This window comes from Macaca nemestrina, chromosome 3, assembly GCF_043159975.1.
Source record: "Macaca nemestrina isolate mMacNem1 chromosome 3, mMacNem.hap1, whole genome shotgun sequence".
In the NCBI taxonomy this organism is placed as follows: Eukaryota; Metazoa; Chordata; class Mammalia; order Primates; family Cercopithecidae; genus Macaca; species Macaca nemestrina.
In genome coordinates this window covers 20,688,558-21,841,990 of record NC_092127.1, presented here as the reverse complement: position 1 = coordinate 21,841,990, position 1,153,433 = coordinate 20,688,558, and the positions used below count along the sequence as shown (strand labels likewise).

The 1,153,433-nt window shown below is 38.6% G+C and overlaps 5 protein-coding genes, 7 long non-coding RNA genes, 4 other non-coding genes and 2 pseudogenes across 48 annotated transcripts; 9 read left to right on the top strand and 9 right to left on the bottom strand.

Annotated features, from left to right (window-relative positions):
* Nucleotides 1-28,436: 28,436 nt before the first annotated feature.
* Nucleotides 28,437-47,817, bottom strand: LOC105466709 (uncharacterized). The gene is made up of 4 exons (XR_978424.2): nt 47,576-47,817; nt 38,868-38,936; nt 38,084-38,190; nt 28,437-28,552 (listed from the first exon to the last, which is right to left on the bottom strand). It is a non-coding gene; the product is annotated as an uncharacterized lncRNA (long non-coding RNA).
* Nucleotides 47,818-194,942: 147,125 nt separating this feature from the next.
* Nucleotides 194,943-273,848, top strand: LOC105466763 (annexin A10). 4 transcript variants are annotated; one of them, XM_071092849.1, is made up of 12 exons: nt 194,946-195,207; nt 211,779-211,860; nt 223,755-223,849; nt 245,520-245,633; nt 247,170-247,260; nt 248,219-248,298; nt 264,149-264,202; nt 264,299-264,392; nt 265,638-265,733; nt 267,822-267,880; nt 270,708-270,830; nt 273,525-273,848. In XM_071092849.1, exons 1-12 carry the CDS (start codon nt 195,142-195,144, stop codon nt 273,591-273,593), a joined length of 1,023 nt encoding a protein of 340 aa, XP_070948950.1. In that variant the 5' UTR covers nt 194,946-195,141; the 3' UTR covers nt 273,594-273,848. The 4 variants fall into 4 exon arrangements, with proteins under 4 accessions (XP_070948954.1, XP_070948950.1, XP_070948953.1 ...); XM_071092852.1 differs by lacking the exon at nt 194,946-195,207 and adding an exon at nt 203,648-203,846; XM_071092850.1 differs by lacking the exon at nt 194,946-195,207 and adding an exon at nt 207,573-207,937.
* LOC139362281 (uncharacterized) lies at nt 239,941-254,328 on the bottom strand. The gene is made up of 3 exons (XR_011620843.1): nt 251,456-254,328; nt 248,196-248,334; nt 239,941-244,865 (listed from the first exon to the last, which is right to left on the bottom strand). It is a non-coding gene; the product is annotated as an uncharacterized lncRNA (long non-coding RNA).
* A 22,486-nt stretch (nt 273,849-296,334) lies between the features above and the next one.
* On the bottom strand, nt 296,335-393,367 carry LOC105466762 (DExD/H-box helicase 60). 2 transcript variants are annotated; one of them, XM_071092847.1, is made up of 37 exons: nt 393,258-393,367; nt 392,998-393,067; nt 389,980-390,169; nt 388,359-388,700; nt 384,282-384,398; nt 375,487-375,645; nt 373,169-373,327; nt 369,623-369,764; nt 368,492-368,647; nt 366,557-366,662; nt 365,982-366,097; nt 364,599-364,759; nt 361,422-361,677; nt 356,839-357,005; nt 356,149-356,307; nt 354,727-354,876; nt 354,072-354,191; nt 352,842-352,937; nt 349,647-349,762; nt 348,629-348,771; nt 348,373-348,482; nt 343,471-343,575; nt 342,805-342,933; nt 341,672-341,796; nt 336,711-336,869; nt 333,387-333,534; nt 331,803-331,955; nt 329,048-329,152; nt 327,286-327,486; nt 318,565-318,669; nt 318,155-318,296; nt 317,121-317,242; nt 306,417-306,564; nt 304,864-305,006; nt 302,281-302,432; nt 301,217-301,279; nt 296,335-296,736 (listed from the first exon to the last, which is right to left on the bottom strand). In XM_071092847.1, the coding sequence occupies exons 1-37, from the start codon at nt 393,259-393,261 to the stop codon at nt 296,694-296,696; spliced, it is 5,082 nt and encodes a 1,693-aa protein (XP_070948948.1). In that variant the 5' UTR covers nt 393,262-393,367; the 3' UTR covers nt 296,335-296,693. The 2 variants fall into 2 exon arrangements, with proteins under 2 accessions (XP_070948948.1, XP_070948946.1); XM_071092845.1 differs by lacking the exon at nt 296,335-296,736 and adding an exon at nt 296,911-297,625.
* On the top strand, nt 347,338-365,060 carry LOC139362280 (uncharacterized). The gene is made up of 4 exons (XR_011620842.1): nt 347,338-347,448; nt 355,849-356,023; nt 364,049-364,098; nt 364,947-365,060. It is a non-coding gene; the product is annotated as an uncharacterized lncRNA (long non-coding RNA).
* On the top strand, nt 374,036-388,411 carry LOC139362283 (uncharacterized). Its single transcript, XR_011620846.1, has 3 exons — nt 374,036-374,170; nt 386,133-386,305; nt 388,276-388,411. It is a non-coding gene; the product is annotated as an uncharacterized lncRNA (long non-coding RNA).
* Nucleotides 392,687-392,790, top strand: LOC112424055 (small nucleolar RNA U13). Its single transcript, XR_003014704.1, has one exon. It is a non-coding gene; the product is annotated as a small nucleolar RNA U13 (small nucleolar RNA).
* LOC105466702 (DExD/H-box 60 like) lies at nt 393,258-606,822 on the bottom strand. Of its 11 annotated transcripts, none has more exons than XM_071092841.1 (40): nt 606,737-606,822; nt 564,916-565,236; nt 562,842-563,049; nt 543,013-543,131; nt 542,765-542,834; nt 542,061-542,250; nt 532,039-532,380; nt 528,236-528,352; nt 526,396-526,509; nt 523,463-523,621; nt 519,732-519,873; nt 518,499-518,654; nt 510,320-510,425; nt 509,792-509,907; nt 508,078-508,238; nt 504,659-504,923; nt 501,185-501,351; nt 500,086-500,235; nt 499,330-499,479; nt 497,834-497,953; nt 496,966-497,061; nt 494,344-494,459; nt 493,311-493,453; nt 493,054-493,163; nt 481,850-481,954; nt 481,210-481,338; nt 479,254-479,378; nt 476,103-476,264; nt 471,257-471,422; nt 469,770-469,922; nt 468,462-468,566; nt 461,551-461,751; nt 456,324-456,428; nt 455,966-456,107; nt 454,960-455,081; nt 452,020-452,167; nt 450,317-450,459; nt 448,234-448,385; nt 436,610-436,672; nt 432,755-433,791 (listed from the first exon to the last, which is right to left on the bottom strand). In XM_071092841.1, the coding sequence occupies exons 4-40, from the start codon at nt 543,014-543,016 to the stop codon at nt 433,662-433,664; spliced, it is 5,145 nt and encodes a 1,714-aa protein (XP_070948942.1). In that variant the 5' UTR covers nt 543,017-543,131; nt 562,842-563,049; nt 564,916-565,236; nt 606,737-606,822; the 3' UTR covers nt 432,755-433,661. The 11 variants fall into 11 exon arrangements, 10 of the variants coding, with proteins under 10 accessions (XP_070948942.1, XP_011714105.2, XP_011714106.2 ...); XM_011715803.2 differs by lacking the exon at nt 606,737-606,822 and adding an exon at nt 605,566-605,658; XR_011620831.1 differs by lacking the exons at nt 432,755-433,791; nt 562,842-563,049; nt 564,916-565,236; nt 606,737-606,822 and adding exons at nt 393,258-393,367; nt 408,154-420,623; nt 550,629-550,792.
* On the top strand, nt 541,726-541,855 carry LOC112424049 (small nucleolar RNA SNORA51). The gene has a single exon (XR_003014697.1). It is a non-coding gene; the product is annotated as a small nucleolar RNA SNORA51 (small nucleolar RNA).
* LOC105466704 (uncharacterized) lies at nt 550,669-561,173 on the top strand. The gene is made up of 4 exons (XR_011620841.1): nt 550,669-550,786; nt 555,906-556,038; nt 559,362-559,399; nt 561,054-561,173. It is a non-coding gene; the product is annotated as an uncharacterized lncRNA (long non-coding RNA).
* LOC105466706 (palladin, cytoskeletal associated protein) lies at nt 566,940-1,000,519 on the top strand. Of its 6 annotated transcripts, XM_011715818.2 has the most exons (23): nt 566,946-567,076; nt 581,112-582,099; nt 737,432-737,610; nt 752,462-752,528; nt 754,124-754,229; nt 756,689-756,763; nt 761,794-761,935; nt 762,462-762,485; nt 782,049-782,168; nt 784,502-784,844; nt 950,269-950,937; nt 963,440-963,575; nt 967,097-967,195; nt 969,072-969,122; nt 970,979-971,200; nt 976,137-976,286; nt 985,991-986,085; nt 987,951-988,083; nt 993,589-993,796; nt 996,381-996,546; nt 997,055-997,188; nt 997,343-997,388; nt 998,332-1,000,519. In XM_011715818.2, the coding sequence occupies exons 2-22, from the start codon at nt 581,189-581,191 to the stop codon at nt 997,354-997,356; spliced, it is 4,044 nt and encodes a 1,347-aa protein (XP_011714120.2). In that variant the 5' UTR covers nt 566,946-567,076; nt 581,112-581,188; the 3' UTR covers nt 997,357-997,388; nt 998,332-1,000,519. The 6 variants fall into 6 exon arrangements, with proteins under 6 accessions (XP_011714119.2, XP_011714120.2, XP_070948949.1 ...); XM_071092848.1 differs by lacking the exon at nt 969,072-969,122 and having other exon boundaries at nt 566,947-567,076; XM_011715816.2 differs by lacking the exon at nt 997,343-997,388 and having other exon boundaries at nt 566,948-567,076.
* On the bottom strand, nt 613,912-622,779 carry LOC139362282 (uncharacterized). Of its 2 annotated transcripts, none has more exons than XR_011620845.1 (3): nt 622,733-622,779; nt 616,039-616,162; nt 613,912-614,047 (listed from the first exon to the last, which is right to left on the bottom strand). It is a non-coding gene; the product is annotated as an uncharacterized lncRNA (long non-coding RNA). The 2 variants fall into 2 exon arrangements; XR_011620844.1 differs by lacking the exon at nt 613,912-614,047 and adding an exon at nt 615,065-615,200.
* On the bottom strand, nt 666,533-678,976 carry LOC112424010 (transcription factor BTF3 homolog 4-like; annotated as a pseudogene).
* On the bottom strand, nt 757,810-757,918 carry LOC112424034 (U6 spliceosomal RNA). The gene has a single exon (XR_003014686.1). It is a non-coding gene; the product is annotated as a U6 spliceosomal RNA (small nuclear RNA).
* On the top strand, nt 809,325-832,876 carry LOC139362279 (large ribosomal subunit protein uL6 pseudogene; annotated as a pseudogene).
* Nucleotides 912,480-1,089,005, bottom strand: LOC105466708 (carbonyl reductase 4). Of its 11 annotated transcripts, none has more exons than XR_011620834.1 (12): nt 1,088,860-1,089,005; nt 1,086,229-1,086,349; nt 1,085,014-1,085,150; nt 1,080,465-1,080,599; nt 1,016,251-1,016,364; nt 1,000,631-1,000,771; nt 982,999-986,238; nt 967,088-976,602; nt 937,885-938,100; nt 937,402-937,494; nt 932,005-937,139; nt 912,480-916,325 (listed from the first exon to the last, which is right to left on the bottom strand). XR_011620834.1 is itself a non-coding variant. In XM_071092854.1 (6 exons), the coding sequence occupies exons 1-6, from the start codon at nt 1,088,999-1,089,001 to the stop codon at nt 1,000,734-1,000,736; spliced, it is 687 nt and encodes a 228-aa protein (XP_070948955.1). In that variant the 5' UTR covers nt 1,089,002-1,089,005; the 3' UTR covers nt 1,000,073-1,000,733. The 11 variants fall into 11 exon arrangements, 2 of the variants coding, with proteins under 2 accessions (XP_070948955.1, XP_011714124.2); XR_011620836.1 differs by having other exon boundaries at nt 932,186-937,139; XR_011620833.1 differs by lacking the exon at nt 912,480-916,325 and having other exon boundaries at nt 931,067-937,139; nt 967,088-967,284; nt 968,102-976,602.
* LOC112424035 (U6 spliceosomal RNA) lies at nt 957,868-957,970 on the top strand. Its single transcript, XR_003014687.1, has one exon. It is a non-coding gene; the product is annotated as a U6 spliceosomal RNA (small nuclear RNA).
* Nucleotides 1,089,006-1,098,556: 9,551 nt separating the features above from the next.
* Nucleotides 1,098,557-1,152,987, bottom strand: LOC105466701 (uncharacterized). 3 transcript variants are annotated; one of them, XR_011620830.1, is made up of 5 exons: nt 1,152,853-1,152,987; nt 1,150,796-1,150,849; nt 1,150,602-1,150,714; nt 1,149,592-1,149,702; nt 1,098,557-1,098,787 (listed from the first exon to the last, which is right to left on the bottom strand). It is a non-coding gene; the product is annotated as an uncharacterized lncRNA (long non-coding RNA). The 3 variants fall into 3 exon arrangements; XR_011620829.1 differs by lacking the exon at nt 1,098,557-1,098,787 and adding an exon at nt 1,124,830-1,126,671; XR_011620828.1 differs by lacking the exons at nt 1,098,557-1,098,787; nt 1,149,592-1,149,702 and having other exon boundaries at nt 1,150,597-1,150,714.
* Between the last annotated feature and the right edge of the window lie 446 nt (nt 1,152,988-1,153,433).

The following is a 1,153,433-nucleotide window of genomic DNA, read 5'->3' as shown; positions in this document are numbered from 1 at the left end:
CTGTCAAAGAGACAAAATTAGGGGAAAGTTAGTAAGGAATTTTGAATTGTTTTCTTAACTAATTTAATTTAATATATGTGTGTGTGTGTATGTGTATATGTGTGTGTGTGTGTGTGTATCCTTTTCTTGAGCTGTTTTTAATTGGCTTTATTGTTGTCATCTGCAACAGTCATGTTGTGTCAGTCATAATAATTAATTTCTAAAATCTCCTTCTAGGGAATATGGTCAGTGACAGGAATAATGCTTTAAGATGAGGGAAAAAGTCTAACTATATTTCCCCTTGGAATTAAACCATATTGATTAAGCAATCTTTACATTTGAAGAGAATGAGGAGAATAACCATTAATTAAATGTGCAAAATATGCTAGCAGTGACGTGCATTGGCAGCATCATCCCCATACATATCTTTAATAATTCCAAAGACAGTTGTCTTATAAATAGGCAGATTTGAACTTCTAGTCTCTGGTCTGTCATGGAAGAAGTTTAGAGCTCTCCAATCCATGCTAACAAGTATAAAACTGAAAAACTTAATCAACAGCTCTTCCTAGATTCCTACGAGGAGTGAGGTCACAAGACAAACCACTGCCCCCAAAACTGGAGACAGCGAAAGGCATATGCAGGGAATCACAGCTCGCAGGAGAAGGAACCCATGAGCAGAAACCTCCATAGGAATTGGATTAGAAAAAACATAACTGGATTAGAAAAACCTAACTCTAATAGATGAGCTGCTGGAGGATCAGTATGGACAAATGTTAAGAGATAAAAAAATCCAGGGGGACCTATTGATGGGATCCCTCACGCTTTTGTGAGTTTGACCTCCAGGAGTTCTACCAGAATCTCACAGTGAATATTGGAGAAAAATTTCCTTATGCTTCTGGCGGACAGAGGGGAAAAGGAACCATTTTGTAAAATGCAAAGCATTCTGTTCTTCTTAGCAAGGTTGCTCTCGTGAGAATCTATTTAAACAGAGTCTGTCATGGTGGATTTTTTTTTCTTCCAACACTGAGTCTCACTCTTGTCGCCCAGGATGGAGTGCAGTAGTGCCATCTCGGCTCACTGCAATCTATGCCTCCCGAATTTAAGCGATTCTCCTGCCTCAGACTCCCGAGTAGCTGGGATTACAGGCGCCTGCCACCACACTGACTAATTTTTGTATTTTTAGTAGAGACAGAGTTTTGCCATGTTGGCCAGGCTGGTCTCGAACTCCTGACCTCGTGATCTGCCCACCTTGGCCTCCCAAGGTGCTGGGATTACAGGCGTGAGCCACAGCGCCTGACCCGTGCTGTGGTTTTATTACAGCCTAACTTACCTGGAAGAGGAAAATATCTAATTTCAGCTGATTCTAGATTTCCACTTGAAGGAAGGAAAATACTCTACTCCAGTCCCCTCTCGCCTGCCATTTGGAAATAGAAAAACACCCAAATTCTACCCACTCTAGTCATCCTTTTCCACCTGGGGGGATGGTGGGAGAAAACTAAGAGACTGTGTGAAGTTCATAGTCCAAAGGCACAGGATATCTAAAAGACTGGAACACATCATGGAATTAAAGAATGTTCTTCTTCCCCCACACATTGCTTCTGCATTACTAAGCACCTATATACAGCCATTTGTTTTAACCAGTACATTGTGTCCTAATATTATGAAAAATTTACAAGTCTTTCTGAAAGGCAGAAAACCATTTGAAAAGACAGAACCAGGATGAAAACCATACTCAGATATGGTGAGGATGTTATCAGAGCAGGAATGTAAAACTACTATGGCCATTATGCTAAGAGTTCTAATGGACAAAGTTGACAAAATGCACAAACAAGGGAGCAATATAAGAATAAACATGGAAATTCTAAGAAAAAGTAAAAGAGAAATGATAAAGATAAAAAAACATTGTAACAGAAATTAAAATGCCTTGATGGAATTATTAATAGACTGCATATGGATGAAAAAAGAATCTCTGAGATTGAGGATAGCTCAGTATAACCCCCAAAACTGAAAAGCAAAGAGAAAAAAAGACTAAAAAAAGTACAGAACCATGAGACAACTATAAAAGATGTACATATAATGGGAAAACCAGAAGAGCAAAAAAATGAAAAAAGGAACAAAAGTAGTATTTGAAAAACTTATGACTGAGAATTCCTCAAATTAATATCAGATATCAAATCACAGATCCAGGAAGCTTAGAGAACATAAAGCAGGATAAATACCAAAAATAAAAAACAAAACAAAACAAAAAACCAAAAATCCTGTATCTAATAAGAGTATCATATTTAAATTATAGAAGATTAGAAAAGCAAGAAAAATTCTAAAAGGAACTAGAAGGGAAAGAAATAACTTACTTATAGAGGATGAATGATAAGATTTATATCTGACTTCTCAGAAAGTAAGAAGAGAGTGGCATCAAATATTTGAAGCTCTGGGAGAAAAAAAAACCTCACCAACCTAGAATTTTGTATCCTGAGGAATTATTCTTCAGAAGTAAAGGAGAAATAAAGATTTTCTCAGACAAACACAATTAAGGGAATTTGTTGCCAGTAGACCCACCTCACAAGAAATATTTTAAAATTTTCTTTCAACTGAAGAAAAATGATATGGGTAAGAAATTCAGATCTACATCGAAAAGGAAGAGTATCAAAGAATAAATATATAAATATAAAATTAAAACTTTTATTTTTCTTTATCTTAATTCATCTAACAAATTAGTTTGTTCAAAATATTAACAACAATGTATTTGTGTATTTTATTATGTGCATATATATATATATATATATATGCTTAAGTGTGCTTATATATAAATGCCAGCAATGAAACAAGTTGTGAGAGAAAGGAATTAGAATTATTTCATTTGCTTGTACTACCTGTGAAGCAGTATAGTGTTATTTGCAAGTAGACTTGGATTCGTTGTAAATGTACGTTGAAAACTCTAGGGTAACCACCAAAAAAGTTAATGAGAAAAAGGAGTACAACTGATATTCTCAGAAAGCAGAGAAAATTAAATCAGTGAAATGCTTAAATACGATCACAAAAGGCATAAAAAAAGAGTAGAAGATAAAATATTAGGAACAATAAACAAGGGCAAAATAGAAAACAATAACAAATATGCTAGATATGAAACTTATTTGTCAATCATTTTAAACACAAATGATCTAAGCAGACCTATTAAAAGACAGAAAGTGTCAGATGGATAAAAAAATAAAACCCAACCATATGTTGTCTGAAAGAAATTCACTTTATTAAAATGAAGATAAACATATTAAAAGTAAATGGATGGTGAAAGACATGTCATACTAACACTAATCAAAATAAAGCAGATGTAGCTATGTTACTTTCAGAGCTAACGTGAGAGCAAGTCAAGTTATCAGGGATACTACACAATAATAAAGGAGTCAATTATTTTTTTAAAACACAACAGTTCTTAGCATTTATGTGCCTAACAACAAAATATCCAACTATGTGAGGCAAAAACTAATAAAACTATAAGGAGAAATAGAATACACTAATGTGGTTGAAGCTTAGACACCTTGCTATCAGAAATGATTAGATCCAAGAGGCAGAAAATAAGTAAGGTTTTAGTTGAACTCAACAATACTATCAACCAAATTAATATAACAAACAGCTATATGCTACTTCTTTAACAACAGCAAATGCACTTTTCTCTCAGGTTCACATGGAACATTCACCAAGATAGATCATATTCTGGGCAACAAAACCTACCTTTACAAAGGTAAAAATATAGAAATCATATGGTGACACATGCCTGTAGCTGTACCTATTCAGGAGGCTGACCCAGGAGGATCACTTGAGCCCAGGAGTTAGACCTTCAGTGAGCTGTGATTGTGCCATTGCACTCCAGCCTGGATGACACAATAAGACCTTATCTCTAAAAAGGAAAAAGAGAGAAATTATAAAAAGTCTGCTCTCTGACTACAGTGGAATTAACTAAAAATTAATAACAGAAAGATAACTGGAAAATCCCCAAATACTTGAACATTACACAGAACATTTCTAAAGAACACGTGAAAATATACAAATGACAAAAAAGTATACAAAAAGATGTCCTACATCATATGTCAGCAGATACATACAAATGGAAACAACAGTGAGATGCTACATTCTTATTAGAATGGCCAAAATCCAGAACATTGACAACACCAAATACTGAAGAGGATGCGAAGCAGCAGAATCTCTCATTCATTGTTGTTGGGAATGCAAAAATGGAACAGCCCTGTCAAAAGATAGCATGATAATTTTTTATAAAACTAACACACATTTACCATAGGATTCTGCAATTGTGCTTCCCAAAGGAATTGAAAGCTTTTGTCCACACAGAAACCAGAATATGAATGTTTACCCCAACTTTATTTATGATTGTCAAAAGCTGGAAACAACCATGATGTCACTGAGTTGGTAAAAGGACAAATAAACTATGGTACATGTAGACAATGGAATATCATTAATCACTCAAAAGAATGAGCTATCAAGCCATGAAAAACATGGAGGCAACTTATGCAAACGTAGTAAGGCATATTTCTAAGTGAAAGAAGCCAATGTGGAATGGCTATATGCTGTATGATTACAACTGTATGACATTCAGGAAAAGTCAAAACTTTGGAGGCAGTAAACAGATTAGTGGTTGCCAAGGGTCAAGGGGGTGGGAGGGATGATGTTTAGGTAATGAAAGTACTCTGGAGGGTACTCTACGGTATAATGGTGGATACATGTAATTATGGATTTCTCCAGACTCATAAAGCACATAACACTAAGAGTGAACCATAATGTAAACTATGGACTCTGGTGATAATTATTTGTTAATGAATATTCATTAATTGTAACAAATGTACCCTCTACTAGGGTATACCAATAATGGAGAAGTCTATGCATGTATGGGGGTAGGGTATATATAGGAAATCTCTCTGTACCTTCCTCTTAATTTTGCTGTGAACCTAAAACTGCTCTAAAAATATAGTCCATTAAAATTAAAAATAGGCAGATTTGTGTAATATTTCTTAGAGATAGAGATGGGTCTAAGAAACAAAATAATAACCACTACCACAATATTTCCCTTAAATTACATTATCTGTTTTAAAGTGCAAATAAATGCAGTATCTTTTAGAAACATCAGAGTGAAGAGATACCTGTCAAGTTACTTGCACAACTAACTAACATATGCTTGAGCCAAATCTCTCTTTTTGCTATCTAGCTTTGACTATTTATTGTACTACTGTATTTATATTATTATCATATTACTTACTATATTATCTTAGCACAACCTGAAGCATACTTGCTGGGGAAGTGGCAACTGGTCATAAAACCCAGGCAACACATTGCAGAGTTTCAGAGGCAGCCCTTTCTTTCTTTCAAAGGCAAAAATAGGCCCTTGACCTGTGAAAGGTAGTGAGAGCGAAAAGGGCTTCTTTTATTATTAAGATCAAATGTGAATGGGATGGGTGTTAGGAAGTACTCCTATATTCCATCAACCTCTGGACATGAAAAACATTGTGTGTGTATATATATATATACATATAATATATATATACACACACGCACACTCTATACTCTATATTCTATCAGAATGAGCAAAAATAGAAATACAGGTGCCCTTCAATGTTCCCCTTTTTCTTACATATAGAGTATTTATTTATATTTATCTGTTTATAGTAATGCTTCATTTATTTTTCCATGTGGGAAATAAGCCATTTCATTTGCAGAATTTGACAGATGAATGGAGTGTATATTGTAAGCAGCAAACGTAAACATGAAAAATATTTTTTTGATGAACATCTTTCTAAAATATACTATACATTTGTCTGCCTTTGAAAAAAGAATATGTGATTTTCTGCATTTCTAAAGAGGTTTCAGATAAATTTTTGAAGCAATGACAGCTTATCCTCCTGAAAATCTCTCTCTTTGTTCATTATATTATTACCCTAGAAAACTAGGCTAGGAAATTGCTGTGAGTTTTCTGTGCTGATCTTCTCTGCCAGTGCCAACCATGTTCTGGTGAGTGCTTGCAGTGATGGTTTGGTTGTGTATAGTGGAGTTGGGCATGAGGGGAGATGGAGCCTTGGCATGAGTAGAGGAGCCACAAAAGAGTCAACATTAGCTAAGGAGAAAACAGAGAACCACCATTCCTCGTAATCAAATCTAATGGAACAGGGTCAGAAGTAGGAGTTTTCAGATTGAAAGGCTAAGGGAGAATTCTGTGGATGAGTGATCATGGGCATTTTCCTGCCTTTCCAACCAAAAGGGCATTGAACTCATTTCTGTGAGAGTATTTCTACTCAACCCAATGAACCCATCAGTGGCATTTAAACAAAGACAAAGAAAGACTAATGAAAAGTTCAGGAAAAGCTGACATGACACTTCCAAAGCTTTCATATTAGTTCCATAGGCAAAGTGATGACAATGTATCACACATCCATGGCGTAGTCCATTCAAAACCACAGAAAAGAAGGAATAATGTCTATGAAGTCTTTTTATTAACTTTAACGTAAAAGGCACATAGATCGTTTTGCTCATTATCATAGAATGATGGACAAATCTAAAAAGGCAGGCCATTGGGAACTGTAATTCAGCTGTATCCATGCCCCTTAACTTGTTCAGCTATATTTGAATGTCTAGCTATATCACACACACAAATATCCTGCCTCCTCATTCCTGGAATATCATGTCTCCCCAGTGAAAAAGTATTATTCAGAGAGAAAATGATTTGTTGAGAGAAAAATATGAGTAACCAGTACTGTTCAAAAAAATGTTAACAAGAAATCTGTGCAATGGATATCAGAAAGATCTCAAATGTCAAAAAAACAAAACAAAACAAAACAAAACAAAAACACAGTCTGTTATCCGTTAAAGAAAACCTCTGACTTTTCATTTATGGATTCTATTTTTAGGAACGAATTCTATTTCCAGGCTCTTGATGAATTCACAAACATTCCTGCCAACAGATTTTGTCCCTTTATTTTATTTGTCTTGAACATTTTATGTTATTTTATAAGTATTAGGAATTACATAAGCCTACTTTCATATGGACAATAACATTTTGTTAAGGATTAATTTGGACACTGATCATTCTTCTCTAAAACTGATGCATGTAAGTCTGTGCAAACAAAAGCTTCCCAATCAAACATATAAACATAGTAACTTAACCTTAGGAGGTAGAATTGAGATATCTTAGGTATTGTCATGCCATGACGGGTAATTAGAAAACAATGTTATAAAAATAGTCTGAATGCAGTGACTCACACCTAAAATCTCAGCACTTTGAGAGGCCAAGGCAGGAGAATCACTTGAGGCAAGGAGTTCGAGATAGCCTGGGCAACATAGCAAAACTGCATCTCTACAAAAAGTAAAAAAAATTAGCCAGACATGGTGGCACACACCTGTAGTCCTAGCTACATGGAAAGCAAAAGGAGGAAGATAGAGCCCAGGAGTTTGAGACTGCAATAAGCTATAACCACACCACTGCACTCCAGCCTGGTAACACAGCGAGACCCTGGCTTAATAATGATAATGACAATAATAATAATAATGACAAGTCATTAGAAAATAATTTGTTTTACTGAAAATAAGTAGTTAGAAACCTATTACATGTTTCTTTCACCCAGTGAGTGACATGTAAAGCAGTAATCTTCCCATTATCTCTTTTGGAAATAAAATATTAAAGAATTGACATCTTCTATCATTCTTATGACACAATGTTGATCGAAAATTTTAATGAAAGTTGAAACTGAAATCCATGAGAACTATTGGGAGCTTTCAAATGATCTGTACAAGTAAGCAATGGCTAGAGATTGTCCTTTGCCCCCTCTATTTTCCCAGCCACAGCCTAGAGCATGTCCTCAATCTTGCATGCCAACTTGCTATAATAGCTTTCAAATTTTTCTTCCCACTTGTATCCCCCTCCTCCCTAAGATTCACCACAGCCTATACAACCCATCAAAATATGTTTCCTAGAAAACATGCTGAAAAATCTCACATGGTTGCTCAAAAGCAAGCAGTGATGCATGATTTATTAAGAGAATTTGTTATTTTCATCATGAGAGTCAATGCAATTTTCCATTATGACAGTTCTCTAACATGGAATATTCTCTCCCCTCTTCTCTGCTAAACCAAGCCCTACATTTTACTCACTCTGCACCTCCTACATTAAACTGTTTCTCTCAAAACCAATCTTATGATTATAATTCCCCTTACTTGCATCCCTAAGCACTTTGTGCTACATGAATCTCACTCCCACAATTTTGAAATAACATTCTGTGAATTTCTGTTTTCTCTACCAGCCTAAATGGGAAATTTCTGTGAATCTGAATCAGAGTCCTCCTCTTTAATTTTGTTTTATGTTTGGCATTTTTTTCTTTAATACAAAGGCATGAGTATAGCAAGGAATATCAATCAAGCAACTAAACAGAGACATAGCTAAAAGTGCACATTAGCTGAACTGTCCTGGGAAAGTTGGTATTTTCATATCAGTGGGATATCTGAAATGTCTCAGAAAAGAGAAAGGTGTAGTGAAAAATCCAAGAGTCTGACCTAAGGTAAGAGCTAACTCTAAGGTTAGAGTTAAGTTTCTGCAGTCAACTACCATTCCAAACTCAATTGTTGCGAAGGCACTGGTGCTTTTCTAATAAAAATTTTTAACACTTTTGTTCTAGCTTTTGATGAAATAAGAGATTAAATAATAGTTTTGTGATACTGCGATATATTTATATATGCTGCCTAGAATATAATATTATTAATAGCATGGTAAGCCACTACATATAGAACTTGTTATTGTTCACCTTGAATTTCAAGACAGTGCTGTATAATATTGGTCTGTTCACCCAGGTGGGGTGGCGAATATTTGTGGTAGCTGAACATTTTTGACAGGCAGAGGCAGCATATTTAGTGAAGCAAATAAATTTAACATAAAAATACTCTTTGTATCTCTGGTAGAATTCTGCTGTGAATCTGTCTGGTCCTGGAATTTTTTTGGTTGGTAGGCTATTAATTATTGCCTCAATTTCAGAGCCTGATATTTGTCTATTCAGGGATTCAACTTCTTTCTGGTTTAGTCTTGGGTGGGTGTATGTGTCCAGGAATTTATCCATTTCTTCTAGATTTTCTAATTTATTTGCATAGAGGTGTTTATAGTATTCTCTGATGGCAGTTTGTATTTCTGTGGGATCAGTGGTGATCTCCTCTTTATCATTTTTTATTATGTCTATTTGATTCTCTCTTTTTTTCTTTATTAGTCTTGCTAGTGGTCTACCAATTTTGTTGATCTTTTCAAAAAACCAGACACAACAAAAAAAGAGAATTTTAGACCAATATCCCTGATGAACATCAATGCAAAAATCCTCAATAAAATACTGGCAAACTGAATCCAGCAGCACATCAAAAAGCTTATTCACCACGATTAAGTGGGTTTCAGCCCTGGGATGCAAGGCTGGTTCAACATATGCAAATCAATAAATGTAATCCATCATATTAAACAGAACCAAAGACAAAAACCACATGATTATCTTATAGATGCAGAAAAGGCCTTCAACAAAATTCAACAGCCCTTCATGCTAGAAACTCTCAATACAAGAGGTATTGATGGGATGCATCTCAAAATAATAAGAGCTATATGGCAAACCCACAGCCGATATCATACTGAATGGACAAAACCTGGAAGCATTCCCTTTGAAAACTGGCACAAGACAGGAATGCCCTCTCTCACCACTCCTATTCAACATATTGTAGGAAGTTCTGGCGAGGGCAATCAGGCAGGAGAAAGAAATAAATGGTATTCAATTAGGAAAAGAGGAAGTCAAATTGTCCCTGATTGCAGATGACATGACTGTATATTTAGAAAACCCCATTGTCTAAGCACAAAGTCTCCTTAAGCTGATAAGCAACTTCAGCAAATTCTCAGGATACAAACTCAATGTGCAAAAATCACAAGCATTCCTATACACCAAAAACAGATAAACAGAAAACCAGATCATAAGTGAACTCCCATTTACAAATGCTTAAAAGAGAATAAAATACCTAGGAATCCAACTTACAAGGGATGAGAAGGACCTCTTCAAGGAGAACTACAAACCACTGCTCAATGAAATAAAGGAAGACACAAACAAATGGAAGAATTCCATGCTCACGGATACGAAGAATCAATATTGTGAAAATGGCCATACTGCCCAAGGTAATTTATAGATTCAGTGCCCATCCCCATCAAGCTACCAATGACTTTCTTCATGGAATTGGAAAAAACCACTTTAAAGTTTACATGGAACCAAAAAAGAGCCAGCATTGCTAAGACAATCCTAAGTCAAAAGAACAAAGCTGTAGGCATCAAGCTACCTGACTTCAAACTGTACTACAAGGCTACAGTAACCAAAACAGCATGGTACTGGTACCAAAACAGAGATATAGACCAATGGAACAGAACAAGCCCTCAGAAATAATACCACACATCTACAACCGTCTGATCTTTGACAAACCTGACAAAAACAAGAAATGGGGAAAGGCTTCCCTTTTTAATAAATGGTGCTGGGACAACTGGCGAGCCATAGGTAGAAAGCTGAAATTGGATCCCTTCCTTACACCTTATATAAAAATTAATTCAAAATGGATTAAAGACTTAAATGTCAGACCTAAAACCATAAAAACCCTAGAAGAAAACCTAGGCAATACCATTCAGGCCATAGGCATGGTCAAGGACTTCATGACTAAAACACCAAAAGCAATGGCAACAAAAGCCAAAATTGACAAATGGGATCTAATTAAACAAAAGAGCTTCTGCACAGCAAAATAAACTACTATCAGAGTGAACAGGCAACTTACAGAATGGGAGAAAATTTTTGCAATCTACCCATCTGAAAAAGGGCTAATATCCAGAAACGACAAAGAACTCAAACAAATTTACAAGAAAAAATCAAACAACCCCATCAAAAAGTGGGCAAAGCATATGAACAGACACTTCTCCAAAGAAGACATTTATGCAGCCAACAGACACATGAAAAAAAATGTTCATCATCACTGGTCATCAGAGAAATGCAAATCAAAACCACAATGAGATACCATCTCACACCAGTTAGAATGGTGATCATTAAAAAGTCAGGAAACAATAGGTGCTAGAGAGGACATGGAGAAATAGGAACATTTTTACACTGTTGGTGGGACTGTAAACTAGTTAAACCATTGTGGAAGAGAGTGTGGTGATTCCTCAAGGATCTAGGACTAGAAATACCATTTGACCCAGCCACCCCATTACTAGGTATATGCCCAAAGGATTATAAATCATGCTGCTATAAAGACACATGCACATGTATGTTTATTGCGGCACTATTCACAACAGCAAAGACTTGGAACCAACCCAAATGTCCATCAATGATAGACTGGATTAAGAAAATGTGGCACATATACACCATGGAATACTACGCAGCCATAAGAAAGGATGAGTTCTTGTCCTTTGTGGGAACATGGATGAAGCTGGAAACCATGATTCTGAGCAAACTATCGCAAGGATAGAAAACCACATGTTCTCACTCATAGGTGGGAATTGAACAATGAGATCACTTAGACACAGGATGGGGAACATCACACACCAGGGCCTGTCGTGGGGTGCAGGGAAGGGGGAGGGATAGCATTAGGAGAAATACCTAATGTAAATGATGAGTTAATGGGTGCAGCACACCAACATGGCACATGTATACATATGTAACAAACCTGTATATGGTGCACATGTACCCTAGAACTTAAAGTATAAAAAAAATGTACTCCAGGACCCAGAGACAAATAGGAAATTACCAAATTCTTAAGAGTCATTTTTGTCCCCTCCGGAGCTGCTCCACTACTTCAAATTCCACTTTTGTAATAAACTTCCCTTTCCCACACCTTCTCCCATTTCATTTTTCGTGTGAAGAAACAAACTTCAGTATCTAATAGCCTAATGTGCTTATTCACCATGGAGAATTTAGCTTGAGGAGAATTCTAAGGCAAGCACTAGTAAGAGAATGATCTCCGCCTTGCTGCCTTCAAAACAAACACATAGCACTACACAGTGAGTTTGTAGATCATACTTATGCTATGGGAAAAAGATTGCCACCAGATGACTGTCACTTAAAGAATATATCCTTTGTGCAAAGGAAAGGAAATGAAATTTGGAGTGTGAGTAAACAAGAGATCATTTGACAATAAAATTTAGATTTGAGTTTTTTCCAAGATATCCTTATCACACTTAAGAGTAATCCAATTAACCCTCTTGAAGTAAAAGCTTCCTTCCACACAAAGGAAAGAAATGTATTCTAAATAAGAGGATTTTCAGACTCTCTGTTATATCCTATTCTTAGAGAGAACTAAGCAACTAGATTAGCACTCCAGATTTGGTTAGTTCAACCCAAAGTACATAAAAAGAGAACAAATAATACAAACAACTTAAATAGACTTCTTAAATAGAAGCAGCGATTTGTATATCGAGTACATTTTTAAAAAACAAACAATAAAAGCAATAGGTAAATGGCACTTACCTTGGTCCTTCAAAAGCACACTTACAAAAACTAAATGAAAGAAAAAGCTCAATAAACTCACCTGAATCCAGATTTCTTTAATCTAGTGGCATTTTACTTCATAAAACTGTATTTTAGAGCAACTTTTTCTTCTCAAATGTAAAGATTTTAAGTCATATAGCCATAGTTTTAGACTGTATAGATTCTCAAATGTCATGTAATCTATGAGAGTAAAGGAAATGTCATCTCTCAATGTTTGAGACACTATTGTTATGCTAATTTTTCAAAATGGTGATGAACTAACAAACACTGAGCATCATCTCTGTACAGACCGCTGATCTAGGTGTTGAAATGTTCTTGTTTGAATTAGTTTTACTTCTACATTTAAAAATAATTACAAGTATAATTAACTATGATTCAAAACCCAACAAATAAGTTACTATGAAAGGACAAAGGAAGGGAAATCATTTAAGATACAATTTTCAAACTAAATTAAACATATTTTCTATGTGTTTCTTTCATTTATTTTTTGTAAGTGTACTTTTGTAGGACCAAGGTAAGTGCCATTTACCTATTTTATTGCTATGTATTTGTTTTGAAGGCAGAAAGATGGTGATTATTTCTCTTGTAGTTATCTAAATTCTAAGTGTGCACAATTTCATGGATACAGCCCAACACTTAATAATATTAGGAATGGCCAATTTATCATGAAAACAACACTGGAGACATGGAGCCACATTTAAGTCTCCCTAGCACAATTTCTTCTGCTAGATCTTACTATTTATTAATCTCTTACCTCAATGTTTGAAAACTTAGCTGAGAAGAATATAACATGATTAATTATAGTAGACAAATCTCAGAAAAGATAGCATAAAATGCCTACGTATACTTTAAGAAATTTGTAATATATTTCTGTTTCAGAAATGGGACAGTAGAAAGTGACAAATTTGCCTTCTCACTCCTGGAAAAACAGTCATTTTTATTTATAATTATACTAAAATCTTTCTTTATTGGAGCTCTATGGGCCCTAAATACTTATTATCAAATGTCTGAGAAAGCTGCAAAGCTGCTTCCATTTGGTGATTTTTTTGGATCCAAGAAAAGAAAAACAAATTTCCATTTTCCTCTCTCTTCCCGTTTTTCCTGCTGCATTTAATCTTTGTTGCCTTTCAAATTCCACAAACATGTTATTGAGAAACCTCTTGTGAAATGCATTTTTTTTTTCATTAAGCGTTTCCTAAGTACCTGCAATTTACTGGTAACAAGTTCTGGACAGAAATGATTGTCAGAAAATTAGGATAATGGATTTCATTAGCTCCCCTTTATTGAACTGGAATAAAACTCAGGCACAGCTTACATAATTTACTGTCATGAAGACAGTAAGCAAAAGACCCAGGGGAACACTCTAGACATTTCTAACACAACTTATTGTGCTCTTTTAACTTTTTATTTAGAGGAAAAAAAAACAAAATAGACCAGCAAACAAACAAACAAAAAAACAAAAAACCACCTCCTGAAACATTTGCTCAGAGACCAAACGCTATGGTACCACATCCTTATTAAGTATGCTATTCAGAAAGAAAAAGTAGTTCTGGAAGGGATCGTGTGGGCCATGCATCTTACTTGGCTTCTTCATTCTAACAAATAGGATTTTGGTTCAAAGAAAAGGAGGAATTAGACATCACAGTGAACACTATTTGGTGTGTGTGAGGGGGAACAGGGTGTGTGTATGTGTGTGTGTGTGTGTTTGATTCAAACGTAACCCAAACAGACCACTCATAAAAACCTGGACCCATGTGAAACACTGCAGATGCAGAGTTGTTTAAAGAAATTCCAGCCTTTCAGGTTCAAACTACAAGTCTGTTTACCTGTGAAAGGCAGTGAATGTAGCCGATGTACACAGCCGTGGCCAACAGACCTGGAAACAAGCCTGGCTCGTTGCAGGTATTAAATGAATATTTTTCAAATTAAATTGACTTGAGTTAAATGTAAAACCATATTTTTCAACAACAGATTTTTTTAACAAGCACCTTATTAAATATTTCATTTTGACTAAAACATCAGAACATCTATTCTATATATGATAGCAGAATAGTCAAAAAGAAAATTATAATTAGTTTACCAGTTGAGCACGTAACCTTTTTTATTTGTAATGCATAAGGAAACACCATTGGTAGGCATGCTCAAAAATATGGCAATAACGAGTAACAAAGTTAGTGGTTGATGTTCTCTCTTCATATTGCAATTATTTCTGTGGCTGAATTTCATTCCACAAGTTTAATATAAAATGTCTCTAATAATGCAAATACTGCCATATGAATTCTCATTTTTGTCTGAGGCTACTATCAGACAGAGGGGTATCATGGCTAGAGCAAAATAAAATTGTTTTTGAAGTTAGAGAGGACAGTATGAGTCCTGTCTATGCTACTTATATCCTAAGTGAGCTTGGGCTAATATTATTTTGGATTGTCATAATTCTATAAATTAGTTTCCATTGCAGGACCTTTATAGAGGCTGGTAAAGTTTGACAGAATTAAGGAATGTGAGGTTTGCATGAAATAAAAAGGGCAAATAGAATTAAACTGAAAAAAAATGCTCCTCTGAATATAGCCTGAGGACTCAATTGTTACAGGACCAACCGGTTTGTATGCCTGCTGCACAGTAACAGAGCAATAAACTGAAACAGCGGGGTTTGCAGCAGAGAAAGAGTTTAATGACTTCAGGGTGCCAAGAGGAGATGGGAGGAGAGTTTTAAATGTATCTCCCTGAGGATTTCCGGGCTGTGGTTTTTAAGGGGATCATGGAGGGTAAAGGGCAGGTAAATTGGGGTCATTGCTTGGTTGGGGCAAGGGGGATGAAATCATCAGGATGTGTAAACTGCATTCCTTGGTGAGTCAGCTCCTCATGGGGTCCTTCAGATCAGCTGACATCAATAGTTTCACTCGTATTCAGGAGCCAAAAGAATATCTCAAAGGGAAACTTAACATTTTATAATGTTCAAGTTGTTATCTATACAGCGGTTAAGAAGAACCATAATCTTGTAGCAAGGCTCTATATGATTCTGAGGCACCCATGAGGAAGGGGTCAGAGATCACTTGCCCTAATAATTAATGCTGAATATGTTGTAAGCTTGGTTTATTTTTATTTCTTCCACTTCCTTCTTCTCTGATTAATTTTATGTTTATAGGGACAATTTCACACTACATTTTGGGTCAGACCTCACTGCCATTCAAGGCAATACTGCTGCCTTGTCATGGAGATGCTACAGAGCTCATCCCAATGTTGACTCACACTGGGATAAGATACATGATGTTCACTGGGTAAAGTATAGTACAATTTCATACTCACAGTTTGATTGCACTAAATATGTGACAAATATACACATGTTCAATGTAGAGCCAATTGAATCCAAATGAGAAAAGGATTATTGTTCTCTCTTACAGAGTACCTGTTTACGTGGTGCCCTCCAATACACATTCTATAAACAAAATTTTAAAACAGCAATATTGTTACTTCTTGTATGTTCTTTACTTCTAAAAGATCATGTATTCCTTTGTAGAGAATAATGTTTTCAAATAAGGATTTATTTCATTTTTCCTCTTTACTACATGGGATGATGTTTGAAAGAACAACCATTCATAAATAAAAGATTCCCAGATAATCACATATCCTTTAAGTCACCAAAATGGATTTGAGTAGCAAAAGTCACATACACTAGATACATTACACAGATTGTCCAGGCTTTTCTTTAAATTTATTTGTCAGCCCTTTTAATGACTAAATTATCATCCTTTGTTTTTCTCTCTGATGTGTGTACTTCTAACACTTTTGTTAGAGTAGCAGATAGTAAAGTCAGTGAAAAAATAAATATTCTTTCTTTGTTTTTTGAATAGCAGAAATCTTTTAGAAAACTCTTTCCAAATAATTAATATCATATTATTCTTATTTTGCAAGCAGATATTTCATGGTTTATTCCAAAAAGACTCATATGGTTCAATATGTAACCATTTTCCCTTGCGTTCTATAAATGTTAAGTGACAGTCTTGAGGGCTAATGTCAATCTGCATCTGATCCAGAAGGTAACAATAACTTAAAATATGTTTTGCATTGTGTCTTGGTGTAATGGCGGTTTGATTAAGGTGAGGGTAAAGCTGGTGTGCTCACTGCTGCCCCTATCTAAGCCTGCTATCTGCTGCCCAGATGGGCAGATTACCTTCAATGACAGACCTAACTCTCCTGAAAGCAAAATGAACTTCCAAAGAGATACAATACACATTTTATTTCATGCTATCACTTATATAATAAATTGATAATATGTGAAAATAATATTTTGTGCAATAAGCAATTGTAGGTATTAAATAGGTTTTTAAAGTGTTTCATGTTTTGCACAAGATAATAATGAGTTAGTAATGAAACTTCCATGCATATTCTTCTGCATACAAGAACACTGAAGTTCATAGAGTTTGAGTAACTAATCCAAAAATCGCATAGTATGAATGATGCTAAAGGGCAATTAGAGTTAAAACTAGACCCTTTGGAAGCCAAGATTGCAATCTTTTTAAATCACCTCACCATCTCCCATTTATCTTCTGGTTAAATTTGGAGAGAAATTATAAAAAGGGAAACACTTTTATAAGTTTTCTCATTGCCATCATTAACAGTGGTGTAATGACAAAATAATTAAAATTTAATTAGTTCTCCCTCTGCTCTCACAGCATTGGAAGCTTATATTCTAATCTTGCATCCTCTCTAACCTAAATCAGTCTTTGAAATGAAGGTTGATTTAACTTGATAGTGGAACTTTGGCTATAGTTACTATTTTGGTTTTTTTTGTTTTTTTTTGTTTTTTTAATTGAGGTGGAGTCTCACTCTGTTGCCCAGGCTGGAGTGCAAGGGTGCGATCTCAGTTCACTGCAACCTCCGTGTGCACCCCCACTTCTGCAGGTTTCAAGTGATTCTCCTGCCTCAGCCTCTCGAGTAGCTGGGATTACAGGCATGTGTCACCATGCCTGGCTAATTTTTGTATTTTTAGAAGGCATGGGGTTTCACTATGTTAGCCAGGCTGGTCTTGAATTCCTGGCCTCAAGTGGTCCACCTGCCACAGCCTCCCAAAGTGCTGGGATTACAAGCATGAGCCATCATGATCAGCCTATATAGTCATTATTTCCTACAGTGAAACAAAATGATGTCCAATCTTAGATCTATGTATTAAATATCCAAAGAGGAGAGGTCCAATGCTAGTATTGGACCCTTTTCCCTATTAGGTACAGGAAAATTGAAGTTTTGTGGGAAAAAATATATATATAGTCTTGCCTATCAGCATATGGCATATGCTCCAAATTTATGGAAATGCACTGACATTAAAGGACTAGAGCTAATTTGGGTATAAAGTCAGGAAACACTTAAGGTCTAACGTCTTTTATTTTAGGAACATGAAGGTTGGAATTAATGAGACAGCTGGAACATTGAGCTCTGTATTTTCCAGAGCTCCATGAGACACTCAAATTTGTTTAACTGTAGAACAAGACTCCAGGTGATGCTCTAACCTGAAAATGAGCCAGGATCAGATGAAAATATTATGTGGTTTCAGCAGAGTAGTCAACCATTGTGAAAGACAGTGTGGTGATTCCTCAAAGACCTAGAGTCAGAAATATTATTTGACCCAACAATCCCATTACTGGATGTATAACCATAGGAATGTAAATGTTTCTGTTATAAAGACACATGCACACATATGTTCACTGAAGCACTGTTCCCAATAGCAAAGACATGTAATCAACCTAAATGCCTATCAATGACAGGCTGGATAAAGAAAATATGGCACATATATACAATGGAATATTATGCAGTCATAAAAAGGAATGAGATCATGTCCTTTGCAGGGGCATGGATGGAACTGACTGCCATTATGCTTAGCAAACTAACGCAGGAACAGAAAACCAAACACCACATGTTCCTATGTATATATGGGAGCTCAATGATGAGAACATGTGGACACGTGGTGGGGAACAACACACACTGGGGCCTGTCCAAGAGTGAGGGGTGGGAGGAGAGAGAAGATCATGAAGAACAGCTAGCACATGCTGGGATTAACACCTGAGTGATGGGATGATCTGTGCAGCAAACCACCGTAGCACATGTTTACCTATGTAACAAACCTGTACATCCTGCACATGTACCCCTGAACTTAAAATAAAAGTTGGAAATTAAAAAAAAGAGAGAGAGCTATTGGTAGCAGAGAATCTACCTTTCAAAACTGAGTTTTTTTTTTTAAAGCCATCTCTCTCTGTGATTGATATACAGAACGTTGCCTTTCCAATTTCTAACTCAACAATTAGGAAAAGACTGGCTTGGAAGAGATTGATTTTTACAGTTTACAGATTTTAAAAAATGAAATTTTAATTTGTCTTGCATCACCACCCTTAAGTAAGCATCATGTGACATTTGTGTATATCAAGTATACAAAAAATGGAAATCACAAAACCAAGATAAAGATATGAGTTCTATTCATCATTTAGAAAAGCAAAATACAAAAAGTAAACTTGTATTTATAGGAAGTGGGAACAGTTCAACATTAGAAAAGAATACTCATCATTATTTTAATATTTAATACTGATCATTATATATGCTTATAAAGGGAGTCAATTGACATTTTTCATATTTTAAAGCAAAAGTATTTTTTGTAAATAAAAGCTCAGACTATAATATGTCTTATAATATAATATGGTCTTATAATTAAGACCATAATTATCTCACAGTATCAAATGAGAAATAAACCAGATTTTAAAACTGACCTTAATATGTAAGCATTTCGTTAATACTGCTGTATTTTATGTCTGAAACTAGAAATAAGGTTATTATATGAGTATGATATAGTTACTTGTATTAGTCAGGGTTTTCTATAGGGATTGAACTAATAGATATATATATATATATATATATATATATATATATATATATATATATATATAAGGGAGTTTATTAAGTATTAACTCACAGGATCACAAGGTCCCACAATAGGCCATATGCAAGCTGAGGAGCAAGGAAAGCCAGTCTGAGTCTCAAAACCAAAGAACTTGTTTGAGGGCAGGAAGCATCCAGCACGGGAGAAAGATGTAGGCTGGAAAGCTAGGCCAGTCTAGTCTTTTCACGTTTTTCTGCCTGCTTTATATTCTAGCCACACTGTTAGCTGATTAGATTTGCCCCCCCAGATTAAGGGCCGGTCTGCCTTTCCCAGCCTGCTGACTCAAATGTTAATCTCCTTTGGCAACACACTCACAGACATACCTAGGATCAATATTTTGCATCCTTCAATTGAATCAAGTTGACACTCAGTATTAATCATCATGGTAACCCCCAGTAGATTATTTTATTTTTACTATATTTGCCATTTTATCTCAGTAGGCAATATTAAGAATATTACTTTATTAAAAATTATGTTCTTAACTCTTTACCCTGAAGTATTGAAATTCCGAAAATTATCAGAAATGATGTCTACAAAATAGTCAGTATGATCATGCAAGAAATAGAAGCTGTATAAAAACTCATTTGAGTGTATTAGAATTTGGTCAAGCAGCTTTAACTAGAGCTCTTTGGGAGAAGAGTTGCTGTGTTTTGAAAATATCTCCCAAAATTTGTGTGTTGCAAATTGAATTCCCAATATGACAGTCTTGGGAGGTGGGGCCTGATGGGAAGTATTTAGATCATAAGGGGCCCTGCCCTCATAAATAGGCTAATGTCTTTATCAAAAGGGCTTGCAGGGGTGGGCTCACCCTCTTACACACTTTGCCCTTACCACTTTCTACTGTGTGAGAACAGAACAGGAGTGCCCTCACCAGATGCTGGACTTCCCAGCCTCCACACCTGTGAGAAGTGTCTGTTTTCAATAAATTACCTAGTCTCAGGTATTCTGTTATAGAAACACAGATCAGTACCAGAAAAACAGGGTGTTTCTATAACAAACATGTAAAAATGTGGAAGTGACTTTAAAACTGGGTAAGAGGTAGAGGATGGAAAGATTTGAATGAGAAGGCTAAAAAAAGCCTAGACGGCCATAAAAAGGGTGTCAAGGGCGATTCTGGTGACGGCATAGAAGAGAGCTGTAGGAAAAATCTGAAATTTCTTAGAGATTACTTAAGTGGTTGTAACCATAATGTTGTAGAAATATGGGCAATAAAGGCAATTCTGATGAGGTCTCAGACGGAAATCAGGAACAAAGTGTTGGCAACTGGGGGGAAAGGGCACCCTTCCTACCAATTGGGAAAGGACTTGACTAAATTGTTTCCATGCCCAAGGGCTTTATGAAAAGCAGAATTTAGGAGTGATAAACTCGGATATCTGGTAGAAGAACTCTCTAAGCAGCCAAGCATTGAGAAGGCTGTATTGCTTCTCTTAACTAACCATAGTAAAATACAAGAAGAGAGAAATGATTTAGAGATGGAATTTATAATCAAAAGGGAAACAGAATATAGAGATTTTGAGAAGTTCAGCCTGGCCATGTAAAGAATTTAAAAGCATGTTTAGGAGGAAAAAAACAAGAGTGTAACCACACAATCCTTACTTTGTTAAGGAGATTAGTATGGCTAGAAGGGAGTGCTATTCATTAAGACAATGGGAGAATGACTGAAAATCCTTGAAGCTGTCACTCCCATCACATGCCTGGAATGCTAGAGCCTGGAAGGCAGAAAAATTTTGAGGAAGGGAACAACACTGATGGAATGTCAGTGCTCCCTTCCCAGGGCAGCCTTGGGATTCTAGTCCCTGCATTCTGGCGTTGCACCCACAGATGTGACTCACAGGCCTATGTGTGACTCTAGCCATTACTGCAGAAGATTCAAATGATAAACCTTGTTGACATTCACATGGTGCTAATTCTGCTGGCATGAGCTGTGGAGGCAGAGCCACCGCAGACAGTCCCCACTAAAGCAATGCCTAGTGGACTCATAGGCGCAGGGCTGCCCCAATACCCCAGAGCTGTAGGGCTAGTGTGGCAGACCAGGTGTCACTAATGCGGGCCTCCATAACAATCGTTTCAGTACGGACTGTGTGGTTAACTTAAATATTAAAAGCCAGTGCCCTTATACAAAGGCTGGGATGTAGCAAAAGCCCACCAAGAGTTTCACCTAGGCCTTTCCTGAACCTTAAAGCGTGATGAAACAAGTTTTATCGGGGGTCTGAAGAAACTCCCCAGCTCTCCACAAACAAGATTATTGAGAGTCTGAAGGAACTCCCCAAACCTCCGTGATTTAGCAGGAGACAAGATAAGGGAAATCTCCCCAGTACCTGGACCCATTTAGATTAGGTAAATTTACTGAGGCTCCAGAGGAAGGTCTTCAAGACCCAGATCTTAGTTACAGAGTAAAATAAGTTAATCACTTATGTCTTTAGATGAATGCACACTTACACATGGACATATAGTTTAGGAGGAATATAAGCTCTGGAAAACTTTGTAATTTTGAGTTTGTCTGGTAATAATTTCCAGGCCTTCTCCCTGTAACCAGTTACAGAAATAAAAACTCTCTTCCTCCCCAGTTCATCTGCATCTTGTTTTTGGGCCATGAGATATAGCAGCCCAACCCTCAGTTTGGTCCAGGAACACTACAAGTGTACAACAGCCTAGTAGAGCTACAAGCATGAGACTTCAACCTGTGAGTGCTGCTGTGTGGACTGAACCCAGCAAAGCCACAGGGATGGGGCTGCCTGAGGCGTTGGGGGCCCACTCTCTGCCCCATTATGTCCAAAAGGCCCAACATGCAGTCAAGGATTATTCCCAAGCCTTAAAATGTAATGTTTCACCTGCTGGACTTTGTGTTGGGACCTGTTACCCTTTATCTCTTGTCTATTTCTGCCTTTTGGAATAAGAATGTCTATCTGACACCTGGCCCACCATGGTGTTTTGGAAGCATGTAATTTGTTTTGATTTTACAGACTGGTGAGGAACTTATCTTAGGATAAATCCTACGTTAAGTCTCGCCCATATGATATGTAGATGAGACTTTGGAATTAGACTTTAAAGTTGATGCTGGAATGACTTGAGAACTTTGGGAATATTGGAACGAAATGGAATTTTTGTGTGCAATGGACAAGAATTTGGGGGGCTGGGGCTGAATGCTGTGGTTCGAATGTGTTCCTCAGAATGTATGTGTTCAAAACTGGATCCCCAGTGCAACAGTGTTGGGAGGTAGGGCCTAATAGGAGGTAGAACCTTCATAAGTAGATGAATGCCATTATCAAAAGGGTTCACAAGAGTGGTTTCACTCTTTTGTGCTCTTTGCCTGTCCTTCTTGACCATGTGAAGACACAGCAAGAAAATCTTCACAAGATGCTACAGACCTAATACTGCACTTTCCAGCCTTCAGAACTATGAAAAATAAATTTCTGGTTTTTATCAATTACCCACTTTTAGGTATTCTGTTTTAGCAGCGCAAAATGGACTCAGACAATAGTCCTCTCCTGTCTCAAAACATCAACATACTAGATGATTTCTTCTTCTATTTTATTTCCATTTCTCAGTGGAATATGTTACTAGACCTAGGATGTGGCTGTTTTGCTAGACACTGTGAAAGCAAAATAAATCTTGGGGCCCAAAAATAAGCTAAAGGGAAAAGTCAAGCTGGGAACTGCTGAGAGCAAACCTGCCTCCCATTCTATTCCAAGTCACTGCTCTGCTCCCTGAAATAAATGTATATCTGATCGCCTCTTTTGGAGAGGCTAATCAGAAACTCAAATGAACGCAACCATTTGTCTCTTATCTTCCTATGACCTGGAAGCTCCTCCCGGCTTCCAGTCATCTTGTCTTTGCTTCCAGTTGTCCCACCTTTCCAGACTGAACCAATGTTCATCTTACATATATTGATTGATGTCTCATGTCTCCCTAAAATGTATAAAACCAAACTGTGCTTTGACCACCTTGGGCACCTGTTGTCAGGACCTCCTGAGGCTGTGTCATGGGTGCATGTCCTCAACCTTAGCAAAATAAACTTTCTAAATTAACTGAGATCTGTCTCAGATTTTGGGGGTTCACAATACAAAATCTTGAACATTTTATTTTTGCAACAGCACCTTATAATTTTGAACAGTTTTCTACTGGTTCATACAAACATTTAGCCCAACAGAATGCCCTCTGCTAATGTAAATTTAAGACTTTGTCATTCAAACTCTTTTGTTTGCAACAAATACTCAATTTATGCAGGCTTAAAGAAAAAGAAAATAGTTGTATGCTAAAATTAAAAATTTAAGAAATAGATCTAAATTAAGCTCCTTGCCGGATTCAAGATTCAATGAAGTTCATCATGAATCTGGTGCTTTCTTGGAACTAGGACGGTAGAGTAAGCCCCATGCATACCCCACAGACAGTGACAGGAGGAGCATTCCTTTAATACAACATGAAGATTCTTTGAGAAGAATAAAGGAAAATGGAGGCAGGACAGACACAATATACTTTTTGTGGATCTAACAGGGTTATGTAAATTTCCAAAACTGCTTCCTGGGCATTGTCTAAATCTGGCTCTGCCAAAAGACCACTGCTGTCCCTAAACAGGAAAATTTCCCATTGAGAGTTCTACAGTATGCATGTGTTTTGTAAAGAAAACATTCATCAACTCCTAATATCATTTCAAATATTTTTCTTCATTTAAATTTTAGCACAGAGGGTTCAGTTCTTCAGTCTATAATACTTCTCTCTAAAAGAAGTTTTCTTGTCAGTCAGTTTTTTCAAAGATCCTCATTCTGCTCCTTCTTCCATTCTCGTCTTTTCTCTTTTCAAATGAGTAAAGGACATGATCAGTTAATTTTTACCTCAAACATGTATTTACTTTGTTAAAATAAACGTTAGTGAATAAATCAAGAAAATTGATTTTTAACTGCAATATGTCGACCTTCAGTGAGCTGGTGGAAGAGGTCCCCTGGGGGATAAATGTATATAAATTGTACTATTATGTAACCAAAAATAGCCCAAAACCTAGTGATTTAAAAAATCTACCATGCATTATTGTTGATGCAATTACAGTTTACTTGGAAAGTTTTGATGTAGGCCAATTTCAACACACTTAAGCTTGGTTGGTTTATGTGTCTACCATCAGTTTGTGGTTAGTGTAACTGAGTACCGCCATTTTTCTAAGAGATGGAGAATGAGTTATTTTTAGTTTTTTTCTCTTGCTTCCTTTTCCCCTGCTTCCCAGTTCATACTCTGCTGTTTAGAAATGCAAGTCTAACCTTTAACTTTCTCTTCACCAGACTATCTACAGACTAGCTTCTCTAACTGGGTGCTTATTTAAAAGTTCCAGAGAGGAACTCTTTTCTACCAGGGGATCGCCTCTAGAGACAACAGTCCATTTACAACCAAAAGTATTCTTGCTACGAAACTCTCTTCCACATGGACAGTATCTGAGACGAGACCTCTTTACAACCTAGATCTGCCCACAATGGCGTCTGCTCAACCACCCGGTAGAAAAGGCACTGACGCAGTCAAGTGGACTTCCACCTGCTTGCTCCTTCCCGTGCATGCCATTCATGCCAAGTCCTCTTTTATAAACCCCTGCCTTATGCTCCAAAATTGAAGCAGTACCCTGAAGGCAGGAAGCCTGCGCTATTTCCCTGAAGCTAGGTTTGGAATAAAAGGTCACTTTCTTTATACCAGACCTCACTCTGGTAATTGAACTCTGCAAGTGGTGAGTGACTGAAACTGTGTCTGAGTTATAGTAGGCTGCAGGTGACTGTCCCAGAGTAACTTCATTCGCAGGTTTTTGGTGGCTGATTCGTCAGTGGGGGTAATGGTCAGTGGAGGTAATGGAGAGACTATACTACATGCCTCAACATCTGGCTGGCAAACCCAAGTTTGTTCACATGGTGATTGCAGCAAGGTTATAAAAAAGATGGCAGAAAGACAGAAGGTCTACTGGGGCCTAGGCTTAGAACTGGCAGCCTCTCATTTCTGCTTTTTTTTTTTTTCCCAGCCAAAACAATTCTGGACTCTATTTTAGAATGGCTAAAAATCCACATTACTTGCAGATATGAAATATATGGTAGATAGTTGGGCCATTTTTATAAACAATCAACCATTCCTTTCTATATTCTCCCTCTGGTTTTGTCTTGATACTCCCACATGAAAAATAAACTAATACACTCCATACTAAGATCTCAGATAGCCCCTAAACCCAAGAGCCCATAATCAACATCTTATCTGGTGGTGACCCCTTAGAAACAATTCCTTGGATCCAAAACTTCTGAGCTAAAAATATAGATTATTGCCCAATTCACTGTGACACAAGAATGGGATAAATAATCCCATTTTAAAAGGGTGAAAATGAAGTGTACACAGTTGTGACTGATCTGCCGTATTTCGAAAACCCACTGGGCAGTGTTGTTAAGTTCCCGTACTCTGAAGGTACAAACTGCTCCTAAATTAGAGTCACTTCGACTTCCAGTACTCTCAGCTCGCGTATCTGAGTTTCTCCTTCTGAGGTATCCGGTTATTGTTTTCATTATACTCGTTGGTTACTTGGTAACAATAGCTCATATTGTTATACTCCTTGGTTACTATGAAGAAATAGCTCATATCATTTCTCTGCCTTCTCCCTGCCTGTACAAATTTGGGACTCAGACTTTTTACAGTTTTCACCATCTCAATCCCTTTTAGTTCAGTCTGCTGGCACTCTTGAGAATATAACCTTCAAACGTTTGTGGTCTCGTAGATATGATTTGCGATCGCTCAATTCAACGACAGCCACACTCAAAATTGGCTTCAAGACATTTTTCTCCCTCTATAGACTTACATTCTGTTACTTTGGAAAGAGACTGCTGTGAGATCTTGCCATTCTGGTTCTTAGAAGTCCTTTTTCTTTGCTAACTGAAATAATCCATAGGCACCGACTTATCTCTTTAAGTCTCAACAAAGCATTTAGAGCCCCCTGATTTGACTTCTGTCCATAGAGCTCAGATTTTACTTTGACATATTTTACCTACCAGATATGAGAAACAGTTTTATTTTCCAACTGAACAAGGCCTGGTCCCACTTTATCTCTTCTAAATTTTACTTGCAAATTTCCCAGCTCTTGAAACAATCTATTCTCTTTCCCCATGCCTTATCATATATGGCAAGTATCAACCAGCTGGTACTTTCAATATTCTTTCTGGAGACTTTTTTGCCCAAAACTGGAGCACATGAGTTATATTTTCCATATTCCTGGTTACTGTATGCAATTGTTTTGCTAACTATTTTGTGATTACATAATATATGAGTTTTCATTTTTCTAGCCTCCAAGAGCAATTTCTTCACCGTGTCCTGTCCAATTTTCCAGCCTCTTCCAGCTCCCTAGTCCAACGATTTTATTATGACTGTTCCTGTTTCGGGTACCAATTTCTGTCATTTATCTATCATTCTGTAGCAAACTATCCAAAGAATGCGACTTAACAGAACTAGTTGTTATTTCTCACATGTTTATACATCAGCTGGATGCTTATATTTACCACATTCTTCTGGTCTCATTTTGGGTCTGTTATATGCCTGTGGTCACTGGGCAGATTGGCTGGAGGCTGGTTGGTCATGAAAAGCCACACTCACATGTCTTTTGGATGGATGGCTGTCAGTTGGGGCAATGGTGGCAAAGGTGCCACATGAGTAATGCCATTCAGAGTTTATTTGTATGGTTGTGGCAGAACTTAATGAAAAAAAGTCAAAGTACGAAGGTCTTTGGAGGCCTAAGCTCAGAACTGACATGTCATCTGTCTGTTATGTTCTATCAGCAAAAGGAAGTTGTGTGTGATGTCAGAACAGATTGAAGGGGTAGACAATTATACTCCACCTACTGATGGGAAAAACTGCAAAGTCATACTGCAGAGGATGCACACTCACAGAGGTATGAAGAATCAGGGCCATTTTTGTAATCAATCTTCACATCCGGTCTCCCATACATATCAGAAAAATGACACAATGAACATAGTTACCTATTGCTAAGACCACCAACATTTAGAACTTGAGTTGACATAAACATTTATTTTGCTGCTGTTTCTCAATTCCGTTTTCTATTTTACTGAACTATTACTTGAAATGTTTTGTAGTTTATGCTCAGCTTGTCATTTAGGTTTTGATAACAAAATATAATGTGTAGGAGATGTTGAGTCTGCCAGTTATTCGGATGTGTTTGTCATACAGCAGAATATGAGTAGTTACGGATTTTGTCAGTCTTCAGAGTCCCTCAGCCCCAACACCAAGATTTTAACAGGTGGTTCTACCCAGAAAAGAATGGCATTGGAAAGTAGAGTTTCTTTTTTATCTGCAGGAAGAAATAATGCAGATCCCTCGCTCTAGCAAACACCTTTGCATCAGACAACCGGTCTCTGCCATCCCCAGAAGTTTCCATATCAGTACCTGTGAAAAAATAAAATAAAAGAAGCTTTCTTTCCAACTAAACAAGGCAGAAAGGAACATCAGTGACCACAGGAGTTATCCTGGGAGGGTTGGAGACCAGTAGCCTTCTGTCAGAGGCCAGTACTTGGACAACTTGAGAAATTACTAGTCTCCCAACAGCAGACAGCATATATATATTTAAAAAAAAAAAAAGAACAAACTGGAGTAATTCATCAAAGTGTTTACTTTTCTTGGGTTCCCAGTAATCATTTGAGAGGGAACCCCAAAGAAGAATCGGTTTGCTGGGGACTCAGAATCATATTGCATATATTTTGAAGATTGAAAGAATAGTAGCCTTTCTCACAGACCCCAAACAGGGGAAACAGATCATATCCATAAAATTAGATAATAAAATACATTAATGCTAAATTTATTGTCTACAATGCTATTATATTAAATAGAAATGACAAATGGAGGAAAAATGCAGTAAATTATATACAATAGTCTGTAGGGAGTGTAAGACAATAGGTACAAATGCCTAAATAACTGAGAATGCTTTGAAATACAAAACATTCACCTCTTTTAATTAGAAATTAATTTATTATTTGCTGTCCAGATAAGTACCCTTTCCATAGTGACACAATAAGCTGCTATAGATTTGTACATCAGAATGCAAGTTGATTTTTCTCTTCCCAGAGCAGGATTTGATCTAAAAAAACTTCATTGTCCAAGATTGCTTACACTGTAAAAATTGAGCAAGAAAATAGAGTTAAACTCTGTGTGCAGCAATTATTCTTTCTGTCAGCAGGAGCAAAATTTATCACCAAAGGAAAATCAAAAGTACTGTCATGTAGAAGTCAAACAGCACTCCTGAGTTCTTTCTTAGATTCCTAGTAAAAATCCTTGGCAAGAACTGCCATGGCTCATAGTTTCACGAATGTGGGTGAAAATAGATTCCAGTAGCAGGTTTTGTATGGACATGCAGTGCATTATTCTTTATAGATATATAGCTAGTGGAGCAGTGAGAAATTGTTTAGTCTGAGTTTAAGAATGGGTATTCTCCTAGGGCATCTACTCCTCTTTTCTATACATTTTGAGAAGATACCGGGCATTCTACCTGATCTAACATGCTGTATGCCAATATATTTTCATATTATAACCTGTATCTATGCCTTTGTCGTTTATCTCCTGGCCAACCAATTAATGGGACGACTACCTTACTTTTGAGAGAAATCCCTTACTGGGTGCATATCCTTGGGATATTCACTCTTCCTTCACAATTTCTATATCCTCGGTAGCTATCCTGCAGGGAACTAGGAAAATGTAAGGAGGAAAAGCTTCTCATCAACAGACAAACTAACTTACAAGCAGTAACTTCCACAGGGAGTGTCCTGCCAGCTCTCTGTGGCTTCCTGCCTTCCACCTCAAGATGGCCACCTGTCAATATGCTCATTAGTTTTGTATCTCACTCATACTGTGGTTCTCACTTTCAGAAGACAAAGGACTCTGATTTTATTTTTTTAAGCAATGAATGTCACAGATTCTCCAAGAAATTCCTTAGTCTTTCAAAAAGCATACAGGTTGTGCTTTTTTAAAGTTTCACTTTTAATTCTCTTGTAAAGAGAGGTATTTGTTTTATTTCCTCAAAATTGATGACTTTGTGTTGACATATTATTTCTTGCTAGTTTAATTCTGCATTTTGCACTTTCTGATTAAGTGCAGGAAACCCTCAGAGATCCTTGGGCACAGGCTACACTCAAACTTAGATATGTTGTATTCAGAGCACAGAAATGATGCTTATCTGCAGACTGTCCCATCGACATTTTAGGACGTTTGGCATTTGCTAAAGAAGGCTGCAGTCAGCAGGGGTGGGAAGTCAACACTACAGAAAGCCCTAGATGAAGCCGTGGTTGTGGGAGAGAAAAGGAGAGAGATGAAGAGACACTAAGTGAGGGGGCTGGGAATGACAGCAGCCTCTCCATCCACGCAGGGAGAGGCGAGACTCCAAGGGCTGTCAAAGACAGATAAGCACGCATGCATGGAATTCAATTTGTGCTGGTCTAGAAGTCAGCGATGCAGTGAATGACACCCCCACCCCAAGAGTTTCCTTGAATAGTTTGGAAATTAAACCTCCTTTTCAGACCTTCTGATAAGTAACAGGCAGGGCAGCCCTGGTGTGGAAAAGAGGGGAGAGACCAGCAAGTACAGGATCTCAAGGGAAACTTCTATTTTGGGGTGAAAAAGTGTGTTTGTTACATAAAATCACTGAATTCAAAGTACTAGAAAACCTGTCCAAGCAAAGGCAATGCCATCAATGTTCTAGTTACTGTCATTTGGGAAGCCAGGAGGCAATGTTCTCGGAGGGAGCAGCCAAGTGCTTATTCATATAAAAGAAGTCTACAGTATTAGAAACGCACAAATGCTGTGAGTACTCTAGTTTCTCGCCAGTAAATATTCCTGAGGGCCCCTCCTAACCTCCTTGCCAAGAGCAGGAACTACTCGCCAAAAACAGTAACATTTTGGCCACTGAGAATACCTCGGCTGCACTCCCTAACTGGTGCGTACATTGAATATTAAAGAGTATAGGAAAAGCCAAATTATAACAATTACATGGCCTCTACCCTGAAAGAACTTGTGTTCTTCTTGGAATAACAATAAACACACAGAGTACAATGAGTCTCATCTCTGGATCCTCCCTACTGAACCACTCCCCAGCCCTGCCAGGCTGGACTAATTTCAGGCTCCTGGCTAAGCTTTCGGTACCTTCTCTTTCCTCTGCCTGAACTTTTCTTCTCCCACCCACGGTCCCTACATCCTCCTTCATTTCAGATCTTCTTCCAGAATCTTTTCCTGATTCTTTAAATTGAATAAGATGTACACACCCCTCCCCCACATACATATATGATCAGGTGAACTGTATTTGTGTGCTGCCCATACACAACGGCCATTGCATCATATTCTGCTTCCGTCAGTGTTTCTCTATACACCATCCTTTAGATTATACATCTGGCAGGTACAGGGATCATATTAATCTTGCTCTCTCCTATATTCATTTTTGTTTTGTTTTGTTTTGTTTTTTAGATGGAGTCTTGCTCTGTTGCCCAGGCTGGAGTGCACTGGCGCGATCTCGGCTCACTACAACCTCCACCTCTCAGGTTCAAGCGATTCTCCTGCCTCAGCCTCCCGAGTAGTTGGGATTACAGGTGCCCGCCACCACGCCCAGCTAATTTTTTGTATTTTTAGTAGAGATGGGGTTTCACTGTGTTAGCCAGGATGGTCTTGATCTCCTGACTTTGTGATCCACCCGCCTCGGCCTCCCAAGTCCTGGGATTACAGACATGAGCCACTGCACTGGGCTGCTCTCTCCTATATTCTTCGGACACAGATTTCTACCTGGACATAGTAGGAATTCAGTAGACAATCTCTGCCTAAGTGAAGTAAAACTGCACTAAAGAGTTTTAAAGAGCTTAAAATTGTTTTACTAAGGTTTTTTTTTTTCTAATTTGAATAATATCAGCATTGATCTGTTTTCAAAAATCTAGGGAACTCCTGAGAAGTCACTCCACTTGTCACAGGAGCTGAAGGAAGGATTTTTATACCAATAAACTGAAACAGGATAGTGTGTCCAGTTTGACAGTGTCTCTTTCCAGTATTCTTGCACTAACCACCTAATAGTCACCTTTCTTCTGCTCTGGAATAGCAACTCCCTACCTCACCTGCCCATGGAACTCATCCTTTATTCTGTAGACAGAGTGCTCTTCTTAAAACAGAAACTCTGGCTGGATGCAAGGGCTCACGATTATAATCCCAGCACTTTGGGAGGCCAAGGCAAGCAGATCACTTGAGCTCAGGGGTTTGAGAACAGCCTGGCCAACATAGCAAAACCCCATCTCTACTAAACACACAAAAATTAGACGGGCATGGTGGTGGGCACCTGTAATCCCAGCTACTCGGGAGGGTGAGGCGTGAGAATTGCTTGAACCCAGGAGGCAGAGGTTGCAGTGAGCCAAGATGGTGCCACTGCACTCCAGCAAGACTCTGTCTCAAAAATAAGTAAATAAACAAGCAAACAAATAAAATGAAACAGAAACCTGAGCATATTATTCCCTAATATCCTTTACTGGCCATCCAACCCATATCTATATTCCATACGTATAGAGTAACTTTCAAGCTACTAAATATAAACCATAAAGCCTTCTGTTGTTTCACCCCTGCCCACCTCCTCAGCTTCAAATTTCATCAATTTATGCTTCAAAATATACACTCTAACAAGATGAAACCATTTGTTTCCATTGCTGTGTCACCTATTTGTGAATAATAAAATTACACAGGTAATATGAAATCACTTACATATTTACCTAAACCATAAACTCTACCTCCAAAGCAAAAGTATGGGAAATTACACCACTTCCTTTCATGCTCTTCCCAATTTACAGGCAATCCTAAGGTTTACCTCCTTCTCTTCTTTAAGGCTATGTATTGTCCATTTTAAACTTAACTCTGCAGAATCTTTTAAATGTATCTCATCTGTATAGAATTATTGCAAAAGGAAGGAGTTCAGTGTTTAAGTATCTCTTCTACAACACGCTACAGTGCAGACGGAATTTAAGGGACAGTGAATCCACAGCATAGTCCTTGCATACAATGAACTGAGTTACTGTGCATGGCCAGAACATCGTAACCTTTCATGGCCAGGAGTTTGTCCTCCTACCTGCACCTGACTGACGTCCTGTATCTCGCAGAGTTTATTGCTTTACCGATCCCTTTTACACTTTGATATCAAATCTACACTTGAGAACACAATAAAGAGCATTATTTTAGACAACTGCTAAATATTTTGATCAAACTTACATTCAAATAAAAAGCTCCTTAGAATTGCCACTTCCCAATGCATTCTTAGAGAATTGCATACATTTTGTGGAATGAGTTGCAATGGAAACAGGCTAGCCATTGGTAATATAGATGTGAATCAAAGGCATGCATTATGTGTAAATGCATAACTTTTAACTACTGAGTATTGCTGGAATAACGCAGATGTGCCCCAGCTGTACTGCTAGAGGATTTCATCACCTTCCACATAAAAGCTATTTATTTCTAAGATTAGTTTACTTGACTTAGGTTTCAGTTATCATGACAATAGCAAATATATCTTGTTAACCAAGATTCTTATTTTCATTTGAATTTGGCTCTCACATTTTAAAAACATACTAAATTATTAACAATTCTAAACATGAATACTCTTTTCCCTTTGATATTCTCTCCTCTAACATATTCAAATGTTTTAAGATTATATTCAAATTTTTAAAAATTATGCATATGAGAATATATTTCAGACCCCTTTCTCAGCTAATTTATATGAAATTGATATCCCTTTGCAAGAAGTCACAAAAGGGGAAGAAATATTTCCATGGTTCAAATTTAAGGCTTATTTTTTTCTCCTTTCTATAAGACCAGATCAAATGTCAGCACATCAGCATATCATTTCATTTTCATTGAGCTGTTTGCCCAGTATTCACAAATCCAATTACTTTTCTGTAGCATAAAACAAGATTCGTACATGATTTTCTTCTGCAACTCTGAATTTCCTTCCTGCTGTTTTCTGCTTTGCTTGCTTAAAAAATCTTCCATTTTTTTGGTGATGTATCAGCAGGTTTCATCCTCATGATGGGTGAAACAAACATTCATCCAAGAATTGAATAGCATCCTTGCTTCACACATTGAATCTAGTTAAAATGAGGTATCACTGTATAGGTATTTTCCTGCCAATGATAAGCTTTAGTTTATGAAATATAAAACACAAGTCCTCACTTTACAGTTTACTTTTACTAAGGACCTGATTCTGGATTTTCTTATAAATTAAGCCTCCTTGACCTTCAAATCACCCCTCTTTACAGCAATATTTTTGTATTTATTATCCTACAGAATGTTTACATGTAAAAATCACCCTTTCTCTCATTCTTAAAGCTGATATAGATCATTCCTTCAATCGGAAAGTGAAATTTGCATTTGTTACTTACCATTGGTCACAAAGATAGCATGATGGGAACAGAGAATAGAGACAGACTAACTCAAGAGTTGGAATAGCAACTCATCAGTGTTTGAGTGACCTCACTGTGAGACACACTGTCTCACTTGTCAACCTCTGTAAGCCTTTCCTACAGTTCAGACCATTATTATTTCAGAAATTGCAAAAATTGAAAACCTTCAAACAAATGAATGTCAATGGGAAATGTTGAGAATTTCACAACATGAATTTCACACTATCTGTCTTAGATTTCCTGAAACTTGAGCCATTTAAATTATGTCACTATTTGGCATTAGTAATGCACTCTGTGGACAAGGAATAAATCAGTAGCAGGAACCTGAAGCTCCTAAATGAAGCTGAAAAATCCTTAAGGCATGTTGCAATGAGGTGCATCATATGTTACTTAATTCTGTGTCACTCATTCTATAAAGCAAATTGACAGAATTTAGAAACTGTATCTGTCTTTCAAGTTGAAATAACAACAAATAACATGGTGAATAGGTTACATTGAGTAAAATCCTTTCACTAACATATCAAGTGATTTCTTAACAACTTTGTAAATGGTAACTATACCTCTTTTACAGCTGTGAAAATGGGATCAGCAAAGACAAAAACAAAACTTTATAACAGTCACAAGATTAACTGTTACAGCTATGACAAGAACTTAGGCCATCCGACTCTGCCACCAGTGTCCCCACCACAAACAAAGTGACGACGGGAGTTCACAGCTCCTTTCTTTGAGAAAATGGTCCTGCCCTTTATCTAATTTTTCTAAGTGTAATTTGCTCTTACAGTAGTGTGCGTTTGGACACTGTAGCTGATTTTGATCTATACATGCTGACTTAGATGTAATCACATTTCTGTATGCTTTCTGGCTTCAGTGATTGATTATTTCTATGCCTGACATCACCATAACAGGCCACCCAGAAATTCTGAATACAGAAAGATGCAGTCTATTTAATACTGGTAGTGAGCTTTAGGTGGCATATTGAAAGGGATTTTAGAATCTTTTCATTTCTTGCTAACTTTAAAATGATAGCAGTTGAAAAAGTGCTATATAACTAGGCTTCTTTCTGCCTCGGGAACAAGTTTTATTGAGATGTCTGAGATAACAGACTGATCATTTGCCTATGGTTCCTAGAGTTACAGAGGCGGAAGAAGCCCGCAGTGCTCTCTCCACAATCACCCACTGACCCTGGTGTCTTGCACCAAATTTCAACCAATAATTTCTTTTTCTGTCATGTGTCTGTATTATGAAAATGTTTGTCCTTCATTTAGATTATAAGCAGAAGTCAGGGATTCTGGTAGATTGCATTGATGATTCTAATTCTCTTACTGCAATATGAAATCGTTTTACTGCCCACTCTTACCCTTTTCCCACACTTGTCCAAGAACAGGAGAAGATGGGTGTCCAAGCTCAAGGAGGGTGGTAATTTGCTTCCCTTTTATGTTTTCATTCTATTTGACCCTCAGTGGGTTGGATGATGCCCACCCACATTGGTCCATTTTTGCACTGCTGTAAAAAAATACCTGTAAGTGGGTAATTTATGAAGAAAAGAGAATTAAGTGGCTCATGGTTCTGCAGGCTGTACAGGAAGCATAGTGGCTTCTACTTCTTGGGAGGTCTCAGGAAACTTACAATCATGGGAGAAGGTGAAGGAGAAGCAGGCATGTCTTACAGGGCCAGAGCAGGAGGAAGAGAGAGGGGGAAGGTGCTGCATACTTTAAGAAAACCAGATCTCATGAGAACTCATTCACTATCATGATGACAGCACCAAGGGGGATGGTGTTAAACCATGAGAAACCAACACCATGATCTAATCACCTCCCACCAGACCCTACCTCCAACATTGAGGATTACAATTAAACATAAAATCTGGGCAGGGACACAGATCCAAACCATATCACTCAGTCTACTGATTCAAATGCTAATCACTTCCAGAAAGACCTCCATAGACATACTCAGGCATGTTTTGCCAGCTATCTGGGTATCTCTTGACTCGCTTGACATATAACATTAACCATCACAATGAACTTTCACAGATGAGTGTATTACTATTACATTTTCCATTTCTACTCCCACAAATCATTACAAACTTAAACATGGCTCAGCAGTGATGTAGTTATGGCTTTCAGTAAGTCATTGCTATTGATATTATGCCTTAAGACTCCAACTGTGAAAACATGTCTATACTAGCCATGTTTGAACCTAGGGATTTGGCAGTATTTTCTTGGTGAATGGTTTTTAACTTCAAAATAGAAATCTGTGTATAAATTAGAACATACACAATTTTATTTTATAACAAAATTGGTAATATAATATTTTTCAATTAACTTTGAAGAAAGAGTAAGACAAGAAGACAAAATAGGCTGAAGACCAAAGTAGCGCCTGAGCAGAAAATATCTTACAGGCCATAAAAAGAAGCTTGGACTTTATCTAGGAGCAATGGGAATCTGAATTCATTCCCTAACGCTGCCATAACAGTCTCACAAAATGGGTGGCATAAGACAACAGAAATCTATTATCTCAAAGTTCCGGACGCTAGAGGTCCACAATCAAAGTGTCAACAGGGTCATATTTCCTCCAAAGTCCCCAGAGTAAAATTCTCCCATGTCTCTTCTAGCTTCTGGTGGTTGCTGTCAGTCGTTGATATTGTTGGCTTGTGGCAGCATCCCTCCAATCTCTGCCTTCATCTTTACATAGCCATCATCCCTCTGTCTGAATCGATGTCCAAATTTCTCTTTTCTTTTAAGAACATCAGTCATTGACCCAGGGCCCACTGTAATCCAGTATGAACTCATCTTAACTTGATAACATCTGCAGAGAAGCTATGTCCAGTTAAGATCACATTTGCACGTTCTGAGTGAACATGACTTTTGGGGGAACATTATTGTAATTAGGAGCCTTCTTCCATTAAATGTTATATATTAACATAGAATCTTCTGTAAATATGGATAGTATTTATTAAACATCGGGCCGGGCGCGGTGGCTCAAGCCTGTAATCCCAGCACTTTGGGAGGCCGAGACGGGTGGATCACGAGGTCAGGAGATCGAGAGCATCCTGGCTAACACGGTGAAACCCCGTCTCTACTAAAAAAATACAAAAAACTAGCCGGGCGAGGTGGCGGGCGCCTGTAGTCCCAGCTACTCGGGAGGCTGAGGCAGGAGAATGGCGGGAACCCGGGAGGCGGAGCTTGCAGTGAGCCGAGATCTGGTCACTGCGCTCCAGCCTGGGCGACAGAGCAAGACTCCGTCTCAAAAAATAAAAAAAAATAAAATAAAATAAAATAAAATAAAAAAGTATTTATTAAACATCTCAAATATTTGAAAATTTTGATACATAGCACAACAAAATGAATTTGTCTAAATTATTTTATTTTTAAGATAGTGTACTTGAAATTTAATTTCCATGTTTCTGATTGGTTTATATTTAATCAAAAATATCTGTTTGCCCAGGTTTAATAGTTGATATTTTACATGTACACACATATACATATATAAGACATATACAGGCAGACAGAAAAAAAGAGAATTATAGTACCAAACACATCAATAACAAACGCAGATTAAGAAGCTTCAAGGAAAAATATAATCTGATAGTAAAAATAATAATTTGCTTAATTTAAATTTTATTTGATATTTTTCATTGCTAAAAGTCTTGCATAGGCAGAGTAAAAATAAACTTCTATTGTATTTTGCAAAATATGTAGAATGTAGAGTTTATTGTCAAGGGCAGTTTCAAAATCCAAATAAATCCCTAGATTGTATAACAACAAATTTCCAACCAATTCAGCCATGTAACCCACGGGAATACATTTTCTCCAGAAATTGTAATGCTTCTTTATTAATCTCTGGAAGAAAAATTCTAGGAATATATATATTTTTCTCTATTCATCTATGTATTTGGTTCATTGTTTTCTCCTCCAAATGATGAGGAAAAAAGTCTTAATGGTGCATTTCTGAAACATGTGAAATGCTTGTACTGAATTGAGTTCCTGAAGCTGATAAAACTGTAAACATGTAGAGACTATGACTTTGAAGGAGTTCATCAGGTTTAGATTTCCAGCAATTAAATGCATATGGATTTTACATTGATGATAGAACAAAGCTTTAGAAATGTCACGGTGGTGTCTTGTCAATACTCAATGCACAGTTGCCTCTACCCCCCTCTCCCAGTGCCACAATTCCTCCTTCTCATGCCCCCAGAGCTATGTTCTGGTGAAACATTCAAGTAAATGAATACTCACAATGAAGTCCTTGTGAAAAGCCTGATAATAGGCAGCCTCCTTATATTCTGGACTAGAGTTTCTGAATTCATGATTCCATGGATGAGTAGCTCAAGTATGTGAACATCCTGAAGTTGTATTCAGCATTGTATGGGGATAGATTATTAAAGTCACCGTTACATATTTGGATGAGAGAACACAGAGAAGAAAGTGTTATGTGATTTGCAAACTTGCGAAATTTATAAGAACCCCAAAAATAATTTCCCAGGTAATATAAAGATATAAACATTTCTTATAGTTTCAAGCAGTCTGTACTTGCATATATAGTTTGTTTATAACTCCTGCGAATTTAAGAAAGTAAAGCATCGCACAAATACCAGGGTGGACTTTTGAACTAAACTTATTCTACTGGCTCTAAGCGTTGAACAGAAGTATCTCCAAAGGAGGTCTGCAATGGAATCTACAATTAGCCTACTTACAAGATCATTAATGTCATGCTACAATGAAATATTTGAACATAAATAGCTATTTTTAAAAAGTCTCTAAAATCATGCTGTTGATGCAGAAAGAGAAGTAAATTGAAATTCAATTAGCTCCTACTTTTAGAACCCTTTTAATTATCAGGTTGGGAAACCATACCAATTGAATTCCCATTAAGTAGGGGCATGAATTTTTAGGACTGTCCTAAATTTCACATACATATATAACCTTTTGTGATGTGAAGCATTTGGAAGTATCGTTCACAAATGGAAAATAATTAGAGCAATGTAAGCAGCACTTTAACACAGATTCTGTACTAACTTACCTTCAGAATCTGGGGTTCTACTTTACTTCATCATGTATACATTGCACATGTTCCAGCTCTCAGAACCTGCTGGAGTTTGGATTAACAGGAAGAAATAGATAAGCAGTAACTATCATAAATATTGCTTATACATTTTGGCCTTGGGTCTACACTTATATAGACCAATAAGTATAAACATTTCTTCATCTTATTCACAGCTTCTTTTCTTCACTGTTTTATTTTTTTCCCTTCCAAAAAGAAGCTACAAAGAACTATTTTCAAAATATGTAAGGAAACTGCACATCAGTTTTAAAATCCCAAGCAACCCAATTTAAGAAAGTGAGCAAAATATTTGAACAGTTACTGCAAAGAAGATGTATCTAGGTGTATCTAGATGTATAATATCTAGAGTATCTAGATGTATAATAAGACAATGAAATCATCTCTAGTCAATGAAAAATGCTCACTAAAACCACAAGTAGACTCTATTGCACTCTCACACAAATGGCAAAAAAAAGCCATACACAAAAAAAACCTCAAGATTTATGAAAGACATGGAGCATCTACATTTTCTCATGTAATCCAGGTTAATAAAACCATTTCAATAACCTTAGCAGCTGCTAATACATTTGAACATAAAGCACATGCATCACCCAGTGACTCTACTCGTAAATATATACCCAACATTAATATATATTAGAGCCAAAAGACATGCATAGGACTGTTTTTAGCAGTATCATTCACAACAACTAGAAACAGAAAACAACCCACACATCCATACGTAAATACAATATCATACAGTGATGAAGAAGAACAAATCATTTAAGGACACCACCACAGCAATTAATTTCACAAATGTGATATGGACTCCCAAAAATTCCAGACCCAAATAGTAAATACTTTACAATTTAATTTAAGCAGTTAAAAGACAGGCAAAAGTAACCTTTGGTGAGAGCTCAAAATAGTGGTTACCATTGGAGTCACTGACTGAAAGAGGACCCAGGAAAGTCTTCCAGGGTCCTGAAGATGTTGTGTATTCGTAACAGTTATAAGGGCATATAAATAGGTAAAATTCATCAGGTTGAACTTTCAAGATTTGTTTTAAATGTATCCATGTATGCAATTTTGCATAAGCACATACACACTCATATTTTACTTCAATAAAAATGCTGTGTACATACATTTCAAGCAAAGTTTTGTATGCATTGTATGGTTCTTAGTAATGTGTCAAGGAATTTTAGGTGACTAGTAGTTGTTACTTTCTTCTCAACCTGTAGTCTGACACAATTAATGTTCTGATATAACTACTAATCACAATAATAGGATATGGAAGAAATTAAAATGTAAGACAGACATACATTTTAATACTTTGCTATTTCTACATACAGGGATATCAATCTTAAAATTTATTACAGAAAGCAGATAAGGTATTGTGATACATTAGCAAACAACAATCAATATTTCAATGACACAAATGGCCACATTTCCTTAGAATGAGTGGACAAAGACTTGTGTGATTCAAAATTTTTGCATTAAGCCAGGATTATTAAGAAGCCTGAAATATTTCCAAGCAGGTTGGTATCATTTTAACTTACAAGCAGCAATTGCAAATCATCCTTGAAAAAAAAATCCAAATTTAGACCCTCAGATTTGATACAAATTAAATTAACCCAAATGTTAGGTCACAATAAAAACCTATCAAATAAACAGACCAAAAAAGAGGGAGGTTTTCTTCAAAACTTCTGATATTAAGTTTATTATGTGTGGATTTTACATTGCTTAATCTGAAATGTTTAAATTTAAAAAAAACCATGAAATCAGGAAAATAAGACAGCAAGATATAGGTATAAAAATGATTTGGCATATTTGAAAATGAACCATATTGCATTTACAGAAATAAAATGTATACTAATTGAAATAAAAACTCAACAGATTTGCTAGAAAACAAGTTAAACACCACAAAACAAGAATCAGTACTCAGAGGATGTATATGAAGAAAGTGCTTCGAATGAGTCTCAGAGGCATCAAAAATACCAAAGAGTAGTTAAGAAACATAGAAGAAAATAAAGAGACTAAGAGGAGATACCAGCTGAGAAGGACATGAATCTGCAGACACAAGAAACACAATCCAGAGGGAAATTTCATATCTAAGTCTGTTGTAGAATATCATGACTACAGAATGATTATGTCAGAACCACAGGATATAAAAAAAAATCTTAAATTCAGTCAGAAAGAAAAGTCAGATTACCTACAATGTACAAAATAAAACCATTAGACTAAGGGTAGAGTTTTTTTTTTCTTTAAATGGAGTCTGGCTGTGTCACCCAGGCTGGAGTGCAGCCTCCCAAGTAGCTGGGACTACAGGCGCCCGCCACCATGCCTGGCTAATTTTTTTTTTTTGTATTTTTAGTAGAGACGGAGTTTCACCATGTTAGCCAGGATGGTCTCGATCTGACTAAGGGTGGAGATCTTAACCACAATAACAACGTTTAGAGGAAAATGGAAGAGTATCTTCAAAGTGCTAGAAGAGAATAACTCTCAATGCAGAATTATATACCCAGAAAAATATTTTTTTCTAAATAAACATGATATAAGAACTTTTTTGTAAATGAAAACTGAGAAAATATATCACCACAGAGATTCACGATAATAATTTCTATGTACTTCAATAAGAGAAAACACACATACACACATACTCACATACAGAGTCTGTAATAGAAGAGGGAAAACTGAGCAAATACATTGGTAAGCCTTGAGGTAAATATAAACAAAATTTACATTTATAAAATAATAATAGCAATTATAATAAAATAATAATGCCTTAGATTATTATTATTCTGGGTAGCTATATTCTTTAATGTCACCATGAACACTAACATACTGGAAACTAAACCATTATTGTAAGGGAAAGTATAGGGTCAGTTTCTTTTTGTATTCCTTCCAAATTTTATTTTAGCATCAAGGGGTACATGTACAGGTTTGTTATGTGGGTAAGCTGTATGTTGCGGGGGTTTGGTGTACAGTGTTGTCACCCAAGTAATCAACATAATACTCAATAGGCAGATTTTCAATATTTATGTTTCTCCCATCCTCCACCCTCAAGTAGGATGTGGTGCTGTTGTTCCATTCTTTGTGTCCATGTGTACTCAATGTTTAGCTCCCACTTATAAGTGAGAAGATGCAGTTTTGGTTTTCTGTTTCTGAATTAATTCACTTAGGATAATGACATTCAGCTCCATTGATGTTCCTACAAAGACCATGATCTCATTCTTTTTTATGGCTGGGTAGTATTTCATGGTGTATATGTACCACATTTGATTTATGCAGCCCAACATTGATGAACATCTAGGTTGATTCTATGTGTTTGCTATTGTGAATAGAGCTGCAATAAACAGAGTCATTCATGTTTCTCTATGGTAGGATTTATATTTCTTTGGGTATATACACAGTATACCCAGTAATGGGTTTGCTGGGTCAAATGATAGTTCTCTTTTGATATGGATTGGCTGCATCTCCACCCAAATATCATCTTGAATTGTAGCTCCCATAATCCCCACGTGTTGTGGGAGGGACCTGGTGGGAGGTAACTGAATCATAGAGGCAAGTTTTTTCCATGCTATTCTCATGATATTGAATAAGTCTTATAAGAGCCAATGGTTTTATAAAGGGCAGTTCCCCTGTACATGTTCTCTTACCTGCTGCCATGTAAGATGTGTCTTTGGTCCTCCACCTTCTGCCATGATTGGGAGGCCTCCCCAGACATGTGGAACTGTGAGTCCATTAAACCACTTTTTCTTTATAAATTACCCACTCTCAGGTATTTCTTCACAGCAGTATGAAAATAGGCTAATATAGTAAATTGGTATTGGTAGAGTGCTGCTGCTTTAAGGATACCCAAAAACGTGGAAGTGACTTTGGAATTGGGTAACAGGCAGAGATTCTAACCAACTTCGGAACAGTTTGGAGGGATCAGAAGAAGATAGGAAAATGTGGAAAAGTTTGGAACTTCATAGAGACTTGTTACGGGCTTTGACCAAAATAGTGATAGTGACATGGACAATAAAGGCCAGTCTGAGGTGGTCTCAGATGAAGATGAGGAAATTTTTGGGAACTGACGCAAAGGTGACACTTGTTATGCTTTAGCAAAGAGACTGGCAGCATTTTTCCCCTGCCCTAGAGATATGTGGAAATTTGAACTTGAGAAAATTGATTTAGGGTGTCTGATGGAAGAAATTTCTAAGCAGCAAAATGTTCAAGAGGAAACAGAGAATAGAAGTTTGGGAAATGTGCAGTCTAATGATGCAATATAAAATAAAAACCTATTTTCTGGGGAGAAATTCAAGCCTGCTGCATAAATTTGCATAAGTAACAAGGAACTGATTGTTTATCACCAAAACAATGAGAAAAATGTCTCCAGGGCATGTCAGAGACCTTCACAGCAGCCCCTCCCATTACAGGCCTGGAGGCCTAGGAGGAAAAATATGATTTTGTGGGCTGTGTGCAGCCTAGGGACTTGGTGCCCTGCATCCCAGCTGCTCAAGCAATGGCTAAGAGGGGCCAGGGTACAGTTCAGACCTTGGCCCCTTTTAGCCAGTGGCCTCAGAGGGTTCAAGTCCCAAACCTTGCCAGCTTCCACATGGTGTTGAACCTACAGGTGCATAGAAGTCAAGAATTGAGGTTTGGAAACCTTTGCCTAGATTTCAGAGGATGTATAAAAACGCCTGAATGTCCAGGCAGAAGTTTGCGTTGGGGTGGAGCCTCATGGAAAACCTCTGCTAAGGCAGTGCAGAAGGGAAATATGGGGTCACAGCCCCACACAGAGTCCCTACTGCCTAGTAGGGCATTGCCTAGTGAAGCTTTGAGAAGAGGGCCACCATCCTCCAGACCTCAGAATGGCAGATCCACCAATAGCTTACACTGTGCACCTGGAACATCTGCAGATGCTCAATGCCAGCCCATGAAAGCAGCTGGGAGGGTGCTGTACCCTGCAAAGCAACAGGGGCAGAGCTTTCCAAGTCCAAAGGAGCCTACCCCTTGCATCAGTGTGACCTGGATGTGAAACATGGAGGATATCATTTTAGAACTTTAAGGTTTAATGACTACTCTACTGGATTTCAGATAAGCAGGGGACCTGTGGTGTCTTTGTTTTGTCTGAGTTCTCTCATTTAGAATGGCTGTATTTACCTAATGCCTGTACCCCCATTGTATCTAGGAAGTAACTAACCTGCTTTTGATTTTAGTCTCATAGGTGAGAAGGACTTGCCTTGTCTCAGATGAGACTCTGGACATGGACTTTTGAGTTAATGCTGGAATTAGTTAAGACTAGGGGACTGTTGGAAGGGCATAATTGTGTTTTGAATTGTGATGACATGAGGTTTGGGAGGAGTCAGGGAAAGAATGATATGGTTTGTCTGTGTCTCCACCAAAATCTTATCTTGAATTATAGTTCCCATAATCCCCACATGTCATAGGAGGGATCCTGTGGGAATTAATTGAATCATGGACTCAGGTTTTTCCCATTCTGTTCTCATGATAGTGAGTAAGTATCACGAGAGATGATGGTTTTATAAAGGGCAGTTTCCCTGCACAATCTGTCATGTTTGCTGTCATATAAGATGTCCTTTTGTTCCTCCTTCACCTTCTGCTATGAATGTGAGGTCTCCCCAGCCATGTGGAACTGTGAGTCCATTAAACCTCTTTTTCTTCATAAATTACCCAGTCTCAAGTATTTGTTCACAGCAGTATGAAAATGGACTACATCTACAATATGAAAATGGAAATACATCTTTTAAGTTTTTTGAGACTTCTCAAATCTTAAAAACCCCAAACTTTCCACACTGGCTGAACTAATTTACATTCCCACCAGCAGTGTATAAGCATTTAGGGTCAGATTCTTGAAAACCTCTGGTCACAATATTTTCACCAACTAATCAATATATAACATTACTTTATACATATTCTTGTTTAAAATGTCTTATTTAATATATTATTTTTACAAATAATTGCATGTAATATGTCTTTTCCACTGCACTGTGATTGTACTATTTTAACTCTTTTACTTGGTAATACACACACATATACAAGCAGTATACATATGCAGTACTCACAATAAATACACACAGTATGCAGGCACTGTATAGTACTCATATGTAGTAAACACACACAGTGCTGTGAACACATATTATACAAAAGGTATAATACAGTCATGCAAATAAAGTCCTGAAGAAAACCTTAAAATAAAAACTAAGCATTTACATTTTAAAAAAACATTAACTAAAATTTTACTTTGAATGGAGCTACAGTATGTCATGGAGAAGCATACTGTGTGGTTAAATCTCTTAAAAATGGCTTGCCCCAAAACCCAAAGACAGATTGGTGGAACTTACTCTGCAGAAGGAGACATTTAATGAGGATGGTATTTGACATCTTAAATTCCAACCTCTGGAGTTTGTTCCTTTCAACTTTTTGAGATCATAGCCCATTTTCCCCTCCTAAACTGGCTTAAAATTGCATCTACTTTGTTTCTTTGGCTTTTGCCTCAAATCTTAAGCACTTCAGTATAAGAGGTGAACACAGTGGAGGCTAGTTTAAACTAGAGGCTGTGTTCTAGCATATGGTCACATTCCTCTTTGACATTGAAAAACTTTTGCCAGGCAAAATTCCATTCTAATATTTTGACTGCTATAAAAGAAACAATTCGTGGAGACTTAGGATTACTTTCATTCCATCATTCTCCTTGCTGATTTATGCCTTGATTTTCCATCGTGTTTAAGTGTTTATTGGTGGGTTTTAAGGCTTTGTTTGCCAAAATTTTCTCCATATATTTTTCCTTTACATCATTGATGTCTTCTACATTTATTTGCTGTGCAATATACATTATATTTTTGGCACGATTTTATTTTCTATAACACCTCCAAAACCTTCCAAAGTTTTTATCCAGTATGCCTTAAAAGCATTTATACTGCCCTGAATGAGAGGTGGAATGACAGAGTTAGAGATTTGCAGTATAAAAATAGCTTCTATGTCAGAGTAGAATTTTTGAGTTCACAGTGATATTCTGGCACATTGTCCAATACAATATTGAAGGCAACGCTTTTGCTTTGGAGATGGCATTCAGCTTCTAGGATGAAGAAGTTGTAGAATATATACCAGAATATCAGAGTGTCATACACAATTTTATTATTCTGATCACCGAGCTATAACACATATATTTTTTCTTTAAATGCTCATGAATTTGGGGCTTTTAACATCATTGGAGGATTACACTTAAAGTCTCTCTTTCTGCACAAAGTCACCCTAGTCTTTGAAATACTTAAAGCTAGAACTTTGGGGCTATTTGTTTTACATAGGCTTGTTTGTCAATGTCCTTGTAAAACACGTCAACCTTGTAGATATTGAAAATCTCCTTTGTCACATAACTACTTCTGTATAACACGTAGTTAGTATTTTTGTTTTGTTTTGTTTTTTGAGACAGAGTCTCACTCTGTCACCAGGCTGGAGTGCAGGGGCACAATCTTGGCCCACTGCAACCTCTGCCTCCCAAGTTCAAGCAATTCTCCTGCCTCAGCCTCCCAAGTAGCTGGAATTATAGGCATGCCCACCACACCCAGCTGATTTTTGTATTTTTAGCAGAGATGGGGTTTCACCATGTTGGCCAGGATGGTCTCGATCTCCTGACCTTATGATCCACCTACCTCGGCCTCCCAAAGTGCTGGGATTACCATGAGCCACCGCACCCGGCCAGCAAGTATTTTTATATTTTTAAATATAAAATTCTATTACCTCTAGATTTTCAGAGCCTGCCTCGCCTTCTAGTTTAACATTTTTCTTGTCATATCACCTTTTGAAATGTGTGAGTTAGCCAGCACTAGCCAAGAAATATTTAAAATTATCCTGACCCTGGGTAACGTCACTAAATTTCTTTGGATTTCAGCCTCAAAACAGTGATGTCAGCTATAGTTATTTATAGGTAGTGATCTCATGAATCCACAAATATAGCTGCATTTACACTCTTTTCCAAAGCACCATCACACAATTTAGATGCTATTTTATCACTTCCTGGAGGGCCTTATGCACAGATCAGTGAATTTTCTTTTCTATTTTCTGTATGTACTTCACTCTTGCTCCGTTAACATTCCACTTACCACCACAGTAACTATAACCTGTACCTGAATAAAACTTAACTAATTTTTTCTCCCTACAACACATCACAGTCTTCTTGCACTTAGAAACATGAGACAGCACTTCAGCACTACACTTGAGAAACATTCTAAGCTGCAAAAGTGCCAACAAAATGCATCAAAATGCCAAACACATGATAGTAAATAAACCATAAGAAAGATACTTGTTTATAGTGTGACAGTTAAACAAGAAGGCAGAGTGTAGTATTGTTCACTCTTAGCTTGGAACGTGCACTTGAGATGACTCAAATTTTTGCCACATTGTGAATGTTATTGAATGACTGCAAAAACATTAGCAATATTGATTTGTGGGTTACAAGTAAATTTAGCAAGTAGACAAGTTTATAAATATATACTCTGAAAATAATGAGGATAGACTGTGCTTCATATAGTTTGTATTTATTTTGTATCATTGCTATAACAAATTACTGTAAGCTTAAAACTTACCATTTTATTGTCTTACATTTCAGTGGATCAGAAACCAATGCACAGAAAGACTCAACCAAGTCCTATACTCAGAGCCTAATAACAATAAAATCAAGGTGTCACCTGGACAAGGTGTCTTGTGGATCTGAGGATCTGAGGAAAATTCTGCTTTCAATTTCACTCAGGTTATTAGGAGAATCCAGTTCTTTTATGTGCTTTCCAAATGGTCATCTCCATCTTCAAGCTACCTGTGGCAGTCAGTCCTTTCGACACTTTGAATTCCACTGCCTATTTCCTCTGTTGCTAGCCTGAGAAAAATATCTGCTTTTAAGAGTTCATGTGAGTAGATTAGGTGCACCTGTATAATTCAGCCATATCTCTTTATGTTAAAGTCAGCTGATTTATAATGTTTGTTAAATCTCCAAAGCCCCCTTTGCCATGTATCATAACATGTTTATGAGGGCAACATGAGGGTCCAAAATTTATGAACATCAAGGTGCTTTTGACCACGCAGTTTTAAAATCACAGAGTTAAAATATCATACAATAGCATGCAGGTTTAAAAGTTTATAAGACTAAAGGCTTAAAGTGTTACAGAGTTGTTAGGGAAATGTTAAAAGTTAACTTTAAACTTCATTAAGTTGGTTATACAATTTCAAGGTTAAACACTAAGAGCAGAAAAAAAAATTAGAAAACCAAAAAAAAATCTATCCTACCATTCAATGAAGTAAAAAGAGACGAAAATAAGAGACAGAGGAAAAAGAAAGAAAAAATAAGTAAAGTACAAAAAACAAAGAGAGAAAAAAATAAAGCACAAATTAAGATTTCAGAGATGAATCCAACATATTCCAAATCAAAGGCTCACCAATTAAAATAAATTTTCAAAATAGATATAAAAAAACAATGCAACTATGTATTATTTTCAGGAGATGAGTTTAAACCTAGGAATACAGAAAGCTTAAAAGTAAAACGATGGAAGAAATTCCAGATAACACTCAAACCATTAGTTTCCAAAGTGGCAGTTTAGAAGCAAGCTGGCTTCATCCATCCTTGCACATGCACACACACACACACACACACACAGAGAGAGAGAGAGAGAGAGAGAGAGAGGTGAGGGTAGGGGAAAGACAAAAACCAAACAAAAACACACATATACAGCACTGAAATTTTCACCAGCAGTATCCTGGAACTCATATATGAGGATGAGCCAATTCCTGAGGCCAAAAAGAAGTGAGAAAACTTCAAGCAGATAATAAGAGAATCAGACTTCTGTAGGTGAGATACTCTTCCCCACAATCTGCCTGACACCAAGCCCATGGAAACTTTCCCCCAATTTATGTTTTCTGCACTAGAAAAATGAGGTCAAGGTTGACAGCCAGCTTCTCCACCATCCTGGGTTCCCTGGCAAGAGATCAGTCCCTGCCTCAACCCACAGAAAGCTTCAGTAATACCTACAGGGAAAAATATCCTTGCAGACAACAAAGATAAAAGGGGGAAGGCAAGACTATGATTCTGAGCCCTGGAAACTCTACAATTTAACACAGCCAAAGGAGACAGCCAATCAGAGTAACTTCAGCAGCATCATGATGTAGAAAGTTTGTTCCACAGGTCCTCTGGGCACTAGCCCCTAGCCAGCTTTCCTACATTACCAAGATATTCCCTTTAGGACTTCCCTCATTCAAAATAGGCAAAACTTGGATGGTTTACTAGACCCAAGGCAAACTTGTGCTAAAGGCACCATATATTAACAAAAAGGAGGCAGCAACATAGCAGAAAAAAAAAGACAGAAAGAAAATCAACAGGTAAACACAAAGAATTTCTAAGTAAATTTATTCAATAAAAAAAGAAAACAAGCCAACAAAGAAGGCTTAAACAAGTAAAGAAAAATTCAATGGAAAGACATAGATATACACTCACAAGAAACAACAGCAAACAGGAAATTATGACCTTCTCAAATGGACAAAGAATGAAACCGATAACCAATCCTAATGAGATGGTGTCATGTAAACTCTCTGGCCAAGAATTCAAAATAATGGCTTTAAGTAAACTCTATGATCTCCCAGATAACAAAGAAAAGCAATTCAGAAATGTATTAGAAAAATTTAGCAAAGAGATGGAAATGAGTTAAAAAAAATCAAACAAAAATATTGAAACAGAAATATACATTTGCTGAACTGAAAACTTAAACAGAGGCTCTCAAAAGCAAAATGGATCAAGCAGAGGGAAAAAAAAAACAGTGAACTTGAAGACAGGCTGTTTGAAACTACACTGAAGAGAAAAAAATGAAACAAAGATCATCTACAAGATATAAAAAAATACTTCATAAGACTAAATCTAAGAAGAATTGGTGTTCAAGAGTTAGTTGAGCAAGAGCAATGGGTAGAAAGCTTATTCAAACAAATTACAGTGGAAAACATTTGAAAACTTGAGACAGAGATAAATATCCAGGTAAAGGAAGGTCAGAGAAAACTCCAACCAGATTAATCCCAAAAAAGACTACAATAAATAATTCTCAAGTACTATAATAATTACAAGTACTACAATAATTAATTCTCAAAAGTCAGTAAGAGATTATACTATGAGCAGCAAGACAAAAGAAGCAAATAACATATAAAGGAGCTCCAATGCATGTAGCAACAGACTTCTCAATCAAAACCATACAGGCCAGGAGGTAGTGAAATGACAGTTTTAACATGTTAAAAGAAAACAAAAAGCCCTGTCATTCAAGAATACCATATCCAGCAAAGCTATCTGTCAAATATGAAGAAGAGATAATGTTTCCCTGATAAACAAAAGCTGAGAAAATTTACCACCATAAGACAAGTCTTATAAGAAATGTTAAAGGAAGTTCTTCAATCTGAAGGGAAAAAACACTGATGTGCCAAAGGAAAACATTTAAAGATATAAAACCCACTGGTAAAATTAAATACACAAGCAAAACTCAAATACTATAGTACTGTAAGTGTGGTGTGCAGTCTCCACATAACTCTGCTATGAAGTCCAAGAGACAAATTTATCAAAATAAGTAATCGCCACAGCAACCTGTAAGAGTTAGGCAAAATAAAAGTATGTAAGTTGAAACAACATAAAGTCAACATGTTGGATAAATGGAGTTAAAGTATAGAATTTTATTTTTATTTTTGTTTCTATTCTTTGTGATCTGAGATAAGTTAGCATCTCTTTAAAATAACTTGTCAAAAAGATGTTTTTATAAGCCTCATGGTAACCACAATGTGAAAATCTATAATATGCTTGCTAAAAATAAAAAGCAACAAATTAAAACATACTACCAGAGAAAATCACTTAAACACAAAGGAAAACAGAAAGACAGAAGTTAATAAACATCCAGAAAACAAGCAACAAAATGGCAGTGGTAGGTCATTACTTATTGATAATAATATTGAATTTAAATAGTCAGTTCTCCAATCAAAAGGCATAGAGTAGCTGAATGGATAAGGAAACAAGACCTCACGACATGCTGCCTACCAGAAACCCACTTTAACTATAAAGACACACAAAAATTAAAAGAGAAGGGGTGGAAAATATATTCCATGTAAAGAAATTTGAGATAACTGAAAACAATAAAAAAGCAGAAACAGCTCTACTTATATTAGGTAAAATAGATTGCAAATTAAAGACTATTAAAAGAGACAAAGAAAGTCATCATATAATGATAAAGGGGTCAAGCCAGCAAGAGAATATAATAATTATAAATGCCTGTGCATCTAACACCAGAGCTTCCAAGTATATAAAGCAAGCATTAATGTATACAAAAGAGAGATATTCTGTAATACAAAATACAATAATAGTAATGGATTTAAACATCTCACTCTCAGTAATGTACCTGCCGATAGAAAATCAGCAAAACACATTGGAGTTCAACTATGCACTACACCAAATAGGCCAAAATATCATTTACAGATAATTTCACGTAACTCTTACAGACTACATATTATTTTAATCTGCACATGGAACCTTCTCCAGAAGAGATAATCTCTTAGGCCACAAAAGAGTCTCAACAAATTCAAAAAAGTAGGAATTATGTCAAGTATCTCCTTGGACCACAATTGAATAACATTAGAAATTAACAACAAGAAGAACCTCAGAAAATACACAAAAATATGGAAATTAAACAATGTGCTCCTGAACAACCATTGGGTCAATGAGCAAATTAAGAAAAACAATGTTTTAAACATTTCTTGAAATAAATAAAAATACAACATACCAAAATCTGTAGGATATAGCAAAAGTAGTACTAAGAGGGAATTTTATAGGAAAAATATGCCTACATCAAAAAAGTGGAAAGATTTAAAATAAAGAATCCAGGGAAGCACCTAAAGGAACTAAAAAAGCCAAAGCAAACCAAACCTAAAATTAGAAGAAAGCAACAAATAATAAAGATCAGAGTAGAAATAAGTGAAATTTAGACTAAAATATACAGAAGATTGATTTTAAAAGTTGCTTTTTTGAAAAGATAAACAAAGTTGATAAACCTTTAGCTAGACTAAGAAAAAAAAAAAAGAAAACCTAAATAGATAAAATCAAAAATGAAAAAGGATACCTTTTCATTAACAACAGAGACCAGAACTATACCAACACTCATTAGAGACTATTGTGAATACATACAAGCCAACAAATGAGAAAATCTAGAGGAAATGGATCAGTTCCCAGAAACATACAGCCTACCAAGATTAAACTATAAGGAAATAGAAAACTTCAACAAATGAATACTGAGCAGCGTGATCAAAGCCATAATAAAATGGCCCCCATCTTATGGCTTCACTGCTCAATTCTACCAAATGCATAAAGAACTAATAACAATTCTACTTATACTCTTCAAAAAATTGAAGAGGGAATACTTCCAAATTCATTCTATGAAGTCACCATTACCTTGATACCAAAACCAGACAAGGACGCAGCAAAGAAAGAAAACTACAAGCTAATAGCACCAGTAAATATAGATGCAAAAAATCCTCAACAAAACACTAGCAAACAAAATTCAACAACACATTAAAAAGGTCCTTTATGATGATTAAATGTGATTCATCCCAGGGATGCAGGGATGGTTCAACATAAACAAAATACACAAAAAATATGCAAATCATACACCTGACTTCCCCAGAATCATGTCCTGGAGTATCTCCTAAGATTTTTTTGTGTGTAAGACCTCGAAAGCACAGGCAACTGAAACAAAAATAGACACATTAAGCTAAAAAGATTCTGCATAGCAAAGGAGAAAACAAAGGTAAGAGACAATTTTCAGAATGGGAGAAAATAGTTGCTTAAATAATCCTAACAAATATTTACATGGATTTACTAATAGATACATACATAATAGGTAAAATGCAATTACCTTAAGTGTTAGAATATTATTTTCCAACAGTAATAGTGAGGTTGAACAGAAATTTGTGCTCTCTCTGTGTTCTCTCTGTCTCTAAACTTTTAAAAGGAAAACATAAGCCACAAAAACAAATGATGATGTAAAATGTTCCAGAATGTTGTGTTCTGAAGGTTCTAGAGGACAGCCTTTCCTCCTCCACCTTTTTCCTAAAACAAACTCATCTTATTTCATGACCTGTATAAACCACTTATGGAAATTTTTCCTTCCACAAATGTGCTGCTCAAAAGAAATATGAACAGGATTGTATGTCACATTTTTCTTGCTACTGGAGCTCTTAATATATTCCCAGTTGTACAGAGGGCTTTATCAGGTATTCCAATGAGTTTCTTTTGGGGATTCCTGATCATTTTTTTTTTCTGTACCTTAAAAGCTTCATGCATGCACTGAATCTCATAGAAATTGGTCCTAACATAGGATCTCTTTCATCCTCACAATATTAAGCTCTCCATTTGTTTATTTCTTTGTTGTTGTTTTTGTTGCTCCTATATACTTTCTGGAATTATACAGAAGTATTATTTTCTTTACATTTTTGACTTTAACAAAGTGTTTTGTGGCTTTCTTTCCAACTGGCTGAACCATTGTGTTTACTTGGCTTCATTGCATATCTTTCACCTTGTTAAGTCATCAGTGGGTATACTCGTGGAGACCATACTATAACTGATCAGAAGATTCATGAGTGGAAAACACTAAGACAATGGTCAACAGAAGTCAGTGTTATTTCAAATGCTAACTAGTGTTCTCTTGCCTACCACTCTGGGTTTGTTTGATCAGTGCATTTGATTAAAATGGTTTCTTTATTTCCTTATTCTCTTAACATGAAAAGAAAGAAAAATTAATCTGAGTGAAGAACAGACATATACACATACACATAAATTCAATGCCAAACATAATTTCACACTAGATATTCACACATAAAGCATTTTCTAAAATCTACCTTGTATTAATTTTCTATTTCTGTGTAACAAATCTAGCAAGTTAAAACAACACACGTTTATTATCTCACAGTTTCTCAGCTTAACTGGGTCCTCTGTTTTGTGTCTCACAAGGCTGCAAACTGTTGGCCGTGATCTGCATTTTCATCTGGATGCTCAGCTAGGAAGATATCCACCTCCAGGAGTGTGTATGTTGTTGGCAGCCACAGGAGTGAGGACCTCAGATTCTGACTGGCTTTTAGCTGGAAGCTGTCTTCAGGTTCTAGAGGCCAACCTCTAGAACCATGTGGCTCTTTCTGGAGGCCAACCTCTAGAACCATGTTGCCGTGTGGCTCTCTCCATAGGCAGTTCACAACGTGGCAATTTGCTTCTTCAAGCCCAGAAGGAGAGTCTCTTACAGACAGTTAAGTTGGAAATTTATAGAATTCAAGGTCATCACAGGAGTGATACCCCATTATCTTCACCACAATCTAATCAGAGTGACATCCCATCACCTTTGCCATATTCTATTCACAAGTGCACTAAAGGAATGGAGTTACACAAGGCTTGAATCCCCAGGAGGCAAGTATTAGTAGGTTATATGTTAGTAGTCACTCTTGGGTCTATTGGCTGCATCAAAAATATTTAATAAAATACTGCCTTTTACCTAGAAGTTATAGTGTGTGTTTTAAAATATTTTGAAGAAAAAAAATGATGTATTCTAAACCATCTAGGTACAAGACAGAAATGTAGTATTTTATCAAAAATATAATATGTGGAATTGTTTTTATGCCTCCTTAAATCACTTATTTCTCCTTTTATTATCTGAAAAAATATGACTATGATTTTATGTTATTTTCTTTGCCTTCCCATAAGATTAATTACAGCAAATGTATTTCTATGTGTCTTATTAAGAATATAATTTTGAAAACATATAATTAAAGGCATAAATCAAATTTTAATTATCTCATTTTAACAAAATATAGAAATAGCATTTTCAGTAAGTAAAATCTAATAAACACAGAGCACTACTCCAGGTGCACTGGCCTTCTATTTCTTTTAACACCCCTATGGCATTTCATTGTATGTCTGATAATATCTCATTTCCAAAAGGTAATCTCAAGGACTCAACCAAAGGTGGATCTACCACATGTATGAAGAATCGAGGATACTTTTAAATTTCCCTGATTCATCTTACAAACTCCAGATATTCATAATGATTCTGTGTTGGATGTGATTCTATTGCAGAAACAAAGGCCATCAGATATCCCATTGGAATATGCCAATCTTTACCATATAGAATCTCCAGGGAAGTGCTTTTGCCTCACACAGAGAAACAGAAGAAATGACGTATTTCTGCTCTCTGTGTCAATTTCACTGTTATAAGTTACTCCCTACTGGCAGATCAGTTAATTTGGAAATGAGATAAAAGTGAGACAGCCACATGAATATGGCCTTCCTGTATAAGCATATTCAATAAAATACCAGTCATGGCTTAGATATTTATGCCAGTGGTTTTACACATTAAAGAACTTGCTAAACTAGTATTTCCAAGGAGTAGGGCTGCTCTATTTCAGCAAGTGAACCTGTGCCATCACTGTGAGATCACTGCCCTTTCTTGTTTGCTCAGTTTAAGCACATTCTTTACACTGATTAAATTCTGGAAAAGAGAGCTGAGAACAGATAGGATTTCAATATAGGCAGAATGGCAGAAGAATATTTTTCCTCTGCTTGTTACTGTTTTTGAGTATGTAAAATGGAATAATAATGTTTCCTTGTGGGGATAATTGTAAGAATGAAATAAAATTTTGCATACATGCAATAAAAATAGTGTCTGTTGAATAATAAGCCCTTAACATTAATGGCTAATGTTATTGTAAATTATGAATTTGGAGATCAAGTATTTCATTTTTATTTTTAAATTTATTATTTCTTTAAATATTTTACTGATACCTAATAATTGCACATACTATAGAGTAAAACGTGATATTTTAGTACATGCATACATTGTAAAATGATCAATTCAGGGTATCCATCACCTTGAACATTTATTGTTTCTTTGTACTGGGAACATTTTACATAGTCTCTTCTAGTTACCTTGAAAAATACATTGCATTATTCTTAACTATGGTAGTCCGACTGTGCTATAGAACACTACAGATTATTCCTTCTATCTAACTGTGTTTGTACTCATTAACCAACCTCCTTTCCTGGACCCCACACACCCTTCTCAGTCTCTAATTACTATCTTTTTACTCCCTAACTCTATGAAATAAATTTTTTAGCTCCCACATATGAGTGAGAACATGCAATATTTGTCTTTCTATTTCTGGCTTATTTAACTTATCATAATAACCTTCAGTTCCATTCATGTTGCAGCAAAAACAGGGTTTCATTCTTTTATGTGGCTGAATAGTATTCCATTGTGTATATATACCACATTTTCTTTATCCTAAGTTGATGGAAATTTAAATTGACTCCATATCTCAGCTATAAAATATGGGAGTAAAGCTATCCTTTTGATATGCTGATTTCCCTTCCTCAGGATAAATACCTAGTGGAGGGATTGCTGAATAAAATGTAGTTCTATTTTAGTCTTTTGAGGAAATTCCATACAGTTTTCTGTAGTGGCGGTATTAATTTGCATTCCCACCAATGGCATACAAGGGTTCCCCTTCTTTACATCCTTGCCAGCATTTGTTATTCCCTGTCTTTGATAAAAGTCATTTTAACTTGGGTGAGATGATATCACATTGTGGTTTTGATTTGCATTTCCCTGATGACTGTGTTAAGCATTTTTCTTGTGAACCTGTTGGCTATTTGTATATCTCCTGAGAAGTAACCATTTAGAACCTTTGCCCACTTTTTAATAGGATTGTTATTTTTTTACTGTAGAGTTGTTTGAGTTTCTTGTATCTTTAGGATATTAGTCCCCTATGAGATGAATACTTTCTCCCATCCAAGAAGTTGTATCCCCATTGGTTGGCTGTTTTGTTTGCTGTGCAGAAACTGTTTAGTTTAATATAGTCCCTTTTTCCTATTTTTGTTTCTGTTGCCTGTGCTTTTGAGGTCTTAGTCATAAAATTATTCCCTAGACTAATGTCTTGAAGAATTTCCCTTATGTTTTCTTCTGTAAGTTTTACCATTTTAAATAGTATGCTCAAGTCTTCAATCAATTTGTAGTTGATTTTTGTATATATGGCAAGAGATATGGATCTATTTCATTCTTGTGAATATGCATGCCCACTTTCCCAGCACCATTTATTGAAGAGAATGTCCTTTCCCCAATGAATATACCAAGTGCTCTTGTCAAAACTCAGTTAGCTGTAAATGGGTAGATTTATTTCTAGGTTTCCTATTATGTTCCAATGGTTTATGTGTCTATTTTTATATCAATACCATGTTGTTTTCATTCCTACAGCTATGTAGTATAATTTGAGGTCAGGTAGTGTGATGCTCCCTGCTTTGTTCTTTTCTCTCAGTATTAAATTGGAATCTTTAGTGGTTCTATACAAATTTTAGAAGTATTTTTTATATTTCTCTGAAGAATGTCACTGGCATTTGATAAGGATTGCACTGAATTGTAGATAGCTTTGAGTAGTACGATCATATTAATTATTCCTATCCATGAGCATGGAATGCCTTTCAATTTTGTGTGTGTGTCTTCTTTAATTTCTTTCATTAGTGTTCTGTACTTTTCCTTGTAAAGATTTTTCGTATCTTTAGTTAAATTTATACTTGTTTATTAATTTATTAATTTTTGTGGCTATTATAAGTGAGATTGCTTTCTTGATTCCTTTTCTACCTATTTCATTGTTGCTGTATATAAATGCTAGTGACTTTTGTATGTGGATTTGTATCCTGCAATTTACTGAATTAGTTTATCCATTCCAATAGTTTTCTTTGGTGCAGTCTGTACATTTATCTACATTTAAGGTTATGTCATCTTCAAAAAGGGACAACTTGACTTGCTCTTTTCCAGTTTGGATGCCTTTTATTTCTTTTTCATCCCTGATATCTCTGGCTAGCACTTTCAGTACTATGTTGAATAGGAGTGATGAGAGTGAGTATCTTTGTCTTGTTCCATGTCTTAAAGGAAAGGCTTAAATTTTATTCATTAAGTATAATGTTAGCTGTGGGTTTATCTTATAAGGCCTCCATTATTTTGAGGTATATTCTTCTATAACTATGTTGGTGAGACTTTTTATTATAAAAGGATATTGAATTTTATCAAATATCCTAGGAGCAAGATGGCAGAATAGAAGGATCCGCCAATCATCGCCCCCTGCAAGGACACCAATTTAACAACTATCTGCAAAGAAAAAACACCTTTGTAAGAGCCAGAAAAAAGGTGAGCTTTCATAATACCTTGTTTTATCATCATATCACTAAAAGAGACACTGAAACTTAAAAAAAAAATAGTCTTGAATCGCCGATGCCACCCCTCCACTATCCCCCACAGTGGTGGTGTGGTGCAGAGAGCATCTCTGGGTGCTGCAAGAGTAAGAGCACAGCAATTTTGAGGCATCAAACCCAGTGCTGTCCTGTTATAGCAAAAAGGAAAACTGGACCAAACTCAGCTGATGCCCACTCACGGAGGAAATAGTTAAACTAGCCCTAGCCAGAGGGGTATAGCTGATGCCAGGGTCAGAAATTAAGTTCCCACAAACCTTGCCACTGTGGGCCAAACCCATCTCTAAGAAATAAAAAAGGTGGTCTAGGCCACAAGGATTGCAACTCTTAGGTAAGCCCTAGTGCTGAAGACACAAGCTGGAGATGTTAAGGGAGTGCTGGTATCACCCCTCCCCCACTCCAGGCTGCACAACTCATCTCTCCAAAAGAGACCGCTTCCTTCCATTTAAGCAGAGAAGGGGGAAGAGTTGGGAGAATTTTGTCCTGTGTCTTGGACACTAGTTCAGCCACAGCAGGATAGGGCACTGGTAAGAATCATGAAGCCCCCATTCCAGGACTTGGCTCCCAGGAGAGATTTCTAGATATACTCTGGGCCAGTAAGGAACCTGCTGCCTTGAAGGGAAAGGCCCAGTTCTGGCAGTATTCATCACCTGCTAACTGAAGAGCCTTTGGGCCCTGAATAACCAGCAGTGATACCCTGGTACTAAATCAAGGGCCTTCGTTGAGCCTCAGACTTGCTGGCTTCAAGTATCAGCATGGCCAAAGGGATGTACAGCACCAAGTGGACTCTTAGGGTCCCTGATTCCAGGAAATGACTCTGAATTGAATTTCTGGACTGCCCTGGAACAGAGGGGATCCCACTGTCCTGAAGGGTGAGTCCTAGGTCAGGCAACATTCACCACAAGCTGTTTTAAGAGCACATGGGCCTTAAGGGAACATCAGTGATATTCTGGCAGTACTCCCCATGGCCTGTGGTGACAGTGGCTATGGAGTGATGCTTCTCTGCCTTTGGAGAGGGGAGGGAAGAGTGGGAAGGACTGTGTCTTGTTGTTTGGGCCAGCTCAGCCACAGTACAACAGAATACCAGGCACACTTCTAAGGTCTTTGACTCTAGTCCTTGACTCTTGGACAGCACCTCTGTACCCACCTGGGACCTGGAGAACTCACTACTCTAAAGAGAAGAACACAGGCCTAGCTGACTTTGCCACCTGCTGATTGTAGAACCTCAGGACCTTGAGCAAACATAGGCAGTAGCTAGTGAGTGGTTACATCAGACCTTGGGTGAAACCCAGTGCTGTGCTCTTTTCAAGTGTGACCCAGCACAACCATAGTGGTAGTGGCCACAGGGGTTCTTGTGTTACTCTACACTTAGGTTTAGGTGTCTTAAGAAACAGAGAGACATACTCTGTTTGGGAGAAATTAAGGAAAAAGAACCAGAGTCTCTCCCTGGTAATCCAGTGAATTATCAGATATTGTGCAAGACCATCAAGGTGGAACCTCTACAAGTCTGTGAGAGTCACAGGGTTACTGGGCTTGGGGTGCTACACAAAAAACATACAGCTTAGATGACAATCCTCATGTTCTTTCAAATGTCTAGAAGCTTTCCTAAGAAGGATATGTACAAGCAAGTTCAGACAGTGAAGACAACAATAAGTACCTAACTCTTTAATGCCCAAATACCAAAGAACATCTACTAACATCAACACCATCCAAGAAAAGATGACCTAACCCAATGAACTAAATAAGGCATCAGGGACCAGTCTTGCAGAAACAGATTTTTCAGACAGAGAATTCTAAATAGCTGTGTTGAGGAAACTCAAAGATATTCAAGATAACACAGAGAAAGAATTCAGAATTATGTCAGATAAATTTAACAAAGAGGTTGAAATGATTTTCAAAAATCAAGCAGAAATACTGGAGATGAAAAACACAATTGGCATACTGAGGAATGCATCAGAGTTCTTTGATAACAGAATTGATCAAGCAGAAGAAAGAATTAATGAGCTTGAAGACAGGCAATTTGGAAATACACAGTTAGAGGATACAAAAGAGAAATGAATAAAAAAGAATGAAACATGATTATAAGATGTAGCAAATAGCCTCAAAAGGGCAAATCTAAGAGTTATTGCCCTTAAAGAGGAGATAGAGAGAGAGAGAACAGGGCAGAAAGTTTATTCAAATGGGATAATAACAAAACTTTGCAAATCTAGAGATATATGTCAATATCCAAGTACAACCAGGTTATAAAACACCAAGAATATTTAACCCAAAGAAGATTACTTCAAGGCATGTAATAACATGTAATAACCAAACTCCCAAAGTTCAAGGATAAAGGAAGAATCCTAAAAGCAGCAAGAGGAAATAAACAAATAATATGCAATAAAGCTCCAATGCATCTGGCAGCCAACTTTCCAGTGGAACCTTACAGGCTAGGGGAGAGTGGTATGATATATTGAAAATGCTGGGAAAAAAAAAAAAAAAACCTTTTACCTTAAAACAGTGTATCTGATGAAAATATCCTTCAATCATGAAGGAGAAATAAAGACTTTTCCAGACCAAAAAATAAAAATGAAAATAAAAAGCTAAGGTATTTCATCATCAACAGACCTGTCCTACAAGAAATGCTAAAGGGAGCACTTCAATCAGAAAGAAAAGCACATTAATGAGCAACAGTAATGCCTTGAAAATATAAAACTCATTGACAACAGTAAGTACAGAGAAAAACACATATAGCACTGTAACTGTGCTGTGTAGACTACTCTTTTCCTACGTGGAAACACTAAACAATAAACCAGTCAAATATAACTACAAAGTTTTCAAGACACAGCGAGTACAATAAGAGATAAATATATACAACAAAAATCTTAAAGCAGGTGGTGGGGGTAAAGTTAAGGCACACAGCTGTTATTTGTTTTCTCGTTGCTAGTTTGATTAGTTATGCAAATAATATTAAGTTGCTATCAAGTTAAAATAATGGGTTATAAATGGTAGTTGCAAGTCTCATGGTAATCTAAAATTGAAACACATACAATGAATACACAAAAAAGGAAAAGAAAATATTAAATCATAACACAAGAGAAAATTACCTTCACTAAAAAAAAGACAAGAAGAAAAAAAAGAAAGAGAAGACCACATAACAACCACAAAACAAATAACAAAATGACAGGAGTAAGTCCTTACTTATCAATAATAACATTGAATGTAAATGGACCAAACTTCCAAGTAAAAGACATAGAGTTGCTAAATGGAAGTAAACACAAGACCCATTGATCTCTTGCTACAAGAAACACACTTCATCTGTAAAGACACACAAAGACTGAAAATAAAGGGATGGAAAAAGATATTTCATGCGAATAAAAACCAAAAAAAGCAGAAGTAGTTATATCATAAAAAGTAGATTTCAAGAAAAAACTATAAAAACAGACAAGTAAGGTCACTATATAATAATAAAAGGGTCAATTTTAAATATGCGTGCACCAAACACTGAAGCACCCAGATATATAAAACAAATATTATTAAAGCTAAAGAGAGAGATGGGCTGCAATACAATAATAGCTGGAGATTTCAACATACCACTTTCAGCATTGGACAGATCTTTCAGAGAGAAAATCAACAATCATTGGACATAATCCATACTATAAACCAAATGGATCTAACAGATAATTACTAAACATTTCATCCAAAGCCTACAGAATTTTTTCCCTCAGTACATGGATCTTCTCAAGGATTGTAAATTGTTCTATTGTAAAGAAACATGCACACATATATTCATTGCTGCACTGTTCACAATAGCAAAGACATGGAATCAACCTAAATGTCCATAAATGGTATAGTGGATAAAGAAGATGTGGTGCATATATACCATGGAATGCTATGCAGCCAAAAAAATGATATCATGTTCTTTGCAGGAACAGGAACAGGTATGGTACTAGAGTCCCTTAACATACTAATGTAGGAACAGGAAATCAAATAACTGCATGTTCTCACTTGTAAATGTGAGCTAGATGGTGAGAACACATGAACACATAGAGGGGAACAACTGACACTGGGGCCTACTTGACTGTAGAAGGTGGGAGGAAGGAGAAGATCAGAAAAAAATATCTAGTGGGCAGTAGGCATAATACCTGGGTTACAAAATAATCTGTACAACAAACCCCCATGATATGAGCTTACCTATGCAATAAACCTGCATATGTACTCTTGAACCTAAAATAAATGTTAAAAAAGAAAATTCAGTGAAGTTGCAGGATACAACATCAATACACAAAAATCAGTACTCCTTCTGTAAGCCAACAGTGAGCAATCTGAAAACAAAATTTAAAAAGTAATCCCATTTACAATAGCCACACAAAATTAAATACCTAGGAATTAACCAAAAAAGTAGAAGATCTGTATAATAAAAACTATAAAGCACTGTTGAAGGAAACTGACGACACCAAAAAAAATGGAAAAATATTGCATGTTCATGGATTGGAAGGATCGATATTGTTAAAAGGTCTCTACTGCCCAAAGCAATCTATCAATTCAATGCAATCCCCATTAAATTCCAATAACATTCTTCACAGAAATAGAAAAAAAATCCTAAAATTTATACAGAATGGCAAAAGTCTCAAAGTACCCAAAGCTATTCTATGCAGAAAGAACATAGTTGGAGAAATCACACTACCTGACTTTAGATTATACTCTAGAGCTCTAATAACCAAAACAGCAGGGTTCTGGTATTTTAAAAACAAACAAATAGACCAGAGGAATAGAATAGAGAACCCAGAAATAAATCCACAAACCTACAGTGAATGCATTTTTGACAAAAGTGCCAGGAACATACACTGGGGAAAAGACATTCTCTTCAATAAATGGTACTGGGGAAACTGGACATCCACATGCAAAAAAAAAAAAAAAAAAAAAAAAAAAAAAAAAAAAAAATGAATCTAGACCCCTATCTCTTGATATATTAAAAAATGAAATCAAAATGTGTTAGACTTAAATCTAAGACTGGAAACTATGAAACTAGTACAAACACCATTGGGGAAAACCCCCAGAATATTGGTCTGGGCAGAAAATTCTTGAGCAATACCCTAGAAGAACAGGCAATCAAAGCAAAAATGGACAAACAGGACTGCATCAAGTTAAAAAGCTTCTGTACAGCAAAGGGAACAATCAATAAAGTGGATATACAGCCCACAGAATGGGAGAAAATATTTGCAAGATGCACATCTGTCAAAGGATTAATAACCAGAATATATATGGAACTCAAACAAGTCTATAGGATAAAAGCTAACAATCTTATCAAAACATGGAACAAATATTTGAATGGAGAATTCTCAAAGAAGACATACAAATTGTGAACAGGCATATGAAAAGGTGCTCGACATCAATGATCATCAGAAATATGCAAGTCAAAACTACAATGAGATATCACCTCACCCCAGTTAAGATGGCAGGCAATAACAGGCAATATTCAAAAGACAGGCAATAACAATGCTGGTGAGGATGTGGAGAAAAGGGAACCCTTGTATGCTGTTGGTGGGAATGAGTGCAACCACTATGGAGAAGAGTTTAGAATTCTGTTTAAAAAAACTAAAAATAGAGCTACCACATGATCCAGCAATTTCACTCCTGGGAATATATCCAAAAGAAAGGAAATTGGTATATCTAAGAGATATCTGCACTCCCATTTTTGCTGCAACACTGTTCACAGTAGCCAAGATTTAGAAGCAACTTGTATCCATCAATATATTAATGGATAAAGAAAATGTGGGACATATAAACAATGGAGTACTATTCAGCTATGAAAAAGAATGTGATTCTGCCATTTGCAACAATGTGGATGGAGATCATTATATTAAGTAAAATAAGCCAGGCACAGAAAGACAAACATTGCATGTTCTCATTAATTTGTGGGATCTAAAAATTAATACAATTGATACCATGTACAGAGAGTAGAAGAATAGTTACCAGAGACTGGGAAGGGTAGTAAGGGGCTGGGGAGAGATAGGAATGGTTAATGAGTACCAACAAAGTAGGTACAAAAAATGAGTAAGACCTACTATTTGACAGCACAACAGGATGACTACAGTCAATAATAATTTTACATTTTAAAATAACTAAAAGAGTATAATTGGATTGTTTCTAACACACACAAAAATACATGCTTGAGAGGATAGATACCCCATTCTTCATGATGTGATTTCTTCGCATTGCATGACTATATCAAAACTTCTCATGTATCCCATAAATATGACACCTATTAAGTACCCACAAAAATTTTAAAAACATTAATTGTATCAAATGCTTTCTTTGCTTCTATTGAGATGATCGTATGGTTTTTGTCCTTCATTCTGTTGAGACATCATGTCTATTTATTTGCATATGTTGGACAATCCTTGCATAGCTGCTACAAATTTCATTTGATTATGGTGTATTATGTTTTCATTGTGCCGTTGGATTCCGTTTGCCAGAAATTTTGTTGAGGATTTTTGCATCTATATTCATCAGAAATATTGACCTATAGTTATTTGTTGTTGTGTCCTAGTTTGGTTTTAGTATTAAGGTAATGCTTGTTTCATAGAATGAGTTAGGGAGAATTCCTTCTTCAAGTTTTTTGAAGAGTTTGAGAAGAATTGGCATTGTTTCTTCTTTACATGTTTGGTGGAATTCAACAATGAAGCTATCTGGTTCTGGGCTTTCTTAAGTTGGGAGACTTTTTATTACTGATTAAATTCCTTTAGTCATTATCAGTCTATGCAAGTTTTCTCTTTCGTTTTGGTTCTATCCTGGTAGGTTGTATGTGTCCAGAAATTTACCATTCCCTTAGGTTTTCCATTTTGGTAATATATAGTTCTTCATAATGCTCTCATTTTATATTTTGTATTTCTCGGTATCAGTTGTAATGTCTCCTCTTTCATTTCTGATTTTGTTTTTTTAGATCCTATTTCTTTTAGGCTACATTGTTTATCTTTTCAAAAACCTACTTTTGGTACATTGATTTTTATATCATTTTTCCAGTCTCTATGTCTTTTAATTCTGCTCTGATCTTTCTTTCCTTCTGCAAATTTGGGTTTTTTGTTGTTCTTGTTCTTGTTTTTCTAGCCCTTTTAGGTGCCTGCTTAGGTTGTTAATCTGAAATCTTTCTCCTTATTTGATATAGGTGTTTATTGCCATAAACTTCCCTTTTAGCGCTGTTTTTGTCTCATTCTGTGAGTTTTGGAATGTGTTTCCATTTTCCCTTATTTCAATATTTTTTATTATCATCTTAACTTCTTTATTGAACCAATGGTCATTTAGGGTCATGTTGTTTAGTTTCTGTGCATTTGCCCAATTTCCAATATTCTTCTTGTTATTAATTTCTCATTTTATTCCACTGTGGTCTGAGAAGATACTTGATGTGATTTTGACTTTTAAAAATTTTGTTGACACTTGTTCTGTGGCCTAACATGTGGTCTATCATGGAGAATGTACCACGGCTTATAAGAAAATGTGTATTCCTCAACTGTTGGATAAAATGTTCTGTCAATGTTAGATCTATTTGGTCTAAAGCATAGTTTAGCTTCAGTGTTTGTTGATTTTCTGTATAGATGATCTATCTAATACTGGCATGGCTATTCAATTCTATATTAATACTATATTGGAGCTCCTCTCTCCCTTTACATCTAATAATATTTGCTTTAAATATTTGGATACTTCAGTGTTGGGTGCACATATGTTTAGGATTATTATGTCCTCTTGATGAATTGATTCCTTTATCTTTATCTAATAACTTTCTATGTCTCTTTTTATAGGTTTTGACTTACAATTTATTTTATATGACATACCTAACTTCTCCATGTGGATAGCTAGTGGTGAAAAAAAACATGTCTACAGATCATTTCACGATAGAGAATATGTCCTAGGCTGTGATAACAGATTGTGGAAACAGAATGATTCAGATTTCTAGTCAATACATTTGTAAATCAAAAGTGAGTATCTTACAATGCCATGTGCATTGTTAGGTGAAAACTCAAACCTGTCAAAGACGGATGTAGTCCCATCTTTCTGATGGTTGTTAAAGGTGACAGGTGAAATGACTTCTGGCAATTTCACTCAGATCCCCAGAGAACAAGAGTCAAATTCAAGATACAAGCAGTAAAAGAATGTTGTATGAAAGCGATACAGGGCTTGACAGATTGAAACACACTCTCAGTGGGATTGGGAGGAGAGAATAAAACAAGTCAAGTCCTATTAAATTGTCCATAGGGCTCAATGATTATACTATTCAGGTAGTTAAAGTTACAGAGCATTCAGTACTGGCTTTCTATATAAAAAATTCAGTCAATTTTTTTGATGTTGGGCAATACATGGTCTCCAATCTTGCAGCAGCTTTGACAATTGCTAACCAGTTGAGCAATATTCTGCGATATTATGAAGCTGAAGACAAAACTCCTTATTTTACTTGCTCATCATTTGTTACTGTGTGGTTGTGTCTATATATCTATTTGTGCAAACTTTAACTCCTGAAAACCAGCTTCCAAACCAGAATGTTCTGAAAGATTAAAAGACAAGCGGTTTTCAATGAAGTGAAGCTCATTTCCTATGTAGATTTGTATTACTATTATTAGTTAAGTAGTACAAATTAAACTGAGGGAAAAGACCACACTCAGTTATTTTATTGTAGGAATTATTGTAACTTTATGTCTATGTGTACAATTATAAGCTTCTCTAGTACTATAATGTCTTCTCACTTTACCAATAGGCTTTTTGTTTTGTTTTGTTTTGTTTTGTTTGTTTAGGAAGGGCAGGATAGGGATCCAGGCTGCTTAAAGACTGCAACAACATTCAGTAGAATTTTCCACAGTAATATAGATGACTTTCTGGAAAATTCCATAAACAATTCCTGCAGAGGAATGTCTATTCTCTCACTTGGAGGTCAATAACAATGCTTTTCTAGTAGGTATAATGGACTATGACTACACTATTTCATAGGAGAAACTGTAGTTCAAGCTTAACATGAGACTCTGCATTTCAACCCATCTTGACTTTGTATAGTTCTCTTTTATAACCATTTTAAAAGCCTTTGGAGAGCAGTAGAGAGGAGTAAGCTATACAGCCTAAAGAGGCATTGACCACAGGTGAACATTTAATTAGTCCCTTGTTCAATAGAATTGACCTTCATTATGGATCTACTATAAAAATTTCCCTATAGTGAAAACTGGACTTAATGGTGTTTTAAGTTTTCTTTCAGGGAATTGCTTCAGAATATACACAGCACAACTTGAAAATCAGAGGAAAGCAATCTACATTGCAATAAATTATTTCTGATACATAGGCATTTATTTGATCAATTGTAGTTTCTGTGTTCTCAATGTATATGATAAGCCTACACATTAAACTACATGAGAGGAAATTTTTGTATGTGTTTAGGCATTTAAAAAGTCATGACTTGGAACAAAATATACAAACAAAAAACGTCATAACATTTACTAGAAATTACAACTTATGATAGGACTAGTTTAAATAATTTTAAAATACCACAATATTATCACCAAATGCTTGGCATATCCCTATTGCAACACTATTCACGATAGCTAAGACTGGAAGCAACCTCAGTGTCCATCAACAGATGAATGGATAAAGAAAATGTGGCACATACACACTATGGAGTACTATTCAGCCATAAAAAGGAATAAGATCCTGCCATTTGTAACAACATGGATGAAACTGGAGGTCGCTATGTTAAGTGAAATAAGCCAGACACAGAAAGACAAATTTCACAAATTCTCATGTATTTGCAGGAGTTAAAACTTAAAACAACTGGACTCATGGAGATCCACTCCCTGAAAGCACAACAGAATGACTATAGTCAATGTAATTGTACATTTAAAAATAACTAAAAGAATGTAATTGGAATGTTCATAACACAAACAACAAATGCGTGAGTTGATGGATGCTTTGTTTACCCAGATGTGATTATTAAACATTGCATGCCTTTACCAAAATATCCCATATAACTCATAAATATATACACTTACTATGTACTCACAAAATTGTTTTAAAAATTTAAAATATTCCATAAGTTGTTATATTTGCACTGGTGCTATCTCTTCCCAATAAATTAATACTTTATCCTACATTTGTATGGTATTTAAGTTTGAGTCTTCTACAATTATAATTTTTTGGTCAATTGGTAAATAGTGTTAACTGCGGACCTTAGGTCAGCACTAGACAGTAATTCTTTCATATAATACAATTATTCTGCTTGCTTCCTGCTCCTTCCATCTCCATTTCCATGTGTAGTTAGAATTATTGGGAAATAATCTTATTAAATTAGCCAAGAGAAGGAGGACTGATGCTTCTACAGTTAAAGTTTCACGCGCAGGGCAGGGCGCGGTGGCTCAAGCCTGTAATCCCAGCACTTTGGGAGGCCGAGACGGGCGGATCACGAGGTCAGGAGATAGAGACCATCCTGGCTAACACGGTGAAATCCCATCTCTACTAAAAAATACAAAAAAAGCTAGCCGGGTGAGGTGGCGGGCGCCTGTAGTCTCAGCTACTCGGGAGGCTGAGGCAGGAGAATGGCGTGAACCCGGGAGGCGGAGCTTGCAGGGAGCTGAGATCCAGCCACTGCACTCCAGCCCCGGCGACAGAGCGAGACTTCGTCTCAAAAAAAAAAAAAAAAAAAAGTTTCACATGCATTATGAGATATGTCTATAAACTACATGTTAGCTTATGTATTATGTATTTGAGACCATATATTCTTATAGACAGGGACTATATTCTCTCTCTCTCTTTTTCTTTTTATAGCTCTCTGTATTGCATGGGCTAAGACAGCGCATTTAGGTTTTTTTTAACAAGTGTTTACTGAACGAACACATTTGGAATTTAAATATAACACTGTTTTTTTAGTTTTCCTTTGTTGATTTTGTTTATTCCAGGTGATGGCAGTAAAGGACCTTAGCTCTATCTATAAGAATGAAAGAACAAAGTTCAAACAGTTAAACTTCTTCCATACGTGAAAAGTAGCTCCCTGTTTGCTGGATGACACACACATCCCTATACATAAACACACCATACTCACTAAAGGAATGTGCAAAGAGAGGGGAATTATTAAAATGGCAATATATTTGTTAATCTTCATAAATAACAAGGTGTGTGTTTTCATTCCATTTATTAACTGTTTTTTGTCTATAACATTTTAGTATAAGTTTCAATTCATTTACATAATTTACAGAACTAGTAGAAATATAGTCCACCTTTGGCATTTTAAAGTGCACCTGAAGAAAAAGAATAAATTATATTCTTTTCAGGGATAGGTGAGACCAGTAAAGCTGTTTAGTTCAAATTTGTCATATAAGGTAGATGGCACTAGAGCTGTGTTATGTCAATGACAGTTTCCAAATGGAAAACATTACAGTAAGCCTTCAGCATGCCATCTGGAATTGCAATAAGTAGAACACTGAAGAAGGAATGTTAGAGAAGAAGCTTAAAATTTAAAAGTTGATGTATAAACACCATAGAAATGAATTTATGTAGTGGTTTTTAATTGCTTACAAATAAGAATGTGGTGATTATTTCTCTAACCAGAAAGGTGGGTGCCCTGAATTTGTGGATTTCCTAGCAAATGCATTTATAATAGTGATGATATTTACAAGAAAGAAAAAAATCATAATATGTCATTACATACTGATATTAATCAGCATAATTGCAATTTTTCTGTTGTGAAAACCTAAGATTCTCTAGGTTAATTTTGTAGTATTCGTTTCCTGTAGAAATCACATGCTGAATAGTCCCACAATAATAGCTCAGAGTTATTGTTATCAGAACTTTTATGCATCGTCTTATTAATTGCATTCAGCTTGTATCATTCTAAATTTGCAATTAAAATGCCCGAGACTCAGAAATCTTCAATAATTTGCTCAAAACCATAGAGCTTGTTAGAAGACCTTGTGATATAATTCAGGACCTTGGAGCTTCTTTTACTAATTGTGTAACCCTATCTGTCTTCTTTTTCACCACTGCACTCTCAGTATTATGCAGACTCAATTCATATAAAGATAGATTTTTCAAATCTAATTTTGAAAACTGGACATTATTTTTTCTTAAGAAAGACCATCTTAAATCAGGGTGGCAAACTTGAAAGTAAACTATTACTTGTAAGACTTTCCCACAGAAAAATTGTAAAATAAAGATATTGTGTGCATTGTATATGTGTGTATAAGATATTTACCTGTATAAATTCACATTTTAAGATAATTTTTGATTTGTTTTGAGGTACGGTCTCACTCTGTCAGCAAGGCTTGAGTGCAGTGCCATGATCTTGGCTCACTGTAGCCTCAACCTCCTGGGATCAAGTGATCTTCCTACCTCAGCCTCCAGAGTAGCTGAGATTGCAGGCATGAGCCACCACACCTGGCTAGTTTTTTTGTAGTTTCTGTAGAGACAGGGTTTCACCATGTTGTCTAGGCTGGTCTTGAACTCCTGAGCTCAAGCCATTCTTCTGCCTCAGCCTCCCAAAGTGCTCACAGGCGTGAAGCCATCATGCCTAACAGTTTCTGAATTTTTAAATACCACCAAAGCAATACAATAAAATCAAGAGAGAGAAAAAAAAGATATTACAGCTTACGTATGAGATGATCTTTTGATCACACAACTGGAAGGGTGAAGTATTTAAACAAAGACTATGAATGCACAATGAGGACAACAACAAAAACCTGAAAATACAAAACAAGATACTAGTAGTGAGCTGAATATTAGTATGGGATGCAACACTTTGCCTGCTGAGAATTATAAAAGCATTTTTCTGAAACTTTGGCAATATTGTATTTATCCAATGTCAATAGCTTTTCATTAGCTCTTCAATTGGAATGTAAATTTCTGTTAAGACTTTTAAATAGATAATTTAAAAAGCAACACTATTGAACTATATAACTTAAAGGAATAGTTTCCATTTTCTCCTAATTGGGATATATGAATTGAACGTTTATTTGCACCCTTTCCCCACATCCACACAAATTATGAACTGTAGACTTCACAGTTTGCTGAGTAGTTGAGAACAACATGGCCGGAAGAGTTATCTATCTACCCACTGTCTTCTGGGCTTGCAAAATTTTTCTTTGCTTTTTCCTAATTGGATATTTTAGAAATTTTTCTGTGCTAACTCTAGTAAAAGAACTTAGGATTTTAGGTAAGAAAGAAATCAAATATATATAAAATAAATTTATATATATAATAAAATATATATATTTGATTTCTTTCTTACCTAAAATCCTGTTATTTTATAAATGTAATATATATAAATTATATATAAATGGAATTTATTTATAATTTAATTTAAAATATTTATATATAAATTATGTATAAATGCAACTTATATATATTTATATATATATAAATTACATTTAGCAGATAACTAATAATTTTCTTATTTTATAAATGAGAAGACCCAGCACAAAAAGCTGTAATTTACTCAAGAACTCATGGGAGACTGGGAGTGCAGTCACCTCCTCATCATACTAATTTCCTTTCTTTGGGTATATACCTAGCAGTGGGACTGCTGGATCATATGGTAGCAATATTTTTAGTTTTTGAGGAATCTCCAAACTGTTTTCCGTGGTGATTGTACTAATACACATTGTCACCAACAGTGAACGAAGATTCCCTTTTCTATACATCTTTGCTAGGATTTGTTATTGTCTGTCTTTTGAATAAAGATCATTTTAACTGGGGTGAGGTAACAGCTTATTGTAGTTTTGATTTGCACTTCTCTAGTGATCAATGATGTTGAGTACCTTTCATATACCTGTTTGTCATTTGTATGTATTGTTTTGAGAAATGTCTCTTCATATCTTTAGTTCATTTTTAATTGGATTATTGGATTTTCTCCTGTAGAGTTGTTTGAGCTCCTTATACATTCTGTTTATTAATCCCTTGTCAGATGAACAGTTTGCAAATATTTTGCCCCTTCTGTGGGTTGTCGCTTCACTTTGTTGGTTGTTTACTTTGCTGTGCAGCTTTTTAACTTGATGTGATCCCACTTTGCTTTGGTTGCCTGTGATTGTAGTATGTTACTCAAAAAATATTTGCCCAGTCCAGTGTCCTGGAGAGTTTCCACAATGTTTTCTTGTTGTATTTTCATAGATTGAGGTCTGAGATTTAAATCTTCAGTACGATTTGGTTTGATATTTTGGAAATAGAGAGAGATAAAAACATAATTTTTCTGCATACTGATATCCAGTTTTCCCAGCACCATTTCTTAAAGAGGATGCCTCTTCCCCAGTGTATATTCTTGACAACTTTGTCAAAAGTGAGTTTACTGTAGAAGTGTGGGTTTGTATCTGGGTTTTCTATTCTGTTTCCTTGATCGATGTGTCTGTTTTTATGCCATAACAGTGCTATTTTGCTTATGATTGCTCTGTAGTAGAAATTGAAGTCAGGTGATGTTTCATTCTTTTTAGTCATGTTAGCTTTGGCTCTTCTGGGTCTTTTGTGGTTCCATACAAATTTTAGGCTTGCTTTTTCCATTTCTGTGAAGAATGTCATTGGTATTTTGATAGGGATTGCATTGAGTACATAGATTGTGTTGGGTAGTATGGACATTTTATCAATATTGATTCTTTCAATCCATGAACACAAAATATTTTTTCATTTTTTTGGAAAAAAAAATTGTGTCCTGTTCAATTTATTTCATCAATTTTAATAGTTTTTATCGTACAGGTATTTAACTCCTTTTGTTAATTTCTAGGTATTTAATTTTATGTCTTGCTATTCTTAATAAGATTACTTTCTTGATTTCTTTTTGACATTGGTCATTTTTGGTATATAGAAATGCTAATGATGTCTGTTTACTGAGTTTGTGCCCTGTAACTATACTGAATTTGTTTATCATTTCTAATATTTTTTTTTGGTGGAGTCTTTAGATTTTTCCAAATATTGGATCACATCATCTGCAATCAAGGATATTTTGACTTCTTTCTTTCCAATTTGGAGGCTCTTTCTCTCTTTCTTTCTTTCATCTGATTGCTCTAGCTAGTACTTCCAGTACTATGCTGAATAACAGCGGTGAAAGTGGGCACCCTTTTCATGTTACAGATCTTAAAGGAAAGGTGTTCAGTTTTTCCCCATTCAGTATTATATTAACTGTGTGTCTGGTATATATGGTTTTTATTACGTTGAGGTATATTCCTTCTATACCCAGTTTTTTTAAGAGCTTTTATTGTGAAGGGACATTAAATTTTGTCAAATGCTATTTTAGTATCAATTGAAATGATCATATGATTTTTGTCTTTTATTCTGTTGATACACTATATCATATTGATTTGTGTATGCTGAATCATCCTTGCATTCCTGCCATAAGTGATCTTTTTAACATGCTATTGACTTCAGTTTGTTATTTTTGCATCAATATGTATCACAGATATTGGCCTGTAGTTTTCTTTTCTTGAAGGTGTCTTTGTCTGGTTTTGTTATCAGGGTAATGTTGGCCTCATAAGTCAGTTAGAAAGTATTCCCTCTGCCTTTATTTTTCAGAATAGTTTGAAAAGGATTGCTGTTAATTCCTCTTTAAAAGTTTGCTAAAATTCAGTAGCGAAGCCTTAGGTTTCAGGTTTTTTCTTGGTGGGTGACTTTTTACTATGACTTTTATCTATCCATTTCTATACACCTAGAATTTGTGCCTAGGAGTTAATCCATTTCTTCTAGATTTTTCAATTTAAGGGCATACAGTAGCTCATACTAGCCTTTAATGTTCTTTTTAATTTCAGTGATATTTTTATGTTTCTTTTTCATCTCTGAAAATTTATTTGAGTCTACTCTCCTTTTTCTTAGTTAATCTGGCTAAAAGATTGCCAGTTCTGTTTATCTTTCAAACAACCAACTTGTTTCATTGATCTTTTGTATTGTTTCCTTTATTTCAATTTCATTTATTTCTGCTGTGATCTTTATTATTACTTTTTTCCTACTTACTTTGAGTTTGGTTTGCTCTTTTATCTAGCTCTTTAAGATGTATTGTTAGGTCGTTTATCTGAAGTTTTCCTTCTCTTTTGATGTAGGCACTTATAGCCGTAAATTTGCCTCTTAGTACTGCTTTCTCTGTCTCTCATAGATGTTGGTATGTTGTTTTCCCTTATCATTTGTTTCAAGAAATGTTGCAATTTTCTTCTTAATTTTTTCATTGATCCATTGGTCATTCAGAAGTATATTGTTTAATTTCCATGTGTTTTTATAATTTCCAAGATTCCTCTTGTTGAATTTTAGTTGTATTCCTTTATGGTCAGAGAAGATGCTTGACATTATTTTAAATTTTTTGAATATTTTAAAACTTGTTTTATGCAGTAACATATGGTTTATCTTTGAGAATGATCCATGTGCTGAGTAGAAAAGTGAGCATTCTGCAGTTGTTGAATGAAATGTTCTGGAAATAGCTATTAGGTCCATTTGGTCTATAGTACAGACTAAGTCTGAGGCTCGTTGATTGAATTTCTGTCTGAGTGATCTGTCCATTGCTGTCCATTGGTGTTGAAGTCTCCATCTAATATTATATTGGAGTCTATATCTCTCTTTAGCTTTAATAACATTCGCTTTATATATCTGGGTACTCCAGTGTTGAGTCCATATTGTTTACAATTGTTATGGCTAGTTGCTGAATTGACTCCTTTATTATTATATAATAACTTTCTTTGTCTCTTTTCATACTTTTTGTCTCAATATCTATTTTGTCTGCCATAAGTATAGCTCCTCCTGCTCTTTTCTGATTTCCATTGGCATGGAATATCTTTTTCCATCCCTTTAAAATATGTTCTTAAAAAATAGATACAAGGGAAAAACTTGTTTTATGGTAAAGGTAACAAATACAAGTTTTTAAATAAAAACTACCAGTAAATTCTCCAGGATGAAATAGTCAGCAGGCCTTAATAAATGAGGAACTGGAAATTAGAATTTATAGCTGAAGGCATGGAATGAGAAAACATCTACAGAGAGGTGACAGTTCAAGTCCTGAAAAAAGGGTGAGATTTTCCCAAGTGACAGAGAAGAAGAAAAGGCAAAAGAAAGTCAAAGGGAGGGTAAGCAAAGGGAAGGAAGACAACAGCATTTACAGAATGCCTCTCTATAGGGTCAAAGAAGAAGAGAAAGCAGAGGATACAGGAAAAATCTTTGCAAGCAGGGATCAAATATGGGGTCATTTCAACAATGGCAAGGGGCAGAAAACTTTAAATGAAGAGAGACTAGTAAGCAAAGTGAAGAAGTTTGAAAAAAATTAAGACTGACCAAAGGCTCTAAGGACTAGGAAAATATTTCCAATCTTCACAAAAATAGTTTGAGAGAATGGTGAAAGTTAAAAAAAAAAAAAAAAAGGAAAGAAAAACAACAACATATCAGATGTGAATGAAAGATAAAAAGTAATACAAAGTATTGGACCATCTTTTTGATAAGTTTCATAATGAAGGGAAGAAGGCAATTAGAACAGTATCTAGAAAACTCAGTTGGATTATGGAAAACATTTTTAGAAGAAGTCACATATTTTTGTAGACATAAATACAAAATTATAATTATAAGAAATTATTAGGACAATAACTGATGGGTGAACATCTAGAAGAACTTCAAAATAAACTTTTTCCCAGACCACCAAAAACTAGGCAGCCTAGGATTGCTCTCTTACTCTCCACCTTGGAATTCTTGAATAATTGAGGAAGTAATCTGATTACAGAAAGCGAGGATGAAATTTTGAAACTTTGGTATTTGAACTACAGCTGAAATTAAAGCAAGAATTGAAATTATACAGGAAGGATATGACCAGACGACTAGTATTTACCATCCATTAAACATTTTTATTTAAAAAATTATATCAGAATTTCTCATTAATTTTCATATGAACTTTTAAGAAAATTTAAGACAAAAAGTATAATTTCCTAATGTTGGGTGATTTTATTGTGTTTGTTTGAGATGGAGTTTTGCTCTTGTTGCTCAAGCTGGGGTGCAATGGCACGATCTTGGCTCATTGTAACCTCCGCCTCCTGGGTTCAAGTGATTCTCCTGCCTCACCCTCCCGAGTAGCTGGGATTACAGGCGCCCGCCACCACCCCCAGCTAATTTTTTGTATGTTTGGTAGAGACAGGGTTTCACCACCTTGGCCAGGCTGGCCTCAAACTCTTGGCCTCAAGTGATCCACCCGCCTTGGCCTCCCAAAGTGCTGGGATTAGAGGCGTGAGCCATGGCGCCCGGCCAATTTTATTGTTTTTTAAATACTCTCTGAAGCAGCAAGAGAATGGTTGAGGAAAAGACTGTAGCACATACTGCCAACAGCCACCCTCACACCCTGAAATAAACTTTAAAACATCACATTGAAATCCTCACAGAGATGTTTTTACTAAACTCATAAGAATTGGCGTTTGTCTGAGGTTAATTACCTCAGCCATGACTATGGGCCATAATCTTACTCAGCAAATCAGTAATAACAATAAATTGTCTTGGAGATCAATCATTATTGTGTGGACATTGAAAATTCGTTCTGAAGTTGATTATCTCTGGCAATTTTAAAAGCCTGAGGAGCAAACATAGTGAAGGTTATGGAACATATTTGACAGCCAGGCAATATTTAACCCTGGCGCACAAGCAAATACACTGCACAGCCACGATTCCTCTAATACAACAGCTTACTGATTCTAGCTTTAAAGAAGCAGAGGAAAGCTGAATGACAGACAATGAGGAGGGCACTGACTTTGAGGGGGCTGATCCTGTGAGAAATAAGCACAGCTAGAAGAGTGAATTTAAGAGACAAAATGAATTTTATATTTTGATTCTGCTTTTAGACAGATTGAAACATGTACTAGGTCACTGTTCAATTCAATTAAAGCTCTGCATTTGAGCACCAATAAAGTATATGTAAAAATGTGATCCTTGAGCACCTTTGGTAGCAGAAAATATAAAGCTCTATTTTCTGGGTAGTAAGAAGAGAAAGAGAAAATTTTGTGTTATCTGATGTGTAGCAAAACCCAGTTATCTACGAAATACTGTGCAAAAAAAAGAAAAAAGTATTTTTGAAGATTTTATTATCATTTGAGTGATTAGTTATTACTTTTTAAAGTAACAATAATGTCTTACAATGTATATTGTTGAGGCTTTCCACTGTAAATTTACATTAATTTATCCCCTTTGAATCCTTACCAGAGACTTATAAATTAATGATAAACAAATTATTTTAGTCTTATGGGATCCAAAATATTTTGACATATAAGCACAAAGATTGCCTAATCTAAGGCAACTAAATTATCAGATATGATATTTATAGAGGCTGACTCCACTTAACTAAAGGGAGGAAACTAATGGGAATGTTCTACTTACATGTACTATGTTAAATAATCAGGAAAAAGCTGAGATCAAATACCCATTTTAGGGCTTGAATTATTCAGCGTAATAAACTAAACGGTGGACAAAAGAGAAAATCTCCTTCAAGTTTAATTAGACACTGCAGGTTACTTTTTATGAACAAAGTACCATTTGGCACCTGATAATGTGTATAGAAATTAGTAAAATGTCAGCTGTCCAACAGGAGCTCTCATACATGCTGGAGACACCTGCATACATCATGAAAGGCAGTAAACAGTATGGTTAATAGAACGAGCTCTGAAGTAAAATTACGTGGGTTCAGACGCTGGCAGACAACAGGTTCATGTTACTTATATGAATGAATTGATTAAATTGTTCGAACTGGAGGACAGGTACACAACAGTTACTGGCTAATGCTTAGAAGCATCGTCTGTCTGTCTCTCTCTCTCTCTATATATATATATAATTTGGTATAAAATTTGACTCATAGTTTTATCTGAAAAATCTTTAGTCTATCTCTTTTAACCAATAGATGTTTTTTCTTTTTTCCCCTTATCTTACACAGACCAAAGAGTTCAATTTCCTCTTGTTTCTCACTTATCTTTCTTTTATACTTTTGATCCTTGAGAGATGAGGAAAGATAATGAAACTGAGACTAAAAGTGACCTTGTGTTTTAGCATACTGTGCTAAACAGTATGGGAAAGAGAAGAGAAAGCAATAAGTTTAAATTTAAAAAGATGAAAATCATCCTGGAATCTAGAGAGAACACTTTAACGTGGACCCTATCATGAAACCCTGAAAATGATTAAAGTCTACAGACTGCGGGGTCAGACTGAAACTAGGAAGATCTGAGTGAACAAATTGTTACTTATGAACAGCATAAACAGAGTTATTTGCAGAAGAGATTTTCATTTCTGTCTGTAAACTACATCTTAGAAGTGCAGGAATATGTTCTATCTTAGGTTAGTAAGTCTTTTTCTTTCCATTAATACCTTTATTCTGTTGAATACCTTTTGTTTCCTTCCTTTTGTTGTCTACCAAATTAGGTACACACATCATCTGCTAGAATGAGGTCTTTTACAGGTTACACAAATGGGGTGCAAATTTTTTTGTCTTTTTTTTAATCCAAGAATCTATCCTGGTCCGTGTGTAAAATCAACAAATATATTATATCTCATCTGAACAGAGATCATTTACCACCTTGAAATGTCAAGGAAATATATTATGTTCCAGAAACCAGGGAGAGGAGAAGTGAACTCTTCAGCATCAGTCATCAGATCATATACACACCTCGCAGATGGTCAGAAGCTTAAGGTAAATACCCTTCAAGGAAGAGAGAGGAGATAAACTAACTTTACTGAGCACAGACCTTGTGTCTGCCATTGCACTAAGTAACTTACCAAATAGGTAAAAATAGATTCCGCATTAAAGTGATGAAAGGGAATATCTTTCTGTGTCACTTAGCTTATTTCTCTTAGCATAACATACTGTACCAGGATGATTTCCACAATGAATTTTTCCTGATATTCATTTGAGAACTATTTTTGAAGGGAAGGACAAGAATTATCTACTGGAAATAATAAGAGAATTTGTGAAAAAATATTTATCGTAATTCCAATTTTACTCCTAAGAAACCAGAGGTAAACCAGAAGGTACCTGATTTGCTCAGTATCTCACTTTCTGCAAGTAACAAAACCTAATAATTGAAATTAAAATTAAAGAAAGAATGATGATAATGGTGTTAGTAGTAGCAGGAATATCCATAATTTATGAAATTCTTACAATGATAAAAGAATGTGTCACCACTTTCCATGTACTATCTATTTAATTATTATATTCTCTAGACAATAGGAGGAAACAATGGTTCAAGTAAATTAAGGCATTAGATATGTAAACAAGGATTTACTTTTATTATTGGAGCTGACGACTGCTGACAACGACTTCTATACCAGCCAATCACATTGTGCTTTCCTTCAAAAATAGTTCTCAAATTAATTTCAGGAAAAATTTATTGTTGGAATCATCCTGGTACAGTACATTTGCTAAGTCAAATAATCCAGGGGACACAGAAAGATAGTGTATTATATCACTTTCATTTTGAATCTTAAAAAGGTCGAACTAATAGAAACAGAGATTAGAATGGTGATTGCCAGGTAATAGAGGTGAGAGGAATAGGTAGAGAGTTAAAGGGTGCAAACTTTCGGTTATAATATGGATAAATTCAAGAGACTTAATGTAACTGTGGTTAACAATAATGGATAAATTCTAGAGATGTAATAGTAACTCTGGTTAACAATAATGTTTACTTAAAATATGCTAAGAGAGTACATCTTAGTGTTTCTCTCTCACACACACACACGCAGAAAAAAACAGTAAAAAATTAAAATATTAACAAGTTTGTAGGTAATGCTGCCATGGTGGTTTGCGGACTCCATTTTGAGAGCAATTGATTTAGGCAATGGTATAATAATTTTCTTCACTCTTATTTGCATATAAATGTAATTTCTGGGGGAGTCATGCACCTGGCCACTTTTAAGGAATCTGTCTTGCATTGACTCCACTGTTCTTCTATGCATGTGTGTAATGCAGAAGAAAAAAAGAAAAAAAAAAAACAGAATAAAAGAGAGAGAGGGAAAAAAAAAGAAAGAAAATGGGCTTTGAAGGCACACAGAGATTAGCTAAAAGCTGAGGCATGCCCATTCCTAAAATTTTTATTCTAGGCAAATTATTTAAATTTTCACAATTCATTTTATATTTCTGCAAATCTAGATAATAACCTCTAATTTTTAGGGTCATTGTGAAGATTAAATTAAAGATTAAATAAAAGAATATGCAATTTATTCCGACATATAATCTGTAATGATCCAGGCAATATAGAGCAGCCACTAGTATCATAGCCGGAAAGAGCAAAGTCACTCACCCTTCTAGTTCCCTATTTGGTAAAAGAAAAAGTGCAAAGCACTAAGTATATGTCATTTTAATGGAGCCTATTAATTCTGAATTGAAGTGAAATGTGCATGAGTTTACAGCTAGTACAGAGTAAAAATAAATAAATATGGGGAATTACAATTTTATAATTGTATTTAATTATTTTAAAACCTCAACAGTTAATACAATGCAAAAACAAGTTACATACTGGGAGAAAATATTTCCAAACACATATGTCACCAAGGACTTGAATCCAAAACATACAAAGAACTCTTAAAACTCAATAATAAGAAAAGAACAACCCAGTTAAAAGGTGGGCAAACATCTGAACGAACACCTCACCAAAGAAAATATATAGATAGAAATAAACATATGAAAATATGTCAGCATCATATGTCATTAAGTATTTGCAAGTTAAAACAATGAGATACCATTACACGCCAATTATTAGAATGGCTAAAATTCCAAACACTGATTATACCGAGTGTTAATAACAATGTAGAGCAACAGAGACTCTCATTCGTTGCTGGTGGAAATGCAAAATCCAATGGATAACTTGGGAAGACAATCTGGTAGTTTCTTACAAAGCTAAACATAGTCTTACCATATGATCTAGCAGTTGTTCTTGTAGGTATTTACCCAAATAAACTAAAACCATAAATCCACACAAAAACCTACACATCAATGTTTAGAGTAGCTTTATTCTTGATAGCCAAAAATTGGAAGCAAACAACATATCCTTCAACAGGAGAATGAATAAGCAAATTGAGGTATATTGATGTGATGGAATATTATTTCAAGATAAAATGAGCTGTCAAGCCAAAAAATACATGGGGGAAATCCTAAATGGATATTTGCTAAGTGAAAGTGTTAATTGTGAAAATGATACACGCTGTATAATTCCACTATAAGACATTCCAGAATTCCAGAAAAGGCAAATGTACAGAGACAGTAAAAATATCAGTGGAAAAATATCAGTTGTTACCAGGGATTGGGAGGAGAGAGGAAAGGATGAGTAGATGTGGGGAAAAGGGATGTTTAACTCAGTACAAGTATTCTGCATACTCTGATGGTGAATACATAATATTGGTCACTTGTCAAAACCCATAGGATTGTACAGCACAGAATGTGAATGTTTACGTAAACTATGGACTTTAGTTAAAACTATTACACCAATACTGCTTCATCCATTGTAATAAATGTACCACACTAATGCAAAGTGTTGATAATAGGCAAAACTGGGTAGGAGATTATATGTAAACTCTGTACTTTATGCTCAGTTATTTTGTAAACCAAAACTGCCCTAAAAATACAGTCTAATAATTAAAAAGCAACCCACAAAAATAAAATAATGGTCTTTTAAATCCAGGTAAAACAATTTAGGAGACTCTATATACTATATTCCTCCGTTAGATATTAAAAATTGCATTTGTCTACTAAAAGTTGAGAGGATCTGAGTAAAGAAATATGTTTAAGGCTGGACGCAGTGGCTCACACCTGTCATCCCAGCACTTTGGGTGACTTGAAGCAGGAGATCACTGGAACCCAGGAGTTTGAGAGCAGACTGGGAAACATGGTGAAACCCCACTGCTACAAAAAGATTAAAAAAATTACCCAGGCCTGGTGGCCCACGTGTGTAGTACCAGCTACTTGGCAGACTGAACTGGGAGGACTACTTGAGCCCAGAAGGTCAAGACTGCAGAAATCCTGTACACTCCAGCCTGGGTAACAGAGCAAGACTCTGCCTCAAAAAAAAAAAAAAAAAAAAAAAAAAGAAATATGTTTTAACTATTTTTAACCCCATGTTTTCCAAACGTTTTTGGTTACTGACTGAAGCCTTTTATCCCCTAATAATCTCCATTAACATTCTGTGGGACACATTTTAGGGAATGTTGCTCTGGACATTTAAGTTTCCCTTAAGCTACCTTCCAATATTCTTTGGACTGCTGGTACGATTATTTTTCCTTTACTTAAGCATATATTTAAATCTAAGCAAATACACATATATTAGCTTATATTTAAATATAAGCATATATACTTATTTATATACTTATATATATTTAAGCAAATATTAAGTATATATACTTATATTTAATATATGATTAAATATAAGCAAATATATGTGTATTTGCTTCGATTTAAGTATATGCTTCAGTAAAGGAAAAATAATCATACCAGCTGTCTCATTACACAGCACTCTCTGCTCAAAAACCCTACGGTTGCCTTCTGTCACCATTTCTCTTTGAAAAAACAGACTAAAATCAGTGTTGACCTTCATATTGATGAATGCAAAGGTCATTTCTCAATTCTAATCAGCACTGTATTAGCCAGGGTTCTCCAAGCGGACAGAACTTATTGGATATATGTACATGTGAAGGGGAGTTTATTAAGGAATATTGACTCAAGCGATCACAAGGTAAAGTCCCACACAGGCCATCTGCAAGCTGAGGAGCAAAGAAGCGAGTATGAGTCCCAAAACCTCAAAAGTAGGGAAGCCAACAGTGTGGCCTTCAGTCTCTGGCCAAAGGCCCTAGAGCCCCCGGCAAATCAATGGTATAAGTCCAAGAGTCCAAAAGCTGAAAAACTTGGAGTCTGATGTTCGAGGACAGGAAGCATCCAGCATGAGAGAAAGATGAAGGCCGGAAGACTCAGCCAGTCTGCTGTTTACAACTTCTGCCTGCTTTATGCTAGCTACGCTGATTGGATGGTGCCTACCCAGATTGAGGGTGGGTCGGCCTCTCCCAGTCCACTGACTCGAATGTTAAACAGGTTCCTACACAGGGTCAGTCCACTAATATGGACATCCTACAGTTTTTCTGCTGCACATCTTAGGCAAAACGATTATTTTGTGATCATTTGACTAATGTCTATTTTCACCGCCATGCTAGAATCCATTGGGCAAAGGTTTATATACCATTCTATGATTTGCTTACCCTGCTTAAAGCAGAATGCCTGGCCCGGTTTTCATCAAATACTTGTTGAATTAATTAATGAAATTGTATGTCATAAATTCAGTACATACAGGTGTGCAGATCACATTAACATGAGAAAAAAGATTGATTCCATGAGAATCCCACATAGTGTAGGCAAAGAGCAGAAAATAATTAGTAGCTTTCCTCTCAGGCTGGAAAGAGCAGGCCAAGAAAGCAAAAATTAGGAAAAACATTAGAATCCAAGTAGAAAAATCTCAGGTGATTAAAAAATAAAAGGCAAAAACAGGCTTTATTCCTTCTTTGCATACAACTCTGGTAGTATAACAACTGATAATACATTGAGCACTATAGTGTTAACACCGGGATGGTAATACTAGTACCTAGCATGAAAGGCTAGGTAAGGCCACTGCAAAATTACATAGATAAGTACAAGTAAAGCAGTTAGAAGAATCCCTGGCAAACAATCAGCTCAGTATAAGTAACAGCAGTCTTAGAAGAGATCAGCGGATAGTAGGTAGTCCCACTAATTTCATTTTATTATATCTTCAGACAGTTGACATTTACTTACTGCAAAAGAAAAAAAATGGGAAGAGATGATAATATGGAAAAATCATTTGTATTTTCAGGGTTCTCTGGAGAAAAAGAATTATATATATAAATATGTATGTGTGTGTATATATATGTATATATAGACATGTGACTGAATATAAAAAACTACCTATCAGGTACTACCTATCAGCTACACATGTATATGATGTACATGTATATGTATATGTATAGCTGTCCATATTTTTCAGATGAGGAAACTGAAGATCAATCAAGAAATTAATTATTCTATTCCAGTTCAGGAAAGCAGAGAGTGGAGGAGCTGAGATTTAACTCAAGAGTAGTTGACAATGTTTTTTGAGCTATTTCTATTATACCACACTATTTTCCTTATAATTTATGAGCTTCTCAAAGGCATAGATTCCTCCAAATTTAAAGATATTATATTCCAATCAACGTTTTCAAAAATTTTCATCTTTGCTCACTTTTTTCCTTCACAAAATATGGCGTGTGTTTCAGCTCCAGAGGTCAGCTTTCTGCTTCCAAAGATGTGAGACCTCCCTTTCAGAGTTCTCTGTGTTCCTACGAGCGTCGTTTTCTGTGACCATGTGCTCAGCCATACATAAAGCAATGACTATTCAGAAATGTTGCAGGTTTGAAAATTATTTAATGACTCTGGAATTTCTGTTTCTGAGTAAGAAAAGGGAAGTTGTGTTGTCAATACTTAATTCACAGGCAACTTATCTGCATTATTATTAAGAAATAAATATTCTTGAAAAAAGAGGCAAGAATTATGAGGTCTCTTAGCACTTAATATAATCTGAGAACTTTTTGTTCTTAGATTTAAAACAAAGACCTTGAAGTACATGGATTCATATCCCAGCTCTGTCCCCGTCTGGGTGAGTGACCCTGGGCACTTAATATGTATGTCCCTGGCAGATAGTAAGCTTTTAATAAATATTAGCAGCTTTTACTGTTATTTTAATTTTTCTCAAATGTAAAATTTGTTCTGACATTGTGGTCTTCTTAAAAAGAGAAAGACTCTGAATGCTGAAGCAAAACCAGAAGCTATCACACAATACCAGGTATTACACAATTTAAAAGCAATGGGTTAAAAGAGACAAATCCATGTAAAATGGTATTTAACTTTGGCTCATGTAGCTCTCTTTATTTTCCCAGTCCCTTTACATACTTACAGGCAGGGACCTCGGTGGAGGGGTAAAGTGGGGCTCTGGTTTCAGCGGAGATTGACAATTAGAACGGCTTATGAAACTAAGCACGGACCTGGGTTGTTTGAGAGGACAGTGGAAACCGAAAGGCGACACACAAAATTGCCTATTACACACTGGAGGTGAGGGACAATTTCATATTTCGTGGAAATAAAGTCAGGGCCAGGAGAAGTGACTCACACCTGTAATTCCAGCACTCTGGGAGGCTGAGGCGGGAGGATAGTTTGAGCCCGGGAGTTCAAGATCAGCCTGGGCAACACAGTGAGACCTCTTCTCTACTAAAAGTAAAAAAATCAGCCAGGTGTGGTGGTGCACACCTGTGGTCCCAGCTACTCGGGGCACTGAGGTGGGAGGATCACTTGAGCCAGGGAGTCTGAGGCTGCAGTGAGCTATGATCTCGCCACCGCACTCCAGCCTGGGTGACAGAGCTAGGCCCTGTCTCAAACAAACAAGCAAATAAATGAGAGGCTTTATTTCTCCTTTGAAAATAAAGAAAAATATTTTTCTTCCTTTTGTCTCTTTTCTCAGGACATTTTCCAACAATCGAAATCGCATATATAATGACTTCATTGTTTAGTCTATGTTTTTAAGTTGCTTTGAGTTTTTAATCTGTGGTTCTCTAATGTATAACTTAATTCAGATTTAGGAAAAATATTAGAAATGTTGGGCTGAATTCTGAAATCAATGTTCACTTTTCAGTGGTCATCTCACATTATACATTAAGTACATGCTGGTTAAATTAATATCCCACTGGGATGAAAATAATTCCTCCTCTGAAACCTGAACATATCATAAAAATTGGATCTACAATAATAAAAGGTTTGTTAAACATTTAAAAACTCAATGTTCATTATTAATTGTCTGCTTTACTTGACTACTGTGGATCCTAATGAAATAAATTGATGTAAAAGTGTGTCATATGCCCTTCAATAATTTTTGTAATTATTTAATTATAATTAATGCATCATTAAAATGTGACTGATAACAATTTGATGTAAATTGCCAGATATTATTAATTAACCTGGTATTCATTATACTTGCATTAATCATGTTATTGTAGATATAAAATATTCTTTTAGAGATATACATTAGTTATTCTGAATGAACTGCAGCACTTTAATAGCTCCATTCTATAAAAGTACATAATTAATAGTTTTTCTTCCCTTGGAATATATGTGCACATCAATGAATGGACATAAATTTTTTATTACATTTGTATCTCTTTAAATAGTCTTAGAGTAGAATTAATGTCATTAGCATTCATGAACTTGCACTGTGTTCTTTATAGTGGTCCTGCTGAGAATGAACTTCGGTTCACACATTTTAGATAGAGTTTTATTGAAAGATTATAATTCTTTCCTAAATTTGCTACAGGCATTTCATTATGATTACAAATAAGCTCAGAGCCATGCTTAAAATGTATTACATGCATGTGGCTTAAATATTTGAATTATCATTGTTTATTTTTTTGAGAATTGTAATTAAAAATGATTTTTTTAATTATACTGTAAGTTCTAGGGTACATGTGTACAATGTGCAGGTTTGTTACATATGTATACATGTGCCATATTGGTGTACTGCACCCATTAACTCGTCATTTACATTAGGTATATCTCCTAATGCTATCGCTCCCCCTACCTCCTCCCCACAATAGGACCCGGTGTGTGATGCTCCCCTTCCTGTGTCCAAGTGTTCTCATTGTTCAATTCCCACCTATGAGTGAGAACATGCGGTATTTAGTTTTTTGTTCTTGCGATAGTTTGCTGAGAATGATGGTTTCCAGCTGCATCCATGTCCCTACAAAGGACACAAACTCATCCTTTTTTATGGCTGCATAGTATTCCATGGGGCATATGTACCACATTTTCTTAATCCAGTCTGTCACTGATGGACATCTGGGTTGATTCCAAGTCTTTGCTATTGTGAATAATGCTGCAATAAACATACGTGTGCATGTGTCTTTATAGCAGCATGACTTATAATCCTTTGGGTATATCCCCAGTAATGGGATGGCTGGGTCAAATGATATTTCTAGTTCTAGATCCTTGAGGAATCGCCACACTGTTTTCCACAATGGCTGAACTAAAAATGATGTTTTACATGTCTATAAGTTGGCAGCTAAACCACCACATAATTTCAACTCCATATATCTGTACATTTTTATCTCAAATATTTTTACATCAAAAACACAGCCACAGCTTACATTACATATTTAAATATTATGGCTGGGCATGGTGGCTCCTGCCTGTAATCCTAGCACTTTGGGAGGCCAAGGAGGGCAGATTGCCTGAGCTCAGGAGTTCGAGACCAGCCTGGGTGACATAGTGAAACCCCATCTCTACTAAATACAAAAAATTAGCTGAGCATGGCAACGTGTGCCTGTAGTCCCAGCTACAGGGTGAGGCAGGAGAATTGCTTGAATCCGGGAGGTGGAGGTTGCAGTGAACCAAGATCACACCATTGCACTCCAGCCTAGGCGACAGGGCGAGACTACATATCCAAAAATAAATAAATTAATTAATTAAACTAAAATATGTGAGTATAGTTTTGCATTTAATATATAGTTACATGGCAGATTAGTTTTCTAGGGATGCTGTAACAAAGTACCACAAACTAGGTGACTTAAAATAACAAATTTATTGTCTCAGAGATCTGGGGACTAGAAATTTGAAATCAAGGTGTTGGTAAGGTTAATCCTTAAGAGAGCTTTGAGGTTCTGCCTTATTCCTTTCTTTCCACAATCCCATGAGAAAAATAATTACCGTCATCTTCATTGTTAGGATAAGGACATTGAAATATAGAGAAGTTAATAGCCTAACTAAGATCTCGTAGCAAAATGAATGACAGAGTCAGGACTTGAACCCACAATTGGGCTCCAGCGTTCCTGCTGGAAGGTCAAAGTATTAAGAGTAGGAAGAGGTGTTAGAATGACATTTAAAGTATGATTATGAATGTTTGATGTTCTATCAATTAACATTTTTCAGACGGAAAAAGTAAATATTATCATCTCAATAGGTCCAAAGGCATTGAGAATATAAATTTAGTTGTACATATATTATGTACATATTGTATATTTTATATAACATTTTATGCATATATAACATCATATGTGTATGATATATGGTATACATACATAATATGTAAAGAGACCTAAATTTATATTCTCAATTTTGTATGATTATATGTATATATAAACAACATAAATATTTATATTGATAAAGAATGCATGGGGGAAAATGAAGTGCACAAGAAAAATATACAAACTACATTTTCTCAAACCAATCAACATGTATCCATCAAGTAGAAATATAATATGTATAGACGATCTTCCAAAAGCAATGCATTTTTATTTTTGTAATATATAGCAAAGTACTGAAGTCGTTACTTTAAAGCAATCAAATGGAGTGATTTGAGCTGATGTTCTAAAGCAATCAAATGTTTTTTACAAATAATCAATGGTCAAATATATTGTTTCCAAATCTCATGTATGCACATTATTAATATTAAAAAGAGTTCTCAATAAAGCCTATTATGATATGTTAGTTAAGCCATGCACAATGGCTCACACTTATAATCCCAGGGCTTTGAGAAGCAGAGACAGGAGGATCTCTTGAGGCTGAGAGTTTGAAACCAGCCTGGACAACATACTGAGACCCTGTCTCTACAAAAAAAATAATAACAAAAAAAAGACTATATTAGTTCAATAAAGTTTTAAGTTTAAGGAATTTTTTTTTCTGGTAATTTGTTTACTAGTACTTTTCCTATTACATCATTAACCCCTTATTAAAGTTTGATAGTCATTCCAACCAACTAACCTTATATAAACAAGAAACCAAATAAAAAGAAATTGAAAAAGTTTGCAATAATATTGATGAACAAACTGTATTCCCCAATCTCCAAGACCTCAATATTTCTATCCTTAATAGTTGTAATGCTCTTTTTCTCGTAAGCATCTCTCTAATATTTTCATATTCATCTCATTGATTTATGTTCTTTCTTTTAACGTACTTTATAAGCTATATTCATCTAAATGCTAATAAAAGCAGTTTTTAAAATTATCCAGGGGTTTCAATACCAACAATACATTGAAACAAATTTTCTAAAAGACTCCTGAATAGAAAGTGTTTTAACATAGGAATTAAAAAAACACACACACACAAATCGCCAAAAATAAACAACCTTTACTTCCTTACAAATGCCCTTTTATTTCTAAACAAAAACACTATTTGCCTTGTTCCTATAAACATGACATCTCAACAGGTCCTGACAGGACAATAATCCATCCTCTCTTATATAGTAGAAAATAATTATTGAACGCTAATTGAAAGAGGGAAAACTAGCATAGGTTATATACAAAAGCTCTCCAACAATATCAATGTAGAAACTTAGTCAAATACTCTATAGTATCAGAAACAAGGATAACCACTATTACAGTTCCTGTGTTGCATAAGACAAGATAATTGTTAATATACTAAGATAAGAAAAACTAAAAATATTAATAAAATGTAAAGATAAAATAAAAGGTCCTTATCACTTGCCTATGGTATGATCATATAATAGAAAATAGACACATTAAGAAATTATTAACATTCAAAATGAAACTTATCAAACATAAAAATCAACTGTATTTCTGAATACCATATATAATCAATCAAATACATAGTAGAAAATAAGATAGTATTTGCAGAAATAACAAAATTATAAAGATCTGTTAGAAAGCATAAAGAATATCAAAAAAAATGGAATTCCACACTTTGGCTTTAAATGGAATAATTCAACATTTTAGTAACTGATTTTTCAAAGTTGATTGATTTGCTCAAAAATTCAGTGCTGACAATGTAAATCTCTAAAGATGTTTTTCTGAAACTTGACAAACCCTAGTTATAAATGTAGTAGGTAAGGATACATTCTATAAGCAGTTAAATCAGCTGTACAGAGAAACTAGAACAGCTTTCCCGCTGCTTCAGGACATTTTTAGACACATATACTTCCTGTGATGATTAATATTGAGTGTCAACTTGATGGGATTGAAGGATGCGAAGTATCATTCCTGGGTGTGTCTGTGAGGGTGCTGCCGAAGGAGATTAACATTTGAGTCAGTGGGCTGGGAGAGGCAGACCCACCCTCAATCTGGGTGGGCACCATCTAATCAGCTGCCAGCGTGGCTAGAATAAAGCAGGGAGAAGAAGTTGGAAAGAGCAGACTGGCTGAGGCTTCTGGTCTTCATATTTCCCCCATGCCAGATGCTTCCTGACCTTGAACACCAGATTTCAAGTTCTTTGGTTTTTAAACTCTTGAACTTAACACCAGTGATTTGCCAGGGACTCTCAGGCCTTTGGCCACAGACTGAAGGCTGCCCTGTTGGCTTTTCTAGTTTTAAGGTTTTGGTTCTCAGACTGTCTTCCTTGTTCTTCAGTTTGCAGACGATCTATTGTGGGACTTCACCTTGTGATTGTGTGAGTCAATACTTCTCAATAAACTCCCCTTCACATATACATCTATCCTGTCAGTTCTGTCCCCCTAGAGAACCCTGACTAATACACTTCCCCATTTCCTGTTGTTATATATAATCGTGTGACTAAGTGTAGCCAACAAAATGAGAACAAAAGAGACATATGCCACTTTGGGGCTCTAGCAACTGATTGCCAGTCCATTTGTCACTGGCATTGTTTTCTCTTGCCATGGTGATGTGGAAGCACCTGTTCAGGTTGAGAGCATTATGAAATCATGGCATATCATCCAGCATTGTCACTTCCAACTGGTAGAATGAAAGAGTCTGTATGAATTGAAGGGTAGGTGTGCCTCATGAACAAAACTAAACCGTTGTCTTTCTGGCACTGAAGGATCAGACAGTTGTTCATTACCACAGTGTAATATTAACCTGCTGAACAAGTTGAGGGACTTTCTTCAAATTTTAAGAGATTTCTTTAAATTTATGGGGAATTTCCAACCAGAGGCCTAGGCATACTATAAAACAATAAGAAACAATAAGACGAGGCAAATCAATTAATGGGAGAAAATAAAACCCTCAGAGAGAGTCCAAGGTACACATAGACATTTGTTATATGGTAAAATTAGCACCAACAATAAATGAGGAAGTGAGGCACTATTTTAGTAGATGTCTCACTTAATTGAGAACATTAAAAATGAAGGCTGTCTTGCACAGTGACTAAAAGTAGATTTTAAGTGCATTATAATATGGATGTGAAAGGTAAAACTATATATTGATTAGGAGAAAATGTAGAGAAGAGGTACTTGCAGCTTGGTGGAGAGAAATTCTAAAAAAAAAAAAGATGCACATAAGCCAAACTTGTGATTTTGATTCTATCAACAAAGGATTTCACTTAAACAAAAGACATCTGAGAAAAGTTAGCAGAGGGATATAAGGTTGAGAAAAAATACTTACAATATCTGAAGTTTCAAGGGATTAATTTTTAGGACAAAAAAGAAGTCTTTTATATCAATTTGCAAAATACAGGAAACTGAAAGAAAAACATGACAGACTATAAATAGGCAATGACATGTTTAATAAGTATATGATAAGATGTGAAAATTTATTTTTGATGAGACAACACAAATTAAATAATCAATAAGAGATCTTCAGGTTGACAAAATTTCAAAAGTTGGACTAAGCCATATATTGGAAAAGAAATTAAGGAAAACAGCAAAACTTGTATACTACTGATAGAAGTATAATGCAAAGATGATCTGGAGAAAATATGATAGTATTTACAAAAATTAAATAATTTTAGACCCAATGACACATCTATATCTGGAGGTGTAGTCAAGGGTCCCTGAGGAAACATGAATGACAGTTTTTCCTGCATGATTATTTGGGGTGGGAGGAATTACAAGACCTCAGTATTCTGGGAACATATGACTGAGGAAAAGGATAAAAAAAAGTAGGCTAAAGAGATAGTATGGAACTCAGTATGTGCCAAGTGACATAATTAGATAATAAAAATCACCGCTCACTGAAAGAAACTAAAGGACGTATCTTGCACAATATTATTATGTAAAATCATAAAGCATAAATACAAATAACACTGTATATTTTATAACAACACCTGAAGTTACAAGGATGGCAGGAGTATTAAGATTGTGAAATAAGGATTAAAATTGAAAAAAAAATTAAAAGGCTTTATAAGACCCAACAATTACATGCCATAAATTACCTTGTGGAATGATAATTCCTAAAATCCATTAATGTTTTATATTTGAACTATTTCTCCATTTAATAATATAAATTTTCATACCAGAAGCAGAAAGCTCGAACATCAGATACGTTTGTATACTTTAAACTTGAGTAGACACAGGCCCGAATTAGATCTAGCACTGGTAGATCAAGCATTGGCTGATGATTTCAAACTATCTTTGTATGTCAGCAAGTTACAAAACCAGGCAACTTGATCAATCTTATAATAGTATAAATCCAAAAGTCCTTGATAAGCAGCCTTCCAAAAGAAAACTTGAATGTACTGTTTATAGGTCTGTGTCTAGTGAAGGTAGACATAGAATAAAAATATACATTCACCAAATAAGAAGAGCCATTAGTGGTTCTAAGGGTCATGGTCGTGAGTAATGAACTTTCACATGACCCCTACTTCAACCATTCTGTGTACTGGCACAAGGCTGTATTTCACCAAAACAATCTTACATACGCAAACAATGCAGTCCAAAATAGTTATCTTCTTGTAGTGACAGCATTCACCATGGATTCCCTCCAATACGAATTCAATACCATTTCCTTTCCATCCACTGGATTACTCAGAGATTAATCTGTAGCACTATATCATGACCAGTGGAAGACGCCAGATTTATGTAACAAAAATCTGTTTTCCCATAGCTTTAAAAAATTCCTTGAGCTAGCCTGACACACACAATTTCCAAAATCAAAGTGGCTCTAACATAAGATGAGTCTGTCTTTTCTTTGCCTTCTGTGCCCACCCCAGGCTGCATTTGTGCTATGGTAACACAGTAGCACAAACTATGTCAATCCTTGATGTCAATCTTTAACACCTACCTCTGCTCTTTGCTGCAGAACCTTAGGTTATTTCCCCATTTCTCTGCATTATGCCAGTAAAATAAAAGTCCCACTGTGTAGCACAAAGGCTGTCCAACCTTCTCCTCCTAAGAGGCTCATATATCACAGCTGTTGTGTTACTTTACATCCTTCAAGAGGCAGACATGAAGCTGGGAATAACTGTGTCAGAGAATTACTGGAGAATAAGAATTGTGTAGGGAAATTGGAAGGGAGTCAATGGAGGCTGAAGAGCTGTCTGACCACTAAGGTCCAGGTCTGAACACCATGAAGGAAAGGTGAAATCATTGAAAGAAGGTCTTATAGAACAGCATTGCAATCTATTGATCAGACATTCCAGACCCCTATATAATGATGTTTGTAGACAGGAATGGCAAACTTATACCCAGAATAGGTATCCATTCTTGTGAGACTGAGCCAAGGGCCCCAGGATGAAAAGGAACCCAACTGAGTCAATCTACCACAGAGTGGATGCTTGGTTTTCCCAAGGAATAGTGCTATATAAGAGGCCCAGTGTTGGTCTCCATGTAGATCAGTTAGACATTCAAAGACAGCAGTATCTATATCAGCCTTGGTAAGTGGGAGTCCATGCCATTGAGTCCACGCGTCGCTCCCATCCTTGCTAGCATGGAAACTCCACTTGTGAATCCACAGCACCAGTTTGGGTGCATCTTATAACAAAGGCTGGCAAAGGCCCACTGGCCAAGTCACATTGCCTGCTTGGTTGCTCAGTAGACATTTGTCTGTAGGCTTGCTCCCACAGTGGACATTTTCTGGCAGGTGATAAACTATGACTACATTAATTTACTAATGCTCCTTTGAAAAATTACCATAAAATGAGTGACTTAAAACAAATTTACTCCCTTACGCTTTAGGGGAGCGTGAGAAGTCTGGCATGAGTCTTAGAAAGCTCTTACAAAGTGTTGCCAGGGCTGGTTACTTCTGGAGGCTCTAAAGGAGAAGCAGTTTCCTTGCCTTTTCCAGCTTCTGGCCACATTCCTTGGATTCCTAGCCCCATGGTCCTTTCCTCCACCTTCAAAGCCACCAACTTGGTCTCTTCCAACATTTCACTGTTTTCACTGTCTTACCACCTTCTCCTCTTCTGTAATCAAATCTCTCTTTGCCCTCCTCTTATAAGGACACTTGTGGTTGCATTTAGGGCCCCCTGGATAATTAACGATAATCTTCCTATTTCAAAATCCTTAATCTGTGAAAGTCACTTTTGTCATATAAAATAACATTCAGAGGTTCCAGGCTTTCAGAACATTGTTATATTTGGCAGCCATTAATCTGTCTAACACAGTGGCACAAAATTCTTTCCACTTTTCAGTGCATTACCATGTTCATTCACATGCCTCTACACCAGACCTTTACATTCCAAGCAGCCAGGCCATTGACCACTGCTCAGGAACCTGCATGCATTCTCATCTCAGGTCACTTTTCCTCCCCCACCAAAAGAGTGAGAAAGTGCACTACTTTGCATCTCCAACATGGAGAAAGTTTTTCTTCTCCACTGTATTTTAACATCGTACCTAAATGTGGCTGTAATACTGACTGTGTTCAGTTTATAGTCATGAATCAAACTGACTCATATATAAACTGAGTTGTTTTTTTTTTTCTTCTTTCAGCTGGTTGTAAAACAACAACAACAACAACAAAAACCTACATATAGACATAAGTACAAGGTGGGGGAAGAGAACTAGTGAAATTTTGGGGAGTGGAATGAAGGTCTGGGCTAGGTACTCATGAGATTTACTCATGCCTACTGCTCCTGCTGAAGCTCCATCTTAGAGACAGTATTTCTTTATCTCTATCCTATGAGGGATGGCTGTGGGGCCAAGGCAACTTTTGAGCAGGTGGGTCAGCCAGAACTCAACACATAATGGGCAGATCCAGACCCACTGTCACTTTGTGATCAGTGACCAAGCATTTTGTGTCTATCAGGGCCCTTTAACATGCCAGGAGCATTTTTTTTTTTTTTTTTAAGACGAATTCTTGCTCTGTCATCCAAGCTGGAGTGCAATGCTGTGGTCTTGGCTCACTGCAACCTCCGCCTGCTGGGTTCAAGTGATTCTCCTGCCTCAGTCTCCCAAGTAGCTGGGACTACACGCACATGCCACCACACCCAGCTAATTTTTGTATTTTTAGTAGAGACAGGGTTTCACTATGTTGGCCAGGATGGTCTCAATCTCTTGACCTCGTGATCTGCCTGCCTCCGCTTCCCAAAGTGCTGGGATTACAGGTGTGAGTCACTGCACCCGGCTGCCAGGAACCATTTTTTAAAAGGTGTACAATACTCTGCTGAAGATGGCACGACCTTTCTCCAGCATTCTTAGGGCTTGGACAGTAATTCCCCCATGAAAGCTTGATGTGAGACTCAAATAGCATCTTTGTCCACCACTGTCACCTCCCACACCATTGGTTCTGCCATGCCAAGGGCCAGGGCTGCTTACACCAAATCCTGGACCTGTTGGAGCCCTTTCCTACTGAAAGCTCCATTCACCACTAGCTGAATTCCATGTCATCTGGTTTCTGTGAAGTAACAGTATCCCTGTGTGTTGAAACATTTTGCCTCCATAACCCAAAAAGGTCTGCCTGGCTCTGTGATTGCACATTTCTATGTGACAGGGAATGCAAGATCCCACCATTTCTTCCTTTTAGAGGTTATATTGCCATGCCCCTGACCATTGAACCTTTACAAACTTCACTGAAAGGATAGGTCCACAAATCTTTATAAGAGGTATCTCCCATCCTCTGGAGCACAAGGACTCCAGGATACTAGCCAATATCCTCAGGGGATGTCTCATCCCACATTTCTGGGTTTCGGGTTTTCTCAATCAGAACCCTGAACTTAGAAAACAGATCTGTCTTGGCCAAGCCTTTAAACATCTCTGCAACTCTTCAACTCCTTCAAATACTGTATTTGTTGCTCAGTTGTTTCCACCATTGCACTGCAGGAGGTACAGACTTAATTGCATGTTACCAAAAAAACCCTCTGCCTTTCACATTTAGTCTTTGACTGCTTTTCAGTGGCTCCCAATATTGTGTTAGTCCTAGGTAGAACATCAATACAACTTAAGCACAACCCAAGCACCTTCACAGTTTCTGTAGGATTTGTTTCTCTGCATCTTTCCTTCATTACACCAGCAAGAGCACTCCTCTCCACTGGGTTATTTCCCCAGGTCACCTCCTGTGGACTTTTTAGCAAATACGTAACAAATAGGCTAGGGATTTCCTTTGTCTCATATGCCACTCAGAACAGAATGTCCTTTTTGTTTTGTTTTGTTTTTCCTACCAGGCAATCAGTGGGTGTGTTGGTCCACTTTGCATTGCTATAAAGGAATACCTGAGGCTGGGTAATTCATGAAGAAGTTTATTTGGCTCACAGTTCTGCAGGCTGTACAAGAATAGCATCTACTCAACCTCAGGAATCTTTTACTCATGGCAGAAGGTGAAAGGGGAACACGTGTGTCGCATGGCAAGTGAGGGAGCAAGAGAGATGTCAGGTTCCTTTAAACAACCAGCTCTCACATGAACTAATAGAGTCAGAACTCACTCATTACCATGTGGATGGGCACCAAGACATTCATGAAGGACCCATCCCTATGGCCAAAACAGCACCCACCAGACTCCACCTCCACCATTGGGGATCAAATTTAAACATGAGATTTGGAAAGGACAATATACCCAAACTGTACAGTGAGCCAGTTCTAGTACCTCCCCATACTGCCTGTGTTCCAAAACCACCCCAATGATTTATCAAGGAAAATGACTGTGAGAAAAAAAATGGAAGGGGAACCAGAAGAGACTAAAGAGCCATTAGAGATGAAAATCTGCTCCCTGTGAAAGAGAGAGGGAAGGAAGAGAAGATTCATATAAAGAAACTTAGACTGCAGTGCATTTCTAAGAAAGTTCAGCGGAGCTCAAAGGAGAGTCCTTGAGCTAAAGTCACTTGTCAGTGGAGTTTATGTCTCACAGGAATGGATCTTCTTTGTACCGAGGCTCTGCTCCGTCGGTGACCGAGAACATTCTGTTGGATGTCTGGCCACCTCATAAGCGTAGTGGTAGATTCAGAGACATCAGTTAATTAAGCCTTAAGTCAATTAAGGAGATCCAAGAAGCCCATATTAATAGTTACCACAACCAGCAACTTCAAAGGAGCACTCAGTGAAGAACATGCAGCAGCTACAGAATTGTTCTGTGTCTCTTTTTCTCTGAACAAAGAAGGATTTTGAAGATGTAGGTTTCTTGCTCATGAGCCCCACAATGTTATATTCTGGTCCTGCAGCTGCACAAACTGCATCCCTCTTACTGTGAAACAATCTTCTTGAAAACAGATGTGTCAAGAAGGAATTAAAACTATCTCCTCTATTCAAAGTTGCATTTGTAAGAGACACACGTTCGGTGTTATCTTAAGAATTCATTTTTCTTCTTTAAAGTTTTAACTTTTAATTACACCATTCCAAGGACAAGTGAAAAGGAATGTCTCATTGAACCACTATTTTCTGTCCACATGCCGTGTTTATTTACCCCTCAATTCCCATCAGTCTGGTTCAATTCTTTTATGCATGTGCACTCACACGTAGCAGTAGAAAAATATAAAGGGATGTGATTATGAAATACATTGTCACAAAGCAGCAATAAATTCTTCCTCCCTCCTCATCACTTTGCCTATGCTTAGCAAAAACTTATGCTTACTACATCTCTGTAATAGAGATGTGGAGTTCTATGCTCTACTAATTTATATAATACCTTGTTTCTATCTTTTCTAATTTTTCCATCTACTTAGTACCCTTTCCTTCTACCTAGCTGTACTGTTTTTAGTAGAAGATTAACAAGAACTTTGTAACTTTTTATGTTAACTTAAAGTGTTTTTATAGACTGTTGATTGAAGAGTCATCATCTGAGTAAAATTTAAAGAATGCAATTGATTTTCCTCCTTACTACTCCTGACAAGTATATACTCACACTCATAGCTGGAGGTGGTCCCTTAAATAACATATACCTATTACCACTCTTTTTTCACTCTTTTCATTACCCCAGATGATAATCAATCCTTCCCAGGTCTTGAGGTGTAGAACAACAACATAGGGCCAAATCTAAAGCAAGTGAAATTGTTCCCCACAATTCCTCCATTTCCTCACCCAGGCACATTCCATTGACTACATGCAGGCTTCCCCAGGCTTCATCTCTTTTCTTATCCCAGCTCTCTGACATCTACATAATGCCCCCCAGACTTATCTGCAGATTTCCAGAACATAACAGTGTTATTCATCCTCATGAAATCACTTCAATTTCCCTTAGCTATTCTCCATCAGAGTCTCATTATTACAAGCTGATGAGGACAAGCCTTTATGTCAAGGTGACTTAAAAACAGAGCCCTGAAGGAAGTTAAGATACCACATGGCTATTATGGCAATTATTTGGAAAGATATCCTAACTCTCCTCCTCTATCCACATTTCTTTGAAATTGACATTCCAAATCTTCCCATAAATAGATAGAGTCTTTTTTCCTATTCTTTGTCACTTACTTTGAAAAATAAAATACTACCAGGTAATATTGTGCAGGTTTTGAGCCTGGGCTTTAAGAGGTCTTCTATAATTTTACTCTCTCTCTCTGTCTCTCTCTCTCTCTGAAATTTTAACAAGGGTCCTTGTGAACAAGCCTCAGATTGCCTGCTGGAGAATGAAAGACCATGTGCATTAAAATTAATAGATCCTAATAATATCTTTCTAGATTATCTATCCCCACCCCCATCCCCAGCACATGGCAGCTGAATGCAGCACATGAGTAAATTTAGCTAATGGAAGAATCACATAGTTTACCCCAGGCCAAATTTTTGATCTGCATAGTTGTGAGTTGATAGACTCATGTTGTTTTTAATACCATGTTTTAGAACGCTGTGTTACACAACAAAGCTAACTGATACACTGTGGGAAGAAACTTTCAGACAAAGGTTATATCAAAGGTCTTAAAATAATAGTGTTTTGGTGAGATAGAACAGAGCTTATGATAAGACTTTTGGATTTTACTCACTATGTCATTGGAGATTTTTGAGCTAAGTAGTGGCTCAATGTGCAAAACTGTAGTTTTAAATCACCATGAAATTGAACTACTGCCATTTGTGAAGAGAAAATGTAAGTATAAGTTTTGCCCCAGAGAATAGAAAACATTTACATGGATATAATAGACAGCACATTAATACATGATGATATCTGTTATATATTCTAATGATTTAATACAAATCCATGTTTTATTCACTTTTTGAGTGTAGTCTTACAAATATTTTTCTCCTTTATGAAGCATATTTATGGGAAAGACAAGCTCTATAAACCAGAGTGGAATTCCACCTCTCATTATTTTTCACATTCTTGCTATTTCAAGAAGCATAATAAAATGGGACATTGACAAATACTTTGAGCAAAACAACTTAGATATACCTTCTAAACACAGGCTTTTTTACATCAACGAAAAGTGCAGTTTTATTTTGAAAATCTTTCAAAGAAAAATTGATGTATAAAAATCATTTCTTACATGATCATGATCATATAAATTGTCCATTATATAAAACAGTAAAATTTTCTGCTCAGTGGAATAAAATAACAATGTATGTGATGTATATAACAGGAACCATAAACACTACCAAAAATAAATATAATAAATGCTAGATAGCAAAATAATAGCCATTTATAAGTAGATTCTTAAACATGTATCATGAAAAAAGCTAAACTTATCTATTTAAAATGTTTTAGAATCAAAAATAAAGTTTATTTTCTGTCAAAAAGCTGACTTTTATTATAATGTTTTGGAAATTTATTATCTTAGCAAGAATACAAGACTTTACCCTCAGTTTGAAGACACAATATTTTAAAACAGGCCAAATTACTAAATATATTTAAATATATTTCATCCCTACAAGATATATTGTATTACAATAATAATTTGTACTTTTTGATAGTGGCAAGTTTATATAGTAAGAAAATAACTATGTGAAAATATAGAATATATTTTCTTTACTCAGAAAGGAGTTTCAAGCCAGTATTCTAATAACACTGTAGCCAATGAATTGGTATGGAAAAGGTCATAGAAAATGACTTTTTATTTCAGTATGAAATGTAAACATGGTCTTTAAATGTTAGAAAAATTTGGTTACCTCATAACATAAAATCAGATACTCATTGAGTGTCTTACATAAAAAGCACTCTCGAATTACTTACTGAATACAATGTACATTATTCAGCTGATGTATGCATGAAACACCCAGACTTCCCCACTATGCAATATATCCATGTAACAAAATTGCACTTGTACCCCTTAAATGTATACAAATAAAAATAAATAAATAAATAAAAACCATTCTCAGACTAAGAGAAACTACTAAGGTTTTAGTATAAAGTAATTTAAATTAATATTAACAAACACCTTTTTTATTACACTTTTGTCAAGTTCAAAGACATTTTAAGAAATAATAAACTATTATATTCTATTATCTTTTTAATGAACTATAAGGTTTAGATGAACTATAGTGTTCATCTTCTCCCTGGGCAGTAAACAAAGCAGAATTTCTAGTTTCCCTGGAATATATAATCACATGGATGGTTTCAGGCCAACAGAATGTGTGTCAATTTGAATTGTATTAGTCCGTTTTCATGCTGTTGATAAAGACATACTTGAGACTTGACAATTTACAAAAGAAAGAGGTTTAATGGACTTACAGTTTCACGTGGCTGGGGTGGCCTCACTATCATGGCAGAAGGTGAAAAGCACATCTCACAGGTGGCATACAAGAGAAGAGAGCTTGTGCAGGGACACTCATCCTTATAAAAACATCAGATTTTGTCCAATTTATTCATTAACATGAGAACAGCATGGGAAAGACCTGCCCCCATGATTCAACTACCCTACATTAGGTCCCTCCCACAATACATGGGAATTCAAGATGAGATTTCAGTAGGAACACAGCCAAACCACATCATTTCACCCCAGCCCCTCTCAAATTTGATGTCCTCGTATTTCAAAATCAATCATGCCTTCCCAACAGTCCCCCAAAGTCTTAATTTATTTTAGCATTAACTCAAAAGTCCATAGTCCAAAGTCTCATCTGAGACAAGGCAAGTTTCTCCCACCTGTGAGCCTTTAAAATAAAAAGCAAGTTAGGTACATCCTAGATACAATTGGGATACAGGCATTGGGTAAATACAGCCATTCCAAATGGGAAAAATTGACCAAAATAAAGGAGCTACAGGCCGTAGGCAAGTCTGAAATCCAGCAGGGCAGTCAAATCTTAAAGCAGCAAAATGATCTCCTTTGACTCCAGATCTTACATCCAGGTCATGCTGATGCAAGAGGTGGGTTCCCATGGTCTTGGGAAGCTCTGTCCCTATGGCTTGCAGGGTACAGCCTCTCTCCTGGCTGCCTTCATGGGCTGGCATTGAGTGTCTGTGGCTTTTCCAGGTGCATGGTGCAAGTTGTCAGTAGATCTACCATTTTGGGGTCTGGAGGACAGTAGCCCTTTTCTCATATATCCACTAGGCAGTGCCCCAGTACAGAAACTGTGGGGGTTCTGACCCCACATTTCCCTTCCACACTGCCCTGGCAGAGGTTCTCCCCGAGGGCCCCATCCCTGCAGCAAACTTCTGCCTGGGCATCCAGGCATTTTCATACATCTTCTGAAATCTAGGTAGAGGTTCTCAAACCTCAATTCTTGACTTTCGTGCACTCACAGGCTCAATACCACATGGAAGCTGCCAAGGCTTGGGGCTTGCACCCTCTGAAGCCATGGCCTGAGCTCTACTTTGGCACCTGTCAGCCATGGCTGGAGCAGCTAGGACATAGAGCACCAAGTCCCTAAGCTGCACACATCACAGGGACCCTGGGCCCGGCCCAATAAACCACGTTTTCCTCCTCTGCCTCCAGGCCTGTGATGGGAGGAGCTGCTGTGAAGACCTCTGACATGCCCTAGAGACGTTTTCCCCATTGTCTCAGGGATTAACATTAAGCTCCTCATTACTTATGCAAATATCTGCAGCCAGCTTGATTTTTTCCTCAGAAAATGGAATTTTGTTTTCTATCACATTGTCAGGCTGCAACTTTTTTGAACTTTTTGCTCTCCTTCTCTTATAAAACAACGCCTTTAACAGCACTCAAGTCCATCTTGAATGCTTTGTTGCTTAGAAATTTCTTCCACCAGATACTCTAAATCATCTCCTCCAAGTTCAAAGTTCCACAAATCTCTAGGGCAGGAGCAAAATGCCTCCAGTCTCTTTGCTAAAACATAACAAGAGTCACCTTTGCTCCAGTTCCCAACAAGGTCCTCATGTTCATCTGAGACCACCTCAGCCTGGATTTTATAGTCTACATCATTATCAGCATTTTGGACAAAGTCATTCAATAAGTCTCTATGAAGTTCCAAACTTTCCCACATTTTCCTATATTCTTCTGAGCCCTCCAAACTGTTCCAACCCCTGCCTGTTACCCAGTCCCAAAGTTACTTCCACATTTTCAGGTATCTTTTCAGCAGCAACCCACTATACTGGTACCAATTTATTGTATTAGTCTGTTTTCATGCTGCTAATAAAGACATACCTGAGACTGGGCAATTTTCAAAAGAAAGAGGTTTAATGGACTTACAGTTCCACATGACTGAGGAGGCCACACAATCATGGCAGAAGGTGAAAGTCATGTCTTACAAGGCAGCAGACAAGAGAAGAGAGCTTGAGCAGGGCATCTCTCCCTTATAAAACCATCAGATCTCATGAGATGTATTCACTGTCACGAGAACAGCATGAGAAAAACCTGCCCCCATGATTCATCTACTCCCCCCACCAACTCCCTCCCAGAACATGTGGGAAGTCAAGATGAGATTTGGGTGAGGGACACAGCCAAACCACATCACCAACATACCCTATGAAAAACTCCCATGGATAACACTCTTTTTGATTTGTCTCCTACTCTTGTCAGATGCCTATGAACACAGTGTTCTTGGTGGCCATAAATTTAAGATGACAGAAACACAGGATAGAAGAATCCTGGAGTCCTATATCTACCACTTGGGGAAGTACTGCCCGCTGATAATGAACACCTACTTGGAGTTCCGTAACAGATAATCATATTTGAATCTTTCCTCATACTTTTCAGGGTGCACTTTTTCCTGGCACTAGCACATGAAATATATTACATTGTTTTATTGAGGAAGAGACATTTGTGATTTATAAGAAGAACTATATCATTACAATGACATCATGCCAACTACATAAATTTAAAATAGGCAAAAGTCATAACAACACAGAATGTATCTCACATGTTTGAGCAGATTAAAATAGCAAATTCAGACAGATTCTTATACATATAAACTTATTTCTTCAAATTTAAAATATAAATATAAATTAATTATCTGACTGAGAACTTTCATAATTTGTTTTAGGAGCCATAAATGTATATATTTGTGTGTATTTGCATATATATGTGTGTATGTGTGTGTGTAAGAGTAGATATAACACGTTAAGATTCTGTGTGTGTGTGTGTGTGTGTGTGTCAGAATAGATATAACTGGGTTATGATTCTTCTGTTGCTTTAAATAAGATTTGGATTTTTTCTATATAAATTAATCATATCCATAATTCCTCACTTTGCCTCATAAAAGCATTTGAGGGAATAACAATTCATCCAGATAAATTTGAAAAATCTTATGTCAATTATACATAATTTCAATTTGTCACTTCACTTTCACTGTCATATATCTGGAGTCCAAATTAGGGAAAGGAGTCAGGCTGGCAAGACCAAGGGAAAGCAAAAATAGAAGGCAAATAAAGTATAGGTTTGGCTTTCTTCATGATCCAGGACATGTAGCCCTCCTGCACATATAATGTTCATAAATCACAATCTTCCCCCACCCAACTTATCATCAAACACTTCAATTTATCATCAACTACTTTGGATGATGAAAAAATGCAAGTTAGCTCCCTGCAACCTTGGCACTGTCAGTACTGCATGTAGCACTCTTCAGCGCAAGTTACAGACTATAAAATGCCCAGCATCCCTTTGTTTCCTGGCAGGCAGCTCCTCTTCTGCTGACCTACCTATTTCCTTCTAGCAATGTGTTTTCATACTTTCTTTAATACATCTGTCTTTCCTTACCTACAACTGTCTTGGTAAATTCTTCTTACTCCCATGCCACCAGACCCAGATTGCTGCTCACTCAGAGAATATACGAAATTATTTTGTTCTAAATCCAATAATAAAAATAGATAGTATGAATACACACACACACTCACACACACACACACACACACACACATAGATATAACACAAAACATACAAACTAGTTCTTTCTTCGCCAATAGATTTATTGAGATGTAAGACCTAGTGAACATAAAAGTTGACTATTTGATGTTAAATGTAAATTTCAAATAGGTTTTTAAACATTATCTAAAAAGCAATAAGAGGAAAGTAGAGGAGGAAAATAGTGACTTTCATATATTCACTGTTGTAGAAAAAGGAAATAAAGAAAAATCAGTTCATACTTTCTCCAAGACTGAAAAGGAAAGAAGCATAAGCATTCTCAGCAGTGGCATTTTTCCCCCTGTGGAATTGTAAGCATGTGAAAACTGTAGGATAGGGCTGCAAGTGCTCTCACCATCATGTCTTTACCATAGCTGCTATTATGACATTGTGTGACAAAAAGATCCTGGAAATTCAGCATATGCCATCATTCACATTCACATTTTTGCTATACATGACTCTTCTCCTCAAAACTTTCATATATTTTACTTAAAAACTAAAGGAAGTCATTTATATTTCATTCTCTACATTTTTCACTGAGTCCAAAGTGAAATTTAGGTCAACATATAGCAACCACCACCAGTTAGGAAATCCTCTGTGTGACCTGACGGACAAGCTTCTTTAATTATTACAAAGTATATGGAATCACATAAGTAGTGATCTAACCACATTTTCTTATTTGCATAGCGCTCTGCCTCCTCATGGGAAAACATTTAAACATGCCTTCAATAGAGGTTAGACTATTTATAGGCAAGTCCGATAGACCATGGAATGGGATGTCTTTTGGATGTCATAGAGTCATTCTCTGAGATAAAAGCAGCATAAATAAGGAATGTGAGTCAAGAAAGACCAAATTCAGCAGGGCAGTCTGAGTGAATGCAGAACATTGTGAGACTATACTTTTCCTGAGATGCCCTTCACGGTTGTGTTTGGGACAAGGAGAGGCCTGGATTGTATATGAGAACAGAGAGACTGGCTCCAGTATCCAGAAGGAGGTCTACTCTCCTTCCTTCAATTTCCAGAATCACTTGGGGCTCCTGGGCAGTAATGGCAGTTTGGGCCACTGGAGTCAGGGAATTGAGCCCTGGGACCTGTCAGTCCTGTTGGATCATTTGTGAGACCAGTTCTGGACACAGTGACCTATGTCTCCAAGGGCAATATGATCCCCAGTGGTTCCTGCCACAGGCTGGACAGGGTTGAGGTGGCTTCTTCTTACTGTCTGGACAGTTCTTCTGAAAGTGTCCTGATTTGCCACACCAGTAGTAATTAGTGGATGTGCCTCGGGGATTCTAGACTTTATAGGCTTCTGTCCATCTCCTGTGTTTCCTCTGTTTTTCCTCAGCTTTCTCCTGATCCTTATTGTAAAAGGCCAAGGTGGGCACCTGCAGGAGGTTCTCCAAAGTACTATCTGGGCCTATAGTCTGTTTCTGTAATTTTCTTCTAATATCAGGGGCTGAGGAATAAACTTGTCCTTTAGGATTAGCTGTCGTTCAACTGAGTCAGGAGACATGGAAGTGTGTTTTATTAAGGCCTCTCTCAGCCTTTCCATGAAAACTGAGGGATTCCCTTCTGGTCTCTGATATATTGTGAACAATTTAGAGCAATTAAGAGGTTTGGCCCTAGTTTTTAGTAGGCCCTCCAATATGTACATTAAAAAGTGTTTCACTTTCCATTCATCTGTGGGGTCACTAGGGTCCCAGTCAGGATTTTCAAGCGGTATTGCCTCTCATCCTATTGGGAATGGTTGTTCCGTAATTTCCTTACCTTCCTTATCTCCTCTTTTCCTTTTTGGCCCGTCATGAGAAACATGTTGTTCATCCCTGAATTTTTCTGTTGCCTCTAGAGCTGTCTGCCTTTCAGTGGCTCTTAGGGTTTGGTAAATATAAGAGTAATATAACATCTTTCCATGTGAGGTCACACAACTGGGCTAAATTTTGGAAAGCCTCTACATACCTGTCAGAGTCATCAGAGAACCTACCCAGGTCTCCTTTTATTGGTCTAAGGTCTTATAATAAGAAGGGAACCTGAACCCTAGTGGCATCACACCCATCAGGCATTTCTTGTAGTGGTAAAAGTGAAACTGGGGAAGTGGGGAGTTTTGAAAGTGTTGAACTGGAGGAGCCAATGGCGTAGTTGGAGGAGGGGGTCCCAGATAAAATGGACAAAAAGACTGAGACACTCAATAGTTGTCTCACAGGATAACCCAGCAACTTGTTTTCTTAGCTTTGGGAAATCATTCCCCATGGTGATATGATTGTTAAAAGAGCTGGGTCAATTGTGGATCACTTGTAGAAGTCTGCGTTGTCCCACAGGGCAAAGAAAGTCTGTACATAGGGGAACTCGGACCATTTGCCCTTCCATCTACAGAAAAGATCTAATTGTTGGATAGTATTCAAATCAAGATTTCCCTCAGAAGGTCAGGTTTGTCCATGTTCAAGCTGGTAAGAAGGCCAAATCCTTGTGCAAAAGAATGTGAGCTGCTTTTTCTTCAGAATTTCAGGGTCAAAGGAGTTCCAGTGCTTCAGAATGCATTTGAGAGGAGTGCAGGCTGAAGATGGTTTGTTAACCATCTAGAAAGGTGCCCATTAGTCTTCTCCCTTTGTTTGGAGTGACCCAGGTGGAGAGGAAGGCAGTGGGGACATCCCCCCATTATCCTTCTTCCTTTGTTGCCTGTACCTCAACATCTATTAAAGATGTCATCCATGGATGTAAGTGTGACCTCCACCCGTGGACCCAGAGGAGTGGGTCAAGCAGGAATGGTCACACTCATCTGTGTGAGACCCTAGTCCTCTGCTGAGAACACCCCTTTGATTCCTTAGATTTGTGTGGTTGGCATGTCCCTACTATAGAAGGATCTCAGGAAAGACTATATAACGTTGTATTTGAGCCAGGCCCTTCAGTGAAGGGAGTATTCTGGGTTGAGTCCTATATTCTGTCATTATGGCCCAAGTTAAAGTATCTATCCTTAGTCTGTTGATTGACTTTTAAACATAGAATCTCTTCTTTATTTAAATGTTATTCTAGTTGGAGGCAGAATAGGTGTCTCAAAAGAATATAAGGATCATGACTGTCTTTCTGTTGATGGAGACAGTATGGAGGCCAAAATCTGTTGATGGAGACAATATAAAGTATTAGAAGAACTGCTCTCTCCTCTGCGTCATAGGCAGTGTTTTCCTGTTCACAGAGAGGACATAAGTTCTGGTCTCTAGTAGAGGGGCTCAATAGGTAAAAGAATTGGGAAAGCAGAGGCTTTTGGCCAACAGCCAAGTTTCCCCGTGGAGAAGATTTCCATTCCACTAGGTGGCATTATAAACCTGGAACTAACAGGCTGTAGTTTTGTTTCCAAATGCTCTCTAGACAATGCATTGAGAGAGAGGTCTGAGGTATGACAGGCCAACCCCACAACTTGCCTCCCAGTAGGAGAAAGTTAGTTTGTCTCATAGAAAGCCTATCTAGTTCAACTGGGCAGTGTTGACTCCTCACATGGAAAAAGAAACAGCCCAAATGAAGAGGGAGCCATCCACTGGCAGGGCAGGGGGGCAGTGTTACGGGAAGTCAGGGACCCCGAACGGAGGGACCGACTGAAGCTGTGGCAGAAGAACATAAATTGTGAAGATTTCATGGACATTTATTAGTTCCCCAAATTAATACTTTCATAATTTCTTATGCCTGTCTTTACTGCAATCTCCGAACATAAATTATGAAGATTCCATGGACACTTATCACTTCCCCAATCAATACGCTTGTGATTTCCTATGCCTATCTTTACTTTAATCTCTTAATCCCATCATCTTTGCAAGCTGAGGAGGATGTGTGTCACTTCAGGATCCTGTGATGATTGCATTAACTGCACATATTGTTTGTAGAGCATGTGCGCTTGAACCATAGAAATCTGAGTACCTTGAAAAAAGAACAGGATAACAGCAAAGTTCAGGGAACAAGAGGGATAACCTTAAACTCTGACTTCCAGTGAGCCGGGCAGAACAGAGCCATATTTCTCTTCTTTAAAAAGCAAATAGGAGAAATATTGCTGAATTCTTTTTCTCAGCAAGGAACATCCTTGAGAAAAAGCATGCGCCCCTGAGTGTAGGCCTATGAATGGCCCCCTTGGGGGCGGCTGTCTTTTACTGTCGAAGTCAAAGGGATGAAATAAGTCCCGGTCTCCTGTAGTGCTCCCAGGCTTATTAGGATGAGGAAAGTCCCACCTAATAAATTTTGGTCAGGCAGGTTGTCTGCTCTCAAACTCTGTCTACTGATAAGGTGTTATCAATAACAATGCGTGCCCAAAACTTCATTAGCAATTTTAATTTCGCCCCATCCTGTGGTCCTGTGATCTCGCCCCTGCCTCTATTTGCTTTGTGATATTGTATTACCTTGTGAAGCATGTGATCTCTGTGACCCACACCCTATTCGTGCACTCCCTCCCCTTTTGAAAATCACTAATAAAATCTTGCTGGTTTTACAGCTGAGGGAGCATCACAGAACCTGCTGACATGTGATGTCTCCCCTGGATGCCCCCCTTTAAAATTTCTCTCTTTTGTACTCTTTCCCTTTATTTCTCAGACCAGCAGACGCTTAGAGAAATAGAAAAGAACCCACATTAAATAGCGGGGGTGGGGTTTCCCCAAACAGGCGGGGGATAGCCCCCTGTCAAACCCTAGGAAGTGTCAACATTGGGAGTTAAATGATCTCTTAGACCCAGATCGTGAAATCCTCCTGTTTCTAAAAAATTGCAAAAACAGTAATCTCTCGGGCTAAATTCTTGATTGCTAAGGCACTTGTTAATCCTTCCTAACAAGTCTATTTCCCCAAGTTGTTAAAAACTGCCACACCATTGTATACAGAGAGGGAACAGGAGACACAGTAGCCATGGAAAGAAAGGGAGAAAACTGTGGTAGGAAAAGTTTGGAGGTTCTGTTGCCAATACCCACAGGGCATTCAGGGACTGCAGTTAGTCCAGAAGCCTTCAGGTAACAACAGGGTGTGGCCCAAGCCAGAAACTTTCAGTTGCCTCAGGACCTTTTCCAGCCCCATGCAAAGGCTAGGCTCTCCATGAAAGAAAACCAGTCTGGAGAAGAGCCAACATTCCCAGCACACTGAGTGTGTTGGGAGATTAGCTAAGTCCTCCCCAGCAAGCCTGTCAGCTGTGTCTTTAGACAGGTGGCCATGCTTGTCATGTTTAAATGGCCAACAGATGCCTGGTGATTTTCTTGATTTGATAAAAATAAGGACCAGAGGGCTCAGAAATGAAAGTAAAGAGTTGGGGTCTGCTCCAAGTCACCCTTTCAGTGAAATCCTGGATGAGCTTCCAAAAGGAAATGGTCTCAGTGTCTGAGGTGTCACCTGAGATTCTTGGTCTCATGGCCCAGGAAATCAAGGATGTGGACACTCAAAAGGTGAGGTTAGAGTAGAATTTTAATAAGTGAATGGAAGAAAGTTATCTGGAGTAGAGAGGGGTCCCAGAAAGATGGGTTGTCATTTTACGGAGAAAAATAAGGGTTTTAATAGATAAGTTGTTCAGGACGGGTGTTTCATTTACATAAGGTGTGAATTTCTGAGTCCCCACTCCACCCTTTCTAGTGTGTATGTGGGCTTCTTAGTTTGAGTTATTCTATATTGTCTCTTCCTGTTGTGTATGTGTAAAAATGGCAGTGGGGTAAAACACTGTAAGGTGGAGGTGTCTGTGTCAGGGTAGTTCTTATCTTATGTTGTTGTAGGTACTCCTTCTGTGTAAATCTCCTTGTCTATTTTTTCTTTTTTCCCTTTTTTTTTTTTTTTTTTTTTTTGTTTTGAGATGTAGTCTCACTCTGTTACCCAGGCTGAGTGCAGTGGCGCGATCTCGACTCGATGCAAGCTCCGCCTCTTGGGTTCATACCATTTTCCTGCCTCAGCCTCCTGAGTAGCTGCGACTACAGGCACTTGCCACCATGCCCGGCTAATTTTTTGTATTTTTTAAGTAGAGACTGGTTTTCACCATGTTAGCCAGGATGGTCTAGATCTCCTGACCTCATGATCTGTCTGCCTTGGCCTCCCAAAGTGCTGGCATTACAGGCATGAGACACGATGCCTGGCCTGAGTATTTCTAAGAAGGGAGAGGACTGTGTTTACTGGGGTCCACTGTATGTCTGTATGTCACATGGGAGGCCCTTTTCTGTGTTAAGAGTTTGTCTCCCTTATCTGTGTTTGTAGCCTGTTCTCTCAGGCTGCTCTTTGTTGAAAGAGAAATGACCTCTTGGGTTGTTTTTTGTTAGAAGGGAATTCTACCGAGGACCCTTGTCTTAATTGTCTGCCTAGTTGATTTCTCTGTCTCTCTTCTCACAGTATTTTTAATTTTACCTCTCTTATGGTATGTAATGGATTTCATTGTGATTTTTATTTTATATTTCCCTGATGAGTACAGATGTTCAGTGTCTTTTGCATTTTGCAGATCTTCAGCTGTGAAATGTTGCTACAAATATTTTGTCTATTTATAATTGTGTTGTACTTTTACTATGTAATATTAAGCATTTTTTGTATGCTCAAAATATACGTTCTTTGATATGTATATGGCAAATATTTTCTACCACTTTTTGGCTTACCTTTTCACTTTTTAAACAATGTCTTTTGTGGGTTAGAAAGTTTTGATTTTGAAAAAGAACAAGGTGTCTGTGTGTAAGTATGATGTATACATACACTATTGTGTCTCACTTAATAATGGGGATACGTTCTGAGAAATGCATCCTTAGGAGATTTTGTTGTGCTACCATCATAGAGTGTACTTACACAAACATAGATGCTATAACCTACTACATACATGGGTAACATATACCTAAACATATCTAAACATAGAAAGGTACCATAAAAATACAGCATAAAAGATTTTTAAATGATAAACCTAGATAGGGTGCTTATCACGAATGGAGCTTACGGGACTGGAAGTTGCTCTGCTTGAGTCAGTGAGTAAGTGGTGAGTGAATGTGAAGGCCTTGGACATCCCTGTATACTACTAGAGACTTAATAAATATGGTACACTTTGTCTCCACTAAATTTCATTAAATTTTTTTTCTTTAATAATAAAGTAACCTTAGCTTACTGTTACTTTATAAGCTTTTTAAAAAATATTTAACTGTTTTGTAATAATTCTTAGCTTAAAACACACACACTGTATGGCTGCACAAAAATATTTTCTTTCTTCCTAATCTTATAAGTATTTATTTACGTATTACTTTTTATTATTATTTTTTTAAATGAAGACAAAACACCCATATTAGCGTAGGTCTACACAGGGTCAGGATCATGAATGTCACTGTCTTCCATCTCCACATCTTGTCCCACTGGAAGGTCTTCAGGGGGAATAACATGCAGGAAGCTGTCATCTCCTGTGATAACAAGACCTTCTTCTGGAATATCTCCTGAAGGACCTGCCTGAGGCCATTTTACAGTTAACTCTTTTTAATAAGTAGGAGGAGTACACTCAAAAATAATGATTAAAGGTATAGTTTAATAAATATGTGTACTAGTAACACAATCATTTATTTACATTATCAAGTATTATATACTGTACACAATTGTATGTGCTATATTTTTATTCAGCTAGCAGTGCAGTAAGTTTGTTCACATTAGCCTCACTACAAACACATAAGTAATGTGCTGCACTATGATGTTATGATGGCTATGTCACCAGGTGGTAGAAATTGTTCAGTTTCATTATAATCTTACAGGATCTTATGTGGTTCATTGTTAATGGAAACACCGTTATGCAGTACATGATGATAATATACAAGTACTTATGGTTTGTGTTTTTTGTGTCCTGAGAAATCTGTGCCCAATCCAAGATCGCGAAGATATTTTACCTTCTTTTTTAGAAGTGTTACAGTTTTAGCTGTCACATTTAGATTTCGGATCTCTTTCCAATTATTTTTCTATGTGTATATGGTGTAAGGAAATGGTTTTTTTTTAATCACTATCACTTTTATCAGCATCATTTTTGAAATTAGAGAAAAATACTTTCCCATTGGGGTGCCTTTGTTGAAAAGCAATTGACAAAATATGTATGGTTCCCTTTCTAGATTATCTCGCCATATGTCTATCTTTTGCAAACATCATGCTGTCTTGATTACTGCAGCTTTATAATATGGTTTGATGTCAAGAAAAGTAAATTAATCCAGTTTAATCCAGCTGTTTTTTTCCCAAAATTGTATTATATTTTTCCTTTACACAGTCTGTTAAATATTTGAAGGAACATGTCAATTTCTACCCCATTCCAAGAACAAGAGCCTGCTGAGATTTCAAATGTACTTGCATTGAATCTATAGATCAATTTAGGAAAAACTGACATTTTAAAATGGTTGAGTCTTCCAATACCTGTACATGCACATTTTAAAACTCGTTTGAGGTTTTATTTTCCTTAACAACGTTTCATAATTTTTAGTAGTAGTTTCAGGTCTTGCACATACTTAGCTAAATTTATCTCTAAGTGTATCATAATTTTGGAAGCTAGTTTAATCTGTATTTTAAAAATATTAATATTCTAATTGTTCATTGCTAGTATACAGGTACTTTTTTTGAATATTACCCATTTAATAAATTGCCTCAAGAAATTCACTTATCCGTTGTTTTAGCTTTTTGTAGATTCCTTTGTTTTTCTAAATATTCAATAAAGCCTTATAAGAATAGAAACAGTTTCACTAATTCATTTTCAATTTTAATGCCTTTATTTTATTTCCTCTATTTGCCTTGATGTACCAGGTAGGCACTCCAGTAAAAACATGTGTAGACTGGGAAGAACAGCATCAGTCTTTTTCCTGATCTTAAGAATGAGATATTCAGTATTTCATCTTTTAGAATATTTCTTCATTTTAATTAGCCCCTTATTCTGTTGAAATCCTCTTCTGCATTAGATAGTTGATAGATTTTATCCTAAAGTGATGCTGAATTATGTCAAAGTTTTTATCTATATGTATTGAGATAATCAAATGCCTTTGCTTCTCAGTTCTTGAAATGTAGATTGGGGCACTTGATTTGATTGATTTTGTAATGCTAAACCAACGATGCATTCATGAAAAAAATTCCACATGGCTAGGGTATATTATTCTTTATGAATATTGCTAGATTGTATTTGCTAACATTTTCAAAAAAATTTTTTGCATCAGTGCTTAAGTGTATTGTTTTGAAGTTGTATTTTCTTCTAAAGCTGTTATTTGGTTTGGCTCTCAAGAAATTGCTAGGTTTTTTTCTCAAGAAGTGAAGCTAAAAATCCCCTTTTTCTCAAGACATGGAGCTGAAAGCCATTTTTTTCTCAAGAAATTGAGCTAAAATATCTTGAGAAAATGGAGCTAAAATGTTAACTCAATTTTCCATTTTCAAGGTTGAAAATGAATGGATATTGTTGAAAAGTCAAAAAAATGACAGATGCTGGGAAGGTTGCAGGGAAAAGGGAACACTTATATACTGTTGGTGGGAGTGTAAATTAGTTTAACCACTGTGGAAAACAGTGTGGCAAAGAGCTAAGAAAAGGAAATATCGTTTGACCCAGCAACCCCATTACTGGGTATATATCCAAAGGAATAGAAATTATTCTATTATAAAAGCACATGCACGTGTATGTTCTTTGCAGCACTATTCACAATAGCAAAGACATGGAATCAACCCAAATGTCCATCAGTGATAGACTGGATAAAGAAAATGTAGTATAATACATGTACACCATGGAATACTATGCAGTTATAAAAAAAATAAAAAAGAATTAGATCATGTCCTTGGCAGGGACATGGATGGAACTAGAGGCCATTACACTGATCTCCTTCCTAAAGTATTTTTGTCCTCTACTTACTACAGTTCTAATTTGTTCTTAATCTATCTTTTCAAGGTGGACACTTACTTGATCTCAGAAATTTCCTATTTTCTAGTATAAGCATTTAAAACCACCAATTTATCTCTAAACATTAACCTAGCTTGTCCCAGAAATTATGATATATTATATTTTTCTTTTGTTTGGTTGGAAACAGATGCTCAAATTATCATTGTAATTCCTTCTTAACTCTGTTTTTACTTAGAATAGTATTTTTTGTTTACAAATTTTCATGATTTTCCAAATACTTGCTCGATTTATTTAAATTCATTGTGATTACAAAACAAACTTATTCTGTATAAATTAAATAGTTGAAATCTAATACTTCTTTTGTGCCCAGCATGTAATATATTTTGGTGATTATTTCATATCTACTTAGAAATCATGGGTATTCTGAAATTGTTTAGTCTAATGTTCAAAACTGTTGATAGATTGTTCAAGTATTTTTTATTCTAAAGTGTTTCAGACTAGTTTACTAGATAAAATTACTGACAGAGGAATGTTGAAGTCTTTATCTGAAACTGTGGATATGTCTATACCTTTTTTAAAATAGTTTTTCTTCATATATTGATCTATAATTAGGCACATTATACTTCCATTATATAAATGCTTTTCTTTATCCTTGATATTATACTTTGACCTAAAGTTCACTCTGGCTGATATAAATATAGTTATTGTAGTTTTCTGAATTTTAGTAGGTTTGTAAAGTATACTCATATTTTACTTTAAACTTACAGCAATTAATTCTCACAGGTTTTATTTTTGCAAAAAGCTTTTATTCAGTGTTTATTTTAAATGATATTTATACTAAATAATTCTACTTCTGTGTATTTTAGTTTTTTCCTATAGTACTTTAAGGATGCTCTTCTGCTATTATTGGGCTACATTGTCTTGATGAGAAATCTGAAGATACTCTGAACTTTGTTCCCTTCTTTGTATTGTTTCATATCTCTTGGGCTTCTTTTCAATTTAACCTTATATTTCATTATTCTTGGATTTCAGAAAATGTATTAAAATGCACCTTGCTATTGTCAAGTGATTATTTGTAGATTATTGGTGTCTATCAAAATTATGCCTTCAAATTGTTTTCTGCACTGACTGACTCACTCCTCTCCTTCTAGAACTACAATTGCACATATGCCAGACTGCGTGATATTGTCCCACAAGTAACTAAGACTGTTCATTTTCTTCATCTTTTTTTAAATCTCTGTACATTGCCCTGAATAGTGTCTGGTCCTATGACTTTAAGTTCAGTGGTATCTTTTTTTGTTTGTTTGTTTTTTCTTCAATGTCACATTATCTCATGCTCACTGATTGAAATTTTCATTTCAGATATTGCATTTTTGGAAACATTATCTTTTTTCATTTCTACATGTTCCATTTCTCTTCTAATTATGTTTTTCCCCTCTCTATTCTTGAGCATATTTATTATATTTATAATAGCTAAATTCTTATCAGTAAATCTATCATCTCCGTCATTCTGTTGTTTATATGTCTTTTCCTATAAATGCATTTTCTTCCTTCCTGGGCTATGGATCTCATTTGATAATTTCCATAGTAATTTTGTATCAGATGCTTGACATTGCATATATAATGTCTAGTATTTAAGGCGGTCACCTACTTGGCTGAAGAGAATGCAAATAATTCCCAACCCTGTGTGAGCACAGGGAATTCTTCAATTTACAACTCTCCAAGAGTTGTTCTTGCTTAGATCCCTGGAGTTCTGCAGGTATAGATCAATAAATAGCAAAAGACTTAACTGGATTCCTATCGTGATTTCTTGAGCTCTTTTTCCTTCACAATTATCTCCACTATCATATTCTTTCCTGCAAATTTTAGCGCCTCAGCTTCACACGGCTCCCTTGTTTGTCTCACCTTGAGAGATTGCCTTGTTCTGCTTCTGTTCTCCTTTCTTCTACTTTGGCCTGAAAAGTATGAGTTAAGAAGCCCAGGGCCACCAGGTGCGGTGGATCACACCTGTAATCCCAGCACTTTGGGAGGCCAAGGCAGGTGGATCACCTGAGGTCAGTAGCTCGAGACCAGCCTGGCCCACATGTGAAACCTCGTCTCTACTAAAAGTACAAAAAATTAGCCGGGCGTGATGGCGGGTGCCTGTAATCCCAACTACCCAGGAGGCTGAGGCAGGAGAATCACGTGAGCCCAGGAGGTGGAGGGAGGTTGCTGTGAGCTGAGATCGTGCCACTGCACTGCAGCCTGGGCAACAGAGCAAGACTTCATAAAAAATAAAATAAAATAAAATAAAAAGCCCCGGGCAATTTTAGGGCTCCACTCATTTATGTCCTTTTTCTCAAGATTTTCAATCCTGTGTTGGCTTTTGTGCCAGTGCATGAAAACAGATGTTTCATTTATTTTATCCAATTTTTTTTTTAGCACAGAATAAGTTCTGCATGAGGAATATTCATGGACAGAAACAAAAGTTTAAGCGTGACATTTCAATTACAAATGTTACCTGGCCAACACTTATCTCATCATCAAAATATAAATGTTTATTTACATTTATTGCCTCTCCTTTTTCATACCATGAGGCAACATTCTGACACAAACGGATACCTGAATCTGCAGGAACAGAAAGACCTTTATAATCTCTCCGGTTTCCAAGCTTCTAAATTGTGTTATATAAGCATCCAGCAAATTAATCTCATTACTTCAATCATGTCCTTCCTGAATCAAACTTGACTGACAGTTAAAGTTCATTACTGGGTCCACGAATCACAAAAATTTTTTTCCTAAGGTTTTTCAACCTAGAATAATACCCCTGATCTCATAAAATTATGAGAAAGCCCTAAAATACGTCACATGCAAAGTTTCTTACTGGTGTAATATAAGGAGTCATTAGGAAAAATGTTAACAATGAGAAGGACAGTGGTATGGGATCCTTAAAATTAGGCGAAGTTCTCTGGAAAATGTAGAAGTCATCAGAAGTAAAAAAAAAATTCCCATAATACAGTAAATTATTCAGGTTCTAGCTATTGTTACAAAACACTTAACACATTATATACCACAGAGATATGAAAATGCATTTCAAAACATTTAAATGATTAGTTTCCTATTAATTTATGAGAGCAATGAAAGAATAAAATGTTCTTTATTTTAAAAATAATGGTAAGGGCTAGGTGCGGAGGCTTACGCCTGTAATCCCAGCACTTTGGGAGGCCGAGGCAGGTGGACAAGGAGGTCGGGAGATCGAGATCATTGTGCTAACACGGTGAAACCCGTCTCTACTAAAAATACAGAAAATTAGCCGGGCGTGGTGGCGGGCGCTTGTAGTTCCAGCTACTCTGGAGGCTGAGGCAGGAGAATGGCGTAAACCCGGGAGGCGGAGCTTGCAGTGAGCAGATATCCCGCCACTGCACTCCAACCTGGGCGACAGAGTAAGACTCCGTCTCAAAAATAAATAAATAAATAAAGTAAGCATTAAAGGGTATTGTCAGAAGAAAAAATCTTCATATTTGACATTACAGTAACAACATATCATTCATGACAATTCTAATTCTGCTACTAACAGACTTTCTCTGCTTTGAGAAAAATCTTGAGTATGAAATTTTGAATGTGTATAAGCAAGTTCGTGGTAAACAGAAGGCTTGCAGAGCACCTCGGAAGGAACATTTTCCCAATGTTGGCAACACAGGACTATGTTTTCCATGCATAGTCTGTTGGAAAAAAAAAAAAAAAGGTTGTTGGAATATGAACACTACTATGTTTTCTTCAGCTGAGTATGTATTTTAAAGAATAAGAGTTGAAATGATGCAAATTTAAAAGACTGTCTTCATTAGCAAACATCTAAGACAAATGTTGAAATGTTTTGTCTTCACTAGCATAACTCCATAAGGATTTACAATCTGGCAATAATTTCACTAAACATTTAAGATTATTCTGTCAGTTTTGCATTAAACTCAAAGAAAAACTGAGTTTTAACAGCTAAAAGATGTGCTCAAGCACAAAATCTGTGATAATGTTAAGAAACTCAAATATGAGTTACAGCTTTCAAAGTAGAGAGAAAGAAAAAAGGTTAACACTGTAAGATGGAAATCTTTTAAGCACAAATATTTCTGAGTACATCTTATCGTCTATTAGTAATATATTAGCACTTATAGTGGGAGAGGTTGGGCAAGTGATTAGCTTTGAGTGAAGTAAGAATCCTGAACCATAGGAATACATTTGTGATATTTTTAAAACCTGGGTAAATAAACCACAAGCCACCTTAAAACCTGAAGTTAAACAAGCTTTAGTCAATTTAGAAAATGAAAGACCGAATCCAGTTCAAACAATTAAAGCTAGATATCATTGATATCTATTAGTGATTTGGTTTTCAAATAGAAAATAGTAAGTGATTATGTTTCATGCTTGTACATGAAAAGGACCTACGTAAAGGCAGACTTGTAGGGGGGAACTGATGTATAAGCCAGCCCATAAGACAACACCTGTATTGCGTTTTGCAGAATCAGTGCAGAATAGTAGAGAAAATAGGCTGCTTACTAATTCTACTTTCAATGGCATTGGGGGAAGAATTTTGCAAACTCAGGCAAGTTAATAGAACTTTTCTCACTTTCAAAATAAAAAATGTTGATCTCATCTAGGTAACCTCTGGGATTTGTTCTAACTCTAAAAATTAAATTACAGTAGCCAGGTGGAGTGGATCACGCCTGTAATCCCAGCACTTTGGGAGGTCGAGGCGGGCTGATCACGAGGTCAGAAGTTTGAGACCAGCCTGGCCAACATGGTGAAACCCCGTCTTTATTAAAAATACAAAAAATTAGCTGAGTCTGGTGGTGCATACCTGTAATCTCAGCTACTTGGGAGGCTAAGACAGGAGAATTGCTTGAAACCAGGAGGCAGAGGTTGCGGTGAGTGGAGATCACACAATTGCACTCCAGCCTGGGTGACAGAGCAAAACTCCATCTCAAAAAAATAAATAAATAAATAAATTATAATTTTTAAATGAAGGAAACATTGACAGAATCAACAGAAGGACCTGTAGTTCATTCCAAACAAAAGTAAAATTTGTTTTGAACTTTTTTTTATTTCAGTAGAAAATCTAAAGTTTTGTGCAGTTATGTTAAATATTATTTATAACTTTGCAAAATGCTGAATTTGGTATTGCCTTATTTCGAGAAGATGTACAAGTGATAAATCTAAAACTTATGATAGTATTTGGGATCACAAATAATTTATTACTATCACCATTCTCTTTAATCTATAGAGGGAGATTACATTTGTTTCCAGGTGAAATTATCTGTATATGTTCTATTTTTCATTAAAATAAATAATTGCAGCAAAAGTTTATTATCCATATCTCTGGCACATATAAAAAAGTCACAATAGGCCGGGCGCGGTGGCTCACGCCTGTAATCCCAGCACTTTGAGAGGCCGAGACGGGCGGATCACGAGGTCAGGAGATCGAGACCATCCTGGCTAACACGGTGAAACCCCGTCTCTACTAAAAAATACAAAAAACTAGCCGGGCGAGGTGGCGGGCGCCTATAGTCCCAGCTACTCGGGAGGCTGAGGCAGGAGAATGGCGTGAACCCGGGGGGCGGAGCTTGCAGTGAGCTGAGATCCGGCCACTGCACTCCAGCCTGGGTGACAGAGCGAGACTCCGTCTCAAAAAAAAAAAAAAAAAAAAAGTCACAATAATAATATATAATCATAGATTCATTGTATCCAGGAAACAAATATCAATAAATTTAGAAGAAAATGATAAGTTCATTCATAGTTGAAGATAGTCTAAACAAAAAAGCAAGGTCAAAGATAAAAACTCCAGTCTGGGCAACATGACAAAACCCAGTCTCTACAAAACACAAAAATTGATCTGGGCGTGGAGGCACACTACTGTGGTTGCAGCTGCTAAGGAAGCTGAAATGGGAGAATTACCTCAGCTCGAGAGGTTGAGGCTACAGTGAGCCGAAATTGTGCCACTGTACTCCAGACTGGGTGACAGAATGATACCCTGTCTCAGAGAAAAGAAAAAATAAGATGCAAATTACTGTACCTTCAAATCGATTTGAATAGAGACTCATTACATTATATTGCTGGGGAATTTTTAGAAAAGCAATTATTTTAATTTTTTAACTTTTCTGAGATATTTTTATCTGTTTCTTATTTAAGCACGCCAACACCAGGAAGCTTATTTCCTTATAATAAAACAATATGAGTTCAATGATTAGGAATATATTCCTGTCTTCCTGTAACCTGTACTGTCATACCTTATGCTGGCTCACAATTCAGAACAAATCTGTTCTTTCAGTCAGTCAAATATACAATATCAAATAACAGATGCCATTTTCTTTATGACACTTCTCTCAATATTGAATGCTATCATTTCTCTTTTTGGCCTACTTCTCTCTGAACGAAGTCTCTCATTATCCTTTAGCAATTCTTGAATTGGTTTGAAGACTTCTTTACATACCATTGGTTTTCCTTTGAATGCACCTTCATCTGTTTTCTGTTCAATATTATCAAGGATTACATATACTCCATAGCCACTATATTAGTCAGGGTTTTCCAGATAAGTGGAACCAATAGAAGATTATATCCCAGGAGAGCCAAAAAAAAAAAAAAAAAAAAAAAAAAATGCACTTCCAGTCCGAATTCTGAAACCACGTGCCTACTGGTACAACACAAAGAAAACAGTATTTCTTTTCTCTGTTCCTCACAAAAGTGATTAACATTGGCATAATCATGACAAACACTCAGACAAAAACATGTTTAAAAAATTTATGAAACAATTGGCCTGTATCTTCAACAGGTCAAGGTCATAAAACAAAACAAAACAAAACTCAACGATTTTTTTTTTCAGATAAAAGGAGAGTGACATTACAGCTGAAATCAATGCATGATTACTGATTAGATTTGAGAACAAAATAGCCATAAATGACACTAGTGGGATAATTGGAAAAATTTTAGTATGGAATGTAGATTATAGAATGTATAATATTAAATTTCCTAATTTATATAGGTGTACTATCATTCAGAAAGAAAATTTTCTTTGTCCTTAGCTAACTAAGAATTAAATATTTAGGGACAAATGGGCATGTTTTGATGAAAGCAATTTACTTTCAATTTATGTAGTCTCAAATGACACAAGTGTATGTGTACATATATTTATGTTTGTTTGAAAAATAGACGACAAGAGAGAGAACATGAGAGAGAGAAACAAGGAAAGAGAATGAAAGTGAGAAAAAGTGAGCAAATGTGAAAGCAAATGGGACAAAATACTGACAAATGATACTGAGCAAAGGTTAGGTGAATATTCTTTATATATCTCTTATAATTTTGCTAAACTATTGAAATTATATTAAAATAAAAATTGTCCCCCACCAAAAATACATATATTTGTCCCAAAAAGAAATTTGCAAGTCTTGTAGACCAAACACATTGCAAGCTTGAAATAATAGATTCGAGTGTGTACATGTGTATTATATATATAAAATACATAATATATTACCTTAATATATAATAGGTGTATGTACATATATATAACCTTAATTATGATGAGAATAACCTTTTTCCTCACACCTAAACTATGATAATAATAAACTCACATGTTCTCAAGAATTGTTTTACTATGAAATTGTAATCACTTCAAAACCAAGCAATTAATTTTAAAAATAATATGTAAAATAAAAGATCTGCCTGTTTTAAAAAATATTTTACATAAATCCTTAAATTACTAAAAGAAACACCTCTATATTACAGATGTAAGCATGTTACGAAAATGTGATTTATACTCACTAATTTTCTACAAGACTGTAAAATTCTAATTTGCAAAGTACATGTCATTGTACAATTTTCATTTTCAAAATGTTCTTTCTTCAATAATTTATAAGCCAGCAGTAAATTTTATGCATCCAATTATCAAAATTGCTTTGAAATATAATGCTAAGCTGACAGTGAAATGTTCAAAATTGCTAATTAAGTATTGCATCACTGTGAAATAAAAGATTTTGAGAATTATTGAATATAAATGTAATGATATACATCTAAGTAAGACAACCATATTAATTAATATTATCTCATTAAAGATGAATATTGAGAATTTTTATAACAGATATGAAAAACATCAGCAGAAACACTAACAAAATATCATGGGAAATAAATATCATGATATAAAATGCATATTACCCAGATAGCATACTCAATGCTTTATTTAAAGATGACGACTCTCATTAGAATTTTAAAATAATTATAGTTATTTTATGGATATTATAAAAAAATGGTAACTTTCAAAACTTAAAGTACTATTACTAACAATATAAATTAGTTTCTTATTTTTCCATAATAAACTAAATCCATTTATTTAAAGATCTTTCTGTGCTAATACTCAACCTACCTCAGAGGAAGAAGCACATTAGCTAAACCTTGAAGAATGAATAAGTGACTACAAAGTGAAAACATTTCAAGGGTATATCCCTGAAGGACCTGGCATGTTTAGACAACGTCTCAGTGCATTACAATACTTAAAAGAGGTAAAACAGAGGTCAAACATATAAGCAAGAAAAAATAATAATTCCATTAAAAAGCAGGCAAAACCATGAATCGAAATTTCTCCAAAAATGTACAAATGGCCAACAAACATATGAAACAGTGCTCAACATCACTAATCATCAGGAAAATACAAATTAATATGACAGTGAGATATCACTTTGCCCCAGCCGGAATAGCCACTATTAAATAGTTACAACACAATAGACGTTGGCATGGATATGCTGGGAAAAGGAATACTTAAACACTGCTGGTAGGAATGTAAATCAGTACAGCCTCTGTGGAAAATAGTATGGAGATTTCTCAAATAACTAAAAGCAAATCTACTATTTCATCCAGAAATCCCACTACTATCTATTCAAAGGAAAAGAAGTCACTGTACAGAAAAGACACTTGCATGTGTATGTTTATTGCATCACAATTCACAATTACAAAGCTATGGAATCAACCTAAGTGCCCATCAACTGGTGAGTGGATAAAGAAAATGTGGTTTTATACACACACGCGCACACGCACGCACACACACACACAAATACACCATGGAATACTGCTCAGCCATCTAAAAAAAGAATAAAATAATGTATTTTGCAGCACTTGGATGGAACTGGAGGCCATTATTCTAAGTGAAATAACTCAGGAATCAAAGCCAGATACTACATGTTCTCACTTATAAGTGGAGCTAAGCTATGGGTACACAAAGGCATGTAAAAACAGTATAATGAATGTTGGAGACTCAATGGGGGATGATGTGAGGGGAGTGAGGAATAAAACTACCTATTGGGTACAATGTATGCTACTTGGGTGACAGGTGCACTAAAATTCTAGATTTCAACACTGTACAATTCATCCATATATCTAAAACTACTTGTAACCTTAAAACTAATGAAATAAAAAAATTTAATTATAAAACATGGGAAATAAAAATTTTTAAAAAAACAATGTGTTCAGAAGGAGAGATTTTTCAATTATGACTACAGATAAGGCTGGAGTGACAAGTTAGTGTTATATTGTAAATGGTCTCACAAAATCAAAAAATAAGAAATTTAGGTTTTATCCCACAGGCAAGAAAAACATTAACTATTATCAAAATTAATTTTGTTTAGGAGAAAAATATATTTGGGAAGAGAACTCTGCAGTAATATGAAAACGGAATGAATGTATTAGCCAAAAGAAGGAACTTAGTGATAAGAACTAGGAGATTGTTCCAATAGATCAAACTGGTAATGTCAAAGACAATAAGTTACATGACAATAATACCAGAGCAGAATTTTAGCTTTGGTAACTTATTAAATGTTGTGTATATAACACTGGTTTCTGGCTTTTGAGATTGTCGATACAGTTTGGACATGATTTGTTCGTCTCCACCAAAACTCATGTTAACATTCAATCTTCAATTTGGTGGTGTTGGGAAGTGGAGCCTAGTAGAAGGTGTTTGGGTCATGGAGGTAGGTCTCTTATGAATGGCTTGGTGCTGTTTTCAAGGTCAGGATGATTTCTTGCTCTTGTGAGACTGGATTAATTTTCTTTGAAATGGATTAGTTCCCACAAGAATGAGTTGCTGTAAAGCCACAAAACTCCTCAGGTTTTTCCTTCTTTGATTGCGTCAGTTTCCCCTTTGACCTTCTCTGCCACATTGTGACGTAGCATGAAAGTCCTCACTAGAAGCCAGGGCCATCCCCTTGGACTTCGCAGTCTGCAAAGTTGTGAAGTTAAATAAACCTCTTTTATTTGTTAATTACCTGTCTGAGGTATTTTTGTAGCACCACAAAGTAGAGTAAGACACTGGGTAAACAGCAGAGCCAACATTTCTTAAATGTGTAGTTTGTAATGTGTGGGGGTTAGACTTGTCACTAGGTACAACAGATACTTGGGAATATAATTCGTCTTAATGCCTTCACCGGCAAAAGCCAAGGCATGAAAATTATGCTAGCTAAATGAACTATGTAGTCCACATGGACAAAACCAAACAGACAAACTCTTAATTTCTGACCTAGACTTGAGAGCTCTGTACATTTGATGCTACACAAAATGCTACAGAAAATACTATGCAGCCAGTGGGGTTACTACATACAGAGGCATACAGCAAGCTGCCCCAGAATCTGAGGAGAAAGTTATGCTCCGAAAATATTACAAGTAACCCGCTCTTAACAAAGCACACTTCAAATGAAATGTATGCCCAGAATTCATGTATAGGAAAGTATTTTTTCACTGTTCTTAGAGAATGAAAATTTAAATTTTACAGCATAATTTTGGACAAACATATATAAACGTTTTATTTATTTAATAGAACTTGTCCCAAAAAAACCTAAATATTATATCTCAATTATTTTTAAAACATAATAAATGGCCAAAAAATCATCTCTGATCTTTTTTTACCTTTCAACCATGTATCATACTAGAACAACCAACAAAAAAAGGAAAATAACTTTAGACTTGTAAATAAACAAACCAATAATTTTATATTAAATTGACAATCACTATCCTATTATTTCCAAAAATTAAAATCTACCACATCCACAAAATGCAAAACTTCCAATGTTTAATACAAATTCCCTAATGGATTGTTTCCTTTAGAAAAATCCATTCGGTTTTTGTGTGTGTGCGTGTGCGTGCGTGTGTGTGTAATTTAGCTTCTAAAACTTTATCGTAAAATCATACATAAAATAGGCCGGGCGTGGTGGCTCACGCCTGTAATCCCAGCACTTTGGGAGGCCGAGGCGGGTGGATCACGAGGTCAGGAGATCGAGACCATCCTGGCCAACACGGTGAAACCCCATCTCTACTAAAAAATACAAAAATTAGCCGGGAACTCAACATTACAATGTTGAGTCAAAAATTATGACACTATCAAATTAAAAAAAAAAACTCTTATTCAAAGTAAAAGTTAGTGCCCTTTTTATAAAACTGAACAATATAGCAATAAAACCTCTAAGTATTCAATTAATTATTTGCTGATTTGGCACCTACCTACATCTTAGTTTCAACTGATGAAGAATTTCTGCAAAAAAATAAATAAATAAATAACATTTCTAACTTCTGCCTCAGTAATGATCAAGGAGAAATCACAGAAGCATTTTTCAAGGTTTTTGCATAATGAGTTTCTGCAAGTTTTCTTAGTGGATTTTTTTTCTCTGATGAGTTCATGCTTCTCACACAAGCAATAATTGAGAAAAATAGTAAAGGAAAATGTACTCAAGAAACCACTTAAGACAAATCTCTTAGGAGGAATTATGTATTGAATTTATTTTCCTCCAGTTCTGCTCTCATGCTCCCTCTCCACCCACCATCCCCTTGTGCCACACACTCACACACACACACACACACACTCGCTCACTATAGTAAGTAGGCTTTTCTTATCAGAGGGTTCAGATGGGAAAAAGAAAACATTTGTTCCTGTAAAACTGATGTTTAGTTTAAATTAGTTTAAAATTATGGCTTTTGTTCATTTATTTATGTTATTAAATGCCAATGTCTTTCTTTAAATCTTTATTGGGGTGGGACACCATGCCCAGTCATGATATCTAATTTATTTGAATATATGAATTCATGTATTATGTACCCACAAGTAATTAAGAGGGCCACATATATCATAAAGAGGTTTCAAGTTCAATGAATTTCTACAGCTAAATAAAATTTATGTCATTCTCATTTAAAGTTATACTGAAAATAAGTATCTTATTTACATTTGAAAGATTCAGTTTATCTCTATTCAGTAGGATGTTTTTGAATTAAATATGGTATGACATAACAAATGTAGTTATCAACCAGCTTTATCCGTTTTACACTTATTATGATGGGAAACTCTTCAAGCTATCTGCATTTACACTTTACATATATGTTTCATTTTTAATATGATTTCATGTGTTACATACACCTACAGAAGTGTTTAATGAAATGTCTTTCCCTTTATGCTTTCAGAAATACTTATATAGTAATAATGCTCACAGAATTCTGTTTTGAGAATGTTTGCCTTTGGAACATAATAAAGGAAAATAAACATCTCTTCTTTCCCTTGATTTTTATTGTCTCTCTGGCTTTGAAGTGCATTTCAGACAAAAATAATGCATACAATTGAATGCTTTTTAATAAATTAATGGAGTTATATAACCATCAACACAATCCAGTTTTTGAGCATTTCTATCACTACAAAAAGCGTCCACCTGCCACTGTGAGATCACTTGCCTTTCCCCTGGTGTCCTACCTAACCCTCTCATCCTCCCTACCCCCACCTTGGACACAAAACCTAATCTTTCAGTCTCTCTATGAAGCAGGATATTTCCCTGACCCCTTCGTGGGACTTGCCCTCGTTTACTCAGCCTGTGGGTGTCAAATCCTTGTGGGAGGGAGTGCATGGGTGAACAAGGTGGTAACTGAGGTGCATGAATGCTGGAACCAGCTGACTGTCTTGGCACTGGCAGGATCAAACTCCACTCACTCAGACCCACTGCATTCCACCCCATGTGGGAGGCAGTGCATAGGTGAGCAGGTGCAGGGGCCATAGGTGAGCAGGTGCAGGAGCCAGAAAGAGCGCCGGCAGGAGTGAACTCTTACAGATCCCACAGCAGCGTCCAGATGGGGTGCCCGTGACTCCCAAAGCCCCAGAGGGGGTGTCTTTTAGCTCTGCCATCCACAGAAAGCTTCAGCGTTAATAGCTCAGTGAGCCCTCTTCCTTTTCACATGAGGCAGCTGCCCTCTGCCAGTGAGGGCAAAGGGCCAGTGTGATAACCTTTTGTATCACCATTTGTGGTTCGCGAGCTCTTGTCTGGTGTCCCTGAAAAATGAGGTCACATGAACCAATTGAAGGATGGTAAATAAGGGGATTTTATTGCTGATGAAAGTGGCTGCCAGTGAGGAGGGGAGCTAAAAAGGGGACAGGAGTGAAGGCAATCTTCCCCTGAAGTCCAGCTGTCTCCAACTGGGTTGTTCTCTGAAGTTACCTTGTCAGGCTGTTCCTCTGAAGTCAAGTCACTTCTCTGACATCCAGCTGTAGTCCTTGCTCCTCTCCAACTGAGTCTGGGGTCTTTACAAGGTACAATTTTGTAGGCAGGGTGGGCCATGGATGGTTTAGGAAAAGTCAACATTCAAGCAGGAAAACAGAGATATAAGTTCTCATTTTGGGCTATGGTTTCAGGCTTTTTGGATTAAGGATGGGGTTTCACCAGGGACCTGCCCTTTTCTGCCTGGAATTTCTCTGCCTGCTGTCCCTATCCTCTATACATAGAATCATGTTGATATGGTTTGGTTGTGCCCCCATCAAAATCTCAACTTGAATTTTATCTCCCAGAATTCCCACATGTTATGGGAGGGACCCAAGGGAAGGTAATTGAATCATGGGGGCTGGTTTTTCCTCTGCTATTCTCACGATAGTAAGTAAGTCTCACAAGATCTGATGGGTTTATCAGGGGTTTCCACTTTTGCTTCTTCCTCATTTTTTCTTGCCACTGCCATGTAAGAAGTGCCTTTTGCCTCCCACCATGATTATGAGGCCTCCCCAGCCATGTGGAACTGTAACTCCAATTAAACCTCTTTTTTTCACAGCCCTGGATATGTCTTTATCAGCAGAGTGAAAACAGACTAATGCAGTAAATTGGTACCAGGAGTGGGGCTTTGCTGGAAAGATACCAGAAAAAGTGGAAGCAACTTTGGAACTAGGTAACAGACAGAGATTGGAACAGTTTGAAGGGCTCAGAAGAAAACAGGAAAATGTGGGAAAGTTTGGAACTTCCTGACATCTTGTTGAATGGCTTTGACCAAAATATTGATAGTGATATAGACAATAAAATCCAGGCTGAGGTGGTCTCAGATGGAGATGAGAAACTTGTTGGGAACTGGAACAAAGGTGACTCTTGTTATGTTTTTTGTTTGTTTGTTTGTTTTTGAGAGAGTCTTGCTCTGTCCACCAGGCTGGAGTGCAGTGGCACAATCTCGGCTGACTGCAGGCTCCACCTCCCAGGTTCACGCCATTCTCCTGCCTCAGCCTCCCGAGTAGCTGGGACTACTCGGTGCCCAAATATGCCCAACTAATTTTTTGTATTTTTTTAGTGGAGACGAGGTTTCATCGTGTTAGCCAGGATGGTCTCCATCTCCTGACCTCGTGATCTATCCGCCTCAGCCCCTCAATGTGCTGGGATTACAGGCGTGAGCAACCGCGCCCAGCCTCTTGTTATGTTATGAGACTGGCAGCATTTTGTTCCCACCCTAGAGATTTGTGGAACTTTGAACTTGAGAGAGATGATTTAAGATATCTGGCAGAAGAAATTTCTAAGCAGCAAAGCATTCAAGAGGTGACTTGGGTACTGTTAAAGGAATTCAGTTTTAAAGGGGAAAAAGGAGCATAAAAATTCAGAAAATTTGCAATAGAAAAGAAAATTCCATTTTCTGGGGAGAAATTCAAGCCAGCTGCAGAAATTTGCATAAGTAGCAAGCAGGTTAATGTTAATCCCCAAGACCAAGGGGAAAATGTCTCTAGGGCATGTCACAGACCTTCATGACGGCCCTTCCCATCACAGGTCTGGAGACTTAAGAGCAAAAAGTGGTTTTGTGGGCTGGGCCCAAGGTACCCATACTGTGTGCAGGCTAGGGACTCGGTGCCCTGTGTCCCCGTTGCTCCAGTCGTGACTGAAATGAACCAATGTACAGCTCGGGCCATGGCTTCAGAGGGTGGAAGCCCCAAGCTTTGGCAGCTTCCACGTGGTGTTGAGCCTGAGGTACACAGATGTTAAGAATTGAGGTTTAGAAACCTCCACTTAGATTTCAGAGAATGTATGGAAACATCTGGATGTCCAGGCAAAAGTTTGCTGCAGAGGCAGGGCCCTCATTGAGAACCTCTGCTAGGGCAGTGTGGAAGGGAAATGTGGAATCAGAGTCCCCACGCAGAGTGTCTACTGAGGCACTGCCAAGTGGAGCTGTGAGAATAGTGCCACCGCCCTCCAGACCCCAGAATGGTAGATCCACTGACAGATTGCACCCTGCAACTGGAAAAGCTACCGACACACAACATCAGCCTAGGAAAGCAGCCAGGAGAGAGACTGTACCCTGCAAGCCACAGCGGCAGAGCTGCCCAAGACCATGGGAACCCACTTCTTGCATCAGTGTGACCTTGATGTGAGACCTGGAGTCAAAGGAGATCATTTTGGAGCTTTAAAATTTGACTGCCCCACTGGATTTTAGACTTCCATGGGGTCTTTAGTCCTTTTGTTTTGGTCAATTTCTCCCATTTGGCACAGCTGTATTTACCCAATACCTGTACTCCCATTGTATCTAGGAAGTAACTAGCTTGCTTTTGATTTTACAGGCTCATAGGTAGAAGGGACTTTCCTTATCTCAGATGAGACTTTGGACTGTGGGCTTTTGGGTTAATGCTGAAATGAGTTAAGACTTTGGGGGACTGTTTGGAAGGCATGATTGGTTTTTAAATGTGAGGACATGAGATCTGGAGGGGCCTGGGGCAGAATGATATGGTTTGGCTGTGTCCCCACCCAAATCTCAACTTGAATTGTGCCTCCCGGAATTCCAGGATGTTGATGGAGGGACCCAGGGAGAGGTAACTGAATCACGGGGGCCATTCTTCCTGTGCTATTCTCGTGATAGTGAGTAAGTCTCATGAGAGCTGATGTGTTTATTAGAGGTTTCTGCTTTTGTTTCTTCCTTATTCTCTCTTGCTGCCACCATGTAAGAAGCATTTTCACCTCCCATCATGATTCTGAGGCCTCTCCAGCCATGTGTAACTGTAAGTCCAATTAAACCTCCTTTTCTTCCCAGTCTTGAGTATGTCTTCATCAGCATGAGAAAACAGACTAACACACATATAATATATAGTTTTTTGAATCTGGCTTCTTAATTTTGAGGGTAATCCATGTAATAGCATGTACAAATAGTTTATTCCTTTTTATTGCTGAACAGCAATCCATTGAATGGATGTACCACATTTTTTTCCAGTCACCAATTTACAGATATTTTGTTTTGTATTTTTTGATTATTGTAAATAATACTACTTATTATTAATTAGTGTGAAAAAGTACACTACTTATTGTGTATACAATGAGTATTCTAACAATACATGTATGCATACATATAGCAAATAAGCACTCAGGTACAAGTCTTTGTGTAGACATATATTTTCATCAATTTTTGGGTTGAGACTGAGGCATAGAATTGCTGGGTTTTAAGGTAAATTTTACATTAATCAATTTTTTTAAACTGCTAAACTCTTCCCAAGTAAGGCTGTACTACTTTACATTCCCACCATCAATGTAAAAGGGTTCTAATGTCTCCACATCCTTGCTATTTTCCTTTTAATAAATTATTACTATGTACATCTTAGTGGCTATAAAGTGGTTCATCATTGTGGTTTTAATCTGCACTGTTCTAATTAATAATAATGATGAACTTTTTTCATTTGCTAATTGGGCACTTTATCTTCTTTGGTGAAGTGTCTATTAAAAGCTTTTGCCCATTTTAAAAATGAGTTGTTCATCTCCTTATCCGATTCTCAGGGTCTTATTTTGTCCTGTACACAAGTCCTTTGTTGCATATTTGATTTTCAAATATTTTCTACACAAGTTTGTGGCTTTCCATTTTCTTAATACCATATTGTGAAGGTCAAATGTCATTTTTAATTTTGATTAAGTTTATTTCATTTATTCTTTCTTCTTGTTTTTAATTATGCTTTTGGTGCCCTAACTTAGAATTCTTGGCTTAACTCAGGTTTTAAAGATTATCTATGTTTTTTAAAATACATATAACTTAAAGTCTTATATTTAGTTCAAAAATGTACAAGCTATTTTTTGTGAGTATGTTATATGAAATAGAGTATAAATTCATCTTCCTGACTATGAATATGCAATTATCCCAGCACTATTTTTGAAATAGATTACCCTTTTTATTGAATTCCCTTGGTTTCTTTGTTGGAAATCATTTGACCTCAAAGATGAAATTTTTACACGTAATTTTATTCCATAGATTCAATATTTATGCTTATGCTAATATCACATTGTCTTGATTCATTTAGCATCATATTACGTTTTGAACTGAGGAAGTATAAGTTCTTCTGTTCTCTTTAAAAATTGTTGACGCTATTCTGGATCCTTTCCATTTCCACATACATTTTAGGATAAGCACATCAATTTCGGCAAAATGCCTGCTGGGGTTTTTATGGAGATCGCCTTTCTAACAATATTGAATCTTCAATCCATTTACATAGGATGTCTCGATTTATTTAGAATTTCATTACTTTCTATCAACGATACTTTTAGTTTTCAGTGTACAAAATCTTACACTTTTATGTTAAATTTATTTTTCTTCATTTTATTCCTTTTGATGCTAACATGAATTGAGTTCTTTAGTATTTCAAGTGCTAGTACATAGAAATGCAACTGATTTTTATAGATTGTTCTTACATCCTGTGAACTTACAGAACTTGTTTATTGGCAATAGAAGTGGTTTTGTGGATTACTTAGGACTGTCTACATACACAATCATGTCACTGCAAATAGAGATAGTTTTACTTTTTCCTTTCCAATTGAGATGAGTTTGGTTTCTTTATCTTTCCTTATTGTGCTGGTAGAACTTTCAGTTCAGTATTGAATTGGAGTGGTGAGAGTGAATATTTCTGTCTTGGTCTCAATCTTAGGGGAAAAACACTTCATCTTTCACCATTAAGTATGATGCTAGCCGTAGTGTTTTCATAGATGCCAATATCAGGTTGAGAATTTGTTCTTAATTTGTTGAGTTTTGTCATGAATAGATGTTGGATATTCTCAAATGATATTTCCATTTTTCTATTTATTCTATTAATATAGCATATGGCATTATTTAATGTTCTGATATTAAACCAATCTTGAATTTCTGGGATAAATCCTACTTGGTTATGATTTATACTCATTTTTATATGTTGTTGAATTTGGTTTACTTATATTTATTTGAGAAGTTTTTGATCTGTACTCATGAATGATATTAGCCCATTACTTTCTTGTAACTATCTGGCTTTGGTATTACCGGTGTTGTAAACTAAGTTGAGAAGTGATCTCTCCCACTTTATTTTCTGGATGATTTTTTTGAAGTACTGGTATTACTTCTTGATGAGATAGAATGGTTTCTCTTTCAATTCCTTTAAAGTATTAGTGTTCCCTTCAAATCTGCTCCAATTGTGTTCTCACACTATTTCATGCACTCTCCTTTAATAATCAAGTCTGCAACTGTAACTGTACTGTCAGCTTGCAGTTTGTAAACTGAGTGCATCCAAATCTGTATCTCCATTTCAAATTTCCCTCTTAAGTTCTATATTTCTCTTTTTAATTGGCCACTGGCTATTTATTTCTAAATGCTCACTGGCATTTCAACTACCCAAATTATTCTATCTTTGTTAATAGAATAAAAGCCATATAGCTACCCACATCTACTTTGAGCCATGAGCTTACCCACATCTACTTTGTGCTACCGTATATTTGATGATTACTAAATCTTGTAAACACTACATCCAGGATGTCTCTTGAATCTTTCTTCTCTTCTCCTCTTACACGATTATTATTTCCCACTTGAATTAAAGTAATCACTCAACAGTTTTTTGTTGTTGTTGCTCCTGTTTGGGGGCTGCTTTTGATCATATGTTTTAACCAGAAGACCTTATTTGAAATATTAGAGGTGGTAACTAGAATATCCTGTAATTTATAGGTGAAACCTTCAATCAATAGAAAGGACAATGTCGTCCAAAGCAGCCTGACTTTATGGCTATGTGTGTCAGTGTGATAAAGAATAATAACAGGTCCCTTCTTGGTATTTACTCTTTCTTTTTCTTGTCTTTTTGTAATGTAAAAACTCTGCCTAAGGTTAATACTGTGCTTTTCTCCATTAAAAAAATGTATCTTGCCCTTAATTATCTCCTGCAAGGGAGTTGTAAAATTTATCAGCTTTTCACCCAAAGCCTTAGATCCAAGGAAAAATGACATGTATATTGTCAAAAACATAAATTGCAAATAACCTTTTTTGTATTGTAATTTTCTTTAATTCTCTCATGTGAATATCTACCAATACTATTTCCCTAAAATATAATCAGCAAAAGTAGAGTTTTTTTAAAAAGTCAAGCACAAATATACACAGATGATAAAACCTGGGAAAAGGGAAAGATGATAAATAAGAAAAAGAAATTATTTTCATACTCCTAACCCTCAGAAAGTTATACATAATACATTTGCTTGATGAATGGATACTGTAGTTCAAATCATGAAAAGCAATTACAGTGACATTTTTAACGATCTGCATGTACAATAACAATGGTTCCAAAATGCCCATGATTATATATTTAACTGCTGTTAATAAAATTTCTTATTTTAAAAAAGTCAGTTAACTTTACAAATGAAATAACAGTTAATACCAATTACCAGTTGTCAAGCTAACCACTGAATATTAAAAGGTAGATATTTTGCTCCTTCGGCTTGTTTAGCCAGCTTCCAAGGTCGGGGAGTAGGGAATAAAGTTAAACATCTATGAGATTAGAATATTAGGGTCCAATATTCTTCCTTCGGCATTTACACACTACCATTACAGTTATATTTCAACACTATTCATTATGCCTGACTGTCTCCTTGTCTAGTTTTGAAAGCAATTACAGAATATTCATATCCTGAAACATGGTTATATTGCTCGTTCAAAAAATGTGCTTTTCAATATAGTGAGATTGTTCTTTCATAAAAAGTCACTTTATTTAAAATTAAATGGAAAGCTCTGTTCAACCATTTCCCTTTCATATAAATCACATACAAAATTTAAAAACCAAAACCAACGGTACATACAAGACCTTAAAAGACTACTTTATGGTCATATTTCCTGATTTCTGATTTTCTGAACTTTAAAAATGTATTTACAAGAGAATTTTTGTGGAATCCACTTTTCTTTGTATGGTGTTTTTTTAAATATAATCGTAAATTTTATTTGTGTAAATACTGCATACCTTGTAACTCTTGCATGGCAAAAAAAATATTTTTTACTCAAATTTTCTCATGATTTAATACAAGTTGAATATATTATATAAATTGGCTTTTAACATCTTGGTGTTTAAAAATCTTAAGTAGATGGAAATGATGTTCATTTATAACAATTTATGCTGTCTGTAATTTGCTTACACTTAGTTGTAGAAGAATTAGCACATTCATAAAAGTCTGTATGGTAAGGATATTAGAAATTATCTAGACATACAGTTCTCAAAGTGTGTTTCTGAACAAGTAGCATCAGCATCATCTGACATACGTTAGAAATGCAAATTCTTAGGCTCCAAGAAGACCTATTTTGTGGATGGGACTCTTAAATCTACTTAAACTAGTCCTACTGGTTATGCTAATGCCTGCAAAGTTTGAGAACCACTGGACTGAACTAGTGCTTCCCAGATACCTGTCTGTAGATGGATGCTGATGCATGGCAAAATCATAATGGTTAGTGTGGGGAAAAAGTTACAGCTAGCAGCAATTTCTTAGAAAATATGAGACTTTACTTTAAAATGATGTCTTATTGGCAATTTCTGCAATTAAATTGCCTTCTCTTTATTAAATGATGGTGATAGTAAGTCCTTTTTTGAGGTCCTCTTTTTTTAAGCAGAATTTAAGGTCTGCAACTCAGTGTTTATTCTTAATATTTCTTTTGTGTTATAGGGTTGGGAGTGGAGGCCACTGTGTGGTGGTGAGCAAACTATCAGTCAGTGTGAATTCCCCTTATTTATAGATGAAAAACTGACCCAGCAAGATTAAGGAAACATCTCTAAGTCACACAACTATCTGTGTGTACAGCTAGACAAAACCCCAAATCTGACCACCAAGGAATCCAGTGATGTTTGATTATATTATGCTTTCTCTATAGAAACATAGGAACAAATTTAATGGTACATGGTTTGACAGAACTACAAACACAAAGGGATCTACAATGAAGCAGAAGTAATGAATAATCTATAAAGTAACAGAAGTCCGAGCACAGTGGCTCACATCTGTAATCCCAGCACTTTGGGAGGTCAAGGTGGGCGGATCACCTGAGGTCAGGAGTTTGAGACCAACCTGGCCAACATGGTGAAACCCCTGTCTCTACCAAAAATGCAAAAATTAGCCAGGCATGGTGGCGAATGTCTGTAGTCCCAGCTACTAGGAGGCTGGGGCCAGAGATTTGTTTGAACCTGGGAGGCAGAGGTTGCAGTGAGCCAAGAACACGCCATTGCACTCCAGCCTGGGCGACAGAGGAACACTTCAACTCAAAAATAAAAATAAAAAATAAAGTAACAGAAGACCTCGATCAGGAAAAGGGATGAAAGAGTTTGGCAAATCCTCAAGGATTAAACAAGGTTGTCCCAGGAATGAGATCACCATGAATGATAAATTGATTGACAAAACTATATGGGAGCCTTCATATACCTGCATCTTAACTTAGTATTTTGCCCTTTCTTTAGAGTGATAGGATCTTTTCCTCTACATTGTGCTAACAAAATACATAGGATTTACATGAAATGATTTTTTTTTTTAATCTTAGAAATGAGCACACCAAATTCCACTCAAAGTTAGATTCATTTTAGCACAGCTAATGATAATTTCCCAAGTTGGGGATACATTTAAAATGTGATTTTGAGTCACGGGATGTGGAGATGGAATGGAGAGAGGGAGGATGAACACAACTTAACTTGCTGGTTGAAAACAACAGATTACTGCCTTGTTTCACAATTTGACTGATTTTGATGTACTTTTGTGAAAGTTAAGAGTGAAGCAGAATAGTAGTAAATAAAGTGAGAAACAGAAAGTGTTATCCATTCAGAGTGTCTTTTGCTTTACAGTCAGTTGTAGTCTAATTTCTTTCCTTTCATGAACTAAGGAGATGTTCTCTCTGTGGTTCTCAAAGTATAATATTGTATATAAGCTAATCAAAATAAGACAAAACAGACTTAAATTGCAACTAACTCATACTGAGGTAAGACATCAGAAAATCTCCCTACTTACAAAAGTTATTACTGATTAAGAGATTACATAACATGGGTATAATTACTTGAGGCTTAGCTAGCCAGCACCTAATACAGTTCTATGTTTTTAAAAAACTATGATTTAGTAAATAGTAGAACGCATCTACCATGTTTATGATAGACTTACTCAAAATCAAAGTGTGCTGAAAGGATGAATCTTTTTTTAATGGAAACTCAAATATATACTGCAAAATTCAAAGATTAGTTGGAAAAGTTTAATAGTCCGTATGTTTTATGGCCGTGGACAGGTTTATATTTTTAAATACATAGTCTATTTTTGTTTACAATCTCTACTAAAGTAAGACTAGCAATAAAATCATACAACTTAGATGCCTCCTTTTCCAGCATCATCAATTTGTCCACTAGCAAGAGTGAAATAGATGTTGCCTACATGGTCTGAATGGAAGAATTCAAGAAATGTTTCCAGCATAAAAATTATTATTTCATTGATTCAAACAATTTTACAAAGAGCATATTCTTTTAGGCATTAACCATTGCCTTTTCCATATATTCCCATTAAAAGTTCAATTTATTGGCCAGGAGTGGTGGCTAATGCCTGTAATCCCAGCACTTTGAGAGGCCAAGTCAGGCGGATCATGAAGTCAGGAGATCAAGACCATCCTGGCCAATATCGTAAAACCCCATCTCTACTGAAAATACAAAAATTATCCGGGCATGGTGGCATGCACCTATAGTCCCAGCTACTTGGGAGGCTGAGTCAGGAGAATTGCTTGAACCCGGGAAACAGAGGCTGCAATTAGCTGAGATTGCACCACTGTACTCCAGCCTGGGCAACAGAGCGAGATTCCATCTCAACAACACCACCAACAACAAAAATTCAACTTATCCTAGACCATAATCTATCACAATAGTAAGACTATTCTTAGCATGTTCCCTTTGCTCTTCCAACCTAACCAAGGGCAGCATAAGAGCACTGTGACCCTGAATGTACAAAAGGTAAAGAGGAGTTCACTGAAGAGATACTGATTGCTACAAAATGTGGTCCTGAGCTTACCTTCTACAATATGTTTCTTGAGTTTTTATAGGATTCGCGATCAACACCAAGCCTTATGGGGCTTAAATCCATTTGAATCAGTCTTTGCGTTTTTGACTCACAAAAGGTGCTTTTATGGAGGTCATCAACTACCTCCACCAAAATCTAATAAGTAGGCTTTGACTTTCTTGTAGCTGTATTGACAGCTTTTAAGAAACAAAACTGATCACTTATTTCAAACACTTTTTCAGTTGACTTTCAAAATATCACATTCTTAATTTCACTATTACTTGCTGACTACTCATTTCTCATTTTCCAGCCCTCTTAAAGCTATTTGTCTCAAGTCTCAATCTTCGGATGTCTATGCTACACACCTGCCCTTGGTGATCTCGTCCAGTCTTGTGGCTTTCAACAAATCCCATAGGCTGAGGCTCCCCAAATATACATCTCCAGTCTTCACTCATACCAGAAACCTGGTCTAGTCAATATGACTGCCTGGATGTCATCTCTACATCAAAGTCTAACAGGATCTAGCTTAACATGTCAAAAAATGCAACTCTCATTCCTCCCAAAAATAAACTCCTCCATTTTTTCCCCTATCAATTATTACAAGGCAAATTTTTCCAGATACTTAAGCCAAAAACAGGGCAGTCATCTTGGACTCATCTTTTTCTCTATATCCCACATTTAATTTATCTGGAAATCAAATTGACTCTACCTTCAAAATCTGAGTATCTCTTACCACCTTTACTTCTACTGCCCTGGCTTATCTGATGATTGTTTCATAGTTTTAGCCTCCTAACTACTTTAATTGATTGTTCCCTACCTTCTTTTGGTCTGTTAGCAACCCAAGAGTGAGGGTCATTCAGTTACAACATAAATCAGATCATGTCACCTCCATGGCCAAAACCCATCTGAACCCTCTTAGAATTAAGTCTCCAGATGTGTCTAGAACTTGCCTCAGCTCTCTGATCCTATTGTCTACTACTTTCTTCTGTCTCCCTTAACTACATATACACTATCTTCTTCAATGTTCCTGGAACACTGTAAGTTTGGAGATTTTGACCTTACTCTCTTTCCTCCATGAAGCGTATTTCCCCCCAATATCATTAGGGCATGCTTCCTCATCTCCCGTCTTTGTCTTAAAAGTCATTTTCTCAGTGAACCTTCCTTTCCACCATGTACTCAATAAGTCTACTCTGTTTAAAATGGAAACTTCCTTCAGCTGTGACAGTAGCTATTTCCCTTTCCTGCTATGTTTTTTCTCTATGGCATTTATACAATTTAATTATTGTGCACCTATCCAACTGATTCATTGTAGGCTCTTTAGCCTTCTTTAAATAATCATATAGCTTCATTTATTTAATCTGTTGTAAATTACATAGCCTATTTAAAATATAAAGCTCCTACATTTTAATATGTTTTTTATTACCTTTTCTGCTGACATATATTTATACAGGACACCGTTATTTCCAAAGTATTTTCCCATGTAGCTTTCTTCACTATGGCTGCAAAGCAGTAGTATCTTAAGCAGAGAGGCATTATCACCAAAATTGCATTGATGAGAGCACAGGGCCAAGTGAATACTGGGAGCTCTCTACTCTTGCTCACTCTGTGCGTGTGGTAAAAATAAAGTCAAAGGTTTAAACATTAGCATCAATATTAAATAAAGGATAATCATTTCAAAAAAGTGTAAAAAGGTTTTTGTATATTTTGAATTCAATTTTACTTGATTTGAGGAAAGAGATAAAATAAAAACAATCTTCCTCTTCTGCATGAAAACAATCTGGGTGCCAGTTTTAGTTCTAATCAATCTAAATTGATTTTTTGCTTATACATTTTGTGTTTTAATTTACTCTTCTGGAAAATCCATGGGCACATGGATTTTTATTATTTAACTACCCACTTAATTTTTTCCCCATCATTGCATTTGTTTAAATGTGGACTTTTAAAACACAAAAATGGCTTTTTAATCTGGTTTAAATTCAGAACCTTGGAGAAAATGTGGGAATACATTAAGCATTCTATATTTACTAATTTAATTGAAATGAAATGGGCTTATCAAGAAAACAGTCTTGCTGAAATGCAGCACATTACTCATACAAACCCTGCATGAAAATGTCTAATGTTGTACTCAAATTACACTCCATCCCGAATATCCCCCATGTTATTTCTTAGTCACAGTAAAATGCTTGCTATTTTAAGTTGATGAATGATTTGCAGTTGTTATAGACTAACTTTGCAAACTGGAAACAACATTTTTGCTGTTCTGCTGATCACTACTTTTTCTAAAGTAAACAAAAAAAGAGACAAATAATAAGAACAACAATTAAGTCATGATATGCTTTCACTGGAAGGCAGAAATTTTCTGTATATATACTTTGCTTTGTTTTCTTGTAGAAATATAGAAGATATTTTGGCTTTTTATCTTCTGGGTCATTTTGGTTTTTTTCAAAATGACTTTGCTGAAATATTTAAGTATACACAGTAAAAATTATATAGTCCAAAATATTTTTACATATAGTAATATACCTATCACTGATTTATCAATTATGATGTCTTGATATTTTCTTTTTTCTTTTTTTTTTTTTTTTTTTTAGAGATGGAGTCTCTGTCACCCATGCTGGAGTGCAATGGCACAATCTCAGCTCACTGCAATCTCCGTCTTCTGGGTTCAAGCAATTCTCCTACCTCAGCCTCTCAAATAGCTGGGATTACAGGTGCCTGCCTCCACACCCAGCTAATTTTTGCATTTTTAGTAGAGACAGCATTTCACCATGTTGGCCAGGCTGGTCTTGAACTCCTGACCTCAGTCCATCCACCCACCTCGGCCTCCCAAGGTGCTGGGATTACAGGTGTGAGCCACTGAGCCTGGCCTTCTTGATATTTTCTATGTGTTTATTTTGCTTGAGGTTTGATGAGAATTTTGCATCTGTTAGTTCATACTTTTCATCTAATTTGAAAAATTTAAATCACTTTTCTTCAAATAATTGTTCTAATCCCTGGCTTCGCTCTCCTCTTTTCTGAAACTTCAATTACATGTTAGTTGGTGAGCTTGATATTGTTCCACAAATTACCCAGTCTTCTTTTTCTTTGTGTGCATCAATATGCATAGTTGATATCACTGTATTCAAAAGTTCACCTATGTTTCCTTTTGAAATGCTTAAATTGTATTTAACCTAAATGAGCATATTTCCATTTTATATTAAATTTCTGAAGTTCTATTTGTTTGTATGCTTGTCTATGTGTTGTTTTGCATGTTTTTCTTATTTTTTCTCCTGATTTTTATTATTACTTTTAAATTCTGAATATTTTTGCAATTCTGTTAAGAAATGTGTCTGCTAATTTCTGTATTTCTACCATTTGTGCTATATTTTTATTAAATAGTTTTTATCCAGTTAATGGATCACATATTACATTGGTGGTTTTTTTTCCTTTTTTGGTACATGATTATGTCATTAGATGCCATCATTGCATTTATTACATTTTTAACTATCTGTATTTTGTTGCCTTTCTCTATAGAATTTTGAACTTTGAGTTTGCAGGGAGTTAAGTTACTTGTTTCTGATTTGTTACTAAGCTTTGATAGGATGTATTTGAAGTGGTTAGAATTTGGAGATAAAATATAGGAAACCCAGTTAAATTTGAAATTCAGATAAACAGAAAAAAACATTTTTTTATGATAAGTATGCCTATATTGTTATTATAAATTAAAAACTTGGGCATTACACTGAAATTTCAATGGTAATATTTGAGACCTGCATATATAAAAATGGTGTTTATCTGAAATTCAAACAAACTAGGCATCCTGTATTTTTATTTTTTCAATTTGGCAACCTTAGGATTTATCTATTGGGGTCTCCATTAAATGATCCAAGTACTCACTAAGATCTCTGTACTTTTGCTGGCTGGAAGTTGATCATCTCCCACTCTATCTGACCTCTAGGAATGTTTTAGCTTACAGCTTCCTGACAGTTTTCTTTGCCTGACCTTGTGAATTTTCACTCCATGCTTCTGTAGCTTAGTCTTCAGACAAGGACTTAAGAGAAACCCTATTTACATATCTTGGATTCTGTATTAGTCTCCTATGGCTGCTGTAATAAATTATCACAGATTTAGTTGTTTAATGCAATAGAAACTAATTATCTCACAGTGTGGAGGCCAGAAGTCTAAAATAAGTATGACTGAACTGAAATCATGGTGTTCAGCAGGGCCACATTCCCTCTAGAAGCCCTAATGGAAAATTCACTCTTTCATCTTCCAGGCTCTGGAGGGCTACAGGAATTCCTTTGTGGTTGAATTTCTCCATTCTCTGCCTCCAGTGTCATGTTCGCTTCTTCACTTCCATTTGTCAAAACTCCCTGTGTTTCTCTATATTATAAAGACACTTGTGTTGATTCCACTTAAGGTTGACTTGTATAATCCAGGATAATCTCCCGTTCTCAAAATTCTTAATCGTATCTGCAAAGACTCTTTTTCATGTAAAGTAGTATTTACAGATTCCAAGGATTAGGACCCAATATTATTAGAAGTCATTCTTAAGCCTACTACAAACTCTTTCTTTGCATAGCTCTGTATACTCCTCTACTTATAAAGAGCTACAAATTCCAGATGCTCCAGCATGTTTAAACTTTGATCTCTGTCTTCTCAGCTCAGAGAGATTCTGCTCAGCTTGGGTTCCCCTTCCCTGTGCAGTAGTTGAGAATATGTCTCCAGGCAGAGACCAGGGTAAAATCATTTTAAAATTCATTTATCTATTAGATAAATTATTGATCAACAGGAAGTCTGTGCTGGGTGATTAAGTTAAAAAGAGTCTGTTTAGGTGTGTCCTAATCCAATATATAATCCAATATGACTGGTATCCTTGTAATTTACAGTTGCTACAAAAAACACCTAGAAATGAATTTAACCAAAGTAAAAAAAAAAAAAAAAACAAAAAAAACCAAACAAACAAACAAAAAAACACTACAAAAACCCTATAAAACACTGATGAAAGAAATTGAAGAGGAAACACAAAATGGAAACATATCCCATGCTCATGAATTGGAAGAATTAATATTGATAAAATGTTCATACTATTCTAAGTGATATACAGATACAACACAATTCTTATCAAAATAGCAATGATATCCTTCACAGAAATAGAAAACAAATCCTAAAATTTGTACGGAACAACAAAAGTCCCCAAATAGCCGAGCAATTCTCAGCAAAAAAAGTTGCAGATCTCACACTACCTGACTTCAAATTATACTATGAGCTATAGTAACCAAAACATCATCTGCTGACATAAAAACAGACACAGTAACCTTTCAAACAGAAAAGAGGCTTAGAAATAAATCCACTTATTATGACCAACTGATTTTGGACAAAGGTTCCTACAAGACACAATGGGAAAAAGACAGTCTATTCAATAAATGGTGTATGAACAATAGGATATCCATGTGCAAAATAATGAAGTTGCACCATTATCTGATACCATATACAAAAATCAAATCAAAATGGATTGAAGACTTACATGTAAAGACCTGATACTGTGAAACTATCAGAAGAAAACATTGGGGCGGGAAATGCATCAGGATATTGGTCTGGGTAAAGATTTTTTGATAAGATCTCCAAAGCACAAGCAACAAAAACAAAGTCAGACAAATGGGATTACATGAAGCTAAAAAGCTTTTTCACAACAAAGGAAGCAATCAACAAAGTGAAGAGATAACCAAGAGAATTGGAGAAAATATTAGCAAGCTATTCCTCTGACAAGCATACATATGATCAATACGCAGAATATATAAGGAACTCAAACAGCTTAATAGCAACAAAGGCAAATAATCCAATCTTAAAATGAGCGAAAACTGAACATATCACAAAAGAAGACATACAATGGCCAGTAGGTATATGAAAAATGTTCAAAATCATTAGTCACTAGGGAAATGCAAATCAAAACCACACTGAGATATTATCTTATCCCAGCTAGAATGGCTTTTATCAAAAAGACAAAAAATAACAGAGGCTGGCAAGGATGTGGAGAAAGTGGAAGGCTCATACACTGTGGGTGGAAATGTGAGTAGTACAGCTTCTATGGAAAAGAGTATGAGGTTTCCTCAAAAACATAAAATAGAACTTCCATATATCCAACCATGCCACCGCTGGGTATATTATACTCAAAACAAAGGAAGTCAGTAGGTTTACGTGATATCTGCACTCCCATGTTTAACCTATCACTATTCAATATAGCCAAAAAATTTTGTGCATCAAAAGTTAAAAGGATAAAGAAAATGTAGTATATAACCATTCTATATACACAATAGAATATTAGTCATCCATTTAAAAAAAATGAATTCCTGTAATTTGCAATGACATGGATAAAACTGGAGGTTAGTATGTTAAATGAAACAAGCCAGGCACAGGAAGACAAATACCACACACTCTCATTCATATGTGGGAGCTAAAAAAGTGGATTTTGTGGAGCTAGAGAGTAGAATGTTGGTGACCAGAGGCCAGGGTAGGGGGAGGGAATGAAAGGAATTTGGTTAATGAATACAAAAAAACATTTAGATAGAAAGAATAGGTTCTAGTATTTGATAGTACTGTAGGGAGATTATAGTTAATAATTACTGTACATTTCAAAATAGTTAGAAGAGAAGAATTGGAATGTACCCAACACAAAGAAAAGATGAGTATCTGAGACAATGGATATCCTGATTACTCTAATTTGATCATTACACTTTGTATACAGGCATCAAAATATTGCATGCACCCCTAAAATAAGTTAACTCATATATCAGTAAAAGAAACCATTACAAAAAAAGAAAGAAGAGGAGATGAGGACACACAGAGAGACACCAGAGGTGAGCATGCACAGACGACAGGCCATGCAAGGACACAGCGAGAAGATGGAGAGCTTCAAGCCAATGAGAGGGGCCTCAGAAGAATTCGAACCTACTGGAATGTCTATCCTGGACTTTCAGCCTCCAGAACTGTGAGGGAATACATTTCTGTTGTAGTCTGTGGGATTTTGTTATGGCAGCCCTAGGAAATACAAGGATTTATTCTGCAAACTCCACAAAAAGCTGTTCATTATGCTTCCTCAAGCAACCCTTGAAGAATCCATTGAAAATGAAATACAACTTAAAGCTCTAACTCTTGATACCTTCTTGAAATGGTTCTTTTTGAATGGCTGACATACTTACCAAATCAAAGCAATGGTAGTACATGAGGAGGGGACTTCAAGAATTCTGGCTCATATCTGAGATACCTGAAAGTCTGCATGCTGTTTGAGACTGCTAGGAGTAGTTTTACATGGGTATAAAATTCTGTCACAGATACCAACCTCTTTAAGTTAAAATACTACAGGACTACCCATAGCAAGAGTCACCACAAGGTAACCTCAAAGGAAGCAGGTCAGGATCAGTGGTGATATAAAGTTGCATATTGGAAGTATCATTGAAAAGATATATTAATATGTGTGTTTAATCTTGTTTTAGTCTTACAAGGTCTGAGGAAGAGAAAGAAAGAGAAGGAAAAGTGGTGAATGTGTACTGTACATGTTATATATTAAAACAAAGAAAACAGTGAATGAACCTATTGCCGAAAAGAGAGGCCTTTCATGCTTTCTCAATAGGGCTAACTAGGTTGATTATTGATGTTACAAGTAGGTGCTCTGTCTTTGCGCAAGTCCCCACTTCACCTCCACAGAATAGAAGAACAAGAATGGCTTCAAACACATGCTGGATAACCTAAAGGCAAAATTAAACACCTTATTTACTAGATTTATTTGGCTTGGCAGTGTATATTAAATTGTATATGTAACTTACATAAAGTATCCCTTCAGATTGGTAAAAGATATATTTTAAAAATGGGTTGACCATATAAACTAATAATTCATGCAAAGGGAAAAACAATTAACATGAAGGCAGAAAATTGCCAAGCACTATAATTTCAAAATGCAAATTAAAAGTGTAATTAGATACAGTTTGACACATATTTAATTAGAAAAACATTAAAAAACTATTCTCTGCTAGTAAGGGTGTCTTGAAAGAAGATGGTCTTTATTTATTTAATGTAAGACAACAAAAAAACTTTTCAAAAATAATATAATAATATCTAAAACAAACAAAAAATTATGCTCTTTAATTCAGTAATACTCTTAAGAATTTAACCTAAGGGAATAATTATTTTTAAAAATTAATATTCAGTAAAACAATACTTAGAAATAAACTAGAGAAAAGACAACAGTCTAGACATAAAGGAGTAATTAAGATTAAGCCATCTGATACAATATGACTCATTCATTACAATAAGAAATATGACATTTCAGAGCATAAAAAGTTAGTATGATACATAAAGTAAAATACAAACTAAATATTTCACCAATTGCCATTATACAAAATAATGTATATTTAGACAAGGACAAAAAAGGAGTAAAATATATTACAGTTTAATTAGGAGGAAGGATGGTAAGTATGTTTTTCCTTTAACATCTGAATGTAAACAAACATTTTGATATGTTATTTAAGTCCATTTTTATACATAAATATAGTTGAGTCATTATATTGTATTACATTGTAAGTTTTCTGCATGTTATTCAACTATTTAAAACACGATAAAGAATTTAACATAACAAAAGCCTAATAAATATTTACACAATTATTAGATATCTCAAATTTCTTTTTTTACTTTTTTTATTATATTTTAAGTTCTGGGTTACATGTGCAGAATGTGCAGATTTGTTACATAGGTACACGTGTGTCCTGGTGGTTTGCTGCACCCATCAATCTGTCACCTACATTAGGTGTTTCTCCTAATGGTATACCTCCCCTAACCCCCCACCACCCATGCAGCCATAAAAAAGGATGAGTACATGTCCTTTGCAGGGACATGGATGAAGCTGGAAACCATCATTCTCAACAAACTGTCAAAAGATCAGAAAACCGTCCATTTCAAGATGGCCTGATAGGAACAGCTCCAGTCTGCAGCTCCCAGGGTGATCAACACAGAAGATGGGTGATTTCTGCATTTCCAACTGAGGTACCAGGTTCATCTCACTGGGACTGGTCAGAAAGTAGTTGCAGCCCATGGAGGGCAAGCCAAAGCAGGGCGGAGCTTTGCCTCACCCAGCAAGCACAAGGGGTCAGGGGATTTCCCTTTCCTAGCAAAGGGAAGTCGTGACAGACTGTACCGGGAAAATTGGTACACTGCCACCTAAACATGGTGCTTTTCCAAAGGTCTTAGCAAACAGCACACCAGGAGATTATATCCTGTGCCTGGCTCAACTGGTCCCACGCCCAGGGAGCCTTGCTCACTGCTAGTCTGAGATCTAACTGTGAGGTGGTAAGCCTGGTTGTGGGAGGGGCGTCTGCCATTGTTGAGGCTTGAATAGGTAAACAAAGCAGCTAGGAAGCTTGAACTGGGTGGAGCCCACCGCAGCTCAACCAGGCCCACCTGCCTTTGTAGACTCCACCTCTGGGGGCAGGGCATAGCTGAATAAAAGGCAGCAGAAACTTCTGCAGACTTAAACATCCCTCTCTGACAGCTCTGAAGAGAGCAGTGGTTCTCCCAGCACAGTGTTTGAGCTCTGAGAACGGACAGACTGTCCCATCAAGTGGGTCCCTGACTCCCGTGTAGCCTAACTTGGAGACACCTCTCAGTAGGGGCCGACTGACATCTCATGCAGTTGGGTGCCCCTCTGAGATGAAGCTTCCAGAGGAAGATTCAGACAGAAATATTTGCCGTTCTGCAGCCTCTGCTGGTGATACCCAGGAAAACAGGGTCTGGAGTAGACCTCCAGCAGACTCCAACAGACCTGTAGCTGAGGGACCTGACTGTTAGAAGGAAAACTAACAAACAGAAAGGAATAGTATCAACATCAACAAAAAGGACATCCACACCAAAACCCCATCTGTAGGTCACCATCATCAAAGACCAAAGGTAGATAAAACCACAAAGATGGGGAGAAACCAAAGCAGAAAAGTTGAAAATTCAAAAAACCAGAGTGCCCTTTCTCCTCTAAAGGATCACAGCTCCTTGCCAGCAATGGAACAAAGCAGGACAGAGAATGACTTTGATGAGTTGACAGAAGTAGGCTTCAGAAGTCGGTAATAACAAACTTCTCCAAGCTAAATGAGGATGTTTGAACCCATCACAAGAAGCTAAAAACCTTGAAAAAACATTAGTTGAATGGCTAACTACAATAAACAGTGTAGAGAAGATCTTAAATGATCTGATGGAGCTGAAAACCATGGCAGGAGAACTATGTGATGCATGCACAGCTTCAGTAGCTGACTCAATCAAATGGAAGAAAGAGTATCAGTGATTGAAGATCAAATTAATGAAATGAAGTGAGAAGAGAAGTTTAAAGAAAAAAGAGTAAAAAGAAATGAACAAAGTCTCCAAGAAATATGGGACTGCATGAAAACACCAAATCTACATTTGATTGATGTACCTGAAAGTGACGGGGAGAATGGAACTAAGCTGGAAAACACTCTTCAGGATAATATCCAGATCTTCCCCAACCTAGCAAGGCAAGCCAACATTCAAATTCAAGAAATACAGAGAATACCACAAAGGAACTCCTCGAGAAGAGCAACCCCAAGACACGTAATTGTCAGATTCACCAAGGTTGAAATGAAGGAAGAAATGTTAAGGGAGGCCAGAGAGAAAGGTCGGGTTACCCACAAAGGGAAGCCCATCAGACTAACAGTGGATCTCTCAGCAGAAACCCTACAAGCCAGAAGAGAGTCGGGGACACTATTCAACATTGCTAAAGAGAAGAGTTTTCAGCCCAGAATTTCATATCCAGCCAAACTAAGCTTCATAGGTGAAGGAGAAATAACAGCCTTTACAGACAAGCAAATGCTTAGAGATTTTGTCACCACCAGGCCTGCCTTACAGGAGCTCCTGAAGGAAGCACTGAACATGGAAAGGAACAACCAGTAGCAGCCACTGCATAAACATGCCAAACTGTAAAGACCATCGATGCTAGGAAGAAACTGCATCAACTAATTAGCAAAATAACCAGCTAACATCATAATGACAGGATCAAATTCACACACAACAATATTAGCATTACATGTAAATGGGCTAAATGCTCCAATTAAAAGACACAGACTGGCAAATTGGATAAAGAGTCAAGACCCATTAGTGTGCTGTATCCAGGAGACCCATCTCACATGCAGAGAGACACATAGGCTCAAAATAAAGGGATGGAGGAAGATCTACCAAGCAAATGGAAAGAAAAAAAAAAAAAAGCAGGGGTTACAATCCTAGTCTCTGATAAAACAGACTTTAAACTAACACAGATCAAAAGAGACAAAGAAGGCCATTACATAATGTAGAGGGATCAATTCAACAAGAAGAACTAACTATCCTAAATATATATGCACCCAATACAGGAGTATCCAGATTCATAAAGCAATCCTGAGAGACCTAAAAAGAGACTTAGACTCCCACACAATAATAATGGGAGACTTTAACACCCCACTGTCAATATTAGACAGAACAATGAGACAGAAGGTTAACAAGCATATCCAGGACTTTAACTCATCTCTGCACCAAGCAGACCTAATAGACATCTACAGAATTCTTCACCCCAAATCAACACAATATACATTCGTCTCAGCACCACAGTGCACTTATTCCAAAATTGACCACATAGTTGGAAGTGAAGCACTCCTCAGCAAATATAAAAGAACAGAAATCATAAAAAAAACTGTCTCTGAGACCACTGTGCAATCAAACTAGAACTCAGGATTAAGAAACTCACTCAAAACCGCGCAACTACATGAAAACTGAACAACCTGCTCCTGAATGACTACTGGGTAAATAACGAAATGAAGGCAGAAATAAAGATATTCTTTGAAACCAATGAAAACAAAGACACAACATACCAGAATCTCTGGGACACATTTAAAGCAGTGTGTAGAGGGAAATTTATAGCACTAAATGCCCACAAGAGAATTCAGGAAAGATCTAAAATCGACACCCTAACATCACAATGAAAAGAACTAGAGAAGCAAAAGCAAACAAATTCAAAAGCTAGCAGCAGATAAGAAATAACTATGATCAGAGCAGAACTGAAGGAGATAGAAACAGAAAAAACCCTTCAAAAAATCAATGAATCTAGGAGCTGGTTTTTTGAAAAGATCAACAAAATTAGTAGACAGTTAACAAGACTAATAAAGAAAAAAAGGGAGAGGAATCAAATAGATGCAATAAAAAATGATAAAGGGGATATCACAACCGATCCCACAGAAATACAAACTACCATCAGAGAATACTATAAATACCTCTATGCAAATAAACTAGAAAATCTAGAAGAAATGGATAAATTCCTGGACACATACACCCCCCCAAGACTGAAACAGGACAGGTTGAATTGCTGAATAGACCAATAACAGGCTCTGAAACTGAGGCAATTATTAATAGCCTACAAAACAAAAAAGTCCAAGACCAGATGGATTCACAGCTGAATTCTACCAGAGGTACAGAGAGAGCTGGTACCACTCCTTCTGAAACTATTCTGATCAATAGATAAAGAGGGACTCCTCCCTAACTCATTTTATGAGGCCAGCATCATCCTGATACCAAAACCTGGCAGAGACACAACAAAAAAAGAATTTTAGACAAATATCCCTGATGAACATCGATGCAAAAATCCTCAATAAAATACTGGCAGACCGAATCCAGCAGCACATCAAAAAGCTTATCCACCATGATCAAGTGGGTTTCATCTTGGGATGCAAGGCTGGTTCAACATACACAACATAAGCAAATCAATAAACATTACATTAATAATAATCCATCATATTAACAGAACCAAAGACAAAAAAGACATGATTATCTCATAGATGCAGAGAAGCCCTTTGACAAAATTCAACAACCTTTCATGCTAAAAACTCTCAATAAACTAGGTATTGACCGAAAGTATCTCAAAATAATAAAAGCTATATGACAACCCCACAGCCAATATCATACTGAATGGGCAAAAACTGGAAGCATTCCCTTTGAAAACTGGCACAAGACAGGGATGCCCTCTCTCACCACTCCTATTCAACATAGTGTTGGAAGTTCTGACCAGGGTAATCAGGCAAGAGAAAGAAATAAAGGGTATTCAGTTAGGAAAAGAGGAAGTCAAATTGTCCCTGTTTGCAGATGACATGATCATATATTTAGAAAACTCCATCATCTCAGCCCAAAATATCCTTAAGCTGATAAGCAACTTCAGCAAAGTCTCAGGATACAAAATCAATGTGCAAAAATCACAAGCATTCTTGTACACCAATAACAGAAAAACGGAGAGCCAAATCATGAGTGAACTCCCATTCACAATTTCTAAAAAGAGAATAAATTAACTAGGACTCCAACTTAAAAGGGATGTGAAAGACCTCTTCAAGGAGAACTACAAACCACTCTTCAATGAAATAAAAGAGGACACAAACAAATGGAAGAACATTCCATGCTCATGGATAGGAAGAATCAATATCATGAAAATGGCCATACTGCCCAAGGTAATTTATAGATTCAATGCCATCCCCATTAAGCTACCAATGACTTTCTTCACAGATTTGTAAAAAAACTACTTTCAAATTCATATTGGACCAAAAAAGAGCCTGCATTGCCAAAACAATCCTAAGCCAAAAGAACAAAGCTGGAGGCATCATGCTACCTGACTTCAAACTATACTACAAGGTTACAGTAACCAAAACAGCATGGTACTGGTACCAAAACAGAGATATAGACCAATGGAACAGAGCAGAGCCCTCAGAAATAACACCATACATCTACAACCATCTGATCTTTGACAAACCTGACAAAAACAAGAAATGGGGAAAGGATTCCCTATTTAATAAATGGTGCTGAGAAAACTGGCTAGCCATATGTAGAAAAAGGATCCCTTCCTTATACCTTATACAAAAATTAATTCAAGATAGATTAAAGACTTAAATGTTAGACCTACAACCATAGAAACTCTAGAGGAAAACCTAGGCAATACCATTCAGGACATAGGCATGGACAAGGACTTCATGACTGAAACACCAAAAGCAATGGCAACAAAACCCAAAATAAACAAAAGGGATCTAATTAAACTAAAGAGCTTCTGCACAGCAAAAGAAACTACTAACAGAGTGAACAGGCAACGTACAGAATGGGGGAATTTTTTTGCAATCTACTCATCTGACAAAGGGCTAATATCCAGAAATGACAAATAACTTAAATTTACAAGAAAAAGACAAATAACCCCATCAAAAAGTGGGCAAAGGATATGAACAGACACTTTTCAAAAGAAGACATTTATGCAGCCAACAGACACATGAAAAAATGCTCATCATAACTGGTCATCAGAGAAATGCAAATCCAAACCACAATGAGATACCATCTCACACCAGTTAGAATGGCGATCATTAAAAGGTCAGGAAACAACAGGTGCTGGAGAGGATGAGGAGAAATAGGAACACTTTTACATTGTTGGTGGGACTGTAAACTAGTTCAACCATTGTGGAAGACAGTGTGGCGATTCCTCAAGGATCTAGAACTAGAAATACCATTTGACCCAGCCATTCCATTACTGGGTAATCCCAAAGGATTACTAAAGGATTATAAGTCATGCTGCTATATAGACACATGCACACATATGTTTATTGTGGCACTATTCACAATAGCAAAGACCTGGAACCTACTTTGCTATTCACAATAGCAAAGACTTGGAACCAACCCAAATGTCCATCAATAATAGACTGAATTCAGAAAATGTGGCACATATACACCACGGAACACTATGCAGCCATAAAATGGATGAGTTCACGTCCTTTGTCACAACATAAATGAAGCTGGAAACCATCATTCTGAGCAAACTATCACAAGGACGGAAAACCAAACACCTCCATGTTCTCACTCACAGGCGGGAATTGAACAATGAGAACATTTGGATACAGGGTGGGAAACATCTCACACTGGGGCCTGTCATGGGGTCGGGGGATGAGGGAAGGATAGCATTAGGAGAAATACCTGATGTAAATGGCAAGTAAATGGGTGCAGCAAACCAACATGGCACATGTATACATATGTAACAAACCTGCACATTGTGCACATGTACCCTAGAACTTAGAGTATAACTTTTTTAAAAAATCAGAAAACCCAACACCACATGTTCTCACTCATAAGTGGGAGTTGAACAATGAGAACACTTGGAAACAGAGAGGGGATCTCTCAAAATTAATGTTTTGTTTACATTTGAAGTATGTTTCCTATCAAATTCTGAAATCAATTAAAAATTATAAACTACTCAAACAAATATTTGCAATGCACATCTGTATTTTTCGTCTGCAAAATGCTGGCGTAATGGATTCTACACCTCAAAACTAGAAATAGTCCTTGTGGCTCATAGGCTGCCTATATAGTAAAGAGAGCCTTCAGGATTCTGCACACACAGCTTTATTTTCTCAAAAGGAATCTGTTAGTTGAATTATTTGAATTATTTCGTGACTCAGATGAATGTTGGGATAAGAATTGACCCCAGAGTCTAAATTAGTTGTATACCTCCTTTCTTTATGCATGATTAGTTAAGTCAGACTGGAGCTCTTCTTTTGAATATGCATGATACAAAGTGGGATATAAAAAGTCAATTTAGCTTTATTTCAATTAATTACAATAAACATTAGTTACCTTGAATACATCAGACACTGTGCTCAGAGTTTAGCATGTGAGGAAGATTAAGTTGTGGTTCTTGCTCCCTGGTACCTGTCAGTTTCATGACTTTGCCTTGTGAAATGCTAGATGACTCTAATGGCAATTACAAAATACTACAGCAATATTAGCAAGGATTTGGAGTTCAGTGGAGGCATTCAGAGCTGGAATGTTTGGATTCACAACACTACCTTACCACCTACTAATTGTGTAAATTATGGCCATGCCTTCTGTGCCTTAGTATGCCTGTGTAAAATAGTTAGAGGCATGCCTTGGAGATATTGAGGATTCGATACCACATCACCACAGAAAACTAAACATTGCAATAAAATGAGTCACACACATTTTTTGGTTTCCCAGTACATGTAAAAATAATGTTGACACTATACTGTATTTTGTGTGCAATAGCATATGCCTAAAGAAAAACAAGGTACATACTTTAATTAAAATTGTTGCTAAAAATGCTAATGATTACCTGAGCCTTCAGTGAGTCATAATCTTTTGACTGGTGGATGGTCTTGCCTCTGTTTTGCTGACTGCTGACTAATCAGGCTGGTGGTTGCTGAAGGTTGAGGTGACCAGGACAATTTCTTAAAATAAGACAATGATAATTTTTGCCACATTGATTGAGTCTTTCTTTCATGAAAGGTTTCTCTTAGCATGTGATGTTTGACAGCATCTTATTCACAGCAGAACTTCTTTAAAAACCAGAGACCATCCTCTCAAATCCTGCTACTGTTTTATCAACTAAGTTGATAAAATATTCTAAGTCTTTGTTTTCATTTAAACAGTTTTCACAACATCTTCACCAGAGGTAGATTCTATTTCAACAAACCACTTTTTTTGCACATCCACAAAAGCAGCTCTCATCCATTCATGTTTTATCATGAGATTCTAGCAATTCAGTCACATCTTCAGGGTCCACTTCTAATTCTAGTTCTCCTGCTATTTCCATGACATCTGCAATTATTAAGTCCACTAACTCTTAAACCCCTCAAAGTCATCTACGAGTGTTGACATCAAACACCATTAATGCTGTATTTTGTAATAATATTGTAATGTTCTAAACTCTCATTTTTGTTGGTATTTTGACCTCCTCCCATAACTCACAAATGTTCTTAATTACATTTAGAATAATGACTTTTTTTCTAGAAGGTTTTTAATTGACTTTGCCCAGATCCATCAAAGGAATCACTATCTATGACAGCTATAGCCTTACAAAGTGCATTTATTAAATAATAAGACTTAAAAGTAAAAATTATTCCTCAATCCATGGACTGAAGAATAGATGTTGTGTTAGCAGGCATAAAAGCAACATTAATCTCCTTGTACATTTTCATCAGAGCTATTTGGTGACTAGGTACCTACCTGGTCAATGGGCTGTAATAGTTTGAAATAAGTCTTTCTCTGAGCAATGGGCTTAAAATATTTAGTAAACCACTCTATAAACAGATGTACTGTCACACAGGCTTTGTTGTTCCATTTATAGAGTACAGGAAGAGTAGATTTAGCATAATCTCAAGGGTCTTAGGATTTTCAGAACAGTAAATTAGCCTTGGCTTCAATTTAAAGTCACCAGCTGCACTAGCTCCTAACAAGAGAGTTAGCCTATCTTTGAAACCTTTAAGGTCGACATTGACTTTTCCTCTCTAGCTATGAAAGTCTTAGATGGCATCTTCTTCCAATACGAGGCTGTTTCATCTAATTGGAAATATGTTGTATATTATAGTCACCTTCATCAATTACTTTAGCCAGACCTTCTAGATCAGTTGCTGCAGCTTCTACATCAGCAGTTGCTACTTCACCTTGCACTTCTATGCTATGGAGACAGCTTCATTTGTTAAACTTCATGAACTAATCTCTGCTACCTTCCAACTTTTCTTCTGCAGCTTTCTCACCTCTCTCAGTCTTCATAGAATTGAAGAGAGTTAGGACCTTGCTCTGGATTAGGGAATGTCATGACCGGTTTGATTTTGTATGCAGACCACTTTAACTCTCCAACTCAGCAAGAAGGCTGTTTCACTTTATCATTTGTGTGTTCGCTGAGGGTAGCACTTCTAATTTTCATTAAGAACTTTTCCTTTGCATTTTCAACTTAGCTAACTGTTCTACATAAGAGTCCTAGCTTTTGGCCTATCTCAGCTTCTAACATGCCTTCCTCACTAAGATTTAACATTTCTAGCTTTAATTTTAAAGCAAAAGATGTATTACTTGTCCTTTCATTAAACACACAGACGCCATTAATTATATGGTTATTAACTGGCCTAATTCCAATATGGTTGTGTCACAGTGAATAGGGAGGCCTGAGGGGAGGGAGAGAGACAGGAAAATGGTCAATTGACCGAGCAGTCAGAACACATACAATATGTATCAACAGAGTGACGCCCAAAGCAATTCAATAGTAACATCAAAGACCACTAGTCACAGATGACTACAACAGGTGAAATAATAATTTAGAAGTTTGGAACATTATGAAAATTAGCAAAATGTGACAGAGACATGAAGACATGAAGGAAGCACATGCTGTTGGAAAGATGATGCCCACAGACTGGCATGATGCAGGGTGGCCACAAACCTTTAACTTGTTAAAAAAAAAAAAAAGCAATACCTGCAAAAGTACAATATAGTGAAGTACAATACAACAAGGTATGCCTATATTTTGCAGCTGGAATAAGACACCTCTCTATCTCCAGGGACGGCTGAAAGTCTGGAACTGGCTTTTAGTCAAGTCAAGAAAAGGGAATGTTACAATTAATAATTTATAATGTGCTATTTAAAATTCAAAATTTCCCCAATAGTAGAAACTGGCAAAATTGGCTTATACCTCATATTAGCAGCGAGGAAGTCTTAATTGAATAAGTGATTGGGAACATAAAAGATCCTCCTGGAAACTTTTAGGGACATCTTCCAAAACCCAACTGTATCGCACAGATATTGGTGTTGCAATTTGGAGCTGACGTGTGTCCTGTGGAAGTGACAGAGACTTTGAGAAGCTGGGCCTGTAAATACCGCCAGGACCGTCACACTTTTCCACATTCTTCTACCACTCTGTTCTTGCCATGATTACAGCCTTCTATGTGTATGTTCTGGGCAATGCTGTGAATCTTGTCAAATGTTAGACTTGTGAGCTGTTGTAATCTGTGCAGTTGGCACCATTTACTCTATAATTTTAAGTAATGGTGAGGTTTCTGTTTGGGAGAATTAAGAATGAGAAAGGGGCCGGGCATGGTGGCTCATGCCTATAATCCCAGCACTCTGGGAGGGCGAGGCAGGCAGATTGCTTGAGCCCAGGAGTTCAAGACCAGCCTGGGCAACATGGCGAAAACCCATCTCTAACAAAAGCACAAAAATTAGCTGGGCATAGTGGCATGTGCCTGTAGTCTCAGCTATTCAGGGGGCCCAGGAGGGAGGATTCCTTGAGCCCAGGAGGCAGGTACTGCAGTGGGCCAAGGTCGTGCTACTGTACTTTAGCCTGGGTGACAGAGAAAGACCACATCTCAAAAAATAAAAGTAGAAATAAAAGAATGAGAAAGGGTGGGGAAGCCAGGAAGTACTGTTGCAGGATGACTTTCTGCCCATCTCTGATGTGAAGTATCACAAATACTGCAATCATTGCTGGGAAGAAATGCCTGTCAGTGGATGCTGGAGAGGAAAATTCCTGGCTTGGAGATTAGGGAGCTAAATGGATTACAAAAAAGAAATCTCAAAAGGAGAAGTCAACCAAGAATACCCTGCTTTTTTCTAGAGAAAATGATAGTAATAGGAAAGCAGCTGATGGTGTTCACAACCACAGATGTACAGCATGTGATCCTGACTGTAATGCCCAAAGGCAGTGGGGAAGATAGCCGTTTCAACCAAAATCTCCCCTCAGCATTGACAAGAATCACAACACATTTACACAGGTCACATGGGGGTGGGAATTAAAAGACCGCAGAAGTGCAAGGTAGTTAGTTAAATGGTTAAGCCACTTGGGAGTTGATCGCCAACTCACTGCTGAACCTCTACTGAAATCAGTGTTGTGTATGAGAAGTCACAGAGCTCTTTCCCTCTATTGGATACTGTCAAATGAACAGGCATGTTAGTGTTTACTCAGCACCCTCACTTATTGTAGCTTTTGCAGAAACGTGGATAGAAGAAAACTCCAAATCCATTAAGTTGTATAAAATCAAAGGTAAATAACATAAACCTTGAAAAGGAAAATTCCCCAAATTCACCCTTAGATTTTAAATGGAATATTTCTGGGACTGCTGAATTGTTGAGAACAAAAGTAACTTTTATTAGTTGCAGTAATTCTAAAAATTTTCCTAACTCTACAGGTTTGGTCAAGATATAATAGATGCTGTAAGGAGCTGCAACTGCTCGGACTCCTTATTTGACTTCATTATTGCAGGGATAAGATGGGAAGAACAAAACTATGGAAGGACTCCTTGTCCAACTACTGCAAATAAGTGTTAATGATGGAAAAATGATTAGGATTAATAAAAAGAAAAGTAAATATGGATAAAAGGGGTAAAAAAAAAGTCCTGAGAAAATTTAAACTGAATACTAGTGTTCAGAAGGTTAATTAAAAATAACATTAATAAGGAAGAGACAGATGTTATAACCACTAAAATTGTAATGAATTGCTGTGTAAAGATTAGGTGGTCTGGCTGCCCCATCAATTTTTCAACCTGTAAAGGAATTGTGACAGTTTTGCTCAATTTATTTTAGTCTCAATAAATTTTTAAGAATCTGATTATTGTACAAAAAGAAATTCATAATCCCCTGAGTGTCAATGCCCATGAAAATTGTATGGTGAAAAAGAGAAGATTCTGACTCTGGATGACAGGAGGGCCAGAGTCCCTTGACTCAACACCCCAGCCAGGGATCCAAGGCTGTTTCCATTGGTGTGAGTAAAATGGCCCGAGGGAGGTAAAGGAACTGTAGTTGGCTTTCTGGACACTGGTGTCCAATATAGCATCATACAAAGCCCATTAAGGAAAAATTAACAGGCAATAGAATTGAGTTAGAGAGATACAGTGAGCAATTCCAAGGAACAGCAGGCAAAAGTATGGCTAAAATGTAGGCATTTATTAACAAAAGTTATGTAAGGTTGTTGCATCGCTCTGTCAGAATGTATGGTTAGAATGGATCTAATGTCTGAATGAAGGACTCTTATCCAGGTTATTAGGAAAAAGGTTGTCTCACACATCTGTTTTTAATCCTCTTTTACTGGAGCATAGCAGATGGGAAATTTCAAAATTATCTAAGCCCACTCAATTGGCCAATTTAAAGCAATTAGAATAGGCTAGGTTTGGATACCTGAGGCACATGAAGAAATTTTGTTTTCAATTAAAAATGTTTTAGATGTAGGTATATTAATATCCACAATTTCCTTGTTTAATAGCCTGTGGAAGAAATGATGAAACCCAGAGATTCACTATAGAGTATAGAAATAATAATAAATAATAACCCTCATTCCATGAGTAGCGCACAGTATCGTATTAACTATTCAAGCTGAACAACAAGCTAAGGGACACTATTATTCTGTGACCAATTTGACTAATGTTTTCTTTTCCGTTTCTACTTATGAAGAAATTTAAAGCCAATTTGCATTCGTGTGAGATGGATGGAAAAATACACATTTACTATGCTCTTGCAAAGATATTTAAATTCTCCTGCTTATTGCTGTACCTGATGAGATGAAACAGATTTGATTCAATTGGAGAGTGCGGCTATTTGTGATAGTAATGATATATTGTTTATGTATCAATCTGAACACTAAGCTAAAATTGCATTATAAATGCTTGTTAATCACATGATTCCAGAAGATGGCTGATTAACTATCGTACAATACAGATGTCAGAAAAATGGTGAAATTCCTTGATATCTCTGGACAGAGGAGACTAGGGCATCGCCCAGAAAACAAAAAGTAAATAATTTTCTCTGTGAACTCCAAAATCAAAGCAAGCCGTATAAAGATTCATTAGGTTTTTTGGTTTCTAGAAAATTCACATACAATATCTGAGAAATGTTATCAACCCCTATTCACCAAATTACCAAGAAAAAAAAACCTGGATTTGAGCAACAGCCGTTATTTTTCTTTTTTTTAGAATTTCAAAGAACCATAGCATAATCAGGTCTCTGTGACCTTACTAAGCACATGGTCACTTTATTATCTCCATGATCAATGATTTTGGAAATGTCCAGTCAAAGCAGCCATGCTAACTTAAGCATTTGGCAAAAGCCCTTGACTGACACCCAGCGGTCATTGCTGGTATTTGGGACTAGAAAGTAGCCTATTTCAACTTCAAGGTAAGCATCATTTGAAAACTATCATTGGCTTGTTATTGTAATAGGGGCTTTAATTGAAATCTTTTTTTTTAAACAAAAGGATATACATTTATTTTGAGATATGAGATACCTATTGTCGTGGGTTATGTCGTATCATCATTCCTACATGGAAGCAAATGAAGGAAATAATTTCCTCATCAAATGAACATGTACATTAAGTCTCCCTGTGGAATCGTGTAAGGACATAACTTGTCCCTATGACAAGTTTCCAAAGGGTGCCAAACAAGTAACTGAAGTTTAGATGGTTCCCAAGGGTGGAAGACCAACACCATAAGAATTAAATCTAGAAAGCAGCCACACTGGTGAAGTGTTGGTGACCTTATTTTAGGTGAAGAGGTAAAAGATAAATCTGTGTAACAGGCAGAAATGAGTCATGTTTCTTCTGGCATCAGAGGAACTGGATAATAACAAAAGTGACTTTTGCCAATTCTTTGGTAGAAACCAATAGAGTTGCTGTATGGTCCCCCAAAAAAGTGAGCCTGAGATAATGGGAAAATAAGGGAACCCCAATGGGGTTCTGTATTCTGAAATTTGATATGGAATTAGAGGTGGGCATGAAAGTGCAGCACTCACAAAGTAAACCCCAAATACCTCCCAAAATAACACAGGTAACTCCTATTACTGATTACTCACCTTGACTTAACTACATAACTTGAGGACATAAAAGATTCCACCAGAATATTTTAAAGAAGGTTTCCCAAAACAAGGCTCATTGCACAAACAGAAGCCCGAACTGGAGATGAAGCACGTTCTGTGCATGTAAGAAGGACTTTGATAAGCAGGCCCCTAATATTTGCCTCAACTCTTTCTCCTACTCAATGGTGTTCTTTACCGTTTTTAAAAGTCTTATACAAGGATGCTCTGTGAAGTCTTGTGATTCCTTTCAGTTATCAGAATCTAATTTTCAATCTATGGAATCACCATCTGTATTATGAAATAATAATAATGCCTACTTTGTAGGGTTGTAGGAATGAATTAAACCATTTAAAGTGCTTAGAACAGAACTGGCACATTCATTGCTTTAAAATCTTATTTTATATCACTGGAACAATTGCATCATTACAGTAATTTAGGTACAATCTTTCATGGTAAATGACAATACACACTTGTATATATAAATTATAATATATTTAAATTTCTTATGAAATCCTATATTTCCATAAAAACCTATTTTTTATTTCAATGAATAAGACTATTATATGTATACATTGAAAACAGAATATTCTTATATTATAATACAAACTTTATTTAGTGATTTCAACAAAAATACAATCAGGTTTAAAGCGCTACTTATTGCCACATTTGCTCCATAAGAACATAGTTTTCCCTACTGCAGGTTAATCATGTTGAAGATAAATAAGATGTACAATAAGTAATTTCAAAACAAAAGTATTCATAAGCCAAAAGGTAAATATGATTCAGAAACACTTGCTACTATTTTAATATACTTTGCTTTTAATTGTAATATTATCTATTAAAAATATTCAGATGAGACCAATTTAGCAGCACATTATATTTTTTCAGTGATAATGATCCTCTGACTACTAATCTCCGTGTGGGATACATGAAAATTACTATTCCAAGGATGTGAACTTTGTTTCAAATTAATACACATGACTAATTGCTAGAATTTAATTTTCAGGGTGATGAAAATGTTTAGAGTAAGTTAGTTTTTCTTTGACTTTTAATTAAATTTCCTCTACAAGGATTAGGACACATAATTTTAAAAATAATAAAAATTGGATTATTTTTATTCATGACTTCTATTGCTACAAATTGGAAAGGGTCAGTGCAAATTTCCAATTAGAATGAATCTTAAATGGACTTTAGAACATCAGAATATGTCCAAAGTACAGAAATGAAGATAATTTTTAAAATCATATTTTGTTCATTTACCTAAAACATGGATATCTAGAGTACATTATATGTGGATATTCAATTCTGAAAAATTGCTTTACATTTCAATATCAATTATCTTGACAAGCCATAAAAAGTAGTGACATTTTGAGAGGGATACATGGTATCTACACTAAAAATCCATTTTTATAAATGATAAGCAATATAATTCGAGAAAGACAGTTTTTGCTATTTTGCTTTACAAAGATTCATGAAGTATACAAAGAAGGAGGTTACAGATATTGCTAGCTAGAATGATCAATGATAACACTTTTAAAGTTATAGAAAAAGAAATTCAAAGAAAAGAGAATCTGGTGACATATAACATTGGTTCTTAAGCTAATAGATGTTCTGTATATACATCAGAGGTTAAGAGACCTGCCACAGAGGATGGTCACCAAGGAAAGTATAATGGCCCCACCAACATAGATGATAGCTTTGCCCTCAGCTCCAGATTCTTAAAAATCAATTCATTCATTCAAAAAATACTTGTTGGATGTCGTTTTAGCTGTTTTATACACTATTTTAAGTGGAATTTACAATAAAGGTGACTAAGAAGATACAATCAATATAGTCAAAGTAAAACCAAGGGAATGTAGGTTCCAGAAGAATGTGTATCATGAAGGAGAAACAATTATGTCGAGATGAGAGCAGAGGATAATCCACTAGACTTGCCAAAATGACCACTATTTATCACAACAGCAGTTTCAGTGTTGCGTGGGAATACTTGATTGACGTGGGATAAAATAAGAATAGACAAGTGGAGAAAGAAGGTGTAGATAGCTGTCTGGAGAAGCTTGCCCTATGAAAAGACCGGAAAAACAAAACTGAAGTTGTACCAGGTAGATAATACAAAACCAGGGGAAATTTCCCATTTGGTTGCCTGCTTGCTTTTGAAAATTACAGGTGCTATCACATAACTTTGGGTTGTTGGAAATAATAAAAGAATAAAATGATGATGTACGAAAATGGGATAATTTCAGGAATGAAATTCTTAGATAAGTGAGAAGAATTCATATAGTCAGCTGGTGGGAAAAGGAGACTAAGTTAGAAGCAATGTGCACTGTGAAAGGTAGAGATGGGAGAAAATACAAAGGTACAAATACACATAGAAGAAGAGTGAAAAATCTCCTATTTGCATTAATGGATGTATCCTCAATAAAAACAACAAGGGAGGGATCAGCTGAAAATTAGTTGAGTGAAAGAGTATAGGGGTTGGAAGGCTGATAAAAATAAAAATGTGAAATAAATCTTCAAGAGAGTGACACAGCCAACAAGGATTTTCAGAAAGAACTGGTTATCACATACTCGATATTTGCTGTCACATAATAAAATTGTAGCCAATCAATATAATGTATTACTGTGTGTGCGTTTCTTATATTTATTGTGACTTGACCATATACCTTTCCCTCCTCACATGTAAGTTTTAAGTATACACTTTAGATTTACATAAACATAACAGAAATGTGAATTTTATAATAAACTATTCACTTAACAGGAATTATAATGTAATTTGTAAGCCCTGCACTTTTACTGGCCTAATAGTTACTCATTTCAATTGTTGTTAATACTCAAAGCAAACAAGCCTGCATTCTAAGAACATCTCAACTTATGTATCGCTATAGAACAAAACGTCCTTTACTGCATTCTGAAACATAATGCCTAATATTTTGGAGTACCAGATTCATTGAATGAGGGTGAATTATTCTCTCTCACAGATGTTGATGTGCTGTGTTAATTCTGCCAGTCAAAATCATAAACTTAATTATGTTCATTAACTTAATTAACATAAACTTAATTATAGTTGACCTTTGAACAGTGTTGGTTTGAACTTCATGGGCCTGATTATTTGTGGATTTTCTTCAGCCTTGGACACTCCTGAGACAGCAACACCAGCCACTCCCTACTGCACATGAAGACCGTGAGGATGAAGAACTTTATGATGCTCCACTTCCACATAATGAATGGTGACTATATTTTCTCTTCCTTAGGAATTTCTTAATAATATGTTTTTCTCTAACTCATGTTACTACTATAAGAATACAGTGTATAATACATATAAAATACAAAATATGTGTGAATTAGTTATTTACATTATTAATAAGGCATCCAGTTAACAGTAGACTATTAGTAGTTATGTTTTGGGGGAGTCAAACATTATATGTAAATTTTTTACTGTTCATAGGGTCAGCACCCCAACGCCTACACAGTTTAAGGGCCAAGTCTATTTTCAAACATGATATGAAATTACTAGTATATCTATATAAGTATTTCTAAAATGTCCACACTTCTTCCCACTTATCCTTTTCAAGGGACTTCAAGATAATTAAGAAAATTAAACATTAATACATTATTATATAGGTTTTGTTACCAGGTGACAGAAACAGTTTGACCAATAGGTTTCCCGTTTATAGGGCTGTTTCTCTGTGTCAATTTTTAATTCTGATGACAAGGTGTATCTAGGAAAAGGATAACAACACAATTAATAGTAATTGAGAAGTCTTCTCTTTTGATGTATTTATTAAAAATTGAGATGATAATTGAATAACATATCCTTCTGGACCAAATTTATGTTGGTGATAAATTGTAACGTTAGTATCACTCAGGACTTCAAAGAATTGAGTCACATTTCTTTAATGAAATTTCTTCTCTTCCTATCAAAAGACTTATTTTAATATGCTTCTCAAGAACATGTACCTATGAAAGAAGTAAAACCAGAATGTATGCTGTAGTTTTTTCTAACTTTAGCCATCCATGGACACATGTACTCATTGAAAAAATACCTTAGCCGCTATCTCATTGTATTATAATTTACCTGGAAATATTATGGGGTTTTTTTTGGCAAATTGTGCACAATTAATCTAAGGGAATCTCCATCAAGAAAAAAATTAACACTAAGAGGCTTATGTTTACAGACTTTTTTAAAATTAAATCCCAACGTATTAAGGAAAGACTTTCAGTAATGGTATTTAAGTAAAGTCGTATGTAAGCCTTCCCTCTCACAGACAGAAACTAGATAACTAAACTTAAAAATTAGCTACATAAAAGCACTTAGAAATTGTCCAAAATCAGACAGAAGCTGTAGCAAATGTTATTCCCTGCCCTCCCCCAACAGAAAAAAAAAAACAAAGCCAGCTCCAGAAAAAGAGTGAGTTTGATGCTTTGAGGCCTGTGTGACTTTTGAATTAAAGACACTCTCAACCCCACAGCTACAGTGATGTAAACAAGCAGTAGAAAACCATTGTCTTACACGGTAAAAGCTCCAGCAATGAGAGTTCAAGATTGAAAGACCAATTCGAAACTTAGAGGTAAAATATTGGCAGCAAGAGGACTGGAAAAGAAAGGAGAACAGGCATTCCAGCCTTTTACGAATCTTAGGGGGATGCATTCAGTTTCTCATCATTATGTATACTATTAGCTATTGGTCGTCAATAGATGTTCTGTTTCAGGCTGAGGAAATTTCTAACCACATCATCAGTTGATACAAAGTACATTTGTACAAAGAAGTCCTGAAATACACAGGTAGGGAATAATAAAAAGGCAGGTAGAAATCGGAGAGACATCTATTCTTGAAAATTTTGTGACTTTTTTTTGTTTGTTTTTCAGGAAGAGTCTCCCTCTATCACCTTCAAGCTGGAGTGCGGTGGCGCGATCTCAGCTCACGGCAACCTACGCCTCCGGGTTCACGTGATTCTCCTGTCTCAGCCTCCTGAGTAGCTAAGATTACAGTTGCCTGTCACCACATTCGGCTAATTTTGTTATATTTTTGGTAGAGTCTCGCTCTGTTCCCCAGGCAGGAGTGCAATGGCGTGATCTCGGCTCACTGCAACCTCCTCCCCCAGGTTCAAGCAATTCTCCTGCCTTGGCCTCCTGAGCAGCTAGGATTGCAGACGCCCGCCGTAGACTAGGCACGGCTAATTTTTGGCATTTTTAGTGGAGATGGGGTTTCACCATACTGGCCCGGCTGGCCTAGAACTCCTGACCTCAAGTACCCCTCCTGCCTCGGCCTCCCAAAGTGCTGGGATTACAGGTGTGAGCCACTGCGCTCAGCCAAAAAAAAAAAAAAAAAATGACTGATGAGTCACTGAGTGCACTCTTTGACCATGCACAGTTTGAGTGGCAAAAGAAGTCTTACTGGTTTAAAGTATGAGAAGAGAGCTTAAAGCCAGAATCATAGTAGAAAATTAGATGTGAATGTCTAGAAACAAGTAGGCCACAGGCATGGAAGGACCACGTACCTAATATAATCTTTGGCCCAAAACTTGGCTAACAATGAATCCATGCAAATGGAAACACCCCCGACAAGGAACAAGATAAGAAAAGCAGTAGCTGGAAGTTGTAAGACCAGAGCAGAAAATTCAGCTGTTGCATAACATAGGGAAGACACAATTTCTGTCTGAGTCTAGGCAACTTGACTACCTGTTAGAACAAAATCAAGCAATCCTCAGAAGAATGCAACAGTATCCAGAGTTCATTACCAGTGGTTGGCTTTAAAACAAAAATTACTAGACATTCCAAGAAACAGCAAAGTGTGGCACATATCCAGGAAAAAAGATAGTTCATTGAAACAGGTTCTAAGTGGGTCCCCGTTTAAATTTACAAGAAAAGCCTTCAAAGTCCATATTAAAAACATGTGAACATAAAATCAAAGAGAAATCTGAACAGCTATAGAAATTGAATCCATAATTTATAAAATAAACCTTTTCACATAGAAATCTGAATAAGATTGGCTTCACTGGTAAAATCTACCACGTATTTTAAAAACAAAAAAAATATCAATATTACACAAATATTTTTTTAAATGGAGGAAAATTAAATACTTTTCAACTTGTTTTCAGAGGCCAGCCTTGCTCTGATTAAAAAAAAAAAAGCTAGTTAAAGTCATTATGAAATTTTATAATATGCTATCGACAAGTATCCCTTGTATATATGCAAATTTTAAAAAAAATAATTTAGCAAATCAAAGTTAACGATATATAAAAAATGTAATGCAGAATGACCAAGTGAAGTTTTTCCCAGAAATATAGGTTAATTTAACATTCAAAATAGATTACAATAACTCACCACATTAATATAATTTTTAAAAAATTTTATCATCTCAGTTTCAGAAAAAGGAATTTTTAAATCCACTAAACTATGAATAAAAGGAAACTTCTCAGCTGTCCTAAAAAAGGACATCTATTCCAAAGCCATAATTAATAACATACATTTTTTTTTTTTTTTTTTTTTTTTTTTTTTGAGACGGAGTCTCGCTCTGTCACCCAGGCTGGAGTGCAGTGGCCGGATCTCAGCTCACTGCAAGCTCCGCCTCCCGGGTTCACGCCATTCTCCGGCCTCAGCCTCCCAAGTAGCTGTGACTACAGGCGCCCACCAACTCGCCCGGCTAGTTTTTTTGTATTTAATAGAGACGGGGTTTCACTGTGTTTGCCAGGATGGTCTCGATCTCCTGACCTCGTGATCCGCCCGTCTCGGCCTCCCAAAGTGCTGGGATTACAGACTTGAGCCACCGCGCCCGGCTAACATACATATTAATAACATACATATTAATGTGATGAAAAATGAAATGCTTCCACCTAAGAGTCATAAAAGGCTATATTGCCTCTACCATGTATTCAGTATTATACTGGAATTCATATTTAATAACACAAGAGAAGAAAAATGAATTTTTTTAAAAGTTCAGATAGGAGAGAAAGAAGTAAAACTATCTTTTAAAAAAAATTGACCCAGTCTTAGTCTGTTTGTGTTGCTATAGCAAAATACCACAGAGTGAGTAATTTACAAACAATAGAAATGTATTTCTCACAGTTCAGGAGGGTGGGGAAACCATGATCAAGGCACTGACAAGTTTGGTGTCTGACTTCCAATCTCTCTGCTTCCAAGATGGTGCCTTGTTATTGCATTCTCTGGAGAGAATGAATACTGTGTTCTCACATGGCAGAAGGGCAGGAAAGCAGAAAAGAAAAAAAAAAAAGAAAAGAAAAATTTTAAAGAAGGTTGAGCTCTATGTGAAGCCTCTTTAATAAGGTCCCTTAAGCCATTCACAAGGAAGGATTCCTTATGACTTAATCATCTTCAAGGCTCCACCTCTTCAAACTACTGTATTGGAGGTTAAATTTCAACATTAATTTTGAGTGAGCTGCAGACATTGGAACAATAATCTGATTGTATAAGTACAAAACTCTAAAAATTCTACAAAACAGCTGTAATAACTAACAATTTAACTTAGCAAAGTCACAGAATACAATGCAATAGTATATTTATTTTTTGACACAAATAATTCAAAAACAAAATAACATATGATTTTCAATGAAATCAGAAAATATGAGGTATTTTAAGATAAAAAGTAAATGCACTAAAAACAACAGATTATTAATGAAAGTGGAGGCTTCAATTAATTGAGAGATACACTATGTTCATGGATCAGAAGACTAGACATTAATGTACTTTTTCTTCTTCCGGATAAGCCTATAGATTTAATGTAATTATAATTAAGTTCCCAGTATGCTTTTTAAGAAATTGACAAGGATATTAATAATTTATAAAATAAAAAACATAACCTACAGGAGCCAAAGCAATTAAAAAAGGAGGAGGAGGAGAAAAATAGTAACAAAGTTGCAGAAATCACATTACTTGATTTTCACAATTATAAATCTACAGTTATGAATTAAGATGATGTGGTAGTGGTGAAAGGAAGGACATCTCGATCAATGAGGCATAAGTTAGAATCCAGAAATAGACCCATACATATATGTTAAAGTGATTTTTTACTAATGTGTAAAAACAAATCAATGAGAAAAAATTATTTTAAATAAATGGTACTTTAACAACTTAGTATCCCTATGAAGAGAAAAAAATGAAACTTGACTATACCATACAAAATATATAACTGAGTATTTATTATATTTCATAAAAGGTGTAACTATAAATTTCTAGAAGAAATATTGTGATCTTGGGGTAGGCAAAAATGTTTTAAATACAAAAAGCTTGAAAAGGAATAATTAATTGGAGTTTATTCAATTATAAATTAAAAGCAAACAAAAACTACTCTATTCATGAGACAACATTTAAAAAATAAAAAGACAAGCCACAAACTGAAAGCAAATATTTATAAATTAAAGCTGATAAAAGGTTATTTGTCCAGAATTTATAAAGATCTCTTGCAAATCAATACTAAATATACCAACTTCATTGAAAATGGAGAAAATATTTGAACACTTTGCATAAGAACATGTAAGGATGGCCATTTAACATATAAAAAGATTACATTATTAGTAATAAGAAAATTGCAAAATACAAGCACACAACAATTTAATGGCTAACACTTAAAAGGGTGAAAATGTCAAGTATTAGCCCCAAATCAACTTTATTAGTAGCAATCAAATGATTATCAACATGTAAATGTATAAATAGCATGTGGTATAACTACTTTATCAAGGTTATTTATGAAAATAACAAAGATTAATGGGAAGAGCCCATGGCTTCCAGTTTGAATAAAGATGGAAATCATTACAAGCAACTTTCTTTAAGTTATAAATATAATGTATAAATATATGATAAGGTGATCCCCTAGAAGATATTCAGGCATAAATTACCTCATAATAAATGACTGTGCAGGAAATAGAATGGAAATAAGAATTAAGAGAAAGAGAGAAATGATGCAAAATATTCAACTGTTAAATAAGAACTTATTTTACATATTTAGATGAATTAAGTGGACATTGAATTGCTATGGTATTGAGATCACATTGGATGCTTTGAGAAGAGTGAAAAATAACTGTGACTATTTAAACTTGAATGAAAGTATTTTATATGACATTTGTAAAAAAGTAGAAGAGGTACATAGATTTACAAATTCTTTGGGGAATATTGAGACAAAACAACTTGAAGATCATTGTCTAATTGGAAAAAAAAATGTTCTGTGTCCAGCCTTCTTCTTATGATTGCTGTGTTAGGCAATTTGCAGTACTTGAAAAAGGCAATGGCAATGTCAACCATATATAAATACATATAAACATACTAAACAACTTTTGTTAATTATATTTTTTCATCATGTATAACATAAAAATTTCAAATCATTAATTAATGTATGTAAGCAACACAGGCAGAGATTTTTGCCTATCTTGTTTCGTGAAGTATCCCAAATACCTATTGCAGTGTCAGAAACCTTTTAGTTGCTTAATAAATATTTGCTAATAAATTTAATGAATGATAAAATGTGACTCCAAGAAGGATTAAATGTTTATTTAATATGGCACATTAGACAGTAATTCAAATTTTACTAGATGCTGACACAAGCAACATGGAAGAATAAGAGGATTCTAACTATCCCTCCTCCCATAGACGCACCAAATTAACACCTACACATGGAACAATTCTCTCCAAGAGAATGACAGAATTTAGTTGAAAGACTCCTAAACACTGGATAATTGAGAAAATATACACATTAAAATGGGTAGGAAAGGCAGATGTAAACTACGAAGCCCACCTTGAGCACTGTGCCTTATGATCAGGAAGAAATCCCCAATTCCTAGCTGCATCTAGAGGGGTGAAGAATTTGTACCACGCATATAGCACCCAACTTTTATAATCTCTACCAGACAGCTTGTCTATTAAAATAATTACCTTGCTTGAGGAGCAGCAGGAAAAGGGTATTAGAGGATTTCCTTCAAGCAAAAAGAACAAAGAGAAGTTTTAATCCACACAACTACTCCTAGTATCTGTAGTCCTTAGGATCAATCCAGCTTTCAACTTCTAGAAAGAGTTCGGATACACAGATTTCCAGAAGCTCCCTGTGATCCTGGCCTCTAACAAGCCTTTAGTTGGGAGCCTACATTGCAAATAAAAAATAAGACTTCTCAACCCCAAATAAGAGAGGCAGCAATTTCTGTGCCTTCGCCCTTACCTTTCTCTAGTGATAAATTCCTGAAATCTTTCATTGGAAGGAGGATGGGTACCTTGCTGTGCTGAACTGGAAGCTCAATGGATACCTAATGAATGAATCCAAGGAGATCCGCATCAACACATCGTAATCAGACTGTCAAATGTTATGGACAAAGAGAGGATACTGAAAGGACAAGGGGAAAGCAAATCATTACATATGAGGGAGACTTAATAAGACTATCAATGGATTTTTCAGCAGAAACCTTGGAGGCCAGAGGGGACTGAGATAATATAGTCAAAAAGCTAGAAGAAAAACAACTGTGAGCCAAGAATATTATACCTAGCAATTCTATTTTCCAAAAGTGAAAAAGAGATAAAACCTTTCTTAAAAAAAAACAGAAGTTGAGGGACTTTATCACTGCTAGCTCTGCCTTATAAGAAATGCTAAAAGGATTCCTTCAAGATAACGGAAACGGTCACTAAATAGCAATAGGAAAATATATAAAAATAAAAAAAAACTCACTAGTAAAAGTATACACTGAAAGAAGTAAAACACACTTATACATGAAAGGAAGAAACAAAATTGTATCTGTATGCTGATGACATCATCTTATACATAGAAAATCCTATCAACTCCACTGAATAACTGTCATAACTGATTTTAAAAATTCAGTAAAGGTGCAGGTTACAAAGTCATTACACAACATCAGTGGTGTTTCTATATGCTAACAAGAAACTATCCATAAAACAGACTAAGAAAACATCTTATTTAAAACTGTATCATGAAAAAATAAAATACTTAGGAGTAAATTTAACCAAGCCAGTAAAATATCTGTGCATTAAAAACTGTGAAACATTGATGAAAGACTGAAGACAACACAAATAACTGAAAATATATTTTATATTCACGGGCTGAAGAATTAATGCTGCCTAAGTAGCCCATACCACTTTAGGCAATCTAGGTTCAGATTTCACTCTCCCACTTCAAGAGTGAGATTTTAGGCAACATTCTTGACTGCAGAGCAACTCCATTTCCTCTCTACTAGCTATCTATGCTGTGGATAAAATATGGGCAATAACAGTATCAAGCTCATAGAGTTGTAAGAATTAATTTATACAAGTATATTGACTTGAAACAATGTTTAGAATAGGGGGAAAAAAGCTTTATTATTGATAACATTTATGACTGTACAGATTGTAGATAATCAAACGATATTTTAGTATAAGTAAATAAGTTACAGCCAAACATTTTTAAATTTTCATCAGGGAAATTTTCATAAACACATAAAACAGAATTACATTAGCTAACTAACTACCATCTTTCCCAATAGTTTTCAAGATTTTGCCACACTGGTATCAAAAGGTGTCTCATGACCCTCTTTTGCATGGAATATTATAAACCAAATACTAGATATCATAATTTCCATTGAGGACATGTTTTTAAAAGCTAAATCACAAAATAATGAGTAACAAAATTATATACTAAGAAACTATTATCTGGGAGAAAATTAGGGAATATTATCAAATCTCTTTTCTCTGAATTATTTAATAATCTTAGGGAAAGGATTTTGTTCTCAAATATTTTGACAATTTTTGTTCATATTCACATATTTAGACTATAATAAAAGCTGTAAGAACTGTAACTTACTAATCATAAAAATAATTGTAGTTGAAAACTCTTCTATTGTTTCTAATTAAAAAATAATTGTAGTTGAAAACTCTTCTTTTGTTTCTAATTCTGAATCCTATAGTTTTAACAAGTATATCTATTATTTTATAATTGCTATATGCTGTCTAAATGTACACGGCAAAAATACAAGACCCTGATTCATACACAGACACATACACACACATAGTAGGACTTACTAGATTTTAATGATTTTGAGCCAAGCTGCATGGTTCCATATATGTCTCATAGTACCAGGTATATTGGTAAGCTAATCAGATTATATTATAAATTGAATGCTGAAGAATATATATATATATAGCTGCTCATTTTATATATATATATATATATTTGTGTTTGTGTGTGTGTCTGTGTGTGTATTACATTAAGACATCCTGTTTCATGGCTTTTATTCACATTTTAACATCAGAATTATTGGGTAGTTCTAGAGCTATGGATGATGATCAATTGACACTTGTCTTGTAGTATTTTGTTCTTTCAATAAAGGATTATTTGCTTCTAATTCTTGTTCAAAGTATTTTAAAATTTTTATAAATGAATACTACATTGTTCAATAAATAGCAAGTAGCAGTAAAATAATATAATACAGATTCATTTTGTTATTTTTGGAATGATATATGAATGTATCTAGATAGTTTCCAAAACTGCATTGAACTTTACAGGTTTTTCTAAAATGTGTTCCCTTAAAATGCAATCGTTAAATATTAAAATTCCATATATATATAATATAGGAAAATTAAGTGCAAAAAATGATGGTGAATATATTTCTCCAAAGACTTTTATTGGTGAATAATGAATTCTTTTCTAAATATATTTAAAATAATTTTTTATTTTGTATATTTTTGGTATAGGCAGAGTTTCGCCATGTTGGCCATGCTGATCTCAAATTCCTGACTTCAAGTGATCTGCCCGCCTTAGCCTCCCAAAGTGTTGGGATTATAGGCATGAGTCACCGTGCCCAGCCCCTAAATACATTATTTTTTAAATATAAGAGCAGATAAACAGTAGTTGAAATTTTTTTTAAAATTGTGTGGATACACGTAGAACCTAGCAATTTAAAATAGGAAACTAAGGCTGGAGCACCTGAAAGAGTTTGCATGTTAACAACAATTAAGCAGAAAATAAATCATTAACTTTGTGGGTAATCAACTAAGCTTTCCATAAGTCATCAGCTTTTTCAAAAGATTACATTTCTTTCATTAGTTGGCTACTTTATGTGTCTTAAATCAACATACAACCGGGGATTAGGTTAATGGTTCTATTTATTTTGTGCAATAATTCTGCCTACTCACCTATGACTGATAACTACGTATAAATACAGTATCTCAAGTCATGCTGTATCCAGATTTGCTTTTACATTTTCTTACCTGAGTCTGAGGTGAACAGTGAACATATTTACATTTGATTTAACAGTGAACCTCAGTTCTTTCTGGCTTCACAGTGAAACAAGTTTATGCAATTGATCAAATATTTTCATCCCTGAAGTTAACGATTATCATCAAAATGTTTTGTGGAGACTATGTGAGTATAATGCTCATTTCTGCAAAGCTTTTCAGTCTTTTGAAAATTGATTTATAAAATTTCATTTGTGTTTTTGATGTTTTTAACAGAAAATATTGTTTTAATTTGTTTTTATTAAATTTTAATTAGTGGGTCTTCAATATAACTATTAAATAGAGTTAGTATTATGAAATCTTAAATCCATGCTAATTTTGAAACAATGTATTATCTCACAGAGGCAAGTTAGTTATCCCTGCTTTCATATGTAATTTGATTGAAAATTCTAACTGAAGTTATCATAAGATTTTTTATCTCTATATTTGTTTCTGTCTATAAAAAATTAAAATAATTTTGACTATTAATTTTATTCTAAATCCATGCTTTCTTTAGAAGATAGCTTATTTTTGAATAATTTTCTGTTGAATAGAAGCAATGTATAACAAGATTTAGTCTTTTTTTCCTTTTTTTGGCCTTGTCTGAATCATTTTAGAGCAACTGCTCTAATAGTCATTAACTTTTTAAAAAGCCAACATAAACATTAAGTTGTCTGAATATGCTTTATATGAAAAGGTCTCCATTTCACATGGTTTTGAAAATTATATACAAATGTGAATCTATGCCTTGTGGTCTTAGAAATTATATACAAGTATATGTGTGTAATGATGATTCTTTACAAATCTATATTATAAAAAATTTCAGGAAGCTGAGGCAAGAGAATGGCGTGAACCCGGGAGGCGGAGCTTGCAGTGAGCCGAGATCACGCCACTGCACTCCAGCCTGGTTCACAGGGCAAGACTCCATCTCAAAGAACAAAAACAAAAAAACTTTCTGGGAACTTTTATGCAAAAAAAAATTATAATTTAAACTTTGGTACACAAAACGTATTGTTTACTCACACAAAATAATCAATGCAGGAAAACTTTACTTTTATATTGTGTTTCTTCGGATGAATACTGAATTAGGACCTAAATGCGGCTATTTTCCATCGCTGTTAGTTTAACAATCTTAATTTCATCTTAAGATTTCAAGATCTCATTTTGCAGTTGAAAGTTACCATTTTTGTTTTATTAATTGTGAGGTAGTTATATTTCACTATAGAGAAAAAAAGGTATCAAGTAATTAGGCCAGCATGGTAAATGATTAAATTGGCAAATGCCTATTGTTTTCGCTTTCTGTTCATTTGAGTATAATTATTTGGGAGTAGCTACTATTATATTATATGCATTGTGTGGTCTAATGTTACCATTTATATGCCAATTTTTCAAAAGAAACATTTATAGAATATTCAAATTATATTTCCGAGATTATTAAACATTACATGGTAACAAGATTTTTTTAAATGCAATTATTTGCTATGCTTCTGAAGCAAATAAACAAAACTGAAGATTAAAGATTTGGACTTGAGCATACCTAAGAATCCATTTTAAGTACTTTTGATTAGCCATTTTAGAGATGAATGTTATGTTTTATGTATAATCTCAGCAAGTGTGGATGGTAAAATGGTTTTACATAGTCAATATCAGTATAGTTTAAAGTAATTTTCTATCTTAAGGTATATGACCCCAGTGGTCAGAATTTAGTGTTAAAAAGGCCAATATTTGAGGCCAAGCTTATCTCTTCAGTCTGATGTTCTCAAGAAAGAGACAGGCTCTTCTGTTGACAAGTAATTTCTTATTTTATAAAGTGGGTAGTAATTGACTGAGTTGTTTGTTGAAGATACGTCCCTAGATCCTCCTTATTTGGCAGTCCTCATGCAGTATATATGACATCTGAACCTATACACTTGATATAAAAGGGTTACCATTTTTGAGAGCCACAGAGATAGGAAGTTTATTACTCTCAGTTACAAAGTATAGAAAATTTAAATATACATCCAGCAAGAGATAAGAATCATGGAAAAATGGTTACATTTCTGTAGGAGATAAACATACATAATAGGTTAAAATTACTTTCTATATTTATGGAGTTAGGTGGGCCTCAGTGATTAAGGTAGTTTAAGTGTGCTTGTTACATGAAGAAGGAAATTTATCTTTGGTGCAATAGTGTATTTTACTTATGTGCTTGACTGTGAGACCATCTTTCAAAAGCAAGATTTAATTAAGAGATTATTGCAAGCCTGAGTTTTGGTATATTCGTCAGATATAAATCACATTGCAGGAAGATATTATTATAATATTATAACAGCTCTCTTAGAATGGAGGAAATTGTACTATACAATGTACTTGCCCAAGTCAGGATCTAAACCCAGGTACCTCTACGTCCCCAGAGCTCAAATTCTTTTTATTAATAATAATGTCTCTTTAGAATACACCTGCCTCTTTAGAATAAAATTTTCCTATAAAAATTGTTCACTGATTTTGTCCTGTTTTGTCATCAACTGATCCCCCTTTTTCATACAGTAGCATTTTATTTAATATAGATTCATTTCTTAGATGATACCCTTCCTTTTGACCTTTAATGGGATTAGAGTTAACTTTAATCCTATTCCCTTTTCTACCCTTTTGACACCTTTTCCTATTTCTATCATATTTATTGATTGACAGAAAATGTTAATCATAGCAGTATGAAAAGTAAGATACATGTTGATATCATATATCTTACCTAAAATAGCACTATGTATTATACAAACATATAGAAATTATTAAAATAATTTACTGAATGTCTATAAACATCATCCATACCTTGTTTAATTTAATCTTCACAGCAAATTGTCCTATAAGAATACCATTTAACATGCAAAGGTTTGAAGTTCTTTTGGAGGTACTGGATATTCTACCCAAATGTTTTACACATATTATTTTTTTGTTTGCAAACTTCTAGGGCAGTATTATCATTATCATCCCCGTTTTCCAGATGAAAATACTGGGGTTCAGAGACATTAAATACTTTTCCCAGGAGTTAAAAGCCAGGAGGTGACAGATACATAGGATCCTGTGTAACTCCAAAATCATTTCTACCACAACGAGAGAGAGAAACAAAATGCCTACGTATGATCATTCTTTGTGACCCCAATTAAACGAGAAAAACTTAGCAGCAGTATCTTTACAAAGATGCTTTGACTCATGAGTTTGCCTCAGAATATCTCAAGAGCACCAAAGTCAGGTAACGGCATGTTAGGCAGTGTCTACTATGGGCAATGAGACTTACAGCATTTTAGCCTAACTAGATAAAATAAATGCATTGGTTTTTAGCAGTGGATTACATGTAGTGAAGGAAAACCACTCCATAAATGAGAAACAAATTCAGGGCATATTACCTAGGAGTGATTGCAGACTGAGAAGACATCTCATGGGAGGAGAAGCTGTTGATAAGGCAAGATTACTTTCAAAACTGTCTTTTCCTATAGAAAGTAATCCCCAGGACAAAAACTTCCATCCAAGAAATCTGACTTTGATTGTTTATCTGCAATATGACTTACTGAGCAAATATTATTAAAAGGTTATTCATACTTTAGATTGCTTTTCACCATCACAAGACTACATTGTCTGAACTTTACACACTTTGATTCAACAAAAGTTATGAATCATGCTCTTATGGCTTCAACTTTTACTGAAGCTTCTGTAGAACTAATAAGAATTGGATTGGAAAAACTAAATGTAATTTTTTCCTTGAAGTGGCATGCACGCATGTTGTTAATTTTTTAAAATATACCATTATAACAACGTAGATTGCTTTTAATCTAGGGGCTGGGCAAACCTGACTATAGCATAGTGGCTAAACATACACCGAAATCTAGCCTTTCTGCATAGGATCTATGTGACCGGGCACAATTTGCTGAATCTTTCTGCATCTCAATTTTTTTTAACCTGTTAAGTGAGTGTGATAATAGCATCTATCTTATAAGGGTCTCTTGAGAATTGTTTGGCAGATAAAGCACCAAGAAGACTATCTGCAGCATAGAAGTATCCCAAAAAGATGAGCTATTATTCACAGTTTTATTTAGCACCAGTGCCAAAGCTTGAATCCAACTGTGTCTAATTCAAAAGCCCTGGCCTTCAGCAGCCCAAATGCACTGCTTCCAGAAGGGAGGTTAAGTTTGTATCCATTACTAATACAAATGCATATATATATGTGTGTGTGTATATATAACACATACATAAGCATATATGTGTGTGTATGTATACAACGGTCCCAAATTTTATGAAGAAATTTGAGAAACATCAAAAGTTTCACAAAGGGAAATATATTTTCTCTTGTACTCAGCATAATGTTTATTTGTAAGTAGATTGTATCATGCAAAAAAATTTCATAAACCCACTTACTTCAATTTCTACTAACTTCTCTTCTTTATTATGGTAAAACTCCGCAAACATGTATTACACCCATTATATACATTTCCTCTCCTTCAATTCTCTCCGTATCCACTCATCGGGTTTCTTTCTCAAATGCCCTGCCTGAACCGCTCTTATTAAGGTAAACAATGACCTTCATATGGTTAAATCCCATGCCTAATGCTCTCCTCTCATATTTCTAGATATATGGGTGTTATTAGACACAATTGCCTTTGCCAGAAATATTCCAGAGCTAAATTCTTGAAACTCCTCCTTTCTCCTTATAGCCTATCCTTTGGTCATAACATCCAATATAATGGTGTTAATTACATTCTATATATAGACTCTTTTCTGAATTTATGTCTCAACCCAGAACCTATGCCTGAACTCCAGATTTCTGCAACCAAGTGTCTACTCAGTGAGTAGAAACTCATCCTTTTATTAGTACAGAGAAAGGAAAGTTAAAAAAAAATTAAGCCTTGCTATTATCCTTGGCTCAGGTTCTCTCATACCTTACATTATCATTGCGTGCCAACTTCCGCAGTGGCTTCCTACCTGGTGCCCCTGGTCCCGCCTCCAGGTACTGGGCAGACAGTAAAAAATATGATTGTCATAAACCCTGCCCTCTTGAAACATGTATTCCATTGATGTACAGGATTCATAATCACTCTGAAATTAGACAAAGTAATGGAATAGGAGGTAAAAGTCATCAAAGAGGAGATTTTGAGAAAGCCATCTCAGTTTGCAAGTTCTTAATTTATCATAATAGCTAGAAAAATAAGAAGACTTCGATTTGTAGAATCACTTGCATTTTTCCAAGTGAGAAGTTAGAACACCTCTCTAGATATGATGGTTTCTCTTGAATGGGCTAGTTTTTGAGATTATTATAAAATTATCTGTTATTTTGACATTATACCTATACCATTAACATTAATACATTGTGCCCATTTAAATAAGTATTACTTTAAATCTAAGGCACTTTTGAAATTAAAAAAAAAATGGTTAACTATATGTTCATTTTTTTTTATTGTTCCTAATTAATCAACTCATTTAACAAACAGTAAAGGAAGCAAGTCATTAGATTATCACAAGTGACAAGCATTAAGAACATACTTCTTTCCTTAACCCTTAAGGTGAAGTCTTCAGAAATTATGTTTGAGCGATATGAATCATAGTGAGTTTAATGAGTCATGTATTTCTGCAATTAGGTGGGGAGGAAAAAGCAGAAAGAAAGGGGCCATTAAAGGTCATTATTTGCCAACTTCTCATTTTTCAATACAGCTTCACACACCAACATCCGACCCTTATCTACCTTAGAGTTCTTCTATTAGTAGAAATTATTTGTAATCAGAAGTAGCTCAGCCTGATCCATCAAAAAGGAAGGAATTGCAATATTTTTTAAAAAGAGATTTCAGAATTTATGCTGTCAATCTCCCAGCATCAGCTTCTTCTAAATAGTCTCCAGCTATTCATAAGACTTTACTCATAGCTTTTGGACATTTGTAATGTAACTCATAGCATTTGTAATCAAAGGCAGAGTAAAACTTTCTTCCTGGGGCCTATTTTTCTTTGCCAGCATCACAGTCTTACAACACACAGTTATGAATATATTCTTCCTCAGTTACACTTTTATTAATGTCCTGTAGACATTCTGGGTAATCATGCTAGAAGGAGCCAGAAAAAAAAAGACTATTACAAGTATAATGTACAAAATATAAAAGTAAATCTACACAAGATAATGTGTTTTATATACTCCTATTATACATACAGTGGGAATCAACTTCACTCACAGCAACTTTGGATTGACTTTTCATCTTCATTTGGTGGCAATTTGTAATAATAAAGCCACAGAATGTCTTCATGTATTTTATCATTCTATCTCTTAATCGAAACATTTCTGCTATTTTATTTTTAAATAAGCCAGAATGGAAGGCATTGTAGTCATGCTTTTTCAGTTATGTAAAAAGAAAGCACTTTAATCCCAGCAAATATAGCATTCTTAGTACTCTGAATTAGCAATTGTTTTAAAATATGTAAATCATATCGTATTTCGTTGGTGGGTTATTCTTTTGTTGTTGCCATTAGTAGAGTAGTAAACTTCTTGAATTATTTTTCAACCCTTTGGAGATACTGAATATATGTACATATTCTTCTAGGCATTCATTTAGTTGCCAGTCTGAAAATATTGTTTGAAAAGGTAAGTAAGAAAACGGTCAAAGGTGCTGAAAGAGAGAGGCGTTAGTACCTGGGGACACATGCACCTTCTGTGTACCTTTCCTCACCTGTGGGCCGACTGCTGTGTGTTTAATCAAGAGTGCGACTCACATATAGAAAAGTAAATATTCACAGCGAATACAGTAGTCCCTTCACAGCAGAAAAGGGTTAGATTCATGAACCCCCAGTGAAAGGTAATTACTGGTTTTGAAATAAGACTTTTTCATGTAACAATGGTTACAACTGAACCCAATACAGCTTAACGACCAGAAGAAACTCTTCAAGATCTCACTCCCTTCTGGTTCTTATTTTGTTTCATTCCAGATATTGTGAATACTAGAATGACTGTGGATGGCTATGCTTGGTTTTCTTTCAAGATATTAAATGACTTCTAATTTGATGACTTAGTGGATTTGGTCTTTTTTTAAATATATGATCCATATGTGGAGTAACCTGAATGCGTCAGAGAAATGTCTTTTATAAAATGTTATTTTAGTCATTTGGCAGAGGGAAATCAGTATCAAATAATACCTCCTCTCAGAATCACGGGATTACATATAACATATAACAAGTGGGTTAGTCCCTTCCAAACATTAGGCTTCCTTCTCTCTCCTACAACATGCAAGTGTTCAGCTTATAATCTAGGTTCATTGCCTTTTTGTTCTTTCTCAACGCTTTTTGCATATTGAGAAAGTTTTCAAATAAAAATTCATGCAATCTAGAATCAGTCATAGAAATTATTAAGATAGGTGCACTAACCTCTGAAAACTAGTCAATGGTGTATTGTAATTAAAGGCATCAGATTAACTTTTCTTACATTTAGTCATGTTTTTAATCTAGATTTTTTAAATCTCTGATTTAGAGACATGTAGACAGGTTGAATTTTACAAAAATACTTAGCTTTGTTGGCAATGTAGCTTATTCATCTGTCATCTGATTTTGAATTACAAGAACATTCTTTCCTTAGACTGGGATATAAAACAGATTCATTATGAAATTGTACTTCCCTGTAAGGCTTTCTGTCACCTCACTATGACAATGTGTGAGGCAGGACATTTCCATATGGTAAGATGATCATCACCCTTCTTTCTATTCACAAACGTGTTGCCTCCTTAAGCCTCTCATATGGGTTCCTTCATCTTTAGCTCTAAGTGCTCTGCTTCTCTCCCTTGTATTGGGTGCTCTTCAAAGTGAAGATAAAAACAACTGGGATCTGTTTCCTGCTACAACTCATTATTATTCTCATATTTGAACGTCCATCTTAATTCTACAGTTGTAATTCTTGTGAAATTATTTTGTCAAAGTATACAGTTTGAAGCCAAATTCAAACCAATGTGGTAATTTCTGATTTAAAAGTTTGCCATATTTGGTTTTATGAGACTAGATGTGCACCTAAAAATACTATGTTTAAACTTTTTGTTTTGGGAACATTTTAGATTTACAAAAATGCAAAAATAATTCACAATTTGAATTACCCTTCCCCAAGCTTTCCCTAATGTTTCCATTTTATATAACCATATTGAAGTTATCAAAACAGGATATTAACATAAGCACAGTGCAACTAACTAAACCACAGATATTGTTTAGATTATACCAGTTTTTCTGCTAATCTTTTGGTTTCCTGTTTGATATGGTTTGGATCTGTGTCCACACCAAATCTCATGTAGAATTGTAATTCCTGGTATTGAAGGTGTGGCCTGTTGGGAGGTGACTGGATAGTGGGGGCTGTTTCCCATGAATGGTTTAGCACTATTCCCTTAGTGCTGTTCTCATGACAGTGAGTGCTTCAAAGATCTGGTTATTTAAAAGTGTGTAGCACCGGCCGGGCGCGATGACTCACGCCTGTAATCCCAGCACTTGTGGAGGCCGAGGCGGGCGGATCACGAGGTCAGGAGATCGAGACCACGGTGAAACCCCATCTCTACTAAAAATACAAAAAATTAGCCGGGTGTGGTGGCGGGCGCCTGTAGTCCCAGCTACTTGGGAGGCTGAGGCAGGAGAATGGCGTGAACCCGGGAGGCAGAGCAGTGGCCGAAATCGCGCTACTGCACTCCAGCCTGGGAGACAGCCAGACTCCGTCTAAAAAAAAAAACAGTGTGTAGCACCTCCCACCTCGCTCTCTCATTTTCCTGCTCTGGCTGTGTGACGTGCTGGCTGCACCTTTGCCTTCCTCCATGACTGTAAGTTTCCTGAGGCCTCTCCAGAAGCTAAGCCCATGCCAGCATCATGCTTCCTGTTCCTGTGGAACTGTGGGCCAGTTAGACCTCTTTTCTTTATAAATAACCCAGCCTCAGATATTTCTTCATAGCAATATGATAATGAACTAATACACTGCTCCCAGGAGCTAATGGCCATTGGGAACACTTTTAGGCTTAATCTTACTTTTGGCATTTCTTTCTTTTCTCTTTTTTTGGGGGGCAGAGGAGGCGGGGGGTAAGCTTTTCCTTACTTACAGCTACAAGATGCATTCATCTAAACTTGTATTTTTTCCTACTCCAGCCCTGGAATTAACCACTTCTCCAAAAAGCTCTGATTCCTTTCATTGAAGACCGATATTTAAAACCAAGATCTGGATACTTGTTATACTCATTGCTACTGGGGTATCACTGCTTACATGCCCTCTTTAGAGTACAGAGCAAAAAATATGTGTGTATACTAACCCATTTATCTGCACACATCTATATTTACTTTTGTACATGTGTATACATATATGTTTGCATGTATGCATGTCTCCATCTGCCTTCCTACTTATTTCTCTGTCTCTATGTATACATCTATCTACCATCTATCTTCATACTAATACCTCCAATCTAATCAACAACACTGTTCTAACCTTCACCATTATTTGTTACTTTTTTCAGACAGTAAAAACTATAAGACTATCAATATCTGAAACATGTTTGCTTATTTGTTTAACCCTACCACACATGTAGTTTAAACTTGCTAAGCCATTATTCTGTGAGAAACAACTTTACCAAGAAGAGTACATTGTTTGAATTATTTTTATTTTTAGCTTTACAGTTCAGTCAAAACACTATTTTCTAAAGTTACTTAAGGCACATCCCCTCTCTCCACTGAGCTTATTGTGGTTATGAGATTCATTTGTTATATAAATAGATAAATTTGCTACAAACTGCATTTTCTGTTGGGTTTCCCATACATCTTTGCTGATTTTGTTAAACTTATATTTCACAAAATGTGCTTTTTGTGGTATACAATTTTATGATTTAAGTCATGTATCCAATGCCACATTTCCTTAGAGAAGACTTCCATTATCCAAAAATCCTTCCACACTGCCTGCCTGTAGTCAGCTACCGACCCCAAACTCTAAACTTTGGCAAATATTGCACTGTTTGCCGCTGCTATAGTTTCACCTTCTCCAGAATGTCATACGAACAGAATCATAAACTATTTAAACTTTTAGACATGGCTTCCTCCACTTACTAGAACACATTTAACCCTTATTCATATTGTGTTAATCAATAGTTCTGCCATTTTATTGCTGAGTTGCTGTCTGTTGTATGGACATACCACAGTTTGTTTATTCACAGTTTGAATGGATAAACTGTGAATGGATAAACTGTGGGTTGTTTCAGGTTTTAGTGATTATAAACAAAGCTGCTATAAACATTCAAGTTAAAGTTTTGAGTGAAGTTATGTTTCCATTTATTTTGGGTAAACACTTAGTAGCGAGATTGCTAGGTCATATGGTAACACTATGTTTAGCTTTAGAAAAAACTGGCAAACTGTTTTCCCAGAGTGGCTATACAATTTTGCATTCTCACCAGCAATATATTACAGTAGAATATCATTGTGGTTTTACTTTGCATTTCTTTATGGGTAATGATATTGATCATATCTTCATGTACTCATTTACTATACCTTCATTGTGAATGTGTTTGTTTAAAATACTTCCCTATTTTTATTCCATTTTCTTTGTTTATTTATATTGTCCTATACATATTCTGGAATAAAAGTTTTATGAAAATGTAACTTACACACATTTCCTTTCATTCTATGGATTGTCTTTTCAGTCGTTTGACAGTGCTTTTCACCAAGCAAAAGTTTTCAGTTTTGACAAAGTCTAATTTATTTTTTCATTATGGATCATATTTTTGTTGTCATTTCTAAAAATTCTTTCACTAACCCAAGTCATGTAGATTTTTTCCTATATTTTTCTTCTAGAAGTTTTATAGACTTACATTTCTACTTAGGTCTATGACAAATTTTGAGTCAATTTTTGTATAAGGCATGAAGTATAGGTCAAGCTTAATTTTGTATATGAATCTCCAATTTTTATAGTACTATTTCTTGGGAACACTATTTTTTCTCTATCAAATTGTTTTCACTACTTTGTTAAAAGCTACTTGTCTGCATTTAAGTGGGTCTAGATTCTTTATTCTGTTCAATCGAGCTATACTTCAAGATTGTTACCTAAGAGCACAGTTGCATTAGTAATATGACTCAATAATAATTCTTAAAATCAATTAGCATTACTCCTACAATCTTGGAGTTTCTTTTCAAATTTGTTTCAGCTATTCTAGGTATTTTGCATTTCCACAAAAAATTGTGAATAAAATTGTCAACATCAACACAAAATTCTGCTAGGATTTCGACTGGGATTTTGTTGAAAATGTAGGCCAATTTAAGGAGAACTGATATCTTAATAATATTAAGTTTTTTACCCATGAAAATGATACATATCTTTATTTATATAAGTCTTCTTTAATAACTGTCAGGAGTATTCTGTTTCTTCTATTCCAATATGTATACTACTTATTTCTTTTAATTTTCTTATTGCATTGCCTAAGATTTTTCAGTATGGTATTGAAAATGAAAAATAACATTCTTGCTTTCTTCCTAATCTGGAGCAGACTGGGGCAGTGGAAAGGGAGGTGAAGCATTCAATATTTCACCTTTAAGTAAATTTTAGATGTAGGGATTTTGTAGGTGTCTTTTACCAAATTAATGAAGTTGCTTTGTCTTTTAAGTTTGCTGAGTTTTTAACATGCATAGATGCTATACTTGTCAAGTGCTTTTTCTGCATCATGTTTTGATGACCATATAAGTTTTATTTTTTAAATTGTTAATAAGGTGAACTAAACTGATTGATTTTTGAATGTTATGCCAGTTTTGCATTATTGGGATAAACACAACTAAGTTGTACGACATCCTCCTTTTTACATATTACTGCAATGAATTTTCTTGTATTATGTTGGGCATACTTGCATTTATGTTCATAAGGGTTACTATCCTACAGTTTTCTTTTCTTGTAATGTTGATTTGGTTTTGGTATTAGTATAATCTAGAGTCACAAAATGAGTCAGAAAGTGTTCTACTCTATTTTCTAGAATAAATTTGGTAGAATTGGTATTATTTCTTCCTTAAATGGTTGGCAGAAATATCCAGTAAAACCATGTAGGCTGGAGGTTTTCTTGCCGAAAGGTTTCTAAATACAAATTCAATTTTCTCAATAGATATGAGGCAATTTAAGTTAACTGCTTTTCTTGAATGAGTTTGGGTAATTTTAGTCTGCCAAGAAATTTAAATTGAATATATATGGACATTGAATCATTCATAGCATTCCTTTTGATAGGAATGTCCTCACCAATTTTTATGTTTATAGTTTGTATCTTAGTTTTTCTTTGTAAATTGGCTACAGTTCTATCAATTTTGCTGTTGTTCAAATAATAAGCTTACTTCATTTTATTTCCTTATTTTTCTGTTTTTAATTTTATTGATTTTACTCTTGTCTTTACTACCTCCTACCTCCTGCTTGCATTGCATGTAAATTTCTATTATTTCTCTAATTTCTTATGGTGAAAACTTAAATTTTTGATTTGAAAATTTTAGTTTGTTCTAATATATATATTTAATGTTATAAATTTTCCTTTAAGCACTGAAACAAATGAGTATTAAAAGTGGCAGACTTGTGTGATAAATGTAGATGACTGAATTTGTTTCTTCTCTTGTTTGTTTGTTTGTTTTTGTTTTTTGAGGCGGAGTCTCGCTCTGCCGCCCAAGCTGGAGTGCAGTGGCCGGATCTCAGCTCACTACAAGCTCCACCTCCCGGGTTGACGCCATTCTCCTGCCTCGGCCTCCCGAATAGCTAGGAACACAGGCGCCCGCCACGTCGCCCGGCTAGTTTTTTTGTATTTTTTTTAGTAGAGACGGGGTTTCACCGTGTTAGCCAGGATGGTCTCGATCTCCTGACCTCGTGATCCGCCCGTCTTGGCCTCCCAAAGTGCTGGGATTACAGGCTTGAGCCACCGTGCCCGGCCTTCTTCTCTTGTTTTGATCAGCAAAGGTCCATGCAGTCTTGAAAGCTTTTGGGATCTGTAGATTTGGGCACTTTTTTTTTTAACTTTTATTTTAAGTTAAGGAGTACATGTGCAGGTTTATTATACAGGTAAATTCATGTCATGGGAGTTCGTGGCACAGATTACTTTGTGACTCAGGTATTAAGCCTATTACCCCTGCGTTATTTTTCCTGACTCTCTCCATTCTCTCACCCACCTCCCTCCAGTAGGCCCCAGTTTCTGTTGTTCCCTTCTATGTGTCTGTGTGTTCTCATTATTTAGCTCCCACTTATAAATGACAACATGTAATATTTGTTTTTCCCTTCCTGTGGTAGTTTACTAAGGATAATGGCCTCCAGCTCCATCCATGTTTCTGCGAAGCACACAATCTCATTCTTGTTTATGGCTGTGTAGTATTCCATGTTGTATATGGGCCACATTTTCTTTATCCAGTCTACCATTGATAAGCATTTAGGTTGATTCCATGTCTTTGCTATCGTGAATAGTGCTATAGTGAACATACACATGCATTTGTCTTTATGATAGAATGGTTTATATTCCTTTGGATATATACCCAGTAGTGGGATTGCTGGGTCAAATAATAGTTCTGTTTTCGGCTCCTTCAGGAATCACCACATTGTTTTCCACAATGGTTGAACTAATTTACACTCCCACCAACGGTATATAAGCATTCCTTTTTCTCTAGAAGCTCACCAGCATTTGTTAGTTTTTGACTTGTTATTAGTAGCCATTCCGTCTAGTCTGAGCTGATACCTTATTGTGGTTTTGATTTGCATTTGTCTAATAATCAGCGATGAGCTTTTTTTTCATATGCTTCTTAGCCACATGTATGTCTTCTTTTGAAAAGTATCTGTTCATGTCCTTTGCCCACTTTTTGGAGTGTTTCACACACACTCCAAACATGGAGTTGTTTGCTTTTTCTTTGTAGATTTAAGTTGCTTATGAATGCTGGATGTTAGACCTTTGTCAGCTGCATAGTTTGCAAAAGTTTCTCCCATTCTGCAGGTTGTTTACTATGTTGACAGCTTCTTTTGTTGTAATTTATTGGATCCCATTTGTCAATTTTTGCCTTTGTTGCAATTGTTTTTGGTATCTTTGTCATGAAATCTTTGTCCATTCCTATTACTTGGGTACTTTTTAATGCAAACAATTTTAGGTCAACAATAAGTACAAACAAGTTTGGGTCAATGATATTTTAAAATCATTTGTTATGAATTTTTATAGTATAATGTATGAGAAATGGATAAAATATAGATTGTGGACCTGTAAAAATCTTAAAGTTTTAATTTTACAACTCAGTTAAGCTAGGCATGTCTAATTTTATATCAGTGTGATTCTTGAAAACAATATAGTGTTCCATGGAACTCTTGGAAGAACAACCAAAACCCGTGTGATATTACAGGCAGGTGCTAATTATAAGAAGAAGAAAGAAGAGAAACAGAATGAATGATAATTACTATTACTTGAAATACATATCTCATTAATCTTCATAGTAACTGAAACTTACAAAACATCTACAACTTTTATTTTACAAGGTGTGAAGTAGGGGAGTTAAAGTAATTTACTACTTTGTCCAGCAAGGAACAAAGATCATTTAAAATCAAGTCTGCTTTACTGACTTACTTTAGTGAGATATCTATGTCTGTTATCACAAGAAAAATGAAGGGGAGGTTCTAACATTTTCTGGCAATGCTTTATTTTTTACAATGCCCAGAGAAGGTAAAATTATCAGATGTTTGGATACATGACACATTATTTTTGCTCCAGTTTGTCACTTACTTGATAGATGTATGCTTCTTTTTATGCCCTTCTCTTCCCAATCAGAAAAAAAAAAGTTAAATCATATAAGATAAAATACATTACATATAAAAGTTCCTGCTATTTTTAGATGTGTTTCCTATGAGATGCCTCAAAGATGGAGGCATTTAAATTAGTGGCAAAAAGTATGGAAAGCCTCATGGAGTTCTTAGGAATACTATCCCCCACGTTGCAGGTTAGTTTAGAGCCTCTTCAAAAGACCAAAATACTGTAAAATTATCACATTAGAATTCCTTTTATATGGATTCTATTGGCAGTAATATAAGCAGACCAATCAAAAAGAGAAAATATGAATTTACTTGATTACAAAACTTAAATAGTTCTTTGGGGATAAAATAGATTTAGACCAAGAATGTCAATAAAAAGGGGCAACAGAATGAAGGAAACAAAGAGCTTCAGTGGAGAATAGGAGCAATTTAAGTGTTTAGAGATTTTTTAGTGAATATCTCTCTGACATTGTTAATTTCACTTTCCAATTATTTAAAATGATGAGAAATTATTGTATTTATCCTTTACCCAAAATATATTTTTGAACAACACTAAAATGTTTTTTCAGACAGTTTAATTAATTAAACTCAGGATAATTACTGGAGGCAAAAACCATGGCCTTTATTTCATTCTTAAATTGTTCATTTAAACTCAGTAGGACTAGTTTTCCATAGGTCCTATATTAGTAAGTTTAGGCTACTATAACAAAATACCATAGACTGGGTGGCTGAAATAACAGAAATTTATTTATCACAGCTCTGGAGGCTGGAAAGTCCAAGATCAAGGTGTCAGCAAATTCGGTGTCTGTGGAGGGCCCTCTTCCTGGCTTACAGATGGCCACCTTCTTGCTGTGTCTTCACATAGGAGACAGAGACTCAGCTCTTTCTCATAAAGATACTTATCTCATCATAGGGTCCCCATTCTCATGACCTCATTTACATCTAATTATTTCCCAAAGGCCTCATCTCCAAACACCATTATATTGGGGGTTAGAGCTTGAACATATGAATTTTGGGGGATATGAACATCCAGTCCATTTAAGTACCATTACTTTTCTGTTACTCTTAGATAATTAAATGTTCGTAAGTCACCTGCACTCACAAAAATTTATAGAAATTTAAAATGTCTAATTTTGTGTCAAGGTAAAAATTCTTCCCCTTTTTAGACCATATAGGGTTACTTCCTGAAATTGCCATGGCATTTGTAAACTGTGATGGCACTGGTGGGAGTGTCTTTTAGCATGTTAATGTATTATAACTAGAGTATAATGAGCAGTGAGGACGACCAGAGGTCACTCTCATTGCCATCTTAATGTTGGTGGGTTTTAGACGGCTTCTTTACTGCAACCCGTTGTATCAGCAAGGTCTTTATGACCTGTATCTTGTGCTGACCTCCTATCTCATCCTGTGACTTAGAATGCCTGTCTGGGAATGCAGCCCAGTAGGTCTCAGCCTTATTTTACCCAGCCCCTACTCAAGATGGAGTTGCTCTTTTTGAAACACCTCTGACATCTAGTATCATTTAGCTGGTATTATAATCATTTCGCACTGATACACTATGGCCTTCAAAGATGTTTCTTTGGGTCCATTGTAGGTTTTTAGGATATTTCTCATGGCAAACAATCTTCTCTTGCCATCTTCTTATCAATCTGCTCCCTCTTAGAGTTCCTGTCATTCCTTCTAAAGGAAAATTTGGAGCCAGATCCCTTTAAAATGGCTTATGGCCAACTCCTCCCACTTTGTAGCACTTATGTAATCTGTGGCAAAGTCTCACATCTTTTGTCTCAATAAACTCTGGGAGTGCAACAAATTATTGGAATTCAGACATCCGTGGTGAAGCCACCCTCTCGTTTAAAATAGCTACATAGCCATGCACTCTGAGCTTTAGACATTTCTCAATGTGTACCTACTGTGTTCCCCAAACACGTTACACATTTCAAGTTCTCTGGGTGGTCTCCTTGATGCTGACATCACCACCCTTCATCTCATTCCCCATGGCAGGACAAGGCGGTCTCAGAGAACACTATCACCTCTACCCAAGTAAATCCCCTTTCTAACCTCATCTAGGTTGGTAAGTGGCTATGAATAACAACACTGATTTTTAGAATGTTCTTTGCAAATCTGTTCTAGGGAATCTATTCACTTTGGAATGTGAATGCTCTTGGCAGCTATTATTTTGCCATCAGGTTACAGCCTCAGCAAAAACTGAATTACAAAGGGACCAATTTTAAAATCTTGTTAAGGTGGTACATGAACATTTTGACTGTTTCCCACATTTTTTCTACTATGCACCCATCAAATGAGAATTTCTACCAGCCCTCACTTTCCAGAAAGAAGATCAATATATGTTTGGTGCAGAGCAACCCATAACTGATTTCTGCTCAACATACCGTATTTATTCAGCAAAAATTTTCATTTTGATATAAAACACAGTATGAATTTTAAAGGATTTTAGTCTCCTAGGCATATGTGCTCAAGGTTTTTTTTTTTTTTAATTATCAAAATTCTCTTACTTCTTCTATCTTTGTAGCTATTACATTTCTTAAATGAAGGAAAATGATACCAAATACTCCAAATGCAATTTATATCAGAAAATTGATTTGGACTTAAGTACATGTTAGGAAAATGTTAGGTACATTACCAATAATTAAAAGTATAAAATAAATCACCAAGTTAGTATTATTTTTTAAAATAAAATGATAAAATTTCATTCCCCCTTTAGGCAAGTGACTTTAGCATTTCCTAAATCTGTCATTGAGTGGTTTGGCAAAGAGCTGACAGATGAATTTGAAGATCTTTTTAAAAAATAACTGCAGACTCCTTACCATATAATTTCATGATAATCAATATTTGCTGAATCATCTTTTTCTTACCTACACAAAATCATAACAAAAATATACATTTAATGTCTTTATAAAACTAGGTACTCCTGAGAAATTAAAAAATTATCTTTAAATATATTTTAAAAGCATTTTAGCTATATTCAGCTAAGTTATCTAAGTTATCTCACTCAGTTTATACTCCTTACTATAACGCATCAATAAACTCCATGTTAGGCCAGGCGCGGTGGCTCACGCTTGTAATCCCAGCACTTTGGGAGGCCGAGGCGGACGGATCACGAGGTCAGGAGATGGAGACCACCCTGGCTAACACGGTGAAACCCTGTCTCTACTAAAAATACAAAAAATTGGCCTGGTGTGGTGGCGGCGCCTGTAGTCCCAGCTACTCGGGAGGCTGAGGCAGGAGAATGATGTGAACCCGGCAGGCGGAGCTTGCAGTGAGCCGAGGCCACTGCACTCCAGCCTGGGCAACAGAGTAAGAATCCGTCTCAAAAAAATAAAAAATAAAAATAAATAAATAAATAAAAAACAAACTCCATGTTAGAAGTAGAAACTGTTAACCAACTGATAGAAAACCAATCAAGATAAAATGCGCTCCTTTTGTCTCCTTTATTCCCTGGTTTAGTTATAGCTAGATGTATAGTTAATGTTTATAAAGAAAACTTCTAGTAACGAAATGCCTTCCACCCATATTAATGAGGCCACAACATTTTTATTTAGTGTTAATTCTCTTTTTTTTTTTTTTTTTTTTTGAGATTTGTACATCTTATTTCACTGAATAGAATAGAAATGCTGTGTAGGACATTCATTTAAAATAGTTTAACGTAAAAATTACCTTAAACAAACCGACTCTTATTTCTAACTCTGTAATATATATTATTTGTCTATCAAGGTTAATTTCAAAATTCTAAAACTTTTGTTTCCATTGAAATTCTTTCATATAGAAGTCTACAAGTTCTTCACTATATAGTTAAACAACTCATTTATGGATTGCCCAGCCAGGTTTTATTTAGCTGCAAACTGGCTTTACTTTAAAATCACATACTCTTGCTTAAAAAAGTATTAAGGAAAGGAAAAAAACAACAACAACATAAAACCAACCACAGCCAAGCATTATTATAAAGGTAAAAATCTGCTGCGAGTAGAATTTCATGATACTTTCGAGAATAGTCTATCAGTGTCCAAAAAGGAGGAAAGTAAAAGGTAATCTAAAGGACCATTCTTTTTCTCATTAACATCTCAAGAACATACAGTTCTCTAGATAACAATATCACTGGTCTCTGCTACTGAAAGCCAAATAACTTTTAATCTCCAGGAATCTGTTGCTGTTTGTGAAATAGATGATTGTGCTTTGTGAGTGCTGATTACTAACCTATCTAAAAACATCAAATGAGATTAAAGTTGCTGAAATTTTAGAATCACCATTCATCTAAGGTTTGTAATACCATTTTGTAGAAATTGTTCTAATACTTCAACAGAATTCAGTCCTTCACACATTAAATGTCAGCATAATCTCTGTTTTAAGTGTGAGGTTCAGGAGTGCATACGTTCCTTGAGGATGAGCAAACACTTCGAACCCATGTTAAATTTGCTTTATGTTTAACCCTTCAAAATTACTATGTTTTATCCTTTCTAGATTAATTTATGTGTACTAGGCCTTTTAACCACTTTATGCAACATTAAAAACATAAAATAAGCCTTAATTTTTCAAAATGTGAGAATAATAATCAAAAAGAGTAGAAAAGCATAAAATTAACAGGTAAGATACACTATAAAAGCGCTAGTTTAAATCCACAACACTTTAGAGAGGACACAATGCTCAAGGCACCTATTCTAGGCTGCCAATTAGTAAGCCACTGGCTTTGTATAAATATTGTCACTTTTTCATATATAATATAGAAATAGGAACACTTACCTTGCTTAATACACTCTTGTTAACATCAAATAAGATAAAGAATATGGAGGTGCTGTTTAAACTGCACAGTAGCTATACACATAGTATAATGCCTCCTTCACTTCTAGAATGTCGTGATTTGCAAAATATACTTATCACTATTTTATTTGGGGCACAGGTATGTTCACTGAATTTAAACATTATTTCAGTTCTTTTTAAATAATATAGTACTGATGAATAAAAAGCATGTAATGACATCTTATTATTAAACTATTTATAGGGAGAACTGAATAGTATTTTCAGATCTGCTCCATGACATTTATCTTCAAGATAAGCACAATAGACTTCAAGAAATATCCTATTAGTGGTATATTATGAAAAGAAAAGCCAGGCTGGGTGCAGTGGCTCATGCCTGTAACCCTAACACTTTGGGAGGCTGAGGCAGGTAGATCACTTGAGGCCAGCAGTTCAAGACCAGCCTGGCCAACATGGAGAAACCCCATCTCTACTAAGAAAAAACACGAAAATTAGCCAGCCACAGTGGCATGCACTTGTAGTCCCCGTTACTCAGGAGGCTGAGGCAGGAAAATTCCTTAAACCTGGGAGGCAGAGGCTGCAGTGAGCTAAGATTGTACCACTGCATTCCAGAGTCTATGCAACAGAGCAAGACTCTGTCTGGAAAAAAAAAAAAAAAAGGCAACAAAAGAAAAGTCAGATTACAAAAAAAAAAATGTAAATGTGACTTCATTGTTTCATTTAGAAAAAATACCTTATCACTATATGTAAAGATGTGAAAAGCACAAGAAGAGCACTTAGTGGACTATTTTCTCTTTTGACAGCTATTAAAATATTTAACAATAATTTGTAGACAATGAGATCATAAATGACTTTTCTTAAACTTTTTATGTCAGAGGTTTTTTAATTTGCCAAATTTAATACATTAAGCATATATTAATTTTCTAATGACTAAAAAATATTCCCATCTGTATTTCTCCTTCATGTGGAAGACTAGTCTAGCAATCAAGAGCATAGCCTTTGGAATCAGACAGATTGGGGTTTCAGTGTAGGCTCCATACTTTACTAGCCATATGACCTAGCAACAGAAATGAATCTGCCTGCCGACATGGTGGCTCATGCCTGTAATCCCAGCATTTTGCGAAGCCAGGGTGGGCAGATCATTTGAGGTCAGGAGTTTGAGATCAGCCTGACCAACATGGTGAAATTCCATCTCTACTAAAAATCCAAAAAAAAAATATATAGCCAGGTGTGGTGCTACATGCCGGTAGTCCCAGCGAGTCAGGAGTCTGAAGCAGGAGAATCGCTTTAATTTGGGAGGCGAAGGTTGCAGTGAGCCAAGATCATGCCACTGTAGTCCAGCCTGGGCGACAGAGGGAGACTCCATCGAAAAAAAGAAAGAAATCAGTCTCTCTAAATCTATTTCTTCAACTTTAGTAATAGGACCAATCCCATTTGCTTGTATATTTGATGGCTTAATGCCTGAGAGTGAAATATGCTGTCTTAGTTCATTGTGTGCTGCTATAACACAATATTTAAAACTGTGTAATTTATAAAGAGTAGGAATTTATTTTCTCACAGTTCTGGAGGCTGGAAAGTTCAGGATCAACCCGCTCTCACTTGGTCTGGTGAGAGCCCAGTCTCTGCTTTCATCTCACTTGATCTGGGGAGAGCCCAGTCTCTGCTTTCATCTCCCTTGGTCTGGGGAGAGCCCAGTCTCTGCTTTCATCTCCCTTGGTCTGGGGAGAGCCCAGTCTCTGCTTTCATCTGCCTTGGTCTAGGGAGAGCCCAGTCTCTGCTTTCATCTGCCTTGGTCTGGTGAGAGCCCAGTCTCTGCTTTCATCTCCCTTGGTCTGGTGAGAGCCCAGTCTCTGCTTTCATCTCCCTTGGTCTGGTGAGAGCCCAGTCTCTGCTTTCATCTCCCTTGGTCTGGTGAGAGCCCAGTCTCTGCTTCCACAATGGTGCCTTGAACGTGTGTCCTCTCTAAAGGAAAAATGCTGTGTTCTCAAGTAACAGAAGGTGGAGGAACTCGTTTTATCAAGCCCTTGTATGAAAGTACATAATCCCATTCATGAGGACAGAGCCGTTATGGCCTCATCACCTCCCAGAGGCTCCATCTTCTGATTCCATCAACTTGGTAATTAGGTTTTATTGTAGATATTGGAAAAGACACCACATTCAAACCATAGCGCAGGGTAATATAAATTATTTAGCACTATTCTTGATATATATTGAAAACTCAGTGTGTTGACTATGACTTTTAAACACTTACTTACTATGAATACTATTATTCGTGATATTGAACTACTTTTCTTCCCTTTACTTTTTTACATTTATTCGACTTTCATTTCAGTTTGAAACCTTTCCCTCTGGATTCTGGGAATGCTGATCAAATGCCTTCTCATATTTAATTTTGCAGAAGAGAATGCTAATGGCAGTTTGGTTATTTCTTTTGTAAATAACCTAAATAGGTCTAAATATTATGTTTCAAATGTTAATCATGTTTTTTTTTTTTATTAACATTCTCCAACATGAGGTAATCTCTTTTAATTTAAGGATGTGATTCTTTCATTACTTAAATTTATGTTTTATTTATTCTTGTTTTTTCTTTCATTGCTCTGCTATCTTCCGGGTGTGTGTGTGTGTGTGTGTGTGTGTGTGTGTGTGTGTGTGTATATTTTTTTTTTATAGACAGTCTCACTCTGTCACCCAGGCTGGAGTGCAGTGGTGTGGTCTTGGCTCACTGCCACCTCCGCCTCCCAGGTTCAAGTGATTCTCCTGCCTCAGCCTCCCAAGTAGCTGGGATTATAGGCACCTGCCAGCACACCTGGCTAATTTTTTGTATTTTTAGTAGAGATGGGATTTCACCATGTTGGTCAGGCTGATCTTGAACTCCTGACCTCGTGATCTGCATGAGCCACTGTGCCCGGCCTAAAAATCTTTTGATGGGAATCGAGAGGGCTCGATGAGGATTGGGCAAATTTGTGGCATAAGAGTTTAGGATTGGTGGACATATAAGATACTTGGCTTTCAAAGTAAATGTATTAGTTCCCTGTTGCTACTATAACAAATCAGCACAAACTTAATGGCTTGAAATAACAGATTTATTCACTTACAGTTCTAGAGGTCATAAATTTTGAAATCAATTTCACTGAGCTAAAGTTAAGGTAGCAGCAGAGATGATTCCTTCTGGAGACTCTAGGGAAGAAACAGCGTCCTTGACTTTTCTAGCTTCTAAAGGTCACCTACATTCCTTGGGCTGTGTTTCCTTCCTTCATCTTCAAATCTGGTAACACAGCATCTTGCTTTCATTATCATGCTGCCTTCTTCTATAGTCAAATCTTCCTCTGCCTCCCTCTTATGACAAGACATTTGGAAAGGTATTTATGGCCCACCCAGATAATCCAGGATAATCTCAAGAATCTTAATTAAACACATCTGCAAATTCCCTTTTTCCATACAAGGCAACATTGATAGGGTTCAGGGATTGGAGATAGGATATCTTGAGCCTTGAATAGTAACTAGCCATATGATACTCTCTCTTTTAAGTTTAGTAGTCTTCTATTGAAGTAATTTTCAATGACATCTTCCTAGAAAATTGTTTTTTAAAATAGTAAAAGCATGTTAGTTGAAGATACTCTTAGATCTTAATTGTAAGAGGATGGGTGAGTGAAATCAGTTCCCCTCTATCTCTTTTTTAACTCCAGACATCTACCTACTTAATTGTAATGACTGTATGGCAACTGATTTATCATAAATTTGGTCATGTAGCAAATTTCTTGGCAATTGGCTGTGATAGCACACCAGGAATTATCCAAACGATTGCAGATGTCCATGACTCATAAGGCTGATTTTCATTTAGCGCACCCTCTCATATACAGGTAGAGTGAAGCAATCAATTGTCATAGAATCACAGAATTTTTAATTTTCAATTGAGTTCTGAGTTTTTCTAAAGCAGTCACCATACAATGGGACCATGTTTATGCTACGTGGTTTATAGGTACCTGGATTTAACAGCTTGCACTGAGCTTTGCAATTCAACTGTATCTGTTTCGAAAAGTTTAGAACTATATTAATATGTTTATCTTTGGTTAATAGATTTTTGAAATATTGTTATACACTGCAAACAATTGATTAGTTATAAGCCCAGCCAAAGTGTTAGGCCTTGAACTGTGAGAAATAGAAAGTACTGCACAAAGCATAATTCCTAATTATGGGGGCATAAAATGAGCTTTGTCCCCCAAACAAATTATTTCAATGATTTGAAAGTACTGCAATAATGTGTACACACACCAAACTAAGTGGTACAAAAATGAGGGAAAGAATTTAAGATTTTTGGCCATAATACTTTGGCATAAAATTTGAAAAAATAATATTACTAAGCCTGTTTTAATGTCACTGACTGTACTAGTGCTAATGAACTATCCATCAGTTCATTAAATTTTAGATTGATTAGATAATATATTCATATTTTCTTTACAATCATAACACTGCTAGAAGCTGAAGTAAGCCTTAAGATTTAAATCAGGTTCTCAGAATTTCTATTCCAGTGACTGTCTCCCTAAAGATTTTTTCCTGAGGCTAGAAGAACACAGGAAATAAAGATTAACAATTATCTTACTCATTTGAAGCTCTATGTTTTCATGTTATTTGACTAATTAGTTTAAGGACCATCCAGCAAACACATGCATACTGCTCCTCTTTTTTTTTTTTTTTTTTTTTTTTTTTTTTAAGCAATGATTTAAACTTTTATTTTAATTTCATGGATCTAAGTGCAGGGTTTGTTACATTGGTAAACTTGTGTCATGAAAGTTTGTTGTACCTAATAGTTATTTTTCCTGATCATCTCCCTCCTCCCAAAATCCACCCTCTGAAAAGATCCAGTGTGTGCTGTTCCCCCTCTATGTGCCCATGTGTTCTTATCATTTAGCTTCCACTTATAAGTGAGAACATCTGATATTTGGTTTTCTGTTCCTGTGTTAATTTGCTAAGGATAATGGCCTCAGGCTCCAACCATGTGCCTGCAGAGGACATGGTCTCGTTTGTTTTTATGGCTGCATAGTATTCCATGGTATACATGTACCACATTTCCTTTTTTTTTTTTTTTTTTTTTTTTTGAGACAGGGTCTTACTTTGTAGCCTAGGCTGGAGTGCAATGATACAATCTCAGCTCACCACAACCTCCACCTCCAGGGCTCAAGCAATCCTCCCATCTCAGCCTCCCAAGTAACTGGGACCACAAGCATATACTACCATGCCCAGCTAATTTTGTATAGAGATAGTGTTTTGCCATGTTGCCTGCTTTGGCTGGTCTGGAACTCCTGGGCTCAAGCAATCTACCCGCCTCAGATTCCCAAAGTGCTGGGATTTCAGACATGAGTCACCACGCCCAGCCTCTGTACCTCATTTTATTTATCCAGTCTATCACTGGTGGGCATTTAGGCTGATTTCCTCTTGATGCTGAATAACCCTATCATGGGGAAAACCCTGATAGCTTCACTCCCCCAAAATACCACCAACTAAAATGTATTCCAACTAACCTCTGTTGAAAGTTCATGGCCGGGCGCGGTGGCTCAAGCCTGTAATCCCAGCACTTTGGGAGGCCGAGACGGGCGGATCACGACGTCAGGAGATCGAGACCATCCTGGCTAACACGGTGAAACCCCGTCTCTACTAAAAAAATACAAAAAACTAGCCGGGCGAGGTGGCGGGCGCCTGTAGTCCCAGCTACTCAGGAGGCTGAGGCAGGAGAATGGCGTGAACCCGGGAGGCGGAGCTTGCAGTGAGCTGAGATCCGGCCACTGCACTCCAGCCTGGGCGACAGAGCGAGACTCCGTCTCAAAAAAAAAAAAAAAAAAAAAAAAAAAAAAAGAAAGTTCATGACCACAGATGGGTTTACACAGTGGTTGTGCAAATAACTTAAAATCAAATATTAGACATTCTGTTCGTAAAAAATTTCAGCAAGGCAGACAATGGGAATTTCTTTTTGAGTGTCTTACCGTCTTTCCATCCCTCCCTACAATACACACACAGACACACACACACACGCACACACACACACACACACTCCCCTCTTTCTTCTTTCTTTTTGAACTGACATAAAAATAAGAGCTCATCCTTTTAGAATTTTGTGTTTACTTGTAGGGTCCTTTGAAAATGGAAATGTTTTTATTCACATAAGTGAAAAAAAAGTCTTAATAGCGTATGTTATTTTATTTTACACAAATTACAGCTATAATGGGAAGGGCACTAACCGCGAAGTTAAATTTGGATTTGAATGTTGGCTTCATGAGTCAATACCTGTGTGGCTTTAAACAACTTACTCAGCCTCATAGTCTTCTCGTGTGTGAAATAAGATTAATATTATCAGTCTCACAAGACTGCTGAGGTGATTACCAAGGAAATGCAGGTGTAGATGCCTAGAGCATAGCCTGCTTATATGAATAATGAATTTTTAAAACCACCAGGTAAACAGAAGATGTCACTGTGGTACATGGATTTTTTTATACTTTATGAACATTCTCTGAGCTCACATTACATGTAAGGCACTGCCCTAGATGCTTTGAAAAGCAAAAAAAGAAAGGTACCTGCCCTCCAGAAGTTTTAAATTTAGAGACAAAGACAAATGCAAAAAAAAAAAAAAATAAGGGAAGGCCATGTGTAATAGAGATGCAAAGAGAATAATAATACTTGGTAAAATCTGTAAAGACTTCACATAATATAGTTTGAGTGTGAGCTAGGTCTCAAATTTTGGGTGGAATATAATCCATATAGATAAAACATGTGCAGAAAAAAAATAATTTGGCTTTTGAACCTAAGAAATCACTATTAAACAGTCTATTGACAAGCACGAGTAAAACCCAAAGACTGAGCCTACAGATGTGACCAGCTTGGAGATTTTAGACAAAATCACTATATTCCATTTGTCTTCTTCTGAATCTATGCATCTTTGTGTAAATTATATGTGCAGTATTCCTTTGAGCCAATTTTGTTTTGCATGAGCCAGTAATGGGCCGGTGACCATTTACTTCAAGAATAACAGAAGTATGGTGTTTATTATGGCATCCTCTATAGCCAGAATAACAAAATAAAATAAATAAATAAAAGAATGAGCATCTCCAGGTATCTCCCCACCCCCCAAAATATAACTAGAACTTTCAGTAAGCTACTGAATCAGAGAGGCAAAAAGGCACCATTTTAACTTTTCATATTTTATTTATTATTATGGAAGAAATCCAATTAATATGCAATGTGTTTTAATAACTAAGAAACACATCCAATTATGGAATAAAGGTGGTATTATAAACTGGTGTCATTTTTCATATAGGATGACTACCAACCAGAGCTCAGTAAGGCAAACTTTTTTCCAGAAGTGGGGATGTGTTTGAGCCAAATCCACTCATTTTTTAAATCCATGTTCTTTGTGACCTAACAATGAAGTTTGATTCATCAAAGTCACTAAGTGATGAAATACTATGAAATTTACTAGCAATTATTTCTCCATTTAATTTTATAAATTTCCTCCAGTTTCACTAATATCATCAGCAAATTTTACACACAGAGACACACACACACACACTGTGGTGTTATTAACAGCTTTACTACTCTGTATCTCATTAGTCTTAGCCTTGGCTAATTGTAAACATCAAATCCATCATAAAATAGTAAGTACTCAGCCAGGCACATGTGGTCCCAGCTACTCAGGAGGCTGAGGTGGGAAGATCACTTGAGCCTGGTTGGTTGAGGATGCAGTGAGCCATGATTGCACCACTGCACTCCAGCCTGGGCAACAGAACAACATCCTGTCTCAAAAATACTAATAAGAAGAAGTATTCAAATATCTCTGAAAGCAATTCTGAAATACTTATCCCAAAGTGATATTTGAACAATTGGAAAAAGTGTGTGTTCTCCAAAATGATTCCCTTTAAAAATACAACCTTAAGATTAAATACATAAATATATGCTGTAATTTGTCTAATCTTTGGCAGGAACACATCACATCACTTAATTGTTTCTTATAACACTCTTTGTATTACCAGCTGCATATACCAACTCTTTGTGAATAGGTACTGAATCTCCCATGTAGAGCTCTGCCATTGTACGGTGAGTCCTCACCTAATGTCGTGGATAGGTTCTTGGAATCTGCACCTTTAAGGAAAACAATGTATAACAAAATCAGTTTTACCCACAGGCTAATTGATACACGCAACAGTTACGTCCCTACATCTCTCATCACAAAAACATCACCGAAGTTCTAAACAGACCAAAGACTTCCAATATCAAAATTGAAATAAATGTGAGCTATACATACATTGAAGAAAGATTAGTAAAAACAAGATAAGTGTTTACCAACTTATTCCAGTTCAGGATTACGGGTGGCGCCAGAGCCTATCCCAGCAGCTCAGGCACAAGGCGGCAACTGACTTGGCCGGGATGCCTGTCCACCACAGCGTGCATTCAGACAATACTCACTCATTCACTCACTCACTCACTCACTTACTGACACTGGGACCATGGGGACAAGCGGATGAACCTAATGTGCACATCAGTGGAATGTGGGAGAATACAGGGGCACTCGGAGAAAACCCACACAGACATAAAGAAAACATGCAAACTCCACACTGTCACTGCCGGGGATTCTTTTTTCCCCCTCATCAATTTATAACCAAATAATGTGGATCAAAATGACGTTACTAGAGGACCTGCTGTGTGAAAGGATTGAGGACTGTTGTAAAACTCTAAAGAAACAAGGGGGGAAACAATAGGCTCTTGGCCTAATTAGCATGGGATAGCAAAGAACTGAGCTTTCAAAAGATTAGATATACACATAAGCATTTCCTCTTTCAGCTGAAATGAGTATGGTGAATATTGTGTGATGATCAGTGTCCCAGCAGTTCCAGCTATGTCCCAGCCATGGATTTTCTATTTCAGGGAGGAAGCTATTGTCATTCTGCAGGTTCTCACTCACTTGGATTTATGCTGTGCTCTCAGCTCCTGAAAAGTTCTTCAGAACAACCTGAGAAGTGACTGTAATCTGATTGCTCTCTCGGAGCAGTAGGGATTCTACAATGGCACTAGTAGTGTTCTGTCTTCTGTAATGAGCTCTAGTAACGAATGGGGAGTTGGTACCCAAACTATAGAGAACCTGACTGGTATTTTGCTCAAAAAGGGTGTACTCTCCTTAGAAAATATAATCTGTACTCTAGAGGATTTCTCCTTCAGAGACATTTCATGATGGGGAAGCAGACTTCTAGAGATTTGCTTTTAAAAAATGTGTGTGTATATATATTTTTTTAACCAAGAAGAAAACAATTCTGCAAATGTTGCTGAAATGTGTAAAAACACCTTCATGGTATATCCTATGTTTTACTTGGAGAAAGAAAGAATATCAAGAAGCAAAAATTATTAATCATGTTTTTCTGCATTTTTGTATTAATTTATAACTAATTCTAAAGTGTCTGGCTAACAGAGAACAATATTTGTGCAAATAATCAAAGATGATAAAAACTAGCTGAAAATATTTCATATCTGTGCTTGTTTTTATATTTACTCATTAACTACATGATTTTTATTTAGTGTCCCTTGATACATACTTTTCTCCCACAATGTGTAAGATTCTATCTCATAAGTCTTGTTCTCGGCCGGGCGCGGTGGCTCAAGCCTGTAATCCCAGCACTTTGGGAGGCCGAGGCGGGCGGATCACAAGGTCAGGAGATCGAGACCACTGTGAAACCCCGTCTCTACTAAAAATACAAAAAATTAGCCGGGCGCGGTGGCGGGCGCCTGTAGTCCCAGCTACTCAGGAGGCTGAGGCAGGAGAATGGCGTGAACCCGGGAGGCGGAGCTTGCAGTGAGCCGAGATCGCGCCACTGCACTCCAGCCTGGGCAACAGCGTGAGACTCCGTCTCAAAAAAAAAAAAAAGAAAAAAAAAAAAAAAAAAAAAATCTTGTTCTCTTCTTAGTTCTAAGCATTTACTACTATTTCGATTTGTGATGAGGAAATAAGGCTGGAAATAATATGACATAGTGAAAAAGGAACTAATAGTGTCAGCCCATAAAACTATCTCAGGAAATGAGGTGGAACCTCATAGAGATAACCTCGTTAAGAGGAGTCAGAAAAATGTACATTACACATCCACATAATTGGAAATAGGCCATGATAGCAAACTAGGAATTACCAAAATGATTGCAGATGTCCTTGACTCATAAGGCTGATTTGCATTTAGCACACCTTCTCATATACAGGTGGAGCGAAGCAAGCAATTGTCATAGAATCACAGAATTGTTGATTTTCAATTGAGTTCTGAGTTCTTCCAAAGCAGCCACCATACAATGGGACCATGTTTATGCTACATGATTTATAGGTACCTGGATTTAATAGCTTAGACTGAGCTTTGCAGTTCAGCTGTATATGTTTCAAAAAGTTTAGAACCATATTAATATGTATCTCTTTGGTTAATATATGAGATATTTTGAAATATTGTTATACACGGCAAACAATTGATTAGTTACAAGCCCAGCCAAAGTGCGAGGCCTTGAACTTTGAGAAATAGAAAGTACTGCACAAAGCATGATTTCTAATTATGGGGTGCATGAAATTTGGTTGCGTCCCCCAAACAAATTATTTCCGTGATAAGATAGCACTGGAAAATAAGTATATACACACCAGATGAACTGGTACAAGAAATTAGGAGAGGATTTTAAGTTTTTTGGCTCAGCACCAGATAAATTCGGATTCAAGCCTCTTCTTTGCCACTCGGTAGCTGTATTGCCACAGTAAGTTCCTTACCTTTGCTGTGTCTCACTTTTTTCATTTACAAAATGGGGAATAATATAGCTGTAATAGCATAGGGTAGCTTTAAGGATGAAATACAATACCGAGAAATAGAGCTTTGCAATACTTAACACTCTGTAAATGGCAGCTATTATAGCAACTCATGAGAGATTATTTATAAGTTTGGTGACCAGAAAACACTAATGGAGACGGGGTTTTACTGGAACATTGAAATATATTATGAACTTCATAAATGTGAAACTCATTGGAAAAAAGTCAAAATAGGAAGCCTCGAACCTAGAAATATTACCAGATGTGAAAACTTGTTAAATAATTTTTATTTAAAGCTGGTTTCCTAGAAATATAAAATTTCCAAGCAATGTCTTTCCACCTGTTGCAATCTAATCAAGCGTCAAATTTTCACCTCAAGTAAAACATCACTCATAAGCACATCTTGGGGGAAAAATACTTGTTGGCAAAATTCATTTAAGAAAATATTAACACTTCAGGAACAAAAAAGCCTGGGTAAATAACTGGTTATAAGACTTAACTTTATTAATATATTTCTAGAAATTTATTGGAATATTGTTGGACAATTGTGGTCATTTTGATAATGGTACAGAATGTACACGTAATAAATTTTGATGACATCATAATGTTAATAAACTACCTAAAATATTAACAAGGAGAAGAGGGAAATTAGAAAGCAATGTGAAAGTATCAATATCCTCATCTTTTACATAATGTTTGTATTTGAATCCATCTAAAATTGAAAAATTGTTTATAAAATATAATGACTTAATGTTTTTATCTCTTCTCTTAACCTGAAAGTGACACTTTAAAATGTCAGTACTAATAGTGCTTATGGTGGATTTGTTACAAATCAGTACATTTTTTCAATATCACTTCATTAGATTTTTTTTCATTTAATCTAAGTAGTATTTATCCCAAATTGCATTTAGTAAAAGGTATTTCTTGCTTTATATCCAGATCTAGGACACAGCTACTTTGGCCCATAAGGAAAATATCATTTAGCTGTCTGCCTAAGTTTTTGGCACTTCATTCAGTGTATTTCTGTTTCTTTAATATAAAAGTTTTTAAAAAGCCATTTTATCTTTTAAAAATGTTTACTCTCCTAATCATGTTTTCATTTGATGCTTATAATTTTTAATTCTGAGTAGTAATACTGAGGGTTTTTAAAATTGTTTGTAGTTTTCTTCATTGTTTACATTCTTTGAGTAAACACATGTCTTTTACACACACCAAAAAAAACCACACACACACATTCTAACAAGACATTAACTGTTTTCTATTTTTCACTTGAAGATTAGTCATTTTTCTTCAAATTCCATGGAATTTTGTTAGGCTTTTGTGATACAATGTATCATCTTCCTTGAATCCATTGTGTATATGCATTTAATTTACAACAGGAAAACTATATTACACATGTTAGCCATTTAACCTTCTTCAAAAAGTAACATGACATTTAGTTATTTGAATCTAGGAAAGTTAAATTCTATAAAATTACAATAAGTGTGGGCTACAATTTTAATCAAAATGCACATAACTTTCAACGTGAATAGTTTAATTCTCTTTTAATAATATCAGTTAATCTCAAAAATTTGATTAAAAGCATTATCAAATAATTAAATGCTTAGAGTTAAAAATTGAGAGTAGTCTGTTCTTATTCAACAAAGATTCAAGTTTCATTGTTTTAGAATATTAAAAATCATGTTTTCATATGTTATAGTATACACTAAAAATATTTATTTCCCATATACCCTCAATTTTTTTTCATTGAACATGTTCTTTTCACAGGGAAACATTCCCTTTAGTATTTCAGCTTTTTTGTTTGTTTTGTTTTTGTTTTTCTGAGAAGGAGTCTTGCTCTGTCTCCCAGGCTGGAGTGCAGTGGTGCAATCTCCACTCACTGCAACCTCCACCTCCCGGGTTCAAGCAGTTCTCTGCCTCAGCCTCCCGAGTAGCTGGGACTACAGGCGCCCACCACCACGCCCTGCTACTTTTGGTATTTTTCGTAGAGATGGGGTTTCACCGTCTTGGCCGGGCATGTCTTGAGCTCCTGACCTTGGATCCACCCACCTGGCCTCCCAAAGTGCTGGGATTACCGGCATGAGCCACCGTGCCAGGCCAGTTTTTCAGCGTTTTAATTCTCCATTTTGACCTTCTGTGAATGAGACTCATTCTCTCAAATCCATATCCATTGAAGTCTCTTCAGATCCGTGGTGTTTTGATATTGTTTCTAAACCTCCTAATCTCATTAGAAATATAAGGGTAATAAGAGGATGGAGAGGAAGTTTCTGACTGAGATCAGGTGATCAAAAAATAGTTACCTCTTACTGGATTGTCTAGAAAGTAATTTACCTTGAAATTTGCACATACATTTTAAGCCCAATATAATACTATGTACTATAGAACTAAATTCCACTTGTGTGAATTACAACTACTGAGGCAATCCCTAGAACTGAGGTCAATATATCATATTGTATTAGGCCATTCTTACATTGCTTTAAAGAAATACCTGAGACTGAGTAATTTATAAGGAAAAGAGGTTGTGAGGACAGCATCAAGCCATGAGGGATCTGCCCCTGTGACCCCAACGCCTCCCATTAGGCCCCACCTCCAACACTGGAGACACATTTCAACAGGAGATTTGGAGGGGACACATATTCAAATCATATCACATACTTAGCTTCATTTCAACTTAATTTTGTGAAGGAATTTGTGTAATCAAAATTCTTCCAGTCTATTGAAAACTTTGAAAAGGCGAAATCAGAAATTATTTCAAATCAAATACAGTACTATTAATAAAATTACACTGCACAAAATCTATGGTCTTGAGAGCTTACGGTCTAGAATAAGCAGGAAACCATGTAGGTTTTTATGGGGTTCTACACATAAGATTGCTCAAATACCCTGAGTATGCAATGTGGAGTCCAAAGCCTTCCCAGATTTCTTCGGACTCCTAGCATCTTATGCTGCCTTGATTCTTTCGCTGTGTGAGCTCTATAGCTGTGCATTGTTGAAGAAACCAGAGCTGAGTAGCAGTTAAAATGGTAAAAAAAAAAAAAAAAAAAAAAAAAAAAAAAAAAAAGGCTTTATTTAGGAACTATTGCAATAGGGGAAAAGAGACTTCAGTAATTGAATAGAACTGAGCTCAATTCCAAATATATCATGGATAAGTGGGGATTTATATTCAAGGGAGGCAGTCTGGAATGAAAAATTACTGAGATTAAGCATCAAAAGTAGAAGGTTGATTCTGGTTTAACATACCTAACAGGAATCTTGCTGAAGGCAGGCCAGAGTGACCAGCCATCACTTGGGGGATGAGGAATTTGATCAGACATTGAGGTTCATCAGATATCACAGTTGGGACATTTTCTTTAAACCGACTTAGCAAGATTCTCATTACAATTGAGTGACGCCAAGACTAACAGAGACCCCCAAGTGTAGATGTCTAGTTGGGAACAGGATTCAAAGGTGCCCAACTAAAGTTTGACTAACTAAAGTTTAAACCGAAGAGAGACTTTGTCAGCATGTTATTTTTTTTTTCACCCAGATGAACCCAAATAACTCATTCTTTTCCCCAACTTCTATTTTAAAAAATCACTTATAACAACCTTTTAACAAATGTTAATGAAAAGTTGTTACTAATAAGGGAGGTCACAGAGAGGAATTTTGCCTCATTTTCCATTCTTGTTCCTTGTTAGGTATCTTCCCAAATTATTTCCTGAAGATCCAAATTCTTCTTCATTTACTTGCAAGAACAGTTCTATCTCCATATTTGCACAGCCACTCACCTTCAGGTTTACTCTCAAGAAAACTGAGGAAGCCTTGCTAAAGGACCGTTATTCTCAGAAAGCCAGTAGAATTAGAAATGGAAAATTTCTGCTGAAGTGCAATTGATGCTCTAGTAGCGCGTGCTACAGTTCCATGCCCAGGATAAAAGAGAGGGCACCAGGATGGGAGTGGACAGTTCTACTACAGGCATCATGAATGGCTCCATGTACAAGATGACTCTGGATCCAAAGCTTGAAAGATAACATCTTGTATAGACGTTCGCCATGATCATAAGGTGAAATCAAGAGATGGGAGTTGGGGAGGAAATATTCACACGGATGGAACACAATGAACAATGACACAGAAGTTCCTTTTAGCTGGAGTGTGTGACTGTGAGTCACGGTGTGGGAACAGAGGGGCTCAGGAGAGAGAAAATAAAATATGAAACTATCCAGGGAGTAAAGAATCAGGTCATGAAGCATGTTGTATACTCTGTTAAAATATTTGAAGTGAATCCCATGAGTCATCTATTCTGAGTCACAGGAATATGTTATGGCATATGCATTGAAAATGTTTAACTCTGAAGAACCAAAGTTTGACTTTTTCTATCCTATGTGATTCCTACATTGCTTATATGATACTGTCACTCAGTTGGATGGCAATATACTTTCTTGAGTGGGCAAGAATGGAATGTACTTAAAGCTATAGCGTACTGGGACATGTTCATAAGCCTAGATGCTCCCAAGGATGTTTCTTTCTTCTGAAAACCATGTATCACGTGGGCCAGAGTACAAAACAAATATTGAGAAGCATTGTTTTGGGCATTAAAGATTTTAAGCATGGAAAGGCAAATAATATTTGATCTTTTAGAAGGATCATTTTGGTAGACAAATAGAATCTACTTGGCAGCTTATCAGATATAAAAAGAAAGAAATAAAAATGAAAGAAAAATTGGCAAAGGTCTGTATTAAGTAGTAGTAACAGAAATTAAAAGAAGGCAAATTACATGAAAAGTATTGTAAGGCTAGGAATGAGGGAATGGGACTGAAGGGCTCATTAGCTGTGGAAGGGTAAGGAAGAGAAACAATGTGTTCAGTAATCCACCCTTTAGTGTTGGCTGTGTTTAAAGCCATTGAAACCACTTTGGAAGAACTCCTGGGAGACATGAGGCAGAGGGTGATAAATGGCTGAAGACCTTTAGGAGAGTTTAGAGCATTTAGTTCTGTCCAAAGTAAAATCCCAAGGAGCAATGCTCCAAAGCTAAGTCGATGCCATGTTCAGGGTAAATGCCCCATGAAAGGAAATCCTAAGATTCCTGTACAATTTCCTCTTAGGACTCTTAAAGTCTTTAATTAACTAGAGATCTAGTATCAACTGCACTAAAATTAAGCTACTTCAAACACACAGAATTATCCATTGAAACCCACACTCTAGCATGTGTCTTGTTAGTCAAACTGTCACTTTGCCTAGCTGACATTTCAAACTCAAAAAGTCTTGAGGCACTCAGATTGTCAAGGTGCATGTGACTCAAAAGCCACATGAGAAAAAGTATTCAAATGTGGAAAGCCTAGGGATGTTGGAGCTGGAGGGATGTGGTTTTATGAATCCTGGCCACCTAATTGGCTATAAGTGAAATATGATCCATATGTTGATGTACCTATTGATATGAGATAGTAAAAATATTTTTATCAACTTCATGTGCAAAACAAGTGTTTTTTTTTTTTTTTCCAGTCTGTACTGAGTCTCAGGAAATAATAAATTTGAAATTTTTCTGTCATTTAATATATTCATGGAGGTGGAAAGATAGTTTCTAGAACCAAATTTTAAACATACAAATTACTCATACTCTTCTGTATAGTAAGTTTATGTGGCTGTTTATTCTGTCTTCTAAAAGGAGCACATTCTTTATTCCTTTTTCAAAACCCAAATTCATATGTAACTAGAAGCAAATATTATATTTTGATTACCTTGTGGTAAAACTTAAATAGAGATGACAGGGATTATAATTTATTTTGCCTTAGACAAGTTATATATACTATTTCTAAATCTGACCATTTTCAAAGAAATGAAAAAATCTTAATGCATACAGATACACATTATTTCTCACTGTCACATTGAAAAATGTACATTTTTTCAAAATTTCCAATTTACTCTAAGGCCAGAATAAAAAAAAAAAATCATGCATATAAAAAGGGCATTGTTCGAAAGGTATAAATTCTGGAAAACTCCTAAAACAGTCTCTGACTGTTCAAGGTAACTTTTCATAGTAAACTGCCATTATTAGGTTAAGTTAAAAATGTGTCTCAAAAAAAATTAGTAGGTTAAATTACAGTTAGTTAACCAAGAAATCTGTATTTATTGAAAACATGCTATTTGCCTCAGTTCAGGTTTACATTATAGCTCAACTGGAATTCTAAGTTAGCCACTCTTGCAACTTGTATTGCTTCTTTTTGTTTCATTCTTTGCATTGTTATAAAGTGTTACCACTGGAACTCAAATCAAATTGTATCACTCTTTTACTTAGTAACCTTGTGGGTGCCACCTCCAACTATCTTTTGCAACTCATATACAATCAGCTGTGGAAACGCTGCAGTCTGACTTCCCAGATCACTTATTCATTCATACATGTGGTTGGGGGAAATTTACACCCTCTCATCTAGGACCAGCTCTTTCCCCCACATCTTCTTCTCCAGGGTAATTCTTATGAGTCTGTCTGATATGTGTATTTCTGTTTTGTTTTCCTGATGCAAAACATTAAACACGATAAGTATAATGATTGAAAGAATCTGCATAATTCACAGAATAAGAATTCCACTAATTTGTACTTCTAAGAATGGAAATATAGACATATCACAATCATGTTTTTTGGTCTACTTCAAATAGACAACTTCATATTTATTAATATCAGTGAGGTAGAATCCAAACTGAATTCAATTCTTAGTTTTGAGTTCTTAGTCCTTCAAATTCCTTTTACAAATACTTTGGTATCAGTATATGTATATTCATTTAGCTCGAAATTATGGTCTAGTCTTGTTCTCATTAGTTAATTAACTTAATTAATAGGAATGTCTGAGTTCATCTCAGGGCCTGGAAGACTCATTTGCTGTGGGAAGGCATAAATTCCCCAATGTGTCTGGGCATACTGACAATAAACAGGGAGAGCTGCCCTTCTTAATAAATTTTGATTGACAGCTGTATTGTGCTGAGTGTGATTGTATGGTGGCTAGTCCTGGCAGGTTCATTCTAAAATAATGCACCATGTGGATCACAAGCCTGCTTTAAATGTTCTACCATTTTATGATTGTCAAGAGAGAGAATTTAAATAGAATGTCTGTCAAGTTTTTATGTTTACAAGTTTTTATGTTTACCTTTGCAGTCACGAGCTTTGGCTAGATAATCTCTGCCTTATCTATATCACCTGGATTTCTATGAAGCTCATAATCCAAATTCAATTATTTTTATTTTTTTCTAATATAATTTTAAGGTCCCTTATATAGAAAAACGCTGTGGTAGCAAGTACCATTTCTAATTCATATGAATGAAATTAATCCCACCAATACAGTACTCTTTTTCAGTTTCTATAAAATAAGCTCCATTCCTTAAAAAAACCTTACTATTAGTCAAGAAGATATATATTATTAATTTGATTCTTATATTTTTTTACAATTGGTTTTGGTATCATGGTCTCTTATTTGAATGATAGATGCCAACAGATAGTAGTAGAGACCAACGGATAAAATGAACTCAACCAAATTTTCTCTCTGCAGTTGACACACAAGTAAGGCATTTGTTTAACAGGCCTTGTGTGTATGTCTTGTAGTAATGTAAACATACAGAATATACTTTCATTTTCGTTTGTCTGGAAAACAATGTTGAATTTTTTTTTTTTTTTTTTTTTGCCTCCTGAGTAGCTGGGATTACAGGCGCCACCACTCCCAGTTAATTTGTTGCATTTTTAGTAGAGACTGGGTTTCATCATGTTGGCCAGGTTGGTCTTGAACTCCTGACCTCAGGTGATCGCCTGCCTCTGCCTCCCAAAGTGCAGGGATTACAGGTGTGAGTCATCGCGCCCAGCCACAATGTTGAAACATTAATGTGAATCATTACAATCACTTTCTCATTGATTTTCCCACCAGGTGCAAGGAACCATCTTCCCAGCTCCCAATTTCAATCCCATAATGGATGCCCAAATGCTAGGAGGAGCACTCCAAGGATTTTGTAAGTCTGATTATTTCTACCATCTTTTATTGTAATTATTTTTTGCTTCACCTTGTTTTAAAACTCTACTGTGGGTATAAAATAGCTAATGTCTTGCAAAATACAGATACAGATTAGACAAAAACTGAGCAAAGAAGTAGAATGAGAAGAAAAATAATATAAAAAAGACAATAATGATGAACAAATTTGCGTTTAGAAATTGCTACTCTAATCTTAAAATGTTTGCCTTAAATCCCTAAGTGCCTCATCACTAACTACTAAATGAAATCTCAACTGAAACACCTTAATCTAGGATAGAGCATTCTTTTTAACCTTTGCTTTAGTTTTCTAGCTTGCTTCATTTGCTATTTGCTATTTCCACTTCCATTCAGATCAGACTTTTTGCTATTCCCCCAAATGACTCTGCTTTTCACATCTCTGTAAATTGGCCCAATCACTTCACCTGGAACGCCATTTTCTTCTCTTGCCTACTTTTCATCTAAATTCTCTTTCTTCAAGAATCTGTTCAGCTAAGCCTTCCTCTTTGAATCCTTCTCTGGGCACTGCAAGCTCAACCAGCTATGCCAGCCCCCAGGCGCCTTGCTTCCTACCTCTCACTCCCCTAATCTCATTTGCACTGTGCTTGTGTTTGTCTCACCTGCTGACTGGACTGTGAACTCCCAGAGCTTGGAGTTTGACATAGAGGTGATTAGTAACGAATGAGACTAGAGTTTAGAAAAAAGAATACAGAGAGAGAAGAAGGGAGGAAAATTTTGGGATTCTCTTACATATATATATAAAATATATATATATATATAAATAAATATAAAATATTTAAGGTATCATATGGAGGTATTAAACTTTCATATAGTTTCCTAGAATAAAACCTGTTTTAAGAAGACTCCTGATGAGCACAAAGATAAACATAGACAACATAAAAGAAATCTTTGCATAAGCATGCAAAACCTTTCCTAAGAAAGCAAGCTCTTAACTTTAAAGACAAGGTCGCCTTTACAGGAGCTTGACTGTGTGTGTGTGTGTGTATGCATGAATGTACATCTGTGTGTTTTATTCACTAGCAGCATCCCACAGGAAAACAATAGAGGACTTAAAATATGCTTGCTAAAGCTGACTTTAGGAGTTTGCATTGCTTTCATGCCTTTTAAAATATCAATCATCACTAGAAAAATAAAAAGACAAGTTAACACAAAGTTATGAATTACCTTTTTATTGAGGAGTGCAATTTTTGCTTTAAAACTATGGATCACACAATCTGTTCACCAAAAAGTTGGTTTGTGTGTTTTGTTTTGTTTTGTTTTTTGCTCCAGTTTCAATGTTCCTGTCATTGCAATTTTAGGGTCAGAATAACAATTCCTTTTGACCATCATAATTTGCTGCTTGTCAGTGTGTTAGTCTGAAGTACATTAAGAGGTTTTGGCTTTTATTGCACGGTGTCCACTGTAGCATGCCAGAGCATGAACACAGCTCAGATTGCTTTAAAGGTCTATCCATCCCCATGACTCTGGCAAAGTGTTATTGAAAAAGACAATTACTAATGTTTTTCTAAGTTACTGTGTTTTATTTAGAAAAATCTGAAAGCAAAAATGTATTCTGAAACAAATGAAAATGAGTAGCTTTGATATAAATTGCTTTAAGTTGTATAAAAATTTACTCGTCATCTACAAAAAGAAACACTTCTTAGTTAACATTCCCTAATAGTGCAGTCTACTTTCCAATTTCTCACCATTTGAAGATACTTTCCAGCTCATGAATTCTTACAACTATTATTATTTTGTATCTATTAACATGTGTAATTGCTAGGTCAGCCCTGTGAGATCCTGGACAACCGAAATCATTTTTAACCTACATTCCTAAATCTTGACGAAGGAGAACACAAGTCAAAATTAATCTTTTTTGAAACTCTCAGTGCTATTCAGAGTGGACATTCTCAGCTTGTTCCTGATCTTTCTGATCATTAAGTACAATGCTAGCTATAGGAGTTTTGAAAATATTCATTATGAAGTTAAGGAAGTTCCCCTCTATTCTTAGTTTGCTAACACTTCTTATCTTGAATAGGTATTGGATTTTGTCAAGTGAGTTTTCTTCATCCGTTGATATAATCACATGATTTTTCTCCTTTTTCCTGTTGATGCAATGGATGACATTAACTGATTTTTAAACGGTGAACCTGCCTTGCATATCTGGAATAAATCCACTTAATCATGAATTATAATGCTTTGTATGCATTCTTATATTTGATTTTCAAACTTTTTGAGGATTTTTGCATCTATCTATGCTCATGAGAAATGTTGGTCAGTAATTTTCTTTTCTTGTTGTGCCTTTCTCTGATTTTGGTATTAAGATAATGCTGACCTAGTAGAATGAGTTATGAAACATTCTCTATGCATCTAATTTCTGAAAGAGATTGTAGAAAATTGATATTTCTTTCTTAAAAGTTCGGTAGAATTCATAAGTGAAGCCATATGGACCTCGTGCTTTCTATTTTGTGGGTTATAAATTACTGACTTAAGTTTTTGATAGATATGGGCCCATTCAGATTGTCTATGAGTTTGGATAGCTTGTGTCTTTGAAGAAATTGATCCATTTCATCTAGACTATCAAATTTGTGGCCTTAGAGTTGTTAATAATATTTTATTAGGATTTTAATGTCCATTGATATTGGTAGTAACGCTTCCTGTTTCACTTCTGATATTAGTAAGGTTTTTTTTTTCTCTCTGTCTCTCTCTCTCTCTCCTCTCTTGCGTTCTCTCTCTTTCCTTATCCTAGCTAAAGGCCTATAAATTTTATTGATGTTTTCCCCCAAAAAACCAGCTTTTGGTGCCATTGATGTTTTCTCTCAATTTTCCAATTTCAAATTCATTGATTATTTCTGTAATCTTTCTTTTCTTCTGTTCACATTAGGTTTAATTTGCTCCTCTTTTCCCAGTTTCCTAAGATGCAAGCTTAGATTCCTGATTTCAGATTTCTTTTTGTTTCTCTAAATGCAATGTTATACATTTTTCTCTAAGCATTGCTTTTGCTGTATCTCATAAATTTTGAGTCATATTTTTACTTTCAATTTGTTTGAAATTTTTAAAAATTCTCTTGTTACTTCTTCTTTGTCCCACGTGTATTCAGAAGTGTGCTGTTTAATCTATGTGTATTTGGGGATTTTTCCAGCCGTCTTTCTGTTACTGATTTCTAGTTTAATTTTATTGTGGCCTCAGAGCATATTTTGTATGTTTTTTATTATTTTCAATTGTTAAGATGTATTTTGTGGTCCAGAATGTGGTCTATTTTGGTTAATACTCCATGTAACTAGAGAAGAATGTGTATTCTGCTTTTGTGGTAATAAGCGTTCTATAGATGTTAATTAGTAATTGACAAATTACTCTAGAGGTGTTAAATTGCTCAGGTATAACAGTGGATTCTTCTATTTCTCTTTGCAATTCTATTATTTTTTTTCCTCATCTCTTTTGGCACTCTGTTGTTTGGCACATACATATTAAAGTTTGTTATATCTTCTTGGAAAACTGACCCTTTTATCATTTTGTAATAACCCTTTTATTCCTGATAATTTTCTTTGCTTTGAAGTATTCTTTGTCTAAAATTAATATAGCTACTCCAACTTTCTTTTGATTGCATTAGCATGTTATATAATTCTTCATTCTTTATTCTTAATCTCTCTGTGTCTTTAGTGTTGATTTCTTGTAGATCACTTAGTGCTAACAAGAAATAGTTTCCCTCACCTCAGTTAAAATGAGTTTTATCCTAAAGACAGGCAGCAACAAATGTTGGCACGAATGCGGAGAAGAGAGTACCCTTGTACGTTGTTGCTGGGAATGTACATTAGTACCACCACTATGTGGAACAGTTTAAAGGTTCCTCAAAAAGAATTAAAAAGTGAGTTATACCATGTGATCCAGAAAATCCACTGCTAGGTATGTACCTAAAAGAAAGGAAATCAGTATGTCAAAGACATATCTGCATTCCTGTGCTTGTTCCAGCACTATTTACAATAGCTCAGACTTGGAAGCAACCTGTGCATCAACAGATAAATGGATAAAGAAAATGTAGTACGAATACTCAACAGAGTACAATTCAACCACAAAAAAGAATGAGATCCTGTCGTTTGCAACAACATAGATGCAAGTGGAGATCATATGTTAAGTGAAATAAGCGAGGCACAGGAAGATAAACATTGCATGTTCTCATTTATGAGATCTAAAATTCAAAACAATTGAACACATGGACATAGAAAGGTAGAAGGATGATTACCAGAGGCTGTGAAGGGTAGTGGAGGGCTGTTGGGGACTTGGGGATGGTTCAGGGGTGCAAAACATAGTTGGAAAGAATGAACAAAACATACTATTTGATAGCACAACAGGGTGACTATAGTCAATAATAACTATGTATTTTAAAATATCTAAAACTGTGTCATTGGATTGTTTGCAACTCAATGGATAAATGCTTAAGGGGATGGATAACCCATTTTTCATGATGTGTTTATTTCATATTGCATGCCTGTATCAAAACATCTTGTGTACTCCATAAATATATATACCTATTATGTAACCACAAAAATTAAAAATTAAGGAATAATTTTAAATTTTAGTAATAATTATTTTCTTGCCTAGGAGACCACTTTTACCTATTTGACCATACAGTCAATTCTCATTATTCACAAATGCTATATTTACAAATTTATCTACTCACTAAAATTGTTTTATAATCCCCAAATCAATATTCACAGATATTTCATGGTCATTTGCAGACAAGTGCAGAGAGGTGAAAAATTTTAGTCACTAGAATGCATATTCTCAGTTGAAATCAAACAAGGTGACCTCTGCCGTCTTCTTTCAGCTTTCATGCTGTAAATAAATCCTTTATGCAGTCTATGTAGTGACACAATTTTGCATTTGTATGCTTTGCTTGGTGATTGTGCTGTTTAAAATGGCCCTAAGCATAGTGTTAAAGTACTGCCTACTGTATTCCTATGCACAAAAAGAAGTATTCAAGAAAAAATGTGTGTTACATAAACTAAGTTCAAGAATTAGCTATAGTACTGTTGGCCATGAGTTTAATGTTAATGAATTAATAAAACAGTACATCCATAAAAAAGAATAGAAAATGTATTGATATATGCATGGTGCTGTTTGGAAAATGCTGAAGTAACATCTATTCTACATTATGAAGTATGGAAAAGATGAAAAAATAGCTGAATTTGTGGGTTTGTGAGATGCTAACTGATAACAAAATTAATAATTTATAAAAATTATCAAAGCGGTCAGCTTTCTTTTGAAAGTAGTGTCGCGTGGCAGGTTAGAAAAAGTCTGTAGATCAGAAGGCTATAGAAGAGCTTTAAAAATATCTCTTAAATGTTCATACAGGAGAAGGATATGTGGAAGGGTAGTTTTCAATGCTAACAAGACGCTTGTTTCATAAGGACGTTTGCAAACAAACATAATGCAAACAACATTTCAGTTGACAAAAGTATTGTAACCATAGGGTTGCAGAAACCTAACCCTGCATTTTCCCTGGGAACAATAGTTCAGTATTTACTAATTCAGTGTTCATGACAAATTTGTAGAATATATATACCACACACAACAAGAGTCAATTGTACAAAATAAAATTTGATAAAATTGTGATAGTTCATTATGCCCAAATTTTCCATTAAAAATCAGCAAAAGATGAATTATTTAGAAATCCCTGACCTAAAGCAGTAGAAGAAAGAGAAAAACATACAATGATTACAAAGAAGAAATCAAAACTTTGATTATATGAAGAAGAAATTATGTATCTAGAAATTCAAGATTAATAAAAAGTTACTTTAATATTATAAGAGAGTTCAATAACTTTTCAGGATACAAAGTTAACATAAAAATCAGTATCACTTCTTCAATTAAGCAATTATGTGTTAGGAAATAAAACAAAAATAACATAAATGAGAATATCAATAGAAGTGCAAATATAAATAACTTTAGCAAGATAAAGCTTCTTGTCATTAGCAAAAAGCTCCACAAATCTTTACTAAGTCATTTAGAAAAGAAATAACCTTAAATAATAAGTTGGCAGAAATATCATGTAAGTGACAGACAACACTTACAAAATTTATTCCTAAATTTACAGTTATTTTAATTTAAAAATTATAATACAATTATTGAGATTCATATAAAATATCTCTGGAAGAATAAATAAACAAGAATTGCCATGAAAACTTAAAAAGAGAGAAATTCAGAGGGCTAGATTGTGGATAATCTCAACAGAACAAGAACAAAAAACAAGACTATAATAATTTCATAAATGTGATAATAGTAAGAATAAGACATAGAAAGTAATTTTAAAATCTTCTATTTATTATTAAATATATGTCCACTTTAGAATGTCCATCATGCCATTAACAGATTCCTCTACAGCTATTTTTTTTTTTTTTTTTTTTGCCTTTTAGTTCAGAGTCTTAACCAGGCTTGAGGCAGACATCACCTTTCTCTATGCCTTTTCAGTGGAGGCTGCCTTTTCTCTCAGTAGCCATTAATTTCTATCTTTGAAGCCAGTTCTAGGCCTTCCTCCCTTCCTGTTACAGCTTTCAGACCATTTGTCTGTGCATAAAATACCCTGAGGCTCCCCCTGCTTTTCAGTGGTACAAGCATCTTTGTGAATTCTTTTTTTTTTTTTTTTTTTTTTTTGAGACGGAGTCTCGCTCTGTCCCCGGGCTGGAGTGCAGTGGCCGGATCTCAGCTCACTGCAAGCTCCGCCTCCCGGGTTCACGCCATTCTCCTGCCTCAGCCTCCCGAGTAGCTGGGACTACAGGCGCCCGCCACGTCGCCCGGCTAGCTTTTTGTATTTTTTAGTAGAGACGGGGTTTCACCCTGTTAGCCAGGATGGTCTCGATCTCCTGACCTAGTGATCCGCCCGTCTCGGCCTCCCAAAGTGCTGGGATTACAGGCTTGAGCCACCGCGCCCGGCCAGTGAATTCTTAACACTTGTTCTCATTCACTGGATATTTCAGCACCTTATTCATAGCCTTCCTGTGATCCTAAGCCCATCCAGGATGGACTTAATTTCAAAAAAGATGATTTGGTTAACATTCTAGCTTTTCAATTCATTTTTCTCTCCATCTCCATTATATATCTCCCCTTGTCAAAGAAAAATTATACCCGATGGAATTAAACAGCAAGGAAGTTTCTGCAGTAGGGATCAAGACCATTGCAAGAAGGGAGAGAGAGTGAACTCAAATCCTATGAAACAAAGGCAAGAGAGTTTTTAAGCAGTATGGTGAGATAGTAGGAAAGAACTGAAGGATGTTGGGGAGGGAGGGCATTGGTTCATGTGATTAGACTATCTGTGGTTGCTAATTGGCACTTAACAAAGTCAGGTTCCTGTCCTCACACAGACACTGGGAAATAGGAAACACAGTTTCTATCTTCCCAGTGATTACATTTAAAAAGGATGGCTCCCATATTCCTGAGAAAGACAATTTTGGGTTGTCAAACTGCAAGAGGCTGGGAGGAGATTTACGTCTCTTAAGACGCAGAGAAAGAATTTAAAATTGCATGTTTTCTAAAATAAATGCTCTAATAAAAGGGAGGTTAGGAACCTGTAGTTGGGAAGAAACCTGTCTAAATTTTAGTCAAGCTGAGGGAAAGGTAAATGTCATATTGCTGACTCTACTATGACTACAATTACACCTAAATTTATCCAAACTAGTTGTGCACTAAACCGGTCTATTAGCTTGGTGTGTTGGTACATGAGGACGTGAAGGATACACAGACCAGAAACAGTCTATATTAGGGAGGAGATAGACAGGGTGGCCGGTGTTCCATGAAAAGCATGACAGGTTCACTCTATCCCTCAGAGGCACACAGATGCCTTGTACTTTCATGATTTCCTTCTCCATTATCCTCTCTCCTTAATATATGTTCATTATAAGCCATATCTCTCTATTCAACAAGAAAGATGCAATATTAGTCAATTCTCAGACTACAATAGAGAACTACCTGAGACTGCGTAAATTATAAAGAAAAGACATTTAATTGGTTCATGGCTTTGCAGACCATACAGGAAGTATGGCTGGGGAGACCTCAGGAAACTTACAATCATGGCAGAAGGCAAAGGGGAAGCAGGCATATCCTACATGGCCTTCCTACAAGGAGGAAGAGAGGAAAGGGGAGGTGTGACATACACTTTTAAACAACCAGATCTCATGAGAACTCACTCACTATCACAAGACCAGCAAGAGGGAAATCTGCCCCCATGATCCATTCACCCCCCCACCAGACCCCTTCTCCAACCCTGGGGATTATAATCCTGCGTGAGATTTGCAAAGAGACACGAATCCAAACCATATCATTCTGCTCCTGTCCCCCCACAAACCTCACGTTCTTCTCACATTGCAAAATATAATTACCCATTTTCAACAGTCTCCTAAGCCTTAACTCATTTCAGCATTAACTCAAAAGTCCACAGTCCAAAGTCTCATCTGAGACAAGGCAAGTCCTTTCTGCCTATGAGCCTGTAAAATCAAAAACAAGTTAGTTACTTCCAATGTATAATTGGGGTACAGGTATTGGCTAAATACTCTCTTTCCAAAGGGAAAAAATCAGCCAAAACAGAGTAACTAAAGGCCCCGTGCAAGCCTGAAACTTAGCAGGGCAGTAATTGAATCTTAAAGTTTCAAAATAATATCCTTTGACTCCATGTCTCATATCCAAGCCACACTGATGCAAAAGGTGGACCAAGGCCTTGGGAAGCTCTGCCCCCATGACTCTGCAGAGCTCAGCTCCCACGGCTACTCTCAGGGGCTGGTGTTGAGTCCCTGTGCTTTTCCAGGTGCATGGTGCAAGATGTCAGTGCATCTACCATTCTAGGGTCTGAAGGATGGCAGCCCTCTCCTCACAGCTCCACTAGGCAGTGCCCCAGTGTGGGGGCTCCAACCCCACATTTTCCCTCGACACTACCTCAGTAGAGGTTCCCCATGAAGGCTCTGCTTCTGCAACAGACTTCTGCTTGGACATCCATGTGTTTCCATACATCCTTTGAAATCTAGGCAAAGGCTCCAAAACCTCAGCTCTTGCTGTCCGTGCACCCATAGACTTAACACCACATGGAAGCCTTGGCAGTTTCCAGCTTGCACCCTCTGGAGCAGCAGCCTGGGATGTATCTTGGGTCCTTTTAACCAAGGCTGGAGCTGGAGCAGCTGGGATGCAGAGAGCAGTGTCCCAAAGTTATGCAGGGCAGCCAGGTGGGGACATAAATCCAGATATCAGATGTTGCTCCCATTTAAACACTAATCAGCTTAAAGGTCAAGGAAGCCATTTTTGGTGGAATAAGAGCTAATTGAAGAGACAGTATATTCTCTTCAGTCCCCTGTGCTTTTGACTGGAGTTTTCCTTTCAAAATTTTCTTATAGATTTACGGTGTACGAGTGCAGATTTGTTGCATGCATACATTATATACTGGTGGAGTCTGTGCTTTTAGTGTACCCATCACCTGAATACTGAACAACATACCCAACTGGTGATTTTTTAACCCTTGCCCGTCTTCCACCCTCTCACTGTTTGGAGTCTCTAATATCTTTTATCCTACTCAATATGTCCATGTGTAGCCTTTGTTTAGCTCCCACCCATCAGTGAGAACATATGGTAATTAACAGTTTCTGAGTTATTTCACTTAGGATAATGGCCTCTGATTCCATCTATGTTGCTGCAAAAGACAAGATTTCATTCTTTTCTATAGCTGAGTAGTATTCCATGGTATGTATATGTCACATTTTCTTTATCCAATCATCTGTTGATAGATACTTAGGTTGATTACATATCTTGGCTATTATAAATGCTAATGCAATAAACATATAAATGCAAATATCTTTGTATATAATGATTACTTTCCCTTTGAGTATGTACACACAGTAGTGAAATTTCTGAGTCAAATGGTAGTTCTATTTTTAGTTCTTTGAGAAATCTCCATACTGTTTCCCATAAAGATCATACTAATTTACATTTCCACCAACAGTCTTTCAGCATGCCTTTTTTTGCACATCCTCTCTAACATCTATTGTTTTGCCTTATTTTATTTTATTTATTTATTTATTTATTTTTGAGACAGAGTCTCGCTCTGTCGCCCAGGCTGGAGTGCAGGAGTGTAATCTCGGCTCACTGCAAGCTCCACCTCCCAGGTTCAAGCAATTCTCTTGCCTCAGCCTCCTGACGGGCTGGGACTAAAGGCGTCTGCCACCACGCCCGGATAATTTTTTGTATTTTTAGTAGAGACGGGGTTTCACCATGTTAACCAGGATGGTCTTGATCTCCTGACCTCATGATCCACCCTCCTCAGCCTCCCAAAGTGCTGGGATTACAGGCATGAGCCATCGTGCCCGGACATTAACTTTTTAATAATAGTCATTCTGACTGATGTAAGATGGTATCTCATTATGGTTTTAACCTGCATTTATCTGCTGATTCATGATGTTGAGCACTTTTTATATGTTTGCTGGCTTCTTGTATGTCTTCTTTTGGAAACAAAAAAGTCTGTTCATATCCTTTGCCCACTTTTTAATGGAGTTGTTTTCTCTTGTTCTTATAGCAGTACCATGCTTGTTTTGATTACAGTAGCCTTGTAGTATAGTGTGAAATCAGGTAATGTGATGACTTTGGCTTTGTTCTCTTTGTGTAAGATTGTGTTGGCTATTAAGGCTCTTTTTTTTTTTTTTTTTTTTTTTTTGAGACGGAGTCTCGCTCTGTCGCCCAGGCTGGAGTGCAGTGGCGTGATCTCGGCTCACTGCAAGCTCCGCTTCCCGGGTTCACGCCATTCTCCTGCCTCAGCCTCCTGAGTAGCTGGGACTACAGGTGCCCTTCATCACGTCCAGCTAATTTTTTGTATTTTTCGTAGAGATGGGGTTTCACCGTTTTAGCCAGGATGGTCTCGATCTCCTGACCTCGTGATCTGCCCGTCTCGGCCTCCCAAAGTGCTGGGATTACAGGCTTGAGCCACCGCGTCCGGCCTCAGGCTCTTTTTTGACTCCACATGAACTTTAGAATTGTTTGTCATAATTCTATGAAAAATGACATGATAAGCTGATAGTGATTGCACTGAACCTGTAAATTGCTTTGGACAGTATAATAATTTTAGTGATATTTATTCTTCCAATTCATGAGCAGGAAATAATTTTCCATTTGTTTGTGCTATCTATGATTTCTTTCAACAGTGTTTTGTAGTTACCCTTATAGAGCTCTTTCACTTCCTTGGTTAAATGTATTCCTAGATATTTTATTTATTTTTGGTAGCTATTATAAATGGAACTGAGTTCTTGATTTGGTTCTCAGCTTGATTGTTGTTGGTGTATAGAAATGCTGCTGATTTTCATATGTTGATTTTGTATCCTGAAACTTTACTGAAGTCATTTATCAAATCTGGGAGTCTTTTGGAGGAGTCTTTAGTTTTCTATAAGATGGTGAGATCATATCATCAGCAAACTGAGATAGTTTGGCCTCCTCTTTTCCAATTTGGGTGTTTTTTATTTTTTTCTCTTGCCTGATTGCTCCAGCTAGGACTCCCAGTACTATGTTAAATAGGAGTGGATAAGGAAATATCCTTGTCTTGTTTCTGTTCTCAGGCGGAAAGTTTTCCCTGTTCAGTATGATGTTGGTTGTGAGTTTGTCATATATGGCTTTTATTATTTTGAGGAATGTTCCTTCAATGCCTAGTTTGTAGTAATAGCACTAAACTAGGAGATAGGAAGGATCCAGGCTTCATCAAGCATCATTACATGATTTCCAATTTTAGTTAAAATTGTTCCCTGCTGTAAAATACCATCAGGGATAATGTTTGCACACTGGTTATGATCGTTAGATAATGGATTCTTCCCAACTACAAAGTAGCAACTTTACTAATCTTCAAATATTATTCTTTTCCAGACTGTGACAAAGACATGCTGATCAACATTCTGACTCAGCGCTGCAATGCACAAAGGCTGATGATTGCAGAGGCATACCAGAGCATGTACGGCCGGGTAAGGTCACTTTATCTTGACCTATTTCTAGGGCAATCGCCTGAGAACTAACCACACTTGTGGATAATAGGTATTATTTTTTTTCAATCTCACAGATTGCTGATATCTCAGACATCATTATATGTCAGAAACAGTTCATATTCCTCTAGCACGTTTCGAGGAATAAAATCTATATTATGAAACAAATATACGTGTGAGATATGTTCACAATCACACTGATCAGTGACCACAAGTTCTTTCCCCAAAATCATTCAGTGTCCCCAAATGAAAAGTTTTGATAACCTGACATTGCCAGTGGGTCCAATTGGGCTTAAAGTGTTGTGCTGGAAATGCGCCTGTGTAGAGCTTTAGGGAAGGCATATAAAATACTAATGATCACCAGGTCAAAATATAACAGCTTTTCCTACAGTTCCTGCAAGTCCTCACCTAACTCTCAACCAAAGTGAATTCTCTACTAGCTTTTCCTTTCACCAGCATGCAGCTATGGAGACCATTAAAAAAGAATGGCAGTTTAACAATAGTTTAAGGCAATAAAACTATCCATAGTGTTTTAAAGTAATCACACTCTAATTTCAAAGAAAGTACCATTAAAGATTCCTTGCTTTTGTTGTGCCTTTAAAGCACAAATTCAGAACAAAAGCTCTTCAGGCCAAAAGTGCCTGAAACAACAATTTGTTCTTCAGCTGAGCTTCATCCATGAAACACTCGCCTAAAAATTTCTCTATAGAGTTAGTCCATGTAAATTTACTCCACCTCTAAACCCCAGTCTTTGCACAACTATAATAGATGAAATAAAAGATATCCCTCAGCTTTAGGTTGACTTAATAATCCAAAAGCTACTACCAGTAGTGACCTTAGTTGAATTAAGCCAAAGTAGAAGACCAGTTATACCTTCTTTTCCACATAAACTGTTACCTCAGCCTATGTTCCACTGACACCAGTACTAGCTTTCTTCTGAAAGAGAATATAAAAACTATAAAAGTTGTATCATTGGTAATCTAACATTGTTTTAATATGCATAGTGCTGTAAGAAATGTTTTTTTTTTTTTTTTGAGATGGAGTTTCACTCCTGTTGCCCAAGCTGTAGTGCAATGGCATGATCTCGACTCACTGCAACCTCCATCTCCTGGGTTCAAGCGATGCTCCTGCCTCAGCCTCCTGAGTATCTGGGATTACAGGCATGGATCACCATGCCCAGCTAATGTTTTGTATTTTTAGTAGAAATGGGGTTTCACCATTTAGCCAGGCTGGTCTCGAACTCCTGACCTCAGGTGATCTGCCCATCTCGGGCTCCCAAAATGTTGGGATTACAGGCGTGAGCCACCATGCCCAGACAAGAAATGTCATTTTTAAATAACTTTTCTTTTAACCCAAAGTTTACATACCTTTTTGCTTTTTACATATCAGGTTAAATTTAGCCTGAAAACATTACTTTATCAAGCTCTACAAAACTATGCTAAAGCAGATTAAAATAATTTTAAAATGAAGTACTTACACTCAAGGAATTTAAAATCTACTAAAGAATTTATACTCTAGTGAAGAACTTTTCACTGTACATATAAAGTCTCAGAGTTTGTTAAACCCTCAGTTTTGCTGAATAATTCATACCTCCTGGAAAACCTTGGCTGATACACTAAATTGCACTGCCTGGAAAACTGGAAGTCACGTTTGCCTCTTTCCTCTGAAATACCCTTGTCATTTGCAGTCAATTAGCAAGTTCTGTAAATTATTTCTCTTCACACATTTCTCTCTTTAAACTCACTTACACAGTCTTGATTTAGATCTTCATCATTTTGTGCCCAGGCTAATGCTGAAACTCCTAAATGGTCCTGTCTACCCCTAGTCCCTTCCCACTCCAGTCTATCCCCAAACTGTGGCCAGAATGACTCAAAATCTAAATTTTCACACATCACTTTGTCACTTTAATCCTTGAATATTTATCTTGTTTCTCCCTACAAATATCCGTGTTTCCATGCGTTACTCAAAAGTATGGGGAATCCTCAGTCCTTAGTCATCTTGGGAGTAAGATAATGGCCAAGTGACAATTCAAAGACAGCAGAAATCTTTACTTGAAGGGAAAGAGGGAGCAGAGAGTTTATTCAAAGGGATGGGACACTCTGAAAGATGAGGCAGAGCAGGCTGCTGAAAGAGAATGGGCCAGCAGAGTCCTGGGTTGGGTTTTTACAACGTTGGATTTTTCTTCATGTTTCCCGCTCTGTCTCCGCTCTGTCTCAAGTCTCTGCCTTTTTTCTTCATCTAGTTTTTCTCCTTCTGCCATAAGCCCTTGCCTTTTACCTGCCTAGTTTCCACCCCAGGTCGGTGCGCATGCGTGGGCCAGGTGTTGGCTACGAATTCTATCTAATGGCTGCGTTGCTCATTACCGCCACCCCAGGAAGGTCTTACAGCAGTCAAATTTGTACTTGTGCCTGTATATCTCTTAAGAATTTCTTCTTTGCCCTTTTTCTTTCTTTCTGCTCTCAGTTGACTAATTGTCCACCCATTCCAACATTAGAGACGCTATTAATATGTAAATGGTGGGTGGTCCCTTGGACCTGAGACTTCCCAAGCTTTTCCTTTCTCAAAGGCTCCCAACCTGCTCATGTCTAGCCATCTGCCTACACGTATTCCTACACATGGAATAAACCTAATGCCTTCCCAGGGCTCACAAAGCCTTCCTTCCTTTGTTCCTGCTCTCCATCTTCACCCCTCTCCCCTTCCCTAACACAGCGTTCACCAGCAGCCAGATGGAACTGCTCTACTTGTAGTCCTTCAAATTCACCATGGCTGCCCCTCACCTCCAGTCACGGTGTTTTATCTATCTACAATAACCTGATTTCAATACCACATGCTGGACACCTATCATCCTTCCAGGTACTGGACACAAGACCTCACAGCCCCCCACCAGATGAAGTGGAACAGACTTGGGCTGCTAATACATCCTTTTTCAAACTTCCTCACAGTAACTAATGACAACTCTGTGAGTTTGTTTGTATCTGTTTCACTTTACCACAGTCTAAAGCCTTGAAAGCTGGGATGGTTCTTGTTCATCCTAGAGCTTACCACAAATGTCTGTCTAGCATACCAAGATTGCTTAATTAATGTTTATTGAATGACATTGTAAAGGTGCATCTAACTGCAGTTCCTCCGATAAGACACAGGCAGGCTTTGACTGCTCCTGGAAACCTTCGCAGTCCGTCAGGCTCACCCTCTGCTCTGTGTTTCCTGCTTGGTTCTAAGAGGTCTTTGTGCATAATGCCAGTGGGTTGTGCTGGTTCACTTTTACACCTTGCCAAGAACACTGTCATCTCCTGGAAAAGCAGGGATTGTAATATTTGCTGCTCTCCCTCCAGAGCTCAGCCTAGGTCTGGCGTAGAAAAGGCATTTCGTTTACAGAATCAGTGCATCTAAGGCATTATGTTCTGCCTATTTACTTTTTTTTTTAAAGAAAAGGAAAAACATCCTTTCATTATCCACTCTGTAGTTAAAATGAATCTACGCCAATTGCCTAGATTTCTCTTTTCCCTCACTCCTTGCCCTGGCTGCCACCAGGTTAATGTCCCTGACCATCAGTAAGGTCTTCCTGACATCTACCAATGCTCACATTTAGGACTTCTTCTTCCAGCTGGTCCAGGTATATCTCCTGCTACTTTTCCCTTTCTGTGGTGAGAATGTATACATTAGCCCCTATGTTAAACAATGATATTTTAAATTTTCATTAACAAGAATAATCAAGAGTTGACAGAATCATTTTCTTAGCTGCTGAGTGAAGTACAATTCTCAGCAGGCTCCATAAACACTTCTTACTTGACAGTTTACATTGGTGCAGAGTGGCTGAATTTCATCAGCTTTGCCTCACCTATTGCAGAAATTAATCCCTAGACTCAATTGAAAATCCACTTGGAATTCTACTGATTGACATATTTATCAAAGTAATTCATGAGGTCACTTCTGATCTTCCCCACCAAAGCAAGCGCTAGTTAAAAACAATGCAGTGACACCAAGGCAACAATGAAATGCCCTTGTGAATGGGAAGAAGAACAAACAGACAATGATTCTTGAAGGAGTTCAAATTCAGCATTGATGCAATTCATTTTCTCATTTTTCATCTAAAACAGGGACTATCCGGTCTAAAATATGCTGGTTTCTGTCATTCATTTAACCCACTTTGTTGGTTAAGCAATTTAGTGCCCGGGCTGACTTGCCCAAAAGTAAAACTTGAACCAAGGTTATCTGACTATTAAATTGTTTCTTCCACAAGTTCTCAGTAATGCCCACTGTTCTCAATGGAGCAAACACTCAGGCTTACAAGGACAGACATCTATACTGCGAATTCCCTCACATCCTTCAAGGTTTTGCTTAAGTGTCAACTACTCAAGAGGGCCTAATCTAAAGTTGTCACTCACTCCAAGCGCTATGCTAGAGCTCCAGGTACCCCTCACCTGACCCACAGGAGGAAGTTCAGGGCAAGCCTATCATGTAACAGTCTTAGCCAGTAAGTTAAGGCAATCCCGAATGCCCTCGAAGGCCAAAATGGTGTGTGTAATTACGTATTCTCTCTCCAGGTGCCAAGATTGTTGTTCTTTTTTTTTTTTTTTTTTTCCTTTTCTTTCTTTGAGACAAAGTCTCGCTCTGTCACCCAGGCTGGAGTGCGCTGGCGCGATCTCAGCTCACTGCAACCTCCGCCTCCTGGGTTCAAGCAATTCTCCTGCATCAGCCTCCCCAAGTAGCTGGGATTACAGGAGCGTGCCACCACACCCAGCTAATTTTTTGTATTTTTAGTAGAGATGGGGATTTGCCATGTTGGCCAGGCTGGTCTCGCACTCCTGACCTCAGGTGATCCACCCGCCTTGGCCTCCCAAAGTGCTGGGATTACAGGCATGAGCCACTGTGTCCAGTTGTTGTTCTTACTCTACCACTAGAAAATTGACCTGTTCCATTCCAGTAGGTGTAACTTCAGTTTTTTTCTATCATTTCCAACTTACACCTAGAACCTTAATATGGAATGGTCAGGTACAAGAGGGACAAAGCCATTTGTATACAGCTTCCAGAAAGCTATTATGTCCCACACATAGTGTACCCAAAACAATGATCCTTATCCTTATGATCTGGGGTGATGAGATTCCAGAGAGAATCCAAGTGACTGATCCAGAATTGAGTTTGAATTCCTATGTCCACTTTTGATTAGGCTGCCACCCAGAGAATAGGCCAACCAGGACACCCTGAGGTTGGTATTGTAACTGCCCAATGGTTTCTCCTTGCCCACTGACAAGACAGAGCTGATTTATCAAGACAGGGGAATATAAATAGAGAGAGTTTAATTCACACAGAGACAGCTGTACAGGAGACGGGAGTTCTATTATTACTCAAACCAGTCTCTCCAAAAACTGGGGGATTGGGGTTTTTAAGGATAATTTAGTGGGTAGGGGTCAGAAAGTGTGGAGTGCTGATTGGCTGGTTCAGAAATGAAATCATAGGGAGTCAAAGCTGTCCTCCACTGAGTCAGGTGCTGGGTGGGGGCCACAAGACCAGATGAACCAGCTGATCAACCTGGGTGTTGACAGCTAATCCACTGAGTACAGGGTCTGCAAAATATCTCAAGCACTCAGCCTAGGTTTTATAATACTGATGTGGTATTGCTTCCCAGCCCTTTGGCTAAGATCAAGTGTATAATACTGATGTTTTCCTGAGGAACAATTTAGGGAGGTTCAGAATGTCACAGCCTCCAGCTGCAAGACTCCTAAACCATAATTTCTCATCTTGTAGCTAATTTGTTAGTCTTGCAAAGGCAGCCTAGGGGGTTTGTTTTAGAAAAGAGCTGTTACTGTCTTTGTTTCAAAGTTAAACTATAACCTAACTTCCTCCCAAAGTTAGTTTGACCTATGACCAGGAATAAACAAGTACTGCTTGGACGTTAGAAGCAAGATGGAGTCAGGCCAGCTCTCTTTCCCTGTAATTGCCTCAGTTGTAAGTTTTGCAAAGGCAGTTTCAGTATTAAGAGAAAGAAAGAAGCATCATGCTTAGAAAAGATCAGAGTGAAATCCCAAATTTTAAAAATAGGCTTATATGACCCTCTTCCTCCATCATGGTCGTTTTCCAAGAAACTGAAAGGAGGTTAATATTTTCCAGGAACTATTGAATTCCAGAACCAAACTTCCCTGCTAAGCTAAGTAGGCCAGACGAAGGTCAAGAAGATAGAGTCAGAAGTCTTACTGAGCTGGTCAATTTGCAGCAATACCAGAAGCCTAGGGGTGGTGGAGAGCATCAAATACCTTGACTCTTAGTCTATTGTTGAGTGGCTTTTATTTTTCTTTGAGACAGAGTCCTGCTCTGTCACCCACGCTGGAGTGCAGTGGCATGATCTTGGCTCACGGCAACCTCTACCTCCCAGGTTCAAGCAGCCTCCTGTGTAGCTGGGATTACAGATGCATGCCACCACGCCTGCCTAATTTTTTGTATTTTTAGTAGGGATGAGGTTTCACCATGTTGGCCAGGCTGGTCTTGAACTCCTGACCTCAGATGATCCACCCGCCTCGGCTTCCCAAAGTGCTGGGATTGCAGGCATGAGCCGTGCCCAGCCTTGAGTGGCATTTTTAATAAAACTGCATGATGGTCAGACTTCAAGTAATCTAGAAAGCCAAAAACATGGCACAGATTATTTTCATGGGCCACAGTGATGGGCGGAGTCAGCTGATTGAACTGAAACAGCAAATATTGTAACCTGACAAAGTGTTATCATTTCTGAGGACCTGCAGGAGCCTATGAGCTGCTCAAAGTCTGAAGCAATCCATCTGCCAGAACTGCAGGGGCGATATCCTATGAATTGTGATTTCCTTTGCCAGGAAAAATGCAAGTCAACCTTTGACGAAAGTGACAAGATTGGCAAGTGGTGGTAACCTTGGCATCAGAAACATAGAATGCTTTACCACATGCCCAGTCTGATGATTAATCCAGGTAGCAATTGTGGATCTGAGCAATGCAGGCTGGATCAGCACCTGGATTCCAGTGGGTCTCATCAGAGAATCAGCCCTTACTGTGGACAGCTGCAAGAAGGACACAAAAGTTATCAGCACCTGCAATTTTTCCCCACAGACTACAGAAGGAAACTCCTGTTTAATATGCAGTTTGTGTTTTTCCAAGAGTTAACCCAAAGAAAAGCTAACAGCCCAAGAATGAATAAAAAGATTGAGTTTATCAAGGGGAACGCTGTTCAGAGCTATGATAGCCTTGATTTCTGCCCATGGGGCAATAGTCATTCATTTTTGGTTCTGCACAGGTGTTTCTGAGTTGAGCAGCCACAGCAGCCCAGTGGACACTATCTGGTTTCAGCTCATCTGAATCGCCAGTGAACCAGGCCATGGCATTTAGGGCAACAGATTGAGGTCCCCATTGAATCAGCAGCTTGCTGATTTCCCCAACAGTTTCCCCCGAAGGAATAGCTACCTTTTTTTTTTTTCATGTAAATGCAAGACACTGCAGGGTCCAGGTCTACTGGATTCTTCGATGTACCACTTCTATTTGACAGGTGAGACTGGCTGGTTTCCTTCCACCTTGCCACTCATTGAGTCCCAGTTGACCTACTCCAATATGGGAATGTCAGGCATCAGGGTCACAAGGCCTGCATGGATCAGGCATTCAGTTTCTCTAAAAGTCCAGTAGAGGCCAGTAGCTGCTTTTCAAAAGGGATATACCCAGAATTGTATCAGGAAGGCAACAAGTTTAAAACAGCGAGAGGCATCTTTGAGAGACTGCTCTCCCTTGCCAGAGGCTCCAATCAGCAAACGATCTATCATAGAAACTTGTACCTGAAAGTGATCATCAGGCTTATGGGGCTTCATAGGTAGTAGCACTTCTTACATCTGCTGTTTTCCCATGGAAAGCATGCCCTCCAGTATTTAGGAGCATTCACAGAAGAAACAAATAAACATGAATACCAAGTACCTTCAACAGTGGAAGTTATACTAGTCTAAAGGTCTCCATTCATAAGGTTTTTTGAGTTTCCTTCTCCATTTCAAACCTTGCTCAAACCCATCCTTTGAATTTGGGTGTACTTTCACCGTGGGTGTACTTTCACCGATGATGGGCCCAGGTAGAATGGTGACATGGACACCCGCATCCAACAAATTCACATATCCTTCAGTCCTCCAGCTCCACAAAGGCAAACGTGCATGGCCCTAATCCACAATGGGAACAGGAAGATCTCTGTCCCACCTTCACTCACTTTTTTCCTGAAAGCAGTAGAAGTTGGGGTAGAGGGAAGGAAAAGATCAGGGGACGTGAGGGAGACAGTGGCTCTGCATCAGTCAGCATGGCACGTTGATTTCCTGTACAGTGGCTGTGCACACCTCAATCAAATGAATTTCCAATGGTTTTGGCCTGCGCAACATTCTCCATCGGGGGCAACTTCATCATTATTGACCCTATGTGTTTCAGCTTTGTGGGCCCTTGAGTCAGAGGTCAGAACCACAGTTATTTGTGTCACAGTCAAGGGGTTTGAGCCCTTTGACTGACTTGGGTTTGACCCGTATGTGACTTTTTTTTTTTTTTTTTTTTTTTTTTTGAGAGGAGTCTTGCTGTATTACCTGGAGTGCAGTGGCACAATCTCAGCTCACCGCAACCTCTGTCTCCTGGGTTCAAGCAATTCTCTGCCTCAACCTCCTGAGTAGCTGGGATTACAGGTGCCCACCACCACATCCAGCTAATTTTTGTATTTTTAGTAGAGACAGGGTTTCACCATCTTGGCCAGGCTGGTCTTGAACTCCTGACCTTGTGATCCACCTGCTTTGGTCTCCCAAAGTGCTGGGATTACAGGCATGAGCCACTGTGCCTGGCCATAACAATTTTTTTTTAATGAGTCAGTCTTTGAAATGGACTCTATCTTACTTGCTAACCTATGTTCACAATAACATCTCTTATCTCAAGTTTTTTCCTGTAATTGACATAAAAGCTGGGGAAATTTTCTAGGTGCATATAATTTTTGCCCAGTATTTTTATTCCACCTTGTTTTATACTCCCCCAAATTAGTCATTATTATGCCATTGTATAAGTTAGTGTTTCTTTAGTTTTATTTGTGATTGTTTATTTGTATAGTTTTCTTCTAATGCCCAATTCTATGTTTCTGATTTCAATGTGATTTTTTTCAAAAGGACATTCATTAACAGTTCCTTTTTTTCTGGAAATAACAAATGAATGTTAAATTATTTCAGTCTTTTCCTGAGAATATTTTTATTATTTTCTCATTGTTAAATATTAGTTTAGATAGCTATAGAATTCTGGGATCAATTCTAGTTATTTTTCCCCAAACCTTTGCAAATAAAACTTCAGTGTTTTTTTGTTTGTTTGTTTGTTTTTCTGGCCCTTATCGAAACTTCTGAGAAAACTCTTCTGACATTGAGAGGTATTATTTTGTTTGTTTTGGTCCTTTTTTCTATAGATTCTCTGTTATTCTCTGGATGCTTTTAAGATAGATTTCTTTATTTTTGGTATTCTGTAGTTTCACTGTGGTAGTCAACAGGCTTGTATATTTTTTGTCTAAATAACTGAGGATTTACATATTCTGGAAGACTGGAAATAATGTTTCTCCAACATTGTTCACATTCTCTCCTACTGTAAATCCTATTAGACCAAAGTCTGTCCTTCTAATTCACTCTTTGAAGTCTGCTAACTTTATGTTACCATATAAATACCATATATTTCTTATCTGCATATGTGGAATATTTTTGTCATTTTAAAATGTATTTTCCCAATGTACTGATTCATTTTTAGTTTTTTATTAGCTACTCTTTTTAGTTTTTAATTTCTAGAATTTTATTTGCTTTCTTTAAAAAGTCTGTTAACTTTTTTCATAGTATTCCCTTAGATTGTTATTAATGATCTCAAATTCATGGGGTTTCAATTCTGATTGTTACAGAGTCCACTATATCATCTGGGAGATGGGTCTGGTTTTTTGTTTCTTTAGGGAGAATCTTTTTCTGTTCTGGAGTGTCCGAGAATTTCTAAAGATTGGTTTTGCATTTGCTTCTTCTGTTCCACGAGAACCACCAGTTTAAGATCAGCTTTCATGATGATTTTTCTAAATGGAGGTCTCAGTTCATATGAGTTAAATAAATTCGAGCTTCAAGCCCAAGGAAAGCACAGATCTATTGTTTCAGATTATCAGGGAAAATGTTCTCCTACTCAAAGCCCAGGCAATGAGTGGTAAGCATGAGCTTTCTGCCAATCTTTCAATGCTGAATGATATTTTCTTCTAGTTCACTCTGCTCCTGAGGATACAACCCTTTGGGGATAGCAACCTCATATGGGAGGTTTCACATTTAATTCCCTGTGTTGCGTTGCCCAGTAAATGTTCTTTTCTCTTCATAGAGTGCCGTAAATTAGGCATTAAAGCTCAAACCAAATAGTTCTCAAAACCAACCTCTACTTTCCCCAGTCACCTGCAGGATCATCTCCAAGGTCAGCTCACTTGCTTATCTTCTGGTTTTCATTTTTTCCCTGATTTTTACATCAAGCTGTTTCTCTTTCTTCTGAAATCATGTATACTGTTAAAAGTATTTTTGTTACTTTTTATCAGGTATTTGAAAGGGGAGAGTTTTAGCTTTAATATACTATATGTGTCTAGAAGACCAAAGTATTATCATTATTATGAGACCAAAAAAAAAATAACCCAAATTTCATTGAAAATTAAATCATAATGTAAACTGCAAAAATATCTGTAAAATGAAGTTATTCAAAAGAATATTCTCTTACCACTGCAAAGTGACGAAGCAACTTGCACAAACATTTTTATAATACTGTCAATTGAAGAATAACAAGGTTCATGAATTTGGAAAGGGAAGCTTTATTTTTTACGAAAGGTTGTAGCCTGCAGGGTGGCCATTCTGACAGGCTGGAAAGCATGATCTCCTGCCCAAAACTGGAAACAGACACTTTGATAGCCAGAAATAAGACAGGAATGTATGCGGAACAGGGTGGTTGAATATACATATTCAGTGAGTTCTAGGAGTCATGAATATTTATGAACGGAGAAACATGCACATGCGCAGTTAAGCTTCACACCTCTGCACAGGACCCGTGTTCAAAACATGGTGGTGTTAGCATGTTGCAAGGGTGGACTGTTCAGCCCTCTGACACTGAAGGTGTCAGAAAACCCTCACTGCACATCCTCCGTAGACTGGCCAGAACCACTCAGTGGTCGGTGGTCTCTAGCCAGGAAAGAACGCTGGCTGGTTGTTTTGTCTAAATCACAAAAAGGAGAGGCAGTGTAAGAGGGTTGGTTGATATCAGGGGTGGAGTCAGTCTTTCCAAAGGGCTGGTTTCTGGTTAACTCTTAGGAAAGAAAAGGCAGTGAGCTAGAGAGGGGGTATCATAAGGTGTATTCTACCTTCCATCCCATCTTTGCTAGGAACTCAGTTTTCAAGATTGCTCTGGGGCCCCCTTGGCCAGGAAGTTGAGGGACTTAGGATTTCATTTTAATTTTTCAATATAATATAAAATTATGCAAGTATTTACATAGTGACCACTGGGGGAGGGAGATAGAATTAAGACAAATTGTAAATTTCACTTTATACAGCATGCATCATTGATATTTAAACAGCAAATAACATTTTAAATAATCATAGAAAAAGCCATATAAGTGAAAAGCATATGAAACTATTCCCCTGAGCATATTCAGACAAGAAAAACGCTAGTCTTACTTCTATTTCTTGCCCCTGTTTATCCATAATAAAATAAAGGTAAGATGAATAAGAAATAAGAAAATGCCATTTTATTTTTAATTTAAATGGAGTGGTTAGAGTAGCTGCAGCAGGGGTAGTCTGCAGTTTCATTGGCAACACAACAGCTCAATTTGCAAAGCAAGTACTCATTAGCTTAATGTAAGGCCAAGCTGTGATTCCAGCAGAGTCTGCTTTAGGGCAAGTCTTCAGAAAACAGGAAAGCAGAGGCAGGCAGGCTGGGGAAAGTCACGCTCCAAAGGTTGCATTTGAAAAGCAGTGTATGTATATAAGTCCAAGTGAGAATGTAATACTCTAATTAGAGAACCTATTTGAAGGCTCCACTCTGAACTTGCAATGTTTAGTTATTTAAACATATTATTCAATATTTATCTTCCCAACTGAAAGTAACACTTTCTTCCAGTGTCCTGATAATAGCCTGCTATTCCCATTACTATAGCACTTACCAAATTTTGTATTGTAATTTAATTGTAATCCTTGTATTTCTCTCCACTGAAGAAAACTGCTTGATGATAAGGACCTTCACTTATTTATGTCCAAATTGCCAAGAATGACTCCAAACAAATAATTGTTGAACCACAAGTAGTCCTCATTCACTCATTCATTTTGTACCTATATTGTAAGTGATTACCATGTCGCAGGCACAGTTCTATGGGCTGGGGAAATAGCCGTGAAGAAAACAGACCAACAGCTCTGCATGGTGGAGCTTGCATTCTGCCTGCTCTACCTGGGTGGGAGAGATCATGCATAGAAGGCAATAAATGCTTTGGAAAAAAGCAGAAGCCAAGTGAGAAATACAGGAAGTGTTGGGAGATGGGGTATAATTTGAAATAGGATAAATAGGGCAGGCTTCACTAAGAAAGCAGAGGGGGTGGGCCCTGTGAATACCTAGGGGAAGAACATTAAGGCACAGTGAAGGGCAAAAGTAAAGGCCCTGACTCCAGCAGGTCTGCTGTTCCAGGTTCAAGAAGCAGCCCACTGTAGCCAGAGCAGAGAAATCAGGAGCAAGGAGAATTGTAGGTGATGAAGTCACAAAAGTTACCAAGAAGAGATCATGTATCTTGCTGACCATGTAAGGACTTTGTCATTTACATGGGAATAAAACACTCTGAGTGTTCATTTTCTTCTAAGATCAACTGTATAAAACAATGGTATAGTTCACTTTGGAGTGTGGAGTGAGAGAAAACATTTTGAGCAGAGGAGTAACTAATCTGATTTTTATTTTCCCAGGATCACACTTTCAGGGGTGTTGACGGAGACTGCAAGGTACAAGGACAGAGGAGAAACTCACTTGGAGGCTATTTTATATATATAATAAATAGTAAATTATATATATATATAGCCACCCAGCAATTCTGTTTATATAAAATATATTTTATGTAAATCAACTATAACTCATAGGGCTTATTTAATATTTTATATATACTTTTTGAGACAAGGTCTCACAGTCAGTCACCAGGCTAGAGTGCCATGGCACATTCGCAGCTCACTGCAGCCTCACCCTTGAGGGCTCAGGCCATCCTCCCACGTAGCTAGGACTAGAGGTGCATGCCACCACACTCAGCAAGTTTTTGGCATTTTTTGTGGAGACAGGGCTTCTCCATGCTGTCCAGTCTGGTCTTGAACTCCTGGGCTCCAGCAATCCGCCGGCCTCAGCCTCCCAAAACACAGGCACACACCCCTGTGCCCACCCAGAGGCTATTATCTTAACAAAGGAGAGTGATAATGGTGAGCTGGGTAAGGATTGTAACAGTAAAAGCAGTAACAATTCATCAGTTTCTAGATAGATTTGTAAGTTGGAGACAATAGAATCCATGGACAATCGGACATAGCAGGGGTATCTAGGGAGAAAAATACAGTTACAGGTTCTCAGTTTCTGTTTCTGGTTGGGCCAGTAAAGGCCCTTCCCCATTCCTCTTTTCTGCTTATCACTAGAGAGAGAAACTAAAAAGCATGGCTTCAAGCTGCGAAAAGCTAAAGAAAAAAAAAATCCACAATAACAACAAAATAAGATAGGTTGGACAAGCTTGGGATATAGAAAAAGTTGCAAGAAATACAGGAAACTGTGAGGTGAAGAGAGACAGACAAAGATGGGGGACGGGAGAGAGGTAAACAACCTAGTGTTGGCATTGACACTAATTAACCATGTTTTATTTGCAACAAGTTACTTGAGGTTTTGTGGGGTTGGAAAGACATATATTGATGCCTATAATATGCCATAAAATATTTTCAGAATTTTACCTGAATTAAATCTTTTAACATTTTATATCAACCCTGTGAGGCAGATGCTGTGATTATTTTCACTTTGCAGACTGGGAAACAGACACAAACAAGTTAAGGAACATATTTGGAATCTCACAGCTGGTATTTTGCACTGTGAGGATTCAAGCCTAAACATCCTACCTCCAGAACCTGTACATTCTAACATTAGATGATATCTGATATTGTTTATTTTCCTAAAATTATATATATATACTTTTTAAAAAATTAGTTCACTGTAAGTATAGCTATGTACACACACACACACAGACACACACAGACACACACACACACACACACACACGCACGCGCGCCTGAGATAAAAACAAAGATACAGGCGCCATCTAGTGGCACTACTAATCTCAGTCTACAGTTCAGTATTACTATAAAAATATAATATGTAAAGGGAAGAAATATGTTGTGATACACGTGTGGGGTGGGAGTAGTGATCAAAGAAATGTGACTAAAGGTTAAATAACAAACTTTTGCAATGTTTGCATCATCTTCAGCTTGAACATTGCCTTTTTTATCCTTTACTAAGTTTTTCTTTATCCACATTCATCCATTATTCTTTCATTTGCTTATACATTCATTTATGTATTATTTATACACTGTACTGTACATATTTTGTGCACTCAGTACTTTGCTAGAGCTAGATGCTGAATTTTGAAGAATTTGTGAGAAAGTCCATGCCCTGATAGACTTTTGGGGGAAATATGCACATATATTTATCATATAATGTGGTCTTCGAAATATAATAAATGCAAAGATAAAGCAGTGGTGACGAAGAAATAATCAACTTCACTTAGGGATAGAAGAAGGTTCACGGAAGAGATGATCATTTTAATGTTTCTACCTTTCTATCAACTGTCAAGTGCCACTATCCTGTAGAGATAAAAGTATATTGAATTGATCCACTTGCATTCAAACCTTCAACGCACTGCCACCAGATTTATTAAAGAATGCCTAAAACATGCCACAGGTACCACCTATTTGCTGTGTTCATCACTTTGGTGGCATGTAATTAGTGGCTTCCTATGGTGCTAGCTATGTCACCGTTGTGTGCCTGATTTTCTTGTCTACATAGTGGAATGAATACAGTTCCTAACTCACAGAGTTCTTGTAATAAATTATTACGGTTATTCTAATATTCAGAATACTGTCTGGCAAATATTAAGTCTTCAGTAAATGCTGGTTGTTATGATAATCATCACACTCTTCTGCCTGGCCTACTCAACTTTCCATTATTGGGGCCTCAGGATATACCCTTTGCACTACAAGGACATCCAAAGTCTCTTTGGAAATATTCGGATTTCAAATCAACCCAACATGTATTGGAAGCTAGCTGTATACTTCACATGCACGTTTTACTCTCCCCAGAACAGTACCTTCTCTGTAGCGAAACATTATTTATTGTTGGTACCTCCTATGCCTTTGCCTGACCAAATCCCACTTCATCGTTCAAGGCTTACCTCACAACTAGGCTTTCCATGAACCTTCATTTTATGAATAATATCTCTCATTTATACATTCATACAATTCTGTAAGTTGCCTTGCCCTTAAGGGTCTCTCTCAAGTTGGCCCTTAGTTTATATACAGTAGGTGACCACCTTGCTTTTAAGTACGTATTTCTCGTTTTTATCCATCCTGGTGATGTTTAGCTGGAGTAAAGGGAAAAACACCTGGCCTCCAAACAGGAGACTCTATTAATTTTGAATAATTTTTACAAACTCTTCCTCTTGCCTAGGATTCTCATGTCATCTCTATCCCCAGTCCTATTAAAGAATCATTCCCCTAGGGCACCAATATTAATGATGAAGTTCATATTTTTTCTAAGGTACACTAGCGTGGAAAAAATGCTAAAACTACTAAATTACCTGATAAATAACTTGAAACCAGTGATCAAGTGGTATGGCATATACATTTGAAAGAAGTGAATAAACTGAAGATTAAAAAAACACATTATAAATACCAAAATAACATTTTAAAATTAAAAATTCAGAATATTGAATACAATTTCTATAAAATAAAATTCATTTATGTTGATGCAGTTTGAACACAGCACAATCAAGGTATAGAGCATTTCTTTCTTTCTTTTTTTTTTTTTTTTTTTTGAGACGGTGTCTTTCTCTGTCACCCAGGCTAGAGTGCAGTGGTGCAATCTTGGCTCACTGCAACCTCTGCTGCCTGAGTTCAAGCGATTCTCCTGCCTCAGCCTCCCAAGTAGCTGGGATTACAGGCACCTGCCACCACGCCAGGCTAATTTTTGTATTTGTAGTAGAGACGGGCTTTCGGCATCTTGGCCAGGCTGGTCATGAACTCCTGACCTCATGATCCACCTATCTCAGCCTCCCAAAGTGCTGATATTACAGGCATGAGCAACTGCGCCTGGCCAGTATAGAGCATTTCTAATACCTCCAGACTTTGTGCCTGTTCCTTTGCAGCCCATCTCCTGACATCCTCCTGCTGAAAGAAACCATTGATCTGCTTTCTACTTGTCTTTACAGATGAAATTTTGATATTTCTAGAATTTAATATAAATATAGTCATGTCATATGTGCTCTTTTGTGTCTAGATTCATTTTCTCAGAATAATGTTTTTAAGATTCACTTGTGAAGCTATGTGTGTACTTTTATTGCTGAGTATTTTTCTATCCCATATATATACCAATATTTGTTTATTCATTCACCTGTTGATGGACATTCCTTTTCAATTTGGGGTTATTATGAATAAATGTGCTATAAATATTCATGTTCTTTGGGTTTATCAATGTTTGTTTTTGTTGGTTAATACTGAGGAGTGGATTTGATGGATTGTTTTTAAATATATGTTTAAACTCATGAGAAACTACAAAAGAGTTTGCTAAGGTGGTTGCAATATATTACATTCTCATCAGTGATGACAGTTCCAAATGATCCACATCCTTACCAACACCTGGTAATATCAGTCTTTTAACTGTAGCCACTCTAGAGAATATGTGGTGGTATCTCATGATGGTTTTAATTTCCATTAGTCTAATGACTAATGTTTTAAGCATGAAAACATTTAAACATTCCACAGGCTTATTCCCAATTTGTATGTTTTATTTGGTGAAGTTCTAGTTGAAAGGTCTTGTCCATGTTTTCATCAGAATGTCTTATTGGGTTTTAAGAGTTTCTTATATCTTCTGGGCACAAGTGTTTTGTCAAATATGTGAAGTGACAGCTGTGGTTCGCTTTTACTTTCTTAAAAGTTTCTTTCAAAAATTTAAGGTTTTTATTTCAAAGAAGTTAAATTCATCATTGTTTCATATATTGTTTATTCTTTTATGTATCACGTAAGATTTTTTTGTCTACACCAAGTTGCAAAGATTTGTTCCTATACTTTCTTCTAGAAGATTTAGAGTTTTGGCTTTTCTTTTTAAGTATATAGCTCTAGTACAAATTCAAATAGAATATATCAGTAAGAGCAGACATCCTTGCCTTGTTCTCCATCTTACAGGATAAGCATTTAGTTTTTCACTGGTGTCCTCTTCCCTGTAGAAATTTTGTAAATGCCCTTTATCAGTTTGAGAAAGATTCCTTCTTTCTTTGCTAAGAATTTTTTTTATGATTGTGTGCTAAACATTCTCAAACTCTTTTGCTACATTATTTGGTTTAGATATGTGTCCTCTCCAAATCTCATGTTGAAATGTGACCTCCACTGCTGGAGGTGGGCCCCAAGGGAGGTGTTTGGGTCATGGGAGCGGATTCCTCATGAAGAACTCTTTCCATCAGTAATGAATTCTCCTTAAAGAGCCTGGCAGCTCCTCCCTCCAGCTCTTGCTCCCCCTTTGCCTTCTGCCATGATTGTAAGCTTCTTGAGGCCTCACCAGAAGCAGATACTGTTGCCCTGCTTCTTGTACAGCTTGCAAAACCATGAGACAATTTTTTTTTTTTTTTTTTTTTTTGAGACAGGGTCTCGCTCTGTCCCCCAGGCTGAAGTGCAGTGGCCGGATCTCAGCTCACTGCAAACTCCCCCTCCCGGGTTCATGCCATTCTCCTGCCTCAGCCTCCCGAGTAGCTGGGACTATAGGCGCCCGCCACCTCGCCCGGCTAGTTTTTTTTATTTTTTAGTAGAGACGGGGTTTCACCGTGTTAGCCAGGATGGTCTCAATCTCCTGACCTCATGATCCGCCCGTCTCAGCCTCCCAAAGTGCTGGGATTACAGGCTTGAGCCACTACACCTGGCCTACCATGAGACAATTAAACCTCTTTGTAAATTACCCAGCCACAGGTTTTTCTTTATGGCAACACAAAGTGGACTAACACACTACTTCTATTGATATCATCATGTACCTTTTCTCCTTATACTGCTAAAATGGAAATTTACATTGATTAATATTCAAATGCAAACCAATCTTGCATTCCTGGAATAAACCCTACTTGCTCATTACGTGTCATTATTTTTATGTAGTACTAGATGTGCTTTATAAATATTTGAATACATATGTTTGTGTCTAGGTTTATAAGGGATATCAGTCTGCAACTTTCTTATGAAGTTTTTATTTTAATTTTTGTATTATGGCAATGCTGGCCAGATAAAGTAAATTGAGAAATCTATCATCCACTAATTTCTTCAAGATTTTGTGTAGGATTTACTTTTCTCCTTCCATAAGGGCTTGATAGATTACATCAGTGGTTCCACCTGGGTCTAGGGATAGGCGGGAGCATTAGCTACAAATTCAATTTATTTAATTAACATTGGGCAATCTAAATTTTCTTTTTATGCTTCAGCTATTTTGATAATTTGTATTTGTCATGGAATTTGTCTATTTCAACTAAATTTTAAAATACAGTGGCATAAATTTGTTTATAATATTTTCATTTTAACCTTTAGTGTCTGTAGTATACATACACACAACTCTTACACTTTCAATATTGGTACTTTGTATTTTCTCTCTTCTTATAATGCTTTCATCTACTAAAAAAGAAAATCCACAGTATATGAAAGGTGTTGTTGGATTATGCCAAATAAAACGAAAATTAGGACTATTTTGTTGTTATTTCAATGTGGAATCTTTTACTTGAATTCTAGTATTGAACCACCTCAGAACTGAAGTATTGCATGATTTTAATAAAACTGAATATGCTTTACACACTTTAGTGAGAGATTATTTTAAACATCATTCAGATATCTTGGTAACTCTACAGAAAATGAATTGAGCATATATATATATTTTTTCCCTCAAATGTTATTTTAATTCAGGGATACATGTGCAGGATGTGCAGGTTTATTTCATAGGTAAACATATGCCACGATGGTTTGTTGCACCTGTCAACCTATAACCTAGATATTAAGCCCAGCATCCATTAGCTATTCTTCCTGATGCTCTCCTTCCCACCTTACCCCTGCTCCTGACAGGCCCCAGTGTGTGTTGTTCCCATCCATGTGTCCATGTGTTCTCATCATTCAGCTCCTACTTGTAAGTGAGAACACGCAGTGTTTGGTTTTCTGTTCCTGTGTTACTTTGCAGAGGATACTGGCTTCCAACGATCCATGTCCCTGCAAAGGACATAATCTCATGCCTTTTTAATGGCTGCATAGTATTCCATGGCATATATTTACCACATTTTCTTTATCCAGTCTATGATTGATGGGCATTTAGGCTGATTATATATTTTTGCTATTGTGAATAGTGCTGTAATGAACATATGCATGCGTGTATCTTTATAATATTAATATAATGGTTTTTATTCCTTTGGGCATATACCCAGTAATGGGATTGCTGGGTCAAATAGTATTTCAGCCTCTAGGTCTTTGAGGAATTGCCACACTGTCTTCCACAATGGTTGAACTGATGTACATGCCCAAAAAGAGTTTGAAAGTGTTCCATTTTCTCCACAACCTCACCAACATCTGTTGTTTCTTGACTTTTTAGTAATCACCATTCTGACTGGGGTGGGATATCTCACTGTGGTTTTGATTTGTTTTTCTCTAATAATCAGTGATGTTGAGCTTCTTTCCATGTATTTGTTGGCTGCATGTCTGTCTTCTTTTGAGAAGTGTCTGTTTATGTCTTTTGCCCACTTTTTAATGGGGTTGTTTGTTTCTTGTAAATTTGCTTAAGTTCTTTGCAGACTCACTCTGGTTATTAGACCTTTGTCAGATGGATAGATTACAAAAACTTCCCCCATTCTGTAGGCTGTCTGTTCACTCTGATGATAGTTTCTTTTGCTGTGCAGAAGCTCTTTAGTTTAATTATATTCCGTTTGTCAATTTTTTGCTTTTGTTGCAATTGATTTTGGAGTTTTCATCATGAAATATTTGCCTGTGCCTATGTCCTCAATGGTATTGCCTAGATTTTCTTCTAGGTTTTTTATAGTTTTGGGTTTTACATTTCAGTCTTTAATTCATCCTGAGTTAATTTTTGTATGCAGCATAAGGAAGGTAGGTGTCCAGTTTCAGTTTTCTGCATATAGCTAGACAGTTCTCCCAGCACCATTTATTAAATAGAGAATATTTTCCCCATTGTTTATTTTTGTCAGGTTTGTCAAAGATCAGATGGTTGTAGGTGTGTGGTCTTATTTCTAAGTTTTCTCTTCTCTTCCATTTGTCTGTGTGTCTGTTCTTATACCAATATCATGCTGTTTTGATTACTGTAGCCTTGTATTATAGTTTGAAGTTGGGTAGTGTGATGCCTCCAGCTTTGTTCTTTTTGCTTAGGATTGACTTGGCTATTCAGGCTCTTTTTTTGGTCCCATACGAATTTTAAAATACTTGTTTTTTCTAATTCTGTGAAGAATGTTAATGGGAGTTTAATGGGGATAGCATTGAATCTATAAATTACTTTGAACAGTATGGCCATTTTCATGATATTGATTCTTCCTGTCCATGAACATGGAATGTTCTTCCATGTGTTTGTGTCATCTCTGATTTCTTTGAGCAGTGGTTTGTAGCTCTCCTTGAAAAGATCCTCCAATTCCTTTGTTAGCTGTATTCTGAGGTATTTTATTCCTTTTGTAGCAATTCTGAATTGGAGTTCATTCATGATTTGGCTCTTGGCTTGCCTGTTGTTGGTGTATAGGAAGAGCATATGTATTTTTAAATTCTGCTTTACATTTTTGAAATAAAATGCAAAATATTTTTGTCAGTTTTCATAGCACAAGCATTTAGCATGCATGTATTTCTCTTTAGTGTTTGACTTTCAATATTTAAAATTATATTGCTTGTTATTTGAAGAAAGTTCTCAGACTACTTAATGAATTTACATAAGCTGTTTGGCAATAGTATAACCAGGGACTTCTGCTAAAAGAGACTATTGCAATGATAAAATAAAGTGCATATTTTCTTTAAGGACTAATGTTTCAGTAATTCCACAAGAAAACTAAAGACCCCAATTAAATGTTTTTAAGTTTAACTTTTACATATTTTCATAATGAGATCAAAAGAGGAGCTGGAGTTTGGGGTTGGAAAAAGAAAATCATTCTATGTTCAAATGACTGCAATGTGCATAAGCTATGTCATGCAGGGGTGAAATTAAATCAATAATTTTCAAGTTCATCATCTCATGTAATGCATACATATACATGAGAATCAGACTTGTTATTCTGCTATTATTAAATGACATGGAAAAGAAAATATTTAAAAACTTTCTGCCATTATCTCATTTCTCTTGCAAATTTGGTGACATACAATAAAAATATGTACTTTTTCCTCCACAGGACCTGATTGGGGATCTGAAGGAGCAGCTTTCAGATCACTTCAAAGATGTGATGGTTGGCCTCATGTACCCACCACCACTGTATGATGCTCATGAGCTCTGGCATGCCATGAAGGTAGTGATCTGATCCAAAAATATACCTGTAGCAAGTACAGGCCAGTATTTCAATTGTGATGCTCCTACATACTTATATGATCAAGGAGAGGGGAGGGAATATCTAAGCAACGATGTAACAATGGAAATGTTGTGGTCAAGGGAAGTGGCCTTGTTAGGAAGCTGGAGCCTCCCAGGCTCAGTGGCTGGGATCAACCTGTTCTTTTGTTGTACAGAGTCACAAACTTACTGAACCAGCCCCAAGGCTGACCTCCAACAAGGAAAAGGGAACAAGCCTCCAGGGCTATTCAGATTGGTCCCTGAGTATATATTCCTATATTGAGGAGAATGTATTAAAAATGATGTGACTCTTGTTACATTATTTGTAAAAGTTTGATTAAGTCAAAAGAAGATATTGAATCAGGGACAATATATAGATGACGTCTTTATATTTTCTTCATATGACCTGAAGCTCATTCTTTATAGAAACAGTTTTTTTTTTTTCTTAAATGTATAAAAATTTTAATTCGGAAGAATTAGAATCAGTGTTTCTTAAAGGAAAGTCATTTCCATGAAATAAGTTGACTGTGGATTTTTTACAGATTTTGTTGGCTAGGGACAGGGAACAAAGAGGGCCTTGGCTTTACTTCTTTCCAAATGCAGATATTAAACACCTGCAGAACTGTTGAAATCATTCCAGTGTGATGCTTGCCAATGACCAGATTACCACAATCTGTGAACAATGTGTGACAGAAAAGAGGCAACAGGAAAAAATTAAAGGACATGGATTTTGGCCATCATATTTACTGATCCAAATAGGCATTGTACAAAAAGTATATGAATTTTAACTAATCGCTTTTAACAAACGTTGCATGTCAATTCCTACCTCTTGCAAAATTACATATCTAAAAATTATTTTAAAAATAAAGTTATATGTTGCTGTTTGATTAAACAAGTGTATTTTATCAATATTTCATAGAATGCTAAGGATTTCTGAGGCTTTCCTAAAAAAGGTGTGTTGTCTTTAGATCACTTTCACAGACCAATATGTGCATATGTCTGCAAGAGACCACAGAAAGCGTCCTTCGAAATATTTACGCAAATTGTACAAAATTCCACATCTAGAGAGGCAGCCACAGGTCCTTAAAATATTCTTGGCAAATTAGAAAACCTGTATGCTAATGTCAGCCTGCTAAAGAATTAATATTGCAGCAGCAAATGGAATATCAAATATCATTTCAACAGCAAATGGAAATGCTCAGTGCCATGAGCATTGCTTGAACATGTCTTCCTCTGCATTGTTTAGAAATGCTCATACTGTTGTATTCTAAATGAAGAAACAGAGTTTCCTTCAGATAATATTAATTCTTCAGGATGAAATAGGTAGTAAATGGCAAAGTTGGAACTAAGATTGTGCCTACCTTCATCCCAAACAACTTCCTTTCCCCTGCCACCTCTCAAAACACTGGAAATGCTGTATCCCTTTCATGTACAAAAGGTGCGCTATTACTCCCAATAAGAATATCCTTACATTTATCTCTTTTTTTCCTTTCTCTAGGGAGTAGGCACTGATGAGAACTGCCTCATTGAAATACTAGCTTCAAGAACAAATGGAGAACTTTTCCAGATGCGAGAAGCCTACTGCTTGCGTAAGGAAATATACATATGTGAATGTATTTTACACATATATGAACTTTATAACACGTTGAATATTCCAGTTTCTGTATTTTGAAGAATTATCTAAGACATTCTTACATTTAACATAGGATTCACTGAGGACCAATTAACTCATGAGGTAAAATTGATTATTAGTGCACTAAAAATGAAACAGTTCCCTAGACAATCAAGCTAAGCAAATTTTCCAGGAAAATCATTACAAATCTCTATAAGGTGAATGTTTTCATTAAGACAGGAAAGTGCCCCACACTTGAATTCAGGGCGTATTTCATCTCTTACCCAGGAAAGACCCAGCATATAGAAAAAATAAAGTACAATAATGGCTCAGTGAATTCTACAAATACATCTGCTTCGCTTTACATAAATTTCACGTTCCTGTAATCTACCGCAAAAGCAGATTTTTATACGTTTCAAAAGTAGAAAGGGTAACTCTTTTCACTTTCAAAAAGGTATAATGCCTTAAGTTCCATTGCATTATGTACTCTGTGACACTGTGTGTCAAAAAAATGTTGCGGACAGTCATCTTTATTGCATTCAAACAAAAACAAGACTTTTCTGAAGGGAATAAAGTCAGAACTTTCATTAAAATGTTAAAATGAGATGAAGCACTTAGAAAATGTGTTGGGCTGGGCAGCAGTCTATGGAAATAGAATGCATAACACTGTATTTTGAGAATCAGAGAATGTGAAATGACTCTCGATCCTGTTTTTCAATTTTGGAATAAAGATTTTTAAAAAACAGTCCTATGCTTATGTTACCATTAGGTGACAGAATTCTTTGGCAGACAGTTTATTAACAAAGAAATGTCAACAGGTGGACTACATTTCCTGGACTTTGTACTCACAACTGGGAAATAACATTAACTTATTCAAAACACATTGATATATAGTTCCATAATAAATCATACCTTTAATGTGTTTCCTTATGCAGAATACAGCAATAACCTCCAAGAGGACATTTATTCAGAGACCTCGGGACACTTCAGAGATACTCTCATGAACTTGGTCCAGGTATAGCATTCCAAAATTTACACCACTTTGCACTCTCTAAGAAAACAGGTATATGTCATTGCAAAAAGAAAAGAACAGAAAACTCCAGTATATTACAGTTCAACAGTAAATTCTGTGTAGTAACAGTTACTGAAGCCATGTTCAAAGTACTCAACTAGAAATTTAAGTTGTTAAAGACAAGTATGGATAATGCATCAGCTCTATTTTCAAAAAATTAAAAATATATTCTAAAGACATTATAAATATACATGTATGTATAACATATGTATAATTAATTATATATTCTGAGAAAATTGAAAGATTAAAAATATTACAGTTAAAATTAATAATTCTAATTAGAAATAATGTCTTTCTTTTTTTTTTTTGAGATAGTCTCGCTCTGTCGCCCAGGCTGGAGTGCAGTGGCATGATCTCAGCTTGCTGCAACCTCCCCCTCCTGAGTTCAAGTGATTCTCCTGCCTCAGCCTCCCACGTAGCTGGGAGTCCAGGCACGTGCCACCACACCCAGATAATTTTTGTAGTTTTAGTAGAGATGGGGTTTTGCCATGTTGGCAAGGCTGGTCTCGAACTCCTGACTTCAGGTGATCTGCCTGCCTTAGCCTCCCAAGGTGCTACGATTACAGGTGTGAGCCACCATGCCCAGCCTTAGAAATAATTTCATTATTAAAACTGCTACATGAGTTTAGGGCACACTAACATTTCTGAGCTCCTACAATGTGCCTAGTACTGTGTGAGGAGAGAAACAATTTTCTCATTTAATAACAAAACACTAAAAATATTCTCATAAGTACTTCAGAAAAGAATAATCAAAATGTATAAAGTTCTAGCTCTATGATTGTCTAAAGAGCTAATAAGTAGAAATCCAGAATTTGGTTGAATGGTAGAGACTCTGAAAGCCAGCATATGATCTTCAATGCAGCCTATAAAAATTCTATGGTATTATACATTACCAAAAAGAAACATTAAGTTAAAAATAGATTTTATCATTTATGTTTCTGTACTGACTAAATGATATATATTTCCATTTAATGACTATTTCTTGAAAATATTCCACATATTAGCATTGTAATACAAACAATATTTTTAAAGATATAATTATCTCCTGTTTTATACATATTCTCCAATATACCTGCTATCCTATTTAACAAAGGCACTCAGGAATGCAAAGAGAGAGAATCAGTGTTCAGCTCTTAATTTCTAAAAGAGAAACTCGAAGGCCACAGTTGAGGAAAATGTCTTAAAAGCTGGAATTTTTGTTTGGTTTTGCATTTCGTATGCGTGTGTGTGTGTGTGCATGTGTGTGTGTTTGAAATGAAACAAGAGTTTCTAAACCCCCAAACCTTTCCTTTACACATCAAAGGCATAGTAGTTAGCAAAGAATTAGTAGACACCAAAGAATTTCACTAAAACCAAGAAGTCGATAGAATTTCGTACATGGGAACATGAAATTAGAAAAGAATACATGAAAGCCTTTTTAGTGGGAACAAAGCTGGAAGAGTAGGACCGAGGAGAGAGAAAGGTCTATAATCCAGGTGGAGGCAACTAGAGTGAGAATCCTGCCTAAAGCCCTCAGGAACCCAGAGCCCCACACTCTTAGGCGAGGAGTTACAATCACCAGATGAAAATACAAGATAGATCATTGTCTATTCTTTCTCCCTTTTCTCTGAACTACTCCAGTGTCAACTGTCTCCATGAATTCTCGGATTTGTTTTTAATCTAAACTTTTCTGTGGCTACTGTTGATAAACTCTGAGAAGTCCTTCCCTGTCCTTTATCCTGCTTGTCTTTATCTGAAGAGGTGCTTTGGAGAACAGACAGTCCTCAGTCCCTGAATTTTTATGGTCTGACTTATCTACTTCATGGTACCTTTCTACTTTATGATGGTGCAAAAGTACTGCAATTTTCACATAATAGTTGATATTCCATAAATTATGTGAGATATGTAACACACTTTATTGTAAAATAGGCTTTATGTTAGATGATTTTGCCCAACTGTAGGCTGTTGCAAGTGTTCTGAGCACATTTAAGGTAGGCTAGGCTAAGCTATGATGTTCAATAGGTTAGGTGTATTAAATGCATTTTTGACTTGGGATATTTTAATTTACAATGGATTTATCAGGATGTAACCCCATCATAAGTCTAGAAGCCTCTCTATATCCTTGAAGGTTGTACCACTTTCATAGCAGCTCAACTTTGGCAAATTTAGAGTCCTCACATTTTGTTTATAGCGTACGTTATCAATGTTTCTTTAATCTGGGTTTGTAATGTCTTTGAAAATGAGGCTCTCTTAAAAACTTAGAAGAGTTGTGATCTACTTGCTTTTGGTTAGGTCCATTTACCACTTAACCGCATGCAAAGTTCTTTCCTAGATATATTTCTACAGTATGACTTTGCATCCCTGCTCCCTCATTTATGCCTTTTTTATTTTCACAACTCAAAAACATTTCCTTGAAGGATCTCTCAGAAAGTAAAACTGGCCGGGTATTACTAGAGGGCTGAGTCATAAAAGACCCTTACTTTTCAAAACCTCTTCAAGTCTCAGCTTACATTGCTTGGAATCAGTAAGTGGTTTCTCTTTCTAACTCTTCAAGGCACCAAATTTCTAAACTTTTTCTCTTCTCCCTTGTGTGTCTGCTTGCAAACTAGCCAGTTACTTACTGAGCTCATCTCTTTCTTGTAATAGATGACTAAAAGCATAAAGTAAATGCCATTTCTCAAGCTCACAGGAAGACCAGAACAGGTGCTACCAATCAGAGTGCATTTCCCTTCCAAGAAGTGATCCAGAGACTTGGTCTCTTTCCACCGTTACTACTGGCTTTTAAGTTTATCATGTCTGTCTTCAACCCAGGGAAGCAGAAAGAGAATAGAGGTTTCTTCATGGAAGTGTTTATGAGCCTTGTTGCAATGCATACCCATTTCTGCTCAAGTATCATTGGCTAAACCCTCATTCAAGTAGGCCTACTTAATATCAAGGGTAGTGAAGTTATTTGTCTTCAAGGAAGTTGAAATGAGTTTTACAATCTGTAATTAGTGTATTTCTACTTCTTTTTTTTTTTTTTTTGAGACGGAATTTTGCTCTTGTCACCCAGGCTGGAGTGCAATGGTGAGATCTCGGCTCACTGCAACCTCTGCCTCCCAGGTTCAAGTGATTCTCCTACCTCAGCCTCCCGAGTAGCTGGGACTACAGACACGCGCCACCAAGCCCAGCTAATTTTTTTATTTTTAGTAGAGATGCGATTTCACCATGTTGGCCAGGATGGTCTCAGTCTCTTGACCTCTTGATCCTCCCGCCTCGGCCTCCCAAAGTGCTAGGATTACAGGCATGAGCCACCACGCCTTGCCAATCAGTGTATTTCAAAGCTGTGAAAGAGAATTGAACATTGCAACCAAGAAATACAAATGGGTAACAGAAGATGGTAAAGACATATTTGTCAATAAATAGAAAACTTTTGATGATGACTATATTAGGCCCAAATAGAATTTCTAAAAGGGAAGCATATATAAACAAAGGGAAAAAAAACACAAAATGCACTGCATTCCTTCTTAAATATACTTTAAAAAGGAAAATGTCTTTGTATTTGTATCCATGCTTTATGTTTTTGAACATGTCTTTACTGTGCCACCATTTCCAATAATCTTGTTCCTACTTTTAATCTCACTTTTAGAGTGATGTTTATTATATTATCAAAAAGGAAATAAAAATATATAAAGAGCAAAAATATGCAATTTTAATCTGAATACATCAGATTAAAACATTTTATTATATAAAATGTATAGAAATATGTTACATATATATCATATTTCTATATAATTAATCCTACCATTAATAATTCATTTCTAGGAGACAAATAAAAGGCCAAAAATGAGGCTATATTTTAATTTTTTATTCCTTCTGTTTTGTTTTTGCCATTAAGTATGTTTTAAAATATGAAGCTAAACATTTATCGATATAACATAGTTTTTCTTCTGCTAGAGTTTGCATGCGTCTGTCCCCCAAACTTCATGTTGAAATGTGAGCCCCAGTGCTGAAGGTGAGGTCCAGCGAGGGGTGTTTGGGTCATGAGGATGGAGCCCTCATGAAGAGCGTGATGCTGATTCTCATTGTAATGAGCAAGTTCTCACCCTATCAGTTCCCAGGAGAGCTGGTTGTTAATGAGAGCCTGGCATTTTCCTCCTCTTGCTCTTGCTTTCTATCCTCACCACGTGATCTCCGCACATGCCAGCTCCCCTTCACCTTCCATTACGAGTGGAAACAGCCTGAAACCCTCAGCATTAGCAGATGCTGCAGCCACGCTTCTTGTACAGCCTGCAGAGCTGTGACCCAAATAAACTCATTTTCTTTATAAATTGCTCAGCCTCAGAAATTCCTTTCTAGCAACACAAATGGACTAAGACAGAAAATTGTTCCAACAGAGAACAAAAGCAAATTTCAAAAATGCTAGTATGGAATGAAGTTAACAATTCCCCATCAGACCTGTCAAAGAATTTATTCTCCAAAGCCTTCTTCCACTCTATGAGAACTGCTTTCCTCTAAGCCTTTTATACACATTTCTATTATAGTCTTACCATGTGATATTGAATCTGTTTGCATATCCATCTTTCCCATTAGACTGAGTTCTCTATGCATAAAATCTAGCTTTATTCCAATTTGTAACTTATAACTAAGCTCTGCACATGATACATGGTAAGCAATTCATATTTTTTGGAAATAAATGGCAAGAAGGATAAATAGTTGAGAAAATCTGAGTGAATAAAATTCAATGCTGGATAAAGTAAAAGAAGAAGACTTCATATATGATGTGTCTTTAACAGGATTCTGAAAAATTAGCATCACTTGCAAACATGAGAGGAGGAAGCAAGGGTGGTTCAGGATAAGTAGACAGGTGCTGCTGGAGAATCTGCTGGCTCAAAGGGCTTTTGTTGAATAGGGCAAGTTTTTCTGATTAGAGAGCTGGTAGAGATGCTAGACAGAAGAGTTCCTGTAACCAGGAAAGAGCCATGGGGAAATTTTTGAGCAGAATGTGAGATGATCAGGAAGTTTTTTAAATTGCACATAATTTACCACTCATTTGTGGTGAGTACCTCACTTGTGACTTAAGAGAACTTGATTTGTTCAAGATAAAAACCAGTTTTCCTTCTTAGCATTTCTTTAATTTCTATAATCCCATTCCTCTTTTTGAGTTTGTATTGATCAAATCAATCAGACATACCCTGATTGGTATGTATATATGTACATATCTGTATATTTATGTACTAATAATGCAGTATATATGTACATTTACTAATACTATATATGCACATATATATGTACTATTATACGTGCATATATAGTATTATTAGTACAGTATATTGTATTATTACTATATGCTGAAGAATACAAGAAACTATGAGAAAATTCACCAGAAGGAAAGGAACATATATTTAGGCAGCAAAAGGCTATTAAGAAGAATTTTATTTTATTGCTCAGAATCTCTTAATAGTCACATTTTAGCAATGAGTGCTGCTACATTGAATTCTTGGTGTCTTAGCTCCTGTCACAGAATGAACAGAAACAAAGAAACATTCAAGTAAGGAAGCATTCAAGTCAGGAAACAAGTGCAGAAAATTCCCCAATCAATCAGGAAAATAAACCCATACCATAGGCTGATTTCCCACAAAATTGCCAATTTTTAAATGTTTAAAGAGATTCCTAATTTCTATTCTACAAATATGTAAAAAAGATAACTTTATATTTCTGAAGTTAGTGTTATATCATTTCATGCCAAAAAGCTAAAGTTAATAATTGTTTCTACCCTGTCTAGAACTAGTCTGAATACAGAAAATAGTTAAAGAAAATGGTTCTTAATGATAACTTGTTCCTCTAAAATATCAGTGACAGTGTGCAAGTTTAAATTAATACTTATTTTCCCTTTTTTTCTTCTTATTTATTTTGCTATTTTCCTCATTTGGAGTGGATTAACATGTTGAAACCCAGGGGATATAATTTCCTTTAATGTGTGCTTATTGTAATTAAAAATGTTTTAATATAATTTAAAACTTTGTAACATGTAAATTATATCTGAAATATAATTTCAATTATTCAATTAAAGAATGAATATATATATATACATATATATATATGCCAGACTGGAATACAAACTTATAATTTAAACTAATAATGCCATTCATTGCTAAGCAATACAAATTCTAATCCTTTTTTATCCTTTGTGTGTGCATGTGTGTGTCTGTGTGTGTGCATACATGTATGCACTCAAGCCATTGTCAATTTTGCATTAGGAATAAAGCAATCTTCCACAAAAAACTGCTGAGGAAGCTAAGTATTACCTTTCCCACATTGAAGAAAGACTGGTCATTTGGGCTGATCGGAGTCTTTCAAATCGTTCAGTTTCTATTCCCTCCCTCCCATAGGTGTTGATCCCAAGAACATTCCATAATTAACAGGCTGTATGCTGATCTCTATTTAAAAGGCAGCTTCCCAGGAAACCCAACTAGCAACGTCCCCTCTGTGTAGAGATGAGGAGACTTAAGCTTAGAGAGGGTAAGTGGTGTGCCTGACATTATTACAGGTCTACTTAATGAAAGGGCTGACAGAAATTAGTTGGAAAATGTGGCATATTACCAAGTAAGCTCATTCAACCCTTCAATTAAAAATTTCAATTTTATATCACATTTTAATTAATATCAAGAATTTGCTTTGTTGTGTTCGGTTTTGGTTTGGCTTAGTTTGATTTGGATTTCTGTGGTTTGTCTGCAAAGTTCATAAAACTCCCATGTCACCACCCTCAGTAAATCATCCTATTCTAAGATTTTCATCTGCAGGTTTATCCATGTCAGTGGAGAAAAGATAATTTGGTTTTTCATAGTACAAACTGAAGCTTCTGGTAAAATGTAGGTATAAGCTCATTTTAATTTGTAACAGAAGTTGAAGTCATTTGTAGAAAAATACATTTGCAATAATAATTACTATTTTAAAATAATCTCACTTGACAAGATGCCAATTGAATATTTTCTAACTTTTGCATTTTATAAGATTAATTTTAATTAAAAATTTTTTTCAAAATAAAAGGTAATTTTACAATAATGTTGCTACAATAATATAAATTAAAGCAACAGTTTCCACTCAGAGATTCTTGGCACAGGTATTACCCCTAACAGAGTGAAGCCAACAGTTCCATTATAAACCATTATAAATCCTAACATCAAACAAGTTTTTATTTTTTTAATATCTACCTACAAATGTATTTCAATTCATTTAAGAAAAATGTGGCCGGGCACGCTGGCTCATGTCTGTAATCATGGCACTTTGGGAGGCCGAGGAGGGCGGATCACAAAGTCAGGAGTTCAAGACCAGCCTAGCCAATATGGTGAAACTCCATTTCTACTAAAAATACAAAACTTAGCTGGGCCTGGTGGTATGCGCCTGTATTCCGAGCTACTCGAGAGGCTGAGGCAGAAGAATTGCTTGAACCCAGGAGGTGGAGGTTGCAGTGAACCGAAATCAGGCCACTGTACTCCAGCCTGGGTGACAGAGCAAGACTCTGTCAAAAAAAAAAAAAAAAAGTAAGCTGTTTAGTAGGAAGAAAATTATTTTCCTAAGGACTTCATTTAATTCCATTAGGACTACATCACAGCCAGATCCTGCTCTGTTCCCTCCCTCCCATAGGTGTTGATCCCAAGAACATTCCATCATTAACAGGCTATATGCTGATGTCTGTCTCAAAGTCAGCTTCCCAAGAAACCCAACTGGCAATATCCCCTCTGCTTAGAGATGAGAAGACTTAAGGTTAGAGAGGTTAAGTGGTGTGCCTGACATTACAGGTCTACTTAATGAAAGGGCTGACATGAAGTCAGGCCTAGATGCACTATACCTATGCTGTTGAATTGTATTGCTCCTACCTCCAACCCCATTTGGTTCCACTCCAATTCTACTTCTATTTGGTAAAATGTCAACGATCAAAACTCAAACCCTCTTAGCATTCTGCACCTCCTTAAAGGTTGAGCTGTTGAGCTATAAACCACCTAAAATAACTGACATCTAAGGATTAGGATCACAGTGTATTTTTATAAAGCAAACATTCTTGTATTTCAGGGGAAAACACAAGTTCCGAAAATGAAACATGAGGGAAAATAAATCACAAGGGAAAAAATAATCAATGAATGGTGATTTTTTGGATATAATAGTGCAATCGATTTTATTCTCAATTGTAGTTATTTTTTCCCTAAAATTAAACAATATGCTTTATTAATGATAGGGTGTGTACATGAGTATTTGTATATATAATAATATTTGAATAGATATACATATATTTTAAATATTTTATCACTGGTTTTTACCTAATTTGGATTCTGAATGTATAGGATGAACTATTACTTTTTTAAATACAACATCAACTTGAATTTTTAATTTGATTTTCCTATTTATATATTTCATTAAAGTTTTCAAAAAACATAGCACTTGTAAATTTCTATGAATTACATGAATAGCTCAGATTTCTATTGCTTCCACACACAACTTTATTTCCTAGATTTATCTTAATAGAAAAAGCTAATCCTGTATACTACAGACAGGACAGAATCACCATTTTATTGCTTGTGTTTTAAGCTTAGAGTTTTAGGCTTTTGGTTCCTAATAGGCATAAAGCTCTTCTCCAAACCATGATTCAGGACCCAAGACTCTTTTCAGTTTGTGGTTCCACCAAAAGTGTTACTTCTTAACTTTGATTTCCAGAATTGGAACATTAAATATATGTATGAGTATTTAACCTTGGAACAACTTTTAAGTATAGTAATATTTTCCTTTCAACATAGAATACCAAAAAGTGTGGGTGAATCAAGACTTACATTTCATAAGAAACCAAGGAAAATTAATAAAATTAATTAACTTTATTACTTTAACATTAATATATACTTATAAAGTTTCACAGTACATTTTCCTTAAAATGTAAAATACACAAAAATACAATAATACATATTTCATACAGATTATTTAACTCATAATAGAAAACAGAGGTAACAAACTATTAAAAAACTTAATATAATCTCCTTTAACAATAGTCTCTTTGAAAATCAGAAGTTCCATGATAATTTATACTGTTACTAAAATGTATGACTTCTCTTAGATTGTTAAATAGTTCAAAGATTTTCTATTGGCTTCTCATTTCTACATTAATGGCTCCTCAGTTTGAAACCACTGACTTAGGATTTCGATCAGTAAATTCAGAACATTGGGAAAGATGTAAAGTGAATAATGGGATCGTAAAAGTCCATCACTTCTCTTCATCATAGTCTGTGGTATACACCATTTTAGAGGGAATCCGTCTAGATATTTTACAAAAAGAAATGGATTTTCTTCCTGAAGGGAGGTGAAATTTGGAGCTGGTGAGTTCCTAGTGGATAACTGTGGGACACAGTGTAATCAAATCTCTCCCATCAGTTTTGTATCTTTGGATGTATCACTTAACCTTTTATGAGATTCAGGTTTTTACTCTGTAAATTAAAGGATATGAGCTCGTCCTTCTTTCAATTCCTTTCCAATACAAATATTCTCTAATTCTTTGGTTGTTATAATCAAGTCCTCTACCTCCCTATGCACCTTCACTTTTAGAATCAAAGGAAAGCTGACCCACGGTTTTCATATTTTTAATGTCACTAAAATTCAGACACACCCAGTTTTTTGAATTAATAGAGACTGGAGTAATTGGAGCATAGGAGCCTTAGGATTTTATGAAATGGCTAGTGTTAAAAATCATTGTCATATTTTCCAGAAGAGAAGATCTTTTACTTTATCTATAAAGTGTTTCCTGACAGGATGATTTCTAATAAGGAAACAACTGAACTGGAACACATTCTTCTTGAAAACTAATGCCAATTATTAAACTGGCTCACAATGCTTCCTGCATGCTTTTATTACACAGATTTATGAAAGATCTAATTATCTGTCAAATAATGAAAAATTAGTCACTTAGACATTAATTAATCAATATGTGCAAATCACACTGGAAATGATAAATGTTTTCAGGAAGAGAGAGAATGGAAACTACCCAATTGGATACTTACTCCTTACCTTGGCTTTCAGGATTCTCCTTTGACAGTTTGTTGAACTCGTACAATGAGGCCTCTGGGAGTGTTATTGCCGACAGCTTTCAATAATCATCTGTAATCAATTTATCGCCTCCAAATATTTTCACCCACATCTTATTTCTTTTAATTTCTTCCCTTCCCATGTTTATCATGCCCTTAAACTAAATTCTGTACTCATTTATGCCATTTTCTGGTATTGACATCAATTAAACATACCACGCGTGGCCATCTCAGGCCCTTTACATGACAAAGCCAGCTTGACTCTGCCTTTGTCAAAGCCAAATCACAATCTTACTTATTCACATTGTTTAAATCCACCAGTGTGCTTAAAGTGCTCTTGGCAATTAGCTGCATAGGAAAATAAACAGATAAGCACCATTTCAGGTTAAATATCCAAAACAATTATCTTTCCACACAATATTTCAGATATGTAAAGTTGCAGAAAATTCTTAAATATTTCTCACAAACTTTGCAAGGGCGGAGCTTACTTAGCTATAAAGGCTGAAGGTCACTAAGAAAATATCAATAATCCAGAAAATCTTCCCACATCCACTGATGCATCTTTGAAGTCTGCTATCTAAAGTTATTTATTTACTTTTCCAACTAACATTTCTTGAGTGCCTACCATGTGCCAATCATGATTTTAGATAATTGGGAATGATTGGTGAAGAGACAAAGATCCCAGCCCTTAAGATGTTTACATTCTAGCAAGAGAATATGGACAATTAAACATAAATTTAATAAATAGGTGCATTATATAAAATATTAGAAGGTTGATGAAAGATATGGCAGAACAGAGTAACAGGGAGACATATTGTAGGGCTGAGCATAATGGGTAGGTTGCCATTTTTTTTTCTTTTTTTTGAGGCAGAGTTTTGCTCTTGTCACCCAGGCTGGAGTGCAATGGCACAATCTCGGCTCACTGCAACCTCCACCTCCTGGGTTCAAGCAATTCTCCTGCCTCAGCCTCCCAAGTAGCTGGGATTACAGGTGCCTGCCACCAGGCCTGGCTAATTTTTGTATTTTTAGTAGAGATGGGGCTTCACCATGTTGCCCAGGCTGGTCTTGAACTCCTGACCTGACGATGTCCACCCACCTCAGCCTCCCAAAGTGTTGGGATTACAGGCATGAGCCGCTGTGCCCCTCCTGCCATATTATATAGGTTGGTCAGTGTAGGCCTCATTGAGAAGATGAGATTTGAGCAAAAATATGGATAAAAGAATGAGTTAACAAATAAATCAATGTGATAGGATGTTCCAAGTAAAGAGTATAGCTAGAGAAAAATGTAAGGTTAGAAAAAGCTAATGGGTAGCAAGAAGGCCAGTTGGTGGCCTCTGAGCAAGGAAACCTACTATAATAGTAAGTGAATTCAGAGAAGTAGCACGTGGTAAGATTATGTCAAATCCTGAAGCCATTTGAAGGACTTTGGCTTTTCCTTTGAGTGAAATGGATATGAGGTAAGTCATTGCTGGGTCTTTAGTGAAGGAATGTGGTCTTATACTTTAAAATATTCACAATAGCTGCTATGCTGAGAAAAGACTACAGGGAGACAAAGGTAGAAACAGAAGCCTGTAAGGAGGCTGCTTCAGCAGTAAAGCTACCCGTAATATTAACTTGGACCCATACGAGAGCATTGGCAGTGGTGGTAAGTTCCCAGTTTCTGGATGTATTTTAAATAGCAGCAGGAGACAGATAAATCTTTAGGCAGATAGGGGCGGTGAAACCCAACCTTCACACCAAACACAGTTTAAAGTCGAAAACCCATCTACAAGTCTCAGAAAAATCCACAGACCGGATTGAAAACCACTCTTCCCATGTGAGGTGCTTTCCTCTGGTTGATCCCCACCCTTCACCTATTTTACACATTCCTACCCTTCCCTAATTGGTTTTTGACACTGTTGTGCCTATCTTTGAGTGGTGCATCTTTTTAGCCTTTTTTACATACTAACAAACCAATCAGCACATATGCCCCCGTTCTGAGCCCATAAAAACCCTGGACTCAGCCAGACCAGGGGACTGTCTGCTTTTGGGTGGTGGGGGGGGGAACTACCTGACTTTGGGTAAGGGGGCTGCCCAGCTTGGGTCTCCTTTTCTGCTGAGAGCTGTTTCTTCACTCAACAAGACTCTTCGCCTTGTTCACCACTGGCTGTCAGTGTAACCTCATTCTCCTTGGATGTGGGGCAAGAACTTGGGACCTGCCAAACAGCGAGTGGGAATAGAGCTGCAGCCCTGTAGCACTGCCTTCCCACTCACCAAGCAAGGCGAGAAGGAGCTGCTTGGCTGCACATGCCCCCTTAAGTCAGGCTGCGGATGGTGGAACTAAAATAGCTCACACCCGCCATTTACCAGGCATCTGTAAGTTTTCAGGCACCACCACGTCCCCTTCATCTGGACACTGGAGTCACTTGTGACGTGCCTGGTCCAGCCACAAGCCCCACATAGAGCCTGCACCTGTGCCAGCGATTGAAGCAGCCAGCTGCACCCCATGCTTGCTCACTCACACACCCCCTCACTCTGTGGGCTGAGTGTGCAGTCACAGCGGCCATGGGATCCAGGCCAGGTTGCATATCAAACACAGCCCAATAGGCTGAATGGGCAGGGTACCTCCTGCCACAAGCCCAGGGCGAGCAAGGCCCAGGCAGGAGCATTGCCAGCCACGGAGGCCTCCAACTGGCAAAATGCACAGAAAAAAATGCTGTGTCATTTTGAAGGCAGTGTCTATATTATTTCCTGAGGAATTGGATGTGGGCTATGAAAAGGCCAAAGAAAATGGAATCAAATGTGACTCTCAGTTTCTTAGTCTGAGCAACAGAAAGGATGAAGTGCAGTGTGGAAGACGGACTGTAGAAAGAGTTTGAGGTGGAGGGAGTCAAGGCATTGGATTTTCAACATGCTAAACCTGATATGTATATTAGAAAATCAAGTGGAGATGCTGACTTCGCAATTGGAATGTTCATACCTGAAGTTCAGATGACAGATCTTTGCTAGAGATGTAAATAAATAAATGGGTAAGATAAATGGGTATCATTACAATATAGATGAAATGTAAAGCCGCCTGAGTAGACAACATTATCAAGAGAAGAAATGTAAATACAGACAAAAAGATGATCAAAGACTGACTACCTGGACCTTCCAAAAGTAAGAGATTGAAAAGAAGAGAAACCAGTTCACAAGACTGAGGAGTAACCAATAAAATAAAATAGATTGCGGGATCCTGGAAGCCAAGTGATGAAAGTATAGCAAGAAGAAGAGAGTGGCAATTATACCAAACCCTACTGATAGATTAAATAAGATGAAGACTAAGAATGACCACAAATGTATGTTATTAAATAAATGGCATAAAGTCACAGAAGATATAGCACATTGTTTTCAATTGTTTGTTACTTGGTATAAATTAAAATCATAGAGAATTTGAAAGGGAGCCAGAGCATATTGTGTAAAAATAGTAAGTTATTTAGGCTAAGGGAAGAGTATGAAAACCAGACCTCAGAGTCAGAAATGCCACTGAAATTTAATAAACATTCTTCTCTAACAATCAGACCTTGGGCAATTCACTTAATATCTCTAATTTTTGTCTCCAAAATATGAGGTGGAACTTTTAAGGTACCTGCACCTCAACATTTCCATGATTTGAAAATAACACCCAGAGTCCTACCACTCAATAACATTATTCACTCCTTTAATTTAATACACAGATTTCAAATTAAGAATTGCATATGTGCAGCCTTAGTCTCTTGGTATTTTAAGCAAAGGAAATTGAAGAAGAAATGTGACTGACAAACTCATGCCTATTTCCCATCAGTTGTTTACCTTTAGGGCACATACAACTTTAGAGTTATGATTAAACATTAAATGTTCCAGGGCTACACATTTACTCACAAATGGTAGCTTTCTTATTTCTTTGTGAATAAATTGCACTTTCTCATATGCCTCTAGCTTTTTGTTATCAAGAAAAAAAGCCCTAATATTTAATCTAAAGTGGCAAATTTAATCTCTGTAATACTTCGAATAGTGAATGTGGGTGCATGTTCAATCTCATTCCTACTTTTATTGGGTTAAGTATCTGACTCTCAGATTTTGGCCATCCTCCTCCTTTCTCTCTAAGAAGGTAATTGGTAGAGAGGTGTGTGTGTGGTTAATGAAATATCTTGGGAACAGGAAGGTCACTGTGTCCTTAGATCAAGATATTGCCCACATTTTTGCCGGTCTTGACTATGGAATAGCAATTCTTGGCAATTCTGGACAAGAACATATGAGGTGTCAATGACAAGCATATGAGCATTTATCAGTGTTAGCTGCCAAGATAAGCCACTGATTTAATTTATGATCTTTTCTCTGTCTCACTTTGGTCAGAGCCAAACTGACCAGTTTGGTCAGAGTAACCTTTCAGGATGATTTAGCCTCACCTTTACTCTCACGGGAGCTGGAGACTCCCCCAAAGGTCTAGCTGTGTCTCCCACACAGTTCAAGTCAATGTGGTCTATCCTATAGCCCTTGACTGCTGAAACACTGTCCCTGCCATGGTCATAAACTCAATCTGGCAAGCTTCCCCACAGGTTCTCAGCTAGATTGCAAGTTCCTCCACATGTAAGAAATTTGGGATCCCATTCATACTACTTAGGGATTGAGGTTTATTCAAGGAAGTTGTGTTCAAGACCTCCCTGTGCCCAATCTTGCTGTCTCACTGGGTTCACTGCACTGTGGCTGTTTCTAGTGTCCTAAAAGATGATAGAGCTAGGCACAGTGGCTTATGCCTGTCACCCCAACATTTTGAGAGGCTGACACAGAAGAAGCGCTTGAGGCCAGGAGTTCAAGACCAGCCCACCTTGTCAATATGGTGAGATCCCCTTTCTGAGAAAAAAAATTAGCCAATCATGGTGGTACATGCCTGTGGTCCAAGCTACCCGGGAGGCTGAGGCAGGAGGATTGCTTGAGTCCAGGAGGTCGAGATTACAGTGAACTATGATCATGCCACTGCATTCTAACCTGTGCAATGCAGCAAGGCCCTGTCTCCAAAAAAAAAAAAAAAAAAAAAAAAATTGGTAGAAGCAGAAACTACTGTACTTTCAGTGTTCTCTTAACATAATTGGAGCGAAGAGAAAGCCTCCCCTCTATATCTGGACCCAAAAGAAACAGTTCATTAGACTGATAACATGCCTCCCTACCTCCTTCTCCCCACTGGCCCTCATATCCCTCAGGAATCAATGTTCCCTGCATTGGTTAGTGCCCCTTCCCTCCTGTTTGAAATGATCAACTGGACCATGTCTGTTCTCTAAATGATAATGGAGTGAGAGTTAAACAGATGTACAAAATATTCTAACTGCACAAAGTCTGAATTTCATTACTATTTTGTTGTTGTACAAGTCCTATTGCGCAAGTCAGAGATGGACTTTCTCTGCATTTTTGCTCTAACAATGTTAACACTCATTTCTAACAGCCACTGCCATGGTCAGGCAGTGGATACTCAGTTTGATAAGGGAGAAGATACTGCACAGAGATTGGAAAACTGAAAAATGCCTCAATGTCTTTCAAACATTACTAGTGCTGCAAAGAAAAAGTAAAATAAAATAATGCACATTTTAAGACAACACCTTATATACTATCTTCTAAAGTATTCAGGAAATCAGGAAATGAACGCTTACTCCAGATAATAATAGAAGTTCCTTAGGAACAATCAGAATATTTAGTAGTTCAAGGATTTTGGTCCCACTAATCCTATATGAGTTGCTGACTAAGAACATTTACATGGAAAACCTGTGCTTACTTTACAGGGGACCAGAGAGGAAGGATATGCAGACCCTGCTATGGCTGCTCAGGATGCAATGGTAACTAGAGCCAGTTCTCAGACTGATTGCAAAGAACCTTGGTTAAAATGGGCTGGAGTGGTTCTGATGCTACTTCTCTGCTGGCTAATGTTCCAGGTCCTATGGGAAGCCTGTCAGCAGAAGACGGGGGAGCACAAAACCATGCTGCAAATGATCCTGTGCAACAAGAGCTACCAGCAGCTGTGGCTGGGTAATTATGAACCGGGGTTCTTTCCAGCTACTCGGCCTATTATATAACAAAAAGAAGGTGGTTTACTAGAAACAAAAATGATATATTACAAGGAAATGGAGGAAAGTCAGTTACCTCAAAGGTACTTACTTTGAATTTTGTTTATAAGATGTGCCTTATTTAATGACATTACTAAGGGATAAGTATTTCCTTAATATTTTTTCCAATAACTTTCAAATACTGAGCATTTTAAAAATTATCTCTGTATTTGATGGAGTACTTATTCAAATATATTAGCTATTTCTTAATAGGTATATTATATGTTGTCTTGCAAAAATGTATAGTAAATATAGTTTAACCAGTCAATACTGCATCAAGGTCATTATTATTGATGTCATGATTTCTGCAATATTGATAGAACCTTATTGGTTTTAGAGAGTGCACTCATGTTAGTTTGCCCTTTGTTTATTCCCTAAACTACAATATCTTTCTTTTTCTTTTATTAAAAACAAATTTTGTTTTTTCTATATAAAATACACAAATGGCCGAAAATTTTCAACAGATGGCCTACCCTACCCCAATCCCACATCTGGACTTTACAAGTCAATAAGAGACATTACCTGTCTTAATGATAATCATATAATAATAATGAAAAGACATCTTCTTGCTTCTAATTTTGAGTAAGAATGGATGAGAACTAAAGTTGCCTGGGATAGTCATATAACTAAGTTCTTCAAATAAGGAATCTTAATTTATCACAATTCTAAATTAGTAAACTCTAGTCTATAACCATAAAGTTGATTTCATCTTTCTCAGAATGTTCTTTATAGATACTTTGACTGCTATTTTAATCATCACAGAGAGGACTTTTACACTTAATTCTCATATTTAAGCTCTAGTAGGAAGTTTGTTGTTGACATAAGCCTATATGTCCTAAATAACTGGTCCATAAATAATGGCTTGCTGTGTGCTTCCTCTCAATTTAAATCAGCAGTGAGTTAGTGGGTCTCACTGGAGGTGGCATTTGTTCCCCAGGAGAAGAGAATAATAACAGGTCTTTGAAGTTCAAGATTTATGATGACTCTACTAAGAGTATCTATATTTGTTTCAATGGTATTTATAATAAACAGAATTGGTAGCAGTAGTACTTTTAATTATTTTATGGAAAATATGGATTTTTAGTATGTGTAACAATCTAATTAATATTTATATTATACATTTATAATATTTTCAAAATCTCCTTTGAATTACATCAATTTGTTGAAGTTTTTCAGGAATTTCAAAATATTTCTGGGCAAGACATGGTAGATGCCATTAATGAATGTTATGATGGATACTTTCAGGAGCTGTTGGTTGCAATTGGTAAGTAATAAATTATTTGAAGTACAGCAGACATTTTATTTCTTAATAAATGCTGAACGGCTCTGAATGAACTAAAGACACATAAGTAAGCTCTTGATCGAGTCATTTTTTTCCCTTGAATTTTATTATTTAAAAGGACGTAAACTCCATAGTGGAAGAGTACATCAGTTACTAATAAAATGCACTAAACTGGCAACCTGATGACTTTAATGAACTGATACCCCCCCAACAGCTAGTTCAACTTTCATACCAGAAAAACACATCATTCTCAGGTATTTTCTCTTCGGAATTGGCTTCTCACACTGTTCAATCCATTTTATCTTTACTGACTTCCATTCCCTTGCTCAAGAGCAGATAAATACTTAACAGTGTGCTTCTCTTCTCTTTATGAGGTAAAGGATTTTTTAGTGACCATTACTAACAAATTTTGGTTTAGGAGTAAATCCTACCATAAAAGAGATTTACTAAGTAGTGATTTTCCTCAGGCTATTGTGATAGTGGCACACCTCTTGCTCCTTCCTAAGAAATAATATCCCTCCATAGAGGACAAAACAGGGCTACTTATCCAGAAAAATTGCAATAGAACTACCTGTGCAATAGAACTACCTTTGTCTCGTACTGTGCTGTGAGCTGACAGCACACATTTCAGGGACGACCAAAGGGGGTCATTGTGAAATATCTCCATCGAAGGCACAGTCAAGTAATCACCTAGATACTAGTTGAATAAATGAATATTGTGATTTTCCATCCTTGAATGGCAGAAGCATACATGAGTGTGACAGTTGAGAGATAAAGGAACTTTTGCAGCTTATCCAGTAAAGAAGTCTCAAGCTAGGGTTCCATGAAAACAGTTTGATGAAGCCCCTAAAATAGTATGCAAGAAATGACTATTAATAACTGTGTGTTTTTTTCTGAGGATGTCACATTTATTCCAGAAAATTCTCTACAAAATTTAATAACCACATACCACATCAAAATCCTTCACTTTATAAACAATGCCTAAGGAAATTAACTGACTGCCTCAAAGCCGATCAGCTGATTAGCAACCAAGTTATGACTAAAACTCATAATATCCGAATCTCAAGATAGCTTTCTTTCCACTATAGACCCCTGCCACAAAGCAGTGGGCATAAGAGAGGAAGTGGTGGACATTATAAATGGCAGAAAACATTTCAACTGATTTATTCACTCAGTAGACATTTATTGAGCACCTACTGTTCTAGACACTGACTTAGGCACGACAGATAGAACAATGAAACAACAAAAACAGCAAAAGTCACTGCCTTCAAGGAGGTTATAAAGACTATGACTCAAGAGTGATTATGATGTTTCATGTATTAAAAATGAAAGAAAAGATGAGGGTATAATCTCACAACCTAAAATCATTACTTAAACTACTAGGGAAACACTGTTATGATGATTTCATTCTGGCTAGAGATTATAGCCTCTCATACATTACCCATTCATGTATTAATTTGTTAACCTATTCAAATAAACATTACTGAAAGTTTATGATCATCAGCTGACTTCCAGCAAGGATAACTGTTGACCATTCTCTAGGCTGTTCTAATGCCTTAGCAGTTTTTATTAGATGACTTCTAAAACTGTTCTACACCAGTTGTGGTCCATACAGTTTCTCCTTCAGAGACTTCAGGTCTACTCACAAATCTATAAGTTACTAAAAATAGTATTCAAATAGATGAACAAATTACATGGGAGCTATATCATATTGAATCCTACAATGATGATAATAATAATCTATAATAGTGGTAATAACCTAGGTTTCTTTGAAGCTCTTTTGATTTAATTTTCAGATAAAGATGATAAAGTTTTCTTCATTAGGCTACATGAAGGAACTAATAAGAGTTCCAACAGATAGAAATAGATCAAGTGAAAATCTGCATGACTCATTATAATGTTGTTGCTTTATATTTTTTTCCTGTGGCTTATAGTGTTACCATTATTGTAAGTGTTGACATTATAATACAATGTAAGAATTGTAACAGGAAAAGTGCTATTGTTTCTCAAATTCTGACGAAAATGTATGTTTTCACTCTCAATGTTTCTTCTCTCTCTGATTTCTCCTAGTTCTCTGTGTTCGAGACAAACCAGCCTATTTTGCTTATAGATTATATAGTGCAATTCATGTAAGTAAGACTCATATATTTTTAAAATTTCTCCAGAAATTGTGTCTGTTTGTCAAAGGATAAATTTACTTCCATCATTTAAATGTTCATTACCATTTTTGAACTTGTATGTACAAAGAAAATACACCCAAGTGAAAAACAAAATGGTTTAGACACCAAAAATAAGACACATCCGATAAAAATAATGCTCTGCTTTCTGTATCAAATTTAGGGAACCATATTTGGGGTATATATCCCCGTGTACTTTAGAGGTTATTTAACATCTGCAGAAACTGGTAAATTCAAATGTCTTTGTATATTTCCAAAGATCCCCACATTGGACTTATGCAAGTACAAAACATATGGCAGTAAGCAGAAAATGTCAAAATATTACAAACTCTCAGCAAGAAATTGCCACGTTCCTGAAGTTTCAATACACGAAATTATATCAATGGATATTTTTAAACATTGTGTTATTTTCAAAAAGTATTTAAAGTGACAACTAGAAAACCATAAAGTCTAAATCTATTTTTGTAATTAAATGGGAATGTATTTCATACTTCAGGGCGTTATTCAGTCACACATACTTTGGGGCGTTTTGTTTTGTTTTGTTTTTTGTTTTTTGAGACGGAGTCTCGCTCTGTCTCTCAGGCTGGAGTGCAGTGGCGCGATTTCGGCTCACTGCAAGGTCCGCCTCCAGGGTTCACGCCATTCTCCTGCCTCAGCCTCCCGAGTAGCTGGGACTACAGGCGCCCGCCACCACGCCTGGCTAGTTTTTTGGGGTTTTTTGAGTAGAGATGGGGTTTCACCGTGTTAGCCAGGATGGTCTTGATTTCCTGACCTGGTGATCCGCCCTCCTCGGCCTCCCAGAGTGCTGGGACCACAGGCGTGAGCCACTGCGCCTGGCCTGGAGCATTCGTTTTTTAAAAAACACTGAAGTGCATCACATAATGCACAACTTATCCATATATACATGACACATAGTTAGAAAAAGAAAGTCTCGGCGGGGCGCGGCGGCTCACGCCTGTAATCCCAGCACTTTGGGAGGCCGAGGCGGGTGGATCACGAGGTCAGGAGATCGAGACCATCCTGGCTAACACGGTGAAACCCCGTCTCTACTAAAAATACAAAAAATTAGCCGGGCAGTCGTTGCAAGTGCCTATAGTCCCAGCTACTCAGGAGGTGGAGGCAGAAGAAAGGCGTGAACCCGGGAGGCGGAGCTTGCAGTGAGCCGAGATAGAGCCACTGCACTCCAGCCTGGGCGTTAGAGGGAGACTGTGTCTGAAAAAAAAAAAAAAAAAGAGAGAGAGAGAGAAAAAGAAAAAGAAAGAAGCCTCATACAGATGATTATACACATGTCATAGCCTTGAAAACTCAAAGAAAATGATTAAAAATAAATCCAATAATACAGTAATTTTAATAACCAGTTTTATCCTCAAAGTAAATTTAACAGATATACTTCTTAAAAGTAGCCAGCATGCTGGGAAAATATGTTAATAGTCAGAAATATGTTATTATATATCTTCTGCAATGTATTTCTCATTTATGCAGAGGAAGAACCTGGGTAACCCCAGAACACAAAAGGAAAATCAATGCTCACAGTCTTGCTTCTCTTTTATTCTATTTTCTGGGAGAAACAGTTGATTCGGTTAAATATTTATTTGAAATAGTGTATTGGGAAATGCTATAGGATGATTTCAATCGTTTCTTTCTCAAATAACCAACCACTACAACAACAGTATGAAGCTTCTCTTGTGAATAACTATGGGAAAATAATCACAATTACCTTGATTCCAATTTTGCACAAATTCAAGGCTACTTATTCTAATAATACATGAAAACTGTATTTTTGCTGTGTATGTGTTATAAGGCAAAAGGAAGATATGTGTATTCACGAGCGGTCTGTAGGAACAGAGAAGGATTGTATATTCAAGCAATGTAATTTTTGATACATGAAGACCTCAAATGTCAAATATTTGTTAAAAAGCTGCTTTAATCACTCCTGAACCAAAGCTATATTCTGCGTTCTTCTCCAGTGCACTCTAAAGTGAACGAGCTACATTTTAAATTTGAATACTTGGTTAGATCATTCATTTTAACCACCTCAAATTAGGAAAAGTTTATTAGTAATATACATCCAAAACATTTTGGCTTCAAAAATTAGATTCTGTTTTCTGGCCACTAGATGTCACGATTACTCCGTTTGGAAAGACAATTTGAAACTGATTTGTGAGGGTGTAGTATTTGGGGGCCTAGCATACAGACGTTGATTTTGTAATTTTCTGCATTTGAATTTAAATCAGCAAATATTTGAAGCACTTAGAATTCTAATTTTTATAATTTCTCAATAATGACCAGAAAATAAAATTAAAATGTTATTGCTCTCTTACACAAATCAATGTCCATCTGAGAGAGCTCAGAACGTCTTCCCCTCCAAGGAAGAATTCTTATCGAGAAGGACCACAGGATCAGATTTGTAGTTTATAATGCAGTGTGAGCGGGACAGTGTGAAGGTTGACAAGACTAAAAAGGGGGAGCAACTATTGCAGAATCAGGGTGAAATGATAAGGGTCAGAATCAAGGTGGTGGCACTGGAATAGAGAGCACAAGGCATTCAGAAAATAGGAGAGAATAATTCAATGTCAGCATGCAGTAAGGGAGAGCGAGAAGCGACAGAAATGACTCAGGATCTGAGCCACTCAGGATCTGAGCCACAGCCGGTGATGCCATTGTTGAAAGAACTCAGGAAGAAGAGAAAATGACTATGGAAAAGGGGTGTATCCACTTGGGACAGACTGACTTTTAAGAGGCTGTCTTCTCATTTCCCCCACTTTTCTGTATCTTTTAGGACTTTGGTTTCCATAATAAAACTGTAATCAGGATTATCATTGCCAGAAGTGAAATAGACCTGCTGACCATAAGGAAACGATACAAAGAGAGATATGGAAAATCCCTATTTCATGATATCAGAGTAAGTCTCCGACACATGATTTATTTGGACCCACATTTCCTCCTTTTTGAAACTGAGATAAAAGCTCTCATTCAAATAACTTCATGGCAGAGTCTAAAAAGGTAACTATTCAGACAGGGATAACTACTTTTTTTCCTCTACACAGTCTTTAGAACATCAACAGGTGCTAACTTAGAAAATCCTTTAACTTGGCTGGGCGCGGTGGCTCACGCCTGTAATCCCAGCACTTTGGGAGGCCGAGGCGGATGGATCACGAGGTCAGGAGATCGAGACCATGCTGGCTAACACAGTGAAACCCCGTCTCTACTAAAAATACGAAAAAATTAGCCGGGCGTAGTGGCGGGCGCCTGTAGTCCCAGCTACTTGGGAGGCTGAGGCAGGAGAATCGCGTGAACCCGGGAGGCGGAGGTTTCAGTGAGCCGAGAACGCTCCACTGCACTCCAGCCTGGGCGACAGAGTGAGACTCCGTCTCGAAAAAAGAAAAAGAAAAAAGAAAAAAAGAAAACCCTTTACCTCAGCGACAGAACTTACTCCTCTTTGATGTGTTTTACCCAGAAGCATTGATGCAGTCATGTAAAATATTAATTCTCTATAACTGTGCTTAAAGAGCTAAATTCTGAAATGTGATCAGGCTCAGGAAAAATATACATTGCAAAAGGCTGCATTACTTGTGAAGAGGTTTCTTAAGTCAGTTCAGCTCTCCTCTCATATTGTCATAGAAGGCAGGGCAGTCAGTCAAATATCATAAACTGCTAATTCGGAGGGACTTAATGTTCCTAGCTCTGTACAACTCTACATATCCTTATCCCTTTAGCCCTTGAAGGGCAAAGGAGCAATGATTCAGTACTGAACAAGCCAGTGTTTTCATTCTGATACTTTTGAACTTCACACTGCATTTTGATAAAACCTAACAAAGAACTCTTAGAATATATAGGACCATTTACCTAACTGAGAGTCTAGTGGGAAATAAAAATGCTTGGCACCTTGTTCAAAAAAGTTTAAAGAATTTCGAGATGGTGAAAGCAGAGCATTAAACCAAGCCGAGCACAGGGACATGAGAATAGAGCTTAACTTATATTTTGCCCAGAGCTAAGAGCTGTTACCTTGTTCACATTGTTTTCTACTGGAATTTGTAATTGCAAGAAGCAGTGCGTTAGTTTATTGAAAGAGTAATCTAGAAGCAACCTAAAGCCCAAGAGATCACATAACACAGAAGACTGTAGGCCTCTGGAGAGCTGAAATGGTTTCTAAGAGGAAGAGTTGATGGAGCAGCTAAGAGAAATCTTATTCCTTCTTCTTTGATAAAACTCTCCTACAGCTACCTTCAAAACTCTGAACTCTTTTAGTGATGAGAAATGCATGGCACAATTCACTTTCTAAATGAATAAATTAGTTCTTAGGCACTTATTATAATTAATCACAGCCGCCTCAAAGTCTGCTAATATGAAAATGTAATTAATGCAACTTTACTGTGTGCATTTAAAGTACTGAATTATCATTACATGACTTTGTGCCAAAGCACCTTAATATGAAAGTTGATACTTAACAAAGAAACATTTTATAATAATATTTATTTATTACTACCATTGATTTTGGAAAATATAGAAATTATAGAAGACCATTATAAGAAAATTAAAATTGCCCTAATTTTCTACAGATAATCATTAATAAATTTTTATGCTGCTTTGGCCTGCGGGTTTGTGTCTCCCCAAAATGTATCTGCTGAAATTCTAACCCCAAAGTGATGATATTAGGAGGTGGGGCCTTTGTGAGGTGATTAGGTCATGAAGGTGGAGCCCATGAATGGGATTAATGTCCTTATGAAATAGGCCGAAGAGATCACCTTTGTCCCTTCTGCCATGTGAGCTTAGAATGAGAAGAAGGCTGTCTGTGAGAGACAGGCACTCAGCAGGCACCACATCTGCTTGGTCTTGGTCTTGCCAGCCTCTAGAGCTGTTAGAAATAAATTCCTATTGTTTATAAGTCACCCAGTTTATGGTACTTTTGTCACAGCTGCCAGAACACACTGAGACAGGTACTTTCAGTCATTTTCTAAAACTATATAAATAATAATATGTTTTGCTATGTAAAAGAGTATTTTTACTGAATCATGGTATTCTACTGTATAAGCTATAAAGTACACAAACTACCTCACATTATTATACATTGCTTCTCAGTTTTTCACTATTATACGTAATATTATGGTGTATATATTTTTAGCACAAAACTTTGTGCTTATCGATGATTGATAGTAACTTTTTAAATATATATTTCTTGAGGTAGAATTATTACTACATTAATAATTATAAACTTTTTAAATCTTTTGAGACATATTCATTTGTTCTCCACATTCTACATTCATTTATAACAATCATAATAATAATATTAGGGCACATCTTCCTAAAGTTGAGGAGAATATTTTATTCTAAGGCAAGTTATTGTTCTTATAAATACACATTCAGGTTCAACCAACTTTATACAAACCACATACTACTGACTCTAACCAGATCATCATTCTTTAACAACTTTCAGTGGGAATAGTACTTAGGATGTGTTAAATCTTTATATGAGAAAAGTAAATAAATTTAGAAAGGCTAATGGTCCATGGCTCTTTCATAGTGCAGTTCAGAGGAATTATGCTTCCTTTTTAGAACTATTATGACATTGTATTTCAAATATATTTTTTCTTTTCAGAATTTTGCTTCAGGGCATTATGAGAAAGCACTGCTTGCCATCTGTGCTGGTGATGCTGAGGACTACTAAAATGAAGAGGACTTGGAGGATTGTGCACTCCTCTTTCTAGATACTTCCAAATAGAGATTTTCTCATAAATTTGTACCATTCATGGCACTATAACAAAACTATACAATCATATTTTCTCTTCTATCTTTGAAATTATTCTAAGCCAAAGAAAACTATGAATGAAAGTATATGATACTGAATTTGCCTAATATCCTGAATTTGCCTACTATCTAATCAGCAATTAAATAAATTGTGCATAATGGCATAAAAGAAAAATTGCATTGGAATAGATTTTATTTAAATGAGAACCATCAACAACCTACAACAAGAGAGTCTGCTCAAGGCTGTCTTTATCATGATTTGAAAGACCAAGGAAAATGTAGCGTGACCATCGTTGTTTGGGGAATTTTTGAGACTCCTATACAATTATGATAAAGCTAGGGTGATCATCTAAAGCAGGCTTTAAAAATAAGTAAAGATGTAAACCAGCAAAATGCAACTGGGCATGGTGGCTCATGCCTATAATCCCAGCACTTTGGGAGGCCAAGGCCGGCAGATCACTAGGTCATGAGTTCCAGACCAGCCTGACCAACATGGTGAAACCCCGTCTCTACTAAAAATACAAAAATTAGCCAGGCATAGTGGCAGGTGCCTGTAATCCCAGTTACTTAGGAGGCTGAGGCAGGAGAATCACTTGAACCCGGGAGGCAGAGGTTGTGGTGAGCTGAGATCATGCCACTGCACTCCAGCCTGGGCAACAGAGCAAGACTCTGTCTCAAAAAAACAAAACAAAACAAAACAAAAAACAAAACAAAAAAAAAATATATATATATAACCAGCAAAATGCAGCCAGATGTATGCTTGCCAGGATTAGATGTATAAGAGATTTGGGTGTAAAAATAGTGTGTGTGTGCACGCACATGTGTATGTGTTTGGCTTCCAGCTGTTTTTTTTTTTTTTTTGAGGCAGTACTTAACCAACTACTTGCCCAAGCTATGTGAGAAAAGCCATTTCTCTCTGTTTCTGTCTTTTCCTTTTAACAGCAGCCTCCACGACTTTTGGAAGTTATGATATGCTTTGTGCCATCAGTAGAGCATGGTCTCTTCTGTCTCTCAAGGTTCAGAAAGTTAGGAATGACAAAGGAAAAATACTCACTGAGATCAGATTTGGGGAATAACCTAAACTTATGCCACAATCTAGTCAGGACTGAAACCAGAGGCAGGGTGGGTGAGTGTAACCTGGAACCAAAAGGAAGAAAAGTATCATCCTGAAACACATGCAAGTGTAAAATTTGCTGGTAAAGCAAACACACAAATGAGGAAGAGAAAGGAGTTACATGGTAACACCACCGAAAAACACCAAACCACAAGAATAAACAGAGGAAAAAAAAGAAAGAATGTACAAAACAACCAGTAAACAACTAGCACTATGACAAGAACAAAACCTCATATATCAGTAATAACCTTGGATATAAACAGATTAAATTCTCCACTGAAAAGATATACACTGGCTGAAAGGATAAAAACCGATCCGACTATATGCTTCCTACAAGAAATGCACTTCACCTATAAAGACACAAAAAGACTGAAAATAAGCTTTGGAAAAGGTATTTCAAGCAAACAGAAACCCAGAGTAAGCAGGAGTACTTATATTTATATACATAAAATGGACTTTATTTCAAAAAGTAAAAAAAAAAAACCTACATAGGTCATTTCATAAAAATAAAGGAAGCAATCCAGTGAAAGGAAATAACATTCTAAATATATATGTACTCAACATTAGAGCACCCAGATTCACAGAGTAAATACTAGCAGATCTAAACAGAGAGATGAACTCCAATACAATAATATTGCAAGAATTCAACATCCCACCCTTAGCATTAGGCAGATCATTGAGAAATAAAATTAACAAAGAAACTAAATCCTATTTACCATAGCTACCAAAAAAAAAATGCCTGTGAATAAATTTAATGAAGGAAGTGAAAGATTTCTACTAGGAAAACTACGAAACGCTGATGAAAAATTAAAGAGGACAAATGGAAAGATACTATGTGCTCATGGATCAGAAGAATTAATATCATTAAAATGATTATATAATACAAAGCAATATACAGATTCAATTCAGTCCCTATCAAAACACCAATGTCAGTTTTTACAAAAATAGAAAAAAAAATTATCCTGACACTTGTATTAATCAAAATGAGCCAGAAAAGCTAAAGTGATCCTGAGAAAAATCAAAGGCAGAGACATCACCATACCTGACTTCCCAACATATTACAAGGCTGTAGTAACCAAACAACATTGTATTAATGTAAAAATAGACATATAGACCAAAGAAACAGAATAGAAGCTCAAGAAATAAATCTATATATTTACAGTCAATTGATCTTCAACAAAGCCATGAGGAACATACACTGGGGAAAAGACACCGTCTTCAATAAATGGCACATTAAAAAAAAAAAACTGGCTAGCCATATGCAGAAGAATGAGACTAGACCTCTATGTCTATGTACAAAAATCAACTCAAGATGGACTAATGACTTAAATGTGATACCTGAAACTATAAAACTAGTAGAAGAATACATAGGGAAAACTCTTCAGGACATTGGTCCATGCAACGATTTTATGGCTAAAACCTCAAAATCACAAGCAACAAAACCCAAAATAGACAAAAGGGACTATATTAAACTAAAAAGCTTCTGCACAGCAAAAGAAACATTCAATAAGTGAAGAGACAACCACTTGAATAGAAGAAACTGTTTGCAAACTACTCATTCAAAAGGGGGCTAAGATCCAGAATATATAAGGAATTCAAACAACTGAACAGTAAAAACCCAATAGTCCCATTAAAAATTTGGCTAAGACATAAATAGACATTTCTCCAAGGAAGAAATACAAGTGGCCAAGACGTATATGACAAAATGCTCAAGATCACTAATTATCAGGGAAATGCAAGTCAAAACCACAATGAGATATCACCTCATCTCAGTTACAATGGCTTTTATTTAAAAATCACAAAATAACAGATGCTGGTGAGAATGCAGAGAAAAGGGAACTATTAAACACTGTCAGTGAAACGTAAATTATGCAGCCACTATTAAAAGCAGTGTGGAGATTTTGCAATAAACTAAAAATAGTACTACTGTGTCCAGAATTGGTGGGTTCTTGGTCTCGTTGACTTCAAGAATGAAGCCGCGGACACTCGCAGTGAGTGTTACAGTTCTTAAAGATGGTGTTTCCAGAGTTTGTTCCTTCAGATGTTCAGATGTGTCTGGAGTTTCTTCCTTCCGGTGGGTTTTGTGGTCTCACTGACTTCAGGAGTGAAGCTGCAGCTCTTCACGGTGAGTGTTACAGCTCTCAAAGGTAGTGCGTCTGGAGGTGTTCGTTCCTTCTGGTAGGTTCGTGGTCTCGCTGGCCTCAGGAGTGAAGCTGCAGACCGTCGTGGGGAGTGTTACAGTTCATAAAGATGGCGCATCTGGAGTTGTTTGTTCCTCCCATCTGGAGTTGCTCATCCCTCCCAGTGGGTTTGTGGTCTCACTGGCTTCAGAAGTGAAGCTGCAGACCTTCCCGGTGAGTGTTACAACTCATAAAGGTGGACCCAAAGAGTAAGCAGCAGCAAGATTTATTGCAAAGAGCGAAAGAACAAAGCTTCCACAGCATGGAGGGGGCCCAAGTGGGTTGCTGCTGCTGGCTCAGGTGGCCTGCTTTTATTCCCTTATTTGGCCCCACCCACATCCTGCTGATTGGTCCATACAGTTAGTTGGTCCATTTTACAGACAGCTGATTGGTCCATTTTACAGAGAGCTGATTGGTCCATTTTGACAGAGTGCTGATTGGTCTGTTTACAAACCTTTAGCTAGACAGAGTGCTGATTGGTGCGTTTACAATCCTTTAGCTAGACACAAAAGTTCTCCAAGTCCCCACCAGATTAGCTAGACACAGAGCACTGATTGGTGCGTTTACAAACCTTTAGCTAGACACAGAGTGCTGATTGGTGTGTTTACAGTCCTTCAGCTAGACAGAAAAGTTCTCCAAGTCCCAGCCAGCACCTCTCACTGGCACTCACTGTGGGACTTTGTGGCACCTAGCCCAGGCACTCCAGCAGCCCAGAGGGAGCTTGTCCCCCGATCAAGCCCAGCAGGTGCTGGCTGGCCACGCGGAGTGCAGGGCTTGCCGAGCCCATCCTCACCTGGAACCCATGCCAGCCCACGAGTGCCGTGGGCCCACACCTCTCTCTTCACACTTCCCCGCGAGCGAAGGGAGCCAGCTCTGGCCTCAGCCAGCCCAGAGAGGCGCCCTCATAGCGCAGCAGCAGGCTGAAGGACTCCTCTGCGGCCTGAGCAGATGCCGAGGCCGGGGAGGTGCCGAGAGCGAGCGAGCGCTGCTAGCACGTTGTCCCTTCTCATTTCTACATGATCCAGAAATCCCACTGAGAGGTGAAGCCAGATGGATTTCTTGGGTCAAGTGGGGACTTGGAGAACTTTTCTTACAAGAGGATTCTAAAACTCACCAATCGGCTGGGTGTGGTGGCTCACACCTGTAATCCCAGCACTTTGGCAGGCTGAGGTGGGCAGATCACAGGGTCAGGAGATTGAGACCATCCTGGCTAACACAGTGAAACCCTCCTCTACTAAAAATACAAAATTTAGCCAGTGGTGGGCAACTGTAGTCCCAGCTACTTGGGAAGCTGAGGCAGGATGAACCTGGGAGGTGGAGCTTACAGTGAGCTGAGATCACACCACTGCACTCCAGCCTGGGCGACAGAGTGAGACTTCATCTCAAAAAAAAAAAAAAAATGCACCAATCAGCACTCTGTGGCCAGGATTGTAAAATGCACCAGTCAGTACTCTGCAGCTAGCAAGAGGTTTGTAAAATGCACCAATCAGTGCTCTGTGAAATACAACAATCAGCACTCTGTAAAATGCACCAATCGGTGCTCTATAAAATGGACCAATCAGCAGGATTCTAAAAGTAACCAATCATGGGGAGGATTGAGAAAAGGGCATTCTGATAGGACAGAAACAGGATATGGGAGGGGAAAAATAAGGGAATAAAAGCTGGCCACCCCAGCCAGCAACAGCAACCTGCTCACGTCCCCTTCCATGTTGTGGAAGCTTTATTCTTTTGCTCTTCACAATAAATCTTGCTGCTGCTTACTCGTTGGGTATGTGCCATCTTTAAGAGCTGTAACACTTACTGTGAAGGTCTGCGGCTCCATTCTTGAAGTGAGCGAGACCAAGAACCCACCAGAAGGAACCAACTCTGGACACACCACTACTGAATATTTATCCAAAGGAAAATAAATCGGTACATCAGAGGGATGCCTGCATTCATAGTTATTGTATCACTGTTCACAATAGCAAAGATATGGAATCAACTTGGTGTCTATCAATAGATGACTCGATTAAGAAAATGTGGCATAAACACACAATAGAATACTACTTGGCCATAGAAAAAGAATGAAATCACATCATTTGCAGCAACATGAATGGAACTGGAGGTTACTATACTAAGTGAAATAAGTCAGACACAGAAAGACAAATACCACATCTTCTCATTCATATGTGGGAGTTAAGAAACTTGATCTCATTAACATGGAAAATAAAATGCTAGATACCAGAGAGTGGGAAAGGTGGGTAGGTACGAGGCTGTATAAAGAGATGTTGGTTAATGGGTATTAACACACAATGAGATGGAAAAAAATAAGTCCTAATGTTTGGTAGCAGACTACGATGACTAAGTAAGAATATTGTGATAAAACTTGAAATGATACCAAAACATAGAAATGATAAATACGCAAGATGACAGATACCCCAAGTACCCTGATGTTGAAACCAACCTAATAGTCCCATATACTGTTCTTTTTGATAAACATAGAAATTGATCCTTCTGGTCTTAAAGCTTGAAGCTTATATTTGTTTTATCTGAGTTCCTTCCTTTGGACAGGATTTTCAGGCCTCTCAGAAAATATCAAAGGACTGAAACTCACCAGATCACAGCACCAGTTGTCAGACCTCTCATTCATGATGATGGCTTCCTTGCCCCTCCTTAGTTCCCATTTTCTTATGCATGGTTACATTTCTTCCCTGCTATATAAACCTATAGTTAGTCAGTAGGGAGATGAATTTGAGACTGAGCTCCCATCTCCTTGGCTGCAGTGCCAAATTAAAGCCTTCTTCCTTGGCAGTACTCATCATCTCCGTGATTGGCTTTCTATGCAGTGAACAGTAGGGCCTAGACAAAACCCTTGGTTTTTCAGTAACAATGGGACCATTACATATTCTATCCCTGTAACAAACACTCACATGTACTCCATAAATATATAAAATATTACATATCAAGGAAAGAAAAATAATGGATAACTAGGTAACATGAACAAATTAATTTGTATCACTATGGTAATAATTTTACTATCTATATATATCTTAAAACATTATGTTGTATACCTTACATATATATGTTCAAATTTATTTTCAAAAGTGGATGATATATTTCAAAAACATTAGAAAATGAGAAGGGATCAAAATGATAAAACATAAAAATCAATGGAAATAAAAGGAAGTGGCAATTGAGAAAATGAGGAACAATAATAGTATAAGACTAAAAATCCATATTGGTAATTACTTTAAATGTAAATGGTTCAAACGCTCCAATCCAAAGGTAGACACTGGCAGAATAGATTTAAAAAATAAACATAATCCAATATATATGGTCTGAAAAGACTCCTTTTAGATCCCAAAGCACAAAGAGGCTGGAAGTAAAATGATGTGAAAAGACATTCTATGCAAACAGCAAATAAAAGAGATTTTGGTTGGCTATACTAATATCAGACAACATAGATTTTCAGTCAGAAACTGTTGTAGATTCTGTGGTGACCTGGCAGTGTTGCCACACAGGCATTTTAGTCGCAGGCGAGAACTGGAGTGCATGGCCTGGAGCTGGGTAGGGGCCTCCACAGCCAGAACTGTGGAAAGCATCTCAGCAGTAGGTGCTGGAATTGTATGCTACCCTGTTGCAATCCTGGGGAATGAGGAGTACTTCTAAAGCTGCAGTTTCTCCTGGACAGTGAGATTTGCAGCCAGGGCAAGTTTAGTAATCTGGAATCAGTTTGCATGTGCCATTTCTTGGTGCCCCAGCCTGCTATCCTGAGATCATGATGCAACGGGGTCCACACCACTCTACTCACAGGCAGAATTTCAGACTCTTGGAGCATCTATTTGATTGGACGAGCAGCCTAAGCTACCCTATCCTTCATAGACATAGATTGTGGTGCAGTCAGGCCCTCTCCACTCCATGCCCAGACAGATGTCCATGCATGCAGGGTACCCATTCACCTGCTTCAGCAGCCTGAGCTGCCCCACCCTTCCTGGGCATAAATTGTGGTCTAGCATGGCTCTTTGCTCCATGTCTAGGCAAAGCTCCAGGTATTCAGAGAATCTGCTTGCCTGATTCAGCAGCCCGAGTTGCCTCATCCCTGCTGTGCAGAGATCTTGATAGAGTGGGGGACTTCCTGCTTCATGCCCAAGCAGATTTCCAGGCACTCAGAGCACCATGCTTACCTGGATCAACATCCTGACTTGTCTAGTCCTTCCTGTACAGATATCCTGGTGCATGGAGGCCCTCTTTGCTTCATACCCAGGCAAATCTCCAGACATTCAGAGTACCCACTCATCTGGGTCAGTAGCCTGAACCACCCCACTGTTCCTGGACATAGATTATGATGCAGTGAGCACCTCCCTACTCTGTCCCCAGGAAGATCTCCAGGAATTCAGAGTACCAATTCACCTGTATTACCATCCCAAGCTGCCCCACCCTTCCTGTACAGACAACCTGGTGCAGGGGAGGTCCTCTCTGCTCCACATCCAGGTAGATCTCCAGGTACCCAGAGCACCTTCTTTCCTCAAATAGGAGTTTAAGCCACCCTCCATCCCCAGGCAGAAAACTTGGATCCAAGGAGATTTCCCAGCTCCATGCCTACGCACACCTCTGGGCACCTGGTGGCCACCCACCGGATTCTCTCTTTGCATTGGCCCTGTACCTGACATTGGGGGATAGGTAGGTGAGCCTGCCTAGTCTGTCCCCATCTATTGTAGCCCCTGTCCCCTGCCTCCAGGGCTGAGCAGGGAACTCAAATAAATGTGCATTCCATGAATCAGCCCTTTGCCTGAGGCAAGAGAGCCTCTGCCAGAAAATAAGGATCAAGTATATACAAAGCTGTGTTGGCTACAGCTGGCTCTTTTCTATAAACACCATATACTATCTTGTAGGCAGAAATGCATAGCCTAATATAAAACCTGCTGAAGGAAGTAAATAGGGCTGTAGAAGAAAACCCAAAAGACCCTATTCAGCATTCTCTACAGTCACACCCCCTAGGGAGATAGGGAAGAGAAAAGGAAAGAAAAAAAGCGAATAATATTATAGGAAAAGAAATGAAACACAAAAAATCCTACCCACACAAGATAATTACAAATATTGGAAGTGCCAGCATCTCCAGATGAAAAGAACCCAGTGCAAGAATTCTGGCAACATGAAAATCTGATTGTAGTAACACCACCAAAGAATTGCACTAGCCCTCTAGCAATGGTCACTAGACAAAAAGGAAACTAAGAAATGACAAGTCAAGAACTGAAAGCATGGATTGCAAAGAAGCTTAATGAGATCCAAGACAAGGGTAAAAATCAACACAAAACAAATTCTATAGCAACCCAATAAATATAGGAAAACATTAACATATTTTAAAAAAATCAATCAGAGCTCCTGGAATTGAAACCTCATTTATGGAATTTCAAAATACAATTGAAAGCGTTAAAGCTTTATTAATAGAATAGAATAGAATAAAAGAAAGAGGTAATATCAGAGCTTGAAGATTGGTTGTTCAGACTGAGTCAAAAAAAATAAGGTAAAATAATTTTTAAAAATGAACAAAGTCTTTGAGACTTTGGGATCCCACGCATATTTAAACCAACCAAACCTATACATTTTGGCATTTCTGAAAGAGAAGGAGAAAAAGTAAACAGCATGAACAACATATTTGAAGGAATAATTCAAACAAATTTCCCCGCTGGGCATGGTAACTCACACCTGTAATCCCAGCACTTTCAGAGGGCAAGGCGGGTGGATCACAAGGTCAGGAGATTGAGACCATCCTGGCTAACATGATGAAACCCTGTCTTTACTAAAAATACACAAAATTAGCCAGGCATGGTGGTGGGCACCTGTAGTCCCAGCTACTCAGGAGGCTGAGGCAGGAGAATGGCACGAACCCAGGAGGCGGAGCTTGCAGTGAGCAGAGATCACACCACTGCACTCCAGCATGGGCAACAGAGTGAGACTCCGTCTCAAAAACAAAAAAAAAAAATAAAGAAAAAAAATTTCCCTAATCTTGCTAGATAGGTAGACATCCAGATACAAGAAACAGAAAGAACACCTGTGGGATACTATACAAAATGAAAATCACTAAGGTATAGTCACCAGACCATCCAAGGTCAACAGAAATATCTTAAGAAAATATCTTAAAGACAGCTATAGAGAAAGGACAGGTCACTTACAAAAAGAACCACATCAGGCTAACAGCAGACTTCTCAACAGAAACTTACAATCCATGAGAGACTACAGGACTATTTTCACTATTCTTAAAAACAACAAATTACAATCGAAGATTTTATATCCTGCCAAATTAAACTCCATAAATGAAGAAGAAATATTTTCCAGACAAGTAAGAACCAAGGGAATGTGTGATCACTAGACCAGGCTTTGAAGAGATCCTTAGGAGAGTTCTAAACATGGAAACAAAAGAATGATACATCCTACCACAAAAACACACTTAAGTATACAGTGAACACATAAAGCAACCACATAACAGAAACTTACAAAACAACCAATTAACAACTTCATAATAGAATCAAAACCTCACATATCAATATTAACTTTGAATGTAAGTGGTCTAAATGTCTCACTTAAAAGGCACACAGTGGCAAGTTGGATTAAAAACAAGATCCATTTGTCTGCTGTTATAAGAGACCCATTTCATGTGTAATGACACCAGTAAGCTCAAAGTAAAAAGTTGGAGAAACATTCTCCATGCAAAAGGAAAGCAAAAAAGAGCAGAGTTGCTAGTCTTCTATCAGATAAAACAGATTTTAAACCAACAATAGTAAAAAATGACAAAGAAAGGCACTATAATGATAAAGGGCTTAAATCAACAAGAAGACTTAGCTATCTTAAATATGTATGCACCCAACATTAAAGCAGCCAGTTTAATAAAACAAATATGAATACTTCCAGACCTACAAAAAGACTTAAACATTTACATGATAATAGTGCAGGACTTCAACACCCCACTGACAGCATTAGAAAGATAATCAAGGCTGAAAATTAACAAAATATTAGGGACTTAAAGTCAGCATTTGACAAATTTGACCTAATAGACATCTACAGAAGACTACACTTATCAACCATAGAACACACATTCTTCTCATCTGCACATGGAACATATTCCAAGATCAACGACATGCTTGGCCATTAAGCAAGTGTTGATAAATTTTTTAAAAAAATTGAAATATCAACCATACTTTCAGTCTAGAGTGAAATAAAAATAGAAATAAATAACAAGAAGGTATCTTAAAACACACCATTACATGAACATTAAACAACTTGCTCCTGAATGACTTTGGGATAAACAATGAAATTAAGGCAGAAATCAAAAAATTCTTTGAAATAAATGAAAACAAAGACTCAACATACAAAAATATTTGGGATGCAGTGAAAGCAACATTAAGAGGAAAGCTTATAGCACTGGATATATACTTCAAACAGAAACATCTCAAAAAAACAATCTAACATCACACCCAGAGGAACTAGAAAAACAAGAACTACACCAAAGCTAGCCAAAGAAAAGAAATAAATCAGAGCAGAACTGAAAAAAAGTGAGACCCAAAAATCCATATGAAGAATCAGTGAAATCAAAAGTAGGTTATTTGAAAGGATAAACAAGGTTAACAGACCACTAGCTAGATTAACAAGGAATAAAAGAGAAGATCCGAATAAGAACAATCAGAAATGACAAAGGTGACTTTACAACCAATTCCACAGAAATAAAAAAGATAGTTGGAGACTATTATGAACATCTCTATGCACAAACTAAGAAACCTAAAGGAAATGGATAAATTCCTGGAAACACACAATCTCCCAAGATTGAATCAGGGAGAAACTAAAACCCTAAACAGACCAATATAAAGTTCCAAAATTGAATCAGTAATAAAAAACCTACCAACCAAAAAATTATTTTTTGGAATAATTTTAGTAGAATTGGTAACAGTGTAACAGCTCTTTATATTTCTGATCAAATTCAACTGTGAAGCCATATGGGTGTGGGTTACTCCTTAAATCACTCTATGAAGCCAGCATCACCCTGACATTGAAATGACACACTCATTTTTCTCACTATTTCATCTATATGCAGGCACCAAACCATCCTCTATGAGTGGTCTGTGGTTTTCCCTTTCACAGTCCAACGGCTGGCAGTAGTCACAAGATGTGTGGAGTGAGTCCTCAGATGTGTTCTGAGAAGCTCTAGAAAGGCAGGCAGAGCTACACTTATTCCTGGAACTGAATTGGTGGCAGCACCCTCTCTGTACCAGCTGTCAGACTGCTTTAGGTTTTGTTTCCTCACAGAGCTTTGTGTTTTGTCACAGCTTTAGAAAACAAAAGAAGAGTAAGTAGCTTATCACAGACTCCCATTTTTTAAAGTCAAAGCCCCTAGAAAAGTATGTCTGGAACACTGAAGGCAAAGGTTGAGAGTATATGCACACACACCTGCAGTCTGGCATGTGCCCCAGCTACCAACTACTTCAAGGACATAGCCCAGCCACTCCCTTAGACTCCCAGTCACGTTTCTTTCTCTTGTCGCTTCTCCTTCTCCTGATTCTCCTTCTTCCTCTTCATCTCCTTTTTTTTTCTATTATCCTCCTCTTTTTTCAAATTTGATTTTTAAATGTGATAAAAATCAGAGCAAGGTAGAGAAAATCCTGGTGTGATTTAATTAGTCTTGAGAGTCACTAAAAATTATTCTCCATCAGCTCAAAAGTCTTGATGAATGTACAAATCAACTCTTTGTACTAAAAAACTATCTGCTGAATGGAATGTGATGTCCAGTAAAAACTAAAAAAATAAAAGCATGGTAGAGAGCTTCTGTGCATGGACAGTGCTATGTAAAGAATTAGCACTCATTAAAATGCTCAAGGTTTTAATGAGATGCAAGAAATAGTACTTCATTGTGATAAGACCATCTTCATATTTCTTCACTTCTTAAGTATCAAAAATTAGTAAGGTTAGAGAAAATTTGAATAATGCAATTAGGAAACTTTCTCTGATTGCTAGTACATGCAGTAATTTGAGAATATACAGTCTTCTCACACATATAAGAAACGTTTATGAAAACAACCATGTATTAAGTCACAAAACCACTCTACAAAATTTAAAGAATAAGTGTCTTAGGAACTATGTTCTCTGATGACACAATCAATAATGAAAAATAAGAAAATCAAAATAAAATGCCTTATGTCTGGCAGTTAATAAGACTAGTTCTAAATAACTAAAGAGGCAAAAAATAATTTGTCAAAATACTTAAAATGAAATAACTTTAAAATGTTTATTAAAATGTATGGAATGCATCCAAAATTATGATTAGAAAAATTTCTATCTTAAATACTTTTATTAAAAAGAAGTTAGAATGAAAACTAGTAAGCTAAGCATCCAACCTAGCTAAGGGAATTAAAAGAAACAAGAAAAAAAGTTAAAGGAAGACTATTTTCTAAGAAAGTAAATTAAGAATATAATTAACATTAAAAATTTATTGACACATAAAAAAGAAAAACGATTGATAAGGCCCAAACTAAATACAACTATGACTATGCCTTACTTAGCAACAGAATTCGTTTAAGAAATGTGTCATCCTTGTGTAAACATCATAGAGTGTACTTACACAAACCTAGTCTACTACATACCTAGACTATATGGTATAGCCTAACCTCCTAGGCTACCAACACGCACAGGATGTTACTGTACTCAATACTGTAGGCAATTGTAACACAAAGCTATTTATGTATTTAAACATATCTAAACATACTAATGGTACACCTGTATAGGGCACTTACTGTGAATGGGGCTTGCAGCACTGGATGTTGCTGTGAGTAAGTTCATGAGTGAGTGGTGAGTGAATATGAAGGTCTAGGTCATTACTGTACATCCCTGTAAACTTTAAGAACACTGTACATTTGGGCTACACTAAATTTATAAACAAATTTTTATTCCTTCATTATTAAATTAACGTGAGTTTACTGTAACTTTTTTACTTTATAAACTTGTTTTTTTAATTTGACACTTTTGTAATAACACTTAAAACACACACCCATGTTGTACAGCTGTACAGAAACATTTTCTTTCTTTATATCATTATTCTATCAGCTTTTTTCTTTTTTTTTTTTTTAGTTTTTAAACTTTTTTATTAAAAACTAAGACACAAACACATACATCAGCCTAGGCCTGCACAGGGTCAGGATCATTAATATCACTATCTTTCTCCTTCATATCTTGTCCCACTGGAAGGTTTTCAGGGGTAATAACACACATGGAGCTGTCACCTCCTGTGATAACAATGCCTTCTTCTGGAATAGTTCCTGATGAACCTGCCTGAGGCTGTTTTACAGTTAACTTATTTTTTGATGAGTAGAAGGAGTACACTCTAAAGTAATCATAAAAAAGCAGCGCATACTAAACATTAGGCAATAGGAATCTTTCAGTTCCATTATAATCTTACGGGACCACCTTCATATGTGTGGTCCATTGTTGACTATAATGTCATTATGTAGTACATGAGTATATTTCAAAATAATAATAGTTCAACAACATGAACTTGGACATGCATAGTGGTAGAAATAAAAAAGAAAGTAAGTGGGAGATCCAATGTAAAAAGTATGTCAATAGGACATGGATACAGATTGCATCCAGAGGTGGAAAATTAATTCAAGGATGACAAATTCATTATGACAATAAGAAACAAAACTTTTGCAGACAACCTTATGCTTTTATTTATTTCATCTATTGTAACATACATGAACATCTCAGAAAGAAGGGAACAACCCATGCCTAATAGTACCATTCTCTGGGAACACTAGTGGCATTTTATTTATTGAATTCATATTTTACAGTGAAGAAAGAATTATTACACAGTAAAGAACTAAGAATCCACCAACACACACACACACACACACAAACGCACACACACACACATACACACACACCCTTTCCAATGTCCCCTGGCAACACTCCCTCATGTCTAGGTCCCTGGCAATACTCCCTCATGTCTAGGTTTTTTCTAGGCTTTAAATCCTTTATTTCACTCCTGTTTACTTTCAGTTGATTCTATTTGTGTGTTTGTCTATATCACACCTTGCTGCAAAAGAGATTTGTTTACACATTGATATGGCTTGGCCGTGTGTTACCACCTGAATCTCATGTTGAATTGAATCTCAATATTGGGGGAGGGGTCTGGTGGTAGGTGATTGGATCATGTGGGCAGATTTCTCCCTGCTGTGCTCGTGATAGTGAGTTCTCATAAGATCTGGTTGTTGAAAGGCATGTGGCACTTCCCCCTTCACTCTCTCTCCTGCTGCCATGAGCAGATGTGCTTGCTTCCTCTTCACCCTTCTGTCATGATTGTAAGTTTCATGAGGGCTCCCAAGCCATGCTTCCTGTACAGGTTGCAGAACTGTAAGTCAATTAAACCTCTTTTATTCATAAATTATCCAGTCTCATGTACTTCTTTATAGCAGTGTGAGAACTGACTAATACAGAAAATTGGTACCAAAGAAGTGGAGCATTGCTATAAAGATATCTGAAAATATGGAAGTGACTTTGGAACTGGATAATGGGCAAAGGTGAGAACAGTTTAGAACACTCAGATGAAAAGAGGAAGACGTGGGGAAGTTTGGAATGTCTTAGAGATAATATTGAATGGTTGTGACCAAAATGCTGATAGTGATATAGACAATGAAGTCCAGCCTAAGGTGGTCTCAGATGGAGATAAGAAACTTACTGGGAACTGGAATAAAGGTCTCTCTTGCTATACTTCAGCAAAGAGACTGGGGGCATTGCTCCCCTGCTCTAGGGATTTGTGGAATTTTAAGCTTGAGAGAGATGATTTAGGATATCTGGCAGAAAAAATTCTAAGCAGCAAAGCATTCAAGAAGTGGCCTGGCTGCTTTTAAAAGCCTAGGCTAATTTGCATACACAAAGAAACGACCTGACACTAGAGAACATATATTTAAAAGGGAAGCAGAGCATAAAAGTTTGGAAAGTTTGCAGACCAACCATATGGTAGAAAAGAGAAAAAAAAAATTTCTAGGGAGGAATTCAAGGTTGCAGAAATTTGCTTATGTTAAGAAGAACCTAATGTTTATAGCCAAGACAATGGGGAAAATGCCTCCAGGGCATTTCAGAGACCTTCATGGCAGCCCCTCTCATCACAGGCCTGAAGGCCTAGGAGGAAAAAATGGGTTCATGGGCCAGGCCCAGGGCCCCACTGTTCTGTCCAGCCTTGGGACATGGCACCCTGCATCCCAGCCACTCCAGGTCCAGCAGTGGCTAAAAAGGGCCAAGGTATAGCTCAAGCCATTGCTTCTGAGGGTGAAAGCCCCAAGCCTTGGTGCCTTCCAAGGCTTGGGCTTGCAGGTGCACAAAATCAAGAGTTGAGCTTTGGGAGCCTCTGCCTATTTTTCAGAGTATGTATGGAAACGCCTGCATGTCTAGGCAGAAGTCTGCTGCAGAGGTGGAGCCCTCATGGAGAACCTCTACTACAGTAGTGCAGAGTGGTTGGAGCCCCACAGAGCGTCTTTACTGGGGCACCGCCCAATGGTGCTGTGAAAAAATGGCTACCATCTTCCAGATCCCAGAATGATAGATCTAGCAACAACTTGTACCTTGTGCCTGGAAAAGCTGCAAGCACTCAACACCACACTATAAAAGCAGCTGTGGGGACTGTACCCTGAAGGGCCACAGAGGCAGAGCTGTACAAGGACTTGGGAGTTCATCCCTTGCATCAATGTGTCCTGAATGTGAGACATGGCATCAAAGGAGACTATTTTAGAGCTTTAATGACTGCCCTGTTAAATTTCAAACTTGCATGGGCCCCATAGCCCCACTGTTTTGGCCGACTTCTCTCTTTTGGAATGGAAGCATTTACCCAATGCCTGTACCCACACTGTATCTTGAAAGTAACTAACTTGTTTTTGATTACAGGCTCATAGATGGAAGGGACTTGTTTGTCTCAGATGAGACTTTGGACTTGGACTTTTGAGTTAATGGTGGAATGACTTAAGACTTTGTGGGACTATTGGGAAGGCATGATTATGTTTTGAAATGTGAGAAGGACATGAGATTTGGAAGATAACAGGGGCAGAATAATATGGTTTGGCTCTATTTCCCCGCCTAAATCTCATGTCAAATTGTAATTCTCAATGTTAGGAGAGGGACCTGGTGACAGATGATTGGATCATGGGGCAGATTTCCCCCTTTCTGTTCTCATAATAATGAGTTCTTACAAGACCTGATTGTTTAAATGTGTGTAGCACTTCCCTTTTTGCCCTCTCTCTCTGTCCTACCTCCATGTGAAGATGTGCTTGCTCCCCTTCACCCTTCCACTATAATATCTTTTCTGAGGCCTCCCCAGTCATGCTTCCTGTACAGTCTGAGTAAATTTGAATCAATTAAATCTCTTTTTTTCATAAATTACCCAGTCTCTGGTAGTTTTTTATAGCAGTATTAGAACAGACAAATACTCACATATTGCATTATATATGCAAAAAATAGAATATAAATTTAAAATCAATAAATAAAATAAAGTAATGGGTAAACAAGGAAAGGAAACTACTTGGAGCCCAGATTGAGATGTATACTTTTGTATTTCACCCTGCAACTTATCCCCAAACTATAAATATAAGTAATGATGGTATTTTAGGAAGTTAATAATATATAATAATCTTTTTATTCTTACATGGTTTGAGTCAATTGGAAAATGACACAGGTGATAGATGAATGGAAATACAAATGTCAGCCTTCTGACACATTCCCAACAGTTTTAATATAATTATCTGACACTTATCCTATTTTGTCAGGGACTCTAATAGGACATAATTATGTCATGTATTTATGTGCAAAAACTGCAATTACTTTGGCACCAACTAATATTTCAGCCTCAGTGTTATTGAACTGCAGACGCAACCTGCATAAAATCAGCCAGGGTTGGGGTATGACTCTTTCTCAGAGAATTAAACATCTATGTAGAGTTGTATCAAGAAAGCCAGGCACTGTAATAAAAGGGTCTACATTTTCTGGTTTCTAGGCTATTGTTCAGCTGCATCAGCTATGATAAAGGCTTATCAACTTCAGAGTCACAAAGACGTGCAGTGCAAGCATTAATCCATTTATTACTGGGAAATTAGATTTCGTTTCAGATTGGTACACCCAAGTAAATAATGAGCTAATATCAAATGCATTGGTAAGACACATATTTTTTCATATTCACTCAACATAGTAGAGACTTCAACTGCTTGTGATACAAAGATAATAAAGTGGGTCTTTATTGCACAGGAAGATATAAACAGGATCACGAAGGGATACTGAGAGGAGGAGGGACTAGCTCTGAGTATATTCTCCGGTTATGGAAGCCTTGCTCACTTATATAAGATTTCTTGCAGTAGCAAAAATTCCTATAAAGATCAGCATTTCAAGTTGAAGAGGTAAAGCTTCCCTTGATCCAGTTACTGATTCATGCAAAAACTGTAGTATCAAACATCCCCCAACATGTTCAGACCTTCCTTTCTTTTGATAAAAATCTCATTAACAAAAACTTCCATTTCTGGGCAAGATGGAGCAAACTCATTTCTTCCAGGTCTTTTTTCCTACAACTCAAAAAAGGTCTTCTTTCTTACAACTCAAAAATCCTCGACACAATACAAAAATAAGAATAGGAAGACTGAAACGTGAGAAGAAGAAAGTGAACTACCTGGTAACCTCAAGTCAAGGAACAACATGGCAATATGTTTCCTGGGTTTTCTTATTGACTCCCACATATCCTGGCCATGGTGCTACAGAAGTTCATGACCTAGAACTGCCAACTGGCACAGATAAAAATAGTCCAAGAAAAGCCTATTTTCCCCCAGCCGAAGGACCTGAAAAAAGAGTGGTCTAATGTAGAAAGCCTTTTTGGCAATATCCATTGCTACGCTTTGAATATGTTGCCCCCAAAACTTAATTGGAAACTTAATCTCCAATGAAACAGTGTTGAGAGGTAAGGCCTAAAGGAAGGTGTTTAGGTCACAACGGCTCACCCTCATGAATGGATTAATGCTAATTATAAAAGGGCTTGAAGCTTCAAGTTCAGTCTCTTACTCTCTCATGTGCTCTCTCTCTCTCCCCCACATGATGCCTTCTGCCATTTTATGATGCAGCAAGTCATTCTTCACCATTCTGTGTTCCCTTGATCTTGGACATCTCAACTTCCAGAATCATGAGACATATAAACTTACATTGTTTATAAATCACCCAATCTGTAGCATTCTGTTACAGCAGCACAAAAATGAACTAAAACATCCATCCTACTCCTTCTAAACCCCAACAGATAAAAATACAGCAACTCTCCTCCACTGCAGTTTCAGCAGAGAAGAATGAGAAGCTAATCCATTGCCCTGTGCCCCTGCCCCACAGAAGCAGACAGTGGCACTCTGGTTCCCTTGCCTGCTGGTGTTGGCAGGGCTGAGCAGGGAGCTATTATTCCATCCCCTGCCTAAAAGAAGCAGGTGTTGTTCAGATTCCCTCACCAGGATAATGTCAGCAGGGTCCAGCCTCTACCCTTACCTGGCAGCAATGAGAATTGATAAAGAACTAAGAAGTCTGGCTAATCACCACTATGTTTTCCCTCTCCTGGTGGCATTAGGGCCATCTGAGTCTCTCCCTGACTTGCCATCAGTGAGAATGAATGAGGTAGTGTAAAGTGGGGCTCATTGGTACTCTCCTTTTACCTCCCTCCCTGACAATTCTCCATGTGTCCCTGAAGTGACCCAGTTCTCCCTTTCTGGCTTGTAGATGTCCTCAAGAATAACTGTGGAATGTGCTGTGAATGCAACATTCTGAGATAAGGGGAAATTGGCTGGAATCATCCAGGCTCCGTTTTAGTCTTCCCCAGAATAGGCTGTCCATTAAAATTCTTTATCCCAGTGACTCCTCTTGCTATGGGGTATAAAACCCAAACCAGGCTGCTTTCTAAAGTCCCTCAGCCGTGGTGCAAGTAAGGCCCCCACAGTTGAGACTTCATCCTCCTTGCCAGCTTTCCTGAGCCTTGGGGCACTAGTTTGCAATGAATGAGAGGCTTCTGTTGTACCTTGCTGCCTATCTGTGAGTAATAAATCTGCCTCGTGTAGTTTGCAGTGCATGAGGGTATTCTTTCTCATCAGACTAAGACAAGTTGGAAAACCAGTGCTCAGTGAACCTGCTTCACAGTGTGTACTGGGGTTGGGATGGTCAGCAGAGGAATGCTGAGCTTCCACTCACAATCAACATCAATGAGGAAGAATGAGGTGGAGCAAAGCAGGACTAATCAGCTCTTCCTCCATACATACTCCTGGTGGGAGCAGGGCCAAGCAGGCTGTTGAGCTTCCATCCCCACCCTGAAACAATAAAGCCATGTGAACCACGCCTCTGTTTTCATTCTCCCAGGTTGTTAGCAAGGCCCAGTAGTGAGTTAAGTATACGCCCCCACTAAAAGGCAACAAGGCAGGGGAATTCACTGTCTCACTTTACACCGGAAATGTTTCAGAGGAAGTATGGGAGAAGCTAAACTTCAACAACACCACTATCTGTATGGAGGTAGTGTAAGCCTACGCTCCGTTTGTCATAGTGATATCAGCAAGACCCAGCAGGAAACTAATACCTGCCTGGCTCTCAAGCTGGTGAGGCTACACCTCACCAAGGAGATGACCTGTTCAAAAAGCATATTAAATATGTTTCAGTGTTTCATAATATCCAAAATGCTCAAGATACAATAAAAATTACTCATTATACCAATAATTAGGATAATCAAAACTTGAGTAAGAAAAGACAATCAACTGATGCCAATACTAAGATCAATCTGATGTTAGGATTATTTGAAAAGAACTTTAAAAGCATCTATCATTATACTGTTTCAGCAAGCAAACGCATATTCTCTGGAAACAAATGGAAACCTGGAAAAATCTGTGAAAAGAAATAGAAGTTATGAAGAAGAACCAAGTGGAAATTATTGAATGGAAAAATATAATACAATAGCAAAATCATTCTTCAAAAATTTTTGCAAGGCTTTAATAGTAGAGGGAAGATTACATAGAATAGAATCAGTAAACCTCAAGATAGGTCAATAAAATTTACCCATCTGAATAACAGGGAGAAAGTAGACTGAAAAAAGAAATTGTTTACAGAGTTTTAGGAACATGCAGGACAAAACCAAAGAGCTAACATATCATTGGAGGCAAAGAAAGATAGGGAAAAAAGGACGGGTCTGAAAGAGTATTCAAAGAATAAATGGCTGAAAAGTCCCAAATTTAACAAAAGACAGACAACTTCAGATTGAAGATGCTAAGTGAACCCCCAGTAAGACTTGAAAGAAAGTGATGCCAAGAAACATCTGAAACTTCTGAAATCTGTCAGAAAAAAAATCTTTAAAGTCAACAGAGAAAAGTAACACATAACTAATGAAGAATTGCCAATTCAAATGACAGTGAGTTTCTCATCTGAAGCCTTAAAGGCCAGAGGAAGTGGAAAAACATTTTTCAAGAACTGAATTTTTTAAAAGAACTTCAATCATAAAAGTTTTACATCCAGTGAAAATATTCTTTAGGAATAAAGAGGAAGTGAAAACACTGTCCCATGAAGAAAAAATAAAGAAAATTTATCACCAGCAAACCTATTCTTAATGAATGGGTAAAGGAAGTTCTCTCAACAGAAAGAAAATGAATACAAAAGAAAGCACAGGACTTCAGAAAGGAAAGAAGAAAACCAGAAGGGAAAAGAAACAGGGCTAAATATAATATTCTTCTCATGAGCTTTTTAAATCATATTTGAGAGTTGAAGCACATTATCTAATGTGGTGCTCAATGTATTTGGAGGAAATATTTAAGGAAATTATATTTTAAATGTGTGGAGGGTAAACAAACCTAAATAAAAATAAGGTGATAAAAACTTTAATACCAGTATACTGTGATAAGTTATATGTGTATTGCTATGGTTTCCACGTGTCCCCCAAATTTCATGTTTTGGAAACTTAGTCCCAGATTCATATGTTGATGATATTTGGAGATGGGGCCTTTGGGAGATAATTAGGACCAGGTAAGATCATCTGAGTGAGATCCCTATGGTAGAACTGATGACTATAAGAAGATAAAAAGATAATTTGAGAGGCTGAGGAGGGTGGATCACTTGAGGTCAGCGGTTTGAGACCAGCCTCGCCAACATGGTGAAACCCCATCTCTACTAAAAATACAAACATTAGCTGGATGTGGTGTCACACACCTGTAATCCCAGCTACTCAGGAGGCTGAGGCACAAGAATTGCTTGAATCTGGAGGCGGAGGCTGCAGTAAACAGATCACACCACTGCACTCCAGCCTCCAGATAAAAGAGACCTAAGCCAACATACTCATGCCCTGTCACTGTATGATGCTCTCTGCCACATTGTAAAGCAGCAAGAAGGCCCTCACTAGATGCCAACACCATGGCGTTGGACTTCTCAGCCTCCAAAACCAGAAGCCAAATAAACTTCTGTTCTTTACAGATTATCCATTCTGTAATATTCTGTTATAGCAACAGAAAACAAAGACATGTACATTGCAACACCTAGAGAAACCACTAAGAATACGACATATAGCGATATACTCAAAAACAATATAAGTAAGTCAAGAAGTATGCCTAAAAACGTTCAGGTAATTCACAGGAATACAAGAAAGGAGAAATAGGAGAATAAAAACAGAAGAAACATGAATATTTATGGCATAACCTAAAACTAGAAACAAGTTAAATGTCCTTCAGCGGGTTGAAAGGTGAACAAACTACGGTACCTCCACACCACAGAATATTATTCATTAATAAAGAGGAAGTAAACTATTGATATAAACAGTGGTTTGGATGGTCTTAAGGAAATTATGCTAAGTGAGAAAAGCGTATCTCAAAAGGTTACATATTGTACGATTTGATTCCATTTATATAGGTTTTTGTTGTTGTTGCTGTTTTGTTTTGTTTTGTTTTGAGACAAAGTCTTGCTCTGTCACCCAGGCTGGAGTGCAGTGGCATGATCTTGGCTCACTGCAACCTCTACCTCCTGGGTTCAAGCGATTCTCCCACCTCAGCCTCCCGAGTAGCTGGGATTACAGGCATGAGCCACTATGCCTGGCTAATTTATTGTATTTTTGGTACAGATGGAGTTTCACCATGTTTGCCAGGCTGATCTCGAACTGCTGACCTCACGTGATCTGCCCACCTTGGCCTCTCCAAGTGCTGGGATTACAGGCATGGACTACCACGCCTGGCCTCCATTTATATAGGTCTTGAAATAACAAAATTATAGAAATAGGGTGCAGCTAGATGATAAAAGAGATATCACCACCAATCCCACAGAAACACAAACTACCATCAGAGAATACTATAAACACCTCTATGCAAATAAACTAGAAAATATAGAAGAAACTGATAAATTCCTGGACACATACACCCTCCCAAGACTAAACCAGGAAGAAGTAGAATCCCTGAATAGACTAATAGCAAGTTCTGAAATTGAGGCAGTAATTAATAGCCTACCAACCCAAAAAAGAAAACACTTTAGTTTCTAAGTGTCTTGGTGTCCAGGATTCTTGTAGTGCTTATTTTAAGTAATGAAAATGAGATTCGCCCAGAAAAGGTAGAGATCTATAATATGCTACATGAAATGATGGGTGAGTCCCAAAAATCAGAATATTCTTCTATCTCCAGACAAAATGAAAAACAGGTTTTATTCTAAGCCAATGTAATCTATTTATAAATAACAGCATACAAAAGATCCTCTTTCAGTAAGACATCTGGGTGGCAGGAGACAGCAGACTTTTTGCTCTGAGGAAAAAAATTTTATGTTTTAGTTTAGGATCTAAAATGATTCTAGAATTGTGACCTGAGACTAAGGGTAAAGGTGGAAGATTATTATATATAAATTACAATATATATGATGAATAGATTGTGCCAGAGGATTGACAGATACATATATTTAACACAATGAGACCAATGGTAAACAGATCAAACCCACTTTATTTCTTTGTGGTTTTCCAGTCACTTATATACAATTACAATAAAGTAAATCATTCTCTATATTTTTGTTAAATCATCACAAAATGTATGTTTAAAAAGTAGTTTAAGTTTACTAGAAAGTACTATCTCAACAGCTGTATAGCTAACTTATGTAATCATATTTATGCTAATTGAAGAGAATATATTTCACCTTCAGGATATTGTATTCATTTTTTCTAGCCTTAATAAACATTTTATAAATATTGACACTGGGGATAAAAATACTGATAATATTATATTTACTTTGGCTTCGCAGAGTAAAAATTGTTATTCAGTCACATACAACATTCTTGCATTTTCTTAGTCAATCCTCAAACTACCTGAGACGTAACAATTATTACTCAGTTATAAAAAGAAACCAAGATTCACGTATACTAAATAATTTGTGAGTATTCATGATAGAACATGGCAGGTTTGATTGCAACTCTGTTTGATTCCAAAGTGCTTGATCTTTCCACTTTATCATAATGCATTTCTGGCAAGAAGCATGAGAATCAAAAATGTGACATGAAAAACTACTATGGAATTATTTTTAAGTGGTTTGCATAGACTTTGTTTTTAGACTTTGTTTAGCTTTTCCGAAAAAGTTGTACTCAGTTGTTCAAAGGCTAAGACAACGTTGTCGTCTTCATTTTCACATAGCTCACGCAGGGAAACACTGGAAATGGGGGGAAAAATATAGGATCCATTTTACTGAGATTGAATATTATAAGAAAGGCTTTCCTTGGGTAAGCAGAAGTAAATCCCATCAGATGATGAAATTATGTTAGCAAAATATAAGGAATAATGATAAGAAACATATGTCTCCTAAAAAAACTTGTAAAAAAATTTAAGAAAAGATAACAAAACAACCCCCATGCAATTCTTCTCCTTGACTAATAGGCAAGAGAGAACCAAGAGAGTCTGAAAAGCCATCAAATTCCACATAACTCGATCTCTTCTCCCTTCAAGAGTGCAACGCAAATTCCTTTTCTTTCCTCCATGTATCTCTTGTGAAGTCATTTGGTTTTGTTTATGCTAGTGTGTCCAGTGTATACTGAAACCCACAGGCAGCTACATCTACGAAGAGGAAAATATTCCTTTCTTTACCTAGATGTGTAAAAAAGATAATGGCCCTCCAAAGATGTCCATATTATATATTCCCCAGAAACCGATGAATAGGTCAGGTTAGATGTCAAAGGGGAATGAATTATGGCTGCAGAGAGAAGTAAAGTTGCTAATCAGCTGACCTTGAGATAGGAAAATAATCCTGGATTATCTGGGCTGGTTCAGTGTAATCTCAAAGGTCCCTGTAAGTGGAAGAGTGAGGCAGGAGAGAGTCAGAATGATGCAGTGTGAGAGTCTACGAACCATTGCTGGCTTTGGAGATGAAAGGGAGCCACAAGCCAAGGAATGCTGGCAGCCTCTAAAAGTTGGAAAAGGCAATAAAAGTAGATTGTCCCTTAAGAGCCTTTACAAAGAAATGCAGCCCTACTGACAACTGGATTGAGCCCAAGAAGATACGTTTTGGACTTCTGTCAGTTTAAGCCACTAGATTCGTGGTAATTTGTTGCAGCAGCATTAAGAAACTAATGTACAGATAACAAAAAAGGAGAGAAGAAATCCAAGAATGAACAGTATAGCTGGGCTGATCAAGGGCTGAAAACTATCATGATCTGACATCTTATCAGCCTTTTATTATTTGCACCTCCCTGTTTCCACTAGAGTTCCAGTTATTTTCTAGTGTTATCACTGACCTACTACAAAAATTGATCCGTTCTGTCTCTACAACACCAGATTTCCTTCTGAGTTACAGACTTATCATTTGACTACTATCATTTCCTCCTGACTGATATCTCCCAGATATAATGTGATGTGTATAAATTCTAGCTCACTATTTTTCATTCTCATCCCCATGTGTCATGCTTATCCTTGTTTCCTATGCATCCTTAACAAAAATAGGAACTTTGGTCATCTTTACCAACTGCATAAAAATTTTTTACTAATTTCTTGAATTTTACCTCATAAATATTTTTCTAATCACTCTTCTGCATCATATTTCAATTCGTTTAATTCAGACCTTCACTCATTTCCACCTGAATGACTGTTATAGCCTTTGCACCTACACATTTCTGCCATATATATAATCTGCATGCTCATGCCCCTTTCATGCTTATGCACTGTCTACACATTGCTCAAAAGACGAAGCCCAAACTTCTTAATGTTAATATAAAGACCTTTCCTGATGTAGATCCAAATTCCATGTAAAGTCTCTTACAACAACCCAGCATCTTCCCCCATCTCTGTCAAATGCCCATATTCTCCATGTCGGCGTAGTGAGCTTGGAGTCTATCCCTGACCCTTCAGGCCCTTTCTCATGTCTGTACTTTGAAAATATTATTTCTTCTTCCTCATAATTTAAGGCTTAGTCAAAAAATTACTTCATTTGAGACTCTTTCTTTGAATGCAAGTAGAGTTATTCATTCCCTTATCTGCCATCATAGCTCTGACCGTGTTTGTAAGGTCTATAAGTCAACCTCTTTCACTACACATGTAAGAATTTTTTTAAAGCATATATATCAATTTAATGATCCTTTGGCCAGGTGCAGTGGTTCTTGCCTGTAATCCTAGCACTTTGGAAGGCCAAGGTGGGTGGATTGCCTGAGCTCAGGAATTTTGAGACCAGCCTAGGCAGCATGGTGAAACCCCATTTGTACAAAAAAAAAAAAAAATTAGCCAGGCATGGTGGTGTATACTTGTAGTCCCAGCTACTTAGGAGGCTGAGGCAGGAGAATTGCTTGAACCTGGGAGGTGAGGTTGCAGTGAGCTAAGATCGCACCACTCCACTCCAGCCTGGGTGACAGAGTGAGACTCTGTCTCAAAAAAAAGAAAAAAAAAAAAAAAAAAAAAAAATTATGATCCTTTATAGCCCAAATGCTTAGGAAGTGTCTCATACCAATAATGCTTTAATACTTCTTAGATGAATGCACGAATGAGTGATTTCCTTGCTCGGGCTTTTGAGACAGCTTCCAAGTCTGTGGAGTTTCTAGGGCTGCTCTGGAGATTATAACTTGAGTAACTATGAGCCACTCAAGGAATACCCTATTAGAGATATTCCAAGTGGACAAAGCAGTTTCCTTCTGCTCCCAAAAGTTTTACTGTCTGTATAAAAAGTCCAAGCAGGCCTGATTCTGCTCAGATCCAAGATAGAAAAAGAGACTTGATTAGCAAGAACCTAATAATGGAGAGATTTATGGCAAATTAAACATATAAAAAGTGATAGGACAAAGCCACACCCATAAAGTATTGAGTTGCATGTAGATTGAAGACTTTAGAAAGATGGACAGTTAGGCTGGGAGTGGTGGCTCATGCCTGTATTCCCAGCACTTTGGGAGGGCAAGGTGGGCAGATCACCTGAGGTCAGGAGTTCCAGACCACCCTGACCAACATGGAGAAACCCCATCTCTACTAAAAATACAATATTATCCAGGTGTGGTGACACATGCCTGTAATCCCAGCCACTTGGGAGATTGAGGCAGAAGAATCGCTTGAACCCAGGAGGCAGAGGTTGCGGTGAGCCGAGACCATGCCATGGCACTCCAGCCTAGGCAACAAGAGTGAAACTCCGTCTCAAAAAAAAAGAAAAGAAAAAGAAAGATGGACATTCAACTAAGCAACATTAGATGGTCAATGAAACCTAACAATGGGGTACCCACATAAAGTTTGGTGTTGCTTGGGACCCCACTAGGTTTTGTTAAAGATGAAAATAGGAGGCCAATATGAAAAGTCAGAATCAGATGGAGCCTGCAGAAAACATCGGAGAAAACATGAAATTCAAAGTATGTAAGTGAATATAAACCAGAAACCAGATAGAACCCTAAGGAGCCCTCTGAAATATCATGTCCTTGACACACATTGCTTGTGGCAATTGAGAATACAAGGATCTAGGAGTCAATGAAGCTTTCAAATATTGCTGCCTGTCAGTGCATGATGCCTGGGGCTGAGACTCTAGTCTGGATGAAACTTCATCTCAACTAGACATTGGAATTAATTCTGTTATAGAAATAACACAACAGGAATACCCTGTATATGTATATGGCATTTGACAGAGATAAGGAGACATTCTGCAGAGCCTTTGGGGAGTTGAAATGCATAGCACAGAAGAAGTTTAATGGCACCTTCATGTACCTGGCTTATAGTAAGAGCGCAACATTTTTCAAATTATAAATAATTAAAAAATCTAAAATCAATATTTAAATATATAACACACCTGATAGATTTAATGGTGAGTGCAAAATCCTTCAACAAATAATAAGCATCTCCTTCATTCATCCTAAACAAAACAACATTTTGAAAATTAATAACACAAAACATTAAAGAACATCCTATCTTGCATTTAAATGCTGAATTTATCAGTAACAGGTACTTTTGTCTGTCAAGATCTCTTTCCAAGAATTATTTCTGCCACAGACCCTAGATATTGATTTAATCTATGGCAATGGTGATTATGAATTCAAGAGTTGAAATTTCACAATCATAGATAAGCAATAAAAATAGGAGGCTGGCCATCTCAGGAGATAACCAAAATAGGAAAATAAAGCTCAGGAGGGTAAATTGGAACTAGAGACTCAAAAGGGAAGAAACAGATGTATCAGTTACTAATGTCACAGCTGCTTTATTCACAATGAGTCACTTTTTTTCAAAACAGTGCTCAACATCTTTGAAGAGTGTCAGATATTTTAATACCTTCATTCTATAAGGATTGCTCCAACATTTTATGTAAAACACAAAATTGGTTTCCTGCTTTGGTATGACCGAATGCCCCTCCCCACATCTATGTGCTCAGGCCCAAGTCAATTTCTTCATCCTAGGTAAATCCAAGAGTGTTTACCCCTGGTTACTATTTTTGAAAATGTTTTTCCTGCCACAGAGCTAAAACAATTGTCATGCACTCAGTCCTATATCTCCTCTTCTCAAATATTGGAGAGCATGCCATTATTTTTCAGTTTTAAAATATCTAATAATGAATAAACAGGAGAGTAATAAATAAAAATATATCTATGAGCATATGCAAATATTTATATTGTTAGAGTACAACATTATGTTATGTGAGCTGGCCTAAGTGCCAAGATTTTGCTGGAAAATCACAAACAAAAATAATACCAAATTTGTTATTCTTTCCTGCCATTAGTCTCTAAAAATAAAATCTAGTATGCTTAGTATGATTTAACCTATACTTGAAACTGTAGTGAGGATTCTTCCTTAAAATTCATTAAATTAATTCATTAGAGACAGAGATGGGGGTACAGAGAAACATAGACAGAGAGGACATACCTATTATCCTGGACTAATCCTAGCAAGGAACCATGTTTGTAGAAATCCAGTGCATAGGCATTAAGCGGCATTTTCCTTCCTCGGTTATCAAATTTCTGTGACAACAGCACTGGAGCCTGAGAGCGATTTACACCGATTGTGCCTAGAGTAACCTGAGAAAATACGATTTTTCTTAATGTATTATTTATGTATAAAGAAAGTTGATAATTTCTTATGTGGTGCTTTGTAGTTACATCCTTTAGTCGCCATTTTTAAAGCCCATTCTTCGCTGTGAAGGAAGAGGATGTTACCCACACACTGTGGTAGCACCATCCTAAGCAAGCCTGGAGAGTGGCTCAGCTCCATCCCATGAGGATTACTGTATCCACAAAATACCGATGACACTTTCAACCATCCATCCACTAGAATATAGAAACACTAGGAAAGAAAACCTAACACCATTTCATTCTCCTTACTGGTGAAAGGAATTTACTTGTAAACAGGGTATCAATGAGTAGAGGATTATACATCACAAGAAGAGAATTCAACTGAACAACTCAAACAATCTTTGGAACCCAATTACCTGAATAAAAAGAAGGAGGAAGAAGAAGAACAAAAAGAAGGAGAACAAAAAGAAGGAAAGTAAAAAGAAGAAGGCGAATAGTTTTCCCATGTCTGCTCATTTTTTGAAAACTACTATACAGAATCAATAGAACTCTAGCATACCATTAGTATGAGTGTAAATTGGCACAGCTACTTTTTTTTTTTTGGAAGTTACAATTCATACATAATTCATACATAATATCTATGAATAATAAGAGTTGACTCCATGTACTTATGCAGATCAGTGATGCAAATTATAAAGTGCAACAGTATCTAAACAAGACTCTATTATTAAAACTTAATAATTTGCAGGTAACCATTCAAGTGACAGATATCAACTGCCTTCACCCCTGCTAAGACTTGTTTGGCACAGCTATTTTTTAAATGAGTTGGTAGTAGCTTGAGAAGTTTAATATTTGAATATTCTTGTTCCTATATGACTCAGAAAATTATTTTAACCCAGAAAATCAATACCTAAGAGAAACTATTGCACATACACATGAGACATCCATAGCAACACTGTGTGTAATAGCAAAGATGAGAAACAAACACAACTATTCAAAACAGGAGAACAGATTAACAGGCTGTTTGATATTCATGCTATAAAATATTATCAAATAGTAAAAATAAAAGACAGTTTGATGTTACAACAGGGATGAACCTTAAGGCATAGCACTGAATGTAAATAAAAGCGACTTTCAGGTGACTGCAGTAACTGTTCCTTCACTTTTCACAAAATTCAAAAGCAAATAAATATAAAAAAGGATTTCATAATATGTAGTTTTTAAAAAGGAAAGTGAAAAACACCAAGTTTAGAAGGGTTGATGGCCTGGGAGAAGAGGGGAGACAAGAAAATGAAACATGGGAGGAGTACACCGATCCTTAGTACATGGTGTCCATGCTTTAGAACTTATCTATATGCTATAAAATAATGCTTTAGAACTTATCTATATGCTATAGATAAGTTCAATGCTTTAGAACTTATCTATATGCTATAAAAGATATATTTCATGTATACTTAGCATTATATTAAAATGTAAAATTAATTTTGTTAATTAAAATAAACAATAAAAGCAAAACAAGTTTAAGAGGTTATAACTTACTCTAGTAAAGTACATTTGTATAAAGTGAGTTGGGTAAGGTAAATGTGAGGGAATATGGAAAGAAAATGTGAGTTCAAGAGAAAAAGAACTGCAAATTTATAAATCCTTATAAAAAGTTTTCTGACTTGTTCTTAACTTACTGACTATGGGCATGAAAACACTTTCTTGTTGGTATTCCATTTTATACAATTAAAAGAATGATGCATTGGTTTTAACACAGCAACATTTATTCGAAACTAAAAACTGTATCTTCAGAATTTAAATAGAGGATAAAAATGTATGTGTTAATTTAAAATGCACAAGATGTATATAGTCTTCAAAATTATTTTAAGTGATACATGACTATGATTTTGGAATAAAATCCAATACATGTACATATTGGAGTTGAGACACCAATGTCAATCCATAATATCAAATGTAATAAAATATGTTTTCTCAAAGTTTGTATTAAAATAATTAAATTTCACCAAGTGTCAACATTCATATGAATTAGCCAGGATCTTCCAAATGTGTCTAGTTCTTTGCATTCCATTTTAGGCATCAATGATGCAGACTATAAGTAGTATTTACAGCACTTACAGCAGTACTGAGAAAGCCTGAAGATAGTTTTACGTGGTTCTTCCACAGAAAACCTGTGTCAGTATCAGTAGAGTCTTCAAAGATGGAAGAAAAGTAGTGGTGTTTGGAAACTCTCTGAGCAGGGTCCTCAGGCCAACTCTGAGAAACTGAAATCATATTGACTTCAAGAGCACCAATTCCTGAATATATCTGTTGATACATCCAGATTTTTTTTTTCCTTTTTAATCTGGGAAATTTGAAGTTCTTTCTAAGCTGCCTAGCAATATAAATCCATTCTTTCTTAAACACCTTTTATTAATACACCTCACTCTTCACTTACATGGTTTGGAGTTTCTAGTCGAAGCAAATCATCATCAAAGTTCCCAGACAGACAAACAAATGGTGAAATTGCTACTCTTCCTTCCTTGCAGCTCATCAAATGAGATACGAGTTGAGAGTCTTCACATTCTTTACCTGTGAATTCTGACAATAATACTTAGGGATAGATTAGTGTTTTGAACTCAGGCAAGTTGTCAAACCTCAGATACTTTCTCTAGACCATGTTACAAGGGGAGCCATTCAGCTTCATGTAATGAAGACTGAAATGTTTTGTAAGTTAGATCACATAAGGTGAGCAGCACAGCTTGGCACAGAATACATCCAGTGAAAGTTGGCTACTAATGTTAGTATCACTATTATATTTTAGTTGCCTTAATAAGAAATGAAAGACTAAATTTAAATTGTATACTCTTATCGGACAATTATTGTTATTACCTTTGTACTTTTTCTTTCTTTTATTTTTTATTTATTTATTTTTTTGATGGAGTCTCACTCTGTCACCCAGGCTGGAGTGCAGTGTTGCGATCTCGGCTCACTGCAAGCTCCACCTCCCGGGTTCAGGCCATTCTCTTGCCTCAGCCTCCCGAGTAGCTGGGACTACAGGCACCCGCCACCTCACCCGGCTAATTTTTTTTCATTTTTAGTAGAGATGGGGTTTCATGGTGTTAGTTAGGATGGTCTCGATCTCCTGACCTCGTGATCCTCCTACCTCAGCCTCCCAAACCTTTTTACTTTTTCTTACTGAACTCAGACTTGCCTTCAGAATCTTTCCTGAAACCATGCACCACAATTAGTAAGTCTGGAAGTAGTGCATGAGAATAAATATATTTTCCATTGATATTCTTATAAAACCCAGATCAGACATTCAAACTGGTCTAATTCGTAATTGAGGCATAATATTCACAGACTCCAATCTCACCCCACCTGTGACGGTCACCTTTTTGGGTCTATTTTCCCTTAGAAGGCTTCCATCTATTAGCTCATGAAAAAAAGAGCAAATGCTAAAAGTGTTAATCATGTACAAAACATTATTTTAAGATCTTCATATATGTTAATTTAATCATTTAAAACTCATCAAAACTAGGTAGATAATGCTATTCCCTTTCTCATATATCTATTCAGAAAACTAAGGCATGAGTATGGAGTCTCTCGCTCAAGAAATCACAGCTAATAAGTAGCAGAGCCAGAGTTTGGACCCAGGAAATATGCTTAGAATCTGCATTTATGAACACTAAGCATATTTCCTCTCAAGACAGTGACAGAATTAGTCCCTAGTTTCTCTTCATCTCATAGATGCCCTTACTCTGTTTTCCAGGCTTGACCCTGAAGCAGCATTTAACAAGATGGTTATAAATGGCCCTACTTAGTTTCAGTCTCTTTTGCCCTTTTAATGTCTAATAAGCACAATTTTTTTCTTTAGAAAGGAAAAGGAATCTCCTCACTTGAGGGCAGAATAACCTTTCTGGGGTTCTACTCTTCTTCCAGAATAAACTATTCTTAGGCAAGATTATTTATTCTTCAAATTGTTCCACAGTGGAGGTAAAACATACTTACTGATTTTTGACAATGGGAGTTGATATTCCTGATTCATATCAGCCAGTTTGGAAACAATTCGTAGGAAAGCGGTAAAGTCCTCCATAATTTTCATGTTATACTCATCTAAAGCATCACTGAAATCCTCAGGGAGCTCATCAAGGAACACCTAGAAGCCGAATAATTTTCAGAGAGATCTATTTACCTTCCTTCAAAACTGAATCGTTGGAAGAAGAAAGGTAAAGAACATTGCAATATAATTCTATAGTTATCTACTAATATTTATGCAATAATGTCAGTTTTATTTTTTCACTGGTGAAGTTCAGGTAACTTCATCTTTTGTTTCTATTTGCAATTATGAAAACAAATACCTTACTCATTACCCTTAAAAATGTATTTTGACATACTGAATCAAAACCACTTTTAAATAGAAGCATGCCCTCAAATAACATTAGACTTTTGAAAATTTCAAAGACTCTAGTGACACATTTGAATAGCAAGCAATGAGACAAAGTACATTTGCATGTCTAGAGTAAATCTCATTTTGTTTTGAGGGTTTTTTAAACCTCACTGGATTCATTTTGCTAATATTTAGTTAATTATTTTTTCACTTATATCCATGAAAGCGAAGTATCTGTAATTTTCCTTTTTATTATGTCCTAGTTAGGTTTTGGTATTAAAGTTAACTTTTGCCCTTAGAAAGAGTAAATATTCCCTCTTTTTGTATTATCCAGAAGAGTGTAGTGGACTGAATGTTTTATATTTTCTCAAACTTTATATGTTACAATTTGAACACTTAATGTGATGGGATTAGGATGCAGGGCCTTTGGAGATGATTAGGTCATGAGGGTGGAGTCTTCATAACTGGAATTAGTGCCCATAAAAAAAGACCCCAGAGAGCCCCCCTTGCCCCTTCCACCATGTGAGAACACAGCATAAAGACAACCATCATTATGATGGTGGGCAGCCCCCACCAGACACCTTGATTTAGAACTTCCTTTTAATTATTAATTTTTTATTTTTGTGGGTACATAGTAGGTGTGTATATGCACGGATTACATGAGATATTTTGATGCAGGCATGTAATGCATAATAATCACATCAGGGTAAATGGGGTATCCATCACCTCAAGCATTTATCCTTTGTGTTAAAAACAATACAATTATATTCTTTTAGTTATTCAGCCATAAACAAGAATGAGATCCTGTCATTTTCAACAACATGAAAAAAATTGGAGGTCATTATGTTAAGTGAAATCAGCCAGGCACAAAAAGACACACTTCACATATTCTCACTACTTTGTAGGAACTAAAAGTTAAAACAATTGAACTTATGCAGATAGAGTAGAAGGATGGTTATCAGAGGCTGGGAAGGGTAGCTGGGGGACGGAGAAGCGAATGTTTAATGGGTACCAAAAAAATAGCCAGAAAGACTGATCTCTTCTCAGTCTCCGAAAGGGTGACAAGTAAATTTCTTTTGTTTATTAACCAACCAATCATTGCTACATTACAGCAGTCCAAACAGACTAAAATAAAATTTGTAAAACGGTGGTGTTATTCTTTTTACAATAAAAATCATGCATATTTAAAGTATACAAACTTGTGTTTTAATATACATATATAATGATGTTATCCTTACAAAGTTTGGAAGAATTCACCAGTGAAGCCATCTGAGCCTTGGGCTTTGTTGGTGGGAATGTTTTTTTAAAACAATAGATTAAATTTCTTTACTAGGTATCAGTACCAGATTAGTTATATCTTCCTTACTCAGTTTTGGAAAGTTGTATTTCCTAGGAATTTGCCCATTTTACCTAAATAGTCAAATATATTGCTATAAAGTCATTCATAAAATCTTCCTTTGCTCTTTTCAACATCTAAAATAGAGCCTGTAGTACTGTCCCATTTTCTTTTCTGATATTTGTGCTTTTACTCCCTTAATGAGTTTTGCTAGACAATCAATTTTACTATCCTTTACAAAGAACCAACTTAGAGGCTTTGTTGATGTCCTGTTCATACAATTGTTGTTAATTTACTTCATATCTGTTCTTGTTTTATTATTTCTTTCCTTCTACTTACTATAGGTTAGATTTTCTTGTTCATTTTGTTATTTTCTTAAGCTAAAGTTTAAATCATTGATTTTTCAACCTGTATTTTTTTCTAATTTATGATTTTAAGGCTGCAAATTCCCCTCTAAACACTGAATAAATTCCAGCTTATAAGCATTATTATGTTTTCTTTATTTTTAATTAATGTAAAATATTTTTAAATTTCCATTATATGTCTTTTTTTTATCCTTGGTGTGTATTTATAAATTAATTTTTTAACTTTTCACACAATTGAGATATTTCTGATTCTTCTGGTTAGTGTTTACCTAACATGTATTTTTAATCACCTTACTTTCAAGCTTTCTCAGTTTTTATACCTAAAGTGTGATTTGTATAAACAGCATATATAGTCTGATGTCACTTAATGGCAGCGATATATTCTAAGAAATGTGGCATTAGGTGATATTGTCATTGTGCAAACATCACAAAGTGTACTTAAACAAATCTAGATCACATTACCTAGGCTTTATGGTATAGCTTATTGGTCCTAGGCTACAAACCTGTACAGCATGTTACTGAATTGAACACTATAGGCAACTGTAACACAATGGTAAGTATTTTGTGTATCCAAATATATGTGAATGAAGGAAAGGTACAGTAAAAACACAAAATTATATTTATGCGACCACCACGTATGCACTCTGTCATGGATCAAAACGTCATTATGTGACAGATGACTATAGTTCTCGGTATTTTAAGATGTAGCCTGAAAATCTTTGTATTTTACTTAGTGTATTTAGTATTTTTACATTTAATATAACTATTGATATAGCTATTTTCTACCTTGCCATTTGTTTTCTGTCTGAATTTGAACTACTCGTGATATATTTTTTCTCTTCCCTTCTTGTTTTTACCAGTTTTTCCTTTTGTTAACATGTATGTGCACGCTATTTTACTAGTCTTTTAGCTGTTACCCCAGAAATGATAAGATATAGCTATAATTTTATGTTTCTTAATTCTTCCAAAATTGTAAAACATTTAAGTGTATTAACCTTCTGAACTCTTATATTATAATTTTCATAAATTTCAGTTCTACATATTATTTCAAATTTTATTATATGTTACAATTATTTTTTGACACAATGTGTATTCCCTTATATGTAATCACACATAACCTTTTCTATTGTGATTCATTCCTTCCTGCAGTTTCATGTTTCCAAATTTTTTATTTTTTCTATTTACCTAAAGTATGTATTTCTTTAACTGCAGACCTGATAGCAGTGAATAACCTCAGATTTCATGTCTGAAAACACCCTAATTTTATCTTTATTTTGACGAATATTTCCTGTAAGTGTAGAATTCAGGGATAGGAGTTATTTTTTTAAGCACACACAAAATATTGTTCCATTGTCTGGAGAGAAAAAAAAATGGCAGACAAGAGGCAGAACTTGCAGCTCCCTCTCAGACAGACAGAGCAGCATGTGGAGACTCACACCATGAACTTTTGCTCCAAGAACTGCCACAGGAACACACCAGGAAAGCCAAGAGAATCCACAGACCGCTTGAAAGAAGTAGCTTGCCACTTCAGGCAAGCTGAAAAACTGTGAATGTCCAAAGTGTGAAAGGGGGAACATCCACCCCTTAACATGCATCATCACTGGGGAAACTGAAGGTCCAGAACATGGGAGAAGGATCTGGAATTGAGATAAATTTAGAGAGCCAAGTGAAATATAGGAGTAGAGGAAGCAGTGGGATGAGTACTAGGTGCACTTTTGGTCTCCAGAAAAGTCATTTCTGACTTTGTCTCACAGAGGTCCTTGGGGAGGACTTTGAGTGGAATTGGGGAAAGACCACATGGAGAAGGAAACTTCCAGCTTAACTTTGTAACAATTTCAATGGAACACAAATTTTCCTGGACAGAACTTGGGGCTGGGGGGTAAACAGGAAGTGCAGATACAAGCACAGAGGCTGCAGCAAGTGGGGAGGTGTGAAACCCAAGTGCTCTGCTTGCTTTCTCAGAGGGGAGGCTTGTAGCCTGGGGCAAGTTTTCAGCCCTGCTCACAGATTGCCTGGAAATAAATTCAGTGCTGTTTAGGGGTAGGGGACAGCACTACAAGAACTGCTGAAAAGAGCTCTAAATCTTGAAACAAATCCCTGAAAGACACCAAAATAGAATATCCTTAAAGCATAAATCTCACAAGACCTATAAAATAATAGTGCAATGGAAAAAGAAAAAACAAGGTATTCGGGCAACAACTAGCACAATAAATAGAACAGTACCTCACATCTCAAAACTAAAATTGAATGTAAATGATCTAAATGCTCCACTTAAAAGATTTGGAATAGCAGAATGGATAAGAATTCACCAACCAAGTATCTGCTGTCTTCAAGAGACTCACCAAACACATAAGGACTCACATAAATTTAAGGTAAAGGGGTGGAGAAACATATTCCATGGAAATGGACACCAAAAGCAAGCAGGAATAGCTATTTTTATATCAGATAAAACAAATTTAAAGCAAAAATAGTTTAAAAAGACAGAGGGACACTATATAATGATAAAAGGACTACTCCAACAAGACAATTTCACAATCCTAAATATATATACACCTAATACTGGAGCTCTCAAATTTATTAAAAAATTACTAATATACTTAAGAAATGAGAAAGATAGCAACACAATAATAGTGGGGGACTTCAATACCCCATGACAGCAGTAGACAGGTCATAAAGACAGAAAGTCAACAAATAATGGACTTAAACTATACCCTAGGACAAATGGACTTAACAGATATTTACAGAACATTCTACCCAACAACTGAAGAATATACATTCTATTCATCAGTATATGGAACATTTTTCAAGAAAGACAATACGATAGGCAACAAAACAAGCCTCAGTAAGTTTACAAAATTATATCAAGTACTTTCTCAGATCACAGTGGAATAAAATTGGAAATCTACTCCAAAAGAAATCCTCAAAACCATGGAAATACATGGAAATTAAATAACCTGCTCTTGAATGATTATTGGGTCAACAATGAAATCAAGATAGAAATTTTAAAAGTCTTCGAACTTAACAATATTAGTGACACAACTGATTAAAACCTCTGGGACATGGCAAAAGTGGTGCTACGAGGAAACTTCATAGCATTAAATGCCTACATCAAAAAGTCTGAAAGAGCAAAAATGGACAATCTAAGGTCACAACTCAAGGAACTAGAGAAACAAGAACAAACCAAACCCAAACCCAGCAGAAGGAAAAAAATGGCAAAGATCAGAGCAGAACTCAATGAAATTGAGACAAACAAACAACAAACAATACAAAAGATAAATGAAACCAAAAGTTGGTTCTTTGAAAAAATAAACAACATTGATAAATAGACCATCAGTGAGATTAACCAAGAAAAGAAGAGAGATCCAAATAAGTTTCATCCAAAGAAATGAAACAGAAGATATTACAACTAATACCACAGAAATACAAAAAAAAAAAAATTATTTGAGGCTGCTATGAACACCTTTACACACAAACTGGAAAACTTAGAGGAGATGGATAAATTCCTGGAAATATACAAATCTCCTAGATTAAACCAAAAAGAAATAGAAACTCTGAATGGACCAATAACAAGCAGTGAGATTGAAATGGTATTTTTTTTTTTAATGTCAACAAAAAAAGTCCAAGACCACATGGATTCACAACTGAATTCTATCAGGCATTCAAAGAAGATTTGGTACCAAGTCTACTGACACTATTTCAAAAGATAGAGAAAGATGGAATCCTCCTTAAATCATTCTATGAAGCCAATATCACCTTACTATCAAAACCAGGAAACGACATAACAACAACAACAAAAAAGAAAACTACAGACCAATATCTCTGATGAACATAGATGCAAAAACCCTCAACAAAATACTAGCTAACAGAATCCAATGGCATATCAGAAAGATAATCTACCATGATCAAGTGGGTTTCATATCAGGGATGCAGTGATGGTTTATCATATGCAAGTCAATAAATATAATATACCACATAACAGATTTAAAAACAAAAATCACATGATCATCTAAATAGATGCAGAAAAAGCATTTGACAAAATCCAGCATCCTTTATGATTAAAACCCTCAGCAAAATTGGCATAGAAGGATCATACCTTAAGGTAATAAAAGCCATCTATGACAATCCCACAGTCAACATTATACTTTACAAGGAAAATTGAAAGCATTCCCCCCTGAGAACTGGAATAAGAAAAGGATGCCCATTTTCACCACTCTTATTCAACATAGTACTAGAAGTCCTAACCAGAGCAATCTGACAAAAGAAATAAATAAAGGACATCCAAATCAGTAAAGAGGAAGTCAAACTGTCACTGTTTCCCAATGATATGACTGAATACCTACAAAAGTCTACAGACTCATTTAAAAAGTTCATAGAACTGATAAACGAATTCAGTAAAGTTTCAGGATACAAAATTAATGTACACAAATCAGTAGCTCTGCCATACACCAACAGCAACCAAGCTGAGAATCAAATCAAGAACTCAGCCCCTTTTACAACAGCTGCAAAAAATAAAATAAAATACTTAGAAATACACTTAACCAGGAGGTGAAAGACCTCTACAAGGAAAACTACAACACACTGCTGAAAGAAATAATAGATATCATAAGCAAATTGAAACACATATTATGCTCATGCATGGGTAGAATCAATACTGTGAAAATGACGATACTGCCAAAAGCAATCTACAAATTCAATACAATTCCCATAAAAACGGCACCATCATTCTTCACAAACTAGAAAAAACAATCCTAAAATTCACATGGAACCCACGAAAAGCTCACACAGCCAAAGCAAAACTAAGCAAAAAGAACAATTCTGGAGGCATCATATTACCTGACTTCAAACTAGACTATACGGTTATAGTCATCAAAACCACAAGGTCCTGGCATAAAAACAGACACATACACCAATGGAACAGAATAAAGAACAGAAATAAAGGCAAATACTTACAGCCAACTGATCTTCGACAAAGCAAATGAAAACATAAAATGGGGAAAGGACACCCTATTCAACAAACGGTGCTGGAATAATTGGCAAGCCACATGTAGCAGAATGAAACTGAATCCTTATCTCTCACCTTATACAAAAACCAATTCAAGATGGATCAAAGACTTAAATCTAAGACCTGAAAGCATAAAATTCTGGAAGACAACATTGGAAAAACCCTTCTAGACATTGGCTTAGACAAAGGTTTCACGACCAAAAACCCAAAAGAAAATGCAACAAAAACAAAGATAAATAGATGGCACTTAATTAAACTAAAAAGCTTCTGCACAGCAAAAGAAATCATCAGCAGAATAAACAGCCCACAGAGTGGGAGAAAATCTTCACAAACGATGCATCCAACAAAGGACTAAATATTCAGAATCCACAGGGAACTCAAACAAATCAGCAACAAAAAAAAACAAACAATCCCTTCAAAAAGCGAGCTAAGGACATGAATAGACAATTCTCAAAAGAAAATATACAAATGGCCAACAAACATAAAAAAGTGGTCAACATTACTAATTACCAGGGAAATGCAAAAAACCACAATGCGATGCCACCTTACTCCTGTAAGGATGGCCATAATCAAAAAATCAAAAATAATAGATGTTAGCGTGGATGTAGTGAAAAGGGAACACTTTTACACTGCTGGTGGAAATGTAAACTAGTACAACCACCAGGGAAAACAGTATGGAGATTCCTTAACAAACTAAAAGTATATCTACCATTTGATCCAGCAATCCCACTACTGGGTACCTACCCAGAGGAAAATAAGTCTTTATACAAAAAAGATACTTGCACATGCATGTTTACAGCAGCACAATTTGCAATTGCGAAAATATGGAACCAGCCTAAATGCCCATCAATCGATGAGTGTATAAAGAAAATGTGGTACATATGTATATCATGGTATACTACTCAGCCATAAATAGAAATGAAATAATAGCATTCACAGAAACCTGGATGGAGTTGGAGACCATAATTCTAAGTGAAATAACTCAGGAATTGAAAACCAAATCTCATATTTTCTCACTCATAAGTGAAAGCTAAGCTATGAGGACACAAAGTCATAAAAATGGTACAACGGACTTTGGAGACTCATAGGAAAAGGTGTGAGGGGTGAGGAATAAAAGACTACACATTGGGTGCAGTGTACACTGCTTGGGTGCACCAAAATCTCAGAAATCACTACTAAAGAACTTATACATGTAACCAAACACCACCTGTTTCTCCAAAACCTACTGAAATTTTAAAAAATACCAAAAAATTCGTATGTGATCATCTGGAAAAGTATTTTTGATCTAAGAATAAAAATGCAATAGCATGTCTAATATAATTCTAGTTATGTAACACCAAGAGTTTATATATGTGTATATCTGATGAATGTATGTATTTGCATGTAAAATATCTGAATCAACAACAAAATATTGTTCCATTGTCCACTAGCTTCTATTATTTTGATTAAAAAGAGATTTATCATTCTCATTATTGCTTCTTAGAAGGAAATGTGTCACGTCACTTCATTTCTGTCCTAGGAGATTTATAATTTTCTCTTTGTGCTTCTCAGCAGCTTTTCTACATTTATACTCCCTGAAGTTGACTAGGGTTTTAAAACTATGGTGTGCTATCTTTAATCAGCTTTGGAAAATTCCCAGCTATTATCTTTTTGAATACTCTTCGGCCATTTTTCTCCATCTTTTTTTTTCTGGGACTCCCATTATACACGTATTAAACTTTTTCCATGTGATTCATGTTTCTTATGCTGTCTGATTTGTTAAAATTTTTACCTCTGTGCTATTTGGATGCTTTCTATCATGCTGTCAGCTTACTGATCATGACTTCTGAAATGCACATTCTGATAGTCAGATACCGTATTTTCAGTTCTAAAATGTCCATTTCATTTTATACATTGTAATTATCTAGTAAAAAATCCATCCTTTCATTAATCGTGTCTCTCCTCCTATTTTCTTGAACATATTAATCACACTTAAAATCCTTATATGTTAATGCTATTGTCTGGATCATTTATGGATCTACAATTATCGACCTCTTTTATTGCTGTTTATTGGTCATATGTTCATGCTTACTGACCTTTTTAGGTTTTGTTTTGGTTTTGGTTTAGCACCAGAAATTGTTTTCAAAGGACTTTACAGGCTTTAGATGTTATCTTTCACCAGGGTGAATGCCCCCATTTTCAAGTTTGGCCAAGAGAGTGAAAGTATGATCACCTCAATTCAAGTACAGACAGTACAGACTGCAGTGGGTATTGTTTTACAGTTTTAGTAAGCCTCATTTATGCTTTGTCTCTCTTTCTAGGTCATGGATTTCTTAAGATTTTGAGAATAAGGATAGTTGGTCTTAGTCTTCTCAAATCTAAAAGACTACTAAAGATCCACCTTTTTTCCTGTAGCACTTCCTAACCTGCTGTTTAATTTTCCAGTCCTAGATGGCTTCAAAAATGTCTTGAGGGCGATACAAGCCTACCCATGAAGGCAGACCCAGATCCTTTTCTCTACTGAGTTTTTATTTAATGTCTGGGACTTTAGAAATTATTATCTAATTTTTGTTTTTTTTTTGGAGATGGGGTCTCCCTCTGTTTCCCAGGCTGGTCTCAAACTCCTGGGCTCACGCAACCCTCCCACCTCTGCCTCCCAAAGTGCTGGGATTACAGGCTTGAGTCACCATGTTTGGCCTATTTTTTAAAGCTTTTTGGTGTAGCACCCTAACATTTCACGCAGATCTGAATGTTATGCAGTAAAGTTTATTTTTATCATGATCTTTTTTTTCAAAATAGAGATAGTGAATTTTCTACATTAAATATAAATTTATTTAAAGAGAACAATTAAATAATTGTTTCAAAAATGTACAGGTGGTGAAAAGTGTAAAGATGATAGGTCAATGACTAAAATTGTGTTCACTGCTCTAGAGGGCATTCTGTGAGAGCACAGATTTTTAATGCAGCATTGTGCGATTAGAAAATATATACTAATTCTTTTTGTTTGTTCCATAGCAACTTTTCACTAAGGTTATCTAGTATAAACCAGCATATCCCATTTTATTCTAGGGAAGTATAATAGTAATAGTATTTGATGTTGACTTGATGCTAGAGAATCATAACCAAAGAAAATGTTGCATGTTACAAATAAAATTGAAAAAGTGTTTCTCTGTTTTTGATCTCTGTGAGTCAAGTAACGATTTCTTAGATGACTATTCTAATATTTTCTCAGGGAAGACATTATAATTCACAACATGTATGTCCCTTCCATAGTTCTACCTTAAGGTAAAAGCATCCTAAAAGAACAGTATATTCGGTGATATAGCTAGTTGTTTTACTTAAATGTATAATTAGCATATCTTTTCTTTAGTCACCTGATGTTATAATTTGATCCAATCAAATGAAAAACATGAATAAAATGTTGATCCTGTTTTCTTCACAAAGACTTTAACTTTCTGGTAGATTTACAGAGGGAGACATCAATTACAGATTAAATATCACATTGATTACAAAAAGAACAAATTATTCTATAAAACAAATGAATTATCCTTTGAATTAAAATTCTACAGCCACTAAGTCATTTTAGGTAAGATCTATTTAGTGATTTTACATTATTAAATTTTATCAGAATCACACAGTTTACCTTTGATTGATAAAACTCGAAGTGTGTATCTTGGAACTTTGGTGGAAAATATCTTCTTCCAAAGAGATGTGCCAATACTAACATTAGCTTTTCCATAACGTCTTGAGAAAAATGTTTTGAGCCTATACAAAACAAAGTGTCTTCTTGTAAATATGAAAGGGTATAATCCTATTTTTTCATGTTTAAATGGAATGTCATATTACATTTAATTTCATGGAAACTAAAAATCTATGACAAATATAGCAATTGAAGAATTACCATATATCTGCTAATGGTTTTTATCTGTGCCTTCTTTTTCATCCTTGCTACCTATACCCTAATTTAGATCCTAATCATCCCACACAAATTGCCTTATTTCCTTACCTAGATTTCCTCACTTTAGTCTATCTTCATGATTTTAAGAACACCATACAGATTTAGTGTTTAAATGTAAAAATCAAAGGATTTTAATAAAAAATGTATTAAATAAAATGTATTTAAAAATTTACTCAATATGGATAAAATTGTGGTATTTTTAGGGGAAAATATGATTCTAAATTACACTATTAATATAATGTCAGCTCTTTAGGTATACTATACAATAATATTCAAAGAAAATATGATTGGAAGAAAATATTCACAAATATTAATAGTGATTATCTGTGGATAGTGTAACTATGAGTAATTTTTTCTTTTTAACTTAATGCTTTCCTATATCCTTTTCCTATGATGAATATATATTATATTTAATTAGAAGAAAATATTTTCTAAAAATTGTATATTATTTAATATGTTATTAATCCTGGCGGCAAGGAATCACTGAAGTTAATACTGTCGAGGTGTTGACATTGTAAATACATGCCATAAAATATGGCTGACTATCATTTAATATATATTAGTAGGTATTTACTTTATCAACTGAAGAGCTATAAATTATATACATGTTAATTGTATTTTCTTTACTAAAAATATTCCTGAAGTGTTGGTTGTCTACAAATCTGTTGCTATTTTTGGACTCTCTCTCTCTACATATATATATAAAATCTCAAGCTTACCTTTACTGGTTGGCTGACAGAGATCATGGAAAAGGCCATTTACAAGAAAACTGACAAAAACAAGATTAGAAGGTTCATGGTAATGCAAATGTGATACAAGTCCAGCAAACCCCATTGGATTACCTTCTTGATCTAAATATCCCTAAAGAACAAAAAACAATTTATTAGTTTGACTCAAGTTACCTCATAATAAGTAACTTATTAAGTATCAGTTTAAAATAGTATTTAATGCCAATATAAGAAATATTTATAACTATTACTGGGCCCAACTTTTATAATTATACCATTTATAAGTAATGTCAATCATTGGATAGAACCTTCTAAAAGCTACAATTAGTTCAGCATGGTAAGAAATCTAGATAGTAGTAATGCTATTCCCCCTGCCCCAAAAAAAGTGCAGTAATGCATACCTCTTTCACCAAGAACTGCAAAGAAAACAAGAAGTAAAGTTTTAACATGTCCATGACTCTGGGTTGCTTGAAGGACAGCAATGAATGCTTTAGCACTGATAGCACCTTTAAAGAAAAGAGTACTTTTAGACACACAATGTTAAGTGTTACAAAATACATTTGAAAATGATAATAAATAATAGATCAATATCTATTATACCACACAGACATTAGAAATGCATCAGATAAAATTTGATTTCATACTATTTTATACTGTTACATGGCAACTTCTTTTTTTAACAAAATAGAGCACATAAACTGAATTGTCAGAAATGAAACATATTGCCAAAGAGTCTGATTATGAAAGCCATTTCAGTTCAGGAGCTGATAGCTTTTAAATTGTTCTAGAAGTAAAAAGATATATTATCCCATGTTCTGCAGTATTATTACAAAAAATCATGTAACTAGGTTGATTTCAACCAATGTTATAAAAATGTTGCTTGCTCTCCAGCATAAAACTGCATTAAAGTACATATATCTTTCAACTTCCCACTAAAATGTCCATGAAATTCCAAAAAAAAAGAAATCCCAGTATCGCCAAAATGGAAACTTAGCTGTCTTTAGGCCTGAGGGTTTATAGAACCTAGAAAGAATCTCTACTTACTATAAGGCTAATGGTCTAGGAGGAGGGAGGGAAGGAAAAAAGGAAAAAAGGAAAAAAGGAAGGAGGGAAGGAAGGAAGGAAGGAAGGAAGGAAGGAAGGAAGGAAGGAAGGAAGGAAGGAAGGAAAGGAAGGCAGGCAGGCAGGCAGGCAGAGAGGGAAAGAAGGAGAGAAGGGAAGAGGAAGGGAAGAGAGAGAAAAGGAAGAAGAGAGAAAGGGAGAAAGAGTGGAAGGGTGGAAGAAGGGAGTGCACTTTCCATCTCCTTACTGTGGGATGATAGTTTCTGAGGGCACCATATATGGCATATTTGCAACCTCTTCTCTCTCATATGCCACTTTTAGTCAGAGATGGAAAGAGTCAGAAAACAGCATAGTAAGGGATCAGGGTTTCATGGTGGTTCACTATAACCACAGAAGTACAGACCTCATATTAAAGTCATACTAAGATGATAAGAATCCTGATGGCATTGCATACTATAGTTTATTGTGACTAATGTCGTCCAGATAATCAATGTGTAATAAGACTAGCAGAAGTAGAACATGACCTTTCAATTCAGAAAACTACATAGATGAAGATCTGCTAAACACTGATATTTGGGCCAAAAACTATTCATCCAGCTCATATTTGAAAGAGTATTTGATTAGTATGTAGGTGGATAGAGTGAATCCAGAAGAAATTTCATACATCCTATTGCTTGGCAAACCATCAGATTTGGATAGATGTATCCAAAGTGATAAAATAGAAAAACCCACAATAGACCAATTCTTCTTAAGAAAAATTTATCATCTTCTTAAAATTATGGTCATGCTATAAATATTTATTGAATGTCCACATTAGAAAATCAGACAAACAAACATTATTGTCCTTGGAGTGCTTATATTCTAGTGGGAAATATAGATAAAATATATAAAAACATGATAGAGATAGGAAGATAGAAAGACAGATGATAGGTAGATAGATGATTGATAGATGTAGATAGATGGATAGAAAGATAAATGATAGAATGATACATGATAGAAAGTTAGATAGCAGATAGAAGATGGATGATAGATAGATAGATAGATAGATAGATAGATAGATAGATAGATAGATAGATAGATAGAGATAGGTAGGTAGAGGTAGGTAGATGGATAGAAATATAGATGATAAACATAAAGATAGATCAATGTAGATAGATACATAGATAATTTGATACTATATAGGAACTGATGAGAAGTCTATTTAACTGAATAAGGAACACTGCCAATGCAGCAGACAGGGGAAACATTTACAGTTTAGAAGGCATGGTGAGGGTAGGCTTCACTATGTAATGTTACAGTAAAGAATTTAATGTAGTAAGAGAGTGAGGCCATGTATATGTCTCAGGGAAGATCTTAGAAGGAGAAGAAACAGTAAGAGCCATGGTCCTCAGACCGGAATGTGTCTGAGGTGCTCATGAGGCGGGTAGCTGGCCATGTGGGAGAGAAGAAGAAGTGACCTCTGCAAGCTGGTAAGAGATCATATACTATAGGACCTCATAGACTGTGACAAGGACATCTTTTCCTCTAAAGAAAAGATCTGACATATGAAAATTGTTTTCTATATGCAGCAAAAAAAAAAAAAGTTGTCTTGAAAAATTATTTGTATGCCCTCTCTCACCACTCTTATTGAACATAGTATTGAAAGTTCTGGCCAGGGCAATCAGGCAAGAGAAAGAAATAAACGATATTCAAAGAGGAAGACAGGAACTCAAATTGTCTTTGTTTGCAGATGACATGATCCTATATCTAGAAAACCCCATCATCTCAACCCAAAAGCTTCTTAAGCTGATAAGCAACTTCAGCAAAATCTCAGCATACAAAATCAATGTGCAAAAATCACAAGCATTTTACTATAAATCAACAACAAACAAGCAGAGAGCCAAATCACAAATGAACTCCCCTTCACAATTGCTACAAACAGAATATAATACCTAGGAATACAGCTAACAAGGGAAGTGAAGGACCTTTTCAAGAACTACAATCCACTTCTCAAGGATATCAGAGAGGACACAAACAAATGAAAAAACATTTCATGCTCATGGATAGAAAGAATCAATATTGTGAAAATGGCCATACTGCCCAGAGTAATTTACAGATTCCGTGCTATTCCCATTAAACTACCAGTGACATTCTACACAGAATTAGAAAGAAAACTATTTTAAAATTCATAGTGGAACCAAAAAAGAGCCCATACAGCCAAGACAATCCTAAGCAAAAAGAACAAAGCTGGAGGAATCATGCTACCCAACTTCTATCTTTAATACAAGGCTACAGTAACCAAAACAGCATGGTACTGGTACCAAAACAGACACATAGACCATTGGAACAGAATAGAGAACTCAGAAACAAGACCACACATCTACAACTATCTGATCTTTGGCAAAAACAAGCAATGCGGAAAGGTTTCCTATTTAATAAACGATGATGGAAGACCTGGCTAGCCATACGCAGAAAATTGAACTGGACCCTGTCCTTACACTTTATACAAAAATTAACTCAAGATGGATTAAAGACTTAAAGGTAAACCCCAAAACTATAAAAATTCTAGAAGACAACCTAACTAATACTATTCAGGACACAGGCATGGGCAAATATTTCATGATTGATGTGGTTTGGCTGTGTACCCACCCAAATCTCATCTTGAATTATAACTCCCACAATTCCCACATGTCATGGAAGGAACTCAGTGGGAGGTAATTGAATCATGGGGGCAAATCTTGCCCATGCAGTTCTCATAACAGTGAATAAGTCTCATGAAATCTGATGGTTTTAAAAAGAGGAATTCCCCTGCAAAAACTTGCTCTCCCTTTGCCTGCTGCCATCCATTGTAAGACGTGACTTGCTCCTCCTTGCATTCTGACATTTTTATGCGACCTCCTCAGCCATGCGGAACTGTAAGTCCATTAAAACTTTTTTTTTTTTTTTTTTTTTTTGCAAATTTCCCACTCTTGAGTATGTCTTTATCAGCAGCATGAAAACAGACTAACATAGTAAATTGGTACCAATAGAGTGGGGCGCTACTGAAAAGATACCTGAAAATGTGAAAGTGACTTTGGAACTGGGTAACAGGCAGAAATTGAAACAATTTGGAGGCCTTAAAAGAAGACAAAAAATGTGGGAACGTTTGGAACTCCCTACAAACTTCTTGAATGGCTTTGAACAAAATGCTGACAATCATATGGACAATGAAATCCAGGCTGAGGTGATCTCAGATGGAGATGAGGAACTTGCTGGGAACTGGAGCAAAGGTGACTTTTGTTATGTTTTAGAAAAAAGACAGGCAGCATTTTGCCTCTGCCTGAGAGATTTACGGAACTTTGAACTTGAGAGAGATGATTTAGGGTATCTTGCAGAAGAAATTTCTAAGCAGCAAGGCATTCAAGAGGTGACATGGGTGCTGTTAAAGGCATTTGGTTTTATAAGGGAAGCAGAAAATAAAAGTTCAGAAAATTTGCACCCTGACAATGCAATAGAAATGAAAATCCCATTTTCTGAGGAGAAATTCAAGCCAGCTGCAGAAATTTGCACAGGTAATGGGTAGCCAAACATTAATCACCAAGATAATGGGATGTCTCCAGGGCATGTCAGAGACGTTTGTGGCAGTCCCTTTCATCACAGGCCCAGAGATTTAGGGGAAAAAATGGTTTCCTGGGCCAGGCCCAGGGTTCCTCTGCTGTGTACAGTCTAGGAACCTGGTGCCTTGCATCCCAGCTGCTCCAGCTATGACTAAAAGGGGCTAAGGTATAGCTCAGGGTATTGCTTCAGAGAGCGGAAGCCCCAAGCCTTGGCAGCTTACATATGGTGTTGAGCATGAGAGTGCACAGAAGTCAAGAACTGAGGTATGGGAATCTCTGCCCTGACTTCAGAGGATGTATGGAAATGCCTGGATGTCCAGGCAGAAGTTTGCTGCAGGGATGGGGCCCTCGTGGAGAACCTCTGCTGGGGCAGTGCAAAGGGAAAACATGCGGTTAGAGAACCCACAGAGTCCCTACTGGGGCACCACCTATTGGAGCTGTGACCCCCACCCTCCAGACCCCAGAATGACAGATCCACTGACAGCTTGTGCCATGAGCCGAGAAAAGCCACATTCAATGCCAGTCCATGAAGGCAGCCAGGAGGGGCACTATACCATGCAAAGCCATAGGAGTGAAGCTGTCCAAGGCCATGGGAGCCCACCTCTTGCTTCAGTGTGACCTGGATGTGAGACACGGAGTCAAAGGATATCATTTTCGAGCTTTAAGATTTGACTTTCCCATTGGATTTTGGACTTGCTTGGGGCCTGTGGTGCCTTTGATTTGGTCAATTTCTCCCATTTGGAATGGCTGTATGTACCCAGTGCCTGTACCCTTGCTGTATCTAGGAAGTAACTAACTTGCTTTTGATTTTACTGGCTCATAGGTAAAAGGCACTTGCCTTGTCTCAGATGAGACTTTGGACTGTGGAGTTTTTAGTTAATGCTGAAATGAGTTAAGACTCTGGGAGGCTGTTGGAAAGGCATGATTGGTTTTGAAATGTGAGGATATGAGATTTGGGAGAGACCAGGGGTGGATTTGGCTGTGTCCTCACCCAAATCCCATCTTACATTGTAACTCCCACAATTCCCATGTGTCATGACAGGAAACTGGTGAGAGGTAAGTAAAACATGGGGGTGGGTCTTTCCCATGCTGTTCTCGTGATAGTGAATAACTATCATGAGATCTGATGCTTTTAAAAAGAGGAGTTCCCTTGCACAAGCTCTCTCTCTCTTTGCCTGCTGCCATCCATTATAAAACATGACTTGCTCCTCCTTGACTTCTGAAATGATTGTGAGGCCTCCCCAACCATGTGGAACTGTAACTCCATTAAACCTCTTTCTTTTGTAAATTGCCCAGTCTTGGGTATGTCTTTATCAGCAGCATGAACATGGAATAATATAATGATGAAAATGCCCAAAGCAATTCCAACAAAAGCAAAAATTGATAAACGGGATCTAATTACACTAAAGAGCTTCTGCACAGCAAAAGAAACAATCATCAGAGAAAACAGCCTACAGAATGGGAGAAAATTATCCATTCAACAAAGGTCTAATATCCAGAGTCTACAAGGAACTGAAACAAATTTATAAGAAAAAAACAAACAACCCCATTAGATAGTGGGCAAAGGACATGAATGGACACTTCTCAAAAAAAGACATACATGCAGCCAACATATGAAAAAAAACTCAACATCACCACTCATTGGAGAAACGCAAATCAAAACCACAATGAGATACCATCTCACACTAATCAGAATGGCAATTATTAAAAAGTCAAGAAACAATAGATGCTGGTGAGGTTGCAGAGAAATGGGAATGCTTTTACACCGTTGCTGGGAGTGTAAATCAGTTCAATTGCACTGTGGAAGACAGTGTGGAGATTCCTCAAAGAACTAGAGGTAGAAATACCATTTGACCCAGCAATTCCATTACTGGGTATATGCCCAAAGGAATATAAATCATTCCATTATAAAGATATATGCACACATATGTTCACTGGAACACTATTCACAATAGCAAAGACATGGAATCACCCCAAATGCCCATCAACAATAGACTGGATAAAGAAACTGGTACATATACACCACAGACTACTATACAGCCATAAAAAGGAATGAGATCATGTACTTTGTTGGGACATGGATGTAGCTGGAAGCCATCATCCTCAGAAAACAAATGCAGAAACAGAAAACCAAACACCACATGTTCTCACTTGTAAGTGGGAGGTGAACTATGAGAACACATGGACCCAGGGAGGGGAACAACACATACCAGAGCCTGTTGGGGCAGGGAGAGGGAGAGCATCAGGAAAAACAGCTAATGCATGCTAGGCTTAACACTTTGGTGATGGGTTGGTAGGTGCAGCAAACCACCATGGCACATGTTTACGTAACAAACCTGCACATTCTGCACATGTGACTCAGAACTTAAAATACAATAAAATAAGACGATGGAAAAAAAGGAGAAATTATTTGTCATCCTTAATGGATGCCAAATGATGTGACCTCTTTGAGACAAGGCACTACAGTCTACGGTATAGAGACAATATAAATTGACATTGAAAAATACATGATTATGATATATAAGAGTGATGGATGGAGGAGTAAAGAATTTCAGGGGCCAGGTGCAGTGACTCACACCTGTAATCCCAGTACTTTGGGAGGCTAAGGTGGGTGGATCACAAGGTCAGGAGATCAAGACCATCCCAGCCAACATGGTGAAACCCCATCTCTACTAATATACAAAAAATTAGCTAGGTGTGGTAGTGCACACCTGTAGTCCAAGCTACTCAGGAAGCTGAGGCAGGGGAATTGCTTGAACCCAGGAGGGAGAGGTTGCAGTGAGCTGAGATCGCGCCACTGCACTCCAGCCTGGTGACAGAGCAAGACTTTATCTCAAAAAAAAAAAAAAAGAATTTCAGAAAAACAAAAGTCCAGCAGTAGCAGAATTAAAACCCACATTTGCACTTCAGGCCATCAGTGATATGGAAGATAAGTTTCATGTTTTCTCATAAAGAAAAAAACAGGAATGAAGAACAGAAAAGTGGGTTTCAATTTAAAAATTATAGCTTTTCCTGAAAAAAACCACTGAACAATTAACAGAAGCAAATAACAAAGATACAATTCAAGGATCTCCTCCTCATTTGAAAAATACCTGAGCATTGCATAACAATATGAACATACTTAACACTACTGAACTGTACATTTAAAATGGTTAAAGATGGCAAATTTTATGTGCATTTCACCACAATAAATAAAAACCAGAGCACAAAGATTGAAAGTTCTCATATAATAACTAAAACATCAATTTTTAGAGGATCCATAAATCCAGAAAATCCTAGGAAATAAAACATTTGAAATAGAATAAAGCAAAAGATTCATATAATTGCATATACAGAAAAAAAATATCAAGTTAACTGCAAGAGAACAGAAACTGCCATGGTTCCTCTATGTAAAACATTAAATGCCAGAAGGCAATGGAAACAATCTTAGTTTGATTTGATGAATGAAGACAATAATATTCTATCAATATTATGCCCACTTTTAAGAGTCCCATATGTGAGAAGTTTACACATAGGTCTTCTCAAACATGCAAGGCAAAGAAAATGAACCACACTGATAACCATTTAAAAAAAATAAGAAACCTTATTAGAAGATGCACTCCTCTTTAGAGACAGGTAAAAATGAAGAACTCAACAATGGGGAAATTTTGGTCTTAAAAATGATGTATGACTGTTCTGTAAGATCAGCCAACTCATCAAAAGAATTCTAGAAGAATCCTAACTTCAGAAAACAGTATCTGATTTACCTGGGCATGCTAATCACTACACAAAAACAGAAAGAACAGGTATCACTAACAATGCTGGATAAAGACGAGAATCAAATTACGTAATCATGAATTTTAAATCCGTCATTGAGAGACTGGCTACAAAATTTTTATCTGGGCAACATACATCAGGAAATGTTTACAACCATATTTTGAAGTTCGGTTACATACAATGTTACCAGTGTTTAAAAATCAAATACACACCCATGCTTAGAAAACTGAAAAAAAAATGATAATGTGAATGTCTTTGGGAGTGAAACGGGGCACTTTTTTCTTATTTCAACATTCTACATTTCCCAAGTATTCCTAAGTTTGAGTTACTTTTTTATGAAACACTTAAACTTTTTTGTTACAAAATCATAAAAATAAATCTTTCTTTTCTTTCTAAATTGTAGAAAGGAATCTATTAATTGCCTAGAGCTTTTTAAATTCATAGCCAGCACTTAACTACTATAGGTCACTGGATTTCACACCTGAAAATAGTAATCCTGAGTGATTTTCAGTGCTCATCAAGCCACAAATTCCATGTCTGATGGTAGAAACAAACCAAATTGTTATTCTCCCTAGCTACCCCCAATTCTATACTATTCAAGACATTGCAAAACATTAAAGGACTAATGAAACTCAAGGGTGATTGCTACAGACTTCTAAAAGAACAGCAGAGGTGACTAGAGCCAGGCCAGTGATGAAGACTGAACTCAGGCAGGGTCCAGCACGGTACCTTTGCCTTGGCATCCTCTGGATCATCTCCCTTGGAAGCCAGCAGCATGAGTCGCAGGACCAGGGTTATGCTGAGAGGGAACTGTCCTCTCAGCTCAGGAACATTGGATTTTATGAGTTTTCCTATTTTGGGGAATGGAATATCAAAGAAATATACATCTCCCATCAGGTCTTGACCTCTTCTTCCAGCACGGCCAGACATCTGAAAAGAGAACAGAATTACAATGTATAACTTCCCTAAATGCTTCTACTGCCATAGTGTAAGAATGAACCCTTTACTCTGGTTTGGAGTTTGGAAATTGTGCGTATGTCTAACCGTTAAGGAACGGACACTAACATGCAACTACATAGTGCTCAGGAAATTTGCCATGACTGAGATAGATCTAGAAACTGAGACATTTGTCATCATTATGTAAATATTTCAAGCCATTAATTGCAGTAGGCATTTGTATAATATATCCCAAAGAAATAATGATCTACTGAAGAAACAAAGAACACCAGCAAAACAGTGATGTCAAAATCACTTACAGCTGAACTCCAATGTACCCATTTTCTCTCCCTGCCCATCTTCCCCATCTCTCATCCCTTTTCTGCCCTCTCTGACACACAAGTGTGTTGAGTTACAAATCACAAAATAAAATATATGCACAACCAGAATAAATGCATGAGTGAAATAAAATTCAGAAATGCTGCTTGTGAAAAAGCAAGTTATGAATAAAATCTTTACAGAGGTTACATTAACTCTTACTGATTAAGTGCTTAGACTGTGCTAAGGCACTGGGAATATCTGTGCCCATACTGAAACAACCACAAAGTGGAAGATCCAGAATTCAGACCCTGACATTTCCATTCCTAAGTCCATCATCCCAAATATCAAACACCCTAGCTCCAGAGCCCAAAGTAGAAGATTCCCAAAAATGCATTAGAAAAATTCATTCAGAGTACAGCAGTAGCAATAGAACTAAAAAAGAGGGGTTGGTAACATGCTGGAAATTATATAAGGATGTTATATTGGGTAGGAACAAGGGCTATAAGGAGAACAAAAAGTGTTTAGAGATAAAGGGGGTAAGCACGTTGATAAAAACCTGAATGGGGGTGACATATCTAAATTTGAATCTGCTAGCAGAAATAGTTATCAAATGTTTCTGAGCAGGGAAATCATATGAAGATAAACCATATTACTGCAGGATGTGGTAGAATAAAGAGCATGGAGAATCAGGGAAATTGTACTAATAATACAAGGCTAAGAACGTATGAAGAAAGATGGTGGATACAGAAATTGCAAGGCAAAAATCAAATACTGCTATAGGAAAGTAATGAAGTGGGCTTGGTAATAGATTGAGTGTCAGGAGTAAAGCTGAGGGAAGCATTAAAGATAATTCTAGAGTGCAAAATCTTGTGCACAGCAAATGATTGAGTAAAACTTTATCAAGCACCTTTGATGTCTATTTTCCATGAAAATCACTTATTTACTTCTTGCAAATGCTGTGGGAGAGTAATTATTACCCATATTTTGGAGACAGAAAACGAGAATCGGGCAGTTTAGATATCTCATCCAAGGTCACACATCTGGTTAATCACACAATCCCAAATGCAGGTGCTTTCAACTATACCACAACTAAAACTGAAAGCCAGGCAAGGATGAATGCCCAGTTAGGCTACTGTGAATTGTGGTATGTTTATAAACTAAAGGTTCACTTTTTTTACTATGCTATGGCCATATTTCAGCAATACAATAAGCAAGTTTATGCATTTTGAAATACCTGTCTATAATTCAAGGCATCCAGATAGACTGAGTTTTGAGCAAAAACCACAGATTTACAAGGCATGTTGATACCTAAAGCAAGTGTTCCAGTAGCTGTCACCACCTTGAAACAGAATAAAACAATTACTTCATAAAATAGTATTTTAATAGAATGCAAGTATTTCCTGTCATAAAGTTGCTGAAAAACTCTTTGAGCTTCAATGAAGCCACAATGGGAAAGCTAGAGAAACTAGACACATTGGTATTCTTGCTATTTCACAAACACCACAAGTATTCCCAAATGCGCTGTTTGCTTTGCACAGAATATTCTTCTCCAAATATTCATTTGTCTGGCTTCTTCAGCTGTCTGCTCAAATGTCACAGAGGAATCTGTAGCCCACCACATCCAAAATAACCACCCCTACCATCATTATCTATCTCTGTCTCACGTGATTTATCTTCATAGCATTAATGACTACCTCAATAACATTACTTGTTTGTTCACTTGTCTTATACCAGACTCCAAGCAAGATTCATTATTGTATCCGCAGCACCCATAAGAGTACCTGGCAACTGATAGGTGTTCAGTATTTTTTTTTTGAGACAGAGTTTCACTTTTGTCGCCCAAGCTGGAGTGCGATGGCACGATCTCGGCTCACTGCGACCTCCACCTCCCAGGTTCAGGAGATTCTCCCGCCTCAACCTCCCAAGTAGCTGGGATTACAGGCACCCACCACTATGTTCGGCTAATTTTTGTATTTTTAGTAGAGATCGGGTTTCACCATGTTGGCTAGTTTGGTCTTGAACTCCCGACCTCAGTTGATCCACCCACCTTGGCCTCCCAAAATGCTGGGATTACAGGCATGAGCCACTACACCTGGCCAGGTAAATATTTTTAAATGAATAACTAGACAGAAAACTTTTTATGATAGGGAAATAATACTTTTACGAATCCACTTCTGGACAATTACCTATTTTGTCTACTAAAATTTGTTGAGATTATGCCTATGGAAATAACACACCTCAGTAATTTTAAAAAGTTGTCTTTTCCCCTCGAATTGTCATAACTGATCAGAAAAGGAGCAGGACAAACTTAAAAGTTTACTTAGATAATACTCTTTGCATATAATGCTGGGTATTTCTAATCATCTTCTCTTTCTTTTTATATTGATAGTCATACATGCTGTGGTTAGTATTAATGTTTATACAGAGTGATCTTCTTTAATTATTCTGTAACTGAAATCTATATATCTGGGAAATGCAACATATCATTTATTACCTGTTGTTCTCAAGTTTTTTTTTATAACAAAAATGTAGAAAATAATAATACATTTAGAAAATAACTAAAATAAATACCTTTTTAAAAAATGTTCTCTAGAGCAAAGCTGTCACTATTTTCATAGTACTTTCGTGGAGTGATCTCATTAACCTATTAGTAATTGAGCAACTACTATTTAACAGGTACTATTTAAACTATTTGATATGCTGATCAAAATAGGTGTGTCTCTATCAATTGATAATCATGTAGAAAATATTGTATGTGGTGATTAGCCTTTAAAATAAATACATAATTTGTTATTAGTTAAGAGAAAAGCGTAGCAAAGTTGTTAATGCTACATCTTAGGTTGTTTTTCAGGTAATAGGATTGTTAACTATGATGTCAGATTTTCCTCAACATTTAGTTTAAAAGATGCTACCTAGAGTAGCAGAAACAATCTCAATCTCTTTGTCTTTCTCTCTCTCTCTTTTGTGAATGTCATATATGTCATACAAAATTTAATATGAATAATTTTTAAAATTCAGTCTATTTTTGAATATTACTAAAGATCCAAATTTACAAGCAAACTATATAAAGCTCCTTTGTGAATTTATCCAGAAAATCCCTGTGCATTGTCACAGGACACACTGCACAAAACATAACAAGGGTCCAGTCTGAAAGTTATTTTAGTCTTCCTTTTGTCCATTATCACTGATAGGAGAGAGAACATAGATATACTTTACGGTAGAAATATTTGCCAAAGTGTTTGTCTAAGAAATATTTTTATTCTCATGAAAAGAAATAAACTAGGCCTGGTGGAGTGGCTCACACCTATAATCCCAGCACTTTGGGAGGCTGAGGCGGGAGGATCACCTGAGGTCGGGAGTTTGAGACCAGCCTGACTAACATGGAGAAACTCCATCTCTACTAAAAATACAAAATTAGCCGGGCATGGTGGTACATGCCTGTAATCCCTGCTACTCAGGAGGTTCAAAAACAAACAAACAAAAAGAGATAAACTGAGTAGTGCATTTCAATCCCCTCTTCAATTAAATAAGACAGAGGATATGCAGTCTTATCATGACTTTTTTTTTTTTTTTTTTTTTAAGACAAAGTCTTGTTCTTGTCCCCCAGGCTGGAGTGTGATGGCATGATCTCAGCTCACTGCAACCTCTGCCTCCCAGGTTCAAGCGATTCTCCTTCCTCAACCTCCTGAGCAGCTGGGATTACAGGCACCTGCCACCACGCCCGGCTAATTTTTGTATTTTTAGTAGAGGCAGGTTTCACCATGTTGGCCAGGCTGGTCTTGAACTTCTGACCTCAGGTGATCTGCCCGCCTTGGCCTCCCAAAGTGCTAGGATTATAGGTATGACCCATTGTGCCCGGCCAACTTATTTGTTTAAAAGACATTACATGAGAAAAAAAGAAAAATGGTGGTTGTATTCTTTACTTTTCTTGAACATTCAGCTTGAAACAGTCACAATTTCAATTTTTAGAATAAAGAACATTTACCTACCCTAAGAAATCCTTTCCTAAAGAGGATTTCAACTAATTGTTTTTCTTTGAAACTCATAGCACTGTGATGATATCCAATACCCCTTTCTGCCAAGGCTTTCAATTCTTCACCTTTTCTTTCAAATTTTACTCGACCAAATACCTTCTGCAAAGTCTAAAAGAAGCAAGACATTTAGGGATTATGATTTAATTTTAATTATAATTAAAAATGTCTAAATGAAAATAACATGCATACTATGTAATAATTTGGCTAAATGAGGCAACTATTTGAAATTGACTCTACATGAATACAAAGAACATTTTATGGCAGCAACAGTAACTACAAGAAAAATCTTCCCACTTCTTTGGACAGACTATCTTAAACTGTCTTACTCCACTTCTGGGGCAGAAAATTTTGACAAAGTAGCAGATGAAACACCCAGCAGCGGTGAGTGCATGACTGCTCTTGCCTGAGGGTTATCAGTTGGCTATTGGAGCCTTAGGAGTTTTCCCCAACAGAGAGACTTCTCCAAGAAGGCAGAGTAGGTTCCTTACCCTATGTGGTCCGGGAATACCTACTTCCCATTGAAACTGAGCACAAATGGCCTTAAAAATACCCAGGTCTTAAAGAAGAAATACAGTTGTGTCCAGAGATAGATGGACAAAGATAAACACCGCTTATCTTTGTGGGACAAAGAGGGACAAAAAAAAAGCTTCCAAAAGCAAAAGGCTGGTTAGTGGTTACTTCAATTATGTATTCACTCATACAACAGAATATCAAGGATTCATTAAAATGATGATCTAAATACATGGTTATAAAAAATAAGACACCATGAAGCTTACAAAAGAAGGGGCACAATAGAATGAATATGTGTGTGTGTATACGTATATGTATATACACACACACAAAATGTATGTAAGTTTGTATGTGTATAGTCACAGGAAAATGAGATAAAAGGTTGGTCTGGAAGGGCAGTGAGTACTTATGAGTGATGACATTGCTTTTATTATTACTAATTTGTACCTTCAAATTTGTTTACCATAAGCATGAGTAATTTGCATTTTAAAAGGTTTCTGCATACCAGTTTTAGATATTCCAATGCCTCTTTGGTGTTTTGGCTATAATGTAAAAAGCCCCTGATTTTGAGAAATTCTGTGAATATTATTTAAAGTGTATTGGACCACATGCACCCAAATTTTCAAATGAAGCATATGAAATTGAAGTCTAGAATTCAGCCTGTGGAAACAATGTAATAGAAATAATGAAATGGCAGACATTTTCAGAGGTGAACTGTTAACAAGCAAGAAATAATCTACAAATCCTAAGTCTCCTCCACAGGTATCCTCATCTCAGTGTGTGCTACTAGGGAATTTGACCTAGGAGACTCCTCCACAAACCCTGGCTTAGACTATAATGTCCTTTTTTGGATATGCACTGCAAAGCCTTCAAGACTGATATGTAGCTAAAGGAGATTTCTCCTTTGGTAGGGATTGTATTAATTATGTATTATATTATGCATATATCTTATCAAACATTGTCTACAACTAAGAAGCTATGGCTGACAAATGAAATAGTCTGGAGAACGGTAACGTTGTAAGTGCTGACCTCGGTGTCCACTGCTTTTTGATCAGCATATGTGCAGTCCTGTGGGATTTCTAGGTTCTTCTCTAGACACTTCAGCAGATTATCATGTTCAGCCTCATGTATTAGGCTTTGATCCACATTTCTGTTTTTTTTCTGGCCCTTTTCATCTCTGTTCATAAAAATAAAATTTTAATTAATGAAATTGTAAATAATGAATGAAGTAATTAATTGATTTGGCCACCAGAGGATGCCCAAGACTTCCCAAATCAGTCTTCTCACCCAGACTTGAACTGCTGTGCATCTTTATTTTTCTTATTTTATTTTATTTTCAAGATAGAGTCTTTCTCTGTCACCCAGGCTGGAGTGTAATGGCGTGATGTTGGCTCACGGCAACCTCCACTTCTTGGGTTCAAGCAATTCTCCTGCCTCAGCCTCCTGAGTAGCTTGGATTGCAGGTGTCCACCACTGCACCTGGCTAATTTTTGTATCTTCAGTAGAGACGGGGTTTCACCATGTTGGCCAGGCTGGTCTTGAACTCCTGACCTCGTGGTCTGCCTGCCTCGGCCTCCCAAAAAGTGCTGGGATTACAGGTGTGAGCCACTGTGCCCGGCCTGCTGTGCATCTTTAATAACTCAGTCTTCCTCTAATTTCCTTCCTCTTCAGCCTCTGGATGTTATGATCCACCATGAGAAAACTCTATCACATATTGATATTTTCTGGGATGTTCCCTTTCCTTCTGGCTGTAGTCTTGCCATACCCGGTTCTCCTGAGATAACTCTGTTTCTCCTTGCTAAAGTGATGATCATTTTTTCTTCCTTGGCCTTCATGACCCTAGGCTCGGAGGTAAGGCAGACATTCTCCTTGCTCCACATTGCCAATTCTAGTCATTCTCCTTCCCTCCTTGTAGTGGATGCTACAGCTGCTCTGAGTTTGGTTGCTAAGGCTCTCAGCTGCACCCTTCCCCGGAGAATTGCTCTAAACTGACAGGGGCCTCTTGGAGATGCCTGGGTGTGACAACCTCTCCTGGGGATGGGAAATAGCCCACACCCAAAGTCTGACTGATACGAAGTATAAAAATCAGCCCTCTTGACTCAAGGTGGGGCAATTCTCTGGTGCCCCAGCATTCCCAGTAGGGTTAGAATCAGGCTATCTTCTAGCAGAAGCCACATTCTTGCTTTTCTTCACCTTCCCTTTCTTGCTTCGTTCATTTTCTTATAGGTCCCTCATGAGCACACACCTTCAATAAATCCCTTCCACAGACATCCTCATCTCAGCGTATGCTACTAGGGAATCTGACCTAGGAGACCCTCCATAAACCCTGGCTTAGTCTGTTGTATCATCATACTGTGTTGTCCATCCATCACCCCTCAATGTAACGTGCACCCAAATCAATTACCACTTCTTTGATTTTTAAAATTTTTCTCTTAACTGTGCATGGAAGAAAATTGTAAATATGAGAAGATGTGCTCACTTGTATTTCATCGTTATGTGTTAACTACCGTTACCCTTAACTCAGGGGAGAATGCCTTGACTATAGAAGGGCCTGGCCCTAAAATTTGCAGAGCATGTGGCAAAGCTCCACATATTATTGCCTCACTTTAAGTTTTTAGTCAAAGTAATAAACTGTTAAATGAAATAAATTCTATCCACCTACCTTGACAAATATAGCTCCATAATAACCTGGAATTCAAGGGTGAGAATGAGCTCTGGATGGGCACGTCTCCTTAGCTCCACTGGCCCCTTGCTTCATGGGAATGGATGCAGATGGAAGAGGCCAGGTGGGACTATCTAAAGGCCCCCTCACCCCCAGTATGGTGATGAATAACACATTAAATCACACTTTATTTTTATAACTTGAATTGTTGGTCACTAATCTAACCTGAAATGTGGCTCCTGGTGCCCTCAGGAAAGGTTGTTGAGGATCAGTTGCTAAGAAGGCTTACACCTCCTATGCTACCCCTGGGTTTTCACCTCCCACACTTCTAAGGAAACAGAAAAATAGGTAGAGGAAATATAAGCAGAAGGTTCAGCAGCAAATTCTAGTTTGCTCTGGAATCTGGAAAACCTAAATCAGAGATGCTCTAAAAGTTGTTTCAACTTGGAGAGAAATATCTTTCATTCATTCAAATATATTCATGGAATAATATTACCTGCCAGGTAATGTGCTAAGCAATGAAGACATAAAAAGAAAAATACATGGTTCCTGTTGTAAAGGAACTTAAAATTTAGGAAAAAGAAATACATACAAACAACAATATATTACAATAATTGATCTACTAGCTATTGAAAGTGTAGAAGAACATAGGAGAGAGGGTAGAAAGTCTAACCGCAGGAATCAGGGAAAGATTTGGAGATGAGACACCAAAAATTATGAGTACAAGCTTTGGGAGCAATCAGGAAGCAGGACACTCAAGGCAAATGGGTCAGTTCATGGAAAGGAAGAGGTAGAAAAGTAAGTCATGTGAGGAGAATCATAAATATTGAGTATTGATAGAGCAGAGTGGGAGGAAGTGAGACTGATAAGAGTTAAGGCAAATACCAAAACATTTCGGCATAATGGTCAAGAAGTTTAGACTTCATCAGCTAAGCAAGGGTGAAGGAAGAACATTGAGCATGGGATAATTTAATCAATTCAAATGTGTGCAAGATGGTTTGTTGACTAGATTGGAGAGTGGTGAACCTCAAGGCTCTGAAGTCCAAAAAAAAAAAAAAAAAAAAAGACCTCTGTGATCATCCAGGCAAGATATGAGGAGCTTCTAAGCCAGGAAGTTACTTAAGATGGAGAGGATCATAGAGAGGGGATAAACATTTTGGCCCTAGAGTTGACAGAATTAGACATTGAGAGCAAGGAAGAGAAGTCACATTAGCTAAGTCCTTCCAAGCATGAAATCAGCATTTCCATCCATTCTCAAGTTCTTTTATGATCACTCATAAAACTGTGATGGTATATTAGTGAGACTTCTTTGTCATGACCAAAGACAAACTGTGGAGTCTATATTTAAACCTTCTGAGGACTAAGTGACAGCCAGAGTTCATATATGTGTCAAAGATGTGCTTATTGTGTAGGATGATTACGTCAGGTTATAAAATCTACCTAGGTTGACAGGCTGTGTGGTTCCACCTCTCCCAAGTCCTAAATGAGACTGATCGATGCAATTAAGGAATGAATGTACAATTATGGTCACTCATCTTTACCCCATTCTCTCACCCAAATGTACTCAATTTAGAAATAAGTCCAAGCAACAACTAGAACTTATTTATAGAACATATTCAATTTATGTTTCCTACTGGGATTTGGGGAGTATTTTAACCCTCTACTTGTCAAATTTTTAGTTAACTACTTACAAGATCTTTTGTTTCTCTATGGATTTTTTAACTTTTCGAAGTTTGTTAGCCATGACATGGGCTTCTTTATCAGCTTTGGGAGGCCTTTTTGTCTCCTGCTTTTTCTTTAGGGACGTGCTCACACTTTTGGCTGCGTTTTCTACAGCTCCTAACTTGAATCTGGAAATAAAAAGAATGTGCACCTTGAAAATAACATCATAAATACAATTCAAAATCATATTTCCATCTACTGCTATCATCCCCTGTTGGGTTTTTAATACCCACCTTTATAAATGTTATCCAGAATGTGCACATCAGGTGTTCCGAATCAGCCAACTCCTTATTAACCACCTATAGTAAATAGTGTTGCCGGCCCTCCCCTTCTCTCTCCCCCGACCCCAGTCCCCTCACCCACTCCGCCACACAGACATTACCCTGGGACAAAGCAATGAGAACTCGTGGAAATTTTTCCTCTAATAGCAGTCAAATATTCCATAAGCAAGGAACAGAGAACAATGGTTTTTCTCCATTTATCTCCATTTATATACAGAAGACAGATAGCTATCCCCATCACCACCCTTCTCTAAAAATGAGAAAAAAAAGATTAATCAAAAAAAAGTATTCTTTTGGTAGAAGGTGAGAACCTACGATTCTTTCCAAAAGAAAAAACCCTAGCTGTTGCTGGACTTTGCAATGCAGAAATGTCTCTAAGCTCTGGGCTTTATAGTTCTTTAAATGTAAGTACCTAGGAATATAGTGATCCATACTTCCTGGCACCCTGGGGTTTAACCCAGCAACCTGGTCTAGGTTGTACTCAGTAGGCCTTCTCAGATCTGAGCAATTAGCTACAAATTGGTAAAGACATTTATAGACAAATGGCTACAGATCAAATTCTCCTGATACATGAAGAGCAAAATGTTTCTAGAGGAAGTAAAGGCAAACATTTCCTATGTTTATTTCACATGCATTTCCCAGTGTCAGGAAGCTAGGGCTTTTTACAGGAGCACTGAAAAGCCCAGGGAGGTCTTATTTCCCCACTGTTTCTTGGTGGCAAAATGCTGTGGCTGCAATAGCCAATAGCTATTGTCACTATACTAACCATAGCTTATAGCTTATTATAGCAAGTCATAGGTCTGGTTTGTATAATAAAGCTTTTTAAATCTATGCTGTGAAGCAAAGGGCCTTTCTAAAGTTTTTATAGAGCTAACATCAAAAGGAAATGTGTTTAGCTAGTGAACAGTAAATAAACTGGCACACTGGTGAAGTAAGAATTTTAAAAGTGACAGTCTACGCCACATGACAAGAAATTTCATATAGTAGACAATAAAATAATAATAGCAGTAAACATTTAAGTTATACACAGTTGACCGGGCATGGTGGCTCACGCCTGTAATCTCAGCACTTTGGGAGGCTAAGCCAGGCGGATCACCTGAAGTCAAGGGTTCAAGACCAGCCTGGACAACACGGTGACACAGAATACAAAAATTAGTCGGGCGTGGTGGCACATGCCTGTAATCCCAGCTCGGGAGGCTGAGGCAGGAGAATTGGTTGAACCTGGGAGGTGGAGGTTGCAGTGAGCTGAGATTGCGCCACTGAACTCCACCCCTGGGTGACAGTGAAACTCCATCCCCCTTAAAAAAAAAAAATTATATACAGTTGTCGGGCATTATTCTCAGTGACTTCAGTATATTAACTCATTTAGTACTGACAACAATCATATGAAGAAGGCACTATTAATATCTCTATTAATATCCTTATTTCCAGATGAAAAAATTGAGACACAAAAAGATTAAGTGGCCTGCCCAAGAACCCACAGCTTATATGTGGCAGAGTCTGGCCTGCAGGCCTCTGTTCTCAAACCCTGTTTTTAACTGACATATGTTGCTTCTCTTTTTACATTAACGGGCCTAGGAATTACTGGGGCCTAGGAATATATTACTTTTTAAAATAGTGTTACTTTCATCATAGTACTTCATTAAAAAAAAAAAAAAACTCTTGGAAATAAAGTTTAAAGGTCACTTGGAAATAATGTTGCCTCTTAAATCTCTCGGATAACCTATATATTATGTCAATCAAAACAAAACCAAAGAAAAAATATCTCCAAATATGTTGACTATATTTAGAATTAGAAATGAGAATTATAACCCAAGATACACAGCTATGGCAAGCCATACATGTGTCTGAAGGGACAAAGATAAAAGGAAGCTTGTATTGGCAAAAGGCAAAGTTTACATAAGCTGCTTAGAAACATAGTTCATTGGTGTTGGAGACGCAAAACCAGAGGTGGCATCAATTTATCGGTGGAGATGCCATTACTGGGTGGTGTTCTTTCAAGGGCATCTTATCTGAATTGCTGTAGCCCTAAAGAAAGAACTGCCTGTGGGATTATTTTAGAAAGTCCTTGAGACAGCTTATCTCAGCCATACAAGCATGAACACCCCGCCTTCATGCTCTCTCAGCTCTAGTCTGTTTGGATCTGACAAAAAGGGATCATCCTGGTATCTGCAACTTTTACAAGAATGAATGCGGCCTAGAGATTAGACCTCATTCAATAACATTTTTGTAGCACTGTGCTAAATGCTTTCATAACTTAGGTTTATTTAATTCTCACCCCAATCCAATGCATTATTATTGTGATCATCTCATTTTGCAAATAAGGAAATTAAGGCTTAAAGTCATTAAGTAGCTGTCCAGAAATAACACAGTTCACGGGCGCAGAGGTGGGATCCAAGTTTGGGCCTGGCCGTGAAGTGTGTGCCCTTAAGCACACACTGCCATTGCCATCAAACACTGAATATGCTCCATGTATTTTTTTTTAAGAGATCAGACTGCAGAAGGCTTAAGGGTCCATTACTATTTGAAAAGCTCCTAGAGGTAAAACTTGAGCCCAGACAAATCCTCAGATCTCTTGATGATCTGGGGCTACTTAGCACTAAATCAAATTGTGTAAGACCAAGGATGTTCACAGTTTATTCTGTAGAGAATTCAAGAGTCATGTAAACATGCCAAGCTTCAATTCTTCAAGTAGAATTAAACTTTTGATGTTTTGTGAAATATTTTAGTTTTAAAATATTTTAAGTATGTGAAGGATTTTGGAACATGCTACTCCCAAAATATACCACTCTGGCATATTAACTATTTTGAGTTGAAAGCACTAGAAAAAACAGCAGGGTCAAGAAGATCACTCTGATCTTCTTTCTTTTTCTTAAAAGTAGCAGATTAAACGCCCATAAAAAACGTTTTTATACCAGAAGGAGAGTAACACTCCTATCTTCAAAGATGGGAATTTGAAGCCAAGGGACATCTATACTAGCAAACCTTGTTAAACTAACTCTTACCTTCCTAGTCACATCTGTGCCCAAGTTACCCTAGCCTACGTCCCTTTACTTTGTCACATTTTTCACAATTTACCACTCTTTGTCCAATTCACTATGTAAGTGTCCAACTCTAACTGCATCTTTGGGTCTTCATCTCCTTATGAAGCCTTCTACACCATATAAAACATACTACATACATGTGCATGCTTTTCTATTGATTTGTCTTATATCAGTTTAATTCTCAAGCCCAGGTAAAAAAGCCTAAGGTGGTAGAAGTAAAATTTTGCCTCCCCTATATTTGTATGAAGGTATGAATAATAAACAGCTATTTTTCAGTTTCTGTTTTGTAGTGAGGCTTTCAGAAATATCCCAGAGGTACAGAATTACTTTTGTTTCTAATTACGACCTATAGCCACACTTGAAAGTGAGACAGGTGAGCTCTGTAAATCTTTGGCAGTGCAGAAATGTATTTTCCTTATCCCAACAACAAAGATAAAAGGAGTAATATTACTGCAATCCCCCAAATTTCCAAACACAATCTTACATTCACCCATCATTGTAATTTCAGAAATATATCATCAATGATTCATTCCTATATGTCTGTTTACATGTGAGCAAGTTTCATTAAACTTTTCCACCTAACCAAGACTCTGGATTTATTTACTTCAGCTTCCATGGCTTAAGTGTAGTTTGAAATTATCCAAAGTAAACAGAGTATTGTGTTCTAGTCCCAAACTATTTTATCAAAGTTAATCCAGGATCTAGTATGTTATCCATTTAGTAAATTGTACTTTGATATCCAATGAAATTGCACTATTTTGTTCAATTTTAAGCTATTTTATACTATAATATATAAAATTTAGAAAGATATCAGCATATCTGGATCACAGTTCTCATTACTATAAATTAAATATAATAAAATACACTGTCAATAAGTAGTATATTATGAAGATACTTTAGTTTTATGTGGGATACTTGTGTGCATATACATTCAATTTGTTTTGCAAAGACCCTAGGTATGCATTAAAAATTAACAAGGCTAAATAAAAAATAATAGTTTACAGTAGAAAGAAAACAAACATAGAGTAGCAAACTATATAAAGATGGTCATTCATAATAGCACAAACACAAATATAAGAATTGAACTAGAAAGTTGTATTTTTAAACAAAACATATGCATTCAAATAACTAATGGGCCCCAGAAACAGTAATGAACGCTGCACTACAATAGGAAAGTTTGTATAACTCCCCTCACCTTAAAACAGCTGTCCCCAACCTTTTTGGCACCAGGGACTGGTTTCATGGAAAACAACTTGGCGGTGGGTGGCGGTGGGAAAGTGGTACACAGGGACTGGGTGGGGGGGATGGTTTCGGGATGAAATTGCTCCACCTCAGATCACCAGACATTCGTTAGATTCTCATAAGGACCGTGCAGCCTAGATCCCTCAGATGTGCAGTTCACAATAGGGTTGATCTGATCGGAAGTGGAGCTCAGGCAGCAGTGCTTGCTGGCCCACCACTCACCTCCTGCTCTGTGGCCCAGCTCCTAAGAGACCATGGGCTGGGCCAGTGACCGTCTGTGGCCTGGAAGTTGGGGACCCCTGCCTTAAAGGAATGAGTCTAATACAATTTACAAGCAAAACCAAATTAAATTAAATAACTTACAAAAAAAATAATGCAGGTAACTTCTCCATTTTCCTTAGTTTTTCAACTAGAAGCGGAAACTTCGTGATCATGTTTTCTGGACTCAAATCTGCTGCAGGACTAAGATTCTGAAGTACCATTCTGGCCTGTAGCAGTGAACACAAAACAATTTTAAGTTCTGCATGAGAAAGAAATTACTACTTTTCGCTAAAATATTTTCTTAGTTGTCTAATATATGTTTTTGGGTTTTTTTTAAATAGTCCTATGAAAGTACATCATAAAATTAGGCAAAGAACCATCAAAGAAACATACAAATCAATACACTAGAGAACAAAAAATTGGCAGTGATATATACACACACACACATATGCAATTTGACCTGCAAATTTTAAGGCAATACAAATCAGGAATAGAAGTTTTCAGCAAATGATGCTGGTTTCACTATGACAGGAGGGCAAGTGTGAATCACTTTCTACATTATGTCAAAAAATCACATCCAAATATATTTTCAAGGTTTGTAAATGACAAAATAGCTAGAAGAAAATGTAACTCAATTATATTATGTTTTTGAATGGGAGTAGACTAAGGTATTACAGAAAAAAAAATCCAATGAGAAAAGTCTAATATATGTCATTCCTCAATCTGCGCCAATAAATCAAATTTCAAAATATGAATACCATCAACTTATTAAAACAAATATCTGTAACTTATATAATTCCAGGAAAAGTTTCAATACCCAAATACTTCCTACAACTTGAAATAATAATAAGAAAAGAACAGTAAACTCCAAGTCAAAAAAGAAAGAGGAGTAAAACATTCTTCTCAGAAACTATTACTGTGAGTTCAGTCTCTCTACTGTTAAAGTATCAACAATATCATCTCTTTGGATAGAGAACCTTCTGTTCTTATCTGCTATGCCATTTAGAAAAAACCAGTAGCCTCTGGCACATGGTTCAGAAGACATTGAGGATAAGACAAAGACCAGTTTACTTTCTCTTTTTATTCTATCTCAGAATCACTAGACTTCGTGTTCAACTTAAAATTTTAAAATAAAAATTGAGGATTAAAAAAAATCAGAAAATGGTATTAACTGAATGATATAACTCAAGAAAACAATATAAATATAGTTTGGCCAAAAAGTGTATGAAAATTACCTCCTCTATGTTGCCATTTTTAATCCAACTTGTTAATTCTGACTTTAGACTCTCTTCATATTTTCTAGCATCCATCTTTTTAATGACTAATTTATTGTTAAAATGAATGAAGTTTTCTGGGCACAGTTCCTTGAAAACAAATATTACAAAATTGGGTACAATCATGCAAGAAAATCCAAAAGTATTTCTCAATTATATACCTCTTTAACAGCCTTACAAGTTTCTTGAGCATAGAGATGGTTAAACTTTTTATCTCCACATAGCTTCTAATGCATAACATTACTAGGATGGATGAGCTCTTCAGAAGAGAGGATACAAAGCAAAACAAAGTTAAAGATGAAAACAAATGGCAGTTGGGACTTAGAAGGGAAGCAAGTGTAATAAAAAGAAATATGAATCTAAGATGTAAAAAGATTGAAATATGATAGTGTTTGAGAAGTTGAAAAGATTAAAAAAAAGAAATATTCTCAGGAATTAAAATAAAATACAAGTTAAAACCCATTAAAAAACAAACAGATAATATTAGAAATATGAGAAGAAGCACTTTTATTTTAGGAAGAGTCAACTAATAATTTTAAAAGATTAGATGCAAGTGATTAGAAAGGGTGAGAGTTTGTCAATGTTATCATCCTCTATAATAGGATTAATTACATCAGTATTATTTACCTGGGCCCGGGGCCAACTTTTCCAAATTTGAAACATGGCATCATATAGCTGGATGCTTTCTCGAGGTGAAAGGGTAAGATCAGGAGGGAATCCATACCTTTCAATCTGTTTAAAATAAAATTAAAATTCTTACTCTTTATTTTATTTTATGTCTTATCCTTTGCCTCTCAGTCACTATCATAACCCAAAGACACTGAAAGGCAAAAAACTAAAATGTTCAAATGCTGATAGGTGCTAAATGCTAACAAAACACTATCTACACAGGTCACTGAATCACTAAAGCGGGAAAAAAGCCAAAAGCCCACTAAAAATGTTTAATATTACTTCCTAAGACCTTTTCATTGTGCTAATTGAAATGACTTCATAATTGAAATCAGAGCAATGGGAAGCTGAAAGGTTTGTGGACTCACTTTAGACAATACATAACCTCTACCTTACAGCTAACACCAAAATTGATGTAGTTAAGAATGTGATTCTTTACTTTAAGTGTACCAAGCCAGGCTAAAACAGGAAAATCTTATTTGCTTATGTTTCAAGATAAGAACTGGGTCAACTTCAAGATAAAGGCTCTCAAACCACCTTCGAGACTCCAAGAAACTTCTCCCAAAGGTCACTGACAAGTCTGCTCTAAGTCTTCTTAATAATGTATGCCATTCATTTTTTCCACAAATGTTTTTAAGTGGAAATAAAAAATTCCTGTTCTCAAAAAGTTTCACTGTAGTATTTTCCACTGGTTTCAATCACTAGTGCTACAAATCATTTGCATGTAAAAACATATTCTCTGAGATGTTAATAGGAATGTAGTATAGACTGAATGTTTGTCTTCCCCCTAAACTAACACACTGAAACCAAATCCCCAATGTGATGGTATCTGGAGGCAAATCCTTTGGGAGATGATTAGGTCATGAAGGAAGAACCCTCATGAATGGGATTAATGCTGTTATAAAAGAGACCACAGAGATCTCCCCTGTACCTTCTGCCATATGAAGGCACAGTAAGAAGACAGCTATATGTGAACCAGAAAGCAGGCCCTCACAAGACACCAAATCTCCCAGTGCCTAGACGTTGGACTTCCCAGCCTCCAGAATTCTGAAAAATAAATCTTTGTTTCTAAAGCCTCCCAATTTGTGATATTTTTGTTATAGAAGCCTGACGAATGGGCTAAGACAGTATTCTTCAAAAAAGAAAAAGGAGGGAGAAATGATATGTATTGTATCAAACAGGATTCTTTGGGATTTCTCACTGGAAATGTTAAATCTCAAAGAAGTAAATATAGCATGCAAATTTATCCAAAATAATTTGACAATAGGGCACTTGTTTTCGTAAATAGCTATTAATAGGTTTTAAAATTCAGGTTTCAAATTTCAGGGCTAAAAAAGCCACTCCAAACACAACACAGTTGAAACAAACTGGAGATGACGTTTGGTAGAATGGAAAGTGCAGGAGAGTTTGAATCAGAAGATCTGGTTCTAATTGCACCTGTAAATGCTAGTTCCTCATCCATAATATAGGAATGAAAATGCAATATTTTTACTTCCACCCTAAAGACTGCAGTGAGAGCAAACAAAATCAACATATGTTCTTCAAACCTTTAAAACTATAGAACATAAAACAATTCCTGGAATCATCATTTAACATCTCAGTTGGAGCACTGAGAGATAGCTAAATGCTAAGGACTATATTATGTCAACATACTAAATAGAACAAAACACCTATTATTTTGTAATGTTGGCATCTTGCTCTCTTGTTAGGTATTACTTGAAAGTGGTTACTTACTCTACCTAACTAAAATAAAAACATACAATAAATCGAAGATTTATTATAATGTTAAAATATAAATCTTCTGTTTTTGGTTGCTAGAATGCTTATGAGTTCTTAAGTCTCTTAGCCTTTTAGAGAGGTCTGAGTTTCCTCATTTCTAAAATGAAGGATAATTCTGCCTGTGACATAGATTTTATGAGAATTATATTAGATAACATATGTAACAGGCCTAGTAAAATGCCTGGCATATGATTAATGACATAGCCATAAATATGATTGATTAATTATCCCTTATAGTTCTTAATGTTTTAAATCAGTTTAAGAGTCCTATGCCCAAATACTGGGGATTCAATTCAGTTGTTCTCCACTACATAGTGACTAATGATCCTGCAAAAGTTGAGTGAGTCTAGGCAGAAAATGAAGAGAAATAAAAGGTCATAGATTTGTACCATTCTTTATTTATAAACACAACAGTATTATAGCATGATGCTATTTTTGTAAACCACATTGTCCCTAATGTCATAGGTGAGGGTAGGCATTGATCTATGCTGAGCAGAAAGAGATAGATAGCAGTACTTTCAAGGACTTTCTGGAGCTGATAGCACTCCAGGAGTCAGCAGCTGTTCCTGTGTGGCATGAAAATTGGGCCAAAGGCCAAAGACACTGTTCTTAGCCAGAAACAAGCCATGTATGGATTGAAGGCGATCCCTCACCATGGTTGGATTCAGACCAGCTCACTCATGCTGCCCTACTCCTGAAATCATTTTTATACTACAACTATAGAGGAAAGGACCCAGGTGGATGGCCCTTCTTATGTTGCCACAGTTTATTATGTTTTTTCTTGCCACTCCATTTTTTCCATATTAATCTGAAATGGACTACACAAGACCAGGAATTATTTACTCAGTTGAAAGGCCTCCTTGGTTTTTATCACTGCTACTTTAGGATATGTCCTATATAAACACATGCTATACACATAGCTGTCAAAATAGACTTACTAATACTTAAGTCTTTATGTTCATCCTGCATTCCTGCCACAAAAGTCTAGACATCTAAAGAAGACTCATACAACAGCTTGACCTTTGCAGAAGTCATCTGGGGTCACAGCACACTGTAGCAGTTCTATTGCTTTCCAGTTACTCCATTAATAGCTACTGAAAATAGACGAAAGGCACTTGGACCAAAATGACAATTTCAGCAAGTACTCCAAACCACTACACATATTGCTGCTTAAAGATAACCTGCCTTGAACCATCCTACACAGAATAATTTTTAAATACTATACTGTTTTTAAAATGCCAGGTAATGATGAAAATGTCAGATAACTCCTGGATATCTTAAGGGAGGATAGGGGTGGGGAGGGGAGGGGAGGGGAGGGGAGGGGAGGGGAGGGGAGGGAAGGGAAGGGAAGGGAAGGGAAGGGAAGGGAAGGGAAGGGAAGGGAAGGGAAGGGAAGGGAAGGGAGAAAGAAAAAAACATAGAATAAGGTGTCTTTTTTTTTATATGTGGGTTATCATCCATATTCTAGGTTTGGGGTATGAGTTAAGTCACAAGAATATTGTCCATATTTTAGGTTCATTTAGAATTTGGATTGGGCCATTGTGACACAAGAGATAAGCTTCCATAACAAAATTCTATTAGAAAATTACTATCAGCCAGCCAGCTTTTAGAAGCCAACTTGTTGGAGATTGCATCATGACCCCACCATTTACTTAATGAAAGAACACTGAATTAGTTCAGTTCTCTATGCCTCACTTTCCTCATTGTAAAGTGGGACTAGTATTAAGACATCTATCATAAGATTGTTGTCATGGTTAAGAGAGTTTAAAAACGCAGAATTTTTAGAACACGAAGTAAGTGTTCAATTTAGGTTGGCTGTTCTTATTTAACATACATGTAGTACCTTTTATATACATAGCAGTTTGTTAGGAAACAAAGGACATAAAATTTGCCTTCAAAGAGTTATTCTAGTAAGTAAAGACTATATGCATGTAAACGACTTAAGCAGTAAGCTCATCATGACTGGTGTCGTATTAGAAACACAGACAAGGTATTATGAAGAGAAGAAAGATTACATCTAGCTAAGAAAGTTAGAGAAGAATTCGGAAAAGGTTTCACATTAGAAGAATTATGGAAGATGAACAGGATCCGAACAACTGGTAGTTGGCATCTGGGTTGAAATATTCCAAGAGCAATACATAGCATAAGGGCTGCCAGGTAAGATATCCCTAGTGGATGAATGGAAAGGACATTGGGGCCAGGTCATGGATGACCTCAGTTGTTAAGCTAAGGAGGTATGCATTTAGCTTTTTCCAAAAGAAAGCCAAAAGAGACTTGGAAAGATCAAAATTATCTTTAAAGAAAGTTGAGAGTTATGTTTAATTATATTCGTGTCAAATTATGTTGACTTTTGTGCTCTAAAAATTTTACATATTTTACCTTCTTTAATCATCACAACAATCTTATGATGGATGTCCTATTATGTTTAACATGACAGAATTTGGAATATATTTAAGGTTTTAGAAGGAAGACAAAACTATTGACTAATCATCACTTTGAAAGCCAAAGGAAGTTTAAATGGGCCATTTATGGGAGTAGGATGAGACAGGAAGAGAACTATGCAAGAAAAATTAAGAAATCTTTCCTCACTCACACCCCGGTGTCCCAGCTGAAATCCTCCTAAGACCTCCACCTTAGTGGCTCACCACCAAAAAAGCATGTCGTGATTGCTACGTTAGCAAGAATGTCTTTTATCTGATTTTTCTATGTACTAGGGATTGTCCACATATAATTGCATGTCTGCACTGTGAGAAGAATTAGTGTCAGAGGGGTAGACAGACAGACATGGGTGCTGAGAAGAAGAAAAATTGGCAAAGAAAACATCTGAGAATAAATAAAATTAGCTAAAAATTCAGGTTAAATTTGTAGTGGTTTTTAATCTTTGTGTATTCAGGCATTGTTGAAGAACCAATGAGAATTAGAAAGAATACTCTTGTTATTTTTTAAATTAAGGTTAAAGTATCAGTTTCTATAATTCTGTAATTCTATAATTCTGATAAATATCAGTTAGGCAGCATTTATTTATAATACATACAAGTATTTTATATTACTCAGAACAAATATGGCTAAAATACTACTTACATGATCTGTGGTTAGTGCAGCACATGGGTGAAAATGATCAAAATGGATGTCATCATGTTTTATTGAACATACATGCTTCTCTAGATCATTGTACCTCTCTCCATAGAGCACTAAAAATGAAGAACAAGAATTTCCACATCAATGGAAATGTAATCACTGAAATAAATTTAAAGTAAAAGGCATCAAAATCAAGATGATGGTAGATTTTTAAAAAATAAAGTAAAAGGCAAACTTTACAGAAATATATCAAACATACCAAGTCTAACTTTATACGACTGTTTTACTTGCAGGTAGTCTTTGGGAAAGCCAGCATGATGGCCCACATGTCTTTTAGAAGCAGTATTATTTTCAATTATTTTGTCTTCTTGTTTCCAGTACCATTTTACCGATTGTAGCCACCTTAAAAAATAAATGTACATATTATTTAGGCAGAACATGGAACTACTTCCTGTGAAATTAAGTAGTTTAAGACAAGACAGTTTCATGTTCCTTATAAATTATAGTTAGGGGAATAGACTGAGAAGCCAGACTATTTGAAATTAAATCCCAACCTTCTTACTAATAGCTGTGTCTCCTGGTTGAATAACTTCATCTTTCTGTACCTAGTTTTCCATATTTTAAAACGGAAATACGGTAGTAATATTGGAATTGTGACTATTTAATAGTAGTAATGGAAGTAAGCATAAATCATAAGGGTTGCTGGGCACTTAAAATAAATTACTACACGTAAAGCACTTAGAACACTACTGGGCACATAGGAGGTATTATAGGATTGTTATCAGTAAATAAGTAAATATTGTAAAGTAAAAAAAAATTACTAGTAGTAGGTAAAAATCAAGCTCAATGACAAGATAAAATGGGGCTTTCAACTAATAAGAATTTGCTATCTTTCTAAATATCTCAACGAAGTGGGAAAATGGACCACAGGCCCCATGGCTGAGTGTGTTATTGTATCATTTTATTTTTTATTTCTTGGTGGAGGACAAAAAAAGAAACAAAAAATGCATCTTTTCTGATGCGTCATTTTCAGGATGGGGGAAATTTCCTCTCAATTGCAGGTCTGGGTGGGGGAGTCCGTGATTTTTCTGTACAGAGGGTGCTTTTCCTCGGCAATGGCCAGGAGGTGTAGAGAGATGCAGTTTCTTGAAGATCCAGAAATAAACTATTAAATTCACTAGAAAATTATGAAACTCCTCAGAACCCATTGAGAAATTATGAAATTCAAACATTCAAAATAGACAAACACTCTATCCAAACTGGAACTTAATGCCTACTCGGTGAGATGTTCAGGATTACTTATGGTAGCTGAAAGAGCCAAAAAGGGACATCGGATCATGACGAGGAGATGTTCCCAGATTTCTGCTCCAATTTCTCCACCAAGACAATGAACCTATTAAAGAAAAAACAAAAATCTCAACTGAAAAGTTGATTTAAAAATAGCAAATGAAAGTAAGACATGGAATCTTGAAATTGTCATGCATGCCTTCCCATCACCTTTAAGTGACCATGCCAAATTTAAAGAAATATTAAAAATCCCCACAACCAATTCACCAACAATTCTGCTTTACTTTACTTTCAAAAATGTTTTTCAACTCAATGCATTTATCTTCATGTCTAGCGCCAACTCAGCTACTCTCACATCTCAGCAGCACTACCATAATATCCACTTGACTCCTATACTAGCCTCCCTATCTGCCCTTAAATTCTTCACATCACAGCCAAAATAAAAATGTTGGCCAGGGACAGTGGCTCATGCCTGCAATCCCAGCACTTTGAGAGGCCAAGGCGGGCGGATCACGAGGTCAGGAGATCGAGACCATGCTGGCTAACATGTTGAAACCCCATCTCTACTAAAAATACAAAAAAATTAGCCGAGCATGGTGTGGGGTGCCTGTAGTCCCAGCTACTCGGGAGGCTGAGGCAGGAGAATGGCGTGAACCCAGGAGGTGGAACTTGCAGTGAGCTGAGATGGCGCCACTGCGCTCCTGCCTGGGCAACAGAGTGAGACTCTGTCTCAAAAAAAAAAAAAAAAAAGTTTAAAAAGATAAACTATATCAAGTCATGTCACTAAATAAATTGCTTTAATATCTTCCCTTTGCATGTGAAATAAAATATAAACTCCTTAATGGCATGTATAATGTCTGGCATCATTTGGCCACCGCTGCCTCTCTGGCTTTATTTCAATCCATTGTCTCTACCTTTACTATGGTCCAGAAAGAATGACCTTTTCTTTGTTCCTTGAACTCACCCTTCCTAGCCAAGAGCTTTCACGTATATTATTCCCTCTGCTTAAATTACTCTTACCCTCTCTTATTCACACGGTAGAGTTCAGCTCAATGCCACTCCATAAAACAGACTTTTCTGACCACCCATTCCAAAGTTGCCTCCTCCCGACACCCTACCATGACTGCAGTCATGGCAGCCTGCTCCCTTCCTTCACAGTTTGTACCAACGTGAGCTGGCATCATCATTTGTGAGCTCACTTGTTTATTTCCTCTTTCTTGATTAAACTGCTGTCAGCTCCAGTGTCTAATAGATAAGGCATTAAGTAAACTGTAACCTTAGACCTGAATATTCTATTCCTAGCCACTGACACAAAGCCTAACACTGAGCAGGCACTCCTTAAATATCTGCTGAGTAAATGAATGGATGAGCAAATCAAACTAGATCCAGAAAAGAGTCTCAATTGTGGTCTTCATTTAACAGATTAAAGTATGACACTTGGCAAGCAACTGGAAAAGACTTACTCTCAAAGTCAAATTATCTATCTATTAGAATATGCATAACCACTGCCCATTTGGGCTTGTCCTGGTGAGATAAAATACCACTCCATCAAATATTGACCTTATGCTTTGCCCTAGATAGCACTTTTCCCTGATTCTGCCAGTAGACATTAGCCTTTAAAACCTTTTGGTTTTATCCCTTACACAAAATTCTAAAAACTGAAATAGCCAAAGTCATATCATCATATCACTTCAGAGTTTTGAGATGAGATTTTAATTCAAAGTTCTAGATTGCATAGACAAAGTTGTTGGATTTTTGAAAACAATAATATTCAAGACCTTCATGATGCAATATGAGGTCAACCAAAAATAAATATAATAAATCAGTATCAAATCCAAAGCACAGCCTATTTGGTAGCTCCAAGTTTATAGCAAGGAAAAGGTAAGTTACAGAGATTTGTTAAACTTTTTCCCTTTGAATGTAAAATTCCACAGAGCCAAAGAATATATCTTCCTATCATGTTTTAAATCTCTTTTAATAAATATTCCCCCTTTTTTTTCTTTCTTTTTTTTTTTTTTTTTTTTGAGATGGAGTTTCACTCTGGTACCCAGGCTGGAGTGCAGTGGCACGATCTCGGCTCACTGCAACCTCTGTCTCCTGGTTCAAGTGATTCTCCTGCCTCAGCCTCCTGAGTAGCTGAGATTATAGGCACCTGACACCACTCCCAGCTAATTTTTGTATTTTTAGTAGAGATGGGGTTTCACCATGTTGGCCAGGCTGGCTTCAAATTCCTGACCTCAGGCAATCCGCCCGCCTCGGCTTCCCACAGTGCTGGGATTACAGGTGTGAGCCATCTGACCAATAAACATTCCTAATAATGCTGCAATATAGCTTTGCGAAGTATCTTCCATTTGCCCCAATAAATCGCTATAAATCTACATTGTTTTTTATCCTGCTGCCTCTTCCTAGGGAAGCTGACCTACAGGTACTTTGTCAAAAGGACTCTTATGATTTCTGGTTCCACTGGGTTTGGCCTATGGAGGGCCTTGGCCACAGATCAGAAGAAGCGCGGAGACTGAGACTGAGGTCATTTTTCCATTGGCTCCTTTCCTGCAAAGCTACCTTGAATCAGCTATGTTCCTCACAACATGGTCAACTCAATTGGAATCTCGTTTTGAGTTTCCATAAATGCTTCCATGCCTTGCTCCTTTAAGCCTAGGGGTAAACTACTAGCTCTAGATTACTGCACTAACCCTTATGGATTCCCTCACATGCATACACCTTTGAAAAATACCCTTCTTGAATTATTGTATTTCAAGAGTGCCATTTAATTTTCTGTTGGGATCATGACTGATAAAACTTATGTAACTGACATCATTGTTAGAGCCAAAAATTATTTACTTTAGAGGTCAAAGATTGGATTGAAATCTCTGTCCAGGGGAACTTGTACCAGAATGGTTGAACTCTATTTTCCCTGAAACAGTTGTCAGTGAAAGACTCCACTCCCATACAGAACTCTGTAGGGTGCATCATTTTACCCTATTGAGTCACAACATGAAAAGGGAGCCAAAACACTGTAATTCCCAGGAAAAATCACTCAGAAAAAAAAAAAAAAAAAAAAAAAAAGGGAGACCTTCTCAATCTGAACTCCATCCAAGGGGATAGATGTCCTGAAACACCAAATATCTTCATTGCTATGCAAATGTGCACTAGGAAATTAAGCAAAGAAAGAACACCAAACCTACCTCATCAAATATAACATATCTGATCTTTTTCACCCAGTTTTGGCGATGAGGAGCAAGCAGCAGAATTTCAAAGCAGGCAGGCACTGTAATAAGTACCTACAAAGAATAATATTGGGTGAAGTAACATTTTGAGCACTTACCATGTGTAGACATAGTTACAAGAATATGTAAGATAGACTTAGGAGTCCTGAATGTACCTGCTGATAATTGGCATATAACATTGCTTCTGAGAATTCAGGGTTTCATCAAAACTGTGCCATATTCATTGGAACCATATTAAACTGAAATTTTGGTAGGTCAAAAATGGTAGAAAAGCAGATTTGAAGTTTACATCCTTGTTTATGAGCATTCAGAGTTTAAAAATAGAAACTATTCATTGTCATAAGTTTGATTCTTTAAAACCTGACACTGACATAGAGTTTGGATTGTTTATTAAGAATCAGCTAGTGTGAAAAGAGCAGGAAAGCAGGAATGAGCAGAGGAGGAAGCCTAACTGCAAGGCAGGCCTGATGGAGCCTCTGCCAACCTAGCTTGGAGTTCTGGAGTAAGGACTGCTGTCAGAGTTGTTTCACATCGAGCCACAGCAGCCTACTGTTTGTACTTCTACTTAGCTCAGTTGCAGGGTATAGACTGTGGAGGCAGAACTGGGGGAGCGGAGCTGATAGCTGGCATCTATCTTAATCACATTCCCCACATCAAGTCCTCCTTTGAAAGGCAATCTGGGTAGAACATCTCCATGTCTACCATGCAATCTTCTACAATCATGTGTTCATTCTTATTTAGTCTTAATTGTTGATCTGTGAGTTCGGAGGGGAGAAAACTGTCTATGATTTAGCACCAGGTATACGATCCATAATATATTTTCTAAATCATGAGTATCCTTAATAGATACTTATGAAGAAAAAGTAATTGATTTAAAATTGAGATTTGTTAGTTTTCTGTAACATAGCATTTTCAGATCATTCTGAATCCCTTTACAAACCAAGACGATGCAATAAAATATAAATGAAATTAGAAATCCAAAGGTCAGTGTCCTTAGAGAAAGACGAGTTCTAGTTCTCACTCTTTGAAATGTAACAATATTACATTTTCTCTAAAAGTATTTTGTCTTTCATAAATTCAAGGAAATTATTTTCACAAGCCTTGTGAACATGTTGAATTTCTAGTCAAAGAGGCATACAAGTACAGTTATATAATTCGATAACACACTTATTAATTAAAATACCATACCTGACAGTTTAAGGCGTCATGACGATACTCCCTGGTGAAAACACCACAGAGAGCTTCACCACTTGGCAGATTTTTCGTAAAACGATTCTGAACAGTTGCTGCCACTTGATTAACAAGGGCCTGATTGACAAAGAAAAAGATCCATTAGTCACATAATAGAGAGAGGTGAAATATCAGAGGACAACAAGAACTGTCTAAAAGTGTGTCCTGCTTTCAGTGCAGAAAGCTTACTAACCCCTTTCATCAACCCACCACTCTAAACACACTAACATATTCTTTTTGAGATAGTTGACTCAGCATACGAACCTCATTGATAAACCTCAACCTAAAGTAAAATGGGATTTTAAAAGTATTCATCAGAAGGAAAAACAGAAAATGTTGCCCATGCATCAGAAAAAAATTGTGTCTCCTATATTTGGTGACTTTCCCCTGATGTCTAAAGTTTGAATATGTATATGTTATTTTATGTATATGTTTGCATGTATGTATATATGTATGTGTATATGTATATGTATGTTATTTTAGCTTCAGACACTGGAACTAGAAAATGCAGGTTAAAAATAAAGTGAACTAGATCTGCCATGTGACCATGTTCATTATTTTTAAAGAGTAGGTTCAGGAATGAAAGAGAATATTACAGTCACTTGAGCACTACCTTTGTGGGAGCAACGTACACGACCACCCCATCATCGCTCTCCTTCAGTACTTTCTCCATGCAGTAGTAGGAGGCATAGGTTTTGCCTGAGGATGTTGGGGCAACAATCACCGCAGACTCATTCTTATCCACAACATCAAGGAGCTCTCGCTGCAGGGTGCAGAGTACCATTCGTTTCAAGAAAGTGAACCATATGTTACCAAAACAAAGACAGTATATTAATAGACTTCCAGTACGATTTTCTGAACCTCAAAGGATCTATAGGTACATCTGAAGGTCTCATGCCATTCTCTCAGAAGAGATCATTTTTATGCTTTTGAACATCTGTAAGGTGGGTTTCATGTGTGAAAAATGGAGAGGATATCAAATAAAATATCTTATTATTGAGAAAACATCTGTAATTATTTGATATTCAGTAAGTGCAGTTGAGAAACTAAGTTCTAAGAAAGAGAAAATATGTATATTACTGATGGTGAAAAAAGTAGCTGAGGAGAAGAAACATCAAATATTCTTAATTTTGCTACTGATCTTCTACTTTCTACATAGAAGAATGCCAGGATGAGAGAGCTCCACCCCTTCAGCCGAAGAATGTTGACTAGCCGAAAAGAATGATGGTAAGTCTATGTAATAGGTAGAAGGTGGGAAAACAACTCAAAACCCCAACCAGTCCACTCCTGGTCACACCTCAGAGTGAAATGGGCATCAGAAGAGTTACAATGTGAATGAAATTAATGGAGAGCATTACTGTCTCTTGTCCTGCACTGAAGTAAGGAACTGGTCTTCCTATTCATGAAAAGGTGGCATGCATTTTTTAACCTACCTCACCATCATAAGAAAGATTCTGAAGAGGGCAGTCTATTAGACTGAAGCTATAAAATTGCATTTCTGTAGGTAAACCTGTTCAATTTATCAGCAAGTCTGTATGGTTCGATGCATGTAGAAATGCATCCTTTTCCTCTAAATTTTATATCCATCAATATTAATTTTATATACATTTTTAGAATAGCTACTATGGTGACAGATGCAATGTGAAAGTATCTAAACAATTGTCCCTACTATTTAAACTATCCAGATTTCTCTATGCACATTTATATATTTACATATGAAATCCTATTGACACAGGGAAAACCTGGAGGCTGCTCCATGATGATACAGCTGGATGACACTGAGATAACATCAGAGCTAAACATATGAATCCATTAATGTACGTCCAAGGAAATGGTCTATATAATAAAAGAAAGTCTCACTTTCTTTAAATGGGGAAAAAATGTCCACGTTTGACATCTTAAATAACAAGGTATGTTTAAATGACATCAACAAGTTCATACCAAATATAATAAGTAGAGGCACAATAATGAGAAACCTCTGAGATCACATATAATAAAATAAATACAGTAATTTTTGTTTCATTTGCAGTATTACCTGCCATGTGTCGGGAATAAAATCCTGGACCCTGGGATCTGGGTCTTTTCTCTCATCTCGTATCAAATAATGGCCCATGTATTGCAGTTGGAACCGAGCTGGCCCAATGCCAACTGAATATTTATTCCTTTTCTTCGCTTTTACATCATTTTCTGCATCCTGCATTATTTTAAAAGTCCATTTTGAAAATGACATTGAATTAGAATATCATTTAAATAAGTAAAACATTTATTACTGAGCACTTTCTATGTGAAAAGCAATTAAAGCATTTTACCACCTTTTAAATTTAAATTTTTAAAATCATTGTCTTAACTAGAAAAAATTAGTAGGCATCAAGATTTTCAAATATATATCATGACGTTTGTAGCTACAACCTGATATATTTAAAGACAATTGAATAATCATACTACAGTTTTGAGATGTTTTGCTAGAATTAAGTATACGGTTAGTTTTAAGGATCTGCAGAGATTATCTGTCATTTAATGTTTGTCCAGGTAAGCATTTGTACAAATTTTCTAATTATGCATTACTTCAAGATTGGGCAGTTAGATTACTACTAATAATAGTATTTTCAGTAAAAAAAAAAAAGAAAAGAAAAAAGAAATCTAGAAGAGATGACTATATTTGCAAAACACTTGATGTATAACTAGTAATTACCCTGTTGAAATTGAGCTATTCCGATAATATTACCTGAGTTGGATGTAAAGAATTTGCCAACTCATCAAATCCTAAATACTTAAGGCATCTGGCTATGAGTTGCCGATCATCTTCTTGTAAAAGTTCTGAGTATTTTTCCATCAAAGAGTGGATCCTTTTCATCATTTGAACAGCTATACTTAAATCTTTCATGGTTTTACCTTGGTAAAGAATAAACAACAAAATTGTTATAAAGACCATCAAAAATAATTCATTTGATTATCCAAGATTAATCATTTAGATGGCCTCAGTATCTTACTTGGCATTACTGGAGGTTTTGGAGTAGAAAGGACCAAATAAAGTAAAATTGAAGTTCAACTATCCACACTTCATCATCTCCGTGGATTACTGAGACATAGCCACATCAGTGTTGGGAAAAAATATATAGTTCATAATAGAAATAAGATCAAAGAAGCTCAAGTTTGTAAAAGTTTAGGAAGAATAACAAATATTTTCTCCATCTTTTATTTTCATATTTGCTCTACTATGTTCAAAGAAAAATATCTTTATGACTTGAAATATCTGGTTAAAACCTTGGCAGCATTAATTGAGTCCTATAGTTGACCACAGATAAGCATTTGGTATAATCATTGGAGGCCTTCAATTCAATCCACCTCTTCCAACTGTCACATTCTAGATGTTGCTAATCTCTCTCCAATGCTTTATATTCATACATATCCTTTTTGTTCCTCTGCTCTGCTAATTATTTCATACTTATTATGTCAGGATTTCTTCTAATCAATCATCTATATTTCACCTATTTAACAACATTAACTAACACCTACTGAACACAGTAAGAGGTTACAAAGGAAATGTAATACAGTTCATACTGATTGTTATGCACTGTTATTCTAAGTGAGCAGTTCACTTAGAAAAACAATGCATAACACTTGATCATTCCCAATTAAGCAGCAGAAACAATAGGTGTGGGGGGGTCAGGGTGTTGGAGAGAACATGGAGGTCAGGTGTTAAATGGATCAAAGTGTGGAGATGCTCAAAACTGACAGATCAACTAGGTTTGCTCAGAAGAACTGTCAGTTTGGAGGTATTATGGAACAAGATCATTTCACTTGCTGTGAATTTACACATCTTGATGTGATCCCATTTCACCTGTATCTTCCTCTTTCTGCCTCTTCTTTTCTTTTTTACTACCTGTTATGGAAATTGTAAAGTAGAGCACATGGTATCCACAGCAGCTTTGGAAGAACTCAGTGTGCCAGGGAAGCATGAATACGGCATTACTCACAAAGGAAATGTTTACTCATTGGTCTCAAAGGTGAATGACAGATTCTTCCTGGGTGCCTCATTGTTTTTGTTGGTTCCCTTAACCATGTCCCCAACTTTATAAGTTGTTCTTTTTGTACCTGTCTTTGAAGGTGCTTATGAATGTGCTATATATTTGCCCTTTGGACCCTCTCTGCGATTTCATTGCTCGTTGATAAAATACAAAATTTTCCTTTTATTGGCAGTGTCAGGGATCTAAGCTAAACCGTGGTTCAAAATTATTAAATGAAAAATTCCAGAAATACATAATTCATATGTTTTAAAATTGCACACCATTTTGAGTTGTGTGATGAAATCTTGCACCATCTCACTTCGTCCTGCTCAGGACATGAATCCTTCCTTTGTCCCCCATGGTCACACTGTAGATACCACGTTCCCATTAGTTACTTAGTAGCCACCTTGATGATCAGATTGACTGCACTGATGCCTCAGTGTTGGTGTTCAGTAACCCTTCTTTATTAAAATGGCCCCAAACTGGAAAATAAGTGATGTTGGCAATTCAGATATGCCAAAAAAGAAGCCATAAAGTGCTTTCTTTAGGTGAAAACATGAAAGTTCTTGACTTAATAAGTAAAGAAAAATTCACATGCTGAGGTTGCTAAGATCTACACTCAGAAACAATCTTTTATCTATTAAGTTGTGAAGAAGAAAAAAGAAATCTGTGCTATTTTTTCTGTTCCACCTCAAACAGCAAAAGTTTTGGCCACAGTGTTTGATAAGTGCTTAGTTAAGATAGAAGGTGGAAGGCATAAATAGAAAATATTTTCCAGGTGATGGAAACATGTTGCACCTGAAAGCATTGAATCTGTATGAAGACTTCAGCAAGGCATCCTCCAAAATGAGTGACAATGACCCATTTTCTTCAAATATAGGATGGTTAAACAAATTTGGGAATAGGTTTGTACTGAAAAGTATAAAAAACACTGAAGAGGGCCAGGCACAGTAGCTCATGCTTGTAATCCCAGCAATTTGAAAAGCCAAGGTGGGTGGATCATGAGGTCAAGAGATCGATGATCCTGGCCAACATGGTGAAATCCCATCTCTAGTAAAAATACAAAAATGAGTTGGGCATGGTGGCGTGTGCATGTAGTTCCAGCTACTCGGGAGGCTGAGGCAGCAGAATTGCTTGAACCCAGGAGGCGGAGGTTGCAGTGAGCCAAGATCACGCCACTGCACTCCAGTCTGGTCCCGACAGAGCGAGGCTCCATCTCAAAAACAAAACAAAACAAAACAAAAAACTACTGACTGAAGAGGCTCCATCTGCCAATGAAGAAGCTGCTGCCACATTTCTGGCAGAGTTGAAGAAGTTGGTTAGAAAGAAAGGATACCATCCAAAGCAAGGTTTTAATTGTGATGAAACCAGGCTCTTCTGCAAGAAGATGCCCAATAGAACCTACATTCTTAAAAGTCCAAAGGAGGCACCAAGACATAAAACATGGAAGGATAGATTAACACTGGTACGAGGTGGCAACGCTGCAGTGCATATAATAAAGACAGGCGTAGCATGCAGAATGAAGAGGCCATACACCTCAAAAACAAAAGCAAATATTATCTGCTTGTGTTCTGGCAACATAATCAGAAAGTGTGAATGACAGTCAACATTTTTATGGAATGGTTCTACCAATGCTTCTTCCCAGAAGTGAAAAAATACTTGAAAGAGGAAAGCTTGGAATACTAGACAATGCACCTAGCCATCCCATATCTGTTTTTGTTGAAAATGAAAATATTGAGATTGTATTTTTACCTCCAAATACAAACTCACTGCTTCAGTGCCTTGACTACGGCATCATTCAGTTTGTCAAAGCCACATACACCTGCCTGGTGTTTGATTACATTCAATCAGCAATTGATGCAGACCCCAATCTGGACATGACAAGGTGCTAGAAATTATTCACTGTTGCTGATGCCATAACACTCTCCAAAGATGCAATGGATTAATTAAACCAAAACACTAGAAATGCCTGCTGGAAGAATGTATGGAGTGAAGTCCTGAGTGATTTTCAAGACTTCTTGGGGATCAATGGAGAAGTTAGGAAAATAATTCATGCAGCAAGACTAATTGATAGAGAGAGATTTGCCAACGTGTTTGATAAAGAAGTGAAACAACATATTGAAGTTCATTAGGAAATGTTAACAAACGAGGAAATGGAAGAACTTATTGAGTCATCTAGGGAGGAAGATGAAGAAGAACCTGAAGCAGAACCTGAATTTGCTGAAGTGTTTCAAATTACATAGATATTAAAAGAAAAAATATGGAATACAATTCTCAGATAGAATACAGCATTAAAGTCACCCATAAAATCACAAAAGAATTGCAACCTTCACAGAAACACTTTGATAAGTTAAAGAGTGACAACAGTGGCCAGGCACGATGGCTCATGCCTGTAATCCCAGCACTTTGGGAGGCCGTGGTGGGCGGATCGCAAAGTCCGGAGTTCAAGACCAGCCTGGCCAATATGGTGAAACCTCGTCTCTACTAAAAATACAAAAATTAGCTGGGCATGGTGGCGTGCACCTGTAGTCCCAGCTACTTGAAAGGCTGAGGCAGAAGAATTGCTTGAACCCGGGAGGCGGAGGTTGCAGTGAGCCGAGATGGTGCCACTGTACTCCAGCCTGGGTGACAGAGTGAGACTCCAACCCCCTCCAAAGAAAAAAAAAATGACAACAGTTACTGCTAATGTTATTCTTCTAAAAGACTTCAGCAAAACTCTTTCAACCATGGAGGACCCCAATCATCAATATCATCTGCTCCTAACATCAGTCATTCACTCCCTCATGGCTTAACGACAGAAGGATCGCCTGAAGCAGACGATTCTCCTTCTGTTGTATCATCAGAAGGTCAACAATAGTGTTCATCATTCACCTCACTTCACCTCATCATGTAGCCATTTTACCATCTCACATTCTCACAAGGAGAAAAGGGGTGAGCATAGTACAATAAGGTATTTTGAGGACGAGAGACCATATTTACATAACTTTTATTATAGTATATTGTTGTAATTATTCTATCCTATTAGTTATTGTTGTTAATCTCTTACTGTACCTAATTTAGAAATTAAAGTTTATCATACATATGTATGCACAGGAAAAAACAGTATACATGGCATTTGGTACTATCCACAGTTTCAGGCAACCATTTTGGGTCTTAGAACATATTAAAGGTAATAATACATAAAATAAGATAGTGCATGTAAGTCTTCTAATGCAAATATCCAGTTAATAAATGGAAACTATCATTATTACATTTGTATTAATTCTCCAACTCACCGAAATAAGAAAACAGAATCACATACCTTCTTCACTTCGGCAATGTTCTTTCCAGGCTTTCAAGCAAGCAGTTAATCCCACCATTTCAACCCGAAGTTTCACAGAGCTACTTTTACAGGATTTCAAAAAGTCTTCCAGGTTCTTTATTCCAGAGTATAAATTCTCTTTCATTTGCTCTTCAATAGAAAATGACAAAGCATTCCACTTTTGCTCTTCCTTTTGTTCTTCCTTGGCAAATAACCTTTTCTTATTCTCTCTAGTAATTATTTCAGCCTTGGTCTCCTGCCCCAAAGGAAAAAAAAAGCATCTCTTAAAATAAGTAAGAGGTCATGAGTGAGACAATAGTAAGGGTGTATTGATGACTTTGATCATCATCCCATTTTGAGTAGATGTGAAAAACTTCTTTTTTTTCTTTTGGAAATTAAGCCTGTGTTAATTTATAACTTATGACAATTTAATTTACAGAGTATAAAGGCTCTCTGTAGATAATTTTCTAGATTTGTGAGTGATGTGGTTTATAAATAAAAGAGTAAATGCTGCTGGGCATGGTGGCTGACATCTGTAATCCCAGCACTTTGGGAGGCTGACGCTGGCGGATCACCTGAAACCAAGTGTTTCAGACCAGCCTGGCCAACATAGTGAAACCTCTTATCTACTAAAAATACAAAAATTAGCTGGGCATGGTGGCACACTCCTGTAGTTCCAGTTACTTGGGAGGCTGAGGCATGAGAATCCCTTGAACCCGGGAGACAGAGGTAGCTGTGAGCGAATCCCTTGAACCCGGGAGGCAGAGGTAGCTGTGAGCGAATCCCTTGAACCCGGGAGGCAGAGGTAGCTGTGAGCCGAGACTGGGCCACTGCACTCCAGTCTGGGCAATGGCGCAGGACTCTGTCTCAGGAAAAAAAAAAGAAAAGAAGAAGAAGAAGAAGAGTTAATGTCACAAAATCAGAGACAAGAGGCCACCTCTCTTTTGATGTCTCCATGCTATGATATCTACTGCTCCCTCTGGAATTGCCTGCCCTCTTCCATTCTTCCCACATCACCTCCCTATTCTCTACTTGTTTAATATATTTCCTCCCTGAAGCTTTCCCTGACTCTCCCAAGTCTAAGTCATGTATTCTTCCTCTGCTCAGACATCTATTGAAGCACTCATTAGCAAAAACTGTAGTTGTAATTTCATTTGCCATTCCTCCTCTCTTGATTGAGATCCTGAGACAGGAATGTGCCTTTGTTGTCTGTATGTCTCAAGCACAAAGCATTTAATCCATAATGTTTGATGAGTGAATAAGGAAAGAGGAAGAAGAGGAGTGGATAAGAGGAACAACACAAATACAACTGATTTTCTCTTCCTCAATAAGTGCTTCCAATTAACTTAAACATAGTATGGGCCCACTTTTACCATGCTTTTACCAACCTGACTCATTAATCTACAAAGACAAATTAGAGAATTGTTGTATTAGCAAGAGGATTCCAACACATCTTCCACTCTGTTAGTCATGAAATTAATCTGTAAATGCCTGCCTATAATGAAGTCAATTTTAGTTGTCATCACTCTCTAAATTAGAAACAAACCCTTCTAATCAATAATATTTGAGCTTTCCCAGTGTTTATCTTCCTAATTTGCTGTGTTGGGCCAATTTAGCATGGTTCTATCTCAATAGTACAAGGGTTACCTTTGACCCTTTGCCATGTAGATTTTTCTATTTTCATACATTGTATTATGTGACAAGAATTTCTGCAAATTTACCATTTCATAACATCTCTCAAAACAACAACAACAAACATAACTGAAAAGCAGTAGCTTTTTGTCACCCATAAATAAAAAAGTAAATGTTCAATTAAATAGTCTCATTGACAATACAATTGGCTACAAAAATGAAAAGGAGGAGAGAAACAATGATCACATAGTTGGGCTCAGAGAGGCTTCTATTTGGCTCTTAAAACAAAAGATGGGACAGCCCAACTGCTTAAACCTTTGAAGCAGTTGAAAAATAGAGCCTTCATAGAACGTCTGAGAACCTTTTAGAGTAATTTGTGATTATTTTTTGATGTTATCTTGAGTAGAAAATATAAGAGCTTTTTTGATAAGTCCTTGAACTGATGAACTATCTGTCTCTTGGAGTTCTGAAATGTCCACTGAAGGCTTGACAAAGAGATGCACATTTTCCTGATCTTGCCAAAATGTTCACAAAAGTAATTATTCAGAAGTGAGAATAAAAATATTTTTTGAGGTCTTTATATGTTTCATTCCTGATAACTTCACCATGTTTATTTCAATTTGTTAAGGTAGATATGTGACAAATATCTTTATTTGTGATAGGTTTTGTTAAGTTGGTACTTTCTCTAATATATTAAAACCTTTCATCTCGAGAGAAACTTTTTGTGAAAATAAATGCCATTACCAAATCCCCAACTTTGAGGCCCACAGAAAGATACTAAAGCCTGATGACTTTTCCATTTGTTTAAGATGGAAACCTTTATGACCTGTCTCTAAAGTCAAATAATCAGAAAATTCTGTTTTAATATAAAAATATCTGTACTTAGACATTAATGTTGCAGGATTATGATAATTTTAGATCATAAACTATTAGTATTATTATTCCAGAAATAGATTGGAACTTTTCTTATTTACTCCTTGTATTCCATTCCACAGTTATGTCTCCTGGGAAAAGAGTAGAAAACGACATCCCAAGAAAGAAAAAGGTAAGGTTGCAGGAGTCCAACCCACACAGAAAGAGGAAATGGAGAGTTCTAACCTTCCACTCACAAAATGTGGTGGACTGATCAATCATTTAAATACTTTGGAAAAGTGTAAACACTCTTTATAATTTAGAAAAAAGTAGACAAACATTTCATATCTATTTTTACTACCTATATGAAAAAGATTTTCACTGTCATTAACTAATGAACAACTATATTTTTAATGTTAGTTTAAAATTTCTAAACTCAAAACTTTAGTCACTTAATTATTCTTCAAATAGATACATACGTTATGTATAGAATACCATTACAACTTTTTTATGCAGGTTAGGCTTTTTCAGCAAGAGGTAAAAGAATAAGTAATCATATATAAAAATACATGCATATATATATAAATAAAGAAAAAGCATTATATAAAAAGAAACCACCAAAGGGATAACAAATATCAACTTGAGAAAAGAAAAAGAAATTTTTTTTAATTTGATACAATATATAGAACTTACGTGTGCCTTTTTGCTCTTGGGCCCACTAAAATCCTTCTTTGACTTAATAGTTTGAGTCACGATGATTTTCGAAGAGACTGTTTCTAATGAATTCCCATAAAACCGCTGGAAAACATGATACTTTTGCACAGATCTAAGAACACGAGGGTCTCTAGATTTTTCTGAAAAAGAAAAGACTTCAAATGTAACTTTATTATAGTTTTTCAATAGCATTCTCATCAATCCTTCATATTATCCCACATCCATTAGTTAAATTAGTGGAAAAGTAATTTAATCTTATTATCTTTCTTAAAGAGAGAATGTAAAATCAAGTTATCTATGGATAATAATTCTTTCTCTTATTCAAAGGGTGGAAGTGACAAAACACACTTTTATGGTCTACCTCCTAAATCAAGTATCAGGGTGCAACAAAAAAAATGACAGATTCCAGGCATTACGTATGTCCTCTGCTCTGTGAATTAGTTTAAGAAGAAGGTAGAGGCAGAGGCAAGAAGACAACTATCTAAGATATTCTGGCTTCTTGCATCACTGGATAGAAAAAATCCTTACTCCAGACCATAGCCACAGAGCCAGAGCCCAGAGCATGGCAGCTGAAATGGTAAAATCTCATAACGTAAGAAGTCCCAGTAATCAAGGTATGCCTTACTCTCTTACCTCCATAATACTCACAGAAATGAAATAACTAAGCTAATTTTTCTATGTCTGTAAATATATACATCAAACCAAACCACTCTGAAGCATGTTAATGGTTCATCTAAAGTATCCCCCCAATATCTTGGTCATTTTTTACATACCCAGGCTAATAAGTACTTCATACGAGCATACTTGATATGCCTACTCCTAGGTTATTCTCAGAGTAAGTTTTGTCAATTCTAAGGGGGCTGGGGGTAAGCATAGGGATACAGAAAGTTGAGATGAAGACAAGATCCTAAATTCAGTCTCTGTTGATCCACTGTTAGCGGTTTCATGGGCCTCCTTTTGTAGTTTCAACCACCCTGAGCATGAAGGCAGATAGAATATTCTGGTGCTTATTACACGCAGCCAATCGGGTGGTATGAAACAGTTAAAATTGCTTGAAATACTATGGTCTCAATATATTTGACTCCAAGGAATACATACATTGCTTAAACTACAAACCATCTTTCCTTAAAACAACTTCCAGCACTTCCTCCTAAAACACATACATATCTACATGCATATGACTGTCAATGAAGAAAAAGAATTTTTCATTACCATTTCTCCCAATGCACATCTGAATATCTTGTAGACTATTTTTATTCAAAAAAATTTAATTTGTGTCTCATGATATAATTTTCCACTATAAAACAAAAGGCAGAGAGTAAAGTAGATTTAAATTTATTTCACTAGAGTCACAGAGCTCACCATCAAACTGACACTTGGACCTGTCATAATCATCACTCAGGGGTTTATGAGAATGCCAGTGCACAAGTTCATCAAATTCCTTTTGTTTAACCAGTGAAGTAACAATAGGATCATCACTGCGAGACAAAAAAAAAAAAAAAGCATATTTTAAATTGCACACTTCTAAATATAACATAGCACAGATTTTATAATATTTTTTGAAAATCATAGCTCCCCTTCTTCTTTCTGCAATATGATGTGGGTGGTAGAATCCAAAGAGAAGTTTATTAGAGGTTTAATAAATCAAAATCTACTCCATGTCTCTGACAGTCTCATCAATATCAATTAATATGCATTCATTAATTCATTAATTTAAAATATGCAGCTATAGTGACTTATTCTAAGATTAAAAACTATACAGATTTTTACATAGTAATGGCCAAAAGGCATTGAAAATTTTGATTTTAAATTCATTATGTATTACAAACACATACTACATGTAATGTACTCTAATCATCTGCATTTCAAATAATCCTTGTTGAGTAACTCATGTATTCCATACAAGTATTTATTGAGGCACAGTTTTGGTCTTATACCTCTTTAGAAAAGGCAAATCTTTCAAAATATCTCCAGCAAATTTATCAACCACAAAAGATGACATTGGAATAAAACCCAAATTGGGCACCATTTCATTGGCGCTGTCTGTAAACAAACAAACAAAAAAATTGAGACAAGGTCAAATGTAAAACTTTCAGACAGGAATATTACATATTATTTTCTAAAACTCACATTAAAAACATTTTACATTAATCTTATTTACATGTATCAAGTTCAGCCCTTCTCATAAAGTTTTTTCCCACAGTAAAACACTTTGGAACACAGTAGAGTGTAAAGAATTAGACAACATTTTGGCATATATGTGGATACGCATGGGGGATGGGTAGGTGAATGGATGCATGGATGGGTGGATGGATGGTTGCATGGATGGGTAAGCAGACAGATGATAGATGGATAAATCAAATAGGCAGGTAGATGGAAAGAAGGAAGGAAGGGAGGGAGGGAGGAAGGAAGGAAGGAAAGGAAGGAAGGATGGATGGAAGGAAGGAAGGAAGGAAGGAAGGAAGGAAGGAAGGAAGGAAGGAAGGAAGGAAGGAAGGAAGGAAGGAAGGAAGGAAGGAAGGAAGGAAGGAAGGGAGGGAGGGAGGGAAGGGCAAAGAATGAAAGAAAGAAAGAGAAAGAAAGGAGGGAGGTAGGGAGGGAAGGAGGAAGGAGGAAAGATGGAAGGAAGGAAGGAGCGAAGGAGAAAGAAAGAAAGAAAGAAAGAAAGAAAGAAAGAAGAGAGAGAGAGAGAGAGAGAGAGAGAGAAAGAAAGAAAGAAAGAAAGAAAGAAAGAAAGAAAGAAAGAAAGAAAGAAAGAAAGAAAGAAAGAGAGAGAGAGAGAGAGAAAGAAAAAGAAAGAAAGAGAAAGAAAGGAAGAAAAAAGAAAGAAAGAAAGAAAAGAAAGAAAGAAAGAAAGAGAAAGAAAGAAAGAAAGAAAGAAAGAAAGAAAGAAAGAAAGAAAGAAAGAAAGAAAGAAAGAAAGAAAGAAAGAAAGAAAGAAAGAAAAAGAAAGGCAGGCAAGCAGGGAGGGAGGGAAGGAGGGAGGGAGGGAGGAAGGAAGGAAGATTAAGAAAAATACCTATGCCTTTTATTTTCAAATGTGAATTCCTTTTATTATTCCTTATTATAAGACAAAGAGTTTGACGATGGAAGCCTCAGAGATTATATATCTATATACATATACATACACATATATATATAGACTTTCATGAAATGAAATAAAAAAGAAGTAGGGAAAATACAGATGGTAAGGAAATTATTTGATATGACTACAGTATTCTTTTGGGTCCTCTTTGATTTTATACACACACACACACACGAGACAGATAGATAGATAGATATTACATATCATGTATATGATGATAATAGACAAATGAATGACTTTGTATTCTATTGAATGTCTGGTTCATGATTCCAGGTAAACCACCATTGCTCTGCCCGGGATCCTCCTGGTGCTCCCTGTTCCTGTGTTTGTTCGGATCCTTTCTTATTTAAGCCCCTGCAACTTGCTGCTTAAAAGAGGCAGAGAGCCCATGTGGCCTTCCCTAAATTTTTCAGCCCCTAGGATGTTTTGAGCTTAGCTATAATGATATAAAAAGATGTTTGGTGTCTCTTATTCAGCATCTCAAGTGCTTTACACAAAGAGATTTTTCTGTTGAGCTATAATTGCCATATTGCTAGAAACGGAAGTCACATATATTTGGCTGTGTTTTTTAATTGAAACAATATTAATTATAAGCAAAATGTAAATCTTCATAATTATAGTCATAGCATACCACTCCAAGGATATAAGAATAAAGGTAATTTATTTTTATTATTAAAATTAAAGTGCCAGAAAATTATTTATACTTGCAGCATTGAATTAGTGGTATTTCCTAAACATTTTCAGAGGAATAATGTTTTCATTTCAGATTAATTGAGAAATTTATTACCTTTGATTGGTGATGGTTTCTTTTCAAGAAAACGAAATTTTGTTGTTCTCAGAGGAAATGGCTGTCCAACCTCAAAGTCTCTGACCAACTTTGATACGGTATTCCAGAGATATTCATAATCTTTCATAATGGTATCTCCCAAATTCAAATGTAGGCCTACATAACAATTAAAAACACTAAATAGTAGAAGCCATCCACACCCACACAAAGAATCATTAGTCACATTTTGAGTAAATTCATGGAATTCTGAAATACTTTCCACATAGTGAAATTTTTGGTGACTTCCACACTGGACATAAATGAAAATGGTCACTAGTGTTGACTACGAGATACAGATCGTAAAGTTTATCTTGTTTTTCATTTTAATAACTAAGTATTAACTTCGTAAGTACATTATCTCACAAAATGCATCAAGAATATTTAACTTCTCTTTAAAGTAATAAAAATGTTATGCCACACATAACTTTACAACCAACAAAACAGAATAAAAACTTTAATTTTTGAGAGATGAGAAAATTGGTAAAGGATTGTTAAGTTTATATGCAGTTAATTCATTACAATGATTACAATATGAAGGAACCACATCACAGTGGTCAAAGCTTCAATAATGTTCAATCAGTTAGAGTTCTGTCCAAATATGTTTTTGTTTTGTATCGTTTGGTTTTACTATTAGGAAACATCAGAAACCTTACCCTAAGAAAAGATTTTAAGGAAAGAAAAACAAATTGCACATAAAAACATATAAATTAGCCTTATCTTTTAGAAAAAAATTAAATTTCCTAAATATCTCAATAGTAGTGAAATAATTAAACTAATTAAATTTTATGAAGAAATATTATGCACACATTTAAATGAAAAGTTCAACTTTTGAAATTAACTGAAAATGCTGGACACACAAACATATATTTTCTCCTGAAATACTTTCAATGTAATATTAAGTGAAAAACATATTTTAAAATATAGCATTCCCTCTGACTGCAACTAAAATATTACATACATATGTGAACAAAGATGAAAATAATTGCTATGTTATATGTTGGAAGTACAGAAAAATTATTTTGTAGTTTTAAATTCCTTATAAAGTTTATCTGTGGATGGAAGTATAATGATTATAATATACTGAGATGGTACCTTTTACATTTTCATTTTCATAGTAAAAAGCAATATTCTTCAACAAAAGCTCATCACTTAAGTCAGAAAGGTGAATTAAATTCAGATTCCAAAATTCAAAAGTATGTATATTTCTTAAGATGAAATATTCACACCATTTTTTCTGAAAATTGAAAAGAAAACTAAATTATTGGCAATACTCATATTAGCAATAAACTATAGGGTTCATATGCTTTTGAACTGAAAGGCAGTGGGCAGGGTCATTCCAATTCTTGTTAATGTAAGCCCATTCAGGCTGGGTAATGGTGAATGCTTTACACCTTAAGGAATTAAAGCATAAAATAAAATAAAAACTGATCCAAAAATGCATTTTGTATAGTTATTTATCCTGAATCAAGGAAATCTGCATTTGACTCTTAAAATAGTATTTTTCTCACACTGTTACCCACAGATAGAATCCCAAAGCTATAGAAATACTTCTGCTTTGAAATGTGCTTCTGTTCTTTATTTAGATTTTAATATGTTCAGTTTTAACTTTTAGGTCAAAAGAGCATTTTTAAAAAATGTGTTTGAGTGTTCAGGGAACTAGAAGATGCTGAATCCTTCAAACTTTTAAGATTCCCATCCACCTACCTGGTTGGTCTCCATGCTTCAAGATTCAGAGTAAACCTCATGGAACGATCCCTTCTACAATTTGCTTAGTTGCTTTCTCAACAGGCCTCAAAAAATGTCAAAAATTTCTTTTATTGTGAAAAGATTAGAGGCTACATGAAATTACACTTCACGCTACAGAGTGTTACCAAAAATCAGGCATGGAGTATGGGAAAGGCAGGAAGGATGGCTGACTATGGGCTGATCAGCTGTTACTCCATAGGGCAAATATTTGGAAGGTGGACAGAGTGAAGTCAGATCTCAACTTGATCATTCATTAGCTGTGCTCATGGACCACATAGCTGAGTCCAAGTTTTTCCTTTGCAAAATGAGGACATAAGAGGATCATTGTTATGTGTAATTAAAAACTAATGTTTTCTGTTAGCTAAAAGTATAACCTAGACCTTAGTCTCTTAATTATGATCAACAGTGAGCTCCGTTTCATTAAAACCAACGTATTTTCAGTCCTCAACCTATTGCAGTCTTCTATAGCAGCTGATACTATTAACCACATCCACCTTTTGAACTGCCCAGTTCCTTCGACCTTCAGGAAAACCCATTCTCCTTGATTTTATTCCCATTTATCTAAGTAGTTCCTTCTCGGTGTATTTTGCCAGTGTCTCAACCCATAATTAAGTGTTTAATATTGGAACATTTGAGCTCCCTGTCCTCAGCTCTCTTACCATATCTCTCTTCCAAAATAATTTCATGTCTTAGCAGAGCCTCAATTAACATCCATAGAGTAATGATTCCTAAACTTTATCTCCAGCCCATTCCACCCTTCTAAGTCCAAACCATTATTTCAAATTGTTTACTAGATATCTCCATGTGGACATTTCTTTGGCACTTTAAACTTGATATTTCCAAAAAAGAAACTCACGATCCTTCCCCACCAACATGCCCTTCATACAATGGCAGCATCCCCACAAATGCGAAGCCAGGGGTCTAGGAATTATTTGACTCCTTCCTTTCTCTCATTTCCCACACTCAAACACTAAACTTGTCATTCTTCACCTTAAATAACTTTTAAAATTGCCCACTGCTATTCATCCCTACTTACCTCTTGCTGGTCCCTAATACCATCTACACTTACATGACTGAGGTAATAGCCACCTAATTTCCCCAAATCCCTCGTTTTGCCTCTCCAATGCACTCTCTGCATTGCAAGCCAGGGAAAGTTTTTGCAAATTCAAATGCCACTCATCTATTTGAAATCATCCAGTGGATCCTCATTGTGCTTCTATCAAGTCACATCTCCATTCTCTTAACAGGGCCTACAGAATCCTATGTGACTTGTCTCTTACCTGCCTCTTCAGCTTCATCACTTTCCCATATTTTTCCTACCCCTGCTATGACAGATGTATCTCAGTTCCTCGGTTATGCCATCCTCAGGATAATTACACATGCTGCTTCGTGCCCTAGAATCCAGTTTCATCTCTCCATGCTGCTAACTCCTTCTCTTCCTCCAGGACTTGGGATTGGGTCACTTCATTTCCCTTCATTTCTTTCTTTTTCTTTTTTTTTTTTTTTTTTGAGATGGAGTCTCACTCTGTCTCCCAGGCTGGAGTGCAGTGGCGCAATCTCGGATCACTGCAACCTCTGCCTCCCAGGTTCATGCCATTCTCCTACCTCAGTCTCCTGAGTAGCTGGGACTACAGGTGCCCGCCACCATGCCTGTCTAATTTTTTTGTATTTTTTTAGTAGAGATGGGGTTTCACCATGTTAGCCAGGATGGTCTCAATCTCCTGACCTTGTGATCCACCCACCTCAGCCTCCCAAAGTGTTGGGATTACAGGCGTGAGCCACTGTGCCCCACCTCTCTTTCTTTCTTAAGAAGAACCATTGTTTTCAGACTACGTTGGATCTCGTTATTATCAGATTATAAAGCATTCTACGGTTCTGTCCTTATAATTACTTTTAAAATTTAGTATCTGTCTTCTCTGGAAAATGTAGCTGTATGAAGGGGTTGGAGTGGGAAGGGTAAATATGTTTTTATTTTTCTCACTCTATTCCAGCAATTAGCACAATGCACTAAATGTTTGTGGACTGGCTTCCTACTTAATTGGTCATAAAATGCTTTTGTTGAACATTTTCAGTATACGTATCATGATCCTTAAAAAAAGTTCATGCCAATTGTTCCTTTAATCCCATTTCTAGCTCTCAAGCCAAAATCAATAACCCCAAATTAAAGAAAAAGGCTTATATACAAAGAGAATAACAGCATCTATAATATAACCATCAAAGTCTTCTAAATATTCCATAATAGAGAAATGGGTAAGTAAACCATGGTACTAAAAGATAACTAGTAGCCATTAAAAAATGATCCTAATATTGTGAAAGAAAATAGAAAAACATGAAGGAAAAAATGTATAGGTATATATAGAGAGCTCCAATATAAGAAACAATAAAACATCAGAAAAATATATGCATTTAAAATAAAAAGAATAAACCAAAATGTTAACAGTTATCCACATTGATTAAAGTGGTGGTCCTCCAGGGAAGTTTTTCTTCTGTTTTTGCTTCTAGTTTCCTAAAGTCTCCAAATTGTCTCTAAATATTCTCTATAACAGTTGAAAGTAATAAACCACTACATTGATTTCTTCAGTTCCTCTTAAACCACCATGATCACCAACCATCAACTATGGTTGATAACACAAAAATCTGATCTTGGCAGAGATTTAACTAAGGAAAAACAGAGAGGCTTTTTCCTTAGGTTAGATCTATATTATGCTATTTGTTAGTTCTCCTAAACATAGATGCTGAAATTGGAAAGTGATTGATGTAGCCCATTAAATTTTCATAGCCCGCAGGGGGCTAACAGTAGTCCCAAAAAAGGGAATTTTGAAAGTTACTGCAGTTTTTATCTACCAAACATTCAAAACACAAAAATAGTAAACTAATAAAGAATCCATTTACCATTTGTAATAAAGGCTTCATGTCCTTAGCCCAATGGGAAGTGACGACTCTAGCACAAGCTCTTTGAGAAAGAGGCAGATGGAGTAGAAAAACCACAGTGAGACAGTGCAGTTTACACAAATCTTCCATCTCCTGCAGGGTTAAGCAGTTACTGTTCACCTGAATAAAATAAAGAAGGTAAGCCGGAGAACAGCAGGATGTGACACTGGATAATAAGCATGTAGGACCACAGAAGCTGGCAGCCACCTTTGCTGTGCAGAAATCATGAATTATTCCATTTTTTTTTTTTTTTTTTTGCGACAGAGTTTTGCTTTTTCACCCAGGCTGGAGTGAAGTGGCACAATCTCAGCTCACGGCAACCTCCGACCCCAGGTTCAAGTGATTCTCCTGCCTCAGCCTCCCGTGTAGCTGGGATTATAGGTACCTGCCACCATGCCCAGCTAATTTTTGTATTTTTAGTAGAGGTGGGGTTTCACCATGGCCAGGCTGGTCTCGAACTCCTGACCTCAGGTAACCCACCCACCTCGGCCTCCCAAAGTGCTAGGATCACTGGTGTGAGCCACTGTGCCCAGCTGAATCATTACATTTTTCATTCTACATTTTTTAACTTTCCTTTTCTTTATAACATAAACTCTACTGCATTTATACAGATGTGAGGTAAGTGGAACGGGAAGCTGCCGGCTGAATAGCACTTAAAATAAAACATTTTTCAGGATTTTTAGTTAAGCCGAACTCTACGTGAGCTGATCAAGCAACTAATGAAGTTGTATTTTCACAGGCCTCTACCTTGATGGAGTCACACATTAAATGCTCTATTCCATCCAAGGCATCATATTTTAAATGTAATATTGAAAACGACCAGGGCAAGGATACCAGGATGGTAATATATCTGAAAAATCTGCCCTGCGAGAACACAGGTAAAGAAGTGGACACATCTGACATCATGGGACAAGAACGTCATAGCTATCTTCAAACATTTGCAGAGCTGTCAACAAAACAAGTGTAAGATTTCATCAGGGCACCTCCAGAAGGCCAAATAGAGTCTAATCATTAGAAATTCCAGAGAGGCAGATTTGACTTAGTATCATCTTTGTGAGTGTGATTTAAAATACTATGTCTAGTTATGAAAAAATGTTTCACTAAAAATATATTCAGTCTGATAATTGGAAAAACAATTATAAGGATGCTAAGTAAAAGATATGAGCCCTGAACATTTCTGAAATGTTCAGAAACTTCATTTCTCTTTAATATAAATCTTTAGCCAAGAATCCCACAGTAGGTAGACTGTATACAGAATAGTATGTATACACATGCGTCTGTGTGTGTGTGTATGTGTGTGTGTATGTGTAAACATGCACGTCCATAAGCACATATACGTAGAGACAACTGTATATTGGGGGAAAGAATCCAGACTGGCCAACAGATTCTGAATGGACCCTACTGACCATAAAGAATGTTAAAAACTTTAGTATCTCTCCAGCTAGGATGATGCCAAGACGCTACAGTAGGAATGTTCTTTTAAAAGACAGTTTGGGGCCGGGCGCGGTGACTCACGCCTGTAATCCCAGCACTTTGGGAGGTCGAGGCGGGCGGATCACGAGGTCAGGAGATCGAGACCATCCTGGCTAACACGGTGAAACCCCGTCTCTACTAAAAATACAAAAAAATTAGCCGGGCGTGGTGGTGGGCGCCTGTAAGTTCCAGCTACTCGGGAGGCTGAGGCAGGAGAATGGCGTGAACCCGGGAGGCGGAGCTTGCAGTGAGCCGAGATCGAGCCACTGCACTCCAGCCTAGGCGACAGAGCGAGACTCAGTCTCAAAAAAAAAAAAAGAAAGCAGTTTGGTATTGTGGAACCTGCACAAGATGGACCTGAGCTCAATCCACACTGCTATTTAGTACCTTTGGTTTGAAAAACGTTACCTGGACTATTTGAACTTCAGTGTTCTCGTAGGTGGAATGGGAGTACTAATGCCTTTCTCTCAATGCTGTTGTGAGGATTAATGGCACAATGCATACAAAAAGCCCAAAACACATATTAGGCCTCCGCCAAGTGCTAATACCCTGTCTTGTTTCGTTTTCTTTTGGATGATTTAGACTAAATATATACTAAGTGAAACATCCACATAGTAAAACATTAAATCATTTAATGGCACAGTAAGTGTTTCCTGATAGACACAAGTTTCAGTTTTATTTTTTGAAGTTTATATAAATAAGAGAAAAACATGAAGTACCAAATAGAGGAAATGAAAGATACAAATCAACAAAATTTCAAAAGTGGAGAGAAATAGTATTTCTCAGTAAAGTTATAACGACCACACCTGTTGGATCTCAGTTTCCTGACCAGAGGAGGGCTCTCTGTTTCCTAAAAAGCGATGGTACATTCTCAAGGATAATGAGCATGAGGTAACACAAAAGACACGCCGAATGTCAGATCCTTCTGGCCAGACTTGTGTAAGCATAGATACAGTCTTGTGTGCCTGTCAAAGAAAAAAAACTTGTAACATGTCATGCTATTTAGAAAAATATTTTTGTTCGTAAGTGATCTTACTAGTGGGTACTACTTGGCTTAATACATGTGTGACAAAATAATCTGTACAGCAAACCCCCATGACCCAAGTTTATCTCCATAAAAATCCTATACAGGTACCCCTGAACTTAAAGTTAAAAAAAAGAAATGATAAAATTGTTCTGAGATGAAAGGAAACCTGTGTACATAGAATAAAAGAGCTCACTGTATAACGAGAGAAACAATGAAATTAGATCCTCATACCATATACAAAAAGCATCTCAAAATGGATTAAAGACTTAAATATAAGACTTGAAAGCGTAAAACTACTAGAAGAAAACATACGAGGAAAGCTCCACAACATTGACCTGGGCAATGATATTTTGGATATGGCCGGCCACAAAAGCACAGGCAACGAAAGCAAAAATAGCCAAATGGGATAGTATCAAAGTAAACATCTTCTGCACAATAAATGAAACAGAGGCAGTCCACAGATTTTGCAAACCATACATTTATTTATTTATTTATTTAGAGACGGGGTCTCACTCTATCACCTAGACTGGAGTGTAGTGGCCCGATCTCAGCTCACTGCAATCTCTGCCTCCCAAGCTCAAGCGATTCTCCTGCCTCAGCCTCCCAAGTAGCTAGGATTACAGGCACGTGCCACTACTGCCCAGCTAATGTTTGTATTTTCAGTATAGATGGGGTTTCACCATGTCACCCCGGCTGATCTCAAACTCCTCATCTCAAATGATCCATCCACCTAGGCCTCCCAAAGTGCTGGGATTACAGGTATGAGCCACTGCACTCAGCCAAACCATACATTTAATGAGGAGTTAAGATCTAAAGTATAGAAACAACTCAAACTCAATAGTAAGAAAACAAATGATCCAATTTAAAAATAGACAAAGGACCTGGACAGACATTACTAAAAACACACAAACAAACAAAAAACCAAATGGCCAATAGGTACACGAAAGATACGCTCAGTGCTACTAATTATTCCAATCATTAGGCAAGTGCAAATTAAAACTACAATGAGATATCACCTCACATCTGTCAGAAGGGCTTTAGTCAAAAAGATGAGAGATAACAAGTGTCAGAGAGGAAGCAGAGAAAAAAGAACTCTAATGCATTGCTGGTAGGAATGTAAATCAGTATAGCCATTATGGAAAATGGTATGAAACTTCCTCAAAAAACTAAAATTAGAACTACCATACGACCCAGTAATCCCATGTCTGGGTATGTATCCAAAGGAACTGAAATTAGTATGGTTAAAGCAAACTAAATATGGCTTGAGAAGGACTTCATACTTCATATTTGAATCCTTGTGGATAAATTGCAACGTAACTTAATAGGTAGACAAGATAGAGAACCCAGTTTACGAGTATGTTCCTGTAACAATCACTGTCTTGGCCGATCCAAGCAGCCATACTTCAACCACTCATACAGTGCTGAGCATTCAAATTGTGTTCAAATAAGGCAAATGCAGAGTTGTAACCAATCCAGCTGTTCTGTACCTCACTTTCAATTCCTGTATGTCACTTTATATTTTTTGTCTATAAGTTTGTTCTGACCACGAGGCACCCTGGAGTCTCTCTGAATCTGCTGTGATTCTGGGGGCTGCCTGATATGTGAATCGTTCATTGCTCAATTAAGCTCCTTTAAATTTAATTCAGCTGAAGTTTTTCTTGTAACAGTATGTTGAAGGGATATCTGCACTCCCATGTTCATTGACACATTGTTCACAAAATCAAGACATGGATTAACCTAAGTGTTTATCAACAGATGAACGGACAGTGAAAACGAAGTATATATACACAATGGAATACTATCGAACATTTAAAATGGGGAGAAATCCTGTCATTTTCAACAACATGAATGAAACAACATGAATTATGCTAGATGAAATAAGCCAAGAAAAAGAGCCAAATACCAAATGATCTCACTTACATGTAGAATCTAACAAAGTTGAACTCATAGAGATAGAGAAGAGAAACTCTTCTCTTCAGGGGGTGAGGGGAGAAATGGAGACTTGCTGATCCAAGGGTACAAACTTTCAGATAAAAAAGAGGAATGGGATTTGAGATCTATTATACAGCAGGATGACTACAACCAATAATAATGTCATATATCTCAAAATAAGTGCATAAATTTCAAATGTCTTACAATGAAAAATGATAGGTAAGCAAGGTGATGGATATGTTAATTAGCTCCATGTAATCATGTCATATTGTATACATATATCAAAACAAAACATTGTACTTCATAAATATATAGTTACGATGTGTCAATCAAAAAAATTTTTTTTAATTTAAAAATTTTAAAAAGAATGGAGACTATTTGAAAGATAGGAACTACCTAAGGGGACAATTTTCTGAAAGCAGCTTTGGGAAAGAAAAGGAAGCTTTAAAAAAAGGAAGAAGTATCCTTCGGCAACTAAGTGGCGAAAGGGTAAAAGAAGACAAAGAAGAATTTGAGGGCTCTGCAAGTCAGAAGAAAAGCAGATAATCTGAAGATTCAAAACCACTCGCCCACTACCAAAACAAATAAACGAACAAACTAACAAAAAACCCACTAACATGCCTGGACTCTGACAAGCTAGCAGAAAACGATAACATTAAATTAAATTATATTACATTAAATTAATTGGATTGGATTAAATTGAAGTATCTTGTAACAAACCTCAATATCATTAAAACAAAAGGAAAGCACATAGAGAGCTATTGCAAAAAATAATAGCAGGAAAAAAATTCACACAAATTGTGTGAAAAAATCTCATCATTACCTCTGAAAGTAATAATAAAAACAGCAACCATAAAGCAGAAGAAATCTCTAAGTCTACATTCTAAATATGGATATACTCAAACAAGCATGAGATCATACAAAAAATGATCTTTTTTTTTTTTTTTTTTTTTGAGACGGAGTCACACTCTGTTGCCAGGCTGCAGTGCATTGGTGTAATCTGGGCCCACTGGAACCTCCACCTCCTGGGTTCAGCAATCTCGGCTCACTGCAACCTCCACCTCCCAGTTTCAAGCGATTCTCCTGCCTCAGCCTCCTGAGTAGCTGGGACTACAGGTGTGCACCACCATGCCCAGCTAATTCTTGTATTTTTAGCAGAGATGGGGTTTCACCATGTTGACGAGAATGGTCTCGATCTCTTGACCTTGTGATCCACCTGCCTCAGCCTCCTAAAGTGCTATGATTACAGGCATGAGCCACTGTGCCCAGCCAAAAAATGATCTTTGTTCAGCAACTGATAAACAGAGTAAGAAAGAAAGAAAGAAAGAAAGAAAGAAAGAAAGAAAGAAAGAAGGAAAGAAGGAAAGAAGGAAAGAAGGAAAGAAGGAAAGAAGGAAAGAAGGAAAGAAGGAAAGAAGGAAAGAAGGAAAGAAGGAAAGAAGGAAAGAAGGAAAGAAGGAAGGAAGGAAGGAAGGAAGGAAGGAAGGAAGGAAGGAAGGAAGGAAGGAAGGAAGGAAGGAAGGAAAGACAATAAATAATTAATTCAGCAAAATAATCTTAGAAAAATGCAAAGCTATCCAGAAATAAAGAATAAGTTACAAGACGCCCGAAGGAGAATAATCTCAATAAAATTTAATGAAGAAAGGTAGGAAAGCAACCAAATGACATAAAATAAAAACCAAAAAAGGTCAGAAAAATAATAGGGGAAATGAAAGACAGAAAAATATTTTTATCATTACACATCTTTTCAACAACACAACTGGGCCAGGCACGGTGGCTATAATCCCAGCACTCTGGGAAGCTGGAGCCAGGAGCCCGAGACCAGCCTGGGCAACATGACAAAAACTCACTTTTAACAAAAATTAGACAGGTGTGGTGGCGCAGGCCTGTAGTTCCAGCTATTCAGGAGGCTGAGGTGGAAGAATCGCTTGAATCAGGGAGGCAGGGAGGTTGCTAAGATCATGTCACTGCACTCTAGCTTGGGCAACAGAGCAAGATTCTGTCTCAATGAAAAATAATAAATAATAAAATGATAGTAATAATGATAATTTAATAATAAAATTAACATTTTAAAAATAATAATCCAAGAAAACCCACTATACACAATAAATGAGTGCTAGAGGATACTGAGAAAAACTAAAACCTCAGAAACCACATAGTGAAAGGTAAAATAAGGAAACAGAGAATTGAGATTATTCTTTTTATAAAAATGGTACAGCCCAAAGGTAATTACCATAACGAAACATGTAAAACAGACCAAAGTTTAAAATTGTTTAAACGAAATAGCAAAGAATACACATCTCATAATTAAAGAAACTTAACAAACACACTGGAATATAAATGCCTGTAACATATTATAGAATCAAGACCAAACGTATCAGTCATATCAGTAAATGTAAGACTTACCTATAAAAGAAAAAAATAATTTCAACTTGGACCACATTCCATATATAAGACACACAACTAAAACAAGGTGATTCAGAAAGACTAAAAATAAAGGAATGGACATAATTCTACCAGGTAAATGGAAACAAAAAGAGAGCAGAGGTTAGTATCTTTATATTGGGCTAAGTAGAATTCAAACTCAAAAGCATTACATGTGAAAAAGAAAAGCAGTCTTATTCTAAAAGCCATAATCTATAATGAAAAGATATCCTTTATGAAAAATTATCCAACATATAGCATGGCAACCAACTTTGTGAAATAAAAATGACAAAAGATAAACTCTATAGAGAAACTCACCTATAATAACAAATTTTAATACACAAGAGAGACAGTTGGACAAAAAAAAATAATAAGTTAAGGGATAAAAGACTTAAACCACCATAATGAACAGAGTAAACCTTATAAATCAAACTACATTGTGGTGATAGGGAATCTTCATTTGTCTTAAATGTCCCCAGCACATCCATAAAAATTAATTATATGTTAACATCTTCCTAATACAATAAAGGCAGTGGGAAAAACAAGAAATTTTAAAAATTATGAATGTAGCCGGGCGCGGTGGCTCATGCCTGTAATCCCAGCACTTTGGGAGGCCAAGGCGAGCACATCACGAAGTCAAGAGATCGAGACCATCCTGGCCAACTTGGTGAAATCCTGTCTCTACTAAAAATACAAAAATTAGCTGGGCGTGGTGATACGAGCCTGTAGTCCCAGCTACTCGGGAGGCTGAGGCAGGAGAATCACTTGAACCTAGGAGGCGGAGGCTGCAGTGAACCGAGATTGTGCCACTGCACTCTGTCCTGGTGACAGAGCGAGACTGTCTCAAAAAAAAAAAAAAAAAAAAGAAAGAAAGAAAAAAAATCACAAACATGCTTTAATCTGGAACTTAAAAACATTTCTATTCAGTCAAACTTGGGTGAAAGGAAATACAAACTGAAATTACAGAATTTTTTTTTTAATGATAAAAACAATTTACAGCAGAATCTATGGGATATATTTAAAGCAGTGATTCAGAGGAAAGTTTATTTCACTAAATATGTTTAACAATAAAAATAAACGAATTTTTAAAATGAGTAAGTTCCCAGCCCCCCAAAAAATCTAAAAAGAAACAGCAACATAAAAACCAAAAAAAGTAAAAGATGAAAGCAAGCACATAATAAACTGAAAAATCAATAGATCTCATTAATAAATCAAAATTCTTGGTTTTAAATAACTTAAAAACAGACAAACCACTAGCTAACTTGATCAGAAAAAAAAACAAGAGAACTCACAAATACACAAAATAAAAATTAATAGGGAAAGTAATTATTGAAACAGAAGATAAACCACAAAAGCCTACTTCACAAACTTCAATGCAAATACACTTGAAAACTTAAGTGAAATCGATAATTTTCACAGAAGAATAAATTACTAAATGTGACCCCATTAGAGTTAACAATCCCAAAGAAGTCAATTGCCATGGAATAAATACAGGAAATTAATAAACTACCTCACAAAAAAGCACCAGGACCATATAGCTTCACAGATGATTTCTATCAGATCTTCAAAGACTAGATAATCCCAATGATCTATACACTATTTCACAATATTGAAAAAGAAGAGAAGACATTCTAATCTTTTTTATGAAGAACATATCACACTGACATCTAACCAGATAAAGGCAATTCAAAGAAACAAAATTACAGAAATATCATTCATGCATACTGATGCAAAAATTCTAAACAAAATATTAGTAAACAGAATCCAACACCATATTAAGAAGCAATACACCATGACTAAGTTGGATTTATTCTAGTAATACAGAGAGGCTTCAATACTGGGAAAATCATTAATACCCTATACAATACTAATAAAACTGAGGAGGAAAAATCATACAATTATATCCATACTTTTAATAAACATTCATGCATTTATGATAAAAACACTCAAGAAAATAGAAGCTATGGCTGGGCGCGGTGGCTCACGCACTTTGGGAGGCCGAGGTGGGCAGATCACGAGGTCATTAGTTCAAGACCAGCCTGGCCAACAAGGTGAAACCCCATCTCTACTAAAAATACAAAAATAGGCCGGGCATGGTGGCGGGCACCTGTAGTCCCAGCTATGTGGGCGGCTGAGGCAGGAGAATTGCTTGAACCTGGGAGGTGGATGTTGCAATGAGCTGAGATCACGCCACTATGCTCTAGCCTGGGGGACAAAGCGAGACTCCGTCTCAAAAAAAAAAAATATATATATATATATATAAATATATATATAAATATATATGAATATATATAAATATATATAAATATATATGAATATATATATGAATATATATGAATATATATGAATATATATGAATATATATGAATATATATATGAATATATATATGAATATATATAAATATATATATATGAATATATATATATATATGCTACGATCTATGTGTTTAACACCAGAATATGTGTGTGTGTGTGTGTGTGTGGTGGTCGTAATGTTTCCTATACCTTTCACAAACCTTTCAAAATGAACATAATTAAAAACAACCAGGAAATAGGTGGGAGGGACCCAAGATGAAATACAAACACTAACCAATGAATGTAACTGTATTAAATAAGAAAGGATAACATAACCACACCAAAGGAGGTAGATGAAAAAGTCACTAACCTGAATAACTTTGGAAACAGTGTATTAACATATTCTATGGCTACAGTTAAAAGAGAACTACACATAAACATCATAATATCATTGACTTTTTCTCACAGGGTATGGTTAGCAGTTACAAAATTACTATACAGAGGGAAATAATAGACATGGAGGCTCCAAAAAGGGGTGGGTCAGAGGGGAGTGACGGCTGAAGAGTTACCTGCTGAGTACAACACTGGGTGATGGGTACACTAGAAAACCACACTTCAACATTATGCAAGATATTCATGTAACAAACCTGCACATGTATTCCCTGAATCTATAAAAATCAAAATCAATAAAATAAAATAACTCATGTGTGTATTAGAACTGAACAAATAAGTGAATATATTGTAGATAATGAAAGCTGGATTTCTCCTGATTGAAGAAATTAAAAATAAAGAAAGAGGAGGGGTAAAATAAACCATTATGGATTTGAATCCTAGTTCCATTTGCTGAAAAGTCCTAGTAGCAATGACACTCCAGTAGCAATTCACCAACAAAGTTTTCAGATCTGAACTTCTAAATGCCTTCTTCCTTGGCAAAGTAGTTAATTTCAGGGGTGGGGCAGGGAAAATACAAGATGAGACCCAACCATCTTGTGATTTCAGAAAGTTAGAAAGTATAGAAAGATGAAAGCTTGTAAAAGAACACAGGCGCCAACCTAAAGGTGCTTCTGATGTTCAAACCTGGAACATGTTGAGCTCCAAAACAATTACAATGTTGGATTCTAACCTGTAATATAAAATAAATATATTTATCCATACTGACGTAAACAAATAAATGGCAGCACTAGGACAGCTGTCCCTTACAGTGGAATTCCAAGGAAAGAGTGAAATAAGAAATCACCATTTGGCAAAATCATCAATAATCATTCTTGCAGACAAGATCTGCTATGGACATTAAAGTGAATCAACTAAAGTTTGAGAAGAAACAGGATCTGCATAGTCACAAAGCATGTCCTTAAAGATTTATTAACTACAAAGGGAAGATAGTAAACTCACAGTAGAGAAAACTGTCAGGCACCAACTTAACCAATGCTCAGACATATTCTTAGGATGCACTGAAGACCCAAGATTAATTCAGTGACATTCTAGCCAAAGATGTATAACCTCATTCCAATCAGGAGAAAACATCAAAGAAGTCCAAACTGAAGGACATTCAGAAAATAACTGATTGGTAGTCTTCAAAACCTTCAAGGTCATGAAAGACAAGAAAATACTGAGAAACTATTACAGACTGGAGGACACTCAAAAGTGTGACTGACAACTGAATGGATGTGGTATCCTGGACTGATCCTGAAATAGCAAAAGGATGCCAGTGGAAAAGTCAGTGGAATTGGAATAAGTTCTAAAATTTAGTTAACAGGATTAACACAATGTTAATTTCATGGTTTTCATAAATGTCCCATATTTAAGATGTTAACATTAGGAGAAGCTGGATGAGAAGTATATGAGAACTCTGCACGATTTTTGCAACCTTTCTATAACTAAAAACTTAGTTCAAATACAAAGCTTTTTAAAACGTTTTGTTACCTCTTCCATAATATTATTCCATTTTAAACTTCCAAAAAGAGGTGCTAATGCTGAAAGCTTAAATCTTTTCAACTGGTTAAGCAGGGTTACGTAAGCATCTTTAAAGTTCCGTTTATTCTGTAAAATAAAGAAAAATCAGAAAAATTGTTATAAATAAAATAAGTAGTTATTTTTCAACTATAGAAAATTACATATTTTAGATATAATTATGTTACAATATATTTCTAAGGAAAAAATATGCCAATGTAATTGTAAGTTTAAACCCCATTGAACATCATTATTGTGTCTTTGAAAGTTAATTTTTGCCTAGGAATATAGTATATTTTGTTTTTTAACAGCTTCATAAAAGTATAATTAACATAACATAAAATACATTCATTTTGTTACAATTCAATAGCTGTTAGTAAATTTATCAACTTTGGAACCAATATCACAATCTAATTTTAGAACACTTCCAGCACCCTCCAAAACACCATCATCCCCATTTAATGCCATATATTTTAACAAATTTCAAACATACACATGAATAAAAGACAGTATAACCCCCTTTCAGGTACCTATCACCCAGCAGCAGCCATTTTCAATATACATTGTATTTTTAATCATATTTCAAATAATCCTCAAATTGACTAATAACATAACTTCTTTAAGGTGAATATTCAACGAATTAGAAATAGATTACTTTAACAAAAATTAAATTCTTCATTAAAAAAATTATTCGGCCAGGCGCAGTGGCTCATGCCTGTGATCCCAGCACTTTGGGAGGCCGAGGCGGACGGATCACGAGGTCAGGAGATTGAGACCACCCTGGCTAACACAGTGAAACCCCATCTCTACTAAAAATGTGAAATATTAGCTGGGTGTGGTGGCGGGGGCCTGTAGTCCCAGCTACTCAGGAGGCTGAGGCAGGAGAATGGCGTGAACCCGGAAGACGGAGCTTGCAGTGAGCTGAGATCGCACCACTGCACTCCAGCCTGAGTGACAGAGAGAGACTCTGTCTCAAAAAAAAAAAAAAAAAAAATTATTCTTAAGGAAAGATTAGACAGGATATGTGTAGGTACTCTTAAAACTCAGATTTAGAAATTGCTCTAACAGAGTAAAATGAGATAATTAATAACAGTACTTCCTCCCAATATAAAAATGAATCCCAGGGCTATTCCTGCTCAGAGTAGGCAACCAGAGTTGAAAATAGTTTAATAATAGTCATGAGCCACATAACAACGCTTCCTTCAGCCATAGACCACTTATATGTCGGTGATCCCATAAGATTATAATGGAGCTGAAAAATTTCTACTGCCTAGTGATGTCATAGCCATCATAACGCCACAGCGCAATGCACTACTCAAGTGTTCATGAAGCTGGTGTAAACACACTTAGTGTGCTGACAGGCATATAAAAGTACAGCATAGGCTGGGTGTGGTGGCTCACGTCTGTAATCCCAGCACTTTGGAAGGCCAAGGCGGGCGGATCATGAGGTCAGGAATTCGAGATCAGCCTGGCCAACATAGTGAAACCTCATCTCTACTAAAAATACAAAAATTGGCCCAGCATGGTGGTGCGTGCCTGTAGTCTCAGCTACTTGGGAGGCTGAGGCAGGAGAATTGCTTGAACTCAGGAGGTAGAGGTTGTGGTGAGCCAAGATCGTGCCACAGCACTCCAGCCTCCGCGACAGAGCAAGGCTCTGTCTCCAAAAAAAAATAACAAAAAAAGTACAGCATATACAATTATATACAGTATATAATACTTGATAATAACAAAAATGACTGCTACTGATTTATGATTTACTGTACTATACTAATTTTTTTATTATTATTTTAGAGTATACTCTTTTCACTTATATTTCAAAAACAGCTGCCAAACAGCCTCAGGAGGCCCTTAAGGAGGTATTCCAGAAGAAGGCATGTTATCATAGAAGATGACAGCTCCATGTGTGCTATGCCCCTGAAGACTTTCCAGCGGACAAGATCTGGAGGTAGAAGACAGTTGCTGTTGATGATCCTGACCCTGTGGAGGCCTAGGCTAATGTGTGTGTTTGCATCTTTTTATCTTCTAAGAAAAAAGCTTAAAAAGTAAAAAGTATATATTTTAATAGAAAAAAAGCTGATAGAATAATGATATAAAGAAAGAAAGTCCAGGCACAGTGGTTCACACTTGTAATCTCAGCATATTGGGAGGCTGACGTAGATGAATTGGTTGAGCCCCAGAGCTTCAGACCAGCCTGGGCAACATGGCAAAACCTTGTCTCTACAGAAAATACAAAAATTAGCTAGGCATGGTGGTGTGCACCTGTAATCCTAGCTACTCTCTAGGCTGAGGCAGCAGGATCACTTGAGCCTGAGACGTGGAAGCTGCAGTGAGCTGTGATCACATCACTGCACTCCAGCCTGAGTGACAGAGTAGACTCTGTCTCAAGAAAAATAAAGAAGGAAAATATTTTTGTACAGTTGTATAATGTGTGTGTACAGCTGTCAAAAAATTTTTAAAAATTAAAATTCACAAAATAAAAAATTACAGTAAGCTAATGTTAATGTATTAAATTAAAAAGTATTTTTAAAATAAATTTAATGTAGCCAAAGTGAAAACTGTATATATTAATAAAATCCACGGTGGTGTACAGTAATGTCCTAAGCCTACCCATTCACTCACCACTCACTCACTGACTCACCCAGGGCAACTTCTGGTCCTGCAAGTTCCATTCATAGTAAGTACCCTATACAAGTGTATCATGTTTAATCTTTTATACCATTTTTGAATGTACCTTTTCTATGTTTAGATATGCTTAGATACACAAATAATTTTATCATTGTGTTACAATTACCTAGAGTACTCAATACAGTAACATGCTATACAAGTTTAGCCTACGAAGAGTAGGCTATATCAGATAACCTAAGGTGTCATAGGCTATACCATCGAGGTTTGTGTCTGTACACTAATGATGTTTACACAACAGTGAAATCATCTAATGATGCATTTCTTGGAATGTATCCATGTGATGCATGACTGTACTAACTAAAGCAATACAAACTATCTTATTTTATGGCAACCATGTGAATGTTTCCAAATACATGAGGAGTATGACACAATTCTCAAACAGTGACAAATGTTAATTGTCTGAAAAATGATTTTGATGAATTAAAGAATGGCCTTCATATTCACAATTCATCAGTAGTGAAAAATAAGCAGAAACTAGATGTATTTATAACTTTATAAATAAATTTAGTAATTTATAAATAACTGTATTATTTAATGTACTAATTTTATTAATGTACTGTTACTGTATTATTTTTATAATTTATTATGTAAATAAATTTATTATAATTTCTATTATATATTATTATAGCTATTATTTATTATTTTATATATAAATATAGTAATTTATAAATACATCTGTATGCATATTTACTTCCAAAATTTCAATATAGTAATTGTCAAATATACTAATGTATCAAAATAATAACATCATGGAATTCGAACTCTAAGAACTTTGAAAATTCTATTGATTACCTAATAAGAAGAAATAAGCTTGTTTCAGTTATTTTCCTTCTTTATTGACCATCTCCATTGTTTTCTTATTAAAGGCTACCATATTAATAGCATTTGTCAATATGTCTCAGCAACAGGGGCATAATTTTGGCCTAATTCCATGCATTTCTGGCCTTCATTACCTTGAGGTCAATATATTATGCGGTGGTTAAGGACACAGGGGCTTGAGTCAGATTGTGTCTTTTCAAATCCATGTTCTACTATTCATTTGGTGTGTTTGGTGAGCAGATTACTTATTCTAGTATCTATTTCATCATCTGTAAAACACAGACAATACTCATACCTACCTTATAAGATTGGTTTTAAGGTTAAATAAAAATTATTCATGAGAAATACCAAGCACAATTTTATAACAATAAGTGTTTGATAAATGACTGTATTTGTATTATTATTATTTACTTAATATTATTAATTGTTATACCTATCTGTTAAACCTCTGATAATTTTCTAGAGGAAGAGGAGAAAAAACTGAGTCAAGTAACTTAGAACATTTTGAAAATTTCTAGAAGAAATTGTCTTTTGGATATGAATTACCTTCTGGAAAAAAATCTGGTGTCTGTACATGCTTGGAAGAAGGTACGCATAAAGGCGAAGAACATCAGATTCTTGCCCCGAGGAAAGTACAACATTGACCTTCCTTGCCCAAGAATGAATGATTAAAAAGTTGAAAAGGTGTGTTTGTAGATCGTTCAGGCCTTCATCTGCAACTATCAGGAAATATGGGTAACTCTCCTCCAAGAAACTTCCCCACTCTTCTGATAAGCATCTCGAAAATGTTGTTCGAACATCAATGGTGGTATTCTTCTGAAGATGAAGAATTAAAGCAGTTCTCAAAGAAAGAAGTTCAGGGAAGTTGAAATAGGCATACTCGGCATCCTGTGGAGGAGGAGGTGAAGTACATTTTATTTCAAAATTATCATTTAATCATTTAGTTGGCTAATACATCATTAAAAGCATGGAAGGAATAAAATCCAACAGTTTTGTTCCGTCTGATGGTCGGGGAATAGACCCTTAAACTCTAACTACCATCTTACAGATATTTACCGAAAAAAATCGCAGCTTGGATTTAAATGCATGTATCTCCTTTAAGCAGGCACTTAATACTCGGAGTTTATCACGCTTACCCTTCCCGCTTTCTAATTCTTTTCCTCTCTAATTTCATTTAGAAAGAAAAAGAATAGAAAGCAAGTGGTAGATATAAATCATCTGTATCAGGAAGCTGAGGTGAACCACTGTGTTCTAGAGGATTGCTCCAGGTTACTGCAACCCTCCTTAAGCAATAGAGATTGTCTTGGCATAACAAAATTAGGGCAGCCAACTAGATTGTAAACATTAGATTGGAAAACTAGCTCTTTATTCAAAACATGGCTGGCGAGCATTCAGCCATGTTCAGAAATGTAACAATTGAGACTGCAAAGTGACTGAAAAGACCCATACCAAAGCTCTTTACCTTTAGATATAGGATTAGGAAGGGTGGTAGTGGTTATACATATCTTTATTTGAAATTGTTAAAAACTATATTAATTATATTCATAATAAAAGAGCAAACCAAAAATAGTCTTATTTTGGAAATACCTAGAACAAACCATAATAAAACATTGATTATTATTGTTAGAGACTGGGTCTCACTCTGTCACCCAGGCTGGAGTGCAGTGGTGTGATCATGGCTCACTGCAGTGTCGAACTTCTGGGCTCAAGTAGTCCTCCCACCTCAGCCTCCCAAAGTGCTGGGATTACAGGCATGCACCACTGTGCCTAGCCAACAAAGCATTATTAATGACTGTCCCTAGACTCATATATTTTCCTCTGGGCTCCTATAAATTGCCTGCTGAGTTTTGAAAACAGAAGTTGTTCTCAGAGCAGGAGAACTAGAATCCAGAGTTCAACTGGGCCGCTATTGAGGAGCTTTCTCATCCTCTCTCATGATCCCGTGTGTCCTTAAAATAAAGTTCTCTTCATTCAAATAAAATGTAATCTCAAATGTGGTTACTTCTGAATGCTGAGATTGTGGGTCATGTTTTCTCTTCTTTTCTTTCAATTTTCCGAACTTCTATAGATATAATTTACTTTGCAATAAGAAAAAATATATAAAATAATTTAGGAAATTTTAGTTTTAATTCTCATATTATAAAAAAGAACTCAACTGTCATGTTACCTCAAAGAAAACTATGGTGAATTGTCCTCCTTTGCTAATAAGATCCACAAGATAGCGTTCAACCAGATAGAAGAAATGGAGGTTCTGCCCAGGCTTAAATGATATTTCACAGATACATGTGATAAGTAATGAATCCCCATCAATCAAAAAAAATTCAGATTCAACAAAATCATTGAATAAACTGGAATATCTAAAATGAAAAACAGTTAAAACAAAAATCACAGACACATTAAATCATGTTCCAAAAAGGCAGCGTTTTTATTAGCTCATTATCATTATCATCAACAGCTAAATTTGCTGAATTGTCTCATGGCAGTGTCTACACTAAGGCTTTTCAAATATATCTACATTCACAACTATCCTTCACAGGAAGAAGGCAGGATTATCCACATCTTAGGCTCAAGATGAGCAAATTATCCAAAGCCATATGGCACAGCCTGATTGGATCATGAATCTAGTACTTGTACCCTGCATATAAACCTAAATTATATATGTTTTCTGCTTAATCCAACTCAGCCCCTTACAAGTGGATTCACTGATGGCTATTGACAAATGAAGCAAGAGGAAACTGTTTCCATTCACTATCATACAGCTCTGAAAGTGCTGTGTTGAACAATCATATATACATATATATAGTAGTGTATATAGTTCTATATACTGTTATATATAATACTCTACACTATATATAGATATATATTATATATAGATATATAATACATAGATACACACTGATATAAATACTGATATATATATATATATACACACTGATACATGTATACTACATATTCAATAAATATATTAGAAAAATTTGTGAAAATTGGTTACTATTTGAAAAAACTCTCAGACAAACCATGTAGCCTACAAATACAAAAAAAAATTTAAGTTAGCTATGTCACGAATGCATAAAGTATATGTAGTCTATTTTAGCATTTACTGACATAAAATATACACAGATCTATTGTAAAAGTTAAAAATTATCTAAATTTATGCACACACTTATAGACTATACATGGCACCTGTCAGAGCTGAGAGAAATGTAAATAAATGTTAAGCTGCACTATTAAATCATAACTGCATAAAATTAACTCTAGTATATACTGTACTACTGTAATAACTTTGTAGCCACTTCTTGTTGTATTGTGGTGAGTCAGCAGTTTTTCTTCAGTAAACTTCTCTCCAAACATAGTAAAAAGTGATCTCTCAAAGTTCTTGTGTATTTTTCATCATGTTTATTGCAATATCATAAACCCTAAATAAAACCATGGAACCCATATGAAGTGCCACTAGTGATGCCAGAAGTGTTCCCAAAAAGCAGAGCAAGTTATGACATTACAAGAAAAAGCTGAATTGCCTGATGTGTGTCATAGATTGATGCTTGCAGTTATAGTTGACCACCACTTCCAGATAAATAAACCTAATGTAAGGACCATTGTAAAAAAAAGTTTTTAAGAAATTAGTGAAGGCATTGTTGCAGCAGTCATAAAAATCTTGCATTTTTTTGTGAAAGACCTTTTTATCTCACATCGAAAATAGAGCTTTTATGTGGGTGTGGGATTGTCTAAAAAGGCATAGTTATAGACTCTAATGTGATTCAAGAAAAAGCAAAGTAACTATACAACAAAGCAAAAGGAAGACGAAATATCTAAAGCTGGAAAATCTAATACCAGCACAGTATGGTTTGATAATTTTAGAAAGAAGTTTGGCTTGAAAAATATCAAGATAACAAGAGAAGCAGCTTTAGCCAACTAAGAGACAGAAGGAAATCACTGAGGAGAAAGGATATTTGCTTGAATAGGGTTTTTTAATGCAAATGAAATTATTCTGGAAAAAAAAAACACCAAAGTCACAAAGAATATTTATTAGTACAAAAGAAAAGCGAGCACCAGGATTGAGGGCAGGAAGGAATAAGCTAACTCTACTGTATTGTACAAAGGCAGTTGGTTTTATCTTCAGGCCTGTCTTTATCTGTAAAGTTGCCAACTCCTGAGACTTGAAGGGAAAAGATAAACACCAGCTGCCAGTCTTTCAGTTGTACAACAAAAAGTCGTGGACAACGGGACACGTTTTCCAAATTAGTTAAATTGATACTTTGTCCCTGAAATCAGGAAGTACCTTGCCAGCAAGGGACTGCTATTCAAAGTTCTTTTGATATTGGACAATGTCCTTGGCCACCTAGAACTCCATGAGTTCAACACCAAAGATGTTGAAGTGTTCTACTCACCCCCAAACAAAATGTCTTTAATTCAGCCTTCAGATCAGAGTGTCATAAGAACCTTCAAGGCTCATTACACACAGTAATCTATGGAAAGAATTGTCAATGCTATGAAAGAGAAGCCTGACAGACAGAATGTTGTGAAAGTCTGGGGGGATGGCACCGTTGAAGATGTCACTATTGTTATGATCCACTCCCACTTAATAAATACATTTTTGCTTCCTTATGATTTTCTTAACTTTCTATACTAAGACCAGAGAAATAAGAGGGCAGGCAGAGCCTTTGAAGGCATGTTTTAGAATTTTTCTCTTCATCCTAGAATCAAATATTAGCCATTGATGAATTTTAAGCAGGTGGCATTTTGATGGGCTTTGCATTTTGAAAAGACTAGTCCAGCTACAAGATAGATAATAGATAGGGTGGGGGCAAACTTCTTGGTAGAGCAGAGAGAAAGCTATTACAGTTAAGTTTTGGAGGAGTAAAAAGTCAAACACAATCCTTTTGCAGTTCATAAATGTGATGATTGGGTTTTCATGTGTATGTGTTGGATGTGCCCTACTCAACCCTTGTTATAAAGTTATCTCATAATCTGTCTGGCATGAATTTAGAAAAAAAATATAAAAATAAATTAATTAACAATAATTTTTTAGAAGTTAAACATGGATCCTCAACTGCTATAGTTGTTCAGCGCCCTTAACCCCTACATTGTTCAATGGTCAACTATCTATACATCAGTATAAGGCCAAATAGACATACAGGGAACATGACATATGATTTCCCATCTTTATTACTGTAATAATACTCACTCAGCTTTTGGCATTTCATTCAAAATTAACTGGGACATTTGCTGTGAAAATGTTGTAAGAATATTTCTTTCTAAATTAAAAAAAAAAAAGAGAGTAAGAGAATGGGTTATTTTTCAATTGGTCCTTTTTACAGGCACTATCATTTAGTTATTGTTCAAGAAAGTAAAACAGTAATGTAGTTATTTTAATTCCATTAGATCTATGTAGTTTACAGAGTAACATTGTTTTATAATCAATAAATATTTTAAGTGGAAAATTACCCATTCTTGCTGTTGCCTGTGCCTCCAACCTGAACTGGCAAGTATTAAAGTTAGCAAATATCCTTTACTTTGGTACCTCTAAGTGGCAGTTCTTAATGAAAATGGCAGTCCTGCAAAAAAGAAAAGATAATGAGTCTTTATTCAACAAATATGTATTGAATAACTACTAGATGTAAAGCAAAATATTAGACACAAGGGATACAAGAATGAACAAATCAACATTGCTGACAGCTCTCACAGAGCTTAAAGATAATTATTAATCAGATAATCATAGAAACAATGGAACACTGCAAAAAGGACAAAGTCAAGAGGTCAGAGGAAGTTTCCCTAAAGAAATAATGCATGAGCTGAGTTCTAAGAAATAAACAATAATTAATTAGGCAAAAAGAGAGAAAAAGTAGCATTTCTGGAGACGAAATATCAGAATACCATGTGTAAAAGCTCAGGGGCATGATGGGTTGTGGGTGACACTGATTCCAGAAAGAAGTCAGTAGGGCTGGAGTGGAGAATATCCAGGAAAAGACTAGAGAGGACTAGAGAAATAGGAGGGCATGCAGAGCCTTTGAAGTCATGTTATAGAATTTTCTTTTTATCCTAGAATCAAAAATTAGCCATTGATGGATTTTAAGCGGTGGTATTGTGATTGGCTTTGCATTTTGAAAAGATTAGTCCAGCTACAATATAGAAAATAAAGAGGATGGGAGTAAGCTTCTTAGTAGAGCAGAGAGAAAGTTACTGTGCAGGAGACTAATGATGATAATTTGATATAATATAGTTTGATGGTAGCTGAGATAATGAAGCTGGAGAGATGTGGATCTACTTGAAGGACATTTAGGAGATGAGTTTGACATAATTTGGAATTGGATTGGACGTGGATGGAGAAGAGAGGAAAGGGGATTGTCAAGGATGACAAAAGATTCTAGCTCAAGTAACAGGATGGATGACTAGGCCATTCACTGGGCTGGGAATTTTAGAACAAGGCTACATGTCAGGAAAAGATTATGGCTGCATTTGTGAACCACCTGAATTTGACTTGCTTTCAAGATTTCCCATAAGCCATGGTATGTAAGCAGTAAAATACACAAGTCTAGAGGACAAATACAAAGTCTGGACTAGATTTGCAGAGGTAAGTAATCTGAGTATTAATGGTAAATGAGGCCATTGGTGTAGATGAGCTTGCTTGGTCAGGGAGAGACAGCACCATGGGAGAAGAGTACTAACAATCCACATTCGAAGATACTAATATTTAATATATCAAGAGAGGAGGAAGAATCTGCAAAGATAATAGAGAAGAAAATACTAAAGAGGTAGATGAAAATGCACTTGAGCATTTTGTCATGGAAACTAAATACTGAGACATTTGCCATTCAATATGTTAGGGCTGTGAAACAGATAGATAAGTAGATACATATGTGATTTATGGATAGATAGTAGATAGATAGTTTGATATAGATAGATATAGATAGATGATAGATACATAGAGATAGATGATAGATATAGATAGATGATACATAGATATATAGAGATAGATGATAGATACATAGATACATAGAGATAGATGACAGATACATAGATACATAGATAGAGATAGATGATAGATAGATATAGATAGATAGATATAGATAGATGATAGATACATAGATACATAGAGATAGATGATAGATACATAGATACATAGATAGATACATACATACATACATACATACATACATACATACATAGATACATGATAGATAGAGATGATAGAGAGAGAGAGATTCCTATTCCACGGTATTAAGGAACATATAATGGTGATGCACATGCTGATATTAAATATTACAATAACAATGCAAAGAAGTATATGACTGTAATGACAAATAAGTTTAAAGAAAAATGCGAAAATTAATTCAAGATGGATTAGAGACTTAAATGTTAGACCTAATACCATAAAAATCCTAGAGGAAAACCTAGGTAGTACCATTCAGGACATAGGCATGGGCAAAGACTTCATGTCTAAAACACCAAAAGCAACGGCAGCAAAAGCCAAAATTGACAAATGGGATCTCATTAAACTAAAGAGCTTCTGCACAGCAAAAGACACTACCATCAGAGTGAACAGGCAACCTACAGAATGGGAGAACATTTTTGCAATCTACTCATCTGACAAAGGGCTAATATCCAGAACCTACAAAGAACTCAAACAAATTTACAAGAAAAAAACAAACAACCCCATCAAAAAGTGGGCAAAGGATATGAACAGACATTTCTCAAAAGAAGACATTCATACAGCCAACAGATACATGAAAAAATGCTCATCATCACTGGCCATCAGAGAAATGCAAATCAAAACCACAATGAGAAACCATCTCACACCAGTCAGAATGGCGATCATTAAAAAGTCAGGAAACAACAGGTGCTGGAGAGGATGTGGAGAAATAGGAACACTTTTACACTGTTGGTGGGATTGTAAACTAGTTCAACCATTATGGAAAACAGTATGGCGATTCCTCAAGGATCTAGAACTAGATGTACCATATGACCCAGCCATCCCATTACTGGGTATATACCCAAAGGATTATAAATTGTGCTGCTATAAAGACACATGCACACGTATGTTTATTGCAGCACTATTCACAATAGCAAAGACTTGGAATCAACCCAAATGTCCATCAGTGACAGATTGGATTAAGAAAATGTGGCACATATACACCATGGAATACTATGCAGCCATAAAAAAGGATGAGTTTGAGTCCTTTGTAGGGACTTGGATGCAGCTGGAATCCATCATTCTTAGCAAACTATCACAAGAACAGAAAACCAAACACCGCATGTTCTCACTCATAGGTGGGAACTGAACAATGAGATCACTTGGACTCAGGAAGGGGAACATCACACACCGGGGCCTATCATGGGGAGGGGGGAGGGGGGAGGGATTGCATTGGGAGTTATACCTGATGTAAATGACGAGTTGATGGGTGCAGCACAGCAACATGGCACAAGTATACATATGTAACAAACCTGCACGTTATGCACATGTACCCTACAACTTAAAGTATAATAATAATAAATAAATTAAAAAAAAAAAAGAAAAATGGAATTACTATGGGCTGGGATGTTTAGGGACACTTAATGGAGACACGAGCATAAGTATGGTCTCTCACTCACTCAGCTGCTGTCTTATTTCAGAGATTATAGAGTATCTACACTTTACCAAACATTGTACTTGCTGAAACATATGCAAATATGCATGAAGCATGATTCTCTCCTTGTACAACCTGGGATAGGTTTAAAGACAACTAAGTCACACTTACATCTAATTTGCTGTGTTCTAGCAGAAATGGCACAGGAAGCCATTAGAGGATTGAGAGTTCCTAAATCAGAATGAAGGGATCAGGGTCCTGTGTTGTGAAGTTTCGAGAGCAGGTTGAAAAGATGATGAAGACTTATGACAGAATGTTGGGGAAAATGAGAGATACAGAGATTTACTTTTCAGGTAGCAAAATCAGCATCAGTTTAATGCATAAAGTTGTGAAACTACATGACAAGTTTGAGATCCTATGGGTTGTTCTACATGGCACAGGGCAGGGTGGCTCATTGGAGCTGATATTGGAGAGGGAGGAAAGAACCAGACACTGGTCTTGTGCCCAGGTAAGGAGATTAGGTATCTTCATAAAAACTCTCTGTCACCCATTTCATGCAATCCTCAACCTCACTAATTGTGCGTTGGCCATACTATCTTTCTTCAACTCTCCAAATTGTACCAAGCTCAAATGGAAAAAAATGGGTCAGTGAGAATTGAACAGGCAAGAGAGAATTAACCCCAAGTATATTACAGAAAACTTCAGAAAGTATAGCGTCAGATTTTACAAGATGAAATAAGTTAATTTACAGGTTGCCAGATGGTCACGATGCTCCTAGAGTCTCAGGAATTTTTTTATGCCACTCCTAGGACAAAATCAATATCTAACCATTTCATTTATTAAGTAGTTGAATATAAACAAATTAATAACTGTTTATGTCCTGACAACTTAGAAATTGTTTTAAGAAATAATATACATAGATTAAAAGGAATAATACAGTTTTTATAATGAAATATAACTATGACTGAGATGTGGGTGCCTGTTAAACCCTGTAAAACTTTTCAACAATAACTATGGGGACAAAATAAAACTGCCTTAGTGGGCAATCCCTCCTTAATTTGACAATCAAGGGATTCTATAGCCTGCCTATGGGAAGTCTGAGATCCTACAGGCTGCTCTACATGACATAGGACAGGGTATGTAAGACAGGGTGTGTAAAGCCTAATAGGCTTTCCTCTTACATGCCCTATACTAAAGTAGGCTTACACACCCTAGGCGTTCCTCTTATATACCCTCTAGCTCCCTAATAACTCTGCCCCAACACATGCACGCTCTAACACTTAAACAGAATTCACAGTCATTATCCCCACTTCTCTGTTACTTAAGGGAGAGACATGCCACCTGTAGTAACTGATTATTGAATACTCATACACACACACACACACATACATACACACACACATACACACACACATTAGTACCAATAGACATTTGAGACACAAAAAAAGCAAAAATAAGAAACCAGATGAATAAGCATGATGCAGAGACAGAAAAGACCTTCAAAGTTTTCTAATTACTGCTTTCAAAGAATTAAAAATATTTCTCATAAAATAATAACAGGCTGCTAGAGAGAGAAAGAGAAAGAGAAAGCATGCAAGTGTTCATACACATTTAAAACATAATTTTACAAAGAAGAAAGTCATGTGCAGAACAATAAAATGAGCATGCTGGAATTTTAAGTCAGTGATCTGGAGGGTTAAAGTCCAGGAAATTTTGTAAAGGATAAAAGTAAAAGACAAAGAGATGAAAAAATTCTAAAAATACTAAAATATACAGAAGTAAGTCAGTAAGTTCTTCCTCCCCCTACCAGTAATTCTAGTAAGAGAAAACTAAGATTCCAAAATGAGTGGGGATAAAAATAATCAAAGATATATACTTAAACTAATATAATAATATTAGGCCAGAACTAAAGAACAACATAATGTGTTTAGATTGAAATGTTTCTCCGACTACTGAGTAGAAATAATGACAAAAGAGAAAACTACATCTAGGCACAGGTTTTTAAAATTGCAGAGCTCCAAGAATAAAGAGAAAGACAGAAAAGCTACAAAGAAATGGAAATCAGGCCATATGAGAACTGGTTTAAGGCACAAACACTGTTGGCTGACTACTTGCATTTTAATCTTGGTTCTGAAATATACTACAGTTCTATATGCTTAGACAGGTATTTAGAATCTCTGAGTCTCAATTTACTTATCTATAAGATTGGAACAATAATATTACTCACCTCTGATTGTGTTTTCAAGCTAATTAAATGTATGAACCGATGGATATGAATTGATTAAAATAATACGTGGTACACAGAACTAATTAAAATAAGCAACATTCCTGGATGTTTTGATAAAATAAAGCATTTTCAAATTTCTAAAGGGAAAATAATTTGAACCTAGAATTCTGCATCTAAAATAGTGATTCGATTCATGGAGAAGCCAAAAAGATGTAATTAGACTTTTAAGAAGTCATAAATTTCACCAACCATATAACCTTTTTAAATGTTAAGTTCTGAAATACATATGCAGAACATGCAGGTTTGTTACACAGATATACATGTGCCATGGTGGTTAGCTGCACCTATCAACCCGTCATCTACGTTTTAAGCCTGGCATGCATTAGGCATTTGTCCTAATTCTCTCCCTCCCTTTGCCCCCAACCCTCCTACAGGCCCCAGTGTGTGATGTTCCCCTCCCTGTGTCCATGTGTTCTCACTGTTCCACTCCCACTTATGACTGATAACATGTGGTGTTTGGTTTTCTGTTCCTGTATCAGTTTACTGAGAATTATGGCTTCCAGCTTTATCCATGTCCCCGCAAAGGACATGAACTCATTCTTTTTTATGACTGCAGAGTGTTCCATGGGGTATATATGCCACATTTTCTTTATCCAGCCTATCATTAACGGGCATTTGGGTTGGTGCCAAGTCTTTGCTATTGTAAATAGTGCTGTAATCAACATATGTGTGCATGTGTCTTCATAGTAGAACGATTTATAATCCTTTGGGTATATACCCAGTAATGGGATTGCTGGGTCAAATGGTATTTCTGGTTCTAGATCCTTTAGGAATCACTACACTGTCTTCCACAATGCCAACTATATATCTTAAATGATAATTTTATTTAAAGAGATAATACAGAAAATTGGGGAAAACCCATCAAGAATGAAGACAATCAAAAAACAATGAAACTTTGCATGATTTAGAAAAGTTAGGGGAAGCTATAAAGAAAAACAAGAGAACCCATGGTACTTCAGATTTACAAAAGTCTATTTCAAACAGTAATTTTAATAATATGGAACTCCATGTCTTAGCACAGCAATTCCCAGATTGCTTCTACACTGAGTAATGAGTACATACTCATAATTTTGTCACTGCTGTTTACTTCTTTTTTACTGTTGACTCAACATAAAAACAAATCACAAGAATCAAATCTACAAACTGCTGTAAAATATGATAAGCCTTGACAGTAGGAAAATAATAATATAATTAACCAATTTGGCAGTTCACAAAGGGATGAATGAAAGAAAAATAAATATAAATGCTAAATTCTTCATCTTTCACAGCAGGAAGTCCAGCAATAGCATCTGAAGACAATATATGAAAAAAACAATGGTTTATGGAATCAAGAAATTAACCTGCTTTTCTTCTAAGTACTGCACCATTGCAGTACCAAAGAGTAGATACAAGAGCAATTCATTTCTAGAAATAATGCAGCTAATAAACACAGAAGGAATGACAGAATATCACCATTTTACAACTCCTAATGAATTAACAGATCTTAGTATTTTTAAATGATAGCACAACAAAAATAGAGGCAAGTGTCTGCACCGTCACTGAAGTACTGTAGTTCCCCCAGCCAAAACAAAACAAAACTTGGGAGGCCAAGGAGGGCAGATCACCTGAGGTCAAGAGTTCAAGACCAGACTGGCCAACATGGTGAAACCCCATCTCCACTAAAAATACAGAAATTAGCTGGGCGTGGCGACAGGCACCTGTAATCCCAGCTACTTGGGAGGCTGAGGCAGAAGAATCGCTTGAACCTGGGAGGCAGAGGCTGCAGTGAACTGAGATCAAGCCACTGCATTCCAGCCTGGGCAACAGAGCAAGACTCCATCTCAAAAAAAAAAAAAAAAAAAAAAAACGGAATCTGATCAAAACGCTAGTAGTAATGATTAATTTACAAGAAGTTTAGAGGCCAACAAAATATGTTAAATGACACCACAGGGATTAGGACACACACACACACACCCAACAGGACACACACATACAAAAACAAACAAGCAATCATAAGACCACACATCTTACAAATGAATAAATTAAAAGGGGATGAAGAAATTGCAAGAACCTTATAAGGCTTATCATCCAATCACAGTAGTGTCTTAACCATATTCTGATTCAAACAATCTTAAGAAGGAAGAAGAAAAGGAGGAAGAAAAATGGAAAAGAGAAAAAAGGAGGGAAGAGGAAAGGTGGAAAGGGGAGGTAAAGAGGAAAAAAATGGGGGCAAGGGAAGGGAAAGGAAATCACGTATTCTGTATTGGAACAGAATGGTGGAGTTACTTGATGAAAGGCATCAAGCTCCTGAAACCCTGCCTGGGGAAGAGCTGGTGGGTTAAAAATGGCTTCCAGTACCCAGTATAACCCTCTCCCTTTGAGTGTGGGCAGGACCTGTGAATTTAATGGCATAGTCTCTTTAATGATTCGGTTACATTATGTAAGACTTCATCATAGTAGACTAGGGAGATTCCCCCAAAGAAGGCTTATACCTTCTTAAAGGTGTAAGCTACCTTGTTGTGAGAAGGCCACTGTAGCTAAGACCTCAGGGTGAAATCTAAAGACATGGGAATCCCCAGCCAACAGCCAGCAAGAAAGCAGGTAACCTCAGTCCTTTAGCTGCAAGAAACTGAATTCTTCCAACAACCCAAATGAGCACCCATGGCGTCCCATGAGACCACCGCTCTGACAAACACCTTGATTTCAGCTCGATGAGATGCTGAACAGAGAACTCAGTTTACCCATGCCTGGGCTTCTGATCCATAGCAATTGCAAAATAATAAACTTGTAATGTTTTAAGCCACTATACCTGCCCTTAGACCAGGAATAAATTATTCTGTTACTGGAGTAAGAAATAAATTTCTATTGTCTTAAGCCACTGAAATGTAAGGGTGCACAGAATTTACCTGGAGGATCTTATTAATAAATACAGATTCTGATTCTACAAGTCTGGAGCAGGGATTGAAGGTGGACGCCACTTGCTGCTGTCGATGTACAGGTTTTACTGGCTGTGCTCGGATATGATGTCCCTTAATTTCTCCTCAACCTCCATTACCCAGCTCCCACCTTTGAAGGGGACTCCTTAAATGCCTAAGCACTGCTCGCTCTCTCTGACTTCAGGCCTTTGCAGCGTTCATCAAGATTGTCCTTTCCTCCGCCCCTCCCCACGCCCGGCCTCCCAGGGCCAGCAGGGGGCCCGTGCGCCACCGCCCTGCGAGCCCAGGAGACTCCCGGGCTTCCCGCGCCCGGAGCCACCTGTGCCACCTCCTTGTCTGGTCCGTTAAAGAACACCTAGAACTCCCACAAGACAGCTTCGCCCCAGGCTCTTCCCAAGGGACATCCCCGGCTTCTCACCGCGGACTCGGGACCGGTGGTGTCCAAAGACCCGTGAGCTGCGCGCCCCGCGGGGAAGGAGTGAAACAGACACCTAGCGCAGAGCCCAGGTGGAAGCTCCAGGTTACCCCAGACCTGGCCTAGGACTGGGCGCTCTGAGCCACCGCAGCCGCTCTTTTATGCCTGCAGGAGTTTCGGTTTCCTTTCTCCTCTCAGAAGCACTTAGGTTTCAGTTTCCCTTCAGCACGAATTAGGCGAGGCACATTCGTGGAAAGTTTAGCATCCTTCCCTTCAGTCAGAATCTTAAGAAGGGGAGCATAGCAAGACGTTAGTTAAAGGGTATGAAGTTACAATAGCTAGGAAGAACTAGTTCTGGTATTCTATTTTGCAGTAGGGTGTGTATAGTTAACAATAATGCATGTTTCAAAATAGCTAGAAGACAGAATTTTGAATATTCTCATCACAAAGAAATAGTAAAGTTTTGAGGTAATAGATTGGCTAATTATCCTTTGATCATCACACAATGTATACATGTGTTGAAACGTCACATTGTACCCCAGAAATATGTGCAATTATTATGCGTCAATTAAAAATAAAATGAAACTAAAAAAAAAAAAAACTTGAGAGAGACAAAGGCAATAAAAATGGGCTTTGGAATTTGGGCATAAATATAGAGTAAATTGAGGCAGAAAAATTTGTAACATCTCGACAAGATAAAATCAAGAAGAGTTAGAATTTAGGAATAGATAAAATGTAAAAGACACTGTGGAATCTGAAACCCCGCAATGAAATGGGAGATCTTGCTGCTTCTACTTGTATGCAAAAAGAAAAAAGAAAGTATGTAACAATACATGAACTTTGAGTTTCTGTTATGAGAAGCTGATGATTACTGTTCTGCATAAACTGTAATTGGTACTTTCATGGGCCAAGAATCAACATTAAAAAATAAATTGAAAATGCAGAATGGTCATATTTATTTCTGCCTTAAATTGACGAAATGTTCTCTTAATTTTCGCCTGTTGATACTTGCAACGTGGGTTTCAATACTCATCTCCTTTCCTTTCAGTGTCCTAGAATGCTTGATTTCATTAATGCTATAAATGTGCAAATATATTGGAAACAGAAGAGGGTGTGGAGGAAAGACAGCAGTGAATTTGGGTAATCACGGTGATAAGAAGCTACAGGCTGCTTTGTCTACAAGGAAAGGAAAGAGCCAAGGTCCAGGCACTGCTTCACAGGGAACACAGAACACAGTCAGTAGTGAAGGATACTTTGTCTTGTGAAAAATTAGAGAGTCAAGTTGTTAAAAGAGGGGGATATGGGGAAGGAGGACAATTCTCACATCCATCAGGCAATTACTTGTTTATTCATTTGTTTAGAATTTCATGTGTTTGTTAGTGATGAGATCAAGAAAGAAAATAAAAGACTCTAGAATTTAACACATGATTCATCTTAAATCAGCCGATATTCCTGTCTCCTTCACTGTGATCTCTGAAATACCTGCCTGGGGTAGGCTGAATAATAACCTGCACACCTCCCTTCAACAGAGGCCAAAATCCTAATTCCTGGAACCTGTGAATACGGTAACTTTCATAGCAAAAGTAATTTTGCAAAATAGATTAAATAAGAATCTTTAGAAGAGGAGATTACCCCTTACCCGGGATTATCCAAGTTTTCCCAAGGTCATCAGAAGGGCCCTTATAAGAGGGAGACGAGTTCGAGAGGGCAATGTGATGATAGAAACAGTCAGTGACAGAAGGTGGGGACACTACATAGATGGCTTTGAAGACAGTGGAAGGGACGACAGGCCAAGGAGTCAGGTGGTCTCTAGAAACTACCAAAGGCAAGGAAACATTGTTTTTTTCTACAGCCTCCAGAAATCAGCCCTGATAACACCTTGACTTCAGCCCAGAGAGACTGATTTTGAACCTCTGAGCTCAGAACTGTAAGAGAACAAACTTGTGTGGTATTAAGCCACTAAATTTGTGGTAATTTGTTACAGCAGCCATAGAGAACTAATACAGTATTGTGAACTATATTGTAGGAAATGAATAACATATTTGCAAACAGCAGAAATAATGGATTGTATTATAATAAGAGGTAGAATTAATTCAGAAGGCTACTATGTGCTAAGCAATATGCTAATACCATATCAATGATCACAGCAAGTTCATGAGGTGTGTACTATGATTTCTGTCATTCTGTAGATAAGAAAAATAAAGCTTGGAGGGATAAAGCAGCTAGTAAATTATACTAAGATTCAAAACTTCGTCTAACCCAATGGTCTATCTACTATATTCTCTATTACATAATTTCATCGAATACTTCAAATTCTACAACTAAAAGTGTTTCAACTAGAGGACAAATGATTTTATTTTGCTTAAATTATAAAGTTTTTTAGAATATATGATGTTCCATGGTTGTTTTGACTTTCAGTGACTTTGGATTTATCAGATGAGAGTTCAAGGAAACCTTGACTCATCCTCTTCAATTTTCCACCCCAAGATATGTAAACACACAGAAACTTTAGGCTGTTTTTTCTTTTTCACTTCAATAGCCTACTCCCATGACCACACCCTGGACTTTGTTCTGAGGCTTGAGAGTCACATAATTTAATTTTCCTTTTAGACCCCTCCCTTTATGCCCTGTACTTTAACCTCTCAGTACCCCCAAATGTTTGTCCTATCAGGGTGAACTCCATGAGTCAACACTTCAACTCTCCTCTTAATTAACATGTTCAACTGCTTGAATCTACTGACTTTCCTCTACACTTGCCTATAATTTGCTACTCCTGATTAATTCAAGTTTTCTTTTCTTTTTGATACCCGGCCACTAAGGGGAATGACCCAGTTTGGATCTCATCAAATGTATTGTTTAACAACACAGCTGATACTTTTTTTCTGGTCCCCTCAGCCTTCTGCACGTTTCACAATGACTGTTAAAATTCAGCACTTTACCATTCTCGTGTCTTTTAAATTACAGGACATCTCTTTTTTTTTTTTCCAAGGAGAATTCTCTTCAACTTTCTGATAACTCCATATTCCAGTCTCACGCAGAGTTTAAGCAGAACACACAGCATGCCACTTACCCACAACATAACTAGCCTTCTAGATCTGGGTTTGGATCTCTCCTCAAGCATTCTAGCCCATCATTCTTCAGTTTGTTGTGTATTTTTGTCAACTAATCTCTTTGTCAACTAAAACATAGTGTTCATTCCACTAATAGGTTCAATGAGAACCTATTCAATTGAATAGATTCAATAGGTTCAAACTTTCATTTTCAAACAACAACAAAAATGATGTCATGCTTGATTTCAACCCTTCTCTTTTCAGCATGGTGCCCTGTAGTGGTCTTCACTCATTGGCTAAACTTCTTCACCTCCCTTCAAATTTGTCAGGCCCATTGGCCTAAATCTGATCTGGAACTGCTCTGTCAAAGATATCCAATGAGGATCCACTGACTGACAAATCCAAACAATGCTTGTTTAGTCCATGTTTGATTTACTCGCCTCTCTTCAGCATTAGAAAGAGTTTGTACCAGTCCCTCTCTTCCAAAGTGCCTCTTCTCCCTTGATTTCAGTTACAATCTTCTCCTTCAAGTCAATTTCTTTTCCCACCTTCTCTGTAAGGATTGGTGGAATCATCACATAACTACTGCTCAAGTTAGAAACCTGGGAGCTATTGTTGCATCCTCACCTCCCTCAAATCCCAGTAAATTCCAACTCCTACCACTTACGGAATTTTGAATCTCTTGTCTCTTTCATTTTTCCAAAGGCTAGAGCAAGCTTCATCATTTCGCATCTGGATTATTGAAACAAGCTTTTCACCTTCTAACTCCAGTCTATCCCTGCAATTCATCTTCTACTCTGCTGCATATTTTTAGCATGTAAAACTGAGCACATCCAGACCCCATTAAAAAACACTTGAATATATGCCCATTGCTTCTAGATTAAACTTTCCTATCAATATTTCCTCTCTTCTTAGAACACTCCATATAGCTTATTCACCTCCTCTTCTCTCCATTGGTGAGGGAATGATTCCTACCCTAGGGTTAAGGGATGGCCAGACTCACGGCACTTGACATGGGAGATTGACAGCAGTTTATTAGTCACATGTCCTCCCAGCCCAGGAAGGAGGAAACTATGCACCACACAGAGCCACACCGGGATGGAACTCAGGAGCAAAGTAAAAAAGCAGGGACTATGGGAACCAGGCTCTGCAATTACCAAAGGATAGGAGGAAGTTCCCTGTTTCCCACAGGAGGATGTGATTGTTTGATTGAATAATTTTGCTAAATGACAAAACAGTGAAATCCAAAAGTTAAGTGCAATTGGTAGGGCTGACAGAGAAAGATCTAGGTGGGAAGCCTTTGGAGCTGGGTTCACAGTATATCTGGTGAGAGCCCAGAACTACTGGTTAGGTCTTTGGGACCCCAAGAGCCTCAAAGGAGCCTCAACTTTCATATGAAATTTTGGTGCCTTATAATACGATACTTTTCTATTCACTTAAAATTTGATGATGTCTGAGATTTTCTGAGTGTAGGAGGGCTTTCCTAGGAAGCAAAGCAGGTACTCGACAGGAGGGAGAGGATAGAATAGTGAGATGGAAATCAAGAACATGAAATTTAGAGGAGCCCCCATTACAACCAATAAAAACAACTGAGGGACTCCTGTGGCACTGGTATAGGGAGTGTGAGTCCCCAGAGGTTGTGAATTTACATTAATCAACGCAGGCATGTAGCAGTGGTGACACCCACCAGGACATCTATTTGCCACACTGTAACTTTAATAAGAGCTCTTTGAATTGCCTGTTAGGCCTCTTAAACTGACTGGTACCAATATACAGGCAAGATGGAAGTTCCACTGAATGCTTTTTTCAAGAGCCCAGTGTTATACATTCTGAAAAGTGAAATGCACCTTTCTCACATTCATTAATGTCTAGAACTCCAAAGGGGATAAGAAATGTCCTTGTTAGGGCTTGTATTATGGCCTTAGTATGTCTAGAGGTATTTATTACCTTAATTTATATTTTGGGTATCAGTAAGAAAGGAGATTTCCAGAGTTTTTTACCCCGAAGGAAGGAACTCATAGGACATGGCCCTAGAATGGCCCAATAATACGTAACAGTGGACAGATGGGATCAATTCTCAATGAGAGCATCTAATGCTGAGATGACTTTCAAAGTTTAGCCAACTGTGCTGATGCCTGGGTTCCATCCTTTTTCAGGGACACCCTGGTTAAAGGATGGAAAGTTGCCACATTCCATTGAGCTCTAACACATATGGTGGTGGTGATTCCATTCATTAAATCTATGAACTCCCATTTCTGTTCACTGAGTTGATCCAAGCGGCTCGCCAGGTAGTGTGGAGGCCTTCTCCAGCAACATGACATCTGGCAAGAGACTCAAGACAGGGGAAGCCACCGCTTTCTACAAGTGAGCTATGCCAGAGAGGCCAAGTTGGGCTCCATCCTGCATCCAGGAGGCCTTGGTATCGGAGCCAGGCCATGGAGTGTTGCTTCCATGACCAAAGCATAATGGGCAATTGGATAGAAAAGGTCACAGGCTTGGGCACTGGGAGAGCCTCCGTTTTCAAGAGAGTCCAGGATGTGGCCAGTAAAATGCCAACACAATGGTGTATAGTACAGGGCTGAAGAAGGGCAATATTTTGTATCAGAAGTCCACGGACAAGTTATAGCCATTGCAGGTGATTCAGAGAATTAATGAGGCATGAGAAGAGGTTGTTAAAGCCGCCTCTACAGTGAAGAAGTCTCTTAAGGCACCAACAGAGATGCCTGCCCATTTCAGTTTGGACAGATTTTATAGCATTTGTTGGAGGGACCCTTCTTTAAGGTGGGCTGATTTGCAAGTAACAGCATCAGCGAGATTAAGTAAAATTTGTAAATGTGGAATATGTTGCCTCCAGAACTCAAAAGGACTAAAAGATGTCAGAGAGGGACAGTTATGTTCCTCTGCTCATCTTGACAGCATCAGAGATGGAGTAGTCCTCAGTTCACCAAATAATTTTCAGGAATTTAACCAAGGTGGCAGGGTCTTACACTTATGCATGAACCAATGATCCATCCCCTTTTCAAAGCTCCTTTATGAGTATTTGCATGTCTTGAATGAGTGTCCCAAATGAACTTTCTGCAGAGGAGGATATCATCGATGTAATATCGTACCTGTGCTTCTGGAGAAGGGTTGAAGCAGTTAAGATCTTGCCTGCAAAGACTGTGTGCAACAGAAGGCTGCTGAGGTATCCATGGGTGGCCTGGTAGAGGTGTATTATGTTCCTTCAGAAGTGAAGCCAAACTGCAGTCAAGAGGCTGGTGAAATACACACTGAACAGAACATGTTAGTGAATTTATTATAGCAGATTTTTTTTAAAAACAAATTTCTGGTTGGATAGAATCAGTAACTTTTTTTTGAGCATTATGTATGAAAGCCTTAAAGGGGCCCACAGCATTAAGTTTATGAGTTCATTCTTTATTAATGAACATTATTAATAAACATTAAGTTAATTCTTTCAAGGTTTCAGACCATGGCAAATTGGGCTGTTACCCACTGTTACCATATTGTCTTAACTTTGATTTTTCTCTGACTCCAATGTGATTGTTGTTTCAAGAACTTTACCTGACATGTGGCTTTGTAAGAAAATTCAATATTGCTATTTCTCCAGCTACAATAGGTTTTTACAAAGCCCAGATAATTGCATGCTTTCTTAAAATTAGGATGCCAACAATTTTTTTTTTACAAAGAGAGTTCATTCTCTATTAATTTTGTTTAAGTTTGAATTGTGTAGCCATAACTTCAATATTAAATTTATAAATCAGAAATAAACCTATGGTATTAATAAATTCATATGTGTATCTATGAAAAAGTGATTATGTCAATAACAACCTATTTACAGAAACAAAGAACATTTCCTTGTTTAAGAATATACTCAAACAAAACCACAGATGCAGGTGTAAAATTAAAATGAGTATACTTCATCTGTGATATATCTACCATAGGCTTTTTCAACACCTGTTGACCAGTCAATGAGAGGAAACATTGGGGTCTAAGGACATGCCAGTTCTGTAGAAATTCTTTCCCCAAATAGTTATGAGCAAACTGCTTGGCCAACAGATACACAACAGACCTCAGGATTTTAAGTAGCAGAGCAACTGTCTTCAGTGGTTGGCATTTCTTAAATATTTAAATCCTTCTTTGGTTCAACAGCTGATTTCCTCCTTTGTCATATTCTTTGCTATCTATTTTCCCAGGGAGTGACAGCCACATCTTTCCACATTAGACTTCTTGGATAAGAAGCTTCTCAAATTGTCCCACAGTAGTCCATAGCTGTCCAGCGGTGACCTCTTAGCTTGCAAATTGAATATCCCCTTTGACAAATAACTCTATGAGGCATGTATAATGTAAACTTTAAGAGAAACAAAACACTGTGCATTTTTAATTATGTCAAATAAGTCTTAAAGCCATTTTTAAATATTCAATTATTTTGGTAGATTTCCCTTTTCCCTTTAGTGGAGAAAAATAAATAAAATAATGTAGAAAATCAAAGTGTTTCATCTAGTCAACATGTTATCCTTTATTTCAACTCAATTTAAAACATTAAAGCCTTCAGCCATAAAAAAGATGCTTACATTTTTAAATAATGCCTTCATAGTGTAAATGCAAATAATTTCTTCTTCTTTCCATTAGCATTCAGTAATGAGTTTTTACTGTGCTATATCACTTTAAATGGTCCCTATGACTACTCCTACCAATAGTGTAAAAGTGTTCCTATTTCTCCACAGCCTCACTAGCATCTGTTGTTTCCTGACCTTTTAATAATTGGCATTCTAACTGATGTGAGATGGTATTGAATTGTGGTTTTGATTTCCATTTCTCTAATGACCAGTGACGATGAGCATTTTTTCGTATGTTTGTTGGTTCCATAAATGTCTTCTTTTGAGAAGTGTCTGTTCATATCCTTTGCCCACTTTTTGATGCGGTTGTTTTTTTTCTTGTAAATTTGAATGTAAATTCCTTCTACATTCTGGATATTTCTTGTAAATCTGAATGTAAATTCCTTCTACATTCTGGATATTAGACCTTTGTCAGATGGGTAGATTGTAAAACTTTTCTCCCATTCTGTAGGTTACCTGTTCACTCTAATGATAGTTTCTTCTGCTGTGCAGAAGCTCATTAGTTTGATTAGATCCCATTTGGCAATGTTGCCATTGCTTTTGGTGTTTTAGTCATGAAGTCTTTCCCATGCCTATGTCCTGAATAGTATTTGCCTAGGTTTTCTTCTAGGGTTTTTATGGTTTTGCGTTTTACATTTAAGTCTTTAATCCATCTTGAGTTAATTTTTGCATAAGGTGTAAGGAAAGGGTCCAGTTTCTGTTTTCTGCATATGGCTAGCCAGTTTTCCCAACACCATTTATTAAAAACGGAATCCTTTCCCCATTGCTTGTTTTTGTCAGATTTGTCAAAGGTCAGATTGTTGTAGATGTGTGGTGTTATTTCTGAGCGTTTGCCAGAAATGCTATATAGAATTCTCTATATATCTGTTTGGTACCAATACCATGCTGTTTTGGTTACTGTAGCCTTGTAGTATAAGGTCAGGATGCGTGATGCCTCCAGTTTTGTTCTTTTTGCTTAGGATTGTCTTGGCTATTTTTTGGTTCCACGTGAAATTTAAAGCGTTTTTTTTCCAATTCTGCAAAAAAAACTCAGTGGTAGCTTGATGGGAATACCATTGAATCTATAAATTACTTTGGACAGTATGGCCATTTTCATGACACTGATTCTTCCTATCCATGATCATGGAATTTTTTTCCATTTGTTTGTGTTCTTTCTTATTTCCTTGAGCAGTGGTTTGTAGTTCTCCTTGAAGAGGTCCCTCATGTCCCTTGTAAATTGTATTCCTAGGTATTTTATTCTTTGTAGCAATTGTGAATCAAAGTTTACTCATGATTTGGCACTCTGCTCGTCTGTTGTTGTTGTTGGTGTATACAAATGCTTGTGATTTTTGCACATTGATTTTGTATCCTGAGACTTCACTGAAGTTGCTTATCAGCTTAAGGAGTTTTTGGACTGAGATGATGGGGTTTTCTAAATATACAATCATGTCTTCTGCAAACAGAGACAATTTGACTTCTCTCTTCTTATGTGAATACCCTCTATTTCTTTCTCTTGCCTGATTATCCTGGCCAGAACGTCCTATATTATGTTGAATAGAATTGGTGAGGGAGGGCATTCTTGGGATTACGTTTATTGATTTGCATGTGTTGAACCAGCCTTGCATCCCAGGGATGAAGCTGACTTGATACTTGTGTATGTTTTATGAAGTTCTTGGGCTGTGTTTTTCAGTTCCATTAGGTCATTTATGTTCTTCTCTAAACTGCTTATTCTAGTTAGCAGTCTCTGCAACCTTTTATCAAGGTTCTTAGCTTCCTTGCCTTGCGTTAGAACATGCTCCTTTAGTTCAGAGGAGTTTGTTACTACCCACCTTCTGAAGCCTACTTCTGTCAATTCTTCAGTCTCACTGTCATTTTGTGCCCTTGTTGGAGAGGAATTGTGATCATTTGGAGGAGAAGAGGCATTCTGGTTTTTGGAATTATCAGCATTTTTGCTCTAGTTTTTCCTCATCTCTGTGGATTTAGCTACCTTTGATCTTTGAGAGTGATGACCTTTGGATGGGGTTTTGTGGGGGGGTTCTTTATGTTGATGTTGATGTTGTTACTGTTTGTTAGTTTTTCTTCTAACAGTCAGGCCCCTCTTCTGCAGAGCTGCTGCAGTTTGCTGGAGGTCCACTCCAGACCCCGTTCGCCTGGGTATCACCAGTGGAGGCTGAAGAACAACAAAGATTGCTGCCTACTCCTTCCTGTGGAAGCTTCATCCCAGAGGGGCACTGGCCTGATGACAGCAGGAGCTCTCCTGTTTGAGGTGTCTGTCAACCCCTGTTGGGGGATTTCTCCCAGTCAGGAGTCACGGGGGTGAGGGACCCACTTGAGGATGCAGTCTGTCACTTAGCAGAGCTGGTGTGCTGTACTGGGAGAATCCCTCTTGTCAGAATCAGCTGCTCTCTTCAGACTCAGCAGGCAAGAAAGACTAAATCCCTGAGGCTGTGCCCACAGCCGCCCCTTCCCCCAGGTGCTCTGTTTCAGGGAGATGAGGGTTTTGTCTGTAAGCCCCTGACTGGATCTGTTACCTTTCCTTCAGAGATGCCCTGCCCAGTAAAGAGGAGTCTAGAGAAGCAGTCTGGCCACCATCTCTTTGCCGTGCCCAGCCCAGACCTCCCAGCCTCCTTAGGACTGCCAGGGGAAAACTTCCTACTCAAGCCACAGTAATAGCAGACGCCCCTCCCCCTATTAGGTTCGAGCATCCCGGGTGGACTTCAGACTGCTGTGCTGGCAGCGAGAATTTTAAGCTAGTGGATTTTAGCTTGCTGGACTCCGTGGAGGTGAGATCCGCTGAGTGAGACTGCTTGGCTCCCTGGCTTCAGGCTCCTTTCCAGAGGAGTGAACGGCTCTGTCTTGCTGGGGTTCCAGGCGCCACTGGGTTATGGGAAAAAAAAACAAAACAAAAAAAACAAAACAAAAAAAAACCCCTGCAGCTAGCTTGGTGTCTGCACAAACAGCCGCCCCGTTTTGTGCTTGAAACCCAGGGCCCTGGTGGTGTAGGCACACGTGGGAATCTCCTGATCTGCAGATTGAAAAAACCGTGGGGTAATTGTAGTAACCCAGCAGGGGAGCACAGTCCCCCAGGGCCTCTCTTGGCTGGGGGAGGGCCGTCCCCTGGTTTCTTGCACTTCCCGGATGAACAGACGCCCCACCCTGCTTCTGCTCGCCCTCTGTGGGTTGGATCCATTGCCTAACCATTCCCAATGAGATGAACTGGGTACCTCAGTTGGAAATGCCGAAGTGATCCACCTTCTGCGTTGTTCCACCTGGGAGCTGCAGACCCAAGCTGTTCCTATTTGACCATCTTGGCCCCTCCTCAAGATAACATTTTTAAAAAATGGCTTTTAGATGGGGGTCTCCCTATGTTGCCCAGGCTGCACTGAAACTCCTGCATTCAAAGGATCCTCCTACTTTAGCCTCCCAAGTAGCGGGGTCTCTAGGCACACACCACCAGCCTAGCCTGACAGCATCTAAAACACTAATTTATAATACCGTATTACTTTCCAGGCACTAACATCATCCTTAATGAATCAGTCCAACCTTGTTATAATAACTTAAGAGGCTTAGTCTGGTGTAAATATTTTAAGGAAGAGAACTTCCATATTTCATATTCTTGTATTGCAATATTTCATAACAGGTATGTTTTTCTCCACTCTGTACAGAATGAAGGAAATGTCATGTTGCATTATGTTTTTTGATGAAATCAAATCCAGTTTTCAGACCTTTCAGGAGAATAAGCTTTTTTTTCCTTTTTTTTTTTCTTCTTATGAATTTCTTCCTTCACTGGCCTTATACCGGGATTTATGGACCCAGGAACCCAGACAAATGTTGGGGAGGCCTCCTCTGGTCCGTAGCCCACTGCAGTTCACCATGAGACTCATTGTTCTAATCCCCATGGCCCATTACAAAGAATAGGCATCCACTACTTTCACTGCAGCTTCCAAGGCCATGATGCTTAATCTCAGTGCCCAGGAGTTCATGCCCAGGCCTACTATGCCTGGACACTGTTCTGTCCTGCATGAGTGTCCTGGCCAATCACAGAACCCACCACCCACCTGCTTTTCCAGGCTCTGAGAACTCAACTATTTCTTGGGCTGAGACCAGAATCTTCCCCTAGAAGCACCAGCCCCGTCTGATGCTTCTAGAATTGTTTCCATCATACGTACAAATCTGTATCATTTTGAGGGTTTTTACACCTATACTTGCAATTTTTTTATTCTTATAATTCAGAAATACAAAGTGTGAATTTCTTTCTGGGATAGAGGAACTCTACCTATAATAAGACTTGGCTAGACTTCCTGAGAGATAGAAAGGAAAACTTGTATTTTTTGATACACCTTAAAAGGAAGGGAAACATTTTTTACTCATTTTAAAATGTTGACAAGAGCAAAAAGAAATGAGTAAGTTTTTATTAAAGGAAATATTAAATGAGAGAACATTTCTTCAGCACTGCATTGAGATGGGGTTGTAAAGTTTGCCTAAGATTTACCAAAGTTATTGCCTAGGTTCAGCTCAGTCTGGAGAAAAAAAAACCACCTGGTAAGACTCTGAGATATGTACTATTCTTTCAATAATAAAACATTGGAGGGAGGTGGGGAGGGTTAATGGGTACAAAAAGATTAGAAAGAATGAATAAGACCTAGTATTTGCTAGCACAACAGGGTGACTATAGTCAATAATAATTTAACTGTACATTGTAAAATAACTAAAAGAGTATAATTGGATTGTCTGTAACACAAAAGATAAATGCTTGAGGGGGTGATACCCAATTTTCCATGATGTGATTAGTACACATTGCATGCCTGTACCAAACTATTTCATGTAGCCCATAAGTATATATACCCACTGCATACCCATAAAAATTAAAAACAACTTTTTAAAATTAAATAAAAACATATGAAAACATTAACATGATGGTGGATTTATATAAGAGAAAAAGCATCTATTTTATTGAAAAAATAATAATATATTGTATATATGATATTATTCGCCATTTGTCTGATTAATCCTGATATTCCATTCCCTAATGCTCATACCACCACCATTTTAAAATGTTAATATTTTTACATATTGTACCATATCTTGTGTGAAGAAATAAAATTACAGGCATATTTGAAGCTCTTATTTTCCCTTCCTCAATCCAATTCCCTAGACTTCTTCCAGTGATTCATCTGCTGTCTTCTAGGATGTGCATTCTTAGGTCTGAAGGCTTCCAGATTAGTTTTTCTGAAGAAAAGTGGGGATGGGAAAGTAGTGCACCTTAAGGATTCTTTCAGCCTGGTTTGAAGCCCCTACCTCACTACGTATATCCATAGTTTGCCAATTAAAAGTATCTGTAAGGAAGTGCCCTGGTGCCTCCAATTCCTGAGTCTCCCTGGGCTTTAAGACAAATCGTTTGTATGTCATTAGCATCTCTTTCTGAAGGGGTTTCCGTTTTGATTCGTTCTGCTCTTTAATTTAGTTACACCACTGCTTCATTTGTTCACCATTTCCAACAATCTTGTTGATTTCTAGCATATTTTACTATCTCTTACTCCAATCTTTGTCCTGTTAGGTTTGTATTATGATATTTGTGAAGTTTTCAAAAGAAAAATCATATGTTAAATCAGCCAAGCTCACTTAGAAACTTGTTTAAACAAGAAGCTGGATCAAGTGCGATGATGAAGTATCATATAAATAAAAGACTCAGGACTTCAATTCCAAGTTAACATAACAAAGAATTTTTCATTATAGTTTCACCTTTTAGATATGGTTCTGCTACCAGACATTGGGACAGCCATGATTTTTGTTCTATTTACCTATATTTGCTATTTGGAGGATTAAAATATTAGACTACATTAAACACAGATGCTACAGAATAGATAATACAGGTCTTGTGGGGCATTTTGACAACTAACAAAAAGACTTATCCTTGTTATAAACAAGTGTCTTCCCCTACAGGCTATATTTAATTCTGACATCTTCTGATGTCTTATGATCTAGTACCCATTAACAATATAAAGAAATCTTTGACACTGATCTTATATTTATATAAGTATTCATAATCTCATTTAAAATGCTGTTAATAGATGAAAAAATGGAAGGTTGAGTCATTATCAACTGAATTAAATCAATACAGAGAGATAATTGCTTGGGCTTTTTATTTTAATCCTAGATACAATCTTGGAGCACCCCAATTTAAAGGTATACAGAATAAAAATATGTAAGTTGGGCTCATCCATTCATCCATTTATTTATTCTTCCAACAAACATTTCTTGGATGCTTGATGTGTTAGGAACTGATCTGAGAAATCAATGTATGACTTCAACCAGGGGTGTCTAATCTTTTAACCTCCCTCGGCCACATTAGAAGAAGAAGAAGAATTGTTTTGGGCCTCACATAAAATATACTAACATTAATGATAGTTGATGAGTTAACAAAAATCAAAAAAATCTCATAATGTTTTAAGAAAGTTTACAAATTTGTGTTGGGCCACATTCAAAGCCACCCTGGGCCATGGGTTGGGCAAACTTGGCTTAAACCCAGCTTCTATATGATTCTTGGCAATCAATTTGATTTTTTTTTTTTGAGACAGAGTCTCACTCAGTCGCCCAGGCTGGAGTGCAGTGGCGCAATCTCGGCTCACTGCAAGCTCCGCCTCCCGGGTTCATGCCATTCTCCTGCCTCAGCCTCCCAAGAAGCTGGGACTACAGGCGCGCACCGCCATGCCCAGCTAATTTTTTGTGTTTTTAGTAGAGACGGGGTTTCACCATGTTAGCCAGGATGGTCTCAATCTCCTGACCTCGTGATCCGCCCGCCTCGACCTCCCAAAGTGCTGGGATTACAGGCGTTAGCCACTGCGCCTGGCTCAATTTGATTTTCTTGTCATGAACTATGTCTATAATATTCACCATCATTAATGACCACTTTTACCTAATAATGTGAGTAAAACAGGTAGCTATTTTGTAATAGTTACTGGATTACTATGTTAAGATAATCTACCAGTTGAGTAAAATTTAAATGCACATAGAAGATCATAGGAAGAAGAGCTTTCATTGGAGTTTCACTTTTTCTACTTGGAATCACATACTGTACCTTTAATTGACTAAAAATATGCTGAAATGGCAAGTGGTCATTTTCAGCTACAAGTCCAGAGTACAGAGGAACGTGTTTAAATCCTATATTTACAAGATCCATAAATATAGTTCCTTCTATGTTAAGTGGCTTTATTTCTAAGAACCCAGCCCTCAGTCCTGGGGGTGCTTCCCAGCCCGCTGCTGGAATTCCTGATCATGGCAGTCTGCTGAAACATGAGCTCAGTTACCAAATATAGCTGAGTGGAGTAAGAGGACAGATGAGAGTCTGAGGCCACAGTTGCCTCAAAGTGACCACGGACCAGGCAGTCTTTAATGAATAGACAAGACCAACCTCCATTCTCCCAGTAAAGAAATATTCATCTGAAATTCATCACTTTTCTGGAGGCCTCAAACTGACCAAGTGTTGAAAAGGTCTTTAAGGCGTATCTCAAAATGTTAACAAATAGTACAACATTTCAAGAACTTAAAAAAAAAAAAAGCTAAAATCATAACAATATTTTTTTCTGAAGTTATGACGCTATTTAGAAGGTGCCTTGATTTTGTTTTTATTTGGAGAGGAAAGGCGATAGGAATAGTATAATCTTTCCAAAATAGACAATACGTAAGATTACCTGCAGGCTTTATATCCACCTATGCTCTTGGAGAACTACATTTCTACTATAATCACAAGCATGCTACATTGGTGCTTTCAATCACAAAAGGATTAAATATACTCATGGAGAACTTTTCTCAAGATTGTGCATATGTTTCACGGAAAATGATAAGGCAGCTATAGGAAATTTCACCCATACTTAAGCTAAATACTGATGGCTAAAAACCAATACGTTGTATATTTTAGTAACATTTGAAGTTGTGGATTATACTTTCAGAGGATTTTTAAAAACAATTCACTAGATATAATAAAGTAATTGATACACTAAATGGAAGTTCTTAAAAATTATATTAATACATGAAATGTATATATTTCTCTTTCAAAAACTTAAAACTTACCTAAGAAAACTACTATATATTCTCTGGCTGCTGGTTAAATTAAAACATTGCATTATAACATCACATTGCTTTAAAGTTACCTGTGAAATTTTCTTGCATCCAGTATATGAGGCTGATAGAGATTAATTTTAAACTCATATCTTTTTTGACATTTGCTATAATTGCTAATTGCCTATTAGTATGAAGAATACATATAAATGAAGAACACATTCAAATTCTTTCTAAAAGTTTATTTTTAATGGTTTTAAACCATTAAAAATCAAGTAAATCACTGTTGCACAGAAATTAAATCCTTATTACATGATAAATATCCCTTTCCATAATCAAATCTTATATAGATATGATTAAGAGTTTGAGAAATAGTCCAGTGAATTAGAGGAAAGTCTCTACTGTTCAAATGAATTATGTAAAATGATAAAATCATGGATGACTCATTAAATTATTGCAATTATGGACAGGGGCTGAGAGATTTATTGGGCTAATAAGCAAATTTATTATTTACATTCCTAGGAAACAAATTAGAAGACATACTTGCCTGGCACCAAAACCAACTCAAATCCAGTTTCACAAGAAAAAAGATGTCATTCTCCCATATTTAAAAAAAGAATCTTCACTTAATCTCATCAATGACTCCAACTATCACTCCATATCTCTGCTCCCTTTTACATGAAAACTAAAAACTTGTCTGTACTTGCCTTCTTTACTTCTTCACCTCCCAGTCTCTCCTCAAACTACTCCATCAACATTTTTATCCTGACCACTCCCTTGTGAAACTGCACTCTCACGGTAACCAACAACCTCCACATTGCTACATCCCTTCTCATCCTACTCAACATCGACATAGTTGATTACTCCCTCTTCTTGAAACACATTCTACACTTGACTTAAAGAACACCACCTTCTCCTTGTTTTTTTCCTACTTCACTGGCTACTTCTCAATCTTTTTTTCAGCTCCTCAATTGATTTCTGACTTAAAAATGTTGGACTGAACAAAATTTCATCTCTTTTCTATTTATACTCACTCATGGTGATTTCACCAACTCCTATGGCTTTATATATTATTTCTGTGCTAACTACCCCCATCTATTTATCTCAAGCCCTGGTCTCTGCCGGAGTTCAAGCTATTCCTGGAATGTCTCATATGCTACTCAAACTAGTTTGTTCCAAAACAGAACTTACGAATCCTCCATATCCTCATACCTCCTCTTCTCTGTCTCTCTAAATAGTACTCACCCTATCACAAGGCAAAATTCTCCAGGTCATCCTTGTTTCCTCTCTTAGCCTCCTAACCATTATATGGTTCATCAGTAAGTTCTTCCTTGAATTTTCCAGTTATCTGGAACTTCACTCAGAGTTAACCTAAATACTGATGGTCAAATACTGATCCCTTCTAACTGTATCCAACTGATTCCAAGTTCCATGACTATCATAGTAACATGCTTCTCCTCCCATCTCCTTTTCTCTATGCTCATGTCACTGGAAACATCTTTTATAAATGCAAGTCAGATCATATCCATATCCTAGCTAAACTGTTCCAATGGCTTTCTTTAATATTTAGGTTTACAGCCTACAAGATCCAACATTCCATCACCTTTCAAACCCCTCCAGGCTCATCTTGCACTGTGCTCTTTTGTGCCACCTAGCTATGCTGGCCTTCTTTCTATAGCTTGACCACAGTTCATTCTTTTCTCGGGACCACTGACCTACTGTCACTTCTGCCTGGAAATTTCTTTCTCCCAAACAAGTGCATGGCTTGTTTCGTCTCCCACATTCTACATCACTCCCTATTTAGTCATAGACTCTATTACTACATAAAATTATATCATATATGTTTCTTTATTATCTTCCTACTTCATTAGAAGGCAAACTCCTTAAAAGCAATGACTTTTTTCTTTTGCTTATTTATGTCCATATTCTAGATCAGCATCTGATGCATAGCAGGTGTTCAATGAACTAGACACTCAACTGTTGTCAATACTGTCTCTCCGTGAAGTATTTTTCTTCTTTGTGCCAACTCTACTTCTCTGACTCACAGCAGAGAGCTTTACATGTTACTGCTTCATTTGCTAAAGAAATATTCTCTCTGTTGGTATTTTCATGTCCAAAAAATTCCAGAAAAATAATTCATTGAAAGAGAAATTTTAGGCCGGGCGAGGTGGCTCATGCCTGTAATCCCAGCACTTTGGGAGGCCAAGGCGGGCGGATCATGAAGTCAGGAGATCGAGACCATCCTGGCTAACACGGCAAAACCCTGTCTCTACTAAAAATAAAAAAAAAAAAAGGCCGGGCGCGGTGGCTCAAGCCTGTAATCCCAGCACTTTGAGAGGCCGAGACGGGCGGATCATGAGGTCAGGAAATCGAGACCACCCTGGCTAACACGGTGAAACCCCGCCTCTACTAAAAAATACAAAAAACAACAACAACAACAACTAGCCGGGCAAGGTGACGGGCGCCTGTAGTCCCAGCTACTCGGGAGGCTGAGGCAGGAGAATGGCGTGAACCTGGGAGGCGGAGCTTGCAGTGAGCTGAGATCCAGCCACTGCACTCCAGCCTGGGGGACAGAGCGAGACTCTGTCTCAAAAAAAGAAAAAAAGAAAGAAAGATAAATTTTATATTATTATAATAAATAGAGCATGAAATGCTGCCAGAGTTCCCTATGAAATCATGGTGCCAGCTTGCTCTTTAAAGTTCCTGCTAAAAAACAAAAACACAAAACAGAACAGCAAAGTGTCTGCTATTAGACCTACCTCAAATGTAATTATGATTGGACACAATTACTGTCAATAATTCCTACTCAAGAAGAGGTCTGAATAAAGAATTTAGAAACAGATCCTCTTTTGAAACAGATACCAGGTTGCATCCCATCTCCTCTCTTATTCTTTCAAAAAGAAGGGATCAAAGATTGGCTCATTCATCTGGAAAAAAAAAAAAAAAAAAAGACTTTATCTTCCAGTCAAAGACTTGGAAATGTGGTAAAGGGTATAAAACAAGTAAAGAGTGAAAGCTAATTTGGTAATATATTATTTATTATTCCAGTGACAGAAATAAACCACTCTTACATTAAGCATATGGTAAAGGATAAAAGATGGTAAAAATTTCTAGAGTCTCTGAGTCTCTATTTTTCTTAAACTGGTATCACTGTGATTTTTTAAATATACTTTATTTTTCGAGCAGTTTTAGGTTCATGGAAAAATTGGAGGAAGGAATAGAGATTTCTTGTATACCCCATCCTAAAATATGCATAGCCTCTGAGACTATCAAAATCCTTATATGAAAGTGGTACACTTGTTACAACTGATGAACCTATAGTGACAATAATAATCACCAAAGTTTCATAGTCTACATTTGTGTTCACCTGTGATGGTGTACATTCTGTGAGTTTTGGCAAATCTGTAATGACATGAATCCACCATTATAGCATCACACATAGTAGTTTTACCACCGCTAAAAAAAATCCTCCACCCATTCATCCCTCCCTCCCCTCAACCTCTGGTGACCAAAAATCCTTTGACTGTCTTCATAGTTTTGACTTTTCCCAAATCTCATACAAGTGGAATCATACAATATGTAGTCTTTTGAAATTGACCTTTTTCACTTAGTAATAATGTACATTTAAAGGCCTTTCATGTATCTTCAAGACTTGATGGCTCATTTCATTTTAGAGTTGAATAACATTCTATTGTCTGGATGTATCATGGTTTATATATCCATTGACCTACTGAAGAACATCTTGGTTATTTTCCAAGTTTTGAAAATTATGAATAAAGCCACTATAAATATCCATGTGCATATTTTTGTGTAGGCATAAGTTTTCAACTCATTTGAGTAAATAACAAGGAGTACAATTTCCGGATTATATAATACTATATTTAGTTTTGCAAAAAACTGCCTGTTTTCCAAAATGTCTGTACCATTCTGTATTTCCACAAGCAAGTAATAAGCATTTCAGTTGTTCCACATCCTTGCTGGCATTTGATAGTGTTTTAGATTTTGGCCATTCTAATAGGCGTGTAGTGGTGTCTCATTGTTCTATCAACTTCCATTTTCCTGATTACATATGATGTTGAGCATGTTTTCATATGCTTATTATCCACATATCTTTTTGGTGAGTTGTCCAAAAAGAGTTGTCTCTATTTATTCAGAGATTTTTTTTTCATTTAAAACATTTTATTTAGCCCATAAAATCCAAACATATTTTGAAGAAAAATTCCCCAGACAAAATGACATAAATAAACCTCTCCTCCATTAAGTATCATATACTTCCTGAGACTTTCCATTCAGCTTCATTTTTAGCTATTTCACCCTTGTAGGGAAGTATTCGGATAACACCATTTCTCAGTCTTACATCATATATGGTCTGAAGGTCATAACTTTGAAATTTAAAGACTGTAAGATTACATTCTTTAATGCCTCTTTATTGAAGTTCTCCATGACATTTTCAAGTAGAGTACTATCCTAGACTTTTGCATTGCTGCTCCCAACCAAATTTTTACATTTTCTTTGCTTGTTTTTTTTACTATTTTTTTTTAACTTTTAAGTTCAGGGGTGCACGTGCAGGCTTGTTTTGTAGGTAAACTGCGTGTTGTGGGGGTATGGATTATTTGATCACCCAGGTAATAAGCATAGTACCCAATAGGTAGTTTTTCAGTTCTCACCCACCTCCCACCCTCTCCCCTCAAGTAGGCCCTGGTGTCTGTTGTTCCCTTTTTTGTATCCATATGTACTCAATGTCTAACTCCCACTTAACAAGTGAGAACATGTGGTATTTAGTTTTTGGTTCCTGTGTTAGTTCACTTAGGATAATGGTCTCTAGCTCCATCCATGTTGCTGCAATGACATAATCTCATTCTTTTTTGTGGTTGCATAGTATTCCATGGTATATCTGTATCAGTTTATCTTTACTCGGTCCACCACTGATGGACATTTAGGTTAATTCCATGTCTTTGTTACCATGAATAGTGCTGTGATAGATACATGTGTGTATATGTCTCAATGGTAGAGTGATTGATATTTCTTTGGGTATATATCCAATAATGGGATTGCTGGGTCAAATGGTAATTCTAAGTTCTTTGAGAAATTGCCATATTGCTTTCTGAAATAGTTGAACTAATTACCAGCCGTGTATAATTGCTCCCTTTTCTACACAACTTTGTCAGCACCTGTTATTTGCTGACTTCTTAATAATAGCCATTCTGACTGATGCAAGATAGTATCTCATAGTAGTTTTGATTTTTGTTTCTCTTATCATAAGTAATGTTAAGCATTCTTTCATATGCTTGTTGGCTGCATGTGTATGTCTTCTTTGGAAAAGTGTGTCTTTTGCCTGCTTTTTAACAGGATGTTGTTTTTTGCTTGTAAATTTGTTTAAGTTCCTTATAGATGCTGAATATGAGACCTTTGTCAGATGCACAGTTTGAAAATATTTTCTCCCCTCTATACGTTGTCTGTTTACTTTGTTGATGGTTTCTTTTGCTATGCAGAAGCTCTTTAGTTTGATTAGGTCCCATTTGTTGATTTTTATTTTTGTTGCAACTGCTTTTGGTGTCTTTTCATGAAATCCTTACCTGATCCTATGTCCAGAATGGTATTTCGTATGTTATCTTCCAGATTTTTATAGTTTTACATTTTACATTTAAGTCTTTAATCCTTCTTGAGTTGATATTTGTAGGTGGTATAATGTAGGGGTCCAGGTTCAATCTTTTGCATATGGCTAGTCAGTTACCTTAGCACCATTCATTGAAGGTGGAGTACTTTCCCCATCACTTGTTTTTTCCAGCTTCACTGAACATCAGATGGTTGTAGGTTTGTAGCATTTTTTCTGGGCTCTCTATTCAGTTCCATTGGTCTATGCGTCTGTTTTTGTACCAGTACCACACTGTTTAGTTACTGTAGTCTTGTAGTATAGTTTGAAGTTTAATGTGACACTTCTAGATTTGTTCTCATTGCTTAAGATTGAGTTGGCTATTTGAGCTCTTTTTTGGTTCTATATGAATTTTAAAATACTTTTTTTCTAATTCTGTGAAGAACGTCATTGGTTTGATGAAACAGCACTGAACCTACAAATTGCTTTGGGCAGTATGGCCATTTTAACAATATTGATTCTTCCTATCCATGAGCAATGACTGTTTTTCCATTTGTGTGTGTCGTCTCTGATTTCCTTTAGCAGTGTTTTGTAATTCTCGTTGTAGAGGTCTTTCACCTTCCTGGGTAGCTGTATTCCTACAAATTTTATTTTTATTGTGGTAAGTTTTTTGTTTTTTTTGAGATGGAGTTTCACTCCTTTTGCCCAGGCTGGAGTGCAGTGGCACAACCTCTGCCTCCCAGGTTCAAGCGATTCTCCTGCCTCAGCCTCCCAAGTAGCTGGGATTACAAGCACCTGCCACCACACCCAGCTAATTTTTTGTATTTTTAGTAGAGACGGGGTTTCACCATGTTGGCCAGGGTAGTCTCAATCTCTTTCCCTTGTGATCCACCCACCTCGGCCTCTCAAAGTGCTGTGATTACAGGCATGAGCCACCGCACCCGGCCTGTGGTAATTATAAATGGGATTGCATTCTGGATTTGGCTCCAGCTTGGATGTTATTGGTATATAGAAATGTTGCTGATTTTGCTACATTGATTCTTGTATCTTGAAACTTTGCTAAAGTTGTTTATCAGAACAAGGAGCTTTTGGGCAGAGACTATGGGGTTTTCTAGTTATAGAATCATATTGTCTTCAAACAGAGATAGTTTGACTTCCTCTCTTCCTGCTTGAATGTCTTTTTTTTCTCTTGCCTGATTCCTCTGGCTAGGATGTCCAGTACTGTGTTGAATAGGAGTTGAGAGAGAGCATTTTTATCTTGTTCTGCTTTTCAAAGAGAATGCTTCTAGCTTTTGCCCATTCTGTATGATGTTGGTTATGGCTTTGTCATAGATAAGTCTTATTATTTTGAAGTCTATTCCTTCAATGCATAATCTGTTGAGGGTTTTAACATGAAAGGATATTGAATTTTATTGAAGGCATTGTCTTCATCTATTGAGATAATCATTTGTTTTTAGGTTTTAATTCTGTGTATGTGATAAGTCACATTTATTGATTTGCACATTTTGAACCAACCTTGCATCACAGGGATGAAGCCTACTTGATCATGGTAGATAAGCTTTTTGATGTGCTGCGGAATTTGGTTTGCTAGCATTTTGTTAAGGATTTCTGCATCTATGTTCATCAAGAATATTGGTCTGAAGTTTTCTTTTTGTGTTGTGTCTCTGCTAGGTTTTGGTATCAGAATGATCCTGGCCTCATAAAATGAGTTAAGGAGGAGTCTTTCCTCAATGTTTTGGAACAGTTTCAGTAGAAATGGTACAAGCTACACACACACACACACACACACACACACACACACACACACACACACACACACACATAGAAAATAGAATTTGACTGTGAATCTATCTGGTCCTGGGCTCTTCGTGGTTGGTAGGTTTTTTATTAGTGATTCAATTTTGGAACTCATTATTGGTCTGTTCCCATCCTAGACCAGGATATTTCTTCCTAGTGCAATCCTGGGAGGTTTTATGCTCCCAGGATTTTATCCGTTTCTTCTAGGTTTTCCACTTTGTGTGCATGGAGGTGTTTATGGTCACCTCTGTTGAGTGCTTTTAAATATTTCTGCAGGATTAGTGGTAATGCCCCTTTTGTCATTTTTTTCTTTATTGGTCTAGCTAGTGATTTATCAATATTTATTCTCTCAAATAACCAATTATTAGATTAATTGATCTTCTGTGTGGTTTTCCACATCTCAATTTCCTTCAGTTCAGCACTGATTGTGGTTATTTCTTGTCTTCTGCTAGCTTTGGGATTGGTTTGCTCATTTCTCTAGTTCCTCCGTGTGTGATGTTAGGTTGTTAATTTGAAATCTTTCTAACTTTTTGATATGAGCATTCAGTGCTATAAACTTCCCTCATAACACTGCTTTAGGTATGTCCCAGAGATTCTGGTATGTTGTATCTTTGCAATCTTTGGTTTCAAAGAATTTCTTGATTTCTGCCTTAATTTCATTGTTTACCCAAAAAGTCATTCAGGGGCAGGTTGTTTAAATTCTATGCTTTTATGTGATTTCCTTAGTATTGATTTATATTTTATTGCACTAGGTCTGAGAGTGTGGTTGGTATGACTTTGTTTTTTTCAACTTGCTTAGGACTATTTTATGGCCAATTGTGCAGCAAAATTTAGAGCATATGCCATGTGCAGATGAGAAGAATGCATATTCTGCTGTTCTGGGGTGGAGGGTTCTGCAGACATCTGTTAGGCCCACGTGGTCAAATGTCAAGAGTCGATCCTGAATATCTTTGTTAGTCTTCTGCCTCAATGATCTGTTGAATACTGTCAGTGGGATATTGAAGTCTCCACTATTCTTGTGTAGTCATCTAAGTCTCTTCATAGGTCTGAAAGAATTTGCTTTATAAATCTGGGTGCTCCTGTCCTGGGTGCATCTACATTTAGGATAATTAGTTCTTGTTGAATTAAACCCTTTACCATTATGTAATATTGACATGGTTTGGCTCTGCGTTCCTACTCAAATCTCATCTCGAGTTGTAATCCCCACATGTCAAGAGAGAGCCTGGTGGGGGAGGTGATTGGGTCATGTGGACAGGTTCCCCTATATGCTGTTCTCATGAGTTCCCATGAAATAGTGAGTTTGCATAAGATCTGACGGTTTAACAGTGTGTGACAGTTCCCCCTTCACTCTCTCTCTCTCTCCTACCACAATGTAAGATGTGCCTTGCTTCCTCTTTGCCTTCTTCCATGATGGTAAGTTTCCTGAGGCCTCACCAGCCATGCAGAACTGAGTCAATGAAACCTCTTTTCTGGAGGGACGTGGACTCACACCTGTAATCCCAGAACTTTGGGAGGCCGAGGCAGGTGGATCACCTGAGGTCAGGAGTTCAAGACCAGCCTGGCCAACATGATGAAACCCCATCTATACTAAAAATACAAAAATTAGCTGGGCATGGTGGTGGGTGCCTGTAATCCCAGCTACTCGGGAGGCTGAGGCAGGAAAATCTCTTGAACCCAGGAGGCGGAGGTTGCAGTGAGTCAAGATCACGCCATTGCACTCCAGCCTGGGTGACAAGAGTGAAACTCCATCTCAAAACAAAACAAAAACAAAAACAAACAACAAACAAAAAACTCTTTTATTTATAAATTACCCAGTCTCACATAGTTCTTTTTAGCAGTGTGAAAATGGACTAATACAAATGTTCTTGTCTTTTTTCTTTTTTTCCCCTGACACAGGGTCTCACTCCATCACCCACGCTAGAGTGCAGTGGCAAGACCTCGACTTACTGCGATCTCTGGCTCCTGAGTTCAAGCAATTCTAATGCCTCAGCCTCCCAAATAGCTCGGATTACAGGTGCCTGTGACCACACCTGGCTAATTTTTGTATTTTTAATACAGACGGGGTTCTACCATGTCGTCCAGGCTGGTCTTGATCTCCTGGCCTCAAGTGATCCACCCACCTCGGCCTCCCAAAGTGCTGGGATTACAGGCATGAGCCACCATGTATGGCCTTGTCTTTTTTTATTGTTGCTCATTTAAAGGCTGTTTTGTCTAAAATTAGAATAGCAGTCCCTGCTATTTTTCTGTTTTCCATTTGCATGGTAGGTTTTTCCCCACCTCTTCACTTTGAGCCTACTGGTGTCACTGCATGTGAGATGGGTCTCTTATAGACAGCATACAGATGGGTCTTGCTTCTTTATCCAACTTGCCACTCTGTGCCTTTTAATTGGGGCATTTATCTCATTTGTATTCAAGGTTATTATTGACATGTGCAGATTTTAAACTGCACATGTCTGACTCAGATATTTCAGGTAACTGTTCTGCAATCTCTGAGATTCTTTCCTCAGCTTGGTCGATTCAGCTGTTAATACTTGCAATTGTATTCTGAAATTCTTGAAGTGAATTTTTCAGCTCTATCAATTCAGTTTGGTTCTTTCTTAATATGGCCTTTTTGTCTTTATCTCTTGTATTGTTTTCTTATATTCCTTAGAGTGCCAGGATTAGGTTTTGCCTTTCTCTTGAATGTTGATGACCTTCATTACCATTGTGTTGTTAGCTGGTTATCATGCAGACTTGATTGTGTAGTTGCTTTATAGAGTCAATAGTCTACGTACTTAAGTGTGTTTTGTGGTGACCGTAACAGTCTTTCCTTTCCATATTTAAAGCATTCCCTAAAAGACCTCTTGGAAGGCCGGCCTCATGGTAACTTCCTTAGCATTTGCTTGTCTGAAAAGGATCTTATTTCTCCTTCACTTATGAAAGTTAGCACGGCTGGATATGAAATTCTTCAGTGGAATGTATTTTCTTTAAGATTGCTGAATATAGGCCCCCAATATCTTCTGGCTTGTAGAGTTTCTGCTGAAAGGTCTGCTGTTAGTTTAGTGGAGTTCCCTTTGTAGCTGACCTTCCCCTTCTCTAGAACTGCCTTTAACAATTTTTTTTCTTGCATTTTGACCTTAGAGAATCTGATGACAATGTGTGTTGGTGATGGTCATCTTGCATAGTATCATAAAGGTGTTCTCTATATTTGCTGGATTTGAATGTTGGCCTCTCTAAAAATGTTAAGGAAATGTTCATGGATGATACCCTCAAGTATGTTTTCCAAGTACTTGTTTTCACTTCCTCTCTTTCAGGGACAAGAATGAGCCATAGATTTGGTTTCTTCACATAATCCCATATTTCTTGGAGTTTTTGTTCATTCTTCTTTATTGTTTTTTATTTTTGTCTGACTGAGATATTTCAGATAACTGTTCTGCAATCTCTGAGATTCTTTCCTCAGCTTGGTTGATTCTGTTAATACTTGCAATTGTATTCTGAAATTCTTGGAGTGAGTTTTTCAGCTCTATCAATTCAGTTTGGTCCTTTCTTAATATGTCCCTTTTGTCTTTATCTCCTGTATTTTTTTTAATATATTTCTTAGAGTGCTAAGATTGGATTTTGACTTTCTCTTGAATGTTGATGACCTTCATTTCTATCCATATTCTGAATTCTATTTCTGACATTTCAGCCATTTCAGCATAGTTAAGAACCATTGCTGGGAAACTAGTATAGCTGTTTGAAGACAAGAAGATACTCGGTCTTTTTGAGTTGTCAGAGTTCTTGAGATGGATTTTTCTCATCTGTGTGGACTGATGTTCCTAAAGTCTTTGACACTGCTATCCTTTAGATGGGCTATTTTGCTTTCATCTTCTCTGAGGCCCTTGGGGGTTTGATTATGGCATAATGTAGGTTCAATATACTGTTTTTAATTCTGCTCCTGGGTTTTGCAGGATCCCCTTCTGATTACTGTCTCCATGCCCACAATTCTTCTGTAGTGTGTTGTGGTCCACGAGGCTCCCTCAGGCAGAGAGACTCCTATTGGCAGACAGGCTTAATCTGCTGTCCAAATGCTTCCCGGGAGAACATAGGGTTGCACCTACCCAGAGAGTTCAGGCAGAAGTGGGACCATTGGGCTGGAAGCTCTAGCAGATGTGGGTCATCTGGCTATGAGAAGCTGGGGTAGGTAGAGCTGCCCACCCTGCCTTTGGGCTGTTTCCAGAGCAACAGGAGGTAAAGCCCCTCACTTAATCAGGCTGTGTAGGACTCTGGTCCAGAAGTTGTAGCTGGCATGGCTCACCTGGTCATCAGTGATGGGGATAGGTGGGTTCACCAATCCTGACATCTGGGTGCTTCCTAGAACAAGGGACTATGCTCTAGGGCTGAGTTCACACAAGTGTGACTGCTGGGCCAGAAGCTCTAGCAAGCATTGCCCTTCTGGCTATCAGTGAAAAGGCTGGGTGAGGTAGCCCATCCTGCCGTCTGGGCATTTCCTGGGACAATGGGAGGCTGCAGCTGCCAGCTGAGTTCAAATCAAAGTAGGACCACTGGGCCGGAAGCTAGCACCAGCACCAACTCCCATTTGGCAGGTAGAGTGGAGCAGTCTTACTACTCCCAGGCACTACCACTACAGCCTCCATTGGAGCTACCATGCCAGATTCTGGTCTGCTATGGGGCCCAAGGCTTGTAGATGTTCCCTTTATCTCAAGAGTTGCCCCCACTAAATGTCCAGGTTGTTCTATGCCTCAGCCTAGAAGCAGGGTAGGGGAAATGTGGACAGGGGGAAGCAGGCAGGGAGATTCTCTCATTTTAAGTTTTGCACAGGTACCTGTGGAGAACATGACTCACCCAGGGGTCTCTTACTCACTTACCCTGTCTCATGTCAGAGAGGTCCTTCTGGCTCTATGATAAGCCCAGACAGGCTGGTGCTGGCTTCACAACTCCCTGCTCTGTTCCCCTGCTACCTTGATGGATCCCAATGTGGTTTCTCTAATGATCAGCCTTCAGAGTGAGTTTTCACTAGCTATTTTGTTTCGTTTCCATAAGAGCAGTGCTTCTAGTCTGCTATCTTGGCCCAATCCCCTTCGAGATTTTTATTTTGAAAAGGTAAATCATCGATTTAATTTCACTGGATGTTTCATATAAAGACACTATCTCCAAATACTAATTATATTTGCAAAGCAAAAAAAGAATAAAAACAGTATGTGTAGTCATCATTTAAGCTCTGAATTTCAGAATTTTTAAGTCTCAGAAATGGGAACATTTTTAGTAATATATTAGGTCAAACCTAAATTGACTAAAATTATCTAACCGAATTCTTAGCCTAAGCAAAAGTCTCAAGAATCAATTTTATTTCTTTTTATACTTTCTGTTGCCTTTTTGTAAGAAAACAATTTATAGCAATTCCAGAATTTTATTTAAGAGGGTATTGTTTTAGTTAGGGGTCTCCAGAGAGACAGAAACAGTAGAACACATATAGAGAGAGATGAAGAGATTGATTTTAGGAATTGGCTCATGTGGTTATAAAAGTCAAGAAGTTCCGTGATCCGCCACCTGTAAGCTAGAGAAACAGGAAAGCAGGAAGTATAATTTAGTCCCAGTCCAAAGACCTGAGGATTGGTGACGGAGCCTATGGGTTGCCAATGGTGTTAGTCCCACTCTGAGTCCAAAAGCCCCAGAATCAGGAGTGCTGATGTCTAAGGGCAGGAGAAGACGGATGCATCCATTCAAGCAAAGAAAGCAAATTTGCCTTTCCTCTACCTTTTTGTTCTATTCTGTCCCTCAATAAATTGGATAATGCCTGCCCCTCTGTTCTTGCTTGCTGCCTACTTTATCCATGGAAGCCCATAGCAAATTAATTATTTTAAATTAACTATTTTAAATTTCCATTCTGATAATTCCAACATTTCTGCCATGTCTGATTCTGATGCTTGCTCATCTCTTCAAATTGGTTTTTTTGCCTTTTAGTAACTTTTTGCCTAGTAATTTTTTCTTGATAGCCAGATATAATGTACTGAGTAAAAAGAACTGCTGTAAACAATAGGTCTTTAGTAATGTGATGGTAAGTTGTAGGGGGAGTGGTCTATAGTCCTATACAGCCATGCATTGCATAATGACATTTTGGTCAATGACAGACTGCATATATGGCAGTGTTCCCATAAGATTACTAAGATTACAATACCATATATTTATTGTGCCTTTTCTATGTTTAGATGTGTTTAGCTATACAAATATTTACCATTGTGTTACAGTTACCTACAGTGTTGAGTACAGTAAAATGCTATACAGTCTTGTAGCCTAAGAGTAATAGTTTACACCACATGGTTTAGGACTATAATAGGCTATACTATCTAAGTACATGTAAGTACACTCTATAATCACCTAACAAAAATCACCTAACAATGTATTTCTCAGAACATATTCCCATGAAGAAGAGACTTATGACTATAATTATTTCTGACATTTAGTGAGCTTGGGCCTCGAGACTATAAACTTTACAAGTGTTCCTCAACTTTGTTCTACACCCTGCTTTAGGTGGGGTAGGATGTCTAGGGTGGGCTGAAGTTGGGTACTTCCCTTCTAACAGGTGAGTTAGTATCTGATAAAACTCTAGCAGGCTAGGCTCTGAGTAACTAGTTTCTCCTGAGGGCAGACCTTATTAAAAAGAACAGAGTGCTCTGGCACATTTTAATACAGTGTATTTTATTTTCCTCCTTCCAGAAGCATAAGGGAATTTTTCTCCAATGTTTAAGGTAAGATCTTGGTTCATTTCCCAGATATAAAACTCATAGAGAAGCATGGCTCCCAGGTGAATGTATCCCCCTGGAGTTTTCTCTCAGATGTGCCCACACTTAGCAATTTGTTCATTAAAGTTCAGGTTTTCCTGCTCCAGCACTGTTTCCTGTGCAGGTTTTTGCCTCAGTGTGTTGTGATTCTCTGTATCCACCTGTCTTTTGCTCCAATTTGAGGGGCAACAGTTTGCCCCATGACATCACTTCTCTCAGGGATCTAGAAGAATTATCAATTTTTCAGTTTGTTCCTGTTTTCACTAATTAAGATGGAGTGGTTGATTCTAAGCTTCTTACATGAGAAATCAGAAACTATAAGTCACATCCATTTACTTTTAATTTACATGTGTCTTTATATTTAAAACGTTTCTGGTAGACAACATATAGCTGGTTATTGTGTTTTGATCCACTCTGACAATCTCTGTCTTTTCGTTGTGTTTAAGCCTTTGATATTTAAAGTTATTATCTATAAAGCTGGATTAATATCTACTATGTTTGTTACTATGTGCTTATTTTAAATAAAAAAATTTAGGATCAGCACTAAGAAAACAGTCACAAGTAAGATTTTGGCACATGACTGATATAAACCAATTTTGTGTTAAATTCTAAGGAATAGAGGCTTTCCATTTCTAGACAAAGTGTTTTTCTAAGCCTATGCAATGTAACTGTAAGTAATGCCATACAACAAATGGTGTCTTGTTACATTCTGGATGATACAAAAGGTTATGTCTTTCATCCTGAGAAAGAAATGCTCTGTGTTCAAGGTCTGGGTCTAAAACAGATTTTGTAGTTCGTGACCTAGGGCTGCAGTAAAGATAGACAGCAATGAAGGCAAAATATCTAATGCATATGTGTCTACAAATGGATGGACTAACAGATTTAACATAAGGAACACAATAGTAAATCAATTTAATGCCCTTTATTTTCTGATGAGTGCCAAGTCATTTACTACATAAACTACAACAATACCAAGTTTTCAGTTAATTGTTTTCTTAAAGGATCACAGACCAGATGGCTAAACAACAAACATGTATTTCTCACAATTCTGGAGGCTGGAAAGTTCAAGATCAAGATGTAAGTAGATTCAGTTCTGTTGAGGGCCTGCTTCTTGGTCTGCAGATGGCCATCTTCCCATTGTATCATCCAGTGGTAGTGAGCAGAGATTGGAGAGCGAGCTCTCTTCTGTCTCAGCTAAAGTCACTAATTACATCCAAGGAACTCCACCCTCATGACTTATCATCTCCTAATACTATCACATTGAGGGTTAGAACTTCAGTATAAAAAAATTTGGAGGGGAGGGCACAAACATCCAGTCTATAGCAGTGACTTTCTTGTAATCTCAGAAGTCTTCTTACATAACCAAATTGTTGTTCAGATGTTCAGAATTGACTTGAGTCCTTTGTGATTTATTAACCATTAATTTAAAATTCAGTTAACTTGGGGATGTACTGAAAACTTGACAATGTGAAACTAATTTTGCTATATATTAACTTTAACTACTAAAAAAAAACACTACCGTTAATTAAGTCACCACCCAATCCCAATCACTTTTCATACATTATCTCATTTAATCCTCAAAACAACTAGAGGTATTCATTTTTACTCTGATTTTGCCAAAAATAAAGTTAAAGCTCAGATGTGTGACATAACTTAAGGTCATTCAGTTAGAAAACAGCAGAGCTAATATTTGAGTTCAATTCTGTTTGGCTCCAAGACAAAAAATTTTTCCATTTCGTTGCATAAGCTCAAATATATCTCGCCTTGCAAAGGGATAAATACCACATAATCAGACTTGAAAGTTTTCCACGGTGTTATTTTAAGTGATTTTGATGCATTTGAGTTTGCATTTCTTCAAGTTTTTCATAAAAGGTTTGACTCAATTGTTTAAATGCCAGGACTACATTGTCATGCTCATTTTCACACAGTTCACTCAAGGAATCACTGCATAAATGATAATAATAATAAAAATAATAATGAGCCCACATTTTGATAACAAGCAATATTATTAAAAGGTTAGCAGAAGTAATTCCCCCCAAAACCTATCAGATGTAAATATGGAGAAAAAGTATGCAGAATATTAACAAAATGCACAGTTATCTTTTTTATAAAATCTTTACAACATACATCATGTATCTTGAGAAAAATAAAGATATATACCTTCACACAGTTCTTTTTCTTTTCTTTTTTTTTTTTTTTTTTTTTTTTTTTTTTTGAGACAGAGTCTCACTCTGTTGCCCAGGCTGGAGTGCAGTGGTGTGATCTGATCTCAGCTCACTGCAACTTCTGCCTCCTGGGTTCAAGCAATTTCTGCCTCTGCCCCCCAAGTAGCTGGGATTACAGGCACCCGGCTAATTTTTATATTTTTAGTAGCGATGGGGTTTCACCATCTTGGCCAGGCTGGTCTTGAACTCCTGACCTCGTGATCCACCTACCTTGGCCTCCCAAAGTGCTGGGATTTCCGGTGTGGGCCACCATGTCCGGCCACAGTTCCTCTTTATATTACACCTAAACTTGCTCTGTGAGTATTGTAAGACTACAGAATTCCATATTCTTGGACCCTAGAGGTGTTATTCAACTTCTTTTCTTCTCTCTATGCATCTCATGAAAGCCATATGGACTTCCTAATATTGGACCAATTATTTTTAAAAACCCACAGTCACCCAATTCAGTGAAAAAAAATTCCGTCCCTATCCACATATCTTAGGATAGAAGCTAGGGTGAACGAGAGGAGACACAGAAAAGTGAGTCTCTCAGCTACCTGACAAGCCATTCGAGCACCGAAATCAACTGTGATTTGACATTTTGCCATCCTTTTTGTTTTCATGCTCCACCTTATTCACTCTTGAGCAGAGTTTCAGATTTTTACTCGTCCTCAGTGGCTGAATATTAGCAATGATCACATCTTTATCTCTAAGTCTGAAATTCCTCCAGTTTCAGACCTATTGTTCTCTCTGACTGCTCAACATTTCCCCCTGGATGTCTTATAGACAACACATGTGACATTTTAAATTCCAACTCATACTTTTTTATTGTCAGTTCCCAAGTCATCATCATGTATTCCTTACTTTCATTAACATTATAATTAACCAAATTAGAAACCCAATTTGTCATAATATCTCTTTCCCCACTGCAGGAGTTCCTCCTCTTAAATATGTCTCCAATTCTCATCATTCATTTCTGCCACCACTGTCTAATTCAAGCCTTCATTTTCTCTCACCTGGAATATGGGTATAGCCTCCAGCTTTAGCTCCCTGCTTTCATTTTCTCTACCTCTTGAGTTAATCTCTATACTCTGCCAGAATAATATCTCTAAAACATAGATCTATGTCATACTCATCCTTACTCATCCTTAGAAACTCCCCTGCCTCACCTTTGTCTACCATTTTAAATCCATACTTCATCGCATAACAAATAAGACCCTTCGCATATACAACCAAATTCCTATCAAAGACTCCACACTCACTTCTCAGCATTTTCCCTGATCCCTGTCACAACCTCCACATTCTGTACTTCACCATCATTAGCTGGGGGGACCTATCCCTGAATACATCAGGACCTTTAATATTTCTGTACATTTGGATATACTATTCTCCCTGCTTAAAATCTGACTACACTAATTATTCTACTTAATTATCCTAATTAACTAGAATTATATTTAGTATAATTAATCTACTTAATGAATTTTCACTTCTCCTTTAAGACCTGATTGGAAATTACATCTTCTATAATGCTTTTTCTGATTATAGTAGCATTAATCATAAAGTTATTTATGCTATCTTAGTATTTTATGTGTAACTCAATCATAGCACTTACCACATATGACTGTCTACAAGAAAGTTTCTCCCACGACATTGAAGTGCCTGGAACAGTGCCTCTAACACAGTAAGACCTTGATACTTTTGAAATTGAAACATGAATGAAGGAATTATTTTTCCTGTTTAAACTCTTGAGATATGTTTAAAATCTCCAAAGTTTCTCAGGCTGCTCAAAGAGGTTGTAGCTCTGATAGCTATAAGCCACTTAGGGCCATCCTAAGACTTTCACTCTTTGTAGAAAGCTTCCCAAAGGGTCAGGCTCAGCTCAGACCAAGGAAAAGCACAAATGTGTCCTCACTAACAAGGAACTCTAAATAAATATTCTCCTTCCAAAACTGAATGTATGTGAAAAACCACATACACTTGATAAAGCAGTAAGGACTAGAGATAAGGAAAATGGAGCTAGACAAAAACTACATGACCAATGGAGCATAGAGAAAGGAGTGCTCACATAGAGTTCATATTTGCTTGGGTCTCTGTTGAGCATTGGGCAGATGAACACAGGAAATCAACAGGAGATGTCAGGGTCTGGGAAAGGCACCGAGTATGAGAAAGACTTAAGTGCTTTGAAGTGGATATAAACCAGAGACCTACTGAAGTTATTTATCTGACTCAGTGTGACTGCTCAGCATTGGTAAAACTTGAGTACAGTGAGGCATGGAGATTTATGAAGTCATGAGGAAGTGCCTTCCAGGCTCTGATCTCAATGAAATTCAATTACAAATGGATTTGAGATGAATCTTAATACAAAAAACAGTGTGACAGTGTCCTGACACAAGGGTCTACAGAGCTTTGGACAGCTGAGTTGTAGAGAACCTGGGAGGCTCAATGGTATCTTCAGAGTGCTCCTTCATGAGAATCATAAACTTACACAAAGGAAGAGCTATATGTTTGCTAAACTACCATTAAATAATTGAGAAAATCAAATTCAGCATGAAACATACCTGATGGCCTGAATGTTGAATGCAAAATCTTTCAAACACTTTAAAAGCTGCCCCATACGCATCCTAAAGAGAACAACATTTCTTAATTAAAAAGTATAAAAACATAAACATAAAAGAATTAACTCAAACTTTAATAGTGGTCTGTCCATGGCAGTTAATTTATCTGCCAAATACATTCCCAGTTAAGACTTCATTCTATTGTATTAATCATAATGAAATTGAGAGGCATAGGTAAAAACCACAAAAAAATTATTAAACAGATAATTTGACCATCATCAAAGGGGGAGAGTGAAATATAAAAGTAAAGCTTAGAAGGGTCAATGAGGACTAGAGATTAAAGTGAAAATAAAACAAGTTGATCGACTAATGTTATTTCTACTAATGTTATTTCTACTTACTTCTACTTTCTTAGTTCTATTTCTACTTTCTTAGTTCTTCATAGCTAAGAACTAGACCTAAGAAAAACAGATGTAGCTAAAGATTTGTCAAGGATGGCAGAACATTGAGCAAGATGGAAAACAAGAGTTGCCTGGTGCTCATCTCCCCCACAAAAAGGAACCAAAACAACAAATAAACAATTCTATTTCAACTGGAGTGACTCAGTATGCTGGAGAGCACCAGGGGAGCACCAAAATCCCTGCGGAGCACAGGAGCCCAAGATAGCACCATAGAGGCTATGGAGTGAGGCACCCTGTCTCTGCCACACTGTCTCTCCTACCAAAAATGACTGGGAGTCAGGGTGGCTTCTTTTTAACAGGAAAATGGTATGCTAAAGACTTCCAGGGGTTTCCATAGCCATCACAGATGCCAGAAGTTCTTGCTACAAGACAGTCTCCCAGTCCTCACAGGCCCAGAATCTATTTTGGAGAGTTGCCACAAGTTTAAGTAGCTACGTTGCCCCCGAGTAAGAGCCCACATTGTGTATCCCCTCCTTCATGACCTAAGCAGCTATGGCATGATGATATTTTGAAGGCCAGTAGCCACTCTCTCTCTCCATCCCTAAAGCTGCACTATCATTTCAAATTCAAAGCTATGTGCCAGTCCACAACCCACTGGGGAAAAGGCAGACATGCACAGCAAGAAAGCCACTGAACAGGTGGCCAGGCCACTACATCAGTGCATACTCATGCTGCATACCCAGAAAAACCACCATGCCTTCACCAACCCATGCCAAGCCTGGCACCAGGGCAGAGGTGCCCCCCCCCCCCGGAAAGACTGCTGCATGCCAGCCAGCCCAGCATGCATGTACATGTGCCTGGCCTGACAGCCAGTTCAGCAGAGGCCTCGCCTTCCCAGGGACACTGCCACACAGCCAGCAGGCCCACTACACATGCACTTGGCCCAATATCCAGTCAGCAGCAGCCTGACCTCCCCATAGACACTACCACACAGCTAGCCAGCCCACATATGCCTGCACTCAAGCCAACAGCAGCCCAACGGTGGTCTTACCTCCCCCTGAGAGACACTGCTGCACAGCTGGCTGGCTCACTGCACCCACAGATACCCAGCTCAAGAACCAGCCTGGTGAAAGGCTCACTTCTCTGAAGAGTTCACCATACAGCCTGCTGGCACACTGAACCAAAACATGCCTGCCCCAAATAACCAGCTCAGTGCCCCTCCCCCAGCAAAACTACACCACCAACATCTGTAGCCTATCCTCCTGTAGATATCATACAAAAGAACCAAAAAAATCTTGGAGCTAGTCAATGCATTAAATTTAAAAAAGAATGTGAGCTTTAGCAACAGACTAAATCAAGCTAAAGAAATAATTTCTGGGCCGGGCACGGTGGCTCAAGCCTGTAATCCCAGCACTTTGGGAGGCCGAGACGGGTGGATCACGAGGTCAGGAGATCGAGACCATCCTGGCTAACACGGTGAAACCCCGTCTCTACGAAAAAATACAAAAAAACTAGCCGGGCGAGGTGGCGGGCGCCTGTAGTCCCAGCTACTCGGGAGGCTGAGGCAGGAGAATGGCCTGAACCCGGGAGGCGGAGCTTGCAGTGAGCTGAGATCCGGCCACTGCACTCCAGCAAGGGGGACAGAGTGAGACTCCGTCTCAAAAAAAAAAAAAAAAAGAAATAATTTCTGAACTTGAAGACTGGTCTTTTGAAATAACCAGTCAAAGAGGGGAAAAGAATGAAAAGGAATTAAGAAACCCTATAGGACTTATGGGATACCATTAAATGAACAAATATTCACCTTATAGGGCACCAGAGGGAGAAGTAGAGAAATACTTTGTTATTATTAACAAAATAATAGCTGAAAACTTCCCATGTCTTGGGAGATATATGCATCTAAGAAGCTCAAAAGTCCCCAGTTAGTTTCAACCCACAAAGATACTCTCTGAGGCACATTATAACCAAACTGTCAAAAGTCAAAGACAAAGAATTCTAAATGCTGCAGAGAAAAGCATCAAGTCACATATAAGGGAATCCTCAGGAGACTATCAGCAGATTTCCCAGCAGAAACCTCACAGGCCGGGAAAGAATGAAATGATATATTCAAAGTACTGAAAGAAAAAGCAGTCAGTCAAGAATACTATATCCAGGAAAGCTATCCTTCAGAAATGAAGGAGACATAAAGATCTTCCCAGACAAGCAAAAGCTGAGGAAATTTATCACCACTAGTCTAGGCTTACAAAAAATTATTAAGGGAATGCTACAACTAAAAATGAAAGAATGATCGTTACTATCACAAAAATATTCGAAAGATTAAAACTCATCAATAGAAGTAAATTCATAATCAAATCCAGAATAACCCCATGCTGTCTGGGTGCTACGGAAATCCTTCAATTCTCTAGTCCGAAAGCTTTAAGTCAAAATGGTCAAAAAACAGTAACAGCTACAATTAATGACTAAGGAATACACAATAGATAAAGATGTAAATTAAGTCAACAAAAACATAAATTATTGTGGGGAAGCAAGAAAATCTAAAATATTTTTATGTGACCAAAGTTAAGTTGTTATTAGCATAAAACAGTCTATTATAACTACAAGACTCTTTATGTTAGCACATGATAACCACAAAGAAAGAATTTAGAGCAGGCACGCAAATGAGATACAAGAAGGAAATAAAACTTAGCACCACAGAAAACCACCAAACCACATACATAAGCAACAACAGAAGAATAAAGGAACAAAGAATCTACAAAACACCCAGAAAACAATGAACAAAATGGCAGATGTAAATTCTTACCTACTTATAATTACCTTGAAAATAAATAGATTAAAGTCTCCAGTTAAAAGATACAGAGTGAATGGATTTTATTTTAAAGGTAAGGTAGTAAAACCCTGTCTGTACAAAAAAGAAAAATAAAAAATTAGCCAGGTTTGGTGGCGCGCACCTGTAGTCCTAGCTACTCGGGAGGCTGAGCTGGGAGGACTGAATGAACCCAGGAGTTTGAGACTGCAGTGAGCTATGATTGTGCCACTGTACTCCAGCCCCGGTGACAGAGAGAGACCCCATCTCTTAAAAAACTAACTCAACTATATGGTTGTATGCTGACTACTAGAGAATCACCTCACCATTAAAGACAAGCATAGACTGAAAGCGAAGGAAGGGACAAAGATATCCCATGCAGAAATCAAAACTGATCAGGAGTAGCAATACTTATATCAGATAAAATAAACTATAAGACAAAAACTATAAAAAGGACAAATAAAGTCATTATATAATGATAAAGGAATCAATTCAACAAGAGGATATAGTATTGTTATTCTATATACCAACACATCCACATATATAAAGCAAATATTATTAGATCTAAAAGGAGAGATAAAATGCAGTATAATAATATTAGGGACTTCAACATCCCACTTTCAACAATGAATGGGTCATCCAGGCAAAAAAAAAAAAAAATAACAAGGAATCATCAGAATTAAACTGCACCATAGACCAAATTGACCTAATAGCCTTTTTTTAGAGACAGGGTCTTGCTATGACGCCCAGGCTGGTCTTGAACTCCTGACCTCAAGTGATCATCCCACCTCAACCTCCCAAAGTGCTGGGATTACAGGTGTTGGCCACTGTGCCTGGCTGATTTTTTTTTAACAGAATATTCTATCCAACAGCTTCAGAATACACATTTTTCTCAACTGTACATGGAATATTCTCTTGGATAGATCATATGTTTGATCACAAAACAAGTCTGAACAAATTTAAGAAAATAGAGATCATATCAAGTAACTTTTCTGAGCAAAATGGTATAAAACTAGAAATCAGCAACAAGAAAAACTCTGGAAAATTTACAAATACATGGAAATTAAACAATTACTCCTAAAAAAAAAACCCAACAGGTCAATAAACAAAGTAAAAAGGAAATTTAAAAACTTCTTAAGACAAATGAGAATGGAAACACATTATAACGAAACTTACGGAACACAGAAAAAGCAGTTTTAAAATGGAATTTATAGCAATAAAGGCCTAAATCAAAAAAGAAGAAAGATTTTTACTAAACAATCAAATGATGCACCTCAAGAAACTTAATATACAAGAACAAACTAAACCCAAAACTGGTAGAAGGAGAGAATAAAGCTTAAAGCAGAAGTAAACAAAATAGAGGCTAAAAACGCAATTTGAAAGGTCAACAAAATGAAGATGGTTTTGAAAAGATAAAGAAAATTGGTAAACCATTAGTGAGACTAAGAAAAAAAGAGGGAAGACTAAAATAAATAAAATTAGATATTAAAAAGGAGACATTACAACAGTTCCACAGAAGTAAAAAAATAATAAGATACTATTATGAACAACTATACACCAAAAAAATTTGATAACATGGAAGAAATGGCTAAGTTCCTGGACATATACAACCTCCCAAAATTAATAAAGAAGAAATAGAAAATCTAAACAGAGCAGTAATAAGAGAGGAAATTGAACTAGTAATCATAAGTTTTTCATCAGAAAAAAAAAAAAAAAAGCCCAGGACTTCATGGCTTCACTGCTGAATTCTACCAAACATTTAAAGAAGACTAATACCAATCCTGTTCAAACTATTAAGGGAATTTAAGAGGAGGGACTACTTCCAAATTTTTTTTATGAGACCAATATTATTCTGACTCTCAAACCAGACAAGGTTACAACAAAAACAACAACAAAAATTATAGGCCAGTCTCTCTGATAAACACAAATCCAAAAATTCTCAACAAGATACTAGCAAACCAAATTCAAAAGCACAGTAAAAATGTTATTCAATAAGATCAAGGGGGATTTATCCTGGGAATGCAAGGATAGTGCAAGATATGCAAATCAATAAATGAGATAAATCACATTAACAGAAAAACAAAAACCATATGATCATTCAATAGATACAGAAAAAGCATTTGACAAAATTCAAAACATCCCTTCATAATAAAAACTCTTAACAAATTAGGTATAGAAGATTTGTACCTCAACACAATAAAAGTCATATATGACAAATCCATAGCTAATATCATATGATCAGGAACAAGACAACGATGCCAACTGTCACCATTTTTATTCAACATAGTACCGGTAGTCCTAGCCAGGGCAACCAGACAAGAGAATAAATAAATAAAAGACATCCAAATTGGAAAGGAAAAAGTCAGATTGTCCCTGTTTTCAGACAAGATCTTATATATAGGAAACCCTAAAGACTTAGTGAAAAACTGTTAGAATTGATCAATAAATAATACAAATTTGCAGGATACAAAATTAATATACAAAAATCAGTAGGGTTTCTATGCAATAATAGCAAACTGAAAATAAAAATTTTTAAAACAAATTCATTTACAATAGCTACAAAAAATTAGATAATAAATAAACAAGAAGGTAAAAGATCTCTACACTGAAAACTGTAAAACATTGATGAAAGAAATTAAAGAGGACACTAAGAAATGAAAAGATATTCCATGTTCATGGAATGAAAAAATTAGTATTGTTAAAATGGCCACACTACCCAAAATGATCTATAAATTTAATACAATCTCCATTAAAATACCAATGACATTCTTTACAAAAATAGGAAAAAAATCCTAAAATTTGTAGGAAATCACAAAAAGTCCCAAATACGCAAAGCAATCCTCAGCAAAAAGAATGCAGCTAGAGGCATCACACTACCTCACTTCAACACACTATATACTACAAGCTATCATAACCGATAGTATGATTCCATCATAAAAACCACATACTTTGACCAATGAAACAACAGAAAACCCAGAAATAAATCCACACATTTACAGCCAACTGATTTTTTATAAATTAGCTTTTCCCTCATGTGTGCCAAGAACACACATGAGGGAAAAGGGAATATGTGTTTAATATGTTATGCCATTATATGTTAATATATTATATGCTATTATATATGTTTAATAGGTTATGCTAATATGTTATATCTTAATATGTTAATAACATATTAAATATAGCATAATATTGCTATTATATTATAATAGCATAATTATATATATTATTTTAATATTTTATTAATTTTATAATTTTATTATAAATTTATAAATAAATTTATTTTAATATAAATTTATATAAATAAATAAAATAAATAAATTTATATTTATTTTAATAATATATATAATATAATAGCATAATGCTAATATGTCAATATATGATGCTGGGAAAATTAGATATACACATGCACAAGAATGAGACTAGACTCCTACCTCTCACCATATACAAAAATCTATTCAAAATGGTTAAAGACTTAAATTTAAAACCTGAAACTATACAACAATTAATATGGTTTGGCTGTCTCTCCACACAAATCTCATCTTGAATCGTAACTCCCACAATTACCACATGTCGTGGGAGGAACCCAGTGGGAGGTTACTGACTTATGAGGGCGGGTCTTTCCTGCGCTGTTCTTGTGATAGTGAATGAGTCTCATGGGACCTGATGGTTTTAAAAACAGGAATGGCCCTGCACAAGCTCTCTCTACTCATCTGCCACCTTCCGTGCCTTTCACCTTCCGCCATGATTGTGAGGTCTCCCCAGCCATGTGGAACTCTAAGTCCAATAAAACTTTTTCTTTTGTAAATTGTCCAGTCTTGGGTATGTCTTTATCAGCAATGTGAAAATGAACTAATACAGTGAATTGGTACCAGTAGAGTGCAGCACTGCTGAAAAGATACCTGAAAATGTGGAAATGACTTTGGAACTGGGTAACAGGCAAAGATTGAAACAGTTTGGAAAGCTCAGAAGATGATAGGAAAATGTGGGAAAGTTTGGAACTTCCTACAGACTTGTTGAATGGCTTTGCCCAAAATGCTGACAGCAACATGGACAATAAAGTCCAGTATAAGTTGGTCTCAGATGGAAATGAGGAACTTGTTGGGAAACAGAGCAAAGGTAATTCTTGTATGTCTTAGCAAAGAGACTGGCAGCATTTTGCCCCTGCCCTAGAGATTTGTGGAACTTGGAACTTGAGAGAGATGACTTAGGGTGTCTGGAGAAAGAAATTTCTAAGCAGCAAAGCATTCAAGAGGTGACTTGGGCATTGTTAAAGACATCCAGTTTTATAAGGGAAGCAGAGCATAAGAGTTTGGAAAATTTGCAGCTTGGCAATTCAATAGAAAAGAAAATCCCATTTTCTGAGGAGAAATTTAAGCCAGCTGCAGAAATTCGCATAAGTAACAAGAAACCTAATGTTAATCCCCAAGACAATGGGGTAAATGTCTCCAGGACATGGCAGAGGTCTTCACGGCAGACCCTCCCATCACAGGCCTGGAAACCTAGGAAGAAAAAGTGGTTTCACGGGCCAGGCCCAGGGTTCCTGTGCCATGTGCAGTGTAGGGACTTTGTTCCCTGTGTCCCAGCTGCTCCAGCCATGGCTGAAAGAGGCTAATGTAGAGCTCGAGCCTTGGCTTCAAAGGGTGCAAGCCCCAAGCCTTGGTAGCTTCCACATGGTGTTGACCCTGCAGGTACACATAAGTCAAGAATTGAGATTTAGGAACCCCCGCCTAAATTTAAGAAGATGTATGGAAACGCCTGGATGCCCAGGCAGAAGTTTGTTGCAGGGGCGGGGCCCCCATGGAGAACCCGTGCTCGGGCAGTGCAGAAGAAAAATGTGGGGTCAGAGCCCCCACACAGAGTCCTAAGTGGGGCACTGCCTAGTGGAGCTGTGAGAAGAGGGCCACTATCCTCTGTACCCCAGAATGGTAGATCCACTGAAAGCTTGCACTGTGCACCTGGAAAAGCCACAGACACTCAATGCCAGCCTGTGAAAGCAGCCAGGAGGGAGGCTGTACCTTGCAAAACCAAAGGGTTAGAGCTGCCCAAGACTATGGGAACCCACCTCTTGCATCAGCATGGCCCGGATGCAAGACATGGAGTCAAAGGAGATCATTTTGGAGCTTTAAGACTTGACTGCCCTGCTGGATTTCAAACTGCATGGGGCCTGTAGCCCGTTTGTTTTGGACAATTTCTCCCTTTGGAATGGCTGTATTTACCCAATCCTCATACCCGCATTGTATCTAGGAAGTAACTAACTTGCTTTTGATTTTACAGGCTCATAGGTGGAATGGACTTGTCTTGTATCAGATAAGACACTGGACTGTGGACTTTTGAGTTAATGCTGAAATGAGTTAAGACTCTGGGGGACTGCTGGGAAGACATGACTGGTTTTGAAATGTGAGGGCATGAGATTTGGGAGGGGCCAGGGGCAGAATGATATAGTTTGGCTGTGTCCCCACCCAAATCTAATCTTGAATTGTAAGTCCCACAATTCCCATGTGTCATGGGAGGAATCTGGTGGGAGGTGACTGAATTATGGGGGCAGGTCTTTCCTGAGCTATTCTCCTAATAGTGAATGAGTCTCACAAGATCTGATGGTTTTAAAAATGGGAGGTTCCCTGCACAAGCTCTTTTCTCTTGTCTGCCACCATGTAAGACATGCCTTTCACCTTCCATCATGATTGTGAGGTCGTGGAACTCACACGTAGGTCAAATAAACCCCTTTCTTTTAAAATTGCCCAGTCTTGGGTATGTCTTTAATGGCAGTGTGAAAACAAACTAATATAGCCTTTAAAAAAAAAAAGAAAGAAAGAAAGAAAAGAAAAGAAAAAAAAACAGCAGAAAAACTTCATGATACTGGACTAGGCAAGGATTTTTTAAATAAGATCTCAAAAACACAAGCAATAAAAGCAAAAGCAGACAAAAGAGATTACATCAAACCAAAAAGTTTTCCACAGTAAAGAAAACAACGAGTGAAGAGATAACCTATAAGATGGCAGAAAAATATATGCACACTATACATCAGACAAAAGATTTATATCCAGAATACATAAGAAACTTAACAGCAAAAAAAATCAATTTAAAAATGGGCAAAAACTTTAATAGACATTTCTCAACAGAAAGTATACAAAAGGCCAATAGGTATATGAATAAATGTTCACTATCACTAACCATCATAAAATGCCAATCAAAACCACAATCAAATACCACCTCACTCTAGTTAGAATGGCTACTAATAATAAAAAGACAAAAGAAAGCAAGTGTTGGTGTGAATGTGAAGGAAAGGGAACCCTTATATGCTGTATGAGGAAATCCATTATGGAAAACAGTGTATAAATTATTCAAAACATTGCAACTAGAATTACGATATGATCAAGCAATCCCACTACTAGTTATATATCCAAAGAAATTAAATCAGTATGTCAAACAGATACCTGCACTCCCATCTTTATTGCCACACTATTTACAATAGCTATGATATGGAATCAACTTAAGTGTCCAACAATGGATGAATAAAGAAAATGTGGTACATATACACAATTATATACTATTCAGCCATTAAAAAGGAATGAAATCCTGTCATTTGTGGCAACATGAATCAATCTGGAGGACATTATGTTAAGTGAAATAAGTCAGAGACAGAAAGAAAAATATTGCATGATATTCCTCACATGTGAAATTTAAAAAGAAGAAAAATTAATATAATAGAAGTAGAGGGTAGAATAATGGTTACAAAGATTGGGGAGGGGAAAAGAGAAAAGGTGGGCAGAGGTTGGTCAACACGTACAAAATCACAGTAAGTAGATAGGAGGAATACGTTCTAGTGTTTTATTGCACAGTAAGGTACATACAGTTAACAGTATTGTATTGTAGATTACAAAGCAGCGAGAAGAGAGGCTTTCGAATGTTCTCACCACAAAAAAAAAAAAATGGTAAGTGCATAAGGTGATGGGTACCCTGGCTAACCTGATTTGATCATTAGACAACATATATGTTTCAAAATATCAAATTGTACCCTATAAATATGTACAGTTACAATATGTCAATTTAAAAACTTAAAAAAGAACAGCATTTAAATATTTAAAACTTATTTTGATCAGAATTATTTAAAAATTTATGGGCCGGGCGCAGTGGCTCAAGCCTGTAATCCCAGCACTTTGGGAGGCCGAGACGGGTGGATCACGAGGTCAGGAGATCGAGACCACCCTGGCTAAAACGATGAAACCCCGTCTCTACTAAAAAAAATACAAAAAGCTAGCCGGGCGAGGTGGCGGGCGCCTGTAGTCCCAGCTACTCGGGAGGCTGAGGCAGGAGAATGGTGTAAACCTGGGAGGCGGAGCTTGCAGTGAGCTGAGGTCTGGCCATTGCGCTCCAGCCTGGGTGACAGAGCGACACTCCCTCTCAAAAAAATAAATAAATAAAATAAAATAAAATAATAAAAATTATGTAAAATACAAAGAGAATTCCTGAATCATTGTTTAAAAGCATAACCTTCCCCATTTCTACCTACTTGTTTCCAGGGGCTAAATTATTCACTTTCCATGTGAATTCTAAGTATTCATCCTTCTTCACTGCTTTGTAAAATATTTTCCATGTCAAAGAACTAGAACAAGTGTCACTTTCTAACAGACACCTGCTAAGTTAACTATCTCATAATGTAAGTTTCAGATCTTTTCCCTCCATGTTGCATTTGTGGGAAAAAAATAAATATTAATTTATTTCATAAAAATAAATATTTATTTCATTAAAAATATTTCATAAAAATAATATTTGATATACTTCTGGAAATCATCCAACATTCTTAATAGATAATTAGTGTAATGGTAAATTATACTAATAATATAATTAGTGAATTATACAATGAATAGTGTAATGGTATATTATACTAATAATTTAGTTATAATGTATTACTAAATTATACTAATAATTTAGTGTAATTTATTCTAAAAGAAATTTTAGAAAAGAAATTTTAGAATAAATTATACTAATTATACTAATAAACATATAAATTATTCACTTAGTATAATTTATTCTAAATTATACTAAAAGAAATTTTAGTATAATTAAAATATCTTTTTGGGCTTTGTAATGTATCCAAATTTTCTGTCTTCAGAATTACATTCACCAGAACCAGTTCAAGTACCAAGATTTTGGTAGTAGCCCCAAAATCCAAAATAATACTGGAGTTTCTAATCACCAGAAATTAGTCTTCTACAAAGTGATCTAGTATTTTTTTTATGATTAGTCTGTATTTTAAACTCTTAAAAAGATTATGTATTAAAATTCCTATTTAAAAATATATAAATTTATGTTTATACAATTATATAATGTAAATTATATGCTGTTACATATATAATATGAATATACAATAAAACATAGATATATATGTATGTATATATTTTACAGAAACACACCCATAAACCTACCCATTAGTTTGTTCTAATCTTGTCAAGCAGTTGTGTTGATAGAAATTGAGCACATATGCATTTAGTGGCATTCTCCTTCCTCGGTTATCTAATTTCCATGGCCACAGCAGAGGAGCCTGAGTGCCGCTAACACCGACTGTGCGCAGAATGACCTGAAGAAAGGCACTTTCTATTAATTCATTATTGATATGTAAAGAGTAACTGTTTGCAGTTTGAGATTTCTTTTGTATGAATCTGTTTCTTAAAGTATGTTCTGAAGAAGTCGAAGTGACGGAGGCAGGCAGAGGGGGACTCCCATGGGGGTTGAGGGAAATAGGGCCCATTACAGTGAGGGAAAGGGGCGTGTTACAGACACTGGCCAGTGCCACACTAAGCATGCCTCCGGAATGGGCAGCCACACTGAGGCAAACAGGAACTCTCACAGCATCCTGAAGGCAATTTCAACTGTCCAACTACAATACTGTTAGCAACATTCACTAAGGAAAAATAAATAGAAGCTGATTTTAAGGTGGAATTTTCATCATTATCTTAATTGGTGCACAGAATGACCTTGAAAGGAGTGTCATGTAGCTGGTGTCTCCCTGCGCTCACAAGGAGAATAAAAAGAAACAGCACAAACCTTTGGGCTCCAGAAAGAAGAAAAAAGTGGCGGAGGAGGAGGTAGAAGAGAAGAAAATGAAGAGAAGCAAAACAAATAAAAACTAAGTCTCCATGGTTCTGGGCACATTAGACAAATTAATCTGCACAGAATCAGAAGGAATCTGCAAATTCTGCCAGTGCATGGGTAAAATTAAACTGTGGAGCAAGTTGGAATAAAAATGCAAGTTCAGGCCAGGCATGGTGGCTCATGCCTGTAATCCTAGCACTCTGGGAAGCTGAGGTGGGTGGATTGCTTGGGCCCAGGAGTTCGAGATCAGACTGGGCAATATGCTGAAACTCATCTCTACTAAAAATATAAAAAATTAGCTGGGCATGATGGCATGTGCCTGTAGTTCCAGGTATGTGGGAGACTGAGGTGGGAGGATCACCTGAGCCCAGGAAGTTGAGGCTGCAGTGAGCCGAGATAGTGCCACTGTACTCCAGCCTGGGCAACAGAGTGAGACCCTGTCACAAATAAAAAGGGGGGAAAGGAAGGGGAGGGGAGAGGAGGGAAGGGAAAGGGAGGGGAGGGGAAGGGACGGGAGGGGAGGGGAGAGAAGGCAAGGGAAGATATATATAATGATGAAAAAATATAATGTAGAATCTGTAACTTTGAAGAATTTGTTTGATCATCTGTGTTCTTTTCTATTTGTTTACTCTGGGTATCAAATAGCTTTGATATCTATATTCTTTTGGATGAACTTTTAAATAATTTAACAGTTCTTTTAAAATGCCAATATTTATAATGAACCTGAAATTACATTAGCAGCTATTTAAATTTTGGTTAACAAAATTTTTAGATATCACCTCAAACTGTGCAAGAAGATTCATGATTTTTAAAAATTCCTTTAAATGTTAAATATGCAAAAATACTTGAAGACCACTCTTGACATGACGTATGACTCTCTGACCAGGGATAAAATAAGCCAGTGCACAGTGTCAATCTTTATTATTAAATATAATCAATGTGGAATTTATTTCTCATATTTCAAATTAAATCTAAAATCTTCCAGCACCCTAATATTTTATCCAGAAGCTCCCAGAAGTTCTAATGCTTTGTGGCCCCCTTTGTAGACCACTGTCCCCAAAGATCCATGTGGTCTGGAGTAGAGAAAGCACTATGAGGTCTATGATCAATTTTGGAAAAATGTAAGCCACTTTATTTTCCTCTTCCCACAGCAAACCCATGGCAAACCTCATTAAAAAATGAGAAAAAAGAGGTGGTGTCTGAAATTTTAGACAAAGAAGCAGGGTTTCTCAGACCAACTCCATAGAGCATAAAATCACACTGGCCTCCAGGGTCTCGTCCTCTTAGACAATGGTGCTGGCATCAGTGGACATTTTTCAGTGTTTTGGGTTCGAGGTCCTATCAAGGCTTCACAGCAACGTAACCTCACTCTCTCTGTTGAACACATTTTGTACATAAGGTGAATCCTTCACTTACCTGATTGACAGTCTCTGGTCGAAGCAAATCATTATCTGTATTCCCCGAAAGACAAACAAATGGTGAAACAGCTGCTCTTCCTTTCTTGCAGCTCATCAAGTGAGACACGAGCTGGGAGTCTTCACATTCTTTACCTGTGAATTCTGACCATTTGGGACGAGGTCACATTAGGTTTTAAAAATCAGCTCAGAAAACCCTGTTAAACTCACTGTAAATCAGGCCACAGTAGGTGACAGTCATCTCATCAGAACGAAAACGGATTGAGATATGGTGCATAAAGTCATTAACACAGCTTGGCACAGAGTAATCATTCAATCCATGTTGACTATTAACTTATTATCATTACTCTTTTTTTATTACCTGATATTTTTGCCTATGAACTCAGATATAACCTCGGAAACCTCTAAGACATAATGTTCAGGCAGCTCCTACCAGTGGATTTGGAGCTGGCATAAGAGATACAACACTGGTTCCATCCAGCGAGTACCATCTCGCTGGACTTTGAAGGCACCAAGTCATGCACTCAGGCCTGGCTCCTTTTTCCCATCATGACACAATCACACACTCCTATCGTCTTTTCTCTGCAGTACTTTCCTTGCTTCCACCATTATTGTCTGCATTTGCTCATGCTGTGTCCTACATCAACAAATCTTGAGTAACTACAATGCTTACCTCCCTGTCTTTTACTCCAACTAAGACTATATTAGTAGACAGGGGAATATGAGAATCATTTTATGGCTCCACTCTTTACTCTTAATCTAGCTTGTTCTTCCCATGTATTCTCCCCTAGAAGTTTCCTGCTATAAAATTGAAATTTGGAAGCTTAGTTACTTTGCAATACCAGTCACTCCTCAACCAAGAACAAATAATTGAAGCAAACAATGATATCTGCAATGTCCACTAGAACTTTCCATAATGATAGAAATATTCTACCTCTACTACATCCAAGTAGAAGCTACTAGCACTGGAAAGTTAAAGTGACTAAAGCTAAAGTGACTAAAGAATTAACTTTTCAATTGTTTTATTTTTAACCAACTTAATTTAAATAGTGACACGTAGCTAGCTGGTGGCTACCATATTGGGTAGAATAGACTTACATGATGCTGACTATGTGCCATGCACTGTTTTAAGAACCTTGTAAACATTAATATACCTAATCCTCTAAAATTCTGTAAGCTAGGTAATACTTTTAGTCATTTCATTTTAGAGATTAAAAAATTGAGACACAGAAAGATTAAGTAACTGGCATGAGACCTCATGGTTAATAAGTAGCAGAGCCAGAATTTAGACCTTGGCACTCTGCTTCCAGAGTTCACACTTGTAACCACTATGCTACTACCTCTCAGGGGAAAAAAATGCCAGAAATTGTGCCATTTTCTTTTTCACGTCATATTTTCTGACCCAGTTTTCCAACCTGAACAGATAGGCAACCTTCCATCACAATAGTTCATGAATGACTTTTATTTTTTTCCTCCATTGCCCAATAAATACTTGCTAAAGTTTTTTCTTTACTTGGAAAACAGAGACATTGCCACACCCTACAATGGGCTACATTGTTTTCTGGGGATAAAACACTCGGGTTAGCACAGTTGCTCTGTAATAAGCTCCTTTACCAGCTTTGAAGCATCCAATATCCAGACGTTTTCTTAGCCAAGATTGCTTACTCTTTAAATTGTTCCAGAATGGAACTAAATTTTGCTTACTGATTCTTGACAAAGGGAGTTGATACTCATTTTTCATGTTCACCGACTTGGAAGCGATCAGTAGGAAGGAGGCAAAATCCTTCATTACTGCCAGGTTATACTCATGTAAAGCAGCTTTAAAATCCTCCGGGAGTTCAGCAAGGATCACCTACGGGCGAAATACATTTCAGAGAGATGTCTTTACTTTCATTTAAAAAATTAAACTGGTTGGTGATAGATTGCAGCATAGTTCTGTAGATTGATGTTCATTCATCAAAGCCCTTGATTACTTTATTCACTTGTGAGATTAAGGTAAAATTTCCTTTTGATTTCAACCAACATTTACAAATGGAAATATCTTTCCTAAAAAAAGTTGTTTTGACTCCACTTAGCCAAAACCAATTTAACAGAAACGTGTCCTACACTGATCTTAATCTTAGGTATGGTTCAGAGACTTGAGGGACGTATTTACAGAGCAAGTAACAAGTCAGTGTAGCAATAGTAGCGGCAGTTCTTTATTGAGTTCAGATTATGTGCCAACACTGTGCTGTGCTGCCCCAAGCACTTGTTGTTTGTTAGCTCAATTAATCCTGAGAACAACCCTATGCAGTAAACATTTTCATCTCCATTTTGTACATGAGGGAGCTAAGCCTCACAGAGGTAAACTTGTTCCAAATCCAACAGGTAGTAGATAGAGAAGTAGCTGGTATTGCAAGCTAACTCAGCTTCCAAATTTCATGTTTAAAAACAAATTCTTTCAGAATTTGGACTAGAAGTTTCTTTAGTGTGGGTTAGAAATAGCTATGATATTAGAAATGTTCTTGGTTTTCTTCTATTACAATTACGGGTTTTATCATTTATTGATATTTTCCTTATTTTATTCATACTCTGTACTTTTCCAATAATTGAGGTATTTTATAAGGGTGAAGATAATACACTATAATCATATAAATCAAAATTTGGTCAAAAGGAAAGAAAAGCAAGAAAGAAAGGCTAAAATGGGGCATAAATTATATTCTACGATTCCTAGGAGCAGGTGTGAATGACACATTTCAGAATGTCTGTGAGATAAACAGCTATTTATTCTCAGCACTAATATCAGATAAGAATTTTCTGGAGGATTCTTACAAAAGGCACACTGTGTGGACATAATAAAGAATGCCCCTACCAACTCCTTACAGTAGATACTATGACAATTTCCACAATCCTACTTCGGACTCAGCTTTATCTGTGGATGGACCAAGACAAAAGAACAAATTGACAGGTGCAGTTCTACACTCTGGTCAAAGTGATATGGTCTCTTTACTGCTATGCCTTCCATACCCTGCCACTGGGCCACCACTGGACATCATTCTAGGGGAACATGTGCTGCTTATCACCTACACCTTGTGTTGTTCGCCACCTTCTCGAATGTGTATGCTATACAGACCCATCAGGGGAGCAAGCTCTTGGAAGGTAGCAACTGTTTCCCAACCATGATTTTTGTTACAGTTTGCACATATTTATTGCTCAATAAATCTTCACTGACTAATATAGAGCAATTATCCCAAATTACGGTACATAATATTACAGGTACATTAGATGATTTAGCATGACACACAGAACATTAAATAATTATAAATCAGTTTTACAAAATGAAAAGCTAGACGGGCACAGTGGCTCATGCCTGTAATCCCACCACTTTGAGAAGCCAAGGTGGGCAGATCACTTAAGGTCAGCAGTTTAAAACCAACCTGGCCAACCTGATGAAACCTCAACTATACTAAAAATACAAAAAAATTAGTCGAGCATGGTGGCAAGCGCCTGTAATCCCAGCCACTTGGGAGGCTGAGGCAGGAGAATGGCTTGAACCTGGGAGCTGGAAGTTATCCAGTGAGCTGAGATTGCACCACTGCACTCTAGCCTGGGCTACAGAGCAAGACTCTGTCTCAATCAATCAATCAATAAATAAAATATCTTCTTTCCAGTCCTCGTCTATTCTTTCTGATAAGCCTAGAAAGTCCAGAGGCAATAGACCACCATTCTTTCTCTAAAAGTTGATAATCTCTTTTTGTAGCAAAGAGAGAGCAGCTTCAGCTGAGAACCATGTTAACTGCATCTATTCTTATGGCTTCCTTAGTTTTGAAACCAAAGGTCCTGGCTTTCTATTTATGGTAGTAGTAAATATGAACTTTCCTTTTTAAATACTTTAAAATGTGTATGCATTTAAGAAAAGGATGAACAGTTCCAGTGGTGTGCAATGTGGATATCAGTAACTAAAATTGGGTGCTCAAGTCTGGAGGTATATCCAGAGGCATTGTGAGGTCAGAAAGCCTAGATTGATGCTAATTCCCTTTTTGTTCTCTATTTATTAGGGTTACTGGATAGCAACAAGCTTCTTCTACATTCCCAGGTTCTAATGCACATTTTCTTAGGTTTTGTTTCCTTGTTATTATTTTGTTGTTGTTGTGTCTTTCAAAAGAAATAAGAAATTGGAAACAGTGTTTTAAATAAACTCAGAAAATAATTTTTCTTTCAGTCTCTCAACCCTTAAGTTAGGGGATTCTTTCTTAGGTGACTGCCTCAATATTGTCTGAAGAGGACATTAGAGCTCATGATGTAATTCCTTCCCTGCACTCCCATCCCTAGCTGTAAACAATCCCAAGGGAACTATAGGTTCAGCAGTAGGGCTGTCATTCTATTTAAACGACTACTTGTGTATGTAATCTCTGTTGCTACTGAATTACATAATTTGCTCCAATAAAATGAAAACACTTTAGGGATAAGAATTGTTTGTTAGATTAGCAGGGGAAGATGTTTGAACTAAAAATTAAATAGAACTCTAATTATGAGAAGACAACACTATTAAAACAAACGGAGTAGCTTATATAAAATTTAACCCTATCAGTACTGAATGCTTTCCAGTAGCATACATTTAATAACTATCATTCTTACATCATTATAAGTATAACAAAACTTTACCTTTGACTGAGGAAAACTTAAATCAGCATTTTGGAATTTTGCTGGAATATATTTTCTTGCAAATAAATTTGCCAATACTAACACGAGCTTTTCCATCACATCTTGGGAAAACTGTTGTGCACCTATTTAAATAAAGAGCATTATTGTAAATAAGAATAAAGTTGATTCCATGTATTTTGTGCTCAAATTTGTTTTTATAGTACATTTCCTTTCGTTGAAGGCAAAATTTTCTAGTAAATATATACCTCAGAAACTGAACATATTTGCCACACTATGTACACATTTAATTTTTTGGTTAAGACAGGAGCTTTTACATTCTGTGCCTTGTTTTTCATCCTTGCTATACCAGCCCTAGTTCCCAACCCAGAATGTTTACTAACTAGTTTCCTGACTTGCACTCTCCTTTCTTCAGGCCATCTTGAGAGTGATCAGTCTTTCCAAAGCATGAATATAAGCATGTCCCACACTTACTCAAAAATCTTTGAGGTTATCTCATTGGCTAACTGAAAAATCCAGGTTCCTTGGCCTGCCACTTAGGGTGTTTCAAATCCTGTCAAAACGAAGCTCCCAAACTTACCTACCAACACTTCTAAACACTAGTTCTAGGTTCTGGTCATCTTGACCTACTCTCCATTCCCCATAACACATGAGCACCATACCAAAGGCATTAAGAGGTGGCTAGGTTTAATTAACTGGGCTCTGAAGCATACTAGAATCATATGACCATCAGAAACTTATTCTCTTTCTATGTGTCTCAGTATTCTCTTCTGCAAATATTCTTTATCAGTTAAGTAATACATAAGTAGCCCCCAAATACTCTATTAGAATAAATATAAGTTGACTTTTAGTGTCTAATTTTTTGGCATATGTAAATCTGAACATATACTATTTATTTGCTTCAAAAAAAAGAGAAGAAGGAGGAAGAAGAGAAAAACGTATCTGAGGTTTTGGCTTTTCAATAAATATGTTGCCATTTTTGGACTACAGGTATAAAACCCAAGCTTACCTTTCCAGGCTGGCTTACAGAGATTATGGAAAAGGCCTCTCTTGAGAAAATTTACAAAAACAAGATTTGAAGGTTCATGACCATGCAAATATGATGCAAGTCCTGCAAATTTTTTTGGATTACCATTTTTATTTAAATAGTCCTAAAAATAAGGAAAAAAACATTGATTTAACTTACCATGTACTCAAATACCATCAAATACCAGGGTGAGTGATTGCCAAATATTACCTGACTTCATTTATTAATAAATGATAAGTAACATTATCATTGAATGCAGCTTATAGAAAGTTCAGTTGGTTTAGCATAGAGAGAAATGTACATAGTTATAGAGAACAAAAAAGCCAAAGCGTGATCATACCTCTTTGATCAGGAGCTGCAAAGAAAACAAAAAATAAAGTTTCAAAGTCTTCATGGCTCTTGGTCTCTTAAAAGACAGCAATGAATGCTTTAGCACTGACAACACCTATAAAAGAAGAGTACTTTAATTTATCTAGTTTTAAACAGCATTTGTAAATACTGATATGTAATAAATAGTACACATACATACTATATAGATAATGTTACCAGATCTCATGTGAAAGTAAATTTCACTTGATTTCACATTATCTCTTTGACTGTGTCTTCACATGGTGCATGCTTCCTTGAATTAAATACATCACATAAAGCAGAACTGTTATACATAACACAGAATGGCAAATAATCTGCTAAATCTCTGAAACAGTGGTGATTCATAGTGGCCTGAACAAATAAAGTATGAAAGCCAATCTGGCTTACAAGTTTAGCTCTCTTAGGCCTAGAAGGCAAATTGAGTAATTACATTGCTCTAGTCTTGAGTTAGCCCATCAAACCTGATGGAACTAGGTAGATTTCAGTCAACAGAATGGAAATATTTGGATCCGTGCCATCACCCAAATTTCATGTCAAATTGTAATCCCCAATGTGGGAGGTGGGGCCTTATGGCAAGTGATTGGATCATGGAGGTGAATTTCCCCTTTGGTGCTGTTCTCGTGATAGTGAGTGAGTTATCATGAGATCTGGTTGTTTAAGTGTATAGTAGCTTCCTTCTGTCTGTCTTCCTCCTGCTCCAGCCGTGTAACACATGGATACTTCCCCTTCACCTTCTGCCATGATTGAAAGTTTCCTGAGGCCTACCCAGAAGCAGAAGCTGCTTATGCTTCCTGTACAGCCTGCAGAACCATGAGCCAATAAAATGTCTTTTCTTTATGAACTACCCAGTCTCAAGTGTCTCTGTATAGCAGTGTGAGAATGAACTAATACAGAAAGTTGATACTAATTCAGAAAGATATAGGAAAATGTGAAAGCGGTTTTGGAACTGGGTAGTGGACAGAAGTTAGAATTTTGTGGAGGGCTCAGAAGAAGACAGGAAGATGAGGGAAAGTTTGGAACATCCTAAAGACTTGTTAAACTGTTGTGATCAAAATGCTAATAGTAGTATGGACAATGAAGTCCAGGCTAACAAGGTCTCAGATGGAGATGAAGAACTTATTGGGAACTGGAGCAAAGGTCACTTTCGTTAAGCATTAGCAAAGAGGTTAGCTGTACTGTGCTCCTGCTCTAGGGATCTGTAGAAATTTGAACTTGAAAGAGATCATTTGGCTGGGCACAGTGGCTCATGCCTGTAATCCCAGCACCGTGGGAGGCCAAGGCAGGCAGATCACGAGGTCAGGAGATCAAGACCATCTTGGTTAACATGGTGAAACACCGTCTCTACTAAAAATACAAAAAAAAAAAAAAATAGCCGGGCATGGTGGTGGGCACCTGTAGTCCCAGCTACTCCGGCGGCTGAGCCAGGAGAATGGTGTGAACCTGAGAGACGGAGCTTGCAGTGAGCCGAGATTACGCCACTGCACACTCCACCCTGGGTGACAGAGCGAGACATCGTCTCAAAAAAAAAAAAAAAAAAGAAAGAAAGAAAGATGATTTAGGGTATGTGGCAGAAAGGAATTTCTAAGTAGTAAAGTGTTCAAGATGTAGCCTGGCTGCTTCTATCAACCTGTGCACATATGTGTTAGCAAAGAAATGACCCGAAACTAGAACTTGTATTTGAAAGGGAAGTAGAGTGTAAATCTGAAAAATGTGCAGCCTAGCCATGTGGCAGAAAAGAAAAGCCTACTTTCTGGGCAGGAATTCAAGCAGCCTGCATATGTTTGTATAACTAAAAGGAAGGAAAATGCTGATAGCCAAGAAATTGGAAAAGGCCTCATAGGCATTTCAGAGACCTTTGCAACATTCCCTCCCATCACAGGCTGAAGTGCAGTAGGTCACAGCCCACTGCAACCTCAAATTCCTGGACTCAAGTGATCCTCCTGCCTCAGCCTCCCAAATAGCTGGGACTATAGGTACATGCCACCATACCCAGCCAGTGAAACTTTTTCTAATAAAGAAACCAAAGCAATTAAAATAGAAACCAAATTAAAAATCTAATTTAATATACTTATGACTTCAAAAACAACTTGAATGCGATAAATTGAAAAGGTTCTGAATATGATAAACACTATCAATTAAAAAAAACTATAGAAACTTCTCCTAAAAAAGTAACATATAAGAATAAAGAAAAGGATCCATATACATGGGCAGAAAAAGTCAAGTGACCTACAAAAAAAAAAAAAAAGCAATCAGTAGGGCCACAGATTATATCTCTACAACAGTAGATGCCAAAGAAAATGAAGCATCAGCAATTTTGAAGACTAATGGCTCAAATCCAATAAATTTACGCCTGGTTAAATTGTCCTTACTACAAAAGAAACAAAAATCTCCTTGAATATGCAGGAGCCCAGAAAATAGGTCACCCTCATAAACATTATTATATAAAAAACAACAACAAAAACCTTGAAAGTGTACTACTCTCTCTTCCTGGGAGATTAATCCAAATTAAGAGCTCAAGAAAGGGGCCACTTTTACATAGAACTGGGTGTCACTGTCTTCTGTGACTATCAATAGGCACACACCTGACTCACTACAGGGTTCTGGGGAGACTCTTTGTCTTGGCAAATGGAATCTGATGTAACCGGCCATGATAATGAATATATAACAATATGGAAAACTTGGCAACCTTACAATGACATTTTATTAAATCTAAATTTTAATGTGAATTATATATTACTCAACATGGGGTTATATCCCCCCCAAAATTGTTCTGATTGAAAACCTCAGGCAAATTTACCAAATTCTGGTATCTAATTCAACATAACTGCATCCTCCTGCTTTAAAAAGCAAACACTTACCCACATTTAGGTAGAAAAGACTGGAACAAATATATCAAAATAATAAAGCAGTTTCCTTTGAGTAGTGGAACTATCGCTTCTTGGCCTTTTGGCTAAGATCAAGTGAGTAGTGGAACTAGGTATTGGTGAGTTTTCCTCTTTCAGCTTTTCTATGGTTCCAAATAAACTTTTATAAAGAGTCAATTTTATATTTAAAATATAGTTTTTATTTTTAATATAGCAATACTGTTTTCCTCATTCTTATCTGTAATTGAGTGATACATTTGAGAACAAATTCAATCTTTCATTTCAATTATCATTCTTCTGTTAATTCTTTAATGCAGAAATTTCTTATTGATCTAATTAATTAAGTGGCAAATGCTGACAACATAACAGAATTTAAGGTAGAAGCAAATCTATTTTTCCACAAAAAATATATAGACAGTCAAAAACAAGTTATATTATCAGTTTTCACTTATACTTGATCTCCTTTATGAAGGAAAAAGTAAAAAACAATATATAAAGAGAATGAAAAAGTTAGCAAGTGCTTTTCCCATTCTTCTCTTTAATGAATACTAAAACAAAACAAAAAAAAAACCCTAAAACTAAAATCATAAGACCTGAGACTATGAACGATAATAGCTAGCATTTATGTGTTTACTACTAATCGAATATGATGCTAAGAAGTCCTTGACTTGCATTAATTAGTTCATTTAATTTAACTACAATCTATAGTGGTTGTTATTGCCATTTTATGGCTGACAGTTCTGAGGTTTAGGAAAATGTAATTGCCTTATTAAAGTTAAATAGTCAGTAAATAATTAAACCAGGGATGTATTTATGAGTCTATAGCCAAATTCAACCACTATACCACATTGCTTTTCACATATTAAAAAACCCTGGTAATTCTTAGTGCCTTAAGGTCTTTGGTGGTGAAACAAAATTAATTATTTTGTTCTGTCCTGAAGAAACATATAATAATGAAGAAAATACAACGCATTAAAAGAGTGATGAAACTGAAGAGCTATTGCTACTGTTGACCTAAAAAATACTGAGGCAAAATTAATATAGAGAGTCCATTTGGGCCAAGGTTGAGGACAGCTGTTTGGGACAGACACACTTCCAAGCTGTCCTAAGGAGTATTCTGCTCAGCTTTTGCTACAAGATTTTTTTAAACGCAAAAGGGGACAAGAAGTGGGCTGATACAAAGTTTTTTGACAGGAGTTCTCATAGTTTTACAGAAATAACATTGATTTGTGATTGGCTATACATTGTTGAACTACAGGGAATGAGGTACGGTGTCCAATGTATGGTGTTTTATGGCTACTTCATGTCAGTTAGCCTAGAGCCCACACAGCAAGTGGCCTCAAGAGGTAATTATTTAGCTCAACAGGGGAGTGAGACACGACTGCTGTCACACCCTGTCACATTCCAATGCCTCTCTGGGCCTGATAATTAAAGGGCACTCACATTCCTCAGATAAAAAGTTTCTTGGCTGGGCACGCTGGCTCACACCTGTAATCTCAACATTTTGGGAGGCCAAGGCAGGTGTGATGATTAACGCTGCGTGTCAACTTGATTAGATTGAAGGATTCAAAGCATTGATCCTAGGTGTGTCTTTGAGGGTGTTGCCAAAGGAGATTAACATTTGAGTCAGTGGGCTGGGAAAGGCAGACACACCCTTAATGTGGGTGGTCACCACCTAATCAGCTGACAGCAAGGCCAGAATATAAAGCAGGCAGAAAAACGTGAAAAGGCTAGACTGACTTAGCCTCCCAGCCTACATCTTTCTCCTGTACTGGATACTTTCTGCCCTTGAACATCAGACTCCAAGTTCTTTTGTTTTGGGACTCAGAATGGCTTCCTTGTTCCTCAGTTTGCAGATGGCCTATTACGGGTCCTTATGATCACGTGAGTTAATACTTAATAAACTCTTCTGTATACATATATCTATCCTATTAGTTCTGTCATTCTAGAGAACCCTGACTAACACAGTAGGTGGACTGCTTGAGCCCAGGAGTTTGAGACCAGTCTGGGCAACAGTGAGCCCTCACCTCTACAAAAATAAAATAAAATAAAAATTAGCTGGGCATGGTGATGTACACCTGTAGTCCCAGCTACTCGGGATGCTGACATGGGAAGATCGCTTGAGCCTAGGTGATCAAGGCTGCAGTAAACCATGATTGCACTACTGCACTCCAGCCTAGGTGACACAGCGAGACCCTATCTCCAAAAACAAACACAAACAAACAAAAAGAAAGTTTATTTTCTTTCTCAAGACAGACTTCTAAAAGAGCAGTAGACCTGACTAGAGCCAGGACAGTAATGAAGACTGAATTCAGGCAGTGTCCAGCACGGTACCTTTGCCTTGGCATCCTCTGGATCATCTCCCTTGGAAGCCAGCAGCATGAGTCGCAAGACCAGGGTTATGCTGAGAGGGAACTGTTCTCTCAGCTCAGGAACACCGGATGCAAGGAGTCTTTTTATTTTGGGCAATGGGATATCAAAGAAATATACATTTCCAAGCAGGTCTTGACCTCTTCTTCCAGCACGGCCAGACATCTGGAAGCAGCAAAGAATCACAATGTAAAACCTCCCCAAATAATTTCCTATGAAGTCCAAAGATCTATGACTTTACACTTGTTATCCGGGGTTGTGTTAAATTGTGCATTTGGTCCTGAAACTAATCTATGTTAACATGGCACTTAAAAATTATAGTGTGGCTAGGCCAAAGAGATAATGAGGCATTGTGATATATATTTGGTCTTCGGCCCCAGTTGCTGGCATATGACTCCTAAAATCCTCGGACTCTCTAATATCTTTGTATGTGAATAAGTTGGCTGATGGCTGGCAGTCTCTAGGCAGCTTCAGGATGGCGACTGGTCACCAGAAAGACGAAGGCATGATTAGAGGAATGGGACTTTCAGCCCCTCCTCGCAATTTCCGGGGAAGGGAGAAGGGCTGAAGGTTAAGTTGATCACCAGTGGCTAATGGTTTAATTCATCAGGCCCGTATAATGAAGTTTCCATAAAAACCTAAAGGGACTGTCTCAAAGAGCTTCCAGACAGCTGAATATATGGAGGTTCCGGGAGGGTGGTGTGCCTGAGATGGCATGGGAGTTCCATGCCCCTTGACCCATACCTTGCCCTCACAGCTCTTCTTCTGTTTGCTTTATAACATCCTTCATAATGAACTGATAAACAAAAGTGTTTGAGTTCCATGAGCCACTCCAGCAAGTTAACTGCACCCAAAGAGGGGGTCATGGAAACCCCAACTTGAAGCCAGTTGGTCATAAGTTGCAGAGGACCGGACTTGTGACTGGTGTCTGAAGAGGAGGCAGTCTTGGGGACTGAGCCCTCGATGTGTGGAATCTGATGCTATCTTCAGGTCAGTAATGCGGAATTGAATTGAGCTGCAGAACTGACTGCTCACTTGGTGGTGAGCACAAATCCCCACACATCTGGTCACAGAAGTCTTCTGTGTTGATTGTAGTGATTATTAGAAAGTGAGATAATAGAAAAAGCAGTTTGCGTTTTTCCTCATATTCAGAGGCAGCGTCGTTAACAGATATTCCCTATCATGCAGACAACTGTACTAGGGATTGTAAGATGATATGTAAAAGAAACTTACAAATGGAACCTGCTCTCAAGGAGCTTAGAGTCCATAAACCCCCAACTCTTTCTCACCACACACAGACAAAGAGAAGGAGAGAGAGAGGGAGAGAGGGAGGGAGAGAGGGAGGGAGGGAGGGACGGAGAGGGAGGGACGGAGAGGGAGAGAGAGAGAGAGAGGAATAGAACTAGAGAGTGGCTTAAATAGGGAAAGTTTTCAGCCTTGTTTTCAATCAGACCCCTTTTTGCAAATGAAGGATTCAAACTTCTTCAGTTCTGCTTGGTTGAAATAGTTGAGTCCTGACTGGGTGGTTTCAAGCTCCAAACCAGAAGAGTCTGCTGGATGTTTCTTTCAAACAGCTGGAAGTGGGGAATTCCAACCACACTTGGCACCACCAACAGCAACTGTTCCCTATTTAAGCCATTTTCTCTAACTCTTTTAACAAATAGAGTTAAAAGTAATGAAATTTTAAAAGTGTGCCTAAGCCTCTTGAGATACAAACCAAGTAAACTTATTGAAAGAGACAACATTTTGAAAGGCTTTGTGGAAGAGGTATGTCAAGGACCAACTAATTGCAGAAGAAATAACAGCCATTTATTCAGTGCTTAATATGTGCTAGGCCCTTTGTATAAATTAGTTTTAGGCAGTCGTCATAATAATCCAGTGAGGTAGAGAGTATTGTCAATCCCATTTAAAGATAAAGAAGGACTTCTAATGTGATTTTGAAAAAGAAGAAGAAGAAGAAGAACAAAGATGAGAAAACTGAGCACAGAGAACTTAAGTAACTTAGCCACAATCCAACAACTGAGAAGTAGCAGATTCAACTAATCCCTGATTTTTTTTTTTTTATCAAAGTCATGTCCCCAAGGACCACGTGAGCCTGCCTCTGGGAATCCTAAAAATGAGATTCCTGAAGATTACATGGTAGACAACCCATGCAAAAAAATGACACCAGAGAAGAGAGCAAGAAGACAGAGATTAGAACGATGGTTAGAAACAGTAAGAAGATTAGATTGATCAGGACAAATGTTCATGAGCATAAGAATATACATATTTTAGATAGAGAGCAAAAGGGATTTTGTTGATAAAGGGCTTGAATATTGCCAACATTTCTATATTTGATCCCAGAGTAGAATTAGCCATCAAATGTTCCCTTGCCAGAAAATGACATGGAGAAAAACGATGCTATCATCTGCGGCACAGAATAGAATATGGGCAAATGATAACCCAGAGGACTGTTAAAGTAGTTCCCTGGCCAACAGACAGAATGGATTCCTGTGGCTGAGGTGCTCAAAGTCAAAACAGAACTAGGTAGCCACAGCAGGGTGAGGGAGTGGTCATGCACGCTGTGTTCTCAGAAACAGGTAAAGGTGTCAAAGGACCCTTCCTACAATCAAGCCAAACCAGCTGCTGTTGGTGGTGCTAAGATAAACTGTGGTTGAAAATCTCCACTCCTAGCTCTTTGAAACATCTGATGGAAACTTCTGGTTCGGAGCTTGGAAACCATTCAGTCAGGGCTCAACTATTCCAACCAATCAGAACGGAAGAAGTTTGAATCCTTCATTTGCAAACAAAGGATGTGACTGAAAATAAGGCTGAGAACTTTCCTTATTTAAGCCAGACCCTCCCTTTGTTCTTTGAAGAGCCCACTTTCACATACAGTAAAGGCTGAGTTTCTCCAATCTCCAGATTGTTTTTTACAGAAAATAAAACTCTGTTTTGCCTCTGCAGATCTCATGTCCTTTTGTTAACACTCTTATAATAGCCCTGGGTAAAGAATGAAGGAAGGAGGATGCTGGCTACAGAAATCGTGAGACAGAAATCTGAGGGCACCACTGCAGAAGAGTAATTGGATGACTTTTGTAATAGATTAAGCATCAAAAGCAAAGGAGAGAGAAAAGCATTAAAGATGATTCCGGAGTGAAAAAGTATGCACAGTAAATGAAGAAGGAAATGTTTATTAAGGACCTTCAATGTGTCTCTTTCCTATTTCACTTAATCCTTACAGAGGCTGTGGGGTAGTGATTATCACAGCCATTCTGGAGATAGTGAAGGAAGATCCAGCAGTTCAGGTATCTCACCTGAAGTCTCACATCTGTTTGGCAATAATCACCTCATGTCGGCAGATTTTCCATGATCATGGTTTCCATTATACCACCACAACTGAAAATGACAGCCTAGCATAGATGGATGCACATTGTACAGAAGAAATCATCAGTGCCACAAATACCTTCAGCATCTCTTGTCATTCCTATGCTAATTGTTATTTGAGATACAAATTCCTTAATGGAATTTACAAGAGTACATAACAAGAACAGTGAGAGAACAAGCGCAATCACATTTCCCCAAAGCTGGAGTAATCAAACAAGACTTCAAAGAAAACACATGAGGACAGTTCAATCAGATACTTGTAAAGGGGCTATGATTTCAATCAGGGGAAAGAAGGGAAAGTCTCTAAGAGGAAGAAGGAGAGCAAAGGTCCTGATGAATAAGGCATAGCAGAAATGAGAGGTCAGTTACTAAAACAATTTGTGCCAGAAGGTTCTCACTAGGAAAAAACAAGAAATAAATATATATATTTTTAAAAATCACATGGTGATCAGGATGCAAAGGGCCCTATTAATAACAGCTGGCATTCATCGAGCACTTACTATGTGCCGGGCACAGTTCTGAGTGGTGTACATTTTTCAGATAGTCCTCATAATAACCTTCTGAAATATAATCATTGTCACCATCATACAGATTGAGAAACTGACACCTGAGAAATTAACTAACGTGTCCGTGGTTGAACAGCTAGTAAAGAGTAAGGTCAGATTTAAGCCTAGGGAATCTAGGACCAGCTCCCCTATGTTAATCCTTATACACACTCCTTCAGAAGCACTGTGAAGATCTAGCACATAGGTATCTGAGGCAAGACTTGAGCCAGGCCACCAGGGGAGGGGCAGGGCAACAGGCTGGTTTGAATGTAGGCAGAATCAAGGTAACGCTGACATGGTGGTGAAGAGGCCCAGGAAAGGATACCAAGAGACTGTGAAAGCAATAAGGGCATTCTGATGACTAGAGAAATCCCAGGCTTATGCCAATAAGGAGACTTCTGGAGACCCTGGGAGGCAGTGAATGTGTTTTTGCTTATGGGAGAGAAGTGACTCATTAGGACCCAGGCAGCAAACTATAGTAGGCAGCTTTCTCAGTGGCTGCTCCCAGTGATTCTAATAATCACAGCTTCCTGCTGCTCACAGCCTTGTGTAATCTGCTCTCCTTGATTGTTGAAGAAAAGTCAGGAAGGTGAAGCTAACAAGTATTCTCTTTATTTTACAGGCAATAAAGTCCTATGAAGATTGAGTAACATGAGGAAGACACCTAGGAGCAGGTCATGACATGTATTTGACTCATAATAAATGCCATTTGAAGGAATGTATAAATGAGTATACTTTAAACGACAGAAAATGGAAAGACCAAAAGGAGAAAACGGCATGTTAGCAGAAAGTCCACATCATTTTTTTTTCAATTAACACAGTAAAGCATATTATTTGCTTTAAAGACCTAATACAAAATACATAGTTCAGGGGTCTGTATTACCCACTGTGCTAGGAAAAATCACACTCCCATGAGACTAGATTCCTCTATCAAAAAAGAGCTAGAAGGAAGGAAGATGCATAGCTTCATGCCTCCTATTCAAATAGATCTAGAGAAAGAACAAGATTTTGATACAGCTGGACAAAGTCACTGAAGTCAGTTCCTGGGAAACCAGCTTTGGAGACTGAATTTTCTATTTATATTTCTAAATAATAACTTAACTGTTGAGTGAGAAATGTAAATCCACAGGTAGATTTTCTTTTTTAAAACTTTTAAGTTTAAAACATAGTAAATGCTTACTTCTAGTTGGAAGATGTGTCAAAATACTGAGGTGAAGTCAAAAAAATGACAGCTAAACTAAGGCTGTAGCTGTAAGATCATGACTAAACTGAAATGTATGAAATACTTTTGGTACAAAAGTGCAAGCAGTAGAACTAACATTTTCTGGTTCTCATCATACAACACATCCTTCTAGACAAATTGTAAATAACATGGAAATGCATTTCTGATTTAAGTGCATTTCTCTAAACAGGGGCAACCTGACATTTGGGATGATTAGGCGGTTGTTGAGGGGTTTAAGTGCAAGGTGTAATTCCCAGAAAGGCCTGCCACCTGACCCTTGAGAAACAAACAAAATCCATTCACAGAGAAAATATATTTTATTCTGTCCTAGGAGATAATGCTAAGTCATTAGGGCAGGATAACAAAGTAGTTCCACTTTCATTATGGTCCATAGTAAATAAATGATGTTGGATTTCTTCCAAACAAGTGATTTTGGCAAGGAAGAGATAAAAGGAGACCATAATTCTGAAGGAAACAAAAGTCCCTTAAGAGAAACTTTGCTCACTACATGAAAAGGAGAAAGACTGAAAAATTCCAGCTCAGTGACTTTCTGTTTTTCCTAACAGCACATGGGAAAAGGTGAAATGGTCCATAGCTATACTTGAGAAAAGGAAAATATGGCTTTTAAGGGTGAAACAGCAACATCCTAAAACGTCATGAAATGGAGATAAACTCCTTTTCTCGGTAAAATCACAATCTTCACATTCCAGTCTAGGAGAGTTCACATGATCTACATTTGAATAAGAAAAGAGGAAAATTTCAAGAATAACCAAAATGAAGAAATTTATATTTTATAATTTATCTTTCATATTTCGAGACTAGGAAAAAACTATTGTCAGGTTTTTTTTTTCTTTTTTAGCAGTGTGTAGAGAGGAAGCAATTTTTCTCCCCTTTGACTTGCAATATATACCACATATAGGATGTCACATAAGGAAATGAGAAGATGCTCAGGTATAACATCTTTCTCTTTGTGTCTAAATCTCTGTTATACAGCCCTTCTCTTTTATTTTTATTTTTCTCACTCTCAAACTTGTTTTTCTTTATCTCTCTTTCCTCCCTCGCCTTATAAGACAGATATATTTTTATCCTTGATTTTTAAAAAGTTATCTAGAGACCTCCAAGTAACATTTCTCACTCCAGAAACTCCACTAAAATGATAATGAAAACATTTTTTTTAAAAAAAAGCATAGACCCCCAAGAAGGTGAATGGTATTAAAGTTTTGGAATTTGGAAAACAGATAGTCAATGGCTCCCAAATACTCAATACTTAAACTTGAAGTAAGGAAGTCAAAACCTACCTAATTTAAATGACAGGATTCCCAAAAGACCCAGGAATTGATAATACCAAGTGCCATACACAGAGAAAGGCAAATTAAAGGAAACAGATAATGCAAAGAATTTCAGACCATTTTACATACTCCCAGAAAAATAAAATAAAGGAGCACTATAAAGGATCAAGAATCAGAACAGCTGTATATTTCTCAAGAAATATAAAAACTACACTAAAAACTAAACTACATTAAGATTATTAAGCCAATAAACGCTGTGAGAAAATAGTGAAACAGATAAACCACACAACATGAAGCAACAAGATCTCAGGCCACTCAACTCAAAAATGTTATGCCACATAGGAAGTAAAAGGAAGGACACAAGCTGTAGCCTGTTACCAGATGCGAGTGCCACATGGTTCATTATTTCACACTCAGCCTTCAGCAGTGGGAGTTAAAGAGTCAGAGAGTTACCTGTCTGTAATTTAAAGCATCCAGATAGACTGAGTCTTGAGCAAACACAACAGATTTGCATGGCATGTGGATCCCTGAGGCAAGTGTTCCAGTAGCTGTCACTACCTAGGAAAAAAAAAAAAGAAGAGTTCATACACAATATAGCATCTCTATAAGGAGACAAGGTCTATTTTCCCCTCCAGTCACTGAACAACTCTTAGAGCTTTAATAAACCACATATCATTAAAACTAACATACTAGCCCCACTGTTCTTGCAGCTGCCTGAGTATTCAAAGAACACTGCTACTTCAGCATCCTAACTGTTGCCATTTGCTCGCCCTAAAATCATTTTCTCCAAATTTCCATTTGCAGGCTTTTTCTGATCTCTATATAAATGTACAAAAAGACTTCCTGCACCACCATTTCTAAAATAACCACGTTTACTTGTCCCTCCAAGACCTTAAGTATCATGAGGACATGGGCATTGATCTCTCTCAGCCACTGCTGTACCCTCAACACCTCGAAGAGTATTGGACACACAGCAGATGCACAATAAACATGTGTCCAATAAATGCATGAATGAATGAAGAACTAGCATACAAATTTTCCTTAAGATGGGGTAATAATGTATATTCTGGACAACCACCTTCTCTCATTCTCATGTTTGTTTATAGAGGTTTTATCCAAACAGATAACTGATCTAATTAATTGAAGCATAATAAAGTGACATTTTCTTTATTTACTTTCTTAATATCCGTTATGTGCCCAATCACCTATTTAGTGCTAGGTGCATATAGCTGCTCTCTCTTCCTGTCAAATACATTAATATTAACCTGTGTCATAATTATTTCAATTATTTAATGATGAAGAGTAAGCAAAAAGACTTTCTAATTGATATTTATAAACCCATCCAAATTCAACCCATTATTTGCTCATCTTTAAAAGTTCATCAATAAAAAGGAAAGGCTCAAATCGCTAAACTTTAGAATTTAACCATAATGAGTACCATTAAAAAAAAGATGTGTTCTGGCCAGGTGTGGTGGCTTACACCTGTAATCTCAGCACTTTGGGAGGCCAAGGCAGGTGGATCACATGAGGTGATACCACAGCTATACTACTTCATTATAAATATTATTTTTCAGTGTATAAATAATTTTTAAACACCTCTAATAAATGGGATAGATGGAGAAGCAGAACAGTCCAGCGAGTTGTAATAAAAAGACACTGGTTAAATGAGAAAAACAACTGGTATAATTTTTTACCTTTTACTGGTTATCCAGCATCATATATGCACAACTTTATTTTTTTAACGCAAAGAAATGTACCTACCCTAATAAGCCCTTTTACAAAGAGTATCTCAACAAACTCTTTTTCTTTAAAATACATGCCGCTGTGATGATATCCAATCCCCCTTTGTGCTAAAGCCTTCAGTTCTTTGCCGTTTCTTGTTAATCGCACTCGTTTTAATACCCTATCCAAAGTCTAAAACAAGAGAGAAGTGTAAAACAATTGATCATGTATTTTATTTAATTTCAAGCTCAATCAGAATCAAAGGACATTTTCATGAACCAATCACTTACATCTTGCACACAGTGAGGCTTCCCTTCGACCCTGAACCTACATGTTTTATGACTACAGAAACAATCTGCCCATTTTTGTGAACAGACTATCTCAGAGAAGAGGCACTTATAAACCAAAGGCGAAGATGCTATTGGAGCAGCAGATCAAACGCCCAGGACAGATGAGTAACCGATCTGCTGCTGCCTGAGAGAGAGACTAGTTCTCTACTGGAACCTTCAGATTTTCGAGCAAAGAGAGAGAGACTTCTCCAAGAAGGCAGAGCAAGATCTCTGCTCTAGACGCTCAGAGAATTCTTACTTCTCACTGTGAACCACTCAGAAGTCATATCCAACCCCTTTAAAATGTCCATACCCTCACAGCCTCACTTCTAAGAATGTATCCTCAGGAGGAAATCCAGCAGTTGGCAAAGATGTCAAAGGTAAAAACGTATTACAAGAACAAGAAAAAATAATAAAAAATAGCCTATGCAGCCTAGAGTAAGACAACTGGTTACATAAACTATAGTCATCCACATAAATATACACTATGAAGCTATTAAAATAATAACGTAGCTCTATTGTCGGCAAGAAACAAATAGGTAACAGAGGAAAGGAGATTACAGACTAATTTGTTTATAACATGGCCTATCTTATTAACAAATAAATACACAGAATGTCTATGTGAGTGTGGACATGCTTGTGACTACAGGCAATAGAAAAAAAATATCTGATAGAACAGTGAGTCTCTCTGAGCTGTGACATTATTTTTATTTTCTATTTTCAAGTACTTCTCCAATGGACATAAATTACTTACATAATAAAAAATGTTTAAATGCCATACTATCCTTGGATATTTCAGTATCTGTTTAATAAAATGTTTTGAATGTTATATAGAAGGTCTCTGAAATTGAAACTTTCAGTTGATATTATTTAAAATATATTGTGTCATATAAACCCAAACATGACCAGTATTAAAATACATCGAATTGAATTCTAGAATCAGGCTATAAACTAATCCAGGATAATAGAGTGAAATAAAATAAGAGGCTGACATTCACACTGAGCAAGGAAGAGTCACCTATAGAACTTCGGCACATTAAATTGGGATAATCATTGCAAAACAGACAAAATAATACACAGAGATAATCATATTTCAAAGGCATTACAAAAGTCATTTCAGTGTTCAAAGATATTAAACAATCACTATGATAAAATGTCACAACTGTAAAGTATTATATTAATAATTCTCTGACGTACTGAGCCTTTGTCCCTGGTAATCTCAGTGTGCAGGGCTTTGACATCAGCATACGTGTGGTCCTCAGAGATTTCCAGAATCTTCAGATTCTCCAGGAAATTAATATATTCAGCTCTATACATTAGTTTTCTTTCCAGTTTTTCAGCCCTCTTTGGGTTTTTTTTAATGCTATTATTTAAAAAAAATAAACTTTTAAGTAATGAAAACTCATATTCAGTTACAGCAAGAAGCCTAAGGCCCCACAGATTTCACTTGGTCATCCGACATTGACAGTAGCTCCATCAATCCTGACTTGGTCTCCCCTTCCTCATGTATATTTCCACCATTTCATCTAGCAGTCAGAGCCCATCATCAGCAAAATCCCCTGTATTTTCTTCCTTTTCTCTGCAAAATTTCTCCTCCTTCACGCCGTAACAGATACCCAGTTCTTCTCAGGAAAATTTCTGCTCCTGAATCTCTTGAGCAGTGGCCAGAGCAAAGTGGAAAAGCAAAGGGGGTGGGGTGCGTGGCACAGTCTAGAATGAGTTGGCACATCCTCTGATCCCACAAACTCTGGTCTAATGAAGAGGGTTCCAGACAGAAAAGGGTATTTTAAATATTCGTACTGACAACAGAGACCCTTCCTGACTAGGCCTAAGAGAAAAATTGATTATACCATTAAATACTCTCTATTTTCATGGCCAATGTCGTTCACTACACATCCAACTTGAAATGTAGTTTCTAGTCCTGAAAAAAGACTGACTGAAGAGAATCAGTCACCGAGAAGACCTGGAGCTTCAACATCTCTCTCCCAGGTACTTTTCCCTTCTCCTATGTCCAACAAGCAGAAAAAAGATCAAAGCAGTGGTGAAATCAATAGAGAGCTTGCCCTAGTCTTTAGGAAATGTCTGAATGAGAAAGGCAATGAAAGTTGTTTCAATATTGTTACAGACTGAAAGTTTGTGTCCCCCTCAAAAAAAATTCATATGCTGAAATCCTAAACTCTATGTGTGATATCAGAAGGTGGAGTCTTTGGGAGGTGATGAAGTAATGAAGACAAAGTCTTCATCAAAGGGATTGGTGACCTTATAAAATTGCCTCCAGAGAGATCCCTCGCCCCTTCCACCATGTAAGGACACAGAGAACACAGCTCTCTCTGAACCAGGAAGCAGCTCTGTCAACACCTTGATCTTGGACTTCCTAACCTCCAGAACTGTGAGAAATAAATTTCTGTTTAGAAGCCACTTAGTCTATGGTAATTTGTTATGGACTAAGACAAATGTTGAGGGAAGGTTTAATTAGTCTTTCAAAAGAGTTTATGAAGCACTATTACTACATGCCAGGCAATATGCTATTATTAGGCGACTCAAAGAAAAATATGCAGTTCTTTTAAGGGAACTCCCAATCTAAAGAAAATAGAGATATGGAAACAACTGCAATGCAGTGTTATAATTGATCCAAATGCTTTAATGATTCAAAGTGGAATGACAACAAAAGACAAAGGGTAATAGATCTATCTGAGGGAATCATTATAAACTTCAGAGAGAAGACAGATTTAAAACAAAAGATGTGGGGAAATGAGCAGATTTATGAGCCAACAGAAAGGAAGGCCCTCCAGGTAGGTGCAGTGTGTAGTACATAGATTCAGATGGTGGAGAGCAATTTGTGTGAGTGCCTACCCTTTAACAACTCTAACAAGTAATTCGGAAGGAAGAACTTTGTATGTAGGACAATCTAACTAAATGTGCACGTTAGAACTGATGGCAGCAGTGGCCAATCTGGGGCGGCCACTGCCATGACACTGGCTTCAGTGTGGGAGGCGAGGCCAGGGCTGTGTCCTCCATGGAGCCAGCAGGATCTGGGAATAGGTGGAAGTCCTGCCCACTTCCAAGTTGACAGGGTGGGAGACGCATTCCCCAGGCACAGCTGTAGCCACCCAAGCTGCAGCTGCAGCTGCAGCTGCAGACCCAGGCATCCCTGTGCTCTTGGGGGCCAGGAACAGGCAGGAGCCCTGCCCTTATGGGCATAGCTGCAGCCACCCAACCCATGGCTGCAGACCTGGGCCTCCCTGTGCACTTGGGTGCCAGGAGTGGGCAGAAGCCCCACCCTCCCTGGTGTAGCTGCAGCCACCCAAGCTGCAACTGTGGACCCAGGCATCTCTGCACTCTCGGGGGCCCAGGAAGGCCCCCTTGGCCCTGCAGGTTTGGAAGCGCCTGCTCCCACTACCTGGCCTCTCTCTGCTCCCAGCCCCTACTGCACAGGCTCAGAAGCGTCTGCTCCTGCTGCCAGGCCTCTCCCTGCTCCTGGCACCCACTCCAATCTCAGAGCAAAGTTGAGGGTGAGCCCAGGTGCTGTCGCAACCTAGCCAGGTATGTGCACGCTCAGGACAGTGCTGACATGCCAGCCCCCTGTTGGCTCGGCCCTTTCCAGACATTGAGTGCCAGTGAGCATGGGAGGGAGGCCAAGGCAGGGGCTAAGAGCAGCTCAGCGCTGGTCTGCAGGCAGCTCTCTGGCACAAACAGCCTGGGTGCCATGAACAGCAGCAGGAGGCAGACAAGCTCTGAGCAGAAAGGAGTGGGTCCCTGGTGAAGTCCCACCTTCAAGCTGGGGAAGGCCTGAAACCTGGGGGCTGGGCTGCCAATCCTGTGGACCGATGTGGGAACTTACGGTGCTTTCTCCAGGCCTGCCCATGGCCACCCATGGACCAATTGGCACACACTTCTTCCCCTCTGAATCCCATATAAACCGCAGACTCAGCCAGACTTGAGGACTCAACAGACAACCAGCTGCAGAGAGGAGCTACTCACGCCAGGGTCTCCTCTCTGCTGAGAGCTGAGCAGACAGCAGAATAACCAGCTGTGGAGGGGAGCTGCCCACTCCATGGCCTCCTCTCTGCTAAGAGCTGAAGACTCAACAGGACAACCAGCTGCAAAGAGGAGCGACCCACTCCAGGGTCTCCTCTCCACAGAGAGTTGAGCACTTGACGGGATTACCTGGCTGCTGAGAGGAGCAACCCACTCCAGGGTCTCTTCTCCGCTAAGAGCTCAACACTCATTGGGACATCTCACCTGCAGAGAGAAGCTACCCACTGCAGGTGTCCTCTGAGCTGTCCCATCTCCCAATAAAGCTCTTCTTCACCTTGCTCACCCTCCACTTGTCTGTGTACCTCATTCTTTCTGGATGCAGGACAAGAACTTGGGACCCACTGAATGGCAGGGCTAAAAGAGCTATAACACAAACAGGGCTGAAACACGCCCCTTGCTTGCCATGTTATGGGTGACAAGTAGGAGAGAAGAGCTGTAGCCCTTCAAGGAGCCCAGACCTAGGAGCTCTCCAAGCCAGGGCTGTGATAACTTCTTTGAGGCTCTGCAGTTCCTGGCATCTCTGGGCACCACCATGCTCCTCAGTGCCAGCCGTGGAAGCTGCTTGCAGTATGCCTGGTCCAGCCCCAGCCTCACAGGAAGCTGGTGCCTGTGCCAGTGCCTGGAGCTGCCCACCCCTCTGCAGCTAGCATGCCTGGCTATATGCAGCAAAGGTGCCATTGGCCACAGAGGTTTCTGGCCAGAAAAGCAACACACATTATAGAATCCCAAAACAGAACAATCGGACCAGCACCTGTACGTCAATAACATTGGAAGAGGTGAACCTGGAACAAGAAATTACACATGAGAAAGACTCCAAAGAATCCCAAATAACAAACAGCAAGGACCTGAACCAAGGCAGAGCCAGTAAGTGAGGATGGAGAGAATGGCAAGGAGAGAAGAAATATTTTGACCATAGAACTGTCAGAATTAATCAGACCTTGGGGAGAAAGGAAAAAGAAAATCACAGCAGTGAAGCTCTACCCCACGCATACAACTGGTATGGCAATTCATTCTATAGGCCATTCTTTTATTTTTAAGTTTTATTTTAAGTTCAATGGTACATGTGCAGATTTGTTATATAGGTAAACTTAGGTCATGAGAGTTTGTTGTACAGATTATTTCATAACCCAGGTATTAAGCCTAGTGCTTATTAGGTATTTCTCCTGATCCTCTCTCTCCCTCTTCCTCCTACCCTCCACCCTCTGATAGGCCCTAGTGTGTGTTGTTCCCCTCTATGTGTCCATGTGTTCTCATCATTTACTTCCTACTCATAAGTGAGAACATGCAGTATTTGGTTTTCTGTTCCTGCATTAGTTTGCTAAGACTAATGGCCTCCAGCTCTATCGATGTCCCTGTAAAGGACATAATCTCATTCTTTTTATGGCTGCATAGTATTCCGTGGTGTATGTGTACCACATTTTCCTTATCCAGTCTATCACTGATGGGCATCTAGGTTGATTCCATGTCTTTGCTATTGTGAATGGTGCTGCAATGAACATATGCATGCATGCATCTTTACAACAGAATGATTTATATTCCTTTGGGTAGACACCCAGCAATGGGATTGCTGAGTTGAATAGTATTTATGTCTTTTGGTCTTTGAGGAACCACCACACTATCTTCCACAATGGCTGAACTAATTTACACTCCCACCAATAGTGAGTAAGTGTTCTACAGACCAGGAAACCTCCAGGTTGTACCCTGGGGCATGAATACAGGTTATGGTTAAGTAGGCTGAGGGCCTCCTAGGAGGCCCAGTTGATTCTTAGGCTTACAGGCCGTAGTCCCACCTCTCCTGATTCCTAAATGAAATCTATCTACACGTATAAGAGGGATTCCCTTCCTCCCATCCTCCCACCCAAATTTACTCTATTTGCAAAAACAAGAACCAATAACAATAACAAGAACCCCTTTGTGGCTCAGGTCTCTAAACATTTCTGACAGTGTCTTGTAAATATTTTAAGTCCTCAGGGGCCAATTTGTTCAAGTAAACATTAATACTTACCACCTTTTTTGTGTCTTCTCCATTTTTATAACTTTTTTAAGTACTTCATCTATTCCAAAGACATAACTATGACATTCAGTGTGGGGATGGCTTTTTGTCTCTATCTTCTCCAGAAAACTGCACACACTTCCAGCTCTTTTTTCCACATCACCATTATTAAACCTTAAAACAAATGGAAATAGTGCTTTGAAAAGACTATGTTTCCATCCATATTGGTAAACCAAAAATAAAATTATAAGCCCCCCCAATCATCTGAATAGACTTCATCCTAGGCCAGGGTACTCTAAAATTTCAACTGAAAGACTGGTTTAAGCCACAATGGGAAGTGGGGGTTCGACATACCTCCCTATGCCCTCCAGCATTAACACCAACACAGACCTTAAGTCTGATAAGAAACATTTACAATCTATTCTCTCTGAAGCCTGCTACCTGGAGGCTTTGTGTGCATGGTAAAACTTTTGTCTCCACAACCTTTTATTATAATCCAGACATCCCTTTCTGTTGATAACTATTTCGACCAATTCCCAATCAGAAAATTTTTAAATCTACCTATAACCTGGAAGCCTCCCTCCCCAACTTTGAGTTGTCCTGCCTTTCTGGACCAAATGAATGTATATGTTAAATGTATTTGATTGATGTCTCACATCTCCCTAAAACGTATAAAACCAAGCTGCAGCCTTCGGCACATGTTCTCAGGATCTCCTGAGGGATGTGTCACAGGCCATGGTCACTCATATTTGGCTCAGAATAAATATCTTCAAATATTTTGGGGAGTTTGACAATATCACATGTCCATCTACCACTATCATCTTGACATATAGTTTGCTAGAAAAAAATGTTTTGGCTCAATATATGTAATGTCCAGTAATATTACACTCATTATAGGCTGAGTTCACCATAGAATTTTTTCAAATATTACTTGTGAGGCCATGGGTTTACTAGCATGTTTAGAAAACAGACTTCGAAAAGAAATCTTATTTAGCTGATCAGCATTCAATGAGTACACTGAAGAAACAAAGGCTAGGAAAGTCACAGTCTACTACGCATGGTAAGAAGATTTGGTATGTAAAAAAGCAAAAGTAATAACAGCAAACAATGACCAAGTTCCAAGCACTATTCTATGTGGCTTAAATATATTAACTAATTTAATCTCTACCACCACGTTATGAGGAAGGTAATATTATCTCTGTTTTGCAGATGAAGAAGTAAATGCCAAAGGAAATTTAAAAACGTCGTCAAGGTCACATAGCCTAGTAACTGGTCAGTGTGATTAGAACCCGGGCAATTCAGCTTCAACTTCAGAGGCTTTTTTTTTTTTTTTTGAGACAGGCTCTTTCTCTGTCACCCAGACTGGAGGGCAGTGGCGCAATTGCAGCTCACTGAAGCAGAGGCTATATGTCTAACTGCACTTCTAAATCTGCCTCCCTGTTCACAGTAATACAAGTTAATATGCAACACCCATATATTACCGGTTGCAAACAGTACCCTAAATGACAGCATTAAATGATTCTTCTTACTGCTTTAACACAAACAAACCTAGGACATCTAGAATTAATTTTCTTTTTTTAATCCCTCTGTTAATCTATGACAAGAGTCCAGTGTAAAAAAAAAAAAAAAAAAAAAAAAGGCTAGTGAATGGGCCTCAATCAGTCATGTTTTCTACTGATAAGTGTTTTATATAAATTACCTTATTTAATCCACATCACAACCCAATGAATTAGTTATTATCTCTATTTTTCAAATGAGGCTGCAAGAGGCTAAATAGATTTTCAGAAGTCACATAGCCAAAGGAGGGCAGAGCTGGAATTTAAGCTAAGATTTGACCCAAAGTGTGGGCTCTTAACTGCGCCTCTACATGGGCACCAGTCACTAATCATGCATTTTGTCAGCACCATGCGTTTTTCTAGAGTCCAGATTAAGGAAGGGAAGTTGACCCAGCTTGAGTCTAAACCAACTGTCATAGAGTTCTCAATGTTCCAGAGCTACAAACCAGTGGACTCAACCTAGGATTTCTGTAGCATACTTTCAAGACAACTGGAAACTCCATTAAAGATCTCATTCCCAAACATTTAAAATAACTTTTTAAAAATAATTTATTTAAAAAAGTTAAATGCATATAAGTGCATAAATAATGAATCCTGTTTCTATTCAGATTCCTATCCCAAAGTCATACTTTCAGCCATTCCTCAGTGACATATAGGGGTACATTTGTTTCTAACTAAAATTCAGAGCCACACTGGAAAGTAATCTAGATAGACGTTATAACATGTTGGCAGAATACCTCATTTGTTTACTCTGGTCCAAGCACAAAAGAAGAAGAAATTTTCTTGTAATTCCCCACGTTTGTGACTTCAGTCATACTACTCTTTAACTTCTCTCATCATCATCTTTTAGTTACTGACCACCAGCATGGACTTCGGATGCGTAACAATACACATGTGGCTTAGTGCTACCATTTAACATATCTACAACACCTATGTGTCTGTGTATTTGTCTTTGTAAACAATTTCACATAACCATTGGATCAAGGTGCTGGGAATTTATTTTATACAAAACTTTCATAGTCAAAATAATTTAAAATTCTCTGGGCTAAATAAGTTTTTGGTTCTGATTATTAGAGTGGGTCCAGGGTACACAGTGTTACCCATTTAATGTGTCCCACTTCAGTTCTCTTAATCAATGAGAGATGCTAAATACCACTCAAGGTCTTTTTATTATACCACACAATATCAAGGAAAGCCTCTGGGCTTAGTTTTCTTAGCTATAAATTAAAAACCAACCATTCAATAAATTATGAATGCTTTATGTGTTTTACGTCTGTACATAAAAAATGCAATTTAGTTCCTATAGGAGCATTTCTAAAGTTAGTGATAGCTACTTACAAAAAACATTTAGGAAAACCAAAAACATTTTTAAAAATCAAGAGTCAAGGAATTAAGAGGGCAATACGATGAAAAATTTTATAAGGATTGACCTAGAAGACTGACTCATTTCTTTAAAAATAAAATCTATATTATTTTTCTTAAATGCAACAAAATAGTAAAAGTAGGGTTACTTCTAACCACTATATATAAATGAGACTAATTGAAAACAAAACCAAACAAAAAATTCTAACATATAAACAAAGATAAATTAAGTTTCAGTTACTTACAAAAAAAATATTGCAGGCAACTTATCCATTTGTCTTAACTTTTCAACGAGAAGAGGAAACATTTTTACCATATCTTCTGAACTAGACAATGAATCCGGACTAAGGTTCTTCAGTACTCTTTTGACCTAGAGCAGTAAGTTAAAATTATTTAAAAAAAAAAAAAAAAAAGATTTTGCAGAAACAGAAGAAAGAAAGGAATTATTTTGTTGTCTAAAATTAGAAGAATTTTTCATATATAGTTTTGGGTGGGTTTTTAAAATGGTCCTTTTAGAATATATTATCAAGTAGTGGTAAAAGTCAGCAGAGTCACAAACATCTCTATATTAAAGAATAGACAATAAAAGATATAAAGTATATGATTTTTTGTCGGCACTAGAAATAAGTCAGTAGGATAAGGATGTTCCTAAAATGTTGCTGTTTCAACTGTTGCAGGTAGAGTGACAAAGGTTTCTCCAATTATTAGATAACGAAATATGTTAAGAAGTATATATAAAATCAATAATGGAAAAGAACCTCTTAAAAAGAAAAAGTTTTAACTATGTCTACCAATAATTTGTAATAGTATAGAGACATGTTTATAATGCGTAACTGAAAATTCAAGAGATGAATGAGTCACAAAATACAATGATCAATAGAAGTGTAACAAGTTGTTCACCTCAGATATTGTTGAAATTGTGGGTGGTAACTTTTATCCTACTATTCCATGTCTTATAATTTTTTATAAACAGCATCTACTTCTTTTTTAATCAGAAAAAAATCTTATTTTATATCAGGAAAATTAACATTAAATTCCTTTACATAACATACAATGGAAAATCTGATGAAATAGTTATGTGCTATCATGAATACATTTTCTTGACGAAGTTATTTTTCATTTTAATTATCATTTGAGGGGTGGCAAATAGGGACATCGTTGGTATTCAGTTTTCCCCAATTAACATTTAATGGAACACAGCATTCTGTGCCAAATAGGCTAAATTATTTGTAATACTTCCTAACATCAATATCTCTTTTTTTTTTTTTCTTCGAGAATGAGCCTCCCTCTGTTGCACAGACTAGAGTACAGTGGCATGATCTTTGCTCACGGCAGCCTCTGCCTCCCAGACTCAAGTGATTCTCCGACTTCAATCTCCAGAGTAGCTGGGATTACAGGCGTGCGCCACCACACCTGGCTAATTTTTGTATTTTTTTAGAGACAGGATTTCACCACGTTGGCCAGGCTGGTCTCAAGCTCCTGGCCTCAAGTGATCCACTCGCCTCAGAGCTTCCCCAAGTGCTGGGATTATAGGTGTGAGTCACCACACCTGGCCAACCAATACCATTTTTATCTTTATTTCTTTCACCACCAGAGTGAAAAAGGCAAATTAACATGACAATCAGTCAGCAAACTAGAACCAAAGATCCATCAATGTTATGCTCAAGGATATCTTTGTTTCTCAGTATAGTCACCTATGAGTCTGTCATCTATAAATTTGCCTGAGCCTCTTGCAAGTATATTTATATTCTCTCATTTATCATCACGTACATGAGTTTCAGAGATTGGTTATTTTTAAATAATTTATTTTTATTTGCACAAGACTTACTCAGATTAGCCCCTCTACTAATTCCTGATTTTAACTATCATTCCTCTGGAGCCAGTTGCTCTTCTGTGAAAGCCTTGGCAACATTGGTTCTCCTGTTAGAGTTAAAGGTTCTTTGTTTTTAGCTGTTTGTAGCTGTTACCTGAAGAAACCAAAAGCCTATGGCACATGTTTTAAAGGTCACTGAGCTAAGAAATGAAATCAGTTCCCTCCTCCTTTTTTCTACCTCATAGTCATGGTATAACATGTTTAAATGGAATTACTAAAACAAAAATTGGAATGAAAAGATTACAAAACAGTTATTAGCTAAATTATTATACAACTCCAAACAATTAACAATTAAGCAAAACTTTGTCCAAGAAAGTGTGAAAATTACCTTCTCCACTTTGCCATTTTTAATCCAATTTGTCAATTCTGCCTTTAAGTTTTCTTCATATTTTCTAGCATCCAACTTCTTAATGACTATTTTATTCTTAAAAAGAATGAATTCCTCTGGACACAATTCCTTGGGGGGAAAATTATTACAAAATTAAGCTAAGCTATGCAATCTACAGTAAGAAAGATACAATGATGTATTTAAGTTTACTTGTCTCCTTAACCAAATTGCAAACTCCTTGAGGACAGAGGCTGTTGAAAATCTTTTTACCTCCCAATAATTTCTAACACATAAATCTATGACGATGGGTGAACTCTTATACAGGGCACAGCTGATGAAAAGATGAAAACCAACAGAGAAGAGAATGAAGGAATATAAGTCCAAAAACACAGTTAAAGTTGTATGGTATTCCAAAAGTTAAAAGAAGAAATATTTTCAAGAATTATGGAACATTCCATGTTACGTACAATAATAAAGTCATAAAGAATGTCTGAAAAAAAGAAAAAATTATTGATTATTTCAAAATAGCAGCATCAGCAAATAGAGAGAATACGTGTGCTTACCTCAAGAGTAATTCTGCTATATTCTGGAATAGCATTAACTAAAGTTCATTTTGATGAATATACATTTCTATATTTACCTGAGCCCTGGGCCAAGCTTCCCAGACGTGAACCATCGTGTCATAAAGCTGGATGCTTTCTTGAGGGGTGAGGATAAGATCAGGTGGGAATCCATACTTTTCAATCTGTGAATAAACAAATTAATGGATGGATGAACAAATAAAATTACAATATTTATATTTCCTTTATTTTATCTTTCATGGCTAAACCCTCAAGTTTTTATCTATGAATCCAGGGACATTAAAAGGCAATAAACTATAATATTTCACCTCTGCAAGGATCTGTTAATAAAGTCTTAACAAAGTAGCATCCCTAACCTGCTGAAATGGAAAACTCCAAAGTCCACTAATGAGTTTCAGTACTATTTCCTGAGACTATTTGCACTAGATAACAAACTAACACTGCTCTATGAAACACCCCTAGAATGCCAGTGAGGGTACCAGGTGGCTGGAAAATATGAGCTCTTACAGAATAGCCTCAGTTTAGACAAAAAAAAAATACGTTTCTTTTTGAAATATCCCTTTGAAACAGACATTAAAATGCATTCAGTGATGAAGATGATTTTATGGCTACCAAGCCATGTAAAAAGAGACAAAGCTTTGCCCCTAGAAATCCAATATAAGAACTGGATCAACTTTATAAGGACAAAGACCCTCAGACAACCTTCAGATACTCAAAGAAATTTCTACCTGATGGCTGCTCTGGTTACTGATCAGCTTTTGTCTTAAGCCTTTAGAACTCATGCACTACTCTTCCTCTCACAAATACTGTTGATGTTACACACAAAGCACTGTGTAGGGTACAAGAACAAATTCTGTCCTCATAACCTTTGTGTTCTATATTCCTCTGGCTTCAATCACCACTTCCTCTAATCTATTATGTACAAAAGGGATAAAGTAACATCTAAACCATAACACCAAGAAAGAAAATTAAACATGAGAAATCCATGGGAAAGACCCTATTAAACAAGTTAACCAAATATCTTCATGTCAAGGTTTCTGTTATGTTCATGTGCACTGTGAATCTCCAAGAAAAGGATAGGACATCACACTTCTCCCAAACTTATTTGAGGAAGGAATCCTTCCTTTAAAAAATACCTATGACTGGTTCCTAGAAGATTGGAAATACTGGACTAAAGGAGCCACTCCAAACATAGAGTTCAGAAAGCAAAGAAGGGCTGTTTGGTGGCCTGTGCCGCACATCTGGGTTCTAATCACAGCTCCAATCACTACTCCCTGGGTTCTGACTTTCTTGTCTACAGTATGAGAATGACAATGTCTTCATTGCTTGCCTTCAAGATTGTGGTGAGATTCCAAAGGTTAATAGAGCAAGATTTTCTTTTTATTCTATGTTATGCAACATAAATATAAAGAATCATCATTTAACAATTCTCAGATTGAATTTATGAAGTTAGCTAGTTGGCAGGGACTTCATTTGAACACACTAGTAACTGTATTATCTCAGAAGGTGAGGATTTCAGCATCTCATAAACTGCATCTTGTAGGTGACCACATATTCTGTCTACAAATGAAGCCATTGCTGACTTAAGTAATTAGAGTTTTCTAAGAATTACCAAGTACATACTAATGCTATGCTTCTATGTTGGTCTCTAGAATAACAGTGATTCATTTTCAAAGCATCTCCCTTCCTTTACGGATGCCTTGGTTTCCTGTCTTTAAAATGGGAATAATTATCCTTACACCACAGATTTGTTGTGAGGATTAAATGATATAATGAATATCATATGCTGGTAAAATGCCTTGCTCTTTTTTAGTATTCCATCCATCATAGTGACTGATTATTAACTTTCAAGTATTCGTTTTCATCAGTTTGTCAACTGTATCACTAAAAGATATATCCAACTCAACTGTTCTCCTCTGCACAACATGTAATTAACTGGCATCTCTTAAGTTGGCCTAGATAACATATAAAATTATACAGAAAGACAATATACAAAAGATCAATATATAGTTATATTGGTTTGTACTTCTTCATTCATAAACAAAAGCATATCATACCACAATGCTCCTTCTGAAAAACAAAATTAAATAAAATGAATAAAAAATAAGTTAAAAAGTTACACGGTAAGAATTTATCAGAACTACACAGAGACAGATAGTAGTTCTTTCGAGGACTGCCTGGTGTCAACAGCCTCTTAGGGCACTGAGCAGCTGTTCTTTTATGGCAGCATAATTCGTAGGAAGGCTGTGCAGCTCTTCCTTTAGCCCAGGAACAAGCCATATATGGATTGCAGTGATCCCTCATCACAGCTGGATTAAAGCCAGCTCACTCATCCTGTTCCCATGCCTTCCTTTCCAAAGCTATTTCCATGAGCGTTACAGAGAATAAATCCAAGGTTAGAAGGTTCCTTTACATTCTTCTCTTGTTGCTTCAATGTATTCTGCTTCCCCTCATGTTTGAACAATTTCAATGTAATCTCATGAATACTATACTCATTTGGATAGACCATCTTGCTATTGTTATTGCTATCTTAGGAGCACAAAGAAAGGTCTTATATAAATGCACACCTCACAGATGTAACCAGTTGTCTAAGCGTTTTAAAAAGCATGTCTCTCTAGTTGTCCCCAGGCATACGAAAGTAAAGTATCACAGAGTAAAGAGCTGAGAAGATTCATACAACAGCACAGCTCTAGAGAAGTCATACAGGGTCAGAACACACTGTAATGGTTCTGTTGCTTTCCAATTACTCCATTAATAGCTACTGAGAATAGAGGAAGGCACATGGCCAAAATGATGATCTTACCAAGAACTCCAGGCCACTATACTCACAAATGCTTAAAGGTAACTTACCTTAAATCACTTTAAGCAGAGTAAATCATTAAAACATTATAAAATACTACGCAACTAAAAACTTGCTGAGAATTCAATGCTAAAGATATCAAAATATAATTGGAAGGCTTAAAGAGTGATGTATGCTTATCATATATCTATTCCCTAAGCACAGAGTCAGGGGAATAGGGAGGGATAGGGACAGGAATGCCATTTGGAATGAGTCATTGCAAAGTCAAGAAAAAACTACATAATAAAATTATGTTTGAAAATTTCTGGGAGATGGAATCACTTTAAGTGAGTTTTACATGCCCTTAATCACCATAGTTCAGAGTCTACGAAGTAATTTCCATTTAATTCCTTACTCATGCATTCAATCCATAAATTATTTAGTATAACACTATGATTAAGAACATTAGGCTTTGGGGTCAGAACTTTTGAGTTTGTACCATAGTCTGACAATTACTAACTGAGTCCTTGGACTAGTTAAACAACCTCCCTACTCTTTTTCCTCATCTGTAAGTTGGGAACAATTATAGTACATTTATTATAAAGATGTTGTGAAGGTTAAAAGAGAAATACGAATAAATATTAACAAGTGCCTGCCACGTAAATTCTCAACACATGTTGGCAATCATCATTCCACAAATATTTACTGAGCAACTTTTGTGTATATGACACTATGAGCTAGCTATAAGGTAATCCAGGGGTGAAAAAGTGCAAAATTTTTCATTAACAGTTTTGTAATTTAATAAGAAAAAGAAGACATGAAAGCAAAAAAAAAAATTATAGCAGCAGGCTAAACATAATTAGTGTCATTTTAAAAGTACAAATAATAAGTTACCTATTATCAGAAAAGAAGATTAATTCCATGTGGAGAGATCATAGAAAGACTTCTGGAAAAAAATCCCACATAAGCAAAGACATGGAAGATGAATAGAATCTGGAAACTTAGAGTTTGGCATCTGGAATGAAGCATTCCAGGTATAGCACACAGCATGAAAGCTTTAGGTAAGCTAGGGTTTGAGTGAAAAGCTGAGGAAAGTCTAAGTTATAGAAGACTTGAATGCCAAGCTACAAGGTCTGTAATTTATTTCCAATGGAGAAACATTGAAGAATTTTGAGTAGAATAAGGAGAGGATCAGAATTATGTTTTAGGAAGATAAATGGAACAGCACAATTTTGGACATAATATAATAAAAAAAGGACCAACTATTGGCTAATGTCTATATCTTCACAAGGCAACTTGAACCTATAGAATTTAATAACAGAGATAAGCTGGAAAAAGAGGAGAGAATAGCAAGAGAAATTAATGTCTTCCCACACTCATAATCCAGGGCCTTAAGTGAGATCTCCAAAAACTTCATGTTATCAGTCCACCATGAAAAAAGTCACATTCTGATTTTTATGTTAGTAGGAAATGTCTCTTCCCTGTTGAGACCATTTGGTAATGGGCGATTCTGACATGAACAAGGAGTGCCAATACAGTTGTGGTGGCACTGTTAGTCTCACAGAAGTAGAATACGGAAATAGATATAAAGAAAAGGAATAAACTAACCAAAGAACCCAAATTAGAACTCTCCATTATGAGGATCTAAGGAAAGCTAGAAGAATGTATACATACACAATTTGTAAAGGTTTTTCACTTTTCTATGAAGTCCATCCTTAATGTCCGTATACCTAAGGTTAAGATTATCGGTAAAGATGGCCTAACAGAAGCCTCTTGTGAGCATCAGCCCCTGCAGGAACTCCAAATTGAACAACTGTGCACACAAAAAGCACTTTTCTAAGAACCAAAAATCAGGTGAGTGATCACAGTATCTGGTTTTAACTCTTTATCACTGAAGAGGCACTGAAGAGGGCAGGAAAGACAGTGTCGACCTGCCAATGCCACCCATCCCACATCCTCCAGCAGTGGCCGCATGACATGTAGAGAGAATCTAAGATGGCCTAATAGAAGCATGCTGGCTTCAGATATGACCCAGCACCTTCTTAGCTGTGGTGGCTATGGGGAGAGACTACTTCTGCTTGAAGAAAGGAGAGGGAAGAGTAAATGGGACTTTGTCTTGCAGCTCAGATGCCAGCTCAGGCACAGTGGAGTAGAGAACTGAGCGGGCTCTTGGGGTCCCCAAATGCAGGCCCTGGCTCTTGGATGGCATTTCTGAACCTACCCTGGGCCGGAGAAAAGCCTGTTGGCCTGAAGGGAGAGACCCAGGTCTCGCAGCATTCACCACAAGCTGAATGAAGAGGCCTTGGGCCTTGAGTGAAGATTAGCAGTAGCCAGGAAAAACTCACCATGGGCCAGGGCTGCTTGTGGTCAGAGAGAGAGACTCCTCTACTTGTGGAAAAAGAAGAGAAGAGTCGGTAGAATTTGACTCCAAGCCCTGGGTCCCAAACAACATCTCTGGACCCACCTGAGGTCAGGGGAACCCGCCACCTTGACGAAAAGGACACAAGCCTGGCTGGCTTCACCACCTACTGATTGTGGATCACTCAGGCCTTGAATGAAAATTGGCAGTAGCCAATGATTATTGCAAGGCTAGGGCAACACCTAATGCTGTGCTTGAATCAGTTTTAACCCAGTGCAGTCTCTGCGGTGGACACCATAGGGATGCTATGTTGTTCTCTCTTTCCAGCTCCAGGCAGCTCAACACAGAGAAAAAGATTCCATTTGTTTGGGAGACAGTAAGGGAAGAAAACAAAAGTCTCTGATAATCCAGAGAAATATTCAGGATCTTATCCAAACCACCAAGATGGTTTCTCTATGAGTCTATAAGGGCCACAGCCTCACTGAGCTTGGGGTGCCCCCACCCCCAATGCAGAAAATGGCTGCCGTAACCAAAATCTTAGATCACAACATCCAAGTCCCTCCAAATACCTAGGAAGCCTTCTCAAGCGTAAGTACAAATAAGCCCAGACTGTGAAGACTACAATAAATGCCTAACTACTTAATGTCTAAGCATCAATGAATAGCCACAAGCATCAACACCATCCAGGAAAATATGACCTCACCAAATGAACTAAATAAGTTACCAGGAACCAATTATGGAAAGACAAAGATATGTGACTTTTCAGGCTGATAATTCAAAATAGCTGTTTTGAGGAAACTCAAAAAACCAGCATTATCCTGATATCAAAACAAGGCAAAGACACATTAAAAAAAGAAAACTACAGGCCAATATCCCTGATGAATATTAATGCAAAAATCCTCAACAAAATACTAGCAAACTGAGTTAAGCAACACATTTAAAAGATACTTCATTATGACCATGTGGGGTTTATCACAGCAATGTAGGGACGGTTCTGCATACACAAATCAATGTGGTATATAATATCAACAGAATAATAGCAGGATCCTATTAGATAAATTTAACAAAGAGACTGAAATAATTAAAAAGAATCAAGCAAAAGCTATGGAGCTGAAAAATGCAATCAACATGCTGAAGAATGCATCAGAGTCTCTTGATAGCAGAATTAATCAAGCAGAAGTGAGCTGAAGGAAGGCTATTTGAAAATATACAGACAGAAGAGAAAAAAGAAAAGAGAATGAAAAATGATAAAACATTCCTATAAGATATAGAAAATAGCCTCAAAAGGGCAAATCTAAGATTTATTGGCCTTAAAGGGGCTTAAAACCCCTAGGGTGAGGAGAAAGTTTATTCAAAGGGATAACAGAAACTTCCCAAACCTAGAGAAAGATACCAATACTCATGTACAAGAAGGATATAGAACACCAAAGAGATTTAACCCAAAGAAGACTATCTCAAGATATTTAATAATCACACTCCCAAAGGTCACAAATAAAGAAAGGATCCTAAAAGCAGCAAGAGAAAAGACACAAATAACACAGCGGTGCTCCTATATGTCTGGCAGCAAACTTCTCAGTGGAAACCTCACAGATCTGAAGAGAGTGGCATGACATAAAGGGCTGAAGGAAAAAATCTTTTATCATGGGATAGTATATCCAGTGAAAATATCCTTCAGACATAAAGGAGAAATAAAGACTTCCTCAGACAAAAGCTAAGGGATTTCAGCAACACCTGTCCTACAAGAGGTGCCAAAGGGAGTTCTTCAGTGTGAAAGAAAATGATGTTAATGAGCATTTAGAAATCATCTGAAGGTAAAAAACTTACTAGTAAGTACACAGAAAAACACAGAATATTATAAAACTGTAATTCTGGTATAAGTATATCTTCAGTAGAAAGACAAAACAATGAACCTATCACAAATTACAACCACAGCAACTTTTCAAGACAGACAATATAATAAGATATAAATAGAAACAACATAAAGTTTAAAAGCATCTGGGGTGGGAAGTTAAAGTATATAGTTTTCATTCGTTTTTTTGTTTTTTGCAGTTGGTTGGTTGTACACGCAATCAGTGTTAAGTTGTCCTCAGTTGAGAATAATGGGTTATAACACAATATTTGCAAGGTTCATGGTAACTTCCTATCAAGAAACATACAACAGATACACAAAAAATAAAAAGCAAGAAATTAAAACATACCAACAGAGAATATCACCTCCACTAAAAGACAGGAAGAAAAGAAAGAAGAAAGAGACGACCACGAAACAACCGAAAAAAAAAAAATAAATAACAAAATGGCAGGTAAGTCCTTATTTATCAGTAACAACATTGAATGTAAATAAACTAAACTCTCCAATCAAAAGACATGTAGTGGCTCAATGGATGAAAAAAAGATTCAAGGACTTGCTGCCTACAAGAAATACACTTTACCTATAAAGATACACATGGACTGAAAATAAACAGATGGAAAAAAATATTCCATGCAAATGGAAACCAAAACAGAAAAGGCATAGCTATATTTAGACCAAACAGATTTCAAAACAAAAGCTATAAAAAGAGACAAAGAAGCTATTTATATAATGATAAGGGGGTCAATTCATTGGCAAGATATAACAATTATAAATATATATTCACCCAACACTGGACCACCCAGATATATAAGGCAAATTTATCTTAAAAATAGATATTTTAAATAAAGTTAAAGTAAGAGATAGACCCTGATACAATAGTAGCTGGAGACTTCATCACCTCACTTCCAGCATTGGACAGACCATGCAGACAGAAAATCAACAAAGAAACATCAGACTTAATCTGCACTATAGATCAAATGGACCTAATAGATATTTACAGAACATTTCATCCAATGGCTGCAAAATACACATTCTTTTTCTAAGCACCTGGATCATTTTCAAGAACAGACCATATGTTAGGTCACAAAACAAGTCTTAAAACATTCAACAAAAATTGAAGTAATATCAAGCATTTTCTCTGACCATAATGGAATAAAACCAGAAATCAATAACAAGACAAATTTTGGAAACTTTATGAACATGTGGAAATTAAACAATAGCCTCCTAAATAACCAGGTGGTCAATTAAGAAACTGAGAAGGAAATATTAAAATTTCTTAAAACAATAAAAACACAACATACCAAAACTTATGGTATACAGCAAAAGTGGTATTAAAAGGAAAGTTTATAGCTATAAGCAGAAAAACTTCAGTAAACAACCTAACTATGCATCTTACAGAACAAGAAAAGCAAGAACAAACCAAACCCAAAATCAACAGAATAAATTATAAATATCAGAGCAGAAATAAATGAAATTGAAACAGGAAACAATACAATCAATAAAATGAAAAGTTTGTTTTTTAAAAAAGATAAATAAAATAGACAAACCTTTAGCCAGACTTAGAAAAAAAAGAGAGAAGACCCAAATAAATAAAATCAGAGGTGAAAAAGGAGACATTACAACTGATACCACAGAAATTCAAAGGATCATTAGAGGCTACTATAAGCAACTATATGCCAATAAATTGGAAAACCTAGAAGAAACTGATAAATTCCTAGACACAACCTGCCAAAATTGAACCACAAAGAAATCCAAAAGCTGAAGAGACCAATAACAAGAGATTGAAGCCATTATAAAAAGTCTCTCAGCAAAGAAAAGTCTAGAACCCAATGGCTTCACTGCTGAATTCTACCAAAATAGAGGAGTATTCCCTCCTCCTCCATTTTTCAGAATAGTCAGAGTAGTTTTGGAATTAGTTCTTTTAGAGAACTAACTCCTCTCTTCTTTAAAGAGAACTAATACCAATACTACTCAAACTATTAGTTAGTTTATTCTCTTTAAAGAAGAATTAATATCAATACTACTCAAACTATTCTGAAAAAGAGAGGAGGAGGGAATATTTCCAAACTCATTCTTCAATGCCAGTATTACCCTGATACCAAAACCAGGCAAAGACACATCAAAAAAAGAAAATTACAAGCCAATATCCCTAATGAATATTAATGCAAAAATCCTCAACAAAATACTAGCAAATTGAGTTTGACAACATATTAAAATGATATTTCATTATGACCAAGTGGGATTTGTCACAGTGACGCAAAAATGGTTCAACATACACAAATCAGTCAATGATATCACTAGAAAGACAAAATGATATGATCATTTCAGTTGATGCTGAAAAGTCATTTGATAAAATTCAACATCACTTTATGATAAAAATTCTCAAAAATTGTATATAGAAGGAACATACCTGAACACAATAAAAGAAATATACAACAGACCCACAGCTAGTATCATACTGAATGGGGAAAAACTGAAAGCCTTTCTTCTAAGATCTGGAACATGACAAGGATGTCCACTTTCACCACTGTTATTCAATATAGTACTGGAAGTCCTAGCTAAAGCAGTCAGAAAAGAGAAAAAATGGGCATCCAAATTGGAAAGGAAGAAGTTAAACTATCATTGCTTTGAGATGATATGATTTTATGTTTGGAAAAACCTAAAGACTCCACCAAAATACTGCCATAACTGAGAAACAAATCCAGTAAAGTTTCAGGATGCAAAACCAATATACAAAAATCAGTAGCATTTCCATATGCCAACAGCCAACAATCTGAAAAAGAGATCAAAAAAGTAATCCCATTTACAGTAGCTACAAATAAAATAAAATACTAAGGAATTAACCAAAGAAGTAAAAGATCTCTACAAAAGAAAACTATAAAACACTGATGAAAGAAACTGAAGAGGACACACACCAAAAAAGTAGAAAGATATTCCATGTTTATGGATTGGAAGAATCAATATTGTTAAAATGTCCATAGTACCCAAAGCAATCTATAGATTCAATGCAATTCCTATCAAATACCAATGACATTCTTTGCAGAAATACAAAAAGCAATCCTAAAATTTATATGGAACCACCAAAGGCCCAGAATAGCCAAATAATAATAATCCAATTCAAAAATCGGTAAAAGATCTCAATAACATTTCCCAAAAGAAGACATACAATGGCAAACAGGCATATGAAAAGGCCCTCAACATCACTGATCACTAGAGAAATGCAAATCAAAACTACCATGAAACATCATCTCACCTCAGTCAAAATGGCTTTCATCCAAAAGACAAGTAATAACAAATGCTGGCAAGGATACAGAAAAAAGAGAACCCTTGTACACTGTTCGTGGGAATGTAAGTTATAAAATCACCATGGAGAACAGTCTTAGAGCTTCCTCAAAAAACTAAAACTAGAGCTACCTTATGATCCAGCAATACCACTGCTATGTATATACTTAAAAAAAAAGGAAATCAGTATATCAAAGAGGTATCCAGACTCTCATGTTTATTGCAGCACCATTCACAATAGCCAAGATTGGGAAGCAACCTAAGTGCCCATCAACAAATGAATGAAGAAAGAAAATGTGGTACTTAAATACAGTGGAATACCATTCAGCCATTAAAAAAAAATAAGATCCTATCATTTGCACCAACATAGATGGAACTGGATGTCATTATGTTAAGTGAAATAAGCCAGGCACAGAAAGAAAAACTTCACATGTTCTCACTTATCTGTGGGAGCTAAAAATTAAAACAATTGAATGCATGGAGACAGAGAGCAGAACGATGGTTACCAGAGGCTAGCAAAGATAGTGGGTTGGGTGGAAGAGGGAATGGTCAATGGGCACAAAAAAATAGATACAATAAATAAGATCTAGTATGCGATAGCACAACAGAGTGATTATAGCCAACAGTAATTTACTGTATATTTTAAAATAACTAAAAGATTAGAATTGGATTGTTTGTAACATAAGAAAAGATAAATGCTTGAGGTAATGGACATGTACCTCATTTAGTCTGATGTGGTTATTATGCATTGCATGTCTGTATCAAAATATCTCATGTGCCCCATACGTGTATACAGCTACTTTAGATGGCCACAACATTAAAAATAAAAAATGTATTAAATTTTTAAAATAAATGAGTAAGATAAAAGAATCAGTAAAAAAAGAAAAAGATTATCCGTACATGCTGCAATTCTATGAAGATTAATCGAGTCCCTTTCCAGTTGTGACATACACTAAAAATTCCACTAACAGGACAAATACGCTTTTATACTTACAGTATCTGTTGTTAGTGCAGCACAGGGATGCAAATGATCAAAATAAACATCATCATGTTTTACTGAACATATATGCTTCTCTAAATCATTGTCTCTCTCTTCACAGAGCACTAGATACGAAGAGCAAGAATATCCAAATTAATGGACATATAATTATTAGAATATGGATAACTTTGTAGTAAAATACAAAAATCCCTATAAAAAGCTTTATAGTAAAATCTAAAAATATATAGTAAAACATAAAAAAATAAGCTTACCAAGTCTAACTTCATATGATTGATTTTTATATGAATTGTCTCGGAGAAAGTTGAGGCATTTGTCAGCCTGTTTTTCAGAAATAAATTTCTCTTCCATAATCTTGTCTGCCTGTTTCCAGTACTGTTTTACTGATTGCAGCCACCTTACAGAATAAACATGCATGTAATTTAAATAAAATATAGAAGTATTTATCAAGAACTTGGATATTTTAAACAAAGAAAATTTCATAAGTTTAAAAATGTAGTGCATGTGCTCTCAATTTAAACCACCTGAGTTTGAGTCCCAGCTCCCTTACTTCAGAGCTGTGGACTTGGGGCAAATTCCTCAACTTCTCTGTGCCTCCATTTCTCTCAACATGGAAGATAACGAAAGTATCTTTCTAATATGGGTGTTGTAAGGCTTGAATGAGTTAATATACCTGCCACATAGAAAGCACTACGTGTTTGTTACCAGTGATGCTGTTGCTATCATTGTTGCTGTTACTAGGAAAAATCAAGTCTGGTAACAAAACAATACTTGATGTTCATATAATGCTTTGTTGTTCTTATGACTGCCATCTGCAAGGTCAATGACTGTGTCCCAGTTATTTCTATTTTAGCTTTAATTATTGGATAAGGACAAAGAAAGGGGGATACAACTCTCTTACTTCAGATGACATTTATTTGAAAATCTTTAGAAATTTTCCTACACAATTTCAGATCTGGCTATGGGAGACCATGATTTTCTTTGGAGAAGATGTTTTCCTTCCCTAACTTCCAGGAAACATATCTTCTAAAAAACTTTAAAAAGTCAGACATGGTAATGTGCACCTGTGGTCTCAGCCACTCAGGAGGCTGAGGTGGGTGGATTCCTTCAGCCCCGGAGTTTAAGGCCAGTCTGGGCAACAAAGCGAGACCCCTAACGTTTCAAAGATTGGGTAACAAATTTATTTGAAAGTTATTATAGAAAAAACCTTCAAGACTTTAGACCATATAGACAGTATATAATTCAACCACTGAATATATAACTACCACTCTTTTTACCTATACCTACTCAGTGAGAAGAGTTGGGTTGTTTATGGTAGCTGAAAGAACCAAAAAGGGACATCGAATAATGACAAGGAGGAGCTCCCAAAATTTTGCTCCAACTTCTCTGCCAAGATAATGGACCTAGTAAAGAAAAAAAAAATCAGTTGAAAAGTTGATGTCAAATGGTAAATAAAAAATAGAAGCATAAAATCATCATGCATATTTTTCCAGTTTCCTATAAATGACCTAACCTCAATAAAGTGAATGGTGATAAATTCAGACAATAGAGATCACTGACACTTAACTCTCTCCAATTTTCATAACTCATCCATTATTAATCCCTACAGATTCCAATTCCAAAAATCTATTTTGAAGCTATGTTTTTCTCTCCATTTTTTGTTGTCATTGAACACACCATCACCTGGCTTTCTACAATAGTCTTCTGATTTTTCTCTTAGCTTCCACTCTTTCTCTATACTTTCTTCACATCATAGCCCTAATGGTATTATTAAACAAAAATCAAATTAGACTACATCCCTAATTAAATCCCTACACTACCCTCCCAATGCATTTACAGCAAACTACAAGCTGCTTAACTGGAAGTGTAACTTCTTGCATGATCTTGCTTCTTCCCACCTTTCCAACCCCATCTCAGGCCACTTTCCCAGCCATGCACTCTGCTCCCAACATACTGGCCTTCTTTTCATTCCTTGAACACATGTGTTCCACCTGAGGGTCTTCACATATACAACCCTGCTACTTAAAATCCTCATCCACCTCTTACCTGACCATTCCTGCTTATCCCTGCAAAGCCCAGCTGAAGGTCATTGCCTCAGAAACACCTTTCCTGAGTACCTGCTCCGAAGTTGTTGTTCTTACTTCCCATTTTGCTATTATCTTGGTGAAAACTGACTGATTTTTTTCTTCAGAGTTTGTATCACAACGTTTACTTATATTTTCATTGGTACATTTACTTATTTAATTGCTCTCTCCTTCACTAAACCACAAGGTCAGTACTGGCATACCAGGGAGAAAGCACAGTGCCTAGCACAGAGTAAATACTCAATTAACATCTATTGAATGAATGAATCAATTCTCTTTGGTTAAATAATGCAAATTAAGACTTAGAGAGGAGGTCCAAGTTTTAGTCTTAATTAAACAGAATACATCGTGACAATTGGGTCTCAGCTGGGAAGACTTACTAACCAAGCCTAGTAATAAATACATAAAGAAGAATGTTCTCATATCCATTCTGACTTTGATCTAGTCAGATAATTGCCCACTTTACCAAATGCTAATCTTATATTTTATATCAGCAGGCTATTTCTCTGAACTTCCTAGAATAAACAATTTTTAAAGCCTTCTTACCATCAAGTTCTGTGCATGTATAAATCAGAAAACCAAAGTTATTCACATTTTGATTTTTGTTTTGAGACACAGTTGCGCTATTGTTGCCCAGGCTGAAGTGTAGTGGTGTGATCTTGGCTCACTGCAACCTCCGCCTCCCAGGTTCAAGTGATTTTCCTACCTCAGCCTCCCAGATAGCTGAGATTACAGGAACACGCCACCATGCTTGGCTAATTTTTGTATTTTTAGTAGAGGCGGGGTTTCACCATGTTGGTCAGGTTGGTCTCGAACTCCTGACCTCAGGTGATCCACCCACCTCGGCCTCCTAAAGTACTGGGTTTACCAGCATGAACCACTGCGCCCAGCCTCATTACCCACGTTTTAACATCATTGTGCTTAGGCATTTTGAGATGAGACTACAATCCAAGGTTCTAGATCATGAAGATCAAGGATTTTGCTTTGTTTTCCCTTTAAACGGGGATGTTCAAAGTCAGCAACACACAATACAGCCTGATGCATAAAAGGAAACAGACTACTTTCAGGACAAAGAAAGCAGAATGGCAGCATGTCTGCCAGCTCCCAACTTCACACAAAAAAGGAGTAGATTTACTACATAGGTTTGTCACCTAGTTTTCCTTTAAGTTGAAAATTCCTTGAAGCAACAAAATACAAAGCTTGAATTCTATTTACAGTTCTTTCCATTCATTTTGATAATAACATAGCTATGTCCTTCCAGATCTACACCATTCGCCACCTTGCTCTCTGGCCAATAAGTCTGATCTTGGGAATTGGCTCACCCAGCCTCCTTAGCTCTCTAGCTTCTACTGGGTTTGGCCAGTGGGAAGTGTAGGCAAGAAATGGGAAGGAGAGAAGACAATGAGCTCAAGGTCTTTGTTCTTTTGCTCTCTCTCCCTAAGAGGTCAACTTTGGCCAGCTGCGATTCTTCACCAAGGTCACTGTTCTTCTCAAAGAGACATATCTATAGAGTCTCTCTTCTGTTAAGGTTCATACTGCTTCCTCCTCCCTCCATCCTTACAGGATCGAAAGGCTTGTACTCTTCTGGACTACTGTACTTACCTTGTGGTTTCCCTTGTACAAACCTTTGTAAACAGCACCTTGGTAAAAACACTTTTCTAAAAATTATACTAATGTGAATATGCGATCTGTTTTCAGTTGGTACCCTGGCTGACGCACAACTTAGATAACTACCGTCACTGAAAAAGCCCCATATTCTTTAAATTACAAATTATAGTGTGTATGCAGACTAGAACATCAACCAGAGAACTAACACCAAACCTACCTCATCAAATATAACATATCTGATCCTTTCCACCCATTTTTGGCGATGAGGAGCAAGCAACAGGATTTCAAAACATTCCGGCACTGTAATAAGTACCTACAAATATGAACGATTAGTGTAGCTAACTTTATGGAGCATTAATTTTATATCAGGCATAGTAAAAGGAACCTACAAAATATGCTGCTGCTGCTGATAGCAGTTTCATTAAGATAACATTGCATCTTTGACATGTTTCATTTAAATCTTTACATTTATGAACATTTGGATTAATAAAAGTGAAAAAATAAAAGCTTCTACTCTGTAATGATGGTTTTACATTTTGTTTAGTCTTAAATGTCTACTTGGTGAATTCAATAAGGGAGACAATCTATCTTAATCTATGATTTACCTATTGACAGGTCCACTGTCAACACACAATCTTTTTGAGACAAGTTTTTATTATGAGGATCCATAAACATCATTCACAAGAACTGGCAATTTTGAATGGAAACAAAAAGTTGGGTAGTCATTCAGTAATGCATTGGATTTGTCAAATCTACTTGAATCCGTTTCTAAGTTATAACGAAATATCATAACTTTCTATTTGAAATTTCAGCTCACAATGTGAGTATCCTTAGAGATGGTGAGCCTAGTTCTTACTTTTTAGAGTAGAACAACCTTAAATTTTCCTTAGAGCAATTTCATTTTCTTTATATTATTATTATTATTATTATTATACTTTAAGTTCTAGGGTGAGCAATTTCATCTTCTTTGTGAATTCAGTGAAATGATTTCTATAAGGGCTTGTGCTTTGCAGATTCCCAGCAAAACAGTTATATAAGTACTGCTCTATAAATTGATAATAAACTCATTAATTAGTATGTCATACCTGACAGTTTAGTACATTGTAACGATAATCTCTTGTGAAAGCACCACATAGAGTTCTGCCGGCAGGCAACGTTTTAGTAAAACGATTCTCAACAGTTGCAGCCACTTGACCAACAAAGGACTGATTGACAAAAAAAAAAAAAAAAAAAAAAAAAAAAAACCATTAGTCACTCAGTAGAGAACAGATATATAAAACCTTGAGGACAACAGAATCCACACACATACACATACACATTCACACACACACATTCACATACACACACACACTCACACACTTTAATGAAAATGAAACAAAGAAGTAGGGAAAAAATACAGAGAGTAGTGAAATTATTTGATACCACTGAGTATTCTCTTGGATCGTCCTTGATTTTACACACACACACACACGAGATAGAGATTACATATTGTGTATATGGTGATAATGAGCAAATGAATGACTTTCTATTGAAAATCAATATTTTCTATTTTCATTGACTTTCTATTGAAAGTTCATGATTCCCGGTATACCACCATTGCTCTGCCTGGGATCCTCCTAGTGCTCTCTCTGCCTCTGTCAGAATCCTTTCTTATTTAAGCTCCTGCAACTTGTTGCCTAAAAGAGGCAAAGAGTCCATGTGGCCTTCTCTTAAATTTTTCAGCCTCTAGGATTCCCCTTCTATTGTTTTGAGCTTAACTATAATTATATAAAAAGATGTTTGGTGTCTCTTATCCAGCATTTCAGATATTTTACACAAAGAGATTTCTCTGTTGACCTATATGGCCATATTGCTGGAAATGGAAGTCATATATGCCTGTCTGTGTTTTTTAACTGAAACAATATTAATTAAAAGCAAAACACAAATCTTCATAATTATAATCATAGCATACCACTCCGAGGGAGGGAGTGAAAAGGAAAAAAGGAAAGGGGGGAGAGAAAGGGAAATAACTTAAAATGTAAATTTTTTAAAAAAGTAATCCTTAAAAATACTATATAGTCATCATTTTTACATTCTTGATAGTGAAATATTTTCTAAAAATAAGTATAATTGCAGTAGCTATAAATGAAAATATTAATGTATTAGACAAAATGAAAATATCAAAAATAGTTTCTTGGCCGGGTGCAGTGGCTCACACCTGTAATCCCAACACTTCAGGAGGCCAAGGTGGGTGGATCACCTGAGGTCAGGAGTTCGAGACTAGCCTGGCCAACATGATGAAACCCCATCTCTACTAAAAATTCAAAAATTAGCCAGGCATGGCAGTGGGTGCCTATAATCCCAGCTACTCAAGAGGCTGAGGCGGGAGAATCACTTGAAAATGGAAGGCAGAGGTTTCAGTGAGCCAAGATCGTGCCACTGTACTCCGGCCTGGGTAACAGAGCAAGACTCTGTCTCAAAAAAATAAAATTAAAATAAAATAAAATAAAATAGTGAATTAGATCTAGAATGTGACCATGTGCATTCTTTTTAAAGGAATGTTCAGGAATGAAAGAAAAAATGAAAGTCACTCAAGCACTACCTTTGCAGGCGCAATGTACACAACCACCCCGTCATCGCTCTCCCTCAGCACTTTCTCCATGCAGTAGTAGGAAGCATAGGTTTTTCCTGCTGACACTGGGGCAACAATCACTGCTGACTCATTCTTATCCACCACATCCAGGAGTTCCCGCTGCAGGGTACAAAGCGTTCAAGAAAGTGAACAGCATGTTACCAAAACACAGACAGTATCCTTTGTACCTTCTGTCTCCTGCACCCGTATTATGCTACCTTTGGGGGAACTCCCTGAACCCCTGAAGATTACGTCTAGTGAACACTTGAAGGATTCAGGAAAATGCCTGGATTACTCATGCCATTCCCTCAGAAAAGAGATTTTGTTTTACATTTTGGCCTAGAGAGAAGGTTTCATTTCTGCAAAATCAAAAGCGAGACTGAGTAAAACACATTTTTCCATTAGAAAACACTTTTTCTAATTTTCATTGAGCAAGTACAGAAAGAAATTTCAAAAATTGAGTGCTAAAAACTAGTAATGCCACATTAGCATGCCTTCACATACAAACAGGTATCAGTGTAACTTCCACTGATGGTGAAAATAAAGAGGCCAAGAAGGGGAAGAAGTGATTGATTTCTCATACTCTGGTTACACTCTCCAGGCACCGGAGAGGAAAGGCATTAAACAAGATTAAGAAGTTTATGCAAAATTTAACATGTAGAGACACAGTAAGGAAAAGTTCTGAAGTCACACTGATTAGAAAAGTACAATGTTTGTTGTCATTACCTGCCATGTGTTGGGAATAAAATCCTGGATCCTGGGATCCGGATTTTTTCTTTCATCTCGTATCAAGTAATGGCCCATGTATTGCAGTTGAAACCGAGCTGGTCCAATGTCAATGGAGTATTTCTTCTTCTTTTTGTCATCTCCTATCATCTGTTATTATTTTCATATATTATTTGAAATTCAAAATTGAATAAACATTTATTAAATATCCACTGAGCACATTCTATGCACAAGGCATTTTTACTATCTTTTTTGTTGTTGTTGTTGTTGTTTGAGACAGGGTCTCGCTCTGTCACCCAGGCTGGAGTGCAGTGGCACAATCATAGCTCACTGTAGCCTTGAACTTCTGGGTGCAAGTGATCCTCCTGCCTCAGCCCCACCACTCCCTATCCCACCCCCTGGCTGAGTAGCTGGGACTATAGGCACATGCCATCAACTGTGGTTAATATTGTGTGTGTGTGTGTGTGTGTGTGTGTGTGTGTGTGTGTGTGTGTGTGTTGTATAGACAGGGTGTTGTCATGTTGCCCACGCTGGTCTTGAACTCCTGGGCTCAAGTGATCTGCTCACCTTGACCTTCCAAAGTGCTGAGATTACAGGCATGAACTAACATGCCTGGCCTACTATGCTTTTAAATAGTGTAATATTGCAGTAAGAAGAGTTTTATCACCTAAAATATTATTCTTGGGAAAAGTAAAATAGCAGATATTAACGTTAAAAAAAGTTCATCCTGGAATTGGAACCTGGAACCCTATTGAAGATCATTCTTCAATCTCACTACATTACAGTTTTTAGATTGTGCTAGAATTATGTATAGGATTCATTCCTATTATGGAGGGTTGAAAGTGGCATCTGGACATCATCTAGTATTTAATTTCTGTTTTCAGAAAGCATCTGTACAAATTTTCTAATTTTAATTTACTTCAAAGTTTGTCAGGTAGGTTATTAATAAATAATCTCAAATCTATTATTTTATAAACTATAATCAGAGTAAACATATTCAATTGATAACTCTATATGTGAGATACTTTATTAGACTTATTATTCTTCTGTATTAAAATTGAGTAAAAATTTAAAGTATAAGAAATTCTAGTTCTCTTACCAGAGTTGGATCCAAAGAGTTTGCCAAATCATTAAAGCCTAAATATTTAAGGCATTTAGCTATATATTGATGATGTTCAGCTTCCAAAATTTCTGGGTATCTCTCCAGAAGTGAATGAATCCTTTTCATCATTTGAACAGCTATACTTAAATCTTTTGAAATTTTGCCTTGTTAAAGAAACAATAAAATTGTTACAAAGAACATCAGAAATAACTGCTTGATCACTCATGACAATCATTGAGTTAATCAATTAACCTCATTTGATTAAACCTCACTATTTTACTTGACTTAAAGGGGATTTTAGAGCATTAAAAACTAAAACTCATGATTAAATTAAATTAATACTCCATCTACCCACATTTAATTATCATCTTAAGTAACTTAGACATAGCTGGGTAAGTATAGGCAAAAAAGAAAAGAAACAAACTTTGTGATTTCCAGCAGAAATAAGAACCATTGAAACTGAGCTCTGTACACATTTCCAGAGAAAAATAACACAATAACCCACATATTATTTCTGTGTCGTCTTCTCTTGTTTATAGGAAAAAGTCCTATGATTTTAGACGCCTGACCAAAACATGAGCAACATTTATCAAGGCCTACTCTTGACCACATACAGTACTTGTATTTATGAAACCATCAGCAGAACCCCTCAATTATTGAGGGCTAAGATACAATCTCACTGCATCCCAATCATTCTATCCAGACTCTCCGAAGCCCTTCTATTACCTCCTGTTCACATATAACCTCTCTTTATCTCTATCCCACTACTAACCATTCCATATAAAGTCAGGGCTCTTTATCTTCTTTCCTCTTTGTCAAGAAATATCTTCTTTCTTGACAAATACTACTGAGTAACTGCTTATGCAGACCGCCAATGTATGCTTTAAGGAAGTACAAATGAAATTTAAGACGGAGGTCTTACATCCAGGAACCTTCAGTCTAATTGGAGAACAAGGGATTAGTGTTGAAACAGATCAGTAAAATATCTAAGTGATTTACAATTCAGGGTCCAAATGGAGTGATAGAAGCAGTGTTATGTGAGCAGGAGAAGTTGGGAGGACTCCACAAGAGGGTGGCCTTGAAGGACACACTGAATTTAAGCCAATGAAGACAGGCAGGAGAACATCTGTAGCAGAATCTGATCATTACCTCCTCAACATCCATTCTCACCCAATGCTTTCTTATAAATCCCCATACTAATGGATACTGCAACATGTCCCATTCAAAGTTCACATTTTCTAATCTGTCTGTGGTTTGTTGTGGTTTTGTTACTAAGTTTGGCCATTAAGAAGTAAGCAGAAATTGGTGGAATTTCTGGTATTAAGGCTCCTTACATAGAAGAAATACAGCATGAATGTACAAATTTGCCCTTTTTTCTTCCTTTTACTTTGTTCTGGAATACAGTTATCATGACTGTAGCATCAGTCGCCAACTGCATTCATGACATAACTTTAAGAATACAACTCATGCACTAAAAACGGTATAATATGATGATAGCAGAGCCTAAGTTCCCAGTGACACTGAACTGCCTATCTCTGGACTTCTTTCACATGAAAGAGAAATAAACTATCTTTTTTAAGCCACTGTTAATTCCTATCTCTGTTTATAGCTAAAGGCAATTCCTATCTGATATGGCATCATGGATAAGTAAAAACACATATGCTAAAGCTTAGAGATGAAAATGAGCATGGTCTCTGACAGCCCACTGAGGCACTGGCTTTGCTGGGAAGTAGAATAGAGACGTGAGCCTGACTACAGAGTCACGTGGCCACACATGAAAAGGGTCTGAGTAGGAGATACTCAAGACAGGGTGATCAACCACAACTTGAAGAGGAATTGTCAGCTTGGTCTAGCATCAAAATCACATATCTCAAGCTGGGCGCAGTGGCTCACGCCTGTAATTCTAGCACTTTGGGACACCCTGGCAGATGGATCACCTGAGGTCAGGAGTTCGAGACCAGCCTGGCCAACATGGCAAAACCCTGTCTCTACTAAAAATACAAAAATTAGCCAGGCATGGTGGCAGTTGCCTGTAATCCCAGCTACTCAGGAGGCTGAGGCAGGAGAATCACTTGAAGCTAGAATCCGGGAGGTGGAGGTTGCAGTGAGCTGAGATCACTGCCCTGCACTCCAGCCTGGGCGACAGTGAGACTCTGTCTCAAAGAAAAGAAAAAAAAAAAAAATCACGTATCTCTTCTCAGTTTTTTTCTGATTCTTTCCCTTAGTTAGCTCTTCCACAATTCAGTCTTCAGGAAAATAAGTAATAAAAGCACACACTGTTAAGTCATGTGAGGACGTAATACCTGAAAATAATATGCACACATCATTTCTGCTACATATTTCACCAAAATCATTCTTTACTGCCAGTTGGAGACATTGATACAGGAGGGCACGGGGAGCCACAGAAATTTGAGGGAGCACTTAGAATGGTAGGCAGACAGGGCCTGTTTCAACCCAGTTCCCTCCCTGCCAGCCCACAGTGTGGAAATGGTTGTGCACCGTTACCTAGGACTGCAGGTGCTATTGGGCATCTATTCCCCCATAGCTAGGGCTCTCAAGGAATTCTGGCAACCATCCACTTCCCTGCTCTTGTCAAAAACTAGGAAAGGGCTGAGATTTTATCCTATTTACAAGTTAGCAATTTAGTCTTTCATAGTCTCATGGTTGCTGGCAAAAGACATGAGACTCCTGGGTCAGAGACAAAAGGCTTTATTATCATGGCACAGGAAACAATACAATGTACATCATGTATATGTCGGTTCCCCTTGTGGTCCATGGGGGAGATATAGAGCCCAGGCAGAAACCACACAAAGTAGGTTTATGTCACAGCTAAGGAAATCTTCGCTTAGAAAACCAAAATATTTTATACTGAGTCTCAGGTAAAACCTGCGTCTTTGCCCTGGAAGGAAATGTAATCTTTATTAACTGGACAGTAAACAAACTTGGCCTTTGCCCTAGAGAGAAACACAATTTCTTCCTTCCAAGCCTGTTCACTATACAAACATACTTAAAAAGACAGTCTGGAAGTGAAACTGTCAATGCCTCTACAGGTTAGGCGGGCAGAAACATGGAAAAACCAAAGGAGAATCACCTCTCAACAGCAGCTTCACATCTCCCTGGTGCTGACAGCTTTCCTTCTCTGACAGGCCCTGTTGCTGCTGCTGAGCCTCACCTTGCTTTGTGGATCCCCTTAATTCTCTCCACACTTTTGGAAATAGTTTTTTCTTTATACTCTCCTCATTTCTTTTTGAATGTGCCATCTTTTCCCTATTGGGACCCTCTGTCTAACCTCTGCAATTCCACTTTCTTGTCTGCAAAATATTATAATAACTATCCTAAAGGGTCACGTTGAGAATAAAATCAGACAATGGATTGTACGAAGTTTTAGCACAACCATGCATTCAGTAAATATGTTAACATCATTAATATTTTCATCACTACTCTTTATCCATAGAGTATGGAGTCCCATACCTTCACCTTGGCAATGTTCTTTCCATGCTTTAAAGCAGGCAATTAATCCTGATATTTCAACTCCACATTTCACTGAATTACTTGCACATGATGTCAAATATTCTTCCAATTTCCTTATTCCAGAATGTAAATTCATCTTCATCTCCTCTTCAATAGAAAACAGCAGATCATCCTTTTGCTGATCTTTGTTCTGGTCTTCTTTGAGAAATGACTTCTTCTTCTTCTTCTTCTTCTTCTTTTTGGTAATTTTGGAGGGTTTGGTATTCTGCTCAATAATAAAAGGAACATATGAAACAAGTGGGAAAATTCCATTATGACATTTCACTAGTAAGATTATGTTTTGTGCATTTACTGAGGACTCTCGCCATCATTCTACTCTTGCACAGGCAAGAATTCTTAATGTCTTTTCTTAAAATTAAAGTCTGTGTGATGCAAACCTACTTAAACTTCAATATAAATGTAAATTGCCTCTTACTGCAGAAGATTTTCTAGATTTCTAAATGGTGTAGGTTATTAATAAAGGAGTAAATGGAAGAAAACAAAGAAGAGAAAGAGTAGCCACTGAGCTTGACTGTAGGGGAGCTTTTTGGAGATTTGGAACTTAATTAATTTATTCATTCTCCACCCCACAAAGCATTTTGGGCCTCCCAGATCCCGCTCACTCTTTGGAGACTCATGTTGAAAAACACCAATGGTCTAAGCAGACAATTAGTCAATATGGGGAAAAAAACAGAAATCCCACTGGAAAATGGAGGAATCACACACACTTAGTGGGGTGGTAATTTTTCCCACCCCTCCCCTAACTAGATCAAACATTTAATTCCCATTTTGCTTCTATTTCAGTGTAGAAGCTGCTCCTAGGCCTCATGCTACCAACATAACAGAACTGAACAAGCTCACATCGCTTCCTGGCCCCGCAATTAGCGCTACCAAAGGAGCAGAGGTGCACAGCCTGGGACCCAAGGGCCAGCCTCGGGCACAGGGCTTGGCAAAGGGCTCAGCTGGGTGAGGCCCTTGCACAAGAGCTGTAGAAGGTGGTTGCTTCAGGATGCTGTATTCACTTTGATCCTTATGCTTGAAGTCAAGCCTGGACCTTTGCCTGAGCCAGCCCCACCTGGCCACCCTCAGCCCAGAGGAGGTTCGGACTGTGGGCTGAGGTGGAGCCTCTACAGTTGAAAGTATGTGTTCTGTGGCTAGATGGGCCCTTAAATAGCTCTAGGAGAGAGACCTACCAGCAGTGCTAAGAAACCTACAGCGTAATTAGTGATAACTGTTACCTAGAATGGCTTTGAGGAGATATCCTCTCACTGATATATAAGATTTCCTTGTAGCCTTTGCAACTTCAGCCTGGTTAACGAATTCACAGTCTGGCAAGGAAAAGGAAGACTCTAGATCTCTGATTAAGAATTTTCTGACATTAGTGGGAAAGAGAAATGTTTCATATTTTGGATCTTTTCCTTCTGGAGCTTTTATGTTTCATTCTCCAAAAACATTCTCTTTCCTACTCCAATTAGGGTAAGGCAGCCATAATAAGTGCCATCGGTCATCAATAGTTTGGTTTGTGCTCTTTCACGTATTTAGCATGGTTGACCTCAGGAAGGGGATTTACCAAAGCAAATAAATGCCTTTCCTTAATTCCCATCCATGAGGCCAAGAGAGAAGTACTGAAGCCTAATGAAATCCCCTCTGATGAAGAATGATGGCAAAGTAGTACCTCCCCAAGCAGAGCCATAAAATCTACCATTTGTTCAGTTACAAACACTATCATTTGTATTACCTGATACTTTTCCACATTACTTTTTTAATTTTTTTTTTTAATTATAGGGATTCTAAGTTTGTAAACAAGCATGGTCTAGTGTAAAGCCAGGAAGAAAAAGAAAATAGTTATGGAGGATTCCTTTCAAGAAGACCTGGTCTTACCTTTAATATAAACAAAAGTCCAAGACAGATTAATGGCATAAATGACTTAAAAACATAGACAGTTTTCAAAAATCAGGCAAAATAATAAAGCTGATGGAAATTTTAGGCCTATTTTTGCCACCTCTATGTAAAAAGATTTTCACTGTAATTAAACTAATACATGAAATTTTTTTTTTTTTTTTTTTTTTTTTTTTTTTTTTTTTGAGACAGTCTTGCTCTATCACCCAGGCTGGAGTGCAGTGACATGATCTTGGCTCATTGCAACCTCCGCCTCCTAGGTTCAAGCAATTCTTCTGCCTCAGCCTCCTGAGTAGCTGGGATTACAGGCACCCACCATAATGCCCGGCTATTTTTTGTATTTTTAGAGGAGATGGGGTTTTGCCACATTGGCTGGCCAGGCTGATGTTGAACTCCTGACCTCAGGTGATCTGCCCACCTCAGCCTCCCAAAGTGCTGGAATTACAGGTGTGAGCCACTGGACCCAGATCACAAACATTTCTTTTAACTTAAATTTGACTTTTCTAAATCCAAGCGTGTAATCCTTTAATGCTTTGTTATCAGAAAATCTATCTTTTCTTATTCTAAAAAGGATAGAATACTAGATTTTATGTAATCTTCTTAGAATTTCTAACAGCAAGCAAGTAAAATAACTCATTTGCAAGTGATATGATTTGGGTCTGTGGCTCCCCCAAATCTTATGTAGAATTGTAATCCCCAGCATTGGAAGCAGGACCTGATGGGAGGTGACTGCATCATGGGGAGGGGGTTTCTGATAAATGGTTTAACACCATCCCACTCGGTGCTGTTCTCATGATAGTGAATGAGTGACTTGTGCAAGATCTGGTTGTTTAAAAGTATGTAGCACCTCCCCAACATTTCCTCCTACTCCAGTCATGTGAAGTGCTGTCTCCTCCTTTGTCTTCTGTCATGATTATAAGTTCCCTGAAAGCTGGGTGCAGTCACCCACACCTGTAATCCCAGCACTTTGGGAGGCTGAGGTGGGTGGATCACCTGAGGTCGGGAGTTCGAGATCAGCCTGGCCAACAGGATGAAAACCTGTGGTTACTAAAAATACCAAGAATTCGCTAGGCATGGTGGTGGGTGCTTGTAATCCCAGCTACTTGGGAGGCTGAGACAGAAGAATTGCCTGAACCCAGGAGGCAGAGGGTGCAGTGAGCTGAGATCGCGCCACTGCACTCCAGCCTGTGCAACAAGCAAAACACCGTCTCAAAAAAAAAAGAAAAAGAAGTTCCCTGAGGCCCAGAAGCTGATGCCACCATGCTTCCTGTACAGTCTGCAGAACTGTGAGCCAATTAAACCATTTTTCTTTATAAATTACCCAATCTCAGGTATATCTTTCTAGCAATATGAGAACGGACTAAGAGAGTTAGCAAACGTGAGAAAGAAGAGCATGGAAGACACCTCTAGAGACAAATATGAGCCTAAAGAAAGCAAAACAACATCAAAGAAAAAAATTAGGTAAAATATATGAGATCTACCTGTAACATTTTACCACTGGCACCACTGGAATCCTCCTTTGGCTGAGTAGTTTGAGTTACAATGACTTTTGTAGAGATTGATTCTAACGATTTCCCATAAAATTGCCGGTAATCCTGATTCTTTTTCAGGAAATCAAGAACTTGAGGATCTCTAGATTGTTCTGAAATAGAAAGACTTAAAATGTAAACACGTATTTTAAAATATTGTTATATATGTGTAGCCATATATTATTTTTTTTTGACTCCAAATAATAATTCAGTATTTGCCAATGAGATCAGACTACCATATGCTGACAAAACAATTCCTTATATTATTTGAAGAAGAGAGAGGACAAAGCTCTGCTAATGTCCCACTCCAAGTACATGGACATTGCCCCTGTCATTTGGCAGGAGAAGAGAAGAAGAGGCAGGTTGGGGACAGTATGATAGCACATTCACCTAGAACAATGGTCTACAAACTAGGTCCACATGGTCAAATCTGACCAGTACATTTTTTTGTAATTGGTTACACTCTAAATGATTATATTAGTACCTACATCATGCTCTCAATTTTTGTCTCTTGGTTTGCAAAGCCTAAAATATTTATTACTTAGACCTTTCAGAAAAAGGTGGTTGACCCCGGACCTAAAACATTCTGTTTGCATTCCTAAAAAGGAAAACCTCTACTTCTGGTCACAGATATTTAGGAGCTTACAGTTCACAGATGCTGATACCAATTATCTTACACCATGCAAAAATTCAAATGACAGAAAATTCCAGGAAGCAAGGTTAGACTCACTTAAGACCTAGGAACACTCTTTACAAACGTAAAAGATATAATAAACAAGCTGGCGTTTTGTTGTTTTGGATGTTGTTGCTTTTTCTGTGTTTGTGTATGTGATCACAAATCAAACCACTCTGGAAGCACACCATGCAGAATCTTGGTAGACACTTAAATAAACAGACTTTTTCCTATATGCAATTGGCATGCTTACTTGACTTATTTCTACATCCTTCTGAAAAGTTTTACTAGTTCTGAAAAGGGTGGAAATAAACATGGGACTGGAGAAAGACACTAAAAGAATGAACCAGGAAGAAAAGATCTATGAATTCCTTTCCTTACGACCTATTTTTAATTGTTTTATGGGCTTTACTTTTTGCAGATTCAACCCCTCCTCATTACTGAGTTTTCATGGGCACAAGTATGCTGGTATTTGGCAGCATGCAATCAACTAGACAATAGTTTGGCAGGAAAAGAGCTAAAATTGTAGGAAGACTATGGCTGTATCAGCATATTTACTTCAAGGTATGGACAGATTCCTAAAACCATCAACTATCTTTCCCACTTAAACAGCATCTGATATTTTCATGACAATACTATGCATATGTATGTCCTTAAAAGATTAATAAATGTCTATTTGAATTAACAGATACATCTGCATGCATACGTACATATGCACACCAGATAATATAGTGGGATTTTTTTCAGACAGCATGCTTCCTACAGTGTCTCTTCAATTGTGTATATATATATAGTGGGCGTGTATACATATGTATATATAGAGTATATATTGTATATAGAGATCTCATTCAAAATATTGTATTATATATAATATATAGATAGATCTCATTCAAAATATAACGTGTTTACAATGTAATGTCTTTTCACTGTTAATAAAAAGAGCAGCAAAGGCAATTCGTATAAGCTCTATTTTATTGTGGTTACAGAGCTCACCATCAATGTGACATTTGATCCTGTCATAGTCGTCACTAAGGAGTCTTTGAGCATGCCAGTGCAAAAGTTCATCAGATGTCTTTTCTTTAAACTGTGAAGGAACAATTGGATCATCACTGTAAAAATAAATAAATAATTTTTTTTAAATTTTTGCACAAACTTCAGGCTATAATATAGAAATCAAAAAATCTCTTTTTCTATTTCTGTGATATAATATGGGTCACAAAATCTCAGAGACATAAAACCCCTGAATTTCTGTCATTCTTGTGACAGTCACATCCATATCAACAACTATGTAGTAAACTTTGTAGCTGAAGTAATTTTATTATATGTTCAAAATAACATAGATTTTTATATAATCATATTGCCATACCAGATGTTACAATCACTTAAATGTATTATAGTCACATTATATAGAATTTACCATATCCTGATATGATATATTACACAGACATTTTGATGAGTCATTCATTTCACTAGTATTTTAGAGTTAATGGCACTAAATCAGGTACTTCGTTAACTCTATACCTCTTTAGAATAGGCAAATCCTTCATCATATCTCCAACAAACTCATCAATTACAGAAGATGTCATTGGAATAAAACCCACACTAGGCATCTTTTCCAAGGAGATTTCTGAAAACAAATACAAATTTGAGAGGAAAGGTGTAACTATCCGATATGAATTTTGAATATTATTTTTAAAATTTCAAATGCATAATATTTTACATAAATTTTATTAAAGTTTACCAAGTTAGAGCTTCCAAATGAGATATTCCTCAAAGAAAACATGTTATAGCAAGCCAGTATATTAAAAATTAGTATATAGCCATTTATATATGTATGTAGATGGTAACAGATCATTAGATAGACGAATATGTAGGTTTTCCATTTCCAAATACTTATTCTTTATTATTTCACAATATGAATAATGAGCCACAGTATAGTAATAACAGCACTTGAAAAAAGAAGCATCACTCAGAATTCACCTACATAAAAGTCTCCACGAAAATTAAATGACAAAAATAGGAAAAAATTAATACGAGTATTTTATGTATCACCAAATATTCTTTAATTTTTAAATTTAGCTTTGACTAGAGAATTTTTAAATTTAGCTTTGTTCAAAACTATAGATGAAAAAATACAATCCTTCTCCTTCCTCATTCCTAAATTCTGGGCAATATCCGTCTGCCAATGTATCCACAATTCCCACTTGCATTCCTCTTGCATCTCTCACTTTCCCTTGGGACTATTTCCTTCTTCCTGAATTGTATCATATACAAATATTTTTAATGAGGATATGATGCTAGTTAACTCAGTTCTCGTGCATCTGAAAATATCTATATTATTTCCTCATTCATAAGTTATACTTATGCTGGTTATACTATCCCCCAACAACCATTATTTTGTCTCGTTACTTAAAAGATATTATTTCATTACCATCTTGTTATTGTTATTGTGGAGAAGTCTACTAGCAATTTAACTTTTATGTCTTTGTAGGTAACTGTTTTCTTTCTAATTCTTAAGAGAACTTCGTTTTTGGTATGCTGCGGTTACACTATAATGTGTCTAGTTGGGTGTGTGTGTGTATGTGTGTGTTGTGGGCATAGCTGCGTGAATGTGTATAGGTGTATGTCCTATATGAGACTCATTTCTGCATCCTAACTCCAGGTATTTGTGTCTTTCATTAAATCAGAAAAAAAATTATTTTCAGTCATTATCTATGGATATTTCTTCCTCTGATGTCTCTATTGTCTGCTTCTGAAACTCCAATTGGACATGTGATTGACCTAAGGTATCCAAAGGCTTAGAGAGATTGGAAGGTCAGAGTGACTTCTCATGTAAGATCTGCTCACTCAATCCATAAGGGTGCAGAGGACACACCTTCCACCACAACTATGAGAAATAAAATTGTAAGGGGAACCCCAGAATTCTGGAATAGCTCCATGGTGACTCTACTGTGTAAGTCAGAAATTGCAGTGGGAAATGCTACCAGCAAACTGGGTTCCCTAAATGCAACAGGGATAATTCAATCCTGGGGTGGCAGGGGCCAAGTGGCAGCACTTAATCACTAAAGATAAGGTAGTTATGGTTACCATAATGGACAGCAAAGTCAAAGCAGTAATCTGAATAGTCTGATTCACAGAAACCTACGGCATTGGCTAGCTGGTCTTAGTGTTCCTAGAAAAAAACAATAGATGGGCATTCCACTAAATTCTAAATTGATCTGTATAAGAGAAAGAGTTCTAAGGAAAGTGAACAAATGCCTAATTTAAATCACCAGTCATGGCTCCTAATCAGTTCTTAAACTTAAGCCCCGTTACAGACCCAGAATCCCTTGATTGGAGAGAAGGCTGAGTCCCTTTGAAGAAGGTCCCTGCTCCACTGCCCAAACTCATACTGTTCATCTTTCTTCAGTCATCCTCAAAGGGACCTACTGCTATTTATCAGAGTGACTGTCCACTGGAGAAGGGGAAATCATCTGACTTCAGGGGATTACTGGATACTGATTCTGAACTGGCACTAATTCCAGGCGACCCAGAATGTCACTGTGCCCCCCACCGCCCACCCCCCAGTCAGTAAGGGCTTGTGGAGCATCAGGTGACTCATGAAGTTTTCTCTCAAGTTCATCTCCCAGTGGGTCCCTGAATCTACTGTGTGGTTATTTCACCAGTTTCAGAATGTATAACTGGGACAGACATACTCAGCAACAAATCCCCGGGTTGGTTCCTTGACCTATGGAACGAGGGCTTATTGTAGCCACTACAACTGTCTATACTTAGAAAAATCGTAAGCCAAAAGTAATACTGCATTCCTGGAGGGATTGCAGAGATTAACGCCACCATTAAAGACTTAAATAATACAGGAGTGGTGATTTTCCTCACATCCACATTCAGCGTGACTATTTGGCCTATGCAGAAAGACAGACGGATTCTAGAAACTGCCAATAGGTTCCTGTAAATTTAACCCTATGATGACTCCAACTGCAGCTGCTGTTCCAGGGTTGGGTTTCATTGTTTGAGTAAAATAATACAACTCCTGGTACCTGGTACGCAGCTATCGAGCTGGCAAATGCTTTTTTTCTCCATTCCTGTTAATAAAGACCACCAGGAACCCTTTACTTTCAGCTGGGAAGGCCAGAAAAATACACCTTCACTGTCCTACCCTAGCCCTATGTCATAATTTAGCCCCCTGGGAATTTTTCTGGAAGAAAATTTTTTCTTCCACAAAGCATCTCACTGGTCCATCACATAGTTAATATTACACTGCTCGGATCCACTGAATAAAAAGTAGACACTACTTGACATACCAATAAGACATTTGTATGTCAAAGATGGGAAATAAATTCAGCAAAAATTCAGAGAATTTCCATCTCAGCAAAATTTGTTGATGGTGGAAAATGAATGGAACAAAAATTCAAGGATGTTCCACCTCTGCATAACTTGTAGGAATCCAGTTGTGTGGGGTATATCAAGATATCCTTTCTTAGGAGAAGGGTAGTTGTTGCATCTGGCCCCCTCCTACAATTAAAAAATAAAGTATAATGCCTGGGGGACCTTTGTGAATTTGGAAGGCAACATATTTCTCACTTAGGTGTGCTATTCTGGCTTATTTATCAAGTGACCTGAAAAGCTGCTAGTTCTTATTGGAGCCAAGAATAAGAGAAGGCCCTGCAACACGTCCACGCTGACACAATTGCAGGCTGATTATAGATTGCTTCCCTCATGAAAGGAGTCATTCCCTCTGGAACAGACAGTTACTCTGGATATAGTTACCTTCCCTGCATGCAATGCTTCTGCCAAAAATACCATCCTTGGACTTACAGAACCCTTATCCACAATCTTGGTGTTTCACACAATATGGTTTCTGATCGAGGGGCTCACTTTACAGAAAATGAGGTGTGGAGGTGGGTCTATGTTCATGGAATGCACAGGTCTTACCATATTCTCCATCATCCTGAAGCAGTTGCCTCAGTAGAATAGTCTAACAGCCTTTTAGAGACACAGTTACAGTGTGAGCTAGGTGGAAGTACTTTGAAGGCTGGGGCAACATTCTCCAGAAGGCAGTAACTGCTCTGAATTAGTGTCCAATATATAGTGTTGTTTGTGAATTATAGGCATAATTCACAAATTCAGGATTCCAGAGATAGAAAAGGGATGACTATTACTCCTAAGTGATATGCTAGCAAAATTTCTGCTATCTGTTCTGGCAACTCTATGTTCTGTCTGTTTAGAGATCTTAGTTCCAAAGAGAGGAATGTTTCCACCAGGAGACACAATGATTCTGTTGAACTAGAAGTTAGGACTGCCATCTTGCCATTTTGAATTCCTTGTGCCTCTGAATCAACAGGCAAAGGAAAGGGTTATTGTGCTGGCTGCTATGATTGATCCTGATTCTCAAGGGGACATCGGGCTGCTACTACTCAATGGAGGGGAAAGAGAAAGTATGTCCAGAATACAGGCGATCCCTTAAGGATCCCGTAGTACATCCCTTCGTACTACCATGCCATGTGATTAATGTCCATGGAAAACTACAACAAACCAATGCAAACAGTACTCTATGGGTCCATACCCTTAAGGAACAAAGGATTGGATTGGACTGTGTTCTTTGAAGAGACATGTTCAAGTCCTAATTATCGCTACCTGTGAATGTGACCTTATTTTGAAATAGGGTCTTTGCAGATGAAATCAAGTTAAGATAAGGTTATTCTGGATTAGGGTGAGGCCTAATGTAATAACTTGTATTCTTTTAAGAACAGAGAATCTTGCACACAGACCCAGAGGGAACACACAGAGAGAAGGAGAACACTATGTAAAGGGAGAGGCAGAGATGAAAGCGATGCATCTACAAGCCAAGGAACACCAAGGATTGCCAGCAGTCGCCAGAAGCTGAGAGAGAGGCATGGGATTGTAAATTTAAAATAAAATTCAAAGCCCAACCCCCACAAATAACTGAATGGATCCCCTAATGGCCAAGGTTACCCCAGAGAAACCTTTAAAACTGAGTTCTGAGCCACGATGCAAAGGGAAGTCAGATAGGCCTCACTACACCCCTCTCCCTTTTGCAGTTTAGACACAAAAACTGACTAGCATTAATGTTAAAATAGAGATTGCAAGACTGACAGAACAGACTCTTTGTGGCAATAAGATCATTAACAAGACCTAAGGCCAGGTCCAAGGTGACATCATGTGCCCTACAGGCCACTATGACTCAGTATACCATGACGTGCTCTGAAAACCTGACTCTGGCAGAACATCACATGATGATGAGCAGACTCCTGGTCTTAACTTAAACCTTTCTGCTAACTCCAAGTTTTTTGTTTGTTTGTTTGCTTTGTTTTTTGAGACGGAGTCTCACTCTGTCGCCCAGGCTGGAGTGCAGTGGTGCGATCTCAGCTCACTGCAACCTCTGCCTCCCAGGTTCAAGTGATTCTCCTGCCTCTGCCTCCTAAGTAGCTGGGATTACAGGCACGTGCCACCATGACCAGATAATTTTTTGTATTTTTAGTAGAGACGGGATTTCACTGTTAGACAGATGGTCTTGATCTCCTGACCTTGTGATCTGCCTACCTCGGCCTCCCAAAGTCCTGGGATTACAGGCCTGAGACACAGCGCCTGGCCCCAAGTTTTTAGACAAAGCTTTGTTCCTTTAAACAATTGCAAATGAAATCATCTCCAAATCTACCTACAATCTGTAAGCTCCTGCTTCAAGATATCCTGCCTTTTGGGGTCAGTGTATACCTCCCATGTATTAATTTATGTCTTTGCCTGTAACTCCTGCCTCCCTGAAATGTATAAAACCAAACTGTAACCCAACCACCTCAGGGCCACTTACTCAAGACTTCTTGGGATTGTGCTTTCCCCAGGCCACAGTCACCCATATAGCTCAGAATAAACCTCTTTGAAATATTTTACAAAGTTCAGTTTTTCCATTAACAGTTTGGCTTTTAAATCAAACCCTCCACAAGAAACCAATTTTGTAGACAATTTGATTTCAGACATTAACCTCCAGACCTGTAAGAGAATAAACTTCTGTTGCTGTAAGCCACCAGCTTGTGGTGCTTTGTGACAGCGGCCCTGGAAAAGGAGGACCTCAGGCAAAGAACCATAACCAGCTTAGGTGCTTGCTGGTGCAAAGGGTATAGGGAATAGGTAATGGGAGGAGGAGGCAGTCATAAATACCAGCTATGACCATGTGACCAGTTGCAGAAATGAGGACTGCAATAGTTAGGGGCATTTCTTCCTTATTTTGTCTTGAAAATATATATATTAAGCAGACATTTTTGTTTTCTTCTTTTATCAGTTTACATACAATGTAGTCATAAAAGTATGCTTTGTATCACAGTATTAGGTTACAAGATATCAAAGTAGAAGAGTGAAAATTGCCCAAGAACTTAGCGTTATCTTTTGAAGGAAGAGTTAACATGTTGTTGGTTGTACGCAGGATAGTTGTATCATGTTAAGCACAAGTGTGATTTTGTTAGTGCCTTTATTGGGAGATTAAGTATGGTTTAAGGATATGTATACGGGTGCTCAGATGACAAGAGGTAGACTGAAATGGTCAGTTTTAGGTGTCAACTTCATTAGCCTATAGTTCCCTAGTTATCCAATCAAACACAAATCTGTTTGTTGTTGTAAAGGTATTTGTAGATGGGCTTAAAGACTACAATCAATTTACTTTAAGTAAAGAAGACTATCCTAGATAATCTAGATGAGCCTGATCCAATCATCTCAAAGTCCCTGAGTGCAGAATTGAGGTTTCCCTGAAGTAGAATAAATTCCACCTGTGACCTGCAGCTTCAGCTCATGCCCCAAAGTTCCAGCCTCTCCTTCCTTAATACTTGCCCTATAAATTTTGGACTTGCTGAGCCAGTCCCTATAATCAGGTAAGGCAATTCCCTGCAATAAATCTCTTAATATATGTATCCTACTAGTTCTGTTTATCTGGTAGAAAAATAACTGATACACTTCCCAAATGGGTCTTCGACTCAATACAACAATAATCCAAGTTATTATTAAAAATTAACAAGCCAATTATAAAATTTAAATGAAAATGCAAAGGACTCAGAATAAACTAAACAATCTTCAAAAGAACAAAGTTGGAGCACTTACACTACCAAAACCAAAGTTTCTTACAGAACTACCATAATCAACTTTTATATTAGTTCAAGGATAAACAAGGCTCAAGGATAAACCTATGAAAGAGAACAGAGGGCGAAGAAATAACCCCTCTCTCACACCATACAAAAGTAAATTCAAGATCAATCACAGACTTGTGAAATACTCATGACCTATATTTTATAAATGGACAAAAGACAAGCAGGCATTTCACAAGAGGATATTCAAATGGCCAATAACAGATGAAAAGTCCAAGAAAATGCAAATTAAAACCACAATGAGCTACCTCCATGCACCCATCAGAATGGCCAAAATAAAAAAGACTAACAGTAGGCTGGGCATACACCTGTAATCCCAGCAGTTTGGGAGGCAGAGGTGGAAGGTTTGCTTGAGGCCAGGAGTTCAAGGTTACAGTGACCTATGATGGTGCCTCTGTACGCCAGCCTGGGCAACAGAGTGACGCTCTGTCTCATTTAAAAAAAAAAAAAAAAAAAGATTGACAAGGCTGGGAAGCAATTCTAAAATTCCAAAATGCCCACATGGAAGGTGGGAGTTTAACTTGGAACTATCACTTTAGAAAATATTTGGACAGTAGTTCATAAAGCTGCATTTCTATGTATATACTTGAAGTGAATAAATGCATATATCTACCTAAAGTTATATGTAAGAATATTCATAACAGTTTTACCCTTCAATCACTTCTCATTACTCTTACAATTTCCTAAGTCCTTAACAGAGCCAACAAGTACCCCCTACTCAGTTTCATCAGCTTTTCTCCTCTCTGGTTACATAAACATATCTCAGCCCCTTGGGGAATTCTAAAGTACCATGTCCCCTCTGGAAAACCTTTTGCTCTTCCCTTCCCCCAGCAAACTATTACTCATCCTTCAGACCAGGACTCATTTCACTTCTCTTCACTTCTTCAGAGAGGTCAACCTTTCCAGACTGGGTTGTGTCTCTTAATCTTTAGTTTCCACAGCATTCATTAGTTCCTCCTTCATATCCATCAGCAGCTTTGAAATCATTTTACTGCTTCTTCAACAATTCAATCGCCAATAGTTAGGAAATGCTCCAAATGGACAGAGTGTAATATATTCATACAAAGAGACAGTTCACAGCAATAACTTTTAAGCATAATGGTAAATACAACAGGCAGGAATGTCTCAGACATTATACTGACAGAAAAAAAAAATAGAAAGAATATATACTATACGATTCCATCCCAACAAAGTTCAAAGCAGACAAAACTAAGAAACTGTATTGAAGTCTGTGAAAGAGACGACAGGAGCGGGAGGATGGATTGGGAAGTGGCATGACGAACTTTCTCTTGAGGTGCTAGAAATGGCCTCTCTCTTGATCTGGGTGGTTATCACACAGATGTAATATCTGTGTAAAATTTCAGCAGACTTTCGTGCACACTGGTTTACTTTAACCACATTATTATATGTATCTTAAACCTCAATTAAGAGGTAAACAAGAAAGCACAGTGAAGGAAAATTATTCACACTTGGAACAACTGAATTATTACAGCTTCTAAAAGTTGTTCAGGAAAAACACGCTTTTGTTCCACTATAATTTACCCATTTAATACCTTGAATGACTGATTTCTTTTGTCCAAGAAAAGGTCTTCTTGTTGTTCTCAGAGGAAAACACTTTCCAACTTCAAATTCTTTAACCAGGTGTGACACAATATTCCACAGGTGTTCATAATCCCTCCTAATGGAATCTCCCAAATTCAAATGTGGTTCTGCATAACAATAAAAAATATTAAAATCTTAAAAGTCATACACATGCAGACACGCACAGAGCATCTTTTTTGAATAAATTCATAGAGCTCTGGGAAGATGATCAGATATGGAAACTTAGAGTGAGTTACACATTTGCATGAAAATTAGTCATGACACTATGACAGTAGTTTTTTAAAGTCATTTTCTCTTTAAATATAATGCAGAGCCAGTTCCTGTGACATGGGCCTGTGGTTCCAGCTACTCAGGAGGCTGAAGCAGGAGGATCACTTGAGCCCAAGAGTTCAAGGCCATCTGGGCAACATACTGAGATACCCTCCCCCTGCTAAAAAAAAAAAAATTAACAATGGAACATCACCGTTTTAATCATAGTCCTTATTAAATAATACTAATGATAAATATATAATTATTTCCTAAAATAATGAAGAACAATATGCTACATATAAGCTTGCAACTTTAAAAACTAATTTAAAAACAAGTTTTTAAAGAGTTTACAGAATATGGAGAAGGTGAGAATTTTGTTAAAACTAGTAAAATTTGCTACATTTTATGCAGTGAGTTTATTCAAATGTTTGTCATCTAAGGGAATTAAATGCCAGAAGCCCAACAAACTCCAACAATGTTCATTCAGGAAAGATATGTTTTGAAATGTTTTATTATTCTCTGACTATGTAAGCCACTCTAGATAACTTACTCTATAAAAATATTCAAAGGAAGGCAAAAATTATGTATGTACCAAAATGCAGTTTTATTTATTTTTAGGAAAAATGCAATACACCCTTAAATGTTCAAAAATAGTGAAAGGATTATATTAATTACAGTAAGTGTTATAAAATATGCATCTACCACTTAAATAAAAATATAACTTAATATTATGTCATATTCTCATTTTCAAATGCTATTAAACTCATTTTCAAATGCTATTAAGTGAAGTAAAAATAAAATACGTAAAAAGTATGTACACACACAGACAAAGGTTTTCAAGAAACAAAAATGTTGCTGTGGTATGTACTGGAAAACTTATAAGGGTTTTATGTAATTTGTTTATGATATTATGTTAATACATATTAAGATACTACCTTGAGTACTTTCAAATTCATAGTAAAAGGCAATATTCTTTAACAATTGTTCATCATGCAAGTCAGAAACATGATTTAAATTCAGATTCCAGCATCCCAAAACATTTAAGTTGCTTAAAATGAAATGTTCACACCACTTGTTCTGAAAATTAAAAATAAAACATTATTAGCAGGGAGTCATGGAATAATTTCATACTCATGGTTAACCCCCTGTAAGGTAGGTCACAAGGGACATTTCTGGGTGGAATGATAAAGTCATTACAACCACAAAGATTACAGACGGTAGTCTATAAGTCTCCAGACTAATGGTTTCATGTCTTTACTTTTAAAACTGGGAACTGCACTGCTTATCCTAGTACTCATAATTTACCTTATAGTACGTTGTTCCCTTAATGTGGTACTAAAACTATAGATGACAATACTAACACCCTTTGTCATGTAGGTCCTGGAATCCCAGCCAGGCTTGCATAAGTACATTCAGACAGTCGCAAATGATTCCTTTTCTCTCACTTTGGGGTCAACACCTACCCCCACGACACCCCTGGTGAGCAGGAAGAAGTTAGAGCGGTCTTTGCCTTTTTCCATCTTCTTTAGCCAAGACCTTAAGATGTTATAAAACCCAAAAGGAGGGATCGAAACCACCATTGCAAAACTATGACTGAGATGGTGAAAGAGATCTGACTTAACGAATTCTACCTTGCTTCTAACCTCCAAGTTGTTCTTGTTCATTCCTGGGTATAGGCTGAACTACAACTATCTTTGGAAGGAACTTAGCTTACAGTTTATAGTTTGAAACAAAGATGATAACAGCCCTTTCTCAAAACAAACCCGCTTCGTTCCTGGGGACTAGACTGCCCTTGGAGGACTAACAAATTAGTCAAAAGATTAGAAATTATGGCTTAGAAGTCATGCAGCTAGAGGCTACAAGATTCTGACCCTTCCCAGTATCCCTCCTGGGGATAAAATCACTATTGTAAAACCTAAACCAGCGCTTGAGATACTTTGCAGACCCTTCACTTGATAGATCAGCTGACATCAGCCAGATCTATAAACTGAGTCATCTGATCTTGTGGCCCCCATCCAGGAACTGACTCAGTGCAACAAGATAGCTTCAACGCCCTATGATTTCATCTCTGACCTGACCAATCAGCACTCTGGGCTCACTGGCTTCCCCCTATCCACCAAGGTGTCCTTAAAACTCTGATCTCCAAATGCTCAGGGGAGACTGAATTGAGTAATGATAAAACTCTGGTCTCCCTAAAAAAAAAAAAAAAAAAAAAAAAAAAAGATTACAGATGAACTAAGACCAACTTCAAGGAGAGAGTTGCCTCCACTACCTTTATTTTATAACCATCCACTCATTAGTTTTGAATAGTCCATAGATTTTGTACCCCATCACTCTACCAAAACAGCTCTTAATAATAACTAGCCTAGGCTAGGTACCATGGCTCATGCCTATAATCCCAACACTTTGTGAGGCTGAGGCAGGAGGATTGTTTGAGCCCAGGCATTCGAGACCAGCCTTGGCAACATGACCAGACCTTGCCTCTACAAAAAATAAAATTAGCCAGGCATGGTGGTGTGTGCCTATAGTCCCATCTATTAGGGAGGCTGAGGTGGGAGGATCACTTGAGCCTGGGGGGTTGAGGCTGCAGTGAGCTATGGTCATGCTACAGCACTCCAGTCTGGGCAACAGAGCAAGACCTTGTCTCAAAACAGTAATAATAACTGGCCTTGACTTTCATGCCATTAAAGTCACTGAATTTTCTGTCAGCATCCTCATATTATCTTCAGAATTTAACACTAATAAACCATTCCCTTCTTTTTGAAATATCTGATCCAAATTTTTATTCCCAGTCCAAAGAATACTGAAACTGCCTTTTAGGTATTTCCTTTGGAAGTCTCATTGCCACCATCTCAAACTCACTATTTCCCAAATTCATTATTTTCCTCCTCAGAATGTTCTTCTTACAGTGGCAGCATTCACACAGTTGGCCTAGCCAGAAACCAGAAAGTCATCTTTGACTCTTCCTTCTCCCTTCTGCCTCATAGCCTATTCCTTAACCCTGTCAGCTTCAAAGCCTTGAAGAACTAAAGAACTCTTGCATTTTCGACTTCTATTTGTTCCTATTGCCACCAACATTTTAGCCATGTTAGCATCATCACCATGTGATCACCGGGGCGGTTTCCTCATGTCTATATTTGGATGTCCACAATGCGCTCTATGCACTTCAGCCAAAGAACCTTTAAACAAAAATGTCAATTTCAGCTTGAAACCCTTCAATCACTTCTCACTACCCTTAGGATTTCCTAAGTCCTTAAGAAAGCCAACAAGTACTATATTGAGTTTTCTTCTACCCCCTCAGCTTCATCAGCTTTTCTCCTCTCTGGTCTCACTAAACGTATCTCAGCTCCTTGGGGCATTCGCAAGTGCTACTTCCTCTCTTGAAAACCTTTTGCTCTTCCCTTCCCCCAGCTAACTATTACTCATCCTTCAGAACATGAGTCATTTCACTTCTCTTCACCCTTCAGAGAGGTCAGCCTTTCCAGACTGGGTTGTGTCTCTTAATCATCAGTTTCCAAAGCTTCGTTAGTCCCTCCTTCATATCCATCAGCACCTTTGGAATCATTTTACTGTTTATTCAATAATGCAAACTGAAATTCCATGGAAAAAGAAGAGATAAGAGTTTGTATTTCTCTCAACTCCTTTCTTGGTGCTGATCACAGTGAATATGCACTGAATAAACGTGTGTGGACTGGCTGCCTGACAGATTAGTTTTAAAATGTCTTTGATAACAATTTGACAGTATCTATCAAGATCCTCAAATTCTCCACACCTTTTTGGCTTATCATCTCTTTTCCCATTTCAGAAAATCTATTCAAAGTAGTTCATTACAAATTAAAAGGAAAACTTTAAACACAAAATCCCTCAAGGCCAGTAGCATTTACGATACAAAAGCTTCAAATGATCCTAATGTCCCTTGACAGAGATATGATTAAGTAAACTACAATATGATCACTCAAACATATTTAGTAGCCATAATAATTATGCTAACCAGCCTGAGTGAATGGACACCCCGTTCTCCACGATGTGATTAGCAGGCATCGCATGCCTATAGCAAAATATCTCACACACGCAATGAGAATGTACAACTACTATGTACTCACAAAAATTAAACATTTAAAAAATTATGCTAACCAAAAGTGAAAATACTTTTACAATAAAATAATATGTAGCATATATTGTATGATTGCAACCAAAACAAAAACTATGCCCTAAAATAAAAAATGAAGAAAATTAAACCAAAATATTAACAGTTAACAGTATTAATTTGAGCAGTGGGTTAGGAATACATATTATCAATTTTGCTTCAATTTTTAACTTTCCTTTAATACGCTTTTATTATAAACAGAAAAAATAAATACATAAACACTTTTCCTGAGTTTCTCTACAAAGAGAACACAGTATCAATCAATTTTCTATGATTGATTATACAAAAACAAGATCTCATCAGAGATATGAGGGAAAAAGAGGAAGGCTCTCATGCTTCTGTAAAACGGATATATTGTGGTTTTCCTCATTACACTACCAAAAATAGAAGTTGTTGAAAATAGGACCTTGACTGATCAGCTAATTAGATCTGGCATTATTCCAATATAACTCCTGTTTTAAAGGTGATCATGGTTTTCACCTCTCACGTTCAGACAAAAAATAAACAAAATATGTTTACCATTTTTAAGAAAGAATCACTGTCCCAAAGCCAAGAGCATGTGATGACTCGAGAACAAGCTCTCTGAGAAAGGGGTAAGTGGAGTTGAAAAGCCACACAGAGGCAACGCAGTCTGCAGAAATCTTCCACCTCCTGCAGGGATAGGCAATTACTGTGCACCTGCGCACAATAAAAAAGATGAGAACAGCCACAATGTCACACTGTGAAATGGCATTGAAATCGGCACTCCATGAAGATACATATCTTCAAAGTTTTACATCTACATTTGTGAGAAAGTCCCCTTCCGCATATACAAAATCTGGCTGCACTGATACAGAAGTAGGTAAGAGGGAGGGAAAGCTCCAGGCTTAGTAGTTCACATAATGCATTTCCTAGGATTTTCAGTGAAGCTGGACTTTACATGAGCCGGCAGCAAAGAAGTCCCTGACCCAGAGGTCTGAGCATTGACAGAGTCCCATGTAAAATGCTCTGTCATTTCAGAGAGTGAAGAATAATTTCCACAAACCCATGGCAGGTTCAGGGTGAGAAATCCCGGATGGCAATCTATCTGTAAAACATATTGAATGAGAAATCGGGGAAGGAAATGGTCAAGTTTCACCTCCTGTGGCAGACTTCAGAACTATTTCCGAACATATAAAGGGTTATCACATGGAAGGTTAAAAAAAAACTTAATCTGGGTATCTTCATAGAGCAAAATTAGGGATAACTGAAATTACAAGGAGACTGATTTGGGTTCAATATGTTCATTTGTTTAAACTTAGAACTACTAAAAACATCATGCATGCTCATATGAAAATATTTTTCCAAAAACAATTAGTAAAGTACAGTAAGGAGATTCAAATGAGATTGTGGTCCCTATCCATCTCTAACTCATGTAAGAAAGAAGCAAATTAATCAATATGAACTTTTATGAGAAATCAACTTTTATACCCAGAACCCTATGATCTGTGCTATTCACACTCCCACTCACAGCACATCTTCAGCATAGCATAAAAGTGAATATATTAAGGTAATTATCATTTTTAAGTATGCCCTTAAAATTCTGACAATCATGCTGAAATAATGTAAAGTTTTTAAGTTCTTCATTTTTTACTGTTTATCTTCAAAAATTAAAGTATTCAAGGTCACAATTTTAGAGAAATCTACATAGCTAAGGTCTACTGTATTACATACTAAATTAAAATATTGGAGTGCTCTGTCTTCTACATTAAAAAGACTATTGCACAATAATTCAGGATCTGGGCTCTGAAAATTGACTCCAGTCAAGACACTGCATGAGTCAGTTCTCCTATATGTAAAAAATCAGGATAGTAACAGTACACTTTCTCATAGGGTTTCTAGAAAAACTAAATGAGATTAGACACGTGAAATATCTAGAATATCACCAATACATAGTAAGCCCTAAGTGTTACCTATTATTAGCTAGACTTCATAACATCCCAGCTCTGTAGGTTGAAAGCAGCTATTAGAACACATTGGACAATCAATATCCTTAGCTAAGTGAATTAATAAATGTGTTCTCAGTCAAGAGAAAATCAAAGATGGGAAATTCAAACTAAGGAAAGAATCAAGAAGGAAGAAGCACAAAATGCTCACGGCTCTCTCCATTCTCTATGGTGCTCCTGAAGAGTTAAGGTTTTTTTTGGTGTTTTTTTTTTTTTTTTTTTTTTTTTTTTTTTGTTAGCAACTAGAAGGGTGTTGTTGTCATTTGTTGGGATGGAGAAGAGTGAGGCAGGAGCAGGTTTGGGGAGTTTGGTTCCAGAAATCCTAAATTTGAGATGTCTATTACAAATCCAAGTGAAAATGTTGAGTTGGTGGTTCAGACTAGAGGTCTGAAATTTTTCTAGTTATTTCAAAGGGACATTAAAATTGCCTTCCAAGATATGTGTGATCAATAGGGGTAGATATCCTGTCTATTTCTTCTCTCTCCCCAAATATATTTATTTTTGGCATGTGTTACCATGCACAAAGTATATCACGCTGATAGATTTAAGAAATTGACAGTTTTCTCCTGTAGAATACTAACTTCTTGAGCCCTGTAGAGTCACATTTTTTGTTTCTTTTTCTTTCTCTTTTTTTTTCCTATTTCTTTTATTGCTGTTTGTTTTAAGAACAGAGTTTTTCAGCCTGAAACACACCGATATCTAGACTGCATACAAACTTGTGTGAGTGTGTGTGTGTGTGCGTGTGTGTGCACTTATGCAAGCAGGGATGCATATAGTAGAGCGGAAAATCCATGTTCCTCAAGATTCCTAAAGGGCCCTATAAGCTGAAAACAATTATACAAACTCAGGTTCTCTATAGTCTCAGTGATACTAATAAACAACAACAGAACCGTTCTTTTAAATACACAGCTTAACAGAGCAGAATCATTACAAGCTGTGGAGCCAACCATCCTAGTCAAAATCCAGGCTGCCTTTTACCATGTGATTTTAGGTAGGTTAGGGAAGTCTCGGTCTCAAAGTCTTGAATCGACAGGAGAGAGGGATCATTGCTCTACTGAAAAGTTGTTGTAAGATTACATGGTGTCAGGTAACACAGAGAGCCTGAAACACAGCATACAGGGGGACCCCTCCTCCAATTTGTTTCTTTTCTTCCTCCTCACTTTCTCTGTTTGTTAGAACTGGGCTAAATAACTACTAAGTGAAACACCAGATAAAACTTACCGTACATTGTATTTTAAGAAAAACACTAAATTATATAACATAATATTTTCTTATCTATACCGATTCTAATTGTTCTCTCTTTTTTGTTATTTAATACATGTAACTTGGTGTGGGAAGGAGCTAAATTCCTAATGAAGAAAATGGCCATCAGAAACCAAGAGTATGTCAACAGTGGAGAACCTGATGCCACCAGTGAAGTTACACCAGTAACACCTGATGAACGACAGTTATACCTTTCTGCCCGGCGGCTGCCTTCTTTTTACTTACTAAGATGCGATGGTACATTCTCAAGGATAGTGAACATGATGTGACACAGAGAACACGCTGGATGTCCGATCCTTCTGGCCATAGGCACTGAAGCAGAAATAGAGTCTGACACGCCTATCAAAAGAGAAATTTCTTCAAATGTCAAATTATTTAGAAATATTCTTTTACTCAGAAGTGCTCTTGTAAGAAACATAAAGAAAATGACTGTATAGATTTGACTAAACAGATCTTTAAATGTTTAGTTTAAAAATGTATAATTTTAATGATAGAAAATTAAAAAATAATTACAATCAATATGGCAGAGAAATATGAAAACCTAAATATGTAAAGAAATAAATAACTCAGTAAGAAATTAAGATTTAGTAAAACATGAATGACTGATTCACAAAGGAGGAAATAGATTATTAATAAAAATGAAATCATTCCATTTTACTAAAAATCAGATAAATATATGTTAAAACAATAATTAGCTTGTTATAAATATCAATAATATCAAAATTTTAAAAATAATATAATGCAACATTGAAAACTGTGCAGTGAGTCACTTCTCTGACAGATTAAAGATGAAAGTACAGGTAGATAGAGAATTTCTGCAAAGCTCTTTGACAACATCCATCAAGATCATTAAATATGTTCATGCCTTATGATCCAGTTTTGAATTTCTGGGAATTTAGCATAGCAGAATAATAATCCAATATGTATACAAAAAATGTATACATCAAAATGTTCATTATAACATTATTTATATCCGCCAAAATTTTGAAGTAATTTAAGTGTCTAGCATTAAGAAAATGTAATGCACTCATTAGATATTACATTTATGAAAACTTCTTAATGACAAAAAAAATGTACTAATCTTAATGAAATGTACACTAAAAATATATATACAGTCTGGGAATGGTGGCTCACAGCTATAATCCCAAGAATTTGGGAGGCCAAGGTAGGAGGAGCACTTGAGCCCAGGAGTTCAAGACCAGCCTGGGTAACGAAGTGAGACACCATCTCTATATAAAATAAAAATGAAATATTAGGCAGGCATAGTGGCATATGCCTGTGGGCCCAGCTACTCAGGAGGCTGAGGTGGGAGGATCACTTGAGCCTGGGAGGTCAAGGCTGCAGTGATCCATGATTGTGCCACTGTACTCCTGACTAGGCAACAGAGTGAGGCCTTGTCTGGAAAAATAAGAAAAAACACCAAAAACACATATATAAACTATATATACACACACACACACACACACACACACACACACACACACACAGTATGTCCTCAGCTACATAAAAATATACGTCAAAATGCTAATATCAAGAAGTGGAATTATGGATATTCTTACTACTTTTCTGTTTTTTCCAAACTTTCTCATGCAACTATCTTTTACCATTTGAGAATCAGAAAAAAAAAACAAGAAAGAGGTGCTTAGTAGTCCATCATGATAAACAGTAGTATAAAGCATAGTTTGAGAAGATCATCAGAAAATTAGATTTAAGGTATAATTAATTTCACATTTTGACTGTTTATATGGCAAATGATATCTTAGAGCCCTCCTCAATTTGAATAATGGAAAATAAACATTACTATTGCATTAAGTACTATAACTTTCTAGTTTTCCAGAGTCCGTCTTAAAATATGGCTCCTAGAAATGAACATAAAATTACATATGCCATCCGATGAATTCAAAGTACATTGAGAGCATGACATTCTAAGATTCAGATAGTATACATGTACTAAGGAGGTATATGGCACCCTTTAGTCTGGTCTAAGGACTGACCTAATCACAAGTTGGTTCTCATTTATCAAATTCTATCAAACTTTTATTTAAAGAAATGAAAATGTTAATACCTCTTTCATCATATCATTCCATTTCAAATGTTCAAAATGAGGTGCTAATGCTGAAATCCTTCTTTCTTCCAAGTGTTGTATGAGGCTTTTATATGCACTCTGAATCACTGCTTCATTCTGTAAAAGGGAGAAAACCATATAAAATACCTTAAATAAAGTGTTTCTCAGCTGTAAAAAATGAGACACTTGATGTAAATCAAAACCACAATGAGATATTATCTCATGCCAGTCAGAATGGCAATTATTAAAAAGTCAAGAAACAACAGATGCTGGCAAGGTTGCAGAGAAATAGGAATGCTTTTACACTGTTGATGGGGATGAAATTAGTTCAATCATTATGGAAGACAGTGTGGCAATTCCTCAAAGACTCAGAACCAGAAATACCATTTGATCCAGCAATCCTATTACTGGGTATATACCCAGAAGAATATAAATCATTCTATTGTAAAGATACATGGATAAGTATGTTCACTGCAGCACTACTCACAATAGCAAAGACATGAAATCAATGCAAATGCCCATCTATCATAGATTGAATAAAGAAAATGTGGCACATATATCTCATGGAATACTATGCAGCTGTAAAAAGGAACAACATCATGTCTTTTGCAAGGACATGGATGGAGCTCGAAGCCATTATCCTCAGCAAATTAATGCAGGACCAGACAACCAAACACCACATGTTCTCACTTATAAGTGGGAGCTGAACAATGAGAACACATGGACACAGGGAAGGGAACAACACACACTAGGGCGTATTGGGGAAACGGGGGAGGGAGAGCATCAGGATAAGTAACTAATGCATGCAGGGCCTAATAACTAGGTGATGGATTGACAGGTGCAGCAAACCACCATGGCACACATTTACCTATGTAACAAATCTGCATGTTCTGTACATGTATCCCAGAACTTAAAATAAAGTTAAATTAATTTTGTAATGAGATATTTGAATTCTACATGTGTTATAAGGTATACTAAGCAAAATCACCCTCAAATGTCTTTAGGGCAATTTTTCTTAAGCTCTGATAAACATGCATATTCCCTCTTTGCCAAATTAATTTTTATTTGAGTATAATGAATTGTTTTGGTATCATGGAGCTTTCAAAAATATAGAAAATTAAAGAAGGTAGTATGAACCCCCAATCCTGAACAATTATCAACATATAATACATCTATAATATTTATTGAGACTAATTTAAACAGTCCAAAGGGGGTGAGAAAAATAACTTTCAGAGAAATACTTACAGATAATGAATCAGGAAATAATTTCACAGAAAATAAAATCATCAATTTACAAAGAAAAGAAGGCCAGGCACCGTGACTCATGCCTGTAATCCCAGCACTCTGGGAGGCTGAGGCAGGAATATCACTTGAACCCAGAAGTTTGAAACCAGCCTGGGCAACATAGCAAGACCCCATTTCTGTTAAAAATAAATAAATACATAAATAAGGTTATTCTTAAAGAGAGACCAATCAAAACCCTAGTACTGCATTTTTAAGTCAGAGTCTGGTATTTCTCAGGCAAAATAGAGACTTACTGGTAATAGTACCTCTTCTCAATATGAAAATAAAGTCTAGAGGCTGGGCATGGTGGTTCACGCCTGTAATCTCAGCACTTTAGGAGGCCAAGGCAGGTGGATCACCTGAGGTCACGAGTTCAAGACCAGCCTGGGCAACATGGTGAAACCCCATCTCTACTGAGAATTCAAAAATTAGCCTGGCATGATGGCAGGCACCTGTAATTCCAGCAACTCGGGAGGCCAAGGCAGGCAGGAGAATTGCTTGAACCCAGGAGGCGGAGGTTGCAGTGAGCCAAGATCATGCCACTGCACTCCAGCCTAGGCAATAGAACAAGACTCAATCAAAAAAAAAAAAAAAAGAAAAGAAAAGAAAATGAAGTTTAAAGTTAAAAAAAAAAAAAATCCTGGGAAATATTTTAATGACAGAATAAAAGTAAAGCAAATAATAAGCATGACAAACATCTGTATGTCTTAATTACATGAAGGATGTTTCTCAAAACATGATAAATTTTAGTTGGTTTTATTGCCATATTGTACATTTAGAAAGCAATTTCCCAACCAAAACAAAAAACAAAGGTGGAGCTCCAATTTCAAAGGGCAGAGATCTGCTACAAAAAGTAAAAATATGAATTATATTGAAAGATTTTTTTGATAAACTATCAAATGGCCTGCATCATCAGAATTCATTTCAAAATATGAAAACTGAAATAAAACTAGATTCACTCATAAGATTATTAATATATTTTTTGACTCCCAAGTTTCATAACAGAAATACTGCATAAACCTAATGTCAACTATACCAAAATAATGAGTCTATCATAATTCTCTGAAAATTCTACAGACTTCATGAGTTTATGTTAAGGAAAGAAATTATCTCATTACTTGCTTCTTTGACAGTCTTCTTCATTTCTTTCTCATTAAGAGTCCTTCCTCCATGTTAGCCATCATTTCACTGCCTATATGCAACACATGAACCTCTAAACACATGGATTTCCAGTTAAATGCATTTCTTACTTTCCATGATCTGGGCAGCAGGACACCCTATGGCTGAATATAGAAACTAGAGACATACTCCTTTGTTGAAATCCACTGTCAACCTTTTATTCATAAAGGAAAACCACTTCTTTACTTACAGCACTAACAAAAAAAAAAGTATGGGTTTTCCACACCATAATTCTCTAATTCTCTCCAGACACCAACTGGGTGCCATATAATTTAATTCCATTCTGACACTAACTACCCTAAGTTAACGCAGGCCCCACAGGGTAGGGATTCAGTCCAACAAGACTGCCCCCCACTTCAGACATGAATCACAAATGCCAGGCTTCACATGCTGATGATGGACCAGCTACAAATCTGGGGTTCCCTCTTCACGTTTGATAATTTGCTAGCATAGTTCACGGAACTCAGGAAAAGTGGTTTGCTTGCTATTACCAGTTTATGATGAAAGATTCAATTGTGGAACAGCCGGATGGAATGGATGCACAGGGCAAAGTATGAGGAGAGGGGCAGGTGGCCCCAGTAACGCCCTGGGTGCACCACCCTCCCCGACTTCCCAACCTGGGAGTTGAACAAACCTCACTGTTCAAGAGTTTTTATAGAGCTTAATATACAGCTGCTCTCATTCCCCTTCCCAGAGGTTGGTGGTTGGGACTGAAGCTTCCAGCCTCTGATGGCTTGGTCCTTTTGGTGGTCAGCCCAACCCTGAGGCTATTCAGGGGCCCCACCCTAGGTTACCTCATTAGGAAAAAATTCAGATGTGATCAAAAGCAGCTCCTTACAAATAATAAAAGACACTATTATTACTCAAGAAATACCAAAGGTTTTAGGAGCTCTGTGACAGTAACTGGGGACAAAGTGCAAATATATTTTGTATTATATTTGCATATAATAAGTATGTAAATAATATATTTATTACGTTTGCATATAAATAAATTTATTATACCACAATTAGGTATTTAACATGAGCAAATTACTTCAATACTCCAAACATTATTTTACAGATGAGGTGATAATATCATAATTAGATACGAATAGATAGATATAATAATGCCACAAACCTTATAGGAGTACCCTGAGAATTAAAAGAAATTTAGGAAAAGGAATTGGCATAAGTGCTTAATAAATGTCCATCATTATCATTGTTACCATTATTAAATTTATTACCTCTTTGGAGACTGCCTATAGTAAGTTCCATTAAAAATACAGAAATATTGCGTTAGCGATTTTGAGAATTAAAACAAGAAATCAGGACAAAAAATGAGAGCTATTAATGTCAATTACCTCCTTCGAAAAAGTTTGGGTTCTGTCTGTGCTTTCCATAGTATGTGCATAAAGTCTGAGAGTATCAGATTCATGCCCTGAAGAAAGCACAACGTTGACTTTCATTCCCCAGGAATGTATGATTAAGAAGTTAAAAAGGTGCGTTTGTAAATCACTCAGGCCTTCCTCTGAAACTATCAGAAAATACGGGTAATGCTGTTCCAAGTATAACTTCCAATCTTGTGATAAGCATCCAGAAAACTCCGTTTGCACATCAACGTTAGTATTGTGTTGAAGGTGGAGAATTAAAGCAGTTCTTAATGGAAGAAGTTCAGGAAAATCAAAATATGCATATTCAGCATCCTGTGGTGACAAAAAGAAAAAAGTACATATTTTGAAATCTTCCTTTAGTGATTTGTTAATTTTGTTGCTTACAGCACAAAGCCATATAGGACTGAACCCATGTGATCTAATTGTTTTGCTCAAGGGCCTTAAAGTTGACTCATTTCACAAGTGTATGCCACAGGTCAAGATGTGGATTGTACAGATTCATCTCCTTTACTTGAGCAGGCATACACTACTACTTCACTTCTAATTCTTTTACTCTCTATGTTCAAATAGGGATCAAAGTAGCAAGAGGACAGATGTATTCCATCTGGATTGAGAAGCTGATGTGAATCACCATTAGTAGATAAAATGTAACGTTCCAGGTGATGTGTCTCCTCCCTAAATAATGTAAGTCTTTTCTTAGCAAATCAAAATTTCTATTTCTCAAATTTACAAGAAAAAAACAACTCCGCTAAAAAGTGGGCAAAGGACATAAACAGACACTTTTCAAAAGAAGACATACGGTCAGGCACGGTGGCTCATGCCTATAATACCAGCACTTTAGAAGGCTGAGGTGGGTGGATCCTCTGAGGTCAGGAGGACGAGACCAATCTGGCCAACCTGTTTCTACTAAAAACACAAAAATTAGGCTGGGCGCGGTGGCAGGTGCCTGTAATCCCAGCTACTTGGGAGGCTGAGGCAGGAGAATCACTTGAACCCGGGAGGCGGAGGTTGCAGTGAGGCCAAGATCATGCCACTGTACTCCAGCCTGGGCGATAGAGAGACTATGTCTCAAAACAAAACAAAAACAAAAGAAGACATACATGGAGCCAATAAGCATATAAAAAAAGCTCAGCATCACTGATCATTAGAGAAATGCAAATCAAAACCCCAATGAGATACCATCTCATGCCAGTCAGATGGCTATTATTAAAAATTTTTTTAAAACGAGGGTTAAAATAACTCAACATAAAAAAATAACAGATGCTGATAAGGTTGCAGAGAAAAAGGAACGCTTAACACTGTTGGCGAGAGTGTGAATTAGTTCAACCATTGTGGAAAACTGTGGCAATTCCTGAAAGATCTACCATTCGACCCAGCAATCCCATTACTGGGTATATACCCAAAGAAATATAAATCATTCCATCATAAAGACACATGCACGTGTATGTTTACTGCAGCACTATTCACAATAGCAAAGACATGAAATCAAACTAAGTCATCGATGATAGGCTGGACAAAGAAAATGTGTTACATATACATCATGGAATATTATGCATCCATAAACAAGAATGAGATCATGTCCCAAATGCAGAAACAGAAATCCAAATACTGTATGTTCTCACTTATAAGTGGGAGCTAAATCATAAGAACACAAGGACACATAGAGGAAAACAACAGACACGGGGGCCTGCGCAAGGGTGAGCAGTGGAGGATGGGAGGAGGGAGAGTATCAGGAAAAATAATGGGTACTAGGCTTAATACCTGGGTGAAGAAATAATCTGTACAACAAACCCCCATAAGACAAGCTTACTTATATAACAAACCTGTACATGTACCCCTAAACTTAAAAAGTAAAAAAAAAAGAAAAAAATCTGTTTTTAAATGATATTGACAATCTAGCCTACTAGACTGTCATAATTTAAAAAGAACCCTGACTTTTCTATAGGTATCAATCAAAACACTGCTTTTACTTTTAATGGTGCCAAAACTAACCCCCACCCAAAAAAATCCTATGTATAAAGATTGAACAAATATAGACTAGAATTCTTAGCAGTAAAACAACAATTGCTTCTAGGAGTAGGATGAGGGAATGGGCTCATAATATACTTTTGTATTTGGGTTGAGATTTGTTAAAATTGGAAGCCATTTAATCTGTAATTTTTAAAAACTATAGTATAATACACTGTTGAGGATATTTATATAGATCAATCCAAATAAGGGCAGTGCCCCTATTGAATTTGCCATTCTACTGGAATGTAAATACAATTTCTTCTCAGTTTTGGTCCTAAAGGGCTTCCTAGAATTTAAGCATACAAATTCAGAGAGCAAAGAAAGGTTGTTGAGGGAAGTCTACCTCCTATCTCATGTTCCTAGATGTCCTTAAAATAAGTATCTACTGTTGTGAATACAAATTAATTTTAGCTATCAACTACTATAACTTAATGACATTTCTAGAAGATTATATTTAAGAACTGTAGAATATATATTATTTCCAAGAACACACAGAACATTCACCAAAACAGGCCATATATTGGACCTCAAAACAAGTCCCAATAGATGTTCAAATAACTGAAATTATATAGAAATATTTTCTCCAACCACAATGGAATTAGAAATCAATGATAACACATCTAGAAAAAAACAAGAATTTATACATTAAAACAATAGTTTTTTAATTTTTAAAATTATCCTTAAGTGACTTTATAATTGTACTTTATTTTTGGTAGAAACAGGATCTCACTTTGTTATTCAGGCTGGTCTTGTACTCTTGGCTTCAAATGATCCTCCCTGCTCAGCCTCTCAAAGTGTTGCTATTACACATGTGAGCCACCTCACCCGGACTAATTGCATATATCTATGAAGTACAGGGTGATATTCTGATATATATGTATACAATATGTAATGATCAGAGTAATTAGCATATTGATCACATCAGACACAATTATTTGTGTATGTGCGTGTGTTGGAAACATGCCAAATCTGCTCTTCTATTTGAAAAAATGCAATAAATTACTGTTAATTATATCCACCCTATGGTGCAATAATGTCCCCCAAGTCATCATGTTACCACAAATGACAGAATTTTGTTTTTTATAGCCAAATAGTATTATACAGTATATATATACACCACATTTTCTTTATCCATTCATCTGTTGATGAACACTTAGTTTGTTTCCATATGTTGGCTATGTGAATAGTGTTGCAATAAACACAGGAGGGCAGATATCTCTTTAACATACTGATTTCCTATCCTTTGAATATATACCTAGTAGTGGAATTGTTGGTTCATATAGTAATTCCTTTTTGTGTTTTTTGAGGAACCTCCATACTGTTTTCCATAATTACTGAATTCACATTCATATCAGCAACATATGAGTTCCCCTTTCTCTACATCCTTACTAGCATTACAATATCTATTCTAATGGGGTGAGATGCTATCTTATTATGGTTTGGATTTGCATTTCTCTGATGATTAATAATGTTGACTATGCTTTCATACACATGTTGGCTACTTGTATGTCTTCTATGGAGAGATGTCTATTCAGCTCACTTGCCCACATTTTAATTGGATTATCTTTTTAAAATTCTTTTGCTATTGAGATGTGTGAGTTCCCTGCCTATCCTGGATATTAATTCCTTGTAGGATAAATACTGACAAATATTTTTCCCATTCTGAAGGTGTCTCTTTACTCTGTTGATTACTTCCTTTCCTGCACAGAAACTTTTTAGTTTGATATAATCCCATTTGTCTACTTTTGCTTTTGTTACCTATGCTTCTGAGGTCGTCGCCATAAGATCTTCACACTAACCAATGTCCTGAAGCATTTCCCCTATGATTTTTTCTAATAGTTTCATAGTTTTGGGTCCTACATTTAAGTCCTTAATCCATTTTGAATTGATGTTTTAATACAGTGAAGGTGACGGCTCAGTTTCATTTTTCTGCATATGAATATCCAATTTCCTGCGCACCATTTACTGAAGACACTGTCCTTTCCCCAGTGAACATTCTTGATACATTTTTGTGAAAAATCATTTGGCTATAAATACATGAATTTATTTTGGGGTTCTCTATTCTGTTCCATTCCTCCAACTGTCTATTCTTATGCCAGTACCATGCTGTTTGGGTTACTAGAGCTTTGTGGAATACCTTGAAATCTAGTAGTGAAATACCCCCAACTTTTAAAACAAATAATTTCTAAATAATCCACTGGTCAAACAAAAAAGAATCACAAGAGATGTTAGAAATTATTTCTAATTAAATAGTAAAGAAAAAAACCATTAGATGCAAATTTGTGATATGTAGCTAAAACAGAGCTTACAAGAAAAATTTTATTGTTCATAAATAGAAAATAAAAAACATCTTAGCTTAAAATTTCAATTTATGAAGCTAGTGGAAAAAAGAGTAAGAAAAATCCAAGAGAAACAAATAAAGACAAGGGTAGAAATCAGTGAAATAAAAAAAAGACAATACAGAAAATTAATAAAGCGAAAAAAGCTAGGTCTTTGAAAACATCAACAACATTGATAAATCACTAACTAGATCAAGAAAAGAGAAGACACAACTTAGCAATATAAAGGATAAATGAGGGCAGAAGAAAATGGAAATTATCACAATAGAGAATCTGTGAGGCTTTGTCAGTAGATGATACTATGGCTTTCATACATTTTTTAAAAAGTTAACTCCTTCTTTTCCCTTAGCAGTATATCAGGTTATAGAATCAGAGATACAACGATGACAAATTACATTTTAATTTGTAAAATTATGTGATGATACTTATCATTCAGAAATAGAGGAATAAAAATCTGTCCCCATTTCACCAGATGTGAATTTCAAATAGAGCAGTTGCTATTAAGAGTTGGTGTCGTGTTTCTGACCAGTCTCCTCCTGTTATTGCATCATTGGTTGTCACTAGCAGCTGGCCAAAAAATAGTCTTATTTTGCTGCATTAGTCAGGATTTCTGCAGTTTATGTTTAAAACCCGGTTTAGAGTATCCAGGTGATGGGTATAAAGTCCACGTGTCTCCTTCTGGTAAGTTATAGTTATGATCTGTGTGCTTTGTAGCCTGCTACACAGAAAACAGCAGATAATCAAAGATTTAAGGGACACGGACAGCTGCCAATTCACAAAATGGGAGTGTAACGTGAAAGCTTTTTAGAGGGTTTTTTGTTTTTGTTCTAACAAAACATGTTAGAACACGTTTTGTTAGAATACGTGTTGCTTTTATACTGTTCTTCTTTTCCTTAAGACAGGAATCAAGCTTATATATAACCTGTTGGTCATTTTAGTTTCCTTCTGTGTCATTCAGTGTAAAACTGCATAATGTGAAAATAAATGCAAAAATAAATATTTAGTGGCCAGGAACAGTGGCTCATGCCTGTAATCGCAGCACTCTGGGAGGCCAAGGTAAGTGAATTGCTTGACCTTGGGAGTTGGAGACTAGCCTGTACAACATAGCAAGACCCTATCTTTATAAAAAATACAAAAATTAGCCAACCATACTGCCACACAGCTGTAGTCCCAGCTACTCAGGAGGCTGAGATGGGAGGATCACTTGAGCCCAGGACACAGAGGTTGCAGTGTGCCAAAATCACGCTACTGCTGTGTTGCAGCCTGGGAGCTAGAGTGAGAACCTGTCTTGAATTTAGAAAAAAAGAAAATTTAGTTTCTGTTCCCAAAAAAAAAAAAAAAGAAAGAGGTTGCTAACTAACACTAACATCACTACAAATCTTTAGGCAATAAGAGGAAAATAAGAGAATATTACAGACAACTTTATGCCAAAATATTAGACAACTTGGATAAGATGAGCAAATCCCTTGACATATACAATTAACAAAACTGACACAACATAAAACAGAAAGTCTAAATAGCCCTATATTTATTAAAGAAATTGACTCTTTTATCAAAAATTTTCTTCCAAGGAAAACTCCAGACCCAAACGGTTTCACAGGAAAATTTGATCAAATTTTATCAAATTCATCTGAGGCAATAATACCAATCTCACAAAGACTTTTTCAGAAAATAGAAGAGGAAAATGGGCTTTTCAACACATTCACCAGGTCGGCATGATCCTGATACCAAAACCAGAAAAAGACATTATAAAAAATAAAATTGGCCTGGCAAGGTGGCTCATGCCTGTAATCTCAGTACTTTGGGAGGCTGAGGCAGGCGGATCACCTGAGGTCCAGAGTTGAAGACCACCCTGACCAACATGGGAAAACCCCATCTCTGCTAAAAATACAAAAATCAGCCAGGCATGGTGGCGCATGCCTGTAATCCCAACTACACGGGAGGCTGAGATAAAAGAATTGCTTGAACCTGGGAGGCGGAGATTGCAGTGAGCCGACACCATTCCTTTGTACTCTAGCCTGGGCAACAGAGTGAGACTCCATCTCAAATAAATAAATAAACAAACAAACAAATAAATAAATAAATAAATAAGTAAAATTACAGATTAATATTTTTCATGACTATATACCAAAAACACTTAAAATATTAGGAAATCAAACCCAGCAATATATTCAAGAAATGATATCTATCATGACCAACTGAGGTTTTCCCAGGAATAAAAGATTGAATTGAATTAGTATTTAAAAATCACTTAATGTAATCTACCAAATTAATAAAAGAGGAAAGATGTATCAGAGTTTCAATGAATGTAGAAAAAGCATTTTTTAAAATGTAACACCTATTAATTATAGAAACTCTCGGAAAACCTAAAATAAGAATAAATTTCCTCAATTTGATAACGGATATACATAAAATAACTACAGCTAATATGATACCTAGTAGGGAAATAATGGACACTTTCCCTTTAAGATCAAGAACCAGGTAAAGATTCCCACTCACTCTACTTCAGCATTTCTAGAGGTGCCAATCACTATAATAAGGCAAGAAAAAGCAATTAAAAAATAAAATCAGAAAATAAGAAATAAGCATGTATTTATTCACTGGAGACATTGAAAAATCTAAGAAATATACAAATAATCAACTGAAATTAATAAGTTGTTTTAATAAGATTGCAGGATACCAGTTAACAAACAAAATCAATTCTACTTCTATATACAAACAGTAAAAAATAAAAAATTATTTTTAAAAATTCAAATTACAGTAAGATCAAAACATGAAATATCTTGAAATAGATTTAGCAAAAGACATGCAAGACCTCCACACTGAAGACTACAAAACTGATAAAAGAAATTAGAGATCTTAAAAAAAACAGAGATATACATTGTGTTCACTAACTGAAAGACTATATTGATCTACAAATTTAATGAATATCAATTAAAATCCCATTTTTTTAAATAGAAATTGGCAAGCTGATTCTAAAATTTGTGTGGAAATGCAGAGAACCTAGAATAGCCAAAGTTAAACAAAGAAGAACAAAGTGGGTTTCAAGATTTACTATAAAATTATACAAATCAGTACATTGTGGCACTGGTAATTTGTTAAATCCTTTGATAGAACATAGTAGAAAGCCCAGAAATGGACCTACACATGCATAATCATTTGATTTTTGATGAAGAAACCAAAGCAATCTACTGGTAGAAGAAAAATGTTCTCAACAATGGATGCTGGAACAAATGAACCTCAATTCCCAATTCACATCACAAACACAAAAAAATTAATTCAAGAAATATCATAGACCAAAATGCAAAAGCTGAAACTACATACTTCTAGAATTATTAATAAATATAGGAAAATATCTCTGTGACTAAGAGATAGGTGATGATTCTTATCAGGATATAGGCACAATAACCATTAAAGAATAATAAATTAGATTTCATCAAAATTAAAATATCTGGTCATCCAAAGATAGCACCAAGAAAATGAAGTGGCATAAGAAAATGAAGTGGCAGCTGGGCATGGTGGCTCATGCCTGTAATCCCAGCACTTTGGGAGGCCGAGGCGGGTGGATATCGAGGTCCGGAGATGGAGACCATTCTGCTAACACAATGAAACCCCATCTCTACTAAAAATACAAAAAATTAGCTGGGCGTGGCGGTGCACACCTGTAGTCCCAGCTACTTGGGAGGCTGAGGCAGGAGAATGCCATGAACTCGGGAGGCGGAGGTTGCAGTGAGCTGAGATCGCGCCACTGCACTCCAGCCTAGGTGATGGAGCAAGACTCCACCTCAAAAAAAAAAAAAAAAAAGAAAAGAAAAACAAGAAGGAAAATGAACTGGCAAGTCACAGACTGGAAAATATATTTGCAATAATATATATGACAAGAAGTTGTATACAGAATATATCAAGAACTATTACAACTCAATATGAAAAAGATAAAGAATCCAATTTAAAATGGTCAAAAAATATGAGCAGGTGCTTCACAAGTCATAGTATACAAATGAACAATAAGCACTTGAAAAAGTAGGCAACATCATTAGTCATTTGATAAATACCAATTAACATAACACCACACATCCAACAGAATGGTTGGACTGACCAAATACAAATGTTTGCAACTACATAGGGCACCAGAACTCTTATTCATTGCTGGAGTTAGTGTGAAGGGGCACAACTACCTTAGGAAAAGCTTTGGCAGTTTTATAAAATATGTATTTCAATCACAGATATATGTACAAGGAAAATGAAAACTTACATCCACACAGACTTGTGTGCGAATGCACATAGGATCTTTATTCATCTAGGCAAGATATTGAAACAGGAAAATGGGGAAACAAAACGTGGCACATTTCTACAATAAAACCTTACTCAAAAGCGATAGAAGGAGCAAAATACCACTGCCCACAACAAAATGGGTGCCTCTCAAAATTATTATGTTGAATGAAAGGTTTATACAAAGAGTTCACACTGTAAAATTCTATTTATTAAAAGTTCTAGAACTTTGGGAGGCCAAGGCAGGTGGATCACGAGGTCAGGTGTTCAAGACCAGCCTGACCAATATGATGAAACCCTGTCTCTACTAAAAATACAAAAATTAGCTGAGCATGGTGGCATGCGCCTATAATTCCAGCTACTTGGGAGGCTGAGAGAGTAGAAATGCTTGAACCCAGGAGAAAGAGGTTGCAGTGAGCCAAGATCATGGCATTGCACTCCAGCCAGTGCAACAAGAGCGAAACTCCATCTCAAAAACAAAAACAAAAAAAGTTCTACAACAGGCAAAACTAAAGAGGCAATAGAAAGGATTTAAACAGTGGTTGCTTCTAGGGGATGGAGTGAGAATGGACTGGGCAGGGGCATGAGAAGACGTACTGTGGAACAAGAGTTTGGGTTACACATGCATGCATTTGTCAAAACTCAATGGACTGGTAAATACTATGCACTTGGCAAAGCTCATTAAATGGCATTAGGTTGGAGCAAAACTTTTTGTAACACATTTAAGAACTGTGTATTTTATTTCATGTAAATTTTACCATCAAAAAAATGTGCAAATAAGTACCGAACTCTAGTTAATGGCATGTATGATGAAATGTTTCAGAGTTAAATGTAATGTCTATAACTACTTTGAACTGCACCCCCAAAATAAAAGGATTGAAAGGTGAATAAAGGCATGGATAAGCTTACAGATATATGAAGAAGTAAAATAAAATGTAATTGTAGGATTTAGATGGCGGAATATAGATATTTGCTCCACAACCTTTCAACTTAGGTATATTTGAAATTTTTATAACAAAATATCGAAACCTAAAGAATGGGCTTCCTGGTGCTTACCACAGGCTGAATTCTTACACCGACTGTATAGAAAAGGAGGTAGAGTAAACTACCCCATATATCCCTCAGCCCAGGCTCTGTGCCTGATCTATATTATGAACGTGGGAACAGAGTTGAGGAAAAAAAAATTAATAAAATAAAAAGTAAAGAATGGTTATCTCTGAGTAGTGAAATTATGGGTATGTTTTTCTTTTGTTAACCTGTCTTTTTATATTTTCTATGATGGCATGCTTCATTTTAGGTCAAAGACTATTTAGGTTAAGAGATTTCAGTTATAGTCTTCAAAGGACTAAAAATACACCAATCATCATACATTACCTTGAAGAAAACTACGGCGAATTGTCCTCCATTACTCATAAGATCCACAAGATAGCATTCAACCAGATAGAAAAAGTGGAGATTCTGTCCCCACTTGAATGATTTTACACACAGGCACGTGACAAGCAAGGAATCTCCATCAATCACAAAAAAATTAGATTCCACGAAATCATTTAATATGCTGGAATACCTAAAATGAAAATCAAAGAGATAAAACTCACAGATGTTTCACAGAGACTTTGTTGCTGCTGTTGTTACTATTGCATAAGCTACTATTTGTTGAGTACTTCATGCCAGTCTACGATACCTTTTCAAATATCTCATTTAAGCAACTGTCCTTTATAAGAAGGAGATAGCACAATTACTATTTTATTAAAATAAAATTAGGCTCAGAGAGGCAAAGGAATTTATCCAATGCTAAATGGCAGAGCCAGGATTCGAACTTGAGAATATGATTCTACAGGCTGTTATTCTGGATAAGGACATATATAACCCCCAACTCCATAAATCTGATTGCTTTAGGAAACTATCTGTTCAGTGACAGCTTTGACAACTATAGGAAGAAGAGTATGTTCCCATCCTCTCCAAGTTGCCCCAAGACAAATAGGTTGAGTGATCATGTATATGTATACGGGTTAAGAGGGATGTCGATACCCAGAGTATACAATAGTATAGCTCCTTCTTTTTTACTTCACAGTACTTACCCAGCTTTTGGCGTTTCATTCAAAATTAACTTTGTCATTTTCCTGAAAAATCCTTCATGATCCTTTAACCCTAAAAAAAAAAAAAAAAGAGACTTTTTGAGCCATCAATATTTTTACACAGCTATATAATTTAGTAATTATTAAGGAAAGGAAATATAGATATCCAATTACTTTGTAACATTATTGAATCTGAATATCTTACAAGACTGTGGTTTTATAGGCTACAAATATCAAAGATTGAGAATTACCCATCGTTGCTGCTTCTTGGGCTATAGGGTAGAAGAGTAGAGCTGGAATTTATTAAATATGGCTGATATATTTTATTTTGGCACCTCTAAAATGGCTACATTTGATGTGAGTGGTGACTCTGTAATAAAAGAAAAAAAAATAGAACTGCATTTATTCCTAAAACAAAGAAACGAACCCAAAAAATACGGTTACAATTTTCACAGAGCAAGCAGTCTAGTAAACAAGCAAACATTGATCAAATAATCATACAAACAATTTCAAATCACAAATGTGACAAAAGGCACAGAGATGAGGGTGGCTTCCCTAAGGAAGTAATGCATGAACTGAGACCTGAAGGAATGAGTACTCCCTTATAGTTAATTTGCCCCCCAAAAAAGGAATAAAAAGTATTCTTGGCAAAGGGAACAGCATGTGCAAAGGCCCTGTGACAGAGGACAGTATGGAAAGTATGAGATTCAGAAAAGAAGTGAGTGCAGTTACAGCAGAGGGTAAGGCTGTGACAGATAAGGTTAGAGAAAAAGGAAGCTAGGGAGTCTTCTAAGGGATTTTAAGGTGTTTCGTCTTCATCTTCAGAGCTAAATTCAGCCATTGATGGGTTTTGAACTGGTTGTAATTTGATTACACTTGAATTTGGAAAACATTATCTTTAGTACAGAGAGCAGACTGGAAGGGGAGATGCATAGAGAAAGCTACTGAAATAGTCCTGTAGAAAGATGATGGTGGTTTGAGGTAATGCAGTGCTATTTAGAGCTGGAGAGATGCAGATTCATCAGGGGGACATTTTGAAGATAAATGTGACATAGTTTGGCAATAGATTCCACATGGGAAGGGAGAGTTGGGAGTGTCACGAATGACTCCTCAGATCCTAGCAAGGACAAGAGAATGGATGATGGGGCTTGGACAAAGCATGCTGAAAGGTGGACAGTTTCTGGGCTAGAAATAGAACTGTCAAGTCATTTGATTTCTAAAGATAACTGAGGAAATGAGTATATTTCACAGGTAAAAGAAATCACTGACCGGTGCTTATTAGTGACTCTGGGTCACTACCAAAGTAAGTTTCTGGCCACTCCTGATCACTCCCAAAATGAACTATTGGCACTCAAATCCTTGTCTTGGGAGCTGATTCTGGGAGAACTCACTTCTTCACTTCATACTTACCATAAAGAATAGCAGCAATATACAGTTAGAACTCAACATGGCCACAGGATTGGTAAGTAGAAAAGTAATTATAGCCAAAGAAAGTACTCTCTCTGTGAAACTGAAGGGACAGAAAGCAGAATGCATTTATTCAACAACTACTGAATGAGCAAACACCTGCTGTGTGACAGGCACTGCACTTGGGGGTGGGAGTCTAGTGAAAAGGACAAAAGTAGGCTTTGCTGCACTCTAGGAGCTTATCATCTAGTAGAAAAAAAATAAATAAAATTTTAAATATTTAAAAGTTAAGTACTATTTAAAAAATAAAAGAGTTATAACGAATTGTACAGGATTGCTACAGACAGTATCTCCAAGAAAGTGACATTTCAGAGGAGCCCTGAAGGAGTGAATGGAGTAGTCATTCAAAGAGCCCCTCCCATTTAAGAGAGAGACAGGATAGGGAAGCCTAAATCAGCTTTTTTTATTAAGCACTGTGATTTTTAAATTTTATAATATGAATACAAAAGTAAGGATCGTCAGATATAAAATACTGATCGGACAGAAAATAAACACCAAAAATGAAGACAAATAAATAAACAAAATAAAAGAAAATCAAAATATTCTAAAAGACATACTGAGAAAACAGAGATAATTTAGGAGCCAAAAGAGAAATTTAAAAAATTCCAACTAGAATTTTCATACAGAATCAAAGACAGTGAATCTATGAAGTAGGAGCTTGCATGCTGCTATTGAAAAGAAAAAATACAGGAACAAGAAAGCACTCTTGAAAATTCAAAGCAAGATTGCAGATATAAAATAAATTAGTTTGCTGAACAATAAAACAGAATCCCAAGTTAAAAGACAGAGTCCAGAAAGACAATGAGATAGAAATCAGAGAAACATTAAGACACATGAAAGATTGATCAAAGCTTATATAATCCATTAAAAGGTAATCCCGGAGGAAATAACTGGGATACCAGAATGAGTGGTAAAAATAATCAAAAACATAATGTGAGAAAATGTAATTTAAGAAGACTGCCTCAGGGCTGAAGAAAAATATGAATCCCTAGATTAAAAACGTTCTCCAAAAACAAAATACATTTGATGAAAAAAGAGAAAGCCACAGCTAGAGATATACTGATAAAATTTTAGTGCTCCAAAGATAAAGAGAAAATCTAAAATCGGGCAAAAAGGAAATACATTTTGGTCACAAAAGAATGAATATGAAAGAGGCATTAAAATGAATAAGAACATGAGCTCTGAAACCAGGATGCCTGGGTTGAATTCCTAACTGTACAACTAGTTGTGTGGCCTGAGGCAAATTGCTTCCATCTCTGTTTCTGTTTCGTGTCTGCGAATTTGGAATATTATTATTATCCTAGGGTTGTCAAGATAAAATGTGTTAATACATAAACTGCTTAAAGAGCACCTGGACATAGTGAAAATTGATTAAAGTCAGGTCTTTTAACATTATGGCCAACACTGAATGCTCTGACACATGACCAACATCTTTCATCCTCTTTAATGCTTTGAAAAGTCTACTGTAATCAAGTTTTAATGATATAGGATGCATTTCCTATTTGGATCTGATCACAAAACTTGACTCCATAATGAATACTGTATATACAGTTATTTTTTGTTGTTGTTTTTCCATTTTTAGACTCAATATATAGACAAATAACAATGAACTTAATTTATTCAGAGAATCAAAATGTAAATGCTTTGAACATTGTTAATATATTAAAATAGCTAACCAATTTGAGACGTACAAAGAGGGAAAAATGGTAGGAAAAGAGTAGGAATGCTATGATTATCATTTATTAAAAAAAAAAAGGGAGCCCAGAAATAGCATCCAAAGATAATGTTATATACTAAATGTTTATGTCCCCTCAAAATTCATATTTTAAAGCCCTAAACCCCAGTGTGATGATAATTGGAGATGGGGGCTTCAGGAAGTAATAAGGATTAGAGGAGGCCATAAGAATAGGGTCCTTATCTGATAGGACTGGAGTCTCCTTAAGAAGAAACATCAGAGAGCTCATACTCTCTCCCTTCTCCCTTCCCCCTGCCGCCTCTCTCCCCACCCCCTACCCCTGTGTGCTCGCTCACTCTGTCAGAACACAGCAAGAGAGTAGTCATGTACAAGCAAGGGAGACATCCCTCACCAGAAACTGAATCAGCCAGAATCTTCATCTTCTACTTCACAGCCTCCAAAATAGTGAGAAACAAATTTCTGTTGTTTAAGCCACCACTCTATAATATTTTGTCACGGCAGCTTTAGCAAACTAAGAGAGAAGATAAATCAAAAAATAAAGATTTAGGAAACAAAAGTTTTTAAAAAGAACATGCTTTGCAATGAAAACAAAACCAAACAAAACAAAACAAACACTTATCCTCTATTGTCACGTTATACAAAGTATAACCCTGATTAAGTAAATAGTATGAGACGTTTGTCTTTACAGAAGTAACCCAGTTCAAAAAAATAAAAGAAATGAGGAATTTATATTTTCCTCATTTTGAAACATCTAATAAATTAATGGATCTAGATATTGAACATCAATGGATACTAACATCATAAAAATAGAGATAGCAAGACATTCTCTGTCTCTGAATGGAATATGGGGCCATCTATGTGAACTCTTAACAAAAATATAAAAAATTAAAAATAACTGATTATGCCTCTAATTCTAAGAACTAATAGAGAATAGCAAGGAGAGACAAAGAGTCAGAGATGAAAAGAGAGAGAGAGAAAGAGGGAACCCTATAGATTAAAAAACAAGACATTTATACACCAATTGTAATGTGAAGACTTTCTTTTGGATTCTGATGGAAGTTAAAAAAATTGAAAAAAAAAATCATATGTATCGGATCAGAGATATCAACTGTCCACTAAAATTCATGTTCTTCCTTCCATATGTAAGAATTATCACTGAGAAGTAGCTATCTGGCCAATGACTAGATTTTCCCCATTCTTTTGCATCTGGAGATAGCCATGAAATTAGTTCTTACCAATGGAATTTGAGTGGAAGTGATAGCCAGACTTTTGAGAAGTAGGTACACCTTCTCTACTCTTACTTCTCTTTACAAAGTTAGGTGCGAAGAATATGAAGACTCCAGGGAACAGTGGAACCACCATATGGAAGAAACGGGGTCCCTGAATCACTATTGGGCCCACTGGCCAGGAAAATCTGCTTTGAACTCTTAGAAGGACAATATATATAAACTTCTATTGTGTAATGCCACTGAAATTTAGAAGTTGTATTTGCTACAGAAGTTAGCATTCCCTTACTGCTACAGAAATTGGTACAAAAGTGAAATCCTGGCCGGGCGCGGTGGCTCACGCCTGTCATCCCAGCACTTTGGGAGGCTGAGGCGGGCAGATCACAAGGTCAGGAGATCGAGACCGTCCTGGTTAACACGGTGAAACCCCATCTCTATTAAAAATACAAAAAATTAGCCGGGCGTGGTGGCGGGCACCTGTAGTCCCAGGAACTCAGGAGGCTGAGACAGGAGAATGGCCTGAACCCAGGAGGCGGAGCTTGCAGTGAGTCAAGATCCTGCCACTGCACTCCAGCCTGGGTGACAGAGAGAGACTCTGTCTCAAAATAAATAAATGAATAAATAAATAAATAAATAAAATGAAATCCTGTCATTACATAATTGTATAGTGCTATCATTCTTTTAATCTAAAACGCCATGAACTGCAAGATGCACCATCATTTTATGTACCACTAATTTTCTTAATACTAACAAACTATAACATACCACACAGATATAATTTTCATCTTCATCTTAGATGTAAAAAGAGAAGACGCAGATTATAAAACCATTAACATGGTATGTATTTCCACCCTAATGGACAGATAATAGGCAGTGAGAAACTAGGCTTCTTGGGCTTAAAAGTTGGAAACCTAGGTGATGCAAAGCAAAATATCTAGTAAAACTCATCCCCTCCAAAACTAGGAAGCCAACCACATGCCAACAAGCCTGATGCTCACAGAAAAGTGATTGGAAAAGGTTGATGGTCAATGTCTATAGTGTTTTAGTTGCTGTTTTTGAGGAGTTATGACCAAAGAAGAATGGGAAAGAGAAATGTCTTAAGAAAGAACTGGGTGGTATGAAAGCAGAGCTAGAAGGAAGAGAATTGGCTGGACACAGTGGCTCACACCTATAATCCCAGCCCTTTGGGAAGCCCATGTGGAAGGACTGCTTGAGGCAAGGAGTTCGAGACCAACCTGGGCAACAAAAATGAGACCACATTCCTATTTAAAAAAGGAAGGGAAGGGAAGGGTAGGGAGAGGGAAGGGAGAGAGAAAGGAAGGGAGACAGAAGGGGAGGGAGAGGGAAGGGGATGGAGGGAGGGAGGGAGGGAGGGAGGGAGGGAGGGAGGGAGGGAGGGAGGGAGGGAAGGAAGGAAGGAAGGAAGGAAGGAAGGAAGGAAGGAAGGAAGGAAGGAAGGAAGGAAGGAAGCCAAGAAATTTGGGTCGCACAGGTGACAGTTTCTGTACTGCAAATAAAAAGTGACAAGACTTAAAAAAAAAAAAAAAAAAAAAAAAAAACCTTGCTCAACAAAGACTCATAAAGAATTCTCAGTTAAACAGAAGGACTTAGTCTTGCTGCAAATGTTATGTGGAGGTGTTACCTTCCCAGGCCAGACTATCATTTCAAATGAATTTAAGACAGATTCTGCTAATTTGAGAGGGAATTAAGGATGAAAATAGAAACTCTCTGGGTGTAATTAACGCCATAGGAAACTAGAGCATCAGAAGCTGGATACATTTCTTAGAGAATTGTATTTCCAAATAAACTGTGAGCTGCCTTAAAAATGGTTACATCAGTAAAATAAGCAGCAGGTTATAAAAAAGGGTTGTATCAGTAAATCAACCAGCAGGTCTCCATACTTACGAAGCAGAAAATGAGCCTGCAGCAGGGAAAACCGCAGAGATTTCCACCCATATCAACATAGCCGTGGATGATAATTAACATGGATATTTTATTAAAAGCCATAAAGCCAATCATGAGAAGAAATTTTAAAAATATATAACTCATATCGGAAGACAAAGTGGGTGGCTTGGGTGTTCCTTTCACAGGGAGTCGTTGGAGTCTGTCTAAAGTTGATAAAACAAAAAACTGATTTGTAAGCATATAAGTTATAAGCAACCAAGAAAGAAATGTATATATTTGGAGTGGTAACGCCTCAGGAGAACTAAAACTGTGAGACTGAGTATGAAGGGGAAAGTAGTAGAGAAGCGCATTTAATTTTTGTTTTATGTCTTTCTCTTCTGCTTCAAATAAAACTGATCAATAATGACCCAGCATACCATGGGGTACCATACAGCAATTATTAAATGAGACTGACAGGTACCAATAAATCATGAACCGAGAAAAGCATACCAGTATGACAGACAAAATATCTTTTAAAGATAGAGATGGACAGATGATGGATGGATGGATGGATGGATGGATGGATGGATGGATGGATGGATGGATGGTTGGATGGTTAGATGGTTGGATGATGGATGGATGGATGGATGGATGGATGGATGGATGGATGGATGGATAGAAAGAGAGATAGGAGCTACAGACAGAAACTTGTTTCTTTGTAGAGTATCAGGAAGGATTCACACTAAAGTACCCCCAAATCTTTGGGATAGAAGGGGAAGGGCCTTGGAAGCATAATCCACTCTCATTTATTTTAGTACCCTCAACTCTCAGCACCTAAGTTCCACTAAACTTCAAACTGCAAATCTTAGGTTGAATGATATGTTACTGCTTTCAGGAGAATACTCGAAATCATGAAGGTCTGTATGTCGTTGATGTTATGGTTTGGACTTCTTATTGTGTCTTTAAAGGACTTGCTTCTGTCTGGTTCTGACCGCTTTTTCTAGCAGTCATTAGGAGCTTCATAATCCTTAAGTCCCCATCACGGACGATGTCAGCTTCTTTATGGAAAACCTTGAGGACTTTATTATAAATTTATCATTGTAACTTTGTAAACAAAAGAGAAGCGGGGAAAGAGAAGGAAGTACCTTTCGGGGAAATAACAAAGCCTGACTTCCGCTATTAAGAGCTTAAATTCAAGACAAAAGAAAGGAAGCGGCTTGCTGCCTGTCAATGTCCAGGTTCGACTGGCTGTACTCATTCTGATGACCCTTACTTTCTCCTCAGTACCCCAGATCCCCAGCCCCCTCGGGTGAAGAGCACCCGTTAAAAGCCTGAGCACTCTCCTCTCTCATGGCGGTTGTCCCTCTTCCCTACCCCTCCCCAAGCCCGTTCTACGCCTGCCCGCGAAGCTGCCGCTGGAGCCCAGTGGGCGCCCCAGCTCCCCGCCCCCGGCGCGCACGAAGCCACCGGGCCACCTCCCCGCCCGGTCCATCGGAATGTTGAAGGAAATCTAGAACCCCGCGGGACAGCTCCAGGGTCCCTAGCGACACCCCACGTCACCTGCAATCCTCACCCCGACCACCGACCACCGAACCTGCTAGGTCCATAGAGCGTCTGAGCTGCACGCCCCGCGGGGAGGAGGTGGAGCAGAGGTGACCGAGCACAGGGCCTGGTGGAAGGGGTTCAGCCCCTGGCGTCGGTCTGGGCGCTCTGAGCCACACAGCAGCCAGCGCCTGAGTTTTTATCGAGGGAGTTAGTTTCGGTTTCTTTTCTCTATCCTGGGGCCTTTTCGATTTCCCCAATTTTCTGAAGGTAGAATATAGGTCTGCATTGGTTTACTCTGATCATCTTAGGGAGGTAATAGCAGAAGCGATGATATGCTATCTGGGATATGCATGTAAGAGCAGAAAAACCTGGGAGTCTAAACAAGGGATTGAGGCTGAGAGTAAACGCAGCACTGTAAGCACTGTGAACGTCTATGGTGAGGTGTGGTGTTTTTCTTTTCTGGCAAGGTACCGGACATGCAAAAATCGTGTAAAAAAAGATTAGGGGCTTTGAGTTTCTGTCCTAAGAAGTTCATTTTATGAAAAATTTCCAATATTATAACTGTCCAGTGTGAACATTTGAAAGGCCAATCATATATCACAAAGAATTTAAATTGAGAAGAATGCTCTTTAGTTTTGTCATCAAGCTCATTAATGTTGGAAATTCGAGTTTCAACCCCAGCCCATGGTGGCCCTTAGTGCTCCAGACACTGAATTCCATAATGTTATGCATGTGCAGAATATATTGAGAGTCAAGATGGTGGTGAGGGTGCCCCAGTAACGACATTGGGTAATAAATGGAGAGAATTCGAAACCAGAAGTTCTGTCTTCAAGAAAAGGAAAGGGAGGAAGTGACTTGTTCACAATAGAAAGAGCCCAGAAGGGTAGTTTTTTCTCAGACTCTGGAATATAAAGTGGCTTCGAAAAGGAGGTGAAAACATTGCTCACTTCTGTTGGGATTTTCCTTTTTTTTTTTTTTTTTTTGGTTGAAAATAGTTATGATTGTCTTTCTCAATGAGGATGACATTGAGAAAGAACTCGAAATGACTCATGATTAAGTCATGAGTTCATCTCAGATGGATTCTTCTCTAGCATCTGATACTGGACCTTTGTATCATAAGAATGCATTTGCTAACAGCAGAAAATTGGGCTTTGTTGTAACAGCATTTATTGAGCTTTTTATGTGCCAGGCAATAAGCTAAGAGCTTAACATGTGTTATCACATTAAATCTCACAGAAAGCTCATGAGCAACTTTACTGTTGCTATTTTATGGAGAGGTAAATAAGGCTTAGAGAATTCAATTACTTGTCCATGACCCTACAGGTAGTTAATGGTAGCCAAGACTTCAAAATTTAATTCCAAAGATAATATCTGCAATATTCTCTGTATATATTATCTCATTCCAGTTCTTTTAAATACTACAGTGTCATTATTCCGCCCCCAAAGCACATACAATGTAATGGGGATTTCCTCTTTTGATTGTAGAAGTGGGCCCTACATGTTCTTAATGTAATTGACTGTCTGCTGTTGTTTTTCTGTCTTAAAGAAATAGATATATCAGGTGGGGATTCCCTAGATATTAACTCCATACATCCCACTTCCTACCCCAAAGTATATGTACAATGCACATAAACAGACTCTACTCCAAATCAATATTCAGTTCTCTTCCACTTTAATAAGATATTACCATGACTCCAGCCTAGATTTTATTCAGAAACTTGAAAATCATAAACTCCATTTCAACTTTTTGGAGCCTTCCCCCTTGCCTCAATCTCTCAGCCTCCTTAGGAGCCTCACTCTTTCACCTCCCCAGGGTCAACTCTGTGAACAGGCACTGAACCTTCCTCTCACCAACATTCTCAATTACTCCATCCACTCACTTCCCTGTGCACCTGCCCTGCAACTTGATCACCTGAATCTAGTAAACCATTTTTTTGCCCTTACCAGGACATTGAAGGAAATTATCTAATATTTTTCACCTCAAATTTACTGTTTATGACTATAGGTCCCCAATCTTTTTTACAGTGGCCCTTAAAACCCTAGAGCATCTTGCTGTTCTCTTCAAGTCCACTAAGAATATATCTGTTTTAAAGAGACTCCTCTCAACTGTCTGACACGTCCATCTAGTCCAAGAAGCCCATGACATGCTCCATATACAATATAACCACTCACTTTTGAGTTGGTTACCTCCAGCTTCCTCAGGAATCTCACTCCATTCCTATATTGTTAACCTCTATTTACAGCTGTGGTAGATTGAACAATGGTCCCCCAAAGATGTCTATATCCTAATCCTTGGACCTATAAATATGTCATCTTATGTGGCAAAAAGAACTTTGCAGATATTCCTAAGAATCTTGAGATGAGGAAATTACCCTGCATTATCTGGGGACCTGATATAATGAGAAGGGTCCTTATAAGAGGGAAGGACTGTTATCAAAAAGGAACCAGGACAAGGGGAATGTGGGAAATTATCAGGATTTCAAGACTGCAAAGGATGGTAAAAGTAAGAGATTCGCTGTTGGGAAAACATACTCTGGAGAGAAAGTCATGAGTACGGTTGGACAACCTTTTGCTAGTGCCTCAAAAAGAACTCTGTGACATACACAGGGAATCCAAAAGATTTCTGAGAATATCAGCAGAAACACTGCTAGCTTGAACCGAAAGGTACAGAGAGACAATAAAATGAAAGATGGTTATAGGACTCCCAGAATTTCGTAAGCAACGAACAGTCTGATGAAACTATTCAGCCACAAACTTGTGCTATCTTTCATGAAGGATGACTCTGAGGACAGAGCCTAGAGACACAAATGGTTATTCACAGGCCTTAAAACCTATGGAGTTAACCTTGCAGATTTTTGAAATTTCCTGGCTTTTTCTCCTTCCATTTTCTCCCTTTGTGAACAGGAATATCTATCACTCATACCCTATTCCTGTCCCACCATTGTATTCTGGGAGCAAATAACTTGTTTTCTAGTCTTACAGGTTCATTACATGGAGAGAAATTTTGCCTCAGGATAGTTCATACCCAAAGTCTCAACCATACCTGATTTAATCATTTAGGTCTTTTCAGCAGATGAAATTTAGATGGGATTTTTGGACTTAAGTCGATATTGTAATACGCTGGGACTTTGCGGGGACCTTAGAATGGTTCGTTTTGCATACGGAATTGATGAGAATATTTGGGGCAGAGTGTGCACTGACAAATAAATGGCTCCCAAAGCTGTGCATGCCCTAATCCCCAGAACCTGTGCATGTTACCTTACATGGCAAAAGGAACTTTGCATATGTGATTAATTTAAAGATCTTGAGATGGGGGATTATCCTAGATTTTCCAGAGTAGGCCCGATGTAATCTCAAGGGTCTTTATAAGAGAGAAACGGGAGATCAGGGGAGAGAGAAGATGCTGTGCTGCTGGCTTATACATGGAGAAAGGGGCCACAAGCTAAGGAATACATGCGCCCTGTAGAAGCTGGAAAAGGAAACGGACTCCCTGTTAGAGCCCCTAGAAATAATGGAGCCCTTACCAATACCTTGATTTTTAGGCTTCTGACCTCCAGAATTGTAACAAATGTGTGTTTTAAGCCACGAAGTTTGCAGAAACTTGCTATAGCAACAATAGGAACCTAATGCAACTGGCATTTACTATTCATTCCACTAAAATGATAAAGTCACTTTCCTCTCCAAAACAATTAAAAGAATGAGCCCTGCCCTATTTCATTTCTTTTTTTTTTTTTTTTTTTTTTGAGACGGAGTCTTACTCTGTCGCCTAGGCTGGAGTGCAGTGGCACAATCTCGGTTCACTGCAGCCTCTGCCCACCGGGTTCCAGCAATTCTCCTGCCTCAGCCTCCTGGTTAGCTGAGATTACAAGGGCATGCCACCACACCTGGCTAATTTTTATATTTTTAGTAGAGATGGAGTTTCACTATGTTGGCCAGGCTGGTCTCGAACTCCTGACCTCAGGTGATCTGCCCACCTCAGCCTCCCAAAGTGCTGGGATTACAGGTGTGAGCCACCACACCAGGGCCTCATCTCCTCCTTTTGATCATGGCACTTCATAAGGATATACATTCATCATCTCCATTTCTCCTTCAAAGTCCTAAATATTGGTCTAGTTTACCTCTAGACCAGAATCTGCCCTGAAGCACCTCTGCCAAACATCATTCATGATAACCTATTAATTGCCAAATTCAATGTAGTCCATGATTTATTGACCTATTGGTGATATTCGAGATTTTATACCAGCCTCTCCTTTTTTTTTTTTTTCCCCTTGTATCAGGGTCTTGATCTGTCTCCCAGGCTGGAGTGCAATGGTTTGATCTTGGCTCACCACAGCTGATACATCTGAATTCCATATTCTCTTTTATGTCATTCCTTCCACTCACTAGAATGAGCTTCATGTGTTGTCATCTGGTTTATTGCAAAAGCCTATTCATTTCCTGACTCCAGCCTGCTCTCTCCATTCTGTTTTCCACTCTCCTGCCAGGGTAATTTCTTTAACATGTAAACCTGATCATGTTGCTCCCTGTCTTAAAATCCATTAGCATTCAATCATTGCTTTCAGATTAAATCTGCCTATTGGTATTTCATCTTTTTTTTTTTAGAGCTCCCAAACACTATACCTTAATGGTGACAAGTAAGTGTTTTGATTCAGAGGCTCTCTCTAATAACAGTTCCATCATGTATTAGCTTCAGCATATTGGGTAAGTTAGCCTCTGTCTTTCATCTCTAAAATGGGAGTTAAAAATAATCCACAGAGTTGTTAAAGGATTAAGTGACTTTAATGTTGTAAAGAGATCAGATACGAAGCAATAAAATGCAGGTATCATTATTTTTATTCTCTTCAGGAAATACTGAGAACCATGAATGCAGCACTAGGTAGCATGTCCTTCCTTGAGTTATGAGACAGATAACAGGGTCTTACTCTGTCTTAAAAAGCCTTAAAGCCTTGTGTTGAGTGGCAACAGGAATGTCAATCCATATGCATTCAAACATCATAATTTCTGGACATTCCCTTCTAGGGATTCACTAAACATGTGTGTATGGAGACCTACGACATCCAGACACTTTTTAAACACTGATACAAAATATTAAAAACTCCTTCCTTCAGAGTTTACATTCTAGTAAAGAATATAAACAATAAGAAGAGAAGTAAAAAGACCATTGTGTTAGATAAAAATAAGCTATAAGAGAAAAAATACACAGAGAAGAGGAAATATCAGATCCTGATGGGAAAAGATGAAATTTTAGATAGGATAGACAGGGAAAGTCCCACTAAGAAGGTGACTTAAGATTGGAAGGAAGTTAGGCCATTCTTTTTTCTTGCAGAGACCGAGACTGGCTGAGAGACAGGGAAGTCCCTGAGATACAGTGAGCCATGTGGGTTCAAGGACCATTAGAGAGGCCTGTGTGGCTGAAGCTGAAGAACCAGGCAAGAGTGGGAGAATGTCACAAAGATAAGGTGAGGAGGCATATCATGTCTGATCCCAGAGAACAAAAGAGACTGTGACTTTTACTTTGAATGTGATAAGAAGGCATGTCATGGCAAATACATTGAGATTTTATTTTATACTTTTATTAAAAATTTGAACAATTCATGTACACATGTTCCTTTTGTTTTGGATATATGTTAAAGAAAAAATCAAGAAATTAAATTTAATACAAAAATAGTATAACCAATTGTATTCCTTACGTGTATGACAATCCTACACTGGATTGTTTTTTGGTTTGTTTTTTCTCTAATACTGATCATTGTTCTAGTGGTTTGACAGTTTTTGAGACAAAATTAAGTCAAAATAATGTAATACGTAGTTGTCCCTAGTTATCCATGGGGAACTAGTTCCAGGACCCTCTTGGATACTAAAATTCGTGGATACTCAAGTCCCTTATGAAATGGCATATTTGCGTATAAACTTCAAATCATCTCTAGATTACTTATAATACTTAACACAATGTGAATACTATGTAAACAGTTATAATGTGTTTAGAGAATGACAAAAAAGTGTACATGTTCAATACAGATTTTTTCTGAATATTTTTGATCCATGGTTAGTTGAATCCACAGATGTGGAAGCCACAGATACAGAGGGCTGACTGTATATTATTCCATAGATTTATCGTCTTATAAATTTTAAACATACTGCTCATTTTCCTATCCATGTGTTTTTTCTTATTGAATTGCAAGGACACATCTTGCCAAGGTTTCCTTTCATTTTTTTAACTTGCCTTTTCTTCTTTTTAAATGAAGATTTTGTTTTAGTTTTACAGTTAGGAAGTTTTAGAAGTCATCAGATTTATCACATTGTGCCTTTATATTTTCTTCATTTGCCCTTATGGGTAGAAAACTCCTTCACTACCATAGAGGGGGAAAAAAAAAAAAAAAAAAAAAAAGCATGTATTTTATTACGGCTATTTTTTGGGTTTTTTCCATTTAACACCTGAATTTATGTTGGCGTATGGTGTGAGGTTTAATGGTCTAAGTGTGTTTAATGAATGCCTCAGAGTTAATTCTTCAGACAGATGGCTGGTAAGCCCTAGCACTCCCATCTGAGGTGACCCTGATGGAGACAGGGACTAGAGCAGGCCAGGGAGCAGGGTATGCACTGCAGCTGATCTCTTGGGTTTTGGAAACTTGATCCTATACCCTTGCTTTCAGGTGTGAACTTGGGTTGCTGGGACAGTAGACCTTAGTCCTTTCTGTGGGGCACCGATTGCATTCCAGCCCTTCTGCCCCGGGAGGGGTCTGCCCTATCACCGACATCCTCACCCCTGCATGATCCAGCAGGCTGTTGGCTCTTGACTCACACTGTAAAACTCCACCCCTCTTTACTCAAAACCTCTGCCCAGGCTCACTCCCTTGATCCGAATTAATCTACTCTCATAAAGCTACTTCTTTTTTCTTCAGAGGAATCACTGAAGTCCTCATCCTTCCCCCATGGCTTTCTATTTGAGCAGTGTCCCTCTATCAAGTTTCTGGCCCACTGTCATCCACGGTCCCCCCCCCCGCCCCGCCCCCCGTCTAGCTACATACCACTTGGGTTTCTCAGAAAAGCTCAAAGGACAAGGCTTCACCCACTGAACTCCATTTATTTCCCTATTACTCACCGTCTACACCTATGATGGTTGCCTGATTTAAAATCTCCCCACCTCCCCCAGTCACCTTTTCATACCAGGCATAAACACCAGTGAGTAACAGCTGCCTACCCAGCCCAGTTAAAAGCTCCCAATTCCTCAGAGTAGCCTGAGGCAGAATAGTTTCCCTAGGGTCATCTTAGCTTCTGGATCCCAAGTCTGATCCTCTTTCCTTGCCTTCTCAGTCATCTGCTAAGCTTGTTTATTGGGCAACACTAAGCAACGTTAATGATTATTCCTGTCTTTAACTAGGAGGGGAGAAGCTCTCTCCCCATCTTCACCCACTTCTGTGAAGCTTTCAGGGACTATGGGTCTTGCACTGAGAGCACTTCCCCAGGCTGGGCTGGCCCAGACAGTCAAAGAATAGGTCCAGCCACTTCTCAGCCCTGCTGACATTTGGCGCTTTGTGATCTTGGGTAAGATATCTTCTCTTGGGAGGTCAGACAAGGTCAGTTCTTCCGGCTATGACATTGTGTGAGGCAATGAAGAGGGGAAAGTCCATGAATGGAAGGTGGAACTTGATTGAACCTGTTTTGTGGGTTCAGGAGAGGTCCTCTCACAACTCACTGGAGGTAGGCAAGGTAGGTGAAGACTTCCACGGAAACTCCTGGCTCTGGGGTGCCCGCTTCACTGATGATTGAGTGGGCACCCTATAGGGTACACCTCCTTCGAAGTAATTCAAAGTCCTGCTCATCATTCAGACTGGGCTTGTCAGGAATCAGGTACACTTGGATAACCTAGCCTTGATTCCATTCAATTTCCTTTTATAGCTTAGAAAAATAGGAGTACAGTTGTTCCTCAGTATCCAAGGGAGATTGGTTTCAGGACCCCCTGCAGATACCAAAAGCTATAGATGCTCAAGTTCCTTATTTTAAAAAATGGTGTAGTGTTTTATATAATCTAGGCGTATCTTCCCATATACTTTAAATCATCTTTAGATTCCTTATAATACCTAATACAATGTAAATGCTTTATAAAAAGGTGTTATACTATATTATTTGTATTATGTTTCATTGTTGTATTTTTTTTTAATTTTTGATCCACTGTTGGTTGAATCACCAAATGCAGAGTCCATGGAGAGCTAACTGCATTTTTATGCTTATAATACCAACATTGCTTTGACAAGTTCATTCTGTGTTATATTAATTTAGGTTTCATTTGTACAATCATTAGTACAGTATTCAATTTATAACTCATAAATAATAAAGCATATTAACAAATGCATATGCTGTCTCTATGGAAAAGTAATTACTTAAAAATGTTCTAAATAATCTGTTTGATTTTACCCTGCAGAGAAAGCCTTCTTGATTAAGAAACAATATATTCAATGAAACTACAGTCACAGTTACAGAAGTCAAATGAGCACACTGGGTCTGTGATATTTCTGCAACAGGCTTTTTCAACACCTGTTGATCAGTCAATCAGAGAAAACCTCAGGGGCTGAAGATAGGCCAAGCTTGGTGGAAATTCCTTCCCAAAATAGCAATAGCTGAGCAAATTGCTAGGCTGACAGAAGCAGAGTATGGACAGTTCTTGGGATTTTGTGCGAGAGAGCAACTGTCTTCGATGGTTGGCATTTTTTCAATGTTTAAATTCTTTGGTCCAACAGCTGATTTCCTCCTTTGTCATATTCTTTCCTATTTGCTTCCCCAGGCAATGACAGCCACATCCTTCCAAATTAGACTTCTTGGGTAAGCAGCTTCTGAAATTGTTCTACAGCTGTTCGTAGCTGTCTGGCAGTGACCACTCCATTTGCAAGGTTGTTGAATATCACTAAGTATCTCTATGAGGCATATAAAATGCAAAGTTTAAGAGAAACAAAATATTGTTCATTTTGATTTAGATCATTCTAAATAACTAATTATCTTGGTAGATTTGCCTTTTCTTTCTGGTGGAGGAAAAAGCAAATCACCCTATACAGTTTATTGATGTCTTCATATGTTGTAAAATGTCAAAGCAACTCAATTTAAAGCATTAAAACTTTCAGCCATGCAAATAGTCTTAACTTTTTTTAAGTTATATTCAGACTTCAAAGACTTATCTTCGTTTCCCTTAGCATAATATAATCAGCATTTTTCCTTTAATATAAACACATCAGAAAAATATTTTACCGTTACCTTAAAATTCCATGAGTTTATTAAGCCATTCCATAACATGAACATTTAGATTGCCTCAATTTTTTTGCTTCCATAAATAATATAGAATTAAATGTGTTTTTATATAAAATGTTTACTGTAGTTAGGATTGTGTCCTTGGAGCAGACCAGAGATAGAGTGGATCAAAGGTTATGACATTTTAAAGGTTGCCAGATGAAGAGGAATGTTCATACAGTATATGCGGAATATCGTTCACTTGTATATGGGTCTGATGTGCAAATCATCACACAAGAGCTTTCCACAGTAGAGGAAATCTGGTTTAAGATTTTTAAAACCAGTACAGTTTTTTTCATTCTGCAAATAGAAACATTGCATTCAAAATTTCTTTAATTGATTATTCTCTATTTTATACCCAAAGACTTCAAAAAATTTTACTCTCTAGTGGATTAAACAATTAAGAAAGGTTTTTAAAGATTAAATGGACTTTAGGCTCATGACTGGAATTTTTGTTTTTTGGTTTTTTTTTAAGAAATGGAGTCCTACTATGTTACCCAGGCTGGCCTCGAAGTCCTGGGCTCAAGGGATCCTCCTGCCTCATCCTCCTCCTGCCTCATCCTCCCAAGTAAACATAAAAAAAATTACAACAATGAAACATGTACCACTGAGCTCAGCAATTTTTCTGATGATAAATATAATGCAAACACATACAAATTTCAAATACAAAAAGAAAAAAATGCAAGTTTCCTTTAATCTTACCTTCCAGATATAATAACTAGTATACGATGTGTTTGTTTCACTTAATGCTATATTTGGGATATCTTATTTCTATATCACTTGTTTTAGTACCTTAGAACACACATTTCAAAAATCATAATTATTGATAGGGAAAAGTATAAAGAGTAAGAAACAGTAACAGTCAAGATAATCTCTGATGCCATTGTTTTTCTCAGATACCATTTTTAAAATAACAATACAGCAGGTACTTTGGAGTCAACGTACAACCCTATTTGTATCCCAGTCAGAATGCATTTTCTCACTAAAATTAAACTGTCATCTTCCAGGAAAACTTTAAAATGTTTTATTCATATGTCAGGAGAGAGAGACAAATTATAAAAATAGATATAATTATACATACAAATATGATGATGCTCTAACACACTCCTGTGTATACACTTTTTATCCTAAATCTTGAATATATTTCTATGACTACATATGTATTTATCCATTCCACTATGATTTTTTTTCATAGTGTGAGCCAAAAGAACTTCAACTGGCTGAATGAAGAGAAACAGGAATCCAGTTTTTTAATGAGGGGGAAGTCAGTGGAACTGAACAAGGCCAAGAAATAAATCAAATCAATCAAAATAAATCAAAATGTATGTAGTTATTTCATATATACTGCCAATTCAAACTAATGTTCTTTCCATACAAGAATAAAATATGTCATTTTATTCATCCATTCCTCCATTCCTTGTCTTGCCATAAGAAATTTGTTAGTGCTCCAGTAGCACTGAAGGGCTACTCCTCTGCCCTTAGAGTTCCTTTTCACACAATTTTCCTGGATATACTGCCATGCTAATTTGTCTAGGTAAACTTTTGTGTCAGTTTTTCTAAGTAAAGCAAAAAATGCTACTTTATTTTTTATTTTCGTTTTTATTTTTTAGAAAGAAGACCTTGTTCTGTCACCCAGAATGAAGTGTGCAGTGGCACAATCATGGCTCACTGTAGCCTTGAACTCCTGGGCTCAAGCAATCCTCCCACCTCAGCCTCCCAAGTGGTTGAGACTATAGGAACACACCACCAAGCCTGGCTAAATTTTTTAGTTTTTCTAGAGACAGGGTCTCACTCTATTGCCCAGGCTGGTCTTGAACTCCTGGCGTCAAGCAATTCTCCTTCCTCAGCCTCCCAAAGTGTTGGGATTACAAGTGTGAACTGCTGTACCTGGCAAAAATGCTATTTTAATCGAGATTATATGACATTTGTAGATTATTCTGATAAAGAACTGATTACATTACAAACTCAGTTCTTCCTATATAAAGAACAGAATATAGCATTCCATTTATTTCATTATTTCATTCCTTTCTCTTCTTTAGTATACATTAAAACCTGCATATTAGTTGTTAGTATTCCTTGGTGTTTTATCTCATTACTATATATTGCATCATATATGTATATGTATACACAGTCACACACGCACCTATACCTTAATATATAATGTTAAAGTAGAACCATTCTCTTCACTTCTCACAAACTTTTTTTTTTTCATTGGGACTAGATATTGAATTTTGTCTGAAGACTCAGTAACAATATACGGAGCTGACCATATGGCTTTTTTCATTTGAGTTTCTTTTGAGGAATTAAATACTAGAAATTTGGATGTTAAACCAACTTTTATGATTTGGCTAAAACCCAATTGTCCAAAGTGTATTATTCTTTTAATACACTGTTGGCTTTTATTTATTACTATTTTTTTCAAATTTTATTTTACTATTCAAAACACCAATGTGCAATCATCTCTCCTCATTCAATTTTATATTACTGAATAATGACCCAATGATAAAGGGATAATATAAGGATATAATGATGTCATTCTTTGTAAATTCTAAGACTTATTTTATTTGCTTAAATTCAATAAAATCTGCTTTTGAAATTAATTTTACTGACTTGTTCACACTAAATACTTTCTCTACATTTGGAATAGAAAACGAGATTATTTCTAAGGATCATAATATCTAACTGTACCCCAATACTCGTATATAGACATAGATTTTGTTTTCAGACTATTTCAATTCTACTTCTATTACCTATCATCGTAAGATTATGTTTCTCTCTTCATTTTTGTGCATATGCACCAGTTAGCAAACATCCCAAGTAGCAGAAACATTTGACCAAAAGACCACCCACAGGCTCAGGCTACATTTATGCAGCAGATTTAACCACATTTCATAAAATCAAGCTCATGAGGGACAAATGTGGAGTTCACTGCTATGTACAGATAGATATACCAGTTTAATCAGACAAGTCTTTGGGGCCATACCTGATTCTGTGACATGTACGCAAGCCAGATACGAAGTATGAGGAAGAAGTAGAAAGACTGGTCATGGCTTTGAAAGATACTTGTTCCCAGGATCACCAGATGGACCATTAGGACAATTCTGCAAGTGTTTCATGCCTCCAATTTTAGTGTGTTCTTTGATCAGACTTCTCAGTTACCATTTTCTCACGTGCTCCGTGATCCTTGTTTCCTGATGGTTGATGCCAGGAATAAAGAGAGGAATAAAAGTGAAAAGGGAGTAAGTAGACTTGTTTCTTGACACTTAGGATTTTCAAACTTCCTGGATCATAAGAGAAAGAAAACATCAAAGGGGAATGAATGAGCAAGTCTGCAGCATTTCTTTGCACCCCCCTTTCATCAAGGAAACTTAGAATACCTTTACTTTCTCTATTGGCTGCCTGAGAGTATCTCCTAAAACAAAGTTTGTAAACCAGTTTCCCTGATTGACCTGAACCTGGGGGGCACACTGATAGATAATCTCAAAACAGAGTGATCTACAGCCTGGAAAATCTGGTGAAGAAGAAAAATCAGTGTATGAGAGAGCTAGAGGAAGAAAGTTTACAGTCAAATAACATGTTTGAATGTGTGATTTTGAAAACAGAGCATGCCCCAATGTGGCTGTAGGACTGATGGGTTAAAGGGAATAGAGGTGTGGTAGCCAACTGCCAAGATGACCACAAATGCATTGTCTTGCCAACTGGTTCTTACGCCTCTGTGCAGTCTCCTCCCCCAGTGGATACTGCCAGTTTGTATAACTAAAGGATACTGCAGAAAAGATGAAATATGACCTGCAAGGCTGGATCATAAAAGACATCATAGGGCCGGGTGCTGTGGCTCACACCTGTAATCCGAACACTTTGGGAGGCCAAGGTGGGTGAATCGCCTGAGGTCAGGAGTTTGAGACCAGCCTGGATGAAACCCCATCTCTACCAAAAATACGAAAACTTAGCCAGGCGTGGGGCGGGCGCCTGTAATCCCAGCTACTTGGAGGCTGAGGCAGGAGAATCGCTTGAACCCAGGAGGCGCAGGTTGCAGTGAGCCGAGATCGTGCCACTGCACTCCAGCCTGGGCAACAAGAGCAAAACTCCACCTCAAAACAAAACAAAAAAAAAGACACCCTGGCAGAATCTAGCTGCCAGGAAGTGAGGAAACTCAGGCAGTGACACAGAGAAGTCAACAGGGCTCCAGCCAATAACAGGACTAACTTTCCAGGCATGTGAGTGAGCTGCCTTGGAAGCAGATTTTCCAGCCCCAGCCATGCTTCCACCTGAAAGAAGCTGGGGCAACATCTTCAGTACAATCTCATGATACCCTGATCTGGAATTACCCAGCTAAGACTAATGGATTCTTGACACATAGAAACTGTGAAATAACAAATATATATTAAGACATTAATTTTTGCAGTAATTTGTTATGAAGCAGTAGATAAGTTATACCTGATTTTGGAGGTGGAGGAGGTCTGTTTGTGTGATCTATAAGAGAAACGGAGATGAAGATTCATAGAGAAAAGCAGGTCCAAAACCAATATGCCAAGGTATAGAATAGAAAAATGGGTGCTGAGTCACCCAGAATAATGGCAGGGTGTGGAGTGAAGAAGAGAACCAACAGCCCAACTAGATCCAAAGTCTTAATTTTAAAAAGTGGGATGGAGGATGGTTGATGCAAATGTAAGTGCTTCAAAAGAGCAGAAATTTCTATAAGAAGGAGTAATCATTTGAAAGCTGAACTGGAGCCCCGTGAAGGAGCCACAGACCACCTTTCCCAATGTTGGTGCACACAGAAATGGGCTCTGGTGGGAAATATGAAAGTGCATAAGAAATGATACTACTGTCCACACACTAATCTCATCCTTAATATCAATTGGACCTTGCTATACTCACTTAAGAGTATTGGTCAACTGTCTCAATTTTTTTTTTTTAATGCCAATTTTCTAAGGAAAAGAACTTCTGTTTCTCAAATTCTTCAAAGATTTTTAAAACAAGCTTGGTTTGCTGCACTGTTTATAATACATACACAAAAAGGTCACATTTCTCTGTCCTTTTGACTAAAATCATACCTGGCTTTGAAGCCTCTCTCAGGACCACAAGCTGTTTTTTCTTTACTTTTTTCTTCTTATGGCTTCATCACTTCGCTGGTGTTGTACCAGGATTTATGAACCAAGCAATTCAAAGAAATGTGGGAGAGGCCTCATCTGGTCAGGAGTCCCAACATGATTGCCTCTGGAATTCACCATGAGACTCACAGTTCACCAGAAGGCAGAGGCAAAAATCAGAGTTGCCAATTAAAATTATTTCTAAAAACAGTTCACTGCTTCCAATTTCCAAGCCTTTCTGAGACTCCATGGGGTGAATCACTTGCTTCTTTTCTGCATCTCCTCCTGCAGGCATCGAAGTTTTGTAATTTAGTTACATGCATACTTATATTTATCTCTTTCCAATAGTTTTGTTCACTTCTGATATCTTCTATTGTCTTCCCTCCCAATTTCTGCCCTTTTCAGTTTTTTACAATTATTTTGTGGCTTTAGGAAAAAGCAGATATAAACATATGTGTAATCAAGGCTATGGTTTGAAGGTTTTTGTCCCCTTTAAAATTTATGTTAATTACTAATCCCCTATGCAACAGTGTCGGGAGGTGTAACCTTTAGAAGGTGATTCAGGAGGACTCCTCATGAATGGGATTTGATGCCCTTAGGGCTTGATGGAGGAAGTTTGACCCCCTCTTGCCCTTCCACCTTCTGCCATGTGAGGACACAGTGGCTCAAGGCATCATTGTGGAAGCAGAGATGGGAACTTCACCAGACAATAAACCTGCTGGCACCTTGATCTTAGACTTTCCAGCCTCCAGAACTACGAGAAATAAATTTCTGCTCTTTGTAAATTACCCAGTCTGTGGCATTTTGTTGTAATGGCACAAACTAAGACAATCAACGAGACTTGTATTTCCCTCGTAAGCATAAATTTTAAAATCGCTTCTTAATTAATATAATAGATGAAATGACCCACAGAAGTATCCAGTTCTAGAAAGAACCATTTATAAAGGACCAGTTTTGCCTATAAAGAAAATACAATACAATTTCCTATAAAGAAAATACTTCACAAATTTTCTACCATCAGAAAAAAAAAATCTTTAGATATTAAACTAAATCAAATGTGATGGTCTTATCCAGACAAAGGAAGACTCAGCACTCCATTTCCAAGTTAACTGGGAGCTTCTGTGTTGCTCTTTTTGCCCCCTTGTATTTGACTCTGCTATCTGACCTTTAAACTGAAAAGCTTTCTATTCTTGCTGTCTGTGTTTGTTATTTGAAAGATCAAAATATTAAACTCTTGCTATCTCTATTTGTCATTTGAAAGATCAAAATATTAAATGATTGTGAAACATTTTTTGCAACTGTAAGAGGGTTGATACTTTTCCTGAATATTATTCATTCAACATTTATTTATTTCTTTGATGAATATTTACTAGATGCTCATGATGTCCTAGGCATTGAGCTAAGAACTCAATGTTGCGACGTGGATAAGACCAGTCCCTGTGTGTTCACACTTATTTAATACTATTATAGACAAGACTTTTAATACATACCATAGTCATATATCAATTTTTAATTAGCAATATGAAGTAAGAGAACAATGGGACTTTCCACTCAATTTGCCAAGTGGCTAAATTTTCAGTTACTGAATTTACTATTTTAGGATAATCTAGCACATGATCAAAATTTAAATGCACAGAGCAGAAGATCACAGTAAGAAGAGCTTCCATTTGGATTATCACTTTTTCTACTTGGAGTCACATACTGTACTTTAAATTGATTAAGAACATGTTAACGGGGCAGGTGGTGATTTCCAGCTACAAGTCCAAAGTATAGAAGAATGTGTTTAAATCCTGTGTTTATCAGATACATAAATATAGTTCCTTCTATGTTAAGTGGCTTTATTTCTAAGAACCCAGCCCTCAGTCCTGGGGGTGCTTCCCAGCCCGCTGCTGGAATTCCTGATCATGGCAGTCTGCTGAAACATGAGCTCAGTTACCAAATATAGCTGAGTGGAGGAAGAGGACAGATGAGAGTCTGAAGCCACAGTTGCCTCAAAGTGACTACGGACCAGGCAGTCTTTAATGAATAGGCAAGGCCACAACCTCCATTCTCCCAGAAAAGAAGAAATGCTCATCTGAAATTCATCACCTCTCTGGAGTCTTCAAACTGACCAAGCACTGAAAAGGTCTGTAAGGTGTATCTTAATATACTAACTAGTACGGCAACATTTTAAGAACTTAAAAAAAAAAAAAAAAAAAACTATAAAAGGTTTTCTGAAAACATGATATATTTAGAAAATATCTTAATTATTCTTTTGCTTGGAGAGGAAAAGTAATGAGAATGTTATGGTTTTGCCAAAAACACATAATACGTAAGATTTGCCTGCCCACTTTATCTCTGCCTTTGCTGTCAGAGAATTATACTTTCTGTTATAAGCTTAAGCATGCTAAGTTGGTGCTATCAATTCCAAAAGAATTTAATGTATTTATGGAGCCAGCTTTTGTCAAGATTGTGTACGTGTTACATTTCACAGAAAAGGAAAATGCAGTTTTCTAGATTCTCACCCATATTTAAGCTAAATACATAATGATGGCTTATAGTGATAGACTTTAGATTTTAGTCCATTATAAATTGTTACACTTTCAAAAGATTCTAAAAGTAACTCACTGGACATAATGAGTTGGGATAGTAACAGCAGGTATTTTAAATTATATTCATGCATCAAATTTACATACTTTTAATAAGATAACGCTTACTAAGGGAAACCACAGTGCAGTCTCTGGAGTCCAGTCAAATTTAAACATCACAGTATAATTTTTATCATGTTGCTTTAAGTTGCACATGAAATTGTCTTGAATCCAATAGAGGAGATTGACATAAAATGATTTCAGGCTCATATTACTTATTAACATTTGCTAAAAATACTAATTGCCTTCTAGTATGAATAATGTGGTGACATATAAAGCCCATTTCTTGGCAATATAAAACTATTCAAAATCTATTCAGTCACATATATGCAGAAATTAAATCCTCATTGCATGATAAAGATGCCTTCCAATCTTTTTTTCTCACAGAAAGAACTTGAATACTCACCTCAATTATTCAGATTTTAAAAATCAAAGTCTTTTTGACAAGTTATAGCTAACAGTAGAGAAGGCCAGTGAGGTTTATCTGGCCACTAACTGCCCTGTAAATACATGATTACACATTCCTAGAATACAAATTAGTCCTCCAGCATCCTAGAATCTGGTGTGGGTTAGGGTCTGTATCCCAGGGGTTCTGTGTCAGCTCTTCCTCTGGGTTTCTCCGTGTTATTGCTAGAGTTGAATATGAAAACTGGCCTTATAGCATCTTTCACAATAGAACGAGGATCTGGATTGCACTAGACAAGTACAATCACTTTGACCTCCTTACCTCATTTTTTTAAAATGTAGAGGGCACTCATTATTCACGTTTAAAAATAAATCTGACAAGTTCTTTAAGAGATACCAAGTGAAATCTGCAAGGCCCAGACAAGATCTCCACTTCTTAAACGATATGTGTGTGGAGGCTGTCAAAGGGTACTGCAATGACTGAGCTCCAGTTAGAAATTCAGGCCATCTAGAGTTAAGGACTGTGTCCTGGTGAAATTACAGCAAAGAAAACAAAGATTGAACAAAACATCTTCAACTAAAATTTCTAACTGTTAAATCATATTAGAGAATATAGAAGCAAATTTGGTGAATAGGTTTTGAATTTAAGTGAGAAGAATAAAGCTCTGAATTGGATAATGGTAGTGGAAATGGATAATTCAGATGTAAAATCTAAATATTTGCAATGGACTTAGCATGGTGAATAAAGTTGATAAGATGAAGAGGAAATGCGATAACTTCAAAAACTCTGTAAAGTATCTTATTTGGCTGTTTTGGCATTAAATGAGCTATTAGATTATGTCCTTGAAATTGAGATTAAATACGCTGTTTAAAGAGATATTTAAAACTGTAGGATAAATATATCTTCCTGCAATGATAATTTATTTAATAATTAGAAAGGAAAATAATCCATGTGTATTAATAAATTATAAAATTGCAGTACATTTTCTGCATCAAATATAAAATTTCATAAATTTTTCATGTTTGACTTTTGCCCTAAAGGACCCTTTGTAGCAAAAGGGAAACAGGGAAGAAGGAAGGGAGAAGGGAGGAAGGGAGAAGGGAGGGAGGGAGGGAGGAAGTTGATTTAGTCTAGGGGTTGCCTGTGATTCTGAAGCACGAAAATAAAGTGTTAAAGCCTTTCTAACTTTGTTTTCCATAGTTTAGGTTTTATTAAAAGATATTTCAACATCAAATCTTTGTATCAATAGTTTGCATTACTTTTTTAGTAATTGCTTAAATATGAAAATAAATAAAACTGCTAAACCTAAAATTAAAAATCACTTATAAGTTTTTTTCAAAAATTACAAAGTAAGCAACAAAAGATCCCCCCTGAATGTCCCACCTTTCAACTCTTACCCCTGCCTAAATCCCCCCACAGAGGTAGGCAGTGTTGATTGACTGGTGTATGTTATTCCAACCATTTTCATGTATTTATTCCTTTCTATATATACATTTTTAAATGACTGTGGGAATTTAGCTATTCCATCTGGACTCTCTAAAGAATCTGCTGAATGTGGTACATGGTATTAAGTGATCCTTACTGTCTGTCAGCGTTTTTCTAACATCAAACTTTTTCTTTCAAAACTGTAGCAGTTCTTCGTCGACTCTAAAAGTATTTCACGAACAGACTTCAAAAGTTTTCCCCTTATCTAAATGCTTAAAGTAATTTCCTATAATATCCCCAAGAAGAAAAGAAACCTGCAGTTAAATGCAGGCTTCCACCCTGAGTCTGCCACTTTCTGATGGCTCTGGTTGGGACAAATAATTGAACGTTTTTCTGCTGCAGTTGTGGGTAATACAAAACATAAAATAGAAAAATAACATCTACTCCATGGATTGCTCTGAAGATCAAACTGTTCACTTTTGAAAGCAGGTAACTCCCAAGCTGTTATGTAGGAACAACTTGCATTGTTTGTCAGTGAATTCTTTCTACTGGACTCTGCTCTTTCTCATGTATATTCCTTGTCTTCCTCAAGTCCCTCCACGTGGAAGAAACCTGTTTCCATTTCAACAGTCAATAGTGCCTTGATTCATGGGGATCATGCCAGGGGGTGATCCCAGGAGTCTTGTTTGTTTTTTGAGTCAGGGTCTCACTCTGTTGCCCGAGCTGGAATGCAGTGACCTGATCATAGCTCACTGCAACCTAGAACTCTTGGATTCAAACAATCCTCCCACCTCAGCCTCTGGAGTAGCTGAGGCTACAGGCACACATCACTGCACTCAGCTAAGTTTTTGGGGTTTTTTCTGTATTTTTGTAGAGATGAAGTCTCACTATGTTGCCCAGGCTGGTACTGAACTCCTGGGCTCAAGCAATCTTCCTGCCTCAGTCTCCAAAAGTGCTGAGAGTACAGGCCTGAGCCACCATGCCCAGCCCCCTATAAATATTTCTTAAATGACAACAGAGAGGATTCTCCCAAATATCATAGAGCTGGCTTTCAGGTAATCTATCCCCAAAAGTCAGCAACTTTAAAGGTAAACGGTAGTCATAATTTTTAAATTTGTCTATCTTTTCTATCATTTGTATATTCATGTATGAATGTGAACCATATACATTTATGCCTACAGTACATATTCAGGAACTAAAAAATAAATGTTTTCCCAAATATTAAGATAGTCATGCCAAAATAAGATTCATAAAATTACTTATGTCAAATGTGTAATACACATACCAATGAAAACTTATTTATATGTTCTATATTTTATAGTATAACATGAATCTAACAGAATTCAGATGACACTAACTTAGGGAGAAGTTGCAAACCATAAAATTACAATTAGAAGTAATCTATAAATTAAGTGACATAAAATTCCTTAAGAAAGAATGAAATAGCCAGGCCTCTTGGCTTGTGCCTGTAATCCCAGCAACTCAGGAGCCTGAGGCAGGAGGATGGCTTGAGGCCAAGAGTTGAAGACAAGCCTGGGCAATGAAGGGATACCCTGTCTCTACAAAAAATAAAAGAGAATTAGCAGGACGTGGTGACATGCACCTGTAGTCCCAACTACTTGGGAAGCTAAAGCAAAAGGGTCTTTTGAGCCCACTAGGTCAAGGTTGCAGTGAGCTATGATCACACCACTGCACTATTATAGCCTGGGCAACAGAATGAGACCCTATCTCCAAAATTAAAAAAAAAAAAAAAAAACAAGGAGAAGGGGATATGCCCAGGGGGTTAACAAAATAGGTCACCATGGACGTTTACATTTGAAAGCAATATTTGCTTAGGATAAGCCAAGATGCTTATAAGGATATAAGCTGCCTGTTGACAATTCAAGGTGGATAGCATTCTGTAAGGACTCACAGTATCTGCCAACCCTCCCAAACCTTTGCTTCACTAAATGTTTGCTTAAGAGGAAGAGTCTGGCATTATGCATAAATGTCGAAATTCACCTGGGAGAATTTCCCTTCAGAGCGCCATGAGGTGACACAGCAGTGCCCCCATGGTACACTATGAAGGAACCTAAGGACCATTGACCTGAGTACGTTCTCCTCCTGTGACTTTCACCACCTTCCCCGCCAAGGGTGTGCCCTCCAAAACAGCAGTGGTCTGTAGATGTGAAATTAACATGCGAATGTGCATTTCATTTTACCTTATATTTTTGCACCCTAACAACTTTCAAAGCTAGTTTGAAGCTGTATGCAATAAAAGCATAGTACAATTGCCCAAAATCAATTAAGAAAATATAGAAGATCAAATAAAGCATAAAAAGCTTTGAACTTGAAATGTTTCCTCAACTTACTACCTTTGTCCTTTCTCTTAGAATCTTTACCTCCTAGGACAGAGAATCTATCTTCTTCCAAGCTATGTCCCTGGCCTATAAAAGAGGTGCCTAGCATATAGCAGGCACTCAATAAATAAATGCTGACTGAATAAAACAATGAGAAAAGCAAGCAAAAAAAATTTTTTTAGCTAAAAACATCTGAATTTCTATGACGGAAAATTTAACCCTGAGCTTGCTAGTATCCATGTGAAAGCGTCATCGAAGTTTACAGAATTCTTTGTCTAATAGAATTGCCAGAAAATAGAATGCTTTTCTAGTTCCAAATTTTTTCATAAGAAACTGTCTTCGAGGGTAATGAGAAACATTAACATCCATGTCTTTATAGATACCTTTTTTTAACACAATGTCTGACCTATGACTGATTTCGTATGAGCGAAATGAGCAGGTAAAGTGTATTTTATATGTAGACACAGTTATGTGTTGTATGTATACACTAACATTTAGCACTGATTACTCTATCAAGTTCTTACCAGAAAATAGAGCCTGGGGCACAAGTAACAGTTGATAAAATTGAGGAAAAACCTAGTTTAAAAGCAGAATAACATTTAGTTGCACTTAGGGGCTCACATCTGTAATCCCAGAACTTTGGGAGGCCAAGGCAGGAGGATCCCTTGAGTCCAGGAGTTTGAGACCGGCATGTGCAAAAAAGGGAGACCTCGTTTCTACAAAAACATATTTTAAAATTTAGCCAAACCTGATGATGCACACCCGTAGTTCTAGCTACTCAGGAGAATGAGGCAGGAGGATCCCTTGAGCACAGGAATTCAAGGCTACAGTGAGCTATGATCATGCCATTTCAGTCCACGCCAGGAGACAGAATGAGACCCTCACTCCAAAGAGCAGAATAACATTTAGCTGAAGAGAGCATGTCCCAGAGAAATGCCACAGCAGGTTCTGGGAGGCTGAAAGCAAATCAGACATCAGAACATTTCCTGCCTCATGGCTTTGTTCATGTGTCTGTCAAATCCTATCCAAGGCTCAAACCACATTTCAAACACCCGGTATTTCTTAGCTTTTCTCCATCATCTGCCGTAACCTAGACAGTGTACTAAGCATTTGCCATACAAAGATGCCAGTCACAGCTCCTGCTTCCATGGGGCTCACAGTTGAATGAGGAAAGCATTCTCTAAATAAATACGTGTAATTTAATATGATGACTGCTATGAGAAATGCAATGCCAAGTGACGTGCTTGGAAGAAGCAGCAAATTATATTGATTGGGGAATCGTTAGAAAGTACCAAAAAGTGGTAAAATTTAAGAAAGTTTTCAAGGATGAACTGGAGCTTGAAAAACAGAAAGAGGCCCAGATGCAGTGGCTCATGCCTGAAATCCCAGCACTTTGGGAGGCTGAGGTGGGCAGATCACAAGGTCAGGAGATTGAGACCATCCTGGCTAACATGGTGAAACCCCATCTCTACTAAAAATACAAAAAGTAGCCAGGCAAGGTGGCAGGCACCTGTAGTCCCAGTCACTCGGGAGGCTGAGGTAGGAGAATGGCATGAACCTGGGAGGTGGAGCTTGCAGCAAGCCGAGATTGTGCCACCGCACTCCAGCCTGGGCAACAGAGCGAGACTCCTTCTCAAAAAAAGAAAAAAAAAAAAAAAACACAAAGAAAAGAAAAAGAGAAAGGAAGCACATTTTAAGCAAAAGGAGCAGCAAATGCAAAGGTGTGAAGACCAGAAAGAACCTGAAATGTCTGAGGAATGGTGAGTGGGCCAGGGAGGCCTGAGTGCATGTGTGTTAGTGATGATGGAGGGTAAGGCTGGAGAACTTCCATCAGCTCAGACTGTCCACGGGCATGTTTAACCTGCACATCATGCTTTGGAGCTTTTCTCCAGCCAGGGAGCATCATAGGAAAAAAATAAAAACCAAAAGAGGGACGTGACCCAGTTTGTAACTATGATCTCTCTTACCATTTTTATCCCTTACTGCAATTTGTTGAAACTATTTTAATAGCAATTATCACGCTCCTCCTTGTAACTGAGTTATTTTTTACTCTTGTCTAATCCCTCCTCCTGGATTGTAAGATCATTTAAGGAGAATAACTATGCCTGGCTCATATTCGTCCTCCTTGAAGCTTCTCTTGCACAACTAAGCAGTTGCTCCATTGATTTCACATTCAACTTACTATTCCGGGAAAGGGAAGTAGAAGAAAGGAAGCATGACTATAAGATGGGCAAGGCCAAGGAGGAGTCATTTCTTCCATGGGGAAGAACACAGAGCTATGCAACTTCAAGCAAATTAAAGAACAGTTGTGGTTGGCCGGGCACAGTGGTTCATACCTGTAATCCCAGAACTTTGGGAGGCTGAGGCAGGCAGATCACAAGGTCAGGAGTTCAAGACCAGCCTGGCCAATATGGTAAAACCACATCTCTACTAAAAACACAAAAATTAGCTGGGTGTGGTGGCAGGTGCCTGGTAATCCCAGCTACTCGGGAGGCAGGAGAATCCCTTGAACCTGGGAGGCGGATGTTGCAGTTAGTTGAGTTCACATCATTGCACTCCAGCCTGAGCGACAAAGCGAAAGACTCCATCTCAAAAAAAAAAAAAAAAGAATAGCTGTGGCTAATGAGTGTTTTAGGGAAAATGACAATTAAGCTAAACTGCTAATACTGCAGGTGATGGATAAGACAAGGATGAGAAAAAGAAGCAGTAGAAGAATTTCTAGGAAATTCAGATTCCTTCCGAGAAAAGGGAGGAGGCAGGGGACGGGACAATTTAAAGATGCCAAAGAATCCTTTATTCCTCAAAATTTCAAAATCTTTCAATGCTACTTACTAGAGTAGAAACACTTTAATGGCTTTGGTGTTTACCTCATTTCCTCTTCACTCATTAACAGCAGTATTAGTGGGTCTTTTTAGTCTATTTCATCTTCTGTGTCTATCACACCAGCATAGAATTACCAAGAGCACTGTTTGACAGAAAACATGAAGTCTCAGGCAAATGATAGAGATATTTGTGGTTGTGTTTCATTCCTTTTGATTTTGACCTTTTCATTTTGGAGTGCTGACTGACATGGAAATCTCTGAAGCACAAATTTCCAGTGAACTTGGCCCACTTGGAAACTGCCCTTGTTCATCCTCCTTGAATGAGCATTTTCCCTAGCCCACGTGCATGTTCCCGCAGCAATAACTGGGTTGCAAATTAAGCCTGAACCAGATATGCCATAGAACTATTATTTTCTTTTTCAATGTGCAAGCAGTTTTAAAGCTACACCTAATCCTGACCACTGGATCCTGTCAGATGGCGCCTCTTTAAAACCAAAATATGAGTTAATAAGCAGGTGAGACATTCTGCCTCCAGCAAACACTCCCTTTAAGAATCGAAAGTGTTTTCATCATTCAGAAGTTTGCTTTAAGTTTTCTCACACAATGTGTCTTGTGAAGTTTTAAAATGTATCATATTATGTGTATTTGGAACTAAACTACAATTGAATTAATAGCAGAACTCTGATTTCTGACCCACAGTTTTGTTAGTCTGATACATTGCTTAGGATTCTCAATTATGAAAACTACAATGGTAAGATGGTAAAGTACATAGAACATAAGCTCTGGAGTTATTCCCTGAGCTTAAATCTTGGTTCTCCCACTCAGATTTTCTGCCTCTATTTCCTTCTTTCTAAACCAGAGGCTGCCGTGAGGATTTTAAACGAAATAATCTACATGATGACTCTGGGCACAATGCCCACCTCAGGGTAAGCAGTCCATTATTAGTCATCATCATCAATCACCGTGATTATTAATAGCCTTTATATATGTCATATGAATTCATCAGGCAGCTAGTGTTCTATAGAAGGGGTTGGCAATTTTTTTCTGTAAAAGTGCAGGTAAATATTTTAGGTTTCATGTGCCATACAGTCTCTGTTGCAACTACTCAACTCTGACACTGGTTCAAAAAAACAAAAGACAATCTCTACATTCAAACTCCTACCCATGAATTCCAACCCAGCATATACAGGTCACCTTTTCCTTGACCATATTTTCAATGGCCTTGCTCACTTCCCTCCCATTTTACCTGCATGTCAAACCGGGATCATCTATCTCTGCTGGATGGCTTCACCTGGATGGCTGAGCTCTGGTGGAGTGAATCACACAATCACACAGAGTAATGACACTATAAATACATCACATCTAACTTCAACCAGGCCCTCACCTCTGCCCATAAATCCTTCTTAGGAAACTTCTTTCTCCCTTTTTCTACAACAGCTATTTCAAATCATCTTCTGTCCTCATAAACTTCCAATGCACAGAAGTCTCAGTATGGGAACTCTTTCTTTCTATTACAAATTCTTGCAGAGAATCTCATCTTTCTCTCTCTCTTACCGCCCCCGCCCCACCCCAACACACACACACCCTTTGTTACTTCTCTCCTTTAACAATGAAAGAACTGCCTCCTTCCTACTGGAAGCTGAACACCTCATGCTCCATTTGTCCTATAATAACTCATTTCTTCCTACATCTTTTGAGAACCAACCTATAAATCATCCCACTTCCTTACATTTAGTTTCAGCTTTTCTCTCCTTACTGCCTAATTCGGTTTGTGTAAAACATGTTATAGTGCTCTATCCTAAAAATGTATAACAAACCTCACCGGAGTCTATACTTTTGTTCAGCTACTACCTTCTGTCTCTCCTTCTTTCTATGATCTTTTCAAAACAATCCACCACACCTGGAATATTTTCTTTCTTTCCTTCTTCTTTCCTTTCCTTCCATACAGCAACCTGGCTTATATTTCTGTTGCGTACACCGAAAGTGCTGTTGCGATGGTGCTAAATATTCCCAAGTTGCTAAAATCAAAAGGACACGTACTGCTTCCTGAGATATTTTCTTTCCCAGCTCCCATGACATCTAGCTCTCCTTGCTTCCCTTTGTTTCTTTGAAGGATTCTATCTTCTCCTTTTTTCCTCGATAACCTTATGCATTCCCCTGTCTTAAAGTGCCACCCATAGGCTAACAATCCCCAATCCGGCTCTGCTCTTCCTTCTCCTGGGCTCTAGATCAGTATCTCGAATCACCTAGACATCAACACCAGAGTTACCAAAGGTCCCTCAACTGCAAAAGGCTCAAATCAAAATCAAGCTTAAAAAAAAAAACTTGTTCCTCCACTTGTAGCATCTAAATTCATGGTACCGTCATCTGGTTGTTGAGGTGAGAAACCTGTAATCCTGCCTCTGCACTGCCTCTGCCTTTAATCAATTACCAAGTTCTTTCCTTTCTATCATCTATCTTATGGACCCTGGACCTACTGCTCCTCTGAATCACCAGCTCTCACTTCAGAGTCCAAGATGAACACATCTAATCGCTGTCTAGGCCAAGTGCCAAGACTTGTGTCTGGTCTCCAAGGGGATGGGAAAGAAAATACTTGGAAATTTCACATCCCATTACAAGTGAGCTCAGTTTCTCACTGAGTGTCAGAACATGAGGAATTCTCCAAAATGAAGACGTTCAGATGATGGCAACCAAACGTGAAACCATGATAAATGTGCGCACTCCCTGGATTACTGCACGAGCCTTCTCATGGACCGCCCTACTGTCAGTCTTGTCTTACTCTTCACCTACCTCTGTCCCCCATCCAGGCTGCCATCAGTTATCTCTCAAAAATGTAAGTCTGGTGACATCTTTCACGGACTTAACACTCTTCCTTGCCTACTGACTACCTACAACATAAAATGCAAGCTCTTTGCATGCCTCCAGGCCCTCTCTGCCCTAACTCCTGATTTCTAGCCTTATCTCTGGTTATTTCCCCATTTCCAGATAGATTTCTGTTTAGCTGAAATGCTTAGCGGAGTTATCTGAGTCTGTCATGCGCTCTCTGGGATCCAAGTCTTAGAATACGTTTCTGCCAGTGCCAGCACCCTCTTCACCTCCCCACTCTTCCTCATCCCTCACACATTATTCTTTCAGCTTTCTCTCTTTCATAAAAGTTTCCTGATCCTGACCTTGCTGTTGCTTCTAGATGCTATCATAGCACTCTGTTGTTCTATACCATTGCAGGATGACTATAGCTAACAATAACATACTCTATAGTTTCAAATGGCTAGAAGGAAGACGTTGAATGTTCCCAACACAAAGAAATCATAAATGTTAGAGATGAATATGCTAGTTGCCCTGATCTGATCACTATACATGATATGTACTGAAACATCACTAGGTACTCCATAATTATGTATAATTATTATTTGTCAATTTAAAAAATAAAATACAATTTAAAAAAGACATACTCAATTATATAGGGTTACTATTTATTTGTAATTTGTATTAAGTTCCATGAGGGCAAAAACCTTCTCTTTTTCAAGGTCCCTAGCACACTACTGGGCATGTGGTATATAGTCCATAAATACATTTTGAATGAGTAATTCTGGTCCATGTAGTACATCTATCCCAGCTTAGGCTTCACAATTTAGCCATGTCAAGAATCAAAGGTTTTGTTGCAATTATCTCCTTGGATTTTCAGCTTAGCCTACCACAGGTTTGGCTGACACAAAATGTTTTTCAATCTCCTTTAGCACTGATTTCAACACAAAAACTGAATTTCTTTCAGGCCACATAAACAATAAATAAACAAATAACACAGTAGCTTTCTTTCAAAAAAAAATAAATTTTACAAGAAATGCAATAAATGAAAATATAGTCTGTTGTGCCTTTGGTACACAAACATACTTTCAGCCCCCGAGTCTCCCCCTCTCCACCTTCATGTCTCTTCTGGATCCATGTTACCTAACGGCTCATCTCCCCACACCTTGTAAGAGTTGATCCTGATCCTGGCTTCCCCTAAAGTTATCTACCATGTGTGCTGACTGAGGGGTCAATTGTACTTCAGAGCTCATTACTGAGAGAAACCTGGCTGCCTTCGTAGGACAAACTATAAAACGTTTTGAAATATACAAAATGGCACTGGGTGTCCTTGCAATAGAATGCTGGATTGGCTCTGGTGGACCTTCCAGGGTCATCTAATTCCACAGGGGTCTATGCCTTTTATTGTCTTTACAATTTTACAACTCTGTAAGTTGGAAAAATCTAAAAACAATGCAAATTATACTGGTACATAGATATACAAATGATTTTTTTCTAGTAGAAATGCTATAGATTTCCACTCTTATAGATGATTCCAAACATTGTGTTTTATTGCTCTATAGATATTAACCAGTTTCAAATCTATTACCAACTTCATTTCAGCATTCCTGATTGCCTACATGTGTCTCATCTTCAGTGTCTCCTTTGAAATGCTTGTAATATATTACTGATTTTTTCAATTGTTAAATAAAAACTCGAATACATGTTATTTGATTTTTACATGTTGACTATACCTTTGCCTTTTCAAAATCATACTTTAACTGCCTGTTTCTCATGAAGAAAATATATTCAAGTATTAAAAATATACTGAATATAATTGTTCTCCATATATGAGCCATATCTGAGTAACTGGAGACCAGTCAGGATGTTTCTGTCCTGCAGCACAGACAGGACAAAGGAATTAGAGTGATATCTGGGTTGGTAAAGTCAGGGAGAATGACGACATCCTCTGAAGGACTAAGGATTTACTTGAAGAAGAGTGTGAAATATGGTTCAGTAGAAGAGTAGGGCTAGCATATGGGGAATCTAATAATTCAGGCACAAAAAAGTAGCTATCTTTCTAAGAAGACATCTAAGGCAAAAGTACAGTATTCCACTTAAGAAAATGGGATATGTTAATATTGAGTTTCAGGATCTCTGATTAAATATCCTGTTTAATCAGCAGGTCTATGACTCACTGCATCCAATGAAGCAGCAGGTTCTTGAGATGGATTTCTATAATCCCCTCGACTCTTGCATAATGTTTTTTGAAATTAGAGATTTTCTTAGGAAGATACTTCTACACAAGCAACTCAATTCAGTCCTCTGAAGACACACCATTTCTGGGGAATGTCCCACCAAGTTTACTCCTGACTGACACGAGGTAGAAAGTTGAGGTTCACCACATCCAGGAAGCTTCCATTATTCACTCCTAGACTCAGTCTTGTGGCAGACATCACTGCTGATGTTTTCTAGATCTTCCCTCTCAGTCTTCTATGAACAATATATAGCAAAAGAATGGCACACTTCGAGTAATGAGGAGTCATTGCCTTACAATATTTAGTTCAAAATGTCAGTGGAATTTAAAGCTGTAATAGCTTACAGATAATGGAACACCTTTTATTTAATTTTGCTGATATTCCCATGTAAGTGTTCTACGCCAGGCCTCTAGTTCTCTCTCATGCCCTTTAAGATTAGATTAGGCTCTCATAGCCCCTAGGTTTTTCTCACTTTCCTTTAAAGTCTTATCAAAATTTTATATTATTAATATATTATTTGTTTAATATCTTCTCTGTCTTCTCCACTTTACTACCTCCCATGACTTTTAACTCTTTGAACATGATGACTGTGTTGTTAAGTCTGGATCAAGGGTCAACAAACTTCAGCCCCTGAGCCAAATCCATCCCAACCCCTTTTTTTAATATGCCCTGCAAACTAAGAACGTTTTTCTCATTTAAAAGCTGCTGTTTAAAAATCAAATATCAAAATAATAGTAGTTTTAACACATTAAAATGACATAAAATTCAAATATGAGTATCCATAAGTTTTATTGGCACACAGTCATGCTCATTCATTTCCATATCACCTATGGCTGGTTTCACGCTCATGCAGAGTTGAGTAATTATAACAGAGACTGGACAGCTCACAAAGTCAAGAGTATCTACCATCTGGCGCTTCCCAGAAAAGTTGCCCATCCCTGGCATACAGCACAGCTGTACTTCTAGCACCTGAAATGTAATAATAAGTGATTACTACCATCTATTGGACTGTTGAGTGAATGACTATGAATGAACACAACTGGAGACAATAAAGTTTCAAAGATTTCACTGAAAACTATACATAAATGAAAATTGGAATCCTTAAACTGCATTTTGTGGTTTAGAGTTAGACAATCAGAGTCAGACTTACTAAAAGTATCAACATTCTATTGATCTCATTACATTAAACAAATTAGAGTTTGAGTAAGGTGGGCAGGGGGGCTGGCTGTGAGCCCTATCCTACTAACAGTGCCTACTGCACACGTCATCTTTTTGAATGATTTAATACTGCCTAGTGAGATATTTGATAGCACTCACAGGGCATGTATTAAAATCATAAAATGATGAACACAAGTATACTTGATATTTCTTCCAACTTGTAGAATAAAGAAAACTTATATTCATTCACTTTAATGTTTCTCTCAATTTGTGACTTAGAACTTCTATGATAAAATGGGGAAAAATCATTGCTACTAATGACATTCTATGCTGTCTTTCAGAGCATAAGAAAACAGTTGCCGTTGCCTCTGGTCTTCCTATTGAAAGCAGACACAGAGTGCATGAAGACCGTTCAACTATGTCAGGGACCTCCTCCCATGAGTCCTTCTATGACTCCCTCTCAGACATGCAGGAAGAAAGCAAGAATGCTGACTTCTTCCCAGGCCTTTCTGCTTTCCTCAGCCAGGAAGAGATCAACAAGAGTCTTGACCTGGCCCGCAGAGCCATAGCCGACTCCGAAACAGAAGATTTTGACTCGGAAAAGGAGATCTCGCAGATTTTCAATACTTCCCCTGCAAGCTTCCATGAAAACCCTTCCCGTAAGGAGACCAAATTGGGTGAACACACCTCAGGGAGACCTCAGGATAACAGGTCAACACCTGTCCAGCCTCTGGCAGAAGAACAAGCTAAGAGTATCTCTTCACCTGTTTCAAAGAGGAAACCTGCCATGTCGCCCCTGCTCACCAGGCCCAGCTACATCCGGAGCCTCCGAAAGGCTGACAAGCGTGGTGCAAAAGCTCCCAACACAAACGTAAAGCCCAAAACGCCACATCAAGGAAAGGCTGGCCCCCAGAGCCAGCTGTGTGACAAGGCGGCTAATTTAATTGAGGAGCTGACATCCATATTTAGAGAAGCCGCAAAGCCAAGAAACAGAAGCCCAAATGGGGAGTCCTCGTCACCAGACAGTGGGTACCTGTCTCCTAAAACTCAGCCGTCAGCCCTGCTGAGTGCCTCAGCCAGCCAGAGCCCTACGGAAGACCAAGGGGAGATGGAAAGAGAGGTTAAGTCCCCTAGGGCCAGGCATTGCTACCAGGCCAACCAGGACCTGGCAGTGCCACGCAACCGCAAGTCTCACCCCCAGCCCCACAGTGCCCTCCACTTCCCAGCTGCACCTCGATTCATTCAAAAGCTGAGGAGCCAAGAAGTAGCAGAAGGGAGCCGAGTTTATCTGGAGTGTAGAGTCACTGGAAACCCCACTCCTCGAGTCAGGTATGAATTTTTTTATTATGCACAACAAAAGATTTTGTTGACTTTGGTGTTACTTTAATATGGGAGGAAGAAAGATTTCCTGTGTCATTAGCCCTCTGGAGACTGAGGGAGAGTACTTGCAAGGAGAGCAGCAGCCCAGGATCGCCACTACGAGTGGTGCTAGTTGTCCATGGCTGGAAATATCTGTGGTCATGCCCCCTCTGTGCTATGGAGGGACGGCAAAGGACTTGAGCAGGCAGAGAGGAGTGGAAACAGTTTGTTCTCTAAGACGGTGGAACTAGTATGGACTAGGCACACTTAAGATGTGAAACTGATTTACTGGAAGTACTGTGAAAAGTGTGTGTATATTTGAATATGAGTTGCTAAAGATGGTTGAAAGCATGGCTAAAACTAGCAGCTATCCAGAAGCGAAAGGCACAAGTGTGTAGAGGCCAACCTTCAGATTAGCCCCCAATAACTCACAAAAGGGAACAATAAATACTGAGACCTACTTGAGGGGGGAGAGTAGGAGGAGCCTGAGGATCAAAAAACTACCTATCAGGTACTAATCTCACTACCTGGGCGACAAAATAATCTGTATGCCACAGCCCTGCAACATGTAATTTACCCATGTAACAAACCTGCACGTGTATCCCCGAACAAAAAGCTTAGGGGAAAAAAAAAAAAAAGATTCTCATACACAAGAAACAAAAATCAAACAAAAATTACCCCCAAATGGATAATCCAGTCTCAGGCATGGACTAATTCGGCACATATTCAGTAACATAAGCACACACACACCCCTTCAATGTGATGCAAACAAGAAAGGCAGAACTTTCCTAAGAAAGAAAGATAAACCAAGTCAGGAGCTCCCCAGGTCTGCCTGTTATTCCTACACAGGCTCTGGTCACTAGAGCATGGAGACAGCAAGAAATAACAGTGAAGGGAGTATGCACTTAGAGTTAATAAGCATTCACACCACCATGTTCATTAGAATTTCCATACATTCTTCTGACTTCATTGTAGAGATTATACCTTCCCCTGTGCAAAAATGTTAAGGGGAGAGAGACCCTGGAGTCCCCTGCAGGGTTTCCAGTCGTGATTCCATTGCCCAGCTGTGGGACCTTAGTCAAGTTACTCTACCCCTCTGTGACTCAGTTTCTTCGTCTGTGAAATGGGAAGTATAATAATACCTACATCATTCTGTTTTATGATTAAATAAAATAGTACATGGGGGAAAATTAAAGCAGTGGCTTGCAGCTAGTAACTGCTGCATTAGTGTTATTATCTTCATTATTTCTCATTTCTTAATTGTATTTGGCAAAATGAAAATAACATAAGTCAGGATTTTATTACAAAAATAATGAATATTCACTTATCTTGGAAGTTTTGCTTTTATTCATGCAGAATGCTTTACCTAAATTACATAAATATTTAAAAAGTTAACTCAACGGCCGGGCACAGTGGCTCATGCCTGTAATTTCAGCACTTTGGGAGACTGAGGTGGGTGGATCACCTGAGGCCAGGAGTTCGAGACCAGCCTGGCCAACATGGTGAAACCCCCTCTCTACTAAAAATACAAAAAATTAGTTGGGCATGGAGGCGTGTGCCTGTAATTCCAGCTACTCAAGAGGCTGAGGTACGAGAATCACTTGAACCTGGGAGGCAGAGTGGAGACTCTGTCTCAAAAAAAAAAAAAAAAAAAAAAAAAAAGTTAAAATTATTTGATTTGGAAAAAATGGTAAAGTAGACATCAATGGCTAAAGATTGAATTGAAATACTGGTACTTTCTTATTAATAGCATTTCGCAGATCACAAACTTCCCTGTATCTCTGATCCTATGCTCACTAATACAAGCTTTGCTAGTGTTGGTTTCTTAATCTGATACCATTGTGCACACACATGAAGTAAACATTAGCATTACTGGCTGAAAAGCGGTGTGATTAGAGGTGGGCAATTTTTTCCCCCCAACCAATCTGTTCAACTAATTCACCTTGAGTCAGCTTTACAGCAATTTTACTATAATTCTTTAAGAAACTGACAGCAGGGGGCAGTAAAAAACTTTTTAATGTGTTCATTTAATTAAATATGTCATTCTAAATTTTGCATTTATATGTGTTATTTATGTAGATTTATATACATGAAGAATTTGTTTTTTACATTTTACCTTTGACAGAAATGAATGTTTCAGATTCTATTTAGATTTTTTAACCTACCAATCTTGCAAACAAATAATTTTCATTAGACATTCATTCTCATGTCACTCAAAACAGTTCCACAGGTTTTCAAACTACATATGGTTCTACCTACATTTACTTCCAAAACAACCCTTAAAGTACACTACAACCTTTTAAAAAATGACAGAAAGCAGTACATGTAGCATTGAAGGATTAATTCAAGTAAGCAGACCATAATGACTGTATTAAAATTCACTTAACCATTTGGTGATTCTAGGGTTCATCAAATTCACACTTCTGCCTCTTTGGGGGTAGCAGAACTAAAATTTAATTTCATTAGTATCTGCAGTATTATTAACTAGTTTTCTCTTATCCTGAAGTCTATGAATTCAAGTCCAAAGTTGACAAATTACACCTTTCTAGAATAATTAAGTCTCATAAAATGTTCCATTGTTGAAAGTTAGCTGGTCATGTTTGTATCCTGTAGAGTTTTTTGGGGGTTGTTTTTGTTTTTGTTTGAGAGGGAGAGTTTAGATTCACAATGAATTTTCTTAACTTCTGTTGCAAAGATCTTGATCCTCCTTGTCACGGATTTGTAAGTGTACCAGACGCCTAAGAACATTGAGCTCTTTTGACCACATGAGACATACGACAATCATAAGAGACAATCTTTGAAGGAAATTTTCTATCAGGAAGAAAACCTTTATTAAAGATTTCCTGCAATGGGGCATTTTAGAACCTGGCTCAGACTGTGTCAGTCCAGAGGACCTAGGACCTGGAGCTTAGGCAGACCTATTGATTGGCAGGCCATCTCCTGAGGTCATAGAAGCAGTTGACAGACGTGTGGAGAGGCAGGGGATGTCAGGACAATCTAAAGCAAGCCATAAGCAGAAGCCCAAGAGACACTGGTTGGTGAGAGCAGAGACGCTCCTCAGTGTTAGGTAGTTGGCATCTGTACTGGGAGCTGAGTGAGGTATGGTGCCAAGAAGCTTGGCACTTGGCCAATGGAAAGGTCCAGGCTGACTTATGGGGAATGCACCACACGAAAACATGGCAGCAGACAGTAGGATCAAGATACAGGAGCTGGAACATAGGGAGAAACCTTTACCTTGCAAGAGTTTAAGCAAATGAAAGTTAGGACCATAGCTCCAGAAAGACAAAAACAACAGAGCAGAATCTTAGTGACTAAACTGGGTCCAGATTAGGGAAACCAACTGCTAGGTTAACATGCCTGGGCTACTAAGCAGCTGGTTGGAGCTTAAACAATGGAGATTGTTTGCTTTGGAAAGCTGGCATGATGAACCTGACAAATGTGGATAAAGTAGCCCCAGCTCAGGGAAGAAGTAACAGAAACAACAGGGTAAAACTAGGCCAGTCACTTCAAGGCAAGGTATTTGTGCTTCATATACAGCCACTTCGCCCTCTCACACTGTGTGAACACCAGTTATGACTACAAACAGGACTGAAAATATGTTTTCATACTTTATTCTTACATATCCAACAAAATCCCAACAAGAGAAAGAGCTGATAGAAAAAAATCGTATGCATAAAAATGGAAGTTATATACCATTGAGGTAGTATTCACATGATACGCAAATTATATTAACAATTTGAATTACTACATTAAATGAAATCAAGTGAGAATTCATTTTTTCTCTGCTTATGCTCAAATGTTCCATATTCTCATACACTCCTTCCAAACAGCATAACGACCCATTCCCTGACATCACTCACCTTACCTGTTGTCTCCACTCTTGACTTTTGTGAGTTGATAAAAAATTTGTGAATAATTTTAGTTCAAAATTACCTCTGGTATTATAAAAAGGAGGCCTTATATTTTTAAAGGTATTTATTTTTAAAGGTATTATTTATTTATTTTAAAAGTATTTATACCTTTAAAAATATTTTATCAACTGTATGTTTTAAACCATTTAAATGTAAGGAGACTGGAATCGAAAACTGTGAAATGATATGCTACTACTACTAATACAAAAATCATTCATTAGTCATGGAGACTGGAGTATATATAACCCAGCTCTTAGGATTCTTGATCCTGTGCTGCAGTTGTTAATGAGAAGACTTAGCCACTGTCACTGTGGTGTTAGAAGTTATGCATGGCTTACTGACAGCCTCCAGAAATGGAGATAGTGGAATTGCCACCTTTAAAAATCTACGCTTGGAATTCATATTCCAAATATCTTGAAAGAAAATGGTAGCCTGGCAATTTTGCAGTATCTTTCTATATGGAAAAAGAAAACAAAGCCCTTCATGGGTATCCTTCCCTTTTTTTGTATTAAGTTAATAATGGTCAATCAATAGAAAAAAATTTTTCAAGGTGGGGACGGTTAGCGTAGAAACATTCAGTGTTGGGTAGTTGGCAGCTGTACGGGGAGGTGAGTGAAGTGTGGTGCCAAGGAGCTTGGCAATTGGCCATTGGAAAAGTCCACGCTGACGTACAGGGAATGCACCATGGGAAAACATGGCAGCAAGATCAAGACACAGGGACTGGGACATGGGGAGAAACTATGTTATTCTCCATCAAATTACTATAAATAAAGTTATTCTTCAGAAAATAACTACAAATAAAACAAAGCATTCCCATTTTATCTACAAGTAGTCCAAACACATCTTTATATTAAGTTATTAAGGTAAATGTGTACATATGTCAAAAAAAAAAACACTTTTAAACACCCCACTTTTATAGTAAAAGTGGAATCCAGCAATGTGCTTTAATAATCTAAATACAATTACTCATATCTAATCATAAGATACCTACTAGGTCATCATTGTTAGCCTCGTAAAGTTTTATTTACTATATACAATTAGAAGTAATACAATTATTTCTTTTTATAATCAAAACACAGCATATCCAATGCCTCCAATTAGTTTATATCAGCAAGACTTTGATCATCGTCAAAAGCCAAAACAAGATGATTAGCCGTATCAAATCTATGTAACTCTGTCTGTAGAAATTTCCATCTCCTCAAAAACAACAGCAAGTAAAACAAGTCATCAATTTACTTTTCTTACTAAAGGTATCAGTATGTGGTATCTCCCATCTTTTGGCTGGTTTGGTTTTGGAAAATGTAGCAACAGCACCAGTAGCCAATAGTTTATGAATATTCAGTGCTTGTAAAGTGAAGATCCAGATGGCTTAGCGCAGGAGTATTGTTGTTGTTAAAGAATATAGTCAACAATGAATTACTAGATAATATCATCAGATTATCAAAATGAAAAAATCCTGATAATACATGTGTTGTTACTGCAACATGAAATGTAAATAGGTACAACCAGTTTGGAGAACTGTTTTATGATACACAATTAACTTAAGATGTCCATACACTAAACCTTTATAGAATACACAATTGCCTACTTGACATCACTATTTGGATGTCTGATAGTCTTATCAAATTTGTCCAAAACTAAACTTCTGATTCTCCTCTCCTCCAAAAACCTTCTCTTTCCAAATCTTCTCCATGTCAACAAAAGACAACTCTCCTTCCAGCTCTTCAAGAAAAAACCCGTGAAGTCATCCTTGACCCCTCTTTTTCTCACACCCCAAATCCAATTCATCCAGCAAATCCAGTTGGCACCACCTTTAATGTCTCCAAATCTGACCACTTCACCCCACCTCCATAAATGAGGCTATACGTCAAGCCACCACCATCTGTCTCTTTATTATTTGCATTACCTTCCAATCCATCCTTGCTTTCGTTATTGTACATCACAGTCTACCCAGCACTCAGAGTAATTCTTTGTAATGAAATCATGATCAAAGCACTGCCCAAACACCATCCAGGAGCTTCTCACTCAGTCCGAGTAAAATCCATAGTTCTTATACATCCTAATCAGGCCTCATCTCTGACTTCACCTCTTGCCACTCCCCAAGCTTAGTCCACTCCAGCCACAGTGGGGTTCTTGGCTGCACCTCCATCACGCCGCCAGGCTTGTTCTTGTCTGGGGCCTGTGCACTTTCTGCTCCCTCTGTTTGTAAATCTCTTCCCCCAGGTATCTGCAGGATTAAATCCTTTATCCCCTTCATATCTCTTTCACCTTTACAATATGGCCTCCTATAAATACTCTATGTAAAAGAAAGGTCCTGCCTACCCTACTCTCTATTCCACTCTCTTGCTTCTTGTTTTTCTCCATAGATCTCATATGATACACTGCACATTTTGTTCGATTTTTGTAGCTGTCTTTCTTCCTTCACTAGAATATAAAATCCTTGGGTGTAAGGACTTTACCTGTTTTACTCACTCTTGAGTCCTCAGAGCCTAGAACAGTGTCTGGCATGTAACAGGTGCTCAATAAATTTGTGCTCAGAAAACTGTAAAGAACCTAAATATTCATCAAAGAGAAAATGGATAAATTGTGACATAGTCACACAACAAATGAACTAGAGCTGCATGTTATCAGGATATATGAAACTCACAAACATAAAATCAACCAAAGAAAAGAAAGTTGTAAAAACTTACACATAAACTACATGGACAGATGTTTGCATATGAAATTACATTTGCAAAATAGTACTATTTCAGGCTTACGGATGTAGTAGGAGTATAGAGAAATGTGTGGGAATGAGGAACACTAAATTCCAGACAGCAGTAACCTTCAAGATAAAGCATGTGATTTGTGGAGAGTCAACTGTGTTGGCAGTGTTGTATATCTTAAGGTGGGTAGTAGAGACACAGATATAAGCTACATCATTTTAATATTTAATAGTGAAAAATACTGACTTTTCTGTTAATCTACTATCCTTATGATGTATCAGTAAGTTCAGCAGCAATGTTTCTAATGAACACTATGATTTATTCCATAAAAACCATCCAGAAAATGTCTTTGTGTTAAGCACTGTGAATCAGATAAGTTGGCTTTTAGCCATTTGTCCATATAATTTTGGGGATTATTTTAGTTATATTTTAGAGCTTTTTAAAATGTTTTTTGTTTTGTTTTGTGTTGAATTTATGGTGTTTCAGTAGAATATGTATTCAGTCTTGTGCCATGGATCTTTTATGGTATAGTCTATCTACTTTATTTGCTGGAGACAATTTAAAAATCTGTATATGAGCTTCTTGTTTTTAAGGAAAAAGTCTGCATTAGGCACAAACACACACACACAATGGACCTGGTTAGGACTAGTAAAAGAGAATTTGAAAATTAACAAGTGCTGCCTGTCACTATCTCACCAACACAACTGCCTCTCCTCCTATCTACATACCTAGACAATAGGAACAAGCACATTAGGGCAGAATCCATAAGAAAACAAAACCTAATTTTATAGTTGCCTATTTTCTCATTCTTTTATTTCTTAATTCATTTAAAATCTTTTTTTTCTTTCTGTGTATTTGCATTGAATTGAAAAAACAAAAGCCTTTATATTTTGCAGAGGACGATAAATATTCCCTAGATCACCAAATTGCTGATGAACTAGAAAGCAAAAGAAATTCAACAAGAGAATGGCACCTTTGGCCGGGTGTGGCGGCTCATGCCTGTAATTTCAGCTCTTTGGGAGGCCGACGCAGGCAGATCACGAGGTCAGGAAATCGAGACCATCCTGACTAACATGGTGAAACCCAGTGTCTACTAAAAATACAAAAAATTTGCCGAGCGTGGTGGCAGGCACCTGTAGTCCCAGTTACTCGGGAGGCTGAGGCAGGAGAATGGCGTGAACCAAAAAGAGAGAGAAAGAGAGAGAAAAAGAGAGAAAGAAAGAAAGAGAGAGAGAGAGCGCTTTATTTTCACTGAAGTGAAAAGATAGCCTTATCTCTGACTCCTCCACACAGACAATTTCTGGGAGTTAATTCATGAAAGGCACGTGACGCATTGTGAGGTTTTATCCTCTTTCCTATCTTTTGCATTCTTTCTCAACCATTGTTTTCATTCAATACCTACCCGCTTGTAATTTTCACTTTGAAAACTAGCTATGCCTCTGCAGTAGTTTACCTGCAAGGCCATCATTAATGAGAATATTGAGTCTATTTCTGCAGACCTTGGTGAAATGGAGTAATTCAGTATCCAGCAAGCCCAGGAAATATTGCCCCTGTTGCATAGAATTCTTGTTTAATGACTTGAATATTACAGAGTGGCAGCAACTGCTTTATCACCTCTTCTGGTCAACCCATGACACCATGATGTTATGAAAAGCCCATTCCAGCTGTATAAATGCATAAAGCTGTGACAATGTTGCTCACACTGATATCTTAGTGAACCAAGAAGTAAGGCTGATATGCAAGGCAAAAGTGGACTATCACTATACAGTTAGAAGTTTGAATTGGTTATGACAGTCATCAGTATCTAGTCATGAGTAGCAGTAGCTAAATTAGACAGTAGCATCAGTTTATATCTCAATGGCCAAGTTTCTGGATTTAGCAAGAAAACAATAAACACCAAAATAAATTTAGCTGAAGAATAAAGGTAGAGATTTTTTTAATGTATTTTGCTTTTAATTTGTGGTGTTTCAATAGAATATTACACGTAGTCAGTCTTGTGCCATAGATCTTTTATGGTATCATCTACCTACTTTACTTGCTGCAGATGGCACAAAAAAAAAAAAAAAAAAAAAAAACAACACCACCACCTGTATATAAGAAGCTTCTTCAGCTAATCCCTTTGGAATTAAAAGGGCTTTATGAAACAAGCATCAGAAGAGCTTAGTGGTCGACAGTAGAGGTTCTAGAGCTAGAATGTGACTCCTGGCTCTATCACACATCGGTTAGGTCACTGTGGCAAGTTATTTCAACTTTCTGTGCCTCAGTTTCTTTGTTGGTAAAATGGAAATAATAGAAGTACCTACCTCTAGGGTAATTATGAATGTTAAGTCAATTAACACAGAGAAAGAGCTTGAAACTATTAGCACATCGTAGTATCTTAATAATGTATTATTTTAAAAGTTACTTATTGAAGTGTTTACTTTTATTGTTTATTGTCATTGACTTAGTATAAACTCCCTACACTCTACCTTTTCAAAAAGCTCTGACTCTGTTTCAAAACCTCTCTTTAAAATCTTCAGACTGCCATTCTCTTTTATACTACTAAGTATTCACAATGGCAGAGAGACTATGGAGATGGAACACTTCAACAGCATAAAATAAACAAATGATTTATCAGAAATACAATACATCTTGACAGTTGCTTGTAACTCTTTGTTGAGTCCTAGATTTGTATCTCAGAGTCAGAATCATCACCAAGGCTGCCATGGAGTAGTGGGATACGTTCCCTTGGTCTCCGTATAACATACTATTTTTTTTATAAATTTTTATCTCACTTGGCCTTCCGTTCCTTCACTGCTGCAGGGTATGGGATCAAAGCCAAAGCAAAGTGATTCGTTTCCATCTCTACTCTTCCTTCATACAACTAATTATCTCCCCATCCCCTCTAAATCTAGAAGCTATGAAGGTTAGCGTGCTATGGATTACTGTCAGTTTAGAATGCCCTCCAAAAATAAAGTCTCTTTGACTATTGTTTTCTTGCTGCTTTTGAAATTGTTTAGCAATTTCCCTCAGTTTGCTTTGTTAGCACTTGCTAAACATTTGCTAGAGTTAATTGAAAGTGGTTCCCCAACACTTTAGCCACTCCTTATTTTTGTATTTCAATAATTTCAGCAGGAAGAAAAATCTAAAAATAATTTAAGTAACAAATGCAGGCTTTTCCTCAGCTAGATAAATCGACCTTTTATTTTGCATTTTCTTACTAAGTATTATACCATGCTGCAAAGCTCTCAAAAGGAAAAGGATGTGCTTTTTGAAAGTTTACTAGTATGCAAACCAGTATCAAATAGTTGTTTTGAAAGAATTTGACCCTGAAGTTTCAGATACCTTCACAGTGAAAACTACTCAATGTCTCAAATCTTTTCTGCAGAATCTATTTTAAGTACTTTTCAACATGTTTCTTCATTTGCCTTGGGGCCGTACCTCCTCATGGATCACTGAATCTGCTTAAGCATAATTACAGCAATTCAAGGACTCCATTTAGACACTGCATTCTTTTGACATTTTGGAGTTACTTTATAAAAACAACTGTAGCAAATACAATTTTAAGTATGCAACTTGATATAGCTTACTGTGCTGACCAAGATGCAAAATAGTTCTGTTAGTGTTCGAATGATGTATAACAATAGAAATGGTTCTTTCCTATTTAATTTCAGTTGATTGGAGCCAAGAAATAGTATCCTATTGGATATCTGCTGAAATAGGACTAAACTACTAGTCTCCTGAACACTGATAGAGAAATCCAATCAAAAGCTTTTCCTGGCCAAAAATAATACTAATTGCAAGTGAAAACTAACATTGTTCTCTCAGTTATGAGTTCCAATGGTGAAGTCTAGTTCCATATAACAGCGTATGGTAAATTAGGCCACAGAAACAAGCTTCCAGTCACTGTTTATATGATCCACATGTTGTGGTCCAAAAAATGTAAATAAAAATACCCTAGGGAATAAGGACTTTTTCCTAAGATGACAGCTTTTAGCCTTGGTTGCTGAAAATGGTGAGTATTTCTAGTGACATTGAAAGCAAGTCTAGGGAAATGAATTTCCAAGTAATGGAGGAGAATCTTTGAGAAGGAGGAGAAAGAGGAGGGGAGGGAGGGGAGGGAGGGGAGGAGAGGAGAGGAGAGGGGAGTCGGGGGAGAGGAGGGAGGAGGGAGACAGGCAAAGAAAACTCTCATCTGAAGATGAATGGTTCTTTTAAAGATCTTCAAAATAATTTTCACCATGATATAGACGTTCCAGATCACTGCTTTGACAGAGAATGTTCTAATTGTGTTAGTGCATAGAGAATGCAATAGATACACAGTTGTTGACATCTGGGGAGATGAGACAGAAGATGTTTCAGTTTAACACTTTAACATCTTTGTAATCAGAACTCCTTATAGAAAAGGACATACTTACAACAGATGTCAGATGACTCATTTTGTGGTTGCATTGCTTGTCCACATACAAATTTGGTCAGAATTGTCAGTTTAATTATTTACTTGGTCAGTACTATGTGCTGTTCATTAGTGGTTCATAAAATAATGGTATCTTGTGGTGATTGCATGTTAGATTCAGTGAACTACAAATTTGTTGTCTCCATTTGAAAAATAACATACTAAGATATGAATAGTTTCGCAAAACTCCCCCGTTGTCCAGTTGCTGGTAGGGACGGAATTCACACTGAGACAAACTGGCTCCTGGGTCTGTACTCTTTTGTTTCTAATTTTTACGGCTACATAGTAGGCATATGTATATATGGGGTACATGAGATTTTTTGATACAAGTATGCAGTGTGTAGTAATCACATCATCATAGAAAATGAAGTATCCCTCCCCTTGAGCATTAATGAATCTGTACATTTTAACTGCTATACTCTACTGCCACAGCCCTTCTCAAGATCTGTCTCAATGGAGTTTGGGTGAGTCCTCCTGACCATCAGAAATACCACCATAGATACTGAGCAGTTCTCTAAAAGCAAACCTCGTGAATGGCTTCCTTGCATTGCCCCCAGACAATGTTAAGAAATCTTAAAAAAGAAAAGAGCCATGATTGATTCTTTCGTGGTCCTCATGAGAAAACTGTGGTGTATACATTCCCAGCCCACTTTGAGGTGTCACTTGAAGAAGAGCCGGCATCTTTACTCATAACAACAACCTTCCTTGATGCAACTTGTGAGGGCCTGAGTTACAGTGCCTCCTCTATCAAAGCCATTTTGATGGGTTTCTCTCTTTCTCTTATAAACAGAGCACTGATCCCAAGCAGAATATAACAGATATGATTTGTAATCCGTTATAGTACTATTTAATCCTTATGTTTAGCTGCCAGCATTCTAATTAAGAATGTGTTGGCATATGTTGGCCAGAATCCTGAAACATGGAATTCTTCCATGTGCCAAGTCAGAGGACACAGCATTGCTGCCTAAAATCAAGGAAGAAAGGGCCCCAACCACACTTTAGTTCAAGTGACTTCTGATATACCTTTTCTACAAAAGACTATTGCAAAACACAATTCAGAAAGATTTTTTTATGAAATAAATAATTTTAACTTTGAACATGGAGCTAATAAGAGGGAAGCATGAAGACTGAAGAAATCAAATTAACTTTGGAACGAGAGACTGTTGTCACTGCAGGAAAAGTCAATGAGCACATCAAAATGAGATTCTTCAGCCCACAGTAAAATTCATCAGAGGGCCACATGGTATAGTGAATCTAGGTGTTAGGTGTGCAGACGAAGGATGATGTGCCTCAGTTTGGGGTCAGTTTCACTGACTGAACATCTGTGCTGCCCCATTGTACACACTCAGCTCTGCAAATATCTTCACCAATTCATTTTCATCCTAGATACTAGCATTTGGGAGAAATTTTTAATTGGAGGGGATTGGCACATACGTTGTAAGCGCCCCATCTGTTTTACTATTTGTTAATGGAAAATTCCAATGTTATACCTCAAATTAAAGATACTATCACTCTTAGTAATAGTTTAAACAAGATATTCCACAGAAGGACCAGAAGAATCACTCTAGTATGACAGCTATTGTGTTTGGATTGTATTTTCTTTCCTAAATCCTACTAGGCCAATGCAGGTAAAATGATGAATCCATTAACAAGCTGTTTCTATCCTACTACAAATCAATGTAATTTTACTACCACTGTGTAATATACAACAGATAATTATATACCGTATAACATATAATGTATACCATAACATTTATGTTGCCAATTTTAAAATTTTATACTGATCTAGTCCCTTTCACCTGCAAATCTTAAAATCTTAACATTTGTTCATCCAGTGTACTATGTAAAATGGCTTGGAGTTGGAAGCTGTGTCTTCTAACGTGACCTAGGAGCAGCCCCTGAGTATAGAGTTCGGCTTCCAACACACATCTCAAGAACCACGGGTTTTTTTGGAACATGAGGCCAGCTCTTAGCTACCTGCAATTCAGAATGTACTATTTGGTCTCAGCAGTTTCTTGACCCTTCATGGGGTCATCTTCAAGTTCTGAACTGTCGCACATGTGTTTCTTCTCTTTGCCTTTGGATGGTTTTCTGGCTTTCAGATTTTGATCTTTGGATTTTGACAAATCAGAAAAAGATCAAACCCAGCCAAAACCTGTCTTTCATTACAGTTTGTTCTGGTTGAAATGTTAAATTTTCTCACATCCATGGAATTGAAGAAAATTATGATCCAAAATGAAAGAGGAATTGGGTTCATATTCTCTCTCACATCCACATTGCAAATCAGTCCTTTTTCACTCCCCATATTTAATGCTATCTGTTGTCCTCTTGCCTCACTTTCTGCCAGGAGGTCTTCGTATCCTCAGGTAGGTCTATAGAAACACAATTTAGTTTTCCTTTCATTATGCAAACACAATGCTACACCTGCACTAATCATCTGTGCTTAAAGCCAATGGATGATGGGGGGCAAGTGTTAGAAATTACCCAAGGCTCTTAGCACCTGAAGTGTTTTCTTACAGCCTCACCTGTATGGATAATTTTGTCAGTCAAATAGAGTAAGTGGATCTTAGTGATCAGAGCAGGAAGCAAGCTTGAAGCCAGGGGTTTAAAAAAAAAAAAAAAAAAAAAATTAAGAGAAGCAAATGAAGGCTCCAGAAAGGGAATCTGAAAGAGACAAGGTGAAGGATTAGAAGCAGATGGCAGGAGGAACAGTTCCAAGAAGCAATGAGAAAAGGCAGAGCTGGTGATAGTTGAGTGCTAGAGACCATTACAACATCCATATCCCAAATGGTTCCAGATCAGACCTCACAGGGAATGAAATTAATATGCAACAGTCTCCTCCTTTGCCAGCTGCTCATGGCCCCCCTGTGTTCTCACAATAACAAACACGTATGCAACAGCAATCCTTCCGAGGTGACAAGAGTCATTGTTGAAGAGTCGTGGTCCCAGCACGTTGGGAGGCTGAGGCCGGCAGATCACCTGAGGTCGGGAGTTCAAGACCAGCCTGACCAACATGGAGAAACCCTGTCTCTACTAAAAATACAAAATTAGCCAGGCATGGTGGCACATGCCTGTAATCCCAGCCACTCAGGAGGCTGAGACAGGAGAATCGCTTGAACCCGGGAGGCAGAGACTGCAGTGAGCTGAGATCACGCCACTGCACTCCAGCCTGGGCAACAACAACAAAAAAGAGTAATGCTCATGGCATTACTTCCTTATGACTTTGAGTAGGATACAGAAGGAAATAAAGACAGTAACCTCTTTGGGGTTCTATACATCTTCATAAAGGCTTTCTTCATAGATCAGACAAGAAACTTAAATATTCCTTTGGTTTAAGCTGCCACAGAACTATGTTAAGATTATTAAAATACAAGTCTTTAAATATTAGGATCCTAAGTCTGCCCTTACTACTTCTGCTCCATTATCCTCTAGCTCATCATCCTCCATAGATCCTGACAGATCCCCCTCTTCCCACTCTTCTCCACCCCACTGTCTTGCCCTGAGTGGCTGATCCGTGTAGACTAGAACAGACTCCTTCAGGTTTCTGGTTAGGCGAAGTCCTGGAGAGCCCTGGCAGATCAGAAGGAAGAAAGAGAGGAACTCAAGGTACTTAGTGTCCCATCTTCCTCCTGTGGGTTTGCTTTGGTCCTCCAAGTCAAATGAAGGTCTCCACTCAACACAAACTTCCCTGTGTTTAGGAAAGTGCATCCACCCTCTGTTCCTTTAGGGTTACGGGTGGCAGCAATTCCGCTTTGTAGTCCCCAGGTGATCCCTTATCCCTGTGGTTTCCTCATACCCTCAGGACACCTTCAGATCTAATCTTTTCATGAAGGCCTCCTTGTGTTGTTTGTGCCCTCTCTTTCTAGCTGGGACTACAACTGCTACATCCTCCTCCTGATTGCCCATACCTAAAATGGTGATGATCCATAATTATTATGCAGATATGGTGACACAAGCAATTCCTGAAATGTTTTCCTCTGAAATTGCTAAGGATTACTCACAGGCAAGTTACCAGCTTCAAAATTACTTTTCCAGCTCTATATTCCCTATTACTTCTCGCTGTCTTGCTTTTAGACTTTTTAAGCAAACTTCAACTCCAATTCTATAACTTAGTAAAAGAATCACATTGATGTGAAAGTCCAAAAAGACATTAGATGTTGTAAGTGGAATTTTCTCATTCATTCATTCTCTGTCAATGAGAAATGAAATGACTAACACTAATGGAGTGCTACATGTGTCTGGCATTTTTTACAAAGGACTTTATACACTGTCTCTCATCCAGTGCTCTCTCAAGATCTGTAGGGTAGGCTGTTATTACATGTTTTAGATGTGAGAAAACTGAGACTCAGAGAGGTAGGCAAACTACCCAAAGACATAACTCGATAGTAATGTGTCTGGGATTATTAACACCAAAAGTTGGCTCTTTGGTGGAATTTGTAACCATGAGTGATTCATACATTTGAAGTGGTGCTTGAGTTATTTAATGGTACATAACAAACCACTCCAGAACTTAATGGCTCAAAACAATTTATTATTTTGTCTCACTTACTAGTCTATTTGAAGACTGGCTACCACAAGGGAACTCAGGCATTTTTTTCACGTCTGTTATCCTGGAATGAGTAAACTCTAATGAGAATAAAGAATACAGAATATCATGGAGTTTGGATGAGGAGTGTGACACAACAGGGTTACAGTTTGAATTAGGAGTCACGCCAAAAGGAAGGTAGAAAGGAATTCAGATCAATGGAAAGGAGGAAGTACCTAATATAAGAACCAGGTGTGCCATTAAGAATTACGCTTTGGGCCAGGCATGGCGGCTCACATCTGTAATCCCAGCACTTTGGGAGGCTGGGGCTGGTGGATCACTGGAGGCCAGGAGTCGGCCAACCAAGTGAAACCTCACCTCTACTAAAAATACAAAAAAATTAGCTGGGCAAGGTGGCACATGCCTGTAATCCCAGCTACTCTGGAGACTAAGGCAAGAGAATTGCTTGAAACCAGGAGGTGGAGGTTGCAGAGAGCTGAGATTGTGCCAATGCACTCCAGCCTGAGCAACAGAGCCAAACTCTGTCTCAAGGAAAAAAAAAAAAAAAACGTGTTTTTCTCTTCAAAATCTGATTCCCTGCCTCCATCATGCAACCTGCAGCATAGTATGAGTGCAAGGGCAGGGAGCCAATTAAGAAGGGCATGGCCTCCCCAGGCTCTCACTGAACTGCATTAGCACATGACGATGGAAAGCCTTCAGCTAGTTTTCCCGCCAAAAAAATGAATCTGGTAAATCATTATGTTTAACTTACATCTGTTTTATTAAAACCTAAGAACAATCATTTAATATAAAAATGTTTTTTGAGACATTTTATTACCAAAAACTATCTAAGATCCAATTCAACCATGGCTTCTGTAGTGGGAGTTCTCAGCAGACAAAAGACAATTACAAAAATCAAATAAAGCTGTTATAATTTTAAATCAAACAATTACAGACAAAATGACTAAGTATTGATATTTTTGTTTTTAAAAATAAAAACCAGGCTAAATGAAAATAAATAAAGAAGTAATTGTTGCAACTAAAGCAAAGCATATACCTTCTTCATCTAAAACATTGGCTTACATGTTTATTTTCATTTTAATGAAACCCAGCCCCTGTACAGTGTGTGTAAACGTCAAACTAATTTTATGTTTCTCAACTAGGTTTCCCACGACTCTAAATGGTGCACATTTAACAATATTTTATATTTCATTATTACTATGGCGCTCTGGTTCTCTGTTAGAACAATTACATACTGCAAAGAATTAGAAGAAGGACAATTACATACTGTAAAGAATTAGAAGTGTTTGAGGATTTACTCTCCAGAATAGTGACTGAATATAGTTTGATAGAAATGGAGTAACAATAGCTAACTCTAATTTATCTACTGCAATTGGTAATAAAGGAAGATAGTTAAGGTCTCAAAATCTGGAAGTCTGATATTTTAGCCAACAATCTCAACCTTCTCATTAAACAAAATATTTCTTTGCAGATAAGGCCTCTGTCCTTATTCTCTCATCTTGTTATTGATGTCCATTACATGCATTTGGAATATGTTATGCATGTGATAGACATTTATAAAACACTCCTTGAGGGTAAAGCTCTGTTGGGTATTGGAGGGTACAAAGACTCAATCCATCCCTTCAATAAACCTAGAACTGCAGGAGAGTGATAGACACCTGCAACGGGAAGTTCCTGCCTCTCACAATATTGATATAATTGGCTCCTCCCCTCACCAATTTTATGGTTTGTGAAAGTTCAAAGCATGTCTTCCATATCTTTTCTCACCTATTGGACTCCTGCTGCTGCATGTGCTGCTTCTGTGATGCATCGAGTGGACTCAGGTGTAAAAGTGCACTGTCTCTTTGAGGTCACATTTAACAATTTTTTATTCACATTTATGAGCCGAATAAACTTCACAGAAGATGGTGTGAAAGGAGACAGATGAGGAACTTACATCACAGGAAAGCTCACAATCTGTAAGTGAGCCAAGAAGGCAGATCATCTGGAAAGCTAAATATCATTTTAAGACATTCACATTCTCCGATAACCATCAATGACCACTGTTCACCTCTCTCTCCAAACTGCCCTTTCTTCTCAGCTTTCTCTAACCTGGATTACAGTAGAAGCTCTAGATTCTTTTCCCTCTAATAAACAGGGAATGTCCCCCTCCTCTGAAGTCTTGGCACCATCTGATACCCAGATATTCCCAATAGACAATCCAGTCTCTGGAAGAAGTGTTTGTGCAAATTACAGAGCATATTCTAAAAATAATCACACTTTTGTCAAATACCCCTAATTCAAGGCAAGAATAAAAAGGCCTGGAAAATAATAATGTTATGATATTATTAGGGATTGCTTACAGTAGTAAGATTTCTTGATTATGTATGTGTGAATATATATAATTGTGGGACCATGTGGTGATTTTTTCCCCTTTTTCTACTATTTGTTTCAGAATGGTAGTAAGACTGCTTTGGAGTAACAAAAAAAATGCTTAAGTAGACTAGCTATAAATTTTAAGCTGATGATGATCGATCTGAAATGGATGGTTACACCCAGAACATTATGATTATTTTGCCTGAACAAATTACAGAGATGAAAGGCTGCCTTCAAATTTTTGGACAGGATATCCCAGGTAAAGATGGAATTCATCCTAAAGCAGAGGAGTGATGTAATACCAATTCCATTATCACTCAGTGTCCAGCACTCCAGACGAGAGCAAAGTTGAAAACTCGGCAGGTGTGAATGACTAACAGTGGACACTGAGTGACACCATTCACATATCTTCTGTCCCCATGACAGAAGAAGATCGGCCTAAGAAACTCAGGAAGTGAAGCTTATACAGTGAACCAAAAAAGTCAGGCCATGCATGCTTAAGGAATACTCACTGAAAAATCATGAATGCTGATAGAAAAACCCTCCCTCACCTTGATGCTACTACAATGAAGATACAATGTAGGTAAAAACACTGTCTTCATAAGGTATTGGCCACCAGGTCAACAAAAACAGCCGCCCTACAGAGGGCATGTTAAACAGAGAACCACTCTATCTCTGAAGTAAATCCTTTCCTGCTTTGGCAATTGAAGGTTTGGAGTTTTATAGGGGAAGGGGAATCTTCCAAAAGCCCTCTTTTTTTCTTTTTTTCTTTTTTTTTTAAGATTTTTACTTCTCTTATTTTCTTTTAACCTTTCAGTTCATGAGTACAAGTGCAGATTTGTTACACAGGTAAACTTGTGTCTTGGGGCTTTGTTGTACAGATTATTTCAGCACCCAGGTATTAAGCCTAGTACCCATTAGTTATTTTTCCTGATCCTCTGCCTCCTCCCATCCTTCACCCTCTGGTAGGCCCCAGTGTCTGTTGTTCCCTGCTATGTGTCCATGTGTTTTTATCATTTAGCTCCCACTTATAAGTGAGAATGTGCGGTATTTGGTTTTCTGCTCTTGTGCTAGTTTGCTAAGGATAACGGCCTCCAGCTCCATGCACATCCCTGCAAGGGATATGATCTCGTTCTCCAAAAGCCCTACTCTTATTCCCTACAGGGAAATAAGATCTTCCCTACTTCATAGGAAACATAGCACATTACTTATACCAGTCCTCCTAAGTCTTCATTTGTAAACATAATCGAACTATCAGAATAGCCAGATATTACAGGAAAACAAGAACTTGGTTTCTCTGTCTCCACCAAAATGAACAAATAGGACCAATCCAAGAAGAAGCTGAGGTATCTCAAGAAAAAATTTTAGAAAAGAAGATTTTTAAATCCCAACTAACAATAGAAAAATACAACATCAATAAAAATAACACTATATTGTTTTGGGAAGAAATAGGACATAATAAAATTAGAATAGAATTATGTAAGTAAAAATTTCAGACGATTGTCTGAAAAATCAGAGGATAACGATAATTATCTTGTAGATGAAAAAATTACATTTCTTAAAATGTAGATCACACAGGAAAAGACATCATAAATAGGGGAAAAGGATAGAGACTTGAGGGAGATTCATGGAGGCCAAGGTGCATTCAGTGGAATTCCATAAGAAGAAATCAGAGATAATGAAAGAAAGGGAAACCATTGAAAGAAATATTAGAAGAAAATTAGCTTTTGCTGAAGAAATACAGGAACCTTCTGATTGATTGAAAGACACATCAATCAAGCATTGGGCAGGATAGATGTTTAAAAAGTAATAAAGCTCTTGATGCAATTTCAAGATGAAGAGACAATTCTAAAAGCTTCTAAAGAGTTAAAATACGTTACCCAAAATGAAGAATCAGACTAACACCTGACATTTCACCAGAAGCACTAAAACCCTTGAGGACAATAATGCAAAGCATATTTGTGTGTATATGTTTTAGAAAGACATCTGGAAAAATATACATCAAACCTTTGGGAGTTGAGGGAGAAGACTCGCTTTTTACTTTCTACCTTGCTGTTGTTTTAATTTGTAAGATCATCTTTTATTACTTTTATAACTAAATTCTTTTAAAATCTCTTTCCCTTCTAATTAATTCTATCCATGGACAGAATTAATTAGAAGACAAAGAGACTAGACGCTGTTACCTCAATTAGAATGTTATTATAACGGTCGCTGGCAAGAAACCGAGATGGGAAGAACCTACAGTAATAGAAATGAGGGGCCTGAATCAAGGAATGTTTTGAAGATATTTTTCATGACTTGGTGAGTTATTGAAATCAAGAATAAAGGAGAAAAACAATAAAGGTGATTCCTACAAGCCTGAATGACTAGATGACTAGATACACAATTATGCCATTCAGATGAGAAAGACCAAAGGAGGGACAGATTTCTGTCAGATGTTAGGGAGAAGTCCATACAATGTTTACACTACAGACTTGAGTCTGAGGTATAGGAAGAGCATTCATATAAAGGGTCTTGCCTGTGGTCTGAAATGGGGGCTGGAGCTTGGGAGAGATGTTGACTGAGAGATAGCTGGGCTGTGGGGTGAGCAGACAAGAAAGAAAAGGACTCATGATAGATCCATGTGGAGAGCCTACACTAGGGGAAGCTGAGGGAAGAGAAGCCAGTGCCGCAGGAGAAGGAGTGTTCATATGGAAAGGAGGATCTAGAGAGATCAATGTCACAGCTAGAGGAGGACATTTTCTCCAAAAAGGAGAAGGATTTGCCACATTGAAGAAGACAAGAAGGAAGAACTGAAATGCAAGTTTTTGACAACTAACAATGTCATCTCTCTCTTCTTCAGGAATTTCAGGTTAATAAATATTTGAATGGCCAAATAATCTTGTATAATATACTATGGTTCATTAAGCTGTTCTCATATGGGCATCTCTTTGTTACCAAGGGGCTTTTAACGTATTAAGCAAGGCAAAGGTAGAAGACCTCTTGCAAGGCTGCACTTTATCTAGATTTCTGGAGAAAACATGGAGTCAAGGAGTCCACCCCTTAGAGATGAGTCTCCAGAATTCCAAGCTGAGGTCAATTCCTGAACCAGGAATACTAAGTTCAAGGAAAAGACGGGCTGAAGTCAGGACACAGAGGTGAGACCAAAGCCCCAGGAGGAAGACCACAGCCAGAGACCAGACAGGGAAGACAAAAACACCGGCAGCAAACACGTTCATCTGAGAGTCAGTCAGAGGACATATTAACAGTGGCACTATGAGGCTAATACCTCCTTGCCCTTCAATCATTTCTTGTCTGCCTTATTAGGGAAATGAATTGTTATCTGATAATATTTCCCACAGAAGAAAGTGTTAATCATTTATATTCTCAAGATCTATGACCTATAAAATATGCATATGGAGAAGATTGATACTTTTCTAATATGTATTATGATGAAAGAGAACTATTCATTTCAAATGGTATAATAGGGGAAGTGGTTCCTTCATCATTTTTGGCTTTTGTATCTTCCATTGAACACATTTTCTCTTCTGAACTTCTCCAGTACATATTGCTAATAGCCCATGTCTGCTTCTAATCATTTATTAACTCCATACTGTCATCTTTTCAACCACATACATTGTATCTTTCCCTCTGTAGTCATGACAGCCACAGGGGCACCAATTCTGTCTTATTCTCCTTTGAATCCTCTATAGCTACTAGAACAGTGTACATAATAGGTTATCTCATACTAATTGGCTGTCATTTATCACATTACCCAAAGAAAATGACTACTGAGGATTATTCCGAATACAACCTCCATATCTGCATCTGTGGATTCAACCAACCTCAGATTGAAAATATTTGAAAAAATAATAGTGTCTGTACTGAACATTTACAGACCTTTTTTTTGTGATTATTCCTTAATAATACAGTGTAGCAACTATTTACATAGCAGTCATATCATATTAGGTATTTTGAGTAATCTGGAGGTGATTTAAGGTATACTGGAGAATGTGCATAAGGTTTTATGTAAATACTACATCATTTTATATCAGGAACTTGAGCATCTCTGAATTTTGGTATCCAAGGGAGGTCCTGGAACCACTCCCCCACAGATACGGAGGAATGACTATATAATTTCCTTATATAGGTCTTTACACTTCTTAAAGTATTTTAAGGTACATAAGATCTCTTGATTTTCACAAGAATTAAGTGGTTTAAATGGGAGAGAGGGTGGATTACCACTTAATAATTGAGTAAACTGAGCTTCAGATAATTCAATGATTTTCCAAAAGATTCAGTATTCAAACTACAGTCTACATTTCTTAATTCTTAATTGGGTTCACCTTCTACTATCAGAAGCTCTATTAATTTTCTGTAATTGAGATTCAGATAACTGAACCCACATATCCTAGGCCAGTGGTTCTTATGTGGTGGTGGCTGGGGCTAGGGGAAGACTTCAGGGGTGTATGCGTACACCGCTTTCCAAGAAGAGGATGGAAATGTGCAGAGTTATTATATGGTAGGTATCACAATGGCTGAAAAGTGATTGTGGCATTTAGTAGGATGGGGTGTTTAACACCTTGCAATACTGAAGCTACCATGGTGAGAACTGTTCCATTTGAATACCCATTGCACCCCTATTAAGAAACTCAGCAAGTTTAGGCAAATAAAGGGAGCTATAGCCACCTCTACAAATATCTGACCAATAGTCCTCCTTTATGCTATCTATATCAAAAATCTATAAAAGTTCAGAATTCTTAACCATTATTCTTAAAATGAAATAAGGTAGACATATCAATGGCAGGTTTCCAAAAATTAGTCTTACAGGAGGTAACTCAGCAAAAGCAGGAATTTGGCACACAATCCAGGCTCATATTCTTTGTACATAAAAATACAACTATTACATCATCGCATTAAAAATCACATAAGCAACGTGGTGTGTAATTTACAAGACTTAAAGAACTCTCAGTATCTTGGTGCCGGTTAGAGACTTCACTGAATACATTTTAACTTATACTCCTTTATTTGTTTTGATAAAAAAGAGTCAAACAGAATGGTCTGGAATCTTAAGGTTAAAAGCTTTCTGTTCCCCTTGGTTCAGGTGTTCATTTTAATAATCTAATTTTGCCAGATCTATGACACCTGCTACTCAGGACTCTCCCAAAAGACCCCTGACTTCTGATGTTCCACTTCTGCCTGTGCTTTAATTCAAATAGATTCCTGTTGCCCTTCCAGCAAAACAAAACAAAACGAAATGACATGCTACAGAAGGCTTTCTTCTCAGTTTGCAAAAACCCTGTAACAAGATTTTCCCTCTGCCTAGGATAAAGGTCTCTGGGCACCTAAGGCATTAAGCCACAGATCATGGGCCTCCTGCATTATTACTTTCCTGGGATTACCTTTTAAAACATTCTAGCATTTGTATTTGACCGTGTTCACACTGCTATAAAGAACTGTCTGAGATTAGGTAATTTATAAAGGAAAGAGGTTTAATTGACTCACAGTTGGAGAGGTCTCAGGAAAACTAACAATTATGGCCGAAGGCAAAGGGGAAGCAAAACACCTCCTCCGCCAGACAGCGCAAGGCAGGAAGACGTGCCAAGCAAACAGGGGAAGAGCCCCTTATAAAACCTTCAGATCTCGTGAGAACTCACTCATTATCACGAGACCAGCATGGGGAAACCGCCCCCACGATTCAATTACCTTCACCTGGTCTCTCCCTTGACACGTGGGGATTACGGGGATTATGGAATTACAATTCAAGATGAGATTTAGGTGGAGACACAAAGCCTAACCATATCAGCATTGAAAAGGTTTTCTTTTCTTTTTTTTTTTTTTTTTTTTTTTTTTTTGAGACTGAGTCTCGCTCTGTCACCCAGGCTGGAGTGCCATGGCGCGATCTCGGCTCACTGCAAGCTCCACCTCCCGGTTTCACGCCATTCTCCTGCCTCAGCGTCAGGAGTAGCTGGGACTACAGGCGCCCGCCACCTCGCCCGGCTAGTTTTTTTGTATATTTTTTGCTAGAGACGGGGTTTCACAGTGTTTGCCAGGATGGTCTCGATATCCGACCTTATAATCCGCCGCCTCGGTCTTCCAAAATGCTGGGATTACAGGCCTGAGCCACCGCGCCCGGCCGAAAAGGTTTTCTAAGGTTTAGTGCTTTCCAATTATCTTTACTACAGATACACTTCTAAAAGGATATGCCTTTCCAATTTCATTAAGTTGTTTATGTTAATTTCATTAAGTTGAGAACATAGGACTGAGGAAATAATTTGGGCACAAAAAACAGCTCTTACCTGTAACCCTTTCAAGTGCAAACTGTGATGACAAATAAATGCTTTACTCACTCAATAACTAATAACACATTTTTGGTTACACAAACATGCCGCTAAAAAAAATCGTATTTTCATTGATTGAAGGAATTATTCTACATAATTTTCACTTAGCAGGTCTAAGAATGTATTGATTTGTTTTCTGCTCATCTGGTATACTGGAGCAAATTGTTTAGCTGTGATGCTTTACAAAGTGCCATGTATCACTTTGTATCTCCAATTAAATTTCAATTAAGAAATCTTGTAAATATCTTATATCAACCAGGCAAGACCAGAAATTCCTCATATTGCATCATACTTACACTACTAATGAGACTGTCAAGGTTTGGCTTTATGTTTACCTCAGATAGGCGTCCAAAAACTGTGATGATTGTCCAAACTCTCCGAACATCTTGAGTCTGCACAATTTGGCTGGCAGTCTTGTGGGAAGAAGTTTTTTTCTGCATGAGCCATAGTGTCTGCTTCGAGTACTGGCTCAAAGTCAGACTACAAAGGCAGACAAAAATGAGAGGGAAATTTTTATCTAAGTAGTTCAAAGCTTCAAAATGGATGAAAGGTTCAGGAGAAGGGAAAGTTTATTTTCTTTAAAACCAGTTCAACATAATTTATGCCTATTGCCACATTCACATTTAACCTGTTACTACAGTAATAAATTGAATTCTATCCCCCTTCAGGTGAGAATAACCAGTAAGGAAACTTTCTGTGAGATATTTTATATTCTTGGATCTTTTCCCTGTTTTTTAACACACGAGAGTCGCAATACCAAAACAAGCTGTGTTTTTATTTGAATTGTGCTTATACATACGCATCATAAGTATATACTGAAGTATTTGCTTAAGCAAGTAGGGTATTAAGTAGGATTTAAAAAATAAGTAGAAGCAAAATGGGAATGATAATTGAAAATGTATAGAATTATAAAATGTGCCTCATGATTCGAAGTATAGATCCAGTGAATTATTCTGAGTAAGTAAACAATCCACTTCCTTTTTTCTATCCGGAACCTAATAAAGTGCTTTAAAGCGCTTGCCCTTAAAATGAAAAGGTAAGTATACAAAGAGAATTGAAAGATTTAATCGAATGAGAAATTGCTTAATATAAGTCCTACAGTCATGACATTCCAAGTTCAGAACAATTTGTTTCAAATTTAAATAAAATTAAATAAAATTAAATTTTATTTTAAATAAATTTTTAAAAAATAATAAATAAAATTCAGTTGATTTTAGCCATAGACCTTGTTTTTCAAATGACCTTATGATTCAGTTATTATACCTGCACTCATTCTGCGACAGTTCATTCCAGAAGAGACACAATCGTACAAAGCTGAACATAAAAAATAAATTTTGGTTTCTTATTGAATTTTAAATTACATTGGGAATGCTTTTGGAATAATTCCAGATCTTAGGGGAAAAAACATCTCCCAATTCTAAAGTCCCAGGTTCCATCTCAACTTTTCACGTTCACAGGCAGAGACTCCAAAAATAAATTACAGGCAAGCTTAAAAGATCAGAAAGCCTATCCCATTGTGCGAGTGGGTGATTCCACACAATTTGCTTCTGTTACAGTCATTGTGTCTTTCTCTAGGATTCTGTTTCCTAAACACGTATGTTCCAAGTTTTGGATGCTACAATTTTATGTTCATGTGGTTCAGAATTTAGCCCTCCCCCAGCCCCCAAAAAGGCTGATCTTATGGCTGTGAAAAACAGGCATTTCACAGATTTAGATAAATTTATAGTGTGTAATAAAACTAGCTCATAGAATTATACTTTGAAATGTTTAAGAACATTGTGAGTACCTACTACCTGAGGGATTAATTTTAATGACACGCCTTATTTTGTTTCATCCTCACTACACCTGTGCTATCCCATTTTACAAATAAGGAAAACTGAGACTTAGAGAAATTAAGTAACTTTTCCATAATTTGTCAGCTAGGAAATGATACAATCTGAGTTGAGATCTAAGTTTTCAGACCCCAAGTCAAGGGGTTTCAGCTTTAAAAATTATGATTCCTGCCCGGGCGCGGTGGTTCATGCCTGTAATTCCAGCACTTTGGGAGGCTGAGGCCAGGGGATAACAAGGTCAGGAGTTCGAGACCAGGCTGGCTAACACGGAGAAACCTCATTTCTACTAAAAATACAAAAATTAGCCACGCCTGGTGGTGCGCCCCTGTAATCCCAGCTACTCAGGAGGCTGAGGGAGGAAAATTGCTTGAACCTGGGAGGCGGAGGTTGCAGTGAGATGCGATGGCACCACTGACTCTGTCTCAAAAAATAAAAATAAATAAATAAATAAGGATTCATTGGAAAGCCTAAAGGTTATGCAAAGGCCTCTCACAATTTCTTTTCATAGTTAATTTATGAAAAATGCAACACACAGTCTCATCATCAAAGCTCAAAATTATCTTTTTCATCCCCGTTGGTACCCTGTTGATTCTTCCAAACTAAAACACAGCTACATATAATTCAGATTTATTATACTTTATTTTTTTAATAATTTCAACTTTTAGATTCAGGGGGTACACGTGCAGGTTTGTTACATGGGTATATTGCATGGTGCTGAGGCTTGGGGTACAATTGATTGATCCAGTCACCCGGGTATTCAGCATAGTACCCGAGAGTTAGTTTCTCGCCCCCTGCCCTTCTCCCTCCCTTCCCCGCTTCTAGTAATCCCCAGTGTCTACTGTTGCCATCTTCATGTCCATGTCATACTTTTTTTATGATGTAAACCAACTATAGTGTAGTCCAAGACTTTAAAGGCATCTGAAGCTGAAAAAGAACGTTAATTATGGCACCGTATTATAACCAGGTCATCCCAGTCTGTGCTGCGACATGAGCCCTAGCGATTCTCTCATTAGCAGATGCTGTAGCTGATTTCCATGAAGGCTTTCCATAGTGACTGACGGTCATAGGCGACTACTATCAGGTTCTGTCTCAACTTTTCACATTCACAGGCAGAGACTCCAAAAATAAATTACAGGCAAGCTTAAAAGATTGGAAAGGCTTTCCCAGCATGCGAGTGGGTGATTCGTTTGATTCGTGTCTGTTACAGTCATTGTGTCTTTCTCTGGGCTTCTGTTTCTGAAACACAAAACACCCTCTTTCTGTCCTTAGGGATCACGCTAATTATGTTTTTACTCTGAAACGGGTTTTAGGATTGAAGGGTCATGTCGAATGGTGATAATTCTATTTCAGTTAGACAAGAGCCTGAAAAAAAAAATTCTTTTAAATAAGTTTCAGTTTGCGCATTTTTACAAAAAAAAGAGCAAAAGGTATGCATGTATGTTTGTTTTTACATTCTTCTTTATTTTTGTCTTTTTATTTTGCTTTTTAATGAGTCATTAGCATTGGAAGATGAAAAATAATTTTTCTCTAGCCAAGAAATATTGCAGGTATTACACATTCTCCTACATCAAAGCAAAGGCTCTCCAAGCCCCTTTATAAGTGAAAAGAGTTTTTAGCAGGTTGGAAGAAAAAAAAAACACTTGCTCCTGGGATGATAAAAAGCCATTTTTCACAGCAAAATTATTAAATTAGCTATAAGGAGCTGGAGTTTTTATTTGGCATTCCTTCTCACCTCACCCCAGTCTTCATCTCTCACTGCATTTTTGTGGAAGGGTTATACATGTACTCTAAATCGCTGACTTATCATGCAGACGGTAGTTGATCTCCAAATTCCCTGTGAGCAAAGATGATTGCAGTCTCCCTACTAATAAGTACACTTCAGTTCTACGAAATTTATACTTAAAACAATGGAAAATGTGGCGCAAACACATTGTAATATTTATGCAGATATGTTGACTCACTGTTACTTAGGTGTCAATGAATTCTTCAGGGCTCAAGACGGGGATAAACATTCAGGGAGGTAACTGCACTCATTCTTTATCCATTTGTGTTATTTGGGGTTTTACTTGTTTTTTTTATTTTTACTTTTCTCTCATATGAGAAGTGTTCAGATGACAGCACATCCAACAACAAAATTCAGCCCCCTATCCTATAAAAAATGTCCTCTCTTACACTGTTTTGTTAGTTGTGACATATTTCATTGTAAACTAAAAATAACTGGGAATTGGCTTTGTATTTATTTTACTCACTCACTCATTTTATTTATTTGTTTGTTTGTTTGTTTATTTATTTATCTGGTGAGACAGAGTCTCTGTCGCCCAATCTGGAGGGCAGTGGCATGAGGCCCAGGTTCAAGTGATTCTCCTGCCTCAGCCTCCCGAGTAGCTGGGATTACAGGCGTCCGCCACCACGCCTGGCTAATTTTTTTGTATTTTTAGTAGAGACAGGTTTTCACCATGTTGGCCAGGCTAGTCTCGAATTCCTGACCTCAAGTGATCCGGCCACCTCAGCCTCCCGAAGTGCTGGGATTACAAGCATGGGCCACCATGCCCAGCCTCTCTTACTCATTGTATAATAGATATAGTCTTTACAGAAATATAAGCCATTTGATTGCCCAATTATTTGTTGCAAAAAAATAAAAGTGTTGAGAAGTGTCCCTTCCAGTCAACAGATATTTATTGAGCACCTACTCAGTGAAGACACTGTTCAGGATGCCCAGAATACAAGGGCAAACAAAATAGACAAAAGTGTCTGCCTTTTGAAGCTGACATTTGAGTTGCAGGGATGAGGGGAAAGTGGTGGTGGATCTACCCTAACATTTGCGTTACCACTATGTGCTCAAATTCGTATGTGCATATGTCCCAAACTGGTCTCATCATCACAGACGCACACATACACACACCTTTAAGGTTATACTGCTATTATCCACATTTTGCAAGTGAGAAAACTGAGGCACAGCAAGGATAAGTAATGTGTCTGTCACCCAGGTAGTGAATGACATGTCCAAGATTCTAGCCTGAGCAGTTTGTCTCTAGGATCTGTGGTTTCATGGTAACTAAAACTGCTACTCACGGCTAGACATGATGGGTTTTGCCTGTGGTCCCAGCTACTTGGGAGGCTGAGATGGGAGGGTCACTTGACCCTAGGAGTTCGAGGCTGCAGCGAGCTATGATCACACCACTGCACTCTAGCCTGGGCAACAAAGAGAAAAAAGAAAAAATTTTTAAATACATTTTAAAAAAACTGCTGTACCCTATTAACAATAATTGTGGCAGGTTTTTAGTGGCAAAGAATTCTAAAGTACTTTGTTGAGTGCTCCCACCTGGGAAACTAGTCTTTTACCTAACTTGGCGCTTTATATCAACCACAACCACAATCCAGCAGTTTCCATAAATAGAAAAATTATACCATGACTATTTATGTAAAACTATATGTAAGGCTCCCTATATATTTATGTAAAGCTCTCCATATATATATATATGGTTTACGTGTTTCTCCCAGCTAACCTTTCCATATATATATATACATGGAGAGAGAGAGAGAGAGAGAGAGAGAGAGAGCACGCAAGTTTAGGCAGATACCAACCTTGGGTGGGAGTCTTTCACATCCTCAAAAAGGTTTGGGCCTGATGGCCTTGTTGCATCACTCCCCTCTGATGTGGCTGGACCCAGAGCAAGGGCCATTTCCAGACAGTCTCCACCAGCCCACTGGATTCTTCTGGCTCCTCAGACTTCTGCCTCTTCCATTTCCATATCACCTAATTACCTGCTGTCTTTTGATATACTAAGATTTTGTGCCACTTCTACTGAGATGGACCTTAAATCCTCGTGAGCTAACACTGTCTCGTCTACTTTACGAAAAAGTATAGCACAGTAATGAAGAGCACAGCCTCTGAGCATGTCGGCTAGCACTACTTCCCAGCTCCACCATTTCTAAGCTGTGTGACACTGAGAAAGTCACTTGCCTTGTCTGAGCCTCATCTTCTTCATTTGTAAAATGGAGATGGTACTATTGTTGAGAGGAATAAATGAGTTAATAGATAGAAAGTAATTAGGATGACACCTGACAACTGGTTGATAGTATGTAAATTATATTTACCTTTTTTTTTTTTTTTGGCATCTTCCCTCTCCACATAATCTCATCTCAACTCCAGGGACTATAGTTAAGTTTAACTGGGCTCACTAGGCAAGAGGTGCTACTAAATGGGCATCTAGTTTAATGTATAAAACACAGTCTCAGAAGTTTTTCTTTATTCTGCCTCCGCCACAGTTGTGAGAGAGAGACATTTCTACCTCCATAATGACGTAGATGATTGAATGCAGATGGCAGGAGGGCAAAAAAAAATTAAATGAAGTAGATGAAATGAGCTAAAGCATTAATTGTATTAAATATTTTATATTACACCCTGTCCCAAGAGTCTGAGTCATCATTTGAAGGGTATCTTCCCACACCCAGCCAAGTTGGGAAAAGATACCCCACCTTATAGACACCATTGGCTCCCTCCAGCCGTTCAAAAAGTCTTAAGAAATGCTAAATCTGCAGACTGCATTTCATTCAAAGTCGCACAAAATTTTAGTTCTCAGCAGAGACATTAGTATCTTTCGGGGAAAAAATCCCAAAGGAAGAGATCCTTCTAGTTTTGCTCACTCATTAAAAATGTGTTGAATAATGAATGAATTTGGTATATTTGTATATACATGAAGATGTATTCATGTATATGCATATATAGAGAATATTTGCCAATAAATGTTTTATATATGTTCTCTCTCCATTTTTACTGCCTGAATACTGAAAACAAATTTCTTGACTTACTTCTACAAGGCAAATACCACATAATATGCCATTCCAAATGTCACTGATAAATCATGTATTTATCTGTGTGAATGTGTTCCAACTTTTAAAATTAGAAACTACATGTTGTTTATAATTTCTCTCACTGATATATACTAATTATTAGATGACTTGAAATTGAGTTCTATGTGCACATTTCTGCATATCCTGCAGTGTTAGCAAGATAAGAACATGCCTTATTTGTTCATTTCAACAAATATTTTCAGTACCTATTATATGCCTGGTATTATACTAGGCCCTGTGGATATCAAAATAAATAAATGCAGTCCTGCCTTGAGTAGTGTAGTATTGCAGCATAGTTCATGGTACTGATAATTCTTGAGGTTGATGTGTGTGTTAATTACCTATTTATAGGTGTATCCATTAATGGAAAACTTCCCAGGATCAACTAGGCATGTAAAGACGGGAGAGTGAGCTTGTTATTATAAATAAATTAAGCCAACCATTTACTTAGAATTTTTTATCCTAATTTAAAATACAGATAAGATTATATGACTTCTAAAAATCATCTTGAATTACTAAAATACTTAAGCGAATTGTGAAATCAGAAAGGATAATTTCGTTTTACACTTACTTCTATTATCAGCATTTGTAGAAAATTTTACACTTCTTATTATTTCCTAGTTTATTCAGAAAATTCCAAGGCTGTTCACTGAAAAAGTTCACTGATTTTGCAAGTGATCTCATGAGCCAGCCCACCCTAACAGAAAGGGACTCATTTTTATACCAGGACCATGTTTCCCAGCTAACCTTGTTTCTTGAGAGTTGTCTAAGTCATCCCCAGGGACACAATGGTAAAAGCTACTCCACATTTTGTGGGTCTCTTTGGACACGAACACCATACATGTGCATATATGACCGTCACTCACTTGGGTAGAGGCGAGCATTGTCAGGACAAATGCAAGTCTGATTTCTCAGATTCAGCAACTTCAATCCTTGGAAAGTTAGATTAACTCTCTCAGCCTGTGAGAGGAAATCAAAGTGGTGGCAGAAATAATGCCAGAGCTCAGACTGAAATCATTTCCTCATGAGCTTTTTATTTTCATCCTCTCTGGTTTCCAAAACTCAAATTCCTTACCTAGTATCTCCCTAAAGCCTGAGTCCTTAGTGTAAATGACTATTTCCTTTACTCTCTTTTAATAGAACTCAAGATTGGCCGGGCGCGGTGGCTCACGCCTGTAATCCTAGCACTTTGGGAGGATGAGGCAGGCGGATTACCTGAGGTCGGGAGTTCAAGACCAGCCTGGCCAACATGATGAAACCTCGTCTCTACTAAAAGTGCAAAAAAATTAGCCAGGCAAGGTGGCAGATACCTGTAATCCCAGCTATTTGGGAGGCTGAGGCAGGAGAATCACTTGAACCCAGGAGGCGGAGGTTGCAGTGAGCCAAGATTGCGCCACTGCACTCCAGCCTGGGCAACAAGAGAGAAACTCTGTCTCAAAACAAACAAACAAAAAAACCTCAGTTTCCTTTTCTCTATTGCTTCCTGCAGCTAATCTATAGCAAATTACATACCTTGTTCGATTTTTTACCTATTCACTCTTTTAATCTGAGCTTTCTGTCTATTCTCCTTTTCCCACATCTGTCCTAGATTCATTCCAGGTATGTGACTATTGCACTGCTCTTTCCTATTTCAAACACAATATCATTATGAATATCAATATTTATTTACAATGACAAAACAACTGAGTTTTGTAATTACATAATGTCAGTTTATCAATATATAATATGCACTTCCTACAGTCAGAAAGAGGAACAGTTCTATCATGTACAATTATGATGGGAAAGGTGGAATGATCCCTTACGCAGCAATTTTAAGTGAGTTCATGATTTTAAATTACTTAAAATAAGTGCTAGGAAGCTCCCATTTTCAAATCCTTTATTTTCCTGGCTTAATAGAGGAATAAAGTGCTATTTAAATGCACAATTCCATTCTAGAAGAATGGATTCTGTTAGGAAAGAAATTTGGGGGTAGCTGTTTCATTTAACCAAGCAGCTTGATAGCTTTTGTATATGCACAGGTTGGCCTGGGACTGAGTTTGAGAGTAAGGAACAGAGAAAAGACGAATTATTATATGTATTCATCTGAGAAACATATGGAGTTCCTGCAGGAAATCTGAGAGGAAGAGAATAAAGAACAAAAATGAGAGTGAGAGCAGCCAGCAAGATCAGAGTGCTCAGAGCATATCAGAAGCCAGTAAAAAAATTCCAACGCTCCCCCTCCACTGGCACCCACTAAAAGAAAGTTTAAGAACAGGGATGCCTACTTTCCAAATTAAAATGTTTATCATTCCTGCTCTTTAAGCTTTCCTTGCCTCCCCCAAATTACCAGTAAAATCTCTTAGCACAGAAAATCTTTGTGTGAGTGAAATTCTGTGGAAATCAGAACAAGAAGCTGAGCTATTGGGGTCCACAAAGCAAAGAACAGGTATAGCTCAGGCAAGACGCTGGAATTTGAACTTGAAGAAGGATCTTAGAGTCAGGAGTTACCAAGATAATTTAAGAAATGAAAATTTCTTTTCTGAAAATTCATAGACATCCTGCAGGTCTTTAAACTTTCCATAGGTGCCGAAATGAAAAAAGATGGCCCAGTATAACCCAGTTTTTGAGGATATCCGCTGATATGTGTACTATAATGAAACATCAGTTTGTCACTGTCCCACTCAAAATGTGAGGGCAAAAACTAAACACAAATTCCAAATGATTTATTTCCAGCATAGAGAAGAAGTTGGGACCTCTCTCATTTCCTGAACCTAATTATACTTCTATGGATACTATAAAGCAGCCTAGGTTTGCATTTTATGTTTCAATCCATCACATGCTTATCTCATAGCCACAGATTTTTTTATTCACATGAACAACTGTCTCCTCTCCCTGTTCCCCAAAGCTGTATTTCATAATTTTTTAAAGTAATCTAAACTTAAGACCTTATATTTTTCCCTGTTGAATTTTACCTTTTGGGTTTTTGTGGCCAGCATTCCAACCTGTTCAAACATTTTAGAGTTCTGATTCTGTTACCCCTTGTGTCAGCTGCAGATTTGATCCATCTGCCTTCACCTGACAAGGGGTTATAAGGAGCTGTGGACAAAGAAAAAGAATACAGATCTGAAGTCCTGGACTGTTGCCCCACACGCCTACTAACTGGGAATGTGGCAAGCACCCGGCCAGTGACTTAACCTTTCCGAAACTAAGTTTCCCTGTATGTAAAGTAGAAAAACCAATTTCTCGCAAACTTGCCTCAGGTTATTATGAAAACCAAGTGTGGAGTGTGTGTGTGTGTGTGTGTGTGTGTGTGTGTGTGTGGCCAGCGTAACACCGCCAATAACATCACAAGGAACGTGGAGCCCTTTGGGGTAACTGTTAAGATCTCCTTCCAGGCCAGGCATGGTGGCTCATGTCTGTAATCCTAGCACTTTGGGAGGCCAAGGCAGGCGGATTGCCTGAGCTCAGGAGTTTTGAGACCACCCTGGCCAACATGGTGAAACCCTGTCTCTACTAAAATACAAAAAAAAAAAATTAGCGGGCATGGTGGCAGGTCCCTGGAGTCTGAGCTATTCAGGAGGCTGAGGCACAAGAATTGCTTAAACCTGGGAGACGTGGCCAGGCGCAGTGGCTAACGCCTGTAATCCTAGCACTTTGGGAGGCCAAGGCAGACAGATCACAAGGTCAAGAGATGGAGACCATCCTGGCCAACATGGTGAAACCCCGTCTCTACTAAAAATACAAAAATTAGGTGGGCGTGGTGGCATGCGCCTGTAGTCCCAGCTACCCAGGAGTCTGAGGCAGGAGAATCACTGGAACCAGGGAGGCAGAGCTTGCAGTGAGCCATGATCGCGCCACTGCACTCCAGCCTGGGCAACAGAGCAAGACTCCGTCTCAAACAAAAACAAAAACCCTGGGAGGCAGAGGTGGCAGTGAGTCAAGATTGTGCCACTGCATTCTAGCCCGGGCAACAAAGTGAGACTCTGTCTCAAAAAAAAAAAAAGGTCTCCTTCAGGCTCAGCTCTTGATACACACAATTAATTATCCAGCATGTGCTTCTTGAACACCAACTACACATCAGACCCAAGGTGTTCAACATAAAAACATTAATGAGACAAAAGGATCTTATCTAAATCCATTAATAAGAAATTCTAAAAGATTGAAGGGGAGAGTTCAGTCGCTAATGAGGTAGTATTTACTGTTAAATTTTATTGCTCTGACTTAAAGATGGAAGAGGCTGTTCCTTGCTTTTTTTTCAGATGAAAAAAGGAAAAGAGATCATTTCTTTCTAACTCAGGGGGAAAAAAAAAAAAAACAGGGACTCTCAGCAGATCATATTACTTCTAAATTATCTTTACACTTCTTTGTTTTCTGGTGTATACAAAGAAAAGAAGCAATGATTTGAGATGATTTTGAGGACAAAGTTCTTCCCAATTACTAGTTAAATCTAAAGAGATTCCCCAAGGCTGAATCTCAAAAGAGGCTAACAAAATACTGATATGGGAGAGAGATGAGAGAGTCCGGTTGAAATGGTCTGGGGCGGGGCCTGGGTATTGTTATGGAAATCTAATGCAAGTCCTGGGTGAGAACCATTGTAGGAGAGACAAAGTAAGGAGAGTTGAAGTTCAAAGCTCTGTGGAAGAGCATCCTGTGATATAATAAAGGATAATAAGGATATACAAGTCTTATTTTAAAAACTATCTTACATGTTTCCTTTGAAAGGTTGCTTTAAAATTATTACCCCAAATGATTTTATTCTTGAAATTTACTATTTAAATACAAGTTTGAGGAGCGTGGTAAATAATATGAAAGTTGCAGGTTGCATGCAGTGACTCATACTTGTAATCACAATACTTTGGGAGGCCAAGGCAGGAGGATTAGCTTGAGCCCAGGAGGCTGTTGTAGTGAGGTTATAGTGAGCCATGACTGTGCCACTGCAATCCAACCTGGGTGACAGAGCAAGACTCTGTCTCAAAAAAAAAAAAAAAGAAAGAAAGAAAAAGAAAAAAATTTAAAAAGAAAGTTGCTATTAAAGCTTGAGGAAAATGTAATTATCTCAGGAAAAAACACCATCTGATGATTCAAGCCACCATCTGACAATTTAAGTCACTTACTCTATATATATATTTAAATTTCCATGTGGTCTACTTTTTGAGTGATGAATTTTCTTTTTTTACAAAGATATCACTGAAATAATTAAAACTGCCAATTGACTGCGATGTCACACTTAAAAAAAAAAAAAATTAGTATTGCAGCATCTAAACCAAAAGCATAAGGGCAGTGAATGGAAAACAGATGTTCATCTCAGTGGGTGTTCAAAACCATTTTTTAAAGTCAGATGTCTCTGTATATGTGTTTGTACAGCCTCAAAACACAGTCTTAACAGTTTATATATTTAAATGCTCACTCGTTTGATATAATGTCAAGTAAACAAGATAGCATTAAAATCAACTACTCAATTATTTTATTTTTCCCATCCTTTATTTCTATGGATCTTTCAAACATCTAGTACTGGTGGATCTTGGCATTTTTAACCCAGTACATTCCCTCTGTCTTATTAATACTTCACCCAATTACCTTTTTAAAAGTATCCTATTTAGAGGGAAGCTAGAGCCTACAATTTGTTTTAATATTCTGGTGAGAGATGAGAAACCAAAGATATCCATCAAAGAGCTATTTAATTTTAGAAAAGGTAACCAGCCATTAGACATTCGTGGACAATAGTTCAAGGAACGACAACCACAAAAAAATGAGAGTTAGAATTGAGGAAACAAATTTTTAACCCTCAGAAAACCAAGAGATTTTTTAACATCTTTTTCTTTATAGTAGCATTCAGCAAAAGGCAATGAAATTCTGTCCCCAAAATGAAGAAGTTGATGATGATTCTGACAATAATTCATTTATGTAGAATTATATTATTTACACTTTCATACATATTGTCTCATTTATTCTTCCCAACATCCTTGAGTAATCATTTTACAAATAGAGAACATAAATCTGAGTAATTTCTCCATTAGCCATAGTGAATACAACATATTAGGAAATTAATGCCAGGTTCATCTCTCTCAATGCTCAGTGCCATTTCCCCTGTGTCAGCAAATACTTAAGATAACTGTGGGCCAGGGATTGTGGAGGGAATGGAACTAAAGCACACTTAATAAAAAGAAGAGAAGAGCTCCTCAGGGCTAATGCTAAGTTAAAAGGGATGACTTGACTTTGTCTGAGTCAGTGTAAAACCACATTTTTTTTTTTTTTTATCAAAACAGAAAATGAAAACAAAGAAAAATGGTAAGTCCTTCAATCATACCATCCAAAGCAGAGAATTACAATATTCAAGTCATGGAGCTCCCCCAAGCCTACAAGTATTTGAGTTATTCTAGTTCTCTGTTCCTCTGGGATAAAATAGAATAAAACCCTGCAAGACTCACAGGGAAATCCAAATGTGGAACCGAAGCAAAACTGGCATTTTTGGCAAAATGACAAAGCACAGTAAGCCTCTATAACTAATCTGGGCTTCAAGCTAGAGATATTTATGAGCTTCTAAAGAGCCACTGGGAGAGTCTCCCCATGCCCAGTGCCCACCTGAACTCCTGTAATTACATTCCTCACTCACTATGGGGGTGCCCTCTTTGGGAACTTTGCTAATCAAGCCGGGCACTCAAAATCAAATTTTTGCTATGCAAGCAAATTAGTCTCACTTTAGGGGGGGGTCAGTATTTAGTTTTGTCTCTTTAGAGGCACATGTTATGAATCCTTCAATTACTAATTTAGTTTTGTTTTTCATTTTGATACTCTGCCCCCAATCCATGTTCTTTCATTGAACTGTAATGTTTTACCAACCTGTCATTATTTTTGGAAAAACAGTTTCTAACTCTCTTGTTACTAGTGCTAATTTGTATACTTTGAATTAACGGAGAATTTGCCAGCACTTACGTAGCTTCTACAAAGTTTGCAGTTGCTTCAAGAATTTTTACATTTTATAAATCCAATGACAAAGTTTAGAGTTATCTACGCACTATAGTGTATACCCTTGTTACATTATAATTTTTATACCCCTGAAAGACTTATTACAAATCACAGAAAGCCAAAATCATTGTATTCTTGCCTGAATTGGGTAGTCTGCTTTTTCAATTTCTCTTAATTTGATGAATAAAAAATAAATCTATTTTTGTGTACATTTTTGAATATGAATTATATTTTCAAATGTTTTTATTTTCTCTTTTGTGAATTGTTTGCTCAGGTCTTTTGCCTATTATTTAAGCAATTTGAGGAAACTCTAGGGTAAAGTTAGGAAGCTGCTAGCCACATTTTATAACTTGCTTAGGAACTGGCAATGACATTTTATCGAGATTTTATACATAAGGATTCCAGGAGTATACTTCATAACCACAAACTTGGGAGTCACAATTCTTTTTTTGTGTAAGTGATACAATTCCTGAGTGCTTGGTACATTAGGTATTAAAGGAAATAAAACAAAATTCCAAAATATAGTAATCATGATGGACTAATTTGTTACCTACTCTTTGAAAAGGAGATATCAATGTATCCACAAACCTGGGGGTGCATTTACGAAGACTTTCAACGGGCCTTGACAATAGTTTAGAGTAAAAATGATCTGTTTCATTTTCTTTTAACATCTTATAACTTGTTTTTTTAATTAAAAAAAACAAAACAGGCAATGTGAATCATGTATTTAGAGCAACTTGTCCATGGCTAGTGAACTGACTTGGAGGTAGAAAACCAAGGACAAATCTCCACTAAATGAAGTAGAATTAAACACTCGTGTTGGCTTATGATAAGTGCTGGAAACATCTGACTCTGATATTGTAGTAATGATTTGGAAAAGAAAATACACAATGACATTTCCCATTTTCAGATGACACCAAATTTTTCCAAGTCATGAAATACCAAGTCAAATTGGGAAGGGATATAGAGGAAGCTCCCATGAGTCTTTGGTTTTGAAGTACTACTCCAAAGATTTACCCTATAAGGTCAATCTCCAGTGTCATTGGCCCATTTTAAAGATGTGAAAACTGAGTCTCAGAGATGTTAGGTTAAGTCACCCAAGCTTACTCAGCCAGTGTGAGGAGTTTGTATTTGACACTAATCTAAATAAGAGCCTATCCTTTACTGCTCCCAATGTGAGAGAGGAAGGAATCACACCTGTGAAGGGACCCAAAGCCACCGTGAAGTGAGGGGAGGGCAGGAAGCTGGGAAGTTGGAATCATTTGGCTTTTTGAGTAGGTGAGAAACAAGCAGGTAGATTTAAATGTGGAGAAGTACGAGGCAATATTTTTAAGGAAGTCCAGTGCTTCAGGAAAATAAATCCCTGGAACCCATCAGCTTTCTTATACCACTTACTGGCAACACAGGCTCTAAACACTAACCCGCCAGCAACATCCACCCAGTCATTAGCTAAGTTTTCCTGTTTGGAAACACAATGGCAAACACGATCCTACCCAGTACAAAGTCATAACTCCCTAAACAGGAAGACAGCTGTGGAAATCTGAGGTGAAAATTTAAAATTGTTGTATATTTCTATGTATTTAATATGTGGGGTTTTTTGTTTGTTGCTTTTGTTTTGTTTTGTTTTGTTTTTGAGACAGAGTCTCACACTGTCGGCCAGGCTGGAGTGCAATGGCATGATCTCAGCTCACTGCAACCTCCACCTCCCGGGCTCAAGCAATTGTCCTGCCTCAGCCTCCTGAGTAGCTGAGACTATAGGCATGTGCCACCATGACCAGCTAATTTTTGTATTTTTAGTAGAGACGGGGTTTCACCATATTGGATAGGCTGGTCTTGAACTCCTGACCTCAGGTAATCCGCCTGCCTTGGCCTCCCAAAGTGCGGGAGCCACCGCACCAAGACAAGATGTGTTAAGCATTGTGCTAATACCTCACATGCTGGGCAGAGTTAGTAAAGCCACACAACAACCCTATAACGTAAATCTCTAGTGTCATTGGCCCATTTTAAAGATGTGAAAACTGAGTCTTAGAGCTGTTAGGTAAGTCACCCAAGCTTACTCAGCCAGTACATGAGGAGTTTGGATTTGAAACCAATCTAATTGAAAACCTATTCTTTACTGTCCCCATATGTGAGAGAAGGAACCACAGCCGTGAACGGACCCAAAACGACTGTGAGGAGGGCAAGTCAGTCTGGAAAAAGAAAGCCTTATAATGTTGTAATGGCTCTGGGAAAAGTCTGCAAAAGGTAGAGATGGGTAAAGTTAAAGCAAACAGAGTGTAAGTCCAAGATAAGGTAATTAATTTATGAGAATCATTAAGGCAAGCGCTACAATTGAAAATATTTTTAATGTAAATTGTTTAAACTAGTAAGCGACATATTTGCAATCAGTGGATTCAGGAAAATTAAGTTACTGGAGAGAATATTCCTGTGCTTGGGTTGGCACTAAAGAAAGGTAACTATGTCTGCCTACAAAAGAACCTGTGGTATTGCTGTCAGAAAAAAGAAGGCTGGGGTGAATTAGATGGTATGTTTGTGTATAATGATCCTTAATCTGTACTTCAAAAATGTATCAAATGTATCATTAGATATGCAGATATGCTTACCCTTTTGTTGTTGTTGTTGCTGTTGACCTGACTTTGGTTTTTGGGACTGTTTTTCCTTATATCTTAGATTCTGATAAGCACCAAGCTGCTTCCCTACCTGAGTGCCTTGGAATATGTGTTTTTCCTCTTACTGGAATGTTCTTTCTCCTCTCCCTCCTACTACCATTCAATGGAGAGGGCTTCTGGGTAGGGTAGGGCATCATGTTACTTCTATTTGCTAAATCAGGGAATTCTACATTCTGGAAGGAAACTTCTGATATTTATGACATCAGTGATTTTTAAAAACTGTTCATTTACCACATCTTTCCCTGAGTCCAAGGCCCATGGCAGCAGAGACCATGTCTGTCCAGCCCCCACTGAGGCCAGCGCAGTGCCTGGCACACAGTGCACCATCACTGAGTCCTGGTTCAATGCAGGAGATCCTTCGGCTTGCACATGAAGCCTGGTAGCTCTGTTTTATGGGGGTGGGAAACATCTGGTCACCATTGTTTATGAAATATTTGCTACCTGAAAAACCATTATTATTAGATCATTCCTTGTTCCTTGCTTTATTTTTGTGAGTTTTTCTCTCTACATTAAGAACATATTTCCTGAAACTCCTGATTGGCCAGGAAAGCTAACTCACTTTTTACTTTCTCTAATACCCTTATTGAGTTTCTCTCTTACTCTTCAGGTCACCAACAATTAGTGGGGAAATCTACCAATGCCGGAGCAAAGACACTATCCCATCTTAAATGGGGAGAAATTTGTAGAACCATAAAACTACAGCAAAAGACTTGAACACCTCTGTGTCAGCCAATCCGTGGTCACCACAGATATTCGTAGTCTCACAGCAATGCATGTTATCTGTACTCTTATAATTTTTAAAACAAAAGCAACCATTATTATTTAACAAGTTGTAATAGTGACATGATAAACATTAAAATATTTGAGCTAAGTACTCTCCTAATTTTTTAAAAGATTTTTATTATGGAGCAATTTGAAAGTCTTTAATGTTCCATATACAAAGAAACTTTTTATATTTTGCTTTTATGTATCTTTCCTTTAATAATCTTGATTTTAGAAGCTACCAGAATTTAATCCTAGAGCTCTCTAAAGTAAACAATCAGCTTTCAGTTTATCTCAACAACTTCACTGATATTTAAAAGAAAAACCTATCATATTTATACTATTTACATTTATACTATCATGTTTATACTATTTATATTTATATTATTCATGTTTATACCAAGATACAAATTAAAAACACTGGAACAAAATACATTAAAACAGAAACAATGTTTGCCTTCATATGTCATAATTTTGAGTGATTTTTTGTTTCTATTTTTTGTATTTTTATTTGTATACAATGAGATTCATATGCAAGGAGAAAAAAACAAACAAAATATTTAGTTTATTTTACAGGAATCCAGTCTTCTAATGAAGTATGAAAGAAAGGAGAAACACGCAGATCTACTATTATTAAAGATTTATACAATTATTAGGGATGTTCCCTGGGGTATTTTCCCCAATTAATTGAACTTGTGAGTAAGTCCTAAGTGCCAGCAATGAGAGCTAAGCAGGTATCTGTTAATGCTGGTTAGGAACGGAGCCTAGAGAACAGAATCACAGAAACCCAAGAAGACTAAAACGGGTCCTGAGGGTTGAGGCCTGAGAAAAATCCATACCAGGTTCCAGCCTTTCCCTAACTAAAAAGGAGGAAGATGGTTGAATCCGCCTGGTGACGAGAGGGATAATTTACTGCGGGTGGAACCGCTTTATTCAGACCTGCGCACTGTAGCGAGCCCTCTGTGGACCCGCTTGCTGAGAAAACTTGCTGCTCCCCGGGTTCTCTCCAGAGCAGCCTGGAGACTCTGTTCTAATTTTTCTTTTAGATAGCTGAATATGAGTATTAGAATGAAAGATCTGATATTAGCGGATCAATCATCTCTTTCTCCGCTTTCTGTTACACAATTAAACCAGCAGGTGAGGCAGAGGGCCGCAAGAGTAAGTAGACCAGCTGTTCCATTTCAGAATAGACTTGCCAAGCATAACAGATTTAGAAACAAAATGCAGCTTATTCCAAAGCAGTTGATTTAATCCCTCATTATCCATCTATGTATTCAGCATCATGGCCTATCTTGACACCTTATTAATAAATTATTCAAAAGCTTACCTCTGGATAGCACAGTTGTTTAGACCCAGGGATCCAGTCAAAAAGAGGGATCAGTTCCAGGCTCAGATGCAAATGAACTGTGTAACCTAAGACACCCTATTTAACCTTCTTAAATCTTCATTTCCTCATTTGTAAAATGTGTATAGAACAACCCTAAAGCTCCAGGACCATGGATTAGAGAGAAAATGTTTAAGACCTCTTAGCACAGTTTCTAACACATAGTCTAGTCCGTGTTCATAAATGCAGTTCATATTAATACCTTTTAAAATAGGGATGAGAAGTTGAAGAAGAAGTGAAGAAAAAGGTAAAGTGTTCTCCCTCTTCCATCCACATATATTTTTCATTTTTAAAAATGGGCTTTCCGGAAGTGAAACTCCCGTAGCAGCAGAAGCAGAGCACAGCAGGATGCTTTCAATGTGTGCAAATCAACCTCTTGGTAGCCTGCCTTTTAAAAGCCCAAGCTATCCATTCCCACACAAGTCTGAGACTCTTACCCTGTGTTATTTTTCAAGTCATTTAAGTCATGCTTGAGAGGAACATCATTGTTACTATCAGTCTTAACATCTTAATTCAAACTGGCCTAACAAAAAAGACTGAGAAAATAGGAAAGTACAGAAATTTGTGCTAGAGAACAAGATGGGAGGAAAATTGTCACACCTTGGGGCTGCCCCGAAGTCTGTTTGCTTCTTAGGTGCAGGGTACTTCATACTATCTCGTGACTAAGGCATGAAGCCTAGAAGAAGTGGCTACTTCTGCCTGTGGTTTGTAGCCCTACTTTATTTCCTAGACAACTTCTTGCACAGATTAAAAGGCAGGAAGCAGAGCAAGTGTTCCCGTAATCAGCCTCCCCCAGGAAATGTCAGTATTCAATGGGCTCTCACCTCACATTTCCACTTGTTTTTGTTTTGTTTTGTTTTGTTTTTTTGAGACAGAGTCTCGCTCTGTTGCCTAGTCTAGAGTGCAGTGACAGGATCTTGGCTCGCTGCAACCTCCACCTCCCGGCTTCAATCGATTCTCCTGCCTCAGCCTCCTGAGTAGCTGGGATTACAGGTGTGTACCACAACGTCGGGGTAATTTTTGCATTTTTAGTAGAGACGGGGTTTCACCATGTTGGCCAGGTTAGTCTCAAACTCCTGACCTCAGGTGATCTGTCCGTCTCGGCTTCCCAAAGTGCTGGGATTACAGGCGTGAGCCACCACTCCCGGCCTCCGCTTGTTTGTTCAATATACGTTTGCCCTATAGAGTTCCATGCATCTGAGAATATTCCAACAAATCTTAGACCTTCTCCAAGCAATGAATCCCTGTTGTACTATGTCTTATATTTTCTCTGTGAGCATTAACTTTGAAACTATAGCCATTAAGTCATATTCATTAGTTCATTACAGGCATAATCAATATGTTGGACTAGGACAACTCAAGAAGTAAACAAATCATAATCAGTTCCTCTTGTCCCCTGCCCCTTTAAATTTATTCCACTGGGCTGCGGTAATCTTTCTATGTCCCAATGTGGACACGCCATAGACACTATGCACTCTTATGTAAGGTGCCCTACACTTACGTTAAATCTAAAGCACAGTCTCCTTCAGTAATAAGAAGGCCTAATCCCATGTAATTCTCAAACCTCTGAGCTTGTCGTGGTATGAGATTGTCTCCCCTACCCCAGTTAGGACCTAGTTCAGGCTTGAGTCAGCTGTCACCAGGGGGATTCCCTCCTGCTCCTTAATCTCTCCCCGCTCACCCCTGCCTATGCACTTCCTGCCAGGAGGGACATGGGAAAGGGAGGGAAGGTGGGGAAATAGGACAATCCTTGCTTGGTTGGGTACTTCTCTCTCTCTGGTCCTGGTGATGGCTAAAACCAGGTCTTTTTCTCACTGAGTGCTTTGTAGGCTCTACAGAGCCTATGCAGAGCCCCTCGTCTCCTCATTCCCAATGGCCATTTGGGACTCCTTCCTCAGCTCCTGCAAATCAGTTCCTCATCTCCAGCCTTTTTCTGATGAGGTCACCTCTCACCCCTACGGGCTGCTGTGTTGTACCAACAGCAGCTCCATCCTTCATGTCCCATGTTCACTCACCCCTCAGCTCTGGCCCCCAAACTGCAAGTGAAAACCAGCGCTGGCAAATCAGTGCTTCCCTGGCTCCTCCACACACAGGCACTCAGATCTCCTTTCCTGTGAAATTTTCCAGGACAGGATAGATCCCAGTCCACAGTACACTTTACCTTTCTCAGGCAGGAGTCAGGCGCCAGCCCTCTGGGTATCCCACATGCAAGGAACGCATTTCAAAGCTGTAGAGGTGGCCCTTCCTCCATCACCAGGCTTATGATTTGGAGATAACATCCCTCCCTCAGCTCTTTCACAAACAGAAACGTGCCTGGCAGCAGCTCTCTCCAAGTGAGTGTCTTCACCAGCTCTTCCTCCCTCTCCAAACTCTGACCACTTTTTATATCCTTGATATGTTGAAGGGTCCAAGAGTCTTGGAACTGGTTTTTAATTCCTTTCTTTGAAAATCCATGTATATGGTTCCATCTCAGACACACGTGGGTACCCGTTATCCACCACCACACTTGTGCTTCCATTGAAGCAGAGACCAGAGGAGCCCCATCCTGTTACATAAGTGAAAATGGAATTTCTTTGGAATGCCATTTATTGTCATGGTGCCAGGAGTTCATCATAATCAACATTACAAAGGAAATACCAAAGGAAGCAATAATGATCTGCCATTTATTGTAAAACAGGACCTAGGTGTGTCTTTTTCTGTGTTTATAAAATGACAAGGTTCAAATTGTAATGTAACTTTCCACATAGCAATTGCAATCACAGACTGAGAGGTTATTACAGGACTAGGTTGGAATGAATGGATTATCCATATGATTTGATTTATCCTAATATAGTTTCTTTTAGTTCCAGCATGATGCAAGAAATCTCCCCTTTTTAACTCACCCTGAATTACAAATGACTTAACAACAGGAGCAGAAGTATTTTCTCTGGAAAAACATAGTGAAGTGCAAAAGGAACTCTGGATTTTTAGCCATAACAAGATTTTCACACTGTATTTCCCCCTGACGTATCTGTCTTAAGGTTCTTCAGTCACTTCATATTGACTGTTTAGCCTCTGAAAACTCTAATTAGTTTAACAAGTTAGCCAGCCAATGCCACAGCAAGACTATACACAAATGGAGAAGTTCAGGTCAGTTTTGCTGAAAAGAAGAATCATTAAAAGTACAGAGCATAAGATACTGACCCAACCCTTCTGATAAATGATGCAAAAACTATTTGCTTATGAACTGAGTAAACTATGGCGCAACCTTGACACTGAATTTTAATCACTAGAAATGGAATTATATCAAAATTCAAACATAGCTGAAAAAGTTTAAGATAACATGTTTAAATATGCACATTTCAAGTAAAAGAACATTCTTAAAGTGATAATATCAGAGTCATTTGTAGAGAACTTTTGAGTCTTACAAAGAAAGCAATATATAGGCCGGGCGTGGTGGCTCACACCTGTAATCTCAACACTTCGAGAGGCCGAGGTGGGTGGATCACTTGAGCCCAGGAGGTCAAGACAGGCCTGGGCAACATGGCGAAACCCTGTCTCTACAAAAAATACAAAAATTAGCCAGATGTGGTAGTGTGCCTAGCTACTACAGGCGCATGCCTGTAGTGCCGGCTCCCCAGGGAAGTCGAGGTTGCACTGAGCCATGATCACACCACTGCAGTCTAGCCTGGGTGACAGAGTGAAACCCTGTCTCAAAAAGAGAGAGAGAGAGAGAGAAAAATAGAGAAAGAGAGAGAGAGAGAGTACATAAGCAAGCAATATATAAACCAGTGAATTTTACCTGGCGCTTTTAAAAATAATATTTGAGTTCATATGAAATTTAAATAGCATCTTTTACAAATTTCAATGTATATTTTCTAGAAGTAATTCAAGATACCCTCAATATATGGTGTCAGGTAGAGTATAAAGGGATGTAATGATCAATGCAGCAACTTCATGACAGACATGAACTGAAATGGGTTGTACAATGTTATTTCTGAAGACCCATAACTAGATTTGTAGCTTGTTGTGAAATAAAATAATTCAGGTACCCTAAGTGAAACACATGACCTCTCAAAAAAGAAAACTCTCATTCTGCAAGGTCAGTTCCTTGCTTTTCACAGTGACACCCATCACCTTACTGAATCCTTTAAGAATGAAGTTCTTCTTGTCCAGTAACACTGCAGCTGGAAACGAGGCAGATGCTGGAAAGCACTAGAACTGTGCACAATGTTGACAGTGTAATCTGAAACTACTCAGCAGTTCCTAGTATCAGGTTCACACATAATTTGAACCAGACAGATTTCTTTTGAAACTTTCTCTTAAAAGTTTCATTTAAATTGGAAGACGAAGAGTATGAGTATCAAGAAAGAAATCACTCTTAGTAATCCAAATGAATTAAATGATCCTAAAATGATTTAAGTGATTCATAGCACTTTCCCAAGCATTCTCTGTCCCCATAGTACCAGTTTCTGTATCAAGCTCTCAGGGGATCAGAGAATAAGCTCATTAACCCATTCAGACATGTATTCAACCAACATTTGAGTTCCTGGTAAGTGCCAGGTACTGTAATAAGCACCAGACCTATTAGTTTTGTGGAAGGCAGGTCTAACCCTGTCTTTAGGAAGCTTTAACCCTTACATCCACATTCACAGAAAGCTGACCTACCAGTTGAATGCCCACTCTGGATATGGGCAAATATTTTATTCTATTTTTTAAGTGCATACATACACACAAATACTCTAGCATAACTAAGCTGTTGGTTGTGATTTATTTGCTTTGAAAAGCAGAGTTGCCTGCAATAACAGAGAAAGCACTGTCAGTGGAAAAGTAGGAAAACACATCTGCAGTCAAGAGGGAGGCATTTCAATGCCTGTTATTATGCCCTGGAGCCAAGAAGATGACAGTGAGACATGAGCAGCCCTATATCAACCCAGTCCTGTTGGGTTCTGTGCTCTGAGGCCTCCCTGGATGCAGCCAAGGATAAGCCAGTGAAGCCCAGATCACCACCAAGACCCCTTCCATTCCCAAAGTTGCCATAGACAGATACACTACCTGATAAGGGCTAATAAGCAGATGACCAATTTTCTTTTTTTCTCTGTCTCTTTTTGAAACAGGGCCTCACTCTGTCGCCAGGCTAGAGTGCAGTGCCACAATCACAGCTCACTGCAGCCTCCACATTCTAGGCTTAAACGATCCTCTTGCCTCAGCCTCCCAAGTAACTGGGACTACAGGCTACTACAGAGAATGGACCATCACGCTCAGCTAATTTTTTAATTTTTTTTTTAGAAATAGAGGTCTTCTATATTGACTGGACTGATCTTGAACTCCTGGTCTAAAGTGATCCACCTGCCTTGGCCTCCCAAAGCTCTGGGATTACAGGTCTGTGCCTCTTGTGCCCGCCCAGCCCCAGATGACCAACTTTCAAAAATCGTTTTCAAGTTAGAAAAAAGATATTCAAAACATATTCATAAGCTTTTTTCTTAACTTATTTTTCTTAACCTTCATTCATGCATATAACTCACAGATTATTCAAACTTCTCTTATTATTTTTCTAACCCTTTAAAGGGGATTTCCAAAGCTTACCTTTACTTGAAGTAGAGTGGTTCCCATCCATTGATATTCAGGGGGAGTAGTCCATCTGAAATGAGGCCAGTTTTGAGACTTCAACATATATAAACTTAATTATTTCTGGAGGAATGTCAGTGGTTTAAATAAGGGCTACCATGACTTTTCCCTCCATTAATCAACAGATATTTCCATATAATAATAATATTTAAATTACATGTATTTGCTCAGCACTTTACACTTTACAAGGCACTTTTACAGACATTGCCTAAATATTTATTCTCATAACAGCTGGATTATTATCTACAGGTGACGAACTTAAAACTCAGAGAAGTGGAAAGATTGGCTCAAAGGTCATAAGGATAAAAAAATAAAAAGGAATGCAGACCCAGTACTTCTAATTCTAATTCACTCTATCAAATTACCTTCCAGTATGTGCCATGAGTTATAGGAAGAACATCCTTTCCACGGTCACCGAATATCTGTTCTGTGCCTCTTCTATTTCTGGCACTGTACTAGGTGATGTACATATATTATTTCTAAACTCACCAGTGTTTAAAGTAGCAAACAAAGGCACAGAGGACGTAAGTCTTGCCTGAGATTCCTTCATTTATTCATTCATTCATCCATCATTAAAGAAGTTCGGGAGTAAATCTGTGTTCTAGGCACTGGAGATATCGCTATGAACAAGACAGATTAGGTTTCTGCCTTCAAGTTTATGCGCTGGCAAGAGGAAAAAGATAGCAAATACATAAACAAATAAGTAAGTAATGTAATTTTGAATGGTGTTAAGCACTTGAGAAAGATAAAGATGCAGGCTGGAAAGTAACCAGGACTACAGGATTACTTTAGATGGTGTGGTCAGGGGAGATCTCCCTGAGAAAGTAATAGTTCAGCTGACAGGAAAGTGTTGCTGGAAAAGAAAGCCAATAGAGAAAGGCACTGAAATGGGAATGAGACAGGCATGTTTGAAGAGAAGGAAGGAGGCCAGTGGGGCTGAGCAGGGAGGGTCCAGGAGGTGACCCTGAAAAGAATGGAGCCATGTGGGGACTCTAGGTCGTGGAAAGGAGGTTGGCCCTCATTCTAATTGCAATGGGAAGCCATTAGATGATTCTAAGAGAGAAGAGTGATCTAAGTTTTGTTTTCAGAAGATGCCTGCAGCTCCATCCTTTGTGTAGAGCATGGACTACATAGGAGGGTGTGTGAAAGGCAAGAGATGAGCGAATCCAAAAGGAAAATAGAAGTGGAGATGGTAAAAAGAAGCTGGATTTGCAGTATATTTTTGAAGACAGAGCTGGAAGAACTTCCTGACAGATTGTGGGGAGTTGCAGTCAGAAGAATAAATAATAATTTGGGGCCTGAGCAAGTGAGTGGATAGTGGATCTGTTAGCTGAAATGGGAAAAACTGGTGGGCAGGCAGGTTTCCACAGGCAGGTGGTTGAGAAAAGAGTTGGTGTCAAGCTTCTGTTTTAGACACGTTAAGTTGGAGACACCTAGGCATCTGACTAGTGATTTCAGAACAGTTGTACATAAGAATCTGGAGCTTGGGGGAAAGGGATTGGAGGTGCTTACATAAGGCAGTTAAAGGCATGTCTTTTCTGCTAGGAAATGAGACTTTGGCAGAGCCTCGAGGTTCTCTATCATTTAAAGACACATAGACCATAATCAGAAACATCATGCCATCAGTCAGATACCTTTCTATTATATCACTCCATCTCCATGATTAAAGCCAAATCTCAGTAAAACTGAGCACATCAAGAAACCCCAAAAATATTATGTATAAAACTATTTGCCAATTTTCCTCTTCGGCCTTTTCTTTTGTTAGTAATTTTAATTTGTCTTTTAAATGAGTGTAGATTTTGAAGTGTGACATTTTACCAAGGTCAAACTATTCATTATCAGTCATATGAGGAAGTGGTAGTGTTCCCTATTTACATATATAATGCATTATAAAAACTTTTGCTTGATGTGATGTGACTTACAAGCTAAGATTTTCCAAGAACAGGTAGCTCTCCATTATATACATCTCTTTCTCAAGGCACTCATTGTCAGTCTGTGTTCTACTGACAACCAAGAATTGTGAAGCACCTCTAGTTCTGTGGAAGAAAAACATTTTTTAATAATAAAATTATTCATATAAATTTATGGGGAACAAGTATAATTTTGTTACACGCATGGATTGTATAGTATTGAAGTCAGAGCTTTTAGGGTATCCATCACTCAGATAATATACCTTGTACCCATTAAGTAGTCTGCCTTCATCACCCTTCTCCCACCCTTCCTCCTTCCCAGTCTCTATTGTCTGTCCATGTGGAAGAAAATCTGTCTGGGCTTCATTAGGATGAGAAGATGAGAGTTTTATTCTGAGCCTAGCTGTCCTTTACTATGACATTATCATAGTTCACAGAATTCAAATGTGACTCACAGGGAATTCATTCAACAGTTACTGAGATAACCTGCATTAACATTTCTAACTCTCTTGTTCAAATGTTAATAAAGCCAGTGCTTCTTAGAGGTGAGATGAGGTTAGATAAGGTCATATAGACTCCAACATAACTAGGTCTTAAGCTAGGTGACCTATTTCCCTTCAGCCTACCATGATGTTAGCATTTCATCTCTCACAATGTTTCCTATAAACATATAACTGAATATTACATTCATTTATTTGTCTACTTAGCAAGGATCTGTTCAGTATCTATGACATAACACTGTTAGGCACAGATAGAAATACAAATTAAATATATTGCTCTTCAAGGTCTTACTAGAAAAGATGAAATAATCTAAAATTGTGGATAGACTAAACAAGATGTTTTCTATATATGGTCAGGGAGGGACTATACAATGCCTATTAAAATTCTTGACTGAGACTAATGACAGAAATCCATGGAGGAATTAAACATTTGGGGGCTGAACTTATGGAAATAAAATAAGAGTCTATATAATTATATGTACTATTATATATGCACAAAATTAATTTCTCTGGGATCTCAAGGACATTAATGTAATTATTCATTTTAAGTTTAGATATTTATGTTTTTAGAGAAAATCCCTACAGATTAAGTCATAGGTCTCTACATTGATCAAAAGCAGATCTACCCTCATATTTGCTCCCATAAGGGGACCACATATTTTCTTAAATTCAATAGTATATTACCCTTAAGAAAACTTGGCTAGGTGCAGTGGCTCACGCCTGTAATCCCAGCACTTTTGGAGGCCAAGGCAGGCAGGTCTCTTGAGCCTAGGAGACCAGCCTGGGCCACTTGGTGAAACCCCATCTCTAACAAAAAAAAAAAAAAAAATTTACTGGGCATAGTGGCGCATGCCTGTAGTCCCAGCTACTCAGAAGGCTAAGGCAGCAGATGGATTGAACCCAGGAGGTCGAGGCAGCAGTGATCCTGGGAGGACAGAATGAGAACCTATCTCAAACACACAAAAAAGAAAAGAAACTTTAGTCTTTCACTTTTTTTTTCTGACCCATGCCACCAACATAAGCAACTATTCCTGTTCAAACTTACATTCATTAAACAAATATTCATTGGGTGTTTATTACAGGCTAGATGTTGCAGTAACCTCTGGGAATACAAGGGGATATTTAGAGACCATTCCGTGCTCTTGGCACAAGTAGTTACACATGTGATGAGTGCAACACAGAGCTGGGGGAGATGCAATACCTCTGCAGGAGGCTTAGAGATAAGTCAGGAAGGAAGGTATCCCAGACCAAGAAAACCAAACCTGGAGGTAAGAAAGAACACAGTGCATTCATTCAGCTAAAACCTATCCAGCTTGACTTAAGCAAGAGGAGCTCCAGAGAGAGGCACATGAGGAGACTGGAGAGGTCAGGTGGCCAGTTCTAACGTCATCTGGAGGTCAAAGGAAAGCCAGGAGGTCCTCCAGCAGGAAAACACAGGTGCAGATTTACACTCCGAGAAGACCACTCCTGGAAGCTCAATTCTGCTTCATGGTATTTCTAGTTTATTAATGAATAATATACTTTACATTATCACCATCACCCCACTTCATGAAAAAAGAGAATAGCTCATAAAAAGGAATCTGTATTGAATTGAAAGGTAAAGCTGTCATAATCAAAAAGCTGATTCCTTGTCATATTTTTTAATGCTCCATGAAATTTTATAGCCTTGAGAAAATTTTGTCTTCTAAATCCAGCCAAATAATGCTAGCAGCTGTTGCAGAGTTAGTGTGTTTTTTGTTATATAATGGTGTGGATTTTTTTTCTTCCTTAAAATACCCTTAGAACTTTTGACCTGTCCTGTGACTGAATTCTGGATACCGTTGGTTATAATAGTGCAAAACAGGTCAGAGATAACATAAGATAAAGAATATAGTCTCTTAGCACTTAGCCAATCTCGTTGGCCATCATCTCACAGGAAATATTCTTTGGGAGCGCTAGGGTGTCAGTTATTAGAAAGTAATCTATTTTTAGAAACACCAAACTCAGTTTACCTTCTTTTCTAGATTTAGACCTTGTTTTAGAGAATACAATTCTTTCAGTTTTTCACAGAGAGACATTTATCTATATTAGTCAATTCCACTTATTTATTTATTTATTTTTAATTTTGAGACAGAGTCTCACTGTGTCACCCAGGCTGGAATGCAGTGGCTCGATCACAGCTCACTACAATCTTGATCTCCCAGGCTCAATCAATCCTCCTACCTCAGCCTTCTAAGTAGCTGGAGCTACAGGCGTGTGCCACCAAGCCTGGCTAATTTTTTGTATTTTTGTGGAGATGGGATCTCCCTATGCTGCCCAGGCTGGTCTCAAACTCCTAGTCCTATGAGATCTTTCTATCCCAGCCTCTGAAAATGCTGGGATTACAGGGATAAGCCACCATACTTAGCTATCTCCACATATTTATATCATGGAAATTGTACTGATTCTTGAGTCCATGAAGAGTCCATGAAGATATACACTTGTTCTGTTTAATAAACATATTGTTGTTAGCATGTTTCTTTCTACAGTGACATGAGGATTACCAATCCCATTATTTTCCTATCCTCTTAGTTTTAACCAGCTATTAAAATAAAGTGCTAAGCAGAAGAAATCTGCATATTAATATAAACATTGGGCTCATTTATTTGTGTGTTTTTCATGAACACATGATGAAGTGTTTCTGGATAGTGTGGATTGGTCAGGCCCAACAGAGGTCAGCAAATGCAGTGAAGCCAGAGATACACCAGATTGTTCTTTCAAAACTTCCTCAGGAAACATGTTGTCTTAATTGAGGAGGCAACACAGAAAAACAACTGGAACCACCTTCTGCAGCACTTTTTCTAGCTATAAGCATTTATTACCTTACTTGAACAGTGAGTTGTCTCTGTAGCTCTATTTTGTAAGTAGCCAAATTTTAGTAGCATCATGTGGTTCTCACATGTTTGAGTTCAAAAATTATTTTTATAAAAACAAAAATAGACAAGATGTGACTTAACTAAAAAACTTTTGCACAGCAAAATAAGCAGTCAACAGAGTAAACAGACAACTTACAGAATGGGAGAAAATATTAGCAGACTAGGCATCTGACAAAGGACTAATAACTGGAATCTACGAGAAACTCAAACAACTCAACAAGAAATAAACAACTCCATCAAAAAGTGGACAAAGGAATGAACAGACATTTTTCAACAGAAGACATATAAGGGGCCAAAAACATATGAAAAAATGCTCAACATTACTAATCATCAGAGAAATATAAATTGAAACCACAAAACAAATGGAAAGCAAAGTCATGGAATCAACCTAAGTGTCCAATGTCCATCAATGGTTGATTGGATAAAGAAAATGTGGTATGTAAGTGTGTGTGGGTATGTACATATTATATATGTGTGTGTATATATATATTTTATATATACATAAAATATACACACACGTACACCATGGAATACTACTCAGCCATAAAAAGGAATGAAACTGGAGGCCATTATCCTAAGTGAAATGACTCAGAAACACAAAGTCAAATACTGCATGTTCTCGCTTGTAAGTGGGAGCTAAACAATCTGTACACATGGACATAGAGAGTGGAATAATAGACATTGGAGACTCCAAAAGGTGGGAGGATGGGAGGGGGGATGAAAAATTACCTATTGGGTACAATGTACACTATTTGGATGATGGGTATACTAAAAGCCAAGACTTTACCACTACATAATATGTCCCTATAATAAAACTACATTTGTATTCCCTAAATCTATAAACTTTTTTAAAAAGAAGTAATTTTTTAAAAATCAAACTTTTCTGTTGGATTGTCTATTGAAGTTCTTTTCAATTATCTAAAAATATTTCTCACTTTAATTTTTAAAAATACTCTAGATAAAAGTTGAAATTTCTTATTATTCTAGGGCAGAGTTTAAAGCAACATGGGCCCTTTTGGTTTTATGAGAAGTTTTATGAATATATTAGTTTATTAGTTTTTATTTCTATTAGTAACCAATAAATATATAGCAAAAAAATCATTAGGCTTCATCGACCTCGTGATAAAGAGAAAATTAGAGGAATATAGATAATTTCCATCATAACTGACAATTTTTAGAAATTCCATAGCAGAGCATTGAAAAGCATCCTACTTGATAAGTAATTCATTCCATTTTTCTTATGGTACTGGGTACACTAAAAATTGGTCATTAAAGGCATATTGAATATTCTTGTTTTCATGTACCTGTGTTCATTACATGAAGTTCAATTCAGGATTTGAAGCCTTTCCTTCACACAATCCCACAAAAATGCATACGGTCAGTATAAATTGAAAAAAAAAATAGGATATTTCTCTAAATGCAAAAAAAAAAAAATCTGTCTTTAAATTTTTTTAAACCCTACCTCAATTGACATGTGCTTTACATTAGTCCTATATTATTCAAACTTTCATACATATGTGTGCATTATGTATGCTCACACACAGTTTAGTGTGATGGGGTTTGTGTATGTATAAGGTACCTGCAAATCCAAACTACTTCATTTGAAATTTGGGAAATTTTTCCTAAAATAACTTCCACAAATATATGTGTATACGTAGGTATATATGTATATTTTATATGTAAATATTTATATATAATATATATTTTACATATATATTATATATCTATAAAATAGTACCATGGAATGCTTTATATTTTAATTGGTTTTCAGAGATGGGGTGCGTGAGTTATTCTATATTTTAAGGATAGTGCCCTTTTTAGGAAAACATTTAAGTGTGATCTTTTAGATAGATGTGCATTCCTGAAGAAGGAAAGATTAATTTAATAAAAAAAACAAACAAAGAAGAAAAGAAATTGTCTCCTGATTTACTTTTTGCAACAGCTGTTAAAATTCAGAGACTGACAGAGAAACATCTGTAGCAGCTCTACAGATGTTCACAAAAGAAAAATATCTCCTTTACCTGCCTTGGTGAGCATCTTATCAGCAAGCACATTAACTCAAACAAGAACTACTCTTATCTGCAGAGGCCAGGTTCAGGCTCATTAATGAAGTGAACTGGCAGCCACTCCCCTCTACATAGCAACTGGAGCAAATATTGTTCCAGCCTGCCGAGTGACCAATGAGAACTGAGATAGTGCCGTGGAATATTTTCAATACGAGTAGTGTTAGTGTGAACAACCTCTCTTTGACTCTCATTCGCCTTCTCATTTAATCTCTACCATTTCAAGAGAATGAGCTCATCTACAGACTGTAAATACGTGGGGACTTTTATGAAGGGAAAATATTACAAAGGGCTGAAGTTTGCTTCAAGAACAACTTCGGTAGGCACTTCAGTTTAATTACTAGCAACTTGCATATGTTGTGGTATTTCAAAAGGGCTGTAGTGTTAGTACATTCATTATGGAAATTTCTAAATGTCAATGTATGAATCAGTAACAGTGATGATTTTTATTATTCGAAAAAGATCTCTAAGATAACTAAAATTACGCAGGCTGCACGTTTTCTAATCATGTAATGAATGAATCAGGATTCTTGTCTGAGATGCAGGCCAAACGTGCTCTGGAACTGGTTAGTGCCGCATATGGTGAATCTAAGTCAGACTTGACCCCTGCAGGTTTGTAACTGCAACTTTGTATAAATTGACCACACCCTTTATTAACTCTTCTGCTGCCTAGAAAAAATAAAAGTTGTGAAGTGGGACTGATGGCTTTTGAAAAATACCATCAGGGGCTTGTGTCTCTTTGCCATTCTAGAGGAAACGTCACAGGATTTTAATTCCTGCCGTGCAATATTGACCACGTTTCCTGTCTCTTCCCTTCTGCTTGTGCTTTTTGCCTTGCCTTATGATGCTGGCAAGTAAGGAAGTATGGAAGCCTTTATCTACCGTGTAAATGTATATCGTTATAATTCAACAGGGAACTGGGCTTCGAATTACAACCTCCGGAGGCAATAACCTTGGTTATTTACCGAGTACAAAGTAAACAACTTACTTTACTGTCAAAAGTTTTACTGCAATATGTTGCAGGGCTTACTACTAGAACAAACATTCAATAATTGTCTGTCTATTTAATGGGAGGATTTTATTTCAAACCAAATAGATACTGTCTTTGTAAATGCTGAAATGTTTGGTTTTTGTTTTTAGCCCAGAAGAAAATTCCCACAAATACAAACCCATTCTGGCCACCTAAGAATTTTGTCCTAGAAGCAGCATGCTTTCTTTCCCTTATGGGTTTTAAAACTTGGCCACATGGTATTTTTTTAGTTGGCAAAGTAATACCTTTTAGACGCGCCTTCAGGATTTTGCTTAATTGAGTACAGCAGGTTAACAAAAGTGCCAATGTTCCTTAAAAACAAAAACCAAAATGCTCTGTGGACTTAAAGCTAATGCTAAATATTAGATTAAATTGCCAATTGCACTTTTCCATGTTTATCTTCTGAGATAGGAATAAAATTAAAATGTGTTACCATAGCAGCATCTGTAACATTTTATGAGACAAAAGATCCTTTTTTCCACACAAAGATCCAAGCCAAAAGCATTATCCATTAAGGAAAGCAATAAGGCTAGAGGGACATATTTTTTATAGTCATATTATGGAAATACTAAAGATCCAATGTCCTGAAGTCAAATTAGGAAACACAGCTGTTCACATTCATTTTTGTCCTGGATTGACACTTTTGGTTAATTCCTGAATATTGATCAGTTCTTATCCTCCAACATCCCTAAAACTGGAAAAGTTTTCTCCTATCCACATTTATTCTCAAATCACATTTTAGGGAATAACAAAGCGGTGAATATAAATCTATGCCTTGTGAAGCATTTATTTAGGCTCTATGCCCGACTTGGTTTTGTAATCTTGATTTTTATTCTCTGGAGCTTATTTCTTTGGCTCTCATCTTTGAAAATAATGGCAGGGTTCTCATCTAAAGAAAAAACATACAGAACTTTTAAAACCTTTCAGGCCATGAATTTTCTTTGCATTTCACCCTAACCATTGTTGCCTTCTTTACCATTCTGTTCTCCTTTCTTCCACTTCTTCCCTCTTTTCCTTCTACTTCATTTATTCTGCACCACATGCTCTAAAACTTACCAGTTCATTCATCTGTTTACTCTATGTGTGATTCTGTGAACTGGAAGTAGAAGATTCTAGCTGGATCCATTTTAAAACTAAGATAACTTTTTTCCCCTAAACGTAAGCACTATGTCCAAGTTATCAATCAAATTTATCTGCTTTGATAGTTGACCCATTACATACCTGAAACTGGAAAAGTTTTCTTCCATTTGCAATTCTTAGGTTAGCTTAATATTTACATAACTTACCTATTCAATTGTAAGTTTTTCAGTATATCTAAGGAAAAATTTTTAATTGCAATCCCTGACTTCATTTAAATTCCAGTTGACTCCAAAAATGTGTTACTTTTCACAGATACAGAATTTTTAAAACTGTAGAAGCCATGCCACTCAGTTCTCTGTATTCTCCTTGTTGTCCGTTGACAATTTTTAGCATTCTTTAGAAATCCGGTTTTATCAGCAGAATGCAAGATTCTTGAAGGTAAATTTCATGCTATGAACATCAACCTTCCACAATTGCTTATTGAGTAGATTACTAAACCAAAGAATCGTAAAGCTTTCTCTGCAGATTTTAAACCTGAAAAGAAGTTAATGTTCTGAATAATTCTATTGCCTTGAGACTACTGTAGATGACTGAGTTACAGCACTTTAGTTTATAAGAATTACCAATGCCAGGCTGGGCGTGGTGGTTCACACGTGTAATCCCAGCACTTTGGGAGACTGGGGCGGATGAATCTACTGTAGTATGGTGTGGCTGGTCAGTGGGCTTGGTCCTTACAATACCTGAAACACTAGAAGCTTAAAGCCTGAGGAGGAAGGCCTTGCTTAGTAAGAAATCGACTTTCTGTCCTTCTTGATACAGTACTCAGTGCAGTGGACACAGCTTTCTCTTCTTGACAGTGAAATCTCCCTCTGCGTTTGTCACCTAATCAGTGCCTCATCACCGCCATCAGTTTGTGGTATCCCTGTTCAGCACTCAGTGTGGTCCAGGTACTTTATAAGCATACCACATCCACAAGCTGATTTAATCTTCATAATAATCCCATGATGTAGATATATTTGCCAGATATGGAAACTAAGGCTCAAAAAGAACAGTTATTCAAAATGGTTATGTAGGAAAACTAGGGTACAAACTCAGGTCACTTTCTCTCCAAAGGCCAAGATTCTAACTGCTTTTCCACAGTGGTAGAAAAATATTAAGGGGAACCTCCACTTTTGATTTGCTCTGGGTTAGTAAATGCTTTCAGTAGGTGTGGACGTCTAATAGGCCTCTCGAACTCAACGGGTCCAAACTGAACACTTGATTTGATATCCCCCTTCCCAATCTGTTCCTCAAACAGTCTCAGTAAATGGCACCACCATCTAGCCACTTGATTAAAGCCAAAGCCTAAGAGTCAAATTCTGTTCCTTCACAGCTTACTTCATCAGCAAGTCCTACAGGCAAAACCTCCAAATCTGAACACGCTTCTTGCCACCCGCACTGCTCAGCCCTGGTCTAAGCCATCTTTCCATGGACATCAGCAGCTACCTCCTAAATAGTATTCTGTCTTTTGTGCTCCATATAATGGTCAGAATGCTCTTTTTAAGTTGTAAATCTGATCCAGACATCAGCCTGCTGACAACCCACCAGCACAGGTGGTTGTCAGCAGGCTGATGTCTGGAGCAGATTTTTAAATTATTATTAATTTAGAACAAAATCTGCTGTCCTTAATATAATCTGCAAGTAAGGCCCAGACGGCATGTTCTAGAGTCTGTCCACCTCTCCACCCTCATCCACCACTCTTCTCCCCATCTCATACCTACAGCTCTGTTCCGAGTAAGCTTTCTTTCCATTTCCCAAAATTTCCAAGCACAGGAAGTCTCAGGGCCTGTGCATTTCCGGTTCCTTCTGCCTAGAGTGCTCTTTTTCCTAGATCTTCTCATAGTGACAGGTCGCAGCTCAAAAGTTACCATCTCAGGAAGCCTTGCTCTGAACACTCCCGCCAAAGGATCCCTCCCCTACCCCATTTCTTTCCACCCCACTGCCTTATTTTGTTAATTGTGTAGCATTTACCACTCTCTGCAGTTATTTGTTTATTTAACTGCTTCTGTGTTGAACTCTCTCTCTCCTTTCACTACGTCTTTAGTTCCTTATCAAATGAGTTTGTCTGTCTTTCCCAATTCGATACCTCCAGTGTCCAAAACACCTGACATATAGTTTGAATGAATGAGTGAATGAATGGCTAAGAAGATTGATGGTCATGTAAGGAAACATATCCCAAATACCCTTCTGACTTTTATTGGTGGGGAAAGGGACAATAAATCAGTAACTACAATTTAGAGAGATGATTGCTATGACTGAAAGGTACAAAGAGTTATAAAAGAACATGAGAAGTTGGGAAGGAACCATCTCAGGATGAGAGGGTTAGAAAAGGATCCCTGGAGAAAGTCATGCTTCCAGGAGGCCCTGTTTCCTATGGTCTGTTCATTTTGCAGTACAAAAGCATAAAGGTACCCTTCACAAGCTATATGAAGCTGCTTACCATTATTGGTGTGGAACAGTACCCCTGGTATTGTGTTTCTAAATGCTTGAGACTACTAACATAGTCCTGATCACTATGTTCATTTATCCTTGGAATACAACCTTTTACGTCTGAATCTTTAATTAAAGAGAAAACAACTTCTGGGAAGCAACTCTCTTTTTTGCAAGGTTTATCCTCAGCTTGCCAGGATAGCTGCATTTTTGGATGATCTGTGCCACATCTTGCTTTCAGACTGTTATTGGTATTGTCATGGTGCTTAATTAAGCATACTACTGGCATAAACAGTATAGTCATGGAATGCTGGAGATAATAAAAAGGGCATGTTGAGAAGCATCAAACACTTATTGCATAGTTAAAAACATGACTTTCAGAAAACCTCCCAAAGTCAGAGAATGTTTAGAAACTTATTTTGGATATCCTGAGTCACTTCTTACTTTCAGTGGGTACAATGAATCAGTCGCTGATTATAAATGATTGTGCTTTACAAGATGCTTACACACACACACACACAAAAAAAAAACCCAAAGAAACAAAAAATTAAAAAAGAAAGAAAATGCTCACACAGATGTCTCTTCTGACTTTTGCCACTATTTGGCCTCTTGGTTAAACTGTTCCAGTAGCTTCTTACTTGTCTTCTTTTCTTGTTATTCTCATCTTCAAACCACTGTCAGGCCAGTTATAATACAGGATCATTTTTATGCCTCCATTATGCAAGGCAGCATACTGCAGTGAAATTATTTACTTGCTATGTCTGTCTCCCTAATAGACTGTATGTTCCTTGAGTGAAATAACTGCCATACTATCTTGGAATTTTTAGTATCCAATATTGTCTGACGTGTGGTAGATGCTCAATAACAAGTTGAATGAATGAATCATTCCCAAAGCCTTCGTTTTATTGTCTCTCCCATTTATATGAGTGGAGAAAAGAAATATCAAGTACCCACTCTTTTGCCCTGAATGAGTTGGAAGTTGGCAGCACTTCAAAGTAGAACTTATTAGATACTAGAGAGAACTCATAATATGATGGCTTTGTCACAGAGGCTCTCAAGAGTCAGAAAAATAAAACAAAAGCTAAAGTAACAGATTAAACCTAGAAGAGATTCCTGAGGCTTAGAATGTATTTTCACTCTCTGACTCACTGAAAAATGAGAGATCAACATTCACCAGCATATTATGTCCTGTCTTTTCCCAATTGTTCTATCTGCTATTATTTTAATATCTGGGATTAAAAGCTTACTTAGCCCTTGAGACGCTAGTTAATGCCTCTTAATCACCATGACTGCAAAACAGGTGTCTGCCACCAGCTGAATCTCTTTGCCTTGCGTTAACCTGATTAGTGACAGCAATAGTTCTCTCACTTTAGTATGCATCAGAATCACCTGGAGGGCTTATTAAACTATAGATAACTTGAGCTCCACCCCACTTGGATTAGTCCATTTTCACACGCTGTAAATAAATACCTGAGACTTGGTAATTTATAAAGGAAAGAGGTTTAATTGACTCACAGTTCTGCATGGCTGGGAGGACTCAGGAAACTTACAATCATGGTGGAAGGGGAAGCAGGCACATCTTACATGGCAGCAGGCTAGAGAGTGTATGTAGGAGGATCTGTCAAACACTTATAAAACTATCAGATCTTATGAGAACTCACTATTATGAGAACAGCATGGGGGAAACCGCCCCCATGATCCAATCATCTCCCTGCCTCAACATGTGGGGATTACAGTTTGAGATGAGATTTGTGTGAGGACACAGAGCCAAACCATATCACCACTCTAACCCCAGATTTCTTATTGGTTAGATCTGACTTGGGGATGAAGAATTGGCATTTCTAACAAGTCTCTAGGAGCTGCTGTTGCTGGTCTAGAAACCACAACTTTCAGAACTCCTGGTCTACAATGCTTCTCTCAGTTTAATACACCTATGAATCACCTGGAAATCTTGTTAAAATGCAAATTCTACTTTAGTAGATCTGAGCTGGGGCTTGAGATTCTGCATTCTAAGAAGCTTCCAAGTTATGCCGCTGCTATTGGCCTGGGGACCGCTGTTGAGAAGTTCTCTCCTCTGACTGCATGTTAGAATCATCCAAAAGCTTAAAATATATTGCTGCCCAGACCCTGCCACAAGATTCTGTTTCAATTAACCTTCAGGGGAGGGGGAGCAGAAATCTGTATTTTTAATGAGGAACTCCAGATGTTTCTATTACAGGTAATCCATAGTCCACACTTGGAGGAAAACTGGTCTAGAAAGGATAAAATCATCTATGGAACTTTCATATAAACATAATTGTCTAAAACATATGTAAGTTATTTATAGAATACATTTTTTAAAGTATCATTGCATTTAATTGTTCCTAGGATGCACTTTTTAATATTTCAATATCTCTAAAATTGGAAGACCTCATAATCTGTGGGGCTTACAATTATTTAATATAATTGGCAGAATTTTCTTTCTCTGTGGTACATAAAGTGATTAGTAGTGATAAAAGAAAAACTTCAACCGAATTAAATTTAAAAGAGTTTAATTGAGCAATGAACAATTCATGAATCCGGCAGGCTCAAAGACTCCAGCACAGCCGTAAGGTGGAAGAAGATTTATGAACAGAAAAAGGAAAATGATGTACAGAAAATGGAAGTGAGGTACAGAAACAGCTGGATTGCTAACAGGTTGATGTTTGCCTTATTTGAACACAGTTTGAATGCTTAGCGGTGTATGAGTGGCTGAAGTATGACTACAGGAATTGGCCAAGACTCAGATATTGTTACAGACACATGCACCTGTTAGGTTTTTCAATCTTTTCTACCTACTAAGTTAGGTTATGGTTTGCCCACAAGGACTCAAATATGGAAGTACAGAGTCCTTCTCAGGCCATATTTAGTTTGCTTAAACAGTAGATAAAATATGAGTATTCTTATTTCTATTAAATACAGTATATCAATTTTTAAAGATCTGAAAAAAAATGCATGACATTCACAGGATAGTAACATTTTTTAGCACCGATTTAATTCAGGTTTTTCTTATATAGGAAGGATTGAAAATATATCAAAAGTGTTTGCAATTTTTCTTCTCTAAGAGATTGTTTGTTATGCTGGGGCAGGAGTTAATAGAGAGACAATTTGGAAACCGAAAGAAAGTCTAAATTGACAATTATGCAAAAGAGACCATCAGTTCCAGGAACTCTTGGAGGACCATGGCCAAAGAAAGAAGGGGAATAAAGGACAAACCCAGCATGTAGCAATGGGTAGCAGAAGAGAAAAAGCAAACAGCTGAACAGCTGCCTGGAAAGTGGAACTTTGATAAGAGAGGACACACGAATGGGGAGGGACATTGTGAATCTCTCATCACTTCCTGGAGAAAATGTTATGAAGACCCATGCTACTTTTCAATGTTCTTTCAATTTAATGTGTGCTTCCTTTGGATGCAGCATATACCGAGGCAAAGTAGCCTAGAATATTCACAAACAACTTGTTAATTTGAAATTTAATAATAAATAACGTTGGTTTGTTCTACATTATCTTCTAGGGTCAGCAATTTCCCTGGACATATACCTTCCATTAAGTTGGGATTTCAAGAAATATATAATTGTGAATCAAATAGCCCTTACAAAAGTATTTCCAAAATTGTTTGATGTGGTTCAGCTGTGTCCCCACCTAAAGCTCATCTTGTAGTTTCCATAATCCTCACGTGTCATAGGAGGGACCCAGTGGGAGGTAATTTAATCATGGGGGTGGTTACCCTCATGCTGTCCTTGTGATATGAGTGAGTTCTTACAAGATCTGATGGTTTTATAAGGGGCTTTTCCCCCTTTTTGCTCGGCACTTCTCCTTGCTGCTGCCACGTGAAGAAGGACGTGTTTGCTTCCCCTTCCGCCATAATTGTAAGTTTCCTGAGGCCTCCCTAGCCATGCTGAACTGTGAGTCAACTAAACCTCTTTCCTTTATAAATTACCCGGTCTTGGGTATGTCTTTATTAGCAGCATGAGAACAGACTAATACAGTGTTTTAAATAATAAGACTGTGGAAAATGTTTTAAATATGAAGAAAAAAACACAGAGGAGTTAGACAATAGATTGATAGAATAAATAGATGATAGATGATTGATAGATCGATATCATAGGTAGATAAATATCTTAGGTAATATGATAGGTCAATGGATAGACAGTCCTAGTGCTTAAAAAAAGAAAAAACACCTATAGTAACGAAAGTTATTTGTGTTTTTAAACCTATTACTTCCCAAACTCATTTAAGCAGAGAACACTGTTTGAGGCTCACCCATTAACATTTGGTAAACACTATTCTGTAAAATTCCAGTTGGTGTGCTCTGTATGTCTCAATTTCTAGTCTTAACTCCTAGCAGATTTTTATTTTCAAGTAGGGAAGGGGTTTTTACAGGAAAGGAAGAGCATTTGGAGACCAAAGGAAGGGATAAAGGAGAAAGTCTGAAAATAAGCTTCCCCTCTGTAATTTTGCCTAAGGCAGTCCCTGCTTTCAATCCCTAGAAAGTCCTAGTAAATCTCCCACAGTAGGGAGGTCAAGGTAGCTCACCACAATGGCTAATAGCACCACGTAAAGTGCAGCTATTTGAAAGTTGGTTAATCTCCCTAAGCCTCAGTTTGTACCTTCATGTAATTCAGGTAAGAATGATGTCTCCTCCAGAGGGACATTGGGGATATTAAATGGAATGTCATATTGAAGCATGTAGTAGGTAATCAATGACTGTCAGTTGTCATTATTAACAAATGCATCCAATTGCAAAATTTTAATCTCTAAATGTTTGAGAAATTGATTTGGGAAAACATAGGAATACTCAAACATTGCAGCAATTTTTTTTAGCTATGCAATCCAGTGCACAAATATGTATAAATCAACATATATCTAGTTAGGTAAACAAGCATATAATATCGGGTAAAGATGGAAAAGGTCTAGGTCAATGTTCCTGAAATAAATATTTAAGGGAAAAATAGCAAATTTAAAAATATGAGAATCATGTTTATGCCCCTATTGCGAAGATGACTCTTTGTTAGCTTAACAGGGCATTGTTTTTTATTCCATAAAAATTATTTAAAAATAAGTTCTTACCTGACATTTAAGACATAATTTTTTCTGCAATTTTATTTTATTTTGACAGATAAAAATTGTATATAAAGTATACAATGTGGTGTTTTGATACACATATATGTTGTAAAATGATTACTGCAATCAAGCTAATTAACATATTCCCAACTCAGAGTTACAGCTTGTGTGTGTGTGGTGAGAATACTTCAGGTCTACTGTCTTAGTAAATTTTATATATAGAACAGAGTGTTATTAATTATAATCACCATACTGTCCATTAAACTTCCAAAATTTATTCAGCCTGAAACTTTGTACCCTTTGACCAATAGCTCCCCATTTCCTCCACTGTCCAAACCCTGGCAACCACCATTCTACCTTCTGTTTTATGAGTTTGACTTTTTTGCACTCCACATGTGTCAGATTGTGCCGTGTTTGTCTTTCTGTGCCTGGCTTATTTCGCTTAAGATGATGTCCTCCAGCCTCATCAATGTTGTCACAAATTGCAGGATTTCCTTCTTTTTAAAGGCTGAATAATATTTCATTGTGGCGCGTGTGCGTGTGTGTGTGTGTGTGTATCACATTTTCTTTAGCCATGCATCTATCAACAGATGGGCAAAGGACATGAACAGACACTTTTCAAAAGAAGACATACATGTGGCCACCAAGGATATGAAAAATATGCTCAATATCACTAACCATGAGAGTAATGCAAATCAAAACCACAATGAGATACCATCTCACACCAGTCAGAATGGCTGGTGTGAGATGGTAACAGACAAAAAATAACAGGTGCTGGCGAGGTTGAGGAGAAAAGAAAGGGCTTATACACTGCTGGTGGGAGTATAAATTAGTTCAACCATTGTGGGAAGCAGTATGGAAATTCCTCAAAGAACTAAATAGACAACTATCATTTGATCCAGCAATCCCATTACTGGGTATATAGCCAAATGAATATTAATCATTCTATTACAAAGACATATGTATGCATATGTTTACTACAGCACTATTCACAACAGCAAAGACATGGAATCAACCTAAATGCCCATCAGTGGTAGAGTGGATAAAGACAATGTGGCACATATATACCATGGAGTACTATGCAGCCAAAAAAAGTGAGATCATGCCCTCTGCAGGAACATGGATGGTGCTAGAGGCCATTATCCTTAACTAACTAACACAGGAACAGAAAGCCAAATACTGCGTGTTCTCACTTATAATTGGCAGCCAAATAATGAGAACGTGTGGACAGGAGGAGGAAAACAACAGAAACTGGGGCCTACTGGAGGGAAGAAGGTTGGAGGCGGGAGAGGTTCAGGAGAAAACAAAAAACTGTCAGATACTATGATTTGTACACATGTAACAAAATAATCTGTATACCAAACCACTGAGTCACAAATTTACCTATATTACAAACCTGAACATGTACTCCTGCACCTAAAATAAAAGTTATAATATTTAAAAAAATACCCAGATCCTTAGGTTGTTTCCAAATCTTGGCTGTTGTAGATAATGCTACCACGAACGTGGGAGTGCAGATGTCTCTTCAGGATACTGATTTCATTTCCTTTGTGTATATACCTGGAAGCAGGATTGTGCTGGATTTTATGCTAGTTCTATTTTTCTTTTTTCTTTTTTTTTTTTTTTTTTTTTGAGCAACCTTCATACTGTTTCCCATAATGGCTGCACCAGATTCCATTCCCACCAACAGTGTACAAGGGTTTGCTTTTCTCCACACCCTTGCTAACGCTTAATCTTTTGTCTTTTTGATCGTAGCCATGCTAACAGGTGTGAGGTCATATTTCATTGCTGTTTTGATTTACATTTCTCTGATTAGTGATATCAAGTGCTTTTTCATGTATTCGTTGGCCATTTGTTTTCTTTGAAGAAATGTCTGTTCAAGTCCTTTGCCCATTTTTATATAGAGTTATTTGGGGGTATTGTTACTGAGTTTACTCAGTAAACTCAACTGAATTGAGTTTCTTATATATTATGGATATGAACTCCTTACCAGATTTATGGTTTGCTAATATTTTCTCCCATTTCATAGGTTGTCTCTTTACTCTGTTGACTGTTTCCTTTGCTTTGCAGAAGGTTTTAGTTTGATGCAATCCCATTTAACTATTTTTACTTTTGTTGCCTATGTTTTTCAGGTCATATCAAAAAATAATTGCCTAACCAATGTCAAGTTTTTTTATGTTTTCTTCTGGTAGTTTTACAGTTTCATGTCTTACATTTAAACCTTGAATTCACTTTTAGTTGACTTTGTAAGTGGAGTGAGGTTAAGAGACTACTTTCCTTCTTCTGCATATAAATATCCGGTTTTTCTAGTGCCATTTATTGAAGAAACTGTCCTTTCCTCATTATATAATTTGTGCACCCTTGTTGAAGACCAACTGACCATACATGTATAGGTTTATTTCTGGGTTCTCTACTATGTTTCATTGGTCTATATGTCTGCTTTTATGCAAGTATCTTACTGCTCTCATTATTGTTTTATAGTTCTCAGTGTGTCCAGATTTTTCACCTCCTTGATTAAATTTAGATTTAGGTATTTTATTGATTTTATGCTATTGTAAATGGGATTGTTTTCTTAATTTCTTTTTTATATAGTCCATTGTTAGTGTACAGAAACACAACTAACTTTTGTATGTTGATTTTGTATCCTGCTACTTTACTGAATTTGTTTATTAGATTTTTTGTGGAGTCGTTAGGTCTTTCTATATAAAAGATCATATCATCTGTGAACAGAGACTATTTTACTTCTCCCTTTTGTGATTTGAATCCCTTTTATTCCTTTGTCTTGCCTAATTGCTCTGGCTAGGACCTCCTGTACTATGTTGAATTTCTGATCTTAGAGGAAAAGCTTTTAGTTATTCACTGTTTATGATGTTAGCTGTGGGCTTGTCATATATGCCTTTAGTATATTGAGGTACATTTATTTGATACCTAATTTGTCGAGAATTCTTATGAAAGGATGTCAGTTTTTTCAAATGTTCTTTCTGCATCTATGGAGATGATCAGATAATATTTATCCCTCATCCTGTTAATGTGGTATGTCACATTTATTGATTCGCATATATTAAATTATTCTTGCATCACAGGGATAAATCTCACTTGATCCTGGTGTATGATCCTTTTAATATGCTATGAATTTGGTTTGCTAGTATTTTGTTGTGGGAAAATATAATGTTACATGCATAGTTGCCTGCAACCTAAGCCACTGCCTAATAAATGAAAGGCTTTGCACTCTTACTTGAACAAATTCCTTGTTTCCAGTACTTTACTATTCATTGAAAGCCAGGAAGTACTGGGACAAAGAAATTACTAGAGTTGATAATAAAAGAGTAAATAGCATACTCATTATTAGCAGTGTACTTTCTCATTTTCTCTCCCTGATAGGACTTTAACTCTCTCTATATATTTCAGCCCTAATGTACTTATCATATAGTCTTTAGGAACAAGAGAAAAGACCAAGTAGAATATGTATAAAACTAAAATAAATACAGAGATATTTCTTTTTGTTTTATTAGGAAAAGTTAAGAGGATGAGAAACAGTGGAATCTAAGATATTGTTTCTACAATATTTTGCTATGTGTATGGTATGGATGAAAAAAGTGAAATATCCTTTATAATTATCTAAAAAGGATGTGAAAGTGAATAGATGATGCTGAAACTAAAAAGTTTTATTCTAGATCAGTGCTTCTCAAACACTAATGTGCATACAAATCACCTGAGGAGTTTTCCAAAGCACATTTTGATTCAGTAGGTCTGGGCTGGGGATTGAGATTCCACAATCCCAAAGAGTTCCCAGGTAATACTGATACTGCTGGTCTGCACATCACGCTTGGAATAGAAAGGTTCTAGATTACACAGACTGCCATCTTGGTGCACTAGATTTATTTCCTAGCCCGGGTTCCTCTGGAAATATTTCCAGTACACCAATCAGTTTGATGGAGTTGGATAAAGAGGGAGAGTCAAGATTTACTTCACTTGAAAAGAATATTTATTTTCCATTTAAGGCTAATGGACTAATGGACTAAATATGACACATCTCAGCCCTTGGGATATCTGTGATATTATTCTTTTCCTACCAATGTGCTTTTACTCTATACTTCTGCTCTGCTTGGTGGCCACTGGGACCTCGTCTGCTTACCAAGCCTAGTTCTCATGTCTACTCTCCTTCAATCCCTTTTCTTTCCTCCAACCTTCCAATCCAAACTGAGGTAGTGGTATTCCCATCACCAAGAAAGGCATAGTTTCCATTTTTTATCCACCAGTTCTAGTATATGCAATTAAATTTTCTGAGCCTAAAATTTCTCATCTCTGAAATAAGGAGCATGAAATTCTGTGCGTACGTGCATATGAAGCTAATGAAATGGCACATAAAGTGTCTAGAAAGAAAGAACCAAATAAGTATCAGATTCTATCCCTATCCCACTTTTATTTTGTCCCACTCCAATGTGGTTTCGCATAATTGGAAATCATTATGTATAGACATCAGGTAAAATCTAGCCCCAGCTTATGTAGTACTCTAAGACCCTCAAGTTTTTTTCTTCTTTTTTTTTTTTTAACCTCGTCTTCAGTTTTAATTTAAAGCAATTAAAATTAATACATTCAGATTTCAACAAAGTGTAACATCCCTTGCTAAACCACTATATTGTTATAGTGTGGGTTAAGAATGCCAATAGGCATGGAACAGATGCCAGATAACCAAGATGGTACTTTTACTGGGTCTGGCATTAAACAAAGAAATGTGTTCATAAATCTTCTTTCTTGGGTCTCAACCAAACATTGTTATTTTGGATTTTGTCATCTTGTCATTTAAATTTCCACTTAGTCCTTCATTAGAGTATGTGTTAACAATCTTAACACATTTCCTTCATGAAAAGTTGGATATATAAAATAAATGTCACTTTTAAGGCATCTAAGGAATTGTTTTCTATCTTAATCACCAAGCATGGCAGAAATATTGCTTACAATGTCTTCTATTTCAATCTGTGGTTTGTTTCTGCCATCAAAAATGAGTAAACTTTAGTTTCACCCAGCTGTGTTTCTGAATATGAACGTTCAAATGTGGACCATGTGTGATGGAAAATCCTGCGATGGCTGAGAATATGGATAAACTTGAGGGGGACTGTTTGATGGAAAGTCATTATATAATGTATATTTTCATTTATTCATTTAACAAACATTTATTCTAGGCCAGAACTAACAACACAATGGTGAGCAAAATATTCCCTCAACAAAGTACCCATGCACACACACACAAAGAAGCTACACATTTATTTGGAATGTCTAGTAGAGTTTCCCCCTTTCTTAGCTATTTTACACCAGTTCCAATATAGCTGGTTTATATAATAATAAATAGTTATTTATGATAAAAATTTGACAAATTCTAATTGACAAGAAGATAGATATATGTTTGTTTTGGCAACTATTTCTATTTGGTAATAGATTCCAAATGTATTGAATTGTCTCTAAAAGATGTAGGAACACAGGACATACTGTTCATGATGTATAATAAAAACAATAGTTTCAAATTTTTATGGCACTGTAGTTTCTCAAGTGGTTTTATAACCATTATCTTCTTTAATTTTCACAACATCCTTATGAGTAGTGTGTGTGTGACGAGAATATGTGAGTGTGAGTGTGTGTGTGGAAGAGAGACTGTGTGTGTGTGTGTGTGTTTGTGTCCGTGTAGGAGAGGAAATGATTAACCCATTTCAGAGATGAGGTGTAACTAACAATGTAGCTTCAGTTATACTGGCAGGTCACAGAAAAGAGATTTGCAACCAGCCTTATGCCTTCTCTCTACTGACCCACACCTTTTTATGAAGCAGGGATTGCAGCCACCCCACAGCATTTCAATGCCGTCATGTCTAAGGACGAAGGCATTCTTAGATAGAAGAGAAAAGGGTGGGGGCCTGGGACCCAGTCCCCAGCACAGGCACTGCGTGTGCCCCTGGCCCCAGCAGTTTAATTCTGAGCACTCAGGACAGTATGAGGAGCAGCCTGTCGTTTTCGGAGACACCAGCTGAGGGAGCCTGTGGACACAATACCTGATGAAAAGCTCCCCCAGCCCAGGGTGGAACCAGGCGACCCACGCCTGCTCTTAGGAGCCAAGTTTCCCAAACAATGTCAGAGTTAGCTTGGGGAATCTTCTTAGCACTCTTAAGAGGCCAGATCTGAGATTTCCACACAATGACATATTACTTTAAAGTATTGGATCCAGGGTCCTTTGCATTGGTAGAATGTCAGGAAAATAGCATTAGCTAGACAAACTTCTTTCCCTGAAACCAAATACAGTCGCACTGTTCACTATTATAGGTCTATCTGCATTAAAGTTGCTGTTTAAATGTTACCAATCGGCTCATATTTTGGTAACTTTGTTCGTGTTGGAAAGAAATGTCTTGAGAAACTTTTATTCAGCCAGAGTGTTTGCACACTTTAAGATATCTTTAGTATACTACATCACTTCTCCAGGTCCTCAAGAGACCTGGGGGGAAAAAAAAAGAAAAAAAAAAAAAAAAGGCTTTCTATCTAAGCAGTGCCCAACAAGCTACTATTTCTGGCCCCACATAAAAGAAAGCTGAGACCCTTCACCCCTTGATTCCAGTATTCCCAAACTCATGGTAAACCATTAGGAATTGGGTATATCCTAAGTTTATATAGCAACTCCCTTCTTAAGAATACAGAGAACATTTTTTTACACACCTCATTACACCTCACAATTGAGCCTCAACTTGAGATTCCTTTGCCCAGCAAAGTCCAGAATTCACCACTGTCTGGATGCTGGACCCTGTTTGTTTTGCTGTCATTGATCATTAATTTGGGAATTGTGGGAGGGAGAGGAGGAGTGAGTCCTTCTCTTTACTTTAGAACTGGTAAAACTGAGATAGCCAGAGATTTCTAGAACTGCCAAGCTAAAATGTAAGTGGAATCATTGTGCACGTATGGACTAGAACACACTACTGGGTTTGAACGGCAAACCCAGTTTCTGATCATATGGCTGCCCAGTGCTCCTGGTGGCAGAGCTGATTGCTTCCTGGGTTCAAATGGGTTGTACTTTCCAGAGCACTCTGGACATCCATGGAACAAGCCTCATTTAAACATTAGAGGTCTTTCAAACTCTCATACACCAAATCATCGTCAGTTCAGTCTCTCAATTCTCCATTAATTCTTTTGTGGAATTAAAAAATGTTTTCTCCTGAATTTCCTTAAGAACAAAATCAAATGTTCCCTCAGGGTAAGGAGACATAGCTAGGGGTACCGTGCAGTAAGAGGGTGAGTAAAAAGGAAAAGTCTAGTATCCTAGACAGTCTCTTTGCAGAGCTGTGCTTCTGCTCGGAAGACATTTGTAAATGCCTAGAGACATTTTGGTTGCCACAACTGGGAGAGGGGTGTACTAGAGGGTAGAAGCCAGAGAAGCTGCTAAACATCCCACAGTGCCCTGGACACCCCCCAATGACAAAGAATTCTCCAGCCCCAAATGCCAGCAGTGCTGATGTTGAAGAATGCGGGTGTGTAGATATAAACAACAATCTGCTAAGCTTTCAAATGATGGCAGCTAGAAAGGTCTTCAAGAGTCTAGGGATTTGGAAAATTCTGACATCATGATAATCTATCCCCAACGGAGACATTCTTTGAAAACCACATAGGCAATCACTTGACCAAATGCCACCTAAAAAATTGAAATATTTTTCACGTTTTGCTTGGTTTGCTGGAACACACCAATATACTTTCACCCTTGAAGAAAAGGAACTGTTTATGTCATTCAGTAGCAGCCCTGCTTGGCTAAAGCAGCAGACAGCTCACCAGATTTCACTGGAAAGACTGCCCAAGCCAGGCTCTGCCAGGGACTCCAAAGTGCAGGGAGGCTTCAGTGCTAGGGAGAACGGATGTGAAGGCGGTTACGAAGGACAGCCGTGCCAACATCTCCCAACTTTTCTCAAACCTCAGCTTGCCTTGTGCATGGCTAAGGTTATCCCTGGCCAGCCGCTTTTGTCCCTATTCTACCTCTCCCCTGCTGTACCAATTCCCTAACCAGTGCTACTAAGACTAAGGATTTCGCCACCTCCTCCCATTTTCCACCACACAGAAATCCACAAAACTGAGTTCAGAGAACTCTCCTGCCATTCTCAATAGCCAAAAAACTGAGTCACCACTTGGCCTAACAGCACTCAGATGATTCATGAAAATGCGGTGGAGCGCTCTTCACGGGGTGCAGGGGAGATTCAAGTGGGAAGGTAAGGCTGCAAGCAGGAGGGGAAGTGGACAGGAGAGGAGACTGCGAGGCGTGTCTCAAGAAGGGAGTCTCCTGGTGCCTTTCTCCAGGGCTAAAGCCCTTGAGGCAGAGACTCGGTTGAGTCATTCTGAAGTCAAATCTGGAGCTAACTGGCACTCTTGAATCTGGGTCAGCCTTGATGGGGTCTAGGAATGTCTGCTGAGTGTCCATTCCTCTCAGCAGTTTGTGAGACTGAGAGCCACTGCTCTGCTTTTCTTCTCCCTTGACCTCATTCCCAGTTTCCTACCAGGATCATTGGGAGTCCTGGGAGTTTGGATTCATGAAAAATTCCTGGAACCAAACACCCTGAGCTATGAAACTGGCCCATTATTCTGAGAATTTTCAAATGTTGAAGAAATGTGGGGTTGGGAAAGACAGGAGCACCTTAAAGAAGATTTGCTCACCTAGTCACACCCAGATGCTCGTCCGCAGATTTTTATAGAGAAACAGAAATAGTTTCAGATACTTTTTTTTTTTTTTTTAAGACAGAGTCTCACTCTGTTACCCAGGCTGGAGTGCAATAGTGTGCTCACCTCACTTCAACCTCTGCCTCCTGGGTTCCAGCCATTCTCATGCCTCAGCCTCTCAAGTAGCTGGGATTACAGGTGCCCGCCACAACGCCCGGCTAATTTTTGTATTTTTTGTAGAGATGAGGTTTTGCCATGTTGGCCGGGCTGGTCTCGAACTCCTGACCACACCTGGCCGAGTTTCAGATACTTTTTAAGCATACTCTGGGCTGGGTGTGGTGGCTCAAGCCTGTAATCCCAGCACTTTGGGAGGCCAAGACGGGCGGATCACAAGGTCAGGAGATCAAGACCATCCTGGCTAACACAGTGAAACCCCATCTCTACTAAAAAATACAAAAAAACTAGTCGGGCAAGGTGGCGAGCATCTGTAGTCCCAGCTACCTGGGAGGCTGAGGCAGGAGAATGGCATAAACCCGGGAGGCGGAGCTTGCAGTGAGCTGAGATCCGGCCACTGCACTCCAGCCTGGGCAACAGAGAGAGACTCCGTCTCAAAAAAAAAAAAAAAAAAAAGCGTACTCTGGTTATCATTCTTCTCAGATTACTTCACTAAATTCAAATGTCCTAAATGTAGAGAGAGCAAAATGGTTTTTTTTTTTAAAAAAAATAGCCTTGTTCAATCTCTATCAGAAACAGCTTCAAGTAAAATTATTTTCCTCCAGCCAATTTCTTCTTTCAAGTACTCTCCTATATGAAACACTCAATTTGCAACTCTAGGTGAAATTACTGAATCAATTTGTGGAACTTTCATCTGTTCCTTGACAGTGAGTTTTCATGTTTGTGTTAAAATGAACTTAATGCCAGGGGTATCTGTAAAACACTAGATAATAGGACAACAGTTCCTGAAGTCAAACAGGCCATTGTCAAGCACAACTGTACTGGTTCGTCAGAGCTGGCTCCCTTAGCAGGGAAAGTTTGCGTCGCTTCTAAAGTGCTTTACCATACTGTAATTTGTCATTCTTGATTGTAATGTATGGTAAATTATGCTTCTAGAAAGTTATCACTCTGATCCACGTCTGATCTAATGAGAACAGCTGCATCCATTGCAGGCCGAGTGCTTGTCAGTTTATTCCCTCAGGGCCAGACAGGTGTGGTCTAAGCTCCAATTTAGGTAGGAGACCTCCAGGGAAAGTCCAGGTGCTTCAGGAAGCTCCAAGATGAGATCAGAAATTGGCCCCAATCCCTCTGAGTCAGAATTCTGAGTCATCTTTTTTTAAGGTGATTTTTTTGTCTGTTTCCTCCTGCGACTATCAGTGCCTATACTTTAGAGTAAAGTGTTCTATAACTGTGAAATCTTTCCTGGGATAACCCAGTCCACTGCACCCACTCCCACCGACGCCCACCAGTAAAAACGATAGATCTCCTGCTGAGTCCATTTCTTCATATTTGAAAGCTCAGGAAGGGGGAGAACAAGTTGAAATTTCTATTCAGAGCTGACACTCCATATTAAAGATAGGAAAGAAAAGTTTGAGGAGTTGCTAAGGATGAGAGGCATTTGTTGATCAATGATCTTGAGATCCAGATATTAGTTGAGCCTCATTCGCAACTGAAAGAATCAAGCCTAATGGACTTTTCTGCCCAGTGCCAGACTGGAAAGATTTAAACTCTTGAAGGTCTCTAAGGATTCCCAACTGCTTTCCCTCTCATGATCCTCTTTGCTCCTGTTCTGTATACCTGCATGCTGCCTCCTTTGGCCCCATGTCCACCTAAGTGTAAAACCCAGCTCTTCACCAGTTTTTACAAGGACGTCCATTTGCACCAAATGTCACATGGTGGAAGAATTTACTCAAGCCTCCAGGATTGGCATACTTAAAAGTTCTTTCCCCAGGTTGACTGGAAGTCTTAACCACTCAGGCCGGGCTCAGTGGCTCATGCCTGTAATCTCAGGGCTTTGGGAGGCCAAGGCAGGGGGATCACCTGAGGTCAGGAGTTTGAGACCAGCCTGGCCAACACGGTGAAACCCCATCTCCACTAAACCTACAAAGAAAAATTAGCTTGGTGCGGTGGCAGGCGTCTGTAATCGCAGCTATTCGGGAGGCTGAGGGAGGAGAACCACTTGAACCTGGGAAATGGAGGTTGCAGTGAGCCAAGATTGTGCCATTGCACTCCAGCCTGGGCAACAAGAGCACAACTCTGTCTCAAAAAACAGTCTTAATGACTACACAAAAGTCTCAATATCCACTTATCCCCAGTGTATATCTAAGTATTTTTTCCAAAAAATAGCATTATTCCTCAGAAAAATTCTGAGCCAGTTAGAACCACCTTGTTAAAATACCATCAGAAATTCACAAGGAAAATGTTGGTTTTCTGTATAATAATGGCATGGCAAGAATTCACTTCTACTTGTTTCATCTATTAAATAACGAAGTATTTAGTGGCTTTTAAGTAGCAGGGCATAAGGTTTTGAATTTTGGTTTTCCAGTTGGAGTAAGGAACAAGTCTTTATGATTATCCTAGAGAACCAGGAAGAAAATGAGCAAGGGACTGGCTGGGCTTCTAGAAGATGTCTGTGGCACACAGTAGGATGCTGGTAATAACTGACCTACTCTATAACTAAGCAAACCTGTACTTCAGCATAGGATAGAACACCATGGAGTCAAGAATGGGATAAAGGAGGTGAAGAAGAGCATGCAGTCTTTACTCAGAAGGAGTCCTAGAAAGTGGTTTTGTTTTGTGTCGTTTTGTTTTGAGAGCGAGTTTCACTCTTGTTGCCCAGGCTGGAGTGCAATGGCACGATCTCGGCTCACTGCAACGTCCTCCCCCCAGGTTCAAGCAATTCTCCTCCTCAGCCTCCTGAGTAGCTGGGATTACGGGCCTGTGCCACCACACCCAGCTAATTTTGCACTTTTAGTAGAGACAGAGTTTTGCCAAGTTGGCCAAGCTGGTCTCGAACTCCTGACCTCAGGTGATCCATCTGCCTCAGCCTCCCAAAGTGCTAGGATTACAGGTGTGAGCCACCACACCTGGCCCAAAGTGTGTATTTTCTATCATATCATTCTCTCAGACCCTCCTGGCTTCTCTCCAAAAGATTTACTGTAACGGTTCCTCCCACTCAATGGTGTTAGAGTGATGTCAGTGATACTGTGAGTCTGCATGCCAAGGTACACAATTTAGGACTCTATAGTCAGGCGATGGGTTCAAATCCCAGTGGGCCAGATATCATTTAGCTATAAGTGGGTCCTTGTCCTCCCTAAGCCTGTATTTCCTGTATTTCCCAGTTTACAAAGAGGAGATCATAATACATCCCTATGAAAATGATGTGGGTATTAAAGACATAAGTGCATAGTATAGCCCACACTTAGTAAAAGGTAGTCACAATGTTACTACTATAGATTCTTTCTCATCACCAGTAAAAACGACCTTTCATGAAAATCTCACCTCCAACCCTGCGTATAATCTCAGAAACTCACTGAATAAGATCAACTCAAATTTTATGTATGACTAACTCTATTTCTGTATAATATTGATGTATCTTTTTAAACTGTACTTTGAGAAATTCCAAAATATGATTTTTACTGTAAAATTCCTGGCCTGAGATGTCATTATATCTTCTTTCCTAAAAGAATAATTTAATTACATTTCCTTTTATGTTAATGACTGAATTTATTATTAATTTGGCCCCCAGGAAATGTTCAATGTTATCTGTGGAGAATGAAAAGGAAATAAAAGACAAGGCTTTGAAGCAATAAAAATATTATCCTAAGAAGTCACTTGTGTATTTGAGAAATAACTTCCAAAAGATGGATAAGTGAAATGCTACTTTTAGGCTACCCTTGGTACTATTATGGATTTATTTATTTATTTATTGAGACAGCGTCTCGCTGTGTCACCCAGGCTGCAGTGCAGTGGCATGATCTCAGCTCACTGCAACCTCCGCCTCCCAGGTTCAAGCAACTCTCCTGCCTCAGCCTCCTGAGGAGCTGGGATTACAGGTGCGTACCACCTGTAATTGCACCTGTAAGATTTAGTAGCTATGGGGTTTTAGTAGATACGGGGTTTCACCATGTTGGTCAGGCCTGTGTCGAACTCCAGACCTCATGATCCGCCCGCCTCAGCCTCCCAAATTGCTGGGATTCCAGGTGTGAGCCACCACGCCCAGCCTGTTACGGAATTTTATGGGCTTGAAGGGGTCATGAGGAAGAGTCCCAACTATACCATAGAACATGTCTGTGAGATCTCAGTTAACAGGAGAAGAACAATAGTATTGTCATAAAAAGATGAGAAACTTTACTTAGAACCTAAAGTACCTGGGAGTGTATTTACTTTGAGACCTCAAAAACTGGTTAAGTCATGCTAAAATGTGCCTCAAAAAAACAATTGTTAGAAGATGAATACAAAATAGAATAAAATGATCTGTTCCTAAAATTCAGGAGCTCCACTGCATGGAGATCACCAAGTTGCAGCAAAAGATCAAGTTAGATCTTATTTGACTTGACCTTCACTCTTCTTCTATTATGGCGATGCCTTACATATCATAGCACTCCTATAGAGTTAGTCATTTGAAGTATTTTTTAAAAACTCATCTTTATCTACAATTTGTATCTTTTCTAACTCAGTCTGCTGGTCTGTCTAGAAGCCAAGGTAGAAAGACTACTGCTATTATACTGTGTGGGGCAACAAGCCCTACAGGACCAAACTTGAAGAGGAATCTAGGTCATTGTCCTGACAGATCTGAGCTTTAAAATTTTGAACAGACCTACTTGTCTAGAACCACCCCAAATAGTCACATGAATTAAGGCTTTGCTCCTGAGATTTATAGTTGAATAAAATGCAATGTCATTTGCCTCTTCCTTAAAAAAAAAAAAAAAAAAAAAAGTCAACTATGCAAAAATTACTACAAGAGACTTCATAAAGTATAACACACAGTAAAATTACTGGTTCCCCAATAATCTTCTCTATAAATTTTATTTTATAGGCTCTGGTGGATTGTTAAAAATCATGATGATATACTTTCAAATGTTTATGGTTAATTTCATCTCATACTTTCATCAGATTTTCCCTCTCCATTCTTCTAAGCTCTCATCTCTCCTACTAAGCTTTTTTCCAACACAGCTAAAGGTTCTTGGATTCTTTCAAACATCGTGGGCTCCAGCTTCTCTCTGCTGGATCTGTTCTAATTAGAGGAAGAGAGACCTCTCAGCTCTACCTTTTCTACTCAGCATATATCTGGTCAGCCAAGAAAAGTACTTTGTTTAGTAAAGAGATTACCAGTCACCAGGCAAAAAAAAAAAAAAAAAAAAAAAAGGAAGACAGGTCCAATCAAAAGTTCAGCTTTGAAATTCAGACCAAAAGTACATGCTCTGTTCCACATGCAACCTCGGCCTTTCCCAGCCACCTCTCTTGGCAAGTTATCATCTAGCCCAGAAACTGGAGGAAGATGCCAAAAAGCAAGAGGATTCCAGTCAAATTGGTCATCCACAGATAATCAAAATGCAAATATACATCTCCACTCCAACAAACACAGGAAGTCCCCAATTTTAAAAAGTAGTGAATTACAGTGTACTTGACCGCCAGGTGTTTAGAACCAATCTGGAACCCTTAGTGTTACAAAGCAGGCCCACCAAAACTCCCATGTTAGTCCCAACAACTTGGTTGTGTTGGATGCTCTATGTACATCTGTGTTTAAAATGAAAAAATAGAAAAAAATACCATTGCAATTATAATGATTAAAAATTTTTAAAGACATACAGTGATTTTGTGTTATTGTTTTTCCAAAGTGCTGTGCTCTGGAAAGACATTTAGTTAGATAAGTTTACTGGAGGCTTATAGAAAAAGGACCGCCTGGGTAGTTTCACAGCCTTGGATGTTAATGGCCTCTTCGTTTTAGGTGTAGCATTATTCACTCTTAAATTTGTCAGTCACAATTAGGAAAATTCTTGAAATAACAAATAAGAAGTAGAGGTTGTGTATAAAGGAGTTGTTTATTTATTTTTAAATAAATGGACAAACTTTTTAAAAGAGGGAAAAAATAAAAATGAAATAGAGAGGGAAGGTAAGGAGATGGTTAAGGATAGTGTAAGTAGGAGTGAAAAGGACTTTGACTAAGGTGGAATTTGATGATCAGTTATTAGTCAAAGGCTGAATAAAGAAATAGATGTGGGTACAAGCAAGGCATGTGAAAGCTTAGAATAAGTTTTACCTTAGTCCCAAGGTGATACCATCATTCCTGACAGTTTGTTCCTAGACAGAGCAAACAGGATGATATTCATGAAGTAGCCTTAAAAAAAAACAGATGTGTTAAGGGAAGTAGTATCCTACTAACACTTAACAAATCAAATGTTTGTAACACAGAGAATGAATGTCTTTTCAGAACTTTGTACAGAGCTTAATGAAACCAGTGTAGTGAAAGAGCATCATTTGTAGTCAGACCAAAGAGGACTTGAATTCTGGTTCATGTGATATTAGATCAAATGATCTAACCTCTCTAGTGCTGAATTGGGATATATTACAACTGAGCATTCAGTGAGTCATCTCGAAGATATTATATACAGATGGTGTCAACTAGACATTCAATAACTGACAGTTATTAGGCTCCTGAAGTCTGCCAGTAATGCCTTACAGGTTGTGTCAGTGATACCCTTGTAGTGTTTGAACCTGTAACAAATTCAGTAGATACTTTACACCCGTAGGATATCAAGAACAGGGTTAACATAACTAATTCTATGTGGAATTGTCAGAGTTGCTATGGAAACTTTGCTAAGGTTATGACTTTCAAAAAAGAGTCTCAATTAACAGAATCTTCTTAGAGAGTAATCTATTTCATGTAAATGAATTATCTGTTTTGTAGCTAAAGGTCAAATGCATTTGAACCAGTCATTTTGGGATTTGTTTTCCCAAAGGAATGATAAATGACTAATACAAAAGACAATGGATTAGAGAAATTGACTAGATGTCATTAAAGACCCCAAATAAATGTTTGCTGTCTTTGACCTCCATGAGAATAAATTGTGGTGGCGCCTGCGGTTATCTGCTGTCTTTTATTGAATCAGTAACTTGGTTTCTTTAACAATACCTGTTTATGTGCATGCCTAGAACCAATTAAATACTGGGCTATTTTAAGTTTCCCAATGCAGCTATATTTTGGCAAGTGTGGAAGAATAAATTAGACACTTTTCCAAAGCACAGTGATGTACTGAGATCTGTACTATGTAATAAACATGGGATGATGCCTCAGCCTGTGCTATGGTGGGGCCCAGGGGTCTTCTTTCCTGTGCTAGTTCACATCATTTATGATAAATGCTTAAAAGACTTTGAAGTCTTTGTCCAAAACACTTATTATGTATAATTATACAGATGAGCATTTATTAAAGTAAGTATATTGGCGTTTTAGTGCCAAACCCATCCCTTTCTATAGATGTTAGCAGTTTTCACTTAAAGCATGGTTGTAGGAGTAAATGTGTTAACCCATTTATAGTGAAGCAAGACAGGGTCTACAAATTGCTATAACAATGTCCTTGGCTCTTTAAAGTGAATATGGATATGAATTCAGTCATGAGAGTGCAGGATCTAAGAAACCTAAAAATAAAAATCTGGCCTACACTGTATTGTTTTTGTCTACTCAATAGAATACTAAGGTGAGGGTAGAAAAGCTACCTATCAGGTACTGTGCTCACTACTTGAGTGCCAAAATTATTTGTGTACACTAAACCCCAGCAACATGCAATTTACTACCCTTGTAACCAACCTGCACATGTAATGTACCCTGTGAACCTGAAATAAAAGTTGAAAAGCAAAACAAAACAAAAAAAAACAGAATAGCCAACTTTCAGTAATCACCAAAGCAACCCATACCATGCTTGTGTTGTTATAAAGGTACTGCTGATACTAATTAGATTTCTTGGTAGCTTACGTATACTATTTATACTCCATTTAAATCATGTTCATAGACTTTCTGTACCTTCTTCAAAAATGAAAATGTCTTGAGTACCTATTCTACGGATTTCAAGATGAATGAGACACTCCTACCTGTAAGAAGTCCATTGTCGAATAGAGGAGAAATAGGCAGAATACACATTATATTATAAATATCTTAAGTGCTATAAAGATACTGTAAACCTACTGCTATGGAAACTTCAGTGAGGGTGTAATTATTTATTCCTTGGGAATCCAGAAACATTTTATTGAAGCAGCATTTAAAGTGGGCCTGGAAGGACAGAAGTAGCTTGCCAGGCAGGCGAGCAGGTCCGTTGTCCTGGGGTGACTATTGAAAGAACCAAATGTGTTTCTATGTAGGGAACACTTGTCTTCTGTATGAAGTTGGCATGGTTCACTCATCAAAATGTATAATGAGTTAAGAGCCTGGAGAAATGACTTTTGGACATTTCATCCCAGAGAGAATAAACAGCAGCACTTGCCATGGAGGGCAGCAGCATAGGTAGCTTAGGTTGGTACTTCAGGGTCACCTCTTGATAGTGGAAATACAAGTCTTATAGATTCGATCCTATAGATTTCCTCACCAATTCCAAGTATAGACTAACTTGACCTTGTTTAAAAAAAAATTACAATTTACCATCTCTCTAACTTGGAGAAAGTAAGACAAAATATCTAGGTTTTTATGTTTCTTTAAACTGTGCTTATCTCATTTAACCTTAAAGGTATTTAATTGAGTCAATCCATACTTAAAGCCCAATATATTCAACATAGCACTTTTACTCTTTTCAACATGTTGTCATCAACGGTAAATCTAATACAAATTGAATATTTTTTAATGGGAGAAAAAAATTACACCATAAGCAAACTCAAAGAATCAACAAATAATTGAGAAAAGGATTTGAAGCATGATTGACAGAGAGAGAATTGTGTTACAATCAGAATTGTCACAGATGAATTTTTTTAAAGACAACTCTGGCAAAGATAATGAAAGGGATTTCTATGTAAGATAACGCTCAGCTTAACTTATAATTAAATATAAATGAAAACCATAAAAATATACCATATATTATTTATCAGATTGGCAAGTATACAAAATTTTAATACTACCTAGAATTAGCAAGAGTGTGGGGAAACAGGCACTCTCATAAATTCAGGGATGGATCCACATTTGTGCCTGAAACTCATACAGTTTTTGGAGACTTCTTTAAGAAAAAGAATACAATATTAAGCATGCTCTTGAATTTTTATTTAGAATGAGAATGATTCTAATAAATTGTAAATTTTTAAAACACAACACATACCGCAAACATTGCAAAATCTAGAACAATAACATAATATTTATTGATGTACTTCCTGACATACATCTCTACTGACTTTTCCCTATAGTTTTGATACATACTTTCTGAGTATCATTTCATACAACAATTTTGTAATACATTATGTAGAGAGAATATAAGTCATTTTTCATCCAGCATGGTTGGCCAAAAAAAAATTTTATTTTTGATATTTAAAAAAGTTTCTGGCCGGGCGCGGTGGCTCAAGCCTGTAATCCCAGCACTTTGGGAGGCCGAGACGGGCGGATCACGAGGTCAGGAGATCCAGACCATCCTGGCTAACACGGTGAAACCCCGTCTCCACTAAAAAATACAAAAAACTAGCCAGGCGAGGTGGTAGGCGTCTGTAGTCCCAGCTACTCGGGGAGGCTGAGGCAGGAGAATGGCGTAAACCCGGGAGGCGGAGCTTGCAGTGAGCTGAGATCCGGCCACTGCACTCCAGCCTGGGCTACAGAGTGAGACTCCGTCTCAAAAAAAAAAAAAAAAAAAAAAAAAAAAAAAAAAGGTTCTTCAGTTTCACAACTTATTGGAAATTTATAATTTATAATTTTTAGGATAGCTGATAAATTTGAAAAAAACTCTAAAAAGTTTATTTCACATATGATCTGTGTATTTCAGGGAATTTCAAGTATGGTTACATAGTAACCAATCAATGTTAAGACCATTTCAATTGATGGCACTTCTTTGTAGTTGATATCATTGTCACAGTGGTGTGTTATGAGCTTTATGCTATTGTCCATGCCAGTATTTCTGTCAAATCAATAAGAACTTCATCATTTTCAATGTATTTATATGATTTGCCCTTCTTTATAAACATGATTATCAAATAATCCAAGAGCCTATGTACTACTCCTATAATTGTGTCCTTTTAATAAATTACTACTTTTCAAGATGATGAATTTTTTTAACAAGGTACATCTTTTTAAAAAAATATAAATAACATTTATATTATTGAATAGCAATAGGTGATACTCCCTGTATCTGTAACACTTTGGAACCACTGGTTTATTTGTTAAATCCAGTCCATGACAGCCTCCAAACACCAGAAAAAATTTTAGTTCGCTTCATTCTTCGATGCCTCATCAAAATATTCTACAAGATCTGAAACATCCTCCTCCTCCTCATTGTCTTCCGGGTTTGGTGCTTTTCTATTCAAGACTTGCCATGGGAACTGTTTGGCTAACTTCCTGAGCTTGTTAAGCTGTCAGCACCAAGCTGACTTAATATTCCAGGAAGCATTTCTGTGATTGGTTTGGCTTCTGCATGACTGGAAACTGCAAAGGTGTTAGCAGAGAGAGAAGGACTAGAGAGAGGAGCAGAGAGAGGTAATTGCAAAGATGTTGGGGCAGAAAGAGATTAGACTTTGGGATTGCTGAAATGAAAAACTGTCCCATCTTCACCTCTTTAATACCAGCTACATTATTCACAGCCAGTTTTGTTAGAGAACTCTGAAGCTTTCTGTCATCTGCTGTAACTCTCTAGGTTCCACCTTTGTTTTGCAAGCTGTACCCTCGCCCCCTATCTGGACCAGGGCCTGAAGTTTGGCCTTCTTGATTCACACTGTTGGTAACTCCAAAGCAGGGAGGGTCTTCCAACACCAGCATACAGCAATGGCAAAACCACAATTCACTTCTGTATATCAAAATAATTCCATAGATCCCACCACTTGGTTTCGTATTTCACTGACTTTCAATCTGAATTTTATTTCTTTAATAAATAATTTTAAAGATGACAAAAAAAATCTTCCTATATGTCAACATCAAGGGTCTGTAATTCCTTATTATATTGAAACTTTCTAAAAGGTCTTTATAAAATTCTGTTAAAATAACATATCCCAACTCAACTTCTCCAAGCCTGATCCACAAAATAGCCAATAGCCACTCCAAATCCATGTGGCAAGTAAGGGGTGTAACCATGAAGAATTCAGAGTTAAGAGATGGTAGTCATAACCAATTGTGGTTGAAATGTCTTACTTTTGCTAATTTTACAAAAACATTAGAAATGTCTACACATTTTAACGGCTTGTGCAGGGTCTTGGAGGAAGACCATACAAGTGAGAAGATTTGAGGTTGACAATAAATTGGCTTACTATAAATACTCCTAGTACACCCTTATGGTGAAAGTCAAAATTCTAATCATCTATTTGAAGGACAAGTTGGCAGCATCTACCAAAATTTAGAATTAAACATCCTTGGATCCAACACTTCCACTTCTACTAATTCACTGTTACAGATAGACTGTCACAGACAAACAAAACATTTTGTACAAAAATATTCCATGAAGCATTGTTTGTAACAGACGAATAAATGGAAATGCCATAAGTAGAAGAATAGTGCAAGTAATAATGGATATCTACAATACAATATGCTATGCAGTTATTAAAAAGAGCAAGTTAGCCAGGCATGGTGACACACACCTATAGTCTTAGCTACTCCAGAGGCTGAGGCAGGAGGATCACTTGAGGCCACGAGTTCAAGGTTGTAGTACACTGTGACTGCATCGGTGAATAGCCATTGCACTCCTGCCTGGGCAATATAGCCAGACCCTGTGTCTACAGAAATTTTTTAAATAAAAAGAATAAATCTTTCTATGTATATCACCATGAAATATATCCAAGTTGTATTTCAATTTGAAAAAGTAGTTTAAAACAGTGCATGTGTGTGTATATATGCATGTGTATGATATACACACGTGCATGTATACACACATGTATATATACACATGCACTGTTTTAGACTTTCAAATATACACACACATATATGTATACACACACATATATACATATACATGTGTATACACACATATATACATACACACCATATAAACTGTGTGGGTGTATACATATATAAACTGTGTGTGTGTATTAATAGTTTGGCCACAATTTAGTTTATATATTATATTTATACAAATTTTTCAACAGTTACATGTTGTACCATTCCTAGTCGCTATTTTGGGGGATTAGGCTAAAAGGACAGAGGACTTCTACTTACAAAAACTTGTGTATTTTTACTCTATTCCTCTCCCCCTTTTAAGCAAAATGTTTTACTTTCATAATTAAAAATTATAGCTGCTGCTCAAATCAATTTCTATCACTTCTCAAGCTGAAATTACCTTCCCTCTTTAAACTCATCTTTTAAAAACAATAAATAAATGAAAATATTTGAGAACCCCTGCTTGCAAATCATATATACCATTTTTAGCTTTTAGTTGAGGTCTTATTTTTTATTCCTCTATTTTAATTGCAATCTGTGACCAGAACTTTAGGAAAAACATGAACCCAGAGTTTCTCAGGATTTCTTAAATAATGCCTTAACATAATTAAATATAATGATGATTGAGTAATCAGAACCATTTCAGTATATTTTGTTCAAAAATCAGAATAGTTTTATATTGGGGGGCAGCATCATGATTAAAGAGAGGATGCAAAGAAAGTCTAGCCTGCAAGCAGTTACCAACAGGACACAAGAGACTAAAAGACTTCTAGTCATCTCAGTAGAGAATGATGGGAGTACTCTAGAATACTTGCCAGAGTGTCTTCCTTAAAAAGAAAAAGGTAACTCCTAAAGACGGCTGTGATATCTATGGTGCAATGTCGACTTTGCCTGGGGAGAGAGGGGAACGTCCAGGCTTGCCAGTGAGCTGTCTTTAACATAATATGATGCAAGGATATTAAGAAATCAAAGATTTATTGCTATTTCCTTGTGTCTCCATGTTTCTTCTTCTGCAAGTTTGGATTTGCCTTAGGCTCTTCTTTTTTAAAAAAATAATCTTAACTAGTTATAACATAGGTCCAAAATTCCTAGCTTTTCGAGAAATTTGTTAATCCAGTAAATATGTATCTATGGGCACAATAGATTACACATAGAGGGAAAGAGGCATCTCTCCCATCCCAGGAGACTGAATGCCTTGTTTTAGAGCAGAACAGCTTGTGCACAAATGGCCCCCAGGTGAATAAGATTCATGATTGGTCATTTTGGTCATCTTCGGTCCGGAAGACCTCTAAGGCATTAGCTCAATTTGTATGTCATCAGAAAGCAATGATTCATAAACTTCAATGTGTAGAATGCCATGAATAGCTTGTTAGAAAGAACCACCCTCTACCACTACCACTATCACCACCACACAATCCTGATTCAGGACCACATTGACAAACCTGCCTTGGAACTTTGGGTTTACTCTAGAGAAAATTCACATACACAAAGCCAAATCAAACTCCCATTCCTCTCTTTGAATAGATCCAACCCTCTGCTTCCTGATCTGTATTAAATTTAAAAAAAAATAAAAATACATTGTCTGATAATCTAACATGCCCAGGTTAGCTTAAATTATAGAATTTGAATGCAAGGACACAGGAGATATCAAAGAAAGCAAAGTATCAGCAATTTCACAACTTGATTTGGAGAAATGGGAATTCATTCCTTGCTGGAAAAGAATAGTTCAGGGGCTCCAGGGGCCAAGAGTAGCTTTTTGAGATCCAAAAGCACAGAGATCCAAAAGCATGAGCTTATTAATGAGCTCATGACTACTCATATCTACTTTTCTATCTCTTCATTATTTCTTCCTACCTCTTATCTACCTTCCCTCTACTTGGTTTTCCATGGCATAACTTCTGTCTTCTAAGGGCCAACTTCCAGAGCCTCTCTACTTTCTAACCACTCAATCTAAGACAGGAGGGGATAATAGGGCTGGGCAACCACCCTCCCGCATAGAGCACTCTTGTGACTCCTGGTGAGTCTGTAGATATTAATGTTTGAGTCAGACAGTTGGTCTGGCCAGTCAGGGCAAGAGTGCAGGTTCACAAGGTCCAAAGCATGGCAACTAAGCATCGAAAATCCTTCAGGGTGAGATTTTGGAATGGACAGATATCTGTCAAAAGAGGGTTATATACTTGCCAGGCACTTTGGAGGCCACTTATTCACCCAGTCATTCCACCATTTGTTGAATGTCTACTAAGGGTTAAACACTAGAAACAAACACTGGTTAAGACATAGACTCTGAACTCCAGGACCTTAGAGTCCAGGGAGAGTGGTTAACAAGTAAATCAACAAATATCAACCAGTGTGACAACTGGCAAAAGAGAAATGTGTTCAGGTCTAGGGAACCCAGAGAGACAGGGAATACAAAAGACTCTGTATGTGAACTTTGAGCGAAGTTCCATTAATTAGTTGAAGTCAAGAGGGAAGAGAACCCATGGAGAAACATTGCCAAGTATGAAGGTACAATGGGATTTGCCCGTGTTCAGTGGACTTAACTCTAGCTGTGTTGCTCAGAGTATCCTGAGCTTGTCTTTGTTGTACTCATTTCCAGACTCTGTTTTAGCCATTTCGGATGTTATTAGGAAAATTAAAATATAAATTACCTTAAAAGCAAGGGACTATTAGTATCCACAGAACTGCAGAAAAACATGCTCTCTGGAGGACAGCTTTGGGAAGAAACATACCAACTTGAATATATATAGAGAGAGAAAGAGACAAGGTCTCGCTCTGTCACTCAGGCTGGAGTGCAGTGGCATGATCATGGCTCACTGCGGCCTCGACCTCCCAGGCTCAAGCAATCCTCCCACCTCAGCCTCCTGAGTAGGTGGGACTACAGGCATGCACCACCATGCCCAGCTAATTTAAAAAAAAAAAATGCAGAGACAAGGTCTTGATTTGTTGCCCAGTCTGGTCTTGAACTCCCGAGCTCAAGTGATCCTCCAACCTTGGCCTCCCAAAGTGCTGGGATTATAATGTGTGAGCCATCATACCTGGCCCTGAATGTATTAAAACCACGCAGTGATACCCCAGTCATGGATTAACCACTCTAAATAGAAATCGTTTCTATCAAATACACATTCATCTCTAATTTATGGACTGACAATGGAGAATCTTTTAAAGAGCGTAAGCAACCCAATGCCATCAAAACTTCCAGGTTTATCAACATTTTAATAAACCAGTTAAATATTCTTGACCTAAGTTACAATTAAAAGTGTCTCAGGATTTATTTTTCTGAGAAAACATACAGCAGTGTTTTTCTTCATCTAAAAATCTTTATATTGTAAACTTTATATCACAAAGTACTTTAAGGCTGTTGATGTGCTTCTTAGTAGACTTGCAGAAGAGCGATGTTATACATCGCTATACAGATGTTATACAGATGAAAATGTGTCCAGTTAATTATGAATGTATAATTTTATCAATGACATCTTATTACCACTCATAAATAACTTCATGAAAGACCTATTTTTCAAAATTCAGAAAAGTGCAGCTTGTTCTGTGTTAGGCACAGCTGCTTACATGTGTTCATTATGTTTTCTTTAGGATGTTTCTTGTTATTTTCATAGTAGCCCTCACGTTACAATGCATTTTTGCAAGGTGGTAGGGATAGGTGTTATTCTCTTCATTACAAATGAGGCAAGTAAGGTTCAAAAAAATTAAGCAACATGCCCAATGTTACACAGCTAGTAAAAGTTGAACTTGTGTATTCTTTCCACATTTGCCAAAAGGCTCACAGGATGCAAAAAGGTTCCATAGTAAAAGTGGTTTGGAAAACTTTGGATGAAACAAAAATTAAATAGTTCTTTTTAAAAAATTGCAGGCATCTCAGTGAATGGATATACATAAATGTGCTTCATAAATCTCCAAGTAGAAAGACAGAGTCTGCAGCATTTCCCAAACATACTTGCGTATAAATCCCTTTTATATCCAGAAATATCTCATGGTATTAATCATGAAACATAATCTGGAAAAAACTACTGTACATTATTAGACTTCTCATGTAGTAATTGAAAATAACTCTGAAAACTCTCCCTTAAGAAAGTAATTCATGAGAGCTGTAGTGAGAAACAAGAAAGGAAAGAAAATAAACAAGCCTGACAAATTCTGTAGAAGCTGAGGGGTTAGACAGTAACATCAGTAGTGTCACACAAACCAAGAAGGACAAAGAGACACTTGAGATTCATCACAAGCCAAATTTTCCTCTGGATCAAGGACAGCTATAGGGACCAAGAGTAAATCATAAATCCATTATCTTTATGTTTCTCAGTTCTACTTTAAGCAAGAAATATAGCCAACCAAAGGAAATGTCTCAATTTATCTATGAAACACACAACACCCAGAAAAATCTCGTAAAATCTTATACGTGGAACATGTAACATGGCCAGTTTAACAATCAGCCAAACAATCTGCAAAAATGATATAACAGTGCCTGAATTTGAACATCTCTAGACATAACAAATAGAGCATAGCTACATTACCAGACTAACAACGCTTGATTAAGGCATACAGAGAATTTGGAAGACACAAAGAGCATATGTCTATAGAGCTTAAGTTTGTTATGTTGCAATATGAATATTAATAGTGCATGGGATTTAATAGCAAGAAAGTTACATAAAGTGCATGTCTCTGAGAATTCCTGCTGTCAGTGACTGGAAAGGATCCCACTGGGGAAATGCTTGCTACCTAACAATGCCATCGGTGGTGACTCATCCAAAATTCCGACACGGGCCTAATGAGCTTCTGAGAGAATGCCTGGCAGACTCAGTCCTATTCAGTGTGTTAAATAGAGGGTAAGAAACAAAGTTCTCAACTGATACAGTTTTCTGTAAAGCTCTATTGTTTCTGCAAGTTAAGATATAGTATTACATTGGTCAAAGGATATTTGATCTTCCAGCTACCACTCTGGTTAACTGGAGAAAGGAAAAATACCACAAAGTGAGTTTGCTTTTTTTGTTTGTCAAAGTCTTTGTACTCTGATGCCTTCTTTGGAATATCAAATACAAACTGCCCCTCCAGTTCAGAGCGTGATCAAGGGGCTAATTAACTGAGCTCTAAATGTGATGTTTCTGGTGGTCACTTCAAGTCATTCTAACCAATTAATCAATCTCCCGGTGCTCTGACTTGGATCCTATGTTTTTAGCCTGTGGAGCAGTGGTTCTCAAGCCTGGCTGCCCATTAAATTCATTTGGGGTATTAAAAAAAAATACCCATGCCTAGACCCTACCCTGGACCAACTAGATAGAATCTCTAGGGATAGAACTTCTGTATTTGTGAAAAGTTTTCTAGGTGATTCTAAATAAAGTCAAAAGCCTCCAAAAACTGCTGTTAAGTTCATGTCCAGCTACTGAGTATCTAACCTAGTCTCCAATGAGTGGTCTAAAAATTTCAAAGAATTAAGCATGAAAAAAATGCCCCCACCAGTGATTGCCATACAGCTGGCTGTTTGGGACCAGCACATAAGACATTAGAAGACAGGCCCATGTTGAAGCAAGGAAATGTGAGGACTGTGATCGGTGTTGGTCAGCAGGATCCAGGGAATGACTCACAGACTGGGCAAGGGAGCCTGGACTGAAAGTGGGCTCTGCAGAGGTATCTGGACACACTGGGCTTGGTGCATCTGGGGACCAGCAGCTGGCATGTTTGTTCTACCCAGTCTCTGTAGCTGCTACCACCCATGCTATCACCTCTACCAGTACCCCCCCCCCAAAATAAATAGACATAAAATGGTTTTCTCCTCACAAAAATTTTTAAGTAGTGTAAAAGATATTATATATTGAAGGAATTCTTGCCATCAGAAGAATTCACTGTTTGTACTTTGCTGTGCCGACTTGGGCTGTGCCAATGTCAATATAGGTTTTTATACCTTGGTTTTTTTTTTTTTTTTTTTTTAAGAGTTTGCCTAATTTTTTTAAGGACAAATTTCTAGAAATCTCTTTTTTTCATTAAAGGGCAGCTATATTTTAAATTTCTACAATCATTGCTAAAGTACCTTCTGTAAAGCTTGTATTAACTTATATTCCTATAAGTAGTCCTCTTTCTCTGTGTCCTTGCCTATAAAGTGAATTAGAAGTTGTTTTAATCTTTACTAGTATGGGAGGCAAAAACAGAAACTTACAGTTGTTTTAATTTGTGTTTCTTTGATTATCAGGGAAGTTGAACATCCTTATGTGTGATTTTTGGACATTTTGTTGTTGTTGTTGTTGTTGTTTGTACTTTCCTCTTTGTGTCTGTAATATATTTTAGTGCCAGTGGTGGCTGCTGCTTTCAGACCCTGACCACCCAGGATGACAGCTCAGCTATGCCCTATTGCCCTGCGTCCGCTGGAGTTGAAGCAGTGCCCTTCACTTAAGATCAAGCTTCCTGGCCGGGCGCGGTGGCTCACGCCTGTAATCCCAGCACTTTGGGAGGCCGAGGCGGGTGGATCACAAGGTCAGGAGATCGAGACCATCCTGGCTAACACGGTGAAACCCCGTCTCTACTAAAAAATACAAAAAATTAGCCGGGCGCGGTGGCGGGCGCCTATAGTCCCAGCTACTCGGGAGGCTGAGGCAGGAGAATGGCGGGAACCCGGGCGGCGGAGCTTGCAGTGAGCTGAGATCCGGCCACTGCACTCCAGCCTGGGCGACAGAGCGAGACTCTGTCTCAAAAAAAAAAAAAAAAAAAAAAAAAAAAAAAAATCAAGCTTCCTCAGAGTCAGTTTTCTCATATAAACTACGTGTTCTCGAAAAAGACAAGAGCTTGGTGGCTGAACACCCCAGCAGTCCAGTGTTCCTTTTGAATCCTTACCGCCATCCTCTTCAGAGCCTGGGGTGGGAACACCGACGACGCATACACTGAGGGCCGGCAAAACCCACATGGCCCCGAGGCCTTCGTGAAATCAGAGGAGCCACCTTGAGGCACAAGCTGAGATTTTCTCTGGCTTATAACATTCAGTTCCAAACTTTAAGTTGTAACAAGATACAAGATAGGCCAGCCATTTTTCTTTAAGATGAGGGAGAAACGTAAAATCTTATTTTGTATGTGTTTCACTAACCTATGCTAAGAACCTAAAATAGGAAAGGCACTGGGGCTGGGAGATGGGGATAGGAGTTGAGAGGGGAACCTTATAGGTAGGTGCTTGCAAGGAAGTTGAGAAAAGGTACAATATGAACAGTACAAGAGAGGAAGTGAAAGGAAGAAGAGGCAGTGCAGATGACAAGTCATATCTGCAGAAAAAAATTTAGGATGATAACGAAAGCAGATTCCCTCCCTCATATTCTTTGGAGCATCTGCCTGTCTCCTCTTTCATTCCCACCACACTTAATGTAGTTTATTAAAAAATAAACAATGGCAGAGGGAACTGGGAAGTACAAAACACGCAGTTGAGAGGTGTACCTGGTTGATTGCTATTCGGACTCACGTAATTTTGTCAAACCTGGCACTCGGTGTGAGCTTTTTTCCTGTAAGAATTGAATAATCAGCTACAGCAGACCCTTGTATTCCAGGCTTTGATAGTTATATATCCATAATACTTATAACAGATAATATTTATTGAGAGCCAGACACTGTTCTGAGTGCTTTACCTGTGTTATTGGCACTTTTGATTATTACAACAAACCTGATCTCCATTTAACAATTGAGGAAAGAGAAAGTTGAAGTAATTTGTTGGAGACCAGCAGAGCTAAGGTAATTCAATAGCCAAGTAGCTGGGAGGCTGTTATTCTGTTCCTCCATAATGCTAATTATTTGTGAGTGTTTTCTGGGGGGCAAAAAAATGGCTGCAAGGAAAACAAAATCCACTTGAGCTAGCATCAGCAAAAATAAAAGAGTATTGTTGTAAGAGAACTGAAGGACAGGGTTCAGAAACCAGGCCTCAGAAACAAATAGTAACAAGGCACTCTATACAGTTAGGATTCTGCCGCCTGCCTCCCTGTCTTTGCTGCCAATCTTACTGTGTTCCTGCAGTCCAAAGGGCTGGAAATATGGCTACCAGCTGCTCACAAGTTTGCATTTTATAGATGCCACCACTTAAAGAGCTGGCTCTTGTTCAGTGGGTCCCGTTTTTACAATTCCAAAGAAGATACCTTGGTTGGTCCACCTGTTTAGTTAAACAATCGCTGTGGCTGTAGAGCAGGGTCCCACTGGGAGCAGCACTGATAACTTATGAATATGTGGTGCAGAAAGAGAGATGCTTGAGCAGACAAATAGTAGCCCATTCCTTGAGTAACTCCACGCTTTATAACTAAAGTGGGCTGCCATTTCTCAGAGGCATGAATCTGAAACCTGCCCATGGCAAGCCCTGCCAATGAGCTCATCCAATGCGCCCCCCCCCCCCGATTTGCATCTCAAGATGGTTTTAGTCTCCTTTTAAATGATATAATTTTCAGGACATATTATAGTGTTGGTCTTCATGAGACTGAGACTTCATGACCTACATCAGTATGACATTACTTCCCAAAGAAACATTAATCCATATCCAAAATTCTTGCAATACATAATGTAAGTGCTTATTGAAGTTTCTTGAAGCAGCTAGAAGAGGAATTACTACATCATGTAACATGCATCAAAACCTCTTTAGAAAGCCTCATTAGATATTTTTCTTCTTCCTACCCACAAACTGTCTTTTCTCTTAATCCATCTCTGATATCCAGAGCTATTTGTTATTATCACTGTTGTTACTGTTGCTGCTGCTGTTTTGGTTTTTCATTTGCTTGGATTTTTCTATACCCCAACTTCTATGAATCACTCTGGCATTTTTTAGTATCTTTCATTTTTTTTTGTACTACGATTCTGATCAGTGAAACAGGCATGGGAACATAGACGATGAGGAAGGGGGAAAGCTGTAACTATCTTTTTGCCTTACCAAGTTTTATCTCACTGGAATCATTGCAGTTTTCCACAAAGAAGGGGGACATCCCCCTGAGGCACCCAGAGTTTCTTCCAGTTCATGTTTCAACACCCCGCCCCCACACACACACACTTCCTTCCTGTATCCTGCTGAGCTGAGTAGAATTCTCTCCAAGGCCTTAAGAGCATTACCTCTCCATAAAATTGGGGGATCTGGACTTGTCCTGAATTTCAGCAGCAGGACTCAAACTTCCTTCATTCAGATACTGTGGCTCGGGTCAAGATACATATTAGCCAGAATTATGTTTACCTGTGAATAATAGGCAGCCCAGTTTACAGTGGCTTACGTCAATAGGGGTTTATTTGTTCCTATAACAAGAAGTGTGACCTTAGAGAGTTGCTGATGTTGGTTTAGCAGTTCCACTCGTCAAGCAGTGATCCCAGGAGACAGGAATGGAGGAGGGGGAGATAAGAAAACAGGAGTGAAAGCTGTTACCAAAAAAAAAAAAAAAAAAAGAAGTTCTCCAGGTGGATGACTAGGCCTGTTCCTGCTGTGACCCATCCAGGACACCTGTACATTGTCCTTCAGAATTGTCCAACCAACAGATGAAAGAAAAGGGCATTGATCTCTCAGTCACTGACCCCACATTGGGCAAGGGCTGCTCTGTGGGATGTCACCAGCACTCCGGCTGTGCATGCTTGTTCGCTGAGTGGGGTTCTGGATGCCTTTGTGTGGGGGTATCAGAGAGGCCTAGGGGCAGAACACAACAGGTGCTGAGGGCAGCTTAGTGGATGTGCGCTGTCAAGATGTCCTTGCAGGGAGTTGTGATGGCTGGAGTAAAAGGTGGGCTCCTGTGTGGATGCGATGTGGGACCTAAGACGCATCTCATACAGCTCAGAACCTTCTGAATCTGAGGTTTCTGCATGCTTCCTTAATTCTGGGAAAAATCTCTGTTACTATTTCTTCAAAAATGTCATCCTATGTATTCTCTTCTTTTCTTTTGGGATTGCTTCTATATCAATGCAGATGTTGTCCTCCACAATGCTTAGTTTTCTTTTACAAATCCCATTTCCTTATATCCCCTCCAGATTCCTTTAGAGCTAGTTCTGCATCCCAATCTTCCTACTTGCTAATTCATTTTTTGTCTGTCCAATCTGTCATTTGATCCATTTATATTTGTTCCAATGCATATATTTTTCTACTTAGAATCTCCAATTGGTTTTTTGTAACTTCCTATTGCTGTTTCATGTCTCACTATCTTCCCTCAACTCTTTGATAATGTTTGATATGCTTATTTTAATCTTCCTGGCCCATCAACTATGTTGCATCTCAGATAGTTTTCCACCAGGAGTCTTTCTATTTATTCTCCTTGGCAGTCTCAGTGTTTTTCCCTCAGAGCTCCTGATTAATTTCCTTGGTTGATTAAGGATCTCTGGAGTGAGGACTAGAAGCCAGGGCCTCCATCTGTCCCCTTCCTAGAGGGCCATTTCAAGGCTGAGATGCTCAGGTGCTACTCTCCGGGTTCAATTACTTCATGTAGGGCATTGCCCCATTCCCCAAACAGGTGACCCTGCCCCTGGGGACTTCATCGAAGGTTGTGTGTGGAGGGATGCTGGGGAAGGCAATGCACGCAGCTGGCCAGACAGCCTGAGCATTTCCTTATCAGTCTCTCATGGAACAGAAGTTTCTGCATCACCAGGTGCTCTTTAACAGCCGTTCAGTGGCAGTCTGGCACAAGACCAAACGGGCAGAGATAACTCATGCTCCCAGCCCCGGCCCTCCTCTAGAGGTCAGCTTCCATTCGGGGCCAGCACTTTTACACAAACATCATGATCCAACCACCTTCTGGCTCTCCAAGCATTTCTCTTAGTTTTTATAGTAACTCTGGCTTCAACATCTTCCCTCTCACCTCCATGCATCTTTAGAATTGGCTTCAGGAGTGGCAGCCAGCAGCCTGGTCAATTCTATTCTGTCAGATTCCCTATCTGTAGAGAGAGGAAGATCATACATTCATGAAGTTCTTTTCTCCATGGGTACAAGGTGGTCTCTCTGCCACAACGAATAAAAGCTGTGTGTGGCTCCACCTTCCCAAATCTTGTGCAGTCACAGGTATATTATCAAATCTGTCTCCCACCTGCTAATATCTAGAGTTTACTCCTGGCTGGAACAGTTGACTAGTGTGATGAATCCTGGAAGCAGATCCTGGAAACTGTCCATGATTATGTCCCAGGAGGCTCCAACTGGACCCTTTGTCACTGGGGACCAGGACCTTGCTGGTCTGGACCTTATATCAGCAAACCGAGTTATTTTCCAGCTCTTGGGTATACTCCAGGAGCCTGCCCCATCCTCCGCCATTTGCTCAGGTTTCCTGACAGCTGCCACAACTGCTCCTTTCTCCTTCTTCCCTCTAATGAGCTCCACCAACAATGAAAATTCAGGCCATCCCACCAGTTCATGGTGAAGTCTAAGCTCCTTTAGAAACTCCTTTCTATAAACCACTCTCTGCTGACCTGAATCGATGGTCTCTGATCCTGTGAGCTGTGTTCCATCACTTCCTGCCAGGGGGCCAGCTGCCAGAGCTCCTAAAGCACAAACACAAAGGTGGCACCTTCCTCTCTTCTTCTTGTTAGTGTATGAGAAAACAGCAACACAAACAAAAACGCTTCAACCTACAGATCGTATCAACTCTTCAGTCTGACATTTTTATCTGAAGACTATCAGATTAATCTATAAGCAAAACTGAGATCCTTGAAGACTTCTTCTGTGACCAAGTAGTAACGATAAATTCTGCAGGCTACATTTCACTCTGGCATTTGTCTGTTTTGCAGTTGTGCCTTTCCGGTACCATTTTCATGCACAACTACCTGGGACCTGGGCTGATCCTCCTCATGGAGTTTTTTTCTTTCTGGTAGTACATGTTCCTCACCAGAAGTTTTAAAGCCTACTTGATTCTCTCTCCTGCTAAAAGAGCTCAGAGGATGCAAGCTCCACTAATGAGTCAGATTCATCAGTGTAAAGATGTCCACCAGGCCGGGCGCCATGGCTCATGCCTGTAATCCCAGCATTTTGGGAGGCTGAGGTGGATGGATTACTTGAGCTCAGGAGTTCGAGACCAGCCTGGGCAACATGGCAAAATCCTATCTCTACAAAAAGTACAAAAATTAGCCACGTGTGGTGGTACATGCCTGTAGTCCCAGCTACTTGGGAAGCTGAGGTGGGAGGATCACTTGAGCCCAGAAGGTTGAGACTGCAGTGAGCCGGGATCTTGCCACTGCACTCCAGCCTAGGTGACAGAGTGAGACCCTGCCTCAAAAATAAAAATAAAAATGTCCACCACAGACCTCTTCCTAGCTTCCTAAAATGCCTAGTTGTAAGAAATTCAGTGTCCCTGAAATCTAGGTTTACAAAAAAAAAAAAAAAAAAAAAAAAAAAAAAAAAAAAAAAAAAAAGCTCATCTTATGATTTCTAAAATCATCTCTTCAACTCCCTTGAAATAGGGAACTGATATATCACATCCCCATGTAGTTCCATCCCCAACCCAGAATTTCTCCCATAGTGATAATTCTGATCCCAGAGACGTCTCCACAGTTTTCTGATTCATGGATGATCACTCCAAGAACCATGAAGGCTTGTGTCAAGTTGAGCCCCAACTCCCTTGCTCCAATCTGTCCAGGAGCTGAACAATGCTGAAAGTTTTCCTTGGCTGCATTCTGGGGCAATTTTATCTAAGGTGCAGCTGTGCATTGTTCTTTAGGTTGAAAATCTGGGACATTTGCCCCCAAACGTAAGGTGAATTAAACCAGACTGCCTTGCAACTGCCTCAAAGTCTGTCTCAACACAGTGACCCATCCAAGAGAAACAGAGATGTGTCACCAAAAATATCTATAAAGTTTTTTTTCCTGTTTTCCTAGAAACTCTTCAGGGATAGAGTTGAGGGGCTCATGCTGCGCTTAGAGCTAAACTTCCTGAAAATCTTCTCCCGGGGCCCTGGAGGCAAACAGGGCAGTGCAGAATGCTCCTTAGAAGGGAGTGTGGAGGAAAATGAATGCTTATATTGGAGGATCCATGTTTCTGAAACCCTGGAATTCAGAAAGCTTTCTGGACTATGCCCTCGCTGGACTCGGAACTACTAGGCTTTCATCATCAAGAATCCACCTTTCCAGCATAGGGCTGAAGTTTCTGCTTCCTGAATACCTTTTCCCCTATCAACTGCCTTCGGTAACTAGTGGAGAAAAATGAAAATATTCTGGGAGGTGGCATGACAGAAAAACTGAGTTTCTAATGTCACCCTTTGAAATGTATCATACACATTTAGATATCTCAGATGCCTGTGTCTAGGTGCCTTGTAGGGTGACCAACCATCCTGGTTCGCCTTGGACTGAGGGGTTTACTGGGATGCAGGACATTCAGTGCTGAAACCCAGAAAGCCCAAGACAAACCCAAATGAATTGTTCACCCCAGTTTCATGCTCAACATGAATAGAGACACCAAAATACCACTAAAATAAACATCTTGACTGAGGTGTATGTATTTCTGCATCAAACAGCCTGCACCGTAATTCTTTTCAGAATTCCCCTCACCTACAGACCATCCTCAGCCTCAATCTTCACCTGTCCACATCATCTTCTCCTCATCTTTTGGAAACGTGTCAACACTCTCTGCAATTAATTGCGTTGCATCTTGTATTCCAGATAACAATGCCAGAAATGGATGCAGATTTTGGTTTTGGCTATAAGGGCTCAGTTGTGAAACATACATATTTATACTTGAGGGGAAAGTAGCGGAGAGAGGAATCCTACCTCCTTTGGCTGGTTTGTGCAATGAGCTCAGGACTACACATTTAGATATGAAGTAATTAGAAATAATGAACCTCTGGGATTACCCCAAGACTTCCAGGAGACATAGAGTGTGCCCCAAGTCTTGCTGGCTGCAAAGACTAGAACTCATTATGGATAAAAATGGGAGAATTCGATTAAACTAATTCATGGGCGTATGTCCAAAGATTATTTTAAAACATGGTAGTGGTGCCACATAAATAATACATAGATCCTACAAAGTCATGCCAACATCGTGAAAAGAAATCTGAGTCGCAGAGCTCCATATCCTGCTGCCCTCCAGACCTAATAGTGTTATTCTTCTGGTTTGTAGCTGGGAATTCATTTAAAGGCTGGAGAATTTGGTTTCGACTGTTCTTTCTCTGCTTAAGTCATGTCATAAGTAATGTCCATCAGATGTAACTTTGTGGATGGCGCCTTCACTTTAGCAGAGAATCTCCAGTCTCAGGAAGAAAATGAAAAGTGTGTTTTCCTCTTGGCTGGATTCCTGCCTCTTGTCTTTTTTCTCTATTATATGAGCACTCTACTGGTCTTAATCATTTTTTCTAAAAAGTCCTGGATTGTATTATTATTTTTAAAAAGACACTGTGGACTCTGTTCCTCATATTTTAAAAATAATAATAGTAATAAATTAAAGGAAGGCCTATGTCAGTGACCATGCTGCGCTAGGGAGACCCTTGTGCCCAGAACAACAGCTCCCAGCTCAAGAGAGGGAGAGAGCAGCCACACTGGCTGGCCTGGTCAATGTTTTTTTGCCAAAGATTTCTTTGTATCTGGAAATTGCTCTTATGTGTATCATACATGTTTGAAATTGCTCTCTCCAATTTGAAAAACCATAAAGCAGCAATAAACAAATAGGACTCTGGTAAAAAAAAAAAAATATATATATATATATATATATATATATTTTATAAGTATCATACATACTTTTACAAGTGTTTATTAGATGGCATCATGTTGCCTTTGCTTTCGCATAGTGGACTCTCATTGCTCATGTAAACTGCCAGATGGAGTTGGGTCCCTAGACCATCCACTAACTTGGGCATATTTTTCTCTATTAACTATTTTTCAAAAATCATAGGAAAAGAACCTAATGCTGAAAAGGGAGCCAAAAGTACAATGAAATGAAATCAATCCTAATAACAAAGACCTCTCTTCTTTCCAAAAGCATGCGTTCCTCCCCAGTCCTGCACGGTAAACCACATCAGTGTGGGACGGTGCCATTTCAATAAGTTATTTGATTATCCAAGACTAAGTCCATGAATAAAAAGCAACAGCAGCAAGATTGCCAATAGGCTGTGGGTATTTAAAACACAATGGCAGCAAGATTCCTTGAATATGAGGGATAGCTGGAGCCAATAAGCCCCAGTGCATGGATATTAGGAGGTTCATTGATTAGGGTTACATGATTAAAGAAATAGGCTAAGGGAATAAACTGCTGTATACAGGGTTCACATGTCTTGCAATGCATTTTTTGAGTACTTTTGCTCTCATTCCTGGGAAAGATGCTAAGTTAAAAAACAAACTTTATAAAGCATTACATTAAAAAAATTCATATAAAAGGCACTAAGAATAGAAATCACATTCATGCTTGAGTTTCACACACTTTCTGTCCCCAACAGCATATAAATAAATATGATTTTTGTAAAAGCTACATTGTGGCATATACCACAAAGGGCTCGGGTATCAGGCAAGGGAAAAACGATTTATCTTCATTACCATCTATCCACACATACTTTTGGTAATCATGAAGACATTTCTCCTTACAGTTTCACAAGGAAAATAACAGAACTTGGGCTCTAAATGTCAGTATCTGGCCCGAGTCCATATAGTGGCAAAAGGAATTCTTAAGTACTGACATTACATTTCAACAGGGCACAAAGAGACAGGATTTACATTCCTTCTTGGATTAGGTTTTGTTTTTATACTCATTCTCTTTAGATAATCAAAAGCATGTGTCCCCACACCTTGCCAGCTCCACCAAGGGATCCTCAGCACCCATCTCAGAGAGGTTTGACATGACATCTGAAAGGCTACATTGCTGCCTCCCCAGCCAAGGGGAGTGCTTGTGATTTCTCCTGCGTTATCTTTGAGATATTACTCACCAAAGCAATGAATGGCAACCATTCTGAATCCCACCAGTGACTCCTTCTGAAAAACATATCAGTAGGAGCCTTCAGTTTTAAATAATCTGCCTTGTAGTCACACTGAGGAAGAATACCCCAGTCAATTTATGAGGTCTTTGCCTTTAAGTTATAGATGAAAGGAGTTTGCTGCTAGCTGGGAAAGCTTATTTATGATGTGATTGTTAAGGAAGGAATGATAGTGTTCCCATTTTTTTCTTTTTCCTTTTTTAAGCCATCCTTGGGTTTTGATGATTGCTATGGCATTTTTTGCCTATGTTTTACGTACTTCTTTTGGCCTTGAGTTTAAACTGGGTTGTATTCAAGGAGTCAACTTTAATTTTGTGACAAAAAATCTGTCATCAGAGCTATCCTGCCTTCATTTTGAATACTCCCCATGCTATCTTCTCTTTAACTCTAACTTGTTTTATTTTGAATCACACACAGAAGGAATTTGAATGGCTACATGCATCTTTGGAGACGCTTAAACCTTTTCTCATTTTGGGTCTTAAGGATAAGAAGATCTACATTTGAAAAATTTTAAAGAAGGGATCCTATATTCTAAACATATAAAAAAAATTAGAGTAGAGTAGTTCATCAAATTAAAAGACTATTTTGTTGACTTCATCCTCTTTAGTGACAAAGGAGAATTTAGTTGCACTTCTTTCAGTCAGGGAACTCCACTGTGGATACTACAGAAGCAGGCCAGATCATGTATATAATTTCGCTAGGGGAGAAACAGATGGAATTTATTTTCTTACCTGAGTTCACCAGGTTTTCTCATACCTTGGCCTCTCTACTCCTGGTTTCTGATTGGAATCCCATATGGTATTTCTCAAGTGGGAGGCGAATCCCTAACCATTTGCATCAAAATCAATGAAATGAGCAGGTAGGGTGCTTGAGAAAAATGAGGATTCCCAGGCCCCATCCCAAGTCTGCTAAATAGGAATCTCTAACAGTAGCTCCAGGAATCTGAATTTTTAACAAGCTTCCCAGGCAATTCCTAAGACCCTAAAGTTTGGGGAATGACTACCATGATGTCATAAGAGATTCCAGAATGGAGACTGGCAGGATTGCTGTTGCTTACCCCAAGGCCAGCTTTCCCCTCATACCTCAAGTAATAGAGCCCCTAAGTCTTGACCAGGCATGACTCTCTTACTGCTATGTATGTCCGTTTTATGGGTCCAGGCCACCATGGAGATGCGAGCATAAGTGCTGTGAGCAGCTTAAAAGACAGTTAATTGACACATGCACTTGCTTCCTGCTTCTTCTTTCTTGCTGGAATCGGGACATCATGGCTGGCACTCAAGCATCCATTTTAGAAAGGAGGCAACATACTAAAAAGCAAAAGAGAAAGAATTTGACAACCATGAGGTTGCCATAACAGGCCCAAAGAACCCAATTCCGCATTTATTTTGTATGATAGAGAAATAAATGTTTGCCTAGTTTAATTCGTAAGTCTCTCATTTTGGTGTTTTGTTTTGTTTTTAGTTGTGGAATGGAGTAGGGTAGGTGCTATGTGCAGCTAAGCCTAAACTAAATGATATAGACACCAAGAAAAACATTGTCTTCTTTTCCTTCCATAATCCTAGAACCTGCCTGGTCCTGATAAGCTGATTTCTTATAAGCAAGTAGTCCATTGTGGGAGATGAGGTATGGAGATGGGTTTCCATGCTTGCAGATTCATAGCCTTTGCAGCTCCTGGGTCACCAGAACAAGACTGGCCAGTCAAGCGGTAGGAGGATTATCTGCAGCCTTATGCAATCATTAGAATTAAAGAGAGTATAATGAGGGGATGAAGAGTAAAGACTACAGGCAGAGTCAGACTCCCTGGGTCTGAATCCTGGCCTCACTTACTTTTCATGTCCATTTCAGTAAATTGCCCAACTCCTTCGAGCTTCAGTGTCCAATACTATAAAACGAGGAGACTTAGAAAACCAACCATACAAGGCTTACTATGAGACTTAAATGCTATACGTAAAGTCTGACATCTCAATAACAAATGTTCTCAATAAATGACAAATATTATGATGATTATTACTGAAAACTGTAAGAGGAAAGAAAATGAACCATTAGGAAGTGTAGTTACGAAGCTCCCTCCACCAGCTACCCCAGAACCTGATTTTCTTTCACCTTGAGAAATAAATACTGTAAGCAGTTGAGTTTTGGAGAGAGAAAGAGAGATGTTTAAATAGGATTTTAAAGTCCCTGCTATTGCTTTGCAAAGAAATCATCAGTAGAGTTCTGTATTTTTCTTAGGAAAGAAAATAAAGTAACACCAATGAGAACAGAGAAGTGGAATAAGAGGCCGCTACAAAGTGAGAGGTAGCTTCCAGTCCTAGCACCTCTGATTAGTTTATTAACTGGATGATCTCAACCAAGTCGCTTATACTCTAAGCCTCAGTTTCCTTTTCTTTAGAAAGGAGCTCATATCTGCCTCAGATGACAACTGAGATAAGTGAATGAAATAACAATGTAGTTATATGTAATAATATAATTTGGCATTTACAAAGACTTATAGATTTCTGTGGTTTTATTATATATTCAGACTCCATGCTATGTTCCTGGAGATAGCACAGACTCTCTCATGTAAATCTTCTCTGTGCCAATTCATCTCAACTTCGGGGAGGATCTGGGTAGAGAAGCTTTGGGCACGATCATCTCCAGCTGCTGACTTTCTAGGGTTGTAAGGGCCATACTCTTACAGGTAAACCACCAGAATAATGCATCAAGGCATCTAAAAAATTTTTGTTACACACCCATCTTAGTCTCTATTTAACCCCTTTCATTGTACAAAAAGAAAGGGCTTTGAAAGATCAGTTATAATCAAGTATTAGGAGGAAATGCAGAAATCACTTTCAAGTAAGGTGGCTGTGCATAGCATGGAGGCTGTACTTATTCCATCACAGTCTGAAGCTCTTAGATGACATCAGGGATCAGAAATGCCACCTGTCACCGCTGTCCAGCCACAAGAATGAGTCCTTCCAAGAAAAATACTGACTGCTATCAAATATGTATTTACTTATTTGCTATCAAATATGTATTTACTTATTCGCAAGCTTCCCTCCTTCTCAGCTCCTCACTGGCATCATCAGTTAGGTCTATATAAATCCCAGTACAGTACATTTTTTCTTCCACATGGATCCTTTCTCTTAGATTCACTTTCAGGCTTCTAGAAGGCAGTGATAATTTCTATCACGCTCAACCCATCAGATCTAGCTGTTTAACATGTGATGTGTAGTTTTAAAGGATGTGGATGCCGAGCCATGATGAGGCCTGATGGCTCCATCTTTTCTGAGTCTCCACGATGGGCCAGGTCTGTATCAGGCACTGAGCTTGGATAGGAACATGCTCACGGAGGCCACCTTTCAGCAGGAGATCCACTTTTTACAAAGACACACACATCTTTGATAAGCAGTAGGAAAGCAGAGCCTCAGGAGGAAGAGTTTCTGAAGTCAGATAACTTGGTGACTTGGAGGATGGATAGGAACTGGTGCAAAGGCCATCTAAGTGTGAAAGGGGTTGACATGGATCAGGAGCTGAATGAAACCCAGTGGGCTGGAATGTGGAAAGGAGCTGGCAGGAGCTGGAGAAGGAAGCAGCAGTCAGGTCATTTGGTTGGCACTTAAGTGACTTTTGCTTTTAATCTAACTGAAATGAGCAGCCACTTAGCTGTTTTAAACAGGGAACTAGCTATCCAACCTGCACATGAAGATGATGTCACTGCTGTTGTGGGGATAGCCAGTTAGGGGGCTCTTTGGTTGCCTGGTCTGGAAAGAATTGTGACTCAGATTGGGCTGATAACTGTAGTTAGAGAAGTTTGGCGATCAATTGTTTCTTATACCATGGTGGGAAATCTTTCAGTAGAACCAACTCAGATCTATGGATCCTTAACAGCTGGAGGAAGACAGTGATGGGGGAGTCTGTATTGATGACGAGTTCCAGGTTATCTTACATGCACAATGTTTGAGGGTTGGACTGACACTTCTGTATCTTCTTATTGCTAGTGAATTCCTTAAAAGGATGAAATTCATCAGTGTGGATCCACCCCAAACCTAGTCTCCTGAAGGTTTTCTGAAACATCAGATTTAACTGTCACTAGAATGGTTATCCCCAATGAAAAATATAGTTCTCCCAGCCAGTGGTCAGTAAAGTCTGCACTTTAAGCTCTTCCAATAGTAGTGTTGAATTTGTGCAAATTGGTCCATGCATTTTCCTGACTCACGATGTAAATGTTTAAGACTAGTGGGCAAACGCACAACCTGCTGACATGGAACAGAGCAAAATCAGCTGACTCCAAGGCATGAACCACCCCAGCCCCATGCTAAAAATGTAATTAATGGGCTTGATTAATGATACTTAATTTTGTGTTTGCTTTAATGGTATTTCAAAAAAAAATCGGGCTGGGCACAATGGCTCACTCCTGTAATCCCAGCACTTTGGGAGGCCGAGGCAGGTGGATCACGAGGTCAGGAGTTCAAGACCAGCCTGACCAACATGGTGAAACCCCGTCACTACTAAAAATACAAAAATTACCCAGGCGTGGTGGCATGCACCTGTAATCGCAGCTTCTCAGGAGGCTGAGGCAGGAGAATTGCCTGAACCTGGGAGGCAGAGGTTGGAGTGAGACAAGATTGCACCACTGCACTGTAGCCTGGGTGACAGACTGATACTCCATCTCAAAAAATAATAATAATTATTACTTTTTTTTCCATTGGGCAAAAACCAGGGAACTCAACCAAAAAGATGTCCAAATTATAGTGCTCAGTGAAAAAAATACATCACAGGGTAATAAAGTATAATATTATGCCACAGTCAGATTTGCATTTGATAGATAACTTTGGGCACCATGCAGAGGCTGGCTTAAGGAACAAGCCAGGGGACAAACACATGGCACCCTAGTCCGTGCGGCCAGCCTCACACGCCCTGACTTTCTGTCCTTTTGGGAAAAGACAGCAGCATGCTTGTCAAGGGAAGATCCTACACTTTAGATGCAGACCCTGACTAAATTTCTGGCTAAACCATGGGTCTCTACCTCAAAATTAAATGACACAGTATATGCCAAAACTATGAGTAGTAAAAGTACCAAACGTTACTTTCCCCACTTTTAAAAAAATAAAGTAACATTCTAAATTAGTGATTCTCAAAGTAGGCTTTGAAGTTCATTTTCATCAAATAGCTGAGAACACTTGTTTCAAATACAGAGGGCCTGTGCTGGCCCTCTGAATCCAAGTGAGGCCTGGCAATCCACATTTTGACAAGACCCATTTGATCTGATGCACACAACTTGAAAACTGCAATTCCAGACTAGCAGATGCATATTTAATTATTTTCCAATTGTCTCAAATAACTATAAGTTTGCTTTGTGTTATTTTTCTCTTCCCTAGTCATTGATAAGCCTCTGAAAGTTCAGCCTGGGCTTCCACCAGACAACCTAGCTGAGGGAAGACTCAATAAACAATGAATGAACACTTGATTGATCTATGGCATGCAAATTATATTATGTAAAACTTCTCTCATCACTACCAAAACTTTTCCAGATGTACAGTCTATTCACTGTTGCCATTGTCTTACAAATCCTTACCTAGAGTTTATTTCTGGGGAGAGGGTAAAAATCCCTAGCCCGCAAGTGAGGATCTATGGAACTTCTGCTTGGGCCGCTACACAACACAAACCAGGGTGAGAAAAAAGGCGCCCCACTCCTATTTTCAGCTCCTTACTCCTTCCACCACCCCAGTCTTGATAGTCAGTCCTAAAAATTTTTCTCATTTGCTTACTTTAACCTTTGCTGTTTATGGAAATATGCCTTTCTATCTGGAATTTTTAAAGACCATATGCCTGTATTTCTGTATTTCCTTGTTTTGGTATATAAGTCCCTCTCCCAAATGTATATAAATCCCATAGGTGGTGAAAGGAATTTTACTAAATGGACCTTTTGCCATTTGCCAACCTCTCTCTTGGTAGGTGTGACCCAAGGGGTCCATCACTTCGTTAGGTGGCAGATAAGCAAGCTGTGAATTCCAGTGGCCTATGGCCCACCTTTGCTTCTCAGAAGCTTCCTTCTGAATTTATGTAGGGATACGATGCTGTGTAAATCTACCATAAAAGTCCTTTGCACGCAAAAGACCTGATTCTTCTGGTCTGTGAACACATGCTTCATCTGTTTGAGTTATATGGGCACCCTAGGGTTTTTATTTGCACCAAAAAGTGGAAGCCAAGCTTTCATTGTAAACAGATGGTGCTGCTAACAAGGAAAGTAAAAAATTCTTCCAGTCACTCCTCGCACCAGAGACCTGAAGAAGGTTCTGCTTTAAAAACAAATGAACAAAACTATCAAATACTCCCTCTCCCCTATTCCATAGGCTCTAGGTCAAAACACACACATACACAGCCCCTCACAGGCAGACAAAATCTGGTCTCCATTCCTCACTTTCCCCATCCTCCTCCCCATGCCAAATTCTACATTCCTTCAGTGTAGATACTATAAATATAAAAAGAACAAACTCAATCCCGAATCACAAGGGGGCTTTTCTTTGCATGACCACAACATAAGCACTGGTCTATCATTTTGGGATTTTTATGAAGCCTTGAAGAATGTTCAGAATTCCAGTCTTGCTCAAACAATGTCTCTCACCAGTCGGCATGATTCAGATGTTGAGTTTCAGGACAACCTGGGGATTTCTGGTTAGAGAAAAACATTATCCTTAAGCGTCTCGATGTGAAATATTTCCATGTATTTCCCCCTTTTTTCTTTCAGTCCAGAAGAAATGTGGAAACGCGCATGTTTTCTTTAGCATGAGGGAATTTGAAGTTGATTGCAATCTCCCTATCCCTAAGCCCAAAAGAGAAGTAGCATTATTATGCTGTAATCAGGTCCTTTCTTAAATTTCTCCATTAGGTAGCATCTTGTTACATAACCACTTTATGCTTTTAAATCTGAATATCGTTGATAACAACCTCCTGACAGATCATACTTCCGGTGCCTAAGTTAGAAAATGAATGACCCAGACCCCCTGAGATGTTCTTTGAAGCATTCCAGAGGAAGGGGACACTGGAGGTTATCCAGTCACCCGTGCCTTGGGGCAAGACCACACTCAAGCTGTTCCAAAGAAATGAGGATCCTTTTTATTTTTCAAGTTTCCCCAGAGACGCAGATTCCATAGCCTCCCTAAGTAAACCCTCAGTGTTTCAACAGCATTAATGTTGTCATAGGAGAGTTAAGCCCACTATCGATGTACTTATTATTTAATTGACACTCTGTCCTTTGAGCCTTAGAAAATATCTACGTCAAGGCCTTTCTATTGTACACCTGAAAGCTAAACTGTCTATCTACTTGTGTAAGAAACCATGAGGAAATATACTTTTTTGGAAACCTTACCTAATGGGGATACCTGCTGTGCCAAACTCATAGTACTACTGGAAGGATCCAAAGAGATCACGTGTCAGGCTGCCCGAGGTATTATTTGTATCACCACTGAACCCGAATCTGGAAGTAGTTGTTTAAGCTACTCTATTATAGAAATAATAGGGATTCCTGAAATAATACTTTAATTATAAGCCTGAGTTACAAATACAAACACGTGGTTCACGAAATAATCACTTTAATGTTCACATAAGCAAACTATGTGTTGGCATCTCACAAAGCACCAGGGAAAAAATATTTCCCTGAAGACGCAGGACTTGCTCTGAAGAGCAATGGTAGAAAGCTATCTCTGTGGTTTAGCAATTGCAGATGCAGGGACTGGGTAGGTGAGGATGGAGGTGGCGAACTGCCTAACAGACGGAAGCCCTGTACAAGACAGACACACATAGATCGAAGTGGTTCAGAAAGCCTAAGTGTGAACGAATAAGGAAAGGCATACCAGGGAAAGGGAACTGAAAAAGCAAGGTTGTGATCTTACTCTCAGGTGAAGTGGAATTCAGGCCAGAAATTAATATAGTAAGAAAAGGAGCACTTTGTAATGCTAAATAGTGAAACTCAAAATGAGGCTACAGCAATTATGAATATATATTAAACAACACAGTAGCCACTGTGTAAAGCAGGAATTACAGAAGATGAAAGAAGAAATAAACAGAAATGAAAACTCAGTCCATAATAAATAAGTCAACATATCTTAAGTTCAGAAAAGACATAAATAACATAATAAGATATGTTATTCTGAAACAAACTGTGTCCTGAAAATATCTCCATATTATCTAATATCATTTTTTCAAGTGGCCAGGAAACATATATGAAAATCGACCATAGGTTAGGCCCACAAAGAAAGTCAATAAATTCCAAAAGATATAAACATTACAAATAATATTTTTTGTCACAGTGCAATAAAACAAAAAATTGTTATCAAAATCTCAGTTATCAATATCAATACAGAAAATTCTAAATGAATACTGGCAAACAGCATTTACTAGCACATTTAAAACATAATTACCATGACCAAATGGAGCTTGTTGTAGGAATGCAAGAATAATTCATGGCCAAGAAATTTATTATATTCCATTAAATTAATAGCTCTACGGAGAAAAAAAATATGACCATTTCCAAAGATACCAAAAAGAGCATTTGGACAAAAGTCAATAATCACACTTGATCCACCACATCCCCCTCCCAAATAAAAGGTTTCTAAGAACAAATTATTATTTTCTTAGCATAATAAAATAGATCATTCTCAGCCCAAAGCCTACATCATGCCCTGAATCACTGGGCAATGGGTAATCACTGAAGCCATTTCCATTAAAATAAAAAATAAGACAAGAATGCCCACTCTTACTACTGTTATTTAACATTGCACTAGGCCTAATAGATAATGAAATTTGAACAGAAAAAGAAACTGAAAGTATAAACATTGGAGAGCAGATGGTTAATCTTTATTTTTAGATTACATTATATAGTTAGAAATACAAGAAAATTGGGAAATATTTATAAACAATATGAGTAAGATAGAATGGCACACAATGAATACATTGTAATTAGCTGATTATATCCAGCTAGAAGATGTAATGAGAGAAAATACCCCATTTACAATAGGAATAACAAAGATAAAATACCTATGAATAAACTTAATACATGTCCAAGACACATATGAAAAAAACTGTAAAACATTCCCAAAGGACACAGAATAAGATTTGAACAGATAGAAAGATCTACCTTTTTCTTGGCTAGAAAGACTCGATAACATAAAGCAGTCAACTTTCTCTATGTTAATTATTTAAATTTAATTCTGATGATACAAATAGAAATATGAGTTTCTATTATTGTTTACTCTGAAGTTTATATAGAAAAATAATAAGAAAACTGGGAAACAGAGAAGAGCAATGAGAAATGATATTAAACTTATAATAGAAGTGATTAGATATTAGATATTAAGTAAATATTAAAAGCATTGATAATTAATTGGTGTGGTGGTAGCATCCAAACTAAAAAAATCAACCAAGGAAATAGAAATGTAATGTCCATAGACTCAACTGTACACAGGAATTTAATAGATGATGATAATAGCATCTCAAAACAGGGTAAAAGATTATTATCATGAAGTAGTGGTGGTGAGGCAAAGCACAGGCAACAGAAGCAAAAATAGACAAATGGGCCTATATCAAACTTAAAAACTTCTGTATATCAAAGGACACAATCAACAGAGTGAAAGGTCAGCCTATGTTACAGAAGAAAATAATTGCAAATCACATATCCAATAAGGGGTTAATATCCGGGGGGGGGGGGGGAATATATATATATATATAGAGAGAGAGAGAGAGAGAGAGAAATTTAATTAATTAACATAGAGAAAGTTGACTTATTTATGTTATCAAGTCTTTCTAGCCAAGAAAACGGTAGATCTTTCTATCTGTTCAAATCTTATTTTGTGTCCTTTGGGAATGTTTTACAGTTTTTTTCATATGTGTCTTGGACATATATTAAGTTTATTCATAGGTATTTTATCTTTGTTATTACTATTGTAGATAGGGTATTTTCTGTATATAGAGAGAGAAAGAGAGAGAGAACTCCTACAACTCAACAACAACAACAAAAAACCCTGATTTTTAAATGGGCAAAGGACTTGAATAGACATTCCTCCAAAGACGAAATTTACCTGGCCAACAAGCATATGGAAAGATGCGAAACATCACTAATTACTAGAGAAGAGAAAATCAAAACCACAATGAGATATCACCTAACACCCATTAAGATGGCTACTATGAAGAACACAGAAAGTTAACAAGTGTAGGCAACGGTGTGGAGAAATTGGAACTCATGTGCACTATTGGTGGAAATGTAAAATGGTGCAGCCACTATCAAAATCAGTCTCACTTCTGGGTACATAGCCAAAATAAATGAAAGCAGGATCTCAAAGAGATATTTGCTCATCCACGTTCATAGCAGCATTATTCACAATAGCAAAGAGGTGTGGGCAACCCAAACATCTACTGTCGGACTAACAGATAAAGAAAAAGTGATGGCCAGGCACCGTGGCTCATCCCTGTAATCCAAGCCCTGTAGGAAGCAGAGGCAGGTGGATTGTTTCAGCCCAGGAGATAAGAGACCAGCCTGGGAAACTTGGCAAGACCCCTGCCTCAACTAAAACTACAAAAATTAACCGAGTATGGTGGCACACACCTGTAGTCCCTGCTACTTGGGAGGCTGAGGTGGGAGGATCACTGGAGCCCTGGAGATTGAGGCTGCAGTGAGCCAAAGTTATGGCACTGCATTCCAGCCTGGGTAACAGAGTAAGACCCTGCCTCCAAAAAAAAAAAAAAAAAAATAGTGTGGTATAGACATACAGTGGAATATTATTCAGCCTTAAAAAGAAGAAAATCCTGCCACATGCCACAGCATGGATGAGCCTTTGAGGATATTACGCCAAGTGAAATAAAGCAGTCACAAAAAGACAAATACTGCATGATTTAATTTATATGAGGTATTTAAAGTAGTCAAATTCATATAAGCATGGAAAACAATAGTGGTTGTCAGGGGCTTGGAGGAGGGAGAAATAGAAAGTTGTTCAATGGTATAGCATTTCCATTTTGCAAGATGAAAAGTTCTGGAGATCTTTTGTACAACAACATGAACACACTTAACACTACAGAACTGTACACTTAAAAATGATTGAGATGGTACATTTTATGTGTTTTTTAACAACTAACATTTAAAAAATTATTCTTTTTGAAAGTGGTAGTGGGGCAACTGGATCATTAATAATAAAGTAAGATCCATCCCTTAATACCTTATACACTAAACCAGGATAAAATATAAATGAACTGGCCAGGCATGGTGGCTCATGCCTGTAATCCCAGCACTTTGGAAGGCTGAAGCGGGTGGATCACCTGAGGTCAGGAGTTCGAGACCAGCCTGGCCAACGTGGCAAAAACCCATTTCTACTAAAAATGCAAAAGTTAGCCAGGCATGGTGGCATGCACCTGTAGTTCCAGATACTTGGGAGGCTGAGGCAGGAGAATCGCTTGAACCTGGGAGGCAGTGGTTGCAGTGAGCCAAGATTATACAATTGGACTCCAGCCTGGTGAACAGAGTGAGACTCTATCTCCAACATACATATATAGATATATAGATATATATGGACCAAATATCTATCAAAAATAAAATCAAAGAGCACATAGGATAAGATAGGCCTTTCTATGACTCATTTAAAAATTGATAAATTCAATTAAATAAAAATTGGAAATTTTTTTGAACGTCATGAGATACCATGAGCCAAGTCAGAAGACAAATGGCAAAATGAGAAAACAGTCTGAAGCTCCTAACGCAAAGGGATAATCTCCTTAACATACATGGAGTTTCAAGAACTCTGAAGAACAAGACCAAGAACCCAATAAAATATGGGAATAGTATATAAACAATAAGGCCGCAACAGAGGAAATAGAATTGGCTCTTAAATGTATAAAAAACTTGCTCAACCTACTCAAAATCAGAGAAATGCAAGTCAAAACTATCTTGAGACATCACCTTTCACCTATCAGATTGGCAAACACCCAGAAGTTTGATTGCACATTTTGCTGGCAAGGCCGTGGGGAAACAAGTACTATTTAACATTGCTAGTGGAAGTGTAAATTGGTTCAGCCCTTTGAAAGGCAACTTGGCTGTATTTATCAAAATTTGAAATGTAAAATCCAGTAATCCCACTTGTGGGAATTAATACTGTAGATATACTTGCACAAGTGTAAAATGTCATGTGTGGACATTTGTAACATTGTTTAATAGCAAAAGATTGGAAACAAGTCAAATGTCTATCAGTGGGATTCTGATTGAATAAACTGTGATGCATTTATCCAAGGGAATGCTATGCCGCATTAAACATAAGCATGTTTACTCTGCACTGATATGCATGTAAGTCTCATCATGTCTGTCTTCTTTTCAAGACCCTCCAATGACTGTCTGTTGCTCTGAGGGTAAATCCTAAAATACTTAACTCTGGTTTACATGGTCCTACACCATCTGGCTGTCCTGTCTCTCTGACTTCATATGACATTCTACATCTCACTTTCTCTGTTTCAGCCACATTGTCCCCTTTGCTGTTCCTCAAATGGGCTAGGCATGGTGCTTCCTTAAGACCTTTGCACTAGATTCTTCTGCCTGGATCACCGTACTCTCCAAATAATCCCAATGCTCACTTACTCCTTTACCATGATCAAGTCTTTGCCCACACGTTACTGTCTCAAGAAAGCCGCCCCCGGCCGCTCCGTTCTAAATTAAAATTCCCCCGATATCCCCAATGCCCATTCTCTTGCTCAGTGTGTTCAACTGCTCTTATTATGTCCTAACTCAACACAGAATTCTCTTGTTTAGTTTGTTTATTTTCTGCCTAATGTGCCCCCTACCCCAGATATAAATACCAAGGGACAGAAACTTTTATCAGCTTGTCCCCTCCTGTGTCACCAACATACACAATAGTCTGTGGCATGAAGTAGGTCTTCAATAGGTATTTGTTTCCAAACAAATGAATTAATGAACATACAATGTGGAAAGGACTATAAAGTGTATATATATTTAAGTCAAGAAGTAAGGAGAAGCCAAGTTATTGTTCTGCCTATAGTAATTTTTTTTTTTTTTTTGAGAGACGGAGTTTCACTCTTGTCGCCCAGGCTGGAGTGCAATGACGTGATCTCGGCTCACTGCAACCTCTGCCTCTTGGATTCAAGCAATTCTCCTGCCTCAGCCTCCCCAGTAGCTGAGATTACAGGCGCCCGCTGCCATGCCCAACTGATTTTTGTATTTTTAGTAGAGACGGGGTTTCACCATGCTGGCCAGGCTGGTCTCGAACTCCTGACCTCAGGTGATCCGCCTGCCTCAGCCTCCCAAAGTGTTGGGATTACAGATGTGAGCCCCTGCGCCTGGTCCTGCCTATAGTATTTTTAAGAAATAAAGAAAAAGAGTAAGAATGTATTTAGGCCAAAAGAAACCTGGAAGTCTATGGAGAAAACTATTATCAGTGGTTACCTGGAGGGAGATGCATGGACTGGGCATATGGGGAAGAGTAGTAGAAAGGAGACTGTGGTGCATGGACTTTTATATAAATTTATATAAATGTACTACTTATTCAAAACATTAAATTATCAAAAGAAAAAAAACAGCTGATGTCAGCTCCCAAAGATTGTCATTCAGTAGTTCTGAGTAGGGATCAGGGGAATCTGCATTTTCAACAAGCTCCCCCGCCCTCCCATCCCTTCCTGGGTGGGGCAGATCACCATCAAAAATCACCGTCACCACTACCTCTCCTGACCCCAAAACGCCACAAAACGTGTAACATTCGGATAGTTCTCATTTGGAGCACAAGCAAATGGGCAGGCACATCGCAGAAACAAAAGGCAGAATTTTCCGTAACATTTGACACCACTAATAGCTGCCACCCAAAAGATAGCCTCCTTGTGTGGAAGAACAGCAGAAACTTCATCTACCCTTCAGTTTCGTCCCCACAAGCAAGCAGGACCACTAAAAGGAGTGTCCTCTCTGTCTAAGACATTTATATATGTTGGGTGTTTCGATGAAATTTCAGACTTCTAAAACATTCACAGGTTTAGCGAAAGTAGTTGGAGGGGCTGCCTCAGATTTCTGAGCTCATGGTGATCATATATGGAAACCTTCCAAATGTTTCCTTCTACTTTCACCCGGGCATTTTAATTAATAAAATGTCCTTCCTAACTCACAGAGGAAAGATCTTTCTAACAACCCTTGCTGGAGATGAGAAAGGTGGTAAGGACCTGAAATGTGTCTTAGCAAAACTCATCCAACAGGGCCACCCTGCTTCACTGTGATGCCTTTCAGATGAACAGAAGTATTCGGCTCTTGTTATTCAATGACCCTAATAAAATTTTACAACTGAAGTGTAGAGGAAAAAAAATAAATAAAAAGATCTAATGACATACAAGAAGGGACTGAACCTGCCAACCCCAGAATATTTTCAGTCTGAAAAGTAACCTCGTCCTTATTAACTTTACATTGATTCCCAAAGAGGGGAAAATTTAATAAGGAAGAAAAAATTCAGTATTTCATGACTCACCACTTCCTCAGGATAATAAATATGAACTAAAGATATAGACATTGAATGCTTTTAACATTTTATTTTCACTTAAAAAATAATGTTTGCGGCCGGGCGCGGTGGCTCAAGCCTGTAATCCCAGCACTTTGGGAGGCCGAGATGGGCGGATCACGAGGTCAGGAGATCGAGACCATCCTGGCTAACACGGTGAAACCCCGTCTCTACTAAGAAATACAAAAAATAGCCGGGCGAGGTGGCAGCGCCTGTAGTCCCAGCTACTCGGGAGGCTGAGGCCGAAGAATGGCGTGAACCCGGGAGGCGGAGCTTGCAGTGAGCTGAGATCCGGCCACTGCACTCCAGCCTGGGCTACAGAGCGAGACTCCGTCTCAAAAAAAAAAAAAAAAAAAAAAAAAAAAAATAATGTTTGCACTCTCTCTATTATCGACCTCTCAAGATGATTCTATTTCCAGAACACACTTTTTGATATGGTTTCTAATTCAAAAATCTGTCACATCTTTGATATTTCATAGGCTCCATTAAAATTAATAGCTTCATGGGTCCTTTTTGAGTTTCTTCCCTAAATCAAACAGTTTGTGGTCTCTTTCTCAGACTGGCCAATGACAAGCAGTTCTGGGACTGGAGGATGGAAGTAGTGAAATAATCCTTAAAATTGTGTAAAAATTAAGCACTGTCTGCCAGTGGGTTTAGAGTTGGCAACGGATAGGTCTTTATTAAATGGTTGGTTTTGTTTCTCCTATTGTTTCTCCCTAATATCCGTCTGTGTGGTAACTGAGTCACTATGACATAATGCCTCAGAGAAAGACTGCAGGACAACCAGACGTACACATGTTCATCCCTCAATGAGTTGCAACCTTGGGTCTGTTCCCTAGACATTGGTGGAAAGACTTGATTAATGGCAGACTTGTTCAACATAAAAAAGAACAAAGACCAGATTTATTCTTGGCATTCCTTTTCCTAGGGGCTTTATTTGTAATGGGGTAATTAATTTATGGCTTTGCAGTAAGGCAGCATCAGAGGAGCAATTTAACTCACAAGAGGTAACGGAGATGGAGAGTACAACTGAAAGATACCTTGCGTGGAAGGCTATAGAAGGAACCCCAAGCTGGACGTTGATTTTCTTTTATCAGTAATACAAATTCATTACTAGCTGCCTCTTGGATTTCCCCCTTGAGAGCTGCAACGTTTCCGAAACGAACAGAGGTCTTTAGGGAATGCCTCAAACCACGGCTGAATGGGGAGTGGCTTTAGAAATCGCGGGTGGAACTTGCCTGTTACCTTCTTGCAATCTCCCCGCCCCTGGGCAACGCAAAAGCCGTCCTAAGTGCGATAAGGGCATGGAGTGAGGGGAGTTATTTCTGGACATTAGCAGCATTCCTCCCTAGGACACACCCTCTCCCCCTCCCCAGCAGCCCGGCTCTCTGACACACTCCGCGCACACGCGCCCCTCGGCGAGACGCGGCGCACTCGCGCGCTGCAGACGGGTGGCCTCTCACCGAGCCTGAGTCGTGGCCGCTGCGCCGCCAGGAGGCTTCCCGGGAGCCGGCGGGGCCCAGGACACGTCTCGAGCGCAGCCGGCCAGGGGCTGGCCTTTCGGCAGCGCGGCTGCCCATTAATTTTCTCCGTTGCATTCTGCAAACTAGATCGCATTCAGAGCCCAGAAGTTGCAAGCTGGGAATAAGCGAGATCTGAAAGACCCCAAGAGGAGCTTATTTGGGAGTGGGGGCAGACGGTGTTTTGTGCCCAACTGGTAAGTGGCAGCATTAAATCTATGTAAACATGCAGGAAATAAAGCTTTGCAGCGTTTCCAGGCAGTGGCATGCAAGTACTCATGCGAAGAGTACTGTTTGGGGTGTTTAGTTGTAATGGACTCAGAATACCGTGTTCCATCACGGTTTTCCTAATCCCTTCTTCGGACTCCTCTTTGGGGGTTGGCGGGGGCGGGTCCTGCTCCGCGGGACTTTTCTGTTGTTAGAGTTGGGGTGGGGGAAGGGAGAAAGGCGTGAGGTTGAATAATCTTTCCTACCCCCCTCGCCTTTTTTTTTTTTTCATTAAAAAAAATTGATACTTTCAGAGAAGTTTCTCTTTTATGTGTTTAACTTGCCTGCAGCGGTTTGATCCCAATGTGTTTGTATTTTTTCTAATTACTTTGTAATCGGCTCCATCCTCAGTTGAAATAGAAGGAAACTTTCACAAAACAATCAATTTCTGACAGCCTAAGAGCTGCTCAGTTGCTGAATGAGGTCTAGCTGGAAACGCTTTGTTTCTTTCTCACAAGGTTTTGGTGATTTTTCCCATGAGAAATCTGGGCGTTTTCACACCTGTTGCTCTTCAGTTGCCTCAAAATTGTTTGCTTGTTTGTTTTCTTGGGTTTCACTTGATTGCAGTTCTTTGTCTAACAAAATTCAATGCTACTTTCCCGGTTCTCCTTGTCTCCCTTTGGACGGGGTCCCTGTTGTTAGCATTCAGTTGGCTGTGGTTCTTAGGGAACAAGTGGCAGGCAGAATACAATAGGGAAGAATGCATTCCTGATGACTCCTCTACCATGGAAAGACTGAAAAACTGACATTCTCCATTAGTTTTTATAGCAAGCATTGCTGACACTTTCATAAATATTCAATTTTGGTGAGTTCCTGAAATTATTTAATCCAGAAGTAACAGCATGACTTGTACAGAGAGAGTTCCTCTAACCTATTTGCATTACAAGCATAGAGACCCTGGCACCTGAACACCCCCAGGATGCTGAAGTCACCTTTTGCTTCACCGGCAGGTAGGAAAGGGGTGATGGAATGTGAGGAGAGGGGCAGCGGGGGAGGCCCTCTGCGAAGGGGGCTGTCCTCCAAGGACCCGCATGTTTTCAGCTTTCTGATGATTAAGAAAATCATCAGGATATTGGAATGTAATTTAACATCCTAGTAGGTTAAGTTGAATTCCTGTCCAAATGATGAAGAAGACTTTCTATCAGGCCTTTTCACACTTCCAAGTGGAGCTCAATGGAATGCTTGTTTATTTCTGTTGCCGATAAATCCATGGGAAATCTCTGCTGAACCCAGCAATTTTAAAAAAGCAAGTTCCAGCTTATAATTGCCCATATAATGGCAAACAGGTTATTTTCAGTAACCCAAGACTCTTACATTTCCCCCCACGGTTGTTATAGAGGTTACATGAAGATGTTATGAGCATGCATTTGAGCTTACCCACCCCCAACTGAAATGGAAAGTTATCTTTGGGTGTCTGATGGAAAAGATTGTTGCCAGATACCTTAGGAAGCTATAACATAACATGTTTCTGAAAAGATCATAGCTAGTAGACATGAGTGTCTATAGCTATTACATAATTTTTCATTGTTCCTTTAGGAAAGAGACCTACTTTGATCACTATAGTGTTTACATTTGTTGTTTATTTGTTGTATGGTTTTGCTGAGTCGTATGGTTTTGCTGAGTCTTTTTTCTCTTCTTTTTGCTATTGAAAGTCTCCCTTCATTTAAATGAAATCACAGACTAGAAATAGCAATGATTGCTTGCTAGGGCTAAAATTAGAAACTACAGGAGACTTTTTAGGCACATCCCTCTTGTCTCATGGAAGGTTCTGCAGAGTTTTCTTTAAAACTCCCACTTAAGCAATTATTGTAAGATGATGTTTACTCTCTAAAATAACATTTTTATTTGGACAGTTTTTTCCATCAAGCTTTAATCGTACTTTGCCAATGTATGTTGAACTTTGTTTCTCTGAGATGCCTAAAGGCACATCCAATACATTTACCATCACTTCAAAGTCTGTATACTTAGCTCTTTGAGCAGTTTCTTTAAAAAAATAATAATAAATAAACAAAAGCTCCAATGGCACTTGCAGAAGACAAGACTGGGTCCTCTGATGTGATGGCAGATGGCAGTCGCATGAGCTTTGTTTATGCCCAGAACAAGCTCGGTGTCTCTTAAATTAATCATGGATTGAATAATTCATTTCTCACACCTTGGGCTGCACCTAATCTTCAGCTATACATTTAAAGATAGGTTATGGTTGAGGTCGGGTTCACTTGGACGTCCTTTCAAAGCCTATGAAATGATTTTACAGTTGGGTCATTTCTCATTGTAACACATATTATAAAATGTAATGACATAAACTTAGAGCTCTCCTGGCTTTTCCATTTCCAGGATGGGCTTCAGTGACCTTCCCATTTGTTGGTTGGCCCCAAAGATGGTGGGGCTAATGGATACAGTGGTTTTTCTGTAAATGTAATTAAACGTGCCTCTGCCAGCTGCCTGTGGTATTTGTGAATGTTTTTATAAGAAAAGCTGTTCTTCGACTTTATCTGCCCACTGTGGTTTGTGGCATGTTGTGCTATTCTGCAGCCTTGCAGTTTTTTTCCTGAATGATTGGGCTATGATGTCATGTGCTATCTCAGTGCGGAACCTTTTCAAGGCTTTGCTGGGGTCTGTGTGCCTGAGCGAGGGGAGTGGAGGCTCCCTCAGAGCACACTTGGTAGCGACTCCCCGTCTACTCCAGCACATTCCATTGCCTGGAGACCAAAGCCACCAAATGATTTGCGGTCAGAGTGATTTGGGGCTGGTTAGAGATGATTTAAAAGGAAGGTTATGGGCATATGAAGTATAGGGTAAAAAAAATATATTTTACTACTTTATTGAGACCACATGGCTCCAACTTGAACTTTTTTTTTAAACATGGAAATTGTTGGCTGAACTAGCTCTCAGTGTTTTTTCCCTTTTTTTCTTTTTTATTGCTCTGAGCGAAGAGCTGTACTCCCTATTTATTATATGCTTGACCTCCCCATTATTTCTGAAAGTTTGAAAAACTTTTTATGTTTAAAGAAAACAGGAAAACGTAGGATTTATCTGTTGTTCTCTTCAAGGGCCAATACCATTGCCAGAGAAGATACCCAATTCTCTCCAATAACTGAAAGAAGGTTTCTTTCTCATGTCAAGCTTGGGAAGCCATCAGTTATGAAAGAGACAAGGGCCAATCTGTCCCAGGGTACCCCAGGGCCACAGCATATCAGCACTGGCAGTGCATCCATGTCGCTTGTTGACTGGGAGAGATGGTTTTGCTCAACCTCCTAAGGGTTCAGTATACCCTATGATGAATAATGGGGCCAAATAAAGCATGGTCGATCTTTTCTAATGCCAGAATGCTGATGATAGGGCTCAGAGACTAGGGGCTCCTTCTCATTAGTGGTCCATGGGAACACAACACTTGGGTGCAACACTTCATTTGTGAGACTAAGCAGCCATCTCCTGCCTCTCCTATGTGGGCTACCACAAACTGGCACAGTAAACCACCTATTACCACTGAACAGGTTCCCAAATCTCTGTCCAGCATGAACTTAAAGTATCTATTATCACTTCACTCTGTGGCTTAGGTTCATCCTATTTCAATCCTCAAGGCATATGCCATAGTCTAATAGTCCATTACAAGCTATCAAATAGCCAGCTCCAACTTGCAATTTGGTGTTATGACACTAGCTAGAGAAGTGCCATGGAAAGCGTGCTTGTGAGCATGCCCAGTCCCTTGGCAGCCATCAACCCAGGGTCTGAGGGCCATGACTGTGATGTAATGGAAGGCTGCATGAGATCTTCTCACCAACCCTTCATAGTTGCTGGTCTGTGATCCATCTGAGCCAGCCTGGATTCCTACAGTTTGAGTCTGTGTGTGTGTCCAGGGATTTAAAGGAAAACATGTGGAGACCAAATTAGTTTGTACCTGATGAGAAAATCTTATAGAATTGGAAAAATGTCAAGAAGGCAACATTGTATGATGGAAATCAAACTACATTGGAATTGAGGATCCTGGTTTTGCCACTATGTGACCTTGAACCAGCTATTTAATAATGCAGCATTGATAAAACACTATTATGTTGGATCATTTCCTTCCTAAATATGACATGTGATCATCAGAACCACATTTGGAAGCAGGTGGGGCAGGTGGCGTTATTTCCATTCTACAAGTATGGAAACTGGAGCTCTAGAGGTTACTGACTTGCTCAAGGTCACAAAGCATGTGAGTGATAGAGTTTGACCTCAAACCCAGAACTTCTGCCAGACATGGTAGCTCATAGGCATCTGCCTGTGGTCGCAATATTTTGAGAGGCCAAGGCAGGAAGATCACTTGAGGCCAGGAGTTCGACACCAGCCTGGGCAACATAGTGAGACCCCATCCCTGCAAAAAATAAAATTAGCCCAGTGTGATGGTGTGTACCTATAGTCCTAGCTGCCTAGGAGGCAGAGGCGAGAAGATCGCTTGAGCCCAGAAATTCGAGGCTGCAGTAAACTACTGTTGTGCCACTGTGCTCCAGCCTGAGTGACAGAATGAGACTCTGTTCCAGAAGATAAACAAAAAAACCCAGAACTTCTAACTTCAAATCTCATGATCTGTCCATTGTAGCAAGCAGCCCCCACAATTCTCAACCTCTATAGAACTCACTCTCCTCATTTGCAAAAATGAGACATTTGGCCCAGAAAATTAGAGGCCATTCCAGCTTAAAATTCTGTGTCTGATGAATCACCGGCTGGAAGGGACTTTAAGAAATCACTTAGTCATATTCCTTGCTTCTAGAAGGACTCTATCTAAACTATTTTGAAAAGAAAATATCAGCCCTTTTCTTACAGTCCTAGTGCAGAAAAGAGCCCCAGAGAGTGTCCAAGGGCATTTGGGAATGAGAAGGAAACGAGGAGCTACGGGGCCAATGCTCAGCAGGGTGATCCATCTCTTGGACTCGGAAGCAGTGAGTCTTGCCTCACTGGATGTGAATGTTCAGCCCTGAGATCAATATCTGAAGTAGGAGAGGAGAGTCACAAGCATGCTTTGTTGGTTAGAAAGAATTCTGTAAGAGAGATCAGAAAACTGGTAACTCTGTGAAGAGGAAAAAAAGAGCTAAGTGACTCAGTAATGATCTTAAAGTTTATTAAGGACTCCTAGAGAGTGTGATGACTATAAGTCAGTGGTAATGTTTCTGTTTAAAGATAGAAATGGCAGAATCCTGTTTACTCAGCAGGTGTGACAAGCAGAAAGCTGTGCTGATCTAGACTTACTTTGCTTGTATTGGGGTTCGTGGCAGAATGGGAACGAAAGGGGCTTTGCCCTGAAGACGGTGCCTGGGAGCCCCACTCCAGTCTTCCCTTCTCTCTCAGCTCAGGTCTCAGCAGGCTGGTGTACCAGTTAGCATCTAGTAACCTTTCTAGAACAAGGGACTACCAGTAGACAACTACCAGCAAGCACATCAAGTTGCAAGTTCAGTCTCACATTGCTCAGCTAACCTGGTTATAATTTTAAAAACTAACCTGTCTCCATGTTCTTCCTATGTCACTCCCATGAAATAGATGTTACTTTTTATTAAAAAAAAGAAAAGCAGTGACTGAGATCCGAAGACAAGTAATTATCAGTAATTATCACAACTCTACAACTTACTGAGCTTGGACAAGGCATTTCCTACTCTGGGTCTCGATTTCTCACTGTGAAATGGGCTAACAATAGCCATTTCAAAGTTAAATATTTCTGAGGATTAGCCAGGCATGGTGGCTCATGCCTGTAATCCTAGCACTTTGGGAGGCTAAGGCAGGTGGATCACTTGCGGTCAGGAGTTTGAGACTAGACTGGCCAACATGGTGAAAACCCATCTGTACTAAAAATACAAAAATTAGTCAGGCATGGTGGTGAGGACCTGTAATCCCAGCTACCCGGTTGGCTGAGACAGGAGAATCGCTTGAACCTGGGAGGTAGAGGTGGCAGTAAGCCAAGATTATGCCTCTGCACTCCAGCCTAAGTAACAGAGTGAGAATCCATCTTAAAAAAAAAAAAAAAAAATCCTGAGGATCAAATGGGGGAACATAGATGAGCATGCTATGTAACAGTTTGCATCATTATTAATAGGAGTCCAATTTCAGGCTTTTCTATAAACCACAAGGTCACAGATGTTTCTTTTTATTCTGCCTTAATTCCATTCCCAAGCCAAAATCAGAATCACAGCAGTTTATCCTCACTTACTATGTGTCAGGCACATAATCACCTTTAATCCTCACAAAAATATTATGAAGTAGATATATTACCCCTATTTTATTATCTGGAAACTATGTTCTAACAAAGATAAGCATCTTGCCCGAGATCACATGGCTACTAAGTAACAGAGGCAAAACGGAAACCAAGTCTGTCTCACCACAAAGCTGTGCTTTCAGACCTTCAGGGCTCTGAAGAACTGGGGCCCTGTCCTACCTGAGTACAGCCCCAGTCCTCTTGGTTTCAGTTTGCAGTTGATCCGGCAGGCCTTCAAGGGGGTCTCCTCAGCTGTTCGGAGTCTAGAGCAGGTCGTTTGCTTAGTTCCTTAGCTAAAGCTTCATCTTAATCCATAGTTTAGTTCATTCTGGCGGCTATAATGAAGTACCATAAACTGGATACGCTATAAACAACAGAAGTTTATTGCTCACAGTTCTGAAGGCTGAAAAGTCCAAAGTGAAGGTGCCGGTAGATTCAGTGTTTGGTGAGGGCCCACTTTCTGGTTCATAGATGGCGCCTTCTTGCTGTGATCTCACATATTGGAAGAACTAACGAGCTCCCCTGGGCCTGTTTTATAGGGGCACTAATCCCATTCATGAGGCTCTACCCTCATAACCTAATCACCTCCCAGAAGGCCCCACTTCCTAAATACCATATGAATTTGGCGGGGGGGCATAAACATCCAGACCATAGCAATCAGCTTACCCCGATTCAACTCCACCGTCTCCTCTCCTTTTCCTGTCCTTATTCCTGGGTGGCTTGCTGACCCTTCTCGTTCCTCTCTCACTCCACACATTCCTCTTTGGAAGATCCTACATTCTCTTCTCCACCTTTCTCTCAGAAGCAGATACTTCCCCATAAGGATCTTGTAGCTCTCCCCAGTTTTCCCAGCCCATGACATCAGCCCATCAAGCCTAGATCAAATGCCAGTTTCCCCAGGATGTTTACTGTTTTTCCTTTCACTGGAAATAAATTTTAGCATGTAAAATACAGCCTCTATATTACTTCCGAATATCACAGAATGTGAATTTTCAAAACTGTGAAAACCATGGAAGTCATTGGTCAGTTGCCTTTATTTTTTAGATGAGGAAACTGAGGCCCAGATAAATTAATTTACTGCCCACAATTATAGCTGTAGGCCAGAGCTGGAGCTGATTCCAAATGCAGTCAGTATTATTGCCAAAATAGTTTAAACTGGGCATGTTATTGTATCCGCATCCTCCAGTCTGGTGTGGCCCCTTGGTAAAAGTTTGGAAAGGAGTTTTGCCCTTGCCACAACAGCCTGATTAGACTCTGACTGCGAATCGTAAGAAATGTTTTCTTTTACTTAACTACTTAACATACTTCTTTTCCACTGAACTTAAACCTGTTCACTCCTCAATAGGCTACAAAGAACTATTGGCCACTCATTTTTTTTTTTTTTTAGATGGAGTCTCGCTCTATTGCCCAGGCTGGAGTGCAGTGGCGCGATCTTGGCTCACTGCAAGCTCCAGCTCCCAGGTTCACACCATTCTCCTGCCTCAGCCTCCCAAGGAGCTGAGACTACAGGCGCCCACCACCATGCCCAGCTAATTTTTTGTGTTTTTTAGTAGAGACGGGTTTCACCATGTTAGCCAAGATGGTCTCAATCTCCTGACCTCGTGATCCACCCGCCTTGGCCTCCCAAAGTGCTGGGATTACAGGCGTGAGCCACCGCACCCAGCCTGCCACTCAACTTTAATTCATGGCCGAGAAGAGTTAAGTCTTCCCTTAGCTTGCCTGTCTTTTAGGTTAAATAATACCAGATCTTTTTGCTTTTTCTCACAGTTCTTGTTCTCCAACAATTTCATCATCTTTATTTCTATCTGTTGAACTATATCCAAGTGCTCCGTGCCTCTCAAACTGTGAAGTCCAGAAGTGGACAAAGAAGTCTCATGAAGGTGCGAGAAAGTGACGATGACCTCACAGTTCCTTCAAACTGGGCTTCAGTTGGTGCGGCCAACTTTCACGCTCATGTTTCAGGAGATAGCCGGGCCTCATTGGCTCATGTTCAGTGTATTATCCTCATTTGGCTGGACACTGCTTAGCCTGTGTTTGTGATAATGATCGTTTCCTCCATGCAGCATCCAGAACTGTTCCGATTGAGTTTTTTTCCCTTTGTTCCTGACTACTACTCCAATTCATCAACTCATTTGGGACTCTCATCCTATTCTTCCACCTCTTAATTCTTAACCCCAGCTACTGTCTCAAGTAGCTTAGCACATTAAAAGTCCCTGGAATTCACCCCTGAGACTTCTGGCCCCTCAAAACACTTCTCCTTCATGGCTCCAGGATTGGATAAAGCCCGTAGTCCATCTCCCAGTACACACAAGGCACTCACACAGGGTTGTAAGTTCTGGATAAAATTAGAGATCACCAGAGAGCCTTCCAAGAGGCATGCAGCTAAGGATCGTTACATGGGTAGATTCAGAGATAACTGACCACACTCAGACCTAACTTGGGTATGATGGTGGGAGTCTCCAAGATTTTCCTTTGGCTCAGAAATGTGATAATTATGAACATTTGCATTTATAAACCACTTATCTCCATTAGCGTAAGTTACACTTACAATGATATTACACTACCCCAGTTTACAGATGAAGAAATTAAGGGTCAGTGAGGTTAAGGTCACACAGCCAAGATTAGAACTCATGTTTCCTGTCTTTAAATTCCTTGAACTTTCCTGTATTTCAGCAGGTTTTCAAAATATTAGAATTCCTAAAAATTCCGTGTGTGACTTGGGTAGGGTGCCTTTGAAAAATAGAGATTCCAGGCCAGGTGCGGTGGCTCACGCCTGTAATCCCAGCACTTTGGGAGGCTGAGGCGGGCAGATCACGAGGTCAGGAGATCGAGACCATCCTAGCTAACACAGTGAAACCCCATCTCTACTAAAAATACAAAATATTAGCCGGGGGTGGCAGCATGTACCTGTAGTCCCAGCTACTCGGGAGGCTGAGGCAGGAGAATGGCGTGAACCCAGGAAGCAGAGCTTGTAGTGAACCGAGATTGCGCCACTGCGCTCCAGCCTGGGTGACTGAGCAAGACTCCATCTCAAAAACAAACAAAAAAATAGAGATTGTAGGGCCCTGGCTCTAAGACATACTGATTGCTTAAGTCTGAGTGGAGCCCTGGGATCTGCGTTTTAATAAGCACAGCAGAGGGTTTTGAGTAAATCTCTGCAGGCCATACTTGAAGAAACCCTCTCCTAAACTATGCTGTCTAGGCCAGGCTCTTTAAATACTACAGATCTACCTTTGCCCCGAGACAAAGCTGGCACATAAAAACCAGCCACAGAAACCTCCTGATCCAGACAGTAGCTCAGAGGGCTCCCTGATGACCCTAGACCCAGGACTGTGGTGCTCAGAGCCTGCCACCAACCCTGGTTCAGTCCTGTTTTTGTCCTCTTCAGTTTTGCTGACTGGTTGAACTCCCCTCTTTTGAGTACTCTGCTTTGACTTCCCACTTGGGTCTTAGATACACTCTCACCCCTGATTATGTCAGCCTCGGCTGTTGCAGATCAGAAAGCCCGTCTCCCTAAGGCCTTTCCAGATGCAGCTGTAAAATGGATCTGAAACCTGACTCATGAGAGAGAATCTGAAGACTTTGTCTGGGGAACTTTCTAATCCCGTGCACCCCAGCTGGGCAACATTTACAAACTGCTCTGAGGAAAAGCTTCACAGCCAGTTTCCCCAGAGAGGCATGGTGGTTCTTGCAGTCCTACTAAACTAAGTTTACAATCTATTGTTCCTGAAAAACCAGATACTCCGGGAGGGCAGATAGATGACTAGGGAATGGGCAGGCACAATGAGTGTTGACTGGGCGTGCACAATACACAGGCGCTGCACTGATTCCTTTTCATGAGTTGTGTCTTCTCCTTTCACCCATAAGGAGCACAGCCAAGATGGTTTCACCTGGTGCCTGCCGTCTACTCTCAGGGCACTTAGGGATTTTGTGTTCCTTAGATTATAAACACAGCCCTGCTACCTACACATCCCTCGGTCTTTCAGGATCACAAAATCTGCAAGTGATCTCTGGCTGGATTCTCTTATGTGTGTTTTATCAAGGAACAAGTGGAGCCCTGATGAAAAAAGTCTTTAGACTCAAAGCAGACTAACAGAATGGTTGAAAATTGAGTTGGAACACAGCCGAACTCCCAGTCTTGGTAGACACATTCCACTCACTGTCTCTTCTCTGTTCCCTTTTCCAAGTGCAGGAATCTTCTTTTTTATTTTTATTTATTTATTTATTTATTTTTGAGACAGAGTTTCACTGTTTCGCTCAGGCTGCAGTGAAGTGGCGCGATCTCAGCTCACTGCAACCTCTGCCTCCTGAGTTCAAGCCATTCTTCTGCCTCAGCCTCCCGAGTAGCTGGGATTATAGGCACCCGCCACCACGCCCAGCTAATTTTTGTATTTTTAATAGAGATAAGTTTTCGCCATGTTGGCCAGGCTGGTCTTGAACTCCTGACCTCAGGTGATCCACCCACCTCGGTCTCCCAAAATGCTGGGATTACAGATGTGAGCCACCACGCCTGGCAGGCATCTTCTACTCAATAGGCTTGACTCTTCCTGCACTTTTTCAGAAGCAACTCTAACTTGTGATACTAGGACAGCACACAATAACATATGCTGGCAGCAAATCCCAACACAGTGCGAAGAAACTGCTTTTCCTGTACCTTGGTCTCTACTATCTTGTGACAATCTGAAGAGAAATTCCCAAACATAAGTCTCCTGAGTGATTGTCAGGTGTATACTTTGCCTTATTGTTAGCAGATGTGAAAGCTCTTTGAGAAGACAGCAAAGTATTTGGAGCTGGAGGGAAAAGGGTGTTTGGAGCCTTGTTAGAGACCAGCTGTAGAGCCTTAGAATGTTCTCTATATAGGAAGGCTTACATTGTGCTGAAAGAAACAGTTGCCTGTTGGGTTATAACTTGGCGAGTTATGTAATGATACAAATGTTGGACGACTTGTTAAAGGATCTGAGAGTATTATGGCAAAATTCTACACCCTATCCTTAATTAGATCAAGTTAAACTAAAAGGGAAAAGCAGTCTGGTTTGCTAACCACAGTGGAAGTATTGCTTTCGGGTGGAATTCATACCTGGATTGCATTGTCTGACTTGAGGATAATACACAGGAAGCAATTTGGAGTTTTTCTTTCTTTTGGTTTTGATATTTCAGTTACAAGGAACTTGAAGTCTAGGAACTGACTTTGCAATGTTAACAGCCAGCTAGCCAAAATGTCCCTGTTTAAGATCTTGCTGTTTATCATAACACGAAGTGTGCTCTGTGCCGTGTGTGACTTCCAATACACATGTGTTAGTAATTACTACCAATATAAGCATCTACCCAGCCATTAATCAAGGCACCCAACACCTCCTGCCAATGTACTTTGAAACTTTATCTGCTGAAAAAGCAAAATTTCCCTCTGTTAATGAACACTTTTAGGAAAGCAGGCTGGTTAAGAGTGTCTGAAGCATTTGAGTGACAGCTCCAGTGAACTCCCATTTATGATCGCAGGTGACCTAGCAAAAACTGCGAAATATAAGCACAGTTCTACATTTTAGTTTCTCTTAAAGATCATCTGTTTAATAATAGCAGTTGGCCTTTACTGAGCCCTGATCAAAAGTCTCTTAACATTTTTTTTCTCCTTTAATAATCCCAGGACATAAGGTCTGTTAATATCCCTACTTCCTGGTTAGGAAACTGAAGCTCAGAGAGGCTAAGTAGTTTGTGAAAATTCATTCATGGAGGAAATGACAGAGCCAGGGTACTAATGCTGGTGTGCCTGACTCCGGAACCCGTGCTTCTTGGAGTCCATTCTTCTTTCAAAACCACTTGGTGCCTCCAAAGAGAAAAATGGTTTGGTAATGAGTCCCATTTGCTTCCAGTGATGAAGAGGAACTCTTTGGATGTTGAAATCTTTTTTTTTTTTTTTTTAATGGAGTCTCACTCTTGTCATCCAGGCTGCAGGGCAGTGGTGCGATCTTGGCTCTCTGCAACCTCCGCCTCCCGGGTTCAAGTGATTCTCCTGCCTCAGCCTCCCAAGTAGCTGGGATTACAGGCGCCTGCCACCACACCTGGCTAATTTTTGTATTTTTAGTAGAGACGGGATTTCAACATGTTGGCCAGGCTGGTCCCGAACTCCTGACCTCAACTGATCCTCCCGCCTCGACCTCCCAAAGTGCTGGGATTACAGGCGTGAGCCACTGTGCCTGGCCGGATGTTGATATCTTTCAAACATTTGTTGAGGACTGATCTTGTCCCAAGGGGTTAGACAGACCGTATCACTGAATCCACCCAATAAACAAGTAAGGTAGCTTGTAGCGTCTATGTTTTACTGTCAAGTAACCACCTGCTCTGTCCCATCATCCAGCATTGCCCCTGTGGCCCGAAGGGTTGACCAACTTTCTGTTTAAGTGGAGTATGTAAATAGGACCGAAAAGCCATGTGGTAGTTGTAGGAGAGAGGGCACAGCAATGGAAGCCCAAAAGTGTGGTTCTCATCCCAGACACCATCATTCATGATAATTCTCTTTATCTCCTCTGTACCTGTGTTCCTTTTTCGTGCCTATAGTATTTCCTGTAACTAAAATGGAAGTGTTATCTGAAGTTTCATGAAAATAGCATATGCATCAGAAATAGGGAGATACCGGCCGGGTGCAGTGGCTCACGCCTATAATCCCAGCACTTTGGGAGGCCAAGGCAGGCAGATCACCGGAGGTCAGAAGTTTGAGACCAGCCTGGCTGATATGGTGAAACCCTGTCTCTACTAAAAACACAAAAATTAGCCAGGCATGGTGGTAGGTGCCTATCATCCCAGCTACTTGGGAAGCTGAGACATGAGAATTGCTTGAACCCAGTGAGCTGAATTGCAGTGAGCTGAGATTGTGCTATTGCACTCCAGCCTGGGTGACAGTGTGAGACTCAGTCTCAAAAAAAAAAAAAAAAAGAAAAGGCAAAAGATACTTTTTCTAATTCTGGATCTTCCACTAAATGTCAGTATTCAAATTATGTAACCTTTCTGACCCTCAGTATCCCAATCTGTAAAATGGAGGCAATAGTACCCAGCTCTAAATGTTGTTGTAAAGATTAGATGAGATAACACCTATGATGTGTGCAGCACAGTACCTGGTATGCATCAGTAGTAGTGCCCTTTACATGTCACTTCTGTCCCTCTTCTCAACTCCCCACCTCACCATCCATATTAGTAAGTAGTGCTTACGATACAGATAAGATGGGGTGTTTCGGTGGCTCAAGCCTGTAATCCCAGCACTTTGGGAGGCCGAGACGGGCGGATCACAAGGTCAGGAGATCGAGACTATCCTGGCTAACACGGTGAAACCCCGTCTCTACTAAAAAAATACAAAAAACTAGCCGGGCGAGGTGGTGGGCGCCTGTAGTCCCAGCTACTTGGGAGGCTGAGGCAGGAGAATGGCTTAAATCCAGGAGGCGGAGCTTGCAGTGAGCTGAGATCCGGCCACTGCACTCCAGCCTGGGCCACAGAGCGAGACTCCGTCTCAACAAAAAAAAAAAAAAAAAAAAAGATGGAGTGTTTGTGAACAGCCTCGTGCCATCCACAGTGTCACGTATCGGGCTGCAATAATATGTAGTGGTTAAACTCTTTGAATCCCTTTAAGTAGACTGATGAAGTTGAAATCTCTGTTCCACCATTTCCTGTGTGACTTTGGGACAGTTATTGAATCTCCCTGGGCCTCAGTTTCTTCTTGCTTTAAAATGGGTCTGACAGTAGTGCTTCTCTCATGGGGTTTCTGAGAGGGCTGAATTCGTTATAAACTACATTCACTTAGAAAATACCTGGCCCAGAGTGAACACTCATTCAATGTTAGCTGCCATTATTATTATTTATTTATCTATCTCTGTGAACTCTTGTAAGCTTATTAAAGGAGCTGTGCAGAGTGAGACCATGAGACAGATTTTCTAGTGCAAACCGGGCCGCTCACAGGGGGCTCGTGGAGTCTGAGTGCTGACCTTGGCCCCATTAGCACGGTTCTCTAACCAGCTCAGGCACGGGGCTGTAATGAGGATTATTGAAGTAACATATGGAAAACTCTTAGAGTTAGCTCTTGGGAGAGGAAAAAGGCACTAAATAAATACAAGGAATTATTAAAAACCAGGAGACGACCTCACAGGGATGCTGAGCCTTGTATGTTATTTGCTATTCTAAGAAGAAACTGGGGCAAGAAGCCAACTTCATCACCAGGTGACAAAGTGGTCTCCTGGCTGCTGTTCAAGGGACGGCAGCATGCAGCGTCACCTCAGCAGATCCCGGGCCATCACAGTCTCTTCTGGGCTGTGGGAAGCTCAGCTTTCCCATGAAAAAGAAGGGCCGGGTCCCATGCCAGATGCTATGCCTACTCCCTCCCATATCTCCTGCCCAAATACCCCTCCTTTGAGGAGAGCTGGGAGGTGGTATTCTAAGTGAGAACCTACCAAGTAGAATATTGATGGCAAATTCCCTCTGGTACTAGTGCAGATGACTTAGGGGCCACCAGCAATCTGCTTCCACAGCAGGACTCCAGTCCCAGACTGGGCCAAGCCGGGGCTTCGTTGCCAAGCCTTAACAAGTATGTGGAGAGCACCCAGCTCTGTAATTCTGGAGATAGCAGTCCATCAGTCACTACTTACAACTTTACCACCCACCCCTGTGACATTCCTCTCTCCAGAACCAATCCTAACGCTAAAATGAAATATACTTAAAGTGGTCTCCAGATACCACTTGTGAAATGGTGTACAGGAGGCATCCAAGAATGAATCAAGATCTGGCCCACAGCCACCACACAGCTTGGGGCCTCTGGTTTCCCCCTGATATCAGTGGCATAAGATTAATTTCTATGGCTCCAAGCAATGATTGCAGAAACATCCTATTTCTCTTTGCTACAAAATAAAGAATATCTTAGCCATGATGTCTTACACTATAAAGTCTTAGAAGATAAGGATAGTGTCTTAGTCTCATCACTCACGAATATAGCACTCCATGATATGTACCTTTATTTATACTTTTCTGGTAACATAAATATAGTTTTAAAATACTGATGGCCTTTCCAAATAATGGTATAAATATGATATCTCAATCCTCAAAACTACCAACAAATTTAAGGTATCTATAACACATACAACCAATACTTATGCATAAATATTATAAAAACATGGCCTACCTCGCAATGTGCATAGCAAATAATAGTTTGGAAAACAGAAAACATAATTAAAAATTCCACCACTCAAAATTAAAAATAGTTCTCTTTCCTTCTTCAATCAGGTTCAAAGATACTATGTTAACCATCAACTACAAAAGAGACCAAACATTTCAGCAGCCTTTGAAACCTAGAAGAAGTCCTTACAAATGTAAAGATTAGACAGTAGAATATTTTCGCTGGCATTTAAGATTTTTGAAGGGTCTAGTTAGGATCTAGTAAGTTCTTCAGAAAGGTTAGACTGACTATAAAGACAACACTGCAAAATATAGAAGATTCTCTAGCTCACTTACTACAATGGAATGTGTTTTTTCCTAGAGATCAGGATTAATTATTAAAATATTTAAAGAAAAAGATGTTTCTAAGTCTGCTAGGAAGACAAATCATAACAATAGATCCCAATAATAAGCCTATGTGTAAAACAGTCTCTTAAAAAAGAGGTGGCATGCGGCCGAGCATGGTAGCTCAAGCCTGTAATCCCAGCACTTTGGGAGGCCAAGGCAGGCGATCACCTGAGGTCAGGAGTTCGAGACCAGCCTGGCCAACATGGTGAAACCCCATCTCTACTAAAAATACAAAAATTAGCTGGGCATGGTAGTGCACATCTGTAATCCCAGCTACTCCAGAGGCTGAGACAGGAGAATAGCTTGAACCCTGGAGGCAGAGGTTGCAGTGAGCAGAGACTGCGCCGTTGCATTCCAGCCTGGGTGACAGAGTGCGACTCTGTCTCAAAAAAAAAAAAAACAAAAAAAGAAGGAGCATGCATATTTAAAAGTAGTAAAGTAGTTGCAAAGAAAGTCTTGGCAGTTTTTCAGAGCTCCCTTCATGTAATCACTCTATTACAGTGCGCCCCTCAAGTTGAAAAGTTCCCATTTATTTAACATGTTTTAAAAGAATTAAATATTTTCCTTATTTATCCAATTTGCAAACGTAAAACAAGGCTGCGTCATTTCTCCTTTTTCCGCATCCTTCTTTCGGTCCACTAAGGTAGTTCTGGGGCTGCTGAGAGCTTCTGAAGGTGATTTGATGTGAACTCCCTCCTGACTTCTGATTTGTCTGCTTCTTATAAAGAGCTAGTATGCTCCAGAGAGCACCAGAGGCAGTTCTTACCCAGCAATCCCAGAAGCAATTTTCTTCTGCTTTTCTTGCTCACCAGAGCCCTCCTGGGGTTTCAGACAAAGAAGCTGAGCAGTTTGCAGTAGCTACTACAGAGAGGTTCATAATGGAATAGCGGCTTCAGGTTTTTCATCCGTCATTAGAAATAGTTATTTTACAACTTGAGAGAGAAAAAATAGAAATCTATGGCATAATGAAGGGAAAAAAATGGGTCATGTTACTGTAGAGATAGACTCAAATTCTACGTTATGTCATAAGTGAAAGCTTTTTTGGCCCATATGGGTATAAATTAATAAGAGAATGCTGTCAGTGAAGCAAGGGTAAGTACTTTGCCTGGAGAGTAAGAGACCGGCCAGTTAGTCCTAATAAATCCAAGGGTTTGGGGAGCCTCTTTTGAGATAGGTGGTGCATTGCTCATTACTAGAGAATCTCTTGGCATGAGTACTTTTGTACCGAGCATCTGCTTTTAAGGTCTCTTCATGAATATTCTTCTTATGTGCTGATATCTTTATTCTTACACAAGCTTGGTGGAAGGCACTGTTGTTGCATCATAAATTACCTCGCTGTATTCTACAACTACCCCTACCTAATATGTGCCAATCACTCTTACTGTATTTTGTTTTCTTCATAACATTTCCCTGTCTGAAATTATTTTATTCATGTGGTATAGTTTAAGTGCTTATTATCTCTCTCGCCCTGCTCCCATCACCACTGGAGTAAAAGCTGCCTGTGAGGAGACACCTTATCATCCTCTCCTATCTATTCAAGTTTCCGTTTTGTTTCATAATTAGCTTCCCTCTTCTCCCAGCAAGGTTTTCAAGTTCCAACCCAAAGACTGCTTAAGGAATGGAGCTTAGACGTCTTTTACTTCTTCAAGAGTCACTTCATGGATAAAAGGCATCCTGTTCTTGGGACTTTGACTCAGCAGAGCCAAGAACTTTCCTATAAGCTATTGCTTGGTTGTTAAGGAAACACAACAGAATACCACCCTGACGTGTCACATTCTACATGCGCTCATTTATAATACAGTGTGATATTTTTCACCTCCTATCTGCAGCAAGGTGAGATAATCGCTGGCTGGTGTGAGGTTTTTTTTAGCATCTCTTTGCATCAGTAGACCTAGTTTTCAGACGATATACTTAAGTTTATAAAACAATTGCTAACATTTGTTTTCTTTAATCAGATTCAATTTGACTCTTATTAAGACCATGTTTTTAGAAAGCCCCCAATGGCCCACATAATGGTGGGACATTTCATAAACAAAGGCCAATATTATGAACACATTAATATATAACCCAGGTGTCATGGAAGTGCTCTCAAATAGGAAACGTGGAAGACATTAGTTGCATGCATCCCAAGTCAGAGACTTATTTTCTTAATTTGCTTTCTGTGCTTCCACAATGGTCTTTTTCCTTAGCTTTGGTAAGAAATTATAACAGCCAGCTAACTTTATTGGGTAACATGCATCACACCCCACAGCAGAGCTTAGATATGCATTACCTTGTTTAATCCCTATAACATCCTTATGAGGAAGGTACCAAATGAAATATGGGTTTAAAAGACCTCCATAGTTAAGGAATGAGGAAATAATAATGCAAGTATCTTTTCATACAACATAATTGTCCTAAAAAGTATGTCTTTCTTTGCATCTTTTTAAAATGCAGCATAAATGGGGTATTCTAAATATCATTTTGTTTTTCTTTAGGTTTCTCTTTTGTACATTTTAATAAGTTTAAAATATATAAAGTGGCCAGGCATGGTGGCTCACGCCTGTAATCCCAGAACTTTGGGAGGCTGAGGCAGGCACCTAAGGTCAGGAGTTTGAGACTAGCCTGGCCAACATGGTGAAACCCCATCTCTACTAAAAGTGCAAAAATTAACCGGGCATGGTGGTGGGTGCCTGTAAGCCCAGCTACTCAGGGGGCTGAGGCGGAAGAATTGCTTGAACTTGGGAGGCGGAGGTTGCAGTGAGCTGAGATCACACCATTGCACTCCAGCCTGGGCGACAAGAGCAAGACTCCATCTGAAAGAAAAGAAAAGAAAAAAGGAAAAAGGAAAGAGAAAGATTTATATTTGCTTGCAGTGAAAATAAATGCAGAGTGCTCCAAAATGAAAAGTTAAAGTGCTTCTCTAACTTGTTCCCTCAGCCTTTGCCCCTCCTCCCAAGATAAGTTACAACCCTCCAAAACTATATTGTCCAATAAAACCACAATGGTATAGAATGGAAGTCTACAATATATTGTTGACAGCTGCATCTAACATTCTTTTTAAAGGCTGCATAGTATTTCATTATGCAGGATACCATCATTGCCATTTCCTTTTTGATGGACATTTAGGGCAAGTTTAGTGTTTTCCTTTGTGAAAAGTGCTGAAATGAACATTCTTGTCTTTCCTGTGTCTTCGTGTCCTTTTGTGAGTAAATTAAGCACAACTTCTTAGAAATGAAACTGCTGGGTCAATTGCATATGTATCCTAAATTTTGTCAAATTCTCCTTTTAACAGCTTACACCAAATTATATTCCCGCATTAGTTGTAGCAATCTTCAATATTATGAGTTTTGGCTAGTATTTTAAATTTCTTCATTTTCCTTTTAGATGTTCACATAGCTCCCAACTGGAAAACTGTACCCACCCCCTGCCACCATCTCCACCATGAACCCTGCATGCCCTGTGCATTTCATATTGTATAACAGTATTACCAAGCATAATAGTGCTTTCTGAATATCCCTTTCTTTCCTCCTTTATGTAAAATATGTACAGTCTGATGATATTATTTGCTAAAAACATAAATGTATTTACAGATGGTTTTCTAAAGACTAAGTGACATAATCGAAACTTTAGAAAATCAGATTTTGCTCACAAGGGGTTTGGACAGTGCCTTTTCAGGATCATAATTAAACTTAGCTAATTATAATTCCAAGATTGATGCAAGAAGGCAAAAGGTTCAAGAATGAGGTCAATTTTTCCTGAGGTTAGGAATAAATCTATAAATTCTGGTTATATGAATCGCTAAAGAATTATTGTGCGGGGATCAATAAATCACTTCTAAAGCAGTGTTAGAAGGCTATTCCACCTCCTCAGTATACTAGTTACAATTGCATTATTAGGCTCAAGAGTGTTGGGCAAACTGGTTCTTTTAGCTTTTAACACTGCAGTAAATGGCTTGGCAACAGATTTAACATTTTCTTTGTAACATCCAAGGTTAACTCTTTTTTTTCCTTAAGATCTGGAATGTTCCCAACACAAAGAAATGATAAATGTTTGAGGTGAGGGACATCCCGGTCACTCTAACTGTATCACTACCTGTCGCACACATGCATCAAAATACCACTTACACCCTAGAAGTGTGAACAGTCACCATGTATCAATTAAACAAACAAAAAAGCCCAGCCTGACCTCAGACCAATTAAAACAGAATCTCTGAAGATGGAACTCTGTCTTTTTTTTTTTTTTTTCCCCCCCAGGGTTAGCTCTTTAGTCACTGGCCAGAAAACCTCTAATTCCAGTAGCATTTTAGAGCTATTAAGTATTTTAGTTCCTAGCTACTTAGAAATCATGATGCTTTATCAGAAGAAGAGGTGGGGAGGAAGAAGAATTGCTACTCCTCCTCCTCAGTGATATGAGAGCGAAGAACAAAAATGAGAGGTTATAACCATGAATATCCATATGCTATGTTTACTTGAACAAAAATGTAAATTTTATCTCTTATTGAAAAGAATTGTTTTTGAACAAAAGTGAATAGCTAAAAATAGTGATTCTGTACAACCAACTAAGGGTCTGATTTTCCTTTAGTTTTTTTTGTATTTGTTTGTTTGTTTTGTTTTTGTTTTGGCTTCTCAACACTGAGCATACCTGATGGGGCAGAGGCAGATTCAACACTCCACACCCTCTCAGGGGGCTAGGGTCTGAGGGTTACAATGTTGAGGGGCAGATGTCGCTTGTGAAGCCTCACAGACCCCTTGATCGTGGCAGAGAGTTTCTTGAGCAGTGAAAAGCACTTTTCTGTCCCAACAGATAGTCTTATGTGTGCGCCAATCCCAAGCAGAAATCATGATTTTCTTTACTCTATAGGTGATAACCATGATATTCTTCCCCAAGAAGAATGTTGAAAAAGCAGAAAGGATATAAAAATGGGAGAAAGGGTGGGATATTCAGGAAACTATCAAAATATGTACATGTGAAAATAAATTTCATGAAACTGATTCTTTGGTTAAATAACAACTTTTTAAACATCTCTTCGAAGCTCTCAAATGGGCCTTTGAAAAATTAAATTACACTACATTGGATCTGAATTTGGCATGTGATTTCCCAACACATTTTTATTTTTTTATTTTATTTATTTTTTTTATTATACTTTAAGTTCTAGGGTACATGTGCACAATGTGCAGGTTAACGCAAACATTTTAAAGTTAGAGGTTCTACGTCAATGAAATAAGGCTAAACCATGAACCTTGGGAAGAAACACTGGAAACTTTAGTAAAAAGGAAGTTACAAATGAATATGATTAAGTTTAGAAAACTTTCCTAGGAGAGGAAATGTCAGATATTGATTCAGGTTTTTGTACAAAGAATGAAAGCATTATTTAAAATATATTTTGTGATGCAAACAGGGAAACATCCTAGTATTTTTATGTGTGTGCTGAATCTAAGCTCCATGTCACAGCTAATGTATCCCCAATAAACCATCCTAATTAGAAAGCCCCTGGAAATCTCCAGCATTATCTTAATTAAATTAGGCTAATCTAATAAATGCATCATAATTAAGAGGACTGCGCCATTCTTTAGTATTCAGCACACCAGGCATTAGATGATTTGTTCCACTTCCAGCCATCAGTTGTCATGCTTGCTAAAAGAAAAGAAAAATGATAGCACCAGTCATCGTAGTCCCTCAAGGAATCATCCATCTAGTTCTTGAATTTTCTTTACAACACCTCTGTCAATTATTTCTTCCTCTTCAAAGCATCTAGTGACAGGGAACTCACTAAGTTGTTTTGATCTATTTCATTTCGAACATATGGAATAATTTTAGCCGTAAGAAACCTCAGGGAATTTTTTTAGTTCCTTCAACATAGACCTAACCTAGTACCCAGACAACTATTTTTAAGTCCAATTTCAAACCACCTGGAAAAGCAGTGGATCAATGGAACACTAAAGACTATACGGAGACTACGATCATTCTTGCCCAAAGGCATTGCAAAAAGGCACGTGTGTAAATAGCATTTACATATAGAATGGACCTCTCCACCTTTTTCTTGTACAGATTAATTTTTAATTTTCCCAACATCTATAAATTGCCAGAATGGTAAAGTAGTGAGGAAACACTTTCTCACAATGTACACAGACTTGAAAGCTGTCAACCTGTCCTCCTTATCACAAACGGTTCTTGGGAAGCCCAAGGAGAGATATGGCTGAGGCAGAGATCACATTATCTAGCTCTTCTGCTATACACATATTGGGCTCTGATAATTAGAACATTCAGCCACAAGACAACCTTTGAGTATGCTGTTCTTTTCCTTCACAGCAAACACATATAGCCATTATCATTATTTGTTTTTTCTTTTTTTCGTTTTTGAGACAGAGTCTTGTCTATCACCCAGGCTGGAGTGCAGCTCACTGCAACCTCTGCCTCCTCACGCCATTCTCCTGCCTCAGCCTCCTGAGTAGCTGGGACTACAGGCGCCTGCCACTGTGCCTGGCTAATTTTTTGTATTTTTAGTAGAGACGGGATTTCACCGTGTTAGCCAGGATGGTCGTGATCTCCTGATCTCGTGATCCACCCACCTTGGCCTCCCAAAGTGCTGAGGTTACAGGCGTGAGATCAGTTATTTATTTATTTTGTTTTAAAGAGACAGAGTCTCACTATGTTGCCCAGGCTGGCTTCAAACTCCTGGGCTCAAGCAATCCTTCAACCTCAGCCTTCTAAGTAGCTGGGACTACACACGGCTCATCAGTGATATTTTTAAATACAAAAATACACATTTTTATTTGCTTATGCAAACAAAGGAACTATTATAATTTCCTGCAACTAGTAAATATCATATGCTAAAGCCTTTTTTTTCTAATTCCACCTCTTCCCCACCACACCATGTAATAGCTTTAGAGTTGTTTTTTTGGTGGGGAGGAGGGAGGGGGTGTTATGTGTATTTTTTTGTCTTTTGCCAAGTTTCTTAAGTACCTCTGAAGCCAATTTTTAAAAGTTGTGCATTGTGAGATCACAGTTGCTTTGGGGCATACAGGATATAAGTACAAAATGATGGACTGTAGCCAGGTAGTGAGGGCTCTAATTGTAGTCAGAAAGAACATTTTCATCATGACATGACGAAATCTGTATTTTTCAAAGAAAAGGATCTAAATCTGTATCAAGTCATAACATTAGTTTTCCCACTTTTTAAAAAAAATCTAGTCTTATTAATAGAATGAAATGTCAGCCTTAGGCAATTTGCTCTGAAAAACCAACTGAAATGAAACATGGCATTTTATTCGTTATTCAAATGGCCAAATAAAACAAGGTGTAATTAGTCCTGACTTCCTGTTCTTGCTCACACACCTGAGGCCCCTCCCCGCTCTGCTGCAGCTCCGCACACCCAGGCTCTCAGGGGAAGCAGTGGAGGCAGCCTTCTTGGACAACAGCTCGCTTGTCTACACAGTCAAAAGTATGTATTTGATCAAAGTGGTTGGGAGGAAGACAGGTGTTATTTAGAGAATTACCTGTGTGACTAGAACAAGAAAAGGAGGCAGCATTTGCTGAATGTGCACATCTTTCAGAAACTTGATTCAAGGAGTGTGTCAGATGTTAAACCCAGGCGTATATGTATGTGGCTACGTGTGTGTGTGCGTGTGTGTATGTAATAGTGTATTTTCACTTTTTAAAAAAATGAAGACATTCACAATTTTAGCCAGAATAGTTGGTGCAAGGCCCGTAAGTGCCACCTGCTAAGAATATAATTCCTTCTACCTCTAATGTTTCATTTTCAAATTAAAAGAGTTCTCTCCCCAGTGGATACTTCATTTATCATAGCTGTCCTTGGAAAGCTGACCTCTAAATGTGAACTTCTAGAAGGAATACAGAATAAGAACAAGGGAAAAGCCTTTACTAAGGAGGGTGGCTTTGAAAGGAGTTAGCTGGGAAAACCTTAACCTGAGAAAGTAAGTGAACCCATTTCTGTACATACAATTATTGACTGATGGGGCGGTTTACAGTTTAACTTCGTGTGCACTCATGCCCTGTTTGAGGTGCCTGTTTTGTGGTTCCGCAGAGACCACACTAGCCACATTTGAATACCATCAGATTAGACTGGAGCCAGAACTCTGCAAAGGGAGGCTCTTCCTCAGCCTCTGACAGAATCACCACCAAATCTGATGGTCCTCCTTGCCCTGAGCAATTGAACTTGGCTCCCTGGATGGAGCCTCAACCAATGGAAGCCTCATTTGGAGAACAGATGAAAAATAAAGAAGTGAAGGCTTTTGAATTCTAAAGTTTTAGCTTTTTCCAAAAGTAGGGCATTTTCCTCTCATTCTCGATCGCTTCTTCCATTCACTTTTCTCCTCCCATATTCCTAGTCATGATTACATAGATTAAGGCAAGAAACTGGGGGTTTCGCCAATGAACTCGGGGAAATTTTGAGGGACACCTCCTGTCCTTTGACTTTGGGAAAAGCTCCTCCATTGCTAAGGAAAAAGCTGTATTGGATGTAATTGTTAAATGCAAACAAATGACTGCTGGGCTTTCTAGGAGTCCGTACATGAACTGTTTTATGTGGGTTTCTGCAACTCCATAGAATCGAAGACACCAAGAGGAGCTGCAGCCCCTTTCCCTAGTTTGGCTTTAGTCCTTTTGAGTTTCATAATTCTGAGGTGATCATTGTATTTCAGTGGACAGGTTCCAAATGCACAGAAGACTGACAGCATTGTCTGATAAAACATCTCCCTTTTTATCCCGTTTGGAATGTAATCCAAGTTACAACAATAGCTAATAATTACCTGCCGTAATTGCAGCAACGGAATAGCTGAATGTGCACGTCTAGCTGATTTATGTATGCAATTTCTCATTCTCAAGCTCTCTATAATCCATTCTTCCCCCCCGCCCCCACCCTCCAACACTTTGAAGCTTTGAAAGCATTCAATACAAATTTTCACAATATAGGTGACTTTGAAGTGTGACTTGTCAGGTCATGCTGACTTATTTTTGTACTTGCATAGAGAATTGGTGAGGATGAATCTATTTTTTTAGCTAACAAGTGTAACTTGAGAATTTGTGAATGAGTGACAGATGGGTTGGGAACCTTCTTTTCCTTCACATATTGTGAAATGTACTTCTGTCTACTCATGGGAATGAGTCACATTTGCAAAAAGCCGTAATATTCACTAGTGCCAAAATGACATTTTTAAGTTGCTCTTGCAATGAGCTATAAGTAAGATGACTCCCCATCCTAGTTTACCTGAAACAGTTATTATTTATTCCTATAATTATCAGTGATTACCTATTTACTTCATTCTCAGAAATGTTCTAGCTTGGACAATATATGTTTACCCTGCATATCCAGATGGTGGAGGAAAACCCAGTATTTTCATGTGCTGTGGCCAAATGGCAGCTTATTTAAAAAATAGAAAAATCTTGGAATGAATAGTCAAGGATATGTGAGAGATTAGAAATCAACATTTCACATTAATTCCTGTGTAAGAAAATTATACGTAAACATAGACTGTTAAAACAGGCATAGCAAATATGTTTCAACTCAGGACCAGCACTAGTTGGCTGGTATGGCTGCCCCTAGCATCACTGGAGAAAGACTCTGAAACCAAGTTGGGGATCAGTGGGATATAGAGCTTGCCCTCTTACTGATGTCTGCCATAAGCTCTGGAAAAGCTAGTTGTAAAATGTATACTAGGTATTAAATGTCACCGCCATAGAGCCAGATGAGGTTTTAGTGATAATCCAACCCAGTGTTTTCAAAATGTGTTCCCAGAACACTGATCCTTCAACATGATTCACAGAACACATGTTCCATGGTCCAGTAAGATTGAGAATGATGCCTGCCATATTTCTCTCTCGGGAATTCAGTGTATATTGGCACAGAGCTCTAAAAAGTTCTGTTTAACTTTCTGACAGATGTTTAACTTTGTTTAACCCAGTGCTTGGTAAACCTATGTGGCCACAGAAGCCTTTTCAATGTTATCTGCCAACTTGCTACAGAACTAGTTTCTTGGTACACATTTGAGGAAACTCTAGTCTTAGCTCATTCCTTGCATTTCACAAATAAGGAAACTATAGCCCCAAATGAGAGAATGAGTGGACCACAGTCAACCTAGCTGATCTATGGACCAAGCAAAACTGGAACTCAGTGATATAGGAGTTAAGAATAAATTATTTAGGCAGATAGTGAGGGTATAGGAGTCCTCGGTAAGGTTTTCCTTTTAATGAAAAGCAGCCCCAGAATTATACTAAAGATCAGCCTGTAAAATCGAGCTGCAGACACAGACAAGCAAGCGGGAAGCTTGCATGGGTGAATGCCAACAGTTGTGCCAATAGGAACAGGCACCTGGTGCTAGGCATGTTCAAAATGGCAGCTCCATCTCCCCTTTTCTTTGCCAGCAACATGTACAGTAAGGAGCAGATTACTCTCCTAGCCAAGTGGGAAGCCCATTTGCATAATAAGATTAGGGTGGGGTAGCCACCCTTCCCGAAACATCACACCTGGTCCAACCAATCTATGGGCCCTATGTAAATCAGACACTGCCATCTCAAACCTGCCTGTAAAATCCAGTGCACTCCCATTTGGGAGACCCTGTCTCTCAAAAGAGAGAGAGCTGTTCTCCTTTATCTTTCTTTTGCTTATTAAGTCTTTGCTTCTAAACTCACTCTTTGTGTGTGTCCATGTCCTTAATCTTTTTGGTGCAAAACAATGACGAACCCCAAGTATTTACCCCCAGACAATGAGGCTGCTTCATGAGAACTGCTGACTCCAAGTCCTAGGTCCTTTCCACTGCATCACCAATGAGCAAAATATTAGAAGCAATCTAAGATTTTAATAGCTTCTGGCAGCACAGATATTTAGTAGATTTCACTAATCTATTTTTATAGGTTTTGGTTTTTTGTTGTTGGTGGTGGGTTTTTATTTGGTTTGGTTTTGTTTTGTTTTTTTGAGGTGAGATCTTGCTTTGTCATTCAGGCTGGAGTGCAGTGACACAATCATAGCTCACTGCTGCCTCGAATTCCTGGGTTCAAGTGATCCTCCCACCTCAACCTCCCGAGTACCTGGGACTCCAGGCACACGCCACCATGCCCAGTTAGTTTGCAAAATTTTTTTGTAGAGACAGGGTCTTGTCGTCTTGCCCAGACTGGTCTCTAACTCTTGGACTGAAGTGATCCTTCCACTTTGGCCTCCTAAAGTGCTGGGATTATAGGCGTGAACCACCATGCACAGCCTGTATTTGTTTTTAAAAGATGGTAAATAAATATCTGTATATTCCTAGTGTCAGACACTAAGCTACCTCTCATGGTCCAAAAAAAAGAAAAAAAAAAGGCAAGATAAAATCATTTTCATAGTTTAGTTTTATCTGGGCTGGTCCATCCTTCTATTTTATCCTTTTTCCTTAGGAGATAAAGTGGTTATTTGAGGAAAGAATTGCTAGACATGAATCTGGTTTTGGTTCAAATTCTATTTTATTATTTCCTGGGCTTTGAATTTCAAAAAGCCAATCTATTTATTGGTCTCTTTTGGGCCATAAGGTTAAGGTACATCTGTTGTCCACACAAATTTAGCTATTGGCCTTCGAACTAAGCAGTCATGAAATTATAGCCATAGTAAATTTAGACAACGATTAATTTCACTTTGGTCTGCCTGTAAATCCACATGACAGAATAAACATAGTTTGTCGTGTGGTTAATGTGAACACATGTAAAAAATTAAGAAATCTTTGGTGACAAGACAAAAAAATACTCCATAAAAATTAATTAGTGTTTCATTGTTGATGTATGAAATGCAGTACTTACAGATGGCCCGACTTTGAGCTTAGGCAGCAACAGAACTTATCCCGGGCATCACTTTCAAATTTTGTTTTGGTGGTTCTCCAGTTTGGAAAAGGAACACCTGGAAAATATAACCATTGCTGAAGCACTTATCTCTCTGGGGGTTTTTCCTACCCTTTATTTTCATTATTATACCATTACAGAAACTGGTTGCTTCAGTTTTCTTCAAGTATGGACTTCATGAAGCCATGTGGTTGCATGTGCTTTGGGAAGAGGAGGCAGCTGGGGGCTAAATTTGCCATCCTGAAATCATCTGTGACATCCCTTTGAAGATAAATTTTGTCAGGAAGCACAAATCAGTGGAGTTGTGAGGAAGAAGTGGAGAGGCATCTTTCAACATAACCTTGTTTCCCCTTGAGCATAAAGGAATTGATTTAAAGGAGAAAATAAAAACTCAACAGTTTTTAAAGGCTTTTATTTAATAAGCACCTGATTGTTTCCATTAACTGGCTTTTAACATTTACCATTTTGCTTAGCAAAGTTGGAGAACATTAGCCAAGATTCATTGATGAAACTTTATAAGTGTTATAAGTCAGATTTGTTTCATTTCAAAAGCCACATGTTTAAAATACAGTGCACAGAAAATTTTCATGATACATAGTTGTGGTTCAATAAAATAAAGATAGCCAAAAGAAACTGTCACTCATAAAATCTACATTTCCTGCTAAGTGTTAGTATTAAAATAGATACTGCTAGTCAACTTGTAAGCCAAACGATGCCATATGTGATTTTTTTAACATAAGCTATTCATATTCTGTACTAGAAAGTGTGTCTTAGACTTTGCAGTGATTTGTTGGTTGCTTTCATTAGTCATGAATTTATTATCATAAAAATCAACACTCATGACCCTATCTTGGAGAATCGGAGTGTTCTGAGCAGCTCCAGTATACAGTTCTGAGCCCCACTGCCAGTTGCAGGGGTCACAAGAGAAAGATATTGCTAGGCCACATCAGGGAGGTGAATTTTTAAATGTTCTTACACCACCCAGGAATGGAAGTGACTGGTGGTTTTCAAGGTCGGCCATTTGGTCTGAAGCAGCTGCAGCCCCTTGATTTTAATTATCCTCCTGACTCTTTGATCCCTAACCAAAAAGGCCCTAGCACTGTGGACAGATGCAGCCACTCTACTCTAACAACTGGACTCAGACCAAGTCAGCAGTTACATTTAACCTTACCTTGAAATGTAGAAAGTGAACAATTACATATTGAACATTTTCATGTAAAACACTTTCTTGAATTTCAATCCAGCCACATCCTGCTACTGCCATAATGTGAATTTTTGGCACTATCTCATTTTTAAGCTGGAATGTTTGGAAAATCCTTATGGGGAGGGAGGAATCATTATGCAACAACAACAATACACACACACACACACACACACGTAGATGTATACATATTTATAAAAAACTATTTCAAATTCCCAGCACAGAATAGTATAAAGAAGTATGCCATCTTACAGAACTATAAATGTTACAATCCTTTTTCCTCCTATGTTCTATAATCCTTTATGAACAAGGAAAATTCAAGAATTGTGAATATTATCTCCTCTCCAACAAATCGATTTCAAACTGAGTATTATATCCAAAGAAGCTTAATCTATAAGTATGAAGCTATAACCAACTTTGAAAGATTTTTGAAGCAATACAAGTTCCTTCCTTCCTTCCTTCCTTCCTTCCTTCCTTCCTTCCTTCCTTCCTCTTTCTCTCTCTCTCTCTCTCTCTCACTCTTTCTTCTTTCTTTCTCCTCTTTCTCTCTCTTTCTTTCTCTCTCTCTCTCTCTCTCTCTTTCTTTCTTTCCCAGGCTGGAGTGCAGTGGTGCGATCTCGACTCACTGCAAGCTCCGCCTCCAGGGTTCACACCATTCTCTTGCCTCAGCCTCCTGAGTAGCTGGGACTACAGGCATGCACCACCATGCCCAGCTAAGTTTTGTATTTTTAGTAGAGATGAGGTTTCACCATCCTGGCCAGGCTGGTCTTGCTTGAACTCCAGACCTTGTGATCTGCCCGCCTCGGTCTCCCAAAGTGCTGGGATTACAGGCGTGAGCCACCGCGCCCCACACAGTACAGGTTTCTATGTGATGGAAAAACTTAAGCTTATTAATTAAAATATATTCATTGTATTTCCTTATGTCTACAATCAGATTTTCTTCTCTGTTAGCCCCTGCTACTAGTCTCATGAACTAAGAAACCTGGCTTAGCTGACATCTATGCTTCCAACCCGTTCCTGCATTGTAGTCTAAGTGAAAAACAAAAAGGCCCTTGATGAATGAATGATTGATGAATGAATGAATGAGCATGACTACATCTTCTAATCCTTTTACATTTTATTTCCAATTAGTACAAGGTTATTTTCATGTTTATGGTCTTGAAATCTGACAGCCAGTCCCAACTGGTTTATTCTTATATTAGCAACTTAATTCTTTTGAAGGGGCATGTACCATGCCCGCTAATTTTGCAAGGTTTGGCTCTCCAGCTTCCCTCAGCTCCTTGTTTGTGTGGCAATTACATAGCTATTTAACAGCTGCACTAGGAATTAAAGAGGAGGAATCAGTAAGCTTTGTTAAAACATGTATCTATCCATAGATACATTTTTTGATGAAAGATGAAAGCCAAAAGCATTAAGGAAAATGAAATTTTGGAGACTCCCTGGTTTTTATTGTTTGTGTTCTTCTTTTTAATGGCTATAGATAAATGAGAGTTGCCTATATCTAAAAATATAATGACAACTACTTCACAAGGTACTTGTGAAAATAAAATAAGGTCATATTTGCATATAATATGCATTCAATAAATATTCTCTTTCCCTTAATTTGAATTTCTATAAGTCCTCAAGAATTATCATTGTTCCCAAATATTGTATTATCTTTTTATCCTAATTGTGAGATCATAATTACATATTTTTAATGATTTTATGGCAGAAAATAAAAAATGTGATTGAAGTTGAAATTTTTCAGAAGTTCAGAATGGGAATGTAGATAATAAGATTTTAATTTTTTGATATGCTACCCAGATACTATTCACTAGATACAAGGCTTTCAGGTATTCAAAATGGAATGAATAAATGTCCGAGGGGATCGTCAAGTCAAATTTTACTTGAGTGGATTTTCTCTTAGCCACATTCCACCCACACTCCTCTCTCAGTAAAACCCCTCTACCCTCTTGGCCCATAGCAATTAAACAGGGCTTTCAGGATCTGGAGGAAAACGAGAAGGTATCCCCTAGAAAGAGATCAGACTGAGGATGGCAAATGTGTTTCATTTCAACCTTCCACTTCAGTTGCTTTGTAGCCTTAAACAGCTATGCTGAGGATTCTCAGACATTCCATTTCACTAGCAAAGAACGTTCTGATGAGTGAGTGACGTGTGCCACAGGAAGAAGGGGGATAGTGTCCTTGCCTGTGCCATGCATTTACCAAACCTATACTTCCTCCTATTTTGTATGCTTCACAGTTTAGCTTGCCACCCTAGTATCTCTTTCCCTAAATGACATCAGCAACAAAAATTTAATGTGAGAAAAATTTCAAGAGGTCAAAATTTAACCAACAGATCTCCCATTTAGCTCTTTAGAGAATAGTAAATGTTTTGAGTTATTTGCCAGGAAGCTGGTGGAATTATGACCTTTGAGTAACTGAACTAAACAAACATGGCTGGGCGCGGTGGCTCAAGCCTGTAATCCCAGCACTTTGGGAGGCCGAGGCGGGCGGATCACAAGGTCAGGAGATCGAGACCACAGTGAAACCCCGTCTCTACTAAAAATACAAAAAATTAGCCGGGCGCGGTGGCGGGCGCCTGTAGTCCCAGCTACTCAGGAGGCTGAGGCAGGAGAATGGCGGGAACCCGGGAGGCGGAGCTTGCAGTGAGCCGAGATCGCGCCACTGCACTCCAGCCTGGGCAACAGCGTGAGACTCCGTCTCAAAAAAAAAAAACAAAAACAAAAACAAAAACAAAAACAAAAACAAAACAAAACAAAACATGACTGTAGCACACCCATCTCGTCCAATGTGTGGTGCCAAAACTTCAAAACTCTAAGATTCTCTTAGACAAGAAGGTGATTTGTCTTTAAGCAGCTACATAAAGAGTGGATGAGGCAGATTTTCTTTTCTGATATATGCACTAACTAGATTATTTTGAGTTTAAGTGCATGCTTTTTAAATGCACTGCAGTTTGAGTTGGTGAAAGTCTATAAGCCTCTCTCTATATATATTTTAAAGCAGAAACTGTAGCCAATGTTAAACTATTTGTTCAGTCCTTTTTTCATCTTTTATCTTCTTTGATAAGCTCAATGGCAGTGTGCCCTGTTTGAAAATGTAGGTTTGACTGCTATTCAGATATGGTGAGGTAAACAGATTAGATGACTGTCATTGGAAAGGTACTAAATAGTTTGTTATTCATAGTTCCCAAGAGGAGGGGGCATGCCGCCCCACAGGGGACTGCAGGGGATGCACCAGGGTCAGTCAGAAGGCCAAGGAGCAAGAGGGAAATTTGGACAGGAGCCTTTGCCCAGGAATCCACAGGAAAGGGATAGGTGAGGCAAGGTAAGCAGGGTTAGAACTGCCTGTTTTGAGTAATTTCAGTGGGTTCTCAAGCATAGGGGCTGTTTCTGGTTGTCTGGTATCTGACCCCGGGTTGATGTGGGGAGGGAAGTTGTGGCCCTGAGTATGAGAGCCCAATAGAGGGGGTGCTGAGTGTGTGGGCTCTGGATTGGTTAGTTTGCATATGGAGGGCACGCTCCTAGGACGGTCTTTAACACTTCTAGGAACTGGCTAACCCTGGGAGAGGCAGTCCCTGCAGGGTCAGCCATGTCCCAGATGCAAAATTGAATGCATGCAAAATTATGTTCTTTTTGTATGTTTCTCTCTGTACTCAAAAATAATTAACCTCATTCGTTTGACAGTTGATCATTTGTCCCTTTCTGATATCATCTGTATTGTTTCCTCATGCCATTATTTGATATCAAGTGCATTTATGCCAATTTCCCCAACTAGAAACCAACTACTTCTTGATTGTTTAAAAAAAATGCAATTTTTAAGTTTCAAAATTGATCCATAGAGTATTGCACATAGTTGGTGCTTTAAAGTATTTATTATCAGCCCCACATTACTTTAGAACATGCATCCGATGAAATAGCAAATAGTGAAGAAATCTGTGCTCCAGTAGATTTGTAAAATGCTGCATACATATTATATCTCACTCCTTAATGTTCGCAATTCACATTTCCTTATTTAAGGCCCTGGGAAGTCCTGCAGAAAAGAACTTTGTTTAACATTGTCCCAATCCAGCCATTTACTAAACTTATTTGACCTTGAAACTTTTTCTCACTGGGTACCTGCTAACAACCCAGGAATATGTTGCAGAATGCTTTTCTATCCTGTTTCTTCCATGGAATTTGTACTTTTAAAAAAAGATAAAGACTGATTATAAACTGAGTGATAATGATAAGTTTAAGACTAAAGAAAATAATCAGCAAGTGCAATAAAGTGCTTGAAATAGACCTTAATACTGGCAGAGAAGTTAAGACAATGAATGCACTTTCTGCCTCAGTCAAACTCATCTATTTAGTCAAGTGAAATGGTTCATTATGTAATAAAACTCTTCAACAACTGCATATGGCAAAATGATTGGTGCTTGTAAACCACTAGGCTGACCTGTTTTTGCTTTTTAAATATGCATGCTTTTTGTTCTCCAGCACAGTGAATAAAATTGAAACAGCATCTCAGATTGTAACACATAGAAGAAATAATGCAGAGAAAAGAATAAATTTGCCCAGTAAGGTATAAGTAAAATAATTAGCATGAGCCATGCATATTGCTTTCAGGGAAAGCAACGGACAGCCAGGGAAAGTCAGTTGTTGACGTAAGTGCCTGTCAAGTCACCAGTTCTATGTTGTTAAAATGTGGTAAGTTAGGGTGTGACCCAAGGGGAGGAGAAAAGAAACCTGCAAATATTTGGATGGCAGGCTCTCCCTAAAAACAAAATGGGCAGCATAGTTTCTGGCCAATATTTAGATGAATGTGTTTGATCTATGATTGGAATCATTTGCTCAATGGAACTAGCAATGGCAGAGCAAAGAGGCTCAACTGTGGCTTTAGGAAAGTCATTTAGCCTTCCAGTTCAGGTTCCTCATCTGTATGAGGAGATAAAATGTCAAGGTTTTTTTGTTAAATGGAAGAGTGTATTTTTAATGATTATGTTAAAAAGTATTTCACGAAATAATGTAGAAAATTCTTTGATGAAGGGTGCAAGTAAATTAATGGCTTAGCTTACTTGAAATATACTAGGATACAATCATGTTTCTGAGATCACAGGCCCACATTGGACCTTTAAATGTATTGATGGATTTGGCACCTTGTCTTTATCACAACCATGGTACTTAACTTTCCATGTTATACTGAAATTAGCTTTTGATGGGCCTTTCTATCCTATTGGAATGTAAGTTTTTCCATGGTAGAGGCCTGATCTTTTTTTTTTTTTTTTTTTTTTTTTTTTTTGAGACAGAGTCTCACTCTGTCGCCCAGGTTAGAGTGCAGTGGCGAGATCTCAGTTCACTGCCAGCTCCACCTCCTGGGTTCACACCATTCTTCTGCCTCAGCCTCCTGAGTAGCTGGGACTACAGGCACCTGCCACCACGCCCAGCTAGTTTTTTGTATTTTTAGTAGAGGCGGGTTTCACCGTGTTAGCCACGATGGTCTCATCTCTTGACCTTGTGATCCGCCCGCCTTGGCCTCCCAAAGTGCTGGGATTACAGGTGTGAGCCACTGCGCCCAGCCCCTGGTCTTATATTAACTTACTCTCTAGGTTCTAGCACAGTGTTTGGCGTATGAATGTATTAAGCATGCCTTTTAATTTTCAGTATCTCTGCTGCTTTGGCATGCAAGGGACCAGAGATACAATATACATTTTTAAAAAATGGTTGCTACGTTAAACAAGTGAGCAACCTGGACGGAGAGCCAAGACTCTGTGAGGCGGGTCATTCTGGTCCAGAACTTATCAGACCAACACTTCTTAAAGTGCACATGATCACCTAGGGGACCTGAACTGATTCAGTAGATTCGGGGTGAGGGTCAAGATACTGCATTTCTAACAAGTTCCCAGGTGATGCTGATGCTGCTGGCTGCAGGACCACACTTTAAGGAGCAAAAAGCAGGAGTGGGGAACCTTTTTCTATAAAGATCCAGATACTAAATAATTGGGGCTTTGAGGGTCATATAGTATGTTGCAACTACTACTTGACTCTGTCACTATAATGCAAAAGCAGACATAGACAATATGTAAATGAATGAGCATGGTTATGTTCCCCCCACCACCAAAAAAAAAAAAAAACCACCTTATTTAAGGACTCTGAAATGTGAACTTTATGTCACAAAATATTCTTCTTCTTTTGATTTTTTTCAAACCTTTAAAAGTATGAAAACCATTCTTAGCTCAAGGGCCATATAAAAACAGGCAGTAGGCTTGCAGGCTGTAAGTTTGCTGAGTTAGAGGATAAGATACTAGTCACTTACGTAGTTGGCAAAGGTTTCCCTATGGAGTACATCTAACCAAAAGAAACGAATCCTTCTCCCTATTGAACCTCTGTTGCATTTTTTTATGCTTCATTTTCCCCCAATAGGTGGTTTATATCTTTTTCATGGAAGTTAGAAACACTCTAATTCACAGTACCGACAGACAAACTCAACTAGTTTAGAGTTTAGCAGGCATTATTTTTTGTTACCTGTAGTAGGTAATGCAGTTCCTCACACATAGAAGAAGCTCCGTTAGTGTATATTCAGTTTATTTTAATCTGTTGAAGAAGACTTTAGCTTGGTCTTAAGGAAGAGTAGTTCCTAGATGGGATTAATGAAGAAGGTAAGGAGATGATTCCAAGGAGAAGAAAATGTGGGCACAGAAAAATAGGCAGGTAATATTTGAGGGCTATGTAGGGAGCAGTAAGTCCATGCAAATATTCGACAGAAACAGGGGATTAGTATAAGAAAACGATAGGGCCAAGTTATATGAAAGCCCACAATGACAGATCTGAAGTTTAGGGAGTGATTTATGTAGGGAAAAACTTCAAGAGCATTAATCTGATGACAGAATATAGAAAGAATTTATAGTCTGCTGGTGATGGAGAGACCAATTAAAACACTAAAGCCGTAGTTAATACTGATGGGTGAGGATCTGGACTAGGGCTTTGGAAAGATAACAGAAAAAAAAAGAGACTGGAGGATGACTCTGGGCTGGAAAGTTCTTCCAGACTTTATGACAACAAAGAAAACCATGCAGTGCCCCAGAATCAAGAAATACTGCCCTGCTCAATTGCCCCCAAAATAATATGGTTTGCATTGCATAGAATGCTCAGTTGGCTGATTATTTTATGTTCTTTAATTCCCCAGGTCTTATCTCTTCTTTGGTGAGAATCACATATTTAATATTGAGTATGATTTCTGGGGTTGATACTCAGAATATTAGCAAACTCATTTGCTTTATTAACTTTATTTTCAAATTAAATTAGACAAAAACCTATATTATCCTACTCTAAACACAGAAAAAAAAGTCTTCCATGTCATATTTCACAAAAGGATGTGAAATCCAAGTAATTTTATAGGAAACTAGACTTAGAGAAAATCTCTAAGTGCTCATTAAGAGCTAAATGGACAATATTTTCCCAGAGAATTCAATCCTTTTAGTTGTAAGTGGTAGATTTCTACACATCTCTTTAAAAATAAATCCCATTTGGGTTTCTTTTTAGGGCAGCTTTGGGCTTTGTTTTGTTTTGTTTTGTTTGTATGTTTGTTTCTTGGTAAAATGTAAAGGCAACCAAATGTTACTGAGAATTTGAGGTGCCGGGGGGAGAGGGGAGAGAGAGTGAGAGAACCTGTGTTCAAACAGTCTGGCAGCCTGAAATTTCCCACACGAAGGGCCTGATTGTTTGGGATAGGAAAAGTGCTGATCAGCAAGAATGAATTACAGCACAACTGCTATATCTCTCCACATCTGGGAGGCCAAGGCAGTCTGCTAGAAAGTTTTGTAAATATCAGAAATGTGGAAGGCATTAAATCTGTTACTGCTCAGCTGATCAGAAGTCTTAAGGTCAACAAAAATATTGCTGCCTGTGATTTTTTAACATGATGATAAGTTTCCTTTCATATATTAAATATTTTGAGCATAATGTTTATATTACTTTTCTATTTTCCTTTAGATAAGACTAATAGATAAAACTGTAATAAATGGAGGAGGTATTTGTTATAAAGCATTTTATAAGACACTGAATTTCTGTTCCTTTTATTTTATAACTGAAACGGTCTTTCTGAGTTTGACAGCGTCACTTGGGTTGATAAAATGTACAAGATGCTTTACAAAGAAAACCTATGGGAATTGTCTAGTCATTAATTTCACAGTCTAAATTGTAGAGTTTCCATTAGTAACACTGACACTGATTTTTTTTTAATCAAACAAACATAGTTTTGCATAGCAACTAGCCTTCACTTCTGCTTTATTGTTTTAAACATCACCATTTCCTTTCTTTCCCTCCTGTCCTTTGACCTCCATTTGGCCTGCAGATGGTTCTGTGAAGGGAAAGAACTGCACAACACTCCTGATATTCAAATCCACTGTGAGGGTGGGGACCTCCATACCCTGATCATAGCAGAGGCCTTTGAGGACGACACAGGTCGCTACACCTGTCTGGCTACGAATCCCAACGGCTCAGACACAACATCTGCTGAGGTGTTCATTGAAGGTAAGGAGGGGTGCCTTGTAATGGGGGATAAAGGTGTGTCAGTGGTCTAATCACTCCAGTATCTTGGGCATGCAAATGTGCCTTTCCAATGCAAACAGCACAGTGGTGTTCTAAATCAAACTCCATTTCCCTGAAAACCTTTATAAATTGAACTGTTCCGACATTTAGGCACCCATCAACTATCCCTGATGTCAACATTTGTTCCTTTTAATGTAGAATGTTTCCACTCCATTAACTTGAATTATTTAAAATGTAAGGCATCCAAATTATTTTTGTCTTCTTCTAATAAATGAAGCATAGAAACATAATTGAAATATCATATCAAGCAAAGTTAAGCGATAAATGACTCAGGAAATCATTCATGAGAATTTTAAGTGATTGAATACTTTTAAATGTTCTCATTTTTACTGAATTCTAGAATTTTGCCTCTTTTGTTAAGACCCCATTATTCCTGCTAAATGCACTATAAACTTGCAATCACTAGGTGAGAATATTCAAGAATCAATGTTGTATTAAAGAGGGGTAAGCAGAGAATGAGCTATTTCTGTTGTTCTATTCATCTTTGACAGGATTCAATCTCCAGGGAGTTGAAAAACTTGATATCAAAGTATTATATTTTACATTTTTATTGTGTTTTGATCAATACCAATCATTTAGAATAGTTGGAAGTGTTTTAAGCACTGTAGTGTTTGTACTGTTCCTAAATCCATAAATTGATGAATGCTCTGTTAACTGGTTGCTTTCAAAATAATAGTTAAAATATAGAAAGAATATTAAAATCCTTGAGGTCCGTACACTTTTTTTTAACTATTTAATAGCACCAATATCTTCATTATGTAGAGGTGAAGAAGGCAAGATGTGAGCCACCATTTATAGCTCCTTCAAGAACTGACCCACAGCAATTAGCTTTAAAAGTAGGGCCGGGTGAGGTGGCTCATGCCTGTAATCCCAGCACTTTGGGAGCCCGAGGCAGGAGGATTGCTTGAGGCCAGGAGTTTGAGACCAGACTGGGCAACATACTGAGACCCTATTTCCAAAAAAAACAAAAACAAAAACACACACACACACACACACTTTTTTTAAAGTTAGCCTGGCCTGGTGGCATGTACCTGTACTCCCAGCTACTCAGGAGGCTGAGGAGGTGAGGAGGGAGGATTGCTTGAGTCCATGAGGTTGAGGTTACATTGAGCTATGATGACACCACTGCCCTCCAGCCTGGAAGACAGAGCAAGACCTCATCTCTTAAAAAGGAGAAAAATTTAAAAATAAAAAGTAACTATTACTGATGACTTAAAGTATGTACCTTTACTTGAGTGAAAGGATCCTCCACATTATCTATGTCAGCAAACATCTTGAAGTGCCTCAAGGGACCTTGTCCTGTTAATAAAAACAAACATTCTATATGTAGTAACAACCGATACTTACATGACACTTACAAAATGCACGCGTGCGCGCGCACACACACACACAATCATTTACACTTTGCCGTAGCCTACGAGATATTATTAGTGTTCCCTTTTTATAACTGAGGCCCAGAGAGGTAGAAGAAACTTGTTCAAAGTCACACAAGAATTTGAACCAAGACAGTCTTGCTCCAGGGTCCATACTAACCACTCTATCATACAGATAGGTATTTCAAAGTGCTGCATGAATGAAAAGTGAATGACAAAAAGATGTTTAAAATTTCACTAATGAATTGGCAGTATTATTCAGGGGTGGCAAACTTCTTAAGGCATGTTAGAATACAGTGAAGGGAACTTAAACTTCCATAAAAATCCTGTCTGCTAATGATGATCAGATGTGTCCTCTAACAGAGCACTTTTAAATGAAATTCTTTATTTGCTTGCAAGATTGCTAGAAATATGGTAAGTTTTGGATTCTGCTGCTTTCATACTACAACTATTAAATGAAATCACATTAGATTTAAGTAAAAGCCTGTCAACTTAATTTAACCAAAATTTATTAAGGCCCTACTAAGTGCTACACAGTGCAGGTATAAATGTGGTTAAGAGACAATCCCTGATATCAAGGAGTTCTCAATCTAACAGCAGATAAACACATTAAAAAAAAAAAAAGCCGGGCCCAGTGGCTCACACCTATAATCCCAGCACTTTGGGAGGCCAAGGAAGAGATCAAGACCAGCCTGGCCAACATGGTAAAACCCCGTCTCTACTAAAAATACAAAAATTAGCCGGGCATGACGACGGGCACCTGTAGTCCAGCTACCCAGGAGGCTGAGGTACGAGAATCACTTAAACCTGGGAGACAGATGCTGCAGTGAGCCGAGATCATGCCTCTGTACTCCAGCCTGGGCAATAGAGTGAGGCTCAGTCTCAAAAACAAGCAAACAAACAAAAAAAGGAATGTAAAATGATAAAGTAATATTATAATAAGTGGTATAAGAGAAATCAAAAGCATTTTCAGAACTTATAAAAGTTAAATGCATGATATATAAGATATATATAAAATCATATATATATATATATATGTACTATAAAATGAGATATTTCACTGCCTCTTGAAACCAGCTGCAGAGTCCAACTGGGATAGACTCAAACTCTCACCACACTGATATTTAACTTTAAATGTCGTTCTTCTGTATAAAAGTCTCTGAACTGCCAGTCTTCTTCTGCCAGTCCTTTCAAATCATCTGCATGAGGTACTAAATATAAGAAAAGTATCCCTCTAGTTCTTTTTTTTTTTTGAGACGGAGTCTAGCTCTGTCGCCCAGGCTGGAGTGCAGTGGCCGGATCTCAGCTCACTGCAAGCTCCACCTCCCGGGTTTACGCCATTCTCCTGCCTCAGCCTCCCGATCCCTCTAGTTCTATATGCCACGTATGTATCATGTTCGGGACTTCAACAGAGATAGTGGATTTCTTCCAGTGCACAGCTTTCCATGTGACACTGCTGAACTTACCGAGACATCCAACGCCGTTGGGTACCTCTGACTGTAGATAGATCGTAGGTGACTTTAGATAAATTGAAGGGAGGTTAAGGAAGCTGGACATGGCAAGAATGAAGAGTTGTGAAGATTCAGTCTGCTAAGCCTAACATAAAGTGCTTTAGAAAACTGGCTCCTTGGCCTTGTGAAATATGAATAATTTTTTAAAAACAAAAGATTTTAGTGTTTTTATCCCTAAGAACAGTTATATGAAGTGGGAGAGAACCTCAGATAAATTCCTAGCCTCAACTTACGACTCAAAGTAAGAAATTTTTATATTTTACTTATTCCAGCACTAAATTCGATTCACCCATATTCCTACTGAATTGCTTCCTGAAGCATGTTATTACTACATCAGCTGTCGTTGGCAGCCTATCTATCAGAGGGTAGAAAGGTTTCTTGTTGAAATTAAAATCTCAGCAAAGCCTTCTCTGAAAGTTTAACAACCTACTAATTAAAAGCTGTCTAAATTCCACTGTCTCATGCATCAAGTTTTAGAATGATACAAAAGAGATTACAGCTTAAGAACAGTGGCTAGCATTCATTTAGTGTCACCTAGGAGCCAAGTACTGTTCTTCATTTTTACAGCGATTACCTCATTTCATCCTTACAAAAATCACTCCATTTAATTTTTTTTGTTTTTTTAAATTGACAAATAATAATTGTACATGGGGTATGTAGTTCTGCTTTGATATATATTACGTATAGTGATCAGATCAGGGTAATTAACATATCCATCATCTCAACATTTATCATTTCTTTGTGTTGAGACACTCAATATCCTCCTTCTAGCTATTTAAGACCATATAAGGTATTATTGTTTACTATAGTCATCCTGTAGTAGTATGGAACATTAGAACGTATTCCTCTTACACTTTCAGCTGTAATTTTGTATCCTTTAACAGTCTCTTCCTATCCTCTCCTTCTCCTTCCCCTTTCTAGCCCCTATTAGCCCCTGTTCTGCTTTTTTACTTCTATGAGATTAACTTTTTTTTTTTTTTGAGATGGAGTCTCGCTCTGTCACTCAGGCTGGAGTGTAGTGGCGCGATCTCGGTTCACTGCAAGCTCTCCCTCCTGGATTCACGCCATTCTCCTGCCTCAGTCTCCCAAGTAGCTGGCACTACAGGCGCCCGCCACCACGCCCGGCTAATTTTTTGTATTTTTAGTAGAGACGAGGTTTCACTGTGGTAGCCAGGACGGTCTCAATCTTCTGACCTCATGATCCGCCTGCCTCAGCCTCCCAGTGTGCTGGGATTACAGGCGTGAGCCACCACACCCGGCCAAGATTAACTTTTTTTAACAGAAAGTTAAACACTGCATGTTCTCACTCATGTGTGAAAACTAAAAATCAGCCTATTTTATAGTTGAAGACACTGAAGTTTTAAGAGGCTAAGTAATGACCAAGATCACACATATACACACGTGCGCACACACACACACCTGGGAGTCAAGGATTCAAACCTAGGCAGTCTGACTCCTGAATCTGCCCTCTACCCTACAGCATGAAATCCAAATAAACTCATTATCACTAGGGCAGCTACAGTTCCTCGCCTTCATCTGGTAACAGGATTTCGGACCTGAGCATGGCATTTTTCAGGGCATACAGTTGAGCACTTTTCAGTCATTCTCAAGAACATAGTGAGTGACGACTGTAAGGGAGGCAGTGGTTCACCCTTGAGACACACAGCAGCGAACAAGCAGGCCTCTGCCCTCACTGCACGAACACTCCGGAAGACGGCCAGAGTAACCCAGTAAACTCATAAGGCATTCCAGCAGCGGCACATGGTGTGAGAGAAATAAAGGTGGCTGATGGGATGCGGTGATCAGGAAGGCCACTCCAAAGAGATGACATGTGGTCTCAGAAAGGAGCCTGAGAAGGAGCCAATAGGGAAGGCTGGGGAAAGAGTGCTCCAGACCAAGGGAACAAATACAGAGGCCCTGGTGAGGACAGCCAGATGTGCCCAAGGGGCAGGAGGAAGTCCGGGGTGACTGGAACATCAGATGGAGGAGGTAGCTCAGGGGCTTGGGCCGCAGCCGGGGTACGCGGGACACAGGGCCGAGGCTAAATCAAATTGAAAATCATGGAGGGTTTAAACTGATTCATATTTTCTAACTGACACTGTGGTTTATAATTGGGGATACCAGTAGAAGCCTATTGCCGGTGCCTCAGGAGGATATGGCAGAGATGAGGGGAGTAAGTCAGATTCGAATTGGGTTCAGAGGCAGGTCCAAAAGCCCTGCGGTGGTTCCACGTGGAGGCGAGGGGAGGAAAGGAATCAGGGATGACTCTGTGGTTTCAGCTGTACCGTTTGTGAGGACAATGGTGCCAATCTCTGAAATGAGGAAGACGGGAGAGGAACAGGATTAGAGACAGAAGGAATTAAGTGCTGTCTTTTGAGCATGCTGTGTGTGTGTGTGTGTGTGTGTGTGTGTTTGGAGATGGAGTCTCGCTCTGTTGCCCAGGCTGGAGCGTAGTGCTGTGATCTCGGCTCACTGCAATCTCCGCCTCCTGGGTTCAAGTGATTCTCTTGCCTCAGCCTCCCGAGTAGCTGGGACTACAGTCACGAGCCACCATGCCTGGCTAATTTTTGTATTTTTAGGAAATACGGGGTTTTGCCATAGTGGCCAGGCTGGTCTCAAACTCCTGACATCGAGTGATCCGCCCACCTCTGCCTCCCAGAGTGCTGGAATTACAGGCATGAGCCAGTGTGTCCAGTCTGAACATGCTGTGTTTGAGATCTCTACTTAGCCACGTGGATGTATCAGGCCGGTAGTTGCAGATATAACCATAGATGTCTAGAGCACAGGATGAGAATGCAGTATTTGGGGAGCATCAGGATATAGATGGCAACTAAAGCTGTAGGACTGGACACACCTCCAGACAGATCAGCTAGGGAGAAAGAGGGGATGGAGACAAGGAAGGGATCTGAGTGTGAGCCTGGGATACTTCTGCCTGTTGAAAGAGGAGTTGCCAGCAAACAAGATAAGAAGGAAAAGCTCCTAGGGTGCGAGAGAAACCAGGCAAATGGTGTAAGGGAAGGCAAGAGAGTTTCCAGAAGAGGGGGCTGCGAGCTGTGTCTGCTGCTTCGGAGAGCTCCAATCAGATGTGGGCCAGGAGGAAACCACTGGGGTCAGCAACAGTGGATGTTGTCAGCGATTTTAGCAAGAGGAGCTTGAGGAATCTGAACAGGGTCAAATACCAAATGGAACTGGCTGAGAAAAGTTTGTGAAATATGGAAAGAGAAGCAGCCAATAACAGATATTTGTTGGAGAAGTTTTGCTTAACCGCCAACAGAGATAGGGGCTGGTATCTGGAATGGAGCATCGGGTCAAAAAAGATGGTTTTTACAGTGTGTGTGTTTTCAGGCAGGAGATACTAGAATATGTTTATAGGCTGAAGAAAATAGTGCAAGAGGGAAAAATAGATTATGCAGGAGGGAGGAGAATAAGATGGGGAAAGGAAATGGAATCTGTACTAGATGGTGAGAGGGTGCCCTCAAGAACTAGCTGGCAGAGGGAGCTTCTCAAGCATTTCCTATATAAATAGGAAAGATCCATGTAAACATGTAAAATAAATACAGACATCTCAATTTTCCACCACTGCCTCCCCCTGTGATTGTAAAATGAATTATACAGACTGTAAAATGAATAGCTTTATGAGCTCCAAAGAGGGCAGGATGGTGGCCCTGAAATGTGGGATGAAGGAAGCTGGATTAAGCTGGACCTTGTGGATAAAGAGGATTGGGGTCAGGAGGAGAGGAGGGCAGGGCAGCATTAAAAAGGTGGGGAAGGGAACCAGCGTGACACAGATTGGCAGGTCCTGTTTGACACAGGTTCTCAGTGCTACAAATAATCAGATAAAATGTGTACCCCTTTGAAGTGACATTGTGAAGTGTGTTGTGATGTGAAATGTGGAATTGTTTCTGGTAACCACATAGGGTAAAGCCTTTGGTGCCAGGACCACTGCCATGCCTCTCTAGGCATAGATTCCATTCACTGGGTTTTGAAAACTTTTGGAGAAAAGCTAAACAAGTTTAAGCACAGCTTTGGCCATTCTTCATGTTATCTATTTGAAAATAACTTTTCATGATATTTTATGATGGCTCTATGCTTTGGTTTCTTCATCTGGAGAAAATTAAATTGTTGTAAAGGTTGAATGAGTTAATCCACTGGGGTGGTACCTAGCACACAGCATAGGCCATTATTATTTATAAATACCGTATTTTTATTTTTAAAAAGCTAAAATGTATGGATAAAAAGAAGATATAAAAGTCATGTCTAGGCCAGGCATGGTGGCTCATGCCTATAATCCCAGCACTTTGGGAGGCTGAGGCAGAAAAATCATTTAGTCCAGGAGTTCAAGACCAGCCAGAGCAATGTAGTGAGACCCCCATCTCTACAAAATTTAAAAAAAAAAAAATTTGCCAGGCATGATGGTGCACACCTGTAGTCCCAGCTACTTGGAAGGCTGAGGTGGGAGGGTCACTTGAGCCCAGCAGGTCAAGGGAGAAGTAGCTGGGATGGCACCACTGCACTTTAGCCTGGGTGATGAAGTGAGACACTGTCTCAAAAAAATAAAAAAGCATATCTAATCCCACTGCCTTATGAAAGTCACTCTTAATATTTTTATCTTTCCAATTTTTTTCCTACATATGAGTACTTAAATTTTGCTGTATCTACTCTTTTGAACTCTGTTGTTTTTTTTTCAATTTAAACTACTCTGTCACAGACACCTTTCCATGTCATTAAATGTTCTTTAAAAGCATTTTAATTCCTTTGTAGTCGTTCATCATTTATAAAGTTATGTGTCACTGACATTGCTTCAGTTATTCTGATCTGTGAATGATTCTTGCTGTGTTGGTAATTATAGCAACTGATTTAAAAGAGAGGAAAAGAAGCAAATAATAGAAATGAGAGAAAGGATGTATTTATTCCTCAAATCTTGAAAGGCAAAATATGCATAAAAGGATAAACTCCATGACTCAGTTCAGTAAAGTCAGTTAGAGATTTAAAACATATCTATACAATATATAAACATATTATGTTTATTTTATTTTTATATTTTATATATTTTACTTATATATATTAATTATATATATAATATGTATTTTTAATGGTTGATATCCATCTCTGTGAAGACATCCTTCTTGAAGTTGAAGCTATGTGTTGATTCACATCTAGTTTATTTCTACTCAGAAATATATTTTTTCGAGGAAGATATCAGATAGACAAAAAATAAAAATAATTACAACATAGCGTTTTCATAAGTATGAGGAAATGGACATTTTGATATATTGTAATTTTATACGTATCTCTGGGGAGGTGTAAAAACATGGAAATGATATATCCAATAACATTGGAATGATAAAATTATGGTAAATCCATACACATGAATTTGAAGCAACCATTAGACAATCATGAAGTGCCTATTTACTGACATGTAAAGGCATTTTACAAGAACTAAGTGGGAGAAAAAGCAATAATGGAACAGTATACATAGCATTGTCTGTGTCCACAGAGATAAACTTTGGAAGAACGTATTCCAATAGTTTCTAGGTGGTGGTATTCCAAATGATTTTTTTCCTCTCATTTTTGCTTCCATGTATTTCCTGGGTCTTTTCCCACCAGAAAGTATTACATTGGGTAGCTTTTGTTTGTTTGTTTGTTTGTTTTTGAGACAGAGTCTCCCTATGTCGCCCAGGCTGGAGGGCAATGGCTGGATCTCTGCTCACTGCAACCTCCTCCTCCCGGGTTCATGTCATTCTCCTGTCTCAGCCTCCCGAGTAGCTGGGACTACAGGCGCCCGCCACCACACCTGGCTAATTTTTTTGTATTTTTAGTAGAGATGGGGTTTCACCATGTTAGCCAGGATGGTCTCAATCTCCTGACCTTGTGATCTGCCCGCCTCAGCCTCCCAAAGTGCTGGGATTACAGGCGTGAGCCACCGCACCCAGTCAGCTAAGTTTTTAAAATGAAAAGGGAGCACCTTTTAAATTCAAGACAGGAGACTCATTTTTGTGACACTTCCACTGGCCAAAGCCCAGAGCATGATCGTTGGCGTGTGATTCCTTCACTCCGTGTGGGAGGCAGAATAGGAAAAGCTAAGGTTTAGGCAGGTCAATGTTAGGTGAACAGATGATAGTAACTACAAGGACTAGAACATGTAACTCTTTCAGATTGGAGCCTACATCCAAAACTGAAAGTGACGGTTAATAAATACGGAGGAAGATTTTTTGTTTGTTTGTTTGTTTTCCCCTGACCAGCAGGTGCAAAGCAGATGACTAAAGTGGGAACAGAGTGGGAGAGGAGGGAGAACCGCCCTGAGGGGAAGGCAGGGAACTGGCTGGCGCAGAGAGGGAGATTTGATCTGCCTCCGTTTGCAAGAACTGCTCTGACACCTGAGACAAAAAGTGACTTTCAGATTTCACAAGGGTTGGACAGGTGTGCAAAAGTTAGCAAATGTGTGCTTATTTCAGGGGTCACCAGCCTTTCTGGCCCCTTCTTCCTTTGAAAATCAGCTGGAAAAAAGTAGCAAGAATGGCTTTCTAAAGACAGGTCATCAGAAGGAATTTTTTTTTTTTAAATGGTTGAAACATTTTGAATCTGGTGAAAAGTAACTGTTTACTCTCCACAATTTTTGGCTACCTTGAGAGTGTCTGTGATAACTTCCATATGATTTTTGCCACCCCTCCCCTTCTCCTAAATGCTTTTATAATTCCAATAAAATGGTCTCTCTGGTTACCCCCGACCTTCTGATCGCCTTCCCTGGCTTTTCCTCAGGGATTCTCAGCTCCCCGCACCTCCTCACCACAGAGAAAACTTTCTTCTTGCCCGTAACTTGTTTTTGATGGTTTGTTGTTTGCTCCCTTTGTGTCCCTACTCCGCCAGTTAATCCTGAACACTGACTTTTCCCAGTCTCCACTCGCGGTGCCTACACGACCAGGTTCAAACAGGTCAGCCCCAGCGTCCAGGTCCTGCCTGTGTTTCCAGATTTGCCTCCCGTTACTGCCCCCAGCCTGCTGCTCTTCTCTCCTTCACGATCTGTGCCTTGTCCCCAGACAAGCGTTACCACTTCCCAGTTCTATCTCTTCATGCCAGCAGAAGCCTGGAAGGTGTGTGTGGGCAAGGCATGAAGCTAGGCCCTCTGAGGAACCCACATGTGCCCACCTCATGAAGGTCACGTGGTGTGGGGGGAAGGTCACAGACCACGAGGCTCAACCACAGGAGTGCCTGTCACCACTGCTTTCTAGTTGTGTGACCTTCTGCCAATTACTTCACCTCTTGGTTCCTTGGTTTCCTTATCTATAAATTGGACATAACTCGCTTCTTAGTGAGGTTCATTATGATGATGATTAAATGAGGTAAAATGCCCCACAGACGCCAGGCACACAGGACATACTCAAAAATCGGTAGTTCCCTTCCTAACCCAGCGTCCATCCTCAGGGAACTCAGCATTTTCTAGCAGGTATGATATTCTAGGTGACATGAGTGCTGTAAACAAGAACGCTGGGAGTTCAGAGAAAGAGCACAGAACAGTGCCCGGGCGGACCGCGGAAGATAGCGTATCAGGAAAAGACGTATAGGAGTTTCCTAGGGAGTGAAAACTATGACTAAGGGACAGGCATGGAAAACAAGCAGGGAGAGAGAGTCCCCACCTTCTCTGGGTCCTGGGGGAGCCTTCCTTGCCACCATCCTTAAAATTGCAACCCCCCAGGAAGTCCATCACGGCCCATGCCCCTCCCCTGCTTGATGATTTTCCTGCTTCACTCACCAACGTATCATGTACTTATTTCTCTTCTGTGTCCTCACAAGGGCAGGGGTGTGTGTGTGTGTGTGTGTGTGGTGTATGTGGTGGGTGTGGGTATTGTGTGGGGGAGTATGGTGTGCGTGTGTGGTGTGTGTAGTGTGAGTGTGGTTGTGGTGTGTGTGTGTGGTGTGGTGTGTATGTGTGGTGAGGTGTGTGTGTGTGGTGTGTGTATGTGCATGTGTGTGGCAGGGTGTGTGTGGTGTGGGTATGGTGTGTGTGTGGTGTGGGTGTGTGTAGCATAGGTATGGTATGTGGTGAGTGTGGTTATGTGGTGCATGTGTGTGGTGTGGGTGCGTGGGATTAGTATGGATGTGGTGTGTTTGCAGTGTGTGTGGTGGGGTGTGTGTGTATGGTCGGCGGTGTGTGTGTGTGGTGAGATGAGTATGGATGTGTGTGGGGTGTGTGTGTGTGTGGTGGGGTGAGTATGGATGTGTGGTGTATGTGTGGTAGGGTGAGTATGGATGTGTGTGGGGGGTGTGTGTGTGGTGTGTGGATGGGTGAGTATGGGTGTAGTGTGTGGGGTGTGTGTGTGGTGGGGTGTATGTGTGTGTGGTGGGGTATGGATGTGTATGGGGGATGTGTAGTGTGTGGTGGGGGGTGTGTGTGTGTGTGGTGGGGTGGGGTGAGTATGGATGTGTGTGGGGGGTGTGTGTGTGTGGGGTGGGGTGAGTATAGATGTGTGTGGTGGGGTGAGTATGGATGTGTGTGGTGTGTACGTGTGTGGTGGGGTGAGTATGGATGTGTGTGGGGTGTGTGTGTGTTTGGTGTGTGGTGGGGTGAGTATGGGTGTGGTGTGTGGAGTGTGTGTGGTGGGGTGAGTATGGATGTGTGTGGGGTGTATGTGTGTGTGGTGTGTGGTAGGGTGATCATGGGTGTGATGTGTGGAGTGTGTATGTGGTGGGGTGTATGTGTGTGTGGTGGGGTGAGTATGGATGTGTGTGGGGGGTGTGTGGTGTGTGGTGGGGTGTGTGTGTGTGGTGGGGTGAGTATGGATGTGTGTGGGGGGTGTGTGTGTGGTGGGGTGAGTATGGATGTGTGTGGTGTGTGGTGGGGTGTATGTGTGTGTGGTGGGGTGAGTATGGATGTGTGTGGGGGGTGTGTGGTGTGTGGTGGGGTGTGTATGTGTGATGGGGTGAGTATGGATGTGTGTGGGGGGTGTGGTGTGTGGTGGGGTGTGTGTGTGTGGTGGGGTGAGTATGGATGTGTGTGGTGGGGTGTGTGTGTGTGGTGGGGTGAGTATGGATGTGTGTGGGGGGTGTGTGTGGTGGGGTGTGTGTGTGTGGTGGAGTGAGTATGGATGTGTGTGGTGTGTGGTGGGGTGTGTGTGTGTGGTGGGGTGAGTATGGATGTGTGTGGTGTGTGGTGGGGTGTGTGTGTGTGGTGGGGTGAGTATGGATGTGTGTGGTGTGTGGTGGGGTGTGTGTGTGTGGTGGGGTGAGTATGGATGTGTGTGGTGTGTGGTGGGGTGTGTGTTTGGTGAGGTGAGTATGGATGTGGTATGTGGGGGGTGTGTGTGGTGTGTGGTGGGGTGAGTATGGATGTGGTATGTGGGGTGTGTGTGTGTGGTGGGGTGAGTATGGATGTGTGTGGTGTGTGGTGGGGTGTGTGTGTGGTGACGTGAGTATGGATGTGGTATGTGGGAGGTGTGTGTATGTGTGTGTAGTGGGGTGAGTATGGATGTGGTGTGTGGGGGGTATGTAGTAGGGTGAGTATGGATGTGGTATGTGGGGTGTGTGTGTGTGGTGGGGTATGAATGTGGTGTGTGTTTGAGGGGGTGTGGTGTGTGGTGGGGTGTGTGTGTGTGGTGGGGTGACAATGGATGTGGTGTGTGGGAGTTGTGGTGTGTGGTGGGGTGTGTGTGTGTGGCGGGGTGAGTGTGGATGTGGTGTGTGGGGTGGGTGTGTGTGTGTGTGGAGTGGGGTGAGTATGGATGTGATGTGTGGGGGGGTGTGGTGTGTGGTAGGGTGTGTGTGTGTGGTGGGGTGAGTATGGATGTCGGGTGTGTGTGGTGTGTGGTGGTGTGTGTGTATGTGGTGGGGTGAGTATGGATGTCGGGTGTGTGTGGTGTGTGGTGGGGTGTGTGTGTGTGTGTGGCAGAGTGAGTATGGATGTGGTGTGTGGGGGGGTGTGGTGTGTGGTGGGATATGTGTATGTGTGTGTGTGTGTGGAGTGGGGTGAGTATGGATGTGATGTGTGGGAGGGTGTGGTGTGTGGTGGGGTGTGTGTGTGTGTGGTGGGGTGAGTATGGATGTCGAGTGTGTGTGTGTGTGACAGGATGAGTATGGATGTGATGTGTGTGGGGGGGTGTGGTGTGTGGTGGTATGTGTGTGTGTGTCTTCACTGCATATCCCCCTTATGGAGTGCACACCATAGGTGTGCAGGTGGACTCAGCTCTCTGAATTAGGGTTACATAACTTGAAAGTCCAAGAAGTTCTGGCAAATAGAGGTAGAAAATGAAGTTGGAAATCATGAGGGTCATTAAATGACAAATTTTGGGTTTTTTATGTTACTGAGTAGAGACCCTAGTCATCTCATTTTTAACAGGGACGGTGTGCTCTAGGAAAATCTATCTGACACAGGGAGGGCAACGATGAATTTGAGAAGGAGATGGGAAGACAAGAATGGTTTATGGTAGTCCAGGCCCCAGGCGAAGAAAGCCTACGCTGGATGGTAGACACAGAAATAAGTAGGCAGGGACAGCAAACATTCCAGCAGAGTTACCTAAACATGGCTGTTTTCAATGTCAATAAAAGACTGGCAAACATATCACAGTAGAGTCACTGGAAGGAATACCAGGCAGCTGTACAAGAGAACACAGTGAACGTATGTATTCTAAATCCACTGATAGGCAAAAGTGGCCGAATGCCAAGTGAACATGTCATGTGAATCCATTTGTATTAATATGTACATAAATGTAAATATGTTGATATGCTGTATTAAACTTATCTGGGTCATGTGCGGTGGCTCACACCTGTAATCGCAGCCCTTTGGGAGGCCAAGGTGGGCAGATCACTTGAGGTCAGGAGTTCGAGACCAGGCTGGCCAACATGGTGAAACCCCATCCCTACTAAAAAAAAAAATACGAAAATTAGCAGGGCATGGTGGCACATACCTGTAATCCCAGCCACTCAGAAGGCAGGAGAATTGCTTGAACCCAGGAGGCAGAGGTTGCAGTGAGCCAAGATTGTGCCACTGCACTCCAGCCTGGGTGACAGAGCAAGATTCTGTCTCAAAAAAAAAAAAAAAAAAAAAAGACTTATCAGGAATAATACACATCAGACTTAATGTGGTATTTGGGAATGGCATTTAGGAAGGTACCCACTGATCTTTACTATTAGGCTGCACGATTCTGTGCTCTATGGTTATTTTCCTATAAGCATGTATTATTATATAAAAGAATATAAATGACCCAAGTTATATGTATCTTGGAAACATTAAGAATATACTTCGAACCATTGCAATTTTTTAAGTCTGTTGCCTAAAATCTCTTGACATGAAATATGCAAACATCAAAATCTGACTGCAGTTTACCTTTTGACTAAAAATCTAGTAAGTTGACCCTTTATTTAAGAACAGTAATAATGCAAATGAATTTGGGAAGGCATGATCCAAAATGAAAGGCCCTCTTATTCAAGAACAGAACCGCTGTCATACTCAGTTTTACCCAGGAGCCAGAAAGCATCTCTGATTAATGAGTAATAAAGACATTATCAGTCCTTACCCTGCAATCTCTGGAGAAGGTTACAGTTTAAAAGCATGGGTATTCTTCACACGGACACACACACATCTTTATTTCATAGTTTATAGCCATTTAAAAGTACGGTTGTGATGACCACGGTGATAAAAATGAAACTAATAATAAATATGCCATTAAAAGTATATTGCTTTGAAGAAAGCTATTTATAGTAGTACTTTTTAAAAATGAGTTTCTGAAGAAACAGTACAAATAAAAAATGGTCTGAGCCTGAATCACTCTATTTTATTGTGTGTTTCGGTGAAAAAGACTTTGTATGTTGTTTTATTTAAGGGAAATATAATTCTTTGCAATTATTATAGATAACACTGATATCTTAACTTTACCATTATCTTTAATACTTTCCCAGGTGCCAGTTCAACAGATTCCGACAGTGAAAGTTTAGCTTTCAAATCAAAAGCTGGAGCTATGCCACAGTAAGTGCCTACAATTCCGTCTATTATCTGGAAACAAAGAATGGCAACAGAATGGTTGGGGTATGAAACCATGCTTGCTGTGCTTTGAAGAAAAAAATCAACTGATGTTAATCAGAGACCAAATACTGAGGTTGGGACACAATTTTTTTTTTTTTTTTTTTTTTTTGAGACAGGGTCTCACTCTGTCACCCAGGTTGAAGTACAGTGGTGCGACATGGCTCACTGAAGCTTTGACCTCCCAGGCTCAAGTGGTCCTCCCACTTTAGCCTCCCAAGGAACTGGGATTATAGGCATACACCACCATACCTGACTAATCTTTTTTTATTTTTTGGTAGAGACGGGGTCTCACTATGTTGTCCAGGCTCATCTGGAACTCTTGGACTCAAGCGATCCTCCTGCCTCAGTCTCCCGAACTGTTGGGAGGGATTATAGGCACAAGCCACCATGTCCAGCCCCAACACAATTTTTAACTTGTAAATTTGAACTTTGAAGTTTGCATTTCGTCATTGATATGCCAGAATTTTACCGTATGCAATGTTAGTTTCAAAGACAGCGATCTAACTTAGTCTAAATGTATGGAAAGAGAAGTCACGTTAAGAGAAAATCAGTTAAATCATTACTAAAATGTGAGGACCAGTTTATTTATGCAAGTTGGAAAATATCTAATTAGGCCAGAAGTAGGTTTTCCTTTGGATACAATCTGTTTTTATTTAGATCTTGTATCTGAAATTCACAAAACTTAGTTATTCCTACAAAGACATACCAATTATTAAAATGTTACTATCTTAATTATTTGGCAAAAATAAAATCTACCAGAAATTTGTATTATGGAAAACTCCATAAATATTGAGTCTGTTCTAATAAATTTCTTTTATCTGCTAGTATGTACATAAAAATTATATCCATTCAGCATCAAATAATCAGTGATGCTAAAAGGACCTTGTAAGATTATTTGACCACCCCTGATTTTTGATAAGGAGCTCAAGTTTAGTGAAGTTACATGGCTTGCTTCAGATTTCACCGCCAGCTACTTGGCAAAGCTAGGCCTAGAAACCAACTCTTCTTAATCTTCTGTGAATACCTCACTAACTTATATGCACTAAGAGAACACAAAAATTCCAAGATACCCGCAACAAAATTAGAAACCAGAACAAAGAACAGCTGCTAGACTTAAAATGGACAACCAAAACTTTGAGTTAAATATAGGACCCTAACCCTAAACATTTCAAATCTCTGCTTATTAATAAAGATTGGATTTTTTTCCAAGTATTTTCTCTTAGGATTTTCAAGTTTAATATGTTAGCATCTTCAGCAGTGTCTCAGTTACATCAAGCTACTTTTCTTTTACTCATGTATTGATTTTGCTAAATATCTATAAGGTACATTCTATAAGGTACATGCATATACTGACCGCAGCTATTCTAGCTGTTGGTTATGCATTCCCATTGTGGAAGCAATTACAGTTGAAGTGGGTTGAGTATGCAAAAAGAAACCTAGCTTTTCTGTTCAAATGTTTCAAGGAATTATTTCTGCTAAAAAAGCAAAACAAAACAAAACAAAAAATCTGACTAAACACTCACCTTCCTATTTTCCAGAGCTCAAAAGAAAACAACTTCTGTTTCCTTGACAATAGGATCATCATCTCCAAAGACAGGGGTGACCACAGCTGTGATTCAACCATTATCTGTCCCTGTGCAACAGGTAAGTATGCCTTGAGCCAGAGCCCATAAGGGGTCGAACTCATCGGCAAACTTGTGGATTTTAAGAATATGACTTTGATTCTAACTAGTATACTCTCTTGAAATATTTTCTGAGTGGACACAAAATTCAGAGCAAAGAAAATTGTAGGTAGGGTTTCTCCTTTCAGTTCACTAAAAATACCTTTAACCAAAGCCACACCACCAATTAATCAACATTTGCATTTCCATTGGGAACTTCTTTCTCTAACAGCTAATAACCTGATAAAATGGTATCTGTTTTAGCTGTAACTATTTGATTATTCCCTCACATGTATATGCTCTTTCATTTAGCCAAATTTATTAGCTCATTACAAATTAAAAGACAAGTCTGCATACCAACAAAAAGCTTTCCCACTCCTAAAAGCTAAACAAATGAGAAAAAACAACTCAAATTCCTTGACTTCACCATGCTTTTTGATCTTGCTTTTATTTTATTGTAAGACTGCTATAGCCCTCAAAGAACACTAATATAAACTACTGGAAAGTAATTGTAATGAGTTTACTTTGCAAACACAAACAATATGAACTTTAAAAAAAAAGTTAAAAAAATTACATCTGGATGTCTCTAAATCATGATTTAATGAGTTTGTTCAAAGACAGCACTCACAGAAAGGTTTTCTCCCACAGTCTAGAAATGTAAACTCATTCCTAAGTAATGAGTATGTCTTACAAGTATCACCATGTCCTCCTTCAGCCTTTTTTACCTATTGAATGCTCAGGGGTGTTTCAGCCACTATAGAGGCCAATATGTTCTATCGATACGTGGAAAATACAAACAGTAGAGAGAAGACATTTGGGTCCATAAACTTGAATCAACCAGTATCAGTCACTCAGAGATAGCATATATAGTACATATTTCCTTTAAACCCCTTAACCAGAGTGGAATTTATATAAATATTTGATTAAATCAATGGACATTTATTGATATTTGATGTTTAAATATTGATAAATATTTATTGAGTGCTTAGTACTGTGCTAGGCATTTCATGACAGGAAAAAAATGTCACCCACCCCATTCCGAAATGGGGTGAATGTGACAGAATATATTTACATGTAAGACAGAAGCCTAGGAAATAGATACATACACATCTAGATATGTAAATACCATAGTAATGTAAAGAGTGTATTTTTAAATGGATTAAATTCTGTGAAGACATGGAATGGAAGGTAGTTTACCCCATGTTTATAGTTGGGAGAATGAAGCGCCCAGAGAAACTCCTTCACTTTCTTACTGCAGGCAATGTGACGTCAAGTAGTGCTCTGGAACCAGACTGCCTGGGTTTGAATCCCAGTTCTACCACTTCCTAACAGAGGAACCTTAAGCAAATAATGTAACCCTTCAAGCCTAGTGTTTTCATCTGTAAAATGAAGATGATAACGCTGTGTATCTCACAAGTTTGTCCTGAAGATCGAGTGAGTTTATCTTCATATGACACTTGGAACAGTCCCTGGCATAGAGGAAATATTAATACTATAATTAATTATACTATAATATAATTATATTTATTTATATTAATTTAGTATAATATAATTATACTAAAATATAATACTATAATTAATACTACAAGAGTGTTCACAAATTCTTGGGACATAAAAAGACAGTGAAAAGTGAAACCTCTTGAATCACAGGCCAGTAAAGTCTTCCAGGGGTAATGAATAAGCTCCATTACCATCCTAGCATCTCTACAGCTCTGCCAAAATTCTTCATGATGTCCCGTGGCATATTTAGACACACGATGCCAGATCACCATCATCTTGGGTTAAGAAGCTAACAACAGCTTCCATACGTGAATAAATCCAGATTATTGAAAAATAAGTGATAGTTCACAAAGAAATATTTTCCATTCACTACTCTGAAATCCTTATAATGTTTCTCCAGAGATGAATGTCATTCAATAGGTATTTTAGCACCTTTGTTTTTTGCACATCAATAAAAAAAATTTCTTTTCTCTCCTTTCCCATAATCCCTATGTCAAAAAAGAGTACAAGTTAAATAAGGATAGGTAGATGTTTGATAATTTAACCCTCCACTGCCGACAGCCAATGGCTTTTATGCATTGAATCCAAACTGTATTTAAAAGTAAAATACAATGTCTACAAGAAGTTTTAAAAAGACCCGTGTGGAAGTCCCACACACAGAAATCCATTTGGTAATAGCATTTAAAAACTCATGGATCCCCAAGGACCCAGGGAAATTTTACCTTGAATATCCTTTTGAACAGAGAAGAGTAACAGATGTGAGATGAGGAAGTGGAACAACGTCTGTACTGTAAGAGTAGACAAGTAAAATGATGTATGGCGATACTTTCATTCACTCGTTTCATTCAAGTGGGGCGATCCCCATAATGAAAGGTTTCTTCAGCCCATCTTTTAGGCGATTTATATATTTAGAATTTGATCCATGTGTCTCTGCTTTTGCAGGTTCACAGTCCAACTTCATATCTCTGCCGACCTGATGGAGCCACCACTGCCTACTTTCCTCCTGTTTTTACAAAGGTCTGACATCTGGAAGTCTCATTCTCTGTGTTTGCTTTGGTCCTTCAATTTCATTTACATGTGGCTTCATGTAGCAATCCTTAAAAATTAAAAAGAACAGATTAGTAGGCTGATTACCATGGTTACCTTTGGGATTAAATAGATATTTGTTGAACAACTGCCATGTGACTATAATCTTGTGATGGGTTCTGAGAGATGTGAGCAGGAACCTGATAGAGCCTAAAATCTAGTGGGAAAGCCAAGACAGGTAGAAAAAAGATTAAAAAAAAAAAAACAAAAACAAAAACACTGCTGTGTAGGAAATTGCTTGGGAAATCTAGCAAGTTTTATAGAAATTCAGAAAAACTGACTAATTTTCCATTTGTTGAGTCCAGAATTTGCATTGCCAGGCTGAATGGCATCCGTTTCATTGGTCAGCCTCTCAAGTCAGAAATGGTTCCATATAGCATTTCTTCTCTTCCTTTTTCCTTCCTTTTTTTTAGAGAAAATTATAAAACTTTATTAAAAGACATTTTAAAAGGCCCAAATAAATGGAGACATGTGCCATGCTTGCAGACCGACAGACTATAAAGTCATGACTCCCTGATTAATCTGTATTTAATGTAAATCTGGCTACAATTCCAACAGCTTCCTGGGTATTTTTGTTTTGTTTTGTTTTGTTTTTACTTTAAATTCTGGGATACACGTGCAGAACATGCTGGTCTGTTACATAGGTATACATGTGCCATGGTGGTTTGCTGCGCCTATCAACCCGTCATCTAGGTTTTAAGCCCTGCATGCATTAGGTGTTTGTCCTAATGCTCTCCCTCCCCTTGTCCCCCACCCCCCGACAAGCCCCAGGTGTGTCATGTTCCCCTCCCTGTGTCCATGTGTTCTCATTGTTCAACTCCCACTTATAAGTAAGAACATGCGGTGTTTGGTTTACTGTTCCTGTGTTAGTTTGCTAAGAATGATGGTTTCCGGCTTCATCCATGTCCCTGCAAAGGACATGAACTCATTCTTTTTTATGACTGCATAGTATCCCATGGTGTATATGAGCCACATTTAAAAATATGGAACGCTTCACGAATTTGCGTGTCATCCTTGTGCAGAGGCCATGCTCAGCTTCTCTGTATCATCCCAATTTTAGTATATATGTGCTGCCAAAGCAAGCACAGGTTCCTGGTTTTTAATTGTTTGTTTGACGTAGAATTTAGCAAAATAATTCGAAAAGTTGTATGGAGGAAAAACAATGGCTAAGAATAGCTAGGATACACCTGAGGAAGGAAAATAAGGTAGTGTTAGGAAGGAGTGGGATTTGTCCTATGAGATAACAAGACGTTTTAAAGGGATAGTAATTAGGGCAGTATGGTCCTGGTATGAGGCTAGAGAAATTGATGTGAAATCAGAGTAGAGGCCACAGAGATACTGAATACTTACAGAAACTTGCAAATCACTGGAGAAAGAATTGATTCTTCAGCAGAGGTGAAAAAGTATCCAGTTGGACTCCTACCTCATACTTCTCACAACAAACAATTCCTAGTAAAGACAAATGTGAAAGCAAATCTATAAAACTTTTGTGAGGCAGAAAAGAAAAGCATTTTTGTAATCTCCATTTAAGGAATGATTTTTTTCCCTTCAGTTGGTTGAATCCAAGCTTTATAAAATATCTTTTCATAAGCAGTTACAGTATTTCCAGTTGGGCACAGGCAACAAATGTTAACAAGTGGTAACGACTTGGAAACTACCCTCCTAGCTAGGCTGCTAGAAAAGAAGTCATGTAAAACCCTGCCTAAAACTATGTCAATCTGATAACCAATGAAGTCTTCCTTTGATGTTAAGAACAGAACATGTTTACAGAGGGGTGGACACTCCACATTTAGGATGTAGTTTAAGAGTTTTGCAGAAGCAGCTTCCCAAGGTCATCACCAGAAAAGGGTGTGTTGCCCGATGTATTGGTAACCAAGATACAGTTGATTTGGGGGTGCCAGGGCCCAACACGCCTCTTGGTTTAAATAAATAAAGTCCATGCTAGTGGCACAAGGGAAGGAAGAAAGGATGCGAAGTTTTACTTTCTTTCACTACTGGGCTTTCCCGCATGGGTCTGGCATGTGTAGATGTTATGGAATTCCTCCTGGGCACTGAGAGGAACTCTCAAATACTAAGTACAAAATCCTGTTTCCTCCCTTGCAGTCCAGCTCCTGCAACATAGTCATTCTATTAGTGGTCTTTCCCCTTTTCCCAAAAGAAAACCATGAAGCATTCTTTGTGCTAACAGCACAACTTTAAAGAGAAGTAAACCAAAACTCTGTTTTTCATATAGGTTGATTTTTAAGAACTCTCAAACTGTCAATTCACTGGAAGCTCAGAGCCACGGGAAGCTCAGAGCCACGGAAGCTCAGAGCCACGGAAGCTCAGAGCCACGGGAAGCTCAGAGCCACTTCTCCAGCCTTCCACTTTCTGTGTCTGGACCATGGAACATCTCTCTTCTGCAGGGCTGTTCCCTTCCTTGATGCATCTGCTTTTCCCTTTCTCACTTTAGGCAGCTTCTGTCTCTAATTTGCAGGGTCCTTCTAGGCCTGGTCTCTGGTTTTGGAGGGGTAGGTTTAGAAAATAATCCTGCTGATCTCTGTAAATCAAACTAGCCTTTACTTTGTCACTCACAGCACCTTCATTGGGCTTTCTCTTAGGCATGATGATGACAATCAATGGCAGGTGGGCTGGCTTCCACAGTCCAAGGGTTGCCTCCATCTGTTTTCTCATGCTACTCTGGAAAAGATTCCTAGGTCCTAGGTCTCACAGCTGGTCGGAGGCAGAGCCAGTGCTCCTGCCTGCAGGCCACCTGGCAGATTGGTGGGTTGTGGACCACAGGACTGTGGATAGTATGGACGTACATGTGACATTTCTCCCCAAATAGACCCCTCCAAGGAAGCACAGTGTCAGGCGGACTTGATGGTATGGCAAGAGGGGTCCTTATATGGATCCTGAAACCCCCAGGGCTCCAAGATACTACACAAAGTAGATGATCCAGGTTGCCATGTGCATCCTGTAAAGGTTGGCATTCAGTCTCCTTTGGGACTCCTTGTTATGTTCCCGAAGGTTCTCCTAATGGCTTACTATGTTTAGCCATGGCTTTTGCCAAGATAAAAATGTTAGCTCCAGGAGGATCCAAATGGCAATCCTGGAATAACTGTGGAGCTTTGACTGCTTAAGTTGCTTGACATCTACCCATTTCCTACATCTCTGACTTTCTGACACTGAAAAAAAAAATACCTAATCTTAGGAATAAATCAAAGTCTCTTTCGGTGCCTCAAAGCTGAAGCATGAAAAATATTTCAGTGCCATTTGTAGTCTATCCTGAACAGCTTCCTGAACAAGCCTAGAAACATTTAATAGGTTAACCCATAGAAGCTGGACCCCGTAAGTGACATTTACCCTGTTTTGATCTAATAAATTAGCTATTCTATGGACCCAGTCACAAAGAAAGAAAAATACTATTTAAAATCGGAGATTTTCTCCATTTAAATATAAGAAAGAAGAAAGAATGAAGTCAGAAATAGTTGATCATCTAAACCTTTTCACTTAAAGACATTCTAGTTAACTACCGAAATGTTTATCAAATGTCTTCTCAGACTTCACATTAGACTTTTATAGTTCTTCTGCCAACGTCATAGGCTTTTAGAATTTCCTCAGCGTTTTAGCACACTTATTGCAGGACATTGGTTACAGAATTGGTTTTTCCAGAACATCATTTCTTGTCCCATCAGATAATTTTAGCACACATGCATACAAACAAATAAACAAAAAAATTCACACTTCCTAATGTGAATTTGTTTGCTTTTAGTCTACATATGGGTAAATTATGTTTGAGTTATTTTGAGAGTCCTACACCCCACATTTGATCCAATATTCTTTTTTTGAGATGGAGTCTTGCTCTGTCACCCAGGCTGAAGTGCAGTGGTGTGATCTTGGCTCACTGCAACCTCTGCCTCCTGAGTTCAAGTGATTCTCCTGTCTCAGCCTCCCCCAGTAGCTGGGATTACAGGTGCCTGCCACCACGCCCAGCTGATTTTTGTATTTTTAGTAGAGACATGGTTTTACCATGTTGGTCAGGCTGGTCTCGAACTCCTGATCTTAGGTGATCCACCCACCTCGGCCTCCCAAAGAGCTAGAATTACAGGTGTGAGCCACCACGCCTGGCCTAGATCCAATATTCTATAGTCAGAAGTTTAAATAGTAAGAAAGTTTAAAGGGCCCTTATTGCTAGTTAATTCTGGAGAAGAAGGGTAGAGAGAAGATATATGTGAGGGAAATATTAATGTCCTGATATTTAAGAACAAGTATAAAATCTTTACCTCTTTGTATCTATAAAGCCAAATTAATTTCTAATCTGTTGGATTGTAAAGATTTATTGGTCTGGAGTTGGAGTGCGGTGGGGGACAACAAAGGCAGGAGCCAAGAAGGAGGAAATGAAAGTCAATAAGGAAGAAGTGCAGCATGTTTCATTACTTTACTCAGAATCTCAAAATGAGAAAATACAGAAACCCCTTAGCTTAATAAACTCAACATCAGAAACTAGTCGGGCAGAGGTGGTACATGAAAAGGCCGAGGCATGTGAAAACAAATGCATGTCTTTTTTCTCTTCTTGTCTGGTTTTCATAAGAATCTACTTTTATTTAGAGTGTGATTGTTTCAAGAAATTCACATTCCACCCGCTTCCTCTTAAATGTAGATAAAGAAAGTTAACAGTGGTTACCATCAAATTCCATAAATGGAGAGCAGTCAGTGCAAATTCGCAGACAGGCCAGAAAGCTCTGCAGGACTTTGGTAAACTTTACTCATTTTATGACTTGGAGAGGGTGAAAAGCTGATAATCAGTGGGTTCAAAGGTGTTTATCCTTACCTGAGTCAGTACTAATTATTTTATGATGCAAGTTTTGCATTTTGTGTTTGTATCTGTTTTGTCTAGGATTTGGAATTTTTCTTCTGTGTTGTGAAATTGCTTAAAAATGCACCAAAGTCTGATGGGGTACATTTTCCTTGAATTTCAGGAACTTCAAAACACAGCTGTGGCGGAAGGCCAGGTGGTGGTTCTGGAGTGCCGGGTCCGAGGGGCACCCCCTCTGCAGGTCCAGTGGTTTCGGCAAGGGAGTGAAATCCAAGACTCTCCAGATTTCCGAATTCTACAGAAAAGTAAGGAGAAGTGCCCATGTCCCGAAGTCTGACCATTTTATTCTCTCCAGCTTCAAGAAAACCAAGAAGGGCTAAGTCATTGAGATGAATTGATCTCTATTTTCAAAGAGTGGCAAGATTAGATAATCTACAGTGTGTGTGTTGAAATCCAGTAATGGAAACTGTGACCCCCTTGAAACTCTAATGAAAGTGACATATTCTTTCTTCTTAAAAAATGCATGTATACATTTGGACTCAAATTTGCATCAATAATTTTAGGAGGTTCACAAGGCTCCTAGAGCCCATCTATGAACTGCAGTTGGAAAAATGTCCTAGTGTAAGTTGATACAGGAATTTGAGTTTCTATGTTTTATAGAAATATAAACTGATCTATCACTTTATATCTTTTGTATGATGGAGTTTGATTGTAACATTTCTTCAGTCATGTCCTAGATAAGGTAATGGAAAGGAAGAAGTAGGTTTTTTTTATTAATGGAATCCCATTCTAATACTTTGTTCTAATTTATTTTTTTCATGCGGCTAACAGAACCTAGATCTACAGCTGAACCTGGTAAGAATATTTTTAGGGGTTTTTTTGGTGGGAGAGAGAGCGGATAATGTAACTTTTGGGTCTCAATAGTTCTTTGTTTCTATCTTAAAGCCGTAAGCAAAACAATGTTTTTGTGGTTCCCTGGAAATGTGAAACCCCCTTAAAGACAATATCTTCTTTATCATGGAGTCTGTACACTGCATTTTACATCAGTGTCTTTATTAGCAAAACATTAAGTTCCATTCAGACAAGAAGGTCAAGCTCAGTGACTTCAGGCTTTTTAAAATACAGTCTTTTAGGCTCAGAAAGCAAACTAAGCTGATGATGAAAAAACATCCTCCTAAAATTCCAGTAGAGAAGGACAATCTACTGCATGTTTGTACTGATCAGAACCCACTAACAACCCCAGCTTAGAAATGTGTCTCAAATGAGAGCAGCTCAAAGAGGTAAGCAAAATGGACCCCCAGGCATTTCTCATTTATGTGCTCTGAACCATAAACTTTTACTATTCTGCAAGCATAAAGAAAGTCATCTTGCCCCCAGATCACTCTTAATTATCAGGTCGTTTGACCAGATCACAGTGCTATGTGATCCAGCTGTTCCCTGCCTCAGATATATTGCATGTTTATGTTTCCTCGTGGACTGAAACAGTGTTTGTAAAGGAAACAAATTTTTGTCTAGGTACTACATTGTATGTCCTCCGCAAGATTATTTACTTTTGTATTTTTCCCATCTGCAGAGTCACAGTTTCACTTATTTCTGAACAAAGGGTAGAAAAACAAGTCATTTTCCTGTTTCTCCTGTTTGTTCCTCTGCTTCAGTGTCGAGCGGATCTTGCCACATGTGTCTTAGGAGCCATGACCTTGCTCTGACTCTTCTTGGGGGAACTGGAAAGTTCTCTGTGGGCCACTGCAGGTCAGATTACTGCAGTCAGTCCCTGAACCTCTCACGTCTGTGTACTGGATCTTTAAAAGCAGAGTTTGACCCTGTTAGGATCCAAAGCTTGAGGGAGGCTGAGTAGCATCCTTAGGGAACAACTGGAATTGATCTGCCCTCCTGTCATGAATTACAAGCAGGGCAAGTCACCCCACTTAATGTGTCAGTCATCACATCAAACAGTGTAGTCACTTTCCAGACTGTGGAAATATACAACTGCATATTTTGTCTGTGAAATGTCTTAGAATAAAATTGCATAATACTACTTTTCTGATACATGGATTTTCTGAGATTAAATCTGCTGCATGAGCTAATATGGGAATCCTGTAGGGAGTTAGGGCACATCTTGTGTGTTTGCTGTTTTAAACAACTTTAGATAGATAGGTAGATATAAAAGTAGGAACCAAATATCTTTTATCTACAAGAAATAGCTTATTATATGAAACAAACCTATAAAGCAATTTATGTCTTTTAATGCTTTGTGTATAAATAAGACTAAAATTTTGAGCCAAAAATTGTAAAAATGTTACTGCTAGCATGACTTAAGGCAGCCTTTGACATTGCGTTTTGGATTCAGAGTGAACTCCTGCAACTCTCTTTTCATTGTGTTGTTATACGTTGTCATCATGCACATAGGTGATGATGACTTATCAAATGTAGGTTGGAAAATCACAAACTGTCATCTGCAAAGTCAAAGCATTGGTTACAAACTGAGCAGCTTAGTTTTCAGTATGTGTATATTTGAAAATCGAAAACACTCAGAATATACTGGCTAAGGAAGAATAAATTTGGATGAGGAGGGAGGAAGGAAACATCTCCACTGAGCCCTGCGTCCTCCTCACTTACCCTACACACACTCCTTCTGTTTCACATCTACCCCGCGCCCTGCGTCCTCCTCACTTACCCTACACACACTCCTTCTGTTTCAGTTATAGTTTGCTGCTTTGCTTCTAGAATATAGTTTTGATCGTGAATTATTTAATAAAATTAGTCCTAAACAGCTTCATGGAATCACCTGACCTCTAGAACGTTCTTCAATGCCATTTGCTTTAACGTAGCAAAATCATGCAGAAAAGAGCAAGCTATGGAAGGCTTTCCTTTTAAATCCCTTGTCCTAGCAATGCAGAAAAATTTTTCCTCTGTGTGTTCACTGAATTTTCTTATTTACATACTTAGATCTGAAAGCGTTTAAGAAAACAGACTCCTTCTTTCCAACTACAATAATAGCATTTTCTGAAAAATTTCTCCTGGCAGAGAAATATTTCAAGCAAATCTGTCAATACACCAGAAACAAGTATATAGTCAGGAGCTATTAAAAACTAACACAGTGAGTTTTCCTGACCGATGATTTCTCCACAATTGTTTTTACCATGACACTACGAGACTTTCTTCTTTCCCTTTTCCAGCGTTAAAATGCTCTGCTTCAGGAAATCAGCAGTTGGCATGCAGCATTAAATAAAATCCATGATCATATTTTTTAAACAAAAACCCTTAAGCACATGAATGACTACTTAAGTGACTAATTACATGAGTGGTTATGAGTAAGAACTTCAGAACAAGCAAATGTTACAGCATATTTGTGCTTAAACAATGTTTTGTCATGCCTGTCAAAACTAGGTATGATTCTTTTACTAGTTGCCAAGTGTTTTCCTTACATTGACCTTGAAGTTGCTATGTCAGAGGAAAAAAACAAAAAATAAATATGACTGTTTACCTTCTTTGAATGACCTGATTGACTTATATCTAATGGACCTCTGAGCTATTCAACTGTATGGAAGTGTGTAGGAACTGGCTTCCCTAAAAACTGTTTTCTTAGCCATTGTTAAGTGGAAGGAAGAAAAACAGACATGGCTACAATACATCTGAGGCAAGAGATACATTTTATAGGACTAGGTCAGTGATATTTTCCAAATGCTAACACATAAATAACCTTTGAAATTCAGGAAAACATTTAAGCATTCTGTTTTTGTTACTCTCTCTTCCTACCCTCTTCCTTTCCTCTGACAGAGACACTCTTGCTCACTCTCTCTCCCCTCTCTGTCTCTTTCTCTCCCCTCCCCTCCTTCATTCCCTCCCTCTCTTCCTCTTTTTCCATCTCACTCCCTCATTCTTTTTGTTTCTTTTTTTCTCTTCTCTTTACTCTCTTCCTTATTCATGGGCAAGATGTTTTAAAGCTCCAGAAATAAAATTGAAATTCCCTAGTACCTAGATATAGCCCCATTAGGAATTAGATATTTAGATAAAGAAGGAAATAGCAGGTTGTCTCCAAATGCATCTGTGCAACCGAAACAGGTTTTTCTTGTCACTGCTGCGTCGTATCTGTCTGATGTGTTTTACACTCCCCTCTCTGTCTAGACAGAAGTCAGCTTGCATCACAAATCTTTTCAGACTGTTTTGTGAATTAATAGCTAGTTAGCTTACTTAAGACCAACATCCGTTTGTCATAGTACCTTCTCTGACCTTCTTTGAAATTCTGACTTTGTACTGATAGAATCCTTCAAAGACTAGTCTGGGGGTGGGGGGCACAGAAGACTCATTTGACAGCTGTTAATACTCAGTCTCTTACTCATTCAGCTGTCTGGAAACAGCCACAGACTGTGTTGAGTTACTTCTATAGCACTGTCTAATAGTGTGCAAAATTAAAAAAAAAAAACGCGTCTTACTGGTTGTGGAATTATATGTATAAAAATATATTGCCTCCTGCTTTCAATTTTAAGTTCTGCTGACCAGTGTGACCCACGCTAGATCTTGTGCAGTAGAGTCTAGGCTTGATTCTGCAATTCACAATATAAAGTAAGTTACACTTAGTTAAATGTACTAAGGTGCTGTTGTAGGAGGGCAAAGATAGGGATGTTTCTTGAGATCCCAGTAGATCGTATGCAGTAAAACCTTAATGCATGTTCTAGCTTAGGATGGTGGGTTGAACAAAAGTAGGCCATACGAAACTTACAGTTCACCAAGAGTGTGACAGGTTGCCCTGGGGTGCCACACCACGCTGACAGGGATGCTGTAATATATTTGAAATTTATTTATGCAAACACATTCAAACTTGACATTTGACAGATATGACACGATGACTGGCTTGAACTAGTTCAGAATTTCAACATTAGATCACCCTCCATTCTTTTCTATGACATAATCTCTTTGTGAAACTGAGTTTTTGATGAGTGTGTGATAAAAAGTAAGTACCTCATGAAAATCCATGTGAAACATGAAATGAGGCTGGCTCATCGAATCTGATTCCAAGAGAGGAGGCACAGTGCCCAGCAGATGCACACAGCCATTAGTAAGAAATAGTGGCTATTTAAGAATAAAATCATACTATTTTTCTTTCAATTTGTATGTAGTTTTAAATACTAAATTGTTTAGGCATAAATACTTATTAAGTTCTTTGGAAATAACTGTGTAACAAACGTAACTATTAGTTATGTCTTTTAGCTTAGGGGCACCATTTAAAAAGTATTGAGAAACTTAGAGTCCCATGAACCAAGAAAGTTTGGTTTACTTTCTAGAGGAAGAGTGTCCAATCTTTTGGCTTCCCTGGGCCACACTGGAAGAAGAATTGTCTCGGTTCACACATAAAATACACTGACACTAATGATAGCTTATGAACTTAAAAAGAAATCTCATAATGTTTTAAGAAAGTTTATGAATTTGTGTTGGGCCACATTCAAAGCTGTCCTGGGCCACATGCGGCCCAGAGGCCACGGGTTGGACAAGCTTGCACTAGAGGGAGAGGAGGAAGACTCAAGACACGTTTGAGTACACACCAAAAAGAAAATTGAGTGGGTTTTGGAATTCTAAATGCCAAAATGTGCCTATTTCCAGTCCTCTTCCAGGACTCACATTCCAGCCTGCTGGCCTGTGAACTTTACCTCTCTCAGCAGAGACTGAAGGATTCTTCTCTGGGCAATTTGAACATCCCGAGAGAAAAAATAAATCCAAAGATAATGATTTGGGAGTTTCTGTTATAAAGATGCCACTTAGATTGTGCTATTGGGAAGACCAAAGTGGATAAGTTCCTCTCTTGTACTCAGAGCTTAATAAACTCCCATCCCTGTCAGACAAGCAGAGATAAAAGGCATCTGGAGAAATCCTCTAGCATGAATGATACAGAAAAAAAACAAGTGACCTTCCTAAAAGGGAACTTTGAGAAAATGGATTTGCAAAGAGAGGAAAATGTAAAACAAAACAAAACAAACAAAATATCTCTTAAAGGATATAAGGAAATCATTCCACCCAAGAAATAAAAATGAAAAGCTAGAAAAAAAAAAAAAAGAGAGGGAGGACACTTGAGAAACAGAGTTCTTGAAATGAAAAGGTTCATAGCCAAAATGAAACTTGAGCAAATGTCCCACAAAGTACAGCAAAATGACAAAGAAGGGATGTAAGAGAGAAAAGGCAACAAAATTAGAGATGTATAGCCGAATAACTGGGATTCCAGAAGGAGAGAAGAAAGAAGAGGCAAGAGACAGGATTATCAATGAAATAATTTTTTTAAAGTTCCCCCAACTGAAAGTTATCAGTTTCCAGATGGAAAAATCCACTGATCGCACAACATATGGAATAAACCCAAAGCCAAGCGCATCATCATGAAATTCAGAATTTCCGGGACAAGGAGGTCATTTTACAAGTGTCCAGAGAGAAAACATCAGGTTATATACAAACCAGAAAGATGCAAATAGCGTAGGCCTTCTCAGCAGTCACACTAGACACAAAGAGACAATGAAGCAAGAACTTCAAAATTGTGAAGAAAATTACCTACAACTGGGAATTCTGCCCCTAGGCAAAACTTCATGTGGAAATCTAGCAGAGATATTTTCAGACTTGTAAGGTCCCCAGAATTTTCCTCTGGAACGCGACAGTGTGCTCCACCACAGCAAGAGAATTCACCCAGAAAGGGCAAGATGTGGAGGTGGGGCACTGGAAGCAGGAGATCACATGGAAGCAAGAGGCAAAGGGCACCCCCAGGAGGGTGACAGTTGTGCATCAGGAATGAAGGGCAAGTTCAGATTGGAGCCGCGTGTCTCGAGAGACAAATGCAGTGAGGCTTTCGTCGTTAGGAGGTTCATTGCCTCTGCCTGTCTTTTATTTGGATGACAGAATGGCAGGGCGGTAAGCCTGACCCAAAAACCTCATCTCTACTTGGGCTGTCCTGCTCTGCCCTCCAGGGACTGTCACCTGAATCAGCTGGGAACACCCATTTTACTGCCACAGAAGCGTTCTGCTTTGACTCGGGCCTGACATCTAGAAGTTGGCCATGTTGAGTTTAATTAACCATCTATGCCTGAGGTTGCAATTTTTTTAATTTTTACAATCAGACCTTGGTGATGACCTTGAGCAGTAAGATACAAATAACTCCCAAATGCTTAGCGTTTCAATAGTGGAACACTAGGCGTAAATGGGTAAAAAGCAGAAAATACCAGCAATCTCATTGCTGGATATATACCCACAAGAAAGGAAGTCAGTATATCGAATAGATAACTGCACTCCCATGTTTGTTGCAGCACTATTCACAATAGTTAAGATCTGGAAGCAACCTAAGTATCCATCAACAGATGCATGGCTAAAGGAAATGTGGTACCTATACTCAATGGAGTACTATTCAGTCATAAGAAGGAATGAGATCCTGTCATTTGCAACAACATGGATGGAACTGGAGCTCATTATTTTAAGTGAAATAAGCCAGACACAGAAAGACAAACATCCCATGTTCTCACTTATTTGTGTGATCTAAAAATCAAAACAGTAGAAGGATGGTTACCAGAGGCTGGGAAGGGTATTGAGGGGCGGTGGGGGTGGGGGGTGCAGATGGTTAATGGGTACAAAAATATAGTTAGAAAGAATAAGACCTAGTATTTGATAGCACAACAGGGTGACTGTAGTCAATAAGAAATTAATTGTACATTTAAAAATAACTAAACGAATGTAATTGGATTGTTTAATTGGAGCATAATTGGACTGAATAACTAAAAGGATAAATATTTGAGGCGAAAGATAGCCATTCTCCATGATGTGATTATTTCATACTGCATGCCCGTATCAAAACATGTCATGTACCCAATAAATATACATATTTTCTATGTAACCACAATTTTTTTTAATTTAAAAAAAGAAACAAAATACGGAGATGCCATCTCCAGCAATAACTGTATTCCTGCTGAATGCCCACATGAGACTCCACCAGACTGCCCCACTGAGTGAGCCTTGTATTTCCCGGACTCACTCAAGACCTTACCCGCTGACTGCCCCATGGGGCTTTCGGAAACTTTCAAGGACACTGAATCTAGCTGATAGTCCAAGATGGTTCTTGGGATCTTTTTCCTAACAGTGACAAGGTTACCTTTTCTTTAGTCAACCAAGATTTGTGCTCACTACTCAATTTTTTTAAACTAAAGAATGCATTTTTTAAGGATATGGTAAACACATAAAGAAAATCAAAGGAATTATCTCAAAGGAGAAGGAAAATAAAATTGGGGAGAGCCTATGAGGTATTTCTAAAGCACTGGAAATGTCTTATTTCATAGACTTGAGCATAGATACACAGGGGTTCATTTCACTGTTATTCCTTAAATGGTACATTTTAAATATCCTTCTTTATATATGATATTAACTACAATTGACAATTTTTAAAAATCCTTTGCAATTTTTTTTTTCTGAGAGAGTCTTGCTCTGTTGCCCAGGCTGCAGTGCAGTGGCACGATCTTGGCTCAGTGCAACTTCTGTCTTCCAGGTTCAAGCGATTCTCCTGCTTCAGCCTCCCAAGTAGCTGGAATTACAGGTATCTGCCACCACGCCCGGCTAATCTTTGTATTTTTAGTAGAGATGGGGTTCTGCCATGTTGGCCAGTCTAGTCTTGAACTCCTGACCTCAGGTGATCCACCCACCTCAGCCTCCCAAAGTGCTAGGATTACAGGTGTGAGCTACCGTGCCCAGCCTCCTATACAAATATTGATACAAGCATTGCATTTACCCACACCGGATTTCATCTTGTTGATTTTAGCTCAGAGTTCTTTCTTACCAACTGTGTTAGCCAAACCATGTGGTTTGAAAGGTAAAAGCTGGATTTCTTTTTTAGTTACTTGGGACAAAATTAAACATAGTTGCAAAGGAAGCCATTTATGAAAATGTCCCCTTATTACCCAGGGGACCCAGTAATCTTATCCTTGCTGCCTCATCATTTTATGAGTTTCCACAAACAAAATGGTATTTATTTGTATTTAACCAAGTGTTAAGTAGGTCCAGGAACTTGAATACAATTCAGGGTTGCCTTCTGGGAGGTATTGCTGTGACTTTGTAATTTTTAGGTAACTGTAAAGAACAGAATTTGTCACCAGTAAAAACATTTCCTGATTTAGTGATTTATTAAATGCCCTCAAATCAAAACCTTAGGAAATCCAAACATGGGAAAATTAGATTAAAATGCATCATAATTAAGGTTACTAATAACTATAAAATTTTCCACTTATACTGGAGACAGTTTCTTTAGTACAGATAAGTAAGTCTCTAACTCCCTTTATGTGACATAAGCAGTCATTTTCTGATTTCCATTCCTTACTACAATTTATTTTACAGATGTCTTATACGTCTTTGTTCAAGTAAGATGCTACCAGATGAAAATCCAGTATTATAACCTGGCTCATCTCATTTCCTCATGACTTTCTTCATTTTTATAATGTCAGAACCATACAAGCTATGATGCTGCTTTCTCTCAATAAAATGTGAGCCTCTTGTCACTGTCGGATGAAATTTTCCTTGGGAAGAAAAGCGAGCACCCTTTGGGACATTGTATTAAAATTTTATCTAGTTAAAAGAATTATCTAGTAAAAATTGCTGTGACATTTCAATGCATGACGATCACTAAGAGAACATCCCAGTGTTTTTTATTTTTCTATTTTTGTTCTTTAAGTCTGTAATTTTTCTAAATGTTCCATGTGTCGTGAACTTTATACAGGCACATACCTTATTTATGCATGGAAGTATTCCTACAAAATCATACTCAATGAATTCCACTCAATCAACTTTGAAACACACAAAGGAAGCCTGTAGGAAAATTGGTCTTACTGAGAATTCCTTTAGAAAATAGTCTTTTTACAAAGGAAGTGTTTTTTTCCTTCATCTAAATTTCATGCATGCATTTATTTAAAAATAATTATAGGAAGCCTACCATGTGTGAGATGCTAAGAATATGGCCATGAACAAAAGTTGTTTCTGCACTCAGAGGTTATATTTCAGGGAACCAGAAACTAACAAACTAATTACACAATAAATTATTTAACAGGTTGAGGTGGCACATAGTCCCAATTACTCAGGAGGCTGAGGCAGGAGGATTGCTTGTGCACAGGAGTTCAAGGCTGCAGTGAACTATGATTATGCCACTTCACTCCAGCCTGGGCAACAGTGAAACCCCTGTTTCTAAGAAAGATTTTAAAAATAAAATAAAACAAAAATGCACCAGCTTTATTTGATTTTGTGATTGTCTTCTACTATCTGCTAAAATCTCCCACTAGAGGCCTGGGCAACAGAGCAAGACCCTACCTTTATGAGTCAATCAACGGATAGATAGATATTATTTAATGACAGTTGTGATGATATTATTTGTGATAGATATTATTTAATTACAGTTGTGATGATATTATTTGTGATAGATATTATTTAATTACAGTTGTGATGTCTCCAAAAAAAGTTTACCATCCTAAAATTGCTTTTAGGTGGCAAAACTGATGAAGTCTAATTTAAAAAAAGGATTCTCTGAGAAAGTAATGTTTGTGGGGAAACATAAGACTGTGTAGGAGAGTGCTAAGTACTCTGGGAGGAGTCAGGGCTTAGAAACTTATCAGAGTGTGGCTTCACAAGGAGCTGCCCCGGAGCCCATGTGCCCAGTGCTCAGAAGGTGATGATGTGCGAGGCACAGAAGGAGCCTAACTATGCAGGGACCTAATTATGCAGGGCTTCAGAGACCACGTTAAAATTTTTTATTTTATCCTCAAAGTCATGGAAGGATGGGAGGATAATAAATTTTCATTCTTATTAAGAGAGCCCTCTGATTTAGAAGGGGCAGCTGTATATTTATCCTCGGGTTTTCTGAAAATGGCATGACTAAAAGAACCACAAAGTCACAGAAGCATCAGAAGGAATTCTTTACAAGTCATCAAGATCATTGCTCTAAAACCACTTTATATTGTCCCTACTGAATAAAATTGTATCGCGTTTTTAAATGTAGGTTTCAAGGCACAGAATTATGTCTATGTTTATAGTTGAAGCATCCTCAGGCATTGAACTGGCAAGGACATTTTTCTCAGTGTTCCCAGCACCTCTGTCTTTCCAGGTGTAGGTGATTCAAGGTTGAGAGAAGTGCTTTCCAGAGAATGCTAAGCCCTGGGAGGTTAGTCCAGGGACGTAAGGCCTGGTTGTCCAGGCAGGAAGTGCCCAGGTGTTCTGAACGCTGAGAAACCTTCACCACTCTCAGCAGCATCTGCGAAGGGAGAAGGAAAGTGACTGAGCACTGCCTGAAGCCCACTGCTCCAAACCTCGTAAGAAGGGGCTATTAAGCATGTCCACATTATAATGTACTCTCAACTCAGCTTATGTCCTATTCCAAGGTGTCTTATACCTTAGAGGACATATAGCCCTCCCCTTGTGCAGATGAATAATTCTCGTGAATCATTTGGATAATGAGATTAATTATAGTTTTTTCAGCATTGGGAAACTCCATTGCCTGACTTAAATCTTTCATTACCTCACTTTACGTAAGATTTCTTGTGTTCTGAACTAGGAAAAATGCAGAACAACTAGAGAGGCTTTGTGCTCTAGACAAAAAAGAGCATCAGCCAGGTGTGGTGGCTCACGCCTGTAATCCCAGCACTTTGGGAGGCTGAGGTGGGTAGATCACCTGAGGTCCGGAGTTCGAGATCAGCGTAACCAACACGGTGAAACCCTGTCTCTACTAAAAATACAAAAATATATATATATATATTAGCTGGGCATGGTGGTGTGCACCTGTAATTCCAGCTACTTGGGAGGCTGAGGCAGGAGAATCACTTGAACCTGGGAGGCGGAGGTTGCAGTGAGCCGAGATAGCACCATTGCACTCCAGCCTGGGCGACGAGTGAAACTCCATCTCAAAAAGAAAGAAAAAAAGAACATGCATGTGGGAGACTGGATGCCGACCTTCAGCATTTTGGCTCTAGCATTAATTAGCCAGGACCCTGAGAGAATCCCTTTGAACACCCAGGATTCATTGATATTGAGCCTGAAGAAATGAGGGATTTCACCTAATCAATCTCTTACAGCACTGATCTTGTATTTCCCCTTCTATGGCTAACCACACTTTTAACTCATTCTGTAACCATATGCATTCAATTTAAAAATTCCCAATCCCTTGTACCTTTCCAGAGACATCTCACTTTCCAAATGATTCATCTGACGTGAAGCTCCAGCTTGAATTATTTCCACACTTTCTATCTTCCTCTTCAAATGGAAAGCCAAGAACTGTGTATAGTACAGTCGAAAAACACAGGATTACTTCATGCTGTCTCTGTTATCTTATTGTGTTCCTTCTATTCAGTGAACTTTTTAATCAAATAATCGCTATATGCTCTGCATGTATCCGCATCTCTCAAACATTTATCTGGAAACCCTTTTCTTAATATGTCAATCACTCAGGACTCGTTGATAATTATTGAGCCAGGAACTGTCCTGTGGGGCAGTATTTTTAAACTGCTGCTCACGGCCCATGAAGGTGGATGGCAACCGCCATGTTATAAAAGTAGAATAAAACTAGTAGCATGCACCTTGTGTAATAACTTTAAATATTCTTTTGTGAAACTTTTATGTCCATTATGTGTGTGTGTGTGTGTATGTATGTTTATGTACCTATCCTATACATGTGACTGGGTTAGACATAAAATGTATCTCTCTGTGGATTTCAATCAAAAATGTTTGAAACCTATCTTTTTAGGACACAGTTCTCTATACTTTTCTGAAGATAAAAATAATCTGGAAAAGGCATTAAAAAAACCCTTGGCCTCAACCCAGATCCACTAAATTAGAATCTCTAGGGGAGAGGAGGGTTCTGTGTAATCAATATATTTAATCAGTGAGTGCTCCAGGTGATTCTTCCCATCAAACAAGTTTGGAAAATTCCACCATGAAAGACTCAAGATTCAAAAAGTTAACAAGAATCTCCACCCGATCTTATAAATAGCCGTGTCTCCCCATCCCAACCAGAATAACTCAATCTTATTGAGGAATTAAGGCATATCTAATACAAATGTTAATAATGTTATAGCTACATCCTTGAGTGTATACCAAAGGCCACATGTAAGATAGAAATAAAATTAGAGTAATGCAGAGTCCTGCCTATTTCAGAGTTGCCAATTCATTTTTCTATCCTTTAGTTTTTCTTCATTGTTTTAAACAAAAATCACTGATTTAAAAATATCAAAATAGTTTATACATTCTGCTTCATAGTTTTGACATGTTTTTATATTTATTTTTGTCACATTTTGAATTGGTAAATATCATAATACATAAATACATAGAAGATACATTATTATATGTTATGGGAAAATAATTCTAAGTATTTATGGGATAAAATGCAAGCTTTTGACATATGTATACTTGTAGAATGATTAAGCTAATTAACATATCCATTACCTCAAATACTTATCATTTCTCTTTAAAATACTCTCTGTTAGCTATCTTAAGATATACAGTACATTATTGTTGGCTGGGTGTGGTGGCTCATGCCTGTAATCCCAGCACTTTGGGAGGCCGTAGCGGGCAGATCACGAGGTCAGGAGTTCGAGACCAACCTGGCCAACATGGTGAAACCCCATCTCTACTAAAGATACAAAAAATTACCTGGGTGTGGTGGCACTCACCTATAATCCCAGCTACTCGGGAGGCTGGGGCAGGAGAATTGCTTGAAACCGGGAGGTGGAGGTTGCAGTGAGCCAAGATCACGCCAGTGTAGTGCTACAACCTGGGTGACAGAGCGAGACTCTATGTCTCAAAAAAAGAAAAAAAGAAAAAAGATATACATTACATTATTATGAACTATAGTCATCATGAACCTATTCCTCCTGACTAATTGAAATTTTGTACCTTTTGACCAATGTCTCCCCTTCTCCTGTCCACCACACACCCCTCTCTGATTAACCATCTTTCTACTTTACATTTCTTTTAGATTCCACACGTAAGTAAAATCATGCAGTATTTGTCTCTCTGTGCCTGGCTTATTTCACTTAGCATAATGTCCTCTAGCTTAATCTATGTTGTCTCAAATGACAGAATTTCCTGATTTTTTTTTTTTTTTGAGACGGAGTCTCGCTCTGTTGCCCAGGCTGGAGTGCAGTGGCCGGATCTCAGCTCACTGCAAGCTCCGCCTCCCGAGTTTATGCCATTCTCCTGCCTCAGCCTCCCGAGTAGCTGGGACTACAGGCACCCGCCACCACACCCAGCTAGTTTTTTATATTTTTTAGTAGAGACGGGGTTTCACCGTGTTAGCCAGGATGGTCTCGATCTCCTGACCTCAGGTTCCGCCCATCTCAGCCTCCCAAAGTGCTGGGATTACAGGCTTGAGCCACCGCGCCTGGCCAATTTCCTGATTTTTTAAGGCTGAATAGTATCGCATTGTACATATATGCCACATTTTTTAATCCATTCATCCACTGATAAATACTTCCATTGTTTTCATACCTTGGCTATTGTAAATGATGCTTCAACAAACATGGGAATGTAGATATTTCTTCAACATGCAGATTTTAATTCTTTGGCAATATAGCCAGAAGTGGGATTGCTGGATCATACCTCATAACTTTATACCATTGAGTTATGGTGTTTTCCCAGTTCCCACAATGCATCTTGTGAGAGGGGACATTTGCCTGATGGAGATGCTACGGTGAGCAGAGGTGAGCCTGCCTGAGTTTATACCTTCCCTCCCTATGACACCACAGCTGCCTATTTTATGGGATGTGGTCTTAATGTGCTTATTATTTATAGAGATACAGTATCGAAATTATAAGCACAGTATATAACCTGGATTCAGGATTTCAATAGATTAATTTTTCATTTTGCTCTGATCAACACTACAGAAAGCAAAAGTAAATATTCCGGTAATATTGAACCCAACTGGCTTTGTTTTCCACCTGGGTCAACACTGGGAACGCTAGAAAAATTCTGTAACGTGTTATCCGTATAAGTCCACAATCATACTGGGCACAACACGTTGTCCTTTAAAGGTCTAATTTGATCATAAAATTTAAAAACATAACTTGTGTTACTCAGTGGTGAGACATGAAATGAGCTATCAAAGTCAGCGGCCATCACCATGAGTCAGATGAGATCCAATGTTGCCGTATATAATACTACCTGCTGCATTATAACCCGGCATCCACATGACAGTGCCCAAAAAAGTATTCCAGGTGTTTGTGAAAATTACCCAGTGTTTTCCACTACTTCTAGCATAGGAAGTCTTGAGTGGTACCATCATTTCAGGAAAAAAGGGGAAAAAATTGTTTTATTTGAAACAAAACAGCGATGTTATTAAGAACTCAAAGTCTCAGGCCAGGCGCCATTGGCTCACGCCTGTAATCCTAGCACTTTGGGACTCTGAGGCAGGGGGATCACCTGAGGTCGGGAGTTTGAGACCATATGACCAAAATGGAGAAACCCCGTCTCTACTAAAAACACAATATTAGCTGGGTGTTGTGGCACCTGCCTGTAATCCCAGCTACTCAGAAGGCTAAGGCAGGAGAATTGCTTGAACCTGGGAGGCGGAGGTTGCAACGAGCCGAGATTGCGCCATTGCACTCCTGCCTGTTTAACAAGAGTGAAACTCCTCTCAAAAAAAAAAAAAAACTCGAAGTCTCTTGTAATTGAAATACAGGCCATTGAGCTCTCTTGAGATTGCTGTACTTTGTGGTGTTTTTCATATATTGATGCCTATGCATATAATGATGCCTATGCATTTATGCTATAACTGGACAACAGAAATATCCAGTTATGTAAGGGATAGATTAGTTCAGGTTATGTGTATATATTTTTAACGTATTATTTTTAATTATAACTTTTGAGATATTTCATATCTATATGTTTTTCATATATAGATATGAAAAATATACATATAACTTGAAATAATCTATCCCTTTATATAACTGGGTATTTCTGTTGTCTCTTTGTAACAAGTTTTAGTGTATAGATACAAGCTGAAATATATTGTCTCTGTTTTAAAATTGAAGCTTCATGAAAATTTTTAATTATTTAAAAGATAGAGAACCATATACCTGTTTGTACCTTTAAAAATTTGTACATTGTATTTGTATTACCTATTCAAAAAAATAAAAGTTTTTAAATGGTAGAGAGAAATCTTAAGAATAAAGAAAAAGAAGACAATTCAGGAAACTACATTCGATTTTGTTTTTACAGACTCCGTAGGAGGGGTTGCAAAGCTATCAAGACAAATAGGAGAAAAAGACCAAAAAGATCCTGTCTTTGTGATTATAGGATCATTACAGTAGATCAAATATGTGGTCAATTTCTTAAAACACTGCATAATGAACTAGAATTTTAATTTCTTCAGAAGTCTGAAATAAACTTTTAATTTTTAATCGCCTAAAAATTTTAATTCTATATTATATTTCCTACTTCCACCTTATATTTCAAAACAATTTTGCCAAATAGTTTCTGGCAAACATTTTTGCTTGCAGCTGACTTAACTGCCTTTTTAAGACTGCACAATGTTGAAGGAAAGAGAGAAGGAGGACTTAAAAAACTATCCCATTGTCATGTGGGCATTAAGGGTGTAAACTTTTGGAGTTAGAATAGACCTGATGATTTTCTAATTCAAGTCCAATTCATGTAAAAGATGTGTCTCAACCCCTTAATAAGATTACAGACAACTCAAGAGCAGGAACCATTAATTATATCTGTAGCTATAAAATATTAAGACAGTGTACTCTTAAAAATGCTTAACAAGTAGACAGATGACTGTAAAAGCTTCTAGGAGCTGTTCATGGATGAAGATTCCAGACTTTATCTCAAAAAATTTTCTTGACATCTCACTACCTTTCCTTAACAAGTCTTTCCATTCATGTAACGTACCTTCTTCCCTCTTGCTGCAATTAGGAACCATTTGTTCTTATTGTTCTTCAAGAAAGATGTAGAATGTTTGAGCAACTTCTTCCTGATTTTAATGTCTTTGCATTTATGATACCTATCACAGTGTTTTACTTAAATTCACTTTTTTGGTTTTTGGTTTTTTTTTCCTTTTGAGACAGAGTTTCGTTCTTGTTGCCCAGGCTGGAGTGCAGTGGCCCGATCTTGGCTCACTGCAACCTCTGCCTCCTGGGTTCAAGCAATTCTCCTGCCTCAGCCTCTCAAGTAGCTGGGATTACAGGTACCTGCCACCAAGCCTGGCTAATTTTTTATATATATATTTTTAGTAGAAATGGGGTTTCACCATGTTGCCCAGGTTAGTCTTGAACTCCTGACCTCAAGTGATCCGCCTGCCTCGGCCTCCCAAAGTGCTGGGATTACAAGCATGAGCCACGCTCCCGGCCTTAAATTAGCATTTAAATGGATGAATACTTAATATAGATTTCATTGCCCTTTACTTTTTTTATTATGGTTAAAGAAGCATATAACATGAAATCTACCTTCTTAAATTTTTAAGTATACACTACAGTATTGTTAACTATATGCTTAATGTTGTGCAGCAGATGTCTAGAACGTTTTCATCTTGCATGACTGAAATTCTATGCCCACTGAACAGCAACTGCCATTCCTCCTTGCCTCCAATGCTTGGCAACCAGCATTCAACTTTCTGCTTCTAAGAGTATGACAAGTTTAGATACCTCTTAAGTGGAATTTTGCAATATTTCTCCTACTGTCATTGCCCTTTACTTTTACCTCAATGAAATTATTTAGGTTCAATGTAGAACATAAAATTAATAATAGAACATGAAGAATAAACTAAGTTTTTCATACCCCATTTAAACATCAAATTGAATAATATGCTGAAAGAATAAGGTGTGTGTTTTTACAATTCTCGCAATTTTAAACCTGTATTAATATATCTTAGAAATGAGTTGACCTTGAGCTACGCTACAATGCTAACCTCTCAAAAGCTTATAGTCACCGTAGTCCTCAGATCTTTCCTAAGGAACAAAACATTTTGACACAGAAGAATCCTTGCATTTTAGCTTTTAACAAAATCTCAAGCAGTCTGTTAACCAGACTACCATCAGCATCATCAGAAATGGGGATAAGTAAAGGCTTTGGTGGGTGCGGCCAGGGGGTTGATAAAACCTAAGAATGGAGTAAGAAATGGAGTGAAACTCAATGATGCCTATAGGCCATATTACCTGGTAATACAAAAAAAATGCATGTTTGACCCAATAACATAACATTAAAAACTATATAGTTTGATAATACCTGGACAAATTTTGAAATGATAGATAACATGAATTTTTTTCTAGAATCAAATACAACGAACTGCATTTGCCTTTGAAGAGTGAGATTATTAAGGGATATTAGGTATATAAAGGGAATTCAATTATCAAGAGAAACATTTACACTTTATACTTTATTATTTTCTTTTGCACTTATTTTGATTTCTAGGTAAAATATTAAAATATTTAAAGCTCTCTCCAATAGACAATTTTTTTTTAAACATAGCACTTTTACCTACAGTTAGTACTTTTTTTATTTCAGGGTTTAAAACATAAAATGTTTTGAAACAGATTTGCTAATTTGGTCTGAAACATTTGGTCTGAAACGTTTGATCTGAAACGTTTGCTCTTAGAAGAATGTTAGTGAACGAGATTTAACTTATCAAATTCTATGAGTTAGCTGCTGCAACACAGAGCATCCCAAAATTTAGTTGCTTAAAGCAGCAACCATAATTCTGTGGGTGAACTATTTGGCTTGGCCTCAGCTAGGCAGTTTTTGTGGTCTGTGCCAGGCTGGGCTGACTGCAGCTGGGCTCTCTCAGTGCGGCCGTGGTCAGCTGCCAGGATGACTAGGAATGAGTCAGTTAGTCTAGGATGGTCTCTCTTGGAAGGGCTTATGTCTGCTCCATATGGTCTCTTCCTCCTACAAGCTACCACAGCCTTGTTCACCTAAGGGTCCATCAGGGTTCCAAGAGATGGAGCAGAAGCAGGCCAGGCCTCTCAAGGCTCAGAATTGGCCAACAACATCACTTTCACCACATTATAGGCTAAAGCAACTCACAGGGCCAGCCCAGGTTCAAGGGATGGGGAAATAGACTCTGCCACTTGATGGAAGGAGTTGCAGAGGCACATTACAAAGAGGCACGTCTACAAAGGAAGGAGTAATTGCAGCCATTATTACTAAAAAATCTACAATACACGGCCTCATGCTACCCCAAAAATATGTGACTAACCGAGGGAATAACTTTGTGGGAATCCAAAATCGATCACTTTTCTTAACATTCGCCCATATAATTGTCTTTATTTTACTGGTACAATATAAGCAATTATTCAACGAGTAAAACTAATTAATACTCTAGATATAGCTTCCTTTTAATGGTAACAGCTAACACTGGCTATGAAGCATTTGCTATATGCCAGGCAATATCTTAAAGCACAATATGGCATATCACAAAAGTAGGCGGTGGTTAGGGTTTGGAGTCTGGAGCCCAACTCGGTTTGAATCCCTATGTTAGTATTTATTAGCTGTGTGACTTGGGCAAGTGAATTAACCTTATTGTGCTTCCATTTTCTACCTATAAAGTGGGCTAATAATAAACTTACATAACTCATAAGATTGACATGATGATTAGATTTAATCTGTGTTAAGTGCTGGTAACAATACCTAGTGTATGGTAAGGGTTATATAGCTGTCAGTTCTTGTTGTTATTGTCGTCATCATCATCATCATCATCCCCCTCACAATAACCCTGTGATAGTTAATTTTGTGTGTCGTGTATGACTAATACAAACTTTGTGAGGTAGCTTTTATTATTGTCTCCATTTTATAGAGAAGAACATTGAAGTTCAGGGAGACCGACCAAAGTCACAAAGGCAAGATGTGGCAGGGCCCTCATTCAAGCCCAGGCAGCTGTTTTGAATCTGGGCTTTTCATGCCCTGCAACACTGCCATGCCATTTAATAGTATGTTCCAGAATAGTTGTCTACAGGTCAAACATATACAGGTCATGTTCTTTTTTCCCCCATGGTCAGCATTTCGGAAGAGCTTTATTTTCCCCACTAATTAGTTTGCAGCTGAGCAGACAGATATAAGAGGTAGCTATATGTACAGAAAGAACTCTGACATGCAATGAACTTAACTCCTACATGCAAAGTACAGAGTTACACACTTGCAGACATCTCATTTTATCTTCACAGGTAACCCATTAGGTATATATTATCCCCATTTTGTAGACTAGGACGCCGAGACTGCTCTTGTCCAACATCACAGAGAGGGTCTACCTCCAAAGCTTTTTCTGCTAGGCAGAATTGCTAAATTAAATGTAGAGAGATTCTATCACAAACACTTTTGTAAAGTGAATCCGTAATAATCATTACCTAATTTGTTTGTTGAGGAAAGGCAGAGGGTCTCACTTCTTAAAAAGTGACTTCATGGTTAAACTCTGATGAATGATTCTGTTCTCTTCACTTCCAGAGGAGATTTGCACCCTGGTTATCGCTGAGACTTTCCCTGAAGATGCAGGGATCTTTACATGTTCAGCAAGAAATGATTATGGATCAGCAACCAGCACTGCCCAGCTGGTTGTCACCTCAGGTATGTGAGGAGTAAAAACGACGACTAGGTTCTGTTCCCCAGCACCAGTGTGGTTGGTCACAGCAGAAAGGGACTGTCCCAGCCAGGTGTGGTGGCTCATGCCTCTAATCCCAGCACTTTGGGAGGCCAAGGCAGGCGGATCATTTGAGGTGAAGAGTTCGAGACCAGCCTGGCTAACGTGGTGAAACCCTGTCTCTACTAAAAATACAAAAATTAGCCAGGTATGGTGGTGTGTGCCTGTAATCCCAGCTACTCTGGAGGCTGAGGCCAGAGAACCACTTGAACCCAGAAGGTGGAGGTGGCAGTGAGCCGAGATCGTCCCACTGCACTCCAGCCTGGGTGACAGAGTAAGACTCTGTCTAAAAAAAAAAAAAAAAAAAAAAAAAAAAAAGAAAGGGACTGTCCCAGGAAGAGAGCTCAGCTCAGCCTTCAGGAATGCTGGCCACTCCAGGAGTCACCCTAACAATCTAAGTTTCATGGTGGAACAAAGGCTTTAGGGGAGGGGAGGAGAGGGAGTGAGGTAGAGATGATAAACAAAAAGATAATGATCGTGTAGCAACTGAACACACATGGAGCTTTCTTTAACATCGTGCAGTCTTGGTCTTGGAAACGATGGAGCTGGTTTCCTAACATCCTCCTGCTAATCTAGAATCATATTCACATTGGAAAGCCACCTCTACATCAGAGGTGCAGTCACTTTCTCAGCAGTGCCAACACATGAGATCTGGAGATACTTGTACAAATAAGCCATTGTCCAATCCACTACTGAAACTTTGGAAAAGGTAATACAAGATAAGCCTTCTTGTATAAAATGTAATACAAGATAAACACAGAGAAATTGTAAAGGCCTTCGAACTCAAATTTCATTGATAGTGTATATCAAGGATAGTATATAACTAATATGAAAAAGAAAGCAACGTATTATTGAAGCCAGTTTTCAAAAATACGTGAATATTTTCTAAACTCAAAAACTTACCACTAGGGAAGGGAATGTGAAAAAGTTTTTTTTCTTTTTCTTTTATTTTTATTTGACTGTTTTCTACAGTTACTAATGAGTGTTAGCTTACTTTAATTGCCTCATCTCTGCCATTCATCTTAAAGATATCTTTAAAATATGTTTTTGACCAAGCCTGGCACATAATGTGCATAGTAGGGAATCAATAAATGGGTCATTCGTTGAATGATACACACTTGGAGATAACAACTGAATTGTACTTGGATTCCTTCAGAAGAGCAAGAACTTGGTGCTAGGTGGCAGTAGAGACACAACCAAAACTTATTTAGGGACCTTAGAGTGGCAATTGTAAATGCTTTTTCATCTTAATTACGAACAGAAATGGGAGAATCATCTTAAATGGGAAATGGTTTCTATGAAAGACTACTGTAAGTGCTGAAAGAAACCTAAGTGTCAGGGTCGGAGTTACAGAGCAAGGAGGACCCCAGCGTTTTGATTTCGAGTTGGCTTCAACACTGTCCCATCAAATGGCCACAGCAGGAGTGCAGTGCTTAAACAATATGGCCAAAACCCTGGGCTCTATGAGTCTGAGTGGCAAAAATTTGTGTGTAATATTTTCTATTTGTTTCTGCGGTATATCTGCTATAGGTCAAACATAATCAACAAATATTTTATTTTTGAACTTTTTGTTTACCTCAATAAGCATTTTTGAGTGCACGCCAGGAGCTCTGCTGGGCTCTGGGCAAGGTGCAGAATCTAAAAAAGACGTGATCTCAAGATGCTTTCAGCCTATTGAGGGCAACAAATAAAAATCTCTTTCGTACTGAGTTATAGTTGGAGCAATCATCTAATATGGAAAAAAAAATATTTTTATGAGATGATGAAATTTTACTTGGACTCTGAGCTTTACTTCCCTAGCTTTAGATGAATAGCCACATAAAACCTTTTCAGCTTGAGCCAATTTGAGTAATGACAGCTAGGATTTTCAGTCGGGCCCATGGACCAAAACGTGAGAGGACAAAGCATTATTAGTTGCTACTGTTTGTGTTGTCATTTTTTATTTATTTATTTATTATTATTATTATTTTTTTTTGCCAAGTTCTATCTTTAGCTCTTGTTTGAAATTTTTAGGATTCGGTAGCTGGGTTCCCCACACGTGAGCTCAGTCAGGAAATGAAACGGTAGCACTCATTCAAAACAAGCTTGAAAGAACCAGGCCCTCCAGCTGGCAGTGCTTCTGCATCAGATGAGAGCAGCACAATCACCTCTTCTTTAACAACTTCACACAACACATGATTCTCAGAAGACTCTGACAGTGTGAAATCACTTGTTGAACTAGTAGCATCTTCTTATGTTTTTCCTCTTTCCCCTTCCTCAGCCAACACCGAAAACTGTAGTTATGAGTCAATGGGAGAATCCAACAATGATCACTTCCAGCACTTTCCACCTCCCCCTCCAATTTTGGAGACAAGTTCCTTGGAATTGGCTTCAAAGAAACCATCTGAGATGCAGCAGGTGAACCACCCTGAGTTAGGCCTGAGCAGGGCAGCCCTTCAAATGCAATTCAGTTCTGCTGAGAGGGAAACGAACGGAGTCCATCCCAGCCATGGAGTAAATGGACTGATTAACGGCAAAGCTAACAGTAATAAATCTCTTCCAACACCAGCTGTCCTGCTTTCACCCACTAAGGAGCCACCACCTCTGCTTGCCAAACCAAAACTGTGAGTATTTCTGCATGGTTTTATAATAATTTCCATACCCCTGTTACATTTCCTTTCTGGTGAGAAAAAACTTTTGCCTGGACTCAACTATGTGGCAAGTTGTCCTTGACTCATGTGACCTTTGCTGCCAAGTGGTATCCTTCAACAATAGAAAAGATACCTAAAAATAAAGAAGGGAAATGAAAAGCTTAGTGAAATCTGCCCTTTGCTGAAAGCTGTGACTTGGTTACAGCTATGAAAAATATCTGTGCCCGGTGTGGGCTTCCAGCATACAGCTAAGGATGTAGCCACTCCCCGGAGGCCATGGAAAAGGGGGATCTACTTTGAGCCCTTTATTAAAAGCATTTCCAAAAGTGGGTGTAAGCACTTTACATTTGTTACTTTAAATATTAAGTATCAGTAAGGAGATCTGATATAGACAAGCAGGGAAAGACTAAAAGCTGAGGCTGGAAATTCAGGGTGCAGATCCTGGCAGGGCAATGAAACCGGAGGTAAGCAGGCTTGTGGGCAAGAAGAGCGCCTTTCACAACACAGGCTACTTGGCTTGGAATTCCATGGAACTGCATGTTTCCATGAATACCATCTTCACAGTTGATGTCCATTATTTTCTTAGGATGATAAAACTTGCATGAGCTGTTTCCATTGGCAACGCACAGCAGAGAGTTGTAATGAATGGAGCCATTACAATGTCAGAGAGGCAGAAATAAATTAGCTCAAACGGTTCTATCATAGCACAACAGACCCTGAATTACTGCCCTGCCAGAGGTCAGTGGAAATGTGAGAGTCATAGTGAAAGTGTATGTACTCGATGAGGTCACATTCCCATGAGAATGTATTTGCCAGAACTTAGGAAAGCCCCTTCTATTTACCCATATCTGATGTTTTTGATTTGGGGCAGGAAGGGCTTCTTTAGGAGTTATTCTGTATTTCCCTAGCATTGAACAGCCTCCTCTTTTCTCTCTGTGATCAGTTCATTTGTTAGAAATGTTAGAATTTAAAAGATATTTGAATTATTAACACCTTACCTTTGTACATCACTTTATTGTTTACTGAGTGATTTCATGAACAACATTAGACTAATCAAATAACGAAAGCAGTCAAAAGAATACCTTAAGTTAACAAATGGTCAAACAATTTTAGAAAACTAGACTTCTGGACAATCTTGTGTTGCAGATTCAAAAATCTGTCTATTGCTACCCTCTACTTAATGTTGCATTGTGTTCCGGCTCTCTTTTAAGACAGTAGGGCTACTCACTAAGCTTGTACACAATAGCGTGAAAGGTGTTGGTGAACATTTAATACCTATGCGCCGTCTCCATTCAGAGGCTGAACAGGTATAATGAGCTAAAAAATGGTGGCCTTAAAAGAGATTTATGCTCTTGTAGCAGCAACCCATAAAATTAATTGCCACTGCTGACTTCTTTCATCTTTGCATTTTGAATATGTATTTGCAGTGCTTTTAATGAAACAAGGGACCTGCTCTCCAGGGAGAGAAAGGGCAAATGTGTTGAATGACTAGGACTTGACTGTGGTCTTGATTAAGTAAAGTCTATCTACTCTAATGGGTATCATAAATTGCGTGTAAATCACAGGAGGAGCAAACATGAGGAGCTGTTAAGAGGCATCTACAGCCCTTCTTATCTCAGGAGTTTGAACAACTCTGGAGCTTTTAGTTCTGCTTTGCAGCCACGTTAATGGATATGGCAAGGGGGTAGTATCTACAGAATGCAGACAAAACAACTTCGTGTTCATTAAGAGGGTGACAACTTAAGCACAAGTTTAAAGAACATCAGGATTTGCTTATGAGTGAGATTTTTCAATACAAAATAAGATGCAGAAAAAATGGACTTAAATGTGTGAGGCCCAAATAAATGGGTTATTCTCCCTTCATGAGGAAATTTAAGGGAAAAAGTAGAACACCTAAACACAAAGCCCTACAGCTTAGAAACAACATTTACTTGTACTAGGTTTTCCCACTGTTTTTTTTTTTTTTTTTTCTTCAAATCTTCATGTGTTTAAACATATTCTTCGGGCATCACTTGATTTTTGTTTTTCTGTGTTGCAGATTTACCTGCCATTTAACTAGGTAGAAAATAATATGTGATGATGCTTTTTAAATATATATTTTTAAGTTTTCTAATGATGTAGAATATGTTATTGGATTTTGTTTTATTACAAAATCAATGGATGCTTGATGTGACAATTCAAACAACACAAAAGCTATTAAAGTTTACACTCTCTGCTTCCCTTCTTCCAGCCTACCCCTCTGAAAGGTGTGGCATGGTGTATTATCAGAGCCTTTTCTTCTTTTTTTTTTTATTATACTTTAAGTTCTAGGGTACAAGTGCACAACGCGCAGGTTTGTTACATATGTATACTTGTGCCATGTTGGTGTGCTGCACCCATCAACTCGTCATTTACATGAGGTATAACCCCCAATGCCATCCCTCCCCCCCGTGACAATAGACCCCGGTGTGTGATGTTCCCCTTCCCGTGTCCAAGTGATCTCATTGTCCAGTTCCCACCTATGAGTGAGAACATGCGGTGTTTGGTTTTCTGTTCTTGCAATAGTTTGCTGAGAATGATGGTTTCCAGCTGCATCCATGTCAAATTTTTTTTATGGCTGCATAGTATTCCATGGTGTATATGTGCCACATTTTCTTAATCCAGTCTATCAGAGCCTTTTCTAAAAAAGGTTTGTTCAGTGTTCTCAAAGTTGTATTATTGATAGAGAAATGCTGTTGAATGACATCTACAAATAATTTAGAACAGCATCTGAGTTATTGATGATGAATGACTATAGGTAACTGCCAAGTGAAATTCTTACACATTCATTTTTTTCTTTTCATTCATTGTGGGAAAAGGTGATATTTTATTTGCCTCATATGGTCAGCAGTGAAAAACTATGGTTTGCTCAAATCTTATTTTCATCTGTCTATGATTTGAGTTTCTTTCACAAAAGGAAAGGCTTATATGTGGCGGCGTTATGGCACTTTGTGCATCTTCATCATTTGTAAACAAACTAATAGGAAACAATTTGGAGGGTACAAGTAATAGGAACTAGAATATTTACTCTCGCAATGAATCTGAAAATGGTGTCTGATGTGTCAGATGTCTGGAGGAAAAAAAGATCATTTTCAGGGGGGAAAAAAAAAACTCTGAATTTTTTTTTCTCTCTTGAATAGCTCCAATACTGATTGTGGGAAAAGAAAAACAAATTCAAGAATGAAACGAAAACCTAGAAAGGTCATGAGCTCTTTTCTGTAACTAGGCCCAGCCCCCACCCTGTACTGTCCAACAGAAGTCCTCACCAACAGACTCACAGCCATCCCAGACCTCCAGCCGAGTCCGTGGTACCGCTCATAAAGTGGAGGTTCCTGGCCCAGTCTGTGGTACCTCTCATGAAGTGGGGGTTCCTGGCTTAGTATCGTGGAGGCATCCACCTCAGCTCCTACATCTGCCTTTGTTTCTAACACTCTGCCTCAAGTATAAGTGGAAGATAATTACATGTAGGCCATTTGGTGAGTCCCAGATGTCCCGCACGCTGGATTTGTGCAACGCCTTACCACCTTCTGTGGGACTGTGAAGTGTGCTTAATCGCTGCACAAGAAAAAATTAATGGCGCTATCTCTGCAACTCAGTGGTTGACACTCATAATCTTTGATCACAGCATGAAAGAAGCAACACAATGCTTAAGTCATAATCTTAACAGGAGGAAAAAAGGGAATGAGCGTAAACCTAACTTATACACTATACTTTGGTTCCTCGCTGACCTCTCATTACAAATGATGCCTGAAGATTCAAAATTAAGGTAGGGTTCACTGTGAAAAATCTCTGCTTCTCTTTATACCTACCAAAAGATGGACATGCATGGAATCCCTAGAAGTAAACTCTGAAGGGAAACCTGTGAATGGCAAAATGTAGTAGTCCATTTGCCAAGCATATAGAAAGGCATGGTCATGTTTGTCCACTGAGCTCACCTCCTATAGCAGACCAAATAATATATAAATAACAATATGCTACTTTCAAAACCCTTTTGTTACTTCCTTTTTTATCTTCTTCCTTTGTCTTGTGGGAGAAAGTGGGACTCTAAGCCTGTAGACAGCAAAATGAGAACTCCAAAGGGAGGTTACTGAAGGATGATGCGCTGGGCAAGTCCTTATCCCAGGACAGATCAGCAGATAAAATGATGCTTATTTGTTACTCTAGTGCCAAAAATATGTGCATTGCCGTAAAAGTCTGTGTCCTTTTGCCTGGGAGAATAATAATGAAATGATTGTTAAGTGTTTACACGCTAAAGCAACAGCTCCCCTTGCTCTGATTCTTACTACTTGCTCTTACCCCAGTCTCTAAAGAAGAAACAGTATTATGATTTTCTATCTTAAAAGAGTAAAGCGATTTCAGGCTGAATCAACCTTTTCAAAATTACTGCATTTTACAACCTTTGCTTTTCTCTTCTTCCTTTTTCTCACTCCCACCCTTAGATACCCTATTGTTCTGCAAATCCTGTCTCCAGAGAAAGATATATCCTATAAACTCATTCACGTTAAGCTGTTAGGAATTGTTAGTGTCACCTCAGTCCAGTTCTAGGCTAACAAAGAGAAGGACAACTTAATAAGCAATAATAAGCACTGCAGAAAATCAGGAAAATATCATTTCATGAGATGATGTGTTTGAGAGATAGAAGAGGAGGAACTAGCAGCCTTTATCATTCTCTTTATTAGTGAGGTTTTCTATATTTGGAAATTCCTGATGGGTTTCCTCCGCAATCCTAGACACAAATTGAAGTACAAGTTGTTCCCTTGCCTGGAATGTTCCACTCCCCAGAATGTTCCGCTTCTAATGGCTGGCTGTTACTTGTCTTTCAAATCTCAGCTTAATGTCACCATTTCCCTGACCACCTGGTATAAAGTAGCTACCCAGCCATGTTCCAATAACTCATCCTCATTAATTACCGCAAAGCACATAATTATTTCTGATAGTTACTTGCTTTTCATTTTTTTTAATTGCTCCTTGCCTCCAATATTGTAATGTAGCTTTCTGAGAATGGGAACCCTGACTGTCTTATTGCATTGCTCTTTCACTAGGACCCTAGAACAAATAGTAGATGCTCATCAATATTTTTTGAATGAAGCAAAAGCAGAACAAAAAAGAGGAAAAGAAGGATCTCCCACCTTTAGAGCAACCCCCATTTGATCTGCCTAACGTTCTTTTTTTTTTTTTTTTTTTTTTTTTTTTTGGAGACGGAGTTTTGCTCTGTCACCTAGGCTGGAGAACAATGGAGCAATGATGCAATCTTAGCTAATTGCAACCTCTGCCTCCTGGGTTCAAGTCATTCTCCTGCCTCAGCCTCCCGAGTAGCTGGGATTACAGGCACCTGCCACCATGCCCGGCTAATTTTTGTGTTTTTAGTAGAGACGGGGTTTCACCATATTGTCCAAGCTGATCTCGGACTCCTGACCTCAGGAGATGCACCCACCTCAGCCTCCCAGTGTGCTGGGATAACAGGTGTGAGCCACCATGCCCAGCTGATTTGCCTTTCACCTAGATATACCATAGGACTTCTATTTTCAAACCCCATCAACTCCAGAGTTTTCCCACATTACAGTACTTTTCCAACTGACATCATTTATCTTGTAAACCGAATGAGTATGAAGAATTAAATAAGAATCTCATGGGATAGAATTACATTAGAAAAGTTTGTCCAAGTTACTTAATTTGGGAACCCTTTCAACTCCTTCTTCATTTCTTCTGTGTTCTCATTTGATTAGCATCTTAATTTAAAACATTATGAAAAATGAGACATTCGGAAGGACTAGGAGGACATTTTCACCCTCTAGTACATACTTGCAATGTCAGTTGGCCACAGTGCAATCAAACTGCTATTTCAAGGTGTGTGTACTTGACATGTTAACACCCCATCAGATGCCAGACTTGTAATGAAGGGCCAAGAGCTTCTGTGCTACTCCCTTCCTGTCCTGTTTATGTTGGACTGCAGCTTCAACTCCAATGTGTGGCTTTGGCAATGGAACTTACAAAGTTGAACATTATCCCGTCCTTCGACCTCTACTAGTTAGGGTTCAAGATCTCACTATATTACTGTTTGACGTTGGAATACAAATGGTTTCCTAGGTTCTATTCTAATGTAAACCTTACCTGGTTGATTGAAAAGCAAAGCAAAATAAAAACAAAAAAGGCAAAGAGAAGGTAAGCAAAAACAAGTTGGGGCAAAGTAACTAACAACAGGTCAAAGAAATGTAATCATTGAATGTACATAAATGTATTTTAAAATCTAGCACTTTTTTTTTCTTAACCAGTATTTCTAGTTTTTTACATGTCTGCAATCTGTAGACTTAAATCATCTGTAATTTCTATGGAATTTCATTTATATTCAGTTAGCTAACCATTACTTTCATTTTTTTTCAATTTAAATTGTTTTTTTTTTTTTTTGTCTAGGTAATACAATCACACAGTTAAAGTATAAAGAAATATATGCACTGAAAATTCTGCCTCTCAGACTCAGTAAACAGTTGTCACTGTCTTGTGTATCCTGCCAGAGATTGTTTACATGCCTCTCAAGCAAATATATATATATATAAAACGTGTATTTTTTCTTTTATTTTTAGACAAGTGCCTACACACTGCATATGCTGTTCTGCACCTTCTGCCTTTTCTATTTAGCAATAGATTTTAGAGATGTTTCATGTGGATAATTAAAAAGTCTTATTTTTAAGTGATTGCATATATTTATTGTATAATTGATTGATAATTCCTTTCTCTATCGTTGCCAATCTAATTTTTTTTTTTTGAGATGGAGTCTCTCTCTGTTGCCCAGGCTGGAGTGCAATGGCGCAATCTCAGTTCTCTGCAAACTCTGCCTCCTGGGTTCAAGTAATTCTCCTGCCTCAGCCTCCTGAGTAGCTGGAATTGCAGGCATGCGCCACCACACCTGGCTAATTTTTGTATTTTTAGTAGAGACAGGGTTTCACCATGTTGGTCAGGCTGGTCTCGAACTCCCAACCTCATGATCCACCCGTTTTGTCCTCCCAAAGTGCTGGGATTATAGGCATGAGCCACTGCTCCTGGCCACCAGTCTAATTTTTAATGATCTAAGTAATTATCAAAAGTATTCTCTTTTTTTGAGAAAGAATCTCGCTCTGTCACCCAGGCTGGAGTGCAATGGCACAATCTCAGCTCACTGCAACCTCCACCTCCCAGGTTCAAGTGATTCTCCTGCTTCAGCCTCCCAAGTAGCTGGGGTTACAGGCACCCACCATCATGCCTGGTTATTTTTTGTATTTTTGTAGAGATGGGGTTTCACCTTGTTGGCCAGGCTGGTCTTGAACTCCTCACCTCAGGTGATCTGCCTGCCTCAGTCTCCCCAGGTCCTAGAATTACAGGTGTGAGCCATCATGCCCAGTCAAAAGTATTCTTTAAAAAAGTTTTTCTTGTATTTTAGGTTCAGGGATACATGTGTACATTTGTTATATATTTGCCTGTCACAGGGGTTTGATATACAGATAATTTTGTCACCCGGGTAATACAATTTTTCTGATCCTCTCCCTCCTCCCACTGTCCACCCTCAAACAGGCCTCAGTGTCTGTTGTTCCCCTCCCAGTTTCCATATGTTCTTGTTGTTAAGCTCCCACTTCTGAGTAAGAATATGTGGTATTTGTTTTTCTGTTCCTGTGTTAGTTTGCTTAGGATCATGGCCTCCAGCTTTATCCATGTTGCTGGAAAAGACATGATCTTGTTCGTTTATGTGGCTGCATAGTATTCCATTGTGTATATGTACCACATTTTCTTTATCCAGTCTACCATTGATGGGCATTAGGTTGATTCCATGTCTGTGCTATTCTGAATAGCAGAACATCATTCATCTCCTCACTGTTAGTTAAACATCTGCAAAATGTTGGGTAATGTAGAGTGCTGAAAACACAAAGATGAAAGAGACAAGAGCAGTACCTTTGAATAGTCTATAGTGATCTCTACAATGATTTTGGCAAGAACGTGAACATGCACACACATATACACAAAATTCTACACATCTTTCAGCATCATACAAATTTTGTAGAAGAATGGCCAATCCCTAAATTAGATTCAGTGCATTCCAGATGCCTTCTCTTCCCACTTTAATGTTTGGAAGATACATCATTCAGTTTTTGATTCTGAAGATTTAATATGCACCAGCTTCCGTTTCTGGTTAAGTGGTTTTCATTGTCCGCAAAGACTAGTCGAATAACAAAGCAATTTCGTAATGGCAAAAGTATAAAGTATGGACCAGAGGGGTCTTCAAAATATTAGGGAAGATAGAGCAGAAAGTTGTTGTTTTCAGTTTGTTGTTATAAAATTAAACACACACGCTGAGTCACCAAACACACTGGGTGTTTTTGGTGATAAAGAACGTAGGAGTAGTCACGGGTCCTAATTCTGCAGTACGTGGCTATGTGGGTATGGACTCTTCATAAATACAATGTGATGATGACTTTGCATTTGCATTTCTCTTCCTCCTTTCTCTCACTCCCAGCCTTAGATACCCCCGCCTGTTCCATAAATCTTGTCTTAAGAGAAAGGCATATCCTATAAACTCATTCATACTAAGGTATTTGCATTAGCAGTGTTGGTCTTGGATCACTTTGCAAACAACCCCTCCCTGAAAATGAAAAGTCCAATCAAGGAGCTTCCTGAAGTATAAAATTATTTTAACTAAGGAATAACATTTTGGTGCATTCATCCTCATGATTTTTTTAATGTAAATACTGGCTCTGACACAGTGCCACATTCTTAGATATTAGGCTAATTGTGCTTTGCTGTGCTAGTCTCTTGGTGAATGTAATGTTTAATTATATTTCCAGAAGAAAGCTGAGCTCTACTTTTATGATTAGGAGTCTTATTTGATGTCTGAAATATAATTGGAAATACTTGCAGATACCCTATCCGTGTTTGAAGTGGTACTCAATCATCCGTAAGAAATATCATATGTCCATTTCAAATATTAGGTGTTTTACATGAAGGAATACATGATGATAACAATACTGCTTCAACATATTTTCATTTTACCTAAGTGTGTATGAGAGCTATTTTAGTAATTACAAAGTAAGGTGTAGTCATCCCTACTGAGTAGAGACCTTTTATTTTAAAAGGGGGGTGGCTAAGCTCAGAGATAAGATGAAGCCACATATGCTCATAGATAAAACTATAAATTTTATGGAAAATATGAACAATATAGTGTTAAGTGAAAACAGACAAAATGATATATGTAACTTAATGTCAATTTTATGAAAAAATAAAAAATAATACACTTTAACCAACTAAAACGTATATTATATATTAGAAGGAAATACACCAAAATGTAACCAGTGGTTCTTTGAGTGCTGGAAATTTGGGCAGATTGTATCTTCTCATTAACTATTCCTGATTTTCCAACTTTTCAACGATAATGCTTGCTTTTATAATTACAAAGTATTATTTTAAAATAAATAGGTACTTTTGATCCTTTCTCTTCCATCCTCCTTCCTCCATTAAACTTCAGTTCATCTGACTCTTCATCATGGATGCTTCATGTTAAATAATAGTTGCTTGCTAAGTAAGCTTAATTTTGAGCACATTTGGAAATGGAATGCTCTGGCACTGAATGTTCTCACCTGCCCTGCTGGAGCTCCTTCTAGAAACCAGTGACCTTCAGGATTTTTAGAACTCTTCCTAGGAATCCTTCCCCAGAAAAATGTCCTATATTCCAAAATAACTTTAGTCCTCCACAAACACTGTTTTCCAACAACACCTGCCCCCACCAAACAAAACTCTTATCCCTTTAATTGTACATCTGGGGTGTTGAAATGAATATTATATGAATAAGCTTTTTAAGTATATATGTATGTATGTATTTTCAAGACAGGGTCTCTCTCTGCCACCCAGGATGGGGTGCAGTGGTCTGATCACAGCTCATTGCAACCTTGACTTCCCTGGGCTCAGGTGATCCTGCCTCAGCCTCCCAAGTAGCTGGCACTCCAAGTGCACAACGCCACACCCAGCTAATATTTTTGTTTTTTGTAGAGATGGAGTTTTGCCATTGTTGCCTAGCCTGGTGTCCAGCAATCTGCCTGCCTTGGCCCCTCAAAGTGTTGGGATTACAGATGTGAGCCACCACAGCTGGCCAATTTTAAAGCTAAAAGTAAACCAAATACTTTAAAGACCAACATTTACAGTATAATCCATACAAGGCAGGATGTATGAAAGTAGGATGAAAACACAGAAAGTAGGATGAAAACTCTACCCTCAGAGAAAATGGTGAAGGAGAAAAGACGCAATGAAAGCAAGACAAAGATTTCAATTCAAATAACAAGAATGTCAGGAAAGTATGAGATGAAGGCATCTGCTGAAAGAGGAAAGACAGTTGTGGTAACTGTGGGTAATATTATGAAGCATGAAAAAGGAGAGGAGAACTCTGAGAGAGAAAGAATGCCGAGAAAGGAATGTGTGTATTTCCTAGCAATCAAGAGAACCCATTTGAATTTCGAGAGTGTAAACCCACGTTCAATCAGTGAGCATGGTTTCATGACTTTATTTCAGCAATAATGAGCACTGTGAAGAAACAGGACATATGTCATTGGCAGTACTGGCACAGTGGGGATGCTGGGGTACTTAATTAGATGATCTTTAAGAAACATTACTGAGATTATCAGCCAAGCCATGTGTAGGTTCAGAAAAGGAAACAGATTCAACCAGATTACGGCTTGAGGGGAAAACAGAAAGGAGTCAAGAAAATGGAAGTTACACCAAGAATGAAAATGGGGAGTGTCAGACGAGAAAATATGGAGAGGGAGCAGTGGTTGTGACCAAAGAGAGGATTCTGAAAGTTTAAAAATCTTAAACTCTTTCCAAGTGATAAAACAATGTAAGATGCATCTTTTTGAGTGGATGGTTTAAGTGGAAGTTAAGGTCACGGGAGCAGAGGAAGTGGTCAGGGAACTATGAAGCCAGGATGTTAGAAGAAACATTAACATGGATGGTGGCCAACAATGAAGGCAGAAAACCAAATGCTAAATAGTAAAGTCATTGAGAAAAGTGAGGAAATGACCAAGGTTGTTGGTGAAAGCAGGCAAGAGAGAATGACTGTAGGGGGAGTGCACCAACTTCAAAAGAGGAGCAGATATTTCGTAGTGATGGCAAAACTCTTCTGAGAGTTGCCTTGGGAAACAAGGACCCTGCAGAACCCTCCTTGCTCAGAAGGATACTGAGGAGGCTGGAGACATCATCCGGGAAAGCCAGATTTCATTTAAGACAAAGCATTTCCAAGGAAAAGGTTTGAGGAAGCAGAGAGTTTGATGAGAAACAGCCAAGGAATCCCATAGCCAATAGAAGAGATCTAGAATAGGGAATTCAAGGGACAATTGGAGAAGGAAGAGGAGGAGGAAGAAAGCTACAGTGCAGAGTTTTGCACTACAAACCTCTGGATGCTAGGGCAGATAAAGAAATTCTGTGTCGGCATTCCCTCTGTGTTGTGCTGGAGCACACTACTCTATACCATCTATGCTGGGGAGAAAAAGCATCGTCCTGAGGATCACTTGCTGCTATTTCATGAAGAGTGACTATGGTCACTTGTAGTTGGAAGCAAATAGAGCCATTTCCAGTCTAATTCTTACTTATTTTTTAACCTCCTGTTTATTTACATGGTAGCACCTTGATCCATTTTGTGGTTACTAACCTCTAAGTATGACCTTGAGTTGGGCTTTTTTTTTTTTGGAGTCTCCCTCTCTTGCCAGGCTGGAGTGCAGTGGCGTGATCTCGGCTCACTGCAAGCTCCGCCTCCCGGGTTCAAGCAGTTTTCCTGCCTCAGCTTCCCAAGGAGCTGGGCCTATAGGCGCCCGCCACCGTGCTCAGATAATTTTTTGTATTTTTAGTAGAGACAGAATTTCACCACGTTGACCAGGATGGTCTTAATCTCTTGACCTTGTGTTGAGTTGGGTTTTTATTGAACAAGCCTATTTCCTAATTTGTGTATTTAAAATGATCATTCTCAACTAATGACTCTCTAATTCATATTTGCTTAATTTCATTTTATGTTTTCAACTTTTACTACTAGAGAATTTATTTTTGTCTACCACAGGCTGAAATACATTAGGTTGCCAATTTTTTGCCGTTGATTTATTTTTTCTGCAAATGTGTGAGTTTTTAATTACTACTAATGCATCACCTAATAGTGAGAACATTAGTTACAGGGAGGTTTATTTTAATTGGTTTCTATTATAAGTGCAAAACCAGACAGTTCATTTTCCCAACAAAGCTGAGAGTGACTGTTTCCTCACCTGACTAAAGTGATGATTACACAAGCCTTGTGGATGACAGTGGAGTCAATGTGGTTTTTAAAAAACCTTTTCCATATATGACAAGGAATTAGATAGTATGTCATTTGATTTTAAGAATGATGAACATATTCTGATTCAGTCAAATGTAGATTTTTCATTTTTCTAAAATAAGTTGGCTGGATAAATCATATGTCAATTTGAACACACATCTTTGCTTCATTATTCAAAGAGAAACCATAATTACGATCAGAACCTCAGATTTTGCTATAGGAGCATACTAGGTCCATGCCTTCCAACCTCCAAATGTGAAGGTTTCCTGGTAGGATGATATTGGCTCCTCTTGCCCAAGGCTGTCGTGAGGACGCACACTCACTGCAAGGGTTTTTTATAGTGCTGAGAGGAAAGACCTTCATAAATATGTACATTTACTTAATTTCTGTATCTGCATTCCCACTGTGTTTTCCTAGAGCTCACTAATCTACACCATCTCAACTCTGAAGCCCTGGGAATGTCTGCTCTATGCTCTGCTCCATTTCACAATGTTCTTTAGGTCTATTTTATTATTTAAATGTAATGATGTGTGTATCCACAATAGGTAGCATTTGAGGGACTCCAGCTGTGAGCCTCTGGATGTGAAGCTAGCAAAACAATTGAATGACTAACAGTTGAATGCCTATCCAAATATTTTCACCTCGCTTTATATATCAGCAACGGAAAAGAGTAGGTGTAGCCATCGACTATTCTTTTTGCTCAGAGAAGTTTATAAATAGGTCAAAAATGGGTAATTATATGCCTGAGCTACAATTTCAAAACCTGCTTTCCTAGTAATTGCCATTAAATGAGAAAGTTGTAAAAGATTTCTGGAAAGACCACAAATATTTTTGTTTCCTTGTTTCTCTCTGTTAAAATAGTTCATATACCATCTGGTTTCAGGGATGTATCATTATGCTCAATGTTTGAAACAAAAAAACAAAAACCCTAAAAGCCATAAAAGGTGACTTGAGTACAATGCAGTGAAAAAGAGCAATCTATCTTGTTCTCTTTAATTTCTAAAATAGAGTTTGTAGCTTAGTCTTCCAAACAGCGCTAGTTATAGGGGCAAATTCTTGCTCCAGGTGACTGTTTTTATGTGCCTTCCCTTCCCTCCTAGCCACTGCTTTCTTCAAAGGGCATCCTCTAACTCAAATGTGAAATGTTCATGTGCAGTTTTATTCTATCACAAAACAGTTTTACACAGATAGGATGACTCGTGATGAAGCATTCTAGAACCACAGCAAGAGTTTCACTTCATGTTTGTTGTAATTATTCTATCTTTGAAAAGCAGAAATATGTATGGTTATTGTCATAATTAAGACTTCCTGATACTGAACAGCTGCCTTACCAGAGAGAAATGTTAGGAATTTTTTATTTTTACTAAAAATTGTCAGAAGTTTCTAAAAGGAATTAGATGAGTCCTGAAAGTCCTATAACCTGAAAAGTTGATTTACGCTGCGGACCCCATTTTCATCAAGGTATCAACTAGAGAGAAACTTGCATTTGTCTTATTTTATATTATAATGCATCTTGCTTTTCTTTTTCATGAAGTGTTCACTTTCTTTTTATTACTCCAGGTACCCAGGATCATCCATGCTCTCTTTAAGGTGTGGTACACCTTGTGTTCAGTAGACATTTTTAATTTTTTTTCTTCTCTAAGACAAGGTCTCACTCTGTTGCCCATGCCTGGCTAATTTTTTTCTTTTTTGTAGAGACAGGGTCTTGCTTTGTTGCCCAGGCTGGTTTCAACCTCCTGGCTTCAAGCGATCCTCTAGCCTCAGCCTTCCAAAGTGTTGAGATTATAGACATGAGCCACCACACTCAGCCTAGGGTTCAGTAGACACTTTGAGAGGTCAAATAGAGTTCATCCTTCAGGCAGATGAGATGCTGTCCCTTAAAAATAAATCAACCTTTATTTTAGATATAGGGGATACATGTGCAGGTTTGTTACATGGGTATAGTGAATGTAGTACCCAACAGGTAGTTTTTCAACTCACAGCCTCCTCCCTTTCTTCCCCCTCTAGTAGTCTGCAGTGTCTGTCATTTCCATGTTTATGTCCATGTGTGCTCAGTGTTTAGCTCTCACTTGTGAGAACATGCAGTATGTGGTTTTCCATCCCTGCATTAATTTGCTTAGGATGATGGCCTCCAGCTCCATCCATATTGCTGCAAAGTACATGATTTCATTCTTTCATATGGCTGCACAGTATTACATGATGTATACGTACCACATTGTCTTTATCCTGTTGACCACTGATGGGCACCTAGGTTGACTCTATGTCTTTTCTACGATGAATAGTGCTACAGTGAACATACGAGTGCATGTGTCTTCTTGGTATAATGATCTATTTTCCTTTGGGTATATACCCAGTAGTGGGATTGCTGGGTTGAATGGTAGCTCTATTTTAAGTTCTTTGAGAAATCTCCAAACTGCTTTTCACAGGGTCTGAACTAATTTACATTCCCACCAACAGAATATAAGCGTTCCCTTTTTTCCATAGCCTGGCCAGCATCTGTTGTTTTTTGACTTTTTAACAGTAGCTGATGTGAGATGGTATCTCATCATGGTTTTGATTTGCATTTCTCTGATGATTAGTGATGAGCATTTTTTCATATGTTTGTTGGCTGTTTATATGTTTTCCTTGGAAAAGTGTCTGTTCATGTCCTTTGCTCACTTTTTTAATGGGATTGCTTTTTATTTGTTGATTTAAGTCCCTTATAGGTTCTGGACATGAGACCTTTGTTTGGTACATAGTTTACTAATATTTTCTCCCATTCTGTAGGTTGTCTGTTTACACTTTTGATAGTTTCTTTTGCTGTACAGAAGTTCTTTCGTTTAATTATATCCCACTTGTCAATTTTTGATTTTGTTGCAATTGCTTTTGGAGACTTCACCAAAAATTATTTGCCACAGCTGATGTCAAGAAAATTATTTCCTAGGGTTTCTTCTAGGGCCGCTATAGTTTGACGTGCTATATTTAAATCTTTAATCTATTTTGAGCCAATTTTTGTATATGGTTAAAGGTAAGGGTCTAGTTTTATTATTTTTCATATGGCTAGCCAGCTATCCCAGCACCATTTATTGAATAGCGAGTGCTTTCCCCATTGCTTGTTTTTGTCAGCCTTGTCAAAGATCAGATGGTTGTGTGTGGCTTTATTTCTGAGCTTTCTATTTTGTTCCATTGGTTTATGTGTTTGTTTTTGTACCAGTACCATGCTGTTTTGGTTACTATAGCCTAATAGTATAGCTTGAAGTCAAGTAATGTGATACCTCTAACTTTGTTCTTTTTGTTTAGGATTGCTTTGGCTATTTGGGTTCTTTTTTGGTTCCATATGAATTTTAGAATAGTTTTTCCTAATTCTGTGAAGAATGACATTGGTAGTTTGACAGGAATAGCATTGAATCTATAAATTGCTTTGGGCAGTATGGGTATTTTAACAATATTGATCTTTCCAACGATTAGCATGGATGTTTTTTCATTTATTTGTGTCGTCTCTGATTTCTTTCAGCAGTGTTTTGTAGTTCTTGTAGATATCTTTCACCTCCTTGGTTAGCTGTATCCTAGGTATTTTATTTTCTTTGTGGATATTGTAAATTGGATTGTGTTCTTGATTTGACTTTCAGTGTGGACGTTACTGGTGTATAGAAATGCTACTGATTTTTGTACATTGATTTTGTATCCTGAAACCTTCCTAAAATTGTTTATCAATTCTAGTAGCCTTTTGGTGTAGTCTTTAGGAATTTTCTAGATGCTGAATCATATCATCAGTGAAAAGAGATAGTTTGAATTCCTTTTTTCCCATTGGATGCCTTTTATTTCTTTTTTTAAAAAATTTTATTTTCCCATAAGTTACTGGGGTACAGGTGGTATCTGATTACATTAGTAAGCTCTTTAGTGGTAATTTGTGAGATCTTGGTGTACCCATCACCCAAGCAGTATACACTACACCATATTTATAGTCTTTTATCCCTCGCCCTCCTCCCACTCTTCCCCCCAAGTCCCCAAAGTCCATTGTATCATTCTTATGCCTTTGTGGATGCCTTTTATTTCTTTCTCTTGCCTGATTGCTCTGACTAGGACATCTGTGTCTTGCCTTTCTAAGATGAAGTTCTGTTTTAACTCCTGGTGATAGCAGTAAGTGATCTAAATAAATTATAATTGTGTTCCAATTAAAATGGAAAGTGAAATGGATAAAAAGAAGGTACATGTTTTACATTTTGTCCAATTTCTTGGTCTTTTTAGTCGGAACAAAGAAGGAGGATACCAGCTGTGTTTGGTTCTAGGGTTCTGCCGGGTGCTACATCATGGGCAACTACTGTGCTTTTGCTTTGGATCTCAACCTCAAACTCCTGGGCTCAAGAGATCCTCCCACCTCAGCCTCCTGAGTAGCTGGGACTATAGGTGTGCACCACCATAGCCGGCTAAAGTTTTTGTTTGTTTGTTTTTTGTAGAGACAGGGTCTTGCTATGTTGCTCAGGCTGGTCTTGAACTCCTGGGATCAAGCAATCCTCCTGCCTTGGCATCCCAAGGCACTAGGATCACAGGTGTAAGCCATTGTGCCTGGCCTGGGCATCTTCTTAAACATTGATTTTCTCATGACATTGTCCTGCTCCAAAAATAGTGCCACTTAAAGGCAGGAAAACTCCCTCCCGGAATTCCCCATCATTCATTCCACCCTTGACTACTGCTCCCTGGGTTCAATGGACAGCTGTTCTCCTAGGACTTCCCTTCAACATCCTTCTGGTGCACTTTCACCCTCTTCTTCTCCTGGCTCCCTTGGTTCCTAAATGCCATATATTTCACTTTTTATTTTACCATCTCATTTATCAGGAACACATTATTCAGTAGCTTCCAAAGAAAGCGTACAGACCACATTAAGCTTCTAGACCCTGCTTGTCTGAAAAGTGTCTTTATTCTAGCCTCACACTAAATTGACTGTTTGGCTAGGTTTAAGAGCATGGGTTTTTCCTAAGAATGTTGAAGGAATTGCTTCAAATTCTACTTCCTAGAGTTACTGTAGCAAAATTCAGTGCCAGTCTGGTTTCTGATCCTGTATATGACTGATTTTATTTCATTCTGAAACTATCTCTTCACCTCTAGTGCTTTGAAATGTTGTGATGACATGTAATATTTTTCAGAAATTATAGAAAATAGTGGGCCCTTCCAATCTGAAAATACTCATGTGTATACATTCTGAAATTTTTCTTATTTTTTAATTTCTTCTCCATTTTCCCTGTTCTCTCTTTACGAAACTTGTATTATTATGATAATAAAACTGCTAATTGATGTTCTCACTTTTTTTCTTGCCTATTTTTATTGTACTTTCTTTAGACCTCTTCACCTTTGTCTTCCAGACCTTCTGCTGAATCTGTTGTTTCTGCTATTGTATTTTTAATTGCCAAGAGTTCTTTCTGATTCTCTACATTCTTTCATGGCATTCTGTTCTCTCATGGATGCAGTAGTGTCCTTTGCCTCATATTAACTATCAGACTTTGGAGGAGGGAATCCTATTGTTATTGTTGTTTTGTTTTTTCCCCTGTTTCCTGCATTGTCTCTGTTTCTGAAAATTCCTTTTTTTTTTTTTTTCTGGACTAAATTTCATGTTCGAGGCTTTCCATAAACATGGAAAGCATGATCTTTGGCACCAGCAAGTTGATTGGAAACTCTGTGCTTACCTGGAATGTGTCAATGGGCAGGCTTTATCCTAGGATTGGGCAAGGCCTCCAAGTGCCAGTATCTTCAGGTCTTGGGTTAATCAGTTTCTCCAGAAGGAAAGACATTCAGCCACCTTCCTTGGGATGGTTGGGGTGGTTGTGGAGGCGGGTAACATGCTTGGCAGACAGCATTTGGAGGCTGAGTAAGGGAAGGGGGTTGGCTTTCATCATTTAGTAGACATATACATTAATCTAATTCCTTACCCCCTTTTTTCACCTTCTTCTCTTAGCTGTTCATTCTGCTGTGCCAGATGTTTCCGAGTTGGAAACCCTTTTGACTCTCCATCTCCATAAAGTGAGTGTTCTGTATTCTAGAGTAGTAGAGGAGGAATGGTTGACTACCTACAAGAAATGGGGGAAGGGAGCTGCCTTCCTACCAACTTTCAGCCAGTCTACTTGTATTCAGTTCCATTCCTCTTTCCCACGTTCAGAGGAATCTAGTGATCAAGGTTTCTGCTGCTCACATTAACATCCTTTGTGTTTGATTCACTCTCTGTAGGCACTTGGGTTTCTGTTTTCCTCTCCTGCTAAGTCGGCAACAACTCATCCTTTTACTTTTAATTCCAGTGAACTTACAGTTTCACAATCTGTCGCTCTCAGTTTTATCAGGATGAAGCAAGGAACAAAAATAAACACATCCATTCAATCTGCCATCTTTAAGTAGATGTCAATTTATGAGACTTCACAGCTGGTTTTTGAAGATGATTCTTTCCAGCTAAAGAAAGCAGTAAAGGACAGACAGAATCTCCTCTATTCCCAAGCTGGATGACCTTAGATAAGCTACTCAGTGCCCCGTTTCAGTTTCCTCTTCATTAAGAGGGAATTGTGACAGTACCTACTAGACAGGAGTGTGGCCACATGAAATAATGTGCTAGTACAGGACACGCCAAAGGGCAAATAGTCCAGTTGATATTGTCTGTCTTTGTTTTTGTTATTATTAAGAGAATATTCACAATGAATCCTTTGTTATTTGACGCACATATAGAAAGTTTCAGAAATAAGCAATTTGCAAAACTTGCAAAAAACCACAAATGAATTCTTCCTGTGCTATGCTGAGTTTTCTTCCTCCACCTTCAAGAAGTGGCAAGGAAAAAAAAGATAGAAAAATTACTGACCAATTAGAAGTTTTTGTTTCAATTCAGACCACCCTAGAGTTCCTGGAAATTGCATATATGAACTCTAGTAAGCTGAATATCAAAAATGAGGGGGAAGTACCTGATACCAGGCTACAGATTGTGGGCTACAAAAGATTGATAAACAAGTGGTTCTTTTGTGCAAATTTAGATATGAAATCATGCAGAAATCACTCGACAGACCACTAGACAGAGGATTTTGTGAGACATGTTACACATGGATGGTGAAAGGCTGAAAATTAATACTTAACTTGTCATGCTTTCTGCTTTGAAATGCTGGAGCCCTCCAGGAATTTTGTTTTAACAACCAACGGAGATATCATTAGGGAGATACTTCTGAATTTGCTGCATCTCATTCTGTGACAAAGTGCTGCACAAAGTAAAATGTACCTAGCACTTTCATCCGAGTTTGTAGCATCAGACAAATCCCTATTCCACAATATCATGTGTACAAAGAGTTTCCGAAGAACTTGTGGCATAATTCTTGTCAGTTCTCTTGAAATTCTCATTTCCCCTTTTCCTCTCCTACTGGCAGGTGATTGATTGACTTAGAGTGAGTGCTGAGTAGTAAATAACTTAAAAAACAAATCTAGAGATGATCTAGAGAAGGCTCGAATCATTATATATAGAAGAAATGTAATATATTATCTGGGATAGGCCTAGAATAACCTGAATTTACAATGAAGGAGCCCAGTAGCCTTTTCTAGAAAGCCACTTGCTCTTCCACTCTTGTTTGCTCTTAGGCAAGAGAATATCGCTAGAAGCTCAGAAAATTCAGGATTGATTGGAAATGTTTAAAAAGTGAAAATAAACACAAATTTCCATAAGGCCAGGAACATAACCAGAAAACTCAGAAAAACATAGGGGCTTAAGGATGGTTTCAAAGGTAAAAATGACCTCAAAGTGAATTTCTTCCTTTTCTAATCTTGATGTAATTTGGTTCTTAATCAAGCTGAGACTGCCCAAAGACCAAAGTGTTGAACTGATTTAAAATATGATTCATCAGAACATTAAAATACTTATGATACAGATTTTTATACAATCTGATGGTCTATTCCTCACAACTCATTATTTGCTCCATTTAAACTATTTCACAAAGAAAGTCTTAACCAGAACATGATCGTGTAACTAGGAGCTCCACAGTCAGTAGTAGGATAGGTCAGAAAACTCACAGGGATGTTCCTTGTGCTCACAAAGAGAAATTTGATATTGTGTGATAATACACATAAGCTAGAAACTTATGGTTAAAAGAAATGGTTAGGACTCATGTAAGCATAAATTCTTGGTATCTTTTTTTAATTGATGTATCATAGTTGTCATATTTGGGGAGTACATGTGATATTTGAATACATATATATAATGTGTAATTATTAAGTCAGGGTAATTGAGATATCTGTCACCTCCAACATTTATCTTTATGTTGGGAACATTAAAACTCTCCTCTTCTAGCTATTTTGAATAATTTATTGTTAACTATAATTTCCTTACTGTTCTATCAAATCCTAGAACTTTGTACTTTTGTACCCATTAACTAACTTCTTAATTTAACCTTTAAATAAAAAATATTTTCATTCCTAGCCCGGAAATTCTACAAATTTACTGCTTAGGGATGACTCCTGTATATCTTCTCTTCCTTTTACGCAGACAAGTTCTACATCTTAGCTGACTTTTATTAGCCATTTGACTAATCCCATTTTTTAAAAGTGTTTGAGATGGGTTGAAAAATATGACCAATGTGATGAGTACAACTTGATGATAATTGTAAAATATTAGTGTGCTTTAGGTGTTAGCAATTAAGAAAATGTGAAATGTTTTATTTCTTTTCTTTCCTTCCCTTTTTTTTTGGGGGGGGGGCCAGGGGTGGGTGGGTAGAGACAGGTTTTACTTTGCTGCCCAGGCTGGTTTTGAACTTCTGGCTTCAAGCGATCCTCCCACCTTAGCGTCCTGAGGGGCTGGGATGACAGAAATGTTTTAAGTAGTAATATTATTGTTAAAATCTCAGATCTTGAGTATCTGAGATATCGGTTTGATACTCAGAAAATCATGAGCTCCGGAATCATTTTCAAATGCATATATAGGATTTGAATTTGCATCTTAATTAGTAACATCAGTGTTAACTATGGCAACTCATTTGTTTCCCAAAACAATTTTACTATTTTAAGGTTAAATATGAAATAACGGTGTAAGTCCTGGGTTTGATTTTTTTTTTTTTTAAGTCTAAGAAGTTATCTGTGTTCAGTAGGTGGAGAAGCCAACTGTACATCCTGCTGACACAAAGCTAATCAGTGGCTTGACAGCTCTGGTCAAACATCCACATAGAATGTCTTGGCCATAATCTATGTGTCTCCTGTATTGTTTTTGTTTTAAAAGATTTGAGAGCAGGGGATGTGGTGGAGGAATGGTGCAGCTTGAAATTGTACGTAGTTGCCAATTTTCTTTTTTCTAGTTTGAACATATTTCTGCTTTGAGCTTCTTTCAGCTCAAGTGAGCCATTTTCACCTATTATTTCATCTGTCTTCCTCCGTCTTCAATCTTCATTAGCCTTTACTATGGATAAGCTGCTGTAAACATTTTTTTAAATCACCTCAAGGAGTACAATATTCTATTTTAAAATGACCTTTCCAGGAAACTAACTAATAGCTTTAGAAAATTAACACTTTATTTAAGCACTAAAACTGAAAAGGAGAGAAGGAAGAGGAGGATCCAGGCATGGTGGCGCACACCTATAGTCCCAGCTACTTGAGAGGCTGAGGCAGGAACATCACTTGAGCCCAGGAGTTCAAGGTTGCAGTGAGCTATGATGGCACCACTGCACTCCAGCATGGGCAACAGAGCAAGACCCCATCTCTTAAGAAAGAGAAAGAGGAGGGAGGGAGTGGTGCTAGTAGTAGTAGTGTAATAAGGATGGCAATGTTCTGAAATGTCTAATTTTCTATATAATGACTGAAACTTTTCTTGGAGGCTCAGAGTCATTCTCATGAATATCAAAGATTGAGCCTGTTATTCACTGAAGAGCTCTTGCAATATAATATGTGATTCTGTTTGCACCCTAAACAATGTCTTACTGCTACACAATCAGCACGGCCACTGAGTTCAAAAGTTCTGTGCTCTCCCCATTGGCAGACAGGCATCCACACCACAGACTAGACTGCCTGTCCCCTGCCCTCACTGCTCTCGCCCCACTGGCCCCTTCCTCAGGGTCCTGGCCCTCACTTCATCAGTTCCATTCAGTATATCCCCAAAACAGCATTTCCACCCAGCCTGCCAAGGAGAAGGAAAGAGAGTCTTTAGAATACATCCTTCACTTTCCTGTGAGAACAGCTTTAAGAAAAGAAAACGTCACTCCTACTCATGTTAACCACCTATTGCCATATAATAGAATACGTTCTTATGCTCTCTGAGCCTCTCTCTCTTCTTCATCTCACTGTTTCATGAGGATTATGTTGCAACCTGAGGCAGGGCGCCAGAAAGAGATGAGAGGGATGGCAAAACCCCATTCATACTTTAAAACTCCTTTTCTCTAATTTTTAAAGCTTTTTCTCTGCTTCCATTAGGTCCTGTTGTTTCTGGGCGCTTCTAGTATACACAGTCAACAATCATCTTGGTGAAAACTCCCTCAGGGACTTTTTTTCTTTTTTCTTGTTCTTTCTCTTTTCTTCCTGCCTGGGGGCAGTAAGTTTCAGCTTTGGGTCTTAGTCTTTGATGGTTGCTGGAAGTGTGTCTTCTGTAGAAGTGGGGATTAATTGTAATTAATTGTTTTGACTCTCTCTTCCCTTGTTCCTCTTCCTCCCACATTTGCAAATTACTTTTATTGCCACTCTGTGAAAAGCAGAATTACCCCTATTAATAGCTGGGCACTTGACTGACATTCCACAGGTTAACCCAAGCTTTGCCAAAAGGAAACAGCATAGAAAGACCCAGAAACTCTCCAATTATGTGTTATCAGTGGAGTGAGCTCTGCCACTGGAGCTCATTCAGTGGCTCAATGAGTGGCAGAGCTCAGGCAGCAGTGGAAAGTCTGCCTGTGACCACATCTTTAATTTGAGTCTATTCGTTGCCACAATATTGCTTTTGTTTTTCCTTTCTCAAAAATGGCCTCATTTTGCGAAAACCAAGTGTTTGCACGAATAATAATTACTACACTTTTATTTTGGCATATATACGTACTTAGAAAGCATCACACATGCACGTGTGCACATGCACAGACATGCAGTATGTATGTATTGGTAGCTTAGGTTTGGGTCAGTAGCTCAGAAGCATCAGAATGCATTTGAAGGCTTTCAGCCTTTCCTTCATGATTATAAGATAGCTGTAGCTGCTCAAATACCAAGTGCTGTCACCATCTCCAGAGTAGGAAGGACGGGAAAGAAGGAATACATTTTGTGAGGCTCTGCTTATTTTATTCCGATGTCCTTTCTGGGAGACTTGTTAAGTCCCATTGACCACAACGGTGTCTCAGGTCAATTTTTAATTGCAAGAAAGGCTGGGAAATGATAATCCGGCAAAGGCAAATGGAATCCTCATGGAGACCAGGCATAACTCATTCCTGGACTTGGAGAAGGCCCTAGATGCAAAGGATCCCCATCCACCATCTGAAAATCAGGATTCTACCTGGGTGGAGATGGCTGTGAGGGAGCGGAACAGCATCTCCCACAACATGTTTTAAAACATTCACAAAATTGACCCTCAAGTTTGTGCTTCCAATTGCTAGTGACCTCAGTGTCAAAAATGTGCTGACAACTGTGATGAAGAGACAAGGAGAGAAAAACAGACCCTCAGGAGAAACAGTGGGAGGGGGAGGGGAATGGTTATTAACATGAAGTTTTAAACATTAAAAGATAGGAAACAAGAAGCTTAATGTGATTGTCTACAGCAGTGTAAAGAAGATTTGTATGTGTGTGTTCTTTTCAAAAGGCAGATTTAGGTACCTTTTGGAGCACAAGTGGAATATGCAAATTGCTGACCACAATTGCTATAATGTATTACATTCTGTGCATGCTAAAAAGAATACCAGGGTTTGTTCTCTTCTCTTTTAAACACCCAGATTTAATCTGACCTGCAAAACAAATAGGACTAAAACACTGGGCACGTTTATCAAGCCTTCAAAAGAATGGAATAGACACTAATGAACAAAATACTCACATCCCTTGAGATAACTCAAAGATTCTTGCTATAACACATTTGGGGTCTCTCTCTCTCTCTCTCTCTCTCTCTCTCTCTCTCTATATATATATATATATATATATATATATATATATATATATACACACACACACACACACACACACATATATATATATGTCAAATGATATGCAAGTAACAATATTTTCGAGTGCCAGATGGAGAAGACATCTGTAGAGTGAGAAACTAAAGAAAACACACTTCCAAGATTAAGGCACATTAGAAGAAAATTGTTGGCTATGTTAGTAATGAGGAGTTTGGAAAGGGTTTTCTCTATGTACAACATGCTCACTTATTGGGTGACACAAATGACAGATGCCAGTTTGTTGTTGTTGTTGTTTTTTGAAAACAGTTTTCTTTACTAACAAGGGGCTTTGCAGTCAAACCAAAGCACACCACTTTGCTTTCTTTCCTCATCTTTTCTGCATTCCTCAGTGACATTCTGGTTGTTTCCACGAAGGTGTGGCAATTTGGTCAATCTCCCAATATATGCTTAGCTTTACAAAGAACCTATCTTTGTTCCTGGTGTCTGTGGTGACTGTCTGTTAGTGATGAATAGATCAAGGTCAAGTAAGAAAGAGAAGATATAATTTGGCCCATACCTCTAACCCTTCCAAAGGGCATAGCTTAGTCGTTTAGTAGTTTCGCTTCAGACACCGAGGACAGGGTGATTACTGAGATACTGTGGCAGTGGTTTCGGGCTGAGCAAAACACGCATAGCATGCTGACCAGAGACAGCAGCAGCTGTGAGGCTCATCTGTTTCCCAACACATTTTCTAAACTATGAAATCCCCATGGAGGAGGATTGTCCATGAATTCCAAGCATGGAAGGAATCTGACCATTCTTTTTCATTTTAAAACCACATTACCTTTGTCCTAGCCTTCAACTTTCAAGGCCATTTCACTTTGCATTTTTCATTGATTTGTGGCCAGAAACTGACGTGGAAAAGGATAACTTAAAACCTGTTATGGCCGGGCGCGGTGGCTCAAACCTGTAATTCCAGCACTTTGGGAGGCCGAGACGGGCGGATCACGAGGTCAGGAGATCGATACCATCCCGGCTAACACGGTGAAACCCCGTCTCTACTAAAAAATACAAAAAAATAGCCGGGCGAGGTGGCGGGCGCCTGTAGTCCCAGCTACTCGGGAGGCTGAGGCAGGAGAATGGGGTAAACCCGGGAGGCGGAGCTTGCAGTGAGCTGAGATCCGGCCACTGCACTCCAGCCTGGGCGACAGAGCGAGACTCTGTCTCAAAATAAATAAAAATAAAAAAATAAAAATAAAACCTGTTATTAGTCAGGGTTTGGAATCAATTATGCTTCAAGAGTCATTTTCTATAACTAAGATTTCATTTTCAGAAGACATACACTTAGAACAATGGCTTGATCATGGATTGGGTGGGGATAGAGGACAAGAATGAAAGAGGACTGAGATGGCTGAAGGAGCCTCTATGGAAGACACAGAACACACACGAGACTTGTATGTAGCAAGTGTTAAGAAGAGTCCACAATATTCGATACATTTTATTTTGTTGTTTTAATATGTGTTCTATGTACTTTTCATTTTTATTTTTATTTTTATTTGTTTATTTTTGAGATATAGTCTTATCCTGTCTTCCAGGCTGGAGCGCAGTGGTGAGATCTTGACTCACTGCAACTTCCGCCTCCAGGGTTCAAGCAATTTTCCTGCCTCTGCCTCCCAAGTAGCTGGGATTATAGGTGTGCACCACCATGCCCGGCCAATTTTTGTATTTTTAGTAGAGACGAGGGTTTCACCATGTTGGTCAGGCTGGTCTCGAACTCCTGACCTCAGGTGATCCACCCACCTCGGCCTCCCAACGTGCTGGGATTACAGGCATGAGCCACCATGCCCGACCAGTGTTCTCTCTACTTTTCTTTTCCTACTGCCACCACCCTGTTGTAGGCCTGGACATCTGACTTCCAAGTGCTTCACAACATCTAAACTGATCTTTCTCCCTTCAGTATCTCCCCATGTTAATCCTTCTTAAACTCTTATTCACACCCAGCCCAACTAACAGCAAATCAATTCCTCCAGTTTTCATTATCTTACTCTTTTTTTATATTAATACCTAGCATATCAAAAATCACTGACAGCAACATTAATGAGTACTGTATAATACGTCTTTAAAAATAGTTTAAATTATAAAGCTTTCTTAGAAATAAAAGGAGAAGACTTTCAAGCATAGGGTCCAGGCAGGTATCTATCATTCTGCTTTCTACTTTTATGGAATCAACATTTTTAGTTCCCATGTATGAGTGGAACGTGCAATATTTGTTTTTCTTTGTCTGGATTATTTCACTTTACACAATGATCTCCTATTCCATTCATGCTGCTGCAGATTACAACCTTTCATTATTTTTTAATTGCCAAATTGTATTCCATTGTGTGTACATACCACATTTCTTTATCCATTGGTCCGTTGATGAACATTTAGGTTAATTCCATATCTTGACTACTGTGAATAGTGCTGCAACAAACATGGAAGCACAAGTATCTCTTTGATATACTGATTCATTTTCCTTTGGATCAATACCCAGTGGTAGGATTGCTGGATGGTATGGTAGTTCGATTTTTAGTTTTCGAGAAATCTCCATACTGTTTTTCATAGTGGCTATACTAATTTACATTCCCACCAACAATATATTAATTTCCCTTTTCTTAGAGGCTGGGAAGGGTTTTTGGAGGAAGATAAAGAGAGCTTGGTCAATAGGTTAAAACATACAGTTAGAAAAAATAAGTTCTAATGTTCATTAACAGAGTAGGGTGACCGTAGTTAACAGTACGGTGTTGTATATTTCAAAATAGCTAGTAGACAGGATTTGAAATGTTCCCAACGCAGGAATAATGAACACTTGAGCTGATGGATACCCTAAATACCCTGACTTGATCCTTACACATTCTATGCATGTAACAAAATATCGTATCCCCCATTAATATGTATAAATACTCGCATCAACTTTTTAAAAGTGCAGACAGGAAAAAAGCCCATTTTGATGATAATATAGAAGTTGCAGGCCAGGCGCAGTGACTCACGCCTGTAATCCCAGCACTTTGGGAGGCAGAGGCGGGGGGATCACGAGGTCAGGAGATAGAGACCATCCTGGCTAACACAGTGAAACCCCGTCTCTACTAAAAATACCCGGGAGGCTGAGGAGGAGAATGGCGTGAACCCGGGAGACAGAGCTTGCAGTGAGCTGAGATCTGGCCACTGCACTCCAGCCTGGGCAACAGAGCGAGACTCCGTCTCAAAAAAAAAAAAAAAAACAGAAGATGCAGCCCTCTCCATCACACACGTCATAAAGGCAGCACCAGAAGCAAGCCATTGCCCAAGATAAGGGTACCCACTTACTGTGTGAATTTTTGTTTAAGATTTACTTTATTGCTGCTCTAATTAGAATTCTTGTCCTTTTGTTTCTCACTTGTATTTATGTCGTCTCTTCTCCGATTTGAAAGATATCAGTGTTTCAGCTTAAAACAGCCTCTGATTTGAAAGTTGCATGGGATGCCCATATAAACAACAGGCAGCATGATAATTCATTGCTTCCTCTTAATTCCCATGTCAGTTGAAACTGGAAAAAAACATGACACATGCCATTTTTAATAGGTAGTTGAGCTTCCTGTATAAAAAAAAAAAAAAGTCTTGTAAATTTTGTAATGCTACTTGGGACATATGTCAATAATCATCACATGGTTTCAAGCACTGGGAAACATCTTAAAAGATGTTTTAAAGGATGAATAACAAAAGAAGAAAATTAGTCACAAGTTTCTCTATAATTCCTATTTGGTCACTCTGCATTTTCCTTCTGAATGCACTTTTTGGGAAAGTAAACTTACTTCTTCTCTTCAGTGTAATCTGAAATTTTGATACTTTAAAGAGACCTTTGCAGTTTTGAATTTCTAATATAATATTTCCCAATGTATGAAAAACTACATTAAAAATCTAACTGTGGATGCCTGTACTTGGATTGACAAAGAGTTTCATCTTCCATAATTTCCTCGTGCTGTGATTTTTTCTGAGTTGTAATTGACAGATATTAAGTTTCTTAGTCAATCTTGCAGGTGCTTTCAGAATAATTAAGCCTGAGACTAGCAGAAAGGACCATTAAAAATTAGAATCAGAGTTGGTGGTATGGAAAGTTCCTTTGAAAGATGGAAAACATTAATTTAAAAGAGTTCAAGAGTTTAAGCCAAAAGAGCCATTCAGGTTATGACCCAAAAACTCTGTAAGACTCCCACAACTGTACTTGTCTTTGAATAGATTTTCTACTGCCAGTTATATGAAATGGATATAAATCCTCCCATTCCAACAACTCAGGAACTTACTTAAGTGCAGGGTACTATAGCAACTGCAAACAAGTCTAAGAAAACAGGCTGAATGTCATTAAAGTCCTTTGAAAATGTTCTGTGACATCTGTTTTCCATTTTGCTATGCTGTTTAATTAAGTTCAGTGTTGCAGAATCGCAGAAATCTTATTTGCTTAAAATAGTATCTTGAAGGAAGAGACCTTTATTTAATAGAAAAGACTTTGATTAACTTCATCTCAAGTTTTAAATTTTTCCCATTGGCTTCGTGATCTATCCCTATGTATGGCTTATTTCCATAAAAGTAGATCAAACTCTGGGTGGCGGATCACTCTTATCCAGTTGGTACTGCTGTCATGTTTCAAGGACACCAAAAATGGAAGAAATTACAGATAATAGTGACAATTCAGAAACTATTCTTATTTGTCTTTATCGCTGTAATATGAGGTGACTGGCTCCTGAGCTAGTGAGGAAGTCCAAGTTCTAGAAAAGATTCCTTCCTGGGGTGGGGGTGTGTGTGTGTGTGTGTGTGTGTGTGTGTGTGTGATCTTTTTGATAAGAATAGTTGTGAAGGCTGGGCATGGTGCTCACACCTATAATCCCAGCACTTTGGGAGGCAGAGGCAGGAGGATTGCCTGAGGCCAAGGAGTTTGAGACCAGCCTGAGCAGCATAGCAAGACCTCAAGACCATGGCTCTTAAAAAAAAAAAAAAAAAAAAAAAAAAAAAGCCGGCATGGTGGCTGATGTCCCAGCTGTCGTCCCAGCTACTCGGGACACTGAGGTGCAGGATCACTTGAGTCCAGGAATTCAAGGCTGCAGTGAGCTATGATCATGCCACTGCACTCCAGTCTAGACAACAGAGTACAATCCTATCTCAAAAACAAAAAACAAACAAAAAAGAGTGGTTGGAGAGAGAGAGAGAGAAGAAAATAAATAGAGCAATTCGTCCTGCAAAGACCTAGAACATGAGTGCCTCTTCTGATGAGGCTCAGTGGTCCTGCAAAGCTCTGTTGGACAAACCTTGAGGAGTAGTCAGCAACATTTTGGAGGGGTGGGAGTCTTCATTGACGGCTGACTTTATTTTTTAATTTGTCAGAGTACACAAAAGCCCAGTGCCCTGTGACCAGGACAAAAGGGGAAGTGGCTGCATTTTGACATGTCCTGGCTTCGCTAGAGAAAGCCTACTGGCTTCTGACTTTCCAGCGCTGGCAGATCTACCACCTGTGCTCTTGCTGCCCAGCATCTAGGGAGCTTCGCTATTCCAAGTGTTTATGAGGAAGCCATATGGATGGTGCTCAACTGCATTTTTCTACTCAGAGGGATTTATGGGTTTTAATGTAGAGGTCGTGGCTTCTCTGCATCACTGGCAAGTGTTGTCCATCTCTCCATCCTTCTTGAGTTCCATACCCAGCGCATCTTGAACAAATCCGTCTTTTTTGTCTGACCTAGGCTGCGTCCGCTCTCTCAGCTCCTGCTTTTGCTTGTACCTCAGAGGGGAGGTGTTCTCAGCTCTCTGACCTCTGGGTTAATACAGAGGCCAAATTTATCCCAGGGAAGGAATAAGTACATTGGAAATAAGTCACTGAGAGGAGAAGACTGTATGTTTTAAAGCCGGGTTCGTTTAAAGTGTTATGATAGTATTAAGATGTTCTTTTGGCCGGGTGCGGTGGCTCAAGCCTGTAATCCCAGCACTTTGGGAGGCCGAGACGGGCGGATCACGAGGTCAGGAGATTGAGACCATCCTGGCTAACACAGTGAAACCCTGTCTCTACTAAAAATACAAAAAACTAGCCGGGCGTGGTGGCGGGTGCCTGTAGTCCCAGCTACTCGGAGGCTGAGGCAGGAGAATGGCGTGAACCCGGGAGGCGGAGCTTGCAGTGAGCTGAGATCCGGTCACTGGACTCCAGCCTGGGCAGCACAGCGAGACTCCGTCTCAAAAAAAAAAAAAAAAAAAAAAGATGTTTTTTCATTTTCATAGAAGTAATTCATTTGGCTAGAAGGTCAAATGCCTGGTGGTTTGAGGACCTGAACAGTTTCCGCTCCATGAACATACCTGACTCGGGAGTTCTTTTGCTCCAGATACTAATTTAGTAGAACAGTGTTTCACAACTCTGGTAAAAGAAAATCAATAATCAGAATTTTTTAGTAGTTTTCAGATCTAGTTGGTTGCACAGGTCCGCTGAAATGATGGGTGTATTTGCATTTAGTGGCAATCATATTCACTATGTTAACCATACATATGCTAATCATAAGCTCTGGTTGAAAGTTATATATTTTCTGTTTAGCACTAAATGAGGAAAGAATTTTAGTAATTTTTTGAATGTAGTTGGATTTCCTTTAGACTACAAAGAATGCCTTGGCGATCTCACTCCCTCCTTTTGATTTTCGATGATTCCGGTCATCTGGACTCCTGGCCTTCCTCCTGCTATTCTCTTCTGTAATCTCCATTTGCCCTACCAACTCCTACTGTCTTTTAGTTTAAATGCCATTCTCCGCCTTCCAGGAGTTATAGACTAGAATGGATTCCCTTCTGTGTCCTCCCCGGCAATAGAGCTTTCCCCCGTGATAACTCCCATGCAATTACTCTCTCAGGATTCTCTGACACCAGAGATTGTGTGATGTCTTGTTCTTTACCTTGCCCCAGCCCCTGCCCTAGTGCTTGGCACATAATCTACACTCAATAAATGTTTGTTTAATGGGTGGATTGAATTCATTGTCACACTAAGTGACATCCATTTGGATGTTTGATTACACCACGAGGCTATCATATTCTGAAGGAACATGATATCTGTGAAGATATCAATCATGGTTTAATCCCCAGCAATTAGCACAGTGTCTAAGACAGAAACTTAATATGGTTCAACTACTTTCGAGATTTTTTTTAATGGGGACACTACAGATTTTGATAAAAGACATTAATGATGATGTTTCCTGTCCTATCACTAGGCAGTTCTATGAAAAGGCACTCCTTTTTTCAAAATTCCACTCAACTTATAATGTAAGATTTGATGGGTTTGTTCAGTTCCTACTAAGTGAGCAGTACCATGATTTTAGGTCTGTAAGTGGCTTAAAGTTAAGCTTAGATTTTTGGCTGGTGATGCTCCCCCTGGTCTCTGTTATAGATGAACAGTTTAAATGAGGTTGCTGACTGGGTCTTTTAACTTGATGTCTTTGTTTATTTTCTGCTTGTTTTGTTTGGTCAGGTCTGGCACAGAGCCTAAAAATAAGAGCTTGCTTGCAGTTTGACTTTCACTGTGATTCAGTTTTGCTATCTTTTAAAAACATCCTTCAGAAGACCGCCATATATCTATCTGTGGACATCTCCCAGATTTTCCAAAACAAGCACAAGATAAATAAGGGGAATTTGGAAATTTCCAGATTTTTAACAGATGGGAATTTGCTTCCACTGTCTGAATCTTTGCCATAGATAGAGGGGAATCCCAGAAAAAAAAAAAATCTAAGTCTGAAAGTTCCACAGAGTTCTCTGCTTTGCCTTCCCTGAAAAAGGGGTGTGGGGAGAGCAAACAGATGCCAGAAGCCAGTAAAGTCCTGTCCTCATGAAAGCTCTCAGCCCAGAGGACAACACCCTGGGACAGTCACTTCAGTCATAGGATATTTCCCTCTCCAAATAACCGAGGAGAGAGCCTAACCTCTGGGGTGAGCATGGTGTATAAAGTGTGAGAATCCTGCGTGTCCAGGAAGAGAGTGCTGCTAACAGATGACTCCCTGGGGGCCCCCTTTGTTCTCTGCTTCTGTTTGTGTTGAGTCAGCTTGCTTAGGAATATAGATCAGTGAGACTAACGTATCTCTGTTGGGCCAGTTCTTTCTTCTCTGTACCATGGTCAGTCTACAGGGTGCCTGCACACCCTCCGCAGCCTTGAGGTCACAGACTTACTCTCTGTGTCTCCAGGCTATAGAGCAGAACAAAACAGAGCCAAGACAAGGTGTCAGGAAAAACAGAACTCCAGTCTCATGGTCTTCCAACAGGGCATCAAAGGGTTTCTAAAATTTAAAGCCAAAGGGAACCTCAGAGGTCACCTGGTCCAACCCTTCTGTTATTTTAGAAGGGCAAGAGGCATTAAGTGATTCAGAAGATGTGGTCTAGTGGTGGCAAAGAGGACAATTCAGACAGTCCCCAACTTACAATGATTCAACTTATGATGTTTCAACTTTATGATGGAGTGAAAGTGATACGTATTTAGTAGAAACTGTATTTCAAGTATAACCATTCTGTTTTTCACTTTCAGTACAGGATTTAATAAATTACATGAGATATTCAACACTTTATTATAAAGTATGCTTTGTGTTAGATGAGTTTGTCCAACTGTAGGCTAATGTAAGTGTTCTGAGCACATTAAAGGTAGACTGAGCTTTGATGTTCGGTAGGTTAGGTATATCAGATGCATTCTCAATTTATGATATTTTCAACTTACAATGAGTTTATTGGGCCATAACCCCACTCTAAGTCAAGGAGCATCTGTATAGGCTTTGGGGTTAAGCATCAGCTGGAATCTTGACTCTACCTCTTTAGTTCAGCTATGACCTTGGATAAGTCACTTAGCTAACTCTTTAAGCTTTAGCTTTATTGATAAAACAAAAGTAATAATAGTACCATAGGACTGTTAAGATGATTACATTAGAGAAAATTCATGTAAGGCACATAGCCTAACGCATGGCACTCAATAAGTACCTAAAAATAAATAGCAACTATTCATCTTCATCATTATCATGATCACCAAAGCCAGAGTCTGGGACCCAAGCCTCCTAGCTCAGCATTCCTCTTATAACAGCCCTTTGAATCACCTTCATATGTTGTTAATACTTCACTGGGTACCCCAATCCAAATTAGCTTAAGTACAGACTGTGGTGACATCATTAGTTAGAGACTGTGAGATACTGGGGGGAAAATGATGATTCATTCTCTTAAAAAGGGGATGTAACATGTTATGTTTTTCCTTCTTTAACTGGAATGGTTAGGGATGTAACACTTTGAAAGAGAATATTGTGCATCACGGTAATATAGGTAATTTAAATTGATTTTGTATTTTGTTTATGTATGGTTGCAATCCTATGAGAGTTCAATGGTATTTTCTTTTTGCAACACATGCTAGTGTGTTAGGAAGTATGTGTTAAGAGTTCTCTCCTATTTATTATTCTCATTACTTTCCCATTCCAGTATAGACACCATAAACTCCTAAAATTAAGTATATTCTGCTTAAAGAACTCCAAGTGACCATTTTGGTGTGAAAACTGCCTGCACTATTTTGGATCTAAATGATCCAAACTAATGGGTGAGCTTTGGGTGCTTGAGGACTTTATGCAGGAGAAAAGAGGAGGGCTGGATAAAACTTTTCCAACTTTAAAATAAAAATTATTTTCTGTATGTGCATTAAATGTATCTGCTATATGTACTCAAGAATGTTGAGTCTGATCCCTCAAATTTATTCATTAAGTTTTGCTACATCATCACTACACAAAAGTCGTGAAATCATGGGTCCAAAATAAAATCAGATTTGAGCTCCACTTTATTTTGGCCTATACAATGTCCCTGTTCTTACCACTTTTTCTCTTCTTTCACCAGCTTGAATCAGAATCTCTAGTTCAACATCATTTCCTTTTTTTCCCTCCCCCACTTAAACATAAAATATAGATATGTGAATTCTGAAAAGCCTGCCTGGATAATCGGCTTACCCTCATTCAACTATTCTCCTCCTCAAGAGGAGGGATTTGAAACCTTGAAACCTGAGGCAGAAAACCCATGTGACACAGAACATGAGTCCTTATATGTAAGGACTGTCTTATTCATCCCTGTGTCTCTGGAGCTAGGACAGTCCTTAGCGCATAGTACATTTGAACAAATGTTGGAGTGAATAACAAGCCCTTTCTCCATTCTGGTCATCTTAGGAGTATTGTACCGATTTTCTTCCCAGGGCAGAAAAAAATTATGAACCATGGTTCTTATGAAAGTCATTATTTTTAATTGCCCAGACATTCACTCACAGAACTAGAAACATAAACAAACTGATACATCAAGGGACCAAGAGGTATAAATGATAATAACCTAGAAATATTTAAAGTTGTAAAGATCCTGCTTAGAAGAGGGAAGTCATCAAAAGGGGTTGAGATAGTAGTTGAATGACTGAGAAGACATTAATGAAAATGACATAGGAATATGATCTAAGTAAACGTACTTGACATTTTTCCAAGTGAAATAACTGCATGATCAGATAATCATACATAAGTTGGAGATGTATCCAGAGAAATTTATACCTGAAAGGCAACCATAAAGTACCAGAGCTAAAATAGTTCATCTCATGGAGACATCAGAGCTAAGATCTGAAATGATACCTGTTTCTGATTACGTTGGATTCTATTTACTACACATTTTTTAGTGTATAGATAGAAAAGGGTACACAATAGGTACCTAAAGCAGATAGCTGTAATTACTACTATTTATCTTTTGTGCTCTGAGATTTCTCATACTGTATTGGTGCTACATTCTAATCAGCTGCATAAATGGGTAAATCACTTGCTACCACAGAGGAATGTGGGAGAAGACAGCATGTCTAGGACACTACCCTGAGGCTGAGGCAGTAGACAAGGAAGTCCAACCTGCAGGCTAAGAGTCAGTTTTCACTCCTGTGGGAAAAGCATGCCCAGCTCTCAGCAAAAGCATAGAAATCAAGAGAGAACAGTAAAGGCAAACAGGATATGTAGCCTAGTTCCAATTGAAGGTATTATTCCTAACAGTGAAAAATGTCAATATAACTATTTCCAGAGTTAAAACTTCAGACACATACTATGACAATGAGACAGTATATTTGAAATTACAGATGTCCAAGGAAATTCAGGCTATATGGTTACCATATGTAGAGAAGACAGGGAAATTTCATTGTGTGTAGAGAAAGAGACCCAAGACTTCATTCCCTAAAGCCATGGGATATGGAGTTAGGGGGACCTGCCAGTCGCCTTGTCAGTTCACTTCATTTTACAAAGAAAATTCCTAATCTCAAGGAAGCCAAGTAACTTTCCCAACCTAAACTTGAGCTTCGCATTAAGAGAGTTTTAGACACAGATTACTAACATCTTGTGGTTGAAATACTGTAAATAGCTTCAAGAATTCCAACATTTTGAGCAATTATAACTCCTAGAATGAGAATAATTACTTTTACCATAGATATTTTGCCCGTTTTATAGTTGTATTCCAAAGTCTTTACTCCCAAGTCAAACTCAAATATCAGGAAAAGTCAGATCCTTTTTCTTATCAATTCCCACTTCACGTTCCCCATTGTGTTCAGCTTTCTGAATTTATTTGTAATAATTTGTTCAGAAGAGAGAAAGATGGATAATGGATGGAGGAACAGGAGAAAATGTTAGCATCATATTGACACAAAGGTTTCAGTATTCTAAATAATCAAATATTTGAAAAATATATCTTGTAATCCTTTTGCCCTAGAGATGTAAATTGACACAAAAATGTTTATAAAACAAATTGGTAGAGATCAATGGGTCTCAAAATGTGGTCCTCCAAACCAGCAGCATTAGCATCAGCTAGGAATTTGTGGGAAATGCAGATGTTCAGTCTCACCCCAAATCAGTTGAACCAGAAACTCTGGGGTGGGACCTGGCAATCAGTATGTGTTTAAACAAGCCCACCACGTGGATTCTAACCACTGGTATGGACAAATCATCCAGATAAGCATAACTAGATTATTAGATGACAGGTCTATGTAATATAGGGGTGAATATATCAAATCCTTTGGTAGAAAAAAAGCTTGGTCAACTTCTGTGGTGTATTCATTTCCTGTTCTGTATAACAAATTACCATGAATTTAGTGGCTTAAAACACCCCACATTTAATAAGCTTCATAAGTTCCTGTGGATCAGGAGTCCAAGCACAGGTTAGCTGGGTCCTCTGCTTTGGGTCTCACAAGGCTGCAATCAAGGTGTCACTCAGGCTGTATTCTCATCTGGAGGCTCGACTGGGGAAGAATGGTCTTCCAAGCTCCTTTAGGTTATTAGTAGAGTGCATTTCCTTGTGGTTATATGACTGGGCCTTTGTTTCTTACTGGCCATTTAATGGAGGCTGCCCTCAGTTCCTAGAGGCCACTCCAGTTCTCTGCCATGTGGCCGTCTCCAGAGGCAGTTCACAGTGTAGCAATTTGCTGCTTCTTCAAGGCTTTCAAGGCCAGCAGGAGTTTCTCTCTAGTCTGCTAAGATGGTGTCATATATGTCATATAATCATGGGAGTGACCTTCCATCACCTTTACCCCGTGACAGAGTTTGGATGTATGTCCCCGCCAAATCTCATGTTGAAATGTAATACCCAGTGTTGGAGGTGGGGCCTTTTAGAGATGCTTGGGGCAGGAGGGCAGATCCCTCATGGCTTAGTGAGTAAGTTCTCATTAAAAGTGTGTGGCACTTCCCTGCCACTCTCTCATTCTTGCTCCTGCTCTCACCGTGTGACCTGCCTGCTCCTGCTTCACCTTCCACCATGAGTAAAAGCTTCCTGAGGTCTCCTCAGAAGCTGAGCAGATGCTGGTGCCATGCCTGTACATGCTGCAGAAACATGAGACGAATAAACCTGTTTTCTTTATAAATTACCCAGTCTCAGGTAGTCCTTTATAGAAACACAAGAATGGCCTAATACACTACATAATGTAACTAATTGAGTGAGTGCCTCCCCATCACCTTTTTTTTTAAAAAAAAAATAATAATAATTGGTCAAGAGCAGTGGCTCACGCCTATAATCCCAACACTTTGGGAGGCTGAGGCAGGTGGATCACCTAAGGCCAGAAGTTCAAGACTAGCCTGGCCAATATGGCAAAATCCCATTTCTTCTAAAAATACAAAAATTAGCTGGGCATTGTGGGCACCTGTAATCCCAGATACTCAGGAGACTACGGCAGGAGGGTCACTTGAACCTGAGAGGCAGAGGTTGCAGTGAGCTGAGATCACACCATTGCACTCTAGCCTGGGCAACAAGACTGAAACTCTGTCTCAGTAATAGTAATAATGATAATTTCTACCTTTATTTTAGGTTCAGGAGGTGTGTGTGCAGATTTGTTACATGGGGGTATTGTGTGATGCTGAGGTTTGGGTTACAAATGATTCTGTCACCCAGGTAGTAACCATAGTACCCCAATAGGTAGTTTTTCAGCCCTTGCCCCCTCCCTCCCTCCCCTCTCCTCTCTCATAGACCCCAGTGTCTGTTGTTGCCACCTTTATGTCCATGTGTACCCAGTGCTTGGTTTCCACTTTTTTTTTTTTTTTCAAGATGAAGTCTCGCTCTGTCACCCAGGCTGGAGTGCAGTGGCATCATCTCTGCTCACTGCAATCTCTACCTTCCAGGTCCAAGCAATTCTCCCTGCCTCAGCCTTCTGAGTAACTGGGATTACAGGCACCTGCTACCACACCCAGCTAATTTTTGTATTTTTATAGAGACAGGGTTTCACCATGTTGGCCAGTCTGGTCTCGAACTCCTTACCTCAGGTGATTCACCCACCTCACCTTCCCAAAGTGCTGGGATTACAGGCCAGAGCCACCACGCCTGGCGAGTTTCCACTTATAAGTGAGAACATATGGCACTTGGTTTTCTATGCCTGTATTAATTTGCTTAGGATAATGGCCTCCAGCCATATCCATGTTGTTGCAAAGGATAAAATGTTGTTCTTTTTTATGGCTGCATAGTATCTCATGATGTGTATGTACCACATTTTCCTGTCACCTTTATATTCTGTTGGTTAAAAACAAGTCACAGGTTCTGTCTACACTGAAGGCCAGGGGATTATACAAAGGTTTGACTTGTGGTTTAGGGTATGTTCACCATGTTGCAGAAATTACATATATATATTTTTTTTAACAAAATTGACCACTATTTAGTGTGCTTTTTCTTCATATATGAAGCACTTTTGAAAAAAAGTCACTGACTACAGTATTAGTTAGCAAGTTGAAGTCAAAGACAGATTTTTCTTCCAATTGCAAGAAAAATTCAGTGAGTTTGGAAGAAAAAAGTTATCCTGCTCAGCTGGGTTTGACAGAAACACTATTTCTATGGCCTGCCATCCCCATCCCCTAGTAATGCCTTAAGGCCCTTCTCAAATATCTTCTCTGGAAAGACTTTCCTAATACTTCTAACAGGGAGCGTTCTCCATTTTAGTGCCCACGTGTTATTACATTACTTCCGGTTTACTTTACCATTATTTGGATAGATGATTTGTCTCTCTGTCTGTACAGTAACTGAAGGTAACAGAAACTCAGCAAATAGAGGTTACATTCATGAGATCACATATTTTATGTGTGTGTGTATGTATATGTGTATACATATATATATATTTTTTTTTTTAATTTTATTTTTGAGATGGAGTTTCGCTATTGCTGCCCAGGCTGGAGTGTAATGGCACAATCTTGGCTCACCACAACCTCCACCTCCCAGGTTCAAGCGATTCTCCTGCCTCAGCCTCCTGAGTAGCTGGGATTATAGGCATGCGCCACCACGCCTGGCTAATTTTGTATTTTTAGTAGAGACAGGCTTTCTCCATGTTGGTCAGGCTGGTCTCAAACTCCTGACCTCAGGTGATCCGCCTGCCTCAGCCTGCCAAAGTGCTGGGATTACAGGTGTGAGCCACCGCACCCAGTCCACATATTATATTTTTGAAGCCTCTCAGGCAGTATAATATATGCTAACATAAGATTTGATGAATTATAAAAGCAGTTGATTTTAGGTATTGAGGCATACTAAAATCTATCCAGTGTAGATTATCACACTGGGAGAACAATAGCTTGTCATAGCAGCTTTGCAATCAGATATCCCTGAGATCCATTCCTGACATCTCCAATTAATGGCTGTGTGACTCAGAGCAAGAAACTTAATGTCGCTAAATCTCACTCTCCTTAATAGAGTCATTACTTAATAAATACCAAGCTGTTCTTAATATCAACTTGGAAGCATGAACATATCTTAACACAGTTCACACCAGGGCAGGGACTCCAAAGTTTAACCTCATCTCCAGGAGGTTAGCATGCACATGTATCATGTTCGTTCAGTAGGACAGTAACCTGCTAGCAAATGTAGACTAAATAAACACTGGATCATTCCTACAGTTATTTATAAATAGTCTCCATCTTTGATTGTGATTTTAGTGGTTAGAATGCTAGAAAAAGAGTGGGTGGAGGGACAGGACATAAGGAATTCCGTTTTAATCAGTAGCGTGAGAAGGCTGGTCATTTTCACAAAACCAAGGGAGATGAAGTAAGATTGTCCTAAACACTGTTCTGAGGATTACACAGAACATGAAAGGCTGCTTCAAGTGAGTCAGAGCTGGGATGTTATGACAGATCCGGGCTCTGTCGAACACTCAGTCCCCCTTGCCAAATGTAGGAATTCACAAGATCAGGCTCAAACTTAAAAGTCAATTTCTTGTAGGCTGGGCACTCACGGCTGTAATCCCAGCACTTTGGGAGACCGAGGCAGGTGGATTGCTTGAGCAAAGGAATTCAAGACCAGCCTGAGCAACATGGCACAACTCTGTTTCTACAAAAAAAATCCAAAAATTAGCTGGGCTTGGTGGCATGTACCTGTAGTCCCAGCTACTCAGGAGGCTGAGGTGGGAGGATCACTTGAGCCCAGGAGGCTGAGGTTGCAGTGAGCAGAGATCACGCCACTGCAGTCCAGCCTGAGGGAGACCCCACCTTAAAAAAAAAAAAAAAAAAAGTCTATTTCTCAACTACCATGCTAGAGTTATTTTCATTCCTTGCAGTCATCAAATCAGTTCCCATAACTTTCTTGATAAAAGGCAGATGTTGCCTTTCCATAGAATAGAGATAGTTATCTTGGTCAAGGTGTTTATGCAAGGGTGCGGGTACTAAGATCATTCTAGATTTGTGCCTTTTTAAAAAGTCTGTTGTACAGTTCTGTGTTCTGAGATTAGGTGGCATTGTGATTTCTTTTTAAATTTCTTACTCTGTTTCTTCAGAGAATATTTACACACTTCTGAATGGTTCCTGATAACTATTCCATTCATATGATAGCATTGGTGTCTATATACTTTGAAAAGATGGTAGTAATTTTTCTTTTTTGCCATTTATATCTCCTGGTGACCTCCATAACTTGAAGCTACTTTTTAGTGACCACAAAACTTGTTTAAATTCCCAATGTATATTGATTATTTTTTCCAGTATCTAAAATCTGTTAAAACTTATAGTATAAATAATTAGAAAATAACTTTGAGGAGAAATGTAGAGAGTGAAAAGAGTAAGAGAGAAGAGAAAGAAGAGGAGGAGAAGAAAGAGGAAGCAGCCTAGACTTGTGACTGAAGCTTTTACATGGGGTGAAAAAACGCTAAACTATATTAAGAGTACATTTATGAGACTATGGCAAAGCGAACAAGCAAGAGAAAGGATTTTGACAAATCTCAGTTGACATTATGAAAACTCTCATTGCTTATCCTTGGAGGAAATATAGCAACCACCCGACTACTCAAAAGCAGCTAATGCTAGAGAAGACTCTCCCCTCTTAATATCAATAAACTAATCCCCACCTTACATGCCATTTAAGTACAAGGAGAAAGTAGGGAGGTATGTAGGCTTGTAGTTCTTTTAACATTTGAGAACCCATTTTGGCCCCAAGTTCAGATACTTCAACATTTCTGTCACTAACCTTCTTCCCTCCCTCCTTCTCCTGCTTCCTGACCCCCAAAACCCTCTCCTTTGTCTTTCTCTCTCTCTCCCCACCCCTACCCTCTCCTCCTCTTCCCTTGCTTCTGAGTTGGGAGGGATTTGAGAAGAATGAACCCATACCAACTCCGCCCTAGCCAGCATTCAAGATGGCCCCAGGAACCTTGTCTCCTGGTATTCGTGCTTTTTCTGTCGTCTCCTCCCATATGGACTCAGAGTTAGTCTTTCTGTGTAACTCACAGGGTATAGTGGGGGTGACAGTGTGTCACTTCCAAGGCTGGGTTAAGAAAAATGGACAGTGGCTTCCTACTTGTGCCCTCTCTGTCAGCTTCCATTTTGGGAGGATGCTCGCTCATCCTGTGTAGAGGTCCACGTGGATAGGGACTGGGGCCTCCCAATGATGACCAGCACCAACTTGCCAGCCGTGTGACCAAACTACCTTGACAATGGATCCTTCAGCCACAGTCAAGCCTTTAGCTGACTGTGGCCTTGGTCAACATCTTGACTGCAAACTCATGAGAGAGACAGGGCCAGTCCCCCTGCTAGACCACTGCCAAATTCTCGCCTCAGAGAAACCATAAGAGACAGTTAATGCTTATTGTTGTTCTAAGCCAATAAATTTTGAGGTAATATGTTATGCAACAAGTACATTCTATACAATAGGTATGCAATAGTATACAATAATACAAATACTTTAAAAGAAAAGTCAGAAATCTAAGGATAAAAAATTCAGAACTTTTTAAATAAGAATATTATCTCCCTTGAGTATTTAGAGCCTCTAGTAATTGTCCTTGTATAATTTGAAGAAGGATGCAAACTTTCCTTCTTTGCTATTTAGAGAAAATGTGTAACAAAACCTATAAGAAATCACTGCCAATCTATACTTCAGAAGCCGCATCTCCTGCTAACATTTTTGGCAAAATATCAGTGCTCTCACATTGTGTGTGTTTAAAGTTTTAGTTATCCTTACTTAGTTAAGATGATTATATATGAATATACCTTTTAGTTAACTTCATTTTGGCACATGGTTTATTTCATGCCTAGGGTAATGATTGATGTTCATTCAAATGAGCTGATGTGCATGCAAGTTCCTCAGTGCTATACACTAAAATTGCTATTGGCGTCTTCCAGAACAAAACTGAGATAGGATCATAATTGTGGATTTCCAAATATTACTTTTCAAATACTATTACATTATGCTGACTATTATTTTCCATTCTGGTGCTTCCTAAGCTCATTACATGGTGATGATTTGTATATGGGAACAATCCGAAGAAAAACAGTTGTGCGATTTTAGATAAAATGAGGATTCAACCAAGATATGGAATATCTCAAAGTAAAATGTGCTATTCCCATCTCACTGACTTGCTCCCATCTTTCTGTTCAGTGTTTGCCTCCAAGTCCTTAAACATTCATTCAATACACACTATACAGATGTTCAAAGAATGCCTAGTGTACATTGCTTAGTGCTCAACTGTGCTAAGCATTATTCCACACATAGGGATAGAACAAGGAATACGACAAACAAAGGTTCTGCCCTCATGAAGTTGACGTTTTAGTCTGGGAGGCAGTTAATAGGAAAACAAGTATAAAAAAATATAATGTGGGATATTGTTAAGTACTAAAAAGAAAAGAGCAGGGTAGAGGGATGGACAAGGGCCACAAAGTTGAGGAATCTAATTTAGATGGAGGATCGTGGGAGTAAAATATAGGCAGGGACTTGAATTATATAAAAGAGCAAACCATACAGAGATCTGGGGGAGAACATTTCTAACAGGGAAAGATCACGTTTTTAAGTCCTTAGTGAACAGAAGCTTGACATGTGGGAGCTTAAGAGTAAGAGATGAGAGAGGCTGTCAGAGTGCATAGGAAGTGATGGCAAAGGGGGATACAGTAGAAGGTGAGATTGGAGAAATAAACAGGAAACTTGCAAGCCAGGGTGAGGACTTTGATGTCTATTCAATGTATGATGAGAAGCCACAAGAAAATTCCAAGCAAGGAAGTTATATGATCTAATTTAATTTTTTAAATAGCACACTGGCAGCTGCATGAAGAATAGTCTGGAGGTAGCGAGAAAGCCAGCAACACCCCTTGATGTGTTACTATAGTTCAGTCCAGAAACCATGGTGGCTTGTGGGGTGGAAGTAGTTAGTGGAGGCAATAAGAAGTGATGGGAGCTGCATCTGCTGCAGAATGAAGGCTATTCTCAGTGATCAGACTGTCCACATTCCAGAAAATGTCAACACCACTCTGAAGGGACACAGTTATTGTGAAAGGCCCCAAAGGAGCCCTGCAGAGGGACTTCAGTCACGTCAGTATCGAACTCGGGCTCCTTGGGAAGAAAAAGCAGAGGCTCCGGATTGACAAAGGCTGAGAAGACAGGAATTGGCTGCCGTGCATGCTCTCTGTAGTCACGCACAGAAGATGATCAAGGGCATTACACTGGGCATCTGTGACAAGATGAGGTCTCTGTGCGCTCACTTCCCCATCAATGTCATTATGCAGGAGAATGGCTGTATTGTAGAAGTCAGAACTTTCTGGAGCAAAAAATATATCTGCAGGGTTCGGGTGAGCCCAGGTATTGCTTGTTCAGTATCCCAAGCCCAGAAAGATGAGTTCATCCTTAAAGGAAATGACATTGAACTAGTTTCAAATTCAGCTGCTTTGACTCAGCAAGCCACAACAGCTAAAAACCAGGATATCAGAACATTTTTGGATGGTATCTATGTCTCTGAAAAAGGGACAGACTGATGAGTAAGATCTAAGAGTTGTACAGCTACAGAAACAAGATGTCGGATAATTCCTAAGACCTATTTATGATATTTTAATAATAAAAGACAGCTATTGAAAAATAAAGAAGTGATGGGGATTCAAGACATGAACAATGGGATTTTCTGATGGCTAGCACTCAGGATGTAAGGGAAAGAAAAGGATTGAGGGTAACTATTGAGTTTTGGTCTAAGAACTGCGTGAAAGGTGGTATTATTTATGGATGTGGTGACGGTCAAGGAGGAGCAATTTGGGAGGTGGGAGAGAACCAAGAGATCTGTGGCCAGGTTAAGTTTGAGGTGTGTTTATAGATTTCCATATAGGAGTATCAAGTAGGCAGCTCAAAATACAAATCACAAAGATGTTGGACTCAAGATATAAACTTGAGAGTCACCACAGGAGAAATAGTGTTTAAGGCCATGAGACTATTTGCTGTCTCTTAAGGGAGTGAATGTAAATAGAAGTTCTAAGAATTGGCCTTGAAGCACTCTAGCATTAGAGGCTGAAGGTGAAAAGGGGTACCCCGTAAGATGGAAAGCCCAGAAGAGTTTCCAGATGAGGACGATGTTTCAGGAAGAAAAGAAATGAGTGATTCATTCTATCAATGCTGCAGAGTGTCCAAAACAAATGAGGACTGAGAATAATCTTTTGAATTGGACAAGACGAGGTCCTGGTTGACATGCCAGGAAGGGGCGGAGACAGCAACCTGAGTGAAGTGTGTTGAAAGAAGGAAAGGTAGGAAAGTAGACACCATAAAATACAAACAGATCTTTCAAGGAATTAGCTGTGAGGACAAACAGAAAACTGATACAGTACCTAGCTGGAGAAGTTTATTTCCTCAGATTTCTTATCTACAAGGTGAAAAATTTTAGATAACTTCTAAATCCCAATGTATTACGTTGCCAAGTCGAAAAAGCATCCTAGGGTGAATGCCTGAAAGGCTAAATTGTCAAAAAGAATCATTACTCAGGTTACTGCTGCCCTAAATATGATGGTGTCATTACTGACTAGGGAGGTTGCTAGTATCATTTATATTGGATGCCCATGTAATGATTTGAGGTAATAATGGAAATGTTAAGAAATAATTTGAATCTTCTATTATGAGAACAACTTCCATTTATTAATTTACTTATAGCCATTTCTGTGATTCAAATGAGCATCATGATTATTTTCTGACAGAAAGAAGTAAATCTCAGGACAGTTCCATGTCCATCTGTAATTAGACCTCATGGCCAAAGGGCCACAACGGTGAGATATGTGACACATCACCTCTGGGCTGCTGTAGCTGTTGGCAGCAGTGATGACTAAGTAAAAATGACAATGGCAGTAGTAACAGATATCCATCATACCACTTTAGAATTTACAAAGCCTTTTCATAAAAATTAACATATTTAGGCCGGGTGTGGTGGCTCACGCCTGTAGTCCCAGCACTTTGGGAGGCCGAGGCAGGAGATTACCTGCGATCAGGAGTTCGAGACCAGCCTGACCAACATGGCAAAACCCATCTCTACTAAAAATACAAAAATTAGCTGGGCATGGTGGCACATGCCTGTGATCCCAGCTACTTGGGAGGCTGAGGCAGGAGAGTCACTTGAACCTGGGAGCTGGAGGTTGCAGCAAGCTGAGGTCACACGACTGCACTCCATCCCAGGCGACAGAGCGAGACTCCATCTCAAAATAATAACAACATATTTAATCATAGGGACCATTTAAAATGCTCTTTCATTTATATTAAATTAGTTCTCCAATTCTGACAGTTTGAGCATAGTTGGCTCAGCTATCCTGATGGCTCCTTCCTGCTATTTTTTTTTTTTTTTTAATGTTTACAACTCATCTTTTCAAGCTCAAGAGCTGTTGCTTTGAAGAGGATTTGAATAAGCATCTCAAACTGTTGGCTCAGCTATTGATCCAACTCAAATTTCCAAAGCTGCTACCAGAATGCTTTTCCCGTACAGATCCAAACTGAATGTGAAATGCTGCCTGTCCTCTTTCTCCTGTCTTCCTTTCAGTGACTCCACTTTCTCTACAGCGGCCCTCCCCATCAGGCAGTCTTTCTAAAGAACCCACTGCTTTGGTGTGCGTGTTCCACACGTTGCATTCAGAAGGCACATCCAGGCATCTCAGGCGTGTAGGTTCTTCAGCATGAATCATGCAAACTTGGTGAACCATAAACTTCTCTCTGTGGATATGAGTTTGTTGGTATTTTAGTCTGCTTGGAAACAGTCTGAGAAACATTAAACCCAGCTTTTTTGAGGTTAGTCCAAATTATTTTTTTAGACTAGAGAAAAAAAAATATTATGTCTCCTAAGGAAACTTGTAACCACGAACAGTAAATTTTAAATGTTTTAAAATTTTTTTCCCTCCCACATCCCCCACTTGCACATAGTTGAAATCCCTAGTTTCTCTCACCAAAAAATACTACATGCTAGACTCACACATCAATGGGCTGGGCCTGTGCAAATGGATTTCTTAGATTAAAAGTATAAAAACAAGGCCAGGCACGGTGGCTCATGCCTGTAATCACAGCACTTTGGGAGACCAAGACGGATGGATCACCTGAGGTCAGGAGTTTTGAGACCAGCCTGGCCAACATGGTGAAACCCTGTATCTACTAAAAATACAAAAAAAAATTAGCGAGGCGTGGTAGCGGGCCTACATGCCTGTAATCCAGCTACTCAGGAGGCTGAGGCAGGAGAATCGCTTGATCCTGGGAGGCAGAGGTTGCAGTGAGCCGAGATCGTGCCACTGCACTCCAGCCTGGGTGACAAGAGTGAGACTCCATCTCAAAAAAAAAAAAAAAAAGTATAGAAACAATATATGCTTCATTATACTGACCCCACCAATCTTATCCTTTCTCCGCTTCTCCAGTTCAATCATCCCCCAAGTATTCGTGTATAGTAGGATTCTAAGATGCACAGTACCATTCACATGCAGAAAAGCACCTTTATTTATAATATATGAACTCAACTTGCTCTACTTGGCAGAACAGTACCTAGACCTCACTCACCTATTCAAGGAAACTGAGTCACTTCTTGTTTCAAACCACACTTCTTCCAGGTTAACTCAATCTCTGTAGCATTTACCATACTCAGCCTCAAAGGACCCCACCCATCCATCCTTTCTTTGTTCGAACCTTTGGGGAGAGAGGAACCTGTGAGAAGAAAACCACAGGGAAATAAGACTTTGAGTTTTGAGAAGAATAAGAGAGCATTATAAAGGGATAAAACCTAAAAACATGGCTCATTAGGAAAGAGTGACGAAAATTCTAATCCTGTGCAGGTCCGGGATCATGAGGGAAGCAAAAAGAATGCCACTGACACTAGGATAGAATATTTCCTGCTGGGCACGGTGGCTCACGCCTGTGATCCCAGCACTTTGGGAGGTGGAGGCAGTGGATTGCTTAAGCCCAGGAGTTCAAGACCAGCCTGGCCAACATGGTGAAACCCCATCTTTACTAAAAATACAAAAATTAGCCAGGTGTGGTAGTACACGCCTGTAATCCCAGCTACTGGGGAGGCTGAAGCATGAGAATCGCTGGAACCCAGAGGGCAGAGGTTGCAGTGAGCTGAGATGACACCACTGCACTCCAGCCTGAGTGACAGAGACTGTCTAAAAAAAAAAGAAAAAGAAAAAAAAGAAAAAAGAGAAAAAGCTACGTGCTGTCACAACTGCAAGGCATGAGGCCTCTCTCCCTCCCTGGTGTTTCCACGTGGCACTTCCCCCTGTGTTTGACGTGTCAGCCTCTGTCCTCATTGCAAATCTCCTCTGCCTTCCAGCCTCAGTCTGCACAGACTCTGCCCTCCTCATCTTGGCTGCAGGGTTGTCAGGTTCTTTGGCCTTCTCATCTCACAGCCACAGGAGCGTTTGGGAACTTGTGATTCTCCCTCGTTCCTGGCTCTGGCAATGGGTGTGGGTGGGGGGGGGCTAAACACAGCCAGCCCCTTAGTTACTCTGGCAATGGGTGTGGGGGTCCTAAACACAGCCAGCCCTTGGTTACCCTACTGCAACTACCTCCTTTTGGCTCTGGGCTTGCTGACCTACTTCCAAATACCAAATTGCAGCATGGGGGTTTTCTGATTTTCATTTTGCCCTCAAATCTATGAGGCTTCTATAATCTCTTTCATCTCTTCTCTTTCTCATGAGTTACAGGGGAGTAGGGGGTACTGGGTGCCTCAGAAGGAACCCAAGGAGCAATTTCACCATAGTCTCATCCCTCCAAATTTCTCCTAAAAAATATTCCCCCAGTCCAGGAGTTTTACTACTTCCCTCTGTGGAGAGAAACCCGATACCTAACATCCATCTCACCCAGGAGCATGCTGGAAAATTCTTTGGCTTCAATGTCCAAAGATAGATTCTGGATATTGAATGTCCAGCTATGGGAAACCAAGAAAAGACTTTTCTGTTTTCTCCTTCGGGTGCCTGGTTCTTGAAATTGAAACCTAGACACTTATGCCTATTGTTTTTCTTACAACTTTCAAAATGTATTTTGATGTCAAAATGGAACAATGGTTGTTTGCTATCCATCGAGTTCTGCCCTTCTCAAGAAGTATGGATGGCTCAACCTCAGCAGATGGAAAGCTACAGGGAAATAGGAATTACCATCTCAAGGAAAAGAAATGCGCCGCATTAGAAATGTCTGATGCATTTTTTGTTTTCAGTCATTCTTGCAACCCAAGGACTGAGTTGTAAGTCAAAGTGTTTATCAGTGTTAAGTTTGAACGAAAGACGAAAATCTCTGTTGTTCTTTCCTTCTTAGTAGTTCATAAACTACTTACATGAATATCTACTTATATATTAGAACACGGCTGTGGAGGAAGAAATATTTTTAGTGTCTCATACGGAAAAGTTTTAAGACACACATTTCCATGGAGTATATTTTTCCCACAGTGTTTTCCAAAGCCTCTGTCTTTGGCTCAGCATTTCTCCAACTGGAAGTTTCACCAATGAGTCCCCAGCGTTCCTGTGGTCCGCCGTAGGGCTACTCCAGAGTCTCTGGCTTATTTGCATGTGAAACTCGGAGATTCTCTCTCTCCAGTTAAAGTCATATCCACAGGATTTACATGAAATATAATATTATATATGGCACCTTTCTTTGTAAGGTAGCCAGAAAGTGGCTTTGAGAATTTTTTTTCTGAGACTGGGGTCTCTCTCTGTCGCCCAGGCTGGAGGGCAGTGGTGCAGTCTCAGCTCCCTACAGCCTCCGCCTCCTGGACTCAAGCTATTCTCCTGCCGCAGCCTCCTGAGTAGCTGGGACTACATGCACACACCACCATGCCCAGCTCTTTTTGTTGTTGTTTGTTTTTTTGTTTTTTGTTTTGGTAGAGATGGGGTTTCACCATCTTTCCCAGGCTGGTCTCAAACTCCTGGGCTCAAGTGATCCACTGCCTCTGCCTCCCAAAGTGCTGGGATTACTGGCGTGAGCCACCGCACTTGGCAGGAAATATTCTGTCCTAGTGTCAATGGCATTCGTTTTGCATCCCTCATAATCCTGGACGTGCACAGGATTAGAATTTTAGTCATTCTTTCCTAATGAACCATGTTTAGGTTTTATCACTTTGGAATACTCTCTTACTCTTCTCCAAACTCAGTCTTATTTCCCTATGGTTTTCATTTATAAGGGAAGAAAAGAAAGGACGACAGGTCTGTTTTTAGGGATCTGTTAAAAATTCATTTCGTAATAGTCATAAACATTGTGAAATAACTTGGGACTCATCCATACAAATTCTGATTATTTTAAATTGCTTCATGTGATAATTGCAAACATTTATTGAGCATTTACACATTACTGAACTTAAAACACATAAAAATGCCATTCTCGGCTGGGTGCAGTGGCTCACACGTGTAATCCCAGCACTTTGGGAGCCAATGCGGGCAAATGGCTTGAGTCCAGGAGTTCAAGACCAGCCTGGCCATCATGATGGAACCCCGTCTCTACTAAAAATACAAAAATGAGTCGAGTATGGTGGCATGCTCCTGTCATCCCAGCTACTGGGGAGGCTGAGGTAGGAGGATTGCCTGAGCTTGGGAGGTTGAGGTTGCAGTGAACCAAGATTGTGCCAGTGCACTCCAGCCTGGGCAACTGGAATGAGACCCTATCTCAAAAACAAACAAACAAACAAACAAACAAAGCCATTCTCTGGCAATCATTAAAAAGTCAGGAAACAACAGAGGAGAGGATGTGGAGAAATAGGAATGCTTTTACACTGTTGGTGGGAGTGTAAATTAGTTTGACCATTGTGGAAGACAGTGTGGTGATTCCTCAAGGATCTAGTACCAGAAATACCATTTGTCCCAGTAATCCTATTACTGGGTATCTACTGAAAGGATTATAAATCATTTTACTATAAAGACACATGCACACGTATGTTTATTGCAGCACTGTTCACAATAGCAAAGACTTGGAACCAACCCAAATGCCCATCAATGATAGATTGGATAAACAAAATGTGGCACATATACACCATGGAATACTATGCAGCCATAAGAAAGGATGAATTCATGTCCTTTGCAGGGACATAGATGAAGCTGGAAACCATTATTCTCAGCAAACTAACACAGGAACAGAAAATCAAACATGGCATGTTCTCACTCATAAGTGGGAGTTGAACAATGAGAACACATGGACACGGGGAGGGGAACATCACACACCATGGCCCATCAGGGTAGGGGGCAAAGGGAGGGATAGCATTAGGAGAAATACCTAATGTAGATGACGTGTTGGTGCAGCAAACCACCATGTCACGTGTATACCTATGTAACAAACCTGCACATTCTGCACATGTATCCCAGAACTTAAAGTATAACTTTAAAAATGCCATTCTTTATAGAATTTGATATATTTTTATCTCAGAGCTTGAAATCAGTTACAATACTGTTTTAATATATGTAATTATTTCAGTGTATTTCCATGAAATGTAGACCCAATCTTCAAATAGCATAGAGTACCTACTATGTGCCAGGTACTCTAATTAGAATCTTCCATTTAATTGTCATTTAATTCTCACCTGCTAAGCAGGTGGCATTGTCTCCTTTCCACCTGTGAGGAAACAGAGGTTCACAGCCATTCCACAGCACATGGAGTAAGAGGTTGAGTAAGATTTGAAGACACATGGCACTTTTAGGCCACACAATGTCCAAGGTATTTAAATGAAGTAGATGACTGGTTTTTTGTAAGCCACACACTGACAGAAAAGACACTAGGAGATGAGCAAAAGGTGTTTCCCTGGGGATGCTGCCCTGGTACCACAGCAGCAGGAGGTGGGACAAGCTGACTTCTACTCTGAGTGAGTTAAGAAGCTCAGGGATGCTCTGGGATAGAGAGAGCATAAAACACCTGTGCATGGAGCCATTGTACCGTGGCCATGGTTTTTGTTTTAGATCAGCATCAGGTACAAAAATCCAGAACTGAAAAGAAATGAATGAAATGAATGCAACTCCCTTTCCATCAGGTCAGGAGTGACCAGGCCTCCCACACACCTTTGTCTGTTTCCTCCCCGAGTGAGCCTCAGAGCCTCCAAAGCCCTCTCCCACATGGTCCTGTATTAAATCATGTTCTTCTAGGTCAAGTAACAAGGGTCCGTTATTCATGCCTCTATTTATTTATTCATATGTTTATTCATTTTATTCACCTATAAATATTTACTGCAGTCATATTAACCAGCATCCTTGTGGATATCAGAGTGCCACGGGTATGAATATGGGAGGAAAAAGAAACCACTTTAAAGAAAGAAATTCCTTTAGAGAGTATACTTACTATATGTCTTCTTATAGATACGGGACTTTGTAAATGGTGAGTGCTCAGTACATATTTATAGATGAATAAAATGAATAAACATATGCATGAATAGAGGAGTGAATAATGGACCCTTGTTACTTGACCTAAGATAACATAATTTAATACAGGACCAATTTCTATCCTTTTCCTATAAGTAATATATTTCTATATTACATATGATATTTTGATATAAAATATATTTAAAATATATTTTATAAAATAAATCACCTCTAGGCTGGAAAACTCACTCTATGTTGGCCCTAGGAACATTTTAAAACATTTTTTTAGAAACAGGATCTTGCTATGTTGTCTAGGCTGCAGCACAATAGCTATTGACAGGTGTAGTTATAGCACACTATAGCCTCAAATTCCTGGGCTCAAGAGTTTCTCTCACCTCAGCCTCCAGAGTAGCTCCAACTACAGATGTGTGCCAGTGTGCCCAACTTTTAGAGATATTTTTTTTTTCTGGCTCAGAAAAATCCCTCTCAGTATGTTTATTCCAAACGCTTTCTAACCGGTCTCTATGTGTTAGGCAAAAAGACTTCCAGCTTCTCAGATTCATCTTTTTGAGATTCATCTCAAAGACTTGCTTAGCGATGACCATACCACCTCAAAGCAAGTTTTCTTTTCTCTCTAACCTGCTCCTTGGGTTCCCACACCTCTCTTGGAGCCAAGTGTCAATAAACAACACCTTCGTCATCTCTTTCCATTGCTTCCTCCTGGTCACAGCATGCTGAGTTAGCTTCACTTAAAGTCTCTCTTTTGCATCAGATAACTTTTTCTTGTTTGCATCAAGGGTTTATACACTGCCCAATATGCCATTTCCAAAATAAACTGGAAAGAACATCATTTCTTTGTAGTAGGTAGCCTCCCCTCTAGGTCTTCTGTTACAATGTGTTGGTTATCAGGCTTAGTCAGAAAAATTTAGTCTGAATCTAATCTCTAGTCCTTAGCTTTAACCTGGGCGAGTTATTGCCATCATCTGAAAAAATGAAGATAAAAAGAATGATGAACAAATGAGATCATGTATGTAAAACATACAGCATAATATTTGAAAATAGGAAGTGATGATGCTGAGGGAGGGGGAAAGAAAAACAGAGTAGAAGAAGAAGAGGAGCCAATTGCTAAATAATGAGTAGCCATCTTGAGAGACACAGAGAATGGCCCAGAGGACATGAGAGATTAGGAACGGCTGCATTTTGTAGGGAAAGGGAACACAAGGGTAGGAATCTTCTGGAAATTCCATCCAAAGAGGACTCAAGGTAATGCAAGTCAGAATGGGTACTTGGGAGCATGGGATGACCTCAGAGCCAAGGTGATATTACATCCCACTATCACCCACTTTGCAATGTGGTCTTAATTTAGCCACATGTTCATGGACAAGAAGTTCAGAGCCAGCTCACACTGCAGAACTGGGTTCCGGTTTTATAAGCTAAATTACTGTTTGCCACAGATGGTAATCTCTTTCCCAAAGAACAGACATACCAGAAGCCAGAAAGTAACTTTTAATTAATGAATTTGTCATCTGCAGCTCAGTGGTAATGAGGGAAATCCTGTGCCGTACATTCTTTTAAGTGTAGATTCAGGATCTGGATATGAACTAGTGAGGTCAGCAATTCAGCCCTTTACCTCTGATTGTGGGCCAAATAAATGGCTGAATTACTCATGGGGGTGTGGATTTTAAGTGTGGTGGGTAGGGGTTGGGAGGAAGAGAAGAGGGTGTGTCTTTCTTGGCATAGGCCAAAATGAATGAAAATGCTTTGAGTGTTATTATAATCTATTCTGTGACCATGTCCAGGTGGCTTTCTGCCATGGCTCTGGGCACACCCGTGTGGGCTTAGTCCCTTTCTGTAGGGATTTCACAGTTTCTGGTTGGCAGAGTGAGGACCAAAGCAGGAAGATTTTCTTCCCCACCCAACACACCCCTGACTCCTGCCAAATGTGAGGTGTGGGAGTGATAATATCAATGCAATAATACCAATAGTAACCACAATAAGTTCTTAAGAAACTGGAAAAGTGTACTAAGAAGTTTTTTCCACCTTTTTTGTACGCCAACCATTGCTCCTAAGTTCCTAGGCTTCTCGGCAGCTCTGCCTATGGAGTAGCCATTCTTTTACTCCTTTGGTTTCGTAATAAACTTGCTTTCACTTAAAAAATAAGTTCCTAGACTTCTTTTTAGTGAATACTAGAGTTCTACCTGAAAGAACCCAAATTTTCAGGTCACTTCCCAAAACTCAAATGGTAGTGTCATGGACTTGAAAGCAGTCTTAGGGACTGTCCATTCCAACATTCTGCCCATCACAGACATTCCCTGGGATCTCCCAAGGCAGGCAGTCATCCAGCCTGCGAATGGACACATGCAGAGATGGAGAGCCCACTTCCTGAGAAGGCCAAGCCATGATGGGCATCTGTAGTGGCTGCAAGACAGCGTAATGAGGGAGAAATAATGTAGGATTGGGAGGCATGGGAATTGGTTCAGTGCTTGTTCTTCCACTGACCAGCTGAACGACCTTGGGGAGAAGTCACTGTGCCTTAGAATGAGTCACTTATCAACTATGAAGCTGTTGGATATGATCTCAGTCATTCTAGCAACAACATGGTCACTTAAAGTTGTTTTTCTACATCTAGCCAAAACTGGCCTCTCTCTAACTGCCAGCTATTGGTGTTAGTTCTAATTTTGAGAACTGTAGAGGATGGGTCTTATCTCATTGGTATGGCAGCTCATCAAGTATTTGAAGATGGCTGCAATGACCCTGTAAGCTATCTCTTCTTTAGTATAAACATCTCAAGATATTGTAAATCTTGCTTTTATGACTTGGCTTTCAGAATTCTTCCTCCTCCTAACAGTCCTCTTCCAGACAGACTCAACTCTTTAAATTATGGTCCCTAGAACTGGATGCAACATTTCACAACCGGCCAAATAAGAGCCCAGGAAGTACCGGGACTGTAACAACCCAACCCTCCACCACTACCTCTGCCCTTCATCTAGACCCTGTGCTGCTTTTCCCTTAAGTTTGCCTTTGCATTAGTTATTTCAGCCTCCATCATCATCTCGTGCCACAGACTGTGCTTGTGTTTGGGTACAGCCACCAGGCCCTTACACATGACCTGCTCTCCAGCCAGTTCTCCCTGTTCTGAACATACACATTGAATGATTTCTCCCTGTTCACTGTACAATTAATATATATGCATAGTATTATACAAAGCTGAACAATAGCTGCCCAAATTGCAGTATCCACAGATAACATTGTTAACTTAGGCTAATACCAATACATTATTTTTAATAAAAATGTCAGCATTCATGGTTTTCCTTACATACTGAGGTTTATTTACTCCCTGTGTCTGATTTTTTTTTTTTTTTTTTTTTTTTTTTTTTTTGAGATAGAGTTTCGCTCTTGTTGCCCAGGCTGGCGTGCAGTGGCATGATCTCGGCTCACCACAACCTCCACCTCCTGAGTTCAAGAGATTCTCCTGCCTCAGCCTCCCAGGTAGCTGGGATTACAGGGCTGTACCGCCACGCCTGGCTAATTTTGTATTTTTAGTAGAGACGGAGTTTCTCTATGTTGGTTAGGCTAGTCTCAAATTCCCGACCTCAGGTGATCCTCCCACCTTGGCCTCCCAAAGTGCTGGGATTACAGGCATGAGCCACTGCGCCCGGCCTCTGGTCTTATATCATTCCTCTTACCCTCATTGGAAGACCTCAGTCCAAGCCTGGCTTTTACCCCTACACCAGTCCATCTTTCCAGGCTTGTCTCCACCATTGCCCACCTGTTACCCATACCCACCATGGTTCAGACTTCCATACTCCCTGTAAGCTCCTAGAATCTTCCCTCATCTCCCCCATTTGACCTTTTGGAAAACCTCCTGTTCATCCTTCAAGACGAAGTTCAAATGTTACCTTCTCCATGAAGTTTACCCGACTTCCTCTCCTATCCCCATTCCATTGGAATCCCCGATTCTCTTATCTGTATTTCGGTTGATGTTTGATACTGCTCTTTTATAACACATGAGATTGTAATTAATTGGATATGTTCTACCCTGGGAGCCACAATATCAGTGAGCAAACTTTAGTTTGTCCAAACTGTAGCATATAAAAGCTGTGTCAAAAAAGGAAAAGCTACAACATCTGGTCTACCTGTCAGTGCTCTTCTTTGAATGTTCACGTTAATTACCCTGAACCTGGAACACTTTAAGACATGGATGCTCAGACAGTGGAATAAAGGTCAAGATGAAGGATAGAGGGAAGAAACAAAGATATGTTCTATTTAATAGGTTCAGGGCAATTAGTTTCAGAAAAGTTTCTTACATTTATATACTATGTGCATGACTATATGCATATGATCTATTTATTAAAATTGTTTTCATTCAGCATGTGTCACATAGACTCAGTTTATTTTTGGAGAGCATAGACTAATATAAAAATAGATAAATCTGGCCATGGCAGCGAATTTGAATGGTATGTTTTTTCTTTTGGTTTTTTGAGTCGGAGTCTTACTCTGTCACCAGGCTGGAGTGCAGTGCTGCCATCTCAGCTCACTGCAACCTCCACCTCCTGGGTTCAAGCAATTCCCATGCCACAGCCTCCCAAGTAGCTGGAACTACAGGCACGCGCCACCACACCCAGCTAATTTTTCGTATTTTAGTAGAAATGGGGTTTCACCATGTTAGCCAGGATGGTCTCAGTCTCCTGACCTCGTGATCCACCCGCATCAACCTTCCAAAGTGCTGGAATTACAGGCATGAGCCACTGCCCAGCCTGTGTGTGTTTCATTTGAGTGTGTATCGGTGACTTTTCCAGTGAAGAACATCCATTGTATCCCAGTCAAATATGAAAAATGAGCTGTTCTCCTGGCTTCTATAAATCAGATTTCCACTCACACAATCCTGGAAGAGTGTATCTGTGCACATGCCTGCCCTGAAACTATCTGTTAGAACTATCCTTATGGTGACATGGAAAAATTTGCCTCATCTGTATAAGGTCTCGTCTTTGGACAGAGGAGAAAGAATTGGGAATTTCAGGCTTGAATCTTTCAAAGTGCAAAGCTTGAAAGGTTGAGATTGAGCACAAAGTCTGGGAACTCTGTGTCTCTGCCTCGGTCTGCGAGAGACGGGGCTGGGCTGGTCTCAAAGCTGCTGCCTAGAACTCAACTGTGGGCTGGTGTTACCCTTTTGAACTCCCCCTGCCTGCTACAATTCTTCTCTGCTCTATCATGGGTCCCAGGACAGTTTCTGCTCCAGACTGTCTGAGGAGCTTAGGGAACTCTGAAAGGAAACCTTTTAAGTCTGCTTTTCTTGAGAATGCTAAACCTGCAAAACTTGGCCAGGCATCATATTGGGTCTCCCTCTGTGGTGACTCAGAAATCTCAAGGAGAGCAGGAAAATCTAGAGGAACACTCATAATGTTGAAAGGGCCAGAGGGCAGGAGGAATGAAATTTGTATTTCCATTGAGTGGGTGATATTTTTCATTTCAAAGCCCGATGTAAAATCTTGCTGGTTTTTAGTTATCTACAGATTGAGAATATAAACACTGCTATTAAAATATTTCATCTCTCCCAAATGAGGCCATGCACAAATTTCCTTCTATGTACAGAGCCTTCAGCAACATCCATACCAAGCACAGGCAGACATCCAAATCTACTCTTTTTACTTGAAGGGAAACGGTGCTATCTCTGCAGGAGACAGAGGCTCGGAGAAAGGAAGAGAGGGGTCTTGGAAGGTCAAGGCTGAGTTGAGGGAGAGGGCAAAATTAATAGGTCAGGAAAGGCAAACCGATTCTAATGATTTCTTTCTATCACTAGCAACATCTACTCTGGAAATGGTTGTCTAAGGTTATGCCCTTTCTGGTAATATTCAGACTTGGGTTACTCAAACTTAGTTAAAAGAATTTGCTAGCATTTAAATGTTGGATTGCTGGCGAGAATGGAAAAGCCCGTCTCCCTTCAGGCAAGGTCCTGCCCTGTGCTTTTTTGTGTACCCCTCTGCCCGGAGAATAACCAGGCTATTTGAAGTTCACACAATCAATAACCACGGAGCCGCACCCGTGGGTAGCTCTCCAGTGCTGCCTGCTCGTTTAACAGGTCCTTACGGAGATGGGTCTGATACATAAGTGCCGGCGATCTTCAGGACAAACCCAATACAAGGAGAGAACCTAAGCTTGGTTTTTAACCTTCCCAGGAGAAGGAAGTATCTCTGGTTTTCATAGAGCACTGAAATCTTTTTTGTACTTCTGTCTTTTTCCATTGAAGGTGGGATTGTTCTACCCTCTCCAAAGTCAGCCCTGAACCAGGGGGTTTTCCATGACTTTCTGTGACCATCAGCATTCAACTGATGCCTGTTTCCTGTACACTTCAGAGAGAACCAGAGCTTCACGAGTCAATTAACACATTCCTAAGAATCAAAACTTAGTTTCTGGGCTGGGAGCCATGGCTCACACCTGTAATCCCAGCACTTTGGGAGGCCAAGACAGGCGGATCACTTGAGGCCAGGAGTTCGAGACCAGCCTGGCCAACATGGCAAAACCCCATCGCTACTAAAAATACAAAAATTTAGCTGGGCGTAGGCATGGGCACTTGTAGTCCCAACTAGTTGGGAGGCTGAGGCAGGTGAATCACTTGAAGCCGTGAGGCAAAGGTTGCAGTGGCCAAGATCACACTATTGCATTCCAGCCTGGGCAACAGAGCAAGACTCCATCTCAACAACAACAGCAACAAAGAAAACAAAAAAAGAAAACCCCTTAGTTTCTGAAACCCGTAATGCAAATACATATTCCTCCAAAGGTCTCAATGTTCTTATCTCAAAATACACATTTTATTGCTTTTGAAATACATGATTCTCATATCCCTTTGGCATGAATTTGTACGAATCCTTAGATTTAAGTATGTAAAATATAATAAAAACAAAAGTGCGTGAATACCCCCTACTGCAGAGTTATGCAAGCCTAATATTCAAAGCATGACATATTAAATATTATACTTTAAAGACAGAATTAGAACATGAACACATGTATAATGTCTTTGCCTCAACTTCAAAAATGCACAGTTGTAGAGAGCCTGGAAGAGACATTCAGGAACGGGCCCCAACAAGCCTTGCTGTGGTGTGGTCCTGCTTATCCGATTGTTGCTCAATAATGTGCCTTCCCGGAGGCATAGAAGGCACGCACCCATACATTCACACCCACAAAAATGTCACCTCATTCCCCAAAGATTGCCAGGCTGGGCATTGACCTTCACTTAAGCAGAGCATCAGTGTGGTGTGGGCCAGCTGCTGGAAGTGGAATTGTTTCTAAATCTGGGTACCCACACTGTAGAAGGCTTGTCTACACTGGTCTCAGCCATCATCCCCCCAGACACACCCAGTTCTTTACCACCTGATTCCCTCAGGGCCGCTCTCCTTCCCGCTGCCAGCACCCCTTGTTTGTAGCTTTGGGGATCCTGGATGTTTGAAAGATTCGTTTGTCCACAATTCAGGTGTAAGTCCCCCTTCCCTGGATGCTAGGGAGGGCGGCAGCAGCATGTCGTGGTCACTCAATTTGCTAATCAAGAGAGAACCCCTGAAGGAGTATTTAGGAAACATGGGGGGTACTATATATTTTTGTAAATAGAAACTTGTTTCCTGTTAATAATTAAACCATTTTTCTGATAGCAGAAACATCAGCACAGGCATACTTTATCCATTTATGGTTGGTTAACACACAGAACCTCTTCTACCGAGTAGGGTTAATAATACTTAGTATGTGCCTAGCATTCAGCACTCGCAACAGCCTTGTGCAATAGGACTATTTTTATTCCCATTTTACAGATAAGGAAACAGAGACCAGAGGTGCAATAACTTTCTTAAAACGACTAGAATGAGCAAGTGACAGCTAGGACTCGAACACAGGCTGTTGGCCTTCAGAATCTAGGCTCCTAACACCAGACACCAAAGCCAAGTCAGTGCCAAAGTTATTCCATACAAATGATACTTGTTTTCCCGCCTTTTCAATGTTCATATTATCTCTGCTCTTATTTTCATCTTAATTGTACACCTCCCCTTACATGTATTTGCAAGTATCTCACTTTGCAAAATGGAACTGATACTTACTAAACCTCCTCAAAAAAAGCACGAACAGCCCCAGAGTGATGATGCCCAAAACTTAAATGACCACAGCAACCAGTGCCATGCCAATGAGTTTTGGAGCTGAGTTTTGGTCTTGTCCATAGAACCTTTTAAGTTGAGAGCTTATAAATAGAGGGTTTCTATATTCTGTGAATGATAGAGGTACATAGTTCCAATTGTATTCTGTATTACGTGTTTGTGCCCTCATTGCATAAATGTGCCTGATGCCCTAGTGGAGGCCAGCTTCTTGAAAGCAAGAACCACGCATCCCATTCGTCTCTGTATTTCCAGGGCTCAGCACTAGTGGGTGCTCAATAAATATACTGAATGAATGAATAAAAGTATTACTGCAAAGATCAATAAGTCTCATGCCAAAAAAGAAAGGAAGAAAAAAGGAGGGAAGGAAGGAGGAGTGAGCGAGGAACAAAAAGAGAAAGAGGGAAGGAGGATGAGCCTCTTCAGAAAGACGGCCGCTCATGCATGCTCTCTTGGGCATGGAGTAGGTCACTGGCTGGATGTTTAATGGGTTTATATTATTCCTTAACAGTCATTGGTTCCAAATGAGGCATCTCTGATGGCTCCGTGCTGGCTTGTCTTGCTGCCTATGACATTCTCCCAACAGTTTAGAGTAGGAGAGGATTTTAGAATATAATAGTAACAAGTAAAATTAGCATTGTTTGGACTCCAGGTACCAGTTTGAAATTACATTGTTTAGAATATAACAATAACAGTGAAATTAAATCGTGGTCTTAAAGTGAATAACGGTAAAGCCATGTGTGATCTGAAAACCCCAGCCTGCCCTTATCTATCAAAATCCTGGTGTCTGAAGAAGTCCAAAATGAAAACACACTCTGAACAGATTTCTAGCAGAAGCTTCCACCAGGTTTTCATCACGGCAAGCCCTAGAAATAGTCTGGACTACAAGCCGGTCTTTTTAAAACCATGCTCCTGTATTTAATCACTAAGATATAAAGTTTATAAGTTTAGAAATTCAGGGATAAAAGTAACCCACTGAGTGTCAGGCCTGATTTCTAAGTGCTGTTCAGGTGTGATCTCACAACGCTCTCAGCATTTCCCATACTGTCACCACTTCACAGATGAGAAAAGTGAGGCAGACAACAGGCAAGTGACTGGTCTAAGTGGTAGAATAAAAATATTACCCCAGCCCCAGAGCCTCTGCACTCAGCCATCACCGTGTACTGCCCCGTGGTGAATTTCATCTGGGGTATGACAAGACCTGCTGATTTTTTGTCCCTTGCCTTTTCTTATTAATGTCTGTTCCTTTGCAACAATGGCATCTGCTGAGCCCCACCCTGCCTCCCCACCCACCTCGCTGCCTGTTCTCTCTCTCAAATCTGAAAGGTCACGGGTACACACCCAACTTCAGATAGCATTTAGTTAGCTTCCCCTCCAACACTGAGGAAATGTTCATTAAATGCTCCAGCCATTTAACAAGTCTATTTAACTTCATTTTCAATTTAACCATGTATTATTTCAGTTTCCTTTTCCTCCGTATTGTATAGCCCTGGGAATAAGAGTTGGAAATGTGCCTATCATAAGCTGAGTCACATTTTAAGTGTCCCCTCCTCTCCAGCCACTGTTTTCTTTCTTTTCTTTTTTTTTTTTTTTTTTGCAGTAAAAAAATATATATATTCTGTGTAAAATAAAACAGATTCAGAAAACTGCATAAAACAATTCATTATATAATTTGTATATATAATGAATGAAAGAAATAGAACTTTCTACTTGTACTTGCCCCAGAAGCCATGTGACCCATCCCAGTCACAGTCCCTGCCACCTTCAAAGTCAGCATTATATTAACTTATAATACTTACATCCTTGTGGATTTTTTTCATTGGAGATAATTTTTAACATTTTTGAGGTATAATTGCTATATATAAGAAAGAGCACATATTTAATGTATGCAATGTAATAAGTTTTGACATATGTATAATGCCCTTGGAAGCATTACTACAATCAAGATAGCAAATACTGGCTGGGTGCAGTGGCTCATGTCTGTAATCCCAGCACTTTGGGAGGCCGAGGTGGGCGGATCACTGGAGGTCAGGAGTTGGAGACCAGCCTGGCCAACATGGTGAAACCCTGTCGCTACCCAAAATACAAAAATTAGCCAAGTGTGGTGGTGCACACCTGTACTCTCAGTTACTTGGGGCACTAAGGCATGAGAATCACTTGAACCCAGGAGGTGGAGGTTGCAGAGAGCCAAGATCATGCCACTGCACTGCAGCCTGGGCAACAGAGCAAGACTCCATCTCAAAATTAAAAAAAAAAAAAAAAAAAGATGGCAAATACGTCCATCATCCTCAAAAATTTCTTCCTACCCCATTATAATCCCTTCCTCCTGCCACCTGCTCCCTCCTGGTAATCACTGATCTGCTTTCTGTCACTATATATTTGTCTTCATTTTCTAAGTTTTTATATAAATGGAATCTTTCCATATATACTCTTTTTGTTTGATTTCTTCCACTCAGCAGAATTACTTTAAAATTCATCCTTGTCATGTTACATGTATAATAGCTCATTCCTTTTTATTGCTAAAAAGTATTTTGTGTACATAAATATGATCTCTATGCTTATATATATCACAATTTATCCATTCAGTTGTTGATACTTACATCATTTTCAATTTTTTACTATTATAAAGCTGTTTGTGACTATTACAAGTGGATGGGCTTTTTTTCAAAATGATTATATCATTTTACCTTCCCACCATCATTGTATGAGAGTTCTAGTTTGTACACATCCTAGCCTGCACATGGTATCATCAGTTTTTCTTAATTTTAGCCACTTTAACAGGTGTATAGTAGAATTTCATCTTGGTTTTAATTCGCACTTCCCTAATGACAGATGACTTGAGCATCTTTTCATGTGTTTATTTGCCATCTGCATATCTACCTTGGTGAAGTGTGCTTAAATCTATTGCCCATTATTTAATTGGATTGCTTGTTTTCTTATTATTGAGTTTCTTGTTATAGTATTTATATATTCTAGATACAAATTATTTATCAGACACGTGCTTTGCAAATATTTTCTCCTAGTCTGTGGATTTTTTTTTAATTTCCCTCAGTGATGGAGCAGTTTTTAATTTTAATGGAGTCAAATTTATCAACTTCTATGTATCATGCTTTGATATCTTATCAAAGAAATTCTTGCCTAATCCAAGCTCACAAAGATTTTCTACTATGTTTTCTTCCAGGCACACATATTCTAGTTTATGTTATGTGTTTAGACTTGTGATCTATTTTCAGTTAATTTTTATATGGTATGAGGTATGAATTGAAGCTCTTTTTTTATTTGTTTGCATATGCATTTGATTGTTCCAGCACCATTTTCTGAAAAGACTGTCTTCTTCCTCCACAAGATTGCCTTTGTAACTTTGTCAAAATTGGTTGTCCGTATATGTGCGAGTCTATTTCTGGACTCTATTCTGTTCAATTAGTCTGTTTGTCTTTATGCCAGCACTATACTGTTTTGAGTACTGTAGCTTTACCGTACATCCTAAAATCAGATAATGTTAGCCTCTCACCTTTCTTCTGTCTAAATAGAAAGTTGCTTTGGCTACTCTTGGTCCTTTGCATTTCTGTATAGATTTTTGAATCAGCCTGTCAATTTTTACCAAAAAGCTTGCTAGGATTTGAATCAAGGTTATGTTGAATCTATAGATCAATTTGAGGAAAGCTGACATCTCAAAAACATTGCATCTCCTGTCTCATGAACAAAGTATGTCTCTCCATTTACTAGGTCTTCTTGAATTTCTCTCAGCTATGAGTTTTCAGTGTAACAGGTCTTGCACATCTTTTGTTAGATTTATTCCTATTTTATGTTCTTATGCTCTTGTGAGTTCTTAAATTTCATTTCTGATTATTTATTCCTAGTATGTAGAAATACAATTGATTTCTCTATTATTGATTCTATAATCTGCAACCTTGCCAAACTTATTCTAGTAGCATTTTTATAGATTCCATTCAATTTCTACATAATAGTATTGTTTCAAATAAAGATAGCTTTACTTCCTCCTTTCCAAACTAGATGCCTGCTATTTATTTTTCTTGCCATATTGCAATGGGCAGAGCATTCAGTAAAATGTTGAATCAAGTGGTGAGAGCAGATCCTTGCCTTGTTCCTTATATTAGGGAGAGAGCATGCAGCGTTTTACTTTTAAGTATGATGTTAGCTATGGTTCTTCATAGATGCCTCTGATTAGATTAAGGCAGTTTCCTTCTATTCCTAGTTCACTTAGAATTTTTTATAAGGATGTTGGATTTTGTTAAATGTTTTTCTGCCTCTATTGAAATGATCATACAGTTTTCTAAAATTGTATCTGCTGATTTTCAAATGTTAAACCACCTCTACAGTCTTGAGATAAGCCCCATTTCATCATGATGTATTTTCCTTTATTGTATTTGCTTTACTAAAATCATTGTTAGTTTTTTTATGTTTTAAATATTCCCAGTATACTTGATAATTTGGGATCCCAATCTGGCTTGTTAGATTGTCTCTCTGCACTAAACTCTAGCTACGGTAGCTACAGTTTACTTAATTAACGACCAAGTAACATCGTTTTCTTCCATTTTAAATTTTGTATGACTTTGGCTGAGGGTCATTGAAAATCAAGGATGGGAATACACACACACACACAGCACACACATACACACACACACACTCTCTCTCTCTCTCTCTCTCTCTCTCCCCACAATCTTACATGGTGAGGTCCTGACTGAAGTTTATTAGGAAAACAGTAGGAGAGACAGTCCACAAGACTTTTCAACCTTCCCGAGTAGAGTAGAGCTAACATGAGACTAAGCCTACTCAGTGAGTCTCAGTGAAAACTGGGAAAGAGGGATACGGAGGAGAAGCAGTAAGCACTGCTGCAGTGTGGCTTGGAAGAATGCTGTAAATACTCCTTTATCCCATCATTGCTCCATTGTCCAGTCTTGACACAGGACTTCCTGCTGCCTTAGACTGAAATAGAATCACTGCCCCAAGATAAATGCGATGGGGGAGACAGGGTTTAGGAAGTGATTATCAGACACCTGCATGATAAGAGAAACTGGAAAGCAAAAACAAGGAGACAAGAAGGAAACAAGCCCAGTGTGTTCCCATGGGTTTTACACATAGACTCAGAATATCAGTAGCAGCAGGGACTGTGGCACCCCAGGCCACAATACCCAACTAACAGATAAGAACACCAAGGCTAGACTACAGAGACTGTTCACCTGAGAGCATACTGTTTTGTTTTGTTTTGTTTTTCCCTCTTCTTGATATATCCAGAAAAAACTTCCTCCTCCCAGCCCAGTTTAGCAATAACTTACTTCCTTGGAGAACAATGCCTCAACCCACAGTCAGGCCTTAGGTTGGTACAGACAGTGGCACTTTACATGCGTGGGACTCTCACCACCCGCTTCATTCAACTCTGCCTGAGGAGCACTCACTTCTTGGGTCCTATCACCCGTCCTGCACTATAATCCAAGGAGCCAGCTGCCTCTGCCGACAGTGTAAGTAATCTCAGGCTATTTTATAATCAGTCCTGAAGAACCCAGAGGGGGGCACCAGGCTCACCTCAACCTCAGATTATTTTTTGGATCCACTTTTCCCCGTCTTGGATGAACTTTGTGAACTTTGTGTCTGTGGGAGAGCACAGTGAAGGACGAACAAGGAAAAGGAAAAAAGGGGTAGGAGAACCAAAGGCAGGACAGCTTTTCCTTCCTCTTTTCTTTCCTGAATTTTTTTTTCTAGAGAAGTCTTCAAATATTCCAGCCTCAACCTTTTAAAAAGAAAAGGCAGAATGTTTTTAGCAGGAACTTTTTGTTTCTAGCTTACTGGGAGACAGTGGGAGGATGGACACTTTTGAGCAGATATGCATCACCCAATCATCTCCAGAACATCTGAATCGCTAAGGAATTGGTCCAAATTGTTAATAATACTTCTGGTTTAAGACAGATAGATGAAACACCTTGTATAATCACTATATTCAATGTGTTTGACTCATGTATGGGACTTAGAATATAGATTAAAATCTAAAGGCTTAAGCTTGCGTCTGCTTGTGTGTCGTACTGTGGCGTATAACTATGATTTCCTTGCTGAATCCCTTTAGGGCAGAGATGGCTTTGGTCGTGATCAGATCTCTGGTGTCTAGCACATAGTAGATACTTAGTAAATATTTACATAACAAGGCACTGATTATGTACCAAGCACCGTGCTAAATACCTCAAAAATATAAGCTCATTTATTCCTCACTCACTGTTAGGAAACTGTCATTACTATCTCTGTTTTACAAAGAAAACTAAATCCAGAGAGACTGAGCACCTTGTCCAAGGTCACACAACTAGTAAAGGGAGGAGCCAGCATTTGAACCCAAGCAGACTTGCTCTTTTTGTTTGTTTGTTTAATTTTTTGTACAGGCAGGGTCTCACTGTGTCACCCAGGCTGGTCTCAAACTCCTGGCCTCAAGTAGTCCTCTTGCCATAGCCTCCCAATGCTGTAGGATTATAGGCATGAGCCACTGTACTCAGCCAAAGAGGTCCTGCTCTAAACACTTGCTAAGAATACATTGACATTGAATTTTTCAGTCATTAATGTTATGATGCTTATGAAATTGTGATATGATTCTGCCTGAAAAATGGGGATTATATGATGATTTCATTGATCTAAGACAGTTAACTAGACATCAGAATATATCTTCACTTCCTAAGTTATCCACTGGTTATTGATTCTATATTGGTTGATCCATAAGTAGGCATACATTTATTAGTGTACTCCTTACCCAACATTACTAATTACATTTTTACTTTAAAAAGCATCAGTGCTTCTTCTCTTACTACATGGAAATTAAAGATTCCTTTCGCAATTTTGTTTCTTACTCTTTCCACATTCTGTAATGTATTAAAAACATTAAATTACTCCTTTGTTCTTCAGGAACTGTTCATTTGAAACTCTCCAACGTAAGGTTGCTGGGGAAAAACATTCCTATGTTTTATTTTGATAATGAAATATTGTGTAGTTTTAAAGTTTAGACATATAAATTAATGTGAATATCATATATACACACACACATGCACACCCTTGCATCTAGTTTATAAATTCTAAGATAGTCATGAACACTTATTTTTAGATTTTGTGACTTATTTGGCTTTTAATGCACCACACAGTAAAATTGTTTATACTCTGTCATAGTTTTCTATTTTCTACCCACTTAGGGGAGACTACAATTATATAAAAGTTGCTACAACATTTTTAATTAATTACTTGACTCCAAATAATTCCCTTTAACATTCTAAATGTAATCATTTGACTCTGAGTAGATTCATTCCTCATTTAATATCTTTGTCACTTTCCCTTCAAATTCCTTCTACTGTTCTTTACTTTGGGCTAACTTTTGCTGTGCCTCTTTTTCTTCATTTCTAATCTACTATACATTCTTTTTTTTTCTTTTTTTTTCTTTTTGAGACAAGGTCTCACTCCATTGCAGTGCAGTGGAGTGATCTCAGCTCACTCCAACCTCCACCACCGGGGTTCAAGTGATTCTCTTGCCTCAGCCTCCTGAGTAGCTGGGATTACAGGTGTGCACCACCACGACTGGCTAATTTTGGTATTTTTGGTAGAGACGGGATTTCACCATGTTGGCCAGGCTGGTCTCGAACTCCTGACCTCAAGTTATTCACCCACCTTGGCCTCCCAAAGTGCTGGGATTGCAGGCTTGAGCCACCCACCGCACCTGGTCTCACTACATTACATTCTTAATATGGTTTTGTTAGTGCTCTCTGTGCCAAAATCCTATTTTCCCCTCTTTTCCCTTAGGCAGGGCATGCACAGAGCAGATCTATTTCTTACCAACCCTTTTTCCATGGCACACGCAGCTGCCCCTTGGCAATCCCTGACTGATGTAGCATTGCTCTCTGAAGATTTTAATCCAGCTTTCTTAGTCTCACCTAGCTTTATGGAAAATGAGAGGCTAAATATTTTCCTGTTTCTTATTAAGATTTGCATTGCTCATAGTATAGGTGTCCTGTGTAATTGCTCTAACATTTTCTCTTCACACAAGATTATCCAATATTCTCTCTTATCCTGCCTAATCCTTTTCCTTTTCTGTAGCCAGTTGCTATGAAAGGGGTGGCCATGGCAGACACTGTTGCAGTCTAATGTCAAAGATTATATATTTAATGTGAATGTGCCCGCATGTGTAGTTTTGGGTTTTTTGTTGTTGTTGTTTGTTTTTGGAGACAGAGTCTCACTCTGTCTCCCAGGCTGCAGTGCAGTGGCGTAATCTCGGCTCACTGCAGCCTCCGCCTCCCAGGTTCAAGCGATTCTCCTGCCTCAGCCTCCCGAGTAGCTGGGACTGCAGGCGCCTGCCATCACACCTGGCTAAATTTTGTAATTTTAGTAGAGACGGGGTTTCGCTATGTTGGCCAGGCTGGTCTTGAACTCTTGACCATAAGTGATCTGCCCACCTCGGCCTCCCAAAGTGCTGGAATTACAGGTGTGTGTAGTTTTCAAAAGAGCCATAGAGAGGAGTTGACATTTGAAAACATTCAAAATGAACATTTTTTAAAATGCCAACAGAATACTTCCCTGGAAAAAGGAGCCACAGATACTTGTGGCTTTCTTTCAATTTTCGCGATGACAAAGCTGTTGGATTTGACTTTTGAGTAGTAAGTCAGTTTGTCCTTGGGGCCTTTAATAACACCAGTATGGAATCAAAATTAGGAAAATGACTGGACTTTGGCTGTGTATACACCAGGTTCGTGACTGTTGAACAGGACGATATTTGAGCAGATTTACTGAGGTTTTGGGAGTATCTTCCTTCCCTGCATTTTGGCCAGTTTCAAGTCAAAAGTGAGCATAACCTAGTTAATTGCAAAGGAAAAGGGCAAACCCGGAGCCAGCAGCTGGAGAACCACGCTGTGCAAGGGCACATACAGCACGGTTGCTCAGCATGGCTGGCGTGGTGGAGGGGATAACTATGACATGGTGTATGGCCAGGGGCAGAGGCCGGGAAGCCTGTCGCAGCACAGCATGTTTCAGTGACATGATGACAGGAAGCCTCCGAGCAAATGCTGTTTGGAGATTTGAGGGAGGTGAGCAGGCTGTCGGCATTGAGGAAAACTGCCAGCAGACCACAGTGATGCAGGCGCTGGGCTGTAAGTCAGAACTCCTGAGGATTATTAAGATCATACCATTTTAGGAGGGCTGGTTACAAGGTAGGATACCAGGAGAGGAATACAGAAATGAGGGATAAGACAGACAATTCGGAACACAGCTCACAGAAGCCAGGAACAAGACGGGACCAAACAAGTTCAAGTACAAGCTAAAAGTCATGCCATCATTATATTGAAAAGATGTGATGAAAAAGTCATGTACCCACTGACTGATTTCGCCTTATTGCTTGGGCATGGTGAGAAGGCCCTCTCTTCCTATCATTGTTTTGATAAAAGAAAAAAAACTACCGTGACGCCCATCAGAGCTAAATGCTGTCTCTACCTGCCTTCCCCATCCAGGTTCATGCCTGGTTTGCTTAGGGATTATCTGATGTTACTAGCCATGTCTCTTCTTGCCTCCACTGGCATGGAAAATCTGGGTAACCACAAGCAAACTTGACCAGCCTGCTACCAGTGCCTGAAACTGAATATTATAGTACAACCGTGTGACACATTCAAAGATGCTGACTGCTGTGGAACACTGAGGTGCAACAGAACTTCACGGAAAGAAACGTTTCAGCGCACCCTCCGTTAGCCAACTCTTTTTGAGTGTGCTTGCAACTGTGCTGTCAGCGCAGAGCAAATTGTGTATTTACTCTAATTTTGATCCCAAACCCTAGGTAGATGCTTAATTTTTAAAATAGGCAGACAGTGTCAAGAAAATTAGTAGAGAAAAGTAAGTTTAAGCTAAAAATAAAAACAATGAACAGAAGTGTTTCCTATTCAGATGCTGTTTACTTTTTGTCTAAACCAGACACAAGCACATTTTTCTAAAAAAAAAAAAAAAAAAAAAAAAAAGCCAAATAAATATTTTAGGCTTAGAAGACCATACGGATTCTATAATAGGTATTTTACATAGTCCTTGTAGTGCGAAGCAGCAATAGACAATGCATATGAGAATGGGCATGGCTTTGTGCCAATAAAGCTTGATTTACAGGCTGGGCATGGTGGCTCATGCCTGTAATCCTAGCACTTGAGAGGCCAAGGCAGGTGGATTGCTTGAGGTCAGGAGTTCGAGACCAGCGTAACCAACATGGTGAAACCCTGTTTTTACTAAAAAAAAAATTTTAAATTACAAAAAGTAGCTTGGCATGGTGATGTACGCCTGTAATCCTAGCGCTTTGGGAGGCTGAGGCATGATAATCATTTGAACCTGGAAGGCGGAGGTTGCAGTGAGCTGAGACTGCACCACTGCACTCCAGCCTGGGTGACAGAGTGAGACTCTGCCTTAAAATATAAAACAACAAAGAACTCTATTTACAAAAGCAAGCAGTGGGCCAGATTTGGACCATGAACCATAGTTTGCCAACCCCTAGTCTAAAGAAAACAGCATTTCTACTCACAAATTATATATATATGTGTGTGTGTGTGTGTATACACACACAAGATGTATACACACACACACATATATATATAGTACTGTTTCTGTTGAACAGATAAAACCATATATTCATGGTAGCTGCAAAAAGAAAAAGATACCTTTAAGTGACTTCCTCCTTTTTCATGGATAATGGCAATATTTATTGTTAAATATTTATTGCTGAGTACCAATTATGCTCTCTTTACTCAGTACTAAAGGAAGATTTTAAAACTCCTGGCAGCCTCTGATCTCCAGGAGCTCATAGTATAAGAAAGCTAAGCAATAATATTGCAAAGCAGTAGAATAAGCATAATGCAGAGAGACCCATGTGCACTGGGACAGTTTGATCGTCAGGAGGAGGTGTGGATCTAGATGGGCCCTGAGGGCCAGCTCATATTTCTAAAGAGGGGAGAGACAGGAGAGCATCTGGGGGAGAGGTGATGAGTCCAGGAGGATCATGAACAAAGATTATACAATCAGAGAAAATGAATAGTTAAAAGAAAGCAGGTAACTAGGCTAGCCAGGGCAAGATGATCATACTGGCTGTGCCTCTTCACCTTCATCCATGAGATACGGAGAGTAATAGTAGCTTCCTCATAGAGCTGTCATGAGAATTTAGAAAGTTAATATTTGTAAAATTCCTAGAGTAGTTCCTGACACATCATATATATTATATAGGTATTTGTCAGACAAATAAATGCTGGAGGTAGAGGTGGGGATTGGTTAATAAGGTATGGTAAGATGGAGTCGGGTTGAGGACAAGAATAATTTTCCAAAAACACTTTGATCATGTAACTGTATAGTGAGGGACTGCAATGTCCACTACCTTCAGGACAATTGCCAAACTCCCAACCATGCTTTCGTAATTGTCCCCTGATCCCAAACAAGTGATCAGTAAGTGAGGAATGTAAAAGTAACTCTTGAGGCCAGGCGCTGTGGTTCACATCTATAATCCTAGCACTTTGGGAGGCCAAGGCAGGAGGATAACTTGAGGCCAGGAGTTCGAGACCAGCCTGGCCAACAACAATGAGATCCCATCTCTACAAAATATTAAAAGAAAAATTTGGTCTGAGAGCTAGGAGCAAGAGCTTAGGGAAAGGAGGAATAAAAGAAAGTAGTTGGCTACCAACAGACATCTGAATTCTTAAGCAATTAAGAGAAAAAAATGGAAAAGTGGTCCCAGCCACTTGGGAGGATGAGGCAAGAGGATTGCTTGAGCCCAGGAATTCAAGGCTACAGTAAGCTATGATTGTGCCACTGCACTCCAGCCTGGGAAACAGAGCAAGACCCTGTTCTCTTAAAAAAAAAAAAAAAAGAAAGAAAGAAAAGAAAAAGAAAAGACAAAAGAAAGGTAACTCCGGTTCCAGCACACAGTGCCACTGCAGGAGTGAGAAAGCCACGTGGGAGAATTGTTCCGTGGGAAAAAGCTGAGGAATGCTTTTGCACATGTTGTATTGGAGGTACTGGTGCCCAAGGGGAGACAGCCTGCAGGCAGGGGGAGGCTTGAGTTGGGGCTAGAGATGGACACTTGGGAACCATGAGCACAGAAGAGACCACAAACGTGTTGAGACAAGGGACGTGGGCGGGAGAAAGAGCAGGGCCATTGAATCTTGAACATTGCTCACACGTTCATTGATTTGGAAGAGACAAACTGCTGCTGTCAACCCAAGTCCGGAAAAGAGGATACAGAGATTCTCTACCTCCTCTTATTTGGGAATGCAAGTCAGGCGTGAGTTTCATAGCCAGAAGAGGGTGAAGTTGTTCAGTGCACAGTAAGTCCATGAGAACAGATTTTCCCATCTTGAGCAGACCCTGCAGAGCCACAAACAATGCCGCCTTATGGGCTCTGGTCAGTCTGGTCACGGGATACCTGTGAGGATTTCTTTCCTGTCGGAGCAGTGGCTTCCTTGAGATTTGGCAGAGAGGCTGGTCTGAGGAATGCTTCTGGCTGTGGGTGCATTCCAGCCCAGGGGGATGTCCCAGACATTTTGCTTTTAATGAAGCCCCAGCTTTTTTCTCCCTCTTGCATTTTTTTTTTTTTTTTTTGTAATGAAAGGATTGTTACAAGGGAAATATAATGGGGCCCTGGCTGTGTTTCATTAACTTTTAATTTAAGCTGTTAGTATGGAATTAGTTAGCAGACTTGTGAATCAATTAGCTAGGCAGTGGCATTCCATTTTAACAAGGGGAGCACTGTGCAATCTCAGATGCTAGCTATGTGTGTGAATGCGGAGTTTAAAAGGAGCTAATCACAGTCCTTGCTCCTGCCTCCTCTACTGGTTCCAAGTGGACTCTGCTAGAACACGCCATGCACCATCCAACCCTTATCTTCTCTACAAATACAAGTTTGGATTACTGAATAAATCCAGTGGAAATTCATTTTTCATGCTGATGAACTCAAAGACTTTCAGAGTAAACCAAAACAATGCACTCAGAACTCTAGTGAAACATTTGAACATTTACCCTTTGATCCAGAGTTTCCCCATATTCTGGGAAGCAGTAAGTCCTGGGCAATTCTGCAGTCTTCTAAAAGTTCTTATATAAGCTTAATTGTCCTTCCTCATTTCCAAACCCCACCTCTGGTTTGGGAAGATCTGACAGCTGCTGTCTGGGTTTGGCGTACTTACTCCATTACTGGTCAAGAGGAGACCCAGTTAACAATTTCAGCCACAAATTTAAAGTCCAGTCATCTCAAAGGAAGACAGTGATGTAACAGGCATCACTGTTAAACCCTACTGGCTTTAAAATAAAGGGAGAAGGGACAGAGTCAGTTCTAATAAATTGTAGAGATATATAGAGCATTTTAAAACCAACTTGAGAAAGTTGTTGAATTAGCATCAGAAAGCCACAGAAAAATGCATAGAGGGAGAGAGATAGACTTGTGATTCACATTAATATTTTGGGCAATGGAATACTGTGTGGCCAATAAAAATGATTCAAATAGTATAGTAGAAGTATACTACTGTCGGCCAGGCGCAGTGGCTCACACCTGTAATCCCAAAACTTTGCGAGGCCAAGGAAGGCGGGTCACAAGGTCAAGAGATCGAGACCAGCCTGGCCAACATGGTGAAACCCCGTCTCTACTAAAAATACAAAAATTAGATGGGTGTGGTAGTGCATGCCTGTAGTCCCAGGTACTCAGGAGGCCGAGGCAGGAGAATCACTTAAACCCGGGAGGTAGAAGTTGCAGTGAGCCGAGATCATACCACTGCATTCCAGCCTGGCAACAGAGCGAGACTCTGTCTCAAAGAAAGAAAAAAGTATACTATTTTCATAGAAGTATACTTATTGATATAGAAATATGTTTACCTGTCAGGTGTGGTAGCTTATACCTGTAATCCTAGCACTTTGAGAGGCCTAGGCCAGAAGATCACTTGAGCCCAGAAGTTTGAGACCAGCCTGGACAACATAGGAAAACCCCGTCTCTACAAAATAACTTTTTAAAAAAATTATCTAGGCATGGTGGTACACACCTGTGGTTGGGAGGCTGAGGCAGGAGGATAGTTTGAGTCCAGGAGGTCAAGGCTACAGTGAACCATGATTGAGCCACTGCATTCTAGCTTGGGCAATAGAGCGAGACCCTGTCTCAAAAAATACATATATGTTTATGAATATTGGAACATTTAGAAAGCAGTAAATATACTATGAAGTACAATTCAATTTTAATTTCAGAATATTTCAGAATATTACATGCACACACATATATTGTCAGCAACAAAGAAAAAACTTGACTGGATAAGCAAAATTATAACACTGTTATTAATTAAAATTGTTATACAAAATTTGAGAACCATTTGGGGGTTACAAGAACATGAAAAGCTGTGGCTTGCAACCTTCGTAGGGTCCCAAAGCAAGATGGATGCATCCCAATGGGAGTTGAACACTTGACAATCTTTTATCAAGGTCTATATATCAGACTTGTTATCCATCCATCTAGCTAGCTAACTTACCTTCTATCCCTCTGTCCAGCTATTATGTATATTCACGAAACTCATTTTCGAAAGATGGGAGATAATGGTTCTAAATTTCAAAGAAATGTTTACACTTTGCCAGAAAGGTTTTCTTTTCCCCAGTCAGGGAGTGAAAAATGTCTGCTAATTCATTCATGAACTTATTTACCTATTTTTTCCACAAATATTTATTAAGAACCTGCCCATCAGCCAGGTAATCAGGAATCCTAAGATTAAACTATTAGAGTTTTTTTCATCGTTCAAGTTTTCTGTTTTCAGTCATATTATGTGGGTGCTTCCTGAGCACCAGAGATCAAGGGAGACTGCTTGCAATCCTGATTGATAATAAGTGCAGTTTATCTGGAAGTACTATTGAAGTTTTCTTACAATTGAACATTTTTTCTAGAAGGGTGATGGTACTGCATTGGTAAGACTGTCTAAACCTGAGCTGTCAGCACAGTAGCCACTAATCACATGTGGCTCTTGAAATTTAAGTAAAAATTCAGTTTCTCTATAATTCCAGCCACACTTCAATTGCTGAATATCCAGATGTGGCCAGTGGCTGTCATACTGAACAGTGGAGACACAGGACATTTATATCATCACAGAAAGTTCTCTTGGGCAACACTGGTCTAAACCTAATTGCTGAGAACACTTGGGTATAAAAAGGCACTTTTCACATTTTTTCTCTTCATTGCTTAAGAATTCAGATGTTTGTTGATAATCGACTACTTTCTTTTATTCCTCCTTTCCCTAAGCTCTTGCTCCTAGCTCTCGAAGCAATAAGCTTTTCAGAATTTCAGTATTTGTCAGCACCGGCTCCAGAGAGCAGGCATCAAAGGGCCAACATTACACACTTATGTGTATTTATATAAATTTGGTTAAATATTAATTTGAAATGGTCGTAAATGAGATTTCAGGTTTGCAGCAGCAGGAAAAAGGTCTGTATAACTTCACTCTAAACATGGTCATTAGTGTTAAGTTGTTAAACTGTAACTAAACTGGCATCTTTGTTAGGTAGTCACATTTCACTGGGTTTTGCTGTGTAGCATGTGATTCCAAAAATCTCAGTGATTTTTAACAAGAAATATTGCTCCCTCCCATAGATAGAAGGTGAAATGATCCCATTCCTAATTTTCATTTGAGTAGCAACCTAAGGACTAAATCACAATCCAGGAATTTTCCAAAGTTCCTTACAATTACTTTGAACTGGACCTTCCTTAGAAAAATGTCTAGAAAAGGAAAATACATAATGACTGGTTATTATTCTACTTTCTTTGTGTTTAGAGGCAGCACTAATTTTCAAGTAGAAATTTTTTTTTTTTAATGTGAAGCCAATCTGGAAAAGCTGCATGCTGTATAATTCTAACCATATGGCATTCTGGAAAAGGCAAAACTATAGAGTCGGTAAAAGGATCAGTGGTTGCCAGGAGTTAAGGGGAGCTGAGGATGAACAGGAAGAGCACAGAGGATCTTTAGGGGGGTGAAATCATTCTGTGTGGTACTGTGATGGGGGATCCCTGTCACGATGCATTTGTCAATATCCATACAATGCACAACACCAAGAGTGAACCCTGGTGTAAACTGTGGACCTTGGGTGATATAATCAGGTGTCTTGAGGTTCATCAGTTGTAACCAGCGCCCCACTCTGGTGGGGGATGCTGGGCATGGGTAGGGATGGGGAATACATGGGAAGTCTCTGTACCTTTAGCTCATATTGCTGTGAACCTAAAACTGTTCTTAAAAATACAGTCTATTTTAAAATTAATGACAATAAATGAATGAGTAAAGCATGATTAATACATATACTACCACCCAGATCAAAAGAATAGACTGGGGCCGGGCGCGGTGGCTCAAGCCTGTAATCCCAGCACTTTGGGAGGCCGAGACGGGCGGATCACGAGGTGAGGAGATTGAGACCATCCTGGCTAACACAATGAAACCCCGTCTCCACTAAAAATACAAAAAAAAACAAAAAACTAGCCGGGCGAGGTGACGGGCGCCTGTAGTCCCAGCTACTCGGGAGGCTGAGGCAGGAGAATGGCGGGAACCCGGGAGGCGGAGCTTGCAGTGAGCCGAGATCGCGCCACTGCACTCCAGCCTGGGCGACAGAGCGAGACTCCGCCTCAAAAAAAAAAAAAAAAAAAGAATAGACTGTTGCCCCCCCAACTTCACATACTTCTTCCTTTTTGCAACTCTCCCCACCTTGAGAGGTAAGCCAAAATCCTGACTTTTGTGATAAAATTTATTTTCTTTATAATTGTGTGATCTATGTATGCATTTCTAAAACAATATAGTTTTCCTGGTTTGGAACTTTATATAAGAGGAATCATGACATACATACACTTTCGTATCTTGATTCTTGTGTTAAAATTTTGGTTTTGACACTCGTTCATGTTTTTTAGTGTTGGTGAGCATTTCTGTAAATCTTGACTCCAACTAGAACATTATACCATCTTTAAGAGGAGAGCTCAAATCAATGCATGCTACTGTGCAATGGGAAGATTTGGGGCAGGAGGAAAAATATGAAGAAAATATTAACCAGTGTATTTTATTTGTTTTAAAATACATTTAATACTTCTGTAATTTTTGCAAGTGTATAATTTTCCTAGGTTCTAATGCAGTATAGAAAAGACATTTAGGACCGGGCGTGATGGCTCACGCCTGTAATCCCAGCACTTTGGGAGGCCGCGGCAGGCGGATCACAAGGTCAAGAGATTGAGACCATCCTGGCCAACATGGTGAAACCCCATCTCTACTAAAAATACAAAAATTAGCCGGGCATGGTGGCATGTGCCTGTAGTCCCAGCTACTCGGGAGGCTGAGGAAGGAGAATCACTTGAACCAGGAGACAGAGGTTGCAGTGAGCCGAGATTATGCCACTGCACTCCAGCCTGGTGACAGAGCAAGACTCTGTCTCAAAAAAAAAAGACATTTAGTAGGAAGTAGTGCTGATAACTTGAACACAGACACTTTTGTGTTTTCAATTCAGGTTTAAAGTATTCATATATCGTAATTTAACTCACTAGCAGAGTGTACTTACCCTGCAGGCACACAATTTGCTCTCTCTTTAAGGAAAAAGTATAATCTAATCTGGTAGGAGATTTTTCTCTTTATTTTTAACTTAACACTGTGAAAAAAATAAAACACTGTCCTTGAGAAGGCATAATTTTTGAAATGCAATTTAAATGGTATCTTCATTTTAAATTGTGTAAAAACAAGACTTTCGCCTAAGTGTAAGACCAGAATTTTGCAAAATTCTGGACCTGCCTCTCTGGCCTGCCTCTCTCCAGTTCTGCGTAGGGCAGCAGGAGGCCTGGCAATGTGAATGTCTCTAAATCCTACTGCTGCTCTAAACTGAGATTTTGTGGTTTCTTTTTGTTTGTTTGTTTGTTTGAGTCAGAGTCTTGCTCTGTCGCCCAGGCTGGAATGCAGTGGCGCAATCTTGGCTCACTGCAACCACCACCTTCCGGGTTCAAGCCATTCTCTTGCTTCAGCCTCCCCAGTACCTGGGACTATAGGCATGTGCCACCATGCCTGGCTAATTTTTGTACCTTTAATAGAGATGGGATTTCACCATATTGCCCAGGCTGGTTTCAAACTCCTGACCTCATGATCTGCCCACCTCAGTCTCTCAGAGTGCTGAGATTACAGGCCTGAGCCACCATGCCTGGCATCTTTTTTTTTTTTTTTATGTAAGAATTTAAACCATCTGGAATTTATATTGTCATCTAACATGGGGTACAGATTGAAATTTATTTCTCCCTGCCATTCATTGACCAATCTGTGCTTTCTCACTGATTTGAAATGGCACCTTTATCATTCTCGAAATTATTCATGCTTATGGCTCTTTCTGATTTTCTGTTCTATGCTGTTGTCCTCTATGTCTTCACTTTAGCCAGTGTCATGCTGTTTTAATTATTGTACCTTTAAAATCTGTCAGCATCTGCTAGCAGAGATATTAGCATGCATACACACACACACTGAGTATTCCTCTCTTTTATTACTGTTTATTATCAGGTAAACTTTTGCATATATATGTTAATTTCAGAAAAGTATTCCACTGTGATTTTGAGATATTGATTTAAAATTAAAATTTGATTTTGTGGAGATTTGACATCTTTAGATCACTGACTCTTACCATCCATGAAAATGACTCTCTCTCCATTAATTCTAACGCCTTCAATAAAGTTTTGCCATAGTCTTCATATAGACCTTGTATATTCTTATTCCATATCCCTATGTTATAACAGACATCAGACCTATCATTTGACACCAACATCTGGCATCCAAGACCACAGGAATGATCCCCAAAGCAGTCTACACCCCCTCCCCACTAAGGCCCAGGAGGAAGTGTGTTTGCAGCCCTGACCTAAATCCACTTCTCCGTTTCTCTCCTCTGCACAGTGACCTCTGCCTGGCCAAAGCCCCATGGAATGCCCTAATCATATGTCCCTCTGCAGAGCAGTCCTTTCTTCAAAATGATCCCTCTTTTATTCCACCATCACCATAAGTCAATCTCCAGTTTCCTCTCTGGGACCCTGTATTAGTCCATTTTCACACTGCTATAAAGAACTACCCAGGACTGGTTAATTTATAAAGGAAAGAGGTTTAATTGACTCAGTTCTGTATGGCTGGGAAGGCCTCAGGAAATTTACAATCATGGTGGAAGGCAAATGGGAAGCAAGTACCTTCTTCACAAGGCAACAGGAGGGAGAAAAAAACACAGGAGGAACTACCACACACTTACAAAGCCATCAGATCTGCTGAGAACTCACTATCACGAGACCAGCATGGGGGAAACGGGCCCCATGATTCAATTCCCTCCACCTGGTCTCTCCCTTCACATGTAAGGATTATGGGGATTACAATTCAAGACGCGATTTTGGGTGGGGACACAGTCGAACCATATCACATCCCGATAGATTTTAAGCTAGGTGTTGATTATCTGATTGAAATAATTCTGAAGATTGTTTTAAGCTCCTAGACGACAAACTGTGAACAAAGCTGCCTTCTGGAGAACAGGATCAGGAGGTTGGGGGAAGGATACTTTACATATTTGCTTACTGTTTTGTGTCACTTTATGTCTCCAAGTAAGTACTTCTTTTATAACATAAAATCTTCTAAAAACAAACAAACAAAAATTGCTTTCCCCCTCCCAAGATAAGTTCTGTTTTAAAGGAGGAACTATTCAAACGAATACTTGGTACTGAACAGTCATTCCTATCTTTTGGGACCAAGGAACTCTTCACCAATTTGATGAAAATGGTAGACACTTTCCTCTGAAGAATGCACATATGTACACAGCTACAGTTTTGTGTAGGATTTCAGAAAATAAAAGGCTGCTGCCCTCAGCAGAGATTCGTATCTCTGTATAATTGGTGTCTGGTGAGGTACGTGTCACTGGATCAAGATTCCTGTGGGGGCTTCTGGTGTCCCCAGCTTCCTTGTCACACCTCATGTTGCATCACAGAGCAGAGGCTGACTCCCAAAAGTTACTCAGCCCCTTTTTAGAATAAAAATAGCCTCAGAACAGGGTTGCTTTAAAAAAAAAAATAGGAGAGTAATTTTACATGATACCTAGTGAGTTGAGGAAAGCAGAACTAACCTAGGGAATATTGCCAAGTAAAAGAAGTTTGTCTTTACTCCGCAACCTCCCCCGCCCCCACTCTGAGTCTCTCTATGACTCTTCTACTTCCTCTTGCCTACCCAAAATCTTGTCATCTTTAAGGTGCACCTGAGTCCTCTCCACTCCAAGAAGCTTTCCTTCGTTCCTCAACTCAAGCTTCCCACTCGCCAAACTTTCCCACAAAAGTAACCCAAACAGAAGAGAGAGGAGAGCTTGTATAGCCCAGGAGCTCTAGGGACAAAGTTCAAAGTACTCTACACAATCAAGGAATTCCACTCCAAAACACATCTGTGTGGGAGGATGCTGGGTGTGTCAACCCAGCAGATAAATTCTATTTAACCTTATTCCTTTTTTTTTTCTTTTTCTTTTTCTTTTTTCTTTTTTTTTTTTTTTTGGTCACTGGGTCACTCTGTTACCCAGGCTAGAGTGAGTCACCACTCGGTCACCCAGGCCAGGTGCAATCTCGGCTCAGGGCAACCTCTGCCTCCCGGGTTCAAGCGATTCTTCTACCTCAGCCTCCCGAATAGCTGGGATTACAGGCGCAGGCCACCACCCCTGGCTAATTTTTGTATTTTTAGTAGAGACGGGGTCTCACCATGTTGGCCAAGCTGGTCTCAAACTCCTGATCTCAAATGATCCACCCGCCTCGGCCTCCCAAAGTGCTGGGATTACAGGAGTGGGGCATATTTTTAAATGTACATAATACATGCATGTAATTTATAAGTAAATATACCTACATATTATATCTATGTGTGTATATGTACATATATGTGTGTGTGTATATATATATACACATATACATATCACAAATAAAAATATAGAATGGAGACCAGTGCTTTAACTGAATACTAGTTAAATTACTTAACTCTGCCTTCCTGCTCCCTCCCACCTCACCCCAAATCAGGTTGCCTCAGAAAGAAGGGTAGAGAGTATTTAAGTGAGACCACCTGAGTTTGAATCCTGGCTCTGCCACTCACTAGCGTGAAACTTTGGCTAGAGATGACTTAACGCTTCTTTGAGCATAGGTTTCCCCATCTTTAAAGAGTGGGAGGCAAAGTGGGATTGCTGGAAGGATGAAATGGGTAAAGTGCTCAGTCCACGCTGGACATGTCCAACGCTATGAAGACCTGCACAGGAGGAGCAGAGCTAATCTTCCCCTCCCGCAGTGGTTAACTCCTGCCCTGTGGTTCTGCTCTTTCTCTGCACTGGGTGAAATCCCAAGAGATCTCATAGCTTTCTAGCAGCTTTCAGATAGAAGTCTTCCCATCAGAAACAGATCATTCTCAGCATAGTAATTAAAATCTTGTCTGGTTCAATCATCTAAATTTGGGTGTAGGCCTAGGTGAAACGTCTCCCCACCCTCACACTATTACAGGAAGGCCGCGTTCTGCCCGGGGCATCCGCTGGGGAGGCACAGGGTTGGCCTCCTCTCTGGCTCTCCCCAACTTTCTAGGGGCTGTTCTCCTCTAGGTCCACTGGCACTGCTCCTCCTGTCCTCAGCCTCGGGGCTTCTCTGCTGGTTCTCCAGGCCCGCTCCTCCAGCTGCCCTCTCAGTTAGGTTCCACCCCCACCCCCGCCGCTGCAAGATGGTCCGGTGGATGGAGTTCCTGTGATAATGATCGGGTAGGCTCCTTGCCAGGCCCACCTGGCCTGAGGCAAAACTCCTGCATGTCTATGGCCTGTCCTCCGGCATGAGAGTGTCACCCTTTCCCACCTGCCTGAAATTCCGAGGGACTTACGTCCTCTAAGGGGTCCCCTTGAGGCCCCTCCTACTTCACTGAATGTGAGAGGAAAGCAATCCTCTCCTCCCCCAGGGTGGGAGACAAAACATACAAGCACGCGTGTGCACACATACGCATACACACACGTGCATGCACACGTGCACGCACACGTGCACACACACGCACACGCGCACGCATGTACACATATGCATGCACATACACGTGCACACACGCACACACAGACATGCATACGGCCTGCATGCACACACGCACATGCATGCACACACGCGCACATACATGCACATATGCACACATACACGCACGAGCACACACACATGCATGCACACACATGCACACGCACACACACACACACACTCACACCCGCTGGCTTCCTCAACCCCTCTTTCATGAGCTAGAGGGGTAATCAGTGGCCAGGCTGGCAGAACTGGTTTCTTGCTGTGTGGACATAACATGTCCGTCTTTTAGCCTCTCAGTATGGTGGCTTGGCCCTTTCCTTCAGGGGGTGGAGTGTTCAGCATCTGTCATATTGCTCACAGCCTGTGGGGAATCAGCCAAAAGTGAGGCTGAAAGAAGTGCCAGGTAATATCTTTAACCCTGTGCTTAGTAAATAGTAAATGCGCAATGAATATTAGCGATCATTAGTAGCAGTAGTAGTAATAGTAGTGTGTTTTCTCATGGTCTTACTCTGGGCTGCTGAAACCAACCACTATAGACTGGGTGGCTTATAAGTAATAGAAATGTATTTCTCCTAGTTCTGGAGGCTGGGAAGTCCTAGATCTAAGCACCAGCAGCTTCAGTGTTTGGTGAGGGTTGGCTTCCTGCTTCACAGAAGGCTGGCTTCTCGCTGTGTGCTCATGTGGTGGAAGGGACCGGGAGCTCTGGGGCTGAGAGCGCTGATCTCATCCATGAGAGCTCCACCCTGGTGACCCAATCACTTCCCAAAGGTCCCACCTCCTAAAACCACGCCAGCGATTAGGATTTCAACATAAGAATTAGAGGGACACACAAACATTCGGTCTTTAGCAAGGTCTCAAAATGCCTGCGCTATATATAGCTTTACCACCATTTGAAAGTACAGTTCCTGGCAGTGATTTTGGTAACCCACTGTTGTAAAATCAATTTAAAGGTTCTTGAGTGGCAATTTGAAAATGAAATCGAAGCGTAGAAAAAAGAATAGAACAATCAAGAATGCGTAATAGGTGTTGTTTTGTAAAATTTGTGATTTAAGATAAATAAGTACATATATGTTGCGATTTTAAATGTATGTGTTATATTGGTTGCTGTCGACAAAATTTGAAGACTGTAGCATCTGAGGTTTTCCAGTTGTCCACCACAATGATTAACATGTGAGGATCTTCCTGAAAAAAGTTCAATGATTAACATGTGAAAGTCTTCCTGAAAAAAGTTCCTGTGTGATGAGCTCTAAGGAACGAATATAGAACTTTCTATTCCCCACAGGTCTCTGCAGTGAATACAGTTAATTGGGAGCTAATCATGAACTGCTTTATGGTTTTCCCTAATTGTCTCTTTTTTTCTCTCTGTTTTTGAGACAGGGCCTTGCTTTATCACCCAGGCTGGGGTGCAGGGATGTGATTATAGCTCACTGCCACCTCACATTGCTGTGCTCAAGAGAATCCTCCCACCTCAGACTCCCCAGTAGCTGGGACCACAGGCAAGCGCCACCACACCTGGCTATTTTTTGTACTTTTTAAAAAATTTTTAATGTTTGTGGGTACATAGTAGGTGTATATAATTATAGGGTATGTGAGATGTCTTGATACAGGCATGCAATGCAAAATAAGCACACTGTGGAGAATGGGGTACCCGTCCCCTCGATCATTTATCCTTTGTGTTACAAACAATCCAATTACACGCTTTTAGTTATTTTTAAATGTACAATTAAGTTCCTATTGACTATAGTCACCCTTTTGTGCAGTCAAATACTGGGTCTTATTCATTCTTCTATTTTTTGTACCCATCAACCATCCTCACCTCCCACCTAGCCCCCCACTGTCCTTCCCAACTCTAACTAATTTTTTTAGTATTTGTGGAGACGGGGTCTGCTATCTTGCCCAGACTGGCCTAATTGTTTTTTGAGAATAACTGTTGTGTCCCCCAAACATAAGGAGGAGAGAAGACATTTTACATTTCTGATGATGCTTTTTCACAGCCCAGTGCAAAGGTGCACGCCAGTCACTGCTGGCGGATGTCTGACATTCAGTTTGGCTGTTTCGCTTGTCCTGTGTTAGCTAACCCATCTTGCTGTCTCATCATGCATGATTTGCACGATTGGCAGTTATTAAGGTACACCAGGCTAGAAGGGAGTCCATCTGGCTCTCCACTGGGCCCTGTACTGGCCCAGAATCTGAACTATAGCCTATGCTTAATAAATATTTGTGGAATGAGTAAGAGGTTCCATCTATGAGATGAAAACCACTGGTGGCTGATAAGTATTCAAATGGCATATCTTCTGTAAATGTTACAGAACGTCAAAGCCATTAGGTGCTTGAAGAGAAGTTTAAAAATATTCATATGCAGGAAATGAGATAATAGAATTTCTCATAAAAATGCAGTTTGATCAGATTGAGGGGGTGGATACCCACTTACCTTTTGATAGTAATAGTAGATTTGTTATAGAAAACACATTTTACTTTCCTTGTCTCCTAATTCAAGGTCATGTGAAGCTGAGCTAGAAGGAGCAAAGACAGTTCTGCCTGAACTGCCTCTAGTGAACACAGTTACCCTGGACCTTATTATGAATACCTGGCCTGTTCTACAAAAGTAATGAAGATTGCTTTAAGGAAGAAATTTTGCTTGTTTTATTTCCCAAGAAACTTGCTGAGCGCGGTGGCTCACGCCTGTAATCCCAGCACTTTGGGAGGCCGAGGCGGGCGGATGATGAGGTCAGGAGATCGAGACCATCCTGGCTAACATGGTGAAACCCCGTCTCTACTAAAAATACAAAAAAAAATTAGCCGGGCGAGGTGGTGGACGCCTGTAGTCTCAGCTGCTCGGGAGGCTGAGGCAGGAGGATGGCGTGAACCCGGGAGGCGGAGCTTGCAGTGAGCCGAGATCGCGCCACTGCACTCCAGCCTGGGTGACAGAGCGAGACTCCGTCTCAAAAAAAAAAAAAAAAAAAAAAAAAAAGAAAGAAACTCACCAAATTGAGTTGTCTCTACTTTCCTTTCAAAACTATAACTAAGTACAGTAGTAATGTCAGTTCACTTATGATTTTGACCTGCACCAATCTTTGAATATTTGAACATTTTTATCTCCTGAAAAATTACTTGGCTTGAGGGAGACACAGTTGGATGAGCAAAGAAAAAAGAAATAATCAAATGACTTTCCGATACTTTCGAATGGTCATAGGCTTGCTTTGAAATCCCTCTGTCTATATCATCCCATCCTGTTTTTGACTTCTAATCTTCTTTTCCAAATACTATGTAGCAATATTTTGTGACTCATCCAAAAGTTGAGTATATTTAGAACACCGTGACAATCTAACAGTATAAACAGAAGTACTCATCTGTCTTCATCATCATCCCACACAGGGAGTTAATTCCTAATAAAGGAGTTTATCAGATCACCCTCAATTACATCACTTTGGGATAATTTCATTCCCAAGGAAATTTTAGGCATTTTTGCCTTGGAAAAGAGCAGGTGCCTTACGAAAAAGAAACTAGATTTGTGAGAACTGCACTTATGTTTCAAATTTATATTCTCAGCTTTACTCTGAAGAGATGGCTTGGAAGAAGTGACGGTAACACAGAATTGCCAGTTTGCTTGGCAAGGTCAAACTATTCCATATGTTACCTTGCAAGATAAAAAAAAGTTAATTTAAAAAATATCAGAGACCAAATGAGCAGTTGAACACACAACTGATTTAGCTCAGATTTTTGTTTGTTGTTATACTGATTGCCGTATTAGCTCCCTCTTCTACCACCTCAACCCCACCCCCACCACCATACAGCTGCTCGCTTGCTCATTACAAAGCATATTTCCCCCCGTATATTAATGTCATATTCAGTAAATCAGGAAATTTTGCAACTTCCGTTCTGATTCTAATCTGGCAATTTTTCTTGAGTTCAGTGTCATCAAATCAGAACCAGACACTTTTGTTAAGCGTGTCGCATTCAAAATTGCACACAAACACACCCAACCTTATTTTTATGAAAAGTCTGCCCAGTCACCCGCTTTGTCCCTACCCTAATAGAGCCAAGGCTCAGGGTTTGCAATGTAAGGAAATGTGGAGTACATTCCAGAATGCTTTCTATGATTAGTAGATGTTTGATACTACACCACACTTATCTGTGCCTCCCCAGTCGGGGAGCCTTTTTCTTATCTAAAAGGCCTTGCCATATCAAAGGTAAGGCTACTTTTTGGTAAATTCCTCTAAATAAGAATGCCACTAGAAGAAATTTAAATTATATGTAAAGGAATAAAAGTTGAAAAATAAAGGATTTTTTTGTTTTGAAAAGTTGATTTCAAACTTAAAAATTTGCAAGTATTTTCTGAGTTATGGAAATAGAGTAAAATTTATCTTTCTTATAAAGTTTTAACATTAGAAAAAAAGGCTTCTTATGACTAAAACAAAGGCATTTGGTAAAATTTTATTACCGCTTCTACTATAATATCTATTTCTCTTTAGATAAAGAAACAGATTTGCAGTAACATTGGAAAGTAAGTTACTCTAACCTACCTATGTAGAAATAATCACTGTTAATTTTAATGCATAAATATAAATTTTTAAAAAGTGGAACCATTCTATAAACTGATTTTTATGCTGCTAAAACAAACATTAAGTATCTGCTGAAATGTTTTAAATTTTTTCAAAATATATGTATTTTCTGACTTATTTGCTATAATACTTAACTCATTGCTGCCCATGCAAACTTGAACAGTCTCATTTGTTAAAGCATGAGAGAATTCATAGTTAAATCTTTGTACAGCTAAATTGTTCAGCAGGAAATGTAGAAAGAAGTGTTAAAAGAAAAACTTCAGCCAAATTTAATTTCATTTAAAAGAGTTTAATTGAACAATGAATGAATCATGAATCGGGCAGCTCAGAGAATCACAGCAGAATCAGAGAGACTCCAGGGGTGCCTTGGGGTCAGAACAAATTTATAGACACAAAAAAAGTAAAGTGACGTACAGGAAACAGAAGTGAAGTACAGATACAGCTGGATTGGTTACAGGTCAGTGTTTGCCTTATTTGAACACAGTTTGAACACTCAGCAGTGTGTGAGTGGTTGAAGTACGACTGCTGGGATTGGCCAAGACTCAACCACTGTTACAGACACCAACTTTTAGGCTGTCAATCTTGTTTATCTATTAAGTTAGATTGCAGTTCATCCACAAGGACTCAAATATAGAAGTACAGAGTCCTAGGCCGGGAGCGGTGGCTCAAGCCTGTAATCCCAGTACTTTGGGAGGCCGAGGCGGGTGGATCACGAAGTCAGGAGATCGAGACCATCCTGGCTAACACGGTGAAACCCCGTCTCTACTAAAAATACAAAAAACTAGCCGGGCGTGGTGGCGGGCGCCTGTAGTCCCAGCTACTCGGAGGCTGAGGCAGGAGAATCGCGTAAACCCGGGAGGCGGAGCTTGCAGTGAGCCGAGATCGCGCCACTGCACTCCAGCTTGAGTGACACAGCGAGACTCCGTCTCAAAAAAAAAAAAAAAAAAAGAAGTACAGAGTCCTTCTCAGGCCATGTTTAGTTTGCTTTAACAGAAGTAAAAGAGAAAACCCTTGTTCTTTGCTTTGTACAGGGTAGTCCGTTGATTGGAAAGGTAACCAAAGTCTCTCAACATCCAAACATTTCTAACACAAATTCTTTAGGTCATACTGTTCCCACTCACCTTGAACTTAGAGGCAAATCCCTTATCACTTGTGCTACCTTTTATTCAGATAATGAATTTGGGAATAGTGTTTGGAATTCAAGTCCCATAGCTTAGAAAATATTGAGTACCTGGCAATTCAGTATAGTCGTGGATTGCAATAATTCCTGTGCTTGTTAACTAACCAAGATTTTTGGGTGTGTGCAAAAAGTCACGTAAAATAACTGAAAATCAGCACTTCTGTTGGATAGATGGGTTCCTGAAAAAGCATATGTAAATAAATTTTGGTATATCTGATGCTACTTTCCTGTTAAGCCACTATGGAAATTATCTTAAACATTATATTCTTTTCCCTGAGGCAGAAAATGTAAACAATACATTCCCACAGGTAGCAACTATAACTGTTTCCTATGTATCTTTTCAAAAATGGTTCATGCATTTACGAGCATTTGTGTACTGTGTGTATTCATGCACTTACATAGGGTACTCTAGGGGATGATTTTTACATGAGGGCCTATCACACATATTCTTACTTCTTAATGGAACTAAAAGGTAGATACTTTGATGTCCCTAAAAAAGGTACATGAAGATCTATTTGCCTGTTATCAGAGGCAGGCTTCGTATCTAAAGTAAAGGAGAAAAATATAGAACATTTGCTTTAAAAGTTCCTCTTTTTATAAATAATACTTGCTAACTTTTATGCTTCTGTTTTAAAAGGAATTTCTTCCTTGTGCTATATTCACAAGTTGATTCCAGGTAGATTAAACAAGGCATAAAAAGATAATAAAGGAAAAGTCTGGTAAGTAGTTCAAATAAAAAAAAGTCTGATCACTAAAAGGCACCCTAAAGTGTATTAAAAGACAAGTCATAGAGTGGAAAATATTTGCAACTTGTGTAGACAGCACTGGACCAGAATATATGGGTTACAAATGGAATAAATAAAGAAGAACTCGTACAAATCAATTTTTAAAGGCTACCAGGCAATAAAAAATAAGTAAGTGAAAAGTAGAACAGCCACTTCACCAAAGAGAGAATTCAAATTGCCAATAAACATGAAAAGATATTCAGTCTCATTAAGTAATAAGAAAAATATGAATTAAAACAACAGAGATACCATTACACACCCATTTAATTAGCAAAAATTTAAGCCTGATAATACCAAGTTCTGACAAGGATATGAAGTAACAGGATATTTCATATACTGCCAGTGGGAGTATAAATTGGTAAAAGCACATTGGAAAGGAGTTTGGCATCATTTGATAAACCCAACGTTATGCAAACTCTATGACCTAGCAATTTCACTCCTGAGTACATTTCTCTAAGAAATGCTTACATATGTGCTCCCAGAGACACGGAACCCAAATGTACATAGCAGCCCTGCTCATCATAACCCCAAGCTGGAAGTATTCCAGAAGTCCATCAACAGTAGAACAAATAAGGAAAATGTGGTAGAGTAATTCAATTAAGTATTATTCAACAATTAAAATAAATGAACTATAGCTAGACGAAACAACATGATAAATCTTACACGCATAATATAGAACAAAAGCATACAGACAAAAACTATGTACAGTCAGATTCCACTGATATAAAGCTGACAAAGGAGGGAGAAACCAAGTACCTTGCTCAGAGATGCCTAACTGAATAGTCAAGTTAGAAAGACAATCAAGGAAATGATAACTCTGCAAGTCAGGATTGTGGTTACTCTGGGAAACCCAGGAGTATGAGGGGGAAGGCGCACACAGGAATCTTCGGTTCTATTTTTTTTTTTTTTTTTTTACCTGAGCAGTGGTTACAATCTGGGTGTTTGCTCTATAACTCTTTGTTAAAGTGTAAAATTTGTTTGTTTGTCTGTTTGTGACGGAGTCTCGCTTTGTTGCCCAGGCTGGAGTACAGTGGTGCGATCTTGGCTCACTGCAACTTCTGCCTCCCAGGTTCAAGCGATTTTCCTGTCTCAGCCTCCTGAGTAGCTGGGATTACAGGTGCGTGCCACCACACCCAGCTAATTTTTTTGTATTTTTAGTAGAGACAAGGTTTTACCACGTTAGCCAGGATGGTCTCAATCTCCTGACCTCATGATCCTCTCGCCTCGGCCTCCCAAAGTGCTGGGATTACAGGCATGAGCCACCACGCCTGGCCTGTAAATATTTTTTTAAAAGACATGCAGATAGACATTATCTTAGATAATTGCTTACAAGACAAAGAGAACGACCTGCGCCCAAGTCCCCCAGAAAAAGTGACATATCCCGAAGAATCCACACCCAAGGAAAGTAATTAAAGGGGTTAAGACGTCTCTCCTTTTGTGATTAACACCCCGTGGTGCTTGCAGAGGCACCGCTGGGTGTCAGGGAACCCACCTGCTGCTCACCTCATCACCCCATAAATAACACCAGCTCTAGGACATGGTCCCTGTGAACAAATGAAGAATCTCTCCTTCAGCCAGTGGGTGAGAGTGACGTAGGTAACAACTAGATAATGCTTGGCTCTGCCTTTTTCTTACTGATTTTTAGGAGTTCTAATTGCAAGATAGACTGAGAACAGTAGTCTAGCCATGTTCCACGAAGAGGAAGAGAACGTGGAATTAGGTTAGTGGCTAGCAGCCTCAGCCACAATAACTTTATTTTGTTTGTGCACTCACCATTTAAGAAGTTTGTGAGAGCCTACAAAATTGAGGAGTTACTTCTCAAGAATGTTGCATTGAGAAAAATGGCTGCCTCTTTTATCTGTGTAGTCAATATCATGGCCTAAATTCTAGATTCTTCTCACCTAGCCAGAGTTTAGTGATCAAGCACCACAAACCAAGAGGTATTCCATAACAATAGGATTGCTCAAACCAATCTACCTGACCTATGAAACTGTTTTCTGGCTCACTCAGAGGTACAAACTTTATACCCACTGAAAATTGTCTCCGGATTGGATAAGGAAAATGTGGTACTTATACACCATGGAATACTATGCAGCCATAAAAAAGAATAAAATCATGTCCTTTACAGCAACATGGATGGAGCTGGAGGTCATAATCCTAAGTGAATTAACATAAGAACAGAAAATCAAATGTTGTATGTTCTCACTTTCAAGTGGAAGCTAAACATTGAGCACACATGGACATAAACATGGGAAAAATAGACACTGCAGACTACCACTAGAGGTGGTGTGGGGAGGACATGGGTTGAAAAAATATTCTTCAAATGTAACTACTGCTTGATAAAAAGGAACTATGCTAAATGACCACTTTTTCCAGCTGAAGGCAGAGCATCTACATTACATTTTTACTCAGTTAAGAGCAAACAATAATAGGTGAATAGCAACCTGATTCTGTATGTTAAAAATGATAAGTGATTGAATCTCAAGTGTATTAGTCCATTCTCACACTGCTATAAAGAACTACCTGAGACTGGGTAATTTATGAAGAAGAGAGGTTTCATTGACTCACAGTTCCGCAGACTGTACAGGAAGCATGGCGGCATGGCTGGGAGGCCTCGGGAAACTTACAATCATGGCAGAAGGGTGAAGGGGAAGCAAGCAGGTCTTACTGTGGTGGAGTTGGAGAGAGAGAGAGAGCAAAGGGGGAAGTGCCACATACTCTTAAACAACCAGATCTTGTGAGAAGTCACTCACTATCACAAGAACAGCAAGGGGGATATGTACCTGCATAAGTACTCCCTGACTCTAAAATAAAAGTTGAAAAAAATTTTAAAAAGAAAATTGTCGGGAGGCTGAGGTGAGAGGATTGTTTGAGCCCAGGAGTTCGAGACCAGCCTGGGCAACATAGAAAGACCCTGTCTCTACAAATAATCAAAAAAATTAGCTGGGCTTTATGGCGCATGCCTTCAGTCTCAGCTACTCAGGAGGCTGAAGTGGGAAGATGGCTTGAGCCTGGGATTTCAAGGCTGCAGTGAGCTGTGATGGCGCACTGCACTCCAGCCTGGGTGACAGAGTGAGACCATGTCTAAAAAAAAAAAGAAAAAAAAAAAGAAAGGAAAAAGGAAAATTGTCCCAGGAGTTAAAAAAATTTTTGTTTTGGCTCTCTCCTGCGCAGTAACCATGAGGGTTTCAAGGATAGTGTTAAGGCCCCGTGTTGTTGGCGCTCTGTTGTCTTTGGCATGGGAGAGGACTTCAGTGCAAAACGGTGTACGAAGTGTGTTGTCAGCGGAAGCTAATTTACACCCTGTGCTGGACTGAGGGTTGCTTGTTTGGAATTGTTTTTCCTGTGGCTAAAGGATTCCTGGGAATGCTGTTCAGGCATGTCTCTGCTGGTGGTATGCTGTCATCCTCTTCTTTTCTATTTACAGTGTAGAGCTGTTACAGTTGTGAACAGGCCTGGCTTTTTACATTGTTACTCACTGGTGTGGGAACAATGTATGTTAATGACATAAGTACTGCCCTTGAGAATACTGCCCAAAAACAGCCCCAGGTTGAAAATGTATCCTCACAGATTTAATTTTTCCTATAAAAGAAAGAGATGTTCCTTCTGTGTAGAGTGAACTAGAAATATATATTAACCCTGAAACTAACATGCAGCACTTCACAGCTCATTAGTGAGGCCCCTGGGATATGGCTCCATATATTTGCCCACAAGTTGGTATGAGCCAGAAACCAGCTGCTTTTTCACCTACATGGTGAGAGCCAGAGGCCAATCAAGGAACTACAAATAGACGCTTCTCAGGAGAATCTTCAGATTTTCAAGCCCATTATTGTTCAATACATGGTAGTTTAAAAAACTTCAACAGTTGTACTTAAAGTCCCTTCTCATCCTATGTCTCTGCCTCTGCTGGTGCGTGATGTTTCTGGCTCATGGTGATGAGAAATTCGGATGCAAAGGTAAACAAATAGGCCCCCATCAGCCCATCAGGGCAGCAGCCCTGGGCAGTGACAGTTACAGTTGCAAAGAGCTGTTTTCAGAGGTGTGTACCCACACTTGACCTACTATTAAGTAAGCATGGAAATTAGTATTTCTATTGGCTTTAATTAAGTAAATGTTATAGTTTGATCCATAACATCAAATCTTTGTCAATGTCCTAAAAGGAATTGTTCTTTTCACCACAAGAGTTATGTATTCAGAGTAAGCATGGGTAGATGTATATTTTCTCTGTGAAGGAAAATAACTAGGAGGTGCTTATTTTATTTCAAGAGTTCCCAAAGTGAGGCCAGGCGCAGTGGCTCACACCTGTAATCCCTACAGTTTGGGAGGCCAAGACGGGCGGATCACAAGGTCAGGAGTTTGAGACCAGCCTGGCCAACATGGTGAAACCCCATCTTTACTAAAAGTACAAAAATTAGCTGGGCTTGGTGGCAGGCGCCCGTAATTCCAACTACTCAGGAGGCTGAGGCAGGAGAATCGTTTGAACCCGGGAGACAGAGGTTGCAGTGAGCCGAGATTGCGCCATTGCACTCCAGCCTGGTGGCAGGGCAAAACTCTAAAGAAAAAAAAAAAAAGAGTTCCCGAAGTGAGAACATTACTCGAAAATTGGAGGTGGGAGGCTAAACTACTGTGTATTTAGAGAGTTAGTGTTGAATAGGTCAATAAGCATTTCCTAAGACTCTAGGCTGAATTTCTAATAGGGTTTCTTAGTAACTATTCTCTTAAAGAATGTGAGATTTGAGGTAAGCTTTGCTTTAAGGGAGGGAGAGACATGAACCCTAATACTGGTTAGAAGGACATATGAGAAGAGAGAAAGTTAAACTATTTAAGGAATTTTTTTCTCTCATTTTAGGCTCAAAGCAGTCTTTCCTTTTCTCGGTCCAATCTGATGCTTAAACCTGAATTTCCTCTGAGGTTATGTTCAAACTGATTTTCACTGTTCTAAGCACGCAGGGCTCTTGCACAACTTCGTGCCTCGGTGTGTGTGTTTCCACCAGTTGGAATGCCCTTTCTCCCACCCACCCCTAAACTCCTACATGCTCATCCTTGCAGAGACCTCCTTTGTGAACTAAGAAGCCCCCGACTCCCCCGTTAGAGAGGTAATTGCTTTGGTCTTACCTGTTTTACCTCCTGGTAAGTTACAGCAGTTAGCACCTTGCAATTAGAGGTCATAGATTTCACTGCTTCTCTAGAATGTGAGATTCTTAAAGGCAGGGATTTTTAATCTCATTTATTAGATTTGTATCCCATGTACTTGACCTGGTATCTAGCACAGCTTAGTAGATATCAATTAATGTTCATTGTGTAGTCCTTTGATGATGTGGTTGGGCTCTATGTCCCTACCCAAATCTCATATCAAATTGTAATCCTGGTGGGAGGTAATTGAATCATGGGGGTGGACGTTCCCCTTGCTGTTCTCATGATAGTGAGTGAATTCACAAGATCTGGTTATTTTATTATTTATTTGAGACAGAATTTCACTCTGTCGCCCAGGCTGAAGTGCAATGGCGCCATCTCAGCTCACTGCAACCTCCGCCTCCTGGATTCAAGTGATTCTCTTGCCTCATCAGCCTCTAAAGTAGCTGGGATTACAGGCATGCGCCACCACGGCCGGCTAATTTTGCATTTTTGGTAGAGACAGGTTTTCACCATGTTGGTCAGGCTGGTCTCGAACTCCTGACTTCAGATGATCTGCCCACCTCAGCCTCCCAAAGTGCTAGGATTACAGGCGTGAGCCACCGAACCTGGCCAAGATCTGGTTGTTTAAAAGTGCGTGGCACTTCCCCCTTCGCTCGCTCTCTCCAACTCCACCAAGGTAAGACCTGCTTGCTTCCCCCTCACCCTTCCGCCATGATTGTAAGTTTCCCGAGGCCTCCCAGCCATGCTGCCATGCTTCCTGTACGGCCTGCAGGACTGTGAGTCAATGAAACCTCTCTTCTTCATAAATTACCCAGTCTCAGGTAGTTCTTTATAGCAGTGTGAGAATGGACTAATACATTTGAGATTCAATCACCTATCATTTTTAACATACAGAATCCAGCTGCTATTCACTTATTGTTTGCTCTTAACTGAGTAAAAATGTAATGTAGATGCTCTGCCTTCAGCTGGGAGAAGTGGGCGTTTAGCATAGGTCCGTTTTATCAAGCAGTAGTTACATTTGAAGAATATTTTTTGAAAGTAAAACATTTGTTCTTATTTTCCTGGAGCTTACAACCTATTTGGGCTGACAAGATGTATAGATACGTGTGTGTGTGTATATATATACACATATATGTGTATAAACATGTATGTGCACACACATTTACACGCATACATATATGCAGTTTCACTTGCATATTGAGTGTTAAACACGTGCCCGGAGCTGTGCTGGGTGCTGGCAGCCAAGATACGGACTCCACCGTGCCTAACCCCAACACTTCAATACCCAGGGTGATAAGATCCAGAAACAAAATAAGTAAGATAACTTCTTGGTAAGAAGAATGAAGAGGGAAAGATTCGAGGAGGGTAAAGAAAGCAACCTAAATAAAGGTTAGAAGGTATAAATGGGCATGGAATTTGCAGGCAGTGGTAAGGAGATTCACAAGACTAAAGGCTTTAGGGAGAAATTTGGGGGCCAATAAAAAAGCTATGAATACACACACACACACACACACAGTGAATGATACTCAGTTTAACCTAATTCAACAAGCGCTTCCTGATTCCTGACTCTATAGAAAGTACTGTTCCACATATTGAGACTCATTCAGAGATTTTTTCCTTTCTTTCTTTCTGTTTTATTTTTTTGAGATGGAGTTTCACTCTTGTTGCCCAGGCTGGAGTGCAATGGCGCAATCTGAGCTCACTGCAACCTCCACCTCCCGGGTTCATGCGATTCTACTGCCTCAGCCTGCTGAGTAGCTGGGATTACAGGCAAGCGCCACCATGCCTGGCTAATTTTGTATTTTTAATAGAGACAGGGTTTCTCCATGTTGGTCAGGTTGGTTTCGAACCCTTGACCTCAGGTAATCTGCCTACCTCGGCCTCCCAAAGTGCTGTGATTACAAGCGTGAGCCACCGAGGCTGCCCTTGTTTTTTTCTTTGAGACGGAGTTTCGCTCTTGTTGCCCAGGCTGGAGTACAATGGTGCAATCTCGGCTCACTGCAACTTCTGCCTGCCTGTTTCAAGTGATTCTCCTGCCTCAGCCTCCACAGTAGCTGGGATTACAGGTATGCGCCACCATGCCCAGCTAATTTTTGTATTTTTAGTAGAGACAGGGTTTCACCATGTTGGTCAAGCTGGTCTCGAACCCCTGACCTCAGGTGATCCACCAGCATTTGGCCTCCCAAAGTGCTGGGATTACAGGTGTGAGTCACTATGCCTGGCCCAGAGATTTTGTTTTAAGAGAAGATTTAGTGTCAAGTGCTAGGAGTTCAGTGGGAAAAACAAAGCATATCTCATATCTGTAATATAAGTACTACATATCCCAGTAAGCCCATGAAAATATAAGAGGAAAATATAATAATATATATGAGAATATAAGGGAAAATATATTAATATATATAAGAATATAAGTGCCTCACACCTGTAATCCCACCAATTTGGGAGGCCGAGGTGGGCAGATCACAAGATCAGGAGACTGAGACCATCCTGGCTAACATGGTGAAACCCTGTCTCTACTAAAAATACAAAAAATTAGCCAGGCGTGGTGGCATACACCTGCAGTCCCAGTTACTCAATAGGCTGAGGCAGAAGAATTGCTTGAATCCAGGAGGCAGAGGTTGCAGTGAGCTGAGATTGCACCAGTGCACTCCAGCCTGGGCAACAGAGCAAGACTCCGTCTCAAAAAAGTGAAACAACACAAAAAAACATATTTGTGTTGAAAATTGAGTAGATACATAAGAGTAAGCACATCCAGAGAAGCTTTTATGTAAAGCATTGTATTAATCCGTTTCCATGCTGCTGATAAAGAAATACCTGAGACTGGGCAATTTACAAAAGAAAGAGATTTATTTTATTTTATTTTATTTATTTATTTATTTATTTATTTATTTATTTATGTATTTATTTATTTTGAGGTGGAGTCTTGCTCTGTTTCCCAGGCTGGAGTGCAGTGGCACTATCTCGGCTCACTGCAACCACCACCTCCCGGGTTCACGCCATTCTCCTGCCTCAGCCTCCTGAGTAGCTGGGACTACCGGTGCCCGCCACCACACCCGGCTAATTTTTTTGTATTTTTAGTAGAGACGGGGTTTCTACTAAAACCAGGATGTTAGCCAGGATGGTCTCGATCTCCAGACCTCGTGATCCACCCGCCTTATTGAACTTACAGTTCCACATGGCTGGGAGGCCTCACAATCATGGCAGAAGGTAAAAGGCACATCTCACATGGCTGTGCTATGAGAGACAATGAGAGCCAATCTAAAGGAGTTTCCCCTTGTCAAACCATCGGATCTCATGAGACTTACTCACCACCACAAGAACAGTATGGAGGAAACCGCCCCCATGATTCCATTATCTCCCGCCGGATCCCTCCCACAACACGTGGAAATTATGGGAGTACAATTCAAGATGAGATTTGGGTGGGGGCACAGCCAAACCATATCAAGTGTATAAGCAGGCCAGGGATTTTAAGCATTTGCAGTGGGGTGGACTACCATCTTTGGAACCAGGAGATGAAAAATGTCCTCTTATTTATTTAAACGCAGTGTCGTTTTTATATACCCTACATCTAATACATCCAATATTGGAAGGGTTTGTGGGTGAGTTTCTTTTGCTGCTGTTTCTGATTCACTTTACAGGGAAAGGTCTATGATTAGCCTCTTCACCTCAGGCCAGTCTTGGGTTTTGTCTTCTGTCTCTTGTTTTCATGAGGCCATGAAAACTGAAGCTCATTCTCTAGCTTCTGAGAAATTCCCTCAGGGTAAAACAGCTTTAAGTGCTCTGCTTCCCACTCTGTGTTCCCACTTTTATTTTCCCTTATAAATCCTTCTTCTCCTTTATTTTTATTTTTTATTTATTTTTATTTTTATTTTTTTTTGAAAGACACGGTCTCACGCTGTTGCCCAGGCTGGAAGGCAGTGGTTGGAAAGATATTTCTGGAACTCAGAAGAGAGGTTAAGACTAAAGACATATTTTAGTTATCCATCTGGAGAGAAATGTAAGGCCATAAGCAAGAAGAAATGCTCCAGGGAAAGTCTTAGACTGAGAAGAGAGGAGGGCTAAAGGCAGACTCTGGAAAATATCTACATTTAAGAACCAGATGTGGGGCTGGGCATTGTGGCTCATGCCTGTAATCCCAACACTTTGGGAGGCCAAGGTGGGTGGATCACTTGAGGTCAGAAGTTCAAGACCAGCCTGGTCAACATGGTAAAACCTCATCTCTACTAAAAATACAAAAATTATCCAGACGTGGTAGCGGGTGCCTGTAATCCCAGCTACTGGGCATGAGAACTGCTTGAACCCAGGAGGTGGAAGTTGCAGTGAGCCGAGATTGTGCCATTGCACTCCAGCTGGGTGACAGAGAGAGACTCTGTCTCAAAAAAAAAAAAAAAAAAAAAAAAAAAAATCAGATGTGGGGCAAAAAGGAGTCAGTGAATACAGCTAAGAAGGAGTAATCAGGGAAGGATTAATAGAAGGAGGGTGGAGAGAACAGTGTGGGGACAAGCAGTGGAGGTCGGCCTCTGAGGAAGACAGGGTTCATTCTAAAGATTAACATTCTGAAGATCTTAAGGGGGAGCACTAGGAAGAGGTGTTAGATTTGGTGTCTCGGCGGCTGCTGAGGACTTTTTCAGGCATTTTCTTACCATTTCAGAGGAAGAAGCAAGATTTTAAGAGGTTGAGAGAAGGACAGGATAAGAGAGAAGAAGAGGAAAAGAGCAAGAATGGGAAATGAGAGAAGAATGGGAAAAGAGCATATATAGACCATGTTTTAAAAACATTTGGTGATGAACAGAAAGAGAAAGAATGATCCTTGATCACCAAGCCAGGTCACTGAAAGATTTTCTTAGCATAAGAGAAATTTGTAAGGAGCCCGTTGAAAAGAGGAGATTTAAGGATTGAAAATTCAAGATAGGCCGAGTGCGGTGGCTCATGCCTATAATCCCAGCACTTTGGGAGGCCGAGGCTGGTGGATCACCTGAGGTCAGGAGTTTGAGACCAGTCTGGCCAGCATGGCAAAAAACCCTGTCTCCACTAAAAATATGACAAATTAGCCAGGCATGGTAGCAGGCACCTGTAATCCCAGCTACTCAGGAGACTGAGGCAGGAGAAGGTGGTAGTGGTTGCAGTGAGCTGAGATCGCACCATTGCACTCCAGCCTGGGCAACAGTAGCAAAACTCTGTCTCAAAAAAAAAGAAAAAGAAAATTCAAGATAGCCAAAGTATGATAGTTAGATGTGGACCCTGGAGGAGTCTGGAAGGAGTGGGACCATGACCACAGGTTGGGGCTTGGGTAGTATTTCGAGGGAATGGAAACACTTCCCCTCCAAAGTCAGAGGTTAAGGACAAAAAAATGGAGTGCTCACAGGTCAGATGACAGAGATCTCCTAGATAGAACAGATGTTGAAAGACATGAGATTTGGTGGCTTAAGGAGAATAGGAGAGAGCAGCAGCATTTATTACAGTGAATCTTCTAAGGAATCAACTTTGCACCCAAAAAGCTAATAAGATGTGGACAACCAAAAGAGATAGAATTGCCTGGATTCACGGTTCACCCAGCATGTAAAGTGACATCCCAAACATATTCTTCAGGATGCACTCTCAGAGCATCTTGGTGTTTTTCCAGTACTGCCATCATACCTGTGTTCCCTTTCCTTTTGTTGTCTACTAGCACCTGGCTGTTTTGGAGTGGAATTGTGTGTGTGTCTGCTTGGAAGGAAAGATTAATATCTTGATTCTCTTTTGTCATGGGTAGATAACGAAGTATATTTTTAATCAGTAGGTATTCAAAAAATGTTTACTGATGACCAGGCGTGATGGCACACACCTATAATCCTAGCACTTTGGGAGGCCAAGCTGGGAAGATCTCTTGAGTCCAGGAATTTAAGACCAACCTAGAAAATATAGTGAGACCTCGTCTACAAAAATTGTTTAAAAAATTAGCCGGGCAAACTATCGCAAGGACAGAAAACCAAACACAGCATGTTCTCACTCATAGGTGGGAGCTGAACAATGAGAACACTTGGACACAGGGCGGGGAACATCACACACTGGGGCCTGTCATGGGGTGGGGGGAGGAGGGAGGAATAGCATTAGGAGAAATACCTAATGTAAATGACGAGTTAATGGGTGCAGCCCACCAACGTGGCACATGTATACATATGTAACAAACCTGCATGTTGTGCACATGTACCCTAGAACTTAAAGTATAAAAAAAAAAAAAATTAGCCGGGCATAGTGGCATGTGTCTGTAGTCCCAGCTACTCAGGAGACTGAGGCAGGAGGATCACTTGAGCTCAGGAAGTAGAGGTTGCAGTGAGCCATAATCACAGTCACACCACTGCATAACAGCCTGAGTGACAGAGCAAGACCCTGTCCTCTCTCTCTCTTTCTCTCCCCCCACCCCCTGACACACACACAGAGTTTACTGAATTGAGAGAAACAGGAAATGTTGGATATTATGGTGGCTTCTTTTCAGCATTAAATATTAGGGGTGTCAAATGGAAGTATAAAACCAAATCCAAATATTGGGTGAAGGTGGCAGTCCTACCCTTGCCTGTTTCCTGAAGATCTGTTGAATAAGATAAGATAGGTGGTTGCTGTGGAGCTGCTTTGGGACTTTTGTTTGACAATATAGAAAAGGCCAAAAGTGTGAAGCAGGACATCAGTGAAAAAACGTGTTTCCATGAAAGAAGAGAACATGCGGTGAGAGCGGTTATGATGACTGATGAGAAACATATTAATAAATGGCTTTATAAAACCCTCCTGATTCTCTTAGATTGGCGAGACAAAGACTAGACTTTGGTGTCAGGGAAACGAACCACAAATTGTGGCCTGGAGCCAATTAAGAGCCAAGCAAGGATTGTTCCCAACCCCCTTGTCCAAGCTTGGCCTCCTTAGAAATACGTCAGTGCAGTCGATTAGTAAGGCATATCTAAGAATCCCTGCTTTCTGTTTATCGCTTCCTGAAGGTGGTTAGCTTGAGTTGATTGTTTGGGGCACTGTGTACACAGAAACGTCTTCCTTGGGCCTCTTATGGGTAATTACAGAATCTGTCAAATGGGGCTGATCTGCGTGGAGAGACAAGGAGCGCAGCATCTGTGGAACAGGGAGTTTGGCAGAAAGTTTAGCAAAGAAGCCTCCAGGATGGCAATCTGAGTCATGGCCAGATGTCAGGGGAGAATGCGTCTCCAGCACATTGCTGGGATGATTTAAGTTACACACTCTCTCCTGCTTGCTGGTTTGCAAAGATTTTCCATCTCAGGAGATATTTCTGCAGCTCTTCCTAAGAGTGAAGACATTCTGAGCCTGTTACATGCACAATCAGGCCTCCTTGATGAGTACTGAGATTCAGTCAGCCTTCAATTATCCTCATTCATGTGAAGTTTTATAATGAAGAGTGTATGTGTGTCTCTTTGCATTTGAAACAAAGGTGGGGAAGTCGATGGCAACTATTTTCCTTCTTTCCCCATCAAAACCTGGAGTATAAATGTAGGCATGGAAATTAGAGTGAAGCCTAAAATTTGTACCGGTCCCCAGCCCCCATGTAGATTCATCAGTGCGATCCCAGGCTCTTTGAAAGAATGCTGGGCCTGGAGCTGAGGGACCTCCCCAGAGGCAAATCCATGGTTGGAATGCTGCTGCAGAAGGGCTCGGTGTCCCTGTGGCTCTTTAAGACTGTAATTTTTCTTTCTTTTGAAAAATGTAATTTGGGAAGGGGGAAATGAATTTGAATCTATTTTCTACCACATGTTTAAAGACCGAGGTGCTGTATTTTTTCCTCAAATAATTATAACTCCCAGTAAAAATTCAAGCCTATAGAAGGTAAGGAGGAGCTTATATGATGAAAGTATTATTGATTTTAGTGGAATCATGGAATTTAACATGTCTTCTTTACTTCCAAGTTAGTGCTCTTCACTCTACATCATGCCCAACACTTTCTTAGGTAAACAAGGGCTATAAAAGGAGGGCTTTTAATGTGTCTCTTCCCCTGCTTGGAGCAGGGCAGTTACAGAACAACAACAACAGCAAAAATAGCATTATCTGATTGATTGGTTGATTGGTTGGTTGATTTTAGAGACAAGGTCTTGCTCTGTCACCCAGGCTGGAGTGCAGTGGTGTGATCATGACTCACTGCAGCCTCAAACTCCTGGACTCAAGCAATCCCCCCACCTCAGCCTCCTCAGTAGCTAGGACTGCAGGCACATGCCACCACACCCAGCTAATTTTTAAAAAATGTTTTAGAGTTGGGAGTCTCACTATGTTGCCCAGACTGGTTTTAAACTCCTGGCCTCAAGTGACCCTCCTGCCTCAGCCTCCAGAGTAGCTGGGATTACAGATGTGAACTGCTGTATGATTATGTCTCACATAATTGGATATATTTTAAATGGTAAACTTGATCTGGATAATATTTGGACTTCCCCCAAAAAACAAATCATTCATTAAGCTTTTGAAAGGCAATTATAACCAAATCATGTGTGCATAAGAAACCTTCTCCCCACATCTCTGAGCCCCTTTTCATTATGGAACCTCACAGCATCCCTCAGGATATTCCTGAGCCCAGGGTGAGATGAGAGTGGGAGAAATTTCAGTGATGGGGAATAGAAAGAATCAAGTTAAAGTAAACTCTGAATTCCATAGAGAAAGTGTGGGATGAAGCAACAACAACAACAAAAAAATGTATTTCGACGCTGTCAATAATACATTTTGCAAGCATTTTTGAGATGTTCCAAACCAGTCTCAGAAAGTTTGAGACTGATCCCAAGAAAACAGAAAGGTTGGGTCTAAGCCTAAAATTTTGGCTGAATTTGGAAATTATCAGTGTGAAGACTACATACCAAAAATATAAGAACCAACTCTTCTAAGACTTTGTGAGTTTAGATTTGGGGAAATTATTTGAAATCATTTCAATCTACCAATTCCTGATTTATTTTCAGTAATTATTGAAATTCTGAATCCCTCAATTTATGTATCAAATACGTCTACCAGCAATGCAGGGAAATGACGGTGGAAATGCATTAACTAATAGACTATATGGGCTGTCTTAAGCAACTGTATAATTTCTGTTAGGATGAAACTGAACCATGTTGGGAATTCTGATTTAAAATGAGGACTGCACTTTATAGATGTGGAAAGTAAGATTCATGGGATGAAATTACTTCCTCAAAAGTGACATAACTGCGTTGCAGCAAAAATGGCAGGAGAGTGCAGGTCTCTAAGCCCAGTCTTGGACTAGGTTCTTGATTCCAACAGTTCTCCAGTGATGCTTCCCAAGACACTGGGCTGAAAGTGAACAGTGATTGTCTTTCCCGAATCTCTATGATTTTCTCAATTTAAAAATTTTCTCCTAAAAAACAATAGCTATTTTAATCTTTTTTTTTTTTTTTTTTTTTTTTCCGAGACGGAATCTTGCTCTGTCACCCAGGCTGTAGTGCAGTGGTGTGACCTCGGCTCACTGCAACCTCTGCCTTCCGGGTTCAAGCAATTCTCCTGCCTCAGCCTCCCGAGTAGCTGGGATTACAGTTGTGTACCACCATACCTGGCAATTTTTGTATTTTTAGTAGAGATGGGGTTTCACCACGTTGCAGGCTGGTTTCGAATTCCTGACCTCAAATGATCTACCTGCCTTGGCCTCCCAAAGTGCTGGGATTACAGGCATGAGCCATCACCCCCCGGCAAACATTTTAATCTTTTAGTGACCTCTGCCATTTTTTATTTTCAAGAACAAGATGAATGAGCAGATGTAAACATTTTTAAATTAACTTGGAAGGGCTCTGACAGATTTCATTTCTCATGGACGTATACTTGTGGCTGTTTCAATATTGCAGGCATACACTAGCATCATTTTCTTTTAGCAGAATTGCTTTGTGCTTCTGAAATAGAATGAAGTGTAATAGTGTGCAAACATTCACAACTTCCATGTGCTCTAAAACCTAAACAAGTTTGAACCCACGAGCCACTTTGTAAGGCACATCCAGGCTCGTTGAGATTCTAACTGGTGGAAATAGTTGAAAGTATATTTGTCATTTACACCTTGCCTATATCCAAGAAGGATTTGAGTCTTCCTCCAACAAGAATGCCGCCAAGCCAGTCTAAAACTGTCCTACATAAAATAGGGAAATACACTTCGGGAATTTCATAAGCTAAACACTATTTCCACATTGGTCACCATGGTGAACACAAATAAGCAAAATCGGCTGAATGGTAACAAGGCAGGGAGAGAACGTGCTTCCTATAGGATTTGATCTGCTGCTTATTCTGATCAAAGTAGTAACTGTAAAGGTTGGTTGGAGTGGCTGGCCCAATGCCTGACCAGTAACAGGGCTGCAGGAATTAACACAGTGGATGAGGGAAGGTACAGACCATTTTCGGTGGCTAAATGAGAAATAATGCGAAGCGATAGGATATCCTGTATGTTTATATTACTTGCCTCTGAAAACGAGCTCCAATTCTTTTTCAGAACAAGTGTTGGGAACAAACTGTGGATATTTAATCACTTCAGGTTACTTTCTTCTGGGAAAATAGCTCACTCTTAATTTTTCAGTTGAGTTAGACAAGGGCTAATTGCAAAAGGATTAAAACCTTGAAAACTGCTTTGTTCAGCTTATTGTTTCAGGTTTCCCTTTGGAGTGTGGATGATGTGTTTATTGGACATAATGAATACCACCATCTGCTTTGTTCCAGGAACCAAAAGGCTATGTGCTTGCCCAAGGAATGTCTCAGTTGTTTATATGTAAGGAAACACTGCTCTGTGTTATTGGATGGGACCATTACAGCTCTTTCTTAAATAGGGAATGCAGAGAGCTGTGCTTTCCTCACTCACGTCTGAGCAGAGAAACCAGAAAATAGCCTTCAGCACTCCAAATGCCTGCATGTTTTCAACTCTGAGAGGGCAAAGGGAACAACATTTATTGAAAATGTGTGTTCTTCACTTAGGAACCCAGAGCTTTACTTTGTGTTATTGGCACATCTACTTAGGCCTATGTTATATATATATATGTGTGTGTGTGTGTGTGTGTGTGTGTGTGTGTGTATACTTTAAGTATTAGATTGGAGTGCTTGGCATGAATCATAGATTAGAGAATACTGAAAACTAACCAGATAGCGAACTATGGCTCTATCAGCCAAATCTAACTGCCAAAACACTGAGGAATAAAGTAACCACTAATTAAGCAGCCTGGAGTTTTGTTTTTGGGTTTTTTGGTGGTGGTGGTTGTTTTTTAATACATACCCTGCCATTGGATGAGGGCAATTGTGTGAAATGCATGCTTTGCGGTGACTTCGAGTGATGCAACATAGCAGTCTTTTTAAACAGCTGAAAGCTCTCTGGTCCCTTATGATTTCCAAAAGGTACTCCTTAAATGGGCATAACTGATGGGGGATTGGCTAGTGAGCTATAGAGAAGGCTGAGTCAGAGTGACCTGTTGGAGCCAACCCAACCCCGTGTGTGTGAGTGTGTGTGTGTGTGTGTGTGTGTGTGTCTGTAGAAAAGGGGGAGCGGTGGGCAAGGGGCGGGGGTGAAGGGAGGCTGCAAGCTTAGCAGAATGTTTGAACAAGACAAAGAGCAGTTCCAGCAACCAAATAAGGAAGTCAGTGCTGAAGTATTTCAGAATAGCAGTGTGTCAGGGACTCAAGGCAATTGCGGAGAGTAAAAATAGGCAAAGGAAAAAGGGCAAAGGATTTTTGTTTTACTTGTTGCACAAAATAAACAGGGAAAGAAGTATCTCTGGTCTTTCAGCTGGAGTGAGAAACACAGATCGTATCTATCCCTTTCTGTTGGCTTTTTATAGACGTGTCTGGAGAGATGTTTAGAAACTCTTTTAGTGGCAACGGCAATAATAAGCATGCTTTTGTTAAAGATAGAAAAATGAAAGCACCATCACATTACCTTTTTGTGTAATTCATGAAACTTTTAGCCCAAGATGATGGAAGTTTCCAAGAACCAACAGAAATATCTGGAAACCCACTTTCAGACATGTCCTGAACACTGAATTATAATTGTATCCTTTGAGAAAAATCTTACCTAACAAATCAGTTAAATGTCCATTAGATAACAGTGTCTAACTTATGTTGATAGTTACTGAAAAAGATGTCAAAAGAGGCAAATTATGCAAAAAAGCTGTCAAAACCTGTTTTAATCTGAATACCATCTTTCCAACTCTCCAGGGTGGTAAATAATATGTCACTGATCCTATGGATTAACACTGCTTTTATTTTGATACTTTTTTGTAGTGTGGGTGGAAGAGAACAGAGATTTGGAAGGAGAATTTCAGATACTCCTAAACATAATTTGAAACAACCTTTTTTTGTCCTACAACACCAACATTGAGAAATTATTTCTATTAATCAAGAAATCAATTCACTTATGTCTAAAACTAGGAATAAATAGAAGGCATTCATCCTGGGTAAGACTTTTGAAAACCCTCAATAAATCTAAATTGTTGGCAGCTCTAGGATTGGCAAGTGAACAAATCTATCCTTCTGTTCTCATGCAAAATACGAAATTGGACAGCCGACACTTGAATCAGAAACTACTAGAACCTGCCCAGAAGAGTTTAGGTAGAGAGCTAAACTGGAGTGTGAAACAGGGAACACACAAAGATTGACCACGGCATGTAGATGATCTTACAATGTAGTGCATTCAGGCTCCAAAAATAACCTGCCCCCTACTTAAATTGAAATACAAACTCTATTGAATAAGCTACCTTTGTCATGTTTCAAGAAAATGTCAGGTTTATGACAAAATGTTTATTATCACTAACAAAGAAAAAATTAAAATGAGACCCAGCATTATGCCCACAAACAGTCATTTTAATGACCAAGCTCCATCCTACCAATGCTTCATTAGTTGACTTTTTTTTTTTAAAGCAATTTAGCAATAAATGTCAAGAGCAGGTGAAAAAAGGCTGAGTGTGCTGGCTCATGCCTGTAATCCCAGCACTTTGGGAGGCTGAGGCATGAGGATCACTTGAGCCCAAGAGTTGGAGACCAGACTGGGCAATAAAATGGGACTCCATCTCTACCAAAAAATATTTCAAAGAAGTCGGACATGGTGGTGCACACCTGTAGTCTTATCTACTTGAGAGGATGGCTTGGGCCCGGGAGGTCAAGACTGTGTGAGCCATGATTGTACCATGTACTCCAGCCTGGACAACAGAGCAAGACCTTGTCTCGAATGAATGAATGAATGAATGAATAAATAAATAAATAGTGGTAAAAAGAATATTTGACTTCAAAATCATACTTCTCAGTATTTCTCTGAAGAAGTAACTCAAAATGGGAAAAGAAATGTAGAAGCCTGAAGATGTTTAGTACAGCATATGTTTTATAATTTCAAAACAAAAAATTTAGAATACACAGAATATTCTCTTATCTCAACAATGGAATATTATGCAGCAATTAACACTTATGATGATTAAGCCTATGAAGGCAAAAATATTTATGCTAAACGATAGTGACAAAAAATTACCTTGTAAAATTGCATACTATCTGTATAGCTATGCTTTGAGGACTAGAAAAGAACATGGCGAAATAGTGCTAGTGTGTTATGCATAGAGGTAGATTTTTTGTCATCTTTATTTTGTGTGTTTTAATAATAAATGCCTTTCAAAAAAAAAAGATGATGATGAACAAGCTTACAGGCAAGAGGCAGGATTCCAGAGTCAGAAAGAACTGAGGCTTCAGAATTTACCTATCCAGCAAATATAATCACAAAGTTTTGTGTAGATAGTGATGTTGTAATAGACTTTGCCATTTATAGAACTGCTTTACCTACTGACTTGATATGTCAATTATTTAAAAATAGCAAAGCTAATAAAAATAGCAAAATGTCAGTTATTTAAAAATATCAAGTGTAATTCTTTTGAGAGAAAAACAATCACACACACAAATGTAACTGCAGAGGTTCCGAGATCATTTGTGTGTGTGTGTATGATTCCTCCAGTGTAGCTGTGAATAATATGAGGTAACCAAAGACAGGCAGAGTCAGTCCAGGATTAAACGCCGTCATCAGCAGCGCCCCAATTTAAAGAGAAGATTCAGAACACCTGCACAAGGATCTCCTTCTAAAGCCCCGAATGGCAACTGGGAGCCAACCATGACATTGAGATCACATGATAAACTGTTCTCACAAAGAGCAGTTCATTTAATCTTTCGATGCTTTTGTTTTGGTGACTTCTCTACTGCTGGGAGTAATTATGAAGAACTCCAAGTGATTAGAAAGCATTTTGCATAAATCAGCTTGTTTGAATTATTCGATTTCCAGGGGAAATTAATTGCGACTTAGAACAATGCAGAAATTATTTACACACCCCGGTTTCAAAAAGCAGAGGAGAAGCAAAAAAGTAAATATATCTTTATAGAACTTCCTGTGATGGCTTATAATAACTATTGAGTAATCATAGAATGTTAAACGTAATCTCATCCAACCCTCTATAGTGGAGATTTGAAAATGGAGACACAAGACTCGAAGTGAATTGTGCGGTGTCTCACAAGGAGTTAATGCCAGAGCCAACTCCTTTGTTGAAAATAGTAGTTAAATTCTTAATGGCAGTTCTCTGGAGCTCTACTTACTGCCCTTGCCTTCTTCTTGCCCCCCTCCTGTGGTGAACTTAAACAGTACTTCCGGTCTTACTTTGAAAGACTTAAGAGTTTGAAAGAACTCTAGACAATTTATAGTCTTGTCTTAGGCAAGGCGATTCTTTAACAGTCTACTTCATCTAGTTACTTATTTTGAATATTAACTCCTTAGTGGAAGAAGTCATGTTTCTCAGTAATAACTAAACTTATTGGCAGCAATGCAACGTGCACTGTGCCAAATGCTTTCCAACGTCTCGTTGAATCCTTGCAGCAATTCATGAGGTGTGCAGTGCTGTTATTCTCATTTTACCAGAGGAGAAAACTGAGGCACAGAGAGGTTAAATAACTTCCCCAAAGTCTTACACCTAGCAATGGAATATTATGCAGCAATTAAAACTGGTAACAAGCCTACGAAGGCAAAAATGTTTATGATAAATGATATAATAATAGTTACCTTGTGAAATTGCAAACTATTTGTATAGCTATGCTTTGAGGACTAGAAAAGAACATGGAGAAACAGTACCAGTTATGCATGTGGATACGTATGCATCACGGTGGGTTTGTTGAGATTTAGACAAAGTGTCAACCTTGAGATTTACACCCAAAGCATGAGCTCTTAAGCATGAACTTGCATGATTTCAGTAGGTATTCAGTGAAAGTTTTTGAAAATACACTTAAAGTATCCCAAGTAGATGACAATTCTGTTGACTATGACCAAAGGTACGAGGAAGAACTTCTACTTTGAGTAAATAAAATGATGGACTTCCAGAAGTCAGGTATCCAGGTGATAATTTGTCTATTTGAATATGAGAATGATAATTACACAGATAACTCCAAAAATTACCTGCATCAGTGAAAATTTGGAGGACAGACATATATAAATTTTGAAATATTGTATGTCATACCAGTGAAAGAATCTAAGGATACTATTATTTATGAAGTGAGGATCTCAACAAGAGTTGTTGAGTAATGAATGTCTCTATTTCTTTGGGTTATGATTCCTATCACATCAGTAGGGAAAAAGATTTAGCAAGTCACATGCTCTGCTTGTCCACAACATCCAAGGTCTAAATGTCGCAGACATAAAGGTATGCCCAGAACAGTCTACTCTATAATTCACAGAGAGAGTATTTAGTTGAATCTCCACATAAAGGAGTGATTTGAAGGAATTATCTTTACCTAATCCATCCTCCTCCCCAAAGTAGTGGCAAATAGACTGAATTATTTCACCTGAAGTTAAATTTGCATGTTTGAAAGTATGTTTATGAACCAAATAGTGCTAAGCATGACGTTAGAAATGGAAGTCCTAAGTCCTCTACAAAACATTATCTGATGAGTTGATTATGTATTTGTTCTCTACGTATTTCATCTTACCTTAAAACTATGGGATACTAAGGGTTTTCTTTTTTCTTCATCATTTATCCCCTTTGGTAAAATATCGTGTGTGTGTGTGTGTGTGTAGATATGGGTGTATATATATATATATATGTATATACAAATATATACGTGTTTTATGTATTATTACACATACAGATATATACAAAGAGAAAAAAATTTGAAGAATGAGATGAATATATATATAAAGAGAAGTTTTAGGCCAGGTGTGGTGGCTCACAGCTGTGATCCTAGCACTTTGGGAGGACGAGGCTGGTGGATCACCTGAGGTCAGGAGTTCAAGACTAGCCTGGCCAAAATGGTGAAACCCTGTCTCTACTGAAAAAAAAAAATACAAAAATTAGCCGGGCGTGGTGGCGCGTGCCTATAATCCCAGCTACTCAGGAGGCTGAGGCAGGAGAATCACTTGAACTCAAGAGGCGGACGTTGCAGTGAGCCAACATCACGCCATTGCACTCCAGCCTGGGTAACAGAGCAAAACGCTGTCTCAAAAAAAAAGAAAGAAGTTTTAGTATTTTTTTTAATCATCTCTCAATAGACTGTTGTTGAAGCCCACTGCTCTGTGTAATACCCCAACACCCATTAGAAGAGCTGCTGAAAGTTCTATGCCAGGCCATGGTGGGCTGGCCTGAGGCCTGATCCCAGAACCCTCCAGCTGAAGGAAATTTTAGAGTTCAGCCATCCAGCCCCTCCGCAGAATACATGGGGAAACTAAGAGTATGAGAATTCTGTCTCAAGACCTCATTTCCAAGAGGACTCAGGACCTGATGAGGTTTTTGTTATATGTAAAGTCTGAATAGCTGTGTGATAATAATGAGCCTCGCTTAGGAATTGTATTGCATACTGGAGCTTTTGTTTGGTTTCAGATTTTTTTCTTTCTTGGTGGGGGGAGGGCGGGGGAGGGGAGGCAGGTAGCAAAATACTCTCTTTTCACCACAAATAAGTTGAAATTGAAAAGGAAATCTTTAGGTACTTAAATGAAAAGTAGGACGTTTTGCCAATGAGGCCAAATGATGCTGATCAATGGGAAGCTCTGGGAGAGGTGGCTGTGTAAAAGAGAGAGTGGGTGACCCAGGGAAGGGTCCGGAGCTGAATGAGAAGTTGGAATCACATATTCCTATGTCGCAGCCTTCAACCTGATGCTAACTCGTTCTTCAGACACGGAGTCCAACTTCCAAGTGCTGCAGGGACTTTTGTTAAGCCTTTTAAGGATATCCAAATGAATTAACTATTGTGTTTCACCTACACTCTAGTAATTCACTTTCAGTGGGCAGTTTTATTTTCCCAGATGTGCAGATTGTTCACCAGAGAGTTATGAGTAATTAACTCATAAAAGAAATGTCCAGATGAATGAACAACTGCAAAGCACCTGTTGTCAACAGCTGATTTTTGTCTCTGTGCTTTGATTATGAAGAGCTTGAGAATACTGGAGGTTGTTTTCTTCTAAAAACTTGTGACACCTGCTGATTTAGGTTCACATAGAATACAATGGTGAATAGAGAATAGGTGGTAGAGCTTGTCTTTATAGCTACTGAAAGAAAAGTGTCAAAGTTTCAGATGAATGTCACGTACCCAAGGATAGGGCTGCATTATGACTTTCACGGGCCTCAGGGCACTTTTGCCTTTGTGGGTCCGTTTCTCCGTTAAAAAAAAAATGGAATCATATTTTATAGTAGTATTGGTATAATGATGAATGTAATCCAGGCTGGATTCATTATTATATGGTCATCATTATTATATTTATTTATGTTCGCTTTTTCCTTCTGGGTTTATTAAAAAATTTTTTCATGGGTTGCCCAAAGTGTCAGCCCTGCCCACTGAACCTAATGAATAAATTGACCCTGCCTAAGATTATGGACAAAGAGATTCATGGAAGCATAGCTGGCCCCATCGATTTTTACCGTCACTATAACAGAGAATACAGATAGGCTCCTTTCTTCTGTTTTTCCTGATGTTGTCTCTGAGCAATGGGCAGCTCAAGAATCAGAAATCCCTTTCTTGGCAAGGTCATTCATGCCTGGAATCCCAGCACTTTAAGAGGCCAAGGCAGGCGGATGGATCACTTGAGTCAGGAGTTTGAGACCAGACTGGGCAACATGGTGAGACCCTGTCTCTAGAAAAAATACAAAAAAAATTAGGCAGGTGGTGGTGCACGCTTGCAGTCCCAGCCACTCGGGAGGCTGAGGTGGGAGGGATGGCTTGATCCCAGAAGATGGAGACTGCAGTAAGCTGAGATCATACCACTGTACTCCATCCTGGGCAACAGAGCAGGACCCTGTCTCAAAAAAAAAAAAAGAAAAGAAAAGAAAAGAAAAGAAATCCCTTTCTCCTTATATAACACTACTTGGCCTAGAAAAGCCAGTGTTTCTGTCCACTGTGCTCTGCCAGGGCTGCTTATGTAGAGCCCTTTGTTCATAATAGGACAGCAAAGCAGGTGACTGAATCAAAAATTAATTCCTCCGTGATGCTAAAAGACTGTGTGTCTGTGTTCTCCAAAATGGAGTCAGTTTGTGCAGAGAATTTTTGTCAGACCAGTTTATTCATTGCTACACAAAGTTTTCTTAAGTGTCATGCAGTGGGCAAGCAAGGGAACAATGACACCAAAGTTATGTCAAGCTTATACTTGTACCACCCACAAATGAAGATGGAATAATAATGTTGCCACCTATAAGCTAATGAACAAAATGCAACAATGGGCTCAAACATGCATATACCCATTGCCAATAAATTTATCTCTAATGAGACTTTTGCTAAAATTGAGGTCATGATTTGCAGAAGGCCTGGCTTTTAAAGAGGCAAGACTGAATTTAGTCTTTATTTATGGTTCCCGTATTTTCTTTTTACTTGCATTGAAAGCTTTACTTCCAAAATCTTACCTTGTCAACTTTGTCCAGAAATACATTTTTTTATTTTTTTTACCAATCCTATTAACTGAATACTTTTTAAATGATATTCTAAACTCCTATTTCTCTCAGTGCAGTCTTCTCTCTTTGAACTCTTTTCATGAGCCATATCTTATTAAAATCCATTACATATTGTAAAAGAAATAGCTATTTGAAAATATTCATGGGCCACCAGTTCCTTTGAACATAGCAGATTGAACCAAAGTTTAATTTGAAACGTCTTTCTATAAATCCTATAAATTGACCAAATTTTCTCAAAATCATTGAACTTTTTCTAAAGTTACTAAAAACAGACAAACATACTAATACAAGAATAATGATCTTAATTCTTTGGAGCAATGGAATTGTTTTTTACATTTACATCTATGGAAATCTTAGGTAAAAAAAAAAATCTTGATTTTTTTTTTTCTTGAAATCTAGTACTTCACTGTATCAGCAGTGACCTAGTGTAACTCATTCAAGGGGCCCATAACAGGCAGTATCAATATTATTGTCAATTGTTTTAACTGTCAATTATATAAACTATATACCAGATAAATTCTTTTTTGTTGTTTTTTTTGGTTTTTTTTTTTTGTTTTGGTTTTTGTTTTTCTGTTTGTTTGAGACAAGGTGTCACTCTGTCACCCAGGCTGGAGTGCAGTGGCACGATCTTGGCTCACTGCAACCTCCACCTCCCAGGCTCAAGCAATCCTCCCACCTCAGCCTCCCAAGTAGCTGGGACTACAGACACACACCACCACACCTGGCTTCTATTTTTTGTAGAGATGGAGTTTTGCCATATTGCCCAGGCTGGTCTCCAACTCCTGGGCTCAAGTGATCCTCCCACCTTGGCCTCCCAAAGTGCTGGGATTATAGGCGTGAGCCACTGTGCCTGACCAAATTCATTTCTTTAATTGCCAGTGTTATCAAATATTTTCTCCTATGGAGCTTATGGTCTATATTCAGATAATTTTCTAATTTTAAATACATTTATTACATTTTTATATTTAAAGAAAGTTTAATTGGAATATTTGACTTCTCCTTATTCTCTCTCTTCTCTCTCTCTTCTCATTCCATTTCCATATTGGAGTCTAGGTTTGTACATTTTATTTTGTTAAAGATATATACTGCAAAATAATCTCAACGATTCTTTTAGTAGTTGGATGTCTTTGCTAGAAAACCTTTAACTTCATCACTGAAGCAAATCATTATATATTTTCCTAATGAGAAAAATAAAGTACTTCAGATAACATAATCCCGTTTATTTGACCCAGAGGGTTTGTGTATTGATCCAAAGGAATGGATATTCAAGTTTAAGACATGAAGGGCTGGGTAGAAGGAAGGTTTCAGAGATGACAGGTTTATCAATGTTAGGGAAATAGACCCGATTCCCTCCTTCTTGTGAACATAGTCCACTATATATAGCCTGTCGGAGTCCATGGTTTCCTTTGAATTTACTTCATTCTTCTGAAAACGACACTGCAACACCCTAAGCAGCTCCCTTGCTGAAAGAGTTTTACTTCCTGTATTTCTGGGAGCAACAATGGAATCATGGCTGATGTGGGTGTTTTCTAAGCACCCTGGAAATCTACATGAAATGCGACACAAGATTCTTTGTTATGGTGTCACCGGAGGTAATATTAATAGTATTAAAAGAACAAGCTGAGGACTTTATGCATGATCTCACCCATGACTTCATGAATCGCCACTGGGATTAATGTAAAATGTGTAATCCTCGCCTAAATATGCCATCTTTGTCTATTATCCATCACTATATTTATAAGACACAACTTAAGGTTTTTCCTATGTAGGGTAAGTTCAACTATTTAGTTCACTGATTATAGTATTTCACCACTTATTCAGGAAAATCACATAAACAGGCAAATTCTCACTATGCCTCTTTAGTAATCCACATGGAATCTGTGGATGATTCCTTCAGAGCCAGCATAACTCATTTGATTTGGAAAAGGGTGCTCAATAGTGAGTCAGATTCTTCTGTGGATCAAGCGGGACATGTTTAGAAGCTGCCTTAACTATTTCAGATCAAGCAGACCTGACTCTGCACAATTAAACTTGGCAATAATAAGTTGCTCCGTTGGTAAAATGGAGATCTTAGGGACGGTGAACAGACAGTGAAAGGACTTCTCATAAATATGTATTTTTTACTCCAAATATTTATGTTCCTTGGAGCTTGGACTCTGGAGTTAAGGATTTGCATCTCTACTCCTCCCCTTACCAGCTCTGTGCCCTTGGGTAAGTTACCTAACCTCTCTGTGCTCACTGTCCCTGGAATGATAGTTATAGTGATACTTCCTCATGGTTTCTATAGTCAGGTAAACATGAGAATGCATGTGATATGATTGGCATAATGCCAGCCCAAAGTAAAGTTCAGATTATTATTTTTTTCTCTGTCTTTTTTACTATCTGTAACTAAATACTGTGTTTTGCAAAAACAAAAACAAAATTAAAAGGCAAAAACAAATAAAACCCAGCTCCCCACCTGCTACATACCAAACAGTATGTTAGGCACTGCCCTGGCAGCATCGTGCTGTCTTTTCAACAGCAGTCCAGTGGCGTAAATACCTGAACCTCCACTCCCAAAACAAAACCTTTGTGAGTTCAAGGGAGACAGTGGAACTGACCCCACTCTGGCCAGCTCCAAAGGCCATGCTCTTTTCAGGACATGCCTTCACTAGATGACCTCTTCAGCCCCTCCCAACTCTGATTTTGAGTCCTCTGGAGTTGTCTCGGATGTTCAAGGCTTACCTCACTCTCACAAGCTCAGCCTGTGTTTTGTTTATCGTAGCGTGACCTTTCTTTACATTCCAACTGCAGATGCGGTCGTCACGCTCCCTGCGACATAGCATTTGGTGTCCACTGGGTTCTAGTTGTGTCTATATGTACAAGCAGTCCCATTTCTTTCTTCCTGATCCATTCTCCCTGCTCTTAATAAAAAGTTATGAACAAACCAAAGAACCATAAAGTTATCTTTACCAATAGGATAGATGAATTTGTTTTTATGTTCAAAGTATGAGTTGTCCTTGGAGGGGTGCCCTTTCCCTCCTCCCCTAATAGTCTGTCTTCATGATCAGATAATGCATGAGCCTGATCCTCTTTAGAAGACCCACATTTTGGTTTTTAAAAGTTTCTCACTTTTCTTAAAATAATTACTAGTTGTTGATATGGAGACAAATGTTGCACTTAATTACAGAGTCCAAATTCAGAATAGTCCAAGATTGTTAAAAGTTGCTTATTCTTAAAAATGAACGGACTAAAAGCTGATCTTAAGCATTCCACTCTCAGAAACGTTTTCCCAAATGTAACATTACTATGAATCAATATCAGGTAAAAGCTATAATTAATCTGTTATTTTCTTAGTCTTGTTCTTGTTTGATAAATGTACTTGGGAACCCTTGCAAAGGTAGCAACTACAATAGAAGAAATATGCCATTCAGGCAAGATTCTGTGACTCTAAAAAAATATAGTAAGGGCTAAATCAAGTTTTTAAAAATAACATCAAAGGCCAGGCACGGTGGCTCATGCCTGTAATCCTAGTACTTTGGGAGGTCAAAGAGGCAGATCACAAGGTCAGGAGTTCGAGCCCAGTCTGGCCAACATAGTGAAACCCTGTCTCTACTTAAAATACAAAAAATTAACTGAGTGTGATGGTGCACGCTTGTAATCCCAGCTACTCAGGAGGCTGAGGCAGGAGAATTGCGTGAACCCAGGAGGTGGAGGTTGCAGTGAGCTGAGTTCACGCCATTGCACTCCAGCCTGGGTGACACTGCAAGATTCCATCTCAAAACAACAACAGCAACAAACATCAAAACACCAGAAGTGAATGGAACAAGATCCTGATGCTGAACTGATTATCAGAACATCTGTTAATAGATACCATTGATCACTGAGGAAACACATAGCAAAAGCCTCCTTGTAGAAAATGTGCCAAGCCAGAAGCCAGGAATCTTCTAGGAAAATGTCAAGTTTTCATTAAAATATTAAGTAAAATGCCTGAAGATATATTAATATTCCTTTGCTGCTACATGGAAATAAAATAAATGAAAATATAGATTTGGGGCTTTAATTCTTAAGTTAGAAAAGCATGATTGAACAATGTCGATTTGTGGTAGCAGTAAAAAGACGTTCACTTGGTTTGCTAATCATATCTACTTTATAAAATATTATATACTACCTATGCTGAGCATTTTGAGCTAGATGGTGTGTAACACCTGTTAGTAGTTAGACAGATCAATCAGTCGATTGATAAATAGATAGATCTGTGATTTGGTTTTGCTGCCAAGATCTTCTTTCTTTAGTGAATACTATTGGTTTTAATGTCTTTCGTTTTAGTGTTTTAGTTTTTAACCACCTATGTTTCACTATTTTCCTTGTGAGGAAAATATAAAAAGGAATGATTTGAAGGGTTACTTTCACCCTTTCCACTTTTCTCGCCAAATACTTGGCTAATTGAGCACAATGTTTCATCTGAAAGTAAATTTGTATGTTTGAAGCCATAAGCTCTGAGCCAAAGCCTGCTGAAGGTACAGCCAGAGATGCATGCCCGGAAGCAGAGCCTCTGGCAGATACAGCCAGCAAAGCCGAAGGGAGTGCCCTGAGGGTCGCCTCTGATGAAATAAAAGCTCATTGTGTGTTTGTTCTCTGCCCCTTTCATCTTATCTCAAATCCATAGAATGCGAAGTTTTAGTTAGGGAAGAATGAAATAAAAGTAATATAAGGAGAAGACTTGATCAGAATCTTCAGTGTTCAGAGGAGGATGGAATATTCTTTTTCAAACTTGGCAGAAATTCTCATCAGTGCTTCTACTGATACTAGTTCTAGCAATTCTGGGGCTTGTTCAAAGTGACGGCCAAGATGTATCCACACCTCCCACAGTTCATGTGTAAAAACTTCAAAGTTGCAAACATGAGAATATTCAGTGTTTTGCATCAGTCTTCAGTCTTCCTGGATTTCAGCACTGAAAAGTGAAAACTGGTCCACGTGCATGCGTCTTTCTGGGCACCTGTAGTTGGAATAAGGCAGACATAGAGATGACAGATCTAATGAATCATCCTTCTTTTGCTGCCTCTTCAGAGTAAAAGAAGTGGGTTTGTTTTCTCACAATCAACTCTCCAAGTCTCTTCTACCCCATAGTCCCTTCCATGGCAGGTAAACACTAGAGGCGGTAATAACAGACATCTATTTTATTCTTTCTGAGCTTATGTTGTGAGTGGACTCCTAAATCATAAAATCACAAAATTTAAGAAGCGCAACTTAAAAATCCATCAGGCTAATCCCATTATTGTGGAAATAAGGAAGCTTCAGAGTCCCACAGTTAATGGCACAGATCACACGTCCTAACTCTCGTCTGGTGGCACTCTTTACTCAGTGTCACATCACAGCCCCCAAGAAAACCCTGCTGCAGGCCGGGTGATGTCATTGCTGCACCCCTAAGGGCCATTTGACATGGGAGTAAACAAGCTGAGAATTCAAAAGAAGGTGAAGCTAAACAGGGAACTACTATTAGAACTATTAGAATAGACAAAGTCATTTTCACTCTTTAAAGCTTTTGTCCCAGGACAATGAATTGTTGGTCTATCACCCTCTCAAAAATGGAAGAGATAATAATGCTTTGTATTATCCCCAGAAAGATGACTATGGTCAGTATATTGTTAGGTTAAAAAAAAAAAATAGGTTATAGGCCAGGCACGGTGGGTCACACCTATAATCCCAGCACTTTGGGAGGCCAAGGCAGGTGGATCACTTGAGGTCAGGAGTTCAAGACCAGCTTGGCCAACATGGTGAAACCCCATCTCTACGAAAAATACAAAAATTAGCTGGGTGTGGTGGCGGGCACCTGTAGTCCCACCTACTTGGGAGGCGAGGCGGGAGAATCGCTTGAACCCAGGAGGCAGAGGTTGCAGTGAACCGAGATCACGCCACTGCACTCCAGCCTGGGTGACAGAGTGAGAATTTGTCTCAAAAAAAAAAAAAAAAATTATATACTGGGTGCGCTGGTCACATCTGGGAGGCCGAGGCAGGAGGATCACTTGAGATCAGGAGTTTGAGACCAGCCTGGGCAACATAGCAAGACCTTGTCTTGAAGAGAAAAAAATGTTTTAAATTAGCTAGGTATGATGGCACGTGCCTGTAGCCCTAGTTACTCAGGAGGCTGAGGTGGGAGGATCACTTGAGCCTGGGAGGTCAAAACTGCAGTGAGCCATGATTGCACCACTGCACTTCAGCCTGGGCAACAGAGTGAGATCCTGTCTCAAAAAAAAAAAAAAAAAAAGTTACAAAATTGTATGGAAACAGTGATCTAAGCTATTTTAAGTGTGTGTTTAAATACACATACAAAAGCCTGGAGGACTATACGTTAGGCAGCTAACAATGTATCTCTGGGAGTAAAATCACAGGGACATTCAATTTTGATTTATTGCTTAAAGAGCAATATTTGGTTTATTAATATTTTACAAACATCATTATTCATTTAAAAGTCAATAAAGATATTTCTGAGAGAGGAATAGACTACCTGGCTGAAGACAGTGAACCTAGCAATGCTGGCGCTAGATATCAGTAATGAAGGCAGGATACAGTTACAGTACTAACCCCTTTAAACAAGTGGTCTACTGGCTATTCAAAACGAGTTGGCATTTATTGGCCGTTACCGAGTGACCACGTTACTGAAACAGCCTGGCACAACAGTAAGTTCAGTAAATGGTGGATATTACCATTCGTTCACTGATTCATGCATTCATTTTGTTGACAGCTTGTTGTGTGTGAAACGTTTGGTCCCAGTGGCCAAGGAGCACACGCTGGAAGCAGAAAGAGGACGGAAATTGTTGTGACATGGTGTGCCAAACCAGCTACCAGAGGATTATACACAGAGCCGGGGTGTCCTTAGCTGATCTGGTGAAAGAAAAGTTGGTGATCTGGATTTAAGGCTAAGCCCACAATCTGTCACAAATTTTGCATAGAATATTAATTCTGGGACGAATGAGACCAGTTCCTCTTTGAAAACAGTTCTACAGAAATTCCTGTGTAGATGAGTGTTAAAACAAGTGACTCAGGACCTCCAGTAGGTTATGACCTGAGAGGACCACAGGATAGGATAGGGACTGGGTTCCTCAGATGTTGCTAGATCAAAGTGCTTTATTCCTCTCACCCTAAGGACTCCTGAATTTAGTTATTACACGGAACACAGCAAACTAATTAATGGAAATCTAAAAATTATCCCTTCTCTTCCTTAGAGAAGAAATATACTGCATGATGATTTGTGCTTTTCGATTTAATGTCACACACTCATTTTTGCACTGTACGTGAATATCCGTCCTCAGAGCTGGGACTCTCCCTCCCCACAGCCCCAGCCCAGCTCCAGCCCAGCCCCAGCCCTGCGGTTCCATTCCCTCAGGGCAGCTTCCATTCTACCGTGAGTTTCTATTGCTTTCCCCTAAAACGCTGCCCTGGAGTCGGGTTTATTGGACACTCTAGTCTGTAAAGGAAAAAACACAAACACCGGAGGAGAATCATCCTAACTTGCCGACAACATATCTATGGGCCTAAAAAAGTTACATTCTTTCCCGTTATTAGCACTTCTCGATCGTTCCAGGAAAACCCGATTTGTAACCTGGCTGCCCCAGGAAGGGGCCTGCGACCAGAAAGATGCAAAGGGCGGGACAAGGTTACGAGTGGGTGCGGGGAAGCCTCCCTAACCTGGGGGCCGCGTCCGAGAGCTGCGAGCCACGCCTCCTCTCTCCCGGCGGCGCCGCCGGACTCTTATTTTGAAGGGCGGCGGTGAAGCCTCGGAGCCTCCTGAGTCACCCGGCGGGCGAGGTATAAAGCCCGGTACCTGCCCCGCGCCCGGCCCGCGGAGCCCGCTGCAGCTCCCGCTCGCTCCGGACGCGGAATCGGGCAGCAGCGGGAGGCGGCCGGGAGAGCCGAGGTAGGCGCGGGGAGTCGGCCCTGAGGCTGGTGGAGGAAATGTGTGAATTAAAGGGAGGGCAGCGTGCAGGGTGGGCGGCGAGTCGGGGGTGGAGGGCTCGGAACAGGGTGGGGGCGGGTAGGACAAGAGACTCGTCAGCGCACTTTCCACCCGGCCGGTCCCTTCCCGAGCCCTCTCCCTCCCCCGGCCGGCGGGAGCACAGAACCCTGAAAGCGGAGCTCCAGATAGGAATGTTTGCATCATCTTGGCAGGGTCGGGGCGGGAGAAGATGCTCTGCTGCCACAGACGATCCCTCTCGCTCTCCTAACTTTTCTCTGAACACCTCGCACCCACCACCCCCGCCCCTCTCTTCATCTTGGCCACGCTCACCGAAGGGTCAGACCTAGGGTGGGAGGGCAGAGAAAGCGGGGCTGGCAGAGACGGGGGTGAGGGCCGGGAGGGGCGATGACATCATTCCCTGGCAGCTGGCGGGGAGGGGGTGGGGACGGAGGGGTCCCCCCGACCTGACCCGAGCCCTCCCCTTCTCAAGTCCATCCTCCTTTCTTTGGGATGGTTCGCCCCACCTGGGCGCCATTCAAAGAAAGTTTGCGCGTAACTCGGGGATCCTTTCCCCGGCCGGGTGCTGTGCCCGGCCCGCAGTCGGTGTTTCTTCCGGGCCTGGGGGCTGCGTGGAGCCCGCGGCTCAGTCCCCGCAGTCCCTGGCCGTGGCCGCTGCTTTGTTCACGCCGGGCGCGGGCCGAACTCGAACCTCAGCTGCAGCGCTGGCAGCGCGCACCGGCCACTCGTGGGTTCCAGGCCACGGCCGAGCCAAAAAGGGAAGGTCCCCTGAGCAGCCAGGCTGGCCCTCCCCGGGCCTGGGTACGCTCCCAAAGCTGGAGCGCAGGGCTCTGGGCCGGCCCCGCCCCGGGGCTGGGGGCTTCCCGCGCGTTTGTCTCATTTTAACTTTTGGGGGCAGCTCTGTCCCGAATGGTGAGTGGTCCAGACTCCAGAAAGGAGTTTGCTCGCTTGAGCCCGGATTGAGGCTTGGGACCTTTGCTCTCTCGCTGGGGACGGAAGGGGCGGCGCGCTGGGCAGGAGAGGGGGCGTCTCAGTCGGGTCTCCCTGGGCTCGGGCATCTTCCCACCCTGCGGAGCCGGGTCTTGCGCTGCACGCCCCGAACAGGCCCGGGCACACCGAGCCCCGTTACTGGTCTTCAGGCGAAATTCCAGGACGGGTGTGCATTCATCAACCTGGGAGTCTCTAGGAGCCCGAGATGATTGAATCTACATTTTGATGTGTAATCACAGAGAAACTAGCCCGAGAAAAGGACAGAGGGACGGACCCAAGTTTCAGAGGCATGGAATAATATGATCCCGGTTCATAAGCCTTGAAAAGCTCCCCTCCTCCAGGTTAAGGAATGGTGTCACCAGCCTTGGCTGTGAGGATAGTTTCTTGATTTGTGTTATGCAGGCTCCTGTCAGGAATGTCTGCTTAACTCCCACTACCTAAGGAAAAGATAGCCAGAGAACTGGCCAGGGATCTGGGTTTGGATTGCTTCTAGAGCTCACAATACAAAGATAGCATCTTTCTTGCTTTTTTTTTTTCTTTATATCCCCCCCGAAACCATTTTTTCCCCCTTAGGACTTGGCAGACTTTGATTTAGATAAGAGGTTTGAGTTAATTTGATTTTCCCCATGTCTGTTTAGATCAATGGATATAGGAGATAGTTTGCAGCTAATGTACCCCTATGCCTTAGTGTGAATGTAAGATTTATAACTTGAGAGAGGCAGTTAATAGCACATTCTTGAACCATAAACATATGAGATAGACAAGAGCAAGATAATAAACGGTTTTTCCCCTAATCCCTAAGCTTTACTTATTTTTTTTTTTTTTTTTTTTTTTACTGATTCTTGTACTTTGTTTTTAGAAAAAGGAGTGGGGTTGGTTTCCCAGTGACCGCATCCATTAAGAAACTGGGCATGTACAGCAAGTAGCAAAATATGCCAACATCCAAACCATCTCTGGCTATGTGAAAACTTGGTGCCCTGTGTGAGGAGCATGGGGGATGGTTGGAAATAATGTAGCTTTATTTTTATTGTGATTGTTGGAATTCATGAATCATAAAATTCTGATAGCTGGGATGGCATGGTAGCTCACCTGCTTTAAATAATGTAGTAACTACAGGCCCAGCCTGTCCCAGGTGAGGACCATTGACTTAGTAAACAATAAACAGATGTCCTACTCATAGCAGCCTTGGTATTGCTTCAGTAGATCCTTATGAGCTCTAGATAGTTTTCAGTTGACTTTTAATACTTTTACAGGTAACAATAGGCTGGGCGTGGCGGCTCACACCTGTAATCCCGGCACTTTGGGAGGCCGAGGTGGGCGGATCACGAGGTCAGGAGTTCGAGACCAGCCTGACCAGCGTGGGGAAACCTCGTCTCCACTAAAAATACAAAAATTAGCCAGGCACGTGTGCCAGGATTATAGGTGTGTGCCTATAATCCCAGCTACTCAGGAGGCTGAGGCAGGAGAATCACTTGAACCCAGCAGGTGGAGGTTGCAGTGAACTAAGATTACACCACTGCACTCCAGCCTGGGTGTCAGAGCGAGACTCCATCTCAGAACAAACAAAAACAAACAAAAATTAAATGTCACCACCTTGCATTGTACTTGATCTTCAGAATTTTACTCTATTGTCTTAAGCCTTTAAAACTTTGCTCATGAGCTATATTATTTAGACTACCTTTGAGGGTAGTTGCATTTTTCCAAAATATTATTTTCCCTAGGTTACAGTAAACTTTTGACTCTGTTAAATTTGAAGCAACTAATTATTCCTGAAACATATAAAGCATTTCCTGGCAATGTTCATGGAGTCCATACTGCTCAAGGTGCTAAAGTCATTATTTCAAGGGGAAATTATTAGCGTGTTCCAACAGTTCTTAATTGTCCAAACAATTGTTGATTTCCCCCCTTTCCAGATTTCTTTCACAATAATTGGGAACTATAAAAAGATGTATTCGACATTTTCTTTTGTGTATATTTTCCACTTAAACAATTTTGTATCAAAACGTATGGTACTTTTTCAGCACTTATTTCAGGAGATCCAGAGAAACACTGAGTAATCACAATTCACTATGCTTCAAAAATTGCCTCTCTTTCAGTATCTTGCCAAATAATCTTCTTCAAGTAAATGGGGAAAGTACACACTAACCATATACTTTTTTAAAATAATACATTAAAAGAGCACTAAAGTGTTCTTTGAAAGTGCTCCTGGTACTATATACATATTGACTCATTCCAGCAATGTTCTTTTAAGATACAATACAAGAATTGGAACTCGACCAGATTTGAGAGAAAGATGTAGAGAAGGTGAAGATTTGTTCCAGGGCCATACAGAGAGGAAACCGAGACACTCATTTCTTCTTAGTTCTGTCTTCCAGGTTTTAGCCCTAGATCTCTGAGATTGCACTAATTTGAGGGATTTTTTTTTTTTTTTAAAGAAAACAGGGAAGGTCTGTTATCAAATTTTAAGAGAGGATAAAGAATTAGAGATGGTAGATGAGAAATGTTTCATCCAAAGAGTCTTTTGTTTGTTTTGTTGTTTTTTTGAGACATAGTCTCGCTCTGTCACCCAGGCTGGAGTGCAGTGGTGTGATCTGGGTTCACTGCAGCCTCTGCCTCCCAAGTTCAAGCGATTCTCGTGCCTCAGCCTGCCAAGTAGCTGGGATTACAGGCATGGGCCACTGTGCCTGGCTTGAAGACTTTTAATGAATAGAAAACAGTGGCCCATTCTTATAGAAAAGACATGGAGATAAAATGAAATAAGGAGAGCCTGAGGTGTCAGGGAAGGAGAAAGAGCATTTTGAAACTGGTGGCAGATACAGTTCTCTGCCCAACTCCATGGGCTACTTAGGGCATAGATTTCTTCCTGCACAGTTAATCTTAGCTGCCTTACTGGTTATGTGCTTTAGGGTTGGCTGTAATTGGTAACATAAGCCATTCCAGTTAGGTGAGCCTCTCTTCCTTGTGTATTTTGGATAATGACTCCGAGGAAACAAGCTGGAAATGTGGGATGGTTAGCTAATGTCAGTGCGGAGTCTCCGTGCTCAATGCGCGTTAGCCCAACTGCCAAAGCTCCGCCGCTATGGTAAGTCAAGATGGTGATTTTCAGTTTGGCAGAGACTGTTGGAAGGCGTAATGGCTTATTTGATGGAAAAGATTTCCTGCGGTGGGAGAAGCTGCCATTTGCAGACAAGGTGTGTCAGCCAGAAGAAATGAGCAATAACCGTTTTCTGGTTTCTACTGGCAAAAGCTTTGTATTTTTTTTTTATATAGAAGTGTTAAAAATAGATTCATAAGAAAAATTCATAAGATTCATACGAAACCAAGTAAAGGGTACAGGCACTGAAATTTCACCAGTGAAGGGGAGAGAAGAGAGCCAACCTTTGTTGAATAGTCATTACTAACCAGGTGCTTCCGTTCTCACAAAATGGTGTGAGGTAGGCCCGCCACATTAGAGAACCGGGATCAGGCAAACAAATGAAGTACTGCTGGAGCGCCGCGCAGGAGACTCTTAAGCTTGGTGTTACCATCGATGACATTCGGATGCCTTTGCGAGGCTGTCAAACCTACTGTGAAGTAGGCGGCCCTCAGCTTTCAGATGGGTTGTGTTCTGATTGTGAGTTTATAAAAACTCACTGCTGGGAACCCTGAACATGCTTTTTCACTGAAACTGTGTCACATTTAGTGGTTGGTTTCCCAGGCCAGCCCAGAAATCATAGCTGAAGTATTCTGTCTTATTAATAGTACCATAGAACCAAGCCACTATATATAACATGGTTTTTGTGGGAAAATGCACTCAGAGCTCCAACTTGAGTTTTTTAAGGTTTTTAGTTCCAGTTACAATGGCAAAAGGGACTCCACCTTCTCTCTTTTTCCATTTAAGCCCTGGAGGGAAAATAAAGGTACACAGAGATACATTTCCTTTGATACTTCCTTATGCTAACAGAGACCCCACCCTGGACTGCAGAGCGATGGGGAGGGGGGATCCTGGCAGTAGCTGGCTTTGTGGCAACAGAGAGGAAAGAGAGGAGGAGGAAGAGGGCACAGGTAGCAGAAGAAGTGAGGTCTAGATGTCATCACCTATGGGACCAATTCTGGATGGCTTATCAATATGAGCTACAGGCTGACTGACATCATTTCCTTACTAAACATCATTTTTACTGAGAACCTAGTAACCTAGACCTAGACGTTAATGTTACTTAGTTGTATGTTCAGTATTTTTTAAGTGAAGGTTAGATTTTAAATAGTCTTCAGTAATAGAAGGAAAGCACATATGTAGACATCTTATTTTTCTTTTTCATGCCAGTCTATTGAATGCCCAAAGCAGCACCTATCAGTAACTGAATAGACTCAAGGTAAACCTGGATGCTAATGAATATAAAATTCAAATTAATCATAGAATAGATACTGTTTGTTGAGTACTTCAAACCAGAAAATGTGCTAAAATGTTGAACACATTTTATGTCATTCAATCCTCACCACAATCCCACGTAGTGAGTACTGTCAGCACTCCCATCTTAGAAATGATGAAAGTGAGATTTTAAGAGAATAATTTGTCAAGATCACACAGATCAGAAATGGCAAGTCTGGGACCTCATTAATTCAACAAATATTTTTGGAGCAAGTCCTGTGGCCCAGCCTCTGTGTTAGACTCTGGGAGTAAAGCAGTGAATGAAATGGACAAATAATGCCGAAATCTTTGCCCTCGTGGAGCTTATATGCCAGTGGAAAGAGACAAACCATAAGCAAAACAAACTAAACAGCTAGTGCCTCAGATGGAGTTATGTGCTATGCGGAAAAATAGATGTAGGGAGCATGAGGAATGCCAGGTTGGGTCGCGATTCAGGGAAATAGAGAATACGGGCTGAAGGGTGGCTGTGAGTCAACAAAATCATCAGTCCAGGAGTACATGCGCTATTGTTTCTCGCAGCAACCCATTTTATGTTTAACACTAAATGTTGAGTACATGTCACCCTCATCAGTCACTGCTTCTACTGCAGCAAGTGACTGGGGAGGTATCCAAGAATGACTGGTGAAGGCCTTGACCTTTTCTATCCCATGGTCAGGAAAGATAAGGACAGTTGCTGGAGGGATGTCCTAGAGCGGCTGGGGTTTGGTGCACAAGCAGAGGGCTTGACCTGAGCCAAGAGCGCAGAGCTGATTCTCCTGTATCACTGGAAAACAGGCAGAATCTGGGGGTATAGATGAGGGCTGGGTAGAAGGAGCAATGGAAGCTCGTGGAAGTTCTGTTTCTTCAGTTTTCTCAGTGGAATGGGGAGCCAGGGTCGGGGAGGGAGTGCGGGGCGGGGGGTGCAGTTTGAGGAGAGACATGTGAAACAGTCACCTGGCAGAAAGGGAGCCTGAAGTTAGCTGGTGAAGTGTACACTCAGGATCTGCCCATGGTCAAATTCTGACTATTAACGTCCTTCCACAGTATATTGTAGATCAGAATTCTCTAGTTCACTTCTTGAGGAGAGAGATTATCTTCTAACTCCTTTTTTTGCTGTGTCATTTACTTGGAGCAGAGTCCTGCACTTACTACGTGTATGTTTAATGCTTGTTGAGTGACTGCGATAGGAAAACTACACACTTGTCCAGAAATTTCATTTAAACTTTTCGTCCTGATTGTCACATTGTTCTCTCCCTTCTCTGAAATGCTCTGATGTTCACAGTTCCCAAAACAGCAATTACTGTTAATTACTTCACTGAGTTAATCTCATTCCCATAACGGATTAAGTTTTAGACTAAGAAAGATTTATTTATTTTTTTATTTATTTTTGAGAGAGGGACTCACTGCCTTCACCCAGGCTGGAGTGCAGTGGCATGATCATGGCTCGCTGCAGCCCTGACATCCTGGGCTCAAGCGATCCTCCCACCTCAGCCTCCCAAATAGCTGGGGCTACAGGCATGTGCCACCATGCCCGGCTAATTTTTTGTATTTTTAATAGAGATGAGGTCTTGCCATGTTGCTCAGGCTGATCTTCAACTTTTGAGCTCAAGTGATCTGCCCTCCTCAGCCTCCCAAAGTGCTGGCATTATAGGTGTGAGCCACTGTGACTGGCTAAAAAAAAAAATTTTTTTTTTTTTTTTTTTTTTTTTGAGACGGAGTCTTGCTCTGTCACCCGGGCTGGAGTGCAGTGGCGTGACCTTGGCTTACTGCAAGCTCCACCTCCCGGGTTCACGCCATTCTCCTGCCTCAGCCTCCCGAGTAGCTGAGACTATAGGCGCCCGCCACCACGCCTGGCTAATTTTTTGTATTTTTAGCAGAGATGGGGGTTTCGCCATGTTAGCCAGGATGGTCTCGATCTCCTGGCCTCGTGATCTGCCCACCTTGGCCTCCCAAAGTGCTGGGATTACAGGCGTGAGCCACTGTGCCTGGCCTAAAAATTCTTAATTGTATATTCTTTTGTAATATTGAATGGGGACCACCTAAGTCAAGCCTCATTCCCATCATATGGTGCCCCCATTAGGGGCGGTGAAGAAGCCTCCTATATCTGTTTCATGACTCCTTCTTGGCTGGCACACTGTTGTGGGCGCTCGGTAGGTAGTCAGTGCGAAATGGGAAAACCACTTGTGGTTAGAATACCATGGGAAATAAATATTGGTGATCTCAGCTGAGTGAGTGGCTAAGGACCTGATGAAGCAGGTGGATTCCAAGACTAGTTAGGAGAGGGAATTGACTGCACGTGGTGTTGGTGGAATGGGAGGGGTAAGGGAAGGGCATACATCAGAGGTTACTCCCAGGGCTCTACCAGACCCTGGGTAGATAGAGCCGCCGTTTACAGAGGTAAGGAGAGTTTAGTTTTGGACATTCCAAGTGGAGATGTCCAGGACACAATTATATACCTAGGCTGCCATTCTGGGAGGAGAACTGAGTGGGAGACCATGATTTGGGAATTATCACCACAGATGGTAATTAAAGCCTTGGGAGAGGATGACTTTGCCCGCAAAGAGAGCATAAAGTGAGAAAAGTGGGCTCTTGGTGTTTCAAGGTTGATTAAAGACCCTGTCATTTGACTAGGCTCTGCTATTTGCAAAATCTGCCCAGGGACAGAATATTGAAGTAAATAAAGCATATTCCAGTAAAACCACAAATAGATTTATTCAAAACTTGAGTTAGAAAAACTTGTGGTTTTTCTTGGTAAAGCCTCATTTTCCATTTATCTTCATAACTATAAATGGATGTATTTGTGTGGAAGATGTAGATTTTTTAAAAAATCTATTTTTAGCTCTATTAAGAGACAAAATGAATCCAAATGTATTCCATACTTCTCTCACATTGCACCACTTTGTTATGTAACAGAGAACGTTTGAGTACATACTGTCCACACCAGCAACTATAAATCTGTCCTGGCAAGTGACTGTAAGATACCCAGGAACAAGCGATAAGGAGCTCGCCTCTCCAGGGAGAAGCTTTTATTTGCAAGAGAGAGTGATACACAAGAACTTGCAAATATCTTTGAAGGGCAGAAGAAATCAGCTAGGGCTAAGAAGGCAGCTGTCCAAGTTCATGATTCCTTGGCCCTTCTTTCTACACAACCACCACGAGTTGTCAGTTTGCAAACGTGGAAAAGTATACCATTGTCATATGAGTTCATCTCCCGCTTTTCCAGAGCTACTCAGCAGCGTGTTGGATGCTTAGTGAAACGACCAGAGGTGTGAAGCTGCCAGACCTTTACCCAGATCAACTTCTTTGACTCAGGGTACAAATGAACAACATAGTCTGACAACTCACCTAAAAAACTTATTTGGAATGATTTTATGTTGAGAGACTTTTTAAAGCCTAAATTTAGATTCATGAAAACATATCAAGGTCGAGATATGTGAAAGGCAGTGCTGTATGGGAGGGTCAAGTTCCATTCATTTAAAAATACCAGGACATTTGCTGCTGTTCAGTAGGGGAGTTGGGTAGGGTAGATATCCTCACCTCCTCACCTCCACTAGACAGATTTTTTTTTTTTTTTTTTTTTTTTTTTGAGACCAAGTTTCGCTCTGTCACCCAGGCTGGAGTGCAACGGCATAATCTTGGCTCACTGCAACCTCTGCCTCCCAGGTTCAAGCAATTCTTCTGCCTCAGACTCTTGAGTAGCTGGGATTACAGGTGTGTGTCACCACACCTGGCTAATTTTTGTATTTTTAGTAGAGATGGGGTTTCACCATGTTGGTCAGGCTGGTCTCGAACTCCTGACCTCATGATCCTCCCGCCTCCGCCTCCCAAAGTGCTGAGATTACAGGTGTGAGCCACCGTGCCCCACTATACAAATTTTTAAGAATTAACATGTAAAAAGGTTGGGACTTTCCCAAGGTGAGTTGTTGGACCTGGATCTCCTGAGGCCAACTGTGTTTTTCGTTTCAGCACAGCAAGCATCCTTTGAGATGCGGAGTGATGTTACCACTTGAAAATGTGCAGCAAGGGCAACTGCAGAATTTTCCAAAAGCTTAAGCACAGATGGCAAATCTGGCAAAGTCAAATTGAGAACACTGACTGCATGTTCAGGAGGAAAGTTTTTAAGGGTAAATGCTTAAAATCCTGAAGACCCGTTTATTTGGGAAAGCAATTCCAATGGAAAAGTGCGGTTGGGTTACTGAGGGAACCACACAGTGGCAGTTTCTACAACTTGGCCAGCTGCCCTGGGCTGGCAGTTGAGAAAATGCAGCGGTGGTGTTGAGTAGACACTTCAGCCACAGAGTGACAGTCGCTGTGTTCTAGGCACCATCTGTCTGCTCCTTCTGTGGCTCTGTAATGTCTGAGCTCCTGGGTAAGCTCCATGTAGCCTCTACAACTCTGCTTGGAGCTCAGTTTTCCTATGTGTTTATTTTTATTTTTGTCTACTTATTAAGTTAAATGCAAATCTGAAAATGAAAGAATAGTCACCTTGGACTCCTGAATGTTTGCCCAATGTCATTTGGCTCCCGTTGTTTCCTGTCACCATCGCAGTCTACTGAAATCTCTAGGATATATTTCAGAATTACTCTGATGGTGAAAGATTTCCTATCCTATGTAGTCCAACAATTGTTGGTTTATTATGTGAAAAGTAAAGCAAGCATGTAGCATTTACAGAGCAATCCACCTCCACTGTTAATACTGTCATTTGAAGAGTTAGCAGGGAATGTGATAGAGACTGAATATCTTGCCACAAAGCTTGGCTGTGCAGTTGCTCTGCTCTGAATCCCGGGTCTGACTTCCCTCTTTATATGTGGCTTTTGGATTTTCTTCTCACCTTGAGGTAATCTGCTCCTCCTTTCATTCACCGTGCTTTTAGGTTTGGTTTCAGATACAGCCTCCCTTTTGCTACACTCTTCAAAGTTAAAAAAAGAAAAACGACTTCACATTTACTGGTGATGGGCATTCAATTGAAATTACAAACCGGGAAAACATGACATTCCAGCTCACGGCAGTCTGATTAAAGGTGAAACTCTTATGAAACCACAGGATCTGACTGAACATATGGGTCATCTTCTGGCAAACTTAACAGACACCTGGTGTTTTCCGTGGCCATCCAGAAATCTGCATCCTGGTGTAGATATCATGAGTTAATGATGGACTCAAGTGTAGAAATGTGTCTGGGACTTGCAGGCCTCTTGCTTTGTGATTCTTTTATTTTCTGAACTGGCTGAGAAAATGGCTGTCACTCTAAGTCTATCTTCTGATGGGCTGGTAACTCTCATTCAGGCCATTCACAGCCAGCGGCCTTTCCCCAGACAACCTACACTGCCTTGAGTCTTCTCTTAAAAAGACTAGAGAAGTGCTACTTTCTTCTCAGCCTTGCTGTCCCTGCCATGTAAGGAGGTACTTAAAAGGCATTCCCATCCAATTCTCTCTCTCTCTCTGCTCCATCTTCTCTCCATGCTCTCTTGGAGTATTTGGTTAAAATATTTAAGTTGATGACTTTATGGAATATGATTCCCTGGTTTTGGAGAAATAAAAAGATGAATCTCAGACATCAGTAAGTGCCACATTCTAGTTCAAATTATAAGCCTGTGCATAATCAGTAAAACTACATTAGAAATAAAAGCTTCTCAAAAATCCCAAGTACTCATTACCCAAAAAATGATGATAGACGGGGGTCCCACAAATGTGTAGCTGTGTATATGTCATGGTATACGAAAGCCAGGGAAATACCTAGTGCCACCTAACCTAACCAGCTTTTAAGCATAATTACTGTGGTTTTGTCGGAAAGGAATTCTAAATGCAGGAAGGTTTGCCATTATTGGGCCACAGAACATAAAAGACTTCCCTGCAAACTTCTTGGAAATGTTTATGCTAATTTATATTTCAGGAGATAATACCCACTGGATATACTCTAATTTGGGAAACATGGGATGATTAATGAATTGGTACAACCTCTAGACCAGGGAAACAGAAGAAAGTTTGGCTTGCAAAATCACAGGTTCCACCTGGTCAGCAGCTTATGTTCTTCGTTTAGCTCAAGTTAGGAAAGTTTACCTAGTTAAAAAAGAGCATTTTAAATTTACATTTGACATTTAATGATTTCAGAGAGTTCTTGGGCATCAGGATAAACAAATTCAGTGTAGCACATATGTAGTATAAGTCATAGTTGCAGCCCATTATCCCAGTTAATAACGATGCTACAATCAAAGTTTTCCCATTGTGGTTTTGATTTGCATAGTAGTAAATGCTCTTGCTATTTTCATAGGCAAGGAGAGCCCACGCATGCACTAGAGGCTTTCCATATTAGGCTTTTTGGAGACGTAGGCATGGTGGTGATCGCATGGGGGGTTTGAGGAAATGGAGACTACTTGAATGCAAAGGCTTCTGTGGGGCAAGCAGAGTAAAGAATCCAGTCAAATGATGTCAGCCAAGGGTGGCAAGCCCATGCCCGAAAACCTGGCAGCAGCTCACCCATACCAAGCCACCTGAGACATTTCCTGGGATGGAAACAATGTTACGGAAATTGAACTTCCCTGCCAAATTTACCACACCTCGCCAAAGCATGGGCAACTCTCTTATTCATGGGTGCCTCAAGAGTAATTACAGCTTTATAGCACATCTAGTAAGAACTTTAGCGAAAGTGAAAAGGAGTCAGTAACCTTGAATTTTAGCAAACTGGAGGAGGAAGATGTGGACGTCCTTCCCTCACGCATTAACAAGGATGCTGTTAGGCTGTCTGTCTACTGTGAATCCCTGCTTAGGAGGAAAGTCATCTATCTGGTTGTGCAACTCTCAAAGAGCTTTGACAGTTTGTTTTTTGTTTGTTTTTATTTGGGTGCAATTTTTCTAGAAAACTATAACCTGTAAAAAATTAAAAACCATGATCGAGTGTGCCTAGAAGTAAAGACTACACTTGACTGGCCTTTTCCAAGCGAACTGCCTTACCCATTTAGTCGATACATATTCAGTGATGCTGGTTATTTACAAAGCGTTTTATCTACATTCTGTATTAATTCTCAACAGTCCTGTGAGATCACTGTTTATCCTTGTTAATACACATCTATGCACACAGAGAAGTGGGGAATCCCACAAGCCTTGAGAATTTCAAGAATTTGTGGATTTCAGAATGGTTGAGCAGCTCAGAGCTTTTCTAACACTGAACTTTTCTCTCTCCAAGTCCCAGTCGCTCCTCAAAAACTGCCATCAGCGCAAGACCCTATGATTTCTGTGGTATTCTAATTTTATCTGAGATTTATTAGAATATATGAGGTGAAAAAAAGTTGTGCAACAGGAAATTGGACTATGGCATCCCACAGTGTATCTTCCCTGCCAACTTCCTAATAAAGGATGAACTCCAAATATTAAAAAGTTATTAAGACATGCTTGAAAGTCTTTCCAAATGCTTTAAAAAGCTAGCAGACACATCCAGTATCATTTATTCAGCAGACATGTCCTGAGTTAGTTTTGTGCTCAGCGTTCTGCCGAGTAAGTAGGACACTGACCAGGCCATCACGGGTTAGGCTTGGAAGGGAGGGGCCCGGATGCAGAATGAATTGATTAGTTCTGTGGGTGAAACAGATTCAGTGTCCTCGGAGGAGGGACTGACCAGCTCTGCCTGGGGGAGTAAGGAGAAGTTTCAGGAGAGAACCAAGACCTGAGAGTGGAGAGTTTGATAGAAGGCTGAAGCTGGGTAGAGAAGCTGGAGGGGAAGGGGTGTGTGTCTGGAGGATGGCAGGTGACTGGTGTGGCTGGAGAGGCACCGGAGTGAGGAGGTGAGGGAGGCTCTACCAGCTGTGGAAGGCCTTGCTTGCCACACCCAAAGTGCCATGGAAAACATGAAAATGTGCTTTCTATCAAGGGATACAGTCATACATTGATCGAAGTATTTCCTACCTGTCCTTGGAGAAATCTAGATCATTGGAGAAATCATTCTAGATCCTTTAAAGAATTTTAGGACCCTTACTAACACCTTTCTTCTTTTCCAATAGCATCTTCTGTCTTAGATAATAGTCGGCCCTCTGGATCCCTGGGTTCCACATTCATGGATTTAACCAACCACAGATCAAAAATATTTGGAAAAACAAAAACAATAATACAACAATAGAAATAATATGAGTAAAAAAGCAGTATAGCATGACAGCTATTTATATAGCCTTTACATTGTATTAGGTATTATAAGTAATCTAGAGATGATTTAAAGTATACAGGAGGATGTATGTAGGTTATGTGCAAATGGTAGGACATTTTTTTTAAATCAGGGACTTGAGCATCTGTGGATTTTGGTATCCAAAGGGTTCCTGGAACCAGTCCCCCTCAAATACTGAGGGACCACTGTACTCACGTGACAGGTTGTTAGAGTTTATGAGACTCCTAAATCATAAAACATTTTGTAAAAAAGAAGATTTATTCATACAAAGAACTCAGCTAGTCAAGACTAAGAAAGTACTGGTAGGAAGTAAAGCCACGGTTTTAAATAATAAGGTAACAAATGCTTCCCAAGGGCTTGAAAGTCGTTTGTCTTAAGCAGCACTTTTGCCAATTGTTATACCCCTGATTTATTTGACAAGCCCCCTTTTTAGTTGTTAGTGAAAATCTCAGAGGTATCACAGATTTCAAATTAGTGTGGTCTCAATCAGTGAGGCTTCCTCTTGCAATAATCTGAGATAGTAAGTAGCTGTTCTAGGATACCTCTTTTTCCTACTCTTCTGTCCCTTACTGAATGTCATTTCATTACCAAGTCCTCTTCTCTAATAGGCATTCAACCATGCGTTTATAAGTATTAAGTTGTCCATTTGCTCAACCCTACACCCACTGCACTCTTTACTATTTTCATTCTTATGTAAAAGATCTACAACAGAAAGTAGATTGGAAGTGTTATACAGATCCACTACATACGGTCAAGGAGAAGTGTCAAGTTTTCTCATGTTTCCTTTTATAACTTGGATAACTGAGAGTTAAATATGTCCGTTTGATATGGGTAGTTTAAGCAGCTATAGGTACTTGGTGATTAATGTTAATCTAACACCTTAAATAACATATAAGGAATCAATTTCAACACTAATAAACATCTGGTCAACAAAGAGTTCCCTTTTAAGATGAGCAAGGCATGGAATTATTTGCAGTTGCCTTAAATGAATTTTAAACACCCGTTATGCGAGGGAGTGTAGGTATGGTCTGTAAGAGGAACTCCAGGAAGCCCACGTGGAATTTTGCAGTTTCCTCTTTACAGGTGGCCTGTTAAAGAGCCTGCATGTCATGGTAGTGAGATGTAACAGAAAAGCTATATTAATTAAGGTGACTGATTACCATTCAAATACATGTAAATCACAGTCTACCCAGAGGAAGATAGGAGTCCTCTAACTACAGGCTTATTCCAAAGAATTAAAGGGCTTTCTGAAAAGCCGAGGCTCTCAAAGTGTGGGTATGGTGCCCACACCGGTGGTGTCAGCATCACCATCACTGGGTACATGTCCATGGCATCCAGCAGGTACCAGGACATCCATTTCTTACCCACTACTAGAAATAAACAATTCATTTATGGTTAGCAATATTACCCTGCATGAAAAAATGTTAATTTGACAATGTTAAGACCAAAGCAAAACAGAGAGTTTTGATACTTGCTAAAAAAGAAAAGGCTTGAAATTAGTGGACTGGTTGAAAGGGGACTGGAGTTCAGAGCTGCTCCCATCTTCCATTCCAGCTTTTAAGGCTTCTTAATTGAATTGGAAGCTCAGGTGAATAAAGAAAAAGATCATCTACTCTTTCCTCTGTTTCCAGATAAAGTCCTAAGAACTGTTTTGAGGGCAATTTATACCCATTAAAATGTCAAATTCATATATTCTTTGACCCAATAATCTCATTTCTAGACATGTTTCCCACAGAAAACTTGAAACAAGTATACAGTACAAGTTAGTTGTACAGGAAGCTTTATTGCTACACTATTTGCACTAATGAGTACTTGAAGAGAGCATGTCTATCATTAATAAAGAATGGTTTGTACTTTGGAATATACTATGAGGCATTCAAAAGCATGAAATAAATCTTCATGTACCAACATGGAAGAATACCCATGGGATGTCGTTGAAAGATAAAAGATCACTGAGGGAGAATGTGCTTATGCTTGATCCAACTTTTGTGAACAAAAACCCAAACATGTAAACATATGGGTGTTATAAGTATTTATATTTGTATAGTAAAGGTTCTGGAAAGATAGCACCAAAATATTATTGGTGTTTTGCCCTGTGGAGTGGAATTGTATGAGGATTGGTGGTTATGGGGGAAATTCTTTACATTTACTTTATTATTGTACTACTTTCACTTTATTTTTTAATTAATATTTTATCTTTAGTTTTTGTGGGTACATAGTAGGTGTGTATGGGTACATGAGCTATTTGGATATGGACATGCAATGCGTTATAATCACATCAGGGTAAATGGGGTGTCCATCACCTCAAGCACTTATCCTTTGTATTACAAATAATCCAGTTATACTCTTTTATACTTTCTGATACTTTAATTTCTCACAATGAATATTCCTTTTGTGAAAAAAGGAAGAAACTAAGTCCCAGGCATATGAAGAGAGAACTAATTAGCTGTAGAACTAATTCTGACACTCTATTTCCCAATCAGTGTTATTCAGAATTATTTTTCACTTCCCTGTAATAGTTACTCAATTTTAGAGCCAGAATTTAGCCTAATCTACTCATTGATAACTCTAAGAAAACTAAACCCAGGGCGGCTAAGTTCCTGGAGAGTGGCCCTCAGGTGGTGACTGAGGACTGAGTAAGCCGCCTCCGGCAACCCTACCCCTACCCCTGCCCCGCACCCCACCCCTCAACCCCCAACCCCCGCCCCGTCCCATCCCCCCTCTGCCCGTCCCACCCCACCCCACCCCACCCCACCCCACCCCACCCCTGGGCAAAGTGAAAGTGAACCAAACTGAGAGGAACTCCACTGTCCCTTCTGCTTACTCAGCAGATGGGAGCCAACCACTTTGTTTTGTCTTGGGGCCTGTCCTTGATGGCTTCTAAGACTAAAAATCAAAGCTGTAAATTTGTGTAATTTAGAGACTGAAGGTACTAATCGTTGCTGTCAGTGACTGGAAACCAGGCCTATTGAGCAAGAGCCATTGTTCAGTGCCTGTCAGCCCAGAGAGTGTGCGGGATACACTGGACATCTTAGACACAGATCTAGTTGGTGGTGGTCTGTGGTTTTTCTCCTAAAAGAAGGCTTCTCACACCACCCCTGATGAGAAAACAATTTGAGGAAAATGTAGGCACACTCAGTACATGAAGGGAGACACTATTAAAAGCAAAAGGAGAATAATTGTCAAACATAGAACTATGCTAATTTGAATTCTGAGCTCTAAAACTGGTAGAATTCAAACCCTAAATGTAGAATGTACTAGTATTCTATGCCTTAAACAGTTGAAAGGAAAGGCTTACATTGGCAAAATGTATTTCACACCGAATAATGATCCTAAATCAGTCTTTTGCAACATAATAAGATGCAGCTTTTTAAGTATACTTTATTTCTAGACTTTACCAATCTCAAAGGCTACTCGGAGCTCTTATTTCAGAAATAATTTCAAGATGTTCATTCTCTACAGTTTTGTAGTATGATTAACTTTGAAGTCCACTGCAGAGACAAATGAACTTTCCCTAAAATGCAACACAAGAGCGCTAATTACAGTCAGTAAAGATGAGAGGGGGCTATTTTGCAGCTATTCCTGCAGGCTGTGAGAATTTTTTTCGTTAAAGCAGGATATACTGATTCAGTCCTTACCATGAGAGCCACTCCCATCGGAACATAAATTAGTCTTAGTGTATTTCAAGTTCTCACACATGTTCACATTCCAACTGGGTACAACAGTTGACTTTTGTCTTTAACTTTCCTTGGCAAACTGATAGCATCAGAGGAAGAGATAAGCTGCCCCTTAGGGAGTTGATTGTAAAGGGTTCCAGACGTCTGCACGCCCCTGGTGCAAGCACCGGCTTTCTTTTAAAGACTCGGGGTTATGTTATGTGTTGGGATGTTTTGTTGTTTGCTTTTTGAAGAAGCCAGATCCGATTTTTGTCATTGTATAAACTCCAGTAGGAGAAGAGGGATATGTTTTTAAGGTGATCTCTAGAATGCTCTGGCTGACTTCGCTGCCGAAGAAAAAGGAGAAAGGAAGACACAGTGTATATTTTGGCACTTCAACTTCTGTAGTAACAATGCATTCATTCACAAATCTGGAGAGAACTGAATGTCTGCTTTTTAAAGTCTGAATTGAATTATCGACTAGATTTTGAGACCCTGAGAAGATTTTCAATCCAAACCATACTTAATATTCACGTTTTATCGTTTTCACATCGATGGAAAGTGAAAGGAAATTTAAATTCTTGATAGCCAGGTTTGACATTAGACTTTCACATTTATAACCTCACTTAAACTTTACAAGAAATCTCATTACAGGTATTATTATCCCCATTTTTAAAGCAAAAAACACCCGTGGAGAGAAAAACTGGCACTATTGAGATTCATACCACATGTGTCTGGCTGCATCAGGGGGCTCATAAAGAATTCAGAGCCAGCCCCCAGCTTCTCTTCCCCATTCCCTCTTCTCACCCCCAAGCTACCTCCATTAAAACAGATGCCAGGCTATATTTATTCTGTTTTATTATGTATACTTACAAATGCATTTGCTAATCTTTGGTGTCATAAAATACAATGAATAAACTCCTATCCAGTTTTTCAGGTATTTCCTTAATTTTTAAAGCAATAAACTCCTTTAATCCTCCCTTGTACTCAATACTAAGAAATGAAAGATCTGACTTTAAGCAGGGAAAGTTTTGTCTTAACATATAGCCAGGAAACTTCATTGGCCTAGGTCCTGAAATGTAAGTCATCTGCCAGACCAAGTGTGGGCTTAGCTCGCGAGGCCTCAGCCCTCCCGCTCCTGTGTGAAAGGCCTTTCTTCTGCAACCTGGCTCCTGGAACGAGTGAATGCTCTCCCTTCAGTCCCTACTCTCCACCAAGGATTTAAAAGATAAGAGGGAAACATTCCCCTGACTCTAAAATGGTTTGTTTTTCATACGGTATGTCCAGGCCTACACTACTAAAATCCCTCATAGAAGTCCTCTAAAAGATAACGATTATTCACATTGCAAACCTGTTTGAAAAGCCTGGAAAAATGCAGTATACTGTCGGGAAAATCAGTCTCCTTTTCTCACTCATATAATTTCTAAGTCTGTCGTTTCTTTTCTTTTTTTTTTTTTTTTTTTTTGAGACGGAGTTTCGCTCTTGTTGCCCAGGCTGGAGTGCAATGGTGCAATCTTGGTTCACCACAACCTCCGCCTCCCAGGTTCAAGCGATTCTCCTGCCTCAGCCTCCTGAGTAGCTGGGATTACAGGCATGCACCACCACACCTGGCTAATTTTTGTATTTTCAGTAGAGACAAGGTTTCTCCATGTTGGTCAGGCTGGTTTGAGCTCCTGACCTCAGGTGGTCCGCCCGCCTCAGGCTCCCAAAATGCTAGGATTACAGGCGTAAGCCACCTCGCCCAGCCTAAGTCTGTCCTTTCTAATATGCTGTCCTAGTTTTAGCTAGGTAGTAAGTAGCTGAGTATTATACAAAATAAGCACTTTTTACTGCTGCTTAGCATGTGTCCGTTAACACTAGCTCAGTACCTGGCATTCCATGGACAGGCAAGAAAAGCTTGCTGAATGAATTAATCTGGCCCAAGTGTGACTGAGAGGCCAGAGGAGGTCAGTGGGTGCCGTCTCCCAGGCCAGCAGCACATGCACAGCTTCCTACAGTCTCCCTCCTTGTCTTTGTCTCAGTTACATCCTCTTCCCTTCTTCCCGTGTGTCTCTAACCTGCCAATTGCACCAACACTTACTCTCTGCCGCAGAGCCTGTGGACCCACAGTCTGGCTTGCTTTTAATTTCTCCATCTCCAGAGTATGTCTCTCCTCCATACCCCCATAAATTAAAAGTGACTTAAATATATAAAATGGAAGAGAGAGGCAGGATAAAACTGTTCGATAACTTAATAGTACAACTGACCAGTCTCTTGTAGATTTTTTGCATTCATTCCAAACCTGTTTTTTGTTTCGTTTTGTTTTTGAGATGGAGTCTGGCTCTTTCACCCAGGCTAGAGTGCAATGGCGCGATCTAGGCTCACTGCAACTTCCGCCTCCTGGGTTCAAGCGATTCTTGTGCTTCAGCCTCCCTAGTAGCTGGGATTACAGGCGAGCACCACCTCGCCCAGCTAATTTTTGTATTTTCAGTAGAGACGGGATTTCACCAAACTGGCCAGGCTGGTCTCGAACTCCTGACCTCAAGTGATCCACCCTCCTTGGCCTCCCAAAGTGCTAGGATTACAGGCATGAGCCACCGTGCTTGGCTGATACCTGTTTCTATTAAAAGACTTATACCTTGGAACTTTAATAAGTAATTTATTAAAGAACCATTAATATTAGACATTAAAATAATTATGACTCTCTTATCCCTATTTGATAAGCATATAGGTGACATTACACTAAATACTGTCCCTGTCTACCAAAATAATCTAATGTTGAAGCAGTCCACCGCATTTCAGGTCTCCTGGAAATGTGCTGAGATCTCCTGGAAAATGGAGGCAACAACTTGCTGTTAAGGGCAGAAAAAAAAAAAGGAGGCTAAGACGCAAGGTCCTCTGAAGCTTCTGCCAGCTCTCTCACCAGAACCTAACTCTTGATACCAGTGGAGTGAATCTGGAAGTCTCCTGCCTTTCTGAGTGAGTTGGAGACACAGACACTACCTGGACAGGCTGGAGAAATGAGGGACTTAAAGCGTAGCACACCCCTTGCCCCATGCCACCTGACTAGAAATGCCTGCCAAAGGTATATGGACATGCAAGGCTGCACAGATGTAAAGCTCAATATATTAAACTAGATAGCAAAGAAATATACACCAAACCCAGCAATACAAAGCACCCTGCTTTCGTGCAGTTAAACTTCTTCTGTTTTAGGCCACATGGTACTTGCTGGCTTCATGTGGCTTCATGAAGGCAAGTGCTGTGTCTGTTTGATCACTACTAAATTTCTGGCACCCAACATGTAGTAAAAGCTCAATCAGTATTTGTTAAATTCACTGAGAGGGCTGGGCAAGAAGGTAGAATGAAAAGAAAAGAAAAAACAAAAAACACAAGCCTGGGCAACATAGACTGTCTCTTCAAAACTTAGCCAGGTGCGGTAACACACCTGTAGTGCCAGCTACTCAGAAGGCTGAGGCAGGAGGATTGCTTGAGCCCAGGAAGTCAAGGCTGCAGTGAGCCGTGACTATGCCATTGCACACTCCAGCCTGGGCAACAGAGTGAGACCCTGTCTCAAAAAGAAAGAACCATCCCCAAAGTTAGTAGTGCTTACAAGAGTGTAGTTGCTCTTTAAGTTTGACTTTTTGGTTATTTTGCAAGAGGTATTATTTGCCTTAAGCTGTGGTAATTAGATTTATTCTGCTTTTGTGGGCTTTTAGATGAGTTAATCGGCTACAATTTCTCTTAATTCCCTCTAATGCTTTCTAGGTGTGGATATCAAGAAACCTATATGATGTGTTTAGAATATTTTATGTTTGACAGATATCAGTGAGTAGCAGACTTTGCACTGGAATTGCCCTTTTCCCTGCCTCAGTTGTTTTTGGTAATATTAACTGTTTATTTACTGTTAAACTTTACCAAAAAATGTCAAGTTTACTTTTTAGGACTAATAAATTAGTTTTCATAATTTTAGCCATTTGGGAAAAACAGAAGAAACCACATTGCAATGTAAAGGGAGAAAAGTCATTATTGACAGGAAATCGATAGGAAAATTATTGATAGGAAAATGAGAAGTGAGATAGCAACATCTGAGAGGACTTTATATATGAGCATCTCACATAGTTACTTTTTCTTTTAGCCAGCATAATTACTAGCTTTTCCCATGTGTGTACAGAAATTTTTTTCCTTAGAAATTTTGGCCTTAAATACAGGTTAGTTTACAGATGACCAATGGTCCCTCTAGAGGAAGTCCACAGAAGCTCTCAGATGCTCTCTAGACCAGCCTTTACTCACTCCTCTATCAGCACCCTGCCTGCCAGCTTGCATTTTACCAAAGCTAGAAAAGACCCTCAAGGGCCTGGGTGCCTGGAATTACTAGAGACCAGATAAAAGACATGTAGGGAATGCTGGTGTGGCAGATGCTGTGAAAAAATGTGCCACAACGTTTGAGGGCAGGAAACTGAAAGACCTCGTGTGGTTTGGAGGCCTGAGGAAAGAGCCTCAGGAAGTGATGTTTGACCTGACATCTGAAGGCTAAATGGGAGACAGAGACAGGTGTGCAGTCAGGAGGAATCGCACGTTGAAGGGAAGGGCTGAGACTCTGAGAATGGGGGTGGGAGGGAGAAAAGAAGAGGCTACAGGGGGCAACCAGGCCTGGCGGGCCAGGTGAAGGAATTTGGAGTTGATCCCAAGAGCAAGCGAAAGCCACTGGGGACAGGGAAGTCAAGAGTCACAGGATTCCATGTGCGTTTTGAAACTGGCTGGCTGCGTGGAAGGGAACAGTGTGTGGGAGAAGTGCAGGAGAGGGAAAGGCAGGACTCGTGGTGGTTGAGATGAGGCCAATGGGGACAGGCAGGCCTGACTCCTACGGTTCTGACTTGTGAAACAGGATTATCAGGGATGGTGCCACCGACTAAAGAAGAGAGGATTCCAGTAACAACTAAGCACTGTTCTCTTTTAATCTCGGCAACAGCCCTACTCTGTGGGTTCTATTATTACCCCTTTACATAGATGAGAAAACAGAGGTGCCAAAAGATTAAATTGTCTGGAATCACCAGTTAGTGTTCAGTAAATGTTCGCTGCTGCTGCCTCTGTATACTCATGGAGTCGTTCATTCATTCATGGACTGTACGCTGTATGTAAGACAATACATTGTTGAACAGAATAGATGTGAACTCTGCTCTTGAGCAAGACTGGTAGTGGGAGAAAAAGACAATAAACAAGCAATTATCTTGCTTGGACAAGTTGGTCAGGGATGGTAGGACGGTCTAGGTTTCTTAGACTGGAATGTTAGAATTCTAACTCTTGCGTAAATCTTGGATGGATATACAGAGGAAAAATACGCATTATTGACAAAGCCAAAAAAATGTTTCCCAGATGTTCTCTGAGGTTCCACAGGCATCCCCAATGAGTTAGGTCAGAAGTAGGCCTTGTGCCGATTTTATAGGTGGGAGGCTGAAGATGCAAGAAGAGAACAGCAATGCAGCCGTGCCAAGGTCTCAAAGGGCAAGGATTCCTGGTGCCGCTGCTCCTGCTGTCCAGCAGGTTCAGCTGCCTTTGGGCCCACAAAGGTAGGAAATGGTAGGAAATGGCCCACATCTGACTGCCTCTGTACAGGTCAAATCACAGCTCCCTGTTCTTACTATATATAGTAACGACCTTACATAAGAGTGCTATTAAAAAAGGACGACAGAGAGGAAAAGAGAATGCCAGCTGAATTTTTTCCACTAAAGCTCATTTTTAACAGATGTGTTTTCTCTGTTTCCACAATGACAGTGTACCAGGAGACTGTTCCCCAGCTCAGAAGGGAAGCAACCTAGGTACTTGTAGAACTGTAATTGGGTCCGTCTGTGCTGAGCACAACAATAAAATTACTTGTACTTCCCTTTTATTTAATGTTACTCTCCTCATCAGTTCCCATTTTCCTGATATTTGTGGGAAGGAGGCCATGAAGAAGGATGAAAACACTGTAAAAATAATTTAAACTTGACAATATATTTGGGATAATGCTGAAAAGGAGTGTTCCTTTTTTTTTTTGGAGACGGAGTCTCACTCTGTTGCCAGGCTGGAGTACAGTGGCGAGATCTCGGCTCACTGCAACCTCTACCTCTAGGGTTCAAGCAATTCTCCTGCCTCAGCCTCCCATGTAGCTAAGATTACAGGCGCATGCCATCACGCCCAGCTAATTTTTATATTTTTAGTAGAGACAAGGTTTCACCATGTTGGCCAGGATGGTCTCGATCTCTTGACCTCATGATCCACCCACCTCAGCCTCCCAAAGTGCTGGGATTACAGGTGTGAGCCACCTCACCCGGCCTGAAAAGGAATGTTCTAAGTTCAGCAAAATGAGTGATTAACATGTAAGTGGTCGGTCTATCTTAAATGCTTTAAATTATAATTCATGATTTTTTAATTAAGGCTTTCTTATTCCATCTGATCTCTTATACACTCTAGTACCCAGTGATACACAAATTTTGTTAATTTTGGTAACTCAGTCTGTCTGTGCAGTGTGTGACCTTGACATTATGTAATGTGAATGGGATGGCTACACGTTCCCTTTTCCCCAGGACGATCAATCTGCCAGTCGTCTAGAGTTCTATGTAGTTCAGCCTGTGTCCCTGATTAAAGGGCCCACATTTGGACAATGAATTATTTACACGACCATCCTGAATACTAATAGCTCACATTTATTGAAGACATGCTCGAACATTGCTCAAAACACTTTATATGTACTAACACATTTCATCTTCACAGTCTAGGAGGTAAGTGCTATAATGGACCCCCATTTTGTTTATTTTAGATTGACTGGGCACACGTGCAGGTTTGTTACAAGGGTATATTCATGATGCTAAGGTTTGGGTTTCCATTGATCCTCTCACCCAGGTGGAGCACACAGTACCCAAGAGGAAGTTTTTCAGCCCCTCCCCTCCTCCTTCCCTCCCGGCTTTTGGAGTACCCAGTGTCTGTTGTTGCCATCTTCATGTTCGTGTGTACAGTGTTTAGCTCCCACTTATCTGGAGGTATTTGGTTTTCTGTTCCTGGTTTAATTTGCTTAGGATAATGGCCTCCAGCTGCATCCATGTTGCTACAAAGGACATGATTTTGCTCTTTGTTATAGCTGTATAGTATTCTGTGGTGTGTATGTACCACATTTTCTTTATCCAGTCCACCATTGATAGCATCCGGGCTGGTTCCACATCTTTGCTGTTGTGAACAGTGCTATGATGAGAGAGCGTACATGTACCATGTGGGGCTTTTTGATAGAATGATTTATTTTCCTTTAGGTATATACCCAATACTGGGATTGCTGAGTCTAATGGTAGTTCTATTTTTAGTTCTTTGAGAAATTTCCAAGCTGCTTTCCATAGTGGCCTAATTTACATTCCCACAGTGTATAAGCACTCCCTTTTCTCCACATCCTGGCCAGCAGCTGTTGTTTTCTGACGTTGTAATAATAACCATTCTGTCTGGTGTGAGATGGCATCTCATCGTGGTTTTGGCTTGCATTTCTCTGATGATTAGTGATGCTGAGCATTTTTTCATGTTTGTCAGCTGCTTTTATGTCTTCCTTTGAGAAATATATGACCCCCATTTTAAAGATGAAGAAACAGGTTCCGAAAAATTAAGTGATCAAAGAAACTCAGCCAGTAAATAATAGAGTCTAAAATTTAAACACAGGCAGTGTAACTCCAGAGCCTACATGCCTAAGAAGTACAACATTACCTTTCATTCCTAAACCAGTTAAGAAGTATATGAATAAAACTCCTAGAGGATGGAAGGGTCCCTTGGAACTGGGAAGTTCTTGGAGTCCTTGAATAGAAACGCTTTCCCAATTTGCCAGGGCAGGGCCCCTTTATGGGAAACAGTGAGAACCATCCAGCAGTCCAATTAACCGAGCACAAAGCACAAGGCATATTTGTTTTTCTTTCTTTTGAAAACATAAATGTTAGAAAAGTTCAGAAATAAAAGAGATTTAGAAGTATAAACTTGTAACTGTTGGAACCATCCTCATATTTTCTAGACCAGTCTTCCTTCTCTCGACAACCCCTTCTCTCATGGCCATTCCTCGCCCTCCATGTTTTCATGAACAGTGTGATTGACTACTCTGATTTTGTTAGCTAGCCAAAGTGTCGCATGAGAACTCGGTGAGCGGGCTGGTATGTACAGCCTGTCAGAGGCAGCACTCGGTAAGAAGGCTTCATTGTTTGCATTAGCACATTATGCTAATGCTCCATTGCATCTCAGGATTGTTTATTTATAAATTATTTGTTTTAGGATATGGTATTAGCTTCGTCAACACCATTGTGGACTTCACATTTAGAACTGTTTTTTCCAACTCTTTTTTACTTATTTTTCATGAGAATAGTCCTTACGTCAAGATGAAAGAAAGGTGAAACACCAGGTAGAATTAGCAAACTGATAAACAGCCCTGTTTAAAGCCATGGAAAGGTAATGTTTAAAGAAGATGTTTGTTTTAATTGATTTTTACTTTACATGTACACGTTAATTTCATAAATCTTACCTTTCATACCAAGAAGCCTAGATCAACTAGCATGTTAATATGCTGAGGGCTGAGAGCAAAAATAGATAACCTAAAGTTGTCTAACAAATTAGACATCACTTAAGAGGAAACTCAAGTGTGTTTCAGGGAGCAGCGGCAGGTCTGCCTTAGATTTTTAACCACTGCATCCTCCTGTTAATTAAGATCAATCAGATACAAAAATCTTTGGTCAGAACCAGTATTACAAAAGAACCTAAGAATTTCTGCTTTCTCGTCTTTCTGTTTACCATAACACAGGCATATATCCAAAAATATATAGAAAGCAAAAATTTGGAGAGAATTACATGCGCTTTCCTAAATGCACCTTAATGCTTTCCCTGGTGTTAGTATTACTACTGTTGGAAACATCACTGTTCAAACGAGCCTGTACGTCACCACACATTGCTCCCCACACAGCAACACTTCTGATGACGGCAGCCCCCTGCCTTGTTACTCACTGAGAAATAGAAAATCTGATTATTTAGAGCAAAATTTCAGATTTGAAGAAGTTTTCCTAATAAGGAAGAATGATGTAATGTTCATGGAGGGGGTCCAGGTTCCCTTCTTTGTTTTATTTATATTAGCTGAATTCCAGGGGGAAATGCGCTATGAAGCATGAGGGCTGCTAACTATATTTAGCCACACAAAATTAGTACATCAGGGGGCATTTTTTCTTTTAAGTTATACACTCATAAATGCGCTGGAAGATATTTTTCCAGGCATCCTGTTTTTATGAAGTTTGATCAAGCATAAATACTTTTATTAAGATCCTACCTTTTATTTCGCGTGTGAAGAAAGTATCCATTGTAATCTTTTTACTTTGGCACGTTTCTCTGAGATACTGGTTTCTGGGTCAAAAGATAACTAATAATCATACCTTGGTTCAGAAGATTGTGTTAACTTTCCAGAGTGCTGATGCCTGTCATCCCAGAACTTTGGGAGGCCAACTCAGGAGAATCACTTGAGCTCAGGAATTGGAGACCAGCTTGGGCAACACAGGGAGACCCCATCTCTACAAAAGTAAAAAAAAAAAAATAGCTGGGCACAGTGGCACATACCTGTGGTTCCAGCTACTTGAGAGGCTGAGGTGGAAGGATCACTTGGGCCTGGGTGGTCGAGGCGCGGTGAGCCGTGATTGCGCCGCTGCACTCCAATCAGGGCAACACAATGAGACCCAGTCTCAAAAAAAAAAAAAAAAAAAAAAAAATCCAGAGCAGGCTTTTAGAAGGAAGCAATAGTAGTTTCTTAGAAGAAAGATAATGTGTGTTTAAGAGTCATGTTCTGCCCATTGTCTGGCACTATTCAATCTAGATTCACTTCCATCTCCCTCACCTTACTCTAAATATAAAAACAGTCTGTGCGTCTTAAGACGGTAGACTATCATTTTTGTACTTTTGCATTACGACTTTTATTTAAACATATTTATAAACTGGAGAAAAATCAAATTTGTAGCATTTAAACGTAAAACCTCAGCATTATAATTGGTCATTCCCTCCTCTCGTCAACGTGTTACATTTTTGCTTTGCTCTGTTGCGTGACTCGGGGCTTACGCTGCGTTTCACGTGAGAGAAAAGTCAAATTCATCTCCACCCCACAGCCTGCTATCTTCTGCCTTTTACCCTAAGTCTTCGGAGGGGACAGCTTCCTCCCCATGACTGATAGTTATCCATGCTCACGGCTGCTGGCAGGACTGACTCCTATACAACTGTGGCCTTGTAGTTGATCTGAATAGGATGAGCCTCTCTATGGAAACGGAGTCTTCTCTCACTGCCTGAAGGAGAAGGCTCTGCTGGAGATGGAGGGCTCTCATCTGCATATGGGTAGCACCGATGGTGCCCCAGACATGCTGAGCATGTGTGAATGTCTTAGAAGAGTGGAAAGGTTTGAGAAATGCAATCTTAGAATCATTTCTAATATTACTTGATGGGAGGTCAGCAAATACGTTAGCAAACTTGTAAAAAAATTGGAGGACAACTTTTTGCCACTATCATGGACAAATCTATCACTGCTGCCCCAAATATTGGTCCCTCAGAGACCACGTTCTTATATTCTGAGGCTCTGCAGTTGATTCCTGTTCAGTAGAGCATCTGGCGAGCCTCTAGTAGCACAGACAGACAGTAACCCTTGTGAGAAGTGAGGGAAATTTTAGAACTAGGCCTCAAGGAGCGCTGTACAGTAGAAATAGAATGTGAAACACCATAAATGCAGACCATGTATGCAGTTTCAGTTTTCTAGTAGTCACATTAAAAGGGAAAAAGAAATTAATTTTAATAGTACATGTTATTTAACCCAATATATTCAAAATATTATTTTAACATGTAAATAATATAAAAATTAGTCAAGATCATTTTCCAATCTCTTTTTAAACTAAATTTTTTAAATCTGCTGTGTATTTGACACTTACATCTCAATTCTGACTAACCACTGTTCAAGCACTTAATAGCTACATGTAGCTAACAGTTACCATAGTGGGACAGTGCAGGTCTGGAGGATGTGAAATTAGGTAAACACACAACCTTTACACCCGAACCAGTGCTGCAGAATTGATGGTAATTAATCTAAATGCTCACCTCTTATCTTTTCATGTCTGAAAACTGCTACTGAATGTACAAACCAGATAACAGTAATAAGGGCCAATCCCAGTGGTAGAAGTGGAGTTGATTTGGTGGAGAAGGATCTGTTGATTCCAGATCTTCAACCACAGCCATGTGCAGCTGGACAGAAGCCCCCTCTGATTCCCAGGGCTGGAGTCGGGGCAGAGGCAGAAAGTCTAAAAACAAATACATCAATGTAATCATTTCAATAATAAATGCTGTGAAGTAAATAAAACAAGATAATAGAGATGGGAGTACTCTTCTTGCTCACTCCAATAGTTGAGTGAATCATCTGGGAAGTGAGTTGTGCTGTGGAGTGTGAAAGGTGATTTTAATTCAGTCTGAGAGCCAGGCACAGTGGCAATAGCCTGTAATCCTGCACTCTGGGAGGCCGAGGTGAGCAGATCACTTGAAGTCAGGAGCTTGAGACCAGCCTGGCCAACATGGTGAAACCCCGTCTCTACTAAAATATAAAAATTATCTGTGCCTGGTGGCGCACGTCTGTAATCCCAGTTATTTGGGAGGCTGAGGCACAAGAATCGCTTGAACCCAGGAGGCGGAGGTTCTAGTAAGCTGAGATCGTGCCACTGCACTCCAGTCTGGGTGACAGGGTCTCAAAAAACAAAAAATTCAGCCTGAGGCAAATACTTCCCTCTAGTCCTCAACGTGACTAAAGAGATCCTCATTTTTCTTTAAGAGAGAATTTCATTATTTAAAAACACAATATCCAAAGAAATTGAAGAAATTGAAGAAGCTGGTTTCTATGTACTTCAAATAATATTTTGGTGTGAGGCCCCAGATGACAACATCTTTCTCCCAGGATACCACAGCTGACATAGCTAAAATATGAAGTATGGCCGAAATAATACACAGTGAGCTGATAACTTAGGAAATATTTTTGTTTGTTTTAACCAAGGCAAACAAATTAAAGATTTTAATGTTTTATTTCCATATTTGCTTAAGTAAACTTCAAAACTAATTCCTTCCAAAGAATTTTGCCTCAGCTACATGGATGACCAGTGAATGCTGTTGGGAGTGTAGGACTACACTGAATAATCAAATAAATCTATTGAATATGGAAGTTTTGTGTTTAAAAAAAACTCAGTAAAAAAGCACTAGAACCACCGTACAGTATGTATCTATATGCTTATTATGTATGGGGTAGCTTAGGAGGGAACTCAAGAAATGGTAATAGTATTTGGTTGATGCCGGAGAGGGAAACTGGACTGGGAAGAAAAAGTAAGGGATGAAGATGTACTTTTCAGTGTTCTCTCTGTTTCTTTTGCATTTTGAAGAGCAGAGGTTTTTAATTTTGATGAAGCCCCAATGCATCAATTTTTTTTTCCCTTATGGATCACCATTTTGTTGTCTTATCTAAGAAATCTTTACCTAACTTATGGTCACAAAGATTTTCTCCTGTGATTCCTTCTTGAAATTTTACAGTTTTAGATTCACATTTATGTTGAAGATTTTTTTGTTTTTTTTATTTTTATTTTTTTAGAGCTGGGGTCTCACTCTGTCCCCCAAGCTGGAGTGTAGTGGCCGTAAGATCATGACCTCCTGAGTCCACTTGATCCTCCCATCTCAGCCTCCCAAGTAGCTGGGACTACAGGCATGCATCACCATGCCCGGCTAATTTTTTAGTTTTCTGTAGAGACTGGGTCTCACTTTGTTGCCAATGCTGGTCTCAACCTTCTGGGCTCAAGCGATCCTCCCCTTTCAGGCTCCCAAAGTGCTGGGATTACAGGCCTGAGCCACCATCCCTGGCCTGTCGGAGACTGATACTAGTTAACTTTTGTATAAGGTATCAGTTGTGAGCTGAGGCTGGAAATCCAATAGGGTTTGGAGGGGTTTTTTGTTTTTATTTAATCATGTGTATTCTTTTAAAAATAGGATTTCATTTCAAAAGAGATTAAAAAAGAAATATTGTATAGAAATGTCTGCAGTTATAATAAGGAGTTCAACTTTAAAAAGAAAAGGTTGTTTTGTTTTGCTTTGTTTTGAGACAGGATCTTGTTTTGCCACCCAGTCTGGAGTGTGGTGGCGTGATGGTGGCTCCCTGCAGCCTTGTTCTCCTGGGCTCAAGCAAGTAGCTGGGACTACAGACTCACACCATCACACCTGGCTAATTTTTTTAAAAATTTTTAGCGTAGACGAGGTTTCACTGTGTTGCCTAGGCTGGTCTCAAGATCTGGGCTCAAGTGATCCTCCCGCCTCAACCTCCCAAAGTGCTGAGATTACAGGCATGCAACACTGTGCCCAGCCAAGAAAAAAGTTTTATTATGACTACTGTGCTGATTTTCAGGAACAGTCATTGTGCTTTAATTCTCTAAGCCAAAAATGTCAAATCTGTTGGGCAAAAAGACCGTGTTGTTGATTGCACTCTCTCATATGGTCCCTTGCCTTCAGCCATTTTCGTAATCAAAACTTGATGGCAGTATTTTGTTATAAGGTAAGAAACTAACAATGGTAAAAGCCATTTGCCAGGGTAAATCTGAACTAATTATTTAGATCAGCTGAAATAAAGAGGGTTACAAAGACGGGATGTGGATACTAAAACTTCATTGGTAATGAAAAGATATGGATAAATTTGCATCTGCCAGATCTGCTTAGGGAAAGCATATACATGAAGTGGAGGAAGTCATCCCATATCCCTTATGTAAGGACTGAGATCCTGCTGCCAGAGACACATGTTGCAATATCAATAGAAGGTCGTCACATTGCCTTCCATGAGGGAGTGGGTCTGTTTAATGCTATCATTTTGTGACATTGAGAACGTGTGAGGCCACCCACACCTTCTCTGCCCTTCACCAGAGCTGGGGCCAGCCTCTTCCCATAAATGCTAAATAATGACTATTGCTTTGAAGGTGCAATTAGCAAGGGAGCCTACGTGTCTAGGGTTCTTTTATGCCATGACAGTGCATGAATAGTGTACATTTGACAGGGGATGATCCTCTCTCCCTACTCAAGTTTGGAACCATTTGACAGATAAACTGAGGAGTCAGAAAGAGATCCAAGCACCAGATTTGTACTGGGGAGAACTCAGAGGAGAAAGGGGATGTACTGCTGGGCCTCATGAGCTGTCTTATTCTTCACCGTGAGCTAAGCATACTAACACCCAGTCACAGGCAGCATTGAACAGCTCCACGCAGATCCCACCCTCCAAAAAACAGGAAGAAAAAGCCCTCTGATTGCAAGCAAGATCCAAAGAGAGAAGAGCAAGGGAGGGGCTGATCTGAGCATGCCCAGATCCATCCCCCACCCATATTCGCCACAAAGGGAGGAGACAGGCAAAGAGGGCCCCCTTCCTGGAGATCCCTCCATGAGGAAGCAGTGAAGGATGCAGGGCCCACTCCATCAGTGTCCAGTGTTCCACCGATCCTGCATAGTAATTTTGAAAGATGATAGCATGATGCTCCTGAAAGGAAAAAAAAAAGGAGTTTCCTCTATTAGGTCATTAACATGTATCATGAATGACTTTAATGTCTTCTGGTTCATTTTGACATTTTTGTAAATTCTATAGATGTTTTATTTACTCCCATGATATATTTTAAAGATCAACAAATGTCCACAGCAAAGAAAAAAATCACTGGTAAATTCGTAACTTTTCTATTTCTATACTTTTAACTGTTACATTAATCCTGTCTTATTCAAAAGGTATTCACCACAAAAATACTTACTAATCTTGGTTTCCTGTATGAACTCCTTGTGCTTCTGAGATTAGAGATATGCTGTTCTTTACTGGTGGCCACAATCAAGAGATAAGATCATGCCTAAAAGGACAAGTTGGGAACAGAAGTGTAATTAAGTATACTCTGTATTCGTTTTACTTAGGATTATAGTCCTTTAACAATTTCATCATATTTAAGCTTGAAAATATGCATGATTGCTGATACCACTATAGTCATAGACATGTATATATGCACACATACACATGAGTGATGAGACTCAGACATAGAACCGCTGGACAGTCAGCTACACATTACTTCTAGGCAATGGTTCATCTTCTCTCTTCAGGGAAAAAGTATCCCTTGTTGGAACCTGACAGATTTTGAACATATCTTTTCTGTGTTCTTTGTAATGTTTATCTGTATTCTTGTTAGAAATGACTTTCTGGTTCAGTTATTTAAAAGATTAAGCCTTTTAGTGAAAGGAGATCTCACCTTGGTCTCATCACTTGAGAGGCTAAGAGTGAAGAAACCCAGTTACTACTCCGGGCTCTGCTGCTGGCCTCCTGTGTGGCACTGCACCAAACGTACTTATTACTCAGCTGGATGAGATGATCCCGGTTCCTTCCATCCACACGATCCATGCTTGCCTGTGTATCTCGGCACACAGATACTATACATACTTCAGTGGCTTTTTCCATTGTTTTAAATCTTAAAAAGAAAAGGTACATTCTGGTGTATATACTACTTCCCTAAATGAAGGGCCATCTATTGTATAAGTCTTACAGAATAATCATGAAATCCAGATGTGGTGTGCAACAAACTTCATTATTTACATGTTTTGGAAAAGATTAATAAAGTACAGCAAAATAAGCTCAATACTACAGCTGTACATGCTATTCTATAAAGTATTCTTTTGAAAAGCATTTCAAGATTTTACAGCATTTTTATTGTATTGGAAACAGTCACAGATACCATATTATAGAAAACTCTGTTTGATAGAACGCCAGATGAATAACTGTGGACTATACACAGTCATATATAACCACATTGGAAACTTCATGTAACTATGATAAATTTCTCTCATTTTTTCCTTAGGAGTAATTACATTAGATAATTGAGCTGTTTCATCTAAGAAATTATTTTTGTGGTTTTAGTCATTTCTCAGGGAGGGAACCTCATTTATTACAGTTCTCCCCAAGACACACTGGATAGACTTCATCTGCTGCTGGAAGGACTGGTTCTGCCTCCTGAGGGGAAATGACTAGGCAGCACTGTCTTCACTGCATCTCATCCTTTGGCCTCTAAGGAATGTCAAGGTCAGCTGGTCAAAAGCTAAGAAGGGCCAAAGCCATTTAAAATTTACTGTTCTTTTCCACAGTCACAAGTCTCTTAATTCATGCTGCTAAGCTGCATCTCTTGAGCTTGCCAAAATGCATTTTTGAGCTTTTTCAAGAACGTTCTCCTTCTTCAGATGAGAGGTTGGGAAGGGAGTCTGGTGATCAGTCAAGCCCTGCATTCACACCACAAACCCCTTGGCTTGTATATCTCAGCCATTAGCATTTAAACTAGCAATGGTAGACTTGTAAGAGGAAGTAAATTACTCTGAGAATCCAGATCCAAATGTGCATTCCTCACATTGATTGCAAGACCAAAATATGTAGAAAACGTTATTGGCTACATTGTTATTATTTATTCAGAAATGTTTAGTTCTTCAGTTATAGGCCTATCTTAATAGAAATTTGAAAAGTAATCTTTATAGTGTTCACCATGTGATATAACGTTTCTAAATTGCATCATATTTACTGATACAGTATCTCAAGAGATGGAACAGCATAACAGATGAGTAATATTAGTGATATTCAGATGTACAATCTTGAAAGACTAAAGAGTGAATTTTATAGCATGGGCACATTTTTAAAATATTTAAAGGGGACTATTTAAAAATAATCCAACTATACTGCAAAGATATGAAGAAAGACCGAGAATGATTTAGTCAAGGCCACACAGATAATTGGTGGCACAGTCACTTCTACCAGGGAAAGCACAAAGTAGCCCAATGGCAGGAGATGCTAAAAGGGGCTGTCGGTGATTTAAAAACAAAGCTATTTAGGCCATGTGTGGTGGCTCACGCCTGTAATACCAGCAGTTGGGGAGGCCAAGGTGGGAGGACTGCTTCAGCCCAGGAGTTTGAGACCAGCCTGGGCAACACAGTGAGACCCTGTCTGTACTTAAAAAAAAAAAAAAATCCCACTGGGTGTGGTGGCACACACCCAGCAGTTTGAGGCTGCAGTGAGCCAAGATGACACACTTCACTCCAGCCTGGGTGACAGAGCAAGACCCTGTGTTATTCATAAACAAACACATAAATAAATACCAAGCTATTTTTAAGAATTCAAATCCAATTATTTTCGAAATAATTCTTCTTGTATTTATTTTTTTCTACCACAAACATTGTGTTCAAGAAGGAGAGTGAAGGACAAAACCATAAGTATGTAGGAACTTCCATACCATGAAATTCCACGGTAGTATTTATTGCCCTTATGTGATATATGTCTCTTGATTTTTCTCAGAAATTCGAATTAATATTATACTTGGAAAATATGAAGTAAGAACCTGTATTAATTGGTTTCATCTTCCTGTTCACATTTTGGAAGTACAATATTTAGCTGTAAATACATGATGTTTGGCTAGTACAGACCAACAACTCATTAGTTTCTCAATATAATGAGTGCTAGTTGATGGTACTTATGCTGAAATAAGAAATTCTGGAAGCAAATTTAATTTCTTAGTTTCAAAATCAACTCCTTCAGGTTGCTTTGTACATTGTTATAGTTTTTCCAATAAATATTTTTAAGCATAGCATATAAGATATAACTACCTAAAGTTATATGTATGGAATGTGTTCAGAACATAGCCTGGCTGTCTCTATAGCTGTTTCGGGCGCCATTGCAATATCTATATCTCAGTAACCAAGAAACAGAGGATAGGAGGGGCAGACTTAGAGCCATAGTCTTGAGTGGAGCCCAAATCAGAAAGGTCCGCTGTATCTGAGGAAGTCACACTGCATGTGGTAAATACGAGATAAGTCCTGGTGCTTTGGTTACAGATGTGGTAACATCATGGTCATGAGCCAGAGCTCCTCAGTTTAAATCCCATCTCCACTTCTTTCCAGCTGCATAATCTTGGACAACTTACTATATATCTTTGTGCCTCACTTTTCTCATCTGTAAAATGGAGATAATAAAAGTGGCCTCTCTCCTAGAGTTTTTATAAAGATTAAATGAGTTTAGATGGATAAAGTGCTTTGAATGGTGTTTGGTACATAGTACGTGCTCTATAACAGCTCTCATCACTAGATAGTGGTGACGCTGTTGGTGCTGGCAGTAGTAGTAGGAATAGTCATGCTTGATGAAATTCTTTGGAAAAGACCTCCCCTGGTGGCTTTAAACACAGGAAATGGATGAATGGATACCCTTCTCAGGCCTCCAGGATATTTTGTAACTGTCTAAGACCTTCTTTAAGTTACAAACTTCTGGAGTTTTATGTTTTAAGAGTCTTTTTGAGCACTATATTTTTTTATATGCACGTAGTCAACAGTCAAACAGTATAGAAGAGATAAAATGCAAAAATAAAAGATGTCCTCCCTCCACCTCATTCTAGTCTTACTTTCCAGAGGTAAACACTTTAAACTATTTGTTTTTAGCCCTTCTGGTGGTTTCTTTCACAAGTTTATGAACAATATATGAATTCATCCATTTATTGATTCATCAACTTCTGATAGTGCTATTAGATTAATTTTTGTATTGTTCTTACCAGCAAGATGTTCTTGTTGGGCCTTTGGTACCAACCAGCTAATAACAGCAATTTCTTGATCTCCCTGTGTTTCCATTTGCATATCGTAAAATAAGGAAATGGGACTTATTGGTTTCCAAGGCCACTTTCTAAAAAGTGTTAAGAGACCATTTGAACTAGTTTAAGTGGAAAGAAAAAAAAAGAAGAAAAAGAAAAATTCTGAGATAAAACTGGTCTGAGGGTTATCTGGATCCAGCTGCTAAAATAGTATTCCAATTTTAACTGCCTCTCTCCCTTTTTCTTTTATATAAGGAATTGGCTGTTTTTTATGTACTAGCTTCCTTTTTGTAGACCCTTCCGTGATGGCCAGGAACTCTAGGTAATTCTATCCTTTTAGACACATTTCCCTTCCATCTTCAGTATGAAAAGTCCCAGGGAAAGGCTCTGATTGGCCTGACCTGGATTATATACTTATCCTTGGATAATTTGCTGAAGCCATATAACAGTTGACTAGTCCTGGATCACATGCTCACCCTGCAACCAAGGGCGAGAAGATTGTGGCCCACAAGGAATAGGATAGAAGCAGATCTGTAAAGGGAGGGAGGAGTGCGGTTACCAGATGAAAGAAGAATGGTAGAGAATAAAAACAGATGTCTGCCACACTTGGAGTTTCAGGAAATTGACTTTAAGAAGAAACTCATTCAATTCTCCACCTACTAGTGAGTCATTACTTGCTTGTGTGAATGCTTACTGCCATGCATTCAACCATTGGCCTCATTCTCCTTCCAGAAATAAAGCATGACCTCCACCTACACATTCTTTAACTTAGTATCAGCCATAAGCAATTCCTGGCAGCACTTCACAACACTTGAAAAATGAATACAGACATCAGTGTGATGTTCCAAGCAGACATCAGTGCTTTAGATTCCAGCCCCAACACAGGCATTCAATGCGGCCTTGTTAGAAACACTCTGTCCGGTCCTTTATGACTTGCTACACTACACAATGGACACACAAGGGAGCTGTTTCCTCTCTCTGTATAGGGACCAACTTTGTTATCTCAGGATACAGTCTATGTTTTGAAAAAGTGGCTGTAGAACAGTGCAGGATGGGAAGAATGGGTCCTATCAAAGAACTGCCTAGAGATGACTAAAGTTCTCACCAAGTACTGAAAATATCCCCGAGGCACTTCTCTTCAAGGTAAACATAAACTTATTGCATTTTTGACTGATGATAACCAAATAAAATGGAAAATGGGCACTGGTACAGGCTGCCACTGCCTGGAACATGATGGAGTGCCTCACAGATGCCAAATTAGGAGCTGCATTACCAGGTTCACAAACCCTCTCACTCGGGTTTGGGAGTTTCACATTTTGGATACTAACAAGCCAGAAATATGGAAGTACTGTTACTATAAGAGCTCTGATACATATATATCTCCTTTATTAGAAGATGCATTTCCCTTTTCTGTATTCCACACAAAAGGATGCCTGGCAATCTTTTGACAGGTAGTAAGTGACATCTATGTGCAAAATACTGTAATAAGAAGATAGAACACATCTGGCTCTGGGCGATCTGGGCTGGTGTGTGAGATGATAATGCCACTGCCAAGCTGACAGTACCATGCCGGCCTTGTGGGCTGGAGTAGTATGGAGGAGGGAGTAAGAACTGCTAGATGTTACTAGGGAGGGCTTCAAGAAGAAATGGGCATTGAAATGGGCACAAAAGGATGAAGACAGTGGATGGAGAGAAATTGGTGGGGGTGGCCTTCCAAAAGAGGGCAGTGTATGAGAAGAGGCCAACAGTAAGGAAAACTCAAAGTCAGTCTGGGAAACAATAAGAGTAACAAACTTAGAAGAATGAAAAGGTAGAGATAGAGCAGCATTAGTTGGAGATAAGATTGTTAGGACTGTTTGAGGCCAAATTATGGGTATCTTAAATATCAGATATTATTTTAGGGAGACAAGTTAGGTCAGGATGAGAGCAGCTCTGTCTAGACATAAGTTTGAAGTGAAGTAGCACATTTATATTACACGGAAGTAGATAATGGAATTCAGGACTGAGGGCTGGGTTAAAGAGATCAGGGAGCGAGAGTGATGCAGTTGACTAACTCCTTGTGCAAAGAGGAACATAAAGTTTAGATCTTGGTAGGATACCCATATTTAGAGTGATGGAGAAGAACTAGTGAAGGAAGTAAGGCACAGTCCCAGAAGTAGAACAAGGAGAGTTATGTTAGTGATGTCAAGGGAGAAGAGTGCTTCAAGAAAGGTGGAGTGGGTGAGCCCATTGTCAGAGCTGCAGAGATATCAAGAATGAGGGCAGAGAAAAGCCACGGGACTGCTGAGCATAGCACAACCCTATCTTCATATTTGAATGAAATGTCAAATGAATTTTTGGAAGATTTACAAAATCAGGCCAAAACATCCAAAGAGTTGTGGCAGAAAGAGGGGAAAGGGTTATTAACAGAACACTGGCCACTTACCACTGAAACAGTTTGCATGTTTCCTTTAAGGGAAAGCATTAAAGCAGGACCACATCCAACTCTAGCCCCATAGAAGCTATTTTGAGACACATAAAACCTAAAAGCTATTTTTGTCTTGATCTGGGTAGAATTTATCTATAGGTATATCTGTCTTAAGAAAAAAAAATACAATTAGTGTTAGCCAGTTAGTTGACAGAATATTCACAGATTATTCACAGAATAAAGTATTCCTTTTGTAAGAAGATTTACCATGGAATTGTTTTTATCTGCCTCTCAAATGCCTTTAAAATCTTCTTCTGTTTTCCAAAAACTGATATATACATTTTTCAAAAACAGTTGAAATAGGTGTGAAAACAGCATATGCATAAGGTTAATATATATATATACACACACACAAATAAGCACCATACTTGGACTTGTTTAGTTGTCCAAGTTTACCAGTTTCTTTGAAATTAGGTTCTTTATAATGTTTAAATCTTACAGGGCTAAAGAGGACAGGTCATAAAATCTAAAAGTTTATTAGGACCTTAAAGTTGAAAAACTACCCCAGAAAGGATGAATGAAGTATCCAAAGTCATAAACAGAATGTGGCAGACCTGGAGCCGCATGATTGGAACATTTCTCTACTGGGCTGACTCCATGTTTTTACTTGTAAATAACCTGCATGATAGTGGCTTTATTTCTAGAGTACTCCCTTAGGAAAATGCAACTGTGTGTTGCTGAATGCCATACAGCTTGATGGAACAGGGAGTTTTACATTGCATAGAAATCTAGGGATTTAACTTCAATTCAACAGATATTTATTGAGTGGCTTCCCTGAGAGTAAAGAGGAAGATACTGAAAATGGAGGGCTCAGCGAAGTGGAGGATTGCTATTTTTTGTAAAGACATTTGGGGAGCAGATGATGGTTATTTGTTTGGAAAGAGATGACACTCTGCCCTTAGCAGTAATCAGCTCTTACAAATGCCGACTGCATGCCACTGTTTTGGATGTATTCTACCCAGCAAGCATAAGCTATGATGGGACTGACACAAGGGATGGCACCAGCCACTGTCTGATGAATGAAAATGAAAAGCTGGGGAAACATTAACCATATGAAACCTTAAAATATGCCAAATTCGTCATTTCATTGGAAGACAGAAAGTAAAATATCTGTCCTTTCTTCCCTAATTCTTCAAAATCTCAGAGAAATTTTATACTTAAGACTTTAAAGTTCCTCAAAATCTGTCTCACAGGGAGCTTTTCTTTGGAGTTTCAATTAGAAATGAGATCACTGATTTTGCTTCAAGCATTGAAAAAAAAAAAAAGGTTGAAAAACAGATTTTCTTCAAAAATGTACTTTGTCTATGATAAGAATTAAAACCAAACATTTTCTATTAGGAACAGTCGGTATTAATTCCTTTTAATGTCCACTAAATTAGCATAGTTTTTATAAGAATCAACTAATATCTTCCTGCTGTTTTCACTGGCCTTTGTATCAGTAGAAATGAAAATCATTTTGGGCATTTAACTGTGATGCAGAGTTAACTGTTTTAGAAGCCGACCTCGGATTGCTCCCCAAAAAACAGGCTGGGGCTGAAGCGCCAGTGTTCTGTTAGTCAGATTCATCAGGCACATCACAACTGCAGGCACTGGTAAAGTCTGTCCCTCATCATATGCAATTTATGTCAGGCTACAAATCCTGCTCTTCTGATGGGGTTATAAATGCTTTGGACCACATCCTGCAGCCCTCCCAGAGCCAAAGTGACCATTTATCCCACAGAGCTGGATCTCCACAGACCTCCTAGATGAGATCTCAACATCTGGCAGCCAGCGGCAGGAGTCAACTTCTGAGAAACAGTTCACATTGCTACTGACCCTTGAAGAACACCATCTCCCCACCTCTCATTCCTATTCCTTATGTTACATGAGAGACTCAGCCATCCTTTGATATTCCAGAGAAGTTCCCAGGAGGATTAGGAATTGGTCATCAATTTCAATTGCTCCTTCTCTCTCTCTCTTTCTCGGTACATGGAATGACTTCAAATAGAGATCAACTTTATGCATTAAGACATACAAAGCTACTGTTTTTCTGTGGCAGAGCCAAATATGGCTCTTATTCTAAGTACAAAGGAAAAGTCTCTCTAAAAGAGACTCAAGTCGTGTGCTGATTTCACTCAGGTCACTTCTCCCTTGAACCCTCCTCCATAATTGTGTTCCGTTCTGGCTTTGTTTGGAAAGTCACACAATTTACAAAAGGTTCAGAATGCACTGAAGGTCAACAAATAGGGCTTTGTAAAGAAACCTGTGTCCTTTTGCAATACATTTTAAACTTATACATATTCCCAAGCAGTAATCAATTTTAACTTAATTCTTGCATTTTTTTGTTTATGGTACTTTCTAGAAAATCCAGATTTTTATCCCTGCCTTCTCCCCTAACCTTAGGGGAATGTATTTTAATTATTTTTGTACTTACAACCTCCTATAAGTCTAGTGCAATACATTCTCATTTGTCTTTTATTAATCCTTACTGTGTAAATGATTATTCTTAAGATTGTGATTTATATACCTTTTCCCAAGGGGCAATCATAAGTTAGTGCTAAACAAATCAAGTTGTTAGATATTGACCTTCATGCAGTGGACCTAGCTTCTGTGATATGAAGATATCAATTGAGCTATGAGTAATAGAATTTTAAAAGACGATTGAAGCATTACTATAATAAAGTTATAGATGGAACTGAACCGGTACTACCTGAGTGGGAAGCCTTTGTAGGAGTTTTATTTTCTATTTTATACATTCCCAGAATTGATACATTGAAGTCTCATGCATATGATACTGAGCTAATCTTAGCCAGATGGGAATATATTGTGGGAACACCTCCCAGCTTACCCCTGATTCACTTACCTACCTTCATTTGAAAATTCTTAAGATTTCCCAGTCCAATATGGGACCCTCCTAGTATAGGAATGTCCTATGGAATATGCCTGATGAACCCAATGGGGTACAGAAATTGCAGTAAGAAATTTATATCATTGTTGTCATTGACAGTGATAAGTCCACCATGTTTAGTGTTTGGCCAGGTGCTGTGAAGATGCCAAAAGTTACCCTCCTTACCTTTAAATTGCTTATAAATATCAGGACCAGAGGAGCTTATGGTTCAGAGGGTACAGTCTTGTAGCTCTTCATACAATGGCTTCTATCACACAGTCAAATATGAAAGAAAGCATATAAACTAACAGCATATTTATTCGTAGATCACAAATGTTTTTCAGCTTTGTGATCTCAAGAGTTTTTCTAGATGATTATGAATACCCCTTCTTTATTATTACGAGCAGGGGATAAATCACTTGCAATCGAGATATTGCTCCAGAGAGACATACCAGGAATTTGCAATTTACATAAAAGTTGTTTTGCGGAAGTTTACTTTCACATCATTTATTTTAAACTTGGGTTGCAGTTTCCCAGAGAAAAAGTGATATGTAGTAATAACAGCCAACATTTTAACAAACCTTTTTTGTTTACTGGGCACTCTATAGAGAATGATGTATCACCAGGCCTTCTGAGCCAGCCAGCCCTTCACATCCAGGTTCTGCCCTTGGACACATTACTTGACCTCACTAACTGATGGTGAATGTTTTAAACAGGGATAACAATCCCTGCCTCCTAGGGTTGGTGTGTGTCTCCAGTGCTAGGCACATGGTAAGTGCCCTACGGCTTCGTGATGAGGAGAAGGGGGAGGAGCAGTGCTAAAACCAGCCATCTTAGCTGGTCTCAAGACAGCCCCATCTCCAGTTCCCCATCAGCCCACCTGCCACTGCTGTTCCTTTGCTAGTCACTTGCAATGGCAATAGGTGAAGAGAAACCCCCTGCAATAATTAAACATTGTTCCTGTTTTAAAAGGTCTGGTTTGTAAAGTAACCAGGATTGATATGATTCTCTTCTGCTGAGAAAGATAATTTATTGAGCTCATACTCCGAACCAGGCACTGTGCTCATCATTTAATTCTCACAATTACCCCACAAGCTAGTAGCTGGCTAGTATTTCCAAAAAGTTCAGTTTCATTTTTTTTTTTTTTCAGAGAAAAGACAGCAGAAAAAAAAAATGGACAAACTAAAGAAGTAATGAATTTCCTATGACAAATAACTTCTAAGTAATTTCCAAAAGCTATAGGCAACCTTGCGTTTCTGGTACCTTTCATTCTTTCGGCCTTTTTTTATCTCTGTGAAAATCAACTTTTCTAAAAATAGCTTAATGAGGAAGAAGAAAATGGTAAAATTGTGCATTTCATCACATCACATTCCAGACAGGAAATTCATTTAACTCAGGTATTTAAAAGATTATCATTTGCACAGAAATAAAGTCAGACACTTTAAAATTCAAAAGATGTGTTTGTGCTCCTTTTCCCCACCCCCTCCATTCCCTGCATATTATATTCTTCATGCCTCACTGAACCACTGAAAAATGGGGAAGTCAAAACTCTAGCAAAGTTCTTCACTGCAGTATATACTAGCAGCCAAATCACTAGAATGCCCATTCATTTCTTGTGAAATGCTACATTAATAATTTCTTAAACTGTCACTTCATACTAAAGATAGCACTTCCACAGCTTTAAGCCCACTTGGGTTAGCAAACATGGTGGTTCTTTTTAATGCCCGAATGAATAGGTTGACCCATAGAGAAGTTTAGAACCAATATAGTCATGGTCTGGGCTTTCCTGCCCTGGTTTCTTTGAAGACTGGCTCTCAAGAGGCACTCCCTAATCCTGGGGTCAGGGAATCCTCACATCAGGTACAGGGCGTGATATGATGTCTGTAGCTACTTCAGCAGAGCCACCCTACACAGCAATTTGCTGACGTCAGGCCAAGCCTAAAATACTTAAAACACAGCTGTGGCTTTGGCCATTGTGAGCCCAGGTGGGGACAGAGTAGGGGAACAGTGCCTTTGAGGAGAGCCACACAGATGGCTTCCAATCCAGATGCAGAGGTCAGCTGAAGGGTGTGGAAGAGTGTTGATGGTAAACATCCTGGGACGGGGATGCATGCTGCCCTAGTGAGGAAATGTAAAAGAGACAGCAAAGGCAGGGAGATGAAGCATTTGGGGACTCAGAATGGAGAGTGCTGGATAATGGATTTTAGAGCTAGTGGGTGGTTTTTATGAGTTCTATTCCTGGGCCAGTTCTAAATGCATGAATGCAAGAGCAGATGTGCTTGGACAGTCTACCCAAACCACATAGACATCTGGAACTTCAGGGCAGTGGTGAATCCCTGCAGTGACATGGCTACTTTTAAAACACTCAAGTTCAATAGGATCCCACAAAGTTCTTTGTTGTTCAAATATTTGATGCTCTGTACCTATTAAGAACATAGAACCATCTCCTCATTACACCTTTCAGTTCCCAAGAAAATGTGTCTGTCTTGTCATGGATTTAATTGTAATCACTTTACTGGATAATTATAGAAGGGAACAGAAGACACAGAACAGAGTTTAGAACTTGCTGATGTTCCCACAGCTCATGATACTTGAGAAAAGACCTAGACATTTTTTCACTTTTTATTGGCCGCTTCAATTCTTTGTGTTGCTGAGTCTCTGAAGGCTTGATTTTTGCCTATGGATAAGAAAGTTTTGGGGTCTGATTTTTAGTTTTAAAAGGTTTATTGTCTATTCATAGATACTTGTTTTATCTGCTTGTTATAGTGCCACCTGAAGTTGAAGTTTCTTGTGACAGCTATTGGTCCCTATGTTTACCTCATGTGAATAAAGGGAAACATCCTGGATGTACAGCAAAGTTGTGGAGTAAAAGAGTGAGATATTAGATCATTGCTAGCTGCTTACTCTTATTTCAGAAATAAAAATTTGAACTATCCCTTATCAATGGTAAATATTTGGGGAATTAAGTATACATTATTATAAAATATTTTCCTATTGTTTATTGAACACCTACCTGTTATAGATGTTACTTGTTTACATGTGTTTGAAATAGCATGCAATATCAGTGTATATTAAGGTTTGTGTAAGAAATTGGCAATTCATTTTACTACTAAAATTTTGCATAAAGACTTTCTTGGGGACAAATGTAGAGATTAAAGTAATTTTCTTTAAATCCACCTGTGGTATTTATTGAATGCAGAGTTGACAGCACTGAAGTAGGCAAATTGGACTCACCTAAATCTGCCAAATATAACTTCAACATTTTTTTCTTTTTTTTTTTGCTTTTAACTTTCTCATTTTGATAGAATTCTTTTACCAAAAATTGACTATGAATGAGAGGACTGAGAACTGATGTCGAAATGTTTTTCTCTTAATATTTCTTGATCCGTTAAAAACAAAATATGGCTCCTGGAAGTCAGACAAAATTTCCATCAGGATTTGTAAACTGGTTGGGATCACCTTATGTGAAACTTAAATGAGACAGTGAAATGGGCGAGCATAATTCACTGACTTAGCGCTTGGTCCAGAATGAACTGCTGGCACCACACTTCGGGCTGCTATGTGTGCCCATTCCCTGGGTGTTCTCTGCAGCTGGCCTAAGTGCCAGGCGACGCTCACAAGCTGAGCTCACTCCTGGAATGCACGTTCCTTGCCGTTCCGTCTCTGAAGGTGTCACTTCTCTCTCTCCCCACAGGGACCCTCTGAAGATCCAGCAACTCCAGAACCAAATCCGACTGGAGCAGGAGGCCGGCGCCCGGCAGCCTCCGCCAGCCCCGCGCAGCGCGCCGCCCTCGCCGCCCTTCCCGCCGCCGCCCGCCTTCCCCGAGCCCGCGGCCTGCACGCCGCCCGCGTCCCCGGAGCCCATGAGCGCGCTGGCCTCCCGCTCCGCCCCCGCCATGCAGTCCTCCGGCTCCTTCAACTACGCGCGCCCCAAGCAGTTCATCGCCGCGCAGAACCTCGGGCCCGCGTCGGGCCACGGCACGCCGGCCTCCAGCCCCAGCTCGTCCAGCCTCCCGTCGCCCATGTCCCCGACGCCAAGGCAGTTCGGCCGCGCGCCCATGCCGCCCTTCGCGCAGCCCTTCGGCGCCGAGCCCGAGGCCCCGTGGGGCTCCTCCTCACCGTCTCCCCCGCCGCCGCCGCCCCCGGTCTTCAGCCCCACGGCTGCCTTCCCGGTGCCCGACGTGTTCCCACTGCCGCCGCCACCACCGCCGCTCCCGAGCCCGGGGCAGGCGTCCCACTGCTCTCCCGCCACCCGCTTCGGCCACAGCCAGACGCCCGCGGCCTTCCTCAGCGCCCTGCTGCCCTCGCAGCCGCCGGCGGCGGCCGTCAACGCCCTGGGGCTGCCCAAGGGTGTCACCCCCGCGTGAGTAACAGCCGCAGGCCTCCGCTCCCTGCCTCTCCGCCTCGGGTCGCCCTGGGGCTCCCACATCCCCATACACGCGCGCCCATCAGCCTGCAACCCAGAGCACCTCAGTAACATTTCACACATTTCCCTCCATGTGATGTAAAAATTCTTAACGGCAATTTGACTCAGTGATTCTTGCGTGGCCACTTGACATGATCAAAATCAGAACTTTTTCGTCTGAACTAATATGAGATTCTCATGAGGAACTATTCAAACTCTATGCAGTGCTCTTAATAATTATGACGGGCGGAGGGGCTTAGCTACCGTTTATCGAGCACTGTGCTAAGCAACTCACGTATACTATTTCAGTCCATACTACATTCCTAAGAGGTAGCATCGCCCCAGTTAAACTACCGAGGAGTCTAGGAGTTGAATAAATTGCCCTGGGTCACATAGCCACTAAACCGAGACAGGAATCCATGCTCTCACCACCAAACTATGTGTTTTATTATAATATTTCATGCCAGCATTACAATGGGTGCGAAGGAGTTTGGTTATTAAGTATACACTTAGTGTTTTTGAAAAACCTAAATTAACAGATTTAAGAAATAAGCCTTTGTGTGAATCTAGTGATTGACTGGAATGTAGATAAATGAGGGTGTATGCAACCTAGTGGAGAAATGATGATGCAGTTTTGTCCCTGGCCTGTGATCTCGAGATCCATCACATGCCGCCTCTGTTTCTGCTTGCAGGTGATCTAATATGTCTCTCCTTACCTCACAGTGATGATGTGGCAGCCCTATGAGGTCTTTAAAATGGGAAATCTTTGAGGATAAATAATGACCACAGAAGTACAGTAAACTCCTCAGAAGAAATACAGTACAGGTGTTTGGTATGTTTGGTTGAAGAGTAAAATGAGTAAAAGCTAGCACTTACTCAGTTTACTGAAGACTTCACAAATGAGTGAGTGCTCGCAAAGGTTAAGCCAGCACCCATATCTCAACTCTTCCCGCTGAAATCCTGCTTCAGAGTTTGCCAGAAGCATACTATTGTTCAGAGAGAAAAAGAAGGAAACTCTACTAAAGAGTAAACAGGAGAAGATCTTAGAATTCAAGTTATTTTCATTCATCTATAAAAGTGTTCCATTGCTAGGATATACTTTTGCCACCTTAAAGGCCAGCATTTCTATGTCGGGCCTCAACGAGGTGGGCCAGGCAGCTTCAGTTAGCACTGCTGCTTTTGTTGGGCACTTCCTAAATGTTGATTACATGAATTTGAAATCTGCCTTCTTCTCAAATCCTTATTGGACGAAACACAGTCAAATGATTATGTAAAGAAACAAGTCCAATAAAGGAGCCAAATATAGTAATGATGTGATAATGGACTTCTGTTAAAAGTTGTCAGTCAACTTGTCTGAGGAGAACCTTTGTCTTTCTCCTCTGCTTTTTCTCTTTGAGCTTTAATTTAGCTGTTAGAAAAGGAAGTGTATTATCTTGGTACAAAGAAGCTATTAGAGAGACCCAAAGAGCTAGAGTTTGTTGCATGACACCTTTTCCTCCTCTCTCATTAAAAGGATACCAAGTCTTGCTTCCCAGGAAGAGGAGTACTGTAAATAATCTGTTCTAATATTTCTCATAAAGAATTTGATCAAAGATTACTTTGGCAAAGGTGGTAATGATTGTGCCATTTATCATTTTTAGTAGAAACAGCAGTTTGTGCTGATCAGTGACTTTGAAACCTTAAGCAGTTTTAAGGGCTTACTTCAAGTAACAGGAGCACTTGCTTCTTGTCACCATCTTTCAAAGTGACTCATTTTATGGAGTCAAAATAGCTTATAATTGTTACCACAAGAGTCCAGTCGTTCCTGCCATTTTAAAAAAATTAATGGAGAAGTCATGCTGATTTTGTGGCCATGGAAAACTGTACCCAAAGATAGGTAAGTGCTGTGACATCGAAGTGGAAATACCAGACTACAGATTTTTAGCTCCGTGCCAGCCCAGTAAGCCATTATTATGTGGTTACCGTTTTGTCCTCAAGGAATTTTCCTGTTGCTAAATCACACACACTTGAAGAATTCATTATTTTGGTTTGATACATATGTCTTTTGAAACATGTTTTTCCTCTGGCATACTATGGGATCTGTCATTTGCATTCTGAATTAACAACAAAAATGTTACTATTTTTGTTTATCATAATAATCCAAATAATTTGCTAAAGACTGAGTGTCCCTATCAGGGCTACCATGGCTTTGGCATCCTGGAACTTGCAGGAACTGCCAAGTTATCCTAAGATGTATATATTCAGTTTCATTTATAAGTGTTATTTCTTTAGCTGGATGGTTTTGCCATATATATCAAGTACCAACAAGTAGATTGATTACATATAATGCAATGAAGTAGAAATTCATTAGGTTTTTTTTAACCTGCCTTGTTTTACCAAAATGTTAAATATAAATTTCCAATATCTTAGTTTTCTTTCTTTCTTTCTTTTTTTTTTTTTTTTTTTTTGAGACAGTCTTGTTCTGTTGTCCAGACTGGAATGCAGTGGTGCGACTACAGCTCACTGCAGCCTCCGCCTCTGGGTTCCAACAATTCATGCCTCAGCCACCTAAATAGCTGGGATTATAGGTGTGAGCCACCACGCCCAGCTAGTTTTTGTATTTTCAGTAGAGATGAGGTTTCACCATGATGGCCAGGCTGGTCTCAAACTCCTGACCTCAGGTGATCTGCCCACATCGGCCTCTCAAAGTGCTGGGATTACAGGCATGAGCCACCGTGCCCAGCCCCCCTTAGTTTTCTTAATCATCACTTGCATACTTGCTGTTTTATTCTGTTTGTTTCGCATTGTTCTTATTTAAACTGTAGACAGGAAGGTTAGTAAGTACTAAGTTTCTAAACAGTCGGTGGAGATAAGGTTCTGTTTCTCATATGTTTGTGTAGCAGAGGTCAAAGCAGGGAACAAAGGTCATGGATGTCAGTGATAAACCACAAAGTCGAGGCAAAGGACAGTAAATTTGGGGAAGATGCAGCATAAAGGAAGAAAGGCGTTTGAGGAACTGTGTGTATAGAAGTTCCCCAGACCGCAGTCAACCAACTGCATGCTGCTGTTGTGAGCTGGAGAGAGGTTGACTGCGGTCTGGGGAACTTCTATACATACAGTTCCTCAAATGCCTTTCTTCCTTTATGCTGCATCTTCCCCAAATTTACTGGGGTCACTGGCAAAGAAAATATTGCCCTGCTCAAAGCTGTCGACAGATACAAATACTAAGTTGATAAACCCTTTTAGATGGAGGTAGTAAGGAGAGCATGCCTTAGAGAGAAATCTGTTTGTACTTTTATAAAATTAATGTATTCTACTCCCCTCACTATTGCTGGTAAGTTGGTGTTACAGCCTCCATTGCTGTAACCATGTTTCTCCACATAGTAAATCAGCCCTAAGAGATGGAAGAAACCCAGCAGATTTGGCAGTGCCGACAGGCATAGTGTGGCAGTACTGCCTCTGCTGGTCTCTGAGCAGCTGTACAAAGTCTGAAGGGTGAATCAGATCAGACCCATCTCTGGAACCAGACTGGCACTGTTTCTTTTGCCATCTTCACATTCTTGGAATCTGTGCTCTTAAGGGAGTGCCACATAGCCACAGAGCCACAATGTTGTATGTTCTTAACTGCCTCTTTTATATAAGCAGGGCTTTGGTTTGAAATGTTGCCCCATCTTTGTCACAAGAGCATGTGTCAATAAGAGCTTTTATATAGATGTACTAATGAGAGCTTTTATTATATAGGCCCACAGCTCCTTATGGACATTATCTCATTGTCCCTCTCTTTCTCCCTGATAGGAAGCAGGTAGGTGGGGACACTGTCATCATTGTTACTCAAGAGGTGACGGGATTTCCCAGGGTTCTGGAAAAAATGCCTGAGCAAGGAGAGAATAGCATGACTTAGGTTCATCTCAAATAATTCTAACATTTCTTGATTAAAGAAAACTGTTGTAGAAGCAGCAAATCAGAATCCCCTGAGTCAAGGAAAACTTTGTTAACAAATTTAGTTGTACTTTAAGATTCATGACACAGGGCATTTTAAACAGTTTTCAAGTCAAGACCGTGGTTAGATAGTAACCAGTGAAAAAGAATCCAACAGATACAAGCTGCAACGTACTTTGCAGACATCTCACTATACCTATGTTTCTCCTATTTTGGGGGAAACAGATAGCAGGGGGCTTTTCATTCTCTGACCTGAAGGGGTTGGAGGTGTTATTATGGGCTCATTAGGGTCCAGTATCTTATCAAGTTGTATCCAATCCTGGGCAAGTATTTACCAACAAATTAGTAGGTGAGGCCTCCAGGATCCGCTGCTACTGGGTTATTCTGTTGAAATGTCTCTGCCCCTGGGGTAGCTCAAAATCAGACCTGTACGGCTGTGTACCAAGTTGTACAGAATGAATGAACAGAAGTAGCCTGAGGCCAGTGGATCACAAGGTCAGGAGATGGAGATTATCCTGGCCAACATGGTGAAACCCTGTCTCTACTAAAATACAAACAATTAGCCAGACATGGTGGTGGGCACCTGTAATCCCAGCTACTCGGGAGGGCTGAGGCAGGAGAATTGCTTGAATCTGGGGGGCGGAGATTGCAATGAGCTGAGATTGCGCCACTGCACTCCAGCCTGGTGACAGAGCAAAACTCTGTCTCAAAAAAAAAAAACCCATGTGCCTTTGTCATTTTCTTTTTTAAAGAACCCAAAATACAATGTGAGGAGAATTTGATATTAGAATAAAGTTATCTATTTTCCTTTAAATATGAGCTTAAGGTACCTATTTTTTGTACTTTAGCAGCCTTTGCTTTACCATAAAATTCAGTAAAAGGAAAATAGAATTGACATACAAAAACTCAGTTTGTATATCTTGGGCTCTTTTATATATTAATTAATGCATTATATTCTTGAATATAAGTGATATTTAAATGCCAACATGTTAATGAATTTGCTCCCTCTGAAATGTTGTGGAATTTAGTTACCATCAGATTTCACTGAATGTGAGAAGAGTAGAATAACAGGACTTGTAATAGTTAAATTCTCTGGTTGATTCTGGTACCCTATCTCTTACATCAATATTGTGCTCTGGAAATTTGAGTTTCTGAAATCTACTCCCGGAATTGACCTACAATAGCATATCAAGGGAAGGATGCTTTCAAGACTATTCAGTAGCCCAAAAAAGAGACCACTTGGGATTTGGTGGTGATTGAATCTGGAAGACTTTACCTTCCAGATGCTTGTGTATATGTTTGAGATGTTTTTATCATAACCACACGAATATTATTTTTAAATGACAAATGACTTACTGTTAAAGCCAGAGTAAACAGATCAGTAATGTTTTTTGTACAGTTGGGCTGAGTGTGTATACAATGAAGTATTTAGTCTGGGAGGCCTGTTACGAATTGCTTTATTGGTTAAGGTTTGCCTCTGAGTATGGATTTTTGTGAAGAGTTCTGGTTTTGGTAACTACTAACTTTGAATACTACTTTATTTTATTTTTTTAATTGCACAAACCATCAAAAAAAGGAGATTATCTCTTTGTCACCACTCTTTTTATTTCCTAATGAGTTGCTACTCTTCATTTATCAAAGGAAGGTGCCACTTCAGGGAGCAGAACTACAACCATCTTATAAACTCTAACATAGCATTAGTTTTATAGGAAAACAAACTCAGTTGCCAAATTTTTGCCTCAAAACTTATAATTGCTTTTCTTTCCTCATGCCTCCCCTTTCAAAATACGTCACTTTTATTTCTAACTCTCACCTTGCATGCTACCCCTAAACCCTGTCCTCAGTGTTTAACATAATTTCGTAAAGTGCTTCTGAATTACATTAGTCCAGTGAGATGCTCCGAAAAAGAGAAGAGGTTCCGTATTAGAATAAGTGTGAGAAAACTGTATTCTATACCTCTTTCCTCATTCACAGTGCCCATCTGTTGGCCCTGCCAGGCTGGTTCCGGTCACAGGACCTCTGCACTGCCATGTTCTTCCTGTAGGTCTCACGTAGCCAGCCACTTCCTATGGTTTAGGCCACCACTGTAGAGTCAACCTCAGAATTCTGATGGACCACACTGTCTGATACAGTCATCTACTCATACTTCTGCCGTTTCATTGCGTTTACCACCTCCTGATATGTCTTGCCTTCCATTTTTTTTTCTATCTCTTTCTGCCATATCCACCATAAAAATGCAGTTTTTCTAACTACCGTGACCTAGTTCAACATTATATTTCTAGCACCTAGAACAGAGTTGAACACTGAGAAGGCAATCGGTAAGGGTTATTTGCACATTCATGGAAATTCTGGTCAAGAATTTTTGGCATCTTTTTAAACTCCTTCCCCTCTTCCATTCTGTTTCTCTCAGCCAATCTCATCTCTTTGACTCACTTCCATGCTGAATATTTTCTGATCCACTGATATTTCAGATCCCCTCTTACTACACCAGGCACTGTTCTAAGTGTTTAGTACACATTGGCTCATGTAGTTTACCCAGTGATCCTATGAGATACAAGCTGTTAATACCCACATTTTACAAAGGAGGAAACTGAAACATATGGTCATCAGGTCACTAGCCCAAACGACACAGCTTTTAAGTGGTTAAAACAAAACAAAACAAAAAAGCAGGTTCTCACATCTGTTTCTTTATTCCTGCTGTCTCTGAATTTCTTCTTCTTCTCCATTCTACTTGTCTACATCCTTATCATCTTTCAAGGGCTTAGAACTTGCCTCTTTCATGGAGCTTTCTGCAGTCATTCTAGCCGGCACTGTTTTCTGTTTCTTTTTTATTCCAGTTGCATCTAGAATTGGTTCCACATGGTTTGTTCCTTAACTTATTCCCCAACTTGGTTATCAGCCTCTGTGATCAAGGACCATCCTTTAGGATTTGGGAGGTCTTTGCTATCTCACTTAAATAATGTTGAGTGCTCACTTTGGCAGTGTGAATACTAAAATTGGAATGATACAGAGGAGATTAGCATGGCCTCTGTGCAAGGATGACACACAAAGTCATGAAGTACTCTGTATTTTTAAACCATATAGCCTCTATGAAACTCCCATTTTGTAATTAAAAATGTTCAAATATTAATCATTGTAAATAAGTGCCCACTGGAATCTTTTCTTATTCCCCCTCAAGTTTCAATTTCAAGTACTGACTGCTAAGATTGGCGTATCTCCAGCCACGTACATTTGCAGAAAGTCAGATTTGCAATGCAGTATGTCATGGAGCTCATGCTTGTTGAAGAGAATCTTTGATAGGCTGGACACATTCATTTTAGTAGGAGGCAGAGGTGGCCTAACAGCAAACTCTAGGTTCAGAATCTAATTTTCATAGCCTTCAAGGATGAATGCAATATAAACTGTGTAGCAGATTGTGATGATCATTCCAACTATGGAGGCAAGTATTTGTACATGCTATCTACAAGGCACCAAATAATGTAAATAATGCATGTGTCATCATTGCTATAAATTGTCCTCTTTCAGGACCTAACTATTTGGGTAAAGAACCTACAGTTCCCATCACCACTTATGTATGTATGTACAAACATATAAATTAGTCCAAATTCTAATTTTCTCTCATTTTTCTTTGTGGAAAAACAGATAAGAAAGATCAGTAAAGGAAGATATAAGTAATTAATGTTACAGTTATTCAATATACTAACTTGAATTAAATGTACTAAGAAGCAAAAACTATTAGTGTTCAGACTATCATGATGAAGCTTTTGGGTTTTTTAAATATATTTTCGTTTTTATGCATAAAATCTTCATACATAGAATTCCATGATGTCATCAGGCATTAACAATCACTTACCTTAGAAACCAACTCTTTTTTTCTAGGCTTAACAGGGCTTGTATTGATGTATTGGCCTAGCACTGTGCTCTGCTAGATGCTCTATAAATATTTGTCTAATCACTATTGGACATTTAAAAATATCTTTCAGCTGGGAACAGTGGCTCATGCCTGTAATTCCAGCTCTTTGAAAGGCCAAAGCAGGAAGATCACTTGAGCCCAGGAGTTTGAGACCAGCCTGGGCAACATAGGGAGAACCTGTCCCTACAAGAAATGGAAATTTAGCCAGGCATAGTGGTATGCACTTCTGGTCCCAGCCACTTGGAGGATGAGGCAGAAGGATTGCTTGAGCCTCCTAGGATGTGAAGGCTGCAGGGAGCTGTGATCACACCACTGCATTCTAGCCTGGGTGACAGAGTGAAACCCAGTCTACAAAAAGAAAAAAACAAATTTCAGTTGATTGATTTTTATTTCTGTATTAATTGTTTAGAACCAAGAAAATATGAGTACCTTAAATTCTGTAAGTAAAGAGGAAAATTTCTTTAACATTGTGGGAAATTAGGAATTAAGTAACTGCCCTTAACACTGGAAATCTTGATATGTTGAGGGAATTGACTTGTTAAAAGATAGAGGCCAGGTGTGGTAGCTCAGGCCTGTAATCCCAGCACTTTGGGAGGCCGAGGTGGGTGGATCACAAGGTCAGGAGTTCGAGACCAGGCTGAACAACATGGTGAAACCCCGTCTCTACTAAAAGTACAAAAATTAGCCAGGTGTGGTGGCACGTGCCTGTAATCCTAGCTACTCAGGAGGCTGAGGCAGGAGAACTGCTTGAACCCAGGAGGCAGAGGTTGCAGTGAGCCGAGATGGTGCCACTGTACTCCAGCCTAGGCAACAGAGTGAAAAAAAAAAAAAAAAGAAAAGAAAAGAATAATCAGGGTGTTTACTTGAGCCAAAGACTAATTGTAATTGTACCCTTTGAAAGGATGAATTACCCTTGTGACAGGGACACAAACCAAGGTGACAACTCTATGAAATGTTCCAGAGCAGTTGTTCTAAGTCCCTTTAAGAGTCAAATATACTGAGAAATGCTTCCCAAGGAACAGGACTTATTCTACAGTGAACAGATAGATATTTTCTGGTCCAAGGGAACTTGTGGCTGACTTTTAAAAACCAGTTCTCTGCTCCTCTGTTGAGATGACCTGTTCTGACCTTAATGGTCCCCCTATCCCCTGTTTCTTCCTCATTTGTGCTGAGAACACAGCTCTCAGTGTAGTCTACCTGCAAAAACACAGTGGTGCCTTCTGTCATCGAAGGCTGCTCGTCAGCACATAGTTGTGCAATGGTTTACCTCGCACAGGCTTACAGTAATAATGGGAACCTGTGTGTTCCCAGTCCTTGCTGATGTAACAGAGACCTCGCTGTCTTCAGTTTACCTTTAAGATGACTTCAGAACCTAGCTCTTCTAGTTCTCAGATGTAAGGCTGTAGTCAAATGCAGAGAACTTTACATCTAAAATTGTATAATTTGTACTTGTCCTGAGGCTGACTTTTTACATATGGTCTGATTTCACATGGCTCTGGCACAAGTCTTCTTGACTGAGGAGGGGAGGGGAGAGAGAAATCAGAAGTAGAGATAGACAGTACATCCATTCACTCATTTCAGAAATATTATTTGAGTGTCTGTTAACAGCACTGTGATTAACAAAGGAGCCATGGTAAGGGAGAGACAATATGAAAAAGCAATAGCAGAGTGATAGATGCTATCAAGAAAACAACTAATGGGACAGGCTTAGTCAGGGACATCCTTTCCAAGGAGTCATTAGGCTGAAGACTGATGATAACAACCCCAGGTAAAGCAGTAGGAGGAGGGTCCAGGCTTAGGAAAACTAGCAAGCTATGTATGTGTTTGTTAAAGGATTGCATGGTACTAGAAATCGAAGTTATAAATAATTCCTGTGGTTCTTACTGTCTCAGGGTCTCCCTAAATATCAAAATCAGTTCGTAAAGTCTAGTGTTATCTTATTTGAACTTCAGGGCAAATGACTAAAAGGGACAAACCTAGAATAGCAGGTTTTAATCAGTTAGCATATTTTCCACTGTAGGTATCAGAAAACTCAACTACAAGGAGATTCGATCTACAGGGTTTACTGACTTATGAAACAAGTCTGGGGTAGGGCAGTTCCGTGGTAGGTTAAGACAGTGCCCCCAAAGCATTATCAAGGCCCAGGTACTCTCCGTCTTTTCAGTCTATCATCATTGGCACATTTGGGTTCTCCTCTTACAGTTATAGAGTGAACACTGCCGCTTTTGACATTGCATTTCTGACACAGTGATATCCAGTGAAAGAAGAGGGGCATTTCTTCCTTCTGTTTCTTTTCAGAGATGAGAGAATTTTAACTAGAGCACCGCCACCTTCTCACTCCCCGCCACTCCCCCATTCTCATTGGCCCAGGCTATATCGCATGCCTTTGGCCAAGCTAATCACTCTCCAGGGGATTGAGATCATTTAAATTGGTGTACATTAATTACCCCCTGAGTTTGGGGAGGGGGATCACATTTCTATAAGCACATTGAACGGTGAACACCCAGCAAAATCAGGAAAAATTCAGCAAGGAAACAAAGGGGAGTGGCCAAGAGGAAAGAACGGCTGTTGGGAAGACCAGGAGCACAGGCCTCAGGAGTGCATGGCATCGTGACTTAGGAGGGACGGGGGCAGAGTCTTTACAGGATCCTCAGAGATTCTGCTGCATACTTAGTGGCTGTTTTGTTCCCAGCACTGGTGGGTGAAATAGTGAACCCACTGTTTAGGTACGTTCCTTAGCCTTACTTGTGCTTTCCACTGTATCAGTGAAGTGACATGAGGCACACAGTGCCTTGACACTTTGGCAGTAAAGTTTTTTTGTTTGTTTGTTTTATTTTTTTTAATATTTATTTTTTTTTAAGACAGAGTCTTGCTCTGTCGCCCAGGCTGGAGTGCAGCGGTGCGACCTTGGCTCACTGCAACCTCTGCCTCCAGTGTTCAAGCAATTCTCATACCCCAGCCTCCCAAGTAGCTGGGACTACAGGCACCCACCACCACATCCAGCTAATTTTTGTATTTCTAGTAGAGATAGGGTTTCACCGTGTTGGCCAAGCTGGTCTCAAACTCCTGGCCTCAGAGGATTCACCCACCTTGGTCTCCCAAAGTGCTGGGAATACAGGCATGAGCCACCACACCCGGCCTGCAGTAAAATTTTTAAACTTAGAAATATCTTATCATGAAGTATGTAATATAAATAAGGAACTATATACAATTTATATGTATACTTTAATAAAATGAAACTCTTACCCATTTCTAGTACCTTTGAAGCCCCCATGTGACCCTCCCCAATTGCATCCACTACTCTCCCTGAGAGGTAACTGCTACCCTGAATTTCTGAGTCAATCATTCTCTTCTCTTCATGGTTTTACCATGTATGTATGCTCCCCCTCCATTTCTTTCTAAAACTTTTGCATATATCACCTAGAGAACTTGTTAAAACACAGATTGCTGGGCCCCAGCTCTGAATTTGTGATTCAGTAGGTCTGGAGTGATGCCAAAAATCTGCATTTCTAACAACTTCAGGTCATGCTAATGCTGCTGGTCCAGGGACCACACTTTGAGAACCACTGCTGTAGCAGGGGACTGGTTTGCTTTTGCCTGTTTATAAATACAAGTATATCATATATATTCTTCTGTCACTTGCTTTTTTTCCACTGGAACTTTGTTTTTGAAGTTCAGCTTTGTTGATATGGGTAGCGATAGGTCAATTCATTTCCCCATTGCTTAGTATTCTGTTTCCCATTAATTTTTGTCCACTGCCCTGTGAGAGAAAAGGAAGAAAAATAGGAAGCAACTTGCTTAAGGCACCAACAGAAGTGATTCTGTACCCCCCAGGCATCCAGCACCAACGACCCTTGGTTCACACAGCTCAGGTCATTGTTGCTGCCTTTGGAAGGAAAGAGGCAGTGAGATATCACCTGTCCTAAGAGCCCTGGGCTCGCCAGAAGTTCAGGAGGCTTTGGGACACCAAGCACAGCAGGACCCGCAGACCTCCCAGAGCCCTCTTATATAAAATAGACCTCAAATAACATTGGCCTATCCTAATCAAATCAGATATAAGGGGATGGAAGGGAAGGTAACAAACTTAATATTGATTTCAAATGGGCTAGGCACTATTGTTGAATAATGATTACAAAGCACTAGAAGACTGAATAAAAGTATGATAGAAATACGTTCACTTTCAACCTCTCAGCATTCATATGTGGTATATATTTTCCTGTCAACATTCATATGTGGTATATATTTTTTTAAAACTCGCCCAAGGTCACAAACTTAATACAAGATAGAGTCAGATTTTAAACCTAGGTCTACTTACAAATCATATCATTCTTTCATTTTATGCTGCCGCCTTGCTGAGACTAAAATGTAGGCCTTCGCCATCCTTGGCATCTGCCTACCCACTAAGGCATACTCCCCTAATGTATATGAACCTTCTCTGAAACCTGGATCTAATTAGTGTTACCTGAACCAGCTTTCATGGTTCTTTCCATAATAGTTGCAATAGATGTAGCATAAAAAAGAGTGGGAGGACATGCTGACACCTTGCACTGTCTTTGTTGGACTTGAATGTTTGACTTGGATTTATATGCCTGGCGACTAACTATATTGCCTTGTGTTTTTGTCCTGCAGAGGATTTCCAAAGAAGGCCAGTAGAACTGCTAGAATAGCCTCCGATGAGGAAATTCAAGGCACAAAGGATGCTGTTATTCAAGATCTGGAACGAAAACTTCGCTTCAAGGAGGACCTCCTGAACAACGGCCAGCCGGTACTGATAGATTTGGGACCCGGACTTGGAATATTAGCTACCCACATACCTTTCTTTCTTTTTCTAAGACTTAGGCTCTTGATATTTGTCCACAACATTATTATTATTATTATTATTATTATTATTATTATTATTTTTGAGACAGGGTCACACTTCATCACCCATGCTGGAGTGCAATGGTGTTATCACAGCTCACTGCATCCTTGACCTCCCAGGCTCAAACAATCCTAAGACCCCAACCTCCTGGGTAGCTGGAACCACAGGCACATGCCACCATGTCTGGCTAATTTTTTGTTTTTGTGGAGACAGAGTCTCCCTGTGTTGCCTAGGCTGGTTTCAAACTCCAGAGCTCAGGCTATCTGCCCGCCTCGGCCTCCCAAAGTGCTGGAATTACAGGCGTGAGGCATTGCACACAGCCACATTATTTTATTACCCTTGAATCTCAACATTTCTCTTAATATTAGCATTTGAATCCAGAGACAAAAGAGAAAATGAAAGGCCTTCCTTCTATTCAGTCTTCACTGCTTTCTCCTATGCATAAAACCTTTCTAAGAATGAAGAGAGTAAGTGGGAAAGAAAGGAAGAAGGAAGGGCAGATATCTGGTTGGGAGTGGAACAAATGAGCAATGCCAATGGTATTTAAAAAAAAAAAAAAAAAAAAGAACACAGGGATTCCATTCTGGCTGATAGGGTTGGGGAGGGATGGAGAAGGTGTGCTTTGGAATGGTTTATATAGTATCAAAAAGAGAATTTGTTTTCTATGGTATATACTGCTTACATACACAAAAAAAAAATCTAGAGAAACCATTGGGGAAGTTCTGTTCTTTTCTCTTGGACTACTACTAGACATTGATTCAGCATCTGAAAGAGTAAAGGCTGTTCCAAAATCTTATTCTGGTTTGCTAGAGCAAGACAACTAAACTGTAGGAAAAAATAATTATTTTACAGCTGCAGAACTGTACCTAGATAGATTTGGTAAAATATATAGATAAGATGTTTTCTCCACTGGATTTAAGTCTTTCCTCATCAGTTTTTTGGTTTTCTTTTTCCATCTCTTTTATTGATGCTATTCTTTTAAAATACTCTTTTTTTAAAAAAATACTATTTCCAGAATATTTTAAGGGGATGGGAAAAGCAAATCTAGGAAATAAGACATACCAGGTAAAGGAGAAGAACCTTCTGTAGCTTTATTAAGGAATTATCACTGGAAAAATTTGCCTGGCTCTTAAGTACAAAAAAAAGGATCTTTTTGTATAAAATCTCCCTTTCACACACCTTTTTCAGAGTAGAAAGCTCTCTCTAATTATGTTTTCTGAGAATTTTATTTATCAAACATTGATAAGTAAAACTGTGAGAACAGACCACACTTGAATAGAAAGGTGGAGAGCAGAGGAGGGGTGCTGAGTGCTGATTTTAGTTATTAGGGTATCTTAATCTGATTAAGAAAGATTAAAATTTGAATGAAGTTTTGTGTTAGTTACTCATTTCCCTGAGTATAGAAGATTTTCACAAAAGGAAAATATTTTCTCCCTGAAATAAGTGATTGCATGTGTAAATGTACATACTCTGGAAGTTTTCCCTGGCTCTATCAACTAAAGCCTTTAAAAGATTAAAATAAATACATATGGGAACTTTTTCAAGCCAGGTAAGGCATCACTCCAGTTTTTTTGTTTTTTTTGGCTATTTATGTCAGTGTTCCTTATGGACTAAGATTCTCTTGGTTAAGGTAAGACTTCCATAAGCTATTGGTCAACCCACATTATATATATTGTATGTATATTTATATTCATCTGTTTAGCAGTGAATAACATTCACAGTAAGTTCCACAGGTATCCACATTTGAGAGCTTAAAATGACAAGTAAGGTTTCCCTTTTTAGAAAATGGGATTCTCAACCAACTTTTTCCTATTATTATATATTATTCTCTCTCTTATTTTTGGTGTCTGTGGACAAGGGCTTTTAAAGCCAGATGGCATAGTGACTTAGAAACAAAACTGTGAGGTATATTTGGCTTCTAGTGGTAGCAGGTGCATTCTGGTGAAGGAATAGATATGAAATTGGTATTTCTGCTTATGAGGGACAGAGTGGAAATCACTTCAGGCCTGCCTTTGATGTGTCACAATTCTCCATGAAAATATTAAGAAAGCTTTTTAAGAGATCAGGTATTTAAGACTCTCTTTGAAAACTGAATTCACTGATTTTTTTAATAGGTGTAAGAAAATTAATTTAATAACATAATGGACTCAGATGCTTCATGCAGCACTCAGACTCCTACCTCTGCCTCTCTCTTCTTGTCCTCTGCCCTTTCTTTATTAAGTGAAATAATTTGAACTGCAGGACTATCTGTCATTTGGCATTTGACTTGTTTCACTTCCCGGTTTCAGCTGGGATTGAGACCAGCAATTACTGGAAATTATAAATTTACCCAACATATTTTCTTGATTAGAGAGCTTCCAATCAAATTTGCATTTATATTTAGAAGTTTGGAAGTTTATCTGGAATAATTTCTGTACATTTTTTAGATTCTGCCTTACCAATTATTCTCTTATTTCTAATCAAATACTTGCTTATAAAATGCCCCTGATGAGGCAGATGGTGTCTGAAAGTTCCTTCCAGACCTGTAAGACTAAGGCACTTTAGAATGAGTATTCAAGAGCAGGTATCACCCCAGTAGTCACACAAAAATGCTGGCATTTCTTATGTATAAGAATGGCATAGGTAAAATGGTTTGGGCCAATTCCAAAGTGCTAGCTGTGAGATGCAAGAACACTACCACTTTCTTTGCCTGATGGGCAAGCAGTCTGCTTCTGAGTCAAGTCAACCGAGCCCGTTAGCTTTGGCAAGTGTCTTGCATAATCCTGTTGCTAATTCAGCCATGCACCTCATTCTCTGTGGATTATAATAATTGCCTCCAATCCCCTACATTACACAGCAGCCTGGGAAATGCTCTTAGAGGTGAGAACCCCATCATTGCCAGCTCATCCAAATCTTCCTTTAGCTAACGTTTACTGAGCACATACTGTTAAATGACTGATAGAATTATTTCCATTAGTGATACCCGTTCTTTTCTTTTTAGTCAGTTTATTCTCCTTTGAGTATCATTCTCTTTTTTCTCTCAGTCAGTATTAGAGATGACTTGGCTGTTCTGAAGCTGATGGACGGCTATAAAAATAACATTTCTTTTAAATTGTATTTTGCTGTTTTAATATCTTTTTTTCTATGTTTTTCATTAAGGACATGACAAATCTTTTCTCTGTGGTTTCTGCCTTACCGCTTATTGCTCACTTTAAATTTGTGCTGTACCAATTGGTGGCTCTCTGGATTAGGCCATTAGTACTAGAAAGGGAGGTAAAAAGGTAGAACAGCTGAAGCAAGAAAAAGAAAATATGCAGGTATCTGAAGCTGGAGAGAGAACAGTTACAGAAAATCATTAAAATGTGTTGTTTTTTACTCTTTTTCATAGGGCAATACATATTTATGGTTTTGCTAATTTTGTATTTTTTGGGACTTACTTTGTTTAGAGGTTAACATACGAAGAAAGAATGGCTCGCCGACTACTAGGTGCTGACAGTGCAACTGTCTTTAATATTCAGGAGCCAGAAGAGGAAACAGCTAATCAGGTACACCATGTTGCTCTGGACTTCTAGGGTAACATTTATTATGTCCCCTTTTTCCATCTTCCTTATGGATACTGTTTTTGGGATTCATTCTGTGGAAAGTAGAGGGCAAGTCACAGAAAAGCAGTATTAATATCATCACTCAACCTCACAGCTAATTTTTATTGAGCACATACTATGTTAAGTGACTGACAGAATTCCTTCCATCAGTGATGCCTGTTCTTTTTATCTTCTTCTTGATTATTCTCCTTTCCAGTACCTTTCCATTTTCCTATCCTATGTTTTTTGCAAAATAATTTTGTGTGGAGAAACACATTTTCACTGACATTGTTTGAAATAACTAGTGAATACTTCCCATTAGAGTTGGCCCTTGAACAACACGGGAGTTAGGGGGACCAACCCCATGCACTGTTAAAAACCCACATATAGCCAGGTGCAGTGGCTCATGCCTGTAATTGAAGCACTTTGGGAGACTGAGGCAGGCGGATCACAAGGTCAGGAGATGGAGACCATCCTGGCCAACATGGTGAAACCCCGTCTCTACTAAAAATACAAAACTTAGCCGGGTGTGGTGGCGCATGCGTGTAGTCCCAGCTACTCGGGAGGCTGAGGCAGGAGAATTGCTTAAACCCGGGAGGTGGAGATTTCAGTGAGCTGAGATTGTGCCACTGCACTCCAACCTGGTGGTACAGTGAGACTTCATCTCCAAAAACAAAAAAAAAACACATACAACTTTTGACTCTTCAAAAACTTAACTAATAGCCTACTGTTGACTGGAAGCCTTACTGATAACAAAGAGTTTATTAACACATATTCTGTATGTTATATGTATTATAGACTGTACTTTTAAGTAAGCTAGAAAAAAGAAATGTTATGAAGAACATCTTAAGGAATAGAAGTTACATTTACAATTCATTAATGGAAGGGGGGTCATCATAAAGGTCTTCATCCTCATCATCTTAAATTAGAGTAGTCTGAAGAGGAGGAAGAAGACGAGGGGTTGGTCTTGCTTGTCTCAGGGGTTGCAGAAGAGGAAGAAAATCCATATATAAGTGGACCCATGCAGTTCAAACCTGTGTTGTTCAAAGGTCAACTGTTTAGCCTTAATATCTAGTCAAAATAAAACAGAAAATATTATCTGTTTATCTTCTTTCACATATATACAGATTCTCTTTAACTTAGTATGGGGTTATGTCCTGATAAACCCATTGTAAGTTGGAAATACTGTAAGTTGAAAGTGCATTTAAGGCCGGGCGCAGTAGCTCACGCCTGTAATCCCAGCACTTTGGGAGGCTAAGACGGGTGGATTACCTGAGGTCAGGAGATCGAGACCAGCCTGACCAACATGGTGAAACCCTGTCTCTACTAAAAATACAAAAATTAGCCAGGTGTGGTGGTGTGCGCCTGTAGTCCCAGCTACGCGGAAGGCTGAGACACAGGAATCGCTTGAACCCAGGAGGCAGAGGTTGCAGTGAGCCAAGATCGTGCCACTGCACTCCAGCCAGGTGACAGAGCGAGACTCCATCTCAAAAAAAAAAAAAAAAAAAAAAAAAAAGTGTATTTAATACATCTAACCTACTGAACATCATAGGTTAGCCTAGTCTATTTTAAATGTGCTCACAACACTTACATTAGCTTACAGTTGGGCAAAATCATCTAACACAAAGCCTATTTAAAATAAAGTATTGAATATCTCATGTGATTTATGGAGTACTGTACCGAAAGTGAAAAGCAGAATGGTTGTGTGAGTACTCACAGTACCGTTACTACCAAATGCTTATTGCTAGCACAAAAGTTTCACTTAAGGAAAATTGGAAATCTTGCTGCATTCTTATTATTTCTATTATTAGTCTTCACATGTTTTTTTCTACCATTACAGGACATTGGTTCTCCTCATGCTTCTGTAGGGAGTCCTCTGGATGGTCAAAAGGTTAAGCTTTTCACCTTTCTTCTTCTTCCAGTCTTTCACTGTGTCTATTTTCTTCTGTTCTTCCTGTTTTACGTGTGTTTCTATCTTTTCTGTCATATATTAATTATAAATGCTATGACCAGTGTCTATTTCATTTAATATCAGATACGCAAAATTACTGCAACATGAGTTTTCTTGTCATGTATTTACCAGCTTGAATTTATTTATTTTTATTTATTTATTTATTTATTTATTTATTTATTTATTTATTTATTTTTGAGATGGAGTTTTGCTCTTGTTGCCCAGGCTGAAGTGCAATGGTGTGATCTCGGCTCACTGCAACCTCTGCCTCCTGGGTTCAAGCGATTCTCCTGCCTTGGCCTCCCCAGTAGCTGGGATTACAGGTGCACACCAATATGCCTGGCTAATTTTGTATTTTTAGCAGAGATGGGGTTTCACCATGTTGGTCAGGCTGGTCTCGAACTTCTGACCTCAGGTGATCCAACTGCCTTGGCTTCCCAAAGTGCTGGGATTACAGGCATGAGCCACAGTGCCTGGCCTCCGACTTGAATTTAGTTCTGTCATTAGTGGATACTCTGAACATTAAAGCAAGAAAAGTTTTTCATTTGTTATACCTTTCTATGGGGAAAAAATGTGCTAATTCTTCAAGTGATTAATTTGATAGCAATTAGATGAAGCAAAACAACTTGTGGTATAATTCTTGCAGTTTTATTCATACTGTTGTACTTCTTCCCTCAAACCAACAAACTGTTTTTTAAACACTGAGTAACTTCTTTAAGAGGAAACATCGTTAAAGTCATCTTTCATTTAATATTAAATAGGGAATATTTTACGTAGACTGCCTTGTCTTCATTGCACTTTTTCTTTTTTGTTTTGGAGACAGGGTCTCACTCTTTTGCCCAGGCTTGAGTGCAGTGGCACAATCACGGCCCACTGCAACCTCAACTTCCCAGGCTCAAGCGGTCCTCCCACCTCAGTCTCCCAAGTTGCTGGGACAACAGGCATGTACCACCATGCCCAGCTATTTTTTTTTTTTTTAATTTTTTGTAGAGATGGGGTCTCACTTTGTTGCCCAAGCTGGTCTCAAACTCCTGGCCTGAAGCAATCCTCCCACCTTGGCCTTCCAAAGTTTTGGGAATTACAGGCATGAGCCACTGTACCTGGCCTTTATTGCACTTTATAGGCAAGGAAATTGTAGGATCCACCTTCATCACCATAGGAATGTTGATGGACTGTTTGCTTTTGTGTTTTAGGCAAATTTTGACTAGACTGTCCTATTTTTTCTTCTAAAGATGGTGGGTTCCTAGCAGCTGCAGAGCTGAGGAGGAGGCCCTTGCAAGGCAGGGATTGTTATAGGTGAAAAAAACAAAACAAAACAAAACAAAACATGGTACCATTTTTGCTAAAATTGTATTAATATGGCAGCTGTTTGCCACATGTACTGTTAGCCTTCTGGAGAGATGCACCACCCTGCATCAGCTTTTACCCTACAGAAGGAAATCAGCGTTCCATTATATTTTATTGTTATCAACAGTTTAGGAATACATAGCTTTGCTTTTGCCTTTTTCTTTCCTTCCCCTTCTTTGCCCTTGCCTGAGAGAAAAGAAGGAAAAAAAATTGATCTTTCTTCCCCCGCTCTTTTTGGATGATAGGACTTGAAGACAATCTGCAATACCATATAAACTCACTTCCAGATGTTTTTTGTTTCATATGCAATTGAATTGGGCTCAGACTGTGTTTTTAAGCTCTATGGTAAAAATACCACTGTCTTCTAGGTCCTTATTGGGGGGCAGGGATAGACTTGACACTTTGTCAGAAGGGATTGAGTCTGCTAACTTAAACTTTCCTTGATACAGGAATACAAAGTCTCCAGCTGTGAACAGAGACTCATCAGTGAAATAGAGTATAGGCTAGAAAGGTCTCCTGTGGATGAATCAGGTGATGAAGTTCAGTATGGAGATGTGTCTGTGGAAAATGGAATGGCACCATTCTTTGAGATGAAGCTGAAACATTACAAGATCTTTGAGGGAATGCCAGTAACTTTCACATGTAGAGTGGCTGGAAATCCAAAGCCAAAGGTGAGCTGGGAACATGGCTTTTTAAGAGTCATTCTCTGAGGAAAGGTTTAGCTTCCAAAATATAGCATGCTGGTAGGAGACAAGAGATACAAATGATCTTTCTCAATACCCACGATATAAAGGGTTTTAAATATTCTGAAGTTCTGGGCCATCTTCAGGAGGCATTAGAAACCAAAAAAGGTGGTAGGGGAGTGGAGTTTGGGTTTGAAGAATAGAGTACAGAATAACTAACAGGGAGCTCTTCACACACCTATATCATTTATTCCTCATTGTTACTACCAAATCGCAAATAACTAAACTGAGTTCTGTGAGGTGAGTTTCCAAGGTTAGAGAGCTGGTGAGTGGCCAAGCCTGCATATGAACCCAGTGCTTGTACCATACAGAGAAGTAATGCTCACCACTGGTTGTAATAACTTACAGTCTTTAATCAAAACACCAAGGCTGCTTCTATTAATATTTACAGAGGGAGGTGGGGTGAGGAATATTGTTTAGAACGGATAATGACAAATTCTGATACCATGCAGGACTAGGATGACCTGGATGGGAGCCCTCCATGCAAACATATGGAAATGCTGGATAAGGAGCTGCCCTCTCTTTAAAGGAAGGCCTTAGAATCCCTGTTTACTAGCCCAGCAAGGCGATAAACAAGAGTACACTTTTCCCTAGAACTTGAGTGAAAAGAATAAAGAAGGCAAAAAATTAAAACCTCTAAACTACACTATCATATGATAGGGAGCCAAAAGCTGAGAAATGTGAAATTTAGTGCTGGATGATTAAAATTCTTAGAAGCAAGCAAAACATTGCCCTATATAAAGGTAATAATATGTGAAGAAATAACCATGAGGAGAGTTGTGTTAGGCCATTTTTGCATAAAGGGATTCCTGAGACTGGGTAATTCATAAAGGAAATAGGTTTTATTGGCCAAGCATGGTGCCTCACACCTGTAATCCCAGCATTTTGTGAGGCTGAGATGGGTGGTCAGGAGTTTGAGACCAGCCTGGCCAACATGGTGAAACCCCATCTCTACTGAAAATACAAAAATTAGCTGGGCATGGCGGTGGGCGCCTATAATCTCAGCTACTCAGCAGTGACCGAGATCATGCCATTGCACTCCAGCTCGGGGCGACGACAATGAGACTCCGTCTCAAAAAAAAAAAAAAAAAAAAAAAGGTTTTATTGGCTCACAGTTCTGCATGGTATACAGGTATAGTACTGGAATCTGCTCCTGGTGAGGCCTTAGGAAGCTTACAATCATGGCAAAGGCGAAGGTGGAAAAGGTGAATCACACAGCAAGAGTAGGAGCAAGAGAGAGAAGTGGTGGAGGTCCCAGACTTTTAAACAACCAGGTATCATGTGAACTAACTGAGCAAGAACTTACTTATCACCAAGGGGATGGTGCTAAACTATTCATGAGGGATCCACCCCCATGATCCAGTCACCTCCTGCCAGGCCCCACCTCCAACATTGGGAATCCCATTTCAGCATGAGATTTGGAGGGGACAGACATCCAAACCATAGTAAGAGTCAATAGTACAAGAAACAGAAAAACAGAAGGCCAAGTATTGCACGATATTGAAGAATCTTAAGTAGCCTCTAAAATAACTTTAAAATGATTGAAACAATTTTAAAAAGAATGGAAACTATAATGAAAGAACAAGAATACAAATTTATAAAATAAGCATAGAGCAATGTACTCATTGAAATAAAAAGCTTAATAGTGGCATAAAATGAAAGAAGGAAAAGTGATTTAAAAAAATACATACCTGACACTTTTAGGTGTTAATTTCCAATAGCTCCATGCATTGTTTTATTTTTCCACTATGGCAGGTTTTACCATCATATTCTTTTCTTAAAACTGACATGCAACGCCAAAGTCAAAGATCAAAGAAAAAAGCCTTGAATTTTCAAACCCTATATACTTTCTAATAAAATGGGATTTTTAAAATAAACTCCATTGTTGTAGAAAACTTTTTACAATATTCTTGGCATAATTTACGTTAACAGCTGTGTATTCACAACATGTTATCAAAGGCATGTATTTGTAGCTTATGAATGAAATTCAACAAGGAATTATATCTTGAACTTCCAAGATATTCACAAAAAGATTCTACATTATTTTCAAAACTTACACAAGACTTAAGATCACTGATCAAGTTCTAAGATTATTGATTCTTATGGAATACTACATTAACTTGAAAGATGGGCTTTTGTTTTTAATATAACTGTATTTTCTTCCTAATATAAATTTAAATGTTTCACAGCTAACTTCATTGTTTAAACTTTTTATTGTTAAATGTTACTCTTTCATCCCTCCTTCCTGTCCCTCAACCTTCATCCTCCTTCCCATTCTTTTCTTCCCTCTCTCATTTATTAAAGGTCTACTTTGGCATATGCCATATAAATTACATTAGGATTGTTAAAGTATGGAATATTCATGTTTAAAGAAATACATGTTTTTTAGGCTTATGTTTTAAAAATATTTTATTCCTCCCTTGACATGCTTGTTCTAGTCGAGCCATAGGAAGATTGAAAATAATTTCTAATTTACCCTATTCTCATTCTTGTGCCCTCCCGAATTTCTCCCTGCATTAGTAGGCTTGGTAGAATTTTGGAAATATTTCTTAGATCTTATTTGAAAGTTATATGCCCAGTATAATGGAGGTGAAAAAATATGATTAAAGAAATAACTCAAGAACTGGCATTGTGGCAAGAATGCAAAAGGAAGAAATTGTATACTTATTACAGCTTCTTTTTTCCATCAGAAATAGTCAACCATAGCCAGGCGCGATGGCTCATGCCTGGAATCCCAGCCCTTTGGGAGGCTGAGGCAGGCAGATCTCTTGAGGTCAGGAGTTTGAGAACAGCCTGGCCAACATTGTGAAACCCCATCTCTACTAAAAATACAAACCATTAGCTGAGCATGGTGGCATACACCTGTAATCCCAGCTACTCAGGAGGCTGAGGCAAGAGAATCACTTGAACCCAGGAAGTGGAAATTGCAGTGAGCCAAGATCACGCCACTGCACTCTTTAGCCTGGGTGACAGAGCTAGACTCGTCTTAAAGGAAAAAAAAAGGAAAAAGAAAGCATCAACTACTAAAAAGTAAAATAATTATGAAGTATGATACTTTACATAATTTAAGTTTTAGAACTGAAAGTTATTAGTCTAGTTGATGATTACTTTTTAGATTCTAGAGTTTAATACATAATATAGTTTCTGTAAATTTGGAGCTATCTGAAAAATGTGAGTTTGAAAAGTTAGAGCAGTCATATCCTGATAATTCATGCATTTATTTAGTGCTATATATTTCTAGTCTTTTCCTTTCTTAGGATGGAGGTTTCAAAAAGATTTTTCAGATTCAAATACTTTGACAGACAGTTGAATTTGAATGCCAGTTTATGTTACCAATTTACATACTGATTTACATTAAGGAAGAAGTTTGTTTTAACAACTAAAGGGTCTAAAGTATATTTCTTTTGTTAGGAATCAGTTAGGAATACTTTTGGCTGCAAGGAACAAAAAATGACAACAAAGAACTTGCTGTGGCTTAAAAAAGGAAAGGTTTATTTGCTTATCTAATAAGTCTGGAGGTGGGGTGATGTAGCTATTAATTCAGCATCTCAGTCATGTTAGGGCTGTTGGCACTGTGATTCATTATGATGAGCCTATCTTTCAACTGTGTTGTTCCACTAAATCAAAAATAATAATGAACTTAGCCAGGCATGGTGGCTCACACCTGTAATCCCAGCCACTCTGGAGGCTGAGGCATGAGAATTGTTTGAACCTGGGAAGCGGAGGTTACAGTGAGCCAGGATTGCACCACTGCACTTTGCACTCCAGCCTGGGGCGCCCTGTCTCCAAAACAAAACAAAACCTCAGAACTCAGACATCCATGGACAATTGGTTTTGTTTAAAAGTGAGGGAAGGAAGGAGGACCTTTGGACTACTTTAAAATATTGTATTTAGTCAAAATTTACTTTTATTTTTCACATTTTTTTCTTTTGAGACAGGGCCTCAGTAACCTAGGCTGGAGTGCAGTGGCATGATCACGGCTCACTGCAGCCTTAACCTCCTGGGCTCAAGCAATCCTCCTGACTCAGCCTCCCAAATAACTAAGACTATAGACATGCACCACCACACCTAGATTATTTTTTTTTTAATTTTTTGTAGAGACAGGGTCTTACTATGTTGCCCAGGTTGGTCTTGAATTCCTGGGTTTGAGCAATGCTCCTCAGCCTCCCAAAGTGCTGGGATTATAGGTAGGCATGAGCCACTGTACCTGGCCCACATTTAATTTTTTAACTGAAGTTATATATCTGAAAATTATTATACTTTTCAATACTACTATGTTTTCTTTAACATAATGGGGATAGGTGACATTTAACCTTTGTTCATATGCTTACTGGCCCAGAAATGACGCAATAGTGTTCCACCCATCACCAACCCTTAGTTATTACCTCCCTCCCTACCAACCTCTTTTATTTGTCAAACACAATTCAGTGAAATGGTTAGAGTTTGGGGTCTGCTTTTGTTCTCCAAAACAACCTTTTTACTTTTATTTTATAAACAATACATTTTAATTGTTGGTACATTTGAAAAAAGAAAGAAGCAAAAAGAAAAACGGCCTGTAATGCCACTTCATAGAAATAATCATTGCCAAAATTCAGTATATCCCTTCATATAAATAATATATGAATGTAAGTGCCACATTTTTAAAAACAAAAGGAAGGTATATAATTTTAAAACTCCAATAGAATTTAAATGTTTACCTGCTTTTTTTCACTGAAAAATCAGTTTCTTATTCAGGTATTTGGTTTAACGTTTTAACATGAAAACTCAGATCAGCTCTGCAAACCACACTGTTACTGCTTTCAGTTCTCCAAATAGAGTAGGAATACACAAACTCTTAATCTTTAATCTTTGTTTCTATTCCCAGATCTACTGGTTTAAAGATGGGAAGCAGATCTCTCCAAAGAGTGATCACTACACCATTCAAAGAGATCTCGATGGGACCTGCTCCCTCCATACCACAGCCTCCACCCTAGATGACGATGGGAATTATACAATTATGGCTGCAAACCCTCAGGTAAAGAAGGGTATAGTTCTGGGCTCAGTTCTGTGTCTAGTGCTTACAGGCATTTGATTGGACAAAGGAACTATTTAAAAGGTGAAGTTAAGAAGTTTCTTTGATTTATGAAACTATTTTTCCAAATTCTGCATCCATCTTGGTTTCAGAGGATAGAAGAATTCTTTGTTTCATGAATATTTATTTATTCCATCAGATGTTGTTCTATAGGAATGATTATGGTGCAGATGTTCATTCCTTCCACAAATATTAAGGGTCTAATATGTACACACTTTCTATGTGGGTGATGGGATTGCGTGGTAGACTGGAGAAAGTCCTATGGTTTAAAAAAAAAAAAAGCAATTAACAAATACATAAATAATATAAATTTACATGAAGTTATATTACTTTACATAAATAATATAAAATTACATGAAGAAAATAAAGGAGAAAAAGAGAGTGAGTGGCATACATAGGCTGTGTAAGAAAAACTCAACAAAGTAAAATATTTTCAAAGAAACATCAGTGGGATTTAATGTGCAAATGTAGACAAATGATAATTTTGTTAGCATTCAGGTTTATCAGTTTTCATCAAAATGTTTTCTCTTGTATTTGCCTTTAACTTAGGGTCAAAAAATCAGTTGCCTTCTTAGAATTTAATAGGAGGCTGCAGGTATCGTGTTGCCAGTTCAAGCCTGCAAATTCTTTTTTATTATGTTATACATTTTAGTCACTATGCTGGATATAGGGGATACAAAAATGAGTAAGAAGTTATTTTGTACCTTAAGAGCTCAATGTATGACAGGTAGTTTTACTAAGTCTGTAAAAGTCATATAAATAATACACTTTTAAAAAGGAAAAAAAAGGCATGGTAAAACGAACAGTTTTCTCTAGAAGTCATCTTTTTAGACTCTCTGATCTATTTATATCATTCCATATTATTTCTTTTGAAGAAAATATTTAGCATTAGAAACTATGTAAATAATTTTAATGATGCTACAAACTTTTAATTAAAGTTTCTGGCCCGGGTGCAGTGGCTCACACCTGTAATCCCAGCACTTTGGGAGGCTGAGACAGGTGGATTGCTTCAGCCCAGGAGTTTGAGACCAGCCTGGCCAACATAGTAAAACCCTGTCTCTACTAAAAATACAAAAATTAGCCAGGTATGGTGGTATGCACCTGTAATCCAAGCTACTCAGGAGGTTGAGGCACGAGAATCACTTGAACCTGGGATGCAGAGGTTTCAGTGAGCTGAGATCATGCCACTGCACTCCAGCCTGGGTGACAGAGTGAGACTGTTTCAAATAAATAAAGTTTGTTCAAAGTTTATTATATTCTGATATTCCATGGTCATATAAATATATTTTTCTGCAATAATATTAAGATCAGAATGAAAACAAATTATCCAGCTAATCAGGTTGTGATAGAGCACAGCAAACTCTTCACTGTTAATGAAAAGCTTCTATATTAATGCACATTCTTGAAGTACTAAACTTTTTAATCAATGAACACATGACCATCACCCTGAAAAAGTCTAAATCACTATTATGAAGTTGCATTTTAATGTTTGTGTTTATATTTGATATATATGAAGAAACAAAAGTGGAACTTGCTTTTTTTTAATTTTTTTTGAGACGGACTCTTGCTCTGTTGCCCAGGCTGGAGTGCAGTGGTGTGATCTCGGCTCACTGCAATCTCCACCTCCTGGGTTCAAGCAATTCTTCTGCCTCAGCAGCACCACACCCAGCTAATTTTTTATATTTTTAGTAGAGACGGGATTTCACCTCAGGTGATCAACCTGCCTTGGCCTCTTTTTTCCTTAATATATTTTCAGTGCATTTCCTTGACATTAACAAATTCTAGCTTTTGGTTTAGTTTTTTGCCTGTTGAAGAAAATGGTGGAAAACTGACAAAATCCAAAATTTTTCTTCGTGTTCGGTCGTTTATTCCTCTTTTGCCGTAGAAAGGCTGGGATATATTATGGGATGGAATTATCTGTAGTCCTTAAGTATTTCCAACACTGGGACCCTGCTATTAATTTCAAGGCATTTTTCTTAGCATGTTATAAACTGTTATTGGAATAAGTCGTTTTATAGAACAAAAGAATATAAACGTAAAACTGCAATTGTGAGTCTGCTTAGTGTCTTCCTCAAATTATAGTAATGCATTTTTACATGTGGAAAAGTTCTCAGTGGGGAAGGACTGACTAAGTGGCCAATGGCAGTGTGCAGAGTTTAAGACAGCAGGCCAGCCTCGGGAGTCAGTAGTCTCCAATCATTTAAACTCTCTTGACAAATTATTATGAAGTCACTAGATGAAGGTGAGCTGCTGAAGATCTCCCTTGGATCATTCCATATTACATACATATAACATCACATTGTACCCCACAAATATATACAACTATAATTTGTCAATTAGAATAAAAAATAAATTTTTATTTATTTACATAGAGACAAGGTCTTCTTCCTCAGTCACCCAGGCTGGAGTACAGTGGCATGATCATGGCTCACTGCAACTTAGAAGTCTTGGGCTCAAGCAGTCCTCCCACCTCAGCCTCCCAAAGCACTGCCATTAGCCAAAAATAAACTTTTAGAAAATAAATGTGATCTTACCCAAAGCCCAATATATAATGCCAAAAAAAAAAAGAAAACCTTGTAAACATAGGGAAAAAAGGAAAGGAAGGAAATAAAACAGAAATGGTACTACATACGCCAAGATTGTAGGGCAACACTGATGATACCAAAAAACCTAGGATGAGGCCGATAGGCCGTGCAGTACAGGGGTTACGAGCATGAACTTTGGCATCAGGTGGATCTGAGCTGGAATTCTAGCTCTTCCACTCACTACCTGTGTGACCTTAGCAAGTCACTTAACTTCTCTGCCTGTTTCCTCCTTCGTAAAATGAGAATAATAGTAATACAGATTTAAATAGTATATGTAAAAAGCATTCAGTTTTCCTGGCACATATAGTTTCAGTAAATGCTATAGTTTCAGTAAATGCTACTTATTGTCATTATTTTCATTCAGAGACAATAACTACCCCATCTTAAAGCAACAGGCCTACAACAGAAGCCTGTGGAACCAGATCAGTAAAGGATCAGTTCCGTGTCTAGGTACTCCGTTCCCACAGTACTGTCAGAAAGTAAGCAAGTCAATTTGGGATGGAATTTCTACCCAGTATGTTGTTGGTGTGTGGTCTTCTGACCTCCTGGCTTTTCCATTTTATCACCCCCATGGGAAAGAACTTAGGCAGCAGATGTGGCTGTGCCACAACTGCCACAGCTGTGGGCTTGGGTGGAGGAGCTGTGAGCTAGAGGACGGCCACACCCATAGCACAGCTGACATCAGCCACACATGAAGCTGGGAAGCTGCTCTCTGCTCTCAGCACCCTCAGGCAGGGCCAAGAGAAGCCCCAAAAGAGAGTGATCACTGCCCTCATTCCAGGCCCCAGTAATTCACTGCTTTACAAATCCCAGGCTGAGCCCCATGGTTAACCCTCTCTGGTTCTTTGCTCTACCCTTTGGAGAGAAGACAAAGCAATGAGAAGTGGACTAGACCAGCCCTCCTAACAGAATATCCTATCCAACCTGTGATTTCAGCCAAAGGTAAAATAACTACTCTGGGTCTATCAAAAGGAGCAAAAAAGCAAAGATTCAAAGAACCCGCGCATCACAGTAACCAGACCAGTTCCTAACACTACCTATTAAGTATTCCAACTGACTCCAAAGATCAGTTGACACTCCCAACATCTTAATTAAGGGGAAGGGCTAAGAATCTTCTTTACCTAAATAACCCAAGACAGGCAAAAGGAAGGGAAACTCATGAAGTGAGTCTGAGTCTAGGCCTCAGTGTGTAGATGTGTATGTCCCATTGAAATTGTTGTGAGAGAATTTCGATATTTATGGCACTTCGCAGTAGTAGTATTTGTTCCAAGTTTCTGAGCATGTTGCCTGGTTGATTTTAATTCCAAGAGTAAAACCCCTCTTTTCTGTCTTGGGGTCTTTAGTAACTGGTATGTCCAAATATGGCAGATTGAAGTTCTGTGAGTCATCACTTAAAAATTGGAGTGAACTTTACTACCCATTAGAAAAACAAAGTGGCATTTAAACCATAACCAGTGACAGACCATTTTTCTACCTAACTCTTGGTTAAAGTTACCATTTGTTGCTATAGGGATGCCATTCTGGAAATGTTTAACACTGTTAGAATCTCAACTTTACAACATCTATTACCATATATTAAAACATTTTGTTCTTGTAATTTATGAATTAAGACATGAGTTGAAATAGTCATGTCATAAAAGGTGGTAAAAAAAATTCAAAATCGCTAAATCTTTCAAGATATAGTAATCCCAAAAGCATATAGTTGACAGAAAACTGAAGTTGACTCCTTACTTCCTTAATGCCCTTTAGTTACCTTAAATTTTGAAATGTTAAAGCTATTTGGGTTTAGAAAAAAAAAGTATTTAAGTTTGAAAGGGAGAATACATGTATGTTTTCTAGTATACTGTAGCCCAGATGATGTGAAATGACCAAGGAAAAGAGGAAGAGTAGAGTGGAAAAATTAGTTCAGTAATGAAACACAGACGGTAGAGCTCTCCTGAGCAGTGGAAAATAATTACAGCAAGCAGCCAAGAGAAGAGTGAGAACCAAGGAGGGAGGAAAATATTCAAGTTCAGCAGAATATTTATAGAATATGATATTTTTCCACCTGGGTTAATCTTTTGGGAATAAGAAAAACGTTAGATATTGTTGACTGCATCCAAATTCTACTTGGGATAGAACACACAAACATATACTGGGCTGTATGTCACACTTGAATGTGTGTAGCTCAAGCAATTCAGAAGAGACCAACGCAATCACATAGTTTAGCAAAATAATGAGTGATTGTGCAGTTACACCAAACAGAATGCCAAAATGAGGATCACAAATACAGTTTATTTTAGACTCTAATCCTATCTTTAAGAACAACTACATCTAAACACGAATGTTTTACTTTGTTTTGTTGTGTTGCTAAGTTACTTTGTATCGCACTTGGATTTTGGAATGGGTATTCTGCAGTTTGATGTTTCCTCAAACTGCATTATGTATACAAGTGGCAAGCTTTTATGAAGACCTGTGTGCCACAAGTTAAATTTCATAAACTATGAAATATAAATGTTATTTCCATATTATATAAATAATTGGCCTTGCACAAGGTATGAAATAATGTTTACAATCTGGATGTTTAATACAGAATCACTTTAAAAATTCAAACTTATTTGTAATGTAAGTTTTAAACTCTGTGGATTTGTTTGGAATAGAAAAGTAACACACAACTGAATTAAATATAAAATGTTAGTTTGTTGCTTGTGTTTTGTTTTAGCATTATAAGGTTTCCTGGCTCATTTCAAGCTTCACTTTAAACATTCCCTTCCATTATTCTTACGTTAATAGTAAAGCAGATAGAAATGAGAAAATTAATAAAAGCAAATGCAACAGCATTAATGTGCATCAGAGCCTACTATGATTACCAGGGTTATAGGCATATTATTATTATTAAAATCACTTATTGCTAATTCTGTATGATCTTTGTCAAAAACAGTATGTTCAGACTTAAAAACCTGAACTTTCTATTATGCACATTGAAGACATCTTTTTAAAAAAGCTTCACTGAACCCTGTTTTTTTTTTCTTTCCCAAACAAAAACGACAAAATTATACAACTTCATAGTTTGGATGCTCTCTAAATGCTCCTGGTTACGTATTGGTTAGTAATATATTTAGCCAATAACACTATATAAATCAAACTAATAATTCTGCCTCCCGAAGACCACACCTTCTTCCCCTTTTATGTTCAGAAGTGAAGGCTGGTATCAGAATAGAAAGATTACAAATGGTAACTATTCCTTTTTCTTAAATTTGGGAAGTTAAGGAAATATTCTGTGGCAATATTTGTATATATGGTTTTAAGCAGTAGCAGCGAAAACCTTGAAAACAGTGTAGAAATGTGTGACCTTTCCAGAGTAGTATGCCAACCTGTTTTGTTTGTTTGTTTGTTTTTGGGGAGGGGAGGAAGAGGCAGGCTAAGCATATCAAGGATCTGTTTAGAGTTGAATAGGGCATATTTCCTCCTCCACATCAAATGCAGCCACCACACTAACAAGCACATTTCAGTATGATTGTGCTTAGCACCTTTCAAGCACCAGCAGAAGTTAAAAAGGTTAATCTGCTTCCCACATAGTCTGCCTCCTATGCCAAAGGTATTTTGTTTTTCCTTTGGAGTAAATTACATTCTAATACCAAGAAAAATAAAATCCCATTACATAAACAATTCTAAAGGATGCCTCAAAACTGGTTATTATAATTATATCCATAGTGAGTGCTACAATAATTTAACATTTTGAGCACTGGCTTCATGTAAAACACAATGCTGCCAGGTGCTTTACAAGTATTAATGCCTTTAATCTTCATAAGAACCCATTAGGTATTAACTATACAGTCCTGTTTTACAGAGAAGGAAACTTAGAAAGATTAAGTTACCTACCTAAAGTCACTCGCCTGTAAGGGACAGCAGAACTGGTTTACAAACTTAGACTGATTCCAGAGCCACTGAGTGCCATACAAAGGTATTTGAGGCCCATCCCAGGATTAAGAGTACTAAGTGGCAGGGAAGATATTGGTTAAATATGAAGGAGTTTTAAAAGGAGGTAAGCATATACCTCACATAAAGTATATCCACATGGAAATTCTTACCAGGGTCCACCAAGCTGCTGGGGCTCCTAAAAACCATCTTGATGCATGTCCATGCATAATGTCTCAGACCCATGGTAACACAGTACCAGCTATGAGGAATTTAATAATGATAATTTATGATGTCACATATCATTTGATATTTATAAAAGCATTTAGGTTACATCATTTAACCCTTAAAACATCCTTGTGAGAGATATATGTAGCATCCCTATTTGTACAGAAGAAGAAACAAAGGCTTGAACAAATTCAGTGATTTGCTCAAAGTTTTATGAAAAGTCAAAACTCAAATCCAGATTAGTGGGATGCGTTTGTTTGACTGTTTGTAACAACCCATACCTCCTTGTCCAAATTCAAGGTTAAGTCTGAATTTAACTTACATTATATCTTTTTCTAACTGCATAAATAATTAGCTCATTTTAACTTACTGTGGATCTTCTGGGCTTCATGTCACAAGGAAGGATATATCCAAATCATCATGGAAGCCGCAAAGTACATAATAAGCCATATCCCGTATCAGTACAATTGAAGCTATTTGTGTAAAACAATACACATACTTCCTTGTCCTCAACCTCCAAAAAGAATCATTAATTTTATGTGTCCATTTGTTATCTTGTATGATGCATCAGTTGGGTAGTTCATGATGGGGGTCTTCTAAGCAAGTTATATCTAGATTTTCTATAGTAAGTACAGATCTGGAGAAGTTGGATGAAATTAATTTTTAGATTTCAAGCTAGTTTAGGGAATCCTAAATGTTTGCCAAGAGTTTAGCATGAGAGAATCTGTATCAAGTGGCCTGTGCTTCAGATACAGTTAATCTGAGTTAGAAATAATTCTCCTTCATAATGTTAGACTTTATATCTCCTTGGAAATTTTCAGGAAACACAGTGTTTTAACTGTGACCTCAATAGCAAACACCGTGAGTGCCAGAGGGAGTCACATATGTAGTGGTATAAAACTAGTCATGTGTGTTTCTTTGTGATGACCTCTTTTTGGTAATTCCTCATTCTTCTCCTGTCTGTATTACATTCCTATGTCTTTGCCTTTTCTGGGTGGTGGTAGCCCTAAAGAAGTCCAGGTTTTAGGAGATCTGCAGAGACCTCCCCCCTAGTTAGAGTCCTGCCCTTCACTGAATCCTACTATGAGTTTTTTTCTCTGCATTCCCTCCACGAGTGCCCTCACCCTGACCCTCACTCCAGTCTACTCACAGTTGGAAAGCAGTTCTTCAAAACACACAGAACACTGCAGCTTCTGTTACCTGTCTCTATAGGCAGCTTGCAATGAAACTGAGAGCCAATGGAAGAATTTTATTCTGAGTGTAAGTGCATGAGGGCTTCTCATCAACTGAGCTAGAATTCACTAAGTCTAATCATTGATGGTATATCTGCTTCTTGTTTTTCCTCTCTTGCTGTTACCTTTGGCAGTCATCAAAATTTAGAAGCATATCTTCTCATTCTTCTGAGAGAGTGAAGGAGAAAAATCATCTCTTTTGCTACTGTGCTGGTAACAGTGAAAAAAAAAAATTAAGAGAAGGAGCTGAAACAAAAACCAAAGTAACAACATGTGGCTTATCCATGTCATCTGGGTGCCCTGAGTATCACTTGTCTATTCACATATGACAGCATTTATCAATCTCTTTTTTTGCTTTTATTATTTTTAATTGACATAATGATTATACATATTTATGAGGTACAGTGTGATATTTCAAAGCATGTACAAAATGTGTAATGCTCAAATCATGGTAATTAGCATATCTGTCACCTCATTTATCATTTATGTTGGAAGCACTCAAAATCCACTCTTCCAGCTATATGAAAATACACAATAAATTGTTGTTATCCTACAGTGCTGTGAAACACTAAAACTGATTCCTCCTATGTAGCTGTAATTTTGTATCCATTAACCAACTTCTGGCTATCTCCCCGACCCCACCACCCCATCAAAATTTCAATTGACAAATTTAAGAGATAAAATACAGGGTTTTTTTATTATTACATAGGCCCTTATCATATGACCCACATATTTTAGGTATTTAACTGCTTCTGGTTTTTAAATCTCAAATATTTTCATTTCATGAGAATATGGCTTCATTTACTCATGAAGCTCTCCTTATCATCCCATGCATACTTCTTACATAACACTCATTTTATCATTATCATGCTCATTTTAATATATGGTTTGAGAAAGGGATGCCAGTAACTTTTTTTTTTTTGAGACGGAGTCTCGCTCTGTCACCCAGGCTGGAGTGCAGTGGCACCATCTCAGCTCACTGCAACCTCCGCCTCCCGGGTTCAATCAATTCTTCTGCCTCAGCCTCCCAAGTAGCTGGGATTACAGGTGTGTACCACCACGCCCAGCTAATTTTTGTATTTATTTAGTAGAGACGGGGTTTCACCATATTGGCCAGGCTGATCTCAAACTCCTGACCTCATGATCCACCCGCCTCAAAGTGCTGGAATAACAGGCATGAGCCACCGCGCCCGGCTAGCCACTAACATTTAATTTGTATATTACTATATAGTATATATTAGTATATTACTATAATTAGTATATTCCTAAAAAAAAACTGAAATCATCTAGGTTTGATTTCAGAATTGGCTACAGCTGGTAGATGACCATGAAAATGAAATCTTCACAAGAGACTGATGTCCTGCTATATTTTACAATTCAGCGTCGTGTGTTATGGAGACCTTTGCTGGTTACAATTAATCAAAGGTTGTCATTTTAAATACCATCCAAGATAAAACAGTAAAGCTTACTTAAGATTTCCAAAAAAGACCTTATCACCTTCAAGTTCTTCAGGTAAAAATAGTTTTACTGAGGCACTGAACTCACAGGGAAAGTGTTTTTCTGAAAAGGGTTAGAGCGATTACTAACATGGCACACTGATTTGTTATGAAATAATGTCTTATAGGGAATAGGATAGTAGGCATGATAGTGCTTAGTGGTTAATAGTTTTAAATAACAAATCATTTATTTCCTGATATTTCTATAGGGCCGCATCAGTTGTACTGGACGGCTAATGGTACAGGCTGTCAACCAAAGAGGTCGAAGTCCCCGGTCTCCCTCAGGCCATCCTCATGTCAGAAGGTATTTAACATGTTCCTTCCCATAAGTGTCGCTATTATTTTATTTATTACTATAAATTTAGTACTATTAGAATCATATAACCACAAAAGTAAACATAATTGGAAGACAGAATATGAATACAAACCTGAAGTGTGTGGCTCCTTGATTATTCTCCTTTGCAATGCAGAAAGGGAATAGGAACAAACATTTGCTGATGTGTGCTAAGCCCATTCAGATATACTATTAGTTTGTTAAATAGACATATTCTATAGACAAATAAATCAAGAATCAGCACTTTTAAATGGCATATGAAAATACTACTAAATGGTACACAAATGTTGGAAACCAAACTTCTCTAACCAACAGCTGTGTGAGTTGACCATTAAAAGCTATTGCCACTAGGTTTCTTAAAATCAGCTCATTTATTAATGTTCATTTTTCAGTCACTTAGTTCAAAACATAAGACCATTAGACTACAAATCTTGTAGGTAAGATTTGTCACATTTTAAATACTCAGGTATCTGCTAGCAATAGAGATGCTTTCCATTCCTGGTAGTTCTGAGTCTATGCAAGGACACTGATAGAACAATGGTAGGCAGGGATAGAGAAAGGATATTACTTCTTAGTAACAAATTTGCACTTAAAGAAAAAAATACAGTAAGTCAACCATACTGTCAACTTGGCCTGTTTAGATATTTTATAGACAGAATATTCTCAAATAGTCCTGACTCTAAATTACAGGCCATAGGTGCGAACGCCTTTAGTGAAGAGAATACATAGTTAGCTCAGAGAGTAGGCAGGAAAACTGAGTAAGCATCAAACAAGTGGTGTGTCTACACCTCCTTGGTGTGACTGGATCCACAAAGACTTTTGTTCAACATTTGGTAGACAGTTCTGGCACCAGAGCATGTGCAGATTAACTTCATCATGGCAATGCCTGTTCACAGGATGCTAGCCTGTATCTTTGAGTATAAACACCGCATATACAGTATTCAGTCCATTGTCTTGCGTTATTCTCTTTGCTTTTCTTGTTGTCCACAACACATTTAAGCCTTTCCATATATCAGTGGGTCCTGGAAAGCTTTTTCTCATGAATTAGATCTATACTTGGAGAAGGGTAAACTATATTAAAAAGCTAATAATTATTAGCCTAGTATACTTCTTTCATTTGTTCCACTCTTGTTTTTCCTAGTGAAGTGTTTTTAAACTTTTCTTATAGTGACTACAGACAGAATTTGTATTCAACATCTTTTAAGTCTTCCCTGCAATTACTTTCAACTGTATTCCTCTTAAAGGTTTCTCTGGCAACCTTTAAAAGTGACAGAGATGCACAGAATCTGGGAGATTTGTACAATCTCATTTTTTAAAGCAAAAAATAATGCCTCTAGGCATATGGATAACTAATGCAAAAGAAAACTTGCCTAAAAATGTAATTTGTTTTCCTGCTTAATATAAAAAGGAATTTTAATTAAAAATATATTGAATTTTATAGGATCATCAGAACTTTTAATTTCCTACAAATTTGAAAATCACAGTGGAAAGTTCTAGTAACTTCTGTTGAAAAAGATTTGGTAATAAATGAGCAATAATGCTACTTTTCATAAAGGTTTAAAAACATTTAGGAAAAATGTTAATATATAATACCCCATTTTTTTTCATTTCCCCTTTTATGATTTATAGTACCCTGCAATTGGCAGATAATTAAATTTATAGTAAACTTCCAAATTAAGATTTTGCTTTTCTGATTTTTTAATGTATAAATCTTAGATATAGGGATCAGATAAGGAAATCATATTATTAACCCATGTATTTTATGAAAACAGATGACTAAAAGTCTATAAATAACTACTATCTGTATTTCTGTATGTCATCTTTCTTGTTTCAAGGCCTCGTTCTAGATCAAGGGACAGTGGAGACGAAAATGAACCAATTCAGGAGCGATTCTTCAGACCTCACTTCTTGCAGGCTCCTGGAGATCTGACTGTTCAAGAAGGAAAACTCTGCAGAATGGACTGCAAAGTAAGATTTTGTTATTGCTTGCATATCCTGTTGCCTCACTTCTCTCTCACTTGCCATTTCTCTATAGTTCCTTTTGGGGAAATTACATAAAGTATAAAATGAGGGCTGGGCACAGTGGCTCACACCTTTAATCCCAGCACTTTAGAGGCCAAAGCCGGGTAGATCGCTTGATCCTAGAAGTTCAAGACCAGCCTGGGTAATATGCAGAAACCCATCTCTACCAAAAATACAAAAGTTAGCCAGGCGTGGTGGCATGTGCCTATAGTCCCATCTACTTGGGAGGCTGAGTTGGAAGGACTGCTTGAGCCTGGGAGCTGAAGGCTGCAGTGAGCTGTGATCGAACCACTGAATTCCAGCCTGGCTGACAGAGCAAGACCCTGTCTCAAAAAATAAAATGATTCTAGCTTAAGGGGGGGAAAGTGAAATATGCTTTCCCCTGGATATTTATATATTGTTTACTATGATTCTTTACTTTTAAATCTAAATTAAATATGTTCTTTACTCAGAACCCTACATGACATACTCTAGAAAGTCATCAGGAGTTTTATTTATCCCTTTAAATGTTGAAATAATAAATATGATAAATCTACCATGTCTTCATTCTTTTTTCATACAAATTTTGTATCCATATATCTACTCTGACTTTTATTCTTCCCATTTTCTAATTCTTCTTTTTTTTTTTTTTTTTTTTGAGATGGAGTTTTGCTCTGTCACCCAGGCTGGACTGCAGTGGTGTAATCTTGGCTCACTGCAACCTCCACCTCCCGGGTCTCCTGCCTCAGCCTCCTGAGTAGCTGGGATTACAGGCATGCGCCACCATGCCCAGCTAATTTTTGTATTTTTAGTAGAGACAGGGTTTCACCATGTTGGTCAGGCTGGTCTCAAACTCCTGACTTCATGATCCGCCCACCTCAGCCTCCCTCCCAAAGTGCTGGGATTACAGGTGTGAGCCACTGTGCCCAGCCCCCATTTTCTAATTCTAAGAGAAGTGAGGGTGACATCTTTCTTTCATCTGTTTTACAGCAGAGCTTTTTGTTTTTTTGAGACAGAGTCTCCCTCTGTCACTCAGGCTAGAGTGCAGTGGCGTGATCTCGGCTCACTGCAACCTCCACATCCCGGGTTCAAGTGTGATTCTCCTGCCTCAGCCTCCTGAGTAGCTAGAATTACAGGTGCGTGCCACCACAACCGGCTGATTTTTTGTATCTTTAGTACAGACGGGGTTTCACCATGTCGGCCAGGCTGGTCTCAAACTCCTGACCTCGTGATCCACCCGCCTCGGCCTTCCAAAGTGCTGGGATTACAGGCATGAGCCACTGCACCCGGCCTACAGCAAGGCTTTTTAACCCACGGTCCTTTGGTAGGCAGGCTTCATTAGGTGTTTGAACTCTGAAATTACCTACAAAATTATGGGTGTAAGATAATTTTCATCCATTTCTCAAAGGAGTCTAGGGAAAAAATGTTTAAGAAACACTGCTCTAAAATTTTTTGTTTGATTTCTTTTTTGCCCCACTATTTACTGATCTTAAATTTAGTTTAACTCTTAAATATGGATAAGGTTTTAAAAAGTTATTTGGGCTCCCTCTGCTGGTTTCTGTGGGATATCAGAACACAAATATAAGCTGCTTAGAGGATTTGAGCATTGTTTCTTCAGAAAGTAAATCTGGGATTGTAGAAATGTATAAAAAGAATAAATATAACAAAAATATTTTATTTCTCAGGATCATTTTTTACAGTATAAATACACAAATTGGGTTTCAGTCTATATATATATATGAGTGTGTATTTACTTCATTTTTGGTCTATAATTAAGAATTATACAGTAGAGCTACCATATGATCCAGTTAATTCTACTAGTGCTTATATATCCAAGGAAAATGAAATCAGAGGCCGTGTGTCATGGTGTACACCTGTAATCCCAGCACTTTGGGAAGCTGAGGCAGGTGAATAACTTGAGGTCAAGAGTTTGAGGCCAGCCTGAACAACATGGTGAAACCCCATCTCTACTAAAAATACAAAAAGTAGCTAGGTGTGGTGACACGCATCTGCAGTCCCAGCTACTCAGGAGGCTGAGGCAGGGGAATCACTTGAACCTGGGAGGCAGAGGTTGCACTGGGCTGAGATCGTGTCATTGCACTCCAACTTGGGCAACAGAACAAGACTCCCTGTCTCAAAAAAAAAAAAAGGATATTAGTAGCAATATCTACATTCCCATGTTCATTGCAGCACTATTCATAATAGCCAGGCTATGGGATCAACCTAAGTGTCAATAGATGAATGAATAAAGAAAATACGAGATATATATACATACATAGACACACAGTGGAAAATTATAATCCTGTCATTGTGACAACATGGATGAACCTGGAGGACATAATGTTAAGGGAAATAGGCCAGGCACAGAAAGACAAATACTACAGGATCTCACTTACATGTGTAATCTAAAAAAGTTGAACTCATAGCAGAGAATAGAATGGTGATTACTAGGGGCTGGACGGGGAGAGGGAGAGTTGGGAAAATGTTAGCCAAAGCATATAAAATTTCAGTTTTAGACAGGAATAAGTTCAAGAGATCCGTCGTACAACATGGTGGCTATAGTTAATAACAACGTACTGTATACTTGAAAATTGCTAAGAGTAGGTTTTGAGTGTTCTTACCACAAAAAAACATGTGAAGTCATACATATGTTAATAAGCTCAATTTAGCTATTTCACAGCACATACATATTTCAAAGTATGTGCATAATTATATATAATTTTTATCAATTAAAAAATACTTTTAAAAATTCATACAGACCACTTGTAAAATGATGTTTTGTGTTAACCAGGAGAATTTTATTTTAAATAGATCATTAGATTATACCAAGGAATTATTAATTTTATGTATAAAATGGAATTGTGATTATATAAGAAAAGTCTTGTTTTTAGAAATGCATACTGAGCTATATGGGGGTAATAGTATATGAAATCTGAGATTTATTTTAAAATATAAAAAAAAAGAGTGACTAAATGATGGGTATATAGACATTCACCATACTGTTATTTCTATTTTTAATCATATTTAAGAAAGAAATAATAGTACTGTCTTTCACGGGACTGGCACATAACTGTCCTTAAAACTCCTGCCATTAAAAGAATATTGGAAACAAAAAGTAAACTGCTTATTTATTTCACTATGATGATCTGACCTGGATAAAGAAAATGTGAAAAATCGGCCGGGCACAGTGGCTCACGCCTGTAATCCTAACACTTCGGGAGGCCGAGGCAGGTGGATCACCTGAGGTCAGGAGTCCGAGACCAGCCTGGCCAACATGGTGAAACCCCATCTCTACCAAAATACAAAAAAATCAGCCAGGCATAGTGGCAGGTGCCTGTAATCCCAGCTACTCAGGAGGCTGAGGCAAGAGAATTGCTTGAACCCGGGAGGCGGAGGTTGCAGTGAGCTGAGATTGTGCCCCTGCACTCCAGCCTGGGCGACGGAGCGAGACTCTATTTTTTAAAAAAAAGTGAAAAATCTTGCCACATGTACAGATCAGGAAGAAAAAAAAAAAATCAGTGTATTTAAAGCTTTGAAAGGGGAAAACGTCCTGAAGATAAGCCAAACACCAAACGCTAAAGCAGCGGTTTGCTTTTCCTCCAAAAAGCTCCCTCCCCTTTTAGCCCCTGAGGAACATTCCTAGACACTGATTATCCTTGACTGGTACTCAATTTTCGGGAAAATAAGTAATTCCACTCCTATAGCAACAAGCATGCTCTTCTCTCCCCACTATGTCCATGTGCCCTAAGAGTAGAGATCTAGTTACATTGTGACCTGCCGGTGGGGACCTTCAGCTCCTGAGATCATGCTGTCTTTACTTAGCCAGGAGAATGGGTTAGAAAAAAGGTAGAAGGGGCATTCTCTTTGCCTCAGCATGAATAACTATCCACTGGGTAGGTTCACTGTGAATCACGTGGTTTGACAGTACCCGTGCTTTGGGCATCTCTCCTACTAAACATACTGTGGCTTCAGTCAGTAGATGGCTTATCTAGGATCTAACCTGGTAAAGTAGGAACAAGCAGTGCCGCTTCGTTTCTAGATGTGGGAATAAGGAGCCTGATCAAAGGTGTCCACTCCCTCTTCCTCCACACCACTTCTGATGACCTCCAAACAGGTCAAGCACTGTATATGGAGAGCTGGGGACAGCAAGTGGATAGATGGGAGAACACAGAGCCTAAGCATCTCAGAAGCCAAGCTGCCTAACTACTGCTGTTTGTTTCCAAAACCTCTTCATCCTTTTAACCAGTCATTTAAGTTTACTTTAAATGCCGTAGCCCTTTGCTACATGTGTGGTGGGAGGCATCCTGCAGGTAATATCAGTGAGTATCACGTAGCAGGAATGGAATTTGTGAGTCCTCTGGCTGATTCTGGCAAAGCTGGTTCTTCAGAAGAACTGTTTTGCAGTCTAAGTGACATATTTTTGTATATAACTTCCTACTAGTAAAGCTGGGGGTAGGGGGTAAAAAGGCCTTCCTTAACAGTGCATTTCTTCCATTCAAAATCAAGGGCAAAACTAAAAAGCTGGCAGATGGCAACCATCCTGACCCTTTGCAGCACAACATGTTATTAGCAATTAAATGTGCTTTTATCTGATCTCTGGTCAACACAGCTGTCAAGGCCTCAAGATTTTATGATGTTTCCATTGTGATGGTAATTTGTTGAGATGGCTTTCTGGATAATTTCGTATTGCTCTTGTTACTCAGTTTCAAGGATTATAAAATAATAATAGCAGCCCTACGTGCTGACGAATGCATTCTCCATAACTACGGCTACTCCTTGATGAGAAGCTTTACAGTACTGTGTATAAATGCCAGCTGAGTATTTGTTATTGTTGAACATCTTTTTTCAAAAAAGCCCAGAGCCTGGTGCTGACATCATCCCATTAATCTCTATAGCCCTGGGCAAGGTAAGACAATGACCATAATTTTTTAAATCCCATCTCAGTCATCTCTAGGTTGCTCTGTAAGAATTGTTTAGATGTAAGCTGGTGAGTGCTCAGGAAGCCACTGAAAAGTTTTAAGCAGAAGAGTAACATGAGCTGATAGTAAAAGCCATCTCTTGGCTGGGTGCAGTGGCTCATGCCTGTAATCCTAGCACTTTGGGAGGCTGAGGCAGGCGGATCACCTGAGTTCAGGAGTTCAAGACTAGCCTGGCCAACATGGTGAAACCCTGTCTCCACTAAAAATACAAAAAATTAGCCTGGCGTAGTGGCAGGCACCTATAATCCCAGCTACTCAGGAGGCTGAGACAGGAGAATCGCTTGAACCCGAGAGGTGGAGGCTGCAGTGAGCTGAGATTGTGCCACTGCACTCCAGCCTGGGCAACAAGAGTGAAACTCTGTCAAAAAAAAAAAAAAAAAAAAAAAGCCATCTCTTGTGCTACTGAAGGAGGAATTTATGCTGATCTGTTCGCTATCAGTGATTTCACTCTGTTTTAATACAAAAATTTACATGTATTTCTTTTATGATTTAGGTCAGTGGGTTACCAACCCCAGATCTAAGCTGGCAACTGGATGGCAAGCCCATACGCCCTGACAGTGCTCACAAGATGCTGGTGCGTGAGAATGGGGTGCACTCTCTGATCATAGAGCCAGTCACGTCACGTGATGCCGGCATCTACACATGTATAGCCACCAACCGAGCAGGACAGAACTCATTCAGCCTGGAGCTTGTGGTTGCTGGTAGGCTCATCTGTGAATCCTTGCTCTCTGACAGAATGAACATCAGACTTACAAATGTAAACTAATTCTACATTACTAACCAATATGGAAAATACATCAAAGTATTGAAAAAGTAGATTGTATCATCAAAATAGCCAATGAGGACATGGTTATAAGGCCTAGCAAAACAGAAACAGAAATCTTTCATTTCTCCCACTAACCTGGCAAAGAGAGAAAAAGATTTCATTAGCTCTTTTGGGTCATTCGACCTCCTGTGTGTGCAGTGGCCCTCAGTGTTACACAGAGAAATAGTAACAGCAGTATGGAATCCAAGAACCAAATAATTTGCTTACATATATATACACACACATATATATGTATATATATACACACATACACCCCTAGTTTTTAAAACAACATTGTCATCTACCCTCAAAGTCATTGTCAAACTACACTCACATTTGCTTTTTCACTGATTATTCTGTAAAAGTGTTGTTACATGAAGTCTTATGCTTTGAGAAGCCTAAAAGGAAAACACATTTATGGAAAGGTTTTTATACCATCCTTAAGAGTTAGGTGTAAGTAAAGATTCTGATTACCTGATCTCTTTTAAGAAAGAACATAACAAAACATTTATTTCTTATACCTCTTTATGCAAAGTGCTTCATGTACGTTATGTATCAGTTGGCCCTCACATCAGCCTTATGAGATAATCACAGCAAATCTTCTCTGACTTTTACCAGGGTCCCACTTAGTAAGCTGATGATTGGATTTAACACAATCTGTTGATTCCTAGTGCTCTTCTAAACATAACTAAGTCACTGAGCTCTTTCAAGAAATAAAGCAGCAATGAGAATAAAACCCAGGAGGTCTTGATAAAACTCTTGGATTATGATTCTGATAATGGCACCAAGATGTTTTCACATAAAAATGTGGTAAATGTGTGGGCTGTGGTGCTACAGGTTAGCCATGCTTTCAAGTTTTGTACAAAGTACTCTATATTCTTACATGCTACGATTGATTTCATTCCTCTAACCTCAAACTAAAATTTCATTTTTCTGCTGTTAAATATGCCTTTTGATCATATTTGTCCTTTAGGACACAGACTCAGGGTCCAAAAGACACATAGATATCTCAGTATGCATCAGTTAGCACTCCTGGCAGAAGATGGTGATGTACCATCACAGAAGTCAGAAGATGGTACATGGGGGTCAGATCTGATCCAGTCAGATCTGACCAGATGGTACTTGGGGTCAGATCTGATCCAGTCCCAGCTCTTGTCTATTTTACTAGTTGTGTGACACTTGGCAAATAGATATCTCTGTGACTTAGTTTCTCCATATATAAAATGGGAATATAATGCCTCACAGTGTTTTCCTAAGGATTAAATCATAAAAATGTGTATGAAGCTCTACATAACTAGTACCCTGCATAGCAATGCTCCAAAGTGGTAGATGTTATTCTTACTGATGAGTTGCTACGACAATAAGACTTATACATTTTATGTTCTTTGCAAAACTGGAGCCCCAGAAAGAATACAAAGTGAGCTTCTGTTCCTACTTCTCCCAGAATAGCCTAGGATGGACAACCATGTAAAATTCAATAAAAATCCAACCTTCTAACTAACTTATGGTGTTGGAAAGTCTTAAGCATTTGAAAAATTCAGGTAGAATTTTCATCCTCTTTGAGTTCTTTCCTAGCTGCTTTGCTATGATATGTCTGTCATTCCAGGTGAGGGAGTAGTGGTGGAAAAGGAATGCATTCTCAGATTCATTGTTGGCAGTTCAAAAGAAAATAAGTAAACCTTATTCATCCTCTGAAGTAGTTTCCACCACTACTACAGTTGATCCAAGAAAACAATTTCCCATTGGATGGTAATATTCAGAGTGTTATTAACAATCAGTCCCTGATTTTTTCAGAATAAGTACTAAAGTTGTCCTTTTTTTTAATGGGTTCCTTCCTTCAAGGTTATAATAAAGCTTTTTTATAGCCTCCTTCAAAGAATACAAATTGGAATTTGTAATTTATAGGATATACATTCCTAGTTTACAGGTAACTATTTAAAGCTGCCAAATTTAGATAAAGATGCCTCCCCTTTAAATTGCCTCCTTTAAATTCTATGGCATGTCTCACTTAAGAGTTACAAATATTCAGAATCTTCATGGCAAAGATCACAAATGGCAGTGAGGGAATCTAAGTGGTCAAATTCCTGGAACTACTTGTCCTCAGCACCACTAGGTGGCAGTAGTTGGTTGAGGCTGTGAATGACCGGTAACATAATTAGTAGTGAAGCCATCACAGATGCTAGCAATGACTTAGGAGTCTCCCACAGCACATCAGACAGGCATTCTGTGGAGCAGATGGTCAGTGGACAGTGTGAGCCTATCAGACTTGAATTAATTGAGGAAATAAATGAGCGGAATGAAGTATACAAACCTTTGCTTGGTCAAAGAATAATTTGGAGAGGGGACTAGCATCTTACCACCTGGAGTAAAAAATGGTATCATAAAAGATCTATTCAAGCAATATTCCAAAAGGCTTCTGAATTCTTTCTAGTGTTCCTTTTGTATATCATTGATAGAGAATTCATCTCATGTTTTCTTAGCTAAAGAAGCACACAAACCCCCTGTGTTTATTGAGAAGCTCCAAAACACAGGAGTTGCTGATGGGTACCCAGTACGGCTGGAATGTCGTGTATTGGGAGTGCCACCACCTCAGATATTTTGGAAGAAAGAAAATGAATCACTCACTCACAGCACTGACCGAGTGAGGTAAGAATGCACAATGAGAACCTGATCCATAACTGTTCAGTCCTACTTATGTATCAAAAGATACATTTTATATAGCATGGAAATCTGTGTAAAAGCCATGCTGTCAATGAAATCAAAGACAACAACCATGCTTTACCCAATGTAGGATTAAGCTTTTAGAAGGAAGCTATAATGGTATTTGATCTAATGGTGATTTCTTAAAAGTGTTTATCTTTGTGTCTAAAAGAAAAGATGAATTCATTTGCTTTAGTGGTAAAAGACTATTCAGTGGTTTTTGTAAAGGCAGATCTTCAACTAGGAATTAAGTACACAGAGGTATTCAACTCTTGACGTCTGTTCTTTCTCCCATTAACTTTAATGGGGCTAGTAGTCTCTACAGAATAAGTATGACCCTATTATCAGCTACTTGCACAATTCTGTTTCTAATGATCTAATTAAAAATGATGCTTCATGTCCAAAGCCATTTTTTTTAAATTTAGAACCCTAATGACTTTATCCTTTTCTCCAGCATGCACCAGGACAACCATGGCTACATCTGCCTGCTCATTCAGGGAGCCACAAAAGAAGATGCTGGGTGGTATACTGTGTCAGCCAAGAATGAAGCAGGGATTGTGTCCTGTACTGCCAGGCTGGACGTTTACAGTGAGTGCCACTTCATCTCATTTCATTGCATTTACTCATTAAATTATGAAAAATTAGACATCTAGACAGCAAATCACATTACTCTTTATAATCTTATAAACAACTATTGTGTTTTGTCAAAAATTCATATTGCTCTCTCTCTTTCTATTTATAGTTTCTCAACATTAATAGCGAACCACACCAGGAAAACAAATACCCAAGTATCATTCAGGAACTTTGAATTATTAGCAAAATATGCATGTTGATTTCTCTTACGTTGGCTAGTTAGTTGTGGCTTCATTACTCAAGCATCCTTAGGAGTTAACAGTAGGCAAAGGCATAACCATGTTTTTCACATGTTCTTGTTACTGTGTTCTGCAAATGACTGCCTTTTAACACTTCTTCCTATATTCTATTGCAGTGTCCTAATGCACTCTAAACGTGTGTTCCATTGATCCTGGAATGTGTACTTTTGTGGCTTAGTGCTTTTCTCATTAATATATCTTAAGCAGCCAGCAGTAGACTTGTGTTTGTATATGTATATTTGTGTATATGCATCCTAAATTTTAAATTTTTCCTATTGAATTTACAGTCTAGTACAATAAACATTATGTGATCCATTGACATAAAAAAAAAAACTAGAAAAAATTAAGAATTTATTTCAGATTTTGCCTCTTCTTGAAATAACTTTGGTGAGGGTCATCAAAAAATGTGTGGCCTCAACCTTCCCTACTGTACAATTCCTTTCAGTTGATTGATTAGTGTTAAAGCATCCACATCCAGCAGAATTCCTAAGTGCTATAATTGTTGAAGAAAAAATATTTTTTAAAAGGAGGGGGGGATAAGAATTAGGAAGCTTATCAGCTATTCCAAAGGATTCCCTGTGCTGCAGTGTTTACTTAAAAAAAAAAAAAGATAAACTACTCTTGACCTTTGTAATCTAGCTGCTTTATTCCCACTACCCTGTATAGACAGTAAATCTGCAACATTTGAATAAAATGCAACAGTGTTCCTAAATTTTCCATGTTTCTACCATGGATGTGTTCAGTTTTCACAGAGTATGTGCTTGGCATATATCTAGACATTCTGTATTTTTTTGAAATATCTAAAGGCTCTCCAAGTATATCTTAATTAAAAATCTTTATTTACTCTTTTTCTTTGTAGCCCAGTGGCATCAGCAGTCACAGAGCACCAAGCCAAAAAAAGTGCGGCCCTCAGCCAGTCGCTATGCAGCACTTTCGGACCAGGGACTAGACATCAAAGCAGCGTTCCAACCTGAAGCCAACCCATCTCACCTGACACTGAATACTGCCTTGGTAGAAAGTGAGGACCTGTAATCCAGCATTCTTGTTAAAGCTGAAACACTGAAACAGCCATTGCCTTGACCAACATATTCCTTTGTCACATTATGTAAAAGGCAGAAACATACCTTTGACTATAAGAAATAAAAAAAAAAAAACACCAAAATAATATTTTTCTTACTTGATATACCAAACTTAGAGTTCAAGTAGATAATGCTAATATAAACATACACATTGCACAGAAAATTCACATTTACTGTCAATTTAAAACTTTGGAATTGCTTTGGTTAAAGTGATCTAAAATGCCAAAATACTAAAGGAAATCAATTATTCACAGGTAACTACAATTTGTATTATCTACAAGTGCCTTTAAACACAAGATATAGGTGCTGTGTAGCCTGATAGTGTGAAATGTTTAATGAGGCAGTTGTACCACAAACAATACTACAATGATTCTGAAGCACAGTGTATTCAGACAGATAAGTGAACCAAGTGCAATATGTAAGGATGAAAAAAGAAGAAATGACAAAGAAATCCAAGTAAATGCCTTGTCTTTGCAAATGTTTTTATATTAAATCATAAGGAAGGAACTACTTGCCTTAAATTTTATTAATATCAAAAGAGTTTTCTAACAAGGTTAATACCTTAGTTCTTAACTTTTTTTTTTCTTTATGTGTTGTGTTTTCATGCTACCTTGGTAGGAAACTTATTTACAAACCATATTAAAAGGCTAATTTAAATATAAATAATATAAAGTGCTCTGAATAAAGCAGAAATATATTACAGTTCATTCCACAAAAAGCATCCAAACGACCCAAATGACCAAGACATACATAGTATTTGGAGGAATCAGAGGTTTGGAAGGAGTAGGAAGGAGAATGAAGGAAAATGCAACCAGCACAATTATAGTGTGTTCATTTAGATAAAATTAAAGGCGCAGGAGAGGTAGCAAAGGCCAGGCTTTTCTTTGGTTTTCTTCAAACATAAGTGAAAAAAGCACTGCCATTCACAAGTCAAGGAACCTAGGGCCAGCTGGAAGTGTGGAGCACATATGCTGTGGAGATTGCAGTGTGTCTGAAGTTTGTGTAGTAGTGGAAGATTTTAGGTATGTAGAGCAAGTTGAAAATGGATTGAGACTGCATGGTGGCATAAATGAGAAATTGCCTGTAGGATCTAGTCTACTTGAAGGAAGTGGAGACATAAGGAGAGACAAAAACAGGTTTGTGCCATAAAGTATTTTTTCGAAGGCAACAAGATGTGGTGAATGAAAATTATTAGTTCACTTCCGTGCTGCCATGAAACTGCCTTAAGAAGGTGCTGGATTCCAAGGTTTATAAAGGTGTCTCGGTAAAGACTGCTTTTTGAATGCATATGATTTTGCATCAGCTAGACTGAGTTGATTCTGACCAGACTTGATGGTTTTAAGTCGGAACCAATAAATTTTAAAAGGAGAAAAAATAAGTTGACCTAGTAGTATAAAATATGAAGCTTTAATGGTACTTTGCTATGAAAAGAAAACACTGTATTCCTTACGCAAAACACATGTATCTTTCATTATTTATAATAAGTGGCCTCTCTTAGCTCAGTTACTCAATTCATACGTAGTATTTTTTAAAGTAATTTTATATCTGTGTACCACCACATGTATTTCATATTACTGTTTCACATGTACAGCTTTCTACTTCTTTGTAAGAACACCAACCAACCAAGGTTTAAGTGAGTAATAGGCTTGAGCACCGGGTGGCAGATGTTCTATGCAGTGTGGTTCAAGTTTCTTTAACCACACTTCAATGCATTGCTAATATGGAATTTAAGATACCATACACAGTCTCTCATGGACCTATCTCTATTGTAGAATTATGACTTATGTCTTACTTGCCAAATTGTTCTGAATGTGACTTTTTTTGCTGATTTGCTGGGTTTGGGATTAACTAGCATTATTTTGCCACCTTTATATTGTATTTATAAAAAAAAAAAAGTACTATCATACTACTTTGGATTGTTGTGCTGGTGTAATGTGGATTTAACATCAATAAATATTTGACAAATAATAGTTGCAGTTTTGTGAAGCAAAATATTCAGTTTTAGTTTTCTATTGCTGCCATAACAATTAGCATAAACTTTGATGTTTGAGGCTTCAGCATCACTCATTTATTACTCACAGTTCTGTAAATCAAGTTCAGGCAGGATGTAGCTGGGTTCTCTGTTCAGGATCTTATAAAGCTAAAGTCATTGTATCAGCTGGACTGTATTCTCATCTGGAGCTCAAGATCCTCTTCGAAATTCAAGTGGTTGTGATAGCTCTGTGCAAATGTAGAAGAAACGTCTCATTTAGTCCCTCAGCCAGGAGCTGTTCTCAGCTCCTAAAGGCCATCTGTATTCCTTGCCATGTAGCCCACTCCATCTTCAGGGTTAGTAGTGAGAATCTCCTTCATCTCAGATCCCTCTCACACTTTCTCTTGCGTCAAAGGCCCAGTCCCTTTTAAATTATGTCAGGCCCATCCAGATCATCTCCCTTTCTTAAAGTCACCTGACTTGGGGAACCTTAATTACATCTGCAAATTCCTTCAAAGCAGCAGCTAGATTGCCATTTGATTGGATAACTGAGAGAAGGTTTGTACACACCAGATGGGGATATTGGGGACCATCTTAGAATTCTGCCTGCCACAGCAGTGTACTGTAGGTATGCATGTAAATACATATGAGTGCCATGACATACAAGGATACATAAAATACAGCAAGATGATATAAATTAAAAGTGAGGTGAAAAAGGAAGAAAATAAGTATAAATGGAACAAGGAATGAGATTACACACACACCCATATTCATATATACATATAGCATTAATATCTACATAGTTACAAAAGATGGAAAATATATTTGGGCCTAGGCTTTCCTACTACGGGAAAGAGAAAGCTGGTCACTTATGTAATTCACAGCCTCCATAAGGTAAAAATATTTTATCTTTTACATAAGCAATATAATGGAGCTTTGAGGATACATTTGAATACATTTGAATTAGACTAAATTGTGTATTTCACATTGTCTTCTGTACCCCATGACTTGCTATGTAGTTTACAAGATTCATTATATATTTTAATGCTGAATTTGTCCTTGATTTTCCCTTTTATGAACGTGTAACATGTAACATGACAATCCCCTTGGATTATAGCTAGAATCTACTGTATCATCCTACTGTAAATTTAGTTGGACTCCTTTAAATTACAGAAATACAACTTCTATATTATGGTGGTAAGGAACTTGAGTATTGGAGTTGGCCAGCCAGGATTTGAATCCTAGCTATTTTGATCATGTGTGACCCATAAGCAGTTACTTTACCTCCCCAAGCCTCCGTTTCCTTATTTGGAAAATGGAGATTAAAACAGCACCCCTCTCTCTGTGCTGATTATATGGGATGATAATTTTGACATGGTACCTGGCACACAGTAAGAGCTCAATAAATTTCAGCTATTATTTTCGTTTAGTTGAAAACTAAAATTTCAATTACAAAATGTGCACACATCCAACAAAATTACACAGATGGTTAAAATTTGTGAACTTGGATGGAAAAAAAATTACCCCCTAGCTGAAATTTAGAATTTCCCTCAATTATGAATGTAGGCAACAAAACACAACAATATAAAATACCTGGGACTGTCCTGGTAGCAATTATATTACAAATATTGAAATATCTTAAAATCCATCTAAATTCAGCATTACTTCAAAATTATGGCAGTTGTTAGAGTTACCAATAGACGTTGTAATTTATAGGCATTTGTATTATAAATTTGTTTTTAATACTTTGATCATTACTTAAAAATAATTTTTTTCCTGTGTGTTTTATGCCTCATGAACATTATTTTGAGAAGGGATCCAGATGATTTACTAGAGGGTCAAAAAGGCATATGGCACAAAAAAAATTAAGAACCAGGCCCCACAGAAACTTAAATATGTAGAAAAGGATAAAAAATTTGAGGAAAGCCTAATTTGCCATTACTAGAAGAAGGAACAAAACTGATTAATTCATACAATGAAATATTACTATTCAGAGTTAAAGGTGAAGAAATGGATTTATTTCTATTAGCATGGATAAATATGAAAAACAGCATTTGACAAGGAAGGGAAGTTACATAAGAGTGATGTCAGCAAGATGGCTGACTAGAGGTTCCTGGCATTCATCCCCCCAAGAAAGGACCAAGAAATGAACAAACAGTTAACATTCAACTGAAGTGTCAATGGAAGAGCACTGGAGTGCAGTGGGGGAGTGGAGAGGTACCATCGGTCACTGAAAGTCCAGAAGGCAGCATGGAGACACCTTGTCTCTGCTGCCCCATGCCCCTGCACCCCCCAACCCTGACTGGCCTAGAGTCAAGAGAAGAAAGTTTCCTTTGCTGGGAAAACGTAAACAGAGCCCCATCAGCCCCCATTACCACTGCAAACACCTACAATCCTTAGTACAGGAGAATTCCACAAGCCCTGAACTGACTTTAGAGAGCCCCTGTGGATTTGCACAGCTGCATTCCTCTGGATTAGGAACATGAGATATGTACTCTCCATCCCTCAGGTGCCTGCTATGGGGCCCAGTAGCAAATACACCTCTCCAGCCCCATGGCTCTGTCATTCCACCAAGCCCACATGGGTGGCTGCAATGCCACAATGCTGGAGGCTCAGAACCTGGGCCCGGGACTGGCTGTGACTCTGGTCCTGCATAGCAGGAAAACCAACCATCACTGCCTGCACTTCCAGGCAGAGAAACAGTCTGGCAAATTCTCCCAAAGCATACATAACTACCCTTGAGCTGGACAAACTGGGCCCCTGGTAGAACAACTACCAGCCTACCTCCTAACCCTGAGAAACAGCCCAATGCCCCCTACCTCCATGGACATGCCCCCAGGCCTACCCAGTGGACCTGTGCCCAGGCTAGGGCGTGAGAAACAGTCCAGTAGGTCCAATCCCAGCATACATGTCCCTAGACGTTCCCAGCAGCCCTGTGCCCATGCCCAGGGCCTGAGAAACAGCTTGGGAGACTCACTTCCAGTGGACATACCCCTAAGCCAACTGAGCAGTCACATGACCATGCCCAGGGCCTAAGAAAGAGCCCCATTGGCTCAGCCGCTATGGACATACCCCCTGGCTGGCTGAGAGGCACACCACTGTCCCAAGTCCAAGAAACAGCCTACTTGGCCCACCTCTGGCAGACACACTCCCAGGCCAAATGAGCATGCCTGTATCCAGGGCCTGAGAAACATCCCTGTGGCCCCAATCCCAGCAAGCAAGACCCCAAGTTGGTTGACACTGTGCACACACATGCCTCCAATTTGAGAAACAGTCCAGTGAGCCCACCCCAGCAAAGGTGCACCACCACTGCTACAAATCCTCACAGTCTAGACCACTGGGCACTTACAAACATCAGCAGAGTGGATTACAGCTGAAGAATCTGCACAGACACTACAGTACTGCATCCAACTAGAACCAAAGCCAACACACCCCACCTAACTGACACTCTAAGATCCACCAATACAAATAAGTCTTTCCCTACAAAACCTTTCATCAAATTGGAAGAGGTGACTGTTCTACCAGATGCGTAGAAGTCAACATCAAGGAACATATCAAACATGAAAAAACAAGAAACCATGATACCTCCAAAAGAACACAATAATGCTCCAGTAACACACCCGAATCATAAGGAAATACATGAAATGCCATAAAAAGAATTGAAAATAATAATCTTAATGAATCTCAGTGAGGTAAAGAGAATATAGCTAAACAGTTCAATGAAATCAGGAAAATAATTCATGATTTGAATGAGAAATTCAACAAAGAGCATTAAAAAAAACCGAACAGAAATCTTAAGAGTTGAGGAATTCAATAAATAAAATTAAAAAATGCAATCAAGAGCTTCAACAACAGATTAGACAAAGCAGGGGAAAGAATTTCTGAACTTGGAGGTAGGCCTTTTGAAATAACTCATGCAGACAAAAAAAAAATGGAATAAAGAAAGCCTACAGAATGTATGGGACACTATTAAGTGGCCAAATATTTACGTTTTGGAACTCCAGATGGAGAAGAGAAGGAAAAAGGTATAAAACAGATTTAATGAAATCATAGCAAAAACTTCCCAAGTTTTGGGAAAGAGATGAACATCTAGATCTAAGAAGCTTAAAGTCCCCAAAGAGATTCAACCTAAACAGGTCATCGCTGAGGCATATTATAGTCAAATTATCAAAAGTCAAATACAAAGAAAGAATTCTAACAACAGCAAGAGAAAAATGTCAAGTCATGTATAAAGGAATACCCATTAGGCCAACAGCAGATATCTTAGCAGAATCCTTACAGGCCAGGAAAAAAAGAAAAAATATATTCAACATACTAAAAGAAAAATATTGTCAGTAAAGCATATTGTTTTAATATTCTTTATTAAATATAAGCAAAGCTATTCCTCAGAAATGAAGGAAAATAAAGTCTTTTTCAGATAAGCAAAAACTAAGGGAAGACTAGATTAGCCTTACAAGAAACACTCAAGAGAGTTTTAGATTTGTTTTCATCACCACCATGATGAAAACAAATGAAATCATAAAATTCACTGGTAGAGGTGATACACAAAGAGAAAGAGAAAGAAATCAAACCTTATCACTACAGAAAACCACTAAGCCACAAAAATAAACATTAAGGAGGATTAAAGAGAAAGGAATATACAACCTGAAAACCATCAATAAAACAACAGGAGTAAATTCTCACCTAGCAATAAATAACCTTGAATGTAAACAAATTAAATTCCCCAATTAAAAGACATTGAATGAATAAAAAAACCATGCAACTATATGCTGCCAAATAAAAACTCACCTCACCTGTAAAAGACACATAAAGACTCAAAGTGAAGGATGGAAAAAAATAATCAATGCAAACAGAAACAAAAAGTGAGCAGGAGTAGCTATTCTTATATCAGATAATACAGGCTATTTAAGTAAAAAGTGATAGAGACAAAGAAGGGCATTATATAATAATAAAGGTATCAATTCAGCAAGAAGACATAACAATGGTAAATATATATGCCCAACACTGAAGCACCCAGATACATAAAGCAAATATTATTAGATCCAAAAGGAGAGATAGACCTCAGTAAAATAATAGTTGGGAACTTTAATGCTCCACTTTCAGCACTGGACAGATGATCTAGACAGAAAATCAAGAAACATTGGCTTAAACTGTACTACAGACTAAATGGACCTAACAGACACCTACAGAACATTTCACCCAACAGCAACAGAATACACATTCTTTTCATCAGCATATGGAACATTCTACGGGACTGACCATATATTAGGTCACAAAACAAGCTCAAAAACTTTTTAAACACTGAAATCATATCAAGTGTCTTATCTGACCACAATGGAATAAAACTGGAAATCAATTAACAAGAAGAATATTCAAAACTGTACAAATACATGGAAATTAAACAACATGCTCCTGACTGACCAATGGGTGATGGAAGAAATTAAGAAGGAAATTTTAAAATTCCTTGAAACAAATGAAAACAGAAACACAACATACCAAACTCTATGGGATACAGCAAAAGCATGATTAAGAGAAGTTTACAGCAATAAACGCCTATATCAAAAAAGTAAAAAGATTTCTAATAACTGAATGATTCATCTTAAGAATCTAGGAAAAAATTGGGCATAGTGGTGCACACCTATAGCCCCAGCTACTTGGAAGGCTCAGGCTGGATTGCTTTGAGGCCAGGAATTTGAGACTACAGCACACTCCAATTTAGCCTGTGAAAAGCCACTGCACCCCAGCCTGGGAAACATGGCAAGACCCAGTCTCCAAAACAAGTTTTAAAATAAACTAGAAAAGTAAAAAAAAACAAAAACAAAAACAAAAGCAAGCCAAACCCAAAATTAGCAGAAGGAAATAGATAATACAGATTAGAGTAGAATTAAACAAAACTGAGATTTAAAAAATAAAAAACATGAACAAAAAGTTGGTTTTTTGAAAAGATAAACAAAATCAACTAGCCAATAGTTAGACTAAGAATACAGAGAGAAGACCCAAATAAACAAAATCAAAAACAAAAAAGGAGCTGTCACAACTGATAGTACAGAAACACACAGGATCATTAGGATCTATCATAAACAACCATATGTCAATAAATCTAAAAACGTAGAGGAAAGGGATAAATTCCTGGACACACACAAGCTACCAAGACTGAACCAAAAAGAAACAGCCTAAACAGATCAATAAAAAGTAATGGTAACAAATCAGTAATAAAAAGCCTCCCAACAAGGAAAAAAACAGGACTGGATGACTTCTCAGCTAAATTCTACGAAATATTAAAAAAAAAAAAAAAAAAAAAAAAAACCTACCAATTCGTCTTAAACTATTCCAAAAAATTGAAGAGAATTCTTCCAAACTTATTTTACAAGACCAGCATAATTTTGACACCAAAACCAGATAAGGACATAACAAAAAAACAAAACTACAGACCCTAATGAAACAAAACTACATATCCCTAATGAACATACATGCAAAAATCCTCAACATAATATTAGTAAATTCAATCTAACATCACATCAAAAAGATCATACACTGAAGATGGCCAAATAGGAACAGCTCCGTTCTGCAACTCCCAGCAAGATCAATGCAGAAGGCAGGTGATTCCTGCATTTCCAACCGAGGTACCCAGCTCATCTCATTGGGACCGGTTAGACAGTGGGTGCAGCCCATGGAGGGTGTGCAGAAGTAGGGTGGGGCATCGCCTCACCTGGGAAGCATAAGGGGTGGAGGAACTCCCTCCCCTAGCCAAGGGAAGCCGTGAAGGACTGTGCCATGAGGGATGGTGCATTGCACCCCAGATACTACCCTTTTCCCATGGTTTTCGCACCCATAGACCAGAAGCCTGTGCCACCAGGGCCCTAGGTTTCAAGCACAAAACTGGGCAGCCATTTGGCCAGACACTGAGCTAGTGGCAGGAGTTTCTATTCATATCCCAGTGACTCCTGGAACGCCAGCAAGACAGAATCGTTCACTCCCTGGAAAGGGGGCTGAAGCTAGGGAGCCAAGTGGTCTAGCTCAGTGGATCTCACAGCAAGCAAGTTAAGATCCACTGGTTTGAAATTCTCGTTGCCACCACAGCAGTCTGAAGTCGACCTGGGACACCCCAGCGTGGTGGGGGGAGGGGCGTCTGCCATTACTGAGGCTTGAGTAGGCAGTTATCTCCCCACAGCATAAAAAAAGCCGCCAGGAAATTTGAAATGGGTGGAGTCTACCACAGCTTGGCAGAGCCACTGTAGCCAGACTGCCTCTCTAGATCCCTCCTCTCTGGACAGGGAATCTCTGAAAGAAAGGCAGCAGCCCCAGTCAGAGGCTTATAGATAAAACTCCCATCTCCCTGAGACAGAGCACCTGGGGGAAGGGGCAGCTATGGGCGCAGCTTCAGCAGACTTAAACGTTCCTGCCTGCCAGCTCTGAAGAGAGCAGCAGATCTCGCAGCACAGCGCTCAAGCTCTGCTAAGGGACAGACTGCCTCCTCAAGAGGGTCCCTGACCCCTATGCCTCCTGAGTGGGAGACACCTCCCAGCAAAGGTCGACAGATACTTCATACAGGACAGCTCCGCTGGCATTTGGCGGGTAATCCTCTGGGATGAGGCTTCTAGAGGAAAGAACAGGCAGCAATCTTTACTGTTCTGCAGCCTCCACTGATGATACCCAGGTAAACAGGGTCTGGAATGGACCTCCAGCAAACTCCAGCAGACCTGCAGCAGAAGGCCCTGTTAGAAGGAAAACTAACAGAAGGGAATAGTTTCAACATCAACAAAAAGGATGTCCACACCAAAACCCCATTCAAAGGTCACCAACATCAAAGACCAAAGGTAGATAAACCCACGAAGATGTGGAGTAACCAGTGCAAAAAGGCTGAAAATTGCAAAAATGAGAATGCCTCTTCTCCTCCAAAGGATCACAACTCCTCACCAGCAAGGGAACAAAACTGGAGGGAGAATGAGTTTGATGAATTGACAGAAGTAGGCTTCACAAGGTGGGTAATAACAAACTCCTCCAAGCTGAAGGAGCATGTTCTAACCCAATGCAAGGAAGTTAAGAACCTTAAAAAAAAGTTAGACGAATTGGTAACTAGAATAACCAGTTCAGAGAAGAACATAAGTGACCTGATGGAGCTGAAAAACACAGCAGAAGAACTTCATGAAGCATACACAAGTATCAACAGCCAAAATCGATCAAGTGGAAGAAAGGATATCTGAGATTGAAGATCAACTTAAGGAAATAAAGCATGAAGACAAGATTAGAGAAAAAAGAACGAAAAGGAACGAATAAAGCCTCCAAGAATTATGGGACTATGTGAAAAGACCAAACCTATGTTTGAGTGGTGTACCTGAAAGTGACGGGGGGAATGGAACCAAGCTGGAAAACACTCTTCAGGATATTATCCAGGAGAACTTCTCCAACCTAGCAAGACAGGCCAACATTCAAATTCAGGAAATACAGAGAACAAAAACAAAGATACTCCTCGAGAAGAGCAACCCCGAGATACGTAATCATCAGATTCACCAAGGTTGAAACGAAGGAAAAAATGTTACGGGCAGCCAGAGAGAAAGATCATCCTTTGGAGGATCACAAAAGGTCAGGTTACCCACAAGGCGAAGCCCATCAGACTAACAGCAGATCTCTCTGCAGAAACCCTACAAGCCAGAAGAGAGTGGGGGCCAATATTCAACATTCTTAAAGAGAAGAATTTTCAACCCAGAATTTCATATCCAGCCAAACTAAGCTTCAAAAGCAAAGGAGAAATTAAATCCTTTACAGACAAGCAAATGCTGAGAGATTTTGTCACCACCAGGCCTGCCTTGCAAGAGCTCCTGAAGGAAGTACTAAACATGGAAAGGAACAATCGGTCCCAGCAACTGCAAAAACATGCCAAATTGTAAAGATCATCAACACTATGAAGAAACTGCATCAACTAACGGACAAAATAACCAGTTAGCATCATAACGACAGGGTCAAATTCATACATTACAATATTAACCTTAAACGTAAATGGGCTAAATGCCCCAATTAAAAGACATAGACTGGCAAATTGGATAAAGAATCAAGACCCATAGGTGTCCTATATTCAGGAGACCCATCTCACGTGCAAAGACACACATAGACTCAAAATAAAGGGATGGAGGAATATTTACCAAGCAAATAAAAAAGCAAAAAAAAAAAAAAAAAAAAAAGCCTGTAGTTGCAATGCTAGTCTCTGATAAAACAGACTTTAAACCAACAAAGATCAAAAGAGACAAAGAAGGGCATTACATAATGGTAAAAGGATCAATGCAACAAGAAGAGCTAACTATCCTAAATATATATGCACCCAATACAGGAACATCCAGATTCATAAAGCAAGTTCTTAGAGACCTACAAAGAGACTTAGACTCCCACACAATAATAGTGGGAGACTTTAACACCACACTGTCAGTACTAGACAGATCAACGAGACAGAAAATTAACAAGGATATTCAGGACTTGAATTCATCTCCACACCAAGCAGACCTAATAGACATCTACAGAACTCTCCACCCCAAATCAACAGAATATACATTCTTCTTAGCACCACATCACAGTTATTCGAAAATTTACCACATAATTGGAAGTAAAACACTCCTAAGCAAATGCAAAAGAATGGAAATCATAACAGTCTCTCAGACCACAGTGCAATCAAATCAGAACTGAGGATTAAGAAACTCATTCAAAACCACACAACTACATAGAAAATGAACAACTTGCTACTGAATGACTACTGGACAAATAACAAAATTAAGGCAGAAATAAATAAGTTCTTTGAAACCAATGAGAACAAAGACACAACACAACATACCAGAATATCTGGCACAGGGCTAAAGCAGTGTTTAGAGGGAAATTTATAGCACTAAATGCCCACAAGAGAAAGCAGGAAAGATCTAAACTCAACACTCTTTTTAAAGTGTTCTTTAAAAGAACTGGAGAAGCAAGAGCAAACAAATTCAAAAGCTAGCAGAAGACAAGAAATAACTAAGATCAGAGCAGAACTGAAGGAGATAGAGACATGAAAAATCCTTCAAAAACATCAATGAATTCATGACAAGATCAACAAAAATAGACCACTAGCCAGGCTACTAGAGAAGAAAAGAGAGAAGAATCAAATAAACGCAATAAAAAATGACAAAGGAGATATCACCACCGATCCCACAGAAATACAAACTACTGTCAGAGAATCCTATAAAAACCTCTATGCAAATAAACTAGTAAATCTAGAAGAAATGGATAAATTCCTGGACACATACACCCTCCCAAGACTAAACCAGGAAGAATAGACCAATAACAAGTTCTAAAATTGAGGCAGTAATTAATAGCCTACCAACCAAAAAAAGTCCAGGACTAGATGGATTCACAGCCGAATTCTACCAGAGGTACAAAGAGGAACTGGTACCATTCCTTCTGAAACTATTCCAAATAATAGAAAAAAAAAGAGAATCCTCCCTAACTCATTTTATGAGGCCAGCATCATCCTGATACCAAAACCTGATAGACAAAACAAAAAAAAAAAAAAGAAAGAAAGAAAATTTCAGGCCAATATCCCGGATGAACATCGATGCAAAAATCCTCAGTAAAATACTGGCAAACTGAATCCAGCAGCACATCAAAAAGCTTATCTACCACGATCAAGTCAGCTTCATCCCTGGGATGCAAGGCTGGTTCAACATACACAAATCAATAAATGTAATCCATCACATAAACAGAATCAGTGACAAAAACCACATGAATCTCTCAATAGATGCAAAAAAGGCCTTCGGCAAAATTCAACACCCCTTCATGCCAAACACTCTCAATAAACTAGGTAGTGATAGAATGTATCTCAAAATAATAAGAGCTATTCATGACAAACCCACAGCCAATATCATACTGAATGGGCAAAAGCTGGAAGCATTCCCTTTGAAAACCGGCACAAGAAAGGGATGCCCTCTCTCACCACTCCAATTCAACACAGTATTGGAAGTTCTGGACAGGGCAATCAGGCAAGAGAAAGAAATAAATGGTATTCAAATAGGAAGAGAGGAAGTCAAATTGTCTCTGTTTGCAGATGACATGATTGTATATTTAGAAAACCCCATCATCTCAGCCCAAAATCTTCTTAAGCTGTAAGCAACTTCAGCAAAGTCTCAGGATACAAAATCAATGTGCAAAAATCACAAGCATTACTATACACCAATAATAGAGAGCCAAGACATGAGTGAAAGTGAACTCCCATTTGCAATTGCGGTAAAGAGAATAAAATACCTAGGAATCCAACTTACAAGGGATGTGAAGGACCTCTTCAAGGAGAACTACAAATCACTGCTCAAGGAAATAAGAGAGGATACAAACAAGTGGAAGAACATTCCATGCTCATGGATAGGAAGAATCAATATCATGAAAATGGCCACATTGCCCAAACTAATTTATAGATTCAATACTATTCCCATCAAGCTACCATTGACTTTCTTCACAAATTAGAAAAAAAACTACTTTAAATTTCACATGGGACCAAAAAAGAGCCCACATAGACAAGACAATCCTAAGCAAAAAGAATAAAGCTGGAGGCATCACACTACCTGACTTCAAACTATACTATAATGCTATAGTAATAAAAACAGTCTGGTACCAGTACCAAAACAGATATATAGACCAATGGAACAGAATGGAGGTCTCAGAAAATAACACCACATATCTACAACCATCTGATCTTTCACAAACCTGACTAAAACAAACAATGGGGAAAAGATTCCCTATTTAATAAATGGTGCTGGGAAAACTGGCTAGCCATATGCAGAAAACTGAAACTGGACCCCTTCCTTACACCTTATACAAAAATTAACTTAAGATGAATTAAAGACTGAAACGTAAGACCTAAAACCATAAAAACCCTAGAAGAAAACCTAGGCAATACATTCCGGACATAGGCATGGGCAAAGACTTCATGACTAAAATACCAAAAGCAATGGCAACAAAAGCCAAAATTGATAAATGGGCTCTAATTAAACTAAAGAGCTTCTGCACAGCAAAATAAACTATCATCAGAGTGAACAGGCAACCTACAGAATGGGAGAAAATCTTTGCAATCTACCCATCTGACAAAGGGCTAATATCCAGAATCTACAAAGAACTTAAACAAATTGACAAGAAAAAAAAAAACAACCCCATCAAAAAGTGGGTGAAGGATATGAACAGATACTTCTCAAAAGAAGATATTTATGCAGCCAACAAACATATATTTAAAAAGCTCATCATCATTGGTCATTAAAGAAATGCAAATCAAAACCACAATGAGATCTCATCTCATGCCAGTTAAAATGGTGATCATTAAAAGTCAGGAAACAACGGATGCTGGAGAAGATGTGGAGAAATAGGAACGCTTTTACACTGTTGGTGGGAGTGTAAATTAGTTCAACCATTGTGGAAGACAGTGTGGCGATTCCTCAAGGATCTAGAACCAGAAATACCATTTGACCCAGCAATCCCATTACTGGGCATATACCCAAAGGATTATAAATCATTCCACTATAAAGACACATGCACACGTATGTATATAGCAGCACTGTTCACAATAGCAAAGACTTGGAACCAACCCTAATGACCATCAATGATAGCTGGAAACCATCATTCTCAGCAAACTATCACAAGGACAGCAAACCAAATATGGCATGTTCTCACTCACAGGTGAGAGTTGAACAATGAGGACACAGGGCAGGGAACATTACACATCAGGGCCTGTCAGGGGGTGGGAACTGGGGAAGGGATAGCATTAGGAGAAATACCTAATGTAAATGACGGGTTGATGGGTGCAGCAAACCACCACGGCACATGTATACCTATGTAACAAACCTGCACGTTCTGTACATGTATCCCAGAATTTAAAGTATAATTTTAAAAAAATTTTTTAAAAGATCATACACCATGATCAAGTAGGATATATCCCAAGGATACAAAGATGGTCCAATATATGCAAATCAGTAAACATGATACATCACATCGACAAAATAAAGGGAAAAAACCATATGATCCTCTCAACAGATGCAGAAAAGGCATTTGGTAAAATTCAACATCCCTCTACACAAACATCAACTAAAAATCCATCAAATTCAACATCAAAATCCTAACTGAAAAATAAAAAAAGATATATACCCAATAATGGGACTGCTGGGTCAAATAGAATTTCTGGTTCCAGATCCTTGAGGAATCACCACGCTGTCTTGCACAATGGTTGAACTAATTTACACTCCCACCAACAGTATAAAAGCATTCCTATTTCTCCACAGCCTCCCCAGCATCTGTTGTTCCCTGACCTTTTAATAATGCCATTCCAAATGGCATGAGATAGTATCTCATTGGGGTTTTGATTTGCATTTCTCTAATGACCAGTGACGATGAGCTTTTTTATATATGTTCCTTGGCCACATAAATGTCTTCTTTTGAGAAGTGTCTGTTCATATTCTTCAAAGGATTATAAATCATTCTACTATAAAGACACATTCACATGTATGTTTACTGCAGCACTATTTACAATAGCAGAGAGTTGGGAACTAACCCAAATGCCCATAAATGATAGACTGGATAAAGAAAATGTGGCACATATATACCATAGAATACTATGCAGCCATAAAAAAGAATAAGTTCCTGTCCTTTGCAGGAACATGGATGAAGCTGGAAGTCATCATTCTCAGCAAACTAACACAGGAACAGAAAACCAAATACCACATGCTCTCACTCACAAGTGGGAGTTGAACAATAAGAACACATGGACACAGAGAAGGGAACATCACACACTGGGGCCTGTTGGGAGGTGGGGAGCAAGGGGAGGGACAGCATTAGAACAAATACCTAATGCATGCGGGGCTTAAAACCTAGATAACGGGTTGTTAGGTGCAGCAAACCACCATGGCACATGTATACCTATGTAACAAACCTGCACATTCTGCACATGTATCCCAGAACTTAAAGTACAATTTAAAAAAAAAAGAAAAAAAAGAAATTTTAAAATTCCACATTGAAATCTTAATTGAAAAAGAAAAAAATAATGGATCAAAGACCTAAATGTAGGACTCAAAATTACAAAACGACTAGAAAAAAAACATTGAGAAGGTGCTTCAGGACACTGGTCTAGAAAAAGATTTTATGAATAAGACCTCAAAAGCACAGGAAACTAAAGTAAAAATAAATATTATTATATCAAACCAAAAGCTTGTGCACGGCAAAGGAAATAATCAACAGAGTGAATAGACAACCCACACAATGGGAGAAAATATCTGCAAACTCTTCATCTGACAGGGTATTAATATCCAGAATATGCAAAGAATTCAAACATTTCAACAGCAAAAAAATTTTTACTAAAAAATAGGCAAGTGATCTGAACAGATATTTCACAAAAGAAGACATAGAAATGGCCAACAAATATATGAAAAAATTCTCAACATCACTAATCAAGGATATAAAAATCAAAACCATAATGAAATATCTTTTCATCCTAGTTAGAATGCCTATTAACAAAAAGAAAAAATAATAAGTTCTGGCAAGAATGTAGAGAAACAGGAACTCATACGCTGTTGGTGGGAATGTAGACTAGCACAGCCTCTATGGAGTACAGTATGGAGATTCCTCAAAAAACTACAAAGAGAACTACCATATATTTAGGCAATCCTACTAGTAGCATTTATCCAAAAGAAAGGAAATCAATGTATCAGAGATATCGGCACCCTACTGACAATTGTGCCACCTATAGGCCTGAAGGTCAAACTGCACAACCCAATACAAAGTCCAGGGACAAAGGGTACATACAGCACTGGAGAATGAGACAGGCCTCCTGAGACCTCTGCAATCCCAGCCCTGTAGAAGGTAGTGAGCCAACTCATATGCCTAATATATCACTACTACAACTGGCATTTGAGAAAGCCACCGCACAAAGGCTATCAATAACCAAGGAACTCACACAGGGTCCTTTCCACTGAAAGCACCCAGAAGCAAAGCCAAATGACCATACCCAACATACATTATAGTCATGCTTGAGAAAGCTAACTCAGCCATTAGTAAGTTGAGCAGAGCTCTAAAAGGTCCTCCATAACTTTTTACATCACACCCATCAAAATATGCCACGAGTGAACAACTTCAAGCCAAAGTATCAAAGAGAAGTTGAATATGTGAATGGGGAACTAAACAACCACTACACACTGGGCGCGGTGGCTCATGCCTGTAATTCCAACACTTTGGAAGGCTGAGATGGGTGGATCACCTGAGGTCAGGAGTTCGAGACCAGCTTGGCCAACATGGTGAAACCCCATCTCTATTAAAAATACAAAAATTAGCCGGGCATAGTGGCACGACCTGTAGTCCCAGCTACTCAGGAAGATGAGGTGGGAGGATCGCTTGAACCTGAGAGGTGGGGGCTGCAGTGAGCCAAGAGTGCACTACTGCACTCCAGCCTGGCTGAAAGAGGGAAATTCTGTCTCAAAACAAAATAAAACAAAACAAAACAAAAACAAAAAACAAAAAGCCTCTGATAATGCAACACCATTTTACAAGAATCTAATACAAAGTACTGAACAGGGAGACTCTAAAAGATTTCAAACAATCAAAGGGTAATAAATGCTTTTTAGCACTTTTTAAATTTGTAAAATGTTGACATTTCCCTTTTGAAAAAGTGTCTTCATTATTTCAGCAAGCACTAAAATACTTCTATTTTTATGAGTTCACTCATAAAGTTTTGAGTTTTTACCTGAGTGTAATGGCTCACACCTGTAATCCCAGCACTCTGGGGGGCCAAAGTGGGAGGATGGCTTAAGGCCAGGAGTCTGAGACCAGCCTAGACAATGCAGTGAGACCCCCATCTCTACAAAAAAAGAAAAAAAAAACATTAGCCAGGCATGGGTGTGGTGGTACTGCTGTAGTCCCAGCTATTCAGGAGGCTATGGCAGAAGGATTGCTTGAGCCCAGGAGTTTGAAGTTACAGTGAGCCATGATCACATCACTACACTCCCGCCTGGGAGACAAAGTAAGACCCTACTTCTAAAAAGAAAAGAAGAAAAGAAAAAAAAAAAGAGAGAGAGAGAAAAAAAAGAAAAAAGTTATGAGTTTACTCTCAATCTTAGTCTCGCAACCTTATTTTTCTCATGAGATCTTAAGTTCCTCAACCACAAGGGATAGTTTAATAATGAATTTAGAAAATATATACATTGCCGGGCGCGGTGGCTCACGCCTGTAATCCCAGCACTTTGGGAGGCCGAGGCGGGCGGATCACAAGGTCAGGAGATCGAGACCACGGTGAAACCCCGTCTCTACTAAAAAATTACAAAAAATTAGCCGGGCGCGGTTGTGGGCGCCTGTAGTCCCAGCTACTCGGGAGGCTGAGGCAGGAGAATGGCGTGAACCCGGGAGGTGGAGCTTGCAGTGAGTCGAGATCCGGCCACTGCACTCCAGCCTGGGCGACAGAGCGAGACTCCATCTCAAAAAAAAAAAAAAAGTAAGAAAATATATACATTTTCATAAACTGTATTTCTTCAAAAGAAAAGAACATGGAAGAATTTAATAGGAAAAAAAGTGTCAGAGATAATTCTTTTTGTGTTTATAAAGAATTGGACAAGATGATGTTTAATGCCAACATGCCTCTAAAGTGCAATGGAATTTATATGTATTCATTTATATTCCTATGTAGTCTAGTTCTCAATTGTTTGCTTACTGACCCTCATAAACACAGCCTGTCAAGCAAATAAAACCAGAAATATCAATCACAAACTTGTGCTGCTCAGAGCATGTGACATTTCAGGACTTCATTTGTAGCATGTGACATTTTGTTTTATTCATATTCTCTTCTGTATGTTAAAACTTTACCTAATTAAAGAGTTTGCCTACTTCACTAGAAATAACTGTGTTAGACAATAACCATGCTTTCAGGAAATTCCTTCTTTTGGGAAGTTTTAAGGTTAGCTCTTGTATAAAGCAGTCCTCCAAGTGTGACCTCCAGTCTATCAGGAACTTACTAGAAACGCAAATTCCTGAACGCTACCCCAAACCCACTGAATCAGGAACTCTGAGAGTGGAGCCCAGCACTCTGAATTTCAACAAGCTCTCCAGATGACTCTAATACACACCAAAGCTTAAGAACCACTGTCTTAGGAGGATCAGGTATCTTAATTCCCTCCCTGCTTAATTGATACTAAGGTCCGAATTTATCCGTTGTATTCTCAAGAACCTCAAAGAATCTCTATAAAGTTAGTACTAAATAATCTTCCTTCAGGAAAGACAGTGGTATTTGCACATGGTTCTTTACAGTTACTTGGTGAGAACAACAGACCAAGACAGTCTGTTCTCTACTAATGAGACTATCTTCAGGGTGCCTTAGGAACTTCATTTTTCTTGATCTGCTGAATTAGTGGTTACTGCTTCAGCAGAGGCAGCCTCACTTGATTTGTTCAGGTTCCCAAGAATGCTGGATAATATCACCAGAATCCTTCGCAATGTGAGAATTAGGATTATCTGATGGGAAAGGCAAAGCCTCTCTAAGGACATGCATTTATCCCATGAAAATAGTATACTACCACAAAATACAAATAAGTGCTAGAGAAACAACCATTTAAATGGCACTGCTGGGATTTCCAGTTAAAGGTAGTACCTTGAGCCCTACTATGTCCCCAAACAACAACACAACCTTAGACAGTTATGTGTTTATTTTTTAAAGGCATAAATCCAAAAGAACAAGAAAGAAGAGACAAATGCTAGAAAGCAGATGGGAGTTAGGCACTAACTTACAAGCAGACCCACAAAGCTGAATTTTGGCCAGAAATAGGAAAAAGTGAGAAACAACCAAACTTCCATGACAGAATTCCTAAAAGATGATAAAATTAGTTGATTTTGGTACTTCTGCAGTTGACAGGAGGGCAGTGCTAAAAATAGCAATTAGACTTCTCTCATCCTCTCCTATACCTTGCATGGGAGATGGAACCTTAAAATATAAGCTTCATTAGCTGAGAGATACCAGGAATAGTTTATTATAGACTACCATGCTGACAACTGAAGAATAAAATCAAACTTTACAGCTTTCTTCCCTCTTTGGGTTCCAGAATGCTGCTAGTTAGAAGACTGATGGTCAGGAATGTTGACAGTCAGCTTTCCAGACAGGAGAGTGTTCTCTGGAGAATCTGACCAGCTCGAGAGAAAAACAGCTATAACAATGGTTCTCAAAGTGTGGTCCAGGGACTCCTAAGATTCCCTCCTCTCAGAGCGTAAGCAAGGTCAAATCTATTTGCAAAATAATTCTACAATGTCATTTGCCTGTTTTACTCTAATTCTCTCAAAAGTTCAGAGTGGAGTTTTCAAATGCTGCACCATGTGTGATACTGTAAGATATTGAAAGCAGAAACAGATGTGGATCCAACTGTCTTTTATTAAGCTGACATTAAAATGATTCACAAAAATGTAAAGTAATGTCACTCTTCCAATATTTTACTTTAAAAAATAGAGTCATTTTTCATTAAAAAATACATTATCTATGTTAGCATATAATGGGTTTACTCTTGTATTTTTGATGAATAAATATTTTTAAATTCAGTTTTAATTTCTATTATAGTAAATACTGACAAATGTAATCCACATAAACAAAAGTTCTCTGTGGTCCTTAGTCATTTTTTAAGCACGTAAAAGGGTCCTGCGACCAAAACATTTGAGAACTGATGAGCTAAAGAAACTGATATTGGGGGTTCCACCAGTTAAAAAGTCTGTCCACACACACCATCCCACAGCGAAGACCACTACCAGCAATCCCAGCTATGCACATGGAGCTTTCAATCTGCTTTTAAAAATTACTTTAAAACACAGATACAGAAAGCCACATAAAACAAACATATACCTTAGCGATTTATTATAAGGCTAACAATCTTGAAATCCAGGTCAAGAAGTAAAACTTTGCCAGACACCTCAGAAGTCCCTCTACATGCCCCACAGATCTATAATTTAGTCGTGCCCCTGTCATGTTTTTTTTTTTTTAATTGGGATAAGATATACAACATAATATTTCGCATTTTAATCACTTTGAATGTACAGTTTGGTTTACCCATTTTAAAATTGAGTAAGTTTCTAAACTCTCTTTTAGTCTGAAAATTCCTTCTCATCACTTTCTTTTTCTTACAATTTATCTATCGATGAAAGCAGACTGCTTAGGCCAGTAGAGTGTTCTGCACCCTGGATTTTGCTGATTACTCACGGTGCAATTCCGTATGTTCCTCTGTCCTCGGTGTTTCTTTTCTTTTCTTTTTCCCCATAGGTTACTGGGGTACAGGTGGTGGTTGATTACATAAGTTCTTTAGTGGTGATTTGTGAGATTTTGGTGCAGCCATCACCCGAGCAGTATACACTGCACCCTATTTGTAATCTTTTATTCCTCACCCCCTCCCATCCTTCCCCCCAAGTCCCCTAAGTCCATTGTGGCATTCTTATGCCCTTGCGTCCTCATAGCTTAGCTCCCACATATCAGTAAGAACATATGATGTTTAGTTTTCCATTCCTGAGTTACTTCATTTAGAATAACAGTCTCATCTAGGTCGCTGTGAATGCTGTTAATTCATTCCTTTTTATAGCTAAGCAGTATTCCACCATACATATACATCACAGTTTCTTCATCCACTCATTGATTGACAGGCATTTGGGTTGGTTCCATGATTTTGCAATTGTGAATTATGCTGCTATAAATGTTCACGTAAGTATCTTTTTCAAATAATGACCTTTTTTCCTCTGGGTAGATATTCAGTAGTGGGATTGCCGGATCAGATGGTAATTCTACTTTTGTTCTTTAAGAAATCTCCACACTGTTTTCCATAGTGGTTGTACTAGTTTACATTCCCACCAGCAGTGTAGAAGTGTTCCCTGATCACCGCAGCCATGCTAACACCTACTGTTTTTTGATTTTTTGATTATGGCCATTCTTGCAGGAGTAAGGTGGTATCACATTGTGGTTTTGATTTGCATTTCCCTGATCATTAGTGATGTTGAGCATTTTTTCATATGTTTGTTGGCCATTTGTTTATCTTCTTTTGAAAACTGTCTATTCATGTCCTTAGCCCACTTTTTGATGGGATTGTTTGTTTTTATCTTAATGATTTGAGTTCATTGTAGATTCTGGATATTAGTCATTTGGCAGATGTATACATTGTGAAGATTTTCTCCCACTCTGTGGGTTGTCTGTTTACTCCACTGATTGTTCCTTTTGCCACGCAAAAGCTCTTTAGTTTAAGTCCCAGCTATTTATCTTTGTTTTTACTGCATTTGCTTTTGGGTTCTTGGTCATGAAATCCTTACCTAAGCCAATGTCTAGAAGAGTTTTTCCAATGTTATCTTCTAGAATTTTTATAGTTTCAGGTCTTATATTTAAGTCCTTAATCCATCTTGAGTTGCTTTGTGCATAAGGTGAGAGATGAGGATCCAGTTTCACTCTCCTACATGTGGCTAGCCAATTATCCCAGCACCATTTGTTGAAAAGGGTATCCCTTCCCCCACTTTATTTTTGTGTGCTTTGTCGAAGATCAGTTGGCTGTTAAGTATTTGGGTTTATTTCTGGGTTCTCTATTCTGTTCCATTGGTCTATGTGCCTGTTTTTATACCAGTACCATGCTGTTTTGGTGACCATGGCCTTATGGTATAGTTTGAAATCAGGTAGTGTGATGCCTCCAGATTTGCTCTTTTCACTTAGTCTTGCTTGGGCTATATGGGCAATTTTTTGGTTTCATAAGAATTTTAGAATTGTTTTTGCTAATTCTGTGAAGAATGATGGTGGTATTTTGATGGGGATTGCATTGTATTTGTGGATTGCTTTTGGCAGTATGGTTGGTCATTTTCACAATATTGATTCTACCCTTCCATGAGTATGGGATGTGTTTCCATTTGTTTGTGTCATCTATGATTTCTTTCAGCAGTGTTTTGTACTTTTCCTTGTAAAGGTCTTTAGCCTCCTTGGTTAGGTATATTCCAGAGTACTTAAATTTTTTGGCAGTTATTGTAAAAGGGGTTGAGTTCTTGATTTGATTCTCTGCTTGGTCGCTGTTGGTGTATAGAAGAGCAACTGATTTGTGTATGTTAATCTTGTATCCAGAAACTTAGTTGAATTCTTTTATCAGTTCTAGGAGCCTTCTGGAGGAGTCTTTAGGGTTTTTGAAGTAAACAATCGTATCTTCAGCAAAGTGACAGTTTGACTACTTCTTTACCGATTTGGATACCCTTTATTTCTTTCTCTTGTCTGATTGCTCTGGCTAGGATTTCCTGTACTATGTTGAAGAGGAGTGATGAGAGTGGGCATCCTTGTCTTGTTCCAGTTCTCAGAAGGAATGCTTTCAACTTTTCCCTGTTCAGTATTATGTTGGCTGTGGGTTTGTCATAGATGGCTTTCATTACATTGAGGTATTGTCCCTTGTATGCTGATTTTGCTGAGAGTTTTAATCATAAACGATGCTGGATTTTGTCGAATGCTTTTCCCACATCAATTGAGATAATCATTTGATGTTTGTTTTAAATTCTGTTTATGTGGTGTATCACATTTATTGACTTGCATATATTAAACCATCCCTGTATACCTGGTATGAGACCCACTTGATCATGGTAGATTGTCTTTTTGATACGTTGTTGGATTCGGTTAGCTAGTATTTTGCTAAGGATTTTAGCATCTATGTTCATCAGGGATATCGGTCTGTAGTTTTCTTTTTTGGTTATGTTCTCTTCTGGTTTCAGTATTAGGGTGATGCTGGCTTCATAGAATGAATTAGGGAGAGTTCCCTCTTTCTCTACCTTGTGGAATAGTGTCAAAAGGATTGGTACCAATTCTTCTTTGAATGTCCGGTAGAATTCTGCTGTCAATCTGTCTGGTCCTGGACGTTTTTTGTTGATAATTTTTAAATTACATTTTAATCTCACTGCTTGTTATTGGTCTGTTCAGGGTATCTAATTCTTCCTGATTTAAGCGAGGAGGTTTGTATTTTTCTAGGAGTTTATCCATCTCTTCTAGGTTTTCTAGTTTATGTGGGTAAAGGTGTTCATAGTAGCCTTGAATGATCTTTTGTATTTCTGTGCTGTCAGTTGTAATATCTCCCGTTTCGTTTCTTATTGAGGTTATTTGGATTTTCTCTCTTCTTTTCTTGGTTAATCTTCCTAATGGTCTATCAATTTTATTTATCTTTTCAAAGAACCAGCTTTTTGTTTCATTTATTTTTTGTATTTTTTGTTGTTGTTGTTTCAATTTTATTTAGTTCTGCTCTGATCTTGGTTATTTCCTTTCTTCTGCTGGCTTTGGGTTTGGTTTGTTCTTGTTTCTCTAGTTCCTTGAGGTGTGACCTTAGAACGTCTGCTATGCTCTGTTAGGCATTTAGGGCTATGAACTTTCCTCTTAGCACCACCTTTGCTGTATCCCAGAGGTTTTGATAGGTTGTGTTATTACTGTCATTCAGTTTGAAGAATTTTTAAATTTCCATCTTGATTTCATTTTTGACTCAAAAGCAGGTTATTTAATTTCCACGGTTTTGTAGGTTTCCCTTTAGGAGTTGATTTACAATTTTATTCCACTGTGGTCTGAGAGAGCGCTTGATATAATTTCAATTTTCTTGAATGTATTAAGGCTCGTTTTGTGGCCTATCATATGGTCTATCTTGGAAAAAATTCCACACGCTGCTGAATGGAAAGTGTCTCCAATTATTGGATGAAATGTTCTGTATATATCTATTAAGCCCATTTGTTCCAAGGTATAGTTTAAATCCATTGTTTCTTTGTTGACTTTCTGTCTTGATGAACTGTCTAGTGATGTCAGTGGAGTACTGACGTCTCCCACTATTACTCTGTTGCTTTGTATCTCATTTCTTAGTTAGTAATTGTTTTATAAATTTGGGAGGTCCAGTGTTAGACGCATATATGTTTAGGACTGTGATGTTTTCCTGTAGGACAAGGCCTTTTATCACTATATAATGTCCCTCTTGGTCTTTTTTAACTGCAGTTGCTTTAAAGTTCATTTTGTCTGACATAAGAATAGCTACCCCTGCTCGCTTTTGGTGCCTATTTCCATGAAATGCCTTTTTCCACACCTTTATTTTATGTGAGTCCTTATGTGTTAGGTGAGTGTCTTGAAGACAGCAGATAGTTGGTTGGTGAGTTCTTATCCATTCTGCAGTTCTGTATCTTTTTTTTTTTTTTTTTTTTTTTGAGATGGAGTTTTGCTCTGTCGCCAAGCTGGAGTGCAGTGGCGCAATCTTGGCTCACTGCAACCTCCACCTCCCAGGTTCAAGCAATTCTCCTGCCTCAGCCTCCTGAGTAGCTGGGATTACAGGCACCCGCCACCATGCCCAGCTATACTTTTAGTAGAGACAAGGTTTCACCAAGTTGGCCAGGATGGTCTCAATCTCTTGACCTCATGATCCACCTTCCTCAGTCTCCCAAACGTTGGGATTACAAGCGTGAGCCACTGCGCCCAGCCAGTTCTGTATCTTTTAAGTGGATCATTTAGGCTATTTATATTCAATGTTAGTACTGAGATGTGACATACCATTCCATTCATCATGCTATTTGTTGCCTGTGTACCTTGGTTTTTTATTTTTGCTTTTTAAATTATATTTTTGTTTTATAGGTCCTGTGAGATTTATGCTTTTAAAGAGGTTCTGTTTTGATGTGTTTCCAGGATTTGTTTCAAGATTTAGAGCTCCTTTTAGCAGTTCTTGTAGTGGTGGCTTTGTAGTAGCAAATTCTCTCAGCATTTGTTTCTCTGAAAAAGACTATCTTTCCCACATATATGATGCTTAGTTTCTCTGGATACAAAATTCTTGGCTGATAATTGTTTCGTTTGAGGAGGCTGAAGATAGGGCCCCAATCCCTTCTAACTTATAGGGTTTCTGCTAAGAAATCTGCTATTAGTCTGATAGGTTTTCCTTTAAAGTTTACCTAGTGCTTTTGTCTCACAGCTCTTAAGATTCTTTCCTTCATCTTAACTTTAGATAACCTGACAACAATGTGCCTACGTGATGATCTTTTCGTGATGAATTTCCCAGGTGTTCTTTGTGCTTCTTGTATTTGGATGTCTAGGTCTCTAGCAAGACTGGGGAAGTTTTCCTCAATTATTTCCCCAAATGTTTTCCAAATTTTTAGATTTCTCTTACTCCTCAGGAACACCAGTATTCTTAGGTTTGGTGGTTTAACATAATCACAGACTTCTTGAAGACTTCATTCATATTTTCTTATTCTTTTTTCTTTGTCTTTGTTGGATTGGGTTAATTCATAGACCTTGAGTTTGGACTCTGAATTTCTTTCTTCTACTTGTTCAATTCTATTGATTAGACTTTCCAGAGCATTTTGCATTTCTATAAGTGTGTCCAATATTTCCTGAAGTTTTGATTTTTTCTTTATGCTTATCTATTATCTTAAACATTTCTCCCTTCACTTCTTGTATCGTTTTTTGGATTTCCTTGCATTGGGCTTCGCCTTTCTCTGGTGCCTCCCTGATTAGCTTAATAACTAACCTCCTGAATGCTTTCTCAGGTAAATCAGAAATTCCTTCTTGGTTTGGATCCATTGCTGGTGACCTAGTGTGATTTTGGGGGGGGTGTTAAAAAGCCCTGTTTTGTCATATTAACAGAGCTGGTTTTCTAGTTCCTTCCCATTTGGGTAGGCTCTGTCAGAGGGAAGGTCTAGGGCTGAAGGCTGTTGTTCAGATTATTTTGTCCCACGGGGTGTTCCCTTGATGTAGTACTCTCCCCTTTTTCCTATGGATGTGGCTTCCTAAGAGCTGAGCTGCAGTGATTGTTCTCTCTCTTCCGGGTCTAGCCACCTAGCAAGTCTACCAGGCTTCAGGCTGGTGGGGGTTGTCTGCACAGAGTCCTGTGATATGAACTGTCTATGGGTCTCTCAGCCATGGATACCAGCACCTGTTCCAGTAGAGGTGGCAGGGGGGTGAAACGGATTCTGCGAGGATTCTTAGTTTTGGTGGTCTAATGTTCTATTTTTGTGCTGGTTGGCCTCCTGCCAGGAGGTGGCACTTTCCAGAGGGCATCAGCTGTGGTAGTATGGAGAGGAACTGGCAGTGGGCAGGGCCCTAGAAGTCCCAAGAGTACACACCCTTTGTCTTCAGCTACTAGGGAGGGTAGAGAAGGACCAGCAGGTGGGGGAAGGGCTAGGCATGTCTAAGCTCAGACTCTCCTTGGGTGGGTCTTGCTGCAGCTGCTGTGGGGGATGTGGGTGAGGTTCCCAGGCCAATGGAGTTGTGTACCTGGGAGGATTATGGCTGCCTCTGCTGAATCCTGCAGATTGTCAGGGAAGTGAGGGAAAGCCAGCAGTCACAGGCCTCACCTAGCTCCCATACCAGTCGAAAGGCTGGTCTTACTCCCACGTGCCCCCACAAAAGCACCGAATCTGTTTCTGTTTCCAAACAGTGGGCAAGCAGGGTTGTGTCCTCAGTATTTCTATTTCCTACAAATTGACAGCTGGATCCAGAGGTAAACAGTAGATTTAGAGGCTTAATAAAATCTGGGTTCACTCTGATCAACATTGTTTTTTTTTGGAGACAGGGTCTCATTCCGTTGCCTGTGCAGTGGCACAATCACAATCACAGCTCACTGCAGCCTCTCAATGTCCCCAGACCAAGCAATCCTCCTATATCAGCCTCCCAAGTAGCTGTGACCACAGCGTGCACCATCTGCCAAGCCTATTTATTTATTTATTTATTTATTTATTTATTTATTTATTTTTTGTAGAGACAGGATCTTCCTGTGTCGCCCAGGTTGGTCTCGAACTCCTGGGCTCAAGTGATGCTCCTGCCTCAGCCTCCCAAAGTGCTGGGATTATAGGCGTGAGCCACCATGCCCAGCCCAATCTGCTTGTTAACACTCCACTGTTAAGCATAAGAAGATAGCCAAGGATTGCCAAACATTTTAAGACAGTATCTAACATGATAGGGATCTAAATAATACAGAAGCTTGGAAAGTTAGAGCACATAGAGAAGAAAACTTCTATTATTAATTTGTCCAAGCTCAAAGAAATAACAGAAGACACTGCATCCAGGAAACAAGCACAGGATGCTATAAATAAGAAATATTTAGAAAAGGAACTCTCAGAAAGTAAAAAAATAAGTAGCTAAAATTAAAGACTCAAATATAGTTTGAAGATAAAACTGGGGAAATCTCCCAGAAAGTAGTACCAAAAAGAGAGAAAGAGAGATTTATGGAATCCACCAACAGGTGAGAAAAGACCTAAATCAAAGCCTACCACAATAAAATGTTATAACAATGAAAGTAAAGAAAATGTCCTGAGCACTTTCAGAGGCAAAAAAAAACACACACACACACACAAATAAAATACATTTTATTTAAAACTTCTTAAGCACAACACTGAAAGACTTAAGACAATGAAACAATTCTTTCAAAATTCTGAGGAAAATGTTTCCAGTCTAGTATCCTGTCTTAGTCCATTTCCTGCTATTATAACAGAATACCACAAACTGGGTAATTTATAAAGAAAAGAGATTTATTTGCTTCATGGTTCTGAAGGCTGAGACATGGTACCAGCATCTGCTTAGCCATCTGGTGAGGGCCTTCTTTTTGCATCATCCCATAGCAGAAAGCAGAAAGGCAAGCAAACTCCACCGTCATAACCTAATCAGCTCTTAAAAGTACCACCTCTAATACTATCACAATGGCAATTAAATTTCAACATGAGTTTTGGAGGGGGTACTTAAACCACAGCATATTCTACACTCAGTCAATTCAGCTACGGGAAATTAAAACATCTGCAAATACTAAAGGTCTCAAATATTTTGTCTCCCAAACACATTTTCTCAGAAAGTTACTTGAAGATTTACTCCACCAAATGAAGTCATAAACCAAGAAAAGGAAGACATGAGATCCATGGAAGAGAGGATCCAACGTATTAGAGAGGCAAAGAAAACCCACAAGATGACACTGTCTCTGAACAATAGCTATGTAGCAGAAAACAATCAGTCAAGATTGGAACAGATCAGAAGTCTCCAGGAAATATTTATTCAAGATATGAAAATGATAAATTACTCAATGTTTCTGAATATACGAACAGGATATTTATACAACTGAGAATGGTTTGGAATTAATGAATTAGTGTTGAGAATGCAGATAACTAATTAAATGAACAAGAAATAGAATTATCAATTCCAGGAAAAACAAAATACTGTGCAGGCAAGGAAAAGTAACTATCAAATCCTACATAGTTTAGCTGTGAATTATATTTATGTAATTGTCATAATGTAGTTAATGATTATGATATAACTATATTGGAGGATGGCAGGATGGGAAGTATGCTTGCATATACCAATGTAAGGTGCTGGTCAAAGAGAGGTAAATCCTCCTCTTCCTTAGTAAGAAGTCAATAGATGAGGCCTAATTCTGAAAAATCAAGAAATATGGTAATTAGAAATAAGGGGGCTAATACCAAATGAATCAAAGATTAAAGTGATTCTCTTTGAGAAATAGGAAATGACTCTCCAAATAATGTATAACTGATAAACAGAAAAACTAAACTTAAACAAACACTAAACTATTAGGTTGGTGCGAAAGTAACGGTGGTTTTTGCGATTAAAAGTAATAGTATTGCTGCAGCTATGGATAGTAGACACTCTTTCAAAGACAGCTGAACATATTTTATGCTACTATAGTTTTCTCTTTAATTGCTTTCAGGTTGTAGCTTAGGTGACATTTCTCACTCACAAGAATGATAAACTATATTCACAGTTGTGGAAAACTGGAAAGCAAAGCAGGATTACTATGCAAGGTAGCACTCCAAAGTATCCTATAGGAATATATCCCCATCCCTAGCTCCAGCCTGCCTCAACTATGGATCAAAGATTAAGGGCTGGGAAAACTAGCTTTAGAACTGACATCAGGTGCCTATGTCAAAAGATTGGTCAGGACAGACCATGGAATATGGGCCTAGAGCACAGAAGCTGCCAGTTATGGAGTAGCAATGGCCACAAGGGATTAATCTGAGCTCAATACAACTTGACCACAGAGAAAGGTGAGATTGGGTCAGACCCTAGTACCATGGGAAAATTACACGGTTGCTTGGCAGCTCCTTAATAACCTATGGGCACAAATATTTACTTCCTTTTTATTATTATCATTATTATTATTATTATTATACTTTAAGTTCTAGGGTACATGTGCATAACGTGCAGGTTTGTTACATATGTATACATGTGCCATGTTGGTGTGCTGCACCCATCAACTCGTCATTTACATCAGGTATAACTCCCAATGGAATCCCTCCGCGCCCCCCACCCCACAATAGGCACTGGTGTGTGATGTTCCCCTTCCCAAGTCCAAGTGATCTCGTTGTTCAGTTCCCACCTATGAGTGAGAGCACGCGGTGTTCAGTTTTCTGTTCTTGCGATAGTTTGCTGAGAATGACGGTTTCCAGCTGCATCCATGTCCCTACAAAGGACACAAACTCATCCTTTGTTATGGCTGCATAGTATTCCATGGTGTATATGTGCCACATTTTCTTAATCCAGTCTGTCACTGACGGACATTTGGGTTGATTCCAAGTCTTTGCTATTGTGAATACTGCCACAATGAACATACGTGTGCATGTGTCTTTATAGCAGCATGATTTATAATCCTTTGGGTATATACCCAGTAATGGGATGGCTGGGTCATATGGTACTTCTAGTTAGATCCTTGAGAAATCGCCATACTGTTTTCCATAATGGTTGAACTAGTTTACAATCCCACCAACAGTGTAAAAGTGTTCCTATTTCTCCATATCCTCTCCAGCACCTGTTGTTTCCTGACTTTTTTATGATTGCCATGCTAACTGGTGTGAGATGGTATCTCATTGTGGTTTTGATTTGCATTTCTCTGATGGCCAGTGATGACGAGCATTTTTCCATGTGTCTGTTTGCTGTATGCATGTCTTCTTTTGAGAAATGTCTGTTCATATCCTTTGCCCACTTTTTGATGGGGTTGTTTTTTTCTTGTAAATTTGTTTGAGCTCTTTGTAGGTTCTGGATATTAGCCCTTTGTCAGATGAGTAGATTGCAAAAATTTTCTCCCATTCTGTAGGTTGCCTGTTCACTCTGATGGTAGTTTCTTTTGCTGTGCAGAAGCTCTTTAGTTTAATTAGATCACATTTGTCAATTTTGGCTTTTGTTGCCATTGCTTTTGGTGTTTTAGACATGAAGTCCTTGCCCATGCCTATGTCCTGAATGGTATTACCTAGGTTTTCTTCTAGGATTTTTATGGTATAGGTCTAACATTTAAGTCTCTAATCCATCTTGAATTAATTTTTGTATAAGGAGTAAGGAAAGGATCCAGTTTCAGCTTTCTACATGTGGCTAGCCAATTTTCCCAGCACCGTTTCTTAAATAGGGAATCCTTTCCCCATTTCTTGTTTTTCTCAGGTTTGTCAAAGATCAGATGGCTGTAGATGTGTGGTATTATTTCTGAGGACTCTGTTCTGTTCCATTGGTCTATATCTCTGTTTTGGTACCAGTACCATGCTGTTTTGGTTACTGTAGCCTTGTAGTATAGCTGGAAGTCAGGTAGCGTGATGCCTCCAGCTTTGTTCTTTTGACTTAGGATTGTCTTGGCAATGCGGGCTTTTTTTTGGTTCCATATGAACTTTAAAGCAGGTTTTTCCAATTCTGTGAAGAAACTCATTGGTAGCTTGATGGGGATGGAATTGAATCTACAAATTACCTTGGGCAGTATGGCCATTTTCACAATATTGATTCTTCCTATCCATGAACATGGTATGTTCTTCCATTTGTTTGGGTCCTCTTTTATTTCACTGAGCAGTGGTTTGTAGTTCTCCTTGAAGAGGTCCTTTACATCCCTTGTAAGTTGAATTCCTAGGTATTTTATTCTCTTTGAAGCAATTGTGAATGGAAGTTCATTCATGATTTGGCTCTCTGTTTGTCTGTTATTGGTGTATAAGAATGCTTGTGATTTTTGCACATTAATTTTGCATCCTGAGACTTTGCTGAAGTTGCTTATCAGCTTAAGGAGATTTGGAGCTGAGATGATGGGGTTTTCTAAATATATAATCATGTCATCTGCAAACAGGGACAATTTGACTTCTTCTTTTCCTAACTGAATACCCTTTATTTCTTTCTCTTGCCTGATGGCCCTAGCCAGAACTTCCAACACTATATTGAATAGGAGTGGCGAGAGAGGGCATCCTTGTCTTGTGCCAGTTTTCAAAGGGAATGCTTCCAGGTTTTGCCCATTCAGTATGATATTGGCTGTGGGTTTGTCATAAATAACTCTTATTATTTTGAGATACATTCCATCAATACCAAATTTATTGAGCATTTTTAGCATGAAGGGCTGTTGCATTTTGTCAAAGGCCTTTTCTGCATCTATTGAGATAATTATGTGGTTTTTGTCTTTGGTTCTGTTTATATGCTGGATTACATTTATTGATTTGCATATGTTGAACCAGCCTTGCATCCCAGGGATGAAGCCCACTTGATCATGGTGGATAAGGTTTTTGATGTGCTGCTGGATTCGGTTTGCCAGTATTTGAGGATTTTTGCATCAATGTTCATCAGGGATATTGGTCTAAAATTCTCTTTTTTTGTTGCGTCTCTGCCAGGCTTTGGTATCAGGATGATGTTGGCCTCATAAAATGAGTTAGGGAGGATTCCCTCTTTTTCTATTGATTGGAATAGTTTCAGAAGGAATGGTACCAGCTCCTCCTTGTACCTCTGGTAGAATTCAGCTGTGAATCCATCTGGTCTTGGACTTTTTTTGGTTGGTAGGCTATTAATTATTGCCTCAATTTCAGAGCCTGCTATTGGTCTATTCAGGGATTCAACTTCTTCTTGGTTTAGTCTTGGGAGAGTGTAAGTGTCCAGGAAATTATCCATTTCTTCTAGGTTTTCTAGTTTATTTGCGTAGAGGTGTTTATAGTATTCTCTGATGGTAGTTTGTATTTCTGTGGGGTCGGTGGTGATATCCCCTTTATCATTTTTTATTGCATCTATTTGATTCTTCTCTCTTTTCTTCTTTGTCTTGCTAGCAGTCTATCAATTTTGTTGATCTTTTCAAAAAACCAACTCCTGGATTCATTGATTTTTTGGAGGGTTTTTTGTGTCTCTATCTTCTTCAGTTCAGCTCTGATCTTAGTTATTTCTTGCCTTCTGCTAGCTTTTGAATGTGTTTGCTCTTGCTTCTCTAGTTCTTTTAATTGTGATGTTAGAGTGTCAATTCTAGATCTTTCCAGCTTTGTCTTGTGGGCATTTAGTCCTATAAATTTCCCTCTACACACTGCTTTAAATGTGTCCCAGAGATTCTGGTATGTTGTATCTTTGTTCTCATTGGTTTCAAAGAACATCTTTATTTCTGCCTTCATTTTGTTATGTACCCAGTAGTCATTCAGAAGCAAGTTGTTCAGTTTCCATATAGTTGAGCAGTTTTGATTGATTTTCTTAGTCCTGAGTTCTAGTTTGATTGCACTGTGGTCTGAGAGACAGTTTGTTATCATTTCTGTTCTTGTACATTTGCTAAGGAGTGCTTTACTTCCAATTATGTGGTCAATTTTGGAATAAGTGCAATGTGGTGCTGAGAAGAATGTATATTCTGTTGATTTGGGGTGGAGAGTTCTGTAGATGTCTATTAAGTCTGCTTGGTGCAGAGATGAGTTCAATTCCCAGATATCCTTGTTAACTTTCTGTCTCGATCTGTCTAATGTTGACAGTGGGGTTTTGAAGTCTCCCATTATTATTGTATGGGAGTCTAAGTCTCTTTGTAAGTCTCTAAGAACTTGCTTTATGAATCTGGGTGCTCCTGTATTGGGTGCATATATATTTAGAATAGTTAGCTCTTCCTGTTGAATTGATCCCTTTATCATTATGTAATGGCCTTCTTTGTCTCTTTTGATCTTTGATGGTTTAAAGTCTGTTTTATCAGAGACTAGTATTGCAACCCCTGCTTTTTTTTGTTCTCCATTTGCTTGGTAGATCTTCCTCCATCCCTTTATTTTGAGCCTATGTGTGTCTCTGCATGTGAGATGGGTCTCCTGAATACAGCAAACTGATGGGTCTTGACTCTTTATCCAGTTTGCCAGTCTGTGTCTTTTAATTGGAGCATTTAGTCCATTTACATTTAAGGTTAATATTGTTATGTGTGAACTTGATCCTGCCATTATGATATTAACTGGTTATTTTGCTCGTTAGTTGATGCAGTTTCTTCCTAGCCTCGATGGTCTTTACATTTTGACATGTTTTTGCAATGGCTGGTACCGGTTGTTCCTTTCCATGTTGAGTGCTTCCTTCAGGGTCTCTTGTAAGGCAGGCCTGGTGGTGACAAAGTCTCTAAGCATTTGCTTATCTGTAAAGGATTTTATTTCTCCTTCACTTATGAAACTTAGTTTGGCTGGATATGAAATTCTGGGTTGAAAATTCTTTTCTTTAAGAATGTTGAATATTGGCCCCCACTCTCTTCTGGCTTGTAGAGTTTCTGCCGAGAGATCTGCTGTTAGTCTGATGGGTTCCCTTTGTGGGTAACCCAACCTTTCTCTCTGGCTGCCCTTAACAGTTTTTCCTTCATTTCAACTTTGGTGAATCTGACAATTATGTGTCTTGGAGTTGCTCTTCTCGAGGAGTATCTTTGTGGTGTTCTCTGTATTTCCTGAATTTGAATGTTGGCCTGCCTTACTAGGTTGGGGAAGTTCTCCTGGATGATATCGTGAAGAGTGTTTTCCAACTTGGCTCCATTTTCACCCTCACTTTCAGGCACCCCAATCAGATGTAGATTTGGTCTTTTCACATAATCCCATACTTCTTGAAGGCTTTGTTCATTTCTTTTTCCTCTTTTTTCTTTAGACTTCTCTTCTCGCTTCATTTCATTCATTTGCTCCTCAATCGCTGATACTCTTTCTTTCAGTTGATCGAGTCGGTTACTGAAGCTTGTGCGTTTGTCACGTATTTCTTGTGTCATGGTTTTTATCTCTGTCAGTTCGTTTATGGCCTTCTCTGCATTGATTATTCTAGTTATCCATTCTTCCATTCTTTTTCCAAGATTTCCAGTTTCTTTGCGCTGGGTACGTAATTCCTCCTTTAGCTCTGAGAAGTTTGATGGACTGAAGCCTTCTTCTCTCAACTCATCAAAGTCATTCTCCGTCCAGCTTTGATCCATTGCTGGCGATGAGCTGCGTTCCTTTGGAGGAGGAGATGTGCTCTTATTTTTTGAATTTCCAGCTTTTCTGCCCTGCTTTTTCCCCATCTTTGTGGTTTTATCTGCCTCTGGTCTTTGATGATGGTGACGTACTGATGGGGTTTTGGTGTGGGTGTCCTTCCTGTTTGTTAGTTTTCCTTCTAACAGTCAGGACCCTCAGCTGTAGGTCTGTTGGAGATTGCTTGAGGTCCACTCCAGACCCTGTTTGCCTGGGTATCAGCAGCAGAGGCTGCAGAAGATAGAATACTGCTGAACAGTGAGTGTCCCTGTCTGATTCTTGCTTTGGAAGCTTCGTCTCAGGGGTGTACCCTGCAGTGTGAGGTGTGGGGTGTTGGTCTGCCCCTAGTGGGGGATGTCTCCCAGTTAGGCTACTCAGACCCACTTGAGCAGGCCATCTGTCCGTTCTCAGATCTCAGCCTCCGTGTTGGAAGATCCACTGCTCTCTTCAAAGCTGTCAGACAGGGCCGTTTGCGTCTGCAGAGGTTTCTGCTGCTTTTTTGTTTGTTTGTTTGTTTAGCTGTGCCCTGTCCCCAGAGGTGGAGTCTACAGAGACAGGCAGGCCTCCTTGAGCTGCTGTGGGCTCCACCCAGTTCGAGCTTCCCAGCGGCTTTGTTTACCTACTTAAGCCTCAGCAATGGCAGGCGTCCCTCCCCCAGCCTCGCTGCTGCCTTGCCTTTAGATCACTGCTGTGCCAGCAATGAGGGAGGCTCTGTGGGCGTGGGACCCTCCTGGCCAGGTGTGGGATATAATCTCCTGGTGTGCCCTTTGCTAAGACCCTTGGTAAAGCGCAGTATTGGGGTGGGAGTTACCCGATTTTCCAGGTGTTGTGTGTCTCAGTTCCCCTGGCTAGGAAAAGGGATTCCCTTCCCCCTTGCAATTCCCAGGTGAGGCGATGCCTCGCCCTGCTTCAGCTCTCACTGGTAGGGCTGCAGCAGCTGACCAGCACCGATTGTCCGGCACTCCCTAGTGAGATGAACCGGGTACCTCAGTTGAAAATGCAGAAATCACCCGTCTTCTGTGTCGCTCATGCTGGGAGCTGGATACTGGAGCTGTTCCTATTCAGCCATCTTGCTCTGCCCCCACAAATATTTACTTCTAATTGACCCCTTAACTAAGGGGATTAAAGTCTCTGATGTATATAAAATACAATCTGCACAGCAGCACTGCTTTTAGAAAAAGTATTCACTCTCTGAGATATGTTCAGCAATATAGATCAGAGTTAACATTTTGTGAACAAACCAGAAATCATACTGCTCAGAACCCATATGTTTCAGATCAAAATGAATAGATAAATTTGAAAATAGGACTTGAAAAACAAGGCTCAGAATGTATATCAGCAAAGTGGAAAAGACTGGAATATAAAACATAATGCTTCCAGCACTGGAAGGACACCAGATACAATGCACCAGCATTCCTTATCAAGAATAAGGAAATAGGCTGGGTGCAGTGGCTCACACCTGTAATCCTAGCACTTTGGGAGGCCAAGGCAGGAGCCCAGAAGTTCAAGACCAGCCTGGGCAACATGGCAGAACTCTGTCTCTACAAAAAAAAACACAAAAATTAGTTGGGCATGGTGGCGTGTGCCTATAGTCCCCAGCTATGTAGGAGGCTGAGGGAAGAAGATTGCTTGAGCCCAGGAGGTGGAGGTTGTAGTGAGCTGAGATTGCACCACTGCATTCCGACCTGGGCGACACAGCCAGACCCTGTCTCAAAAAAAAAAAAAAAAAGGAATGGAAATAATATTTACTGAGTACCTGCTACATGCCAGGTTTATACCAGTACCTTAACGCTATTTCATTTAATCCTTACAATAAGTGGATTGTAAGGTGAAGAACAGGCTTAGAGAAAGGATACAATTTGCCAAAACCATGATTAGTTACAGAACTGTAACTTGAAACCAGAACTATCTGGCTCCAAAGGCCTTATCTTTCCATTAACCTCCCTGCAAAATATGTGAAACCCTATACTGAGATGTTTCACATCTATGAAAGGGCACTAAGAATTAGTGACTTAATCACCTTATAGTAGATGAGTAGTATAAGACATCACTCAAACTTCCAGTAAAAATATACATGAACAAGATTCCTATCTTCCCCCTGGCCAAAGCAGTAGGTATTAATTTCAAATATGCCCACGGATACTTAAATAATATGTGAGTTAGCTAAAATGATTTAAAGACGAGGCATAGATTTCCATCACTCCCAGGAAGAAGAAATTGTCTCTTGAGAACATATTCTGAACACCACATCGCCACCATTCACTTGAAGCCTTTATCACTCAAAAGCTTTCAGGGGAGGAAACCAACGTTAAACATTCTTATTCAGACTAAACTAAAAATGGTGTACTTACTCTTAAAGAGGCTTCTAATTAAAAGAGTAAAAAATCACTTTGACAAACGTCACACTAGATGACATGACTAGTCACTACAAGACTATTTAAACATTGTGCCCTTTAGTGTAGGTAGGGGGAAATTTTGTTCTCCAAATGCTGTGTGCCCCACACACATTTGTGTGTTTCTTCAACCAAAATTCAGAAACCTTCTCCCATCACCACTACCCTCCCTTTCTTTTTACCAACTTAAATGAGATGTAACTCATTCATTTAAAGTGTATCTGAATTTTGAAAACATATACACCCACGAAGCTGCTACCAGAATCAAGACACAAACTACTTCCATCACCTATAAAAGTTTTCTCATGCACCTTGAAGTCCACCCCTCCCTTCACTCCCAGGCCTACACAACTATTGTTCTGCTTTCTGCCATGATAGGTTAATTTGCATCTTCTAGAATTTTATATGACTGGAATCATGCAATATGTATTCTGATATGGTTCAGCTGTGTTCCCACCCAAATGTCATCTTGAACTATAGTTCCCATAATCCCCACATGTTGTGGGAGGGACCCAGTGGGAGGTAATTAAATCATGGGGGGTAGTTACCTCCATGCTATTCCTGTGATAGTGAGTTCTCACGAGATCTGATGGTTTTATAAGCGGTTTTCCCCACCTACACTCTGCACTTCTTACTGCCACCATGTGAAGGAGGACATGTTTGCTTCCCCTCTGCCATGCTTCCCCTCTGTAAGTATCCTGAGGCCTCCCCAGTCCTGCGGAACTATGAGTAATTAAACCTCTTTCCTTTATAAATTACCCATGAGGTCAGTAGTTCAAGACCAGCCTCGCCAACATGGTGAAACCCTGTCTCTACTAAAAATATAAAAACTAGCCGGTGTGGTGGTGGGCACCTGTAATCCCAGCTACTCGGGAGGCTGAGACAGGAGAATTGCTTGAACCCCAGGAGGTGGAGGCTGCAGTGAGCTGAGATCATGCCACTGCACTCCAGCCTGGGTGACAGAGCAAGACTTCATCTCAGGAAAAAAAAAAAAAATTACCCACTGTCAGGTATGTCCTTATAGTAGCAGGAGAACAGACAAATACATACTCTTTTTGAATCTGGCTTCTTTCACTCAGCATAATTATTTTGTAATTTATCTATGTGTATAATAGTTATTTTGTATTCCTAAGTAATATTTTATTGTATGGATAGATTACATTTTGTTTATTCATTCCCTTATTAATGAATATGTGGATTGCTTACAATTTTGGCTATTACGAATAAAACTGCTATGAACAATAATATACAAATCTTTGTGTGAACACGTATTTTTATTTATATTGGGAAAATATCTAGGAGTAGAATGGCTGAATTTTATGTTAAGTGTATGTTCAACTTTTTAAGACAATGCCAGTTTTGCAGAGTTTGTAACATTTTACATTCCCAACGGCAACAAAGTTCTAGTTACTCCATATCCCCAATTGGTATTGTCAGCCTTTTTCATTTCAGCCATTCTAATGGGTATCTGGTGGTATCTCATTGTGGTTTTACTTTGCATTTCCCTGGTGACTAAAGCTACTGCGCATCTTTTCACATACCTACAATTACTCAGATATCTTTTGTGAAAGGTCTATTCAAATCCTTTGGCCATGTTTTATTTTGTTGCCTTATTATTCGTTTTAAGAGTCTGTTATATATTCTGGTTAAAAGTCCTTTTTCATGTATATATGTATATATATAGTTTCACCTAGTCTGTGACTTTCTTTTTCATTTCCATTTCTTAATGGTATCTTCCAAAGAGCAAAATTTATCGATTTTGATTAAACCCAATTTACCATTTTTTTCTGTATGTTTTATGTTTTTTGTGTCTTATCTCAAAGAATTACACTGCCTACCCCAAAGTCATTTTTTTCCTATATTTTCTTCCAGAAGTTCTATAGTTTTAGTTTTTAGATTTATGTCTTATCCATTTCAAATTAATTGTTTTGTATAGTGTGAAGTAGGGATTAAGGTCAATTTTTTTCACATGGCTATCCAGTTGTTCCAACCCCATTTGCTCAAAGTCTTTCCTTTTCTTCTTTGAAATTACCTTGGCACCTTTGTCAAAAATCAATTGACCATACTTGTGTGGATCCACTTCTGGGTTCTCTCTTTAGCTCCACTGATCTATATATATATATCTATCCTTTCACCAGTACCACACTGTCTTGATTACTGTCACATCATAATTCGTCTTAAAATCAAGTGATATAATTTCTCCAATTTTGTTCACCTTTTATAAAATTACTTTGGCTAATCTATGTGGTTTAGAGTCCCATGAATTTTTAAATCAGCTTATCGATTTTTTTTTTTTTTTTTTTTTTTTTTTGAGACAGAGTCTCACTCTGTTGCCCAAGTTGGAATGCAGTGGCGTGACCTCGGCTCACTGCAATCTCCACCTCCAGGGTTCAAGCAATTCTCCTGCCTCAGCCTCCTGAGTAGCTGGAATTACAAGCACGCACCACCACTCCTGGTTAATTTTTGTATTTTTAGTAGAGATGGGGTTTTACCTTGTTGGTCAGGCTGGTCTCAAACTCCTGACCTCGTTATCCGCCCGCCTCGGCCTCCCAAAATTCTGGGATTTACAGGCATGAGCCACCACGCCCGGCCTCAATTTCTGTTTAAAAAAAAAAAAAAAAAAAAACCTTCTGAAATTTGTATTTGAATTGTACTGATTTTATATACAGATCAAATTAGAGAAAACTAACATATTAACAATATTGAGTCTTTCAACCCAAGAACATGGTAAATTTGTCTATTTATTTAGATCTTTAATTTCTCTCCATCAATATTACCTAATTTTCAACATACAGGTTTTATACTTCTGTTAAACGCATTCCTAAATGTTACGGCTTTTGATGCTACTGTAAATGGAATTTCTTCCCATTTTCCTATTGTTTGCTGCCATTCCAGAAGCAAACTCTCTGTCTTTGGTACAATTTATCTGGTAAAAGAGGGTAATTTCTACATGGAATTATTATTTCATAAACACATTATAGCCACATATCTCAAAGTTAACCACTTTTGTTTTTGCTTTTAATGCAGTAAACATTTCTCCAGTGTCTATTATTTCAAAGTACCAAAACAAGGGAGGAGAAACACGGACCCATATAACAAATACTATATGAGCCCACAATCTAGTGGAAAATATGGGTAAATCATTTTAATATATGCAGCATGTGCTATAACTAGAGAATGTATGAAATATGCAGGAAGTCTTGAAGGATCCAGAGAAGCTCACTAGAGGCATTCAGATAGGAGAAACAAGTTTTTCCACTATTGTATACTATCAGTTGTACTGAAAAGATACACAGATCAATTAACAATATTGAGTCTTCCAACCCAAGAACACAGTAAATGCTGTATAGATGCTATTTACTATTTCCTTTTTAAAAACACCTTTATTAGAATAAGTACTACATGAAACTACTCTTGAATATAGTGTAAGCGATCATATTAATATTTACTTTCTTAAATCCATGTACTTTCTAAAAACAAGATTGCCACAAGAAAGAAATATGTTTACTGAGATTTAAAAGTCTTTATGTTAGAATAGAGAGTACCTCTTACCAAAATGAGCATGTTTCCTGTTGCTAGATTATGCTGGTAGGGATGTGGTGGCATCTATTTCAACTTAGATAATAACACAACTCTACAAGCACAAGCTCTCTCCAGTCAAAATTATTAGTCATGAACACCAAAATCTGAATGAGCTCTATCCAATCTCAAACTGCTTTCTGAGCAATTCTACAAGAGACTTTGATGGGGACAGGCAACTTTAGAGCCTAGAAAGTCAAGTCTGATTGTATATTACAAGACGGTGGTTATGAGTACTAGGTAACAGTATAAAAGCAGCACTGACCAACTGAAAGGCAAGAGATGACACTGACGCTTTTATTGTCCTATTGACATTTTTTTCTATGATTAGCACTAACTCTGAGACATAAATCATATGAATACCTTGTTCAGTTGCAGATTCAGATTTAAACAAGGAGCTAAGTGCCAAGTTTTCATCCCTATGCCAAGTGTTTAAAAAGTAAGTTGGAAGGCCGGGCGCGGTGGCTCAAGCCTGTAATCCCAGCACTTTGGGAGGCCGAGGCGGGCGGATCACAAGGTCAGGAGATCGAGACCACAGTGAAACCCCGTCTCTACTAAAAATACAAAAAATTAGCCGGGCGCGGTGGCGGGCGCCTGTAGTCCCAGCTACTCAGGAGGCTGAGGCAGGAGAATGGCGGGAACCCGGGAGGCGGAGCTTGCAGTGAGCCGAAATCGCGCCACTGCACTCCAGCCTGGGCAACAGCGTGAGACTCCGTCTCAAAAAAAAAAAAAAGTAAGTTGGAAACTGTAAATCTTACATCTTTTCTACATATATATATATATATATATATAAATTTATTGTCTTGTATGTAAAGAGTTGTCTCAATATCTATAGAATATTATATTATGAACAAAAAAGAATTTCTAGACAGTTTAGAGATGCTTTATCCAAAAGAATCTAAAACATCCATGGTTTCTGGCTGTCTACTGTGAATCCCCTAAAAGTGTAAAATTCAATATGTGTACTTTTCTAGGTGGAAAGTCCACAGTTTCCAGTTTCTCCATGAGATCCTTGAACTAAAATAGCTTTAAAAACACTATATTAAAAAAAGAAAAGAAGGCCAGGTGCGGTGGCTCATGCCTGTAATCCCAGCACTTTGGGAGGCCAAGGCAGGTGGGTAACCTGAAGTCAGGAGTTCGAGACCAGCCAGGCCAACATGGTGAAACTCCGTCTCTACTAAAAATACAAAAATTAGCTGGGCGTGGCGACAGGCGCCTGTAATCCCAGCTACTCATGAAGCTGAGGCAGGAGAATTGCTTGAACCCGGGAGGCGGAGGTTACAGTGAGCCATGATTGTGCCATTGCACTCCAGCCTGGGCAACAGAGTGAAACTCTGTCAAAGAAAGAAATGAAGGGAGAGGAGAAGGGAGGGGAACGGAGGGGAGGGGAGATGGAAAGGAACGAAGGAAAGGAAAGGAGAGGAGAGGAGAAGACAGGAGAGGAGAGGAGAGGAGAGGAGAGGAGAGGAGAGGAGAGGAGACGAGGCAGGCAAAAAAAAAAAAAAAAAAAAAAAACACTATATTCAAGAGTTAAATGTTTTTAAAGAGAAAAAAAGATGTAAACAATTAAAAATTAGGTAATCTCTGAAAGAGTATAGCAATGAAAGAAAACACAAAGGAAAACCATTTTACTATGTATTTCAAATAAAATCCTAAAATTAAAAGACAAGTCAAAAACTGAGATTTTTTTTTTTTTTTTTTTTTTTTTGCTACTCTCTCTCCTTCTTGAAAGGGAAATACTTTATGGAAAATACACAACCATATATTACATTCACAGCAAAGTGTTTTTATAACTCGACAGGTCAAGATGTTAAAAAGTAGGAATTCTGATTTACTGCCGATACAATTTTCCAAGTCTAGACCACGTCAATGGATATCAGGATGGAAGGAGTTAGAAGAACTCAAGGTTGCTTGGAAATTATGCTTAATAAGATATGATTAATGAGTAAATGTGTGGGATGGGAAGAGAAGAAAGACTTGAGGATAATACTCAGGTCTCTGGCTTGATCCACTAAATAACTGAGAGTGAATATTAAGATTAAGAATATAGAAGAACTGCTGGTTGGTAGAGAAAGATGATGAGTTCCATTTTGTACATATTGGATTTGAGGAATCTGTAGGATATTCAAGAAAACTACAGTTAAATATATGAATCCAAACTATAAAAACAAGCTAAAGTGAAGATATACTTGGACATTATACGCATTTTTATAAAAACTATCTAGATTGCTAATGGAAATGTGTTGAATAAGAAGACAGCCCAGGACAGAACTTTGAGAAATCAACAGTTAAAAGACCAGCAGAGTAAAGGATCACATAAAGGAAATCAATAAAGAAAATAAGAAAGAGAAAGAAAATAAGGAATGAGATGTCACAGAACCTAAGGGGCAAAAACCTTTCAGAATTCTTAAAAACAGAGAAGGGCAACTAACCTGTATTAAATGTTTACTAGATACAAAGTATTTCAAACACTTACTTTAATAAGTATAGTCCTCATTTTGAGCATTAGGAAGCTATCATTCCGGTAGTGTAAATAATTGTCCAAGTAAAACTATAAGTGCTAAAACAGAATTTTAATTCCAGTATTTCAAAATCCATGTTCGTTCCACTAAAACTAAAGGAAAGGACTGAGGAAGCACTCAGAAAGATGTGGATGGTCAAGCCCTCACTTAAATTATGCTTGGTTTCAGCACAACTGACTGCGAAAAGCCAGTTTTATCCTGAGGTTATCCTAGCACCTCAGCTAGGAAAAATTAAAATGCTAATAATTTTTAAAATCCAGATACTTCATAAATTACTCTAGTCAGATGTTCTTTAAAAAGGTGGGTAACTGTTGAAAGCAGAGTTACTTACTCATTCAGAGAAGATAACAGAACACAGATGTCTTATGCCACAGACAATGGATTGACAATTAGAGCACCTGAGTTCCCAAGAACATTAGCAAATTCAGAAACTCCTGTATAAACTTTTTTTTTTTTTTTTTTTTTTGGAGATGGAGTCTCACTCTTGTCGCCCAGCCTGGAGTACAAAGGTGTGATCTCAGCTCACTGCAACCTCCGCCTACTGGGTTCAAGCAATTCTCCTACCTCAGCCTCCCAAATAGCTGGGATTACAGGTGCCCACCACCACGCCTGGCTATTTTTGTATTTTTAGTAGAGACAGGGTCTCACCATGTTGGCCAGGCTAGTCTCAAACTCCTTACCTCTGGTGATCTGCCCGCCTTAGCCTCCCAAAGTGGTGGGAGGCCTAAGTCACCACGCCTGATCTCCTGTATAAACTATTAATAGCTACTGTACCATCAGCCACAGAATAGGTTGCAGAAGGATGCTCCAAGACCAAAGAAACAAAAAGCGCCGATGGGAGTATAATTACTGTGTCTCCATGCACAGTAAAGATTAGCTGGTTTTTTTTTTTTTTTTTTTAACGTCATGCCCAAGAACAGTTGGGGAACATCCAAACCCAATCACAGTGAATGGCAGTACTCCCAGGATGGAATGACTAAAATGCAATTGGCAGGAAATACAGTTCATCAGTAGTATAGTAACCTATCAAGCTTAATGCATAAATGGGATCCAGCACATGGGAAAGTTTGCTCTGACCAGCATGATCAAGCAAGTAGGTATATTTCTGTGGAAATGGCATCTGAGTCATCACAAACAGTACTCTGACAATTAATATCATTCAACTACATTCCCCTTGCTTGTGTTCCATGATTAGACAACTGTCTGGTTAAAATTTAGGCTGGTGTAGAAAACAAAGATCTGAGTATGCATATGTTCTCTCAAACTCTCTTTCCTTTAACCTCAGCTTTCTTGAGGCCATTAAGTTTTGTCAAAATCAACTGATTTTCTTATGCATAATGCCAGACACACAGCAAGGCAAGGAAAATAAAAAATAAAGATGACCTTCAATTGAAGCACACAATCCAATGGAAACAAGTAAAGCCTAAAAACAACATATTTTTCTCCCCACAAGCCAATGTACCGTCTCTCTTTTGGTAAAGAGTGGTAAAAATGTCACAGAATAGCATGCAATACTCTTCATATCAAAGAAACCTAGCCACTGTTAACAACCACACAGAGGTCACTATCAAGAGAATGGGTATCAGCTGTAACTCCCCAAACTGAAGTATAAACATTAATATAAGAAATAACTCTAATCGAGGAGAGGACAAGGAAAACTTCTTGGATGACATGGTATTTGAGAGTAGCCTTGAAAAGTAAGATTTCAATAAGCAAGAAAAACTCTGTCAGGAAAGAAGCGTCTCCAAGGCTGAGGAAACATTGATTTAGTAAGTCAACAAATATTTATTGTGCACATATGTGTAGATCACTGTGTTCAGCACTTTGAGTTACCATGAACCAGACTCTAAGGCTTATATTTCATCGGTCAGCATTCAGTCACATGGCCACACTTAGCTTTAAGGCAGTTTGGGACATGTTTTTTGTTTTTGTTTTTGGTATCCATGTATGAAACTAAAAATTTGCAGATTACATGATCATATATTTAGAAAACCCCATCATCTCAGCCCCAAATCTCCTTAAGCTGACTTCAGCAACTTCAGCAAAGTCTCAGAATACAACATCAATGTGCAAAAATCACAAGCATTCCTATATACCAATAATAGACAAACAGAGAGCCAAATCATGAGTGAACTCCCATTCACAATTATTACAAAGGGAATAAAATACCTAGGAATACAACTTACAAGGGCTTGAAGCACCTCTTCAAGGAGAACTACAAATCACTGCTCAACAAAATAAAAGAGGACACAAACAAATGGAAGAACATTCCATGCTCATGGATAGGAAGAATCAATATTGTGAAAATGGCCATACTGCCCAAGGTAATTTATAGATTTAATGCTATTTCCATCAAGCTACCACTGACTTTATTCACAGAATTAGAAAAAAACTAAACTTCATATGGAACCAAAAAAGAGCTTGCATAGCCAAGACAATCCTAAGCAAAAAGAACAAAGCTGGAGGCATCACACTACCTGACTTCAAACTATACTACAAGACTACAGTAACCAAAACAGCATGGTACTGGTACCAAAAGATATATAGACCAATGGAACAGAACAGAGTCCTCAGAAATAACACCACACATCTACAACCATCTGATCTTTGACAAACCTGACAAAAACAAGAAATGGGGAAAGGATTCCCTATTTAATAAATGGTGCTGGGAAAACTGGCTAGCCACATGTAGAAGGCTGAAACTGGATCCTTTCCTTACACTGTATACAAAAATTAACTCAAGATGGATAAAAGACTTAAATGTAAAACCTAACACCATAAAAACCCTAGAAGAAAACCTAGGCAATACCATTCAGGACATAGGCATGGGCAAAGACTTCATGACCAGAACACCAAAGCAATGGCAACAAAAGCCAAAATAGACAAATGGGATGTAATTAAAGAGCTTCTGCACAGCAAAATAAACTATCATCAGAGTGAACAGGCAACCTACAGAATGGGAGAAAATCTTTGCACTCTACCCATCAGACAAAGGGCTAATATCCAGAATCTTGTAACTTAAACAAATTTACAAGAAAAAAACAACCACATCAGAAAGTAGGCAAAGGATATGAACTTCCCAAAAGAAAACATTTATGCAGCCAACAGACATATGAAAAAATGTTCATTATCGCTGGTCATCAGAGAAATGCAAATCAAAACCACAATGAGATACCATCTCACGCCAGTTAGAATGGCGATCATTAAAAAGTCAGGAAACATGGTTCATGCCTGTAATCCTAGCACTTTGGGAGGCCGAGGCGGGCGGATCACAAGGTCAGGAGACAGAAACCATCCTGGCTAACACGGTGAAACTGTCTCTACTAAAGATACAAAATATATATATATGCATATATATATACCAATATATAGACAGAGAGCCATCTGTCACCACGCCCAGCATATATATATATATATATATATATATATATATATATATATATATATATATATATATATGATCTTTGACAAACCTGACAAAAACAAGCAATGGGGAAAGGATTCCCTACTTAATAAACGGTGCTGGGAAAACTGGCTAGCCACATGTAGAAAGCTGAAACTGGATCCTTTCCTTACACTGTATACAAAAATTAATTTCCTTACACTGTACACACACATATATATATGGCGGGCGTAGTGACAGATGCCTGTAGTCCCAGCTACTCGGGAGGCTGAGGCTGGAGAATGGCGTGAACCCGGGAGGCGGAGCTTGCAGTGAGCCGAGATCGCACCACTGCACTCCATCCTGGGCAACAGAGCGAGACTCTGTCTCAAAAAAAAAAAAAAAACGAAACAACAGATGCTAGAGAGGATGTAGAAAAATAAGAACTCTTTTACACTGTTGATGGGAGTGTCAATTACTTCAACCATTGTTGAAGACAATGTGGCGACTCCTCAAGGATCTAGAACCAGAAATTCCATTTGACCCAGCGATCCCATTACTGGGTATATACCCAGAGGATTATAAATCGTGCTACTATAGGGCTGGGCGCAGTGGCTCAAGCCTGTAATCCCAGCACTTTGGGAGGCCAAGGCGGGCGGATCACGAGGTCAGGAGATTGAGACCATCCCGGCTAACACAGTGAAACCCCGTCTCTACTAAAAATACAAAAACTTAGCCGGGTGTGGTGATGGGCACCTGTAGTCCCAGCTACTCAGGAGGCTGAGGCAGGACAATGGCGTGAACCTAGGAGGTGGAGCTTTCAGTGAGCCGAGATCACGCCACTGCACTCCAGCCTGGGCGATGGAACCAAACTCCGTCTGAAAAAAAAAAAAAATCATGCGACTATAAAGACACAAGCACATATATGTTTACTGCAGCACTACTCACAGTAGCAAAGACTTGGAGCCAACCCAAATGTCCATCAATGATAGAGTGGATTAAGAAAATGTGGCACATATACACCATGGAATACTATGCAGTCATAAAAAGGATGAGGATGAGTTCATGTCCTTTGCAGGGACATGGATGAAGCTGGAAACCATCATTCTAAGCAAACTACCACAAGGACAGCAAACCAAACATGGCATGTTCTCACTCATAGGTGGGAGCTGCACAATGAGAACACATGGACACAGGGCGGGGAACATTACACATCAGGGTCTGTTGCAGGGTGGGGGCTGGGGAAGGGATAGCATTAGGAGAAATACCTAATGTAAATGACAAGTTGATGGGTGCAGCAAGCCAACACGGCACATGTATACCCTATGTAACAAACCTTTATGTGCCCTAGAACTTAAAGTATAATTTTTAAAAAATAGGAGTTCTATTATTATGAAGGAAAGGGATCTTGGAAAACAACCAGCAGTCTCTGCTACTTAGGAAATAGGTCACTGAAAACAAAAATAAGCCAAAAGAAATTTGTAGGATGGTGGTGAAGGAAAGTCCCACTTTAAAAATTGTGCAGCACACAAAAAACCACTCAGTCCATGCTAGAGCAGGCGGATGGACAGTGGGCGAGAGGGGGTACTAAAAAGTACATCTCAAATAAACAAAAACTGATAGACCATAGTATTGACAGAAATTCTAGAGTTCTGTTGAGTTTGAAGACAGAATAATAATAGACACATTTCAAACTACACCAATATAAAACAAAGCAATTATTAATCCCAGAAAATCTCCAAAAATGAGTATGGGAGGAAACATGATTATAGGACACTCCATGCCTCAACTGTTGTGTTAGCTCATCTCCAAAGATGGCCCTCAACACTACCTGATCTTTATACTGTCTTCTTCTAACCACCTCACTCTCTCACTTTCCATAATGACAAATTCAAACATCCTCTACTCTCCTCAAACACCAGCGCCTTTCCTTTGCCACACCAAAAGCCAGCAAGTAATTTCTCAGAGAAAATAAAAGTCACCATTTGAGGTTGGTAATCGTGAATTCAGCATAAAACCAATCTGCCCTTTTTTATGACTTTCTAATATAGCTCTTATATTTTCTACAGGAAAAAAAAATCAAAAGTTTACCATGTAAATTTATGATTTTACCAAACAAGTGCGATAAAAATGCAAGGGAGAAAAGGATTGTAGGGCATTGCCAAAGTGTGTTACTGACTAACATGATGTCATCAGTAGAGTGGATCATGATGTTTCACTGAACATCTAGGCAATCAAGGTCCCTTTGGACTATACTGTGACAGAGGGCAGAAGAGTTGACACAGTCCTAGAGCATGACCATAAATGTGTACTTCTGTCAATTCCAAGTGAATGTGAACTCCTTCTGATTCTCTTTCCTGACAGGCAGGAACTGAAAGAAGGCATTCGCCATGTCAACAGCTGCTTATGAAGTACCATAGGCTGTGTTCATCTCATTTAGTTAAGATACCATTTCTGGTACAGCAGCTGTGGCCAGGAAATTGCTTGATTAAATGTACTGTAATAGTTCGCCATCACCTAGCACATTCCATCAGTCCTTTGCAAGGACAGTCTGATTAAGTAGGAATATGATAGGAATCACCACACTTCAACCATTAAGTCACTGAGACTGACATTAATCTCTGCCATTCTACCAAGATATAGTATTATTTTTGATTTACTATCTTGCACAGAAAGAGAAGGTTCAGTGGTTTCTATTTGTATTTTCCTACCATGATAATTCTCTCTCCATAAGTCAAAGAACCAGTGTGATGGTTCTGCCTGTTATTAAATATGTCCATGCTGATTATGCATTCAGGAAGTTGGAAAATGACCACAGAGTATGTCTAGGGACACAGTACACCCAACAGTAAACAGACTTGGGCCAGCACTCCATTCATTACCCCATCTCCATATGCTCCCATTAACATGGGAGCCACTATGGTGTTTTGGGTACCCGGGTAACAACGTTAGCTTGACTGTATTCCCAATAATCTTTGAAATATCTGGTTAGATTCCTTTCTCTAGTGTACTGTTACTTGGACAAGTGAGCACAGATTCCTTTGAGAAAGCCTGGACAGCTGCTCTGTGTACATTTGCTGTATTATTGCAGGGTTCTTCATCAAGGAGACCCTTTAACTGATTAGGTCTGGATCAGAGAACCTGTCCAAGTCTGGGAACTGAGCGAAAGACCATAACTTTTCATTGTGGTAAACAGAATGATCCCCCTAGAGATGCCTATTCCTTAATCCTTGGATCTGTGAATGTTACATGACATGGCTCATGGGATTTTGCAAATATAACCAAGGTTATACACCTTAAAATATAGATTATCCTAGATAATCTGACTAGACCCAATATAATCACATGAACCCTTAAAAGCAAAGAAATTTTTTCTAGTTGGAATCAGAAAACAGCAGCAGAAGGAGGGAGTTTGACAGATTCAAAGCATGAGTGGGACTCAACCTGCCACTGCTGGTGGACTGAGCCTCCATGTTGCCCATGGAAACATGAGAAGGAATGTAGGCAGCCTCTAGAAGCAAAGACTGGCCACCAGTTGACAGCAACAACAAAAAAAATGGACCTCTCATATTTAAGAGATCCTGCTGATCTACATACTCTCCAACTTTGCAACTGAAATTGTAGTCCACAGACCAGTAGAATCAGCATCACTTGGAAATCTGTTAGAAATACAGCATCTCAGGCCCCACTCCAAATCCTCTAAATCAAATGATGCATTTAAAAAAAGATCCACAAGCCTGTAATCCCAGCACTTTGGGAGGCCGAGACGGGCGGATCACGAGGTCAGGAGATCGAGACCATCCTGGCTAACACGGTGAAACCCCGTCTCTACTACAAAATACAAAAAAAAAACTAGCCGGGCGAGGTGGCGGGCGCCTGTAGTCCCAGCTACTCGGGAGGCTGAGGCAGGAGAATGGCATAAACCTGGGAGACAGAGCTTGCAGTGAGCTGAGATCCGGCCACTGTACTCCAGCCTGGGTGACAGAGCGAGACTCCGTCTCAAAAAAAATAAATAAATAAAAATAAAAATAAAAATAAAAAAAGATCCATAGATAATTCCTGCTGAAGCTGGAGAAGCCCTGCCCTGTATCAATTGATATTATCAGACTTATTAATTTTTGCCATTCAAATGTCAACTGAAATCTCACGTGGTCTTGATTTGCATATCTAGTGTGAACACAGGTTCAACATATGTTGGCTATGTGTTTCCTCTTCTGTGAAATGCCTGTTTTTTATCTTTTGCCCATTTTCCTATCAGGTTATTCTTAATGATTTATTGTGCATTATATATTCTTGATACTGTTAGTTATCTATATTGCATAACACATTTAGCTGTTTGTAATCGGTCTTTGCCATCTTTAAGGGATTTTTTTGATAAATATGACTTAATTTTAATATAGTCAATTTGACCAAACTTTTCTTTTTTAAGAACTCCTGCCACACCCCAGAATCAGAAAAATATTCACTTTCATATGTTCTACTAAACATCTTATTTTGATATTTAAGTCCTTTTTTCCATCTGGAATTTATCTTTGTGTATCATGTGAAGAACCAATTTCAATTTCTTCCCTACTTGATTTGTGCTTTACGTCCTCATCAATTCACAAAAGAAAACTTTTTTGAGTAAGCTATTTTTTTTTTTCAAATTATTATTTCAAGTTTTTAAGGAACAGGTGTTATCTGGTTACATAGATAAGTTCTTCAGGTGTGATTTGAGATTTTGATGTACCCATCACCTAAGCAGTGTACACTGCACCCAGTGTGTAGTCTTTTGTCCCTCATCCCCCTCCCACTCTTCCCTGCAAGTCCCCAAAGTCCATTATGTCATTCTTAGTGCCTTTGCATCCTCATAGCTTAGCCCCCACTCATAAGTGAGAACATACGATGTTCGGTTTTCCATTCCCGAGTTACTTCACTTAGAATAACTGTCTCCAACTTTATCCAAGTTGCTGTGAATATTTCATTCCTTTATATGGCTGAGTAGTATTCCATTTTATATATATATATCTCTCTCTCACATTTTCTTTCTCTACTCATTGGTTGATGGGCATTTAGGTTGGTTCCATATTTTTGCAATTATGAATTGTGCTGCTATAAACATGCATGTGCATGTATCTTTTTCATATAATGACTTCTTTTCCTCTGCATAGATACTCAGTAGTGGGACTGCTGGACCAAATGGTAGTTCTACTTTTAGTTCTTTAAAGAATCTCCATACTGTTTTCCATAGTGGTTGTACTAGTTTACATTCCCACAAGAAGTGTAAAACTGTTGCCTTTTTACCGTGTCTACACCAACATCTATTATTTTTTTATTTTTTAATTATGGCCATTCTTGTAGGAATAAGGTGGTATCACACTGTGGTTTTGATTTACATTTCCCTGATTAGTGATGTTGAGCATTTTTTCATATGTTTATTGGCCATTTGTATATCCTTTCTATTTTTTATCTTTCTTGAGACAGGGTCTCACTCTGTCACCCAGGCTGGAGTGCAGTGGTGCAATCTTGGCTCACTGCAACCTCTGCCTCCCGGGTTCAAGCAATCCTCCCACCTCAGCCTCCTGAGTAGCTGGGATTACAGGCACACACCACCACACGCAGTAATTTTTTTTTTTTTTTTTGTATTTTTAGTAGAGATGTGGTTTCACCATGTTGGCCAGGCTGGTCTTGAACTCCTGACCTCAAGCAATCCACCTGCCTTGGCCTCCCAAAGTGCTGGGATTAGAGGCACGGGCCACTGCACCTGGCCCATTTGTATATCTTCTTGTGAGAATTGTCTACTCATCCTCAGCCCACTTTATGATAGGATTATTTGTTTCTTCTTGCTGATTTGAGTTCTTTGTAGATTCTAAATATTAGTCCTTTGTCAGATGGATAGTTTCTGAATATTTTCTCCCACTTTGTCAGTTGTTTATGCTGCTGATTATTTCTTTTGCTGTGCAGAAGCTTTTTAGTTTAATTAAGTCCCATCTATTTATCTTTGTTTTTGTTGCATTTGTTTTTCGGTTCTTGGTCATGAACTCTTTAGGCCAAGGTCTACACGAGTTTTTCTGATGTTATCTTCTAGAACTTTTATGGTTTTGGGTCTTAGATTTAAGTCTTTGATTCATCTTGAATTGATTTTTGTATAAGGTGAGATATGAGAACCCAGTTTCATTCTTCCACACGTGGCTTGCCAATTATCTCAGCACTATTTGTTGAATAGGGTGTGCTTTCCCCCACTTTATGGTTTCATTTGCTTTGTCAAAGATCAGTTGGCAGTAAGTAACTGGCTTTATTTCTGGGTTCTCTATTCTGTTCCATTGGTCTACCTGCCTATATTTATACCAGTACCATGCTATTTTGGTAAGTATAGCCTGTAGTATAGTTTGAAGTCGGGTAATGTGATGCCTTCAGATTTGTTCTTTTTGCTTAATCTTGTTTTGACTATGCAGGCTCTTTTTCGTTTCCATATGAATTTTACGATTGTTTTTTCTTGTTCTGTGAAGAATGGTGATGATATTATGGTGGGAATTGCACTGAACTTACAGATTGCTTTTGGCAGCATGGTCATTTTCACAATATTGATTCTACTCAGCCATGAGTATGGGATGTGTTTCCATTCGTTTGTGTCATCTGTGATTTCTTTCAGCAGTGTTTTGTAGTTTTCCTTGTAGAGATCTTTTACCTCCTTGGTTAGGTATATTCCTAAATATTTTATTTTCTTTGAAGCTGTTGTAAAAGGGATTGAGTTCTTAATTTGATTCTCAGCTTGATTGCTGTTGGTGTATAGCAGTGATATTTATTTGTATACACTGATTTTGTATCCTGAAACTTTACTGAGTTCATTATCAGATCTAGAAGCTTTCTGAATGAGTCTTTAGGGTTTTCTAGGTATATGATCATATCATCAGCAAACAGTGACAGTTTGACTTCCTCTTTACCAATTTGGATGCCTTTTCTTTCTCTTGTCTGATTGCTCTGGCTAGGACTTCTAGTAGTGTTGAATAGAAGTAGTGAAAGTGGGCATCCTTGTCTTGTTCCAGTTCTTAGAGGAAATACTTTAAACGTTTCCCCGTTCTGTATAATGTTGGCTGTGGGTTTGTCATAGATGGCTTTTATTACCTTAAGCTATGTTCCTTCTTTACCGATTTTGCTGAGGGTTTTACTCATAAAAAGCTGTTGAATTTTGTCAAATGCTTGTTCTGCAACCATTGGGATAATCGTTATTTTTGCTTTTACTTCTGTTTATGTGGTGTATTTCATCTATTGGCTTGTGTATGTTAAACCAACCCTGCATCCCCATCATGAAATATACTTGATCATGGTTCATTATCTTTAATATGTTGTTGAATTCAGTTAGCTACTATTTTGTTGTGGAGTTTTGCATCTATGTTCATCGGGGATATTGGTATGTAGATTGTTGTTGTTGTTGTTGTTGTTATGTTCCTTCCTGGTTTTAGTACTGGCTTCATAGAATGACTTAGGGAGGATTCTCTCTTTATCTTTTGGAATAGTTTCAGCAAGACTGGTACCAATTCTTTTCGTTTTGTTTCTTTATTCTTTTTCTTATTCTTTTGAGATAGAGTTTTGCTCTTGTAGCCCAGGATGGAAAGCAATGGTGTGAACTTAGCTCATTGCAACCTCCACCTCCTGGATTCAAGCAATTCTCCTGCCTCAGCCTCCCGAGTAGCTGGGATTACAGGCACCTGCCACCACACCCAGCTAATTTTTGTATGTTTAGTAGAGATGGGGTTTCACCATGTTGGCCAGGTTGGTCTCAAACTCCTGACCTCAGGTGATCCATCTGTCTTGGCCTCCCAAAGTGCTGGGATTACAGGCATGAACCACCACACCCAGCCCCAATTCTTCTTTGAATGTCTGACCAAATTCAGTTCTGAATCCATCTCGTCCTAGCCTTTCATTGTTGGCAATTTTTTAATTACTCTTTTAATCTTGCTACTTGTTATTGGTCTGCTCTGAATTTCTATTTCTTCCTGGTTTAATCTAGGAGGGTTGTATATTTCCAGGAATGTGTCCATCTCCTCTAGCTTTTCTAGTTTGTGCCCATAAAGGTATTCATAGTAGTCTTGAATCATCTTTATCCATTCTGATTATTCCGTATCTTTTAAGTGGACCATTTACACCATCTATAGTGAACGTTAGTAATGAGATGTGAGGTACTATTCTATTCATCATGCTAGTTGTTGCCTGAATACCTTGGGGGTTATTTTGTGTTATTGTTTTATAGATCCTGTGAGATTTATGCTTTAAGGAGGTTCTATTTTTGTGTATTTCAAGATTTTGTTTCAATATTTAGGACTCCTTGTAATGCTAGCTTGGTAGTGTCGAATTCTCTCAGCATTTCTTTGTCTGAAACAGACTTTATCTCTCCTTCATTTATGAAGCTTAGTTTCACTAGATACAAAATTCTTGGCTGATAATTATTTTGTTTAAGGAGGCTAAAGATAGGACCCCAATTGCTTCTTGCTTGCAGGGTTTCTGCTGAGAAAACTGCTGGAAATCTGATACGTTTTCCTTTATAGATTACCCGATGCTTTTGCTTCATAGCTCTTAAGATTCTTTCCTTCATCTTGACTTTCGATAACCTGATGACCATGTGCCTAGGTGATGACCTTTTTGCGATGAATTTCCCAGGTGTTCTTTGAGCTTCTTGTATTTAGATGTCTAGATCTCTGGCAAGACGAGGGAAGTTTTCCTTGATTGTTCCCTCAAGTAAGTTTTCCAAACTTTTAGATTTCTCTTACTCCTCAGAACACCAACTATTCTTAGATTTGGTCGTTTAAATAATTCCCAAATTTTTGGAGGCTTTGTTCATTTTTTTATTCTCTTTTGTCTTTGTTGGATTGGGTTAATTCAAAAGCCTTGTCTTTGAGCTCTTATGTTTTCTTCTACTTGTGCAATTCTATTGCCGAAACTTTCCAGTGTATTTTGCATTTTGCTAAGTGTCTGTTTCATTTCTGGATTATGATTGTCTTTTCTTTATGACATCTATTTCTCTGGAGACTGTTTCATCCATATCCTGAATTTTTTTTTTTCTTTAAGTTGGTTTTCACCTTTCTCTGGTGTCTCCTTGAGTAGCTTAAATAATCAACCTTTTGAATTCTTTTCCTGGCAATTCAGAGATTTATTTTTGGTTTGCATCCATTACTGGAGAGCTAATGTGATCTCCTGGAGATGTTATTATAGAATCTTGTTTTATCATATTACCAGAGTTATGGTCCCTTCTCATTTGCGTAGATTGTTTCAGTGGAAAGATCTGGGACTCAACAGCTGCTGTTCAGGTTCTGTTCCATGGGTGATCCCTTGATGTGGTTCTCTCCCCCTTCCTCTAGGAATGGGGCTTCCTTAGAGCCAGACTGCAGTGATTGTTACTGGCCTTCTGGGTCTAGCCACCCTTCAGGGCTACCAGGCTCCAGGCTGGTACTGGGGAATATCTACAAAGAGTACTATGATGTGATCCATCTTCAGGTCTCCCAGCCATGGATACCAGCACCTGCTCCATTGGAGGTGACGGGAGTGAAGTGGACTCTGTGGGAGTCCTTGGTTGTAATTTAGTGCACTGGTTTTCTTGAATGCTGGCTATGTTCGCAGTGAAGTTGTCACATGGACAGACTCAGGACCTCTAGTTAGCTAGGGTGTGGCAGGTGGTAGAATTACCTGTTGTTTTCTCCTTCTCTGGAGCAGAGTTGTTCTGAGTTGCTGTAGTGGCTTGAGTTCATTGGCCTCTAGCCAAGAGGTGATGCTTTCAACACCGTGCCAGCTGCAGTAGTAGGAGGAGATATAATCTTGCCCTACTTTGGCCAGGATGAGTACTCAGGTTTCTCGGGTAATGGGCAGGGCCACAGAGCTCCCTAGAGATTACATCTTTTGATTTTGGCTACCACAGTGGGGAGAGAAAAACCATCAGGTGGGGGCAGGGTTAGGTGGGTCTGAGCTCAGACTCTCCTTGGGCAGGGCCTGCTGTGGCCACTATGTAGTGGGGGAATGGTGGCTCCCAGGCCAATTAAGTTATGTTCCCAGGGGAATTATGGCTGCCTCTCCTGCATCATATAGGTTGCCAGGGAAGTGGGGGAAAGCTGACAGTGACAGGCCTCACCCAACTCCCCCACAGTCAGCAAGACCAGTCTCACTCCCACCATGCCTCCCTAACTGCACTAGGATTACACCCAGGCAGCCAGCAAGCAGGACTGAGATCTTGCCGCATGCTACAAGTCTGCCTGCTGAGAAAGCAAGCAGGGTTCTCAGGCCTTGCCTCCCCACCTGCCCACACGTTCAGCTGCAGCTTCTGTGCTCATATATGCACTTCCCATTTGCCCCTCACGCCAGATTCTACCCAGGGAAGTTCATGCTCAGTCAAAATTATTACAAAGTTCAGCTAGGAGCTTCCTTCACCCTGCAGCCCTCCCCAGTTCTGTTGGCTGCCTTCCCTTCCCCAAGGACCTCTGTGAGATAAGGCCAGGAATAGCTTCCCTGGGCTCGAGCTGAGGACTGGGAGTGCCTACGGGGCTCTTCCTGCTGCTGCTTCTACTTTTATATTTCACTTGGCTCCTAAATCCATTTTGTCACACGCATCCATGCAAAGAGGGTCCACCAAACAGGCTTTGTGTGAGCAACAAGGCTGTTTATTTCACCTGAGTGCAGGCGGGCTGAGTCTGAAAAAGGAATCAGCAAAGGGTGGTGGGATTATCATTAGTTCTTACAGGTTTGGGACAGGCGGTGGAGTTAGAAGTAATTTTTTTGTGGGCAGGGGGTGGATCTTACAAAGTACATTCTCAAGGGTGGGGAGAATATTACAAAGTACCTTCTTAAGGGCAGAGGGGAAATCTGGGCAAGAAATATATCATCTGTGTAGAAACCTTTGCAATTTCAGGCTCTGGAGACCTCCCCTGACCCCCTTCCCCTGCGGCCTCCAGGCTGACACAGAAAGCGTGTGGAATGTGCCACTCAGGCACAAATGGAGTGCCAAGGGTCTGGGAACCCTGAGCACTCCTGCACCAGCAGCTGTAGCTCTGCCAACAAAGGAGGCCAGGTTCCCACACATATCCCCAGGAGAGAGGCTGCATCCACAGTACTGAGAAGCAGACGAACTGCAAGCATTGCCCCAACTACACCTCCCTAGGCAAAGCCCACTGGCCTGGGATCCCAGTGCAGCCACCCGACCCCTGCCTGAGCTCTCAAGCTGGTAGCAGCTCTGCAATTCCCTGAAACAGAGCTCCCAGAAGTAAAAGGCAGGCCTGCCACTTTTGCTGCTGCACAGCCCCTACCCCAACTGCTATCAGAATCAGAAAGGAGCAAAGAGGTTAAGGACCATCTTGAGCCTCCAGCACACCATAGTTGCCTTGCGGAAAAATTGGCCAGACTATTTTCCACTCAGGTTCCTCCTCCTGTTACTCCTCCTTGGGCAGGGCCTTCCGACTTGCCCCCAACAAGCCCCCCTCCCTGCCCCCCACACCCCAAGCACAGCCACCCCACACCCACTGAGCTCTCAGCTGGTAGCAGCTCTGCACTTCCCTAGGATGGAACTCCCAGTGGAAGGAGGCAGGTCTACCATTTTTTGCCACTACTGCAGCCCCTGCCCCCTACTGCCCTCCGGCTAAGAATGGAAGGAAGAGCTTAAGGACTATCACAGGCCCCCAGCACAGCACAGCTCCCTTATAGAAAAGCAACCAGACTGTTTTCCACACAGGTCCCTGTCCATGTTACTCCTCACTACACAGGGCCTCCTGGACTGGGCCCCCAGCACAGCCACCCAGCCCCTGCCTGATCAGTCAGTGGCAGCTCTGTGTTTGCCTGGTGAGGACATACCAGAGACACTCCTCTGCCATTGCAGCTTCAGCGGTACTGCCCTAGCTGCCCTTGGGCTGAAGAAGGAAAAAAGAGCCTGGTTGCTTCACTGGTACCTCTAGCACATCACAGCCACCACAGGGAGAGGAACCAGTCTCTCTTCCCTGTGAGCCCCCACCACCTACTCTTCACCTGGTAGGGCCTCTGGCTTTGGCCCCCAAAGCAGCTGCCCCACCCCCAGCTGAATATTCCCATTCGCAGTGGCTCTGCATTTCCCAGGGACAGAGCTCCCACAGGCAACTGACAGCCCGTCTGCCACTGCCACTGCAGTGGTACTGCCCTTGCCACCTACCCTCAGGCTGGGGAAGAAACAAAGATCCTGAGTGCCTTACTCTCACCTCCAGCATGCAGCAGCCGCCCTATGAAGAGGCCAGTCTGCCTTCCCTGTGAGCCCCCAATTCCCCTGCTCATCATCAGGCAGGGACCCCCTAGCTTGGGCCCGCAACACACTGGGATGATTATTCTGATTGACAACGGCTATGTATATCCTTGTGGTGCAACCGAAAGAGACAATGAAAAGCTCCCTACCACTGACACTGCCAAGGTCCCCCCACTCTGCTGCCCTCAAGACGGAGAGAGAACAAAAAGTCTGGCTTGCCCCAGGGCTGCAGTGCCAAGCCTGGGAATGACAAGCTGAGGTCGGCAGCACCCAAGTGGGAGAGGAGCCCACACCCTCCTCTCCCACTTGAGAGGGGGTTCACTTGGAGCACTGAGAAGGCACATGACTGCAAATGGAAGGAGACGCAAAAAAAGGAGACGCAGGGCTGAGCAAGAACCTACCTACTGGCCAGTATGCTTAAACACATCACAGCCCTAACTTCAACACCAAAAATACTTTGCTAATCTACCCGCCTATGAAAACACAGACAACAATTCAGCCACAAATAGGTCAGCTGTGGTGGCTCACGGCTGTAATCCCAGCACTTTGGGAGACAGAGGTGGGCAGATCACTCGAGGTCAGGAATTCAAGACCAGCCTGGCCACCATGGTGAAACCCTGTCTCTACCAAAAATGCAAAAATTAGCCAGGTGTGGTGGCACATGTCTGTAATCCCAGCTATTCAGGAGGCTGAGGCAGAAGAATCACTTGAACCTGGGAGGCAGAGGTTGTGGTGAGCTGAGATCATGCCACCGCACTCCAGCCTAAGCAACAGAGCAAGACTCTGTCTCAAAAAAAAAAAAAAAAAAAAAAAGGAAGAGAAAAAGAAAAAAGAATTCAACCACAAATAAAGACCCTGCACAGACCTGGACCTCTGAAAACATCCAGAAATGAAGGCAACTGACTATAGTCAAGTTACACCACAGTTAAAGGAACATTAGCACCCACACAGATGAGACACAGCCAGTGCAATAACTCTGGCAACTCTAAAAGCCAGAGTCTCCTTATTTACAAATGACCACACTAGCTCCCCAGCATTGATTCTTAACCAGAAGGCAACAGCTGAAATGACAGACACATAATTCAGAATCTAGATGGCAATTAAGATTATCAAGATTTAGGAGACAGCTGAAACCCATTCCAAGGAATCTAAGGAATCCAGTAGAACAATTCAAAAGATAAAAATATGAAAATAGCTCTTTTAAGAAAGAACTAGGCCAGTTGTGGTGGCTCACACCTGTAATCCCAGCACTTTGGGAGGCCGAGGTGGGTGGACTGCTTGAGGTCAGGAGTTCAAGACCAGCCTGGCCAACATGGTAAAACCCGGTGTGTACTAAAAATACAAAAATTAGCCAGGCTTAGTGGTGCATGCCTATAATCCCAGCTACTTGGGAGGCTGAGGCAGAAGAATTGCTTGAACCCAAGAGGCAGAGGTAGCAGTGAGCCAAGATCACGCCACTGCACTCCTAGGCAACAGAGTGAATGAGACTCAGTCTCAAAAAAAATAAAATAAAATAAATAACCAAACTGAGCTGATGGAGCTGAAAACCTCCCTATAAGAATTTCATATCAGAAGTATTAATAGCAGAACAGATCAAGCTGAGGAAAGAATCTCAGACCTCAAAGAACAGTTTTTCAAATTAACTCAGTCAGATAATAAAAAGAATTTTTAAAAATGAACAAAACCTCCAAGAAATATGGAATTATGTAAAGATGCCAAATGTATGACTCATTAGCATCCCTGAAAGAGAGGGGCAGGTCACACACAAAGGAAACTCCATCAGGCTAACAACAAACCTTTCAGCAGAAACACCACAAGCCAGAAGAGATTTGGGGCTTATATTCAGCATCCTTAAAGAAAAGAAATTCCAACCAAGAATTTCATATGCAGCCAAACTAAGCTTCGTAAGCGAAGGAAAAATAAAATCCTTTTCAGACAAGCAAATGCTAAGGGCATTTGTTACCACCAGGTCTGCCTTACAAGAGGTCCATAAGAGAGTACTAAATTTGAAAATTAAAGACCATTACTGACCACCACAAAACGCACTCAAGTACACAGACTATTAACACTATAAAACAAATATACTAATACAATCAAGTCTACATAACAATCAGCTAAAAACATGATGACAGGATAAAACCCACATATATCAATATTAATCTTGAATGTAAACAGGTTAAATGCCCCTCTTAAAAGGCATAGCATGGCAAATAAGATAAAGAAGCAAGACCCAAGACTGTATGCTGTCTTTAAGAGACCACCTCACATGGAAGGACACTCACATGCTCAAAGTTAAGGGATGGAAGATCTATCAAGCAAATGGAAAACAAAAAGGGGCAAGGGTTGCTATTCTTATTTTAGATAAAACCAACTTTAAACCAACAATGATCAAAAAGAAAAAGAAAGGCATCACATAATGATAAAAAGGTTCAATTCAACAAGACTTAACTATCCTAAATATATATATATACACACTCAACACTGGAGCACCCAGATTCATAAAACAAGTTCACAGAGACTTACAAAGAGATGTAGATAATCACAAACTAATAGTAGGAGACTTCAACATCCCACCGGAAGTACTAGACAGATCACTGAGGCAGAATACTAACAAAGATATTCAGGATCTAAACTTGATACTTGACCAAACGAACCTGACATCTACAGAACACTCCATTCAAAAACAACAGAATATACATTCTTCTCATCTGCACAAGGAACATACTCTAAAACTGACTACACACTCGTTCATAAAGCAATTCTCAACAAATTCAAAAAACCAAAATCATACCAACCACACTCTCATACCACAGCACAGTAAAAACAGGAATTAATACCGACAAGATCTTTCAAAACGTACAATTAAATGGACATTAAACAATCTGCTCCTGAATGACTTTTGGGTAAACAATGAAATTAAGGCAGAATTCAAGAAATTATTTGAAACTAATTAAAACAAAGATGCAACATATGAAAATCTCTGGGACACAGCTAAAGCAATGTCAAAAGCAAAGTTTACAGTACTAAATGCCCACATCAAAAAGTTAGAAAGACTTCAAATTAACAACCTAACATCACACCTAGAGAACTTGAAAAACAAGAACAAATCAACTCCAAAGCTAGCAGAAGAAAAGAACCAAAATCAGAGATAAACTGAATGAAATAGATGAGAAAAGCCACTCAAAAGATTAACAAAACCAAAAGTTGGTTCTTTGAAAGAATAAATAAGATTGATAGACTGCTAGCTAGACTAATTTTTTTTAAAAAGGGAAAAGATTCAAAGAAACACAATCAGAAATGACAGACGGGACATTACCACCAACCCCAAAGAAATTTTTTTTAATCCTCAGAGACTATTACAAACACCTCTATGCACATAAACTGGAAAACCTAGAATAAATGGATAAATTCTTAAACATACTATCTTCCAAGATTGAACCAGGATGAAACTGACACCCTGAACAGACAAATAACAAACAGTGAGTAAATCAGTAATAAAAATCTTACCAGCTAGAAAAAGCCCTGGACAAGAAAGATTCACAGCTGAATTCTACCAGATGTAAAAATATCTGGTACCAATTCTACTGAAACTGTTCCAAAAAGTCAAGAAGGGACTCCTTCCTTACACATTCTATGAGGCCAACATCCTTCTGATACCAAAACCTGGCAAAGACATAATGAAAAAAAGAAAACTTTAGGCCAGTGTCTCTGATGAACATAGATGCAAAAATCCTCAACAAAATACTGGCAAACCAAATCCAGCAGCACATAAAGAAGCTAATCCACCATGATCAAGTAGGCTTTATTCCTGGGATGCAAGGTTAATTCAACATACACAAATCAATAAATGTGATTATCACATGAAAAGAACTAAAAACAAAAACCACATAATCTTCACAAGAGACAGAGAAAAGGCTTTAGGTAAAATTCAACATCTCTTCATCTTAAAAACCCTCAACAAACTAGGCATTGAAGGTACATACCTCAAAATAATAAGCCATCTAAATAAACCCATAACCAATATCATACTGAACAGGCAAAAGCTGGAAGCATTCCCTTTGAGAACCGCAACAAGACAAGGATGCCCACTCTCACCACTCCTATTCAACATAATATTAGAAGTCCTAGCCAGAGCAATCAGGCAAGAGAAAGAAATAAAGTGCATTCAAATAGGAAGAGGGGAAGTAAAACGATCTCTCTTCACAGATGATGTAATGCTATACTAGAAAACCCTATCGTCTATGCCCAAAGGCTCCTAGGTCTGAAAAACATCTTCTGGAAAGTTTCAGGATACAAAATCAATGTACAAAAGTCAGTAGTAGTTCTCTATACAAATAACATCCAAGCTGAGAGTCAAAAAAAGAATGCAATTCCATTCACAACAGCCACAAAAATAAAACACTTAGAAAAACAACTAACCAGAGAGGTAAAACAACTCTACAATGAGAATTATAACACACTGCTGAAAGAAATCAGAAGCAACACAAACAAATGAAAAAAAAAAAAACTCCATGCTCATGGATAGGAAGAATCAATACTGTTAAAATGGCCATACTGCCCAAAGCAATTTACAGATTCAACGCTATTCCTATCAAACTACCAATGACATTTTTAACATAATTACAAAAATCATTCTAAAATTCATTTGGAACCAAAAAAGAGCCCAAAGAGTCATAGCAACAGCAATCCTAAGCAAAAAGAACAAAGCTGGAGGCATCACATCACTCAACTTCAAAATATACTAAAAGGCTACAGTAACTAAAACAGCATTATACTGGCACAAAAACAGACACACAGACCAATGGAACAGGTTAGAGAACCCAAAAATAAAGCCGCACACTTAAAACTATCAAATCTTCAAGAAAGTCAACAAAAAAAGGCAATGGGGAAAAGACTTCCTATTCAATAAATGGTGCTGGGATTACTGGCTAGACGTATGCAGAAAATTGAAACAGAACCCCTGCCTTTCACCATATACAAAAATCAACTCAGGATGCATTAAAGACTTAAATGTAAAACCTAAAGCTACAAAAACCCTAGAAGAAAACCTAAGAAATACCATCCTGGACATGGGCCCAGGTAAAAACTTGATGAAGATTCTAAAAGCAAATGCAATAAAAACAAAAACTGACAAGTGGAACATAATTAAAGAGTTTCTGCATAGCAAAAGAAACTATCAACAGAGCAAACAATCTACAAAATGGGAGAATATATTTGCAAACTATGCATCCAAAAAAGGTCTAACAAGCAGGATCTATTAGGAACTCAAATCAACAAGCAAAAAACAACATTAAAAAATGGTCAAGGACATGAACACACATTTCTCAAAAGAAGACATAAGTGCAGCCAACAAGCATATGAAAAAATGCTCAATATCACTAAACATTAGGGAAATACAAATCAAAATCACCATGAGATACCATCTCACACCACTCAGATTGGCTATTATTTAAAAAGCCAAAAAACAACAGATGCTGGTGGTTGTGGAAAAAAGAGAACATCTATACACTGCTGGTGGAATATAAATTAGTTCAGCCACTGTGGAAAACAGTCTGGAGATTTCTCAAAGAACTTAAAATGGAACTGCCATTTGACTCAGCAATCCCATTACTGCATATATTCCCAAAGGATTATAAATCATTCTACCATGAACACTCATGCCCTCATTGCAGCACTGTTCACAACAGCAAAGACATGGAACCAACCTAGATCCCCATCAATAGTGGACTGGATAAAGAAAATGTGGCACATATGCACCATGGAATACCACACAGCTACAAAAAAAAATTAGACCATGAGATCATGACGTTTGCAGCAACATGAATGGAGCTGGAGGCCATTATCCTAAGTATCCTAATACCACACGTGAAAACGTGGCATTTGGTTTTCTGTTCCTGCATTAATTCATTTAGAGTAAGTTGGAGCTAAACACTGAGTATACACGGACACAAAAAAGGGAACAATACACACTGGGGCCTACCTGAAAGTGGAGGGTGGGAGGAGGGAGAAGATTGAAAAACTACCTATCAGGTATTATGCTGATGACCTGGGTGACAAAACTATCTGTACACCAAACCCCTGTGACATGTAATTTACCCATATAACAAACCTACACATGTACCCCTTAAATCTAAAATAAAAGTTGGAAAGGAAAAAACGAAAATATCCAAAACAATATTTTTGGGGGGAAAAAAAACAATAAAAACAAAAATAATGCAAATAAAAAACAATATAACAGCTATTTTCATTGCATTAGATATTGCAAGTAATCTAGAGATGATGTAAAGTATACGGGAGGATGTGCATAAGCTATATGCAAATACTACATTTTACGTAAGGGACTTGAGCATCCACAGATTTTGGTATCCTCAGAGGATCCTGGAACCAGTCCCCAAAGATACTGAGAGCCAACTGTAGTCTAACTTTAGTTCAACAATCCTTGCCTCAGAGAAGTCATTCCTGACCTTTTAGAATAGGTCAAATTCCCCTAATTACTTAACAGCAACAAGAGCTTCTCATTTTTGTAATGCCTATTTTGGTTGCAATTTTACATGTATGTGATTAAGTCTGCTTGACCCCACCATACTGTATTACTCTGTGAGCTCCAGAAACTTGAGTTCTTTTTTTTGTTTTTTTTCTCACCATTCTACCTCCTATGACAAGGAGTGTTACATATGTAGTATGCATAAATATTTAGTGAATGAATAAACAATCTGAATCCTTAAGAACTTTTCCTGGCCAGGCCATGGTGGCTCATGCCTGTAATCCAGCACTTTCGGAGGCCAAGGCAGGAGGACCACTTGAGGCCAGGAGTTCAAGACCAGCCTAGGCAACACAGTGAGACCTTGTCTCTACAAAAGTAAAATTAAAAAATTAGCCAGGCATGGTTTACTAAATGCTTTAATGCTTGCTTTCACTTTATAACTGAATTTGCAAAGTGAATCAACTATTTTCTCTTAGGCAGTATGCTTTCAGTTTGAGAAATTGTTAATACCAGCAATTTAATTAGAAACCTTTGGCCTAATAATCCAAATGGATTCCTAAATCCATGGCTTACTAAATATTTTACTAAATATTTTTTTCTCACCATTCTACCTCCTCTGACAAGGAGTGTTACATATGTAGTATGAATAAATAAATATTTTGTGAATGAATGAACAATCCAAATCCTTAAGAACTTTTCCTGGCCAGGCCATGGTGGCTCATGCCTGTAATCCAGCACTTACTAAAATATTTAGTAAGCATTCAATACCTGTTGTCTCAGCTACTTGGGAGGCGAAGGCAGGAAGATCATTGGAGCCCAGGAGCTGGAGACGGCAGTGAGCTGTGATCATGCCACTGTACTCCAGCTGGGGCAACACAGCAAAACCCTATCTCAAAATAAATCAATTTAATTAAATAAATTTAAAAGTGTCTTAAATGTATCTCCACATTTCCCTCACCCTATCACTTATTAAAATTTCCAGGGAGGGGGCTTCTGATGTATGTTTAAAATTTATTTTTAAAAATATTCTCCAGGTAATACTGATACCATCTCTGGATTATTAGGCCAAAGGTTTCTAATTAAATTGCTGGTATTAACAATTACTCAAAACTGAAAGCATACTGTCTAAGAGAAAATAGTTGATTCACTTTGCAAATTCAGTTATAAAGTGAAAGGAAGCATTAAAGTCGCATAAAAAGCCAGAGGAATGTGACCAAGAAATATTCCAAGATATGAACTGAGAGTCAGAACAGATTTATCTCAATGATTTCCCCAACCATGGCACAATGTAATGACTAATGAATATTTTACTGCATATATCCAATATATTTAGAGATAAGTAGGCAAGGTGTGGGTATCAAAACAAATACAAAATATTTAGTAAGCACTTAATATCTGTTGAATTACTTAATTAGTTAAATGAAGGAAAACAGTATGGTCTCTTCCCTCAAAAGTTTTACAATGTAATTGAAAGACAAATTTTTAAACTCTTATAGTTGCAGACAAAGATAAAATTAACATTAGAAAGTTTAAAATCATTAAATACTTTATTTAAGAATAGTATGTTTATCAAGTTAGGACAGTGGTATCATTTCTCAATTTACACATTCCTTTTGAAAATCTTAGAAAAAAATATTTCACCAATGTAAGGCACAACTCTTGAATATGCAGCGTAGTCTTCTCTTTATTCTGAATAACAGAAGCATGTAAATTAAATTATCCTCTTTGCACAACTATTCCCCCAAAACTCATTTATAACATAAATTATCTCCCTAAAAAGCAGTTACAAACCATAAATTGAATATGAATAAAATATGAAAAAGGGCACAAATTTTAAAGCCCTCCATGCAAAAAAAAAATTAATACATTGGCTTTACCTATAAACCTTATTTTGTTAATGCTAAGCACAGAACCCTTATGGGCTTATAAGAGTCTGCAAACAGCTACAGATGAGTCTTCTTGTTAAGAATTCATTCAATGCTTCTCAGAATAGCAGATTTTAAAAAATGAATTCACTGAGGTTTTCTCAAACCTCTGAAAATAAGGCAACAGTTCACAACTGATTTCAGAAATAGAATGTAAGTATTAAATTAAAAATTCTACTAGGTCAGTGCGAGTAGATGGATTCACCTGAAGTGGAGCAGTGAAGGTTTATTTTACCTCTTTCAAGATCTCTCCGTATATTCCACCAGTTTGAGATAGGCTGGGGGAGGAGGTGGAATAGCTTAAAAGGTTTTATTTCTTATTTTAAAGTATAAAAACATACACTTAAAGGCTAAACCTATCTATAATCTACATCTTCATGTCAGCAAAAGATACTGCTTTCTACCCAAATCACCAATTGAATCAGCCTTGCTCGTTATTTCAGAGCATAAGGTGTCCAGAGAAGAAAACTCAAGACTGAATGGACTGCCATAATGGGGAAGTACAGGTAGACAAAGGCCAGCAGGTGAGACAGCATTAGAGAAACTATCTACTATGTCTGAATAAGCTCTCCTACCTTACAAGAATCAGCTACTACATTTGAAACCATCCTGAGTGCTGCATTTCCTATATGTGCCCAGACTTGGCAATGCCCGATAAATTCTGTATGTTACCATGTCCTGCATTTAATAGATAATTTGTTTAATGATACTCACACTTAATTGACTTTCTCATATCCTGAGTAGATTAATCTTAGAAAACTATTTCAAAGATAAATTTAAAATAATTAAAATAATTAAGGAACCCAGAATCTTGATTTAGAACACTGCTTTGACTTTTGTTATTACTTTGCATTTATTAGTATATCCTATTCATAATCTTGCACTTTCAATATAAAATTAAATATTTACACAATTACACAAAATAATTGCCAACTCCAAATCAACATGAATGGAGTGACACTGAAAATATCATACTATTCCCCATAAAAGAGTTCAGTGCAAAATAATCATTACCTGGTATTTTACATTCGGTTTGTGTCTTTATCTCTACTCCCAGGCAAATATTCTCACTTAAGACCCAGTGCTTTAACTGCTTCTTGTAAAGACACTGAATTTATTGTTATTGCAAATTTATTTATTACTTATGGTTATTCATAAAAAATTTATTACTTTCTAGAATTTTGGGATAAGAATCATAATCACTAATGCAAAATACTCTTAATTTTTTAAATGTTATATTTCTGTTTTTAAATATTAATAGTGCACTATTCTAAGTTCTTCATGAATAAAAAACACGTCCCAAGTTCATGAGATCTATGCAGCTCACTACTGTACCAGGTATTAAAACCTTAAGATAAGGGCTAATCCTCATCACTTATGAGAATTTCTCAAGAATGGGTCAAATGCGCCACATTTAAATTTGCAGATTATTTTGTCCAGCTGCTCAATCAACAGAAATACCACTCAAAGAAATCAATTCTAAATTAATGTCTTTAATGAACACTATGTTTTGCAACTTGTATAAAAACTGATCACCCAAGCACAGATAAAAGGAATATATTTATCGTTAGTGGGCCTGCTAAAGTATTGACAATCAGTGTCCTCTAAATACTCTTATTTTGGCAATAGCCCATAAGCTTAACTTTTAGAAAATTTAGCTTGATACAAGAAAATAATTCATCACAATTAGACAATATAATTTTTCTACTTTTGAGGCAAAATATATAAATCAATACTTGTCTACATGACTTGCAAAATGTCTATATACTAAGATTGCTACAGTCTATAAGGTAACCGAAGTTAAGTGATACATACCCTTTAGAAAATACAATTTGTCTGGGGGGATGGTTGCACACATATTTAAATATGTTAAAACCACTGACTTGTATATTTTAAATGTGTAATTTATATGGTATGTGAATTGTATCTCATGAAGGCTTTTTAAACAAAACAACACTGCTGTAACTTAGACCAAAAAAAAAAAAAAAACTTGTCACACATTGTTCTTTTCAGACATATTTTTATAAAGACAGAAATTAACATTTGTAGCATCAGCAAGTTTGATTAGCAAAAGTTACCCATGTAGGCATAATTGTCTAATCTGTAGCCAAAGTGTGCCCCTGATGCTAACCACCCCTATAACTGAATAATCTATAAATTACAAAATGAGTTGTAATCCCCCATCCACTACCAGAACATGCCCTGTAACATATGGTGATTCTAAAAGAAACACAACCGCATGTGCCACCTCAATAGTTTCTCCAAACCTTCCAAGAGGAATTTTTTTCTTTAAATGTTCTTCTTTCAAGTCTTTTGTCATATCTGTGTGTACGAATCCTAAAAGAGAAATGTTTGTTTAGTTGAAAAGGGTACACACTAAGACATCTGCTGAATTTCAAAAAAACATAATGAATTTGTTTCTGAAAATTTTAATTTGAAATTATTTAAAAAAAAAAAATTTTTTTTTTGAGACAGGGTCTTGCTGTCACCCAGGCTAGAACACGGTGGTGCAAAGATGACTCATTGTAGCCTGGACCTCTGGGGCACAAGTGATCCTTTTTTTTTTTTTTTTTTTTTTTAATTATTATTATACTTTGAGTTCTAGGGTACATGTGCGTAATGTGCAGGTTTGTTACAAATGTATACTTGTGCCATGTTGGTGTGCTGCAGCCATCAACTCGTCAGCACCCATCAACTCGTCATTTACATCAGGTGTAACTCCCAATGCAATCCCTCCCCCCTCCCACAAGTGATCCTCTTGCCTCAGCCTCCCAAGTAACTGGGACTATAGGCGTGCACCACCACACTCGGCTAGTTTTTGTACTTTTTGTAGAGATGGGGTTTCGTCATGTGGCCCAGGCTGGTCTCAAACTCCTGGACTCAAGGGATCAGCCCACCTCAGCCTCCCAAAGTGCTGGAATTACAGGCATGAGCCACCATACCCACCCTATAATTTGAGATTATTAGTAATCCTTGTTTATAAAATAGTTTTGTTGGCTGGGTGCGGTGACTCACACCTGTTATCCCAGCACTTTGGGAGGCCAAGGCGGGCGGATCACCTGAGGGGAGGAGTTCGAGACCAGCCTGCCCAACATGGTGAAACCCTGTCTCTACTAAAAATACAAAACACTAGCTGGGTGTGGTGGCAGGCGCCTGTAGTCCCAGCTACTCAGAAGTCTGAGGCAGGAGAACTGCTTGAACCTGGGAGGTGGGCAGAGGTTGGAGTGAGTCTAGATTGCGTCACTGCACTCCAGGCCTGGGCGACAAGCGAAACTCCATCTCAAAAAAAGCAAAACAAAACAAAATAGTTTTGTTAGTAATCAAGACACCAAGCCTATATTTGTATACAATTTAACTCAATGAATATTTACTGGACACTAAAATATCTGATCCCCAAGTATCTGGCCCACCTAGCAAAATGTAAGTAGGTAGATACAAACATGAATGAAACAAAATTCCACTCTTTGGGGAACCTATGATTTGTGGAGGAAATGGTCACTTGCACACCCGATTATGATGTAAGAAGTCTGGTGAATATCCTGATAGAAGTATACATAAAATACCACAGAATAGATTAATTTTCACTAAGGCAGGGATAGAAGAGAGTGGAAAGTAGTGTCAAGGGAAGGAAGGCATCACAAAAGTGGACACATGAATTGATTTGGTAGCTGATGATTAGAAAGGCCGGCATTTCCCACATCCGTATTTTAAAATCTTATGATCATATCCAATTCTGATACAAGTAAACACAGAAAATTCAAAATTTAATATAGTATTGGTGTATTCAGTAAAGCCTGACGAGAATATGTTCTAAAGAATGTATTAAGTTCAACAGTATAAAGAACTAACTACATATTATATAACCAACTAATCCTAAATAATTGCAAATATATACCAGGGAGAACTGTAGACTTATGAAGAAAATCTGTAAGATTAATACAGGACATACAAATACACATTATTAATAAAATGCTTAACTTAAAATCAGTATCCTGTATATTACTCAATCATTTGGGTTATTAAAAAGAAAGCAATATTTATCCTCATGAAAAGAATAGTTAGAAAAAAATTTTTTAAGGTCAGGAAAAATAGATGGACTAAAAGCTCAACATGACTTGTGAAGTAAACATTTAATGTGCAATCTCAAAAATATAGTTTCCAAATTGCCCTATGTTAAAACTAAATCATTTATAGCTCAAACTATAGATAAACCTAAATATATTACCTTTTAAAGTACCATAATAAATGTGAAGTAAACAATGAATTAAGAATTAACATTAGGCCATTGGTTTATTACGCAATACTATGTAATTACTTAACTTTCCTTTCTTTAGGTTTGCAGTTATAAATATCTATGCATATTCTTAAAAGTCTTGTGAAAAATATTCATAGATTTGTCTATCATGAAGCTTATGAATGACACTTTCATTAGGGAAAAACTGAAACAAGCTAAATGTCTTTCAGTAAGAAACTGGTTAAATAAGTTATGATACATCCATACAACAAAATAATGCAGGTATTACAAATAATGCTATATGTTCTCATTTGTAACTGGGAGCTAAAGAATGTGTATACATGGATGTGATGACAATGGAGATTCAGAAGGGTGAGAGGGTGGGACGGAGGTGAATAAGAAATTACCTAATGGGTACAATGTGTGTTATTCAGGTGATAGACACCCTAAAAGCCCTGACTTCCCACTATGAAATCTATGCATGTAACAAAACTGCATCTGCACCTGCATTCATTTGTATTTATACAAATAAATGAATAAGATAAAAATAAAAAATTAAAATTATGCTATAGGATATTTAAATCTAAAAATAACATTTGTGTATAAAATGTAGGTTACAAATGAACTGTTATACCACTATTAAAAACACAACAAAAAACTTATACTAATGACTAAAAAAAGTATTATACCAAAATATTAACAGTGATTATCATTAGATACTAGAATTACAGGTAATGATTTTTATTTTCTTTATATTTTTCTGCTTTTTGCAAACTGTCTACAACAGATATATATATTACTTCTGTATTCAGATAAAAAGTTGTTGAAAAAATACACACAGTACTACCTTCAGATAGTCTGTAATGAAGGCCTGGAATAACAAAACTAATGTGTGTTTCACTGTGAAATTACATTGTGAAATACAGTCTTCTCTGCCATAAAATCTTACCACATTTATTTTAAAAGTCAGCAATATTTCCTTCATATCCTCTCATCTTTAAGAAGAATGAGAAGGCCAGAAGGAATGCAAGAATAAAAGGAGGAGCAGCTAACACAGATATTGATACTAGCCTCTGTAGAATTTCCAATGAACTGTAAATGAAACTTAATTTACAGTGAAGAGTCACAATAATCAACAGGCAATCCAATCATCTTAATATCTTGGGGGTTCTTGCTATCCAAAGTTTTCTGTCTTTAGATACACGTATCTTCCTTTTTATTTTATTTTATTTTTTTTTGACAAGAGTCTCACTCTGTCACCAGGCTAGAGTGCAGTGGTGCGATCTCGGCTCACCGCAACCTCCGCCTCCTGGGTTCAAGCAATTCTCCTGCCTCAGCCTCCCCAGTAGCTGGGACTACAGGCATATGCCACCACGCCCAGCTAATTTTTGTATTTTTAGTAGAGACGGGGTTTTCACCAGGTTGGCCAGGATGGTCCTGAACTCCTGACCTCAGGTGATCCACCCACCTCAGCCTCCCAAAGTGCTAGGATTACAGGCGTGAGCCACTGTGCCCAGCCGACAAAAGTATTTTCAAAAGTGCCTCAGAGAGTATCCTAGGAAGCAAACCTCATCTCATACTTGTAATAAAAGCAGAATGAATAAAAATTGTCAAAAACATGTAAAAGTTCATGTTATCTTCTCAAAGATAGACACAATTATCCTTTAAGTTCTTTTCGAACTCTAGCAAAATTAGCATAGAATACTTCCCAGTAACTCTCACAAACTCTCAGCATAAAAATCGATGCATTTTAACCTAAAAAACAAAAACAGAAAAACACGATAAACTACAGTAGAAATGGTTTGCAAGAAAGACCTTGTGACTTTGCAAATCCCAGGCTCAACTTCTGACTCTGCTGGCCTGGCCTTTTTTCTCAAAGGCAGTATTTTGTGGTTTAAAAAACCACTGGATTAGGATACATTAAACTAGGTTCTGTTCCCTGCTCTGCTAATACTATTAAAGCTATAACCTGAGAAAAATCATGTGCCAAGACCAGCTCAGTCATGGAGACCCCAACCCAGCAGCACTAGAAGAATTAAAGACACACATACAGAAATATAGAGTGTGGAGTGGGAAATCAGGCTTCTTACAGCCTTCAAAACTGAGAGCCTCGAACAGAGATTTACCCACATATTTACTGACAGCAAGCCAGTGATAAGCATTGTTCCTATAGATTATAGATTAACTAAAAGTATTCCTTATGGGAAACAAAGGGATGGGCCGAAATGAAGGGATAGGCCGAAATAAAGGGATGGGTCTGGCTAGTTATCTGAAGCAGGAGCATGTCCTTAAGGTGCAAATCGCTCATGCTATTGTTTGTGGTTCAGGAACACCTTTAAGAAGTTTTCCACCCTGGGTGGGCCAGATGTTCCTTGCCCTCATTCCAGTAAACCCGCAACCTTCAGCATGGGCGTCATGGCCATCACGAACTTGTCACGGGGCTGCAGAGATTTTGTTTATGGTCAGTTTTGGGGCCAGTTTATGGCCAGATTTGGGGGCCTGTTCCCAACAGTCACGTACTATCTGCAACTGAATGACTGTTTCTGTATCATAAAATGAATGAAACAGATGGAAAATGACAGATCTCTGAGGTTTCTGTTTTTTTCTTTTTTGCTTTTTTTTTTTTTTTTTTTTTTAGACAGTCTGGCTCTGTCACCCAAGCTGGAGTGCAGTGGCACAACTGCGGCTCACTGCAACCTCTGCCTCCCAGGTTCAAGCAATTCTCCTGCCTCAGCCACCCCAGTAGCTGGGACTACAGGCGCCTATCACCATGCCCAGCTAGTTTTTGGTTTTTTTGTTTTTTGTTTTGTTTTTTTTTTTGAGACGGAGTTTGGCTCCTGTCACACAGGCTAGAGTGCAATGGCATGATCTCGGCTCACTGAAACCTCCACCTCCCAAGTTCATGCCTCAGCCTCCTGAGTAGTTAGGATTCCATGCATTCGTCACCACACCAGGCTAATTTTGTATTTTTAGTAGAGGCAGGGTTTCACAAGGTTGGTTGCGCTGGTCTCAAACTCCTGGCCTTAAGTGATCAGCCTGCCTTGGCCTCCCAAAGTACTGGGATTACAGGCGTAAGCCACCATGCAGCCTGGCCTGAGGTTTCTGTTAGCCCCTGCAACCCTACGATTCAGATTAAAAGTATGCCTCATTAAGTACTCTTCATGACAACTTCACTTGAAATTTAGGAAAGTAAGTTCCCCTAGAAGGGCCCTCAGTTCTCACATTGGTAGGTACATACAGGTTAGACTACTTCCAATTCAAGAAGCACTAATGCTAACCTGGGTTTTCATCCATGCTGTGTTGAAAGGAACTGATTGGCCCTTCTGGGTGGATGCTAGTTCTGATATGTTTGTCCTTTTGGAGACAAAAAGTAAGGCCACAAAAGTTGTGAGTGACCATTTGAACATGTTTTTTCACCTCGGGAAAAAAGCAGATCTAGAATAAGGCATGAGATACTGGAAGGTCTCCAAGCCTTAGACAGGCAAGGAGACCTAAGCAGTGAGACACTTTCAGGGACAATCCCAGAGAGATGGAAAGATAACCTCTACCACACAGACACAGGCTGGCACCCTTCTTTCTGCTTGTATTACTTTCTAGTCTATGCTCTCTCTCTGCTTGGCCCCAAAGGACTCTCCCCCATATCATCCTTTCACTTCATTTGTAAAACTCTGGAAATTTTGCTCTACTCCCCTTTTTGCTAGGTATACATTTGCAATGCCTTTCACACTAGGCTATAAAAATTACAAACTACCAGTAGGTGCCACTGTCCAACAAATAATGCTACTGCATCTCCTGGAGAGTTAGGGGTTTCCAATTTGGAGGACAGACATGTGATCCCCCAAAAACAACCAAGTAAGCTAGATATGGAACAGATAAAGGCTGACATCTTGAAGCTTTTAATAAGGTCCTGTTAAACATTACAGCCTGGATTCATCTCTGCTATGATCTATGTCTATGTTAGGTCGGATCTGTACAATCTGATGATTACAAGAAGTCCAGAACAGGAATGATGTTCAGCCACCCACCTCGAAGGAAGAGTCTCCCTCTACTGCTCAAGCTTAGAAGACAAGGGTGTGATTTATTTAGGGAAAGCTTGCCACAACCTCTCCCGAGACCTATGAATGGATACTTGGGATAACAAATATCAGCGGACAGCTGCTAGCCATCACTGAACTCTGCACTAAAAGTAAAGTGGATGAAAGAGGCCAAGCTGAAAGGAAGGGATGAATTCACCAATGCTGGTTTTTCCTCTGTGATTATGTTATTTTCTGTGGAGGACAAGCACATGTCCAAAGAGCCTCTCTTCATTTTCTGTAGCTTTTTAAAACACGTATAAACTTTACGTTTTTGAGGAATTTTAGGTTTACAGTAAATTGAACACAACGTTCAGAGAGATCCCATGCACCCCCTTTTCACCCCTCCTTCCCATTTCCCCCTATTACTAACATCTTACCTTAGTGTGGCACATTTTTTACAACTGATAAACCAATATTGATACATTGTTAAGTAAAGCCCATGGTTTATATTAGGGTTCACTCTTTATTTTATGTATTTATTTATTCATTTATTTAATACCATTTTGTCTTCACAAGCTAAGAGGTCACTCTTTAGACTGTACAGTTCTACAGGTCTGGACAAATGCATAATATCATGTGTCCACCATTATAGTAGCATACAGAATAGTTTTACTGCCCTAATAATCTGTCTGTAGCTTTTTAAAACTCATGTATCTGTCCCCACTTTATCAGAAATTAAAATTTATCAGAAATTAAATTAAAAATGTAAAGCTAGTCTCTAATGATAAATTACTGTGGGCTGTACGGAACTTCCATGTCATTTTATATTAAAGGTTATGAACCACATGATCTTCATTTATAAATATATTCACAACCCAGGGCATGACATATAAATAGTCTCTTGGATTCCATATCATGTATCACAGACTTGAAGAGAGAAATTAATAGTCCTTAAACAACTCACACACCCTTCTTTCTGCTTGTATTACTTTCTGGTCTGTGCTCTCTTCTTGGCCCCAAAGGACTCTTCCCCCATATCATTCTTTCACTTCATTTATAAAATTCTGGAAATTTTGCTCTACTCCCCTTTTTGCCAGGTATATATTTACAATGCCTTTCAAACTAGGCTATAAAATTTACAAACTACCAGTAGATGCCACTGTCCAATAAATGATGCTACTGCATCACCTGGACAGTCAGAGGTTTCCAATTGGCTACAAAGTTATCACTTCTTAAATCAATGAAAAGATAATTGAAACGATAAGCACTAAACCAATTTAGAGCAAAGATACTTCTAGTTTAGTTCCATATATGTGATTAAAAACCCAGTACAATTTTTACAGGAACTCTTTAGGAACAGGGATACTCTTGCTCATAAAAGTAAATGCATGGCTCCTGCCCAGTGAGAATTTATATTTGATAAACTCTAAAGATATAGGCTAGGCATGGTGGCTTATGCCTGTATTCCCAGCTACTACTGAGGCAGGAGGATAGCTTGAGCCCAGAAGGTCGAGGCTGCAGTGAGCCAAGACTGCACCACTATACTCCAACCTAGGCAACAGAGTGAAACCCCATCTCAAAAAAAATTTTTAACAATTTTTTTAAAAAGATTGTTTCCTTTATGTATTTCTGACTAGCTATATAGTATAAATAGAAATACTTCATTTCCATATTCCTAGGTCATTATTTTAGTTTTCAACATTTTTATATACAGCAGAGCCTTTATATTTAAAAAGGCATCAGGATTTTAGCTTATCACTAGTACTAACAATTGTGAGATGGGGCACTATTTGATGTATCTACCAGCTCAGATGTCCACTCTTTGATTAAAGTTTCCAGGACTCAAAAAAAACAAAAACAACCCCAGACACTTTTCTAAGGGAGAAGAAATAAGGCTCTTACCAAAAAACTAAACCAAGATTTTAACCAGAACAAATTTCTATGTCTTAATATTATGTTTGTAGAAGGAAGCAGAGTGAGAAATCAACTTCATTCCAAACAGCACATAAGAACACTTAGAATATCTGTTCTGAGTAGCTGCCAAACTCATACAAATCTTTGTCACCAAGATTTTCTCCAAGCAGTAAACATAAAAGCTCTTCAACTTAAAAAATAAATAAATAAAAGTGCTGAAACACTTAAAGTATCCTCTAGAAATAAACACAATACTATTTGTCAAAATTTAAAATGCATATACCTCTGAGGTCTTGGCAATTCCAGTCCCAAGATTACACTCATATACTTGCAAATGTGCAAAATAAACTATATACAAGTATTGTCACTGCAGTTGTAACAGAAAAAGTTCAGAAAATAAATGCCCATCAAAAGACAACAGGTTAGTTAGGCATACCCTTAAAACAAACATTATTTTCTGTTTTCATTCAGCCATTAAAAGTGACACAACAGTCACAAAACACCAATTATTACATGATTCCATTTATATGAAACGTCCGGAATACGCAAATCTGTAGAGACAGAAAGTAGTTTAGCGGTTACCAAAACCTGGGGAGATAGGAAAGAAATAGGGAATGAATGCTAATGGGTTTAGGATTTCTTTAAAAATGATGAAAATATTCTAAAATTTACTGTGGTAAAGATTGAACAATTCTGTGACTTACTAAAACCACTGAATTGTACAATTTAAATGGGTGAATTGTATGGTATGTGAATTGTATTTCCACAAAGCTGTTATTTTAGAAAGTGAAGCAGCTCTATATGGAAAAACATAGAAACATCACCAAGGTATATTGTTCTATGAAAAAAGGAAGATACAGAACACTGTGAATTGCATGATACAATTTGTGTTATCTTACACTCACGCCTAGCCTGCTTTATTGGCTTATATGAAATACAAAAGAAACTATGTAGTTAACAGCAATTACTTTTAAGTAACTGAATGTCCAGAGGAGAAAAGATTCTTCATGCCTTTTTGTACTTTTGAATTTTGTACAATATTATCTATTCAAAACACATATTGTTTTAAAGTAATATAGCCATTATAGGTTCCACTTATCAAATATTGTTTCTAATATTCAATATTTTCCAATCAGTAAGATTTACCATGAACAGTTTATTTCATATTTAAAGTAATACCAAAGATTAGCAGCTATTGATCTTTAAAAACAGTCAACAATATTAGGCCATGAATGGCAGCCTAATTTATTATTTTCCTTGTTCCTTGCTTTTCCTGTTATAATTTGCTTTTAAACTGTTTTCCTGCTAATTGGAAACTCTATTTGAAGGTGACCAGGAAAACTGACATTGTTAACTCTGATGTTTGTTAGCTCTGTTAGAAGATCTGTTGAAGAATCTGGTTGAAATTACTATCTAAAATAAGGTTGGTAAATAATCCATAGAACTGATGTAATTCTACTATTTCAAGTTGCACTTTGCTTCTGACCAATAATGTATATTCATACCATCAAATCTGCTAAATATACATAAAGGCCACCCTATTAAATGGCAACATGTTCAGCTACAGGTCGTTATCTGTAGTATAAATTGCACTGGAAATCCATAATATATAAATATATATTATGCTCTATAAGGGTTCTATGCTCAACGAAAAAGGGGAGTGATAAATAAAACCACCACTTTCAAAAAAAAATAAAATAAAAGACTGCACTGGAAAGTAAAATCTTTAAGAAAGAAAGACTACAACCACACTTCCATAACAATCTTAAAACTTCCCCTTAGTATGCAAACTGGATTCCCACTATTTAGTCTACTGCCTTGACAACTATTTACTCTTAACTAGACAAAATTAAGCATTCTTTCTTTCTTCAACATTTCCATAGCACCATATATGTACCTCTATTTTATATTTATCATAAGACATTGCAATTATTTGTTTACATGTCAGTCTTTTTCACTATACTTAGCTCCTTGTGCAGAAATACCTATTCATTCCTGTATTTGGGGAGCTAGCACAGCCCCTGCACGTAGGAGACATGCCAGAAAGTTTGCTGCATGAGCTACTGTTAGCTAAGAACACTTGCATTTCCTGTAAACTATTCAGCTTTTAAATTATCATGAACTAAAATTAACCCTTCATTACCCACAATATTCCAATCCTGAAAAGAGAGGGAAGCAAATACATGTAGTTCCAAACCACAAATAATTTATTCCACAGATGTTTCATCTAGGCTAACACTAAAAATCAATCAGCTTGCATAAAGCACACACAAAGAGAAAACAGCACTAAGATAACAAAAATGCTGCTTTTGGATTGCTTTTTCTTTTTCTTTCTCTCCCTACTCCCAGAAAATAGATGTATCTGAACCACAGTCACTTATCAAATATTCATAGATTTAGAATGTCTGAATGTAGCTAGTCGCTGGGCCAAAAAAAAAAAAAAAAAAAAAGAATGGAAATAAAGACACACTATAGACCAAAACGGTTACCAGGATATTTTGATAAATCCCTGATACCTGCTGGCTCAACCTCAGTGCCAAAGAAAACACCAACTGTAAGGTCCAAGCTGGAGCCGTTAGTGACTGGAAAGGGAAAGGTGGCAAACGTCTACTTCAGCCTCTCTTTCTGACAAACGACCAGCAAACCGAACTAAACTGCCTTTTCTTATATAGGTGATTAATTCTTAAGTACCTACAGTAGGCTAGGACAAAGATTCCATGGCTAACTGGCAGAGGTAGATAAAAACACTTGTGTTACTTAAATACCAAGTAAATACCTAATCAAAATTTCTAGCACACCAGCTAATTAGTGATAATGTATTTTTGAGTTTTAGCACCATTTTATTACCCTTTTCATTAATCCAGGCAATTGTATCAACTAGTAACCTGGCAAAAGGCAAATAATGGAAAAGTAAAAATTAGGAAAATGGGAGGTTCCAGATAGTTTAGACAGACCATAGTAGTAAAAGAACAAAACTATCTAAAGTTTGTGTAATGATATAAAGGAAATCTAAAAAGAAATTTTTTATTTTTATAGAGACAGGGTCTCGACAGGGTCTCGCTCTGTCACCTAGGCTGGAGTACAATGGCATGATCATAGCTCACTGCAACCTCCAACTCCTGGGCTCCAGCAATCCTCCTGCTTTAGCCTCCCAAGTAGCTGGGACTATAGGTATGCACCACTATGCCCGGCTAATTTTTTTTTCTTTGGGTACGGACAGCATCTTGCTATGTTGCTCAGGCTGATCTGGAACTCCTGGCCTCACGATACTCCTGCCTCAGCCTCCTGCATGAGCTACCACACCTGGTAGGACATTAATTTTAAGCTTCCATTAGGTGGAAATCAAAAGACAAAGCTTTTAGTAACAGTTTTTCCATAAACTAGATGTATAACCTTAGGCAAGTCACTCTGAATCCCAGGTACAGTTTTCTAATCTACAAAAATGACTGGAAAAAATGATCTCTAAGACCCTCTCCACCTTAAGTTATTCCATTAGTGCCAAATTTAAAAATAAAGACTCCTATGTTTTGGATGTTTGTTCCCTCCAAATCTCATGTTGAAATGTGATTCCCAGTGTCGGAGGTGGGCCTAGTGGGAGGTGTTTGGGTCATGGAGGCGGATTCTTCATGAATAGCTTGGTGCCCTCCACATGGTAACAAATGAGTTCTCACTGTTCACGCCAGAGCTGGTTGTTTAGAGCCTGCCACCTCCTCTCTCTTGCTCTTGCTACCCCCATATGACTTGCCTGCTACCTCTTTACCTTCTGCTATGATTGAAAAAAAGCTTCCTTGGCCTCACCAGAAGCTGAGCAGATGCTGGTGTCATGCTTGTACAGCCTGCAGACCCGAGAGCCAAATAAGCCTCTTTTCTTTATGAATTACCTCAGATAGTCCTTTATATAAATGCAAACAGGCTAACAGATAGACTTTATATAGAATATGAGGTACAAGAAATTTTTTTGAGTCTCCCAGTTCATTATTTCATTCTTTTCACAATCATTTTACAAACTGTTCTACCCAGATGTCAATTACTAATGTTCCAAATAATGGTTTCCCGATAAAACAATAATCATAATCAAGTTATTTTAATAAAGTTTTCACTAACCTGGTGCAACTACATTCACTCTAATTTTCTTTCTTGCTACCTCTTTAGCAAGAGCACGTGAAAATCCAACTAATCCTCCTTTACTGGCACTGTAAACGGACTGGCCAGAATTGCCTTTTAAGCCAACAATGCTTCCTAGGACAAAAAAAAAAAAAAAAAAAAAAAAAAAAGGGTATTAAATTCAATTAATGGGGTTACTTGAAAATTCAGATAATTTATAGTAAACAAAAAGGTAAAACCCACCTCACCTTGTCCTTTGTTAAAATCAGAAATTCTAAACACTGTCATGAGTCATTTACGGAAGATATAAGAGTCCAAGTCTGCTCCAGATACATACAGAAAATAGCATTTGAAAGCAGCTGATATAAAACTGCCAATGCAGGTGCTTGCAAATTGATCCATTATGTGAAGGGGACACACTCTAATTTCTGAGCATGTCAGATATGATGAAAACTCTGTATGAAAATTCTCTGGTATTTATAAAGGCTTCCAGCAGGTAGAGGTTAATGCCAAAAAAACAATTAGTCAGACAAAAGCTAACTAATTTTATGATTCTACAACACAGACATAAGGCAGAAAGCTCTCATTTTCTCTTTAAAAACTAGTTCATTTGAAGACAAATCTCACTAAAATTGAATTACGTGCATAACTCATTTTATTGTTCTGCTTTATTGTGCTTTGCAGATATTGTGGGGTTTTTTGGGGTTTTTTTGTTTTTTTAACAAATTGAAGGCTTGTAGCAACCCTGCCATCAAGCAATCCTATTAGCACTTCTCCAACAGCATGGCTCACTGTGAGCACTGCTCACTCTGTGTCTCTTTGTCGCATTTTGATAATTTTCACACCATCTTAAACCTTTTCGTTATTATGATGTCTGTTATAATGATCTGTGGTCAGTGATTCTTGATGTTCACTGCTGTTGGGGTGCCACAAACAAAATATTACTGCTCACTGACAATGCACCTGCTCACCAAAGAGCTCCGATGGAGAGATGTGCAAGGAGATTAATGCTGTTTTTGTGCCTGTTAACACAATATCCTTTCTTCAGCTCATGGATCAAGGGATAATTGTGACTTTCAAGTCTTATTTAAGAAACACTTTATAAGTCTATAGCAGTCATAAATAGTAAGTCCTCTTAGGAATCTGGGCAAAGTAAATTGACAGCCTTCTGGAAAGGATTCACTGTTCTATATATCATTCAGAACATTTGTGATTCATGGCAGGACGTCAAAATATCAACATTAACAGGAGTTTGAAAGAAGTTATTTCAACCCTCATGGACGACTTTGTGGGGTTCAAGACTTCAATGGAGCAGAATTACAAGTGGAGCCTGAAGATGTGACCGAATTGCTGCAATCTCATGATAAAACAAATGGGTGAGGAGTGGCTTCCTATGTATGGATAAACAAAGTTGTTTCTCAAGATGGAATCTACTCCTTATGAAGATGTGAATAGTGTTGAAATGACAAAGGATTTAGAATATCCTACAAACTTAGTTGATAAAGCAATAGCAGGGATTGAGAGGAGTGGCTCCACTTGGATAAAATCCAGTTGGATTTTTTACTTGGATAAAAAATTTTGTCTTAAGAAATTGCCACAGCCACCATTATCAGTCAGCAGCCATCAACATCAAGGCGGGACCCTATGCCAGCAAAAAGATTATGACTTGCAAGAAGCTCAGATGATCATTAGCACTTTTTAGCAATTAAGTATTTTTTAGCAACAAAGTATTTACGTTGTTTTTTAGATACAATGCTACTGCATACTTAATAGATCATAATATAACTTTTACATGCACTGAGAAACTAAACAATTGGGTAACACAAAATTTGCCACATTGATTGACTCTTCATTTCATGAAAGATTTCTCTGCAGCATGTGATGCTGTTTGATAGCATTTTATCCAAGTAGAACTTTAAAAATTGGAGCCACTCCTCTCAATCCCTGCTATTGCTTTATCAACTAAGTTTATAGGATATTCTAAATCCTTTGTCATTTCAACACTATTGATATCTTCACAAGGAGTAGATTCCATCTTGAGAAACAACTTTGTTTATCCATACATAAGAAGCAACTCCTCACCCATCTGTTTTATCAGGAGATTGCAGCAATTCAATTTGTGTGACTTACATTCTTGAAATATTCGCTTTATTCTGGTGGAGTAGAACCAAAGCTACAATATCTGCAAGACATGCTTGTACTGTCGATCTAAATTGGCAAAGCTTCAATTATAAACATTTTGTAAAAGTGCAATTTCATTACATTCAGTGATGTATTGTAAATTGTACTGCCTACTGAAGATTCTTGAGTGACCACATCTAATGAATATGTAATAATTTTTAATTCAAGTATCAACTATATGCAAATAACTTCTTGCAAAACAGAAGTGGGGAAGTAATTTTCTGCACCACTGACCTGTACTTATGATATAAAAATTAATCAAGGACCTCACAAAATTTTTTAAAAGTAATTTTAAAAAAAGAAAACATTCCAAACATCTATTAGAATCAACAAGTTCAGTATTAGAATATTTATCTACATTATATATTGTCGGCCAATTAATAATAAAGGAAGAGAACTATGAGGTACACAGACAGAAAAGACATCAGACTGAAGAAATGCATATGGACAGAGAAAGAAGTGTTTATCAGAAAGAAGAATACAGAGAGACACAAAAAAAGAAAAATACATGTACAAAAAAAATACCAAACAGGGCTGGTCCGATGGTAGCAGGTTATCAGAACTTATTAACAATAGTGTCACTAAAATTGGTGGCTAAATATGAGTGGCTTTTAAAAGAAAAAAAGAAATACCAAACAGAAGCTTTAGCAGCTTTGATTTGTGCCACGCACTACTGTTCATCAGGTCAAAAAGTGATAATTTCTGAAATATCAATGAAGTGTCTAGCAGTTTAAAGTAGTCCTTTCTGTAGTAAGATTCTCAATTTACTTTTTATTATCTATTATTTTACTTTTAGCTCAATTCTAAAAGTTTTGCATGCATAAGGAGGACTGATGGGTTTTTTTAAATATACCTAAAAACAAAAAAGAATATTTTAGAGTTAAATAAATATACCTCAGGTTATCAGGTGACAGATACAGGCCTGTCTGCCTACTTATAAATATCCCAAGTCCTTATCTGGCTGTGTTAAAAGGCAAAGGTTGACTCATTGACTAATCTCTTATATAAGAAAACAGATCCCTTAAAAAGGGTAAATGTCCAAAATGCTCTCATGTCCCCTTAGTTTATTAGCATAGTATTCTTTCCTTCTCTCATTTTCAAAACAGAAAAACCCTAAATTCTGGCTTGAAAAACCATTTCCTACATTTAAAAGAACAGGGTCATTTACTTTTATGGAGCAGCATCCCCCTTTTGTGGCCTTTTAAGGTTTTACCATTTGAAAATAAAAACAAATTATATCCTAGTATTTCCAAATTATCAAACTGAAATAAAATTTCAAGTCATTTTGCATTTTAAGTTCTACAGGCATATACTCCACAGTTTATCTGCCCTGTGGGTTAGATGAACTGAAAACTAAGGGTTACTTACATCCATTCTTAAAAACAGAGAAATTTTATCTTCCTTTAAACCTCTATGCAAGATTTAATAGTAACCCATGCAACTGCTGTAGACAATATTACTTAGCCCCTACTGTCTACTTTAATTCCTTGTCCATGTTTTAAAAATTAGGTTCCTGGCTAGGCACGTGGCTCACGCCTATAATCCCAGCACTTCAGGAGGATCACTTGAGCCCAGGAGTTAAAGACCAGCCTGGGCCACATAGTGTGACCTTGTCTCTATTTAAAAAAAAAAAAAAAGTTTCACATAAAAATCAGGATGTGGCCGGGCGCGGTGGCTCAAGCCTGTAATCCCAGCACTTTGGGAGGCCGAGACGGGCGGATCACGAGGTCAGGAGATCGAGACCATCCTGGCTGACACGGTGAAACCCCGTCTCTACTAAAAAAATACAAAAAACTAGCCGAGCGAGGTGGCGGGCGCCTGTAATCCCAGCTACTCGGGAGGCTGAGGCAGGAGAATGGCGTGAACCTGGGAGGCGGAGCTTGCAGTGAGCTGAGATCCGGCCACTGCACTCCAGCCTGGGCGGCAGAGCGAGACTCCGTCTCAAAAAAAAAAAAAAAAAAAAAAAAAAAAAAAAAAATCAGGATGGTCCAATTTCTCTGGAAAAATCAAAATTGCTGGCAAAACTGGAACCACATTCTTGCACAGCAACAATCTACTAAATCTAAGTAGTGGTCTCCACCATACCATATGGGCTCTGGACAATGAAGCTGGATATCATTTATCACATGGCTGGTACTGTCATTTTTCTAGTACTCAGTGGTGTCACTCATTTAACACCGGCCTGACTCCTATAGGGATGTGAATGTGTGACTCTTATTTTACTCATTAATCAATTAATTAAATCCTTTTTTCCATAGATAATATAAATTTCATTCATGTTTCACAATAAATTACAAATTAGTGGATCAAATATTTTTATGGTAAGGTATTATGGGATAATTATAAATTCACAAAGGTGAAGACTCACCTACATTAACAATAGACCCTCCCTGTTGTTGAATCATAGCCCTCATGGCAGCTTTACAGGTCAGCATGGAACCCAAGAGGTTAGTATGAAGCTGAGATACCATATCTTCAGTTTTTGTTCTTACTAAAAGACTATCCCTACGAAATGAAACAGCATATAACAGTATATAGTAAGATAAAAACAAACAAAAGAGGTTAAGACTAATATAACATTTTTACTGAAAGTAGAGTGCAAGAAGTGCTTCCTATCTGAGCTAGAATAACTAGAATACCTAGAGTCCCATTTTGAACTTGGCTTGAGAAACATTAAAATAACAATTGATAAACCAGAAAGGATCCACTTGGAAGACAGGTTCTTACCCCGTCTCAGCTTGAGTGGAAATATTCTTAACCCCTAAAAGGAGTACCATGTAGCCAAAATAGTTTGAATGAACTGAGCAACTGTCATACTAAGCCTTGTTTAGCAAGAAAATTAATGTTATTCTAAATATTCTCTCATAAATTCATCTTTTAAAAAATAATGTCCACTCCATGATTCTATTAGTGTTAAGTTCACAAACTGGCAAAACGTATATATGGTGACAAAACTCAGAAAATAGTTACCAACAAGAAAGTATTGAGAAGACACTGCCTTCTGGAGCACTGGAAACATTCTACACCTCAATATGTGTGATGACTACAATGTTAAAATCGATTAAGCTGGGCCAGGCGCGGTGGCTCATGCCTGTAATCCCAGCACTTTGGGAGGCCGAGGCAGGCGGATCACGAGGTCAGGAGATCGAGACCATCCTGGCTAACACGGTGAAACCCCGTCTCTACCAAAAATACAGAAAAATTAGCCGGGCGTGATGGCAGGTGCCTGTAGTCCCAGCTACTCTGGAGGCTGAGGCAGGAGAATGGCGTGAACCCGGCAGGCGGAGCTTGCAGTAAGCCGAGATCGCGCCACTGCACTCCAGTGTGGGGGGAGAGAGCAAGACTCCGCCTCAAAAAATAAAAATTAAAAAAATAAAATAAAATTTAAAAATCGATTAAGCTGGACATTTGTTATATGTTGTATCTCAATATAAAAGAAAAGAATTATGGATTGACAAGTTTTAAAATAGCTTTTACTCCCAGTTAGAAATAAAATAAACATACTAACTTATACTAATCAAAGACATATTAGGAATAAAAGTTTTAAATATATATCAGAAATTTATTTAAATCTGTGACCAACCTGTTAATACCAGCTGCATTTACCAAGAAATTTACTCGACCTAAATGTTTCTCCATCTCTTCAAATGTATTTTGAACATCATGTTCTTTAGCAACATCACAGCTAAATGCCAAATGATCTCCTACACAACAAAGTCAAAGAAGAATTAATTATAAGTTATAACTCAAATTTTAAATGTACTCAATACACATTCGTTAAACATTTACCTAAGATGGCAGGCCTGTGCTAATCTAGAACCTAGAGATTAAAAAAGTAATGTCATGAGGCCTGGCTTTCACAGAGGTGGTCTAATCAAACTGGGATGGGGGAACAAAGAGGAAATAAAGTACTACTACAGAAAGTTAATTTTTAAATTTTCTTTTTAATCAACAAAGAGGGGAGGGCTTTTTCAAGTTATAAAGGCTCTGTAAGATTCATCTAATAGTATTTATAGCTTTAACACTGAACTCACGCTACCCAATTCGACAGTCTTCTCGGTTTTATATTCTTTTTTGAAATTTATGTCTAATTCTGTCAGGTTTTTGTTGAATTAGTTTCTTTGGCCCTGAACAGGAACTCTGAGGTTTCTTCTTTTTAAGTGCTACAGATGCACTATGGCACATATATTATAACGACTATTATTCAAACCTGACCATCAGGAGAGACGAGACAACACAAGAAGCTGTAAAAATGCTAAAACTATAAACCACGGGGGGGAAAAACACTTTTCACTAAAAGCAAATGTTACTTACCACTTTTTAAAAAATGGTTAAATGCCAAAAAACACTTCAAAGGAAAATAAAGCATCATTCCCTATGTAATAATCTACCATTTTAATACTCTAAAATGTAGAATTGTTTTTAAAAGCTACAACAATTGCTTATTTCCTGTCTGACCTTGACAAATATGCTTACACCAACATTACAACATCAAGCCTTTGGAAACAGTAAGTGACCTGGGGAATTATACTTTCTAGATGAAAACCAATCTCTCATGGAACACGATTCAAAGGAATGCAGGGCCCAAAAGCATCCTGTGTCTTACTCTTGGTTTTCACCTGAAGACTTGTGGTGTCCAAAACCACCTTTGAAAGCTCAACTAATGGCATCAATCCAGTCCAGCAAACACTGATGGCTTGGGGTGACTCGGTAAGGGTCACCACTCTTCCCCTCCTTTGTTAGAATGGCAAGGAGTATGAGCTTCAAGAAGCATTCACTGGCATTCTCCCTGAGTTATAACTTACAGGATTTTTTTTCTTTTAGAGAGCCCAATACTCTCACAACCAGCACTGAACAGGTGATACCAAACCGATCAATAATGTTAACTTAAAAAAGAACAGCCACACCTGGCGCCTATAGTCCCAGGTCCTTGGGAGGCTGAGGTGAGAAGATCTCCAGAGCCCAGTAAATCAGGAGTTGGAGTCTAGCCCAGGCAACATAATGAGAAGGAAGCCCTCTCAAAAAAAAAAAAAAAAAAAAAAAAAAAAAAGGCCGGGGCGTGGTGGCTCACACCTGTAATCCCAACACTTTGGGAGGCCGAGATGGGCGGATCACGAGGTGAGGAGATCTAGACCATCCTGGCTAACACGGTGAAACCCCCATCTCTACTAAAAAAAAAAAAAAATTAGCAGGGCATGGTGGCGGGCGCCTGCAGTCCCAGCTACTCCGGAGGCTGAGGCTCCAGAATGGCGTAAACCCGGGAGGCGGAGCTTGCAGTGAGCCCAGACAGCGCCGCTGCAATCCAACCTGGGTGACAGAGCGAGACTCCGTCTCAAAAAAAAAAAAAAAAACACACAAACCACACACACACAAAAACAGTAAGAGCCACAAGACGCACCCCTAGGCCTCTATTCTCCCCATGCCTCCCTGATAGTAAATGAAGTACAATTTTGTCCAGTCTAGTAATTAAACAAATAGCATCTTCCGATCTTTCTAACGTCCTTTCTCCCTAAATTCAAGGAAGAGTTAAATTCACAAAATGACTAATCCACTATTAATAACCCGGAAATAAAAAATCCTGAAGTTTAAATGCAATAAAAAAGAATTTGGCAGAACAAAGTTCAACTGTCCATTTGCAAAACTCACCAAAACAATTTAGTAACATTAAAGCAAACCAGGTATATCTCAAAACTCGCTGGTACTCAAAAGGGTTTCTTCATCAAACACTGCTTTGTGCATTCGCGCAGGGCCAAAACACCGCCCTTGGGCAAAACTGAAGGGAGCCCTTTAATACCTGCACTCCTACCTTTCCTGCCTGAACTCCTTTCGGCCCAGCCCTGTCTCCGGGGGCCGAGAACTCGCCCTTTTCCCTACATTAAAAGTAAACGGTTACGTGGCTCTCTCCCACAACAGCGACGTTCCTCAGGGTTAGCACTAGCCGCAGGGCGGAGGGTGCTTATTAGTGGGGCCTCATAAGACTACCAGGTGTCAAAGAAAACCCCAAGTGCTCAGCCCTCGGCGGCAGGCTGCGCTGCCGGCGTTCTGCGAGGCTCAGGGAGATCGGGGTTTTCTGCACGAGACGCATTCTAAAGCGCCTGCAAGCGGTTGCATCGAGAAACCTCAGAGCCCTGTAAGACCATACCGCTCGTTTCACAAAGATTTTAAGCGCCTGGACCGCGGCCATACAACTGGACAACTCCAGTTTGGTACCTACCGCCGAGGTCACCGGCGGCGGCTTTGGCCCCTTCCAGGTTTCTGGCAATGATCGCCAGGCGGTAGCCTTTCCGGGCCATTAACTGGGCCACAGCCCTGCCAATGCCTCGGGAGCCTCCAAAAATAGCACACACTTTGTCCATCTCGGAGTCACAAACTCAGCGGAAAGAGGGAGGAGAGTGGGAGTCCCCTTCCAAGTTCCGTCAAGCTTTTGAACAACCGCGGTTCCAAAGGAAAAACAAAAGGCAACCCGCAGAAAAAAAAACCCCGCTCGGCACCGACACCTCCTGCGGCCCGACTCTGGTAATGCAAGAGGCGTAAAAAGGGGAGAAGAGCTCGGCGACGCCGCGTCGACGTCATCACGCACGGACTCTTCCGTGCCGCGCCTAACAAGTACGCCAGCGAGAGCTCCCACCGGCGGAAAAATGGCCTGGAGGGGGCCTAGATGCATGCTGGGCCCTGTAGTCTTCACGCAGGAGAGCAACTGGCGCAGGCGCGTTGCTCGGTGGGAAATGTACTTGTGGCACTGAGGGGGATCCTCTGTCTACCCTGGGTCGTGTTAGTCGGGATTCGAGCCCCGGTGACCAATCACCCCGGTTTGTTCGGAACTGACAGGGTTGTCAAGACGCTGGGCTTTCCCTGGCAAACCGAGACGACTTCATCACGTAGTTAGAACCCAGAGCAAGCATTAGTGGGCTTGAGCCGGTCGGGGCTCCGGTATTTGCCCTTCGCCCAGGTTTTGTTTTGCCTACAGACTTGATGTCCTACCTGTTGAAGAAGTCCCCAAGTATCGCACCCACACCAAAACCTACCCTATCTGTTCCTCCCCCAGGATGCTGCAGAAATGGACCTCTACCCGCCCAGATGTTACCATTCATCGCGAAGGGTGTCGTGAAGATGAATGCCCTGTCGAACATCATCCAGCAGGAGGTCAAGGAATTTTAACTGAATGATTGAATAGTTTTGCAAGATCTATGAAACAAGCTTCGGCTGCTGTAGAGAAACAAAAATGGGTTCCTGCAATTCTAAAGATGTGCTGGGTGCTCTGACAGTTAATAAGCTAAAAAATTCAATGTTTGTTACAAACATAGTGTAAAAAGAAAGCATTTCTTGATACAATATTATTTTACTAGATGATTCAGAAAAGTATGAACCATGATCCCTACCACTAAAAAAAACTACACCCCAGAACTACAGGACTAATACACATGAAACACTAGGAGGTATCCAAAATCATACTTAGTAAAATGTAAAATTATATTAACACAAGAGCTCCGAGAAAACGGAGATCAGTGAAGAATGAAGGCCTGCATGGAAAAGCTGGATTTGAGGGCTGGGTGAGGTTTGAAAAAAGGAAAATAAGAGCAAAAAGTCTATAAAAAAGCAAGTTGAGCATTATTTTAAATTTGTTATTCCTATTCCATTTAGAGCCAATAAAAGTTTTGAAATGGTTTGCAAAAATGCATGAGTATTTGATTTTAAAAGGCAAAGAGGACCACTGCCCCTTCTCCCGCAAGGCCAGAATAATAAATTAAGTCAGTGGAAAAAATACGAATAAAGTCATGCTGTAATAATCTATTTAGTATTAAAGAAGAGATTCATAAACTTAGAGTTTCCTGCCAGCAAAAGCAACAAAGAAAATATAATTACGAGTGGTAATTTGTGTAAGAAATAAGCCTCCTGGTTATGCAGCAGAGAAGACTGAGCAAAACTCCCTCCTCATAGGTCCTCCTAAATGGCACACTAAGCATTGTAGTAGACAGTGTGCTTCATGAAAAGAAAAAGAGATTGTAAGGCTGTTTTTATAGCATCTATTAGACTTTATTAAAAGCAAATACAATAGGAAGTTAAATAATATAAGCAAATAGTCACACATAAAAAAATGTGTCTTTGAAACAATATGTGTTTGAAACAATGAGGAAACAGGTCTGAGGAAATTTGGGATGGTGCTATATTATAGTCAGTTTTAAAGTCAGGTGCCAAGCATTAAACAGGCCTTTAACTACAGAAGTAACAAGATAAGAGCTGCATTTAAGAACTATTAGCAGGCCAGGCATGGTGGCTTATGCTTGTAATCCCAACACTGTGGGAGGCTGAGACAGGAGGATTGCTTGAGCAGAAGTTCAAAACCAACCTGGGAATCATGGTAAGACCCCCTCCTACCCCCATCTCTGCAGAAAATTCCAAAAAAATTAACTGGACATGGTGGCCTACGTGTGGTCCCAGCTACTTGGGAGGCTGAGTTGGGAGGATCATGTAAGTCCAGGAGGTTGAGGCTGCAGTGAGCCGTGATTGTACCACTGCACTCCAGCCTGCGTGACAGAGCAGGATCCTGTCTCAAAATAAAATTTTTCTAAAAAAAAAAAAAAAAAACAAACATTAGTTTCCCAGTGATGTAAAAATGGGTCAGATCAAATTTGTCTATTCACTTTCCTACTATACACTATGCAATCTTGGAAAGAAAAAACTGTTTTACATAAATTACCAATATAAGGGTCAGCCTAAATGCCAATTGTATTTCTGCACCTTAGGTCAAACCAGAGAGGTTCATCTTTTGAACAGTTCTCTCCATTTTCTAGGAAAATGATTGTTGTTTTCTACACATTGTTATTTTAGCAAAAAAAAAAAAAAAACATGGTTTTTAGATCTATGCCATCTATCACAAAGATCACTAACACATGATATGAGGTGACATTCAGAATTGTGAAAAACCTTCCAACTTTTCTCACTATATATATACAGTGAATGGATAAGTTGGGCTTTTTCTTCAACACATACCTCAGGTTAAATCCCAAGGTAATTATTTATTTTTTTCCCTCTTAATACAATATCGCCACTATCCTGGGTGAGAATACATCTATCACAGCACATCACCCATTAGCTGAGAAGTTTACAGCAGGGGAAGTTTCTCTGTAAGCCCCTGATAGTGAAGTGAAGATCTGTAAATTAAACCGGGTCTCCCTACCCAGCAGGACATTGAAGAAAGCCATTAGAACAACCCACCTTTAGTCTTTCCTTCTAACTAAACATGCCACTTTTATGGTAATATTTTAACCATATTTTATACTTTAACTTAAACCCACAAAAGATATATTTTCTCTTGTCTCCAACAAAGGAGAAAATTCCTTATGTATAAGGACTGTTACACAAATTTTTAAATATGCATACTTTGTATTATTTTTCTGATTACAAAAGGAATACCATTTAATTGCTAAAAGTTAGAAAACATAAACTTTTTAAAGTAAATAAAAACTCATTGAAAGCATTGTACACTTTAAGCGCGTGAATTGCATGGTATGCAAATTATATCCCAATGGAACTGTTATTGAAAAAAATTTAATTTAAAGCCTACTGTCCTGTTATATGAAATCTGAATCTGCAACTAATTATAAGGGGGTTGTACCTTTCATGAATTTTTTTTTCATACGTCAAGATTTATAATGCCTAAGATTCCAAATACGCAGGAAAATTTATTTATAAGAAATTTATGAATTAGGACTGAATATTCATTGAGAATCCTCTTTACAAATGCACCACACTAAGCACATCCAGCTTATCAGATCCATAATTGAAGTGTAAGCCTTCCTGCCAGCAAGCAGTCTCCCAGGATTCTTCAGGCAGTGATGATAATCTGCACGACCCAAATTGCATGTGGCCAGCGTAGCTTCTCATACAGACCATGCTCTTCTTTCAAGAAGAAAGATTAGAAAGCTGCATTAGTGTGGCTGCACAGATATAACTTTTGTGATTAAAAAGCGTGTTGATTTCCTCATTGGCCTTCTTGTATCCAATCTGCTGGGTAATCTAAATTGTAAGGAATGTACTTTTTATCACTTTCAAAAGCTTATTTTATTTTGAGTGGAAAAAAAATGTGACCCTTGAGCTTGTTATTTTGTTGAATTGACGTTTATGCCTCTGAGGCTGCCCACCGAGACCTAAACCTAGTACTCAGTTGCCTAAGGCAGAAGTATGGAATTTATTCCTTCCCTCTCTCACACATCCCACATCCAATCAGTCACAAAGTCCTACTGATTCTCCTCCCTAAATACCATTCCCACTTCTACACATCCATGCTTTTCCAAACACTGTCTTCTCAACCTCGAATGCTCCCACGACTTCCCCTGGTAACATAAGATTTGTCATTCAAAACGTGGCTCAAACATCTCTTGCAGTGGAAGCCTCTCCTGACCCAAAGGAGGAAATGCTGATGTCCTTCTTTATCCGTCCTCTTACCTTGTACGTGTCTTCAAGTCTGTATTTCATGGACTTACTGTGACCTCAGAATCCACATAATTTTAGGAAGACAGTGAATAGATTCTCAAGGATCTGTGAACCTACCAAGCTGAATACAAAATCTCATGTGCTTTTTAGATGAGTAGCTTCTTGCAAGAGTCCACTTCCTTCACTGGGTTCTCAAGGGGAACTTTCACCTAAAATGGTTAAGTGCCAGGTGTAGTGGCTCACACCTGTAATCCTAGCATTTTCGGAGATGGAGGCGGCAGGATCACTTGAGCCCAGGTATTTGAGACCAGCCTGGGCAACATGGTGAGACCTCATCTTTAAAAAAAACAAAAAAACAAAAAAAACCCATAAAACATAAAATAAAATGGTTAAAAACTTTCTGTACTAAATTGCCAACTCTTTGAATCCAGAAATGATCACATTGGTTTTTGTTTCCCTGTTGTAGCACAGTTCCTAGGGCTTGTGAATGCTAAATAAATGAGTTAACAAATGAATCGATGAGTGAATGAAATAACTCATTTAAAAGGAATTTATTGCTATAAGGAAGAACCAGAGTCAATACAGCTGTGATTAAGATAGACCTGGCTCCTGTTTTCATTGGGAAAATAATCTGGCAAGGAAGACAGACATTAAACAATTAATCACGCAATTACTATTTAATTCCAATGGTGGGAAGACCTATAAAGGAGAAGTACAGGCTGCTAGAAGGGATCATAACTAGGGGCTTTGATCCAATATGGGGGCCTGGGGTCAGAGAAGGCTTCTTCTTTCAGGACATAATGTTCTAAAAATAAATGAATAATAACAAAGAAAGATTGCAAAGAATGATAACTACAGCTACTCTCCATTCATTATGTTACAAAGTCAACTAGGTGATAACATAATTTATACATGAAGAATAAAAATCCGAATTAAAAATTCACTTTAATGATGAAAGAGATTGTTAGTCAAAGTAGAGTTAGTATTACGCCTAGATGAGATCACTTAGGTTGGACATTTCACCAGGAAGTACCATGGGAGAGCATAATGCCTGAACTTTTATGAAACTCTTTTTTTTTCCCAGCCAAAAATTTTCTAATGGTGTAAAGCCAGCTCTGGATACTTAAAATCAGGCCCCAAATGCAGCATGCATGCCAAGTCACATAGAAGAGGAAAACTCAGTGTTCCTGAAATTAGTTCTAACACTGGCCTCAATCCTCTGACCCCAGCCTCCTACTATTCCATTTCCATCTCTTTGTTTCAGGGCCTTCCCAGCTCTACCCTCTGGTTGCATAGTCTCATGTGGCTCTCAACTCATCTGCTGCATTTACCAGACTTAAATGAGCCTTCCCCATCCAGGCCCTGCAGCTACTCAGACTCCTAGATCTGTATCAGAGGCCCTGGCCTGGCAGCCTCCACTGCACTTGGGCTCTGCAAGACGTTCTCACTCTTCCAGGGTCACCTGGGAAAGCCAGAATCGATACTGTGTGGTTTAACATTTGAAACTGACTTGCATGTAATGGCTTCTGCATTTCCAGATGGCACCTGTGTGATTGTAGGAAACTCATTTTAAGGATCACTGCTTTTTGTTTCTCATCTACAAGCTACAGAGACCCATCTCTCAGTTTGGATTTTGATTAAATAGTTATGCAGAGTAGAATACTTGGGCCATACACAAAACTTAATTAAAATAGGCCTCCACTTGGGATTAATGTGTGTTATTGACTGAATCGTGCCCCTCCCCCCTCCCCCCCTTCCCCGCCATATTCATATGTTCAAGTCCTAACCTCCAATGTGGCTGTATTTGGAGATAGTGCCCTTAGGGAGATAATTAAGATTAAATGAGGTTCTAACAGGAGGGTCCTAATCCAATAGGACACCAGAGAGCTTGTGCTGGAAATCTCTCTCTCTCTCTCTCTCTCTCTTTCTCTCTCTCTCTCTCTCTCTGTTGTCTCCCTGCACAAGGCCATGTGAGGACACAGTGAGAAGGCATCTATCTGCAAGCCAGGAAGAGAAGCCTCACCAGAAACCAACACAATTGCACCTTGATCTCAGACTTTCAGGTTCCAGAACTGTGAAAGAATTAATTTCTGGTGTTGAAACCACCCAGTCTGTGGTATTTTGTTATGGCAGTCCCAGCAGACCAATAGAATGTGACTGTTCACTGTCTTCTCTACTACAAGCAAGCTGCAACGTGCTGCTAGGTAATACCACGCAGCCACTGCTGCTTGTGTGAGTTGAGTTGGGGAGAGGATGTTACTATGAGACCTATTCCAGAGCAGAAATAGGAAGACTGTGAATTTCATCCTCTTCACTTGTCCATGGCCCACAGCATCCAGACCCCTCGAGGTCCTCTCCTATCTTCTCGCCAAAGCTTACTTTCAGGGAGGACTTGGAAATCCATTCCCTCTGTGTGGTAAATAATGTAACAGCATAAAGTGTTATGTCACCTAGGGACATGTAAATTGAGCAGAGAGTCAAGTGTTAAGCTAAAGGGATGACAATCTAACAGTGAAATATCATCTAGCATCTTCCTGTCCAACAGTATGAATCTACTGTGAGCTCAGGAACATCCCCAGTATCAGATGTAAAGCTCTGGGGATAAGAGGGCAAAGAAGGCAATTACCTGAATTGTGGAGCTCACATGTGTTGAGAGAAACACAAATAAGCAGATTACGATACAGTGTGATAAAGGCTGTAAATGTGAATGAAGTGAGATAGGAACATAGAGCTTCAGGCTCAGGCCAGATAGGCGGGGCGGGGGGGCAAGTGTGTGTATAGACATCTATATACATATACATATATACACACATGTATATTTTATTATACATATATATTACAGGTGTGTGTGCATTATTATGTGTATGCATATACATATATGTGTTTGTGAGAGTGTGTTGGTGGGTGGGTGGGTGTGTAAAAGTAAGCCCTTACTGGCCAGGCACGGTGGCTCATGCCTGTAATCCTAGCACTTTGGGAGGCCAAGGCGGATGGATCACTTGAGGTCCAGAGTTCGAGACCAGCCTGACCAACATGGAGAAACTCCGTCTCTGCTAAAAATACAAAATTAGCCATGAGGTGGCATATGCCTGTAATCCCAACTACTGCCCCAGTCTCCTGACTGGGGCAGGAGAATCGCTTGAGCCCAGGAGGCCGAGATTATGGTGAGCCAAGATTGCACCATTGCACTCCAGCCTGGGCAGCAAGAGTGAAACTCCATCTCAAAAAAACAAAAACAAAAACAAAACAAAAACAAAAAACAAAAGTAAGCCCTTACCAAGATAACAGCAAATGCTCATTGGGTAACTTAAATGCTATGTGCCAAGCACACTGTCTATATGTGTTTAATTCTCACAACAAACTATGATGTAGAAAAATATTGCTACCCTTCTGTTTGCAAACAAGGAAGCCAAAGCACAGAGATGTTAGATTGTCCAAGATCACACAACCAGTAAGTGGCAGAACTTCTAGAATTCCTACTCAAGCAGTCTCGCTACAGAGCCTTCTCCCCAACCACTACATTGTATTGTCTCTCCCTCATCTTCCCAGGAACGCTGAAAATGTACCATATATACATAAATCCAAATCTGGAAACTGACTTTAGATAGTTGTAATTGTAGTTGAGATTTTTTTTGGCTGCAAGAAAGAGAAGTCCTCTAAAGCAATTCAAATATGTGTTTATGATGCAGAATATGACATCAACAAAAAGCAAGCTGGGACCACGTGGAACTGGAGATGGACCTCATTGGGAGCCTCGGGGACCACAGCAGCACATCCCTCTGCCCCCTTAATGCTCTCTGAGGCCATAAGACCCCCCTTCTCTGCTGTCCTCTGTTTTAAATTTCTCCTTCTTCCTGCAGACCCACGTTATTTACTAATCACACAGTTGAAAATGGCTGAGCCCCATAGGACTTTTCAGTTCAAGGGACTAAACTCTGACTCCCTTTGTTCAAGACAGAGAATTGGATTGGTCGTTAATGAGAGGATGGATTAACGCCTGTGGAGAGCAGTTGGCTGGGGAGGCAGGTTGCTGTGTGAGTGAGTGGGGTGCTCAAAGGCGGAAGGTGCACCCACAGCCAAGCACCGTTGCCACAGGGGCTCAGAGTGGGCGGCCTTATTAAAGGAGGCTTGGCTGGGCATGTGCTCCACAGCAGATCAGATACAGCATACAAGCAGCATTCCCCTAGGGGATCTTTGCTCAAAATAAACTCTGTTTTACATGCAACATGTACACCATTTAGTCTCCTTAACAGACTACTGCCTTTTTCTCTTTTTCAAATATTAATAGCTGAACTCAATGTCCCATGAAATCTGTAAATGTTTTGTTCCAAATAACCAGTAGTGAGTCCCAGAACCAGCAAGCAACATATAATAATATGAAGAGAAATGGAAAAGGAGGTGATAATGTATGAGGAGAGAGATATGAATTTTTAAGAAGTGAAACAGACACCAATCCTATAAGGAATATGAATCAGTCCCCTCTGGCAAGTAGCACTTATAATTTTCTTAAGTTGCTGAGTTGAGGCGTACATATCTATAGGTCCCTATATAATCTATGAATGGGAAAAAATGGGCCAGAATTCATCTTATTTTAAAAAATGACATATTAATTTATTTGGCTAATTTACTAGGCTAACCATTAAACCACAATAATTTAAAATAAACAAGTATAAAGCAGATGATCCTTAACCAAAACTATAGAAAGTATCCTTTTTCCCTTCTACTAAATAGAGATGGAATAAATAAGTTGAAAAGAATTGGCTTAGAAGATGACAGAGGCCAGGCACCATGGCTCATGCCTGTAATCCCAACACTTTGGGAGGCCAAGGTGGGAAGATCACTTGAGCCCAGGAGTTCGAGACCAGCCTAGGCAGCACAGAGAGACCCTGTGTCTACAAAATCAAAATTGAAAAATTATCTGTGTGTAGTGGTGCATGCCTGTGGTCCTAGCTCCTTGGGAGGCAAAGGTGGGAAGATTGCTTGAGCCCAAGAGGTCTAGGCTGCAGTCAGCTGTGACCATGCCATAGCACTCTAGCCTGGGTGACAGACAGAAACCCCCGTCTCTTAAAAAAAAAAAAAAAAAAAAGTGACAGATGACATCATTCACAACATAGAATCTAACGGTTTCAGGTAAAATTTCATAAACATATATAAAACTGGCAATATAGCATCATATATAACCCTGGATTTAGTCTACTGAATTTGAATTCTGGCTCTACCACAAGCTGTGTAATCTTGGGCAATTTATTAAACTCTCTGGGTTAAGATTTCTTTATGCAAAAAAAAAGGGAAAATAATATTGGCATGAGGTTATTGACAGCCTCATAAGATAGGTTGATCCTATATAAAATGTTTAGCACAATGTCATCGCCTTACAATTATTAATAATTAGTAGCAACTCCTTTCAATGGGAAATAGGAATTCTGGACTTATGCATCAGACAGCCATAGTTCAGCCATCACTATTGACAGACTTGCCTTTATTATTATTCTGATTTCTCAGGTCAGAAAACATCTTCGTCTGTTTTTGTTCTTCTTCTGATATTTCTTACTTCTTGTATCTCACACAAAATATGTCAGTCACAATTCTGGGTCTAGTATGGTGGCTCATGCCTATAATCCCAGCACTTTGGGAGGCCGAGGAGGTGGGTGGGTCACTTGAGGTCAGGAGTTTGAGACCATGCTGGCCAACATGGTGAAATCTTGTCTCTACAAAAAAACACAAAAATTAGTTGGGTGTGGGGCACGCGCCTGTAATCCCAGCTACTCGGGAGGCTGAGGCAGGAGAAACTCTTAAACCTGGGAGGTGGAGGTTGCAGTAAGCTGAGATTGCACCACTGCACTCCAACCTGGGTGACAGAGCAAGACTCCATCACAAAAAAAATAATAAAAATAAAAATTAATTAATTAATTAATTCTGGCTTCTAGCTTCCATTTCTTTCAAATCAATGTATTAAAAAAAATATATCTGAGCCCTGAGGGTTCAACCTGGACAAGTTTCTTTATTTGCAAAAGATTATCCTCAAATATGTTTCTAAAGTTCCAGTCCTTAGAACAACATAATAAAGTATATTTCCCTGTTAGCATCTATTATATCCTCAATTTCCTTTTCAGCACAAGTCTGGACCTATGTGGAATTCTGGGAGACGTTTCGAAGCTACTGATGAAGTGGTGAATCCAACAGAAATAGATACACATGCAAAGCAGTCGTATTGGACATGAATGACCATAGGGGTGTCTCATCCTCATCGTATCTATGAAGAAGAGATGTTAACACACACCAGCCTCACAGTAACAGCATAGATGACACATGAAAGACATGAAATTTTTTTTTCCTCTTTTTATTTTTTATTTTTGTCCTATTTATTTATTTGAGATAGGATCTTACTCTGTCACCCAGGCTGGAGTGCAATGGCTCAATCTTGGCTCACTGTAGCCTTGAACTTCCAGGCTCACACAATCCTCTCATCTCAGCCTCTGAAGTAGCTGGGACCCCAGGCGCATGCCACCATGCCTGGCTAATTTTTTGTATTTTTTTGTAGAGATAGGATCTCACTATATTGCCCAGACACATCTCAAATTCCTGGACGCAAGTGATCTGCACGCCTTGGCCTCCCAAAGAGCTGGGATTACAGGTGTGAGTCACCGCATCTGGCCTATTTTTGTGTTTAACAAATACCTTTACTTTTGCTTTTAGGTTGGATAAAATGTCTAATGTCTAATATTAATATATTCACCTTTATACCAATACAGTTGTGAAATATAATTTTCTTTCTTCTCTTTTTAAATAAGTCCAACTTTTATTTTAAATTTGGGGGGCACATGTGTAGGTTTGTTACGTGGGTATATTGCATCATCCACCAGGTAGCGAGCATAGTAACCAATAGTTTTTCAACCTTCATCCCACTTTTCCCTCCCAACCCCCACAAGTAGTCCCCAGTGTCTATTGTCTCCATCTTTAACGACATGGAAATTTTTGTGGAGCACCACAAAATATCAGTATAGTTAATTTCATCACATGATCTAAGAATAACCTTAGTAGCAGAAAATGTATACTTCATATTGTAGATATTTTGTACTTAAAAAAAAATCACAACACAGGTCCATATCAATGAGGAGAAGACTAACTCTGAAACTATGTGATGGCCAGGCACAGTGGCTCACACCTGTAATCCCAGCACTTTGAGAGGCCAAAACTGGTGGATCACCTGAGGTTAGATGTTCGAGCCCAGCCTGGCCAACATGCTGAAATCCCGTCTCTACTAAAAATACAAAAAAAATTAGCCAGGCATGGTGGCGCACACCTGTAATACCAACTACTTGGGAGGCTGAGGCAGGAGAATCGCTGGAACCCGGGAGACGGAGGTTGCAGTGAGCCAAGATCACACCACTACACTCCAGCCTGGGTGACAGAGTGAGACTCTATCTCAAATAAATAAATAAATAAATAAATAATAAAACTATGTGATCAGCTGTGTTCAAGTTTTTAAATTAATATTTAATTAGCACATCTTTGTTAATCTGGGGGATTCGTTTTTCTGAAGACCTGAGCCCACAGATGCACAGTGAGAAGGTGTTGCACTCCCTTCACCGTGGTAGAGCCGAGGAAGACGGCAGTGAACTGCAGTTATTCCCCTCGTGCTGCCAATAGTGGGCAAGAGGGGTGCTGAACAAGTAATTATAGTTATGAAAAATGTGAAGAAAAGAAAGCGCAGGTGGAGGGGCCGTAGAAATGAATAACGGGCAATTAGCCTAGCCTGGGCAATCAGGAGAAACTCCCTAGGAAGTTCCACTTGAGTTGAGTCTTGGTGAATGAGAAAGGGTTAATCAGGCGAAGAAAGCTGTGGGGCAGGGGCTGTGAAATGTGGAGAAGAGAGGTCTAGGCACCTGGCTATATGATGACCAAGATGGCAACCATTCCAGAAACTGAACCTCAGTAACATGCCTGAAGCTTGAGAAACAAGGGAATAGAAAACTACAAGACGAAGAAAGAGATTAAGCATAGGTCAGATTATGCTAAACCTCAGAGGACACATTGCAGATTTTGGTGTTTATCTTAAAGAAAATAGGAAGCCATAGAAGGGTGTTTTTGTTTTTGTTGTTTTGGTTTTTGTTGTTGTTGTTGTTAGATAGAGTCTCACTCTGTCACCCAGGCTGGAGTCTGGTGGCTAGAGAATTCCATTCCCACTTTCCTGATGATCTAGTGAGGAAGCCAGTGACTTAACCCAATCCTCCAGCCTTTGTAAAATCAGGTAACCTAGTCCAGAGAAATAAGCATCTGTCTCCTAAAAATATACATCTTAAGAAGAACCAAGAGTGGTTGAAGATGAGCCCAGTCATCCATGGAGACATTGTGCCCAGAAAGCTGTCAGGACTTCCTGTTGCTAAGATGCCCAGAGTCCCCCAGTCCTGAAACTGGGTTGTTTACCTCTTCCTTGATTCTATGAGGCCCCCAGTATTACTCTAATAAATGGCCTTTTTTCATTTAAGTTTGGCAGGGTGGGTTTCTATTGCTTGTGTCCCAAGAACTCTGACACTGCCAGACAGTGTGCTAGGTGATATAAATGATAATTTATTTAATTTAATCTTTGAAAGGAAGGTATCATAATCCCCATTGTACACACAGTGAAAATGAAGCTAGTTGAGGTTACAGTAACTTGCTCACAGATACACAGCTAGTAAGTGGTGAAGTGTGACAAGGGGCTTGAGTCTTTGCCTGGATGCCAAAGGCTCTGCGTGTTCTTCTTCGTCACAAATGAGCAAGGATATTAAAAAGTTTTCCTTCATTGCCACATAAACTTAATATTTCAGACACATTTTGCATTAAATGATCTTACCAGGTAGATCATTTGTTGTATCTGCTGATACAACAGAAATTTTCTTAGAAAAGCACAAAATGAAAGCAGAGAGAGATTATTAATAACAAGTTAAAGTTCTGTACATTGTTTTAATACACATATGTGCATTTAGTTCCCTACCTAAAATATGTCATAGTCACACAACATTCTGATCTTTTATTCTCTACTCTTTTTTCTTATTTCTTTTTCTTTTTTTGAGATGGAGTCTTGCTCTGTCGCCAGAGTGGAGTGCAGTGGCACAATCTCGGCTCACTGCAACCTCTGCCTCCCAGGTTCAAGTAATTCTCCTGTCTCAGCCTCCCGAGTAGCTGGGACTACAGGCATGTACCACCACACCCAGCTAATTTTTGTAAAGAGACGGTGTTTCGCCATGTTGGCCAGGGTGGTCTCGAGCTCTTGACTTCGTGATCCGCCCACCTCAGTCTCCCAAAATGCTGGGATTACAGGTGTAAGCCACCGTGCCTGGCCTTTCTACTCTTTTGTGTTCCAAATTCTTTTGTATTCCATCATAATAATAACAGTGTAATTGCATGCAGTCTTACAATGGTTTTTAAGTCTACTTGTGACTCCAAGAGCACAGTTATAGCCATGAGATTAAACAAAGGGAAAACACAACAATCAGTAAAGATGCATCGTACATGTAAGGAATTGTACTAAATGTCGTGGGATAAACAAAATGAAAGAAATAAACATTTTCTCCAAGACACTGTCTCATTGGAAAGGCAAATAATAAGGATATGAAAAACAATAGGTGGAAATGGAATAAAAATGCAAAGGTAGCACGTGACTCCCTGTGAAATGATGTTTTAAAAGAGATAATTACAAAGTCCTATGAACCCAAAAGGAAAGTGCTCGGATCCAGACGAATAGGAAATGAAGAACAGTATGCTTGTTTCTGTCCCCAAGAAAAATGTATGATGTCTAAATAACAACCTAAAATAATGAAAGATTCCTGTGATGCATTGCTGACACACACTACATCTTCATCTCAGGGGAGAATTTCCAGAAGTTGATTTTCCAGATTTATAGAAGACAACTCCTGAGTGGACACTGTAGCAACCGTGTCATTTTTCTACTTTTTCCAGCTGAACCAGTGACAAGTTAGATCACTAATCCTGAGCTTATTAAGAAATGTCACCATCGCATGTTGGAAACCTCTCGGGAGGGTTTGGTACTGTTCTCTCAGGTTGATTATTTAAGATTTATGTCCTGATGTGACAAACTGCATTTTCAATCTGTCACCAAAGCAGATTATCAGAACCAGAAATGACAAGATTTAACACACAGGTTTTCATGCCTGAAACAGCAAAAACTACAATGCATTTCACTACATTAAAAGTGAACATGATATACTAATGAATGGTTTTTCCTCTGTCACTGAATAATTATAGATTCATTCTTACTAAAAACAAATTATGTTTATTTCCCTTAAGAAGACTGTGATTAATTATACACAATTACACTTGCCTTTAATTGAACAGATTTTCTTCTTTACTCTGGATTAGTGGGATATTGTCTATTATTAAATAGCTTCAGAAAACCCAAAGAAGGAAACCTTCCTCTTCAGAACTAAAGCTGGGTTAGTAATGGTGGTCGTGGAACTATGGATAGGGGTTAACAAAGTTTCATTTTCTTGTTAAAATGACCTATGGCAAACAGAGCTAACAGTGTCTTACAGTTCTAATTCTAATTTATTGAAGCATATTGATATGCCTAAATCTTGTAAATTTTATTGGAAAAGCACAAAATGAAAGCTGAGAGAGATTAACACGTGGTGGGCTAAGGCTTTGTAAAGACAGATTCCTAAGGCAGGATTTCTCAACCTCAGCAATACTGAGATTTTAGGCTGAGTAATTTTTGTTGTTGTTGGGGATTGTCTCGTGTACCACAGAATATTTACAGCATCTACCCACTAGATGCCAGTAACACACATCCTCCTAGTTGTGACACACAATGATATCTCCAGACATTGCCAAATGTCTCCTGGAAGGGGATGGGGGCGGAGTGGGGTGGAGGGGAGCAAAATCGCCCCTGGTTGAGAACCACCACCCAAAATTGTAGCATTCCTGTCTGGCCCCAAATCTAGAGGTCATTGTACCTGATTCTGCTAGATGCTCCCCAAAGTGTATAATTCTGTTGTGATAACAGAATATCCAGAATAAAGACCATCCTTCCCAGCCTCACCCCCCATGCAGCTAAGTAGGGCCGTGCTTCTAAGGTCAGGTTAACAGGATTTAAGCAAAAATTGTGTGGGGAACTTCCTGGTCATGCCCATAAAAGGAAAGAAATATTTCCTCCTATTCTACTTTCCACCTTCTTGCTGGCTAGGTATAAACATGATGGTGAGAGCCAGAGCAGCCATACTGGACACAGGGTTTGGAGCTGTGTGTTGAGTATGGCAGAGTAACAACAGCATGGGTGGCTGGATGTTTGACATGGTAGAGGTCCCATAGCATCTCTGAGATCTGAGAGAGAATAAACTTCTCTCTTGCTTAGATCTCTGTTCTATCAGCCTCTCTGTTATAGCAACTGCCATTTTCATGGTAACTAATGCACATCCCAACTACTGTTGCATGCACTAAGTCAAAAAGGCAGCAATGATAAAAGGAGGGATCACTTTTTGTCCTTCTGGGTAAGACCAAGTATAAAACAGGAGGAGCTTCCTTTGTCCCACTAGAATCTAAAGAAGCTCTAACTGGGTCTACATCCTTGATTGGAAAATTGTCATTTTTCATTGTAACATGAACAAACACCAGGGGAAGAAACTGTGAGCAGTGAGGGAGGAAGGAGTTAGTGATTCAGTCAGACCAACTGAATTCACACGGGCAATCCAATAGGAAGACAGTGTGCACAGGTGGTCTTTTCTTAGTTTACATTGAGATTCACGTCTGGACAGGTGAGGTTGGCTAAGTCCCCTACACAGCTGTTTATTTGCATGAGCTGGTTTGCCGTGGAAAGAACATGCTAGGCCGGGCATGGTGGCTCATGCCTGTAATCCCAGCACTTTGTGGGGCCAAGGTGGGCAGATTGCTTGAGCCCAGGAGTTCAAGACCAGCCAGGCCAACATAGGGAGATCCTGTCTCTACAAAAATTAGGTGGGTGTGGTTGCGCCTGTAGTCCTAACTACCTAAGAGTCTGAGGTGGGAGGATCACTTGAGCCCAGGAGGTCAAGGCTGCGGTGAACCAAGATTGGATCACTGCACTCCAGCCTGGGTGACAGAGCAAGACTATCTCAAAAAACGAATGAAAGAAAGAGAGAGAGAAAGAGAGAGAAGGAAGGAAGGAAGGAAAGAAGGAAGGAAGGAAGGAAGGAAGGAAGGAAGGAAGGAAGGAAGGAAGGAAGGAAGGAAGGGAGGGAGGGAGGGAGGGAGGGAGGGAGGGAGGGAGGGAGGGAGGAAAGAGAGGAAGGAAGGAAGGAAGGAAGGAAGGAAGGAAGGAAGGAAGGAAGGAAGGAAGGAAGGAAGGAAGGAAAGGAAAGGAAAGGAAAGGAAAGGAAAGGAAAGGAAAGGAAAGGAAAGGAAAGGAAAGGAAAGGAAAGGAAAGGAAAGGAAAGGAAAAAGGGCATGTTAGGTTTTACTTTTGTGGGAATGTAAGAATGAGAAATACATTATCAGTGGAAAGGATGGCCTTATGTCTGGTCACCTGTCCAACCCCATGGACAATGTATGAACCAATGAAGAGTGAAGGTTCCTAAGCTCAAGTGAGGAAATGGGTTCAGAAAGGTAGTCATGAAATGCATGGCACACAGTGTGACAAAGGGTGCCCAAAGCAGGGGGGAAATCTCTCTCCCCACTTTGGCAAGGAATGCAGCCCCAACTGCATGAAGTTTCTAGTTCCTCCATGGTGACAACCAGAGGACCAGAGCAGAAGCTTACGGGAGGGGAGGGCCCTGCAGACAACATTGTACCTCACAACGACCTGCAGAGAACAATGGTGTTGAGCAGTGGGACTGGACTTTGCTTATAAGCACAAGTGAGATACCCCATAGGAACACCCAGAAATACTTTAGGATGGAGGACATTACAACAGGATGTGGCCATGCATCATCGGGGGAAGCCTTAAGCCGGCAAAATTTGCCCATTAATGTTGACGGTCCCCTGTGGCAGATAATAGTGAATTCCTGACCCAATCAGCATTCCAAGGCCCTTCTCCCTACCATGTTGTTCCAGCCATGAGGGGATGTGAGGCAGTGTTCTGGGCAATGTGACCAAAACAGAACACTAGTGGTGTTTCTGGAAAAAAAAAAAAAAAAATTTTTTTCTGTGATACAAACACTGCCTTTTCTCCTTCTGTCTTCTTCCTGGAGGAATGTGGATGTGATTCCTGAAGCAGCAGCAGCAGTAGCCATCTTTAAGCCTCCATAGCCACTGATTTCTGCACTTCTTGTTCTGTGAGGAAAACAGCCCCATGTGCTTAAATGGCTGTATAGAGTTTTCTATCACTTGCATTGCTAACTGATACATGGCTACAGGCTGATAAGAGCGGGGGAAATTTATATTACAACAAATGTTGCTGTGTCATCTCTCCTGAAAAAGCTGTCTGAGGCTCATATGCAAGACAAATATCTCCTTTCACATACTTTGCCTAGTCTATATGTGGCCTTTGTCATCTCACAATGTTTTCATGTTCACTTACTCATCTAAAAAAGTTGGTTACTGGCAAGGATGCGGGAAAACTGGACCCCTCCTATACTGCTGGTGGAAGTATAAAATGTACATCTACTCTGGAAAATTTCTTGACAGTTTTTCATAAAACTAAATCTGCATTTTCCACATAACCTAGCAATCATATCCTCTTGGGCATTTATCCCAGAGAAATTGAAAACTTATGTTCATGCACACAGAGAATAAATCTGTACATGAATGCTGATAGTAGCTTTATTTGTAATAGCAAAAAAACTGTGAACAATCCCAATGTCTTTCAAAGGGCGAATGGTTAAGCAAACTCTGGCATATCCATACAGTGGAATACTATTCAGCCATGCAAAGGAATGAACTATGGATACATGTGACAAACTGGATGGGTCTTAAGGACATTATGCCGGGTGAAAAAGTCAATCTCAAAAGGTTACATATTATATGATTCCATTTATAGAACATCCTAGAAATGACAAAAGTGTAGAGATGGAGAACAGATTAGTGGTTGCCAGGGATTATGAACAGGGGAGGGAGGGAGGATGCAAAGGGGTAGAATGAGGGAGTTCCTTTGTGCTGACAGAACAATTCTGTATCCTAATTGTTGTGTTAGCTACAACAGTAATGGTGTACCGATCTATAACTGGGGTCAAATTGCATAGAACTATAAACAAACACACACACACACACGTGCATGTAAAAATTGGTGAACACAGAGTAAGGTCTACACTCTAGTTACTAGTGTTATTCCATGCCAGGTTATTGGTTTTAATATGGTACTATGGTTATATAAGATGTCACCACTAGGGGAAGATGGGTGACAAGTACATGGAACTCTATGTGTAAGCGTTGCAGCTTTCTGTGAGCCCATACATATTTCAAAATAAAGGGTTTAAAAAAAAAAAGTCAGCCTTAATAATCAGAAAAAAAGGAATAACTGACGACCCAGAGTATCTTTTCTGAATAAAATCTATAATCATTTTCCTTCAAATTTCTCATATGATTTTAAGCTTGATAGATATTTTGCCTCATTAAAATTAACGTGACATGGCCAGGTGTGGTGGCTCATGCCTGTAATCCCAGCACTTTGGGAGGTAGAGGTTGGAGGCGGATCACGGGGTCAGGAGTTCAAGACCAGCCTGGCCAATATAGTAAAACCCTGTCTCTACTAACAATACAAAAATCAGCCGGGTGTAGTGGAACGCACCTTAAGCCCCAGCTACTCAGGAGGCTGAGGCAGGAGAGTCGCTTGAACCCAGGAGGCAGAGGTTGCAGTGAGCCAAGATGGCGCAACTGCACTCCAGCCTGGGTGACAGAGCGAGACCCCATCTCAAAAAAAAACACCAAAACCAAAACAAACAAACAAAAAAATTAATATGACATAACCATAGAAAGAAAGAAAAAAAGTTTGGTTTGGGGTAAGAAAGTAGAGAACAATATCCTTTGGTCTTAGAAATGAATGGTAATGAAAAAACAAACATAGTTTCACAAATTTCTATTTAGAAAAGAGAACTTTTTAAGAGCCTTCTTCTTCTTCTTCTTCTTTTTTTTTTTTAAATTTGGTGAGGCAGCACGGCGAGTGTTGTTTTTTAGCTGGGCATGGTGGTGTGAGCCTGTGGTCCAGGCAACTGGGGAGGCTGAGGTGGGAGGATTGCTTAAGACAAGGAGATGGAGGCTGCAGTGAGCCATGATTGTGCCACTGCATTCCAGCCTGGGTGACAGAGCAGACTCTGCCTCAAAAAAAAAGAGTCTTGATCAAGTATAAGCAATGGGTCAAAAAATACGGTAACTATAAATACAGTGCAGATGTGAATTTTTAAGTCAGTAACATTGTTTGAAGACATGTTGATCCAGTTACCTTTTACGGTCCAAAGAAAGACTCTCTGTCACCCACCACACAATTAGTCATTTTTTCCACCTCTCTTGAGAAAAAAAGGTGAAATTAACAAATTGTGACTATTAAGCAAGTTATACCTATGCCACATGCAATTTTCCCAGAAAGACAAATTGTACAGGAAATGCTTGCAAAGTTCTTACACAAACTCTCTTGGAAGAGAATAAAAGAGCAGCTGTGCATTGAGCCCCGCTGGTTGTCTGAAATGAGGTGGTGAGCCACCATTGAGTGTATCAGTTACCTTTGAATATTACTACCATTCTCATTTTCATCTAGAGGGTAATAAAAGGTGTCAGAAAGTTTTTGCTTTTTGAAGCAGTCATCTGCTTATTTCTAGAAGTAACTGTAGATTAGTGACTAAATCCCCAAATCAAATAAAAAAAGGAGTCCAGATTGCTAGAACTTTTGAAAGAATTACTGCAGCATAAGCAGCTGTGGGTGTTATATAAATGTGTAGCATTATCTTGGGTAGCATTCACAGGGCCCAGCAGAAAAACTGGTTTTGGTCATCTTTGTCCTGAAGCTTCAGACCCATTACTTATTTAAAAAAAAAAAAAAAAAAAAAAAAAAAAAAAAAAGATGTAAGCTACACAGGGAAGGCAGACATCCTGATTTTGACAAAGCCCAAATATGTTCATGAACAACTCTCACGTTTTAAAATTTTATCTGTGACCTCTGGTAATTCGCAAACATGCAGAGACATGGAAAACATTCTGGAAGCACTAACTGGATTACACAAATTGAAAACTTGCATATATCTTCCCTCCGAACATGACCTACCAATATCAGACCCACATTAAAACCATGGCAAATAGTGGCCACTAAATGAATTCCGGAGTAAATGAGATTTCACCAAAACTTCTAGTTTATACTTTCAGTTTAAAATATATCTGGGGGTTATTATATCATTAAATTCAAATTTCAATGGTAATTTTCAGAAAATGTGAAATGCCAGAAGATACATCACAATTATTCGGAGTTATTTATAAGGATTAAACCTCTGGGGGGAAAGGAGAGAGCTATTTAGGGGGTTTGTTTATTTATCTGCAGTAGAATTGAATTTTTTAAAAAAGCAAAAAGCTGAATGATGACATCAATCTAAGGGCCTAAGGTATCCAGCTGTTGGGAAAGACTGGGTCAGGGAAGACTGTAATTGTGACCATAATTCATATTGTACACATTGGTCAATTTCTTTAACAGTGGCTGCAGAAAATGTCAAAGCTCAATTTTTTTTTTCTCCTCCAACTCTTTGATATTTTGCTGTGTGACTCACGTCCTGTAGTAACTTCTGGCCGACTTGAAAGCCTTTCTAGGACATCAATTCTCAGGGCTCAATTTTCTCTATCAGATTGTTGCAAATAAATCTCTTTTTATATCTCAGCTCATAAGAGCAGTGAAAATGCTTTACTGTGCCTCTGCTTTATATTGCTGTGTTTAACGCTACAGCTGAGGACTTGATTGTCCCTCTAAGAGACACCTAAGATGGGAATGTGACTTCCCTTCCCCCATCCCTCGGCTCCCAGTGACAACTGAGCATGAAGCTAGTAAATCATCGTCATAATTGTCTAGACCTATCCAGTCAACTGGCTTAATGAGACGGGAAGTAGGTTGCTGAGAAAGAGGAATGACGTTTTAACAAGACGACTGGAATCAAACTATAATTTATCCTTCACAACACCTTTAATTTTTCTGGAAAGTTATCAGAAGCAAAATCGCCATTTTGAAGATGCCAAACGCGGCTTAACCCTTTTCAATCACTTCATTAAATCAACAGAAGTAGATAAAGCATTCTTAAAATATTTGCAAATATATGCTAGCAAAATTCCATCTAACTACCTCATTATCTGGTAGTTTCGTAGCATTTGAGTTTTAAAATATTGTCTTTGAAAAGACAGAAGTTCAAAACTGCGTTTTTCTGCAAGACAATTCCGTACTTGCATTTCCGCCTTCTGCTAAGAAATTGGCTGGACCTGAGCTTTGTGTTCACTGCCTCCAAACCTTGGTAAATATTTGCAAACCCCTGGCAGTCCAGCAGCCCCAAGTCCGCTGGGGGATGTGTTCCGATTCAGAAACGAAGTGAAATGTTTCTCAGGGGATCACCCTTGTAGCAGTTTCTGCAGGCACCCCTGGGGGTGGGCCACCACTCGCACCCTGGAGGGGCATCCTGGAAAGCACCCGGGAATGTGAGAGCTTGGCAGCGGCTGGGCTTGCTCCTTCCTTGATTCATGGCAGCTTTGTATTGTCCAGTTTCTGACCTCCATGTAGATTAGGACTGAGTAGAAAAAAATTGAAATCACAAATCCTTCTCTTAGTTCTCCCTTGATTTTTTGTTTGAAAGCTCTGCCTGTGCTGGCCAGGTGCGGTGGCTCATTCCTGTAATCCCAGCACTTTAGGAGGCTGAGGCGGGCAGATCACAAGGTTAGGAGTTCAAGACCAGCCTGGCCAATATGGTGAAACACCATCTCTACTAAAACTGCAAAAATTAGCTGGGCGTGGTGGTGCGCACCTGTAGTCCCAGCTACTCCGGAGACTGAGGCAGAAGACTCGCTTGAACCCGAGAGGCAGAGGTTGCAGTGAGCCGAGATCACACCACTGCACTCCAGCCTGGGTGACAGAGAGAGACTCCATCTAGAAAAAAAAAAAAAAGAAAGGCTTTGCCTGTGCTTTGTTTTTACTTGAACCCTTTAGAGCCGAGGCCTGAGATCACAGCAGGGCTGGGGCCCACCTGTTTCCTTATACTTCCTCACCTTGTCTTTTCTTCCTTTCCTTCATCCTAACTTATTTTTCATCCCTTTTTCCGTTTCCTCTTCCTTCTTTATTCCCTCTCTCTCCTCTTTCCTTTCTTCCTCCTTCTTTCTTTTCTTACCCTCTTCCTTTGTTCCTCCCTTTCTTCTTCCCTTTCCTCCTTCCTTTCTTTCCTTCTTCCCTTTCTCCCTTCTTCCTTCTCTTTCTTCCTTCCTCCCTTTCTCTTTCCTTCCTCCTTCTCGTTCTTCTTCCTTCTCTTCTTTTCTCCCTTCCTTCCCCTCTTCCTTCTTCCTTTTCCCTTCCTTCCTTCTTCCCTCTGTTCCTTCTTCTTTGGGTATCTCAGCTTCACAGAGACCCTCCCTCTTGCTCTCTGAAATGCCTGCTGGCCCTTGAGTTAAATGTAAGTTCTAAAACTTACATTTTCAGGTACTTCCCTGAATCTTGTACTTGCACTTCTCTGATCAGGTACTTCCCTTGAATCTTGTCAGTCAGGATTTTGCTGCTCTTTAAAGCCTACATTTCTGCCACGCTGTTGAGGAGATTTAAAGGGTGCTCTGTGCTGGCATGAAAATGTGCATCCTCCCTGCAGCCTTTGCTTTAAGCAAGAGGCAAGCACTGAGTTGGGGTAGCCCTCAGTTGGTATCCTGAAAGGGAGTGGTCTAGGAATGTGTGTTCCATGCACCTGCTACCTACACTGGCAATAGGTTTATTTGCCCATGATTTTGACTTAAAAAAGAAAATTTCAAACACAGAAGTAAGTAAACAGTAACTGTATTAGGCTTGTCCTCACTGATTTCCTCTTCACAACCACTCTATAGGCACTACTATTATGCTCAATTTACACCTGTGGAAACAGAGGCACAGATAGGCTAAACACACCCCCAGTGATGCACAGCTGGTCTGTGTCAGGGCCAGGATTTGAAAGCCAGGTGGCCTGGCTCTGGAGCTCTGCCTAGAACCACTATTCTACAACGCTTCTGTCAGTAAAAGGAAACACAGGACATGTTTGGAGGGTTTTCATACACATATAGGATGACACTGTTCATATTATTGACATTTAAAAATCATATCTCGGCCAGGCGCAGTGGCTCACACCTGTAATCCCAGCACTTTGGGAGGCCAAGGAGGACGGATCACAAGGTCAGATCAAGACCATCCTGGCTAACACGGTGACACCCCGTCTCTACTAAAAAAATACAAAAAATTAGCCGGGCGTGGTGGCAGGTGCCTGTAGTCCCAGCTACTCGGGAGGCTGAGGCAGGAGAACAGCGTGAACCTGGGAGGTGGGGCTTGCAGTGAGCTGAGATGGCGCCACTGCACTCCAGCCTGGGTGACACAGCAAGATTCCGTCTCCAAAAAAAAAAAAAGAAAAATCATTTCTCAGCCAGGTGTGGTAGCCCACACCTATAGTCCTAGCACTTTGGGAAACTCCTGGCTTGAGGCCAGGAGTTCCAGACCAGCCTGGACAACATAGTGAGACCCTAACTGCACAAAAAATTTATAAATTAGCTGGGCATGGTGACACACACCTGTAATACCAGCTACTCTGGGAGGCTGAGGTGGGAGGATCACTTCAGCCTGAAAGGTTGAGGCTGCAGTAAGCTATCATTGCACCACTGCACTCCAACCTGGGCAACAAAGGAAGACCCTGTCTCAAATATTCAAAAATCATTTCTCAAGAGTGATGAGGAGTGACTGCTTAATGTGTATGAGGCTCCCTTTTGGAGTGATAACAACGTCTTGGAACTAAACAGAGGTAATGGTTGTATTGTAGAACCTTACTCTTTAGTTCAGCTATATCCCAGGTTCTTGTCACACGACCAGGAAAATTTAGCCACGCGGACACATTGAAGAGTGAGTAGAGCAGGACTTTACTGGGCAAAAAGTAAAAAAAGGAAAAAAAAAAAACTCAGCAAAGTGAGATGGAGTCCTGCAACACGCCCTCCACACTGAACCCCAGGCCACCACACAGGAACTGGAGAGAGCAGGCTCCTCCCCTGGGTAGGGCGCGAATGCCCCATGGCTCCACCCACTTCCCCCAGTGCGCAGGTCGAGCTCCCGTCCACTGTGGGCATGCCCAGACAAGCCCCGGGCGGTTCCCTCATCTGCGCGAAAGCATCCGATGTAAACGCTTGTGGGGCGGGTTGGAGAGTCTCTGGGGACGCCTTCTTATCTGCCTAGGCATTTGGCTGACTCAGTTGCACACTATGAATGTAGTAAGTGTCACTGAATTGTACACTTAAAAATGATTTGTGGTTAATTTTATGTTATGTAAATTTTGCCCCAATTAAAAAAAATTATCAGTATACTGGAGATCTTTCCATATAATTGTATAATAATCAACTTGACTATTTCCCTATTTATGGACATCAGGTTGTTTCCAAGTTTTTCCTCTTATAAGTTATGCTTCAAAACAACCTCCTTGCATTTACGTATTTGTACACGTATTTGAGTGTTTCTATAAGGCAGAGACTCTTTGAAGTGAAATTATTGAGTTGGAGGTTGTTCCTAGTTTAAGTTTTGATAGATACTACCGTAGTTCCCTCAAAATAAAAAAGTGCCAATGTGTACACTTAAATAAGAATCACCACTGAAGATAGATTTTTTTTTTTTTTTTTTTTTTTGAGACGGAGTTTTGCTCTTGTTGTCCAAGCTGGAGTGCAGTGGCTCACTGTAACCTCTGCCTCCCAGGTTCAAGCGATTCTTCTACCTCAGCCTCCCAAATAGCTGGGATTACAGGCGCCCGCCACCATGCCCAGCTAATTTTGGTATTTTTAGTAGAAACGGGGTTTCACCATGTTGGCCAGGCTGGTCTCGAACTCCTGACCTCAGGTGATGCTCCCACCTTGGCCTCCCAAAGTGCTGGAATTACAGGCATGAACCACCATGCCCGGCCTGAATATAGATTTTTATATTGCAAAGTGGTTCTCTCTTCTGCTGTGTGTTGATCTCGGCAACCACATAATAAAATTCAGCAAACACTCTCAAAGCCTCACTTTGTTTTACTCTGAAACTCCGACATCAGGTGGGGCCCACCATGGTTCCTGTGCCCCTAGCATAGACATAGTTTTAGAGGCCGTCTGCTCCAGACCCTACATCCACACATTGTATCTCTGTTCCACTCCCGGGGCCCAATTTCACTGGTTTAAAAAAAAAATCGATTTCCACCCAACATGTTGTCAGTTTGATTATTACGAAGAGTTGAAGAGCCACAGAGAGGAGTCACATCCTGCATAGACCCAGTCATTTCACACAGGTCCCTCCGGAAGCCTTTTTCTATCTCTTTCTTCCCCTTCTTCCCAAGTTCCATCCTCTATAGGCAGCCTCACCTCACTCTGGCCTCTGAGAGCTGGGCCTTGGCCTAGCCAAACCCTGGAGGCTTAGCCCCTACCCAGGGAGACTTGGAGAGGCAATTTCCCCAAAGATGGTTCTCTCCATAGGAGGAATTTTCACAGCAACAGCTAAAAATACACACTATCCCAAACCTCATTTCAGAATGTGTTGTATCCTTCACCCTGAAGCAAGAATGTGCTGCCTCCCCTTTGTGGGAAAAGTACTCACCCTCCGTCTTGGACTTATCTTTCCCATACCTGCCTTCTACGTGAGATCTCTCTTTCTCTGGCTCCTGACGCTCAAGATCCTTAATTAACTCTCTGTCAGATTGTCCTTCGTCTGTTTGATAACACCTGTCCTGGCGTAAATACCTCTACTCTTTCTCAGCAGGTAAAATGAGAAAATCACTCTCCTTTGCACAAAGGCATTTGTGCACTCCATGCTTTCTGTCCATGCCTAATAACTCTACCCTGATCACCACAGAGATCACATTTCACTTTTCTCAGGTATCTGAAAGATAGAGGCCCAGTCACCTCCCCCAGTGTTCATGCTGTCCTAAGTACGGGGACAGAAAAAAATACTGTCTGCTCTCCATTACCCACTTTAGGAAATATGGCATCTTAGTTCTTGTCTTTTCTCAGTAGGAGAAGGGAATTTTTTTTTTTTTTCTATCACAGAAAACACCCCAGGAAGTACATCTGTGGCGGAATCTTGCAAAAGTAATGCCTTCCAAGAATCCAATTATTCAGGTTCTCTATGATTCAAAATCTTCAACTCTCAAGGGTTTGGGTTTACCCTGCAGGGGCAGGCAGCCAAAAAATGAGCAGCTAGAAGGAGTGAACAGTTTCCTAAGGGACAGCAGACACCTGTTACATTCGAATCCCCAGAAGCCAAAGGCTGTCCTCTAATTTTCTGAGAGCTAATTGTTCCAAGGCCCAAAGGGACCCTCTGCATAATCAATTTCTGCAGAGACTTCATTCCCTGGTAAGAATAGCCCTTTCCTTTAATTTTTTTTTTTTTTTTCTGATGAGCTTAACCCATTTAATTCCATCTAATTCTTTAATGAAGTTCTGTTTTCCATATGGATTCTCACATTTTTAAGTATATTGTCCACTTCTTTTCTATAATCATTGGCAAGAATGTCTAGCTTGCACAACTTGAGCTGTGCCTACCCAATGTCAAAAACAAAGCAAATGAAAAACCAAAGATCCAAAACAAGACCAGTTCATTGATTTGATCATCAGCTGGACAATTAGTTAAGCCGATTGCTTTACTGAATTAGCTAGTGATTTGGTCAATGTGATTAGTTGATTCACTTAACACGGTCAAATCATATAGATAGTCAAATTCCAGAAACCCTTTCAAATAATTTTTGTTCTCTTCCTTTAAAAGTAAGCAGAAATAAGGCACCTCTGAATTTTTTTGAGGGGGAGGGTGGGGGGCTCTGTCAACTCCTGAGGAAAGTCATGTGGCTAAGAATTGTACAAAGAAGCAGTGCAAAGGCACTTGCCATCCACGAACAAGAAACCCATCTAAGAAGTACTGATACTGCAGTAAAGAATCTCTGGAAATATAAATATTCAGGCTCCTCAGGAATTTTTAGTTAATCTTATTGGAAATTTTGCAGTTGCAGACTCCTATCTATGAATTTCAAATGGATTCCCTCTTTTATTTTTTAAAAACTGGCAAAGAGTAACAAGTTTATTTTTCAGTATGGTCTCAGAGGGCCTTCTTGGTGGTCTGCAGCTTGACCCCTGATGAAATATTAATTATAAACTGCCATCCTGGGCAGCAGTAGGTCTCAGCTGGGGGTCCTGTATTCACTAGTAAGTGGATATTTTTTCAAGTTCTAAAAGATTTCATTCCAAGGGTACCCTGGTCTGACAGAACTATAAAGTAGATGATTTTTCATCAACCTCGCTACTCCAGCCCTAGTCACTGGCTATATCCCAGGCCCTCTGGCTACTAGGCTGCAGCCTTCAAGGAGGGGCAGGTACTCCCGGGTTCAGGGGCTGCAGTGAAGTGCCCTCACCTCTTCCTATCTTTCTATCCTTACTATTTCCTGACCCCAACACCAAGGGATACTCAAACATGTCTGTGTGTGTGCGCGCGCGCACACATGCACACGCAGGCGCACACACACGCCTCATTTTAAAATTATTTTAAGAAGTTGGCAGCTTATAAAAGTAAAAGCTCACCTTCTCTATAGCCTTTTGTTAATTTCTCCCCTTTTTGGTGAGTTTTCAAATACAATGATCAGAACAGCTGAGTAGGGGAGAGACATAAAAAACATGTTGGCTATGATGATATATGAGTCTGTAAATAGCCTGGCTAAACACAGAAAACACTCATCTGTCTACACCTCAGTTTCCCCTTTCAAAAAATAAGGGCAACTGTGTTTGCCTGTGGTTTGAAAAGGATGAGCAGGATCCTGTTTTCAAAGTCTCTTTAAACTTCTCTGTACAATGGTGCCAGCAAAGAGCAAAGTATCGTTTTCCTTCGGGCAGAATAATTAAAACAAAATCTCGTGAGTCCCATCTTCATGCAAGTCTTTCTAATTGATCATGCGGTGATTTTTAAGAACAGAGCAGCTCTGTGTCTTTATTTATAATCGTTTTTTATTGTTACAGTGGGGCATTTATACCCATACCTTTAGGCTCTGGGGGACTGTTCACATTCATTAGGGAAAGGAAATAGTCTTTCTTTCAAATAAGCAATGTGATTGCTTCAGGAATGGGTCTGTAATTACTGGAGCGCTGGGATAAGTTGTTGTTAACAAGATAAAGAAACCAGGCTTTCTCCAAATCCGAAGGGGTTCGGCCCCTTCTTCCAGACACTGTAATTAAAAGGGGTGGCAGTGGTTCCCTGTGACCTGTGACAGGACTGGCCTCAGGTTGCAAACACCAGGTTGGAGGTGAATCTTTCAGTCTTGTCCTTTATGGTGTCCGGCAGCCCAAGTACAGCAGCCATTAAGATCTCGAGAGTGGTCACGTAGAAAGAGTCCACAGTGAACTCCCCAGTCACATATGCAGTGGGGAAGTTGGGGTCTTCGGGTTGTGACTTATATCAATATTCTTTTAAAAAAATTTATTTTTTGAGACGGAGTTTTGCTCTGTCGCCCAGGCTGGAGTGCAATGGCACGATCTCGGCTCACTGCAACCTCCACCTCCCGGGTTCAAGAGATTCTCCTGCCTCGGCCTCCTGAGTAGCTGAGATTACAGGTGCCCGCCACCACACCCAGCTAATTTTTGTATTTTTAGTAGAGATGGGGTTTCTCCATGTTGGTCAGGCTGATCTCAAACTTCTGACCTCAGGTGATCCACCCTCCTCGGCCTCCCAAAGTGCTGGGATTACAGGTATGAGCCACCGCGGCCGGCCTATATTCAAAATAGTACAAGAGCAGTGGCCGGGCACGGTGGCTCACACCTGTAATCAAAATAGTATAAGAGGTGGCTCACACCTGCAATCCTAGCACTTTGGGAGGCCCAGGAGGGCAGATCACTTGAGCACGCCTGCTGAGGCAGGAGAACTGGTTGAACCCGGGAGGTGGAGGTTGCAGTGAGCCGAGATCTCGCCATTGAACTCCAGCCTGAGCGACAGAGTCAATCTCAAAAAAAAAAAAACAAACAAACAAAACAGTAACTGCAGGAGCCTGATGAGCTTTTAGAATCTTAGTTTTTGTAGCCAGAGGCTACATCAGATTCTAATTGGGTGGGCAAATTCAGGAGGATTTAATACTTTAAATTTGACAGCAACCAATTTGTGTCCTATTATCTATGGGTAATATAGTTTTCTGGCTTTCATTTTATCAATGCTTTCAATCATGTGTTCATACAATCGGTTTACTCTATAAACATTTATTTCCTGTTCTATTCCAGGCAAAGTGCTCGGCTCTGGGGCAAAGGGCCCTTGCCCTCAAGGAATTTGCCTCCTGATCTGCCCTGCACCCACTGCTTCTGGTGGTGCTATTTGCGTAGTTAGCGTTTTTTATTTTTTTTCTTGTTTTAAAAATATAGCTTATTTATTTATTTTTGGAGACAGAGTTTCACTCTGTTGCCCGGGCTGGAGTGCAGTGGTGCGATCATAGCTCACTGCAACCTTGAGTTCCTGGGCTTGAGAGATTCTCCTGCCTCAGGCTCCCAACCAGCTAGGACAAAAGTTGCATGCGACCACACCTGGCTAATTTTTTATTTTTATAGAGATGGGGTCTCGCCATATTGCCCAGGCTGGTCTCCAACTTCTGACTTCAAGTGGTCCTCCTGCCTCAGCCTCCCAAAATGTTGGGATTATAGGTGTGAGTCACTGTGCCCAGCCTAGCCTTTTACTTTCCTTATTTCTTGCATTGCTTGTTATATTTAAAGTCTTTTACCATTTTGGGGGGATACTTTTTGCTCACCCTTATAGCTAAACACAAGAAGGGACATTACACACCTTTTGCTAACCATTTGAAACTGGAAACATCACCTTTTTCATCAAATAAAATGCAGTTTGGTGGCATTGTACATAGAACCAAGACCGGGAAAGCAAGTCTATTTGGTTATACTTGATAGAGTTAGTTTTAGTAAAGGACAGTGCAAACAATTTCTGAGGACATTTCAGCCACGGATATCTGAGGCCAACTTTTCATTTGGTGCAGATCTGCTGGAGTATAAGGATTTGAAATTGTTTTTCAAAGAGCAGATTCCTCTGTCAGTACCTCAGGGAAACTCTTTTCTAATAGAAAAATGTCGATTCTGGAATAGAAAGGGGAGCTTTCCTTGCTCTGCAGGACGGGATGCAACTGCCCCTCGTGTTTACAGATGATAGTATTGGCATCATTCTAGAAGAGGATTCTCTTAAATTGTTTCCACTTCAGTGACAGCGGATTAATACTTATCTATGTATTCCTTCCTGCCCCTCATGACCAATGGCTGGGAAGACTGTGGACAAGATCTAAAGTCATATTAGTTAAGACTCTTGGGTGGCAAGTGACAGAAACCAGCTGGAGTCCACTTAGGCACAAAGGGGGAATTCGGTATAAGTATACAAAAGTGTGTTGAGGAACCAAACGCAGGAGTGCAGCCAGACCTTAGGAAGGGCAAAGTTGAGAATGAAAAAGCATACCCATTCCCAAGATGCGCTCTTGGTTCATCTCTCCTCCACTTTTTTTGCACATCTACCTCATTCTCTGACACCAGAGTCCTGCTTTCTCTGCTTGTTTATCCACAAGGCTGAATATGGCTGAACTACCCCAGCAAGTTTAGAGGTGATTGTTCTGACATTCACAGACTCTGTGTCTGTCTCTCCATTTTTACTTCTGGGAGAAGGAATCTGATTGGTCCTGCTTGAATCAAGTCAGCTGTTGTCCAATCACCTGAGGCCAGGTAGGTGAGTCACTCACATGGGCAGAGTCCCTAGAAGCCCACTTCTGTGGATGGGGTGCATCTCAGAAAGGTAGAATGGTTTGAGAGCTAGTATGTTGAATTTTGGTAAAGATATCCCAAGAAGTGTCTCCAGGGTGGCCACCAAATTCTTGAAATACAGGTAAAAGCATAATGAATGGTTTATAAATCGTACATAATGAAACTAGTATTATCTGTGTTTCCAGACTTGCTGGCCACCTCATACTACAAGGAATACAGTTTACAGCCCTAAAACAGAAGTATTCTACAGAGAATGAATCTGTGATGTTGTCATTAGCCTGGATGTCCATTTATCTGAGCTAATCGGTCATAAATGCCCATGTGGCTCATGTAAATAAGATTTGTACATAATAAAGAGATAATTACCTCAGCTTTCTAGTTGCAACCAAATATCCTCTAGTTACAGAGAATACTTAGCAGGCTAATTAGTAGCATTCATTACCCTGCCCTTAGTTCCCCAAGAATGATTCATGTGAGATCCTAAGTAACCCAAATCCTAGTGCTCTGATTTGGAACAAAAGGAACTGAGAGCTAGAGGGATGGCCCCAGAAGGGGACTCTACAGCTTGTTGCCATACAGCCAGAGAGGGGCATTAATTAACAACACCTGCTTGGAATAATGCACAGGACATGCCTGGCTTCAGCTTTAAACTCTTAGTGCCTGCATCCTTGTGCTCCTTCTATTTATCCTCCAAATACCATACACGTAGGCTCAGGGGACAACTGGATGGTACACTCAAATGATGACAAAACCACTGAGATTCACAGAAATTAATAATTTGCCTTTCTAGTCAATGTGGAAATCTGTCAGCACTCTATTGGCAATTTCCATCAGCTCTCTTTCAAGCTTTGTCTCAATTTATCCCAGATCTCAGAGCTCCTCACCACCTCCATTGCCAATGTGTAATCAAGCCGTAATCATCTCTTCTTGATTACTGCCGCAGCCTTCTAACCGGTCTCCTTGCTTCAACTCTTGCCCCTCTGCACTCCATTCTCCACAGTGTGATCTTTTAAAAGTGCAAATCATATCCTGTCACTACCTTTAACACTGCACTTACAAAAATAACATCCAGATTCTTTACTATGGCCTACAAGGACCTAAGGGATATGGGTCCTGCATGCTCCCCTTCTCTCACTTAATACCATCTCCCCCACCCCACCCTTTGTCCCCACTTTATTTATTTATTTATTTTTTTCTGTTCTGGACTCTACCAACCTTATTCTGGCTACAGGCCCTTTGCACTGGCTATTCCCTTAGTCTGAAGCACTTCTACCCCAGAACTTCCCATGGCTGGCTCCCTTCATCACCCAGGTCTCATCTCTGATGTTTTTTTTTTAGAGATGTCTTCCCTGACATTTTAACTAAAGGCAAAACTATCTGTTCCCCATCTCCCCCACATATTCCACACTAATTTCTTCACAACATTACGATCTGAAATTATTATATTGACATACCTGTCTGCATTTTTATCATGTTCCCTCCCCCAGCAGGAGGTAAGCTTCATTAGGACAAGGATCTTAGGTGACTAGTCTTGTTCACTATTGTGTCCTTAGCACCTAGCACATAGCAAGTGCCCAATGAATGGATATTAACTCTACTAATAAAGGAGCAGAGAGGCCAGGCACGGTGGCTCATGCCTATAATCCCAGCACTTTGGGAGGCCGAGGAGGGCGGATCACCTGAGTTTGGGAGTTCGAGACCAGCCTGACCAACATGGAGAAACTCCGTCTCTACTAAAAATACAAAATTAGCCAGGCGTGGTGGCACATGCCTGTAATCCCAGCTACTCAGGAGGCTGAGGCAGGAGAACCGCTTGAACCCGGGAGGCAGAGGTTGCAGTGAGCCAAAATTGCACCATTGCACTCCAGCCTGGGCAACAAGAGTAAAACTCGGTCTCAAAAAAAAAAAAAAAAAAAAAAGGCCGGGTGCGGTGGCTCAAGCCTGTAATCCCAGCACTTTGGGAGGCCGAGATGGGCAGATCACAAGGTCAGGAGATCGAGACCATCCTGGCTAACATGGTGAAACCCCGTCTCTACTAAAAAATACAAAAAACTAGCCGGGCGAGGTGGCAGGCGCCTGTAGTCCAAGCTACTCGGGAGGCTGAGGCAGGAGAATGGTGTGAACCCGGGAGGCGGAGCTTGCAGTGAGATGAGATCTGGCCACTGCACTCCAGCCTGGGTGACAGAGCGAGACTCCGTCTCAAAAAAAAAAAAAAAAAAAAAAGGTAAAGGAAAAAAAATCTAGCCAAGATTTTTAATTATAGAAATCTGTTAATGTAAAATTTATAGTATCAGCTTTATGTTTTCTATCAGATGCTATGCAGCGGCCAAAAGTGGTGGTTCATGCTTATAATCCCAATTCTTGGGGAGGTTGAGCTGGAGGACTGGTTGAGCCCAGGAGCTCGAGATCAGCCTGGGCAACATAGCAAGGCCCCATCTCTACAAAAAACTATACATTAGCTGGGCATGGTGGGGCCCTGCCTTTAGTCTCAGCTACTCAGGATGCTGAGGTAGGAGGACCACTTCAGCCCAGGAGTTTGAGGCTGCGCTGAGCCACGATTGTGCCACTGTGATCCATCCTGGGTGACAGAGCAAGACCCTGTCTCAAAAAAAAAAAAAAAAAAGCTGCCCATTAGGTCCAAGTTGTACTTGAAGTTGTTAGTTTATGAAATTGAGGCTTGCCATGAAGGTAGTTATACTAAACAAGTATCTTGTATTACCTTGATAAGATTATTACACTTTTTTCTGCTTATTAATGTTGCAACATTTATGTTAGGAATGCTTTGGTTATAAATAGCAACATATCTGACTATAATTTACATTGGTAGAGCTGTTCTGGCCCCTTATACTATGTAACAAAACACTCACATATTTGTGGCTTAAAACAATATTCATTTTGCTTCCAAATCTGCAATTTGGGCAGGGTTCAGCAGGGGCAGCTCATCTGCGCTCCACTTGGCTTCAGCTGGGAATGGGCTGCAATCATCTGAAGGCTGTTCACCTGCTTACTTGGTGCCTGAGTAGATTCAAATGTCTGGGGGCTAGAACAGCTGGGACCCCTTGGGCATTTATCCCTTTGAGTTTCCTCCATGTGATTGCTCTAGCATGTTGCTATCTTCCGTTTGTTAGAAGGAACAAGCTCAAGCTGATCCATAATTAAGGGAAAAAGAATTAGACTTTTCCTTTTGATGGGAAGAGAGTCAAATAACTTGTGAATCTATTTTTCTTGCATAAGAAAAAGTACAAAGAGCAATATCCCAAGGCTATGGCAATGGCTCAACAATGTTATTAAGAACCCAGACAGTACTGGGCACGGTGGCTCACGCCTGTAATTCCAACACTTTGGGAGGCCAAGGTAGGAGGATTACTTGAGGTCAGGAGTTCGAGACCAGCCTGGGCAACATAGGGAGACCTCTGTCTCTACTAAACTCTTTTTTTTTTAATTAGTGTGGTAGTGCATGTCTGTATTCCCAGCTACTTGGGAGGCTGAGGTGGGAGGATCACTTGAGCCAAGGAGGTTGGGGCTGCAGTGAGCTATAATCACATCACTATATTTTAGCCTGGATGACAGAGCAAGATCCTGTCCCTAAAAAAACCAAATCAAACAAAAAACAGCCCAGTCTCATGCAGTGGCTCACACTTGTAACCCTAGCAGTTTTGAGAGGCTGAGGCCTGAGGCTAGGAGTTTGAGACCAGCCTGGGCAACACAGTGAGACCACTGCCTCAAACAAAACAAAACAAAACAAAAACCCAAGCACTTTTGACCCTTTTCAGCATCTTTAGGGTCTTGGCTTATCATGTTATGTTCATATAATGGAATGGCTTCTGCGTCTCCAGTCATCACACCTGTATTTTAGGCAGAATGTCATTTATTCTCCACCCGTGCCCCTATATAACCATGCAGCTGAATTCCTCTTAGATTAAATTGCCCCAAATTGCATTGCATGGCTCTGTCATGAGCTCAGTAGAGCTGGAAGAGAGCTGAGCTGTCAGGTGTTAGAGTAGCCACTTGAAGCTACAACAAGCCCAAATGGAAGTAATAGCAAAGACTTTAATCCCTCACTGCAGTAGTATAAGCAAGAGGCTAACACTGGAGGCAGTGCTGAGCTCCCCTGCTTCATTTTCCCCTTAGAATGATGCACCCATACAGTTGAGGGTCAGGGGGATCAGCAGAGCTATGGGGGTCGTCTCACTGTTGAGGGGACCCCAAACCAAAGGCTCCCTGAAGGGTTGTAGACCAGGGGCTGGGGACTTGGGTAGTGAGAGGGGAAAAAGCTGAGAGTATAAAAGTACTGAGTCAGAGTGAAGAAAAGTATCTTTCCTTAAGGGTCCCTGAGCCCTCTGAACGGAGCACCTGGACTAGGAATGCAGATCCACAAAAGGGCAGGAGCAGCCAGAGGAGCCTGACCCCTTGCCGGAGACCCTTGGAGGTGGCACTGGCTGTGCAGCCTTCCCGTGAGGCCTGACGGGTAATGCCTTTGGAATAGCACTCGGTCAGGCCTGAAAAAAATCACACATGATTTGGTTTCTTTGTTGTTGTTTTGTTTTTGTTCTTGTTTTTTTGAGATGGAGTCTCGTTCTGTCACCCAGGCTGGAGTGCAGTGGCACGATCTTGGCTCACTGCAACCTCCGCCTCCTGGGTTCAAGTGATTCTTCTGCCTCAGCCTCCCGAGTAGCTGGGACTACAGGCGCCCGTACCACGCCCAGCTGATTTTTGTATTTTTAGTAGAGATTGGGTTTCACCATATTGGCCAGGCTGGTCTCAAACTCCTGACCTCAGGTGATCCACCTGCCTCAGCCTCCCAAAGTGCTGGGATTACGGGCGTGAGCCACCGTGCCCAGCCGTACTTGGGTTTTTAAGCAGGAACCTGACTCCTCGGGTTCCACCTAGCCACGGGCAATTGGGGAAGTTGAAAATTTCTCTCTTTAGCCTCGACAACAGAGAAAGACAAGGGCAGAGGTGACCAGCAATGCCTGCTGAGTGAACAGATGGACATTATCTGCCAGGCAGCATAAATTCCCAGAAAGAATGCTCAATTTCAATGTTTGATGATTCAACTATACATTTTAAAACATATTGTATGTTATATATGTAGCAGACATCAAATAAGAGAAAATGTGAGTTTGAGCAGAGAAATGTCAGGGAAAAAAATTGGGGAGGGAGGAAATGAGAGGAATGGGTGGGGACAAAGACGGATCCTCTGAAGTCCACAAGGGCAGGAGGTGAGTCGAACACCTGGGACTTTAGTTTCGCAAACCCAAGTTAGATTGGTTTTGGTTTCATGTGACTTGCATGGTGAGACAGGCCCTCCTGTGTCCTGTTCCTTCTGCATCTGCCACCCACTGTGCCTTGCCTCACAGCATCGCAAAATTGGTGTAGTTTCTTTCTGGCAGTAGCAGGATAACTCTTTTGTCAGCATTAAAAATTTATAATCCAGGTCTGGTGCAGTGGCTCATGCCTGTAATCTCAGCACTTTGGGAGACCGAGGTGGGCGGATCACCTGAGGTCAGGAGTTTGAGACCAGCCTAGCCAACATGGTAGAACCCCATCTCTACTAAAAATACAAAAACTAACTGGGCGTGGTGGCATGTGCCTGTAATCCTAGCTACTCGGGAGGCTGAGGCAGGAGAATCACCTGAACCCGGGAGGTGGAGGTTGCAGTGAGCCGAGATTGTGCCATCGTACTCCAGCCTGGGTGACAGAGTGAGGCCCTGTCTCAAGAAAAACTAAAAAAGATTTATAATCCAAAATGAGTCCTGCAGTTTTCCAGGCTCCTCTTCAAGCAGAAAGTTCTGCAAATGAACACCCCTAGCCCCACATGTTTATTTACCATCTTCTCTGTTAGGCTTTAGCAGCTGTAGGATTGTGCTCATATAAAAAAGAAAATAAAAAAAAAAAAGTCTTCCTCCTAAATTCATTTCTTTAACGTTTAATTTTTTTCCTGCCAAAGTCAGAGATGAATTAGCAATTACTTGGGAGCCAATTAAAATTCATAGTAAGCTATTCTCTGACCCTTGGGTCAGAAACAAATTTCCTATAAACCTTAGGAGGGTATCTCTCCTGGGTTTTTTGAGGGTGAGAAAAATTCATATCCTGCTCTCCAGTTCTCATTCCTCATACAGAGCGGTGGCCAGCATGTTCCCGAGACATTGTTTGTGCAACCCAGAGACAGCTCTTAATTCCCTGCTCAGTTATTTCTCTGTGATTTGGAGAGAAGATGTGGCTACAGCTGCCAGTGACTCTCAGCTCCAATTCTATGCAAGTTGTGGATCAAGAAGACGCAACTGAAGAGAGGGAAAGATTCTCTGTTTTCCACAGTTCTGAGATGTGATGGTTCTACAGAGCTGAGAAGAGAGCTGAGTAGAAAGCTAGCATTACCAGGTGTTTCACAGGTGTCAAAAACATGCTCAAGTTGAAGGGTGTCTTCTTTTCCATGAGGCAATGATAGAACTGTATGGTGTAGGATCTGTGAGTGACTCTATACAAATAGAACAGTCTATGTCACAATGTTTAGAACTTCCCACCCCAGCAGAATTAGAAAACTCTCAGATGCCTGGTAGTTGACAAATCCTTTTTGTTGGTGAGAAAAAACAACCTTTGACTTGGAGTCATTAAAAGGATTGGATCCATGCGAAGAAAGACAGTCTCTTTCTGCCTATATTTATATAAGAGCAAACGCTTTCCAGCATGGAACATCTGAAGATCATATGCCATCTCTGATACTGTGCTGTCAAAGGGACAGGGAAAAAAAAAAAGATTTATATAAAAAGAAATGCAAATATAACTAGCTAGTTAGTCAAGAGGGCAAAAGGAGGGAAGGCTTACATTAACCTGATCTTCACAGTCGCTAAAAACCTGACAAGGGAAATATGAATTTTAACTAGCTGCCAAGCAATTGGTTATTCATGCATGACATGAAAAGCAGGGGAAACTTTAATTTTCTCCTTGTCAGTTTTAAACAGAGAGGCTGTCAATTCAGCAAGTGCTGCTACCAACCATATTACAGAAGGGCACCATCCTACCGACATCCAGTCTCAATATGACATCAGGCCCAAGACTGCAGCACCATTACCCTTTCATCACACTGCAAACAGCCCTGCCCCTGTTATGTGCTCGCTCCTTCCTTCCTTCCTTCCTTCCTTCCTTCCTTCCTTCCTTCCTGCCTGCCTGCCTGCCTGCCTGCCTGCCTTCCTTCCTTCCTTCCCTCCTTCCTTCCTTCCTTCCTTCCTTCCTTCCCTCCCTCCCTCCTTCTCTCCTTCCCTCCTTCCCTCCCTTCCTCCCTCCCTCCCTCCCTCCTTCCTTCCTTCCTTCCTTCCTTCCTTCCTTCCTTCCTTCCTTCCCTCCCTCCTTCCTTCCCTCCTTCCTTTCTTTCTTTCTTTCTCTCTCTTTCTTTCTTTTTCTTTCTTTCTTTTTTTCTTTTTTTTGAGATGGAGTCTCACTCTGTCACCAGGTTGGAGTGCAGTGGTACAATCTCAGCTCACTGCAACCTCTGCCTCCCGGGTTCAAGTGATTCTCCCATCTCAGCCTCCCAAATAGCTGGGATTACAGGTACTCGCCATCATGCCCGGCTAATTTTTGTATTTTAGTAGAGACGGGGTTTCACCATGTTGGCCAGGCTGGTCTTGAACTCCTGACCTCAGGTGATCCGCCTGCCTCGGGCTCCCAAAGTGCTGGGATTACAGGTGTGAGCCACCGCACCCGGCCTATGAGCTGTTTCTTTTACTGGATGGCACTATGTTCCCTGAGCTCTGCTATCACCCTGCATTTCCAGTAAGGAAACAAGCAGCTGCTATGAACCCCTCTTCCTGGGTCATTGTCTGGCACCATCAATGGGATTCTTTGGTCACATGTGATTTTTCCAGTCACTGGTCTGGTGTTAATTTAGTGAGAGTCAATTTAACAACAACAAAAAAAATTAAGCACTTTGTTAATACTAGGTTCTAGGGCTCTGTGTCAAGTACCAGGTTTTCAAATACGATTTTAAAAAGTGCTGTCATGCCCTTTTTAAAAGTGGTGGCTCACACCTGTAATCCCAGCACTCTGGGCAGCTGAGGTGGGAAGATTGCTTGAGCCCAGGAGTTCAAGACTAGCCTGGACAACATAGCGAGACCCTGTCTCTTAAAATAAAAATAAAATAAAATAAAATAGAGTACTATCATATGCTATGGGTGGGCTGTAAAAAAAAATAAATAAATAAAGTGCCGTCAAACCATTGGCAATCTGGTAATTGTTATAGACATCCCCAGAAAACCTTTGGGTGTTTAGTAAGTGTGATACATATTAATTCACTCAACAAATATTTATTGCTATAAATTGCTATAATTTTCCTGCTATGAAGAATAAGAAATATGCCAAGGAGATAAGGAGATGCCTTGGGGAAGGTCCAGAACTGCTGCGGAAAGACTGGCCAGGAAGGACCTCCCTGGGAAGGTATTTGAACAAAGCTCTGCATAATGAGGAGCCAGGCGAGAAAAGATAAGGCAGGAAAGAGTTTCAGGTCAACTCCAAGGCCAGGACCAGCTTCCAGAGAAGTCAGAGATACAACCAGGGGCCAGACTCCAGGGCTGCGTAGATGCTGGTAAGGAGATGGAATTTTATTCCAATTGCAACAGGAAGCCGGTGGAGGGTTGATAAAATGCTTTGGCTGCTGTGCAGAGCAAGAGTGGAAGCAAGGATTTCAGTTTAAAGGCTTTGCAGCCACCCAGGCAAGCCGGGATATTGTTCACTACAAAAATGAACACTCTGTCCTGTCAGGTTCATACTGACAATCTGATTGAGCCTTACATGAATTAAATGGCTAGTGTGTGTTTGGCTAGATGATTTTCAGTCTAAATTAGATCATTATGTCCTTAGAATATCAAGGTCCCACTGACCTATTGTTGAGAACTCTTGAAGCATCGGCTCTGATCTAGCTACTCTGAATGTACCCCTTTGGAAACAACGTCAGGTATTTGAGAAATATCTGACTAGGGCCAGAATCGGAGGCCTATGAAACGGAAGAATTCACTGGTAAAGAAATAGTACTTAGTTCACATCCTTGTTCATAGCTGTATCCCCAGCCCTCAGCATAGAGGCTGACACACAAATATTTGTTGAAGGCGTTAATATATGAGCCTAGTAAGAGTTCAAGAAATGCTACAGTAAAATTTTAGTAGCTCAGCACCCCAACCAGCTGAGCTAAGAAGCGTTGGACACTAGCCGTGGTGTTTGAAGACTGTTTTTTCAGAAGGACGGCAATGGACCCATATCTCCTCCAAGCTTGGCATGCCCACATCCAAGCTTTATTGCTGCTGAAAGCCTCCTGCACTGCCTGACCATGGACAGTCCCATCTCTAGCTAGCCCCCAGCCTCCACCCACGAAACCCTCATCCTCCAGAGAGACTCTGACCAGCTGCTGGCTCACACCCAGTGGCCCCTCTGCGGGCGCCTGGCCCCTCACTCGGCTTCCCAGCTGCCTCTTCCTCTGCCCCCCTTCCCACCCTGCACCAAAACAGGGGCGCCTTTTGTGGGAGCAATCAAGCCCTAAATCACTATTTATATTTCTTGGAGTAAACTTAACGCTGAGAAAGGGTTCTGGAATGACTGCCCTGGGGACTGAAGCCCATCTGGAAACATGAATAATGTGAAATGTATCCCTCCATGGAGCCCCCACAAGACCAATTACATTATCATCCTTTCTGAGAATTTCTGCCAATTTTTTATGGGGTCACCAGAAAGTTATATCTTAAGTGAAAACTGCACAGATTTATATAGGGGGTAGTTAACTGGTGGAGTGAAGTATGTGGAAGTAAACTGCAGGAAACTGTGATACTCCACAGATGGAAATGTGTGTCGATTTGGCTCTTCACTTCAGGAAGTGGAATGGATCCATTCCGCCGTTTACTGAATGACTACTGTGTGCCACGCACTCTTCTAGGCGCTGGGAAGAAAGCAATAAACGACATTAATGTTGCCCTCATGGAGCTGACATTTTAATATGCTTGGAAGATGGGTTATGAAAGGCTCACTGTAAAATGGCGCCCAAAGTCAACATATAACTTTTAGTCCTGTCTGTGGTACAGTATCACCGAACAATGTGAAGAAACTGAGTTTCTTGCTTCATCATAGCTGAGAGTGAGATAGGTGTGCTGCCCTTTCTCAAGAATGTGGGGTGGAATCATAGTCATTGTTTGAAAACCCAGAATAATAAGAGATTTGGCATTTATGTGTTCACGCATACTTCTCTCCTCAAGCTGCAAAGTTCAACCAAGAGGTATTTGGCAGAAGGCCTTTTGCTAAAGCAATCACCTGACAATGTGAGTGGGGATGTGAGCCAGCCAGGTTCTACCTCCACCGAAGAGGTTTGATTAGGTGATGAGCACACATTATTCACAAAATTGCAGAGCGGCTGTAATTCACCACATCATGACTGGAAACGATCTGCCTCCGAGGAGCAATGTCAATGAAGGGCCATCTTCCCTAGTGTCAGTAGTTCTTAAACTTTAGTTTCCAAGGAAGCACTGCATGTGTCTGTAAAAGAAAGATCCCCGCTTCTCCCCTAACAATTCAGAATGAGAAGGTCTGGGAAAGGGTCCAGGAATTCATATTTCACCACTATCCCTGCTCATTGGGCTGCAGGTGGCTCTACACTCAGAGAACCCCCACACTGTGTTCACCATAAGACAGAGGATTCAGACCTCCAATTCCCCTCACCCAGACGCAAGAGCATCTTGGCTAAAACCTCTTTTTTGGAAGGGAAGGAGAAAGGGAAGCCGGTTGGAACAGTTTCCTTTACTGATTATAGCTTACTCCTTTCTCTCGTGCATTCAGCACATGGAGTTTGGCAACTACAATGCACAAGGTACAGCCTACCCGCTAGAGCGAGGATGTTCCAGTAATTAACTGATGCTTCGCAGCCCCTGCCCCCTGGAGCGGAAGCAGATTGTTATGGATGAGGGAATGGAATTAACGGCGCCTGAGCCGGCCGGCACTGCACCGTGCGAAGTGCCCTCTCAAACACCCTCTCATTTAATCTTCCCAAGTTCTGCTCCTCATTTCCTTCAAGTCTTTACTGAACCATCTCCTTTGCAGTGAAACTTTGTGGGATCACCCTAAAGCAAACTCAATGCATCAAAAGCTGGACTCCTAATAGTTCCCCCAACCTTTTCCTCCCAGAGTCTTCCCCGCCTCAGTAAAGAGCTATTTCATTCTCCCAGTTGCTCAAGCCAAAAATGGAATCAATTTAGTTCTTCTGCACCCCGTATCTGATCACCACAAGTCCTGTTAGCCCTGCCTTTAAAATATATCCAGAACCCTGCCAGCTCCCCATCCTCTGTTGCCATCACGCTTGTCCACACCCACCTTACCCCTTGTCTGGGTGATTGCGGTGGTCTCCCAGCTGCCCTGCCAGCGTCTGCCCTGGTCCGCCTTCTTGACTATTCTTGACACAGCACCAGCATGATCTTGTTAAAATACAAATCAGATCGGGCCGCTCCTCTACTCCAAACTAGGTTTCCTTGTCTCTCCAAGTAAAAGCCAAAGTCCTTACAATAACCCACAGGGCCCTGACCTGCCTCGCCCTCCCCTATCTGCCTCTTTCTGCTCTCGCCTCACTCGCTCCTCCCGCCCACACCACGCAGTCCCACTGTGGCATCTTTGCACTTGCTGTTCCCGGAATTCTCTTCCTCCATTTGTTCACATGGCTGGCCTAGATCCTGCCATACCTTTTCATAACTACTGCTTTCTCAGTCGGGTTAGCTGGCCTCCCTGTTGAATGTTGGAACTCATCTATTTTTCCTATCCATCTTTCTATTTTACATTAACATCTCCATATTTTTCTTTTTCTTAATTTTTATTCATTTTATTTTATTTTTTGAGACGGAGTTTCACCCTTGTCGCCCAGGATGGAGTGCAGTGGTGCATTCTTGGCTCACCGCAACCTCTGCCTCCCAGGTTCAAGCGATTCTCCTGCCTCAGCTTCCTGAGTAGCTGGAACTACAGGTGTGTGCCACCATGCCCAGCTAATTTTTGTATGTTTAGTACAGTTGGGGTCTCACCATGTTGGCCAGGCTGGTCTCAAACTCCTGACCTCAAGATCCACCCACCTCAGCCTCCCAAAGTTCTGGGATTACAGGTGTGAGCCACTGCACCAGGTTTTTTTTTTTTGTTTTGTTTTGTTTTTTTTTTTTGAGATGGAGTCTTGCTCTGTTGCCCAGGCTGGAGTGCAATGACACAATCTCAGCCCATTGCAATCTCTGCCTGCTGGGTTCAAGTGATTCTCCTGCCTCAGCCTCCTGAGTAGCTGGGATTGCAGGCATTGTGCCACCACACCTGACTAATTTTTGTATTTTTAGTAGAGATGGGGTTTCACCATGTTGGCCAGGCTGGTCTCAAACTCCTGACCTCAGGTGATCCGCCTGCCTCAGCCTCCCAAAGTGCTGGGATTACAGGCATGAGCCACCGCTCCTGGCTATATCTCCATATTTTTCTATTTTTATTTTGCTTCTTGTCTCTCCTTCCCGTCAGAATGTAAGCTCCATAAAGGCAAAGATTATTGTCCGTTGTTACCTGCTATATGCCCAGGGCCTAGAACAGGGCGTGGCATGTAGCAGACCTTCAATACTATTTGTTGGAATAAATGAATGAGTTAAATAATAAACAAATGAATAAAGTTTCAATTCTCCCCTACTCTCTATCTCCCTTCTCTGATGTATTTTTCCCATAGAATCCATCGCCCTCCAATATACTCCATAATGTACATATTTATCTTATTTACTGTCACCTTTTCCTTACTAGAATGTAAACACCATAAGAGCCAGGATTTCTATCCTAAAGTGTATCCTTATCACCGAGAAGAGTATGTGGTTCTTGTGCTTAATATTTATTGAATGAATACACTCTGTAATATAAGAGTACTTCGGCTGGGCACAGTGGCTCATGCCTGTAATCCCAGCACTTTGGGAGGCTAAGGTAGGAAGATCGCTTGAGCCCAGAGGTTCGAGACCAGCCTGGGCAACATAGTGAGACCCTGTCCCTACAAAAAAAAATTGTCTTTTAATTAGCTTGGTATAGTGGCGCACGCCTGTAGTCCTAGCTACTCAGGAGGCTAAGGCGGAAGGATAGCTTGGGCCCAGGAAGTCGAGGCTGCAGTGAGCTGTGATCGTGCCACTGCACTCCAGCCCGAGCAACTGAGGGAGACCCTGTTAAAAAAAAAAAAAAAAAAAAAAAAAAAAAAAGAGTATTTTTACAGATTAAGAGATTGACTCGTAATAAGAATTAGCAAATTTTGCATGGTCATGTACACAACTATCATGTAGTAGAGGCAGGGTTAGGATTTGGCTCTGGATGACTTTAAGTCTGTGTTCTCACAGTACCACTGGTCTGGTCAAGAAGGCATTTGAGGCTGGTCGCAGTGGCTCACGCCTGTAATCCCAACACTTTGAGAGGCCCAGGCAGCCGGGTCACCTAAGGTCAGGAGTTCAAGACCAGCCTGGCCAACATGGTGAAACCCTGTCTGTGCTAAAAATTACAAAAATTAGCCGGGCATGATGATGGGCACCTGTAATCCCAGCTACTCAGGAGACTGAGGCAGGAGAATCGCTTGAACCCAGGAAGCGGAGGTTGCAGTGAGCCGAGATGGTGCCACTGCACTCCAGCCTGGGTGACAAAGCGAGACTCCATCTCAAAAAAAAAAAAAAAAGGCATTTGAGGTGGGCATTAAAGGACGGATAGGGGCTGAGCAGGATGATTCTCTCTGCTGTAGAGTTCTTTTCTGCCCCTTCTCCCTCTCCTTCACCTCGCTAGCCATCATGAAGAATGGATAATAACTTGCGTGTGCCTTCCTCTGAAAAGCCTGCTCTGAATCCCCGTGCCTGGCTCTGGGGTCCTTGTCTGTCTGTCTTTTTTTTTTTTTTTTTTGAGACAGAGTCTCATTCTGCTCATTCTGTCACCTAAGCTGGAGTGCAGTGGCACAATCTCAGCTCACTGCAATCTCCACCTCCTGGGTTCAAGAGATTCTCCCACCTCAACCTCCCGAGTAGCTATGACTACAGGCGCCCACCACCACACCCAGCTAATTTTTTTGTTTGTTCGTAGAGACAGGGTTTCACCATGTTGGCCAGGCCAGTCTTGAACTCTTGACCTCAAGTGATCTGCCCACCTTGGCCTTGTCTTTCCTTGTCACAGTTCTTCCTGCACAGCCTGGCATGCCAACTGCCTATTCATCTTTTGTTTTCTCCACTAGGTTGTAAGGAGTATATAGAGGCAGGGGTTGTTTCTGTCTTGTTCACTGTTGTATTACAAGCCCACCAGATGATCTGGTTCATATTAAGCACCATGAAGATTGGTTCATGTCATGAAGGAGGAGAAGGAAGACTTAGGCCAAAGAAATAATCGAACAGGAATCAGAGAATTAGCGAGCCAGTAGTGCCACGTGCCTAGGGCAGAGGTTTCAGTGGGATCCTAATAAGGGATGTGTCTAGGAAGCTAGGCATATAAAGATTGTGAAAATCACTGAAGGTTCTGGATATTTTTAAAAGCTGTTATTTGGTAAGCCACCTGGAAATCACTGAATTATGTTGAGCAGGATGGCACACAGTGCTTCTTTCAGCAGATTCATCTGATACTGATAATGCATTGAAAGGAGAAAGGGGAGAGGCAGAATCTGCTGCAGGAGCCGAACCACACAGGCGGAAAATACCCCACTTGAAAGGTGGCAGTGGGAGTGGAACGGAATACACAGATGCAAGAAATGCTTTGAGAAAAGATTCAACAGGATTTAGTGAATAATTGGATGTGGAAGACGAAGGAGACAAGGAAATTGAGGCCGGCTCTGAGCCTGTGAATCAGGGTGGCTGGAAGAATAGTGGTGTCTTTAATGAAAAAAGGGGGACATTGGAAAGAGAATATAATTGGATGGAAAGAAAACAAGTTTGACTGCAGGCGTTTCAAGCTTGAAACATTCACAGAACATTCTAGTGGACATGAGTTGCATTGGAAATTCAGGACTAGAATTCAGGAGAGATGCCTTAAATAGTCCAGCCTCCCCTACAGTAGGTGAATTAATGCTTAGCTTTCCGTGGGTTTGGCTGATGTGGACATTGAAAAATTGTAAACATTGTTTAAAGAGTTGCTTGAGTTTCCAGAAATATTGAGTAATCCTTACTTATTTCATGGGGCAAAATTCTGATAGGCTTAGGTGTATTTCACACCTGTTACCTTTGGAGACCCACTGCCCTTTTATTATTTTTATTTTGATTTTTTAGAGCAGGCTCTTGTCTGTTGGCCAGGCTGGAGTGCAATGGCGTGAGCATAGCTCACTGCGGCCTCGATTTCCCAGGGTGGAGAGATCTTCCCACCTCAGCCTCCCCAAGTAGCTGGAACAGGATAACAGCTGTGAGCCACCGCACCTGATCCCAATGATCTTTTCATTTGGCTGGGTGGATATTAACCTTGTGGACATTTAGCAAACTGGTGGAGAAAAATACACAATGTAAATTTGAGGAAAATTTGTTCCAGTATTAGGACAAACATTTTGTTGGCAATCTTTCTGTTTGGGGCAGATCTCTGGGGCTTGAGTGCTGTCCATAAATCCACAAAGTTTCCATGATCTGAAGACTGAAAGGAAGTTGTTGTGTAGAGTCAGCAACTTACTGGAAATAAACTTATTTAGGTTTTCCCTCTACTAAAAATAGATATGCAAGTTTTTAATTCTATCTGCAATTTTAAAAAAATCTGATATAGGCTGGGCGTGGTGGCTTATGCCTGTAATCCCATTACTTTGGGAGCTGGAGGCAGGGGGATCACTTGAGCCCAGGAGTTCAAGACCAGCCTGGGCAACATAGTAAGACCCTGTCTCTGCAGAAAGAAAACATTTTTTAATCAGTCAAGTGTGGTAGCGTGCTCCTGTAGTCCCAGCTACGCAGGAGGCTGAGATGGGAGGATCGCTTGTACGTGGAAGGTCAAGGCCACAGTGAGCCAAGATCGTGCCACTGCACTCCAGCCTGGGTGACAGAGCAAGACCTTGTCCTAAAAAAATTAAAAATAGGCTGGGTGAGGTGGCTCATGCCTGTAATCCCAGCACTGTGGAAGGCTGAGGCGGGCAGATCACAAGGTCAAGAGATCGAGACCAACCTGGCCAACATGGTGAAACCCTGTCTCCACTAAAAATACAAAAGTTAGCTGGGCATGGTGGTACATGCCTCTAGTCCCAGCTACTTGGGAGGCTGAGGCAGGACAATCGCTTGAACCCGGGAGGTGGAGGTTGCGGTGAGCTGAGATCACGCCACTGCACTCCAGCCTGGCAACAGAGCGACAGTCCGTCTCAAAAATAAATAAACAATAAATAAATAAATAATATCTGATCTAGATGGGACAAAACGTTAATATCTGTCCAATCTGGGTGGTGGATACTTAGATATCTGTTATATTATTTTCAAAAATTATTTTCTGTATATTCTTCTGTACAGCAGTTTGTACTTTTAAAAAAACCTTTCAAAAAAGATGTGCAAAACAGAGCAGAAGACTGAGATTCTGAGGCTCAGGCAAGTCTGGGAAGATGACCTGTGGAAGCAATAGAGCGACCCCACTTTCCAAAGTTCCTGTCCCTCTCCAGGGACAAAAGGCCATGGTGGTGACCCGGCCATTAGAGGTCATGGGATAGAGAGGGAGATAGCCATTCTTTTTCAGGCTGTGGTCCCACAATGTCTATCATAGTTCTCTTGAGGTCAGCCGCCAGTTTGGGAAGTCACAGCTTTGCCACCGATGGTTAGAAGTCAACATGCTCCCATGTCGAGAATTACTTGTAACCCAAGCACAGTGACAGAGGAGCCTCCTTTATGTCACCCCCACATCATGTCCCCGAGCTTAGGCTTGGTTCCAAGGACAAGGTTCCTATGTTACTTTATATCATAGTGCTTTTCGGAGCAAAGGCATGCTGGAAAATTCAGCATTTCCCAAAGCTGAGAAACTTTTTTTTTTTTTTTTTTTTTTTTTGAGACAGAGTTTTGCTCTTGTTGCCCCGGCTGGAGTGCAATGGTACGATCTCAGCTCACCGCAACCTCCGCCTCTCAGGTTCAAGCGATTCTCCTGCCTCAGTCTTCTGAGTAGCTGGGATTACAGGCATGTGCCACCATGCCTGGCTGATTTTGTATTTTTAGTAGAGACGGGGTTTCTCCATGTTGGTTAGGCTGGTCTCGAACTCCCATCCTCAGGTGATCTGCCCACCTCGGCCTCCCAAAGTGCTGGAATTACAGGTGTAAGCCACTGCACCCAGCCTCCTCTTTTTTGTTTGTTTTGTTTTGTTTGACACGGTCTCACTCTGTTGCCCAGACTGGAGTGCAGTGGTGCAATCTTGGCTCACTGCAACCTCCGCCTCCTGGGTTCAAGCATTCTCCTGTCTCAGCCTCCTGAGTAGCTGGGACCACAGGCACATGCCACCACACCCGGCTAATTTTTGTATTTTTAGTAGGGACAGGGTTTCACCATGTTGACCAGGCTGGTCTTGAACTCCTGACCTCAAGTGGTCTGCTGCCTCAGCCTCCCAAAGCACTGGGATTACAGGCGTGAACCACCGCTTCTGGCGCACCTCTCTTTTTATTTCTTCTTTCATTCAGGCCCACACTGGAAACACCACTGTCTGTTAAACACCGGCCATACCAGCGACATGGTAGGTGTGGGGGGGTGACAGCAATCTTCCAGTAAATCGGCTTTTCAGTTTAAACATACTAGTCAGCCTACCTGAGAGAAATGTGTGCCCAGGAACAACCTGGGAGCCTTAGCCTTCTGTAGGGAGAAGCACTCTCGATGGGAGGAAATTTGGGAGCGAATATTTCTTTCAAGCCAGAACCTAAGTGGAAATCCTCTTGGGTAAAGTATCTCAGTAGGCTGAAGCACGCCTGCCTCTGACTGTCAAGCCTTTGGAAACAGTCAGCATCTTGCTTCCAGTTCATCCCCTCTGCGTCGGAGGAGCCCTTCCCACAGTTCCATGCAAGGCTCCTTCGGGCTTCCCACCCAGCTGATGGGTGGGGAGAAATGAAATCCATTTCTCCTGGGGCTTGATGTCTCTTCTCTGATCTGGGGAGCCTCCAGATTGCTGTCTTTTCTGTCAGATCACACGACAAGCCTGTGCTGTTCCCGCCAGCGCTGCCGATCAATCCCCTCTTCCAGCCAACGTGCCCCTCTGCGCGGCAGTTGCCCGCTTTTCCCCCACTGCACGATTAGGAACAGTTTCAGTGTTCTCAGCTTTTCCTTCCTGTGCCTGTCATTTCCCCCACGAACACAAGCTGCTTTGCAGTCCTAGTCACATGCATGGCACCGTTCCTGAGACGGGTCGTGCGTATGGTGCTCATCAAATTTGCTGCACCAAGTTGCCAGGACTTTCTAGAACAAATAACATTCACATTCAGCTCTTGGAGCACCCCCGAAAGCAGACCTCCTAAAGTCTGCTTCATTTCCATCAGAGCTTTTGAGTCCCAGATTTCATTCTGGGGGATGAGTGATCAGAGATTTTTAAAGCCATACTGACTCTTGCCCTCATTTTTAGCTTCCTGAGATCACGGGACTCAGAGTGCCTCCTGGGGTCTTGGGCTCCAAAGAACATCACTGAGTTGTCTAATTAAGGAACGCTGGAGAATTCCCAACACATCTCCACTCTTCCAGTAACTCATATCTACCCCTCTCCCCGTGTATGTTTCTTCACAGACAACTCAGAACACACGGGTTCTTCTATTCTCTATGGCCCAGTCTGTGTCCAGCATGGCAGGCAAAAAGGCCTAGAATCTCATGTTGTTGTGACTGAAGCCTGTTGCTGACACAAAATCAACCATACAGATCTATGTTGATCGTTAAGACAAACAGAAATATCTTCTTGTGATGTTGTTGCTTGTTTCTTGGGGGGACAGAAACAGCGCAAGTCAGGCCTGGCTATTTGTGTAGCAGAAGAGGAAATGGGTTCCCTCTGAACCATTTTTTTTTTAAACTTGCTGTCCAGGCGCAGGGCCTCGCGCCGGTAATCTCAGCACTTTGGGAGGCCAAGACAAGCAGATCACCTGAGGTCAGGAGTTCAGCCTGGCCAACATGGCGAAACCCTGTCTCTACTAAAAATACAAAAATTAGCTGGCGTGGTGCCACACACCTGTAATCCCAGCTATTCCGGAGGCTGAGGCACTAGGATTGCTTGAACCCAGGAGGCAGAGGTTGCAGTGAGCCAAGACCATGCCTGTCTCAAAAAAAAAAAAAAAATCAAAAATTAAAAAGATTAAATTGTGAATGTTTAATTTCTGTGGGTATATATTTATGTGGTGCATGAGATACTTTGATACAAGCAAGCAATGCATAATAATCACCTCATGGAAAGCGAGGCATCTGTCCCCTTAAGCATTTATCCTTTATGTTATAAACAATCCAGTTATACTCTTTTCATTATTTTTAAATGTGCAATTAAATTATTATTGACTATAGTTACCCTGCTGTGCTATCAAATATAGGTCTTATTCATTCTTTCTATATATATATATTTTTTGTACCCATTAACCATCCCCACTTCTCCCCTACCTGTCTTCCCTCTGAAAAAATTTATACAGTCTGCCTGGGTTAGCGGGGAATGAATGTACCTCCCGCAGCGCTCATTGAGGACAATTTGAGAGATGTGTTCTCTGCGATAAACCAAAGCGTTTGAAATCTTGGGCTTGCAGCTTGAAAAATACGTAATATCCTCATGTATGTTCATTACTTAGTATTGGATGAGATTTCCAAAGCCATATGTACAAATTCTAGAGTTAAAAACAAAAGCTGTCACAGTGGAGAATAACGTCATTCAACTTGGCCATGCAATTTGCCTCTTGTCCCAATAATATATGTTTTGGTAAAATAACATTTGAGGGACAAAAAGAGGATGCCAGACCTAAATTAATTTTAGAACAAAGTAATAGATGCCAGGCGTGGTGGCTCATGCCTGTAATCCTAGCACTTTGGGATGCCAAGGTGGGCGGATCACCTGAGGTCAGGAGTTCAAGACCAGCCTGGCCAACATGGCGAAACTCCATCTCTACTAAAAATACAAAAATTAGCCATGCATTGCGGCAAGTGCCTGTAATCCCAGCTACTTGGGAGGTTGAGGCAGGAGAATTGCTTGAACCCAGGAGGTGGAGGTTGCAGTGAACCGAGATCGCGCCACTGCACTGCAGCCTGGCTGACAAGAGACCCTGTCTCAAAACACACACACACACATACAAACACACACATACACACACACACACACAAACACACACATACACACAAACACACACACACAAACACATACACACACACAAACACATACACACACACAAACACACACATACACACACACAAACACACACATACACACACATACAAACACACACATACACACATACAAACACACACACAAACACACATACACATACATACACACACATACACACACATACAAACACACACATACACACACAAACACACACACACATACAAACACACATACAAACACACACACACAAACACACACATACACACACACACATACACACAAACACACACACACATACACAAACACACATACAAACACACACACAAACACATACACAGAAGTAATATAAAGAAGCAACCACAGGTGAAGTACCCAAAGATTATTATTTACAGATGTCTCATATTTTCAAAGCCCCCATCTTGGCGGCTGTCTTTCGCAGACCCTGTGTAGCATGTTAAAAACTGCTGGTTAACTCTTAGACTGTCACAGGACTTGTAAACTACATGATTTGTTTAGTATCAAATAAAAACCAGAGCCTTTCTAATTTAAACCAACACTCCCAGATTTTCCCCTTTCCCCAGGTTTTATCTCACGTATGTGGGGCACAGAAAGCTGCAGCCTTTCCAACATAACCCTCCGCCCACACCAGCTCATATTAAGTAAATGTGTGGGATCAACAACGGAGCACTGCTCACATTTTTTCAGGTCCCTCCTGTGCTTGGGTCATCAGGATCCAAGCCTCTCTCCCTGAGCTTCCAGCTCTAAAATTATATGACTCTAGTTACTTTGGCAGCTATTCAGAGGAAAGAGAAAATAGGGAGGAAGGAGGAAAAAAAGATCATTACTGAAGCATCGTCCCTAAAATTCTGATTGCATGGGGTAGGAAGGGTGTTTATAAAATAGTCCTGATCACAGCAGATAGACATGGCAGTGATCAGAGAAGTGTCCTTGAATAGCCCCTGATGTTCACGCCTCCATACTGACTTTTGTTATCATAATGGCCTTGGCAGTTAAACTGAGATGCGTTCTTAAGCAAGAGGCCCCAGGGCTGTGTGGCTTTATCTTTTTCCCCTCTGAATCGCAGGGAGAAAGGGCAGTTTCACAATCAGTTCTGTGTATTTCTTATTTTGTTCCTTAGTGGTTCCTAAGGTGGTCATAAAGAGAATGACTCTGTTACATAAGACAGTCATTGTTGAACCAGGATCTCCCAGGACCTGCGTCCTCCCCTAGTAGCAACCGTGAAACACATTAACTTTTCCAGGCAGAGTAAAATATGCCCAAATGGGTAACAACTGTGATTCCACAGCTAAATGCTGCTTTTGTGGCATCTAAATCAATGTGCTCCCCCACCAAACTCCAGCATAGGAGGGTGGAAGTGTCACTGCATTTTATTTTATTTTGCTTTATTATTTTAATTTTTTTGAGACAGGGTCTCACTCTGTCACCCAGGCTGGAGTGCAGTGGCATGATCATGGCTCACTGCAGCCTCAACCTCCTTGGCTCAAAGGATCATCCCACCTCAGCCTCCCAAATAGCTGGGACTGCAGGCTAATTTTTAAATTTTTTGTGGAGATGGGGCCTCACAATATGGCTCAGATTGGTCTCAAACTTCTTGGCTCAAGCAATCCTCCTGCCTTGGCCTCCCTAAGTGCTGAGATTACAGGCGTGAGTCACTGCACTCAGCTGACACTGCATTTTAGACATTATCTAAGTGTAATCTTTGTTCACAGATGCATCAGAAAACACTGAGTTTGATCAGCCATCTGAATTAGAAACAGTAATAACAAAAACAGGGCGCTAACAAAAATCACAACTCTTTAGCATCCAAAACGTTGAGAGAGGAGAGACATTGTTTAATTCTCTCTTGAAACTCATCATGATGAGGCGGTACCAAGAGGGCGATGTAACTGTGGGTACCGGGCCCTGCAGAAACCCCCCCGGCTCTCTCTGAGCTGCCATGCAGGGCTTTATTTATCCCACCCGCATCTCTCCTTCAAGTGACACAGTCAGCAAGTCACTGGACTGCGGACTGTGGCATTGTGGTCTTTTGTGCTGGTCTTCTCAGCAAGAACCTGATTGCTGGCTTTGCTCAGCATCCTCCCACCCCATCAGCTATGTCTGCGCAGTGAAGCTAATGGGGTTGAAGCTTCAGAATCCCTCATTTGCACGGGCTCCTTCCAAGGCCTTACAAGGACCCTTAGCTATGTGTGTGTGTGTGTTTATTTTTATTTTTATTTTTTTTGAGACGGAGTCTCGCCTGTTGCCCGGGCTGGAGTGCGGTGGCCGGATCTCAGCTCACTGCAAGCTCCGCCTCCCGGGTTTACGCCATTCTCCTGCCTCAGCCTCCCGAGTAGCTGGGACTACAGGCGCCAGCCACCTCGCCCGGCTAGCTTTTTGTATTTTTTTTTTTTTTTTTAGTAGAGACGGGGTTTCACCGTGTTAGCCAGGATGGTCTCGAACTCCTGACCTCGTGATCCGCCCATCTCCGCCTCCCAAAGTGCTGGGATTACAGGCTTGAGCCACCGCGCCCGGCGTGTGTGTGTGTTTATATATAAAATTTCTAAAAGTAAGAAATTGTAACTTTAGGGGATCAAGACCATTTGCATTGCTCTGACACCCCTTGTGTCATGGGTCCTAGAAGTGGCTGTGAGCATTTTGGGGAACCGGCTAACGGCAAGTTGAGTTAGGGATACATTTAGTTGGACTTGGTAAAACACAGTCATCTGATTTGCAGATGTGTCTGTGCATAGTTGAAGTTATTGCTACTCATCCTGATGTAGGAATAGCTTCCAGGAAAACATTCCCCTCCCCCGGCCGTGCCAACTCGCTGGGCATCAGGACATGAAGGTGCAGGCCAAAATTTGCATAACGATATAAATGCGTGCTGTGGCTTCTGGCACCACAAGTATGTGTCTCATGAACATCAAACACAGTTTGGAGCCAGAAACCAGTCTGGGGGAATATTCTTTCCAATTTTATAACTTGTATGTATATCAAGAGAACTTGATAGAGGTTATGCCAAATTTAACAACAACCTTAGATAGAATTTTAAATGACAGGCCGGGTGCAGTGGCTCACACTGTAATCCCAACACTTTGGGAGGCCGAGGTGGGCGATCACCTGAGGTCAGGAGTTCGAGACCAGCTTGGCCAACATGGTGAAACCCCCATCTCTACTAAAAATACAAAAATTAGCCAGGTGTCGTGGCACACATCTATTATCCCAGCTTCTTGGGAGGCTAACATAGGGGAACCACTGGAACCTAAGAGGTGGAGGTTGCAGTGAGCCGAGATCATGCCACTGCACTCCAGCCTGGGCAACAGAGTGAGACTTGGTCTCAAAAAAAAAAAAAAAAAAAGAAAAGAAAATTTTAAATGACATTACCAAACAAAAATTTCAAACTATATATAAGTACATTCCAATCAACCATGCCAGAGGAAAAACTGAATGATTCTATTCTCTTTAGAGAAAATGAAATTATAAAATTGTTTTTTCTCAAAAGGTCAGGTAAGAATACACAGCCAAAAAAATATAAGGAGTGAGGGAGTACGATAGAAGTTTAACAAGTGGGCGAGGCACAGTGGCTCACGCCTATAATCCCAGCACTCTGGGAGGCCAAGGCGGGCGGATCAACTGAGGTCAGGAGTTCGAGACCAGACTGGCCAACGTGGCAAAACCCTGTCTCTACTAAAAAAATCCAAAACTTAGCTGGGCATGGTGGCACGTGCCTGTAGTCCCAGCTACTCAGGAGGCTGAGGTTGGAGAATTGCTTGAACCTGGGAGGCAGAGGTAGCAGTGAGACGAGATCGCGCCACTGCACTCCAGTCTGGGTGACAGAGCAAGACTCTGTCTCAAAAAAAAAAAAAAAAAAAAAAAAGTATAGCAACTGGTTAATTAATAAAATATGATGTATTTTTTGGAGTTTTGTGATTTTGTGTGGTTTGTTAGCTTTTGATAATGTGATTTGCTGTAAATTCTTTACTCATTGTGTGATAACTAATTTTATCTACATAACTCTGTATTCTTCTACTTAGAAAGGGTACCCAGACTCTGTAAGCTTCAGGCCTTCCAAAACCCGGATCCACCTCTGCCCCCTGCAGCATGTGGTAAACTGTTGAAAACAGTATACACGAAATGTCTGTGAATCAAATGCTGCTCCCTCTGCCTCATTAAACATCATTTCCACTGGGCCAGGCGCGGTGGCTCACGGTAATACCAGCACTTTGGGAGGCCAAGGCGGGTGGATCACGTGAGGTCACGAGTTTGAGATCAGCCTGGCCAAAATGGCAAAACCCCATCTCTACTAAAATTACAAAAATTAGCCAAGCATGATGGTGCACACTGGTAATCCCAGCTACTCGGGAGGCTGAGGAGAATAACTTGAACCTGCGAGGCAGAGGTTGCAATGAACTGAGATCGCCCCACTGCACTCCAGCCTGGGTAACAAGAGCGAAACTTCATCTCAAAAAAAAAAAAAAAAAAAAAAAAAAAAAATCAGTTCTGCCAGATGAGGTGGCTCATGCCTGTAATCCCAGCACTTTAGGAGGCCGAGGTGGGCGGATCCTTTGAGGCTTGGGGTTCAAGACCAGCCTGGGCAACATGGCAAAACCCTGTCTCTACTGAAAATACAAAAATTTAGCTGGGTATGGTGGTGCATACCTGTAGTCCCAGCTACTAAAGAGGCTGAGGTGGGAGGATCGCCAGGGCCCAAGAGGTCAAGGCTGCAGTAAGCTATGATCACACCTCTGCACTCCTCCTGCCTAGGCAACAGAGCAAGATCCCTTCCCCCTGCCCTTCAAAAAAAATCTATCAGTTCTTATAGGTGAAAACAGGAATACAGATGGTTTGGGGCTCCACTAGATTTCAGTGAGGACAGTGTGACCTACGTGAGATTTTCTTTGTGGATGATTTAAAAACAGAAACATGAACAACATTGGTGAGAGACTTTGACCTATAACGAGGGCATCTGCTTTTCCTTACTCAAGCTACACCACGATTGGGACAAAGTAGATTGATGTCATCTTGAATTTTTTTTTTTTTTGGTCACCCAGGCTGGAGTGCAATGGCATGGTCTCGGCTCACTGCAACCTCTGCCTCCCGAGTTCAAGTGATTCTCCTGCCTCAGCCTCATGAGTAGCTGGGACTACAGGCGTGCGCCACCATACCTGGCTAATTTTTGTATTTTTAGTAGAGAGGGGGTTCAACTACGTCGGTCAGGCTGGTCTTGAACTCCTGACCTCAGGATCTGCCTGCTTCAGCCTCCCAAAGTGCTGGGAATACAGACTTGAGCCATCACACCCGGCCTGTCATCTTGACTTTTATTCACATATTTTGATCTTCATTTACTTGGAGTGAAGGCATATGAGTTATCAAAAATTAAAAATAATATTTTAAAATTTTAAACTGAGGTTCTTTTTCTTCAGAGTTATTTACTCTGCCCCCATTGGCTCAGTGGCATTCATTACTTAAGGAGAAAGTGAAAACAGTGAGAACAAAGCAGATGGATAATTCACAACATCCGAAGCCACAGTCGCTTGAAAGAGCTAGTCACGTGAGAGAGAGGTAGTTTTGTTCTGAATTTCAAAATGGCTTAGTTTTAACCCATTTATGGCTGAGGTGGCAATTTTTTAATTTGAAAAATCAGACCTTAGCAATGCCTTGAGCAGTAGGATATAAATAACTCCCACATGCTTAGCGTTCCAATAATGGAACTCTAGGCATAAATGAGCAAGATGATGTAAAAGCTTGGAGGACAGAGCATAGCATTTATAGGTGTTAGGGTAAAGCAAGTTTGTCCAATCTGCAGCCAGGATGGCTTTGAATGCAGCCCAACACAAATTCATAAACTTTCTTAAAACATTATGAGACTTTTTGATTTTTTTAAAAGCTAATTAGCTATCATTTAGTGTTAGAATATTTTATATGTGGCCCAAGATGATTCTTCTTGCAATGTGGCCCAGGAAAGCCAAGGTATTGGACGCCCTGCTCTAAGGATGCAGGTCATGGCACAAGGCCATTTCTCCACCACAAAAGAAAGTAATACAAATTGCTTTCCTGTCCGGGTATGGTGGCACACATCTGTATTCCCAGCTACTCAGGAGGCTGAGGCAGGAGGATTGCTTGAGCCCAGGAGATCAAGGTCAGCCTGAGCATAGCAAGACCCTATTCCTTAAACAAAAAAATTTTTTGGCCAGGCACGGTGGCTCACACCTGTAATCCCAGCACTTTGGGAGGCAGAGGTGGGCAGATCACGAGGTCAGGAGATCATCCTGCCTAACACAGTGAAACCCCGTCTCTATTAAAAATACAAAAATTTAGCCAGGCGTGGTGGCGGGCACCTGTAGTCCCAGCGACTCAGGAGGCTGAGGCAGGAGAATGGCGTGAACCTGGGAGGTGGAGGTTGCAGTGAGCCAAGTTTGCACCACTGTACTCCAACCTGGGCAACAGAATGAGACTCTGTCTCAAAAAAAAAATTTTTTTTTAAGATAAGCATTAAAAACACAGCTTTCCTGGGACTGCAAAAGGTTATCGGCGGGGGGTGGGGGGTGGGCGGTGGGGGGCAATAAAAGCTTTCCTGGCTCAGCACCCAGGGAACTGGGGAGCAGATATGGGGGAGGAGAGGAGTTGTAAGAGACACAGATAGAGGTGTGCTTCTTCCCGAGGGGGCGGTGGCTCTGCCTCCTTAGCCGACATTTCACTGGCAGGGGACAGATCGTACAGGGGTAAGGGCAGAAGGGACTTGGCCCTCGTTTGCTCTAAAACCCTTGCCTCCAGCACCACAAGAACATGAGAGGGGAGAGACGCAGAGTGGAAAGGCGGGCAGGGCAGACCTGGACTGAAAATGGGCCTCCAAGAACCGCCCCACCTGAGTCTCCCCCACTTCCTTCCTGTGTGGGGAAATCAGGGGAAGAGCCCATAGCACCTGGTGAGGGCGAGGAAGGTGGCAGAGAATGAAGCCTTGGCCAGAGCAGCACCGCCACTGCAGTGATGGGGCCTGGCCGGCAGGGAGCAGCCACCTCTCCTCTTGCTGCCTTAGAGCGGTTGACCAACTGGGTCAATGGTGAAGGCAACAGTGACCAAGACTGACACCTACCACCAAGGCAACAAGATGTCTCCAAGGTCAAGGTGGGCCAGAGAATAGGAAGCATGGGACAGACCTGGAGCTCATCCAGAGGGGGAGATGAGGGAGCGTGGCCCTGATGGAATTAAAATCCTGGATTGACTGAGGAATTATCCTTAAAAAGCTTTGAAACCAGAAGGGTGTCAATGATCCTAAAGTGCCAAGATTAAGAGTTGTCCACTACTTCGTAAGTAAATTGATTACAGTTATAGAGAAATAATGTTTCATTTTTGCACCTCTGAGATGTCACTGTAAACTTGAAACCCACTACACATTAGAAATCCCTGCCCTCAGGTTGGGTGCAGTGACTCACACCTGTAATCCCAGCACTTTGGGAGGCCGAGGCAGGTGGATCACAAGGTCAAGAGATCAAGACCATCCTGGCCAACATGGTGAAACCCCATCTCTATTAAAAATACAAAAATTAGCTGGGCATGGTGGTGGGCGCGTGTAGTCCCAGCTACTCAGAAGGCTAAGGCAGGAAAAACTTGAACCCAGGAGGTGGAGGTTGCAGTGAGCCAAGATCGTGCCACTGCACTCCAGCCTGGGTGACGAAGTGAGACTCCGTCTCAAAAAAAAAAAAAAAAAAAAAAAGAAATCCCTACCTTCCTTTTATGTTCCCAAAATGTTCCCACCACAGAGGCAGCCTTGTACACTGACAGTTTGCCTACATTTGGTGGGGTGTGATTGCAAGACCAGGACTAGACAGCGATCAGCACTACTTTGAGCTTCCAGAAATCTAATCTGGGGAAGCGTTCAGGCAAGAGATACATCGATCTCATAGAGGACACAAAGACATGAACATTGATAGCCCTGTTGTCATCTTAAAAATCATACTTAGGCCATGTGTGGTGGCTCACACCTGTAATCCCAACACTTTGGGAGGCTGAGGCAGGTGGATCACCTGAGGTCAGGAGTTTGAGACTAGCCTGGCCAACGTGATGAAACCCTTTCTCTACCAAAAATACAAAAATTAGGCAAGCGTGGTGGCAGGTGCCTGTAGTCCCAGCTACTCAGGAGGCTGAGGCAGGAGAATCACTTGAATCCAGGAGGTGGAGGTTGCAGTGAGCTGAGATCATGCCACTGCACTCCAGCCTGGGAGAGAGAGCGATACTCCATCTCAAAAAGAAAATCATAATTACTTTCATGATGTATACTGTAAGGCAATATGATAAGTAGTAGGGTATCTGTTCTTTCCCTGATTTCTCTCCCCGCCGACTCTGACTGGTATCTTGGAAGCAGAAAATTCTAATGCAACATTTGCTACGAGTGTTCTCTTTAAATGTCATCCACAATGATTAGGAACACCTCACAGACACCAGCCCTGTTTAGCTGGCTACAGCGGACCAGGTGTTCAACCAGTTTGACTACTCCGCCTCCCTTTGTTAGGCCTCTGAATTATGTATCTCCTGGTATGCAGGTGAGAGACTCAGACTGTGGCTCTCCACGTGCCCTGGAGCTAAACGTCCCTGTTTGCTTTCTCTGGAATAATTTCACTTGTTCCCCTCTCCCCTGTCTACAGGGAAGCTGCGGTTTCAGCTATCCATGACTATAATGATTCACGAGGAATTGAAATAAAAACATTACAAACCCTGTAGGTAAAATGAGGACATTCTTTAAGTTCTATTATAAATTGAGTGTAGCCCAAGAATTCAATAGAGAATGAATAAGAGATTACCGGTTGTCTGGTTAGAGCTTAGTGGTTGCCCCCAGGGAATAGCTTGTTGGCTTGTGTGGGCGGCCAGCAGCCTCGGCTCTGTTTGGAGTCCTTCCTTCAGAGAGGAATTGACTTCCTAGCAATTTATTTCCCCGTGATTGTGGCCCACGCTCACAGAGGCCAAACCAAACAGGCCCAGGAAGATTTTGGCCGTGGCCAGTGGAGAGCCCGGCCTGGCAGCACCCCTCCTCCCAGGCTTTGCAGCTGCCTGTGTGCATCCCAAGCAATCTTTGTCAGCATCCTCATGGCCACAAAACTTCCTTTTTTAAAAAAAAACTAAAAATGTAGTTTAAATCTTCACATGCACATTAGAGCCACATTATATTACCTTTAAAAATGTTTTTAAATTTAAAAAAATTTCTGTAGTATAAAATTAAGTTGATCTTAAAGCTGCCCCCTTTATAGTTTACGTTCTGCCTAAAGCTCTGCTCGTGCATAATGAACTGTCACCTGACTGAGTGCGTAAACAGACGGCTGCCTACCCTTGTGTCAATCACCGAGTTCCGGGCAAAGACAGGCAGTTCTTCAAACCATGAACAAATAAAGCAATCATCAAGCCGTAACCAACCTGGCTCTTTCTGTGCTTCACTTCTGCTTCCCGTACATCCCTTTCCTTTTTCGGTCCATAAATCTTCCTCCACCATGTGCCTAAGCTGGAGCTTCTGGTCCAGGGGCTGCCCTGTTCACAAATCGTTTTTTGCTCAATTAAACTCTGTTAAATTAAATGTCTCTATGGTTTTTAACATTAGAGACAGGGTCTCACTCTGTCACCCAGGCAGTGGTGCAGTCACGGTTCACTGCAGCCTCTATCTTCTGGGCTCAAAAGATCCTCCCACCTCACCTCCCGAGTAGCTGAGACCATTGGCATATGCCACCACACCTGGCCTCTCTCTCCTTTGTAATGCTTTATGTTTTCATTAAAAAAAAAGACCCTTAAGGCTGAAAGTTCATTTCAACTAAACATAGCTTGAGGCCCCTTGACAGCACCCCTGGCTGCTGGCCATCCAGTCTCGAATCTGAACGTCTGCAGTGACAGGGAGGTAACTTGCTCCCTCCCAACACAGACTCATCCATTTTGGGGTTGCTCCAATGGAAACCCTTTCTTAAATTGAAGATTCCCTGTAATTTACATCGATTGTACCTAATTTCATGCCTTGATACCCCGTGGAATAAATTGCACCCATCTTCCATGTGAAAGCTCTGTAGCTAATCAGGGCCACTATCTCATCGCTTCCCCCGTGGCCCTTCTTCACCGCCAAGCTCCTGTGGTGGTATCATTCTTCCTCTACCCAGGGGCTGAGAGTGTTTACCACCCTGCTGCTCCCCTCTGAACAGCCTCCAACTTGTCGAGCCTTTGAAAACTGCGGTGCACACAGCTTGGCACAGGGCTCAGCTGTGTTCTCTCCGGTGCAGAATGAGGCAGAAGAATTTGTTGTAAATACCGCACATCTATTAATGCAGCCGAGGATTTAATGAGCTTTCTTGGCAACCACATTAAATTATGGCTTTTTTTCTTACCAGCAACTACATATTTGAGTGGCTGGATTTTATAGATCAAGACCAGAGCCTTCCATTTACCATTATGGACTTTATCTTGTAATATGCGCTGATTCATTCAGACTTTTAGAGATCTTCTGGCGTTCTGATTTTGCCCTTGAATGTATTAGTATTCCACTCATGCTCTGTGTCACCTGCAAATACAAAAGTTTATTTTTGGTCTTTAGCCAGGCCACTGATTTAAAAAAACACACACAACAACAACAACAACAAACCTTCATGTGGCACGAAAATGCAGAGTCCTGTGGTATTCCAATAAAAACAGTCCTCTGGATGAAAAAGAATCAATTAATTAGCAAGCTTTGGCTATGATCCTTCAACCCGTTAAAAACCAACCAATTACCCTATCCCTCAACCCCTGTGAGGACAACATTAGCCTATCCCTCAACTCCTGTGAGGACAATTAGCCTATCCCTCAACCCCTGTGAGGACAACATTAGCCACTCTTTACGGCAGCTTATCATCTGACCCCCCTTTCTGTGTGGGAGAATTACCTACTTTGTGAGTCTGCCAGAAGGCAGAGACCACCTCCTCCTATGAGAAGTGAAACATGTCAGCACCTAGCTTTCCCAGCTCCCTCCATAGCTAAGGTGTGGGCATGTGATCTGGGCTCCACCAAACAGAGGCATCGGGCTGAACTTTGACTCAGGAGCTGGAGAGGCAAAAACGTTGGGACTCTAAGTACTCTGTTCTGGCAGAGGATGGGGACCGCTTTATACCCTTTTCAGGACACCAGGGTTAGTGTTAGGGTGTCAGCAGGGCAAACCATGGTGTTCGTGCCGATGTGGACAAGCTGTCGTGCCCTCCAAAGACCAGGGCTGTGATTGTGGATGCGGCTGTGCATCCAAAAATCCATAAATCACATATCAGATTTAGGATATCCGAGCCTGATTGTCTGGCCCTTCTGAAGAGCTGGTAAACTTCCCTATATCCTTGAATAAAATCCCTTTTCTGTTCAGACTCACTAGAATTTGTTTCTGTCCTTTGTGATCTAAAAACTGCGAGTGACACTGTGCCTCTCTACCTTATCCCCAGGGTCCCCAAGCAACTATGTCAGTTTCCTTTCTGACATGTAGCGGGACCATATCGATCTTGTATCTCTAAGTTTGCCAGTGGAGTAATCCTATCAGAAAAGGAGATGGATTCAGGCTAACACAATTTGCTTTTAGTGACATGGGGCTGACTCTTTATAATCACTGCCTCCTGGTTTCTAAGAGCTCGGAAACCACCTTCTAGCATTCTCTTCAAGACTCCCACCGAGAATCAATCTCAAGCTTACTGGTCTACAGGTCATAGAATCCACCTTCTTTTTTTTTTTTTTTTTTTGAAAATTAGAATTACATTTTCCCATCTCGCTGGCTCTGTTGTTTTTCATGATTCCTAGAGATCATCCAAAAGATTTCTCAATCACCTCCACAGTCTTTCCATGTTCTTTACTATGAAAATATTCTCATACAATCTCCTTATAGGTTTGATTTGTTCTTTTGACTTGAAAAATGTTCTTTTTTGAGAAGACAGAAGCAAAGCAAGAGTTAAGGAATTCCATTTTCTGTGTTCTGTTTGAATACTGCATCATCCAGCTGACACTGCAGACACTCCTCAGAACCTGTCCTAGCCCTGTAGACGAAGGCGAGGCATAGCCCATCTCTCTGCGGTTTCAAATATCTAAACCCAAACCCCATGCCCTCCAGTCTAAATACATTGTCTTAGTCCATTTGGGTTGCTACAACAAAATACCTCGGACTGGGTAATTTATAAAAAGCAGAATGTGGCCGGCCGCGGTGGATCACCCCTATAATCCCAGCACTTTGGGAGCCTGAGGCAGACAGATCTCTTGAGATCAGGAGTTCAGACCAGCCTGGCCAACATGACGAAACCCCATCTCTACTAAAATTACAAAAATTAGCTGGGGGTGGTGGCGGGCGCCTGTAATCCCAGCTACTCTGGAGGCTGAAGCAGGAGAATAGTTTGAACCTGGGAGGTGGAGTTTGCAATCCCAGCTAATCTGGAGGCTGAAGCAAGAGAATAGTTTGAACCTGGGAGGTGGATTTTGCAATCCCAGCGAATCTGGAGGCTGAAGCAGGATAATAGTTTGAACCTGGGAGGTGGAGTTTGCAATCCCAGCTAGTCTGGAGGCTGAAGCAGGAGAATAGTTTGAACCTGGGAGGTGGAGTTTGCAGTGAGCCGAGATTGCACGACTGCACTCCAGCCTGGATGACAGAGCAAGACTCCATCTCAAAGAAAAAAAAAAGTGCAGAATTTTATTGCTCACAGTTCTGAAGGCCGAGAATTTCAACATCAAGGTGCCACCAGATTCGGTGCCTGGTGAGGGCCCTCTGCTTCATACAGGGCAGCTTCTTGCTGCATTCTTACATGGCTGAAGGAGAAAAGGGACCAGCAAACTCCCTCAGGCCTCTTTTATGACGGGATTATTCCCATTCACGAGGGTTCTGCCCTCAAGATCCAACGGCCCCACCTCTTAAAGGCAAAACACTGGGATTTGATTTCAACGTATGAGGGAGTCTCTGAGCCTACTCTGGCTCAGAAGGCTACCTGTAATAAAGAAAACAAGAAAAGAAAAAGGAAAAAAAGAAGATTTCAACATGTGAATTTTGGAGGGATGCAAACATTCAGACCATAGTGCTGTCCTTGAATATAGTATGTACTTTGTGAATGAATGTTAGTGGCATAAAGCTAACAAAAGGCTATGACTTATCCCAGGCATACCTGCTTGGCTTTTGAACCTCATTTCTATCATTGTACACATACAGCCTACCATAAAAAATATTAATAATCACATAAAAGGTGGTTTATATTACCCAGGTCTTATTTCGTATCATTAAACATCACTAT

What these genes read in the sequence shown, in the direction of transcription:
- LOC105466762 (XM_071092845.1), bottom strand. An exon ending in GTCGTATAAAGTTAGACTTG is followed by an intron (nt 348,483 to 348,628) that starts GTATGTTTGATA and finishes CTTCATTTTTAG; the next exon opens with TGCTCTATGGAGAGAGGTAC. An exon ending in CTGTCAGCCAACCAGTAAAG is followed by an intron (nt 317,243 to 318,154) that starts GTAAGCTTGAGA and finishes TGTTTTGTATAG; the next exon opens with GCTCAAAACATTTTTCTCAA.
- LOC105466706 (XM_011715816.2), top strand. Translation starts at nt 581,189, where the DNA reads ATGTCAGGGACCTCCTCCCATGAGTCCTTCTATGACTCCCTCTCAGAC. An exon ending in CCAGCTGGTTGTCACCTCAG is followed by an intron (nt 782,169 to 784,501) that starts GTATGTGAGGAG and finishes CCCCTTCCTCAG; the next exon opens with CCAACACCGAAAACTGTAGT. An exon ending in TGCCAGGCTGGACGTTTACA is followed by an intron (nt 997,189 to 998,331) that starts GTGAGTGCCACT and finishes TTTTCTTTGTAG; the next exon opens with CCCAGTGGCATCAGCAGTCA.
- LOC105466763 (XM_071092849.1), top strand. Translation starts at nt 195,142, where the DNA reads ATGAGGACAGAGCCGTTATGGCCTCATCACCTCCCAGAGGCTCCATCT. An exon ending in GCGAGAAGCCTACTGCTTGC is followed by an intron (nt 247,261 to 248,218) that starts GTAAGGAAATAT and finishes TTCCTTATGCAG; the next exon opens with AATACAGCAATAACCTCCAA. An exon ending in CTACCAGCAGCTGTGGCTGG is followed by an intron (nt 264,393 to 265,637) that starts GTAATTATGAAC and finishes AATTTGTTGAAG; the next exon opens with TTTTTCAGGAATTTCAAAAT.
- LOC105466708 (XM_011715822.3), bottom strand. Translation starts at nt 1,089,001, where the DNA reads ATGGACAAAGTGTGTGCTATTTTTGGAGGCTCCCGAGGCATTGGCAGG. An exon ending in CGCCGCCGGTGACCTCGGCG is followed by an intron (nt 1,086,350 to 1,088,859) that starts GTAGGTACCAAA and finishes TTTGTTGTGTAG; the next exon opens with GAGATCATTTGGCATTTAGC. An exon ending in AATGCAGCTGGTATTAACAG is followed by an intron (nt 1,085,151 to 1,086,228) that starts GTTGGTCACAGA and finishes TTCATTTCGTAG; the next exon opens with GGATAGTCTTTTAGTAAGAA.
- LOC105466702 (XM_071092841.1), bottom strand. An exon ending in AATGAAACGCCAAAAGCTGG is followed by an intron (nt 542,251 to 542,764) that starts GTAAGTACTGTG and finishes TTTTCATTTTAG; the next exon opens with GTATTCCAGCATATTAAATG. An exon ending in GTGATTCTTTCTTAAAAATG is followed by an intron (nt 519,874 to 523,462) that starts GTAAACATATTT and finishes TTTAATTTTCAG; the next exon opens with AACAAGTGGTGTGAACATTT.